Consider the following 1000460-nt stretch of genomic DNA (forward strand, 5'->3'; position numbering starts at 1 on the left):
TAACGCTTGTGTTTTCGGAGAAGACAAGCGATAGGGCGGTGACCTAACCGGAACCGAGTCCGTGACCTCGATCTTGTACTCCAAAAGATTCATCATTCCCAGTTTCTCAGTAAAAACCTCCGGGAAGGCATTGCACATTACCGTAATGCATTCAGCCTGTTCCTCAGGCAAATGGCTAAGGTCAGGTACCATTTGATCCTGAGGAGGCGACACTACAGATGAAGAAACCGAATCAGACATAAGTAAAGGTATCCTAGTAGTGTTACAAAATTTAAACCCGCAGGAGCCCTCCTGCATATCCAAAAGCAACCCTGTATACGCAAAAAATAGAGCCAAGAATTATAGGATACGGCAAATTTTTAGCCACATAAAGGGGAAATTTCCAGGAAAAATTAGACAGACGAATTTTGCACTTTACTATGCCGGAGACCTCAACTCTCGAAGAATACGCAGCAACAAACGACAGAGAAACCGGCAGGACATCGGAAAATTTATACGGAACTATAGAGAGCAAATCACTTCTCGCTAATAAACGAGACTACGCTTCCCGAATCCAAAAGAGCCGACACTAGCTCATTATTTATCTCTACCTTGACAAAGGGGGCTAAACCATTGACCTCAGTAGATATGCCTAAACACTGAACGGGGCAACCAGAAGAATGTTCCCCGGAAGTTATGCTAGAATAACGTTGATCAATAGGCGATAAATCAGGGAGGCAAGCACTTCCTGCTTCCCTGTCTAGTCAGCTAACATTTGGCTTACGTGAACACTGCCTCGCCACATGACCGGGAACCCCACACCTGAAGCATACGACATTAGAAGCCCTAGACTGAACCCTGGTGCCAGAACTGGCACCCGACACCTGTGCGCTAGGAGAACGAGTAGGGCACTTATTTCGAAGATGATCAGGAGCCCCTCAACAAAAACATCTTTTTAATGGGGCAGGTTTACTAACAACCGGAGAGCCAGAAATATCACAGGCCAAGGAAGAAGTACTTTCAACTCGAAAAGAATCAGCATGGCGAAAACCCTCCGCGGACACAACCATCGCTTCCAACTCGTCAAATTTGCGAGGCTGGGACGCGAAGCATAAACTAGAACGGTATGCTGGAGAAATACCCTCCACAATCGTAGCCACAATCTGCTCTTCGTAAAAATTGAGCGCAAAAACTCTGGCATAAAACTTAATATCTGAAATAAACCCCGATAAAATCTCGTCCAGGCGCTGCACTCTAAAGTGAAATTTCTGGACTAGCGAATTAAGAGCCCTAGGAGGAATGAACTGAGCAAGTAAATGAGCATGGAACTGATGTAATGATGATAGGCTCGAAATAGCATTAACGATTTTGTTTGACAAAACCCCAAACGTATATGGATAAATAATCTGTAGAATTTGAACATGCGTTAACCCAAAGACTAAGGCGTGATCCAAAAATTCAACCAGAAACCGAAGAAAGGAAACCAAATCGCTTGCCGAATTTACGGAGTAACGAGGGGCACCTTTCAACATCATATTCAAAGGCTGAGGCATATTCGAAAAGGGTGAGCTCAGAGATGGCAAAGTTGACTGTTGGTTCAACGGGCGACAATCAGAAGGAGCATTTAAATGAAATGACTGCTGCGGTGGAAGCGAAGCTCTCTCCTCGTTAGGCTCACAACTACGAGTCTGTTGGTTCAACTCGCCTTCCACCTGGGCAGGTGGGGGAGGAACGGGCTTTGTTTTAATGGAAAGCCCAGCTAACCAAGCCTCCACTTTCTCTAAAAGGTCAGATGATGTGTCCTTTAATTCCACAACCTGACTCGATATCTCTTCCTTCAATTCCAGTGAAAGGAGATCTTCCGCTCGTTGAAAATAATGATTTAATCTACCCTGCAGTCACTTAAGTTGATGAGGAGAAGCCACGTCATTCTCCAGAAAATCCATCACAGATGCAACATTAGAAAGGTTAGCCTGGATAAGGGACAGCGCACTAGCGACCTCACCTTCGGTAAAATGAGGCACTGTAATCGGTCTATTTAAGTTATTCCGTAACAGAATTTCATCGGCCTTGACGTTGCCTTTAGACTCCAAGTTACATATTCCAAGTTCATATAAAAGCTCCTCCTTCCGCAGGGATTCCGGATAAGGTATGTCTCGAATGGGCAACGTGCAACTAATATAAGCCACACGACAAACTAAAGAAATCCTGGAAACGAAAAGAATGGTACGGGCTCAAATTCCTTGGCTAATCGGAAACAAGTCTAGATCCAACGAACGCTCTGCTACCAGTTTTGGTACCGTAAATTATCACTGGCGAAACCATAAGAAGATGCAGCCCCCATAGGGTCTGGATTATACGAGGATAGGAAACCACCCAGAGGGCGAAAACACTGATACTCGTAGGAAATCAGCTTAACAAAGTTTATTGAATAAGATAGATGAACACCGGACGGAGTAAAGAAGATTTAAATATCAACATCACTAAGGTTACGTTGACACGTGCCCTATACTAATTCACGGGGGACCAGCCCTGTTCACAATTTAACACCAGAGAACTAAAATGCAATAGGTATTTGTAGATACAGCTTAGCGATAATACGTCACTTCAAATTACTCAAGGGGGAGCGCAAAATACCTCTAACATAACATACAGTGGTTTTAAGTACCGTATAACTTTCATTAGAAAACGCCTCTAGGCGCCTAAGACTTCTAGGGAAGTTGAATACATTGCTCAACATCTATATTTACATCTACCAAAGGCACAAACACCCAATAACTTCCTTTAAGCTGCAGTAAACAGACCCAATGGTTCACTCATAACCTTACAAATTCATATTTAAACATGTTAGGTTTCAAGCAGCTTGACATTTATGATGCCTTAAAACAACATTTAGCGCCCATCCAGTGGCTTACAAGCGAAGGAAAGTCCTCCCATCATCCGTGAGTTTAATCAAGTCTTAGATGCTTACCTCCCATACCCCTAGCGGTCCTAGGTTCGAAGACAGGTCCGTGAAGTGCTCAATTGACAGATCAAGGAAAGAATGCCTACTCCCAGCGAGCCCGCACGGCCTCGTCAAGAGTAGCGATGATGCAAGGTCACGAGACGGAACCGCAGGGGCATTCGAGGGGAAAGCAAAGGGAGACAAGTACAGGTCAGGCCGCTCCCCGGGCGGAAAAACTCCTTTACCCTGGGGCCATAATTTGGGAATACTTTATTACAATTTGCCCGAGGGCATAACTCAAAGGGGCGAAATAACACAGTAGTGCATAAAATGAGTTGTAAACCATTAAAATACCCATAGCAATTTGTATAAGTGGGAGGGCAAATACATGGCTCTATAATAATAATAATAATAATAATAATAATAATAATAATAATAATAATAATAATAATAATAATAATAATAATAATAATAACCTAAATTCAACTAATATACCCACCCTGATACTACTACTACTACTACTACTACTACTACTACTACTACTAATAATAATAATAATAATAATAATAAAAACTAATTATAATGTACTTGACCGTCGTCAAAATGTGCGGAAACGGGTAATGACTACGATTGCAGTCCGGCCGCGGATTCAGTACCGCCAAGGCACCCAAGACGACACCACGCCGGATCTCCTCAAGGATTTGATCCATATTAAAAATGCTTATAGGGAAATATGGCGAAGATTTAGGGACCCAACTGACCGGGTGGAATACCTGGATGTTGCCCGGGAAGTACGAAAGCGATTGTTGGAAAGAAAGATTGGAATGTGGGAGGAACTTTGCCGTGATCTCTCAGAAAACGAGTCAGATTACGAATTTTGGCGGATTCTCTCAGAAAACGATTTAGATCGGGAATTTCGGCGCATCATATAAAACGTTAAGAATTCAATTATAAATGTCATTATAATACCGTAGCAAAGCACGGGTATCTTGCTAGTCTATGTATATAAAAGAACATGTCATGACTGACTGACTGACTGACTGACTGACTGACTGACTGACTGACTGATTCATCATCGCCGAGTCAAAACTACAAGACATTAAGAAATGAAATTTGAAGATACATTTATATTACATTTTTGTTTGCTATAGGCTTTACGTCGCACTGACACAGATAGGTCTTATGGCGACGATGGGACAGGAATGGGCTAGGACTGGGAAGGAAGCGGCCGTGGCCTTGATTAAGGTATAGCCCAAGCATTTGCCTGGTATGAAAATGGGAAACAACGGAAAACCATCTTTAGAGCTGCCGACAGTGGGGTTCGAACCCACTATCTCCCGAATACTGGATACTGGCCGCACTTAAGCGACTGCAGCTTGGTCGTTTATATTACAATGTAGGTGCTCGTTAAGTTAGGATTTTTGGATATTCCGTCACTAATTGGGTGAAAAGGGGGGGGGTGAACGTTTAAAATGAGTGTATGTATATCTCAAAACTTTAAAAGTTTACAGATGTAAAAATTGGTACTTTGAATCTCCTTTAAAAATAAAGAAATAGGTATTTTTGTTTTCGGAAAATCCCAATAGGAGGGGTGAAAAAGGGATTGAATGCCTTTAATGAGGATACTTATACCTGAGTAACTGAAGATATTACAAACCTTAAAAATTGGTATTTGGGATCTTCTTTTAAAGAAATGAAACACGTTGTTTTTGTTTTTGGAAAATCCAATTAATGGGGAGTGAAAAGTGGAGATAAATATTTAAAATGAATGTATCTATATCTCAAGACTTTAAAAGTTTACAGATCTAAAAATTGGTATTTAGAATCTCCTTTGAAAATAAAGAAACACGTATTGTCCTTTGTTTTCGGAAAATCCCAATAGAAGGGGTGAATAAGTGGTTGAATGCTTTTAATGAGGATACCTATATCTCAGAAAATGAAGATATTACAGACCTGAAAAATTGGCATTTTTGAGCCCATTTAAAAATTAAGAAACGCGTATTTTTTGTTTTTGGAAAATCCAATTAATGGGGGTTAAACAGGTGTGACAAATTGGGTTGAATTTTTAAAAAGATTATATCTACAGTATATCTCAGAAACTTAAAATGTTACAGACGTAAAAATTGGTATTTGGAATCTCCTGTAAAAGTAAAGAAACATAGGTGATTTGTTTTTGGCAACTCTATTTAAGGGGAACTAAACAGGGGGTGAAATTTTAAAATGAGCATTTCTACAGTATATCTCAAAAACTTAACATGTTACAGGAGTGAAAAATGGTATTTTTATCTCTATTAAAAATAAAGAAACATGTACTTTGTTTAAAAAAACACTTTGGGGGGGATAAAAGTGACTGAATGGGGTTGAATTCTTTTACTTTGAATACTGATATCTCAAAAACTGAAGATGTTACAGGCGTGAAATTTGGTGTTTGGAATCTCCTTTAAAAATAAAGAAATACGTATTTTTTGTTTTAGGAAATCCACTTAAAGGTGGGGGTGGGGGGAATTGAAAAATGGGTTGAAGTATTTGTATGAAGATAATATTATCTCAAGAACGAAATATTTTGCAGTCGTGAAAATTGGTATTTGGAATCTGCTTTAAAAGTAAAGAAACACGTACTCTCGGAAAATCTAATGAAGGGGAGGGCGAGGTAAATGAATTGAAAAATTATTTGAATTAATTGTATGAGGGTACCTACATCCAATAAAAACTAAAGTTGTTACAGACGTGAACATTGATATTTGGATCACCTTTAAAAACAAGGAAACACGCGTTTTGGGGGGCAAAATCATCTTGCGGCGGGGGTTTAAAAGAGTTGAATTCCTTTTATGAGGACACATCTCAAAAGCTGAAGATTTTGGAGTCGTGATAATTGGTATTTAGAAGATCCTTCACTATTAAAAAAGGGGCTGCCTGGCCTAGGCGGAAAAGGCGTACGCGGTTCGCCTGGAAGGACGTGGGTTCGAATCCCCTTCAGGAAGTCTTAAAATGTTAGAAATGAGATTGCCACTTCCGGAGGTGCATATGGCCCTGAGATTCACTCAGCCTACACCAAAAATGAGTACCAGGTTAATTCCTGGGGGCAAAGCCTGCCGGACGTATAGCTAACCACTCTACCCCACGAAGTGCCGAGGTTACGAATAGTGGAAGCCTTTACCTTCCACCACTCCCAGGGCCTTCATGGCCTGTACGGAGATGACTTTGCTTTTGTTTGTTTTTAGTATTAATGAAACACGTATTTTTTGCCCGAAAATTCACTTGGGCGGCGGGGGGGGGGGGATTGTGAAAAGGAGTGAAAAATTTTTTCTTATGGGGATACTTATATCTCAAAACTGAGGTTAACAGACGTGAACATTGGTATTTGGAATCTCCTTTAAACATAAAGAAACACGCCTTCTTTATTTGGGGCGGGGGGTAAATCAGCTTAATGGCGGTGGAGTGAAAATTGCGTTGAGACCAATTGATTTTACTGTTCATAATGTACTTATGCTGATCAGAAACCGATCATTTTTAATTTTTCCTGGGTTCATTTTCAAGACTCATCTTTTCCTTTGGAGAACGTAAGGTTAGATTGCAGTAGATTCTCCTGGCAGGTAAATAAAAATTTAAACATATTTGAAATAAACGATAGGAATGACAGTTACCTTGCAATTGTTCACCTCTATAATAAGGTCAATAATGCACGGAAGAATATCATTCGTATCGCCAGAAATCCCGCGTACTTGCCTACGTGCGACAATGGTGCTGGTCACATTGTCAGCAATGACAATGGCAGGAGATGTAATTTACCGCCAAGTAGCGGTCTTGCATCTTTCTCTGGGGTCCAGAACATCAATAATAATAATTTAAAAATTAATAATATGTCCTAAATTCAACTAATTTTACCCACCCTAATAATAATAATAATAATAATAATAATAATAATAATAATAATAATAATAATAATAATAATAATAATAATAATAATAATAATAATAATGTTCTGGGCCGTCGTCAAAACGTGCGGACCGCGCTGGAAACGGGTTCTGGCCGCCTAATGACTACGAATGCAGTCCGGCCGAGGGTACAGTACCGCCGAGACACCCAAGACGACACTAAACCGGACCTCATCAAGGATTTGATCCATATTAAACATGCTTATAGGGAAATATGCCAAAGATTTTGGGACCCAACTGACTGGGTGTAATACCTAAACCTAGCCCTGGAAGTACGAAATCGATTGCTGGAAAGAAAGATTGAAAAATGGGAGGAACTTTGCCGCAATCTCTCAGAAAACGAGGCAGATAGCGAATTTTGGCGGATTCTCTCAGAAAACGAATCAGATCGCGAATTTCGGCGGATTATATACACTGACTGACAGAGCAAATGCAACACCAAGAAGGAGTGGTTCGAAAGGGATGAAAGTTGGGGAAAAACAGAGACGGCACGGACGAATAATTGATGTTTATTTCAAACCGATATGCAGGTTACACAATGCGCACGGCATCGACTCAGTAGGATGTAGGACCACCGCGAGCGGCGATGCACGCAGAAACACGTCGAGGTACAGAGTCAATAAGAGTGCGGATGGTGTCCTGAGGGATGGTTCTCCATTCTCTGTCAACCATTTGCCACAGTTGGTCGTCCGTACGAGGCTGGGGCAGAGTTTGCAAACGGCGTCCAATGAGATCCCACACGTGTTCGATTGGTGAGAGATCCGGAGAGTACGCTGGCCACGGAAGCATCTGTACACCTCGTAGAGTCTGTTGGGAGATGCGAGCAGTGTGTGGGCGGGCATTATCCTGCTGAAACAGAGCATTGGGCAGCCCCTGAAGGTACGGGAGTGCCACCGGCCGCAGCACATGCTGCACGTAGCGGTGGGCATTTAATGTGCCTTGAATACGCACTAGAGGTGACGTGAAATCATACGCAATAGCGCCCCAAACCATGATGCCGCGTTGTCTAGCGGTAGGGCGCTCCACAGTTATTGCCGGATTTGACCTTTCTCCACGCCGACGCCACATTCGTCTGCGGTGACTATCACTGACAGAACAGAAGCGTGACTCATCGGAGAACACGACGTTCCGCCATTCCCTCATCCAAGTCGCTGTAGCCCGGCACCATGCCAGGCGTGCACGTCTATGCTGTGGAGTCAATGGTAGTCTTCTGAGCGGACGCCGGGAGTGCAGGCCTCCTTCAACCAATCGACGGGAAATTGTTCTGGTCGATATTGGAACAGCCAGGGTGTCTTGCACATGCTGAAGAATGGCGGTTGACGTGGCGTGCGGGGCTGCCACCGCTTGGCGGCGGATGCGCCGATCCTCGCGTGCTGACGTCACTCGGGCTGCGCCTGGACCCCTCGCACGTGCCACATGTCCCTGCGCCAACCATCTTCGCCACAGGCGCTGCACCGTGGACACATCCCTCTGGGTATCGGCTGCGATTTGACGAAGCGACCAACCTGCCCTTCTCAGCCCGATCACCATACCCCTCGTAAAGTCGTATGTCTGCTGGAAATGCCTCCGTTGACGGCGGCCTGGCATTCTTAGCTATACACGTGTCCTGTGGCACACGACAACACGTTCTACAATGACTGTCGGCTGAGAAATCACGGTACGAATTGGGCCATTCGCCAACGCCGTGTCCCATTTATCGTTCGCTACGTGCGCAGCACAGCGGCGCATTTCACATCATGAGCATACCTCAGTGACGTCAGTCTACCCTGCAATTGGCATAAAGTTCTGACCACTCCTTCTTGGTGTTGCATTTGCTCTGTCAGTCAGTGTATCAAACGGTAAGCATCCAATTATAAATGTCAGTATAATACCGTAGCGAAGCACGGGTATCTTGCTAGTAATGCATGTATGGCTTCTAGATGAAATAGAAGAAGATCCACATAGTGAGATGTTAAGTAAAATATTTGTCTTAGTCGCAGCTTAAGGAAGAAGTGAATTTATCATTGGTTTGGAAACAGCTGCATTGTCGTACATTCACACCATAATTAGAATGTTGAATATAATTAAAAAATACCGAAGAAACGTGAAGGGCATTTATATTGCATCAAGTGTCATAACTCCTTCAATGGGTGAAGGAATTCATCTCCCACGTACTTGTGGCAGGCAAACAAATATATCAACTAAGGATCCTGAGGAATACACCAGGTAGGTAGTAGGCCATTTTGACCCCTTTATAAGACTTTGTGATAATGTTAACAAAGTGGCACCTGTAGAAGGGGTTATTCCCAGTCATTTTTTAAAGTTTTCAGTAGAGAACATTATTAAAGCAGCAGAAATTTATGAAGCAGACTGCACATCAACAAGTTTTGAATTAAGAGCAGAAATATCACTATGGGGAGAACTGAACGTCTCCTCCATAAGGAAATAGAAGCCCAAAAATACTCATTATTAGTTTTATGTAATGAAATGAAATGTCGTATGGCTTTTAGTGCCGGGATATCCCAGGACGGTTTCGGCTCGCCAGGTGCAGGTCATTCTATTTGACTCCCGTAGGCGACCTGCTTGTCGTGATGAGGATGAAATGATGATGAAGACAACACATACACCCAGCCCCCGTGCGATTGGAATTAACCAATTTAGGTTAAAATCCCCGACCCTGCCGGGAATCGAATCCAGGAGCCTCTGAACCGAAGGCCAATACGTTGACCGTTCAGCCAACGAGTCGGACAGTTCTATGTAATGAAGACTTCTTTCCCATTATTAAACTATTGATACAATATTTACCACCCAGCCAGTCATGACAGCCTCTACAGAGAGAAATTTCTCGGCCCTACGTTAGGTAAAAACCTACATGTACAATGGGAAAGAACCGGCTTGATGCCAAACGTATTGATCAAGCTAGCTACACTTCTCAAACTTCGCAGATATTTGTTTTATGACTTAACGATTCCAAATAACCGTTCCTTTTCCCTGCATGTTTGCATATTTTAGCGTTTTCATGAGAAAATGCATGCATAATGCATATTTGGAAGATTTTGTATTTAATAGCGAATATTTGGACGTTTATATTGCATAACATGACGTTTCTTCTGACTTTGGCGCATATATAGTGTTAACTTGAATGATATTGCCTTTTGTGATTGTTGGTTTGCAGAGTTTGGGGCCATTTTTATACATTATACAGTATGTCTGTTATTGAGAGACGGAGATAATGTATTCCTGGCATCCTACCTGACAACCGAAGTTAGTAACCTACGTAAGGTAGAGATCCTATAAACCAATTAACCAAGCACTTTCTTATCTCTTGCTTGAGTAAACATTGACGTCTGACGGAAGGCCCCCCGTCGATCTCTGTAATTTATAGGAATAAGGTGTCCCAGTTATAAAATGCTATAAACTGAACCCTAAATCGTGCAGTATTAAATGTCGGCTTATTGATTCTTCTATGTTAGACGAAATAAACTTTTATCACACTTCTATGACACCGCGTTACTGAGATAGCAGTTTACAATCTTGGTTTTGCAGCGAACCTTCCGTTGTTATTCTGGAATTTCCTACCCGGAACTCTCACTCGTCAAACGTCTTTGTTATCGCAGCTTCAATCTTTCGAAGTTATTGAAGACATCATCATCTGCAATCATCGCACGGAGAAGTAGCTGCGGCAGCTAGAGATAAGCTAAACAAAATGATCCGTTCAAATCCTGATTTTGAATTCGTCAAGCTTATAAAAGGCGTATTGTGTTGAAAAATGCAAAGACGTACAATTTTACCTCATTTTGTCCCAAATGTCTTCATTTAAGTATGCACCTGTCACCTATTGTGACGTAGAAAGTTCATTTTCTGTACTGACAGATACACGGATGAGGTTAAATCAAGACAATTTAGAGTAGTTTTTGTACAATGTTTGAAAAGAAACTGAATTATGATGGTACATATTTACAGTTTATTGTGCATGTTTTGCCATATGATAGTGCATGAATGCGTGCACATTTTGAGATTTGATAGTACATGGAAATCCGGGCTCTACTTATAAACTTTGTAGGTCAGTGTTGACAGTTTCGGTTGTGTGATGTAAGATTTAGAGACCCAAATTCACAACCAGTTCATTGTCATGGATCCAACGTCAATTATGTTGAGTGACGATGTTATGCAACTTGTTTTTACAATTTGTTCTTACGTCGCACCGACACAGGTCATATGGCGACGATGGGGTAGGAAAGGTCTAGGAGTGTAAAGGAAGTGGCCGTGGCCTTAATTTAGATACAAAATCAGCATTTGCCTGGTGTGAAAATGGAAAATCACGGGAAACCATCTCTGGCAACGGGTGTTAATGTTAGTGCCTGCCCTCCTGATGAACCCACTATCTCCCGTATTGCGTGTTTCTGTGGTGGTTGGTAGTGTAGTATGTTGTCTGAATATTGAACCCATGACCTTTGTGCCCTAAGAATTTTAAGTATGAAAAATTTCTACATTTCTGAACATTTCTTGATATCACGGGAGTGACACGTGGCAAGGAGGTAGCTACTTTCCGTCACACGCTCTGAGATGTGACGTCATCCGCACGTGTCGGCAGTGGAAGGATACAGAAGAAAGTTTATGTTGAATAAATATAATTAAATGAAAGAATTAGTGGTGAATGCAATATAATGAGGGTCCTGTATTTATCTTTAAGATAATTGGTCTTTAGTAAGACGGATTTGAGACTGCTAAGCCATTTCTGTGGATTATTTCAGATGGACGCGCGTGTCTAGCTTGTCCGCGCTAAGTCGACAAAAAGTAGTGCCTATCAAATGAGGTCATTTAACCCGTTAATTTAATAGGAATACATTTTAAATGTCCCGGAACACTACCGACAGCAATGTAGCAAGTATGTGATTACATCCAAAACTCTTTTAAATACAGTTCATCCCAGTCGAAAAAGTTACGCAAATTTTCTTGGCGGCAAAGGGAAAATGCCTGGAGAGAGGGGGTACTGTCTATAAATATAGAAGTAATTGTATAAAAAGGACGGTCAAGATACCGAAGAAGATTTTATAAAATATTGTTGTGTGGTAAAGAAAGTAATTCGTGTGCGGGAAATAAATACTATCATTCGAGTGCGATCAACAAAATCAACAAGTGAAGGCCATTTTTTATTTATGCTTTACTTCCTGGAAACAGGAAGAAAAATGCTATATAAAGCCAAAATGTAAAAATGGCTAATGAAAGGAAAAGGGGTCACCGGTGAGCCCAAAGATGAACGCTGGCGTGACTTAAGGTAGGTGACATGCCATCTTAACGCCTACTATATCTTGTTTCATGATGTCAAACTTATAGGTATTTGAAGTGGGTATTTATGACGCAGTTGGTCACCCGTATGTTTTTGTGAATGTTAGAATATGACGAAAAAGGGTCATCTGTTTTATTTTCTGCCTAGATAAAATGTTAAAGTATTGCGAGTGCCGTGTAATGTTGTAAAAGTTATTAATGAGGGTTTCGAAGAGATATCACGTCCAAAGTAGATCGTCATTTTCTGTGTATTTATTGCTTATATTTTGTGATGTCGAATTAAGATGTTTATTCGACGTAATATTTTCAGTTGGAATTTTGATGGAATTGGTGCAAAGGGCATCCGTGGTTACCCATTTTCAATCGGATGGAAGCGCTGTACTAATGTTGTGTAATGCAGATCGGTGAAATTTGTCACGAAGTGTAACGTATTCTATGTCCGTTTAAACCGCGTCTGAGTGAAATAATAACAGTAAACTTGTCAGTCACTTTCGTGGAAATCCATTTTAAAATACGAGATCATTTTATGCGAAGTTGTTCATTATTAAAGAACTAGCAAGATACCCGTGCTTCGCTACGGTATTATACTGAAATTTATAATTGAATGCTTATTGTTTTAGATATATAATCCGCCGAAATTTGTGATCTGACTCGTTTTCGGCGAGAATCCACCAAAATTCCCGATCTGACTCGTTTTCTATTAGATTACGGCGTGTCTCATCCCATTTTTCAATCTTCCTTTCCAGCAATCGATTTTGTACTTCCCGGGCTAGGCTCAGGTATTCCTCCCGGTCAGTTGGGTCCGTAAATCTTTGCCATCTTTTCCTATAATCATTTTTAATATGGATAAAATCCTTCAGAAGATACGGCGTGGTGTCATATTGGGTGCCTTGGCGGCACTGAACACGCGGCCGGACTGCATTCTTAGTCATTAGCTGTCCAGGAGCCGTTTCCAGCGCGTCAGCACATTTGACGACGGTCCGGAACATTATTATTATTATTATTATTATTATTATTATTACTATTATTATTATTATTATTATTATTATTATTATTACTATTATGTGTAGCTGGAATGGTTGATGACAGGGAAAACCGGAGTATCCGGAGAAAAACCTGTCCCGCCTCCGTTTTGTCCAGCACGAATGTCACATGGAGTGACCGGGATTTGAACCACGGAACCCAGCTGTGAGAGGCCGGCGCGCTGCCGCCTGAGCCACGGAGGATCCTTATAAGTACATTAATAACAGTAAAATCAATTGGTCTCACCTCCTTCTACACCCCACCGCCGTTAAGTTTATTTACCGCACCCCCCCAAAAAAAATTAAAAGAAGGCTTGTTTCTTTATGTTTAAGTAATATTCCAAACACCAATGTTCACGTCTATTACCTTTAGTTTTGAGGTATAAGTATCCCCATAAAAGTAATTTACTTTTTTCATTTCATTTCACACTACTCCCCCCCCCCACCTAAGTGAACTTTCCCGCAAAAATACTTGTTTCTTTAATAGTAAAGGATCTTCTAAATACCAATTATCACGACTCTAAATTCCTCAGTTTTTTATTTATGTGTCCTCATGAAAGGAAATCGACTCCTTTACACTCCCGCCCTCCAAGATGGTTTCCCGCCCAAAACGCGTTTTTCTTTGTTTTTAAAGGAGATCCAAATACGAATTTTCACGTCTGTAACAACTTTAGTTTTTATTAGATGTATGTATTCTCATACAATTAAGCCAATTAATTTTTCAATTCTTTCATTCCCCCCCCCCCTTCTTCATTGGATTTTAAGAGAATACGTGTTTCATTACCTTTAAAGCAGATTGAAAATATCAAATTTCACGTCTGTAACATCTTCATTTTTGATATATCAGTAGCCTAAATAAAAGAATTCAACACCATTTTCAGTCACTTTTACCGCCCCCCCCTCCGCAAAGTGATATTTCCGAAAACTAAAAATACACGTTTCTTTATGTTTAATAGAGATAAAAAATACCATTTTTCACTTCTGTAACATGTTAAGTTTTTTTAGATATACTGTAAAAATTCTCATTTTAAAATTTCACCCCTTTTGAGTTCCCCTTAAGTGGAGTTTCCAAAAACAAATCACCTATGTTTCTTTACATTTACAGGAGATTCCAAACACCCACTTTTTACGTCTGTAACATTTTACGTTTCCAAGATATTCTGTAGATATAGTCTTTAAAAAAATTCACCCCAATTTGTCACTCCTGTTTAACCGCCATTAATTGGATTTTCCAAAAACTAAAAAATACGTTTTTCTTTATTTTTAAAGGAGATCCCATATACAAATTTTCAGTTCTGTAATATCTTTCGTTTCTGACATATATGTATCCTCATTAAAGGCATTCAACCCATTTTTCACCCTTTTACACCCCTCCTATTGGGATTTACAGGAAACAAAAAAAATACGTGTTCCTTTATTTTTAGAGGAGATTCCAACTGCCAATTTTTACATCTGTAAATTTTAAAGTTTTAAGATGTAGACACACTCATTTTAAAAAATTCACCCCCCCTTTTCACCCCCCAATACTTGGATTTTCCAAAAACGAAAAAATACGTGTTTCTTTACTTTTAAAGTAGATTACAAATACCAATTTCAAGGTCTGTAATATCTTCAGGTTCTGAAATATAAGTAGCCTCGTTAAAGGCATTCAACCCATTATTCACCCTTTTACACCCTTCTTATTGGGATTTTCCGAAAACAAAAGAATACGTGTTTCTTTATTTTTAAAGGAGATTCTAAATACCAATTTTTACATCTATAAACTTTAAATGTTTTGAGATATAGATACACAAATTTTTAAAAATCACCCCCTTTTCACCCCCCCCAATTAATTGGATTTTCCAAAAACAAAAAATACGTGTTTCTTTTTAAAGGAGATCCCAAACACCAATTTTCATGTCTGTAATATCTTCAGGTTCTGAAATATAAGTAGACTCATGAAAGGCATTCGACCCCTTCTTCAACCTTTTCCACCCTTCCTATTAGGATTTTCCGAAAACAAAATATACGTGTTTCTTTATTTTTAAAGGAGATTCTAAATACCAATTTTCACATCTATAACGTTTAAAAGTTTTGAGATATAGATACACTCATTTTAAAATATTACCCCCTTTTCCCCCCTCCCTTAATTGGATTTTCCAGAAACAAAAAAATACGTGTTTCTTTATTTTTAAAGGAAATCCCAAACACCGATTTTCAGGTCTGTAATATCTTCAGTTTCTGAGATATAAGTAGCCTCATTAAAGGCATTCAACCCTTTTTCCACCCCTTTTCACTCCTCCTATTGCGATTTTCCGAAAACAAAAAAATACGTGTTTCTTTATTTTTAATGAAGATTCTAAATACCAGTTTTTACATCTGCAAACTTTAAAAGTTTGGAGATATAGATTCACTCATTTTAAAAATTCACCTCCTTTTCACCCTCCCATTAATTGGCTTTTGCAAAAACAAAAAAATACGTGTTCCTTTATTTTTAAAAGAGATCAAAAGTACCAATTTTCAGGTCTGTAATTTCTTCAGTTTCTGAGATATAAGTACCGGTATCCTGATTAAAGGCATTCAACCCCTTTTTCACCCCTTTTCACCGCTCCTATTGGGATTTTCTGAAATCTAAAAAATACGTGTTTCCTTATTTTCAAAGAAGATTCTAAATACCAATTTTTACATTTGTAAACTTTTAAAGTTTTGAGATATAGGTGCACTCATTTTAAAACTTCACCCCCCCCTTTTCACCCCCTTGGCAACGGAATATCCAAAAATCCTCTCTTAGCGAGCACCTACATCTTAATATGAATGTATCCCCAAAATTTCATTTCATTATGTCCAGTAGTTTTGGCTCGGCGATGATGAATCAGTCAGTCAGTCAGGACAAGCTATTTTATATATATATAGACTAGCAAGATACCCGTGCTTCGCTACGGTATTATACTGAAATTTATAATTGAATGCTTATTGTTTTAGATATATAATCCGCCGAAATTCGCGGTCTGACTCGTTTTCTGCGAGAACCCACCAAAATTCCCGATCTGACTCGTTTTCTATTAGATTACGGCATGTTTCCTCTCATTTTTCAATCTTCTTTTCCAGCAATCGATTTCGTACTTCCCGGGCTAGGCTCAGGTATTCCTCCCGGTTAGTTGGGTCCGTAAATCTTTGCCATCTTTTCCTATAATCATTTTTGATATGGATAAAATCCTTCAGGAGATCAGGCGTGGTGTCATATTGGGTGCCTAGAAGGCACTGAACTCGCGGCCGGACTGCATTCTTAGTCATTACCCGTCCAGGAGCCGTTTCCAGCGCGGTCCGCATATTTGACGACGGTCCGGAACATTATTATTATTATTATTATTATTATTATTATTATTATTATTATTATTATTATTATTATTATTATTATTATTATTATTATGTGTTGCTGGAATGGATGATGACAGGAAAACCGGAGTATCCGGAGAAAAACCTGTCCCGCCTCCGTTTTGTCCAGCACGAATGTCACATGTAGTGAACGGGATTTGAACCACGGAACCCAGCTGTGAGAGGCCGGCGCGCTGCCGAGGATCCTTATAAGTACATTAAGAACAGTAAAATCAATTGGTCTCACCTCCTTCTACACCCCACCGCCGCTAAGTTTATTCACCGGCACCCCCCCCCCAAAAAAAAATTAAAATAAGGCTTGTTTCTTATGTTTAAAGAAGATTTCAAACACCAATGTTCACGTCTATTACCTTCAGTTTTGAGATATAAGTATCCCCATAAAAATAATTTACTTTTTTCACTTCATTTCACACTACTCCCCCCCCCCAAGTGAATTTTCCCGCAAAAAATACTTGTTTCTTTAATAGTAAAGGATCTTCTAAATACCAATTATCACGACTCTAACTTCTTCAGTTTTTGATTTATGTGTCCTCATGAAAGGAATTCAACTCCTTTACACTCCCGCCCTCCAAGATGGTTTCCCCCCAAAACGCGCTTTTCTTTGTTTTTAAAGGAGATCCAAATACGAATTTTCACGTCTGTAACAACTTTAGTTTTTATTAGATGTATGTATTCTCATTCAATTAATTCAATTAATTTTTCAATTCTTTCACCCCGCCCCCCCTTCATTGGATTTTCCGAGAATACGTGTTTCTTTATTTTTAAAGCAGATTGCAAATATCAAATTTCACGTCTGTAACATCTTCATTTTTGAGATATCAGTAGCCTAATTAAAAGAATTCAACACCATTTTCAGTTACTTTTACCCCCCCCTCCACCCAAGTTGTATTTCCGAAAGCTAAAAATACACGTTCCTTTATGTTTAATAGAGATAAAAAATACCATTTGTCACTTCTGTAACATGTTAAGTTTTTTGAGATAAACTGTAAAAATTCTCATTTTAAAATTTCACCCCTTTTGAGTTCCCCTTAAGTGGAGTTTCCAAACACAAATCACCTATGTTTCTTTCGATTTACAGGAGATTACAAACACCCACTTTTTACGTCTGTAACATTTTACGTTTCCAAGATATTCTGTAGATATAGTCTTTCAAAAATTCACCCAATTTGTCACTCCTGTTTAACCGCCATTAATTGGATTTTCCAAAACTAAAAAAATACGTGTTTCTTTATTTTTAAAGGAGATCCCATATACAAATTATCAGTTCTGTAATATCTTTCGTTTCTGAGATATATGTATCCTCATTAAAGGCATTCAACCCATTTTTCACCCTCTTACACCCCTCCTATTGGGATTTTCAGGAAACAAAAAATACGTTTTCCTTTATTTTTAGAGGAGATTCTAACTACCAATTTTTACATCTGTAAATTTTAAAGTTTAGGATGTATACACACTCATTTTAAAAAATTTACCTTCCCCCCTTTTACCCCCCAATATTTGGATTTTCCAAAAACGAAAAAATACGTGTGTTTATTTATTTTTAAAGGAGATTCTAAATACCAATTTTCACATATATAACCTTTAAAAATTTTGAGATAGATACACTCATTTTAAAATATTACTCCCTTTTCACCCCCCCCCTAAATTGGATATTCCAGAAACAAAAAAATACGTGTTTCTTTATTTTTAACGGAGATCCCAAACACCAATTTTCAGGTCTGTAATATCTTCAGTTTCTGATATATAAGTAGCCTCATTAAAGGCATTCACCACTTTTAGCCCCTTTTCACTCCTCCTATTGCGATTTTCCGAAAACAAAAAAATACGTGTTCCTTTATTTTTAATGAAGGTTCTAAATACCAATTTTTACATCTGCAAACTTTAAAAGTTTGGAGATATAGATTCGCTCATTTTAAAAATTCACCCCCTTTTCACCCTCCCATTAATTGGATTTTCCAAAAACAAAAAATTACGTGTTTCTTTATTTTTAAAAGAGATCAAAAGTACCAATTTTCAGGTCTGTAATATCTTCAGTTTCTGAGATATGGGTACCGGTATTCTGATTAAAGGCATTCAACCCCTTTTTCACCGTTTTTCACCCCTCCTATTGGGATTTTCTGAAAACAAAAAAATACGTGTTTCCTTATTTTTAAAGAAGATTCTAAATACCAATTTTTACATCTGTAAACTTTTAAAGTTTTGAGATATAGAGCAACTCATTTTAAAATTTCACCCCCGTTTTCACCCCCTTAGCGAAGGAATATCCAAAAATCCTCTCTTAGCGAGCACCTACGTCTTAATATGAACATATCCCCAAAATGTCATCTCTTTATGTCCAGTAGTTTTGGCTCGGCGATGATGAATCAGTCAGTCAGTCAGTCAGTCAGTCAGTCAGGACAAGTTATTTTATATATATAGATTGTGCGTTATTAGGCGTCAGGGATTCTAGTAAGGATTTTTATTCCAGTTCTTTTGTTAGTGAGGGTCATCGAGTTTGAGAAACAGAGATTAGATTTTTTTCGTATGAGTTGAGATAGGACTTGTGAATCAGGTGATTGGAAGCCTGTAGATGATGCCGGGACTTTGTGGGAGCCTGAGGAAGATTTTGTAATGTTTGGGATGGACGGTAGAGTGCGAGAATCCGCGCCGGTATTAATTTGCGACGTGTACAATTGTTGTGGGACATTTAAAAGTAAATCTATGTGCATATTTGTTTGGTCAGAATATCGTATTTTGTTCTATTTTGCGAAGTCAAAGGGATTCATTCTTTGAAGCCAGTCATGTATGACCGCAGACATATGTTTCATGTCGAAACTGACAGACAGAAAAGGGTGGTTTGTGTCCAGTACCGCCCGCTGATCGGAGTTCACCGTTCGAAGGTAACGGGGATGGGCGCGTGCTACGTGGTAAAACGAGATTGCATTTCTTGGCATGGATATCATTGACTGTTGGATCTAGTTGAAATTTTCATCCGGGAATAACGTGTAGGTTATTAGGTACTGTGAATTTGTTTAATGGAGATTGTAATGTATATCTGAAACCCTAATGTTAGAGTATAATGAGCGAGATTAGCCAATTTCAGGGTTGTCCGAAATATAGAGTGTTTGTAGTGATGATTGTTTTGTTTATGAGGGTGCACAAAATTTATGATATGTTATGACAAGATATGACATCGTAATTGGCTTACATTATACGGCGAGTTACTTTTGGTTTGTACTAGATTATTAGTGTTATGCAAGTATTAATAATGCCTAGGGTTAGGTTAGATTTAAGGTGTGATGTCATGAAAGAAGATAAATACTGGAAATGAATGATGTAAATTTTTCCAGCTACATAATGCCAGATAATAAACATTAAACATGAATTGAATAACTGCGTCAAACGTCGAGTAGGGACTTGTGAAGGAAACCATTCGTCCGTGGAGATAGAATTTGTTGTTCATTAAGATTTCATTAAATCATTTTTTATTTATTTAATTATTAAATTCAGTGGAACCGTATTTGTGAAATAACTTTAAAGCAAGCGAATAACTTGGAGATGCATTCTGGAAATCTTAGTTGATTTTTCTGGGAATATTTAAATGTTAACGTAGCGATTAAGGGGACATATCCGAAGGAAATGGATTTTACTGCCACAAAGTATTGTGAGCGTTGTTGTTGTTCCATTATTTGACTTTGATCGATTGAGCAGTAAATGTGCTGGGGTTAGTAAAGTGGAAACTTTGGTCATCAACCGATGTAACTTAATTGTGTTTAGCCTTCAGCTTAGAAACCTGGATGGTCCTTTGGTCATCAACCTCAGGGACTTAGATTAGGGCCATATGCCACTGTAGTATCATTTTCCTTGCGGTCATCATCCACAATGACTTTAAAGTAACTTAGAAGTTTAGAGGTCGGTCCATGAAATAGTCGCAGGTCACATCGATTCAATTAAGGGTCCATGGCGTCTAACTACTGTGTGGCACACACCGATTGGACTGCCTTAATTAAACCCACAGTCCAGAGTTCATCTTACGAGGGCTGGACCATCAAGAATCATTATGATGGTAGATGTAGTCTCACATGGAAGCCGAATTTAAGGATTTCCAGACTTTCCTTTCTTTATTTAATAATTGAGACAATGGTTTCTAGTCAGGATACCCATCAGGCAGTTAAGTCAAAGGCTCAAACCAGCGTTCGGCACCTAAGTGTAAAAATGATTGTGGTGGAGTGGACAAGATAGAGTCCGAATTATACATGGATTTCAAATTATTAGTTTCTTCAGTAAATTTTTCCTAAATAAATATACAGACATTTTTTCAATAAGACCTTTCATTTGAGTAGATAAATTAGGATTACTGAACCCTACCTTTACCTCAGCAAGTGATGAAGAACCTGATACGACCCAAGAGACAGATCTTATGACATTTTGCTGATAGGTAAGGAAGGTAGGTATCCTTCAGAGTGGACCAAAGGGTTCAGTAAGAAGAGAAAAGTGTTGCAACAAACAAAAACACCCAGTCTCCGAGCCAGAAGAAGTAATCAAACAATTAAAATCCCTGACCCGGCCGGGATTCGAACCCGGGACCCTGTGAACCGAATGACTCAACGCTGACCATTCAGCCAATGAGTCGGACAGGTAATACATTTCTCATTAATCCGTATTGAAGAGCAATATAGTGTTAAAGGCTTACACCCATTCACTACTGTTTGTTGCAACCCCAAAAAGTTACATATATTTGTTGAAACTAGTTTCGGTCTTAAGACATTTCCTATATCAAGACAAAAGATCTGCCAAGATGGCCTCTCACTGAGTGTTAGTGCCTGCCCTCCTGATGAGTCTGAGTCTCAAGACCAAAACCAGTTTCAACAAATATTGCAACCCACCTTAGGGCACAACAAACAGTATTGAATAGGTGGAAAGCCCTAGCTTTTGTTTTATACTATAACTGTACACATAGCTAAACTCTAATACAGTATAATGAATTTATTAAATAACTGTAAAAGAAAATCGCACCGCACTGATGCAAATGTAAGTTCTGTAATTGTAGGTCTACTTGAACTAAGAATAATAGTGATACCGTCATGAAGCCAAGATGGCGACTGGCTGATGCTGCTAATACAAGACCACCTACAATATGTCAGACCTTAATGCACCTATCGATATTAGCTAAAATGGCGCCCCGATCGGTTTGTTCAAACGTAAACATGAGCTTGTGCGAAGCATCTGTTTGGTTTGATTAGGAAACGTTAGTGTAGTGATGTTTTTTATTGAAATTTGGTTTTCAAACTATTTTGATATATTAGGACGTGTCGATCGTATTGCATACCTGGATGTAATTCATATTACAGCAGATCAGCAGATGCACTTACATTCAGATCAAGTGTACTTAATGCATCGTGACTATTTCGTAGTTACAAGTAATATATTAGGGTGCACATAAAAACATTCGAGGGTAAATTTGTCAATAGAGAGGACGTGTTCCGTGTACTTGATGAGCTGCTTTTTTTTTCGGATAAGGCCAAAACTGTGTGTTGTTGCCAATCCTAGTACATTTATCAATTACTATACCTTTTGAGGATTTTAAAAGTGTGGTTATACAAAGTGATAAAGCTACTTATTTTTTCTGTGAATGAAGATTATAATCTCTTTGTTAAAATTAGAGAACAAGGTATCAACTAATATAGTGTCACAGTACGTATTTACGTTGCCAACGATTTGGGTGTTAAAGTGCTTCATACGAAAATGCGTATGCTACCAGAGAACTTCAAATTGATTCTCCTATTGATTATCTGAAGTGAAACAGATCTAGCAGTTTGGTGGATCATTATCAGAATCATTGTTATGAGAGAATTGAAATTCGCGACAAGGTTACGTTTCTAACAAATTTCTTGAACGAGGTAGGCTAGTATATTTATATTTAAAAACGTATGACAATATAAAGGCCATTCAAATAAATGTATTTCTAAAACAAGTACTGATGTATAGGAAGAAGAATTAAGATCTGGATTAATTTACCAACGGTGTCCCCTACTATATTTACACCAATTAGATACACTTCCAACTTCTTTGAAATCACTTAAGAAACGACTAGGTAGACAATTGATACGTAATCTGCCACTTGGACGACAGCCCTAAATTCGGATCATTGGTGACTGATTAATTAATTGACTGAATTGAAACGCATCAAATATTCCCTCAGGACTGTTATTTTAGAATGCAATCCTATATTACCTATTTCCTTTACCATACTAGTCATAGAAAATATTTTTATTCTGAATTATCCACATATTGCTTATCTAAATATAGGATATTTCTAGATAATATTGGTCTATTACCCAGAGTAAAGTATTCTGTTCGTTATTATTGACAGCTTAGCAATTCAGTACGATAATCAAAGGGTTATGTTTATGTATCACAGGCGTGTTTATATTGAACCGATGCGTCGGCCATTTTGTTTTTGTATTGAGGTCTGATATTATTGTAGGTGGTTTCGGCTGGTAGCATACTCGCACAGTGAGGCACACAATAATGACTGACGAAATGCCAAACGTTTTCGATATCTCCCGAACTGTACTACCCACCGTGCCAAGCACTAAATTCCTCAAAATATGGGAAAACATTGTTTCTGATGCGTGCCGGATTATCGCAGTCCTACTGTACATCTTCATTACACACTGTTATGCCTTTCAGTGTTCAGTCTGCAAGCCTCTATGAATTTACTAAACTCCACAATTCTTTACTTGCAACTAGCTCTGTGGCCTCGTTTATTTACACGTCTTATTTTTATAACCCACCTGCCATTGTTCCCACCTCTTTGTACCAGTGTGCGGCCAGTTGATCTGAAAATAACTTATAGAACTCAAAACAAATTTTCACGAAAAATCTACAACTCTAACATTGTTAATAAAAATGATCCCTACAACAATTCGGGAGTAGGCCTATAGAGATTAGCTTGTAAAGATTGTAAGATGTTTTACATAGGACGGACTGGCCGTACATTCACTCAGCGTTACCAAGAACTCTTTAAAGCCGTGCAATATAACACATATTCTGCTTTCACAGAGCATATTCACAATAATAATCACAATTTTCTTGGCATGGACAAAGATTTGGAATTAATTTGCAAATACAAATCAAATTTTAGAATTAAACATTCATGAGAATATCGACATATACTTAGCGCAGGAAAAGGACCAGGATACTATTTAAATTAAACCACTGCAACAATGTTATGTTTACAATCTTCAGGTGATGCAACATCACATGCCACTCACTCGCTAGAGCTATGACGTTTGTTCAATTGTTGTATAACAGCTGAGTCTACATGTTCAGTCATTCCTGTCATTACATACAGTAACCAGACGTCCCGTTTTGAACAGGACAGTACAGTTTATTAACCTGTTGTTCCGGTGTGCTGATAGATTTTGTTGAGACGCCTCTTTGTCCCATTTCGTTAGAAAATGAAATTTAATTCTAGTCTCTATTTTCATCAACGTAATATCTTAAATTACTGTAGATACTGAAATCCGTTTATGGCAAGGTAACTATTTTTATGTCCATAACAACTAAGCTAGCTAAGAGTTTTTTTTGCTACTTGCTTTGCGTCGCACCGACACAGATAGGTTTTATGGCGACGATGGGACAGGAAAGGGCTAGGAGTGGGAAGGAAGTGGCCGTGGCCTTAATTAAGGTACAGCCCCAGCATTTGCCAGGTGTGAAAATGGGAAACCACGGAAAACCATTTTCAGGGCTGCCGACAGTGAGGTTCGAACCTACTATCTCCCGAATACTGGACACTGGCCGCACTTAAGCGACTGCAGCTATCGAGCTCGGTCTAGCTAAGCGTAAAGAGATAATAACAGTAGGCTGTGACAATATTCGTTACGAGCAATAAAATATATCGCAATGCCTCTACCCTGCCAGCATTTGTTTTCCTCGCTTGAAGCAAGTCGCTGGTTTAATTCTCACAACAGTAGCAGTTGGAGTGTAGTATGATGCAAGATTAAAGATGCCGAAACGAAAATGTTCACTACTGCATAACGAATTTTATCAATTCAACTCCCAGTAATTATGTATAGATCAACAAATACATATTTCCTATCGTAGGTACGTGTCCATAAAGAAAACGCTGACCAATTGTGATGTTCGTTGCACCATTTGTACCAAGCTCGATAGCTGCAGTCGCTGAAGTGCAGCCAGTATCCAGTAATCGGGATATAGTGGGTTCGAGCCCCACTGTCGGCAGCCCTGAAGGTGGTTTTCCGTGGTTTCCCATTTTCACACCAGGCAAATGCCGGGGTTGTATCTTAATTAAGGCCACGGCCGTTTCCTTCCCATTCCTAGGCATTTCCTATCCCATCGTCGCCATAAGACCTATCTGTGTCGGTGCGACGTAAAGCAAATAGCACTATTTGTAATACAGAATTTTCTGTGTCCCGTCCGGCTCCATGGCTAAATGGTTAGCGCGCTGGCCTTTGGTCACAGGGGTCCCGGGTTCGATTCCCGGCAGGATCGGGAATTTTAACCTTAATTGGTTAATTTCACTGGCACGGGGGCTGGGTGTATGTGTCGTCTTCATCATCATTTCATCCTCATCACGACGCGCAGGTCGCCTACGGGAGTCAAATCAAAAGACCTGCATCTGGCGAGCCGAACTTGTCCTCGGACACTCCCGGCACTAAAAGCCATACGCCATTTCATTTTTTTTTGTGTCCCGTGGAGGGAGGAGTGGCAATGAACAATATCCAAAATCAACCAATCATAAAAACGCAGAAATTGCAGTCCCGTAATATCTCAAATTATTATAGATAACGAAATCCGTCTATGGCAGGGTAACTATTTTTATGTCCATAACAAGTAAGCTAACTGAGAGTAAAGAGAGAATAGATAAGGCTGCATAAAACAATTTTTCCGGCTAACTTCAGGAACAGACCGTGTACAGCACTGGTCTGCAATTGCTTGACGAAAATCATAGCTTTCGCTCAAATGGCTGTATCATTTCCGTATAATAAACTACTTAATTCAGTGTTAGGTTAATTTAATTAAAATTAATCCAGTTAATGTTATATTTTGTATCACTTTACAATGCATACAAAATCTGAGAATAATAAAGCTTGCACTTTCTATCAAAATTCTTCAAATAAATAAGTGCAAATTATTAGAGTAGGGTAGTATAAAAGTTATAAATATGGTGCTCAGAAAAATGCTTTGACGGCTATGCGAACATATGAACGACGAAGTTAATTGTTTGAACAGCTTCATAACATCATCAAACAATGCTGCAATAGCGGAATGATTACTTCCTCCAGAATTTCACATGTTAACAGAAACACTTCACCAGGGCGGTCTTCTTTCGTTGCACGTATCACCCAATTACGTCGATTGTTTCGGCCACCAAAACCCATATCTTATCGCCGAGAACTGCAGATCTTATCTTCTTTAACACATCTTCAGACCAAATACTAAATGTTCATTTATTGCGAATTTGCTGACAAATGTACTTCTCTAAAGCATCTGAAGCTGGTACTATTCATATTTTAATAGGGGCATTGGAAGTAACCATCATTCAGAGTTCTTTACAAAATTCCGAAGTGTTATATAACGAAACCGTATTTGAAGAAGCTCCCTCAAAAAGTAGATGCTGCCTGTTCCCTGCAGCGGAAAATCTTGTTAAACACTTTCGATGCTTACCGGTAACACAGTGTTGTTTCACATTAAAATGCTTTTGAGCCATTATCTTAACTTCACAATATTTTTCATGAAGTAACGATCTTCTTGGAACATTATCCCCGCATTGTTTAGTATTGATATATAATTTGATGTATGGAAGAAAAAGGAAACCAGTTGATTTACGTCGCACCGACACAGATAGGTCTTGTGGCGACGATGGGGCGGGATAGTGTTAGGAGTAGGAAGGAAGCGGCCGTGGCCTTAATTAAGGTACAGTCCCAGCATTTAGCCTGGTGTGAAAATGGAAAACCACGGAAAGCCCTCTTCAGAGCTGCTGACAGTGGGGTTCGAACCCACTATCTCCCGAATACTGGATACTGGCCACACTTGAGCGACTGCAGCTCGGTGGAAGTAACAACATATGGATTATATCCAAATTCACGAACTGGAGGTAACTGAGTTGAAGATTGAAGGAAAAATTACTTATTTTCTTTGTGAGCGGATGGGGATTACTGGAAGGAAGTTTTCGTAATGAAAAGATAATGGCCAAGTTAGCAATGGATCCGGTGAATAAATTTTTGAGAATGATTTTACTGGCAAGACAAGGTAATAGGATTGGAAGTGTTTGCTGTAGGGATCGTGGAATTGCTTCTGAAGAATTGAAGAACCAAAGTGAAACTTAGCGAACATTTCTTAGTCTCTGTACTGAAATTTGACTTCTTACCAATACGTAATATAGAACAGAAAATGCCACAATATTCACTGTAACCAAAGATTCGTTGGGATATATTACTAATAAAGTTTTGAAGATTTATCTCTAAAAGACATAACAATCTGTACTGAAAATATATGAATATACTACCTTTACATAGTTATAGACTGTGAGAAACGTACTGAATTTAAAAATTTATGTTAGGTTCGTGTCCGCCTCTGTGGTGTAGTGGTTAGCGTGATTAGCTGCCACCCCCGGAGGTCCGGGTTCGATTCCCGGCTCTGCCACGAAATTTGAAAAGTGGTACGAGGGCTGGAACGGGGTCCACTCAGCCTCGGGAGGTCAACTGAGTAGAGGTGGGTTCGATTCCCACCTCAGCCATCCTGGAAGTGGTTTTCCGTGGTTTCCCACTTCTCCTCCAGGCGAATGCCGGGATGGTACCTAACTTAAGGCCACGGCCGCTTCCTTCCCTCCTCCTTGCCTATCCCTTCCAATCTTCCCATCCCTCCACAAGGCCCCTGTTCAGCATAGCAGGTGAGGCCGCCTGGGCGAGGTACTGGTCATTCTCCCCAGTTGTATCCCCGACCAAGAGTCTGAAGCTCCAGGACACTGCCCTTGAGGCGGTAGAGGTGGGATCCCTCGCTGTGTCCGAGGGGAAAAGCCGACCCTGGAGGGTAAACAGATGATGATGATGATGTTAGGTTCGTTTTGGATGGCAATATGGGAATTACAATGTCGACAACTACTCCATATTTCCATAACATCTGACTTCGTGTTGATGATAATTGAAGTCGACTTGTATCATGCGAGGTAGATAGTGTAGCACGCGACGCTGAGGATCACTGAAACCAAGAGTTCGAGGAATAAGCGTGCATAGAACGATGAGAAGGAGCCTCCGTGGCTCAGACGGCAGCGCGTCGGCCTCTCACCGCTGGATACCGTGGTTCAAATCCGGTCACTCCATGTGAGATTTGTGCTGGACAAAGCGGGGGCGGGACAGGATTTTCTCCGGGCACTCCGGTTTTCCCTGTCATCTTTCATTCCAGCAACACTCTCCATTATCATTTCATAGCATTTATCACTCATTAATAAATCACCTTGGGAGTGGCGACCCCATTGTACTAACACCCTATATATGTTTCATTCATTACATCCCTGACCCGGTCAAAGACTGGAAAACAGGTTGTAGGTTTTCATTTTCAGAACGATGAGAAATACAGAATGCCGTTTTAACTACGAAGTGAGACTGCCATTAGAATTTAATCCTCGTGCTTGGCCTGGTAAATTAAGCTCTTCTTTCCGTTCTTTTTTCCTTTGTATTTTAAAAGAGTAGTTTGTTCTTCCTCTTCATTGTGCAAACAAGAGCGAAGACCATCCATTATCAATTCCTTAATCTAGGAGATTGAAAGTAATGGATTTTAAATGACCTATTGCATTAATTTATTTACAAACTAGATGTTGTTCTATGAACTGCCTCGGCAGTTTGAATCAGATATAGAATACTTTATTAGACATATAGTATGCATTATTTAAACCAGTCTTGCACAATAATATCGCTTTGTCGTATGCAAATTTAAAAATCTTTTCCTCACATCTGATTGAAATTGTTACACTAATGGATTTTTCTCGAAGGGAGTGAAACTTCAGAAATAGTCCATAGCGTGTTATTGTTTATTTTGATGTATTATTATTATTATTATTATTATTATTATTATTATTATTATTATTATTATTATTATTATTATTATTATTATTATTATTACTCGTTTTGCCCATTCAAAGAGCATCTTAGAACTTGGTGTTCGTTGGCTTTCGCCCTCTCATACTCCAAAATTTCTTCATGAATTCGCTATGTTGTTTCTTGTGTTCTCGCCATTTCTTACTACCTTCTGTAGATGTTACTCCGTAAATTTGTGCTTAATTTCTAATGTTCCAAAGGCTCCGCTATGTCTTGTAATGTTTCCTGTAGTGTTCATTTCTTATAGTTCATCCTTGGCTTCTTCTGACGCGTTTAACTTGGCATTCTGTGAATTTATTATATTTATTAATCTTTTGTTGAGCCTGTTGTTGTCCATTCTGCGTCCGACTCGTTGGCTGAATGGTCAGCGTACTGGCCTTCGGTTCAGAGGGTCCCAAGTTCGATTCCCGGTCAGGTCGGGGATTTTAATTGATTCTGATTAATTCTTCTGGCGCGTGGACTGGGTATTTGTGTCCGTCTCAAGACGCTCCTCTTCATATTCGCACAACACACTACACTACCAACTATAATAGTGATTACATCCTTCCATATAGGGTTGGCGACAGGAAGGACATCCGACCGTAAAACAGGGCCAAATCCACAGGTGCCACCCAGTTTGCACCCGCGACCCCACACGTATGGGAAAAGCGGTAGGAAAAGAAGAAAGAAGAAGTTGTCCATTCTGTAGGTATGTCCATTGTACTTCAAGCTTCTCTTGCGTATGATATCATTCAATCAGTCCGTTAGACTGTTAAGGTCTGCAGTTTTCCACTTGATATAAATTCCATTTTCTCGTGCTTAGCCCTACATTTTCCCGAAAGTTCTCTGTGCTTACTTTTCATTTTTTGCGATGTCCGACTTGTTGGCTGAATGGTCAGCGTACTGGCCTTCGGTTCAGAGGGTCCCGGGTTCGATTCCAGGTCGGGTCGGGGATTTTAACATTCATTGGTTAATTCCAATGGCCCGGGGTCTGGGTGTTTGTGCTGTTCCTAACATCCCTGCAACTCGCACACCACACATAGCACTATCGTTCACCACAATAACACGCAGTTAAATACACACGGCAGATGCCGCCCACCCTCAACGGAGGGTCTGCCTTACAAGGGCTGCACTCGGCTAGAAATACCCACACGAAATTACTATGATTATTTTTTACGATTGTAGAAAGGTTAAGTTTTATTGTCAATCTGAATTTAATTGTACTAGTTTTCCATTCCCACAACATGAATCAGAAGATACAGTCAAGATCAGACAGGATTTAAAGAAAGGCTATCAATGATTCAATCGGAGAACTCTGTCGGGCACCAAGCGAATTTACTGCGCTGTACGGGTCACGTATTGTCCGCCAAACTTATTGTGATACTTCGGCTCCCTAGTGATGAATCAGTAGACCTCGGTTACCTTCGAGATTCGTATTGGCAACCTCTGACACAAAAAGTATGAATCAATTATGCAACGCCTTGAGACATCTGGCGGTATAATTGCAACACTTTAAGTACTGTTATTTACTTAACAAAGTCGAAATATAGGTTAAGCTTGAAAATGAGTAGTGTAGCAAGGGGGATTCAGAAACAATGGGTGCTGAATAAGGGCTGAGTCAGCATTTTTCCACGATGTCATTCAACCCTGGCAAGGTCATTGACCCCTAACATACATACATACTGTACCCACCGGATTTTGCATGAGAGAGAAAGCCTAACCTTACTAAACTCACTTCTACGGCCAGATGCCCTTCCCGACGCGAATTTGCATTAGTGAGGAAGCCTAACATCACAGTCGCAATCTTGGAGGGGCCTAACATCACTTTTACGGCTAGATGCCTTTCCCGATGCCATCTTGAGTAGTAGGGCAATGGGGATTTTAGCAACGCCATCTTGAGGAGTAGAGCAAAGTGGATTCACGTAAGAGAGCAAGCCTGACCTCGTGGAGGGGCATAACCTCACTTTTACGGTCAGATGCCCTTTCCGAAACCATCTTGTGTAGTAGGGAAATAGACATTCGCGGATTTTGCCGACGCCATCTAGAGTAGTAGGGCAATGGGGATTCGCGGATTTTGCTGACGCCATCTTGAGTAGTAGGGCAATGGGGATTCGCATAAGTGAGCGTGCTTAACTTCATGGGGGCCTAACTACACAGGACCTAGTTTTACGGTCAGATGACCACCCCGTCGCTATTTCGATTCTCCCACCAGATACCCTTCCCGGAGCCATTTTGGAGGGGCCTAACTACACAGGGCACAGTTTTACGATCAGACGACTTTCCGTCGCCATTTTGATTCTCCCACCACAGGGGCACATATGGCCTAGCCTAGTTTTACGGCCCGATGCCCTTACCGACGACATCTTGGAAGGGCCTAACTACACAGGGACAAGTTTTACGGTTAGATGCCCTTCCCGTCACCATCTTTGGAGGGGCCTAGCTACACCGCCGTCATTTTGGCTCAGTTTGACGGTCAGAGACTATTCTCGTCGCCAATTTGGATGGGTCTAACTACACAGGGCCCAGTTTTGCGGACAGATGCCCTTACCGACGCCATTTTGGAGAGGCATAACTACACGGTAGCCATCTTCGGCTCAGTTTTACGGTCAGATGCCCTTCTTTCCTCACAGACGACATTTTGGAGGGGCCTAACTTCACTGTAGCCATCTTGGATCCAGTTTTACGGAAGGATGCCCTTCCCGTCGCCTTTTTGCAGGGGCCTAACAGCACAGTCGCATTTTTTGGCCCAATTTTACGGACAGATGCCCTTCCCTCCTTACAGATGTTATTTTGGATTGCCTAACTACACAGGCGCCGTCTTGCGCCTCTTTTACGGTCAGATGTCCTTCCCTCCTCCTCCTCATCTGGCCTAGCCCCACGTGGAGTAGTGACTGAGCTGTGACGTAATAAGCGCGGGCGATTTGAAAAGTCCGTTTTAAAATGCAGCCTTTACGTCGACATTGTTATGCAAGTTTAGAATTGTTCGTTATCAAGGTTACTCGCTAGTAGACTCAAGCCTTTATAGATGGTAAAGTGTGAGTCTTTCTTTAGTCTCTGACGTACAGTGACAGTGAGTAGAGTGCTTTATTCCATCATGACAAGAACATTAATAGTTGATGTACAAGGCTTTAAAGGGAACGGCAACAAATTTGTGTTGAAGGACTTGGCTGTGTTGTATTGCACTGTGTTGTGTGCGCAAAAACTCGTCAGTTTAGTATTTAGCCCACCTTCCCCTTATTGTTTGCAAACAGATGAAGACAAAAAGCAGACACAATGTATAGAAACATTTAGGTCTGCAGTGGGAAGAAAAAGGAATACCTTATCGCTTTCTATGATCATGAACGCTCAATTGTCAAGAGCAGATCTTGTTTTTTAAAGGGTTGTGAGAAGAAGGAATGGTGGTATGAGTACCTACCAACAACGCGTGAAATTATCGACATGCATGAATTAGGATGTCCATCCTTTAAAATTCTTCAAAAGGAGCACAGTGGAGAAACAAATAAAGAGTCTGTACGCCATGTGTGCATGCTCATTGATTGGTTGTATTGCAGTGCATGCCGGGAGGTGAACAACATATGTAAATTGCAGTGTCGAAATGACGCCAGTGTGAAAGAAACATTTGTAGAGTAAAGAAATCATGTCATTTCTATCTGATACAAAGTGTAAGGCAGTTGACAATCCAATCGTAAAGCTTTATGCTTGCAAAAAGAAATTAACACATTTACTGAAGAAGAGTTGAATGCATTACCAAAGGCATTTTTTGTCAATGTAGCTGCGAATACTGTAAAAAAGATCTGGTATAAGGTGCCTCGTGAGTGGAAACAAGATACTGTTTTGTCAGAGCTTCTAACGTGTAGTTTACATCATGAACATGTGAGTTTAGCTAGGAAACCTTCAGTGAAATAGTGTCGTACATGTCATGGGGGATTCCATCGTTAGATATGTTAGGAAATTTGTTTAGAATGGTTATAGGAAGATACATTCAGGGGAACGGGGTGGTCTAGGGAGCAGTGTTAAGGGAACAGGGAACTGGAAATCAAGTAGAGATGACATAAAAATGTTAGTGCTCAACTGTAGACGTATTGTGAAGAAAGGAATAGAATTAAGTAATTTAATAGATATATATACTTACCAGATATTGTAATGGGAGTTGAATCATGGCTGAGAAATGATATAATGGATGCAGAAATTTTCTCAGGGAATTGGAGGGTGTATAGTAGAGATAGGATAGGAATGGTAGGAGGGGGAGTATGCATTCTCGTGAAAGAATAATTTGTAAGCTACGAAGAAGTTAAAGATGACAAGCACGAAATTCTAGGGGCAAGGCTCATTTCTAAAGATAATAGGCAACTTGATGTCTTTGGAGTGTACAGACTAGGAAAGGGTAGCGCAGATGGTGATTCAGGATTATTTGATAAGATAATCAGCTATGTGGGAAACGATAAGGAAAGGAGCGTGATCGTAGCGGGTGATCTCAATTTACCAAATGTCAATTGGGAAGGTAATGCGAACGACGAGAAACACTACCAACAAATGAAAAATAAGTTAATATGGGAAGGGCATCTGGTTCAGAAAGTGATGGAACCAACTAGAAGGGGGAATATACTGGATGTGGTGCTGGTAAAACAAGATGAGCTCTGTAGAGAAACCGAAGTAATAGATGTTATTAATGATCACGAAGCTGTTTCTGTGGTAGTTAAATATAAATGTGAAAGAAAGGAAGATATTAAAATTAGGACTATTAGGCAGTACCATATGGGTCATAAAACACGCATGAGGGAGTTTTTAATCAGTGACTATGATCGGTGGAAAACGGTAAATAAAAATATAAACAGACTCTGGGATGGGTTTAAAGCAATTGTTGAGGAATGTGAAAATAGGTTTGTACCTTTAAAGGTGGTAAGGAATGGTAAAGATCCACTATATTATTACAGAGAAGTAAAGCGACTAAGAAGTAGGTGCAGGCTGGCAAGAAATAGAGTTAGAAATGGCTGTGGAAGTAAGGAGAAATTGAAGGAACTTACTAGGAAATTGAATCTAGCAAGGAAGTCAGCTAAGGATAACATGATGGCAAGCATAATTGGCGGCCATACAAATTTTAGTGAAAATGGGAAATTATGTATAGGTACTTCAAGGCAGAAACAGGTTCCAAGAAGGATATTTCTGGAATCATTAATGAAAAAGGGGAGTGTGTATGCGAGGATCTTCAAAAAGCAGAAGTATTCAGTCAGCAGTATGTAAAGATTCTTGGTTACAAGGATAATGTCCAGATAGAGGAGGTGACTAATACTAAGGAAGTATTAACTTTTACTATGACAACAATGACATTTACAGTAAGATACAAAATGTGAAAACTAGGAAATGCAGCCGGAATTGATAAGGTTTCTGGGGATATACTATAGACAATGTGTTGGGATATAGTACAATATCTTAAGTATTTATTCGATTATTGTTTGCATGAAGGAACTATACCAAATGAATGGAGAGTTGCTATAGTAGCCTCTGTGTATAAAGGAAAAGGTGATGGACATCAAGCTGAAAATTACGAGCCAGTTAGTTTGACATGCATTGCATGTTAGCTTTGGGAAAGCATTCTTTCTGATTATATAAGACGTGTTTGCTAAATTAATAACTGGTTTGATAGAAGGCGGTTTGGGTTTAGGAAAGTTTATTCCACTGAAGCTCAATTGGAAGGATTCGAGGAAGATAGAGCAGATATCCTGTATTCAGGAGGTCAGTTGGACGGTATCGCGTTTGACCTATCTAAGGCATTTGATAGGGTAGATCATAGGAGACTACTGGCGAAAATGAGTGCAATTGGACTTGACAAAAGAATGACTGAATGGGTGGCTCTGTTTCTAGAAAATAGAACTCAGAGTATTAGTGTAGGCGGGGCTTTATCTGTCCCTGCAATAATTAAAAGGGGAATTCCTCAAGGCAGTATTATTGGACGTTTATGTTTTCTAATACAGCATATGTCTGAAATGTTCGATGATTAGTCACCTAGTTTGTTCACCGTGCTAGTTCGGACGATGCGCTCGCGCATACGCATTGCGAGACATGACACCAAGTGCCCCCTATTGGTCAACTCAACACTTTTAAACGGAGTTAAACGCTGCAACACATCGCACGGAGTCAGTGTGAGGACTCGTGTTATTGCACAATGGAGTGCAAAACGGAGCAACGCGTTAACATGAAGTTTTGCTTCCACCGATGCAAAACGTCAACGGAAACACACGCAGTGTTAGTGCAAGTTTACCACGCTCATGCAGTGAGTAAAATGTGCGTTTTTGACTGGTTTAAACGCTTTCGAGATGGAAAGGAAAGTGTTGTGGACGAGGCGCGTTCGGGTCGACCAACCACAAGCACACCTCCAGACAACATCGAACGATTTCGACAGATGCTTGCGAATGATCGGCGAGTGTCCTTAGGAATGATAGCAGATGAAGTGGGTGTAGGCAAGAACAATGTAAGGACCATTGTTCACGAACATTTGAAAAAGCGGAAGATTTTTGCCCTGTTTGTACCGCACAAGCTGACAGACGAGGAGAAGCAAACTCAGATGGAAACGTTGACGTTTGTGACCAAAATTCGGATGTGTTGAAAACCATCATTACAGGAGACGGGTCGTGGTACTACTAGTATGATCCGGAGACCAGGTGGTTTTCATCGTCTTCTCTGCCTCCCAAGAAAAGTCGGGTGCACAAAGTCCAAGATTAAGACACTGCTGATAGCCTTTTTCGACAGCAATCGCGTCATTCATCATGAATTTGTACCCCAGGGTACAACTGTCAACACAGAATTCTACGAGGGAGTTTTGAAACGGCTACTGCAACGCATTCCACGGGTTCGGCCTGAACTGTACCGAAGTGGACAGTGGACGCCCCTTTACGACAATCCCCGTCCGCACACCGCCATCCGCGTGACCTAGTTTCTCGCTGAACGCCAGGTGACTGTTCTTCCACACCCTTCGTATTCTGTGGATTTAGCGCCTGCAGGTTTTTTGTTCCTCCATCTTAAATTAGGCCTGAAACGCCACCGGTTCGACAGTGTAGCAGGTATCCAACAACGCGTGACAATGGTTCTCCGGGAGATTCCAGAAAAAGCGCTTGCTGCCAGTTTCCAGCAGCTCTACAGTCGCTGTCAAAAGTGCGTCGTAGCTAACGGAGATTACTTTGAAGGCCAGTAAAGGAGTTTAGTGTGCAACTTACGTTGTTTTTATTTTATGAGAACTTTTTAGACACAGGTTGTATATATCAATGATATGTGTAAAGAAGTGTAATCAGAGATAAGGCTTTTTGCAGATGATGTTATTCTGTACAGAGTAATAAATACGTTACAAGTTTGTGAGCAACTGCAAAAAGACCTCGATAATGACGTGAGAGGGACAGTAGGCAATTTTATGATGATAAATGGGGTTAAAAGTCAGGTTGTGAGTTTCACAAATAAGAAAAGTCCTATCACTTTTAAGTACTGCGTTGATGGGGTGAAAGTTTCCTTTGGGGATCATTGTAAATACCTAGGTACCGAGCTCGATAGCTACAGTCGCTTAAGTGCGGACAGTGTCCAGTATTCGGGAGATAGTGAGTTCGAACCCCACTGTCGGCAGCCCTGAAAATGGTTTTCCGCGGTTTCCCATTTTCACACCAGGCAAATGCTGGGGATGTACATTAATTAAGGCCACGGTCCCTTCCTTCCCACTCCTAGCCCTTTCCTATCCCATCGTCGCCAAAAGACCTATGTGTGTCGGTGCGACGTAGAACAACTAGCAAAAAATACCTAGGTTTTAATATCAGGAAAGCTGTTAATTGTGGTCATCACTTAAACATGATTGTAAATAAAGGGTACAGATCTCTGCACATGGTTAAGATGGTATTTTGGAGTTGTAGTAAGGATGTAAAGGAAAGGGCATATAAGCCTCTGCTAAGACCCCAACTAGAGTATGGTTCCAGTGTATGGGAACCTTACCAGGATTACTTGATTCAAGAACTGGAAAAAGTCCAAAGAAAAGCAGCTCCATTTGTTCTGGGCGGTTTCCGACAAAAGAGTAGCGTTACTAAAATGTTGCAAAGTTTGGGCTGGGACGACTTGGGAGAAAGGAGACGAGCTGCTCGACTAAGTCGTATGTTCCAAGTTGTCCGTTGAGGGGTGGCGTGGGATAACATCAGTAGACGAATAAATTTGAGTGGTGTCTTTAAAAGTAGGGAAGATCACAATATGAATATAAAGTTAGATTCAAGAGGACAGAGTGGGGCGAATATTCGTTTATATTAACGGGAGTTAGGGATTGGAATTAGTTACCAAGGGATATGTTCAAAAATTTGCTATTATTTTGCAGTTATTCAAGAAAAGGCTAGGAAAACAACAGATAGGGATTTTGCCACCTGGTCGACTGCCCTAAATGCAGATCAGTAGTGATTGAAGCATAGTCAACTTATTAAACTGTATTAGGGACCTAAACCTAACTAGTTGTCTTCGCTTATAAACAATTATCATGGCTGCGAAAATAGTAAGCAAGTTGTCGCAGAAAAAGGTGAAGAAACGTGCTGGGAGGAAGGTGAGGAACCAATAAGGTGGTTGATCTTCTTCCTTTTGAGTTTCATCTACCTAGTTACCAGTGCTGTGGCCTTATGACTCGACTTGACGTCCGCTTGGCACGTGATGATCCCGGTATTAATATGTTAGATGCTGCCTGCAAAGAGCATGACATTGTTTATCGTCAAAACAATCCTGAACTAAGACGTGTAGCTAATGAAAATCTGTATCGTAAAGCTATGCAGCGTGTGTCGTCACCGAATGCTACAGTTGCTGAGAAGATAGCAGCACTTGTCCTTGCCGGTGCAATAAAAGGAAAACTGTTACTGGTTGGTGGCATTAAACAGCGAAGACAGTAGAAATAATCTATGTAAGTAAGGACAGAACAGATTTACTCGAAGAAAGAAAAATGTATATATTGTACCAGGAAAAGTTGATTTCAAGAGCATGAGGTCTTTCTGAGGGGTGCCTAATCCGTAGGAGATGGTACAGAGGGGGAGGATCACAAGGCGAAATAATTAATATCATTTCTTTCCTTCCTTTATTCAATATCTGGAAGGTCACCCTATTATATCGCCGAATCATAGACATTTACTAGAAAATACATCCCAATTTCAACAACAGAACATCGAAAAATCAAGTTGATCAAGTAAAATTCAACTGAATAATGTCTTTCTCAATCAGTTGTGTCCATCATAACTTTCATGGCATAAATTAATAATAAAGCATGTTGTAAGTAAATAAGAAATCCTAAAGTCTTTTCTATTAGCACTTGCGATTTCAGATTACGCTTTCTACATAAATTAAATAGAGTAAATTTGGTAATTCCTTCTTGTAAACACATTAACGCAAATATGAAACACTTGAAATTAAATCTGATCTTCTACTATAAAGTCCTGAGTATTGTCCCATTTGTTTTGTAACTTATCGTACACGTTACGTAAATATTGTAAACTGAGAGTGTATGATACACTTCCACTATGAATGAAACACTCAATCGATATTTTAATGTTCTAATAAATGAAAATATACGACATTACGAGAACTCACAATTATTTGAAGGTCTGTCTTTACTTTAAGTGTTGTAAAGCGTTAATTTTCCAAGCTTATGAAATATTAAATAAGTGAGCTTTTAATGTTCTTTGTCAGTAATTACACTGTTTATAAAAGTTCTGTTCAAAGTCAGAATTATATTTTTAAATGGAAAAAAGCACTGATATCACCTGACATGCGCCTTCTTGTTGAACTCGAACAGTTGAATACTGCTCTGCAAGCAGCAATCTGGAACTCGGCTATCAGCAAACACCACGATGTTCCATAGTAACCACGTCCCTGGAACTGTCGCTCGTAGTACCAAGTCCATGTTGATCTGCATCAAATCTCCGTCGATCTACGTCGATCTCCGTCGATCTCCGTCGTTCTCCGTCGATATCCGTCGTCTAGAGTCAGGATTTCTCTTACTAAAAGAGTGGCTTTTACACGAGAAAGTACAACTGACTAGGTTGAAATGTGCACCATATGATTTTGCACTGTTAGAACTGATTATCACTATCTCATAAATAATCACCATTCACTGGAGGAGAAATACGTCGAAGCACTGTCTATTATCGTAAATTACGACAGTTAAAAAAAGAGAAAAAACACTTCCATGCATAGTTCATCTTGACCCTTACTGCACACTGTTCGTATTGTCAAAAATAACTATCACTCGAAGCACAGTTTGTGATGGCTCACTTTCACAGCAAAGAAATAAATAAATGGCTCTCTCTCGTAATACCTCGTAATTTTCCTTCCCACTATCACAGTTCTACAAGTATTCATGTATGAGTCCTATACTTCACAATATCACTGAATTACGAAGTTCATTATACAGCCTGTCCACACGGGTTGTTTCAAATGGTACATTCTGTTATGACGATACGCGAACAGTCTTTCGGCACAAATTAAAGTGTTCTAGGCTCTGATAATACTCAAAATAGTCAATGTGTTGCAACCTACACTCACGATATTCGGAGTTGAAACAGTCCAAGATCATTAAAATTTAAACTAGTAGTGCCAACTTCTAGTTTGTTATAGTTATCCACACGAAAATTGAGATATTTATCAAGTTCAAATATTGGTGAAATATTATAATTCTTATGACTTTGATGTTATACACACGTTAATTTCCTAAGTTTGAATGTCTGACAAATTGCAAGTCCAACATTAAATTTATAAGTTACTTACTGGTATTCACAGAAATTATGTGTCAACTTGCGGTCGAAGTTATATAAGTATTGCGATGTACCGGCGGAACGAACACTGAGTTCGACTCGTCGCGTGCAGCATGACATGCGAGCCAGCTGTGAAGAATGCGAACTGAATTGCTGCGGTCTGGTCCGCTGTTTATATTCCTTACGACCAAAGGTTGCTTGCCACGTCACTGGGGGAAGTGTGATTCCTTTATGGCTTATATCTCTTGAATGCCGTGAAGGATTTTATTGAAATTGACATATGTTTACGTGCAGAACATGAGCTACACGATGATGTATGTTTCATTTCTGTATCTTTATCAGCTAAAAGGTGTCCGACTCGTTGGGTGAATGGTCAGCGTACTGGCCTTCGGTTCAGAGGGTCCCGGGTTCGATTCCCGGCCGGGTCGGAGATTTTAACCTACATTGGTTGATTTCAACGGCCCGGGGGCTGGGTGTTTGTGCCGTCCCCAACATCCCTGCAACTCACACACCACACATAACACTATCCTCCACCACAATAACACGCAGTTACCTAGACATGGCAGATGCCGCCCACCCTCATCGGAGGGTCTGCCTGACGAGGGCTGCACTCGGCTAGAAATAGCCACACGAAATTTAAAAAAGCTAAAAAGTTAGAAATTTTCCTTCCAGTACATTCGAAAGAGAGGTGTACAACATGTGGCAGTGACGTCCCCCGCAGGTTCATTGCTCGTGACGTGTCCAGCTCGCCACGAGGAGCTTCGTACCGCGCTCGCACAAGATGTCGGGCATACGAATACATATTATCGCCGTCCCTTTTTCATATATTCCGGAAATTACAAAACAATAAACAGGACTGGAACAGTTCCTGGTACAATTTACTAAAATAAATATGATTTTTAAAACGTAAGGCTGATGTTGTTTGATTTTTAAAATATTAATCCTACCCCTACAGAATGTCCAAAATTAACTAGTAGTAATAATGTTGACTTGCAAGTTTAATCTTTTCTTATGCCGTAGAAGAAAGAGAGGTAGACGTTCGAGAGTAAAAACCTCAAGATTTAAAGTACATCCTCTTTATCAATCCATGAATTTAAGTTGTTATTAAAACCAAGCTATTTGACATACAGCTTATTTCCACAACGACGAATAACATGTTCGATTAAGTAGTGATCAGGATTTTTTTTTCTGCAGTTCTTCCATGTAGAATCCTCCTTCAATAGGCTGTCCTGTGAGATAGCGAATTAAAGACGTAACTGGATTAGTAAGTTTAACACTCCTGATTTGAAACATTTCTGTGCTCCAGTTAGGGGTGTATCTTTTTTGTAAAGATAGACTTGTGTTTGCTAATGCGAACGATATAACCTTTTTTAAAGCGATGGCGGCTTGGATCAGCCGTTTTTATTACAAGATGAATAGCATCTAAGCATAATGTATTCTTTGTAATAAGACGTGGATTTGTGCCGATAGTGCGATGAGGTGTATCGTTGTAGGTAGACACAAGCCTTGGTAGCCGTTCAATCTATTGATAAGATCCTTGATCTGTAAATTCTTGCCACTTCATTGTTTTGAATGTACGATTAAAGCGTTCTACAACACTTGCCTTGAGATTGCTATATGTAGAGTAGTGATGAATGCCAAGTAACTTGAGGTAAGAAGAAAAATCCTTGTTTTAAAACTGTTTACTTCGATCGGTTTGAAGAAGCCTTGGGCAGCGTTTCGATTGTTCAACAATATGTTTAAATGGGTCTTTGACTTGAGCTGCTGTCTTAGAACGCATAGGTTGTGCAAAAGCAAACTTAGAGTACACATCGATGACAGTAAGTGGATGCTTATTCCCCTTATTTCTAGAGGCATATGGAATCATTTCTACTAAGTCTGCTTGCCAGAGGTCGTCTTTTCAGCGAGTGATAAAGCGTCTGCGACAGTATGTTTGACGTGCTGGTTTATGTAACTTGTGTGCGATGCTTATCTTTACAGTTGAGGTCTTATCTTGACGAACCATTACTGAATGATACCCGCATGCCGTAATTCTCTCTCTATTTCTAGAATTTCTAATTTGCCACCTGTGTGACCAGCATCTTGCGAAGTTCTTAGAAGTTGTAATCGTTCAACGAGTAAGTTAGGGTCATTCCAGTATATTATGTCTACAAACGGCAACAAAGGCTTGTCGATATCGTTAAGACCACGTGCAGTTGGTTGATGTGAAGGAAACAGCTTGGAAATAAACTCTCGACGCTTGTAACTCTTATTTGAATTTACAGCTTCTGTCCTCTTGTAATTACGTCGTGTTGCGTCAGTTGCAAGATATATTGCTGTATATTTTTTAAGATCATCTTGTAAAATTATATCCTTGTCACGTATTCGTGAGAAAAGAAGTTCTAAGAGACCTTTAGTAGGTTTACGATGAGTCTGTTGCTATTAATATTAACATTTGCATAACCTATCCAGAAACTGTCGTCTTCATAGCGAATACCTTAGTTTGTGTCAGTTTTTCCTGTAAAGAGTTTTATATAAGAAGTAAAGAGAGATCCATAGGTATTTCGAATAAATGTTTTAAACTGATTATGACACTCTGGCATGATCATAACCTCAGACAAAGAAGGAGGTGTTTCAGCAACAACACGGTAGTTAAAACTTAACACGCTTAGATGGTGAAGTATCGTTAAGTTCTTCCTCCTCACCCTCTTCTTCCTCATTCTTTTCTTCTTCCCTATCCTGCTTCTCCTCTCCCTCATCCCGCTTCTCTTCTTCTTTATGCTCTTGTTCGTGGTTCTCTTCTTCTTTATGCTTTTCTTCTTCATGCTTCTATTTATCACATCATGTTGACATAAGAAAAATCTTGTAGTAGACTGGGGCAATGAAGTAGAATTAAACATTTCTTTCAGTGGTGTGCCTAGTTGCGTTTTCAAAAATAACTCAGTGTCTGCTTGAATATGTTTAAGCTCTTTAAACCTCCGTAGAATATTGTTTCGAGCACGGATTATATGTTTTGTAATCTCTTTGTTGACATGATGGTGGTTTTTGATAAAGTAGTGACTGTTACTCTGTGTTGATGCATATATAAAGATCAAAACCCTTGCAATATCGTCCATACTGAATATCACTTTCTTTAACTATAACTAAAAAGCTGTGACGGTGTGATAACCAACATGTAGCACACATACGTTTAAAGTCATTGAATGTCAGTGTTAACATGATCATCATACATATGTCACATGCTGCGCTCATCTTGTGGAAAGAGCACAGTGAATGTGAGGAGAGAAGGGCATCTGACCGTAAAACTGAGTTGAAGTTGGCGACTGTGTAGTTATGACCCTCCAAAATGGCAACGGGAAGATCATCTGTCCGTAAAACTGGGCCCGGTGTAGTTTGGCCCCTCCAAAGTGGCGACGAGTACGGGATCTGACCGTAAAACCCGGCCAGGATGGCGGCGGTGTAGTTAGGCCTCTCTAAAATGGTGACGGGAAGGGCATCTGACCATAAACTGGGCCCAAGATAGCGACTGTGTAGTTAGGCACCTCCAAGATGACGTCGGGAAGGGCATCTGACCGTAAAACTGGGCGCTGTGTATATAGGCCCCTCCAAGCTGACGTCGGAAGGGAATCTGGTCGTAGAAATTAGGTTAGGCGAAGTGTGCCCCCTCTAGTGGGAGAATCAAAGTAGCGACGGGGTAGTCATCTGACCGTAAAAGTGTGCCCTGTGTAGTTAGGGCCCTCCAAATGGCGTCGGGAAGGGCATCTGACCGTAAAACGAAGTCTTGTGTAGTTTAGCCCCTCTATGAGGTTAGACACGCTCTCTTATGCGTATCCCCATTGCACTACTACTCACGATGGTGTCGGCAAAATCCGCGAATCCCCATTGCCCCACTTCACAAGATGGCGTCGGGAAGGGCATCTAACCGTAAAAGTGAGGTTAGGCACCTCCAAGATGGCGAATGTTGCCATCGGGAAGGGTTATCTGGCCGTAAATGTGAGGTTAGGCCACTTCAAGATGGCGACTGTGAGGTTAGGCTTGCTCTGTTACCAAAATCCGCTTCGGGAAGGGCATCTGGCCGTAAAAGTGAGGTTAGGCCCCTCCAAGATGGCGACTGTGAGGTTAGGCTTGCTCTTTTATGCAAAACTCGGCGGGGACAGTATATATATGTATGCTAGGTGTCATTGACCTTGCCAGGGGGTCAATGTCCTCGTGGGAAATTGCTGACTCAGTGCTGATTCGGCACGGATTGTTTCTGAATGCCTCGTGCTACACTACTAACATGAGCGAGGAAAATCAAAGTACATCACAGGAACAACCTAGAACTCTTACGCGTTAACGACGGTTTAGAAAATTCATATCGATCGATCATACTATCGATTCAATTCAGATTTCATTTCCATTCAGTTGACAGTATTACCGGAACCGTTGTAGCTCCCTCCTTACTCCTCACCCCCGTAAAACGAAGTGTCACCGAAAGTTTCGCGGATAGTAGATGTAGGCTCGCGGAGTGGAACCTCACATCGGCTGCCGTGAAGGTAGTGCTCCGTACTTTCCCATTTTCTTACCAAGCTATATCTTAATTAATGCAATGTCCCCTTCCTTCCCTTTCCTGGCCCATTTTCGTCCTATCGTAGCTGAAAACTTCAGCATCTTTATCCAGTGCTGAGGAGCCCGTAATAAAGGAAAACTGCTAAGCAAAGTCATTTCCGTACAGGCCATGAATGCCCTTCGAAGATGTGTACTATTCTTCTTCTCACTCAGAAGGATAAGGTAGCTAGCTCGGTTTTCGGTCGCCTTTGCCCATAGGAATTACCTGGGCACTCATTTTTGGTGCCAGCTGAGCGTTCCTTAGGGCCATGTGCCTTTCTGGAACTACTACTACTACTGCTACTACTTCTATTACTGCTACTACTTTTTTGCTATTGGCTTTACGTCGCACCGACACAGATAGGTCTTATGGCGACGATTTGACAGGAATGGGAAGGAATCGGCCCTGGCCTTAATAAGGTACAGCCCCAGCATTCGCCTCATGTGAAAATGGGAGACCACGACCATCTTCAGGGCTGCCGACAGTGGGGTTCGAACCCACTATCTCCCGGATGCGAGCTCACAGCTGCGCTCCCCTCACCGCACGGCCAACTCACCCGGTACTGCTGCTGCTACTACTAATACTACTACTACTACCACCACCACCAAAACGCATCCTTGACGCCCTCTATCAGGCCAGGGGATATTGCGGTGATTCGAGGTGCGGAGAAGGTGAGAGATCTAGAAGTAAGAATATAGTAAGAGTATAGTTTCTAAATGTTTAGACTTCTTGACAGGGAATCGAACCCACGTCCGCTCGGGTGAAGCGAGAACTCCTTTACAGTCCTGACCAGGCAGCCCCTTACACTTTAGACCTGTTGTGGTTCTCTACGGGATGGCTCATAGGGGTGCCGGATGCACTAATCCAGTTGGCTCTTGAAGAGAAGTACAAGACAGAGAGGTGTTGTACTAACAGCAAAACAAACAATGCACTGCCTCCTCCCTACAGGCCGTGAAAGCTCTTGGAAGACTGGAGGGCAAAGGCTGCACTAAGTGGGAATTTTGTGGTTAGTTCTACGCCCGGCTTTCTTTACCCTCAAGAATTCACTTGATACTCATTTTTGGTGTAGGTTCAGTGAACCTCAGGAACATATGCATCTACAGAAATGGAAATTCATTTCTAAATTTTCAACTTCGTGGCCGGGAGTCAAACCCTCTCGTCTGACTGAGTGAACCGAGCGCACCTTTACCACCTCGGCTAGGCAACCCCTGTTATACTACTAAATATTACAAATCGTTAGATTTGTACTGTATATTTTGCCTTCATTTCTAGGAGAGGGATATCTTGGATTAATCTTTTTATTCATTCACTCATTATGTTGTTTACATATTTACAGGACTCTGTTTCTTATGTACATAACTCTTCTAATAACATTATTACTTGAGAAAAATTAATATTGTAACTAATCCACATATATTACAGAAGTAGTATTATTATTAACATATTAATACTTAAAATAAATTGAACTTGTAACTATCTCTTGCACACATTAAACAAATTATTATACACTGACTGACAGAGCAAATGCAACACCAAGGAGGAGTCGTTCGAAAGGGATGAAAGTTGGGGAAAAAACAGAGTCGGCACGGAAGAATAATTGATGTTTATTTCAAACCGATATGCAGGTTACACAATGCGCACGGCATCGACTCAGTAGGATGTAGGACCACCGCGAGCGGCGATGCACGCAGAAACACGTCGAGGTACAGAGTCAATAAGAGTGCGGACGGTGTCCTGAGGGATGGTTCTCCATTCTCTGTCAACCATTTGCCACAGTTGGTCGTCCGTACGAGGCTGGGGCAGAGTTTGCAAACGGCGTCCAATGAGATCCCACACGTGTTCGATTGGTGAGAGATCCGGAGAGTACGCTGGCCACGGAAGCATCTGTACACCTCGTAGAGTCTGTTGGGAGATGCGAGCAGTGTGTGGGCGGGCATTATCCTGCTGAAACAGAGCATTGGGCAGCCCCTGAAGGTACGGGAGTGCCACCGGCCGCAGCAGATGCTGCACGTAGCGGTGGGCATTTAACGTGCCTTGAATACGCACTAGAGGTGACGTGGAATCATACGCAATAGCGCCCCAAACCATGATGCCGCGTTGTCTAGCGGTAGGGCGCTCCACAGTTACTGCCGGATTTGACCTTTCTCCACGCCGACGCCACACTCGTCTGCGGTGACCATCACTGACAGAACAGAAGCGTGACTCATCGGAGAACACGACGTTCCGCCATTCCCTCATCCAAGTCGCTGTAGCCCGGCACCATGCCAGGCGTGCACGTCTATGCTGTGGAGTCAATGGTAGTCTTCTGAGCGGACGCCGGGAGTGCAGGCCTCCTTCAACCAATCGACGGGAAATTGTTCTGGTCGATATTGGAACAGCCAGGGTGTCTTGCACATGCTGAAGAATGGCGGTTGACGTGGCGTGCGGGGCTGCCACCGCTTGGCGGCGGATGCGCCGATCCTCGCGTGCTGACGTCACTCGGGCTGCGCCTGGACCCCTCGCACGTGCCACATGTCCCTGCGCCAACCATCTTCGCCACAGGCGCTGCACCGTGGACACATCCCTATGGGTATCGGCTGCGATTTGACGAAGCGACCAACCTGCCCTTCTCAGCCCGATCACCATACCCCTCGTAAAGTCGTCTGTCTGCTGGAAATGCCTCCGTTGACGGCGGCCTGGCATTCTTAGCTATACACGTGTCCTGTGGCACACGACAACACGTTCTACAATGACTGTCGGCTGAGAAATCACGGTACGAAGTGGGCCATTCACCAACGCCGTGTCCCATTTATCGTTCGCTACGTGCGCAGCACAGCGGCGCATTTCACATCATGAGCATACCTCAGTGACGTCAGTCTACCCTGCAATTGGCATAAAGTTCTGACCACTCCTTCTTGGTGTTGCATTTGATCTGTCAGTCAGTGTATATATATAATTCGCTGGGGCCATCAAGGACGGCTCTGGTTTGATCTTACCTCTGCATTCTCGAGGAGCTCTTGTTTCAAAAACCTCTGAAGACTCTCCTCATCATTTTTTGTTGCCGGCCGGGTGGCTCTACATCTTTAACTCGGCTCCCCGCTGGACTCTAAAGCATATAGGCCTGACAACGAGTTGGAAGTCGGCCGTCCCAACACCATGCGCACCTGTGTCATCCCCGATGTTCATCCTGCCATATCCGAAGAAGAGATTTGCTACGCCCTCCGCACCGCTGGCTACCCAGTCCACGGTGCCCACAGGATGTTGGATGGCTCAACTTCATCACCATCATCGCAGGTTCTTCTTTATCTACCTACGTTGGACGACTGGAAGCGCCTCCTTGACACGGGAGTGTCTATTCACGATGGATACTACCTAGTGGAGCCTACCAGCCAGCCCATATTAGCCCAGCTTACAGCAGATCCCACCACATTGCCTGTCGTCAACGCGCCTCACCACAAGCCTCTGCTACAACAAACATCGCCCTCCTTTCCCCCTCATCACACACCACCCACTATTACCACCGCGACCACTACGACGTCAGCCACTACTCGCCACCATATTCCTGTTACTACCGTTACGTCATGCCATCCTTCCCCTGTAATGATATCCTCCCTCTCTTCTACCCTGACTTCTGCACAACCTCGTCCCCAGAAAATTACCGACAACATCCTAGACTCCCCCGCCGTGTCACCACCAGACGACACCGCAACAGCCGCCGCAACATCATCGCAACGGTCGCAACCACCACCTCTGGGCACTATGTCAAGCTGTGTCATCCGCGGCGTAGAACCTACCATCTCAGAACGGGAAATTCTCCAAGAACTCCAGGAAGCAGGCATCCCCGCTCGTCGTGCGATCAGGATTTACAACGCCTCCGGCCCTACTTTTATGGTCCGAATTCACCTTCCCACTGCCAATGATGTGGAACAACTTATCAACACTGGTGCCTACATCTTACAACATCGCTTCAAAGTGGAGCCCTCACGTTCCCCACCCCAACCTTTTCGCCATACTTCCAACACTCCCTTTCGTCGCCCCCGGCCTGCCAGCCCTTCATTTCAACCTTGTCAACCCGTCCGTCCACCCCTACCTCCACCTAACTTCTTCTATCAACCTCCTCTGCAACTTGAACTCCTCAGACTCCTCACCACCTTATTATGCAATATAACCGCAACATTACACCTTCTAACTCTTCAATTCCATCCTAGCCCTCTCATCTAAAACTTGTCAATCATTGCACTCTCCTCTGAATATTTAATCCTTACACACATCTCCGATCATTAAATACTATCCGCACACACCTCCTAATTCCATACATCAAATTACCCACCGCCCTCTTTTCTCACATCTTCTCAAACCCGTAATCTCTCCTGGCCAGAGAGAGGGCGACACGCTCTAGGTGGCCCGCCCCACCCCTTCAGGGTGGGGAATGAAAACTTGGAAACAACAACGTCAAGGACCACGTTAAGTCTTGTTGCATTTGACACTGAACTTGGCCTTCTTTAGAGCCCAAATTTCCCTCATTCTTTGTGAGTGGGCCTGCTTACGCTCCTCTGTCCAAGGGGCACCGTGTCTTCTCTTCGGTTGCTCGTCTCGGTTTAGCCCGTTCGTCAATATTTTCTTGCGGAAGAGATCTCTGTTAAGGGCGTCTTCAGCTGAGATATGTAGCATTTGCAGGTCTTCTTTGGTATTTCTAAACCAGGGAATTGTGGTTTTGGGGTTTGAATAAAAAAAGTGAAAGATTTCTTTAGTTAACTTTCTTCCGTCCATTCTTTTCAGATGACCGTAAAATCGTGCCCGTCTTTTTCTGATTGTGTCGGTAATGTTCTCTATTTTACTGTAGACTTCCTTGTTGGATCTCTTTTGATGGATTCCATTTCTGTACTTTGATCCCAAGAGTCCACTCACAATTTTGCGTTCTCTTTTCTCAAGTTCTTCAAGGAGTCCTTTGTTGGCATTTAGAGACAGGGTTTCGGCTGCATATAGAACTACTGGCTTCAGAACTGTTTCATAGTGACGTATCTTGGTGTTTTGGGAAAGGCATTTTTGTTGTAGATTGTGCGGGATGTTTGGTAGGCTATTTCCAGTTTGCGTACTCGCTCCTGAAGTGCTTCTTTGTCCAGTCCATTTTTCATGATGATCTCACCCAGGTATTTGAATTTGTCTACTCGGGTGATGTCCCCATATTTTGTATGGAGTTTTGGTGGAGCCTCTTTGATGTTAGTCATTACTTCTGTTTTCTCAAACGATATCTGCAAACCAGTTTGTTCGGAAATTTCCTTTAAAATTTCAACTTGAGCTCTAGCGGTTTCTATGTCGTTTGAGAGAACAGCAATATCATCGGCAAATGCTAAGCAGTCTGTTACGATCCCCTTGGATTTGGTTTCTATTCTCAATGGACTGTAGTTGGTTTCCTGTAATCTCACCAGCCAGGTTCTGATGATCTTTTCAAGAACACAGTTGAAGAGTATCGGGGATAGCCCATCACCTTGTCGGACACCTGTTTTGATGTCAAAGGAATGCGAGAGACATCCGTGGAACTTCACCTTGGATTTTGTATCGGTCAGGGTGGCTCTAATTAATGCCAGCAGTTTCAAATCAACTCCAAATTCATTTAAGATGTTTAGCAAGACTTCCCGTTCAATAGAGTCGTACGCTTTCTTAAAGTACACAAAGACAGACACATACTGCTTGGACCTTAGCGTACAATATCTGATGATCGTTTTGAGATTTTGGATCTGTTCAGTTGTTGAGCGACCTTTTTTGAACCCTCCTCGGCATTCACCTATTTGATGTTCGACTTGTGCTTCCAAACGCTCCAGGATGGCAAGTGATAGAATTTTGTAAGTCACGGGTAAAAAAGATATTCCTCTGTAGTTGTTGATGTTCTTCATGCTGCCTTTCTTGTGTAATGGATGGATCAAAGCTATTTTCCAATCTTCGGGTAGGGTCACCTTGTTCCAAATTTCTTCTATTTGCTTTTGCAAGATATCAAGTGATTCCTCTGGGGCATATTTCCATAGTTATGCTACTACTGAGTCTTCCCCAGGCGCTTTGTTATTTTTGAGACGGGCAATGTGGCGCTTGATTTCATCTCTGTCGGGTGGTCTGGAATCTGGGTACCTGAGTAAGTGTTCCTTGGTCTCAATAGCGCTTTGCGGTTTAGAGCAATTAAGTAAATTCTTGAAGTAATCTGCCAGAATGCTGCAATTTTCTTCATTTGACGTCGCCAGTGTGCCGTCCTTTCGCTCAAAGCATAGAGATCGTGGTTTATAGCCAGTGAGTTTGCGTTTGAAGGCTCTGTAGTACTCTCTGCTTTCATTCTTCCTAAAGTTTTGTTCTATGTTTTCAATGAGAGATTTTTCGTATTTACGTTTCTCAGTTCTGAACAGCCTAGCTGCTTGGGCACGTTGGGTTTTGTAGGTTTCCCAATCATTTTCTGATTTCGTAGAGTAGTACTGTTTCCACGCATTGAGTCTTTCTTGGAGGACTGATTCGCCGGTACTATTCCACTAGGCATGCTTTTTGCTTCTCTTGATTTCTGCAACGTCTTTGGCGGCCTCAACAAGGAGACTTTTGGCTTTGTTAAAGTCACAGTCATTTGGTCTAGCCTTCTCCTGGAACTCCTCGACCCTTTGCCGAAGTTTATCATTGTCGAAGCGTGTGATCTGTTTGGTTGTCTTCCTTGTGTTTGCGGGAATTGGTTTGAATTTGATAAGAGACATATAATGATCTGAGGCCACATTGATGCCTTTCTTTACCTTGACATTCATAATCTCAGGGTTGTTTCTCCTGGAGATTGCAACATGATCTATTTGGAACTCTCCGAGAGCTTGGACGGGAGAACGCCAAGTCATTTGCTTTCTGGGTAGATGGCGAAAGTGGGTCGACATGACCTGCAGGTTGTGATTTTCGCAAATGGACACCAGTCTTTTGCCGTTGGGATTGGTTCTTTTGTGAGCAGGGTAATTTCCTATAACTTTCTTGTACTTCTGTTCACGACCTAGTTGGGCATTGAAGTCACCCAAAAGAAGCTTGACATGGTGTTTGGGGATTTTTTAAAATTTTTCATCCAGTGGATCCCAGAAATTATCAACTTCGTCTGGATCAGACTTGTTCTTATCGTTTGAAGGAGCATGTGCGTTAACTAGGGCGTAGGTTTTGTTCGCGCATTTAATTGTGAGTATAGACAATCTGTCATTCACAGGTTCGAAATTTGCAACCGATTTAAGGATCTTGATTCTAACAGCAAACGCGGTTCCAAGCATCACAGCTCCATTGAGGATTCCTCTTTGCGCTTTGCTCTTGAAAAATTATTATGATATTATTATTATTATTATTATTATTATTATTATTATTATTATTATTATTATTATTATTATTATTATTATTATTATCATTATTATTATTATTATTATACATGACATATCAGTAAAATTCCACGTAAGGCGAAACCTTGTGTGTGGTAATTTAGAATATTAATTACATAGAGAGAAATATATTTAAAAATGATGCCTGAAGTACGAGTATGGGTATGCGTGAAAAATAGGTATGATCAACAGCACATGGTGGAGCATTGAGTAGAAATTGAATGACGTGATATTATCATTTAGTTATTTCTTCAATAACTGTTTTATTATCCATGACAAAGGATTTAAGACACTTCAGACTCATTTTCTGACTTAATGAAGTAGTTTGTAAGGAACCGGGAAGGACATTAAATAATTTTGGAATGAAGTACAAGAAAGTGCACTTTGTTGTTCTATATTTGGGTTTGTATAACATACAACGGTGGTACGTCTTACTGCGTGTTGAATATTCATGTTTAATGTTCTGAATTATATTTTTGTTTTTGTTAATATATTTGTATATTTCAAGGGCATAGGGCTGTTTTACATTAAATATATTTGCTTCAGCATATAATTGGCTACTTGGGTGTACTCTTCCTTTCTGGTACATTATTCGTAATATAAGGTTTTGAACAACCTGTATTTTATTGATTACATATTTGTAGGCGCCTCCCCATGGCAATATTCCGTAGCTAAGAATAGACTGCATTAAAGCGTAATAAACCTCTCTTAACAATTTCATACTGGATGTGTATTTTAAATTGTGAAATATATAAACAGCTCTTCTAATTTTCTTTCTTAAATCGGTAATGTGACTTTTACATTTCATATTTTAAGCAATAATCCCAAATACTTAACATTACTTAACTTATAAATTTTGTAGCAGTTACAATTAAATTTACAGTTGATGTTGTGTACAGTTAATTCATTAAAATCGTTCCGCGTATTGTTACTGAGAAATTCATAAACTTTGTCTTTTTAATGTTTAAAAATAATTCGTTATTACCTAAGTACCAATACCTACTTGTATCCACTGAATTACATTTTATATTTCGTGTAGTTTTAATTGTTTAGGGCAATTTTGGGATAGATACACAGGATATCTTGAAGTCTGATGAAACTCTTTGCTTCATGAAAATATCATAAAGATAGTACCTCTTGTTAAATTATACGCTGATATTCCATTAAAATAATTACCTGTGTCAAAATTTATTTGGGGGGGGGGGGGAGTTGAACACTGGAATGACCGCCAGAATTCGCGTGGTTCAGGATCAAACTATTCAATTTTAGATTCTAAGAGTTGCCCGCAGCAAGTGTGCTGTGTATGTCATAGGCCTTCCACAATCTAGGCCGGAAGAAATTCTGATTCAATCTGAACTAAATGTCTTTTCCCTCTTTACGACTCTCTTTAAAATTTCAACATCGTAACTGTAATTTTTATCCCCTTTTACAGCTACGTTTCCCAGGTACATTTTTAATAGCACTTTGGCCAGAGACTACTTGAAATGCTACTAATACAGACTACCTTCCACTGCTTTAGTCTAGTCAACATTTACAAAATACTTTCTCAACTCTTTAAGCAATTATACCTGCGTGTTCTCTTGGTTAACAATGGTATTTTCCTTTCAAAGAAGCATTTTTCCAAATATACGTATATTCCGATGTTAAGAAGGAAAGGGCAACTAGAGGGAAATATTGGGAAAAATAAATTAGAAATAAAATACACTGCATAGCGAGAGATGTCCACAAAGATCATACCCAACGATACCAGCAGGTATATAATTAAAGAAATAATAATTGTCAGTAAATTCAGTAATCACTTCCAATAATGCACAAGCATCCAGAACATTTTCTTAATACTCGGTCCGTTACATTGTTTGTTAGGAAGTGACAATGGGTAACGTAATAATATAATATTAACTAATAATAATAATAATAATAATGCTATTTCCTTTACGTCCCACTAACTAATTTTTAAGGTCTTCGGAGACGCCGAGGTGCCGGAATTTAGTCCCGCAGGAGTTCTTTAACGTGCCAGTAAATCTACCGACACGGGGCTGTCGTATTTGAGCACCTTCAAAAACCACCGAACTGAGCCAGGATCGAACCTGCCAAGTTGGGGTTAGAAGGCCAGCGCCTTAACCGTCTGAGCCACTCAGCCCGGCATATAATATTAACTAAGTTGTGTTGAAACTTACCTGGAAAATCCGTTCACTGCATAGTCGATTGAGATCTGGAATTGCACTTCCATCTTGGTGCTACAGGGCTGCTCACATGGTACACATTGCACATGTGGCGGTTGCTGTGCCGGAGGATTCGCGGCCACTACATCGAAGCCCGGAGCGAAGAAGGGGAAGACTTGTGGTCGAGGCTGCGGCAGGGAGAGAGATAGCGTGCGTAGTTTCTCACATTTGTGGGTACTATAACTGTTCTCTTCTTCCGAGTGATCATATCTCGGTACATAACTTGCAAGAATAGCGGTGTCTACTCCTAAAAAGGGTCTAAAATAGCTGAAGTAGCTTTCACAAAGGAATGGAGCTGTAGTTTTTTTGTTTTCGCCTATTGTAAGAACACAAAAAGTTTACCGTGTAACTGTGTTCTATCCTGTAAGAAAAATCTCGATCGAAACACACTATAATGCGTTTCATAGAGGTGAATATGTAACGCTAACTGGCGACGAACGACAAGCAACATTACACGCATTGAAACCGCCACCTCTTCTATTAGTAATGACTAATGAGGTATGTGTGTTTTACTTAATATTTACCTACTTACCTACATACATACATACATACATACATACATACATACATACATACATACATACATACATACATACATACATACATACATACATACACTGACTGACAGAGCAAATGCAACACCAAGGAGGAGTGGTTCGAAAGGGATGAAAGTTGGGGAAAAAACAGAGTCGACACGGAAGAATAATTGATGTTTATTTCAAACCGATATGCAGGTTACACAATGCGCACGGCATCGACTCAGTAGGATGTAGGACCACCGCGGGCGGCGATGCACGCAGAAACACGTCGAGGTACAGGGTCAATAAGAGTGCGGATGGTGTCCTGAGGGATGGTTCTCCATTCTCTGTCAACCATTTGCCACAGTTGGTCGTCCGTACGAGGCTGGGGCAGAGTTTGCAAACGGCGTCCAATGAGATCCCACACGTGTTCGATTGGTGAGAGATCCGGAGAGTATGCTGGCCACGGAAGCATCTGTACACCTCGTAGAGCCTGTTGGGAGATGCGAGCAGTGTGTGGGCGGGCATTATCCTGCTGAAACAGAGCATTGGGCAGCCCCTGAAGGTACGGGACTGCCACCGGCCGCAGCACATGCTGCATGTAGCGGTGGGCATTTAACGTGCCTTGAATACGCACTAGAGGTGACGTGGAATCATACGCAATAGCGCCCCAAACCATGATGCCGCGTTGTCTAGCGGTAGGGCGCTCCACAGTTACTGCCGGATTTGACCTTTCTCCACGCCGACGCCACACTCGTCTGCGGTGACTATCACTGACAGAACAGAAGCGTGACTCATCGGAGAACACGACGTTCCGCCATTCCCTCATCCAAGTCGCTGTAGCCCGGCACCATGCCAGGCGTGCACGTCTATGCTGTGGAGTCAATGGTAGTCTTCTGAGCGGACGCCGGGAGTGCAGGCCTCCTTCAACCAATCGACGGGAAATTGTTCTGGTCGATATTGGAACAGCCAGGGTGTCTTGCACATGCTGAAGAATGGCGGTTGACGTGGCGTGCGGGGCTGCCACCGCTTGGCGGCGGATGCGCCGATCCTCGCGTGCTGACGTCACTCGGGCTGCGCCTGGACCCCTCGCACGTGCCACATGTCCCTGCGCCAACCATCTTCGCCACAGGCGCTGCACCGTGGACACATCCCTATGGGTATCGGCTGCGATTTGACGAAGCGACCAACCTGCCCTTCTCAGCCCGATCACCATACCCCTCGTAAAGTCGTCTGTCTGCTGGAAATGCCTCCGTTGACGGCGGCCTGGCATTCTTAGCTATACACGTGTCCTGTGGCACACGACAACACGTTCTACAATGACTGTCGGCTGAGAAATCACGGTACGAAGTGGGCCATTCACCAACGCCGTGTCCCATTTATCGTTCGCTACGTGCGCAGCACAGCGGCGCATTTCACATCATGAGCATACCTCAGTGACGTCAGTCTACCCTGCAATTGGCATAAAGTTCTGACCACTCCTTCTTGGTGTTGCATTTGCTCTGTCAGTCAGTGTACATACATACATACATACATACATACATACATACATACATACATACATACATACATACATACATACATACATACATACATACATACATACTGTTCCAGGAAAAGTTCTTGGGTAAGGGGCATGAGTAGGACCTCAGGGAGTGGAACTTGCTTTTTGGAGCCGATACAGAGTAGGATAGACTCGCAGAGCGAATAATAGATGGTTATAAAATTTTTAAAACAATTTATTGATTCTTCACCCTGCAATATGATTATTGGACTCAAATCTGGCATTGAAATTAAAAGTTTAAACGTAATCTTTTTTATTTCTGTTCATGAAAATTAAATGAATATAACTGATTCCAAAGTCTTTCATATGTGAGAATACGAGGTATTAGATTTCCACCTAAAGTCTTTCTAAATATGAGCACACACTTGTAATTGCAAATTGACATAGGAATTTAAATTTTTGTTTAAAGTTTTTCAGTTTGTAAACCTTGATGTATAGCACACTTGAAAAGCCTAAAGTTCTTCTATAAGATATGAAAATTAAATTTGAAAATTAAATTAATCACAAAAGATGAACTTCTGAGGAATTACGAGAACTCTGAAATATTTGTTCACACGCGGCACTGAAGTTTCCACTGTTCAAAATTAATGAAAAATTTTTAGTCAGTTTGTTACTACTCACTTAATGAAAGAAATGTTGCTACCAATGTTGAAGGACGGACGTTTGAAATGTTCCGTGGAGAATCAGGATCGGCGATGTTCCATTAACACACCATGTTGACGTCCCTCGACGAGGTGATGATTGCTGGAACTGGATCGTGTAGAATTGCAGCTCGTTAAGGTGATTTTTCGCACACGGAAAATTCACTTAGTGCGAGTAGTTATCACTGACACTATCATTTACTGTCGAACACAGTTTATGGCGTAATTGAACTTTAAGACGTTAAATGAATAATCACAGTCCTTTCTGTATGAAATACTATTTAAAGTCGTTACTGAGAATATCCATAATTACACAGTTCACACTTGAAAAAGGCGAATCACAGTCTATAATCACAGTCTTTGAACACGGTCATTAAGTCACTAAGGATTATTTTCTGATTATCTGGTTATTATAACGTCATATTACCTCAGAAAAAGTTCTTAGTATTCACCCAGTTTACTACTGTAAGTCGTACACTAATATGGCATGAACACTACCTAAATAAAGAAACACAGTTCAATGCTCGAAAAGAAATGAGTCCTGGTAATTCTACACATTAATTTCTGTTCATTGTAGAAGTTCAATATTATGTGAGGTAAACTAAGTCCACACGTAATGATATACTCTGTGAACGTTAAATATTTGGTTTTTGCACTTCACTAAGTTCACTCGTATTATATTCTCAAATGTTTTTAGAATTAGACCGCAGTCGCGACGCGATGTACTAAATACAGTGCGACGTCTTTTATAATTTTGTCGGCGATATAACTTCGTATTCCGGAAACGCGACGGCAAGTACTTTCACCGTGACTGCGTGGACATACTGTACGAGGGTCGGTCTCCCCTCTGTCTCACTCACGCACACATCTGTGTACTCGTCCTTGTACTGCTCTGCTCTGCTCTGCTTGTTAGCGTTGACATATATACCGGCGCTGGGAGGGGTGGTTCTCTTGGTCATGTGACCGTGAGTGCATAATCTTCTTAGACTTTAAATTATTATAACTCAACAACCATGGGATGGATTAATTCGAAATTCACACGGATTAACTGTTATGACGTCCGCTACAATTCAGCGCTTGTCCCGTTGAAATTGGTTAAGGCGTTGAAAAGCTTGCGAAAAGAAAATTCTTTTCGAGAAATATCTCTAGGGGAGGTGAGCTTCGAGCGACAGGTGACGTCACTCGACTTCGCCTAGTGCACTCGTGGAGTCTGGCACATGCTGGAACATTCCTTTGCTCAGTTGTTCGTACGTCGGACGGATATTTTATGCTAGAATAACGTTTCTTTCGATTGATATGGGCCAGGGCCTGGGCTTTCCTGGTACAATACATACATACATGCATATATACCAGGCGTATGCATACGTTTTTGCCGGTTTTTGTGGTAAATAAAACACGTAATATTCAAGAGAAATTAATTTTTCGTTAATGCAAAATATCACCCATCGGTTTCGACACACTTCGCCCATCTTTTAGGTAAGTTATGAATATCGTGCCAGGAAAACTGCTTGCCTTTTGCGGAAAACCATTCGTCGAGCTTTTTTCCAACTTCCTCAAAATTGCTGATGTGCTGCTCTGCGAGTGCGTACCCCATTGATGAGAAGAGGTGATAGTCAGATGGTGCTAGGTCGGGGGAGTACGGCGGGTGCGGAAAGATGTCCCGTCCAAGCGATTTCAAAGTGTCTTTTACTGGTTTTTCTGTGTGAGACAGCACATTGTCGTGTAACAAAATCACTTTGCCATGTCTTCTGGCCCATTCCGGTCGTCTTTCGATCAATGCGTGATATAAATTAATCATTTCTTGGCGATGGCGTTGTGCACTAACGGTTTCGCCGGGATTCGCCTGCAATTGCTCGTCTTCGCACTTTTGTGGTCTACCAGAGCGCCCTCTGTCTTTCACATTGAAATCACCACGTTTAAATTGTCGAAACCATGTCTCACATGTTCCAATCCATGGAGCGTGTTCACCATATGTTTCTACCACCAAACGATGACTTTTCACAGCCTTTTCCTTTCGATTAAATAAGAAAATCAATAGGTGCCATAAATGTTTTTGTTCAGGCACAAACGTCGACATTATCACTGAAAGATACAACACAGACGCTGGTGTTTGGCGGACTCAACATGTGTGTGTTGGTAGGTTAATGTCAGACGAACAAACTGAAGAGTGTGTCAATTTCATACGCTGGGTAATTGTTCGCTGGCGCCATCTCTTAGTGAAACCGGAAAAGACTTTTGCATACACCTGATACATACATACATACATACATACATACATACATACATACATACATACATACATACATACATACATACATACATACATACATACATACATACATACATACATACATACATACCTACCACTGATCTCTATACATGGATCGCTGATGGCAGGTCTCCGCTGCAGGAGAAAGTACGCCAAGTTGAGCGCGCGGTTCGCCATGTTGGCATACCCAACCTAGAGCTCTCCTTATGGGGAAGCAATGATAATATAGTCAATTTTAAGTCGCAATTAATGGCGCATTGGAATAATTAAAAATATAGAGACATGTTTACTCAAAGCATGAGGGCATTGGGATCACTGACACGTCATTCCGAGGTCAGTAAATCTCTGGGATAGCAATAAACATGAGTGTATAATAACGGCCGACAAATATTAACTTAGTTGCTGAATACATGCCATTAGCGATCGGTAACAAAATACGAGTGACAACCAGTTTCTGGAAACATTGCTGTAAATTGTATACATGTATGCCACGAAATTATGCATTCTTAAAATGATGTACCTATAAACGTAGCTCACTATACAGGCCTAGATTCGACATATCGTAATCGGTGCTTGATACTGAATTTCTGTTTCCTCTTTCCATGAAATAACGCGCATATTATCAAATTAAAATATAATTGAAGCAAATGTACACATTTATAAAACCAGCAAATATTCAAAACTTGTCAATATATCACATTACCTGCAGCTTAATTTACTATTACAGATCTCTTTAATTAAATTCAGGTAGCAAAGCGATATTGATAGTCATCATCAGAAATATGTAACACCAGTTAAAAGAGTCCCAAATACCACGAATGGTATAATGGGATAGCCCCAAACAACCACCTCACTTTCCCTTCTCCTACCACTCCAGTGTCTGAAACCCATAATTATTACTGATGTAAATAAGGGTCCGCCTCTGTGGTGTAGTGGTTAGCGTGATTAGCTGCCACCCCCGGAGGCCCGGGTTCGATTTCCGGCTCTGCCACGAAATTTGAAAAGTGGTACGAGGGCTGGAACGGGGTCCACTCAGCCTCGGGAGGTCAACTGAGTAGAGGTGGGTTCGATTCCCACCTCAGCCATCCTGGAAGTGGTTTTCCGTGGTTTCCCACTTCTCCTCCAGGCGAATGCCGGGATGGTACCTAACTTAAGGCCACGGCCGCTTCCTTCCCTCTTCCTTGCCTATCCCTTCCAATCTTCCCATCCCTCCACAAGGCCCCTGTTCGGCATAGCAGGTGAGGCCGCCTGGGCGAGGTACTGGTCATACTCCCCAGTTGTATCCCCCAACCAAGAGTCTGAAGCTCCAGGACACTGCCCTTAAGGCGGTAGAGGTGGGATCCCTCGCTCAGTCCGAGGGAAAAACCGAACCTGGAGGGTAAACAGATGATGATGATGATGATGATGATGATGTAAATAAGGTCTAGAATTCCTCCAGACTTCATTTTCTAAGATTGTTATAAGGTCACGTCAATTATTTCATCGAAACCGTCAGTTTAATTATGAGAAAAAAATATAAGTAAATCTTTACTTGCAGTTAATGTTCAGTAAAATTGAAAACAGTTGGCTGTACATCACTTCTAAGGTGTACGGTTTGTCCATTTCTATCAAAACAGTCTTCCTCTAAGTGATCCGAGCAGGTAAGGTAAGGGTTATTCTGCCCGAAGGCAGGTCCGAACCTCCGCAGAGGTGTTCCTGAGCCGGAGTTTACGTGCGGTAGGGTGGCCAGTTCCTTTCCGCTCCTCCATTCCCTTAATCCCCACCAACAGCGCGTGGAAACCCATCCAACTCCTGACCACGCCCAATGTTGCTTAACTTCGGAGATCTCACGAGATCCATCCGAGCAGAGAACAGCTGTTTTAGAAGGCTCCCAATTCTCCCGCCTGATAATCCATGATCTTAGAAGTTCGGGTCTCGAGAAAGGAAACCTACAAAAATTAATTGCCATTTTGCTCCCGGCATATGCGAAAAAAGATACAATAAACCTAAAACTCAAAACACTACGCTAGGAAGATTCTTATGTACAGTATAAAACTCCCCGATGAAATGATTGCTCCTTCTGCTGATCGGTTCTGTTTGTACATCCATAAGCTGAACACTGCGGTATGTTAATACCCCGTAGAATGTTTCTTCATTCATATTTCAGATAAACACATACATATTTAAATTGAATATTGTAATCCACAAGTATACTACAAGGCAACGAACCTATATTCGTAAAATACACTACTATTTACTTTGCAGTAACACAGCACAGAACACTCGTGGAACTACAATCAAGAGGCCTGGCGTCACTGAACTAAGCATAAACAAAGCAAGCGCGCTCCTCGTGGTCTATTGCACCATGCGCGCGCTGCCATCTTACTACGCCAGTCATCTTCTATTCGGCAAACTGCTACCCAAGCTACCAGCCATCCAGGTATAGAGATCAGTGATACATACATACATACATACATACATACATACATACATACATACATACATACATACATACATACATACATACATACATACATACATACATACATACATACATACATACATACATACATATGCAAAGATGATAAGACGTCTTGTGTCTTATTTTTCGCTTTTGTTGAGGTATTAACAAAACGTATTTACTTGCTCGAGTTGAGGTACAGGAAGAATACAATGAAGTGGCATTTTACGTAGCAAAATGTGGCAAATCTCTCCATGATGGAAAAGTCTAGGCTACTACAAATTTCCTTTATCATGCCTTTCAATAACCAGACGCATATCTCAAATGGCTGGTGATGTGTACATTCAGTTGACTGCTACAACTTAGAATCGCCCACGACGAGTCTAACGATATCTCATATGCTGCCCAATTGGTTGTTTATGTGCGTGGCGTGGATGAGGTCCGCCGTGTCACCAAAGCGTTTATGGTATGTATGATACATTTGAAGGACATCGCTGCAGGGGTATATATTTGCAGGCAGTTGAAGGGGCTATCGAGGGTATAGGATGAACTTGGGCGCGACTTACGTCAATCAAAACAGACGGGGCGATTGCAATGCGTGGAAGTCGCAAGGGACTTGCCGATTTGTATGGACAAATGCTTGGTCAGCCCAGATTACTGGGATTCATTGCATGATGCACCAGGACACTCTTTGTGCGAAAGTAATGAAGTTTGCTGATGTTATCGATATCGTAATGTGTTCGATCAATTATGCATTCCCACTCCCTTGAACATTGTCAGTTTAAATAGTCTCTTTCCTTGTTGGAAGAACACTATGTCGATATTCCTTGCCATTGTTAATTGCGATGGTTTAGCCCAAAATTTTAGGAACTATTTCTTGAACTTAGAGAGCCTATTTCAGAATTCGTACAAATTAAAGGATGTTCACAATCACATTTACAGGACCGTAATTGCGTTGCAAATCTTGATTTTTGGGTCGGCATAACCGGTCATCACAATGCTCCAAATTTGAGCAAGCAGGCTGAAAACCATCAGGTAACTTTCATGACAAAGAGAATCAAAGCATCCGAAAGGAAACTATTGCTCTTGCAAAAGCATGCTGTCGCAAGAAAATGTTACAAACTTCCCGCATTTAGGTAAATAAAGTTAATGTATTCATAATCGAATCCCAATGAAGAAATAGTTTCTTCACTTACTGTAGATGATATTTCTTATCAGTCTTATCGATTCCATCCCACATTGTTTCCTAACTATGAATGTTAATACTGACGGCCAGGATAAGAGCCTCCGTGGCTCAGACGGCAGGGTGCCAGAATCTCACTGCTGCGTTCCGTGGCTCAAATCCCAGACACTACATATGGGATTTGTGCTGGAAAAAAGCGGAGATGGGACAGTTCTTTTTTACGATTACTTCGAGTTTTCCTGTCATCTATCATTCCAGCAACACTCTTCGATATCATTTCATCTGTCAGTTATTAATCATTGCCCCAGAGGAGGGTGGCAGGTTTGAGCAGCCGGAACAATTCTTATCCTCACCGCTAGATGGGGGCGTCATTCATTCCATTCCTGGCCCGGTCGAATGACTCGGAACACGCTGTAGCTTTTCATTTTCATTGCTGTTGGCCATAATCTATCCTAAGTGGTGAGCGTTCTACTAAGGTTTTACGGGAAAACGTCTTTTCTTCCAAATACAGTATCCAATGTACAGAATTATGAGAATAATAAATGTGAAAAATTACCTGAAAATACTGTATTGAGGATCTGCCAGAAGTCGTGTTGCGCCTACTTGTATTTCAATTCAGTTCATCGATCCTTTTCAAAGAACACCAGTAGTTTCAAGAAAATGTGAGAGCAATACAAGGTATTCGAGAAGTGTTCAGCAAACGTTTTCAGGTGTCGTAAGTTTTGACAGCAATATTATTTACAAAAAAGCATGATTTATTTGTACTTCTGAACCGAGAACTCTTCTTTCAGGACACCATAGAACTGCAACCAGTATTTTATATATTTGTGAGGCCATTTTCTCTAAACACTCGAAATAATTTTATCCTCTCCTCGACTGCAGCAGTTTAGAACCGGCACACCCAGGTATTTCCCACTCCACGCTCTCTCCCAATTATGACTGTCCACCATGGAGAGACTGTAGTCTTGATTTCTTATTTTTGAGGGTGCAGAAAACCTGTTCACATACATAAGTGAAACCAAACGTGGACAACACTTTGGCTGCTTCTCGACGAAGTCGAGGAGCTTCTAGCCTGGGGAAACTACGATACAACGCAGGCAACGTCCTTTTGCGTAAAATACGTCCTGTTACCGAGTATTACACTGAAAATCAAGGAGCAAGCTGACTGTGATAGCGGAAGGACGTACATTACGCTTAGTCTCTCTCATCACCAGGAAATTGTACTTAAGGGTACAACAGGAGTAAGTGTCTGGCTATGTTTATCAGTAGGAACTATGCCGACTGTGGAACAGAATGACGACCGCTAATACTTCAGGGAAGGATGTGAGCTCCCGGAAGCGTTCAAGTACTAGCGGTGCCACGCTGACCCAGGGCATCCCGCTTGTCTACTATAGGCCAGGTTTCAGCAAGAAGTCAGGGAGGGACGTCGTCATCCACATGCTACGCCATCCAATTTATGATGTCATGAAAAGGATGTCCCTATCTGTAAAGATGAAGTGCTTCCTACCAGGAACTCTTATCGTTAGATCCGCGATAGGACGCATTGACGACCACCAAAAATATCCCTCCAGAATGTTTCAGGTGATGCAAATACCAGGAGCCGCCGACAAGGACAGCCCGCTGCCAGGAATGGCAACTATTGGCACGCAGACAACCAGAAAAGACATGAGGCTAACAAACAAGTTGGTTGGTAACAAGCTTACAGGCCACGGGCGCGAGCACGGAGGTGGACGGAGATGTACCCTGGTGTCGCGACGGTGTGACACTGGTTCTAAGGCCCAGTGCTACAAAGTGGAAGAAGACCAAGACAGCCGGACAGGAACGCCCAGCACCTGCATGGCCGCCCCAGGAAGGGCCTACCAAATGAGCGCAATGCAGGTTATTTCTTTGGACCAACGATGACATAACGATGGTTGAGACGGACGCCCCTGCCTTTCTGAGGCTACTACTCAGGCCCCTCGGCCTGCCAGCGTCTCCTTCATAAAGCAGGCGCCTAAATGTGCCCCACAGGACAGGGACCACGCCAGGGTTCCAGCGTCCACTGCCGGAGCACTACCAGGACGAGGCTTTCTCCCGCACTGCGAAGAGACCGTTGCCGAGAAGAAAACACCGCCCCGTACCAGGAAGAATAAGATGCTGGCCCACCAGGAGAGGGCCACCCAGCTGCAACCCAAGACTGTACTCAGGAATGTAGTCGAACGAGGGACCACCAAGGAGAGGACCTCAGCGGGAAGCGGCAATCAGGTGAGATCCAAATGTCCTCCTCAACAGCTCTTGCAGTGTTTCCACTGTATGAGGTGTAGCCACCGTCAAGTTAGCTGTGGGCTTCCGGTACGCTGCAGTCTCTATTCTGATGACCACCATCACACAGCTTGCACGGCACCTAGGGAGATGCTGGCGTGCGCCCACTGCACAGGGGCCACCCGGCCTCTCATCGCCTAGGCGGGTGCGGCCAAATTCTCCGGGATCGGAGACCATGTACCAAGTAACCCATAAAGACCAGGTTGCGTCGCAGGTCTTAGAAATTCTCGCGACATGACTTGTTAGCCGGCAAGGCCTGCGCTAGCCACAGTAGTACCTGGAAGGACTCAGAGCGGGTTATTGGCTTGTGCATGATGCTTGTTCCTAACTAACATTACCTGGACTCATACAGCGCATATCCTTGGATGTACTATCTACAAAATTCCTTGTTTTACATGTAGGCAAATTTCCTTTCCATCTATGTGGTTTTTCCGCGGCCGTTCCTCCCTGATTCCACCGTAATTTAATCTCATCCCCTTAACTGCGTGGTAGCATACTCCTTGAGTATCACTTCTTTTCTACGGAGCGAGTTGGCCATTTGGTTAGCGTCGCGCACCTGTTAGCTTGCATTCGAGAGATAATGGGCGCGAACCGCACTATCGGCAGCCCTGAAGATGGTTTTCCGTTGTTTCCCATTTTCACACCAGGAACATGCTGGGGGCTGTACCTTAATTAAGGCCATGACCTCTTCCTTCCCACTCCAAGCCCTTTCCCTTCCCATCGTCGCCATAAGACCTACCTGTGTCGGTGCGACGTAAAGAAAATTGTGATCAGTTCTTTCCAATCCTCCCTGCTGTTTCTTTATCTTCTTAGAATTAACAGTATATCGGAGGCGATGTAGCTTATGTTGATAACCACGTGGGGGGCTCGGACTCGGGGTTACCCCTAAAAAATACTGCATGATGGTAAACACATTGAGCGACCCTGTCCTAGGTGTTAGTGTAACCTTTAGCTGTCAGCCACGTGTACTTGAGTGTGTTGAACCATTCTGTATTACTGTGGTGTCTTCAGTAACAAGCAAAACTGTAAAAATTAGCAAGCTTGTAGTTTTACGCTGCTATTGATATTGTGATCATAGTCAGAGACCCTCCAGTTATGTGTGGATTCCAAACCACAGGGATGTAACTTTTCGTTTCAAAAATACCACATTCCTCGGCCGGTTTCGGACTACTGTCGCCTTGGTGGAAATCCAGTAACGATGTAATAATAATAATAATAATAATAATAATAATAATAATAATAATAATAATAATAATAATAATAATAATAATAATAATAATAATAACAACATTGACCAACTGCATGTAACTTATGATTACGACAAACGGATACTCTGTGCCCAGTTGGTGGTTATCCGTGATTGGTAGAGAAGAGCTGTGTCGTGCCGTGGGAATTTTCTGGGTGTTGCCAGTTTGAAAATGATATTGTCGAGGAGAGGACGAAGTTCTTTCGAGCGTTCAAATAACGCTTTACGGGAAACATTTTTCCATATAAAATATACAAGGTATAGAATTATACGAAGAATAATAGAATTATAAATTAATTAATAATACACGTGAGAAAATTATTTGAAAATACTATATTTGAACATCTGCCAGAAGTTACGTTGAGCCTACTTGTACTTCATTTCAATTCACCGATCCTTTTCCAACAACACGTCAATAACACAGCTTTCAAGTGATTGATGTTTCTGAGTTTCTAGAAGGAATTACTTTTTCATTGATAATTTGGAGAGAGCAGTTAGCGTATTCTGAGCTCATGTATTGCGTAGATGGGTAAGAATTCTCCGGAGAACTGAAAACGAGCGTTCTTCTGAAGCACTACTCGCAGGAATTGTCAACATCAGTTCACTGAGCGTTTTCACTTGTGGCAAAGCATCTGCAAGCCACATCTTATACAATGGCTTAGCAGAGGTTCAAATCCCGATCTATTCTGAGTTGAGATTTTCATTCATATAGCTTCAAAATTCACCCGATCAAAACCATATTTTATGTAGCGTGAAAAGTTTATTTCGTTTCCTAAAATGCTTTCACAGTAGAGAAATATGTTGTTAATATTTACAAACACAGTCATTTTTAGTAAAGTCTTTTTTCTTCAGCCTGGCTCAGTTATTTCTGGGGTTGCTTTAGCTATGTAGGCTGGTGCAGGTCTTTTGACTCAACGTCCATGGGCGAAATGGGTGTCTATGTTGATGGGGCCCATGCTGAAGACGGCTCAAAAACCCAGAACCTGAGCCAGATGAATTAACCAGTGAAGGTTAAAATCCCCAATACAATCGGAAATTGAACCCAGGATCACTTGCACCAAAAGGCCAATACGCTTAATAGTCACGGAGCCGGACAACCTGGAAATGAACTTGGTGGCTTGAGGTGTGCGTATGAACTGCTTTCGACGGGAGGATGATTATATTTTGGTATTCTGGTATGTATGTATGTATGTACGTACGTACTGAAGTCCTAAATGGTCAGAGACAACGTATCGGGAGTCAGTGTTTGTACGAGCTGGAGAGCGAGACTCAATTCTTATTTTAAAGCGAGCAAGGAAATCAATATTTTAGATAATTTTGTGTTGAAATTCTTGGCTTGTCAGTCACGTATCCCGAACCATCGATGAAGGTGGGAAAACTTCGAAACGCTTCGGGTGTCAAACAATATTAAATCATTGGTAACTGATAAAACTGAGACTTTTGGCCTGCATAAAAAATGAAATTACCTGAGGAAATTTTCTGAGACGCTACTATAAACTTTCAGCCCAAAGGGAAATATATATGCTAATATGCCAGAGCGATTTAGCGGGAGAATACCACTGGAATATATGAAAAATTCTGAGACTGTCACCGTTGTAAAGGTTATAATTGAAGGCACCAACAAACTAAAAATCTTCGTGAAAATTTCAAAGGTATGGAAAGTGATGATATATGGCGCAACATTTTGGCATTGAGAATGAAGCTATAAATACTCCCGTTCACAGTGGCTACTTCATTCTTCCTTGGTCGGCCAACGAGGCCATATCTGTGTTTGATACCGTAAGAATCAATTGAACTTGTATTATTTCTCAGCCTAAGTAAGGTGATAGGACTTTTCATATTGAGAGTCTGAACTCGGAGGACTTCTATAAATTTAACAACTATCGGGTTTTCCAAGTGACACGATAGTACGAATACCAATTTCTGGACAGATTAGTATTGTAATATTAACATTGTATGAGCATGCGCTATGAACTTCTACAAGAAGCGGTAAGTGTTAGGGTTGCTCAGGCTACAATTAAAACAATCTGGTTTGCTACCTGGGACCTCAATATATCTGTCTCGCCAGTCGGAGAGGCCGAAGAAGAGGCGATATTTTCCCATAGCCGCGAATAAGAAACATTTTGTACTAGTACATCGCACGAACTAGCTTAAAGTTTGTTTGAGAGCATGGAAGTTAACACTGAGCGTTGCCGGGTTGTTTTACTGGAGCAATAGTACAGAGGAAGAGATCCTAACTACAAAAAGGTAGAGTTTATTGTGAACTGAATTTATTGCAATTCTGGCAAAAGAAATTGTTCATGGCAAAAGTATTCATATAACCTTGTCTACAGTTTGTATGATGTCTTCAAGGCTGGGTAGATGGGTTTTCAGGCGCCGTCGTCTACCACAGAACCATAATCCATTGTAGGCTGCGTTCCGGATAGAACCACTATCCAAAGTAGGTGCCACGATCTCTCGTCGGTCGGATGTTCTGGACGTTCTAGCAGCAGGGTCACTTCACTCGTGATTTGATTTGTACGAGTTTTCACATTATAGAGTCCCCTGAATCGATATTAACACGTACACTTGATATTTGTAAGCCCTATCAGCACTGGTTAACACTGTATTATAGTTCAGTCTAATGGTTGAACTAGATGCACACTTGGTTGAAGTAGAGATGCTAATTTAAATGAAATAAATAGCTGGTGTTCGCTTATCACCTTTAAGTAAAGAATAAAGTTCTGAAAGTTCTGGAAACGTATAATGTTTGCCATAGAAAATTACTATAGGATATAAGTGTTTATCTTCCCACACAAATACTGCTTATTTGATTTATATGAGTTTGTTTATGTCATTGGACACTGCTCAATCACTGTCCTATTTGATTGTATTACTACACAGTTTTAATGTAAATGAACAGTTCGTAGAATTGTTTGATCACAGTTCTAACTCTACAGACACTGTTTAAATCATTCAAAAGTATTAGCCACTCGAGTAATATGTACCAGTTAAGCATGGCTGTTGTACTTTCAAAGTTCGTGAACACATAATGAATGCTCCTAAGACATATGCCTACTCTGTCACTGTTTTTTAACAATATTTTCAAAGTTATGTGGTCACTTAATCATGTGAGAAATTCTGAAGTTTCATTTGAGAATTGTATATTACATTTAAGACACTCGAAATGAAAATTCACGAAGTTAATTATTCACTAAGGCACATGAAATGTTGAAAGTTCGTTTCGAAGAATTTCCTATTACATTTGAAACACTCCATGGTTTATACCATAAGTCCTGCTATCGACCATAATAATATGGTACCTGTCCAAGCCACACGTCAGCCTCACGACCCGATTCCTTTAAAGCTGAATAACTTTTGATTCCTTGGAGGGATTTTCTTAAATTTCACGTCAGGAGACATTTGAGACGTAGCGATCACAGCGATGAAGTGTTTATTTCGCTACGATGATTATTACAGAAGTTTTCAATTTTTCTGCTATGGACGGTCCTAGAGAGTATGACGAAATTTAGCCTTGGCCGCGATCCAGCTTTTAGCGGCTGTTACTCTGACGGTTAGACTAACCAACCCCTGTCAGACTTAAAAACAGGCGCTGAGGCGAGCCGAAGTGAGTTGTTCATTTCTATCGCGCCTAACTTATAATTACCGGGAGAAATACTTGATGTACGCGTGTTCCCGGGACAATATGTTCGAACGAGTGTACATTCCGTTGTGTTCTTTCCGTGTGCCGTGCGCCAGCAGTTGTCGGTCGCGAAGTGCGCGTATGTGTAGTATCTGTGGTAAATTGAGGCTCTCAACAAAATAATTTGTATTAAGCATATACTAGTTCATAAGTGTAATTTTAGAAGATTTAGGCCAACCATGACCGGAGTCCAGGTTAATGAAAACACGGTCATGAGCACTATGGCTTAAGCCATAAACGAGGTCGCTGGCTTGAAGATGTAGCCGGTAAAACCCCAGTCATCTGCAGCTAAATGTCTGTGTATTTTAATTTGTATAATGTACTTTGAGTGTGATAAGTGATAACTGGTATCGTTAGTGTTCGAATGACCGGTGTCACCACAATTTGCGTGTATTAGTTTATAAGGGAATGTTATAGTCAATTTTAATCCGGATGTGGAAATTTTATAGGTATTTTCATGCGTAAAAGTTGATTATTAATTTCATTCATTGTTTATTTCTTGAAGTTTGCTGTAATGGTAAATTTCCGCTAGCTAAATTAATAATAATAATCATAATAATAGTAATAATAATAATAATAATAATAATAATAATAATAATAATAATAATAATAATAATAATAATAACAGATAGCAGGTAGGGACCCTCTTCGGAGGCAGCCCTGCCCAGGGAGTGGCGCCCCTGCCTATGCGAGACCCAGAGCACACTGACCCGGTGTGTATCATCTGGTAAGGGTTCCAGCTCAGGGTTACGAGTGAAGACCTCAACGGCAGTGAAGGCGGAGATGAAGATCGTTGGTATGGCGTAACTGGCGGAAGAGGCATCCTTGCTTTTCGGGATAGTAATAGAAAGCCTGTTTAAAATCCAGGTACGTCTGAGTGGTATCCATCGGCTTCCTGGTCCGCGTCTGACACCTTGGGGGTGGGGCGGCAATGCCAAGCTCGAGGAACTAACAATCCCTAGTTCTAAGCACCCAGCACTGCTGGATCTCTGGATCTCCTATTACAAGCCAAACATGATTCGTGACCGTAGTAACAGCATTACCCCAGGTGGTACCCAATCCACCCGTCACACTGAGAGTGCAACCAGACTTTCGGATTCTGGGGAGCCTGGACGACCAAAAAAACATGGGAGAGTGTCGGTGCTATCTGGTATACTATCCCACAAAACCCCCACATACATTGGTACATTCAATATCAACACCTTAATTCAACCAGGAAAATTACTAAATTTAGTCGCAGAACTTGATCGCCAAAAAATTGTTATCCTTGCCCTGCAGTAAACTCGATTTACTGATGATGCCACCTTGAAGTATGGAAATTACCGTATATTCAAAAGTAAAACAGATCAAAAGATTCTAAATAGGACCCCTTTATTTGGTATGAGCTTCGTAGTACATAAAAGTATACTGAACTAGATCCAAGAAGTTAATTCCATCAACAATCGCCTAATGACAATGAGGATTCAGTGTGTCAGTAAAAATATACATTAATAAATGCACACGCCCCTACAAATATCGACAACGAGAAGAACCCCAAAACGTGGACACATTTTGGAATAAACTGGAAAAGGTAATGTAAAAAAATTTCAAAGGATGAGATCAAAATCCTCTTGGGCGATTTCACTGCAGAAATCGGCCGAGAAAAGGAACACAGGGAAACCGTCGGACTCTACTCGGCACACAAATTTACCAACAAAAACGGTTCAAGACTCATTGAACTATGTCAACAGTGCAACCTTAAAATCATGCCCACATCCCTCAGGAAGCATCCCAGGAAACAAAAAACCTGGAGGTCCTCCATTGAATCCATTGGCGAATTTCAGATTGATCATGTAGCTATCTCATATCCGTTACAGAAAGAGGTATACGATGTACAAGTGAGAAGAGGAGCAAACATCGACTCTGATCACTATCTGACAAGAGTTAGAGAAAAATTTACTCCAAGAAAATACCACCCAAAGAATATCCAACAACAGAAATTTGACATAAAAAGGATTCCTGTTACGGACCTTAAAGAAGCATGGGAAAATCAACCAGCGAAAATATGGGGAGAATTTCACACCAAAATCATACCGAAGGCATGAGAAATGGTACCTTTAAAAAGGAATACAAAACACCCCTGGTGGAACTCAACATGTTACCAAGCCCTAGAGATAAGAAAATCTGCATTTCAGGAATACAACAGTAGGAAATCCCAGAAAACTCAACAATAATTTTATGAGACCAGTAAACACTTATGCAACACCATCAGGCAAGAAGAAAGAAAGCACCTGAAAGAACAACTGGACTCAATTGAAGAAAACGTTAAAAACCACATCACAAGGGATTTCTACAGAACGTTCACAGAAAAAATCCGAGGATACATTCCACAGAACTTATGTTTCAGGAAACAAGACGGAAAATTGGCGCTTACTAATAAAGAAAACTGCCAAGAACTTGCACGGTACTTCTCAGAACTTCTTAACTGCCCCGAACCCACTGAAAGATTTCTTGAAGAAGCATCCAGTTTCACTCAGCCAGAATCACCTCCACCAAACCAGGAAGAAATTCGGAGCCATAGTAAACGACTAAAGAACAACAGAACCTCAGGAAGGGACGGGATTGTTGCAGAATTCCTTAAGAATCTTGGTCAAAATTCACTCAAGGAACTTACAGAAATCATACAGAAAATCTTGAAAAACGAAAAACTCCCAGAAGACTGGAAATGTGTCTTCAAAATTAAGAACTTTGCGGTTTACCGCAAATATAGAACTGACAGAGAGGGCGGGGGAGTGGCTGTGCTGATTAAGTCCAAGCTTACTCACCACGTCATAGACTCCCCCTCTCTCGGAGTTATTGAGTCCCTCGGTACTGAGGTTAGACATGATAACTATCATTATCGGATTATTGCGGCCTATCTACCCCTCAAGGCTACGATACACACCGCGGAGTTAGATATTTTACTAAATAATCCTAGCCATACGCCCTCTATCATTGAAGGCGACTTAAATTCCAAGCACACCGACTGGAATTCCTGGACTATAAATCCTAAGGGGAGAATACTACAGCAACATATGATAGATACTGACATCAGCGTATACGCCCCCACGGAACCTACTTTTTATCCGGATTGGGGTGGCTTACCTGATGTCCCAGATGTCGCAGTTACTAAATACTACAGCAGGGCTATTGATTTCCTAGTCCCTGATGAGTTAAATTCAGATCACAAGCCTATCATCTTCAATCTTACCTGGGTTAGGCTTGATGAGCCATCTCTTCCTACTTTTAAATTAAATCTTGTCTACCACAAATTCACGTGGAATGTCAATAAAAATCTCGAAACTTGTCTGGTCACCAGTGAGAATGATGTTGACCGAGCTATTGCTTACCTTAATAACAAGGTCAGCAATGCGCGGAAATACATTATTCGAACTGCCAAAATTAATAATAATAATAATAATAATAATAATAATAATAATAATAATAATAATAATAATAATAATAATAATAATAACAATAATAATAATAATAATAATAATAATATTTGCCCTGGTCGCCCTCTGTACGGCCCTGGTACTGAGGACGATACAACGCCGGATCTCCTCAAGGATTTGTTCCAAATTAAAAATAGATACAGGAGGAGATGGCAAAGGTTACGGGACCCAGCTGATCGGGCGGAATACCAGGAGCTAGCCCGAGAACTGGAACTATATAAAGTTCCTAAATATTTAGTCAAAATTATTCAGTCATATTTGACAAACAAATTTTACGTTTCCTGTGAAGGGGAGCAATCTACACCACGGGTACTTAGAGCTGGAGTCCCACAGGGCGGAGTGCTGAACCCCACCCTCTACGGCCTATATGTGAATGATCTTCCAACACGGGATGGTGTAGACATCCAGCAATACGCGCATGACATAATCATTTGCATTGGCATGGAGCGAAATGACTATGCCGTCCGGCGGTTGCAGCAATGGATCGATTCCTTCAGGGAGTAGTGTCTCCGAAACAAGGTGAAGATAAATGCAGACAAAACGCAGGCAATTATTTTCACCAGGCGTCGGCCTAGCCTTGGTCACCTTACTATTAATGATGTCCCCGTGTCTTGGACAAACCAAATTAAATATCTTGGCCTAATATTGGACAGAACTATCCTGGAGATACAATATTGAACAGGCCCATCAGCGTGCCACAGCGCGAATGAAAGCTTTGAGACCTCTGCTAGGCAATAAATAAATCTCTACCACCATTAAGAGAAATATTTACCTAGCATGTATCAGGCCCATCGTGCTGTATGGCTGTAAGGCCTGGGGCAATATTGCAAAGACTATACTTTCTAAATTACAGGCTATCCAGAATAAGACACTCAGAATGATGACAAGAGCACCTTATCTGAAATCTAACAGGAGGATACGAGCTGAACTTCGTTACCCCACCCTTAGATCTCAGATAAATAAAGTAGTAAGGATGACCAGGGCTAGGATCCTCTCGAACCACTCAGAGGACCCTGGTATTCTACTGCTAAAACGGATCAGGAGGAGCAAGAAGCGGACTCGTCTGAAGTACCGTGGCCCTTGGATCACTTATGATCTGTTTTAAATAAAAACATTACACTTTTCGGCCTTTTCCAAATTAGGTATCACCTTCGAGGTTCCCATTAAATGCCTCCAAATTTTCTCCTCAAAAGGGGCCGTTTGTTAAGAAGGGCATTACTTAAAAGAATACCGCTCCGACTTTTCATTCGATCTTTTTACCCGGCGCGAAGAGGGGGTTTCTCTTCTGACGGTAGGCAATATTGCCTCCCAGACAGATTGCTTCTCTCCCGCCAGTGCAGCGAAAACAGTGAATTTCTGCCTCATCGGCACCCCTCGGAAACAGATGAGTAGAGGGGCATTATTTTCGCCTTGCTGAGCTTCAGCCCTTCCTCCTTTCTATTAACGTTATCCGGATGTTTGTGTATTTCAATTGCTTTCCTGTAGAGACGGGCGTGGAAGTGGGATGTTGTGGTCAGTATGTCAGTATCCTCGTAACGGATCTCATGCCTTCCGTCAAGTAGTGCATGCTCCGCTACTGCTGACTTGTCGTATTGCCCCAAGCGACAGTTCCTTTTGTGCTCTGTCAGGCGAGTATTGACACTTCTGCCAGTCGTGCCAATATAAACGGCTCTACGGCTGCATCTGGCGCCCTGATGACAGACTGCACGGCGCGAACCAATCAGAGGTCATGTGCTCAGAGACCCAATCAAACGTCAGACTACTCGGCGCGACCCAATCGGAGGTCGTGCTTTCAGATATTCAATGAGGCGTCAGATTGCACGGCGTGAACCAATTGGAGGCCACACACTCGCATATAAATACAGCTGCTTCCCAAGCAACCAACGCAGTCACCAGCGGGATACAGGAGAGAGTATCTACACGACGCCACAGAAGATGACTACCGCAGCAGTAGTCGAAATGTCTGGACGAAATGAGAGGAGTGGACGACGGCAAAATAGCCCGGAAGATTTTTATTATATTGACACCGGCGGTGAAAGCCTTCATACTTTAATTCAATATTATCGTCAGTAATCATTACCAGAATATTAATTCATGATGTCAAGAAATATACATTTTGAGGAACTACCGATTGGATTTCATAGTCAGCTTTGTTATGGAACAGCCTGTGTTGTGGAGAATGACTTAGGTCATTTTGTTGAGGTCCAGAATTATATTTGTCACTGTAAAATCTGTGTTGGACAAATTTGGGTATTATGGGACCACTTGCTGGATGAATTGAACGTGCTCTGCTAGTGAGGAAATTAGAATACTCTTTAGACGATGATGATGATGATGACGAAGAAGTTGTAAGACAGTTTGTCCTAAGAAATGCCCCTGTCGTTATGATGACCAAGTTTTGGGACAGGTTGTGTTGGAAATGCTCCTGTACTAATTATTTATGATGCGTGAAATATTGGGACAGGCTGTGCGAACAATGCTCCAATAACGTGAAATATTTATGTAATACGGAGCCAATTTACGAACGAAATGACACCCTATAATTAAAATATAGGATGTGATATTTTAGCTGCACGTGATGTCATTGACTAAATACTGGTTCATAGTGAGACCGTTGGTCTATGCAATGTTACGTCCATCCAACACTTTTAGTAAAGTGGAGTTGTGTTGGTTGCAATTAGCAGGATTTAGTTTCGTTTCGACTTCACGTTGGTGTTAACATTTTACTGTAGGGAACATCACATACCATTGCATAGGCTCGTGAGTGGAGTGAACCACTGGACAAGATGTTGATAGGTTTTGGGAATCAATATCATTAAATTTAATGACTAGTTGAGTTATCACTAAGTGGTTTTGACATGGGAGGTACTTAATCCTTAATTATTTTTGTTTTTTAAAATCGAACTTCAAGTCTGTGATGATAACATTTTTCGTTTATTGTTTTGAGTTCACAAATTAACTTGGTAATAATATTTCATTGTGTGGACATGGAATCATAGTAAGACTGAACAGTCAGTTGGTGTACTTTTTGTGTTTAATTGTTCAGTACTGAGTTACGGCACGCCTCACGCTAGGATTTGGCCGGTATTATGTTTAAATAATTGGAATTTATGTTTTGATTTTTGACTTTTGCTGATAGTGTTAGTATCTTGAGTGATGGACTAGTTCAAGTAAAGTGAGTTAGCAGGACTCAGAATTGGTTATGTTCGGCTCGACTTACCTTACTAGCTGTGAAGTGTCTTCCATAGTAGCGTTGAACTAGCAGACGTAATGTATGTGTCATCAGGGTCATCACATATGAAAGCCCAGCTATCGGAGTCTAGTCCCGACCACTAAGCTAGGGGTAGTCGGAGTATCTGTTTTTCCACACTTTTATATTTTTGGGAGGATTTAAGATAGGTTGTGTACTGCTATTGGCACCTATTTGATTGCTTAGGTATTGCGAATGTGGGTTCGATTCGTCAGCTGTTGCTGATTATTTTATTTTCTCCGCCCACATGAATTTATTCTTTTTTGGTTTGGATTTAGCTTGTTGAGTATATTAAGGAGACAAACATAGTTACTCAGACCTGTAGTTGTAGAGAAGAAAGAAAGAGGTTCACATAGTTTATTTGTTCTTCGATGAATCGTGCGCTTTTAATTATATTTCATGGATATTAAGTCCACATAATCTGAAAGTTGGGTGATTAATTTTCTCAAGTGAGTTACACTTTTCCTTAAGAACGTGTTGCCAATTAAATCATTTCTCAAGATTCTATTGGTTTCTTTTGAACGAGAGTTAAATATTTCTTTAGCTTCATTTTTGTTCCTTCCGAACGTGTTATTTGAAGTGACTTCTTGATAATTTTTTGGTTCCTTCCGAACATATTAATGATAATGCGTATTTGAGCACTGTTTTGACAATAGCTTAAGGGTGTCCTGTGGTGGCATTAAATGGTGTGGTTTTCTTTTATTTAATTAGTTGTTGCAACTTAACTTTAAAAGCACGATGCTTCGTATAAAAACATCATAATCGGTCCAAAATAATTGAAGGTTAGTTTGGTTCGATTAAGGGTCGATTGGATGGCTGTATGATACCTTGCCTTGGTATTTATAATTTATAATGTGAATTTGGAGTTCATCTGTGAAAGTCAAATTATCCATGGATCGAGCAGATTAATCCACAGTCTTCATTTGGAATCCAGTTTCCCAACTTTCAGTTTTTGGCGCTTCATTGGTGGCTTTACTATTTCCATATTTATATCAAATTTAAGAAAGTTTGTAACGATTTAATGTATTTGTTTTTCAGCTATTTTAACCAAAATTTTATCAAATGTGACGGTTATGTATCCTTTTCAATGTCATATTTTATACAGCAAATTAATTTAATGTAAAGTCTTTTCAATTTCAATAATTTTCAGTTATGGGACCTTTTGTCACCAATAAATAAATAAATGTTTGCCTTTTATTTTATGTAGGTATGCCTTCCTCGGAACCCTGACGATCGGTTAGCGAAGTGACTTCAAGAGTTGAATGTTACTACCGGAGCAGCTGTGTCAGATGACGGACGATCGACGAGGTGACCAAAGGGCAAGAAAAGGCAGAACATTAGAGTTTTAACAGAAATGGTGAACAATCATCTGATTTCTCAGGTAGTATGAGATTACCTGTTACATAACATTAATTTTGTTTGGTATCCTTGGTGATAGTTGAAGAATTTGAGTGACTCTGTCTGTAGTAGATATTGACGAATTTCAGTCTGGAAAAAGTTAAACTAATTTATTTTTCTAAATTGTGCGATTTCTATCCAACGTTTTTTGCAACCTTGTAACTCTAGAGAGGCACACGGCCCTATGGTTCACAAGCCTACACTGAAACGTGACCATATTCATTTCTGAGGGCAAATACCAGCGGGCATTTAGCTAACCACTTTATCCCACGAGCCGAGGTTACTCTTCTAAGAGCCTACATGGCCTGTATGGACAAAAAGTTGCTTTACTTTGTTCCACTGAAAAGTGTGTAACGTGTTTGAAATGTACGTATGTTTGTATACTGTATGTAGGAGTTTACATTCTGATATTCGTTACGTTACTCATGTCTTCCGAGATTTACTCACTGTCATTAATTTATTGCATCGGTATGTACGGACACGCTCTTCCAAAAATAGTAATTATGGGAAGTAATTTAAAGTTGAAGATCAGTTCGTTAGAGTCTGTTGACAAGTTCTAGGATTCAACATGAAATGCACTTTTTTGTTTTCGAGGTAATGGAGAATATTTCACATGATTTTTAAGTGCATTTTCGACTGACACTAGTAGCAAGGACGGAATAATGACAGGGTAAAAAGTGTTTCATGAAATATCAGATACACTCTCTTTACCTGTCAGTAGATACATTTTGTGCGGGAAAACTTAATTTATGGGCTAAAACTTAATGTAGTATAGGTAAAAATAGGTCGAAAAAATGAAAATTATGTATAGTTTACTTGAAGTCGTCGTATACTGGCTGGAAATTACTTCATATTACAAACTTCTGGGGCCTAAAGTGTAAGGTTACAAATTATCGATCACTTCTCCACATCAATGCCCAGAAAATCATGATTGTCCTGTCAGAGTCGTGGAATACTGTAGTCCGGGATCATCGGTAGAGCAAGCCACAACTGCACCATACGCAGTGGAATGTTGTCGGTGGGAATCACATGACCTCCGAACGTAATATATCTGGTGAACTAGGAACATGGGGAGTTCGTGAGAGCGGTTTGATGGCGACGGCAGAAAACAGTCTCAGTCAATATATCATTACGTAACAATGTGGTGAGGTTCACTGTTATGAGAAGGCCACTCGTCGGCTTTACATAGGAGGATATCCAACGCCGCCTGCACCATCACTGTGACCATCTTCGTTTGAAAGCGACAGCGCCTAATGTAAAGAAACTCTTCCATTATCAAGATACCAGGTTGTGTTGTACCGCAGAGTCATCGAATCTTCCAAGTGGAAATGTTGCATAAAACTTGGCAAATTTCAGTGAATAATAGCGGGATAACACCTGAAACATAGCCCCAAAAGTGTATCTGTTTTGAACATTCTCCATAAACAGCAACTCTACCAGTATCTTTCACAATGAGTACATACCGATAGTTATGAACGATGGAGAGAACTGCCAGTAGATTGTCCAAGTTTTCATTCCTGATTTAGAGTTCCCACACTGCATTTCTTTCCCGATGAATCTACATTCACAATGCAGCGACAACTTTCCCGCACTGAGGAAAACTCCCTCCATATATTCTTCCTCACAAAAAAGATTTAGTGTAAATATTTAAGCAGGTGTTATTCTCAGACCTTTAATTGGGCCGTTACTTTTTCCGACACGGCTGACTAACGCCAAGCGCATGACTTATTCTGGGAAAACGGAGAGCCGGATTTGCCGCAAAATGTAGCTTTCATCAAATGTTCGCCAACACATATCGGATACAGTCGTATTTTAGGTGAGCAGTAGAGAATCGTCTCAATAACGAATATCGGAAATAATTACTATGTCGTGGTGGTCCAATTCCATTACCCCCATCCGATAGGCTTTCTATTCTTGGGTTTTATTCTAAAAGTGTTGGCCAAGTGTGGACCATGACAATGGTTGCTCAGATTCTGGTTATAGCTCAAAAAATCCCATTCACTTTCCGCATAGGATTGATAGGATGTTCCAAGGTATGATTTATGTGCAAAATATCCACAACGATGTGCACGGAAAACACACCGAACAGCATTTCTGAGTGAAGCACCTCGACGTCCAATGTGGTTACCGGTAGTAGAACAACCGTGTTTGTACGGACTCAATCTCCTCCAGAAGTTTGTAATAGGAATTAGTTTCCCTCCTGTAGTTCACATGTCCCATCTACATTTTATGTGTTTAGTACAGTTTTTGTGATATTATCACCTGAGTATACTGTAAATAAATTCTAAAACATTTCAGAGAACATTTATTCTGTCAGCAATGTTATTATTATTACTATTATTGCAGAGATGTGTGCGGAGCAAAGAAGGAAAGAAGAAAGGGGGGTGACTGGCTGGACAAAGCATAAGCCAAAGTTTAATATTGCTAAAAAATGAAAATATGTATTTTTTTCTCTTTTCTTACGGCTTGAGTTTTCCAACAACAACAACAACAACAACAACAACAACAACAACAACAACAACAACAACAAACAACAACAACCTTTAACAAGAGGAACGTTTTACCAAAAGAGATTACAATCTCGAAAATTTACAACAGGGGAGCTTGTAAGCTCAGAAAATTTACAAAATGTGAGCTTATAAGCTTAGAAAATTTACAAAATGGGAGCTAGTAAGCTAAGAAAATGTACAATACTGGGGAAGAGAACTCACATCTCGAAATAGTTAGTCAGAGATTTTCGACGTGTAGGTCTCCAAAGCTTATACATAGCGAAAATAGGCTAGCCTGTACATAACTGGGGAAGGTAGCGTCAATAATGATCTGAGAAAGCAGCTGTAGTTTCTATTACAAATATACATTGGACGTGTCACGAACGCAAGAGTTCAGTTTACAATTGGGCCAGGAGAATACAATCATGTCGAATGCCACTGATACTCGTCAGCAAAAACATACTGCTTTAAAATTAATAAGGTAATACCTCCGCTACCCTTACCTTATGAAGAAGCCACACTCAATAAAGGATCGAAAAAAACTGAAGTAAAGAGAGGCTGAATCCCACACTACACGGCCATAAAAATTGGCGCATGGCTTTTAGTGCCGGGAGTGTCCGGAGACAAGTTCGGCTCGCCAGATGCAGGTATTGTGATTTGACGCCTATAGGTGACCTGCGCGTCGTGATGAGGATGAAATGATCATGAAGACGACACATACACCCAGCCCCCGTGCCAGCGATATTAACCAAGTAAGGTTAAAATTCCCGACCCTGCCGGGAATGGAATCCGGGACCACTGTGACCAATGGACAGCGCGATAACCATTTATCCATGGAGGCGGACAACACGGCCATGAAAGGAGAGAAAGGAATGACAATAAAGGTATACTAGAAAGTCCTATAGTCAAAAGTGAATATTGGAGGCTGAAAATCTAAAGCACTCAAACTTAAAGTTCAAAGAATTCCTAACAGGTCATATGGTCCCGTGATACAGCGGCTAAACCATACTACTGAGTGACTAAGGGAAATCAATTTAAATGACCAAAATATGTAGATGAATTTAGAATAAATGGGAACACTTAATCACTACAAAATGAAAATTGAAGAAGGGTAACGAGGGTATACACTCGTGCGATCTTACATTTGAACCAAATCACCATTAGGGGAGATATTTTAAATTCCGGTGAGTTCATATAGAAACCTATATTAAATTACAGTCACGAGCGAGACAGCGGGAAGTGCGGACGTGTGAGTGAGCTGAGGTTGCAAGATGGGAGTAACGTTACAGCAATACAGGCTAAGAATTGGAAGATGGCATGGTGCAAGGTGGTGTTGCAAGAAAGGTGGAGCAGAGAGAGGGAGAAAAATAGTGGTTCTAAAGGATTGGAAATTATGCTGTGTGTGGCGGTTATTGTGACGTTGCTGGTGGTAGGAGGTATAGAAAAGAACCCGGGTTCAAATCAGGGACCATTCGGTCGGGAGGAACTTGAAGAGATAAAGAGAGTGGTGAAGGAAGCGAACAAAGGAGAAGAAATAAAGGAAATGATGCAGGAACACCAGGCAACCCAAATGAAGGAGATGAAGACTTAAATATTTTTATAAAAGAAGAAATTGGAGGGGTAAATGACAAGTTAGTGGAGATAGAAGATGAGGTAGGGAGTTTTAAAAAGAAGGTGTCGGTACTGGAAGAGGAATTGACAGCAATGAAGAGAGAAGTGAAACTAGCGAGGAGCGAATCAGCAAGAAAAAATGTGTTTGTGTATGGTGTACCAGAGGAAGGATCAGAATCAAAAGTGAAGTTAGTATTGAAAGTGGTGGACATAGTTTCGAATAAAATGAAGATGAACTTCTCTGAAGTGGATATAGATAATATATATAGAGTAGGAACAAGGGTCATAGTCCGCTGAAGATAAGATTAATTTCAACCCTGATGGCCGATATAATTCTGAGGAATGCCGGAAATTTGAAAGGGTCTAACATTTATTTGAAGGCTGAGAGTGAGAAAGAAGACAGGATGCGGCTGGAGATCTTAAAGGGGCATATGTGGCGGGCTAGAGCGAAGGGATTGCGAGCTAAGGTATTGGGGAGGTGTTTGGTGACTTCAGGCAGAAATTGGACCCGATCGTGGACACAGGAGGAACTGCTGAGGATGGAAATATGTGAGGAGGAAATTATTTGCACAAATCGAGAGCAGGGGGAGAAGGAAGCGAGAAGACAGGACTGTGGTGTCATGGGTCAGGTGGCGGGGATTGCAGAGACCTTGGTGAGGCAAAACAACGCAGGAATGAGTGAATCAACAAATATGACACTAGATCGAAGTGAAGTGAGATGATGGGAGGAAAGATGAGTCAGGGTAGTGACTCAACCTCCCCGAATAAGAGAAATGTAGAAAGAAACTGAAGCTGAATGGGTGGAGATGTTACAGAGTAGGGTAGAGGGGGTAGTGTGGCTGGGAGTAAGAATAGGGAAGGGGGCATCGGAAGCAATTTGTCTGGCCTTGCTTTATAACAATCCGAGCGATTCAGTTTATGCAAATAAACATTTCTTTGACGAACTGATTGAAGAAATAAACACAGTTAAAGGGCTGCATGTAGAAGATGGGATGATTTTATTGGGGGATTGGAATGAGAGAGTGAGCAATAGAGTACCGGTGTACGGGAAAGAAGTAAAAGCAGGCGGGGGCTGCAAAGAAAGAGTAAGGATAATGGTGTAAATAGTTATGGAGAAAGGTTGTTAGAGTTATGTGCTATAGAACATTTATTTATTTTAAATGGGTGGATGACGGGGGATAGTGTGGGAGATTTTACGTATATTACGACAAATGGGGGGAGTGTAGTGGATATAGGAATAAGCTCAGAGATAGCGTTAAGGAGAATTTTAGTTTTGAGGTGTTAGAATGTGGGTTAACTGAACACATGCCTATCAAAATAAAATTGAACTTTGGTTGCTGATGAGAAGGGCAAGCTGGAGGTAAGTAGGGAGAGATATAGGAATGGAGAATGGACGTATGTCTGGGATGATAATGCGAAAGAGAAATTGAGACGGGATTTGAAAGAGGAGGAAGAAATATTAAGGGTAGGAATTGAAAGGGCGGTAGAAGGGAATGCCACGAATAGGGTGCTAGAATTAATAGAACTCCCTGTATGGAGGGTGGGGAAGAAAATGAGGAAAAGGGTAGAGGAAAAAAAAGAACAAAATGAATGGATGGTTTGATGAAGACTGCAGAAGAAAAGGTGAGGTTGTAATGAGAGCCCTAGCGGAGTTTAGGAAGTTGGGGAAGCAAGAAAAAAAGGAAGGAATATTGTAAATTGAGAAGGGAATACAAGGAGGTATTGAATGAGAAGAAAAGAGGATGGAAGGAGGCGGTAGCTGAAAACATAAATAGATATTATAGAGAGAAGAAATTTGAGAGGATATGGGAGTCTATAAGCAAGATTATAAGAACGGAACCGGCGGGGAAGGGGGATAAAATAAGAGAAAACGAGTGGGTTAGGCATTTTAAAAGCCTTTTGGAAGGAGAGGGGAATTTGGGTATAGAAGTAGACAAGTCATATGTAGGAAGGGAATTGGAAGTAGAAATTCAAATATTGGACGAGGAGATAACAGGACAGGAGGTAATGAGAGTATTAAAAAATGCTAGACCCAAGGCAGCAGTAGGTGTGAACGATGTTTCCAATAGTGTGTGGAAGGAGGTTTGGGCAAAGGAACCAATGTTTGGGGGGATTGTAACATTTTTAATAGGTCCTGGAAACGGGGAAATTTCCGAGGGAATGGAGGAAGGGGATATTATGCCCAATTTATAAAAATAAAGGGGCTAGTAGCAATCCTAACAACTATAGAGGAATTGCACTTCTAGACGCGTTGTCGAAGGCGCACACAGGGGTTTTGGCGAATAGGATAACAAATTGGGCGGAACAGTATGGGAGGATATCTGAGTTTCAAAATGGATTTAGGAAGGGAAGGAACACAGTCGATAATGTTTGGATTCTGGACACCTTGATGACAAAGTATGTGAGGATAGCAGGGCGTAAATTATATGTAGCAGCGATTGACATAGAAAAAGCCTTCGATATGGTCAGTAGGGAGGCGCTATTTATGTGATTATGGGAGGTTGGGATGTCGAAGAAAATGAGGGGGGCAATAGAAACAATTTATGAGGAAGTGTTTGTGATGATTAAATTGCAGGGTGGAAGGATGAGTAAGTGTTTTGAATCGAAGAGCGGGGTGAGACAAGGGTGTAAGCCATCTCCGATATTATTTATATTATTTATAAATAATATTTTAGAAGGCCATGGAAGAGAGAGATGGCAATCTCCTTGGATAAGGAAAAATGGGGGTTCCGGGGTTGGTATTCGCGGTTGACTATTGATTTTGACTTTGACGGCATGTGGGTTGCAAAAAGGGTTGGACAGGGTAGTTGAGTATACTAGGAAGTGGTCTCTCAGAAAAAATGTAAGAAAGACGCAGATAATGATTTGTAGGAAAAGGGGTGGAAGAAAGAATAAGAAAATCTGGTGGCTAGATCAGGAAGAAATTAGACCAAGGAGAAACATTGAGTATCTAGGTGTAATAATTAGTAAGAATGGTTTTTGGGAAGAACAGTGTAGGAGGGCTAAATTGAAGAGAAGAGGAGCGTTTGCGGCAGTAGGGGTATTAGAAAATAAATTTTCAGATGTTATCTACAAAAATCAGAAAACGGTGTTTAAATCACTGGTAATGGGCAAAATGCTATTTTGGGGGAAGTATGGGGAATGGAGGAGGGCACGGGTGAACTAAACCAGGTAGTGGCGAAATTTAGAAAGATCATGATAGACCTCCCGACCTGTACATCCAAATGCTGGTGTCAGATTAGTCTGTAAAGAATCGATGGAGGTTGAAATAGCTAAGAGGGTGTTCAAGTATTGGATTAGATTGGAGGAAGGGAAGGATGGGTTATTCGTACAAGAAACGTTCAGTTTTCAGAAAGGTATGACGATTGAAGGTTACTGGGTGAATAAGTGCAAAAAAAGTTACAACAGATTGGATTGGGGTATATGGAGATGTTTGGAGGGATGGTAGGAATAAATGGGTATGGAAAACGATAAAGGGAAGACTACCAGATATAGAAAGACAGAGTTTAATAAGGGAATGTAGAGAGAGATTCTCTTTATCAGTATTAAATAAACTGGTGGAAGTAATAAACCCGAAAACTGAGGGGAGTAGTGGGAGTTCCGAGAAACAGGGCATGGGTAGGTAGTGAGAATAAGTATAGATGTGTGTTATGTGGAGAGAGGTGGGTGGACCTGAATATTTTCAATCAAGGTCGAGGTTTGGAGGAGGTAAATTTTAAACTACTAAGGAGGTGGATAAGGCAGGGAAAAGCTATAAGATGAGATCTTGGTTATGTAGAGAGTGGGAGAAAGGAACGAAAATAGCGAAATTCTTAAATGTGGCTAGAGCTAGATTTCTAAAGAAACTGAGGGAATAACAGGGGTTGTTCAGATAAAGTGGTTCATGCTGAGGGGGGAAGAGGGAAGGCACTCTGCTCAGAGGAATGGGCATCCGCCCTGAGCAGATACGGGAAGTGTCATGGTGGCCATGATATCAGAAGAGGGGGCTGTAGTGTTAGGGGAAGGGGGAAGAGCACCTTGCCCTGTGGAATGGGGATCCGCCCGGGGCAAGTTGTTGGGAAGTAGATTGAGAAGTAGTAGTATGGGAGGGTGTAGTATATTTAAGACACGAGGAATACGAGTGTAGATGTGTTTATGAAAATAGCTTGTTACAAGGGAAATCCTGAGAAGTTTAGGTAGGAGTTGAGAAAATGGGAGGTTGAGTAGGCTCTGAGGGTAGTGTAAATTTAAGAAGTTGGTACAGAGTTTAAGTTTATCGTTGATGGCTGAAATGACGCTTAGTTAGAAGCTAGTAAAAATGTTGTGAGAATACTGAGTGAACTAATGGACTTGGAATGGAAACTTTGTTTGTGTGTAATTGAGGTGTGGGAAAAAATTGGTTTGTTCAGGTGTATATGTGTGAGGAGAGAGGATAAAGAAGGTGTATGGAATAGTAATTAAGGTAGATTAAGTGGGACTGTAGTTAAGGAGAAATTGTTGTCAGTATTGAAATTGTGAAAGTAAGTAATAGTGTCTTAAAATGGAAAGAGTTAAATTGCTTTAGGTGCGTTGATGATGAGTGTAAACGGATTGATAGTTGATGTTTAAGTCTTATGTTTAATAAGATGGAAAGAACTGGGGAAAAACCTGAGTGAACAAACTGTTTGGGTAAGAAAACGGTTTGATGTGTGTACATATGGTGCAATAGATTGAGAAGACTGAACGTACTGACTTGGAATGGTAAACTGTTTGTATGTGTGTAAGTGCGGCGTGGTGGAATACGGTTTTTAGGAGTATGTGTGTTGAGAAGGTGATGTACGTGAATTTGTATGAAATTGAAAATTATGAGTGTTGAAGTGGGTAGTGTGGTACAGTAGTAAGGGTTGGTATAATGAAAATTGTGAAAGTACGTGATGGAGAGTTAAAAAATAAACTGTTATATTAATATGATGTGTAGCTCGCGGGAAGAGCGCGAGAGAGGAGAGTGTGACGTACCAAGGGAAGAGGGAGGGTTGGGGACCTGACCCATGCCAAGGAAGTTAGGCTTAAGCATGTCTGCACATGAAAAAAAGGAGAGGGAAGGAAGCGCTCTGACAATGGATCAGAGTGGGAGTGACGTACACATCGGAAGAATATGGCAGGCCGCGTCATGGGTCGGGTTCTGACACAGGTGGCCTGCCATGCAAGATAGGGAAGGAACACAGTGTCAGCAAGTGTCGGTGAGATAAGGTATCCGTTCTCACGTGGCGAGGCTGGTGGCTGGGCCAATCGGGTTGGTGGGCGCGTGTTTCATACCGGGGCTAGCGCAGCGACCTCTCTCCTTATTTTTTTGGGTGGTGGGTAGGAGTAGGTGATTAGGGTAGTTTGTAGTGCGGTGGCATACTGCATGTGTGCTGGCGATCCGCGCACTTGTGGGATGATACTGGGTATATGTAGACAAAGACTTTAATATTACTTATCTAGACTCACAGAGCGCGCTGATGCTAAGCGGAATATTGAACACTTTCGCGCATCGCCATGTTGCGGGCGCTTCAGCTTCGAATGCATGAATAGCACTTGGTAATGTTTACAGACCCTTGCATGTTTTCGATTTGAATCATGCCTGTTAGTGGATCTGGTTTGGTATTATATGTGACGGAGTGATAATATATTGTTAAGTATTTTCAAGGAATGTGGGAGCTGATATATTACGTTAGTTAAATTGATCGGCAATATAAGGCCTAAAGTTAGGCCTTACCTGTGGAATGAAAAGATATTCACGAGGGTGAATTCGTGTGCAGCCTTCATTTGTACAGACTACTTTCAGAAGGGATCTGGTATTTCTTTTCACATGTGAGTAGAAATTGAACTGTTAAAAATAACTTTCATTTACCATAATCGAGAACTAAAGAGGTTGTAGAGCTGTTGATTCAGAGAACGCATGGACATGAAATTTAGAATATTTAGGCTTCTTTTTCTTGTTTGCCTTTTTCCATTTCATAGGGGATAATTGTTTAGAACTGGAAAGCTGTTCTGAAAAAGACTACATATTTCTCATACAAACTGTGTCACGGTATTACAAATTTGATAAACCTGGGCATAGAATCCGTAAGATATGATTGATACAACCTGATAAAACCTTCTAATATTAGGGTAAGGCATTGCTTCAAATTATCAATTATCTGAAAAATGATTTATTCGTATCGTATTCTTCCCACTTGCTTTATAATAAAAGAATACAATTGTTAATACGCTATTCCAGAAAAATCTCACAATATAAAGTCTAAACAAAGCTCATTACAATATTGTCAATCCTAGTATGAATTAGAAAACGCTAATCAAATTAACTTTTCACTATGATATTAATCTTTACTTAATATTAATCCTTGCTTTACTTTCAATTTCATTTTATTTTCTTTCTGGTGTAAATCATGGTGCTCATATTAGAGATAAATTAGAATGCACTTACAATTTTTATGTGCTCAGATAATGTTAATTCAGAATGAGTTTGTAAAAGCAGTAATATTTAAGAAGATAATATTATGAGGAGGGTTTTACATCTTAAATAATAACATTCTTACTTAAGCCTAATCGGGTAAGTTGTCCGTGCGGTTAGGACCACGCAGCTGTGAGCTTGCATCCGGGATATAGTGGGTTCGAACCACACTGTCGGCAGCCCTGGTGGTTTTCCCTTTTTCACACCAGGCTGTGCTTTTAATTAAGGTCACGGGCTCATCCCTCCCATTCCTTGGCCTTTCCTATCCCATCGTCGCTATAAGACATATCTGTGCCGGTGCGACATAAAGCAAATTGTAAAAAATAAAACTTAAGCCTAAACCACGCAGAGAAGCTCAAACTAACCCTAGACATTAATTTCATTTTAAGAAATACACGATAGAAGACTAGCACCACTGTAACGAATCCAAATAACACAAACATGATAATTTAATGTCTACTCATCCAATTACGTTATTTCATATCCAAATCAAACCAAACCCCATGGCACAACATGCCTGAAAGGCCATAGACTACCAAGCGACCGCTGCTCAGCTTGAAGGCCTGCAGATTACGAGGGGTCATGTCGTCAGCACGGTGAATCCTCTCGGCCGTTATGCTCCGCAATTGTAATCATGTATGCTGAATGGACCTTGAACCAGCACTCAGATCATGATACAAATCTCTGACCTGGCCGGGGACTGAACCCGGAGTCTCCGGGTAAGAAGTAGACACGCTACCCCTACACCGCAGAGCCGGAATTTCATATTCAGAAAATTATAAAACATGTATCTGATTGTTTTAGAACGATTTCTGCAGTCATGTACTATTTAAACAATCTGTTCAGATAATTGAGTAAAATTTACTGTAATGACTTATCTGAGAGGAATCATAAGCTGTGTACCTTTCATAGAAATATTTATTTTCACAGGTTGCCTTTTTTGTTGATATTGAAGATTATTGTTATCGGTACAGGAGTTTGTAAATATTTAATTTGTGTGTTCTCCAGTCAGCTGAGACACAAGTAATTTTTATCTCACGATATGTACTCATACTTAAGTTGTAGACCGCTTTTTGAATATGTCTTCATATTTTCAATAAAGCTAAACAGTTGTTGATCCTAGGTTTCTCAAGAGACAGATTGCCACATTATTCTCGTCCTTTGAGTCTGGTCTTCTTGCCATACGTACAATGTTCAAACACATCCGTTACAAACATGACCCTTATATTAAAGTGAGCGACATGATCATTTCCGAGGTACCGCTAGTGTATTTTTCAGTCTTCTTATTCAGTCTGCTAAAGGTTTCTATTTTTAGGTGCGCCACCTATAAGCTGTCCAAAGAATTTGTGTAGATTGTTCAGTTGTATACAGAAGTATATTTTAATATTACCTAAGTCTTGATATTATGTATATTTATTACGTGTGTACACGGTAGTCGGTGTAGGCTGTCATTAATTTTATAAGGCGAATGTTTTCATGTGTGCGAAATGTAAGTTAAAGCACGAATTCCATACGATCTCCGCGTCAAGCTGAGGAGCGCCCGCAACATGGCGCTACGCGCATGGACATGTCTTCCCCAGTCACACGCTTCTGCGCAGCCAACGGTGTGGGGCCTTGGATGTAGAGGTAGTTAATTTAGTTAAGTAGTTTTAAGATAGATGTAGTGGCTGTTTTTTGTTTCGTTCTGTCTTTATTACCTGTAAGCCGATGGTGTATACTAGGGTGGGCAATAAATATATGTATCTGTCTATCTATCTATATTAAATTAAAGTCAGAAGTGTAAGCCCTACACTAACATGAAAGAAAACGCCGGACCACCTATCCGTTACATGCTAAGGGGGAAAGCTGAAATCCTCCCTTTCTTTGCACGCGGTATGTTCACATAGTTACAATTCTGCCATTAACCTTGCTATGCCGCATTCTCACGCCAGTGCCAGCCCCAGCATCTCCCGAGGGAGATCTCCTTAATCACGTAGAACACTCATAGAAATACTGCGGCAAGGCAACTTGAATAAAAAAAATGCAGCTTTTATAGGGGACTGGCGAATAGTTCCGGACCAATCATGTGATCAATAATTTGACTGGATGGAATTATTACCTTATTAAAGCATTTTGATAGGTGGATAACTCAAAAAATAATAATAAACAATTGAATGATGATGAGTTAGTTATTGCTACTAAACACAAGGTAACACTAGAAAAGTGCTGCTAGCGACATCTGTTCCCAAAAGGTAAACTTCTATGATATACAATAATTCAGTCAGTTCAGAATAGATAACACCACTGTCGGAGAAACCGTGACGGTACAGACCTCGCACTCCTAACGTTTATAATTCTGGAATAAGCAGTAAACAATTTATGAGTATTCTTGCAATCTTGAGAAAATAAAAAAGTAGTAATCTTGAAGAAATAAGGAAATCTTGTATAAATATCACATATTCAGAGTAGTAAATTCAATTAGATCTCAAATCGATGAGTAGGTGTCCGGGCAGCCGGCAGCCGTAGCAGCCGTGGCCCAAGTTGACGGCAAGCATGGCCGTCGTGGTCGAGGTCTGGATTCGAAGGTTTGGACCCCCAAGTATCCTCAGATACCGGCTGCCCGGTATAGTGAGAGCTGAAGTACGTATGAAAGTAGACCACAACCAAGTTCCCCAAGCGAAGAACTGGGTGAGCAACATGTTGGGGTAGATGTTGGATCTGGGTGGGCCTGTATGCAAAATATCGCTAATAGACAAGTTAGACAAAGGTGAGTTCGGGACAAAATAAAACATCAAAGGCATAGGTGTGAACTTGTGAGACTTGTGGATAGTAGAATTAAAGGCAAAAGACAGCCAGTGTAAGGATGTATCCCAGCGTGTAGGGTCTTCACCGTGGAAGTCAAAAGGTGCCGATCGAAGATTGCGATTGACGCGTTCCGCGTAGGAGGGCGGGGGGTAATAGGCCGACGTTGATACATAGGAAATAGAAAGATCAAAACAGAATTTAAGAAAAAGTTTGGAAGTAAAAGTTTTGCATTATTAGAGACAAGATACTGGCTAGGTACAAATGAAGCGAAGATAGAGTTAGGACAAGAAATAGGAGACTGAGCAGTGGCAAGCCTACTCGTAAATAACCATGGAAAACGGATGAACCCGTCCAACTACACAAGTACAAGTGCATTCCCATCTCCTTTGTATTTCGGAAAATGCTCTACGTTCTCGATATACATTCGCTCCGTATGGCGAGAGGCTTGACGTGAAAATAACAGGCCAACCTTAGAGTTCAACGGAAGATCGCTTACCAAGCAAGTTTCACGTGCCTTAACGAGTTCCTTAATCTCGCAATCCATTGATTCCAGATGAAAAATTCCTCATTTTTCTCCGGTCTTGAAGATATCGAGATGCCCGCCGAGAGGGGTTTCATTATAGTACTTACTTATTATTGGCACTAAAGCAGAGGTGATGACGATTTTCATTTCATGACGAGAGGGGCAACACAAAACACCGTTCCTCAGAACATAAGGGACAATATCTTCCCCAGAAGAAAGAGTTCCGAAAATAGGCCCGAGCATAGGATCCTCACGATGATACTTAGCAACATCATAATATAATAGGTTAGCATCCGAATGAACGGCATTAATTGCAGACTATAATGTAAAGGAACGTTGAGAAATCTCCACAGGACCTGAACTACTAGTAGAATCATCAGAAAATATACTACTCGAGCTGTCAGCGACAAAATTATCCTAACCACGAGTATGCAATACATCAAACTGAAAGGCCGAACTGCGAATAGTTCAACGAACTAGTCGCCCAGTACGGTGAGGCTTATCAAGAACTCAACTCAAAGCCTGATAGTCAGTTTCAAATTCAAATTTGGCATGCTTCAAATACATGCGGAATTTCTAGGGCAAAAAGGGCTGTAAGACCCTTTAAATCATGCACAGGCGACAACGTTCGAGACGCATAGGCGATGGGGCGCCTACCAAGTTTAGAGTCTTGTAAAAGTACAGCAACAACGGCAATGAAGAGGCGTCGAGCTGAACAATAAATTTCGTAGAAGAATCCGGCATTGCCAAGACTGGTGCATTACACAAGGGCAAAATAATGTATTCAGATGTAGACCGTTGGGAATTACGCCACTCAAAATTGATACTTTCCCTACGGAGTAAATTCAATTGGGCAGCCCTACCGGCAAAATTAAGAATACATTTCCTGAAAAAGTTAATCATACCGATCAACCTAGCTACATCTTTGACATCCTTACGGGGCTTAAAGACACGAATAGGCGTAGTCCTAGAGAAGTTGACAGAAATTCCGTTGGGAGAAACAATATACCCTAAGAATGACAAGAGGGCTTAGCAAAAGTACTGAGCCAGTTGGCTGTGTGGTTAGGAGCGCGCAGTTGTTAGCTTGTATTTGGGAGATAGTGGGTTAGAACCCTACTGTCGGCAGGCCTGAAGATGGTTTTCCATGGCTTCCCATTTTCACACCAGGAAAATGCGTAAGGACTTCCTCCAGATGAACGAGGTTTCCTTCAGAAGTTCCGGAGTATACAACGGCGTCGTCTAAATAATGATAGACGTAGTTAAATTTGATGTCTGAGAAGACTATCTTGGAGTCTAGTGAGGGCAGCCGCTCCAGATGAGAGAACGAAAGGCACGCGATTGAATTCGTTACGATTCCAATCCGTAGCGAAAGCTGTTAGGTGCTTAGACTCTCCAGCAAGAGGAATCTGATTATATGCTTGGCTGAGATCCAGTATGGTGAAGATTTTAGTCTTACAGAACCAAGAAAATCAAGAATGTAAGTCAGGGAGGGGAACTGACTGTAAAACGGCCTTCTAATTCAGGACCATGTAATCCACAACCGGACGAAAACCACATTGCGGTTTTGGCGCTAAAAATTGGGGAAGAACAGACAGATGTAGACGGGTGGATGATGCCATCACTCAGCATTTTATTAATGATCTCCCTGAGCACCTTCATTTTTGGAGGCGACAACCGATAAGGAGGAAACCTTACAGGTACGGAATCAGTAACATCAATCTTATATTCAGTTCCGTCAGTAAACCCTAGCTTTTCTTAGAAAACATCAGAAAAAAGACTGACATGATTCCTGAATACTTTTAACCTAGTCCTCAGGTAAAGGACTAAGATCTAACATCGTATCACACCTAGGGGGAGGAACGACAGGAAATAAAGCAGCATTCCAAGGCAAAGGTTAAAGCGACACATTACTGGCAAATTAAAATGAGCAGGATCGTTTTCGAAGATCCAGCACAAGGCCTGATTGGGACATGAAATCTGCACACGGAATAATGGGGCATGACAGGTCTTCAGCTACAAATAATTTGAATTTCCAAGTGAATTAAGCAATTCGAATCTTTTCAAAAATGAAACCAAAAATTTCCAAAGAAGGCGGTTATCCCAAACACATTTTAAGTGAAAGGGGCATAAGTATAAAATTTACAAGCAGATATTAACTTAGAATACCAGTCCTCACAAATAAGAGATACTACACTTCCTGAATCTAATAAGGCAGTTATAGGTTCATTATTTATTTCTATCTTAAGAAATGACACAAATTCGGAAATATTGGAAGTAATTTTGAAACACTCCTCAGGACCAAAAAATTCACTGGTGCACTTACAGGTAGCTTAAATATCAGGAAACACACTATCATTAATACCTGAAACAAGTTCATTTGATTTATACTTGGCTGAACCGGAAGAAAAAGAAAAGTAAGAAGAAGGGGGCTCAGCCAAGTCATATGTTACCTCTGTTAGAATTAGGACCTGAATTATATATAAAGAAGCAGATTTAGAAAGATACAATTCGTAGACAAATGTTGGAATGAAGCACACTTAAAACAGACTGGAGAGGAACGTATCGGCGTATTTTACTCCCTCTTCAGAAACAGACTTCGCGTCAAGTTCAATAAAGGTTTGCGGTCGGGAAGCAAAGCAAAGATACGAACGGTAGGGAGGTGCATATCCTTCTATAGTGGTTTGAACCGCCTGTCCTTCAGAGAAGTGAAGTGCAGAGAAACGAGTACAAAATTTTATATCTTTCATTGTCCCCGTCATATGAATTGACATGTTTTAATTGTGGGGATAATGCGTTGCAGGAACGCTGGTTTTAGGCTTTTGTCGTCTGTATAAATTTATTTATTTTCTACTGCGGGTAAGGGAATGGATACCCACTGTGCATAGCGATTGGAAATAAGTTTTTCAGTACAGTGTTTGAATGCTCCCGGGGGGAGTTGACATTTGCTGCGGCTAGTTGGAAAGTTTCAAGGTTACGATTGTCTGCGCAGGTCAACGATAGAACATTATGGACGAACAGGTACGAACCAATGACTAATCACTAGTATTTCTGAGTGACTAATGGTGAAAGTGATATACCACCTTCGTCATGTACTCCTCACTCTCTCTTTGATCTCTCATTGATCTTTTGCTGTGGCTTTCGGAAATTTGCCTTTCTCTGCTGGCTACGCCACGAGAGTCGACTACGTAAAATTTTAACCGAGCTTGACTATAAAATCTCAACAAGAACTTCGCACTGTGACGACGGACATATTATTGTCTACGAGCTGTATGGCTTATTCAACATTATACTGAAAGTTATGTGTCAAACCTACTTTCGCCATGAATATACGACTGGTTGTGTGCCGATTGTAATTGGTTTTGTTAGATTCCATTGCACGAAGGGTTCAAACACGATAAGATTTGAAATGCGAAGTGTGCTCTGCTATTTGATAAATATGCCGGTGGAATATACGGTAGGAGCTGATGTCTCTTAAGGTGCACACATACAACGCGACGGTGTTGATTATCACCACGTCGCGAATTTTAAAATAAAATTAACTCAAACGGTTAGGTGATTTATCACTACGTTACCCTCGTGGATGTTAAGATGTTAATACATAATCGATGGAAGTTTAGCCTATTTTTCTCCAAACTGTATCTCAAGGGACATCGTTGTAATTTTATGGGAGTTGATATGTTTAGTGACTTAGTTCAATTCTGTCGCTACTCCACATTGATTTATTGCTTGTAGGGGCGTACAGATGATCTCCGACGATACTATGCGGTGTGTTTAAATAAAAATCAGTGCTTAAATTTAGAGAAACTCATGACCGCGTAAATAATAGGGTAAAAGCGTGTGACTCATTTTTGTGTGTTTTATGATGTTGCTGATTGTACATTTTGTACTGTATTTATTTTTTGTGATGACTTGGGAGTTGATTTTCTCTGTGTTCTGCCACAGTGGTGATCATTTCAGCGTTGATTGGCTATTTTTCGGAAAGGAAAGTGTTTTACTGCGATGTTTAATTTTGAATATTGTGCCAATTTAAGGAAGCTTTCTTTTCGAATTGAATCTTATACAGTTAGGGAATTACTTAAGAGATATTAGGATCGTAGCACAATCTTAAAGCAAGGCAACTCAAAAGATTATCGTCAAGTTAATACGAAATTGTAACTCGGAGAGGAATATCTCAGTGATAAAACTATACTCTAAGGGATCGTTTGTTTTCAGACCTAAATTACTTTGTAATTTATGATGATGATGCTTATTATTATTATTATTATTATTATTATTATTATTATTATTATTATTATTTATTTGTAACATATTAGACTGAGAGATATCATTCTGAGGATTCATTACTATTGCGACTTAAGAAGGATATAATATTATTTTCGTTCAGAATTATTCATTGAAATCATATTGAAATGTAACTGCACGATTAATAGAATTAATTACTTAAATGCCAGAGTACAATAAGTAGAGTAGTCATAGTAAAGCTGATAAAATTCATTGTCAAGATAGTGATGTTTCTCGGACTTGTATACATTTTTAAATAAATTAGGTTGTTAAAACAGTTGAAATTAACGATTTAACGCAAGATAAATGAGTTCAGTTATCAATCATTTTCTATAAATATTTTTGAATTGAGCAGCGAAATCCTAGGTAATTTAAGTGTATGCCGGATTAAGTTACTAATTGTAGATTAATTGCAAGCAATGACCAACATTTATTTGAATGATATAGGAGAAATTAGGCTTACATCGTTGGACTGATTGTTTATCAGAATATAATATCCAGCAGATGTGGATAATATTTTATTTAATTAGCACTTTGATTCTTCTACTTCACGCATTAATAAAATATTATTCTGTTTTTAGATTGTCATGGAGAATGAGAGTAAGGTCATTGGAAGAAGTCAAAATAATTTAATTAATCAAGAATTACTAATGCTGAAAGAATTACTTCTTGTAAAATTCATTACCCTCCCACTTGATGTCTTTGTAATAAATTGTCAGTTCATTTTGATGGCGAGGGTTATTTAAGTCCTGTTCATCCTATCACTTCCTTATGTCCTTAGATATTGGTCGGCCACACGAACGGTCCACTCCTTGGAATACTCATGTTAGCCGGCTGAGTTTAACCGGGTCGGGGACGGTGGGAACTCAGCCAAATTCTCATCCATTTCTTGGACCCTAAAATTGTATTTCTGACAGAGCTTTCGAAGGAATAAAGTGCGCCAGAAGGTGGGCGTGAAAATTTTCTGTAGAGCTCCTTTCAGAGATGGCCTTTACAGGTTTTTTCGGACAAAACACCAAGTACATACGGATATATTATTTGCAATATATGTGAATGAGATAGGGAAAAAACAAAGGAATTATCCTAAAACTCTACTAGAAATCGTGAAAAGGAAATGACAACTTTGGTTGAATTAACATGGAACCTAGAAATATCTTTTAAGGGAATAGCAAGTGGATGTGTAGATTACTGAAACATGGAGAAAATACCGGCCCTGCAGGTGGAGGTTTGGAAGTTTCAGATGACACATAGTTGTTGAAAAATGGGAGTAGATTTTGTTATCCGGCGGAGGTACCAACTTGCTGTTCAGATGGGGCAGTAGAGTGTTGCTGATCAGTTGACAGAACACTACAGGAGGACTTGTCATGATCTTCTTCCACACTAGGCATACGTGGTCGCACATTATCACTCCTCGCACTGACAGACCCAGTTAACCACTGATTTACCTTACTAGACAACATGGACGTGTTTTGACACAAATAATCTGCCGCTTTACAGTGATCGTAGCTATGTTTTAGAGGCAATAGTTTACCAGCTCTATTTTAGAAGTGAAATAGTGTAGCTTAATTTGGTTAGCTGACGACTCACCACCTTCAAAGAAACTAATTACTGAAGTAAGTTCAGTTACATCAGTAGGGATAGTGGACAATCTCACTCCAACTTCCTTCTCCCCATAAACAGGGAACGACATTGGTAAATGAAAAGGCCCCTTAAATCGTGACACATCTGTAGAAACCGTGCCACCAGATTGCACTTTCCTAATTAATAACTCTTAAAATGAGCACCTCTTTTACGCATATACCAAGGAGCTATAACGTCCCGAGGGTTAGACATGATGAAATAAAGAGCAAGTACGAAAACTTAGAAAATTATAAAATGAAATTTTTAGAGCTTGGATCGAAAATTTAGCCAAAAATAGTAAAGAGGAGCTTTGTCCAGGTATTTAACCATGCCCTGCTACCACTTGTTACGGAGATTTTCGCGGAGCGGAAAGGGAAATAAGCGTGAAGGTTTAATGGCTGGGCAAAGCATAAACTAAAGTTGAAATATTGCTAACAAGGTCAATGAAAAGTCTTATTTTATTTATTTTATTATGACTTGAGTTTTTCAACAACAACAACAACAACAACAGCAACAACAAACTTTAACAAGAGGAACGTTTTACCAAGTGAAGTTTAAAGCTCGGAAATTTTTACAGGGGAGCTCATAAGGTCATAAAATTGAAAAAAAAGGGCGCTTATAAGCCCAGAAATGTACAAAAGGGGAGCAGGTAAGCTAAGGAAATTTACTATATTGGGGAGGAAAACTCCCATCTCGAAATAGGTAGAGATTTCTGACCCGTAGCTCTCATCAGCAAATATGTTACGAAAATAGGCTAGCCTAACCATAACTGGTAAAGTAGAATCAATACAGATTTGAGAAAGAAGCCGCAGCTTCTATAACAAGTCTACATCGGATGGGTCACGAACCCAGGAGTTCAGTTTACAATTAAATTTACACACGCCCCTTATTGGGCCAGGAGATTAAATTCATGTCTGATACCACTGACACTTGAAGCAGCAAGAACGTACTGCTTTAAAATTAATAAGGTAATACTTTCGCTACCCTTCTCTTATGGGGGAGCCGCACTCAATAGAATCGAAAGAAGTAGAAGTAAAGAGAGCCTGAAACTGACACTACAGGGCTATGAAAAGAGGGGGATACATAATAAAGAAAAAGAATAATAAAGGTATAATATAACGGCCGATAACCAGAAGTGAATATTGGAGGCTGGAACATTAAAGCACTCCAAAGTTCAAGTACAAGAGAGCATAACAGGGCATAAGGCTCGCTGATGCAGAGGCTAAGCCATACTACTAAGTGACTAAAGGAAATCAATTTAAAAGACCGAAAAGAGGTATATGAATTTAGAAAAAAACAGGGCCATCTTAATCACTCAAAAATAATGAAAATTGAAGAAGGGAAATGAGGGTATACCCTCGTGCGTCATTACATTTAAAAATGTCCCTATTAAGGCAGATATTGTAAATTCCGAAGAGAGCCTAGAGCTACATGAAATTAAAGTCAAATGAGAAAGCCCTACATTAAAATTAAAGAAAACACCGGACGAGTGGGAAAGGTGGGATTTTCCCTTTCAACACACGCAAGTTCACTTAGTTAAAATTCTGCCAATACCTTTGTGATGCCGCATTCTCACGCTAGTCCTCGCCACAGCATTTCCCGAGGAGATTTTCTCAGTTACGTAGAACACTCAAAGATATACTGCAGCAAGACAACTTTGATCAAGAAATTCGCAGCTTTTATAGGGCTGGCGGGTAGTTCTGGATCCATAAGGTCATCAATAATATGATTGGAGGAAATTATTGTGTTATTAAAGCATTTTTAGGCGAATAAATTTAATAACAGTGATGATAACACCAAAAATTAAATAAACAATTGACTGATGATTAGTTTACCAAACCTCCAAACACAAACATTCACAATAATAAGTTATTGTTTCTAAACACAAGGTAGAACTAGAAAATTACTGCTAGGGACATCTGTTCCAAAAAGGTTAACTTCTAGGATATACAATATTTCAGTCAGTTCAGAATAGATAACGCCACAAGTCAGAGATACGGCGGCAGTTTAAACTTATGGAGAGGCCTAACTCATGGTATTATTATTATTATTATTATTATTATTATTATTATTATTATTATTATTATTATTATTATTATTATTATTATTATTATTATTATTATTGGCAAAGGGAAGAAGTTTGAAGATATCTTTCAAGAACTGAACTGTTTGTCAAACCGTTAATTTTATACAAAAAGTACATCGATGAATATATAACATTATTTTTACTTCTGTCGAATTTATATGGTCTAGCAAAGCTGACTCTTCAAACAATTCATGAACAACTATTTGAGAAAAATGCATCCTTTTCCTTTGTTACGTTCTTCTCTAGTTTGTTTCAGTTCTGAAATAAAATGGACTAACTTATACGGTGAAATTGGATATCTGAGAGCAGAGGTCGTTCTGTAAATGAATTTAGTGCTAAATGTTAGCATGACCAGGGGTGCCAAAAAATTATTAATCTCCGCAGAAATAGGGGGTTCGTTTTCTTTTACTCTCAGTTCAACAAAGAAGCATTTAGATGAACGGATGCACTTGTTATTAGGGAAAGTAAGTAATAATCCGGAAAAAGGCACCAAACAGTTTTTTAAATAACTGTACTTTTCAGATGTTCAATCATGTCATTCCATTTGAATTTATTTTGTGATAGATAGTTTCAAAATTTACAATTATTTACGGAGAATACATATAAGTGACATTTATTTTCAACTTCTCCGTGTGAAGAAATGATCTGACATACAATATAGAGGCCATAACTGGTTACCATGTGATAGTATTAAGTCCTATAAGAGTTATTGCAGTCTTTCTAATGGTCCGAATTTAGGTTCTGTGAGAGATTCATTTAGCTTCCACAAGTTACAACAGAATATATCACCATTTTTATGAATTCTACAAAAAAGCTGGTAGTGCTTATGTACATATCAGCACCATTTTTGCCATTAATTAGTAAAAATTGATTACTTCATTAAAATAGATTTCTGAGGAAAGGAATATTTAAATTTCATACTTGTTTGCTATTTGGACAGTTTTAGGGAAGTAATATTTATATTCGTATTACACAAATAAGGAATTAGTTTGTAGTAAAAATCTAACTATAGTTTGAAATTTACCAACTGCTGTATGTACAAGTGACACAGTTTCAAACAAAAAAGTTAATTCTTCACCTGTATACAGCTCTTCTTTTGCAGTAAGGTATATCGGTTTTAACTTTAAAATTCTCTTTCACTTCATGTACATACATTTTATATTCATAACTCCTTTTTTTGCATAGAAGTGTATTATTTAATATGATTAAACTCTATGAATTTAGAAGGCTTTTTCACTCCGAATTGGTTCCATTATGCATTAAATTTCAGCACATAATACCACGTTAAGGCGAAGAGCAGATTTACCGACGAATTTTCCAGTAGAATATTGATGAAATCACATAGATTTGGGGATATTAGGGACGATATATTCTCCTCTCACAAGTTTTACGATATACTTACCGATTAAAATATGCGAATAAAAAATAGCCACTCATGACATTATTGTGTGTTTTAAAAGTTTATAAAATATTTGTTGAAGGGGAGAGAAGTTGTCAATATGCGTACAGTACATGTAATGTTGGTCAGTCACTTGACATGCTATTCACCTGCACCTTGAACATGAAACAGAAAGTTCATTAAGCTCTCATATGAGAATTCCTGTGGTTCATACACTCTTATTACTAAAGCGTTATCATAATTAAAAACACATAATATTAGAATTTGATTGATCGTAGCTAGAGATGAGTCAGATGAAGAAACACATAAATAAATTCACCGGTGGTCACATTTGTTATAAATGTTGCTCCACTAGATTTTCAGGTGGCGTAGGTACTGAGATGGAGAGGATGGGCACATCATTGTCTTCCCCATTACAGAAGCCACTCAAAGGAATATTTTCTGCACTGCGTGTCCTTCGACATAGGTCAGAGCGAAATGGTTGATGCTGCACAAATTCTGCTTCGCGTGGAGCAGAACTGATGAAAATAGCTGAGTTGACACGAGGCCGTGAACGGCCTGACCAAGATTCCAGATCAAACCGCTGATGAGTAGACCAATGGAGATGCTGTTTAAAAAAATTAAAATAACATATATTAGTATATGTTTCAATAGTCAAACAAGTTCCAAAAATATAATAGTACTGCTAATAATTTAATAATGAGATATATTTACAGATTTGAGTATCTTATATTATTATAAAAATATTATTATATTAAGACAAAACCTCATTGGTGACTGCGTATTGAAATATGGACTACTTAGATTACATGAGAAAAGTACAGAAGGAATGAATTCTCGTAATGCTCCACTAATTACTATACAGTAAAATTTCACTATTTTAGGGTGAAGGTGAATATCGTTCTTTGCATTAACGTTTCTTGTTTCAGTATTTCTCCAGGATTTAGTATTTATATAGTCTGTAGTAATTAAAAATAACAGTTAAAGTTTAAAATATTAAAGCTAATGTAGGCGTGTACAGAGATAATTTTTATTAATATAAAATTTTTATTTATGGCACAGTGTTTGTCTTCGGAACTGAAGTATCTGGGACTGTTTTCAACAACCGGTATCGTATTCTTGGAAAATTAGTCCCAAGCTACGTATACCTTTGAAACACTAACCGCAAGATATGAGCTCTCCCATTATACGGGGCCAACATGCATACTTTAATGTGGATTAAATTACACCACTGAACAATTTTTAACTGAATACAGAGTTATTAAAATTATTCTTACGTATTTTAAATTGGTTTCATATTCAATTAAAACAACAAATTTAGGTGTTAATGAAACGAAGTTATAGGTAAAATATTATCTCTTGACTCATGCTATACATGTGGACAATCATTGGATTACATTAATTAAAATTATAAGACTCAAGACCTGTAAACATATTTAGAAATGTAGTTCCTGTAAGATAATAATTTTTATAAAATTACAATGGGATTCTTTTATATTAATTACAAATTTATGTATTTGTTTTATATAAATCAACATAATAATGAAAACGTGTTACATGAATATTGTACCAAGTGCAATGCAACTATTACGTGGGTGGTAGAGAAGCATTACATCCTGTGAACCAGTGCCTCCAATGTTCAATTAATCTATTAATCTATTATTTCAGTTTTACGAAACTTGATTTAAAGTTTGTTTTATTTGGAAGCACCAACGACGTTGGTCATTCACTTTTCCTCAAGATTTCTCTCATGATTTACAGTCATTATATCTCCATGTATATTATGGCATTCTTCCTCTGTTGGTCTCCGTTCACAGAATGTCTTACTTTAAGTCCACACATAGAATTACAGAACGAATTCAACAATGTGCCCAAAGTGCAGTTCTTGGCCAAAATCTGTTACATTTTTGTATTGATTTCTTCAGATGAGTAAAAGCATAGTGAGAAGCAAAGCAGGACCTGCCTCCATCTTGTCCATTGTGAGAAGAGAAGTACCTGCTGTGGCCATGCTGTGGGAGTGGTCTCAGTAGAACAACTCAGATACTACATTTGTGGAAAATGTATAATTATATTCCTGTAGAGAGTGTGGTTTCCTAATGTACTACAATGTCACACACTTATAATCAGAAAAAGTATTCTATTGTTGAAATAATTAAGGTACCGGTTAACAATGTCTGATATTTTTATAATGATATCAGATTGATTCCTTCCTCTCTTACCTTGATAGAGAAGAGTTTGCTAATTTCAAATCGCATAGGAGCTCGCCTACATACTTCAAACATATTTTGCTATTATGATCTCACTCAGTCTTTATAGTTCACCCTTTCTTGTCTACAGTGCGATCTGTAGACCTGTAGGCATTTAACGTCACTATGAAATTTGTTATAAATCTTGCTTTATTAATTTAATTTCGTGTAGCTATTATAGCCGAATGCAGCCCTTGTAATACAGACCCACCGATGAGGGTGGATAGGTCTGCCTTTTATGAGTAACTGCATGTTCGTGTGGTGTAAGATAGTGTTGTGCGAATTGCAGAAATGTTGGAGACAGCATAAACAGCCAGTCTCCGCGCCAAGGGAATTAACATCTTACGATTATACAAAGATCCCACGACCCAATTGGGAATCGAACCCAGGGCTCCGAAGCCCCTGGGCCCAACGGCCAAGATACTGACCACTCAGGCATGGAGCTGGACTACTGAAGGCAAAAACACAGTGAGAAGGAACTGTAACTATGAAGGAATTAACCGCTGTGTCTCAGACGGTTAGAAGTCCACCTCTAATTGCAATATTGCGAGAAGTTAAATCATGGATGAGAAATGATATAATGGATGCGAAAATTTTCCCACAGAACTGAAGTGTTTACCGTAGAGACAAGCTAGAAATGGCAGGATGGGGAGTATTCATTCTGGCGAAGGAAGGCTTTGTAACCTACGAAAAAGTTACAGATGACAAACATCCCTAAGGATAATAAGCAGTTTGATGTGTTTGGAGTGTACAGACTTGGAAAGGGTCGGGCAGACGCTGATTCGGACTTATTTAATAAGATATATGGGATTTGATAAGCAATGTGGGAAACGACATGGATAAAGAATGTGATTGTAGCGGGTGATCTTAATTTGCCGAATGTCAATTGAGAAGGTATGCGAACGACAGGAAGCATGGCTAACAACAGGCAAGTAAGTTAATCTGGAAAGAACAGCTGAATCAGAAAGTGATGGAACCAACTACTGGGAAGAATATTCTGGACGTAGTGCTGGTAAAACCAGATGAGCTCTACAAAGAAACTGAAGTAATAGATGGTATAAGTGACCATGCAGCTGTTTTCGTCGAGTTAAAATAAATATGATAATAAGGTTATGAAAGTACGACTATTAGGCAGTACCATATGGTGGATAAGATAGGCTTGAGGGAGTTTAAAAGAGTAATTACGACCGGAGGAAAACGGTAAGTAAACATGTAAACAGACAGTGGAATGGATTTAAAGCAACTGTTGAGCAATTTGAACACAGGTATGTACCTTTAAAGGTGGAAAGGAATGGCAAATGAGATACTTTATTATAACAGAGAAGTAAAGAGGCGAAGAAGATTGGGAAAGGAATAGAGTTAGACATAGTTGTGAAAGTAAGGAGATACTTAAGGAACTTACTAGGGAATTGAATCTAACGAAGAAGTCAGCTAAGGATAACATGATGGCAAGCATAATTGGCAGTAATACAAATTTTATTGAAAAATAGAAAGGTGTATGTATAGGATCTTCAAGGCAGAAACATGTTCCAAATAGGACGTTTCAGGAATCATTAATGAAAAGGGGAGTATGTATGTGAGGATCTACAGAAGGCAGATGTATTCAGTCAGCAGAATGTAAAGATTGTTGGTCACAAGGATAATGTCCAGATAGAGGAGGTAACTAATACTAACGAAATATACGATAACAAGTACATTCACAATAAGTTACAAAAATCGAACACTACAAAAGCAGCTGGAATTGATAAGATTTCTGTGGATATAATAAAGACAGTGGGTTAGGATAAAATACCTTATCAGAAGTATTTGTTTGAATATTGTTTGCATGAAGGAGCTGTACTAAATGAATCGAGAGTTGCTAGCCCCTGTTTATAAAGGAAAAGGTGGTAAACATAAAGCCGAAAGTTACAGGCCAGTCAGTTTGACATGAGTAGACGAATAAGTTTGTGTGGTCCTTTAAAAGAAGAGAATTCACAATATAAAGAGTTGCATGTATGGTTTGGAAAAGCATTCTTTCTGATTAACGGCATGTTGAATAACTGGTTCGATAGAAGGCAGTTCGTGTTTAAGAAAGGTTATTCCATTGTAGCTCAACATGTAGGTTTCCAGCAAGATATCCTAGATTCAGGAGGTCGAAAGGACTGAATCGCGATTGATCTGTCTAAGGCATTTATAATGTAGATCATGGGACACTACTGGAAAAAATGAGTGCAAATGGCCTAGACAAAAGTGTGACTGAATGGGTGACAAAATTTCTAGAAAACAGAAACCAGAGAATTAGAGTAGGTGAAGCATTATCTGATGCTGTAATCAATAAGATGGGAAATCCTGAAGGCAGTATTATTGGTCCTTTATGTTTTCTTATGTATATCAATGATATGAGTGAAGAAATGGAATCAGAGATAAGGAATTTTGAGGATGATGTTATACCGTATAGAGTTAGAAGATTGTGAGTGACTACAAAACTACATTGCCAGCGTTATGAGATGGACAGCAGACAATGGTATGATAAACGGGGTTAAATGTCAGTTTGTGAATGTCACTAATTGGAAAAGTCCTCTCTGTTTTAATTACTGCATTGATAAGGTGAAAGTTCCTTATGGGGATCACTGTACGTATCTAGTTGTTAATATAAGGGAAGAACTTCATTGGAGTAATCATATAAATTTGATTGAAAATAAAGGGTTCAGATCTCTGCACATGATTATGAAGGTGTTTAGAGATTGTAAATGACAATGTAGTTGAAAATGTTACTTTTTATGCCCGTAGGCTGAATAAAATATGTTTGGTTTAAAACGATTAAATATTTTAAAATCAGATTAAGAAATAGAATGTATAAACCAGTGCTTACCGAAAGCACTGGATGTTTGCTTGTTGGAACGACGATTATGAACACATATAATGAACGTATATAATGTTACAATAACGTGACAAGGAAACTACACTCCCATAAATAGTATATCGGTACAAATATATATACAGCAACGTATTTATTTAGAAACGTTAAAACGTAGAAATGCAAGGAAATGACAGCTCCAATTAACTTTACATCTAATAAGCGATGTTATTCTTCACTTCCGTACAGTTTCCATGCTGTTTTATTCTTCGATATACGTATATATATCGTAATTCCCGATTCAGAGACTTGTCGCAGCTACACCAATGTGGCCATGGTGCCTTTCAACTACTGACCTGTATAATAACCTGTCAACATATTATGTTTAGCGCAAGAAAAATCTCGCGCTAATCTTAGCATGCTACAATTCTAACTTCCTGCAATTGCTTGTAGAAAAACTTACACTAACATAATAACGCAGTATTTTTATCGCTTTCATGCCTCGAAAAGTTTATTGTATTCTATACGTATACTGATGGAAATAAATTAACAGCATTAATTTGCAGAGGAATTTTACAATCCTAATCCATAAAGAGAAACTGGACAAGGCTTCAGAAAGATGAAAGTTAAGAGAGTGTTTGCAGTGATAATGTAGAAGTTGTGTATTCTGTAAAAACGCACTCCATTCATGTTGAATAAGAGTGAAAGGTTGTCAAAGAACATGAGTGTCGTCATAAATTTTCCGTGACACAAGAAAATTGATTTTCAAATGAGGCTCAACTAAAAGTACTTGACACTCCTCTGGTAAAATTTGTAAATATTTTTGATAAATGCAGGGTGAAAACGAGTACTCCTAGTAATTTGTTACAAATTTTTAATGATTTACCCTCGCTAGATAAAACTTAATTTCTAAGACAGTAAATTTAGTCTGTTTAGGTATTTTGTGTTCCTAGGAAAATTTCCCGAATAACATGAAATAATATTTATTGTATAACAGTTGCAAAGCATGGTTGTCCGTCTCCTTGGCTGAATAGTCAACATACTGGCCTTCGGTCCATAGGGTCCTGCATTGGATTCGCGGCTGCGTTGATGATTTTAACTGCGTTTGGTTAATTCCTTCTCCTCGGAGATTGGATGTTTTCGTTCATCTTAATACAATATTCCTCACCTGCATACAACACATCATACTTTGAACCACCCACAGAAACACGCGATAGAGAATAAGTCCCTCCACATAGGGTTGCGTCAAGAAGGGCATCTGGCTGCAAGACTGGCCCAAAGCCGCATCAAGGGCCGACCCATTTCTTTGAAAAACCGAGAAGGAGAAGGTTAAGCGTGTAGCCTTTGTTATTTACTCGACGCACCGTACATTTATACTTCTCGGATAAGGTATGACGTATGATGATTTAGCTTATATATAAAATATAAAATTTGTTTTATTTTAACATTTTTCGGTAAGTGACACGTCAAGCCAGTTCTTAATATTTTTACATATTCATACTGATACACATATATCTGCCGATGTACAACAATGTGCTATAACGTCTGAATTTTTCTTTAGGCCTACATATTTGACGCGAGAGTAAAATGTGCTTACACTGTTTATCACAATTAGTCCGGCTGTTACAAGATATTAGTTTCATTCCGGATTGTAGGTTTACACTTTACAATAGTAAAGCTTTTATTACTTCCTCCTATTCAAAACATATACCCATCTTTGGATGGAATAATATTTAGCCAAATCTGTTTCAGCTCATCTTTGAGCCATCTTCAGTAAAAATACATTAAAAATTGCATGAATTAATGTTGAATAAGTAACTCCAAAAACAATGTCGGGCATGTAAAATCCGAGTAAGACATGACGATATACCTAAAACAAGCAGGATTATAGTTAGGTTCAAAAACCCCTATGTGTAAAAGTTTTTAATATCACTCTAACACGAGGATAAAATCTCCAGTTATAAAGTTGGAACAGTCCATCTTCAATTTGTCACGTATGCATATGATCTGGAGGGCAACCTAAGACAGTAAATGTAGGATATGTGGGAAACAAAGGCCTGCTACAGGGTTGTATAACTCAATTAGCGGAAACTGTCAATGTGTAGATCTTATAAAGTCCAGATGTGTTCTATAATGGAAAGAAGGTGAATGTGTGTACAAATCTGAAGCTAGGAGACATAAAACAATAGTGAAATAAAACGTGAAACTTATGTCACAGGCGAGAGAAGAGAAGAACGAATAAAATTAGTTGTAGGTATTTATTACTATATTCTCCAGATTTCACTTAAAGAACAAATTATACTTTGGCTCCTTGACCAGACCTATCATTCATGCTTCTTTAAATATTCTTTCATTACATATTAGCAACAGAATTGAAGACCTGCAATACAGTAGAGGTATGAATACCTAATATTTGTCTAAATCTTATTCATTAAGTTCGTCAATGAATTCATCTCCAAGTATTATAAATATACCAGAGCCTACCTTATCACCTCCCTTGTACAATATTGCAACAGATTTAATTCAATTTCATTTCTTTGAAGACAAGGTAGCTGCCAGTTTTACCTATACGCTGGTAAGACTTCTAAAGTTTCTAGGTTTCACCCATGACACTGTTGTAATTAGAAAGGACAAAGCACTTGCCGAAGAACTCATCCGGTAGCTGAAAACTTTGAGGAAACTGACCTCATCCTCCAGTCCATGAAATGTATATTAATTCATATAGGATAATGCTGAAGGTGAGATGGATAGATCAAATCGTGAATAAAGAGATACAGAATCGAATTGGTGAGAGGAGATCGTTGTGGCTAAATTTGACGAGAAGACGAGAGAGAATGATAGGACACATCTTAAGACACCCAGGACTTGTGCAGTTGGTTTTTGAGGGAAGTGTAGGGGGTAAAAATAGTAGGGGTAGATGTAGGATGCTGCAGTTAAATAGAAATGAAAAGTTTAGCACAGGATATGGTGGCATGGAGGGCTGCATCAAACCAGTCTATGGACTTATGACTCAAACAACAACATAGGAAAACTTACCGGTAGTGACTTGGTAGTGTGCCATGTCCTTAATATCAGATGCATTTTTCATCCATAAGACGAATGGCCCGATGTATGCATTGATTAAAACATTAATTTCTACATGTGAACACTGCAAATGGCAAGTCAGTGCAGATATTTCACGAGACCACACAGAGAGAAGATACACCCCTTCGACTTGCTTGAAAGGACATCCTAAGAAGGGCCTCGCTAATAGCTCTCACCAATAAAGTTAATGGTCCCGACATGTGAAAATCTCAGCCGAGCTTTTCCCAGGAGAAAGAGGACATTGGAATTTGCCACACCTTAATGAGGGACGGAGACAGTCCATGAGACAGAATTATACGAGCCTGATACCCCTCTGTGAAAATGGTTTAGTCCGTGTTTAAGTACGTCAGGACAGCTGTAGGCAGTTTTCGGCTAATCAGAAAATTACAAAATTAAACCGCCCTGCCTTAGCGGGTTTATTATTTAGTCTTTTGTGATTTGGAGAAGAGAGTTAATGGAAATATACTGTGCTCCAGTCTTGGACTAAATTTTAAGGAATTGTTCGTGTGGTTATGTGATAAATCTCTCTATATAAAAGAACATGTCCTGACTGACTGACTGATTCATCACCGCAGAGCCAAAACTACTGGACATAAAGAAATGAAATTTTGAGGATACGTTTATATTATAATGTAGCTGGTCGCTAAGAGAAGGATTTTTTAATATTCCGTTGCTAAGGGGGTGAAAATGGGGTGTTTTTTGAAATGAGTGTATCTGTATCTCAAAACTTTAAACGTTTAAAGATGTAAAAATTGGTATTTACAATCTCCTCTAAAAATAAAGAAACAGTATTTTTTTGTTTTCGGTAAATCTCAATAGGAGGGGCGAAAAAGGGTGAATAAGCGTTGAATGCCTTTAATGAGGATACTTATATCTCAGAAACTGAAGATATTACAGACTTGAAAATTTGTATTTGGGATCTCTTTTAAAAATGAACAAACACATATTTTTGAGTTTTTGAAAAATCCAATTTATTCAGGGGTGAAAAGGGGGTGAATTTTGAAAATGAGAGTATCTATATCTCAAAACATTGAATGTTTTCAGATGTAAAATTGGTATTTACAATCTCCTCTAAAAATAAAGCTACACGTATTTTTTGTTTCCGGAAAATTCCAATAGGAGGGGCGAAAAAGGGTGAAAAAAGGGTTGAGCACCTTTAATGAGGATAAATATATCTAAGAAACTGAAGATATTACAGACCTGAACATTTGTATTTGGGATTACCTTTAAAAATAAAGAAACACGTATTTTCTTTGTTTTTGGAAAATCCGATTAATGGGGGTGAAAAGGGGGGTGAAATTTAAAAAACGTGTATTTATATTTCGAAACTTTTTTTTACACATGTAAAAATTGGTATTTACAATCTCCTTTAAAAATAAAGAAACACATTTTTTGTTTTCGGAAAATCCCAATAGCAGGGGTGAAAAAGGGAGAAAAAGGGGTTGAATGCCTTTAATGAGGATACTTAGATCTCAGAAACTGAAGATATTACAGACCTGAAAATTTGTATTTGGGATCTTCTTTTAAAAAAGAAACACGTATGTTTTGTTTTTGGAAAATCCAATTAAAGGGGGGTGAATTTTTGAAATGAGTGTATCTGTATCTCAAAACTTTAAACGTTTAAAGATGTAAAAATTGGTATTTAGAATCTCCTTTAAAATAAAGAAACGCGTATATTTTTGTTTTCGGAAAATTCCAATAGGAGGGGTGAAAAGGGGGTGAAAAACGGGTTGAATGCCTTTAATGAGGATACTTATATCTCAGAAACTGAAGATATTACAGACGTGAAAAATGGTATTTAGGATCTCCTTTAAAAAAGAAGCACGTAATTTTTATTTTTGGAAAATCCAAATAATGAGGGGGTGAAAGGGGGGTGAATTTTCAAGATGAGTGTATCTATATCTCAAAACATTAAAAGTTTACAGATGTAAAAATTGATATTTAGAATCTCCTTTAAAAATAAAGAAACACGTATTTTTCGTTCTCCGAAAATCCCAATAGGAGGGGTGAAAAGGGGTGTAAGAAGGGTTGAATGCCTTTAATGAGGATACTTATATCTCAGAAATTGAAGTTGTTACAGACCTGAAAATTGGTATCTGGTATCTCCTTTGAAAATAAAGAAAAATGTATTTTTTGGAAAATCCAATGAATGGGGTTAAACAGGAGTGACAAATTTCGGGGAATTTTTAGAAAGACCTTCTCTACAGTATATCTCAGAAACGTAAAATATTACAGACGTAAAATTGGTATTTGGAATCTTCTGTAAAGGTAAAGAAACACAGGTGATTAGTTTTAGGAAAATCCACTTAAGGGGAACTAAAAAGGGAGTGAACTTTTAAAATGAGAATTTCTAAAGTATATCTAAAAAAATTAACATCTTACAGAAGTGAAAAATGGTATTTTTATCTCTAATAAAATAAAAAACGTGTACTTTTTGTTTTCGCTAAAAGCACTTTGTCAGCGGGGGCCGGGGGGGGGGGTAGAAGTGACTGAAATTGGGGTTGAATTCTTTTAATTAGGATACTGATATCTCAAAAACTGAAGATGTTACAGACGTGAAATTTGGTATTTGGAATCTGCTTTCAAAGTAACGAAGCACGTATTCCCGGAAAATCCAACGAAGGGGCGGGGGTGGTGAAAGAATTGAAAAATATATTGAATTTTATGCGGGTACTTATATCTAATAAAAACTAAGATTGTTACAGACGTGAACATTTTTATGCGGATCTCCACTAAAAATAAGGAAAAACGCGTTGGGGAGGGGGAATCATCTTGGGGGGTGGGAGTGAAAAGGAGTTTAATTCCTTTATGAGGACACATATCTAAAAAACTGAGGATGCTAGAGTCGTGATAATTGGTATGTAGAAGATCCTTTACTATTAAAGAAACAAGTATTTTTGCCGGAAAGTTCACTTGGGGGGGGGGATGGTGAAAAAAGTGCAAAAAGTGAATTATTTTTATAAGGATACTTACATCTCAAAACTGAAGGTAACAGACGTTAATATTGGTATTTAGAATCTCCTTTAAACATAAAGAAACACCCCTTCTTTTTTGGGGGGGGGGAGGGGTAAATCAAATTAACGACGGCAGGGTGAAAAAGGAGTTGAGATCAATTGATTTTACTGTTCATAATGCACTTATTAGAAGCCTCCGTGGTTCAGGCGGCAGCGCGCCGGCCTCTAACCGCTGGGTTCCGTGGTTCAAATCCCGCTCTCTCCATGTGATATTTGTGCTGGACAATGCGGAGGCGGGACAGGTTTTTTCTCCGGGTACTCCGGTTTTCCCTGTCATCATTCATTCCAGCATCACTCTCCAATATCATTTCATTTGTCATTCATAAATCATTGCCCCAGAGGAGTTCAACAGGCTTCGGCAGCCGGCTGAATTTCTATCCTCGCCGCTAGACCGCTGACCCGGTCGAATGACTGGAAACAGGCTGTGGATTTTCAATGTACTTATTCTGATCATAAACCGATCATTTTTAATCTTTCCTGGGTTCGTTTTCAAGAGCCATCTTTTCCTTTGGAGGACGTTCTTAGATTACAGTAGATTCTCCTGGCATAGGCCTATAAACAAACATTTAAACACATTTGAAATAAACGATAGGAATGCTATTGACGGTGCAATTGTTCACCTTTATAATAATGTCAATAATGCACGGAAGTATATCATTCATATCGCCAGAAATCCCGCGCACTTGCCTACGCGCGACAATGGTGCTAGTCACATAGTCAGCAATTACAATGGCAGCAGATGTAATTTAACGCCAAGTAGCGGTCTTGCATCTTGCTGTGGGGTCCTGAACGTCAGTCATAATAATAATAATAATAATAATAATAATAATAATAATAATAATAATAATAATAATAATAATAATAATAATAATAATAATAATAATAATAATAATAATAATAATAATAATAATAATAATAATAATAATGTTCGGGACCGTTCTCAAAATGTGCGGACCGCACTGGAAACGGGTCTTGGCCGGGCAATGACTACGAATACAGTCCGGCCGTGGGTTCAGTACCGGCAAGGCACCCAAGACGACACCACGCCGGATCTCCTTAAGGATTTGATCCATATTAAAATGCTTATAGGGAAAGATGGCAAAGATTTAGGGACCCAGCTGACCGGTTTGAATACCTGGACCTAGCCCGGGAAGTACGAAATCGATTGCAGGAAAGATAGATTGAAACATGAGGAACTTTGCCGTAATCTCTCAGAAAACGGGTCAGATCGCGAATTTCGGAGGATTATATATAAAACGTTAAGCATTCAATTATACATTTCAGTATAATACCGTAGCGAAGCACGGGTATCTTGCTAGTTATTTCATAAGGAAGAAATTATCCGCATTTACGTCGAAAGTTTCTGAAGAATGGTTTCACCCACGAGACTGAGTCTCACAGCGGGAAAAAACCATTGTTCATCAGTAAAGTAATCCCAGTGGGGCTTAGCAGTCTGTGGAAAAATGAACGATCATTTCTTATATTTTAGTGCAACGTTAAAACCACATCGATTTTAGAAGTCATCAGAGTTTATTCAGTGAATAATTAACCTACGGACACTTGGAAAATTGACGTCAGGGTGTGAAATCACTGCGCCATACCCCTCCTCAAGGGCCACTCTGGAGGCGTGGTTTCCAAAATTTACAAAACCAAAGGTGGAATCCCACCGAACATCCAGTCTTAGTTTCAATTTCAGAGTCTCCTGTCAAGCTTCAGACGAGATCGTGACGAGCCGCGGAAAGTGAATTATCTAAACCCGCCGTTGTATCTGCAGCCACGGCGAGTATTTCGGTGAATTAAATTATGAGGTTGATATTGGAAAACTATTAAGATATTACAAGCTAGTGTAGAATAAGAACTGTTGGGACACTTAGAATGGTCGCAATATCGCAGAATTTCCAGTATTATTTCTCACCAATAGACATTAAAGTGTTAATTTCACGGCGTACCCAGATGAACTTTCCTATTTTCCATGGTGATAGCGGCCAGAACATTTTTATTTGCATCAAATTACAAGCTCACATGTAGATTTCGTAGTAGGAGTTGCTCAGGAAATTCACAAAACTCAGAAGGACAAATTATGTACCGGTATGGGTTTTTTTTGTGATCAGTAATGTACCCGATATGATCGACGTTACATTAAAGACAATGTTAGCTGGGACAATGGAGTCGGTTGACTAGTGGTACAAATTCAAGGGCCACGGGAGAGAGGCAGGCCTGGACGTATCCTTTCTGTTCGGTAGCAGGTGAATGCCATTTTAATCCGCTATACAAACAAGGAAGGAAAGTGCTAGTAGCAGACAATATGGAAGGTAAACATCAAGTAGAACATTTCTGTTTCTGAAGTCCAAACGGAAGCCAAACTTTTTGTGTGTCAGTTCTGTTATATTATATAAATTGTGTCTTAATTTAAGCTCGAAGAATGCGTGTGATTTAACCTACCTGCGAGTGCTATATAATTAAAAATGGATCCAATCAGCATGTGCGAAGGCTTGTGTAATATTATCACCATGTACAAGATGGATTAATTCAAATCCAAAGCGGGGACTGAGAGGATGCAGCCCACATTCAACACAAGGTAAAGAGTATGTTGTATTTATACCTAATGTAATTAAAATGACGTGAATAACGCGTGGTCCGGTTAGGTTATGATTCCATAGTATTTTTAATGTAAATTCGTGTACCTGATATGGAGAAGAGTCGTGTTTAAATTAGTTTTGTAGCGTAATCCGTGATCGAGGCCAAAGCAATCAGATTCAACGATCGGGATGTGAATGTCCCGGGCTCAGCAATACGACCATAATAATAATTGTGAAGTAACAAATAAAATCAAGTTTGAGTCGTTGAATAGGGTAAGTCTTCTTGTTTGTGATTAATGAGATATTTACTTGACTTTAGGATTAATTTAAAGTGTAGGTTTATTGCAGGCACACTGGAGGCAATAATAATAATAATAATAATAATAATAATAATAATAATAATAATAATAATAATAATAATAATAATATATAGTAATGTTGAGATGTTGTCAAGTCATTTAAATTCAGCTGAGGTTGTATAATTCAGCAAGCTATAATGTATCGTTGATATTGCAATGAATTATATGAATATTTAGGTATAACTGTAATAACAGTCACACGATGAGTCTATGGATTTTCTTGTTGTGCTGATGGATGTTTGGAATGAGCGATTTTTTTGTGCATAGTTGAAACTGGATGATTCTAAGTTCAGGTTTAAGTGAGGAATCGTTGCTGAGTGGCTCAGGTTCGACATGTTGAAATGTACAGCGATTTAGCGATTTATGGAATATGAATGAAATATGGAAATATGAAAACAAGTACGAAATAACATCCCTGATAGTAACAATTATGAGGTGAAAGAATTGAGTCTTGAGGACCATGTCGTGCATATCAAGTGAATGTCGTATTGTGCTTATGAGAACGACAGAAGGAATTTGGGAGTTTACCGTGCTCATGTGTAATAGCGCGATGCTGCGTTGATAAAATGAGGTAACAATGGGAAATCATAAAAATCAGCTCAAGAGATGTGAGTTTAAGTCTACGATAAAGTAGGTATGATAATCATGGACGGAAAATGTTAATTACGCAAATATTAGCAGGGATGATGAGATACTCGTAGATATTCCAAATAGGGGACCGAGTTTGAAGCATGAAACCCGAGCGGGGAGAGCAATGAATTTTGGGACTTATGTTGTGATTTTTGTGGAAGTGTTTTATTTCTAGTTTAACGTTTTAGAGTATCAGCCATAGGCAAATATATTATGTAATGTGATTGCCACCGATAGCACCTCAGCCTCTCTAAAGCTGGTAATAAATATACATCGGAATGGATTTGATTAATCGTGTACTTAATTTTTGATGTAGGCGAGGATTATGTTCATTATGATAATTACGGATTTTCCTTTTATTTTTTTAATGTTTGATTAACCGTGATTTAAGCCTAGGTACATTGAAGGTACGCGGATGTCTGATTATTTAAGTAAGATTCTTTGTAGGTGTAGCTTAGATTTATTAGTGTTTCGACTTTTTCTTTTGTTTGGGCACTATGTTGACAGTGCTGCGTATATCTTGCAAATATAAATTTCAAGTGTTAGGTTAGTAAGACCACCTGGTATTCACAGTCAATAAATTACAGCAAGTTCTTTACGCTTACATGAAGGCACCGCAAATAAATAAAGTAATCACTACTACAAAGTTAGGTAAATCAACGTTAAATTCTGCAAATGAACCAACGTTTGGTTGAGTGGTATGAAATTAATGTCGCATGTTGATCTAACAAGGTGGAATCTGCTGCCATCAACCATGAAATGTATCACAATTGGTTTGTTTAGGTTAATAGTAACAAGCGGCAAATGGAACTATGTTAAAAAGGCGAGTTCATTTGGCTCATGTAAATACTGAGGCATTTAGCGTATTATTTTTGTAATGTTTTGTCCAGAGCCATCACCGTAATTTAAGTTTTATTATGGCCGAATAAGAAATTTCTAACATTTAATTTTATTTCAATGTAAACACGGCATTTTAGATTTTCTTTCAGCCACTGGAAGTAATTATGTGGCAAAGTTATATAATTATAAGTGAAATAATATCCAACTGGATGAGTGTTCATGGGTACGTTTTTTAAGGCTTATATTTAACAGTTTTGGTAACATTTACGGTTAGTAATTCAAGAGTAGATAGATAAGCAAACAGGTGTGTCGTCTCAGACTATTCTAATTAGTTTAATTAATTAATTATTTAATTTCATTTGAGTTACAATCTTCAATTTTTAAAATCTGAGACGTTAGTTTACGAGTGTTGAGTCTAGTTTGGAAGGCCACAGCTTTTTGCATAAGCGTCTGTCGACGTGTATTTTGTTTATTCATAGTGTTTATTATTTAATTTTTTGCCTAATTAATCTAATTTGCGGCATATTGTTGCAAAACGTTTGACTTTTTATTTTATTTTAACTATTTACTTTTTTAATCCAGTTTGTTTTACTTCATTTTCATTTAATCCTGCTATTTGCTCTTTTTGTTATTAAATTACATTCATTTAAATTCGATTCAGTCTTGGGTAACTTTATTTGTAGATAGCTAGACCCATTATTATTTCATTTCCTCACCCGTACGACCACGAGGAAAACCAGTGGACGTTCCACACCCGAGGAAAGAGTCTACGTGAGCGGTGAGTATTTTTATTTTTCAGTAGCAGCCGGAGCAACAGTCTATCAAGAGGAGCACCGCCACACATGCCTTGAAAAGGGCACAATTTATGCAAGAAGAACTGAGAGACAGCTCGGTGACAATTTTTCCGATTCAATTGTTTTCATTTCTTAGATCCTCACCACCTCAGGAACTAGTTAGAATCACTCGTACCTTTTCTACTCCTTAAACCTGGTCAGAAGCTTTGTACCATGAATGTCTAAATTTGTCCAACTTTTATATATATATCTTCAAAACAACACCAAAGAAAACATTAATCCGAATTTTTTTTTGAGGATGCAGACAAAATGACTAAATATTCCGGTAGACTGAAATAAATCCTTTGCTTACCATTCGCTACACCCAACGCAAGATTTTAGAATTTTCAGAACTACTTGGGAAGCCAGTGCACCATCTGTAACGCCCTGTGTTATTGTGTATTAACGGAGTGTGTAGGTTGTACCGGTATGTCTGCTTCCTTGAAATCACGGAATTGAGACATTTACCATTATTTTCTAGTTTGTTGTCTGCTTTCTTTTTCACACTCTACGGCACCTCTTGTGTAACTTACACTCCTCCATATAGGGCCCGTTTGCTACGGTGATCCAAACTCAAAAATGCAGCCAAAATTTAAAATTTAACTAAACCTTTATTTATTTGTAACGCATATCCTCCTACATATGTTTGTACACTTCTTATCAACAAATATTTCGTTGGTATGAGAACTACCGTGTGTACTTACGTCCGACCTAAATAATATGATAGATCACAACTTTGACTTCTGTGGGTTAGTTCCTATTCACTGGCCACAGCCGATACCTTCAAACTATTTACCCAGTTTCATTCACCATTATTCATTTCATCTTCATTGGCTCCTCAACTGAGGTTCGCGTCAAGAAGGACAACCGGCCGTAAAAATATGCCATGAAAGTATCATCTCACCTCATCCTCGACCCCGCATCAGGAAACAGGATCAAGGGACAGACGTAGTCACAGGGAATAATTATTGATTATTACAAAATACTCGTAAAAATCGCCAATATTAACTTCGATTGCATAAAAACAAAACAGTGAGTGCACACAGTATAACATGGCAACACATATTTTTACCAATTATTGTTATTAATAATAATCACTGTACCTGAAGGTACATCCGCCCCGTTTATTCAAATGAAGCGCCTTGAAGAATGCCATCTTAAATCTAAAACATGCAACAACTAATACAAGAAGTTTGCACATTTCCCTACAGATGTCTCTACTAAAAACTTATGTTATGCCCTCTGGTATGAAGATTGACTATTAAAATGGTAAAATAATCTAATATTTTAAGGTTTACTAAACTGAATTGATTATTCTTTGTTTTTGGCATGTTAAAGTTTGCAACATTTCTATCTCTTCCCGCCAAATTTAGATGTTGGCCAATAGAAAATGTATATACATTTTTCAGCTAATCAAACTGTATCTAGTATTTATTTAATTACCCAATCAAAATTGTGGGTGTGTCGGTCCTTAGCCCGGAGTTTTCTGGAACTTTACTCTCGGGTACAAAAGCTGGCACATTTTCAACCAGGTGGTCTTATTCATCGCTCCAGTCTAGTGTGTGTGCTTGAGAAGGGAGTTGAGTGTGCCTCGTCCATCGTCGAGAAGTCCATCAGCTCAAGGTAATGGCAGTACTGGTTTAACTAAGTGATAGTCATTTAAAGCTAGCTAGAGGGTAAGGTTTCCAATCTTTAATAATGTAACTTAAATTTTCTAAAATGTGAATTTCAAACTTCTAATGTAAATTTCAAACTTCTAATGTAAATCGCAAACAAGCCAAAGGAACTTAACCGTAATCATGGAATAGAGAGTGAGCGACCCTCTCGTGTTCCCTGTCAACTTAATTTCGAGGTGACTATGATTTTGTAAACTTTTTCAGTTTGTAGTCTTTGTCACTTAAATATTTTCTCCATCTAGGCACCTCAGTAGTATCGGCTTAGCCTCTGTAATTTTGGGCTATGAGCCAAAATAGGTTTTATACTTTTCATTTCAATTTTCAAGGAGAGCAAGTGTTCGACTCCTCACCATTTTGATTTTTGGGCCAGTAACTTTAACCTGTTGTTTTTCACGAAGGACCGGTAGAATGGGTATTCGATACCCTTTGAAATTATGTTTCATTCCTTTTATGTAAAGATGTTAGACTGTTGAGCATATTGCTTGAATTTGTAAACTGTAGGTTGTGCATTTGGTAGGCCTGGAAATTTCTGGAAAAAGATTCCTAATTGAAAACTGATAGAGCAAAGACGCTCCTCCAATTAATGTAAATGTTGAACAGTCCCTTTGGAAGGCTGGTATGGTAAAATGTTTGGAGAGTAGTCTCCTAGATAATTATGTGGATCAGAAAGTGCTCTTGGAAGATTGTATATTTTGAATACTCTGTCTCCTTGTGGTGTAAAGGAAATTCGGAGGTTCGTCTCCTTGACTAACGTTTTAAAGGAGCAGCAATGCTCACGTGTAAATTATAATTGTGAGCTTCAAGCTCAACCTGTACATTTGTTATCTGATTGTTCCTGAGTTCTCTAAAAAATGTTTTTCAAGCTTATGATCTATGGTTCTGTAATTCATTGTTTATTACTTAACACGTTGAGATTTTGAAAAGAAACCAAAAGATAGCAGAGAAGGAAATTTAGTTCTAATTTTGAAGTTCTAAATTAATCTTTTGACTATCTTATATCGAGCCATTCATCACCTCTGGGATCCATAAAAACACGGTAACAATCATCAATCATCGTCTGCCAGAATACTCTTAAATAATTACCAACATTCCTTTCGATTACATAAAACGAAAAAACCGGCTAGTGCATAAAGTATTGTATTACAACAACCTTTATCAGGTTATTGTTCATATTAATAATAATAATAGTAATAATAATAATAATAATAATCGTACTATATGCTGCATTACGAAAAACAATTGTTATTAATAATATATTCTGACAGAATACTCTTAAATAGTCGCCAATTTGGACTTAAACGACATATTTGTTACAAACATAAAGCCAGTTCAGTGGAAAAATCTCTCACGGCGATTTTTGAAAAAGAATTATTATTACGCTACAAATAATACACAGTTTACACCGGCTCCACCAGAATGTGTAATAATAATAATAATAATAATAATAATAATAATAATAATAATAATAATAATAATAATAATAATAATAATAATAATAATAATAATAATTGTACCGGGCGGTACACCTTTACGCCGCAAATTTAAATCTTCCGCCAATAAATTCTCCTCTACTGGAGAAACTGTGAACTTTTAGAACTGTATTAATTCATGAGTTTTCTCAGAAGAGGTCTCTACTATAAATTTTGGGATTACAAAGTTGTCTCTACTGTGTGGATTTCAACGTGTTTTGTTTTCTATGGATCAAGAAGTGTGGACATTCGCTAACAGATGTCTCTACCCAAAAAACTATGATCATGCACCCTGATGCTAAGTGAAGGAACTTTGGTTGAAGAAATTTTGTATTTATAAGTTTTGGTCTTTACTAAATTTTGTTCTTTCATTTGTGGGTTGGCAATATTAAGCTTTCTTTCCGCCTGTTTTTAACTTAGCCAATCAGTAATTTGTGTAATTAATTTTCCACCTATCAGAGGTTTCTTCTTCGAATTTCCATGTGTAACTCTTAGCTACCCAATAAAGTTGAGTGTGTGTGTCTTTATTATTCATGAAAGATCTCGAAGGGTTTAAAAACTGCTGATTTTCCGGGCTCTCGGCCACTTCAACAACATCTAGCTTAGTGTACGGAAATATAGCAGGGGGCGGGTGGCGCCTCTTTCTTCGAGCAGCAGCTCTTCAGCAAAGGTAATGGCCTTTTAACATCTTTATTTCTTTCTTGCTCAGCAGTTAACCCCCGGGGAAGGTTCGAAACTTTTTCAAAGTATCCTACCTGTTCAAAAATGTAACTTAGTGCCGGCTTATGCAAACATTTTCTTATTACTTTAAATGTAAATCGGGGATAGAGAGTGCTTTACCCTCTCGAGCTCCCCTTCATTTTGACTTGAGGTGACTATGTTTTCGTAACTGATTTTCTAATCTTTCCTAATGTGTTAAAATTTTCTTATACACGTCACTTATATAGTGTGGGAATAGCCCATGTGTATCGGCTTAGCGCCACTTAGGTTTTAACAAGCTTTCATGTAGGAGTGCAAGTACTCGCCTCCATTCAATCTTGTATTTTGGGCCATTAATTTAACCCGTTTTGCTTTCCTTCCTGAGAAGGCCCAGTAGATTGGGTACGAGATACCCCTGTTTAATTCTTGTAAGTTGTGGCAAGCGATCGCAATGTATGGTATGGCCTTGAATAGGCTTGAAAGAATGAGAGCGGAACAGCTCTTCCTGGTATTTTGAAAAGTGCCTCGGGGAGGCGTGACATTTTGATTACTGGGAGCAAGTGCTCCATTGTATTGAGGGAATTTCTGCCCTTTTCTAAAATATGTGGTTGTGAGCTGAGAGCTCAGATTGTTAAACTTTGGGGCTCGTAGCCCAGGATTTGTAAAGATCCCGTAACTTGTTTGTAAAATTACATTGTACCTGATTTTTTTTGTTATTTCACCTAGTGAAAATTGTTAAACCTTGTTGTCTATTGAAAATATAACCATTATTTAAATTTTAAATTCATCTTCCAGCCCGCACCTTCTTTCACCTCTGCTGATCCACCAAAACATGGTAATAATAATAATAATAATAATAATAATAATAATAATAATAATAATAATAATAATCTAGTACCATTCATAGCTTAAAGTGCCTTAATACCCCATGTGAAACATGCGCGAATGATAATTTGGATATCATTCGCATGACTCATTTACGTAACTCCATTTCTGGGACGAAATTCATGGTGTTCATTGTCTCAGTTTAATTTATTAGACACAGTATAGTCATCAACATGTATAGGAATCAACATTGGTGTGTTTGGTTAAGGCTTAATTCGTTGTGTTTATTTGAATGGTTTTAACTACAAACATTTTGTTTATTTTTCAAGGCTTTACCCATGTTAGATTCGTTTTCGTCTTTCAAATAAAGACATGAAATTAAATGGCCATGTACTATTATGCCAAGACTTTCTAACTTCACTTGTTATATTTAAACTATACCATTACGCTCGTCGTTTTCGTTGACGATACTTCATTCTGTAATACTCTTAAAATCCCACAGGGAATATGAGCATAAACATACATCTTATTATTGATGTTATCTTTCCGCGCTTCGCCATGCGCGGCCCCGCAGTGAGCGTCAGGTTCGATTTTTTTTCAAGCTGCTTTACGTCGCACCGACACAGATAGGCCTTATGGCGTCGCTGGGATAGGAAAGGGTTAGTTGTGGGAAGGAAGTGGCCGTGGCTTTGATTAAGGTGCAGCTCCAGCATTTGAATGGTGTGAAATCTATCTTCAGCGCTGCCGACAGTGGGGTTCGAACCCACTATCTCCCGGATGCAAGCTCACAGCTGCGCGCTCCTAACCGCACGGCCAACTCGCCCCGTCAGGGTTAGCTTGAAGTCGCGAGGCTGTTTGCGAACCGACCCCGATTTTTTTTTACATTTTTTATACATAGTACCCAATAATTAGAAAATAATAAGAAATATTAACAAATCCAAACTATAAAGGAAAACAAAACAAAAACAAAAGGCATCTTCTGTATTTTCACATTAAGTGAACGAAATAGTTTTTCTCTGCATATTGCACTGATGTCCAACTTGAGGTTATCAGCAATAATGGGAAAAAATCACACAAAGATGTATTTTACATGTATGGAATCTTTCTTGATGATAGAAATTTAACATTCTAAACATAAACAAGTATTTACTAAACACTGCTTTTAGAGATATTTCCTTCACTGTCTTCCATTTTTCTTTCCGAAGATGATCCAGAAACCTGTGAGAGTAGTGTCCGCAAATTTCTTCCATCAAAGATTAAAATGTATCGCTCCAGCAGTGAGCCACAACATAGAGTTTAACTGTTGAACTGGGTCTCCTTTTAACTCAAAGAGCTGCAATATTCTGTTATAATCATTATCCGACCTACTTAAACTTATGATGCTGCATTTATTCTGGACTCACCTGGACTCTGCACTTCCACATTGCACTAAGAGATGTTTTAGTGAGTCAAGCTGTTCACATTCCGGATACCTGTCCTGGGAATAAGTGCATGTCCCTTCAAGCTATCGGCCGCGGGAATGACCTTACTGATGTGCTCATACTCGTAGACTGGTGAGCGCCGCTCAGTGGGAAGTCACTAAACATTGAAGGTTTTCAATATTGTTCACCAGTTCCACGTAGGATATTTCTGTTGTATGTAAGGGATGAACTTGCGTTCTTGAAGAAGAAATCTGTAAATCTTCTGAGTGGTGTTCGAAGCAGGGAGTGTTACACTGTTTTCTGCCATGCGAGTTATTTTTGCCATCCCCTTCCTGAAAAACACTTTAATTGCCTGACTTGTCGTGTAGAATTAAGAGTAGGGTCTGCATATACACATTATTAAAGGGGTCACCAGAATCCAGTTTATCAATCATACGTTTAACCAACAAAGCTGCTCATTTTCATTTCACAGAGACTACATTTAAACCACTTAGACATTCTGGAAGATTTAATTGGGTACGTGGAAATTTGTTACGGTAGCCTGACCACATAAAGAAACATACTAACTTTTCCATTTGTTGACATATCGTATTTGGTGTGGGAAGGACTTGAGCGACATAGGTCTAACTTAGCCTAGGTAGAGCAAATTTATTTATATACCAGACTTTTTGCGTTAGGTTAAGTTTTAACGTTAAAGATTCCAGAAGATGAAATATAACATTTTTCAAAAGTAACGACCAGTTGTAATGTATAGTTTCTTTTATGTCTAGAAAAGAATATTATTCCCAACATTTTACACTTTACATTTTATAACTACTACTACTACTACTACTACTAAAATGTTTTCATTCCTCCCGTGAAGGGGGAGGCGGGCCTCTTAGACGGTGACGCCGTCTCTCAGGCCGGGAGATTTGTTACGGTGATTGAGATGCACGGAGAAGGTGAGGGGGTTGGTGGCCGTGGCCTTTACTAGGAACTGTCCCGGCATTCGCCTTAGTGCAGGAGAATCTAAAACCACGGAAAACCATTCTCAGGACAGCCGACGGCTGGGGCGAGCCGTGAGGTCCAGCCTCGTCCCGTCCCCCGAATGCAGAGGTGTAGAGCCACGGTAGAGTCGTGGCCAACCCTCCTCTGCTCGGTTGGCCGGTCAGAGTGCAGAGCTGTTGGCCACGGACCAGCCGTGGCCACTTATGTACCGAGACCCACTCTGCATCTACCGACGCGTTTTACAACGACGACGACGACGACGACGAAGATGTGTTTCATTCCCCGCCCGAAGGGCGGGGCGGGCCCCTAAACAGTAACGCTGCCTCTTGGGCCGGAGTTGTGGTGAGAACTGTGCGATGCGTGAAGATGAGGAAGATGGGTGATACGATGTGAAGAATTGAGGGAGGAGGAGTGATGGGGACTCTTTCCTAGGGAGATGTGAGTGAGGGATGATGTGCAGAAGAAGTGTAGGGTTATACGAGTGTTCCAGGGTTGAGGTGGTTGGGGAGGAGTGTGGCGGCGATCCGGCATAGGAAGTAGTGAAGAGTCTGAAGAGGTCAAATTGCAGAGGTGGTGGGAAGAAGGAACGAGGTGAGGGAGGAGGTGGACGGGCTGAATAACTAGGTTGATAGGGAGAAGGGGCTGGCCAGGTGCGACGTTGTGTATGGGTGGGAGGATGTCTGGGTGTTGGTCGAGAAGGGAAGCGAGAGGGTTCACTTTATGTCGAGGCCTGAAGATGTACACGCCGTTGGTAAGGAGATGGCGGACGTCTGCTTCCGTGGGTAGATGGAGTCGTACCGAGAATGTTGATCCAGAGTGGTTCTTGATACGAAAAGCTCTGCGTGCCGGTACGTTTGCTGCGTGGAGTTCTCTGAGTATAGCTGAGACAGAAATGGTAGGGTCAACACCTCGGATAACACAGCTACCCATATACATTCCTTGGTGAGACGGACCTGGCGTTGGTGATGGTGGTAGAGGTGCGTCGGCGGTCGTAGCTTGTGGTGTGGCAGGCGGGACTTGAAGTGGCTGACGTTGAAGGGGACTGGAGCTGTCAGGTGGTGTAAGTAGGAGTGAGGACATGACCGGAGAAGTATGGGAATACGTAAGCGTGGTGAGGGAAACAAAACGAGAGCTGCGGGCGGAGGGCGTGGCCGTAGTGGGGGTGGTGGTGGTGATCATTGTGGTAGGGAAAGGATTGTAGTAGGGGAGGTCAACTGACAGTGCGGAGTCCGCCGCTTGCTATCTTCAGGTCGGGATGGGCGCGACTGAAGCCTGGATTCGAGAGCGTCGACTCCATCGACGCCGAACACCGGACTCGGTTCGCATAAAGCCTCGCGACTCCAAATTAACCTGGTGCGCATTGCGGGGCCGCACGGTCGCTTCACATGAAGCCCGCTCGCAACCCCAAGCTAACTTGACTCTCATTGCGGGGCCGCTAGCACGTCGGGGCACGGAAAATAACATGAAATATCATACATGTTGCTGCTCATTTACCCATTGGGATTTTTAAGGGTATTTTAGAAGGAAGTACTGTAACAGTAAATGTGGTACTTCGGTAGACATGAGACGCAGGGCGTGTACCATTCGTTGAAGTGCGTACAGAGGGAGAGGGTTTGTTTAGAAATAAATCTTAAAATTTTTCCTGTGAGTTTATTAATAAATTCAAAGTCATGTCACTTCTGTACAGCAGATACAGTAGAAAATGTTCCTCGTCCTAGGGCTGGCGATGTCCTTGGATTCCGGCAGCTCCTTTTCCCATACCAGTGAACCACCATTCCTCCCCCGATGGAAGTTCTAGAAGATCCATTCGACGTCTTGAAGATCCATACGGTGCTAATGAAGGGCGTTGAGGTAGTCCTCGTGAACGGTGAACGTGAATGAACATCGTTAAGCCTTGGGGCGAGTTAATGCAAAGACTGCTTCTGCACAGATGAGAGGAAAGATTATCAATGGTTTTAACAAGGTGCAAACACCAAAAAAAATGTATCTTGAGAGTTTATCACACGGTGAAATGTCACTAAATTTTTCCCATGTTAAATGAAAAGAAGGCCACTAGACTCGAATGAGCATGTAAGTTTAATACTCATAAAAATAAAAGTCCACTCGAAACTTATCGTCGAATTTTAACAGAGTCACTTGAAGTTTGTGGCACTTGGCATAATGTAAAGTAATGCCGCACGACTTAGTTCTTAGTTTGAAACACTGTTCAACGTAATTTAATTGGATTAGAAAATAAAGATGTTTCACTCGTGAATTCGAACTCATTCACGTATTGATAATAACATGAAATTAAAAGGCGAAATTAATCATGTATTGACAGTCCTCGGTTCGACTGTTCGTAACATCGAAACGCACAACTGCATGTTCGTAGAATTGAAACGTGCTGTTTAGTATAATTGAAATGCACAGTTCACACATGCACAGTTCACAGTTCATGACCTACAAATATTTACACAGTCCATGAAATGGCAAATTAGTGACGTAGTCATGCTTGCAACCGAGTAAATCTGGATTAAAACACAGTCTCATAAACTTGGAGTATTTAGTACTCTGTAAGGAGCAGACTGTTCTAAGTCCTGTCCAGAACATTAAACTTCAAATTACGAGCACTCGAAAACATTCGCAAGTCTTAGACACTCGTGTAGAATAAACAGTTACTTGATAATGTTCAGACGAAGCACAATTTATATCACGTCCCGTCGGAGTAAAAGTTTATCACTCACAGTATAAAGAAATCCGTACAAGTCCATATTCGACGCGATTGGGTTAAAGTCCACGGACTCGAAGATTGATAGCCGCTTCACGCTAGATCACGGTCCTCGCGAACCGACTGTATGAACTTCACTGCCTAGCGTGCACATACACACTCTGGCCACACACTCAGGCCACACACTGCTCTGCTGAGCGAAGCAGTACTGTATTTATATGTGATCCGGGCCTTCACATCTCGTTCCATAACTTCATCGCCTCATGTCAGATTTACGTGAAACTCTGCAGGAACGTAGATAAGGGCTCGGGTTACACGATGATGATGTTAAATTTGTTTAATTATTATTGTGGGGAAAGTTATTACCCATAGAAACTCGAAGAACATTCCATATCAGTCTAGGCTCTGTAGTGGTGAGGCATGCTGTGACGTCACCCGCTCTCTACGTCACACGCACACAGCTGTTGCTCGCCGTCCAGTAAGTCTTCCGTAGCGGGCCCGGAGCGTAACGCGTAAGTTTTTTGAGATTTCTATTACGGGGACTTAGTTTTGTACCGCCGTTACCGGTACATCTCCCCCTCCTCCTGGGGAAAAGAAAATTCGATAGGATTTTCTTTTAATGATGTCTCCTGAAATATTTCTTTAGGTTGGCTGCATTGTAAATGCCCTCGATACTTCCATCCATTTTATTAATTTTGTATGCCCCGTTTTCGAGAACCTCTGCAATTCTATATGGTCCTACATAAAGTGGGCAAAGTGGGTGCGAAACAGCTGGTTTTCTTACCAAAACATAATCACTGACCTTAAGTGGCTGTCGAAAGACGCGGTTTCGGTGTCGGTTCTCCCTAATCCTAGCAGCGTGTCTGAGTTTCTCCCTTGTTGCGTCCACGCGAGTCTGATGAGTGATTGCTGGATCTTGAGCTGATGGTAGTACTTGGTCCCATGGCCTGTCAGGCATGGCATCCCTATGTACTGTCATGGGAATGTCCTGAGTAGACTCATGAATGGTTGAATTAACACATTGCTGCATAACGGGTAAGACTTCAATCCATTTCCAGTGTTGAGTTCTGCAATACAAACGGCAAAACCTTGCAATCTCGCGCATGATTCTCTCAGGGGGATTAGCGTCTGGGTGTCGAATAGAATTCATAATGTGTCTTATACCGAGTTCTTCAAGTACTGTTTGGAACTCCATAGATGTAAATTGGGGTCCATGATCGGTGAGTAGGAACTCCGGTTTTCCCATTTCAGGAATAATGCTTTCCTTGATCCTTCAGAGGATGTTTCCGGCATTAGCCTTCTGTATGGGCAGTAGCATCGTATACTTAGAGAAGACATCTACTGCCACCACAATGTGTCTGTTGCCGCGGTTCGCCTTAGGGAGTGGCCCATATAGGTCTAAAGCCAATATTTCACCAGGTCTTTCGGGAAGAAGTGGCTTTGGAAACTCCCTCAGTAATCTATTATTAGGCTTAGTCCGTTGGCAGACATCACAAGTTCGGAGAATATTTCTAATATCCCGTCTCATGTACTCCCATGTGAACTTTTCCTTTATGATCATCATTACTTTATCCGTGCCGGCATGTCCGGATATTGAATGACAGTGCCAGATAATGTTGGACCTTAAGCGCGGAGGAGCATAAATTCGGCGTTTGGTTTTTGCATGATCAAGATACTTATATAGCAATCCATCATGAAAGCAAAAAGATTCAGCCAACTGTGAGATGCGAAAATAGTCATCGTTATTTGCAGGAATCAAACCCTTAAAAAATCTAATCAATTCTCGAGACTTCCTATCTCTCCCCTGTGCTTGAGGTAAGTACTGTAATTTCCTAAGAAATTCCTCATCTTCGTTGCTCATGACTTCTATGTGATGACTGGGTGACGACATCGACTGGATTGCGGCTTAAAGCGTCAGCTAGGACGTTCTTCTTTCCTTGTCTGTGGATGACAGTTATGTTGAACTGCTGAATAAAGAGTGCCCACCGGGTTACTCTCTCACTAGTTAGATCAGAAGACATGATAAATGTGAGGGCTTTGTGATCCGTGTAGATGGTCACGGGATACCCATATATAATCTTCCTCCAATACAACAAGGAATACACAATAGCAAGAGCCTCAAGTTCCGTGATAGCATAAGATCTCTCATGTGGTCTCAACTTCCTGCTCATGAATGAAATGAAGATGCGGACATCAGGCTTCACAGGATCGATATGGTGCAGCGCTGCGTCGATGCCCACGGAGCTGGCGTCGCACTCAAGGCAAAAGGGCCATTCAAAGTTAGGATATGCTAACTGTACACTTCCCTGGAGCATTTTCTTTGTTTCGGAAAAAGCCTCCTCGCATTCCTTTGACCATTTCCACCTGTTATTTTTCTTGAGCAGCAGCTGCAAGGGTGCCACTGTCTTGGTGTAATCTGAGCAATGCTGTGCAAAGAACTGACACAGTCCCAGGAATTGTCTCACATGTTTAATTTTTGTGGGTTTCGGGAAATCCAAAATGCTCTGAATCTTGGCCGGATTAGGCCTGATCCCGTCTCCACTAATGAGGTGACCCAAAAACAGTACCTCTGTCTTAAAAAACTGGCTTTTACAGACATTCATCTTAAAATTTTTGGTTTTGAGTTCGTTGAGTACCTTATTGATGTCTTCAATGTGTTGCTCTAAGGATTCCGAAGCTATCAGGATATCATCAACATAAATCGTTGCGATTTTTTAAATCTCATCGGATAGTTGATTCTCAAGAGCCCTGATGAGAACTGCCCCCGAATTCTTGATCCCGAAAGGGAGTCGTTTTAATGCATATGTAATGTTCTCAAAAGTAAAGCCTGTAAATTTCCTGCTATCCTCTGCCAATAAGATGTGAAAATTAGATGACGTCATGTCCATAGTAGAGAAGAGCTTCATGCCCCTAAATTTCCGGATGACATCCCTGAGTGAAGGTGGGTGATCGTGTTCCAATACAAGTCTATCATTGAGCATGCGCGCGTCTAGACACAAACGCAGACTGCCGTTCGGTTTTCTAACAATGGCCAGGGGGTTTAGATACGGAGTGACACATTTAGAAATGATACCGTTGTTTTCCATCTCCTTTATCACATTTCTGGCTTCCTCTCGGTACTTCTCAGGAACTGGATACGGCCGTTTTTTATAAGGAGAGGTGTCCTTAACATTCAATTGGTATTCAAAATCTCTAATAACGCCAGGTTTGTCATCAAAAACCTCAGGAAACTTCTCAAATATTTGTCGAGTTGCCTCTGCCACGCGGGAATCGAACTCTGGGCTTTCAGCCGCACTGGTGAGAAATATGAAGTGATCACGACCTTCGTCGAACACATCCTCAATAATGGGCACTTCCTGGCCCTCGCGGGGCCCTCTTGACCGGGCCTACCCTCTTCGCAATCTATTTCATCGGCAGGCAGAGCATCGCTCATCTTGCCTCCGGTTTCTATGAATGGGGTACCCAGACCTTAGCACTTCAAATTATTACAGTCTACCAGCAGCAACTCTACAGAGTCGATGTTAAAAAATCGTATGACGTTGGCAGGATAATCAATGATTCCCCCATACTTGGCTAGGAAATCTGACCCTAGGATGACGTTGAATTTTATCGGCGAAATGACTAGGAATATATGCTCGAACTAGACACCTTCAATGTCAAATGTAACGAAAGCTTGAAATTTACATTTGATATGCCTGTCCGGTACTATCCCTTTCATTTTGATCTGTGCGACTGGTATCAATAACATGTCTCCTCCCCCTTCAACACTTCAATTAACCTCTCAGAAATTAATGAGGCCTGAGCTCCAGAATCGATTAAGGCAGCTACGTAAAGGGTATCCAAAGTAATATTAATAACTGGAAGACTTCGTTGGACCTTTGGTGTTGTAGGAATGGGATCTTCATAAAAGAGATCTGAGTCACCCAAGTACCAGTAATTAATATTAGTGACACAAATTATTTCTCTACTCCGGTTTTCAGGCAATCTTATGGTTGTGTTGTCGAAATATTTTTTAATTGCGCCTGTCGATTCGGGGTTTGTCGCAGGCGTCGTGTTCTGTCTTCTGGCGTGCTCTTGGTATTCTAAAGAGGTAGCGCCAGGTAATCCTTCATCCCGGTTTCGATTCTGGATATATTCGCGAGTTTCTCTCCATCTTCTTTCGATCTCGGCTCTCGGCGAATCTCCATCTCGAGTAAGCAACTCAATAGGTTTCTGCCACGTTTGATTACGTCTGTAAGGCGTACTTTGCCCGTATGGACGTCTCCTAAATCGCCGGAAATGAGATAACGAATCTCTCCGCGGTTCCACTTCCTCACGGGGTTCGGGATTCGATCTCGGCGGGTTGTTAACTTCGACATGGTTGGTTGCAACCTCTTTCGTCTTAGGAACCCTGGGCGGATTTTGTGTATGGGCAGTGTCAAGTTTCCTTAATAAAACATCAAGTTGTTCTAGGTCTTGAACATTGGCTGCCACAAGAATTTCTTGTACATGCGCCGGAAATTGTAAAGTTACTACCTGTATTAACTCCTGTTCTGGCAAAGGAGGATCAAAGAATTGCATCTTCTTTAATTGAGAAATGAGAGAGTCAGAATATCGTGAAGAATTAATCGCTGTGTTGTATCTCCTAGAATACAACTGTAGCTTAATCAAATGTTGAATTTCTGAATTCCAAAACCTCTTCAACAAGGCCTCCTTGAACTCATCATAGGTTTTAATGTTAAATTTAAATGCTGTGTACCAATTTAATGCTTTCCCTTCCAATAATCTAGAAGCTATCCTTAATTGATGATCGGATCGTACTATATTCTCTTGAAAGTACTCTTCAATGTTGAGAAGGAATTCTTTCGCTGTGTACTCTTCATTTCCGGAAAATTTTGCAGGTTTATCGTCTGATAATTTTAAAACTGTGGAAATGCTAGAAGTATCTCCGCTAGACCCTTGACATTGGTGTGTAGACACCTCCTTCTCCACCTGAGATATCCTATTATCAATGGTCTCTATTTTTCCTTGGAATTCGACCTTGATAGTCTTAACTTGTCCACGGATGGAGTTTTCCACGCTCTGGGCTTCCTTTTCGAGTTCCTGCTTCACTTCACTTACGTCGCGGCCTATGCGAATGATTTGAGTATGTGCGCTATGTAATTGGGTTTTACATGCTTATCTGTTTCCTCTTGTTTTGTTTTAAGTAAATTAACCTCATTAATTATTTCTGGAAGTTAGTCTTAAAGGATTCATGGATGTTATCCTGAATAGAGGCTATTTTTGCTTGTGCCTGTGATAACTGACCGTGAGATTATTTAAATTCTGCCTTTAAGCTTTCAACTTCCTTAAACAATTGATGTGAGGTGGGAAACGAAGCTTTTAAGTCTTCAACTATTTGTAGTTTAAGGTCTTGTTTTACTGTTTCTAAGTCACGGGTGAGGCGTTCGTTTATTTCCGTAAACTTAGAATTAATCTTCGCATTAGTTCCTGAGAATCGTTTTTCAATCTCTGAACCAGCTTTAGTAAGCCTATTTTCCAAATTAGCATTAACTTCGGTAAACTTGGTATTAATTATTTTAGTTACTTGTGTGATACGACTTTCTAAGTTGGCTGTAGTTGCAACCTTAGATTCGTTAATGCGAGCTTCTAAAGTAGTACCTAATTGAGCAGTTACGGCATTGGCCTCATCAATACGAGTGTTAATCTCAGTAATACGAGATTCTAAAGTAGTACCTAATTGAGCAGTTACGGCATTGGCCTCGTTAATACGAGCTTGTAAATCAGCACATACTTGAGCATGCGATTCGGCGATACGTTCATTTAAGCTAATCTTAAGAGCTTCAATAGCAACTAAAATATTTTCCATTTTGATGGTAATGTATTTAAACCAAGCCACAAGAAAATCATAAATCACTTGAAAAGAATTCAGATATCACCATTATTGTCCAATGGTTAAAAGTTCATGTTCAAAGTCATTCAAATATTCTCAAAAAGAAAAATCTCCAAGACATTTAACACACAAAAAATTATCCCATATCATTGATAACACTTCTTATAGAAGAAAAGTTAAATCTTGTTAGAAAGTTCTCTGGAATGTTAATGGCTATTCCACACAAAGCACTGGAAATGTATCTCGATTAAGTTGCTAAGTCACACGATTTTAGTGCGATTTTGTCTATCACTGCACTTCTTAATTTATTACTAGTACTTCAAAATTGAGCCTAGAATGGTTAAGTGTCAATTTCATTCCTACTGCACTCATAATTAAGTTCTGATATTGCTGAAGCGCTAATTTCTAGTTCTACTGCACTCCAAATCGGCCCCAACACGACTGGGGCGCCAATTTCTCCCCCTCTCCTCTGTAACAGTAAATGTGGTACTTCGGTAGACATGAGACGCAGGGCGTGTACCATTCGTTGAAGTGTGTACAGAGGGAGAGGGTTTGTTTAGAAATAAATCTTAAAATTTTTCCTCTGAGTTTATTAATAAATTCAAAGTCATGTCACCTCTGTACAACAGATACAGTAGAAAATGTTCCTCGTCCTAGGGCTGGCGATGTCCTTGGATTCCGGCAGCTCCTTTTCCCATACCAGTGAACCACCATTCCTCCCCCGATGGAAGTTCTAGAAGATCCATTCGACGTCTTGAAGATCCATACGGTGCTAATGAGGGGCGTTGAGGTAGTCCTCGTGAACGATGAATGTGAATGAACATCGTTAAGCCTTGGGGCGAGTTAATGCAAAGACTGCTTCTGCACAGATGAGAGGAAAGTTTATCAATGGTTTTAACAAGGTTCAAACACCAAAAAAATATATCTTGAGAGTTTATCACACGGTGAAATGTCACTAAATTTTTCCCATGTTAAATGAAAAGAAGGCCACTAGACTCGAATGAGCATGTAAGTTTAATACTCATAAAAATAAAAGTCCACTCGAAACTTATCGTCGAATTTTAACAGTCACTTGAAGTTTGTGGCACTTGGCATAATGTAAAGTAATGCCACACAACTTAGTTCTTAGTTTGAAACACTGTTCAACGTAATTAAATTGGATAAGAAAATAAAGATGTTTCACTCGTGAATTCGAACTCATTCACGTAATAATAACATGAAATTACAAGACGAAATTAATCATGTATTGACAGTCCTCGGTTCGACTGTTCGTAAAATCGAAACGCACAACTGAATGTTCGTAGAATTGAAACGTGCTGTTTAGTATAATTGAAATGGACAGTTCACACATGCACAGTTCACAGTTCATGACCTACAAATATTTACACAGTCCATGAAATGGCAAATTAGTGACGTAGTCATGCTTGCAACCGAGTAAATCTGGATTAAAACACAGTCTCATAAACTTGGCGTATTTAGTACTCTGTAGGGAGCAAACTGTTCTAAGCCCTGTCCAGAACATTAAACTTCAAATTACGAGCACTCGAAAACATTCGCAAGTCTTAGACACTCGTGTAGAATAAACAGTCACTTGATAATGTTCAGACGAAGCACAATTTATATCACGTCCCGCCGGAGTAAACGTTTGTCACTCACAGTATAAAGAAATCCGTACAAGTCCATATTCGACGCGATTGGGTTAAAGTCCACGGACTCGAAGATTGATAGCCGCTTCACGCTAGATCACGGTCCTCGCGAACCGACTGTATGAACTTCACTGCCTAGCGTGCACATACACACTCTGGCCACACACTCAGGCCACACACTGCTCTGCTGAGCTGCTGCTGCTGCTGGAGAGTTTTCATTCCCCGCCCGAAGGCGGGGCGGGCCCCCTAGATCGTGTCGCGATCTCTCGGGCCGGGTCTGCTGAGCGAAGCAGTACTGTATTTATATGTGATCCGCGCCTTCACATCTCGTTCCATAACTTCATCGCCTCATGGCAGATTTATGTGAAACTCTGCAGGAACGTAGATAAGGGATCGGGTTACACGTTGATGTTGTTAAATTTGTTTAATTATTATTGTGGGGAAAGTTATTACCCATAGAAACTCGAAGAACATTCCACATCAGTCTAGGCTCTGTTGTGGTGAGGCATGCTGTGACGTCACCCGCTCTCTACGTCACTCGCACACAGCTGTTGCTCGCCGTCCAGTCAGTCTTTCGTAGCGGTCCCGGAGCGTAACGCGTAAGTTTTTTTAAGATTTCTATTACGGGGACTTAGTTTGTACCGCCGTTACCGGTACAGTTCGGTATCGTTAACGAAGACGACGAGCGTAATGGTGTAGTTGAAATAAAATTAAACGTGTCAAGTCAGAATGTATCGGCATAGCAGGCCACGGGAATTTCATTTCACGTCTTTATTTGTCGTGATCAGGAAGCTGATAAACAGATATCAATGGCAAATCATTATGAATTGCACATGGACGATTGAAACAAATCTAATATGGGTAAATCCATTAACATAATTCGAACATAGATTAAACCATTAAAAGCCTCCGTTTCTCAGGCGGCTGCGCTTCGGCTTCTCACCGCTGGAGCCCGTGGTTCGAATCACGGTCACTCCATGTGAGATTTATGCTGGACAAAGCTGAGGCGGGACTGGTTTTTCTCCGAGTACTCCGGTTTTCCCTGTCATCTTTTATTCCAGCAACACTCTCCAATTTAATTTCATTTCATCGGTCAGTGTCTGACTCGTTGGCTGAATGGTCAGAGTACTGGCCTTCGGTTCAGAGGATCCCGGGTTCGATTCCCGGCCGGGTAGGGGATTTTAACCTTCGTTGGTTAATACCAGTGGCTCGGGGGCTGGGTGTTTGTTCTGTCCCCAACATCCCTGCAACTCACATACCACACACAACACTATCCTCCACCACAATAACACGCAGTTACCTACACATGGCAGATGCTGCCCACCCTCGTCGGAGGGTCTGCCTTACAAGGGCTGCACTCGGCTGGAAATAGCCACACGAAATTTATTTATTATCTGTCAGTCATTCATCATTGCCCCAGAGGAGTGCGACAGGCCTCGGCAGCCGGTACAATTCCTATCCTCGCCGCAAGGTGGGGGCTTCATTCAATCCATTCCTGATCCGGTCACTGACTGGAAAATAGGTTGTAGTTTTTCATTATAATTCGCTGGGGCCATCAAGGACCACGTGAAATCTTATTTCATTATTATTATTATTATTATTATTATTATTATTATTATTATTATTATTATACACAAAAGTCCCTTTTCGCGACAGTCCTGGTAGGCCTGGGCCTACCAAGTGACCTCTGCCAGCTCGAAGGTCAGTAGATTACAAGGTGACGTGTGTTCAGCTCGACGAATCCTCTCGACCGTTATTCTTGGCTTTCTACCTCACCGTCATCACTAAACTTGAGATACAGGCCGGCATCGATTCCGGGGCATCCCTAGACTGCGGAGGTGGCTATTACGACGCACAATGATTGGTAAAATATTTGTTGTAAAATCATACTCTAAGCACTCGCCTTTTTTTTCCTTTTTTAAGTGACTTAATTTTAAAAAACAAATTATATGATACTTGTTCGTGGCGTCGACCTCTGTAGATCTTTTGCGGAAGTGTAGAGTGTTGAATGTGAGGACGACGTTAAGGACGACACAAACGTCCAGTCCCCAGGCCAGGGGTATTAATCATTTACAATTAAACACACCTGACGCGGCCGGGAATCGAACCCTGGACCGCCGCGTGACAGGCGGACCTATGAGAGTTATATTTCACTATTTATTCATTCCTCACCTTGTCTATCATTTTAATATTTAATGTACATCGCATTTACCATATTAATCAAAACTTCCTAACAATAACTAATAATCAAGTTACAAAATCTTGCCTATTCCTCCTCCTACTTTCTCTCGGTGGGTTACCACCCATTCTAGGGTTCTTACCTAAATGATTGATTATTCAAACCTTAGCTGACTTAAATTATCAATTTATCGTAATCATTATAGTGATCATAACCCTCGTGACACTATTTTATTATCTTCGATTAACATTCCTTGCATTCCTATTCTCCTACACTGAATTACAACCAACCTTAGTTGGTTCTTTTAATCGCACTTTTTCTCCTCTTGTATTAACCCTTACCGGAATTTCAACATTAGGATGACCCATTAGCTCCGTCATCTATTTTATGCTTCAAGGCTTTAAGTTAACGAAACTAATAGCCTTCAAAGGTATAAATAAAGACAAAAATCTTTAAGCCATAATAGTTTACCTACTCCTTTAGAATTGCAGTCTAATGTCATTATTGACTATAAAGCCTGGTAGGGGGAGAAAATTCTCCTAAATCAATTTACAGTTTACCGCCTATAATCTCAGCCACCCTACCGCAACAATGATTTTTTTCAACTAATCGTAAGGACATTGGAACATTATACTTCATTTTTGGTGTTTGAGCAGGAATGGTAGGTACATCTCTCAGCTTATTCATTCGAGCAGAATTAGGACAGCCAGGTTATTTGATTGGTGATGACCAAATTTATAATGTAGTTGTGCGCGGGGTTGGACTCATTGAAGTTAATGTTGCCGATTATGTAAAAGTATGTCCGCCTCTGTGGTGTAGTGGTTAGCGTGATTAGCTGCAACCCCCGGAGGCCCGGGTTCGATTCCCGGCTCTGCCACGAAATTTAAAAAGTGGTCTGAGGGCTGGAACGGGGTCCACTCAGCCTCGGGAGGTCAACTGAGTAGAGGTGGGTTCGATTCCCACCTCAGCCCTCCTGGAAGTGGTTTTCCGTGGTTTCCCACTTCTCCTCCAGGCGAATGCCGGGATGGTACCTAACTTAAGGCCACGGCCGCTTCCTTCCCTCTTCCTTGTCTATCCCTTCCAATCTTCTCCATCCCTCCACAAGGCCCCTGTTCAGCATAGCAGGTGAGGCCGCCTGGGCGAGGTACTGGTCATTCTCCCCAGTTGTATCCCCCAACCAAGAGTCCGAAGCTCCAGGTCACTGCCCTTGAGGCGGTAGAGGTGGGATCCCTCGCTGAGTCCGAGGGAAAAACCGAACCTGGAGGGTAAACAGATGATGATGATGATGATGTAAAAGTATACTGTCAGATTATTATTACCACTACTATTATCGTCATCAACATCATCGTCGCCAAAATAGACCTACCACATTAACACTAGCGATGATAATATCCCGAAACAGTACAGTACCGGTATTTAATGTTTGCTGGCTAATAATCATCTTGTATTCATCGTATCACAAGTTACCAAGGGAGGAACGTGGAACTATAATTCCAAGAAGTTCCGACAATAGTTGTTAGATGGCGTTAGTACATCAGTGGAGTCAACACTGGAGTCGAGAGTGCCGGTTCCAGAGGTAGCTGTCTCGACTCTTCGCGACTCCGTTCGCAGTCCATCCCTAATAACTAGAGATGAAGAGCCACCCGGCCGAGCAAAAATGTGTGGAGAGTCTTCGGCGAAGATCAGAGATTTCCGCTGTCAGAGAGGTCGATGAGACCGCATTTTACAACCCAATTGAGAGTTTTTCATTCTCCTCCTCGATAGGGGCGAGAGGGGGGGGGGCAGGGCAGGCTACTAGGAAGGCGACGCCTTCTCTCTGGCCACGCCTAAACAAAATCATATAAATCCCATTATGGCAAACCACATCACAAGCGAGTGTTGAGATATTAGCCCCTGTTAAGAATTATTTGTATATCTAAAACACTGAACGTAAGTTGAACTTTGAAGCTTGAAATTTCCTTCAGCAAACGGAAACGAAAAATAATTCATGCAGTACCTATAGTTTACTTCCTCTTTCGTTATAGGAATTGTTAAGTGACGTGCAGTGTCTTCATCTCGGTGTCGCTCGACGTAGCCTGACATCTCATCCGCCGGTAAGGTCGATATTTCTTCCTCGTTGAAGAGTTCTTGAACGTAGTTTTGTCTTTCTGCAGAGCTGTGAACACTAGCAGGGAGGGTATGGGAGCTGCAGGCACGATCAATTCTTGATCTGGGTGGGTCTCTGCAGAAGGTACCGTACATTGGACTTTATTTTCCTCAAGGATATTCCATATACCCAGTAAATGCGTTTTATTGGCCAGTTCTCGTAACCCAGGACAGAAATTAAACACTTCTAAATTATATCATGTGTGTAAAGAACAGTTTAAGTCCCTGGCTAATAGTATGGGAAGTGTCGTTCCGAGGTGAGAGAGGATAGCATTTCTGAAGAAAATGTTTCGTTCTTTTCTGTACCTGGAGCCAGAAAGCCCGCATACATTCATAATTCCAATACCATTAACAGTAGCCGATAATAAATACTCTTCCCGAAGGATCCATTACGATACGGTCTAGAGATAATTTTTTCCTATAAATAATAGCCGTAGGCTACCTCTTGAGTCTGGGACTAAATGCATGAGGTAGTCATGATGAAAAAGAAAGTTTATTTTAATCTCATTTACTTCTTGAAGGGCAAATCTATTCGTATTCACATAAAAATCGTGCTATTAGGGATTGTGTGTTTGGGTTTCTCAGTCTGACGACGTTTAATGTTGCAACTGTTAACATATTTACGGCTATAAGTAACATCAATCGATCGATCAATCAATCAATCAATCAATCAATCAATCAATCAATCAATCAATCAATCAATCAATCAATCAATCAATCAATCAACCAATCAATCAATCAATCAATCAATCAATCAATCAATCAATCAATCAATCAATCAATCAATCTTGATCTGCATTTAGGGCAGTCGCCCAGGTGGCAGATTCCCTATCTGTTGTTTTCCTAGCCTTTTCTTAAATGATTGCAAAGAAATTGGAAACTTATTGAACATCTCCCTTGGTAAGTTATTCCAATCCCTAACTCCCCTTCCTATAAACGAATATTTGCCCCAATTTGTCCTCTTGAATTCCAACTTTATCTTCATATTGTGATCCTTCCTACTTTTAAAGACACCATCCAAACTTATTCATGTACTGATGTCCTCCCACGCCATCTCTCCACTGACAGCTCGGAACATACCACTTAGTCGAGCAGCTCGTCTCCTTTCTACCAAGTCTTCCCAGCCCAAACTTTGCAACATTTTTGTAACGCTACTCTTTTGTCGGAAATCGCCCAGAACAAATCGAGCTGCTTTTCTTTGTATTTTTTCCAGTTCCTGAATCAAGTAATCCTGGTAAGGGTCCCATACACTGGAACCATACTCAAGTTGGGGTCTCACCAGAGACAAATATGCTCTCTCCTTTACATCCTTACTACAACCCCTAAATACTCTCATAACCATGTGCATAACCATACAATCATATTTATGTGATTACCCCAATGAAGATCTTTCCTTATATTTATACCTAGGTATTTACAATGATCCCAAAAGGGAACTTTCACCCCATCAACGCAGTAATTAAAACTGAGAGGACTTTTCCTATTTGTGAAACTCACAACCTGACTTTTATCCCCATTTATCATCATACCATTGCCTACTGTCCATCTCACATCATTATCGAGGTCATTTTGCAGTTGCTCACAATCTTGTAACTTATTTATTACTCTGTACAGAATAACATCATCTGCGAAAAGCCTTATCTCTGATTCCACTTCTTTACACATATCATTGATATATATAAGAAAACATAAAGGTCCAATAATACTACCTTGAGGAATTCCCCTTTTAATTTTTACAGGGACAGATAAAGCTTCACCTATTCTAATTCTCTGAGTTCTATTTTCGAGAAACAGAGCCACCCATTCAGTCACATTTTTGTCAAGTCCAATTGCACTCATTTTGGCCAGGAGTTTCCCATGATCTACCCTATCAAATGTCTTAGATAAGTCAATCGCAATACGGTCCAACTGACCTCATGAATCCAGGATATCTGCTATATCTTGCTGGAATCCTACAAGTTGGGCTTCAGTGGAATAACCTTTCCTAAACACAAACTGCCTTCTATCAAACCAATTATTAATTTTGCAAACATGTCTTATATAATCAGAAAGAAAGTAACATAAGCCAACAGTAAAATCCACAGGTCTTACGAGATATTCTACAAATGTTAGAATCAAAGGGAGTCTTTAGAATTGCTGATAATTTTTGTTGTGCTTCTCCGACGAGCATTTAGGCGTGGATCTCTACAAGTATAGGATCTAGGTTTCGGTTGACTGACATCCTTGTTCATAGTGGTAGCGAAGATCGAGTACCTACTCGACCAAAGTTCTCCGAAATAGTATCCCTGTCACCGGTTTCGGGTCAATATCACAGGCACGATTTCTTGTCTCAATTCCTTCACTACGTGTCTCTATTTAATATGTTTCTCTCGTGATGGCATCCTTAATGCATATTTTCGGCTCCGGTATGGCATTTGGGGTGTCCGTGGAAGGTTGTTCTTTTTTTCTATTTGTTTAACGTCGCACTAACACATCGAAGGCTTTCGGCGACGGAAGAGTGGGAGATTGGGAAGGTAGCTGCCGTAGCCTTCATTAAGGTACAGCCCCAGCATTTGCCTGGTGTGAAAATGGGAAACCACGGAAAACCATCTTCAGGGCTGCTGACAGTGGGGTTCGAACCCATTATCCCCCGAATGAAAACTCACAGCTGCGCCATCCTAACCGCACGTCCAATTGCTCGGTGGGTTGTTCTTCGTGGTGTTGTGATAGTGCATCACAGGAATTAGTATCGTAAGTATCAGGTATTATCTGCATGAGAGAAAACTAAGTATTTATCTCTGATTTTGATGTATCCATAGCCACAGGACCTGGTTTCCGCAGTTTAATTATTATTTCCTCCATTGTGGGAAACTCTAAATTATCAGCCCCATGTTTCGCAAAACTTCGTGTCAGCTTAGTGTCGTCATCAACTTGTTCTGTTGACCAAGCCTGTGTTTGTGTTCGGTGCAGCACTTTTACGCAAAAGTACGTTGCATGCACGCAAATGGGCATGGTTAGAGTACCGCAGAAGTTGACATATCATTAGCGCAAATGAGCATTAAGGCTTACCTTACATTAGAAGTGTGGCGTCCAGTACATTTTCCAAAGGATTCGTCATAGCGCTCATTTTCTTCAGAGCTGTTGTGGCTGGTAACGGTGTCGCACGGTTTTGGTGTACTGTAGTAAAGATAGCCAGCCCCGTGGTGTAGGGGTAGCGTACCTGCCTCTTACCCGGAGGCCCAGGGCTCGATTCCCGGCCAGATCAGGAATATTTACTTGGACCTGAGGGCTGGTTCGAGGTCCACTCAGCCTACGTGATTAGAATTGAGGAGCTATCTGACGGTGAGGTAGCGGCCCCGGTCTAGAAAGCCAAGAATAACGGCCGAGAGGCCTTCGGGCTGAGCAGCGGTCACTTGGTAGGCCACGGCCCTTCAAGGGCTGTAGTGCCATGGGGTTTGGTTTGGTAGTAACGATATTGTACGAGCTGAATAACTTTTCCAGAGATCCATGTTGTATGTGTGTTTGTGTATGATATGTTTCCTAATTTTTCTCTTCTGCAAAGGAGGGATAGAAGTGTATATTTCGCTCTGGAATTCCTTAAGCATTGCAGTCAGCAGATGAAGAGATGGATGTGATTCATGAAATTGATTTTTTAAACGTCTACGGAAAGACTCAGTCCCATTTGTCGTTCGGGGATCGCTTGAAGGACGAAAGTATTTATTTGGGGATTATCAGTAATAATGCTGTGGAGTTCAACAAACCCATCACCTACAGTATCTGGAGGTAAATACTGCAAACCAAAGACATATTTTAGATGTCCTAATTTTGACCTTTTATTCATGCATTCGCGTTTCAGCCCGATGTTTACTATTTCCCGGAGCCAGCCAGGTGTGTCCCAAATGAAAGATCCAACATTTAAGACGCGCGTTCGGAAACACAATTCTTACAGCAGTTAGAGCTGCTAATTCAAAGTCTGAAATTATACATTCACGGTTAAAATTGTTTTTACATAACTTGCGAATACCGTTCCACACGTTTTTATACGTTTCAACAGTTTTGGATAAAAGTAAACAAAGTATAAGTTGAATATATCCGGCATTTATATGTGAGAGAATGCATACATATGATAAAAATGCTTTGATTCACATAAAATGTGCCATCTGCTAATTAATGCATAAAATATTTAAATTTGTTCCACACGTAAAGAACACAATTTTGTTGTTAAGACCTACGTAACCAAATTTTTCCATGTATGACACTAAAAGTATTTAACTCGTGTAATTGTACTAGTGCCTCGTCAGCAGAACGAGGTAAAAGTGGTAGTCATTTCCTTCGTTCTCTGCACATTGATATACGAATACTGTTAATGTTTCCTTTGAGAGTATGATTTGCATTTGACTTACAGAGTTCCTTACGAATAATTTTACATGGTTGTGTAGTCAGGTCCTCCGAAGCTATGCGTTTACAACTGTTCCGAATTATATGATCTACGATACACTGTTCGCTTTCACTTCCATGCGTATGTTTACCTATTGTAAGCACAACTTCATTAACATCTGAGTTAGTCTGGAATGGAGCTACTCAGTTTTTAACACAGTGCACTGCCACGATATATTTCCAGTACTCATTACACGTTGTCTACGGTATTTAAAATAATCTCAGACTACGCTTTACACTCCACGGTTGGTCACTGTTTTCACAAGCTCCATGCCTGCACTAGTACTGGCACACCGGCACCATATGAGCTGTGTTCGTAATACTGTTCATCAGTGCTGCCACACCAATACCATATGTGCATGTTCTAAATTCAGAAATTTAAAGACGACTTGATAAATTTATGATAAACTCAATCTTACATTTTACGAACGATTTATATGCCATAGTTAGAGCCATGTAGTAACTTTCACTGTGTGATTAATTTGTCACATTCATTTGCGGTACTGTAACGTGCATTTTAGCGGTTATGTCACGGTATCCCACGGTTAGTTTTTTGCAAATGGCACGCATCCTTTGTGTTGTAAGAACTAAGGCGGTTGACTGACCAGCTGGTTGATGTTTACTTCGGGGCTGCTACTCATGCGTGCCGGAGGATACTTCTGCATTACACGCATTCGACGGAGGGGACATTCGGACCTAAGATGACTGGATGAGTTACACGACACGCAGGTTCTAATTTGTAGTTCACAGACAACTTGCACTCGATATTCCTCAATATAAATGACGGACGAAATGACATATTTAAGTTCCATACGCACTGCTCTTATTCCGTTCCGAACACGGAATGAGTACTGTTCAAACCACTCTTCGTTTCTGTGATCCAGTTTTTTTCCATATGTAGTTAATACAGATATGATGGTGTCAAAAGGTACTCCCAGAGAAACTTTTAAAATCCAAACAGTTTAAGACGGTAATCACTTTAGCTGTGGCTATTCTACCATCACTAAGGGGAATTATATGTTGTCCTGCATGTTAGTCTCTCAAACAAGATGTTGCAAATTACCTTAATAATTGCTGCGTTTTCCGGGTTGTCAAGTCTGATCATGTCAATTTGGTCAGCAATCAGCTTTAAGCATTCCATTATCCAGATATGCACTTTCCAAGCGTTGGGTCGATTATCCTATCCGAACCCACATATTACTGTATTTCTCATCACAAATTCCGATGGCATGCTTATTTATCTTCGGGTAGTACACGAACACTCTAACTTGAACCAGAAAATAATTCACAGTAATATTCAACGGTGAGATTAAGTGTTTACTATTCACCCTGGTATTGCACGGTTGGTGTCTTCGTGTCACACAACTTCACATGACCAAGCCAGTAGAACAACTGGTGTTCGGAGACGGTGGAGTAAAGATTTTAAATTCCAGGCTTCCCTCCAGGAAAGTGTATGTAGCCACACTCAATCTGGTGTCATCACTCTGACTGGTTTAAACAGTGCACCTATTCCGCACTCTACGGAAAACTCAAATCTAGAAAAAAATGAAATGTCGTATGGCTTTTAGTGCCGATATATCCCAGGACGGGTTCGGCTCGCCAGGTGCAGGTCTTTCTATTTGACACCCGTAGGTGACCTGCGCGTCGTGATGAGGATGAAATGATGATGAAGACAACACATACACCCATCCCCCGTGCCATTGGAATTAACCAATTACGGTTAAAATCCCCGACCCGGCCGGGAATCGAACCCGGGACCCTCTGAACCGAAGGCCAGTACGCTGACCGTTCAGTCAACGAGTCGGACACTCAAATCTAGGAGAAACTGAAACGCCTTGCCCGGAGTTACCTTGTTATCTTGAGCTTCGGGTAACGTACCACCAGTTATGCTATTTTGCAGAAACGTTACAATGACCGCTATTACCACCCAGAAAAACTTGCTAGCATCTTCAAAGGCCCACTAATATGATCTAGCCTCCATTCATGCCTGCGAAGCAAACCGTCGCTGAACTGCCTTTGAGGTATGAATTGTGCGTTAATCCTGCCGGAAGCCACTAGCAGCGACGGGTGAAAGCCATTTTGTGGAGAAAACTTTTCTTTTTCCATTTCAGCCAGCTGAAACTACGAATTATTAAAAAAAGAAATTTGTACAAGACCTGTTGTCTTAACAGCTAATTCTTTCCTTTATTTTATTTAATTGTTAACAAAAAAATTGGTGGAAATACGCACAAAATATCGTTTGCACTGCAAACCGATTTGTATAGCGCCACAGTAAGTAATTTCCGTTACCTATGCGGGATGATCAATTATTTGGTTCTAGGTCAAATGTACTGTACCAGTAAAATATAGCCCGACTCTACTGTTGATTTTAAAAGCTCACAAGACATTTCTCAGGACAAGCCTAGTTGAAAGTTAGCTAGGGCTTGGTAGAGGAGGAGAGGTCCTATCTACAAGAAAATTGAGATTTCTTTAAAGAAATTAGTTTATTCAAATTAAATGCAGGTCGAATTGCATATCACTTTGGTGCAGATATTCTTCGTCTTCAGACTCACCCACCAGGTACCCTCGTACTCCCAGGTTTCCTTGTCACCATGGAATCGAATCCGTTCTGCAGGGTCCTTTCGTCACCATGGAATGGAGCTGGAACACCCAGGCCCGTCCGACATGGGGGTCGAACTCGTATCTCGTAGCTGAAGCTCGAGACGATATCAAAGCCCTCCGGCGATCTTGCCACGGGGTAATCACTCGTGATTTACTCATACGAGCGTCCAAATTTGTACAGCCCCCGACACATTTATTAGGCACCAACGATTGACTTTAATATTGATAAAACACGAAGTTGGAAGTAGTCATAACTGTACTTGTCACTTGTAGATAGCAGAATTTAAATGTCACTTAAGAAGCTGAAGATGCGAGTAGCATCGAATTTAGAGAGAAAAAATAAATCACAGTTCATGGGTATTGGCTTCTGGAAATAATGAAAATAAAGCTTGTTCACGTATTGTGTAATGTTCGTGGTTTCTTTTCACAATAAATAATGTTGCACTTGACACAAAAAAATAGCTGCTCAAGAGTTTATCCATTGAGCACTGCTATTGGTGACGAACTGATAAATTGTTAATCACTCTTATGAAATAATAAAGTTTGGAAATTATTATGTACAGTTATAAATTCAATCCAGTTTGGATTGATTACCGTTCACTACAACACAGAATGAATCACCTGTATGGGAGCACTCGAGTAGTGTATTGCGCAATAGGCAAACACTTGTATTATTACAGCGAAGTGGTTTAAGCACTTTCAAGATCACCTTTGCGTAGCAAATGAAATAAATTGAACCGAGTTTCAAACCAGAGACATTCTAAAAAAACCACCACAGTTATTGACATAATGTTGCAGTGTGCCACTTTGAAATAATGAGCACATTTATAACACTTGATGGTGGGAAATCTAAGTTCCATAATCCGTTAAACAATTTTAAAGACTTGACAAATATCAAAGTCCCTACTTGCACACAAATTCTAAGTCCGATTTACTTGTAGAACCTAAGTTCATTTCACTCGCAGAATTTGAGAGAGATTTTGAACAATACTATGTTCCGACGAACAGAATTACGATGTAGCGTGGTGAGTCTGACACATCAGAACTCCCAGCAGTGACTGGTATCTTCGGCTTAGCTGGCTCGTCTTATATACGATTGGAGCTCATACGTCATCTGATGTGATTCTTAAGAAGTGGAATCACACGAAAATCCCTCAGTAGAATTGCTCGAAACTTGCTATTGTAGACGTTCACATATTTCCCTACAAAATGACGGATCTCTCGAGCTGATACAACCATTATCACAAAAGTTTTATAAATATTTCTGAACCGATGTTTCTGGAAGTTGTGACGTTTATTCTGGAACGCTAGTCCATGTTGTGTGGCAAGTGGAGGAGCAGGCGGGTAGCCTATCTCGCTCCTGCACCTTGGACACTCGCAGCTGTTTGCGCTTCATGCTGGCTCGCTCTGCTAAACGTAGACCCACCTAGCTTGCAGTAAATGGCGCGCGTGACAATTAAATACCATTCATCTTAAAAAAATACAGCATGTACCGCGCGTTAGTGGTACATATCCCTCCCCCTCAGGGAAAAAGAAAATACTTATGAAGATTTTCTTTTTTCAAATTATGTTTCTCGAAGTATTTTTTAAAATTAGAGGCATTATAAATGCCTTCAGAGGTGTCATCTAACTTGTTAACTTTATATGTGCCGTTATCTAATGATTCAGCAATCCTGTAAGGGCCAAAATACAGAGGAAAGAATTTAGCGTAGATGCGTAACTCCGGACGGGACATCGCAGGCTTACGTATCAACAAATTATCTCCCACTTGCAAGGGTTGTCTGAAGTTGCGGTTTCGGCTCCTTCTTCCTCTGAGGTCGGCAGCATGTCCATACCTGTAAAACTTTCTTGCCGTAGAATCGCTTAATGACCTCTTTAATCGAAGGAGGGTGTTCATAATCTAATAGCAGACGGTCATTCAAGACACGAACATCAAGGCACAATCGTAGGCTACCATTGGGCTTCCTTACTATAGTGAGTGGATCTCGAAACTCTCCGACGATCTTGCCACGGGGTAATCACTCGTGATTTACTCATACGAGCGTCCAAATTTGTACAGTCCCCCGAAACATTTATTCGGCACCAACGATTGACTTTAATATTGATAAAACACGAAGATTGTAGTAGTCAGAACGTTACTTGTCACTTGTAGATAACATAGTTTAAATGCCATTTAAGAAGTTGAAGATGCGAGTAGCATCGAATTTAGAGAGAAAAAATAAATCACAGTTCATGGGTACTGGCTTCTGGAAATAATGAAAATAAAGCTTGTTCAAGTATTGTGCAATGTTCGTGGTTGCATTCTACAATAAATAATGTTGCACTTGACACAACAATATAGCTACTCAAGAGTTTATCCATTGAGTACTGCTATTAGCGACGAACTGTTAATTGTTAATCACTCTTATGAAATAATGAAGTTTGGAAATTATTATGTACAGTTATAAATTCAATCCAGTTTGGATTGATTACCGTTGACTTCAACACAGAATCAATCACCTGTATCGGAGCACTCGAGTATTGAATTGCGCAATAGGCAAACACTTGTATTATTATAGCGAAGCGGTTTAAGCACTTTCAAGATCAGCTTTGCGAAGCAAATTAAATAAATTGAACTGAGTTTCAAACCAGAGACATTCTAAAAAAACACCACAGTTATTGACATAATGTTTCAGTGTGTCACTTTGAAATAATGAGCACATTTACAACACTGGATGGTGGGAAATCTAAGTTCCACAATCCGTTGAAAAATTTTAAATCCTAAACAAATATCAAAGTCCCTACTTGCACACAAATTCTTAAGTCCGATTTACTTGTAGAACCTAAGTTCATTTCACTCGCAGAATTTGAAAGAGATTTTGAACAATACTATGTTCCGACGAACAGAATTACGACGTAGCGTGGTGAGTCTGACACATCAGAACTCCTAGCAGTGACTGGTATCTACGGCTTAGCTGGCTCGTCTATATATACGATTGGAGCTCATACGTCATCAGATGTGATACTTAGGAAGTGGAATCACGTGAAAATCCCTCAGTGGATTTGCTTGAAGCTTGCTATTGTAGACGTTCACATAATTACCTACAAAATGACGTCTCTCGAGCTGATAAAGCCATTATCACAGAAGGTTTTTGAAAATTTCTGAACCGATGTTTCTGGAAGTTGTGACGTTTATTCTGGAACGCTAGTCCATGTTGTGTGGCAAGTGGAGGAGCAGGCGGGTAGCCCATCTCGCTCCTGCACCTTGGACACTCGCAGCTGTTTGCGCTTCATGCTGGCTCGCTCTGCTAAACGTAGACCCACCAAGTTTGCAGTAAATGGCGCGCGTGACAATTAAATACCATTCATCTTAAAAAATACAGCATGTACCGCGCGTTCCTGGTACAGTACCTTCATAGCGACGAAGTAATTTCGGAGTCCCGCACCCTTAATTCGGTTACGTGGAGTCTGAATCGCATGTTTCCGATATAGCTTGGCCCACCACTTGCAGTAGAACCGGGAAATCCTCCCCAGCCTGTATCAGCGACAACACACGGCTGACCTACGATCCATTAGCTTCATCTTCATAGGAATGAAGGTTGTAAACACAGTACACGGGGGAGGACATGTACCGACATGTACTATGGTAGTAAACTGTATCACGATATTCCCTTGGACATCGCAAGAATGGACAATAAATCTGTTCGTGTTTCATTACAAACACGATAAAATTGTTCAAGTAAGGAAAATTAACTATAAGCAATTTAACTAGCTAGATATATCTAGACTGCAAGATATAAATGGCGACCACGTATCCTTAAAATGCACAACTAAAGTAACGTGCGCTGGATGAAAATAGAACTTACGATATTTGGATATGCCTATGTCTAACGTCTGCCTTAGCTATGTACGATACCTGCCACAAGTGCGAATCAGCATCCTTTAAATCATATTGCTGAGTTTGGATGGATAACTCAAATTACAGTGGACCTGTGTATTTCGTAATTTGCCGCATCAGTAAGATCTAATGTGAACTTGAATTCCTTAAATTCCGCCATTCCATTGCAAAGAATAATCGAATAATGTTAGCATACAGACAAACTGTTTACTAGAGCGTGTGAAGTGTACTCGCATCCGTAGATGTGCCTGCGAGGAACTTAAACTATACCATGCACCTATTCTTTTTTGAGCGACTGCATTCACGATTCAACCTAAAAGTAATATAGCTTGATGACGTTGCGTGATCAACAATAGAGACCAAACCAAGCAATAGACGTCAAACAATGAAGAAATTAAGAGCCACATCAATATACAGTGCACACCACCTCGTGAACCCACACAGACTTGCATTCTCGCACGTGGTCGATCGTACAGGTGACGAATATCATTCACCAGTACCAAGGCTCGTGCACTTGTCACAAATGAGAAAAGTTTAGCTGGTCATAGGAACTGGGTCAGACGTCATCCTATCATGTTCCAAACAAGTTCAATGGAAGACAGTTCTGGGGATCGTGCTGGTCAGAGTAGTCTTCGAACACCACGAAGAGCACGTCGCGCAGTAGCAGTAGTGTGCGGACGAGTATTATCCTGTGGAAAGAGTAGATCACCTTTGTGTTGCAGGAATAGCAGCAGGGCGGGTGAAATATCATCCTGGATGTAGCGGGCACTGTTTAACGAATCCCCCACAAACGCCAAAGATGAACGGGAGTTGGGCACGCTTGTCAGGGCGAATACATTCTGGAAGACGACGCTCACTGGGCCCACGTCCCACATGTAAACAGCCATCGCTTGCATGAAGACAGAACCTGCTCTCGTCGCTTAACACTACGGAGCACCATTCAGTTCACCAGGCGATGTTTTGTCCGATATCACAGGAGGCGTGCTCGACAGTATTGTGGCAGAAGAGAAAGCCGAGCCAAAGTCACAGCTGTTCGTAGTCCTGCTGTGCGTAGACAGTTCTTAATGGTACGAGTGCACACCCGTCGGGTGACATTCACTAGGATCTCTGCTGTAAGTTTATTACGATCTGTCAGTGATGGCCTACATGAGTGGGTCTATTCAACTGAACACCGTTGATAATATCGCCATACTACAGATGAATTATGATCAATGTGTGCGGCAGTTCATCGATTAGTCCATCCGGTTTCGCGAAGTCCGGCGATGCGATCACTCTCAAGCGTTTGCACTACTTTGAGACTTTGTTATATCTTGACTGCTAGAGAAGCAAATAAATTTCAGCTTTCCAGGCGCACACGATACTGTGTGCTGCGAAGCTGTACATGGCACAACGAAGTACCACATCATCTGTTGGCCGATGTCCTTTACACTCTTATCAGCTTGACTACAATCGTGCATCATGCAACTATTGCACCCTGGTTCAATTGGATATCTTCCTTTAGGATGCTGCAATTTTCTCCCGACGGTGTTTGCAGTGTTGCCAACACCAATGTGAATAAAGCCACTAAACACACACAAGAAACCACCGAATTTAAGATAAAACCCACTGATGTTTCCTCAATCGCTATATATATCCCTCAATATCATAAATATTAGTACACTTGAATTCTGATAGCATAAGGTCCCACAGAGCTGTTACAACAAAGAAAAGTCATCATTGAACACTTGCCAAAACTAGAAAATTAATACTTCTGCACCTCCATCTTCGTTTTCTTAAGTGGCTGTAGATGTTGAAGCTCCTGAAGATGTTGGTTTTTAGGCCTGTACTGTTCCAATTTGTTTTAACACTTCTTTGGGGGGCAGTTCAAAAGCACTGCAACATTCTGCCATTCTGCCATTCTGCCATTCTGCCATTCTGCCATTCTGCCATTTAATTAAGTTTACTTCACCCCTCTAAGCCTTTATCTTTCCCTTTACTTCTGGTGGGATGGTATACATCTCCATTAATGGAATCAAAGTTTCCTTAATTTGTTTTTAATATATCCACATTTTTCGGAAGTCTTCTCTGCCGTTCCTTGATCAAGGAAATGACGGAAATGCACAGTATCCTCGAATTAACTGTTCATTACTGCGGTGAGACTTTGTTCCGTCTTCATCTTCCCAATTTTACTTTCACATAAGTAGCCCATGTATGGTTTAGGGTTAAGATGGCTTTTTATGCTAGTGGCTTTACGTCGCACCGACACAGATAGGTCTTCTGGCGCTGATGGGATAGGAAAGGCCTAGGAGTTGGAAGGAAGCGGTCGTGGCCTTAATTAAGGTACAGCATGCCTAAAAACGTTGTAATTATGTCATTTTAGTGGTACTGTAATAAATATTTACTATGTCCAGATACTTAGTGACACTGATGTCCGTAGATACATTTACCAAAATGCTGTAAGGACTATCACCAATGTCTTTTCGAAGATTATTTGCAAAATATGGTCTGAAAACGTTCTTGATAATACTGGTACACTTAGTTCTGTGTAACTGTAAATTGTCAGCAACCCTGATTCCCTTAAATTTAGTTTTACATAGAGTTCCTAAGTTATCACAAGATAAGATAAACGTATGACAACACGCAAGTAATGCTAATGACCCTTTCGCAGAGGTGGTTTCACTACATTTTCTAACGTTAAAAAACTCATTCATGTAATTTTGGCTGGATTACAACTGCATTGGCAGTCTATCTATGTTTCTTTGTCTCTCTGTGACATGCATGCCGAGCTACATCTGTTCAACGATAATACTTACAGAACTCTTCGTAGGGTCCCCTGGGATTCCATTAATCCATTCACGAAAAATCTTCACTTTCAACCACTGAGATCCAAACTTCTGTACATATTTTGGTTTAACTTTCCCCCATTTCACACGCTAATATTATAGCGTGATCACCACATATATGTACTTTCAACCACTCTCAAGCTGAAACCGCTTAACTACTATTACTATGAAGCATTGAAATGATCCTTCTTCCTTATCTACAAGGAAATCCCCTACATAATTATCAGCACCACCAACAGTTCAGGTCTTTATCGGGTCGCTGGTATCACGGCTGTCAACGTCAAGAACTTGAATCTGAACGATTAGATTATTACACACTGTATCATAATGTATAAAACTTTAATTGGACAAAACACCAGCACAAAAAAGACTTAAGTTCCCATTGCCCACCGCGTGTTAAAATTAACCCACTGACAAAGAGTAAAGGAAGGACTAGATTTAGTGGAAGGAACACCGTGTTGGCAACACTAGGTGGCTGTATGCCTTCTATGGGACTTCTTGACACAAATTGTACATTTCTATACGTGAAACAAAATAAAATTACCCCCACCGGCGCTCATCGTGCAGATCAGAGCCGGATGATCACTAAATGACCGCTAATTCTAATGTAATGTAGAGTCTTACGGGCAACACAGGACATTTTTACTGTAAGTTCTTTATCTGCATACAGTTAATTGTTGATAATTAACTAGTTTCTGTTTAGGAAAATTAATATTTCGTCAACTTCACCAACAATCTGATTATAGCTCTCATGTAGTAGGCGTATACACATTATGATAGGAATCTAAATAACCAATTAGAAATTTATGTTTATCTGTGCACTTGGCACGGTGTGCAGATACTCTACTCTAGTCTGAGGGTTTTACCTATACAGTATTTCATCAGCCATATAAATTCAAGATGGATGCATATTTGGACGTCTACATTTAAAGCAATGACGTAAACTGGACACGTGAGGTTCATATTTGCTCCACAATGACATGATTGGTTGGAAAGTAAATTATTGTAGTGGCGTTATAATGCATTGAGTTCTAGAACGTATCAAGTACCGGGCAGTCCTAATCGGGTACGGTAATTCAAAACTAGAAATTGGTAGAAAGTTGATTGGCATTTCAAAGGCTGAAGGGGATTCGTGTGTCTATCAATAAAGACGTATAGATTGCGATGGTTGTGTGGTGTGTATATAAACAGAAGACTTGAAATTGGATACTTGAAACTGGATGTTCATGAAAACATACTTTGTCTAAAACAGTGTTGACAGCGCTGAAACAAAACCTCATGGCACTGTAGCCTTGATGGGCCTTGGCCTCAACATGGCAGCTGCTTAGGCCGAATGGCTACAGATTAAAGTGTTGAATGTGGTCAGCTCAATGAAACCTTCGGACCGTTGTTCTTGGCTTTCTAGACCAGGGCCGCTATCTCACCATCAGATAGTGCCTCAATTGTTCTCACGTAGACTGAGTGGACCTCGAACCAGCCTCAAATCCATTTAAAATCCTGACTTGGAGAGGAATTGGCAAGCAAACTCGCTGCTAGGGAGGGGATCAAATGAGGTGGGTAGGGTTGAGGCTCTGGTCATGCGGGATTTTATCGTTAGACATGTTGGGAAAAAGTGTGGAGGGAAGGGTACCAGAGTAGCGTGTTATCCAGGAATTAGGTTAAGGTAGATGTTGGGGAAAGTAGAGGAGAAGGAGGAGGGAAAGGAGAAGGTGGTAGTGTTTCACGTTGGTACTAACAACGTACGACAAGCAGGTATAAGTACCAACATAGTTGGGGATGTGTGTGATCTGGTAAATGCAGCACGGAGCAGTTTAAGGAAGCGGAGATTGTTACCAGTGGAATACTGTGTAGGAGGGATACTGACTGGAAGGTGATTGGGGATTTAAATGAGACTATGGAGTGGGTATGTGGAAAACTTGGAGTGAAATTTCTAGATCCTAATGGGTTGGTAGGTGATAGGGATCTGCGCTCAGATGGTCTTCACCTAAACCGCAGTGGTACATATAAGTTAGGAAATTTGTTTAGAAGGGTTATAGGAGGTACATTCAGGGAAACAGGGTGGCGTAGAGAGCGTGTTAAGGTAACAGGGAACTGGAAATCAAGTAGGGATGACATAAAACTGTTAGTGCTCAACTGTAGAAGTATTGTAAAGAAAGGAATAGAATTAAGTAATTTAACAGATACTGTATATACTTACCAGATATTGTAATATGAGTTGAATCATGGCTGAAAAATGATATAATGGATGCAGAAATTTTCTCACGGAACTGGAGGGTGTATCGTAGAGATAGGATAGGAATGGTAGAGGGGGGGGGGGAGTATTCATTCTCGTGAAAGAAGAATTTGTAAGCTACGAAAAAGTTAAAGATGACAAGCACGAAATTCTAGGGGTAAGGCTCATTTTCTAAAGATAATAGGCAACTTGAAGTCTTTGGAGTGTACAGACCAGGAAAGGGTAGCGCAGATGCTGATTCAGAATTTACCGAGCTAGATAGCTGCAGTCGCTTAAGTGAGGCCAGTATCCAGTATTCGGGAGATAGTAGGTTCGAGCCGCACTGTCGGCAGCCCTGAAAATGGTTTTCCGTGGTTTCCCATTTTCACACCAGGCAAATGCTGGGGCTGTACCTTAATTAAGGCCACGGAAGCTTCCTTCCTACTACCAGCCCTTCCCTGTCCCATCGTCGCCATAAGACCGATCTGTGTCGGTGCGGCGGAAAGCAACTAGCGATTCAGAATTATTTGATAAGATAATCAGCTATGCGGGAAACGATAAAGGAAAGGAACGTGTTCGTAGCGGGTGATCTCAATTTACCAAATGTCAATTGGGAAGGTAATGCGAATGACAGGAAGCATGACCAACAAATGGCAAATAAGTTAATATGGGAAGGGCACCTGATTCAGAAAGTGATGGAACCAACTAGAGGGAAGAATATTCTGGATGTGGTGCTGGTAAAACCAGATGAGCTCTATAGAGAAACCAAAGTAATAGATAGTATTAGTGAGCACGAAGCTGTTTTTGTGGTAATTAAAAATACAGTGGAACCTCGGATTGCGAGTAACTTGGTCTACGAGTGTTTTACAAGAGGAGCAAATATTTTAAATAAATTGTGACTTGATAAGCGAGTGAGGTTTCGCAATACGAGCGTCACGATTACGTACGCGTTTACCTCCCCTATGCCTTTGTTTTCGCCTCCCCCTGCCACTCTCTTTCGTGGGAAAGTGTGTGTAATGATTTCCCGCGCTGGACTTCAGTTGGCGTGCCTCGCTTGCATAGTCAACACCGTACGAGAGTACGTGTTTTGTTTCTGTCATCTGTGATATAACTGTTCTGCAACGATGGGCCCTGTGAACGAAAAGAAGGCTAAAAAGGAATTCGGTCGGAAAAAGGAGATGATTACAGTGGATGAATCTGTCAATGACAATGCAATGTCACATTTTCGTGAAATCCTCAGAAAGAGGCAAAAGCAACAGTCATTGGACAGGTTCCTCGTTAAAGTTGCACGAAAAGAAAACACTTCCAATGAGCCAACCGATAGCAGTGATTCCGTTAGCGAAATTCGTGCTACACAGTAACTCTTCTCATGTCATCTCTCGTCTCCCTCACACCAACAATGATTCTATTGTAAGGTAAAGTGCAGTTTTATTGTTTTACGTTATATTTTGTTTTAGAAATGTTATGCGAATAAATGTTTTTGTGTTGTGGACGAATCATCCGAGTTTCAGTAGTTTCTTATGGGAAAATTTGCTTTGATATACGAGCGATTTGGATTACGAGCATGTTGCCGGAACGAATTATGCTCGCAATCCAAGGTTCCACCGTAAATGTGAAAGAAAGGAAGAGATTAAAATTAGGACTGTTAGGCAGTACCATATGGCTGATAAAACAGGCATGAGGGAGTTTTTAATAAGTAACTATGATCGGTGAAAAACGGTAAATAAAAATGTAAACAGACTCTGGGATGGGTTTAAAGCAATTGTTGAGGAATGTGACAATAGGTTTGTACCTTTAAAGGTGGCAAGGAATGGTAAAGATCCACTATATTATAACAGAGAAGTAAAGAGACTAAGAAGGAGGTGCAGGTTGGAAAGAAATAGAGTTAGAAATGGCTCTGGAAGTAAGGAGAAATTGAAGGAACTTACTGGGAAATTGAATCTAGCAAAGAAGTTAGCTAAGGATAACATGATGGCAAGTATAATTGGTGGCCACACTAATTTTAGTGAAAAATGGAAGGGTATGTATAGGTACTTTGAGGCAGAAACAGGTTCCAAGAAGGACATTCCAGGAATCATTAATGAACAGTGGGCATTGGTATGATGATAAACGGGGATAAAAGTGTATGTAAGGATCTTCAAAAGGCAGAAGTATTCAGTCAGCAGTATGTAAAGATTGTTGGTTACAAGGATAATGTCCAGATAGAGGAGGTGACTAATACTAAAGAAGTATTAAACTTTACCTATGACAGCAATGACATTGACAGTAAGATACAAAAGTTGAAAAATAGAAAAGCAGCTGGAATTGATAAGGTTTCGGGGAATATACTAAAGACAATGGGTTGGGATATAGTACCATATCTGAAGTACTTGTTTGATTATTGTTTGCATGGAGAGTTGCTATAGTAGCCCCTGTATATACAATAAAGTGTGATAGACATAAAGCTGAAAATTACAGGCCAGTCAGTTTGATATGCATTGTATGTAAGCTTTGGGAAAGCATTCTTTCTGATTATATAAGACATGTTTGCAAAATTAATAACTGGTTTGATAGAAGGCAGTTTGGGTTTAGTAAAGGTTATACCACTGAAGCCCAACTTGTAGGATTCCAGCAAGGTATAGCAGATATCCTGGATTCAGGAGGTCAATTTGACTGTATCGCGATTGACCTGTCTAAGGCATTTGATAGGGTAGATCATGGGAGACTACTGGCAAAAATGAGTGCAATTGGACTTAAGAAAAGAGTGACTGAATGGGTGGCTCTCTTTCTAGAAAATAGAACTCAGAGAATTAGAGTAGGTGAAGCTTTATCTGTCCCTGTAAAAATTAAGAGGGGAATTCCTCAAGGCAGTATTATTGGACCTTTATGTTTTCTTATATATATCAATGATATGTGTAAAGAAGTGGAATCAGAGATAAGGCTTTTCGCAGATGATGTTATTCTTTGCAGAGTAATAAGTAAGTTACAAGATTGTGAGCAACTGGAAAATGACCTAGATAATGTTGTGAGATGGACATTATTCAATGGTATGATGATAAACGTGGATAAAAGTCAGGTTGTGAGTTTCACAAATAGGAAAAGTCCTCTCAGTTTTAATTACTGCGTTGATGGGGTGAAAGTTCCCTTTGGGGATCATTGTAAATACCTAGGTATTAATATAAGGAAAGATCTTCATTGGGGTAATCACATAAATATGATTGTAAATAAAGGGTACATATCTCTGCACATGGTTATGAGAGTATTTAGGGGTTGTAGTAAGGATGCAAAGGGCGAGAGTATATTTGTCTCTGGTGAGACCCCAACTAGAGTATGGTTCCAGTGTATGGGACCCTTACCAGCATTACTTGATTCAGGAACTGGAAAAAATACAATGAAAAGCAGCTCGATTTGTTCTGGGCGATTTCCGACAAAAGAGTAGCGTTACAAAAATGTTGCAAAGTTTGGGCTGGGAAGACTTGGGAGAAAGGAGACGAGCTGCTCGACTAAGTGGTATGTTCCGAACTGTCAGTGGAGAGATGGCGTGGGAGGACATCAGTAGATGAATAAGTTCGCATGGTGTCTTTAATAGGAAAGATCACAATATGAAGATAAAGTTGGAATTCAAGAGGACAAATAGGGGCAAATATTCGTGTATAGGTAGGGGAGTTAGGGATTGGAATAACTTACCAAGGGATATGTTCAATAAATTTCCAATTTATTTGCAATCATTTAAGAAAAGGCTAGGAAAACAACAGATAGGGAATCTGCCATGTGGGCGACTGCCCTAAATGCAGATCAGTAGTGATTGATTGATTGATTGATTGATTGATTGATTGATTGATTGATTGATTGATTGATTGATTGATTGGGATGACAAGCATCAATTGGGAAGCGGAAACATCGGATTTCTATAATTTTTCCATTGCACGAACTTCGTTCGAGGATAGAAGTGTAAAAGTTCCGGTGGTGACATAGGCTAATACGAATATCGAATAGCCGGATGATCAGAAACAGTCCTTACAATTTTCATCTTCATGAAACTAGTCTAGTTGTTTGAAACTTATTAAGGAAGGTATTCGTGATTTTATTCTTGCAACAAATTTTACTGTTGACCTTCCATCATAAAGAGATTTACCTCATTGGATCAGAAAGTCAGGAGTTACTTAAAATCATCGAACTTCGTGGCATCACAGGAGTTTGACTTCTTTGGGTATGAGGCGGTTGCATTGTAACCAGCGCGATCGATCCTATCACAATTAACGTCAACATGTAATATCTATGCTAATACCTTTGGGATCTGTCGGTCCGCATTTGTCTTGTGAATGTAGTCAGTTCGGCTTCATATCCAATAAGAAGGAAAAATACGAGATAGAACCAGAATTAGAGCCCATGTTTAAGCGAACAATAATCACACATAACAAAACTTTTACCAGGATGGCGCTCATAGGTTCCATATGGACTGAGTGAAACTTATTTAGTAATATGTGATTTGCAGTTGGAGGCAATAAGTGACCAGAACATTATTGTCACGTATTTGCGTGAATTTCTTCCAGCTTTTCAAATGAAACGGATGTTCTTAAGTTATGTTAAAAGAATCTACGATTGGTGCCACACCATTTCTACGTCACACATCTTCATTTGTGACATGGTCCAAGAGAGCCAGTCCCAGACACAATAGCAACATCCTCATCTCTATATCATGGAGGATCTGTCCATGTGTCCTTGTCAAAGTGTGGCATTCAGGTGTCTGGACATCTTTTTGGCGTAGAGGACACTAGTTACCTGTCTTCACTTGGTCCATGCTGCGTTCTGTCTCATCCGTGTGTCAGAGGTAGCGTCATTAACTGATGTGACAAAAGATCCAAGATATTAAAAATGCTTGATATTCGTAACGTCTAGCCGTTGATGGTAATGGTGCCATTGGTTTTGGGGTCACATTCTGGATATTCTGACGATTGGATGTTGAGTCGAGGTGCATTCTCATCAAACATCTTTTTCCAGTTTTCCACCTGGTGAAATTTCCTCTTGTGAAATTACCACATAATCCGCATATAGGATTGTCCAGAGATCGGGACACTGAATATCAGCAGTTGCCCTATCCATACAAAGGTTGAAGTGTAGGGGTGGGAGGGTTGAACCTTAATGAACACCGGCAATTCAACAATTAAAACGGCCGACCAGTTTGATCCAGGTGGACGCCGACCACGAGAGGGATCGCCGAAGCGGTGGATTTTCAACATTGTGGAAGATATGCGTGCTGTGGACCTCAACCCTCGAGACGTATTAGACAGGGCCAAATGGCGAAAATGTAGCCGAATAACGGGCCCAATTTGGTGAGAAAAACGCTAGAGGAGGGAGAGTAATTTAATTTCTCTTATTACCTTCCTTCCTTTCGACTCCACAAATTGGCACAGTTGGTTAGTCACTATCTCACTTCTCTAAGGATATGGATTCGATCCCGCCTGAGGATGGTAGAATTTGAAGACTCAGCTCAATTATTCTCGAACTATACACTGGAAAAACAATTACAGCACAGTGGCGTCCAATTAGGCGTGAGTACAGGATTTTTATTCTAGAGGATTGCAGTTAAACTGACGAAAGTTTCGAAGACATCGGTCAACAGATGGTGTGGTACACTCATGACCAGAAGAATTATGGGTGAAAAAGGAAACAGGTAACGGTTGGGCGTAGATATAGGCCAAGTCTAAGGAGAGAGAAGAGACAAGCGGGATAAGGTCACATGTTTTCGTCTTCCGGGATGTGCGGCTTGTACGCGACGCACACACTGGTCACTCCTGCGCGGTTGGTGTTTTCTCGGGAACTGAGTAAGATGTTTCTATGATTAAATATTCTAGCTATACATGCTTTTAATAATCAAGAAAAACAATTAATTAACTGTAATTTCATTGTGAAGAAATGTGTACGATGTAGTTTGTTATTTACAATCGCATTGTTCCCATAGTTAGTCAAAGAATAATCCTAGAAAAAATATGAGCGGCCATTTCGAAGAACACAGCATGCAAAACAGATATACACAGTAGGCATATCTTTCATTTCTATGTTTACATCGAAGAAGCCATTTCCTTTTTTCGTTCGTAGAAAACGTTTATTCTATTTATTTACTTTTTCTTAAAATGAATTACTTTATTTTTTCAAGACAGCTTTTTATGATAGTATGAGGATACCTTATTTTTATTTATTACAATTCAGCTATCACTATTCTTTATCATTTTGGATTTTGAAGAATATTCTTCACTTACATGTCTTCGTAAATGTAAGAAGTGTTTCTGACGTTTGTTTTTATACGTCATTTTATGACATTTAATGTCTGTCCCATTGTAGGGTTTAAAGATATATTCTTTCACTAAAATATTATACCATGTATTTCCTTGAATGAAGCAATCGCCTTACTGAGTTTTTATTGAGGGTTACCTTGTTTCACATTAATTTCTCGCGTTCAAATTTAATAGTACAAAATATATAAATTCTTCTTTTGACAGTGATCCCAAACGTATTTAAGTACTTTAATTTAATATGGTCTATATGGACGAAAATAAAGGTAATTTTTTCTTACAAGTCGTGGTCAAGACCGCTAACATAAGGTTTACAAAGAACTAGGGGGAAAATGGCGTATGGCTTTTAATACTATGAGTGTCCGAGGAAAAATTCGGCTTGCCAGGTGCAGTTCTTTCGAACTGACTCCTGTAGGCGACCTGCGCGACGTGATGAGGATGAAATGATGATGAAGACTTCACATACACTGATCAGTCATAACATTATGACCACCTACCTAATGTCAACCTTTGGCGTGGATAACAGCGGAGACGCGTCTTAGCATGGAAACAATGAGGCCGTGGTAGGTCGCTGGAGGGAGTTGGCTCCACATCTGCAAACACAAGTTACCTAATTCCTGTAAATTCTGGGGAGGGGGGCGATGAGCTCTGACGCCACGTTCAATCACATCCCAGATGTGTTCGAACGGGTTAACATCTGGGGAGCGAGCACATCAATTGCAACTCGCCACTGTGTTCCTCGAACCACTCCATCACACTCCTGGCCTTGTGACAGAGCGCATTATCTTGTTGAAAAATGTCACTGCCGTTGGGAAACATGTACGTCATGAAGGGGTGTACGTGGTCTGCAACCAGTGTACGATACATCTCGGCCATCATGGTGCCTTGCACAAACTCCACTGGATCCATGGATGCCCACGTGAATGTTCCTCAGAGCATAACTGAGCGGCCGCCAGCTTGTCTCCGTCCCGCAGTACGGGTGTCAAGGAGCTGCTCCCCTCGAAGACGACGGATTCGCAACCTCCCATCGGCATGATGAAGAATGTAATAATGGCGTACGGCCTCCGGAGAGGCCTGGTGCAGGTCGTTTTCTAGTAGACGGCCTATTAGGCGACCTGCATGTCTGTGAAGATGAGGGCCCTACCTAGGATGATTTCTAATGCTGAATACGCCACACACACCTAGCCCCCGAGCCATTGGAATTAACCAATTAAGGTAAAAATTCCCGACCCGGCCGGGAATCGAACCCGGGACTCTGAACCAAAGACCAGTACGCTGACCATTCAGTCAACGAGTCGGACATGAAGAAGGTATCGGGATTCACCAGACCATACAACGCTCTGCCACTGCGCCAACGTCCAGTGACGATGGTCACGTGCCCATTTTAGTCGTAGTTACCGATGTCGTGGTGTTAAAATCGGCACATGCATGCGTCGTCGGTGGCGGAGGTTCATCCTTGGGAGTGTTCGAAGTACTGTGTGTTCAGACACACTTGTATTAAGGTCTGATGTTAGTTCCACCACAGTTCGCTGCCTGTCCTGTTTTACCAGCCTGCCCAGCCTACGACGTCCGACATATGCAATGAGGGGTGGCCGCCCAACCCCTCGACGTTTGGACATGGTTTCACTTTGGTTCCACCACTTGTTGAAGACACTCACCACAGTACTCCTCGAACATCCGACAAGTCGTGCAGTTTCCGAAATGCTCACCCCGAGTCTCCGGGCCATCATAATCTGCCCGCAGTCAAACTCAGATAGGTCACGCGCCTTCCCCATTCTAAACACTGGCAGCACGCTCACTGATACTACGTGCATCGTGCGTGTGTCTGACTAGCAGTCATTCCTCGTCAGGTGAAGCTGCTATCGCCTGAACGGGTTTGTATCGATATTAGGTAGGTGGACATAATGTTCGGGCTGACCAGTGTGCACCCAGCCCCAGTGCCAGCAGAATTAACCAGTTATGGTTACAATTCCCGGCACTCCTATGACCAAAGGCCAGAACGCTAAACATTTACCCACGGAGCCGGACGTAATAGGAGAAATTGACACTCAGTGAGTTGACAAGTTCATCTTCGCTCTCTCTGCCTGTCTCCCCTCACTCTTCAGTTGTGTGCACGTTTGTTCCGACCACTTAGAGAGAGTGGGCGGTTCTGTGGGCTGTACAGGTTTCCTTGTCAGAAATGAACATTTCTGCTCACTAGTTATTAATGAATATCAGTATACCATTCGCTACGTTGCGCCGTGTACAACCACGCACGAGACAGTATCGTGTACGCCTCGAAGGCTGAATGATTTTTAAGCGTGTAACAATCAAACTATAGCCATGTCTTGAAGACGGTTACGTGCCCCTCTTGTACAATTACAGCCGTTTGAGAGGGGTCGCATCCAAGGTAGTTAGAGTAAGAGGTAGGGATCAAGCGCAGGTCACCCCACCACGCTAGGCCGTCGATGACGTCATCTTGAACCCTCAGCGCCTTGTCTTCTTATGAGGTAGGCAAATACACAGCTGTGAGCTATTCTATTTTAGCCACAAGTTAGAGATAAGAGAACTTCATTGATATTTTAACATCACCTCAGAAAAGGCATTCCACTTCACTATTACAGTAGAGTAATAATAAGAGGTCAATTACAGTGTGAATCAAGCAGCGTTTCTGAAGTTTTTGATTTGTATAAAAGGTTGCAACAATGCTAAGACTGTGATCGCAGTGGAATGGCCATTCCATATGTTCACGTTACCTATGATAACAATAACAAGGGGGCTCTAATTATTACAGACTCGAACATTAAAGCTTGATGACTGCAAGAAATATGTCCGTTGTTCCAAGCAATATTCGGAAACTATATACACTGTCAACACAAACAGCAAATGTTAGGAAACTGTCCACAACACAAACAGTACAGTAAAGTTTCTCCTCCAAGTGCCAGGAACTGAAAATTCCACGTTAACATTAGATAAGCTATATAAATTAATGAGCCTGTGTATTAACATTCTTAGCACTGGTTTCATATACAACATAATAAATTGCATTTCATAAAAAATAACAGGTATGTTATACACAAAGAATAATGAAGATATTTTTTAAAATAATATCAAACACACTTATCTATAGCATCAGTGGACTTTCTTTGCTTTTCTTCTTTTTTATCGGTATTGTATTAACTGAAACCCGGTCTCTTGAATGTCTTTCTTACTTTTGTTTAAAGCGTCCATTCGAATAAAAGAACGGCTTCTCACGAAGCAACTTGTAAGCTCATAAATTTTGGGGAATTTCTTCTTCAGGATATTCGTAAGGTTTGTGATGATGTTAAAACCCTCTTTCAGGTCTTTCCCGTGGTACAATTTGAACTCCCTTTCCATCTGCACTACTGTGGTGTACCATCTCTCTGTAGGCTGCATCAAACTGTCTCTAGACGTTTTTGAAATCTAATGTCCACTCCTTGTATGTTGACCTCTTTTCTATATCGAGGTTCTTCTTTACCCTAAAAGCTATATAATCAGTGAAGTCTTCAAGCAGCTCATCACGATCCTTGGTTTCGCGACTGTCTTCGAGCTGTTTTACTAGCTCTTCAAGGGCTTTAACGAACCCTTGCTCATCCTCCAGTAAAGAAAAGGATGTTGTGGGCTCAACGCTGGCCTGTTTTTAATGTTATTTGTTCATGGCGTCGACCTCTGTAGATCTTTGCCACTACTTTCACCATATGATAGGAACCTGCGGATAAGTGTAATTGCGGAGGTGTAGAGTGTTGAATGTGAGGAAAGGAAGGTTAAGGACGACACAAACCCCCAGTCCCCAGGCCAAGGATATTAATCATTTACAATTAAAAACCCCTGACCCGGCCGGGAATCGAACCCGGGGCCGCCGGGTGACAGGTGGACGCGTTCCTCCCGATATCCGAGTTTTGATCGAGTTCATCAGTAGCATGTAACATATTTGGACGTAATGTTTCATAATCTTCCGGAGAACAGTTGGAATTTCTTATCGCTTCGGAAGCATTGAGGCTAAGAAGCAATGATTTCACCTTTTCGTCACGCCTGGAGAAAGAGGATGGTCATAAAGTCTTCCGAACCCTCGAAAGATAGCTTTCGATAATGTCTTGATTACTTCTGTCACCATTTATTTAGGCCAGTGGCTTTAGGGAATACATGAAAGTGTATGTTTCATTCCTTCGCGTGCCTGCTATGTTTTGTGCAGCCTGCACTCGCATGACAAACCGTACTGAAAAGTGTACACTATTACTGATTTTTTACATTTTATCACACAACATAAACACACACGGTTTCTTATATACCACAGATATGTTACTATCGCGTATTATTAGCACGTAGCTTCTGCGTGCACAGCGATTCTTATTCGAACTACCTCTACCTCATTCAGGGCAGATTCAACGCGAGGGTCCTACGTGACGTCACAGCTGTGCTTTGCTACTGCGCATCTCCCTCTTGATTCCTACCTTGTATTCAACGTACCTTGGGTCGCATCGTGGAACTTCGTGAAGAGGGATGGACATATCGACAGACTACTGCACACGTTGATCGTAATTCATCCGTAGTATGTTCATGTTGTCGAGGTGGCCAGTTAAACAGTCCCACACCCGTTGATCGATGTATCCTTAGGGCAACAACGGCAGACTGTGAGACATCCTCAGCAGAGATCCGAGTGAATGTTGCACCATAGGTGTGCAGCCGTACCATTGAATGCCGTCTACTTGCAGCAGGACTATGAACATGCGTTCCTTTTAACTCGGCTTCCTCTTCTATCCAAATATCGTCGTGCTCGTTTTCCGTAGTGTCGGGCATGGAACGGCGTTCAGTGGTGTTTAGCGATGAGAGCAGATATGCATTCATGCAAGTGATTGCTTTTTACGCGTGGGACGTGGACCTGGTGAGCGTCCATCCTCAGAAATATATTATCCTCTGACATTGGGGTTCAACTCCTGGCATTATGGTGTGTGGAGCAATAAACTATAGTTCACGTTTACCATTGGTGCTCTTGAAGGGTCCGTTAAACTGTTAAACAGCTACATCCAGGGCATTGTTACACCCGTCCTGCTGCCATTCCTGCAACATGGAGGTGACGTTCTCTTTCAGCAGGATAATGCTCGTCCGCATACTGCTGCTACTAGGTACCGTGCTTTTTGTGATGTTCGACAACTTCCCTGGCCAGCATGAACCCCAGACCTCTCTCCAATGTAAGGTGTTCAGGACATGACAGGACGATATCTGACCCAGTCTTCAACTTTTCACAGTTGTGACTACAGGTGTAGGGACTTTGAGCACGATACCGCAAGTTGCTATTCGCCAGCTGTATGATCATGTGACTGTCCGAGGTGATACACTGAATATTGATGTTGGGCTAACCACATTCATTACTGGGCGTCCATTGCTTGTTTGGTCTGTATTGTTGATCGTGCAATGGCATCGTTCTAAACTAACTCTAGGTCGAATTGTCAATAAAATGACATACACAGGCACGGCGTTGCAATGCTTTTCCGTTAAACTTCAGAGAAGTCAATGTTGAGTGTAAATTTAAATATAATACTGTAATGTGTGCTATTTAATGTTGGCTGGGCTGAGTGGCTCAGACGGTTGAGGCACCGGCTTTCTGACCCCAACTTGTCAGGTTCGATCCTGGCTCAGTCCGGGGGTATTTGAAGGCGCTCAAATATGTTAGCCTCATGTCAGTAGATTTACTGGCACGTTAAAGAATTCCTGCGAGGGGAATTTCCGGCACCTCGGCATCTCCGACAATCCTAAAAGTAGTTAGTGGGACGGAAAATCAATAACTTTTATTAATATTATGCGAATATAGTTTTAGTGCTCAAAAGCTACAGAAATTTTAAAATGTTGATTGTTTTTATCGACAATTCTGATGCCGATTATAATAAGCTATACAGTAACTTGTTTGTTAAAGCCTAATTTTCATATTATTTTTGTGATCACTTATTACACTGTAACATCAGAACGAGTCCTTCGTGTAGTGTAGTTGGCTGTAAATCCTCTTATAATGTAATTTCACACACTTCCATAATTACTTCTATTTCATTGATAATGTATCTTTTAGAATTTATCACCATTCCATTGTACTAAAGACGTATCGTTACTAACACATCCCTACATTCAACAAAACCTCAACTTCGGAAAACATTGACAATTATTTATATCTGTATGTGCAATTCATTATTGAATGTTACCTACATTGTACCTGTTACCAAAGACAGTACCAATTCTGAATGTGGAACAAAATCATTCCAATTTTACCGTTAGAGCGCAGGATTTGACACGGAATGAGAATGCCGGAACATGATTAAACAATCGTCTACCAACAATGTTCTTTAAATTCGTATACGTGGATGATGCGTGGATGCGTTTTTCCAGGATATTATTAAAATATTATTTGATTCCATATTCAGATGTTGATAGGTTGAAAATGTCACGACCAATTATACTATTTATTGATTTTACAACCTGCACACATTAGGAATAATGTTATTGTTTTTACGACCCAGTAACTAGTTTTGACGGTTTTCGGAGGCACACAATAGTGATTTGTTAATTATGTCCAGCACATCCCGTGAAGATCAGTTGTGAATCAAAAATGACTCACGATGTTCGGATACAAGATTCTCTCCTCACATACTCTTCTGTAACAGATTATTTATTTACCAAATGTTGTCCAGGTTTGAGTTTCATTTGTCAAAACATGCCAACTGATGGTGGGATCCAGTCTATGCTGCTACGTTTGCACCTCATCGTCAGATGATACGCATCACTTGCTATAGAAACATATTTTTATGTTGGGAAAAATAGACTTTAAATATGCTATATGCCCATCTGCGGTGTGGGGGTACTTTGAATCAGCTTTCTACAAGAATGACCGTCGCATGAGTTGTATCATCAACAACAGCAACAACAACCCCTTTGCGATATTGTAGGGCTCTTAAGTTGAATACTTCTCTTCAACCTTTAGAACGAAACTTGATTGAACAACTTCTTTTGCTCACATAATGAGTACGCTAGCTGTTGTGACACTACCTTTTTAAATAAAGTTATGGAGTTCGGGCTAGGTTATTGCTTTCATGCAGTGACCAATGCTTTGTGTGTTGCTTAACAGAGAGCCACGTCACCATAAAATAATTAACTGTTGCGAAATAGGAACCCCATTTTTGGACTTCTCTAGCATAAAGATCCGTGCACTGAAGCGTTTCATTTCAGCGTGAACGTGTTTCTAAGACTCCTGATAAAACTATGTTATATTATTGTAAGATATTAGGTAGTGACAAGGAAGGTGGACTGAAGCTTCGTCGTGCAATACCTATTTATATTTACGTAATGAATAGACTGTATCAAAATATTCGTATCACACAATTTATAGCTGTTAAGGGCAACATCCGTACGAATTTTGGAGCTTTTAAGCATTACGCTGTGCCTAGTGACAAGGAAGAAACTTGCCTACGAACTGATCAGTATATTAAATTAATGTTCTTGTCGGACGCGAAAATGGTTTCGTTAATGTGTACAGAATGAAAAACTAAGCTATTACCCACCCAGCTGTAGTGCAATGCACAAAATGTTTCATCATCAGAGAGTTGTCGACTCACAAATGTATCTCACACAGCACGAATAGGTTGAAAGCAATGTGAATGTTCTTCTGTAAATCCACTTTCGAAGCAATATTCTGAGATTAAAGGCAGTAAAATATTACATCTATGGCACACTTGAGTGTGTTTATATGTCATTGTGTTTGTGATGAATCTTACCAAGCTTTTAACGAGCGAAACGGAACAGGTCATCTGGTGGTACGAATATATTTTACCGGTTCTTGTTTCTCATGAAAAGCAACGCTTTCAGGAAGTGTCTCGTAGCAAAAAGTATCATCTTAATTTATTGCACAAGATTCCACCGAAGAGAAATTCAATCTCTACCCACATAATCTGCCCACAATATTTGCTCCAAATATATTTTCGCCTAGATTTTTTGCATAGCCACTGACTTGCTTCCATTTGATTTCATACCGTGGAATTCATTGCTACGCTACCTGGAAACTCACCACTGGACTCCAAGACAAGGCCATACATGTGTGGAAACAGTACGCCAATAATTCCGATAACTGAGTGCTTGCTACAACTGATCTTAATCTACCGCAGGAGATCTTCCAGAAAGTAATTATTCATAGAATTTCGACTGAGCACATTAATTATCTACTCTGGAGGAATATACCATACTTCGTTAGCAAATACTTCGTCTTTTATCTGTACATCAGCTGCAACCGAAACGAAACTTCTGCTAAAGTAAGTGCAATCTTAGGAGGGACTATTTATTTCTTCTCCCGTATTAATTATTGAGAGAATTAACAAGAACAAGATGCAGAACAAGGCAAAAAGAGCAAGAGGGAAGAAGGCAACCATCAAGATAGATGAACGAGTACAAGCTTTCAAATAGCTAGGAAGTATAATAACAGATGTTGTGAGAAGCAGTAAGGAAACGGGAACTCTCATTGATGTTGTTAAGGAAGCCTTCAACAGAAAGAATAGACTCCCGTGTGAACAATTGAACTTGAGGTTAAAGAAGAGGTTGGCGAAATGCTATGTTTGGAGTATGACGCTGTATGGAGTCGACACCTGGACGCTAAGAAAGGAGAAGTTCGTAGCTTTCTACGTTAGTACCAATAACATAAAGCAAGTAGGAATAGGTACTAAAATAGTTGGGGATGTGTGGGATCTTGCTACAGCACCACGGAAGATGTTTAAGGAAGCAGAGATAGCTTTCACTGGGATATTGTGTAGGAAGGATACCGACTGGAGTGTAATTAGGGATTTAAATAAGACTATGGAATGGGGGTGTGGGAAACTGGGAGTTAGCTTTCAGATCCTAATGGGTGGGTAGGACGTAGGAATCTACGTTCAGATGGTCTTCACTTGACCCGCAATGTACGTACCAGTATAAGTAAGGGGGGTTGTTTAGAAGAGTTATAGGGAGGTGCACTCAGGGAAACAGGGCGGATCAGGGAGAGGTGATGACACTATAGGAAGTATGAAGTCAAGTAAGGATGGCATAATTGTTAGTATTAAACTGTAGAAGTATTGTAAAGAAAGCAAAAACGAAGTGATTTAATAGATATACGTATTTACCAGGTATTGTAATAGGAATTGAATCATAGCTGAGAAGTGATATTATGGATGTGGAAATTTTCTCACAAAAATTGAGTTTTTATCGTAGAGACAAGTTATGAACGACAGGAGGGGGAGTATTCATAATGGTGAAAGAAGAATTTGTAAGCTACGAAAAAATTTAAGGATTATCAACATGAAAGTATAGCTGTAAGACTTATCTGTAAAAATAATAGGCAACTTGATGCTTTTGGAGTGTACAGACCTGGGCAAGGTTGGCGCTGAAGCGGAATTGTTTGATAAGATAATCAGATATAAGGGAAGCGACACAGAATGGAACGTCATTGTAGCGGGTGATCTGAATTTACCAAATGTAGACTGGGAAGGGAATGCGACCGGCAAGAAATGGTGAATGAGTTTATCTGAGAAGGACAGCTGAATCAGAAAGTGATGGAACCAGCTAGAAGGAAAAATATTCTAGAGGTGGTGCTGATAAAACCAGATGAATTCTATAGAGAAATTGAAGTGATGGTATAAGTGATTATGAAGCTGCTTTTGTCGTAGTTAAAAATAAATGTGATAAAAATGAATGTCGTAAAAGTAGGACTATTATGCAATTCCATATGATTGATTAGAGAGGCATGGGAAAAGTTTTAAAAAGCAATTATGATAAATGGAAAATTGTACATTCAGATGTAAACGGCCTACGGGATGGGTTTAAAGCAATTGTTGAGGAGTGTGAAAACAGATATATACCTTTAAAAGTGGTAAGGAATACCATGGATCCATAATATTATAACCAGGAAATAAAGAGATTAAGAAGGAGGTGTAGAGTAGAAAGAGATATAGGACTGGTTGCGGAAGTAAGGAGAGATTGAAGGAAATTGAATTTAGCGAACCGAGCAAGTGGCCGCGCGGTTCGGGACACTTAGCTATCAGCTTGCATTCGGGAGATGGTGAGTTCGAATCCCACTGTCGGCAGCCCTGAAGATTGTTTTCCGCGGTTTCCCATTTTGACACCAGGCACATGCTGGGTCTGTACCTTAATTAAGGGCACGGCTGCTTCATTCACACTCCTGGCCCTTTCCTCTCCCATCGTCTCCATAACGCCTATCTGTGTCAGTGCAACGTAAAGCGAATTGAAAACAAAAAACCTAGTTCTGTCTTTAAATTTCTTCCTGCATCTGGAGTTTAGAACGTCTTCTCAGAATAATTGTCATCTTCCGTTCTTTTGTCATTACCGAAGAGAACTTTTCGTGTCAATGACCAGTCTAGGTGGAGAGAGGTAGAGAGGATCCTTTCTACACATATTTTTAAATATCGGCCAAATACTCTCCACATAATTTTGTTCTCTAGTGTATTGAGAGTGATATTGTACCTTCTTGGCTATCAACGAATGACGGAATTTATTCTGGACGTGACCTTGTTCCTACTTCGTCCATCACTAGTGAATCATTTTTTAACAACCACAACTACGACCACAACAACAAGAACAAGAACAACAACAACAACTTCGTCTTCAAACAGCTGCTTAATATATTAAAAAACTGCAAAATATTCCCTCCTTGACGTTTGCTCCGAAATAGATTCCGCTGACAAATTTGTGACTCTTATTTGTGTAACACACTCAAGAGGTCACACTTGTGTCTAATATTCTATTCGAATAACTAGCCTTGTATCTCGCATTTTGGTCTCCTTAATCTGTGCTCCTTCCTACGCGCACATCCATTCCCATACTTTCGCCATCTATAGTCGCATTTAGATTTGGCCCTCATATCGTTCCTCATATTCCATAACACAATCTGGTCTTGTTTAAATATCGGTGACAACCAACGGGACACTTTCTTGTGATACTACTAAAGAATCTGAAAGCAAGCGAATCAGTTCTTTTGGGCCTTCGACAGATCTACGTTTCATTAAAGTCTTAAGTCATCTCCGTACAGGCAATGAAGGCCCCTTGTAGGGATGGAAGGTAAAGGCTTCCACAATCCGAAACCTCGGCACTTGATGGGGTAGAGTGGTTAGCTCTACGCCCGGCCGCCTTTGTCCCTAGGATTATTTATTTTTTGCTAGGGGCTTTACGTCGCACCGACACAGATAGGTCTTATGGCGACGATGGGATAGGAAAGGCCTAGGAGTTGGAAGGAAGCGGCCGTGGCTTTAATTAAGGTACAGCCCCAGCATTTGCCTGGTGTGAAAATGGGAAGCCACCGAAAACCATTTTCAGGGCTGCCGATAGTGGGATTCGAACCTACTATCTCCCGGATGCAAGCTCACAGCCGCGCGCCTCTACGCGCACGGCCAACTCGCCCGGTCCCTAGGAATTAACCTGGCACTCATTTTTGGTGTAGGCTGAGTGAACCTCAGGGCCATGTGCACCTCCAGAAGTGGAAATCTAATTCCTTAAATTTTACGACTTCCTGGCGGGCATTCGAACCTACGTCCTTCCGGGCGAACCGAGCACGCCTTTACGACCTCGGCCAGCTACTTTTCATTACGGGAGAGATATATTCGTCCCTTCCTCACAGAGTAGTGGTGCTAAGCATAGAATCACACAGTTACAGGAAAAAGGAATCAATCGTAATATATGCTGTTCGAAGTTCTAAAGTTTTCGTATTTGAAGTTTTTTGAAGTACATTAGTCATGGATTTGATTAATTAGAGTTGAATATCCAGTCCTTAAGGTAAAGAGTGATTTCATTTTGATCGAAGACAAACATTTAATAATGTAATGTTCCTGGCACTTTATTGTACTTTCCTGAGTAATCCATTTCAACATTATAACTAGAATTTAAATCGACTATTTCATTACATATAAAAATGAATGAATTTTCTTCAATGCTCACTCGATTTTTAGTAGTTTAGTGTTAATATTCGTTGTTCCCTAGCCGAATCCTTACTTTAAATGCTGAAGATTGCCGATATGGTTTAAAAATTCTAGAACTGACTAAAATATTATTATATATTATATTATAACCATATTATAACCATAGTAGCTACTATGTAAGAAGAATATTTAGTGCGACTGAATGAAGCTTTTTCGCCGCCCGAGCATTAACAAAAGAGGATTTACGGAGAAATTCTGAAAGAGGGAATGGCAATTAAACAATCATCTTCTAGAGTATATTGAAAAATTTGGACAGATTTTGAAGTTAGAAGGAAACAAACAGTCGTGTAATTATGAACCGGAGTTTTATTATTGTGGTATGTCACTGGCTCTTTTAGAAATACCCAAAGCTATCCTTATAAGTTGTCTTCTTCTAGAAATAATGTCATTTTAGAAATTATTCTTTATTGCCTCTTCACGAAATTGGAGCGTACAAGAAGAGAGAGGAAGTTCAGGTCAATGTCAGTTCTTCTTTAATCCAAAACATTGAAATTGCCATGTATGACACTCGATGACTCGTAAAAGATGCACAGGTATAGTTTATGGTGCAAGGAAAAATATACATAATCTAATAAATCTACTCACTTATCATTTACGTAAGCGTTACGAGCTAATCACAGTGAATACTGGAGGAAATATTTCCTTCAAAAGAGGCAACAGGACTTTATGATAAAACAAATCCAAAAATTGCAGCAGCTTATTTCTCTGACAGACTGGAAAGTTTTTATGTTACATATTAACCGAAATCAATTAATTGAAGTGTATCATATGGTTGATCATATTTCATCATAATTCTGTTTGAACACTGATCACATCATTTAGAGAATAAATACGAAGGCACGTCAATTACTGGTGAACAAACACAAACTAAATGAAATAGGACACATGAAATATGTAATTTATGTTACTTACAGTAAGAAGTTCTGATTACTGCTCCACAGAGATGTATAGACACTCCATTATCTCCCTTACTGCGTACGCAGCATGCATTTCAACAAGATATTACCTACCCAAAAGTACTTTTATTATGTAAATCAACTGGACAGCATCAAGCTCAGTACATACAGCAATTCACAACACTCAAATAGCTACAGTGTTCAGTCTGATGAGGTGATAAGCAGCAATTTAAGTGCAAGCAGGTTGAGAGAGTCTAAGCAATTAATAACAAAAGTGAAGGCTACCTTTGCATTATTATGACGTAGCAACAGGGCTTTACCTGACCTCCATTTTAAATTTGTCAGAAGAAATATTTTATACTGTGAAGGCTATATATCTCTTTTATTCATTTGATATGTGAGAACAAAATTGTCTTCTGGTACAAATTAATAACTGTAAGACATAACAATGATGACACCTCTTTCACTCGAATGAGTATCGTTCGTAAATTTGTAGGTTAAGCCTTCAATAGTTTCAGTTGAAAGGAATATGGATTAACCATTCAGTCACTACAGTATTTCTTATATTTCGGTTGTTATAAGTTTTACAATGAAATATATTACGCATATTCAATTAATTATATCTGATATTTAGGCGCATGTGTAATATAATTTATTTTGAAGTATACAGGATTTTAACAATAAAAGTGATAATACCAGTATCACGTTTTTTTAAATTCTCAGAGGCCACTCTTGTCTATTTGCAAAAATAAATGGTCTATTTTCAGACTTTTGGACGTTATTTTCATATCAATTTTCCAATTTAATATATTTTAGTGCTAATAGATGTCTCTATGACATACAGTATGTTACAATGCAGATCTTTGAACTAAATTACGAATACTAGCCATTTACGTGCACATTATGCACGTTTTGGGCACGCTATAACACAATTTTCCTGCTAGAAATCAACCATTAATTATAAATTAGCACAATAATCTCCAGAAATGCACGATAGAGTGCTATAAAAACTGTTCTCATCTTAGAATTCTCTTGAAACGAGCACAAAGAACGGGAAAATCAATTTCTGTGAGGTCAAGCTGCCGCGGGTACTTTTGAATGGTAGCTTTCAGCTTCGCTCCATTAACTACTTGGGCACCTTCCATTATTACTAGTCAGCAAAATAATAAAAAGCAAAATACTTGTGTAGTGACAAGGTCCTTGGCTCGCAGGAAACTGGCAGGATGTTAAAACGTCAAGTACAGTTTTTGTTCCTCAGCAGGGATATATTTGACCATTGTAGAAATGTCTCATAATTTAGGAAATTTCCCACTCTCTTTTATGATATAAATCTATCAAGATTTTGGAAGAGGGAATACTTGAGTTTGTTTCATCACTTTAGTGAGTTAGAGCAGTAATATTGAATTGTTGTAAAGAATCTAATTGACAATATGAACAATAAACTTCTTCAAACTGGGAATTTACCGGTGATCGATGATGTATCTGAAAAGTTCATTCCTAAAACGTATGCTGATACGTATGGGATAATTTCTAAATGAAATTCGAGTTTAGTAATTACTTTGCGAATTAAATGTACGGATAAAATGTACCTCCCAAAATCCAACAATGTACAGTACTGAAAAAAGTTCACTTCTTAATGAATGCGAAGTATAAATGTCGCCGTACGTGTATTTATAAGTAAATATGTTTTATCCATGTATATGAATACACACAAATATATGTATAAACTAACGATGTATTAGAATACCACATTTATGGAAGGAATTTCGATTTTTCCATTGAGAGATTATCTTGTTTAATAACTGTCCCATATGTATGGCAATGTACTTGATTGATCAGCCAGTACCATCAGCCAAGAACCTCTGCATGCCAAGTAGTGTGATCCACACAAGAAAAGCAAGAGCCAGATTTGAGGACTGTCTTACGCTAAGGGTCGGCGCGGTGCAAGAGCGCGAAGCGACATCCGCAGTCTCGTGGTTGTTGTGGCCGGGGGTAGCTGAAGCAGTGCTCCAGCACGCAGCAGCCCTGGCGACACCAAACCGTCAGCCCTAGCACCTCAATGGGCTCTTAACTTTACAAGAAGCTTTCACATCTTAGCACCCCAGAAAATCCCTATCTATTGCTTAATCTAACCTTCTCCGGGGGCAACTAATCATAATTATAACACTTAAGATATAAAAATTGATATACAACGAACTCAATTATTGTTATAACAAGTCACTCTATTTTAAAATGTCAACTTACACTTTACAAAATATTGTTGGAGTTAGATAACTGGTATTTTTGGAATAAGTAGTCCAATGAGAAATGTCATTTTATAATTAATTGTTGACGACACGAATATTTCGAAGTACAGTTCGTATTTCAAATTAAGGCAAAGATAACACACTGCAAGAAAGGTCATAAATGGCCTTATGAGGATTCAAATGGAACAAATAATTTCACCCATAATACCTCCTCACTCTTTATACGGTATATGTATGGAATCACGCGGGGTGTGATTCGAATAATATTGAAAAAGTATATCTTTAGTATCATGGAGATATTTAGTGGTAGAATATGTTATATGAAAAATATAATAACGGCAATACCACTGAAAATGACGATCATGGGATCTTAGATTAGAAATTTACGTCTAAAATAAGTTATTTCGAATACAGTATGTAAAGTATAATGCCCCAAGATGCTTTTCTATCAATTGTAATTTAGCAATGGACAGAAATAGGAGCAGACTGATTATATTTCAGAGAATTCTACGCATCTATAATATGATATATAGCTGTACAGACTTCGCATTTGAGTTTTCATGTTCCTGTTTGCCGATCTGTTACGCTTCAGTTTTGTTTCAACCAAAATTCCTCACAAATAACTTGTATTGTGCTCATGATGGAGAATATGATCCGAGCTTTTTCTGGTAGTTGGATTTCATTGTCAATGAATACTGTGTTTTCGGGAGTTGACTTTATTTGTACAGGAGTTTTGTGGTGGTTGTAATTTTCTTTGTCTGGTGATGTCAGTTACTTTAGTTCTCCCTTGTATGTTTTGTTGATTTATGTTTATAACTACGTGTTCAAATACTTGTATATTTTTTGTAACAGGTGAACACATTCCTGGCTGTGAATTGTGATTTCAATGTGTGCATGTTACAATTTCATGCCTCCGTCTTGTATCTTGCAAAACTATTTTGGGATATAGAAGTTTGGCTGTCTTCAGTATTTTCTGTGTTGCATGGAGTTCTTGCGCAATTTGGGATATTTGTGTGTTTCATGTTCTCTTTTCCATTTCAAATTCATGTTAAAATTTTCTGTGAACTTCGTTCTGGACAAGGCAACACATAACTGTCCACGGGAACACCCCGCCGCTCTGTGAGGAAAAGAAACCCACGTTGCTGAAGGACTGGCCTTCTGCTTTATCGATGGTAATAGATTATCGAAGCTGGGATGATGGAGAACTAGGGAAAACAGGGGAATGTAAAGCAAATCGCTTCCTGTTGCTTTCCTCACGGAGCCAGAATTTGCTTCCACATAATAGTTTTCCAAGCCCCTGGTAAAGCATACATCAACCAACTCTACAAGTCGCTTCTATACAGAGTGCACTCGAATCATCGAACGTTTCGCGAAGTTGTACATGAACCGCCTATAATGCTATTTGCATGTTATAGGGGTGGTAAAAATTATATTGAGTTGCGATGTGTGGCTTTAAGTGTAGTGGTGTATATTCGTTAAAACAAGATGTGATGATCCTGAATACGACAAATGATAATAGGTTCAATTTCGTCCAATTCAGTGAATATGTGTTTAACACTGGTAGTACCGAGCTCGATAGCTGCAGTCGCTTACGTGCGGCCAGTATCCAGTATTCGGGAGATGGTGGGTTCAAACTCCACTCTTGGCAGCCCTGAAGATGGTTTTCCGTGGTTTCCCATTTCCACAGCAGGCAAATGCTGGGGCTGTACCTTATTAAGTCCACGGCCGTTTCCTTCCAATTCCTAGCCATTTCCTGTCCTATCGTCGCCATAAGACCTCTCTGTGTCGGTGCGACGTAAAAGGACTTGAGAACATACTGGTAGTGCAAACAGCCTAGTCTGGCAGTGTAGGGGTATTCCAATGAATTACTAATATCACATTTCAAACGTTTATTTCTTAGTTTAATTCTTAAAATCCAAACATGAAATCCAGGTACTAGAAGAGGCTTCCTCTTGCTCATGACATACCGATACTAGATTCTTGCATGTGGGTGTTGAAACACCTCTCCCTTGTGATCTATGTTTTCGCCTCCTCTGCCTGTCCCCTATAGGGTGGACGGGAGGAGGAGCTTGAGTTCCGGACCCGGTGCACTAGTATGCTCCTCTTGCGGTGTTATGAGGAAGAATTTGTTTTCCTATAGCCGACCATTTCAGAGTCTGCGCTGTATGATCTGAGTTGACGTAGCATTTTGGGTTTAGAAGGTCACTTCTACTCTCGACATTTCTCACACAGCGAGTATTTTAATTGCAGCTTTTTATCGTTAACCAGTTTTGAGCGGACGATCCCCATGGTGTAGGGGGTAGCGTGCCTGCCTCTTACCCGGAGGATCCGGGTTAGTTTCTCGGCCAGGTCAGGGATTTTTACCTCGAGCTGAGGGCTGGTTCGAGGTCCACTCAGCCTACGTGATTAGAATTGAGGAGCTAACTGACGGTGAGATAGCGGCCCCGGTCTAGAAAGCCAAGAATAACGGCCGAAAGGATTCGTCGTGCTGACCACACGACACCTCGTAATCTGCAGGTCTTCGGGCTGAGCAGCGGTCGCTTGGTAGGCCAAGGCCCTTCAAGGGCTGTAGTGCCATGGGGTTATTTTTCAGTATCCGGCTTACAGTCTAACTTTTATGTGTGTGTGTGTGTGTATTATTGATTGTAAGGGTGAGCCTATCACCGTGCTACCTTGTGTGTGTGTGAGAGGGAGTGTACGAATGAGTGAGTGAGTACCCATCCAATAAATGACCACGCCCAATGCTGCTTAACTGTGTTGTTATGATTTGGGGATGTTCTCATCGTCCCTTAATTTTGAGGTGGGTGGGAGTTCTTCCAAAACTTCCGTGTCCTTAACAATTAATAATATTGAAAAGTTGCATTCTCCTCGGTTTTCCGCTTATTTACAGTGCGTCGCGATATGACTGGTTACTAGTTGAAGGGCCAGTGTAATCGGGTCCGACTGTGGAGGTATCTGTGGGGGTGTAATTTACACTTCTTGTAAACAGGTATGTATCATGTGTGTTCTCTTTGTTTAGGTAGTTCAGTCTGATTTTTCCTGATTGCCCACTTAGTAAAATGTTACGAATGTGACAATACCCGACGTAACTATTCTCAAAAAATATTCTTTTAGATTAATCAGACAGTTCTTCTCGAATCGCCTAGAGACGAAATGACGTGGATTTACATTTGTATTACATGTTTAAAAGTCTTCAGTGAGATTCGAACCCAGGGTCTCTCCGTTAGAAACGAACCGTCTTAACCACTCGCAAACAAATCATAGCTTCCGATATGTAGGTCAGTGTCGCTAACTAACAGATAACCTTGAGATTTCTGATTCATCACGGATGAGACGTATTATTATTATGCCATATTTAATTAGTAATCATATTATTAACTTTTAAATCTTTCTTTCCTTCTTAATCTGTTTACCCTCAAGTAGGGATGGGCATGAGCGCAGCTCGAGCGGCTCGAGCTGATGACGTCACTGCTCGATCTAGGTCGAGCAGTACTCGAGCAGGAGTATGGCCTGCCATCTATGAGTGATTACCTTGTACTAAATCAGATGAGTGGCAATCTTCTTTGCTCTTTTAATGCTAATGAAATGAAACCAGTGTGTGTACAGGAACACAACTGAACAAACTATATCCTCACCCGGCAATTTCAGAAATAGCTTATTACATTTCGTACCATGAAAATAATATTTATAATGATAACGCCTTAACATTATTAAACCGGGCGAGTTGGCCGTGCGCGTAGAGGCGCGCGGCTGTGAGCTTGCATCCGGGAGATAGTAGGTTCGAATCCCACTATCGGCAGCCCTGAAGATGGTTTTCCGTGGTTTCCCATTTTCACACCAGGCAAATGCTGGGGCTGTACCTTAATTAAGGCCACGGCCGCTTCCTTCCAACTCCTAGGCCTTTCCTAGCCCATCGTCGCCATAAGACCTATCTGTGTCGGTGCGACGTAAAGCCCCTAGCAAAAAAAAAAAAAAACATTATTAACGGAATACATTGAATCCCTTACACAACATAGGAGTATATGGATTATATGGTTGTTATCCTAGAGTAATATTATCGCCTGAGAAATGATACGGCGTAATATGTAAGTAAGTCCGCCTCTGTGGTGTAGTGGTTAGCGTGATTAGCCGCCACCCCCGGAGGTCCGGGTTCGATTCCCGGCTCTGCCACGCAATTTGAAAAGTGGTACGAGGGCTGGAACGGGGTCCACTCAGCCTCTGGAGGTCAACTGAGTAGAGGTGGGTTCGATTCCCACCTCAGCCATCCTCGAAGTGGTTTTCCGTGGTTTCCCATTTTCACACCAGGCAAATGCTGGGGCTGTAGCTTAATTAAGGCTTCCTTCCCACTCCTAACACCTTTCCTATCCCATCGTCGCCATAACACCTATTTGTGTCGGTGCGACGTAAAACCAATAGCAAAAAACCCAGTTATATTATATCGGACGCAGGACTTCAGGTCTGTTCACATTTTTTTATTATGTAGGAGAAATAGTAAATATAGCATTATAATAAAACTGAACAGAATATATTATTAAAATGATACATACAATGTTCAGAAGAACCAAAAATGGAAGTAGCGACCAAGTAACGAAAGGAAAACCACACAAATACTATCACTACGCAGAGCTCATCGCCATGTCGAGCCGTCACTTCCATTTGCTAAAAAAAAAAGTAATTCTGGGCATATATGGATTTAATAAACTGATGCGCCCACTATGACTTACGGTACGTATGTATTTCTGTAGAATGGACGCTATCGCTAATGACTCTACTTCTACTCTACGCGTAGTGCCGGAAGGTGAATATCAACGAGAATGAGTGCAGACGGAATTGTGGCTCGAGCCCTAACACACACTCCTGCTTAGCGCACATGCAAACCTACGTCATGAGGGGATTCCGTGTTGCTCGATCTGGCTCGACCACGCTCGACACACCAGTTCGTGACGTCAGCACTCGAGCCTGCTCGAGCAGGCGATCGAGTGGCCCATCCCTACCCTCAAGGGTTGGTTTTCCCTCGGACTCAGCGAGGGATCCCACCTCTATCGCCTCAAGAGCAGTGTCCTGGAGCGTGAGACTTTGGGTCGGGGAATACAACAGGGGAGTGGGACCAGTACCTCTCCAGGGCGGCCGCACCTGCTATGCTGAACGGGGGCCTTGTAGGGGAAATGGGAAGATTGGAAGGGATAGACAAGGAAGAGGGAAGGAAGCGGCTGTGGCTTAAATTAGGTACCATTCTGGCATTTGCCTGGAGGAGAAGTGGTAAACCACGGAAAACCATTTCGAGAATGGCTGAGGTAGGAATCGAACCCACCTCAAATCAGTTGACCTCCCGAGGCTGAGTGGACCCCGTTCCAGCCCTCGTACCACTTTTCAAATTTCGTGGGAAAGCCAGGAATCAAACCCGGTCCTGCGGGGCTGGCAGCTAATCACACTAACCACTACACCACAGAGGCTGACAACATTGTAGTACTATATGTATTAACAGTAACACATACAGATTGTTCCCACACATGTGGGAAGTAATCGCCCCAACTAACGATCGGTCGTTTACGAGTCACACATTTTCCAACTTTGTACGGGAAGTATTGGTAATACCCACGTTGAGTAGCCACCGCCATGTTAGTGACCAGCAGGGATACTGCATTCTATTATAAGAAGTGCCCAGAATATCGACCTTGCGCCTGAACACGCCACCTCTTTGATTGTCGGACACGTTCGAACACTCCAAGCATCGATGACAACCTTGCTCCACACGCTGGTGAAGAACTGCAGTGTCCGCAACGGCATGACTGACGCCGAACGTAATCATACATACGAACTATCCCCCATTCTAGCTAACTGCTCGTAAATGATCCACCGTAGTACATATGTTGATACGGACTTTTTGTGTTTTTTTGAGGTGTACTATCTATCCCCTGTTTTTTTCAACATTTTTGGGAATAATTTGAATAATTCGGTTAGATCGATGTAACAATCAAAGCTAAAGGTTAGTGCTCTAAAATACACTTGCCTTGTACGCGGCGACAGTGTTAGCAATACCAGAAAGCCAGATTTTAAATCAAAGAAGTAAACGGGAGCAAATAATGTATTGTAATGATGAAACTGTGTCATTGGGTTTGCCTACTGGATTCGGCGATTCGAGAACATTCTGTGTAGTCGAACGGATGTTAGACATACCGATTTCAGCTGGTTTGGTGTCCTTCACAAGGGAGCGAATTGCGGAGGAAGAATATGCGACGAACGTTGACATTTTGACGGGCTTGTTGAGACACGCGGCAAACGGTGGAACCACAATAGTATGAGTATCTCGTACCATAGGTGACTCACTGGTATTCCTTATACATTAACTCAATGGGGTTCAGGTTCAGTCCTTGCTTCCCAGATGCGACGTACACTGAAAGGAGCTAAAAGCAGTTCTCTTAATGCGTGCCTTACAGTGAAATCCTTGCTTCTTCGAGTCACCATAAGGGTCGTTTGAATAACTGACATAATAGATTACAGTTTTCTTATCTAGGTAAGGACCAAGTGAATTGGCCGTGCTGTTAGGGGCGTGCAGCTGTGAGTTTGCATCCACGAGATAGTGGGTTCGAACCCCACTGTCGGCAGCCCCGAAGATGGTTTCCTGTGGTTTCCCATTTTCACTCAAAGGCTGTACCTTAATTAAGGCCACGACTACTTCCTTCCCACTCTTAGGCTTTTCCTATCCCATCGTCACCATAAGACATATCTGTGACGGTGCGACGTAAAGTAAATTGTAATACTAATACATACCACATGTAACTGATCATGGCTGGAAACGCACCGAAATAAGAAAATACCCTTGCTTTGTTAATGGTCAGTGCGAAAGTGAGACGCAACGGGAACTGCATCCCTTTGAATTTGAAAAGCAGGTTACTCTCAGTAGACACCAAACCAATCCTAGATGGATAAATTACCTGATTCTTCAAATCAAAAGTTTAGACAACCCTCAGCTTCCGATACATAATTACATGGAGGATTTACAAAGACACAGACTCGTATTTAGGCATCCACCAGTGATCATCGGTAGGGAATTAACTATGACAAACTTCAAACTTGTTAGTTCCTCGAAGCAAAGCTGGCAAGAGAACTGCCCTCCAAGCTGTCAAACTCTACCGTGCATCACGAGAAAACCTCCTGCTTTTGAACAGCCTCGAAGAATTTGGTCTGCCTTAAATAGAATACCGACCAACCATGGCAGAAGCTCAGATGCTCTCCATAAGTGACATACATTACAATCTCCAAAATGTGACTGTGGAGCTGTCACGTTATGCAGGACTGCAAGACCAGGTCCTATAATGAGAACTTCACCGACTTCTTGATGGCAACTGATGACGTCATAAAATACGTCACCAATTTAGATATCTCAGTGTAATATTTGTAATATAAAGAAAGTATTGTTAATTTTATACGCCTAATTGTAATGTGTAGCCATACGATAAATAAATAAATAAATAAATAAATAAATAAATAAATAAATAAATAAATAAATAAATAAATAAATAAATAAATAAATAAATAAATAAATAAATAAATAAATAAATAAATAAATAAATAACCCGGTGTTCTAAAAGCGTCTTGTTCGATACGTATGAGTATCATGACTGACAATATTCTCTCTTTGGACTTCGTTAATATTGATTAAATTTATTTGTATTATTAAGTGAACCAGTTTTAATATCCTACGTTCACTACACATTATCGGATCACATGTATCATGACATAGATCTGTACACGTAAACTAGAGGCTAGATTTCGCCACGACCTCCCCTGCTGCTATAAAATATGGTTTTAAGACTCGATGATGTTCAGTGCTACGTGATACTGGTACATGAAGAATGGAAGGAGTAAGAGAACTTAGTAACTTACAACGGGGAATGGTTATTGGTTGACTGTCGGGGAAGTGATTGTGAAGTGAAAAAGGGAATACAGAACCGTAAAAAAACCACGACGACCATATAATGTAGGCCGCGTGTGTTAACCGGTCCGAACCGTTGAGTTCTGAAGAAGATGATACAAGAAATTTGCATGGCATCGTGTGATACCATCGTTACGTCAGACTTTGATGTCGGCACTGTCAGCCATATGCCAGCAGTTCCATCTACTGGACACTTCAGAAAAACAAAAACAGTTGAATGTAGCAATGGACGCTATGTTTTTATAAAGTACCTCTGATGTGATGTAAGCTTTATGAAGGAGTGTTTAAACATTAAATTCAATGCAGACCAATTGTAAGACTTCCTTAAAATATGTTCCTGCTTGTAATGGTATTACACAACATTTAGTGGTGACCGCGACAGGACATTTACGACTTGAAGAAGGAAGAATCATCGAACCCACGTGGGATATCGAGCGCGAATACCTCGATAAATTACTGAAGCAAAGGAGAGAGAGATAAGGGCTTCGTTTACGAAAATTGCTAAACAGGTTAGTGATTTGACTGAAGAGGAAAATATTAATATTAGGGAACTTCAATCATTATCCATCTTGTTAGAATGTTAAGATAGCAATTTTGAACGAACTGGATTCGAAAGTGCTCGATTTGTTATTAGATGATGACGAGGCTGACATTGACAAGGAAATAGAAGGGGCTGATGAGTATCAGATAAAGTATCTGGACCTTAAATTGCGTATTTCGGGAATACATGTTCAACAAACCGAATATGAAGCGGGTAGTGTTGGTAGTAGGTCTAGCAACCAACAAACCAAGAAATTCAAGTTGCTGAAGTTAGAATTTCGCACTTTTGGAGGGGATTTAAAGGAGTGGTTACCATTCTGGAGTCAGTTCTCAAAAATAGATGAAGATCCCGAAATAGCTGTGGAGGATAAATTTCAATATTTAATACAGTCAACAGTAAGAGTATCACGTACTAGGCAGGTGGTTGAGAGTTTCCCCCAACACGAATAAATTACAGCAAAGCAATTCAAAGCCTAAAATCTCGTTTTGGCCAAGATGATCTTCTTGTGGAGGTTTATGTACGGGAGATGTTGAGGTTAGTTTTACACAAGGCGTCGCAATCCAAATCGACAATTGCATTTTCTCAACTTTATGATCAGTTGGAAACACAGTTGAGTTCACTAGAGTCACTTGGTGTCACAACGGACAAGTGTGCCTCTATGTTATTCTCCATTGTTGAATCGTGCCTCCCAGAAGATTTAATAAGAATTTGGCAACGCAGTATTCCATTCACCTCTGCTAAAAATGCGAAAGACCGTCTGGAGGGGTTAATGAAATTCCTGAAGTCGGAGATGGAGTGTGAACAGAGAATAAACCTTGCTACATCTGGGTTTGACTTAAAGTGTGAAGGGGCAAAAGAAAAACTGAAGCACAAGGGGAATGATTCAGATGACAACATTCCTACAGCTATGGGGCTATTAACATCACATCAACGTAAGGATGACAAATGTGTGTTTTGTGAGGGTCATCATACCAGTGCAGACTGCTTCTCCGCTAGAAAAATGTCAATTGAAAGTAAACAGAAACTGTTAAGGGAAAAGGGGTGTTGTTATATGTGTCTGATATCAGGGCACATGGTAAACAATTGTATGGCGAAAAACATAAAATGTATAATTTGTGGTGGGAAGCATGTTGTTTTAATGTGTAGACAGTTGTTAGAAAAACATGTTGTTCCCAAAGCAGTTAGCAACAGTGAAGAAAATGCAACTCAGGAAGTCACATTGGCAAATGTTTCCACTTCGCCTAAGATGTTGTTACAAACACTTCGTGTAAATGTAAGATCTGATAGACAGACTGAATGTGTTCGTGCTTCAGTGGATACGGGCCTCCAGAAGTCATACATTTTGCGAAAGACGGCTTTCAAGATAGGTTACACTGTACTGCTAAAGGAAATCATCTCACATTCTCCTTTTGGTGGTGTGACAATACAACGGAATGAACAGGAATTTTACAGGGTGCGTGTAGGGGACCTGAACGATGAATTTCGGTGTAATTTTGAGGCTTTAGACCAAGAAGTGATCTGTGGAGACATTTCACATGTTACGGAAGGGGAGTGGATGAACGAGCTGAAGAAACTGAAGATAGATATCACAGATAAGGAGAAAAGTTTGGGGCCTATAGAAATAATTATTGGGGCAGACGTGGCTGGCAAACTTCTGACAGGAATAAAAAAATGCTCTCGTGTGATTTAGTTGCAGTAGAGACATTGCTAGGCTGGGCTTTGATGGGAAAGATTCCTAATACCAAGAGAAGTGAAGAAAATGAAGGCTTGCTGGTAACTTCCATGTTTATTAAAAAGGCAAGTATTGTTGATTTGTGGAGGTTGGATGTAATAGGCATTTCGGATCCTGTAGAGAAAGTTACGAAGAGGGAACGAAAAATTGCAGCGAAAGATCATTTCCTCCAAAGTGTTCATCGCACTGGAAAAGGTCGATATCAAGTTCGGCTACCTTGGACTAAAGGGCATCCCGTCTTGCCATCAAACCTGAATCTTGCTGAAAGAAGACTGGGTTCGATGAGAAAGAAATTATCTGAAGACCTTTTCCTAGATTACAATGAAGTGTTTGAAGATTGGTTGGCTGAGGGAATTATAGAAGAATTGCCTGAATCTGAACGTGTTCATTGTTGTCACTACTTACCGCATAGACCAGTTGTAAAGGAAAACAGTGCAACTACAAGAATCAGACCTGTTTTGATGCTTCGGCAAAACTAGGCAGTTCTCCATCTTTAAATCAATGTCTTGAAACTGGTCCAAATCTGATTGAACTCATCCCAAATGTGCTGTAAAGATTTAGAGAAAAGAAGATAGGAGTGGCTGCTGATATTAAACGAACATTTTTACAGATTGGTATTCACCCTGAACCTGAAGGCAGGAACTTCCTCTGTTTTATGGTGGAACTGTTATGAAAAACTGGAGGTTAGGGTCTTCGGGCATGCAAGAGTGGTTTCTGGTGTAAAGTGTAGTCCTTTCCTCTTAGGATCTGTAATCATCACCACTTATTGAGAGAAGAGGATTCAAATCAATCTCTTAAAGAAAAGTTACTGCACAGTTTTTATGTTGATAATGTTGTTTCTAGTGTGGACACTGAAGCTGAACTCAATGCATTTATGTCAGAATCTGTCAAAGTCATGGCGAAGACCAAATTCGAGCTTAGGGGTTGGGAATGGAGAAGTGAAACGTGTCAGAGTGCTCATGATGACTCTTATTCTGCAGTACTGGGTTTGTTGTGGAATCGAGAAAGTGATGAACTCAAAGTTAACATGAGTTGGATTAGAGATTTCCATTTTGACGCCATTACCAAGAGAACAATCCTGTCGATCTCTTACAAAGTGTTTGACCCTATATGTTTTAGTTGCCCTGTTGTGTTGTGTCCTAAATTGCACCTGCAGAAAATGTGGAATATGGAATTTGACTGGGATACAGAAGTTGACGATACTATCAAGAAGGAATTTCTGCTGTGGTATGAAGAACTCCCTCAATTAGAAGAAACTGGCATCCCCGATGGGTACAGAAACCTGTGAATATAGAGGAATGCACTTTACACACCTTTTGTGATGCCAATGGAAAGGCATATGCAGCAGTAGTGTTCCTCAATGTAGAGACAAGCGAAAGTGTTCCACTTCATCTGTTGGCGGCCAAGACACGAGTCTCTCCTATAAAGAAGATTTCTATGTCTCGTTTGGAGCTTATAGCTGCAACTGTAGGAGCAAGGCTTGCGAAATCAGTTATGGACGGATTAGGATGGAATAATGTGAAGACTTTGTTCTGGAGCGATTCTACTACAGTAGATTACCAGGGGAGACAAATGGACAGTCTTTGTCAGAAATCGAGTTGATGAAATTAGGAGCATCACTTACTCTGAATCTTGGAAGTATGTTCAAGGGGAACTTAACCCTGCAGATTTACCTTCCATGGGCTGCAAAACTAAACAATTAGTTGCTTCTAGATGGTGGGAGGGACCTGCATGGTTGAGGGAATCACCAGGAAAGTGGTTTGCTCGCAATAATGATCCCGAAGAAGATGAGATCAATATGGAAAAGGTTAGATCCCCAGCTGTTGTGAATATTAACTGTTTGGTTTTGGAGAATCAAAAGGACTGGTATTTCAAACACTTCTCTAACTTTGTATGAATTGTCCGCATGTTGGGGTGGTTGCTAAGGTTTATACGTAATACCCGTTTACCTACACATCTGCGTCAGAGAAGTGACTTAACTGTGGAAGAGTATGCCACTGCAGAGAGAAGAGTTGTTCATTTTATTCAAGAGGACTCATTTTCTGGGTTAAGGGGTGACAGGCTGCAAACGCTCAGAGTGTTTCAAGACCATGAAGGAATAATTAGGCTGAAAACTAAGATCACCTATCGAGATGACTATGAATACTTTCGTCAGCCTGCAGTACTTCCATCACAACACGAGGTAGTGAAGAGGTTAATCATGACGGAACACAAGATAGAAGGACATGTAGGATTGCAAATCCTGCTAAATGACCTCAGGGAACGCTGTTGGATTTTAAACGGTCGGAAAGCTATCAGGTCAGTTCTGTCCAAGTGAGTCATGTGCAAGAGACATAGTGAAATATATCTTGAAGTTATTTCACCTCCACTTCCATCCAGTCGAGTACGGGATGCTGCCGTGTTCGAGATTGTTTGACTGGACTTAAGCGGGCCCTTATATCTACAAGGTGGAATTAAAATGTGGGCGTGCCTCTTTGCTTGCGCAGTGTTTAGAGCTGTCCATCTGGAATTAGTATCATCAGTCTCGACAGAAGCATTCTTGCAAGCACTCCGTCGATTTGTGGCTCGCAGAGGAAGATGTTCTGTTATCTACAGTGACAATGGGACGAACTTCTCCGGGGCTTCTAATTTGCATCGAACTCTGAACTGGGAGGATATAGCTAAGTACAGCACTGCTAGGCGCATTGAATGGCGTTTTAATCCCTCCCACTGCACCTTGGTGGGGTGGATGGTGGGAGCGCTTGATACGCCTTCTCAAAGATTTATTGAAGAGGATGTTGGGTAGGTCATGTCTTACGAGGAGATGGTGACTACATTATGTGACTGTGAGAGCTTGATGAATTCTCGACTTTTGACTTATATCATGGAAAAAGTTTCTGAACTAGTGCTTCTCTCCCCTTCTTTATTCATGCAAGATATAAGGGAGATTCGTGTTTCTGATCTCGATATAATAGACACACAGAGCCTCAAAAGGACGTATAGGTATCGACAAACTTTGAAAAGGGATTTGAGGAAAAGATTCAGAAGTGAATATTTGGGACAGCTGGTGTTACCTCGTGAAAAAGTGGGTACCCACACTGTAGCTGTGGGGGACGGTGTGTTCATTGGGTGTGACAATGTCAAGCGTATAGACTGGCCATTGGGATACATAGTTGAAGTTATACCAGGTAAGGATGGTGTCATCCGAACAGTGAAACTCAGAACTCAGTGCGAGTTATTGCGTCCAATACGAAGGATTTATCCCTTGGAAGTGTCCTCTGATGACCCTATTATGCTCTCTAGAGACTGTGAGTCTTCAGGTAAACCAAAGGATGACAACAGTGGTGATCCAGTTGTTACTCGAAGTGGTCGAGCGGTGAGAGTTCCTGACAGCTTGACTTGTAAGCAGTATGTTTGTATTTGTTGGTATTGTTGAGTAGCCTTCTGCTACAGAAACAAAAACAGTTGAATGTAGTAATGGCCGCTATGTTTTCGTAAAGTACCTATGATGTGATGTAAGCTGTATGAAGAAGTGTTTTAACATTAAATTCAGTCCAGACCAATTGTAAGACTTCCTTAAAATATGTTCCTGCGTGTAATGGTATTACACAACACCATCCACAGTGCCAGTAATTGTGCAGCTAGCATCACAACTGTGCGGTGGTAGATGGGAGAAGTGTGGATAAAGTTTCAAACCGTACATTTTGCAGGTGAACGCTAAGCATCGCGTTCGGTGTTGTAAACAGCGCCTCCGCTGCTCCGTGGACGACTAGGGACGCGCGATTTCGAGTGGGGAATCACGCTCCACCATTTCCCAGTCAGATGGAATGGTTTGGACGTGGTGAAAGACAGACGAATGATACATGCCTGCCTGTATAGTGCCCACAGACTCCCAGTGAAATTTGCTGGAAGTGGGGTGACAGTGTGGGAGTGTTTTCGGAAGGGACTCCACCTAATGCTACAATAAAGGCGGAAGGATATGAAGACAGCAATATCAGCTGGAAGGTTTGTGCAGTAGTAGACCAGTTTAGATTATCATTATGTGTTTCAATATGATAGTGAAGCTTGACTTGAAGCGGGCTCTGTTTGCAACTGGTCTGTGTGATAAAATGGTTCTAAAAAAAGACTGGCCAACCCAGAGCCTCGGCCTCAATCCCACAGATAATCTCAGGGATGAACCAGAACGGCTACATCACTCTAGACCTCAACGACCCACGTCACTAACTAGACATGCTCCGCTGAAGAGTTCACGCTGTAATGAAAAGCCAACGGTGAACTCATCCACTGGTGGACAGTTTGTCCGAGACACATTGAAAGGACAGTTTCAAATAGATGTCCGACACTTGCGATTAGATAATCTTCTTCAGATTGTGTCTCCCTACTATGTAGAAATCTCTTATATTAAGCACAAGTACGGCATTGAATTGTTCGTTCCGATGCGTACATTCCAGCTTTTGTCGGTATCCCATTCACGTGAAATAATTTCAATACTTTAAATTAAACTACACCATCATTATTCTGTTCCAATTTATACGAAAGGTGTGCTTCGCATTGTCTTCAAAATATTTTAAGAACATTTTTTATTACTTTTCATTTCTATTCCACTCTTTATTTCATATTTCCTAATATTCGAACATTCGTTGTTCCGAATATCTTGCTGCCGCTTGCGCAGGAATCATAACTTCACAACGATTTTATCTTCATCGAATATATCAGGCTATTAAGTCTCATACTGTTTTAATTGGATTCAGGCAATTAACTGTCACTCATTTTCCATAAATAGTACTAATGAATTCTGCAACGGTTGTACCCGAATACTGCCTACTATTGTCGTCGAAGAAGAATCTCTTATCGTTAAGGTACGTTTGTGAGCGACAGCGAAATCAGCTTTATTACGGAAGTAGATCCCATCCCAGACGATGGCGGAAAACCATCCAGGAGCTAGAAAAATCAAGCTTCGATATTACAACATAATTTCCTGTAGAAATGAAATGGCATATGGCGTTTAGTGCCGGGAGTGTCCGAGGACAAGTTCCGCTCGTCAGATGCAGTTCTTTTGGTATGAATTCCGTAGGTGACTTGCGCGTCATGATGGGGATAAAATGATGATGAGGACGCCACATAACGAACCCGAGACCCCTGTGACCGAAGGCCAGCACGCTAACCATTCAGCAATGGAGCCAGGCATTATTTCCTGTATAGTTACTGAACATACTACGGAAAATAAGTACCACAGGAGATTTTAACTTACTTCAGGGATCCTAGCATCTTAAATGGCAGTGATTACGATTTTGTACGTTGGTTACTTATTCCAATAGAATATTATATTCCTCTTTTCTTCAATCGCGGATGACTAGAAAAAGAGGCTTATTTACTTATAATTAAAAAGGGAAACGATAGTCTAAACAACGGAATGCTATCTAAATAAAGTATTTATATTCTGTATAGGGGCTGTCTGGACGAGGCGATAAAGGCGTACTTGGTTCACTCCGAAGGACGTGGGTTCAATTCCCCGTCAGGGTGTCGTACAATTTAAGAAACACAATTTCCACTTCCGGAGGTGAATATGGCACTGAGGTTCACACAGCCTACACCAAAAATGAGTACCAGGTTAATTCCTGTAGGCAAAGGTGGCCGGGCGTAGAGCTAACTACTCTAACCACAGAGTGCCGAGGTTACGACGAGTGGGAGCCTTTACCCTCCACCCTTTCATGGCCTGTACGGAGATGGCTTCGTTTTTTATATCCTGTATATCCTGCATACATCCCATGAATCTTTCCTGGAAATATCTTTGAATAATTAACCATAAAATTCTTTCTTTCTTTCTTTCTTTCTTTCTTAATCTGTTTACCCTCCAGGGTTGGTTTTTCCTTCGGACACGGCGAGGATCCCACCTCCACCGCCACAAGAGCAGTGTCCTGGAGCGTGAGACTTTGGGTCGGGGATACAACTGTGGAGGATGACCAGTACCTCGCCCAGGAGGTCTCATCTGCTATACTGAACAGGGACCTTGTGGGGAATGGGAAGATTGGAAGGGATAGCCAAGGAAGAGGGAAGGAAGCGGGCGTGGTCTTAAGTTGGGTGCCATCCCGGCATTTGCCTGGAGGAGAAGTGGGAAACCACGGAAAACTACTGCCAGAATCGAACCCACCTTTACTCATTTGACCTTCAGAGGCTGAGTGGACCCCGTTCCAGCCCTCGTACCAGTTTTCAAATTTCGTGGCAGAGCCGGGAATCGAACCCGAGCCTGGAGGGGGTATAGGGGTGGCAGCTAATCACGCTAACCACTACACCACAGATGCGGACAACCATAAAATTAATAAATTTTTTCCTAGATATTGACTACAAAGTAAGTCGCTGTGCCTCAGATAACTCATCATCCGTATATTCCTCTATTCCTCTCTACTTTCTAAGCCTACCGTCTCTCTCTTCATCCACCTTCGATTACTTTTCTCACATTCCTTTGATGATTTTGAACATATTTTCTGTTCTCCCTGGTTTGTTTAATTCTCTGTTCATTAATCTAATTCGAGTGTATCTTCGAGAACAATTTCAGATATATTTATATATTTCTCATCCAACACATCTTCCACCCGTTTTTTGTCTATACGTTTGTGTATAAGTTTGCAACTAGCCCTGTAAGTCTGTTTTAAATACACTACCGGAAATAATTACAGGACCCTAAAGAGTGATGTCCAATTGAACGTGGGTGCAATAATTGCATGATGCAAGATTGTAGTTGAACTGGTGAACATTTCAAGGACATCAGCCAGCAGACGGAGTGGTGCCATTCAGTTCATTGGGCCGTGTACAGCCACGCACTAGACAGTCTGGCATGTCTCTAGAAGGCTGGATGGTGTTTATGTACGGAGCAGTCAAGATGTAGCCATGCGTTAAAGACGATTACGTGCCCCTGTTGGGCAGTCACAGCCGTAATTAAAGAGGAGTCGCATCCTGGGCCTTCGCGAATGGGGAGAGGGTGCGCATGAACATATCGATGGAGTACTGCATACATTGGTCATGGTACAACCGTATTGTGGCCATGTTATCAACGGTGGTCAATTGAACAGACCCACACCAGTAGACCAGGTTCGGGACGGCCGCGTAGTACAGGCGCATGTCAAGATCGGCGTATTGTTAAGGCATCACTGGCAGACTGCTGTGATGCATCCGCAGTGGAGATCCGAGCGAATGTGGTACCACGGGTGTGCAAACGTACCATTGGGAACTATGTATCTTCTTGCAACAGAACTACAAACGCGTATACCGTTGGCCCGGCCATATCTTCTACCAGAACACCGTCGTACACGTCTCCTGTGGAGTCGGGCAAGGATCGCCTGCAGAATGGAATTACGCTCGGTTTTGTTTTACGACAAGAGCAGGGTTTGCCTTCATGCAGGTGATGGTCGTTTACGTGTGCTACACCGACCTAGTGAGCGTCACCTTCCAGAGTGTATTCGCCCCATAAATACGACCCCAACTCCTAGTATAATGGCGTGGAGTGCAATAAAGTACAATTCCCGTTAACCATAGGTGTTTGTGGGGGTCCGTCAAACAGTGCCTGCTACATTCAGGACATTGCTCGACCCGTCCTGCTGCCATTCCTCCAACAGTAATATGATCTACTGATTCCACATACTGCTGCTACTACACGACGTGTTCTTCGTGGTGTTCGACAACTGCACAGGCCTGCACGATCCCCACACCTCTTCCTATTGGAAATATTTAGGACATGATGGGACGACGTCTCTGACCCAGTCTGTACGGCCGGCTACGACAATTACAAGTGGCTTGGAATTCTGTACCCCAGAGTGATAATTGTCAACAGCACAATCGTTTCCACAACACACCGGAATCTTTGGGGAGACGTTGTGATCCATGATTACTGCACAGTCTTCCATAATGCACGGAGATCAGTCGGAAATATGCCCAGAGCGTGCACGTTTTTCTCGACAACATTTCGCCTTAATGAGATTGAGACCGGATGACCCTGGGAACTAGTCAACCGTTTTCCTGTCCGTGGAATGTTTATCGAACCAGCTGGACTGAAGACATCGTAGTCACGTTCCACGACTCCGCTAGAACGGTGGATATTTATTCCGCCAGTGTATTATCATCAACTTTCTATAAGGAAGACTTAAAAATAGTTAAATTTAGATTTGTACTGTTATAATTGAATATTTTCAGTTTGTTGCTATTTTTACTATCCTTGCTATTGCTTTTACGGGTCATTGACTCAGACCAGTCTTTATGTCTACGGTGGAATACGACGGGGCTAGGACCGGAAAGGAAGCGACCGTGCCTGTTGCGAAAACACGAAGTGACTGAAATCCATTTTCACGGCTACTGAGTTTGAACCCACCACCTCCTGGATGCAAGATAACCGCACAGCTTAATAGCTTAATTGGGTTTGTTTCATTTACTCAGCTATTAACATGTCCCAGTACCACCGTGTGGTTGTGTGCAACAACAGCACTTGCTGAGCGACTACTGGATCTAGAGCTGAAGTTGCTTTGAGCCGACTCTTGTGACAGTCACGGTCGACCGCCACATGGTGTATCCCGTTGTAAAAATTTGTGTGCGTACTTTCTTAGCGAGTGGAAACCTGCAACTTTTTTCTGATTTCGAGGGCAGTAATGTGTTTGCTTCAGTATTAAATTTGTGCTATTTTGGTGAATATAAATGGAAATATTGTGCGGTATTCTAGAAGGTTCGACGTGATGTCATTATCAAGAAATGATAGTTTAATTCCGCTGTACGTCATTATGTTATGAGTTATTGTAGGTACTCTTGGCTTATTTCTCACTCTCACAACCTTACTGTTATTCAGAGAGCCAAGTTAAGTGTTATTCACTGCATATTGGACTTCGTGTGAGCACACTTCTTAGACGTGTATTTTAGTTTCGGGTTGGAGCAAAGAAATATACTGCAACTGATCACCATTTCGTCAAGATGTACTTACAGCGTGAGACACTGGATTTTTACCTCATCTGGATAAACATCATGCAAGGCTAAATATGAGCGCGGAGCCCTAACCCCGCCAATGAAGCTCCTGGAACAGCAGTTATGCGACCATGAGGACTAAACGTGACGGCTAAAATTTAAGTACACAGAAAACTAGGTACTATCTCCCCTTTTTCTTAATATCTCTTCTAGAAGTAAATGTAATTAGCCTTATTTACTCCGTAGGATTCTCTCTATTTCAAATCTTTTCAGTAGTGTTTGGTCATGGAGCTGGAACTGTGTATGACGTGTAGTCACGTTTCATGAGTGAAGCTTTTCATCAGAATATTTCTTTTAACGCACCGTTGTGAAATCTAAAGATCATGAGGTAATAATCAAAAACCCCGACGATAAATCAATTCATTTAAGTCAACTGACGAACCATATTTTTACGCATTTAATTAATTGTAATTTCGAGTTAGGCCATCTAATGGGACATGCTGTTTTTATAAATCATCTCGACTTATTTCTTACGGATATTGACAAGACAGGAGATAGGAAAATAATAATAATAATAATAATAATAATAATAATAATAATAATAATAATAATAATAATAATAATAATAATAATCCTACATAAAGTGGAATCGAATATTCGTGTGTGCTCAAAATTTGTGAGATGTGCTCAAATTAATTTTGTTCCGCACTGGTAAAAAATACAGTTAGGCCGTCGAGCCTTGAATTTAATATGTAATGAATTTATGGAGCATTTTGGAGCAATATTGGTGTAATGAATTTGTGGAGCGCTAATGTAATTTTTGCGCACTCGACTGAATGGGATATTAGTAGGGCTACGCCTGTCAATGTCAGGGGAGTTGGGACTTGCCCATATTTAATGGTACACAACGTCCGGATTTGAGACATGCGTATTGGGGTAATTTTTATCTTCATCTGTTCTTGATATTTCAATTTTTTTAAATTCATGTGGATTCCCCCTCCCCCACAGATAAGATATTTTAAGGGACTCATTTAAATTCTCGATCATATTTTATTGAGCTCTGTTACGGTGACAGCGTGTGATTTAGGACGTTCTTCACATGAGGCTGGTGTAATCGGACTTATTCTCTCCAACTTAAAATAAAATAAATAATAATACGCTGGCGGAGAAAAATATCCAAACACCATGAAATAAGGATTGTAGAATACGGAAATTTTGGCAATATATTTGTCGAGGTAACATATTTAATTGATTAAAGGTACAAGACCGCAGGTTAACATCGGCGCGAGGAATGCCATCGCAAGTGTGCCATGCTGGTCCATTAATAACCGGTGTAATTGCCTGACTGTTGAATGCAGGCATGCAAACGTGCATGCGTTGTGCCGTACAGGTGCCGGATGTCAGCTTGTGGGATGGAGTTCCATGCCTGTTGCACTTGGTCGGTCAATACAGGGACTGTTAATGCCGGATGTGAATGACACTGGAGTTGTCGTCCAATGATGTCCCACACGTGCCCGATTGGGGTCAGATCGGGGAGATTGAGCAGGCCAGGGCAACATATTGACACTCTGTAGAGCACGTTGGGTTACAACAGCGGCATGGGGGCGTGCATTATCCTGTTGGAAAGAACCCCCTGACATGCTGTTCATGAATGGAAGCACAACAGGTCGAATCAGCAGATGGACGTACACATCAGCAGTCAGAGTGCGTGAGATAACGTGAGATAACCACGAGATTGTTCCTGCTGTCATAGGGAATTGCTCCCCAGACCAGAACTCCCGGTGTAGGTCCAGCGTGTCGACGCCGCAGGCGGGTGGAATGGAATGTAGGCGCTCACCTGCCCTACTTCTAACCAACACACGGTCATCACTGGCATCAAGGCAGAACCGGCTTTCATCGGAAATCACAGCGGACCTCCACTCCATCCTCCAATGAGCTCTGGTTTGACACCACTGAAGTCGCAGACGGTGGTGCTTTGGGGTGAGAGGAATGCACGCAGTGGGGAGTCTGTCTCAGAGCTGTCCTTCAGGTAACCGATTTCGAACAGTTCATTGCGTTACTGTGGTGCCAACTGCCGCTCGAATTGCTGCTGCAGACGCAGTCGTCTGCACCACAGCCATACCCTGAATACGGGGTCCTCCCTCTCGGTGGTGCCACGGGGACATCCGGAGCCTGGTCTTCTTGCGAGGGTACTTTCTCGTGATCACTGCTGCCAGCACACATGCACAGTGGAGACATTCTTGCCAAGTCGTTCTGCAATAGTGCGGAAGGAAAATCCATCTTCACGTAGCCCTATTATACGGCCTAGTTCAAACGCAATGAGGTGTTGATACTGGCCTCTTCGTCGTCGTAAAGGCATTCTTGAACCACTCACAGTCACGCCGTCCAATCTCACAGGTGACACACTCTCGTACAGTACAGCCCATATCTAAAGCAAACATGATGTGCAACGTCATGGGGCCGCTACTAGTGCCATGCTAATGCGATTTGCGGGAAATTTGAATCAACGTTATCTTTCATATGTATCAGCACGCCTACCAACGTTCGTTAATCTAGTACAACCAGTTCTTGGTGGTTGGATATTTTTTTCGCCAGTGGATTTGAATAGACTTGAGTCAAATGATCTTGTAAATAATGTGTATCATATTTTGCTATATATTGGATGCTTATGTAAGTTGTAGCTTATATTTCTTTTTCCTCACACCATTGATTGACTGTACGCGCATGCGTAGATATGATGGCCCGACATAAACAAAGCATGGAGACCCCCACTTCCACGGCTAACGCATTGCTACAGGTAGGCAGCCAACTAGAAGATTGTTTGACTGAAATGGTCACAGTGGTGGATGTATAGCACGGGTGTCAAACCCTGACCTTCGTAAGAAGAGTGCCTGTGCAAGAAATACCTGTGCAGGCGAGCATAAGTGTCTTCCCCACAGTCGACTTGTACTTACCCACGTTGTGACTCAGGGCTGTGCAGTGTGAACGTCTACCAACGAGAGGCTCCAGTTACTTGATCTTGTCTACATGTAAAGGTTAAAACATGTCGAGTGGAATCATAAATTGTTAACGGAAGACATCTTCCTAATACAACGAGGAATGGATATTCATTAAGTCAAGCCGTGATCATGACGGAGAAGCACAGTGCCTTGTGTATAAAAACATCGTATGTAAGAAGTTTGTCCCGAGGCACTATGAAGTGTATCGTTTTCGTGACTACCAGGGCATCACAGGAGGGAACAGGAAAGTCGTAATAGACGCATTATCAAATATTGTTCAATCATTAAGTATATTCATAGAAATAGCTTCCTTTTCCCTTTTTGGTGGAAAATTCAGTATTTGGAGTTATTAAAAGTTAAAATGTGCGGAATACTGCTAATAGGTTGAATATAGCTGATACCTGAATATATTATTTTATTAGGTGAGAATTCCGAGAATGCTAGGGACGACAAAATCCTGAAAGCTGGCCATGAACTTTCCCAGAGAACTGGACAGGGAAATCGCCCATTCACTGATGGTGAGTTCATTAAAGAATTTATAGTGACCGCAGTGGACTTTTTGTCTCCTATTGTAAGAAATAAGTACGAATCACTAAGCCTGTCAAAAACACAGTAGCTGCAAGAATCGATGAGTTTGCAGAAGACAACAGGCTACAGTTTGAGAATATCTGTAAGTATTTTACAGCTTTTCCAACTGCGATCGATGAAAGTACAGATATTGCACAGCTGGTTATTTTTGTTCATGGAGTAGACAGTTCACTGTAAATAACCGAAGAGTTCTTTGACTTTATTCCTCTGTAGACAACTACAACCGGGCTAGACATATTTAGTGCTATTTTTCAGTCTGCCGCAAGAACGGATTTGTGTTGGAGTGAACTCGTATCTGTGGCGAACGGACGGTTCCCCAGCGATGACGGGTACAAAATCAGGGTTCATTGGTTGAATAAAGTCAAAATTACAGTCTGACTACGTTCGTTCCTTTATGACCGTTCACTCTTTGATGCACCAGAAAACCCTTTGTGAAAAGTCGCTCAAATTGAAACATGATATGGACACTGTTTCGAAAACTGTGAATTATAATAGGCCTTACGGTTGAACCCATCGCCAATTTAAAGACTACACGTACTTCATCGACAGCCAGCACAGCGATGTACCATATTATTCCTAAGTACGGTGGTTAAGCAGGGGGAAACCGTACGAAGATTTTTTCTATAGGAGCAGCGTATCTCAGATTTATTGGTTATAAAGGGCAAGGATATTCTTCAGATTCGTGACCCAAAGTGGATTTCAGACTTGGCGTTCCTGTCAGTTATATTAACACACCTAAACGAATTAAATCTACGGTTGCAAGGGAATTAAAAGCTAATAACTGATCTGTATGCTGAAATATGGGAATTTAAATTGAAACTGGCCTTATGGAAGGACCAAATTAGAAAATATGATTTCTACCATTTTGAGTGCTTAGGATCTCTGAATTTTTATACTGAACCGGAGAAATATGTTCGTCTTGTAGATGAGCTTCAAGATGAGTTTCGTAATAGATTTAAAGACCTTGATGGTATTCGACAGAAGCTGCAACTGTTCACTGTAGCATTTCAGGTTCACCCAGAGGATGCATCACTCAGCTTACAGATAGAACATATAAATCTTCAGTCCAACGTAAGGCTCAAAGAACAGCACAAAGAACAGTTGCTTCTTGAGTCTTATCAACAATTGGATCCATCTCGTCCGAACGTTTGCGGGAGGAATGATAGCAATGTTCGGAAGCACTTGGTGAGCAGTAACAAATAAAGTAGTATCAAGTAATGTAAACCATTTCATGGAATAACTAGGTTTCGATCCCGGTTTTCAGACTCTCGCCTACAATCTGTTTTGAGACTTGCCTGCACTAAGAATGTCCAAACTAACAGTGCGCGAATAATTGCTAAAAATGTCCGACTCGTTGGCTGAATGGTCAGCGTACTGGCCTTCGGTACAGAGGGTCCCGGGTTCGATTCCCGGCCGGGTCGGGGATTTTAACCTTCATTGGTTAATTCCAATGGCCCGGGGGCTGGATGTTTGTGCTGTCCCCAACATCCCTGCAACTCACACACCACACATAACACTATCCTCCACTACAATAACATGCAGTTACCTACACATGGCAGATGCCGCCCACCCTCACCGGAGGGTCTGCCTTACAAGGGTAAGTTGTACCGATTGTGTGACATGTGAAATTACACAGCTACATTGGAAGTGGCATAAGGATTGACACAGTATTTGGTTAGTGTGATTTTGTACTTGTGTACTTTTGTGTCAGCACGGTTACTTGAAGAGGCGCTACTTTTTTACCCTATTTTCTTTTGTATATGTTTACTTAACACGTTATTTCGCTTCATAATTGTTCATAGGAGAGTTGAGCATGTTAAACTTTAAATAAATAAATGCCTTTTATTTTGTTCTTTATTGCCTATAACCTTTAACATAATTATTTATTTTCCTGCTAAACAGTGATTACAAAACGTAATGTTTCGCACAAGGTATGCAAACGCCTTGTTGAATCATTGAAATACGTGTGACCTTATATGAATAATATGTGCACGTATTGTACGGTGCAGTGTAATAGTGAAATAAATGAAATGTCGTATGGCTTTTAGTGCCGGGATATCCCAGGACGGGTTCGGCTCGCCAGGTGCAGGTCTTTCTATTTGACTCCCGTAGGCGACCTGCGCGTCATGATGGGGATGAAATGATGATGGAGAGAACATATACACCCAGCCCCCGAGCCGTAGGAATTAACCAATTAAGGTTAAAATCCCCGACCCGGCCGGGAATCGAACCCGGGACCCACTGAACCGAAGGCCAGTACGCTGACCGTTCAGCCAACGAGTCGGACAGTGTAATAATGAACGTGTAATATACACCCCTCGAGGCTTGCGCTATCTGATAAAGTCTTGGGCTAGCGCTTGCAAAAGCTGTTTCTCATGCACTCAAATTGTCAGTCGGCTCGTGACCATGACATACACACACTGTACCTTCAGCACTACCCGTTCACTCTCTTCCCCTCCTTTTTGGTACTGGAGTGCGGCGGTGTTGATTGTTTATTTCGGGTCACGATTTCTGTGCATGCATGTGCATTCTTCTGGTTGTATTTGCTCATTTTCTGCAATGACTACTGTATTGCGGAATTCCAGCGTTGAATTACTTTTTCTTCAGTAGTTTAGATGAATCATTTGTTCATTTTGAATCGTTGCATAGGCTAGTATTTTTTTTTTATTACGGGAAGAATCAATTCTGTTCAATTAGGATGATTCAGTCAGAAATATATAATTGTTTTCTTAGTCAAAAGGATTTAATTCCACTTAATCAAGTAACAAATAAAGTAGTATCAAGTAATGTAAACCATTTCATGGAATAACGTACTATAAGATTCAAATTTTCTGAGATACACTGACTGACAGAGCAAATGCAACACCAAGAAGGAGTGGTCAGAACTTTATGCCAATTGCAGGGTAGACTGACGTCACTGAGGTATGCTCATGATGTGAAATGCGCCGCTGTGCTGCGCACGTAGCGAACGATAAATGGGACACGGCGTTGGCGAATGGCCCACTTCGTACCGTGATTTCTCAGCCGACAGTCATTGTAGAACGTGTTGTCGTGTGCCACAGGACACGTGTATAGCTCAGAATGCCAGGCCGCCGTCAACGGAGGCATTTCCAGCAGACAGACGACTTTACGAGGGGTATGGTGATCGGGCTGAGAAGGGCAGGTTGGTCGCTTCGTCAAATCGCAGCCGATACCCATAGGGATGTGTCCACGGTGCAGCGCCTGTGGCGAAGATGGTTGGCGCAGGGACATGTGGCACGTGCGAGGGGTCCAGGCGCAGCCCGAGTGACGTCAGCACGCGAGGATCGGCGCATCCGCCGCCAAGCGGTGGCAGCCCCGCACGCCACGTCAACCGCCATTCTTCAGCATGTGCAAGACACCCTGGCTGTTCCAATATCGACCAGAACAATTTCCCGTCGATTGGTTGAAGGAGGCCTGCACTCCCGGCGTCCGCTCAGAAGACTACCATTGACTCCACAGCATAGACGTGCACGCCTGGCATGGTGCCGGGCTAGAGCGACTTGGATGAGGGAATGGCGGAACGTCGTGTTCTCCGATGAGTCACGCTTCTGTTCTGTCAGTGATAGTCACCGCAGACGAGTGTGGCGTCGGCGTGGAGAAAGGTCAAATCCGGCAGTAACTGTGGAGCGCCCTACCGCTAGACAACGCGGCATCATGGTTTGGGGCGCTATTGCGTATGATTCCACGTCACCTCTAGTGCGTATTCAAGGCACGTTAAATGCCCACCGCTACGTGCAGCATGTGCTGCATGTTCTGCGGCCGGTGGCACTCCCGTACCTTCAGGGGCTGCCCAATGCTCTGTTTCAGCAGGATAATGCCCGCCCACACACTGCTCGCATCTCCCAACAGGCTCTACGAGGTGTACAGATGCTTCCGTGGCCAGCGTACTCTCCGGATCTCTCACCAATCGAACACGTGTGGGATCTCATTGGACGCCGTTTGCAAACTCTGCCCCAGCCTCGTACGGACGACCAACTGTGGCAAATGGTTGACAGAGAATGGAGAACCATCCCTCAGGACACCATCCGCACTCTTATTGACTCTGTACCTCGACGTGTTTCTGCGTGCATCGCCGCTCGCGGTGGTCCTACATCCTACTGAGTCGATGCCGTGCGCATTGTGTAACCTGCATATCGGTTTGAAATAAACATCAATTATTCGTCCGTGCCGTCTCTGTTTTTTGCCCAACTTTCATCCCTTTCGAACCACTCCTTCTTGGTGTTGCATTTGCTCTGTCAGTCAGTGTATTTCAGTCCGCCTCTGTGGTGTAGTGGTTAGCGTGATTAGCTGCCACCCCCGGAGGTCCGGCTCTGCCACGAAATTTGAAAAGTGGTACGAGGGCTGGAACGGGGCCCACTCAGCCTCGGGAGGTCAACTGAGTAGAGGTGGGTTCGATTCCCAGCTCAGCCATCCTGGAAGTGGTTTTCCGTGGTTTCCCACTTCTCCTCCAGGAAAATGCCGGGATGGTACCTAACTTAAGGCCACGGCCGCTTCCTTCCCTCTTCCTTGCCTTTCCCATACCAATCTTCCCATCCCTCCACAATGCCCCTGTTCAGCATAGCAGGTGAGGCCGCCTGGGCGAGGTACTGGTCATACTCCCAAGTTGTATCCCCCGACCAAGAGTCTGAAGCTCCAGGACACTGCCCTTGAGGCGGTAGAGGTGGGATCCCTCGCTAAGTCCGAGGGAAAAACCGAACCTGGAGGGTAAACAGATGATGATGATGATGATGATGATGATGAGATATTTCAATATTATCTGAACCCAACTTTAATTTATCTAGGAAACACGTGTTTCTTTGCGACGTAAAAGTGGGAGTGGTCAAGACATATAAACTGCCTGACAAAAAAATTAAGCACCCAGAATGAGTTGTCCAATACTATCCCATTTCGGTATACATGCATACCATTGATGTGTGAGTAAATTATTAGATTTTTTTGCTAGTTGCTTTACGTCGCACCGACACCTCCGTAGCGTAACGGTTAGTGTTATTACCTGCCGTCCTCGGGGGCCTGGGTTCGATTCCCGGTACTGCCAGAAATTTAAGAATGGCAGAAGGGCTGGTATGTGGTTGAAATGGTACATGCAGCTCACCTCCAATGGGGGTGTGCCTGAAAAGAGCTGCGCCACCTCGGGATGAGGACACGAGTTTCTTCAGATAGGTCTTATGGCGACGATGGTACAGAAAAGGGATAGGAGTGGGAAGGAAGCGGCCGTGGCCTTAATTAAGGTACAGCCCCAGCATTTGCCTGGTGTGAAAATGGGAAACCACGGGAAACCATTTTCCGGGCTGCCGACAGTGGAGTTCGAACCTTACTATCTTCCGGATACTGGATACTGGCCGCACTTAAGCGACTGCAGCTATCGAGCTCGGTATTATTAGATTTACAAGGATCTCTAATGTGTAGAACGCCCACCAGAGTGCATTCTTGATGGCACAGTCCTGTTGTTGATTGCTCAACTGCTGTGAGTCGGACTGTTAATCAAGACGTGCAGAGAGGACTACATACAGTACGAAGAACCCGCGATGCTTCGCAGTCGCGTTAGACAGACTATCGACCAACTGACAGCATTTGACAAAGTCTGGTTGGTCTTATCGTGCAAATGCCAGGCATGTAGGCCATTCAGATGTCACAGTGGCCCAATGTTGGACTCAATGCGAACACGAGGGCACCCAATCACGCTGTGCAGGTTCGGGTCGAGGGAGGACCGTCGTAAGGTGCCCCAAGCATTGCGGGATCCCATAACTTCGGCACCCGCCATCCGCGAACATGTACTAGAGACTCGACAACATCCTGGCAGTTCCCGCACAGTGTCTCGACGACTCGCATCCGCCAGATTGGAGTCCTACCGCCCCATGCATCGGTTGCCACTGACACCAGAACACCAACGCCTGCGTTTGGAGTGGTGCGTTGCCCGCGAGGCATGGTCAGAGGACGACTGGCGTCGCATCATATTCAGTGATGATCCCCGCTTCTCCATAACCTCCGATGACAATCGTGTGCGGATTTGACGGCGTCGAGATCAGAGGGCTTATCCTGCCCATATTGTGGAAAGACACACAGGCGTAATCCCTCGCATCATGGTGTGGGGAGCCATAGGATATGCGTTCAGGTCACCTCTAATACCGCTTCGGCAGTCTTCGGCGGCACAGCGATACGTCACAGATATTATGCATCCCCACGTCCTACCCCTTATACCACAGGACCCTGGGACAGAGTTCCAACAAGATAATGCACGTCCACACACAACACGTATGTCTATGGACTGTCTAGAACATGTTGGGGTCCTCCCGTGGCCAGCAAGTTTCCCGGATCTCTCCATCATTGAACACGTATAGGATGACATTGGAAGGGGACTTCGTCCCAGTACCAATCAGCGGAATCTGGAGGGACAGCTGCAACAACTGTGGACGAACTTACCTCAGGAAAGGATCCAAAGGCTGCTTGACACCATTCCGAACCGCATAAGGGCATGCATTGCGGCCAGGGGGAGTGCGACACCCTACTGTCCTGGCGCCAACATTCCACCTGTAAGTGGTAACGGCCTTATCTTTGTCATCTCATATTTTAATCAGTTCAGTACAGGCACATGGTCTTTCAGCATATTATGTAGTTTTATTCACTTTCAACCACAACTTCAGGGTGTTTAACGTTTCTGCCAGGCAGTGTATTTGAAAAAAAAGGACTGTTTTTACTGAGATAAGAATCATTAACGGCAACATTATAAATGAGTGTAAATAAATTCATTGTTCATGAGAATTTAAAACCATTGTAAATAGCAACAACAAAAGGACTTATCAGAATTGATTTACATTAATTTTTTGATCATCAGGAGTCTGAGTCATGTTGTTTGCTAACGTTGATTTCTTTTTCCAACATAGATTTTCCTTTACGTTTCATAGTTGATACATTTGGTTTGTCAATCCACATTTTATTTTAGTTATTTGTGTTACTTTGGCAAATCCATGACATCTCCTATCCCTGTTTCAAGCATTGGACTCACGACCGGTCCACCGCTGTGGATCCTCATGCCTCGTGATTGCTAGACGGGATCAATACGTATAGTAACTAAGAAAGTTAATTGTTTAATTAATGCTGAAAACTATTAAATAAAGTTGAACATGCCGTTACAGTTAATTACATTGATAAGAACGTGCACATGTTAAGTAATATAGATTCAGTGTTTCAGACCTATCTTTGTAATCGGACCATATTTATTTTACGTTCTTTAAAAATGGATCCTAACCCACTGATTGTTCCATACATATTGTAACAATTTCAAGCAATATCAATAACACAAAACGCAAAGACAGCTTCGCTGGTTCCTTCCTTCTCGTGATCCTTCCCACTCCTAGCCCTTTCCTGTCCCATCGTCGCCGTAAGACCTATCTGTGTCGGTGCGACGTAAAACAACTAGCAAAAAAAAAAGAAGTATAACTGCACCTGTTCGGAATAGATTTCGCCTAAAATAATAATAAGCTTATTTGACATTAATGGCCGAACATCCTCTGATAGGAAAATGATCTGTCCCTTATGTCACTGAACCATCCCGTGAGCGCTCGGTAAGAATTTTTACAAGCGAAATGGACGTACGACGACAGCTTAGTGGGGCTGAAAGGGGCATGATTATCAGTACCCACCGGTTCGGTAATTCCATTAGTGCTATTTCTGGCAAGGTTGAGATACCATGTTCATCTATGAGTGATATAGTGATGAAATGGAAACGCCAGCGATTTACAAAATCCCCACTTCGACCAGGGATGCAAAGGAATTAACTTATACGGACAGTCGATTTCTTCGACGTGTGTTGAAATCATAAACAAAGGATCACTAAACTAAACGGTCACCGCTGATTGCCGTGGTCAAATGACGTCGCCTTTGGACTCTAGAACAATGGAAGAGCATTATGTGGAGTGACGAATCACGCTACACGTAGTGGTAATCCGATGCACGTTAGAGGACCGGAATGCCTGATGAGCGTCACTTACCGAAGTGCACTGTTCCCGTTGTGAAATTTGGTGGAGAATGCATTATGGCATGGGCCTGTTTTTCGTGGTTTGCTCTTAGTCCACTGGCTTTAATTCTTCGAAACGTGTATGCCGAAGCCCATTAGACAACACTGGACAATACTACGATACCCACACTCTGGCAACAATTTTCTTCTCAACATAATTCATCCGCTCATAAAGTGAAGGCCATAACCGAGTAGTTTCTCGGAATGGGAGTGAATGAAATCGAATTACTGGCGTGATCTAAACCCAATTGAATGTATCTGGGATGAGTTACAACGCACTTTGATAGCCAGACCAGTTCGTCCCAAAACTGCCAAAGAACTATTCGCCATGTTGCAGGAGGAATGTTTGAAATTACCTGAAGACATCTACCGAAACTTAGTGAGGTAGAGAGGTAGAGGCGCTGATACCGGCGAAGGACAGATCTACGTCACCACTGACACCATAGCAACTCCAGTTAATCCATTATCTACGGGTGTGGTGTAACTCAGGGGAACAAGAGTATTAAGACACACATGGAAATGTGCTTCATAATAATAGAAAGTTTCACAATGAATTCAAATATATATCTAGTTTATTCCATCAATCACATATTCGATGTGTGTTGAATGTAAATACGTGTGTATACCTAGATATGTTCTTGGCCCTAATCGTCATACTTTATTAAAATAGTTGCTAATTTCGTTCCGATTTTAGTATCTGGAACATCTTTCTTGAGTTAGAGATTAATAAGAAGCATGCAATCAAATGAGCAAGCTAAAATTTGTGCACTGCACCAGCCTTGGTAAATCCTTTCCATGCCAGAGCTTTAGTAGATACATTCCTCGTACCACTGACTGTATCAAGATTGTATGGAAAGAAATGTGGGTTAGATTTCATGAAATAGACTACATTTTTAAAGGGGGGTATGTACACCCTATATCTCTGAATGACTTCAAGAGTTCACAAAAAATTCCACGATAGGATGCATATTTATGGTTACATAGAAAATAGCTGTGAATGTCCGACTCGTTGGCTGAATGGTCAGCGTACTGGCCTTCGGTTTAGAGGGTCCCGGGTTCGATTCCCGGCTGGGTCGGGGATTTCAATCGCTTCTGATTAATTCTTCTGCCGTCCGACTCGTTGGCTGAACGGTCAGCCTACTGGCCTTCGGTTCAGAGGGTCCCGGGTTCGATTCCCGGCCGGGTCGGGGATTTTAACCTTTATTGGTTAATTCCAATGGCACGGGGGCTGGGTGTACGTGTTCTCGTCATCCTCATTTCATCCTCATCACGACACGTAGGTCGCCTACGGGCGTCAAATAGAAAGACCTGCACCTGGCGAGCCGAACCCGTCCTGGGATATCCCGGCACTAAAAGCCATACGACATTTCAATTCTTCTGCCTCGGAGACTGGGTGTATGTGTCCGTCCCAACACTTTCCTCATCATATTCAGACAACATACCACACTACCAAGTACCACAGAAACACGCAATGGTGCTTACATCCTTCCATATAGGGTTGGCGTCAGGAAGGGCATCCGACCATAAAACATAGCCAAATCCACATGTGCGACGCAGTTCGTACCCGCGACCCCACAGGTGTGGGGAAAGCGGTAGGAAAAGAAGAAGAAGATAAACTAGCTGTAAATAATTTTGAATGACCTCTGCACAGTTGTTGAATTTAGCTCACTAGATGTTAGAATTTTCCATTTCCAAGCAACATTCGTGATGGGGGCGTGACCAAATCTTTTATCCGTGATTTTATCACCAATTGCACATGTAAAAGTTCCCTCCACATAGACTAATGAAACCCACCTCAATTTTCCGTTCAATGTTTTGAAACTTTTGAAAACCCTATAACCACTAAGTGATGAGTTTACCGATAGCGAAATAACTTACATTACACTCCTCTAGGTCCGTCGTGGCTTGTTCAGAGATGATTTTGCTTTGCATGAGACCTAAATGTAAGAATTATGGTAAAGATGTTTCGTGAAGGTCCGCCTCTGTGGTGTAGTGGTTAGTGTGATTAGCTGCCACCCTCGGAGGCCCAGGTTCGATTCCCGACTCCGTCATGAAATTTGAAAAGTGGTACAAGGGCTGGAACGGGGTCCACTCAGCCTCGGGAGGTCAACTGAGTAGAGGTGTGTTCGATTCTCACCTCAGCTATGCTGGGAGTGGTTTTCCGAGGTTTTCCACTTCTCCTCCAGGCAAATGCCGGGATGGTACCTAACTTAAGGCCACGGCCGCTTCCTTCCCTCTTCCTGGTCTATCCCTTCCAATCCTCCCATTCCCCCGCAAGGCCCCTGTTTAGCATAGCTGGTGAGGCCACCTGGGCGAGTTACTGGTCATCCTCCCCAGTTGTATCCCCAACCCATAGTCTGAAGCTCCAGGATACTACCCTTGAGGCGGTAGAGGTGGGATCCCTCGCTGAGTCCGAGGGAAAACCGAACCTGGAGGGTAAACAGATGAAGAAGAAGGAGATGTTTAGTAAAACAAAGCAAAGCAAAGTCACCTCCGTACAGGCCATGAAGGCCCTTCTAGGAGTGGAAGGTAAAGCCTTCCACCATTGTTAACCTCGGCACGTGATGGGGTAGCGTGGTTAGCTCTACGGCCGGCCGCCTTTGCCCCCAGGAATTAACCTGGTACTCATTTTTGGTGTAGGATGAGTGATCCTCAGGGCCTCCGGAAGTGGAAATCTCGTTTCTTAAATTTTACGACTTCCTGACGGCGATTCGAACCCACGTCCTTCCGGGCGGACCGAGCACGCCTTTACCGCCTCGGCCAGGCAGTCCCTAGGAGATGTTTAGTGAAGAACGAAAAATATTTTTGTACTGTATTTTATATTTTTTGGAAATGATTCAAGATTTGGTCCTTTCTTATTTATATAATTATGTCTTTTCTCCTGGTTGTCCCATTTCAACAATAAACAAATTTGTCGTGGCCTAACTGCAGACCCATTAATTATGTAGTGATTTCTAATCGTCCGCCTCTGTGGTGTAGTGGTTAGCGTGATTAGCTGCCACCCCCGGAGGTCCGGGTTCGATTCCCGGCTCTGCCACGAAATTTGAAAAGTGGTACGAGGGCTGGAACGGGGTCCACTCAGCCTCGGGATGTCAACTGAGTAGAGGTGGGTTCGATTCCCTCCTCAGCCATCCTGGAAGTGGTTTTCCGTGGTTTCCCACTTCTCCTCCAGGCAAATGCCGGGATGGTACCTAACTTAAGGCCACGGCCGCTTCCTTCCCTCTTCCTTGCCTATCCCTTCCAATCTTCCCATCCCTCCACAAGGCCCCTGTTCAGCATAGCAGGTGAGGCCGCCTGGGCGAGGTACTGGTCATACTCCCCAGTTGTATCCCCCGACAGAGGCGGACGGTCTTCAAATTATTTTCTCAAATGTCAATGAGCAACCTTCACACTGTTTTACGTTCATGGTCGTGGGCACCCAAAACACATAATATAAAAATAAAAGCGTCCGCCTCTGTGGTGTAGTGGTTAGCGTGATTAGCTGCCACCCCCGGAGGTCCGGGTTCGATTCCCGGCTCTGCCACGAAATTTGACAAGTGGTACGAGGGCTGGAACGGGGTCCACTCAGCCTCGGGAGGTCAACTGAGTAGAGGTGGGTTCGATTCCCACCTCAGCCATCCTGGAAGTGGTTTTCCGTGGTTTCCCACTTCTCCTCCAGGCAAATGCCGGGATGGTACCTAACGTAAGGCTACGGCCGCTTCCTTCCCTCTTCCTTGCCTTTCCCATACCAATCTTCCCATCCCTCCACAAGGCCCCTGTTCAGCATAGCAGGTGAGGCCGCCTGGGCGAGGTACTGGTCATACTCCTCAGTTGTATCCCCCGACCAAGAGTCTGAAGCTCCAGGACACTGCCCTTGAGGCGGTAGAGGTGGGATCCCTCGCTGAGTTCGAGGGAAAAGCCGAACCTGGAGGGTAAACAGATGATGATGATGATAAAAATAAAAGCAATAATTTTCTTTAGAATCGAAATCTTAAAACTATCCATGGCTGCTCCGAAGGAAACAGTATTCATTATAATGCATAAATAGATTCCTGTTCCAGTTTCAAATCTCGTAGAAGGTCGTTTAATTTATTCTGAGCTAACAGATATGAGATTTACTGGACGGAGTACTTGCTTCAAATGTTACATTATTTTCGTCCCCTTTTCAACTTTAGTAGCGGTCTCATGTTTGAATCAACTTGGACGGCCAGATATGTTGGAGGAAATTGTACAGGTACATCCTCACTTTCTTTCTTTCTTAATCTGTTTATTGTCCAGGGTTGGCTTTTCCCTCGGACTTAGCGAGGGATCCCACCTCTACCGCCTCAAGGGCAGTGTCCTGGAGCTTCAGACATCGGATCGTGGGATACAACTGGGGAGAATGATCAGTACCTCGCCCAGGCGGCCTCACCTGCTATACTGAACAGGGGCCTTGGTGGGGGATGGGAAGATTGGGAGGGATAGACAAGGAAGAGGGAAGGAAGCGGCCGTGGCCTTAAGTTATGTACCATCCCGGCATTTGCCTGGAGGAGAAGTGGGAAACCACGGAAAACCACTTCCAGGATGGCTGAGGTGGGAATCGAACCCATCTCTACTCAGTTGACCTCCCGAGGCTGAGTGGATCCCGTTCCAGCCCTCAGACCACTTTTCAAATTTCGTGGCAGAGCCGGGAATCGAACCCGGGCCTCCGGGGGTGGCAGCTAATCACACTAACCACTACACCACAGAGGCGGCATCCTCACTTTAGGGAACCGAACTCACAGCAGATGTCAAGCTTCTGTACTTTACTGCGCAGTTCGTTTGGTGATAATGATGGTGATGACTGTTGGTTTAAAGGGTCAAGTATCGAGATCATCAGCCACGTGTGTTTGGATTGGGCCGATGACCTAGATGTTAGGCCCCTTTAGAAACACAACAACGTTTATTTGAATTTACTAATGTTTCTTTTCCTTCTTCTCAATCTGCTTACCCTCCAGGGTTAGCTTTTCCCTCGGTCTCAGCGAGGGATCCCACCTCTACCGCCTCAAGGTCAGTGTCCTGGAGCGTGAGACGTTGGGTCTGGGGATACATCTGTGGAGGATGACCAGTACCTCGCCCAGGTGGCCTCACCTGCTATGCTGAACAGGGACCTTGGCGGGGGATGGGATAATTGGAAGGGATAAACAAGGAAGAGGGAAGGAAGCGGCCGCGGCCTTAAGTTAGGTACTATACCGGCCTTTGCCTGGAGGAGAAGTGGGAAACCACGGAAAACCTATTCCAGGATGGCTGAGGTGGGAATCGAACCCACCCCTAATCAGTTGACCCGGACCTCCGGGTGGCAGGTAATCACACTAACCACGACACCACAGAGGCGCACAATGTTTCCTTTTAAGTATATAAAACAATCTATACTACATTCCGATTCACCTCTCATCATGGCTATGGCAAACTTCAGCAGCCGACAACATTCTAAGCACTGTCAAACGTTACCCACAGGTGAGCAGCAGAAATGAGAAGCCTATTATTCTCTATTAACTACCTCACTCGTTATTTTTCTAGTCTTTTTGGTGAGGCCTAGTGTATCTATGATAGGTGATGATGGATATTAGAGATACATCCATCCTTTTGGTTAACGACTCGAAATGCTCATATATGCACACTGTATGAAATGTACGTCACACTTTCAGGGTAAATCAAATTTCATCGTTGAAATTTAAATATCAATCTCTCATACATACAAGTTACCGGAATAGCCTACGTATAGCGAGCGATTTGGCCGTGTGCTTAGGGGCGCGAAGCTGTGAGCTTGCTGTCGGGAGATAGTGGGTTCGAGTCCCATTGTCGGCAGCTCTGAGAATTGTTTTTGCTTGGTCTCACATTTTCACACCAGGCCCATTTTATCGCCCCGTCCTATAAATCAAGATGCAATGTTTCGGGCGCCATTACGCATTTATGAATATGTCATCATCATCATCATCATCTGTTTACCCTCCAGGTTCGGTTTTTCCCTCGGACTCAGCGAGGGATCCCACCTCTACCGCCTCAAGGGCAGTGTCCTGGAGCTTCAGACTCTTGGTTGGAGGATACAACTGGGGAGTATGACCAGTACCTCGCCCAGGCGGCCTCACCTGCTATGGTGAACAGGGGCCTTGTAGGGGGATGGGAAGATTGTAAGGGATAGGCAAGGATGAGGGAAGGAAGCGGCCGTGGCCATAAGTTAGGTACCATCCCGGCATTCGCCTGGAGGTGAAGTGGTAAACCACGGAAAACCACTTCGAGGATGGCTGAGGTGGGAATCGAACCCACCTCTACTCAGTTGACCTCCCGAGGCTGAGTGGACCCCGTTCCAGCCCTCGTACCACTTTTCAAATTTCGTGGCAGAGCCGGGAATCGAACCCGGACCTCCGGGGGTGGCAGCTAATCACGCTAACCACTACACCACAGAGGCGGCCATTTATGAATATGTACCTATCAGTAATGTATTATGATGTTAAATTAATTCGTAGTGTTGTATATAAGTCCTATAACGGTGTTTATTAGAAACAATTGTGTGTAAGTTAAAGATCCTGTTTAAGGCACTTGCAAACGTGTAGGAAAGGGTACAAAATATAAAGAATACTGACTCTACTCTTTAGACGAGCCTCCGTGGCTCAGGCGGCAGCGCTGCGGTTTCTCAATGGTGGGTTCCGTGGTTCAAATCCCGGTCACTCCATGTGAGATTTTTACTGGACAAAACGGAGGTGGAGCAAGTTTTCCTCCGGTGCTCTGGTTTCCCGTATCATCTTTCATTCCAGCAACGCTCTCCAATATCATTTCATCTCTCAGCAATTAATCAATACCCCAGAGGAGTGCGACAGGCTTCGGCAGCCGGCACAATTCCTATCCTCGCCGCTAGAGGGGGCTTTATTCATTCTATTCCTGACCCAGTCAAATGACTAGAAACAGACTGTGAATTTTCATTTTCTTCATCTTAGAGTTATTGTATATATCTTCACTATTTCCACAGCCGATAGATCTCTAAATTGTATTGGTAAAGGTCAATGACCAGGTCAGGGATGGGATGAATGAAGCCCCCAACTTGCGGCGAGGAAATTTAATCTTAAAATATGGTTTCTAATTTTAAGGTTGATTTTTATTGCAAGCTGTAACATGAACACGCTTATTGAGAGCTACCTTTTACAGACGGGTCCTTACTGGCTCAAACTTTTATGTAGAGATTTTTACCCTCAGCAAATCATTCACACGTACTTGCGGTCTATCGTTGACAGTATAGGCAGCTTAAGCCAGGAAAGTGCTCAGATAGTAATTTCTTCTTTGATTTCTTTCACTAAAATTGCCACTGCACGTCTGCCTTTTGCCGTACAGTAGATGTATGTTTCATGCACCTAAAACTATCTCTATAAATACGACGGTAAAATCTCATCCGTTTGGTGGTTCTCGAGATAAATGCTCCATACCACGGTAAACTCTCATCCGTTTGGTGGTTCTCGAGATAAATGCTCCATACCACGGTAAATCTCATCCGTTTGGTGGTTCTCGAGATAAATGCTCCATACCACGGTAAATCTCATCCGTTTGGTGGTTCTCGAGATAAATGCTCCATACCACGGTAAATCTCATCCGTTTGGTGGTTCTCGAGATAAATGCTCCATACCACGGTAAATCTCATCCGTTTGGTGGTTCTCGAGATAAATGCTCCATACCACGGTAAATCTCATCCGTTTGGTGGTTCTCGAGATAAATGCTCCATACCACGGTAAATCTCATCCGTTTGGTGGTTCTCGAGATAAATGCTCCATACCACGGTAAATCTCATCCGTTTGGTGGTTCTCGAGATAAATGCTCCATACCACGGTAAATCTCATCCGTTTGGTGGTTCTCGAGATAAATGCTCCATACCACGGTAAATGTCATCCGTTTGGTGGTTCTCGAGATAAATGCTCCATACCACGGTAAATCTCATCCGTTTGGTGGTTCTCGAGATAAATGCTCCATACCACGGTAAATCTCATCCGTTTGGTGGTTCTCGAGATAAATGCTCCATACCACGGTAAACTCTCATCCGTTTGGTGGTTGTCGAGACAAATGCTCCATACCACGGTAAACTCTCTTCCGTTTGGTGGTTCTCGAGATAAATGCGCCATACTACGGTACAAACCTCATCCGTTTGGTGGTTCTTGAGATAAATGCTCCACACCACAGTAGAAACCTCATCCGTTTGGTGGTTCTCGAGACAAATGCGCCATACTACGGTACAAACCTCATCCGTTTGGTGGTTCTTGAGATAAATGCTCCACACCACAGTAGAAACCTCATCCGTTTGGTGGTTCTCGAGACAAATGCGCCATACTACGGTAGAAACCTCATTCGTTTGGTGGTTCTCGAGACAAATGCGCCATACTACGGTACAAACCTCATCCGTTTGGTGGTTCTTGAGATAAATGCTCCACACCACAGTAGAAACCTCATCCGTTTGGTGGTTCTCGAGACAAATGCGCCATACTACGGTAGAAACCTCATCCGTTTGATGGTTCTCGAGACAAATGCGCCATACTACGGTACAAACCTCATCCGTTTGGCGGTTCTCGAGATAAATGCTCCACACCACAGTAGAAATCTCATCCGTTTGGCGGTTCTCGAGATAAATGCTCCATACCACAGTAGAAACCTCATCCGTTTGGCGGTTCTCGAGATAAATGCTCCACACCACAGTAGAAACCTCATCCGTTTGGTGGTTCTCGAGATAAATGCTCCATACCACGGTGGAAACCGAATCCGTTCAGAGAATTTCGAGATTAGGTCATACATGAACCTGACGAGGACTCTAATTTATAAGTACAGATAATTTATAAATGGAACAGAGGTATCATTTTAAATGAAAATTCCGAGCGAGTCGGCCGCGCGGTTAGGGGCGCGTAGCTGTGAGCTTGCATCCGGGAGACAGTGGCTTAGAACCCCACTGTGGGCAGACCTGCAAATGGTTTGCCGTGGTTTCCCATTTTCACACCAGGCGAATGCTGCGGCTGTACCTTAATTAAGGCCACGGTCGCTTCCTTCCCATTCCTAGCCATTTCCTGTCCCATCGTCGCCATAAGACCTATCCGTGTCGGTTCAACTTAAAGCAACTTGCAAAAAGAATAAAGATTTTTTTATCATACTTGCAATTCTACTTTATTATTATTATTATTATTATTATTATTATTATTATTATTATTATTATTATTATTATTCCTCAACCGAAATAATTAGAGGTGTGATGACATTTGGACATTAACCAAGGTAATTTCATTATTTATTAAGTTCACTTCTAATTATGTAGTCATAATTTCTATACGCAACAACCATTTATCCACTGATGTGTTTAATTTTATATCCGGAAGACTCATTTTCGTGTTCTGTGAGCCACTGTACGGTACTTCATTTTTTGATTATTCCCGGGCGACACGCTTGGCTTAGAATTAATTTCATTGCTGCACTAGTCCTCCTCGTATCTAACGAAAAGATTCTTAGTTTGTGATGTACTTTACGTTAACAAACAAGAAGAGGTGGAGTATAGTTTGGTGTACTCAGTGCTGCAGTACTGCAGCTGGTATAACAGGTGGCCGCGAAGGCAATCTAAATACTTTGCTACAGAAGCAGTACAAACTAAGCGTCTCATAGGATTTATTTAGGATCATGTCTCACCAACAATTATCTCCGCCCCTGTCTGCCGCCTAGCGCTGCGGTACGATGTCTGTTTGATCACCCGGAATCCGTTCATATGTCTAGAACATGCAGCCAAATGTTACCAATTTCTTCATCTTTATGGTGCTGAACATATTAAAGCCGTGGGGTATGACTCTCAGGGTATAGAGATACAAGGTTTGTTAACCGATATTAAAAATATTGTGATTAATTTCATCATTCAGGAAATCAAAACCTAGCGAAAGTAACGTATGATCACGGTATAATTGACCGAAATTAGGATTCTCTCCTAATTATTTGTGCTGTAAAATTGATCAAGGCATAAATCATACTCAAGACTGAAATGAAACATCTACGTTACTCGACAATTCATACATATTCCACAGTAAATATGTTCTTATTTCATATACGTTGACTTATTTTCGTGAATAAGTAGACTTTATTTTATGTGAAACTCGTGAATTACATATCACTGTAATATAATACTTAACTTAAAAGTAATAAATAATATTTCTGTTGATATCCTAAGCATGTCATCACGATGTCTATGGTGATTTCCATTACATTTCGTGGTTATATATGAATTACCTAGCTATCTGGCTCCTCAGACGAACGGTCAGCATCAAAAACTTCGATTCAGAGTGTCCCGGGTTCGCTTTCCGGTCAGATGAGGGATTTTGACTGCACCTGGTTAATTTCTCTGTCTCAGGGAGGGGGTGTTTATCTAAGTACATTCCTCTTCATGTACGCATAACACATCACCCTACCAACCACATCAGAAATACGCAATAGCGAATAAACCCTTCCACTGGGGTTGGCCGCAAAACAGAACCAAATCCACAATATGCGACACAGTTCACATCCGCGATCCTACCATGGTGTTGGCAAAGTGCTCTCAGTGCATTCACACTTGTAGTATTAAAACTGGTAAGTTATATACTGTGAACAATTCATGACTTTCGCATGAATGGTGATCGCAGTAAGGCTGTCTTTGAATATAAGCTCCAAGTCAGTTTTACGATAACGAAGGGATATTATTTTAAACTGAAATCACCACTCCACTTCGAAAGTGTATTGTCGTATCAAGAAAGTTCTGGCTTGTTTTAGCACTGGATTGTTGAGTGAAAACAAGTTACTGTTTAATTGAACTGTTGTGATTTTCTTCCATTGATATTCTGTACTGCTGAGCAATCAGCGTCTCATTTTGAAAGCAGGTGGTATAGGCTATCACTATAACTTTGGAGCCCGAATACTCGTTTATCACTTTCTTTATGGTGTCAACATTTTTATCTCCTAGATATTAAAGTGCAATGAGCACATTTTAAATTTTCGACATTTCAACCGCTTTGAATAGAATTATATGAAACCCTACCTATAGTTATTATTGGACACTACAGATTACGCGTCTATTAACCTGACACCTTGCCTGGTTTCCATCAAGAATAGAGATTCGTTAAAAGAAATCCTACACTTGAACAGGAATTCTACTTCGCAGTCTGACTGATGAGTAGTACGTTTGACCTTACTGGGGTGTAATGCAGAGCCCTCAATTAGTCAAAAAGTAAATTTTCTCCTTGAAATTTGCGGCACTTGGCCAACAGGTCATCGCAGTTACATCTGATTCTATTCGTGGATTATTGTATTTAACCAAGTTTACCAAGTTCATTCTGAATCTCTTACCTCACTATCAGAATGAGATGATACGAGTTAATTGATAGATATTCAGCTGTCAAAATATAAAACTGAAGTGTGATAACTGATATTCTGATTACTGCAAGGATTCAGAGAGCACACCTATTAATAATTTCTTGGAACATAATTGCCACTAGGAATAAAAAGTAATTTATTTGGGCCATTAAAACTGAATAAAGAATGATTTCAGATTAGTGTCGAGGCTTTCTGCGAGGACAGCTCCTGAACCTCAAATTATCTTAAAACTGAAGGCGGAATTCAAAACGAACCGGAGGAAGATGGTAAAGCAGCCTTGAAGAATTTTTTGTAGTAAAGGTTGAATGTTATAAACAATGAAATTATTGATAATGTTAGAAAAACATTAATTGCTGCAAAAAAAAGATCGGAATTTTTCTGCAAATAAGGAATTAGTTATGTATATCATACTTTCAGTTAATATCGGTTAGCAACCTTGTTGATTTTTCTAGGCAATGATATCATTTAACTCTTGAACATTTCAATAGAAGGAAGCCAAGCTGGTTATGGGACTCATGGAAACATTATGCATTTCCTAATTTCATGCAAATATTTACACTATTAGTTTTAAATTTGAATGACCCACTTATTACGGAAGAGAGAAATAGTATCTTCTTAATTTATGCACGTGGTGTTTCCCTTAAATTATTGGCTTTTTTCTTATGTATTTGTATTTACTCTAATATTAATCCATATGTCCATTTTATCAGCATTCAGGGATCAGTTAATTAATGATGTTGATAAATATCTACAAATGCATATTCAAACATTACACTAAGATTTCACTGGTTTTTCTGTTTTAGCAAGTGAGTACGCTATATGTATTTGTAAATTATTCCACTTCTCGGCATATACTGAATGTTTCATATTATCTATTTTTAGAGTTACATACCACAGTTCATATAAAGAGTACACTGTGACTCAATGCTGTCGATTTGGCTATTTTTACTCAGAATTCTGTACTTACATATTTAATTGTAGATTGACTATATTTTTGTTAAATTAATATTAAATGTGGATCCCTGAAGGTTGAAGAAACAATTTTACAGTTATATAAGAAGGAAAATAAATTGTACTCCTCATTCTTGTGATGAAAATGGATTTTCCGTAACCTTGATACATAAAGATTACAGCAATTCTATAAACATACATATTCATGCATGGGAAATTATCTGAAAGAGTAAAAATAAATTTGTGCAAGCTTACGATACAACCTAAGAGTACTGTGTTTCTTACATTTAATTTCACTATGCAATATAGGCCTCACGTTCAAACGTATGTTTACCATACATCCGGTCATGCATGATTTTCCTCTAGAACTTACTGTGAAGATGTGTTGAATCTCTAGTTTGAAATCTATAGGGGTAGTAACATACAATAATATAATTATATTACATAAAGTTGATAACTTAGATCAAATTCCTTTCGGTTTTGTCCTTTCTGAAAAATATTTCTTTTAAAAGAAAATATTAACATAGCATGCAGTTCAAGCAGAGGTCACTCTTGTAGTCACTTATATACCTTTCAGAGATGCTACATTAAATAATGATATGCAGTGTGTCAGTTGAACTGAGGACGAATTATTAAAAAAATAGGTTAATGTATATTTGAAGGACAGATAAATAAAATCAGCAGGACAAATTTAAATAGGGGTGACTAACGCAGTCGATTGGCACTTAGAATAGCTTAAATGCAACATTCTCGTGTCAGTAGATTTACTGGTTTGTTAATGAATCCTCTTTGTGGCAAAATTTCGGGCACCCTAGTGTCATTCAAGACTGATAGACGTGGCAGGGATGTTAGAAACGCGTTTTCAATACGGAATATATTTCTTCACTTATATTACATTTTTCATCTCCATACAGGCCATGAAAGCCCTTGGAGGAATGGATAGTAAGGGCTTCCAGTATCCGTAACGTCGGGTACTAAGGGGGGCAGATTGTTCAGCTGTCTGCTCGGCCAACTTTGCGCCCCATAAATTAATCTGGAACTTATTTTTGGTGTAGACTGAGTGATCCACAAAGGCCATGCGCCTCTCCAGAACTGGAAATCTTGTTCCCAAATTTTTCTACTTCATAGCGGGGAATCAAACACACATCCTTTCACGAGAACCGAGCACTCCTTTATTGCTTCGGCTAAGCAGCACCTGATATTGAGTAATACTCTATATAACGTAACCTAAAATGAGTTATCTAGTAGGCCAACTTTCGACTATACCAAGTACAGTGATAGACTGCCGGCAAGGAGGCCTCTGGGTTTGACATACGCCTATGCCAAGAATGTCATTAGTCTTAATATAGTTTAGTGCTGAGATATCCAGCCTCTTAAGTAGACATGGAAACGTTACCTAATACCACGGAAGATGAAGTAGCGGATAGGAAAGAGTACACACCCTCCGTATCGTTGATATATCTTTCATTCAACGTACTGTAATTTAACCTGGTTCTTGATGTTTGACATTGTCACATACACATGTTATTGGTATTAATAGAGGTGTGGTCTGGAGTGTGGTTTCTTCGCAGAATTCTTTCTAAATATTATTTCTCCTGGAGATAGTGGGTTCGAATCCCACTGTCGGCAGCCCTGAAGATGGTTTTCCGTGGTTTCTCATTTTCACACCAGGCCACTACCGCTTCCTTCCAAGTCCTAGATCTTTCCTATCCCATCGTCGCGATAAGACCTGTCTGTGTCGGTGTGATGTAAATCCACCAGAAATAAAATATATTATTTCATTGCTCTTGATATTCTTGTCACATGTCAATCAAGTCAAGTTCATACCTAACGACTTTGGGAATAATTTAGTTTTACTAATGCTGACCAGTTCATGTTTTAAAGTATCTATAGCTTGTATTAGATGTACAAGTTTATTACGGTTTCCACTCTATGACCTAAAACCATTTAAATCTGAAGCTTTCCACTAGACCAGTTCACCGTTCACCCATAGCAACAAATCCGAGTTCTTAATTAATTCTAGGTGATGCTGGAGACGGACAGTTGAGCCTGTTAGAGCCTTGGAACACCAAGCCGACTGCTATCCAGCCACGTGGTTAACGTGACGCCATCCTAAGCCTACTGCTTGGCTTTATTAACCAAGTCCCCTGACTCTCTTATCAGGCAGCGCCTTAGATTATCTTACGAGGCTGAGTGAACTCCGTTCTAGCCCTCAGTCCAGAATTAAAATCCCTAGACTGACCGGGAATCGAAGCTGGGGCCTCGGGCTGGAAGGTGGGGCTGCCTTTATCTTCTGTGCATTTGTTGACTATACGGTTTAATCTCCCCAGGATAAATACAGTACACCTCAGTGAGAGGTGTAGGACTACTTCTCTCTCTTCTTATTTCAAGTGTAGAATTCGTTTAGTAGCCCTGTTAAGAACGGACGTGAATACGCTTAATGCCACTGTCTTAATAACGAAAGACAACGACTTCACTACAGTTCAAATAGTAAACAAGTTATTTCGTTGGATTACTTTCAACCGACTATATTCATCCATCATCGGCGACTGATTCTCAGGACAGGAACACTTGATGTCAAGTGCCCGTTACCAATATTTCGGTTCTAAAGGCAGTTTTGTAATATGTGGTCATACAATGCATGTGATATGGATTGTGTCTGTTCATTAAGAATGTTGGTACTTTGAGATACAGGAGGCGCGTTTTTTTTTAGTAAGTACCGACATTTCTCTTCACAACATTATTTTGAATACATTTTACTTTCTTAGTTTTTTTCACCTTAAACTACTTCACCACATAGTCACCACCATCATTAAGGCATTTGTCATAACGAGGCACCATTTATTGTATACCTTCGACATAGAATGACACCGCCTGTGATGAAAGCCACCCAAATCAGAGAAAGTGATGAAACTGTGTACCATCTGTCCTCACGATTTTTTTTTCCTTCAACTGTTCACACCAATCATCTGCGACGACGGACGATCGGTCACTCCGCGGGATTTCGTGCACCCTTTGACGACCTTCACTGAACATTCGAACCATTTCCTCACCCTTCCATCCGTCATTGTACTTTCGTCATACAGCTCACACACTTGGCGGTGCATGCCAGCTGGTTTAATGTTTTGAACATTCAAGAAACGGATCATGGACTGTATCACACAGTCGGCGGATTTGTCTATTGTCTTGAACCTTTGAACACTCCCTACACGATGGCCGCACTATGTATTGCATATAGCGTGTTCACGTATGAAGGAAGCCATTCTGCAGTGTTAACATCGCAACCGCAGCGCTGCACTGGAAATATACGGAAGCGGTAATCACTAACAAACCGCCCCTCCTAATGTGTGTGTGTATTTCATATTGTTCTGGAGTGTTAAGGCCGTGTCCCTTAGTGCGCATGCGGAGAATTTCCATGTCTGTGTTAATGTCTGCGTAAACATGTGCTTTGTCTAGCAAATGGTTTAGAAATGTAGATTTTGTTTTAATTTTGAGTGTTCTGTGTACCTTGTTTTTGAATTTGACTGAATTTGGGGCCTTCACTGCTTTTGAGTTTATAAATACCAGGTACATGGCAGGTGTCTATGTACTGGATGTTGTTTCTAGGTTGAAAGATGGTAAGTGATGGATCAACCACATGTGATTCAGGTGGACTGCCTGTCACTTGCCTGGCCTTTGACCAAGTGTCGCATGAACGAACTCTGTTAAAGCTACAGCATCTCGGTATATGAGGCAGATTATTGGTGTGGGTGAGGTCCTGCCTGGAGAGTCGAACTCAGTGTGTAGTATACCGAAATGCCCGGTTACATTCTATCAAGGTGACATCAAAAGTAGTTCAAGGTTCTGTTATCGGTCCCCTCCTGCACCTCGTATTTGTGCTTGATTCTGCCCGGTTGTGTAACCGCACACATGGCACAATATACAGATTATACTGTCATATATCTATATATATAAAATAACATGTCCTGACTGACTGACGGACTGACTGACAGATTCATCATCGCCGAGCCAAAACTACTGGACATAACGAAATTAAATTTTGAGGATACATTTATATTACAATGTAGGTGCTTATTAACGGATAAGTTTTGGATATTCTGTCGCTAAGGGGTTGAAAAGGGGGATGAATTTTTAAAATGAGTGTATCTATATCTCAAAAAATTAACAGTTTAAAGACGTGAAAATAGGTATTTGGAATCTCTTTTAAAAATAAGGAAACACGTATTCTTTGTTTTCGGAAAATCCTCTTAAGAGGGGTGAAAGAAGGTGAAAAAGGGTTGAATACCTTTTATGAGGATACTTCTATCTCAAAAATTACGTATTCTTTTCTTTTTGGAAAATCTATTTAATAGGGTTGAACAGGAGTTACAAAGGGAGTGAATTTTTAAAATGAATATATCTATAATATATCTCAAAAAACGTAACAAGTTACAGACGTGTAAACTGGTATTTGGAATCTCCTGTAAAAGTAAAGGAACACGCACAATTTTTTTCTAAAAATACACATGAAGGAAAGTGTTAAAGGGGGTGGATTTTTAAAATGAGAATATCTACAATATATCTCGAGAACTTACCATATTACAGACGTGAAAATTGGTATTTTTAATCTCTTTAAAAAATAAAGTAACACGTATCTTTTTGTTTTCGAAAGAAAACACTTAAGATGGCGGATAACTGAAAAATGGGATTGATTTTTTTAAATAGGATACTGGTATTTCCAAAACTGAAGACATTACAGGCGTGAAAACTGGTATTTGGAATCTCCTTTAAAAATAAAGGAACGCGTATTTTTTGTATTCGGAAAATTCACTTCAGGGGGGTTGTAAATAGGACCGAAAAAATGGATTGAACTCTTTTAATGAGGATACTTATATCTCAAAAACTGAAGATGTTACAGACAAGAATCTCCTTTAAAAATAAACACGTATTTCTTTGTTTTCAGAAAATCCAATTAAGAGGGTGGGGTGGGTGAAATGAAGTGAAGAAAGCGTTGAATTCTTTTTATGCGGATATTTATCTAACAAATACTGAAAATGTTACAGGCGTGAACATTGGTATTTTGAATCTCCTGTAAAATTAAGGAAAACCCAGAATTTGGTTTTTGAAAATCCACTCAAGCGAAGTGTTAAATGGGTGAATTTTTAAAATAAGCACATCTACAGTATATCCCAGAAACTTAACATATTACAGATGTGAAAACTGGTATTTTAGTCTCTTTTAAAATAAAGTAACACGTATTTTTTTGCTTCGGAAAAGACACCTAAGGGGTGGGGGTTGTAAAAAGGACTGATAAAGGGGTTGAATTCTTTTTATGATGATACTTATATCTCAAAACTGAAGATGTTACGGATATCAAAATTTGTTTTTGGAATCTCCTTTAAAAATAGAAAAACACTTATTTTGTTCTCAAAAAATCCAATTAAAAAATGAGTTGAATCTTTTGTTTGAGGATATCTTTACCTCGAAAACGGAGGATGTTACGGACGAGAAAATTGGTGTTTGGGACCTCCTTTTGAAATAAAGACAGACATATTTTGTGGAATCAACTTAAGGGTGGTGTAAGAGGAGTTGCATTATTTTTATGAGGATACAATTAAGGAGTGGACTTAAAACACCCCTAAGGGGGTTTTGGCTGGGGTTGAGGAATGGTGACAAAAATATGCATTTATATGAAACCGTTTGAATTATGAAGTTAAAATTTCAAATGATATCCTAGGTGTTAAATAACGGAAGGTTTGAAACAAATTTAACCGCTCAGAGAAATAAATTGGGGTTAAGATCCGGAAACAAATATATTCATTCCTTCCTCCGAAACGGTTTAACGTACGAAGACGAATTCCAAACAGCGACATATATTTTAAATCCTAGGTGTAAAATAGGAAGTCTTTTTGTATTCCGTCCCACTAATGCCCACCGTATGATATATCATACACAAAACATGCTTTCGAAATTACGTTATATCTCCGTCACCGGAAGTGTTTTGGAATTGTTACAGCCGTCATTTAGCGCGCCAGGAACGCCAATAATGTTTCCTACCTAATGGCATTATTATTTTCCTCCAGTTACGATTATAGTTGGCAAGAAAGTGTGGGTAGCGCAGCAGGCTGACAGGAATGACGCACCGGAGAGTTTTTATAATTATTGTGGAGTTGTGCTATGAAAAATGAATGATATTTCGGTATATTTGTTACGGGAATAGTGTGAGGATTTGAACTCGTATTTTAGTTACTATTTTCACTGATCGAGATGGCATTCAAACACAAATATCTTTTTACGTATGAAATATAGGCTGGGCATTCACAAGATGAACATTTGTCAATTTCAGATACAATACAATAAATGATGGGGACGCCATTCTGAACATTCTAGACACCTTATTAAATGATGATGGCGATTATGACCTCTTTTCAGAAGCAGATGAAATATAATTAGTGCTTACGGGAGCTGTTGATGGCAATGACAGTGATAAAGACTATGGGCCTAGTGATGATGATGAGTGTGCTACAGCTTGGGACTGAGGGAAGTGTATACTTAGACAGGAAATCGAGGTTAGAGATTTAAAGAAAACTCCGTGTGGCTTAGAAGAGAGATTCGATGTATGCATTTCTGAAAATTCACAGAGAGTATTTACTGCAGTTGATGAGAATCAAATACCACTACAAAAGCCTCCTACAACTACAGTATTCATCGATGTATCTTCTAAATGGAATAAATCCAGGAATCCACAGAAGAAAGCAAGAAAAATAAGAAATTGGGTAAACAAGGAGCTTAAAAAGTCAGTAAAGTTTACAAAGAGAGATGTGCCAGAACCATCAAGCGCTTAGGAGTGGCATGTCAGTAAGTACGCTACAGTTGATATATTCCGTCTGTTTTTCAGCCACGATTTCCTCAATAAAATTTGTAAGCGAACTGTTATTTATGCTATGCAAAAAGTTCATAGTATTGAGTGTTCCCCTGATGATATCCTCAGCTACTTTGGTATTCTGCTTTTATCTGGTTATGTTCTTGTTACGCGCAGACAAATGTTTTGGGAAACCCGTGCAGATTCTCACAATGCTCTCGTTTCTTCCTCAATGACAAGTAACAGATTTGAATTAATTCACATTTTGTTCATTTGAATGACAACTCAAATTGTGAAACCACAGATCGTATTTACCAGATAAGGCCACTCGTGGAAAATCTCAACGAGAATTTCAAGAATTTTCTGCTCCTCTAGGGGATAAGTTTTCACTAGACAAGGCCATGGAGCCTTATTACGGCCATCACTATGCCAAGCAATATATCCACTAGAGGGAAGCCGGTATGTTACGGATTCAAATTTCGGTGTCTTGCGACCTCAGAATGCTACCTGTTGAAATTTGAACCATATACGGGTGCGTTAGGGAATACAAATCGAGAAAAGACTCTTGGTTCGAGTGTTGCATATGAAGAAGTGATTACTAAATGGTGATCGAGAGAATCACGGAAACAAACAATGCAGTATTTTCTGTGCTTATTGTTACTAATAAGTTTTTGTTGTATTGCAAAACAACAGTAGACTTCAAAATTCGTTTCAGATCATGCTAACACATCATATGATACGGTAGGGAATTAGGAACTTTCCCCACGAGTATTTCTTGCCCCAGAGGGTTCTGAATCATTTAAATTCCATCTATAAGATTAGTATTCTGTTTTAGTGTTAATTTAAGTTGAAATAAAATATTTTTGTTCCTAGTAAATAATAAATATATTTGGTGTAATATGTTACCCCCTACTGCCTTGCCTCAAGGATTGGTTATGGATGTAATGTTGAAAAAAGTACAAGAAAACTTAAAAAAATATATTTTCTGGGCATTAATGGGTTAAGTGTTAAATGTGATTATAGCTCCGTAAACGAAATTATTAATCCTTCAAAAACTGTTTGACGTACAAAGTTGTAATTTTATGATAAGGTCTTCTTATATGTCCTAGGTGTAAAATAGTGTATACTTCAATATATTTCTCCCCTAAGAGGTTTAGATGGTGGTTGACTCTCAAAAACACAATGGCCATTCTTGCGAAACCGTTTCAGACACCAACTTATTTTTTTAATGAAGGTCTTTTTTATATCCTAGATGTTAATACATATTTAAAACATTCACCCCTTAAAAAGTATTCATTCCTCCATTACTGTTTGAAGTACAAAATCAAAATTTCACAGGTTGGTTGCTTTTACACCCTAGATGTTAAATAAGATAGGCTTTAAATAATTCCAATTCTTCCGTATAGGTTCCAAATGAGTGTTAGATCAGAAAATAAATATAGATATCCCCGAAACCGTTTGACGTACGAGCTGAGAGTGTGTTTTACAGACTCATCTGACAGTGGACTCTCTAAAATGTAAACCGTTGAACACTTTCAGTTTAAAACCGTAGCGAAGCACAGGTATCTTGCTAGTACACGTACACTGACTGACAGAGCAAATGCAACACCAAGAAGGAGTGGTTCGAAAGGGATGAAAGTTGGGGAAAAAACAGAGACGGCACGGACGAATAATTGATGTTTATTTCAAACCGATATGCAGGTTACACAATGCGCACGGCATCGACTCAGTAGGATGTAGGACCACCGCGAGCGGCGATGCACGCAGAAACACGTCGAGGTACAGAGTCAATAAGAGTGCGGATGGTGTCCTGAGGGATGGTTCTCCATTCTCTGTCAACCATTTGCCACAGTTGGTCGTCCGTACGAGGCTGGGGCAGAGTTTGCAAACGGCGTCCAATGAGATAACACACGTGTTCGATTAGTGAGAGATCCGGAGAGTACGCTGGCCACGGAAGCATCTGTACACCTCGTAGAGCCTGTTGGGAGATGCGAGCAGTGTGTGGGCGGGCATTATCCTGCTGAAACAGAGCATTGGGAAGCCCCTGAAGGTACGGGAGTGCCACCGGCCGCAGCACATGCTGCACGTAGCGGTGGGCATTTAACGTGCCTTGAATACGCACTAGAGGTGACGTGGAATCATACGCAATAGCGCCCCAAACCATGATGCCGCGTTGTCTAGCGGTAGGGCGCTCCACAGTTACTGCCGGATTTGACCTTTCTCCACGCCGACGCCACACTCGTCTGCGGTGACTATCACTGACAGAACAGAAGCGTGACTCATCGGAGAACACGACGTTCCGCCATTCCCTCATCCAAGTCGCTCTAGCCCGGCACCATGCCAGGCGTGCACGTCTATGCTGTGGAGTCAATGGTAGTCTTCTGAGCGGACGCCGGGAGTGCAGGCCTCCTTCAACCAATCGACGGGAAATTGTTCTGGTCGATATTGGAACAGCCAGGGTGTCTTGCACATGCTGAAGAATGGCGGTTGACGTGGCGTGCGGGGCTGCCACCGCTTGGCGGCGGATGCGCCGATCCTCGCGTGCTGACGTCACTCGGGCTGCGCCTGGACCCCTCGCACGTGCCACATGTCCCTTCGCCAACCATCTTCGCCACAGGCGCTGCACCGTGGACACATCCCTATGGGTATCTTCTGCGATTTGACGAAGCGACCAACCTGCCCTTCTCAGCCCGATCACCATACCTCTCGTAAAGTCGTCTGTCTGCTGGAAATGCCTCCGTTGACGGCGGCCTGGCATTCTTAGCTATACACGTGTCCTGTGGCACACGACAACACGTTCTACAATGACTGTCGGCTGAGAAATCACGGTACGAAGTGGGCCATTCGCCAATGCCGTGTCCCATTTATCGTTCGCTACGTGCGCAGCACAGCGGCGCATTTCACATCATGAGCATACCTCAGTGACGTCAGTCTACCCTGCAATTGGCATAAAGTTCTGACCACTCCTTCTTGGTGTTGCATTTGCTCTGTCAGTCAGTGTATAAAGAATGTGGAAGATTGTCGAAAACTGCACTCAGACTTACAAAATTTGTCTGTGTGGTGTTCCGTGAATGGGCTAAACATAAACGTAAATAAATGTAAATATATTAGAATAAGTAGATCACGAAACTGCCTTGAGAAAGGGGTATGAATTAAATAATACCGTAATAACCGCAGTGTGCAAAATTTAACTTTTGGGAATAATTGTTTCTAGGGATTTAGAATGGAATCTGCAGCCACTGGAGGCAAGGCGAAAAGCGTTAAAAATGATGGGATTTCTTAGCAGGAACCTAAAAGGCTTCCATTCAGGGGCCCTATGAACAGCCTGTCTCAGTATGGTAAGATACATATTAACTTATGGTTTTCCTGCCCGGAGTCCCACCACAGTCGCAAATCTAAATACATTTCAGAGAATACAACGTTGTGCGGAGAGGCTAATAACTTACCGCTCCCATCTTCATTCGGTTCACCTCTCCTCAATAAAAAAACATTGTCAAAAGAACCAACTTGATCTTCCTTCGAAAGTCCCTCGCATACTGCAATAACCTTGACCCATTCCGCCACCATTCCTTATCCTTTCGCACTGTCCGCAGAGGCGTTAATGGTATCCCTTCATTTGCGCATACCACCCCCTACCAGTCCGGTTACTACGGCCGCCCCTCACGACTCTGGAGTGAGTTGCCGCCAAAAATAGAAACCTTGCCTCTAACGCAGTTTACAGTACATGTAGAAACGATGTGGTAAATCTCTGTGTGTACATGAACGGGAGTGAAAGTGAGTGTAAATGTTGTCGAGTGAATGGATTACTGTACGTGTGTAACTATGTGAATAATGTAATTATTGTAAATATTACGTTAGTGGATCTGTAAAGCAGCTAATATACATGGGACTTGCCCTTTCTCACTAGACCACCCATAAAGTCTGCATGATTTGTGGTAAATAAATAAATAAATAAATAAATAAATAAATAAATAAATAAATAAATAAATAAATAAATAAATAAATAAATAAATAAATAAATAAATAAATAAATAAATAAATAAAAGTGTTTGTTCTTCGCTGTGCAAGCTGTCGTATACTGTAATTTTCTCAATTTTGGGACAAGCCTGTGTGTATATTAAAGTATGTTAGCGTGACATACGTCTCTTTGTTCTGATTGTCGGCTGTGTGGTGATTTTTGTTCTCTGCTTTTTGTTAAAGCTTGCAGGATAAACGCTGAAATGCATAACGGTCTTAAATTAAAATCTATTCATGTATAGGCCTACACATAATTCATTTTGTGTTGGAGGCTGTCACTGAATGTATGGTTGTAACTATTAGCAATTACCGGACTCCGTATTCAGTGTAGTTCTACATACCAATTTTCTGTGAAAGGTGGTGTGTTGTTGAGTCTGTGTAATACACAGGAAAGGGCTAGTGAGTCAGACGACCGGGGACCTCCCAGCCGGCCGTTGGGGTTGGGCCGGCCTTTCCGTGTTTTGTTCTCGTCGGCTGATTAACCTGTGAGTTTCTGGGAGATGCAACCAGAATATTCCGTCCCAAGCCACGTCGCGAATATTCTGGTACACACCACCCGAGCTATAAAAAGGGAGGCTAGCCGCGACAGTTAATCAGCGTTGGACTTCGAGGCGGAGTGAGTGTTGAACTCCGTGATGGAGTCAGTGTTAGTCACTGTGGGACTCAGTGTGTTGGGGTTCGGTGGCTGGACTGAGGGCGACAGAGGCGTTGGCTGTCGCTATTGTCCCACTGAAGTCTGAACGAGAAGTCGTGGTTGTTTTGTTGGAGTGTCAAGCGAGTAGCTGGACTGCAGACGTTGTACGGGACGGAAGGTTGTGTGTGTGCGTGCTATGTACTTCTGTTGATTCAGAACAACCATGAGTCAGCGGCTGAAACAGTTATTGTGAGTGTGAGGGTAATTTGACATTCGCTGTTGTGAGTATCGTCCTGCTGTTGAATACTCTTTTTTCCTAGTGGCTTTACGTCGCACCGACACAGATAGGTCTTATGGCGACGATGAGATAGGAAAGGCCTAGGAGTTGGAAGGAAGTGGCCGTGGCCCTAGTTAAGGTACAGGCCCAGCATTTGCCTGGCGTGAAAATGGGAAACCACGGAAAACCATCTTCACGGCTGCCGACAGTGGGATTCGAACCCACTATCTCCCGGGAGCAAGCTCACAGCCGCGCGCCCTTAAACGCACGGCTAACTCGCCCGGTGTTGAATACTCTTGAGCTGTTGCTGATTAGTTGTTCACTGCATGTGACTGTGTGAATTACAGGTCCGTCTCTGGATATCTGGAGTCGAACCAAGGAATAGTCATCGTGTGTCTGTAGCCAGTAGCACTGTGTTCAAATCCAGCGGTCTACATACAGCTGCTGTATGGGATGACTGGACTTTGAGAAGTGGAAGTGAATGATTATAACCGTCACCAATTAATACCAACAGCCCGGGCCACCTGCTTGGTAAAAAGAAGAGAGACTTGTAAATAAAGAGCAGTTAGTAAGTGTGGTCATTCATGGCTGTGTGTGTGTGTGGTTCATCCTGAAATAAATTAGAGTAATAAAACAGAGGCTCTTTTATTCGTAACAGAAATGATGTCAGAAGATGTGTGGTACATCATTGTAATCAGCGGGATTCAGCGGACCAGATATTACGGGCTTCGACCAACGTAGGGAGCATTCCAGAACAATGTTGTATAGTGAATACACACACATAAATCTTTACGTTTTCATCTTGTGTTAATTGGTGAGTCGGTAGATGCAGATTGGGTCTCGGCCAATAAGTGACCACGGCTGGTCCGTGGTCCAACAGCTCTGCACTCTGACCGGCCAAACGAGCAGAGGAGGGGTGGCCACGGCTCTACCGTGGCTCTACGCCTCTGCATTCGGGAGACGGGACAGGACTGGACCTCATGGCTCGCCTCAACCACCGGCTGCCTGAGAATGGTTTTCTGTGGTTGCGCATTCTCCTGCACTAAGGCGAATGTCGGGACAGTTCCTAGTACATGCCACGGCCAACCCCTCACCTTCTCCGGGCATCGGGTTCACCATAACAAATCTCCTGGCCTGAGAGACGGCGTCACCGTCTAAGAGGCCCAACTCCCCCTTCAGGGGAGGAATGAAATTTTTTTCTTACCTAGTAGTAGTAATTGTTCAATGCCAGTTGAGACCAAATACCACACGAAAATGGAGGATCAGTTAAGTGCGCTCTTGGATATGATAAAGGTGATGAACGAAAGCCAACCGGGAGAATTGGCCGTGCGGTTTGGGGCGCGCAGCTGTGAGCTTGCATCCGGCAGATAGTGGGTACGAACCCCACCGTCGACAGCCCTGGAGTTGGTTTTTCGTGGTTTCCCATTTTCACACCAAGCAAATATACCTTCATTAAGACCACGGCCGCTTTCTTTCCACTCCTAGCTTTTCTTTCCTATCCCATCGACGCTATAAGACCTCTCTGTATCGGTGCGACGTTTAGCAAACTGTAAAAAGAAGGAAAGAAAGAAAAACAGCAGAGGATGGAAAACAAGATGCAAGAAGGCTCTAAGAAATGGAAGAAACCCAGGAGAGGGTAGCAGAAAGCCACAAGAGAACGATAAATGACATAAAAGACAGCTAGGAGAAGACGGAGGATGACTAGAAGAAGACAAAAGACGACCAGAAGGAGATGGAGGACGACGAGAAGAAGACAGAAGATGACCAGGAAGAGAGGAGAGATGGCCATATGGTAACGGAAGACGGCCAAAAGATGACTGAAGACGACCAGAATAAGATGGAGAACGGCCAGATGAAGTCCAAGACCACCAGAAGAAGACAGAAGATGGTCAGAAGAAAATGGAAGAAGACCAGAAAAGGATGGAAGACGGCCAGAAGTAGGTGGAAGACGACAAGCAGATGCTGGAAGACAGCCGAAGGACGACTGAAGACGACCACAATAAAATTGAGGACGGCCAGAAGAAGTCGGAAGACCAGCAGGAGAAGACGGAAGACGGCCAGAGAAAGATGGAGGATGACCGGAAGGAGACAAAGGTCGGCTAAAAGAAGATGGGTGATGGACAGAAAAAAGGTCGACGAGGGTCTCCACAAAATACAGTATGTTCTGCAGGTCGACGATGTGTCCCGATGACCTCGTCCAGATGAGTGCAAGTTCTGTTCCCGGAGGGATACCGAGCACGAAGTTTCCTGCCGAGTGATCACTGAGGGGTTCGAAGGTAACGGGAGCCTTGATGCCTTGATGGTAACGCAAAAGGACGGGGTCTACCCTATCAAATGCCTTAGACAGGTCAATCGCGATACAATCCTTTTGACCTCCTGAAACCAAGATATCTGTTATATCTTGCTGGAATCCTACAAGTCGATCTTCAGTGGAATAACCTTTCCTAAACTCAAACTGCCTTCAATCGAACCAGTTATTAATTTCGCAAACATGTCTAATATAATCAGAAAGAATGCTTTCCCATGCAATGTGTGTCAAACCGAATGGCCTGTAATTTTCAGCTTTGTGTCTATCAAGCAAAGCAAAGCGAAGTCACCTCCGTACAGGCCATGAAGGCCCTTGGAGGAGTGGAAGGTAAAGGCTTCCACCATTGTTAACCGCGGCACGTGATGGGGTAGAGTGGTTAGCTGTACGCCCGGCCGCCTTTGCCCCCATTTTTGGTGTAGGCTGAGTGAAACTCAGGGCCATATGCACCTCCGGAAGTGGAAATCTTGTTTCTTAAATGTTACGACTTCCTGACGGGGATTCGAATCCACGTCCTTCCGGCCGAACCGAGCACGTCTTTACCGCCTCGGCAAGGAAGCCCCTTTTATGTCTGTCAGCCTTTCTTTTATACACAGCGGCTACTATAGCTACTCCATTCATTTGGTATAGCTCCTTCATGCAAACAATAAGCAAATACGTACTTCAGATGTAGTACTATATCCCAACCCATTGTCTTTAGTATATCCCCAGAAATCTTATCTATTCCAGCCACTTTTCTAGTTTTCAACTTTTGAATCTTATTGTAAATGTTGTTGTTATCATAGGTAAATTTGAATACTTCTTTACTATTAGTCGCCTCCTCTATCTGGATATTATCCTTGTAACCAGCAATCATTACATACTGCTGACTGAATACTTCTGCCTTTTGGAGATTCTCACATACACACTCCCCTTGTTCATTAATTATTCCTGGAATGTCCTTCTTGGAACCTGTTTTTGCCTTGAAGTACCTATACATACCCTTCGATATTTCATTAAAATTTGTATGACGGCCATTTATGTTTGCCATCATGTTATCCTTAACTTACTTCTTTGCTAAATTCAAATTCCTAGTAAGTTCCTTCAATTTCTCCTTACTTCCATAGCCATATCTAACTCTATTCTTTCCAATCTGCAACCCCTTTATTAGTCTCTTTAGTTCTCTGTTGTAATATAGTGGGTCTTTACCATCCCTTACCACCTTTAAAGGTGCAAACCTGTTTCCACATTCCTGAACAACTGCTTTAAACCCATCCAGACTCTGTTTACATTTTCTTTTACTGTTTTCCACCGATCATTGCTACTTTTTAAAAATTCTCTCATACCTCTTTTTTCAGCCATATGGAACTGCCTAATAGTTCTACTTTTAAGACCTTCCTTTCTATCACATTTATTTTTAACTATGACAAAAATAGCGTCGTGATCACTAATACCATCTATTACTTCGGTTTCTCTACGGAGTTCACTTGGTTTTATCAGCACGACGTCCAGAATATTCTTCCCACTCTAGTTGGTTCCATCACTTTCTGAATCAGCGTCAGTTCTACCCTTTCCCAGTCTGTACACTCCTTGCATGCCTAGCATACGAGATAGTATCAATTATTTGTTGAGAAAGTTAAAATCTACTACGTATTTCTACCCTCAAAGGTAAAACATACGAAAAACTAATGCCGAAAAAATGTTAAATAATTACTGATAATTACTGATAATTCGAAAGAAAATGGCGCTGAGAGCTAGACGCGTGTAAGTAAGCTCCGCAACTCACCTGCCTAAATCGCAAGACAGCTAGCAAGTCGTAATCGCGAGTGAGTGTAATTCGAAAGTTTAGGATACCATCTCATCGTGTGTGCAACTATGACCCTCAAAGAAGTGAAGGAAAGAATTACAGGCTTCGAAAAGCAAATGGCTCAATTCCAAGCCCGCCTGGAGGAAGCCATGTCTGCTCCCACTGGCAGTGCTACCAACCCCAGCGATGTTCTGACTGTGCTTCAAGCGGACTTCCGAACTTTTAGAAATTCCATCTGTGCTGAACTCTCTGTTCTGAAAGACAATGTCGAAGATATCGAGAAACGACTGGAAATTCAGGAGGCTCGGAGTGACGAAGCGGAACAGTACAGTAGGCGTAATTGTCTCCTTCTGCATGGAGTGAGTGAAACGCCTAATGAGGACATCTATGGAAAGGTCATTGAAACTCTCCGTGATAACCTGAAAATTGAACTGTCCATGGACTCCATCGATCGCTGTCATCGACTGGAACGCCAACGTAGATCGACTGCGGACGTAGTGACCGAGGGTAATCGACCTATCATAATAAAATTCCTCCGCTACCACCAGCGGGATCAAGTTTGGCGCGCTAAGCGACAGCTGAAAGGCTCCAAACTACTTATAACTGAATCCCTCACTAGGCTGAGAAAGGACATCTTGAATAAGGCACGAGACACTTTTGGACTGCGTAACACATACAGCCAAGACGGAAGGGTAATCATTCACGTATCCGGCAAGAAATTCCAAGTGAACTCACTCGCGGAATTACAATCACTAATCAGGCAATATGGTGAAAGCGACATATGAACAATGTGCATCCTGTGTAGTTTATTTATTTTTAATTTAGTGCATAATTGTGAATGTGTGTGTGTGTGTTTGTGTGAATCAGCTGGCCACTGTATGTACGAGGAAATTAAGGTAAGCCGCATGTTTCACATTCCGTTAGCATGCTTGAGTTGAGAAGGGCTATTAAAAGTCCCCCTCCTTGCTCCCTCCCTCACCCCCCAGCGTTCCTCTGTAGGACAGTCCCCCAACACTCTCCCTCCACAGCCCTTTCACCGGAACATACGTCTGGAAGGACACGACCTGCCACTGACCGTTCCTCAACACTTTCTACTTCCTATTCTACCCATACCATTTTAGAGAAGGAACTGATGTCATTTAATCGCGCCCTGTTGTGTGCGTATGTCAACAGCCAATCCATCGTTGCTCACCTCGACGAACTGAAGATGATATTTGAAGACAGTCCAATTCATATCGCTGCTATAAGCGAGAGTTGGCTCCGTAGTTCGATTCCCGCAAGCATGGTTGACATATCGGGCTATGATATTCACAGGCATGATCGGACGAACAGACGGGGTGGTGGGGTCGCCCTATATTGTAAATCAATGCTCAAGAGTAAAGTTGTTCACACGTCTACTCCTGCTGTAAAAACGGCTCCTGAATATATGTTCGTAGAGGTGCTTGTCAATTCTGTAAAAGTACTTGTAGGAGTAGTATATAGGCCTCCTGACGCAGTGCGAGACTTCCATGACTTAGAAGACAGCTTACTGAGACTGCTACCATCATACGATCACGTGATACTTTTTGGGGACTTTAACATCAATTTATTAACTCTGAACAACGACGCCTCACGACTACAAAATATTTTTAAATCGTGTGACATGACTATATTACCCCTTAAACCCACCCACCATGTCCATACTTCCACTATTTCCGCTGATACATTCATAGACCTAGTAATAACAAATAACCCTCAAAAAATCCTTCACCACGGTCAAGTATCTGTTCCTGACATATCTAAACATGACCTCATATACTTAGCATACTCTCTTCGCGTGCCGAAGTACCGAACGAAATATGTAACGTTTAGAGACTTTAAAAGGATGAATTTAATACAACTGAGACAAGATGCACAACTCTGCCCCTGGAATGACATAATGATGAAGAGTGACATTGACGAGAAAGTGGAAATATTTAATTCACATTTACATGAATTGTACAACAAACATGCACCAAAGCGTTCTGTGAGAGTAACACGTCCACCCTGCCCTTGGCTGACTGCTGATGTTAAGACTATGATGAAAGAACGAGACGCACTACACCGACGCTATAAGCAGACTCAACTAGCTGACGTACATGAGCAGTACCGTGTTCTTCGAAACCGAATTAAGCTTGTAATTCGTAACAAGAAATTTAATTATTTCCAGCATTTAAACAAAAGCATTAACACTGGTTCCACATGGCGACAACTTCGGTCACTGGGTATTGGCAAACCACTTGTGAAGCATACTGATCCCGAGGTGTCCCTTGATGAGCTAAATACATATTTCTCCACGGAACGTCTAACTCCTGACACAACGACAGTACAAAACACCATTGACAATATATTAAGGCAACAATCCCCAGTCCGTCCTGCATTCGAATTTGATATCGTTACAGAACATGAAGTAAGAAGGGAAGTTAATTCAATAAAATCTCACGCAACAGGAGCTGATGAAATTCCCATTTCATTTGTGACTTACATAATCGACATAATACTGCCCATTTTTACGCATTTACTTAATACCTGTCTTACTTCCGGCAAAATCCCAATTAAATGGAAAGATGCACTCATTGTGCCTGTCCCAAAAATCTCTCCTGCAAGCAATGCATCTGACTACCGACCTGTCTGCATCCTCACAGCACTTTCTAAGGTTCTGGAGAAGATAATGCATAAACAAATTGTTAAATACTTGGAAAAATATTCTGTACTTGATCCCTTACAGTCTGGTTTTAAGAAAGGACACAGTACTGCAACTACACTAATCAAAATCACGGATGACATTAGACGGGCTATGGACGAACGAAAACTGACTATACTTATCCTTCTAGACTTTAGCAGTGCGTTTGACACTGTAAATATAGACATACTGTTAGCTAAGTTACAAAAACTTCACTTGGCTCATTCTGCTATTCAGCTCTTGGGCTCATACCTCAAAAATAGACGACAGAAAGTTGTATCAAACATGAAGACTACAGAATGGAGGACTAAGCTATCTGGCGTTCCCCAAGGGTCTATTCTTGGACCTCTTTTATTCTTAATCTATATTAATGACATTTCTTCTCATCTGAACGACTGCAACTATCATCTTTATGCCGACGATCTTCAGATATACTCACACTTTAAGGTCCCTGACATTGACAAAGCAATCCACCATATGAACTCGACTTTAAATTCAATTAGCTCGTATGCTAAAGATAACTGCCTATTATTTAACCCGAAGAAAACCCAAGCAATCATAATAGGACAAACTAGACTTTTAAATACGCTAAACATCATACAGCAGCCTAACCTCATGCTTTGTGGTGAAGCTATACCTTTTCAAAAGTCTGTAAAAAACCTAGGCGTTGTCATGAATGACTCATTAAACTGGAATGACCATATAACAAGTGTCTGCAGAAAAGTATATGCATCTCTTCACCCCCTAAAAATGAAACAATCCATTCTTCCACACAGCATGAAAATAAAACTTATTCAAACCCTCATTTTTCCAATAATTTATTACTGTGATGTCGTATTAACTGATGCAACTGCAGAACAAACTATGAAACTTCAAAGGGCAATGAACTCTTGCATACGATTTATATTTTCTTTGAACTTTAGGACACATATTTCCCCTTATTATGAGAAGCTATCCTGGCTGAAAATTGATCAACTAAGGAATTTACATACTGCGACACTAATTTTCCGACTTCTGAACGAATCTACACCTGAATACCTATCCTCACATTTTAACTTCCTTTCATCTTTCCATGAACATAATACCAGATCGACTTCTACCCTTATGATACCTGTTAATCATTCATCTGTATACAGCCACTCTTTCCAAGTGTCTGGGGCAAGGCTATGGAACACACTCCCTGTCAGTATACGTAATAGCACTTCAACAGTCTCATTTAAACGGTCTTGTCGAGATTTCCTCTTAAATACGTGACCAGCTTGTATGAATGTTAGTGTGTATGAGTGCAATTATGACTTAGAACTATTGTTAGGTGATGTAGATGTAGATAGGCTAGATAATATTAATCATTAAAAATAACAATTATAATCTATTATAATATTACTCCATAAATTTAAGTAGCTCCTAGGTTCTGCTAATGTTATTTTCCTAAGTATGTGATTATGTACTGTACGTAGTGGTTAAGTGTAAGAGAGGGCCGTGAGCCCTAACTTCGCCACATACAAAGGCATAAAATAAATAAATAAATAAATAAATAAATAAATAAATAAATAAATAAATGATTTAGGCAGTGTCTCTGCTTGAATGCATGATAAATACTATTTTATTGAACAATATATTACATATTGCTAATTCCTAGAAAAATAGAGTAAAATGGGTGTCCCACTCTCGTAACATACCTGTGGACAAGACTGATTGCTGCTATGCGCCTGGCCTTGGCACACAGGACCCGCAGCAGATCCGGGAACCTTCAGTTGCTCTTTGTAATCAGGCTGATAGGGAAGTAGCATGCGGATCTTGCCCCAGCGGTTGAAGAAAAGAGCAATGGCTCCTATCCAGACCACCAGTACTAGGAGGACGATGCCCACCTCGACCCCTCGCACTTGGAGGTAAGGCTGACCAGAACCACTCACATCCGGCAACGAGTTCTCCCCGACTGCGTCCCCTCCTGCTGATGCTGACCCCAGAGAAACTGGGGTTGCCGCCCATGAACTGGGGGGTGGCATTACTGTAGGAAGCCCTGTAACACAATCATACCGAGGTGCTCAGTACACTAGGAAATGCAGATTGACTAGCTACGCAGGTCAGTTGGCTAGGCGTTTGCCTCTTGTGTGAAGAATGCGGGATAGAATCCAGGTGCAGTCGGTTTTGTATTTAACAGTCCATAATTGCGAGAAGCTCATTTCAAGAGAGTTTATTTTAACTTTGAAAACTCAATTTCTGAGCTATTGTGATGGCAGTCCGGTGTCTCTAAAACAATGATGACAGAAGGAGGGATGTTCAACCATTAGAATTATTGTTTCTTAAATCCTTTCTCTCTTACCCCCACAGTATTTTACTTTTCAATATGGAGATCAGATCTCTGATAATAATTTCGGGTGGCTATTACTAGCCTGGTGCAACCCTTGTCAGGCGGGGGTGTACGGTATGGGTGTGCATAAGAAGCTGCGTGCAACTGTGGTGAAGGGTAGTGTTGCGGTGGTAGTATCAGTTGCAGGGATGTTGGAAACAGTGCAGATGAGCATTCCCCGAGCCAAACAATTAACCATTTAAGATTAGAATCCCTGAGTCGGCCTGGAACCAAACCTGGGGCCTTCTGAAGCGAAGGACACTGCGTTGACCTTTCAGCCAAGGATCCTAAACATCAGATTTCTGCTTGTCAGTTGATGTGGATTCGACTGAACAATATTCAGTCTTACTATTCGGAAGATTCTTCCTGTGGCATGTTTGTTTGGAAATATTCATTTATCACGATTACTTGCTTGTACTGTATGCATCCCTTTGATCTGAAAGCTCTCTTTACTACTGTATGTTAGTAAAAGCATTTCCAGTTGATGTCCTTTGAATGATTCCGGTAAATTCTCCATATTCAAAAATGTTTCCGGGAGATAGTGGGTTCGAACCCCACTCTCGACAGTCCTGAAGATGGTTTTCTGTGGTTTCCCAGTTTCACATTAGGCAAATGCTGGGACTGTACCTTAATTAAGGCCACGGCCGCTTCTTTCCCACTTCTAGTCTTTTTCTATCCCATCGTCCCCATAAGACCACTCTGTGTCGGTGCGACATAAAGACAAAAAAAAAAAATGAAATCCCTTCAGGCAATCGAGTGACGCGTTAAATTCCTGTTTGCAAACTTATTTGATGGGAAGATATTTAAAGTGTAGTGATTGAAATATTTTCTCTCAGATTAAATGGAATATGACACGACATAAAGAAAAGCATATAGGCCTATGTTACAAAATCCACACGTGGAAAATACACTGACTTAACAAATGTCATGGGATAGTCACCTAAAAGCGTGTGGGGTCTCCTCCGGCCCTGCGAACTGCAGTGAGACGCCGTGGAAGTGAGTCGATAAGTCCCTAGTAGTCCTCTGGATGCAGCTGACACCAAATCGTTTGCAGAGCAGCCGCCAATGCTGGTCTGTTCGTGGGTGCAAGATCCATGGCACGGAGCCTGCGTTCCCGGACATCCCAGATATGCTCGATAGGGTTCATATCGGGGCTCCTAGGTGGCCATGGTAGTTGTTGGACCTCCGCTGCATGTTCCTGGAACCATTCCCGGGCGACATGGGCGACGCGTTATCATCTTGAAACACCGCAGAACCGTCTGGGAGCTGGAAGGCCAAAAATGGGTGGAGATGGTAACCGAGCAGCTCAACATACCGCGTACCATTCAAAGTCTCTTCCAACACAACTAGGGGGGCCATTCCATACCAGGAAAATGCACCCCAGACCATAAGAGAGACACCAGCGCCCTGGACCACACCTTCGAGGCAGGCGGGATCCATCGCTTCATGTGGTGTGCGCCATACACGGTGCCTCCCATCGGCACGGTGCAGTTGAAATCGTGACTCATCCGACCATATCACGCAATTCCATTCCTGGTGACTGGCGACAAATGCGCGTCGTTGTGCCCGATGACGTTGACGTTGGGTTAACAGTGGCACTCGTGTGCGGCGCCGGCTCCCATACCCCATAGAACCCATGTTCCTACGGATTGTCCACTGGGAGACGTGTCTAGCACGGCCTGTGTTGAATTGAGCCGTGATTTGTTACATGGTTGCCCGTCTGTCACTATTGACAATCCGTCTCAGATGTCGCCGGTCACGGTCATCGAGGGTGGCTGGACGGCCGGTCTTTCGTCTGTTGTGGACGGTGACACCCGCATTCAACCATTCACGATACACCCGGGACACGGTTGATCGTGTGAAGCCGAATTCCAGCACCACTTCCGAAACCGCACTTCCCATCCGTCGCGCACCGACCACCATACCCCGTTCGAACGTGCCAGCTCACGACGACGTTCCATGTTACATCTGTCACGTGCACAGCCACTGCTCACAAGGTCTCCTATACAACTGCCACTGGCACAGGGGGCGTGTGGAGGGCAGACAACACACCTGCGCATCAGTGCTCCGCTATCCCATGACATTTATTCAGTCAGTGTATATCAAAAAGAAAGCAAAGCTATCTTCGTACAGGGTGAAAGCTATTGGAGGAGTGGAAGGTAAAGACTTTCACTGTTCGTAACCTTGGCACTGAGTGGGACAGAGTGACTACAATATACCCAGCTACCTTTGGCTCCAGGAATTAACCTGGTATTCACTTTCAGTATACACTGAATGAACTTCAGGGCTATTTGCCTCCTCTAAATGATTGGACAACATGACTGCGAAATCTAGCCCACGTCCTTCTGAGCGAATCAAGCATACCTCTACCGCCTCGGCTGTGCACCCTTTAGAAATGTAAATACATTCCGTTTAATTTAATGTATTAGAGTTGGGGGCATTACTGTATGAATATCATTACTGGGTAATTACTGTATGCACGTAGCTATGTGTGAAACTGTAACTTTTAGGACTTGGGCTTGGGATAGATGTTTCTGAAATATCTTACACTTTCCCTAGAATGACTGTTGGAATCACAAAAACCAGAAATACTCAGAAAATTCACCTTGAACTGTCTTCCTTCCACAAGACTTCATGTGCATATTTCGAACATTTATATTGATTGTGAACAAGGTGAACTGCTCTCTCAGTATTCTTTTGCTTTATTGATTAATAAGTAGAGTTGAAAATATTCTCTTTTTTTCCTATTAATTGCAATATATCAAAATATAATCTACGGGTATTGCACCACCCTTCAGAAAAAAAGTCGTGTTTTAGGAGGGTTTGAACCTAATTACTATTGATAACTGAGAATGATCTTAAAGGTAAGGAATTTCAGCACCATGAACATTTCTGATCAATGTAATAAACGTTTTTCAAAGACAAAATAATAATAATAACAATAATAATAATAATAATAATAATAATAATAATAATAATAATAATAATAATGCCGGGCTGAGTGGCTCAGACGGTTAAGGCGCTAGCCTTCTAACCCCAACTTGGCAGGTTCGATCCTGGCTCAGTCCGGTGGTATTTGAAGGTGCTCAAATACAACAGCCCCGTGTCGGTAGATTTACTGGCACGTAAAGGAACTCCTGCGGGACTAAATTCCGGCACCTCGGCGACTCCGAATACTTTAAAAGTAGTTAGTGGGACGTAAAGCAAATAGCATAATAATAATAATAATAATAATAATAATAATAATAATAATAATAATAATAATAATAATAATAATAATAATAATAATAATTCACAGCCTGTTTCAAGTCATTCGACCGGGTCAGGAATGGGAATGAATGAAGCCCCCATCTAGCGGTGAGGATAGGAATTGTGTTGGCTGCCGAACCCTGTCGCTCTCCTCTTGGGCAATGATCAATGACTGACAGATGAAGTGAAATGACATTGCAGAGTGTTGCTAAAATGAAAGATGACAAGGAAAACCGGAGTACCCGGGGAAAAACCTGTCCCGCCTCGGCTTTGTCAAGCACAAATCTCACATGGAGTGACCAAGATTTGAACCCACCGGTGAGAGACCGGCACGCTGCCGCCTGAGCCACGGAGGCTTCAATAATAATAATAATAATAATAATAATAATAATAATAATAATAATAATAATAATAATATGTTACGTGTTTAACTTCCTTTGAACAGTAATTATCGGTGTTAAGAAACTCTGGAGTGCAGGAGTTTTGTCAAGGAAAGATGTTCGTTAACAGACCTTATATTCTGTTCCATTGCATTTACTCTCATTGTGCGGGAATGGTTCCTAAAACTCTGGGCTCAGGGAGCTGAGCGCCTAGCCAACTGCGTTACTCAGCCAGGTGTATAAAAGCACGCAGTGTTTCAAGAATCAAAATGAGAGTTAGATCCGCTGATAAAACAAATAGCGGATATATTAGTGGCTCCTTTATATGTTGTTATTAGTGCTAAAAATAATTATGAGCGTGCTTATGGTAAGGTGATAACCAGGGAACGGATTTATATGTACTAATAATTACTGAAATATGTACATATATATTTAGTTAATTTTATTGAAATATGGAATTATATATGGACTTAAAATTACACATATAACATTAATTTATATTTAATATCAAAGTTCAAAGAAGCTAAACAAAGCAGATCTACATGCAACATTATGTTGCACTTCTCATTTTAAAATATTTGAAGAACACGCAATCTTTTATTCTCTGTTACCAAAACAATGGATTACAAAATATTCTTTTAAGTGCTGGAACGTGAATCTTCTCCTATTTTCTCTAAGGACAGATTTATATTGACTGAAACTGAGTTCAACATCAGAAGAGGAAATGGGGGCATAATTCAACTTCACAATATCTGCTGGGGTTAAATCCAATGTTAATTTTACACTCAAATCTCCACACAGCATTGCAGCAACCTTTTGTCATTTCTTCATATCCAGGGTTCTTTGAAAGTACAGTGGCCATCTTCATGTTTGCTACATCTGCAGCTTTACCTGTACCACGATTTAGTTGTTCCACAGTTTTATTCACAATTTCACAACTTTCAGAAAGTGAGAGATGCAAGTTTTGGAGCCTTTTCAGTGTTTTTGTGATGCATGAAAAATTATGCTGAATGTAACATAAGTCATTTCTCACACTTGTATAGCAGACAACTGTTTTCGCGGCTTCAATTGAAGCTGCATCTTCAGAGTCCATGGCATGCAGAACGTTCTAAATACAGTCTATATATTCAACATAATATCCAACCGCTTGCAGCCACGTACCCCACCTAGTTAGAATCGGCTTAGGCGGCAATGGAATCTCTGGGTACATTTCTTTCAAAAGATGAACTCTTCTGTGGGCTTTGAAAAAAACTTTTTTCACTGAGGAAATCAATAAATCTACTTTGGGGTAACTGTCTCTTACCACTTCTGCCACACGATTAAAGGCATGTGCTACACATGTTAAATGCGTCATCTTAGGATAAACAACTCATAATGCTCCTCCGGCTTTTATCATATAAGGTGCGGCATTGCTAATAAAAAGTAACCCTTTATTATACTTAATGGCCTGTGGCCAGAGGGTACCCATAGCCTCATTGAACAATTTTGCTATAGTTTTGTTATCGCACTTTTCTAGAACATCACAGTGTAAGAGAATATGTTTACAATAATATTCGCTTAACAAACCAATGATTACGTTGCCAATTAGCCTGCCTTCTTTGTCTGTTGTCTCATCAGTGGAAACCCAAATTGGACCGTCTTTAATCTCTTGCCTTATCTTCCGAACAGTTTCATCGTATATGGCTGAACAGTGCGTTTATCTGAATGTTCACTCATCCGGGATGGATCGCTTAGTATATTTCTCGAGGAATTCCCTGAAGCACTGATTATTCATTTTGAAGAGAGGTGTGTCAGCAGAGATGAGAGCATGGCAGAGATCGGTGTTGAACTCGGACGTTATACTGGAAGTTGCTGGTTGTGTCAGAAACAACTGTCTCTGCTTGGAATCTCGTTGTTTGTTAGCCTGGTGTTTACTGGGTGAAACGTGCTGTTGCACAAGCAACCTTTGAGTAGATGTCACTGTACAATGACACAAATTACAAAATAATATCTTACTGTCAGTTAATAGTAAATTCTGATACGTAACTTTTCAATTTTAAACTGGTTGACTGAGCTACTTTAGGCATATTGTAACAACGTTAATGTCTTCAATGAATATCAATATACAACTGCACATACTGAACGTGCAAGATATGATCCGTCTCACTGCTAATTCAAACTGTGAAGGACTGGTAATGAACTAGATGGAGTTATGAAGCAATCAAAGGGAATGCCCGAATTACGAACTAATCCGGAAACCACTAGCACATCGTTGATGAATGAGATTTCCCTAGTTACGAAATTATGGCACAGACACAGTCGATGTTATGTAATGCAGCTTATCAGTGGTGTAAGTGTGATCAAATACAGTAGAGACAATACACGACACTTACGGATTTCGCCTTGCTAAAATGGGAGACAATTCGACGGTGGCGCTCCTAGTGACTTGACCTGAACAAATCGCGCTAAATTCAAATATCAATGGAAATGTATATACGGAAATGGATAAATAAATTACGTCTAGAAAGAAAGTGGTATTGAGATATTAACTTCGAAGTTGCTAAAGCAATTCTGGATAAATGAATGAAGAATTATTTAAAAGGTTATTATTCAAAGACTGAAATTAGACATATAAACAAGGTGTGAAATGGACTGCTGTGAAATGGCTTGATCTTTCATTTATGCATTACTTTTTTAGCTTTAGCATACCTGCCTGAAATCTTACGGTTGGATTTGTCTGTTTTCCTCATTTAAAAACAATGTATCATCATATTAAGACATTTGTCAATAAAAATATCGGCACATTCCTTACACATATGATGCAATGAATTAACATTTAATAGCTGGACAATTTTCCTCTTAACATGAAGCCTACTAACAGAAAGAAAATCTATAAAATCCCGGCTTTAATCTGAGAAGAGGGATAAAAGAAAGAAAAGTTTGAAAATGTTGTCGATAGTGATGCTTTGAGGAATATTTACGTACAATTAGAGTAAAAATGTAACATACCCTTGGCTGTACAGTCGAGGACTTTTAAAGTCGCTGGCCTGGAAATGATCTGAACAGATCTTATAATTCTTATACAAGCGTAACGTCCCTTCTTTCTTGTACACTTTATCCAAATCGCTTCTGTGACATTTCAAAACCCACAGATCACACCTACAACAACACATAGGTATTGAAGGTTAACTGCTGCACTATACAATAAAATATGCGTATTATATTTTAAGCCCGTTAAAACATGGGTCGAGCAGGTCAGAAGATTATGAAGTACTATAAAAATCTCTGTCACTGGAAGAATATATATGCAAACACAATATTACTTACATGTTCTTGTCACGAGGGAACCTGAAGAACGAGCGCGCATTTTTCTCTACTTCGTAATTACTGCAGCCAAACACAGCACATACCTTTCCCCTCATGTTGACAGGAGATATCAAGGAATGGCACACGCTACTATTTAATTATGTCAACTCACTGAAAACGTATAATTAACACCAAAAACTTCACACAAAAATGCACGTGCTCTTATGACAGAATCAGTACCGTTCAGGTCTATCCGCTAGAGTGTGCTCCAATAGCTGTCCCTCGATATCTCGCTCAGTGTCGTGTATTGTCTCTACTGTATTTGGTGTGATTCAGATAGTCACGGTACTGACCGGCTGATGTCCACCACTTCCGGGCTCAACCTCTCTCTTTCTTCGCACCACTTATCAGCTTATTTTATCAGCCCAGGCGTGAACAGGCGTGATAATGACCTGCACACCAGTTAAAATATTAATTTTTCGAATATAGATTTTTAATTTATTTCTCCCTTATTGAGAGGATTGCTAATTTAATATAATTTAATACTTTATAGCCGAAATATGGACTATATTGATTTTAATGACTAAGAATATGGAACATATGTGCTAAACTCCAAAATATGGAAAAATATGGAAAATGAATATTCCATTTTTCAACTCCACACGTCACGATTCATAAAGATAATGCAAAATATAATTAATTTTAGCTTCCTAAAGAGATATGTATTTACATATAAATCCGTTCCCTGGTGATAACATATGGAATTCGTCAATTTGCAAAAAAGAAGTAACATCTCAGGCATGCACATGCAAAGTAGGCACTTTCTCCCTAATTTGGTAATTTTAAACAGTATGACCTAATCCAGTCCGCCTCTGTGGTGTAGTGGTTAGTGTGATTAGCTGTCACCCCCGGAGGCCCGGGTTCGATTCCCGGCTCTGCCACGAAATTTGAAAAGTGGTACGAGGGCTGTAACGTGGTCCACTCAGCCTCGGGAGGTCAACTGAGTAGAGGTGGGTTCGATTCCCACCTCAGCCATCCTGGAAGTGGTTTTCCGTGGTTTCCCACTTCTCCTCCAGGCGAATGCCGGGATGGTACCTAACTTAAGGCCACGGCCGCTTCCTTCCCTCTTCCTTGCCTATCCCTTCCAATCTTCCCATCCCTCCACAAGGCCCCTGTTCAGCATAGCAGGTGAGGCCGCCTGGGCGAGGTACTGGTCATTCTCCCCAGTTTCATCCCGACCAAGAGTCTGAAGCTCCAGGACACTGCCCTTGTGGCAGTAGAGGTGGGATCCCTCGCTGTGTCCGAGGGAAAAGCCGACCCTGGAGGGTAAACAGATGATGATGATGATGATGATGATGATGACCTAATCCAAATTGTCTTAAAATAACAGTCCAGAATCTTGCGCTTTAGACTTTAAAGAAGGAGGAGAGAGAAATACCGTAGTCAAACTCCTCGATTTGATTAAAAGTAATTCGTTCCTAAACGTGACGCAAGTACTGAAAGTGATTTGATTCCCTGAAAAGTATCACCATAAGATGAAGGTAAATAAGCAACTTGTAAATTCAGACGGTTTCTACTTCCTTGAACTTAACTCAGTGCAATATTAAAAGGGAATCCCCAAGAAGTTTGAACAGTATGAATGGGACTGTCACCTCAGCACACTGAAGGAGGTGTAGTTCAACGTTTAGGCGAGAGAGTGTGTTGCGCTCACGGGTTTACAGAGTAGTGTGAGCATCCACCGACAGGTGGCGCGGGCAGATTCGCACGCTGTAGCTTCACTTGCGCGGCTAGGGGCGTGGCCAGTGCATTCAATCGAATGCTATGCGCACTGAGGTACGGAAGCAAGATGTACTTTAAAATACTTTTTAATATAATGGCGATAGCCACCGATCCACAAGTTTTATGTGGAATCCAAACAGGGACATGGCTATTCAGCTCAAAAATTCCACATGCATGGTCCGAAAACCGAACCACGGCCGCATTGGTCTCGGCTAATAAGCACCATTCTAATATTTATTCCGATTAATGTTGATACACGTGGGAAAAAATATAGTCTAGTCGTTTCCGCCCAGATTTCAGCCGCTCAGTGCTATGGAGGAAGGACTTAGAGAATTTAACTCTGTCCTTGCGCCTTTTTTTAAATGCACACTGTAGTTAAAAATTATTATCGTTGAAAACGTCGACTTACCAGGACCCGAATATATATCATCCTAGGACCCTAGCTAGGTGCGACTCAGCCGAAATATCTACCAATGAGAAGTTTCATCAATAACTCATCGCAAAAACGGCTATATTTCTGATCTGAATATATATACACGCCGAACTAGAAGCATAGACGGTTAGTTGCCTTTCTAATTGGTGGCTTTTAATGACGTTTAGATGGGACAACTTAGGACCATTGGGTTTCAGAACTTCTGCGGGACAAAAATCTGACTCCCTGATGCCTCTAAAATTCGGTGGGAATTAAAGGGACTTTAAACAAATAACGCTATTATTTATAATTCACTGAACTCAATATTGATTCTGAATGTTGCTTGTATTAGTACGTCTAGCAAAATACTTCGGCGGTTTAGGGCCTACTGTTCCTCAACCTACTGACATTATTTTGACCATAACTTGGTGACCTTTTTCTGTTTGATAGGCCAGGGACTCACGATGAAAGACTGGCATACGACGGGGTTCAAACAAAATAATGCAATAAACATCATATTATTATTATTATTATTATTATTATTATTATTATTATTATTATTATTATTATTATTATTATTATTATTATTATTATTATTATTATTATTATTATTATTATTATTTGCTTCTTTGCTATTTGTTTTACGTCACAGCGACAGAGACAGGTCTTACGGCGACGATGAGATAGAAAAGGGCGAGTATTGGGGAGGAAGCGACCGTAGCCTTAATTAAGGTAATGCCTGGTGTGAAAACAGGAAACCACGGAACCCCATCTTCAGGGCTGGAGGTAGAGTGAATCCTGTTTCAGAACCAGTGTCAATGAGATACGTCAGACAAGCTTCGGAATGGAATGAGGTGCTATCTTCATAACAGTAATCTGTCGATCAAGTCCATGATAATATACTATCATATAATATAATATAATATAATATAATATAATATAATATAATATAATATAATATAATATAATATAATATAATATAATATAATATAATATAATATAATATAATATATGGTTCATGTTTGTGGGTTACTGTTGTCACGTCCTAGTTCGTGAACTATGGGCAACGGCTGAGTGGCCTAGTAAGTGATTCTGAGAGTCGGGATACCAGTTGCTATGGAATGGGAGTGGGCATCTCGGTCATATTCTGAATCATGGCCCTCCTTGTGCTCAGGCGGCTAGGACTATACAATTCACCGGTGGTCCATAACCCGTCAGAGGAGAGATCCTCACTTGGACTATGTGCAAGTAGGGTAGCATCCTGCTTCATGAATTTACCGAGCTCAGAACATTTTAAGCAAGCCTCGGACCTATGGGAGTAATGGAGTCCCACTCCCATTTGACAGGCGAGGGACTCCTTGCAAACAACTTGGCGAGCGAAATGGAATTCGATGGGGAGCTATCAATATTAATGGGGCTTATGGAAGAAAGAAGGTAGAACTGGCTGAGTCAGCAAAGAGGATGCATCTGGATGTGCTAGGAGTAAGTGATATTCGGGTAAGGGGAGATAACGAGGAAGAGATAAGAGATTATAAAGTGTACTTGACGGGCGTTAGAAAGGGAAGGACAGAGTCTGGGGTAGGGCTCTTTATCAGGAATACCATTGCACGCAACATAGTTTCTGTTGGGCACGTAAATGAGCGAATGATGTGGGTAGATTTGTCAGTTGGAGGAATTAGACAAGAATTGTGTCCGTGTATTCACCATGTGAGGGTGCACACGAGGATGAAGTTGACAAGTTTTATGAAGCATTGAGTAACATCGTGGTCAGGGTCAACAGCAAGGATAGAATAGTGCTCATGAGTGATTTTAATGCTAGATTTGGGAATAGAACTGAAGGATGCGAAAGGGTGATCGGTAAATGTGGGGAAGATATGGAAGGTAATGGGAATGGGAAGCGTTTGCTGGACTTCTGTGCTAGTATGGGTTTAGCTCTTACGAATACATTCTTCAAGCATTAGGCTATTCACCGCTACACATGGGAGGCTAGCGGTACCAGATCCATAATAGACTATATCTTAGCAGACTTCGAATTAAGGAAATCTGTTAGGAATGTACGAGTTTTTCGCGGATTTTTCGATGATACAGACCACTATCTGATCTGTAGTGTCTAGGCATAGGGTAGAGAAAGCGAAATCTGTCTGCAAACGAATAAGGGTAGAAAATCTCCAGGACGAGGAAATTAGACAGAAGTACATGGATATGATTAGTGAGAAGTTTCGAACAGTAGACAGTAAGCAGGTTCAGGATATAGAAAGTGAATGGGTGGCATACAGGGATGCTGTAGTAGAAACAGCAAGGGAATGCCTAGGAATGACTGTGTGTAAGGATGGGAAAAGGCGAACATCTTGGTGGAATGATAGAGTGAGAGCAGCCTGCAAACGTATAAAGAAGGCTTATCAGAAATGGCTTCAAACAAGGGCCGAGGCAGACAGGGATTTGTACGTAGATGAAAGAAACAGAGCGAAACAAATAGTTGTTGAATCAAAAAAGAAGTCATGGGAAGATTTTGGTAATAACCTGGAAAGGCTAGGTCAGGCAGCAGGGAAACCTTTCTGGACAGTAATAAAGAATCTTAGGAAGGGAGGGAAAAAAGGAAATGAACAGTGTTTTTAGTAATTCACGTGAACTCATAATAGATCCCAGGGAATCACTGGAGAGGTAGAGGGAATATTTTGAACATCTTCTCAATGTAAAAGGAAATCATCCTGGTGGTGTTTCAAACAGCCAAGCTCATGGGGAGGAGGAAAATGATATTGGTGAAATTATGCTTGAGGAAGTGGAGAGGATGGTAAATAAACTCCATAGTCATAAGGCACCAGGAATAGCTGAAATTAGACCAGAAATGGTGAAGTATAGTGGGAAGGCAGGGATGAAGTGGCTTCATAGAGTAGTAACATTAGCGTGGAATGTTGGTAAGGTACCTTCAGATTGGACAAAAGCAGTAATTGCACCTATCTATAAGCAAGGGAACAGGAAGGATTGCAACAACTATCGAGGTATCTCATTGATTAGTATACCAGGCAAAGTATTCACTGGCATCTTGGAAGGTAGGGTGCGATCAGTCGTTGAGAGGAAGTTGGATGAAAACCAGCATGGTTTCAGACCACAGAGAGGCTGTCAGGATCAGATTTTCAGTATGCGCCAGGTAATTGAAATATGCTACGAGAGGAATGCGCAGTTGTGTTTATGTTTCGTAGATCTAGAGAAACCATATGGCAGGGTACCGAGGGAAAAGATGTTCACTATACTGGGGGACTATGGAATTAAAGATAGATTATTAAAAGCAATCAAAGGCATTTATGTTGACAATTGGGCTTCAGTAACAATTCATGGTAGAATTAGTTCTTGGTTCAGGGTACTTACAGGGGTTAGATAAGGCTGTAATCTTTCACCTTTGCTGTTTGTAGTTTACATGGATCATCTGCTGAAAGGTATAACATGGCAGGGAGGGATTCAGTTAGGTGGAAATGTAGTAAGCAGTTTGGCCTATGCTGACGACTTGGTCTTAATGGCAGATTGTGCCGAAAGCCTACAGTCTAATATCTTGGAACTTGAAAATAGGTGCAATGAGTATGGTATGAAAATTAGCCTCTTGAAAACTAAACTGATGTCAGTAGGTAAGAAATTCAACAGAATTGAATGTCAGATTGGTGATACAAAGCTAGAACAGGTCGATAATTTGAAGTATTTAGGCTGTGTGTTCTCCCAGGATGGTAATATAATATGTGAGATTGAATCAAGGTGTAGTAAAGCTAATTCATTGAGCTCGCAGTTGCGATCAGCAGTATTCTGTAAGAAGGAAGTCAGCTCCCAGACGAAACTATCTTTACATCGGTCTGTTTTCAGACCAACTTTGCTTTACGGGAGCGAAAGCTGGGTGGACTCAGGATATCTTATTGATAAGTTAGAAGTAACGGACATGAAAGTAGCAAGAATGATTGCTGGTACACACAGGTGGGAACAATGGCAGGTGGGTACTCGGAATGAGGAGATAAAGGCTAATTTAGGAATGAACTCGATGGATGAAGCTGTAAGCATAAACCGGCATAGGTTACCTAGGAGAATAATGGACTCTGCTATGGAGGGTAAGACAAGTAGAGGGAGACCAAGACGACGATGGTTAGACTCGGTTTCTAACTATTTAAAGATAAGAGGTATAGAACTAAATGAGGCCACAACACTAGTTGCAAATCGAGGATTGTGGCGATGTTTAGTAAATTCACAGAGGCTTGCAGACTGAACGCTGCAAGGCATAACAGTCTATAATGATAATGTATGTATGTATGTATAATATAATATAATACGAGGGTTGATTCAGTAGTCATAGCAACGATTTTTTATTTCCCGAAAGTGATACAATGCCAAACACGTAATATATACATATGAAGGTACGTTACATGAACTTCGTAATGCTGACGGCAGATGGGGTATGAGTGCATCATTCTGGTCGTGATGACGCTTCCTGTCAGCGGTGCGTAATGGAAGTAACGAAAGTCGAGCTGCGCTCATACATCTTAGTCCGTGTGACTTCGATCCTACTCCCAAATTGAAGTAGCTACTGCGTCTTAAATTTTTGCCAACCAACAAGGCATCGTACGAGCATTTCGACGTGTGGTAGTGCACTTTGACGAATCCTGTGCAACATATAGTATTTTCCATCTTCCTCATCGGTGGCAACGAACCACATACAACATAGGAGACTACTTTGAAGAATGTTAAACAGTTTGCGCAATACGTACACAGGTTGTACAAAAATGAACAAATAAAACAATGATTTAAAAAGCCATGTTCATCCTTTTACCTAATCAGAGATTCCGGCATCCATACCTCATGTCGTCATCTTTATAATGTCCTTTTTGTACACAGTGTACTTAGTACATTTCCTCCGTTGGAGCTTTTTCGAGAGAAAAAACAATAGTCGCCATGGCTTGTGAATCAGCCCTCCTATATATGATGAGCGTTCGGAGTTAATTGTATTCACAGAAGGAGAGAACATTTTTCTAGCTGTTCAAGGTCGCACTAATTCGTAGGTTTTCATTGACCCTGAAACTGGAGAGTTTAAGACTATGGTGAAGTCTACTCAGGAAATGAGGAAAGCAACCTTCCGCGTGTGAGAACTTCTCCTCTTTCCCCTTCACCATCTCGGTTCTGCCTGCCACAACCAACTTATTGTTGACGCCGAGCAAAAATGCTTCGTTCATAAATAGTGCAGCATCAGAATAAATTATCCACATCGTTTTACTTTCATTACATACCTTATCCATTTATTCCTTTATTGTTTGTACCAGTTACATGTCAATATCACGTAACCTACAGGTTACTGACGAATACTGAGGTAGGGAGATTATGAAATTTAATTATTCTTCCGGCAAGATAAGATATAATATGTACTGAGAGCCGTTGCTAATATTCATACATTTATTCTGTACCACTGAAACTACTGCTCGACAATTCACTGTGACTTTCCTGACAGTTGGAAATTCGTTCGTAAGAATGAAACTATGGATTTTCCTACGAATAGGCCCTACCACTTAGAATAAAATCAGAGTATTGTGACACACGAACTCTCTTTCCTTTGTACGCCGGCCGACCTTTAACTGGAAACTTGATTTTTCCGTGCAGTTTAAATTCCTCCCGAACCGTGTAAACACTGTACGCAGACACGCCGGTCAGTTGCGCGGCCATTTACACCACTTCCTCCACCGTCCACTGCGGGTTCTCATCCCGCAAGCTACTGTGCACGTTCAAAACAATTTGCTTGGAATTCGTACCTAATTTCTCCCGAATTTTATTGGCTTTAAAAGCAGTTTGCAGGTGACTCAAGCTTTACAGCAGCAAAAACCACATGTTGCTCACAGCTGGCAGCCATTATGAACACTGATAAGTTACAGCCAATATTGCCAACAGTTCTCTTCGATCCATCATCAACGTCGTACAAATTGTGCGAAACAACCAGTCGCTTCTGACAATGGAATGAACTCGAACAAAGTTTACTGCAGACAGTCACTTTTATGAACGGTATGAAAGTTTCGGTCATAAGGGCTGTTGGTGCATACTGCATGCCTTTCAGTGGGCTTGGCAGACTGATATATTATAACGACATCTGGATCAGTGAGGCAAGCAACGGGGAAGTACCTCGCTTCTCATTTCCGTAGCATACCTCGTCAGTGATGCTTAGGCTCTCTATGGCAGCTGATGGTTGGGCCTTTGGAAATCCAACCAGCCATCGGGCCGAGGGCTGAACATACCTACGTACATACCGTAATCAAAGTACTGTCATAGCGAGTAGGTACTGTATGTCACAGTGAAAATTTGTGAATAACGACGAAGCACTGCAAACGCAGCAAGACGTGTTAATGCTTTATTTGGAAAGGTGAACTCTAGGTACGTTTATTTTATTTAGGTTTATAACATGTACATTATTCGTTTGAAACAAAACGTTCGATGTGCTTTGATACTTCACTTTATTCATTTTGATATCCTATCCCATGCATTCTTTCGTTGACGTAAAGAAGATTGTTTACGTACACGTCAACACATTTTGCATTGTTTCTTCTCCCTTTATGCAATGATGAAAATGGCAATAGTAGCATTTTTCACGTCCCGGTGCGCCTATCCCAACCCTACGCACTGAATGATTATAAGAGCACACACTTGTACAGATGTACATATCCCGTACCGACACAGATTGTCAGGCCATTCCTACACTAATTAGAGCATGGGGCTGATGACCACATATGTCTAAACTCCTAAGGAACGTAACAGCAACAAATCCCACATTAACACAGACTATTCGATACATCTTCAGTACCCGAGAACGATGACCAAGGGTGTCTAATGACCCTACAATGGAAACAAAATACTAACAATTGATCGTGGACAGGCTGCCCGTAAACGTAAACAAAACCAAAAAATGTTTTTAATATTTGCAATCGAGGAAATTAAGTTATGGTTTCCTTCATGGAACCTTATGTTTTTGATATGGGCCAAAGGCAGGAATTTATACAAATGGAGGCACATGCTTCCCCTAGTGCACCGTCACTGCATTGTCTTACATAGGAGGCTTGCTGTGGTATCTCAACGACGTACTAGCGCCAGCGTCCTGTAAAGGTGTAGCATTCCACTGATGAACCCACTGCTACACTGGTGGGGGGGGGGGCGCTAGTAATTTCACGATTCAGAAAGCCTAAAGACTTAAATAGCTTAAATAGAGAAAACCAGTTTGGGAAGAATGTTACATAACATGTCATAAGTCAGTAGCACCATCCTTCAGCTGTTATCATGGACAGGCTGCTCATACAAATAAACAAATCCAGTTTGGCAAGAATGGTGCGTAACATGGCTGTTATCAAAGCAAAGCTTTCCATTCAGAGGAAAGAGGCGTATTATCTACACCTAAAGCATCGTATACCTTTGCACACGAAATTAACTTCCGAGGATTACTAAAAAGTCGATATATATTCGTTCGACACATCATGCTCTATTACTACAAGATATATGTGCACTCGTACCTCTTACAACCTGGACTCATATACAATGCGAGTCTTCTGCCTCTTTGAATGTAGTTTTAGACCAAACTTGGCACACAAGCCTTTTATAGACAACCTACAAACATCGGGTCATACCCGTGTGCACATACTACGGATGTTTTTAGTACACTCCGTAGAGCTCTGACGGCCTTGTGGCATGGATTTGGGAGCAGTAGTGCTCCTGAATGAACTCATTGCGAATGAAACCTTTATACACGCAGAAGAATACATTAGATCTATGCAAAGATTACCGGATGAAGTGTAATCTTCTGGTGACCACCTAGATCTCTCGTTAGCTCAGTTGGAACCGGCAGTAAATTCACACTCGGTCGGATAAACCGCGATCTGGTTTGAATCCCCTGAGGTGTTGTTTTTCAATATTTTACTTGGCTGGCATGTTGTCTGATATAAATATTTTTAGCGACTGGATGTTTATGTGGCCCTGAAAAGGGCCGATGATAGTTAGATCTAAACGGGAACAGTATGGCCTGTAGAAGAGACGTGGAGTAAGCGAAAACAAATTCACTAACGCAAAAGATGCTCGTACGGTGACCTTCTTGATTACCGGTAATTCACATTTGGGCACACCGCATCGTTGAACTGAGACTCTGACTTGCTGGAGCATGTTAGGTGGCTCTCAAGATCTTCCGGCTATTGTGCTAATACTATTTGTTTTAAATGGGCGCACAGAAAGAAATCCAATTGTATTAAATCTGGTGATCTGACCGGTGAGGGGACAGGTCCACCTTTTCTTATACCTTGACCTGAGTGCAAAGCTCCATCATGCTGATACCACCTGGTAATCTGCTGTCCTAAGATGCACATCCTCCAACAACTGTGGTCATTTGTGACAACGAAAATGTAGGTAGTGGACTCCTTTCAATGGGCCCCAAAGAAATGTAGGCCAATTAGGTGGTTTCCCAATGTACCGCACCAAATATTTATTCCCCATCGTACCTCAAATGCTGCCTCTCTTATCCAGTGGGGAATGTCAAGGCTCCAACTATGCATGTTGTGGCGATTCACGGTACTGTTATTGTGAAACCGTAATTTGAAACGCTACTTGCTGTTTGCCTCAGTATCCATTCAAAATTTCATCCGAGGACAAAAATTGGTCCGTGGAGTCCTGATGTAGTTGCAGGTGATAAGGGTGACAGCGACTGTCATGCAAGATACGTAGTACAGACGACTAGCTGATATTGGCCTGTTGTGCCACTGCCCGTGTTCTCATGTGTGGGTTATCCGTGATAGTATTCAACACAACCTCTGCACTAGTTCCAGAAATTACAGGTGCCTCTGTTACTGTAGTGAGTTGGAAGAGTGACCCTGTTGTACGCAAACGGCGTTCCATATTACTAAAAGTAACTGCGGTCGGTTGTCGTCTGTGTGGAACTCTCTTTTGGTAAATGCACTGTGCTTGCAGTGCGTTCACTCTTGATTCACCGTAAATTAGGTGCATATCAACGTACTCATCCAGTGTGTACATAGCGAAGGAATGAACAGCACTACTGAGGCCGCACACTATGGTATTTTGAGTGGGGCAGTTAATATTCACATCCGAAAGACAGTGCTCTGTTGGTCGAAAGTGGCACGAACAGGCGTATATTTGATAGTCGAAGCTTCGATTGCAAAACAAGAACACTTTTGAGAGAAGATTGAAATCGAAACGAACGGCGCGAGGGTCAGTGCCGACGCTGTTCAGCCGACTGAGCCACGCCGACAACACATGTCCCAATTCTACAAATCTCACTTAATGTGAGTTCACTTCCGTTAATACCTCTGTACTCTTGTTTTCAGCATTCCCATCAAATGTTACATTGTCAGATCATTTGCATTTTGTAACCACCGGATATATATAGGTTTTTACAACGAACTTGATATGATGATGTCATCTCACGCCATCTAATCTGAGAGATTAGTTTTCTCTGCAAGCTCTACTCAGTGCCATGGTGCAATATCATAGATAGGCAAAGGAATTCAGATCTTCCGTGCTCTTGACGTTTGAAGGGTAGTCGATGATCTAAAATTCAAAGAGGAAGAAGACTCACACTTTATATACTTTTTGAATCAAATAATATATTGAAATTTTTAAGTTACCCTCAAATGACTCTGATAATCTTCATTCAGTAAAGTAAAGGTGAAATGTTCCTTTTGGACTGGTAGAGTATTGGCTTTTACGTCCCACTCTTTATGGTTTTCGGAGTGGACTGGTTGAGGGTAAGGGTCCACAATACTTGGACACCTTTTTGCAGGAGAGAGCACAGCGTGATCACCACTACGTATGATGAGGAGTTCGCTGATAGAGGAAATTTCTCCGTTATTCGTGTGGACAATTGACCGATCAGCAACCTCTTGGACGGCAGAGGACAGTTCTCAAACTATTCCCATTACAGGGGGCTGTACTCTGCTCTTGAAGTACGCACGAAGTAATTCATATTTGGATGAAATAAACTAGTGGTAGCCACTCCTGGCATATTCTTCATATCAGAATTAAATATGAACTCTTGTTTTAAACCATTTACGTTCACAGATTCAATATAGAACTGAGGATACACTTTTCAGGTGTGTCCTCCCGTTCAAGAGTAAGATACCTGGATAGTAAAACCTTGGAAGATGAGACAATCATGATATGGGTGAAGAGATCTATATTTCAATGTTAAAATGTACGGCAGAACATCTCACTATTTTAAAAATAGCACATTACATAAATTAAGCATAGACTAGATGATCCAATAAGATTGACAACATAATCTTATACTGTGTAATGGAGCAGGTGATTAAGCACTCAGTGCTACCATCCATCTTCTTCTTAATCCGTTCGAGGGATCCCACCTCTACCACATCGAGGGCAGTGTCCTGGAGTGTGAGACTTTGGGTTGGGGATACAACTGGGATGGATGACCAGTACCTCGACCAGACAGCCTCACCTGCTATGTTGAACAGGGGTTTTGGTGGGGGATGGAAAGATTGGAAGGGAGAGACAAGGAAGAGGGAAGGAAGTGGCCGTGGCTTTAAGTTAGGCACAACCCGGCATTTGCCTGGAAGAGAAATGGGAAACCACGGAAAACCACTTCCAGGATGGCTGAGGTGGGAATCGAACCGACCTCCACTTTGTTGACCTACCGAGGCTGAGTGGACCCCGTTCTAGACCTCGTACCACTTTCCAAATTGCGTAGCAGAGCCGGGAATCGAACCCGGGCCTCCGGGGGTGGCAGCTAATGACACTAACCACTACACTACAGAGGCGGACGCTACCATCCATACCAGCTAAAATATCTCATGAAAAAGAAAACAAAGATACTTTTGTGCATTTTTACATTTTTTCTACGGGCTTTACGCCGCACCGACACAGATAGGTCTTATGGCGACGATGGGATAGGAAAGGCCTAGGAGTTGGAAGGAAGCGGCCATGGCCTTAATTAAGGTACAGTCCCAGCATTTGCCTGGTGTGAAAATGGGAAACCACGTAAAACCATCTTCAGGGCTGCCGACAGTGGGATTCGAACCCACGATCTCCCGTATGCAAGCTCACAGCCGCGCGCCTCTACGGGCACGGCCAACTCGCCCGGTCGCATTTATACTGTCGGTAGACACCACTATATGAACCTTACAATGATACTACCTTTTATTTTGGCGCTAATGGGTTACATTTAATCTCGAAAAGCGGCTGTTGACATTTTTCTACCTACAAGGTAAATGCACAGGATACACAGATTAAAATAAGGTACGAACATAATTGATACATGGTGAGATATAATAGTGTAGTACTCACCCTGCGATTTGAAGACAATTGGACGACTGCGATATTTGCGGCCGTCCCGTGTAGCAGTCACCGTGACTTGGTACTGCGTATCAGCAGCTATGTTGTGCAGTGTGACGGACCTCAAGTTGCCAGCCACCAGCGTTACTACTCTGTAACTGAAATGCACAGTGCAGATGGCTAGTAAACACCTTTTTACCCAATGTCTTTTCCAGTACCAAAATATCTACAGCATGCTTTGTAGAGGCACTCTACCTGGCCTCTATTGGCTTGTAGATGACGTCATACTTCTCGGCAGTCTCTGTAGCGGACCACGAAATACACACAGACGTTGCGTTCTCGAAAGTAACGGTGATGTTCTCTGGAGCATTACCCTTTCCGTTTCCAGGTGAAGAACCTGAAATAAAGCAGTAAATGAATCAGTAATATAAATAAATAAGTAAATACATAAATAAATAAATAAATAAAATAAATAAATCTATATATATATAAAATAACTTGTCCTGACTGACTGACTGACTGATTCATCATCGCCGAGCCAAAACTACTGGACATAAAGAAATGAAATTTTGGGGATAGATTCATATTAAGATGTAGGTGCTCGCTAAGAGAGGATTTTTGGATATTCCGTCGCTAAGGGGTTGAAAAGGGGGGTGAAATTTTAAAATGAGTGTATCCATATCTCAAAACTTTAAACGTTTACAGATGTAAAAGTTGGTATTTAGAATCTTCTTTAAAAATAAAGATACACGTATTTTTTTGTTTTCAGAAAATCTCAATAGGAGGGGGCGAAAAAGGGTGAACATGGGGACAAATGGGTTGAATGCCTTTAATCGGGATACCGGTACTTATATCTCAGAAACTAAAGATATTACAGACCTGAAAATTGGTACTTTTGATCTCTTTTAAAAATAAAGAAACACGTATTTTTTTGTTTTTGGAAAAATAAATTAATGGGAGGGTGAAAAGAGGGTGAATTTTAAAAATGAGTGAATCTCTATCTCCAAACTTTTGAAGTTTGCAGATGTAAAAATTGGTATTTAGAATCTTCCTTAAAAATAAGGAAACACGTATTTTTTTCTTTTCGGAAAATCACAATAGAAGGAGTGAAAAGGGGTGAAAAAGGGGTTGAATGCCTTTAATGAGGCTACTTATATCTCAGAACCTGAAGATATTACAGACCTGAAAATTGTTATTTGGGATCTACTTTAAAAGTAAAGAAACACGTATTTTTTCGTTTTTGGAAAATCCAAATATTGGGGCGTGAAAAGGGGGGGTGAATATTTTAAAATGAGTGTGTCTACATATTAAAACTTTAAAGTTTACAGGTGTAAAAATTGATAGTTAGAATCTCCTCTAAAAATAAAGGAACACGTATTTTTTTTGTTTCCTGTAAATCCCAATAGGAGGGGTGTAAAAGGGTGAAAAATGGGTTGAATGCCTTTAATGAGGATACATATATCTCAAAAACGAAAGATGTTACAGACCTGAAAATTTGTATATGGGATCTCCTTTAAAAACAAAGAAACGCGTACGTTTTAGTTTTTGGAAAATCCCATTAATGGCGGTTAAACAGGAGTGAAAAATTGGGGTGAATTTTTTGAAAGACTATATCTACAGAATATCTTGGAAACGTAAAATGTTACAGACGTAAAAAGTGGGTGTTTGGAATCTCCTGTAAATGTAAAGAAACATAGGTTTTTTTTTCTTTTTGGAAACTCCACTTAAGGGGAACTCAAAAGGGGAGAAATTTTAAAATGAGAATTTTTACAGTACATCTAAAAAACTTAACATTTTACAGAAGTGAAAATGGTATTTTTATCTCTATTAAACATAAAGAAACGTGTATTTTTAGTTTCCGGAAATACCACTTGAGTGGGGGGGGGGGGGGTAAATGTGACTGAAAATGGTGTTGAATTCTTTTAATTAGGCTACTGATATCTCAAAAATGAAGATGTTACAGACGTGAAAATTGATATTTGCAATCTGCTTTAAAAGTAAAGAAACACGTATTCCCGGAAAATCCAATGAAGGGGGGGGGGTGAAATAATTGAAATATTAATTGACTTAATTGTATGAGGATACATACATCTAATAAAAACTAAAGTTGTTATAGACGTGAAAATTGGTATTTGGATCTCCTTTAAAAACAAAGAAAAACGCGTTTTGGGGGGGAAACCATCTTGGAGGGCGGGAGTGTAAAGGAGTTGAATTCCTTTCATGAGGACACATAAATCAAAAACTGAAGAAGTTAGAGTCGTGATAATTGGTATTTAGATGATCCTTTACTATTAAAGAAACAAGTATTTTTTGCGGGAAAATTCACTTAGGGGGGGGGGGGTGGATAGTGTGAACTGAAGTGAAAAAAGTAAATTATTTTTATGGGGATACTTATATCTCAAAACTGAAGGTAATAGACGTGAACACTGGTGTTTGGAATCTTCCTTAAACATAAAGAAACAAGCCTTCTTTTAATTTTTTTTTTGGGGGGGGGAGGGTGGCGGTAAATAAACTTAAGGGCGGTGCGGTGTAGAAGGAGGTGAGACCAATTGATATTACTGTTCTTAATGTACTTATAAGGATCCTCCGTTGCTCTGGCGGCAGAGCGCCGGCCTCTCACAGCTGGATTCCGTGGTTCAAATCCGGGTCACTCCATGTGATATTCGTGCTGGACAAAACGGAGGCGGGACAGGTTTTTCTCCGGATACTCCGGTTTCCCTGTCATCAGCCACTCCAGCAACACATAATAATAATAATAATAATAATAATAATAATAATAATAATAATAATACCGGGCGAGTTGGCCGTGCGCGTAGAGGCGCGCGGCTGTGAGCTTGCATCCGGGAGATAGTAGGTTCGAATCCCACTATCGGCAGCCCTGAAGATGGTTTTCCGTGGTTTCCCATTTTCACACCAGGCAAATGCTGGGGCTGTACCTTAATTAAGGCCACGGCCGCTTCCTTCCAACTCCTATCCTTTCCCATCCCATCGTCGCCATAAGACCTATCTGTGTCGGTGCGACGTAAAGCCCCTAGCAAAAATAATAATAATAATAATAATAATAATAATAATAATAATAATAATAATAATAATAATAATAATAATAATAATGTTCCGGACCGTCGTCAAATGTGCGGACCGCGCTGGAAACGGCTCCTGGACGGGTAATGACTAAGAATGCAGTCCGGCCGCGGGTTCAGTGCCGCCAAGGCGCCCAGTATGACACCACGCCGGATCTCCTGAAGGATTTTTTCCGTATTAAAATGATTATAGGAAAAGATGGCAAAGATTTACGGACCCAACTGACCGGGAGGAATACCTGAGCCTAGCCCGGGAAGTACGAAATCGATTGCTGGAAAGGAAGATTGATAAATGGGAGGAAACGTGCCGTAATCTAATAGAAAACGAGTCAGATCTGGAAGTTTGGTGGATTCTCGCAGAAAACGAATCAGATCGCGAATTTCGGCTGATTATATATCTAAAACAATAAGCATTCAATTATAAATGTCAGTATAATACCGTAGCGAAGCACGGGTATCTTGCTAGTAAATAAATAAATAAATATTTTTTGCTACTGGTCTAATCTCGCACCAACTCAAACATGTATTTTTGAGATGATAGGACAGGAAAGGGCTAGGACTCGGACGGAAGTTACCGTGGCTTGTCGGTGCGACGTAAAGCGATTTGAAAATTATGAAGAAACATTCCTTCGGGGTGAAATAAGGAGTCGTTCCAGCATTTATTGCTTCGTCCGAAATAGTTGCCGTACGACTCCTTCCTTGGCTGCATGGGGAATGTACTGACCTTAGGTTCATAGGGCAGCGTGCTGGATTCCAGGCAGTGTCAAGGATTTTAACTCTGTACGGTTAATTTCTCAGGCCCTGGGACTGGGTGTTTGTGTTCATCTCAATACACTTCTCTTAATCCATAGTTCATACAACACACCACACTACCAACCATCATAACGACAAGCTGTAGTGATTATATCCCTCTCATACTGAAGGGTTGGCGCCTGGAAGGACACTCGGCCCTAAAACTGGGACAAATCGACGTCAGCTTCAAATATCAATGAATGGAGGTGTGACCCGTGAAGGATAAATCCAAAATAGTTGGCGGTGACGGACAGGGAAGGTCATTTACGTAGAGAACAAATGGCTGCTCAAAACTTAGAAAATACCTTTGAACACAAGTGCTGTATTCATATGAGAAATACAATCTAGTGTGTTTAATTTTAGTGTTATGATCTTGAGGGATGGAAATAACTATAATAAAATTACACTTCTTCGCATGAACTATTAATGGGTACATCAACTACACTACTGTGCAAAACTTAACGAAGAAAGTAACTTTCGCATGTTGTGTCACTGCCAAGTAACATAGCTCGATTAAACTTGAACCATACATAGGAAGAACAGCTACAATATGGTGCGGTAGGCAACTGAAAGGAATATGAGATGATATGAACAGAAATGACACTTTTATACTGAGACATAAGTCACAGCGACTCATGATGGTCCCCTGGACATCATAAAAGAAAGGATATGGTTCTTGAAAGGGTGTGTGATCACCACGGACAGCGATGCATGCTCTGCAACGTGTTACCATTCTGGCCACAAGATTGGTAAGGAGTTCTTGTGGTAGGGCGTTCCATTCTTCCACCAGCACGGTTAAGACCTGTTGGATGGTCTTTGTTGCATGTGGATGTGCTGCAATACGTCTGCCCAACATGTCCCACACGTGCTCGATGGGATTTACGTCGGGAGAACGGGCAGGCCAGTCCATTCGCCGAGTATGCTCTCGTTCCAAGAGCTCCTCCACCTGCGCTATTCGATGCGGTCGTGCATTGTCATCCATAAAAATGAAGTTAGGGCCGAATGCACCCCTGAAAAGATTACATGGGGAAGGAGTACACTGTCACAATAACGTCGACCGGTGAGTGTACACAGTTCAAAGGTTTGGAGGTCTGTACGCTCATGAAACATTATGCTACCCCACACCATAACACTTGGACCACCAAAAGAATCATGTTCGACAATGTTCTTGGGTGCATTACGTGTTCCCACCTCTCGCGGATGAGGGTACGTCTAGAATCAGCTCTCATCTCCTCGTCGGGCCAATCCAGACCTGATGCTCTTGGCACCATCGCAAGCGGTGCCGCCGGTGTGCAGGTGTCAGCGAAACACAACGTAATGGTCGTCGGGCAAAGAGAAAACCCCCATGCAGTCGTCGTGCCACTGTGGAGCGTGATATTGGGTGACTTGCAGCCCGTGGTTGCAATTGCACCCGCTGTTTGACGAGAGAGTCTCTTCTTGCCTGTTGTACAATGTAGCGGTCATCTGCTGCTTTCTGTTTAGCTGCCCGGATAACGTTCACTTTCATTAAGAAACAAATAAATATATTCAGTACTGGAATTCGTTCTTTACTGCGTAGTTTGACAATATTACGCTTTTATAGTTTCTGTATTTATAATTAACATAATAAAATAATAATTATATATATATACATACAATTCAAAAAATTGACAAAGAACTCGAGAATCACTTTACTTCACAATTATGTATAAATGAAGAAAACTAATCAAGTATAATTTTTCATTCTTCAAAATGAATTTTGAAACTTGATACTGAGAAATGTTAAATATATACAGTAGTTGGTTCACTCTGTTATCCGACCTTCCAGTTGAATTTCACACCACAACCAGCATTGTAACTCTGAGCTCTTAGGAAGGAGGGAGTCTTTCTTTTCCCTCTATTAAACGCAGTCGGAGTACAAGATAAGGAACACCTAATCAAACAAAACTTTTCACTGAGTCCTGACTGCAACTTCAATGACTTACGAAGACTACCTGATACCGAATTCTGGTTTGTTTAAATTTTTTAATAAACTTTTCGTCTCGGTTAGACACCAACGTACAGTCGGTAATAAAATAGGTTCATCGCTACCTAACTTTTCTGTGTTACCATCCGAGATTTTTCAACTAGTATTTAATTAGAAACAACATTTTTCTTATGTAAAATTTATTCTTCAGGGAAACAGAGTATTTTATATCAACATTGGGCATTCGAAAACATCTTTATCTGTTTTGATCATTGGATTTTTATATATCGCGTGATATTTTGTTTATCTGGGAATATATACATTCGCGCCAAAATAAAGGAATTGTGAAAAATAGGGCCTATAATAATTTTACTTATTACTTTATATTTGATATCATCATAAAGAACGGACAGTTTTCTATGAGACTACGCAACTATTTCACTATTTTACTCTTACTTTGGATTATCTGGAAATATGCATCATCGCAGGGGTAGAAAAGGGCGATGCTAATTGCAGGACATACGAGTGCGAGTGAGAGGTAAATACTACATCTAACTCCATACTTCGTTCACTGTCGGGCCGATGACCTTCGATGTTAAGCCCCTTAAAATAACAAGCATCATCATAATCGCTCACTGAGAGGCGTGGTCATGTTCATATCGAGTGTTCCACTGTTGCTCCAGCGTACTAAGTACTGTGTTTACGTGTGTAATAGGTCTCTGGCCTATGAACTATGAGACTTTACCTATCTACCGCTAATAGTTGACTGTGTTTTCTTTCCCTTTGGTTTCAAATAAGAATAGCAGCAGTTCGAAAATTCCGTTTGTGTGTGTTTGTGTGAGTGCATCATGAACGATCCACCTGACACGGGTCAAGGTAATTAACGCTACCTTACAAGCATGCTACAGCAACTCTCCATCGATGATTCCAGACTTTACTTTAAGTGCTAAAAATCCTCCGAATCCAAATCAACTTCTGCCGACCTGTCAACACCTACTCAACAGAGACGCAAGGAGCATCTGCTGCATTACTTCAAAGAGGTCAGGTACCAGTACCCACTGTTTCAGCACAACCAGCCATCAAATCAGGTAATTCTGACTCTGAATGTTTAAGTGAATTCAATCCCCAGTGCAAAATATGCGCCCTAGTGGAAGAGAATCCCGTCCTACAGAGGCGTCTGACATGCTCCTTGATGTTATAAACAGTTCCGGTTCAACTGATACCACGAACAGTTCTAATGGTGCAGCTGTGGGAGAAATAAATACTTTATCCCCATCTGCACATCAGCCCAACACTAATCAAAGAGTTGTATATCGCAATAGCAGCGAAAATAGGTACAATCCCAATGATCATGGCCCTTTCGTTGTTATCGTCGAAAGTGTAAACAAAGACGTGGGTAGTCTCCATCCAATGGCGCTTGGTAGGCTGTTATTTAACGAGCAGATCGTGTGCCGTCAAAACATCCTGGACATGAAACCCATAGGGCGAAACAGACTTCGAGTTGAAGCCACTTCAGGAGTAGTGGCGAATCAACTAGTGGAAAAGTAATTTTTTCGAAAATAAAATCTAGAAATTTACATTCCGTACAGTGTTATTCAAAGACAAGGTTTAATAAAAAATGTCGACCCCTCACTTAGTGAAGCTGAAATATTACGGGAGATATAAACCCTGTCACCAGTTGTTGGTGTAAAGCGCTTCACTAAGATTAATCGCGGGGATTGTAAATAAAGGGTACAGATCTCTGCACATGGTTATGCGGGTGTTTAGGGTTTGTAGTAAGGATGTAAAGGAGAGGGCATATACGTCTCTGGTAAGACCCCAACTAGGGCATGGTTCCAGTGTATGGGACCCTCACAAGGATTACCTGATTCAAAAACTGGAAAAAATCCAAAGAAAAGCAGCCCGATTTATTCTGGGTGATTTCCGACAAAAGAGAAGCGTTACATAAATGTTGCAAAGTTTGGGCTGGGAAGAATTGGGAGAAAGAAGACGAGCTGCTCGACAAAGTGGTATGTTCCGAGCTGTCAGCGGAGAGGTGGCGTGGAATGACGTTAGTAGACGAATAAGTTTGAGTGGCGTTTATAAAAGTAGGAAAGATCACAATATGAAGATAAAGTTGGAATTCAAGAGGACAAACTGTGGCAAATATTCATTTATAGGAAGGGGAGTTAGGGACTGGAATAACTTACCAAGGCAGATTTTCAATAAATTTCCAATTTCTTTGAATTCATTTAGGAAAAGGCTAGGAAAACGAGAGATAGGGAATCTGCCACCTGGGCGACTGCCCTAAATGCAGATCAGTATTGATTGATTGATTGATTGATTGATTGATTGATTGATTGATTGATTCTCTCCTATCCCAGTTTGTCTGTTAACTTTTCGTGCACAACAACTGCCAGTATATATCCACTTACTCGGAACTAGATGCCCAGTGCGACCATTTGCGATGTCTCTGCGATTGTGTGGACGATGCTTGAGATTCAATCATTCTAGCCTGCAATGCCGAAATGCCCAACGCTGTAGCCGTTCCTCAGGGCCTCATGATATTAGTCAGTGCTCATATTTAATTACTCCCTGTTGTGTTCACTGCAAAGGAGCTCACGTCTCCACTGATAAAAGCTGCCCAGAATATAAAAAGTGGATTTCTGTTCGGGAGCTTATGGCATTTAACTACATCTCGCAAGTGGCTATGCTTGTTATTTATAACAACAGAGCGTACGCGGACTCAGCGTCACGACCACCAGTTAATTATCAAAGTCAGGTGGAATTTCCCCCGTTACCTAATATTTCTGTAACCTCTAACATGTCAACACTAAGAAACTTTCCAAGCCAACATGAGCCCTTGACACCACGGCAGAATCACCAATGAAGGAAGATGCACCAAGGAATATCACACAACAGAACTCTCCCCATTCAACATTTAACCAACAACTCAACCATCCACCCTCCTTTCAGCGTAAAATTTCAGTTCCTGTAAACTCGTCAAGACGTCCGTTACAACCTTTTAAACCCCATTTCCCCCAATTTCTCAACTGGCCTGTATTCCTCCACATTTACCTGTTACTCCGATTACTTACAATCCCTACCCTCCCCAACCCCATCGGGTAACATCAAATCCTGCTAAAACAACGATCAATTTATCGTGCATATATGCAATATATTATTCTCATCGTAGGTCAGCTTCAACCTTCAGCATCCAGCAACATTAATCCACCAGCAATCCGCGACATGATTACAAATATTTTCGCTAATGAAAATGGCCTTTGAAATTTTAGAGTGGAACGGCCGGTCGGTGTCCTCCAACAGAGGTGTTTTACAGCGGGAGATTCAAAGCCGAAATGCATCTATAATAGCACTGTCTGGGACATGGCTCCTTACTTTACTGATCCAACAATCTTCGTCTCAACCATCTGACTTTCTACAACCCAATGCGATCAAGAATATGCTGTGACATATTTTCCAGTCTCCATAATGGTATTTAAAATTCTTCAATGGAATGCACGATCGGGTATTTCAAACAAAGAGAGTCTAGATAATGCACTTCACAATATAAAGCCTCACGTTGTTGTCCTGTCAGAACATGGTTCAAACCTCAAAGATATATACATTTTCGCAATTACACCACTATAAGGGAAGACCGTGATGATGGATATGGTGGCGTAGCTATTCTGGTACACACGACATTATCTTACAGACAGCTAACTATCCAACGTAGTGTGCCATCGCCATTTCAATTGATTGCAGCTAGTATTCAACTACCCTCTAGAACTCTTACGATAGCACCTGGATATTGCCCACCGAGAACAGCAATCATCTTGGATATTTGGCAAGAAATCATGACGCAACTTCCTCCCCCACAGATCATCTGTGAGGACTTCAACGCTCACTCCACGGCGTGGGGTTGTCCAACCACCGATAGCTACTGCAATGATATAGTCAATATGGTCGAACAATATAATTTAGTCATCCTGAATGATCATTCCCCTACATTGGTTCCTTCACCGATTCGGTAGAAATCGGCAGTTGACCTCACCATTACCACCCCCTCTTTATCCTTGTCCACCAACTGGTCCGTCTTTACTGATTCTGGGGGTTCCAACCACTTTCCCACTTTGATCACAATAGAGACTTCTCCTCTTCCTCGGCACCAGAAAGTGTCAAAAGGAAAATGGAACTGCTCTAAAGCAAATTGGCCAATATTTACAGCCATTATGGCTGAAGAGATATTACGCCTTCCACTCGAAAATTCTAGTGGTGTCAGCTACAACCTCTATATCTCCGCTATGGACAAAGCTATATCCGATTCAATTCTCCTGAAGAAAGTTGGATCTACACACACGGGAATACCAGCTGTCTGGTGGACCCCAGATTGCTCTCGAGTTGTTCACGACGACGGACAGCGCTTCGGCAATATCGGAAACAACCCACTCATGAGAGGTACCAGCGATGCCTGCACACTACAGCTCAAGTAAGGAGATTTTTGAAAGAAAGGAAAAGACAAAGCTGGAAGGAATTTTGTGCATCATTAGACAGGAATGCCAATATCTCCGACGTCTGGAACAAAATCAAAGCCTTCCGCCGCAACGATCATAGTCCACGAGCACGTACGATCTCACCAGCCTGTATAGAAGGATTCTTTGACAAAATAGCTCCACCGTTCGTTGATTCTCAACCACTTCAGTTCAACACGAACCCGAGCACTCATTTCTTATGCTCTCCCTTCACACTGGCTCAGTTGCAAAATGCAATAAAACAGTCTTCAAGTACTGCACCAGGTTTTGATAATATCTGTTACCCTATGCTGGTCTATTTATCAATCCATACTCTACAGTGGCTGCTTCGGATCATTATCGAAATATGGCTTCAAGGAGAATTTCCAATAACCTGGCTAACGCAGATTGTGATACCCATCCGCAAATTCGGAAATGAACCAGAGGATCCGAACGCATACCGTCCTATCGCCTTGTCTTCATGTATACTGAAAACCCTCGAGCGAACAATTAAACTATGACTCGAATGGTGGTTAGAATTTCACAGTCTCCTACCACGAACTCAGAATGGTTTTCGAAAAGGAAGAAGTACCTATGATAGTCATGCACTGCTCACTAAGGACAAATATAAGACATTTGCTAAGAACAGTTACATGCTTGCCCTTTTTCTGGATATTTCTGCTGCATCCGACAATGTTGATATCTCAAGATTAGTGTATAAATTGATGGACCTCGGCCTTCCCTACCCGCTCATCAAGGGGATTTACAATCTTTTGCACACCAGATGGATATATATGCGTTATCATGACAAACTACTTGGCCCACGGAAAGTCTCACACGGACTGCCTCAAGGTGCTGTGGTTAGTCCCCTGCTCTACACCATTTACACCATTGATCTAGAGACCATATTTTCACCCAGGATTAAAATGTTACAATATGCTGACGATGTGTGTGTATATACTAGTGTAAGCTCTCTCCAAACTGTAGAAGCCCACATGGCTTCAGCTGTATATCAATTAGACCATTGGCTCCTTGAAAATAATTTATCCCTATCGCCTTCCAAGTCTCAAATAGTGATATTTACTGCCGTTAACCTTGAACTTGGGACCATGCAACTTCAGAGTCAAACCTCAGGCAAGGTTTTTAGGTCTCACATATGACACTCGACTGACATGGTCGCCACATATATCTGAGCTTACACCAAAACTGGAACGAACTCTGAATATTCTTCGTGCTCTCACACGAACATGGCGGGGCGCTGATTCCTGTGTTCTCCTCCTATATAGCAGTTTGATTCGATTCCTTTCGTCTATGCCTTTGCTGGCGAGATGTCTTCTGGTATGGGCTATAAGAAATTTGTTACTTTCATTGACCTATCTCAGTCTCATCCTTGGCTTTGACAATGTGAAAGTGACTCAGGTATGAACGACGCTAGTATTACCATTCCTTACGCAGCCAGTCCCTGTTATGAATGGTGTGAAAGTATCGCTCATAGGGTCGGTTGGTGCATTCATATCAGTGGGCTAGGCAGACTGATAGGTAATAGTAACTTCTGGCACGATGAGGAAAGCAACAGGAAACTACCTCACTCATTTTCTAGTTCGCCTCTTCAGTGACACCTACGCTATCTATGACAGATTTTGGTGGAGCTGTGGAGGATCAAACCAGCCTTCGGAGCGAATACACAACACATTCCTTTCGTCCTAGTCTGGACACGACGCAGGTAAAAAAGGTACTTTTTGAGGAAACATTTCTCATGAATCCTTGCTCTTTTACAGCTCGCTGGCTAAATGTTACAAGGTGTACGTAGCAATATGCTACTTCTGCTATACAAAAGTTTGAAATATTAGGCCATATTTGCCCTTCATTCTTGTTTTTTACTTTCAAAATCTAAACATTGAATTCTTGCAACACAAAACATGCATTTTGCTTAATAGTAAACGTTTTTTATAAGCCTTCTGCAATATTATATAATATTCAAGGACTATAGCAAAAAATGAGGCAGAACATATATGCTGGTTATTTTATTACGTTACTTGTGCATCAAATATAATAACAGCTTATTTTGACTGAATTTTTGTAAAATGAAAATAATGGAAAAACTAGATATATCAATACATTGATTTATACATACTATTTTGTGCTCTGAAGATCGGTTTAATTCAATCGTAATACTGAGATATATGGATAATATGGGAAAGTTTATAAGTAACAAAGATATCAGAATATATAATACTAGCAAGATACCCGTGCTTCGCTACGGTATTATACTGAAATTTATAATTGAATGCTTATTGTTTTAGATATATAATCCGCCGAAATTCGCGGTCTGACTCGTTTTCTGCGAGAACCCTCCAAAATTCCCGATCTGACTCGTTTTCTATTAGATTACGCCACGTTTCCTCCCATTCTTCAATCTTCCTTTCCAGCAATCGATTTCGTACTTCCCGGGCTAGGCTCAGGTATTCTTCCCGGCCAGTTGGGTCCGTAAATCTTTGCCATCTTTTCCTATAATAATTTTTAATATGGATAAAATCCTTCAGGAGATCCGGCGTGGTGTCATATTGGGTGCCTAGAAGGCACTGAACCCGCGGCCGGACTGCATTCTTAGTCATTACCCGTCCAGGAGCCGTTTCCAGCGCGGTCCGCACATTTGACGACGGTCCGGAACATTATTATTATTATTATTATTATTATTATTATTATTATTATTATTATTATTATTATTATTATTATTATTATTATTATTATGTGTTGCTGGAATGGATGATGACAGGAAAACCGGAGTATCCGGAGAAAAACCTGTCCCGCCTCCGTTTTGTCCAGCACGAATGTCACATGGAGTGAACGGGATTTGAACCACGGAACCCAGCTGTGAGAGGCCGGCGCGCTGCCGAGGATCCTTATAAGTACATTAAGAACAGTAAAATCAATTGGTCTCACCTCCTTCTACACCCCACCACCGTTACGTTTATTTACCGGCACCCCCCCCTCCCAAAAATTAAAAGAAGGCTTGTTTCTTATGTTTAAAGAAGATTTCAAACACCAATGTTCACGTCTATTACCTTCAGTTTTGAGATATAAGTATCCCCATAAAAATAATTTACTTTTTTCACTTCATTTCACACTACCCCCCCCCCCCCTAAGTGAATTTTCCCGCAAAAAATACTTGTTTCTTTAATAGTAAAGGATTTTCTAAATACCAATTATCACGACTCTAACTTCTTCAGTTTTTGATTTATGTGTCCTCATGAAAGGAATTCAACTCCTTTACACTCCCGCCCTCCAAGATGGTTTCCCCCCAAAACGCGTTTTTCTTTGTTTTTAAAGGAGATCCAAATACGAATTTTCACGTCTGTAACAACTTTAGTTTTTATTAGATGTATGTATTCTCATTCAATTAATTCAATTAATTTTTCAATTCTTTCACCCCACCCCCTTCATTGGATTTTCCGAGAATACGTGTTTCTTTATTTTTAAAGCAGATTGCAAATATCAAATTTCACGTCTGTAACATCTTCAACCATTTTCAGTCACATTTACCCCCCCCCCCCTCCACCCAAGTGGTATTTCCGAAAGCTAAAAATACACGTTTCTTTATGTTTAATAGAGATTAAAAAAAACATTTTTCACTTCTGTAACATGTTAAGTTTTTAGAGATAAACTGTAAAAATTCTCATTTTATAATTTCACCCCTTTTGAGTTCCCCTTAAGTGGAGTTTCCAAACACAAATCACCTATGTTTCTTTAGTTTTATAGGAGATTACAAACGCCCACTTTTTACGTCTGTAACATTTTACGTTTCCAAGATATTCTGTAGATATAGTCTTTCAAAAATTCACCCAATTTGTCACTCCTGTTTAACCGCCATTAATTGGATTTTCCAAAACTAAAAAATACGTGTTTCTTTATTTTTAAAGAAGATCCCATATACAAATTTTCAGTTCTGTAATATCTTTCGTTTCTGAGATATATGTATCCTCATTAAAGGCATTCAACCCATTTTTCACCCTTTTACACCCCTCCTATTGGGATTTACAGGAAACAAAAAATACGTGTTCCTTTATTTTTAGAGGAGATTCTAACTACCAATTTTTATTTATTTTTAAAGGAGATTCTAAATACCAATTTTCACATATATAACCTTTAAAAATTTTGAGATAGATACACTCATTTTAAAATAATACTCCCTTTTCACCCCCCCCCCTAAATTGGATTTTCCAGAAACAAAAAAATACGCGTTTCTTTATTTTTAACGGAGATCCCAAACACCAATTTTCTGGTCTGTAATATCTTCAGTTTCTGATATATAAGTAGCCTCATTAAAGGCATTCAACCACTTTTTAGCCCCTTTTCACTCCTCCTATTGCGATTTTCCGGAAACAAGAAAATACGTGTTCCTTTATTTTTAATGAAGGTTCTAAATACCAATTTTTACACCTGCAAACTTTAAAAGTTTGGAGATATAGATTCACTCATTTTAAAAATTCACCCCTTTTCACCCTCCCATTAATTGGATTTTCCAAAAACAAAAAATTACGTGTTTCTTTATTTTTAAAAGAGATCAAAAGTACCAATTTTCAGGTAATATCTTCAGTTTCTGAGATATAGGTACCGGTATCCTGATTAAAGGCATTCAACCCATTTTTCCCCATTTTCACCCTTTTTCACCCCTCCTATTGGGATTTTCTGAAAAAAAAATACGTGTTTCCTTATTTTTAAAGAAGATTCTAAATACCAATTTTTACATCTGTAAACTTTTAAAGTTTTGAGATATAGAGCAACTCATTTTAAAATTTCACCCCCGTTTTCACCCCCTTAGCGAAGGAATATCCAAAAATCCTCTCTTAGCGAGCATCTACGTCTTAATATGAATATATCCCCAAAATTTCATTTCGTTACGTCCAGTAGTTTTGGCTCTGCGATGATGAATCAGTCAGTCAGTCAGTCAGTCAGTCAGGACAAGTTACTTTATATATATAGACTAGCAAGGTACCCGTGCTTCGCTACGGTATTATACTGAAATTTATAATTGAATGCTTATCGTTTTATATATAACCCACCGATATTCGCGATCTGACTCGTTTTCTGAGAGATTCCGCCAAAATTTGCGATCTGACTCGTTTTCTGAGAGATTACGGCAACGTTCCTCCCATTTTTCAATCTTTTCTCCAGCAATCGATTTCGTGCTTCCCGGGATAGGTCCAGGTATTCCACCCGGTCAGTTGGGTTCCTAAATCTTTGCCATGCTTTCCTATAAGCATTTTTAATGTGGATCAAATCCTTGAGGAGATCCGGCGTGGTGTCCTCTTGGGTGCCTTGGCGGTACTGAACCGGCGGCCGGACTGCAATCGTAGTCATTACCCGTCCAGGACCCGTTTCCAGCACGGTCCGCACATGTTGACGACGGTCCAGGATATTATTATTATTATTATTATTATTAGGGTGGTTGAAATTAATTGAATTTAGGTATTATTATTATTATTATTATTATTATTATTATTATTATTATTATTATTATTATTATTATTATTATTATTATTGATGTTCTGGACCCCACAGCAATATGCAAGACCGCTACTTGGCGGTAAAATACATCTGCTGCCATTGTCATTGCTAACAATGTGACCAGCACCATTGTTGAGCGTAGGCAAGTGTGCGGAATTTCTGGCGATACGAATGACATACCTCCGTGTATTATTGACCTTATTATAGAGGTGAACAATTTGACGGCCAATCTCATTCCTATCGTTTATTTCAAATGTGTTTAAATTTTTATTTATATGCCAGGAGAATCTACTCTAATCTAAGAACGTTCTCCGAAGGAAAATATGGCTGTTGAAAAAGAACCCAGGAAAGATTAAAACTGATCGGTTTATGATCAGAATAAGTACATCGCAAGTCTACAGCCTGTTTCCTATCATTTGACAGGATCAGTGATGGAATGAATAAAGCCCCATCTAGCGGCGACAATAGGAATTGTGCCGGCTGCCGAAGCTCCCCTCTGGGGCAATGATCGGTGAGTGACAAATGAAATGAAATATTGGACAGTGTTGCTGGAATGAATGATGACAGGGAAAGCCGGAGTATCCGGAGAAAAACCTGTCCCGCCTCCATTTTGTCCAGCACGAATCTCACATGGAGTGACCGGGATTTGAAACACGGAACCCAGCTGTGAGAGGCCGGCGCGCTGCCGACTGAGCAACGGAGGCTCCTTATAAGTACATTACGAACAGTAAAATCAATTGGTCTCACCTCCTTTTACACCCCACCGCCGTTAAGTTTATTTACCCCCACCCTCCAAAAAAATAAAAGAAGGCGTGTTTCTTTATGTTTAAAGGAGATTCCAAATATCAATGTTCACGTTTATTACCTTCAGTTTTGAGATATAAGTATCCCCTTAAAAATAATTCACGTTTTTAACTTCCTTCCACACTCCCCCCCCCCCTCCCTCACAAAGTGATATTAAAGCAAAAAATACTTGTTCCTTTAATAGTAAAGGATCTTCTAAATACCAACTATCACCACTCTAACCTCTTCAGTTTTTGATTTATGTGTCCTCATGAAAGGAATTCAACTCCTTTTCACTCCCGCCCCCCCCCCAAGATTGTTTCCCCCCAAAACGCGCTTTTCTTTGTTTTTAAAGGAGATAAAAATACCAATTTTCACGTCTGTAACAACTTTATTTTTTATTAGATGTATGTATTCTCATACAATTTAGTCAATTAATTTTTTCTATCCTTTAACACTCCAAATCCCCTTCATTGGATTTTCCGAGAATATGTGTTTGTTTACTTTTAAAGCAGAGTCCAAAAATAAAATTTCACGTGTGTAACATCTTCATTTTTGAGATATCAGTAGCCTAATTAAAAGAATTCAACACCATTTTCAGTCACTTTTACCCCCCCACCCCCCACTACCCAAGTTGTATTTCCGAAAACTAAAAATACACTTTTCTTTATTTTTAATAGGATAAAAAAATGACCATTTTTCACTTCTGTACATGTTACGTTTTTTGAGATATACTGTAGAAATTCTCATTTTAAAATTTCACCCCATTTTAGTTCCCCTTAAGTGGAGTTCCCAAAGACAAATCACCTATGTTTCTTTACACTTGCAGGAGATTCCAAATACCCACTATTTACGTCTGTAACATTTTACGCTTCTCAGATATTCTGTAGATTTAGTCTTTCAAAAATTCACCCCAATTTGCCACTCCTGTTTAACCGCCATTAATTGAATTTCCCAAAAGCAAAAATATACGTGTTTCTATATTTTTAAAGGAGATCCCATTTACAAATTTTCAGTTCTGTAATATCTTCAGTTTCTGGGATATATGTATCCTCATTAAAGGCATTCAACCAATTATTCACCCTTTTACACCCCTCCTATTGGGATTTAGAGAAAACAAAGAAATACGTGTTCCTTTATTTTTAAGGGAGATTCTAAACACCAATTTTTACATCTGTAAACGTTTAAAGTTTTAAGATGTAGACACACTCATTTTAAAAATTCACCCCCCTTTTCACCCCCCATTATTTGGATTTTCCAAAAACGAAAAAATACCTGTTTCTTTATTTTTAAAGTAGATCCCAAATACCAATTTTCAGGTCTGTAATATCTTCAGGTTCTGAAATATAAGTAGCCTCATTAAAGGCATTTAACCTATTTTTCACCCTTTTTCACCCTTCCTATTAGGATTTTCCGAAAACAAAAAAGGACGTGTTTCTTTATTTTTAAAGGAGATTTCTAAATACCAAATTTTACATCTATAAACTTTAAAAGTTTTGAGATATAGATACACTCATTTTAAAAATTTCATCCCCCTTTTCACCCCCCATTATTTGGATTTTCCCAAAACGAAGAAATACCTGTTTCTTTATTTTTAAAGTAGATCCCAAATACCAATTTTCAGGTCTGTAATGTATTCAGTTTCTAAGATATAAGTATTCTCTTTAAAGGCATCCGAACCCGTTTTTCACCCCTTTTCACCCCTCCTATTGGGATTTTCCGAAAACAAAAAAATACGTGTTCCTTTATTTTTAATGAAGATTCTCAATACCAATTTTTTACATCTCTAAACTTTAAAACTTTTGAGATATAGATGCACTCATTTTAAAAATTCATCCCCCTTTTCACCCTCGCATTAGTTGGATTTCCCAAAAACAAAAAAAATTTTGTTTCTTTATTTTTGAAAGCGATCAAAAGTACCAATTTTGAGGTCTGTAATATCTTCAGTTTCTGAGATATATGTATTCTCTTTAAAGGCATTCAACACATTTTTCACCCCTTTTCACCCCTCCTATTGGGATTTTCCGAAAACAAAAAAATACGTGTTCCTTTATTTTTAATGAAGATTCTAAATACTAATTTTTACATCTCTAAACTTTAAATCTTTTGAGATATAGATGCACTCATTTTAAAAATTCACCCCCCCTTTCACCCTCGCATTAATTGGATTTTCCAAAAACAAACAAATTTGTGTTTCTTTATTTTTCACAGCGATCAAAAGTACCAATTTTGAGGTCTGTAATATCTTCAGTTTCTGAGATATAAGTAGCGTATCCGGATTAAAGGTATTCAACCCCTTTTTCACCCTTTTTCACCCCTCCTATTGGGATTGTCTGAAAACAAAAAAATACGTGTATCCTTATTTTTAAAGAAGATTCTAAATACCAATTTTCACATCTGTAAACGTTTAACGTTTTGAGATATAGACACACTCATTTTAAAATTTCACCCCCCTTTTCACCCCCTTAGCGACGGAATATCCAAAAATCCTCTCTTAGCGAGCACCTACATCTCAATATGAATCTATGCCCAAAATTTCATTTCTTTATGTCCAGTAGTTTTGGCTCGGCGATGATGAATCAGTCAGTCAGTCAGTCAGTCAGTCAGGACAAGCTACTTTATATATATAGACTAGCAAGATACCCGTGCTTCGCTACGGTATTATACTGAAATTTATAATTGAATGCTTATTGTTTTAGATATATAATCCGCCGAAATTCGCGGTCTGACTCGTTTTCTGCGAGAACCCACCAAAATTCCCGATCTGACTCGTTTTCTATTAGATTACGGCATGTTTCCTCCCATTTTTCAATCTTCTTTTCCAGCAATCGATTTCGTACTTCCCGGGCTAGGCTCCGGTATTCCTCCCGGTCAGTTGGGTCCGTAAATCTTTGCCATCTTTTCCTATAATCACTTTTAATATGGATAAAATCCTTCAGGAGATCCGGCGTGGTGTCATATTGGGTGCCTAGAAGGCACTGAACCCGCGGCCGGACTGCATTCTTAGTCATTACCCGTCCAGGAGCCGTTTCCAGCGCGGTCCGCACATTTGACGACGGTCCGGAACATTATTATTATTATTATTATTATTATTATTATTATTATTATTATTATTATTATTATTATGTGTTGCTGGAATGGATGATGACAGGAAAACCGGAGTATCCGGAGAAAAACCTGTCCCGCCTCCGTTTTGTCCAGCACGAATTTCACATGGAGTGAACGGGATTTGAACCACGGAACCCAGCTGTGAGAGGCCGGCGCGCTGCCGAGGATCCTTATAAGTACATTAAGAACAGTAAAATCAATTGGTCTCACCTCCTTCTACACCCCACCGCCGTTAAGTTTATTTACCGGCACCCCCCCCCCAAAAAAAATTTAAAGAAGGCTTGTTTCTTATGTTTAAAGAAGATTTCAAACACCAATGTTCACGTCTATTACCTTCAGTTTTGAGATATAAGTATCCCCATAAAAATAATTTACTTTTTTCACTTCATTTCACACTACTCCCCCCCCCCCTAAGTGAATTTTCCCGCAAAAAATGCTTGTTTCTTTAATAGTAAAGGATCTTCTAAATACCAATTTTCACGACTCTAACTTCTTCAGTTTTTGATTTATGTGTCCTCATGAAAGGAATTCAACTCCTTTACACTCCCGCCCTCCAAGATGGTTTCCCCCCAAAACGCGTTTTTCTTTGTTTTTAAAGGAGACCCAATTACGAATTTTCACGTCTGTAACAACTTTAGTTTTTATTAGATGTATGTATTCTCATTCAATTAATTCAATTAATTTTTTGAATTCTTTCACCCCCCCCCTTCATTGGATTTTCCGAGAATACGTGTTTCTTTATTTTTTAAGCAGATTGCAAATATCAAATTTCACGTCTGTAACATCTTCATTTTTGAGATATCAGTAGCCTAATTAAAAGAATTCAACACCGTTTTCAGTCATTTACCCCCCCCCCTACACCCAAGTGGTATTTCCGAAAGCTAAAAATACACGTTTCTTTATGTTTAATAGAGATAAAAAACCATTTTTCACTTCTGTAACATGTTAAGTTTTTTGAGATAAACTGTAAAAATTCTCATTTTAAAATTTGACCCCTTTTGAGATCCCCTTAAGTGGAGATTCCAAACAAAAATCACCTATGTTTCTTTAGATTTACAGGAGATTACAAACACCCACTTTTTACGTCTGTAACATTTAACGTTTCCAAGATATTCTGTAGATATAGTCTTTCAAAAATTCACCCAATTTGTCACTCCTGTTTAACCGCCATTAATTGGATTTTTCAAAACTAAAAAATACGTGTTTCTTTATTTTTAAAGGAGATCCCATATACAAATTTTCAGTTCTGTAATATCTTTCGTTTCTGAGATATATGTATCCTCATTAAAGGCATTCAACCCATTTTTCACCCTTTTACACCCCTCCTATTGGGATTTACAGGAAACAAAAAATACGTTTTCCTTTATTTTTGGAGGACATTCTAACTACCAATTTTTACATCTGAAAATTTTAAAGTTTTAAGATGTATACACACTCATTTTAAAAAAAATACCCTCCCCCTTTTTACCCCCCAATATTTGGATTTTCCAAAAACGAAAAAATACGTGTGTTTATTTATTTTTAAAGGAGATTCTAAATACCAATTTTCACATATATAACCTTTAAACATTTTGAGATAGATACACTCATTTTAAAATATTACTCCCTTTTCACCCCCCCCCTAAATTGGATTTTACAGAAACAAAAAAATACGTGTTTCTTTATTTTTAACGGAGATCCCAAACACCAATTTTCAGGTCTGTAATATCTTCAGTTTCTGATATATAAGTAGCCTCATTAAAGGCATTCAACCAATTTTTAGCCCCTTTTCACTCCTCCTATTGCGATTTTCCGAAAACAAAAAGATACGTGTTCCTTTATTTTTAATGAAGGTTCTAAATACCAATTTTTACATCTGCAAACTTTAAAGGTTTGGAGATATAGATTCACTCATTTTAAAAATTCACCCCCTTTTCACCCTCCCATTAATTGGATTTTCAAAAAACAAAAAAATACGTGTTTCTTTATTTTTAAAAGAGATCAAAAGTACCAATTTTCAGGTCTGTAATATCTTCAGTTTCTGAGATATAGGTACCGGTATCCTGATTAAAGGCATTCAACCCGTTTTTCCCCATTTTCACCCTTTTTCACCCCTCCTATTGGGATTTTCTGAAAACAAAAAAAATACGTGTTTCCTTATTTTTAAAGAAGATTCTAAATACCAATTTTTACATCTGTAAACTTTTAAAGTTTTGAGATATAGAGCAACTCATTTTAAAATTTCACCCCCGTTTTCACCCCCTTAGCGAAGGAATATCCAAAAATCCTCTCTTAGCGAGCACCTACGTCATAATATGAATATATCCCCAAAATTTCATCTCTTTATGTCCAGTAGTTTAAGCTCGGCGATGATGAATCAGTCAGTCAGTCAGTCAGGACAAGCTACTTTATATATATACTAGCAAGATACCCGTGCTTCGCTACGGTATTATACTGAAATTTATAATTGAATGCTTATTGTTTTAGATATATAATCCGCCAAAAATCGCGATCTGACTCGTTTTCTGCGAGAATCCACCAAAATTCCCGATCTGACTCGTTTTCTATTATTTTACAGCACGTTTCCTCCCATTTTTCAATCTTCCTTTCCAGCAATCGATTTCGTACTTCCCGGGCTAGGCTCAGGTATTCCTGCCGGTGAGTTGGGTCCGTAAATCTTTGCCATCTTTTCCTATAATATTTTTAATATGGATAAAATCCTTCAGGAGATCCGGCGTGGTGTCATATTGGGTGCCTCGGTGGCACTGAACCCGCGGCCGGACTGCATTCTTAGTCATTACCCGTCCAGGAGCCGTTACCAGCGTGGTCCGCACATTTGACGACGGTCCGGAACATTATTATTATTATTACTATTACTATTACTATTATGTGTTGCTGGAATGGCTGATGACAGGGAAAACCGGAGTATCCGGAGAAAAACCTGTCCCGCCTCCGTTTTGTCTAGCACGAATGTCACATGGAGTGACCGGGATTTGAACCACGGAACCCAGCTGTGAGAGGCCGGCGCGCTGCCGCCTGAGCAACGGAGGATCCGTATAAGTACATTAATAACAGTAAAATCAATTGGTCTCACCTCCATCTACACCCCACCGCCGTTAAGTTTATTTACCGCTACCCCCCCCCCCCCAAAAAAAGTTTAAGTAAGATTCCAAACACCAATGTTCACGTCTAATACCTTCAGTTTTGAGATATAAGTATCCCCATAAAAATAATTTCCTTTTTTCACTTCATTTCTCAATAATCCCGCCTCCCCTAAGTGAATTTTCCCGCAAAAGGTACTTGTTTCTTTAATAGTAAAGGATCTTCTAAATACCAATTATCACGACTCTAACTCCTTCAGTCTTTGATTTATGTGTCCTCATGAAAGGAATTCAACTCCTTTACACTCCCGCCCTCCAAGATGGTTTCCCCACCAAAACGCGTTTTTCTTTGTTTTTAAAGGAGATCCAAATACGAATTTTCACGTCTGTAACAACTTTAGTTTTTAATAGATGCATGTATTCTCATACAATTAATTTTTCAATTCTTTCACCCCCCCCTCCTTCAATGGATTTTCCGAGAATACGCGTTTCTTTACTTTTAAAACAGATTGCAAATATCAAATTTCACGTCTGTAACATCTTCCTTTTTGAGATATCAGTAGCCTAATTAAAAGAATTCATCACCATTTTCAGTCACTTTTACCACCCCCCTTCCACCCAAGTGGTATTGCCGAAAACTAAAAATACACTTTTCTTTATCTTTAATAGAGATAAAAAATACCATTTTTCACTTCTGTAACATGTTAAGTTTTTTAGATATACTGTAAAAATTCTCATTTTAAAATTTCACTCCTTTTGAGTTCCCCTTAAGTGGAGTTTCCAAAAACAAATCACCTATATTTCTTTACATTTACAGGAGATTTACACCCACTTTTTACGTCTGTAACATTTTACGTTTCCAAGATATTCTGTAGATATAGTCTTTCAAAAATTCACCCCAATTTGTCACTCCTGTTTAACCGCCATTAATTGGCTTTTCCAAAAACTAAAAAATACGTGTTTCTTTATTTGTAAAGGAGATCCCATATGCGAATTATCAGTTCTGTAATATCTTTCGTTTCTGAGATATGTGTATCCTCATTAAAGGCATTCAACCTATTTTTCACCCTTTTACACCCCTCCTATTGGGATTTTCCGAAAACAAAAGAATACATGTTTCTTCATTTTTAAAGGAGATTCTAAATACCAATTTTTACATCTGTAAATTTTAAAGTTTTAAGATGTAGACACATTCATTTTAAAAAATTCACCCCCCCCTGTTCACCCCCCAATATTTGGATTTTCCAAAAACGAAAAGTACGTGTTTCTTTACTTTTAAAGTAGATCCGAAATACCAATTTTCAGGTCTGTAATATCTTCAGGTTCTGAAATATAAGTAGCCCCATGAAAGGCATTCAACCCATTATTCACCCTTTTACACCCTTCCTATTGGGATTTTCCGAAAACAAAAGAATACATGTTTCTTTATTTTTAAAGGAGATTGTAAATACCAATTTTTACATCTATAAACTTAAAAAGTTTTGTGAAATAGATACACTCATTTTAAAATATTACCCCCTTTTCACCCCCGCTTAATTGGGTTTTCCAGAAACAAAAAACAACGTGTTTCTTTATTTTTAAAGGAGATCCCAAACACCGATTTTCAGGTCTATAGTATCATCAGTTTCTGAGAGATAAGTAGCCTCATTAAAGGCATTCAACCCCTTTCTCACCCCCTTTTCACTCCTCCTATTGCGATTTTCCGAAAACAAAAAAATACGTGTTTCTTTATTTTTAATGAAGATTCTAAATACCAATTTTTACATCTGTGAACTTTAAAAGTTTGGAGATATAGATTCACACATTTTAAAAATTCACCCCCTTTTCACCCTCCCATTAATTGGATTTTCGAAAAACAAAAAAATACGTGTTTCTTTATTTTTGACAGCGATCGAAAGTACCAATTTTGAGGTCTGTAATATCTTCAGTTTCTGAGATATAAGTAGCGGTATCCTGATTAAAGGCATTCAACCCCTTTTTCACCCTTTTTCACCCCTCCTATTGGGATTGTCTGAAAACAAAAAAATACGTGTTTCCTTATTTTTAAAGAAGATTCTAAATACCAATTTTCACATCTGTAAACTTTTAAAGTTTTGAGATATAGACACACTCATTTTAAAATGTCACCCCCCTTTTCACCCCCTTAGCGACGGAATATCCAAAAATCCTCTCTTAGCGAGCACCTACATTATAATATGAATATATCCCCAATATTTCACTTCTTTATGTCCAATAGTTTTGGCTCGGCGATGATGAATCAGTCAGTCAGTCAGTCAGTCAGTCAGGACAAGCTACTTTATATATATAGATAGATTACAAATTCATGAGCACACTTACAGTATACAGCATTAATAATATCAAAATGTAACATCCTCCTCTAGAAGCTGAGTGAAACTAAGAATTCTGCCTTCAGGATTGATTTTGCTAACATTTCAGAATTATTATGTTAAGAACAACATTTCGTTATTAAACAAGAAGTGAACATAACGACTTTATTTGCCAGTATTTGTACGTATACGAACTAAAGAGTAGCGATAACTATTCTTCAAGAAATGCTGAACAAAGAATAGTTTTGCTTTCAATTACTGTATGTTAATTTAAAGTAATACGATTATAGTTATAATATAACAAAGAAATGCGTCACTGTAATTAGATGACACTAAGAACAAAAAGTGCTTACACCATTTACGTTGGCCTTTTCTTCATTCTCTTTGGCCTCTCCTGAAGAGGATTTTAAAGAAAGATCTATCAGACTCAAGCATAAACTTGACCATTTCCTTGTAATATGTCGTTTTATTATCTGTCAGCTTTACTCATATTCTGGCCTGTTTCGGTGATGGAATTAGCCCAGACGCTCTGGATTTATCTTGAAACCTTTGTTAAATATTTTAAGTTAATGCTATTATATTCATTGTCACTCTATTTCCATTGCAAACATGTGAGCAGGTGAAGGAAATTAAAGTACGGCTATTTCCAGCAAGATGGTGAGATGGCCCATGGGGCGTGTAGCTCTATGCGACGTTTGCAGGAAGTGTTCGATGATCAGATCATCAGCAAAGACCTATGGCCCCTCGTTCGCCTGATTTAAGGACATACGGCTCTTATCTATGGAGAAATCTCAAAGGAAAAAATTAGGGGAATAATTCTCGAGCTGCACAAGAATTAGAAATCGAAATTAGGAACACTGCGCGTTCCATTACTGTCCATGAACTTCAAATAATGGTAAATAATGAGTTCATTCTTATTTAGTAATTTATTTATTTAATTAATTATTTATCCCGTATGTCCTGAGCCCGTATATAGCTGATAAGTTCAGTTTCTTTCGACGTAATCATGCCGCTTCTTTGAGACTACCATGTCCGCTCGCCATTGCGGACACTATGCTAGCTGTCACCTCTTCTGTGCGCTCCTATACCTAAGTACTCCGCTACGTAGTCTTAAATTATACTGCTTGCACTAAGGAAATATTATTTCCTAAAAATTCATTTAATTAATCGTTTCCAGAAGATAAATCATTCCTGACCATTTCATACGCCATAGTTTAATCTCCCATTTTTTAAAATCTCTGCGTTCCAACTATTTCACTGTAGATAATACACATTTACTGTCATAATATTGGCTGGAGTAATAAATCGGAAATAGGTCTTCCTCATTCTTATGGTGCAAACCTTCAGTGGCCCCTATTGTATTAAAGAGATCTCAAGAAATACTGTGGAATTTTACAGAATGAGTTTTGAAGAGTAGTTTTCCCCTCTCTAGAACATAACACTCCAAGGTTATATTGCGATTTGTTGGTGTATTGCTACCTCGAGCATAACACGGCATCCAATCTAAGTGGCTTCCTAATTCCTTGAGTGTATACCCCATAGCGTATCTGAGTCACGGTAAAATATATTATCCTTCACATTGCATTAATCACCTGAGTCTTCATAATATTATTCATGGCACCGTAGCACAGGACTAAAAATAGAATTTTGGCTTCTGAGACATTCTATAGTACGAATGGCTATGAAGGTCGGTCTATTTGATACTCCATTATAACTGTGTCAATTTTAAGCCAAGTAATATATCTATAAATGGTATAAAATAAAGTCCTCGATCCTGTCTGTTTGTGACGGCTAATTTCAAGAACCACTGGATAGATTTTAAAGCGGTTTCCACCGTTCTATTAAGAATTTCTCGAAAAAGGTTCTTGTGTAGAAAAATTGATCTATGATCACAGGAAGCGTAGCAATAAGGATTTCGGTGAAGCAAGTCGAAGAAAAATAAACGGCCACTCGTTCGCCTTTTTAGCTTAGGCTGGCGAAACTCTTAACTATACATCCATACTACAACGAATGTAAGAATTTTTCAGCATAAGGAGTTCTACAAAAATGTCCGCGACAACATATGTCTGACACATAGCCCACTATAGCTGTTACAGTTTGCGGAGAAAATCCCGTCAAAATTAAAACAAATTCTTAAATTAATTAGTTAATCCTTATCAAAATAAACTGTTTATTCACCTTTAGTAACTAATGTAAATTAAAATGTCAATTACAGAATGTAATGTTAATCTTTACTTTCGGAGGTATCATTGTTTTAATTTTTTCAAGCAATCTCTATTTTGAAATAAAGAAATATGAATGAATAGTTTCAACGCTAATGAATAGATTGCGAGCAAGCTGGAGAACCTCTCACCCAAGCCATCTACGGCTTTGGCCATCGGAAAACACAGTCGAGTCAAGACTTCAGAGAAACGTGTATGTGTTGGGAGTTCCACTATTAATTCGATTCAGACGGCTTTTCTTTATTCCGTCTGTGAACATTTCGTTCCACAGTCTGTTTCTGGTCTCCGCGGTAATTCGATGTACCTCGGATTTTCTTCATTGAATCTAAGAACATTTTGTTTTGCAGCTACACAGTTGAGTTGAGACTTGGGGGACGTGGTATGTGTTTAGAGTTTCACTGCTAATTTCATGCACTCTGAACATTTTGTTGCACATACTCCGAGCTCGACAGCTGTAGTCGCTTAAGTGCGGCCAGTATCCAGTATTAGGGAGATAGTAGGTTCGAACCCCACTGTCGGCAGCCCTGAAAATGGTTTTCCTTGGTTTCCCATTTTCACACCAGGCAAATGCTGGGGCTTCCTTGCCACTCCTAGCCATTTCCTATCCCATCGTCGCCATAAGACCTATCTGTGTCGGTGCGACGTAAAGCAACTAGCAAAAAAACAAAAAAGTTGCACATACTACGATAAAATATATAGTTTTCCAGTGATTCTCTGTTATCTACATGAAATCCTTGATAACTAATCATGCCGAAACGGAAAGCGAATATAGGTTGTAATACATTGCACTCGAAAATAGTGCATTTATCATGTAACAATGAAAATTATCAACAAAGAGGACCGAGAAAGAATGACTTCGCAAAGAGAAAGGGAACCATCTCTTAATCGTAATGATTGTCTGTCTTTAGATCGAGGTAAGCATAATTCAAAGAGAAATGCAGAATCATCTGCTCAGTTGATAGAAACTGGCACTATTCGCAGAGAGAAAGAGAGTCCTCCGTTGATCGGAATAATCACCAATATTCTGACAGAACCAGACAACTTCGTCGGAGAGAGGGAAGAAATGTTCTTGGTTTATGATCCGATAAAGAGTATTCCATAAGTGATGAAAATGGTGTTTCAGTTTCTTTAGGTACAACGTCTGTTGTCTGCCAATATTGTTACGCTCTAAAACGGAATGACGAATCAAAAGGTGTATGTTGTTTGCTGGGAAAAGTACAACTGGAAGAAATCCTTCCCCTTACCACACCTTTGCATTCGCTTCTTACAGGTGACCCCCCAAACTGTAAAGGATTTATGAAGTACGTACGTCATTATAATAATGCATTTCAAATTACCTCTTTTATGCGTCCACAATTAATCCAACGTGACCTCATGCCGACATTTAAGGTCCAAGGACAAGCGTCCCACTTGACCGGCAGTCTGTACTCTTCAGAAACTAATGATTACGAATTCTTACAGATTTATTTCATTGCGGATCCTGAAACACAAGCAACTACTCGAAATAGCATCACTAGACAACCTCTTAAAATGCATTAGTGAGGTTTTTGAAAGAAATATTTCACTGCCAAAATATGTACGTCCAATCCTTCAAGACGGCGATTGACAGTGTCCCATCAAACGTATTCCATTTCAATATTGCTATCCACGCCGATAAATTGCTTGTTTGTGAACGTCGTGGTCGGATTATTGCTTCCGCTACTAGGGAAGTAGCTGTTGTAATAGCTGGGCAACAGTTTAACAGAAGGGAGATACTATTACGTAGTCGAGATAAAAATCTGCAGAAAATTCCTGAAATTCACAGATTTTACGACAGCTTACAATATCACTTAATACTTTGTAGGGCCAAAAACGGTTATTCCATAAGTATTACTCAAAATGTTCCAATCACGAGGGAACCGCTACGTAAAACGATGTCATTCATGAATTATTACTGTGGCCGAATAATGAGGAGACTCAATGATTTCAAAACAATACTTAGACTTCGAATGCTACTAAACCACTATTTGGTGGCTCAGTACGCTAAAATTCAATACGAACGTTTATCCTACATACGAGAAAATCAGGCAAAACTACGAGCGAAAAATTGCACGAATTTGTAGAACGCTTTGCGGGAAAATGAACATATTGGAAATATCTGACAGGTGGCCATATTGCCATCATCATTTACAGAAGGTCCAAGATAGCTTCCTGAAAGATCACAAGATGCGATTACTTGTGTCAGGAAATACACTGACTGACAGAGCAAATGCAACACCAAGGAGGATTGGTTCGAAACGGATGAAAGTTGGGGAAAAAACAGAGACGGCACGGACGAATAATTTATGTTTATTTCAAACCGATATGCAGGTTACACAATGCGCACGGCATCGACTCAGTAGGATGTAGGACCACCGCGAGCGGCGATGCACGCAGAAACACGTCGAGGTACAGAGTCAATAAGAGTGCGGATGGTGTCCTGAGGGATGGTTCTCCATTCTCTGTCAACCATTTGCCACAGTTGGTCGTCCGTACGAGGCTGGGGCAGAGTTTGCAAACGGCGACCAATGAGATCCCACACGTGTTCGATTGGTGAGAGATCCGGAGAGTACGCTGGCCACTGAAGCATCTGTACACCTCGTAGAGCCTGTTGGGAGATGCGAGCAGTGTGTGGGCGGGCATTATCCTGCTGAAACAGAGCATTGGGCAGCCCCTGAAGGTACGGGAGTGCCACCGGCCGCAGCACATGCTGCACGTAGCGGTGGGCATTTAACGTGCCTTGAATACGCACTAGAGGTGACGTGGAATCATACGCAATAGCGCCCCAAACCATGATGCCGCGTTGTCTAACGGTAGGGCGCTCCACAGTTACTGCCGGATTTGACCTTTCTCCACGCCGACGCCACACTCGTCTGCGGTGACTATCACTGACAGAACAGAAGCGTGACTCATCGGAGAACACGACGTTCCGCCATTCCCTCATCCAAGTCGCTCTAGCCCGGCACCATGCCAGGCGTGCACGTCTATGCTGTGGAGTCAATGGTAGTCTTCTGAGCGGACGCCGGGCGTGCAGGCCTCCTTCAACCAATCGACGGGAAATTGTTCTGGTCGATATTGGAACAGCCAGGGTGTCTTGCACATGCTGAAGAATGGCGGTTGACGTGGCGTGCGGGGCTGCCACCGCTTGGCGGCGGATGCGCCGATCCTCGCGTGCTGACGTCACTCAGGCTGCGCCTGGACCCCTCGCACGTGCCACATGTCCCTGCGCCAACCATCTTCGCCATAGGCGCTGCACCGTGGACACATCCCTATGGGTATCGGCTGCGATTTGACGAAGCGACCAACCTGCCCTTCTCAGCCCGATCACCATACCCCTCGTAAAGTCGTCTGTCTGCTGGAAATGCCTCCGTTGACGGCGGCCTGGCATTCTTAGCTATACACTTGTCCTGTGGCACACGACAACACGTTCTACAATGACTGTCGGCTGAGAAATCACGGTACGAAGTGGGCCATTCGCCAACGCCGTGTCCCATTTATCGTTCGCTACGTGCGCAGCACAGCGGCGCATTTCACATCATGAGCATACCTCAGTGACGTCAGTCTACCCTGCAATTGGCATAAAGTTCTGACCACTCCTTCTTGGTGTTGCATTTGCTCTGTCAGTCAGTGTATGACAAACCTAATTTGTTCATTACGCTTACGTTCAATTCTAACTGGACTGAAATGAAAGAATATCTCCCCGAATATACGTTCTCACAAAGCAGATACGACGTGGTGAACAGAATATTTCATTTAAAAATTAAAGATTTAATGTTCTTGATAAATAAAGAGAAAATATTTGGCCACTTCTCTGCCACGTTTACACTGTCGAATTGCCGAAACGTGGATTGCCTGACACCCATTTTTTACTATGGCTGCATAATAAGATTAGACCAGAGCAGATACTTCAGTAAAAGTAGTGGGACAACAAGAATTCAGAGCCTAATTCAAGGACATCTGGTATCCCCAACCAATGAGAGAGCCTGCAGCTAGTGACGTGACCGGTTTTGGCCAATGGAAGGAATCGCGGGAAGATTTAGCAAGGAATGCTGAGGATGGAGGCGTGGTTTGGTGTTCCCGCTATGCTGGGGTTGTTGCTAGGGCGTTGGCTGTCGGTTCCCGCTTTGTTGGGCGTCGGTTGTCGATTCCCGCCAAATTACTGTTTCTTAAGCAGTTGAAAGTACGTCTTCTTTATTGATCCAGGATTTGAAGGTGTTATTGAAACCGAGCCATTCGATGTACAGTTTATTACCACGGCGACGAAGAACACATTCTACTAAATAATGATTAGGATACTTGGTTTTATGCAACTCTTCGGTATAGAATCCTCCCTCGATGGGCTGCCTTGTAAGATCATGCAGTAAGGAAGGTGTTAGGAAGGTTAACCTTGTTGATTTGGAAAGTTTCTGTACTCCAATTAGGTGTATACCCTTCGGTGAAGACGGACTTTTGCTTGCTGATGAGGACAATATCACCTTTGTGAAAATGATGACGTTGGGGACTGGCTGTTTTGATCACGTAGTGAATGGCATCTAAGCGGGGAATATTCTTGATGACAAGACGAGGCTTGGTGCCAATGGTGTGATGAGGTGTATCGTCGTAGCGGGATACAAGTTTAGGTAGACTTCAATCCAACGATATGAGCCTTTAGCGACAAATTCTCTCCACATGAGTGTTTGGGAGTGCAAAGAAAAATTTGGAGTACACATCGATGACAGTGAGCAGATACTTGTAGCCATTATTCCTGCGGGCGTATGGAATCATTTCAACGAGATCGGCTTGTCATATATAATCTTTTCCGCGCGTAATAACACGTCTGCGGCGGTAGATGCGACGAGCTGGTTTATGTAACTCATGTGCGATGCTAATCTTCACAGGTGTGGTCTTGCTTCGAGGAGCCATTACTCGATAATACAAGCTTGACGTAATTCCTCTTCTATTTCTAGAATCTCCGCGTCAATCCCTGTATGGCCAGCATGTTGAGAGGCTTTTAATAGCTACAGACGTTTCACAAGTCTGTTAGTATCGTTCCAATATGTCAGGTCCACGTGGGGTAACAGGGGTTTGTAGGTGAAACGGAGATCTCGTGCAGACTGGTGACGCTCTTATTAGCATTGACAGCTTCTGAACGCTCTTAATTACGCCGAAAGGCTTCTGTAACAAGAAGAATAGATTTATATTTCTGAAGATCGACGTCAGAAATATCTGTGTCGGGTATTAGTAAAAACAGGAGTTCTAGAAGACCCTGGGTAGGTTTGTAGGTCACATTATTTGCGACAATACCGTTGTCATCAATCTTGATATCAGCATTACCAATTCGGAAACGATCTTCCTCATAGCAAATGCCGTACCGTAGGTCGTATCGAATTTTCTTGTAAAGAGTTTTTCCAAGTATATAGCGGTGAGTGGACCGTAGGTGCTTTGAAGGAATTGCCTTAACTGAGCACGGTACTCGGGTCTAGATAAGACATCGGACAAGGTTAGCTGACGATGTTTTGTAAGTGTTTCAGCAATGCTGTCCGTGGACAATAACTTGCTTCATTGGTGGTGTAAAGACTTCATCCTCTTATTCCTCACCTTGCTTATCCTCGAGTTGAGATGTTTGTGTGGCGACGGAACTTTTAGTACACGAAGACGTAGATTTTAAAAGTTCTTGCAGTGGTGTACAGAGTTGTGTTTTGAAAAAGTAAACTGTGTCTGCTCGAACACGTTTAAGCTCCTTAAATTTACGTCGGATGACGTTTCGTGCACGGATGATACGTAGCGCAAACGCTTTGTTGAATGTTGACATGATGTTGGATGCAGATCAAGTGCGGCCTTTGAACCTGGATGCTTAAATACGTATGAAATGGTCAAGACCTATGCGATATCGACCGTGATGAACATCACTTTCCTTATCCACAACTAAAAAGCCGTGATGACCAACACGTGGCACACAGGTGTTCTAAAGCTTAACAAGTCTTATCTGTGTTGACATGATCGTTATTCACGTGACGTTCATCTTGGCGAAAAAGCACAATAATACTAGCGTTGTCACATATCAACTGCTTGGGTAAACGGGAATAGGTTTGCCATAAATAAGAAAGTCTAAAAATTCTTGCCGCCCCATACTAAAGTGGGCTCGAATGAGGTCTTGTTATTCAGTAGACATATCGTCAAAGATCATAAGAGAATCGAGAAGCACATCATCCGGGGACACAATTTGCTCACGTGTATGGAACGGAAAATAGCTCATACTGCTTTGGCAAGTTCTTGCATGACAAGATATAAAATATAAACAGTGGCTGATAGAGCGAATTTGAAATATGTAAATATTTTGAAACCGTACGCTTTTACGAGAGGTAATGCGTGTGAGTAGGAGATTAGTCTTGCCGCAGCCGTATGATCCAGCAATGATGCATCGAATAGTAGAGGGAAACAATGTTCCGTGACGACGTAGCGTGGTTGTAACGGAACTAGGCAGGAGATGAGGCACTACGTTTCTTACAGGTAATGTGTCGTACTCCTTAATGATCTTCATACTGACTGAGTGACTATGTGGATGAGGTGAAGAATATACAGCGTAACACAAGGGGTCAGTTCACTAGTAACACTATGGACGAGTTTAGAGGAACACAGCTAGCAAAAAGAAGACGTGTGTCACAGGTCGTTGATGATCCAAAGCAAGACACCGATCCAGTGAACAGACGCTACGTAGATGCAGTTGGATTACAGCGTACTGTGACACGTAAATGTGGTTAAAAGTAAGGAAGTGTTTAGTTATCGTAGACGAATAGAGTACTCAAAATAAGCGAAAATCGAAATAACGCATAGGATAGAAATATGCTTCAAAAATTAAGACACCAGTCTGACCAGTGTGGTTGACGCAAGCACACATAGGCGAAGTACAGAAGCTAGGTAATGTAAACAGTGAAACCGATGCACACCTTCAGATAATGCGTGCCCAGCATTTAACAAAATTTTTCATCAAATAGTATTTAGAATCCAATCGCAGCGAATGAGCAGAGTCTGGCCCGAAGCGTTATGCTGAGACTTTTCCAGAAGTCATACATGGTAGGTACAGGTTGACTAGAAATTAAGGATAGGTGACACAGCAATCAGGAAGGTACAACCTGTTAGATTTGCACAATATACACTGACTGACAGAGCAAATGCAACACCAAGGAGGAGTGGTTCGAAAGGGATGAAAGTTGGGGAAAAAACAGAGACGGCACGGACGAATAATTGATGTTTATTTCAAACCTATATGCACGTTACACAATGCGCACGGCATCGACTCAGTAGGATGTAGGACCACCACGAGCGGCGATGCACGCAGAAACACGTCGAGGTACAGAGTCAATAAGAGTGCAGATGGTGTCCTGAGGGATGGTTCTCCATTCTCTGTCAACCATTTGCCACAGTTGGTCGTCCGTACGAGGCTGGGGCAGAGTTTGCAAACGGCGTCCAATGAGATCCCACACGTGTTCGATTGGTGAGAGATCCGGAGAGTACGCTGGCCACGGAAGCATCTGTACACCTCGTAGAGCCTGTTGGGAGATGCGAGCAGTGTGTGGGCGGGCATTATCCTGCTGAAACAGAGCATTGGGCAGCCCCTGAAGGTACGGGAGTGCCACCGGCCGAAGCACATGCTGCACGTAGCGGTGGGCATTTAACGTGCCTTGAATACGCACTAGAGGTGACGTGGAATGATACGCAATAGCGCCCCAAACCATGATGCCGCGTTGTCTAGCGGTAGGGCGCTCCACAGTTACTGCCGGATTTGACCTTTCCCCACGCCGACGCCACACTCGTCTGCGGTGACGATCACTGACAGAACAGAAGCGTGACTCATCGGAGAACACGACGTTCCGCCATTCCCTCATCCAAGTCGCTCTAGCCCGGCACCATGCCAGGCGTGCACGTCTATGCTGTGGAGTCAATGGTAGTCTTCTGAGCGGACGCCGGGAGTGCAGGCCTCCTTCAACCAATCGACGGGAAATTGTTCTGGTCGATATTGGAACAGCCAGGGTGTCTTGCACATGCTGAAGAATGGCGGTTGACGTGGCGTGCGGGGCTGCCACCGCTTGGCGGCGGATGCGCCGATCCTCGCGTGCTGACGTCACTCGGGCTGCGCCTGGACCCCTCGCACGTGCCACATGTCCCTGCGCCAACCATCTTCGCCACAGGCGCTGCACCGTGGACACATCCCTATGGGTATCGGCTGCGATTTGACGAAGCGACCAACCTGCCCTTCTCAGCCCGATCACCGTACCCCTCGTAAAGTCGTCTGTCTGCTGGAAATGCCTCCGTTGACGGCGGCCTGGCATTCTTAGCTATACGCGTGTCCTGTGGCACACGACAACACGTTCTACAATGACTGTCGGCTGAGAAATCACGGTACGAAGTGGGCCATTCGCCAACGTCGTGTCCCATTTATCGTTCGCTACGTGCGCAGCACAGCGGCGCATTTCACATCATGAGCATACCTCAGTGACGTCAGTCTACCCTGCAATTGGCATAAAGTTCTGACCACTCCTTCTTGGTGTTGCATTTGCTCTGTCAGTCAGTGAATATGTATTATAAAACCAACAAAATGTGATTACATGGACAATGTTTTGATTATTACACGACAGAGGACGATATTCAATTGAAACCAAACGAAGTAGAATTTGTAACACCAAGGAAACGGGGAAATTTTGTAAATAATATAAATTCAAACAGGAAGGGAAGAAAAATATTAATTCTTGGTTTATACGCCAAAATAATGAACAAACGATTGACTGGATGCAGTTTGACTAGTACCCTATCAAAAATGTATTAACTATATCCAGACAGAATTCTAAAATCACGAAGGCCACTGTACAATGTGAAAACCACCAGGGTCAGCTAAAAGGGAGAATAAAGGAACAATAAGGGAGAAAATGAAATCCAAGGGCTAGCGAAGGGAAAGGGAAACTTTCAGCCTGCAAATAAGTTTTGAGAAAGTAGTAGTGTCACGCACACAACCAGGCGTAAACACAGTTGCAAAACACAGAAAATCACAGGTATGATTGTCACTTCAAGCGTCTGTTCACGAAGTTAGTCTCTCTTCTTCTTTTTTTGGGAAACAATATTTTGGAAATATTCGTGAGAAGTTCAAAATGAACATACTAGTTGATAATTTATTTTGTAGCCACACCAAATGAAACACTGCCTATTCACTCAGAAGGGCATATTAGAAGATAATAATAGTTTCCTGAATTAGAAATCGAAAACACAATAAGATTAATATTCGCTCACCCAGCCAGCCGTCGAATGTTCAGATGTTAAGTTACACATAAGATAAGATATCGCATACGGGCCAGCCGTAATGCGAGTATGAACGCCTCCCTCCACACAGTTCGTCACTGAATGTCCGACTGCCAGTTCGAGGCCAGGGCGAGCATTTATAGCGTAAGAGCAGAGTCCAGAAAGTACGAGAATCAGACGTGACGTACACAAGGAGCGGCAGAATGGAGGGGACGGAGGGCGAGCAGTAGTCGAGTACATAGCGGGCTGGGTAAGCTGTCGAAGCACACGCTGTAGCAGGCCGGAGAAGTTGAGCAGAAGGTAAAGTAGAAATCTTGACGTAGGGGAGCACGTTACAGTACCAAGGAATTAGATTACGATTTTAAAGGGAAACGCTTAACAAATATACAAGTTTCTACACAGCCTTCACATGCGTGTTCAAAGGAATATGTGGACTATTACCGTTTACGACGATACAAAGGACATTGTGATGCTCAAAAGAAAGGCATCATGAGCGTGGCCGATCTTGTAAATTCTCAGTACGCATGTACGAAAGCCTACCTGGAAGCACGTGCCGTAGTAGCAACGATAGACAATGTGTACGACATGAAAGAACGGCAAGCTAAACGATTGGTTCCTCCTACCGAGGATAATGGTGCATGCTCTAAGATGTATGTCAATAGGCGAGTAGTCTGACGAATATTTTACCTACTCTCTCTAAAAATGGGTATGATGCACTTAACCAACGGATAAAAAAACGTGCGGATCCAGTAAATGATGATGACGACGCATGTACAAAACGGTTCATGACAGCCGAAAGCGGGAAGATTTGGTCTATTGAGGACAATGTACTTGAAATTAAACAACGAAGGAGAGTAGTATATGTGGCTGATCCTGTAAACCCTCACGATGTGGCAACAGAACGATTCATAGATAACAGGATGTCTTTGGATATTATATCACTTCCTACGATTTTTAATTTTCAACGAACAACTCAGTCTCAGACCCGACAGCACAACTACACGTGTTACCATCTGATCATACTATATTTCGTTGTTGGTACGATGGTTCTATTCGCATACTTGAATACATACCAGACATTAAACATTTAGATATTCAACTGTATGGTAAACCTTTTTCAAGGATTGACGGTGCAGTAAAAATGATAAGTTCTCATTTCATCTCTTACTATCGGATGAGGAGAAAAGCAAGGGAAAAACAATGAATGATTTCCTCCTGTATATTGTGCTCGAGTACTCGGTGGTAATTCCATAGATAAACTAGTGAAATAAAGAGGTCACACTCAGTTGGTAAATTAGTGTTAACGAGAGCAGTTGTGTGTGCAGGATGGTGAAACATCGTTATCCTAATACCGCGAAGAGGAAAATGAAAGCAGTAGGATGGCAAGCAGCTGTAAAAGTAGCGCGACATGTATATCGAGGAGAAAGAAATCCACGGTTTGCCATTACTAAAGCTCTACGAGCAGCGAGAGCTAAAGTTAGCCCTAGGAGCAAAGTTGTGTTTCACGAGCGTGCACGAGTAATTCCTGTACCAAAACGTGGAGGATGTTTTACAGACACTGTTTGCTGCACTAGCTGCTTTAGGTTCTCTCCTTGGTGGAGCTAGTGCTGTATCAAGAACCGTCAAGGCCGTAGAAGAGGCAAAGCAGCAATTAAAGTAGAGTGAACGCCATAACAAAACCATGGAGGTGATTGTATTGCGTGGCAATGGTGTTCACATGAATCTGGCCCCATACAAAAAGGGGTTGGGCATATACATGACACAAAAACGCATACTGAATGCACTTCCACGTCGAGCCCTGTCTCCTGAGGAATTTGCTGTGTATGCCAAAAATACGATTTCCCTATTTCCGTGGTGTGTTTATGCGAGATCAGTTACCAGCACACCCACGTAACCACGAGAGCGCTGTGATCAATTTGGACAACGGTCGTGGCCCGGGGACAAATTACGTGGATTATGTCAAATGGGGACCTAAGGTGTGGTATTTTGACAGTTATGGAAACCTACCTCTTCCGACAGATCTCATGGATTACTTCGGAAGCAGTGCAGTCAATGTTTACAACAAAAAACGTGTACAAAAATTGAATACGCGCATGTGTGGTCGACTATGACTAATGTTCCTGTATGAAACGCAGACGGCATACAAGAATCATCAGTGCACTCATGATGTCCGGTGCTGCAAGGACGTTCACCGTACGTGGCGAAAGATCTGAAACTACCTTTTACTTTAACCCACCCATTCAACACGGACATCAGCCACACGGACTTGGACTAGTTTCATTTTAAGGTTATGATAAAATCTATAACGTACGGGAAGGATCAGACAGGTTATATTACGACGAGTACGTGCTAATCTTGCCTCCAGGTATTTACTCGGTTGACGATATAAATAAACATATTGCAAATTTCTTTATTCAGCAGTTTGGTCTTGAGAGCTTTATTACTAAGAAGGGCAAATTCTCTCTTATAGCAAGCAACATCACCCACAAGTGTGAGATCGAATCTTCTTTCATGAACGACTTTAAATCACAACACGACTTGATTGGACATTTGCTAGGATTTTCTCCATCCAACGTACGCTACGAGTCTGACCGACCTACAACACTCTTGGATAATCATCACGTGACTATCACCTGTATAATTTTCACCGATGTGTACAGCAATCAACGGCCTTCGCACGCTTTGTACGACTTTATTATCGGAGAAGAAGCTGGCTACAGCATACGTGAGAAGCCACCCGTGGTGCTATATCATCCTGTGACTGTGACACGCATCAGTGACATTAACCTTCGCCTTGTGAATAAACACAATCAGCTCATTCATTTAGATCCTCGCAAACACGTGGCTTACAAACTTCATCTCAAGCCAGTATGAAACAAATCTACAAAACACGGTCTGCACCCATAAAGCGCACCACTTGTTTGCCAGAAGCATCCAAGTTAAAACATGTACATAGACAAATTCTCCTAGACCGGGGCCATACTCTACAAAAACCATATGGAAGAGATGCTAGACATCATAAACTCAGCAGAAACACAGAAAGGCTTAGTACGAAGTGAGCTTCATTCTTATCAGCCCTTTACGGTTGGACTAAATAACAATGATGAATTTCGCATGGTTATCAACCAGCAAGATGTATACACTCTACCCCATGAAAGTTACCTCTACATCTAAGGTAGCATAGAGAAAGAGGATGGAAGCGGCGTAAGTACATAAAAACTGAATAATAATGCCCTTGCCTTTCTCTTTTCGGAGACACGCTACGATGTAAATGTGGTAGAGGTTGATAGTACAAAGGATGTAGGCATCACAATTGCAATGAAACTCTACCCCTCGTATGGCAGTGAAGAAAGTAAACCCTTGCGCGTGGCAGGATGGTGTCCCAATGCTTCCAACGACTGGATGATTAATGCGGATGGCACTTTCACAGGGATGTTACCATTAAAACATATTTTAGGTTTCGCTGAAGACTATAGACGCATCATCATCAATGCAAAACAAGAACTCATTATGATTCGTGATCGCAGTGATTACAATGCTCTTAAGACAGAGGCAGCGCCTGTAAATCCAAAAATCATGCTTCAACGTATCTTGTGGATGATTCCTCAAGTGACTTTTTCTGATCAAGAAAAACTTGGATTGCTCAAAATGGAAAAAATGATACGCCATTATCTATGCGCTTCCGAAGTTGGGATCTGCACAAGTATTCTGTGCTGCCGACAACAGACGAACACAGCTGGGCTGTAAAACATCACGCTTCACAGAAAAAGAACTCTATATTATATTTTGGATTTCAAATATATCGTAAGTCCAAACATGCAAAGGATTCCTCCCAGTTTGGTCACTGCAAACTAAAAACATTAGACTTTATCTCAATGGAATTACTTATCCATGCGAAAACATGACATTGATTTTGATAAAAATAAATTTGGCTTGTTGTACGACACGTTTTGTAAATTTCAGTCATCCTTTTACCAGAAAGAAGGTCGTCCTCTATTTTTACCTGAAGACTTCAAAAATCCAGCACCGATTGTAGTGATGGACTGTTCGTACAGGAGGAAGCCATAAATGAATCACCCACTGATATCCATTTAGAATTTGAAACGGTAGAAAATATTCCAGCCAACACAACAGTTATTCACTAGTCTGTTGTGACGTACCATCCTCTATCGAATATCGTTACAAGACTATAAATAAGAGTGTATCTACACGGTTGCTATCAGAAGATCATGGATCAACAGACGATGCCGATATAAGAAAGTGCTAACAAACATTAATGCAAGTGTGAAGCCTGCTCACCTAGCGCCGAGTCCGATACGGTACGTGTTATTTACCTCTCACTAGTGAGTGAAGCTATTACCGCTTGTATAAACATAGAAGGTCACTGCTTATGCCAAAGCATCTGATTATTTATTTACCGCCTAGACTTATATCAATGTACGCCGCTAAGGAAGACGATCTAGCATGGGATCCACTACCTACACACAACAAGATATCAGTAGATGTCGCTGCATGCAGACGCTGTAATCGACACAAAAAGCACCTAGGTGAAGGTGGACGTGTTTGTGGTGGACAAAATCCTATGATACAAGACTGTACAATGTGTAAGAATGAATTTATTGGTGAATTTGTAAATAAAGTCATGTAACTCATGAAAGTCTGTTTGATTGTTATGTCCTGAGCCTAATTCCTTTCCTTACTTAAAAGATTTGATTTAATTTTAGGTAAAGGAGTCTTGATTTTAGGATGAACGGTTTAGGAGCTATGAATTATTTTGTGTTAAGGGTTGAAAGATGGCTATAGCTTAAAAACTTTAAATTTAGCATCTAAACCTGATTCTAGAGTTAAAACATTATTTCTTACGTTTTGAGGTCAATTTTGGAAACAACTGTTTTCAACCCCCTTTCACCCTCTCTCACACACTCATCTGAAAATGGTATCTCAAGACTTAATTTTGGGTAATGCAATCATTATTTTAGGATGAATCATTCAAGAAATATAGCCATTTTTGTGTTAATGGTTGAAAAATAGCTTAGAATCTTTAAATTTGGCGTCTAAACATGACTCCTGAGTTAAGAAATAGCATTTCTTACGTTTTATCTGAAAGAGCATCTCAAGACTTAATTTTAGGCAAAACTATGACTGTAGGATGAACCATTTATGAGCTATGGCTATATATACGTTTGTGCTTGCGGTTGAAAATTGACTATCCACTCCAAACACCCATTTTTAAAGTCTAAATAAGGTTCTAGGTTTAAAATACAACATTTCTAACGTTTAAGGTGCATTTTTGATTAAACACAGTTTTCAACCCCGTTACACTAAATTTGCATTAACGCATTGAAATCCTCTCCCTCTTACAAATCGAATGAGCCCTCACTCGCACCGCTAGGACAAAACTGATCAAATGGCCTCGGTCGTCGTTAATGGAAGCAAACTTTACATTAGAGCACTGAAATCCTCCCCACTTACAAATAGAATGAGTCCTCGGTCGCACTGCTAGGACAAAACTGACCAAAGGGCCTAAATCCACTACAATGACCTAATTGTAGGGTGTAAGGCTATCAGATAGTAGTCAGTTGAATTCTACTTTCTTTTACCAGTCGAATGAACCGTTACTCGCTCACGTGCGTCAACTTTGACCAAAAGACCTAAATGCACATAGCAGCCATCTTGAAATTGCTACGGAAGCAAGGAGGAGGGCCCCCACCTCTAACCGTGAAGAGGGTCCAGAATTTTCACCTACCTTTAACCGGTAGGAGGGGAGTAGTGTCCAGATTTATCATTCTTTCGAGTACTGAGAAGAGAACCACTGCTGGTCAAGGAAGGTGAGGCAGGTCATCAGTCCGAAGATTGTTAGATCCTCAAATAGCATCACCAAAGGTTATGCGGTTGTAAGGAAACTGCAAAATCTAAAGGCAGTGCCAAAATGAGACACCACCCTTAGTAGGAAACAATAAGTAGTAATAATAACAGAAAACCTTGTCATGTTACATGTTTATTTGCATATTATTACATGTTTTATCTTGCAATATACAAAGATGTATACAAGTTTTACAATATTAAATAAGTAGTGCATTCCTGTAGTCTGTCTAGTGTAAGATAACAATTATAATTAGAAAGAGCAGTCGTACAAGGATTATGTCCAGTGAAGCATGTAGCAATTACCAGCAAGAATCATGTATAGTGAAGCATGTAGCAATAATTATAGACAATTTTTCTGCTAGTACTGCAGAACTTTTAATGTAGGTATTAAACTTTCCAGTAACATTACATCTGCTTCACTCTTAACATTAATGCAGAGTGCGGTTTTAGCACAGAAATCAGTAGTTTCGTACTGAAGACAGAGCAGAATAAAAGTGTGGTTCTTTCGCTGAATATTAAGCGGAGCAGCCTTCCGTTCACTAGATTCCGGATTCGAATACAAACGTTATGAGTGTTGCATTATAGCATCCAGCTCCTGCAGCCTTCCCTTCACCAGGTTCCGGGTTCCATTATAAACCTTCAACGTTTTGTATAATGGCAAGAATATTTTTCATTTTCAGTCGAAGTTGTTGCTTCAGTGTTGAATTCCGCCATCATATTTGAGAATTGAACAGACCGTAGTATGACCAATCACTGATACCTGTATAGGCGGTAAGGTCCTCTTTTATTCAGTTCGTTCAGAAAGTTGTCAAGGGAAAGTAAATTGTTAAAGGGGGTCACCCAATATGAAGTGAACAGTAAAATAGTTACACAAGGTGTCTTTGTGTAGGAAGTTGCCAAGGGAAAGTGAATAGTGAACAGAGGTCACTCAAGGTAAGGTAATAGTAAAATAGTTACACAAGGTTTCTAGCCTGTGCATAAGACCGGCCCATTGACTAGTTAACCATAGTTCTTCGACAGCAGTATTCAGCGGCGGAACTCTTCATTGCCTGTGTAAGTACCAGAGGGAACAACAACAATATCAATATTATTTACTGAAGAAAACATATTTAAAAGCATTTTACCATCATCGGAGTATAGATTTTCTATACCGCCTGTCTGGTTACAGGCATTACATGAAACCCAACTAATTTCCAAATATTATATTGCAAAAACAACGCGCGTACCAAACTATATTTGCAATGTATGCCATGCGTCACGTTTCGGTAGTGAACTATTACATAGCATTACCGAAATAGAAGTTGGGTTTGTAAGGGGGGGGGGATGTAATGAATTTTGTGTCAAAAAATCAATTTTTTGGAAACGTGTTATTTGTAATCTACATAGTGTAATTTTTCATTGTGTATATTTTTATAGTTGTCGGAAGCATGGAAGTTCATTGAAAACATATTTCATTATTGCATTTTTCATATTTGGGTATGGTAACCAAATGTTTAAATGCATTTTTTCTAATATACATTTTTGTAGAATCTGAAGCCTTTACTCAAAACTATAAGTCGCTGAGCTATGATTTTTTCAGGAGTTGTTCATTAGTCATTGTGGAATATATGGAACTTTAATTGTAATCATTACTAATTTGTTTTCTATTTATAGGGTTTCATGTGATGAAAAATTGTCTTATTTCTGCAACGATAAATTTTTAAGTAAAAAAACTAATGTGCATATGTAATTTATTTTACTTCAGTATTGATATTGTAGTGATAGCTTCATACAGTAAATATTTCAGAGTGATTGTATCATTAGAATTCCTGTTATGGCTTTCATGCAAAAAGGGCATAACTGTTAAATGTCTTATAATATATATGTATATGCCTTACATCTAGGTCTCTAATTATTTTTTCATTTATTACAGTTATTTATCTATCTACACACAAAGTTTCGTGGCTTTAACTAAAAAACTATGGTTATAATATGTTTTTTAAGGAAAGCTTGCATTTCTGCGTACTTCCCCCTTAACAACTTACTGCAACAATTATTAGATTTAAAATACTGGTACCGTTGTTGTCAGGAAGGCCTTTGGCAGTTTGGGTGGATGGCATGCCCGGGAGCATCTTACAGGTACCTCTACAAGATAGTACAGCTGACCGTAGCAGTACAGGAAATTCGCCAGCTATGTAGCAGATCCGCTTGTTGTCGAGCGGTATCTGAATGTAAAGAAAGCCATCGATAAAACTACTGAATAGCGTTCTCATTGCCTTTCAAATATGTTACCGGTTTAAATATTAGTGTGTATGATACTGAGTGTTGAGGATCTTCTAGCCTTAACTATCGGTTTCATTTTTTAATATGCATCATGGATCCTATCATAGATTGTAAGTTCAAACCCGGTAAAATTAGTTTGATTTTAAAAGGAACTATTCGACAATCTATGTCGTACGATGTCGGCATGTAAAATATCTCTCGGGATACATTTGGTGTATATCCGACGAAATTAAAACTCAGAAACACAGAACATTCAAATTACCTTGGAGGTAGCCTGCACATGGTAGCTGAGACCATAGGATGATGATTATTTGTTAATGTATTGTAAACACTCTTTAGTAACATGTTGTTCTATGTTCATATAAATATCACTCACTCACACACAAGACTATCAGTTTCCTCTCTGATCTCGTCTGGTTAACATGGACGCTCCTCGAATGTAGGCCAGCTGATTTATTGTGCATGCTTAACACAGTGATTGCTCACGATAGGATCTTCTAGCCTTAACTATCGGTTTCATTTTTTAATATGCATCATGGATCCTATCATAGAACTGAACAATCTTGGTCAATCTGCAGTGTTGGAAACCAAGCGGTTGAGGGACTGGCCAGTCAATTAACCTTTCCCAGTTACTTCACTGCAAAAACTCAACACACGGTACGGACCCAGCCTACTGTGTCCACTCGAAGAGTTCGTTGTCTTCCTCCCTGCCCGCTTTATTACCGTATCCGACAGCAACATTGCAGCCCTCAGCAGCTGGAATATTTAGCTAACCGTAGTTCTTCGACAGCAGTATTCAGCGGCGGATCTCTTAATTGCCTGTGTAAGTACAGTATGAACTAGAGGGAACACCAACACCACAGGCAGCCAATCATCGAACACACTGTATTTTGGTCATAGATTAATTCTTCTAATGCTTGCTCCCTCCGTTTCCGTTTCCGTTTCAATATGTCTTCTGACTGTACACGCAGATACTCCAGATAAATAGGCAATTGTAAAGTACTTTGTGTGTAAGAAGAAACTGGACACTTTTAGTGAGGTCGAGTTGAAAATGTTACCTAAAAGACCACACGAAGTTCGGTTCAGACGGAGATATAACATTCGAAAGGCTGACTGGAATAGGTTTTTCCAGTATGTTGGATGAGAGGATAAAAATTGTCTCTCCTATACTCGAAGAATATGACAAATTCATTGATATCGTGAAATTCTGTTCACGGGCATGAATTCCCAGAGAATGCAGGACACGCTAACTTCAAGGTATAACACGTGAAACAACTGCTCTGCTGCAAGATTACTACAGGCTTCACGGAGAAGACCCATTTAGTGAGTAAACTATTCTAGATGCACAAAGCGCTCTTTCCTCTATATCCCAAGCATAGAAGGAGTCGTGGATGAAGTTGATGTCTGAAGTTGATATGGGTAGGAGCAGTAAAGAAGCTTGGAGACTTTTAAGGGAACCGGGTAGTGTGGAATGACCAAAAGTATAATTTTTTGTTTTTACAGTAGGTTAAACATTTCTCCATTCTTTCCCGATTACATATTTGAGGTCATTATTGATATTTTAATGTAACCATGCATACGTCAATTACGTGTGATATTTCTTGTTCTACAACGTGTAACTGAAATCGGGAAAGTTTGTTATCTTGGGAGATTCTTCTGTTCATCACATTGGCCAGCCTGAGCACGCATTAATGATTGTCAGTCGTTTTACCGCCTTTCTAATGTTTATATTAACCTGATGTTTACATTGTGATTGCGCTCGTATTCAAACTTCAACCTCATTTTTCTCAAACCACAATTGTTGATCGGTTATGTACCTCTTTCTCGGGAACTAAAAACTGTACAATCCTGAAATTTCTACCACATACTGTGTAAGTACCAGTACATGGCCTGTAGCAAAATCGCTTTGAAACCATTAGTACTTATGGAGATAAGTTATGAAGTATAACCAAAAATTCCATTATAAAATGCTCAAAAAGCTTGCTCGATTTATCAAGACCAAAAATATAAATCTGCTACAGGCTATTAAACACACATTTTCAAGTACATACTCGAATACTCAAGGTTCTGAGTCTCCTAGATCACAAGAAAATGGCACAAGAAGTAAGCAGCCCCTTTTTAAAATTTAACCTTACGCCACTGCTCATCGTTTCTTCAATCATCACGAAATGCAACGGATGTATACCCTTAAGTTATTGTAACAATTATTCAAAATCTCATAAATATAGCACAGGTAGTTTCGGAGATATTCAAGATTCATTGGGAACTAACGTTTACACTGCCCGGTTTCCTTAAGACGCTTGAGCAATGATCCTACTCAAGTTAACACACATGCCAATGTAAGTGCAGATCAAATAGCACACCAAATTTTGCCTAATGGGAAATCAAAACTTTTCATGAAATTAGGAAAGATCCTATAGTCAGACAACCAGACGAAAACAATGAGTTATCTAAGCATTTCACACTAACTGAACTGGAATTAGCTGTCAGTAAGTGTAAGATTGGGAAGTCAGCAGGACCTGATGACCTTCGAATGGAACAAATTAAGAACTTTGGTCATAATGCAAAGTGCTGGTTGGTAGAACTCATGAACAACTGCGATCAGTCTTCCATGATACCTAAAATATTGAGGAAGGCTAGGGTCATAGCCATTCCAAAACCAGGCAAAGATAAAAATGGCCCTAGAAGCTACAGACCAATCTCCTTATTGTGTCATCCTTTTAAGATTCTGGAGAGACTTATCCTCAATAGGTCGACAGATAAAATCGACCCACTTCTGATTCCACAGCAAGCTGGTTTCAGGAGAGGGAAAAGCTGCACATCGCAGGTGTTAAAACTAAGTCAACACTTAGGAGATGGTTTTGAAATCCGGAAAATCACAGGAGCTTCATTTTTAGATCTTTCGGCAGCATATGGTACTGTTAGTCACCGAATTCTTCTAGAAAAGGTATATAGCGTGACAAAGGACTTTCATCTGACTTGTGCCATTAGACACCTACTTCAGAATCGAAGATTCTTCGTTGAGTTACAAGAAAAAGAAGCAGGAGGAGGATACAGAAGAACGGACTACCTCAGGGAAGCGTGTTGGCACCAATGCTTTTCAATATTTACACCAATGATCAGCCTCTCCACGCCGGGACGAATAGTTTCATCTATGCTTATGATTGTGTCATCACTTCTCAGGTGGATAACTTTGAGACGATTGAACAAACGTTATCCAAAGCTCTCGACAATCTTGCTGGCTATTAGAAGAAGAATCAACTAACATAAAACCCAACGAAGACGCAAACCGGTGTTTTCCATCTAAACAACAGAGAAGCTTCCCGAACTCTGAAGGTCACTTGGCAAGGCATAGCATTACAACACTGCCCTACCCCGAAGTACCTCGGAGTCACTCCAGATCGTGCCTTAACCTACAGAAAACATTGTTTGAACATCAAGCAGAAAGTGGCTGCTAGATACAGTACTGTGCCGAAGCTAACTGAAACATCTTGGGGAGCACAACCAGACACAGTGCGGACATCTGCTTTTTCAGTCTGCTATTCCGCAGCTGAATACGCATGCCCAGTGTGGTACAAATCTTGCCATGCCAAAGCAGTTGATGTAGCACTCAACGAGACCTGCCGCATTATTAATGGATGTTTGAGACCTACACCTTTGGAAAGAGTGTATTGCCTTGCATGAGATAGCACCTCCCGGTATCCGCCGTGAAGTGGCAGCCAAGAAAGAAAAGAGAAAGACGTTGACATCTGAAGCCCACCCTTTGTTTGGATATGAGCCACCACGCCAGCGCCTTAAGTTCAGGAAAAGCTTCTGAGAGTAATCGAAACACTTGCAGGAACAGCGCAGCAAGCAAGAATTCAAGAAGAGCGCCAGGAGTCAACATACGAGTATCAGTCGATGGATGACCCCAAGAGAGGAACTCCCTCCTGGTCATGTTACAGACGAATTGGAGGGCACTGAATAAACTGCGCTCTGGCGTTACGCGGTGCAGGGTCAACCAGAAGAAATGTGTTTCGACGTGGACAGTACCTTGTGCGTATGTGGAGAAGAGCAGAGCACAGCCCATTTGCTGCAATGTAGTTCATGCCCATTCAGATGCACAGCAGAAGACCTGGTTAAAGCAAAGCCAAATGCACTTGATGTCGCAAGGTTTTGGGCTCACATAGTTTAATGTGGCTCTTCGTCACTGAATAAGTTATATTATGTTTTATATTTTATGTTCATTCCTCATTTTTAATTTAAAACTTATGTATGCTTCTGAAACGATGTATATATAAATGTAAAATCTAATATAAATGTAATTTATACAAGTGTGTAAAGTAGCCGTGAAATTGAAGGTAAGGCATTTTATAAATTTTAGTTCGTGGCAATTGACATTGACATAACCAAGTGTTAGGCGGCACGCGTATGTTGGCGTTTATTCGTATGTGAGGCAAGCACCAGTTACATTCAGCACCGTTCTTGATATTATAGACGACCTTCTGACAGTTTAAACAACGGCTATTCAGTGGCTGCAAAAACTAGGTAGACATCCTGGACCAGTACACTTTTTAATTTCATAATTTATGTATTTACTTATATTTTGCATCATTTCTGTGCTTTTGTATTTTTGTATTTTTTCTTTCTGTTTTTCTGTATTACACGTATTTCTCTCGATTGCTACTTTGGATTTTTCAATTTATTCTGTTAAGTAAATTATTCATTATTTTTCATTGCGCTATTCTTACTCAATTTGTCCACGGGTTAACTTGTACCGTAAGCTAAATAATTAGTTCATTTGCAGAGATCGTCCGAGGTTTCGGACCAAATACTTTTCGTGAGTAGGTCCTACATATTATGTTTTATTCGTACTTACTTATTTCTGAGAGTTTTTAAATTTGTTCCACAATGTTCTTAAAACTAGAATTTTAAGAAAAATGCATGTGGATTAAATAAATATTTATAGAGAGAGAAAATTCACAAGGTATAACTGCCCTAGAACAAGGGGTACTGCACGGTAACAGAATCAAATAGATAGCAATTTTCGCACTATTTATCTTACGATAAAATGAACTTACTAATTTAAAAAAATTTAAATTTGTAATTTCCCAGATCAGGAAAACTTTTTCCTTTACATATACTGTATAAATGGTGATTTCCCATTTACAATGAATTATATAAAACATCTAAACAAATGTCTTTTATAAACGAAACTGGAATAGAAAAACGGAGGAAGAAATGAACAGAAAATTATGTGACAGATCCTAGCTCATCGAAGAGTAAACCAATCGCATTCCAGCAACTGGCAGGTATGTGATACTTTCCTTCAAAGTACTTAAAACAGAGTTCGTATTGTTTCTTCCTTTCTGAATCAACTTCTTTGTTACTCACAAACCTTATTGTTGGATCAATAAATCAATCGCGGCAATGTCTGCACGTTTACTGGATCCATCGCTAGAGACACAGTGCACGTCTTCAAGGACTTCTAATCACCCAGATTTTATGAAAAGTTCTTCAATACTGCTCCTGACCCTATGGTGCCTGTTATTTCTCAATAGTTCCCTTTTCGAACAGAAACCAAGAACATGAGGGAGGGTTTCTATATTGCTGGAGTCACGGCAACGGTTTTCATGGCTTCTACCGGGGACGCTTCGGACTGCTTTTACATTGCAGTTCATTTTAATTTTATACAGTCCTTTCAATTGGTACTCCATTAAAAGAACAGTCTTGTACGATAGTACAGTTCATTAATCTGATCACATGTAAATTATAGAATAGGTAAATATGCACTGCCTGTACTTGCAACTTTGAAAGATACGTCTACATATTTTGAATTTCCCGCACATCAATAGCATATTCACCAGCAGCCACTGATCTTGTGTAGCACATTTTGGAGTGGTCCTAGAAGTTTGTGGAACCATTCATGTTGTATTTAGAAACTGTTACGTAAGCAGAACACTGCAAGATGTTGTTATATCGTTTTAATTTAACGTAGTAGCTGTCCTCGAAGGCCACTTTCAGTCGTAAATTCCTTTACCTTTTATATGAAATTCCTAATTCTCTTCTCTATACTTTCAGTGAAACTCCTCAAATTGAACAAACACGCCGATCAATATAACCCCACTCAAGACGAAAGATTGAATGTGAAAAGAACTTCTAAACCGTGTTATTGATTGTCTACTTTGACTTAGAGAGGCTCGCCTTTTCGAGGTCACAGCTAATCGATTGTCTTTGATCATAGCTAATTAAGTAGAACTTCTTAACGGCACGCTGGTTTACTACCCGAAAACGATTTTCACATTTACAATGCACCCGAAACGGAATAATTCATTAAAACTGGTTTGGCTTAGAAAGAAAAAACATTTGTCTTTTACTTATTGTGTTTATGGTGATCATAAGGTCAGATGAACATCAAGAAGTATAAAATCCCTTCAATGATAGGCGAAGCGACACGTCGGTTGAAGTAATTTGTCGTCGTATCAATGGCTATGTCTTATCGGAATTATCTCTTGCTCTGTGAAGTTTAAGAAATTTCATGCCTATTTATAACGAGAAAAATTCTAGCAATATAAACATACTTCATTACTCTAAAAAACCGGGGTTACCTGCTACGGAATGGAGTGGATTGTACAGCCAGGGAATCAACGTCGACTGTTGGGCGGTGGTAAACAACCCGACTCCCTGAGGGGCCAACTGCTTTCGGTGGAGGAGACCCCTTCAAGTTGGTGCTGGCATTTCAATGAAGGAAATGACATTAAAATCCAGCACGTAGCTTCTGTACTCCGGGTTACTTTTTACAATTGGCTCTACGCCGCACCGACGCAGATATGACTTATGGCGATGATGGGATAGGGAAAGGGTTGGGAGTGGGAAGGAAACGGCCGTGGCCTTAGTTAAGGTACAGCTCCAGCATTTGCCTGGTGTGAACATGGAAAACCACGGAAAACCACGGAAAATCATCTTCAGGGCTGCCGATAGTGGGGTTCGAACTCACTATCTCCTGGATGCAAGCTCATACCTGTCCGACTCGTTGGCTGAACGGTCAGCGTACTGGCCTTCGGTTCAGAGGGTCCCGGGTTCGATTCCCGGCCGGGTCGGGGATTTTAACCCTCATTGGTTAATTCCAGTGGCTCGGGGGCTGGGTGTTTGTGCTGTCCCCAACATCCTTGCAACTCACACACCACACATAACACTATCCTCCACCACAACAACACGCAGTTATCTACACATGGCAGATGCCGCCCACCCTCATCGGAGGGTCTGCCTTACAAGGGCTGCACCCGGCTAGAAATAGCACACGAAATTATTATATTATAGCTCATACCTGCGTGCCCCTAACCGTACGATCAACTCGTTCATTACTCTGGGTTAGGGTCGGCTGCAAAAGACGTCTGTTCTCCAGGTTAGGGGCGGCGTCAGTGAAACCTGGGAAGACGTCTAAAATCCCCTCAATGATAGGCGAAGCGACACGTGGGTTGAGGTAATTTATCGTCGTATCAATGGCTATTTCTTATCGGAATTATCATGCTAGGGCGATCTCCCTAATCGACGTGCGCTGCTTTCGTCCGAGTGACATGAGATTTTTGCAATGTCTACGTGCTCAAGGACTGGGCTGGCCAAAGAAGCTAGTCCAACTGCGGTTTACTACAATTAACTTTGGAACGTTTACTCGTCGCCAGCGAGAGTTAGCCGAAACCTTAAAGAACACACGGATTGATATCGCGTGCTTGTAAGCCTTCAAAGGTAAGGAAATGGGGAATGGCTACAAGGTCATCTATCAGGTGACGGTTATAACGACAAATGGTGTGGCAGTTGATGTGCGTCACCGATTATCAAACAATATCACGAGTGTCACCAGGTTATCGGACCGGCTGATTTCCATCAAGATTGAAACAGAATCAATCAATGCCCGCATTTTCTCCTGTTATGCATTACAGGCCGGAGGAATTCTGGGGGAGTTCTTGATGCCCATTTGCCGCAGACGAGCCTATCTTCATTGGAGGTGATTTGAATGGCCACGTTGAGCCTCAGAGAGAGACGGATATGTACGATGTCACTGAGGTCATGGGCTTGGTGTGAGAGATGATGATGTCGCACACGAAACTGAGCAGAGTCCCATGAGCTGGCTGTGGCCAACACATTCTTAAAAATAGACCAAATCTATTTAAACACATAAAGAAGTTTGTTTTTACAAGTTGTTTTACGTCACACCGACACAGATAGGTCTTATGGCGACGATGAGGCTGGAAAGGGCTAGGAGTGGGAAGGAAGCGGCCATGGCCTTAATTAAGGTACAGCCACAGCATTTGCCTGGTGTGAAAATGGGAGAACACGGGAAACCTTATTCATTCGTCGATAACTGAAGATAGTAACTCATACCAAAGTGATCTAGTATGATATTGTCGCCCCAACTTCACTTGCTTGTATTAGACCTACAAGTGAGCCAGAAGAAACAGGCCATATCTTCCAGAACTGGACCCGAGCGAATCGAATGGTGGAAAATGAATGTGCACAAGAATGAACTGAAAGCTGCATGGACCAATTTCACAGTGAGGCCAAATTAAACTGTGGAAGATCGATGGAAAGATTCTCACAACTAGATACACCAGGCAGAATCCAAAATTTTCATCGATAAGCAAACATAGTGGTGGTATGAAGAAGTACAGCATGAAGTCAGTTAGGAAAAGCTAGCCTTCAAGACCTAGTGGAGCACACACATCTGAGCGGGCCTTCAGCGTTACCGCTCACTGAAACAGTCTGCTAAGAGAGCAGTAGTCGTTGCAAAAGATCGCCGCTGCCGAGACTCGTAGAGTCAGCTGGATGAGCTAGGGGAAGTAACCAATATCTACCGCGTCGCCCATTCCAGTAATCGTTCATCTCAGTACAAAGGCCATGCCAAGCATATCAAGGGACATGGCAAATCATTCTACGGAGGCCACTAGCCATCCTTGAACGATAGTCAAAATTACAATGCTGGCGCCTGCAACAAGGAATTTCCCAACCCCACAAATCTGAGTCCTGAGTCCATTCCTGAACCTGAGCCATTAATTACGCCAGATGAGGTGCCGAAAGCCATTAAGAAAATGAAGAATATGAAGGCCTCTGGCCCCGATGATATATCGGCTGAAATTTTTAAGATACTTGGTGAGGCTGGAGTGGAGTTCCTTGGCCTATTTTCAACCAGGTCATATATGAGAACAAGCTTCCCCATGTGTGGACAACCGGCATGACCATACCAATTAGGAAAGGCAAGGGAGATGTCTGCGACTATAACAAGTAACAGCCGATACGACTTTTATGCCATACTCTAAAGATATTCGATCTATTGTTGGACAGTAGTATTGTTACCATATCTTCAAACCAATGTCGTATTGTTAATGGATGTGGTACCACAGATGCAAGCAATGCCACGCGAGTGATGATGGAAAGCACAGAGAAGAATAGAAGAAGTTGCATTTGGCATTTTTGGATCTGGAAAAGGCTTTTAATAAGTTCCACATCAACTCATCTGACGTGCCCTCCGTTACCACGGAGTACGATAGTGTTTGTGAAATGGGTCCAATTACTCTACCAAGTCACCAGCGTGGTGCGATGTACAACCGGAATCTCACCACCTTTGAATAACACAGTCGGCATCCACCAAGTTTCAGCACTATTCATCCTCTGTATGGATACGTTGACTGCTGACGTACAGGTATAATCTTCCTGTTCTTTGATATGTGCGGATGATGTGATGCTCTTGTAGCAGACCCACTTCTCATTCGGTCACCAGACGCAGAATTGGAATGGAAGACTGGCTCAAAATGGACTAAGGCTCAACGTCCAAAAGCCGTGTATCTGGAACGTGGCCTCCAAACCGATGGCAGCATCAGCATTGACAACCACGACTTGAAGAATACCATGCAGTCAAAATACCTTGGGTCACTGGTAACACCTGACAGTGACGCCGCAAACGATGTCAAGTCAATGATAAATGGTTCAAATGGAGGCAAGTTACCGGCATTTTCCGTGACAAGCACATTCCCGAATATCTCAAGACGAAAGAACCGTATATAAGAGAGTAGTGCGACCTGAAGCTCTCTACTGAAGTTTTGAAAAATTCGTCAAAGGGCATTTTTTCATCTTTCCTGAGGTACTGTATAGCATGATAATGGTGTTTGATGGCAAGAAGGTCCCATGTACTTCAACGCTAGGTGGATTTGGCTTATCACAATAAGATACGCCTATTGTTTTGGTATTAATTTCCTAATTTTGAAGTAACATTCATAAATGTGTATGAATGTGAGGTTGCACTTTTAAATTAAACTTTCCCCTACACCTTTGATGCACCGATGTTGGCCATCTCTTTTTAAAATCATGTTTGATTTGCTCTGAATATAGCATAATCGAATAACTATTCATAACTGGCTTTGCTTGCTTACGTAATTCTTCAGTTATTCTTTGAAGGCCACATTTGCTGCAACCTCTGGATGTCCCACAAGGAGGACAATTTTTTGATCGTAGACTGCCTTTTTAAATTGCCTTAAACGTCTATTTAACCATATGTGCATCAAACTCTAGGGCAATGCATTGAATGTCACGATCTCTAAAACTAGATGCTTTGAAACCATTCCTATGTCGTCGTTTAATTTCCCTGATGTTTTCGAATAGCTTTTGAGTTTCTTCTAATTATGCTCTCCGTCCATATAGCTGTCGTTCGTCAGTCAATCAGGTGAAATTATGTTTAAAAGAAAATCATGATCTGTGATTGAATTTCATATTGTCATGTTATGGATACTCCCGGTAGAACCCAGTAGAGAATTCCTTATGCCCTTCCACCAGGTGATATCACTTTCTACTTCCGCTTTGTACTAGTATATGAACTTCATCAGGTTTCTTCTGATCTTTCTGTATCTGATTCAGTGCTGGTTTGAATAGCTGACTCGAAACCAAAGTTAATTTCTGCACCAATCCCGAAATGTTCGTCACTGCCTTCGATATATACATCAAAGTTTTTTCTATTTATTCCCGTTCTTTCGGTATGCTGCATGTTTCCTGACATGATTACGTCCTGTTCACATTCTTCTGTTTCTTTTTATATCCCGTGTCTTTAAATTATTACACTAGTAATACTGATGTGTTTAACAAATTCATCATCACAAACGAACTGTTGCAAATACACATAGCACGCGCCGCACAATACTGAATGAATGACGCTTACAGTACTAGAATGCCTTTGCTGGCAGGACCGAGTGTTTACAGTGCACTACGTCTTCTGGTATAGACTAGAGCAATTTTGTTACTTTCATAGATCTGTCTCTGTCTTATCCTTGGCTTTGACAATATGAAATTGACTGAGGTATGAGTGATGCTAGTAATGCGAAATCCTTATGCAGCCAGTCCCTGCTGTGAATGGTGGGAAAATGTTGCTCATAGGGTCGGATGATGCATTTCAGTGGGCTTGGCAGACTGGTATGTAATAGCAACTCTGGCTCTGCGAGGAAAGCAACGGGATACTACCTCACTCCTCATTTCCCTAGTACACCTCTTCAGTGATGCCTAGGCCATCTATGACAGCTGATGGCAGAGCTGTTGAGGATCCCACCAGCGGAAGCGCTGACGGACTGAACATACATACATACATACATATAGTACTAGACATCGGCTGCTCCAATGCACTCTGTTGTCAATCCCGTTACTTCTAAGGTGATACTGCAGTATTTCTTTTGTATTTTTACTGCTGAATATAAATATCCTGAAATCATATATATATATTGCACCCATAATGCGAATAGCCCAATGAATAAATTAATTAATTGATCAGTATTTAATATGTGAAACTGCACACAGATATTCAGTGGAGATATTTCCCAGATTTTGCAAGAAAGATACATTCTATAGACCGGGCATAGAACTTGCTTAAAATCACGTTCCGCTAAGAATCGAAAATCATAAAAGCCTGAAATAAAATCTAATGGGCCGCCGAGTAACATTCCTGTTGGAACTTTCTCACGAGAAAGCGGATGTTGGGAACAATAGCAACCGCACCCAGAAGAAGGACGGAGAAAGGAGATGACAGTAAGAGATAGAATGACACCTTACACCCCTTGAGAAAGTGGTTTAGCCCTTGTTGTATGACATCATGAGGGCCGTAGGCCAATCACAAAATTGGACATTTTAACCTACCCGCCGAAGTAAAAATATTAGTTCGTCGTTTTCGATACTGAGAAGTGAGTTAAAGAAGAAATACGGTGCTCTCGTCTTTATACAATTAAGAAGATATTTTTTGAGGATGTAAGTACTAAATTATACCATAATTAATTGGTTATCAGCGACTAAGTCATAGGAATGTGTAACATGGGTTCGTCGTCAGGAAGAAGCTGCATGGCGGTAAGCCGTCAAAACCCCACCAGGGTAAATAACGCCAGTGGGGCTTGTCAATTAATTTGAAAGTGAACGATCGATTTTTATAATTTTTTCAACAGTGAAACCGCACTAATTTTTGAATTCACAGGAAATAATTAAGTGATTAATTAAGCTATGGACGCTAATAGAATCAACGTGAGACAACAATATCATCTTCAAAATTTTGTGCGAGGGCGTGTTGTCTGAATCATACAAAATAAGCAGTGGATGCTGAGCAACCGTCTGTTGTTATTGAACTGTCAAGGAGAGTGTTTTGAATAGTCAGTGTGCTTGAATCGTCAATGTTGCTTGGTCACCATGTTACACTTAGTCTTTTGAATAGTCTACGGCACTTAGTTGAACTTTGCAATGTTGTGTTAGCAAACGGTGAAACATTGATATTTACATCTTACTGTACAAACTTGGACTCAGATATGATGTAGTTTTCAACGGGATTTGGCCGTCAAGTAATGTCAGTCGCTTCGCAGCAAGATTAAAATCTTAAGGGAAGTCAGGTGGAAATTAACGAACTGATAATGCTGAACTTAGCGGGGAGTGCATCGTAAGTAAAGCCGCCACAATAATTCAGCGATCGCTAATATCTCATAAAGACAGTAGCAGTTTGAAGAGAAAACGTATAAGGTGAGTTAACACCGATTTGTATGAGATAACAAGGTTAGTTGACCGTTAGCATCAGGTAACGGGAGGCCCATTGTCAAGGACACATTCATAGTTTCAACGGAGACAGGTAGTGACCAATCAGCTTTGTTTACAAACAATTTACGAGGGCGAGGAAGCTGAAACAGAAATCAGGTGTCTGACCAGCTGATAGAGAATACATGTCGAGTAACGTAATTATTTCATTCCGAATACTAACATGGATCATAATTTAAGCCTATTAAATTGTTTTATTTGTATAAGTTGTATCATAGTATAAGCCTGAATAACTGGTCTGGGAAGCTTTATGCGTGTGCTCCGTGAAATTAGAATGTATCCCAATCGCGTGTGATACGTATTTCATAACGTAATTATGAGATCCATCATGGAGTAAACCATCGTGAAGCGGGGACTGGCAGAATGCAGTTAATAGTCAACAAATAAAGTCAAGGAAACGTTGAATTTATCATCTTTGTAAATTAGTATGACGTTGAACAACGCGTTGTCCGTGCAGGTTATATGAAAATAGTTTAATTATAGTGTTGATTTCACGAACTTATTAATAATAATAATGATACAATTTTGTAATAATAATCATATTCCATGGGAGAGATTGGAGCACTCAGATTTTAATATTGGGATGACATTCCTGTCAGGCGGCATGGCCTGGTTTAGTGATTATGCTTAACTATTGGACACTAGTGTATATTTAGATCCAACATAAATGCCATTTCGATCGGAGGAGAGTTACCACATTAATAATAATAAATATAATAAGTATAATAATGATAATAATAATAATAATGAGAAGTAATAATCGTCAGTTTGAATTTGTTAAATCATACACGTCTTTATAATCAGCGTGTGCTTGATGAATAATTGGTCACAGTGATAATTTAAGTACAAAATAATCAACAATCGACTTAAGATAATAATAATACATTTATTTATTTGGAATGTATATGAATTCAGCTGAGGTAGCGTATAATCGTCAGATAATAATGCATATTACGGTATCGTTGAAAAATTATAGGAATAATAATAAAAAACCGATATTAGAAGTTAAATGATTAGATTCGTCATTGTTATGCAAATGAGAGTTGGAAAGCCAAAAATCAATCGTGTATGGAATAATGTTGAAAATTAAAGTAATAATTGATGTGAAAATGATCAAAAGGTCCAAATAAAGGACAAAAAAGATGATCACGAACATAAAAGGGTATCCCTAAATATAAATGAGAAGTGAAATAGAAGTATAGAGTCTAAAATGGCCATATCGCGACGTATAAATGAAATTAGTCTTTAAGGCAAAGAAGACGATATACGAATAATGATGTTTATAGCTCAATGAAGTGGAGCTCAAGTCTACGTTGATAAATATGAGAGAAAGGAGGTGTTGAATACGATAGAAATTAGCAGGGATGATAAGATAATAGATGCAAGAATGTGCTCATAGATATTATAGAGAAGAAAAATGGATCGATAAAGATACGAAGCCTCTGAGCAAGATAGCAATGAGATATGAGTTATTTGTTGTTATGAAACGGTTTCATTTCCGAGATTGAATTTTGTAATATGATAAGAGTGAAATAATAATGATTTATTGGAGTGATTACCGTTAATAGAACCTCAGCATCTGTATGAATATAACGATAAAATTATAACCGCGTGAGGCTACCTTATAACTGTGATCTAATCTGTGTTTGATTTATCGTAGTAACTTGGGTTTATTTAAAAGTAATAATTTAATTAATTGACCTTGATTAACTTAACGTCGTGTAGGAGGTACGTGAATATTAAATCATGTTATTGCAATTCAATGTAGGTGTAATTCCGGGTTATTGTGTTTTGTTATGTTTTGATGAACACTAAGTTGTCAGTGTTGTGTAGATTTTGTAAATATAATTTCAAGGTCATTTCGATAGCACATATGCTAATAATAATTAAGAAAGAAGAACCCAGTGGACACCGTCAATAAACTACAACATTTATCATTACAATAAGGAAAGGAACCGAAAATAAACAAATAGAGGTCACAGGAGAATATGGTAAGTTAAACTCAAGTCATGTCAGTGAACCGACCTTGATAAGTGAACCAGTGTAAAATAATGCCGAAAAATATAGTTAAAGAGTGCGTAACCTGCCACCAGTGTAATTAACGCAATGTGTTGCACATTAAATAGGGTTCTTGAAGGTAACAAGCGGTGATAACTTAATGTGTTTAGGAAGGCGAGTTCACTTGACCAATGGCAGAACAAATGTATTTTTGATAAGAAGAATTTGTCCAGTAACTATCACAGTGTATACGTTTATATTTTATTATGGCTGATAAATTAGTCTGTAACGGTTCATTGTATTAAGAGTAAAGACTGCCATGATAGGCAACTTTCAGTTACTTGAAAATATGGTGTGTTAATAATAATAAGAAGAACAACAGAAATAATGGTTCATTTGATAAGAGTGTGTGTGTTCAGGGCGAAAATTTGATTTAACATGTTTATCAGTATAAACATTTCATTCATTTGACCATGTTGGGGTCAGAATTTAAGGGTGTCAGGTACACTAACTGTTGAGTTATTTTATCAACATTTTCTCGTTTTACGTAAATTAATTCATTAAAATTTACTTGATGTTCAATCATTTATAAACGCAGTTTGATGGCTAGATCTTCTGGTATATAATTCTAGCCTAGTTTCGGTACATTGTTATTTTATTCTATTTACATTTGCCTCTTTTGAACGATAAGAAAGTTAGTCCATTTTTATTTTATTTCAGACAATTCTATAATTGTGCTTAATTTCATTTTTTGTTAATGAACTTTATTCATTTGATTTAAATCATTCTTGTGTAACGTTATTTGGTAGCTAGCTTGACCCGTAGTTATCTATTTCTATCCCTCATCAGCCCCCGTACGAGGAAACAACGGACGGTCCAACCTGAAGTAAGAATCTACGTGTGTGGTGAGTATTTTTCCTTTCAGCAGCCGAGGCAAGAGTCTACAAGAAGATCACCGCCACACATTCCTTTAAAAGGGCACAGTATACAGTATACAGTATACAGAGTGAAGCGAAATTCGCGCACACGGGTGTCACAGCGTGACTCCTCGCATGCCAGCAATAAAAAGATGTCTCTCACAAAGGTTCGTCCTGCGGGTATATCTGGGAGAAAAAAGATGTTGAAGAGAGGCAATCTAGCAACACTGTAACCACATGAAGGGTAACTACCTCTGTCAGCACATTTTTGTCGTGCTGTACATTTGGTGCAGTGGATAGAGTTTTGGGTTAGCATTCAGGAGGTCGAGGGGTCGATCCTGGGTTGAGGCGTATGTTTTTCATTTCGTAAATGTAGTCCAGTCCGCCTCTGTGGTGTAGTGGTTAGCGTGATTAGCTGCCACCCCCGGAGGTCCGGTTTCGATTCGCGGTTCTGCCACGAAATTTGAAAAGTGGTACGAGGGCTGGAACGGGGTCAACTCAGCCTCGGGAGGTTAACTGAGTAGAGGTGGGTTCGATTCCCACCTCAGCCATCCTACAAGTGGTTTTCGTGGTTTCCCGCTTCTCCTCCAGGCAAATGCCGGGATGGTACCTAACTTAAGGCCATTGTCGCTTCCTTCCCTCTTCCTTGCCTGTCCCATCCAATCTTCCCATCCCTCCACAAGGCCCCTGTTCAGCATAGCAGGTGAGGCCGCCTGGGCGAGGTACTGGTCATTCTCCCCAGTTGTATCCCCGACCCAAAGGCTGAATCTCCCGGACACTGCCCTTGAGGCGGTAGAGGTGGGATCCCTCGCTGAGTCAGAGGGAAAAACCGACCCTGGAGGGTAAACAGATTACGGACGAACGAAATGCAGTCCAGGTGGTATGGGATCTGGCATCTTAATCATCAACAGCGATTGCAGCCGGTCCTCTAGAAACCATTTGCACTTTACATACTACGATCCTAGAAATGCACGAACATTCGTTTTCATTGGTCACCTTTGAAAGACGCAATTTCCACCTCGTGGGCGTGAATTTATTCGAACCACTTCATCTACTAGACGCGTTACAACGTGTTCAGCGTTACTAAATGTTGTAAATGTAGGATACATGTGACCTAAGAAACGGTGTCTTACTGTATTGCAGTATTGGAAATTAGCAAACAAAATGCGCCTCAACACAGGATCGAACCTTCGCCCTCCTGCATGCTAACACAAAACTCTATCCACCGCTCCAACTGCACTGCACGACTAGTATGTGCTGACAGAGGTAGTTACCCTACATGTGGTTACAGTGTTGCCAGATTGCCACTCTTCAACGTTCTTTCTCTGCCGGATATATTCGCAGGACGAACTTTTGTGAGAGACATTTTTTTATTGCTGGCATGTGAGGAGTCGCGCTGCGACGCCCGAGTGCGCGAATTTTGCTTCACCCTGTATATATATTGGTTTACTTGTAAGTTTCATATTTCCTTACTCACGTGCTCCTGTAAAATAAGTACTTGCCATCACGTCCTAGAGGGAAATCTCGCATTTGAGTTCCAGTGAATTTCAAATGCAGGACATCACAGCAAGATGTTTTGTCAATCAGGACTCAAAATATCAGTCTATGTAAACGACGATCTTGTTTTCATTTCTTTCGGAATAGAGCAGCAAGAAGTATTGTTAAATTATATTTTTACAAACCTGAAATGAGAGATTGGATTCCAAAATTGTGAAAGATATTTGGTTTTTTATGAAGAATAAAACTGTGCATTGAATGCGCCACTGTACATGGATTGGAAGCCATTGACTAGTCGAACCTCAGCTCAAAAGTAACTTACTGAAAAGAAAGTCACGGTCTAAGTAAAGATTTGAACACCACCATTCCTTTTGTATGAACGCCTATATAACAATGGGCAATTTCAATTTTGTACTGTTCTCATAAAAACCGGGTGAGTTCGCCGTGAGTTTAGGAACGCGCAGCTGTGGGCTTGCATCTGGGAGACAGTGGGTTCGAACCCCTGAAGGTGGTATTCCGTGGTTTCCCATTTTCACACCAGGGAAGTACTGGGATGTACCTTAATTAAGGCCACGGCCACTTCCTTCCCACTCCTAACCCTTTCCTATCTCATCATCGTCATAAGACCTATCTGTGTCGGTGTGACGTATAGCAAATTTTAATATTCTGATGAAAGCGCTTTACAAGTTGCAATGACTCCGCTTATAAAAGCAACGTCAAATAGCTTATCAAGAATTATATCTTCTTCGCATTTCAGGAAGTGTAATTGTAGACATTCTAAATAGCGCTTTCACCACAAACATACAGCTATAATTTTAGCGTTATGGAACTGTGCTCTTACAACTGGTTACGCACACAGTACTTAAAACGAATCTACTTTATTGCACCTGTCCAGGGCTCCAGTGCATAATGAATTATACTAGTTCACAAACGCGTTGGCTGAATTGAATATCTTAGATCAGACCTTCGGAAAACAACCCGGCATCGAAGTCCCATTACCCCTACTTCGTAGTATCCACGACTAAACTCGAGAGCAAATAGGCATAAAAATGGGCATTATATGAAATGTCTATAATTAGGGGAATCTATATGCAAGAGGAATACGACTTCACTGGTAAGTGAGAAGAATGGTGTTCCATACTTTTAAATACGATCTTTAATGAACTGAGGCAACACATAATAAAATTTATACGAGAAGAAATAACATAAAATTGATATACAGAAAAATATATATTAGATTTAAGGTTGGTGATTAGAATATCCTTCAGTCTATGTCTGAGTTGCATTTTGCACTTAATAACCTTACGATATCGAAGAGGCGTCCCTGCTCTGATTAATTAACACTCGCTAACACTCATTATATAATTACACACTGATTAATGAACAAGTACACATAATAGAAAGGCACATCTTGTAAGTATTGATTATTCCTAAATCATGGTTTCATATTTCTCAAATTTATAGTTCATGATCTTATGATATCATTGTGATTGAAGCGTTAAATAAAGCAATAATAAGCACATTTCCGAGATGCGTGAAATTCATATCACAACATTAGCCTATCAAACCCTATCTGAATATATTAATAAATTATTAAACTGTCGCATAACGCTTGTTTCACCAGGATATTAACACATTGGAGACCGAGCCCGAGTGTGTGTCGGGGTGGGGTAACAGCGCAGACTGACCGCGCCGGAGGCTAACTCGGGCCCTCGCATTTGTTATATTGTCAACATAGCCACGACGAGAATCGGGCGGAAACTATACCTACCAATTAAAAAAAAAGAAAGATTTATAACAGCTATACGTGCGTTCGTGTCCTCTGTCATTGTTTTCTTGAACTTATAGCAGCTTATTTTTGATCGAGTTCGCTTCTACACTCCATGCTTCCAGCTGTTCAAAGCGCGCGCTTTCGGAGTTTTGATTACATTGTGCGAAGTGTTTAGACTGCGTTTTGTTTCTGCTATCATGATTGGATCACTGAATGAAAGTGGAATTATAGAGATTTTTGATGACAGTGGTTCAGAAGAAGAGGTAGATGATTCAGATCTAGACCCTGATTTCGAACCTCATGTTAGTGATGAAGGTATTCTATCATGTTCCACCCAGGTGTGATTTTGCACTTTGTAGTTTATTTAGCTAATGTTTCATGATCTTCATATGACTGGAGATTCATTTAGAACGAAGTGACGCAAGCGATGATAATTCAAAGGCAGGGACTGATTCACATTCGCCGAGTAAGTTTGGTGATTTGGATGCACTTGCAAAGCCTGTTCAGATAAAGGAAAAGCGGAAAATGGGAAAGTAACGAGAAAAGTGACATGCTGGTGGTATCCAATGTGTTATGTAGCACTTTGTATCCCTGAATGATTCAAAATATTCCACTCTCAAGATCATTACATGTAAGACTTTTTGTCAGACTTTTTTGTTGTTACAAAAGGCATACCGTTGGAAAATATGTAATGTGAAAAGTATTCAATAGATCTTAATGCAATCTTTTAATCTGTAGTATAGACACTTTTAATTTTTTGATAATATATACGTAATACAATTGCAACCTACATACTATTTTCTACAATTTTTAAAAACCTTCAGAATATGGCGGTCTGCCTGCCCATATGCCACCTTAAGACACGGTCTCCAATGTGTTAATAAAACTATTCGACAAGACAAATTCCAAACAACGTTGTTTCCTGCGGGACAACACATTCGTCAAACCAACAGAACACAATATACAACATGAATAAATGCAATCATTTGAAAATGAGACACTAGGAATACTACATTCTACACATATAAAAGCGTAGAGAAAGTAGAATCAATCCATGACCACTGACAGTGACCATAGTCATCACTCCCGCATGGTATCGAACCCACGCTCCTCAGAATCCGGGGTGCATTTCCTGAAATTCCCTATCTTGATTTAAATAAAAAAGTTGGGAGGAACTCTTTCATCTCGTGAAATGTTGATTCTACACGACGGTAGTAATATTTGATTTTGCATGTGAATTCTTCATCTTAGTGAGGCAGAAAGAACAGCCCGCCCAGTGTCCCAAGCAGGTAAGGCGAGACTTCCTCAGTCGTCTCTTCGTTCAGACAAGAGGCCATAAATCTCTCGTGGTGCTCCCAGCTGGTGGCCACATTCATTATCATCCCCCGAACTTAACGGCAGTCTCCATGATTGTAATAATAATAATAATAATAATAATAATAATAATAATAATAATAATAATAATAATAATAATAATTATTATTATTATTATTATTCTCACAGAAGAATATCTTCCTTTTTCAATCATCCGGCTCCTATCAGTTTGAATATCACAATCTGGCTTTATTCAGCCTCATTACTACTCTCCCTGATGCGGTATAATACTTCGCACTTAACATGTAATCATTTGGGAGACTCGCATCCTATTCACAATTTAGCCTTCCGGACAATGACCTGCGAGTTGGCTTCCGCTCTCATTCCGATATCTCAAACACATGCATATTTATATAGAAGACTATCCTTCGGGAATTTAAATGAACTCTAACATTCGCGTCCTAAATCATTCATGGTTCGCACCCCACTGTCGTGTCTCTGTCATCTTGATCAGCAGTCTTAAAACTATAGATTGGAGGAATTTTCTACATTACGTGTGAAGTATAAAATGAATAATTTATGAGTTTTCTGACGACTCATATTAACTTACAAATTGATGGTGGCTGGAAACAATCTAATGAACACTAACCCATTTTCATTACGATACTTCACACATACCAATTCTGGGATGTTATGACTATATCATGCATTAATTTTCCCGGGGTCAAATAAAATGACTGGTTCCCCAACCATAGAAGAAAAATTCCCTGTAAAATAATAAACTCTGACACTACAATCCCTTTGAAACAGCTTACTATAATTTATTTACATGCATACAATTATCTATTTACAGTTAAGGGGTGATATAACTCTCAGGTCAAAAATTGGAAATGTACTATTCGCTTCAGCATTGTGATCAGTCGTCATCAGGCGGGCACACCCATAGTAGCTTAAGCTGCCATCATGATATCTTCAGTAGAGTGGAATCCTGGATTCGACTTCTTCTGGGTCACGTTCATGCTGTCTGGATCTTCACCTGGCGTCGGATGGTCTAGAAGTTCTCGGACGCACTGGGATGGGACACAGGCAAACAGCTTGTAGATTTCTCTTGGATCTGACGATCTCGCTCGTTCATATATGCAAATGAGGAAATTATTCTGTTACAGCTATGCTAACTTTATGCCACACACTATAACTCGTTGTGACTAGAATCACTCACAGACTCGAGTGTACTAGCCCTGTAACGATATTGTCTTGTAGCTCGTTACCTACTTTCTTTCATTTGCATATCACAATTATCACAATCAGCTACGTACTGAAACATCGCACGTTCACCTGCACACACTTTCTGGCTACACAAAGTATCAATTTAATTTTAAGCTGTGCGTGTTAATGGAATTTTATTCGCCTAATTCACGGCACTTACTACACGTAGGACATGTTACTCACTGTGTTCTTATGGTAATCAGCAGACGCTGCCCCTTCTGTAATTTCGCACATAAGCCGCTATTCCTTCACATCAAGCTTACTTCCCAAATCGGCTATCGTGATGTTACAAGTTATCCTACGGCACTTAACTTTATTTGTCTAACCCAAGTACTGCGTTAAGTACGTAGCAATCCGTACTTAATAAAACCTCACCGACTGCCACACGGTTCAATATAGGCGAATATCACTCGTTTTACTGAGCCCATATGGTTTCACAGTGACATTAAAATCTCACAATGAGTGAATAATTCATAGCTTCGTAACACTTGAATACAGAGGTCAATAATTAACACCGTGCTTTACAGATCCTTGGGTACAAGGTATCTTCACACCGCACAATATAATGAATACACTGCACTAAGTCTGCACCGAATAAAGGCTGCGTATAAGACTGAATAAAACTGAGCAACAACTGCATAAAGACTGAGTAAAGACTGAAAAAATCTCCTAACTTTTATAAAAGATCTAGCTTGGCGCTGGTAGAAGGGGCAAGCCTCGCCTACTTCTCGAACATCGGTCCGCTAATACTTGCTTATCAACGTCGGTTGAGGTATCAAATGAAAGCTCAAATATTATTCGTTCCACTGATCAAATTTCATTCTGAACGCGTGCTAGGTTTAAACGCAATCTCTAAAGCATCATCAGGCAAGTTTCTGTTGGGGACGCCAAGCTGTGGTAAGTCCTGGATTTCTGTATTACTGTCAGACCCCAGACATCTGGTTGCAATTTGCTGTACCCTTATACAATGCGTACTTAGTGAACTATTAATTATGTAGGACACTTTTCTGTCATAAATCAGTATAAAATTCCCAGTTTCACATTAGTCCTTATTCATAAATATCCGTCTCGTATTTCAAATTTATTTTATTATTATTATTATTAATTACAACTGCACGCTGTAGGCTTGTATCAGTGGATTTGCTCGGAAACTCACAGAGAGTTATTCTTTCACGCGTTGACACGACGGGATAAGCACCTCCCTTTGAGCTAAATCTCCGATGACGAGCAGCGTGCCTCCTGCCTTCTCTCTCTCTCAGAAAGAGAGGGTTTTTCAAGTAGTCGCTGGCGCAAACCCTCGTTTCGCTAAGTGCTTGTAATGAGAACCTAGTCCTGCCAACCAGCAGAGAGCCACTCGTGCCCCGTATTGGGCAAAACATCCTGGTTGTGGCACTATTTATAATAGAACGGCGCGGAAAACGCCATATTTTATTCACAGGGTATTACGACATGCTCCTGACGGTGTCATGAACGGTTTCAGTATGTGCTGTGATTATTTCTCCATGGCTAAATGGTTAGAGTGCTGGCCTTTGGTCACAGGGGTCCCGAGTTAGATTCCCGGCAGGGTCGGAAATTTTAACCATAAATGGTTAATTTCGCTGGCACGGGGGCTGGGTGTATGGGTCGTCTTCATCATAATTTCATCCTCATCACGGCGGGCAGGTCCCCTACGGGTGTAAAATCAAAAGACCTGCATCTGGCAAGCGAACTTGTCCTCGGACACTCCCGGCACTAAAAGCCGTACGCCATTCCATTTTCCAACACGCAGCCTATACGGCCTTTGTAATGTACAAAACATTTCTTTAGAATTTTTCCTGGTTGCACAACATGAAACTAACTAGTTGCTTTAAGTCGCCCCGACAGAGAAAGGTCTTATGTTGACGATGGGAGATGAAAGCGATAGCAAATTTTGTTTACCTCCGCCTACAGGACTCATCCAGTCACTGAGTTGTCATTGAGCTCATCTGGTACAACAGGCGTTAGACTCAATCATCTCGAGTGTTTACGTATGTGAAATATATTTGATAACCAGTGTTGTTGTGTATATGTAATAATTCGTTCACAATTTTTATATATTCGTTCCACTGATCAAATTTCATTCTGAAAAATAACTCTCTGTGAGTTTCCTAGCAAATCCACTGATACAAGCCTACAGCGTGCAGTTGTAATTAATAATAATAATAAAAGAAATTTGAAATACGAGACGGATATTTATGAATAAGGACTAATTTGAAACTGGGAATTTTATACTGATTTATGACAGAAAAGTGTCCTACATAATTAATAGTTCACTAAGTACGCACTGTATAAGGGTGCAGCAAATTGCGACCAGATGTCTGGGATCTGACAGTAATACAGAAATCCAGGACTTACCACAGCTTGGCGTCCCCAACAGAAACTTGCCTGATGATGCTTTAGAGATTGCGATTAAACCTACCACTTGTTTGACAATGACAATATTTGACAATGGATGTCTATTTAGGTTATATCGTCACATCATTGTTAGCCCAACACAGTTCAACAAAACCTTCGTGTTTTGTATCTAAGTGTGAGGTAATCAACGATTTTCTTCGGATGGTCTTGTAACGAAACAGGGAAATCAAGAAACTGTGTGACAAATGTACTGGAGAATAACGATGGGAAAACAAATTCAGTCGAAGTTTAGAGGTAGAGGAGTCACAGAAACTTCAGCACGTGTGGTAACCGAACTACCAGCTTTTTTCTGAGGCATGTGAAGATCGATGTTGTAACACTGTAAAAAGTTTTTAAAAGAAATTGTGGGTCGTTGGTGCCGAAAACACTTTCGTCATTAGAGATGACTGAAGAGCAAAATATTTCATGAACGATAATGCATGCCAGGATCTTGGAATAGGTATCGAAGACATTACAGCTATCTCTCACATTTCCATCAGTTATGGCCATTACAGTAGGTAGTAAACAATGAACATTTCTTAAGCAGAGTTGGGCAAAGTATGACCAAACGAAAACATTTTCGAATAGTAAATAAACCTTAATCCTTAATAAAGAATATAAGTCCAATGAGAGGATTATGGAAGGTCGAAAATTTCAAGGCAATAATAATTTTGTGAAGGTTCAGTGATGTAGTTATAACTAATCATTTATTTATAAAAGACAATTTAGATATGTACCAGTTTTACCTAGTAGACGTGTTGAGATAGCGGTCATGAATTTAACCAAAGCTTTGTTTCATGATCTGCTACGAAGTTTCCAGAAATAATTTGAACCGATATAGGAGATTTAATTCGATGAAAAGTGCCTTAAATGAAATACGGTGTATCGAACTTCAGAATCTGGAGTATGAAAGTAAAGTTAACCACCCAAGACGTAGTGGAGAATATGTGAATGAATACTCGGATGTTCTATACTGTATAAAAATGTAAATTCTGCATATGTTTTCGAGAAGTTATAAAGCTGAATATCTATACAAGGCAAACCCGTAATTGGTTTCAAACTTATTTCGCTTAGACACTTAAGAGGTATACAGATGTGATGAGTGATGGACGTCACCGATCAAACTATTTCCCTACACACCCCAACTACCTAATATTGTGCGAAGTCATAAATTCACTGCAAGAACTGGTGTAGAGATCTGCCCAATATGTGAACGAGGCAAAATATTGTGACCAGCTCTATGTGAGATGAATGACGTATGGACAACGGAAGGGAACATTTAAAGGGTAAGCAGCTGTTTCTCCTGACTCAAGTTGAAGGTAGCAGCTATAATGACCTTTTTGAAGCTTGCATGGGCCATATATTTAAGAGATGATGAGGTCAGAGCATTTTGAAGCTGACATTCTTCGTAGATGCTGGTGGTCTGCTACGGTACCTAATGATGACCTTAAGGAAAACGATATACAAATCTCGATGTTGACGTGGCGTGAATGTACAACGTCCCTTGTGGAACGAAGGCTATTGTGGCATAAGCCACAAGTGGCTTACATAATTATATCAGGGTATTCGTCCGCAGTGTAGCCATAATATCAGCCTATTTCAGCACAATTCCATCGGGTTTGCCAATATCGTGACGATTCCCTGATTGAATATAATGAGCTCTCCTGATCGAATATATAAACAATTCTCTTCTGTTATGTTGACGATCTGTTATACATGGGTCACTCTCTTGTAGAAAAGTTGGGAACATGATCATTGCAGAAGAGAACAAGTTGTCGGAGGAAGTATGTTGTTCTGAACTGCATTAGGAAGGTGCATTAATGTGGAGAGCCATTTTGATATGTATCACAAATTCCATGGCTATTGAAGTATTTCCCCGGCATACGCAGCAGTGGTATTCCATGAACGGATGGTTCACTTTTAGAGGGATAATGCACCATGTTTTCTTCGGGGATATATCTAAGTTTTACAAATTAAAGCCAAATTTATTAGCGTCTGTGAAATGATTGAGAACAAGCTAGATCCATCTCTACACTTACAGAAGTTAAGGAATCTATTGATGATACCTTAGTAATATACAGCGTTGGGAAAATTCGTAGGTTCTAGTGGTGATTGAAGCGGTGCAGATTGTTGTTTTGATGGGAAGACAGGACGATTACAGCCACTCTTCGTATATTTCATGGGCTCGATGTCTACGATGATGGGAACAAAAATGTTTGTTATTTTAAGGTGAGAAATTTGGAGATAATCGGAACCCAATTTCTCCATCGCCAACATATGGAGGAGCAAACACATATAATGTTAGTAGCTATAAGATCTATAGTAGCTATAATAACTTGTCTCATCTGGGTATAATTGGAGATAAAAGGAGATTTTTCTCTAGGACTAACGAAGTACAGCAATATCACACGTTAAGGGCAGTTACTGCACAATATTAGATTGCTACATACCAGCCAGTCGGGCCCCCTGAAGCAATAGCAGGGCAGCCAGCAGCAACATACTAGTTCTCAGCCTGCCGCCAAAAACCTCGGCCTTCCTCGCTGCAGTCCATGGGATACACAACAGTTTGCACCTACGAAGACAAGTAAACCACATTTCAGTTTCGGATAGAGCGAGTAACAAACACATTTTACTTTTATTTCATTGTTAAGATACGATCAAAGGAATAATTTCTGGAAGAGGAATCTGAGTTACAAAAGGATGTGAAGAGTTTAGCGTTATTGTTTAATTTTAAGCATCAGTACATCCATTTAGGTGCTTTTAAGCTGCAGAGAACTTCGGAAAATTAGAAACGAATTGCTTTCACAACGATATATAAGAATAACTCTTGTCATACGCGACCAGCATTTAACAACATTGAGGGAAATATGTAAGAAGTTGAGTTACTCATACGCAATTTACGTCCTCCAACACTGAGAAACTACAACTAGACGAAATGATGTCCTTGAAATCATAATTGTGTGTGGGAGAATTTATAGAGGCAATGAAAGTATTCTGAGAGTCTATATTGTGAAATTCAAGCGGTGAGCGAAACTGACAACTCACTGAATTAGCTTAAATCCGTTTACTGTAGACCGGAGGTGCTCACGCTGGGCATTTCGTCCCACGGGCGCCCAGCACTGGAAGTGGGCGGGCGGACGATGAGAGTATGCTATTCAACCCCAGTGACGTTTTGGCTACGTCATAGGCCGTGAAGTTGGACGAAGTTCTCGCAGTCACTCTCGATCACTGCGGCGATACCCGTGTTTGGAATGGAAGCATTAAGTAATGAAAAAAAGAGGGCAGAAATCCACGCCATTTTCGGAATGCTTTGTACGAAATAAGTTATTCTTATTCATTGCAATTAATGTATTTTGGCCGGATACAATAAAGTGTTAGGCCTACTGTACAATCTCAAATATTTTTATAATGTACGTAATAAATTGCAATTCTCACTATTATATTTTAAGAGGTGCTTTAGAAATATTTCTACTGTAATACGGAGTTAAGGTAGATAAGCTGTGATGTGTGCTTACCGGAATAAAATCGATTAGGTTATTTATTTGAAGGCATACTATTCATCTATCTTGTTGATATATTTACATTGCTGTTGTACTTTAATCTGGGAAGTAAATATCTATGCCGTCACTCGTGACGAAACTCTCTCGCCATTTAGAGGCTAGCTATTATCATCGGACGCCTGATAGATAAGTTATCAATACTATTTTCAGAAATTCAGCGAACAAGCAAAGTCACATGACACCAGAACACTGTGCAAAATCAACCAGTAAACGTGTTGAATTAAATAAATATATTACTTTTTGCTGAATGAATAACAGGAATTTTAATTTTTTAATGGAAATACCGTCACAGTCATCCAAGGAATTATAAATCGCAGCTTGTGCGATTAAACTCCGTACCTTTGTCAATTGTAACACAAACATTATAACGTATCAGTTTTCTTTGAATGTATAAATATAAGAAAAAACTAAAAAAGTAACTGTTTAACGAGCGTAGTATAAATAAAACCGGAATATGTTGGAAATATCGGTTTTATTGCGATTACAGCGTTTTTATTTTTTATTTTTAACACTGAACCCGATTCAACATTTCGCTGAGTAGTGGAGGAGAGCTTCTTAGTTACAATCGAACGACACTTCTTAACTTCCCTGAAAAATGCGTTCGCTCTCTCGCTTCAATGTGACGTGTGCTTGCTAAGTAAGCTGCCCGCATTTACGTCAAACAAGCTCGGCCGCACTGGGCTAGCCTTAACTGGCGCCCAGCTGAGCACCTCTGCTGTAGACTCACCATAGGTTAGAAATGTAGGGGAAATTAATTAGGAGAGGAGAAATTTACATGCAGGCCACGTTGTAAAATTTAATTCACCGTTCCGTTAGATTGATAAGAAACGACTCATCGAATAAGAAAACTGAAAATGTTTAATCCCTTACTAAGTTAAAATGTTTTCCATACATGCAACAACATGCGCAACAAATTTGGTAATAATCTAAATAGACATCATACTATTTTGAAATTACATTCATCTAATTGATAATTATCAATAATGCAAAATAATAGTTGCCACAATGATTAGATGATGGAAATGAATGGCTCTCTCTCTCTCACACACATACACACACACACACAAGCGCACGCGCGCGCGCGCGAGAGAGAGAGAGAGAGAGAGAGAGAAAGACAGAGACAATACGACGGTAGTCTCGATTTCTCTAAATCAATATTTTGTGAGTGACAAATAATGGAATGTTAATCAGCATCACTTACTGGGCCACTCAGCCATTGCCCACTGTTCATGATCTAGGACGTGACTACACCAACCCACACCACGAACCAAAATTACGCGTTTCTGAAATATCTCTTCGGGAATGTGGATTGCTTTTGGACAGTTGATCGTAGCATACCAGGTCATTCCTTCAACTGGAGTGGACGAAGGTAGTGGAGTGATATATTGCAAAGACATTCTCTTGATTTCTGAGAAGTTTGTTAACAATGTAAAACCCTTGTTTCCTTCAGCTGCAGAGAACTTCAGGAAATTAGAAACGAATTGCTTTCACAACGATATGTAAGAAAAACTCATGACGTACGCAAACCAGCATTTAACTACATTGCAGGTAAATATGTAACAATTTGAGGTACTCTGGAAAGTGTGCAATTAGAAGTTTAGCTTTTGCTCCGGTTTGACTATATTGAAGTCAATACAGAACAAATCGTCTTCCTCCGGTTTATTTGAAAGCTCGAATTGAGGAATGATTTCTTTAGGTACCGGTACTGGAGTTACAAATAGCCTTACATATTATATTTTGTCAAAAGACGATATCAATTTGAACTTATGGTTCGAGGGTATGACGGAACTGCTATGGCAGCATCTTCTACTTGTGGGCTCGAAGGTGCGAAATAATCTTCAAATCGTCGTTTTGTGCTTTCGAAATACACTTCAGCTAAATGATAACAATGTTTCCAAGGCTCACTTACTAGTTTATGCAACTTCCATTTCAAGGACAAAAGATTTCGGTGTAGAATAGGTAAGTACGTTGTATTTCCTCTTGTAGGAGAACCTTCCGCAAGAGGTAGAGGGGAGTGTTCCATGGTATAGGACTGGGGTGCTGAGTGTTCTCCATCATATCACTGTTCTTACCGCACGTTCAGAGGATAAACCGACAAAAACCCAAACAACATGATCAGCTCGTTGAGACCGTGACTCTGGTATGAATTAAGATAGTGTACCTCGAAATATTAATGTTGTCCCCTTCCCGTAACCTTTCCAGTCATTAGACAATAGTACCCCAAGATCTGTTCCAAGGTTGGTACTATCTACATAGGAGATTGAGTAGCAATTTATCCAGCTATATTCCCGTTATGGTAAAATACACGAACGCCCCGACCACTGAACATCACTTGCATGGTCATGATTATACCTCCAATGGGCAACAATTACAGCAACCATATAACGGACAATGAACCCTTAAAAATGTATGTATACAAATAAATGCACGTGTGATTTTGACTACGTGCGCTGGGATTTCAGTTACTACTTTACAAATATATTAACAAATTAATAATTACAATGCAATCTAAAGTAACCTGTAATTGTAGTTATGTAACTACCATTTTAACTAAATTGTACTTGATTATTTTGGTAACGGGTTACTAATCAGTTACATAGTTGATTATTGTCCAACAGTGAAGATCAGTGACAAAAATCAGGAATGTATAATTAAGAGCATCTCGGTGACTCATGAGGTATGTTTAGAATGAGTCCAATTATTTTCGAACGCTAGGCACTTATTCCAATCCCCAATAATCTTACAATGGTTTACGCACACACTTGCATGAACCCCAAACCCTCAAGGCTAGCTTCGCTTGGGTGGAAAGGAGACTAATATAGTATAATTGTGTCAGGATGGCCAAGCATTACGGCGCTGCGCTCAGGTCTTCCCATTTCTAACAAGACAGTCGTCCCGGTCCCGCGTCTAGGGTAGCGAGACTGTGGAACATGAATACGATACCTGACCAGATCAGCTATTTTTATCTAGATCTCAAGCCTGGTTCGAGGTCCACTAAGCCCAAGTGAGGACAATTGAGAAGCTATCTGACGGTCGAGAAAGCCAAGAATAACGGCTGAGAGGCTTAGTCGCGTTTATCACTCGCCAATCTTTAATATATAGGTCTTCGCAGTGAACAGCGGTCGTTTGGTATGTCTAAGTCTATCAGGGCTGTAGCGCCATTCACCGATAATTAATTCTGACCCCTTAAGCCTTACACAAATTCATCATAATCCTGTACGACGGCATGGCTGAGTGGCCAGCGCCGTCGTTTTTGAGGGTCCCTCCCTCAATTCTCGACCTAATTCTCTTCGCTCGGGGACTAGGTGTTTGTGCTGTTACTTACATCCCTGCAACTCCGACACAACGTACAACACAATACTCTGCCAGAATAGCAAGCAGTTTCTCATGCATGGTGGACGCCACCTACCGTTATCGGCGGGTCTGCCTTACAAGGGCTGCGCCAGACTAACAATAGCCTCACGAAATTATTATTACTGTAATTCTTTGAAGAAAGATACAGATGCCATGCTTACGTTATGGCACACGGCAGTAATTCCAGTTTCTTAAAAAAGAGCTATGTCACGGGCGCTGTGAAAATAACCAATACAATGAAAACATGGAGAAAATATAACGTCCCGAAATCGTGGTACTTTTGCACGTGCTTCATTTCGGCCTATGGGATGAAGTCGTCCGTACCAGTCCCCCGAGGTGTGTGAGTTCAGTCCGTAACAAGCTGTCCAGTTCCAAACTTCATTGTAAAATGCCGAGTGTGTTGATTTAATCTCTCTGTCAACACTGGTTTATCCTCGTCTTCCCTGCTAGCATAGCTCACACCCCCGCATTTCGGTGCCGCGGTATTTCAGCCGAGTTTATCCTGCTCCGCATCAAGCATGCTGGCCGCACTAATGCTGATATCCGTATTTACGAAAGTGTGGTAAAAGTAGCGGGCGGGTTAGTTCTGAAAATTCAAACGAGGGAAATCTCATCTCCTGACTACTTTACGATTCTATTAAGAGAACATTTTGGAATATCTACAGCATTATTTATCCTAGAGATATTGGATATCGTGTACGAAAATGGTACCATTCGTTTTGTGAGTTAAGGTCAATGTGGAAGATATGGACGAGAATAAACCACATGAATTGTAGACTGTCCGTGAAATTTTATCGTCCCTCGGCTTAAAGACAAATTGGATAGTGCTTTAAAGGTACAATCAGGGAGCTATGCATCCAGAATTACTATAACAAAGTATTTTAATGGGAATTCTTAGCATGCAACATTCTACAGATATTAACATTCCTCATTTTCAACATTCTACATACATTATCGTTCTTAGTTTAGTCTGCAGTAATCTAGAAGCTGCGTGCTTAGATGTATGAGTAGTGAAACGTACACCTCTCATTTCATTGCCCAAATATCTTGTGGTTATTTTTATTTCTAAATGTTACTGAAGATTACGTTATTAAACAAAGTAAATATTTCTAGTGAAAGAGGAGCTTTGAGTTGTGATACGATAGTTTCTGCTAGAATATATCAAGTTTACTTCAGGTAGAGAAATGATGAATCGTTTTCATTTTCACACCAGGCAAATGCTGGAGCTGTACCTCAATTAAGGCCACGGCCGCTCCCTTCCCTTTCTTAGCAATTTCCTATCTCACCGTCGCCTATCTGTGTCGGTGCTACGTAAAGTAACTTATGAATAAGTATATGACGAATAATATATTCTTAATTTAATAATAATAATAATACATTCCAATTGTGATTTACGCTTAAACGCAACGAACCATCCTGTTAGATGCCCCGAGAAATACATAAATTTTAATTCTCGAACATTGCTTTAAAATGTGCATACTTTTGTTTACTGCCCTTCTTTTGTTATGTGTTATGTTTTGTGTTTTGTTATGTACATTCTACATTACGAAGGATACATACAAACGTAACAATAATGCAGGCTGTTGTGCAAAAACAACACGAAAGCAGCAAAAGCACGGAGTTGGCGATGTGGGATGTTGAACACAACATTATCTGTGATTGTACAGCAGATCACTAACATTCATTGGTATCTCTGGCAATGTGGAATGCTTGAACATGATAAGGCATACTCAGCACCAAAGAATGCAACTTATCTTGGGGAAGATTATCCTAGTCTTGTATAGCAGCTTCAGTCAGTTGCTGAATGTAAGCAGGATGATTAGGACGGCTCTCTTCAGTAAACTCCAAGCAAATTCAATACAGTACATCTCCTCAGATAATGCAATTCTGACCACACCATTCGCCGTATGCTACGTGCCTCAAGGTACTGGCTGATCACTCGGGCTCGAAGAGTAAGAAAATTTTCATCCACAGCGGGAGCAAATCCCATAACTAAAGATAAGTAACGTTACCCAGGGTAGAAATGAGAGACGTATCGGTACGTCAAACAAACATTACTCCAACTCGAAATATGACGCACCGTCCTTGCTGCTGATGGCGCTCTAGGATGTAAGACTCACTTCATATTTCAGCGGTTCGTCTTCAGATTCTGATTATCCTGTTGTATGGGTGCAAGATTATGGTGACTTGATCAGGAAAGAACATACGTTTGCACTGTTCAAGATGCCATGCGCTATGGTATGGTTTAAGAGGAGCTTTCGGCATATACCTCCTTGATATAATTTCTGCGTCGTGCAGCCGATTTCCTACTCTCTGATCTGAAATATGCACTCTGGTGCTCCTCCGAAGGTCCTGGCGGAACCACTGGGACTATGACGTACTGAAAGCAATAAATATTGTTCCTCCCTGCGAGTTGTTGTCTGTATACCAACGACCTTACAAGCGATGTTGTTGAACTGACCACCATGACAAATGTCTCCTTTCGGAAAAATACCGAATCTGATCTGGGTTTGGCGTCTCTATACACGGCCGGCCAAAAGATTCCGGATAAGCGTTGGACTGTTAACGAATGAACTGAGATTAAAAGAAAACAACATACTGTACCAGGAAAAGATTATAGGGCCAGAGCATGGGAAGGATCTCAGGTAGTGTGCGGTTACTTATTGGAGCAGGTACAGAGAAGGATAGTTTCGCAGGGCGAATAATAGATGATAACTAATTTTTTTGACAATATTTATTGATATTTTCACGAAAATCACCCTGCGGTTGATTAATCAAGATTCAATTTTCAATCAATCTCTCCAGAATGCAAAAATAAAATATATGCGCTGTTATATTCTGAGATATCCACTTGATGTTAAAATGTATACCAAAACGAATACCAATTTTTCGAGATCTTAAACACCCTACAGTTCATCTAGGATCTCTTATATAGATTTAAATTCCAAAATAACACTTTGTACATAGAACTTCATTTAACCAAAATTTCTAGATTGCGCAGAAATTAAGTCCATCACTTGTGATGCAAACCTACAGTTTTTCTAAGATTTTAAAACATAATATTAACACACACTTCCCTGCTTACTCGTAACATATGCTTTACTTTTGGACACTAGTGTAGTTTTAATATTTAGTGTGTTTACCAAGCTCGATAGCTGCAGTCGTTTAAGTGCGGCCAGTATCCAGTATTCGGGAGATAGTGGATTCGAACCCCACTGTCGGCAGCCCTGAAGATGGTTTTCCGTGGTTTCCCATTTTACACCAGGAAAATGCTGTACCTTAATTGAGACCACGACCGCTTCCTTCCCACTTCTAGCCCTTTCCTATCCCATCGTCACCACAAGACGTATCTGTGTCGGTGCGACGTAAAACAAATTGTAAAAAAATAGTGTTGTGTAAAACGTTAAAACTTCGACTCAGTGTTGACCTACTTGTTTTCTTCTTGTCCCTTTCTTTCCGATGTGCTACCTTATCTGTTGATGTCCCTCATTTCCATTTTTTTTCCTTTCCTGCTGCTGACCTAATTTCTTCTTGTAATATTTTTCCTCGGATCTGTTCTCCGTATGCCCTATTGCTCTGCATATTTTACTACCAAACTTGGAAATTTGTGCTTTTTATCAGTCCAAACTAATGAAGTTCAAGGTTTCTAATTTCGTATTCACGAAAAATTACCCTAATGCTGAATTTTTTGTGCTGAATTGCGTCTCCCTTGCTTGGAACCTTATCTTTTCTTTCTAACCACTCCACTATTGTCATATTCCACGGAATTAAGTATCCGTCCAATTACTCGCATATCACAGTTACCAAAAAATTCTGCTGGCCCTATATTTCCCCCCCCCCCTCTCTCTCCAGCAGTTGAAGGTGACCTCCCTCCCAAGCCTTCGGGCCTTACTGTAACGGGAGTAAATATTTCCCAACCATCTTTCTAAATATTACCATATGTTATTACCCTACCCACCCTGTTGCCATTTCGATGTCCGTCTTCCCCATTACCTTCGCGTCTTTGTATTATATATAGTCTTCATCTTCCCATTTTCTTCGATTTCTAAATCTAGATTTTGTACTATTCCCCATATTCTTTATGGAAACACTTCTCTGCACTTATGTTCTAGACGCATTCACCGCCAGTCTGCTCTGACGTCGTAGCATGGGACACCACTCTATCCAACATGTGTGAAGACTGATGCCTTCTTTCATCATCATTCATTTTCGTCTTCCTCTGTGGAATCTTCGACTGCACAAGAAGATACAAAAAAGAAAATCCTTTGGATTCTTCTGTGGACAGCTGGCGGGTAGCGGAACGAAGCCTGATCCGTGACATTCTGTTCACTTCTGCTCAACATTTTGCCTCCACTCTACACATACTGCACAGCGCCGGACGACATCATCACCATCTGACTTCATACTTTCAGCATGTTCTCGGCGTGTGAGAGTGCAAGTGTGCCCCTCCTCTCTCCAACTTTCTAATATAAATTGGCTCTGTAAGCCTTCTTTTTTGAAACGTACTTCGACTGATGAAGAGAGAGGGCCATCTTTATTTTACGCCAGTATAAATTTCTACTTACTGTATATCTTGGACCTTTCCACACCAGCATGGGACTTTTATGATTGCACTATGAGGTGTTGAAAACTTAATATTTGTACATTTCAAATTCATTGAGTTTCCTTCTTATCGAGTATTTGTACTCGACATATTATATTATATTATATTATATTATATTATATTATATTATATTATATTATATTATATTATATTATATTATATTATCGATATCAGAGCGAGCGGATCTCTAATTACTTTAGACTTATAATCCCCCTTGAATTAATGTAGAAATAAACATTCTTCCGTCAATACCTTCGAACCTTTGTTAGATCAACACTGTTTATATCTCATTGTTGTAAAATTGTCGTATTTTCAACTTGTGCACTGTTAAACTGTGATTTTATTGGGTAATATGTAACTGCGGAACTTCGATTTTTTCTAGAATTTAGTTTAAAAATTGTATAGAGCAGTGTGTTCAAGTCAGATTTATTCCTATGATATGGCTTCATTCTGTACGAACTTCGTTTTAACTTTGATACCTTTCCCTTTCACGAATGTTTTGGACTTTCTTCGTAAATTTTCACCTGGATCAGTCATTACCTTGTTCTCGACTTTTACCTGTATTCCTCTATTATTTTCCTACTATTGTATGTACGTTGGTTGGGAAAAATCTGTCTTCTTCCGTGTGTGTATTTCACAATAATGTTGGATGAAATCCCTGTTATGTAAAACTGGCACGCATTACCTGCAACGAATCTTTGTGGTAATTCTTCTGTTATTTGCCAAGATATGAGCTGTGATATTTTATTTATCTGGTCCTTGACTGTTGATAACTTGTCGTACTTTGTGTCTGAATACATCTGTTTGTTCATCCCATGTTGGCATTTTTGTTTGTCCTTTTGTGTCGTCTATCTTCTTCCCTATTCGTACTCATATATTATTATTATTATTATTATTATTATTATTATTATTATTATTATTATTATTATTATTAATGTTGTTATTGTTATAACTATTATTATCATCCGTGTATACGTGTATACGCCCTTTAAGTATGTATCGATTAGCTATTTCAACCCACCACAGGTTTGTAGTGTCTATCGCCCAGTGTTCATTTTCTAGTGTCTGTTGTGTAGTGCGAGTTAACGACAGTATCACTGCTTCACCCGCTCCCGATTATTTAATATTTTGATTGTGTTGCCAACGGTATACTTGTCAAAAATCCATGGTCTGTTCTCACGGTGTAGATGAGTTCTGAGGAGAACAAGCCATTCATTTTGCAAAGTGTACAATAACTTGTCTAAAACAGTGTTCAAACCAGTGTGTGACGGAAAGGTACAGTGTTGGAAATGGTATCCAGAGCCGTATACCGCGTGTTTATGGTGCATCGTTGAGACTTGTGCATGGTTACACAAATTCAGTGAAGTGTATTGCTTTTGAACTTCCTCGTCTCTGTCTCCCGATTACTAAAAATTGTTTTAACTCACCATCATCCCGAGTCGTCAAAGAAGAGGAGCCAAGCCTTTCTGTGCACTTTTGTTTCACATTTCGCTTTGGGATGTAGGTTCACCTGTTAAGGAGAAAACTTTCCAGCCATTCGTTTATTTAAAAACCAAACCAAACCAAACCCCATGGCACTACAGCCCTTGAAGGGCCTTGGCCTACCAAGCGACCGCTGCTCAGCCCGAAGGCCTGCAGATTACGAGGTGTCGTGTGGGCAGCACGACGAACCCTCTCGGCCGTTATTCTTGGCTTTCTAGACCGGGGCCGCCATCTCACCGTCAGATAGCTCCTCAATTCTAATCACGTAGGCTGAGTGGACCTCGAACCAGCCCTCAGGTCCAGGTAAAAATCCCTGACCTGACCGGGAATCGAACCCGGGGCCTCCGGGTAAGAGGATTCGTTTATTTATGTTGGGTTAATTAGTATGTTTATTTTATATATATATGTGTGTTGATGAAACACGTATGAATCGTGTTGTGATAGAATATAGATACTTAAGCTGATTTCGAGTCAGTGTGGAGCGGTTATTTGAGGTATACACCAAGGAGCAGTTCCTACCCTTTTAGTCGTTTTCAGAGCGTTGGGTAGGGTGTTAATAAATTGTTTCACAATATAGAATCAAGTGCAAGCTCTGGTAGAAGAGAGAATGGTTATGCTTTATTAAAATTAATTTCGGGTGATCCACATAGGTGAGCACTGGTCCCCAGATTGTTAGACATTTGTGATTATTATTAGTTTATTTATTCTCGTGTCAAGAAGAATTCAAAGGTAAGTAAGGTTACATGCAGTAGACACCTTCTGTACTGATTGAGTGATAAATAGGAATTAAGATCAAGCTGTGTTTTTCTTTGTAGTTTTTGTTTTATTTGTTTGTTTACTTTTGTAACCTGATATTTTGTTATCGTTTGTATGCTTTTATATTGTATTTTTAAGGATCGTTGTAGATTTTCTCACAAAGCAGGTTTTATTCTTTATTTCAAAGCTGTCATTGGGAGAATAATGATAAAATTTGCTCATGTGGTTTCTTAGACAAAGTTCTACATGAGAACCTTAACAGTTTGCTAGCTGGTTATGGATTTAATGAACTTCAGTACACTTAAAATTTTAAATAAACTATTATATATTTTTGATTCTCCAGATTCACTTGAAACTAAGAATCACTCATTAACTCTCCTTCCCTGGAAATACATTCAGATAAGCCAATTCACCTTTCTACACAGTTAATATATTCTCATCAAACCATCACTGCAGCACAGGATCTGGTTTCTCTCTCTTACAAAGTTCTGCTGACCATAAACATAATTACTTCGCAATCTCTGCTGCTACATCATGGGCCTCCCTTCCTGGTAACATTGCGAAAGTATCTTCATAAATACATTTAAGGTGGATTGCCGTATGTACTTGCTTAATTTGTCAAACTGACTTGTGAGATGTCTAAGGTATGAATGGGTGAGTTCATAGTAAAATATTGTTCTACTCTACCTAGATTATAGTTCAGAATTAATGTTTTCATAATAATAATAATAATAATAATAATAATAATAATAACAACTATCATATATAGTAGTTGTTAATTTGTGTAGTATTATAATCAAATAATTTAATAATGGTCTAGTGTAAGAAATATACTAGAGAAAAGACTTGTAATTTAATTCTCAAGGCAAACTAAAGCCGACTAGGAGAAAAAATATCGTTTAGAGACATTGGAAAAGGAATATGTTAAACTGTCTCTAAAACGTACACGTATGTTGAATACTCTGCCCGGAGGCTGGTTCGAACCTCAACCGCTCCGCCATCAGCCGTCATAGGTGGCCCAGGCGTCACTGAAGATGCCTAATTAGGAAATGAGGGAGGTTGTTTCCCGTTCCTTTCCTCACTGAGCCATAAGTTGCTATTACATATCAGTCTGCCAAGCCCACTTGAATGTCCGCACCAACGGACCCAATGAGTGCAGTGATATTTTCACACTATTCGTAACAGGGACGGGATGCATAAGGAATGGCATTACTAGCATCGCTCAAACCTCGGTCATTTTCACATTATCAAAGCCAAGGATGAGACTGAGACAGGTCAATGCAAGTAAAACATTTCTTCTAGCCACATCAGAAGACGCACTGCGCAATAATCAGTAGGTCTTGATAGGAAAGACCACTGTAAAACGTATGTGCCGAATAATATGATTTGCCTGGCTGAGTGGCTCAGACGGTTGAGGCGCTGGCTTTCTGACCCCAACTCGGCAGGTTCGATCCTGGCTCAGTCCGGTGGTATTTGAAGGTGATCAAATACGTCAGCCTCGTGGCGGTAGATTTATTGGCACATAAAAGAACTCCTGCGGGACTAAATTCCGGCACCTCTGCGTCTCCAAAAACCATAAAAGTAGTTAGTGGGATTTAAAAGAAAATACACATAGATCGTATGACGAAAATGGGATAGGAAAGGTCTAGGAGTGGGAAGGAAGCGGCCGTGGCCTTAATTAAGGTGCAGCCCCAGCATTTGCCTAGTCTGAAAATGGGTAACCACGGAAAACCATCTTCAGGGCTGCCGACAGTGGGCTTCGAAATCACTACCTCCCGGATGCAAGCTCACAGCTGCGCGCCCCTAACCGCAAGGCCAACTCACCCGGTGATTTACTGTATTTAAAATAATCAACTCAGGAAACTATCCGATAGTAGAGCTTTATAAAAATGTGAATAGAAATATAATCAAATAATTACGATTATAGTCGTCGTTGCCGAGCAAAACATGATATTAAATTTCTCACGTCAATAATATTTCCCGGAGAACTCATGGTAGTTATTTGAGATTTCTTCTTTATTCTCCATTCTTAACCCGTTCTCCCTCCAGGGTTCGTTTTTCCCTCGGACTCAGCGAGGGATCCCACCTCTACCGCCTCAAGGGCAGTGTCCTAGAACATGAGATATTGGGTTAGGGGATACAACTGGGAAGGAGGACCAGTAGCACGCCCTAGTGGCCTCACTTGCTATGCTGAACGGGGGCCTTGAGGTTAGGTACCATCACGGCATTTTCTTGGAGGAGAAGTGGGAAACCAAGGAAAACCACTTCGAGTATGGCTGAGGTGGGAATCGAACCCCCTCTACTCAGTTTACCTCCCGAGGCTGAGTACCACTTTTAAAATTTTGTGGCAGAGTCAGGAATCGAACCTGGACGTCCGTAGGGGGTAGGGGGGCGGGAGGCAGCTAATCACACTAAACACTGCACCATAGAGGCTGACTTAAGATTTTCAATAAACTGTCATTTGAAGAAAAATTGTCTCCTTTTCGGTAAATGTCTGAACGATATCTGAGCCTATTGATATAATGAATCACTTTTCGTATTCTATAATTTTGGAGAAACATCTGAACATGGATCAATTACTTTGACACCAGAAAAAGAGATGTCTCGCCAAGGCTTGTAGTTTTACGTGACTGTTGATACTGTGACCATAGCCAAGCTGAATGTGAAACACAAGGGCTTTTGTCTTTTCAATGATGCCAAATGAAGTACATTATATTTTACAAATATTTGCAGTCCTGTATAGAAAGATAACGTCAACGCCGTAGCCACGTTGAAACACCTGATTCCGTGAGATCTCCGAAATGAAACAACATCGGGAGTGGTCAACATTTGGATGGATTGCCACGTGCTGTTGGCTAAAGTGGGAGGGGAAAGGAGCTTACTACCCCACAGCAAGTAAACTCCAGCTCAGGATGTCTGATCACTTGCCTCTGGATCTAGCTGGGGGCAATGGCTAGGACGCCAAAGTCCAGGTTTGGATAAGGCACTTGGATTTTATAGAACGAAACCATAACAGCATAAACACAATTATGCTGTTGTATGCTCCTGTTCATATTTCCATCATCCTACGCATGACTTTATTTTGTCACTTCTTTGATACTTCCCGTTACTTATTTACATGTTTGTCTAGTTCAGGATGGAGTTTCCATAGCTGGGTAAATTCCATCCTGAGATAATCGAACTATCTTTTTTCCTTTCCAGTAACTTTTATTGTCTGTGGAGAATCAGCTTTACCTTTCTAACGTATTATTGTCATTAAATGGTAGTATATCGATTGTGAGTTAACATCAACGCTACTTTAAAAGGTGAGCTCATGAACTTCACTGAAAATATATTGTAATCCTTGCTCTAGTTATATGAGGATTTGCTTGGATAGTAGTTAAATGAAGAGAGCATAGGCTACAAATTATTCAGGAAGGCGTCCCACAATCGATCGCAGCAATGGCTCAGGTACAATGAAGCACATGTCAGTACGTAGAACAGACGCTGTGTTCGCTCTTGCGATACAACGAAAACAATCTCCCAACTATTTCTAGATTTTGACATTTAAAGCTCAGTTTGATAATAATAATAATAATAATAATAATAATAATAATAATAATAATAATAATAATAATAATAATAATAATAACAAATACGTTGTACTAACAACTTCTACGGTTTTCGTAGACGACGAAGTACCTGAATTCTGTCCCACAGAAATAAATTCTTTCACGTGCCGTTAAATTTACCGATACGAGGGTGGAGTATATGAGCACCTTCAAATTCCATCACACTGAGGCAGGATCGAATCCACCACCTTGGGGCTCAGAAACCCAGTGTTTAACCGTCTGAGCTACTCACCACGACAGTATGGCGTAAAAAGTGGTTTCATGGAAGTTACTCTTGTTTATGTTTGTTATTTAAGGCAAGACAAACATATTGCCCCACATTTTGAGGGGAAATACCTTCGCTCACCCTGGAGCAGAACATTTATCCAATCCAAGGCTCGTTTCAAGACAACATTTTCTACTCCTTCCTTGAAGAAATTCTAAAATATCTGTTCTTTTTCATTCGGCCAACACGTTAAATCTAAGTGTCATATGGCTTTGAATGATAATTTGAAGGGCAGAAATGAAATATAATAAAAAAGGGAACTCAGTTCATAACGACGTGTAAGGGAAAATCAAACGTACCGAATAGTACCTCAAAATGAATCCCAGTTTACACGCAGAGGAAATTTCCGCTACAGCTGTTAAAATAATGGATCGGCCACGTGGTGTAGGGGTAGCGTGCTTGCCTTTTACCAGGAGGTCCCGGGTTCGATTCCCGGCCAGGTCAGGGATCTTTACCTGGACCTGAGGGCTGGTTCAAGGTCCACTCAGCCTACGTGATTAGAATTGAGGAGCTATCTGACGGTGAGATAGCGGCCCCGGTCTAGAAAGCCAAGAATAACGGCCGAGAGGATTCGTCGTGCTGACCACACGACACCTCGTAATCTGCAGGCTTTCGGGCTGAGCAGCGGTCGCTTGGTAGGCCAATACCCTTCAAGGGTTGTAGTGCCATGGGTTTTTTTGTTAAAATAATGGAATAATGAAGTTCTACTCTCATTATATTGGTCCGTCTTTCTCATTCAGCCCTTCCTCCTTTCCTACTTCCAGGTCGACTTTATTCATACTTAGGGTCATTTACCAAACGTATCAAATCGATTATTTCCACACCCTCACTCCACGTTAGCGTCTTTTAATTAAGCTGTATATCACTTCAGAGCCGCCAGAAGACTGACATTTTGGAATGATATTATGTTAAGGACATTGTTACTTAATATCAACAACGCAAGAGAAGATTTGATGGTAGATGTTCCCAGCAACATTAATATATATTTTTATTTGATTCATTTTTATAATTGGTCCTATTCCCTTTGTGCTAGTCAGTCTGATATTTGAGCGTACGATCAGTAGCGGCGATTGGGAATTAAAAGTGCGAGGGCAAAAAAATAGAGGCAACAAACAGTACCTGGGTTTGTGGGATATATCGGGGGGGGGGGGGATATACATCAAAACTGAAAAAGAAAAGTTACAAAAGGGTAAGGTTTTTATGCTCTCTAAGCACATTTCGACAGAGAAGTGGAGGCCCACAGTTTACCAATGTAATTCCAATAATAATAGTTTTTGAGATTTTGATTCAATACTATACAATAGAAGGGGCTGCCTGGCCGAGGCAGTAAAGGTGTGCTCGGTTCGCCCGGAAGGAAGCGGGTTCGCAACCCCGTCAGGAAGTCGTAAAATTTAAGAAACGAGATTTCCACTTCCGGAGGTGCATATGGCCCTGAGGTTCAATCAGCCTACACCAAAAATGAGTACCAGGTTAATTCCGGGGGGCAAAGGCGGCCGGACGTAGAGCTAACCACTCTACCCCATCACGTGCCGAGGTTAACAATAGCGGAAGCCTTTTCCTTCCACTCCTCCAAGGGCCTTCATGGCTTTGCTTTATTCTACAATAGAACTTTCATTAAAGGAAAACATTACGCATTTATTACAATTAAAAAGAAGTACGAAGTGATTATAGAATTAAAATCATTTCGTATTTGACTGCACCCTAAAAAACTAACGGGCACTAAAGAGACTGCCAGACTGACGAATGCGCGCGGTAAGCGGGTGAATCATACCTCAGTGTCTATGACCTCGGCAAAAGAAATATACACCTGCTACTCTTCTTCACAGTACATGCAAAGTTTTCACTACTTGCTGTGGCGCTATACAAATCGGTTAGCTGGGACGAACGATGATTTTAAGCGTATTTCCGCTAATAATTGTGTTAATAATTAAAGAAAATAATTGAAAGAATTAGCTGTTATGTAATCAACACAATGGGTCTGTGTTACCTGTGGGTGGTACCACAATTTGCGCTATACCGTCGGTCTACGTTGCCAGTTATTAGTACCATCATGTGAGCAACACCATGAGTGTACGTGGCGTGTGATTAGTTCAACTATGTGAGAAACACCACGGGAATACCGGGTCCCATGATTAGTCCCGCTATGCGAGGAACACCATTAGTCTGCGTTGCTCGTGAGTGGTACCCTTATGCGAGGAACACCATGGGTCTGTGTTAACTGTGAGTGGAGCAATTGTGTGTGACGTACCATGGGTCTACATTACCTGTGATTTGTACCACCATACGAGGAACACCATGAGTCTACGTTACCTGTGATTAATACCACCATGCGAGGAATACCATGAGTCTACGTTACCTGTGATTAGTACTACAAAGCGAGGGAAACCATGGTTCTGCTTTACCAGTGATTAGTACAATTACGAGGATGACGGTGACCTAAATTTTGGACCCCTGTTGACAACAAGCATCATCTCAGAAAATAAGGCATTTTGAATAAGATCCTCTGATTGGTTTGGATTCATGGTCATTTTTTCATCATCATTCGTTTTATATTTTAGTCAGTGGATACATTTTGAAGTTTTACTTGTCGTTTCATTTCGTTGTACTTCGTACCATTAGGGGCCGATGATCTAGCTGTTAGACCCTTTTAAACTACAATCATCATCATCATCATCATCATCATCTTCCTCATCAAATCTAAAGACACGAGGCTGACGTATTTGAGCACCTTTGAGACAGGATCGAAACTGCCAAGTCGGGTTCAGAAGGCCAACGCCTCAACCATATGAGCCACACAGCCCGGCGCGGCACTTTACTATGAGCTCTTTATCCTTCTAGCAATTTTCAAAAGCATGGATGAAACTACGATCTTTGAAATATGTGGCATGAATAAAAATTTCATTGAACCTACGGATAGCGTTTTCTCAATGTCCACCGTTCCTTCGTTGACCTGAAAATATGATGAAAATAGTATAGATAACTCGCATTGCCTGTTATCAAAATTCAACATACTCTGACACAGTAACAGCACTGAAATCGTGCACCCACTGTTCATTAACTCAGTAACTATTTCTCTTCATTTTTGTCAGCTTGATCACTGAGTAATTTCACTGAAGACTTATCAATCACACACTACTGCACAACACTTTATTCGCATGTATGCTCTGGTACGGATGTTCCGCGTCATATACTGTTTTAATTGTCGTAGCCCGGAGTCAGGACTGAATTTCTTCCGAACATAGTCCTGAAGCTTGATCATTTTAAAACTAATTAACCTTAGGCATTGTTTATGAATGACCTTAAAAGCTCAGTTCTATTTCAACCAACAAATATGTCCATACAAATCCAATTGGCACAATAATTACATTTATAGAGAACGGTTTGTACGAGTACAAAATAGCACTCGGCGGCAACATGAGAAGGTACAAGAGTGGATACGTACGCAAGAATTACATGTACTTTTCACAGAGTACCCTAGACCGGTTTTCGAGTACACGAAGTGGTCTGGCATGTGCTTCTACCACCCCAACTAGCCCAGCGGCTACGGGAAGGCACAGCGACATGTGTTGGCCTTCGGAAACAAACAGGTTCAGCAACCCATATACTCTCCTACTGTACTTTACTACACGAGGTCAGTATGAAATAAGCGGCATTTCCTACCACGGCCGTTCAAAACACATTAGGTCCTGAAATATTTTACTCATTTATGGGGAAAATAACAGAAAAATTAGAAAGTGTACAGCATATGTTCGGAGAAGTACTTTTCTTGACCGACTAGCAAAATATCTGCACGTATACCCCTAACACCCTATATATGTTGAAATATTCATCACAGAAGGTAGTGAGTTGCTTCCCATTTGTTATTGAAATCACAAGAGGAAGAGATATTAATTATTTGGCCGCATTTCATATTTACTACAGCCTGCTAGCCATATGAAGAATGAGTAGGTTCACTATATTTTTGACTCTAATAGTTTTAATTAAGCCTCCGTGGCTCAGGCGGTAGCGCGCTGGCCTCTCACCGTTGGGTTCCGTGGTTCAAAACCCGACCACGCCATGTAAGATTTTCGCTAGGCAAAGCGGAGACGGGGCAGGTTTTTCTCCGGGCACTCCGGTTTTCCCTGTCATCTTTCATTCCAGCAACACTCTCCAATATAATTTCATTTCGTCTGTCAGTCATTAATCATTGTCCCAGAGGAGTGCGAGAGGGTTCGGCAGCTGGCACAAATCCTATCCTCGTCGCTAGATGGGGGCTTCAATCATTCCATTCCTTACTCGTTCGAATGACTGGAAACAGGCTGTGGATTTTTATTTGTCAATAGTGTTTTTTTTGCTAGTTGCTTTATGTCGCACCAACACGGATAGGTCTTATGGCGACGATGGGACAGGAAAGGGCTAGAAGTGGGAAGGAAGCGGCCGTGGCCTTAATTAAGGTACAGCCCCAGCATTTGCCTGGTGTGAAAATGGGAAACCACGGAAAACCATTTTCAGGGCTGCCGACAGTGGGGTTCGAACCTACTATCTTCCGAATACTGGATACTGGCCGCATTTAAGTGACTGCAGCTATCGAGCTCGGTGTCAATAGTTTTAATTGCAAACCTATCTGTATTTTTGTACCAGAAATTTCTCAGATTTGAAGGTTAAATGTTATCGGCACACTCCTGTTTATGAAAGATGTACTACAGGTTGTAAATGTTATGCCCATTTACATTTATTATCAACAAAAATACAGGGTAAACATGAACAGAGATAGCAATGCGAATTTTATTGTCTTTAAAGAGTGGGCATTTAACCATTTGCTTGATTGCGCTCTCAAAGGTAGATATACACGGACGGTGTCATTACATAATGAGTTCTATCATTGTTGTTGAAAATGGCATATCATGGCGTAGGTGAAATATCTGACGGTGTGAATAAATTGACACAATCTATGAAGGAAGAAGCATAAGATATTAAGGCAATTATAATATTCACGTAAGTGTACAAAACCAATTCCTGCTATTTATTAGTAAGAAAAATTTAGTTTGTAGTATAATTGGTTATCTCGTAGTTTATGATTTGTTTTCTAAAGCCAGCTGTTCATGTACAAGAAGGTGAGATCGACGCAAGAGATGATGCTGATTTGTAACCTCTGTTATTTCTCTTTGCTCCTTTGAGTTTACTCGTGTTTATCAGTTCCTAATACTTGTGGTGCTAAAATTTACCTCACGTTTCACATGGTATACGCATATCGCTCGTCTGAAACCTAATTACTACGCCTGCAAACTTGTGCACTCTACGGCATAATTAACTAAATAACTAGATTAACACGTGCACCGCTTTAATCAGGTGGAAAGCCCTGCTATAAAGGAGCTTCATGTAACCGTTAAATTACTAGATCAGTCAGTAAATAAAACGACATACATACAAATCTGTGGAGTTAGAACAAGGGGGCAGACTCACGTGGAAGTTTTAATGGAGTAAACCAATCCCAGTCGTGCTCGGTTATTAAACGTGAAATACTGTACCCGTTCATAGTCTGTTTAAGTGAGCTAGTGTAGAAGATAGAAGACTTAGACACGACCAGTATCACTATATATTCCGGGATATTCTGATATCATCATTTCCTCTTCGTGATCTTTAAACTTCATCAACAGTGTCTCAGCTTACTCATTACCTGAGGATGAGTGTGGTCTACGTTTACAAAGATCTTTGTCTAGAGCATTATTTCGATAGAAGAGGAGGAACATATCCAATTTGGTTAAATTTCCATACTACACCACTGTTTATTTTTTGCGAGGAGTTCCAAGGAATATTTTCTGGAATGTTGAGACGACCATTTCACACCAATTCTATCTTCCCGAGCGGGTACAGACAGCTAAGAAAGAAATCCTCCGAAAACGAGGTCATAGAGCCAATGAGTATAAAAGAGCAAAGCTATCCTCGAATTCCGTCACGAATATTTCACTACAACATTGTCAAGACCCATTCTCGTCGATAACTACGGTCCACAACATTTCGAAATATCGATATACTGATATAATGTATACTATATTTACGTCAGTCCCTTGGTCAATAATACTCTTGTTTTACGTCAGTTTCTGTGATTGTGAGGCATTGCGGGTGGGATTCACTGATTGTTTTAAATTCATTTCCATCCATTTATTCTTCGTCCTCACGTTTTGAATTCTGATCCGTGGAGGACTTTGGACTTTTAATTTTTAATTACATTTCGTCTCATGTCGTACCATTAGGGGGCGATGACCTAGAAGTTATGCCCCTGTAAACACCAAGCATCATCAGAAATACTATTGCAAGCCTCCGTGACTCAGGCGGCAGCGCGCCGGCCCTTCACCACTGGGTCCCGTGGTTCAAATCCCCGTCACTCCAAGTGAGATTTGTGCTGAAAAAAGCGGAGGCGCCACAGATTTTTCTCCGGGTATTCCGGTTTTCCCTATCACATTTCATTTCAGAAACATTCTCCAATATCATTTCATTTCATCTACGAGGAGTGGGACAGGCTTCGGCAGCCGGTACAATTCCTATCACCGCCGCTAGATGGGGACTTCACTCCATTCCTGACCCGGTCGAATGACTGGAAACACGCTGTGGATTTTCATTTTCTGAACTACTATTAGGCTACGACATACCCTCAAGATTACGTAATTATTGTCCTAAATTTTTCGCTCTGCTAAGGTAGGAGATTCTTAAAATATGACCAGGTTCTGCTTGCCGGAACTTATGTTAATTTCGCTTTTCTTATCGCCATGATATGAAGGGTTGGGGTGCTTAGTTTCGAGTGCCAAATGTCTAATTCATTTGAAACCTGTTCGAGAAACACTGAAACTATCTTCTTTCTTAAAATTCTGTTCATATGAAAATTCTCAGGACGTAGCAATTCCTGAAAACTAAGTAACAATACCTTGCTCTGAACTTTTGGAATCATGAACTGTCTGTTTAACAAAGCCAGTAAAAACTCGCGCCTTCCTAATTCAGGGCCATGAGTTTCGTTCTAGCTCAGGCCAATCAAGTGAACTGAAGGAGATTTGATATTGTAGTATAGTTTTATGCTGTGAACTAGATGTCATGTAAATGCAAATTAAGAGCATCATTATATCCTCTCCTCAGAACATGCAGGTCATACTGAAGGACATTACACACACACACACACACACACACACACACACACACACACATAGAGAGAGAGAGAGAGAGAGAGAGTTTTAGTAACTCACAGCACTGAACAAAGAGATTGAGATTGAATCAGTTCACTTAATACCTATATTGTGCTAAATAGTGAAGTTTAAGTCAGGCTCACCCTGGCTCGGAATACTGAATGTTAAGCATGATGAATCGACATAAAAGTGTTGTGATAATTCAACCCTGAATATGAAACGACGAGATGACCTTCGGTATCGTAATGCTACCGTGAATGCATGCATGGCCATTATTAGGCGAAACATGGCATTTTCAATGGCACTGAAATTATTGGGAACTATATTATAATGTAAATTTGTCGTGTCTTTTTTTCTTGCCCAAGAAGGGGTCATTCTGGCATGAAAGGGATTCACTGACCTTGACTTACGGTTAAAAAATCTGATGGACGCACACGTTGTTAATGATGATTCATTCTGGAAATACGATTTCACGAAGGATATTGTCCACATATGGAGAATCCTTAAGGTTGAACGGCGATATTAGTTGGGATTTTGTAAAATAAGGGAAAGGAGATCACGCTTCACTGTACCTCCATAGTTGTTGCGCAGTTATGTCAGTACTAAAGTGTGTGGTTGCAATCATTTAAGTTCATAACTGTGAACAATTCGTGAAAGTAAAAGTTATCTGTACTATTTCTAAATATTACTAAAGTGCAAGCTGAACATTCCGCATTAAATTTTACTCAAAGTGATCGTTACCACCACCACCACCATATTCCCATCACTGTGTCTCCAGAATATTTGCAATTCTCAAGAGTCAGGTTGGTTTTGGATGTCCTTGCGCACCCAAGTCTACATTGTCATGACTATTTTTAGGTCTGTTGAGCAAGAACATATCACTTCTTCATTGATCAACAAGCGAGTTTGCAGTCATTCCACAAATGTTCATCCACATTTTCCGTGTTTCGCTCCATCATGTGCCACATCCCAGCTATAGTTTAGCTTTATCTCAGGTAGTAATTTATAAAATAAATTGGACGCAAGTCGTACACGACCAGAACTAACATCCTCCAGTTTATTCGTTTGCATGACGCACATTTCACGTCGCAGGGTTGTAAACTGAAAGAAAAGGGGACATTACAGCTTCATGTCAGATATATCTTCCCGATGGCGTGTTCTGGAGTAACGGAGTAGCAACAGGGCTGTTACTTGCCTTCACGATGATAGTGTCACGCGACCGGAAGTTGCGTGCTGGAAACCTTTCTTCCTCTTGTACTTTAGACTCTGCGAAATTTCTTAGTTCTATAATGAGTAGAGGATTCATTCCAAGTACTCAAGAAAATAGCCCAAGTGCCTTGAGTCGGGGTGAAATACGTCAAATGCTCTTTTAGCCTGACGCAAAAGATAATGTATCAGTCTTTAACTCTTTGACTCTCGGTTGAGAATGATGTGCTCTAGTCAAGCCGTAACCTTCATGGGTGGCATGTCATTGTATGTAGTTTCTGTTATTGGCAGTAGGTCAATCAACCAGGAACTTCATGGAATGAGTGGTACATGTTAAAATGCTTCTCAATTATCAATATCACGTTTGTGATTCTCATAGTTAAAAGTCTGATGTATCAACCGTTAGATTGCTGTGTTCTCCAGCTACAAAACAAGCGTCGCTGTAACTTAATTTCAGGAATTTATGCTTCTTATAGGCAAATAAATTAATATTATTAGAACTTTAAGTTTATTCTACTTTTAATGGCACCATACCTATTCCTAGCTATTCCTCAATATCGTCACCATCGTCTCTATCTTCTTTACCAATTTTGAGTGGCGACCTTCCTGCGACATCATCATATGCATGCTGTACCAATACTGACAGTTTAATGTTGACCCAAGTGGTTGGTGGATATATTTTTTTTTGCTAATTGCTTTACGTCGTACCGACACAGATAGGTCTTATGGCGACGATGGGACAGGGAAAGGCTAGGAGTGGGAGGGAAGCGGCCGTGGCCTTAATTAAGGTACAGCCCCAGCATTTGCCTGGTGTGAAAATTGGAAACCACGGAAAACTATTTTCAGGGGGTGGATAAATTTTCTTGAGCGAAACATATTTGCATACGTAAAACAAATAACATTATTATTATTATTATTATTATTATTATTATTATTATTATTATTATTATTATTATTATTACTATTGCATTGCCTCAGTAAATATACTTAAGTTACCAGGCCTTAAGGATGTTACTTTCGTTCCATCGATATCGAAAGACCTTGTTGGTGCAGTCATAGACTGTTCATTCACGTACACTAAGGGATTGGGAGGCCAATAGGACTATGAAGTGAATATATATCAGATTATATTTTATTAGATGAGATTAGATTTACTGCGGTAACTTTCATTAGTTAATCTGAAAGTTCCTTATCCAAGAATTCCTCACGCTTTGTAGGAATGTGCTGTGGTTATTCATAATTTCAAGAGTACCTTTCACAATAACACAGATTTACACACAGGTTCAAATATGGGTAAATAATAGACTATAGCATTATAAACAATTATAAAACGTAGCTGAGGATCTTTTCCTCTGTTAGCCCTGAATGACATCAGTAATAATAAATTGAATTAGTGGAATGAGATAATAACATGACAGTTAACTTATCCCATTTAAATTGGTATGTGCATATATGAATTCTGTTATGGAACTCGATGACTATGAAGTGTAGTTCGTCAGTTAAATAACAAGTCAGGATGTCATGAACAGTGTAGTTCAAAGTTCAGAGCAATTTCTAGGAAATAAGGTGGTTACTGGTTTGATGCACGGTCGTACTGACCCATATTAGTCTTGTACTAAACATGTACTGTATGTCAAGTAATCAAAGTGCAGTGCATGACGTAATAACTGAAAATATAATTCAAGTAAGCATGTGAATCTGAAAAGTTAACACATTTAATTACAAACTTACCTCAAGTGAAAGAAAGTACTTCTTTTACTGTGTGGCTGAATTAATCCTGCTAACAGAATCATGTGTGTCATGGCTCATAAAGTGGTGCAGAATGAATGGAGTCGCTTCACTGTGGCTGGTGACTGCTGTAGGTTCCTAAAAGCCTCTGGATGTTGAATACCATTTCACATATTGCAGATGTTATTACTATTGGATTTATTCATAGAGTAAATTATTTACAGCTCTAGTAGCTTCTATTCTGGCGAGGACCTTGACGGAACACTGAATTATCTGCGGAGAGACGGAGGGGAAATGGTTTAAATATGATGGGCTCCGTGGCTCAGTGAGAGGAATGCAGGCTCCCTGAAACCTAGGGGGTCGGTTCGACTCGGGTCAGCGTTATTTGAACAACGACGTGACTCGAATCATGCAACCAATTCGCCCTGAATTAATACACTCATTTGCAAAAGAAACTGGGCACCGTGAAGGAATCGTATGGGTAAGGTGAAGGGTGCCCCACAGTGCCGTCATAGTCTGACATGTGTTCCATTTGCGGTTAATGCTGACTGTTTGCGCGGAAGCGCAACTGGGGAGCGTCACTCCATCATTCATAGATATAAGACACAGAATAAGCCCTTAGTAGCAGTGCGAGTAGCGTGAGCCACAGAGCTAATTTGAGCGAAGAGAGAGCACATTCGACACGCCTTTGATCAGCTAGATGTGTCCACCAGTACTATACCCAGGTGACTAATAGAGCACGATCTATCATCGTGGCGTCCTTTATGACGTTTACCAATACGACCTGAGAATCGCTGAGAATTCCGACTGGAATGCACAGCATGGCAACTTGCGGACTGGTGACGGATGGTGTTCAGCGGTGAATCACGGTTGTGTCTGGATATAGAGGACCACCGAATTCGAATCTGGAGACGTTCTGGCCAGCGCAGTGATTCACAGTTTAATGTAGAGCGCCACTCCGCCCTAACGAAGGTGTCATGTTGTGGGATACTATCTACGGTTCCAGCTCCCTTCTGGTGGTGGTTGAATGAATCCCGACGCCACTGCTGAGAGTCCAGGAAATTTTGGGACCGTGTGTGCTTCCCTTCCTGGTGCAACTCAACAACCCCTTTTCCCAGCCGGATAGTAACCGTCCTTATCCAGCACGGGTATCTCTGACCTGCCTTTGTAATGTCAACGTGCTTCCTTGGCCAACGAGGTCACCAGAGCTCTCGCCCATCGGAAAACGTTTGGGGCCTGATTGGACGGCAAATTCAACCTGCGGCAACTATGGCAAATTTGGAGCGTCATACGCACAAGCTGTGGCAGGATTTTACTCAGGAGAACGTCCAACGTCTGTATGACTCCAAGCCCGACTCTATCGCCATCTGTGTCCGTACTGCGGTTGGTCCAACACCGAACTAAGTACGTCCTGCAAGTGTTTGTTACCCTGTAATAAACGCTTGGTGAGGTACAATGTTGTGATGTTTTCTTTATACTACTCTGTCCTATGGCTGTACCCATTTACGTACCCCTCGGATGGTTCCTTCATACTGTTGATTTTATGCCTGGCCGACTTTCCTCCCAGGAATAAATTTGTTACTCACATCTGTTGTAGAATGTGTGATCTCCAGGTTCATGTGCCTTTGCAGAAGTGAAAATTGCATTTATATAATTCTCGACTTTTCAGTTGAATCAAGCATACTATTACTACTAAATAATAAGAGCAGGTCGCGAAAATTATATGCATACGCTTATTTCTATATCAGTTATTCGATATACATGCAACGGTTAACCAAATGTGCAACGCGGATGGCTAATGAGCACACAGAACTCTGAGAGCAAAAATCATACCCATCTCTGTCAGAAGCACATTTTACATTTTGTAGTTTTAAAATGGTCGTTAATGATGCTTCTGGTAATATTGAAAAGCGGACTGCTAATATTGAGCGTGATGAGTTGTAAATATTACTTAGTTGCGATGGTAACACCAATAACACAAGAGACATAAAGTAATCGATCGCTCTGTTAAAATAAGGAGTCTGGGTATTCCTGCGTACTGTCTCAGGTTATTAATTCACCGCCACAGGATTCATGATCGAAGGACAGGAATACAACGAAGGCCGTTACAGATCGCTGTGCCCACCACAAAGAATCACGTCATAACACTGTCTGCTAACGGGCACAGGAAGCATTCGTTATTTTAGTTTAGTGCGGAAAAATTCACGTAACAATAATTTATATACGAAGGTCACTCCAAAGACTAATGAAACACGTTGTTTTTACTTATCTTTTACTTTTGCAAGCTTCTACACTTGTCAGGAAGTGGACATTTTTAATCTACACATTTGTTGTGTTTACAGTATATTGCTGCGCCTTTTGGGCACATCACGTTAATTCTCTACATAATGTCCGTCCCATTAACTGCTTCAGGCCACCTTAGAACGAGCACTTGTATGCCTGCACAGTGAAAATCTGGCCTGGATGCTTTAAGCCACTGTGTAGGAGTGAGTCATTATCTTCAAACCTCGTTCCGTGAAGTAAGTCCTTTAGTACCGGTATACCAAAGAGTGGGTGCCAAATCAGCGCTGTAAGGTGCATATGACACTGCTGTTCATCCTAGGGTACTTGGTTTTATGACTGACATGTGGTTGAGCGTGGTCGTGCAACAGTGAAACTTCTTGGCGACGTCGATGTGGTTGAACCCAGTACAGTCGTTCGTGAAATTTCTTCAGACTATTTTGCTAATGGTTTGACGTCGCACTAACACATTGAAGGTTTTCGGCGACGGAAGGATAAGAAAGGGCTAGGATTGGGAAGATTGTGACCGTGGCCTTAATTAAGTATGAGAATGGGAAACCATGGAGAACCATCGTCAAGGCTGACGACACTTGGATTCGAACCCACCATCTCCCGAATGTAAGCTCACAGATACGCGATGCTGAGCGCACTGCCAACTCGCTCGGTATTTCGGAACCAACACTGGTTCATTGAGCCTAGATAGCTACAAGCAGGAGCCCCTCCACATCCTGGAACATGACAGCCACCACCTTTCTTGCTGAAGGTGCCAATTCGTAATTATTTTTCTTCTTCAATGCTTTTTTGGAAGTGGGGCATTTGCATGATGCTACTACATTGATTGGCTCTTCGTCTCATTGAAATGTTTCATCTCCTGTCACAGTTTTTGAACGGAAGTCATGTCCAGTCTTCTTTTTTCTTTGTGGGCAGCTGTCGACACACTCGGAACCCACTCGGAGGGAATCTTCAACCCCAGGTGTTTCAGTATTCTGCACACGCACACACACTTGCTTCTCCAAGACCCAGCTGATATGATATTTTGCTCACTGTTACACACTTCCTGTCCATAACCATGTTGTTTACGCGCTGCACACTGCGCTGTGTGGTGTCCACAGTGACAGGAACATTGAATTTTGACGTGCCTACTGTTGGTCGATGATCTCCATACCTAGTAACTTACTGTACTGTGGTCTAGTGCCTCCTCTCAATGCACTTGTTGCAATCTTTGTGAATGTTTCCAAAGTATCATTCTCACAATGTAGGAATTCTGCAACAGCATGTCGCTTTTGACGGTTATCAAGTAGAGCGATCACCTTATACGGTTGCTACGGCCACACCACGATTGAGAACTAGTAAAACTAAATTCGAGTACAAAGGTGAGTACTCCAAACATAGCACGGTTTTACAGCAGAATAAATTGCTTTGTAATAGAATATGGTGCATTAGATTTGGAGTGACCATTTTGTTTCTGTCACATTGTTCTATGTGCCTGAATGATAGATTCTTACCTGATTAGCCCGTGTTCCATTCTAGCCTCTGTCACGATTTAAAGACCGATTTAAGGGTACTGATTAGCATCCACTAATCTTTAAGAACTGTACTTACTGATAAGTGGGTTAAAATTCTACTGTTAATCCTAGATGTGTTTTTCCGTCGTTTCACACTTCGACTTAGGTGAACAGAACGTTGTAATGATATATGCTATAGTTGCTTCTACCATATGAAAGCATTCCCCTCACCCAACACACACCACCGAGCAAGTTGCTCGCACGGTTCAGGTCACGTAGCTGTGAGCTTGTATTCGGGAGAAGGGGGTTCGAGTTCCTCTTTCCGCAGCACTGAAGATGGTCTTCCGTGGTTTCCCATTTTCAAATACTGGGCTTGAGCCGTAATTAAGATCACAGCCGGTACTTTTCCAATCCCAGCTCTTCCCCACACTTTCGTCACCGAAATCCTTCGATGTGTCAGTGCAACCTTAAACCGCTAGGTAAAAGTGCGTCCACACGCACACAAACTTAATAAAGACTTCCTGTTTGGCACTCTATCTACGAATATAGCCAAATTCAGCTACTGATTCATACACGCAGTATTCAAATTTTATTCCGTAACTTTCCAAAAACTGTGCAGACCACACCACTTCATGAAGTTCTGGAGGTTTCTTTTAACCGGTCAAACCGTTGAAGTACCGATTTTCAATAAATCAGTCACACATACTTACTTCGGCAGTATATTATTCAACGTTTCATTTCAACTCTTTCCACACCGATGGGGAGGGGCCGATGACCTTAGATGTTATGCCCCTTTAAACAACAAATGTCATCATCATCATCATCATCAACCAAACCGATGGAATACGAGGGTAACCCCTTTTTAATAGATTGCTGTCCAAGACGAAGTAAATAAAGGTTTAAAACTTTCAGGAATCGATGTCATCTCCCCTGTCCTAGTTAATCTTCCTGGTGTTGATAAGCTACGTAGGTGTTAGTTTGCTAGGCAAGGACTGCTCTGAATCCACATCATAATGTATTTACACGAAAGCTGAATGTCTATGGTCAAGTTCTAATTACTACAAAGTATACATTTACCTTACAATGGAGCATTACATAGGATGAGATATATTAACTGTATTACTATATAGATCCGAAGTTAAGCAACACTGGGCGTGGTGAAGATTTGGATGGGTTGCCACGCGCTGTTGGTGGGGGTAAGGGAATGGAGGAGCGGAAAGGAACTGGCCACCCTACTGTAAGTAAACTCCGGCTCAGGCACACCTCTGCGGAGGTACGGACCTGCCTTCGGACAGAATATACCCCCTACTATACAGACCGTAAGAGAAATTCATTGACATTTACTTATTTATTGCATTAACACAATGACATAATAATCTTTATTCTAATACTAATACCATAATATACAGGGCGGAAGGTAACTGATGCACCAAACTGACACAAGTAATAGTAATGTCGCAAGTTTCAGGTCTGTAGCTTGCACCGTTCTCGAGGAAAGTCGTGTTTTGGGAATTGCAACGCAATGGATGGAGGTAGCTTCTGATGAGGCTGCGGAGGTACGTGAACAAGTGTTTAAACCGGTTGCTGTTTTATCTTCAAGTTCGAGCGTCCACTGTGAACAAAACTATTAACAACAACAAGAAACTCTTTCGAGAGGAACGACTGGCATTGGCCGAGTTTTGTGACAGTGCAGGGCATAACTTCATGCTTTAAATTTAACAAAGGTAATGAACTTAACGACCCCTGACCCCGCAGAGAAAACGGGAAAATGCAGTGATAGAAACAATCCCTGTGGCATTGCGCCTCGCTTTTCACCAAGGCAGTGCGGGTTTAATTCCCGGCCAATGAATGTGGTATTTACGAAACGAAGTACCGCATCCTATGGGCCGGATTACACATAAAAATCGAGGTCCCGTGGCTTATGATAGAAAGTAAAGGTCATATAGTTTGCCTTTTTAATAGAAAACATGAGAACACAAAGAAAAATCGTTTGTGTACATTACAGAGACCGGATTGGTCGTGGGAAGTGGTGCACATCGTTACAGCAGGTACTTGAAATGTCCACCCCTTGCAGTAATACATGCTCTTCACCTTCAGAGAAAATTCTCTTGAATCCGCTTTAGTACACCGTAGTTTTGCTGATGTCCTGAACAGCTTCCAAGACACGTTCCCGAAGCTCTAGCAGGGTTTTCACTTTTCTGCTATATTCCTTAGATATAATTTACCGTAAAAAGAATGAAATAAGCGTTTTAGATCGGGGCTTCTTGCCGGCCAGCCCAATCTATCGTTGCGGATAGGTGGCGTCCAGGTTGGATCGCACTGCGTTGGTAACGTGCGCGAGTGCTCCATCATGTTGGAACCACATGTACCGTCGGGTTTGGAGTGGAACATCTTCTAATAATAGAGGTAAAGTGTATTCGAGAAACAGTAGGTAAGATATGCCAGTCAGTCTATGCGATAATACCACAGCTCCTATGAAATTGACTCCAAACATCCCTGTCCAAACATTAATGGAAACCTGAATCTGGTGGTAGGAGAGTCTCATAGCATCTGGATTTTTCTCCGAGCAGACATGAGTGTTTTGTAAACGAAGACTTGTCTGTGAACAAAATATGATTCACGGTCTTCGAATTGACAAAGGACCCATTCACAGAAATCCATTTGTGGTCCACATAACAATTCCTTTCCGATAGGTGCTGAACACTCTGCAGATGGTGAGGATGTTGCCGGTCTTCCCGTAATGTTTTGTAGCACGGTCCAATGGGATACTACTACGACACGATTTGCACAGTACGCCTGTAGGGGTACTATACATTAAGTTATAATATGCGGTCCTCTGCACGAGGATCACGTCTATGACCGCCAGCTTCAAGCCTGGGCACGGCGTTTCCAGTGCGAGCTATTCTCTTTGGGCCGGCCCCGTGGTGTAGGGGTAGCGTGCGTGCCTCTTACTCGGAGGCCCCGGGTTCGATTCCCGGCCAGGTTAGGGATTTTTACCTGGACCTGAGGGCTGGTTCGAGGTCCAGTCAGCCTATGTGATTAGAATAGAGGAGCTATCTGATGGTGAGATGGCGGCCCCGGTCTAGAAAGCCAAGAATAACGGCCGAGAGGATTCGTCGTGCTGACCACACGACACCTCGTAATCTGCAGGCCTTCGGGCTGAGCAGCGGTCGCTTGGTGGGCCAAGGCCCTTCAAGAGCTGTAGTGCCATGTGGTTTGGTTTGGCTGTTCTCTTTGTATAGCTGCTACAGTACAACCTCTTACTAGAAGAGGCGAGAATGAAGTGTATTTGTTGGCCTAGAGAGATCAGATTGTGTACTAGGATAGACAACTTATCACAAGAAGAGACGAGATTGAAGTTAATCTATTGACGTAGAGAGGTCAGACGACCTCTCATAGGAAGAGACGAGAATGAAGCAACTGACCTAGAGAGGTCTAAGATCGACAACTTCCTATTGGAAGGGACGAAATGAAGTGCTGATAAAACGTAGGTAGGCGCGGTTCTCCACTATACCAGTTTATTTCATCTTTCTATATTCCTTAAAACTAAACTGGATGTGAGAGGCGAAAACATTCAGCCCGAGCGATCGTAGGTTGACGTGAACTAGTCGTCTGTCCTTTGTGTCCTACCTACACTTCCTTTACCGTTATGGATTGGCAGGAAGGCTGTTATCTATATGTAGCTCACTTCCAATGGGGGAGTGCCTGAAAAGGGCTGAGCCACATCGCGAAGAGAATACACATTTTTTACGAATATGTTACATACTTGGGCTTGGAAGACTTGGGAGTGAGGGGACAAGCTGCTCTACTAAGTGGTTTGTCCCGAGCTGTTAGTAGAGAGAGATTTGATGGAATGAGATTAATAAACAAAGAAGCTTGAATGGAGTTTCTTAATTAAGAAATATAGATCTGTGAAAATTGATTGAATGATTGATGTCAATCAATGTGATAATAAAATGAAGATAAAGTTGAAATTCAGAGGACAAATTGGGGAAAATACTCGTTTATAGGAAGAGGAATTAGGGACTGGAATAATTTATCAAGGGATATGTTTGATAAATTTAAAACTTTTGAAATCCTTTATGAAAAGACTAGGTAACAACTGGTAGGGAATCTGCCACCAGGGCGACGGCTCTAAATACAGGTCGATGGCGACTGATTGATCGTATTCCGATATGGATCCCTTCTTTGCGGAAATCATTCAGCGTACATTTCCGCAGCTGGACGAACGTTCTGTCCTACTTTGCCGTAAATTAAAATCCTGTTCATATATTACCTCGAGGTCAGTTGTGTCATGGCTAAGCGGTGTGTGTTCACCCGCTACACACCAGTCATGTCTGTGTTATAAACATTACGTCACATATTGCTCTTTCCCTCTCTACGAGGCTGCCGGCCTTGTGCACCGTTCGCTTATCGTAACTGTGATGCCACTTGCTCCTTGATATCATTCAAATCATGCACTTTATCTTTTTCTTACCGCTGAACGGATCAAGATATAGGATAAATAACTAATACGAATTTGTTCTGATATTTGTTCCCAGATGTTTGTACACTCCACCGTCTTGCGTTTCGAGCAATTAACCCTTTACATCACTGATTTAACTGTGATATTATAGTGTAACGGTACAAGCTACAGACCTGAAACTTGCACCATTGTGATTCTCATCCTAAGTCCTCTTGCTTGTGTTGATTTGGTGCATCAGTTACCATCCACCGTGCATATATACTTTTGTCGCAGCACGAAACCTTGGAACATGAAAAATATATTCTACCTGTAGGTTATCTACTAGTGTAAGTCCATGAACGCATGAGTAAAGCGTAAATATTTAACGTAGCCACGTATATCAAGACTTCTTGATTATCAAGGAATATCTCATATTTTTTGATAGAAAGTTCCCTGATTTTACCCTGATTCTCTACGTGATGAAATGGGCCTAGATACATGTGGAAAGGTCTTGAAAAACTGTTAATAGAAGTCTTGTTAAGATTTGAAGCAGGAATATTGCAGTATTCCTTCGTTAGAAATGTAATCTCGTAACTAAAATATATTATGATTGGTGCATATCTGCAGTATTATGGAATAGCATTTTGGTCACCTATGACAACGTTGCCACGTATAATGTAGGGGGGTGAGATAATGTTAAGTGGAGCTCGACTGATTGAAAATAATACTATGTATTTTTAGAATGATTGTCCTCGTAAGAAACTTTGTTGTCCGCACTTCACACCTAGAGTGCAAAGTAGTTTCAAAAAATAAGATAGCAAGAGCTGGCACGGAGAAACTTTATTTTACGGGCTGATATAAGGAAACACCGTAGTAGGGCATTGATGCACATTACTATTCAACGTAGTCACCAATCTTGTCCAAACACTAGTTTCAATGGTACACCAAGTCATCGATAACCGAACTGAAAAAGTATTGTGTCCAGTCCCTGAAGACACGTCATGATGGCATACTGAAGGGTCTTTTCGTCGCTAAATTGCTTACCACCCTAACGCAGCCACAGAAACGCACACGAGATGCTGTCAGTTGGTACAATGAATTCTATTCACATATATTCACAAATTAACACACACATAACCTTAATTACAGTATCACAACAAAACACTTCACTTCGAGAATATCAACAAAGGCGCCATTATTAAAAACAACTACCAATCGCTGCACATGGAGATTAGAACTTTGAAACACAGTTGAAAACAGATGACTACCGACTGCCTACTTCGGCATGTCAGCTAACACGTGGTCACAAGTATATTCTTGCTACACCACAACTCGTCAACCAACAACTCTCTTCCAACTCTCTGTCAATAACTCAGCAGTAACTAACTTCACCGTCAAGATCGTCTCTTTATATAGGTGCCTGGCCAGGCTTCTAGAAAGTTATATTACAAAAAATATCTTCATGAAAATTCTAGAGTGTCTAATACACACTGTACAAACTATTCTCAGTCGTTCTCGTGCCTATAACATTCTGGAAGTTACAGTGTGTTTTACAATAATGGATTACAAATTGTATACAGGTAAATATAAATTATAATTTTAATTTACAGGTATTTACATTAACTGAATTGATATGGATGTCTATATACAGTGCACGTTTCATGACATAACCTCACACACAATACAATCATTCAAGTACGTAAATAATAATAATAATAATACTAATACTAAATGGATGCACATCACTTCACAGCAACGCATACAAATAATAATAATAATAATAATAATAATAATAATAATAATAATAATAATAATAATAATAATAATAATAATAATAATAATAATAATAATTCGAGCTCAATATTTGCATTAGTTACCCATGAGTAAGAGAACATTGTTTTCAAGTTATACCTGTTATCACACTTGCGTCAACCCAAGTGCTTCTTGAACGGTCCGAGGAGATGGAGATTACTGGGTGCGACCTCTGGGCTAAAGGGATGATGGTCCAGTACCTACACCTACCACACGTGCTTTCGGCTTCGTGTGGATTGGCGTTATCATGTAGCAACACGACGTCCGTTGAGATAATTCCAGAACGCTGACGAGGTGCCCTTCACACGCAAAAAGTAAATAAAATAAAATAAAAATAATATATATTCTATCACGCTATGCACTTCTATGTTTGACCATGTTTCCCTGCACGCAGCGATCTTCCAACTGACATTGTGAGGGTCTGACACAACATGTGCCTCATCGCCATCTAACGGCTGCTTCGGCCCTGGCGGAAAATTCAAACACGAGGAGGAATATTTCATCCGTAACACTTCTTTTTTACCTTGCATTTTGAAGCGCCTTTCCCTTTCTTCCGACATAGACGTGCAGAAACTGTCTGTAATGTGTATTTTGGTTGAATAACTGGATTACATCTTACATATTTAGTAAAGCCCCTTCATGGTGACGTGTGTAAATGTGACCCGACCACGAATAAACAGGAAAAGTTATTTTCTTCTCTCGTTTAAGTTCACTTTACAGTAAGGCATTCTTAAGGTTAGTTATAGTTGATACACTAGCGGAAATGCTTTGAAGGACATCTAAGTAGTATAATTGGATGGTTCGGCGGCCTCCTCCTCCTCCGGCTCTCGGGAGAGGCCTCCTCCTCAGCCAGTGGCCTCCTCCTCCTCCTCAGCCAGTGGCCTCCCAGTGGCCACCTCCTCCTCCTCCTCAGCCAGTGGCCTCCCAGTGGCCTCCTCCACCTCAGCCAGAGGCCTCTTCCAGTGCTGCCAACTTAACCTAACTAGCGCGAGATAAACAAAGCCACGTGCTTTTTGACAGACAACAACGCACCGCTAACCTCAGTACTGCCATCTTGACGGGCCTAAACCTCAGTAGTGCCAACTTAACCTCACAAGCGCGAGGTAAACAAAGCCACGTGCTTTTTGACAGCCACGTGCTTTTTGACAGATTTGTAAACAAAGCCACGTGCTTTTTGACAGCTGTCATCGACAACAACGCATCGCAAACCTCAGTACTACCATCTTGACGGGCCTAAACCCCAGTAGTGCTAACTTAACCTAACTAGCATGAGGTAAACAAAGCCACGTGTTTTTTGACAGCCACGTGCTTTTTGACAGATTTGTAAACAAAGCCACGTGCTTTTTGACAGACAACAACGCATCGCTAACCTCAGTACTGCCATCTTGACGGGAATAAACCTCGGTGGTACCAACTTAACCTAACTAGCTCGAGATAAACAAAGCCACGTGCTTTTTGACAGCCACGTGCTTTTTGACAGCTGTCATCCGCCATCTTTAAACTACAGAGCGCTGTGCTGCCCTCCTTCGTCACCTGTCATCGGCAGTGCTGCCATCTTGGCGGGCCTAAACCTTAGTGCTACCAACTTAACCTCACTAGCTCGAGATAAACAAATCCACGTGCTTTTTGACAGCCACGTGCTTTTTTGACAGCTGTCATCCGCCATCTTTAATCCATAGAGCACAGTGCTGCCCTCTTTAGCTACTTACCTTTGAAATGTGGTGGCGGATAATTTGAAAAATGCTTTTTGACAGCAGCCATCTTGCATCGCAAACCTCAGTGCTGCCCTCTTTAGCTAGATACCTGTGGTAGCAGACAATTCCACGTGACAGCAGCCATCTTTAATCAAGAGAGCACCGTGCTGCCCTCTATGTGGTGGCGGCAAATTCCACGTGCTCTTGTTTGGAAACAAACTCACGTGCTTTTTTGACAGCTACCATCCACCATCTTTAATCAACAGAGCACAGTGCTGTACTCTTTAGCTAGATACCTTTGAAATGTGGTGGCGGCAATTTGAAAAATTCTATGTGCTCTTGTTGGGAAACAAAGCCACGTGCTTTTTTGACAGCTGTCATCCGCCATCTTTAATCAATAGAGCACCGTGCTGCTATCATGCGGGCAATTTCATAACCTATCACCCGCCATCTTTAATCTACAGAACACCGTGCTGCCCTCTTTATGGCTACTACCTTAAGCATGTAGTAGCGGGCAATTTGAAAAGTTCTGTTAGCTATCATCCGCCATCTTTAATCAAGAGAGCACCGTGCTGCCATCTTTAGCTAGATACCTTTGAAATGTGGTGGCGGCAAATTGAAAAATTCCACATGCTCTTGTTTGGAAACAAACTCACGTGCTTTTTGACAGCTACCATCCGCCATCTTTAATCAACAGAGCATAGTGCTGCCCTCTTTAGTTTGAAATGTGGTGGCGGCAAATTCTACATGCTCTTGTTTGGTAAACATAGCCACGTGCAGCTATCATCCGCCATCTTTGAGCACCGTGCTGCCCTCTTTATCGCAGTAGATGTAAATTCGTCACCTGTCATACGCAGTGCTGCTATCTTTAGCTAGATACCTTTGAAATGTGGTGGTGGATAATTTAAAAAGAAAAATTCTACAGCAGTCCTCTCTCGACGCTAATTGCATAAGATGGCGGCTATACATGACTCCTTAAGGGTGCTTACGCAAGACGGCTGCTATACAAAGGTTCTTATGAGACGCCCTTGGGATGCTTGCGCAAGATGGTGGTTATACAAGGCTCCTTATGAGACACCCTAGTGATGCTTGCGCAAGATGGCGGTTGCTCTTATGAGGCGGCTTAAGGGTCCTTGCACAAGATGGCTAGAGACTCCCTAAGGATGCTTGCGCAAGATGGCGGACACAAGATGGCGGCTATACACGTCTCCTTATGAGACGCCTTAAGGGCGTGGCGGTTGCTCTTATGAGGCGGCTTAAGGGTCCTTGCACAAGATGGCTAGAGACGCCCTAAGGATGCTTGCGCAAGATGGCGGACACAAGATGGCGGCTACACACATCTCCTTATGAGACGCCTTAAGGGTGCTTGCGCAAGATGGCTGCTGCTCTTAGCTTAGAGGCTAACGTGTCGTGCTAGTTCGATTCATTAAATTTAGGGCTTAAATGCAAAATGTTAAATATCTCGAAAGCAGTGCACCGTAGAGCAAAACGGACAAAATTTTTCTGCCTAATACCTAGGTTCGCAGTATGAGGAACAAGAAAATCATAGTCTAATGATGGGATCAACGGTTCGGTTCCTACTTAGGCCCTTTGGCATTTGCTCTGTTTTAGCTTGTATTGAAGCGAGTCTTCGTAACATGATCAGGTTTAGCTATGGTAGAGAGTATAACGTGCCGTGCAGGTTCGATTCATTAAATTTGGAGGCTTAAATGCAAAATGTTAAATATCTCGAAAACGGACAAAATTTTTCCGCCTAATACGTAGGTTCGTAGTATCAGGAACAAGAAAAAACATAGTCTATTGATGAGATCAACGGTTCGATTCCTACTTAAGCCCTTTGGCATTGGCAGCTATCTATTTCTACAAGATGGTGGCTGCTCTTATGAGACACAAGATGGCTTGAGACGTCCTAGGGATGCTTACGCAAGATGGCGGACACAAAATGGTGACTATACATAGCTCCTTATGAGACGGCCTAGGGGTGCTCGCACAAGATGGCGGCTACTCTGATGAAGAAAGCTAGCTTAGAGGCTACTGCGCAAGATAACAGCTGCTGTTATGCATGCGGTGGAGGGCAATTTGAAATTCTATGTGCTTAATCAACAGAGCACCCTGCTGCCCTCTTTAGCTGAAATGTGGTGGTGGATAATTTGAAAAATTCTTTTGACAGCTATCATCTTTAAAAACAACGGCGACTATACATAGGCTGTTAAGGCCTTATCATTCTCCTCCTCCTCCTCCTCCTCCTCCACCTCCTTCTCTACCTCCTCCTCCGCCTCTTATGTCAAGGCATAGCTTTATATCGAACAAGTTTAAACCTGCATCGCGAAGGCAAGCGTGTGCAGCGATAACATTATTGTGCATGTTTAGACTTTCGAAACATAAGAAGAGTAGAATCAAACGCTGTACTCGATACGACATGTGATCAGAACATTGATTGATGCGTTCAGAAAAACAAAATAAGTGATCAAGACTAGAATCGAACAATGTACTCAATACATCATGTGTTTAGAATATGTCAGGGGATACGCTTGTTCTAAGAAGATCAGATTGAAACATAACAAGACTAGAATAGAACACTGTAATCGATGTTGTTAACTTCAACATGTGATCAGAACATTGATTGATGTGTTCAGAACACAAAATAAGTGATCATGACTAGAATCGAACACTGTACTCCATACAACATGTGATCAGAACATTGATCGATGTGTTCAGAACACGAAATAAGTGATCAAGACTAGAATCGAACACTGTACTCAATACAACATGTGTTTAGAACATGTTAGGGGGTACCCTTGTTCTAAGAAGATCAGAATGAAACATAACAAGACTAGAATCGAACACTGTAATCGATGTTGTTAACCTCAACATATGATCAGAACATTGTTTGATGTGTTCAGAGCAAAAGTACAATTTTGATGATTTGCGCAGCTAACTCGCTCGGTAAACGATATAGCCAAAGTATAACTTCAAATTATTTACCTTCCATCATTCGTCTTGTGTGTAAAAATCAGTCGAACAAGTTATCGCATAAACATGGCTGAAAAAAAAATCGTGATAGGGTATGGAACCTAGGGGTTACATCTTGTCAGAAGAGCAAAAAGGATGAAAGGACTCTTCCTCCTCCTTACCGCACATTCCTTGGCTAAAGGGCTAATGGGCTAAAGGGCTAATGGGCTAAAGGGCTAAAGGTGCAACAACCTCATCGATCGCTATCAGCAAGAACGCTTGTACTTTGTAGAAAATTAATCTTTATTTGTAAATGGTTTCATGTTCAGAACAAGGAATGGAACCTAGGGGTTACGTCTTACGTAATAAAATCCCCGAGGTGCGATGAATTACGTTTTTCGAACTAGTGTTTGGAACACTGAACTTTTCAAGATGATAGCAGAGAGTTTAGCAATGTTCTGTTGTTGGATTTTAAATTCCGCGCTACAACATGCATAAGGTGGCAGCCTTGAGGTTTACTGTCGTAAAGATGGCAAGAGTGAGGTTAACAATGTTCTGTTGTTGGATTTTAAATTCCGCGCTATAACATGCATAAGGTGGCAGCCTTGAGGTTTACCGCCGTAAAGATGGCAGCAGTGAGGTTAGCGACGCTCTATTGTCCTTCAAAGTGAGGTTAGGGTTCGTCAAGAAGACAGCTGTCAAAAAAGCACGTGGCTATGTTTACCAAGCAAGAGCACGTGGTCGTGACGTCACGGTCACGGAATCAATCCTTAGCTCGACGTCGCTAAGAGCAGCATTAGGATTAGCTATTCTTAAAAGTCTTGGGAACAGAGCAGCAGTATGAATTGCTATGTTTCAAAGCGTGTGCACATCACCTATCGATTTTACATACATCGACCATCGAACTAAACTTCATCCGCTAGATCGTGCTGCTATCTTAGCATGACTTTAAAGTACAATGAATAGCCATGTTTCAAAGCGTGTACACATTACCTATCGATTTTGCATGCATCGACTCTCGTACTAAACTTCTCCCGCTAGATTGTGCTGCTATCTTAGCATGACTAAGATGCATGAACTGAAAGTACGAAGAATAACCATGTTTTAAAGCGTGTACACATTACCTATCGACTTTGCATGTATCGACTCTCGTACTAAACTTCTGCAGGTAGATTGTGCTGCTATCTTAGCATAACTTATACGCATGAACTTAAAAGTAGAAAGAATAGCCATGTTTCAAAGCGTGTACACAATACTTATTGATTTTGCATGCATCAAATCTCGTACTAAATTTATTCCGCTAGATTGTGCTGCTATCTTAGCATAACCTATACCAATGAACTTAAAGTACAATGATTAGTCATGTTTCAAAGCGTGTACACATCAACTATCGAATTTGCATGTATCGACTCTCGTACTAAACTTCTGCAGGTAGATTGTGCTGCTATCTCAGCATAAATAAGACGCATGAACTTAAAGAACAAAGAATAGCTATGTCTCAAAACGTGTACACATTACCTATCGATTTTGCAAGCATCGACTCTCGTACTAAACTTCTTCCGCTAGATTGTGCTGCTATCTTAGCGTAACCTATACGCATGACCTTAAGGTACAAAGAATAGCCATGTTTCAAAGCATGTACACATTACCTATCGACTTTGCATGCAACAAATATCGTACTAAACTCCTTCCGCTAGGTTGTGCTGCAATCTTAGCATAACTAAGACACATGAACTTAAAGTGAAAAGAATAGCCATGTTTCAAAGCGTGTACACATTACTTATTGATTTTGCATTCATCGAATCTTGTACTAAATTGCTTCTGCTAGATTGTGCTGCTATCTTAGCATGAACTTAAAGTACAATGAATAGTCATGTTTCAAAGCGTGTACGCATCAACTATCGATTTTGCATGTATCGACTCTCGTGCAAAACTTCTTCAGGTAGATTGTGCTGCTATCTTAGCATAACTAAGATGCATGAACTTAAAGTACAAAGAATAGCCTTGTTTCAAAGCGTGTACACATTACCTATCGATAATGTATGCAACAAATATCATACTAAACTTCTTCCGCTAGATTGTGCTGCTATCTTAGCATAACCTATACGCATGACTTTAAGGTACAAAGAATAGCCATGTTTCAAAGCGTGTACACATTACCTATCGACTTTACATGTATTGACTCTCGTACAAAACTTCTTCCGCTAGGTTGTGCTGCTATCTTAGCATAACTCATACACATGAACTTAAAGTACAAAGAATAGCTATGTTTCAAAGTGTGTACACATCACCTATCGATTTTGCATGCATCGAATCTCGTACTAAACTTCTTCCGCTAGATTGTGCTGGTATCTTAGCATAACTTATACCCATGAACTTAAAGTACGAAGAATAGCCATGCTTCAAAGCGTGTACACGTCACCTATCGATTTTTCATGTCTCATACTAAACTTCTTGCGCTAGATTGTGCTGCTATCTTAGCATAACCTGTACGCATGAACTTAAAGTACAAAGAATAGCCTTGTTTCAAAGCGTTTACACATTACCTAATGATTTTGCACGAAACGACTATCATACTAAACTTTTTCCACTAGATTGTGCTAAAATCATGTAAGTGTGCTGCTATCTTAGCATAACCTATCGATTTTACATGCATCGACTATCGTACTAGACTTCTTCCGCTAGAGCATGTAGCAATCGCTTTTGTGTATCCCAAACCCATGTGCACGAACTTAAAGCATAAAGATGAGCTATGTTCTAAAGCGTGTACACATCACCTATCGATAATGTATGCATCGACTGTCGTACTAAACTTCTCCTGCCAGAGCGTACGACTATCGCTTGTGTGTGCACGAAATTAAAGCATAAAGAATAGCAATGTATAAAAATCTTGTAAACAAAGCAGCAGCATTACGTATAGTCAAGTTTAAATGCGTGCACACATCATGTATCCATGATGCACATAGTACTAAACTTATTCCACTAGAATGTACAAAGTTCGCATGTGTTTGTGCTGCTATCTTAGCATAGCCTATGTGAATGAACTTAAAGCATAAAGAATAGTTATGTGTAAAAAATCTTGTGAACATAGCAGAATGTTTACTACGTAGTTGTAGACATTAAACTTTGCATGCTGAGGCGGCATACTACGTGACCGTGACGTCACGACCACGTGCTCTTGCTTGGTAAACATAGCCACGTGCTTTTTTGACAGCTGTCTTCTTGACGAACCCTAACCTCACTTTGAAGGACAATAGAGCGTCGCTAACCTCACTGCTGCCATCTTTACGGCGGTAAACCTCAAGGCTGCCACCTTATGCATGTTATAGCGCGGAATTTAAAATCCAACAACAGAACATTGTTAACCTCACTCTTGCCATCTTTACGACAGTAAACCTCAAGGCTGCCACCTTATGCATGTTGTAGCGCGGAATTTAAAATCCAACAACAGAACATTGCTAAACTCTCTGCTATCATCTTGAAAAGTTCAGTGTTCCAAACACTAGTTCGAAAAACGTAATTCATCGCACCTCGGGGATTTTATTACGTAAGACGTAACCCCTAGGTTCCATTCCTTGTTCTGAACATGAAACCATTTACAAATAAAGATTAATTTTCTACAAAGTACAAGCGTTCTTGCTGATAGCGATCGATGAGGTTGTTGCACCTTTAGCCCTTTAGCCCATTAGCCCTTTAGCCCATTAGCCCTTTAGCCCATTAGCCCTTTAGCCAAGGAATGTGCGGTAAGGAGGAGGAAGAGTCCTTTCATCCTTTTTGCTCTTCTGACAAGATGTAACCCCTAGGTTCCATACCCTATCACGATTTTTTTTTTCAGCCATGTTTATGCGATAACTTGTTCGACTGATTTTTACACACAAGACGAATGATGGAAGGTAAATAATTTGAAGTTATACTTTGGCTATATCGTTTACCGAGCGAGTTAGCTGCGCAAATCATCAAAATTGTACTTTTGCTCTGAACACATCAAACAATGTTCTGATCATATGTTGAGGTTAACAACATCGATTACAGTGTTCGATTCTAGTCTTGTTATGTTTCATTCTGATCTTCTTAGAACAAGGGTACCCCCTAACATGTTCTAAACACATGTTGTATTGAGTACAGTGTTCGATTCTAGTCTTGATCACTTATTTCGTGTTCTGAACACATCGATCAATGTTCTGATCACATGTTGTATGGAGTACAGTGTTCGATTCTAGTCATGATCACTTATTTTGTGTTCTGAACACATCAATCAATGTTCTGATCACATGTTGAAGTTAACAACATCGATTACAGTGTTCTATTCTAGTCTTGTTATGTTTCAATCTGATCTTCTTAGAACAAGCGTATCCCCTGACATATTCTAAACACATGATGTATTGAGTACATTGTTCGATTCTAGTCTTGATCACTTATTTTGTTTTTCTGAACGCATCAATCAATGTTCTGATCACATGTCGTATCGAGTACAGCGTTTGATTCTACTCTTCTTATGTTTCGAAAGTCTAAACATGCACAATAATGTTATCGCTGCACACGCTTGCCTTCGCGATGCAGGTTTAAACTTGTTCGATATAAAGCTATGCCTTGACATAAGAGGCGGAGGAGGAGGTAGAGAAGGAGGTGGAGGAGGAGGAGGAGGAGGAGGAGAATGATAAGGCCTTAACAGCCTATGTATAGTCGCCGTTGTTTTTAAAGATGATAGCTGTCAAAAGAATTTTTCAAATTATCCACCACCACATTTCAGCTAAAGAGGGCAGCAGGGTGCTCTGTTGATTAAGCACATAGAATTTCAAATTGCCCTCCACCGCATGCATAACAGCAGCTGTTATCTTGCGCAGTAGCCTCTAAGCTAGCTTTCTTCATCAGAGTAGCCGCCATCTTGTGCGAGCACCCCTAGGCCGTCTCATAAGGAGCTATGTATAGTCACCATTTTGTGTCCGCCATCTTGCGTAAGCATCCCTAGGACGTCTCAAGCCATCTTGTGTCTCATAAGAGCAGCCACCATCTTGTAGAAATAGATAGCTGCCAATGCCAAAGGGCTTAAGTAGGAATCGAACCGTTGATCTCATCAATAGACTATGTTTTTTCTTGTTCCTGATACTACGAACCTACGTATTAGGCGGAAAAATTTTGTCCGTTTTCGAGATATTTAACATTTTGCATTTAAGCCTCCAAATTTAATGAATCGAACCTGCACGGCACGTTATACTCTCTACCATAGCTAAACCTGATCATGTTACGAAGACTCGCTTCAATACAAGCTAAAACAGAGCAAATGCCAAAGGGCCTAAGTAGGAACCGAACCGTTGATCCCATCATTAGACTATGATTTTCTTGTTCCTCATACTGCGAACCTAGGTATTAGGCAGAAAAATTTTGTCCGTTTTGCTCTACGGTGCACTGCTTTCGAGATATTTAACATTTTGCATTTAAGCCCTAAATTTAATGAATCGAACTAGCACGACACGTTAGCCTCTAAGCTAAGAGCAGCAGCCATCTTGCGCAAGCACCCTTAAGGCGTCTCATAAGGAGATGTGTATAGCCGCCATCTTGTGTCCGCCATCTTGCGCAAGCATCCTTAGGGCGTCTCTAGTCATCTTGTGCAAGGACCCTTAAGCCGCCTCATAAGAGCAACCGCCACGCCCTTAAGGCGTCTCATAAGGAGACGTGTATAGCCGCCATCTTGTGTCCGCCATCTTGCGCAAGCATCCTTAGGGAGTCTCTAGCCATCTTGTGCAAGGACCCTTAAGCCGCCTCATAAGAGCAACCGCCATCTTGCGCAAGCATCACTAGGGTGTCTCATAAGGAGCCTTGTATAACCACCATCTTGCGCAAGCATCCCAAGGGCGTCTCATAAGAACCTTTGTATAGCAGCCGTCTTGCGTAAGCACCCTTAAGGAGTCATGTATAGCCGCCATCTTATGCAATTAGCGTCGAGAGAGGACTGCTGTAGAATTTTTCTTTTTAAATTATCCACCACCACATTTCAAAGGTATCTAGCTAAAGATAGCAGCACTGCGTATGACAGGTGACGAATTTACATCTACTGCGATAAAGAGGGCAGCACGGTGCTCAAAGATGGCGGATGATAGCTGCACGTGGCTATGTTTACCAAACAAGAGCATGTAGAATTCGCCGCCACCACATTTCAAACTAAAGAGGGCAGCACTATGCTCTGTTGATTAAAGATGGCGGATGGTAGCTGTCAAAAAGCACGTGAGTTTGTTTCCAAACAAGAGCATGTGGAATTTTTCAATTTGCCGCCACCACATTTCAAAGGTATCTAGCTAAAGATGGCAGCACGGTGCTCTCTTGATTAAAGATGGCGGATGATAGCTAACAGAACTTTTCAAATTGCCCGCTACTACATGCTTAAGGTAGTAGCCATAAAGAGGGCAGCACGGTGTTCTGTAGATTAAAGATGGCGGGTGATAGGTGATGAAATTGCCCGCATGATAGCAGCACGGTGCTCTATTGATTAAAGATGGCGGATGACAGCTGTCAAAAAAGCACGTGGCTTTGTTTCCCAACAAGAGCACATAGAATTTTTCAAATTGCCGCCACCACATTTCAAAGGTATCTAGCTAAAGAGTACAGCACTGTGCTCTGTTGATTAAAGATGGTGGATGGTAGCTGTCAAAAAAGCACGTGAGTTTGTTTCCAAACAAGAGCACGTGGAATTTGCCGCCACCACATAGAGGGCAGCACGGTGCTCTCTTGATTAAAGATGGCTGCTGTCACGTGGAATTGTCTGCTACCACAGGTATCTAGCTAAAGAGGGCAGCACTGAGGTTTGCGATGCAAGATGGCTGCTGTCAAAAAGCATTTTTCAAATTATCCGCCACCACATTTCAAAGGTAAGTAGCTAAAGAGGGCAGCACTGTGCTCTATGGATTAAAGATGGCGGATGACAGCTGTCAAAAAAGCACGTGGCTGTCAAAAAGCACGTGGATTTGTTTATCTCGAGCTAGTGAGGTTAAGTTGGTAGCACTAAGGTTTAGGCCCGCCAAGATGGCAGCACTGCCGATGACAGGTGACGAAGGAGGGCAGCACAGCGCTCTGTAGTTTAAAGATGGCGGATGACAGCTGTCAAAAAGCACGTGGCTGTCAAAAAGCACGTGGCTTTGTTTATCTCGAGCTAGTTAGGTTAAGTTGGTACCACCGAGGTTTATTCCCGTCAAGATGGCAGTACTGAGGTTAGCGATGCGTTGTTGTCTGTCAAAAAGCACGTGGCTTTGTTTACAAATCTGTCAAAAAGCACGTGGCTGTCAAAAAACACGTGGCTTTGTTTACCTCATGCTAGTTAGGTTAAGTTAGCACTACTGGGGTTTAGGCCCGTCAAGATGGTAGTACTGAGGTTTGCGATGCGTTGTTGTCGATGACAGCTGTCAAAAAGCACGTGGCTTTGTTTACAAATCTGTCAAAAAGCACGTGGCTGTCAAAAAGCACGTGGCTTTGTTTACCTCGCGCTTGTGAGGTTAAGTTGGCACTACTGAGGTTTAGGCCCGTCAAGATGGCAGTACTGAGGTTAGCGGTGCGTTGTTGTCTGTCAAAAAGCACGTGGCTTTGTTTATCTCGCGCTAGTTAGGTTAAGTTGGCAGCACTGGAAGAGGCCTCTGGCTGAGGTGGAGGAGGCCACTGGGAGGCCACTGGCTGAGGAGGAGGAGGAGGTGGCCACTGGGAGGCCACTGGCTGAGGAGGAGGAGGAGGCCACTGGCTGAGGAGGAGGCCTCTCCCGAGAGCCGGAGGAGGAGGAGGCCGCCGAACCATCCAATTATACTACTCATCTAGTAAACATCGTCCAATCCAAACGGGTTTCACGACACAATCTGTTCGTATGTTCGTGCGTGGAAGGACCACACTCGCCTGCACAGGTCTACAGCATTAGACCAAATGCATTTTCGCAGGCCATCTGAAAACACAAGTGGAATTGGCTGTGCGATTCCACTGCCTATGTATCACAAAGTGTGCTTGCAATGTTTGGAAGACGATGACAAGCACCAATTGAACGGTTAAGTGATTGTGAGCATGGCTGTGTGGTGGAACAAAGCATAATATTCACGGGTTACATACATGGCAGGCGCTACCAATGTTGTGCTATTCTGGACAAATAACAAGGTGTTTTAAGTACACTGACTGACAGAGCAAATGCAACACCAAGAAGGAGTGGTCAGAACTTTAAGCCAATTGCAGGGTAGACTGACGTCACTGAGGTATGCTCATGATGTGAAATGCGCCGCTGTGCTGCGCACGTAGCGAACGATAAATGGGACACGGCTTTGGCGAATGGCCCACTTCGTACCGTGATTTCTCAGCCGATAGTCATTGTAGAACGTGTTGTCGTGTGCCACAGGACACGTGTATAGCTAAGAATGCCAGGCCGCCGTCAACGGAGGCATTTCCAGCAGACAGATGACTTTACGAGGGGTATGGTGATCGGGCTGAGAAGGGCAGGTTGGTCGCTTTGTCAAATCGCAGCCGATACCCATAGAGATGTGTCCACGGTGCAGCGCCTGTGGCGAAGATGGTTGGCGCAGGGACATGTGGCACGTGCGAGGGGTCCAGGCGCAGCCCGAGTGACGTCAGCACGCGAGGATCGGCGCATCCGCCGCCAAGCGGTGGCAGCCCCGCACGCCACGTCAACCGCCATTCTTCAGCATGTGCAAGACACCCTGGCTGTTCCAATATCGACCAGAACAATTTCCCGTCGATTGGTTGAAGGAGTCCTGCACTCCCGGCGTCCGCTCAGAAGACTACCATTGACTCCACAGCATAGACGTGCACGCCTGGCATGGTGCCGGGCTAGAGCGACTTGGATGAGGGAATGGCGGAACGTCGTGTTCTCCGATGAGTCACGCTTCTGTTCAGTCAGTGATAGTCACCGCAGACGAGTGTGGCGTCGGCGTGGAGAAAGGTCAAATCCGGCAGTACCTGTGGAGCGCTCTACCGCTAGACAACGCGGCATCATGGTTTGGGGCGCTATTGCGTATGATTCCACGTCACCTCTAGTGCGTATTCAAGGCACGTTAAATGCCCACCGCTACGTGCAGCATGTGCTGCGGCCGGTGGCACTCCCGTACCTTCAGGGGCTGCCCAATGCTCTGTTTCAGCAGGATAATGCCCGCCCACACACTGCTCGCATCTCCCAACAGGTTCTACGAGGTGTACAGATGCTTCCGTGGCCAGCGTACTCTCCGGATCTCTCACCAATCGAACACGTGTGGGATCTCATTGGACGCCGTTTGCAAACTCTGCCCCAGCCTCGTACGGACGACCAGCTGTGGCAAATGGTTGACAGAGAATGGAGAACCATCCCTCAGGACACCATCCGCACTCTTATTGACTCTGTACCTCGACGTGTTTCTGCGTGCATCGCCGCTCGCGGTGGTCCTACATCCTACTGAGTCGATGACGTGCGCATTGTGTAACCTGCATATCGGTTTGAAATAAACATCAATTATTCGTCCGTGCCGTCTCTGTTTTTTCCCTAACTTTCATCCCTTTCGAACCACTCCTCCTTGGTGTTGCATTTGCTCTGTCAGTCAGTGTATTTGTGAAACGTTAAAAGCAGAATACGGGAGTTTTCTACCATTCAATTAGTTGTGTAAAAGTCTTGTTAAAATTTAAAGCAGGAATATCACAGAATTCCTTCATTGGGAAAGTTAACTCCTAACTTACTAAAATGTATATTAGGATGAGGCAATTTAATTTAATGATCGTCTCTCTACACAACACTCCTTTAAGGCTTTCGCCAGATGTATCTAGGTCTATTTCATCATGCTAAGCATCAGGAGTAAAATAGGATGAGTTATTCCTAGAAGATCATTCATATCACATGCGTTTTAAAAATTCGATTAAAATGTTTTAGGAATATAAATATATTCAATTAACTAACTCTCACAGTTTGTAAAATTATAATCCTCAGATGATCACATTATTAGAATACATGCTTTCGAATCTTACGATGTAGTACTAACCATATAACGAAAACGTCAGTAGTTGATTGTTGAAATGGAGCTTGCATTCAGAATATACAGTATAATACAGGTGGAGTTCTCAGTGTTATGTGTATTCATTTCTGGTTGAAATTGTCTTCCAACGAGTGTGTGAATAATGTACGAAACTCATGCGCCTACCCATATTCCCGTGAGAAGTAACGAGAACAATTAACAAGAAACAATTATGTGGGTGGAAACATAAGTCTATACTTCAGTTCTCCGAGGATAGTAGAAAGGTTGTATTTTCTCAGGTCTGAGAAACAAACAGTGAATACGAGTACTTCGAGCTCGTTACTATAGTATATACAGTGGCTAAAAACAGCATTAATCTGTCGAGATATGCTACATGTGAGGACGAGGAATCGAATGGAATGATGATAAAAATTGACATGCACCAGAATCCTTGATTATTTATCATCTTGTGAAACATGTGCATTGTAAAAAACATAATTTTTCCATGTCCATATAACTAAAAAACCATAACTTAAAAACTCATTTTCACTTGCCACCGAAATGGAATTGGTCTGAATTAACATAACGTAGCTTCTTGATCCTTCGTGAACGTTTCAGTACTTCGTAGGTCCTCCTTTCCTCTTTACAATATCATCTAGCCTATTTGGCATCAATCGTACCAAGGTCTCCGTAGTTTCCTTTGGTATGTTGTTCCATTCGGTGAGTAAGGCTTCTTTCAGGTCAGTTTTGTGTGATATTGCATGCTTTCTCACGTTTTGCTGCAAATAGTGCCACAAATTCTCGACGGGGTTGATGTTGGGAGATTGTGGTGGAGTTTCTATCCAACGCGGTGTATTATATAACAGCCATAGGTTCGTGTTTAGCGCTGTGTGTTTGGGGTCGTTATCTTGCGTAAACGTACACTTTGCTGAGAGTCTAATTTTTAGTACACTTGATGGAAGATGTGTCTTGAGGATTTTCGTGTACGCTTTGTGATCCATAGACCCTTCAATAAAAGCTAATTCACCTACACCATTCGCACTCATGCAACCCCACACCATCAAGGGAACCACCTCCATGTTTCACAGTAGCTGTCAGATTCTTCTCTTCAAGTTCAGAATTCGTTTCTTTCCTCACAGTCACTCGTCTGTCTGACCTGAAGAGGGTAAATTTACTCTCATCAGTAAAAACGGATGTCTTCCATTATATGTACCATTATTTGTACTATATTGTTCCGTTCATAACACGGCTATGGACAGACCAGTACTTTTTTTAGCCACTGTAATTTTTGTGCTCTTTAACGTATGCAAACCTCTTATTTCTGTTAGCCTTACTGCTGTACGGTTTTCTACGGGCTGTTCTGCCCACATATTCTCTTTCGCGTAGTACATTTCGGATGGTTGCGGATGACGATTGCACTTCCACATCTTGCTGTAACGCAGTTGCTATCTTCGGCGCACTTCGTAGAGGATTTTGGGCCACTTCACGCAAAATTTGCCGTTTGTCTTGTACTGATAACTGCGAGGAGCGGCCACTTCTTGGTCTATTTTCGATTGTCTTTGTTCTTTTGTACGTGTACACACTATTTTTAACAATTGTAACAGCTCTTCCATTAATTTAACTCTTGTCCTTGAAAGATTTACCTTTTTGAAATAGTCGCACTGTAATCCTCTTTTCTTCCCGGGCTGTTTCTTTAAATTTTCTTTCCATTGCTAGCAGGACGCGGAAACAATGCTGAATATGACCTTCCAACGTATCAGCACAAACACAATGCCCGAGCTCGATAGCTGCAGTCGCTTAAGTGCGGCCAGTATCCAGTATTCGGTAGATAGCAGGTTTGAACCCCACTGTCGGCAGCCCAGAAAATGGTTTTCCGTGGTTTCCCATTTTCACACCAGGCAAATGCTGGGGTTGTACCTTAATTAAGGCCACGGCCGCTTCCTCCCCACTCCTCGCCCTTTCCTGTCCAATCGTCGCCGTAAGACCTATCCGTGTCGGTGCGACGTAAAACAACTAGCAAACACAATGAGCTGGAGTTGCGGGAGACAGCACGATGTCACGGTGATATTGTTTACTAATTCCTTGGCAAGTAATTACGCAAGTTGTTGTATTACTGGTCTGTTTGCAAACAGCGTTAATCTACTTGGATCCAAACTCATCCTACTGATGTACATGACTGTACTACATATCTACATACTTGTAATTCCATTATATGTACCATTATTTGTTCTATACTGTTCCGTTCATACTACGACTATGGACAGACCAATATTTCTTGAGCCACTGTATAATACTTCACCGAGCAAGTGGCCGCTTGGATTGGGTCGCGTAGCTGTGAACTTGCATTCGGGAGGTAGTGGATTCGAATCTCACTGTCGGCAGCCCTGGATATGGTTTTCTGTGGTTTCCCATTTTCACACCGTAACCGTCCAGGCTTCTCCAGCCCTACTAATTTAATATAATATAATGTTACGCGATATCATTTGATATCAAGTTTATCCGCCATCGGCAATTATTTGTAATAACATATTTATTCAACGTCAATCATTTGTAATCAAGGCATTTTGGAATCATATTGTATATATGATAACATCGTTTTATTATTTAAATTATTATATTAAGTAGGATAGGAATTCATTATGTTGTAAATACGGTCAATATGTTGAGACATAGTTGTTTTCATTTCATCTCATGTTTGTGTATACGGAGGGTTATTCTTGAAGCTTGAGATTTTGCGTCAGTCATGGGTTTATTTTATGACCAAGGCTAGTAAACAGCGACCCGTGCGCGAGGCTTGCAAGCTGATCAGTTATATCATCGCCACGCCTTCTGGACTTGTCCAGGAAGAAGAGAAGGGGAGTTGATGCTTCGATCTATCGAATCAGATACTTCGTTGTATATGAGTTTTGAGATTGAACTGTTACCAAGAGTGGGGGTGAGCCCGGATATATACTGATTCTCAACACGAGAATGGGACCTTACAGCCGTACAGCCTTACGACCTTCCAACCTTACAACCTTACAACCTAACTACGGATACTCCATCACTAGTACTTCTACTGTGAACATCTACTTTGAACGACGTGATTTGATTTTTGAAACAGTGTGTGGTCGCTCCGCGACATAGTTACTTTTGTACAATGTGTTGTCGCTTCGGTAATGTTATCGAATCTGCGTGAGACGAAACAAGCTTACGGCTTGTGTGATATTCAGTAAATATTGTGGACGAAGAACTATGTTTAGTTCAAGTCTACGAAATTTTGGTACAAATCTGTACCGTATAAATAGTATAGCTCAGCTGGTTTGAGATTTCTACTAATATGGAAAAATTCATATCTCTGAATTTTCTCCTCATACGATCAACGCTGATCAGTTATTACAAGTATAGGGCCAATGTCTAATTTAAAGACTAGGCAAGTAGGGAGTGTTAGTCCAGATAGCCCGTACCATATCAGAGAAGGAAGGAAGGATGTCCATGGAGCAAATTCAACATCGAGAAGAAGAGAACGAGTAACCACGGAAACCAGATGACTTCAACGGAAGCTGCAATTTGGTGAGCTTCAATTAGATAAAGCAAGCAATTATTAAATTCAGTAAATTATAAATTCCTCCAAGCTTTAAGGAAACTTTTCCGATTCATCTCATTTTTTTGTATAATAAATTCATTTGTATTTTATATTGCGTTAATTTTCTTTCTTAAGCGATACTTAATGGTTAATTATTTAAAATCCTACCCCTGTGATCTAAATATAAGTCTCTATGCTAGTAAATATAAATTTTGGTTTACAGTTTTATTTAAAACTGTAACCATGGCGCCCAAACATAACATATAGAAATGGGGAACCATGGAATGTTTATTGTTTCTATTTGCGTGGCAATTTGCGGGCAAGCCACAAATAGTTTATTTAATATTCATGTGTCCCAAGATAATAACTTTCATCTCCCCATGTGTTTTGACGAGGTGGAACAGTTACATTTGTCGCACCAACGTGGAGCTCGAAAACCATTAAGTATTCGTGGAAGGAAAGCAGTAAAGTAGAGTCTGTGTTTGTGGGGGTTAAGTGAGTGTCCATATAATTTGTATGTGTGATTTTGGGGGAATCATGGCTGCACAAGGTGAAAAGGACATGAAATTACGTAGCGGAAACTTAGTAAAGGGAGGCGAGACGCTGAATTCTAGGAATGTTGTAGATGAAAGCATTGAAGTAGATAAATCGGTAGAGAGTGGTGGGAGCATGGAAAATAGCACAGAATCTGATGTAGCTAGGATGGAGGGCGAGAAAGAAAGTGGTACGAATAGTGATAAAAATATTCAACAACTGTTTGTGATGATGCAAGGGATATTAGAGCAAACGAAAGGGATAGATGAAATTAAGAAGGAAGTAGAGAGAACGAAAACCGAAATTAGCAGAGAAATAGAACAGACTAAAACCGAAATTAGCAAAGAAGTAGAGAAAACACAGACAGAGATTAAAGAAAATAGAAAGGAGATAGAACAAACGAAAACGGAAATTAGCAGGGAAGTGAATGCTAGGATGGATGCTTTAGATCATAGATTAGATGAAGCACTAGAGCAGCAGAAACTTTTTGAGAATCAGTTAGCGGAACAGGAGATGAGACGTAGCCAACATGAGAAAGAGGTAGAAAGAAAGTTAACTGAACATAGAAGCGAAGTCTTGGAACTGATAGAGAAAGAAAATTGTAAAGTTAGGAGCGAAGTAGACCAGCAGATCACAGGTATTAATTGTAAAATTCAGGAACAAGTAGGAGAAGTTAGTAAAGTTAGAGAACAAGTACAACAACAATACGATGACCTGTGTGGTAAGGTAGAGATTAATGCCAAAATATGTAATGAAAAGTTTGCGAGTGACGTAGAAACTAGAGAGAAATGAATTAATGAACGTATTGCTAGGTCGGAGGCACAAATACGTAAAAATATCAGAGAAAAGCAAGGTAATATAGGAAGTCAGTGCCATGGTACAAATTTCATATATGAAGCTGAACTACTTAAATTTAATGGGAGGCAGAAAAACCCTTTAGATTTTTTAAACACTGTTAAGAAACGGTTTGAAAAGCGAATCGAAGAAGGAATCATTGAATGGGAAGAAGCGTTAGAGATAATTGGTAAAGCTTTTATTGGGGAAACGAAATCATGGTTTGCGGTGTATAAGAAATATTTCACGGAAAATTTTTGGAGTGAAGCTATACAAAGCAGGGAAAGAGAACGCATTGTCTTTGGGAAATTTAGGCCACACGAGGGAGTTTCTATAACCGAATATTTTCTGGCCCACGTTATGATTTGTAAAAACGTAGATGGGATGTCAGCGGAGAGAGATATTGTGAAGTTATTACTCAGACATTTTCCCAACAAAATCCGCGAAGCTAGCTGTATGCAACAGATAGAGTCTATTCAGGGAATGGAAAGATTGCTAGCAAGTTTCGATGCGTTAGGAAATAGTAATAGTACACGAGAGCACACAAACTATCAGACACCACCCAGAAGACAAGAACACAATCACCGTGGTCAGTTTCAACCGAGACAACAACCTGTAGGTAATCAGTCACACCAGCAAAATAGGAATGTTCAGAGAGAACGCAATGCAGAGGAAGGTACAAGCCAAAATCAGGATACAAGGAGTCACAGTAATTTAAACTGATAGTAGACGGTAATGAGAGATCAGATTATCAGTCTTCAGTACATGTTGCGAGAAATTGTGTAATGGCGCACATGGATTATGATCTCGATGTTAGAGATGAGTTATTACGGGATGTGGAAGTGAATCAAGTCGATGTTGTTACGATCGTTGTATGGAGGGCGCAGTATCAGGCTTTATTGGATTCAGGCAGTCAAAGATCATGTGTAAGTTCGAAGTGGTATGAGGACAGAAAGAAGGAGAATATTGAGATTGAAGAAATGCCTGTGAAATCCACATATATCGTCACTGCTGTAGGTAAAAGATCCAAGCAAATATGTAAACAAGTTGCCATACCTATTTGTATTAACGGGAAGTCGAAAATTCAGATCTGTCTTGTTATTCCGAATCTTATATTTGATGTTATCTTGGGATCTGACTGGCTAAGTTTATACTCAGCTCGGGTAGATTACAATGATGCGATAGTATATTTAAGGTGGGATAATGAGGATGTTAAAGTCACGTGGGATGCCGAAGTTCAGACGAAAGTGGAGGTTTGTAACATGTGGTGTGTTAAAGAGGTTTCAAAAGATGAAGAAGAGAGAGCGGATTTTAAGTTGTGTGAAGTGTGGTTAGAGGAGAACCACGATGATGCTTTGAGAGAAGCGGTAGATAGCAGCAATTTGGAAGAAGGTCAGAGGGACCGATTGTTGTATGTGTTGAGAGAACACAAGGAAGTATTTTCATCGAAGCCCGGCAAAACACATGTGTATGAACACTCACTTTCAGTGCTGGATAAAAGTATATTCGCTGGACTGAGATATCCGATGCCACATAAATATGCTAAAGCGGTAGACAATCAAATTGAAGCTATGTTAGAGGATGGTATTATTGAAGTTTCGAGTAGTGAGTGTGTCAATCTTTTATTGAGAAAAGCGACAGGTCTTAGTTGCAGTAAGATTGTTAGTGACAAGTATGTTCAGGAATTAGGTACGCCTAGGAGGTTATTATCTGATAGCGGATCTCAATTTACATCGAAGAAGTGGAAGGCTGTGATGACAGAGTTAGGTATCACACATGTTTTTTCCTCAATTAGGAATCCGCAAGGGAATATGTGTGAACGCACGATGAAGGAATTAGGTAGGATGTTTCGATCTTTAGTTCATGACAAGCACACTGCGTGGGTTGGTTCTTTAGCGATGATTGAGAAATGGATTAACATGGTTCAGCATGATAGTACGAAATTCACCCCATTAGAGGTTCATTTTGGCAGCAATCCAAGGAATGAGCTGACAAAAGTACTAGGTATTACACAGGAACCCCAGCGGGACTCTCAGATATATGTCAGATTAGCGAGAGAGAATTTGATTAAAGCGGCTGAGAAGCGTAGCAGACAGCAGAAACGCCATGTGTTAGACGAATTTCAGGTAGGAGATTCTGTTCTATTACGTGTTGCCATGCTTTCGTCCAGTGAAGAGAAGGTGACGAAGAAATTCTTTTTGTTGTATCAGGGTCCATTCCAGATTCATTGTCGGGTTGGTCCTTGTGCATACAGATTGAAAGATGGTAATCGTGTCATGTTGGGCACTTGTAATATTCGCTCTCTGAGACGATATATTTCTGCGAATTAAGTGTAATGTCTCCCCGATGTTGTTTTGACAACATTAAATGTACTTGAGTTAGAAAACGTGAATTCATGTATAGGTTGTGAACCTAGAGCTGACACCATTGTAGAAGCCATGAGTAACTTGGGATTTTTTTGAAACTGCAGAAGGAAATTAATGCAATAATTTTCTAAGTAATATATATATTTTTTTGCAATGAAAACAAGAAATTGCTTGCGGCCATCTAAGAGAGGTAATCCACGTGTGATTACGTGTGTGTGTGGTGTATATATTATTATAACCTGGAACTGCCGAACACTTTGATGGTGAAGTGCAAAGATAGTGTTATTTACCTGTTGTAAATATTATGAGTGTCGCTGACAAACTTTCGCAAGAAAATTGGAAGGAATTATTACTAATGTTATCTGATATCGTTGAAACAGACACTCTACAGTGAGATACAAGATTTGATTATGTATGTTTTTTATTAAGTGTTTGTAAGATGTAATGAAGTATATATCAGCCATTTTGGTGTAGTGTGTTATTTTCATATATGTTATATCTGTAAATAACAGGAGGGCGTATGTAACCGTCCAGGCTTCTCCAGCCCTACTAATTTAATATAATATAATGTTACGCGATATCATTTGATATCAAGTTTATCCGCCATCGGCAATTATTTGTAATAACATATTTATTCAACGTCAATCATTTGTAATCAAGGCATTTTGGAATCATATTGTATATATGATAACATCGTTTTATTATTTAAATTATTATATTAAGTAGGATAGGAATTCATTATGTTGTAAATACGGTCAATATGTTGAGACATAGTTGTTTTCATTTCATCTCATGTTTGTGTATACGGAGGGTTATTCTTGAAGCTTGAGATTTTGCGTCAGTCATGGGTTTATTTTATGACCAAGGCTAGTAAACAGCGACCCGTGCGCGAGGCTTGCAAGCTGGTCAGTTATATCATCGCCACGCCTTCTGGACTTGTCCAGGAAGAAGAGAAGGGGAGTTGATGCTTCGATCTATCGAATCAGATACTTCGTTGTATATGAGTTTTGAGATTGAACTGTTACCAAGAGTGGGGGTGAGCCCGGATATATACTGATTCTCAACACGAGAATGGGACCTTACAGCCGTACAGCCTTACGACCTTCCAACCTTACAACCTTACAACCTAACTACGGATACTCCATCACTAGTACTTCTACTGTGAACATCTACTTTGAACGACGTGATTTGATTTTTGAAACAGTGTTTGGTCGCTCCGCGACATAGTTACTTTTGTACAATGTGTTGTCGCTTCGGTAATGTTATCGGATCTGCGTGAGACGAAACAAGCTTACGGCTTGTGTGATATTCAGTAAATATTGTGGACGAAGAACTATGTTTAGTTCAAGTCTACGGAATTTTGGTACAAATCTGTACCGTATAAATAGTATAGCTCAGTTGGTTTGAGATTTCTACTAATATGGAAAAATTCATATCTCTGAATTTTCTCCTCATACGATCAACGCTGATCAGTTATTACAAGTATAGGGCCAATGTCTAATTTAAAGACTAGGCAAGTAGGGAGTGTTAGTCCAGGTAGCCCGTACCATATCAGAGAAGGAAGGAAGGATGTCCATGGAGCAAATTCAACATCGAGAAGAAGAGAACGAGTAACCACGGAAACCAGATGACTTCAACGGAAGCTGCAATTGGTGAGCTTCAATTAGATAAAGCAAGCAATTATTAAATTCAGTAAATTATAAATTCCTCCAAGCTTTAAGGAAACTTTTCCGATTCATCTCATTTTTTTGTATAATAAATTCATTTGTATTTTATATTGCGTTAATTTTCTTTCTTAAGCGATACTTAATGGTTAATTATTTAAAATCCTACCCCTGTGATCTAAATATAAGTCTCTATGCTAGTAAATATAAATTTTGGTTTACAGTTTTATTTAAAACTGTAACCATGGCGCCCAAACATAACATATAGAAATGGGGAACCATGGAATGTTTATTGTTTCTATTTGCGTGGCAATTTGCGGGCAAGCCACAAATAGTTTATTTAATATTCATGTGTCCCAAGATAATAACTTTCATCTCCCCATGTGTTTTGACGAGGTGGAACAGTTACAACACCAAGCAAATTCTGGGGCTGTACCTTAATTAAGGCCACGACCGCTTCCTTCCCATTCCTAGGCCTTTCCTGTCCCATCGTCGCCATAAGACCTATCTGTGTCGGTGCGACGTGAAGCAAAATACAACATAAAAAACTTGAAATGAGATTAATAATTGCCGTCATGGTATTTTACGAGAGTGATTGCGAAAATGAAGCCGTTTTCAGGATAGGTACCTTTGAACATTCGAATTTCGAATAGTGCTGACTCCTACGTTTGACCACCCTGCCGTGTTGAGTTGCGATGGACGGTATTTGCCTCGTTACTGTCGAAATAGCGTGAGATTTTATCCTCAAGGGAACTCTTACGTAGACCAGGTCGGCTAATAAAACACGACCTCGCTGTTAGTTCCTTAAAGTGCCATCACCACCATCATTATTATAATCATAATCATCGTCATCACCATCATCAAGGCTACCTTCTTTACAGAAAAACGTTGAGCTCTGATGGTAAAAATTCGGAACAATTTACGCCAGTTGTATATATTCAGATGAAAACTAAAATCAAAAGTGAATATTGTAGGGAAATCTTCCCAGTCACCTAATGAATAGTCGATAACACTAGTTTTGAAATTTCTTTTGCATAATTTTTTTTTCCGGTGAACCGTGAACAGAATTTGAGAGAGATTATTCTGCGTGAAGTGTCGTTAGCAGAAAACTTCTTCTTTGGGTGCCGAAGTCCTTCGGACGTTGTTGTCAGGCAATGTGGCTGTTTGTGTGTGTGTTTGAATGTTTATGACTAACGTCGGAGAAACTGTAGAGTTAGGGAACACCATTCTAGGCTCGTGAAAGTCACTAGATCTCTTCATTGTCCTCTTTACTATGTCGCACTCTACCGCATTTGTTCAGGGGACGGAGGGCACCTAAGACTGGGGCTTCTGCCATCACATGCGTTCAATAGCAGTAGTCCTGGCTTCATGGATAGAGGTGGTCCCCATAAATGGTGTTTTCTGAAAGTGTTTTTAACTTACCATGCTACAATACAATTAAAGATATACCTTGCTTAATCCGATGACCCATTCCCCTGTACCGCCAAGTGTTTATATTCTTCTTCTTCTTCTTCTTCTTATTATTATTATTAACAAATACATCGCAAATGGGAAATATCCCGGTGGCAATGTTCACCTACAGTAATGTAATAATAAAGTAATGTTAACATAATTACCCAACAAACAAACAAACAAACAAACAAACAAACAAACAAACAAACAAACAAACAAACAAACAAACAAACAAACAAACAAACAAACAAACAAACAAACAAACAAACAAGAGTACAACAAGCAATTCCATGGAAAGGAAGTATTACAAAAACAGTACTAGTTTAACGTAATAATTTAACGTAATAGTTTAACATAATAGTTTAACACAATTTCACACACAACTCTAGTATTTCCAGTGCTTAACATAATAAGTGATAATAATGTGAACTTAAACCATAATTATCATACAACAACATCATCAACAACAACAACAACAACGAGAAGAGTACAAAAAGCAACTCCATGAAAATAAAATATTACAAGAAATACTCTTAGTTTAACTTTCTAAATCCAGCGTCATTATATACGAATTCACGCACAACTGAAGTATTTCCACTACGGCTTACAATACTATAGGTTGAATTTTCTACTAGCATTACGAGTGATAATAAGGTAAAGTTAAAGACATAACTACCCAACAACTAAACAACACGAGTACAAAAGGCAATTGCATGGAAAAAATATTACAAGAAATACTACTAGTTTAACATTCATTCTAAATCCAGCATCATCATATACAGTTTCATACACAACTTAATTATTTCCAGTACTTAACACTATGGCTTACAAAACTATAGGTTGAGCTTACTACCAGCTTAACATTACAAGTCATAATAATGTGAAGTTAAAATATAGGTAATTACTCAACAACAACAAGAACATGAGTAAAACAAGCAATTGCCTAGAAAGTGATTACCACAAGAAAAACTCCTAGTTTCACAATCTAAACCAAGCAGATAATCACAAATTCAGTGTCCGTAATTTACAACTTTTACTTTTCACTTTACACCAACACAAATGATCTTCTTAAATGACTTGATACCGGAAGGGAATATATCAAAGACTGCTGCAGGTAATTTATTCCAATCCCTGTTAACGAAGGAAAACTTTCCCACGTCCGTATGCTAGTTTCTGGCCCTAATTGTATGCTTATGATTATTTCTCGATAAGTACGAGCGAGGTTTCAACCTATTCCTAATATTACCCCCGGCAGCCCTTCCTGTAGAGATCTTATAAGAACCACACAGGCGAGCTCTCGTTCTTCTAGATTCAAGACTTTCCCAATTAATGTTCTATTCCCGGTTACGAAACGCATAGCTCTTCTTTGAAATTTTTCTAGGGAATTTATTAAACCCACCCTGTACGGATCCCAGCTCGCAGATCCATAATCGAGAATCGGTCTTACCAAGCAGTTATAAGCTTTACTTTTGGCACCAGAATTAGCTTTCTTGAGATTCCGCATAATACAATGTAACGATCTCCAGGATACCTTAACTACATTTTCCACTTGCTCTAACCAGTTTAAGTCTTTTCTAATAGTTGATATATGTTTGACATCCGGTCTGACTAGAAAAACATTCAAAAGTGCTCGTTTACGTCTGTTCTTTGTAACGACTTGGGAAAAGCCATTATTCCACACTAATAAGTTAACTGCTTCCTGCGATAGGCCCTTGTAGTTCACCCAGCCCAGTTTACTGTCTATAGGTTTAGATCTCCTGCAATTATAGTTCTTTTTCTGTAGCTTATAATTGCACATATAAATTCTGAACGACGAGTGATCGTGTTTAAACCTGATTTCGGCGGGCGATAATCTCCAATAATGACTATGTTTTGTTTATTGGGTGCATTATTTACCTCCATCCCAATTATTTCGCAGTCATCGAGAACACATTTTAACGCACTGCTTAGCTCTGACCTAACACAAATGAAAATTCCTCCTTTTTTCGACCCTCCATCCCGTCTAAACGTCAGAAATTTTGACCTGAATATATCTGAATTATATATATTGAACCCATGACTTTGGACCACCAAGGGTTCAATATATTATCCGATAACCAACTTTCCGTTCCCACAATTATATCACGGTCACTCGCATCAATTAAGTTTTCGAATTTTGCGATTTTATTACCAATACTTCCGCAGTTTACCTGCAACAACCGAAGAAACTTACCTGATCTGGTATCACTGCCTCTCACAATATCCTCGTTGTCATTGTAGCTGCATCGAATCTGCTCCCGTCGTGCATCGTCATTCGGCTGTCCGTTCTTCGCCGTCATCCGTTGGGTGGAAACGACTCGGTAACCCTCGAAAAGAGTTCACCTAGTCTCGCCACTCCTCTCTGGTTCAGATGAAGTCCATCCCTGCTGAAGACCCTGCCGTCGATCCAACTGTTGCCGTCTACAAAGAGTGATATGAAACTTTCAGTCACCCACTGAAGTTTTTCGTTCAGTCGGCCAATCTTCTTCCATGATACATCTGGTCTCCTTAGTATACCACTAATTACAACATTTGCCTTTGGAATATTTTCTTAGTCGAGTTCACTAGATCATAAATGTCACCCATTATATATTCAGTCCGTTGCCTTTTTGAACCATTAGTTCCTACGTGGAGAATTACTGCTTCCTCATTCCGTTCGCATTCGTCCTCTATTTTCCTGTTCAACTGTTCCGCTCGAATTCCCGGCATGCACATCACTTTCACTGGCCTATTTTCCTGTCCTATATGTCGCACGACAGAATCGCATATTACCACACAATTTACAGGTTTTATATTCTCCACAGGTGAATGAGTGCCTACATTTCTCATATACACTTACCGTAACTTCTTTTATATATCCGCATTCAAGAGATTTGCTTCATTTAATACCCGTAGTTCGTCAATGTTTACTTTGACGCTAGTCACATTCCCATTCATGAAACACTTGCTACATGCCATCCTTTCCTTATCACTGTCCAGGGCCTGTAGCTTACCACACTTGAAATGAAACCACATTCCACACGTATCACACTTAGCACCAGGTCTTAACTTCCCCTTTCACCCCATACACTTCACGTCCAGTACCTCTTCTGAAGCTGGTTGAACAGGGCCCGGGTTTAACTGCAAGCCTCCTATAACAAGTACTGTGGTAATGATTGTCAACACTTCCCGGGTAACTGCCTGCTGCAGGTCCGCATTCCAGCACGCACTCCGCAGCTCCTGCCTTCATGCCCATGTCCCGATTGCTGCTCACCAAGCTGATAAGGAAATACCCATCGCTGCACAAACACGTCTGCTCGCTTCAACAGTCAACTAGCGACTGTTTGGTCAAACGTACGCAGGAAGGGACATCACTTAAATAAACTGTATTTTCTACTTGACAGAAATATGTCACTGTGTCTACCTGAGACAGGAGCTATCGTACACGTTGCCTTCCGAGTTTCTCAGAAAACGCACATGATCATTTCCTTATTTGTACGATAAATAACACAAGTAATCTACATGTGTGACAGTGTTGATGATGTCCACAAATGAAACAATGGTAGAAATAACATATTATTCAATTGTGCACCTTATGTACCCGTTGAATTCTTTACAGCTTGACAAATACTGGATTATCGTGGGGATTTGCTAAAGAGGAGGCTGTGCTCGTTCTTCCTTACTATTGCGTATATGCATAGACCACTTGTTGGAATTTATACATCAGAAGAGATTTAGAGATTTCAAAGTTTTCATTGCCATTGAAGTTGCGAATATAGCATGTAAATAGATAGTTTGATTCACTATTTTTTTAAATGAATACTACCGTTGACAGAATTAAGTGGAAGTCCCTATGTAGGCTTATGGCGGACCCTGCATCTTGAAGGGGAAATGTCAAGGAAGAATAATAATACGAAATTTAACAATAAGAAAAGTACTGTAGAGTGATGGCATACGGTTTTGATTAAATTTTACCTGAATGTTATAAAGCGTTCTGGTTTTCTTTGGGTACACGGGATACACTTTCCTCCGCAACCTGAATAGTGAGCTTGATTACAAACAGTTTCAACATTACAATACATTTCATGGATATGCTATAATGACAAAATTCCTTCAGGACGTTCTTTCCTTCCTCCTATCGATTGTTATGAAATCGATATCCTCACGACACAATGACTAATGCGTTTCTTTTTCATAATCCCACGTTCACCGTACGTTCGTCTATCCTCGTCACTACAAAACGTTCGAGTGCATTCAAATATAACCATATTTTCTCCTTCAGTTTGAACCGAAACTTGTAATATTACTGAGTACACCTGCATTTGCATTAAGCTAGAAACAATGAAAGTTTAATTGAAGTTATTTTCCCAGGTATCCTGCGTGGAGGCCTCTAGCTAAAATTGGTGTGCGAAGGTAGTATTACTTTTCGATTCCATTGAACACTTCTGCACAAATTCACTGGGAATATAAATAATTTTACTCAGTTCGGGAGAGAAAAGTTTACTACTTTAATTTTACATTTTATTTTACCCCTTGCAAGGTAGTGCCTTCCATTATATATTCCTAGTAGATTGATAATATACATTATGAGTTCAAATATGAATACATTTCACACATTTTTCAAGTTGCACCGAGCTCGATAGCTGCAAGTGCGGCCAGTATCCAGTATTCGGGAGATAGTAGGTTAGAACCCCACTGTCGGCAGCCCTGAAAACGGTTTTCCGTGGTTTCCCATTTTCACACCAGGCAAATGCTGGGGCTGTACCTTAATTAAGGCCACGGCCGCTTCCTTCCCACTCCTAGCCCGTTCCTGTCCCATCGTCGCCATAAGACCTATCTGTGTCGGTGCGACGTAAAGCAACTAGCAAAAAAAAAAAAAAAAAAAAAAAAAATGTTCAAGAGTTGCGATTCTCATATTGCAACTGTCAATTCAGTAGCCGCTGTAAGACAAACATGTTAAAATTCAGAAATTTATCAGTGGAGTAACGATGAGATTGGAACACAACCATTCATTTTAATAAATAGTATATTAAATTCCTGAATTCATTTGTAATGTAACCTTTCTCAACAATCATACGTTGGGAAGATACACGACTTTATGGATGGTGGTTCGTACGGTGGCTAGAATAGTAATCTTTATTTCCTTACAGAATAAAATGGAGTAATTTGATTGCCGTTAAACTATGAATAGTTGGAACTGACAAAGAAGATCACGCACTAAAATAATTTCAGCCTTTAAGTACATATAAACAAATTAATTTGTTCCCCTTCATCAAAACTGGAAGATCTGCAAATTGATTGAATTATCATGAAGTTGTTATATCTACACTATCCTGTTTACCATATATAATTATTATGAATGATGTCATTTACTGTAGAGCAGTAATATGAACTCACGAATCTTCAAATATAAACACAATGCTATTTTCCGATGATAGGCTGGAACAACGTAAACTTTTTCCATACCGAGGTGTAATGTGCATTTGTACGGGAAATTCAAGTAAAAGTGACACACGTAATCTAGAGATGAGTGGATGAACACAGATATTACCCAGGTAATAACACTCTGGAGTAGACCACTGAGGCTTAGCAGCCTATTTTTGAAGCTCTCTTCAGTCAAATAATGATTACAGGTCTGCATTACGTTATTCGCTGAAAAATTACGAGTAATTATTTATGATAATGATGATACTGGTTGCTTAAAGGGGCCTAACATCTAGGTCATCGGCCACAGTAACAATTTATTACAGAACATACTTTATACACGGTGTTTGGGTGATAAGCACGAATAACCTTATGGAAGGTTCGTACTGGACGAGTTGGCTGCGCGGTTAGGGGCGCGCAGCTGTGTGCTCACATCCGGGAGATAGTGGGTTCGAACCCCACTGTCAGCAGCCCTGAAGATGGTTTTGCGTGTTTTCCCATTTTCACACCAGGCAACTGCTGGGGCTGTACCTTAATTAACGCCACGGCCGCTTCCTTCCTATTCCTAGGCCTTTCCTGTCCCATCGTCGCCATAAGACCTATCTGTGTCGGTGCGACGTAAAACAAATAGCAAAAAAATGAAAGGTTCGTAAAATATATTTCTTTTAAATTTAGCAAATTGTTTGTCTGAGGGAGGAGTTTGAAGCAGTGTTCGACCTTTGTGATGTAGGTAGTAGCGTCATTTGCCGCTCGGTTTATACCAACCGCCGTACCATGCTTCAGGCAGTATGCATGCGTAATTTGTAAGATGCAATTCTAAGTATATCACTGTACTGCAGCTGTACACCTCGATTTACTGCGGATTCAGGACGTATTCATTTGTCGAACGTTTCCAGACTGGAAAATATTGTAATGCATATCAGCTAAGTCCAAAGCCCGTTCATAATTAAATATTACTTGAGCTATAAACATCAAATTTCAACTTCATTTTTTAAATTTGCATTCAGCGCCCTATCAATAACCGGCAGAAAAGCTATTTGTACTTCTCTCTCAAACAATCTGTATACTAAAAGATGCCTTGTTAAGTATTCTTATGCTAGAGGTATAGGCTACGTTGTTTTATAACTGATATGTTTTGACAATTAAGGCTCACGTATGGAAACAAATCAGATGAGTTGATTTCCATGAATGGAGTATTAATACATAGCAGACAAATTAATTTGCAACTGTATTGTTGAAGCACATTTAAATAGAAAACCACCGTGATGGGTTTCAAGCCTCCTGATGGTTAGGGACCATCAATTTTACACAAGAGGGATGCTATTGTTAAAAAGATACATTTTTCCTACAATAAACTATATAAATGAATCCTGGCTTAAACACATTCTATTTCAATGAACTTAGATTAGATCTTAACGAAACTCTCACATTATACCGGCAAAATTACTAGAGAAATGAAAATCTCCAGCCTGTTTCCAGTCATTCGACTGGGTGAGGAATGGAATGAATGAAGCCCCATCTAGCGACGAGAATAGGAATTGTGTTAGCTGCCGAGGCCTGTCGCACTCCATGGGGCAATGATTAATGACTGACAGATGAAATGATATTGGAGAGTGCTACTTGAATGAAATATGACAAGGAAAAGTGGAGTACCCGGATAAAAGCCTGTCCCGCCTCCACTTTGTCCAGCATAAATCTCACATGGGGTGGCCAGGATTTGAATCACGGAGACCAGCGTTTAAGTGCCGACGGGCTGCCGCCTGAGCCACGGAAGCTGTCGATATCATCAGAAAGCCTCTAATGTCGGTATGCAAAGTATGCACTTTAAAAAATTAAATAAAATATAAGTAGGCCCATTTGCGACTGTACGCACGCTGATTGCCTATCAGATCCACAATGGAATTCCATAAAATGTCGCTGTGTTTCATTTAACTTAACAACTTCTTCGGTTGGAAAAAATGGTTTGTGTTTATAATCAGATAAAACACGTAATGCCTTGTGGGTACAAGCGAAGTATTTGACGAACATTCTTCTTTATTTTATGGCCGGTCTGATTCGGTCAGACGGTAGAAAAGCTGGCCTTCTGAGACCATGTTAACGGATTCGATTCCAACTCAGTCCGGTGGTATTTTAAGGTGTTCAGAAACGGCAGCCTCATGTCGGCACATTTACTGGCACGTAAAAGAACTTTCACGGAAACTAATTCCGGCACCTCGGTGTCTCCGAAAACCTGAAAGTAGTTAGTGAGTTGTAAAAGAAATAACACGATTGTAATTTTCTTTTGAGAGTGGTAATTCAAAATAGGAGAGTACTGCTGATCTTACTGCATGAGATAACACATGCACAGTAATTTTCGGCTAAATGAATACAAACGGGGACGTGTCGATATTAGAAGATTGAGGCGCTGGCCTTCAGACCCCAACTTGGCAGGTTCGATCCTGGCTCAGTCCGGTGATATCTGAAGGTGCTCAAATATGTCAGCCTCGTGTCCGTAGATTTATTGGCACGTAAAAGAACTCATGCGGGACAAAATTCCGGCACTTCGGCGTCTCCGGAAACCGTAAAAGTAGTTAGTGGGACGTAAAGCAAGTACCATTATTATTATTACATTAGAAAATTGAGATTTAACTGGGGTTCAAGGGAACAGGAAGGATTGCAACAACTATCGAGGTATCCCATTGATTAGTATACCAGACAAAGTATTCACTGGCATCTTGGAAGGGAGAGTGCGATCAGTCGTTGAGAGGAAGTTGGATGAAAACCAGTGTGGTTTGAGACCACAGAGAGGCTGTCAGGATCAGATTTTCAGTATGCGCCAGGTAATTGAAAAATGCTACGAGGGGAATAGGCAGTTGTGTTTATGTTTTGTAGATCTAGAGAAAGCATATGACAGGGTACCGAGGGAAAAGATGTTCACTATACTGGGGGACTATGGAATTAAAGGTAGATTATTAAAATCAATCAAAGGTATTTATGTTGACAATTGGGCTTTAGTGAGAATTGATGGTAGAATGAGTTCTTAGTTCAGGGTACTTATAGGGGTTAGACAAGGCTGTAATCTTTCAACTTTGCTGTTCGTAGTTTACATGGATCATCTGCTGAAAGGTATAAAATGGCAGGGAGGGATTCAGTTAGGTGGACATGTAGTAAGCAGTTTGGCCTATGCTGACGACTTGGTCTTAATGGCAGACTGTGCCGAAAGCCTGCAGTCTAATATCTTGGAACTTGAAAACAGGTGCAATGAGTATGGTATGAAAATTAGCCTCTCGAAGACTAAATTGATGTCAGTACGTAAGAAATTCAACAGAAATGAATGTCAGATTGGTGATATAAAGCTAGAACAGGTCGATAATTTCAAGTATTTAGGTTGTGTGTTCTCCCAGGATGGTAATATAGTGAGTGAGATTGAATCAAGATGTAGTGAAGCTAATGCAGTGAGCTCGCAGTTGCGATCAACAGTATTCTGTAAGAAGGAAGTCAGTTCCCAGACGAAACTATCTTTACATCGGTCTGTTTTCAGACTAACTTTGCCTTACGGGAGCGTGAGCTGGGTGGACTCAGGATATCTTATTCATAAGTTAGAAGTAACAGACATGAAAGTAGCAAGAATGATTGCTGGTACAAACAGGTGGGGACAGTGGCAGGAGGGTACTCGAAATGAGGAGATAAAGGCTAATTTAGGAATGAACTCGATGGATGAAGCTGTACGCATAAACCGGCTTCGGTGATGGGGTCATGTGAGGCGAATGGAGGAGGATAGGTTACCTAGGAGAATAATGGACTCTGATATGGAGGGTAAGAGAAGGAGAGAAAGACCAAGACGACGATGGTTAGACTCGGTTTCTAATGATTTAAAGATAAGAGGTACAGAACTAAATGAGGCCACAACACTAGTTACAAATCGAGGATTGTAGCGACGTTTAGTAAATTCACAGAGGCTTGCAGACTGAACGATGAAAGGCATAACAGTCTATAATAAATATATGTATGTATGTATGTATGTATGTATGTATGTATGTATGTATGTATGTAAGTTTTCCTTAGATACAGATAATATGTGCCATAACACTGCGAGATGTCGCCTACCTGTTTTTCTTAAATAATTTCAAAGATGTTGGAAATTCGGGGACTTCGACCACCACCATGGCTTGGTGGTTAGTGCTTCCTGTGCTCTCATATCCAGCTTTCGGAATCACGATTAAGAAAGAAGTTTGACTCATATTCGTCACAGCAGGATTTATACGTGATCAGAACTGTCATGAATGAAAGAAAGAATCTCCACGATGACCGTACGATGTAAAAAAGTATTCCAAGAGAAATGGTAGGCTATACTGTGGTATACAGTCAGAAAAAGAAAGCGTTCTGGGCCAAGTAGAAGAAGAGGGCCCTATTAAAGAGTGAAAACGAGCCCCGTGGTCCTCAGTAGGTTTAAATGACCATAAATATTTATTTCTACTTTTGATCCTACTTTTCTTCCTTCTACTGCAGCGAAACTTCTTCAAACTAGAATTTACAGCGATTATCAAGGAAAGTAGGGGTATATATCAGTCATAGTCAGGGATAGTTATATACGAACACGAAGGAATCAATCAATCCAACGGAGCATTTTTTGTGCGGTTTGGGTCACGTAGCTATCAGCTTGCATTCGGGAGATAGTGAGTTCGAACCCCACTGTCAGCAGCCCTGATGATGGCTTTCCGTGGTTTCTCATTTTCACACCAGGCAAATGCTGGGGTGTACCCTAATGAAGGCCACGGGAGCTTCCTTCCCACACCTAGCCCTCTCTTATTATGCATGCAGCAAACATAATACGATATTCTAGTGACACATTTACTATCTAATCCATATCTTTATAAATTTCCGCTGTGGATTTATAGCATATATCTCCAATGCTGTGCCATGCTGTATCGTTTACAGTGGTTGTATGCCCCTGTATTATTATTATTATTATTATTATTATTATTATTATTATTATTATTATTATTACCGGGAGGTACACCTCAGCCCCGCGCATTTAAAAGAAGCGCCTTAAAGAACTCTATCTCTCATACAAATCTTGAAACAGCTACGGCATGAAGTTGGGACATTGACCAGAAAAGTCACCATTGACTTATGGAGTAATTGTGTTATTGTGAAGTTGCCTAAACTGTCTGTATTTATTGGTTTTGTTGTGGTTTACGACAAGAAGTTAGCACTTTTTTCCATAGATGTCGTTACAAAAAATGAGGTAATGCACTCTGGTGCAAGGTAAAAGAATTAATGATTTAAGGAAGTTTTGTGCTATTATATTTTCTCAACTAAATTAACCTTCATTAATTTTGTTATTTCAAGGTTTGCAACATTTCTTTCTCATTCCGCCAGTTGTTGAATCTGGCCAGTCATGCATTTTCTATAATCATTTTTCAGCCAATAATAGGTTTCTTGTAACTTGTGAATTCGGCCAATAAAAATGAGAGTGTGTGTCCGGATTTAGCCCAGAACCCTCTCAAACCGTCCCCTCGGGTATATAAACTGCGGCTTTTTCAGGCTACTTTGTCTTTTGATCGCCGTATTTCTGAGAGTGTGTATGTTAAGACAGGAGGCGGGTGCCTCATTCTTCGCCAGGCAGTTCAACAGCCAAAGTAATGGCCACCAGTCATATCTCTCTGTAGATATCTCCGCAGACTTACACGAGGGGAAGGTTCTAATTTTTAACTGTGTAACCTCCTGTTTTCTAAAATGTAAACCTTATTTCGGCTGGTGTAAACATTTCATAAAGACCTTAATTGTAAATCGGGGATAGAGAGTGCTTTACCCTCTCGAGTTCCCCTTCAATTTATCTTGTGGTCACTACGATTTTGCAACCGTTTTTCTTCTGTAAATTTCCAAGTAACTTGTTCATTCTAGTCAGCTCAGTAGTTTGGGATTAGCCTCTGTATCATCGGGCCGTGAGCCCAATTAGGGTTTTACACTTAATTTTCTAGGAGCGCAAGTGTACGCCTCCAGTCATTTTGTGTTCGGGCCAGTAATTTAACCTGTTCTTCTTTACACGAAGGCCCAGTAGTTTGGGTAATAGATAGCCCTCTGTAACAATTGTAACTTGTAGGGTTGGGCCTAGAGAGGCCGGAAAGTATTAGATTTTGTGTAATGTTGCCTTGAGCAGGCTGTAAGAAATTGAGAGCGCAGTCTCCTCGGTTAAAGTTGGAGAGCTCTTTTCTGAAAGTGCTAAATTTTCTGTAACATTGATAGGTGCCTCTGGGAGGCTGTAAAATTTGTATCGGTTGGAGCAAGGTTCTCTGTTTTGGGAGATTTCTCTCCTTTTCCATGTAAATGCTAATTGGCGATATTGTAAAGTTGGAAATTTGGGGGCTTAAAGCCCGAAACTGTTAAATTCCCTATTCGTTGGGTTTTCCAATTCTTGTATCAAGATTGTTATTGTACCTGACCTTTCTTTTCTTCACCTAGTGAAGAAGCTTGTTGTTAAATTTGCGATTTGAAAATAAATATAACAATAATTTTTAAAGTTTTAAGTTAATCTTTGATATATATCCTTCAATTCCTCGTCACACTATTCCTTTCCAACCTGCACCTCTTCTTAATCTCTTTACTGATCTGTTATAATACTATGGGTCTTCAACATTCCTTACTACCTTTAAAGGTACAAACCTGCTTTCACATTCCTCAACAACTGCTTTGAACCAATCCCAGAGTAATATTAAATTTTTATTTACTATTTCCCACCGATCATATTTACATTTTAAAAACTCCCTCGTGCATGTTTTATCAGCCATATGGTACTGTCTAATAGTCCTACTTTTAAGACCTTCCTTTCTATCACATTTGTTTTTAACTCCGACAAACACGGCTTCGTGATTACTAATACCATCTATTGCTACGGCTTCTCTATAGAGCTCATATGGTTTTACCAGCACCACGTCCAGAATATTCTTTCCCCTAGTTTGTTACATCAATTTCGGAATCAGCTGTTCTTCCATTATTAACTTATTTGCCGTTTGTCGGTCATGCTTCCTGCCGTTCGCATTACCTTTCCAATTGACATTTTGTAAATTGAGATCACCCGTTACAATAACGTTCATTTCCATGTCATTTCCCACATAGCTGATTATCTTATAAAATAATTCCGAATCAGCGTCTGCGCTACCCTTTCTCGGTCTGTACACTCCAATGGCATCAAGTTTCCTAGAGATGAGACTTATACATAGAATTTCATTTTTGTCATCTTTAACATTTTCGTAGCTTAAAAGTTCTTCTTTCACCAGAATGAATACTCCCCCTCCTAACATTCCTATCCTATATCTACGATACATACTCCCGTTCCGTGAGAAAATTTCTGCATCCATTATATCATTTCTCAGCAATGATTCAACTCCTATTACAATATGTGGTAAGTTAAAATACTTAATTCTATTCCTATCTTTACAATACTTATACAGTTTCACACTAACATTTTTATGTCACCCCTACTTGACTTCCAGATCCCTGTGCCCTTATCATCGCTCCCTAGACCACCCCCATTTCCCTATAACCCTTCTAAACAAATTTCCTAACTTATACGTACCACTGCTGTTTAACTCCAGTTCATCTGAGCACAGAGCCCTACCACCTACCCTCTCATTAGGAACTAGAAATCTCACTCCCAGTTTACCAGACACCTACTCCATAGTCTAATTTAATTCCCCAATCACATTCCAGTCAGTATCCCTCCCACACGGTATTCCACTGATAACAATCTCCGCTTCCTTAAACTGTACCCGGGCTACATTAATCAGGTCCCGCACATCCCTAACTATGTTGGTACTTATACCTGTTTGCCTTACGTTGTTTGTACTAACCTGAAACACTACAACCTTCCCCTTTCCCTTCTCCTTTCCTCAACATCTGCCTTAATCTAATTCCTGGAGAACACTCTACCCTGGTTCCCTTTCCTCTACAGTTTCCACACATGTTTAACAATGGGATTCTCAATGACCAGAGCCTCAACCCTACCCACCTCTTTTGATCCCGCCCCCTCCTGGTCGGCCCTATTTTTTCTGACGGCTGCAGAAGCTACTTCCTCCTCCCCTTTCTCCGTCCCATGACCCTGTTCCATCTGTATTTTCCTATCCCTACTCTACATTTCCCTTTCATACCTTCTCCTTTCCTCCTACTTACACACTTCTCAGCAACAGTTCCCTGTTCCTCATCTTTCCTCTGTTGTACTATCTGCAGTGACTCGTACAGATTTCTCACACACGCCTGTCTTGAATTATGATCCTGAATAGAGCCCTTAGCCCGCAATGTCCTTCCACTTAAAACATTAGACCACCTGTTTTCTACAATCCCCCCCGCCCCTTCCTTCCTATCCCTCTTTTATAGTGATGTGCTCGAGTGACGCTTGGACTCGCGAGAATCGAGTCTGGCGAGTCCAAGCCTCGCCGAGTAACCCGTGCGAAGTACTCGAGTCTCCACTGTGACGTCACGACCCATAACTGCGACTTGCCGAGCAGTCGGAAGAAATGCCCCAATCATTAAGTACTATTACAACAGCTACGTAAATGATGACCATAACGTGAAACACGCGAGTGTATGACCGTAACTTATTTGTTTCGAAATGCCATTCGTTTCGTTTGTCACACAATGTTCTTCCTTTTCTCCTTCGTCTATATTTAGTTGGGCACGTTCATTACAGCACCTCTGTAGCGTAACGAATAGTGTTATTAACTCCCATCCTTGGAAGCCTGGGTTCGATTTCCGGTACCGCCAGAATCTTTAGAATGTCCGGAAGGCTGATATGTGATTGAAATGTTACATGCAGCTCACCTGCAATGAGGGTTTCACCGAAAGGAGCTGCACCACCTCGGGATGAGGATATAAGTTTGCATATTTGCATTATTTCGCCCAGTAGGTTAGCCTTTGGTAACTTGAGATACGGAGTAAAGATTAGGAACAAGATTTAACTATTCATTGTAGGCTTCCTTCCCTCTTCCTTGTCCATCTCTCCCAATCTTCCCATCCCCCACCAAGGCCCTTGTTCAGCATAGCAGGTGAGGCCGCCTGGGCAAGGTAATGGTCATTCTCCCCAGTTGTAATCCCCGACCAATTGTCTCACGCTCCAGGACACTGCCCTTGAGGCTGTAGAGGTGGGATCCCTGGCTGAATCCGAGGGGTAAAACCAACCCTGGAGGGTAAGCAGATTAAGAAAGAAAGATACCAATCTAGCTGTATCCCTATTTCTTCTTCTTTTTTCGTCTTCTTAATCTGCTTACCCTCCAGGTTCGGTTTTTCCCTCGGACTCAGCGAGGGATCCCACCTCTACCGCCTCAAGGGCAGTGTCCTGGAGCTTCAGACTCTGGGTCGGGGGATACAACTGGGGAGGATGACCAGTACCTCGGCCAGGCGGCCTCACCTGCTATGCTGAACAGGGGCCTTGGCGGGGAGATGGGAAGATTGAAAGGGATAGGCAAGGAAGAGGGAAGGAATCGGTCGTGACCTTAAGTTAGGTACCATCGAGGCATTTGACTGGAGGAGAAGTGGGGAAACCACGGAAAACCACTTCCAGGATGGCTGAGGTGGGAATCGAAACCACTTCTACTCAGTTGACCTCCCGAGGCTGAGTGGACCCCGTTCCAGCCCTCGTACCACTTTTCAAATTTCGTGGCAGAGCCGGGAATCGAACCCGGACCTCCGAGGGTGGCAGCTAATCATGCTAACAACTACACCACAGAGGCGGACCATCCCTATTTCACATTAAAAATATCTTAACACAGTCGCTAGTTACGTAGATTCATCTGAACACACTGCAGACAATTGACAGTGCGAGACGCAAGGTTCGGTAAGGGGCGCAATGTTCACACAATTGTAGAGATCAGATATACCACACACAGCTTTAAAAGTTTTGCGCTCAGGTAATCTTTGTATAGTCACGAGCGTACAATAATGCCCTTTATAATACAAATAGATTAGTCGAAAATGTACGTTTGTCCTGCCTGATCTCTACAATTTCACACTGTGCGCCGGTAAAATGAAATGGCGTATGGCTTTTAGTGCCGGGAGTGTCCGATGACATGTTCGGCTCCCCAGATTCAGGTCTTTCGATTTGACACCGGTAGGCGCCCTGCTCGTCATAATGAGGATGAAATGATGATGAAGACAACACGCACACCCACCCTCCGTGTCGGCAAAATTAACCAATGATGGTTAAAATCCGTGACCCTGCCGCGTATCGAACCCGCGACCGCTGTGACCAAAGTCCAGCACGCTAGTCATTTAGCCATAGAGCCGGACTGTAGCTTATAAGCACCTGTGTCCACACATTCCTTAGTTTACGTTACAATATGGTTTTGTTGTGTAGGCCTATACATTCATGTAAATACGGCATAATGTACATCAGGCCGCCTCTGTGGTGTAGTGGTTAGCGTGATTAGCTGCCACCCCCGGAGGTCCGGGTTCGATTCCCGGCTCTGCCGCGAAATTTGAAAAGTGGTACGAGGGCTGGAACGGGGTCCACTCAGCCTCGGGAGGTCAACTGAGTAGAGGCGGGTTCGATTCCCACCTCGGCCATCCTCGAAGTGGTTTTCCGTGGTTTCCCACTTCACCTCCAGGCAAATGCCGGGATGGTACCTAACTTCAAGGCCACGGCAGCTTCCTTCTCTCATCCTTGCCTATCCCTTCCAATCTTCCCATCCCCCTACTAGGCCCCTGTTCACTATAGCAGGTGAGGCCGCCTGGGCGAGGTACTGGGCATACTCCCCAGTTGTATCACCCGACCAAGAGTCTGAAGCTCCAGGACACTGCCCTTGAGGCGGTAGAGGTGGGATCCCTCGCTCAGTCCGAGGGAAAAACCGAACCTGGAGGGTAAACAGATGATGATGATGATGATGTACATCAGTTTGTACATTATATCACTGTGCACTATTTGGAAACGCACCCAATACTTGTCCTTGGCCTACCTAAAATATTAAGCATCGTGTTGTTTCCATACACGGCTCGCAGATAACGCTGCCAGCGTCCTCGGCCTCGAGTCCGTACTCGAGTACCTCGAGTTTTACGATCCCAGACTCGAGTCTTCGCGAGTCCATTCGCAGCCCATCACTACTCTTTTACACCTACTGTATACTGTATTCTATATCCTGTAAATTTTTCGGAACTAAGGATTGTGAGTGAGTGGCAAGTGATAACAAAACAGCGGTCATGGTCTCGTATAACGACCGGCTTTAAGAGGGCAAGTAACTGGAGCACTACTTTGCGAAACTAGTATACTTTATAGATGATTGGTCATAGCGAGAACAAGGAACGAAAATTTAACTTTTCTTCTGATTATTGCTGAAAATGAATTGAAACATATTCCACAAATAAGGTGTAGTAGGTGGGATTCGTGCGCAACATACTACACAGTTAGAGAAAATTAGGGTAACATGTTTTGAACGTATGCCATGCTCCACAAAACAATATCTCACACCCAGGTATATTACCAAATAAACCTTTATCCTCTGCCGTTGAAGTATAAAAACGGACATCGATGGATTCGCGTTCATTTTCAGAATACAAATGCAAATGTCCAAATAGGGGCGAAAACAAAGTGAGAACAGTCCTTCAGGGTAGATTTTTATCACAGTTGGAGAGCTTCAGTATGGTGTATGTCTTCCACAAGCATTTATCACAGCTTGGCACCTACGTGGCATGCTCCGTATAAGTAGACGGAGGTGACGTTGCGGTATCAGGTCCCAATCTTCATTGATAGCCTGTTCGAGGTCTTGGAGAGTCAGTGGTGGAACAGTAAGCCCACGAACACTTCTGTCAAGCCTATCCCACACATGCTCGATGGGATTAAGGTCGGGACTTGCTGCTGGCCATTCCATCGCTTGAATGTCCAGTTCTCGCAAGACAGTTCTGATGATGCGCGCTACATGAGCCCTGGCATTGTCGTGCATGGGTACGAATTCAGGCCCAACACCGTATGCAGCAACCAACACATACTGTAGCAGTATATGCTCGATGTAACCCGCAGCGGTAAGATTACCATGGACGACGATAAGATCCGTACGGCCAATAATACTGATGCCACCCCACAGCATCACTGCAAGTTGCTTTACGTCGCACCGACTCAGATAGGTCTTATGGCGACGATGGGACAGGAAAGGGCTAGGAGTGGGAAGGAAGCGGCCGTGGCCTTAATGAAGGTATAGCCCCAGCATTTGCCTGGTGTGAAAATGGGAAACTACGGAAAACCATTTTCAGGGCTGCCGACAGTGGGGTTCGAACCTACTATGTCCCGAATACTGGATACTGGCCGCACTTAAGCGACTGCAGCTATCGAGCTCGGTAAACCACAGCATCACAGAGCCTTGTCCGAATCGGTCATATCCCTGGACAACATTTGGCATGTACTGCTCACCACGGCGTCTCCATACCCGTTGACGTCCATCACGCTGTATTAGGGGAAATCTGGACTCGTCTGTGAAAAACACAGGTCTCCATTGGCGAAGTTGCCAGTTGACGTGGGTATGGGCAAACAGATGTTGCTGCGTTAAATGGGGCACTCGAGCAGGACGTCTGGGTCGTAAGGACTCTTCTCTTAACTTGTTCCTTAGTGTCTGGTCAGACACCGTGACTCCAGTGACCCTCCTGATGTCTTGTTGCAGTTCTCTGGCAGTTGCTGAACAACACCGCAACGCACAGATAGTCAAATATCAGTCATCCTGTGGGGTTGTCATGCGTCCACGACCTTGTCCAACCCTACTTGTGAACTGGGCTATCTCACTGCAGCGATTCTACAAGCGTTGAATTACTTACGGAGAGACATTGAGATCCACAGCAACACGACGAAAAGTCCATACTTCCTGGATCAAAGAGACGGCCCTTGTGACTTGAACCTCGTTAAGATGTCTCATGCGATGTGCTGATTTACGTACAACATGCTCAAATGACCGCGGTAGTCTGTGTACCTCACAACGACACACGGACGCACCGCTATTCACTTTGTTTGGGGGGTCACCTGACAGTTGGCTACGCCTACAGATGGAGTATAACTTCAATTTGACATACCCTGATTAGTTAAGGTCTTAAGGTATGCTGTACGACCATTAGAATCCCATCTACCAAATTATCGTTCACATACCAGACGTAACAAACCATGTTCCCCTAATTTGTTTGAACTGTATAGGTAATTTTTGAAGGCTTCATATAGTGAGGTCTGCAGGGAACTGAGAGAAACGTATGCTATGTGTGATAGCGTATTAAGTTGACGCGTATTATTGGTCTTTCACAGTATTACCAAAGTATATAGACGAACTTTGTCTGCCCGACTCATTGGCTGAATGGTCAGCGTTGAGGTTTTTGGTTCAGAGGTTCTTGGGTTCGATTCCCGGCCGGGACGGGGATTTTAATCGCGTCCGAAAAATTATTCTGGCCCGGGGACCGGGTGTTTGTGTTTGTCCCAACACTTTCCTCTTCATCTTACGACAACCCACTACACTACCAACCCCCGCAGAAGCACGCAATAGTGATTACATCCCTCCATATACTGTAGGGTTGGCGTCAGGAAGGGCATCCGGCCAAAAAACAGGGCCGAATCTATATGTGCGACACAGTTCGCACCCGCGACCCCACAGGTGTGGGAAAATCGGTAGGAAAAGAAGAAGATAGACGAACCTCGTCTCAGTACGGAAGAAACGGAATATACACTACTGTCGACTGTTATGGAGAATATAACTTGGTGCTGAGTGAAATGAGACCGCTGCTGTTCTGTTGACTTCTGCACATCCCCTCAGAGGGACTACGGTAGAAACATATTACGCGCTATGCTTAACACTCCTTTAAGATAACTGCAAACTAAATTAAAATTTTGCGGAACTAAGGAATGTGAGTTGAGTGAGAGTGAGTATTGTATGGTATAAAGAGCGCAGGTAACGGGTGCGTACATTGGTTTCAGTATGCGCTAATCTGTATAATCGCGCATGTTCTTCTATTTGAAGTTGATTGCTTTTATCTTGAGGCATATTCCATTTTAGAGACGTTCCACGCTCTTGATCATACCTTCTTGTTCTTCTTCATCTTCTGCTTCTTCTAGCATTTATCCCATTATACTGGGTCTACTTTTCTGCTACATCTCTTCCACAGGCCTCTGTTGAGGACATCTTCGGGTTTGTGATCCCCATCGCTTATGTCATCCTTGTTCTTACCCATCCCCGCCTTTGGCGGTCTTCGACTGGGTCAACATCCACCAGGATCGAGTTGGAATCCTGTTCTGGCCACATAATCCATGATATGACCGTACCACTGGAGTCGGGCCTCTCTTGCTTTCTCCACAATTGGGGTTACACCAAGCCTTTGACGCACTTTGTCATTTGTTGCATGTTCGTAGCGTGTCAAACCAAGAGATCATCGCAGCATTTTGGTCTGTTTCTCGTGGAGAGCCTGTTCCTGTTTCTTTTTAGTGAACATACCCGGAATAATTTAAAAACATTAACATGAAATTTTGTTTGGTCAATATGAGGTGAATTGAAAAATTATTTTGCTATCTACCTAACGTCGCAACCAACAAACACAGATCTTCAGCGACCCCTGGGGATGAAAAGTAACCGACGTGGTCCTCATCAACCTACAACCTTGTGTAGGAACAAGAAACAACGGAAAACCGTCTTCAAGGCTGCGAGCGGAGGGTTTTGTACCCACCACCATAAGAATGGAAGCTTATTGCAAAATGACTTGTATCGCGTCTGTGAATTCTTCGGTGGTTACGGGTTGATTTGGGTGGGTGATCAAATAAAAGAGTACGTAGTAAATAGACTCGTTCGCCGGCCCCACTGTCTAGCGATAGCGTGCTTCCCCTAGCCTACCCTTCACCGGAGACTCCGGGTTGTAATCCCGGCCAGGTCAAGGACTTCTTGCTTGGATCTGCGGGCTGGTTCGAGGTCGACTCAGCCTATGTTAGGAAAATTGAGGGGCTGTCTGAAGTGGGGATAGCGATCCCGGTACAGAAAGCCAGGTATAAAAGCCGTGATGATACATCGAGCTGAACACGCGTCATCCCGCAATCTGCAGGTCTTTGGGTTGAATAGAGGCCGCTTAGTAGGCTATTGTCCGTCAGGGCTGCACACCGTGGGTGGCGGTATGGAGAGTCTAATTAGAAAGAAATGAAAGAGAAAGAAAATTGATTATCCAAGTAAGTATTTATCAAGAGACTAGTTTCAAGTGAGAAATAGAATAAATCATACAAAAGTGACAAACACCTTGGACGATTATTATAATCTTACCGTAGCCTTAGTTTCTTGTTCAGTCGGTTTGGCCATCGTTTTTGTACTTTGCTTTTTATTTATATAGTAACGAATACTATTTAGTTTACCATCCATTGAAATTAGTTTAGAATTTCATCAAATGTGACCAACACGATATTATTTAGCTGTATCTATGGGACATTGAAAATGACGGCTTCAAAACAAACTCTCATTTGTTTAGACTGTAAAGCGCTGGCTCTCCGAGCCCAAGTTGGCGGTTCGATTTAGGCTCATTCCGGTGATATTTGAATATGTTCGGACACATCGGACTGATAAGAGACAAAATTCTGGCACACAAGTTCTACGAAAGCCGTAAAAGTAGTTAATAGAATGCAGAACCATAAAAAAAAGAATGTTTGGATTGTGCCAATTTTATTTCCAGAGTAACTCTCCACATACCATCAATTAGCTCACGGTCCACGTGAAAAAGGATCTTCCGCAGGAAGGCCGGGAGCACAATGAGAGGCAGTGGGCAGCAGAACAGGACAGAGCAGAGCAGGACAGCGTGGGGCTGACAAAACTGCGAAGTGCATGTAAGCGCGCATTGCTACGCAGTGTCGCGTCGGATTTAAAAGAACAATATTTTCTTCTGACTCTGTGATATTGGGGCATCCAGTGTAAAGGTAGTCCTTCTTCCTCCTATAATGACACCCTCTTGTTTTGTACTTCAAGTGTTCGTTATTTTTTCTCATTTAGATTATCATCTTAAACATCTTATGTAGATGAGCACGCGGTTTTTCGCCATGGGATAATCCTGACAAAAACCACCACATCGCCAGTAAACAAGATTGAATAGTATTTCCATGTTAGCGATGCTCGTCCTTCATGTGCACTAAGCAACAAAAGTCTAAATTCATGAATACCGATCTCTGATATCATACCCGGCACGGGGTAACTGTAGAACACATGTAGTTCGTATTAGGCCGTATTTATCAATAGGATCAGAGAGAGGACAGGGAGAAAATATTTATTTGCAAATGTACTGCTAGATATTCATCCAGTTGCCACAAGCACAGTACACGGACATCTGTTGTGAACACATTTTCGTTTACACTGTCTGACAGAAAAAGTTAACCACTCAGAAGGAGTGGTTGAAAGTGAATGAAACTAAATTTGCTGAAAGACCATATGCCTTTATTGAATTGATTACAATATGGAATGAAAGAGTTAAGGCCGTAGGCAGTTACAGGTGGAATTTTGGTGCCAGGTCAGTAGGGTGTCGTGTCGCACCCACCCCCCTTCGCCCCTGGCCTCTCTTATGCCGTTCGGAACGGTGTCAAACAGCCTTTGGATCCTTTCCTGAGGCAAGTTCTTCCACAGTTGTTGCAGCCGTCCCTCCAGATTCCGCATGTTGGTACTGGGACGGAGTCCCATTCCAATGTCATCCCACACGTGCTCAATGATGGAGAGGTCCGGGGATCTTGCTGGCCACGGGGGGACCCGAACATGCTCTAGCCAGTCCATAGACACATGTGCTGTGTGTGGACGTGAATTATCTTGTTAGAACACTGTCCCAGGGTGCTTTTCCATGAAGGGTAAGACGTGTGAATGCAGAATGTCTGTGACGTATCGTTGTGCCATTCAAGTCTGCGAAGCGGTATTAGAGATGACCTGAACTCATATCCTATGGCTTCCCACACCATGATGCCAGGGATTACGCCAGTGTGTCTTGCCTTCGACGCCGCCAAACCCGCACATGGTGGTCATCGGAGGTTATGAATACGCGGGACTCATCACTGAACATAATGCGACGCCAGTCGTCCTCTGTCCATGCCTTTCGAGCAAGGCACCACTCAAAACGTAGGTGTTGGTGTTCTGGTGTCGAAGGCAACCGACGCATGGGGTGGTAGGACTCCAATCCGGCGGATGCGAGTCGTCGAGACACTGTGCGGGATCTCACAGGATGTTGTACAGTCTCCAGTACATGTTCACGGATGGCGGGTCCTGAAGTTTTGGGATCCTGCAATGCTTGGCGCACCATACGACGGTCCCCCTCGGGGTGGTGTGTTGCCGAAACTGTACGACGTGATTGGGTGCCTTAGTGTACCCATTTAGTCCAACATCGGGCCACTGTGACATCTGAATGGCTCACGTGCCTGTCAGTTGCACGATAAGACCAACCAGCCTCTGTCAAATGCTGTCAATAGGTCGATAGGCTGTCTAACACGACTGCGAGGCATCGCGGGTGCTTCGTACTGTATGTAGTCCTCTCTGCACGTCTCGCTTGACTGTCTGACTCACAGCAGTTGAGCAATCAACAACAGGACTGTGCCATCACGAATGCACTCTGGTGGGCGTTCTATACATTAGAGATCCTTGTAAATCTAATTATTTACTCACACATCAATGGTATGAATGTATACCGAAGTGGGATATTATTGGACCAATCCTTCTGGGTGCTTAACTTTTTTGTCAGGCAGTGTATATTTCTAAATTATTTCTTCACGTAAATGTGATGTTGGATGATGGTCTCGGAGTCGGCGTTGATGCTCTCTATAATCAACTTGAGATCTTAACTTGAAATAATTGGTTAGGAGAACTTGGGCAACGGACTGATATATATCTCTTTGACAATTGCGTTTCAGGCTTTCCCCTAAACTACCATTTGGGCCGATGACCCGATGTTAGGCCCCTTTAAACAACAACAACAACAACAAACTACCATTTTACCCGGCGTGAATAAAATAATTTATAACGTGGAGTGTAGTGCCTTATTATCCGACTTTCCATACCGATTTTCATGAATTTCTAATCAACCATTTCTCTGCCACCTCTCCACGCCAAGCTTTGCGGCCGGATGCCCTTTCTGACACCAATCTAATGTGAAGGACAGTAACTTATTTTACTGTCACATGTTTCTGTGATAGTTTATAGTGTGGTTTAAATGAGTAAACATGCATGCATCTGGAGTCTCTGAGGTAGAGTAATTAACCAAACACGGCTTAAAGGATCCCCGACTTGGCCGTAAATCGAACTTAGGATCATCTGAACCGAGGGCCATTTCGCTTACCATTCGATCAAGGAGCCTGAACCTAAAGTGTCCTGCAGTTATTCTTATGAGGTGTTTGTAGAAACTCGTGAATGTTAGCAGCCAAATACTTTTCGAGTTTCTTCACGGTGTTAAGCCACATAGGTTTGACATTGACTTCGAACAACGTCAACGAACACAGTCATCTAGACGACCACTAATTTAAGTACTTATCCCACAAAAATGTAGATCACTTAGGCTCAGTAATTGAACACGGCTACTCCTTTGCCTTTGGTCTTTTCGACAAAATTATTCAGCACAAATGTCCTTAGACAGATGTACGTTTTCGGGTTAAAAATGAACCTTTCGCACACCAGCAATTATCACAGTCGAACGTTAAGATTCCCTACGACCTCCAGCAACTTCAACAGCTGTGTTGAGTGTGCGTTTCCCCTCAGGTCTATCACACTCACTCCACTGAAAAATTCCGACAAGAGAGTAGTGTTACGAAACTGTTGCAAATTTTGGGCTGGAAAGACTTGGGAATAAGGAGACGAGCTCTTCGACTAAGCGGTATGTTCCTAGCTTCATTGGAGAGATGGCGTGGAATGACATTAGTAGAAGAATAAGCTTGAATGGAGATTTTAAAAGTAGGAACTCGCGTAATACGTAGTTGAAATTCAATATGACAAATTATAGCAAACTCGTTCATAGTAAAATAAATTAGGGACTGGAATAATTTACCTTGGGAGATATTCGATACAGTTCCAACTTCTTTCAAATCATTTAAGAAAACAACTAAGTAGAAAGTGATAGAGAATCTGTCATCTGAGAGACAGCCATGGACGTAGAACAGTGGCGATTGATTAATTTAAATAGAAAATATTACTGTTTCATATTTCAAGGCACTCTCCACATGTCCCTTCATTTAAAATACCATACACTACTTCAAACCTGACACTGTATAGATTGTCATATAGGTTCTACGTGGAACTAGTGATCAAGAACGTCAGCGTACCATAAATCATAAACAAAAATAACCTCCGTGGAGCATTGCTCCTTAAAGTTTAAAAGGAGACGAGCGTGAACACAGTGAAACACAGAAGTTGTTACAAAACATATTGCTTTCCGATCCGGACTTCGACTTCGACCAATCTCGACTGCGCTGCTTCAGAAGCGATTGGGTGAAAGAACCTACTATAGCAGTGATTAGGGAGTAACCTACGTTTTTTGAAACAGAGGTCATCGTAATAAATGACTGAAAATCCAGCCTCCGTAGCGTAACGGTTAGTGCTATTAGCTGCCGTTCTTGGAGGCCCAGGTTCGATTCCCGGTACTGTCAGAAATTTAAGAATGGTAGGGGTGCTGGGATGTGGTTAAAATGGTACATGAAGCTCACCTCCATTGAGGTGTGCCTGAAAAGAATTGCACTACCTCAGTATGAGGATACGAGTTTACTGAAAATCCATAACCTGTTTCCAGTCATGGAATGGAATGAATCAAGCCCCCATCTAGCGGCGAGGATACGAATTGTGCCTGCAGCTGAAGTCTGTCGCACTCCTCTGGGGCAATGATTAGTGACTGACATATGAAATGAAATGATATTGGAGTGTGTTGCTGGAATGAAAGATGTCTGAGAAAACCGGAATACCCGGAGAAAAACATGTCCCGCCTCGGCTTTGTCCAGCACAAATCCGACATCGAGTGACCGGGATTTGAACCACGGAACCCAGCGGTGAGATGTAGGCATACTCCCGCCTGAGCCACTGAGGCTAGAATAAATTACTATAGTCGATAATTAAAAAATGGGACTTAGAAATGAGATCATAAAATTAAACTTTTAGGGATTGCCCGATACATTACTAATGCAATTCTCATGACAGAACTAACTTCATCCACTTGTGAGAAGTTGTTAATGTGGATAAACTTGCTATTTATAAGTGAACATTTATGGCACATTGAATACCACGCCTGACTTCATTATTGCACACTAATTAAGTATGGATATATTAAATCTACTTTAAGTCTAAAATGTTCCTGATTATGGCAGTTTTCGTACGGAATTCCTGTGTAGGAAGCTGTCACAGAATAATTTCGCCTTTGGTTGACTTCTGATTTTGAATTCTAAATGTGTACATCTCTCCCTCCCTCTCAGAAATATTGTGATATTGTATACATACCCTCAAGCATGCCTGTTACCGGGAGGGTCTGTATTTAGTTCTCGGCCATGTCAGGGAGTTTTTAACCTGGTTATGAGGGCTGGTTCACGATTCACTCACATCGCGAGAATAATTGAGAAGCTACCCGACGTCGAGATAGCAGCCTCGGTCTATAACGGCCAAGAAAATTCGTTCCGCTGACCATGCCTCACCTAGTAATCTTCAAACCTTCGGAGTGAGCAGTAGTCGCTTGGTAAGTTAAGGCCCATTGAGACTAAAACGCCATAGGATTGAGGCGGTGGGGGGGGGGATACACTTAAGAAAAGAGTTGTTTTACTTTTACTGTATGTGAAACGAATTTGAGCTCTCATAGAGCACAACAATCTATAAGCCATAACTTATGGCAAGTCAGTTATGCAATAGCTAATGTAAATGACACTCAAATATACATTAATGTTTCGTCTTCAACTCAGTGGTGAAGACTGGAGAATCGTGGAGTTGCTTATGCATAACTATGAATATTACGCATTTATAGCCTGTTTACTTTCTGTTCTGTCGTACACGCTATCGACTAAAAAAATTGATGTAAAGATGCTCATCAGTCGGATTCCGTGTGTCCAGTACTCTTGAAATATGCAAGTGGTGCGGTCATTCTATTGCTCGTTATTGCTCTGGTAGCGAAGCACGGCTACTTCAGTCTATGTTCACTCCGAATGTGTAGTTCGTGGGAAGCTTGGCGTAAGGTTTTAATACTCATAACAGAAACGCATCTTTCAGACGTACGGGCGATATCATTTATTTACTTGCTACGTAGTTTATGTTGCTCATATAAATTAGTGAGTGTCCTAAAAGACGCCAACAGCAATTTTAAAGATTGATAAAACAATGAAAACCATAACTATCGGAGAACCACTTTCATGTGGACAACCTAAGAAAATTATCGAATATATTTACCGATATAATACATTTTATGAATAAAAATACGACACTAATAGATATTTGCCATGGAACGACCGTAATTTCAACTACTGTTTATATTCACCCCTTGTAGCCATCTGTACGATCAGTTCGATTCTTTATTAAACAGAAGACCAGAAAAAACATCTCTTTTATCGTATAAATGGTGCATGGAAACTCCCTTGGACCAGGCTTTCAATTTTCTTATCTCACCTTCTGGGCCAACGTTTGTTCTCTTCCGAACCCCACTTTTGGAACCGTACATTCAGGATGCCATTGGAACTAACAGACCGGCATGTTCGGCTCGTTTTCAAGATATTATAAAAATCAGTAGGTTGGATGTAATTGTAAGACAATTACATTATTAAGCAACTTTATTATCTTACAGGAAAATGAAGAGTATGAAAAATGTACGATAGTCATTACAACAATTTTTTTCGTACGAATGCGAGATCCGCTAGAAAAATGGAAATATACAGATGGGAGAGGGGAGTGTAAGGCGCTTTGGAATGTAGGGATAAAGCCGAGTAGATTCACCAGGTGTAGGATATAGAGCGAGGAATCTGTCAGCCAGTAAGTTGTCAATTGTTCTCTGTACATAATGTTTATTATCTGTAAGTAGCAGTAAACTTTACGGTAAACTCTCAGAGTATTCCCCTAGATCATCAACAAGACGTTGCCAACGACGTGCGAGACGTCGAATACCAGTCGCCTCACCATGTGTGAATTTTGCAAGCTCATGTTTCAGAGCATGGTCAATGTCATCTCGTATCCCAAACAGACTCCCACTTTGGGGATGGGATCAAAATCGCACGGAGACAGGTGCAGTGAGTATGGCGAGTCTTTCATTACTTCTCATCCCAAGTGCTGAAGTTGCCTCCATGCAGCCCCTGCTTCATGTGATCTGGCGTTGCCATAGAGAAGGATTACATTACTGAGAAGATCTGGGCTTTTGTTCCTAATGACACGACATAACGGTCTCTGCAGAAAGGTTTTTTAGTATTTTTGTCACCGTTGTGCCATGTGGAATGAAGTGGCACTCAGTTACGCCCCTGACGTCGTAAGCCACAATCACCATCAGCTTCACGGGGGACTAATTTTACCGGAATTCCTGTCTTCGTGGTGATGTTGCATTTCGCTATTCTGCAGACTGGGTGTGAGGTATGGCCCAAAATTAATTTGTCACATCCATTTTGCACGGAGTGTGACTCACTTCACATTGTGCGTGGTACCTGTCTAACGCACCGCCATCTCGTGCTGTGTCCATCTACAGTACTATTGAGTGTCATGGTTTCCAGGACATATGACCATTGTATCGTAGCACCGAGCAAATGTGAGGGGCAAAAATAGTTTCTATGGAACCATCGTACGTTATAAGCATTTTCAAACAACAGTATATATTGTAAGCCGGCCCCCTGGCGTAGGGGTAACGTGCCTGCCTCTTACCCGGACGCCCCGGGTTCGATTACCGGCCAGGTCAAGGATTTTTACCTGGATCTGAAGGCTGGTTCGAGGTCCACTCAGCCTACGTGATTACAATTGAGGAGCTACCTGACGGTGAGATAGCGGCCCCGGTCTAGAAAGCCAAGAATAACGGCCGAGAGGATTCGTCGTGCTGACCACACGACACCTCGTAATCTGCAGGCCTTCGGGCTGAGCAGCTGTCTCTTGGTAGGCCAAGGCCCTTCAGGGCTGTAGTGCTGTGTGGTTATGGTTAGTGCATATTGCAAAATCATAAGAAAGGCAAACGACATAAATTCTTCTATATTATTAGCAGGAGTATGCGAAGTTCAGAAGTAATCACTGGTTCTGGAGAAAAATGAATTAATTTTTAATTTCGTGTGGCTATTTCTAGCCGGGTGCAGCCCTTGTAAGGCAGACCCTCCGATGAGGGTGGGCGGCATCTGCCATGTGTAGGTAACTGCGTGTTATTGTGGTGAAGGATAGTGTTAGGTGTGGTGTGTGAGTTGCAGGGAAGTTGGGGACAGCACACACACCCAGCCCCCGAGCCATTGGAATTAACCAATGAAGGTTAAAATTCCCGACCCGGCCGGGAGTCGAACCCGGGACCCTCTGAACCGAAGGCCAGTACGCTGACCATTCTGCCAACGAGTCGGACTGGAGAAAAATAAAAAAGACCAAAATGAGCAACTTCATCTTGCACGTGCTATTTTACGAATAATAAATAATGCTATTTGCTTTACGTCCCACTAACTACTTTTACGGTTTTCGGAGACGCCGAGGTGCCACAATTTACTCCCGCCGGAGTTCTTGCGTGCCAGTAAATCTACCCAAACGAGGCTGACGTATTTGAGCACCTTCAAATACCACCGGACTGAGCCTGGATCGAACCTGCCAAGTTGGAGTCAGAAGGCCAGCACCTCAACCGTCTGAGCCACTCAACCCGGCTTACGAATAATATAAAGGTAACGAAATATTACTTAAGGTGACCAAACTATGAAATGGAATGTCAAATCATGATAGTATAGTGATAGAACAGAAGTAACATACCTTCACTCGTTGGCTGAACGGTCAGCGTACTGGCCTTCGGTTCAGAGGGTCCCGGGTTCCGGGTTCGATTCCCGGCCGGGTCGGGGATTTTAACCTTAATTGGTTAATTCCAATGGCACGGGGGCTGGGTGTATGTGTTGTCTTCATCATCATTTCATCCTCATCACGACGCGCAGGTCGCCTACGGGAGTCAAATAGGAAGACCTGCACCTGGCGAGCCGAACCCGTCCTGGGATATCCCGGCACTAAAAGCCATACGACATTTCATTTTTTTCATCTCCACCCAGATAGCTGCTTGGGCTCGGTCTCCAGAATGTTAAGTCTACGAGGCCTAAGGAGTCATACATTTTGACATCTTGCTTGGCCCTTCCCTGTCCTAGCCGATACCTTCATTCTTTTAATTATGAAGCCTCTTCCTCTTAATCGTAGGATTAATATTAAGAACGACTGATAGACTTGTTATTTCTTCCCCTGAGGCCATCAATACCACCACAGCAACGCTCACATAGGGATACAAGCATCAGTTGCATAGTCTCCGAATTACGGCTAAGGCATGTGCGATTTTTGGAACCCTGTGGTTAGTATTCCATGTTTAACTGGAGATTCCTCGGCGGTGATCACGATATTAAGTCATGTAAATCTACAAGCTTGCTCTGCTCAAGTATCACTTAAATCGCTGAATAATTCTTTCACGATGTCGTGACCCTACTTCTGCTAATTCAGACGCATCAGGATGATATCAGCTGCATATGGTGATACCATGATTTCATAGCAATTTGCAGAGAAGTATGAAGTCAGCGAAGTTGTGACGGCTTCGGTTGAAAGCTGCCGCATTCAGATTTCTTTATATGATTGATTGATTGATTGATTGATTGATTGATTGATTGGTTGATTGATTTATTGATTGATTGATTAACTGCTTGATTGTATCAAGGAGATAGTGAGGGAGAAGCAGGTTCATCAGGGTTCTAGCATAGTTGTTGATCACTGGTATGTTTGTGGTACATATTTGAACAATACGATAGTTCTTCTGCCATTGCTCGATTTACTTTGGATCCCAATCAGTTCTGTTTCCTCATTTGCATTAGGTTAGGCGTTCTCTGGGCCTGCTTCCACTAGACATCATACGCTCAACTACAAAATGCTGAGCACGTACGGCTTCTTTAACTTGCTTTATGTAACTCGCTGTGTTACGTATTCCTTAATGTGTAAATCGTTGTCGTGTGCCATTAATAAACGCATGCGCCTATGCGGGTGGAATGCAGAGCAACATGCTTCTCATAATTAATTTACCTTCACATTGATTCACGGTACCACGATATTTACCATGATGTCAAGGTATACTTACCTATCCCAATCAGTTGTTCCAGCCACATAGAAGTTGTGTTTGAAGCGGAAGCAACTTGGATATCGTTGCAGGAGACACTTTATGATATTAATAAATCCAATTCTCTCTATGCTACTGAAAAAGTCACATCGTGTTCCGGAGAATTACAGGTTTGACCTTTCTCAAACAGACCCTGACTGCTATTGGATTTCCGGTCGATCGCGTCCCGCTCGCCTAAAAGCTGGCGGGACTTCGTCCAGACGACTAACGTAGGACCACGTCTTCAAGAGCACCGTCTTATTTCTTTCAACATGTCAGGTTAACATTCAATAGCTGACTGTTTTGGTTGAGTTTGTGACGAGGGATAATTTGTCGCAAGGTAAATTTGGAACGACACACTATAAAATACATTATTGTGTGGTGTTACTTAAACACACTTATTGTCGTTTATTTGTGTAAAACAGGCAAAATAAAAGAAAATATCAGTAGAGCTCCAGATGGATGAGTGTCATTGGAGATAACATGACGCCGTTAACTCTTACAAATATATAACAATTCCTGACACACCTCAGCGTAGTCTTACACTTTATGCCTTGCTCCGATCCGCATACACATCGAAATCAAGCCAATAATGTCAATCACCATAACTCTAACCATCCGATGAAAACCTATGGTGAAAATTGAATACACACACATATACACAAGGGAATGTTTTATCGAAAATATGAGAGTTGCATAGAAAGTGCATTTGCTACAATATGGTACAACTGTCAACGTCGTGTTATTGTCCAGAAGAACAAAAGTGAGTGGTTTCCGTTTCGCTTTACTTCACACGCATGGAAAGTGTTTGTAAACGCAGCTGTGAACTTGTATCTGGGAGGTAGCGGGCTCGAACCCCACTGTCGGCAGCCCTGAGGATGGTTTTCCGTAGATTCTCATTTTCATACCAGGCAAACGTTGGGGCTGCATCTTAATTAAGCCCACGGTAGATTCCTTCCCACCGAGCTCGATAGCTGCAGTCGCTTAAGTGCGGCCAGCATCCAGTATTCGGGAGATTGTGGGTTCGAACCCCCTGTCGGCAGACCTGAATATGGTTTTCCATGGTTTCCTAGATTCACACCAGGCAATTGCTGGGGCAGTACCTTAATTAAGGCCACGGCTGATTCCTTCACATTCCTAGCCCCTTCCTGTACCATCGTCGCCATAAGACCTATCTGTGTCGGTGCGATGTAAAGCAATTTGTAATAAAAAATATTCCTTCCTACTTCTAGGCCTTTTCTATCCCGTCGTCGCCATGAGACCTGTATGTGTCGGTGCGGCTTAAATCAAATTGATAAAAAGTTTGTAAACGCATACTTACGCATTGCACCCTCAGACAAACAACCATGGCGCTGGTGTCTGTATCTGTGACACATAGCGCGTGTTTGTAAACAAGTTACATAACCAGTTCGTGCGCTATGGGCTATGTGTTGCGTTTGCCACAACAGGTCGCTTGCCGTTGCGACTGGCGCGACTCATAGCATACAGAATGAAGCCACTGTACTGCGGCGCGTGCCTTTACCTATTATATTAATTTACATAAAAGTGTCGTGTTTTACAACGAACCTCCACAGTACCTTCAGTACGTTGGAAAATTAAAATAATGGTTTTGAATGTCTTGCAAATATCTGTCTCTGCTATGTCGTATATTTGCTGTACAGTATTCCGTTTCACACTGTAAATACACGCATACACCTAATTGAACGATGTTATGCATCATTTCGATCCATTCATATGTTACAATAATTTCGTGTGGCTATTTCTAGGCGAGCGCAGCCCTTGTAAGGCAGATCCTCCGATGAGGGTGGGCGGCATCTGCCATGTGTAGGTAACTACTTGTTATTGTGGTGGAGGATGGTGTTGTGTGTGGTGTGTGAGTTGCAGGGATGTTGGGAACAGCACAAATACCCAGGCCCCGAGCCATTGGAATTAACCAAGGAAGGTTAAAATCCCCGACCCGCACGGGAACCGAATCCGAAACCCTCTGAACCGAAGGCCAGCACGCTGACCACTCAGCCAACGAGTCGGACATTCATATGTCGTAATCAGATCAGCAATGCCATTCACAGACCCTGATCACCCTGACAACTGGTGAAAATGTAATAAACAAATTAACCTACACACCAGAATGAATTTCAACCCTTATACCTCACTTCGAGCCTCGTGTATATCGTGAAGAGGTAAAGAATGCCACTTTTCAGTAGGCTATAACCTAACCGTTGTTGAAAATTTAATTTGACTCTTTCAGACTAGATTTCTCCCCCACCCACCAATATTTAAAAGAATACAATTAGGTTGCAGTCTTCTGGTCTGACACAGAATTACAGAGAAATTTTGACTATCATTCTTATTGACATTTATGACATGCCCACGGAGCGCCAAGTGGTCAGCTGTACTGTATTGCTTGGCCTTCATGACCTGGACATTTTCTTCCGTTCACTACTATTCCCTGAATTCCACGTCATCAGAAGAAAATTGCAGTATTCTGTACACACTCTCTTTCCTGACTTGTAGGTATTCACAAGTTGAATGACCAGTAGTGGTCGTGGAAATCTTCATAGTAGAATTCAGAAGGCAATATTTGCTTCCTGGGGTAATGATATTCTTTCACTCACCCGCCTATATGGAAGAAGTCCTTGAATTGCTTGTGAAATACCTGTGTGTAACGTTGTCTAAGTTCGTCAGCAAAATAAAACCGTACGTGTAAGTACATTACCCACGTATTGTTTTCTAATATTTTGTCTTATCCGAATTTTGGCTACAAATACGAAGAAAGGTTGAATTTCTGAGAGAAACTACCTGCAATAGCCTCAAAATGACGTCAGCTTACCGAAAAATTGCGGGAATGGTATTAATAATTGTTAAGGTTTAACACATTCACTAAATATACTGTGCAACGTATTTTATAGAAGAAACAGCGGCAGATTAACATCCCCAGAAACGGTTCAGAAATCTTTGTTGTATATATAAAATATCCGGCTCCGTTCTTCAGTTTGGTTTGTCGAGGACTGGATGTTAAACAGAGGTGAATAATATAACATCCATGAGAACATCTTTGTTCTCGTATCCTATGTAACGGCTCTTGATTTAAAATTAGTTTTATCATCATACTGGAACAATGGTAAACGGATCGATATATTCACTTGAAACTGATAAATGAGGAAGAGGTTTGGTAACGTATGTGCCGTTTTCTCATGGCGCTAATTAAAAATATCAATTGAATCAGCGAGGATGCATGCGCGAGGAATCGAGCACAGCGAAATCCGTCAAACAAATCGCTTAGATTTAAGAAGCCCTGTGTCTGGTGCAGTTATACGCGATCATCGCCATAAGACCTATCTGTGTCGGTGCGACGTAAAGCAATTAGCAAAAAGAAAAAAGTTATACGCGATGCCAGCAATATAAATACTACGGAACTTGACAGAAACAACATCTACAGTGAGAATTCGACTCCAGAGTCGTTAGAGTGGTTTAATCATGTATATAGCAGTTATTTAGTGCTAATTTAAGTATTCAGGAAGTTATAATTAGGATATTACAATAAATGAAACCAACGAACGTAAATAATGAGGCCATGTAGGAGGAAAATATTTATGTCGCAACAGTCGAAATTATTAGAACTACACTCTGAAGATTTTACAGAAGGCGTATTTAGTAGAGATTCCTTTATTCCATTAACATGCTGTGTTGTAATAGTAGAAGAACAACCAGTTGTCGTTAAAAGTCCAAGTTTTCGGTACTGACAATCTAAGTTGGAATTGGTCAGAAGGATTGGTGATAACTAGTCGCAATAAAACGTAATTCTACGAGAAGTAAAACCTAGAGAAAGATGAGTTGGTTACACCAGTTTGTAATACAAATATGGGATACATTTTCAATTAAATATACTCTTGAATGTAAATTTATATATTATAAATGTTAACTGGATTGTGAAAAGTTTCAGGTTTGTCAAGGACGAAATTTAATGTATTGAGTCATAACTACGCCTAAATTCCGAAGAGATGCGTTCCTAACGAGACGGTGAACCCCAAGCGCCCTATATCCGGCAACCACAAAGAGGGAATGTAAACTATGCACAACCTAGACCCTGGTAACCAAGTCAGTGACTTAGATTATAATCATGCAGGAAAATAACGTTATTTTTGTTTTGTTTTCAGCTTTATTAAGTGCATGATGTAGGCTACAGTATATCATGTCTAGATTACCCTAAGGTTATCGAACGATGGAAAGAAAGAAACACGTAACGAATTATTGCAAGGCGTAATGGGCGTTGTTATGGTGTGTATTTCTCCGAGTTCGGTCTTCTAAATTTGTTACGTCAATCGGCGTGTGTGCGATTATGTTGTGGCGGAATTTAAATGGTAGTTTGAATAACAGGTAATGGCATGCATTTATGGTGTTGTGTAACTGAATTTCATGAGTTACTGGCGAGACGTGTGGTGATTTTCGTGTGCAGTGTGAATTATTTTACTTACTATTCACGTAGACATAATTTGCGACGGAATATTATATCGTTGTTGGGATGTAGTAGTAATATGGGAACAGCAGGTTGGCATATTAGATCCTTCGTGTTAGCTCAGGCTGATATTAGAGGAACGGAATCTGGAACATGTCATTTTAGTATAATTCAGGTTATGATCAGGTATGTTATAACTGCGTCGAATACTTCATGGGGAAATGTCTTCCAATAAGATTGGAACAATGAAAGCTGCGTTGAGAATATGCGGTCTGGAGAAGCTACCGTATATGCTAAATGTTAGATTTATATTTGGTGTAGGCAAATGCTGGGGCTGTACCTTAATTAAGGCCACGGCCGCTTCCTTCCAACTCCTAGGCCTTTCCTATCCCATCGTCGCCATAAGACCTATCTGTGTCGGCGCGACGTAAAGCCCTTAGCAAAAAAAAAAAATTTGGTGTGTACACGCATGCATATTTATTAGTCTTCGTTTGAATGATGTATTGGACGCCGTAATGTGCTAATGAGTATTGATGGAAACGACTGTTATTTTTATGTTGGTATCAGCGAATTATTAGAGACATACCAAAGGTGTAGATTATATTTGAACGCTAAGTAGGTTCATTTAATAAGTGAATTATAATGTTATATGCCCTAGAGTTTATGGAGTATCTTATTCTAAGCCTGAATGTCTGATGCTCCTCATTCGAGTCCGGTGTTACGCTATATGTATTATTTTTGTTAGTGGCTTTACGTCGCACCGACACAGATAGGTCTTATGGCGACGATATATGTATTTTTGACACGTAAATACGCACACAACGGGATAAGATACCGCATATGCCGCGTTCATGTCCAACATAATAGAGACTTTGTTTGAACACCAGTATGCCATAATTGTGGAAGAGTTAAATAGCATGTTGACAGAACCGGGGTTCTGAATAGTCATGTATAAGCCACCACCAGCCTAACTGTAGGATCATCTACCTGATAACACAATGCAACAGTGAAAAAATGTTTTTTGCAAATGTATGTATTCCGTATGTATTTCTGCCTCCTAATTCGAAAATGATACTCAAAACATCGTCTCACCCACAGTTTTGGCATCATTAGTATATATTGTGTTAAATATTTTGTTGTTATTCCCAGCATATATCTGTTGTTACGTAGTCCTTTTCAAAATTCGTAAGTTGTTCTAAATATAGCACATGGTTTTCCTCTCTTCCCTGTTTTCATTTTCCCTAATTCTTCCTCCGTGGTTATTGAACCATCTAATGAGGGCAGTGTGTTCTCTATATTTTTAAGTATGCCAATCTCATTTTCCTTAGATTTCCATTTATCCTGACCCCCTGATAATCCCTTGAAATACTCCATCCATTCATATTGCTTATACTTATTTGGTTTATCATTCTTACAATCTTTACAAATTTTCGTTAGTCTGTTCCATATTTTTGGTTTCATTTTGTTTACAATACCTATTCAATAACTGTACTTCTTTGGACTGCCAACTTCCTTCATTTTCACTTAGTATATCTTTGTACTACGTTCGTTACTTACAGAATTCTACCCTTATTCCCTGTGATCCCTCATTTCTGTACATTTTTAGGACCCTTATCATTTAAGATTTCTTTTTTCTACATTAATCGTTTTACCAAAAATGTGTGTTATTTACCCTTCTCTTTCTTACAACCATTCTGCTACCATCAATTACTATTGCTCTTTCCACCTTTTTTATTGCTTCATTAACGTTATTATGCTTTATCATATTTTAAATACTTGTCTTTAAGATTTCGAAGGCATTCCCTCTGAAATAATCCTTAAATTCGTCTCTATAATGATCTCTCCATCTACACCCTATCAACTCTTTCTGTACAATAGTACCCTCTCATTTGGATTTCATTCAATTCCCTGCAACTTAAAAAGAAATGGAAAATGATGAGATGCTTCCCAGTTCTTTACCTTAATGTCTTTTGTGTAATTAAGTGCCTTCCTAGAAGCTGTAGCTAAATCTATTGTGCTCCCTCCTGAGTCAATAATATAGGCTACATTTCCTGTTTCATCGCCCCGGCCACAAACCATTTAGTACGTATAGTTCATCTCGTGCACACACTTGTAGTAACTTTTCTCCATTCTTATTATATTCTTTTTCTTGACTTCTCCTTCCCCCTATTAGTATCTCATTTATTTCTCTATCGTGCACCGGACTTTTTCCACCAACACTTGCATTAAAATCTCCCATGATAATCAAAATCAAATCAAAATCTCTTTATTTGCAAATGAGGTGTCTACCTCGGTGGCAAATGGTACACTAAAATTCATTATTGTCAAGCACTAGATATTAAATTAACAAGAGAAGAATATTTTTCCAAAATACAATATTATACAATATTTATGCTAACAATTTTTTCTATTAAACACACAGCTCTTTCTTAATAAATTTATATTGTTTACAAAATTCTATTAATAATATCTCCTGTACTACTTACAAATATAGTCAACTGATTTACAGTATGTGGAATTACTTCAAATTATACTATACAACTGGTATAAGATTAAAATTTACATTGCATTTGTTTACTTATTTATTTTTTACCCATTCTGAAACCTAAGTAGCATAACGACCTGCTGCATCTTAACCAGAGCCCCTTTTGTCACCACTTTTCAGAGTTCCTGAAGGGCCTTCACAGCTACCGTAGCGGTCCCAGGGCCCTCAAAGTCCCCACTGTACTTCACCCCTACAGGCAGTCCCCTACTTTGGCTGTCCAAACTCCTTAGGCCAGGGGATGGAATTAATTTATTCACACACATTTTTTATTTACATTAACCTGCACTGGTCGAATGCCCTCTAACATTTCATTTATTTTCTCTGTTGCTGTTTATTCTCTTCTTGAATATCTGTGCAGATTTTGGAAAAGGATCAAACACTACCCCTGATAAACTGTTCCACTCCTTCACACCCTTCCCAATGAATGAAAATTTACCCCAATCGCTTCTGCAAAAATTCCTTCTAATTTTATATTTGTGGTCAGTCCTGCCAATATAATTATTTTCCAACTGAAGCCTCTCACGGATATCTCCCCATGCTTCTTTTCCTGTATAGGCTCTATATAATCCTATAAGTCTAGTTTTCTCCCTTCTCTTACTTAAAGTTTCCCACCCAAGTTCCTTTAACATTTCTGATACACTACTCTTTCTCCTGAAATCCCCTGTTACAAATCTTGATGCTTTCCTCTGCACACTATCTATTGCTTTTATTAGGTATTCTTGGTGAGGATCCCAAACACTGTTTGCATATTCCAATAATGGACGAATTATACTTAAGTAACTTTTCTCTTTTAATTCTTTGTTGCATCCTTCAAGTAGCCTCATTATGATATGTAACAATCTGTATGCTTTCCCAACAATGTCATCCACATGACCCTTGCAGTGCAAATTACTTTCAAATCTCACACCTAAGTATTTGCACTTGCCATCTTTTGGGATAACTACCTCATCCAAAGTATACTCAAATTCAGTTTTAAAACTCCTGTTTGTAAATGTTGTAACAGTTGATTTGCCTCCATTAACCTTCATATTATTCTCTTCAACCCATTGCTGGATACTCTCAAGGTCCCTTTGTAATTCTGAACAATCCTCAGTATTATTTATTGCCCTATAAACAATTATGTCATCTGCGTACAATCTTATTTTTGATGTTATATCGTTCCCTAAATTTTACGTATACTAAGAAAAGTAATGGACCGATTATACTACCCTGTGCAATTCCCTTCCAATCTTTCTCTTCCTGTGATACATTATTTCCTACTTTGACTTTCTTAACCCTTGAATTTAGAAATGTTTTTATCCAATGTGTAACCCTTACGTCCAATCCAATTCCCTCCAATTTTTTAATAATATTCCATGTTCCACTCTATCAAAGGCTTTGGAAAGATCTATGGCTATGCAATCTAACTGGCCTTCTGAATCCAATTGATCTGCTATGTCCTACTGAAATCCCACCAGTTGTGCCTCACAAGAAAATTTCTTTCTAAATCCATACTGGCTCCTCATGAACCAATTTTTATCATCACATATCCCTCTGATGTGCTTTGATATTAAACTCTCCAGTATTTTATAAACTATACTAGTCAGGCTGATTGGTCTCTGGTTTCCTTTTATCACCCTTTCCTTTATAATTTGGTATTATTATAGATTCCTTCCATTCCTTTGGTATTACACTATTATTTATGACATAGTCAAAGATAAATTTTAAATAAGGCACTATGTACCACCCCATTGTCTTTAACACCTCCCCAGTAATTTGATCACTTCCTGCTGCTTTTCCTTGCTGAATCAGTTGGATTTCTCTGAACATATCTTCATTTGTGAATGAGAAGCTTCTTGTTTCCCTCTGTATCTTCTGTTTCGGTTTCCAACTCCTGACAATCATCTACTGAATCTCTGAATTCCCTACTAAATAGGTTTGCTTTCTCAGTATCTGTTAAAAAGTGTTCACCCCCTTCTCCCACCATTGTAGGAATTTGTATTCCTTTTCCTTTTTGATTCCTGATATATGAATACAGTTTTTTTTCCATTTCCCTTTGTGGTTATTACCCTCTTGAAGTATGCCATTCATATAATTCTCTTTTGCTTCCTTTTTCATTCTATTCAGTTCCCTCATTAGCTGTTTTCTAGTTTCTCTACTCTCCCTACCCTCTTTGATTTTCCTGTTTACTATTCTACATTTTCTTTTTAATTTTCTTATTTCCCTCGTATAATAAACAGGGTCTGAGGTCATTTTACCCTTCTTAACAGGTACAAATCTCTTCTCTCCTTCCCAAGTGATTCCTTTAAATTTAGCCCAAAGTGTATCCACTTATCCTACAACTGAATTGTGATTTAAGGTAAGTCCCAAATTCATCAACTTTAGTTTTTCTGTACAATTTCTTGTCTTGTGTGACCCTCTTATTAAGCCTTTTTGGTACCAGTCTTACATCCATTATTACAGCCTTATGATCACCTATTCCTTCAATTACCTCACTTTTATCAACAATTTCCCATGGTTTAACCAAGAATACATCTAGTAAGTTATTGAGACGAGTCGGTTCTTGTACTACTTGTGTAAATCCTCCCTCCCAAATTAACTTATTTGCCAGTTTCTGTTCATGGGCTTCACTTGCAGCTCCATTCCATTCAATTTCAGGCAAGTTTAGATCTCCCCCAATTATTACCATATCATTATTATTGTTTTTATGAGTATAATCTATTATTTTCTCAAATATTTCCATGTCACTTTCCTCTCTTCCAGGCTTGTATGTTCCTGTAATTCCCACCTCCTTCATATTATCACAAACTAATTTTATCCCTAAAATTTCATCCCTTTCATCAGTAAACCATTCAAGTGAGAAATAAGTTTCCTTCACCAGAATAAACACCCCCTCCCCTTTTTATCTACTCGGTCTCTACGATAGACTGTGTACCCTTCTGGAAATACTTCTCTATTACCCACCCCTTCTCTCAACCACGATTCCTCTCCTATCACCACATCAGTCTCATAAGTTTCCATCAATGTACCGAATTTTAATTGTTTATTTACTACACTCTGACAGTTTAACGAGAGCAATCTCAGACCCCCTTCCTCCCTAAAACTTGACTGTTGCAATTGGGTAACTTGGAATTCCTTACTTTCCTGAGTTTCATTTTCTAGTTGACTGAGCCAGCTTGAGGTACAGCTGGCTCTTTTTACTAGTTTTCCTGGTCAGTATTATAATTCAAGGGAGTTGCCTTTTTTACAGTACATATCTTAAGATTACTAAAATCTAGAACAATATTTGCTATCTTTTGTTTACCTGTATTGTTTAGATGCTTTTTTTTTTTTTTGCTAGTTGCTTTACGTCGCACCGACACAGATAGGTTTTATGGCGACGATGGGATGGGAAAGGCCTAGGAATTGGAAGGAATCGGCCATGGCCTTAATTAAGGTACAGCCCCAGCATTTGCCTGGTGTGAAAATGGGAAACCAAGGAAAACCATCTTCAGGGCTGCCGACAGTGGGGCTCGGACCCACGATCTCCCGGATGCAAGCTCACAGCCGCCCGCCTCTACGCGCACGGCTAACTCGCCCGGTAAATTGTTTAGATGAAGGCCATGCTTTGTGTAACAGTGTCTCTCGAAACTGCTGCTATCAATTACCTGTGTATTACGAAAATGTTTACAAATTTTAACCATCTCTGTATTAACTTTGTTCACTTCAATGTTCACACACGAGTCTCTAATCAAATCGTGCCTGTGGGGCACGTTCACTACAAAGATATTAGTGTGAGTCAGCTTACATAGTGTACATTTAAGTTTAGAAATGACATTCTTAGCGTCGTTGTTGTGAGCTACGTCGTTCATCCCGCCGATGATCACTACTGCATCACGACTTCCGAGATTTCTTGCTGCCTGTTCCGTGTTTTCCAATACCTTCGTGATTGGGACCCCAGGATAGATGAAGGCCGATGCTGCAATATCTTCATTGTTCATTTTCTCAGCAATTCCCCTCGCCTGGCTATCACCAAATATAAGAATGTTCGACACTTCGCCGGTGCACTGTGTGCGATTTTAGGCCTAACTTTGCCGCTTCTCGTAACGGATTTTGCGCTATACGTTTGACTGCTTCCCATACGGATAAGTCCTTGCGTATCGCTTACTTCCCTCAGGGCTGAAAATCTATTTTTGGTGTCAATTACAAAGTTGTCCTTATTTAACTGTACACTTTTCCTCCTAGAATCTGAAGCAACTTGACACCACGCGCTAGAATTCACGGAGCCACCTGCGTTCTGAGTGATTACTGGTACCGGTACTTTCGATTCCAGTAAACGTACCTTCTCCTTTAAAATCTCATTCTCCGCTTTTAATGCTTGTAAATCCTGTTGCAATAAAGAGAGAATTATAAGTATATTATCATTACCTCCATCCTCCAGGGAATGAGACGCCAGCGATTCGTTGACCGTTGTAGGCTTAGGTTTATTACCGCTATTCAAATTGCTCTCGCCACAGCTCACACAGGTCCAAGTATCTTCATTTTTAGCAAAACCAGCACTACACATACACTCAAAATGGTACCAAATTAAACACATTTCACACTGGATACCATTCTTCACTCGCTTCTTGTTTACACCACACTTATTCCCGATTATTTCGCAAGAGAACCGGGAACTATCTTCACTTACATCCTTCGCTGACGCCGTATTTTCCCACGATCACGAACGTAAGACCCTGATTCGCACAGAGTGGTTCTTCATTGTCTCGATTTATCTGATTTATTTGCAAAGGGCGATCCCTCCGGATGGTTGTATTGGAATCCTATAATTAATTTCCTCTCTCTCTCTCTCTCTCTCTCTCTGTCTCTCTCTCTCTCCTTCTTCCCTCCTAATTATCCTAACCCACACTACTTCATCAAGGGCTGTACCCGTTTCAATAGCGCTTCCTTTACAAACATAGTTTACAACCTCCCCTCAGTTTTGTTTTACTCCAGATGTTACAACACGGTATTTGTAGTTTACATCCTGCTGGGAGCCACGTTTCTGTCATTCCCGTAATCTCATCTTCAGACATTAACTACCTCATCTTATCATTTCTTAGTTTATTCAATACAACCTTCTTTATTTACACAGCCTATGTTCCATACTAGTTATTTACTTGTCGGAATGTCCATAATACTGAAGGAACTGCTGCGAATGACTTGTGCTTTTTTGTTGTATAATACTTCCACTTGGGGAACTAATTACGTTGTCATCTGTATCCGTGCCTTTACTTTCACTCTCCATCCCCTTTCTAACCCACATGTCTAATGGTACCTTAAGTTTGCCTTCTTCCTTCCTTGCTTTGCTGTCATCCATTTGACACAATACTTCCTCTTTCGTTTCTACAGCTCTGCACTGCTGATGGACGAGGACGACTCTTCAGGGCTGTCAACGCTGCTACTTCCTGGTTGTTGAACTCTTTCTGCTAGGTCGTCACCCGATGGTTTCCTCGTACTGGAGTTGACCTCGTCACTCACTGCTGACACATCAGAACGCCCTTCTATATCCTTTAGCTGTCTGGCGGACCACGAATCTCCTCCCATTAGGCTATTACCACGAATAAAGGCGTTGAGACCTGAATTAGGTGCTTTGCCTAAGTGAAAACGTAGATTTCTTATGCCTTCCACTTCTCCCGAGTCCAGTTCTTTACTGATCCATATCTTGGTCCCTTTCCAATCCTTCACATTTTCCAAAAAATATGCGCGCCTTTAGAATCGATACCATACATTCATTTACAGGTATCCTTACCGTATTCTTTCCTATTCTAAAAACCATATCAACATCACTCTAACTACATATTTCTTTTATTTTTCCTTAATGAACGATATCATTTTGTTTATCATCTCATTAATATTCTCCTTGATGGAGTCTTCCAGCTGATATATATCTACTTTTAGATCCTTCTATTCAAGTCTCTTAACCTTTCTTTTAAGTCCTGTACTCACTTCTTAATTTCCTCTAGGTCGGACTTATTTTTAATCAAGCTCACCTGTATGTCGTTCAACTCCAGTTGTAGGTAGCTTTTCATATCCTTAACCTCATAGCACTGGTATAATATTATTTCCCTGGTCTTGTCTACTTCACACACATCCTTTATTACCTCCTTTACCTTTTCAATGCCCTGTGAAGATAGTCCAGGACTGGGGTTCATTTCAACGCCCCCAATCACTAAAAGAGTCATAACCACCAATCACGTTAACCCCACTTGCGCTATATAAAGCGGACTATAGACATCGTGGATTTTTTAATCCTGCATTGTCACGTCCCTATAGCGCACTGGTATTGCTCGATAGATACTCCCATTCTTAACTCACTATCAGCAGTTCACGTCCGTTCACCAAGACGGTTGGATTACAACTGTGACTAAGTGAGTTGCTGCGTGGTTTGGGTCACATAGCTGTCAGCTTATACTCTAGAGATGGTGGGATCGAACCTCACTGTTGGCAGCCCTGAAGATGTTATCACGTGATTTCCCATTTTTACACAAGGCTGAGGCTGTACCTTAATGAATTTACAGTAATTCCTGCTCCTAACCCTTTCCTCTCCCATCGTTTCCATGATACCTCTCTGTGTCGATGCGATATAAAGCAAATTGTAAAAAAAAAAAAAAAAAAAAAAATGAGAATTGAAAATGAGTCCAAAGTTCGAATTCCTCTCCGTACAGATATTTTTGAAGTTAGTAACAGCTTCATTTTGCCTATGAACAACATATTATCCCTTTGGAACGGCAAGACAATGTTTTTTAAACACGTATTCTGCCCGAACTCCGGATGTGTGTAAAGGAAGCTTGTTCATTCACTCGTCTGTTAATCTACATTCATGGTGTATTCAAGTTGTGAATACGCTGATATTTTATCAATCTATGGAGAAACTTGAAAGAGGCCATCACTGTCGTAATGCATGCATGATAAGCGATTTCTTGAGAGAAGAAAAGACACGCCAATGCGTTCTGGCGTCTTGAAAAATATTTGTACAACTGGGGCACTTCGATAAGAAATATTCCATTAGGGATGCTCCTATAATGTCTAATGAAAATGAAGAAGTTTTCTTAGACGCTGTCTGGACTGACCGTCATATTGGTACAGAAGCATTTGTCCAACCGACTAACATCAGTGGGTCATCATTTACTCAAGTAGGTCTATTATGAAACTTCATTTTATTCATGCTATCAGCAATTACTACAAGAGATCCACGATATGACTTCGTCGTTCCGAGATCATTCTTCTCATTATACATTATACAATGTGGCCAGAAATATAGCCTTTTTAATCGACAGTCCTTTTTCGGCTGAATCACAATTTCACAAAAACAGCGCTGAGTAAAGTCCGATACAAACGGACCTCCAAATGAAACTTCATTCTTTGGAAATGAGTAAGAATGTGCCTGTATAAGATCCGCAGTAATAGAAATTACAAGGAAGAAAAAATGAAAGCCTGGGATATCTGCACGGCCTGCGTGTGCAGTCCCAACGGTGTGCGCTTTAGCCGCCTTAGCTAGTGCGAAGCCTCTCGGGAATTAGTTCGGAATGTATAAGTGTATGGTGTCCGTCCATAGGCTTAATGTGCGATTCCTATCCCAATGTAAACTTGCTGTCCCAATTCACTGACACCAAAACAAAGATCCCACATCCCATGGCACTGCAGCCCTAACGAGCCTTGGCCTACCAAGCGACTGCTGCTCAGTCCTAAGGACTGCAGATTACGAGGTGACGCATGGTCAGTGTGACGAATCCTCTCGGCCGTTATTCTTGGTTTTCTAGACCGGAGTCGTCACTTTACCGCCAGACAGCTCATCAATTACAATCACGTACCGGTAGGTTGATTGGATCTCGAAACAGCTCTCAGTCCAAGTAAAAATCCCTGACCTCACCTGTAATCGAACCAGGGGCCTCCGAGTCAGAGGCGGGAATTCTACCCCTAGACCGCGGGACGGGAATTCACTAACACCAGTATTTCTAAAAGTAACTTTCGTAACATATTGACGAATATCTTGGAAACTGCTTCAGTCTAGTCATTACTTCTTGTACTTCCGAGTGTTATACACAGTTGTGATTATTTTATGAATTCATTAGTGTTTCATTCATTGAATTATCATTGCCACTAACGATTCCATCTGTATTGTTGTGCTTCAGCTCAAACATATTGTTTTACTAGTCCTGTATACGAACAGGATTCGACAATTTTAGGTTATCTATAAAGTACGGGTAACATAAATACATTTTAAGGGACGGTAGACTAATACTGAACAAAGCAATGAGTGGTTCGATATAACTGGTATTGAATATATTCAATGAATCAAACGAACCGAGCTCGATAGCTGCAGTCGCTTAAACGCAGACAGTATTCAGTATTAGGGAGATAGTGGGTTCGAACCCCCGTTGTCGGCAGCTCTGGAGATGGTTTTCCGTACTTTTCCATTTTCACACCAGGCAAATGCTGGGGCTGTATCTTAATTAAGGCCACTGTCGCTTCCTTTCCACTCCTATCCCTTTCCTGCCCCATCGTCACAAAAAAAAGCCTATCTGTGTCGGTGCGACGTAAAAAACTTTAAAAAAGTCAAATGGAATATTAAAATTAGTCATTTTGTATTGCTCTGTCATGATTAATTTAATATTTGTGTAACTGTGCGAATAGTGTTTGAATGAACTGGCTAAGTGTAGTCAGGCTTTACAGTCAAAAGAAACTAGCATATCAACTAGAAACCTCCTATGTGTAGACATTATTTTCTGTACTTCTGTTTTCAGACTGGTCGTTAACGAACTCAGTCCTCATATTTATCATTAATTTTCCCTAACTCAAGTTTATAATAGTCCGGCTCCATGGCTTTCTTTTGGCTAGTTGCTTTACGTCGCACCGACACAGATAGGTCTTATGGCGACGATGGGACAGGAAAGGGCTAGGGGTTGGAAAGAAGCGGCCTTGGCCTTAATTAAGGTACAGCCCCAGCATTTGCCTGGTGTGAAAATGGGAAACCACGGAAAACCATTTTCAGGGCTGCCGACAGTGGGGTTCGAACCTACTATCTCCCGAATACTGGATACTGGCCGCACTTAAGCGACTGCAGCTATCGAGCTCGGTGGCTCCATGGCTAAATGGTTAGCGTACTGGCCTTTGGTCCAGAGGGTGCCGGGTTCGATTCCCGGCCGGGTCAGAGACTTTAACCTTAAATGGTTAATTCCCCTGGCTCGGGGACTGGGTGTTTGTGCTGTCCCCAACATCGCTGCAATTCACACACCACACATAACACTATCCTCGACCACAATAACACGCAGTTACCTACACATGGCAGATCGGAGGGTCTGTCTTACAAGAGCTACACTCGGCTAGAAATAGTCACACGAAATTATTATACTTTATAATAAACGCTTGTATTGATTTCGATTGGAACACATTACAAAACATGAAACATTTTTGTGGTATGAACTAGCACATTTCTCCCCAGTGCATTAATTTGAGTAAACATTGTATTATTTCATTTTCATACCTAACCTATATTATGAACGGGAAAATCATAGTCGACCCCTTTGAAAACTAGTTGAAAACTAGTAACATAAGTGAATAATAGTTGAACCACTATTTGGTACGAAATATTTTCCATACGTAGGAGGAAAGGGAGGGCGTGATCCAGATAACGGCGTTCAACAGAGCTCTAGGTAGAAGAATTCAGAGGACATCAATTATGCGTTGCTTTCTTCCTGTTACCTAGTAGATCGGAAAGTTGAGCTCTACAAGTTTTCAGTCAAGTATGTCACTGTCCTTGGGGTCAAATATTTGGATATCATTGGGTAGAACTCGAACTTTTAACTTGAAAGGGTCGTTCACTTTCATTTGTACTTGCGAGGAGATGCTGAATAATGACTGAACTTTAACTTTCGAAGTCTCAGGTGCTTGATCTATCGTGTGATGGTTACCGTAGGTGTGCACTTGGCTGCTAGATGGTAATTTTAATGTTGGATTGCTAAGGTAGAAGAAGAGATAGGCGGAGGCCAGAGAGTGCTAGATATTCGTCACAGATCATCATCATCATCATCATCATCATCATCATCATCATCATCACCATCATCATCATCATCATCTGTTTACCCTCCAGGGTCGGCTTTTCCCTCGGACACAGCGAGGGATCCCACCTCTACCGCCTCAAGGGCAGTGTCCTGGAGCTTCAGACTCTTGGTCGGGGATACAACTGGGGAGAATGACCAGTACCTCGCCCAGGCGGCCTCACCTGCTATGCTGAACAGGGGCCTTGTGGAGGGATGGGAAGATTGGAAGGGATAGGCAAGGAAGAGGGAAGGAAGCGGCCGTGGCCTTATGGTAGGTACCATCCCGGCATTCGCCTGGAGGAGAAGTGGGAAACCACGGAAAACCACTTCCAGGATGGCTGAGGTGGGAATCGAACCCACCTCTACTCAGTTGACCTCCGGAGGCTGAGTGGACCCCGTTCCAGCCCTCATACCACTTTTCAAATTTCGTGGCAGAGCCGGGAATCGAACCCGGGCCTCCGGGGGTGGCAGCTAATCACGCTAACCACTACACCACAGAGGCGGACTTCGTCACAGATACGAATAATATTTGGTATAATTCATTTACTCTATTCGAAGTAAACTTGATATATATTTTTTCACACATATGGGAAATATACTAGTCCAGCAGTTCTTCTAGGAAAGATGAACAGCGTTGTCTAGGTTTCCCTTATAAGACTAGTTCCGTCATTGGTTAGATCCCTATTTACATGACCGCGTTTTGCCAGGGTTGTTCAAATAACTGCACTGTCAGATGGAAAGGACTGCTCTGTGCACGTAAACCAGAGCTTGGATATCACTACGACCGCCACTGCTGCGATAAAGTGCGGCTGAGTGTTCGGTGTTGTTCATTGCTACGAGATGCCTGCAGAATGGGTGGTGTAAGGGAGCTTAGTGACTTCGAAAGTGGGATGGTTATAGGCTGCTACGTTAGTAAACTCTTAATAAGGGTTATCTCCACCATTCTGAAGTTGCCCAAGTCGACTTTCGGGAACGTGATTTTGGAGTTGAAATAGGCAATACTTCTCGTAACAAAACCACAGCCGGGTGGGCTACGTATGTCGACCGATAGGATAATCGATCATTGAGGAAGGACACATGACATCATGAATCACAATTATCCGTGAATCTCGCAATGCACTAACTCCACAGGAGACATAAGGACTAGGGTTCAAAGTTTAGGCACCCGCTCATAAACCGCATATGTCGTTGCGTAAAAAGCGCAGCCACTGGTTTGTGCATGGCTGGAGTCCTTAATTTTGAGCGGTAAATCATGGAATATCACTTGGCAATCTGATGGAATTGTTTTAGTGCTGCGAATGCCAGGCATACGATACATTTCTGAGCAGTGCCTGCAGTGAAATTTAGTGGAGCTGGTTTGACAGTGTGGACAGGACTTGGTCACTTCGTTACACTAAACAACACTTTTAAGGCGGAAGGATATTGCACTCAATTTAAATTCGTATAATAACACTGTAACCACCTGCGTGTTTTTTTTTTTTTTTTTTTTTTTTTTTTTTTTTTTGTAGAAGACCAGTTCTGTGATGATCACTGCGTGTTCTAGGATGATCATTCTCTGCCATGAAGCGAGGTATTTTCACAAGTGGTTTGTGGACAATAAGCTTACGGAAATGGATTGGCCAGTCCAGGGTTCCAAATTGAACATATCGAAATACCTGTATGAAGATCTAGAACCAAGACCTCACTACAGGCTCCAACCACTCGCATTACTAACTGCACTTGCTCATGCGCTGCTGGAAGAATGGTACTTTATAACGGATATTTTTGTAGTTGAAGGTGCGAAGTGAGAAGCTGACGGTCAATTTTCTAGCGTTGAGAGAGACATTTGAACTTCCTAATAAGAATACACATTTTATAAAGCAATAAAGTCTATATTGCGTAAATAGAATGGTGGAATATCAGTGAAGATATATTCAATGCACCTTCTACTTGTGTTGAAAATGACTGGAAAACAACTTGTCATCTGATAAAGGTAGATTACTATTTGATGGCACAAAACCTTGGCTGCGCACAAAATGAGTTTCGTATGTGGGTGAGTGAGAGTGGAGGAACGTTCACTTCGCTAGTTCCTACGGAAGTGTCCACGTCGGCTTCTCGTAACTGCAACACAACGCTAGTTACCTCCCTTCTCCGCCTTCTTTACCTTCGTTTCCTCCCAAGCTCTTGGTTCCGTGCATGTTTTTATCATCAGTACCACTATCATTCTAGCGTTGAATGAAAGTACACCCTAAAACGAGACTAAATGTTATCCTTAACTATATTTTATAAGCTGTTTTAGGCAAGTCAAAAGTTGATTATAATCACAGTACGTAATGTAATGAGATTCAGTCGATGACTCACGTCTTAGAACGCTGTATCCACGAACATGCTACGCAGGCGTAGCAGGGGGAGAGGTGATACTCCCACGTGGCGCGTCCCAGGTGGCGGATAGGGGGGTCCTAACCGGCTTGCCGGCGGACTTGAGGGAAATAAAATACCTCTCGCGGACCAAACACACTACCCCCTGTGGGTGGGGGAGGCAGACGAATAATACACCGACGGTATCCCCTGCCTGTCGTGAGAGGCGACTAAAAGGGGTGACCAAGGGATGATAGTATTAGAACTAAGAAACTACTTGTGATCAGTACCACCACGCGGAGAACACCAAGAATCGCTTTTACTTGCGCGTAGTACCACTATATTAGGTACGAAATAGGTTTGTGATTAGTAGCACATAGGAGCACCGTGCGGTCGGCTTTTGCAGTACCTGTGACTAGTACCACCATATGAGCAGGACCATGGGATGATAGCTACCATGGTTCTGCCTTGCCTATGATTAGTACCCATTTTATGAGGAACACCACGGGATAGCGGAAGGTCCCTGTGATTAGTACTCTTATGTGATGAACACCATAGGGTTGCGTTGCCTGTAAATGGCGCCGCAATGTGAGAAGAACCATAGGTCTGTATTATATGTCGAATTTCATAACCTATGAGTAGTACCATAATGTGTGGAATACCGCGAGTCTCTGCTACGTTTGATTAGTACCGCAACATGACGAAATACCATGGTTCTACTTTCCTAGCGATAAGTACCGTTATGAGGGGCCGATAACTTGGATTTTGGACCCCCTTTAGACTGCAAGCATCCTCGATTCAGTATTATGCTCTAGCAGCAGTCCCTTGGTCAGTAATCCTATTGTTTTTTCCGTCAGTTTCTATGAATGTAAAGTATTGCGGGTGGCATCCACTGATTGTTTTAAATTCATATCTCTCCATTCATTCTTCGTCCTCATGCTTTGAATTCTGGTCAGTGGAGAATTTTGGGCTTTTAATTTCTCATTCCATTTCGTCTCATTTCGTACCATTAGGTGCCGATAACCTCGATGTTAGGCCCCTTTAAACAACAAGCATCATCATCATCAGAACGCTGTATATTTGGTATATATCTATGGAACACCAGGTATAAAACTGTCTAGTCAATCATAGCCACAGACGCTACGGAAGGAAATGTGCTGCATATAGTACTCTTCTATTTCTGTACAATTTAGTCATTACCTCCTGCGTCTTTCTTTGACTGTCTTACCTTCTGAAGGACAGACGATTTGTGTTCTGAGTATCAATTTCGTATTCCTCTTCCTCTTGTGGAAGACATATCATTCTCCACTCACGTGACATTATCTGACTGCAGGAACAGCTTCATTTGCCTAGCTTTAGCCTTTACCTCCTTATTATGCAGTGGCACGAAATCAAATATGACTTTAAGTAAGCCTATAATATTGTACGATATTATTTATCGGTCAGGCAATCTCTTAATGTGCAGTGGTTTCTCTTGAGCTTTAAGGAATAATAATAATAATAATAATAATAATAATAATAATAATAATAATAATAATAATAATAATAATAATAATAATAATAATAATAATAGTCTGTATACTTGTCTTCTTTAATTATTATTATTATTATTATTATTATTATTATTATTATTATTATTATTATTATTATTATTATTATTATTATTATTAGGCCAACGGCCGTAGCCGTGTTGACACACCGGATCCCGTGAGATCTCCGAAGTGAAGCATCATTGGGCATGGTCAAAACTTGGATGGTTGCCACGCGCTGTTGGTGGGGGTAAGGGAATGGAGGAGCGGAAAGGAACTGGTCACCCTACCGTACGTAAACTCCGGCTCAGGCACACCTCTGAGGAGGTTCGGACCTGCCTTCGGGCAGAATACACCCTTACCTTATCTATTATTATTAGAAAGCAATGCTCTTTGAACTCCTTACCACTGCCGACAGAAATTAACGTCTTTATAATAGCCTACTCTTGGAGTTGATATGTTTGTTACTTGGGTACACGTACAAGACCGAGACGCATATGATGTCCAGAATGACAACTCTTTTGTTGGAGGCATAAACTTATATTTACTGCAAAAATAAACTAAACCAGACTCTGCCGTCTACATCGTCAATAGAGATTAGGAGCCTGGAAACTCTTAAGTAGAACCAACGAAAGGTAAAATGGTGAATTTTCTGTCATAAATATATTCCAGGGCAACGGGAATGATAAAATCTCCTCTACTTAAAGATGACTGTGTAAAGAATGACGAGGAAGTTGTTTGCTCAAAATCGACTGAGAAATGCACGAGGATCTAGTTAAGGATACCACAGAATTATACAAATCCTTATGTTATTGCCTCAGAGTTCCTGAACTGTATAGAGCTGCATCACGCGGAGTCCGTAGCAGTACAAATGTTCGCCACAAGATGACAGAGTTAGTGTTGAGGCACATAAAATGTGAAGCATGGCCGCCTGCGGTCTGTACACTATCTGGTTAGACCCGATGTAATGAGTTTGTTCTGGTTGGCCGTGACCCAGCCAAAGTTACGCTTGTCAATATTGATTCTTGTGTTGTGATGGCCTCACTGTGTTTATACTGCAAGAACTGCAGCTGCTTCTTTTTCCCTTCACTGTGGTCTGCCAGCACGATCATTAAAATGCGGAATCTTTTATCTTGCATTGATCAGTGGAGGGAAGAGAAGCACGCAAGCCCTGTCCGTGGTACGCAAGGCAAAAACACGTAGTTAGATCTGGGTTAAACTGAAGTTGCAAAATCAGCCTTAAAAACGAAGCTGTCTGAGTTATCGCTAATAATTTACGAGTAAACATATTCTCTAGATTTCATTCCATTTCAACTTGTTTGGATCCTCAAATTTGTACATTTACACCAGAATTTCTTTATACCTTACATATTTCTATTATTAAATCAACAATCTTCTATTTAGGACGTCGAATTAGAATTCTCCATTAACATACTGGTAATTGGGAAGCTGAAAGTGAAAAGGGACCATTTGTTGGAAAACAAACTTGGTATCGAATTGTTAGGAATTTTGTGCTTTATAAGAATGTTACAAAACGTCAATTTAAATGGTCCCTTTTCATTTTCCGTATCACAATTATAAACTATCATTTTGATTTAAGAATTTATAGTAATATAAGCCTATGAAAGCTATATATGTAATGTAAAAATTAGGTGATAAGTCCTTTGCCAACCATAAATAAAATCTTAAGTTGTAAAGAAGGTGAAACCTTTACAAGATAAATCAAACATTCACTAGCTTATTAGACGACTACCTTGAAAACGCACTTATCGTGTTCCTAACATGCTCATATGGTCAATTTATGACAATAGGAAAAAGCTACTCAATTAATATTGCATATTATTTTGAAACATTTTTTCTTCTTTAAGTCCAAACAATATACAGCTCGTTCTTAATGGTAATTACTCACTGAAATTATAATATTTCTAAGGGATATAGGTATGGGTGTATTGAATAATCTCAGTGAGTTTCATCTTAAAATCACAATTAGGTCATGAGAAAAGTGTACCTAAATATCATATACTACATACAATTGTTTCGGAAGCCTATTGTGTAATACACCACAATCAACAGGTATAGGCATGAATTCTTCCACATTAGTGGACAATACAAGTTACAAGATCACTAGATGCTATAGAACCAAACTTACATGCTCAGGAATCACTATATACATTTCAGTACGTACACGACTAGGTCCCCTTCAGAGCAACAAAGGAGGACACTCCACTAAGAAAGTGTTCAGGCTGCTTACATGAAAACAGCATGTAACTGAAGCATTTTATGGAGGGTGTATATCTGCCCTTTCCGATGCAAAGAACATCGCATTTAGAGCATGTAAACAGCGTAGTTTAAGTGTATTTAATACGAGGATATGCTGCGTCGTTGTTAAATTACAGATAACATCGTTGTTACTGTTAAGTTATCAATTCAAATCTAGGTAGACAGGAATAGTAACACAGTGCCTTCCAATTCCGCTTCTAGACTCATTTATATCTTCATTTTACTTAAATGTGTAAAATTGGATAGCTCAACTATTCTACTTTCACTAGTACCCTTATTTCTTTTTACTAATTACACAAATGTCTGGTAATATTAAATAGAAGTAGTGTACAGGATAGCCTAAATTTCGTCAGTTCAAACACATTCGAAATGTAACATAATCCATGTATCGCAATACGTCGGACCCTGGTGAGTACGAGTGCAGGTGAACTAAATAAAAGGCTCATAGTTTGTTATGTGTCCCATTAAAATTACTTTACCCTTTTTGGGCCAGAATATTCAAACAGAAGACTAGACGAAGTGAATCAAATATTCATTTAGTTTCTTTCTTAACACATAACGGTCTTAATCAGTCTGATTTAGCAATAATGAACTGTTAGTTTCATTGGATCGTTGTGACTGATGTTGCACAATTCTGTACCCCAATTCTTACAATGAATTACAGTAGTAGATGTACTATTGGAACATCTCTGTAACGAGTGCATAAAGCAAGTAAAATTTATTTGAAGAACATTAAAAACAAACAGGACTAAAATACAACCTATCTGGAAAGCATCTGGTATCACTTCACCACTTGATATTATACATGTACTGAATATTTCTGTCCAGCTTGGTCTTTCTGTGGTGTAAATTACAACTGGTGCAGATTTCATGAACTCACAGATTCGCAGATACACACAATTTTCCAGACTCAGTCAGCCATCGACCAAATAATTAAGAAGTAGAGGTGCGCATTTGGGTACAGTACCTAGAGCCTGAAGTGGCTGAGTCAAGAATTTGCGTAACTGGAAGTACAGAAGTGAAAAACATTGGAAATAGTTACACGATCATTGATATCGATTAGAATCAAATTTAGTGTACAAATAACTACGTAGGATATTTTAAATGGGTTATATAATTTATTTTCTATTTATGGGTTGCAATTAAACTCTGAGATTAAGATTCAGAACAAGCCCTTTCGTCTTACAAGCACGATCGCCTTAAAATGAAATATTCTCTAAAGCTATTATCAAGTTAAAAAATATAGTCGGTTTTTAGCATCGGTTGACCGAGAACGCACTTGGTACTGTCAAATGCCGGGCTGAGTGGCTCAGACGGTTGAGGCGCTGGCCTTCTGGCCCCAACTTGGCAGGTTCTATCCTGGCTCAGTCCGGTGGTATTTGAAGGTGCTCAAATACATCAGCCTCGTGTCAGTAGATTTACTGGCACGTAAAAGAACTCCTGCGGGAAAAAAATTCCGGCACCTCGGTGTCTCAGAAAACCGTAAAAGTAGTTAGTGGGACGTAAAGCAAATAGCATTATTATTATTATTATTGGTACTGTCAAATGGTCTCATTACACTTCAGTCATTGTCTGGCAGATCTATACATTACCATCATTTCAGTATCATAAGAGCTGAGTGTTTCTCTCCTACGCAACCGATTAACGCATCCATCTGGAGATCGGAAGATTCGAAATCGGGTTCCGAGGGCAGTCACTGGCTCAGTTCTTTCCATTTAGAATCACAACCGCTCTAATAGAATTTATATGTTCTTATACTGTTTGGTAGTTTAATTACTTCAGTACAATATATTCTCAGTGGTGGACATAGGGTGTTCATGAATATCAGTATTTTTAACGAATTTCTCGGAATTCTTTGGCTATAAAAAGTGCGGGGTATTACCTGCTTTTCTCAGGCTGGAATGACTTGCAAGAGGAGTGGTGTAGAGAGGGAGAGGGAAACTGCTTACAAAATACCTCCTCTGTAGTAGCGAACCTTTGCTCAAATTGAAACTTGGAGAATATTTTTATTGTGAGGACGTTCCTATCTGTCAGATGCAAGCATCGGACCTTCAGGCAACTAAACTTCGTTGTGACTCACGAAACAAATTTGCTGAGTGAAGACGCCTGTAGCGTCTCACAGAGTCCTATTTAATTAGTTACAGGGAAGGAGTGTGAGCGAATGGGACTCAGAAGAATCAGATTAGCCATAAATACGTGGAACTACACGAATAATGTTTTAAAGAACACATAATCAGAAAGCCCGGTGTATAGAAAGGTAAGGTAAAGGTTATTCTGCCCGAAGGCAGGTCCGAACCTCCGCAGAGGTGCTCCTGAGCCGGAGTTTACGTGCGGTAGAGTGGCCAGTTCCTTTCCGCTCCTCCATTCCCTTACTCCCCACCAAGAGCGCGTGGCAACCCATCCAACTCCTGACCACGCCCAATGTTGCTTAACTTCGGAGATCTCACGGGATCCGGTGTTTCAACACGGCTACGGCCGTTGGCGGTGTATAGAAAGAGCAGTGTTTAAACCAACGTCGGGCACAATTCGTCTCGATGAGCAGCGCTCCATCTCAGGGAGGTAAAGGAGCAGAGTATGCGCTCCTAGCAGCTGCTTGCACGGCTCTCAGTTACTACTAGTGAATGGGCGCGAATCTAAACAGATTTAAACTTTTAACAGTTTTATCACCGGGCGAGTTGGCCGTGCGCGTAGAGGCGCGCGGCTGTGAGCTTGCATCCGGGAGATAGTAGGTTCGAATCCCACTATCGGCAGCCCTGAAAATGCTTTTCCGTGGTTTCCCATTTTCTTCTTCTTGCTAGTTGTTTTACGTCGCACCGACACAGATAGGTCTTACGGCGACGATGGGACGGGAAAGGGCTAGGAGTGGGAAGGAAGCGGCCGTGGCCTTAATTAAGGTACAGCCCCAGCATTTGCCTGGTGTGAAAATGGGAAACCACGGAAAACCATTTTCAGGGCTGCCGACAGTGGGGTTCGAACTCACTATCTCCCGAATACTGGATACTGACCGCACTTAAGCGACTGCAGCTATCGAGCTCGGTTTTCCCATTTTCACACCAGGCAAATGCTGGGGCTGTACCTTAATTAAGGCCACGGCCGCTTCCTTCCAACTCCTAGGCCTTTCCCATCCCATCGTCGCCATAAGACCTATCTGTGTCGGTGCGACGTAAAGCCCCTAGCAAAAAAAAAAAAAAAAAAAAAAAAAAACAGTTTTATCGTGCTTAAGGTGTCGTTGTATTCAGTGCATTAGAAACAAAATAAATTGTATACAAACGCCTTGTGCCAATAAATTCGTTTAATTACATTCACTTCCTTAGGTAATGCGTAGGAAAGAAAAATTATTTCTACATGTGATAACTAAATACTCCTTTGACTGCTACCTGTGCTCATAGAAATACTGTAAGCCAACATAAAAGCTTGTTTAGGAAAACATCATAAACAATGAACCATATTGCATAAACAGCCAGGTACATCGCTGTGTCTTTGCTTGCACCATCTAGTCTTTACAGCACAAACTATGTTCTCGGTTCTTCCTACTCTCATGCTGTTAGCTCAAGGAACGGGGCTCTCTCATTGCCCACCTATGGTTTAAACAAATGAAAGAGTGTGCGTTCTGTTTTTCAGTCTAATAAAATGATAAAAGGGGTAGGACTTTTCCCGTCAAGCCATTGTGGAGTATTTCATGTTCAATAACAAATCCCTGAAGTTAAAGTTAGAGGTTTCTGACTCGATTTGTGGTGACATTCAGGATTTCTTTGCCATTTTCTTTAATTAGTAAAGCAATGGGAAATTACCTCGGTCCTCACTTCTCTGGTACGCATCTTCAGTGACACCTAGGCCACCTATGGCAGTTGATTGTGGATCTGGTGAGGATCCAACCAGCCCTGTCCTCATCATCCACAGCCCGTAGATTTGGAATAACATGGGGTTTAAAATACAGCCTTGTCGGATCCCCTTTGCTTCTTTGAAGAACTCAGAGTACGCATTAGGTCAAGGAACATCGACCGGGCGAGTTGGCCGTGCGCGTAGAGGCGCACGGCTGTGAGCTTGCATCCGGGAGATAGTAGGTTCGAATCCCACTATCGGCAGCCCTGAAGATGGTTTTCCGTGGTTTCCCATTTTCACACCAGGCAAATGCTGGGGCTGTACCTTAATTAAGGCCACGGCCGATTCCTTCCAACTCCTAGGTCTTTCCTATCCCATCGTCGCCGTAAGACCTATCTGTGTCGGTACGACGTAAAGCCCCTAGCAAAAAAAAAAAAAGGAACATCGAAATTATGTCTCCCATACAGCGTCCTAGGTAATAGAAATGTTTATGTCAACTGGCGTCTTGGTGTCTGAACTGACAGCCTATCATTTTACGAACGACGTTTGAAGACATAGTGATTCCAGGGACAAAATAACAAGATTATCTCCGTCCTAGATTGAAACAAAAGGATACTTCTTCTTCTTCTTCTACTTCTTAATCTGTTTACCATCCAGGGTTGGTTTTTCCCCGGACTCGGCGAGGGATCCCACCTCTACCGCCTCAAGGGCAGTGTCCTGGAGGGTGAGACATTGGGTCGGAGGATACAACTGGGGATGATGACCAGTACCTCACCCAGGCGGCCTCACCTGCTATGCTGAACGGGGGCCTTGTTGGGGGATGGGAAGATTGGAAGGGATAGACAAGGAAGAGGGAAGGAAGCGGCCGTGGCCTTAAGTTAGGTACCATCCCGGCATTTGCCTGGAGGAGAAGTGAGAAACCACGGAAAACCACTTCCAGGATGGCTGAGGTGGGAATCAAACCCACCTCTACTCATTTGACCTCCCGAGGCTGAGTGGACACCGTTCCAGCCCTCGTACCACTTTTCAAATTTCGTGGCAGAGCCGGGAATCGAACCCGGGCCTCCGGGGTGGCAGCTAATAACACTAACCACTGCACCACAGATGCGAACTTAACAAAAGGATACTTTGAAATAAAATAATTATGTGCGATATTTTTTTTTTTTACAAGTTGCTTTACGTCGCACCGGTCTTACAGTGACTATAGGACAGGAAAGGGCTAGCTGTGGGAAGGAAGCAGCCGTGGCCTTAATTAAGGTACAGCCCCAGCATTTGCCTGGTGTGAAAATGGGAACAATTAAGGTACAGCCCCAGCATTTGCCTGGTGTGAAAATGGGAAACCCCAGTGGGGTTCGAACCAACTATCTCCCGAATACTGGATACTGACCGCACTTAAGCGACTGCAGTTATCTAGCTCGGGACCGCGGTGTTCTTTAGAATTATAACAAACTGGTATTGACGCTAGGACAGTCCCTTCTGTACATGCACTATTTTCCTTGCGTTAGTTTATTCGCATTTTATCCATGTGCCGAATTATAATTTAGATATTATTCATTGTCACATTTCTCCTAGTAATTTAAGTGGTAAAACAATGGGGGCAACAACGTAATGTTTGAAGCGAACTTCTGTGCAATTACACTAATACTTGGTAGTTTAATTGTTGTAAAACTTCACAAAACTTGGAGAGATTTGTGTACATGGGTAGATTTTAATATTTAGAAATTCCATCTTGCATAGATAGGATCAAGAGCTTTACATGGAGCATCCACTACGTTACTATAATCAATATTGGACTGAGGGGAGAACCAACAGGAAATATGTACATTTCCTAGTGGCATATTAGCGTGGAAGGGAGCTCTATCACCAGTTGTAATGTGTTACATCCTCCACACTCCAGAAGCAGATAGTGAAAGTTGATATAACCTGCAATGTTCTGGCGTGGAGCCACTCAAAGGATCGTCTCTAACGTGTTTTATTGCTGTTTCATGAAATAGCCTCACCTTTTATGAGAACACACATTGATAATGAATTTACTTGAATGTATTCTATAACTAGAGTATAAAATATATTACATTTCTGCCACTAACACAACACTAAATGCCATTTATATATACATCTCGCCTGAATTGACTATTCTAAACATGAAAGTATTTGCGTCTCTTCTATCATACTTCCGTATGTTAGAGCCTGTAATCCATGATTTAACTGTCAATAGGTGAATAAAATGTTATAGTAAGCAGATTCCGTTAGGCTGTTTCGAAAACACTACATTACTATTCTTTGTGTGTGGACAACACATTTTTTGAATGTTGGAGCTCGAATTTTGAGATCTGTGATAAAGAAGCAGAACCACGTAAATGATGATTTTATATTCCGAAGTCTATTTTATTGTATGATATTGGTTTAATATTGAATTTCCGTTCACTGCCAGTAGCCAGATGTAACAAGCAGAATGACGAGTGCATTCTCGTTTCGTCTCCACTCCGGGACCAGGTGAACAAAGCGCAGCAGCGCGTGACACCATCATTTTCGACACTCTGCGTATTTCAATTAATTTTTCATGCTGACGGGATTTCGTTCTCCATCAAATCTCGCATATGTACTGGTTTAGCTTTGAAATGATATTATTTTTAAAAGCCACAGAACGGCCACGGCTGTGTCGCCAGTTGCTAACACATTCACCCGGTTAAATCACCGAATTCTAATTATCAGATAATGGGAATGCGTCAAATTAGGATGAAATAATATGAAAAAGTGGAATTTATAATGTTCCTGGATATATGTTTTAATTAAGTCCTAGAGGTCTCATTCCTTTTATATTGATACCCAGTCCTTACCGGTATATACAGTATTCATATATGAAACTAACGTATAACTGGTATACATAACGATCAAGAATAGTGAGATGAGTTTAAGAGTATTTTACTCTCCGATTGTCATAAAGCAACACCAGATATTGACATTCATTTAGAGGTCAAAGCAAAGGGCGAGACAAAAACTATACAGGCTATTGAATAATGCAGGAGAAAATTGATACAGTTAATCCTACGCTTGGAGATTTTAAATCTTCACATAATTTCAGTATGGCTCGAATTATTAAATTATAGGAAGAACATTCTGATTTTGTTAAAGAAACATTATTTAGACATAGTTGACAATGTTGTGAACTTGAATGAGAATGACATGTCTAGGGCTTGCAGAAAGAGATGAATAATTAGAATCGAGTAATTCAGACGAGTCCTTATCTCCGCAGTACTCACATGGAATACTTATTTCCCTGGGAGGTAATAAGGTAATCTCATCAATAAGCAATAAGGGACAATTCTATTTTATTCGTATCACTGTAGTGAAGTGTGAGTACATGCTGAACTTTATATTTGAGTGTGGGCTATTGCGAGAATGCCGGACACTTATCATGCTGTTCGTGTCATCATGGAACAAAGTACACGGGAGCAGCCTCCTCTGTCCTTTCACGGCCCGTACTTGTAGACATGACATGGCCTGTAGAAGTCTTCCTCGTCAACAATCGAGATTTTCTTCTGATGACGCTGAGCAAAGTTCTCTGCGAAACGTAAAGAATTTCACCTTGTTTTCTGGACACGGCATAAGCCCAAAAGAAGCCCATATCATGTCTACAACATCCTCTGTTCTTGAGGAACAACCTTAATTGAATGATAATTCTCATGTCCGCTATGGACATTTCAATCCCGGGTTATGGAATGTTCCATCAACTGGGTATTTTGCTCTGAACTACATTGGAAATGAATTTTTTTTTTTGCTGAAAATTATTACTGTCTAGTGAGGAATACTCTAGACAGCTGTGTAATAGGCTATACATATCTATGCAGAATTGATGTTGACAACCTGACGGTTGTTTTACATGGGATGTATGGCATATACAACTCTATATCACTCAAGAGTGTACCAGTATTTTCGAATAGTTACGGGACAGAAAGTTACATATACCTAATCCATAGCCTTGCTTTTAATATTGTTTGGTAGAGGACACCTGGCACTTCCGCTGTAGTCTCCCGTCTGAAAGGGGATGATAATCACACTATTTTGTTCCTTAAAGCAACAATTATAATAATAATGTTATTTGCTTTACCTCCCACTAACTACTTTTTAAGGTCTTCGGAGACGCCGAGGTGCCGGAATTTGGTCCCGCAGGAGTTCTTTTACGTGCCAGTAAATCTACCGACACGGGGCTGTCGTATTTGAGCACCTTCAAATAACACCGGACTGAGCCAGGATCGAACCTGTCAAGTTGGGGTCAGAAGGCCAGCAAAGCAACAATTACCACCACCAGACAGACTAATATAAATTTTTCTTGTGAGCTTGAAGTACACGCACACACAAACACGGCAATTACACCGTGAGGAAGACCGCGATATTCCATGTTTCTGTCAGAAGATCCACTGAAGTCTGATTTTTGGAACAAGGATTAAAATGGCTGCTTACTTGTGTTTTACTGGCTGTTAGGTGACCCAGTTTTCAGTGCGTACTGCTAGAATCCTATGGCCATTTCATACTCACAGTATTATCATTCTTCAAGTACTAAATATCCAGAGTGTTCCGAAACATTTGAGAAGCGATCGGAGAATGGATAGTATTTCCGAAAACAACACGAAAAGCCTCCATGAACGTATGCCTCACTGTACATCGTTTACGAGCGAAGCATGATTTACCTGTTAGCTGGAATGGGGTGATAAATTTAGAGTCAGTCATGCCGTTACGAACATTGCAGTACTTCGCCAGCATGTGGAACAAGGTTGTTATCAAATACGTGCAAAGCCTGGAGTGTTTGAACGTATCCGACAATCAGTGACGTGGCGTGATCAGTCGTGCACACCGGCACATGGTCAACAACCAATACTCTCCGAACGAAGCTGAAAAGTCATAAACGATCGCACGTAGGACATAATCTGTTCATAGGGGATTTTTGTGTTGGTTTGGGGTGTACTATCCATCGCCAGCCACCCCCTTCCCCGAATACTTCCCACATATTTTGGAACACCCTGTGTACTTCTTGCCTATGTAGGAGGGAAATTCCGTCTGTTCTGTCGTGAACGTTTACTCATGTGCTAGCGTTCTTGTTTGAAATCCGTTGGTGGTAGCTGTTATTCTTTTCGTTGAGTAATAATTGTTGTAGTTCGTACTACTCGTTAACTTTTATTGTTGCTATAGTCGTGTAAGGATGACTGTTCATAAATGGAGATCTAGAATTCACCCTCTGTGTGAGACATCTTGTTCTGGTCGTTATATCCAGATAAAATATAAACTTTCTTTAGACTGAATGGGTCACATATACAGATCAGCCAGAACATTATGACCACCTACCTAATAGCCGGTATGTCCACCTTTGGCACGGATAAGAGCGGCGACGCGTCTTGGCATTAGAAGCAATGAGGCCTTGCTAGGTCACTGGAGGAAGTTGGCACCACATCTGCACACACAAGTCACCTAATTCCCGTAAATTCGGGTGAGGGGGGCGATGAGCTCTGACGCCACTTTCAATCACATCCAGATGTGTTCGACTGGGTTGAGATCTTGCAATTTGGGGCGCCAGCACATCGATTGCAACTCGCCACTGTGTTCCTCGAACCACTCAATCACACTCCTGATCTTGTAACATGGCGCATCATCTAGTTGAAAAGTGCAACTGCCGTTGGGAAATATGATCGTCATGAAGGGGTGTACGTGGTCTGCAACCAGTGTTCGATACTTCTCGGCCGTCATGGTGCCTTGCACGAACTCCACTGGACCCATGGATGCCCACGTGAATGTTCCCCAGAGCGTAACTGAGCCCCAGTACGGGTGTCAAGGAGCTGTTCCCCTCGATGACGACGGATTCGCACACTCCTATCGGCACGATGAAGAAGGTATCTGGATTCATCAGACCATACAACGCTCTGCCACTGCGCCAACGTCCAGTGACGATGGTCACGTGCCCATTTCACTCGTAGTTGCAGATGACGTGGTGTTAACATTAGTTCATGCATGAGTCGTCGGCTGCGGAGGTTCATTCTTAGGAGTGTTCGGTGCACTGTGTATTCAGACACACTTTTACTCTGCCCAACATTGAAGTCTGATGTTAGTTCCGCCACAGTTCGCCGCCTGTCCTGTTTTACCAGCCTGCCCAGCCTACAACATCCGACATATGTAATGAGGGGTGGCCGCCCAACCCCTCGACGTTTGGACATGGTTTCACCTTGGTTCCACCACTTGTTGAAGACACTCACCACAGCACTCCTCGAACACCCGACAAGTCTTGCAGTTTCTGAAATGCTCGTGCCGAACCTCCGGCCATCACAATCTGCTCTCGGTCAAACTAAGATAGATCGCACGCCTTACTCATTCTAGGTGTACACACGAACAGCACGCTCACTGATACTACACGCAACGTGCGTGTGTCTGACTAGCAGTCATTCCTCGTCAGGTGACGTTGCTATCGCCTGGACGGGTTTGTGTCGATAGTTAGGTAGGTGGTCATAATGTTCTGGCTGATATGTGTACATGCATGAAAAATTTGAAACGCTTGATGTTCCTTATGACAGTGTTCATCCTTTGCTCATTTCGGAGTGCAAAACTCGGCAATGATCCAACATTTACCTTTACAATGAGAAATATAACTTCTTTAGTAAAACGTTATAATTAAATTTGCACAGCGATTGTACCCAGTGATAACTTGTGTTTTTGTTTGAGAGCAAATATTTCGAGCTGCGTATGTTCTATAAACAGCGAGTGGTCGTCTTTCCATAAACGTGATCGATCGTTCAATTTGCCAGCCTGTCTGTCGAGATGTGGAGATCATTTCTTCTTATAGTTATTGTGTGCTTGTAGATTGTTGTGTATTGTGTATGTGTGTTTGTGTATTTACTGATCACGATTGTGAAATAAATTTAGGCTGCTAGTTTAGTTCTGCATTATTGTACGTTTTGTCGGCTTTGATTTATGATTCTTTGATACTTTAAACAATTCACATATTAAATTATATTAGTCTTGAGGACTAGCTGATCTGACTTGACGATGAAACTGAGCTTCTTTACTCTCGTGGCATTCGCATTACCATGTTCAAGTTTTTAAATTATAGCGTAATGACATACATCATATAATTTCATCTCACCTCACCCCGAAACCCAGTTTAAGAAATGGGACTAAGGGGGTAGACAGTCCGGCCCCACGGTGTAGGGGGCAACGCGTCCGCCTGTCGCCCGACGGCCCCGGGTTCGATTCCCGACTGGGTCATGTGTTTTTAATTGTAAATGATTGATATCCCCGGCCTGGGGACTGGGTGTTTGTGTCTTCCTTAACGTTCCTTTCCTAACATTCAAGACTATACACTTCCTTAATTCCAATTACACGCAGGTTCATATCACATGGTACAAGTAGGGGCAAAAGATCTCTATAGGTCGACGCCTCGAACAAATAGCATGTAAGAAAAGAGGGGGGTAGACATATGTACATAATGGTACAGCGTAATTCGAAGTGTTTACAAGTGCATACATATTTGGCAGATATAATTTGTACCTGTATATTTCTCGGTCAAGAGGTTGCAGGGATAGGCTTTTGATCAGGAGGTCTCGGTTAAATACCAAGCTCCATCATTGATTTAGTTCTCTTGATACTGAACCCTTACAATTCGTAACTCTGGCTCAGGTTAAGTTACCTGTCCAATGACCCTTCGTGGTACCAATCAGTTGGCCATCGTTCAATTATTGTGAGTAGTAAGACTCACAAGTGAAATAATAAAAAATATGTGGTGATAAACAGGAACAGACAGTTGCGATTTGTTTTACATCACACCAGCTAGGGAGGACTTATGGTGACGATGGGACTGGACAGACGTAGGATTGGGAAGGAAGCGACCGTGGTCTTAACTAAGGTACAGCCCAAGCATTTCAAGGGTATGAACTTGTGAAAGAGCGGAAAAACTTTCAGTGGTGCCTACAGTAGGGTTCGAATGCTAGCTAACAGCTACACGCCACAAGACGCGTAGCGAACTAACTCGGTAATCAACAATTGTTTCCCTACTTTTTCTTCAGGGTATTCGGAAATTAGTATCTTACGCCTTTCATTCATGGATGTTCAGCGTCAGAAACCTCAGAAACAGTGGCGTAACGTCGGGGCCAGCAAGGCCTGCAATGCAAGCAGGCCTAGGGCTTAACGGGGCCCACAGACTTTCCCCACATAAATAAATAAATAAATAAATAAATAAATAAATAAATAAATAAATAAATAAATAAATAAATAAATAAAATAAATAAATTCTGCGCGGGAGTGAGAATACATCAGGATGATTTTGTAGAATGGGTGTGTAAAAGAAACATTTTACAATTTGCAGGTAGTGAAATTCTTAGGAGGTTGCATCAGACTGCAATTCTTCTTCTTCTTTTTCTTATTTTACATCTAGCAAAGCGATCCCTCGTAACACGAACGGCACGCTCTCTCAAAGAACACTTTGAAAAATGAAATCACCTTGACGACCTTTGTAGCTGACTTAACAATGCTCATAGGCTGTTTTATTGCATATAACTCAATCATAGATGTAAGTATGTCGACTTATACAAAGGGTTTGCATGTTTCTAGCCCTTTGTGTTATTGTTTCTTCCACTGAACGATCGTTTTCGAAACTAGAACTTACAAAGCATTATCTACGAAATGGTTATGATTAAGACTGATGCCGTGAACTGAGCCTCTTTGGTATCAAATGTAAAAGACTAGATTAATTGAGTTGATGTGAGTGAATCACCAATACTATTGCATCCCAAAAAGCCGCCGCATGATCCAGTTTCAATTAGGTTATGATGCGGACACAGTATGGTTTAACACAATATAGAAGTACTTGGTGTACTTCAATCCATCCAAAATATTGATTTTTAAAATAAAATCTGTTAATTAGTTTTATGACCTTACAGTAAGTCTTTTATACATCATTAAAGAGATATACAGAAGAATGTATTAAATATCTCCTTGTATCTTCTTGCTGTATGTGTTATTCGGACATTGTTTCTGCAGACAGGCACGCAGCATATCCGTATTGCCTCTCCTCGGAAAAACTGTAAACATACTACCTGGAATATTTACAGTCTAATAGTAGTAAAAAGTAAGTAAAACAAAAATAAAATGCAATGAATAAAAGTCTTGCTAAGCATATTTTGTAGACTGTGGAAGAGATATTCGTTCATGAGAAATGTACATTTAAATTAATGCAGCGCTGCGATTTTGTCTGTTAAATTACAATGGTGGAGTGTGAGGGATGATAACAAATGAAACTTGACCTGAGAATTCGTGTCACCTCCAGTATTAGGTGGATAAAAGGAGCATCCTCGACCCCTAAAAGTGGTCATTCGCGACAGTTTTAGATACGAGCTTGAAGCAAGTTATTCTGTAATTCTCTTCAGCTGCTTTCTTTATTTCAGTATTTCATGGTGCTAAGCGAGCATGGAAAGTACGGGCAGTGTTTATTATTATTATTATTATTATTATTATTATTATTATTATTATTATTATTATTATTATTATTATTATTATTATTATTATTCTTTCTTAATCTGTTTACCCTCCAGGGTTGGTTTTTCCCTCGGACTGAGCGAGGGATCCCACCTCTACCACATCAAGGGCAGTGTCCTGGAGCATGAGACATTGGGTCGGGGGAAACAACTGGGGAGGATGACCTATACCTCGCCCAGGTGGCCTCACCTGCTATGCTGAACAGGGGCCTCGCGGGGGGATGGGAAGGTTGGAATGGATAGACAAGGAAGAGGGAAGGAAGCGGCGGTGGCCTTAAGTTAGGTACTATCCTGGCATTTGCCTGGAGGGGAAGTGGGAAACCACGGGAAACCACATCCAAGGTGGCTGAGGTGGGAAATGAACCCACCTCTCTTCAGTTGACCTCCCGAGGCTGAGTGGACCCCGTTCCAGCCCTCTTAGCACTTTTTCAAATTTCGTGGCAGAGCCGGGAATCGAACTCGGGCATCCGGGGGTGGCAGCTAATCACACTAACCACTACACCACGGAGGTGGACATTATTATTATTATTATTATTATTATTATTATTATTATTATTATTATTATTATTATTAAAGCGTCTTTAATGTGGCGAAACTAGGGTTCCTGGCCCTTCCTTACACCTAACCACTTCATGTATATAAATGAGTACTGATTTACAATATAATTTTTACAGCTTTTCAATGTGAGAATTTCTACAATTTTCAATTTAATACACTATTTGATGACAGTATAAAAGTTGAAATTATCTAATTTGAACATATTAAATTTTTACAACCTAAGGTATAAACTAAAGTAACTAAAGTATCACTAACTAAACTAACTTAAGTAAGTAAAATATAACTAAAGTATAAAGTATAAACTGGAACACGTTACAATAAAGTATTATGACGGCTGAATGTTCAGTGAATTAAGCGGTAGATATACCAGGCGGCCCGCCAACGCCGTACTTTCTGCTTATAAATGTCCCGCATGCAATAATAATGAATGGGATATCTACTAATTGATTTTCACAGGGGCGCTACTGCCAGCAGGCAGGTTACGTCAGAATATGAGGAGATAACAACCGGACGGTCGCTCGCAGCATGTTCCTCAGCGCTATCCATCTAATGCAACCTCTTGCACTAATAAGCGCTGGTATACGGTACAGCAACACTACATTTGCTGTCCGCATACTGGCATTGGCTAGTGTGTTTAGCAACGACTAATACACCGACATCATTTTAATCTATAGAGAATCTGGTCGGAATGCAGCCGAAGCTCGCAGACGGTATGCACAGGAGATTTGAAACAGATGTCTGTCTTCTATACATGTATTTCGCCGAACAGAGCTGCAATTGAGAGGTAATAAGTCGTGCAAGGGAGATATGAGCGGGGACAGATACGTCTGCGGCAATACTGACGTTGTGGAACGTAATGCAATACTTTGAACGGAATCCTCGCGGTAAGGATACTTCTTCTTCTTCTACTTATTAATCTGTTTACCCTCCAGGTTCGGTTTTTCCCTCGGACTTAGCGAGGGATCCCACCTCTACCGCCTCAAGGGGCTTCAGACTCTTGGTCGGGGGATACAACTGGGGAGTATGACCAGTACCTCGCCCAGGCGGCCTCACCTGCTATGCTGAACAGGGGCCTTGTGGAGGGATGGGAAGAGTGGAAGGGATAGGCAAGGAAGAGGGAAGGAAGCGGCCGTGGCCTTAAGTTAGGTACCATCCCGGGATTCGCCTGGAGGAGAAGTTGGAAACCACGGAAAACCACTTCCAGGATGGCTGAGGTGGGAATCGAACCCACCTCTACTCAGTTGACCTCTCGAGGTTGAGAGTGGACCCCGTTCCAGCCCTCGTACCACTTTTCAAATTTCGTGGCAGAGCCGGGAATCGAACCCGGGCCTCCGGGGTTGGCAGCTAATCACGCTAACCACTACACCACACAGGCGGACAAATAAATAAATAAATAAGTAAATAAATAAATAAATAAATAAATAAATAAATAAATAAATAAATAAATTCTTTCTTAATCTGTTTACATTCTGGGTTGGTTTTCCGGCGGACTCAACGTGGGATCCCACCTCTACCGCCTCAAGGACAGTGTCCTGGAGCGTGAGACATTGTGTCGGGGGATACAACTGTTGAGGAGGAATAGACAAGGAAGACGGAAGGAAGTGGCCGTTGCCTTAAGTTAGGAACCATCCCGGCACTTGCCTGGAGGAGATGTGGGAAACCACGGAGAACCACTTTGAGGATGGCTAATGTGGAAATCGAACCCCTGTATTCAGTTGACCTCACGAGGTTGAGAAGACCCCGTTCCAGCCGTCGTACCACTTTTCAAATTTCGTGGCAGAGCCGGGAAACGAACCCGGGCCTCTGAGGGTGGCAGCTAATCATGCTAACCACTACACCACAGAGGCGGACGTTATAATAAATAAATTAAATAACCCACGACGTGAGGGCGTTCCGATACATTGGTGCTGTGGATGATTCTCGAAGTACAAAATGCGAATATAATTTATAGGCTCGAGTGGGATTTGAACCCACCTACCACACGCAGCTGTATTGATAGAACCGCACTTAAGATATGACACCACGGCGATTCCAGCCTGTACGTTTCCAGAAAGCATGCTAGAGGGACTACTACTTCCGCTTCACGAATACACGCACGTTTTCTATCAGCATGCCATCGCTTTTAGCGTTCATTTCATACTCTACTGAAAGCTCATAATGGGCACGTACTTTTTACATAACCGTATGACTGTTTGATGCATTGTGTAAATGCCTGTCGCTTACGGTATATGTTATTGCAAAGGTAATGGTCCAGTGAGTAATTCGTTCGTTCGTTCGTAATCTGTTTACACTCCAGGGTCGGTTTTTCCATCAGACTCAGCGAGGGATCCCACCTCTACCGCCTCAAGGGCAGGAGATTCAGACTCTGGGTCGGGGGATACAACTGGGGAGGATGACCAGTACCTCGCCCAGGTGGCCTCACCTGCTATGCTGAACAGGGGCCTTGTGGGGGGATGGGAAGTTTGGAAGGGATAGACAAGGAAGAGGGAAGGAAGTGGCCGTGGCCTTAAGTTAGGTGCCATCCCGGCATTTGCCTGGAGGAGAAGTAGGAAACCACGGAAAACCACTTTCAGGATGGTTGAGGAGGGAATCGAACCCTCCTCTACTCAGTTGACCTCCCGAGGCTGAGTGGACCCCGTTCCATCCCTCATACCACTTTTCAAATTTCGTGACAGAGCCGGGAATCGAACCCGGACCTCTGGGGGTGGCAGCTAATCACACTAATAACTACAACACAGAGGTGGACTGCAGTGAGCAATTAAAGACGATTATTGCTTGGTAAATGGCAAAGGAGAATAGACCATATCGACGCCAGTGACGTTCGGTGGGATGCCTAACAGCATAAACCGTCAGGCGCGTCTGACTCACCCGGTATTGTGAATGACAGACAGAATGGGGATTTTATATATACACAATTCAAAAAATTAGGGGAACATGCTTTGTAACATCTGGTATGTGAACGATAATTTGGTAGGTGGGGTTCCAATGGTCGTACTGCATACCTTGAGACCTTAGCTACTCATGGTATGTCAAATCGAAATTATAGTCCACCTATAGGCGTAGCTATGCATTAAACTGTCCGGTGACCCCTGAAAACAAACTGAATAGCGGTACGTCCGTGTGTCGTTGTGAGGTGTACAGACTACTGCGGTCATTTGAGAATGTACGTAAACCAGAAAACCCATGAGGCATCTTAACGAGGTTCAAGTCGTAAGGGCCGTCACACTGATCCAGGAAGGATCGACTTTTCGTCGTGTTGCTGTGGATCTCAATGTCTCTCCATCAGTTATTCAACGCTTGTGGAATCGCTACAATGAGACAGGCCAGTTCACAAGGAGGGTTATACAAGATCGTGGAAGCTTGACAACCCCACAGGATGACCGATATCTGACTATCTGTGCGTTGCGGTGTCGTTCAGCAACTGCCAGAGAACTGCAACAAGACATCAGGAGGGTCACTGGAGTCACGGTGTCTGACCAGACAGTAAGGAACAGGTTAAGAGAAGTGTCCTTACGACCCAGACGTCCTGTTCGAGTACCCCGTTTAACGCAGCAACATCGCGCAGCTCGCCTTCTGTTTGCCCGTACCCACGTCAACTGGCAACTTCACCAATGGAGTCCTGTGTTGTTCACAGATGAGTACAGATTTCCCCTGACATAGCCTGATGGACATCAACGTGTATGGAGACGCCGTATTGAGCAGTACATGCCAATGTTGTCCAGGAAGGCAACCGATTCGGACAAGGTTCTGTGATGGTATGGGGTGGCATCAGTATTAGTTTCCATACTGATATTGCCGTCGTCCGTGGTAATCTTACCGCTGCGTTGTTCATCGAGCAGATATTGCTACAGCATGTGTTAGTTGCTGCATACGGCGTTGGCCCTGAATTCTTACTCATGCACGACAATGCCAGGGCTCATGTAGCGCGCATCACCAGAGCTGTCTTGCGAGAACTGGACATTTAAGAGATGGAATGGCCAGCAGTGGTTTTCGACCTAAATCCCATCGAGCATGTGTAGGATAGGCTTGAAGGAAGTGTTCGTGGGCGTCCTGTTCCTCCACGGACTCTCCAAGACCTCGAACAGGCTCTCATTGGAGAATGGGACCTGGTACCGCAACGTGACCTCCGTCGACTTATACGGAGCATGCTACGTAGGTGCCAAGCTGTGATAAATGCTCATGGAGGGCATACACCATACAGAAGCTCTCCAATTGTGATAAAAATTCTACCCTAGCGGACTGTTCTCACTTTGTTTTCGCCCCTATTTGGACATTTCCGTTTGCATTCTGAAAATGAACGCGAATCCATCGATGTTCTTTTGTATACTTCAACGGTAAAGAATAAATAATACCTCGCATTTACATCATATCATCTCATGGGGGAAGTCTGGGTCTTGCTTCGGGACGGACAGGTGAAATATATTACCTGGTTGCAGATTCACCAGGAATGTTGATGTAAATGCGAAGTATTTTGTACACAATTAGTGAGATACAAGTACATCTTGTGGAACATTGTAAAATTATCAATACATTCGTAGCTTTTAAAGTGCTCTCATATCAAGGTACACGCATCGAATCAACGGAATTCAAAACATGATCAATAACCAGGCAAGGTGCAATTTGTGTATGCGTGTAAGATTTATACATAATGTAAATCAGAGCATATTAATTGCTTACATTGTAGACAAACACTGACCAGTGACTTGGTTCTTTCAGGTTAAAACTATCGTTTTGTGTTCAGTAATTTTAACGAAAATACCTATATTGCTGGCCAGTATCTCTTGCATAGGGTGTTGGGTTCCTTCTTCTAGAGTAACTGCCACACTCCAACTCCGTAGGAGCTCGGTTTGCCTAATGACGCGGATGAGACCACTGCAACTTATTCATTAATTGACGATACAGTATTTCATATCATTTCTTTGTGATCGTCAGTTCGTCTGTTATAGGTAAGCACGTCGAAACCAGTTGTTATAGCTTGTGAATGTGTGTGTGTATGTAACCTGGCTGGAAACACGATTCGGTAGTATCGGAAACTTAGCTAAATATAGATATAACTAAAAAAATATCCCTCATGAATTCAGTCAGATATTATAGCTGAACTTTCCAGTTGTGAATATGGGAAGATCTGTGAAAGCAACTCACTGAAAATCATTATGTCCCTAAATGGAGCCAGTTAGGTATTGTCTCATATGATATACTGTATGTTTCCTAAACTAAGTTATAATGTCTGTATGTGAATGCTCAATGAGGACTCTCATTATGTCTTGGTGAATCGTTATTGGAAATGATGTGGAATTCAAACTAAAAAATAACTTCCTGCGCTACAGCAGTTGCATTCTCATCCTACATCTTTCATTAAAAATAACGAAAAAGAGAATAGTAACATCAGTGATTTCTACACATCTATTCTGTAAAGACTAGAGACTCTCTATGTCCTTTACTTATGGAAAATGTTAAACATCCACTTTACAGTATCAATATTCATGTATGTATGTATGTATGTTTAGTCCTCAGCCCGAAGGCTGGTTGGATCCTCAACAGTTCCGCCATCAGCTGTCATAGATGGCCTAGGCATCACTGAAGAGGCGTACTAGGGAAATGAGGAGTGAGGTAGTTTCCCGTTGCTTTCCTCACCGAGCCAGAAGTTGCTATTACACATCAGTCTGCCAAGCCCACTGAAATGCATGCACCAACTGACCCTATGAGCAATATTTTCACACCATTCATAGCAGGGACTGGCTGCAGAAGGAATGGCATTACTCGCATTACTCATACCTCAGTCACTTTCATTTTGTCAAAGCTAAGGATAAAGCTGAGACAGATCAATGAAAGTAACAAAATTGCTCTAGCCCATACCAGAAGACATAGTGCACTGTAAACACTAGGTCCTGCCAGCAAAGGCACATCAATATTCATATGAATATGGAATAAAGTTAATTAAATTACTGTAGTATTTTACGGTGATATCAGGCCAGAATAAAATGTAGCTTCCATTGAAGTCTCAGTCCCATTTATGGCTGTGATAATATGGAAGTTGTTGAGGTATCACTGATGCTGAGGTATTACATTCAAAGCACGTCTTGTGCTGTGAGTGTTATGAAAACTGTTACTCATAGAGTCAGTCATGTTACAATAGCACGTTCTGGTCTAGCGAGGAAAGCAATATCAAACTACCAAATTCTTCACCCTGCATAGCAAACATCATTTTGGCGCTGCCATAGGTTTGTCTGGTTCCTTAATAACAGCCTAGCCTTTGGTGGTACTATTTGTGGATCCAACCAGCTTTCGGGCTGATGACCTAACAAACAGATGAAGTCTGTAATAGTTGGGAAGTTAATATTTAATCCTTTATTGACTGAGTGACAAAGGATCTATAAACTAATTGTCATAATTAACTAAGTCAATTCTACTAATTGACAACTTCCATTGTTTTATCTTTTGTTTTTACAATTTGTTTTACGTCGCACCAACACGGATAGGTTTTACGGTGACGTTAGCATAGGAAAGAACTAGGAGTGGGAAGGAAGCGACCGTGGCCTTAATTACGGTACAGCCCTTGCATGGTGCGAAAATGGGAAGCCACGGAAAACCATCTTTAGGGCTGCCGATGTTTGGGTTCGAACGAACTATCTCCCGAATGCATGCCGATAGCTACGTGACCCAAACCGCGCAGCTACTTGATCGGTATTTTATCTTTAATCGCTTTTCATTTCATACTTGGCTTTCTTATATAATATTTCATCTTGTACAATTTCTATTTTAACCATGAGAGACAGAGACGATTTCTAATATTTCGAGATCTCTCAATCCAGAACATTTTACCCTCTCGATCTGATATGAAGAGGACATGTCGGATATAAAATAAGTATTGTTCCTTGCGCTAAAATTTTGTAGTTTTTGTTGTTCACTTGTTCCGGGCTAAGATTAAATATTGGTGTTTATATCCTATCTCACAAACGTCGAATAACGATTAATCAACATAAAGAAGGAGACAACGCTTGAGTTTGAAATGTCACAAGGCTCATAAAGCGCCGAGAGGCTTGATTCTGGGAACTTCATTTACTTGCAGAAAGGTTACCTTTCGGAACACCTAGGGGGCACCTGTAACATTTATAGCAGTCTTGGTTAACGATGTTGTTCGACAAAAAATTCGCAACTTCTGACATGAAGAGGTAAGCTACATCGAGCACCTAAATATATTCTGTTTTTTACCCTGGATATCTGTGACAAAATATTTTGACTCGATAGGCAACGTTAGCTACCTAGAAACGTTTACGTTTTGATTTAATGCTGTGGAGATTCATACGTGCCCAAGGAATATAAGTCAGAGGAGAGCGATCGATTAAGTGTTAACAAATATATTTATGAAGAAAGGAAGGAAGGAAGGCTACTATGGTCAAATACATTTCTTAAAAACGTGTAGAGAATGTATTAATTCTTTGAGACATATAAACTACGCTATATTATGAAGTCTGACGCAATGCTTTCAGTATACTTACGGTTTATTATTACGTTTTCCTAGTGAATTCTAATTGCAATGCCAGTTATCGGTTAATATAACAGTTCATAGCAGTGTTAATTGCTGTTCAGTCAACTGTATGCATGTATGTATGCATGCATGTATGCATTTTAAATACTCAACCCAACCACCTTGACGCAGGCAAAATATATTTTGCCGGGTGTTTGGAGGCTTGTATGTTCAAATTATCCTGAGAGATATGCCAGCGGGAGCACATGCTCCTGGTATATTCACCCAAGCCGGACAGGTCTAAGATGATGATCCAGACTAAGAGTGCTACCCTGGTCCTCCAGGTTGAGGGTTGGGAGTAGGGTTAACTACCCTACCCAGTAAAAAGGCAAATGTTACGGATACCTTAAGACATATTACAGGAAATTCGGATAACTTGGTGACGACCCGGCGAGAAAAACGGCTTAAGAGAAGGGAAAATGGTATCGTAGTGGTAACGTGGAATATAAGGACATTAAAGAGACCTGATAAATTGAAGGAATTAAGGAATTAACTGGGTAAGTATGGAGTGAAAATAGCAGCATTGGCGGAGCTAAGATGGAAGCGGCAAGGGATGATAATGTCTGGTCAACATATCCTGATGTACAGTGGAGGAGAAGAAGGCAGTAATGGGACAGGATTCTTCATACAAACGTCTGTAAAGTAAAGCGTGATCAGCTTTACTGCAATCAACGATAGGATGAGCTGTTTGAGACTTCGGGAAAAATTCTTCAATGTTACAATGTTTTGTGTGTATGCCGCTACAGAGGAGGCAGAAGTGGAGGAGAAAGATGCATCTTATACCAAATTGGAGGAAGAAATTGACAAAGTCAAAGACATGACGTGAAAATGAACCTTGGAGATTTAAATGTAAAGATTGGAGGAGAGGAGGTGTATAAACACATAGTAGGGAAAGAAACGTTGCACGAAGTCCGTACTGACAATGGTTTGAAACATTGACTTTGCGAGTGGGAAGGAGATGAAAATCAAAAGTACTTGGCGCCCACGGAAAAACATAAAGAGGGAGACATGGGTGTCACCAGATGGAGTAACAAGAAGTAAAATAGACCATGTCATCATAGGCAGGTGGCATCATGTACGTATGTTAGAAGTTGTAGTGGTGCTGATGCTGATTCAGACCATTATCTTGTAAGAATAAAATAAGAACAAAAATAGACTTGGCGAGGACGGAAAAAGAAAGATGAAAGACATAGCATAATTTAGAGAGCATTAAAAGTGAGGAATTGCAAGAGAAAAACAACAAGAAAATATCAGAATCTTTGGAAATAAGAAAGAATTTATGGGAGATAAGAGAAGTGAAAAGTAAGTGGGAGATACTGAGAACAACTATCAGTAAAGTTGCCGATGATACTTTGGGAAAGAAGGAACATGTAAAGAAAGCAGAATGGTTTGATGAAGAATGGTTAGCACTAATTCAAGAGAGAATTGAAGCTAGGAAAGGGATGCTTGAAACGAGGACAAGGCAAACAGTGGAAGAGTACAGAGAGAAGAGGAGAAGAGCCGATAAGATGTGTAGGTCCAATCCAAGAAAAGAGCTTTTGAGAGAAAGAGAATCAACGAACTGGATGAAATGGAGGATAGAAAACAGGTACGAAAGTTTTATGAGAGAACAAAAGATCTTAAGAGAGGATTTCAATCAAGAGCTGTTTTTTTTAAGGACGAGGATGGAAAACTCATCGGCGACAAAAGCAAAGTGCTCGAAAGATGGCAGGAGTATTTTTACAAGGTAATCAATGGGAATAATGAAGATGGCGTGGAAGAGGAAAACATCAGTGATGATGGGGAGGAAAGAGAATCGAATGAAGAGTTAATAGAGCAGCCAGATTTAGAAGAAGTCAGGGTAGCAATTAAAGCATTAAAGAATAATAAAGCCCAAGGTGAAGATTGGATGGAAACAGAACTGTTGAGATATGGGTGTGAAGGAGTAGAGAAGGATGTTGACGAGTTGATAAAGGAGGTTTGGATGAAGGAGGAAATGCCCAAGGATTGGACAGTGGGCATAATATGTCCAATACATAAGAAAGGAGATAAGGCAGTATGTGGAAATTACCGAAGAATTACTTTGCTGGATGGAACTTACAAGGTTTTCAGTAAGATATTAGCCTCAAGAATGGAACTATGGAAGGAAAGGATACTAGGGGATTGCCAAGCAGGTTTTAGGAAAAAAATCGCTCTGCACTGGATCAGATTTTTTTATTGCGACAATTACTGAAGAAGTTTTATGAGTATGACAAGCAGCTGCACCAACTGTGTGTTGATTTTAAACACGCATACGGCAGTCTAGATAGACGCAAAATTTATAAAATTATGAGAGAGTTCGGAATCCCGAGGAAATTGGGTAGGTTGACAGAAATTACCTTGAAAACAACAGTATGCAACGTGAGAGTGGAACAGGATCTGTCAGAGGCGTCTTTAGTTGAAAAGGGGCTGAGACAGGGAGACGTTCTCTCCACACTCCTATTCAATTCAGCACTTGAAAAAGTAATACGCCAACTACCCATCGACCCAGGGAGAACCATCCTGAACAGATTAGTACAAGTGATAGCATATGCTGATGATGTGGCAATTATTGCATGAAACGAAATACCTCTTGATGAGAAGTATGCTTTGCTAGAAGGGAAAGCACGGGACTTAGGGCTAGAAGTGAATATAAATAAAACAATGTATATGAAGATGGGAAATACAGAGGTAGCAAGAGGAAAAGCCACAGTGAGAATACATGGGAAGGAGTATCAAAGAGTTACAACTTTCAAATATCTAGGCTCAATAATAACTGTAGACAATAACACCTCTGTGGAAATACAGGAAAGGATAACAAGTGGGAGCCGATGCTTTTGCGCCATGCAAAATGTGTTTAAATCCACGAATGTCAGTAGCAATACGAAAATAAAAATATACACAACACTACTAAGACCTATAGTGATGTATGGCTAGGAATGCTGGGTGATGACTACTAGAAAAGCTGTGGGAAAGATATTTGGAGCAGTTAGAGATCAGGATGGGTGGAGAATGAGGACAAATGCAGAGGTGCAAGGATTGTTTGGCCAGCCAGGTATTGTTGTTACAAATAAGCAGGGAAAAATAAGGTGGGCTGGTCATGTTTAGGGTATGGCAGAAACCAGTACTGTCAAAAATGTATTTATAGGAAAACCAGAAGGAAGAAGGAGGAGAGGAAGGCCCAGGAAGAGATGGATTGATGATGTTGAGGACGACATTAGAAAGATGGGAGTTAAATGCTGGAGAAGGAAATGGAGGCAGCTGATTAAGGAGGCCAAGGACCTACATGGACTGTAGTGCAGATCAGTAAGTGAGTGAGTGAGTGAGTGAGTGAGTGAGTAAGTAAGTAAGTAAGTAAGTAAGTAAGTAAGTAAGTAAGTAAGTCTGGTTGGAAGCTCAACAGTTCCGCAGTCATCTGTCGTAAATTGCCCAGACATCACTGCAGAGTTCTACTAGGGAAATGAGGAGTGAATTGGTTTCCCGTAAGTTTCCTCACCGAGCCAGAAGTTGCTGTTATAAACCAGTCTCCCAAGCTCACTGAAATGTACACATCAACTGATCCTATGAGCAACATTTTTCAAATCATTCAAAACAGACATTGACTTAACAAGAAATGGAATTACTAGAATCGCTCATGCGTCGGTCACTTTCATATTGTTAAAGCCAAGGATAAGACTGGGACAGGTCAATGAAAGAAACAAATTTGTTCTAGTCCACACTAGAAGACATAGTGCACTGTGAGTACTACGTCTCGCCAGCAAAAACATGTCCAGTCAACTAACAATCGAATTACATTATTGCAATATTAAGAAGATACGGCTGAAAATATTTCACCGAGGGATTTTGAAGGCTGAATAACAAATTTTAGTACAGCAGTAGTAGAAATAATCTGCAATATACGTCATTAGCTAAGAAGCTAAGAAATATATTTGCAGAAGAATCTGTTGTGTGGTCCTCGGTCATTGATTGGAGCAGTGTGTTCCCTGAGGGAAGAGAAACGTTGTATGATGGGTCTAGTTCTTGGCATTTCTCGAATATCATAATTGGGATTGAACCTTGTAACTTGGAAGATCTCTATGGAAATATAGGCTATACGTAATTGAGAAGTGAACAGGACCCAGAGAGACAATATAAACCAAATGGAAGGACTATTATTTCCCTGAAGGTATACTTGAGGTGAACTCTCATCTCGTGTACCGGGTGCTTCAGCTACATACTCCGCAGTTGAATAGATGGTCTACGTGGTCCGCTAAAGGAGCTTTCATTGTCAGGCATGAAAAGGTTATACGCCACAACGTAAAGTTGGAGAAGCTGCCGTGGCAAGGGCTGCAGACTAACCAGAAAATCAATTTGCTGAAACACTGTGTGAGTGTTCTGAGCATTTAGTCTAGAGAAACGCATAGCAATGGAACGGCTACGTTATACCTATGACGGCCTTGCGGATATGGAGTTTATATGTGGAAAGTGCCATCACAATTAAGGACAAACAGCTGCGATTTATGCACAGCAATATCCGGACAGACGACGTCCAGATCGCAGTATGTTCTGGAGTGTAGAGTACAGACTACGCCAGCATGGTACACATGGCAACACGTTCACTGAGGACACGGCAGAGGGATCCAGACTAAGTCAATATACATAGGCTATATCTTCATATGGTTAGGAGGGTATTTAGGGGTTGTAGTAGGGATGTAAAGGAGGGGGGCATAAAGCTCTCTTGTAAGATCATAATTAGAATGTTTTTCCAGTGCACGGGAATCTCATCAGGATTACTTGATTTGAGAGCTGGAAAAAATCCAAAGAAAAGCAGCTTGATTTGTTCTGGGTGATTCCGACAAAAGAGTAGCCATACAAAAATGTTGCAAACTTTAGGCTGGGAAGACTTTGGAGAAAGGAGACGAGCTGCTGAACTAAGCGGGATGTTCCGAGCTGTCAGTTGAGAGTTGGCGTGGAATGACATGAATATACGAATAAATTTGAGTGATAGTTTTTTAATGTAGGAAAGATCACAATATGAAGACAAAGCAGGAGAAAAATATTCTTCTATAGGAAGAGGAGTTAAGGATTGGATTAATTTACAGAGGAAGAAGTTCGATAAATTACTAAATTCTTTGAATTGTTTAAGAAAATGCTAGGTAATCAACTGATAGAGAATCTGCCATCTGGACGACTGCCCTAAATGCAGATCAGTCGTGACTGAAATTAGTTGAAATATGATGTAAGAAGCCCATACAAGTACTAGAGCTGCGGCACTCACATTGGGAATATTTCACTTGAACTTTTATAGAATTATATAATATACACTGAAACCTTTAAACTGCACACGACTCATCATGCCCGCCACTAGTGGATCTCTGAACAAGTGAGTTCACACCATAGTGTAAAATAGATTATTACGGTAGTTAAATGGCCTAATTATCTACATGATGTCTTGATTTGTTTTAGTTTATAAAGTTACGCCTCCTATATCACCTAACTTAACATCCATTGAATTTTGGTGGAGCTATTTGAGCGACCATAAGTTTTTGCAGTCGGATGTGGCCTAGTGTGTAAACTTCGTGCAGAACAGAAACTACCACACCGGCAAGGATAACAAGAGTACGAAAGAGTATAATGGTAAGAGTAACTTTGTGTTTGTGGAATAGGGATGGGCTATTTCGAAAATTTGTTTTCATTAAACGTACAAATATATTCAAAACGATTGTAATTTTTCTTCCACATTCCTTTCCATAGAAATGCACCCACCTGTTGCGGCAACCCAACATACTACGGAGTATGCGTCTGCCAGGTGCTGCAACTCAAGGCACTGTGGAATATGTACCTGAAACACCCGGTACCTGCCAATAAGACAGATGTATCCGGATACTGCTAAAGAATTTAGGAAATGGAAGATAAGTTCATCAGGCTCTCCTAACTTTACACAAATGCAGAAGATTAAGAAAACGCTCCAGAGACGTCTTCAAGTCTGGTCGTGTGATTTTAGTCGTGAGTAGTTACATGTCTTAAATCGGGGACGGAGTGTTTGTGCTGTCCCTAACATTTCTGAAAATCATACACAACACACGACACTGCACTCCACCACACTAACATGCAGTTTATTATACGCGGCAGATGCCACACATCCTCATCGGAGGCCTTGTAATGCAAGAGTTTCGCCAGGCTAACAATACACACATCTTACCTATAAACTGTTATGGCTTTCAGCGTTCCGTCTCCCAGCCTCTGTGAATTATCCAAATACCTGCACAATCCTCAATTTGCAACTAGCTGTGTGGTGTCGTATATTTCCATAACTCTTGTCTTTAAATAGTTGCAAATTGACCCAGTGTGTTGGCCGCGTGTTTAGGGTCACGTAGCTGTGAGCTTGATTTCGGAAGATGGTGGGTTCGAATCCAACCATTAGGGGCGATGATGCTAGGCCCCTTTTAACAACAAGCATCATCATCATCATCATCATCATCATTATCATCATCATCATCGAATCCAACCTTCGGCAGCCCTAATGATGGATTTCCGCCGCTTCCTCATTTTGACACCAGGAAAATGATTGGGCTGTACTTTAATTAAAGCCACGGCCACTTCCTTGTGGATTCTAACATTTTCACATCCTTACGCCACCGAAAACCTTCGATGTGTTAGTGCGACGTCAAGTCACTATCAAAATGAAAAGATAAAAAAAGAAAGAAAAGAATGAAGAAAGAAAGAGAATTGTCTAGTCATCGTCACATTCTCCCTCTCTACTTTTCTTACCCTCTGTGACTGAGTTAATTATTCCTCTAGTTATTATTATTATTATTATTGTTATTATTAACGAAACATATTATAGTATAACATTTAACTTCCTCAATATGTCGAAGCACGAAATATAACACTTAGAACACCATAACATACCTCTAAACATGTACTAGTAACCGAGTGATATGTATCGCTCAACAAGAACATTCTTAGACTGTAAAATCACTTTTAACCATGCGTAAATATGTACAGTATTGTTTAAATTACGTACGCTCTTCGATGATTGTGAACTGATGATATGAGCAAGTGTGACAAATTATGATGGAAATAGAAGTCCGTTATTGACACTTTAATAAATTTGAAAAATTGTTTGTACTGATCTTAATACCAGCTCTGGTTCTGGCTTCACGTCCATTACCACCAGTGCACCAGCTAGAGTGTCTCCAATCATAGGTCTCGCCTGTGGCTTGCTGGCACAAACATGTCTGTAGGGGACGTAGAGGAAGGCAGAAAAGGGACAACTCTGTTCAGCGGAGATAACGAAGTGCTACGTTTCTATGGTCTATTAGTCTCTACGTATAAGAAAATGAATGCCTGATAATGAATTTTGGGAATAAATGAATGTGCAGGAATAAAATATTAGTCTACACACGGTCTTGAGTTGCAAGCCTCTCCCTAAATTCGTAGCGTTTAATACAGATAGGTACAATCTCACCAAGATTCCAGACTTAATTTACGTCAGAGTAAACTCCAGTGGGATTGATTATGAGCTAATGAAAAATCGTGTGAAGTGTTATTTAAACAAAATTTGAATTAATTTAGCATCACGAAAATGGGAGAATTTTTCAGATGTGTGTGATCGTTGAGGTTGGTTTGGTTAGGATTTTTGCGCTGAGTATTTCTACTGCTTCCTTCATGTTTAATTCATTTTTCTATTTTAGATGTGCAAAATGTTTAGATCTTTGTTGATATCTGTGAAATGGTGAGAGCTATCATAGACACGTTCTTCGAAGGCAGAATGGTGATTGTATGAACATATTTTTATCCTCTTTGTATCTGGTATATGGTGCGAAACTTGCGTTTTGTATGGCCTATAAATATGGCATTGCAGTTTGGTTTTTGACATTTGAATGCATAAACACCTGATTTGAAGAAGAGGTCTTTTTTCTTGAGGTTGCATTTGCTGATGCGTGTTTGCAGTGTGTTTCCTTTCTGAAGGCCCTTTTCTAAACCCTGACTTTTGAAATTTTTTTATGGTTTTCTGGTGTATGTTTTTATACTTAATAATCAATCTACTGTGTCAGCTGGGTGGTTGTTTTCTTTCACGATTTATTTTATTGTCTGTATTTCATTTTTGAAAACCTTTACGCTCATTAGTAAGGATAGTCAGTCCTGCTTTTTGTGGGTATGTTCGGGTGGCAGGATTCATTGCCTGTTCTGTGTGATGTCCGAGTGGGTTTCTCATATATTTTTTATGACAAGTTGTCATTTTTCTACTGATTGTGATGTCTAAAACATTGATCTTCATGTTCTTTTCTGGTTCAGTTGTGAATTTTATTGTCCTTTGTAAGGAATTTACTGTGATTAATAAGTGCCACGCGTATGTGACGTCATTGTGAGGTATTCATATTACGTCATCTACGTAACTTCTCCAGTGTAAGATCCTTTCAGGTAGGTGGTTGGTTAAGAAATTGTTTTCGATCCTATTCATGAAAATGTCCGCTATTATTCCTGACAATGGTGATCCTATGGTGATCCCATTGTTAACCCCTTTCTTTGACTAAATATTTTGTCATAAATTGCAAAACTAGTTTGGTTTAAATTTGTTCTTAGCAGGTCAATTATTTTATATGTTTCTTGAAGTGAATTTTTATCTTTCAGGCGATATTCTATATTTATTTCGTTCTTATATTGGTACGTTAGTGTACATATTGGTAAAGTTACCTTTTGTTATGTTGACCTTATTTAATGTACCTTCATTGTTTTTCAGTCTGTCGAGCCCTAATTAAAACACCTATAAGAAAATAACGTACATATAAACACCCTATTAAACTATTTACAGATATGTTACAGTATTGTTGGTGTTATAATTAGTGTTCGATAGACTTCATTTTTTAAAAATTCGCTTACTTCTTTACTTACATTTCTAGGGTGTTTTTAATCGACCTGTCTTCTTCGATAAAGATTTCTTTTAGGTTTCGATTCAGTAATTTGTTTACATTGTAACTTGGCGCCTTTAGAATTTACTATTTGTCTGATGGGACATGAGTCTTTGTGTATTTTGGGGCGAGCTCTTACCGTCGGGAGTTTTGATTTTTGATGATAAGCCTTTCTTTTTTCACGCTTTGTGAATGTATTTGATGGGTCGCGCGGATCTCTAGTATTTCGTTATTTTTAATTAATTATTTTGGTTTTCCTACGTACTTGTCTTCTTTATTTATGACTGTTGTGTTCCCTTTTGTGGTTTTGTGACGATTAGGACCTCGTGTTTTATTTTGCGCTTAACGGTTTTAATGCCGATTATTCTGTTTCGAAATTGGGCTGTTAACGGAATTTTCACATGTAATTAATTTTAGCGCTTCGTTGGTGACTAAATTTTATATTACATATTACATTTCTTTGTGGTTTGGTTATGTTTCCATCGGGCGAGTTGGCCATGCGGGTTGAGGCGCTCGGCTGTGAGCTTGTATCCAGGAGATAGTGGGTTCGAATCCCACTGTCGGCAGCCTTGAACTTGGTTTTCCGTAGTTTCCTATCCCATCGTCGACATAAGACCTATTTGTGTCGGTGCGACGTAAAGCTCCGAGCAAAAAAGAAAACAAGTTTCTGTTTCCGCATGGAATTTCTACGGCAGTGATCAACTGAGTCGATTAGCTCAGAAACTCAACATGTCCTCAAAAATTAAAAAGTGAGATATTTTAGATTTCATAAATTTTGGAGCTCCTATTTAATATGTGATAATGTTTTGTTCCATAACTCTTCTTATTCCTTATGTATTAAACCTTAAATTTTCAGTTCTATCCCAAACCTGAGTATGTCTACACTATGTTCTGTTCCATATCTTGACATGTCCAAAGTAACCTGGAAACAGAAGGAAGATTATTGTTGTAAGAAAGTTTTGCTGTTAATAATGCGCAGTTCAATGTGCCGGCGGTGACTTCTTTCATTGTAGGGAAGTCAGTGAAAGATAAGTTGCTACCCTAACTTGGTTATTAAAAACTACGTCCAATGGCATTTTACAAACACTTGCGAACACAGAATGATGCTGAAATTACTTACTCATTTGACTGTCAGAAAAACGCTGTGATGCAAAAGTTTTATGACCAAGTCGTCAGCTTTTCATGTATAATTTTACAATATGTGAAAGCACATGCACGACAGCACAGTCGAAAGAAAACACATTTTACTTTTTGCTGGACAGAAAGTGACGGTTTTAAAATCTCCAACCAAATACCTTTTTGTGTTCATAACAGATTAAATAACACGGTCTTCCCTGCGACTGTGCACACTACTCGCCTTTCCGTCGATGGTTGCGGGAGGCAAAACAAAAATCAAATGATGCTGGGTATCTTAAGTAAGTAGTTGAAAAGTGACGCTCCAAGTCATATAAAAACAGTACTTGCAGCTTTTCCAGTACCAAAACATCCTTTCATACCACGAGACAGACTATTTGGTCGCATTCAAAAAGAAATCCAAAATCTAAAGCCAGGGGATTATAGAAACATTTTTCAGAAATTTGGAACATTTAATCTAGGGTTTTACGTAATATTTTACCTAAAGTTACAAACTTCAATGACGTTATACGTCCACTCAAAAGGCATTATGGTATAATAATAATTTCGTGTGGCTATTTCCAGCCGAGTGCAGCCCTTGTAAGGCAGACCCTCCGATGAGGGTGGGCGGCATCTGCCATGTGTAGGTAACTGCGTGTTATTGTGGTGCAGGATAATGTTATGTGTGGTTTGTGAGTTGCAGGGATGTTGGGGCAGCACAAACACCCAGCCCACGGGCCATTGGAATTAACCGATGAAGATTAAAATCCCCGATCCGGCCGGGAATAGAACCCGGGACCCTCTGAACCAAAGGCCAGTACGCTGACCATTCAGCCAACGAGTCGGGCAGGCATTATGGTAGTGAATGGGAATCTAATACAGATCCTGGCTTCTGCAAGAACTGGCAAATTCGAGACAACTGTACTTCCAATAGCAGGAAGAACAATAGGAGGAGGAAGTTGACCCATTGATTGACAGTGATTCTATTTGAAAGTGTTCTCCAAGAAGTCAACATTAATTTACTCTCAATCTTGAAGTAATTATTGAAGGTGAAAATTTTATCATTTTTACCATTGTAAAATATAGCATTGTCATCAAATAAGAGTTATCTCGAACTTAAATAGGAATGCAGGATTGTATTAAGATTGTAACGTCCCTCAGAATCTGCTCCAAACCACATTGTGCTCATTGTTGTTTGTTCCATTACTGAACATGATCACTTGTACTTTCCAAAACTCCACATGTCGAACAAACATTCATAAATATTTAACTCTACTTTAATCCTACATTATTGTCATTGTTCTTATTTCAGTCATAACAATTGCGTTTATCATAATACACATTCTCATCGGTTTAATCCAGATATTAACACTGATAACAGTTTTCTTGCGTTTTTCTCGATTCATTTTAACATGGACATATTGAGTTCTGAACTAACCGACTCAATTGTTTTATGTTGTTTTCCATACGACGTTCATAGCTGTTGAGCTTGAATCCTTTGTCTAGCATACTTATGTCCTCATTTGAAAAGGCTGTGCTTGTTCTGTTGAGTGCTCTGGGGTGAGAAGCAATGAGTTTATCGTGGTTGTTGTTTCCTTGCTTAGTTTGCTTATTGCTTAGGTTACTGAATTTTTGTCAATGGTCGTTTGTTTTTGATTTCATCCATTTTACCGTAATTGCATAGAAAATCAGCTTAGGATACCCGTCGAATAAGGTGGCAAACGTTGCTAAGAATTATATGAATGTGTAAAAGTTGTTGGCTCATATCTTGCTCCTTTATAAATGTAAATTTTTTTTCCCTTTTTATCCGAAACAAATGTGATTGAGGTGTTGAGGTTTTATCTTATGTGGCTGGTTTTGTTTTTGTGGGAACGTATTTGGTAATGACCTTTAATTATAGCTACTTTTTATTAAATGCAATGGATTTGTCAATGTTCACGATTTGATTTTAAGTTATTTGAGCTTTTGGCTTCATAATTTGCCTGAATGGACGAACAATAGAACAGAGTATATACTATAGATGCCACTCATCCAGATATCATACATAAGATGGCAGCAAACGTTGTCTAACCGGATAATAACATGGGAACATTCATGTAGTGTACATTCCATATTGCGAGAGTATAACTTCACTTCTTGCTAGTTCAATCTAATGAGATATTTTTTTAAGAGAAGCGCAATCAGGAAACCATTCCCAACTGTCCAAAGTGTAAAATTGTACAAAATTAGAGGAATTGTGATGCATATGTCTAGAAAGTGAAAAACGTTTGGCCAAAAGGAAGATTCAGTTAGATCATTTTGCTGCATTTCATTTTAAACATGTCTATGCTTGAAAGAAAATCAGTTATGAATTTGATCTTTAACTCTTATAGTAACCTTTTCTTTTAAAAACCTGAACCGTGATATTGACAGAAATACACTGACTGACAGAGCAAATGCAACACCAAGAAGGAGTGGTCAGAACTTTATGCCAATTGCAGGGTAGACTGAAGTCACTGAGGTATGCTCATGATGTGAAATGCGCCGCTGTGCTGCGCACGTAGCCAACGATAAATGGGACACGGCGTTGGCGAATGACCCACTTCGTACAGTGATTTCTCAGCCGACAGTCATTGTAGAAGGTGTTGTCGTGTGCCACAGGACACGTGTATAGCTAAGAATGCCAGGCCGCTGTCAACGGAGGCATTTCCAGCAGACAGACGACTTTACGAGGGGTATGGTGATCGGGCTGAGAAGGGCAGGTTGGTCGCTTCGTCAAATCGCAGCCGATACCCATAGGGATGTGTCCACGGTGCAGCGCCTGTGGCGAAGATGGTTGGCGCAGGGACATGTGGCACGTGCGAGGGGTCCAGGCGCAGCCCGAGTGACGTCAGCACGCGAGGATCGGCGCATCCGCCGCCAAGCGGTGGCAGCCCCGCACGCCACGTCAACCGCCATTCTTCAGCATGTGCAAAACACCCTGGCTGTTCCAATATCGACCAGAACAATTTCCCGTCGATTGGTTGAAGGAGGCCTGTACTCCCGGCGTCCGCTCAGAAGACTACCATTGACTCCACAGCATAGACGTGCACGCCTGGCATGATGCCGGGCTAGAGCGACTTGGATGAGGGAATGGCGGAACGTCGTGTTCTCCGATGAGTCACGCTTCTGTTCTGTCAGTGATAGTCACCGCAGACGAGTGTGGCGTCGGCGTGGAGAAAGGTCAAATCCGGCAGTAACTGTGGAGCGCCCTACCGCTAGACAACGCGGCATCATGGTTTGGGGCGCTATTGCGTATGATTCCACGTCACCTCTAGTGCGTATTCAAGGCTCGTTAAATGCCCACCGCTACGTGCAGCATGTGCTGCGGCCGGTGGCACTCCCGTACCTTCAGGGGCTGCCCAATGCTCTGTTTCAGCAGGATAATGCCCGCCCACACACTGCTCGCATCTCCCAACAGGCTCTACGAGGTGTACAGATGATTCCGTGGCCAGCGTACTCTCCGGATCTCTCACCAATCGAACACGTGTGGGATCGCATTGGACGCCGTTTGCAAACTCTGCCCCAACCTCGTACGGACGACCAACTGTGGCAAATGGTTGACAGAGAATGGAGAACCATCCCTCAGGACACCATCCGCACTCTTATTGACTCTGTACCTCGACGTGTTTCTGCGTGCATCGCCGCTCGCGGTGGTCCTACATCCTACTGAGTCGATGCCGTGCGCATTGTGTAACCTGCATGTCGGTTTGAAATAAACATCAATTATTCGTCCGTGCCGTCTCTGTTTTTTCCCCAACTTTCATCCCTTTCGAACCACTCCTCCTTGGTGTTGCATTTGCTCTGTCAGTCAGTGTATTTAGAGTAACATACTTCGAAATTTGCAGTCTCAACGGCAACCTACTGAAGTTCTCAAACTTTGGATGTTATTCAGAAACGTGAGGTAATCCATTGCTTCTACTGAAGAAAAGCAAATCCTCACTGTATAGACCCGGAAAACCCCTCAAGGGGTGGAAGTTTGAGTATTCCACTATTCGTAAATTTTGAATAAAATCGAATATTGTGCTTAGCCTTGTATCTGGCCACCTGCAACTCATTCCAGGCACGGGATAAATTTCTCGACTACATGGCGACAAATCGAACCTTAAAGCTACCTTGTTAACCGATCACGCCTTTATTGCATTGGCCAGACAGCCCTTAACATATGTATTATATGGAGTGTTATATGAAATCGTATTATATCGATAAAATAGAATTTTCTTTAGAAGCAAAGACGTTAGTTTGCAAGAACTGTCCGCAGCGTTGATGATGTGGTTATTCTTTTAAGGGAAATACAAATGGACAACCATCCTCAACAGTAACAAACGTGAGATTTTTAAAAAGTAATCGAAATGTTACTGACATATCCAGAAACTGGAAAGAACCTTCTTAGAAAACATTTAGTCGAATGTTTCATTCGAACAAAGAAACTATTCTATACTTGTCTGAACAACTTTTCGAACACTGTTTTGTTTTGATCTCTTCAACAACGCAATAAACATCTTCCATTAAGTTGTATCATCGAGAAGGTTCCAAATTATCACACTGTGAAGGTTATGAAGTGTTAAAACACTCGGCATGTCCCACACTTGGATTCGTCGTAAGTTGAAATGTGTATGACCATTACTGAGTCTCATGTATTTCAATTTTCTGTGCTGTGTATTCTGTTTTGACCACATAGTATTACTGAAACTTGTTCTCCTCTGACATCTATGGTGTTGTCAGGCTCCGTAGATAAATGGTTAGCGTGCTGGCCTTTGGTCACAGGGGTTCCGTGTTCGATTCCCGGCAGAGTCGGGAATTTTAACCGTCATTGGTTAATTTCGCTGCCACGGGGGCTGGTTGTATGTGTCGTCTTCATCATCACTTTATTCTCATCACGACGTGCAGGTCGCCTATGGGAGTCTAATCCAAAGACCTGCATCTGGCGAGCCTAACTTGTCCTCGGACACTCCTGGCACTAAAAGCCACACGCCATTTCATTTCATCTATGGTATTAAACGTATGAGTTGTAGGGAATTCAATTCCTCGCTTGTTATTACCTTTACATAATTTTATCCTAATCTTCCCATTTGATCATTGTCATGAGTGTCTTTTGTGTGTTTTTCCTGATGTATTGCACTGGACGTTTACTCTTAAGTTGTACTATCACAGTACACTGCATAAGAAGATAAATAGCATTTTATTAAAGTCAAAATTGAAAATGAACTTTTTAAAATCATACAGATTGTAAAAGACACTTCAGAGAGGTCACAGTATATTCTAAACAGGAATATTTATCTATTTTTACAGTGAATGGATACCATTCGATTTGGCAGTATTAATCACCATATGACATCTGCTTATACAGAATAGATTGTCGATGGACCTAATACGATATTCGGTGATGCTCTTCTTATGTCTACAGACATTGTTTCAAAAGTTTTGTGTTTGAAATTATTCTTTCGTAAAAATTTAAATATGTAGGCTTGAAGATGTTTTTGTATATCAGAGTCTTTAAAATATGGAGAAGATGAACATTTTTAATGTAAACTAAGAGAAATTCCAGCTCGATTCTATGGCTGATATTGATCACTTGACCCGGGATATATTATTAGAACGTGGCTATGAGTAACAAATTCTGTTGCTATCTCTCAGGATCTATCAAATAGGCGTCTGCATTTGACATTACGTTGATTTATTAGTGTTTATTAATGTCGAATATGTCCGTATGGAGATTGATTGTGAGACATTAACGTAAATGTGCCCGAAAGCAATTAATCCACTTGCGTTATACGATTTATATTCGATTTTGTGCCACACATGCTCGAATGTCCAGTGCTGAAGAAAGTATCGAATTCGTTTAAACAATAACAATATTTTGGAAATACATGCAAGGTTGTCTCCACTAATTACGTATATTTCGTAGACCATATCGCAATATTAATCTTCCGTTCAGCGTGGAATCCTATGGGGGCAGCTGCTGTCAATTTCGGAATTTGAATCTTCGGTTCTTATTCCAGAGCACATACAACGTTTGAGTTATGGAAGAGAATATCAATTTAACTGAATTTAACTCTATAAAAATGACCTGTCAGCCGTTGTTATACAATGAACTCACTCAGAAAATATCTAATCGTATTATATCGATGAAATATAATTTTCTTTCGAGTGCAAAGAAGCATATTCGACGTTAGAAAATAATTTTGACAAAATTGAGAAGTACGATATATTATTTACAAGTTACTGAATCGTCTTAAATTCATTATTCATTCTCAAATATGTGAATTTCCCAGGTGTGAAAACTGCAGGACTAAATAATTTTAAAAACAGATCAAATGTAAGGCCCTTCAGGCGCTCGCTCCATCAACCAGCGCTTCGTCTTAGGTCTGACACCAGACTCATCAGAGTGGGATGTGTCAGACCCCACCCACTGACGCTGGGGTGTATGCAGGTGAACCTATCAGAAGCCCATTATAATAGGCACAGTCTGATAAATGCATACGGGAGATAAATCTCCACAATGGAATTATTGCCCGCCTATCAATTCCGAATGGATATTCTAAATTCCCATGGAGGGAATTAGATATTTTTCCACCAATAGAGCATATCAAAAACAGATGGTGTCCGACCTAAGACGAAGCGCTGGTTGATGGAGCAAGCGCCTGAAGGGCCTTACATTTGATCTGTTTCTGATATGCTCTATTCATGGAAAAATGTCTAATTCCCTCCATGGGAATTTAGAATTTCCATTCAAAATTATTTTGTCGTTAACTTGAGACTAAGAATCACATTAACTGCTTATGCAGCATGTGTGCCTTAACGGACAGTTTAAGGAAATCAACTAATTTTAAATTCCATATTGACGCCTGCGTTAGCCGACTATCTACATCTTATTCACGTAGGTACTACTGACGTTGAATCCACTACGTTAACATCATAACGAAAAATTCGTGGTCAGCGAAGTGACCCAAGCCACTTGCGTTGACGGTGCTTTCTTTTCCATCTTTTTACTGTTTGCTTTACGTCACGCGGACACAGATAGGTCTTACGGCGACGATGGATTAAGAAAGGGATATGAGTGGGAAGGAAGTGACCGTGGCCTTAAAGTTGCTTGGTGTGAAAATAGGAAACCATGTAAAATCATCTTCATCGCTGTCGACAGTGGGGTTCAAACCCACCATCTCCCGAATACAAGTTGATAGCTATGTGACCCAAGCCACACAGCCACTTGCTCGGTTGACAGTGTAAGTGAGTGCCTTAGCAATACAATTATTTACGGATGTGTAACACATTTAAAATATGTTGTGATGTGGGGAAGAAGAAAACTTTAAAGTGGATACTTCCATTCCTTGTTCCTTTTTCAAGAATCGAAGAAAATGCTCACGGAAAGAAGGAAGGAAGGAAGGAAGGAAGGAAGGAAGGAAGGAAGGAAAGAAGGAAGAGTGGAAGGAATGTAGGAAGGATGGAAATGTTTATTTCCAATAATGCTTTTAACTTCACGCTTTAAGAAATGTTCCCAGAGCACAATGTTCACAATTAATTTCAAGAAAATTACCTTAATTAATCTTTTCAATGGCTCTCGATGGTTTGTAGGAACTGTGGAATGTTTTGCCATGAGGGTTAGTTGAACCCTCTGATAAAAAATAACGTTTTTTTGGGCATTGAATAGTAAAAGTATGTAAGCATGCATGGTTGATGACTAAAGTGTAGACAAAATATATCCCTAGAGTATGGTCTTCAGGTTTATGTGATCACTTCATAAAGTGTCCACCAATTTTCTGAATTTGATTCCAGAAGATAAAATCGTTCATTGATATCACTCTTCATACCTAGAGATGATATATCCTCGTAATATTGAATGAATCTGTTAAATACTGCAGCATCCCTTCGATGGATCGTTCTAACATCTCTCTAGAATTTCATGGATAAAAGTTCGAAACAAGTATAACTGAAAGCACTTCGTTCACTAGAAAACTTTATTTGAGACTAAATTGGAATAAACATGATATGACGAATTCATAATTTCATATTATGTGATTACATATGGCATCGGTTCTTAGTGACATGATTCCTCGGAGAACGATTTTTAAATCTGAAGGCGGGATAAGCCGTCTGATGGGAAAACAAACAGTGCGCTTCAAGGTTCGTATTAAACATGAATGGTATCGGAGGTAGAGTTTATTTTGAGTACTTATTGCAAATCCTATTTCTATTTCCGGAAACAGATCTATTCTTACACCAATGAATATTGCATACATATCGATTCAATGAAGCCGTGCACGTTTCCTGAATTGTAGTCTACGGTAATCAGGGGGGTTAATGAAATAGTGTGTCGTGTTGTATTCTTAAGTGCATTTTAAAGCGTATTCAAACTTGGAGGTTTTGGGTGCGACGCTCGGACATAAACTTGCAGATTTCAATAATCAGTAATTGCCCATTCACGCGAGTTGTTACTTTTAGAAACTCTCTGTATTTTACATGATTGACTTTGACCTGTGTATTGTGAGTGTTAAGTCCATTTCTAGAAAGAAGTAGGAGTGTTTTCCTAAATCTGGTAAAAATTATTGTGACCATCTATTTTTGTTGTGATTATACAGTACTGCATTACTTCCTTTTGCAAAAGCGGCTATTCATTAAACATTTCTTCCGTTCAAAGATAATTGTTCATTCCCTTGGGAAGAAGTTTGCGCTTTCGTTTCGAACAATTTAAAAGGAAAAACAAAGTATCGGAACAGTTTTTCACTAGTATTATATTCAACCCATCATTCACAGTAATCAAAAGGGACACCTTAACTTGCTAGCTACCATAGCCGCGAGATACTTTGTTGGGAAAGGAGCATCCATTTTTGCAATATTACTTGAGGAGCACCCTGTGTCTTCTTCACTTTTCGTATACACGAGACAAGAGCTTTGAAGTTGGATTTTAATCACTTTGGGCAGTAAATGAATCCAGCTTTATAAAATCCTAGGGGAGAATTTCGGATGAATTCGAGTATACCAGTGGCTAATTTATAAAATTCAATGATTATCTAGATGTAAATTAAAACTTGGATTGGCACAGTGGAACGCCCAGTAAATTGGAAGGAATTATCATGTTATCAATTCTATTTAGGTCAAAGTTGGAAAGATTGCGTTAGGCGTGGGAAGATTCTGACACACCAAAAGCTACGCGTACGCCGTCATGGTGGGAGAAAATTATTAATCCGACCCACGCTACAGCATTTTATACCCTTTATAAGCAAATTAAAATTATGAAATAAGTAAATACGTAATTCTTGAATTTTTCTCATCATTATGGATACTTGTAACAGAGATGAGAGCCACAGGACGACAACGTTGGAAATGTTACGCAATACATTTCGCCACTCCTAGCGCCAAAAACTGGCTGTATATAAAGAACGGCAGATCAGCAGCCATTCTACTTCCAGTAGTTCACTAGTTACGATCTGCGTTCGCCTATGATCCATAATAATTGTGCGGAAGTGAGAAAATTCTTATCGAGTGCTGGTGAAAGTGGGTGAAGGCTAAGAGCCCAGTCTGCTTTCAAGTAACAGAGAAGAATATTAAAAGTGCTAACTTGTCTGGTTTTTATGATAATTCTAAGTCATCACGTGTCAACCATAAGAAGTGTAAAATTAATTATATATTGCGAAGTGCCAAGTAAAACAAGAACAGTTATAGACATATAAAATTGCGTCACAGAAGAAAATATTTTGTTTCAATTGCGATAAAACAATATATATATTTATTTTATTTTATGAAATACTTCCTCTCATGAAGAGGCTGCCTTGCAACAAAGTATACTTTTACATTTATATTTAGAAGAGAAATAGATATTATGTATTTGAGAAATGTTGAAGTTAACCTAATTGTAACAGTGATTCCTTAGAATTATCAGTGAGTCCCTTAAGGCTATGATGGCAATCTCCCGTAACGTTGTAACTGGCAGAGACATCTGTTTCCAGAAATTAGCGGCAAAAGCGGGAATCGTTCCCCTTGCTCCAATCATCAGACCTACAATGTCGATTGCCTCTAAATGGTATTTTTCCCTGTAGTAAGGAATTGTTGGAAAGTATATATTCCTCTTCTCTACGTTAACTTCTGAGGGCTGTGACTTACGGCTTTCAAAGCGAATTGTGGGGTCGATGATGTAACCTCTCTTCTTATTGAAAGCAATGATGTCAATCCTTCTGTGGCTTCCGTTGTTCGCTAAGCCATGAACCCTCTTCAAATACCTGGAAACCATGCTCTTTTAGCGTCGCCGCAATTAACGAGCGGATGTTATGATGACGCGTATTCCTTAAAAGTTCACCATGAGGACAAGATCCCAGAACATGCGCAAGAGTTTCAATCTCCTTGAGGCAGCGCCTACAAAGGGAATCGTTCTGAGATCTTCCTGGTACCGATCTAACTGCTGAAATGTTTGCTGCCATCTTAATTGCTTCACGCCATTCACTACATGATAAGCCTTGATGGTCTCGAATCCAGGAGTTGGCAGGAGTGTATTCATTGTACAAACATACACCTCTTCCTTTCTGCTGTAAGTTGCACCACTCACTGAATGCCCTTTCTCTCAGTACTCTTCTCACTTTCCTGGCATCCGTTATCTCTAGACGTGGATGTAGTAAATTGTCGGATGGAGGGACATTGAGGGATTGTAGTGAGAGAGTTATTTCTTCTTTCAGATTTCTTGTAGCACGTATGTATTCGTCACCTGAACTTAATAGTACCTTACAGATGTTAATGTGCTGAAGATGAGCTTCCCAAGTGGCTCAGAAGAGTCCCAACCCCTTATATTTTTTCTCAGTGTAGACCATTCCATTAGGAATGTCTGCAGGTATTTTAAGAATTTCCTTAAGAGCACTTCGAATTAGTATGTCTGTATCAGCAAGGAACTCTTTCGGTATCTTCTCTGGCTTGATAGTTTGGAATGGGTATATGAGAGATGGGCATATAACTGTGTTTATAACTTTAAATTTCTGGTCAGCCTGTAATAGTGGAAAAGAAACCAATTTATCCATTTTATTCTGTAATTTTTTAAGCTCCTGTGTAGGTTGAAAAATTATTTCATTTGAAAAGTTAACTCCCAGATAGCGGATTGTTTCCCCACGTTGCAAACTCGATATATTATAGCTCTTAAATTCAGCTGGGTCTTCGATTAACTTTCCGCGTTCGATACAGATTGCCGTAGATTTCACTGGGTTGATATAAAGCCCTATTTCATGAAATCTCCTTGTGACTATTTTCGAGAGCTCAAGTGCTGCTGTTCGACTATTTCCTATGACAACCAAGTCATCAGCGAAACCCATGATCGTTAAAGGTGGAAGATGTGGTACTAAAGATAATCCATAGTGGATTGTGAGAGAGCAGTTAGTTCGTTTAAAATATGATCTGTCGCTAAATTGTAGAGACAGGGAGAAAGAGGTGAGCCCTGCATAACACCCCTTTTTAGGCTTAAGGTGACTGTCTTTCCAGTTACAGTTTCTACTTTTGTAGTATTTCCTGTCTGGAGATTAACTATTAGTTCCTTTAATTTCTCAGGTATTCCTAATGTCCCCAAGGTCTCATGCAAATGAAGGTGCCCAATGTTGTCAAACGCCTTTCTGACGTCTAGAAAAATCACTGTTAGGTCAGTTTTGTTCAGTTTCGCGGAATTTAAAACCGAATCGAGTGTAGAAGTATTGATATGTGTACCGGCTGAAGATATAAATCCCCGTTGTTGTGGATTAAAAGCAACGTATTCTCTCAGGCGTTTATCAAGAGCTCGCTCAATTACTCTTCTAACAACAGAAAATATTGTGATTGGTCTCCAGTTTGCAATGTCATCAGGGGCACCTCCCTTGTGTATAAGAACGGTTCTTGCCTTTCTAAAACACGGTGGTACCTGTCCTGTTTGAAGCATACGAGTGGCTATTGTGGCAATTATCTCGGAAGCGATGTCACTTTTGATAGCTCTAACGATGACGTAATCAGGTCCAGGTGAAGTGTCCACTGCAGTTTTACTTGTTGCAAGCTGTATTTCATCTTTGGATATAACATCATTAAACGTGTCATTGTAAACAGTTTGTGTAGCTTCACTCACGTTTGGGGATAATATTCTCTCACTGAATTATTTTCATATCCTAATATTTCATGAAATATACAAGTGTGAATTATTTGTGTGATTTAAATTAAGAGGAAGAAATTTGTGATATGTTGTCCATGTGCAGTGATATAACAGGGTAACTGTCATAAGCACAGGCGAACTGCTTCGCCTGATGGTGTCCACCGTTCAACAAACAAGGTTAGTGATATGAAGTGTGTTATTTATGTGTATTCTACGTCGTTATATTTCATAAAAACAGGTCGAAAATTCAGGCCGATACCTTGATTTTTGTTTGTTTGCGTAAATAATTGAGCGCTTTGTGAGGCAAGATGTTGTTTGGTAGAAATATTGTGTTCGAGGTCCGATGTCCAATTCTCAGTTTTTCAGTTAAGGTTTGTAAATATTATTCGTGGAGGAATCGGGTAAAGGTCTACTACAGTCCGTGGATTTGGTTGTAAGAAAATTTGTGTTTTGAAACTTTTGTGGGTAAAATAAATAATATAAAGGTATTTCTAGACTTGGAAAATTTTTAATTTTTATTAATATCAGTTAAACTTTTCATCATGTCAAAATTTTAGTAGGGATTAGCGCCGTGCCGTATTTTCTATGGAGTAGTGAGACGTTCGAGGAAACTGAAATAAGCAATGATGTTAAATGTAATATGTGAAATTAACACAGGTCATGTAAGGTCTTTTGAGAAACTATCTGAGGTCGAGCAGTTATGTTTGAAGACAATGGAGTCGAAATTGAAGAATGCGAATCGCTGCTATATATACGAGAAAAAAGGCAGTGTGGAATTTATGTGTTAATTAAATAGGCAACGCGGATAAGAATGCCCCCTGGTGTGATTTTGAAGTCCGGGAAGTAATGCCCCGTGAAAATATATAGTGGGATGCCAGAGGCGTCATTTATGATACCTGTGGATCGGATTCCGAGTGAAAATGGTTTCTTTGCTCGTAAGAGAATTGAAACTAATAATGTGCAATCTCAGATATTTAGATGTCACGAAATTTATCGGGAGAATGATTCCATCATCAGGTGGACGAGAAGAATATAGCCTGTTGCAAGGGTATTTTTGTTGTTGTTAATGTCACCGCAGACAGGCAAGTATGAACAGGTGTTCAGGTCAGAGGTTCACTTAGCAAGGGGGATCGAGAAGACAACAGTCTGGGATTTTGAAATAAAATATTATTCCGTAAGCTTGTTGGAGATAGACACGATAGTTTATTATTACATTTTAGCATTCTGTGGATGTGGCGCTTTCATTTTGAGATTTAAATAAGATTACAGGATGTTCGAGCTGCGACATTTATTGAGGACAAGAGATGAAGATTTTTTTTTGATAATTGGAATAAATATTTGGACTTCGTTAGTTATCGAATAGGTCCGGTTCTCATTTGGTTTCGTGGATTCGTTATATTCGTTGTGAGATTTAATTTGGATAATTTTGCTGGTGTTCGTGTCATTACGTGTGACAGTGAGTGTGGCCTAGACTCACATGTGTTTATTGAAGATGGTTAGGTGATAGCCGACCACACGGGATAATTTGTTGTCAATAGTATTAGAATAATGTAGGGTTAAGGATCATAACGACGCAAGAATGATTTATCATGTCATTATTCTATGTATTGTGAATAGCAATGAATTAACATCTAGCATTGGAGAGGTCAGTAGTTTATAAAGATAGTTTATTTTTGATGATAGTTGTTACCAAAATTAGATATCCGGCTCAGACTGCAATGATCAGTGCTCAGTTTATTTTCAGTGTTAATCATTATCCAAGTCAGATAGTTAACTCAGTCCAGAATGATCAGTAGTTAGTTTGCTTTCAGGGATTTTGGTTAGTCAAATTAGACATCCGGTTCAGTCTGCAATGATCGGTGCCTAGTTGTTTTAGCTACATTCATGAGTTCAATTAAGTGGTTAGCACATTCTGCAAGGACCAGTGGTTAGTTTATCCCAGTGATAGTTAAGATTTTCTGGATGATCATTACACGATCAGTTTAGTCTACAATGATAGTGCGTTAGCTGATTTAATTTGTGTTGATCACTGAAGTTAATTGATCAAGATAAAATTTAATTTTTTATGATAGTACTGATCATAGTTTTTCCTTCTTTCTTTCTTTCTTTTTTAATCTGTTTACCCTCCAGGGTGGGAATCGAACCCACCACTACTCATTTGACCTCCGGAGGCTGAGTGGACCCTGTTCCAGCCCTCGTACCACTTTTCAAATTTCGCGACAGAGCAGGGAATCGAACCCGGGCCTCCGGGGGGTGGCAGCTAATCACACTAACCACTACACCACAGAGGCGGACATCATAGTTTTTGAGTACTACATTTGCCCAATGGTCATGATGATGATGATGATGGTGATTACTGAACCGAACAACAAATCTTCCTTTAATACGAGTGAGAGTGATTCCTACCATTGTAGTAGTAGTGAGTATTGTAAATATCTATGTTTTCCACATTTTGGTGAAGACCATTTGTTTAATATACCAGTAAGTTCGCATTAGTTGCTATTGTTAACCTGGTGATGTTTATTATGACACAGTCCATTTTCTATGTTGGTACCCTTCATAAACGATCGTATTTGGTAATTGAATTATTATCTATTGAAGTGATAAGGCTAATTTTCGGATATCCGTGCTTACTGATTTATTCATTTTGAATTATTCTATTATAATCCAACATAACCTGAAAGTCACTTGTGTGTTAACTTAAATGTAAACTCTAGTATATTTTATTTTATAAATATTGCAGTTCAGTGGAACGGTATTCTATATATATTTAAAATAATTAATTATTAAAGTCATTTATGCTTGTCTGGTCGTGACACAACATGGTGCGATCATGCATTTTTACAGAGAGATCAAGGATTCATAATACTGAATTTTGGAGCACCATGCCTTGCCAAGGAGCAAGTTAACCTGTGAAGTAAATTCCTTTTTTTGTATAGTTAATCGGTTCAAATATAACCGGAGGTTGTTTCGGTTCGATTAAAGGTCCATTCGATGGATGATTACATCCTACGTGGTATTTTTTAATCGGCGAATAACCTTAGTCAAAGAAAAATTCGTAGTCTGGTTACGGAAACTGAATCTTCGGGGACCAAGTGTATCGACCAATGGCATTACTTGTAATCCGATATTATTTCTCAGGTTTTTCTTTTCATTTCTTATGGAATTCTATTCTGGGAATTTACGCTAACTTCACTCAATAACAATGCAACCAATTTTTCATCGGTCTTCACTTCACCCACATTTAGGTGAAATTTCTGTCAGCTGTTTCATTAATGTAATTTTTTAATTTGCTTTGTCTCACATCTGTTGAACTTGGTATTAACTTTTCCTTATAAGAAATCTATTTTAGCCCACTTCTTGAATGTTATTTCAAGTAGATTTCCTTATGCCACCCACCGATTCATGTCAAAAAGTGACTGAAGAACCCGGAACCCCTGAGAATGGGAGAGGCAGAGTCTACATTTACAAGAGTCAGAGTTATATGTTGACAATCGGTGGGCAAGGGTGCAATATTGTATTTTCATCTATCAGTTATCACTGGGGGAGTGATTAGCGCAGTGGCATTTCACCTGGAGAGTTGAGGTTCGATCCCCGGTCGATCCTGGGTTGGAATTTTCTCCGAAATGTTCACGTTGTGTCAGAAAGTGCATCCGGCATTAAATCTCCGACCAAGATGAAAATGAACCAGGTGGTTTCAGTGACCTAGAAATAACTGAGATAAGCGAAAGGATGCTTTTACTTACGGAGTCTTTCATCGCAATGCGTGCAAATCCCTTCTATTTCAACAGGAGTTTTCCAGATTGAGATGTCATGCTGTTCTGTTACCAACATGATTTTTTAAAGAGGTTCTCTTTTGGCGCTGCGCGTAAGTCGAGGGGCTAAGATTTTCAGTTAGCATCCTTGTCTTATTATCTCGTGCATCTTTATTATCATACAGGAAAAGCACTTTCATGAGAAACATGAGGTATTCCTACATTAATCTCGAAGGGGTGTTCCACGTCCGATACTATTCATCACCTGTGGTTGCAAGTATGTTCCACCAAAAATGAAAGAGTTAAACTATTCAAAGTACATCAATTAATGTTATGAGAATAAACCGAGGTCACGGGAAATAATTAATTAAATAGAGCACGTTTTAAAACTGTATTTTCATTAGTATGGGTATCACAGTTTTAAAGTTGCTTGAGCGAAAATCGCTAATAGATCTGACGTGAAATCAACTGACAAACAGATTATTGTAAACAACTGAGATGAAGTAAGATGTCGAGATAGGAACATAAACATTACAATTCTCCTTGAGAATACTCTGACGCATGCTTCTCAATGGTTATTTCAGTACACCATTACTGAGATATAAATTCTACAGTATTGAATGAATAACATTGCGTCCGTCATAGCATTTCACTTCCAACAATACGAACTGCACCCACGAGATACATTAAGTTACTCATTCACAAAATATTTTGCATACAGAGGGTCCTTTTCATATTTGTAATGAGTTGATTGAACACAGCCGCCTCTGTGGTGTAGTGGTTAGCGTGATTAGCTGCCACCCCCGGAGGTCCGGGTTCGATTCCCGGCTCTGCCACGAAATTTGAAAAGTTGTACGAGGGCTGGAACGGGGTCCACTCAGCCTCGGGAGGTCAACTGAGTAGAGGCGGGTTCGATTCCCACCTCAGCCATCCTCGAAGTGGTTTTCCGTGGTTTCCCACTTCACCTCCAGGCAAATGCCGGGATGGTACCTAACTTAAGGCCACGGCCGCTTCCTTCCCTCATCCTTGCCTATCCCTTCCAATCTTCCCATCCCCCTACTAGGCCCCTGTTCACTATAGCAGGTGAGGCCGCCTGGGCGAGGTACTGGTCATACTCCCCAGTTGTATCCCCCGACCAAGAGTCTGAAGCTCCAGGACACTGCCCTTGAGGCGGTAGAGGTGGGATCTCTCGCTCAGTCCGAGAGAAAAGCCGAACCTGGAGGGTAAACAGATGATGATGATGATGATTGAACACATAAAAAGTGTGGGGATGGGCCCATATACCTATTGTCTGCTATAATAGCCAACGTTACTAATTCGATAGAGTTCGTGGAAGAGTTATACTTTGCGAGAAATGTTAACGTTATATCTAATGGTCCACCAGCCCCTTGCGATCCAGTTTTATGCATCAATTCACATTTACTACAATTCTGAAATACATCGGTCCCTCTCCCTAAACCGGGATAATATAACAAGATGTGTGTTTACGGGCTAGAAGACAGCAGGAATCGTGAGTGTGACTATTAATTCATCATGGGCACCTTGAATGAAACCGTAAAACGAGTACAGATACGCAGAACACGTACTTTAAAGGAGGAGGTGGAAGCACAGACCAGGAGCACGGTAGTGTATAGGCTGGGAAGTGGGCGCTGGACGTGCAGTGTCCCAGTGGCTCACACGGCAAGCGGGCGGTGACATATGTAACAGTGGACAGTGATCTAGGTAGGAGGTTCGAATGCCACATTAGAACTTTTTTTAACAGCCAGTTGCCTCGGATGTGGTAAGGTTGCATACTTGACAGCTTTCAAGGACTGATTTGTTTATTTGACCCTGTAAAAGACCGTATGTATCGTTGCATTGGGTATGGTGCTGGGTTGGACGCGCATGTGGAGATGATGGACTGTGACAAGTATAGGCTGGGAAGGGCGCGCCGTACGGCAAATGTCGCAGTAGCTCACATGGCTAGCGCGTGGTAGGGTGTGTGGTAGTTGACAGTGCTCACGTGTTAGAAGGTTCAAGTCCCGTGCAAGAAATTAGTTAAGCCACTTGCCTGGGACGTGGAAAGGTTGTATATTTATTACCGGCATTTTTTTACGGACTGATTTGTTTATTTGGCCCTGAAAAGGGCCGCTCTTATGGAGCTGGGTTGATGGAGGCTAGGGAACATGTGAGAGAATTTCAGTTATCCACGTCATTTAACGCATCACCTGCTCGAACTGATGACCTCCGTGGTCGATACCGAGCTGCGCGCGATGTTCTAAGGACCCTCTGGCCCGTTGCAACATCTCTGACGAAACGGATCGGCATGCCTCGGTGGTGAGCTGTCTAATGTGACAAGGACTGTCCGGCTACTGTGCATACGCCAATTGTTTTACATGGCCCCACAGAAAAAAACCTGGGGCTTAAGATCGACAGTGACAATGACAATTGCACCGCCACCGATAGGTCTTATGGTAACTATGGAATAGGAAAGGTCTAGGAGTGGGAAGGAAACAGCAGTGGCCTTAATTGAGTTATAGCCCCAGCATTTGCCTGGTGTGAAAATGGGAAACCACGAAAAACCATCTTCAGGGCTGCCGACAGTGGGGTTCGAACCCATTATCTCCCGGATGCAAGCTCACAGCTTCGCGGCCCTAGCTACATGGTCAACTCGCGCGGTAGGCTGATGATCGGGCGATCTGGTGGGCCAGGTGACAGGTCCTCCCCTTCCTATCCACTTATCAGGTACATCGCATAGAGATGGTTTCGGACGACCACCGCCACGTGCGATCTGTCGCACCCAGTGGGAATTATCCACACACCAGTAATGCACATTATGGCGGTTAACGGTTCCATTGTTGTTGAATCGTGCTTCGTCCGTAAGTAAAAGAGTCTCTAGAAAAGCAGGATCAGTGTCCACATACTGTAGGATCCATTGACAGAACGCCAACCGGGTATCGGAATCATGAACATGGAGCTCCTGGTGTAAGTGCAAATGGTACCGGTGAAACCGGTGGGTATGCAATATCCGCATAATAGACGCTCGGCTGATGTTCGTCTCCTGTGCAATGGCTCGTGTGCTAGTATGAGGGTTACGCCGGATAGCGTCAAACACGACCTTTTCATTGTCAGCAGACGTCATGGGATGATCTCGAACAGGCCGTGTCATCCCAGGGATGCCAGTATCCCGCAGGCGTCTCTCCACACTCCGAAATATCATGCCCGTCGGTTGTCGTCTATCCGGATAGCTTTCTTGGTAAAGCCGTTGTGCCTAGTATGCATTCTGTCTAACTTCTCCATAGATAAGTAACATATCCACATACTCGTCGCTAGAATACATCTCGAGACAGTGAATAAACTTTGTGTTGTGAATTGCTTCGAAGGAGGGGAGCTCGCGCTGCTACATACTTACCTGCTATCGCAGGTTGTTACTGTTCCAATGGGCATAATTTGCCCTACCGGTGGTCTATGAAGCTTGGAACATGTACGACGTAGCTAACTGGCAACAGACCATCATTTCTTTATCCTCGTCCAACCCAGCGACATACCCAATGCAGTGATACATACGGTCTTTTACAGGGTCAAATAAACCAATCAGTCCTTGAAAGCTATCAAGTATGCAACCTTACCATCCCAGGCAACTGGCTGTAAAAAAATCTTATCTGGAATTCGAACATCCTACCTTGAGCACTGTCCACGATCACAAATCTCCCCGCCCACTTGCCATGTGAGCTACTTCGACACTTGACCTAAGGCGCCTACTTCCCAGCGTATACAGTACCGTGCTCCCGGTCTGTGCGTCCACCTCTTGTTGTAAAGTTTGTGTTCTGCGTATCTGCACTCGTTTTACGGATTTATTCCAGGTAACCTTACTGAACTAATAGTGGCACTCACGATTCCTGCTGTTTTCTAGCCCGTAACACACACATCTCGTTATATTACCCAGGTTTAGGGAGAGGGACCTATGTCTATAAGAATGGTAGTAAATGTGAAGGGATGCATAAAACTGGATCGCAAGGGGCTAGTGGACCACCCGGTATAATGATACGTAACATTTCATAGATATATTGCGAAGCTCATGAAAGGGCCTCGTTTTTCTGTTTGTAAAGTAGTTTTCATGCGTTTTCCTATTTTATAAACGAAGTGAATTTACAAGTGAGTACTTCCCATTGAATTCGCCCCTGATAGGGAGATTAATGACACACTGCATATTTTTATTAAACATAAAGCGGTTTTGGCTATGTTAAAGTAGTATTTATTAAGAGCTATGTTGTGAATTGTTCACGAGCTGTAGCTGTTGAAGTCGGTTAGTCCGCTTTGCACCTCACTGCACGTGACAACTCGCATAAATTATATTTAAGGTTAAGTGTACATAGTTGGTTTAACCATTGGATTCTGAGGTTTGCGTTTTAAAAACGTTCTTGAATTCTGTATTTCTGTACTAAAAATGTATATTACTGCTTGAAAATACACGACTCTCATACACATTTTAACCCAATCGTACAATTACATACAATAAAATGCATGTAGTCCGCCTCTGTGGTGTTGTGGTTAGTGTGATTAGCTGCCACCCTCGGAGGCCCGGGTTCGATTCCCGGCTCTGCCACGAAATTTGAAAAGTGGTACGAGGGCTGGAACGGGTCCAGTCAGCCTCGGGAGGTCAACTTAGTAGAGGTGGGTTCGATTCCCACCTCAGCCATCCTGGAAGTGGTTTTCCGTGGTTTCCCAATTCTCCTCCAGGCAAATGCCGGGATGGTACCTAACTTAAGGCCACAACCGCTTCCTTCCCTCTTCCTTGTCTATCCCTTCCAATCTTCCCATCCCCCACCAAGGCCCCTGTTCAGTATAGCAGGTGAGGCCGCCTGGGCGAGGTACTGATCATTCTCCCCAGTTGTATCCCCCGATCCGATGTCTGAAGCTCCAGGACACTGCCCTTGAGGCGGTAGAGGTGGGATCCCTCGCTAAGTCCGAGGGAAAAACCGAACCTGGAGGGTAAACAGATGATGATGATGATGATCATTAAAATTTTTATTTCTCCCGTATTGAATGGAATCTTGGCATTGTGACACTTCGTAAATTTGAAATTATTAGTAAATTACTCAAAAATTATTTATTACATAAAGTACAAGTTTTATGGAATGTAAGCCTACACCTAACTAACATCAGTCTTTATTGTTCATAATAATTATCTGTGCAGTTATTTTTAGTTTTCCATGATACAATGTTGTTGTAAAATTCCTTGTGCTATTCAGGAATGTATTTTATTATTTCCTTGACATCATTAATCATTTTTACATTGATCCCCACAGAACCATCATATGCTTTGTTGGATGGAAAATGTAAGTCCATTGGTTTGACGTTCAAAAGTTTAAATACATCTTCTTGCCCCCCAGTAAACCCTGATGTACTTATGTATCCTTTTGACTCTGAGCTGTACATAAACTGCTTGTATCAGCTTATTGAAAATTGGGTTTTCTTGTCTTGTAGTGAGTTGCTTGATTTTTTGAAAGAAAATAGGCCACCAGTCTTTAAAGTTCAGTATTTCATCATTTGAAACCCCGTCCACAACAGAGGGAGAGTCTAGCTATCATATCACTATACTGAGAAGGAGAGTAAACTCGGTCATATTTCCTTATGACACGTTTTACACATGCAAAGTTCCGATCACATGCCAAAAAGCTATGACCACGTACTGGGAAGTACTGATAGATGTTGGTAAATTTATCTGTTACCGTTAATCTTGAAAGTAGTCTTATTAAGGTGTGGTTTTGATTCTGTCCGTCGGAAGCATCACTAAACAAATGAAGCTCACTAACGGACTTTGGCAGACAAGTGGTTATATAGTGACTTTAGAAACACCATACCTCATCAGGCCCAGTGTTTCCTACACCCTCGTGATAAGTATAGAAGACTGAAGTGTTGTCTGATACATTATGTATGCAGAATACATACATCCATAGCTTGCGGAGATAGAACATCTCTTGAACAGGGAGGAATGGAAGTGATAGATTCTGCGTGTAGTCAAACACCAATCCTGCGATTTTCTTTTCTTCTTTTTTTTGCTAGGGGCTTTACGTCGCACCGACACAGATAGGTCTTATGGCGACGATGGGAGAGGAATGGTCTAGGAGTTGGAAGGAAGCGGCCGTGGCCTTAATTAAGGTACAGCCCCAGCATTTGCCTGGTGTGAAAATGGGAAACCACGGAAAACCATCTTCAGGGCTGCCGATAGTGGGATTCGAACCTACTATCTCCCGGATGCAAGCTCCCAGCCGCACGCCTCTACGCGCACGGCCAACTCGCCCGGTACTTTTTTTTTTTTTCTTCTTTGCACAAATTTTTGACCTCTTGTAGCCTCTTGTAGAACTTTTTTTTTTTGCTCTTTTGTTATGCACTAATAGGTCAGCCACAGCTACCCTTTTGGCATTGTCATTAAGAAAAGGGACTTAATCTCAGCATTCAGCTCTTCACATGTACCAGAAACGTCAATTTGGGGCCGGCCAAACCTAAATACATAGTTTTGTCGAAAATGTTTTAAGTAGTATTCATAGTTGACGTCATCATATCAAATCGGGATGTTTCTCCAGAAAACGTTCGTGCATTTTCTTTACATTTAAATCACTTTCAAGGTAAGTAATGGGTACTGCCTTATAGTGAGAAACATTCACTGGGTATTCATTGATGTGAGAATCAATTTTGGCAACAATATGTTGATCTTTAACCCCGATTGTTATGTTTGCCCCTATTATCAACAGGAGATTTCCTTAGAGCAACTAATGTTGACAATCGAAAAACAGCCTTATTCGAAACACTGTGTAGGCTAAGAAATGCTTTGCGGCATATTTTTACCCTTTCTGTGTTCTTCATTGCAAAGTAAGCGGATGAAGAGGCTTTCTTTTTTACGCTATCATCTTTTGCACATTTATTTTTGATATCAAAGCGTTCTATTAAACCCATTAAAATGTATCTTGTTCATTTTTTGAACTTCGGGAATATAAACTAATTATATTATCATTCTTCTCTTCAGCATTAATTTAGATGTACATATATCTCGGCACTAACAGTTCAGTCCAGTAGCCTTGGCTGGGACTAAATTTCCCGTTCACATATTCCTTACCCTCTCTTCTGGCTATCTTCATTTTCCCTTTTATGCTCGGATGTATTTAAAACACGTTTCCTCGTCTTAGGCTGAGGTATTTCATCTTCTGCAGCGTTCATTGTAGGGGTTACAAGGTCTATACCTAACCTAAATCCCAAAGTTCAATATTCAGTTTCACTACCACCACAAATGAATATAGGTTAGTTTCTTGCTAAACTTCTCACAATGACTTCAGTTTTAATCACCAGTACCACTGTATTACTGCAAACCTTGATTTAAAACAACTACTCTGAAAAAAAGCGATCAAACTTATACATTAACGCTCACAAGCTGAAGAACACTGCACACTGTTATAAACAAAATTGGCTACAAACATGTGACTTTAACCGGTATGGAAGTACAGATATACTTCTTTTTTCCGCTCAGTAGATGCACTTACATTTAAGAAACAAAATGACTATTTCAGTTTATTTTACCGAAACAGTAGAGTTATTCCCTTCTTTCAATCAGTGGTTCAATTAATGTTGAGAAAATCTGAACGTGTCTGGTGATTCGGGAATCCATTTTCAGTGGTAGTCCTTTGCTCATCTACGCTGTCTATCCAAATATTGATATGAGTTAGAGGTAAATAAATAAATAAATAAATAAATAAATAAATAAATAAATAAATAAATGAATAAATTTGGTTCTTATTAATACAGTTATGGGCAAATAAAACATTTTATATAGTCCATTAATGCATGCCGTACTATCGCTTGGTCTCACATAATAAAAGTGTGTGTGTGTGTGTGTGTGTGTGTGAGAGAGAGAGAGAGAGACGGAAAGAGATAATTCTTAAATATATGGATATATTTCTCGTCCTTAAAGGTAACCACGACTGTTCTAAAATAGTTTATATACCTTCTAGTCATTATTATAATAATATTTTGTGTATTATTAGAGTATTTACGATTTCTTCTCCGGAAGCTCAGCTAACGTCTTTGCGAATGTCAAGATTTGCGAGCAGTTTATTTCGATTACAGGACACTCATATATAGTTTAAGATAATGCCTGGGAAAATTCAACGCAGGAATAATTTACTTAGTAATAGTTCGAAAATTGACACCTGTGCAGTATTTTTATCGGACAGTTTCCCCACTCAGAAAACATATAGCAGGGTAGCAGACTTGGGGGATCCTGTCAGTGTTGAGATAAGAATATTCGGAATTCAGTAGCAAATTTAACTTGACACGGCCGATCTCAATGGTGCATTAATTAGTAACTTTTCTTCTGTTTCCTAGTCTGCTGGTTCAAATCCGTCTGAAGGTGGTGGCATTTAAGAAAGTTTACTTGTAACTACTTAGTCCCAACGTCACATAAAATCTACAGCAATTAAAGCGGTGTTAAATAATATTAAAACCTGGTACCTCAACCATTTGAAGGCTTGATAACGAACAAAGGAAGTGAGAGAACATCCCAGTACCTGTAAACTTGTCTGTTGTACGCATTATTCCAATGGGATCTTACAGTCTGTTCAATGTACATATTTTATCTTTAGGTAGAATTCCTCGTAAAATCGAAAAAAGATCACTTTCTTTCAATTCATGTTCAGATCAACCTATCGCATTTCAACCAAACCACACAAATGCACTCTGCAGGTTTTGTAAGCACTTCCGTTGAAGTACTTCAGCATTAATTGACAATTGTTAAAAATGAGTGGAGATAGTGACCTAATTTACTAGCTGACACTTATGTACTAAGAAGTTGAGGAAAACATATCGGTCCCCAGCGGCAAGAAGTACGGCCTTCTCTCATACAGAAATCGGGAACTGGAAAATCCGCCATCGTGCCGTTGGACAGTTCATTGATTAATAGCCTGCGGACTAATTGCCGGGACATGACTATAATGACTGTTAATGGCCGTCTGCCTGGAGAAGTTCTACAACACGAAGTGTAATCAAGAGAAGATATAGGGAGCGGCACTGTGGACATAATTCACCACCCTATATTTTATAATTATACGTTTTTGTCCTTCTGACTTCACATGGAAGTTGAACAGCGTTTGTTTAATGACCTCTTCACTTCTTGTGGGCAGCTGTCCATAGGCTTGATCAATGAAAAGCAAGTGAGTGATTTATCACATTGAAGTTAAAAGGCTTGTCTGGATAGAGAACGACGAAGTGTTATTCTATTCTTTCACTTATTTTATACGTCAATATCAGTACCTGCATCTCTGATTTACAAATACTAACAGTTAAAACAAATATAAGAGAGACAATGCACGTGTAGCTGATTCTAGAAGGAATATTACATCGGTTTGTCGTCATCGCTTATATAAGTTACGACGACAATCAATACTAGCTACGAAATGGAGAGTTGTGGAACTATTATTTCTGAACAATATTTGCTTTGAAAAGGGTAGGTAGAAACGCGGGATTTTCCACGAGGATAAGTATTTTCAATAACTGAACTATGCAGACACTATTTCCAAGGAAGTGATGATATTTCCAGAAATCAATTGTTTATGTGACACTAGTTTCCTAAAACAAGGTCAGGTAGAAAGTCAACTTTTCTCTTTGGTCACACTATTGCAAACATACATTTCTGTGACTCGTGACGTTCGGTACAAACACGCTGAAATAAATCCTACTGTGACAAAATTCCGGGGCTACTATGTTTCTAAATATCCATAGCATTTGAAGGGAAATAACACATATACCGTGCTCAGAAAAGAAATTTGGTCACATTTCTAGATGTTCCAAGCTACTTTGTACGAATGCATAGTGGGATGGGGATTGGACTATTATAGCACTGTTTACATAATAGAGGGCTCCACTGTCATTCGGATGTCTGGAGGGTATCGTGATGATGATGCTTGTTGTTTTAATGGGCCTAACATCGAAGGTCATCGACCCCTCTGAGAGGTGTCAGTGCCAGTTGAAATTTATGAGCACCTCAAATCAAAGTGTGTAATAATGTTGGTATGTGTGGAGTGTAGTGTTTACAAGTCATGGTTGATTGTATAGAAAGAAGTAGGCAACGGGGCAAGAAGTTGTCGTCCTATGAAGTCACTCATCCATTTACACTCCTTCAAGAAGCCTACTCGTAGAGGTACGTCGCCAGAATACTAAGGGTTGCTCAGAATATGATTTGGTATCTGTAGATGTGTTTTCAGGAGAGTGGCACGGGCCACGAAAGGAAAACAATTCCAGGGCAGGATCGTTTTGTGCGTTTACAAGCTCTCCAAAACCGCATTTAATGTTGCAGCATAATCACTTACTGCAGTTTTGGAGCACGGGTTAGTGATCATACAGTCAGAAATAGGCTTTGAGAGGACGATTTATGATTCGAGTACCTGCACTGGAAAGACGACATCGTGGCAGGAGACTTCATTTTACTAGAGATCAACCGCACTGGCATCAGACACACTGTTCTTGGACGTATCCCGTTTCGCGTTGTATCATTTAGATGATCGTTTTCGAGTCCGGAGAAGAAGTGGGGAGGGATTTCATCCGATAGCTGTAGAATCTACCGATGTTTATGGAGGTGGATCTGTTATACGTAGTGTGGGTTGACAGAAAACCGATCTCCTTATCATTCGCAATGGATCCTTAACTGGTTGATGGTGCATTGATGAGATATTCGCAAGTGATTCCTCACGTGAGGCAGCTTGTAGAAAACTCAGTATTAGTGCATAATAATGCTATAGCACATGATGCCAAGATCGTCCGGAGATTCCTGCAAGAGCACCACGTTCAACGATCGATCTATCCAACCGAGCTCGATAGCTGCAGTCGCTTAAGTGCGGCCAGTATCCAGTATTCGGAAGATACTAGGTTCGAACCCCACTGTTGGCAGCCCTGAAGATGGATTTCCGTGGTTTCCCATTTTCACACCAGGCAAATGCTGGGGCTTTACCTTAATTAAGGCCACGGCCGCTTCCTTCCCACTCCTAGCCCTTTCCTGTCCCATCGTCGCCATAAGACCTATCTGTGTCTGTGCGACATAAAGCAACTAGCGAAAGAAAAAGCGATCTATCCATTTCCCCTTCAGCATTCTTCTGTAACACCACATTTCAGAAGCTTCTATTGTCTTTCTTTCTGAGCTAGTTTTCATGCATGTTTCACTTCCATACAGTGCCACGCTCCATAAGAAAATTTTCTAAAATATCTTTCTAATATCTTTCTAATTCCCATATCAATGTTCGAAGTGAGCAAATTTCTTTTCTTAGGAAAGGCCTTCCTTGTTAGTGCTAGACTGCATTTTATGTCTGCCCTACTTTTGCTATCGTTAATTATTTTACTACCCGATACGATCTGTAGAATCCGACAGGCCACAATAATGGGAGGCTTCTCGCAGTGTGATTGTGGTTTCGCTCTCAAACTCTGCCAGTTGTTCATACCGATATTTCGTACGTCTCGGTCATCTTCTAGGTGCTTTATGGATCAATTCAGGTAAGTACAGTGTATGTCACATCACATGCACTGTTCATGCAATCTCCATGAAGGGTGCTGATATACAGTATGTGCATGTGCCATCACACCAACTTTTAATCGATGACATAGCAATTTGCCAATATCATCTCGGTTACTGGATGGTGCTTACGGGACCGAGCGGAGTGACCAAGTGGAGTGACCGAGCGAAGTGACCAAGTGGAGTGACCAAGTGGAGTGACCGCGCGAAGTGACCGAGCGGAGTGACCGAGCGAAGTGACCGAGCGGAGTGACCAAGTGGAGTGACCGAGCGAAGTGACCAAGTGGAGTGACCGCGCGAAGTGACCGAGCGAAGTGACCAAGTGGAGTGACCGCGCGGAGTGACCTAGCGAAGTGACCAAGTGGAGTGACCGCGCGGAGTGACCGAGCGAAGTGACCGAGCGGAGTGACCAAGTGGAGTGACCGCGCGATGTGACCGAGCGAAGTGACCGAACGGAGTGACCGCGTTTCTTAAAGTGCTACGACTTTGGAGCCAAGCTCTGTATTGGGAAGACCAGTGGGTTCCAGCTCCACCGTCGGTTCCTGAGAATGGTTTTCTGTGGTTTCCCATTTTCACTTCCAGGGAAAATTGGGAGAGTTTCTATTCACAGACCACAGTTTCGTTTACCACGGTTCAATTCGTTTCATTAGCTTCTCAGCTAAGCTTGGGGTGAGAAAGGGCTTCAGGCTTAAGAATAAATTGAGTTAGAATGTGTCTCTGACCGTAGAAATTTTTGATGCAGTCCTGGATAATTCCATGATTGTGAATTATTAAAGCTTCAAAAAGTATAGAAAGTCGATACTAAACTTGTACTTGAGTAAAGGACGCTGCTGTATATTCTCAAGTTATTCGCAACAGGCCGATGCACTTTCTGGGTAAGATGATGCACTACTGAATATAAGTAGGCCTATGGGTGGTTATAACAACGTAAAAATTACGCCAAAACTCGCTAAATTGCACATGTTTGGGTGGCTATAGCAAATAAACACACGCCAAACCTCATTAGTTGGCACATCTTTGAAGTCATAGTATTCTTAGAGGGAAATGTTAAGAGGGGTCGCATAGGGATACTTTCGTAGTGTTAATTTTGGTCAAATTTAAGGAACGTTTTCTCTGAACCTGTTAAAGATAGACGATTGAAATGTTTGCGGATTATTTCTGTTACCTTTCCATGTACAAGGTAGCAAGTTGTTATTCGTTTTATTTTGTGCTTGAACTGTATCTTTTCAAATATATGCCATCCTTTTTGTGCATAACCTGCACATAACTTATCATACAGAACATAAAGGCGTGAAAATATTTAAAATATTCCATGTTAACTTTTGCACAGCAATTCATTATTACTTTCCTTTGAATAGCTTAGTAAGTTCTGAGGAAACATTACTTTTACACAGACATTTTAACTTGGAGAAAATGAGTTCTAAATTTAATCAAACCATTTCTGTACCATACGAAGGCTCATCAGTGTCAGATTCTTCATTTTCCTCCTCTTTACAGCTCTTTTCTGCACCAATTTTCCTTTCACATCTGATTGACCTAATTGCTTGCACAGTGTTCAGTTCTGGACAAAATCTCATGCCTTGGAGCACCAAAGTTACATAGAGCCACGCCCACGTCGACGTTTCAGATCATTTAAAAATTAATTCTACAGTCTTCGAATTGGACCTTATTAATGCAACGTGGCTTAAATTGAAACCGAAAGTCACATTATTTTTCATCTCAACATCAGTAAATGATCATTTTGGAATATGGTCCGTTCCGGCTGATCACAATAAAACTTATATAAAATGAACGTTTATGAGTAAAATTAAATAAAATATTTTAAAACAATCCTTTACCGCTGTTGAAAAGTTCATTAGCGTTTCACTGAATAATGCTTCACTTAGAAACTACCAGGATATGATGAAGTCGCTTTCGCACCCTCCCAGCTACTTGGTGTAGTGTTCACTTCGAAAAATTTATGATGAACGGAAGCAGGAACATAGAGGCTTGGTATGGAACGAGCTGTCGGATGTGGCGTAATAACTTATTCCTGATCAATACAAGACACAAAGGCCTATAAAATACACGTGTCTAGGGACTCAGGTTATATGAATATCCTGTTTATATAAATGGGTTTCGATTTGTCCGTTTTCATCATCTGCGCAACATATGCGAGGCAATGAATCTTTGTCTGGCATTCCATTGTTGATTCTGAGTTTACCGTCCGGTCACGTCTGACCTAGATGGCTGCAGAGTCTGAAGGGGGATCGTACGGAACGTTTAGGTATAAAAGGAATTAAAGGAACGAAGAAGACAGCATCACATACAACACTTGGTTAGAGACATTTCTTTAATGATCTTCAAGATGAAGCACTGATTAGCTTGAATATAACTGTGCTCGTTGAGTGTCACGCATTGTTCCCCAGGGAAATTTCTGTGCTGTAGAATCAGTTCCGTGACGTATGAGTAGGCTATATTGTAAACTTCCTAAAATCAAACAACCGAAAATAAATAAATAAATAAATAAATAAATAAATAAATAAATAAATAAATAAATAAATAAATAAATAAATAAATAAATAAATGTCAAAAACACGAGCCGTGAATGGCATAATAAATACAAGTGAATATATTTACATAATTTATACGGACAGACCAAGGCCCTAATGGGTCCGACTCCTTGGTCGAATGGCCAGCGTTGAGGTCTTCAGTTTAGAGGGTCCCGTGTTCGATTCCTGGCTGGGTCGGGGATTTTAATCGCGTGTGGTTAATACTTCGGCCTCGGGGACTCGTTGTTTGCGTTTGTCCCAACACCTTCCTCTTCATATTCACACAACACACTACACTACCAACCACCACAGAAACACGCAATAGTGATTACATCCCTCCACATAGGCTTTGCGTCAGGAAGGGCATACGGTCGTAAAAAGGGACAAATACATATGAGCGACACAGTTCGCACCCGCGACCGCACAAGGTGTGGGCAAAACGGTACGAGAAGAATAAGAATAAGAATAAGAATAAGAATAAGAATAAGAATAAGAATAAGAAATGCCAAGCCCCTAATGGGTTGTACGCCACGGGTTTGTTTTGTATTTAAACTTATATCTGAAAAAGATATTGTACACTGAGGCTCAAAACGCAACTCTTACAGATAAAGCTGTCTAGATCTTTCATTATTTACCCAATCAGTACAGCAAATTTGCAATGGGCTATTTGCTCATGCACGAATTGAATACTCACTTGTTCAAAGACATGACTTGATTATTAGCGCCAGTTTACTTTTTTTCAAGATTTCACTTAAGAGTAAGATGAGAAAAATGATTTGAAGTTAAAAATTATATTTAATGAAAAGTTGCTGAACACCCGTTAGAATACGAATATTGGATAGCATCAAGTTACCTAAAATTGACCTAATTCCTGAAAGTTCTGTTTGATATCATATATTTAAAGTGTTTGATCCCTGTAACTACGATATCATTCGATGCAGTTGGCCTAAGTGACAAGAAATAAAATTATAGCCAGGCTGAGCAGCTCAGGGGGTAGAGCGGTGACCTTCTGACTCCAAGTTGTCGGGTTCGATCCTGGCTCATTTCAGTGGTATTTGAATGTGCTCAGATGAACCAGTGTCATATCCATAGATTTACGGTCACGTACAAGATCTCCTGCGGGACTAAATCCCGGCACATCGGCGTCTCCGAAAACCATATGAAAAATTGTTAGTGGATAGTAAAAAACTATAACATTATCATTACTGTCAAGTTAAATAATAAGTCCACCTCTGTGGTGTAGTGGTTAGTGTAATTAGCTGCCAAACCCGAAGGCCCGCGTTTGATTCCCGGCTTTGCCAGGAAATTTGAAAACTGGTACGAGGGCTGGAATGGGGTCAACCCAGCCCCTGGAGGTCAATGAGTAGAGGGGGGTTTGATTCACACATCAGCTATCCACGAAGTGGTTTTCCTTGGTTTCCCACTTCTCCTCCAGGCAAATGTCAGGATGGTACCTGATTTCAGGCCGCGGCAGCTTCATTTCCTCTTTATGTGTATCCCCTCCGAACTTTCCATCCCCACACAAGGCCCCGGTTCAGCATAGCAGATAAGGTCGCCTGGGTAAGGTACTGGTCCTCCACCACAGTTGTATCCTTCCTACCCAATGCCTCACGCTCAAACACACTGCCCTTGAAGTGGTAGAGGTGGGATCTATCGCTGAGTCCGGGGGAAAACCTGCCCTGAATGGTAAAGTGATTGAGAAAGAAAGATTTCCAACACTAATACAGACACTTAGCCGTAAATTGGTAACATGTATGCCAACAACATTCTATATATATGGTTATAATTTGATTATGATACGATTTATGCCCCTGAAATCCTCTTTTATGCATACTTCCAGTGTATGTGTCCCTACAAAGGGCCGATACGTCGTCCTGGTCGGGCAAAAACGGGACAGCCGAAATATTGACCGGGCGAGTTGGCCGTGCGCGTAGAGGCGCGCGGCTGTGAGCTTGCATCCGGGAGATAGTAGGTTCGAATCCCACTATCGGCAGCCCTGAAAATGGTTTTCCGTGATTTCCCATTTTCACACCACGGCCGCTTCCTTCCAACTCCTAGGCCTTTCCTATCCCATCGTCACCATAAGACCTATCTGTGTCGGTGCGACGTAAAGCCCCTAGCAAAAAAAAGCAAGAAATATTGAATTTTACCTATGATAATAAAGACATTTATGAAAAGACACTAAAGTTGAAAACTGGAAAGGCAGTTGGGGTTGACAAGATTGGTAAGGGATATACGATTATTAAAGGGTATGGGTTGGGATATAGTGCCAAATCTGAAATACTTATATGATCTGATTACTGTTTGCATGAAGGATCGATTCCAAACTGAAGGATAGTTGCACGTGTTGTTTGTAAACTCTGGGAAGCATTCTTTCTGATTATATTAGACAATCTGCGAAATTACTCACTGGTTTTATACAAGTCAGTTCGGGTTTAGGAAAGGATTTTCTAGAGAAGCTCAACTTGTAGGATTTCAGCTAAATACAGAATATATTTTAGATTCAGGAGGTCAAATTTTCTGTATCGCTATTGACCTATCCAAGACTTCTGATAGGGTAGATCATGGGAGATTACTGACGATATTGAGGGCTATTGGGCCAGACAAAAGACTGGTTGAATGGGTGGCTACATTCCTAGAAAACAGACCTCAGATAATTAGAGTAGGCGAAGCGTTATCCGGTCCTGTAATGATTGAGAGGGGGACCTGTAGGGCGGTATTATTGAACCTTTATGTTTCGTTTATGCATAAATGGTATGCGTAAAGAACTAGAATGAGATGTTCGGCGTTTTGCGGATGATGTTATTCTGTATAGAGTAATAAATAAGTTACAAGATTGTGAGCAACTGCAAGACCTCGACAGTGTTGTGAGATGGACAGTAGGCAATGGTATGAATGTAAATGGGATGAAAAGTCAAGTTTTGCGGTTCACCAAGAGGAAAAGTCCCCTCAGTTTTAATTATAGTGTTGATGGGATGCTAGTACATCATGGAGAACACTGTAAGAACCAAGGCGATAATATATCGACAGCTTACTTCTAAAACCTCGTATCTCGCAATGCTATTTCTATCCATTATTTTCCTTAAGACTGGTCACCCATTCCAGCCTCATATTGATATGCAGAAATTCAGAACAATTTTCGTTGTGGTCATTTTCCTATGCTGAAGTGTAAAGGAAAATGAACCTTAAATACATTATACTGTAGGAGTGCGTAAATACGTCATGCAAACAACATCTACTGTATGGTGCAGTAAGGTCTATTTTCCGTTACACATTAGCATACGAAAAGGAACACAGTGAATACTGTTCTGATGGACTGCATATGCATATGTGGCTGGGGAGCGTGACTAACCTTAAGGAATATAATGAGTAAGAAGAGCATCGGAACATACGAGGTTTTAAAGTTAGCCAAGGATATGTAATGATCTTCATTATGGTAATCATATTAATGAGGTCGTTAAGAAAGGCTACAAATCTCTTCACATGGTTATGAGAGTATTTAGGGGTTGTAGTAAGGATGTAAAGGAGAGTATGGTCCAGTGTATGGGACCCTCAACAGGACCATCTGATACGAGAACTGGAAAACGTTCAAAGGAAAGCAGCACGATTTGTTCTGAGTGATTTCTGACAAAGGAGTAATGTTACGAAAATGTTACAAATTTTGGGCTGAGGGAATTGGGAATAAGAAGACCAGATGCTCGACTATGTTGTATGTGTCGAGCTGTGAGTGGAGAGTTGGCGTGGAATAACATAAGTAGACGAATAAGCTTGAGCAGAGCTTTGAAAAGTAGGAAATATCGTAATGTGAAGATAAAGTTGGAATTAAAGAGGACAAATTCAGTCAAATATTCGTGCGAGGAGTAAGGGATTGGAATAAATTATCAAGGGAAATGTTCGATAAATTTTCAAGTTCTTTTAACATGTTTAAGGAAAAGCTAGGTAAACAATTGATAGGGAATATGCCGGTCCTGGGCGGCGGAGAAGCAAAACTGCACTTGCAATGGCTAGTTACTTTTACAAGTGCTTGAAGTGATGACCTAGTTTGCTTATGCGCGTCTGGGCAAGCCACTAAATTTATATTGTATTACACCGTAGCATAGCCGGTGTTTTTGATATGCAAGTTTCGGCGATGAGTTGTCGAAGGTGCTGGGGATTTTCTGGCTTCTGGATGTAAATTGTTTGTTTCAAATGTCCCTACAGGAAGACGTGTAATGGCGATAAATTCAGTGATCTGGTGGGCCAATAGGCAGGTCCTCCACTTTCTACCAATTTTCCGGGATTTTTCTCATTCAGATGGTTACGGCTGCTAAAGTTTAATGTGATGGAGCTTCAAGGTGTTGAAAACACATGGTTACATCTACTCCAAGTGGCACATCCTCCAGCAGAAGTGGAAGTTCATGACGTAGATAATGCAAGTAGCGTGCGCCTGTTAAATAGCCCTCAAATAAATACGGTCCAATGAAGATTCCACACCATGCATTCACTCCCATTGCACTTGATAGTCAACCTGTTGAACCCAGTTGGGATTGTCAGCACCGCATAGTGCATATTGTGGCTGTTGACGATACCATTATTGTGAATTCGTGATTCGGCCGAGAACAGGATTTTAGACAGAAATGTTACGTCATTCTTCAGATTCCTTAACAGCCATTGACAGAAACTCATTCCAGCTTCGAAGTAACGTCCACGGAGGTTCTCGTTTAGCTGTAGATGGTAGGGGAGATATAGCAACATTCGTAGTACGGAAGCCTGACTGATGTTTACCTGTTGTGCAATTGCCCGTATACTCGTGTGTGGACTGTGTTCAGAACAGCCTCCTCGGTCTTACCGGTCTTCTCTCGGACAGAAGTACCCTTGTTCATAAACGTCTTTTAACTCCTCGGAAAGTCTTTGTAGTCGCATGCCGACTGTCCGGATACTTTTCTGATTCAGACATTTTGCCTGCAACGAATCCTCTCTTGTTTACTTGAAGATAAGGAGCACGTCAACCTATTCGCCCGTAGAATACATGGCAATGACTATTTTTATATCATTCCGAACGCATAGGAGTGCAGTGTGCCTAGCGCACAAAAAATAAATAGCGGCGTATTACTGCTTGCGTGTGGCACGCACTGGTTTGTGTTTATGCACTTAAGCTTCAAATCGAAATTTTATTCGGAATATCAATATTAAATTCCGTTATTTAGTAGATTAGCGTTTGGGAACATTTACTGCGCCACACCTATGGGTGAGACTTGTATTAAAAGTGCCAGAATATTATTCTCCAGTTCGCTGTTTTGCACGCACTCCATGTCGCTGCATAGTAGTTTTAATCGTTAATTTCGCTACAACCGGTCACAAGGCACGACATATTAAAATAGTTACAGGGTAGACTGACTTGCGATAAATGACTGACAGGATGTCTTAATTTTCGAACGGTCTATATTCATATGGCGGGAACGATATCAGTGTTCAGAAACATTTTCAGGATGTGCTTATAGTACTTTAGTATCATACGGGAAGCTACCAGAGAAATATCGACTTCATGACGATATCTCGCGTTTATTGGACTGCAGAACAATATATTGGAAGGGGCAGCTGATCCACCTGGTATATTTCATAATAGTTTTCTTCTGTGAATTGTGGTCAGGAAGTTGAATGTTAATGCTCACAATGGACATAGACACCTTCCTTCAGCACGAGATCAGTACGAGGAGTTATTTGCGATGGCCACCTTCATCCTACACTGTTTGAGGTGATGGACAAAGGAAGAAAAATATAGGAGACTCCGGAAACTTCAATATGATAATGCTATGTAAAAGATACGAAATGTAAAGCTGAGAAAACTATTTCATTAAACAGAATTAATAGCAATGAATAATGGGAAAATATTAGAACAATATATTACTTAAAACAACAGTACTGCTACAGCATTTCTTAGTCACATACGAGGGCTGTAAATAAAATAGGGTAATGCAATCTAGGAGATCGGGTAAGCGCAAATAGGATATGTGAGCGGTCAGGTGGTACTGTTGTCGATGTAGTGTGCATTTGACGGACATCCAGTTGGGAGTGTTGTTGCAGTGTGGCGTTGAAGTGAAGAGTGGCTAGTTCACTGCTCTAAAGCAGGATTCCAATAGGTGATCAGCATTCGTGGATTGAAATTGAGGTTCCCAGTGGCAAAAATTGCATCAGAACGTTATCAATGATTACGTGAAGCCTGCGACGAGAATGCATCACCGTATAGGACGTTTGCACGATGGGTAAGGCGTTTCGTGCGGTTCAGACTGAGACTGCGGATTTGCACCACACAGGTCGGCCATCTATTCTTCAAGATCAAATTGATATCTTCAGTGGTCTTCTTTCCGTAGGCTATCGATAGACTGTCCGGGAATTATTCGTAGATGTTGGTCTCGGTCATCAAACGCTGTGACACATACTGAAGAAATGAGGACAACTGGGTCCCGTTGGGTTCCACATAAACTAACCGACGTACAAAAATGGCACCGGTATGCACTGGCTGGCATCGACGTGGACAGTTAACGCAACGAAGGTGACGCATTTCTGCAGCGTAGTGTCGTCATTGATGAGACGTGCACACGAGCCTATGAGCTTCAACTAAAGCATCAATCGAATGAACGGCGATCGCCCTATCGTGTTGTCACGTCACAAACAATGTCAAGCTCTTATCCTTTTTACAATTTGCTTTACGTTGCAAAGACAAAGATAGGTCTTATGGCGACGATTGGATAGGAAAGTGCTAGGAGTAGGAAGGGGCGGCCGTGGCCTTAATGAAGGTACAGCCCCAGAATTTGACTGGTGTGAAAATGGGAAAACATGGAAAACCATATTTAGGGCTGCCGACAATGAGGTTCGAACCCACTGTCTCCCGGATGCCAGCTCACAGCTGCACGCACTTAACCGCACGGCCAACTTTCCCGGTAAGCTCTTATTGCAACTGGGGCATTGGGAGGTATTGGAACGCCCTCCGTACTCACCAGACATGAGAACGTCTGACTTCGACCTGTTTCCGATCAGGCGAGTTGGCCGCGCGGTTAAGTGCGAGCAGCTGTGAGCTTGTATCCGGGAGACAGTGGGTTCGAGCCCCACTGTCTGCTGCCCTTAAGGTAGTTTTCCGTGGTTACCCATTTTCACACTAGGAAAATGCTGGGACTGTACCTTAATTAAGGCCACGGTCACTTCCCATTCCTAGCCCTTTTCCATCCCCTCGTTGCCATAAGACCTATCTGTGTCGGAGCGACGTAAAGCAAACAATTACATGTTTCCGAAGTTGAAGGAAACCCTCCGAGGCCTCCGATTTCCTGACATGGCATCAGTACTCCACTCGGTAGGGCTCTGTGTCGCTGCACGGAGAACGTTTGCCAACGATCTCCAACGGCTTCCCGACACTCGGCAAATCCTATTATACTTTGCGGGTGACTAAATTGTAGGAATATAATGCAATTTTACATGTTAGTTCATTTAATATTGCGTTCACCGTGCTCGATAGCTGCAGTCGCTTAAGTGCGGCCAGTATCCAGTATTCGGGAGATAGTAGGTTCGAACCCCACTGTCGGCAGCGCTGAAGATGGTTTTCCGTGGTTTCTCTATTTTCACACCAGGCAAACTCTGGGGCTGTACCTTAATGAAGGCCACGGCCGCTTTCTTCCCGCTCCCAGCCCTTCCCTGTCCCATCGTCGCCATAAAACCTAACTTTGTCGGTGCGACGTAAAGCAACTAGCAAAATTTAAAAGTTAATATTGCAATCTATCAATATTCATACTAATTTATTTACAGCCCTCGTATTATACAGATGCCACATAGTTCTAACAAATCTCTCGTGGTAGATCAGAATGGCGTCGCCTCGCTTACTTACCTTCCCAACGAAACTAAGTATAATTATGTTTACTATTTCCGTTAGTTACGAACTTTGCCATCACTTGCCCAGAACTCCGAGCTTTGTGGCAACATATTTTGTATTGTTTAAGTAGACATTATTAATAGTTTATGTGGAGATATTACACTCATGTTCATAAAAAGAGAACGCATTGAAAGACTAGAGATAGGAAGTTCATATTCACAGGACATGTTCATTAGTATGTTCTGCAGACACGATTAGGATTTCAGTCACCTAGGTTTAGCATGTGTCCTGTTGCCTAATAGGCACTTGGTCCTCCGTGGGAACTGATAACATGTTCCATGAGCGATGGAATCGACGCGTATAAGGCGTGAATGGCGTCCTGGGTATAGTCATCCATACTGCACTCACCTGGCTCCACAGTTCATCTTTGGTGGTTGGCATTGGGTCACAGCACGGCACCCGTCATTTCACCATATTCCGCACATTTTAGATTAGCGACAAGTCCGGTGATCAGGCGGGCCAGGGCAAAATTCTGACATCCTGTGACAACAAGAAGGCACGTGTTCGTGCAGCAACACGTGTTCGTGCATTGTTCTGCTGTAATATGATGTCTAGGGTGTCGTGCAAAAATGGTATGGCTACAGATCACAGGATGGCATTGACGTAGGCCAAACTGGTCACAGTGCCCTGGACACGTACCGACTGTGATTTGTGGATGCACACAATAGCACCGCACACCATAAGGCATTCAGTTGGCGCTCTATGTCTTGTGCGATTGCAGTCAATCCGATGCCTCTTCTCCTGCCTGCGGCAAACCAAAATGCGGCCATCATTTTCAAACAAACAGATCCTGGATTCGTCCTAAAACACTATCTGCTGCCATTCCTGCCCCAATGACGTCGCTCCATTCACCATTGCAGTCTAGCACGATTATGCACATTAGTCAAATGTTGGCGGAGAAGTGGACGACGCGCCGGTAATCCAGACGATAATAATAATAAAGGCGACGGACTGTCACTCCTGATGGAGTACTATGTGTTACACTGTTCCACTGTTGCGCCAAAGCCGAGAGGGACGCAGATCTGTCCTGCGATTCCATTCGAATAAGGTGTCGATCTTCTCGGGGGCTGGTCTGCTGGTAACCTATCTCCTAGTGTTCCATGGCCTTCTGTGAACCATTCTGTGCACACCCTTTGCACTACCGACACACTTGGTCGCATACGAGCAGCAATTTCCCGGATGGATGCAACACGTTCTCTCATGCCAATAGTGCGCCCTCTTTCAAACACAGTCATTTGACGGTACGGCTCTTGCATACATCTGCGAGGCATCCTGCACGTCTGCTCAAGTCATTCTGATCCATTACCTTCGGTTTATAGCGACAGCGAGAGCCGCAGGCACATCTTACCAGTCGGTGGTGGTGCGCCGAGATATCAATGTGGGCCTTGAACCTAAGGGCCGACATGGTTCAAATGCTAATCGTTTCTTCACAACACACTGTCCTGTGAATATGAACTTCCTCTCTCCAGTCTTTCAAGGTGTTCTGTTTTTTTGTGAACATGAGTGTACATATCTGGTGCTGTAGGGTAATTTTACAGTGAGTAGCTAAGGAACCACTTAAGCCCGTACCAGAATCATGATCATCACCAATCATGTCACCGTAGTTAACACCACAGCTCTCAATTTTACTCTGTTCTCATAAATTATTTTCTTTCACAATCTACGGAAGTTAATTCGATACTGGCATGTCAGGTGCGTTGTGAACATGTGAAAACAAAATAAAAAACATTTCTCTATAGTCCCAGTCCCCATCTCCAGTAGCATTTTTTGAAATATTCGCATCTATTTCTCACGTCATTATTCACTTCACTTCTTAGAGTTTTTTACAGATTTTTCGAATCGATAAGTTGATGAAAGAAAGAACGAACATCTGTCACAGGAATAAAATTAGGTAACTTTGAATAACTTTGAACTTGGACAATTGCATGAAAAACTGTTTGTATCAAAGGCGGACATGCAAGCGAAATTACATGAAACACGATATCCGCTCCAAGTCATGACGCTTTGTAGTCATCTACTCTTGCCACGTTTTTCTTCTCGGAAGGGACATTCTGCAAGTAACGAGCGAAGAGCAAACTTGTTGTTATTTTTCAAGATCGGTCAGTAACGTTACTTGTTCTATCTAAGCGCTGGGAATTAAGATGTTAGCCATAGTCATGGAAAGTGCATTTCTAAACACATAGTGAACTTTCGCTTTATATTACCAGTCTCGAGCTAAAATTCAAGTATCACCGGGCGAGTTGGTCATGCGGTTAGGGGCATGCAGCTGTGAGCTTGCATCCGGGGGATAGTGGGTTCGAGCCCCACTGTCGGCAGCCTTGAAGATGGTTTTCCATCGTTTCCCACTTTCACACCAGGCAAATGCTGGATCTGTACCTTAATTAAGGCCACGGACGCTTTCTTCCACCTCCTAGCCCTTTCCTATCTCATCGTCGTCATAAGACCTATCTGTGTCGGTGCGACGTAAAACCAATAGCAAAAAAATTTCAAGTATCATCATTCTTCAACCATCCAAATATGGACATAGAGCGACTTTCAGTGTAATGCACATCTCCAGCCGTTTATCACTTTATTCTGAATGTTGATAATTTTACATACTCCCACTGTTAATAAAAGAACATCATGTTCACGTTTCTAAGTTAAAATGTGTATATCTTTAGACAAACGTGGCCAAGATAAATGTTGTTTTGAGATAGCAAAATGTCAAACTAAAATTCACGAGGTACGTAGAGGGCAAGGGCTGCCTGGCCGAGTCGGTAAAGGCGTGCTCGGTTCGCCCGGAAGGACGTGGGTTCGAATCCCCGCCAGGAAGTCGTAAAATTTAAGAAACGAGATTTCCACTTCCGGAGGTGCGTATGGCCCTGAGGTTCACTCAGCCTACACCAAAAATGAGTACTAGGTTAATTCCTGGGGGCAAATGCGGCCGGGCGTAGAGCTAACCACTCTACTCTATCACGTGCCGAGGTTAACAATGGTGGAAGCCTTTACCTTCCACTCCTCCAAGGGCCTTCATGGCCTGTACGGAGGTGACCTTGCTTTGTTTTGGTACCTGGAGGGCATTTACCTCAACTTTTGTAAATAGGCTTAAATGGTCCACTAGATGTCAGTAACACAAGTTTCATCTGCCCTTACTGATTTGTTGGCTACAGACAAGTAGTTATAGGTAATCCGTATAAGATATGTAATCCGTTTGTGAGTGAGTACCGTGATCTGTAATTGTTAATGATTTGAGATTGTGCATTTTGCGTGTGTACCTTGTACAATGAGAATTGACGCAAATAAAGTGTTAGAGGTTTTACACTAGACTGAATTACTATTTTCAGCACGCGAAGTACATGAACAATAAAGATAATTTGTAAGCACTATTTTCATATTGATCAAGGAACCTGAAGGCGCCGCTAATCACTGAAATACTGGAGGGTGAAAAACTCGTGCAAATAACTTCGGAGGAAACTACTGATATCGATCCTCTTTATGAACCTTTAGAAGATGATGTAGCTAAAGACTATGTTCCTTTCGATTATGTCAAGAAGATAATTGAAGCTAAAAACAAACAATGGTCATTGAAAATAACCATGATTCAGGAGCGTCAAGGACATCAGCCATATACATCGTTGTAAGGGATATTATCAACAAGAAAGAGGGGGACGCTCTAGGTCATATCGGAGTACGTGCGTTCTGATTTTCAAAAGGCAAGGGCTAATAAAACAACTGTGAATGAAGTTGACGTAAGGCAGTGGGCATGCAGGAAAGTTAAAGCGGTAGGGCTGACTGACTTAAAAGCTGGATCGATCTGGATCTGGAATTTCAAAGCAATTAACATGATTGCTAGTAGCGAAGTTACGCACTTTACAACTTACAAACATGCTCAATCGCAAGAAGGGATTGAGTATTCTGCGGTTGCATTTGGTTTGGAATTCACTGAGCAGATCTTTCCTAATAAATCATCAGCTGAAATTCTGAATACCGACCAACATGCATTTAATTATGAAATTCACAGAGAACGCCCAAAATCCAGCATCGGCGAAAGAGACACGATTACCGGAGTGAAAACATCATCTGGGATAACACATTCGTGTACACTTCAGCCCTTTGTATCTATGGCAGTTAAACTTTTCTCCACAATTCTTATTGTCTTACGTAATCCAAGTGGCACATTTGATCTCCTTATGCAACGCAACGTGATCCAGCCTCTTTACGTGTTCAAAATCGGGCAAAGTGGACAACAGTATTCTTGAACAACAGCGGTATTGGTACAAAATGTTGTCTGGTTCTAGATTCATTTTCACGCCATTAACAAAATCTGTTCGTAATTCCGGTTAAACGTATGCAAGTAAAAACGATTTTACCTGGTGCAACCTCCCTTGTTCAACCTTTGGATGCATACCTTTTTCGACAATGGAAGAAGTTCACCAATTTTTTTGCTTACGAGTTTTAGTCGACAACAGTGATATTGACCTCCGGAGCCGTAACACCGTCATCAACCTGCATGCGCTTATCCATAACCAGTTCAGTACCCCTATATTCAATAACATGATTAAGCATGCCTGGAAGAAAAATATGTTTGAAATTGACTGTGGTACATTTAATGCTCCTGAAAATGCTCTCTGGGGCGCTGAAGATCGAGTTGTTCAAGTCGCATCTGCAAAAATGCGCCTCATCCAATGTGCTTATTGTCGTTTACGTTTGTGCTCAACAGATTTGTACAAGAATACCCACATATATGTTTATGCATATGCACGGGGAGGTAAAAGTAGTAAAATAATAATTATGTATTATTATACCGATATCGTCCGATTCGTTGGCTGAATGGTCAGCGTACTGGCCTTCGGTTCAGAGGGTCCCGGGTTCGATTCCCGGCCGGGTCGGGGATTTTAACCTTAATTGGTTAATTTCAATGGCCCTGGGGCTGGGTGTTTGTGCTGTCCTCAACATCCCTGCAACTCACACACCACACATAACACTATCCTCCACCACAATAACACGCAGTTACCTACACATGGCAGGTGCCGCCCACCCTCATCGGAGGGTCTGCCTTACAAGGGCTGCACTCGGCTAGAAATATCCACACGAAATTATTATATACCGATATCTATCTAGGTTCACAAACATGTATACATTACCGCTATGGGCTGCTAAAACTGGTACAATAAGCATTTATTACAGCTGAACTTCCCATTGCACCGGATTTTATACCTTATCAGTCAGGCACTTCCCTAATGTTCCTTGCCAGTTATTGGGGATTCATTTATCAAGCACATCACAGATTTACGCAATTAAATTAAATAAGGAGGTTGGAATTTGGGCAGTGATTAAATAATTTAGAATGCGCCAGTACTTGAAACATATCGAAGTGCAGTAAATGAGCGAGAAAGATAACGTAATTTAATTTAATGTATTGCTTGCTATAGGTTTTTCATCCCAATTACAGCACCATTCGTTGTGATATACAGTGAAATTACAAATAATTATTACTTACAATTACCTAGCTTAATTTAATTAAATCTAATCTAAACTAATCTCAATCTAATCCTATATATTTTTGAAAAAACTGAACGTTTTTGAAGACATTCTGGATTGCCACAAGGACAAAGTTTACTATATAAAAAAGTTATCAAAATTAAGTCTGAACAATTAATAACACAGTGTATAGGCTACAGCATTAACATTCGGAAATACAAATAAATATTAAACAACAATACATTGATTATTAGGATATTATCGGAAATATGAAAGGAAATACTGTGAATATGGATGCGATTTTAAAAGTGATAATGATCCTAGTGCAGTGGCGATTATTAAAAGATTGATTCCGGACTTCTCTAAGATGTATCTGTTCCAGAAATTCGTAAAACCCTACTTATAGTGCCACTTGCCGCTACCATTAAATTCAATCATTCCAGCTCTTTCCCCTGTACAATTCGATGGTAGGTGAGTAGAAGTTCCTCTTTTCGACGTTAACCTCCTCAGGATGGCCAGTGTGATGCTCCATTCTGAAGGGGGGATCACGTATATACAATCTTTCTTGATGTGGTGAATTCTTTTAAAAGATAGATATTGCATAGTCTGTAAAGCGGTGAAAGTGACAATCATGATTCTGGTTATAACTATGCCCATTTTGTGGATTGAGATGCACAATTAAATGTCAAAATTTATACTGGGAATTTCGATGTTAGCCGAAGTTACGAGACATGCATTTATAAAGAGAGGACATAATTTAGATATTTAATATAATGTTTTTTATGAACTACGGAACGTATCACCTGATCGTAAAGTTCAGTTAACTTTTATCATTTGTGTGGTGTAGCTGTATCAGAAGACAATCAATTGCTTGTCTTCATGTAAAAGCCATTCAACATTGCTCAAGTGGACGAAATGCAAGCGAAACAGTTGTGACCATACTGAAGTCGAATCCAGAATCTAAGGGACATATGACATTACTAGGCATTCTCCACCACTTCCCAAAAGTTTCTGATCCCACTGCTCTTCGTCACTTCTTCCTCACGATAATTCAACCTCTTTTGAACTATTGCTCTTCAATTTGGACAACAGCCTCCCCCTCCAATATTAACCAGTTGGAAAGAGCAGTATCCTTCTTTGCTGCAATTGTTAGGAAAAGAAACTCTAAGCTCAGAAATCTGTCTACGCAGCAGGTATTATGTGCAATAAATGTGTCACCGCTGAACATCAGGCGACAGACAGGTGTCTTGAGTTTCCTCCATGGTATCATAAATGAGCATTACCTCTCGGAACATCCTGTCTCACTCTTCTCTCTCCGTGTTCCTTCCCGCTCCACCAGAACCAAAGACCTCCTTCACAGTCCTCACACTCAGCACTCAATACTTCAACGATCTTTCCTAATGTGCCTCCCAACTCTCTTTAACAATTTTAATAGGAGACAAGAGCTTGATACAGCATCACGTAAAAGTGTATTCGGGAGAAGTGTAAACAGTCTCCTAAGGATAAGTTGATTGTGAAGAGGTTATACCGCCATTTTGACCCACGACGACTTCGCTATGAACATGGATATTTTCATGGTTTTCGATTCGGATAGTTGTTATTAGTAGGCTGTATACCTGATGTTATTAGCTTTTGATATGTTTGTTATATTTTATTCCGAAAGTTTACATTCGTTAATTAGTCTGTTGACAGTTTAAGTGAAATTTGCTCAGTGTAGCTGTATCTTGTGCTTCGTGAATAAGTGAATAAATATATAAAGTTATTATAAATACAATGTGAATAATTTATATCATCATCATCATCTGTTTACCCTCCAGGTTCGGCTTTTCCCTCGGACTCAGCGAGGGATCCCACCTCTACCGCCTTCAGACTTTTGGTCGGGGGATACAACTGGGGAGAATGACCAGTACCTCGCCCAGGCGGCCTCACCTGCTATGCTGAACAGGGGCTTTGTGGAGGGATGGGAAGATTGGACGGGATAGACAAGGAAGGGGGAAGGAAGCGGCCGTGGCCTTAAGTTAGGTACCATCCCGGCATTCGCCTGGAGGAGAAGTGGGAAACCACGGAAAACCACTTCGAGGATGGCTGAGGTGGGAATCGAACCCACCGCTACTCAGTTGACCTCCCGAGGCTGAGGAAGTCGTAAAATTTAAGAAACGAGAATTCCACTTCCGGAGGTGCATATGGCCCTGAGGTTCACTCAGCCTACACCAAAAATGAGTACCAGGTTAATTCCTGGGGGCAAAGGCGGCCGGGCGTAGAGCCAACCACTCTACCCCATCACGTGCCGCGGTTAAGAATGGTGGAAGCCTTTACCTTCCACTCCTTCAAGGGCCTTCATGGACTCTACGGAGATGTCTTTGTCTTTGTTATGTGAGCATTTAAAGAACGTTGCCAGTAAATAACTTTAACTCCTTATTATGACCAATTAGAGCAGAGATAATTTTGTAAATTGAAACAAACCTCCATAGTGTGATACAAGCTTTTAGAGAAGTCAGTGTGCGCGTATGGTCGCGCGACTTTGTAAAAAGCCCGCGAAATTGTCAGGTAGGCGCGTAAGGGTACATGGCTTGGGTAAAACTCATTCTCATTCTCATTGCGATTTTCTCGTTACAATTGGTAAAGGTCATACGTGCCTCGTCAGTTGAACATGTAGTCACTTTTTTCTGTGATACTTGGATCATCCTGTGATTTAATACGACCTTCTCGATCATTTGTCTAAGATCATTCTTTCATTGTCTGAGATTCTCCCTGAGTTTATAATTCTCATACCAATATCTACGTGCAGCGCTAATTGAAAAGGTATTCGATTTCAGACTATTCTGAATATTATGTGCGATATTAGAAGCGTCTACTGACGTCAGTACGCGGGTAGTTACTACGTCATTTTACTAAAGTGCAGTGTTTGAGTTAAGTCTCAATGGTTATGCGTTATATATGGTCACAGTATAATATTATATGGTGTTGAAAATTAGTTGGCATTCTTCAGAGATCTAATAATTCAACATTATGATGTTAACGTGTGCAAATATTGTTACATAATTGCATTTATGGGTAAATTTCCTTGTAACCACTATGAACGGAAAGTGAACAGAGTATAGTCCAGTAGAGGTGCAAGCTTGTGTCAACAATTCATTAATAGTGGAAGAGTATGATTTTGCAGACTAAGAAAACAAACTAAGTAAATTGGTGTAGTTCATTCCAGAAGGCAGGACGTCGTTCCGGACCTCATGAAGTAGAGCATAATAATTTCTGTGAGTGCAATTCTGTGTTGCTGGATCCAGTTGGGATTACCAAGAGTACAACAGGTGTATATGTAATATTTCATTAATTGTGTTAAACATTTCAATGATTTCAACTCTTGGTAATTCGTAAGTAGAGTCAAAACTTGGCTTGACCTTTCCACATGATATAAGTTATTCCAGTGGGAAGTCTCAATGTAAACTTGAAAATCGCTCAGCAAATGATCAGCGACCTTAGAAAGGAGAGCTCTAGTGACAAAGTACAATATTCATTTGTGTAACATAGTTATATTGGTGCCCAATATATCATTCCTTTTTGACTTCAGATAAATATTCCTCAATGGAAGTTTGATAAAGAATTCTATCCAAATTAATGAACTACATTAGAAGTAATGGTGTATGCTAAATTAATTAACGGTATTCATCGTATATGATTTGGCACCCAACAGTGGAGGTAGTATTATTCATATCGCACAGTCACCTTAATAGTGAACTGTGAAGTTGCTTATTTTCCATCATTTCATCTAAATACTTTTGATTTCAGACGGAGTTTAGAAATACATAAGCGTAAGACATTGCTAGTTTCTTTGTGGATAAGTCAAAGGACATTCTAAATGAACTGGAAGAAGAATACTGTTATTTGAATTGTGGTATATAAAACGATTCTACTGGGTCGCATTCAAGAACATTAACTTGAGTAAACTTTGAGAGGCTTGATGTAGAGGATGGTAGAAAAGCCTGGTTGTGAATTGCAGCATATTGAGTTGTATAAGAAGCTATCTGTGCACTTTATGCTAACCGACAAGGACAGAGTATTCGAATGACGATGAATAAATGAGTTTCGGAAAAGTTCCATCACGAATCTAACATAATGGTACATGCCATTTTAAAATTCATAATTTGTGTCTACAAAAAGGAAATCTTTGCTGCTCTCTGTATATGAGTGCCGAACAGTATTAATTTTCATGTTTATTTTTTCTAGCTTATTAAGACAGGGTACACAACAGTTGAATGGTTCACCATTTCAACATAATCTCCCTTTAACTGTATAGACTTTTGTCATCGACTTGTCGGCCCCTCCAAACTTTCTGGAACGATTATTTCGGAGTGCCGCGTACTCATGCCTGGACAGCTGTTTCCATTTCTTCAAAATTCTGCAAAATGGCGACCAAGCAGAGGTTTATAAATGACCCCGAGCAAGTTATAGTCACTAGGTGCAAAATATGGAGAGTATAGTAGGTGCGGCAGCACCGTAAATCCCATCTGTTCAATGGCAGCTCTGGTGTAGGGATGTGCCTTGTCATGCTGCAGATGTACACCTTTCGACCATTTCCTGGCTGCTGGATACTGATCATGGCGTTACACACCATCTCGCTCCACACTCCACACGCCGTTGCTTTTGCTCTGCAGACAAGAGTTTTAGACCCCATCTGGCAGTAACTGATGGTAGTGGCGCACGATGCGCTGCAGGGTGTTTCTGGAAAGTCCTGTGGCTGCCTTCATTTCTGAGAATGTGACGCCTTAGTTCTCTTGCGTGGCCATTTCTCTCCGGGCGATACTGCATGCGTTGACAATGCCACTTTCCTTCTCGAAATGGCCCACTTTTCCGTCAATGTGCGCCCTGTTTTCTATCTTTTCACCCAGTTTTAGACTATTTTCCGTGACGGTGCACCTTCTCCACACATTGTCACCCATCACCTGGAGTAGTCACGCCCTCATTGTAGAGGAACCAGGTCGTCCAGCACTGTCCTTGATGGACGCTCTCCATGGTAACCGTTCGTACACTGATAGTGGTGGATGTAATGGACTGTATTGTGCGCAATTGTCGTTCTATTTGCCACTGATGCTACCAAGTGGTGGAACAATGTACTGGTTGCCCGTGACTGTTTTCACATGTCCAATGGTGAACCATGCATGGAGGATAAAGTGTAAATCATTATAGAACCTCGCTCGATATAAGTTTATCTGGCAATTTGAGCTACGTGTGAAAACATCCTGAACATTGCATTAAAACAATAATGTTCATTTTATATATTTTTACAACATTCGTTCTTGAATAACAGGATGACAATTTGTGTCTACCACTGGAGAATAGCACTGAGAGAAATTTTGCACTATTCTAGGAAGTCAGTCAGCGGTTAGCAATTAAAGGTTTCTGATTAATGTGTGCATGCACTTTGAATAGTATTTGCAGTTTCGAATTTCTTTAATAAGGGATTGAAATACACATGTAAAATAATTTAGTTCAATTATGAAATAATTTTCGTAATATTCAATATGTGTGGTACTGAACTAATATGCGCAGCTGCAGAGTTCTATAAATCTTTTATGCAATGAGTATTTGGAAGAAAAACCAGTAAATTTCTGTATTGATGATTAACGTTGCTTTCTAACGTTATTTCAGAGGGACTTCAAATAATAAAGACACGAGTAACAGTAATCATGGGATATTGTATAAAAGAGGTAAATGGCAAAATATACTTTCTTACTTCCTAAGCAAGAACGTAGTAAAGCAGAAAGTGAGGATGGCTGTACTTTGTTAATCAAATAGGAGATATTATCAGACATGAAAGAGACGTGACGAGACGAGTCACAAAGTGCGCAATCTTCTCATCTTTTGAAGTCTGCAAAATATATAATTGGACGACAACTCAACATGTTATGATTTGGATTTTGTGATTGTACGAGAATTATTGTATGGCACTTCCCTAGAATGACTACTTTGAATTCAGTTCCCATATGAACTTTTGAGAGGTTTGCTTCTTATTATATTTTCTCTGGAATGAGATCTGCGAACTCTTTACGATTTTTTACAGCACGTCAGAAGATAATAGGGTGATTTCAGCCAAACTTTACACAATGGAATATCATCATATTACGAAAGCCAGCTATTTTCCCTTGTTTCTTTGGTAAGAATCCAAAGCATATTATCCGTAATATTAATTTTACAGATCCGTTGTCATGAATTTCTAATTATTATTTTAATTATAAAATATTTTTATTATAATATATTCCAAAACTTTAGTTTTCGAGGAAGATAAATACTGTCAATTGTAAACGGTATGTCTTAATAATCCAATCATAATGTTTGAACTATAGTTATAAATTGCATAAAATATTATATGAGTGAAAATAACCTAATTTGCGAATTCCGCCGTTTCACCTTTCATCTTTTAGGTAAAGCCGTCAATACTAACACAAATACTAGACAACTTGTCTTAGGCGGTTCTGTTTTCGAAACATTTGAATAGTTACAAATATTTTACCTTAACTTCTGTAATGATTGAGCCGATCATGGAAATAAAGCGCTACCAGTCGAAGGTTACTCATTTACTCACTCTTCTCAATTCATTTTTATCGGAACTTATTTCTTTCTGAATCACGATCGCTCTTCTTTCGCAATATCCATATAAGCTCTTGAAGTAATATATTTGGCACTATTATCACATATAAACTAGTGCGCCATTAGCGTTATTAATACGACTTGTGTATTATACCAGGGGTTGCTAACTTGCAAAGGCTCGAGCGCCACATTGGGAAGGGAATCTTAAGTTTGATCCCGCGGTCGCACTTTTATAATAGACAAATTTTCGTAAAATTCTGCAAGTAGAACAGAGGTACCAGTATGAACTAGTATGCATAGTTCAATTGAACACCGAATGTTTAATTATTTAATTGCTTAAAATACTATTTTTTTCGCTAGTTGCTTTACGTCGCACCGACACAGATAGGTCTTATGGCGACGATGGGACAGGAAAGGGCTAGGAGTGGGAAGGAAGCGGCCGTGGCCTTAATTAAGGTACAGCCCCAGCATTTGCCTGGTGTGAAAATGGGAAACCACGGAAAACCATTTTCAGGGCTGCCGGCAGTAGGGTTCGAACCTACTATCTCCCGAATACTGGACACTGGCCGCACTTAAGCCACTGCAGCTATCGAGCTCGGTAAAATACTATTGACCTATTCCATAAAAGAGTGAAATTAAAAACAAACAACATGCCAAGCACAATTGAATTTTGAAGAAAATTACTCAACGATGTCAGTTTATTTGAATTAATATTTGGCGAATGGAAACAAGGAAAGAAAAGAGATAACCTAAAGCGAAGGAATTAATAATGTACTAAAATCAAAACTTTTTTTGCTAGTTGCTTTACGTCGCACCGACACAGATAAGAATTATGGCTACGATGAGACAGGAAAGGCCTAGGAATGGGAAAGAAGCGGCCGTGGCCTTAGTTAAGGTACAGCCCCAGTATTTGCCAATCAAAACTTTAAGAAGACAAATTAGTGAGAGTACTGTGATCGATCAGCTGCATCTAACACTTAATGCATGTCCAGTCCCAGCTCTGTTGTTGCTAATCTCATGAGATTCAGCACGGAAGAATCTGCAAGTCGACATTTGTACTGATTTTTAATGAATTTGATTGAATAAAGAACACTTTCACTTATATACGTGCTCAAAAATATTGAAGTTATTAGTCCAAATGGTCTTAAGTTTAGGTATTTTTCGCTGTATAGCATTTTTAAAATGTGTTCCCTATTCTTGCCTGGTGTGTAGGAACGTATCTGCTTATACTGTAGATCGCATAATTCAAGTTGCAGTTGTGGTTCTTGTTCCTCGATTATATCAACGCTGTACACTGCTTTCCAGAGTTTCTGCTTCCTTAAATCGTGTGTTAGCATTTTCACTGACCTCTTGAATGAACTGAAAATATATAGTTTCGTGGTCTTCCCTAGCTTCAAATTGTAGAGAGCAAGGGTAATGTGTCAATTCATGTTTTCCAAAGAATTTGAAAATTAAAATGTTTCGAAATCCATTTACAACTCCCTCCATATCTCATACAGCCTGGTTTCTTCCTTGGAGGCTCGGGTTGAAGCAGGGGATGATTCAGGGAGCAATTTTAGAGGGGGGAGGGTGAAGGGACTTAGGTCGTCAGCCCCGGTGGGTATGAACATTTGGCAGGAGGAGGGGTTCGGAGTGATCCAAAAATATAATTATCCTTACACTTTGAAAGCGTTTGAAAGCGCTTCTAGACACAAGGAATTAAATCAGCTACTGTGTCAGTCAATATGCTTCATTTTCGAATAGAGCCCTTAAACTTAGTGACAAAAATTTCACGTAAAATAATAATATGAAGGCCCGTGCTACCAGAGGACGACATATTGAGGTGACGCCATTTAGGCAACCAGAGTGTCAATTTCTACGTCCCGTTAACTCCGCCAGATAGCAAGCGTATGTTGTTGGGTAGACGCTAAATGTACAACCGGAGATCTTTAACATGCCGACATTGTACCACATGGAATCGCGAGGATTCTAATGACTTTTTTGTAGGCTTCAGCAATCTGATGCTACCCGATCGGTGTGAGGAATGTGAGAGGTCTACCTGCCCAAGGCCAGAGCAGGTTAAAGAAGCGAGGAAAATGTACCCAATTTGCTATAATCGACAATGGGACAATGACTGGTGGTGGCGGTGGTGATTATTGTTTTAATAGGAAGTACAATTAGTCAACCATACTATATTAACACTAATCAGGGGGAAAACGTGGAAGGGATCCGACATTTCAAAAAATGAAGGTATTGATAAAAAAATCAAGGGCACGGAGGGCGTGGAAATGTGAGGCCCCCTTGGCCTCGAGTGCTCCAATATCGTCGTAGACGATACCCAATTGTGATTAACGGGAAATTAATATGAAAATTAAAAATATAATTTTGGTACTATGTTGCTTGTTGTGAATCATGAGTGAGGTATTAAACTATCCCAGAAAGTTTGTTAATTAATCACTAACGAGATTAAATTTGCCAGTTGGATATTCGATTTGGAAAACCTTAATGAGTAATGTAGGGAGATTCTTGTCATGTTTGTCAGAGAATAACAGCAGATTTTGTTATTCCATGTGAGCTGACCATGATAATGATAGTGAGACATGGTCAATATCCGTCTCAGTGAGAATACCTTTCTGATAGTCACTGAGGCATATTGGTCGTCCTTTTCAGCCAGTAGAATTTCGTTTGCATGTTATCCCCGAGGGAGAGATAAGCTACAATAATAATCAGTGCAGTCATCTACTGAAATATAGTATACGGTAAACAAATACGTGAAATCTCATTTTTTGCAAATAGTATAGCAATGTATTTTTATATGGTATTCGTTAATGGTCGTTAGGCGTTTTGCATGCAGTTCTAAGGGTTGTATGAATGGCTTTTACAAATTGTTGACTATATCAGGTCGAGTGTGATTTATTCTTGTCCTTATAGGAATTCATCGTTGTAACTATTTTATATAACCACCCCGCGGTCATAAACTTGTACCATGTTAGGTTAGGGTAGGATGGAAACAGTAAAAACAACATCCCTAAAGTCTTAGTGTTAATACAACGTAAAAATTGCTGATCAGACGGATATTTAATTATAAATCTGATTGTAAAATTTGGATTGATATAATTGTTAACAGTTGAAATTCCAGATGTTTAAAAGTGGTGAATAATCGATTTGAATATTATGAAAATTAAATGTCGTATGGTTTTTAGTGCCGGGATATCCCAGGACGGGTTCGGCTCGCCAGGTGCAGGTCTTTCTATTTGACTCCCGTAGGTGGCCATGAATATTATATATATGGTAAACGTTCAATTCTGAGGTGTTTATCTTATAGTGTCTGTAGCGTCTGTTCCGTCGATAGCATTTTTGGTCAGATAATGAGAACGACCTTCACTCATGTATAATAATAATAATAATAATAATAATAATAATAATAATAATAATAATAATAATAATAATAATGATAATAATTTCGTGTGGCTATTTCCAGCCGAGTGCAGCCCTTGTAAGTCAGACCCGCCAATGAGGGTGGGCGGCGTCTGGCATGTGTAGGTAACTGCATGTTATTGTGGTGGAGAATAGTGTTATGTGTGGTGTGTGATTTGCAGGGATGTTTGGGACAGCACAAACACCCAGCCCCCGATCCATTGGAATTAGAAGATTAAAATCCCCGATCCGCCCTGGAATCTAACCCAGGACCCTCTGAACCGATGACCAGTACGCTGACCATTCAGCCAACGAGTTGGACCACACTCACGTATGAGGGTCCCGTAGTGTATGACTTATATTGTTCAGTTATTGCTAATTGAATGCAAATATCACAAGCATAAATAATGTCTCCGATGGAGTCCGGCTCCATGGCTAAATGGTTAGCGTACTGGCCTTTGCTCACAGGGGTCCCGGGTTAGATTACCGGCAGGGTCGGGAATTTTAACCATAATTGTTTAATTTTGCTGGCACGGGGGCTGGGTGTACGTTTCGTCTTCATCATCACTTCATCCTCATCACGACGCGCAGGTCGCCTACGGGAGTTAAATCAAAAGACCTGCATCTGGCGAGCTGAACTTGTCTTCGGACACTCCCGGCACTAAAAGCCATACGCCATTTCATTTCATTTCAACTCCGATGGAGCCATGAGGCGTCAAAGAGACCGATTTATGTTGAAGTTTGCCTTTAGATGTCCATAGAGACACCATAGAGTTTGAAATTTAATAACGAATGTATCTCTTAGCTATAGGTGCTTTCCGTCCCATTAATTTACACTGGATTTTTAAATCAGCGTGGTGACTACAATTTGTTTATCCTAAAGTAATCCAGTGATTTGTTCAAGAGCAATTGTGAATGAATTAAGAATTTTACAACGGACAATAGTGTAGGAAGACAGGCCAATAAAGAGACACAATGATATTTGTTATTGCAGTTTCATAATTTGTCCTTTATTACATTTACTTTAATTTGGTTTTTAAAGGTTTATTTTCGAGCCCAGATCATTTGTATTTTAATCCTTTTAATACTTTAATATATTTCATTTATCAGCTTTTGCTATTTCATTTTTATTCAGTTCAATTGATTTCGTTTTTATGTTAACAAATTAATTATTTAATTCAGTCTGGACTTATTTATTTGAATAGCTTAGCTTTAGAATATGATCTGTTATGTACCCTAAAGAAGACGAATCAACGGACGATCTGCGTCCTGAGGTAAGAGAAGGTAACGGTAGGTAATCGAGCAGTGCCGAGTCAGAACCAAGAACCCATGACACGCCCTCCCATGCCGAGCAAGGGGACTCGAACGGTTCAATATTAGATGTTGATCCCGTATGACCCAATGACTTACACATTAGCTGTATGGGAATACCAGACATTAGGTACAACTAAGCAGCAGATTTAAGTGTTAATATCCCTTAAATATTAAAGAAGGCAATGAGGAAAAAAGTAAAAGAGTACCCGCAGAGTGGCATACCACGTTAAATTTCAAGATTTCTTAGGGCAAATATTTCTTGGTTGAGCATCAGAAAGTGGGCACTTAATTGTGATGTGGGATGGTTTCGTAAATGTTCTGAACAGTGCTATTGTAACTGTTCTACCCCTCATCAAAACACTTGGGGAGATGAAAGTTATTATCTTGGGACACATGAATATCAAATAAACTATTTGTGGCTTGCCCGCAAATTGCCACGCAAATAGAAACAATTAACATTCCATGTTTTCCCATTTCTCTATGTAATGTTTGGGGGCCAGGGTTACAGTTTTAAACAAAACTGTAAACCAAAATTTATATTTACTAGCATAGAGACTTACACTTAAATCACAGGGGTAGGATTTTATATAATTAACCATTAAGTATCGCTTAAGAAAGAAAGTTAACGCAATATAAAATACAAATGAATTTATTATACAAACAAATGAGATGAATCGGAAAAGTTTCCTTAAAGCGTGGAGGAATTTAGAATTTACTTTACTGAATTTACTAATTGCTTGTTTTATCTAATTGAAGCTCACCAATTGCAGCTTCCGTTGAAGTCATCTGGTTTCCGTGGTTACTCGTTCTCTTCTTCTCGATGTTGAATTTGCTCCATGGACATCCTTCCTTCCTTCTCTGACATGGTACGGGCTATCTGGACTAACACTCCCTACTTGCCTAGTCTTTAAATTAGACATTGGCCCTATACTTGTAAAAACTGATCAGCGTAGATCGTATGAGGAGAAAATTCAGAGATATGAATTTTTCCATATTAGTAGAAATCTCAATCCAACTGAGCTATACTAATTTATACGGTACAGACTTGTACCACATTCCGTAGACTTGAACTAAACATAGATCTTCGTCCAGAATATATACTGAAAATAACACAAGCCGTAAGCTTATTTCGTCTCACGCAGATCCGATAACATTACCGCACCTAAGTACTGTATCGAAACGACAACACATTGTACAAAAATAACTATGTCGCGGAGCGACCACACACTGTTTCAAAAATCAAATAACGCCGTTCAAAGTAGATGTTCACAGTAGAAGTAGTGGTGATGGAGTATCCGTAAGTATCTCGCTCCGCACTTGATAATATCACCGGGCTCCCCCACTCTTGGTAACAGCTCAATCTCAGATCTCTATATAACGAAACATCTGATTCGTAGATCGCATTATCATCTAGCCTTCTCTTCTTCCTTGTCGAGTCCAGTAGGCGTGGCGATGATGTACTCTGCTGGTATGCAAGCCTCGCGCACGGGTCGCTGTTTACTGCCTTCGCCAAACCCATGAGTCACGCAAAATCCCAGCTTTAAGAATAACCCTCCGTATACACAAATATGAGATGAAATGAAAACAAGTATGTCTCAACATATTGACCGTATTTACAACATAATGAATTCCTATCCTACATAATATAATAATTTAAATAATAAAACGATGTTATCATATATACAATATGATTCCAAAAGGCCTTGATTACAAATGATTGACGTTGAATAAATATGTTATTACGAATAATTGTCGATGGCGGATAAACTTGTTATCAAATGATATCGCGTAAAATGATATTATATTAAATTAGTAGGGCTGGAGAAGTCTGGACGGTTACATACGCCCTCCTGTTATTTACAGATATAACATATATGAAAATAACACACTACACCAAAACGGCTGATATATACATCATTACATCTGACAAACACTTAATAAAAACATACATAATCAAATCTTGTATCTCACTATAGAGTGTCTGTTTCAACGATACCAGATAACATTAGTAATAAATCCTGCCAATTTTCTTGCGAAAGTTTGTCAGCAACACTCATAATATTTACAACATAACAACAGGTAAATAACTCTATCTTTGCACGTCACCACCAAAGTGTTCGGCAGTTCCAGGTTATCATAATATATACACCACACACACACGTAATCACACGTGGCTTACCTCCCTTAGATGGCCGCAAATAATTTCTTGTTTGCATTGCAAAAAATATTACTACTTAGAAAATTATTGCATTAATTTCCTTCTGCAGTTTCAAAAAAAATCCCAAGTTACTCATGGCTTCTACAATGGTGTCAGCTCTAGGTTCACAACCTATACATGAATTCACGTTTTCTAACTCAAGTACATTTAATGTTGTCAAAACAACATCGGGGAGACATTACACTTAATTTGCAGAAATATATCGTCTCAGAGAGCGAATATTATAAGTGCCCAACACGACACGATTACCATCTTTCAATCTGTATGCACAAGGACCAACCCGACAATGAATCTGGAATGGACCCTGATACAACAAAAAGAATTTCTTCGTCACCTTCTCTTCACTGGACGAGAGCATGGGAACACGTAACAGAACAGAATCTCCTACATGAAATTCGTCTAACACCTGACGTTTCTGCTGTCTGCTATGCTTCTCAGCCGCTTTAATCAAATTCTCTCTCGCTAATCTGACATATATCTGAGAGTTCCGCTGAGGTTCCTGTGTAATACCTAGTACTTTTGTCAGCTCATTCCTTGGATTGCTGCCAAAATGAACCTCTAATGGGGTGAATTTCGTACTATCATGCTGAACCATGTTAATCCATTTCTCAATCAACGCTAAAGAACCAAACCACGCAGTGTGCTTGTCATGAACTAAAGATCGAAACATCCTACCTAATTCCTTCATCGTGCGTTCACACATATTCCCTTGCGGATTCCTAATTGAGGAAAAAACATGTGTGATACCTAACTCTGTCATCACAGCCTTCCACTTCTTCGATGTAAATTGAGATCCGCTATCAGATAATAACCTACTAGGCGTACCTAATTCCTGAACATACTTGTCACTGATAATCTTACTATAACTAAGACCTGTCGCTTTACTCAATAAAAGATTGACACCTTCACTACTCGATGCTTCAATAATACCATCCTCTAACATAGCTTCAATTTGACTGTCTACTGCTTTAGCATACTTATGTGGTATCGGATATCTCGGTCCAACGAATATACTTTGATCCAGCACTGAAAATGAGTGTTTATACACATGTGTTTTGCCAGGTTTCGATGAAAATACTTCCTTGTGTTCTCTCAACACATGCAACAATCGGTCCCTCTGACCTTCTTCCAAATTGCTACTATCTACCGCTTCTCTCAAAGCATCATCGTGGTTCTCCTCTAACCACACTTCACACAACTTAAAATCCTCTCTCTCTTCTTCTTCATCTTTTGAAACCTCATTAACACACCACATGTTACAAACCTCCACTTTCGTCTGAACTTCGGCATCCCACGTGACTTTAACATCCTCATTATCCCACCTTAAATATACTATCGCCTCATTGTAATTTAACCGAGCTGAGTATAAACTTAGCCAGTCAGATCCCAAGATAACATCAAATATAAAATTCGGAATAACAAGACAGATCTGAATTTTCGACTTCCCGTTAATACAAATACGTATGGCAACTTGTTTACATATTTGCTTGGATCGTTTACCTACAGCAGTGATGATATATGTGGATTTCACAGGCGTTTCTTCAATCTCAATATTCTCCTTCTTTCTGTCCTCATACCACTTCAAACTTACACATGATCTTTGACTGCCTGAATCCAATAAAGCCTGATACTGCGCCCTCCATATAACGATCGTAACAACGGGGTTATCACTTTTACTACCATCTTCGACTTGATTCACTTCCACCTCTCTTAATAACTCATCTCTAACATCGAGATCATAATCCATGTGCGTCATTACACAATTTCTCGCAACATGTACTGAAGACTGATAATCTGATCTCTCATTACCGTCTACTATCAGTTTAAATTACTGTGTCTCCTTGTATCCTGATTTCGGCTTGTACCTTCCTCTACATTGCGTTCCCTCTGAACATTCCTATTTTGCTGGTGTGACTGATTACCTACAGGTTGTTGTCTCGGTTGAAACGGACCACGGTGATTGTGTTCTTGTCTTCAGGGTGGTGTCTGAGAGTTTGTGTGCTCTCGTGTACTATTACTATTTCCTAACGCATCGAAACTTGCTAGCAATCTTTCCATTCCCTGTATAGACTCTATCTGTTGCATACAGCTAGCTTCGCGGATTTTGTTGGGAAAATGTCTGAGTAATAACTTCACAATATCTCTCTCCACTGACATCCCATCTACGTTTTTACAAATCATAAAGTAGGCCAGAAAATACTCTGTCATAGAAACTCCCTCGTGTGGCCTAAATTTCCCAAAGACAATGCGTTCTCTTTCCCTGCTTTGTAAAGCTTCACTCCAAAATTTTTCCGTGAAATATTTCTGGAATTCCACCATACTGGTCATGCTGCTCTTATACACCGCAAACCATGATTTCGTTTCCCCAATAAAAGCTTTACCAATTATTTCTAACGCTTCTTCCCATTCAATGATTCCTTCTTCTATTCGCTTTTCGAACCGTTTCTTAACAGTGTTTAAAAAATCTAAAGGGTTTGTCTGACTCCCATTAAATTTAGGTAGTTCTGTTTCACATATGAAATTTGTACCATGGCACTGACTTCCTATATTACCTTGCTTTTCTCTAATTTCTTTACGTATTTGTGCCTCCGACCTATCAATACGTTCATTTACTCTTTTCACGTCATTCGCAATGTGTTCCTGTCTTTCCTTAGTGGCTTTAATTTCAACCGCATTTTCCTCTGCTTTCTTAAACTTTTCTTTACATATTTTGGCATTACTCTCTACCTTACCACACAGATCATCGTATTGTTGTTGTACTCGTTCTTTAACTTTACTATTTTCTTTCTCTACCAACTCTATGACTTCGGTTTTATGTTCAGTTAACTTTCTTTCTACCACTTTCTCATGTTGGCTGCGTCTCATCTCCTGTTCCGCTAACTGATTCTCAAAAAGTTTCTGCTGTTCTAGTGCTTCATCTAATCTATGGTTTAAAGCATCCATCTTAGCATTAACTTCTCTGCTAATTTCGGTTTTCGTCTGTTCTATTTCTCTGCTAATTTCGGTTTTCGTTCTCTCTACTTCCTTCTTAATTTCATTCGTTTCCTTCCTAATTTCATCTATCCCTTTCGTTTCCTTCCTAATTTCATCTATCACTTTCGTTTCCTTCCTAATTTCATCCGTTTGCTGTAATATCCCTTGCATCATCATAAACAATTGTTGAATATTCATTTCACTATTCGTATTACCTTTCTCGCCCTCCATCCTAGCTACATCAGATTCTGTGCTATTTTCCATGCTTCCAACACTCTCTACCGTTTTATCTATTTCAATGCTTTCATCTACAACATTCCTAGAATTCAGTGTCTCGCCTCCCTTTACGAAGTTTCCGCTTCGTAATTTCATGTCCTTTTCACCTTGTGCAGCCATGATTCCCCCAAAATCACACATACAAATTATATGGACACTCACTTAACCCCCACAAACACAGACTCTACTGCTTTCCTTCCACGAATATTTAATGGTTTTCGAGCTCCACGTTGGTGCGACAAATGTAACTGTTCAACCCCTCATCAAAACACTTGGGGAGATGAAAGTTATTGTCTTGGGACACATGACTATCAAATAAACTATTTGTGGTTTGCCCGCAAATTGCCACGCAAATAGAAACAATTAACATTCCATGGTTTCCCATTTCTCTATGTAATGTTTGGGCGCCAGGGTTACAGTTTTAAACAAAACTGTAAACCAAAATTTATATTTACTAGCATAGAGACTTACATTTAAATCATAGGGGTAAGATTTTAAATAATTAACCATTAAGTATCGCTTAAGAAAGAAAATAAATGCAAAATAATATACAAATGAATTTATTATACAAAAAATGAGATGAATCGGAAAGTTTCCTTAAAGCGTGGAGGAATTTAAAATTTATTTTACTGAATTTACTAATTGCTTGCTTTATCTAATTGAAGCTTCCGTTGAAGTCATCTGGTTTCCGTGGTTACTCGTTCTCTTCTTCTCGATGTTGAATTTGCTCCATGGACATCCTTCCTTCCTTCTCTGATATGGTACGGGCTATCTGGACTAACACTCCCTACTTGCCTAGTCTTTAAATTAGACATTGGCCCTATACTTGTAAAAACTGATCAGCGTTGATCGTATGAGGAGAAAATTCAGAGATATGAATTTTTCCATATTAGTAGAAATCTCAATCCAGCTGAGCTATACTAATTTATACGTACAGACTTGTACCACATTCCGTAGACTTGAACTAAACATAGATCTTCGTCCAGAATATATACTGAAAATAACACAAGCTGTAAGCTTGTTTCGTCTCACGCAGATCCGATAACATTAGCGCACCTAAGTACTGTATCGAAGCGACAACACATTGTACAAAAATAACTATGTCGCGGAGCGACCACACACTGTTTCAAAAACCAAATAACGTCGTTCAAAGTAGATGTTCACGGTAGAAGTAGTAGTGATGGAGTATCCGTAAGTATCTCGCACCGGGCGAGTTGGCCGTGCGCGTAGAGGCGCGCGGCAGTGAGCTTGCATCCGGGAGATAGTAGGTTCGAATCCCACTATCGGCAGCCCTGAAGATGGTTTTCCGTGGTTTCCCATTTTCACACCAGGCAAATGCTGGGGCTGTACCTTAATTAAGGCCACGGCCGCTTCCTTCCAACTCCTAGACCTTTCCTATTCCATCGTCGCCATAAGACCTATCTGTGTCGGTGCGACGTAAAGCCCCTAGCAAAAAAAAAAAAAGTATCTCGCTCCGCACTTGATAATATCACCGGGCTCCCTCGCTCTTGGTAACAGCTTAATCTCAGATCTCTATATAACGAAACATCTGATTCGTAGATCGCATTATCATCTCCCCGTCTCTTCTTCCTTGTCGAGTCCAGTAGGCGTGGCGATGATGTACTCTGCTGGTATGCAAGCCTCGCGCACGGGTCGCTGTTTACTGCCTTCGCCAAACCCATGAGTCACACAAAATCCCAGCTTTAAGAATAACCCTCCGTATACACAAATATGAGACGAAATGAAAACAAGTATGTCTCAACATATTGACCGTATTTACAACATAATGAATTCCTGTCCTACATAATATAATAATTTAAATAATAAAACGATGTTATCATATCTATATATATAAAATAACTTGTCCTGACTGACTGACTGACTGACTGACTGACTGACTGACTGACTGACTGACTGATTCATCATCGCAGAGCCAAAACTACTGGACGTAAAGAAATGAAATTTTGGGGATATATTCATATTAAGATGTAGGTGCTCGCTAAGAGAGGATTTTTGGATATTCCTTCGCTAAGGGGGTGAAAAGAGGGGTGAAATTTTAAAATGAGTGTGTCTATATCTCGAAATTTTAAAAGTTTACAGATGTAAAAATTGGTATTTAGAATCTTCTTTAAAAATAAGGAAATACGTATTTTTTTGTTTTCAGAAAATCCCAATAGGAGGGGTGAAAAGGGGTGAAAATGGGGAAAATGGGTTGAATGCCCTTAATCAGGATACCAGTACTTATATCTCAGAAACTGATGATATTACAGACCTGAAAATTGGTACCTTTGATCTCTTTCAAAAATAAAGAAACACGTATTTTTTTGTTTTTGGAAAATCCAATTAATGGGAGGGTGAAAAGGGGGTGAATTTTTAAAATGAGTGAATATATATCTCCAAACTTTTAAAGTTTGCAGATGTAAAAATAGGTATTTAGAATCGTCATTAAACATAAAGAAACACGTATTTTTTTGTTTACGGAAAGTCGCAATAGGAGGGGTGAAAAGGGGTGAAAAAGGGGTTGAATGCCTTTAATGAGGCTACTTATATTTCAGAACCTGAAGATATTACAGACCTGAAAATTGGTGTTTGGGATCTCCTTTAAAAATAAAGAAACACGTATTTTTTGTTTGTGGAAAATCCAATTAAGGGGGGGTGAAAAGGGGGTAATATTTTAAAATGAGTGTATCTATATCTCAAAACTTTTGAAGCCTATAGATGTGAAAATTGGTATTTACAATCTCCTTTAAAAATAAAGAAACACGTATATTTTGCTTTCAGAAAATCCCAATAGGAAGGGTGGAAAAGGTTGAAAAATTTGTCGAATGCCTTTAATGAGTCTACTTATATTTCAGAACCTGAAGATACTACAGACCTGAAAATTGGTGTTTGGGATCTCCTTTAAAAATAAAGAAACACGTATTTTTTGTTTTTGGAAAATCCAATTAATGGGGGGGGGGTTGAAAAAGGGGTGATTTTTTAAAATGAGTGTATCTATATCTCAAAACTGTTAAAGTTTATAGATGTAAAAATTGGTATTTAGAATCTCCTTTAAAAATAAAGAAACAAGTATTCTTTTTTTCCGGAAAATCCCAATAGGAAGGGTGTAAAAGGGTGAATAATGGGTTGAATGCCTTTAATGAGGCTACTTATATTTCAGAACCTGAAGATATTACAGACCTGAAAATTGGTATTTGGGATCTACTTTAAATGTAAGGAAACACGTATTTTTTCGTTTTTGGAAAATCCAAATATTGGGGGGTGAAAACGGGGGTGAATTTTTAAAAATGAATGTGTCTACATCTTAAAACTTTAAAATTTACAGATGTAAAAATTGGTAGTTAGAATCTTCTCTAAAAATAAAGGAACACGTATTTTTTGTTTCCTGTAAATCCCAATGGGAGGGATGTAAAAGGGTGCAAAATGGGTTGAATGCCTTTAGTGAGGATACATATATCTCAGAAACGGAAGATATTACAGAACTGAAAATTTGTATATGGGATCTCCTTTAAAAATAAAGAAACACGTATTTTTTAGTTTTTGGAAACTCCAATTAATAGCCGTTAAACAGAAGTGGCAAAAAGGGGTGAATTTTTTGAAAGAATATCTTGGAAACGTAAAATGTTACAGAAGTAAAAAGTGGGTGTTTGTAATCTCCTGTAAATGTAAAGAAACATAGGTGATTTGTTTTTGGAAACTTCACTTAAGGGGAACCCAAAAGGGGTGAAATTTTAAAATGAGAATTTTTACAGTATATCTAAAAAACTCAACACGTTACAGAAGTGAAAAATGGTATTTTTATCTCTATTAAACATAAAGAAACGTGTATTTTTAGTTTTTGGAAATACCACTTGGGCGGAGGGGGCGGGGGTGAAAGTGACTGAAAAAGGTGTTGAATTCTTTTAATTAGGCTACTGATATCTTAAAAATGAAGATGTTACAGACGTGAAATTTGATATTTGCAATCTGCTTTAAAAGTAAAGAAACACGTATTCTCGGAAAATCCAATGAAGGGGGGGGGGCGAGGCGGGTGAAAGAATTGAAAAATTAATTGACTTTAATTGTATGAGAATATATACATCTAACAAAAACTAAAGTTGTTACAGACGTGAAAATTCGTATTTGGATCTCCTTTAAAAACAAAGAAAAACGCGTTTTGGGAGGGAAACCAATTTGTGGGGCGGGAGTGTAAAGGAGTTGAATTCCTTTCATGAGGACACATAAATCAAAAAGTGAAGAGGTTAGAGTCGTGATAATTGGTATTTAGAAGATCCTTTACTATTAAAGAAACAAGTATATTTTGCTGGAAAATTCACTTGGGGGGGGGGGGGAGTAGTTTGAAATGAAGTGACAAAAGTAAATTATATTTATGGGGATACTTATATCTCGAAACTGAAGGTAATAGACGTGAACATTGGTGTTTGGAATCTCCCTTAAACATAAAGAAACACGCCTTCTTTTAATTTTTCGGAGGGGGGGGGGGGAGTTGGCAGTAAAAACGTAAATGCGGTGGGGTGTAAAAGGAGGTGAGACCAATTGATTTTACTGTTCTTAATGTAGTTATAAGGGTCCTCCGTTGCTCAGGCGGCAGCGCGCCAGCCTCTCACAGCTGGGTTCCGTGGTTCAAATCCCACTCACTCCATGTGACATTCGTGCTGGACAAAACGGAGGCGGGACAGGTTTTTCTCCGGATACTCCGGTTTTCCCTGTCATCATTCATCCCAGCAACACATAATAGTAATAATAAGAAGAAGGATATTAATAATAATAATAATAATAATAATAATAATAATAATAATAATAATAATAATAATAATAATAATAATAATGTTCCGCACCGTCGTCAAATGTGCGGACAGCGCTGGAAACGGCTCCTGGACGGTTAATGGCTAAGAATGCAGTCCGACCGCGGGTTCAGTGCCGCCAAGGCACCCAATATGACACCACGCCGGATCTCCCGAAGGATTTTATCCAGATTAAAAATGATTATAGGAAAATACGGTATGGCAAAGATTTACGGACCCAACTGACCGGGAAGAATACCTGAGCCTAGCCCGGGAAGTACGAAATCTATTGCTGGAAAGGAAGATTGAAAAATGGGAGGAAACGTGCCGTAATCTAATAGAAAACGAGTCAGATCGAGAATTTTGGTGGATTCTCGCTGAAAACGAGTCAGATCGTGAATTTCGGCGGATTATATATCTAAAAAAATAAGCATTCAATTATAAATTTCAGTATAATACCGTAGCGAAGCACGGGTACCTTGCTAGTATACAATATGATTCCAAAAGGCCTTGGTTACAAATGATTGACGTTGAATAAATATGTTGTTACGAATAATTGCCGATGGCGGATAAACTTGATATCAAATGATATCGCGTAAAATGATATTATATTAAATTAGTAGGGCTGGAGAAGCCTGGACGGTTACACTATTGAAGAGTGTGTGTCTTATAAATTACTAGAAGAGACACAGACGGGGAGCACTACATCACGATGATTGGGAACCTTAAAAGGAAAGTAAGGAATGCGTACAAGAAATGGCACTTTGTTTTAAAGCATATAAATAGATGTCACAAACTCTCTAGGAAGCTCGCTTCTGAATGAAAACTGCCCATTATACTAACTTTCTTGCAGGGGAAATGGAGGATTACCTGTAAGGTAGTTGTACAATAGTGTTTTCCAGTATCCATAGTAAGAAATTATATGCCGTTTCCCAAAGAGTTTGGATTGTACTTCTACATTTATTCTATGTGGAACAAAATAAGTTCCTCGCACCACTATCAACGGTACTACAGCATAATAAACAGTGGATACCGTAAAATATAATTCAAATAACAACAAACCTATACTTTAAATATATTTATGGTTTCATATTACATAGTTTGCTTATTCTATTATCTGCTGTTGCGCTCACACCTACCAGCTGAACATCCGTGCTGTCAGACTTCAATAAGACAGGACATAGTTATTTTAGTTAACCCACATAGCAAGTATCAGTTACCGATCTATTTTGTTGGCGTGAACGGTTATCATTTTGCGTGAAGCGCTCACTCTTCGAAGCGCTAATCTTGGATCAGTTATACAAAGCACTATCCTTGTCTAATGAAGCTGCTAGTGGTATAATTCAATGAATTTTACTCTATAAACTGTACTATATGGTTTCGTTAAACACAGGTGTTCACCGAACGATTCATTTTACACACAAATCAATAGTGTCATTAATAGAGACTTATTTTATCAGTGATCGCCTCACTGGTCTGGTGGAGATAGCACTGAGAAGCTATTGATTTACAGATCAAGAGGGCTGAGGTAGTTTTATGGACTTATTGGGGTTAATCTTCCTTGTGAGGAAATTTCGGGGCACCTTCCTGATGATATAAGGGATAAGGAAACAGGGATGGCCAGGCCATTGAACCGAAAATAAACCTCCACTTAGGATGACTGTCTAGTGACCATCTGTCCCCCTCCATCCCCCTCCCCCCTGTACACAGCCCTGAGTGCTGGAGTGAACCTTATGACTGTGACAGCCTGAGCTGGCGATATTAAATTAATGACTTAGTGTGAGAAGATATTACAGTTCGTCAGATCAGAATGGCTCAACCCATTAATGCACTGACCACTATCGTGAATACCCATGGGTTCAGGGCTTATATTTCACCGGGAGCGTTTCTTGAAACTTTCTCTCTCTATCCTAACTCAAGGAAATATCTGAGATTGTACTTTTCTCGAAGAAACGGCTACGTTATTCTCAGTAGTTGTAGTAGTAGTAGTAGTAGTAGTAGTAGTAGTAGTAGTAGTAGTAGAAGTATTAGTAGTAGTAGTATCAGTAGTAGTAGCAGCATTAGTAGTAGAAGTAGAAGTGATGGTATTCGTTGACTGTTGATGCAGAAGAACACAGCAGTAAGACGGATTATCAGACAGATTTTAACAGTCTATACGATATAGAAGTTATTGTAAACATCATTATTCCCAGGAACCAGGACAACGTTTTAGAACACCACGTAGCAGGGCGTGTCTACACAGACACCGACGACCTTTGTACTAGGCTATGCGTGCACGCCGCATATGAAATGGCCAGAGATGATAACATTATTTCATTAATTTTGCAGTGTTATTGTTCACTCTTATTAAGGACATACATTTGTGTACATGGCATTAAGATGGAGTAAAGCAATCTCATTTCTGTACTAAAATTCCCCAGAAGCCTCGGTGGGGTTGCTTTCAGATTCTAGTTTCACAAACACTACCGCACAATTTTGTAGCATTCATTTATATAGAAATGTTATACTTAAACTGAAATATCTCATGTACTTTTAATGATATATTAGCGAATGTGACTACATTTCATTTAACAGAAGAAAATAAATTATTCAATTATGTCGAAGTGTTCATAGAAAAAGTCGTAGTTGCAAAGCATGATGATGCAGATGATGTTAATGAATATGACGAGAGAACCAGTCGTTGTGGAGTATAATCACCAGATGCGGTTTGTCAAATAAGCTCACCCCAATTGCTGGGTATGTGCTAGCAGAAAATGTCATATATTTGTATTGTTTTTTTTTCTCTATTCCAAACGATAACCTGCAAGAGTTCACACTCCAAAAGTACACGGGCCAGCTAAGAAGATGAAATATCTTCAGCCCGTTTTTCGGCATCTAGTGATCGGTAATGATGAACAAAATGATGGAAACTGGTTTGAAAGAACACGAAATTCTGGCATTTCTTTCTGAAACGAGAGCACCATGACATCAAGTAAATTATAAGAATGTTTCACTAATGTGCGGGTAGACCAACCCCCTCGCAATTAAGACCTACCTCGTTAAAACCAGTCAGTTTCTAATTCCCATAGATAGCTTTTGTGTGAAGTAGTGTCAATGAGTCATCTGCATTCACACTTAGGCTAACCTATAGTCAATTATTCATAATATAAAAACGTTCGGAGGAAAATATAATCAACATAATGTGAAGTAACATACATTGACTTTGCAAATGACATGGGATAGACATCTAATAGCGTGTGGGGCCTCCTCTGGCCTTGCGAACTGCAGTGAGACGCCGTGGAAGTGAGTCGACAAGTCCCTGGTAGTCCTCTGGACGCAGCTAACACCAAATCGTTTGCAGAGTGGCCACCAATGCTGGTCTGTTCGAGGGTGCAGGATCCATGACACGGAGCCTGCGTTCCAGGACATCCTAGATATGCTCGATAGGGTTCATATTGGGGCTCCTGGGTGGCCATGGCAGTCGTTGAACCTCCGCTGCATGTTTCTGGAACCATTCCCGGGCAACGTGGGGGCGATGTGGCGGCGCAGAACCGTCTGGGCGCTGGAAGGCCAAAAATGGGTGGAGATGGTCTCCGAGCAGCTCAACATACCGCATACCATTCAAAGTCTCTTCCAGAACAACTAGGGGGCCCATTCCATACCAGGAAAATGCACCCCAGACCATAACACAGACACTAGCGCCCTGGACCACACCTTAGAGGCAGGCGGGATCCATTGCTTCATGTGGTCTGCGCCATACACGGTGCCTCCCATCGGCATGGTGCAATGGAAATCGTGACTCGTCCGACCATATCACGTTACGCCATTGTTCCAGAGTCCATCCCTGGTGACTGGCGACAAATGCCCGTCTTTGTGCCCGATGACGTTGACGTTGGGTTAACAGTGGCACCCGTGTGCGGCGCCGGTTCCCATACCCCATAGAACTCATGTTCCTACGGATTGTCCACTGGGAGACGTGTCTAGCACGGCCTGTGTTGAATTGAGCCGTGATTTGTTACACGGTTGTCCGTCTGTCACTATTGACAATTCGTCTCAGATGTCGCCGGTCACAGTCATCGAGGGTGGCTGGACGGCCGGTCGTTCGTCTGTTGTGGACGGTCACACCCACATTCACGATACACTCTGGACACGGTTGATCATGTGAAGCCGAATTCCCGCACCACTTCCGCTACCTCTCGTATCAGACAGCATCACAGTTAGTCTCACGAGGATGAATGAGCTCTCATTCCAGCCTTGTACAGAATTGGAATCCGTGGACGGACAAGTAATCGAACCCGTAATCTGTACCCTTATACCATGCGGCTGAATGCCAGGCACCATCACACATTCACCTGGAAATGAAGTTGTAAACAGAGAATAATGTTCTTGCATCAGTGGGTTCGAGCTCAACTGTCTGCAGCCCTGAAGATGGTTTTTCGTGGTTCCCCATTTTCACACCAGGCAAATGCTGGGGTTGTACCTTAATTAAGGCCACGGCCACTTCCTTCCCACTCCTAGGCCTTTCCTATCCCATCGTCGCGGTAAGACCTATCTGTGTCAGTGCGACGTAAAGTAACGCGTAAACGAATAATATTTCTAGGATGTCGTTATTTACCGGGAAGATCACAGGTTGTTACAGATACTCAACTAGCCCAAAATAACTCGTGGCAGAGATAAAAACTGAACTTGAGAAAAAGAAAATTGCTTTAAGTGGCAACGGCACAGATAGGTCTTATGGCGACGACGGGATAGGTAAGGGCTAGGAGGACGAAGAAAGTGACCGTGATGTTAATTAAGGTACAGCTCGGTAAAAAAATGAGAAACCACAGAAAACCATTTTCAAGTTCAAGTCCACTGTCTTCCGAATACAAGCTCACAGGTATGCGACCCTAACCGCATGTCCAACTCGCTCTCTATAAACTAAACCCAGCGGGTGTAGTGCTCCTGCTACGCTATATATTCTGTACCACAGCGGCGATCAGCATTAGACTTGAGTTAATTACAGTATGCACAGCAGGTTTTCACACTTTGGAATATTTGTGTTAAATACAGTACTTGGTCACATTGAGCTGGATCTGGCTCAGTTACCAAGGGCACTAAATTCTCAATTTATTGGGTGGTAACTTTCTGAATCCTGTCAAGTCTACACTCATATTTGTGAACAATTTGGTGTGTAATCATTTCTCTCAACTAGTAGGTCCATTGTTCGAAATACGACTCTCAGTACAGGCATACGTTCGATTAGTAATTTATAACAGCTTAACCTATTTACAGCAAAACGCAATGCAACATTTATATCTAGAATATAAACTGACATAATTCTCAAATACACTTAATGAGCAGAGAATTTTTATTACGTTCCTATACTTATGGACCAAAGGGTTCAATACAAATGAACAAACAAACAGCGACAATGGACGAGAAGTTCCTAGGAATGGACTTTACCTCAGCAGTTGCTAGCAGACTTATTACGCCCAAATTCTGTGAGAATAAGCATGCACAGCCAGACTGAGTGGCTCAGACGGTTGAGGCGCTGGCCTTTTAACCCCAGCTTGGCAGGTTCAATCCTGGCTCAGTCCGGTGGTATTTGAAGGTGCTCAAATATGACAGCCTTGTGTCGGTAGATTTACTGGCACCAAAAAGAACTCCTGCAGGACTAACTTGCGGCACCTCGGCGTCTTCGAAAACAGTAAAGTGGTACGTAAAACAAAAAATTATTATTATTTTATTATTATTTTATTATTATTATTATTATTATTATTATTATTATTATTATTATTATTATTATTATTATTATTATTACCTTTGCGCGCATTTCTTTGTCTTATTATAACACACGTTATATGAATACACTGAGGCTATGGACACTTCCACATTTACAGACTGAACAAACTCGTACACAAAAACCCGGGCCAAAGAATGTTGGAAAGAATGACGTTGCAACATTACAGACTCAGGTGCTATATGACAGGAGAACTCACTGTAGCCGAGATAGATAACATTCTGTTCCTTGCCTTGAGAACTTCTCTTTCGAAATACCTTACACCCATTACTTCTATTACTTCTACACCACTACACCTCTCAACCAATGTGCAGAAGACATTAACTAGAATTCAAGCAGAGAAAATGTTGATCTTGCTTACCATCTGAAGACCAATTAAATTTACTCTCTACAGACTCATATTCATGGATACACACGCGTTTGTACGAAAGTTATCCATTAATATATTTTGAAAAGAAATTATTTTACGTATTTCCACATACTGTATATGAGTTGATTATGTTTGTAAGTACAGAACATATGAGTAGAATTTCCTAACAATTTAAATTTATTAAAGATGAGCTATATGTTTAATAGGAAAATGGTTAATGTAAATTGTATAATAATTTATTTTAGGAATATTTCTTCTTTTGTTAATTTAAAATTTAATGCTTGAAAATAATGTATTTTTGTGTACCATTTACCACCAAGGTAGACACCTCATTTGCAGATAATGTGATATTAATTAATTTGTTCTACTGTATGCTGAATTATGTGTTATGCTGTTAGAAACTTCTAACGTTTCAACGCTAAACCTATGCATGAAATTTTGGTCAATGTCTTGGTCTTCAGTCCTCAGGGTCCTGAGTTTTAAACCCGGATGGGTTGAGTTATTTTAATTGTAAACAGTTAATTCCCTTGATTCGGGGACTGGGTATTCATGCTGTCCACAACATTCATACAACTCACACGCAACATATAACACTATCCATCACCACAATAACATACAGTTTCCAACATATGGCAGATGCCACCCACCCTCGTCAGAGTTTCTGCCTTACAAGGCTGCAAACAGGCCAAAAATTGACACATGAAAATTTAGAGTGATAGGGTAAAGGCCAATAAGTCAAGAAATTATGAAAATGAGTCAAGTATATCTCGGATTTGAAGGCCACAAAATCTTTCTTATGGCAAAAACAAATCAACCTTCATTTTAAAAGGCGACATGAGACTTGATTAAAGCCGGGTAAGTCAACAGCCGTCGTTTCGATAGGGGATAAGTAGACAAGTCAACTTATCTGCTTGAGACCATATCAAGAAATTTCCAAATTGATATTAAGGAGACAAGTCACAAAACCTGTCTCGGGGTAGTGATCAGACAACCGAGCTTCTCCTTCACAAAGAGCAAGTTAACTCCATGGAGTTCGATCGTCGTTGTACCTACCTGTGTTCTAAATCTCATCTTCTCAATGTTATTCAGTTGATGATATATTGAACCCTTTAAGTGAAATGATGGCCTCAACATCTATTATAATACACAACTGATAGACAGCTGTTACACATTATTCTAATCGCTTGTCTCATTGGGAAGAGAACGAAGTCTTACAATTAATTTTAATAGCGAGTCTGCGACGTGCTACATGTTTGACCTCCAAGAGTGTCTGCGAACTCCTTGTCTCTCTGAATCACCAAATGACTTGGCAGCACAGTACAGGATGCGTAGCAGTTAGCTTGCAATCGAAATATGTTTTCCCATTTCCACAGCAGGGAATTACTAAGGCTGCAATTTAATGCGATGTAAGGAAAATCAACATCTCGAGACTGTTGATCATAATTCAAAGACCAAGTTTTCTGGAATGCGATATAAACCATGACATACTGAGGAACAGATAAAGCGTTTAGAAATAAGCGGGCCATCATGACTTTCTGTATTTTGCATTCATCTCAAATAACCTTTAGTGATAAGGATTAAGGATAACTTCCACTGTCGGCAGCCCTAAATACGGTTTTCCAGAACTTCCCATTTACGCACCAGAAAAATGCAGAAGCTACACCTTTATTAAGTCGATGGCCACTACCTTCCGAATCCTAGCCCTTTCTCATGTTTGCGTCGTTAACATCTATCGTTCTGTTAGTGCGACGTTAAACCGCAAACAGAAAAATATAAGATAATGGAAAAGTTTTCAATTGGCATCAAGCCAAGTAGATTTACTGTGCAAAATGCTGTTCAAGAACGTAGATGAATGAAAAATTACGAGGGCGAATAAAAAAAATAAGTTACACTAGCTCACCGCGAGAGCACGCTGTGTATCGTGACCGTGCCCAATGCGGAGCAAGGTACAGTAACTGCTAACACGTCCGATAGGAAGGTTGGTGTGGTATCCCATCGTATTGTGTGTGCAGAGCAGGCTAGGCTCAATGGTACTTCAACTGGATGTTCACTCCAAATTGGAGGTGCGTGGAACGATCAGATTTCTATGAACTTAACGGCTTGATTGCACGGACATTCATAGTGAAATCTGCTGTATATGGTGAGCGTGCAATTCCTCGCCCACTTATTGTAAAGTGGTGTAAGCAATTTGACACCGGATGCACAGATTTCACGGATGATTGTCGCGAAAGCAGGTCCGCAACGTCCAGTACCGTTGCAAATGTTGACCGTGTGAATAGGATCATTAGAAAGAATTGGCGCATAACATTGCAGGAAATTGCAAGCATGCTGAAAATTTCGCATGACAGTGTCTTCTCCATTGTTCACCAGCACCTCGGCTTTCGTAAACTATGCCAAAAATGGGTCCCACGTCTGCTCACCGATGTTCACAAGGGATAATGTTTCCAATCGTCACTGGCTTTATTGCAAAGGTATTCTGTGGAGAGCAACGAGTTTCTGCGGCGAATCATCACAGGTGATGAAGCATGGGTCCATCACTTGACCCCCGAAACAAAGAGAACATCGATGGAATGGGTGCACACCACATCGCCACCAGGAGAGAAAGGCAAGATCCAACCTTCGGCAGGAAAGGTAATGGCGACAGTGTTCTTTGACATGGAAGGTGTGGTGCATGTGGAATGTATACCAAAAGGCACGACAGTCAACTCGGTTTCGTACTGTCAAACGTTGAAGCGATTGCATAAGGCAATTAAAGAAAGCGGCGGGGAAAATTGATCGCCGGTGTGATTTTGTTGTACGATAATGCAACACCTCACAAAGACCATCAAACGTCCGAACTGCTGCAGCGATTGAAGTGGGAGGTATGACAACTTCCTCCATACAGACAGACCTAGCACCATGCGTTTATCATGTGTTCGGTAAACTGTAAAAGGATCTCAGTGGACGATGATTCGGGAACGATGAGGAGGTGAAAGCAGCTCTCTTCAGTGGGTTACATAGCGCTGGAGGTGATTTCTACGCATCCGAAATCGGAAAGATGGTTGACCGTTTCGAGAAATGTTTACAGTCTCTTGGGTACTATGTGGAGAAGTAAACTTACATTATATGTTGCCATTGCCATGTTGAATATGTGTAGGTGGTTTAATAAAGGGCCATAACTTGTAAGTGTAACTTACTTTTTGATTCGCCCTCGTTTGTAAAATGTAGTAATGAACTCTAACACAACGCTCTCATTCTAAATAATATTTAATTTAAAGGAAAATCCTACTAATTCTGTGGCGTAATACCCTGAAAGGTATTCTATTCATAAGGTGCAACTATGTATTTTTCTTCACTTTGTATAGATTTGTACTGAATATCCACAAATAAATAAATCACGATACATCTATGGTCAAAACTGTATAATCCAGTTACACAGGTAGGAAACGAACAAGTCACTCTTGCATGATTTGTCGAAACAAGTTAAGTCATGTAATTATCTTTTACAAAATAAGTTTCGCTTTTATACATTCCTAATATGGGTACAGAAATTATATCAGAGAAACTGAGTGGCTTGAAGTTATTATTGTATCATATTTGTGGGAATAAACAGTTTTCCCCTCCCCTGAACATTTTTGTGTATGACTTATTTACTTTTTCTTACCACACTGGAATTATTCTATACAATACTTATTAATTCATTATTTCGTGTCAGGAGGTATTCTCTTAAATTACAGTACAGGTTTTGTTAGAATGAACTTCATTTGAGTTAACGAGATCAGGCGCTTTTCCCCAAGAGGTATTTGAACTCGAAGCTGCTGGTAATGTCAAAGATCTCTGGAATAACGAACACCAAGCACTGAATTAAACACGATGCGTGTGGCACACTCTGTCATTTCATGCTGCCTTCCGGTAACGCCCCGACTTTTAATTCATGTAACCACGTTTTGTGTACGGAGGCCGGCGTCCTCTTCTCCAGGGTTGAGTTTGGACGGAAAGTTACGAAGAGCTCTTTTAGCACGGCAGTAAATCATATTTTAATAATATCGCCTGCTCCAGCTGAGCATTTACTAATGACTAGTTCACTCCACACATTGAGCAGCTGAGAATGTGTGACATTTCCATTACACTTACACCATCTTTATTGCTCTCTGCCGAGCCTTAGCGTTGTAATAAAGACGAGGGCATCGCACTGGCGAGCAGACGAGAACTGCCGGTCTTATTGCGTCACTTCGCCTTCTAACACGAGGCTCCGACAAGGTCAACACTTCTCTCGTTTTCACACAGTTCAAATGTTCTCAATTAAGAAATAAATCGATGGATCAACCAAGCTCCGTTTATCGATATTTGACGCCTGTGTATTTCTCCGCGCAAGGTTGATAGTTTGGTAAGCGTACGGAGCCAAATTTTCTGTGAGACTGGGTGAATAGTTTGTAAAAAGAATGTGTGTAGATTTACGTGAAATAATTGCTTATCGTCTCCAGCTCGAAATGGGGAGTGTAAGTAATAACGGGCTTCAGTGGATAAGTACAGATCGTTCTGTAATACATGTAATGTATTTAAAATTGAAGACATACTCTGTCGTTAATGACCCTTGTACCCTGCAGCATTCATTCTTTTCTCCTCTTACCCCCCCCCCCCCCCCACCCCATGGTCGAGCTGTAAGTCCCTGAAACGTGGTTAATTAAGTACTGTTAAGAGAAATGTAATAATTCGAGATCTGAAACGCGTTTAAATAAGATTTAGACACAAGGCATATGGCCTAATATAAACTAGCAGTGTCGCGAGCAATTGTTATAACGTGAACTTAATACTGAGGATTCAACCGACATTAGGGATGAAATATTTAACATCAGATATCTTGTAAACACATGGCTATCTCAATAACTATTGAGGGGATTGTAGACATTTAAATCATGATTTGTGATAGATTCAGAGCCACGAGATAATGAAAAATGAAATAGTCGATAGTCCAAGGTTCATGTCAAAACATGTGACAAGTCTTATGCACTGGAAACATATTAAGTGATATCAAAATGACGATGAAGTAAATAGGCATCTCACATTTTATGAACTGGTATCAATTGTCAATTAATCAATTAAGTACGTTTATATTTTATTATGACAGTAATTTACTGTCATTTCCGAAATGTACTAATTGATTAATGAAGTTTCAGATAATAAATCTATTCCAGTTTCAGTCTAGTTTACTATTGATTAAGTAATTTATTTATTAACTAATTTTTATATTTATGTGTTAATTTACCATCAGTTGTACGATTTTATAACTAATTAAACAATGTTTCAAGTTAATTTAATGTAGATTTAGCCAATTATTTGTATCCAAGGTCATTTTTCAGTTCGAATGAATATTCAGTTAATTTCAATAAATTTTTCAATTAATTCAATTTAATGACAATCAAAGTAAATATAATTTCACTTATATGTTTATTTCCAACTGTTAGTATTGTTGTAAACTCTCGCAATTGCCGTTTCCATATCATTAATTTGTAACTGTCTTAAACTTTCGTCAATCCTGTTTCTGTTATTTTTTATTAATTTCATTGGTTTCCTTTAGTACATCTTTAAATCAGATCAGCTTGTTTCATTACGTGGTTTAGCGGTAGTTAGAGACTTCCATGTACCTATTCTGACGTGCGGACAGTCTGTGCCCTGGGAGAACACGACCTATGTAAATATTTGTACGAGGACCAAGGCAAGAACCAAGAACCAGCATTTCTCATGCGAAGGAAGTATTCAAAGGGTACAATAAATATTGTTAGAGATCTCTTGATTGAAAAGAATAGTGTGTTAATATATTGTTATTTGATGAAGAAAAGAATAAAATAACAATTCATAAAAGAAAAATCACAACTGAGTTCTACAAGACCTTCCCACCAGGTGCGCCACTATCAACTTGTCCCTCAGTTTAGTACAGGAATATATGGAAGTGTCAGTATTTTCTGTAGTGTATTTGGTGACTCAACGTACATGCCACTCATACTCTAGCGCCGTGAAAGTTGCTCAGTACTCATTTAACTGCTGAGACGGCATGTTCGGTCGTTCCTGTCATTATTACGTACATTTTAAATCACATTCATTAGATTTAAATTCTGTTATGTTAGGTTGTCTTATTCGTTTTTCTATCTTTATTGCAGCACAACTGTCCTCTATATTTTTAAATCAAGACGAAACAATTATGTGAATTTTAATATTTTAATGATCCACTGATGATGGAATGAGAATTCCGAAAACCAGTTCTACATTAAATTATTTTAATGTGTACTCATATGGACTGTTTTAATTTTAATAAGTACATTAAGCCATCAACACTGTTACAAAGATTTTAATTTTTGATGATTATGACTCAGTTGAAGGCTGCGTGACCCATACTACAGAGCCACTCGCTTGGTCAACGCAATGTTATTCAGCTTCCTAGTCGAAGGATGAAGTCCACTCCCCAACGGATTATAAAACTACACGAAGGACACTTTCACTTCTCTATGGGCGACAATCGTAAGTTTTTTCTTCCAGCATTCACACTAACCAATTACTTCAGTAATTCGTAAATCTGTCTTTACAGTATCACACGCTACGAGAATCTCACAATGAATCACAAATACACGCGGCTGAGGACGAGTCACTAATAAGAATTTATGACAACTTATTTCTTTATATAGGCCTAATGCCTACTTTACATCACTGTGACCAAGTTTTCCGATTGCGTCCCTATTAAATGGTGTTTGACCGAAATACTGTATACAGTTGTCACTGTAGATCACCCGACTTTTAGGTGCGTGTGCTATATAATTGGATTACTTTCAAATTCAAAAGAAGATACATCGAAGTTCATGTCATTCAATGATTGGAAGTTGCCGTCAACTCCATAACAAAATATTTTGATCTAATCTAGGTTTGTTAAGAACCGCATGTCTCTGGTTTTCTAGTTAATCTGCTAGAGAACATGGGTAACTGTTACATCACATTGTTTAGTTGGCATGTATGAAACGTTATTGAGAATGAAGACTAAATAATCTATAATGACCATCCATTTCGTCCTAAAATAGCATTTTACATACCGTACTGCAATATCCTTCAGCAACACAACACAGGAAAGTTATGTCTGACAATATTTGAACTGAAAAAACGAAATAATATTCATACAATCGGCACTGTATAGTATGACAATTAATAATTAACTCCTACATTTGGATGCATATTCTTCAATCAGTCACTACTGATCTGCATTTAGGGCAGTCGCCCAGGTGGCTGATTCCCTATCTGTTGTTTTTCTGACCTTTTCTTAAATGATCGCAAAGAAATTGGAAAATTATTGAACATCTCCCTTGGTAAGTTATACCAATCTCTAACTCCCCTTCCTATAAACGAATATTTGCCCCAATTTCTCCTCTTGAATTCCAACTTTTTTTATAGACGTACTGTTTAAGATTTGGTTTCCCGGGAGCTGCCCGCCGAGTCATCGGAGGAACTTCGGCGGATCGCTAGCTGGCATCGTTTATGGTTAGAACTAGGGCGGTATCTGATCGCCTTCGAACCTCTAAATTTCGTTCTTGATTAATGAAAACTTACTTGGCAAATGCTTTCGCTTCGGTCCGTCTTGCGACGATCCAAGAATTTCACCTCTAACGTCGCAATACGAATGCCCCCGCCTGTCCCTATTAATCATTACCTCGGGTTCCGAAAACCAACAAAATAGAACCAAGGTCCTATTCCATTATTCCATTCACACAGTATTCAGGCGCAGCCGGCCTGCTTTAAGCACTCTAATTTGTTCAAAGTTAACGTGCCGGCCCTCCTCGACACTCAATGAAGAGCACCGCGGTAAGATTTCATCGGGGTCCGCCTACGGCGCGCAGGAACCGCACGCGGATAACCACGGCGGCCGCGCGCTTTCGACCGGCAGGACGTCCCACGAACCATGCCAGTTAGACACCGATGAGCGATGAACCGACAGCGTGGGACACAAATCCAACTACGAGCTTTTTAACCGCAACAACTTTAACATACGCTATTGGAGCTGGAATTACCGCGGCTGCTGGCACCAGACTTGCCCTCCAATGGATACTCGTTAAAGGATTTAAAGTGTACTCATTCCGATTACGGGGCCTCGGATGAGTCCCGTATCGTTATTTTTCGTCACTACCTCCCCGTGCCGGGAGTGGGTAATTTGCGCGCCTGCTGCCTTCCTTGGATGTGGTAGCCGTTTCTCAGGCTCCCTCTCCGGAATCGAACCCTGATTCCCCGTTACCCGTTACAACCATGGTAGGCGCAGAACCTACCATCGACAGTTGATAAGGCAGACATTTGAAAGATGCGTCGCCGGTACGAGGACCGTGCGATCAGCCCAAAGTTATTCAGAGTCACCAAGGCAAACGGACCGGACGAGCCGACCGATTGATGTACTCGGTTGCTTTTGTTGTATGCTTGGTTTTGTAGCTATACTGTACTTACAGAGATGTAGGCTTAGTAACCTTAGTAAACTTAGTAACCTTACAATTTAGAATTATCATCCCAACATTCAAATCTCGCCTGGCGCCTCCGAAAACGGTAAAACTTTATTATTATTATTATTATTATTATTATTATTATTATTATTATTATTATTATTATTATTATTATTATATAATCTACGCTGTTGTATTGAAATACTGAGGAACTTTCATTGGAAGAACAGAGCGCACCTTAATTGTAGTCACCGTTAGCTGCAGCACCGCCCGTTTAACATGATGGAAAGTCTCGCTTGTTAAACCTCCCCTAAAAGTTACGGTTATAGAGGAGATGTCAGAGTGAAGGAATCATGAGGTATAGTTAATGACGAAACAAATTGCTGTCTTCTATGTTTTGGGCTGAATGCCAGATTCGCTGAGAAAGTAACATCTGACGTTAGATTATGAGGTGGTGAAAAATAAACCGATACATTTAGAGCAGAACCTCCTTTATTCTTCGTTTCCTGCTTGGACGATATCTACGTTAATAACTGTGGTCTTCCAGGACCCGGCATTCATCAAAGTGTCATCCAAACAAGAAATGATCACGGAAATCTTACGGGATACGGCTTTGTTCTTTTCCGAAAAGTCGAATATGAATGGTTCATACCTGTCAAATTACAGTCAAAATGACTAAGAGATAGGTAGAAACATTTAGGACCTAAGATCAATCACGGATTTGCAGATCACTGCAGACCTGTTTAACTAACCTTGTTGGATTATAATTCAAACCACAAATGGCTGTCTGAAGTGATTTGTTTCAAAATGGCTAGTTGGAAAAAATGGACAACTTTTGCCATTTCAATAAAGCTTGTTAGTCTATCAAAGAAATCTCGCTTTAAAGAATTGTTCTACATGGATTTCGTTTAATGCTATCCGTACTCACGAAGGAGCATTAACACTTGGAGTGTGTAGCACGACGGATTTACATAAGTTGAAAGTGATAGACGTTTGCCTGTTGTTTCTGTTAGATTGTAAAAGCATTAAATTGATAATTCATTGAAAAAAATCAGTCTATGAGTCTTAAAACTCGTTTTTGGTAAGTAATTTGTATACTCACTGAAGGAAATTATTTTCCTTGTAATTTCCCTGAAAAATATTATCAAGCTCACTCGCCTTAGTTGAGGAACAGTAACAGCATCTTCAGATGTGCATCATAATATGAATCAGTATTGCACGTACGTTGTCAGTCACTCAAGCCCTTACTTGTAGTTGAAATAATGCCATGTGTTAATGATTCTACACACCTAGACTCTAAAGTTACGTCGCAGACTGACGTTTTCCATTTGCTTCAGATTCTACCGTGCGATTTTGTGAAAATGAACGTCTAGTGAATACATATTCCATTCACAGAAGGTAGTTGTTAACCAGTGTTGATGTGTATATATATATATATATATATATATATATACACACACACATCATATACTACTACCCGTATGTACGACTCGTTGGCTGAATGGTCAGCGTACTGGCCTTCGGTTCAGAGGGTCCCGGGTTCGATTCCCGGCCGGGTCGAGGATTTTAACCTTAATAGGTTAATTCCAATGGCCCAGGGGCCACACATAACACATAACACTATCCTCCACCACAATAACACGCAGTTACCTACACATGGCAGATGCCGCCAACCCTCATCGGAGGGTCTGCCTTACAAGGGCTGCACTCGGCTAGAAATAGCCACACGAAATTAAAAACTACCCGTGTATGTACAGTAGTACCTTATCCGATCATGGTTACGCTACATATGCCTTTCATTATGCGTTTCCTTGCTGTTATCCACAACTTTCTTATGGTGAAATAGCGCTTTTTGAACAGACACTCCTCAAGTAACGACGTAATTTATCTTTCACACTTCCACCCGTAACCAATTTCACCAAAGAAGTGATTCTGAACATTCCAGATAACCTAATATGAGAGTAATGTTTTGTGAATTGAGGCCAGTTTTCTGTTTTGGTGGAAATACAATCTGGCAATACTATTTGAAATACATTCTGAATTTTATCGAATTAGTAAATTGCGTACAGTATATGTAACCCTACCTTCATCTAAGTTTGATAATCGCTGTTTCTGTCACTGGATACATGAAAATTAAAGAATATCGACTCGTAATGTAACGGTTATGGCCAATGTTTGGCTTTAGCAGGAGTAACTTAATATTGATTTAAGTGATAAAATCAGTGATGTGAAATTACGTGAAAAATCTAATTAAACTTGATTTTCCCATATCCTTAACAAATATTGAAATAACACAATAAATTGTGAAACATGAATGTAGACTGTGTCATTCGGAATGGCTGTGTAAACTAGGAGCGACTGGCTAGCCGAAGCCATAAGGTTGTACTCAATTCATCCGGATTCTTGAAGTCAAAAAGTGTAGAAAAGGGGTCATCGCGTTTGGAGAGGCACAAAACCTACACAGAAGATGAGGACCAGGTTATTAGCTGGGGCAAAGGTGGCCGCATATAGAGACAACCGTTGTGTACCAATTAGTGCCAAGGTTACGAATATTAGAAGACCTTACCAGATAAATTCGAAAGCTCCCTTGTAAGGGGGTGCGCAACGCCCTAGGCGTATAATATTAAATCATTAATGTATAATGTACTTTTTCTCAAGAACTCTCGACGACAGACCCATGTTGTTTTTATATACTGTAGATGCATACCTTGGCTATCAAATTAAGTTTGTTTAATTAAAATTGAGCTTCAGGTTTAATATCAATATTTTCTTTTGCTTTACTAAATTTTGATTGCATTTTACAACGTGAATATATCAAATAATTTGATGTTACAGGATATGTTCCCTCTTTAGAAAATAACTTAATTGCATCAGCAAAAGGCTGCGGCAATCCAATAAATCCTACTTTTTAACTAAGGTAACCAGAAAATGGTAACTTACCAACTTGTGTTCAACAGACTGAAAAGCTTTTAAGTTAGATTTAACCGAGTCAAAACTGGAACGTATGGCTCCCTTCTTAACATTGAGAGACATTGAGTACATGTGTAACATATCTATGAATAGAACATGAACATTTAAGGATCCTACACGAAATAGGAGTCGAGAATAGGTACATTATGTACCGGTAAATACATAAATAAATACGGAAAACTGCCTCCGAAGTTAGAATGCAAAAATTAGTTCATCATCCTCCTTTTTAGACTGGTTCAGAAATTATCTTCTGACATCCCATTTTTTTTGATCTAGCTTCCTAGCTAGCTAAAACATGAGGGCTAATTTAATTGAAAAGGCAAACTTGATACAAGGTCCAAAATCTCATTCCGTATCCCCTTAAATCATTAACGGATGCTGTAAGACTGTATATTAAGCCATCTCTCTGCTACCATAATCACGATGAGGCTTGAATCCTGATCGATCCTGGGTTGAGATTTTCATCTAAAGAATCACGTGCGTCAAGAAGGGCATCCGGCCTTAAATTGTGCGCGATGGGATAAGAGAGAACTTCTAGAAACCTGAAAACGAGGAAAGAAAACAAATAATATACATATAAATAAATACATTTCCGGACGTTCGTCCAGGAAATAAGGATAATATTGCAAATGGAACGATGCCCATGAGCAAAATGCAAATAAATGTTAACGATTAGGTGATTAAGTCTAGAAACACAATGGCTCATGTTGCAGGATCCTAGTGAAAACAGTTCGAAGAATATCATAATTTCCATCTGTGAGTGCTATATGCTCCAGTTGATTTTCTAGTACTAGGTTATGTATGCCTCTCTCGGCCCTACAGCTGTATATGTTAATGCTTACGTTTTGTGTCCTGTAAAACACGTTATAGTATATTGCGACTACCTAGTCAGTAATTTGTGGTATTGTACAGGAGAAAGTCATACGGGATGGGCTAGAGGTGATTGTAACTTCAAATATGGAAAACTCCAGCATGGTCCTAGTGTATGGTGACTGCCGTGCAATGTGTATCCTGATATACGTCACCCCAAACTCGACGCCTGTTTGCGAAGTTCTTTAATCAGTTACGTGGAACTGGAACTGCAACACCTCGAAAACCTTTCCGAAACGGACGAGTGGCAAGAGAAGATGGTGAAATTAATGTTCCAGCAACTTTTGCTGTAGATCCCGAAATTAGCTCCAGGACTATCGCGAGGGGAAGTGGAATTATTCAGGCAAATGTCTTACATATTCTGGAATATCAACATAAATTCCTCCTCATTATATTTCTCTCGTTACGGAGCAACGTGGGAGTTATATGTTCAGAATCGTGTCAATTTTTGTGAATAGGTATTAAGACCACCGAACTTGCTAAGTACCTTGCTTAGGAGTAAGCGAAGTTTTCAAATCATGGCCAAATCAACCTTAGAAACTTGCACTGCTGATCAGTAAACAATCTCCAATGGCTTCACCATGTAGAACGTCAACGTCCATCGAGTGTAAACATAACGCGTAGTTGAGGAATAATGGGCTATCATCTCATAGAACCAGTGTTGATGAACAGGTCATTGAATACCAACAGCACAGGATCTTCCACCGATGTTAGAGAACGTTCCGTTGCAGACGAAGAGGAGCATGTGTTATCAGCATGATGGGTGCCCAGCTCATAGTGCAAGATGTACAACAGTTGATCTTTAATAAATATTTGCTGATTGCACTTTTAGCCGAAGAGGACCTGTAACCTCGCCGGCCCGTTCCACCTATATGACACCTCTAGACATTTTATGAGGAAAAGTCTAATGGAGGTTGTCTCTAAAGGCATGCCGACTACCGGACGAGAGTAAACGTCGTATAGGAGTGACCTGTACTGACATTTCTCCTGAAATGCTACGTCTTGTGAGTGATGGTTGCGTGAAGGGCTGGAAGCATGTATTGTGGCTAATGGCCATCATTTTGAACATAACTGGTAAACGAACACATGCGGGATAGGTGGCATACGTACCTTACAATTGGCCGGCCAATTCTCTCAGCTCTCTGATGGAAATGACGATATTTAGTGAACTACTTGCATGAGGACCCTGCAGCAGAAGCCATTGTTATTACAATCGTCTGTATTTTCAGTTTCCCTTTGTATATAGGCATCGTTCCATTTTAAAAAGCATTAACTTAGTGCTCGAAAAGCACTTTTCGAGCCTCATTTGCACATCTCCTTTCGGTTATAGTTTTTGGTGATTTACGCTCTCTCTGTGTGTGTGTAAATAGTGATAAACAGTTTATGTTACCCCGATTGACAAAATTGAATTACGTTAGCATATGTGTGGTGGATCGGGTTGGGGTTGGGGGATAAACTTGGGATGAGCACTTCCCTCATTGAAATTCAAATGAAGACTTTGACACCCGTGATATTCCAACCTACCTTTAATATTCTGAAGCCCGTAAAATAATTACCTGTTTGATGACCATTAAGAATCATTATCTGATGTTTCCACTTTTAGAAACAACCAAAGGAAGGGATGAAAAGTAAATGTAAAATACTATGCAAAATGTTTGCTTACTACTTGAAGTTAGGTTCAGGGCACTTTATTAAGCCACCTGGTTTGATATCATAATTCGGTCCCGCTGAAATAGCGAGCTCTAACCATACTGTAGCGCTACAGCCGATGAGTGGTTTCAATAAAATTTCTTCCTCACCTACAGCCAAGCCGAACATCATATTGCCAATATTGTGAGGTCTGTGCACTCAACCGCACAACAATTGGCCTTCAAGAAGATGGCATTCTTTCCAAATCCTCCTGATTAATACAGGATGAATATATTCTGCAGGTGGTAGAATTCGAAGTATCATCTCTTCGGCCACCGATTACCCACAGTTTATGAATATCCTCGCGTTTCTATAACGTATAAAATTAAATATTTCTTTGCCGGCCAATTTCTGTGCTGTTGAGTGTACTCGAATCGTTGACATAACATGGACGTCTATAGTAGTCGTCTTAAGAATTATCAGTCAAGAAATCTCCAGTACAGTTCAGATGGTGTGAACACCCACGTCAGTCCTGAGCGGTCTTAGAGTTTCCTTCTATTTTTACTCGCGTACAGCGTGTTTCTCCTTGTCCACTAGAAATAACATCAATATTTCCCGTTGTTTCATTCTATAGTATAATACAAACAACTAAGCCATTGCTAGTCACATACACATGTCAGTGCTAGTGCTTATCACTTAGTTGACGGATTGTAATAAGAATTAGTACATATTTTAGTCTACTTCCATTTTATGAATTAACGAGTTAATTCTCTTGTGCTTGTAATTGAATTTGTGGGTATTTTGCTAATAATTTCTGAATGTCTGTAGATATTTAAACCGAATTACATGCAGCTTGCCCTTACACGAATTTCACTTGTCTTCATTACTTTCCGAATTCCAATAGTACCATGAATACAGTACTTCAAAATTATTCATTGGATAAACGCATAACTTAAGCCTATTGCCGAGCATTTAACTCGGAATGGTTTCCTCATACTTAGTAGTGATAAATGCAGTCATTCTGAACATTACTCCTTTACAATTTCATAAGTTCCTTTAAAATACATATTTCGCGAAGTACTAAGTTAATCATTAGTCCAGCCCCGCGGTGTAGGGGGCAACGCGTCCGCCTGTCACCCGGCGGCCCCAGATTCGATTACCGGCCGGGTCAGGGTTATTTGATTGCAATGATTAATATTCCTGGCCTGGGGACTGGGTGTTTGTGTCGCCCTTAATCTTCATTTCCTCACACACAACATTACACACTACCCCCATTCCAATTACAAGCAGGTTCATACAATATGGTGCCAATAGGAGCAAAAGATCCAGATAGGTCGACGCCCCGAACAAATAGCATTTTTTAAATAAAGGTTAATAATTATCGCAAGAACTATAATAAATATTGTAATGTGTTAGGATCCTGACATTAGTGGTACCAACTAAGGGAAATATGCCACAGAACACATTCTTAGGAAAAGTAATGCATCACCTATGCATGGCATTTAACACATGAGTAGGCGTTGCATACGTAGGTGTCATATTTCCGCTTGATCTATTGTTCACGAACAGCCAAATGAACGGATATTTGTTCAAGAAGACAGCATTGCGTTATATTAACACATTTAACATCTGGTTATTTGTAACCCAGCAGTAATTATGCTTGTATCCTTCCTAAAATACCATCCTCTTGTCCAGTACGTCCCACTTTTCAATGGTGAGATCATGGACATTTCATGGTAAGCGAGGACATCCAAAGTGATCTCGTTTCATTCGCTCGTAGACGTACTCTGCAGGTATTATGTCTTGAAAGGCACCTTAGGCGCTTGATATCGGCACTGCCTCTACCACGGACAAGAGAGTCTTCATTCACGAGGAGCGATTCTTTTCTGAAATAATGGTCAAACGGTTCTCCAACCAGTCTTAGGACTGAGGACTGAACATACATTTATATACGATTCCACAATACGTTGGACGATTTTCTCCGATACTAAAGAATCGTTAAGTTGCCCTGAGTGGCGAGAAGAGTTGCATGTTCACTCCCAGACTCCTTGCTGCACAGGAGGCACACAGTGACCTTCTCTACCACTTTTCGCACGTTCTTGTGGGGTCGCGGGTTTAAACGCTGTCACACATGTGGACAAGGCCCTGTTTTACGGCCGGATACCTTTCATGACACGAAGTTTTTATGGAGGGAGGTTTCACTTATTGCCTGTTTCTGTGGTGGTTGGCAGTGTGGTGTTTATATGAAGAGAAGTGTATTCAGCCCAACACAAACGCCTAGTCCCGCAGTCGGAAGAATAAACCAGACGCAGTTAAAATTGTCGACACGGCCGGTAATCGAGTCCGGGACCCTCAACGCTGACCATTCAGCGAAGACTGATAAGCAAAGCTTCGTACCAATGCTGAACAATATGATGTACTCACGTGTTACGTGTCCTACAACGTGTCTAGGTCTGACATGGGTCGATGATCTCGATATTTGGCTCCTTAAAAAATCATGGTCATAGTCCAGATGTAAGCGCTGGGATGTAACATCACCGCCGGAATCACATATCTTATTAACACAGTCTGTTTAGAAACACTATGCCCTATGGCCAACCAGGAGGATTCTTGAACATAGTAAAATTAACCTCGATGTTCATTGATTAATATTATATTTATTTAATCCGTCTAAACTCCAGGGTTGGTTTTTCCCTCGGACTCAGCGAGGGATCCAACCTCTACCGCCTCAAGGGCAGTGTCCTGGAGCGTGTGACATTTAGTTGGGTATACAACTGGGGAGAAGTACCAGTACCTTGCCGAAGAGGCCTCACCTGCTATGCTGAACAAGGTCCTGGATGTTGATGGGAAGAGATAGGCAAGGCAGAGGCCGTGGTCTTAAGTTAGCTACCATCCCGGCATTTGCCTGGGGAATGAGTGGGGAAACCACGGCAAACCACTTCGAGGATGGCTTAATTGGAATCGAACCCCACATCTACTCAGTTGACCTCCTGAGGCTGAGTGCACCACGTTCCAGTCCTCGTACCACTTTTCAAACTTCGTGGCAGAGCTGGGAATCGAAACCCGACATCGTGGAATGGCGACTAACCGCACTAACTCCTAAAACACAGAGGCGGACTTCGGTGTTCTTTCGAGCAGAAAATCGTACGTAGCCATCATTAATTGCTGCAAATATAGCCCGCGGACCATTAGTACGGACATGTCCTCAAAGCTATGCAGGCCTACCAGGTGTATCAACCGCCCGTACCAATATTGTGTTAGTCAAACTGCAGTTTTATATACGTCCTGAAAACATCTCCCCTTCCGGTACTCACAATAAACACAGAAGAACGGATGCCTTCGTATTTATGGCATACACACAATTAGGAGACTGTTATGCCATAATATTATTAGGCAATAGAAGCCACGAGTGCGCCCTCTGATACGTAAATGAAACGTCTGTGAAACACGGAGTGTACATTGCGATCGTGTTAAAACTACCACATGAGCTGTAATGTACGGGTATAGTGCCGCGGTGCAGTATATCGTAGCCGAACGCTGCAGCGCGCTGGTCTTACGTGTGGCAGGTCTGATTCCGGGGCAGAGATAGTTTCTTATTTTTGATTTATTCATTTATTTAGATTGATCCTTTATTAATGTGTGTGAAATATCCCCTGTTATGCACATTTACTGTGAATGTAAGTGCATGTTGCCCTAAGAAGGGTTAGGGTCGAAGGAATATGATGTAGGTAGTGGGGAGAAACCCAATTGCACTAGCGATGGTTAGTTATGTTAGCAAGTGCTCGAAGCAGTGGTTTAGTTGGACCGGAACGGACCGGAACACCGTTCCGGAAAATATTTACCCGTTTTAGAATGACGTAACATTTTAAAATTCAGTAAGAAAATCTGATAATCTATACATAGCGCTGAAACGTCATGGGTGCAGCAGAAAACAAAAAAGTTTAGAAACATAGGATTATATGATTCTAAAAAAGTTGTAAAAATTAACAGAAAGCAGTTTTTTAGAAGTCTTGTGGACAGTTTAAATAACAGGCTTATGGAAAAATGTGTCCACATCATCTCATCTTCGTTCCAGCTCTAGTCAGCAGAGACATGAGAGAATGACAAAAGTTATCAGTGATTCAAAGGTACTATACAAAAATAACTGGCCCTCTACTTCTGCTTTGGATATCTGCTATGGTGATGAGAGTGTTGGCAACCTTTGTGACTTTTTCCACATGTCATACAAGAGGAGGTACATTAATGCATTTAGAAAGGCAATTCCAGTGGTGCTGATGCCTTTAAGCAAGACTGTACAGTCTATTTCCATCTCTTCAGCAGAAGCTGAAATAGCTTTCAGTACCGTGAATGAGATCCACACCGAAAAGAGAAATAGGCTCCTGGTTGCAAGATCAAGCGGACTTATTTTCATAAAGAGCGTTGGACCTCCTGTGCATATATTTAACCCACAACCATATGTGGGGAGACGTTCGGCTGATGAAACAACTTGTCGGGAACATGAGGCCGCTGATGTTGACACCCAATACGAGTCCATTTGGAAATTGCTGAATTAATAAGGTGAGTTCCTGTAAATATTTTGTTCCAACTAAATCACTGGCTCGAAGTGATGACCTGCTTGGTTCATGCACATCTGGGCATGCCACTGAATGGGTATTCTAGTGCGGTGTTCCTTGTCGAAGGAGTTTGGTATTTTCTGGCTCCTGGGTGCAAACTGTTTGTTTCAAATGCCCCAACAGGAAGAAGTCTAATGGCGTTGAATGAGCTGACGTGGCGGACTGAATAGCGGTGTAGTGTGTGCAGCGGCTCGTGGCACACCCTGGCCTGTCTTTAAGCTCTGAAATTTCATATCGATGTAAACATTTTGTGCGTTGTAGGATTCGAATTATCAATGCCATGTTTTGTTAATTGACCACAGCTGTAAGTGAGAATGTCTTAGTGTATGCTGCTGCTCCAAGTTTCGTATGCTCTCCAAGTCACTGTAACATAGCATTAAATGTTAACTTCGCATGTTGCTATACCCAGCCACTTGTCGCGACGTCTTCACATAGCTGCGTGGAAGACTCACATACGTGTTCAGAAACGTTTGCAGGATGTGCTTACAGTTCATTAGTACCATACAGGATGTTAGCAGAGAAATATTGACCTCACGATGACCTCACATATTTGTCGGGCTGCAGAACAAAAATTGGTAGGGACAGCTGATTCCCCTGGTATATATTCATCTCCAAATCAAATACACTTTAATTTACATTAGCACAGTTTTCCTGATTGACAGTCCCCCGTGACGTGAAATCACTACGCGGACACAACCATAACACTGGCGTAGTCGGTATAGCCTAACTTCCAAATAGTATGGCAGGATGACAAAGCTTTCTGACTAACGCGTTCTTGGACCTTGTTTCGCTTCCAAGAAGTTTATTTACTATTTACAAATAGTTCAATTGATGTGTTCAAAATTGGAAGCCACTAACGAGATAAGAATACGTCATAAAATAGTTCTTTGATATCATCATCATCATCATCATCATCTGTTTACCATCCAGGTTCGGTTTTTCCCTCGGACTTAGCGAGGGATCCCACCTCTACCGCCTCAAGGGCAGTGTCCTGGAGCTTCAGACTCTTGGTCGGGGATACAACTGGGGAGTATGACCAGTACCTCGCCCAGGCGGCCTCACCTGCTATGCTGAACAGGGGCCTTGTGGAGGGATGGGAAGATTGGAAGGGATAGGCAAGGAAGAGGGAAGGAAGCGGCCGTGGCCTTAAGTTAGGTACCATCCCGGCATTCGCCTGGAGGAGAAGTGGGAAACCACGGAAAACCACTTCGAGGATGGCTGAGGTGGGAATCGAACCCACCTCTACTCAGTTGACCTCCCGAGGCTGAGTGGACCACGTTCCAGCCCTCATACCACTTTTCAAATTTCGTGGCAGAGCCGGGAATCGAATCCGGGCTTCCGGGGGTGGCAGCTAATCACGCTAACCACTAGTTCTTTGATATGCCAACTTCATTTTGATATATTTTAATTGAAGCCATAATGCATTTGTCTGTCCAAAACAATATTGGAGCCATGCTACGCGCGAAGTTTACTTAACGTGATTATGAAACCTGATTTAATGACACGTGGTAATGGTTTATGCAATATTTTACTCAGTTTAACGTGCGTTAAAAGATGACAGTATTTAACGAGAATGTTTGATGTTTTTATAATTGCACGAAGACATGCACTTCTTATGTCGACAGTGGGATAGGACAAGGCTAGTACTGTGATGATGATGATGATGCTTGTTGTTTTAAGGGACCTAACATCGAAGGTCATCGGCCCCTAGTACTGTGAAGGAAGCGATCGTGACCTTAAGTGAGGTACAGACTCGGTGTTTGTCTGGAGTGTAAATGGGATATCACGGAAAACCGTCTTAAATGTTGCCGATAATAGGGTACGAACCCACTATCTCCCGAATGCAAGCTCATAGATACGTGACCCAAATCGCATAGCCAATTCGCTGGGTGAACGAGGATTTATGTCCTGTAACATAAGCATAATAATCTTAACGATACCAAATTTGAAGAATGCTTCTTAGAATAACGTTATTCTTGAGTATAACATTCAAAGCATTTGGCAGACTAACACTGTATTCTAATTATGTTATAGGTCTTAATATACCCACGAGAAACATTATTATCACTGTTGAGTCAAACGTACACAGCTGGGGCCAGATGTTGTTTCATGCTGTGTTGTAAGACACTAGTCACGCTTTAAAGGCACAATAGCACTTACTGTGGTCGTTTCCCAACTTAACTATTTTCTTTATGTCGCAGGCTGTAACAGTGTGTCTACCAACTCCAATAGTTAAGTAATGCCATCGCATTTGATGACATAATTACTAAACTTGGTCCGAAAACCGTAAAAGTAGTTAGTGGAACGTAAAGCAAGTAACGAAACTTGGAGTCTTCTACTTGCTACTGTACACGGTGTTCAAGTTGGGAAACAGATAAGAATACTTTCATATGATTCTCTAGTGAGCGGAATATTATGAAATTACATATTTTTGCGTATATTTTAACACAATTTACAAAGTTTATTATTAATATTGTGTATCCCCTAATCCTATTTCACATAAAAAACATATTTTCACTATTGTTTAAATGTAAATGTAAAAAAATATATTAAGAAAATTAAGAAAATTCATAATAAGCGCACAAATCTGCAATATGTTTTACTCAACAATATTTAAAATGCTGTTTCCTTAATTTTATCATAATACGATTACGGTATTGCTTTTCACAGTTTATCAGATTTACTGCCTACTGATAATTGCCGAGCATTATATGGCCAGCTCTGTGCGATAGATTCAAGTCCTGACAACAGAATTCGTTGCGAAAATTCTATAAATTATAATGGTTGAAAAACTCCATATCGCTCATTAAATACAACGTCATAAATCACGAACAGCTTGTTTTGAGTTTTGCATACCGGTGTAAATGTTTTCGCATGCAATTTTATCGTCATAATCTAAAATTCAATGACGCGGCCAGAGAGAGCAAATGTGTCGTTCATTCCCATTCTTGCTTTGGTCTTTCAGCGCGCACAACACAGTGACATTTGACTTGCGACTTTGGCATATTTGGAGTTGCAACACCCTTGCTGTGGGGAAGGTTAGTATATTACGTTATATAATCTCCCATGCATAACGTATTATTTAGACTTAATGCAGTATGCACTGCAAATCAACCCAGGTTATGTGTGTATTATAAGGAAATATGACATTCTTGCTCCGAGAAATAGTTGTTTTATTTGTACTATTTCACATTCTGACATTATTGATACAAATCAAACACATTATTTCAGGTAGAAGTAAAGGTACTAAATGCTATTATGTCGTTCCTGCTACAAATGATGTTTCTTTTTTAAGAAACAACATCCGATTATTTTCAGTTATGCCGTTACTGTTAGAATAAGTTGTACCCAGTGCTGAGATGGGTCAAGGTTATTCATTATTTCCTCCACTGAAACACTTTTTTCCCCGTCTCTGTAGACCATCATTTCTCGCGGTAAAGTACTAGTTCAGCTAGCCCTCGCTGATATGCAAAAGATTGCAACAAAGGAGGGAATGGCGAAGGGACTGGATGGGACAAAGCAGTGTTTAATGGAAAATGAGCCTGACGTTTCGACGTCCTTAGAGGAACCGGATACGCATTGCTCTTAATAAGCATCATCCCTGTAGTTATAGCGCAGAGTTCACAATGTAGAGTTATTAATTAGTAAACTTTTAAAAGTAATTAGTAGTACAGATATTTCGTTCTCTGTTTTGATCCAGGAACTTCGAGTTGCCTGATTCTTGCATCTGAAGCTTCTACAAGGTATTCAAGTTCTCGTACCTCTAGTGTCTTTCCTACCAGATCTTCATCTTCCTGTACTTCGTCATCAAATACATACTCAAGTAGCACATCTTCTGAAGACTGCGATGACGTGTTTAATGACAAAACGTAATCTCCCTAGGATGATGGTGGACATGATTGTGAGGACAGTTATGATATGGACATTTCTGGTGTGAGTGAAACCCCTGGAAGAACCAGTATTCGAGCTAAAATATATCCGGTAACAGACACTACGTCCTCTTCCACTGACAATAACAATGGTTCAATAGACGGTATGCAGGACACATCGACCATCATATTAGTAAGTCTGTCAAGGAAAGATGTGAAGCGGCAGAGAAATGTTGCAAAGTGGAAGAGAAACCTTTTGAATAAAGCAAGAAATACTGGACAGGCGTATGGAACCCATACAAAGAGTAAAACGGTACGATCCCAGATGCAGATGAAGGCAGGAAGTAAGGAAAGTGATCATTAAAGTTCAGGAATGAGCGTCGACTCTAACTGTTTTCGTCTTACTGGTCATTAGGTGATATATATCTAAAATCAGCGATTCCTTGCCAGTTCAATGAAGCCTATTGTTCCTAAGCATCACTATACTCGTGCAATATAATATTGCATTTTATTTTTGCCTGAGCGGTGAAGAAGTTCGCGTTTGTAAAACAATTTTTAAGAACACCCTAGATACTGTATTAATGATCGGCCAGTCAGAACAGTTACGGCGAAAGGTTATAAAATCGCGGAGACTCTACTTGAGGCAGATAAAGGAGGAAAACATGGCAAACAGAAAACACTGGATCTATGTACTGTCTACGTGCAGGTATTCGGCAGCATTTTGAAGGTATACCTAAAATTGAAAACCATTACACCCGGGCTTACACTTCAAGGCAATTTATAGATGGAAGCAGGTCACTTGCTGATATTCACAGAGATTACGTTGCCGTCTGCGAAGCAAAAAAGGAACCTCATGTGAGTTATGCAGTGTTTCATCGTGTGTTCACGCAAGAGTACAATTTATCCTCTTTGTGCCTAAGAAGGATTTGTGTGCAACATACTTTGCCTACGAAGACTCTGATGATCAAGGAAAAGAACGTCTGAAGGCGAAGCATTATGAATATTTGCTTGAGAAAAAATTGTCCAGTGCGGAAAAGAATTATGGCAATAACTACGTCGACGGTGTAGTAGCAGTATATGACCTTCAGGCTGTTGTGCAGTTGCCAAATTGTGATGTTTCCGCATTTCGCTATAAATCAAAACTCAATGTCGTAAACTTTACTATTTCTGACCTCAAGAGGGATTCATGTGATTGCTATGTGTGGGATGAGTCAAATGGTAATAGGGGAGTGAATGAATTATGTTCATGCGTGTCAATCTGTTTAAAGCAGAAGAGTAACTCAACTGATGGTGAAGTTATCTTCTACTCTGATAACTGTGCCGGACAACCAAAAAAATAAGTTTATGTTGGGCGTATATTTTTATGCAGTTCGTTCTCTTGGAATAAAGTCCATAACCCACAAATACCTCATAAAAGGACACACTCAGACTGAAGAAGACCGGGCTCATTTCCTGACTGAGAAACAGATTAAACGCCAGTTGGAGGTGGATCTATCTATGCCACTGAAGGGTTTATAGCTGCTATTCTAGCTGCAAAGGAACATGGTGAACGATTTCATGTGCACGAATTATGCCATGGGGATTTTTCGAAACACATTGCTTGTACGGTCGATCTTCTTAATCTGACCGCAGTGAAACTGACAGATATGAAAGTTGTCAACGTTAAGAGTGATTCTCCATATTATATATTTGTGAAGAAGTCCTATTGTGAGGATTTTCAAGAAGTACGTATAATTAAGAAAAGGAAGATAATTGCAGACTTTCCCCTGAAACCAGCATTTCTTTGCAAGCCAGGCCTTAATCCTAAGATGAAAGAAGGCCTTCAAGATTTACTGGCAAAGAATTTCATCCCAAAGGCTTTCACACACTTGTATATGTTTTGTAATCTGAGTGATAATACAAAAGCACTGACATCATGTTTAGTTCACTTTTGATGACCCTCAGCAGATGCCTATGTTTTGTTGTACTGCATGTTACTGTTTCGCTATGTTGGGAGATATGGACACCGGTGACATAACTATCGCCAATACGATTCCAATTTCTGTCAAGAATGTCACATTTTAATTCACGTCGTACTTTAAGCTTAATGTTTGTAGCAACAATGACATAAGTGCGCATGGGGTCTAATGTGAGGCTCACATTGTCCTTGTGGTAACAACTAAGATATATTTGATACACTCATAATTACTGCAATCATTTATTTTGTCATATATTCAAACATGATGTTTGTAAATATATTTGTCTTGAAATGGCAGCCCTTTAAATCTTTCAAACCGGGTGAGTTGGCCGTGCGGTTAGGAGCGCTCGGCTGTGAGCTCGCATGCGGGAGATAGTGGGTTCGAACCCCACAGTCGGCAGCCCTGAAGATGATTTTCCGTGGTTTCTCATTTTCACACCAGGCAAATGCTGGGTCTGTACCTTAATTAAGGCCACGGCCTCTTCCTTCTCATTCCTAGGCCTTTCCTGTCCCAAAGTCGCCATAAGACCTATCTGTGTCAGTGCGACGTAAATCAGCTAGCAAAAAAAACAACCCTCATTGGTAGAGACTCTATACTGTCACAGATTAACACAGACCATTACAGGAAGGTGAAGACGATCTTATCCCAACCTCCAACATGAAACTGCCATACGATGTATCCCAACAGGATTCTTCCATCGGTGGAAAGAAGATCCTCACTGGGATGTTACTAGAAATAGGAGGAGCAGGGAATTCGAACAGGAAGAGAAACAAAAGTCTTGCAGAACATTTTACATTATTCGTGCGCTGTAAGTAATCATTTTACGACCTCCTCGTCTAAAACTTCTGCTAACTGTGTGAGAATGAACTTGGAACAGTACAGAATGAAATACAACCGCGTGAATCAAATCTGCACCATTAAATTCCTTATGGTGTTATTTCAATTGTAAGATTACAAATAGTATAATAATAATAATAATAATAATAATAATAATAATAATAATAATAATAATAATAATAATAATAATAATAATAATAATAATAATAAGTGAAAAACATTTAAATATTTCATTTGAAGTTAAGATAATGGAATGAATTGCGCTTTGGACGTAGACACTAGTTGGTGTGTTCCTGCGTGTTGGAGTCATGCGTGCTAGATTAGAATCAGTAATCACATTATAGCTGACTCGTGTGTGGCACTTACTAACTTCACGTGTTATACGAAACACCACTGCCCATGTTGCATACTGTTAGCTGTTTCTCACGTAACTAAATAACTGCAGTGTGAATCATAATGTAGTCTATTGTTCCTTCCCTCAGTATTCGCGTATCACTGCATTTCGAAGCAAACATTATTGTGACCTGTTGCGTGCAAAGGGACCCAAAGTCGGCGATGGAAATTTTACAGGAGAGATGAACTAAAGTGTCTGGGGGTGTGAATATTGCATTTTCACCTCATGTTTTATTGCACTACTTGTGGGTCTCTTAACAAGCTAAGTTGCACGCAGTTCGAGTCTTCGCCACTCGATGTCATGAAAACTTTGTACAATTGGTAAGAACATTATTTAAAGCTGTAATTGCGTACTTGAGCGGGCGAGTTGGGCGTGCGGTTCGGAGCGCGCAGGTGAGAGCTTGCATGCGGGAGATAGTGGGGATCGATCTCCACTGTCAGCAGCCCTGAATATAGTATTCTGTGGTTTCCCATTTTCACACCAGGCAATTGTTGGGGCTGTACGTATATAAGGCCTCGGCCGCTTCCTTCCCACTCCTAGCCCTTTCCTGTACCATCGTCGCCAAATAGACATACCTGTAACGGTGCGACGTAAAGCCAATTGTAAAAAAGAATGATGCGTTCTTCTCAACATACGGTTTTCTTAATAGCAATAGTAAATAATTAATATCTTCTACCGACCGAGTTGGCCGTGCGGTTACGGGCGCGCAGCTGTAAACTTCAATCCGGGCGGCAGCCCTGAAGATGGTTTTCCGTGGTTTTCCATTTTCACACGAGGCAATTGCTAGGGATGTAACGTAATTAAGGCCAAGGCCGATTCCTTCCCAGTCCTAGGCCTTTCCAATCACATCGTCGCCACGAAACCTATCTGTGTCGGTGCGACGTAGAGCAAACTGTAATATATATATATATATATATATATATATGTTCTGAAGTATTGCTCGTAGAATTATGAACTCTTATGTTCTAATGTATTGCTCGTAGAATTATGAACTCTTTTCTTAAATGCTCACTATCTTATGTCAATTTCAGAACCACAAATATCCCAAAAAATGAAAAATCCGACTTTAATTCCCTTGAGCGCAACGGGTCATATGTGTAATACGTTCATTGTTTGAAGGAAAACTTGGAGATTTCAAGCTACAGTACTCATGAAGTAACATTCCTATTTGTGTAACAAACTGCGTACCAGCCCTGACGTGCTGAAATTTATTCTAATCATGGATGAGATAACGTGAATAAATTAAATATCAAAGGCTAATGTTCGATGGAAAGGCCAAATGTTTGAGTCCAAGTGTAGCCAGAGACACTTATTCGGTCAAGCTGAATTTCCAGTGTATTTATTACTTTTCAGAACATCTAATATAACTAGTCCCGCGGTGAAGATATAGTGTGCCTGGACTGGGGGTTGGAAACTGGGCGTCACTGAGAAACTATCTGATACGAGAGACAGAGAGCCGATCGTTAAAGCGAAGCAACCATGAGGTACTCCAGTATCTGCAGGGCATCTCACTCTGTCTTGGAAAGTCACGACCTTCAATGAACTCAATCGTTTGCTTGTAAACACTTTAAAGATAAGAAAACATTTGTTTCCAACTAATGCAATAGTTCCATGAGTGCCCTGATATTCCTTGCTCGTGCTGTATTCTTGAGGCGTGTCCAGCAAGCAGCAGTGCGGCCGTGTTTCCAGTTATGATTATGACTGAGTGTGTATCACAGTGCCTTGTGTAATCTTAAAATGTAATAACATGGGAGACCATTAAGGTGAGAATAAAGCTGATACTGCGGATAGTTTGACGTGCATATTAAGCGATAATATAGGCTATGTTCAGTTTTAAATATGGGAAGCATATAAACTTTTCTAGATGTAAAAGAACACAGCTTTATGAGTTCGGAAATGATTAAAATGGTAGTGGACTTTTACCGTGAAATACCTCGATAATCCTAGATCGCATGATATTCAACATAGAAAACCATTTTATGAAACAATTGGCATTGTTATGTACCTACCTACATTCATCATCTTACGGCTCTATTTCTACATCTGAATATTCGTAATTAATATCTTATCTTATAAGATTCACCAGGATTTGAACCAAAACCTCCCTCAATGTAATCAAGTGTACTGACCACGGTAATACGAAAGCTTTCTTTGGTATATTAAACATTATTGTCGGAATTTGTAAAGTATAATAAGCTATAGAATACAACAGCACGTGTTTATACCAGCATTTTAGTTTATTTTCAACGCAGATTTTGGTAGCGAATCTTACTCAGTTATTTTAAACAATTTAAAACATATACAACACAATAGAAATTAAAGTAAAGAATATTATATATGTCAGAAATATTTACATATTCTTGTGTAACAAGATAAATAAAGAAAAAGAGTAAATGTAGAAAGTAATAATAGTCAAGGGCTAACTTATTGTATTTATTTCTAGATCTCAATGGCAAACGGAGATCGTCAGTTGGACCATGTTTACGTATTCATACAGTCTACGAGTACACTTGCTAACTCTTGTCCTCCTCCTTTTCACGTATGTAAGGGCGTGTTCAGCACACAAGTACCAGTCTACATCTGGCGTACAGGACGAGTTGAGTCTGTGCCAACTCTTGTCCTCCTCCTTTTCACGTATTTAAGGGCGTGTTCAGCACACCAGTGCCAGTCTACATCTGGCGTACAGGACGAGTTGAGTCTGTATCGGAATGTTTTGAGCAAGTTCGGAGTGACGAGTATCGCTCCGCCTGGCGAAATACAAGGAGTTCGTTCCTTATCTCTTCTGGATGCAAAGTTCTGCAGAGGCAGACACACACTGCTAAGCAGAAAGGTAACATAGTGGCACACCATGCGAACGAATCAGCAGCCAGGAATTCTTAGCAAAATGCGAAAACAAGACATGTGCTGCACGTATCACCTTTATCTGAATTATGAAAGATGTTGACTCCACAATTACCCTCACTAATCAAGATATATTTAGAACCATCATATACTTTTCCACTCTCCTTGGGCCTTCATATTTATTCTGCGATGGAGACTTTGGCCGAGTAATACGACTTGTTAGGTGTGCTGAACGTACATAGATGGTTGAAGAGTGTTTGTTTTCTTCTGCTTCTTCCTGGCGTTAACCAAATTATTTGGGGTTGCACTAATGTAGAATAAGTCCAGTTTTACGGGTGGATGCTGTTCACGACGCCAGCCATATGTGGAGGAATGTATTGTGTGTTGTTAGCGTGATGTGTTGCATGTGAATGAGTATTAAGACAAACAAACAAACGTCCAGTCCCCGAAGCAGAAGAATTAACCACGTTTGATTAAAATCCCCGGCCCGGCCAGAAAAATTGAACCTAAACCCATCTGAACTGAAGCCAGTACGCTGACCATCCAGCCAAGGAGTCGGGCACACGATTGACCAGTGTGGCGAACTATTGCTAAAGTCATCAATTTCTGACAGATTCACTGTATTATAACTGAACTATGAAGGTATCCTTAATGTTGAGCGTTTGCGGGGAGCACGCTACAGAAGAAACTGTCCTTCAGATGAGTCTTATGGAAGACATGTTTCAAAAAAACGAAAAATAGCTTTTCAAATTAGTGAACAAGTATACATTCACGCTTCCAAGTCCAGTGCTCAAGTCAACAGTCTTCCTCATGAATACGCATTCAGTAGGAACATTCCAATTGATGAGAACAAAATGTGTGATGTTAAGTAGGTGTTAAACAATGTTCCTGAGGGATATGACATTTCAGTGAACTTTTGCGGAGTCCTGTAACATCAAAAAGGGAGAGAGGGTGCAAGTTAGTGACAAACATACATAGTGATGAAGAATGCTCTAACACATGTAAATGAAAAGCATAACTGCACTATATTGTAACATACTACAATTCAGTTGAAAATTGTACTTATTTAATAATTCTGACTAGAAAAATGTCTAACCGATCCCCAAGAAGGTTATAATTTACAGAAAGGTTGTATGTGAATCATATTATTATAATAATACTTTTTATATTTCTTAATCCGAGAACACACTTATTTCAGATTTTGTAGATTATTGTAGGCCTACATAAACCAGAATTTGTATTTTAATTTGTATTTTCATGCAGAGGTCCGCCTCTGTGGCGTAGTGGTTAGCGTGATTAGCTGCCAACCACGGAGGCCCGGGTTTGATTCCCGGCTCTGCCACGAAAATTTGAAAAGTGGTATGAGGGCAGGAACGGGGTCCACTCAGCCTCGGGAGGTCAACTGAGTAGAGGTGGGTTCTATTCCCACCTCAGCCATCCTGGAAGTGGTTTTCCGTGGTTTCCCCACTTCTCCTCCAGGCGAATGCCGGGATGGTACCTAACATAAGGCCACGGCCGCTTCCTTCCCTCTTCCTTGCCTATCCCTTCCAATCTTCCCATCCCTCCACAAGGCCCCTGTTTAGCATAGCAGGTGAGGCCACCTGGGCGAGATACTGGTCATTCTCCCCAGTTGTATCCCCGACCAAGAGTCTGAAGCTCCAGGACACTGCCCTTGAGGCGGTAGAGGTGGGATCCCTCGCTGTGTCCGAGGGAAAAGCCGACCCTGGAGGGTAAACAGATGATAATGATGATGATTTTCATGCAGAACATAGTTTTACAGGAACGGGAAAGGTGTTAATACCTCCTAAAACTTGTTCTTTTGTGACCTTTTCGCATCTTTCGATTCAGTTCTAATTTAATTAAAATAAGTGACAAAAACTGTAAAATAATAAAATAAGAAATATTTACTAACGCTTGTACATCACTGAAGTGTTATTATATTCCCACAAACATCCTGACGTACTGTTTCCGATAGCAGCAAAGCAGATTACTATAATGGAAAGTAAACGTATGTCTCCTCAGGTACACTTGAATCTACATGTCGACAGTGGATTACATTTGTTGGTTGTGTCCACCATATTCTGTGAATCACTGCTCCAAGGCTATTGATCTGCAACTCGTTATCACTTATAAGCTTTCCTTATAGTCAAATTCGGTCTTTCACTATTACTGCACTCAGTAACGAACCAGATAATAGTGAGTCCCCTGTAGGGTTCACTGTATGTCCCTTTCCGAAGCACTATTAGCTGCCGTCCTCGGTGACCTTGGTTCGACTCCCGGTACTAACAGAGATTTGATAATGGCAGGAGAGCTGGTTTGTCGCTAAAATGTTACATGTAGCTTAACTCAAAAGAACTGCGCCACCTCGGGGCGAGGACACGAACTGACTTTCCGGAATCATGTCCTATTCTCACCACATGCTCTGACATGTTACTGATATTCATCGAAGCTGTAAGTGCGCTACTAACTAGAGATTATGCTGTAGAGAAGTTTAGCTGAAGTATGCACTTTTCTTGAATATCAGTAAGGAAAGTGAAGATGAAAGCATTCCACTCTGAGTGATGTCAATATTAGTAGTATTATTTTCAAAACGTATAATTGTAATTCGATTTCATAAGAAAAGATAACCTGGTCAAGAGGTATTTCCACAGACTGTAAAGATTTATGTTGACCTCACCTGTTCTTGTACAATGTTAAACAAACATGAAACCCGAAACGAAGTGAGAATGCATGAAATTCTGCAAGCTTTGAAAATCACTTTCCTATGTACTCAGATGGTCCCTTTTGCCGCTCTGTTCGGCTGAAATTCTAACCCCACATATATGCTTATCGATCAGCTTCTGTTTCTGACATGCTTTGTGTCGACGTTAAAGCCAATTTACTTAACCCCGATGCCTGTGTGCCCTTTTGAATTTTTAAAGTTCACGAACGAACAGGAGAGTTTGTACTCGCAATTAGTTTCAGATACTTCATAAACTAATAAATCTTGTTGTAGCTAATACCAAGTATTTCAAAAGTGATGGTTATAATCATTGAGGTGTTCACAGTGCTGACAGTGAAGAAATCCTCGGCCTGTTTCCAGTCATTTTGTCGGGTCAGGAATGGAATTAATTAAGTCCCCTCTAGTGGCGAGGGAGGGAATTCTGCCTGCTGTCGAAGCCTGTTGCACTCTTCTGGGGCAATGATTAACGACTGACAGGTGAAATGAAGGGATATTGGAGAGTGTTGCTGGAATGGAAGATGACAGGGAAAACCGGAGTACCCGGAGGAAAACTTGCCCCGCCTCCGCTTTTTTCAACACAAATCTCACATAAGGTGACCGATATTTGAACCACGTAACCCAGTGGTGGGACGCCGTCTGAGCCATGGAGGCTCCTGAACTGACAATAATGTGCGAAAATAAATTCATAGTAAAAAGGGTCCTTAACTGCCGTATTGCACAGTTCTTGTCTATTGGATGTATGTAGAAAATCCAATATAAACTCACTCTAAGCAACATTATTTTATTTAGACACTTCAACTGAAGACAGTTAAATAGCCACATGCTCATCAGGCTTTATGACCTAAGGTCCTGTGGATTCTTGAATCTGGATTTAACATACTTGTAGTATTTCAGCGTCGGATTGAAGTACATTTACCGCAAATTAGAAATGTTGAAGGGAATTTGGACCACTATTCTGAGGAGGTTAAAATTCTGACTACAAACAAGAAACAACACTTTCTTTGAACGGTATATTTATATATACAAGATTATTCAGCTCGCCTCAAATATCTTCTGATTAATTAAGGATAAAGACATCCTGTTTACAAATTCTTAAATCGTATTAAGGAGCTTATAAGACACCATCCAATTCCTTTCCATCACATATGGAACTATCGAGAAACCTATAGCAACTTAAAAAAAATGGGATTATACTCATTTCACCCTCCAGAACAACTAGGAATCAAGCGACAATTTTAGTGATGTTCCTCTTTTGTAAATTCGACGAGTACATTTGGAGATATTACAGGATTCCATATGTGTGGGCATTAGAAAGCGACGCGCCACTCACTGTGATGTCGGGTGGATGATTCCCCTACGTTATACACGCCTTGTTAACAAACACAAGTACCTCGCCCTTATCTTGAGCGAGCCCGCGGAAACAACGATATGATGTATGGCATTTCGGATTTACGAAGTCTAACACATGAAACCCTTTAATATCTCCAAACGTACTCGTCGGACTTACAAAATAAGCACACGACTGAATTTGTCGCTCGATTCTTAGTTATTGTGTTGAATGAAATTAGTTGAGTCCTATAAAAAAAAAAATAGTTGCTACGGTTTCTCGATAAGTACATATGTGACAGGGACGAATTTGACAGTGTTTTATAAACTTCTAAATACAATTTAAGGATTTGGAGTCAAAATGACTATATCTTAAAATGATCAGAAGATATTTGTGGTGGACAACTTAGCTGAATAACCAGGTATACGTCATACTAACACATCGAAGGTTTCAGACGATACAAGGACGGCAAAGGGCTAGGAATGGGAAAGTAGTGGCGTCAATGAGGTCCTGTGGAATTTAAACTGATATAAAAATATTTGGTCCACCTCTGTGGTGTAGTGGTTAGCGTGATTAGCTGCCACCCCCGGAGGCCCGGGTTTGATTCCCGACTCTGCCACGAAATTTGAAAAGTGGTATGAGGGCTGGAACGGGGTCCACTCAGCCTCGGGAGGTCAACTGAGTAGAGGTGGGTTCGATTCCCACCTCAGCCATCCTGGAAGTGGTTTTCCGTGGTTTTCCATTTCTCCTCCAGGCGAATGCCGGGATGGTACCTAACATAAGGCCACGGCCGCTTCCTTCCCTCTTCCTTGCCTATCCTTTCCAATCTTCCCATCCCTCCACAAGGCCCCTGTTCAGCATAGCAGGTGAGGCCACCTGGGCGAGATACTGGTCATTCTCCCCAGTTGTATCCCCGACCAAGAGTCTGAAGCTCCAGGACACTGCCCTTGATGCGGTAGAGGTGGGATCCCTCGCTAAGTCCGAGGGAAAAGCCGACCCTGGAGGGTAAACAGATGATGATGATAAAAATATTTGACTTTTGACTGTAGACAAGAAGCGCGATAACTGAGTGTCATCGTCACTGTTCTCTCAGCAAGGCGGCCATGGTGGTTCGAACCACGGTCAGTATATGTAGGAGTCTTGAAATGGAAAGTCACGTCCGATTTTAAGTAAGAATGGAGGTCCTGCGGCCATGATCACGATAAAAACACTCACGTGAAACTACAAACCACTTACTTTGTAGAAACCACTCTTAACGAAGAGGTGACTGTGGTCTCCTTATTGAGAATTCCTGAACTTCAGAGACAAGATAGTTTAGCTTGTACGTAATTAGTTCGTGGTCCAATGTGTACTGGAATAGTAGTTATTATTTTAATTTGCACTTATTACAGTTGAATTACTGACATCAATGGTTGAAATGATTTGTACTTGGGTGAACTTATGAAAGGTCATATTCCCATGAAGCTGCTGATCGGTGGCGAAGATCGTATATTTAGGATGTGAATCAGGTATACGGTAGTTGCCAACGAGTCATTATAGTGATAAAAGACACTTCCACAACCATTACTTGCTGATTTTGACGCTCAGACACCTGCAATTTACTGGGAAGATTTTGAGGTGGGATGGCACATTCATCACACGTGTACATGTCTCAAAATAAAACTGAAATTAACTTATCTCAGTTCCACGATGGTCATAAGATATTTGAAAATAATCCAATTATTAATTCTTCGTAGATGATATTCTGAATAAGAAAAGGAAGAAAGGAGGCATTCGTAAGAAGGAAATAACCTATGCATCAGTATTTTGTAGAAGTATCATATTGTGGCTTTGAATAAGGTGGGACTGATACAATTCCCTTATCCTGATCCAGGGTACAAATAATGAAAGGCAGAGACGTTGGATAGAACATTTTGCACACTTCAGACTGAACTTTGGTGACTTACCTGCACGTTTATTCTAAGATTTTTTTCTTCTCCTGATCATAATCAAGGAAGGTTGTAGTTTAACGTGACTGTTGATATCATAATCATAACAACGGGGCCTCCAAATCACGGGCAAGTGATTTTTAATTTAAGTAATTTCAGGAATCTTAAATAACTTGGAAGTTGATGACTATGTCGTGAACTCGTCGTTTCATATTTTACATCACTACAGTCCATTCAAGTGAATGACCTTGTAAGAGCACGTGGTAGTTCTGAGAAGAAATGTTTGTTCGAGATGACCTGAATGAGCTGACATTCGTAGTTCTCAGTCAATATTCACTACGCATTTTTGAAGCAACATCTCTTTAACATTTCAGCCTTGAATATTTTCAGTATAGAGAAGTGGAAGGAATAATCGCAAGAGAAGATCAGACGAACACAGTTTAATACATATCAGGCAGAGTGAGGTAACTCGTCTCTTTACTAGATGGATAATGAGCCAAATAAACTAATCCATGACATTTTAGTTTGAAGTAGCATGTGCTCTAAAAGCGATAGATTTCACATACTGTTCAACATCAGTCAGTTACATTTTATGACTTAGTGATAATATTGCCAAATTTGCAAGTGAATTACATATGAAAGGCAAATGTCATGAGGACAACATGAAAGTTTCTCTACAACTTTTTAGTGGGGTATATTACAAAAAACTAATTTATGAAAGCATCATTCAACTGTTGCAGATGTTTTATGTGTGTACAGTAATACAGGTTCGAATTTTGAAAACAGCCTGGAAATTACTGACTACCGGTATGCCATGAACTCGTCATATCTTGTTGTCTAAATTATCTGCCGCGTATAGAACGGGCGGGATCGAAAGTGAGTCTAAAATAGGCAACTGTAAAAAATAATTTAAAATTATCATTTTAATTCCTTGTAGAAAGGAAACTTTTACATAGCTAAACACTGATGTATAGTGTACATTGAAAGCTAGTTGCTGTACGTCGCACCGACACAGATAGGTCTTATAGCGACGATGGGACAGAAAAGGGCTAGGAGTGGGAAGGAAGCGGCCGTGGCCTTAGTTAAGGTAAAGCATTTGCCTGGTGTGAAAATGGGAAACCACGGAAAACCAGGGCTGCCGACTGTGGGGTTCGAACCTACTATCTCCCGAATACTGGATACTGGCCGCACTTAAGCGACTGCAGCTATCGAGCTCGGTATACATTGAATGGAGCTGAACAGTCTTTAAATAAGCATTTCATCATTGACAAAGCTACATGAATTGTTGACGAATACCCGTAATAATGAGAAAACGCTGATCGGTGCAATGCAAATCTAAATGTACGAATGCCATACATAGAATGTAGTTCTGGATGGAATATATTTTCTCCACAAGAAGTTTTTAACTAATGCCCTGTCATATCTCCTTGTATCAATTTTTAAATATGTAGCCGTTATTCTCTTTTGCGGGATCATGGACTTGAGATAATTAACGGTCAGACTGGCCATTACTAGCCGTAATTATATTGTATGCTAACGTGCATTCAATTGACCATTAAAATATGCAAATGATATATAAAATACATAAGTTGCAATCGTCTACACATCACTGGGTTCTGAAGTTTGTCGTCTTTTCGTTTAGCTTGACGTTACACTGCCCCCTCTCCCCCCGTCCCCACCCTCTCTTCGTTGCAATATCGCAGAAGTGAAGACCCTTTGGATAAACGAGAAGTGAACGTTCCTCTAGCCACTGACATCAGAGAACTCTGTGTTCCAGGCTAAAAAGAAAGTTATGAGGTAATCTGAGGCTCCACTGCGGTGAATAATTACTACCTTAGCCAACTTTTCAGTTTGGTGGTTGTTAATGAAGTTCGCCGTATTTTCTTACAGCAGAAGCTTGTTAGTAGACATGAGAGAAGAACGCACAATCATTTTAAGACCGTCGTTTGTGATTTAACTGAGACATGATGTAGGTAACTTTATACTGATCTCCACGGTATTATTATACCATGGAAGGTGTCCAAATGGTAATGCCAGATGAAATGTTACTTTGAATGATTTGATTTTTCTTCCTAAGGAACCTATAGTAACATCAAATACATTAGAATAAAGACATGAATAAATAATACGTAATCCATTATCAACAACTCGAAATGCCACAGTGTTCTATTGAGAAGGTTGCATTTGAAGGTGCTCAAATACGTCAGTCTCGTGTCGGTAGATTTACTAGCATGTAAAATAACACCTGTGTGACTAAATTCCGGCACCTCGGCGTCTCTGAAAACCACAGAAGTAGTTAGTGGGATGTAAAATCAATAACATTATCATTAACGAGGTATGTGTTCATTCAGCTATTTCATAAGCTAAGGAAACATGAACATCTGTAGGTCAAACATCTAGATATAATATGTTTAGTGTGTGTGTGAAGAAGTCTCCGTAGAGTTTACGTAGTCATAGTAGTTTTATATAGTTTCACTTCGCTGTGCAACAAGAAGAAGCGCTTGAGCAAGGAGCCACGAAACTGTCTTTTAACGGCCTGGTAGGGTCGTTGTGACATGCTACAGTACCCACAGTGACAGATTAACTATGATCAGCAGTCAAATAGGCCCCTTGATGTTTAAATGAGAAGTTTAAGAACTAGTGCTAACTAGGAGTGCTCAACGATAGGACGGAACCGAACAAAATTTCTGCCACTTTCTTGGAACATATACAGACATATATGTCAGGTAATGACTGAAGAGATTTTCTATTAAACAGACCAGATATCGTCTTACAATTATTTCACTGACTAAAATATTTAATGAATGAGAAACACAATACGATTCTTAACATTTTCCTTCCCAAGAAATACTCGTACTTCTACACTTCTGCAAGGACATTCACGCTACGGGGCCACAAGTTGTACTTTTGTAAAAATATTCAAACTCTTTAGGATTTTAAATCGTGAAATTATCCGCGTTTCGCCACATTGTGGCGCTGAGGGTGTTTGCAGTTATATCTCATGAGTGAAGTAGCCAACAGCGGCTTGGAGGGGTGTGGCAATCCAACTCACGAACCTGATGCCACACTGGGGCGAAACACCGGTAATTTCAAGAATTATAAAGCCGGGAGCGTGCGAATACATTGATAATGTTCGCAATAGGTGAAACTAAACCATGGCCACTTTCTGAGAGTTTAAATGTGTAATTGTTCCCTTTAAGAACTATTAGGAATAGGTTTCAGATGATATTTCAATTTTTAAAAATATGATAAATTATAATATTCTGCAGGAGGCGCACGGCTGTGAGCTTGCATCCGGGAGATAGTAGGTTCGAATCCCACTATCGGCAGCCCTGAAGATGGTTTTCCGTGGTTTCCCATTTTTCACACCAGGCAAATGCTGGGGCTGTACCTTAATTAAGGCCACGGCCGCTTCCTTCCGACTCCTAGGCCTTTCCTATCCCATCGTCGCCGTAAGACCTATCTGTGTCGGTGCGACGTAAAGCCCTAGAAAAAAAATATTCTGCAGCCATTGATTCATCCTTTATTTAGACATGGAGTTGTTCTTAATCAGAAGCGTACGTTGATGTGGAATATGATGAAATTTTAGAGTAACTATATATTCTCTGTTGGTCCCTAAAAGGCAATCATTAATATAATCGAATTAATACATCATCGCTGCCGGGAAAATCTATATGCAGCATTAGGTGAAAATGTGATTCTGGTACTACTGAAAAGCCCATACCGCGCTCTACAATTTGACCAAGAAATCCTACGTGACATTTCAAAGTTTTAGCTGCTACTCCAGAAGATATTCTACCTCCTACCTGACAGATTATTACATTAATTCATGCTAACACAAAAGAAGCGAAACATTGCATTGTACAAGTAACATGCTGAGTGAGTTTACATGCACAAATCTGCAAGTCGCTTGTGTGTGTGTGAGAGAGATCACGTATTTATATACTGTACTATTATTCCTCCTATTATTGCAACCTGAACTATTGATTTGGCAAATATTTTAAAATTATGTCCGTACAGGCCCTGAAGGCCCTTGGAGGGGTGGTAGGTAAAGGCCTTCATTATTAGTAACCTCGGCACTTGATGCGGTAGAGTGGTTAGCTCTACGCCCGGCCGCCTTTGGCCACAGGAGTTAACCTGGTACTCATTTTTGGTGTAGGCTGAGTGAACCACAGGGCCATATGCACCTCCAGAAGTGGAAATCTCGTTTCTTAAATTTTACGACTTCCTGACGGGGTTTCGAACCCACATCCTACCGGTCGAACCGAGCACGCCTTTACCGCCTCGGCCAGGCACCCTTGTTAAGATCATAAACTGTAATCTAATGAAGCAAATCCCTTACGTGTCATTTTGCTAAAGACGAAGTCTCCGCTGTGTAACATTTAACAAAATTATATTGATTTTGTAGTAAATATCAACATAGCCCGCCTCTGTGGTGTAGTGGTTAGGGTGATTAGCTGCCACTTCCAGAGGCCCGGGTTCGATTCCCGGCTCTCCCACGAAATTTGAAAAGTGATACGAGGGATGGAACGGGGTCCACTCAGCCTCGTGGGTTCAACTGAGTAGAGGAGGGTTCGATTCCCACCCCAGCCATCCTCGAAGTGGTTTTCCGTGGTTTTCCACTTCTCCTCTAGGCAGATGCCAGGATGGTACCTAACTTAAGGCCACGGGCGCTTAGGTACTGGTAATACTCCCCAGTTATATCCCCTGACCCAACGTCTCACGCTCCAGGACACTGCCCTTGAGGCGGTAGAGGTGGGATCCCTCGCTGAGTCCGAGGGAAGAACCAACCCTGGAGGGTAAACAGATTAAGGAAGAAGTAAATATCAACATTCTGCAGATATTTAAACATCAAATAGAAGCTAAGATGTAATGATAAGCAAGAATTTTTCATAACTTTGGTCTTTAACTACATCTATTAAAAGTGAAAGTGTTTTTGTCTCTCCAGTAAAATTTTATATTTTACACATAGGAGGTTTCTTCCCGGCAGTGACGTATACTATATTATGTGGGATAAGATGAGATTGTAGTGTAACAAGAGTATATATTTTTGTCGGCACTTTAAAATAATAATAAATAAGGTTATTGGCTTTACACCCCACTAACTACTATTTAATTGTTTTCAGATACTCCGAGGTGCCGCAATTTAGTCCCGCAGGAGTTCTTTTACGTGCCAGTAAATCTACCGACACGCGTCTGACGTATCTGACGTACCACCGGGCTGAGCCTGGATCAAACCTGCCAAGTTCGGGTCAGAAGGCCAGCGCCTTAACCGTTTGAGCCATTCTGCCCGGTGACTCCTTAAACGACAATAAAAACTGCAATTGACTACAATCTGATATTAAGGTGGAATTAGAAGGGATTATAGCGTATATATTTTAGTACATAATTATCTTTCCCTTCCAGATGCTTACAACTTTCCCGTCACATCCTATCCGATCATTCTTGTGTCTTTCATTTTAGTCTCTTCTCGGTTATTCAAACAATCACATAAATAATTTCTTTGTTTTATTTTTTAGCTATTGTTTGATTGATCGCCGACTGAAATCAGTTTAGAAATTTACGGCTTGTTGACTGACAGAAAAATAAATGTCCAACAACCTAGCTCTGAAAATTTTCCTCTATAAAAACTCTTCACTTAATTAAATGTATCTTGGTCGTCTTGGAGCATATAATCTAGACGTTTGGCCACAAAAACAATAATAATAATAATAATAATAATAATAATAATAATAATAATAATAATAATAATAACACATAATTTTTTGTTTTCTGCTATTTGTATAGGAAAGACCTAGGAGTGGGGAGGAAGCGGCCGTGGTGTGAAAATGGGAAACAACGGAAAACCATCTTCAGGGCTGCCGAGGGTTTGAACCCACTATCTCCCGGATGCAAGCTCGCGGCTGGGCGCCCCTGACCGCACGACCAACTCGCCCGGTAACACAGTATTAAGAAATGGTGAAGCAACAGACACATTATTGATCACGTGATTTCTGTAACCTCCTAATTATCAGTACGGTTATTGTATAGCTGAAGCACTTGACAACACCTTTCAGTATTTTCGAAAGCAGCCAAAATTTCGGAGTGGTTACCGACGTGATGAGTGATGGGAGAAATGTGATAGGAAGTTTCTGTAAAAAATTAAAATTAAAGATCTTATCTCAGAATGATGAAAGTAAAACTCAGATTGAAACAACACAAATATGGGAAATACAAGAGGTCTGAAAGTACATAGCATGCGTAAAACAGAATGTTCTGCAGAAGTGTGCACATTGCATGAATGTGATCTGTTCACATCTGATATATTCATCATTCGTGTTTACGTCGAAACAGAACTGAATGGGTGTTTTGAATGATCCCGGCTTCATGAAATGCATACAGAATTAATGGTTTGAATCTGGGTGCCAAGAATTGGACGTGCGCCAGTACTTAAAGTTTCAAGACAATTGTCCGTTTGCATATTTCATACAGTGGAGCAATAGCTAGTGCAGAGTCTGTGATATATTTTATGAAGGACGTAAGAAGTACATTGTGTCCAGGAGATAGTGGTTTCGAACTCCACTGACGGCAGCCATGAAGACGATTTTCCGTGGTTTCCTACCTTCACACCAGGCGAATACTGGGGCTGTACTTTAATTTTTTTTGCTGTTTGCTTTACGTCGCACCGACACAGATAAGTCTTAGACCGACGATGGGATAGGAAAGGCCTAGGAGTTGGAAGGAAGCGGCCGTGGCCTTAATTAAGGTACAACCCGGCATTTGCCTGGTGTGAAAATGGGAAACCATGGAAAACCATCATTAGGGCTGCAGACGGTGGGGCTCGAACCCACTATCTGCCGATTACTGTACTTTAATTACTTCCACGCTCGCTTCCTTTCCACTCCTGGGCCTTTCCTCTCCCATTTTCACCATAAGACCTATTTGTGTCAGTGCGACGTAAAGCAAAATTGTAAACAAAACCATAAAAAACTTATTGAAAGGAGTACAGATCCAATGGTTGTATGAGACTTTCGCACTTTTCAGCGATCTGTACTATTTTCAATCTTATATCGGCAGACGTGCGCAGCTGGATTAGCTTTTTGTATGCACTCCCTGAATCAAGTGGGAAATAATTCTTCCTTCAGAGAATCCTTCAGCCAGTCTTTGTTCATTTTAGCACTCATAGACGCAAAAGGTGTGCAATTGGAAATATCCTTACGTACAGTAAAGTACGGTAATTAAGAAATTTCGTACCTGCCTCTACAGCCAAGACATGCATTGTTGTGCGTAGAGTGTCATCCATGGAAATCACAGGCATGACAATGCGCGAGTGTGAATTACTAACGGCAAATACCAGTTTGCTACCAGCCAGTCTTAACGTCCTTCCACTATCATCCTCTTTACCGAAGCGACCTTGATCACAATTCAGTACCTGTTAAGGCAGAATGCTGTCGCAGAAGATCAGATCCCTGATTCTGTGAACAAAGCTACTTGATAATAGTTGCAAATAGATTGCATTCGCGCGAGACAGACTTCCGTTTCTTTGTATAAATAATTGCATATATCGGCAGGATACTGTAAAATTGATTTCAGGCATAACTTTAAAATTGTGTCGGACCGCTACCTGTCTATCATGGATTGTGTGGATTACTGTAACCATCCTGAAGAAGTCTTCGAATGTCTGTTTGTTGATATTTTCCATGTGCTCATGATAGGTGATGCCAGAGTGTTCTGCATGCTCTTGCATGTTTTCTCACATCGATATAGGATTTTGATGTGGGAAAGTTTCCTAAGTTAATTTTTCACGGTTTTCCACGACCATAGTTTCCGTTACCTTTTGAATACTCGTGCGCCCCCTGAAGATGATCCTCATTATACCTCTGCGTTGATCTTTTCGGTGCCGTATTCCGATTGAGAGCTTGTTCGTTAACCAGAAATGCCCTCTTCAACAGGCGAATCTCCAAACACATTGGATTTGCCCCTCTCTATGGATGTAAACAATCCTCGACGTCTAGTATCCTCTGTTCGTCCACTACGTGGTCTGGGATTAGCATATCTTGAACCGTCTGAACTATCTCACATTCCTCCCTATTCGTATCTCCATTGTTTTCAAAGGGAAAGTACTTTGCCATGATAAAGAGAACTGCTTTGGGGTCGATTTCCTGCATCGGTAAACAAGAAAGAATAAATGTACTTGTGCTCTCCTTCCAGCACGTGTATTCCCTAGTCCTCTTTGACTCTAGAAGAAAGACTGCACCAATGTCTCCTATATACTCTGCCTGTAATTTATCAACATCCTTTTCTGAGAAGATCATGTTCGTCCCTTGTAACGCTAGCTAGTTGTCGTCATCCTTTTTGGATCCGGTTACTCAAATGTGGTTTCCCAACGTTATCGGCAAGCGAGTTTTAGTACACTAGACGCGCAAGTTGAATGGGTGAAGGTTTCAGGAAAATATTGTCCACTTAAGATGTTGTTTAATATATCATCTTTTAAATTAAGTTAGTATATCTAACTCCCAATTTCCAGATTAGCCAGAGCAATCTATCTAAGGACTTGGAATCAGAGTGTGAATCATTTGATCCTGAGTCATCCACTTTTGAATTTTATCATAAGCATTGAGATTATTACTTGTTTTCTGAATCAGACGACCAACGAAAATGATGATATTGTGCATTGCCTATCACAGAGCAAGTCAGCTACGCAGTACAAGACATGTATTCATGAGACGGTGGTTTCGGTGCGCATCATCAACAGTTATGAAGATCGTTTTCCGTGGTTTAGTTATTTACACCAGACGAATGCTGGGCTCTTTTTTGTCAATTAGTTTTATGCCGCACCGACTCAGATAGGTCTTATGGTGACGATAGGATAGGGCAGGGATATGACCTGGAAGAAAGCGACCGTGGCCTTCTCTAAGATACAGGCCTAGCATTCAACTGGTGTGAAAATGGGAAACAACGGAAAATCATCTTCAGAGTTGGTGACAGTGAGGTTCGAACCCACCATATCGAGAATACATATTTATAGCTACACAACCAAACCGCTCACCCAACTCACTCGGCCAAATGGCGAGCTTTACCTTAGTAAAGTTTAAGAACCCTACCTACCGAGTCCAGGCCATTTACCAACTGTCCATCAGTGAAAAATTATATGCAATATTGTGTAAGGCAACCCTATCCGCAGTTATAAGAAGAAACTTCTACAAATATAGCAAGTATATGAAGAGTATCTCAAATACATTTATCTACACAGCAAATACGTGACTCCTTAGAACATAAATCAGTTATAAACAGTAGCTGTGCGATGTCGAAATCTTACTCTGTCTTCGGCACTACAGTAATGTGGCATGCGTCTTCTCACACAATGCTGACCGTGTGAGAGACTTGAGACGATGTCAAGAAGCCTGGGCTCCCTGACTTAATTAGTGCGGTCGATAGCAAGGAGACATCCCAGACATTCATGTCACCACAGGGTCAGTCATTCCCGTTACGAGAAGCTGCCATCCAGTTCCATGCATTACTGCCTCCACAAGCTGCCATATTCAGAATAAAAATAAAACTCAAATTTTAATTACCGCTCATACACGGTGGTACATAGCGAGAATTTTCAGATCTCAGATGGCATGAAAGCAAAGAAAATTTAAATGTAAAGACCTGAAGTTAGAGGAACTTATAATTGTAACAGTGTTATTGGTTTCCCGTACTTTCATTGACTTCGGAGACCCAGAGGCGTCGTAATTTTTCAGCGCAGGAGTTATTTTACGGGTCGGTAAATCGCTCGAAACGAGGCTGGCGTACTCTGACATAACGTCGGAGTGAGTTGATATCAAATCTCCCAACTTGGACACGGAACGTCAGTAGTCTAATATCTGAACCACTCAGCCGGATGATTCTATTCAACGTAATTTGAGCTGCTATCCCTACGGAATTGTGTTTCTAAAGACACGTGTTATCATGTGTAGTTTTTGAACCTAGAACTGGGGTTTCTGGCCTTGGGTTTGAAATTAAACACCATTCTGGCAATGGAAGAAAATAAATTCAGTAAAATCACAGAGTCATAGAAAACGAGTTCATTGCCGTACAGACGATGAAGGCCCCTGGAAAAGGGATTCCACCACTGTTAAAAAATTCCCAGGCATATTTCTCTCCGAGTATTAAGATTTTACTCATTTCTGTTGCAAGCTGAGTGAATGCCAGGACCATAATGGAAGTGTCATTTCGGAATGTCTCGATTCTCTCGCAAAGGACCAAGTCCATGACTTTCTGTTGGTTAGCATCTCCGCTAACCTGCACTTACAGAGAGTCATGTGTTATTGAAATCACGAATTTATTTTTGTTTTCGGAGTTCTCTAGTGAGCCATGCCTAATGGCATGTTCATAAATGTGAAGTTTTTTCAATATGTAAATGGCTTCCTATGGCCTCAATTCGAATAGCTTATGTGTTTCTGACAATGTACTGGAGAGGGAAGCACTGTGTGATATAAACACGGAAGATCGTTCCTTTTTGCGAGACGAGATGTATTATCTCCCTAAAGGGTATCTTTGCTTTGTTTATGGGAGATAAATTAACAATGGAGCCCACACAGAGCAGAGCTGCATTCCTATCTTATAAATGGGTGTTTAATATATTCAAACCTTGTTCATAGTAACATGCATCTTATTATTTTGCTTATTCATATCGCAGGTACGTTAATTCTTGTTTAAATTTGGTTCTGCAGTTCTTTAGTATTACTATTGGCCCTATTGATTATGGCTGATCGTTATGAGTCTTCCGCCCCAAACAGCATGAATGGGATGTGTATTTGTTAGTATGTTTGTGACTATGACATGACGATAACTGAGTCTCTAATTGATTCCATTTATGTGCACTGCATCGTATGGTATTTCGCCATCAAATATATCTGTGCTCCCCGTGTGACTGGAAGCTCCATTCTCGTCGTACGGGGCACGTGACATGGTGGCTTTGAGTACGGGATTCTTCCGATCTCGTTGTAATATTGTTTGAGTTATGCACACTGCTGTCTGGTGTACGAGAGACCTGCAGTTCGTGACCAGGTGAGTCACCCTATATGGATTGGTGTTGGACTTTATTAATTGGAGCAACCGCTCGTATTGCCTGCCGTGCTGGCAAATGTGTGTGAGTTCGGGAGTGTGTGCGTGAGTGAGGGGAGTGGAAAGATGATATACTGGTCAGTTCTTTTTGTCTTTTTTAACTTAGTTTCTGTACCTTATTTTTGTTCCCGGTACAGTATCACTTATTTTTGTCTTGGTCTCTGTCTCGGGCGCTTGCTAGCCCGTGAGGCAGCCATGTTTGTTTACTTTCATTCTTGTGGGCGATGCTCGTGCCTGTGTTTTCTCTTTTGATTTCAATACACTTCTTTGGTCCAGAGACATTCCTCTCTCTGGCGTGATATTGTCTTTCATATTTGTTTTCCCTGCCTTTTCTTCTCCATGATGCGGAGGAGTTTTTTCGTCAAGATATGGCTATTGTTGATGTGTGAATAATGAGCAAAAAGAATATATATATGCTTGAAAGAAGTCAATCTCGTTAAAAGAACGACCTAACTGGGCCGTGTGAGCTGTATTAATACTTGCACATGATGTAACGAGGTTATATTTGAGGCGGCGAGCTTGTGATAATAGTTATCTGTATCTTAGAGTGTAATAACGCCGCGCTCACGTTATAATGTTTTGACATCCATTAAACGAGGTATGCTTATGTTAAAATCCCTTTCCTTTTTTAAGTTATTGACATCACTATTTTGCTTATCTGTTTCAAATGTACTTTATCAATAAACCCCCATTTAAGTTTTATTCGGATTTTATTGCTGTAGAATTAGATTGATATCCTTATTCATCAATAATGAGGGACGTTTTCAGCTCAAGGCTGTGTTCTCCTGGCCTTTCCTAGTCGTGGTCCACGCCTCATTTTTCCCCTACGTGCGTATCATTTTACGTCTCACGTCATCGGTAGGGAAGGGGGTGTTGCACGAGTGAGGTGTATACTGTACTGTGGAAAGGTCCCATAATCTGAATAATTCAGCAGTACGTCGACCATATCTTGAAAGGAAGGTACAGAGAACGTTAATGTTACATTCAATTCAGTTTCAGAAACGGTGCAGAACCAAAGAACCATTATAAAAGCTCCACGACGTGACGTTAAATAGCAGAACATTTTAAGTACCGTATTATCCAATGGAGGCAGTTTGAAACTTCATACTGACTTCGGTTTGTTATTTTGCTATTTGCTTTACGTCGCACCGACACAGATAGGTTTTGTGGCGATAGTGGGATACGAAATGCCTAGGAATGGGAAGGAAGCGGTCGTGGCCTTAATTAAGGTACAGCCCCAGGATTTGCCTGGTGTGAACATGGGAAACCATCTTCAGGGCTGCCGACAGTGGGGTTCGAACCCACTATCTCCCGATTACTGGGTACTGGCCGCACTTAAGCGACTGCAGCTATCGAGCTCGGTCGGTTTGTTATTATTCTCCACTTAACTTATAAGCTCATAACTGGTGTCTCGATTGATACATATAGTGCCAGGCTGTAGGATCACTTACGGGTTAGAGGAGAATAAATATTAGTTGTATACAGATTATAGTCCTAGTGCGCTCATTCCCTGCTCAACCACTGCTGCATACAGCTGCAGCGAGAACGTAGTAGTAGGACTAACTCAATTTTCCCTTGTATATTTCGACTTTTAATAATTGATTTACCGGGCGAGTAGGCCGTGGCGTCAGGGACACGCGGCTGTGAGCTTGCATTCGGGAGATAGTGGGTTCTAATCCCACTGTCGGCAGCCCTGTAGATGGTTTTCCGTGGTTTCCCATTTTCACGCCAGGCAAATGTTGGGGCTGTATCTTAATTAAGGCCACGGCTGCTTCCTTCCAACTCCTAGGCCTTTCCTATGCCATCGTCGCCATAAGACCTATCTGTGTCGGTGTGACGTAAAGCAACTAGCAAAAAAATTGCTTGAAGTCTTTGGGCCATTCTCTAGCCATTTTCCTCTGGTGATAGATTTTTAGAGACACAATCTGCCTACAGGCACGTTATTTCTTTCCGAAATTATACCAACATTAGTAGGGAACCTTTCAATCGACAAGAATTATCATTTTATAAGCGAGTACCCGTATATGTTAATGAACTCGATAATGTCTGTGTGTCAACAGACGTTTAATTCAGAAATCCATGCATTCCATTAACATGAATCATTGAACATAGAAAACATATTGTGTGATAGTTTAATTCATTGAATGAGTACCGATTTTATAATTGATCGACCCAGTAATCCTCAATCATGTGTATCCTATTTGTTATGTCAGGAGCCTATTTGACACGTTCATTACAGCAAATCAGTGACGTCTACCATCAGTTTTTGATAGCGAAGCGATGACAGACCTAAATGCGTCAGTACCATGACATTCTTCAAAGGAGCTCACCATTTGGTTCAACTGTGTTCATAGCACTTTCATTTGTAATTCTACGCGACCGGTGTCAGCTATATCCAGACCGTGTGCATGTTATAAACATAGTTTAAAATGTCAGGAGTTTGAACCGTCCTTTAATGCGATATTATCAACAACGCCTAGACAGACCACGCCAGAAGAATTTATCCAAAATCAACAACGCCTAGACAGACCACGCCAGAAGAATTTATCCAAAATTATTACACACAGAGCAGATTTTAATTCTTTGCTATTATATTACAATGTTGGAACTTTATGAAGAAACATTTTTACAAGTTACTTTACGTCACACTGACACAGATACTGTAGGGCTTATGGCGACGATAGGACAGGAAAGGGCTAGGAGTGGGAAGGAAGCACCCGTGGCCTTAATTAAGGTTCAGCCCCAGCATTTGCCTGGTGTGAAAATAGGAAACCACAGAAAACCATTTTCAGGGCTGCTGACAGTGGGGTTTGAACCCGCTGTCTTCCAAATACTGGATACTGGCCACACTTAAGCGACTGCTGCTATCAAGCTCGGTTTATGAAGAAACAGAACACTCAGAAGTGGTATAAGAGCAGGAGATGATCTTGAGATCAGCTGAAGAGTGCAAGTTATTACCAGTTTTACCTGTTTGGTCGACGTGGTCTGGCACATACGAGACAATGAAAAGTACATCGCGTGCCGCAGAACTGCCAGAGGTCAGCTGGTCACTTCGAAACGTTATCAGCCACATTAGACCTCAAGAGACACATTCATTGCCATGGTAATGAAAAGTCTGGCGGAAAGGAAAAAATGAAGTCGTCTTGGACTTTTACAGCAATGAAGCACGAACGTACCGCCAGGCTGTTTGAATGACTATCGCCGCTCACACACTATCTGCCATTCTTGAGAACTATATTGCATTACGATTATCATTATTAACTATACATTACATAGTTTGACTACAGTCATGAGTGCTTTGCCTAATTTACGTCTTTAGCGTAGGCGAGTATCTCATGGTGCGTGGTTGAGTGGTTCACACTGTAGAAACACTGGCTTAGCCATTGGCTAAATCCAAAGGCATTTGAAAGTGTTCAAATACGTCCGCCTCATGTCAGTACATTTACTGACACGTTAAAGATCACCAGCGCGAAAAAAATTACTGCACCTAGGCATCTCCGAAAACCATATAGGACGTAAAACTAATAACATTGACTCAATGATTTGTGAATATTCAGATTTCGAAATGGAAAGGTTAGACACGTAATATCAATAATCCGCTCTTTAAGTTAGGACTCATTTGGAATACTTATTATATGGAATAATAAACATTGTTCCATCTTATTTAGCAACGCCAATAAAGCAAGTCTCGGAGTTAGGAATAGACGGTCACGTAGCTGTGAGCTAGAACTCGGGAGATAGTGGGTCGAACCCCACCGTCGGGAGCCCTGGTGATGGTTTTCCGTGATTTCTCATATTCACACGAGGCAAATGCTGGGCTGTACGGTATCTTAATTCAGACAAGGTCACTTCTTTCCCAGTCCTAGCGTGATCTATCCCATTGTCACCACAAGACCTCTCTGAGTTGTCCGACGACGTAAAATCAATAGCAATAGCAAAGGAGTAGATGTTTTGATGGTGAGTGTAATACTCCATCAAACGAAATGAAATGGCGTATGGCTTTTAGTGCCGGGAGTGTCCGAGGACAAGTTCGGCTCGCCAGTTGCAGATCTTTTGATTTGACACCCTTAGGCGACATGCGCGTCGTGATGAGGATGAAATGATGGTGAAGACGACACATACACCCAGCCCCCATTCCAGCGAAATTAACCAATTATGGTTAAAATTCCCAACCCTGCCGGGAATCGAACCCGGGACCCCTGTGACCAAAGGCCAGCACGCTAACTATTTATCCATGAATTCGAACGTATCGCATATTGGCCTGTTTGGTTTGCATACGATGCTCTGCTTCTGACTTTCCACTTGCCTTCGGAGACTTCTCAGAACAGTTGAGCTAGGCTGTATGGTATTTCTTCTCCTTTATCTGCATTTTTATATTATGGTAGAATAGTTCGTATAAAGAAGATGTGTATTGAGGTATTGTTTGGGACATCGCAATAAGAACAACAAATTACGGTTTCACGCAGCATATCAGTATCATAACCGCATAGGACATAATGTTTTGAACACCTTTAATCCAGTATTTAGAAACAGTTTTATTTTAAGCTTAAGTTTATTCGTACTGCGTACATTTCAGTGCGAAAAGAATGTATCTTAATCTATTTTATATTCAGTATTAGAATATAAATGAACCCACAGTTGCATGTACGTAGGTGGATCAAAACGTTAGTTGCACTAACGCGCCGCAGCAGCGCGCTGTGTGTCGCAAACGTGGGCACAGCGGAGAAAGGGACAGACACTGCCCACACGTCTGTTAGGCAGGTCGCTGTGGTGTCTCGTCTAGTATTGTGTGAATAGCGACCAAATGCAATGGCGCGTCGACTGGACGTTCACTCCAAATATGAGGTGCATGCGACAATCCGATTCCTATGGGCCAAAAGGAAGAATTGCACGAACATTCATCGTGAAATTAGTGCTGTGTATGGGGAGCGGGCCATTTCCCGGCAAGGTATCGTAAAGTGGTGTCAGCAAGTCGAAGCTAAACTCACGGATATCACGGACAACCATCGCGAAGCCAGGCCAACAACGTCCAGGACCCGTGCAAAGGTCAACAGTGTGAATGCGATCATTAGACAGAACAGGTGCATTAAACTGAGAGAAATCGCGACGCAGCTGAACATGTCGTATGGCAGTGTGTTCGCCATCGTTCACGAGGACCTTGGATATCGTAAGCTGTGTGAAAGATGGGTCCTACGTCTTCTCACCGATGAGCACAAGGGACGTTTCCAATCCTCCCTGGCATTTTTGCAACGCTATGCAGCAGACGGCAACGGGTTTCAGCGGCGAATCCTCACAGGCGACGAAATGTGGGTCCACACCTTCACCCCCGAAACGAAGCGAACATCAATGGAATGGGTGCACCCCTCATCACAACAACGAAAGAAGGCCAAGGTTCAACCTTCAGCCAGTAAGGTTATGGCGACAGTGTTTTTTGACATGGAGGGTTTGCTGCACGTGGAATTCATGCCGAAAGGAACGACGATCAACGCGGCGTCGTATTGTCAAACGTTGCACCAGTTGCGTAAAGCGATTAAAGAGAAGCGCCGGGGGAAATTGAGCGCCGGTGTGATTTTGTTGCACGATAACGCAACACCTCACAAGACCCGCCAAACGAGAGAACTGTTGCAGCGTTTCGAGTGAGAGGTCTGGCAACATCCACCCTACAGTCCCGACCTAGCGCCATGTGACTTTCATCTGTTCGGTAAGCTCAAAACGGAGCTCGGTGGTCGACGTTTCCAGACCGATGAGGAGGTGAAGGCCGCTGTCTCCGAGTGGTTGCAGAACGCTGGAGGAAATGTCTATGCATCCGGCATCGACAAGTTGGTTGTGCGTTCCCAGAAATGTTTGGAGTCTCTTGGAAACTATGTGGAAAAGTGACGTTACAGTGTATGTCGTTATAGTCGTGTTGCTGTTGTATACGTGGTGTAATAAATGGCCATAACTGGGAAGTGCAACTTATTTTCTGATCTGCCCTCGTAATTGGGGTACAGACTGCGCTCGCAAGTGAGGTGGACAGGTGATATTTGCTTGGTATTTGTGAAGCGGATGTCCGTATGTATCAACGATGACAGCATTATATCCCTAAAACTGAGGTAAAAGCGCGTGGCGTGTAATCTCCTGCATCACAAAGAAATTTGCGACAATTTACTTTTAAAATTTTTCCAAGTAAAACTAAAGGAACCGAATTTACAAGAATTCTATCCCACCGGTAAACACTGTAGGACAATCTTCGTCACAAAGTGTTATGGGATGAGGAGTCGAGATCACGGAATAGATGCAACGGTAATAGTTTTAAACAAATAATATAAACTAGTGACTGTTAAATAAGCAGTATTCACGCAGACTATCACAGCATATTATATATTTTACAAGCAAAAACAAATATAGTCTTCAGATAACGCATGCATAACATACAAAAAGTAAAAGGATCATTGAACTCGACATTTCCCGGCTCTGAGAAGAGAGAGCCCTCTAAAGCTGGTTTCTGATTGATGGTTAAGAATCCTCACACATGCTGTTCTTCACACAAACCTATTCTGTTCTCGTTCCCTCATTCCTCGACACTAAGTGCAGAAGCAGGTTCTGCAGTGAATACCGGAGGGCAACAACCCCCGTAATTTCGGTTACATTAGTCTTACTTGGATGGGAGTGGAAGATATTTACACACCTTCAGGCTACGTACTGCCATTCACACTTTGAAAGAATAGCTGGAGGGTTCATAGCGTTCTTTGGTATTTCGCGTTAATTACTTCACAAAAAGCGTTCAAAAATGCAGTTACAAAATTAATGTACACCAAAAAGTTGCAAATATTTTAGATGTTACGCAGTAAGGTAATGGATTTCGAAAAGTCAGCCGAGGAATTTTGGAAGTACTATTGATCACTTTAATATTATACCTCACTAGCCACAACTTTTATCTAATCGATACAATAGTTTTAGAATGTATGGCACTGGTCATACTTGCTCAGTATTGCCTACTGTCAAACACTTGGATGATACCAGTACGAATTATATTTTAAATGATTATGTGTATTTATCCACGAGAATGAAGCATCAGCCGAAATATCAATTTTTCACAGGATAAAATTGTTTCTTTAAAGGCCTCTCAATAAGAAGAGGACGTAAGCGATAAAGACTAAAGTGTAAATTATTGTTGAAAAATGTTTATTTTTTTTAAAGTGACCCTAATGTACTATTTGTCCAAACAGAGCTAAGTTGTAATTATTGTGAGCCGGACCGCAACGTAGTGGTAGCGTGCCTGCATTTTACCCAGAGGCCTCAGTTTCGATTCCCGGCCAGGGCTGAGATATTCATCTGTATATGAGGGCTGATTCGAGATCCACTCAGTCTTCGTTATTACAATTGACGGTGAGATAGCGGCCCCGCACACTGCGTAATTTCAGGAATCTAGCCGGCCAAAAATCGTATCTCGGAAACTAATGGACCGATATACATAAAACTTAGTATGTAACTGCTATTATTGGAGATAATTAAGTGTGTGGTCAATCAAGTACAAAGAACAAATTACTAAGCCAGGAATAGAATTAGTAATCTTTGAAATTTTAATAATTTTTCGTTATTAAAAAGATGTTGATAGTGGGACATGCGGTTTAGAATGTTTAAAAATAGATACAGGAATACATGTACTTGCCAAACAATTTATTCATTAGATGCAATTAAATCAGAATCGCTATCGTCACTGTCATTTTTATCTCCTTCGGCAGAACCAGATACAGGAGCCACAGGAAGTAAGTTGAGCACTTCTCGTGAAAGCGGAATCAACTTCCTCCTCCTTGATTTCCCTAAGCTGGTAATACAGGGGTATTGTATTTTTGAAAGTACAATTGTATAGTTTCCTTTGCGTACATGCCAAATGTCACTTTATCAATGGCACACCCACACGAAATAGTTTCTACGATGGCACGTAGATGGTTTATGAAATTTATATCTACTCCAGTAATATCCGCAGAAGTGGAAGCCTCTCTGAAGAATCTTCTAGCGGTTTCCATCATTGGTATTGCCAGCACTTTGCTTCGGATATCAACCAATAGACGCGTTTTCTCACTGAACTTCTGTAGTGAAGTCATCTACAGTATTTATTTATTGTGTGTGTATTTTAGACTTTAAATCAGTGCGTAAATGTATTGTGTTGAATGAGAGTTATGCGATTAGCCTACGTGTATGATTTATTTCTTTGACATTAATACTGTGATCTTTTGTAGTCATCTGCAGTATTTATTTATTGCGACTGTTTTCTAGCTTTTAATGTCTGGATAAATTTATTAAATGCAATTAAATACATCCCCTGTCCCTCAAGCCCACAATATTGTCTATTTTCTCCCGCAGTTTGCCTTATATTTCACTGCTGAGGTGGCCCGTGGCCCCTGTAAACCCCACGTCCCCTTCAGTTCATAAAAGTACTTTGCAGCTTAGTTTCTTCAACCTTTTGTCTTGAACTTACATACTGAATTTCACAAATTAATGTGCCGCCGTTTTCTCGTGATGGCGTTGAGCGGAGCCGTTCGATATGGCAACCCTGTTTTCATAAGAGCAATACCGTTTTCTTAAACATGGAATGAGCTATAGTACTGGCAGGCTCATCCTGACATTATTGTGATGCAAGTCCTTCAGCAAGGCTCATTCTCTGCTCGAACCAACTTTTATTGTAGGCCTACTTCAGCAATGTGTCCCTTTTCCTACTATATTTTGTCCAGCGTGATCGAATTTCAGCACACACAATACTGACAGATTTCTTTATTGACTTGGATATATCCTCCGAACAATCCTCAAAGCCTAAATGTTCAATTACAACATTCGCAATATCATCGTTCCGCTTATATTCCCTGCTGTTCCTCAACAGCTCGAAAACCGACCTCTGGGTTACAGAGTACATGGCTTCTGAAAAAAATTAATTGCTCTCATGGTCGCGCCTGGTCGCAGGAAAAAGTCACAGTTTTCTATTCATTAAAGTATACATAATCATCCAAAAGACTTTCATTGCGGAAATCAAAGGCAATCCATTTTGAAAGTCAGCTCAAATTTGTATAATTAGATAGCGCTTGGATGTCGTGCACCTGAATTTTAAGTGCATATTTCGTACAACATTATAGTTATTTTCAGAAAATGCTACATACTATATAAAAGTACATACCTTAATCTAATATAATCACATTGCAAACTAAAGAAATATTTAGTTCTGACATCTTTACTGAGTCCTCACATAATAATAACTGCGCGCTCGTCTCGCCAGAATATGATGCCCTAACAAAGGAGAGCCACTTTAGACCTTCGGTGAGATTAGGTAATCAGACACCGCGACTTTTCAATACTTAATTACTGTACCCAAGAGTCTTATAGACACGACTTACAGAAAATGCGCACCAAAGACAAGGGTTGAAAATATTATTTTTGGCTGGTTGGATGCTATAAATTACCCACTGTGCCCCGGTCTGAAAAGCCAATAATAACGGCTGGGAGGATACGTTGTGCTGACCACAAGACACCTCGTAATCTGCAGCACTTCGGACTAAGCAACGGTCGCTCGGTAATCCATGGCCGTTCGGGGCTGTTGCGCCATGAGTTGGGGGTGGGGTGATTACTGTGATTCGTAAATGTCTTAAAAGAGACAGCAGTAAATAGTCTATATAAATTCATTATAATTGATTCTGGCATAGTGCAGTTTCAGCTTGAGGGAGACCTTTGCATTGGGGAGGTGGTGGACTCGTCACACCGTCAACTCTCCTGAGAATAGTTTTCGATGGTTTCCCGTTTCCCTTATTAAGGAAAATGACGGAACAGTGTCTTTTATGTACCACGGCCGATCCCCTCTCACCTTCATCTCAGCTCACATCACCGCTACACAACTCCCAGGCTGAGAGAGAGCGTCATCCTCTAAGATGTCCCCCGTAACCTTCCAGGGTAAAAAATGATAGTTAAAACAAGATATAAAATATATGACTTTAGCGTCTCTCGCCCTGCAGTGCTTAAAATTAAGATATCTGACAATATATAATTTGTAGCGACCTTTTCCTTACCTTGTTATGCCCAAGGGGATCCTTACACCACAAACAGGCCACCGCAGTTATTTGACTTAATCTGCTGTCCTGCTAGGTAGACTGAGCGACCGGCAGGGAGTTTCACTCGAGGACTTCTCCTATTGTCCAGGGTTGACCTTCATCTCTTCCTAAGGCCTGGGTTTAATGGTTCCCTGTGGTGAGAGTTCCCCGAAAGATCTGTGGAGGCTGGGATCACGGGACCAGTATCTTCGCTGAACCCAACCCGCATCTTCTTCGAGGTATGGGAGAAGTGGTTGGGTGGGTGGATGGGTGGGTGGGATACAATAACAGGCGGTCTCTCCAAACAGGATCGATCTCCAAGTCACAGTTAGGGTAAGTCCCAGTGTTCGAAACCAGTTCTCTTAACATATCATACTAGCCTACCATTTTTAGGCTGCCACTGTCACCACCACCACCACCACCACCACCACCGCCACAACTATCACTACCACCAGCACCAATTCCGCACAGGTATCAGCTGAAGCCATCGTCCTGCCTTATCACTCGGCCATAATTTCTACTCAGACATCCCATTCTCCGTACACCCACCTTCTTCCAGTGGCTCCAGCTTCTCAATGAGAACCTTCCATGATCCAGTATAAACGGACAGCGCCTCTCTCACCACCGGAGACAGAACTTGCCCACGTAGCATTGGGATTGACAACAGGTCACCGGCACAAACCAGCCAGGTAACATGCATCTCTGACGACTCACAGTTCCCACCGCCTCCATCCGTTCATCGTCCCATCACATGTGTTTGGTCCTTCCAATCCCGCCCTCCAAGCCTCACCCTCTCTACTTCTTGTCAAACCCTCTTCTGAATTTCATTCTACACAGAAGTTCCTCGTGACCCTCATACGTTTCAATATAAAGTGTCATACATTTGTGTCAGACACCGATTCTGGCCGAACGTAACACACTGAAAATACATGACAGAATAGATATTCAGGAGAAGTATGACTGCCAGAGCGCAATTGGCTTATCAGACATAACTTGTTAAACGTACCAAAGAAACACAACCTGTGCGATTGTTTGCGGATACCTGGAGCATCATGCGCATCTGCGCAGTTCTACGAAAGCATGCGTAAAACGGAATCTTCTGCAGCAGTGTACACATTGAATTAAGGTACTCTTTTTAAATGTGATACATTCATCATTAGTGTTTGCGTCCATACACAACTAATGGGTGTTTTTAATGATCCCAGTGCCTGACCAAAATATTCAGCTTCATAAAATGCACACAAAATTAACGGCTTGAATCTGGATGGCGAAAACTGGAAGGGCACAAGCTCTTGATGTTTCAAGCAATCTGTTTGTTTCCATATCACATACTGTGTAGCAATAGCTAATGAACAGTCTATGATACATTTTATGAGATGTTTATAAGGGCGGAAGAAGTACACGTCCAATGGTTGTATGAGACCTGTGCACCTTCCACTGATATGTACATTTTCAAATATACATCGGCATGATTACACTGTTGGATTAGTTGCTAACCTTTGTATGCACTCCTTGAAAAAACGATCACCAGAATGTCTTTACCTGCGACATTGGAGAAGAATACTTCCTTCAGGAAGTCCTTCAACTCGTCTTTGCTCATATTTACACTCGCAGAAAAAGGTATGATGTTAGGAATATTTTCAGGTACAGTAAAGGAATTAAGAATTATCCCACCTGCCTTTTGAACAAAGGCATATAATGGTAGAATGGTAATCACAGGCGTGACCATAACGGAGTGTGTGGCTTTTGCATTCGAACCACTAGCGGCAAAGACCTTTTTCTACCAGCCGGTCTAAATATCCTTTCGCTATGGGTCTCTTTATCGAAGCGTCCTTGTTCACAGTTCAGCACCACTGAAGGCGGAATTTTGCCTTTGACGATCAGTTTCCTGATTCTGCGAGCAACGTCATCTGATAATTTTTATAAATCGATATTTTATGTCAGGTAATCTTGTCTCACACGATGCGAAATCGCACGAGACGCAATCCCGTTTCTCTGCTTAAAAAATTGCAACTGATGGCAGGTGCAACTTCACTCTTCAATCTGAGAGCTATCTATCATGAATGATCCTGTTTGCTGTAACCATCCCTCAGAAATTTTGAAGGTCCGTTTGTTGATGGTATTCGCAATAGGTGTTTCCCGAATATTCTGCATTTTCCTGTAGTTTTCCTCATATACATGGGATTCTGACGTCGAAAAATTTCCTAAATCGGTTTTTCATGGTTTTCCACAACGGTAGTTTCCCTAATATTTTACCTTTTCAATACTCGTGTGCCCTTTGAGGATAATCCTCATCATACCTCTGCTTTGATTTCTTCGGTGGCGACGACGCATATTTTGACTCAGAGCTTCTTGCTTCACCCAGACTGTCCTCTTCAACAGGCGTATCTTCAAACGTATTGGGCTCGTCCTCGGCGTCCAGTGTCCTCCCTACATCCACTTGGTTGTCTGAAATTAGAATACTTCGATCCCTATGAGCAACCTCACATTCCCTGGGAAAGTCCTTTGCTAGGATAAAGGGAGCTGCTTTTTGTTCGATTTTGGGCATCCTTAAGCAAGAAAGAAGAAAGTAATAGTGCGCTGGTTCCCTTGAGTCCATTTCCTAGACCTCTTTGACTCTGCCGAAAAGACTGCACCAATGTCTTCTCTACAACCCCCCCCCCTGGTTCTTCCTGTAAAAATTCATCACGATCTGTTTCTGACACCACAAAACCACAAAGACACCTCATATTCTAAGCGTTTAATCCATGGTGTTGACCTCGACGTTACAGAGGAAACTATCATCGCTGAGCTCAACGCAGATGGCATTCCAGTACGGAAATCTTTCGCATTAAAAAATCAGTCAGGACCGAGTTTCATGTTCAGGCTCCTTTCACCAACTACGGAAGATGTGAACCATCTGCTATCGTAGGGTGCATAACTTCAGACAGCGTTGCAGGATAACCCTTTAAAGCACCCCCACCACAAGCCATTCAGTGCGAGCGTTCTTTGCAGTATAACAGTCCCAGAATCGCCGAGCGACCGCCCAAACTGTTGTCACCGTAATCAGTCAGATCACACACAACGCTCTCCTAACACAAGGCCCCACCTCTATACCAAACAACTTGCGCCACTTACTCCTGCCCTGCCCCTCTGGAAAACAAACCGGACCTCATCACTCAAGTTCGTAACATAGACACCTTCAGATGGCTCTACCCACCTACCCCACCCTGGAGAATATCATCACTATCACCACTTTCCCTACCATCGTGCCTTGTAATAATTCATCCCGGAGCAGCAGCCAATGAGGCATTAGACCTACATTTTCAGACCATTGATGCAGGGCTTTTTACACATTTCTCATTCCACCATCTTGAAATCTTAGTCTAAATCACAGATATTCATCCTTCCTATTTCTAGATTCCTCCGTCCATTATAAATATTGTCACAGGATATTCCTACAGAAGACAGGCGAAGATATACAGTATACAACAAACCCTCATAATCCGTTAACCCTCCGTACAATCACTCATCATTTACCCATCTCATTATCGATGCAGCTGCTGCTGCAAGTGTTAAATATGTGATTAACGACTAACGTCTTTAAGGATTCTACATCAGCAAACCATGCGGGTAAGATATTTCATTGGTTACTTATGGCAGAAGTAATGTTAATGCTACTCAGTCCTGTGATATTTAAAGGTGCTCAAATACGTCAGCCTTGTGTCGGCAGATTTATCAGCACGTAAAAGCATTCCTGCGGGACAAATTTCCTGCGCCGCGGCGTCTCCCAAAAACGTCCAAATCAGTTAGAGGAATGTAAAAACACTATCATTATTATTACAGTAATCTTAATAAATGTAACGCATGCCATAGAAGTCCAGCTATTTATGTTTCGTTGTTGCGCTGCGGTATTATTCATGATCTGAGTTGGGAAGTATTGGAGTAAAAAGTAATTGAACACTTCTTTAGTAATTTTTACTCGTAATCGTCATTTTTATAAAATGCATTATTTACTGCTAATTTACTTTTTGAAATAAAATAGTAATCGTTAGATTCTGGTAATTCCAGCAATGGAATCAGAAATGAAAAAAGGAGACAAATGGTGATGAAGATAACTCTTTCTGTTCTACTACAGCAGCTTCACCAGGCTACTTTCTTATCTCTCCAGTACTTCCCAAGACATCAAACGTATGCTACAATATCCATCACTGTTGGGGATGTTTTCAAATTAAACAGGGTTATTCCTTCAAGTGCCCCTATAGAACGTCTTTTCAGCAGAAGCAAAGATGCAATTTCCCCAGTATATCGAGGCTTAGCGATGATAATATTAAGAACCAATTATTTTGTTAAGTGGGGCTAAAAGGAAAATTATTTAAAATTCTGAAAGTCACTACCAGAAAAAAGAAAAAAATATGGGAACAATCGTTTTCAAATTTCCTAAATATTGTGTTTGGTCTCACTTAGTGATGATGGCCACTTAATATCTCTATGATAAACACGTGCAAACTTGCATGGAAACTTAAATGAAAATATTTTTGATTTCATTAAGGCTATCGTTCTACGATGTAGTTTTAACTGTAATTGTAATTTTACTGATTGTTGAAAAAGTCGTTTCTAATTGTAATAGAATAAAATATTTCCAGGTAAGTGCAATTCAGTCCTATTACTTTCTCTTGTACATTTGCCCATCATTGTTCATGATGGCTTACTTTCATTTGTTAGGGGCTGCCTGGCCGAGGCGGTATAGGCGTGCCCGGTTCGCCCGGAAGGACGTGGGTTCGTATCCCCCGTCAGGAAGTTGTAAAATTTAAGAAACGAGATTTCCACTTCCGGAGGTGCATATGGCCCTGAGGTTCACTCAGCCTACACCAAAAATGAGTAACAGGTTAATTGCTGGGGGCAAATGCGGCCGGGCGTAGAGCTAACCACTCTATCCCATCACGTGCCGAGTTAACAATGGTGGAAGCCTTTACCTTCCACTCCTCCAGGGGCCTTCATGGCCTGTACGGAGGCGACTTTGCTTTACTTTCATTTGTTACCGATGTTACTCAACCAATTATTGTAAAAAGAACCACATCAAAACAATTTCCATTGCTTAATTTAAGTAATCTTGCTCCTGAGATTTACAGGAAAACTTAAGTTACTTGAGGTTCACTACTTAATTAAGAGAAATCATATTTTTCAAAAGCCGATTTAGTTGTTCTGACTTCTACGTGAGTTGAGACTTAAGTATTAAGAGAATAACGCATTCGGTTGGCAATTTTGACCCATCTAATGTAAGATCGATTCGGTTTTTAAAGCAGTATCCTGAATACTGTCAAATTTAGTTCTACAATACTAAAATAATCTAAGTCATGTGTCATCAAAAGCACAAGTATGAATAGAGAATGAACTAACATAATTAAGTAAGCTAATTTTGGACCAACTTTTGAAAGGGAGGATCTGAGCCTCCTTCGTGATCTGTCTGGCTAGGAAAGTGCATGACTTCCTTGCTCAAGGTTGTGGGATCGAATTCTGGATCTATCAGTTGGCATTTGAGATTTACATTAAACCCCGAGATGCAATTATTGTCCCCGTGTTACACTTAAGATACATGGCAGTGGGAGGGGCGTATCAGTGTATCAATTATCTCATAGTGTTTAAAAAACACAGTCGTAATTTTTACGACGCTTGGCGTACGAAATTGGTTAATGGATGAATAACAAGCATTAGACACAGACCAGCCATCTAATCCATTAATATGTGATTTAGAAATGACTTCTTTCCAAGACAGAGGCTGAATAATAATTTCTGAATGTTTATATTCGAAAGCGAACAGATGATCAATAAAGAATTGTTGCATGCCTGGAAAGGTGAAATATAGGAAGGTCCACTTAAGCTACGTCCGGCTTTGTACAGGCAGGTAGATGCGTTTTGAAACACGCCCCGTAGTCCTCACTCACTGTGTCAGTTGCGCTCACTCAATTCTCTCCCTCGTGACATGCACTTGCATACCGCACTATGAAACTATAAGCATATTGGGTCAGCTGTGGGCTACAAAATTCGTGCCTACCATAACAGTTAAAGTTCGAATCCCGGTGTGAACGATTTGTTTTGTTCCAGAGTGGATAAATTGTGATAATAAAATGAAAGGCGTATGGCTTTTAATGCAGGGAGTGTCCGAGGACATGTTCGGCTTGCCAGGTGCAGGTCTTTTGATGAGGATGAAATGATAATGAAGACGACACGTACATTCAGTCTCTGTGCCAGCGAAATTAACCAATGATGGTTAAAATTCCCGACTCGTGATCTCTGTGACCAAAGGCCAGCACGCCAACCATTTAGCCATGGAGCTGGACACTTCGTGATGAATTCAGGCAAGGGACATGCCGAGTTTTGCATACTTAACTTCGATGCTGAATTCTTCACTCCATTCTCACACGCAACTACTGGCTTTCGTCCAATACGTTAACTTATGCGTTCGTGAGGTAGCGATCTGGTGCAGCGTTTCACCTAGAGTTCCTCAGAGGTGGATACAGCAGTGGCGGCTGTCAGGGGACATTGAAGGTCTACCGGGCACTGGTTTAAGGCGGGTTTCTACTAGGGAAGAAGGAAAGAGCGTAATTGAAACTTTAGAGGAGAACACGTTCTTAAAATAGGTGGAGCTCATGCAGACGATCATTTTTTTCTGGATATCCATACACGGTCCGTAAACGATTACGTGATGCCGGACTCCACTGTAGAAAAGCTGTCGCCAAGGATTCTCATTTCGATGAACAGATGGTCCATCGGTGAGCGTTTGCCGAGATGGAGTTAAATAGTAATTGGGATCATGTGAACTTATCTGACGAGACAACTTTCAGTTCGCCGGAGATCAGACCGGTTCATATTTACAGGCTACGGCGAGCTCGATACGACGAAAGATATGCGTAGTGATCACGCAGTGGCCGCATATCTGTGTCGTGTTGGGGGTGGATGTCATCTGATGGGGTTGGAGTGATTAAGGAATATTTTTTTTTGCTAGGGGCCTTACGTCGCACCGACACAGATAGGTCTTATGGCGACGATTTAAGGAATAAATGACCGTCTCCCGTGGGACCAGTATTTGGACCCTCTGCAGATTATTATAGTTCCAAGTGTGAGAGGGCGCTATCCAGACAAGGTAATACACTTCGTGCATTCCACAGAAGCGCTGTGTTCTATCAGAGCAGGACTCCAATGAGCTGCTCAATTGGGCCTTTCGAGCTCCAGATTTGAACCCACGTTGTTTCAGCCTGGTTAAGCTTGAAACGTCGTATAAAGAGTAAGCTGGCCTCATCCTTTGTGCGGAATTAAGTTGGACGCATAGGAGAAGATCGCCCTCGAAGAGGAGTACTTTAGAAGGCTCTTCGAGTCAATTCCACTTCGGCTCCGGGAAGTTGTTGAAGCCGATGGATACTGGACGAGGTATTAAGACATGTCTAAAATAGTCCTTTTCAAGACTAACATAATTAAAATCACAATTTCACATTTCGTAATAAAGAAAAATACACACGCAATTAGTTAACGCAACACTCTAAATGTAAGACAAATATAATACGTACAGTAGGATTTAAATCCTAGCTTTTCACCTTCCTCGAAACTAACTGGCACTCGCCTGAGCATGCTTAATACTGTAAAGTTACCTCCCGCTGTGCGTGGCATGCAGTATACTTTCACCTCCTTAAGGGTCCGTTGAGGGGCACTCATTGCAAACATTCGAACTGGAAATGCAAAGGCTGTTAGTATGGTGCAGTTACACAAGAGAGTAAGGGGGTTCAATAAAAATAAGAAAATAAGAATACCGATACCAATTTTCGAAACCGGATCTCCTCTTTGATAACCAACGCCTTTCTTCTACACTGGCACTTACACGAAGCGAAGTCTTTCACATCGAGGTTCACTTGCCAGGCGTGTACCTCATTCTTATATTTATTTATTTAATAGTTATGACAGTTTCTTGTCCATTTCATTTTATTTTTTATGGCATTCCGATATGTGGACAATTGCATTGTGTACAGACAGTCGCATTTCGTCAGAAACGTGTCGTTTAACAATACGCGATTTTCATCACATTTTGTTGTAGCTGTACCGCCTCACCATAGGACGATGTTACCCAGTACGGAACTTTAAAATTTGTCATACATCAGATTTTGATCGTTTAAAAGTATGTATTCCCCCCACCTTCCACTACGGAAGCTAGGATGATGAATGAATCACGATTTAGTAACTATGTACAATATTGCACGGGCATAGTAAATGCGGGAACATAAAGAGTTTCAATCTTTTGCTAGAATACAACACCCTATCTACTCTTTAGTTTTTTACTAATATACTGAATATTTTGCAGTGATGTCTTGAACTGATTACACTAAGCATCCGAAATGATCGCCTGATTGGCTTGAAATTCCAAACTGAGCACAACATAGAATTAAATTTCCACAAACCTCCTTTTACCATTTATTCGCCAATGGTAATTCTCATTATGTGCAGTACTTTACAAATCCCTTAAAACAACTCTAACACAAACTTCAACATCAAAACCTCCGCCATCAGAATGGTTAGCACACGCGTACAAGATGTACCTTTGTCCCAAAATATAATCAAAATTGTTAACGGAAATTACCTACAATAGTTGTACCAGTGTAATATTCGAAGTTCACATCTTAGTTTTGCTTCCATTGCAGAGTATTGTGAATTATCTTAATCATTGTAGCTAGTATTCACGTATTATCATTCATAATATTCATAGATACAAGATTTTCGAGGCTCCTATACGAACATTTGAATGGTTGTTTTTTGAGCAATGTTAGTGATCCGCGGTTAGTTAATCAACAAGAGGTTCCCTACGGAGTAAATTTCTAGAGAAGTATTGTTTACTATTTACAAAGAGTGTACAAAATTTGAAACGTTGTATAACGAAAAATTAATACTCTAAATATGAACTATTGGGAATACACTTCGTGCTCTATGTAGGAAATATCAAGGAATTTACTGAGCACTTCGTGAGAATATTCAATATTGTGTGTGCGCAGTTTCTATGCTTGAAATATCATTAGTAGTGTTCGTCAACACTTGGCCCTGGGGTATAAATCTCGTGTACCACCGAAAAGTAGCCCCAAGGTTGGTCGCAATGAAACATATTGCATTCACTATACATTACAAATAAGTAAGTGTTATCTCTCCCAGCAGCATAATTATCGGGCAAATAACGTTTGTTATCAATACAGTCTAACGCAAATCTGTTTATGATCACATCAACACTTGTGAAAATATTGTCTCAATTTCGCCGTATTGCAGACAGCTATCAGAATTCCAGACTAAAAATGTCAACAGACACACACAATATGCATTATGATATTGGCCTTGTAATATTTATTGTAGTTTGCTAGTGTCGACTATTCACAGTATGATGTGTAGGTTTTACTCATCTGCATGATAAAGAGAAACGGCAACTGACAAAACAGGTCATTTAAAAACTATATAAATAGATCATTCCAGTTAACACCAAACTTGAAAAAAAAAAAAAAAAAAAACAGTGGTAAACTCTGCAATACAAGAGGATTTAATGTTTGGAATGATTTCCAATTCTACGTTCCTTATTCAGACGTATAAATAACATAATAACGTACTTATTTCCAGTAAATTACTCCTTCATTATTGGCTAGAATTGAAAAATTAATTTCCTCCAAAAATACATGCCGTATTTGTTCAGTTTGTGACGGCAATTCGCTACTGTTCACGTCAGCGCCCTTAACAGTGTGCGTGCGTGCGTGCGTGGGAGCATGTTTTCATTCTATACGCTTAAGGAGTGGGACGGGCCACTTACAAGATTATGCCTTCTCTCTGGCCAGGAGATTAGGCGGGATGGAGGAGATGTGTGGGATGAAGGGAGGTGGTTAGGTGGAAGTTTCAGGGATTGGAGAGGGGAGGGAATAGGGCCTTTAGCTAAGTGTGATTTATTTTATTTTAACAGAAATGTGTAAGAACCTCAGTTTAGTATTTTACAGGACGGACGCAGACAGACACACTGCTATTCTCTAGATAGTTCTACATTAGGACCTAGATATACAGGGCTATTCACCTAAAGTGTTATATGGAAATAACGTCTAAACCATTAAAGATATCGGTATTTTGTTGCCATATTCGTAAATGATAACCAGCGACTTGTAAAATAATGTGCTACGTATTCTCATAGGGTGATTAATAATCGAGATATTATTACTAACTCCATATTTTAAAATGGAACAGCACAAATTCCTGCAGCTGGTCTAAAAGCTCAACTGCGTACAAGTTCAAATATATTAGTATTTTAAAAATAGGACAGTTACTTTCTGAGATATCAATAAGAACAGCATACGCGGTTTTGCATGCCACATTAGACGACGTGCAGTCGAGCAAGGACATATTGACACGCAAGTAGTTTCCTGGATGTGATTGCAGCCACAGAATGGATACCAGGCATGTAAGAATATCGTACACATGTGATGGGTTACAAAGTGTGTATGACAGGCGAACTCATGGCAAGACAAGGAGGGTTAATGTTTCTAAAAGGAAGAAAATAATTACATTGACTTAGTACCTATGAGATAGGCCACGGCCGACGTCCTTTCCAAATCCTTCCCATTCTCATCCGTGGGGAAAGACGCCAAAATGAGCGCAACCTGTTACACATGGATTTCAAAACAAAACAAAACAAAACAAACAACAACAACAACCTTATTCTTCCTTCCCCGTTGTGTGTTCGCTAGTCATACAATAACGTTGCACACCCAGGGTAGGTTAAGGTACATCACATAGGGTGTACGATGGTTTACAGTACATGACTGGTATCCGTTCTGTGGCTGGAATCAATGCCAGAAAACAGCTTGCGTGCCAATACGTCCTTGGCCGAACGTACTCTGTGTGATGCGGCACTCAAAAGCCCAAGTGCGGTTTTTATTGATATCTCAAAAGGTAACTCTCCGATTTTGAAAGTACTTACGTATATGTGCTTGTATGCAGTTGAACTTTTAGGCCAGCTGTATGTATTCGTGCGTTCCATTTAAAAATGTGGAGTTATTATTGATATCTCGGCTATTAATCACCCCATGAGAATAAGTAGCACGTTATTTTACAAGCCCCTGGGTACCATTTACGAATATGAACACGGAATGCCGACATCTTTAATGGTTTAGACGTTATATCCGAGTAACATCTTAGACAAATAACCCTGTATATGAACAACTAATTGATTCTATACATAAGTCTGCAAATATATGTACTTTCCGTTTTACAAAGAACTTTGCATCTATATTAACATTAGGAGTTTCTATAAGGTTGATTGATTGATAAAGTTGCAGTTATGTCTAACAACGCCTCTGCTCTGCAAACAGTTATATACCCAAGAATAGCTATATTGGGAATATGCTAGCGGACAAGGCTTTTCCAAATTTATATATTTTTAATTTTTTTTTTTGCCAGCTCTGCGGTGTAGGGTTAGCGTGCCTGCCTCTTACTTGGAGGCCCCGGGTTCAGTTCCCGGCCTGATCAGGGATTTTTACCTGCATCTCAGGGCTGGTTCGAGGTCCACTCAGCCTACGTGATTACAATTGAAGAGATATTTGACGATGAGATGGCGGCCCCGATCTTGAAAGTCAAGAATAACGGCCGAGAGGATCCGCCGTGCTGACCACACGACACGTCGTAATCTGCAGGCCTTCGGGCTGAGCAGCGGTCTCTTGGTAGGCCATGGCCCTTCGGGGCTGTTGAGCCATAGGGTTTTTTATTTTTTATTACTTGATCGCTTTCCTCTTCATTTTTAAATCCACAACTCATTGCACCAATGTTTACATTACGAGTGTTTATACAGATTTGCTACTTTACAGAGTGAGTGTATTACATTAGTCGTTTCCTACTTCATATCACTCATTAAATACAACAACGTCATAACTCAAAACAAGCTGTTCTTAGGTGTAGGTATTATCGCATGCACTTTCAACGTCATAATCTGAAATTCAATGACGCGGCCAGAGAGAGCAAATGCGTCGTTCTTTCCCCTTCTTGCTTTGGTCATTGAGCGCTCATCAACACCGTACCATTTGAGTTGCGACCTTGGCACTATGTGGAAGGCATGCGTTTGTTGTTGTGCAAGAGTGACATATCTGGAGTTGCGATACCCTTGCTGTGGGGAAGGTTAGTATATTGCGTTATATAATCTCCCATGCATAATGTATTATTTAGACTTAATGCAGTATGCACTGCAAATCAACCCAGGTTATGTGTGTATTATAAGGAAATATGACATTCTTGTTCCGAGAAATAGTTATTTTATTTGTACTATTTCACATTCGGACATTATTGCTGCAAATCAAACACATCTTTTCAGGTAGAAATAAAAGTACTAAATGCTATTATGTTGTTCTTGCTACAAAGAATGTATCATTTTTAAGAAACGAAATCCGATTATGCCGTTATGATGTTATCGTTAGAATAAGTTGTACCCAGTGCTGCGATAGGTAAAGGTTATTTTTTATTTTTTCCACTGAAACACTTCATTTCTCCGTCTCTGTAGACCATGATTTCTCGCGGTAAAGTGCTCGTTCAGCTAGTCCTCACCGATATGGAAAATATTGAAACAAAGGAGGGAATTGCGAAGGGACGGAATGGGACAAAGCAGTGATTTATGAAAAATGAGCCTGACGTTTCGACGTCCTTAGAGTAACCGGGTACACATTGCTCTTAATAATCATCATCTTTGTAGTTATAGTGCAGCGTTCACAATGTAGAGTTATTAATTAGTAAACTTTTAAAAGTAATTGTTAGTACAGTTATTCCTTTCTCTGTTTTGATCCAGGACTTCGAATTGCCCGATTCCGCCATGTGAATCTTCGACAAGGTATCCAAATTCTCGTATCTCTAGTATCTCTCCTACCAGAACTTCATCTTCCTGTACTTCGTCATCAAATACATACTCAAGTATCACATATTCTGAAGATTGCGATGACGTGTTTAATGACAAAACATAATCTCCCTAGGATGATGGTGGACATGCTTGTGAGGACAGTTAGGATATTGACATTTCTGGTGTGAGTGAAACCCCTGGAAGAACCAGTATTCCAGCTAAAATATCTCCAGTAACAAACACTACGTCATCTTTCACTGACAATAACAATGGTTCAATAGCCGGCATGCAGGACACATCGACCACCATATTAGTGAGTCTTTCAAAGGAAGGTGTGAAACGGCAGAGAAATGTTGCAAAGTGGAACCTTTTGAAAAGAGCAATAAATACTGGACAGGCATATGAAACCCATACAAAAGGTAAAAATGTAATATCCCAGAGGCAGATGAAAGCAGCGAAAGCAAAGCAAAGTCATCTCCGTACAGGCCATGAAGGCCCTTGGAGAGGTGGAAGGAAAAGCTTCCACTATCCGTAACCTCGACACTTGATGGGTTAAAGTAGTTAGCTCTACGCCCGGCCGCCTTTGCTAATAGGAATTAACCTGATACTGTTTTTTGGTGTAGGGTGAGTGAACCTCAGGACCATATGCACCTCCAGAAGTGGAAATTTCGTTTCTTAAATTTTTCGACTTCCTGACGGGGAATCGAACCCACGTCCTTCCGGGTGAACCGAGCACGCCTTTACCGCCTCGGCCAGGCAGTCCGTAGATGAATGCACGAAGTAAAGAAAACTGCAAGCTGCAATGCTCATTAAAGTTCAGTAATGAGCGTCGACTGCAACTGTTTTCGTCTTACTCGTCATTAGGTGATATAGATCTGCAGCAGCAATCCCTTCCCAGTTCAGTGAACCCTATTGTTCCTATGTATCGCTATACTCGTGCTGGAGGAAGTAGACCTCCACAGCAACATAGTAATAATGCATTTATTTTTGCATGAATGGTGAAGAAATTCGCGTTTGTAATACATTTTTAATAATACCGTAGATATTGATGATCGACCAATCAGAACAGTTCTGGAGAGAGGTCATAAATTTGCGGAGACTATACTTGAGGCACATAAAAGAGGTAAACATGGCAAACAGAAAACACTGCATCAATGTATACGTGCCGGTATTCGGCAGCATATTGAAGGTAGTCGCCTCTGTGGTGTAGTGGTTAGCGTGATTAGCTGCCACCCCCGGAGGTCCGGGTTCGATTCCCGGCTCTGCCACGAAATTTGAAAAGTGGTACGAGGGCTGGAACGGGGTCCACTCAGCCTCGGGAGGTCAACTGAGTAGAGGTGGGTTCGATTCCCACCTCAGCCATCCTGGAAGTGGTTTTCCGTGGTTTCCCACTTCTCCTCCAGGCAAATGCCGGGATGGTACCTCACTTAAGGCCACGGCCGCTTCCTTCCCTCTTCCTTGCCTGTCCCATCCAATCTCCCCATCCCTCTACAAGCCCCTGTTCAGCATAGCAGGTGAGGCCGCCTGGGCGAGGTACTGGTCATTCTCCCCAGTTGTATCCCCCGACCAAGAGTCTGAAACTCCAGGACACTGCCCTTGAGGCGGTAGAGGTGACATCCCTCGCTGAGTCCGAGGGAAAAGCCAACCCTGGAGGTAAACAGATTAAGATAAGGAGATAAGATATTGAAGGTATACCTAAAATTGAAAGCCATCACACCCGGGCTTACACTTCAAAGCAATTTATAGATGGAAGCAGGTCACTTCCTGATATTCACAGAGATTACGTTGCCGTCTGCGAAGCAAACAAAGAACCTCATGTGAGCTATGCAGTGTTTCATCGTGTGTTCACGCAAGAGTACAATTTATCTTCTTTGTGCCTAACAGGAATTTATGTACAACATACGTTGCCTACGAAAACTTTGATGATCAAGAAAAGGAACATGGGGAAGCTAAATATGACGAACATTTGGTTGAGAAAAATTTGTCCAGTCCAGAAAAGAAATATGAGAAAGACTTTGTCGACGGTGTAGTAGCAGTAACTTATATGACCGACAATGTGATGTGCAGTTGCCGAGGGGTGATGTTTCAGCATTTTATTATAAATCAAAACTGAATGTCTTAAACTTTACTATTTATGACCTCAAGAAAAAATCATGTGATTGCTATGTATGGGATAAGTCAAACGGTAATCGGGGGAGTGAATGAATTAGGTTCATGCGTGTTAATGTATTTCAAGCACAAAGCTAACATAACTGATGGTGAAGTTATCTTCTACTCTGATAACTGTGCCGGCCAACAAAAAAATAAATTTATGTTGGGACTGTATTCTTATGCTGTTTGTTCTCTTGGAATAAAGTCCATAACCCACAAATACCTCATAAAATTATACAGTGGGAATGAGGGGGACTCGGCACATTCTCTGATTGAGAGACAGGTCAAACGCCAATTGAGAGGTGGATCTATCTATACCACTGAAGTGTTTATTCTATTCTGTTCTATGCTATTCTGGCTGCAAGGAAACTTGGTGAACCTTTTCATATGCACGAATTATGCCATGAGGAATTTTCTGATGTTAAAACATTGCTTCTATGGTCGGTCTTCTTAATCTGACCGCAGTGAAACTGACAAATGTGAAAGCTCTGGACTTTAAGAGTGATTCTCCATATTATATATTTGTGAAGAAGTCCTACAGTGAGGATTTTCAAGAAGTACGTATAATTAAGAAAAAGAAGATAAACCAGCATTTCTTTGCAAGACAGGCCTAGCTCCTAACAAGAAAGTAGACCTTCAATATTTACTGGCAAAGAATTTCATCCCAAAGGCTTACGCATTCTTTTATATGTCTTTGTAATCTGAGTGATAACACAAAAGCACTGACATCATCTTTAGTTCACTTCTGATCACCCTCAGCAGATGACTATATTTTGTTGTATTGCATGATACCATTTCAGTATGTTAGGAGATATGGACACCGGTGATATAACTATCGTCAGTATGATTCCAATTTATGTCAAGGAAGTCACATTTTGGTTTATGTCTTACTTTAAGCTTAATATTTGTAGCAACAATGAGGTAAGTGCATATGGTGTCTACTATGAGTCTCATATTGTCTTCGTGGGAACAGCTAAAATAAATTAGATACACTCAAAATTACTGCAATAATTTATTTTGTCATATAATCAAACATGATGTTTGTAAATACACTCTATAACAAAAAAACGACGGACCAGGAAGGAATTGTCCGATGGCGATAAAAATCTGTGCATGTGAAGAACAGACATAGAAAAGCCAACAATAAAAGGTGCAGAACAATCGAATGATTTATTGCAGAGTTAGAGCGTTACAAATTGAGGACGTCGATAAGGTGTTGGTACACCCCTAGCCTGGATGCAAGCTGTCACTCGACGTGGCATAGATTGATAAAGTTCCCGTATGGTGTCCTGTGGAATTTCATGCCAAATGGTCTCCGACTGTTGGACTAACTCGGCGACATTCCGGGATGTTCGCAATCATCTTCCCATGACGTCCCAAATGTGCTCTATGGGAGAGAGATCCGGCGACCGAGCTGGCCAAGGAAGGATAGGGCAAGCTTGAAGACAGTTCATAGCAACACGGGCCGTGTGCGGCCGGGTGTTATCCTGTTGGAAAGTGAGGCCTGGATGTCGCTGAAAGAACGGTAACACCGAGCTGGATAGCTGCAGTCGCTTAAGTGCGGCTAGTATCCAGTAATCGGGAGATAGTGGGTTCGATCCCCACTGTCAGCAGCCCTGAAGATGGTTTTCCGTGGTTTCCGATTTTCACACCAGGCAAATGCCGGTGCTGTACCTTAATTAAGGCCACGGCCGCTTCCTTCCATTTCCCAGGCCTTTCCTAACCCATCGTCGCCATAAGACCTATCTGTGTCGTTGCGAAGTAAAGCAACTAAAAAAAAAGAACGGTAACACAACCGGCCGCAGAATGTCATCAACATACCGCTGGTGCTGTCAGTGTACCAGGAATGACTACCAGAGGGGCCCGGCTATCAAAGGAGATGGCACCCCAGACCATCACCCTCTGTTGTGGGGCTGTGTGGTGTGTGATAGTCAAGGGAGGATCCCCGCGCTGGCCTGGACGTCTCCAAACACGTCTGCTGTTGTCGTCAGTGCACCGTTGGAAACGGGACTCGCCGCTAAAGACTATACGTCCCCAGTCAGCGCAGTTCCACGTTGCTCGAGCCTGGCACCACTGTAATCTGGCTTGACGGTGAACAGGCGTGAGTGGTAAGCGGCGTAACGGGCGGCGCGAGCGCAAATTCCGCTCTCTCAGGCGTCTGTTGATGGTTATGGTGGGCACATGTGTGCGGGTCACATGCTGGGTCGTTGATTACGACGACTCCGGTGCTGCGCCAGCTGTTCTGACAATCGCTCTGTCTGCCCGCGCTGTTGTGGCCCTCGGTCGACCACTGCCGTCCTGACGCTGATGCCTGCCATTGCTGATCCACGCTTGCAAGCATCGTCTGGTCGCCGCATGACTTCGACCCAAATGTCCAGCGACAGCTCGATTCGACCAACCAGCTTCTTTCAATCCGATCGCACGACCTCTTTCAAACTCTGACATCTGCTCATAATGAGCACGAATCCTTCGGCGTGACATTCTTACAGCCGACGTTAAGATAGCGCAGTCGAATGCAACAGCTACTTTGAGCAATCGCGTCATAATCGCACCTTATATACACCTGATGCATGCCCAGTTCGGATGCGGAACTTTAATCATTTGCATGTTCGGTCCGAATGTCTTTGCATACGTAATTTCCTTACAATCGGATAACCCCTTCCCGATGCGTCGTTTTTGTTGTTGTAGAGTGTATAATTATTTGTCTTGAAGTGGCAGCCCTTTAATATTTCAAATGTTTGTCCTGAAAACGAACGGTTTTTGAGTTATGACGTTATTGTACTTAATGAGCGATATGAACTTACCTCTACTTTACACACAATTACGTAAACTTGAAAAGGAGAAACGGGACTGACGGGTGGACACCAGGTGGCCCGCCAGTGCCGTACTTGCTACCTAGAAGTGTCCCGCATGCACTAATGATGAATGGGGTGTGTAATAACTGATTTTCATGTGGTTATTACTGCCTGCAGGCAGGTTACGTCAGCATATGAAGAGATAACCAAACATGCGTGCGCCTCGGCGCTGTCCCTCAAATGCGCTTCCTATCGTTAGTACGCCTCGTTTACGAATGCTCGGCATTAGTCTGGTATTTGGTACAGTAGCATACAGTTGTTGTCAACATACAGTAACGGCAATGGCTGGTGTGTTCAGGAACGAGAAATGCACAAGCATAATTTTAATCTACGGAGAATCTGGTCGGAATTTAGCCGAAGCTTGCAGACGATTTGCGCAGGAATTTCCAAACAGTCGCCTGCCTTCTATGTATAATAGTGTTTTCCCACAAAGGGCCGGTGTTAATATGGTTGTTCAAATGCACGACACAAATAATAATAATAATAATAGTAATAATAATAATAATAATAATAATAATAATAATAATAATAATAATAATAATAATAATAATAATAATAATAATAATAATAATAATTTTTATTTTTATTAATTATAATCATTTTTATAATAATTTTTTACGGCCCTGGCAAATGGGAGTGAAATGCATCGTTGCGACCATCTGCAACAATAAACTATTGGATACGGCAAGAGGATCTAACTTGCCTCCAACTCCAGCACGTAACCCGCAAGAGGTACCCCTCTTAAGCCGAGCAACGCAATGGAAGGTTGGGTAACCAATCCCAGTGGGAAACTGGGCCGGTGAACCGATCAGTGCTGGGGGCTCCATGGCTCACAACGTTGGTAGTACCTTTGTCGGTGCGAAATATCACCGACTCCAGTCTACAGTTTTGCAACTGTGAAAAGCATAGAGGAAATTTCAGCTAAATCCACTACCCCAGACGGTAACCAATCCACCGTCGTTTTGTACGACACTAGTAGCCCTTCGGATTCTGAGGAGCCTTCACCGACATGCTCGGAGGTATCGGACACTCCACGAAAGGTCAAACATACAGTAGAGCCAAGAATTTCTTTGCGACCTCCAACTCCAAATCTCTCCAGAAGTTTGGAAAACTGAAACAGCTGACAGATATCCTACCTGAACAGCAAATTTTGATTGCAGCAATTCAGGAAACGAGATTTACAGATGAGCAGGGCTTTGAATCTGAAAGTTACATGATCTTCAAGGGTAAACCTGACAAACGTGTCATACAAACTGTGCCCCACCTCGGCACAGGATTTTTAGTCAACAAAACGTTTCTGGACTCAATCACAAATTTCACCTCTGTGAATAACAGAGTCTCGACTCTGTCCTTTCGAACCACAAACAAAATGTATACTATTGTGAACGTTCATGCGCCGACCAAGGAAGCGAACAAGAGAGACCCGGAGGGAACTGATAGATTCTGGGGAGAACTTGAGGATATTTTATCCAAGATTACAGACAAACATACCATCATCTTGCTTGGTGATTTCAATGCCCAGGTAGGCAAAAAGAGAAAGTTCCTAAACATCGATGGAAACTATCCTGCTCACCAGAGAACAAATCGTAATGGACAAAGGCTAATAAAGCTGTGTAAGGCATTTAACCTCGTAAGGAAGTCTACTGCTTTCAAACACGTGACCAAGAAACAGAAGACCTGGAAATCCGCATATCCCCACTTTGGTGAATTCCAGATTGATCGTGTAGCGATCGCACGGAAAGCTCAGAGAGAAATTCAGAATGTGAAATTTCTAAGAAATGCAAAACTCGACTAAGATCACTATCTATCCAAGATAAAAATCAAGCTGCTCCCGAGAAGCACAAGAAGAGTTCGAGCCAAAAGATTGCAAGATTTGATAGAGAAAATGTAGGATCTAACCATGAGTTCACGCAGAAACTACAATCCGAGGATGCAGAGAACATGGAACAGCCGCGTGAGGATCTGGTCGAAACAGCTAAAGAGACAGTTCAGCTTACAAAGTCCACGAAGCATGCTTGGTGGAACAGTGAATGCGATGCACAGTTGGCCTGGCAGAAATGGAACTCGCTAAAGAACCAAGTCAGCTGGACAAACTTCTTGAATGAGAGAAAGTGTGCAGCAAAAACCATCCGCAGCCTTAAACGCGCTTTGGATAAACACCAGCTGGCACAAATTGAGCAGGATTTCAAGAAAAATACACGCGAATTTTTATAAAACTTTCAAAAGCATCTTGAGGTAATATGACCCACCGAGCCTAAAGTTCAGAGATTCCAATGGAAAACTCGCCCATAACGACAAGGAAAACTGCCGGGTCCTTGCAACACAAGTTGAATCCCTTCTTAACTGCGAGACCCCAATATCCAGATTTACATTTGAATATAAAATACAATTCCACCCAGATTCAGTTCCACCCTCGAAAGAGGAAATCAGACAGATTATCCAATTATTGAAGAACAATAAAGCTCCGGGTGAAGGTTCGATAATAGATGAATTGTGGAAGTTTGCTAGCGAGATTGCAGTGGAGAAATTAACGGACGTCATACTTGAAATCTGGAATACCGAAATACTTCCAAGAGACTGGACATCTGCCCTAATCTACCCACTTCAAAAGGAAGGCGACAAGTCGGATGTTAATAACAATTGCGGCAACTCCCTCCTACTCATAACCTAGAAAATGCCCTCGAAATCTCTTCAAATCAGGCCAGAAGAACAACTAGATCCAGAGCTAGGTGATTACCTGGGAGGTTTCTGGAAAGGACGGTCGTGTGTGGAGCAGATTATGAATCTGAAATCTGTCCTTTCATATCTTAAACTAAGGAGCAAGCCTTTCGTAGTAACGTTCGTCGACTTTAAGAAGGCCTATGATTAAATTGACAGAACTACCTTAATTCAGATCTTAAAGGAATTTGTATTGGATGGTAAAACATGAGCGATCGTCCAACAGACTCTCACTAACAGCATCTCAAAAGTGAAGTTCAGAGAGGAGACTTCAGATGCCTTTGAAATACGGACGGGGGTTACGCAGGGAGGTGGTCTCTCACTTCTCACCTCTGTTGTTCAACTGCGTTCTTAAGAAAGTGATCCGTAAGTGGCGCAGATAAATGAGTTATGAAGGAGTCGAAAGCGGAGCCAGACTAGGTCACAAGAACAAGAATCTTTCAATTAACTGTCTAGCACTTGCAGACGATCTTGCGGTTTTCACTGATTCCTTGGATGTGGCCACGAAGCAGATCAACCAGCTACAAACAAAATCTGCAAAGTGGGTCTCCAGATCTCCTTTGAGAAAACGAAATTCATTACAAACATCAAACTGGCGCCAAATGAGCTAGAAGGGACTCAAGGAAAAGTCAAGCGGGTTGAAAATTAAAAGTATCCTGGTGAATGGGTACAACCTAACATGGCTGAATTGAAGCCTTTTCATCATGCATGAATAAAATTGAAATGGCTTACCATCTGACTGAAAATGTCTATAATAAAAGACCTATATCTCTGAATGCAAAACTCAAACACTATTGCTCTGTTATCCGGCCAGAAGCTCTATATGCAGCGGAATGTCTCGCCATGAACAAAAATGGCATGATGGAGAAATTTGAGGCTAAGGAAAGGAAGTTTTGAGGTAAATCTTAGGTCCAGTCAAAGAAAATAGGAGACGGCAAACCAGGATTTGTACTTGCGTGTGAAGAAAATAACAGACGTGATGCGGAAAAAGATTACTTTTTATGGACACATGGCCCGAATGAAGTCAACACGGTTAACCAACCGCATTTTCTCTTTCCTCCAAGAGAAAAAGGCACAGGGGGCATGGTTCAGTGAGGTACAGAAAGATCTGCAGGAGATTGGGATCTCATTTGGAGATATCCAGGAGCGTAAACCACTCGAGAAAAAACTCAAAGAACATCAGAGTTTCCAACCAAAGCCGAAGCTGAAAACTGAAAAGGCATGCACGAAAAGAGCGAAAGGAGCAACATCCTCTACGAATGAAGGAATACTGGACCAACATTTAAGCTCAAAGAAAACAGTTGAAATGACATGGTCCTTCGTTGACCGAAACGAAATAATAATAATAATAATAATAATAATAATAATAATAATAATAATAATAATAATAATAATAATAATAATAATAATAATAATTGCATGTTCCATAATGGTACTTATTGGTTACTTGGATTTAGGTACTTAACCATTCTATAGGTCAAACGTTATTTCAACCTTTTTCTGAAAGCTGTAGTGGCGTTATAAGCAATCACATAACTCATATCAGCTTTATGCAGTGGGTATAGCATATTATACAAGTAGAGTATGCTTAACTGACGATGGATTTGATGGAATGAATGCATACTTCGATTACATTATTTTATCATTATAACACAAACAATAGGATACAATAGTTACTAACTTCGAGTAATTAAAGAAAATGAAATGGCGTCTGCCTTTTTGAGCCGAGAGTGTCCGAGGACATGTTCGGCTTGCCAGGTGCTCGTCTTTTGATTTGACGGCCGTAGACGACCTACGCGTCGTGATGATGATGATGAAGAAGACGATGTATACACCCAGCCCCCGTGCCAGTGAAATTAACTAATGGTGGTTAAAATTTCTGACCCTGCCGGGAATTGAACCCGGGACCCTTGTGACCAAATGCCAGCACGCTATTTAGCCATGGACCCGGAAACTTAGAGTACTAGCCATTTAGAAGTTGCAAGTCATGAAATGTTCAACAGTTCAGTATCACACGGTTGTCATATACTGTATATCTTACACATAAGTAGCACTGACATTCAACTGTGATTCTCAGTAGTTCACCAAGTTTAATTTACTGTCACTTGAATTTTTATATGACTCAAAAACCTGCTAAATACTCGAAAGAGATAACTATAAGGATATGAGCGAAACTATAAGTATCTTGGGAAAATTCTAAGGAGAAAATACTAATTAAGTAAGGAAGAACATAAAATGTGAACAAGGTAAAGGACATGGTATAACATGTGTGGTGTAAGCAAATTGTATGTACACTAGATTTGGCATGGTATATGATTGTTTGAATGTTTTAACGTGTTGTGAATAAAGCCTATTTTTTTGCTAGTTGCTTTACGTCGCACCGACACAGATAGCTCTTATGGCGACGAGGGGACAGGGAAGGGCTGGGAATGGGAAGGAAGCGGCCGTGGCCTTAATTGAGGTACAGCCCCAGCATTTGCCTGGTGTGAAAATGGGAAACCATGGAAAACCATTTTCAGGGCTGCCGACAGTGGGGTTCGAACCTACTATCTCCCGAATACTGAATAAAGCTTTGGGAATCGAAGTGTTCGTATACGAATTCGCATAATGAGAAATAAAAAAAAAAACGATTCGAACACTTACTGAGCATACTCTGGAGTAATGAATAAAATAACGCTTGATGTGTACCCAATATCTGTTAAACCATGCAACTTTCTTTGTTCTTCTTTCTTTCTTTCTTTCTTAATCTGATTACCCTTCAGGTTTGGTTTTTCCCTCGGACTCAGCGAGGGATCCCACCTCTACTGCCTTAAGGGCAGTGTCCTGCAGCGTGAGACTTTGGGTCTGGGGATACAAGTGAAAGGTAGGACCAGTACCTCGCCCAGGCGGCCTCACCTGCTATGCTGAACAGGGGCTTGCAGAGGGCTGGGAAGATTGGAAGGGACAGACAAGGAAGGAAGCGGCCGTGGGCTTAAGCTAGGTACCTGGAGGAGAAGTGGGAAGCCACGGAAAACCACTTCGAGTATGGATGAGGTGAGAATAGAACCGCCCCTCTACTTAGTTGACCTCCCGAGGCTGAGTGGACCCCGTTCCAGCACTCGCACCACTTTTCAAATTTCGTTGAAGAACCGGGAATCGAACCCAGGCCTACGGGGGTGGCAGCTAATCACGGTAACCACTGCACCACAGAGGCGGACTATACCATGCAACAAGCAGGAAAAGTGCTCTGAGTGCTCGTGATATTTAGCGAGTACTGGTATTTTTACGAATTTATACGACAGGATTTCAGTTCTGATTACTTGAGGATGTTTCTTTAGAATGCACGAACCGCGTACTATATTGTTTTACACTTTATTCTTTTCTACCCAAATGAAGTACATTACACATCAGTTGTTACATCCACCTTCTCAACATAATGTCCTTGTGACTGTTTGCACTTTTGCCATCGATGTCTCAGTCTCTCCAGACCTTCTTGAAACCATTCTTTCGGAGTGTTGCGTACCCATACTTTGACAACTATGTCAAGTTCTGAAAAATACGCAAAACGGCCACCACGGAGAGGTTTCTTCATGATCCCGAGCAGGTCATAATCACTTGGTGCCAAGTCGGGAGAGTATGGTGCGTGAGGCAGCACCGTGAATCCCATTCGATCAATGGCTGCGGTGGACTCTCGGCTAGTGTTGGGCTGGACATTGTCATGTTACAGAAGCAAACTTTTAGCCCATTTTTCTGGCCGCTTAGTTTGAATGGCACGACGTAAGCGCTTAAGGGTTGCCACATATGCTGCACTGTTAATCGTGGCCCCAAATTCCAGTCAATCAATGAGGATGATGCCCTTTGCGTCCCAGAACACTGTCGCCATTCGCTTGCCAACTGATGGCACTGTTCGACATTCCTTTGGCGGTGGACTGCCCCTATGTTTCTATTGCATCGATTGCTGTTTCGTTTGTGAATCATGGTCATGGTGCCATATCTCATGACCTATCAAACGCCTAGCCATGAAGTCGGCTAGATCTTGATCATGGCGTTGCAAAAGTTCTCTGCACACGTCCACACGCCTCTGCTTTTCGTCTGCAGACAAGAGTCTAGGCACGCACGTGGATGACACCTTCCTCAACTGTAAGTGGCCGTGCGCGATCCGCTGCAGTGTGTTTCGACTAATTCCCGTGACTGCCTCCATTTCCGTAAATGAGGTGCATGTGTTTCCTTTAATGGCCTGTTCGACCCGGGCAATGTTGGCTGGTGTTGACACTGTCACATTCCTTCCAGAACTGGTTCCTTTGTCCATCGATATGCGCCCTGTTTTCCAACCTTTCACCCAGTTGTAGACTGTTTTCCGTGACGGCGCATGTTCTCCACACACTGCCACCAAGCGTCGGTGAATTTCTGCAGTGGCCACGCATTCTTTCCATAGGAACCAAGTCGTATAGCGCTGTCCCTGACGGTTGCTTTCCACGTTGTCTGCTCCTACGCTGACACTGTTATTATGAAATGGCCATGATGAGTGCATTCGTTGACCCTGTGTGTGTGTTGCTACCAAACGGTGGAACAAAACACTAGTTACATATCACCACGTTCATGTGAACCATACCTGGACGTACAAAAAAATAAAGCGTAAAGCAATATAGTACGCCTCTCGTACAGTAGAAAGTATATCGCATGCACGAAATTTCTATGTAGGATTTATGTGCACTAGATTTCTTCATTACTGAAGAGTCAATATAAAAGTAAACTTGGGAACAAGATTAAAATTCTCCTCAGCGGTATATTCGAAATGTTGACAGTATATTTCGAATACTTTAAAGAGCATGATATAAGAAAATGTTATTGAATCCTTTTGTACTTACTGCACATCACATACATGCCTAAAGGTATCGAAATTAGTTTCTTTGGGAACTACTTCCCTTATACATATATGTGAATAAAATTTTAATGAAGAGATGTTCATGTTATTTATACTAAATAACAAGAATATTTATAATTTAAAAAACCTTGAATCTTGAGGCTACATCTTCCATGATCGCACTAGACACCGGTAACTGAAAGTTATCCTCCGTAATTTAATTTATCTCTTCCAATTTGATTTAATTTTTAACAATTACAGCATACCACGGTTGTTGCATAACTTACGGCAAGCTTTTCCCCTGAAATTTGCACGGTGCTGCCATACAATGGCCATATGTCCTGGAAAGCTTGACACTCGCAGCACGAAATGGCGGTGCGTTGGACAGGTACCGCGGACAGGGTGAAGTGAGCCAGGCTCCGTTCAGAATGGATGTGACGAGGCAAGAACAGCATGACTACATCAAGATGGCTGTTAACCGGGATCTCAGTGCCAAAGAGCTTGTGGGAGCTCTTCCGTACCGAACCGTTGCGAGATGGGCAGCAACATTTCAAGACTGACATGAAACAAGCAGCGACGTGCAACGGTTCAGAGGACTTGCTAGTGTCCAGACTGATGTATCATGTGCAATAATTACCCAGTGAAAGGACATGGGTAGAACATGGTCACTATATGAGTAACAATCTGAAACAATGTAATCCTTCCCCATAACAACGCTAGACTGCATGGAGCAGAGGCTGTACGGAGGCAACTTTAGTGCTGGGAGTAGGAAGTACTAGAGCACCCGTCATGCTTATCGGATCTGTCTCCGTGCGATTTTGATCTCAATCACAGTGTGAAAGAACCTTTGCATGGGAGACGGTTTGCAATACGAGAGAACATTGCGAACTCTGTGAGACATGGGATTTCAGAATTCACGCTTGGTAAGGTGACTGTTATCCGACGTCTCCTGCATCGTTGGCAACGTGTTGCGAACTTACCGCAACGGATACTGCACTCGCTGAGAATAAACATCATGTAGCACAATGCTGACAGTTTCTTCGCTCTATATCCTACAACTGGCAAATCTACTCGGTATTACTCATTCATTCCACAAAACGTTATACTCCCCACTCCGACCTGGATATTTTCATTTGTCTGGTATATCCCGCATTCGTGCGAGAAACGTTTTTCCTTTTGCTAGTTGCTTTACGTCGCACCGACACAGATAGGTCTTATGGCGACGATGAGAGAAACGTTGATGCCATGAATTTTGCACCATATCTCGTAAATTGGCATTATCTTTACAAGTTTTCTAATTTTAGAACATGTTCAACTTCAGTGTGCATCCTAGTGATGTGCATTATTGAAGAAAACTAGAATAACAAATGTATTATTCTTAATTGTACTGAAGATATCAAGTCCTACGTCGACATAATTTTTCATCTTAGGGAACATGGCTTCGAAATAAATAAATAAATAAATAAATAAATAAATAAATAAATAAATAAATAAATAAATAAATAAATAAATAAATAAATACACTTATCGAGACCTTCGTTTATAATTATTCAGAGAATGAATATCTCACAAAATGAATTGATGTGAATTGATGAGGCCCAACACGACCAGATGTGTAATCTCGATGTCACGCTTTATTCTCTTGTTTGAAAACTAATTTTAGTAAATCCGGGGTTAGCAATGAAGGCAGTGTTGTGAAGATCAGCACTGATGGCGAGTTGCGCTCTCACAACTGATATGATTTCTAGTAAGTTCATATCTTATTATCCTGAATGATGGAAAACCAACTTGAGCCATTATTATAGATTTGAACTTAATGCTGAGTGGTTCGATTATGGTGCGCAACAACTTCCGGTGACTAAGGATTTTCTCTCGAACAGTAGGATGGTACGTACCACAGGCTAACATTGATTCAAACCACCCTTGAAGAGCGAATATAAAATATACCAACTCGTGAAATTAATATTTAATTTTATACATTCCCGAAAGGCAAAAAAAAGGTGTTTGAAAGTAAGTTATCTTCCGTGATGGCCAATTTTTGTGCGGTTGAATGCACATACGTGACTGCGCACGGATATGTTTGAAATGCAACATTCTAAATTAAAATCGCCTAGAAGTTCGAAAAGAAAATGAAAAAATAAAACAGTTGTTGATCCAGATTCTTCACCTCTCTGAGTTAGTTACTTCATTGGTAGATGTTATCAGTGACGTTTCCTATCTTTCTGTTCCGATTATTTCTCTTCTTCCTAACAGGAATCATCTTAAATTTCGCTATAGGAGCCTTCAAAACATACCATCTGTCTTCTTTAGAAACTGTAGGGCGAAAGTCTGTAAGAATTCTCATGCGTTGCTGTATAATTGGATGGATTGAGAAGCCCAGTGGGTCCGGGTCCCTACCTGCGGAAGCCGCCCAAGGAAAGCCAATTAAAGGTGTAACGAGTTGGTTCTCAGTTATGTTCTTCAGCTTATACCTGTGACACGCTGATAGCCATCAACACTAATACTCCCTTTTATTAGTAGCAGTCCTTAAACACGATCAAGTTACAACTGTTAGAACTTACTGCCCCCGTTTATTTACGCAATTGATAACGCGGCATTCTTTTACTTCGTGTAGTGCATTCTGTATACTATACAAACCGGGGGAATTGGCTGTGCTGTTAGGGGCAAGCAGGTACGAGCTTGCATCCGGGATACAGTGGGGTCGAGCCCCACTGTTGGCAGCCATTAATACGGTTTGCTGTTGTTTTCCATTTTCACACCAGGCAAATGCTGGGGCTGCATCTTAATTAAGACTCCTAGGCCTTTCCTATCATATCGCCGCCATACGACCTATCTGTGTCGGTGCCAAGTAAAGTGTATACTTGACAAGAAACTACACTGACAGCACACGAAACTGAGAATGAACCTGGTGAGCGAATCGCCTCTCCTTCATTATGTCACTGAGGGAGCAAAGGGCATTGTCTCAATTACCTCTTGTAATATTCAAGGCACGTTATGTAGTGAAGCTGCAGTGAGAAGGAATTCTCATTTGAATGAGACTTGGATCTGAAGTGAAGATTCAGTCCTCCGCTATCCCTTGCCTTCTCGTGTGAGTAGTGTGTTTAACGAGATACAACACGTATTTTTAAACGAACTCCGTTTACGTAGAATTTACTTACTCTAAACCGTCTGAGTTCGTTTCATTTCCTTTCACGGACACACATGACGTAAGTCCTATCTTTTCTCTTGCATATAATCCAAATTCAACATATCCCCACATAGTATTACCAGCTTTTAAAGTGTTATAAATCAAGGATAGAAAAAAACTTTTTTAGAAAGTGAACAAAAATGAACACTAGCGGAATATAGGTGAAAACCTTGAAGCAATGACAGTCTTCCTACCCATGAGATCAACTAGGTGTTACAGTATGCCAAAATCATCTACGTCACTAGCGTTCTGCAGTTACCCAAAATTATTGATAAGAGGTGACACAAGTGAGGTACACTAGGTGATCAATAGTAACCGAACATCTTCTCGAGGATCGGTGACCTCGATTTTAGACCAATTTAAGCAGCAATCATCACAATGACTATCCAAAACTACTATCAGACTGATCCATTGACACACTTACCTCCAATGGTCATAGATATGTGGCGGACCTACTCTCTGCCCTTTTGAGAGCTCTAATCCTGCCAGTGAGGCATTGCACCATGGAATAATTTTACTCGAGGAGCTTTGACAGTGTAGTTTGGGAAGTTCATCACTTGTGTCTAGGATGAAGTCACTTCACTAAAGTGTTATTATGGGAATCAGGTTAGGGTTTTGCTCGACCAATCCTTTTAGGAACCATCTTGTCCATAGAACATTCCCACACAGGCTTTTCATGCTGATGAAGACAATGGCATTAACGCCAGGTTTTCTGCCTTAAATAAAAATGTACTCATAGTTTCCACATTCAGATTTCAGTTCAGGGAGAGCTATATCCACTCCATGAAAAACCGACAACGCCGTGACTCCATCTCCTCCATATTTCAGAGTTGGTACTGTACGTACTGACAGACACACATCGATCTGCCACATCACGTCCTGTGTGATCATTGGCATTTTATCTTACTATTGATTTTACGTCCCTTCAACTACTTTTACGGTGTTTAGACACATCGAGGTTCCAGAATTTTATCCCACATGAGTTCGTTTACATGGTTTTAGATCCGCCGACACGAGGCCGGTGTATTTGAGCACTTTCAAATATCATCAGACTGAGACGAGTTCGAACTTGAGTTCAGAAGTCCAGAATTTTTACCACCTGGGGTGAGTTCAGGTGGGTTCAATGGTAGAAGGGTACTAATAATAATGGTGTTTGGCCTCCGAAAAGGTCTGGTGCAGGTCTTTCGAGTTGACGACATACGGGCGACCTGCGCATCTATGAGAATGAGGCCCTAGCTATGATGAATTCTAATGCTCAAGACGGCACACACACACCCAGCCCTCGAGCCAGTGGAATTAACCAATGAAGGTTAAAATCCCCGACGCGGCCAGGAATCGAACCCGAGACCCTCTGGACCAAAGGCCAGCACGCTAACCATTTAGCCATGGAGCAGGATGGAGGGTACTGAGTGAGGAGGTAAACGCTAAGTTAGGGATGAACTCGATTTGTGAAGCTGTACGCACAAACCGGTTTCGGTGGTGAGGTCATGTGAGGTGAGTGGAGGAGGATAGGTTACCTAGGAGAATAATGGATTCAGTCATGGAGGGTAAGAGAAGTAGAGGAGAGACCAAAACGACGATGGTTAGACTCAGTTTCTATAGGTATAGAACTTAGCGAGGCTACAGTGTTAGTTAGAAACATAGGATTGTGGAGGAGTTTTTTAAATCCACAGGGGTTTGCAGACTGAACGCTGAAAGGCATACCATGCTATAATGAATATGTATGTAGGTATGTATGTATGTATTTATTTCTTTACAAGTGCGGAAATTTGCGGTCTTGGCCCTCCCTTGTACTTACAACTACCGGGCGAGTTGGCCGTGCGCGTAGAGGCGCGCGGCTGTGAGCTTGCATCCGGGAGATAGTAGGTTCGAATCCCACTATCGGCAGCCCTAAAGATGGTTTTCCGTGGTTTCCCATTTTCACACCAGGCAAATGCTGGGACTGTATCTTAATTAAGGCCACGGCCGCTTCCTTCCAACTCCTAGGCCTTTCCCATCCCATCGTCGCCATAAGACCTATCTGTGTCGGTGCGACGTAAAGCACCTAGCAAAAAAATGTACTTACAACTGGTAGGATTGCCTTTCTTTTACACATGAATGAGTTTATGATAATGGTGATGATAAAGGAGTAGACGTTTTAATATTCTTCTTGTACTGACAAATAGGGATTATAGAAAGCTACTCCACCTTTTACTCCTTCTTGACGTATGCAATATATTTGTTTGCTGTCTCTGGGCCCAGGCCACATCAAAGTGTATCTTCCATTGAAGTTCCAGTCCGACTCGTTGGCTGAATGGTCAGCGTACTGGCCTTCGGTTCAGAGGGTCCCGGGTTCGATTCCCGGCCGAGTCGGGGCTTTTAACATTCATTGGTTAATTCCAGTCGCCCGGGTGCTGGGTGTTTGTGCTGTCCCCAACATCCCTGCAACTCACACACCACACATAACACTATCCTCCACCACAATAACACGCAGTTACCTGGCCATGGAAGATGATGCCCAACCTCACCGGAGGGTCTGTCTTACAAGGGCTGCACTCGGCTAGAAATAGCCACACGAAATTAATTGAAGTCCCAGTCTTATTCATGGCTATGACAATATGGATGGTGCTGAGTTATGACATTCGGAGCACGACTAGTGCATCTGGATGTTATGAAAATAGTTACTCACAGGCCCGGTAGCCCACTGAGGAAAGGAACGGCAAATTACCACACAGCTCATTATGCCCTGTAAGCCTGAATATGGCGGCACCATACACTTCTGAGGTTTACCTTTCAAAGTAACGATCTATCGGTACCCACGGTTCCTGTGAAAGCTGATATGGTAACGATCCATCGTTACCGGTCATTGTTGTAATTACTTCGTTATTTACTGTACATGCTAGATAGCAGCATTTTGCAAGGAAAAAGCAGAGCACAGTTTTAACTCACGTTATACTACGCGGGAACTGCCGACTATCCGTATTTATCGATACTCTCAGAGTTTAAAACCTGTGCTCACAGGAGTTGGGTGTCTTGTTTACGTTGTGCTTGGCGGCAAACATGCGAGCATTTCTCTCTGTTTTTCTTGATGATACTGATTATATAGTGAAATTAAGCAGTATCATATGCATTATCTTAAGTTTACTTGCTAGTTCATTATTCAATAATTTTCTTAGGTAATTAGGTGCATATTGCATGCGAAGTAGTAGATATAGCCTAGGTTAGGCCTAGTTATTTATCGCGTGCGACATGGCAAAGAGAGTTTATTTAGCTGAAGATGTCACTGAATATCTTGATAATTATCAAAGTGAAGATATTTCTTTGTCCGAATCAGAAAGTGTAGATTACAATGATAATAATCCAGGATCACCAGTAAGAAATGTGTATTTTATATAAAATGGGTGACTTACACAATTTTATCTATCCTCGGATCTAATGCATATAGAATCTTGATATTTATCACGCTAGTAGACAATAATATTACCTTTCTACTAACATCATTCATAAATTTGTGCATTGAACACCATTTCTCAGAATTACTTCAAAACTTTGAAAATCTGAAACTTTTTACTTTGATTCCTGGTTGAGGGTCGTGACATCTGCAGTGAAATGAAATGTCGTATGGCTTTTACTGCCGGGATATCCCAGGACGGGTTCGGCTCGCCAGATGCAGGTCTTTCTATTTGACTCCCGTAGGCGACCTGCGCGTCGTGATGAGGATGAAATGATAATGAAGACAACACATACACCCAGCCCCCGTGCCATTGGAATTAACCAATTAATGTGAAATACCCCGGGACCCTCTGAACCGAAGGCCAGTACGCCGACCGTTCAGCCAACTGGTCGGACACTTATATGCAGTGATAATATGTGATAGATACTCTATAAGTTTACACACTTCTATGTTGATATCTTTATTGGTGTGCCTTCCATGTAATTTTAAAAGAAATGTGTGCTTACTGATGTAAATATGGCTGACAGTTTTAACACATCCATTAGCTGAGAACTTGAAAGCGAAAGGGTTAAGGATCCAATTACCTTCCGGACTCAATAGACAGGTAAGTAATTGTCTAACATAATTTTGTTTGTAGTTAGACGACTGTGGGTAATGATGTTGATCCTGGTGATAATAAAAATCAGTGACTTATTGTATAACATGCCCTATTGGTTCTATAATTACGTTGGCGACTGATGAATTTCGTGTCTGAATGTATTGTAATACAAGGATGAATCAATGGAAGTACTGATGTAGTTCGTCACTCATACTGACATTATTCCATGCATTCATACAATCTGAGTGTGAAATTAAGTGGAAATCCAGGTAAGCTCTTTTAAAAGAAGTTAATGGAGTGCAGTTTCTAACTCACAGTGGGAGAGAATCCCTATCCTAGTACCGTATGCAAGGAATGAACGATTGTATACTGATGTCAAATTTACATGCATAGTGTGTAATCCTAGCGAGTATAAGATCAGAGAAAAAATACTGCACTGCTGCTTTATTCAAAATTTGGAAAGGGAGTGTTGCAATGTGTAAATGTTTCATGTATTCAATCTTCAACCAGCTGAGTGTACTCTTAACAGCAGTATAATAGATGACAATACAGCGAAGATAACATAGAACCCTAATAGCATTGAATGAGAGAAGACGCTTTGTTTCTAGTCATTATTTTACGAAATATATTATTCTCCTCCTGCAGATTATCGTTATACGCTCGTCAATAACACTTCTGATTGTCTCTTTTGTCAGTTTACCATTACAAAATCGTCAGTAAGAACTTCTAATTGTCAAGCCCGCAGAATAAGAGACGTGATGAAACCCATTTCCTTTTCTGCTAGCGGCAGAGGAGAAACACGCAAACTCGTGATTTACGTGAAAGGAATAACTTAACGACATGCTAAGAGTAGATCTGTCTCTCCGGTCACTTTCACGTATTGTTTGCATGAAGCCTGTTGCCTCAGTGAGGAAAATTAATGTCTATGAGTTGAATTTCCTATTACACACTGATCCAACCCACGTAAATATATTTGGGTCGGCTAAAATTTTCCATTTCTGAAAATAGATTTGGCCAAATGTTGAAAATTGGAGGCAACGTAGGAGATCACGTGCGTACAAGGACTGCCTAGTAATTTGTAGCCTCCTAATGACGTACTTTGTTCGTTCGCCTGGAAGGATGTACGTTTGATTCCAAGTCAGGAAGTCGAGTAATTTAGAAACGATACTTCCATTTCTCGGGCAATGGTTCACTCAGCGAGTACCCTCAGGATAGAGATGGCTGCAGTGCGAGTATCACGGACAGGTGAGATTTTCATCAGCTTTCCCCGTAGTGTCTACCTCTTACCGCAGGTCCCGGATTCCATTCCCGGCCAGTGCAAGAATTGTAACTTTGAACTTACGGCTGGGACACGGTTCTCTCAGCCTTTTGAGGTCGTACTGTCCAGTATCTGCAGATCATATGGCTCGGTAGGCCAACGGCCTTAATGCCTCCTTGCACAACGTGTTTTTCTTTTTTGTGTTCATGGCCTGTAATGATTTTCCATTGAACTTGATTTGCGATAGAATTATGTGAAAAGACCTATCTGTGTCGGAGCGACGTAAAGCAAATAGTAAAAAAAAAAAAGTATGTGAGGCTTCAATTAATTGCCTTGACAGAGTTATCACGTATCTTCAGGACAGACATGTAATGCATGGCACATGAAGAACTGAGGTGCAGTGGAATTAAAGCAATGCTCATTGTGAAGGTTTGATTTCACAGTCTCCAGGAACTGTTTAATCTACAGTATCTTGGGTTATTTATAGCAGTTTGCTACATAAAAGGTATGCTGAAGACAGTGATGTCTGAGTTTCGTTGACCCTCACATAGAACAATTTCTGACATTAATTTCTTAGTTTTTTAGTAGTTTTTGACGTCAGTAATAACCATTTGACTTTATTTATTTATTTATTTATTTATTTATTTATTTATTTATTTATTTATTTATTTATTTATTTATTTATTTATTTATTTATTTATTTATATGCCTCGTTTTGCCAGGCGAAGTTGAGGCTATAAGGCCTTCTCTTACTCCAAATCAAGATTAGAAAGTACATCCAACTTATACAAATTAACTAGCAAATAATTTTAAGAATTGACACATTACTTAAAGTTAACTGTAGTACGAATGTGATGAAGTTATTAATAATAATAATAATAATAATAATAATAATAATAATAAATATTGCGCATGAATAAAATGGAAATGGCTTATCAAGTGACCAAAGACGTTTACAACAGTTAGTCCGTATCCTTGAACGCAAAACACATACATTATTACACCGTCATAAGACCAGCGGCTTTCTATGCAGCGGAATGAGTTACTATGAACAAGAAAAGCCTAATAGAAAAATTGGAAATTAAAGAAAGATATATCTGAAGGAAAATTCTTGGCCTAATTAAAGACAAGGATGAATATAGTCGTCGGTATAACCATGAGCTGTATACTCATGCCCAGAAAATCTCTGATGTCATGCGGAGAAAGAGAATTGCATTTTATGGCCACTTGCTAAGATTGAAACCCACACGATTATCGAACCAGGTCTTTGGCTATTTAAAATATGAGAAGACCGAGCCAACTTCGTTCAAGGAGGTGGGGACCACTAATGAAGGTATGAAAGAACGCAACCCACTCAGGAGGAAAGTAAAAGACCATCAAGGTTTTCAAGAAAGGCCAAAGTTGAAGACGCTAAGTAGAGCAACACCGCACCGCCAACGAATGAAGAACACATGGCAAAGAGAAGACAGCAGAAATAGTAGGTCGATATGAGCAAATAATAATAATAATAATAATAATAATAATAATAATAATAATAATAATAATAATAATAATAATAATAATAATAATAATAATAATAATCGTCATCATCATCATCATCATCATCACAATTTAACGGTAAAAACAGTCACAGTTTAAATGGAAAATAAATATTTATTATACTGGTTTGTGAATGACCAGTCCGACTTCAGACTCTGTAACTCACAGAATCTTGATAAATAGATTGTCGTTGAGGCAAAAACATAAATGTGTTATAAGTGAAAATAACCTGTGGGACAATTTAAACTTTCTGATGAGAGAAAACTCATTGCATACATTTTGATTTTATTCTGAACGGCATGAGGGTTATCTGAGACTATTAGATCTGGAATTAAGTTGACCTTACCATATTGTTTGACCTACATCAGAGTGAAGAGAATGAAGCCGATTTTAATTACATGTCAATCTAATTCATTGTCTTTTCGTGAAGTCAATGTATTTCTGTAAACAAAATTGGCGAACTACTTTTCATTTTCAATACATATTCACTCAAGACAATGTGATTACTTTTAAGCTTAAGTTCTGACGTTTCCAGACTGGTACCAAGGCAAGGTCGTTGAAAATCTAAAGTAACACTTTCTTGCTTCATATGCGAGGCTGTGACAAATTGTTCTAGAAATCCTTTATCTTCCTGTCTGCCTATCTGTCTGTTAACCTTTACCGATGTTTTTGTGCAAGTACTGGCGTGTGTATTTGTAGGTAATTGGGACAAGGATTGGGGAGTGAATTGGTATGGCATATGCATTAAGGCACAGGTATAATTAACATGTGAATCCCGAGAAATTCTCTTCTAGATACTCAAAGAGTGGATTCCAACCCATTTCTTTCCGTTATTTCACACTGTGAGATTGAACGTAGGCCGTTCCAGTTACTTAAGTCAGTCGTAAATTGGTGGGACAGCTGGGGATCGATGAGTATGTATAGCTAATATGGTTAACAAGAAAGTAAGAGGAAGCAAGATGAAACTTCCGAATGCTTCCTAAGACCGGACACGACCTTCATTTCCCAAGATTCTAATCTACAATAAGACTGAGACCAATGTATCAGTTTTCGATACATATTGTGACTTCTACCTGGGGAAATCTGTGTATTCCTCTGCCAACACTGACTCAGTAGATAAGGTAAAATGCATCCCACGTTCCTCTGAAGAGCCCATTAGTCAGACAGCACTTGTGTTTACACTCTTGTCTCTTCATTGATTGATTTGTTGCTGCGAAGCCTTTGCTTTGGCTAACTAAAGAGCCACAATCTCATCTCTTGCCGACTCTGCCACCACATCATCAATTAAATTGGATTTGTCTTCGAAGAATTAACGACGAAGAATTAACGACGAAGAAATTAGGTGAATCACTGAAACTGGCAAACGGATGGAAATATTTCCTTTCTTTTTATGGACACAGAGGGACAGGAATAATGATACCTCCCGGCTAGGAAATTTCAGATTTAAAGAAAATTCAGCACGCCTTAGTGTGTTTTAGATGTTTGATTTTTACTGTCCTGTCGCACACCTCCATGGCTGAGTGATCAGCATCTTGGCCTTTGGACCTCAGGGCTCCGCTTCATTCCCGACCGAGCGAAAATATCTTCATCTTAATTCACTTGGCTCAGGGACTGGATATGTTTGCTGTCACTAATATCGCTGCAACTTATACACCACACACACAAAAAACTGTTTTCTATCAAAACACAACATAGTTGGAAATGCACACCAGACTTCGGCCATCCACGCTGGGGGTCTGGCTCACAAGGCTGCATGAGACCAGCAACAGCCACACCGCATTATTATTATTATTATTATTATTATTATTATTATTATTATTATTATTAGTGAGATTTCCACGTAGCAGAAAGGGAATGAAGCGTGAGGGGGCTGGACAAAGCACGAACCAAAGTTTAAGTTTTGATATAAATATCAACTGAAAATGTATTTTCTTCCTTTTCTCATGAGCTGATCTCTTCAAAATTGCAATAAGGAAGATTTAACCAGAGATAAATTTTTTTGCTAGTGGCTTTACGTCGCACCGACACAGGTTGGTTTTATGTCGACGATGGGATAGGAAAGGCCTAGGAGTGGGAAGGAAGCGGCCGTGGCCTTATGTAAGGTACAGCCTGGTGTGAAAATAGGAAACAAAGAAAAAACAGCTTCAGGGCTATCGACAGTGGGGCTCGAACCCACTATCTCCCGGGTGCAAGCTCACAGCTGCGCGCCCCTAACTCGCCTGGTAAGAGAAACTTTGACAATAAATGCAGGGAAGCTTAGGTAATTTACAATCAGGGGAGATGGACTCTCACTTTCAAACAACAAGTCTTTCAGTGAAAATCCAGATTAATAGGTCTTGTAATTTTACAAAGTCTTGATGATAGGCTAGCCTTTACAAGGGGTCACATAACAGAGGGAAAATAATTTACTTCAAAGAAGAAGCCGTATGTTCTAGATTAAAGTTACCTTGTAAAGGTCTCGAAACCTGAACTACAATATGTAATTTGCAGTTCACAATGGCCTCAAGGTCTTCTAATTTATATCACATTATCAGAAATTTCTTTATATTAAACATCTCAAGTTACTATCAGAGTACACCTTCTGCTGATGTAAAAGCTTAAACTGCTTTCACACTTGCTACCCTGGTATAACAGGAGAGCCTCGCCGAAAAATGGATCGAAAGAGCCAGAAAATACTAACAGAAGCCAAAGCCTGAGGACAGAAAAGAAACAACATAGGTTAACTACAAAGGCTGAGAATAAAATGAAAATGGAGGCTGAATATGCTCAAGCGCCCCTAGTACAAGACTAAAGATAACTCCTAAGGGGGCATGGGGCCCGATGACTCAAATGACTCACGCAGATTAATTTCGCATGATTAGATTACGTTTCTGTCTTTACCTTATGCTGCTACCTCTCTACGCTCTCCCCAGCCTCTGCATCTCGCGAGGAAGATGTCCTCAATTACTTAGCAATCTTTTAAAGTTTCGATGAAGGTTGGCAATATTAGATCCAAAATTCACAGTATTTATAGTGAGCCTGGCTGGTAGTTCTAGAACAATGAAGTAATGAGTTTTCCATTTAGTGGAATCTAATGTCATTAGGCAGTAAACTGACTGGTAAATAAATTTTAAGATAGAGTTGACAACTCCAATATAACAAAAAGAACAACTCAAGGCGATCAGACTACCAAACATTAAAACATAAACCTTCTCCATGAACTGAATTACAGTACATAACACAAAGTAGCACTAGAAAATCAACACTAGAGACCTCTAGTCAACATACATAGAACGAATTCGATTTCGTATAGTTACGAGAGATTTTTGTAGGTAGCACAACAGTCGGAAGATGCGGCAGCAATACCCAAACATAGGGAGAGGCTTAACTAATGTCACAGTTATTATTAATAAACTGTTCAACCATTGCCGGGCAATGAAAAGAACGGTTTAAGGTATTTTGTGATGTTTCAGTGCTGTTTTTTTTATCTATGTTTTGGTGAATATAACAGCAAATAACTTGGAATATGATAGTGAAAGTAGTCCAGAGGACGTGCGGAAAAGTACGAGGAAATATACTTTCAGGATAAAACCAGAAGTATGCCGAAATGCTTTCATAGGCTAGATCATGGGAAGCTGCTCACGAAAACGAGTTCAACAGGACTAGATAAAGCAGTGGTTGAATGGGTGGTTAAATTACTAGAAATTAGAACTCAGAAAATTAGAGTAGGTGAAGCATTATCTGATCCTGGAATGATTAATAACGGACTTTCGAAAGGCAGTATTATTGGACCTCTATGTTTTCTCAGGTATATAAATTGTATGAGGAAAAAACTGGAAGCATAGGTAAGGATTTTTGCGGATGATGTTATACTCTATACAGTAATCAATTACACGATTGTGAACGAATGCAAACAGTCGTCGACGAAATTGTGAGATGGCAACAGACATTGGTACAATGGCAAACTGGATGAAAAGTCAGGCTGTAAGTTTCACCACGAAGAAACGTCTTCACAGTCTTAGTTATTGTGTTGATGGGGTGGTAGTGCCTCACGGGGATCACTGTAAGTACCTAGGTGTTAATATATAAGGAAATATCTTCAATGGGGTAATCACATTAGTGAATCTGTAAATAATGGTTACAGATAATTTTATATGATTATGAGGGTAGGGGTTTCAGAAAGGGTTATAGGAGAGGCCGCCGTGGCTCAGGCGGCAGAGCGTCGTTTTCTCACCGCTGGGTTCCGTGGTTAATATCCCGGTCACTCCATGTGAGATTTGTGCCGGACAAAGCGGAGGCGGGACGGGTTTTTCTCCGGGCACTCCGGTTTTCGCTGTCATCTTTCATTCTAGCAACACTCTCCATTACAATTTCATTTTATCTGTCAGTCACTAATCCTTGCCCCAGAGGAGTGCGACAGGCCCTGGAAGCCGGCACAATTCCTATCCTCGCCGCAAGATGGGGGGCTTCATTCATTCCATCCCTGACCCGGTCAATGACTGGAAAACAGATTGTAGGTTTTCATTTTCAGAAAGGATTATAGGACGTACGAGTCTCCAGTAAGATCTCAATTAGTGTATGGTTCCTTTATATGGGCTCTACATGAGGATTACTTGATTCAAGAACGGGAAAATATCCTAAGGAAAACAGAATTATAGATTCTGGTTGATCTCCGATGAAAGAGTAGTGTTAGGAAAATGTTGCAAATTTTGGGCTGGGATGACTAGGGAGTAAGGAGACGAGCTGCTCGACTAAGCGGTATGTTCCAAGCTGTCAGTGGAGAGATGGACTGGAATGAAATTCGTAGACGAATAGGCTTGAGTGGGGCTTAGAAACGTAAAAGAGGTAACAATACGAAGATTAAGTTGGAATTCAAGAGAACAAATTTGGGCAAATATTCATTTATAGGAAGATGAATTACGGATTGGTGTAATTTATCAAAGGAAATGTTCGATACAGTACATTTCCGAGTTCTTTGAAATCGCCTTAAGAGAAAAACCAAACCCCAAAGCACTTAACGCCCTTGAAAGGGCCTTGGGCTGCCCAGCGACCGCTGCTCAGTCCGGAGGCTTGCAGATTACAAGGGGTCGTGTGGTCAGCACAATGCATCCTCTCGGCCGTTATTCTGGGCTTTCTAGACCGGGGCCGCCTTCTCACCGACCGATAGCTCCTCAATTCTAATTCCGTAGGCTGAGTGGACCTCATACCAGCCCTCAGGTCGAGAGTCAAATCCCTGACCTGGCCGGGAATCGAACCCGGGGCCTCCGGGCGAGAGGCAGGCACGCTACCCCTGCACCAAGGGGCCGGCAAAAATCTTTTAAGAAAGGACTGCGTAAATACTGTAATTGAGAGGGAATCTGAAACCTGGGCGACAACCCTAGCTGCAGATCAATGATGCATGGTAGATTGATTGATTGATTGATAATCCGGTTTATACAATGTATTTTTGGCCTTAGGATCGCATAACGTTAATTCTCATGGCTACGAAAATTGTGCTCTTTCTATATTAATTGAGTATTCCTAAGTGGTTTTCTTCCCAACTGAGATTTGTATTTCTGTATTACACAGGTCCCTGAACATCTCTCCAATGTATAGTTCTGGAATTACACAATCATTTACAAATATCATTTTACAGACGCTACTCACGGCGGATGAAATTCGTTATATTTTGCAAAATGTTGTAGTTGAATCCACCTTCAGTTGTAAACAATGAGCAGGAATGAATTTATTTAATGATAATAATGTTCATAACCAAACTAACGTGAGCAACGCATCAAGAAATGGACAAGGTTTTTGAAGCAGGGAATACACCAATAGTGATTTTGGGCCACTTTGAATAATGTGGTTCTCCAATTTATTCTTCTTTTCAGCAGAAAAACTGCTCGGAAGAAAATTTATTCTGTCCTAGAATTTGCGGAAGTTTTTCACATGATGAATTTGAATGTTAGATTATTCAGTTTTGGAAACCAAAGCTATCTGTTTCTTGCTCTTTGGAGTCAATTAACACTTTTAAAGTCCCATGACAACAATCATCTGAGTTAAAACCGAAGATCGTAATATCATATTTTGATGTCACAATTATTGTATAATACCATCTCACACAGGGTCAAAATATTGAATTTGAAGAAATTTCATAAAGGAAGGAATGCAAGGAGATGGGATCTAGATAAATTTGAAATAAAATAGTGTGGGGGATTATTTCAAGGAACATGTTGCACTAGTTCTAAATTAAAAGGCTGTGGAAGAAAGAGGAAGAATGGACAGTCGTGAAGAACGAGGACAGTAGGGCTGCTGAAGAAAAGTTAGGAAGAAAGGAATGATCAAATAAGAATCAAGTGATAACTTAGGAGATATTAAACCTGATTGACGAATAACGAAAGCACAACATAACAAAAAATAAGGAGGGCAGAAAAGAATATAGTCGATTAAAGAATGAAGTGGATAGAAAGTGCAGGACAGCAAAGGAATAATGGCTGAAAGAGAAGTGCAAGGATGTTGAAGGTTGTATGGTCCTAGGAAATATAGACGCTGCATACAGGAAAATCAAGGAGACCCTTGGAGAAAGGCAAACTACGTTTATGAATATTAATAACTCAGATGGAAAACCACCGATAGATAAAAAAGACAAGGCAAAAAGAAGGCAGGAACATATCCGATAACTGTATCAAGGTAAAGACGTAGATCATAAGGTTATGTATCAAGAAGAAACTGTTGATGCTGATGAAGCGCGAGACCAAATTTTAAGGTCAGAATTCGACAGAGCTTTGAGAGACCTAAATAGGAACAAGTCACCTGAAATTGATGGTATGCCCTCACAATTACTGACTGTCTTAAGAGAAATCAGCATGCTGAGGTTATTACATTTGAGTAATGTTTGTTCAAACGTTGTTATTTCCACTTCGAAAAAATAAAGCATTAACTATGTATTTCGTCCACGTGCGTCATAGTAGTTGAATGTTATCGATTGCCTTGAGTAATCCAGAGCAGTAAGACGTAATTCCTTAAAATTTGAGACAAACCCGATCATAGGTAAGATCCATATGCCTTTTATTTTACGTTTCTTGCGATTTACCCACAAATTTCTTAAGGTGGAAGTAGCACCTTGTGAACAGACACTCCTCACTTATTGTGCAAGATGTACGATACAGGAGAGGTGCCCTCCGATATTAAGCAGAATGTTGTTATACCTATCCCCAAGAAAGCAGGCTCTGGCAACTGCGCAACTCCCGCACCATTAGTTTAGTATCTCACGCCTGCAAAATTCTAACACATGTTATTTATAGAAGAATGGAAAGACAAGTTGAAACTGAGTTGTTAGAAGAACTGTTCAATTTCAGAAGAAATATAGAAAAACGTGAAACAATCCTGAATTTACGTCTGATCTTAGAGTGCCTAATTAAGAACGACAAGCCAAAATACACGGCATTTGTAGATCTAGAAAAGGCATTTGATAACGTTGATTGGACCAAGCTATTTGAGATTATGAAAGTGAACGGGATCGGATGTCTAGAAAATGTATCTACTTTTTTTGCTATTGGCTTTACGTCGCACCGACACAGATATGTCTTATGGCGACGATGGGACAGGAAAGGGCTAGGACTGGGAAGGAAGCGTCCGTGACCTTAATTAAGGTACAGCCCCAGCATTTGCCTCGTGTGAAAATGGGAAACCACGGAAAACCATCTTCAGGGCTGCCGACAGTGGGGCTCGAACCTACTATCTCCCGAATACTGGATATTGGCCGCACTTAAGCGACTGCAGCTATCGAGCTCGGTAAATTTATCTACAATCTGTACAAACATTAGTCTGCAATGTTAAGAATCGAGGGTTTAGAAAAAGAGGCAGTAATCCAGAAAGGAGTGTCCTTTAAATAAACCGAATGGAACACTTGCTTCCATTAATAGATTTACACACTCGTTGCAAAGAGTAATTGATTACAGGACAATTTTTTTGTCCAGCTGTGTGGGGATGAAGAAAACAACTCTCATGAAGAGCCGCAACGACCTCAGTACGTCCTAGGACACAACCACAGGTGTATAATGTGGTGCCAAAGGTGGACGTTTCACCAATAAAGCCTCACGACGGCTGTTCACATATTTTCAAGAGGAATTCTCTATCTTGCCCATGATTATCACTGTGCTTTGAGGGTGCAGTGATTAAGAAGATTTCAAAATAACACGGAATATATCTAGCTAACATGTAATATGGAGATAAAATGCCTAAATAATCTAGTTGTCGGTAACACAGAAAAAAACGTTAGGGTGTAATGAACAAAAATTCCCATTGTTGTTGCTCAGACAGACGAATGTCAGATTGTGTAGCTGATTTTTTTAAAGTCCGAAGGTGTCATCCTCAATATTTCTATACTGTTTTCACAGTGTAATTTTTCCAGTATTGCTCGGTTCCGCACACTCTAATGTTTTACTGTATTGCTGCGATGATATCTTATTTCCATGATATATCCCACTACAAACAGCACAATAGCGCTTACTGTGTTTGATGGTCAAAGCCCTGAAAATGAAGAACTATAACATTTTATAGAAATATATTTTCAATAGAAAAATTTCACCCTTAACAATTAACTCAAGCGACGTTTCACGCGAGCTCTTATCGCTGTATTAAGTTGAATTTTACTGAAAGTTCTGGGCGTTGTATGACTTAACACGTGGTTCAGGGATATATCGATATATCCACAAAATTATTAGTTTTCAAGCGCACATGTGAATTAATTTTACCATTCTGATGGCATCTTCCATTATGTATCTAGTTTAAGAGAGGGCATAAGAATCATTCGCTAATGTTGAATATTTGATGGTGAGCGATAAATCCGTAGGTTGTGTTTACAGCTTAAGATGCGAAACGAAGATCCGTTCTTACGTCTACAATTTCAGCATTCTAATATTTTACGCGGTACTCAACACAAAACTTATTACATCTTGGAAAAAAAATGCTGTAGAATTTTGATCTTGTTAATAGGCTAAAAACATAACCCACCGGGAATTGTGAAAGTCGCAGCTAGTAGAAAATGAAATAGCGAATGGCTTTTAGTGCTGGGATGTGTCCTAGGACTTCGGCTAGCCAGGTGCAGGTCTCTTGATTTGACTCCCGTAAGGGACCTGCGCGTCGTGATGAGGGTGAAATGATGATGAAGACGACTCATACACTCAGTCCCCGTGCCAGTGGAATTAACTAATTATGGTTAAAGTTCCCGACCCTACCGGGAATCGAACTCGGGACCCCTGTGGCCAAAGGCCAGCATGCTAACCATATAGCCATGGAGCCGGACGTCGCAGCTAGTGATAGAATAATACTATGAAGCTCTCAGATAAATTTTGACGGAGGTGTTTATTCCTTGAAATTTGATGAAGCAGCGATTATTTAGAAACAGGCCTATGTTAATTGATTCAGGTACAGGCTGATGTTCTCAAAGTTTACATCACATCTGAGAATCGACATGCCAGTAGTTACAAATAATCAGGGCCCTTTTTTATATATAACATCAACGTGCGACATATGTAAATGAAAATGTAGTAAATATCAGTGAAATATGTTATATTCATAAAATATATAGTAGTATTAATGCGCTAAGTTTGCAAAACTATTCGTATATTCCAATCATTTTGATTTACAGTTAAGCTATCAGACGAAATTGTTTTACATACCTGCATATCTTACGACACGTTTATCGTTGCTGCTTTAGATCATTTGCATAGTGTACTCTTCACTAATTTTGATATTAAGTGTTCTTATTAAATAATAGAATTAAATAATCAAATGAAAATAGTTCGACAATTTTATACAGAATTTTATGCACTGTAAGTCGCAGAATGTATATCCAACACTTGTCCTCTTTCTCTACGGGGTCGGTTATGAATTGAGATGAATCTTTGTAGTGAGTTTTTACGGCTAGATGACCTTCCTGACGTCAACCTCATCAGAGGACTTAATGAGACGAAATGAATGACGTGATATATGACAGTAGGAAGGAAGAGTGTGGAATTCGGTGCGGGGACATAGCCTAATAGCACCAAGGGGCCTGCTCAAGGCTTGATGTCTGCGTCCGACGAACGAATCACCATCAACAACGCCAAATGCCCTCACACCATATGAATACTAGCAATCTAGTGATTGAGAATTGCATACCATCACCTCTCGTGCCCTATTGGCCGACATTCTGATGGTGAAACGTTTTTCGACCAACGCTTGAACCGGCTAACCACGATGTCGGACCATATAGACTTGACGCCTTAGCACTCATGGCCACTAGGTGGGATGTACTGTAAATCGCGGAGTATTTCACACATTTTATTGTTGTAGCTAATTTTCTGTTGCTCTTCTGCTATGGAAATGATATAAATAAGTGATACTGAATAAAGTTAATATTGTTTATCATCATCATCATCATCATCTGTTTACCCTCCGGGTTCGGCTTTTCCCTCGGACTCAGCGAGGGATCCCACCTCTACCGCCTCAAGGGCAGTGTCCTGGAGCTTCAGACTCTTGGTCGGGGATACAACTGGGGAGAATGACCAGTACCTCGCCCAGGCGGCCTCACCTGCTATGCTGAACAGGGGCCTTGTGGAGGAATGGGAAGATTGGAAGGGATAGACAAAGAAGAGGGAAGGAAGCGGCCGTGGCCTTAAGTTAGGTACCATCCCGGCATTTGCCTGGAGGAGAAGTGGAAAACCACGGGAAACCACTTCCAGGATGGCTGAGGTGGGAATCGAACCCACCTCTACTCAGTTGACCTCCCGAGGCTGAGTGGACCCCGTTCCAGCCCTCGTACCACTTTTCAAATTTTCGTGGCAGAGCCGGGAATCGAACCCGGACCTCAGGGGGTGGCAGCTAATCACGCTAACCACTACACCACAGAAGCGGACTAATATTGTTTATATGTACCATTATGTTACTTTCTTCAAATATCATGTAAACTATGGAATGTTACTATAAGTATATAAAATGAAACCACCGAGCTCGATAGCTTCAGTCGCTTAAGTGCTGCCAGTATCCAGTATTCGAGAGATAGTAGGTTCGAACCCCACTGTCGGCTAATTTTAATTAGCCTATCATTCTCAAGCCTCTCAACAAACAATTCCCTATCTATATCAAAGCCTTCTTCACTTAGTTGAATGTGCTGGATAACTCTTCTAGCATCTCCCTTGATAGCGCCTTGCAAATAATGGAGTTTCTGAATATTAGGAATATTCGTATTGTTACCAACGGGAGATATAAAGGTTTCTTTAAACGTAACCCATTCTTGATACTGGCCAGTAAAATTAGGAACAGAAAGCTGTGGTAGTTTCACCTTTATTGATAGATCCGAACTACTGTGGTGGTTAGATTCGGCTTTCTGCATTGAAGAGTGTAAGAAGCTAACAGCATTGAAATACTAATCATCCATTCGACCCCGTTCAGTTTCATCAGTAACACCTTGAACTGCTTCCAGCTCATCTTGAATGTCATTATATTTCACCCAATGCGCTTCTAGCAAGTTTAATCTAACTTCATATTGAGCATGTACGGGGTTATTATCGTAACTAGCAATGAACCTTTCTACTCTCGTAAATACAGATTTTGTAGTTGCCCGAAGTCGAACAAGTTTCTTAAACTTATCTTCAGCCATGGTAACTTTCAATTCAATGGTTTGACTTGGGGATTGGTCATTTTAGGACACATTTTAGGTGGGAAACCGCCGGTCTCATCTTGCCTGAAGTCTGTTGTGCACTGGAGTTGTTGTATCTCACGCCTTCTCATTCGATATTACGACACAGAGTTTAGTCACAAGAGTATAACTTCCTGCGTCCTTGTTCATACATCACAGTCACTTTCAGAATGTATAGCTACTTAACACTTCCTTATTCACTGTTCAAACTTGGGAGTACCGTGGAATACTCGCACTTCATAAAGATTTATTTCCGGCCACATTACATTGAACGGAGGGACAATGGAGCTTCATTGAATGATTTGCTAATGGTCGGTGCAACTGTACGTGATGATCTGTACTCAATAATACAAAAGTTGCGACTGCATAGAATTACACTTAAGGTTAACATTGAGAAAATATGTAGGCAAATTATGCTTTGTGCAACATTTTTACACTCAAATCATACTACAAAGCTCATTGTTGAGTTCACTCAAAAGAAAGATCAGCATGCAAGGGGACAATTGTTACTTTCTATTCTCAGACAGATGTATTGGATTCCCAACGCCAGGAACATACTAAGGAAAATAATTGTACATCACTGCGCAATGGGCTTCAGGCAGGAGGTTACAACAGTCGAGCAGCTCACGGTTTGGGTATCTGAGGCAAGAGTCAAATCTTCATGGCCATTTACTAATACGGGTGTTGATTATTGTGGTCCGTTTTATACTAAACAAGAAGGAAGACGAAGTAAATTGAAGACCAAGTGTTACGTAGCTCTATTCGTGTGCTTGACTGTGAAGGCCTTACACCTTGAGTTAGTAACCGATCTGTCAACTGAAACATTTATCGGAGCCAGGAGACGCTTTGTTGCAAGAAGAAGACCATGTTCTAACATTTATAGCGATAATGGGACCAACTTTGTTTGAGCACTACCGCAGTTATTAGGATCATTGGGCATCAAAACTGAAATCACCAGTTGTGCTGCGGAGCAACATATACATTTTCACTTTATTCCTCCGAATTCCCCTCTCATGTGAGGCATTTGGGAGGCAGGTGTTAAGTCGGTCAAGTTTCACTTGAAACGCACGATTAGGAATGCCACATTGACCTTTGAAGAATTCTACCCTGTACTGTATCAAACCGAAGCTATTCTGAATTCCAGACCACTTGTTCCCTTGTCCACCGAACCTGATGTTATAGACATCCTGACACCGGATCATTTTTTCAATGGATCATCCATGCTGTCTGTCCCAGCCCACAACTTAATTGATTCTAAACCTAATCGCCTGTCTCGCTGGCAGTATTTTCAACAGATGGTACAACACTTCTGGAAGACATGGTCATCAGACTATCTCTATCAACTGCAGCAGAGATATTAATGGTCACAAATGCAACCAAATCTCATGGTGGAATCTGTAGTCATCATCAAGGAAGATAATGCTCCGCCACTTGTGTGGAAGAAGGGCTTGATCACCGAGGTTCACCCAGGACGAGATGGGCCTGTTCGAGTAGTTTCTGTGAAGACTGCTAAGGGCTGCTTCAAGCGTCCTGCCAATAAACTATGCTTATTACCAATGAGTGATGACATTTGATTCAATTTGTGTTTCCCTTCATTTATCTCTTTTTCTTAAGTGTTTCAGTTCAGGTGTACTGAGGTGATATCCAATACAGAACTTTTTGGTGCATTAACATGCCTCAGTGATGGCGTTTAAACGTTGAGTGAAAATTACTGTAATTAATTATATAAATTAGGTGGGCGGCATGTTCTAGAAGGACATTTATACTGTTGAGTTGGTACTGTTATTTTAGTGTATATAAGTTGGTACTTGTCTGTTATTTTTGTGTACATAGGTTGGGCCCTGTATGTTATATTGTGATTCATTAAATTCATTATGTCACCTACATATGAATGGATGAAAACCCTAACGATATAAGTGACATTTTAAAAAATGAGTTAAGTGCAGGATGTAACTCCGGGAGGATGTAACTTTTCACCAGCAAAGAAATACAAATGATAGCGGTAATATTCTGCGCTCTAGTGATGTGTGGTATAACTACAAATACCATGCTTTATATGAGTGTTAAGATGTTAAATGCCTTTTTCTCTGAATGACCCAAATGCTACTTATACCGTTATGGTTTTCATCCATTCATATGCATTTCCGAACCCATGTTGTCTTCTTGTTATGTGAGGAATCCATTCCTGAAGTTTATCCGCCGAATTTTGAGACAGCCTGTAGATAAGGGAACATAAACCAAACCAAACCAAACCCCATGGCACTACAGCCCTTGAAGGGCCTTGGCCTACCAAGCGACCGCTGCTCAGTCCGAAGGCCTGCAGATTGCGAGGTGTCGTGTGGTCAGCACGACGATTCCTCTTGGCCGTTATTCTTGGCTTTCGAGACAAGGAAACATAAAAGTCCAATATTACTGCAGCTATGGTCATACTCAAAATTATTCTAAACCGAGTTTCATTAAAATTCACACGTCCGGTTCTCCCGTGATGCTGTAACAGACAGACAAATGTTGATCTGAATTCGACATAGGTCATTGCAGTCACGTCAGTATTCTAGTCAGAGTACAACATTAACCGACCGGAACGTCGCGTTTAAAAGCAATGTCATCATACGAAATGCTCGATCAAATGAAAACAGCACAGTGTCTCCCTTTTCACGAACAGTACTACTCTGTCGTTGTAACAGTTCCAGACCTGGAATTACCCCGCCACAGAAAGCGGTGAGCACTGCTCCGACGTTTTCCGTTACGTAACGCCTTGCCCATTCCTCATAGCAGGAACTGAGTAGCTGGAAAACTGTGACGAACCAGTGTTTCAAGTATCAGAAGTTATCAGAACATGCCTGAACCAGAGGGATGGTACGCTAGAAAAATAAAGTTATCTAACTCCGCAGCTACTTCCCGCCAATATTAAAATAGACTGTTCTACTGAGCACACAGCAGTAGTGCCATCTATGGGCGCGCAGCTGTGAGCTTGCATCCGGGAGATAGATAGTTTGAATCCCACTGTCGGTAGCCTTGAAGGTGGTTTCCCGTGGTTTCCTATTTTCACACCAGTCAAATGTTTGGGCTGTACCTTAATTAAGGCCACGCCCGGTTCCTTCCCATTCCCAATCCTTTCCTATCCCATTGTCGCCAAATGACCCATCTGTGTCGGTGTGACGTAAAACAAATTGTAAAAGAAAGTAATGCCATTTATCGGAGTTGAATGGGAGCAGAAGAGACAAAGCACATCACAACAAACAGTAGTTAGTTTAATATAACTGTCCATAAATTTTATGGACTTGCGATATTGTAGGCTTTCATATTTAGGCCTAGTTTTCTTCCGACTCTGTGATATTAGGATATCCAATTCAAAGCGAGTCCTTCTTCCTCCTTTCATAATGTTCCTCCATGACTTTCTTCTTGATTTGATAGTCGTCTTTACAATTTTCCTTGCCGATATGAGCTGATGACCATGTGGTTTTTATCTTAAGACAGTCACTACAAAAACCACTACCAAGACTAGTTGGCACGATCGAACATTATTTTCGTGTTAGCGTTGGTCAGCCTTGGCATGCATTACGCAACAAAAAGGATAAATTGTGAATATCTCTGTTATCATAGGTGGTGCGGTGAAATCGCATTAGTCATAAATAGGCCTAATCAGAATTTTATTATCTGTAACATTTTATGTAGTATTTACCGATATTACCACTAATAAATTTTTATATAGCTTATGTTGTAGTGCGCTATTCTACGACTTTCTATACCGGTATCAATTTTCATTACATTTTAATTGGCCATTTTCTCGCGATGCGTGTGCATACCTAGCCTACATACAGACAGAGATACAGATAGTGATGGTGGAAAATTAAAAATGGCATTTTCTTCTAACTGTGGATATGCCCGATGTAGAAATGCCATTCTTTTCTAATTTTGACCAATGTAAAGACAAAAAACTCTATTTTGTTCCTGAATCAGTCCTGGGTTAATTATATATGAATCATTAGAAAACTCGTAACTTCGTTACTGTGAATTTCGAAACTAATGCTGTTAATACGACAGGCCCAACCCGAAGATGTGGAAAGATTAACAGACGTTGGTGTAGTTGTATGTGTAATTATACCCCGGCTCTCCTCGCCGATCTAGATAGCTATTTCCTTCATTGCATGGGCGCTTGGTCATGGACGTGAGGAAGCAAGTCAGATTGGTTAAGGAGGAGCATCACACCTTGGCTGCGGAGTACCGCAATGCAGTGCCGAAGTGATCGCTATCACAACCGAGTTATGTACAGCTAGACCGACACGCCAACCACCTTATGCAGATCACTTGTGAACCAAATCATCTCATTCATTTCATCTGATAGAGCTTTCACAAAACTGACCAAAACTTAATTCATCAGTGTGAGAAATACGTAAGTTGAAACATTCTCCAAATTTATCAGACACTAGTCGAAGTCGGTTTCAGTAATAAAACGGGAAACAGTACAAATTGTCAATTAATTTTATTTCACATTGAAGATATTTCCTTCTTATCTGCTTTGGTAAGAGATACCATTAATAGTGTTACGCTGTCTTAGCACGCCACGTTGCATGTTTAAACAGCAAAACATCCTCTCCATAATTCTACAAGCATAACAGCCTATAGTTAGTTTCTCATTTAGTACAAGATTTCTTTTCCAATGAAATATATATATGTTAGAGATGGGTCGATACCAGCTTTTGTCGATTTTGTAAACAGATATTATTTTTGTCCCGATATTCCAATATTTTCATTCTTGAAATAAAACAGTAAAGTAAAAATTTGTAAATGAAATATTATTAAATTATCTTTTTTAAGTTTTCAGTATCTGTATAGTTATACATTTAATCGTATGTAGTTCTACTGTAGTTAGTTACGCATCTTTACAAAGACCAAATCTTAAAAATGTATTCTAAATTAATTTAAAAAATCAAATGGAAGATAAAACAGTAACTTTATACAGTTATAAGATTTGTCCAAAAATACAAGCATTCTGACTGATGGGGTCGAGTCTACTTCTTTTCCCGTCACATGTTAGTATGATGTGCTAAACAGTCTGTCATAAAATACTGTTGCTGGTGGTGAAAAGATATTGGCCATGCGGTTAGGGGCGCACAGACGTTAGCTTGCGTCCGGGAGATATTGGGTTCGAACCCTACTGTCGGCAACCCTGAAGGTGGTCTTCCGTGGTTTCCCATTTTCACACCAGGCAAATGCTGGGGCTGTACCTTAATTAAGGCCACGGCCGATTCCTTCAAACTCCTACCCTTTTCCTATCCCATCGTCGCCATAATACCTATCTGTGTCGATGCGATGTAAAGCAAATTGAGCAAAAACGAAACAAATAATACACAGCTAGTTTCCGCAGCTTTGGAAACTTCGTATTTTTTTCCAGTAAACGTAAATCCTTGAAGGAGGCATAATCAGATGTTCTTTCAGGTATGTGATGATTTCGTCTTCAGAAGCTTTAATTGAAAATGAATTTTTTGTCCCATTTTGTTGCATAATACTGCCGTACAAGCATCATATAGCATCATTTATTTGGCTCCGAAGACTGGATCGTCTGAAATGATTTTAAAAATATATTTACTATATTTAGCGAGTATTTAAGTGCAACCTATAATTTCACCAAAGTATATTAAATTGGAGTTGTAGATTCGCGTCCCTTCTGTTGATTATAAAGTTGCAGAAGTTTGGAGCAGCAGTGAGAGCACTCGAACTGAGAAAAACTCTTCCTTTTAAGTGGTGGTCCAACAGCGTTGCGATGGAACATGATATTTCGCTTTCTTCAATGTCCTTGTGCCGCATATTAATAAATTGCATCCAGCAATGACTGTGTTACTGTCACAATTCCCGATCCTTCGTGTAATGGCTTCTGAAGATTAGATATGCCACTGTTCACAATGGGAACTGTTACGGACACTGTCACTATGGCAGAACTTAGGTCGAATACCGCTTGATCAAAAATATTTAATACACTGACTGACAGAGCAAATGCAACACCAAGAAGGAGTGGTCAGAACTTTATGCCAATTGCAGGGTAGACTGACGTCACTGAGGTATGCTCATGATGTGAAATGCGCCGCTGTGCTGCGCACGTAGCGAACGATAAATGGGACACGAATGGCGTTGGCGAATGGCCCACTTCGTACCGTGATTTCTCAGCCGACAGTCATTGTAGAACGTGTTGTCGTGTGCCACAGGACACGTGTATAGCTAAGAATGCCAGGCCGCCGTCAACGGAGGCATTTCCAGCAGACAGACGACTTTACGAGGGGTATGGTGATCGGGCTGAGAAGGGCAGGTTGGTCGCTTCGTCAAATCGCAGCCGATACCCATAGGGATGTGTCCACGGTGCAGCGCCTGTGGCTAAGATGGTTGGCGCAGGGACATGTGGCACGTGCGAGGGGTCCAGGCGCAGCCCGAGTGAGGTCAGCATGCGAGAATCGGCGCATCCGCCGCCAAGCGGTGGCAGCCCCGCACGCCACGTCAACCGCCATTCTTCAGCATGTGCAAGACACCCTGGCTGTTCCAATATCGACCAGAACAATTTCCCTTCGATTGGTTGAAGGAGGCCTGCACTCCCGACGTCCGCTCAGAAGACTACCATTGACTCCACAGCATAGACGTGCACGCCTGGCATGGTGCCGGGCTAGAGCGACTTGGATGAGGGAATGGCGGAACGTCGTGTTCTCCGATGAGTCACGCTTCTGTTCTGTCAGTGATAGTCACCGCAGACGAGTGTGGCGTCGGCGTGGAGAAAGGTCAAATCCGGCAGTAACTGTGGAGCGCCCTACCGCTAGACAACGCGGCATCATGGTTTGGGGCGCTATTGCGTATGATTCCACGTCACCTCTAGTGCGTATTCAAGGCACGTTAAATGCCCACCGCTACGTGCAGCATGTGCTGCGGCCGGTGGCACTCCCGTACCTTCAGGGGCTGCCCAATGCTCTGTTTCAGCAGGATAATGCCCGCCCACACACTGCTCGCATCTCCCAACAGGCTCTACGAGGTGTACAGATGCTTCCGTGGCCAGCGTACTCTCCGGATCTCTCACCAATCAAACACGTGTGGGATCTCATTGGACGCCGTTTGCAAACTCTGCCCCAGCCTCGTACGGACGACCAACTGTGGCAAATGGTTGACAGAGAATGGAAAACCATCCCTCAGGACACCATCCGCACTCTTATTGACTCTGTACCTCGACGTGTTTCTGCGTGCATTACCGCTCGCGGTGGTCCTACATCCTACTGAGTCGATGCCGTGCGCATTGTGTAACCTGCATATCGGTTGAAATAAACATCAATTATTCGTCCGTGCCGTCTCTGTTTTTTCCCCAACTTTCATCCCTTTCGAACCACTCCTCCTTGGTGTTGCATTGTCACTGTCAGTCAGTGTATCTTGATCGATAAATCAATAAATATGTTCCCGTTGCAATGCTGTAATATTTACTGGGGGGATGAGATCGGCAGACGTGAAATCAATGACCCTCTTCTGTTCTTGAAGCCATTTTAGCGTATGAAGTGTTGTATTCCGTCATTTAGGTTAATCTTGAATCAGTTGGTGTTGTGGTAGAGTAAGATTATTCTGAGCAGCTTTGAGGATCTTTATGGATTTTAAGGAATTTTTGGAACTTGCTAGTAATTTTCTACATAACGCAATATGCTTGATCGCCAGGTATATGTTTGCCTCCGAGAGCGCGGAGCTGATCAAGGGCAGTGATTATGCTGCTCCTCCGTGGAGGGGGTTCTAATGCTACCCACCGGCGTGGCGTCAGTTACTAGACAGTACTAGCGTGGGCAAGCATGGTTTGAGGTTGGACGTGGCAGTGTATTACAACATGGACGTTCCGAAGCAACTATCCCAACCCTACCCTCGAATAATTATAATACAACACAATCTTACAGACCCCGCACCGAACGAACAGACTGTCAGGCCATTTCCACGCTCACTAGGGCATGGGGCTGATGACCACAAAAGTCCCAATCCCCTAAAGGACCTAACAGCAACAGAACCCACACTGACACCGGCTATTCGATACATCGCCCATTACCCGACACCGATGACCAAAGGTGTCTGAAGACCCTAAAACGGAAACAAAATATAACAATTTATCCTGGACAGGATGCCCGTAAACATGAACGAAAACAGTTCGGGAAGAATATTACGTCATATGTCATGACCCAGTAGCACCAGATTTCAGCTGTTTTCTTGGAGAGGTTATCCATACACATAAATAAAACTACTTTGGGAAGATTGGTATGTAACTTGTCATGACCCTGCAGCACCAGCCTTCAGCTGTTATCTTGGGCAGGTTGCCCACACTCATAAACAAAACCACGTTGGCAAGAATGGTGCGTAACTTGTCATGACTCAGTAGCACCAGCCTTCAGCTGTCTCGTCGTCGGGTTGTCCATATACATAATCAAAACCATTTTTGCAAGAGTGGTGCGTAGGATGACTGTTATCAAAGTAAAGCTATCCATTCTCAACAAGAAGGCGCACTAACTACTTCAATAACTTCGCATCCCTTTGTTAACGAAACTAACTTTCAAGGATTATTAAAAGGTTGATATATTGGTTTGACACAAAATTCTCGATTGCTACAAGATATATCTGCACTCATACCCCTGACATCTGTATATATGTATGCATTAGTTAAACATAATTCCTCGCGACATTTATTAGAAACGTTTAGCAACGTAAACTGTAATAACGTGGAACCAGGAATTCAATGCGGTAAACAGTTGTCTGTTTTTATGGTACGGTCTACTGTAGAAAATAGCATTGTCGTTAGTGATTAATATTGGAAGTTTAGGACAATAGAGGCCTCTGATACACGTACATACTGTAAATACATAATATACCTGATAGTCTTTGATTAAAATAAATTTTACTCTAGGTAGGAATACGTGCGCTATGACTTAAAAATCAGACACTAGGTCAGAATTTAAGTGGAAACGTTTTAGGCTAAAGTGACATCCCATGCTGCTAATACTCCATTAGCTCCTTGGAACTAACTTACCTTGTACATTTCTTCTCAGGCACATATAATATGGAACGTACTGCAAAAATCTTAAGTGTTGAGAGATACCGCATCCATTATAGCCAACCTCCGGGCACTGAACTGTTCAGGTTTTCAGGCTCATTACAGGACATTGTTTACCATACTCACGTTTTAAGGCTGTTCTTAAAACGAATGATGTTTTAATAATGTAGGCCTATAATGGGACTATTGCCTTTTCTTTAATGTATCATTGTGAGAAACGTCGTTCGACACAGCAGTCAATTCCAGTTGCATTTTTGAACAGAGAATGACATTTGTGCTCAAACATAACTTTTCCTCGTGAATTGGGTAGAACCTTCACTCCTTTACCACAGCCTGCATAAACAAGAGCTTATCTGGTGACCAGCGCGTTAAATAAGGAAGCTTCCCTTGATGTGGGGGGATACCTGAACTACATTGTGAAGTACGGCTTCAAGACAAAACATGCTTCTGAAACTTCTCTCATCTCCGTGAGCACCAACATACGTTAACAGAAAGCAGTAATGCGGAAGTCTTAAAAAAATAGTGGGTTGCGAACAATAATATCTGCAGAATATAGACTCCTTAAAAAGAAACACTTGATGCAACAGTCCTTTGAGGACGTTTATCTGTTAAGACGACTGCTACCTACCCAGACAAATGGCCTGCACATTCTGAAGTGTCATGTGCCCGGCGTGTCGATTACTTCAGTAGTATTCGTGGTTTACGTGACCAGGTTCGATATATTCATATCATACAGGTCCTCAACTAACCTCGTGTGAGTGAGTGGAACACATTCCAGCTCTCAGTCCAGAATTTATATCCTTGGGCTGGCTATTAATTGAGCCCCGCGCCTTTGGGTAAGTGACAGGCACTCTATACCTACACCAAGAGGGCTCCTTAAGATCTCTTTTTAATGTCGTTCACTATACATGATGAGGAGAACTGCAGTGTTGTTGTTGTTGTATTTATGTTAACAAATTTAGTGACCGAAAGTCGAATACTGAGAAGAGCAATTCGAATTATTTTGACGGTCAGTGGCAAATTTTAAGTGATTCTTACGACCTAGTGGCCATCACGATCGTTTCCGTAGCTGCCCATTTTCCACCAGGGATATGCTGGTCTACTACCTTAACTACTGCCATGGCCGCTACCTTCCGAATCCTAGCCCTTTCCCGTCTTTTCGTCGCCGAAAACCATCTATGTATTACTCCAACGTCAAACAAGTGGATAATAATAATAATAATAATGATAATAATAATAATATTAATAATAATAATACGTCTAAGTCATTTCTTTTTATCGTGTAATCCTTGTGTAGTAGCCTAGACAGTATCCCTTTCCTTTGTTTTGTTATTCACAGAATACTTTATACTTTAGTGGATTTTTCAATATATTTCCGTAAAGAAATGTAAATAAAGGCTAAGAAATGCAGGTGCAGGAACTGTGTCTGTGCGAGCATTAAGTAGTATGAGGGAGGAGTTGGAGAGTTTGAAAAGGATAATTAGGATTCTAGCGGAGGACAGGGGTGAAGACAGGTACCCCTCAAACAATGCACAGTATGCGGTAGGTATGCAAGAGTGATGGGAAAGAAAAGGAGAAGCTGTGTAAGATAGGCGGACTAAAGATTTAAGAGGAAGGAAATTGAGGGCCATGTTGTTTATTCACTTAGGCTAATGGGGAAATTGCGTGGAGGAAAAGGAACTGGGATAGTGTGTTATCCAGAATTATTTTAAGGCACATGTTGAGAGAAGTAAAAGGGAATGAGGAGATTAGGGAGAAACAGGTCATTTTCACGTTGGTGACAAAAATGTAAGGCTAGCTGATACCGATGACTTCAATGAGACCATCGGGTGAGTATATCGGAGACGGGGAGTAAGATTTGTAGATCCTAATGGATGGATAGCAGATAGGGACCTGTACACACAACCTTCACTTGAATCTCAGTGGTACGTATAAGTTAAGAGGTTTGTTTAGAAGGGTTATGGGGAGAACCGTGTAGGCAAAGGGGGTTGGCAAGAGAGCGGTACCAGGAACTGAAAGTCAAGGAAGGATTATGTAACTTCTTCAGTATAGCAGTGTAGAAGTATTGTAAGAAAAATATAATTACGTAATTTAATAGGTGTATATTTACTAGATATTTTAAGAGAAGTGGAATCATAGCTGAGGAGTGAAATATTTGTGTGCAGAAATTATTTTCGGGAACTGAAGTGATTATCATAGAGGCAGGATAGATTCAATACGAGGGGGCGTATTCATACTAGTAAAATAAGAATTGTTAAGCTATGAATTTAAGGATGTTGTTGTTGTTGAGTCAACATTCTATAGAGTGATTAGATCCAGTTCTCCACGCCACCCTATCCTGTGTTATCCTTTTCATTTCTACGTCACTGTCCTATACCTAATCTAATCTGCTTGTCATATTCATATCTTGGTCTACCTCTACCGTTCCACCTACACTTCCTTCAAAACCAACTGAACAAGTCCTGGGTGTCGTAAGATGTGTCCTATCATTCTATCTCTCCAACTCGTCAAATTTAGCCAAATCGATCTCCTATCAACAATTCTATTCAGTATCTCTTCATTCGCGATTTGATCTATCGATCTCACCTTCAGCATTCTTCTGTAACACCACATTTCAAAAACTTCTATTCTCTTTCTTTCTGAGCTACTGTAGTTATCGTCCACTTTTCACTTCCATTCATTGCCACGCTCCAGATGAAAGTCTTCAGAAACATCTTCCTTATTCCTATATCAATGTTTGGAGTGAGCACATTTCTTTTCTTAAGAAAGCTCTTCCTTGCTTGTGCTAGTCCCCATTTTATGTCCTCATTACTCCTGCCATTGTTAGTTATTTTACTACCCAAGTAGCAATATTCATCTACTTCCTTTAAGACTTCATTTCCTAATCTAATATTACCTGCATCACCTGCCTTCCTTCGACTGCATTCCATTACATTTGTTTTGGACTTATTTATTCTCATCTTGTACTCCTTACCCAAGACTTCGTCCATACCATTCGGAAACTTCCCGAGATCTTTTGCAGCCTCAGATAAAATAACAATATCATCGGCAAAACTCAAGGTTTTGATTTGCTCTCCTTGGACTGTGATTCCCTGCCCAAATTCCTCTTTGATTTCCATTACTGCCTGTTCTATCTAAACATTAAAAAGGAGGGGGTACAAACTTCAGCCTTGCCCCACTACTTTCTGGATTGCTGCTTCCTTTTAAAAGCCCTCGATTTTTATCGCTGCAGACTGAGTTTAATACAGACTGCAGGTAATTCTTCGTTTTCGTTATCTGATCCCAATCATCTTCAGAATCTCAAATAAGTTGGTCCAATCAACATTATCGAATGCCTTTTCTAGATCTACGAGCGCCATGTACGTGGGCATGTCCTTCGTAATTCGATCCTGTAAGATCAGACGTAAAGTCAGGATTGCTTCACGTGTTCCTACATTTCTTCTGAAGCCAATTTGATCTTCTTCCAACTCAGCTTCAAATTGTCTTTCCATTCTTCTGTAAATAATACGTGTTAAAATTTTGCAGGCATGAGATACTAAACTAATGGTGCGGTAGTTTTCACACTTGTCAGCACCGGCTTTCTTGGGAATGGATATAACAACATTCAACCGAAAATCGGATGGCACTTCTCCTGTCTCATACATCTCACACACTAGATGGAATAACCTTGCCACGCTGGTTTCTTTCAAGTTTAAAAACTTCATGTTTATTCCCTATTGAACCGAGAATCTAATGGAAACAAGAGAGGCCCACCTATGCAATGCCATATAATGTTATAAGAAAAATTAAAACATTTTATTATACTCGGTACCGGTTTCGATGCTGGTGTGCATCATCATCAGCCAAAAATAAGAAAAATATACATAGACAAAGTTACAATAAACAATGCATAAAGTACATACAAATTTTACAAAACTGGCAAGACCTAATTAAAAACGGGATCCATAAACATTAACCTATGACCTAAACTTAAAAATAGCACCAACTGTCTTAAAACTATGAATATACGTCCTCTTGATAAAAGTCCTCTGAATCTAAAAACATTAAACCATGTGCGGACAAAAACCAATGTTTCACTATCATATCATTCACTATCATTCACTCAGTGAATGTTTAGCAAGTAAACCTTTTACACATATGTTCTTACAAAATTAAAATTATGCTCTTGGACTTTTATGTTAGTGAAACATTGGTTTTTGTCCGCACATGCTTTAATGTTTTTAGATTCAGAGGACTTTTATCAAGAGGACGTATATTCATAGTTTTTAGACAGTTGGTGCTATTTTTTTAGTTTAGGTCATAGGTTAATGTTTATGGATCCCGTTTTTAATTAGGTCTTGCCAGTTTTGTAAAATTTGTATGTACACTGACTGACAGACAGAGCAAATGCAACACCAAGGAGGAGTGGTTCGAAAGGGATGAAAGTTGGGGAAAAAACAGAGTCGGCACGGAAGAATAATTGATGTTTATTTCAAACTGATATGCAGGTTACACAATGCGCACGGCATCGACTCAGCAGGATGTAGGACCACCGCGAGCGGCGATGCACGCAGAAACACGTCGAGGTACAGAGTCAATAAGAGTGCGGATGGTGTCTTGAGGGATGGTTCTCCATTCTCTGTCAACCATTTGCCACAGTTGGTCGTCCGTACGAGGCTGGGGCAGAGTTTGCAAACGGCGTCCAATGAGATCCCACACGTGTTCGATTGGTGAGAGATCCGGAGAGTACGCTGGCCACGGAAGCATCTGTACACCTCGTAGAGCCTGTTGGGAGATGCGAGCAGTGTGTGGGCGGGCATTATCCTGCTGAAACAGAGCATTGGGCAGCCTCTGAAGGTACGGGAGTGCCACCGGCCGCAGCACATGCTGCACGTAGCGGTGGGCATTTAACGTGCCTTGAATACGCACTAGAGGTGACGTGGAATCATACGCAATAGCGCCCCAAACCATGATGCCGCGTTGTCTAGCGGTAGGGCGCTCCACAGTTACTGCCGGATTTGACCTTTCTCCACGCCGACGCCACACTCGTCTGCGATGACTATCACTGACAGAACAGAAGCGTGACTCATCGGAGAACACGACGTTCCGCCATTCCCTCATCCAAGTCGCTCTAGCCCGGCACCATGCCAGGCGTGCACGTCTATGCTGTGGAGTCAATGGTAGTCTTCTGAGCGGAAGCCGGGAGTGCAGGCCTCCTTCAACCAATCGACGGGAAATTGTTCTGGTCGATATTGGAACAGCCAGGGTGTCTTGCACATGCTGAAGAATGGCGGTTGACGTGGCATGCGGGGCTGCCACCGCTTGGCGGCGGATGCGCCGATCCTCGCGTGCTGACGTCACTCGGGTTGCGCCTGGACCCCTCGCACGTGCCACATGTCCCTGCGCCAACCATCTTCGCCACAGGCGCTGCACCGTGGACACATCCCTATGGGTATCGGCTGCGATTTGACGAAGCGACCAACCTGCCCTTCTCAGCCCGATCACCATACCCCTCGTAAAGTCGTCTGTCTGCTGGAAATGTTTCCGTTGACGGCGGCCTGGCATTCTTAGCTATACACGTGTCCTGTGGCACACGACAACACGTTCTACAATGACTGTCGGCTGAGAAATCACGGTACGAAGTGGGCCATTCGCCAACGCCATTCGTGTCCCATTTATCGTTCGCTACGTGCGCAGCACAGCGGCGCATTTCACATCATGAGCATACCTCAGTGACGTCAGTCTACCCTGCAATTGGCATAAAGTTCTGACCACTCCTTCTTGGTGTTGCATTTGCTCTGTCAGTCTGTGTATTTTATGCATTGTTTATTGTAACTTTGTCTATGTATTATTTCTTATTTTTGGCTGATGATGATGCACACCAGCATTGAAACCGGTACCGAGTATAATAAAATGTTATAATTTTTCTTATAACATTATATGGTATTGAATAGGTGGACCTCTCTTGTTTCCATTAGATGCTGGTTTATCCTAAGCCAGTCAGTAATTCAGAGGGTATTTAATCAATTTCTGGTGCTTTGTACCTGTTTAGGTCTCTCACAGCTCTGTCAAACTCTGACATCAAAATTGTGTCTCCTATTTCATGAGCATCAATAGCCTCTTCTTGATCCAGAACCAAATCACATACGTCTTTACCTTGGTACAACAGTTGGATATGTTCCTGCCGTCTTTCTGCTTTGTCTTCTTTCCCTAGAAGTGGCTTTCTATCTGAGCTCTTAAAATTCATTCACGTAGATTTACTTTCTCCAAAGGTTTCCTTCATTTTCCTTTATGCAGCATCTACCTTTCCTAGGATCATATAACCTTCAACATAATTGCACTTCTCCTTCAGCCATTCTTCTTTAGCTATCTCGCACCTTCTATCCACTTCATTCTTTAATCGCCTGTACTCTTTTCTTCTCTCTTCGTGTTTTGTATTCTTGTAATTTCGTCGTTCATCAATCAGGTTTAGTATCTCCTGAGTTATCCACTGATTCTTAGTTGATCATTTCCTTCTTCCTAACATTTCTTCATCAGCCCCACTGACCACAATTTTATGACTATTCACTCTTCCTCTATTGTGTTTCCTTCAGCCTTTTCATTTAGTCCTTGTACAAAATGTTCCTTGAAACAATCCTTCAACTCTTTTCTTTCAACTTGTCTAGATCCCATCTCCTTGCATTCCTTCCTTCCTTCCTTCCTTCCTTCCTTCCTTCCTTCCTTCCTTCCTTCAATTTCTTCATCTTCAGATGGCATTTCATGACCAACAAGTTGTGGTCCGAGTTCATGTCTGCTCCTGGGAAAGTTTTGCAATCCAACACCTGGTTTCTGAATCTCTGCCTAATCATAATGAAGTCTATTTAATACCTTCCAGTGTCTCCAGGTCTCATCCATGTATACAGCTATCGTTTGTGGTGTTTAAACCAAGTATTAGCAGGGACTAAATTATGATCCATGTAGAATTCAACCAGCCGACTTCCCCTTTCATTCCTTTGTCCCAATCCGAATTCTCCTACTGTATTACCTCCTCTTCCTTGGCCTACCACTGCATTCCAGTCTCCCATCACAATTCGATTCTCGTCACCTTTTACGTATTGTGTTAAATTTTCTTCGTATATTCTTTCGATTTCCACATCATCCGCTGAACTAGTAGGCATATATACCTGCACTATTATGGTGGGAGTTGGTTTGGTGTTTATCATAGCAACAATAATTCTTTCACAATGCTGGTCGTAGTAGCTTATCCGCTACACTATTTTCTTATTCGTTATTAAACCACCTCCTGCATTTCCCCTGTTTGATTTTGTGTTGATAATTCTGTAGTCGCCTGTTCAAGAATCCTGCTCTTCCTGCCAACGTACTTCACTTAGACCAACTACAATTAACTGTAGCCTATCCATCTCCCTTTTCATATTCTATAGCCTACCACAACGGTTCAATCTTCTAGCATTCCAGGCTCCGACTTGCAGAATGTCAGTATCCATATTTTTGATGATCGCCCCCTCTCGTGTAGTCCCCACCCGGAGATACAAATGGGGGACTATTCTACCTCCGGAATATTTTATCCGGAAGAAGCCATCATCAGTACATCACTCATACAGAGAGAGCTGCATGTCTTCGGGAGTTAGTTACGGCTGTAATTTCCCGTTCCTTTCGGCCGTGTAGCAGTATCAACACAGCTAAGCCATGTTGAGTATTATTGCAAGGCCATATCAGTCAATCATCTAGACTGCCGCCCTTCCAACTTCCGGAAGGCTGCTACTCCCCCTTCGATGAACCATTCGTTAGTCTGGTCTCTCGACAGATACCCAGCCGATATGGTTGCACCTGCGGCTCGGCCATCTGCTTCATTGGGACTCGTATGCCTCCCCACCCCGGCAAGGTCACATGGATCCTAGGAGAGGATGAAGAACATGGAATTCTAGGTATATTGCTCAATTATATATATATATATATATATATATATATATATATATATATAATAGACAACTTGATGTTTTTGGTGTGTACAGACATGGGAGGTGTGAAGATGATGCGGAATTATTTGATAAATTATTTAGCTATGTGAGAAATAAGACAGAAAGGAACGTGAATGTAACAGTTGATCTCAATTTGCCAGATGTTAACTGGAAGGGTAATGCGAATGACAGAAACATGGCCAACAAATGTGAAACAATTTAATCCGGGAAGGACAACTGAATCAGAAAGTGATGGAACCAACCAGAGGGAAGAGTATTCTCTATATGGTGCTGATAAAACCAGAGGAGCTCTATAGAGAAACGGGAGTTATAGGTGATATAAGCGATCGTGAAACTGTTTTGTCGTAGTTAAAAATAAGTGAGATAGAACATAAGGTAGTAAAAGTAGGAATACTAGACAGTACCATATGCCCACAAGACAAATATGAGAACATTAAAAATATAATTATGATCGGTGGAAAATTATAAATAAAAATGTAAATAGCCTATGGGATGGGTTTAAACATTTCTTAGAAAATTTTGAAAATAGATATGTACCTTTAAATGTGGTAGGGAATGGTAAAGACAAATAATATAATAACAGACAAATAAGGAAATGAAGAAGTAGGTTCAGTTTTGAAAAAAAAAACATTTAAGAATGGTAGTGGAAGTACGACGGAATTGAAGGAACTTACTAGGAAGTTCAACTTTGAAAAAAAAACAGGTAAGAAAAATAAGATGGCAGGTCATACGAAAAGAACAGGGAAATAAGGAAATGAAAAAGTAGGTTCAGTTTTGAAAGAAATAGATTTAAGAATGGTAGTAGAATTATGACGGAATTGAAGGAACTTACTAGGAATTTCAATTTTGAAAAATAATCAGCTAAGGATAACGTGATGGCAGGTCATATGACCATAAGACAGAAAATGAGAACATTTTAAAAATATGAATTTTTAGTGAAAAATTGAAAGGTATGCGTGATTTAAGGGAGAAATAGGTTACAAGGAAATTCCGCGAATCATTAATGAACGATGGAAATTCTATAGGTGACGATTTACAGGAGGCAGAAGTATTTAGTCAGCAGTATGTAAAAGTTGTTGGCTGTAAGGATAATGTCCGTGCAGAGGAGGTGACTAATACTACCAAAGTACTGACATTTTTCTACGATAATAAAAGGAAAAGCACATGTGGAATAATATTCCTGGGAATATATCAAAGGCAAAGAGTTCGGTCACATGTTTACTATTTGCATGAATGAGCCATACCAAATGAATGGAGAGTTGCTGTAGTAGCTCCAGTGTACAAAGGAAACGGCGATAAACGTAGAACCGGTAATTACAGACCAGTCAGCATGTGTTGCATGTAAGCTCGGGAAAGGCATTCTTTCTGATTATATTACACATGTTTGTGTTATTACTAACTGGTTTGACAGAAGGCAATTCGTGTTTAGGAAAAGTTATTCTACTGACACTCAAATTGTAGTGTTCCTGAAAAATAGTGCAGATATTTTAGATTCAGGACTTCAAATGGACTGTTTCTCTATTGACCTATCCAACGCTTTTATAGTGTAGATCATGCGAGGCTACGGACGAAAATGAGGACTATTGGGCTAGACAAAAGAGTGGCTGAATTGGTGGCTATATTTCTATAAAATAGAGAATTAGAGTAGGCGAAGCATGATCAGATTTTGTAATGATTAAAGAGGAAGTTCCACAAGTTCGTTTTATTGGACCCGTATGTGAGTAAAGAAGTGGAGTCACAGTTGAGACTATTGCGGATGTTGTTATCATTTATAGAGTAATAAATTACTTATGGAATTGTGAGTGACTGCGAAAAGACTTTGAAAATGTTGTGAGATGAAAACAGAAAATGGTATTATGATGAACGGGGTGAAAAGTCAAGTTGTGAGTTTTACAGCTTTAATATCTGTGTCGATGAGGTTGAAGTAACTCATGGGTATGCTTGTAGGTAATTAGGTGTTAATAAAAGGAAAGATCTTCACTGAAGTAATCAAATAAACGGGATTGTAAATAAAGGTTGCAGATCTCTTCTTATGGTTATGGGGGCATTTAGGAGTTGTAATAAGGGCGTTAATGTTAGGGCGTACAAATCATTGTTAATACTACAAATAGAGTATGGTTCCAGACTGTGGGATCCACATTAGGATTACTTGATTCGAGAACAGGAAAACATCCAAAAGAAAGAAGCACGATTTGTTCAGGGTGATTTCTGACAAGAGTAATTTTACAAAAATACTGCGAACACTGGACAGGGAAGATTCGAGAGTAAGGAGACGAACAGCTCGACTAAGTGGTATATTCCGAGCTGTCAGTAGAGGGATAGGGTCGAATGACATTAGTAGATGAATGGAGTTTTAAAATGAAGGAAAGTTCATAACATAAAGATAAAGCTGGAATTCAAGATTAGAAATTGTACCAATATTCGTTTATAGGTAGAGGAGTTAGGGAATGGAATAATCCACCTAGGGAAATCTGTGATATTTCTTACCACTTAGAGAATATTTCAGAAAGTGGTAGGTAGACGACTGATAGGGAATCTGCCATCTGGGTGACAGTCTTAATTGTAAATCAATGGTGATATATTTATTTATTTATTTATTCTTTCTTTCTCTCTTCATTTATTTATTTATTTATTTATTTATTTATTTATTGAGAGGGATGGAGTATAAGGTTACTCACTTCCTTGACCACTGTTGGACGATGTGAAAGCTGCGGTGATAGTAGAGCACCTGGACCCTTTCTTAACGAACGACGAAATACTTTATGTCGATGGAGGTCTTCAGTACAACTGTCAACGAAGGGATAAGTGAAGGTGGTGAGTGATCTTAAACACCTTAGCATAACTGGGCACCAAACCTCGCTCCTTCTCGTTTGTAAAGTAATGGCTCATCCTTGGCCAAATTATATTTGACGACAGGGCTATGAATTGAGCGAAGGGACGCCACAGCATACAATATTTTAAAGTTAATTCACTTAATATTCACGTCTGAAGTTTATGGATATGGTAGTAAGGGGAGAATAGCATGTTTTGGAACATACAGGCTCTATTATAAATTGAGAGTCAAGATCAGTATCTTATACCACAAGGCCAGGAAGCCGTTTGGTTTCAGCACAATACAGTATAACCATACACATTTATATATTGGGAATGGTTTTAGGATATAGATATAGGGGTTGATTTGGATATGAGGTATCTAAGTTTTCTTTGTCTTATAACTTATTATCATTAAAGACATTTATGATATTATTAAAATTAATGTTATAAATAATAAAGTAATGACAAAGGTTTTTATAGAAGAGCTGAAAGTGTGCCCATATCAGAACTCGAACCACAATCCACTGCTCTGCAGAGGGGTACGTCAACCATTACACATCAATGTACGACAGTCACACTCAGTTCTTTGATGTGGAACTGACTGCCTTTATATCTGTTTCGAGTGAAATAAATTAATTTTGAATATGTGGTCTTCCTTTCTTTGAACTAAAGACCATCGAGGGCGAAGATTATGATATCGGTACTTGTTTATAATGGCATGTCGTTAGAATAGCTTTACAGACTGTACATTCGAATTCTCTTCTTAATCAAGATTCCAATAAATATGATTAAATAAGATAGCTTGTGACATTATGTAAAATGTTTATGGTTATGTACGTCGCTGAAAACCTTCGATGGGTTAATACGATGCTAAAATACTATCAAAATAAGAGATCAAGTAGCTGAGCGCTAGAAAAATGATGAAGGAACTAAGAAAGTAAGATAAAACATTCCTCTTTGTCGAGTGGTTATCGCGAGATAGTAATACCTAGGCTTCGCTCTTGCTTTAATTATGAAACCTGAGGTCAGAACAATGCGTTTTGCCCTTTTTAGATACATAATATATATTTTCATCGAATACATTCTTTTTTACTCATTTTTACAGCTGCCTGAGTCGACCAAAAACAGCTTAAAGTGTGGACAGCAGATTTCCTATCAGTCGTCGATCCTCTGTTCCGACTGTGACGAAGATGACGTCTATATCGTTATACGTTGCAGCTTACAAACGAACAATTCAATTTGTGATTGAAAAACTGGTTAACTCTAATCACTTCAGTGGGTGAATTTGATGATCCTTTTTATCCTTCAATTATATACTTGCCCTTTTAGTTTTAGTCCTTAAATGACTGTGTGTGCCCTCGGACATATTCAGTAGAAAATTACGCGAAGACCCCTCAAAGGATGCAAAAGACATCTAAAGGGTGTTCACATATGCCTGTAGAAAAGGGGGCAGTGATACTTATATTTTGAAAACAAATCACAACAAATTGCTTTCATATTTGAAATCCGCCACTTGTTTGCGTCTCGTGCTCTTCTCAATGTCCTCGCTATAAGATTTCAGTCGTATTTTTCAGTCTGTTTTCTCTCTTTTGTACCTGTCTTTTGCCATTATAACACTTCCAAAATGTAACCTTATAGGAATTCAGTCATCACTGTCCAGAGACAACATACTACTTCTCATGTGTACTAAATATGATTCAAATGTTGACACGCAATCAATGAATATTTAATTTAACTGCAAATCGTATATAGCAATCAGGGGATTTATACACTGGAATGACAGACAGTATAATTGTCAAAGGTAGTCGCCAATCTTCAATCTTACTTGAAGGTTATTATTAAAATAGATCCTTCAAAATATCGCTCTGTACTAAAGCCCAAGTCGTCCTAGAATTTAATGAACCAACCTTCATTGGTAGTTTTATAGAACGAATGAGTATTATACCCAATAATAATCCAGGGAGTTTTGGGTCGTAAAATCAAGCAAGGATCATCTGAAATATCAGTACTCTGTAGCTAATGATGCTACTCGCGTCATATGGACCATGAATTCTTGCGCTATTTCTTATTTTTATCAGACACAGTCCAAGGGGATACAGAGTCAACACCGATGAACTGTTATTGCAGTCTTCGTGCAGAAGACTCAGGTTGTCATTATGATGACACATTATAATTTCGAATATATTGGCTTGGGATCTTCTTTCACACTGCAAAGCGGCAATGCTATTCTCTAATTAAACATCCGTTCGGTTTTTATTCGTCTTAAATTTTCCACACCAGGAAATGTTTTAATATCTAAAGAGGTATTTAACTCATATAATTCAGTAAGAAGAAGAATGCGATGACGTTTCATTTTACTAACGGTGGTTAGAACATAGCAAGAAAGTGAAGGATTAGTTGTAGACAAAGCATATCAATGATTCGAAAGTTTAGCATTAGCTTCAGTGCAACACACAAGACAATCCAGCATTGAAACGACTATGAACCGCATTCACGAAGAAAACATTCTGGTATTATAGCCTGATATTCGAAACGATCTCATCAATGAGTATCTCTTGCATTATTTTATTAAGCATCACAAGATGAAATATATGTCATCTTACTCATGGAACGTTCATACACAAAATATATATCACATTTACATACCGATTGGATTGCATGAAGTAAACAATATGGAATCGGAAATTCTTTCGACGAAACTAGTATCTGAAGAATACGACAAATTATGATGCACTTTAGCATAGTTATATAATTTAAGAATGAGGGAAAACATATTGTTCACTGGTATATGATACTTTCATGTATGCAAGAAGATAGTGAACGGTAGTTAGCAATTTTCCATATATCCTCCGACTTCCATTAATATCAAAAGTGATATAATAATGCTGCAGATGATTCTTGAACATAGTTGGTCATTGAATCTTACAGACTGTATTACTTACTGTATGTATTATGAGAATTTCTGTTCCACTATGATAGATTCCTGGTCATCAGTACCGAGAACTAAAGGTGTGTGAATATAACTTGATAATCTCGTTTAATGTGGTGTTTGTAAAAAAAAACGCAAGCAATTACCATTAATCAGAACTCGGACGAAGATGGCTGTCTCGAGACTTCAGATTATCACGGTAGTTTTTGTAGTAACTGTGAAAGATTATGGAAAATCCATACACAAAGCAACCATAGACTAACCATAGATTAACTCACAGGTCAACATACGTTGCATAGCTATGACGATATATTCTCTTGAACACGAATCTCACATCAGTTTTATTTTGATATAATGAGTGTAAACACTTCATCAAAAGAAGTATAGAGAACTTCCCTGTGGAGCAATGACGATGTAGAATCTGGAGCAGAAACTTACAACATTAGCTTATACACCCTCATACCACTGTAACTGTGAGTTATATAAGTAGCTTGGAAGATGAGGAGAAAATATTTCTCTCATTTTTTATGAGTTATGGGTTAAAAAATTGACTGAAATACATCTTGTATTTAAGGTTTATAATTATGTAGAAATCATATATTGTCAACTGTCCAGGGATTATTTAGAAACTCGCGAGTAAACATACTAACTCAAACCAGCAAAAGACGCATTTAGTGATCGTCATTGGAGTGTAATACATGCCATGTGGGTAGCGTGCTTGCGTGATCACCGAACTGTCGATGTATATACGTCTCCTGTACACTATTATGTTACATAATATTCCCACAAAAAGCTCTTTACCCTTCTCTCAGTGTGGGAGGGAACTCTCCCGTGGGATTAGTTTTCCTCCCTTTGATCAATTATTCGTCTTAGAACAAGATACAAGGTTTATACTTCTGAACGGCTCATTATAGTGTATTCACCTGATATCTCTCACGGCCTGATATACTGAATTATCGAAATATTCTTCCTGGAAATTAAATGGTAAGAACTTATTGTGTCAAATGTTAAAGTTCACCGGAATCTAGTAATAGTACATGAGTTACTTCACACGTAATCCACTGTTTCCCATCATTTTATCAGAGAATCCCTCAGAAGGCTTAATGACCAACCGGATAAACTGTTAATAAGAAGATGATGGCATGCTCGAGTAACATCGTAGGTTCTGCTCTTGTAGATTAAAATGTTCAAGGAATTATAATGGATGGCTAAGTAGTGATACTTGTTGATTTTCTAACCATATTACAAGTTCTCTTTCAGTTTGTTTACTTCCACTGTCGTAGCTTCTGTGTATCGCTTTATTCAATCCATTAGCTAATTTATGTGCCTATTTGTTAATTAATAGTATATCCCTGTACCAAAAGTTTCACGTTAGAGCCACATGAAGCCACCACAACAAACACGCGATAAAACGTTTAACTTCAAGTATAATTACTCTTCTTGCACCTGGTACAGTATAATTCTAATTCGTGGGACTCGTGGGAATTACAAGGATTTGATCATCACTTCTGTGGCCTTTAAGTCAACGTCATTCCTTACTAAGTAACTAATAGTGCTGCCCTCTCATAAAACAATGGCCACATTTTACCAAAAAATTATATTAGAGCGATACAGTAAGGTATTGTGAAATTTAGTGACGGAGGAAGGAATGTTGACCATACATAGAGAAGCGACGGTAATGTCACCATTACTGCGGAAATTTCGTTGAGATGTAAATAAATACTCGCAAGGATGGGAATGTCAACAAACCAGGTAGCGCCACCTGGAAATTCGTTACGTTGAAGAACGGTTATCCAGTCTCTAGCTTCCTCTTTGAATACGGTTACATCGACGATGTATTTATTTATTTATTTATTTATTTATTTATTTATGCACGTATATGTCTATATGTCTATATGTCTACCCGTTTTCCCCTTTCTTAATCCGGAGTTGGAGATAAGGTTAGATGAATTTATATGGGATGTTTTACGGCTGAGTGCCATTCATGACGCAAACTCAGCTCGGGAGTTAATGAACATGATGGCGAATTAAACTGAGTAAGGAGGTGGAAGGTACTGTCTGTGACCTGTGGATAGGACCTAACCTGGCATTTGCCTGGAATTGAAAATAGGAAAACATGGAAAACCACTCTCAGGACAGCCGAAGATTGGATTCGAACCCACGCGTCTCCCGAATACAGAGTCGTAGCACGTTAACACGCGCGGCCACTCCTCTTGGTCCGGTTATATCAACCACATGCTGATATATTTCGTCATTCATTACTGAGTCATGAGAACTGCACAAAGAGAGACTCATCAGCATTTCTTGAACTTGCACCATTGATTCAGGCCATGCTTTACTAGATTCGGAAAGGAAGTATTTGACTTTCATTACCGTACTTGACTGGAAAGATTTACCTTAGTTTCATAAGAACCAAATCAGGGATGAACACGTCATGGCAAACTGTTTCATGGAGACAGTTATGTGGCACTAGATTACCTTTGTGATCTATGTGTAACAGTAGTTGATTTCTCTCCGGAAAGTCTCTGGTTCAGGATACAGCTAAAAATTAAGAAAACTTGAAGTAGAGTGATCCTATATTTATTAACCTCACCAGGTCAATTGAAAACCTTTGCGATGCATACGCCACTCTTAATGAACTGGCCACTTCTCGCCTGTCAACTCTTGTTATGGATAACAATCTAGTGGTCCTCCGGTTAACAAACTTCAGTCATGAGTAAGCGGGAGATTTTTTTCTGTTAAGCACTCCCTGGATGGAATATAACATGTAATGAGTAAGTTGATATAACAGTGAAATATATTCTTTCACTTACTACTTTCCAGTACACCGATGGCAAGAATATGGCCTATTTGTTCAATAATGTCAAAGCCTACGCAATATGCCACACAAAAAAACGCTGATAAGTGCTATGGTCGTCGTCTACTCCACCAAATTAGACCTAGTGCATCGAAGAAGATGGCGTGAAACTCTACATCGATCGTTTCCATCTTGAGCAGGTAGCCGCCGCAGGTAAGATCGACTTGGCAGTTCGCTTGAAGGGCTAACATTCTTATACCACAAAAGTGCTAAAAAATGAATTCATTTGGACTCCACTTTTTTAGTACCATAGTGTCCTTCAATAATCGAGAAGCGCTATTCACTGAAGATTAAACATAGCCGTTGGAAAATTCATTGATGACCAGCTTGGTAATTTGAAATAAAAGAATCTTACTAGATTTTCGGTATCTCAGTGCTAAATTAACGAAACTCGATGGGAGTTTTAACTACATACTGCTTTACATGAGCAAAATAAACTTCTACGAGAGGGTATTTTGTCCGTAATTCCACGTGAGGGTAAACATTATTTTCCATTCCAACACTGCATGCAGTAAGCTGAAACAAACTCAAAAGATAACTGCAAACAATGTTTGTTAATTGCCTCTGATCAGTATTTAAAAATATCTGATATGTCAACTAATTTCTAGCTGAAAAACGGTGATTATTTTGAACCAATGGAGGTAATATTAAAGTGCTAACGGAAGAAAACAAAGAATTACGGAAATTAGCAACCTTTCTGTCCAAAATATATGATGACCTTAAGAATGAATTAGACACTTTGAAAAAGATAAGGAAAGTGCGGAATTCGCAGCCGAACGAGCTGGGAGACTTGAACCAGTATCAACGCAAAAGCAACTTACTAGTGTATGGAGTTCTTGCTGAAAGGAATGAGAAAGTGTTCCAGAAAGCAACTGAAGTTGGCAAGGCGGTCGGAGTCGATACAAAGCCCGAAGATATTGACGCTGCACATAGACTTCCACAAAACCTGGACCACAACCGATCATCGTAAAGCTTATTAATCGATGGAAGAATGAAGAAATCCTCACTAGCACACGACAAAAATAGACACAAGAAACGAACGAAATCGGATATAGTCCGATAAATAACATCTATCTCAACGATCCCTTTACGCCTAGGAATGAGTCCCTCGCAAAAAAAGCCGCGAGCTACGGCAACAGGAGGAAGTATTTGGCACATGCGTCAGGCAGGGACTGCAAAGTCTATATTCGTAAGTTCCAGGACGGTCCTTGTAGGTTAGTGGCAAACCCAGAAGTGCTGCATGAACATGCTCACTTCGGCAGATATGAAAACAACGAGGTAACCTTTTCTTGTGTTGCACCGCATTAAATTCCAAGCTTTCTTCTCTTAATTTCGAATTTTGTCCCTAAATAACCAAACATTGATCCTGAAAATACATTTCTTACACGTGAAAAACCTAAATAATTATCGCTCATTAAATACAACAACGTCATAACTCAAGAACAACTTGTTTTGAGTTATGCATACCAGTGTAGGCGTTATCGCATGCACTTTTAACGTCATAACCTGAAATTCAATGACGCGGAGAGCGAGAGTAGATGTATCGTTCTTTCCTCTTCTTGCGTTGGTCCTTGAGCGCGCAGCAACACCGAACCATTTGAGTTGCGACAATGGCACTGGGTGGAAGGCGTGCGCTTGTGGTTGTGCAGGAGTGACATACTGTATTTGGAGTTGCAACATCCTTGCTGTGAGGAAGATTAGTATATTACGTCATATAATCTCTCACGCATAATGCATTACTTAGACTTAATGCAGTATGCACTGCAAATCAACCCATGTTATGTGTGCATTATAAGGAAATATGACATTCTTGCTCCGAGAAATAGTTATTTTACTTGTACTATTACACATTCTGACATTATTGATACAAATCAAACACATCATTTCAGGTATAAATAAAGGTACTAAATGCTATTATGCCATTCATGCTACAAAGAATATCTCTTTTTTACGAAACGACATCCGATTATTTTTTAGTTATGCCGTTATTGTTAGAATAAGTTGTACCCAGTGCTGAGATAGGTCAAGGTTATTCTTTATTTTCTCCACAGAAACACTTCTTTTTTTCGTCTCCGTAGACCATGATTTCTCGTGGTGAAGTGTTCGTTCAGCTAGCCTCGCTGATATGGAAAAGATTGAAGCAAAGGAGGGAACTGCAAAGGGACCGGATGGGACAACAGTGTTTAATGGAAAATGAGCCTGTCGTTTCGACGTCCTTAGAGGAACCAGGTATACTTTGCTCTTAATAAGCATCATATTTGTAGGTGTATTGCAGATTTCAGAATGTAGAGTTATTAATTAGTAAACTTTTAAAAGTAATTGGTAGTACAGTCATTCCTTTCTCTGTTTTGGCCCAGGAACTTCGAGTTGCCTCATTCCTGCATCTGAAGCTTCGACAAGGTATTCAAGTTCTCGAACCTCTAGTGTCTTTGCTATCAGATCTTAATCTTTCCGTACTTCGTCATCAAATACATCATCTAGTAGCACATCTTCTGGAGACTGCGATGACGTGTTGAATGACAAAACGTATTCTCCCAAGGATGATGGTGGACATGATAGTGAGGACAGTTCTGATACTGCTGTTTCTAGTGTGCGTGAAACCGCTGGAAGAACCAGTACTACAGCTGAAATATCTCCAGTAACGAACACTACGTCCTTTTCCACTGACAATAACAATGGTTCAATAGCTGGCATGCAGGACACATCGACCACCATATTAGTGAGTCCTTCAAAGAAAGGTGTGAAATGGGAGAGAAATGTTGCAAATCGGAAGAGGAACCTTTTGAAGAAAGCAAGAAATACTGGAGAGGCATTTGAAACCCATACAAAATGTTAAAAGGTACGATCCCAGAGGCAGATTAAGGCAGGAAGTAAGGAAAACTGCAAGCTTCAAAGCTCATTAAAGTTCAGTAATGAGCGTCAACTGTAACTGTTTTCGTCTTACTGGTTATGAGGAGATATAGATCTCCAGCAGCAATTCCTTGCCAGTTCAATGAAGCTTATTGTTCCTAAGTATCGCTATACTCATGTTGAAGGCAGCAGACCTCCACAGCAACATAATAATGCATTTTAATTTTTGCCTGAACGGTGAAGAAGTTCGCGTTTGAAAAACATTTTTAAGTACATCCTAGTTATTCATGATCGGCCAATCAGAACAGTTCTGGAGAAAGGTAATAAAGTCGCGGAGAGCCTACTTGAGACAGGTAAAAGGAAAATATGGCAAACAGAAGATACTGGATCCATGTATACGTGCAGGTATTCGGCAGCATATTGAAGGTATACGTAAAATTGAAAGCCATTACACCCGGGCTTACACTTCAAGGCAATTTATAGATGGAAGCAGATTACTTGCTGATATTCACAGAGATTATGTTGCCGTCTGCGAAGCAAAAACGGAACCTCATGTGAGCTATGCAGTGTTTCATCGTGTGTTCACGCAAGAGTACAATTTATTTAGGATATGTGCAATATACGTTGCTTACGAAAACTCTGATGATCAAGAAAAGGAACATCTGAAAGCGAAATATGATGAATATTTGGTTGAGAAAAATTTATCCAGAGCAGAAAAGAAATATGAGAAAGACTACGTCGATGGTGTAGTAGCGGTATATGTTTTTCAAGCTGTTGTGCAATTGCCAAAGGGGATGTTTCCGCATTTTATTATAAATCAAAACTGAATGTCTTAAACTTTATTATTTTTTATTTTACTATGTGTGGGATGAGTCAAATGGTAATCGGGGAGTGAATGAATTAAGTTAATGCGTGTTAATATATTTAAAGGAGAAAGCTACCTCAACTGTTTTTAAGCTATATTCTACTCTGATAACTGTGCCGGCCATCGAAAAATAAATTTATGTTGGGCCTGTATTTTTATGCTGTTCGTTCCCTTGGAATAAAGTCCATAACCCGCAAATACCTCATGAAAGTTCACACTCAGAATGAAGGAGACTCGGCACATTGCCTGATGGAGAGAGAGATCAGACACCAATTGAGAGATTTATCTATCTATACCACTGAAGGGTGTATAGCTGCTATTCTAGCTGAAAAGGAACATGGTGAACATATTAATGTGCACGAATTATGCCATGAGGATTTTTCTGATGTGAAACACATTGTTTCTATGGTCGGTCTTCTTAATCTGACCGTAGTGAAACTGACAGATGTGAATGTTGACAACGTTAAGAGTGATTCTCCATATTCTATATTTGTTAAGAAGTCCTACAGTGAGGTTTTTAAAAAAATACGTGTAATTAAGAAAAGGAAGATACTTTCAGACTGTCCCCTAAAACCAGGTTTTCTTTGCAAGCCAGGCCTAGCTCCTAAGAAGAAGAAGACATTCAAGATTTTGCTGGCAAAGAATTTCATCCCAAAGGCCTACACACACTTTTATATGTCTTTGTAATCTGAGTGATAATACAAAAGCACTGGCATCATCTTTAGTTCACATCTCATGACTCTCAGCAGATGCCTATGTTTTGTTGTACTGCATGGTACTATTTCAGTATGTTAGGAGACATGAACACTGGTGATACAACTATCGCAAATATGATTCCAATTTCTGTCAAGAATGTCACATTGTGATTTGTGTCGTACGTTAAGCGTAATGTTTGTAGCAAGAATGACAAAAGTGCGCATGGGGTCTCCTATGAGTCTCTTACTGTATTCGTGGTAACAGCTAAAATCAATTTGATACACTCATAATTAATGCAATCATTTATTTTGTCACATATTCAAACATGATGTTTGCAAATATATTTGTCTTGAAATGGCAGCCCTTTAAATCTTTCATGTGCTCCTCTTGAAAACGAACGGTTTTTGAGTTATGACGTTGTTGTATTTATGAGCGTTATATAAAGAAAAAAATTAGAACGTAAATCATGTGAATTGAAAGGGTCACAAATAAATGCACAAAACATGAAAAATACATTTGATAATAACCAAATTATCTTAGATCACATTAAGGAAGTAGATATTCTTGCAACCTCCGAAAATTGGTTAACAAACCTACTAAGCCAGGTTTTTGAAATAAGAACTACAGTACATTTCTCATTATGTGGTAAGAGAGCAGTTAAGTGGGGGTATTTCACTTTATGTTTCAACAAATGGAAAAGCCATTTCATAAAGGAATTAAATACATCTCATAGCATGCTGCAAGCCACAATTACAAAAGGTAATTTAAGTTATGAAATTATTATCACCTATAGCCCAAAGGAAAGTAACTCGCCAAGTTTTATGCTCGATCTGGAAAATATCCTAAATAGTAGTTCAGGGCATACCTAAATAATACTTGGAGGTACAAATATAGACTTGCATCCAACCTCCAGAAACAGAACTTTGTATGACAATTTAATAACAAATTGTGGCTATATTACATGTAATAACAAATACTCAACTAGAGTATTGAAGAAAAATGATCACATACTGGTCACACACAGTAGAAAAACTGTAATGTATTGAATATAACAAATAACTTATGTAATCAGTACCTACTGGTATGTGAAATTTCTAGTGAAAAACCAGTTCCAGAAGTACCAATAATCAAAGGCAGTGGTAGGCAATTTGTAAATGACAACAAAATGAAATCAGCATATCCTACAAAATAAATCCCAAGTCCTTCCAGATCCATTAAATTCTAGGCCAATTAGTATGTTACCTGCGATTGGAAAACTCATAGAATGGCAGTAAAAATTAGATTGGTAAATTTTCTATGTAAAACTAATTACTTTTCCGATAATCAATATGGTTGTTTCCCAAGTAGGGGAACTGATAATGGTATATTTGATATAGTAATAGATGTACAAAAAACCTTAGATGAAAATAAATTAGCAGTAGGGCTACTCATAGAGCTTAAAAAAGCATTTGTCCTGGTTGGCCACAAAATACTACTGAACTTATAAAAAATAGCATGAATTAGGGGTTTAGCACACAAATAGTTCCAAAATTATTTATCAAACCGAACACAATACAATGCGATGATTAATGATACGAAAAGTTATAGGCAACAAACAAAATGGGTGTACCGCAGGGCTCGGTAATGGGTCCTATTATATGTTTGATGTATATTAATGATATAAAGAGCCTCCGTGGCTCAGGCGGTAGCGCGTCGGCCCTTCACAGATGGGTTCCGTGGTTCAAATCCCGGTCACTCCATGTGAGATTTGTGCCGGACAAAGCGGAGGCGGGACAGGTTCTTCTCCGGGTACTCAGGTTTTCCCTGTCACCTTTCATTACAAGAAAACTCTCCATTATCATTTCATTTCATCTGTCAGTCATTGATCATTACCCCAGAGGAGTGCGATAGACCTCGGCAGCCGGTACGATTCCTATCCTCTCCGCTAGATGGGGGCTCCATTCATTCCATTCCTGACCCGGTCGAATGACTGGAAACAGGCTGCCAATGACATACAATCTTTAACACTATAGGGAAAATGTAAATTATTTGCCGATGATATCTTAGTAACATATAATGGACTAAGCGAAATACAAATTATGGAAGATATAAATTGTTACTTGAACAAGTTATTGGACTGGGCTTTATGCTAAAAATGATCATAAATGTTACTAAAACAAAATACTTAATCTTTCATAAAATAGCCCCTTTTATCACAGCGGTTAATACTATGACTCTAAAAAATCAAGTAATGGAGAGAGTCAACTCAGCTATGTATATTGGTATAGTATTCGACTCAACACTTTCCTGGAAAAACCATATTGATTTTGTAATCAGCAAAATTACACCCTTGATAGGAATAATGCACAGATTAAGGTACAGTAATTTCTCTTACCAACAACTGAAGTGCATATATATTATGGAATGATCCACCCACAACTGACATACATAAGCTTCATTTGGGCAAGATGTAGGAATGATTATGTTAATAATTTGGAAATCCTACAAAAGCGAGCCATTAAATTCATGTATGGATCACCCTTCCTCATAACATCACAAGAAGTTTTTTCACAGTCAAATAATCTGCCATTCCATAAGCAAATTGCATTTTCATCATCAGTTCTTATGTTAAGCTAGAGAGGAAATTAACCGACTCTGCTATTAACTTCTCCTATTTTAGTGAAATGCATACATATGAAACTAGAGGATCATTAAAGGTATATCCCTCTCACTCCAATTCAGTAAAGTATGGAGAGAAAGGCATAGAATCATTAATGTCTAGGGAATATGATGTATTTCCCCCTGTTATAAAGAACGCTAAATTGGTTAAATGTTTTAAGAAAAAACTGAAGGAATATTACTATTATACAGATACCTTATTATAAGCTCTATATAACTTACTTTAATTATTACATTAATACGTAGGTCGAGTCATAAGTCATGGCAACTATTTTATTTGTCGTGAACAGGAGACAACACGGAAAATCTAAGATATGTATTTGGAAACGTACGGTATGTACTTGCGTATGATGCCACTAGATGGTGTACGTAAACACCAGTGTGGGTCTAAACATACTCCCAAGTTCAGTGTGTGGGTGAGAGCGTCACAAAATGGAAGTCAACAAGCAGGACCAACGATCGTATATTAAAATAACAATTCTCCGCTGAAGATATGCACACCAATGGCCTGTGTTCTGTCACTTTCGTGCGAGAATCTCCTGAAGTCAGAATTTGTCTTCAGGCACTATGCATAATTACATGCCCTATATCTCCAAATGCGTATCTTAGATTTTCCGTGTTGTCTCCTTTTCGCGAGATAAAAATAGTTGCCATGAGTTATGACTCGATCCTTGTAAAACAATGTTTACCAATGGCCTGTGTTCTGTCACTTTCCTACGAGAATCTCCTGAAGCCAGAATTTGTCTTCAGGCACTATGCATAAGTACATGCCCTATATTTCCAAATGCATATCTTAGATTTTCCGTGTTGTCTCCTGTTCGCGAAAAAAAAAGTAGTTGCCATGACTTATGACTGAACCCTCGTTTATTGTCCATATTTAGTATCTTACAGCCATGCAATATCTGAATATAATTCTGAAAAGCTATGATGCTAACATGTTAAAACAACAACGCCTTAGCTATCCAAAAATGTACTTGTTACTTTACTGAAAAAGCTGTAGCATATGGAATGTAATTATTGTGCTGCCCTGAAAAAAGTATGTATTGCACTCTCCCTATCAGGAGCCCGAGGCTCACGGGACCTTTTTTCACCAATAATAAATAAATAAATAAATAAATAAATAAATAAATAAATAAATAAATAAATAAATAAATAAATAAATAAATAAATAAATAAATAAATAAATAAATAAATAAATAAATAAATAAATAAATAAATAAATAAATAAAATAGAGAGTTTTAAATTTATTTCAGCACTAGCAAGATACCCGTGCTTCTACGGTATTATTCTGAAATTTATAATTGAATACTTAATGTTTTGTATGTAATCCGCCGAAATTCGCGATCTGACTCATTTTCTGAGAGAATCCGCTAAAGACTACAGCAAAGTTCCCCTCATTTTTCAATCTTTCTTTCCAGCAATCGATTTTGTACTTCACGCGCTAGGTCCAGGTATTCCACCCGGGCAGTTGAGTCCCTAAATCTTTGCCATCTGTTCCCTTAAGCATTTTTAATATGGATCAAATCCTTGAGGAGCTGCGACGTGGTGTTGTCTTGGGTGCCTTGGAGGTACTGAACCCGCGGCCGGACTGCATTCGTAGTCATTACCCGTCCAGGAGCCGTTTCCAGCGCGGTCCGCACATTTTGACGACAGTCCAGAACATTATTATTATTATTATTATTTATTATTATTATTATTATTATTATTATTATTATTATTATTATTATTATTATTATTATTATTATTATTATTATTATTATTATTATTATTATTATTATTGGACATGAAAGGATGCGTGAACCTCGTAGCTACAAGATAGCTCATGGAAGCGGGTTTATATTGTGAAGGTACTTACCGAAACAAGCTTGTATGGCTATTTTAAGCCCCATTGCATGGTAGATGTGTTTGTTTACAACTGGAACGATAGAATATTGAGTGAAATATTGAAACGTTTGCGGTGAAATAATCCTGTTGTGAGCAGCCGTCTTGCCAAAGATCAAAATCATGTAGAAGGAACACTGCGGTGGATAGACGATAGTTTTCTAGTGAAGCGCTCCCAGCGCCCACTCACAACACCATCCCCTTGACTCAAGACACGGCCACCTAGACTTCCCCATTGGCATGATGGCAGAAGCAGACATTCCGTGTGATACAGTGGAGCTCCCTGGAGTATCAAGGGAAAGCATCCACAATGGCCGAAACGGTAGGAGTATTGACCTAAATCTGATTGATGATATTAGTCGGCAGATAATGGAGAATCAATATAAGGAAGAGGTGCATCTTTAGACTGCAAGATCACTGTTGAAGAACATAATGGCTATTCCTCTCAAGAACCTAAATACGGAAATGAAGAATTGTCTCATGAAGCTGGAAGAAGCTTTAGAGTCTGGAGCAACATGCAGGGTGTCGTGGAAGAAATCTCCAGAAGAACTAAAGCAGAGATCAACTACCACGGAGAATAAGGAATTGTCCAACACATCACCAGTGACAAATGACGCGAAGGAAGATCAAGGAAAATGGGAAACGTTTCTGTACAAGAAGAAGAGTGATGATAGGAATCATGACGATATTCCAACGAAACAGGCCAGTAATGATCCTGAAAGTACAGCGTTTAGCGAAAGTGGGAAACGACCTCATTCTAAATCTAGGAGTCGTTCAGAAGCCGTAATCATCAAACCCATGAACGGTAAGACTTTCGCTGATGTTTTGAAGGATATCAGGAACAGGGTGAAGCCGGAAGACAGTGGAGCAGGCATTCGATCTATTCGTAAAACAAGAGCTGGAGCTGTTCTTCTTGAATTCAATAAAACAACAAAGATTGAAAACAAGGAGATATTCAGTAATTCTCTGAGAGACGCCCTCGGACGAGATGGCGATATAAAGGCTTTAATCCCCCGAACTACACTGGAGATTCGAGACATGGATGGCGTCACTGCCGCTGCAGACATGGAGGAAGTTGTAGGACGAGATTCCGACAATCCCCATGGAGAGCTGAAAATATCGGTCTCGAAACCAAACAGCTGGGGACAGAAAGTTGTCATCTTCGAAACCAAAGACGGGGATGCTCAGAAACTACTGGAAGCAGGAAGAATTAAGATAGGATGGCTATACTGCAGAGTACGAGCTAGAACCATGTTACCTCGCTGCTTTCGATGTCTATCATATGGACATTTGGCAAGAAACTGCACAGGCCCCGACAGAAGTAAGCCCTGTTTTAAGTGTGGAGAATCTGGTCACAAGGCAGTAGACTGTAAAAGGAATAATCCATGATGCATCCTTTGTACAGACAAGGGTGTCAACGAAGCTAAGCGAAATCATATTCCTGGATCGGGAGCATGTGCAATATTTCGTGAAGCTCTGGAAAAGGCCAAAAATCACAGTAAATGATGCGAATACTTCAAGCAAACATGCACAGGCGTCAAACAGCTAACGATCTTATGACACAGCTGATTTATGAGATGGAAGTAGACATCGTTATTATTAGCGAACCATATCAAGAGAGGGACCATGCAGGGTGGTTTATGGATAACCTCGAACTGCTGCAATTCGGAGACCAGATCTAGGAAAAGTTTCAGTAACACAGCATGGATGCGATGACGGTTTTGTTTGGGTACAGACTGGGGGAATCACTATTGTAAGTTGTTATTTTACACCAAATGAATCTGTTTCCAACTTTCAGATGAAACTTGATGGCTTTGAGGATGTAATACGCAGAATGGAAAAAAAACTAGTGATCGCCGGTGACGTAAATGCTCAAGCGTCGGAATGGGGCATGCCACAAACAGACTCCAGAGGACGGCGTATAATGGAGATGGCAGCCAGAACGGGTTTGGTGGTCAACAACATTGGAAATGTTCCAATATTTCGACGGCCAGGATGCCAGGGAACAATACCGGATGTAACCTTCTCATCAGAGGATATCGCGCCTAAGATTACTGAATGGCAAGTGATCGAGAACTACACGGGGAGTGATCATCAATATATCATCTTTCGACTGCTCCAAGAACCTCCTCAAGAAAGAAACATCTTGCTCAGGCCAGCACGATGGAACGTAGCCGGTATCGACAAGGAAAAGTTAATTGATGTAATAAGGAATGGAATGTAGAACATAACTGAAAAATTTTTTGCTCGTAGAGGGAAAGAAGCAGCTGGTGTATGTGTTGAACTCACTATGCAGCTAATCCATAAAGCATGCAACGCCTCAATGTCCCGAAAGAGACCGCGAAATAGCAAGCGCCCAGCGTACTGGTGGACCGAAGAGATTGCTGAACTGAGAAGGAATTGTCTGCGACTTCGACGCAGGGGTAAGAGGATGAGGAGCAGTCCAGAGAATACCTCAGTCACAGCGGAGTACAAGTCAGCGAAGAAGGAACTCCGTAATGCAAATTAGAAAAGTAAAGCCGATAAATGGTGGGCACTGGCTAAAGACGTAGAGGATGATCCATGGGGACTAGGATATAAGATTGTAATGAGGAAACTCGGGACATTTTAAACCCCGAGTGCGGATCCGCAAACTATTAAACAAATTGTGTATACACTATTCCCAGACCATCCAGAGAGGATTGACTGGGACGATGAAAAAGAACTGGATGATATACCTTTCTTCACAGTAGAAGAGCTGAATAGTGCTATTAGCTCTCTTAGAAACAAGAAAACTCCAGGACCATATGGTATACCTACAGAAGTGCTAAAGATAATATCAGAACTATGCCAGGAACTGTTGCTGAATATGTACAAGCATTGCCCGCAAGCGGGTGTTTTTATTCCCCGATGGAAAATGGCTCGTTTGGTTTTGATCAGCAGAGGAAAACTTGGTGGTTGTAGACCTTTATGTATGCTGGACACAGCTGGAAAAGGCCTGGAGAAACTTCTGCAGCCCAGAATCCTCTCAGCAGTTCAACTAGCAGGGGATCTATCTGTTCGCCAACATGGATTTCGGAGAGTACACTCGACGCTAGATGCAGTGTGGGAGGTGGTGAATACAGCAGAAAGAGCACAAACGGGCAACCCTTATTCCCGTAAATTGACACTTCTTGTGACCCTGGATGTGAGAATGCCTTCAATTCGACAAGGTGGAGCGACATGTTAGTAGCTCTTGAAGAAACTTTCAAGCTACCACAATATCTTATGCGCATAATGAGAGATTACTTCAAAGATCGCACTCTGCTATATGATACGGAAGATGGACAAAAGACAAAACGTCTGACGGCTGGTGCAGCGCGGGGATCGATCCTTGGTCCAGATCTTTGGGACATAATATATTGATGGCTTGTTACGTTTGGAGATGCCAGAAGACACGAATCTTGTGGGCTACGCTGATGATGTGGCCGCCATGATAGCAGCTCGTCATGTTGAAATGGGTCAAATCAAACTTAACCAGGTGATGCGGCGCATAAAAGAATGGATGATGAGCCACAGTCTACCATTAGCCGAACACAAAACGGAGATAGTTCTTCTGACGAGGAAAAGGATCGAAACTCTTGTACCAATGGCTGTTGGAGAGATAGTGATTGAAACATCTGCGAGCACAAAATATCTAGGAGTAACAGTTGACTCCAAGCTCACATTCTGGAATCATATTCAGCGAGCGACAGAAAAGGCAGTAAAATACATGACTGCATTTAGCAGACTGATGGGATATATTAAAGATCCGAAATCCAGTAAACGACGTCTTCTCAAGTCGACGGTTCAGTCAGTGCTCCTATATGGCTCTGAAATCTGGGCTGAATCTTTGAGATTTGCTTGGTATCGGAGGAGGATAGCTGCCTTACAACGGAGAGCGGCTTTACGTATTGCATGTGCACACCGCACGGTTTCCGAACCTGCAATCCTCACGGTGGCAGAAATAGCCCCAATAGACCTACTTGCATTGGAGCGACATGAAATCTGGCGTACCGAGCTCGATAGCTGCAGTCGCTTAAGTGCTGCCAGTATCCAGTAATCGGGAGATAGTGGGTTCGAGCCCCACGGTCGGCAGCCTTGAAGATGGTTTTCCGTGGTTTCCCATTTTCACACCAGGCAAATGCCTGGACACGGCCGCTTCCTTCCACTTCCTAGGCTTTTTCTATCCCATCGTCGCCATAAGAACTATCCGTGTCTGTGCGACGTAAAGCAAATAGAAAAAAATCTGGCGTACCCAAGGAGAGCTGGGAAAGAAATGTGCAAAGAAGCGTGCCGCCTTCAGTCAACGGATGAGGCGATGGCAACTCAGATGAGGAAGTGACTCTCGAGGCAAATGGACCAAGCGACTGATACCACGCTTGGATATCTGGGTTGAAAGGGCCCATGGTGATGTAAATTACTACCTCACGCAGCTTCTAACACGACATAACATGACATGGATATTTCCGGAAATTCCTACATAAAGTGGGTAGAGCGAGTGACGCAGCATGCATATACTGTGATGACGTCGATGACATATTTCACACCTTTGTGTGCGGCCATTGGATGACACAGATAAGATGTGTGGAAACTGAACTAGGAGAACTGACACCAGATAATATTATTTCAGCGATGCTGCGAAACCAGGAATCCTGGGATAGCGTGGCAGTGTATGTGAAGGATGTCCTTCGTCAGAAGAAGAAGGATTTGGAAGCATACGAACGTTCGTAAAGGAGAAATGAAGAAAAACGAAGTCTGAAAGACAAAGCTTGATATCACCCTGAAGTAATGAGAGAGCGGTTCCGGGGTGATGATACACATTGTGGGAAAAGGGTGTGTGGTTTTTAGTGGGTAAGAATCCCACACACTTGTGGAGTGCGGACCCTTCACAAGTGTCTTTTGAAGATTTTCCACAATCCCTCGTAAAAATATTCTTCTTCTTCTTATTATTATTGTTATTATTGATGTTCTGGACCCCACAGCAAGATGCAAGACCGCTACTTGGCTGTAAATTACATCTGCTGCCATTGTCATTGCTAAAAATGTGACCAGCACCATTGTCGCGCGTAGGCACGTGCGTGAGATTTCTGGCGATACGAATGACATACTTCCGTGCATTATTGATCTTGCACAATTGCACTGTAAATCTCATTCCTATCTTTTATTTCAAATGTGTTTAAATTTGTATTTATATGCCAGGAGAATCTACGGTAATCTAAGAACTTTCTCCAAAGGAAAAGATAGCTCTTGAAAACGAACCCAGGAAAGATTAAAAATGATCGGTTTATCATCAGAATAAGTACACTGAAAATCCACAGCCTGTTTCCAGTCATTCGACGGGGGCAGGAATGGAATGAATAAAGCCCCCATCTAGCGGCGATGATAGGATTTGTGCCGGCTGCCGAAGAATGTCGCACTCCTCTGAGGAAATGATTAATGAATGACAAATAAAATGAAATGAGAGTGTTGCTGGAATGAATGATGACCGGGAGAGTACCCGGAGGAAAACCTGTCCCGCTTCCGCTTTGTCCAGCACAAATCTCACATGGAGTGACCGGGATTTGAACCACGGAACCCAGCGGTGAGAGGCAGGCGCACTGCCACCTGAGCCACTGAGGCTACTTATAAGTACATTATGAACAGTAAAATCAATTGGTCTCACCTCTTTTTTCACCCCACCGCCGTTAAGTTGATTTCCCCCCCCACTCCCAAAAAAGAAGGCGTGTTTCTTTATGTTTAAAGGAGATTCCAAATGCCAATGTTCACATCTGTTTACCTTCAGTGTTCCACAAAAAAAAAAAAAAAATACTTTTTTCAATTCCTTTCACACTCCGCCCCCTAAGTAAATTTTCCGGCAAAAAAAATACTTCTTTCTTTAATAGTAAAGGATCTTCTAAATAACAATTATTACAACTCTAACATCTTCAGCCTTTGAGATATGTGTCCTCACGAAAGGAATTCAACTCCTTTTCACTCCCGCCCCCCAAGATGATCCCCCCAAACGCGTTTTTCTTTATTTTTAACGGAGATTTAAATACCAATTTTCACATTTGTAACAACTTTAATTTTTATTAGATGTAAGTATCCTCATACAATTAATTCAATTTATTTTTCAATTCTTTCGCCTCCTCCCCTTCATTGGATTTTCCGAGAATACGTGTCTCTTTCCTATTAAAGCAGATTCCAAATACCAAATTTCAAGTCCGTAACATCTTCAGTTTTTGAGATATTAGTATCCTAATGAAAATAATTCAACCCCATTTTAAGCCACTTTTAACCCCTCACCCAAGTGGTTTTTCGGAAAACTAAAAGTACAAGTTTCTTTTTCTAAATAGAGATAAAAAATTCCATTTTCACTTCTGTAACATGTAAAGTTTTTTGAGATACATTATAGAAATTCTCATTTTAAAATTTCACCTACTTTTTAGTTCCCCTTAATTGCAGATTCCGAAAACAAATCACTTATATTTCTTTACTTTAACAGGAGATTCCAAATACCACTTTTTACGCCTGTAACATTTTACGTTTCTGAGATATATTGTAGATATAGTCTTTCTAAAAATTCACCCCATGTTTCACTCCTGTTTAACCCCCATAATTGGATTTTCCAAAAAAATAAAAACGTGTTTCTTTATTTTTAAAGGAGATCCCATACACCAATTTTCAGGTCTGAAATATCTTCAGTTTCTGAGATATAAGTATCCTCATTGAAGGCATTCAACCCCTTATTCACACCTTTTCAACCCTCCAATTGGGATTTACTGAAAACAAAAAATACGTGTTCCTTTATTTGAAAATGAGATTCTAAATATCAATTTTTCATCTGCAAACTTTTAAAGTTTTGAGATATAGATACACTCATTTTAAAAATCCCCCCCACTATTCTGATTTTCCAAAAACAAAAAATACATGTTTCTTTATTTTTAAAGGAAATCCCAAATACCGATTTTCAAGTCTGTAATATATTCAGTTTCTGAGATATATGTATCCTCATTAAAGGCATTCAACCCCTTTTTCACTCTTTTCACCCCTCCTATTGGGATTTTCCGAAAACAAAAAATACGTGTTCCTTTATTTTTGAAGGATATTCTAAATATCAATTTTTACATCTGCAAAATTTTAATGTTTTGAGATATAGATACACTCATTTTAAAAATTCCCCCACCTTTTCAGCCCCCATTATTCAGATTTTCCAGAAACAAAAAAAAAAAAATACGCGTTTCTTTATTTTTAAAGGAGATCCTAAAAACCAATTTTCAGGTCTGGAGTATCTTCAGTTTTTAAAATATAAGCAGCCTCCTTAAAGGCTTTTCAACCCATTTTTCACCCTTTTTCACCCCTCCTATTTGGATTAATTTTTAAAGGAGATTCTAAATGAGAATTTTTACATCTGTAAACTTTTAAAGTTTTGAGATATAGATATACTCATTTTAAAATTCACCCCTCTTTAACCCCCTTAGCGACGAAATATCTAAAAATCCTCCCATAGCGAGCACCTACAATGTAATATAAATGTATTCTCAAAATTTCATTTTATTATGTCCAGTAGTTTTGGTTCGACGATGATGAGTCAGTCAGTCAGTCAGTCAGTCAGTCAGTCAGTCAGGGCATGTTCTTTTATATACATATAGATTTTTGATATTTTGACCAGTGATGTTAATTGCGTGTAAGGAACTTGTGATGGTCTGGATAAATATGCTCATATTTTCCATCTTAATTAAGAATTCACTGTAAATATGTATATATGAATTTCCATTTTATAAGGTATCCTTATGATCTCAATATCGTCATTCGCTTTTATATCTTTAGACTTACAGGATTGAAATTTCAAGTTATATCGATATTTTCCCTCTACATCGAATATATGCAACAGAAGTCCATTATTTCAAATTTTGCATCTCGATTTATTTTTAATCTTTACGTTGTTTAGTATAACAATGTATTCCGTCTTGAACTACGGACTGAGATATCGTGTAGAATTTCCAAATAATTTAGTATAACCTGTTCCAACTCAGAATTTCCATGGTGTTCATAGTGTAACGTACAGACACGACGCAGGTGTATTTCTCTACAGATAGAACATCAATAAGCTGATCCCTGTAATTAGCAGACAACTGTTCACCACTGAATATTGGGCTCAAATCTCGGCAATTGAATATGAAATTAGTGGTGTAGAAAGCTGATCGGGAGAAGTCTCTCGAGAATTTCTGGTATCTCTCTCACCTTCATATCAGATTTGTTCCATATCCATTTGCTTTCTCCCAGCGAAGTAGTATCTTTCTATACCGGGTGGTACAGCTGCCCCGATCTTTTCTCGAACACATGCAACCAGGTAGGAATTAAATATATTTTATTTCTATCTTACGCAATATCTTACAGCAAATTTATGTGGATTTAGCCCGGTATAGACTTCCCCGTAAGTTCCCAGTAAGTGAGGACCATCTCAGAAACACAGTACCATTTTATGTACAACGGAGTAACAACACTCATGTGATTTTTACGAAATGTTACTGTACTGTACCAACCATAGCCGCTCCTATAGATGACGGTAGAGAATTGATTGATGATTGATCCAAGAGGCCATTTCATTTCATACAAAATGGTCTTTGCTGTATCATAGAAAACGTGATAGGATAGGACCAAGTACGGACATGTCAGTTCACCGCCATTTTGTATGGTCTCACCACATCGAAATTGATAGCAACTTGTTTTTCACTATATTTTATATTCTAAGACATGTAAATGCTGCACAGAAGATGTGATGGCTTGTGCCATGAAATTAGCACCGTTAGAGCGTTCATTAAGTATATAAAACCGGACCATAATGTTATAACACATAAGTAACTTTTCGAAGCGAGAAATTTCGCTCTCTTTGTGAAAGAGTGTTATAAGGGGCTAGCTAACCCACAGGAAGTAGCTGCGTGGAATTATGCTTGGTACATGAGCCTGGGTAGGCTAGTTGGAGCAGAGAGGGTTCGAACCCTTCTTGAGTATTTCCTTCCTTAATTTTCATTTCGTTCTTGCCTAGGTATTTTCTACGAAGAATTCACTTGTCCATACTCTCAGATATCCTAAGAATGTTGTATTAACAGACGTAATAAATGCATTGTGAATATCACCTGAAACATTATGCAGGACTAATTCAACCAAGTAATAGGCACATCTCTCCGTGTAGGAAATGGTTGCAACTATCTGCTCTTAGAAAAGGCATTATTCTTTAGCACATTGTGGTGTTTGCAGCAAGGTAAACCTGTCTGCACATTCGAGTTCAGAACTAGTAAAATACAACAGTTTTGAAGCGTTAGCCTAGATTATTCCATTAGTACCGAGTTACAAGTCCTGCTGTTTGTCGCCTGGTGTGGCTACTTGGTACCAATCCCAGCCAGCATAGTGTCGTTTGCAGAGATTCGGAGAAGGAATGTAGCTACGAGCTTTTCCATTTTATTTTTATATTATACTCGTAAAGGCATTCGTAATTAAGTCTCAAAAGCCTCAAAAGACATTTTTCACCTTTACAAAGAAAGCATGTCCTCCTCTGTGGTGTAGTGGTTAATGTGATTAGCTGCCACCTCCGGAGACCCGGATTCGATTCCCGCCTCTGCCACGACATTTGAAAAGTTGTACGTGGGCTGGAACGGGGTTCAATCAGCCTCGGGATGTCAACTGAGTAGAGAGGGTTTTGATTCCCTCCTCTTTCATTTTCGAAGTAGTTTTCCTGGCTTCCCACTTCTCCTCCAGGCAAATGCCGGAATGGTACCTAACTTACGGCCACGGCCGCTTCCTTCCCTCTTCCTTGGCTACCCCTTCCAATATTCCCATCCCCCACAAGGCCCCTGTTCAGCATAGCAGGTGAGGTCATCTGGGCGAGGCACTGGCCCTCCTCCCCAGTTGTACCACCGACCCAAAGTCCCGCGCTCCACGACACTGCCCTTGAGGAGGTGGGGGTGGGATCCCTCGCTCAGTCCGAGGGACAAACCAAGGCCGGAGAGTAAACGGATTAAGAAAGAAAGAAAGAAAGAAAGAAAGAAAGAAAGAAAGAAAGAAAGAAAGAAAGAAAGACAGACAAATAAAACGTACATAATAAAACAATAATAACTTGCGACCTTCATATGGCAAACGGCTACGACGAACTCCCGGTCTAGAAAGCCAAGAATAATGGCCGAGAGGATTCGTCATGCTGACCGCATGACAACTCATAATCTGCAGGTCATCGAGCTGAGCATCTTCCGTTTGGTAGACCAAGGCCCTTCGGTGCTGCTCCATGTATTTTTTCTACAACGGATGAAGCGCACTGCACTGCACATTATGATATACTGTTTCAACAAAGCAACTGCACACGTTCGACTCGTAGGGCACATAACAGAGCACGCAGTAATCTTTGCAGCAAGTTGCGAACACCTACTGTACGGTCAGCGCAAAAGCAAATATTATGTATTCACGGGATAATTTTGTGAATATTGTACTACTTTATGGGGAAGCAATGCAGAATTCACGGGAAGCAACCCGCTTGTATCAAGAAAGATTTCCTGAACGAAGGCTACCAGCCGCAGATACATTTCGAAGTGTTGAAAGACGGTTGCGTTCAACGTGGTCATTTCATACATTACCCCCCGTTCAGGATGCTCCAGTGACATCTGAAAATAACGAAGAAGCTGTTCGAAATGCATTTGCGTACAACCGGCATACAAGCTCATGGGCCACTGGAAATGAACTGTGGTTTCCCATTTTCACACCAGGCAAAGGCTGGGGCTGTACCTTAATTAAGGCCACGGCCGCTTCCTTCCAACTCCTAGGCCTTTCCTATCCCATCGTCGCCATAAGACCTATCTATGTCGGTGCGACGTAAAGCCCCTAGCAAAAAAAGTGAACTGAACATCAGTCATGTATCAGTACTGTGCATATTGCACCGCCATAAATTCCACCCTCTACATCAACAACTACACCAGGAACTTCCCGGAGATGACTTTCAAAAACGGATAGAACTTTCGCAATGAATATTGCAGAGAGATGAAGCTGACACCGATTCCTTAACGGACATTCTCTTTAGTGACGAATCAAGATTTCACGACAACGGAACTGTTAATCGCACAACATTCATTACTGGAGCGTAGAAAATCTTCACTGGATAAGGGGATCTCGATTTCAGGTAGAATGAGGAGTCAGCGTGTAGTGCGGGCGGGATACTAGGTGACAAGATAATTGGACCATATTTCATTGAAGGAAACCTCACGGGACGACGCAATCCAGAGTTTCTTCGCGAATACATCCCGCTGTTATTGGAGAATGTGCCCCTTATGACACGGTTAAGGATGTGGTTCCAGCAGGCTGGAGTTCCCCCACAATGGTCGTTGGCAGTATGGAACCACTTGCATAAGACATATCCTGGACGATGGATTGGACGAGGTGGTCCTGTAACATGGCCGGGTAGATCACCTGACCTTACTCCACTAGATTTTCTCCTCTGGGGTTATTTAAAAGAGAGGCCAGGGGCCAGAGAGCCCTAATCTTTTACGGAGGCTCATCACTGAAGTCTGCAGATAGGTTTCAACACGTATGTTGCAGCAAGCAAGAATGATTCTTCTGAACCGTGCTCAGATTTGCATTAGCGAATGAGGTGATCATTTTGAACATTTGTTTCGTAAATTAAATGGCCATAAACAACCCCATTGCATCTCTGTCGGTAATTAATTACTTTACTGCAAATAGCTATTTAAAGAGAGACTTGGAAATAAACAAAGCACTATACTCTAAGATCCTTCCTCGGATGGACCTTTCGAAAAATTAAAAACATTTTTTTTACGAACTGCGGACATTCATCCCCACCTTCTATAAGGTGCGACGTAAAGCAGATTGTAAAAAACCCATATATATACATACACAATACCTAAGTATTTGGTCGTTAACATCATATATTAAATGATAATTGTAGTGGTATATCTAATGCCCCCTTTGTCCCGGACGCTCAGCCGGCAAACACGAGAGATCCCAAGGTGGACCGTTCGTATTGTAGGCAGTACCAGTTATAAGAGGCATTCAAAGGATGGGTTGACGACAACAACAAAAATGAACACAAAGTAAAAACAAGGCTGACATTTATTGAAATGTGGCAACAAGAATAATTTTGTGATACAATAAAAACAATTTCTTGCCGGTGGATTCCTCTCACAATTTCTTCACATATTAAGTAAAATTAACTCGCGGTTAGAGTTTTCGTCAGACAGACGCTCACGAATACCACTCTGAAACTGAACCAGAAATCAAACAATTAGACCTCAAATAAATCTTGAGCGAATATGACACTGAAATATGGCACAAGTAGATTCGTTCACTATTTAACTTAATTAGACACGAAAATAATTAATTGAGTAAACTTGCTCAAATAAATATTTTCAACTCAAAATATATCACTGCACGTGTGTCTGAATATTTAAGATAACTCTACTGAGTTTTATTTTATGATTTAACAAATTGTTTACATTATGAACACGTAGTTTCCTGCTATCTCTCCAAAACATTACATTTAAATGTGATTATGTGTATCTAATGGAATTTTATCCTCGCAAAATCCTACACGATGCCGTATAAGATTAATCATATCTATTTTATACGACGTGGCTTTGAATATCTTCTTTAAAGGTATTTTAACAATAATTATCTATTCAATCTAGTTTTAAATTGACACTGTTTCAAAATTTAGTTTACAGTCTTATGATGTTGTTGGTTTGCCTTACTTTCGAGAATATACCACGATCATTAGAAAAATAATGAATCACTAAATTATCAAGACAATTTGATTTGTATATCACCACAAAACAAATTTCCATCAGAAATAAATCAACTTACAACGCCGAAATGATTCTCACCCGTGACAGAACACGAGGATAAGTCACAACTCACAAAGACATAATTTCGCTTGGAACATGATCTCATCAAACCACACACACACACACACACACACACACACACACACACACACACACACACACACACACACAAGGTACACGGTATTTGTAACCTTATGTACATGTTCCTCTGCTTTATTTTTACCAGTGATTATTAAGGCATAACAACAGTAATCCACCGTCTTTATGACCTTTTCGTCGTTAATGCCTTAAAACATAATCTGCCTGTAAATTCGTGATTGGATCATTGAAAAATAAATTATATGGTAATATAGTTTAAACAATGTTGCCTTCGTCAACTGAAGAATTATCGTGAATAACACCAAGCAATTTTAACTCATTTTAATCACTGTGCTGATGGTATGGGCGTCTGCACAGCTAACATCTAAGTTGAAGAATTGTTGAGTGCATCTCAATTTATATGATTATTATCTCCAAACCATCGTTGCTTTCAATAATGCAATATGCTCTTTATAATCCCTAACACATTGCATACAATCGCAGCAACAATTATGCCCCCTGAACCAAAGGCTAGTACGCTAACCAATTAACTTATTGAGCTGGACAATGTTCTTGTAATAGCCATGTGTGTATGGAGGTCAGAGGTTAATAATGTGTGATGTAATAACAGCACGTACATCTGTTCTAAAGTTAGTGGTAGTAGTTTGATTCCTTTTATAAATAATTGCGTGTGGCTTCCGATGAGGCCTGGTGCAAGTCTTTCGAAGTAACTGAAAACTGGAAAATAATATCCTGACGTGGGAATGAGATATGATGAGAAATATTATAACATAGTAATTCAATGAAGTATCAAATTCACCCAAAAATCTTTTAAATTCACACGTCATCGCGTGGATAACAGATTTTTAGTAGTTTGATGATTAAATCTTGATGCTGTACTGATGTGGGAAATATCATTGTAAAGAGGACAATACTACTCTTAGAAAACATTGAACCTACACCTCATTCATGCACAAGACTACCATCATATATGTGAAAATTGTAGACGGAAAATAAGTACAAAATACTGCAAACTAACAGACAATATTACTACTGAGAGAAAGATCGTACTGAATTCTACGAAAGATTGATAAGTTATACTGTAAAATTGTACTGAAATTTGTCTATGGATGTCATCGATCCCTGAAAGATGTTCACGTTCCCGAATGTTCCACTCTTAGAACCATGGCTTACGCTCCCATTTAGCCGGTAATGGTGATTGATAGGTCCGTCGTCGATTTATTCCGATGTGAAGCGGTTACTCTTCTTAGCACACGCATAATTAATTTCCTCACGCACTGAATATACTTGTATAACTCCGTTTCCGCAAGCGAGGTGCTTGGTGAGCTGAAAATAACAATATGATTTAGGACGTACACCAACTAGTCCGCAGATAATTTGCCGAGCTATTGATAAAGTACTTATCCTGGCTCGTCTCAGTTACCAAATGGAGGAGAATGAGGTTTATTCCAGATCGCGTATGTATAATTATCTGAGGAAGTGTGATGGACGATAAGTATCTGATTGGACGTCTTGAATTCCTGTCTGCCGGTTCATTGGTTCGTATCCCCGCGCGGTCAGATGTTCAAGAATGGCACACGCTCTTAGTTCGTTTAGATTTGAGCTGTTCACTGCATGTCACATGATCTGCTCGGCTTTCCTAGCAAAGACTTGCCAAAGGAGAAAAACAGCCTCGCCTCGGGTGAGCGGGTACTATAGTTGGCTGTCTTTCACGGTCTAAGCCGTTCCAAATAAAAATATCAACTAACTATCAGACATGAATAAGTGTACCTATGCCGGGAGAATTCTGGTAATCACAATTGCGTCGTTACTTGGACCGGACAATATACAGGGTGGCCCACTTAAACGTTACACCGCAGATATATCTGGAACAACAAGATATATTGAAAAACGACTTTCACAGGCATGAAGGCAGGGAAGGGGCTAATTAAAGTAAATACTATGAGCCAGTCTAAAACGTAGGAAAATAGTATTTTCAACATCAACTTATTTTTTTAAATAGACACCCGTTTATTATATCGTAAGCAATCGTTAACATGAAAAATCGCATAAGTAATGGCGTTTGTTTCATCGCAATACGTCAATTACATCCCGAAATATTGCAACGTGAAGTTGACGCTTGAGATAAACGAAACACGCAGCAGTTGCACATCCCGAGAGTCCAGCACGAATCTCACGGTCCTCTTACTCACAATATGATTGCCGTACTACGATGCGACAGGCGCTATACTTAATGCTATTTGCACTGCTACCAAGAGGGATGAAAATAAGAGAATTTCGTTACAGTAACTTTGCTGTACGAATTATGTACATTTTGAAGTAGTACAGTAGAGAGTACTGCAATGTACTGTGTAGGTAAATAAAACACGCAAGAGAGAAACTGTTATTTACATGTCCTTTTGCTGTGGCAGGAAACCCTTCTTTTATTTTCATCCCTCTTGATAACAGTGCAAATAGCATTAAGTACAGTGCCTGTCCCATCGTAGTATGGCAATCATATCGTAAGAGGACCGTGAGGTTCGCGCTTGACTCTCGGAATATGCAACTGCTGCGCGTTTGTTTATCTCAAGCGTCAACTTCATACTACAATATCTCGGGATGTAATTTACTTATTGCGGTGAAATAAACGCCATTACTTATGTGATTTTTCATGTTAACGATTGCGCACGAAATAATACAGGGTGTCCATTTAAATACCGTAAGTTGAAGTTGAAAATACTATTTTCCTACGTTTTTGACTGGCTCATAGTATTTACTTTAATTAGCCCCTTCCCTGCATTCATGCCTGTGAAAGTCATTTTTCAATATATCATGTTGTTCCAGATATATCTGCGGTGAAATGTTTAAGTGGGCTACCCTGTATACACCGGGTGATTTTCTTGCCCTTAATCATTTTGTTTAATGCAGCCCAATTAACCGGCGGTTTTATATGTTTCTGGTTTGCACAGGTAAAACAAACAGGTATCTTCTTATTTATTGCCTAATCATAATAGGAAGACGTTATGCTGTAACATTATTAAGCAATGGCTATCACTAGCGCGCTCTCTAAATTATATGAAACTCAAACGTCTATAATGTTATTGGTTTTGCGTCTCACTAACTACATTTTTACGGTTTTCGGAGACGCCGAGGTGCTGGAATTTAGACCGCAGGAGTTCTTTTATGTGCCAGTAAATCTACAGACATGAGGCTGGCGTATTTGAGCACCTTCAAATACCACCGGAATGAGCCAGGATCGAACCTGCCAATTTGAGGTCAGAAGGCCAGCGCCTCAACTGTCTGAGCTACTCAGCCTGGCTACTGAAATGTCTGAGAAACACAAAGTGGGCATTGCGACCGCGTTAAGACTATTTCATGAGCTGTGTCGCAATGTATTATAGCATAATTGTTAAGGGCGAGAAAAGCGGGCAGGTCTTGCTTGTGACGTGGGAGGTTCGAATCCGGGCCGAACATAGTTGCTCAAGTTTTCCGCTTTTTGTAATTTTTACCTAAATGTACGTTAAATATTTTTCTTATGGATATTTTCAATGAATGGCAGTGCATGTAGCCATACGAAGGACCTATTTGACATCTAAGCCTTATAAATACGGAATAGGAAGTAGAGGGAACCAAAATCCGCCGGCCCCGTGGTGCAGGGGGTAGCTTACCTGCCTCTTACCCGGAGGCCCCGGTTTCATTTCCCGTCCTGGCCGAGAAGATTCGTCGTGTTGACCACACGACACCTCGTAATCTGCAGGCCTTCAGAATGAGCAGCGGTCGCTTGGTGGGCCAAGGGCCTTCAAGAGCTGTCGTGCCATAGGGTTTGGGTTTTTTTGGGAACCAAAATCTATCCTGTTGAAACCACACCGTTAAGCGATCTCCAAGTGGCACATTTTCCAGCAGAAGTGGGAGTTCTTGGTACAGAGAGTGCAGGTAGCCTGTGCCTGTTAAATGACCCTCAAAGAAATACGGTCCGATAAGGCGATCACCCAATATTCCATACCATACATTCACTCCCCACTGTGTCCGACTCCATGGCTAAATGGTTAGCGTGCTGGCATTTGGTCACAGGGGTCCCGGGTTCGTTTCCCGGCAGGGTCGGGAATTTTAACCATCATTGGTTAATTTCTTTGGCACGGGGGCTGGGTGTATGTGTCGTCTTCAACATTATTTCATCCTCATCATAACGCGCAGGTCGCCTAAGGGAGTCAAATCAAAAAACCTGCACCTGGCGAGCCGAACATGTCCTCGGACACTCCCTGCACTAAAAGCCATACGCCATTTCATTACTCCCCACTGTACTTGATAGGCTGCCTGTCGCACCCAGTGAGGTTTGTCAGCACTTCAATCAAGCATGTTGTTGCTGTTGACTGTTCCATTATTCAGGAATCATGTACATGCAGTATTCGCCATACGGATGGCTGGCTGATAATCAACTGTTGTGCAATTGGTCCTGTACTCGTGAGTGGATAATTGTGAGCTGTGTCAAAGACTGCTTCCTCTTTCTCACCAGATGTTACAGTTTCGTCTCGGACAGGTAGTACTCCTTGAATCACACCTATCGTCCGTACACGCCTTTGAACACTGCTGAAAGTCTTTGCAGTCGGATATAACCTGTCTGGACACCTTTCCTGGTGCAGACGTAATGCCTAGCACGCATTTTTCCATGCTTACCCATAGGTGTCCACCTCTGTGGTGTAGTTGTTGGGGTGATTAGCTGCCACCCACGGAGGTCAGGATTTGATTCCCGGCTCTGCCACGAAATTTGAGAAGTAATACGAGGGCTGAAACAGGGTGCACTCAGCGCGGGGTTGTCATCAGATTAAAGAGGGTTCAATTCCCTCCTCAGCCATCTTTGACGTGGTTTTCCGTAGTTTCCCACTTCCTCTCCAGGCAAATGCCGGGATGGTACATAAGGTAACGACCGCATCCTTCCCCGTTCCTTGCCATCGGGATGAAACAGGGGGGAGGACCGGTATCTCTCCCAGGTGGCCTCACCTGCTATGCTGAACAGGGGCCTTGTGGGGATGGGAAGATTGAAAGTGAAAGGCAAGTGGCCGTGGCCATAAATTAGGTACCATCCCAGCATGTGCCTGGATGAGAAGTGGAATACCACGGAAAACCACTTCGAGGATGGCTGAAGTTGGAATCGGAACCCCTTCCACTCAGTTGACCTCCCGAGGCTGAGTGGACCCCGTTTCAGTCATCGTAACCCTTTACGAACTTCGTGGTAGTGGGGTGAATCGAACCTGGGCCTCCGGGGTGGCAGCTAATCATACTAACCACTATACCACAGAGGTGGACACAGCGGCGTTCTATAGTTTACATGTGGAATACACTGGCCTGTGCCCAGGTATTAACACATCATATCGATCCAAAAAGTATTGAAAGATGTAGGACTCGAACCATTAATAATACGTTCCACAAATCGCTAGGCCAGCATAAAACCTCATGCACTACAGTAGACCAGTGCTTGTATTAAGAATAGATTAGAGTACATTACCCCGGCAGATTTCCGCTTTGTTACACCCGATAACTAGGCACGACATATTAACATAGTAACATGGTAGACTGACGTAGAGAAATCTATTAAGTGATGTAATATTTTCGAACTGACTGTCCGGTGAGGTCATAATCGCTTGCATACTGATCTTAGTACTGATATTATTTATTTACCACAATTTCCGTACAGAAATATAGAAGGTCTAGAGCAAAAAGTGTGATAAGCCATGTAGATATTAATATCACTAAATATGGCAGTATAGTAACATCGATCTTACGACGTTTCCACGCGTTTGTAGGGATGCATAAAACACAATTAGTAGGCGCAAGAGAATCACCCGGTATGTATATATATAAATATAATATGCCAGTATGGAATCTATCGTTCCATCGTCAGTCGTCTGCCGCAGCTGCTTCGGTAGAAGAATATTGATTGTCAGGTCTTGGGGTGTGTATGATTCTTCCTTGTCACTTCATAGATCGATCGACAGGGTTCAGAGGAGAGTATAACTCCTTCAAATGAGGAGCAAATTGTGCTTACTAAAAATGTATTAAAGGAAATGACGAGAATCTCGGTTACTGAATAACCATAAAAATAAAAATCAATTTATCACAAAATTTTGTTATAAATCAGTCTCATTCCATAACTTGAACGGCGAAAGTATCCTGAAATTATTTAAATTATGGTCTTCCAAGGTTTGAAAGTTATAGATAAATCCCGATGTCAAAATATGCATCACCCCAAACATATGTTCAGAATGAACCAACAACACTTGATCCGAGAGGATCTTACGTTACATCGTTCTGAAGGAACAAAACTACGAAATGCAAAGAACCACCAAATAACTATGCGTTTAGAAGAAACGCCAAACACCGAAGTTAAATGAAAGTGGTAAAAAGACTCGAAAAGTCTTCTTACTAAACCAATTTTCAGGTTATGAGACAGTTACAGAGTTAAATTAGTAAATTACAAGTCCACAACATAAAAAATAACATGAAATATTTCCAGTTCTTCATAACTACATCTACAGTTACAAATATGTCTACCTACAGTCGTCCCCTTAAACAAAGCTACAAGTGATCGGTAGACCAACGCCTTACCTAAATAATGTAAATAACGTAAAATAAAAAAAAATATGTTTAACAGCTGACAAAACGGAACAGAATTCGTAGTGTAAATCTCTGAATACAAAACAAGGTACCAACACACTGCATTATCGTAACATACCGTACATCCGAACAATAAATCTCGATGTAAAAGAAAAGCAATATAAAATAGAAAGTAAAAGGACATAGAGCTTGTAAGCACGCGGCTAAGTAGTAGGGACCAGTTTCCATTAGCGAGGTTCCACGTGGGACAACCCTTACATTTAAGTCAATACTGATGCTAAGATAACATGGAAGCACTTTCCAGCTAGTAAAGAGTATGCCGAAACGTGGCCTGTATAATGCCTGCTAATATCTTCCATACCTGAATCCACTACTGCAGACAATATCATCATTCATGTCGGTTCATGAAAATGTCTAACCTATGACTTGGCTATGTACAAACGGCATCTTAACCCTATCGTTTAGCCAATGCTACAGTGTCTACACATCTACACACCTAATAATAATAATAATAATAATAATAATAATAATAATAATAATAATAATAATAATAATGTCATTTGCTTTACGTACCACTAACTACTTTTACCGTTTTCGGAGACGCTGATGTGCCGGAATTTAGTACCGCAGATCTTTTGCGTGCCAGTAAATTTACCGACACGAGGATGACGTATTTGAGCACCTTCAAATACAACCGCACTGAGTCAGGATCGAACCTGCCCAGGTGGAGTCAGAAGGCCAGCACCTCAACCGTCTGAGCCACTCAACCCGGCTGTTTACACACCTCTAACAGTAATTATGCACACGCGGAATCCCAAACCTATCGTTCAGCCAATAATAAAGTGACCGTGTGTGTTGGTCGTCGGTTAGGGTCGCGCAGCTGTTAGCTTGCATCCGGGAGATAGTGGGTTCGAACCCACTGTCGGCAGCCCTGAAAATGGTTTTCCGTGGTTTCCCATTTTCGCACTAGGCAAATGCTGGAGCTGTATCTTAATTAAGGCCACGGCCGTTTCCTTCCCACTCCTAGCCCTTTCCTATTCCACCATCGCCATTAGACCTGTTTGTGTCGGTGCGACGTAAAGCCAATTGGAAACAAAAAGTAAATAAAAATGTCTACATACATCTAACACTATGTACACGCAGCTCGGCCCTATCGCTGAGCCAACACTGAAGCGTCTACATATATCTGATAGTAACTGTGTACACGTGGCATCCCTAACCTATCGTTGAGCCAACACTGAAGTGTCTACATACCTCTGATACTGTCGGGCGAAATCGAAAACTTAAAACAGTGTCCGGTTATTTAAATCAATTTCTCACCGAAATTCAAATACATGAAATAAAATCCGCTACAGAAATGAAGTCGAATCTGAAATTATTAACTCTGTCCATTTCCTACGATATAGCGTGAAATCGAAATTAAATAACGGGTTTAAATAGTTCAATCTATCACTCATTGAGATTCAGACACATACATTGAAGTTCGCTAAATGAAAGTAAACTCAAATCTCGTCTGATATTACGTGTTATTAATGTAAGCAATAATCACAACCACCAGGATATTAGCGACATAACCAATACTGTGAGGCTCCATATAATCTGCAATGTTAACACACGAATCATGTGTCATAATAAACTCTCCAGATAAGTAAAGCTTCGTCAAACATATGCAGGATAAACTCTCAGTCTGGTAAACTCACTTTCCTCACCTGCAATGTTTCCAGTTGGCGATGTTTTTCGCCTCGTAAAGATACAGAGTAAAATTCAATTTCCAATAAGCAAATACTGCCTCAACTGTGTGTAAGAATGTGTTTTGTTCGTGAGGTCGGTTATAACAAAATGCACTTGACAGACATCAAATGGAATCGTCAACTTGACTTAACTGACTTTAGTTTCCGTACTACGGAAAATAGGATTCATGGGAAAATATCGCTTGTAGTTAAAATATGGAGGAGCCACAAACCGTTTGGGTGACCTGCAGATGAGGTTAAGACGTCGTTATGATGTGTTAACCTAACCTTACGCACGAACAATAAACTAACTCCCCTTGGAGGCGTCCAATCGGTTATGACGTGATAACCTAACCTCGCTACAAGGGACGTTAACCTAACCTCACAAGGGTACTGTTGGCGGAGCCGAACTAGTGAGGTAACTAGTAGGTGTGTTTAACACATGTGTTAAACTAAACTTTGCCACGAACGGTAACCTAACCTCACACACAGGTTATTTGCCGTCTCCCCCTAGGAGTAGTGACGGTGCTGTGACGTAATAAGCGTGGGCGGGGTATAAAGAACATGCTTATCATTGCATAACCGAATGTGCATGCCTTCTCCTGACAGAGCTGTGACGTCACAGTGTGGGCGATTTGAAATTCGGACTGCTGGCTAAGGGTGCATGAAGTTATAACCTAACGCGTGTCCATTCCTTGTCCCGTTTCTATACAGTGTTCATTTTGTGGTGAGATGAATTTGTCAAGATGGACTTTTTATAACCGGATGCCCTTCCTGACGTCAACCTCATCAGGGAAGGTAATAAGGTAAAATGAATGACATGACATATGATAGTAGGAAGGGACAGAGTAAAACTCGGTAGTGGCGCGTACCCTTATCCTGACGAATAACATCGAGAATTCTGCTGAAGGCTTTACGTCTCCATTCGACGGACAAATAACCATCAACAGCGTTATATGCCCTAGCTCCATATGAGCACTGCGAGAGGATTGGAATTTAATGAAGGCTTGTTTTGCACACACAATCTAGTAATTAGAAATTGTATACCAACACCCACTTTGCCCTGCTAGGTTGGGACGGTTGAGAGGCTCGCCTTCCGTCGCAAACTTTGCAGGTTGGATCCTGGCTCAGCTGTGTGGGAGGGGGAGGGGAGGGGACCCCGGAAGAGGAGGTCTTCCTCTCCCCTTATAGAACTAAAGCTATGAGAGGAAAGAGGAGGAAGACTATGAGAAGGAGGAAAAGGTTATCGTACGCTACTAGGTTTATTAGGAGGCAGATGAGAGAATAAAATACTATTGTTTGAATTATGTTACATGTACCTTTTGTTCATTTCTGGCTTGTAAAGTATATCAGGAACATAATCTTTGGAAACATCTTTGTATGGTATAAAAATCACTTTCTTTTTGCCTTATTTTGTCTTCAAATTTGAATGTGTTAAACAGATACATTCCCTGATGTTATGTTTTCATAGGAGAAAAGTGGTGTTTAAGGTAGGGGAAGTGCATTGTGCGTGCAGGGAAGTGGGCAGCATGCATCCTGTACCAAGTAGCGGAATTGCGCAAATGGCGGCACTCCTGACAATTTTTAAAGCATACAACCTATATTTGTGTTTAGAACATACATTTTCTGTTGTTATCTTACCTTGTTCATAAATTTCAAGTGTACATGTATTTTGGAATTAACCAATTGAGTTTAAATCCCCGACCCGGCAGGGAGTCGAACGCGGGACCCTCTCTACCAAACGCCAGCACGCTAAACATTTAGCCATGGGGCCGGACTAAACAACAATAATGCTTTACGACTACTCTGTGAGACAAATTGAAATAATTAAATAATGCGAAACCATCCACGATGCAGCCAGTGATGAGATTTGAACCTACTATCTTCCAAATACGAACTTACAGCAGTATGTCTCACTCGGTATATTATTATTATTATTATTATTATTATTATTATTATTATTATTATTATTATTATTATTATTATATTATTATTATTATTATTATTATTAAGGTTAAGTCTGTGGATCAGTAGTAAAGTGTCCGCATCCAGGTACCGTACTAAGTTCGTAGGTTCATATCCGGCAGTCGTAATCGGATCTTGAAGGGTGGGAGAAAGTCCATTCGACAATCCATGTCGTACGATATCATCAGGCGAAAAAACTCTGTTGATACATTTGGTGCTCATTAAAAAAATTAGTTCAAATAACTCGACTACGAATCACCCACCAAATATTCGTTTCTCTATCATTTGGGAGAATAAAACAAAATGTCGAAATTGACACGCATGCAACCTAGATTGTATCAAATCCAAATAACTGCACATGGTAGCTGAGACTATATTATTATTATTATTATTATTATTATTATTATTATTATTATTATTATTATTATTATTATTATTATTCCGCCTCTGTGGTGTAGTGGTTAATGCGATTAGCTGCCATGCCCGGAGGATCGGGTTCAATCCCGGCACTGTCACGAAATTTGAAAACTGGTACGAGGTCTGGAACGGGGTTTACTCAAACTCGGGAGGTCAACTGAGTAGATGGGGTTCGATTCCCACCTCAACTATCGTCGAAGTTGTTTTCTGTCGTTGGGTCGGAAAAGAACAAGAGTTGACCGAGGGAGATCGGATAGGATAGATGAAAGTATTTAGTCTTGCACAAGTAAGTAGAAGCACTGCAAGGATTCAGCTAAGTGCTCCGTGGCCTCCAACCCGCGCTCCCAAGTTGATAGCCCCTGAGGTCCCTTTTAGTCACATCTTACGTCAGGCAGGATATATCTTGTGTGTGATTGTACCGCTACCCATGGTGCAACAGACCCGATGGGCCATGGCCTAACAAGCGACCGCTGCTCAGCCCGAAGGGCTGCAGATTACGAGGTGGCGTGTGGTCAGCACTACGGATGCTCTGGGCCGTTATTCTTGGCTTTCTAAATTGGGGCCGCCTCTCATCGTCAAGACGCCAACCCGCGCTTTCAATTTGAAAGTCCCTGGGGCTCCTTTTAGTCACCTCTTACGACCGGCAGGGGTATCGTGAATGTTATTCTTCCGCTCCCATGGTGAAAGAGCCTCGAAAGGCCTTGGACTACCAAGCAACCGCTGCTCAGTCCGAAGGTCTGCAGATTACGAGATGTGTGGTAAGCACGATGGGTCCCCCGCCCGTTATTCTTGGCTTTCTTGATCGGGGCCGACATCTCACCATCAGACAGCTCATCAATTGTAAGCACGTAGGCTGAGTGGACATCGAACCAGCCCTCAGATGTGGGTCAAATCCCTGACCTGGCCGGGAATCGAACCTGGGGCCTCCGGGTAGGATGCAGGAAGGCTACCCCTACAAGCGGGGCTGACTCATCATTTAAAATAGTATCGGTTAATTATTTTACTATTTCATTATATTTCTGTTCTACCAGTACTGTATGCTAGATTGTGTCAGGGAACAGCAGAGTTACTGTAGGACATTGTGTTCAAGAACGCAACCTCATTGAAATTTGAAACATCCGTTTCCGCTAGTCCCGGCAAACAGTATATTGAGATGAAGAGATATTCATTTCTTATGACAACCGACAGTAGTCCACATACAACATTTTAAACATGTTTAATCCCCTTATTTTTCACTTGTGAGTATATATATTATGCTAATCTGAGGTAAGCAGTTAAGTAAAAAAAAGTGATTGAAGTGTGTGCAGAATTAAACACGTTAATATAAGCTGTGTAGAGTTATGCTTCTGTAAATACGCCGTTTTCCGTTCCTTACTTCACTAGGCTAGAAGTTGCTGTTACATAGTCCAATGTGTGTACTATGCCTATATGAATACTAGAAAAAAGGTGTAAGGTAGTTTTCCGTTGCGAATTTTTTACTCTGCGCAGAGTTGATATTAAATATGTGCGTGTGTGCTATAACTCTTAAAATCATCACAGAAAAGACGTACTAAACGATTCATTTACTTCTAAGTTAACCGAGGAAAGTGTGGTGTGTATAATTACTTCAATATGATATACGTATTTACACCATTAAACGTGTTCAAGTATATTTAAGCAGTGTTATGTGTTACACATCAGTAAATGGGGCGTTTAATATCTATATGATGTCTATAGCCACAGTTACCGTTGCTTTCTTCACTCAGCAAGAAGTTGCTATTACATATGTGCGTGTAAGTTATACTTCTCAAACTGATCACAGGAAGAGCGTAATAAACACTTCTTTTTATTCATAAGGGTATGTTACGTTAACTGAGGTGATTATACTGTGTATAACGCTATGGTCGATGAATATATTCATCCTTAACTGTGTTCGTAGTAAATTTAAGCAGAGTTATGCCGAGAAGAATATCTATATATAATGCCTATATCGAGCGCTATCGTACCTTCCTTCACTGAGCCAGAATATGCTAATACATATCAGTGTTTCTAATGTTGTGTGGTAACTTAGCAAAATCTAGCTGATTCAGGCATACTGCAATGCGTGTGTAGCTACAGCTACTGTTGCTTCCCTCACTAAGCTCAGCTCTACAGACAGCTGTCTCTCCTAACGATACCTTATTGGTGGTACCGGTAGAAAAACACTCACGCATGTTTACTTAACCTAAGACAGTTTCTTTACCGTTTTCGCATAGAGAAAGCGTAATAAGTTTAATGACATGTAGTTGAGATTAGAATGTTATTATGAGAATATAACCTAACTTTGTTGTTAGAAACGCTAACCTCACATACGATCTTTATTGACTCCCCTTGAAGGAGTTGAACCCGTAAAATTTCTTGTAGGTGAGGTTAACTCTCCCTTTCAAAGTGCCTCAATTACCGACTCTTCTTAGAAGTATTAAAATGGTGGGGTTCATTCACTAAATAAATATGTAGATTTTCTTTTTCTGTTCAGAACACAAGAGATTGTATCTGCACTGTTCAGTTTTTCTGTTCATTATGAAATACGTGTATATTTGAAATTTATGAACGAGGTAAGACAACAACAGAAAATGTATATTCTAAACACAAACATAGGATGCATGTAATAAAAATTGTCAGGCGTGCCGCCATCGTGCTCACTTCCGCTACTTGGTAGAGGGTGCATGCTGTCCGTTCCCCACAACGAACAATGCATTCCCCATACTTTAAACACCACTTTTTCCTATGAAAACATAACATCAGGGAACCTGTCTATTTAAACACATTCAAATTAGAAAAAATGTTTCTAATTAACAAGCCAAAAGGAAGTGAATTTTTATATCATACAAATACACTGAAGAAAATGGAAATTGGAACACCCAGAAGGAGTGGTGCTACATTGCTGCAGTTGAACATGCACGACGAGTATTCGGTTGTGCTTGATGATTACACTTTCAAATCCCTCCGCCCGGAAGTTTTGACTACAATCAATACAGGATGTGCCCACCACGAGCTGCAATACATTGATGAATTCGTCGAGACATGGAGTCAATAAGGCCCTGGATCGCTTCCTGAGGAATTGTGGCCCATGCTTGCTGCACTGCACGGGTCAGTTGTTCCAGAGCTTTGGGTGGCTGAGGACGGTTGGCCAGTTGTCGACCTATCATGTACCACACATGCTCAATAGGACTGAGGTCCGGGGATCTGGCGGGCCATTCTAAGGTTGTGACGTCGTGGAGAGCTTCTCTGGAGATGCGTGCAGTGTGAACCCGGGCATTGACCTGCAGAAACATCCCATTAGCAATGTTCGCCATCATAGGGACAACCACTGGATTGAGTACCCTATCAACGTACTGTCGAGCAGTCATAGTGCCATCAACAATCACTAATTGTTATTTCACATTCAAGCCAATAGCTCCCCAGACCATAATGCTTGGTGTTGGCCCTGCGTGCCTCTCGACAATAAGATCTGGGCGGGCCCTCTCCCCAGTACGTCGGCGCACACGATTCCGGCGATCACTGCGGGCAAGACAGAAGCGCGATTCATCACTAAAGACGACCCTATGCCATTCGTCAACCCACATCGATCTTTATCGACACCAGGCTTGCCTTACACGTCGCTGTTGTGGGGTGAATGGAACACCTTCTGCAGTTACACGGGCTCGTAAGCCAGCTGCACGCAGGCGATTACCAACTCTTCGTTGTGTGACATGGGGTGCCACAGCTGTACGAATTTGCGCTGCTGTTGCATGGGGTTCCATCCGGGCCATCTGAATGATGCGGCGATCCTCTCTCACAGTTGTCTGTCGCGCTAGGCCTGTACTAGGTCTACGAGTGTGAGTACCTTCATTTGACCACTGCTGCCATACACGCTGTACAGTAGATGCCTGTCGGCCAACACGTGCAGCGACAGTTCTTACCGATCATCCAGCCTCACACAGCCCAATTACCCGAGCCCTCTCAAACGGCGACAGTTATTGGTAGCGTGCTCTTCTCTGTCGTCGAAGCATGTTTGACGGGGAACACTTCACTGCACAGACTGCAAGTCAACTACGCTACACCAGAGTCCGTATACTGGAGTTGATTCCTCCTCGGCCAATCACGTGGGGATACCTGTAGCAACAATCCAATGGGTTTGAAACTTTGATCGTTTACAGAACTACATGGCATCGTTCCATATGTTGAAAAATCAACACAAACGACCAATGCCTTCATGGTGTTGCAGTTTCCAATTTCTTAAGTGTATCTTTCGAAATATTATATTCCTGATGTACTGTATAAGACAGAAATGAATAAGAGGTTTAACGTAAATGTAACATAATTTAAACAATACTATTTTAAAAACCTCAAAGGTCTTTAGGATTTTTTTTCAATCGTGAAAAATCCAGCGTTTCGTTCCAGTGTAGCAGTGTCCTCATCAGTTGGATTGCTAGCCTAAAGAGCTTAAATGTTTTTAAAATTTGCAATCGATGAAATTAAATTAAGGTTTCCATCTGGGAATCTTACTTTTAAACCCTATTTTATTCGCCTCATCCTCCTCCTAATAAACGAAGTAGGGTATGGCAACCTTTCCCTCCTCCTCATAGTCTTCCTTCTCATTCACCGTACATACTTAGTTCTATAAGGAGAGAGGAAGACCTCCTCCTCCTCCGGGGTCCTCTCCCCTCTCTCCTCCCACACAGCTGAACCAGGATTGAACCTGCAGGTTTTGCGACGGAAGGCGAGTGTCTCATCCGTCTGAGCCATTGAGCCTGGCAGAGTAAGGCAGCTGGTGGTATATATTTTCTAATTACTAGATTGAGTGTGTCAAGAAAACCTTGATTAAGTTCCAATCCTCTCCGCAGTGCCCATATGGATTGAGGGCATATAACGCCGTTGACGGTTACTTGTCCGTCGGATGGAGACGTATAACCTCGAACAGACCTCTCGATGCTATTCGACAGGAGAAGGGTATGTGCCACTACCCGGTTTTACCCTCTCCCTTCCTACTATCATATATCATGTCATTCATTTCATCTTATTACCTTCCCTGATGAGGTTGACGTAAGGAATGGTATCCGGTTATAAGGAGTCCATCTTAACAGATTAATGCCACCACAAACCGAACACTGTAGAGAAACGGGACAAGGAATGGACACACGTTAGGTCTTAACTTCGTGCACAATTAGCCATCAGTCCGCATTTCAAATTAACCACGCTGTGACGTCACAGCTCTGTCAGAAGAGAAGGCGTGCCTGTTCGCTTATGTAAAGATAAGCATGCAATTTTAAATCGCCCGCACTTATTACGTCACAGCACCGTCACTACTCCTAGGGGGAGACGACAAAGATCCTGTCTGTGAGGTTAGGTTACCGTTCGTGGCCAAGGTTAAGTTAATACACATGTTAACCACACCTACAAGTTACCTCACTAGTTCGGCTCCTCCATGGGCAGCCCGTCTGAGATTAGGTTAGCGTTCCTTGTAGCGAGGTTAGGTTAACACGTCATAACCGATTGGTCTCAAGGGGGATTTAGGTTATCGTTCGTGCGCAAGTTTAGGTTAACAAATCATACTGACGCCTTATCATTATCTGCAGGTCATCTAACCGATCTGTGGCTCCTCCATGGGCCCCGATCGATTGGGTTCTTCCAAAGCGGTCCTTAACCTTTCCAACTCGGCTCCTCCGAGGGGGGGCCCATCCGATTCGGCTCCTCGAAATTGGCCCGTAACTTTAGAATTGCCCTCGCACGTAAGGATATGACGTCATGACCTCACCTAGCGGTCAAAAACACTCCTGGTTGGCCAGTGAGGCTTTTCCTACTCGGCTCCTCCAGGGAAGCCCTTCCAGTTCGGCTCCTCCAAAATGGTCCGTGAGGTTAGTATTGGCCTCGTACGTAGGTGAATGACGTCATTACCTCACCTAGCTGCTAAATTGACTCCAGGTTTCTCAGTGAGTTTAGCATTGCCCTCTTAAAAGTATCCGTATGGCGTCATAAACTCACCTAGGGGGTCATAGGAAACCCAGATCATTCCCTGATCAATTAGGCCCCTCTAATGAAGTCTGAGAGTTTAGGATTGCTCTCGCACGTATGCTTATGACGTTATTCTGCGTTCAATGGTCTAGAACCTACATAGCTGTATACTTGCAGCTGGCCCTACATAGCCGTCCGGTGGTTCTTCAGTAATGTAGAATTATGTGCTCAGTGAGACTCAGAGGAGAGGAAGCTCTTTGAAATGTTGAAGTATAGTATCAGTAACTTTCATCTTATTTGCTCACGAACAACTTGTGTGTTGACCTCATAACAAGATTTTTATGGTATTTTCCTTGGCACGAATTTGACATACTAACCTATTGAGAGTTGTCGCCGGATATGACATTTAGATAGATGCATACATGCTTTGTTACGTGTGTACCGGGAGGTACAGCCCAACGCGGCGCATTGAAAATTCAGCGCCTAAATGAAATCCTCTATTGGTAAAACAGTGAAACTGAAACTACACCAACTTAGAACTTTACTCAGAAGATGTCACCACTGAAATATGATGTAATTTTGTTATTGTGCAGATTCCTAACCTGAGTGAATTTCTATTTGTTTTGTTTGACATTCATCAAGACGTTTGGACACTCTTCCACAGATGACACCACTAAAACTATGATCATGCACCCTGGTGCGAAGTGAAAGAACTTATGATTTAAATAAATTTGTATTTCTAGGTTTTTGTAACTGTATGGTGTTTATTTATTTTTGGGTTGGCAACTCTTCCTTTTATTTCCGCCAGTTTTGAATCTAGCCAATCCCTAATTTTTGTAATTAATTTCCAACCAATCCCGTATTTCCTCTTAACCTTGTGTTTCACCAATAAAATCAAGAGGGCGTGTCCTGGTTCATCTTGAATGATCTCGAACATTCCCTGAGGGTTTGTAAACTGCGGCTTTTCTCGCCTCTTGGCCAATTGATCGTCATCTTACTAAGTGTGTGTGTCAAAGCAGGAGGCGGGCGGCCTCTTTCATCGGTCAGCAGTACATCTACAAGGTAATGGCCACATAACATCTTTCTTTCTTTCTTTCTTTCTTTCTTTCTTTCTTTCTTTCTTTCTTTCTTTCTTTCTTTCTTGCTAACTCCGCAGTTTAACCCGAGGGAGAGGTCCGAATCGTTAACTATGTAACCTACTTATCTAGAAATTAACTTTCTGCCGGCTAATGTAAAAACTTAATAAAATCTTTAACTGTAAATCGGGGATAGAGAGTGAATTACCCTCTCGAGCTCCCCTTCATCTTGGTTTGAGGTGACTACGTTTTTCCCTTACCGTTTTTCCTACTGTAATATGTTAATGTAATTTGTATACGAGTCACCTCAGCAGTTTGGGAATAGCCCCTGTTTCGTCGGCCTAGAGTCCGTTAGTTTTTTGTGTTCAGATCTAGGAGAGAAAGTATACGCCTCAATTCATTTTGTGTTCGGGCCATTAATTTAACCTCTTATTCTTATTCCACGAAGGCCCAGTAAGTTGGGTATTTAATACCCCTGTAAAACTAAGTTCCTCTCTAATTAACAAGAGAAACAAGGAAATGCCATTTGGTCCTTGTTTCAATGACGGTAGAGAGGGGGAAACGACTGCAGATAAAAATGATATTTTTTATGCAGGCGGCTAACGAATAAAGGGTCCGATTATCTCCCGGTATAAGAAGATCCCCTACACCAAGTGCCAACAGTCCCTTTGAGAGTGGATGAGTAGGTATGGGCAAGGGCACTGGACTGTCCTGGGGACAAGAAATTGTTCCCAAAGGCGGAGGAAACCGTTTGTTCAACGGCATTAGGATGCAGAAGGCAAAGGGAAATCACTGCATTAAAAATCCTGAGAGATATTCAATAAATCCACATGGCATGGCTGCAACGTCAAGATCGGTGCTGGCCGTGTGGATCGTCTACCTCCGTTTGGAGACGACGGCTTAAGAAGAAGAAAAATAAGTTCAATTTTGTAAATGGTGGTTTGAGACACCAGAGAATGGTGTAATGTTGCCTTGAGTAGGCAGTAAGGAACTGAGAGCCTGTTAGCTCTTTTTCAAATTTTGTGATTGTAACGAGTGTCTCTGGAAAGCTAGATATTGTATTTTAGGAGCAAGTGCTCCATGAATTAGGGGATTTCTGTCCTTGAATAAATGTGTGCTCTTTGTATAATTTGAGCTTGTAGTTCAGGAAATGTAAAGCTAGGGGCTTAAAGCCCAAAGTGTTAAGGTTCTGAATCTAGGATTTTTCCCAATCTGGTTTAATGATTGCTAATTGTACCTGTAATATTGGCATGAAAACATTTTTAAAGTTTAAATTTCTGAACATACAACCTTCAGTTTAAGTTTTAAATTCTATTCTTGACATTGTAGTTAAACCCATTCACCCCTGCACCTTCTTTCACCTCTGCGTTCCACGGGAAACCCCGTAACAAGTGGTAGCAGAGCGTGGTTGAATGGGTCTCAATTAAGCCCTTTTGACGGCTAAAACATAATATCCGGATCGAACTCTAGGAATTTTTTCAGTCGCAGGAAATTTTTTCTCCACTCTCTCTTCTAAATTTGAACATTTTCTTTCACCTTGTCTGGCCCTCGCGAAGTCCTCCATCGCGGCTACTTGCGCCAGGAGGAATTAATTTATGAAATTCTAATTAGAAATGTTCAATCTGGAGGCACGGTTGCAGCAGATACCACCAAGCTTAAAGAGTCATTAGCATTACCTATTAGTATCCCAACTTTGGGAGAGAAGGAAATTGATGAGGCTCTCTCCACTATCACCAACAATACCACTGAACTAGCATCATTAATTAGTTTTTTGAAGTGAGTGATCCATCTGCCAATCAACTTAAGAGAGTACAGGCAAGATTGTTTCACTTTTACAATAGAGTTAGGGACCTATTGTCTCTCAAGTTAAAAGAAGACCATGCTAAGGAGGCTAGTAACCTTGTTGAAAACCTTTCTGAAATGTCAAATAGTGTTCTTCAATTGTTGACTGGGGTAGCTACTCCCAAAACCGACCAATCACCTGCGATAAACATGGTGAGTGAGGAAGATTCTTCCAAGAATTTAGAAAGCAGAAAATCTGTAACTACTCAACAAATATCTGCCCCATTTGAAACCGAGTCTGATCGTCGCCCTTCAATTCCGCCCTTCTTTCTAAATAATACTGTGTCTGAGACTTCTCAACCTTCTAGGCCGTTACCTACTATGTCACCTGGGTTCAGTAGTTTGCCTCATCCTTTGGCTATGTTGCTTAGGGGAATTTCTAAGTTTTCTATTAATTCCACTAACGATGTCATTTCCTTTCTAAGGTTTTTAGTTAAATTTCAAGATCACGCACAAGTGTTTTCCCTGTCTCATTCCCAAATTCTTCAAATTATTTACCCTTACTCCATAAGTGTCCTCGTGGACAAATCGTTAAAGCAATAGCTGAGCAATCTGCCATAGAAGACTTCCAGGCCCACCTGCTGGCTAACTTCATTCCGGCTCGAGCCATGTCTTCCTTAATTAAAATGTACTATTACAGAGTACAGCGACTGGATGAAAACCTGGCAGACTTCATCCAGGACATTATGTTCTACACCGGGGTATTCGCTCTTCATTTCCCTGAAGATCAAATCATGGGGACCATTGCTGAAGGCATTTCCTTGCCCTATAGGTCATATCTGTGTTTCGCGTCGCGTCCTCAAACTTCTGCAGATTTAGAGGCTATGGTGGTCTCAGCCGAAGGAGTTAGGTATGCCGACACCTTACGAGTCGCTAAGGAGCCCCTCCGTCTTCTAATAGTTTTCGGCCTTCATCTCGCCTAACTTTCACCACCCGCAAATGCTACGCTTGTGGGTCTACGGAACATCTCCGTAACAAGTGCCGTATGATAAAATCGAGTGGGATAAAGAATGGAGCAGGGTCATCACAAGGATGTTTGAAATGGGGTTCTTTTACTCATATCGCCAAAAATTGCCCTGACGCCAATAGCACCCTCTCCTGTTCAACTTCTGGTGCAACCTCCGTGAACTCTAAAAATCGAAAGTGACTAGTGCCATCGGCTGAGACGACGTGTTCACCTTTTCGAGGCTTAGCCCCTGTTAAACCCAGCGGAAGCTCGGGGAAGGATAAGGGTTATTCTAACCCATCATTTGAATGCCCTAAAGAATGAATTAGGGTTGCGGCGGAACCCCCCGCACTTGTACCTTTTCTCAAAATTTATTGAACAATGAACCGGTCACGGCTCTATTAGACTCTGGGAGTGTTTGTTCTATAATTTCGGCTGAGTGGTATTCCAAATTGAGTCTGTCTGTAAGTTTCCTGAATATTGTTCGTCTTCAGTCCAATGCGTTTCGGCTAATTCTTCTCCATTAGAAATTTTAGGTTTCGTCCTTGCAAAAATTCGTATTTCTAAATTCACCTGGAAAGTTAAATTGTTTGTGGCTAAGCACTTGTCTTGCCTCATAATATTGGGAATTGATTTCATGTCTTCTACTGGTCTAGTCCTCGACATTCATACCAAGTCATGCACTTTCAAATTTGCTAAAAAACTGTAAAATTCCTTTGCTTAAGTGTAATTTTGTATCATGTTCATCTGTGTCGCCTACCCAGGATGAGATGTTGTTAGACCTTAGACATCTACCTGAGGAGCAGGCTGAGAGTATTAGTAAGTTGTGTCAGTCGTTTCCGGACGTACTTTTCGATACTGTTGGGGTTATTGACCTCATTGAATACAAGATTGAGGTTATGGACTCGATCCCAGTGAGGTTTCGTCCTTATAGGCTATCTCCACCTAAAATGAAGGCTCTAAAAGAGATCATCGACCAAATGTTAAAGGATGGTATTATTTGACTGTCTAAGTCGGCATTTCATCGCCCATTTTTCTGGCACCGAAACCCCAAGGTGGCTTCAGGCCTGTGATTGACTATAGGGCGTTAAATCGGAGGGTGGTGTTACAATCTGTGCCTCTTCCCGACCTTCACTCTTGTTTTTCAAGGTTTCGGAAAGCTAGGTTCTTCATCATCTTAGACCTTAACCAGGCGTACAACCAGATTCCTCTAGCTGAAAAATCGAAACATCTAACAACTTTTGCCACGGATTGCAACTTGTATGAGTACAACCGCGTGCCTTTTGGGCTCCCCACGGGGACAGCTATGCTCACGAGACTGCTAGATAGGGTCTTCTCCGACATCAAGTTTAAATACTTGTACCATTATCTTGATGATGTAGTGGTATTTTCTGAGACCCATGAAGAACACCTAGATCATGTGAAGGAAGTACTCAATCGCCTTCGGAAGGCCGGGTTGACTGTGGAGTTATCTAAGGTAGCTTTTGCTAAACCATCCATGTCATTCCTAGGGCATATTGTGTCACCCGATGGTGTTTCTCGATCATTCCAGAACACAGGCCATCCGTGATTTCAAACCTCCTAAGGATATCAAAGGTATTGCCAGGTTCATCGGCATGGTGAATTTCTTCAGGAATTTATTCCCAACTTCGCTAAGAGAGCGGCGCCCTTGAACTTACTTCGTAGGAAAGGCGTCAAATTTGAGTGAGGACCGTCTCAACAAGCCGCTTTTGAAGATCTGAAAATAGTCCTTTGTAATGCCGTGGTCCTTGCTATGCCTGATTTATCCAAGAAATTCATTGTCCTTCTTCAGGAAACTGAACTCGAAGGACGCCCCACTGCTTATGCGTCTAGTACATTATCAGCCCAAGACGCCAAATATTCCATCTATGAACTTGAATGTTTGGCAGTCTTATTTGCATTAGAGAAGTTGCGCCTCTGTCTGGAGCACGTCAAGTTCGACCTGGAAACAGATAATCAAGCCTTAAGTTGGGTCATAGCTAGGCCGAGTCGTACTGGTCGTATAGCCCGATGGGCAATCAGGATTTCTGCCTTCCAGTTTGATGTTAGGCATATCAGAGGATCCGAAAATGTGGTTGCGGATTGACTAAGCCGCATGTTTCCTCATGATGTGGAGACCGCCGAACAGGATGATAGTTCTTATCTTCCCACGCCCATACATTCGGGCATTAATGCTATTCTAACTGATGCCCCCATTGTTCAGGGATATTAAAAATATCAACGTGAAGATCCTGTGCTGGCCCCTATTTTTTAAACCCTTTCTTCTGGGGAACATGTCGTCCCTTGTGTGTTGAGGAATGGGGTTTTATGTTGCCCATCGAGGCATGGTCACAAGATGAAAGTCGTGGTTCCAGCTGTTTTGTGCCTATGATCTTCAAATATTATCATGAGACCCCATTAGGGGGGCATTTAGGCATCTTCAAAACTCGAGAAAAGATCCGAGAGGTGTTTATTTGGAAAGGTATGGACGGTGAAATTCGTGAATTGGTAAAAGCTTGTAAATCTTGCTTGCTTAGTAAGCCCACCTCGTCCACTAAGCTAGGTCTATTATCTTCTCACCAAGCGTCACGCCCCATGGAGCGCCTCTATATAGACTACGTCGGACCCTTCCCCCAATCAAAGGGGAACGCCAACAAATTCATTCTAGTGTGCGTAGATGGTTTCACTAGGTTTTCCTGGTTATTTCCGACTAAGCTGGCTACCGCTCAGTCCATCATTTCTTGTTTAAATGCCATATTTGCTTGTTTTCGCCCTTATCAATATATAGTTTCTGATAATTGTAAAGCCTTTACATCCAACCTGTTGTAACCAAGGTTGAAGTTTACAGAACACAACTTTATTTGCTTCACTTTATAATATTTACACAAATAACTGAAATTTATTTTGAAGCAAAAAGGAATATTGAATCTTGAGAAAAGTCTGTCTTTATACAATATGTACAGGTTTGCAGTCTTTATATACACTTCTATCTTGAAAAGATAGTCTTCGTGAATTGACACGTTGATAGTCGAGAACTATCTGGCACACTAATATAAATGTTCATGAGAGTCCTTGTTTGTTGAAGTGCCTGAATTCCTAAAAAGCAAGTTCAATTGATTGAAGAAATTCCACCTAGCGAAACTAAGGGAGCTTGCATATATTAGGGAATGAAAATGGCTTGTAAAAGAATTACGGAACATAGGCAGCGGAAACAGGTAAGGGAGCGGTGACCAGAGGTGAAACCTCGTACTGCCAGAAATTCAGTCCACCTGGTCGAAGCACATTTTCAAGAGGAGTAGCCTCCGTGCTCGACGTAGGGTGTATTCTGGAGCTGGACACCGGGGCAAGTGGGCGAGTGAGCAGACAGGGAGCTCCGATTTATAGTACACTCGATGATCAGGCACGCGCACTGAGGGCTGCGCGTCGAAGCTAGCAGAATGATACACAGGCGCGCGTGCAGCTGGCAGGCGGAGCGAGACGGGAGCGCCGGACATACAACACCCTCCCCTCCTAAATACGCCGGTACGGCGTGAAACGGCGGCGGCGCTGGCGGCGACTGCGATGCTGGGGCGGAGCTGCTGAAGGTTCTGTTGTATTGTCCGGGGCTGGAACTGGGCGGAGTGGCGCTGTCTCATCCTGAAAGGAACCCATTGTTATTAAATGATCTAAAGCTCTTTCAGCAATAGATTTATCAGGTTTAGCAATAGCATCAATAGCTGGACAGGGGCGGTAGCGCAGACGTATCTGATCTTGATGGCGGCAGATACGTTTCTCCGTAGTCTGTATCTCGTATAGACGATGACCCAAAGATCTGCAGATGACTCCAGGTATCCAGAGTGGGTTGGCTTTGAATGTCCTTGAATGTCGTTGAGGGAGAACTTCGTTGGTGAGGTCTTATGCTGGGCCGGAAGAGGCTGTAACAGAGAAAGTAAAGTTCTGTGAGGTCGTCCATGGAGCTTCTGTGCAGGAGTGATATTATCAGCGCCGGGTAGAGTTCTGTAGTTGTTTAAGAGTTGGAGCAAGGCTTGGTCTTTAGTTAAGCCTGAAGAGACAGCTTTCTTCATACTTCTTTTAAATGTTTGTACGAAGCGTTCAGCTTCACCATTAGATTGAGGGTGAAAAGGTGGTGCTAGGATATGACGAAGGCCATTATGTGTACAAAAGTTCTGAAAAGCAGTAGCTGTAAATTGAGGTCCGTTGTCTGAAATGAGTACTTGCGGTAAACCTTCAGTAGTAAAGATTTTCTGGAGAGCACGAATGGTAGCTTCGGTTGTAGTAGTCGAATGCATATCCACGACATATGGAAAGTTTGACAGGGAATCGATGACTATTAACCACATGGAATTGAGGAAAGGACCTGCGAAATCGATGTGAACTCGTTCCCATGGAGTAGTAGCAGGAGGCCATGAAGCAAGATCAGAAGACGGGGCGTTCTGATTCGTTTGACATTGCTCACAATGACGTATTAGCTTTTCGATGGCGGCATCAATACCGGGCCAGTAGCAGTGTTGACGGGCGAGTTGCTTTGTTCTGGAGATACCCCAATGGCTTCGGTGTAATAATTCGAGAACTTGTTTCTGTAGGCTAAGTGGGATAACCACTCGGAAGATGGTGCCTGCTTCTAGTAATACAACTCCGGCACGAGTCGTGAGACGATGCTGCATACGATGATAAGGTGCCAGGTGGGCAGGAAGTGTGCTCTGAAGAGGCCAACCGGTGCGGATGTAAGTACGTACAGTAGCAAGTGTACTGTCCTTATCCGTAGCTTTAGCTATGCAGGTAGCATCAATAGGAAAACTGGATACAGTATCTTCAAGTTCTATGACCAACTGAAGACATTCAGATTCTTGAGAATCGAAGGCAGTATCAGGACCAACGGGTAAGCGGGAGAGGGCATCAGCATTACAATGCTGGGATGTGGCTCTATATACAATCTGATAGGAATAATCAGAAAGGAACATGGACCATCTTTGAAGCTTTCTGAGGGAATTCTCTGGGATCTTATTACCAGGATGGAATAAGTGTACGAGAGGCTGATGATCGGTAATGATCAGGAAATGGTTGCCATAGAGATATTCATTGAAACGGCGAATACCAAAGATGATGGCTAAAGCTTCTTTCTCTATCTGTGAGTATCGACGTTGATGGTCATTAAGTGTTTTCGAAGCGAAGGCGATGGGGCGTTCTTGTCCATGACGATCCTTCTGGGAGAGAACGGCACCGACACCGTAGTCTGAAGCGTCAGTAGCTAGCGTGATGATCTTGTCGGGCTGAAAATGAGTGAGTTGTATAGCTTGAATTAAGGCGTTGTTGATTGTTTTCCAGGCCTGTTGGCATTGCGGAGTCCACTGAAACTTAACACCTTTTTTACGTAGAGCGTTTAAGGGAGCTGCCACTGTAGCGAAGCGTGGAATGAACTTATTATAATAGTTCGCTTTGCCTATGAAGGACTGAAGCTGCTTGAGGTTCTGAGGTGCTGGCATGTTTACTATCGCTGAGACATTCTGTGTACTAGGACGAATTCCATTCTTATCAAGTATATGTCCTAGGTAGTGAACTTGAGGCTGAAAGAAGGTACATTTAGCGAGATTCGCTCGTAAGCCATTGTCTTTCAATTTCTGGAGAAGGAGGCGTAGATTGGTTAGATGTTCCTGATGATCTTTTCCAGTAACAATAATATCATCCAGGTAGTTAGCACAACCGGGAATTGAGGCGGTGAGTTGAGCCAAATAGCGCTGAAAGATAGCCGCTGAGGATGAAATACCGAATGGGAGCCGCTGGAGCTGGAGCAGTCCTAGAGGAGTGTTGAGTGTGAGAAATTTCTTAGATTCTTCGTCTAAAAGTAGCTGGAGATATGCTTCTTTAAGATCAACTCGAGAGAAGAATTGCCCACCAGAGAGACGACGGAATAAGTCTTCTGGACGTGGAATAGGAAAGATATCGGTTTCGAGTTGTGCGTTGACTGTAGATCGAAAATCGCCACAAAGTCGAACATTACCATCAGGTTTCTTGATTACCACGAGTGGAGTAGCCCATTGACTAGAAGTAACTGGTACTACAATTCCAGTTTGTATCCATCTTTCTAATTCTTTCGTGACCTGGTCTTGAAGTGCTAGGGGTACTGGACGGGCTTTGAGGAAGCGAGGCTTAGCTCCGGATTTCAGCTGTATGTGAGCTGTATAGTCTTTTGCTGTTCCGAGCTGAGAGTCGAAGACTTCAGGAAACTGCGCTAGGAGAGCGGTAACGTCAGAAGTAGGATGCAATGTAGATACGACGTTAATGTTGTCATGTATCTGGAAACCAAATAAGTTAAATAGATCCATGCCCATAATGTTTGATGCAGTGTAGTTGTTAACTACGAGAAGAGGAACGGCCTTCTGAATTCCTTTATAACTAGCCTGAAGCTTAATTTGACCTTTGATGTCAATTTTCTTCTTGTTAAATGTCACGAGCTGGATGTCAGCTGGAGAGCATGAAGGTGAACCTAAGTTGTGGTAGGTAGTCAGGTTAATAATAGAGACAGGTGATCCAGTGTCTAATTGAAAATCGACAGATCGATCAGAGAATGAGAGAGGAATGATGATTTTGTGAGAATCCTTTGTGGGAAGAATAAGATTGATCTGATCAACTTCCATGTCTTGCTTCCGGCGTGCTGCAGTAGTCTTAGCAGGGCGGAGCGAACTTTGACAGACAGTCTTAATGTGTCCAAGTTTATTACATCGTTCACAAGTAGCTTTGAAAAAACGACAGTCACGACGTTCATGATGCTTGAAACAGCCTCGGCAGGAAGGCAGGGGTTTCGAGGTGCTTTTAGAATTGGGCTTCCGTGTAGCATTACGAGAGGGAACCTGGCGAGAATGCTTGATGGAGAGCGCCTTATCCGTACGGTTCACTGTAGCAGAGGACTTGCGGGCCTGAGGCGAGACTTGTGCAACTTCGTGTGGAGAAGCTATGGCTGCGGCAGTCTTGGTAGTAAGCTCATAAACCGTAGCAATACGCTGGACGTCTTCTAAAGAAGGGTTACTCTGCTTGACAGCGTCAAAACGTATTTTGTCTTCAGGAGTATGTAAAATTATCATGTCCCGAATGAGAGAATCAGTGTAGGATGAACCACAACCGTCCTTGGAGCAGATGAACTGGCAGGGTTTAGCTAGACCACGCAATTCAGTTATCCATTCAGTATGTGTCTGATGGGGTTGCTTTCTGCTCTGAAAAAATTTATAGCGAGCAGCCACTATGTGAGGAGCTTTGGCATAGTGTTCCGTGAGACGGGCTAAGAGCTGCGTGAAGGGTACCTCAGATAAGTGTTCTTCTGGACTTAATTTACGTAGTAATTCACACGTAGCATTGCCAACCGAACTAAGAAATAGTGCGCGGCGGCGTTGATCATCTGTGACAGAATGGCAGATGAAATGCTGTTGCAAGCGGGCTAAATAAACTGACCATTCTTCCTTAGCTGGATCAAAAGCAGAGAACGGAGGAATAGCTGATGGCTGTGTAGAGACAGAAATAGCTTGAATAGCCTGGATTAATGCTGCCTGTTGTTGTTGCATAAACTGTTGTTGTTGCTGCTGTAAGGCTTGGAAGACCGTAGCGAGTTGTTCCGCAGTAGCCATTGCGAGATGCGTGCAAGAAAGAGTAAGGTAAGCTGTGTGTCAGAACGGGTTGGAGTGTCGTTGTTGTTTAGCACGTCGCCGTAGAGTTGACAACTGGGCCCGTTGAATTGTAGTGTTGGTTTCGTGTGTACCTCGTCGCCATAGAGTTGTGTTGTAACCAAGGTTGAAGTTTACAGAACACAACTTTATTTGCTTCACTTTATAATATTTACACAAATAACTGAAATTTATTTTGAAGCAAAAAGGAATATTGAATCTTGAGAAAAGTCTGTCTTTATACAATATGTACAGGTTTGCAGTCTTTATATACACTTCTATCTTGAAAAGATAGTCTTCGTGAATTGACACGTTGATAGTCGAGAACTATCTGGCACACTAATATAAATGTTCATGAGAGTCCTTGTTTGTTGAAGTGCCTGAATTCCTAAAAAGCAAGTTCAATTGATTGAAGAAATTCCACCTAGCGAAACTAAGGGAGCTTGCATATATTAGGGAATGAAAATGGCTTGTAAAAGAATTACGGAACATAGGCAGCGGAAACAGGTAAGGGAGCGGTGACCAGAGGTGAAACCTCGTACTGCCAGAAATTCAGTCCACCTGGTCGAAGCACATTTTCAAGAGGAGTAGCCTCCGTGCTCGACGTAGGGTGTATTCTGGAGCTGGACACCGGGGCAAGTGGGCGAGTGAGCAGACAGGGAGCTCCGATTTATAGTACACTCGATGATCAGGCACGCGCACTGAGGGCTGCGCGTCGAAGCTAGCAGAATGATACACAGGCGCGCGTGCAGCTGGCAGGCGGAGCGAGACGGGAGCGCCGGACATACAACACAACCTCTTCCGTAAATTCTGATGTGATCTGTCTATGTCACATGTAACTACATAAGCGTATTATTCTCAACCGTCTCTGGCAGAGCGGGTCAATCCTAATCTTGATCAGCTCTCATTGCATTTCATCATGATGATCATTCCAGGTAGGATACGTCCCTGCATTGGTTGGCCTTCGCTTTGAATTCGGCGGTTCATGAATCTCACAAGTTCACCCCAACTTCTCTGATGTTTAAATTCGTGCCTAACACGCCGCTCTCTAAACTTTGGTCACTCAATGATACTTTACCCGAGACAATAGATCCCGATAATATTAGAGATCTATGGAAGAAGGTTAAGTCCAATCTTAAAGTGTCCCATGAAAAAGTTAGGAAACGATATGATCGTGGACGGAGGCCCCACATTGAAAAGTCGGAGATCAAGTCATGGTTAGAAATTTTGTTCCCGCGGGCAAGCTTGCCCCCAGATTTCATGGGCCGAGCATTATATTGGATTTCCTGACTCCCGTTACATTATTAGTGAGCAATTCAACCACGGAGAGGATCTTTATAGTTCACCTCTCTCAGGTAAAACTTGTGTAATATCATTGTTAACTTAGCCATCAATGTTTAGCAGCAGTTTGATGGTTATACTTTTTGATATTTTGAGGACTTCTGCACTATTATTTTATGTAATTATGTATATGATATGTATGCACGATCTTCCCCGCTGGTTTTCCTGCTGTCAATTCCTTAGTGGTCATTACCAAGCCCCCGTCTCCTGCATCTCCGCACTATTGGCACTAAAACACTTACCACGCCGCCCCCCCTCTGTATCACCAATAAAGATCGTACTCTCAGATCTGCAACAACACCCTTCTGTCGCCGAGATCTTACTGTTTCAGCGCCCCCTCACCTGGCAGCCGCCGTACTGTAACATTTTGTGAGGGACACAAGAGAGAAGAAAAGGCCCTCTTCGCTGTAGTAAGGCCTCCTTCTGAACGGCGCGCCGAAGTGCATCTTTCCGGCAAGGGATGAAGAGCGGTGACCCTACCGCCAACTCATCTGGGGACTGCACATATACTTCTAATCTGCGGCGAACATCACCACGACTACCCCTCTCATAGTACCGGGAGAGGTGTATCTGAGGGTATTTGAGGGGTTCGGGCGACCTCAACTGGGTATCGGCAGCGGCGGTTGGTCTTACCGTCAAAACTATCAAAATGTAGTTAATACTCTACAACAACAAGGACACTTTAAAGCTGGAGTTAAAATGTTTCTACCTATCAACCTCAAAAACTTTTTTTTTCAACTGAAAATGTTTTCTCAAAATTCTTCTGTGTCACCTCAAGGAAGGACATTTGGGGGCGGGGGGGCGAGGTCTGTACCGGGAGGTACACCCCAAAGCCGCGCATTCAAATTCAGCTCCTAAGTGAAATCCTCTATTGGTAAAACAGTGAAACTGAAACTACACCAACTTAGAACTATACTCAGAAGATGTCACCACAGAAATATGATGTAATTTTGTTATTGTGCAGTTTCCCAACCTGAGTGAATTTCTATTTGTTTTGTATGACATTCATCAAGAAATTTGGACATTCCTCCACAGATGACACCACTAAAAACTATGGTGCGAAGTGAAAGAACTTATGATTTAAAGAAGTTTGTATTTCTAGGTTTTTGTAACTGAATGATGTTCATTTATTTTTGGGTTTGCAATTTTTCCTTTTATTTCCGCCAGTTTTGAATCTAGCCAATCCCTAACTTTTGTAATTAATTTCCAACCAATCCGTATTTCTTCTTCACCTTGTGTTTCACCAATAAAATCAAGAGGGCGTGTCCTGGTTCATCTTGAATGATCTCGAACCTTTCCTAAGGGTTTATAAACTGCGGCTTTTCTCGCCTCTTGGCCAATTGATCGTCAACATATTAAGTGTGTGTGTCAAAGCAGGAGACGGGCGGCCTCTTTCATCGGTCAGCAGTACATCTATAAGGTAATGGCCACATAACATCTTTTTTCTTGCTAACTCCGCAGTTTAACCCGAGGGAGACGTCTGAATCGTTAACTATAGAACCTACTTATCTAGAAATTAACTTTCTGCCGGCTAATGTAAAAACTTAATAAAATCTCTAACTGTAAATCGGGGACAGAGATTGAATTACCCTCTCGAATTCCCCTTCATCTTGGTTTGAGGTGACTACGTTTTTCCCTTACCGTTATTCCTACTGCAATGTATTAATGTAATTTCTATACGAGTCACCTCAGTAGTTTGGGAATAGCCCTTGTTTCATCGGTCTAGATTCTCTTAGTTTTCTGTGTTCAGATCTGGGAGAGCAAGTATACGCCTCCATTCATTTTGTGTTCGGGCCATTAATTTAACCTGTTATTCTTATTCCACGAAGGTCCAGTAGGTTCGGTATTAAATACCCCTGTAAAAGTAAGTTCAATTTTGTAAATGGTGGTTTGAGAAACCAAAGAATGATGTAATGTTGCCTTGAGTGGGCAGTAAGAAACTGAGAGCCTGTTAGCTCTTTTTCAAATTTTTTGATTGTAACGAGTGCCTCTGGAAGGCTAGATATTGTATTTTGGGGGCCAGTGCTCCATGAATGAGGGGATTTCTGCCCTTGAATAAATTTGCCCTATTTGTAAATTTGAGCTTGTAGCTCAGGAAATGTAAAGCTAGGGGCTTAAAACCCTAAGGTTCTGAATCTTGGAATTTTCCCAATCTGGTTTAATGATTGCTACTTGTACTTGTAATAATGGCATGATAAAATTGTTAAGTTTAAAGTTCTGAAAATATAACCTTCAGTTTAAGGTTTTAATTCTATTCTTGACATTGTAGTTAGACCCATTCACCCCAGCCCCATCTTTCACCTCTGCGTTCCACGAGAAACCCCGTAACAACGTACAAAACAGGGTCTTCGCTTGGTTGTAATAACGAAGTACTTATCCCCTGAGAAAAATGACAGTTGTGTTTGTTTGGTGGCCTCAATGCGCTTGTATTTGTTGGACACATTTATTTGTTGTGTGCTATTGAGATATGTTCCTCTTACAGCAATATATTCTGTTATATTGTTTCGTTATTATCCATGTTAGTGATAACTGTTGTTTGTGTTTTCGTTGCCAACGTTGTTGAGCTTTCGGTCAAGAATTGCTATCTTTGGCTGAGAGATAGAGAGTTGCTATTTTATTTTGAATCAGTTAATTCAGACTGATATATTTTGTTGCGAACAGACGTCAAATCGTATTTGATTGGTTGAATTAAAGTGCCAAATGTATAATTAAAGATTGCATTTACTACGTATTTAAATTTCTAAATCATAATTAACTTCAAAATTTTCCTAATTTCTTTGGAAATATGTTTCAGTGTTACTAAACTTTCTTCTTGATTTCTCAGAATTGCTTCTTACACATTACCCATGCATACTTTTTGAAGCAAGGTACGGCGGGTGGTATAAGCCGAGGGACAAACAAAGCTAGTAATAATTCACAAAAATTGCACTCGTTACTTAAACTCCTCCTTCGATAAAAAAGTTAAATTTCAACGAAGTCATATTTTAAGAATTACGGACATTCATCTCTACCTTCCGTGAAGTTGGTTGTTCGTATCTTTCAATGGCCCTGTATATAATGTAACTTAACCATATCACGGTATATAAACGATATATGAATGCAGTGTTGTAGCTACTAAACATATTGAAAACATCATGTGCATTGTAAAATAATATTTAATAAGCAAATGTAATAAGTTATTAACTAAGTGATTATTAAGAACTAAATTATTTATAACTAAACTAAAATTGTAACTAAAGTAAACAAATATGTTTGAATCATGATTAGATATTAATTTATACAAATCAACGCATTACATAGGTAGTTTTATAATGGAAGTTAGGCTAACTAGTGCCATTAGTAAATAGTAACTTTGTTACGCTAGAAATCCCAAACAGCTTCTTTGAAAGTGTTTCCACTTTTGTAGCACTAATATACTCAGGAATTTCATTCGGAGCCAATGACCTTCGAAGTTAGGCTCCTTTAAACAAAAAGCATCATCATCATCATCAGGAATTTCATTCCGTTCACGAGATGCGAAAGTATGTACGTCATGGATTAAAGGCGTCATGCAGTCGTATATAAATGTAAGAAACAGTTGATAAATCATTAGCATTACTTTCATGACCGTAATACGTATTGTCACTACGTACGTAACGGATTTCTGCTGCATTTCGTGGACGGAAAGGACATACGTAGCATTACGATTTATTTAAAAACCAGAATCTTTGTATGCGTTCACATCATCCACCTGATTATAACAATGGGGAATAGACAAAGAATAAATACTTTATATCTTAAATAACTGCTTCCATGCACATTTAAAAAAGTGTATAAACCCAGTTGCAGAGACTGGTATAGGTTTCATAAAAGCAAATGTTACCTCTCCGGTACGAGTGCAACACTGGTCAGGGAATAAAAATGTCATAATACCCAGCATAGTTTGGAAATCATATCTTAACAGTAATATGAATTGCGTTAAGTCCCCTTTGTAATGCATCTAGAGCTCAGGTGATAAGAACGGAAGTCTGGGGATATGAGATGTTCTACAGCCTTCATACGAGTTATATTTCACCGAGATCTCATACCCACTCCACTCAACTGATGTGATGGTACTTATTTTCAGTTTCAAACCTGTCTCAATACACAGCCGAAAGAATTTTCAATTACATCCCAATGCTGACATTACAATAACACAGACCTTGCCGACATAATAATAATAATAATATTAATAATAATAATAATAATAATAATAATAATAATAATAATAATAATAATAATAATAATAATAATAATAATAATAATAATAATAATAATAATAATAATACCTTTGGGACAAAAAGGCAACAAATAGCTGGATTCAAGATGTAAAGAAAGATTTAGTAAGAAATAATATGAGAGAAGAATAAACTATGGACAGAGAAATTTTTAGAAAGAGGGTAGTAAGTATGGAAGGATTCCAAGGAAGACTGAACCAGGAGCCTGGTGCGAAGTGGTCCGAGAGCTGAAGGAAACAGCATAGTGAAAGGATGAAAGAATATTGGTATAAGAGTAAGAGAAAACAACAAATTATGAAGAACTGAATTGAAATTGGCACGTGGTCCTTAGCAGGCCTCATCGGAAAGAATAATAATAATAGTAATAATAATAGTAATAATAATAATAATCATAATAATGCATGTCCTCTTATAGAAAACTCTTCAACTGCTTCTCATTGGCCTTTCAACTGAAATGACATTGATTGTCATTGAGTTTACGGGAAAGATGATTTCGTAGACACTATTCCCTGGAGCGTCATAAAAATTGTCGTTAAATCCTGGATAACTCTAAATACGCACGAAGTGAATTTTAAGAATAACGATTCTGAAGTTTCTAGGGAATGTCATTCGTTTCTTGCTCACAGAGTGATTACTCAAGAACTCGCCTTCTGCCTATTAGGATCTACGACCTTCTGACAGGAGCTGGAATGTATAGTAATGTTTTAATTTGCTAAAAATAGAATTTCTAGAATAGATGCTTTGGTGTAATTACCTAGGCGTTTAGGTGTTATCTCCGCAAATCGTGTGAACACGTCATATGTTTGTTTATCGGCGGAAGACAGTGTATATATAACACGTGTGTGGAATCAAAGAGGCCTTCTTCTTACGTTTAGTGGTGACCTTGAGGAGAAATGGGCAGTCCTTAAAATAACTAACGCGTTAGTGTTGGTGAGTTATGTGTTCTGCTTTATGAGCTTCCTAGCGATACTTCACCACTGCTCATTCATCTCAATTTTACTCACTCTGAATATCGGTTCTTCCCTATATTTCGAGCTGATGTTTGAATAAACATTCACCCATAAGCATTCAAGGTCAGTTGATAGCAGGTGGTGAGAAATAAAGTACATCTCTAACACTACAGGATAAACATCCACGAGATTTCATTGATTTGGTGGATATTCTGTAAATTAGGTGCAATTTGCTTATGACAACACTGGACAGACTGAGCTCAGTTGCAGCAAGAACTCGCTGTAGGGCAGCTCTTAATATGAATAACTGTCTTTTAGCACACGTTCTTAACCTATAGTTCAATTACAAGGTAGTGGCACCATTAAACATTCATATTAAACAATATATTAAACAGAAAAACATTGATGAGGGTATGCAAGAGCCGTCTAGAATCTTCAATGGAGACGAAACAGTTTTCCAAACATGTCCATCAACAGGTCGAGTGCTAGTGAAGAAGGGAGGTAAGAACGTCTATTTGGTACAGGAGGGACCCCCTGAGGAGAACGTCACTGTTATGTTCACCTTTTCATGAGATAGTTGAGTCTGCCACCAAACCTAAAACACTGAGAAAATTTTTGAAGTATGTGGTATTTGTCCTTTAAATTCTGATGCAGTGGATTGCTCAAATTGTCTTGTGAAATCGACTGTGACAGCGGTCCCGAAGGAGCATGGGCAGATGTCCTGCAATGACGACAATATCTCAAATGTGGTAACGAATTATGACATACTTTTCAGCATTGTAGGAGGTGACGGAATTAAAACGTTTAAGAATAGCGACGGCACGGTTCGACAAGAAAGTAGTGTAGATTTCGTCTCTTTGTTGCAAATATGGAAATATTTCAAGAAACAGAACTTCAGGCCAATGTCAGGTGGTGAATCAAGCAATGCAGCAAGTGGAATGATTCAGTGTAACAGCCGTGAAACTAATCTGAAGGATATTGTTTGTCAATCCACTAGCGGAACTTTTGAGAGAAATGGTACAGGAAATAACGGTAGCAAAGGGAGTGAGGGCAAATAATGCATCACAGCACAACCAAGTAATAGCATAACCAGTAATGTCTCAAGAAATAGAATGTACACAGGGGAGAGTAATCTAAACAGCCATTAGAATTTCGTGTTTGGCCTGAAAATTCTAAGCGAAAAGGAAATAAGATCATAGACAGACAACCATTTGCTGTGACAAGAAAAATATATCAGGACATATTTGAGAAGAGGCGCCTTGCTAAATTTGCAGCAGAGGAAGAGAAGGAACGAAGGAAAATAACAGTGTGAAAATGAAAGTGTAAAAGGAATGCAAGGCAAGCGACAGATGCGCAATTAAAAGTAAATTATTTGGGAAGGATGGAAATGAAATATGGTGTTGCATCTGCCAATGCAGGATCAAGGATTGGGGGGAAATACGTTTTGACGATTGCTGCAGTTCGTTTCATGAAATATATATAAGAAGGACATTCCCCTGGCTGAGAATGAGGATGGGTTCCCTTGCCATTTCTGTAACACTTGTGAAATTAGCCAGTGAAGTTGAAGATCTCAGTGACAATAGTATGCATGATGATAATAAAAATGATGATGATAAGTTAGGTGAACTTTATAACCAAATAATAATAGAATTTAACAGTATGTTCATAGAAAAGTATGTTACACTGTAATATACGAGTATATAGGCTGTTCAGTAAACCAAAAATACAACGCTACTAGCAGGAATGCTGTGTGTCTAATTAGTGTACCAGCTATGGTCTGTTATTAGCAGAAGTGACCTATAGCTATACATTATTACAAACTTAAAATCATTTAATGTGTACATTTGTAATACTATTTAATCACAAGGACCTGTATTAGAAATAAATAACAAGGCCAAGAAGCTGTTTGAAAAGTTATTTAATGCCATGTATGAATTTTATAGAATAACGAAATTAAAATTATCCTTAAGAGGCCAGTAACTGTAAGGTTTACCGAATATTTCTAGCAAAACCATTAGTTACTTTCATCCGCTATATAGTTCCACCATTCTAACTCAATACAACTGCTGTTTTGAAGTGTGGCCTCCGGAGAGACTTGGTACAGGTCTTTCGAATTGACGCCTGTAAGCGACCCTACCTATGATGAATTCTAATGAAGAAGGTGGCACACATACCCACCCTCGAGTCAGAGGAATTAACAAATTGTGATTAAAATTCCCGACCCGCTCACGAATCGAATCCGGGACCCCTTGGTACAAAGGCCAGCAAGCTAACCACTTAACTATGGAGCCATGAGCCGGTACTGTAACCGTAAAAGAATACTATTACCATAGTGTGCTGATCAGAATATATTATATCCGAAGTGGACTCTTCGATTTTCGTCCGTTATTTAATTTTGTGGGGTTTGTGGGTGTATGCGCAACGTAGGACAACGACTCTTTAACTGCTCCGTGATTACTCGCTTGTTTTGCTATAATCAGTTTTTTGGTTCTCGTGTATAGACTAGTTTTGTTCGGACGACATAATACGCTTTGCGACAATACTTCTAGGTTCAGTTCACATTGTAACGTGACGGGGTGGTAGATGAATAAACACACACAACTCGTAGCGTTTACTCTTGGATGTATTAAATGGCTACTAATTAACTACACAGGCACACCAGAACCACAACCTAGGTTGACTGACTTGATTGCCGGCCTCGTCGAGACTTTTAACCTTCATTGGTGGATTCCAATGGTTAAGGGGCTGGATGTGTTCGGTGTTCAGCATTAGAATTCATCATAAGCAGGGCCCCATTCTCACAGAAGCGCAGACCACCTCGAAAGACCTCTCCAGAGGGATGGAGGCTACTCTATGCTGATTCATACAAGATGTCGTACAGTCTTAAATAAATACTTAATGCCCTTCCGCTAAAGCTAATCTAGATAAGTGCTACCGATACCCTGGCACTGTAGGTATAATCAAGTCAGTTTTGACCCAGTATCACCACATCCGTAATGTTCGTGTTGGAATTTCTCCTCCTGTACTCAGAAGGCAGTAGGTTTAATGTGAGAGTGATGTAGACTGTTTGTACGCGCGCCTTGTATGAAATACATCTATCTGTTCACTTAGTCAAGTTGAATGCATATGGAGCGCAGTGTTGACCTCACCAGCCTCAAGCAAGTTCTCTCATTCTCTGCTTACTCTAATATCACGGCCGCGGAGGTCATGCAGCTTTGTGATTGCTCCCATCATTCCGAATGGCTTACTTAGCAGTAATTTGAAATTTCTACTCTTCTGGCTTCTGAGCGCAACTTATCTGTTTATTGGTATATATATTATAAGTTGCTTTACGTCGCTATTGGTATATACAACAGGACGTGATTTATGCTGTATTTCGATAAAACTATTAGATCCATTTCTGCCGGTCTGAGTAGCTTAGACGTTAGAGCGCAGACCTTCTCACCCCAACTTGGCAGGATCGATCCTGGGTCAGTCCGGTGGTATTTGAAGGTGCTCAAATACACCATTCTCATGCCGGTAGATTTACTGGCATGTCAAAGGACTCCTGCGGGACAAAATTCTGCAAACGCGGCGTCCCTGAATACCGTAAAGTAGTTAATGAGACGTAATGATAACATAATTATTAGATCCATTTCTATTTACATTGACCACGCAGTCTAGGGATAGCAAGCCTGTCCCTGACCTGTTAGACTCGGGTTCGATTCGCGGTCAGCACAGCAATTGGATGTGATGGCTCGTTCGAGGTCCGCTCAGCCTGGGTGAGAACAATATTGAGCAGGTGTCTGATGATATAAAAACGCTCCCGGTCTAGAAAGCCAAGAAGAGGCGGCCAGAAGGATTCGTCGCGCTGGCCACGCATAAACTCTTAACCTGTGGGCATTGGGAATGAGCAGCGGTCACTTGGTAAGACAAGTACCCCCAGGGGCATTCTTGTTGGTTGTTAAGCTTACGATATCACTGGAGGGATTGAACTCGCCATGCTGTGTGACAACGGAGAAACATCTCGGTATCCAAAGAAGCCGAAGGGAACTGAGGCAAGGTACGTGAAAAATATAATTTCAATCGTAAGACTTCAGCAACCGTGTTCAGACATTTTAATGTGAAGCCATTGAGGCTGTCTGCGTCCCAATTTGGACGTTTCGTTACCCTGCTGATGGCACAGTAAACCAGATCTAAGTTTTAGTTAAATTTGTCGGGTAAACACCAAATATGTCATCAGGGATCTTTTACATACCGACAAAAGAAACAATTGCAGTGAGCGTTCGTAATCGAAAGCAAACTACCCTTACTAGGGGTGGACACGAAACATTGTCATGTAGCACACGTTTTTATCTATAATCCAGCAAACCCAAGAGTTTCATTCAGTGACAGTGAGGTTCCATAATTTGAGTGCGGTACTTAATTCCACTGAATTGTATAAAATCCTATTAGGCCTATTAGGGCTAGGGATTATATGTAAAAGAATGGCTGAATGTGTACATATATAGCGGCCAAAATTGCTCAAAATATGGAGTAAAATATGGGCTACATAAGTTACTTGCCACACACCAATTTAAAGGAAAGTCACAAAACAGAATTTTACCCTTCTAGCTGACCCGTTACTTAGATCCTACATCCGTAGTGTGTCGTCATGTGGAGTGCTGTTAATAGCATAACACTTCCTCCACGAACATTATGTTTACTGTTTGGAAAAATGAGAGAACCCAAGTCTCAAACCTCACAGGTCGCAAAATCTGCTCCAAGATAGGTATTTTCAAGCAGGGGATATACCAGGTCCATGCTTTTGACGTCAGTCATTGAACTATTTACGGTTAATTAATGGACAATTAGAACGGCGTGACCGTGGAATTAAATGCGATTTTCCTGGGTTATAAAATCCAGTAAAACTGAGACCTCTTCTATATTAATATCCGCTCGTGATGAGCCAGGTGGACTGAAGCTGCCGACACCACCTGTGTCATACCTATGAGTTTTCAGGGTAAAATATAGTCTACCCAAGCACATGGAATTTCATCAAAACCTTTTATATAAGGGGCGATGAAAAGGTTTCTACTCGACGGCCGTAGTGTCCTGATTCGGGATGCCAATCAGACAAAATAGCCATGGGCATTGAGTCACTCATCCCACTGACGCACCAGGTTGAAGATTCCCGTGTGGTAAAATACCGTGTACTGCTGCGTGAAGAAGTCCGTAAACGCCAGCTGCAAATCCTCGTCCGGCAGGAAGCGTCGACCCTTCAGGGCTTCTTTGGAGGGACCGAAGGCGTGGTACTCGCGTGGAGAGAGATCAGGACTTTAGAGCGAATGCTCGAGTGTGACCCACTTGAGTTGGCTTATTGTTGTCCGCAATAGATGAGGCTGGCCTACCAGATGGACCGGTGTCTTGTGTCGAAACGCGACCCACACGGAACTTGCTGCATCATTCCACAACGGTGCTTTTTGACAGACATGCTGCCCCATACACAGTCTTCATTATCCGATGGATGTCAATTGTTATTTGTCTTTCGACAGCCAAGGACAGAATAACAGCGCGTTGGTCCTGTTTGGACGCATTTGGTAATAACTTTGCCCTAGTTAACGTGGCGGCATTTAACGCATGCACCTCAGCACGACACGACTGCCACTATAATCCCCTTGCTACATGTCCGTGCTTATATACCAGCATCAGAGTCGCGCTACGTTGCATGTCCGCTGCAGCAACGCCATCAGACGGAAACTTTTTAATCATGCCTTGTATCATACACCTGGCGTGTAGACATTATCCAAAATCTCGGGCGTGATGGTCAGATACAGCGCAGTACGATCGCGCGGGTGAAACTGCATTGAAGTACGTGTACGCATATAGGGAATTCGTAAGTCCGGAAGAAGTGATTCTGGCCTTTTTGGAAAATTGTAAAATAGTATGTAAAGAAGTGAATAGTTTTAATGTAAGAAAATAGCCGATATGCAGCCAACAATACATGTGTCAAGAGCACCCATTTTTGTAACATGAAGAAATAAAATCCCATGGGAGAGCCAGTGGAATGGAGACCAGAGGAGGGAATACATCGAGAGGTTAGTGATATGTAATAGAAATGTATATATTGTAAGTTATGATGTTCCAGTTATGTTTGTATTATTTGCGGCTAGGTGTGGTCATTTCAAATTTTGTGTTAAAGTAGATATCGTTTTCTGAGGACACAGAGAACATGTGGGCATGTAAGTAATGTATTGGCGAAGTGGGGCATCGCAGTAGTGTCCGATAGCATCCACCTGCCTGTTAATGTATGTTTCCAAGATCGTGACCAGAGAAATATAAAGTGGAGATTTTCCCAGAGATAATAGTGTCGTCAATTTCAGAGATATCATTTTTGTGCGAGGTTTGTTTGTTTATATTTTGTCTACATTTTTCCGGAGGTAAAGTGCCTTGTTCATAATTTATTTTCAGAATCTCATAATGTTTTGAAGTGATTAAGACTAAGGTTTTGAGCATAACGTTCATTTTTGTTAGAACTATGATGGAGATTGTCTACGTGGTGGGAAGCAGTTTGCTTCAGACTCGATAGTGTATTCTGTTGTTCCAGTGGGTGGAACGTATCCAGGTAGTGGTTTAGCACCCTGTAGATTTATGATTTTTATAGGACAGGATGTAGCTAGGTAGCCCCTTTTGTCAGTGTTTGGGATTATGTGTACACAAGGTTTCGGTCAGTGTATGAGCCTGAGGGGGCATGTCATTACTATGAGAATCTGAATTGATTTTGTGAATTTTGTCGTAGGTCCGCATTCCACTAAAACTGTATATCTGCGAAACTTGCTAATTTGATGTCGAAGTGACAGGTTGTTGAAGTAGATCGTTCTGTGGCCTTAATAATTTCAATTTACGGAAGAGGGAGTTATACTTCTCATGCCCCACCTGTTGATGATTTTTATTAACTTAATGTGTAGTTCACTATTTTATGTCTGGGAAGATGTAGGTTAACCATTAATTTGGGAGTAAAGTATTGTAGTAGTTTCAGAAAGGTTTTGAACACGTTTTGGTGCTTGGAGAACATTGAAGTCATTATAGTATTGAAATTTTTCCTTAATGGCAGTGGTTTTCTTCATGATTAACTATCAGCATTGAAGGTGTGTCTGATCCTCATTAATAACCACCAACTTGACAGGTCGAATTATCTCGAAAGTATGACCTATCGTAGCGAAGTTGGCGTTGGATATTTGAGAGGGGATGGGCAATGATAGTGTGACGTCATTTAAGACGGAGTTTCGGCCATAGCTAGTTGAATGCTATACCCAATAAGACTGGGACTATGATATGACATGGTGGTGATTACTTTATTGGCTTGTTTGGGTATATATTTTATTGCCGTTCTTAATGGTTTCCTTAATTTAATTTACGTTGTTGCTAGAGGCAAGAATTCAATCTAGGACAACGGTTCCATGGGGCAGATAGGCCAATGGTTCTGCTGTAACATAGTCAGCTGGATTTGTTTCACAGTTAGCATCGTATGACAAGGTTCGACATATCTGGTTATCAAACCATGGAATCCAATGGATGGTGATTGACTCTGACCACTGTTATACGGGTCCCAGATTTTATTTTATTTGAGCGTTTTCTTTCCGCGTTCAGTGTCAAATGATAGCGATGGTATTGAATTCATTGCTCGTATTATGTTAAGGATGTAGTTTATCACAGATGTTTTCATGTATTTAAGAAATTGTACAACGAGATACTTGTAATTGCGCTCTCAGACTGAAAAGACTCTTACAGACACTTGAAGTGCGCCTGCGCTATGAGTTGAGTGTATTTTCTGTTGTTCCCCCTTCCTGTTCCTTCCCGTTCCCTTCTCAATCGTAGCCTTGGTGGCTGATTGTATCCAGCGTTTGATCCTCATTATTTATTTGTCCCTCTCTAGAGCATCTACTTGGAAGTTCCTTTCGAACCCAAGGCTTCTGGGCTGCGAACATCGGGGCGTAAGTCGTGAGTGAATGTTGCATGTGTATATTAAGTGAGAGGTTAATGCTTGTGGCCGCGAATGGGTGTGTAATTGGATTAGAGTTGTGCTTCTGTGTGTGCTGTGCTGTGTGGATGTGCCGGGTTCGTAGTCCAGGGGCCTATGGCCAGTTGAAGGCCGTTTCTTTTTGTAGTATGTATTTTTCGAATGCTATATTCTACTACTACTTGTGTTCCTGTTATATTACCTGTGGGTAAAAGATATTATGTTCTCGGTTGTATATACTAGGCCAATAGGAGTTTATTGGATTACTTTGAATAGGTTCTTCAGTTATGGTACTGTAAATATGTTGTTACCATTGAATAAAAGACGCATGAATTTACAGATGGAATGCTCCCTAACCTCGGTCCATCTAGCTTCCTCTCTGGGCATGTTTCTGTTACCTTAGGCCCTAATGCTGGCACCTTCTCAAGTCACTGTACATTTATTGGGTCATCATATGCGTGTTGCTATTTGTTGTTTTTTGAGTGCGGTTGGACTCAGATTTATCAAATAATTTATGCGTTAGTTGTCCTCATGTGGTACTTGATTTGTTTTCATGGTGTGTAATTTATTTTATTCACGTTAAAGGAACATTATGAATTACAAATTTATGAAAATAAGCATTTTTAGATCATCAGCAAATCACGAACATCCGTGATTACAAAATTGAGTATTTACTCGCACCGAAAGTGACTTCTCAGATTTAAATTAAATCAAACGCTTGGATTGAACATACTTGCTATTCTCAATTTTCATTTAATCGTTACGGACCTGAAGATTCATTTCATGTTTTATTAATTGATTAATATAATATTTTGGAAATGTCCGGCTCCATGGCTAAATGGTTAGCGTGCTGGTCTTTGGTTACAGGGGTCCCGGGTTCGATACCCGGCAAGGTCGGGAATTTTAACGAACATTGGTTAATTTCGTTGGCACGGGAATGGGTGTATGTGTCGTCTTCATCATCATTTCACCCTCATCACGACGCACAGGTCTCCTAAGGGCGTCAAATCAAAAGACTTGAACTAGGTGAGCCGAACTTGTCCTCGGACACTCCGCACTAAAAGCCTTACGCCATTTCATTTCATTTTTGGAAATAAATTTAGGTTTCTCCAGTCATGCTATATGTTCAGTTGAGACATAGATTCTCTGTAGTGGTGATTTGCAAGGGTCGTTCTACATTCTTTACTAACTTGGGTCACAAGTGTTAGCTTTGGTTGCGGGTGACGCAATTTTATTTTACCATGACGCAATCTTGGCCGTCATTTATTAATGAATGCACTTAAGAGCATGGAGGTTCAGATTGGGAGCACAGTCAGGAGTTCATTCAATGATTATCTGGTACTTCATTGACTACTTTAGTCATTGGAAATCCTTACTAGAGATGAAATTTGGCAATGGGTGTTCGAGAAACTGAAACTTCGCAAGCTTAACTTAGCTTTCAGGTTAGTGTTTTCTTGCTTTTTAACAGTTTATTATCAAACAAACTTCATTATTACAAAGCCATTAACCAAGCCATTCAGTGTTCTGGTAACATGTACTTCAACGGAAGAGTCTATGATATCGTCATTTTGGCTGTCGACATGACGTAACATCTTTCAATTTGTGTTTAATCTTTCAAATTTTAACATTGTTTTTGGGAAATAAATGTCCGGTTAGGAAACTCTTTCATTTTAAGTACTAAATATATGAGGGGTGTAGAAGCAAAACTCACATTCTCCATTTCTTCAATATTGAGTTCTGTGTGAAGGCATGTTCTCTACCTTAATGGGCATCATTTCCAATGAAACATCTGTAGCGAAACTAATATTTCACTTGTATAAAATCATTCTGAAATTAAGGGTTAGTTGCAAAACTCACATTATCCACTTCCCAGCACGAAGCAAAAGTCACACTCTCCGGTTACACAATCATGTTGCTACACTTGTTTCCGAGTGCATTGTGGGTATCGCATGTTTACACTGGATTACAGGTTATGTCATATTGTTAGGTGAAGGCTTCAGCAGTACATCAGTTGTTAATTTAAGGTAAATAGTTCCCAAAAAATAAGGGTTATAAATGGAAGAAAGTGTGAAAGCATGTTTTCCGGAGGAAAGTGGTCGGAAGAGGAGCAGAGATCAATCTAACTGGAAAAGAAACAAGGCTAAACAAATGAGGTGAGTTGGATGTAAACTTTCTTGCTCTGGAGATGGAGTATTAAGAGAAGGTTTCACTATTCCAAGTTTTTGTATTTACATGTTTTGAATTTGTTTTCTTCCAGATATTCTTCAAAGAGGTTACCAAAGTTTCCGGAATGAAATCACAGTCGGGGAGCCTTCTTATGTCGTATAGTTGGAGCTCAAGACCTTTGCAGGGTTTCATGAGAGATTCTATTTCCATAAGGACTGTTTAATAAACTGTATTTTTATCATTATTCTCCTCCAAGTGTCCGTTTTTCTTTTATTTATTTGCTTCTGTTCACTGTTTGAATCCTATTTCTTAGCTTCATATAGCCTACTAAACATATGAATATTTGTACCAAAACTTTCATTATCCACAGCCTTGTGATGCATGACTCTCATTATCCAAAAACGTGGAGCAAAACTCACATTCTCCAAACTTAAAATGTAATTTGTCGTCTTCTCGTTTACTTTCCACAAGAAAAGATGTTCTCCGGCATTTATTATCACATTCAAGATGTAAATAAAAACGTATATAGTAAGATTCGTCCAGGTGTGCACATTTAGGAGTTTTTTCAGCTTGACCGTAAATCATGAAAAGTGAACAATGTGAGATTTGCTTCTACACCTCTCATATTCCTCTATACCTTGGCAATCAGAATAGGATGTGACTACAGCCGACAGTAAGTGCTGAGACAAGAAGACTTCATGATTGTAGGCCCACAACCCTGGAGTCCTTGTCAAGGGTACGTTACGTATATCATTCGGAATGTAATTTCAGCTGTTGCTAAAACATTTTCGTGTATCGGCGGGTGTGGCGCACATCTTAATATTTTAATGACAACTGCCTATTTGCGAGACAGTGGGTTTTAAATTTCAAACGTGAAGCTGCATCTATTGTCTACTGAAATTGATTTGTACTACCTGAAACTCCCATCAACGTCACAAGAAGTTATAGGGACCATTCCATACCTTACAACAACTTTAGCAGATAAATTAAGATCTAGTTCCAAACTCAATCACTTAAAATTATACCAATTTTGCACGTAGGCTTCACTATATACAGGATTCTTTGCTAGCTCTGTATTTAACTTCACTTTTGCGACTTCTCCAACCTTTCAACTGAAGCAGTTCAGATATTCAATCACTTCCCTCCCAGTGTTATTAGCTGTCTCCTCGGAGACCCGGGTTCGATTCCAGGTACTGCCAGAAATTTGAAAATACCAGGAGGGCTGGCATGTGGTTGAAATGGTACATGCAGCTCACCTCCATCAGGGGTGTGCCTGAAAAGGACTGGACCACCTCGGGATGAGGACACGAGTTTGCATAACTTCCCTTCAAATGAAAATATTTTTCTGCAAAATGGTTTCTTGCTTTGTAAAGTATTAGGTGCTGTTGTGATGCATAGGAAGGTCGTTTAGATGGAAGTTGGAGTATGTCACTTTTCACCAACAACTAACTTTGCGGATTCAATTGAAGCAGCGCTTTCAGAGTCTAAAACGCTTAATACATTCTCGATGGCTTCAACGTTAACTGTATTGCCTGTAAGCATGTTCTGCATCGAGTTATGTTTGGTTTGGGTAGCAGTGGCATATCATTGTACATAACTCTCAGAATCTGAATCCTTCCAGGAGCCTTTGAAAACAATTTCTTCATTGATGTTATTAAGACGTCCACTTTAGGGCAAATAGTTAGAATAAGAGCTGAACACCGATAAATGACATGAACTGAGCAAGTGAAGAGAATCAATTTGGAGTATGTAAGTTTCCCCGCTTCACCAGTTTTGACGATATGTTGTTGACCATATGAGCAGCATCACTCAGAAACATTACAGCATTTTCATATTCAATACCATTTGGCCATGTAATACCCATATTAGGTCGTTTTGAAGAAAATATAACGATATTTTAACTTTAACTAACGTAAAAACAAACATTTATTTACACGGAAGTCCTTGCCATGTCTATTACCATACTGTGCGGGTTAAATCACATTATGTTAGGAATGGTTCTGGTAAAATCCAATACTGAAATGATTTCATTTTTCGTGGTTCCTGGGCGCATGCATGACGTAGAACCACCACTCTTTTACTGAATCCTGATTACCCCCCGGTATAGAAAGCCAAGTATAACGGTCGAGAGGATTCGTTATTCCGACCACACGACACCTCGTAATCTGCAGGCCTTTAGGCTGAGCAGCGGTCGCTTGGGAGTTATGGCTCTCCGGGGCTCTTGCGCCATGGGGTCTGGTATGGTTTGGCTATAATCCATTTCATTTTTCTCATTAAAAATGTCGTTTAATGAACATACCCAGGTACTAGCAACAGTCTGGACAGGAAACCACTCTTGGATTTAGTTATCCCCTCAGTGTTGACTTGGAGGATGCTCAGAATTAACCCCAATGGCTTTATCAATTGGCTATGAAATGAGCTGTTACCTTTGTCATCATCTGTTTGTATATTGTATTTTCCAGCAGATCTCGAGAGATAGTCTGGCAGTCAAGTGCTTACGTGGAGTTCAGTACTGGTAATCGAATCCAAGTACCTATGCAAGGACACTACGAGCAGGAATCAGCTTCAGTGTAGGCCATACAGAGACTGGACAATCAGGATATTATTTTGTGAAATCCTCTTTTGAATTGTTGATTTTCTCACTGTTTCATCATTGTATTTGCATCTGTCTATGTATCATGATTATGTTTAATGTACTTATGTAATATGTGTGAAGTGCCATAAGCTAATAATAATAATAACCACGATATTATTCAATTATAATCTTCTAGATATCTTTCTTACTCTCTTGCTTTGTCCCGCTGAGTCAGCTAGAAAATCCATCCTTCTCCTCATGGGCCGTATAGTACTTTACATATCATCGGACATGTTCGTTCTTTATTTCCTCAATGCAAATACTTTCTCACCATTGTCCCCAGCTCTTTGTACTAATAATGTTGTCGTTATCGGAAGGCCTGTTGCTTGAAATCAAGGGTTTACTCCTTTTTTCATAATAAGTTATTCGAAGTTTTTATTTATTTTTAGCCATAGAAGTGTATACTAATCAAAACAAATTGCTCACATTCAGGTCTTAGTTATTCCGTTTAACGATAAAGAATTGATTTGGTCAATATATCTTGGAATCATTTTTGGAATCAATAATTCATCGAAGGAAATTAACCATACTTAATGACTCCCTTGAAACAGCGCACATTTCACGTTAATGACTGACATTATTGTTCACTGTCTTTACTTGATTTTTCAGTCTACTATGGGGATGATTTTACTGTCATGTCTCGAGGCTTATTCTATGAAACATAAAATTAGGCAAATGAACCAGTTCTAGAACATAGAAACGTGACCCAGGTATTTCGAATCATTATTCACTTGAAGCCTATGAGCTTTTGAACGTCGACTTGCTTTGCTGGCCTATAATTACGATAGTAGTGACAGAGTAGATCGAAATGAACGACCGCACTTGTTTTGCAATATTATTTTATTGATGAGTGGTATAAGGAATAGGTTTTCATACACAGGATAGACCTATTGATGCATTTACAGGTTTCACGTATTCAAAGCTAATTTCTCAATTAATAATTATTCACAATAAGAACCGATGTGAAAGTTAACTGTTCTCCTCAGTGCGTGTCTAGACAAAAAATGCAATGGAGTTTCTATGAAGCATAACCTGATATTGAAGTAAATAATTTTGACAACACGTAGTAAGACAAGTATGTTGACTATAGACGTTCAATGTTCCCTGAGCAGGTACCAATGATAAACTACGTTCTAATGTGCAGCTTTTCTCACCGAGATATTAGGCATTGGTTCTTTGTACCACTGCCACCATCGCGTTGCGCAATTGCCCGTTAAGATCAACCGGATTCACGGAGACACATTGTGTAACGTTCCAGACGTTACAGTGTAATTATGTTAATTTTATTATGTGTAATTAATTCAGGAATTTAACGTCATGATATTTATTTTGGTATGTAATTGTATTATAATTCATGTTTAATCATTTGCTCACTATCATTTCATTACTTTGTAACTACGACTTATAAACGAGGGCTGAATATCCTAATATTCACTTAGATTCTTGCGACAGTTGGTTAAAATTAACTTGCAGTAGATTTCAGTTATCTTGCCACATCACCGAGGAGGAAGGGAGGACAAATTTAGACATCAAGTTCTGAGAAAAGCGAGCACGTGTTCACGCGTCCTAACGTAAGCTACCGTATTTCGACCAGAATTATTCGAACTGATCAACGCCTATATTTTCAAAGGAGCGTCATGTTGCCATGGATACTGATTGAAAGGACGAATAGAAGAACAGTTGATATCTTGTGTGGGACCCATCTACTCTAAAATCTAGAGTGGGGAGAGAAGTGTCATCTGATTGGACCACGTGTAGCGGCCTGTAATTAGCGCGAGAGAAAGTTATAAAAGGGCGTGTTGGAGCTCCTGGAGGGTCTCTCTACAACGTCTTATTCGCTTCTGCGAATCTCTTTACATTATTCTACGATCTTCTACGAGACTTCTACATTATGTTCTACTTGATTCTGCGTCTCGATACTTAGAAATTCTGAATGAGGTGTGTATAGCCACTCTCATGAGGAAGTACGTACAGCACGGCTACAAGACCGGTTTGAACCAGTCTAAGTCAATAGATAGTTTTAATCTAGATAGAAATGAAACTTCAGAGAACGTTATCAGTAAAGTTGGAAGGATTCTTAATTGAGTATCCTCTCCATATAACCCAAGGTGGTTCTTCTAACTGTGACATAGGGCTTATCTCCAATCTATGGGATAAAGCATAATAGGGAGTGTTAGTTTTGAAGTCATCTTCCAATTAGTGGTGGGTGCAATTGGCAAGGCAGGAATGGTACTGAGCTGCAGATGAAGAGATATCAAAGACGACCGGTGATGTTCCAGCTGCAAGGATGGAAGCTTTCCAAGGACCAGCAGAACAAGACGACATGGTGAGCAAGCGAGTTAAAGATATTGCAAGTTTTCGTGAAGTAGAGTCATTCAATTTTTTGTTAAATTCATTTTCGATGTTAAATTCAGTTCTCGTTAAACCGTCGTCATTTATATTAAATATAATAAATAGTATTTTTCTAGTTTACTTTAATCAATTTGCCTTAATTAGCCTTTTGATTTCTAATTCTCCTGCTTAATGATTAGTGTACTATCACCTCACCCCTGTGATAAGAGTCTGTCCAAGCTTGATTATAAATTTTTATCTTTAAGTCCTCAACTTAAAGATTGGCGCCCTTTGCTTGCTTGGTTGCATTTCTCATTTGATGATGGTTCTCCGAGCGGGGAAGTCACATAAATGCCGCTCCAACGTGTGGCGAGAAAATCATTAAGTACGGAGCAGTTAATAACAGTAACAATATCAGAATTCGTATTGTGGGCAAAATTTGGATATCCACGTTTCATTAAGAGTGTTTGATTGTGGGAAGGGTCATGGCTGATCAGACGAAAGAAGAGAGGATGTTGCGCAGTGGACGGGCGATAAAAGGCAATAATGTATTGAGTTCAGAGGAAGAGTTGTGTAGTCTTGTAGAGGAAATTGAAGATAGAAGTGTAAGTAGTATGGAGAGTGAAGGCAAACAGAAAGAAGTCAGTATGGAGTCAGATGATAGTAGGATGGGGGGCGAAGCGGAAGTCAACACTAACAATGAAAGTAATAATAATGATCAGTTAATGGGAATGATGCAGTTAATGCTAAGTAAGATAGAGGACAGTAAAACTGAAATAAAAAGTGAATTAGAACAAACTAAATCTGAGCTTAAAGGTGAATTGGAACAAATTAAAACAGATGTAGAAAAAACTAACACTAAAATTGAGAATATTAAATATGAACTTAAAGAACAGTTAGAGCAAACTAAAGCTGAATTAAGTAGGGAGATGAGGGAAAATAAGGAGGAAGCGAATCGGAGAATGGACGAACACAGTAGGCAGTTACGCGATCTGGTGGTAAAAAATGAACATTTTAATAAGCGATTAGAGGACCAGGAAAGTGAATATGTACGGCAAGGGAAAAAGGTAGAAGAAAAGTTTGCGGAACAGAGAAGTGAATTCCTGGAATTAATGGGGAAGGAAAACAACTCTACTAGGGAGGAAGTAATGAGGCAGGTCACTAGTATTGATAAGAGAGTTGAGACTCAAAGAGGGGAAATACGGGTATTTAAAGACCACGTCCAACAAGAGATTGACACGGTAAAGCTTAGAATAGAAGATGAGACCCGGGCAAGTGAAGAAAGGTTTGCGATAGCTGAAGAGAATAAGATTGAAATTAGGACATTAAAAGAGAAGCAGGTTCATTTGGAGAGCGAAATTGATAGGAGAGACAAAGAGGTAGAATGCCGGATGGAGAGAGCAGAAAATCAGTTAAAACAGGTGGCAAAGGATAAACAGGTTTTCACGGGAAGGCAATGTCTAGGAAATAGCTACATTAGGGAAATTGAACTACCTAAATTTAATGGGAAACAAACGAACCCGCAAGATTTCCTTAAGATGATAGAGAAACGGTTTGAAAAGCGTCTAGAGGAAGGGTCTATGGACTGGGAAGACGTTATGGAAAATATTGACCATGCTTTTGTAGGAGAAACTCGATCTTGGTTCATGGTATATAGGCAGACGATGACGAACCTGAAAGAATTCAGAAATAAATTTAGAGAGAAATTCTGGAATGAAGCGATACAAGCTAGGGAGAGAGAAAGGGTGGTATTTGGGAGGTACAAACAGCATGAAGGAGTTACTATGACCGAGTACTTCCTGGCACATGTCATGATTTGTCAGAACTTAGATGGTATAACCGAAGGGTCTGATGTAGTAAGACTACTTTTGAGACATTTTCCGGACAGGGTGAGAGAAGCGGCCTGTATGCAAAAAGTTGGAACTATTCAGGAGATGGAGAACCTACTAGGCAGTTTTGATGCTTTAGGTAACCTTAGGAGTAGAACGGAGAATATTCAGAACTTTAGTCATCACAACGGAATGAGACATAACGGTAGTACACAGAATCACGAAGCTCGCAATCAGTTCAGACCTCAGCAGAACAGCAGGAGAGGAGCAGCTGAATATAGGACAGGAAATTCCCAACGGAGGCCAGAGCAATGTACTAATGAGTCCAACGTCAATACACAAAGGGAACCTTTAAACTAACGAGAGGCTGTAATGTTAGGTCAGAATTCCAGCCTAGTAAGAAGGTAGCGAAGTGTCTTGCCATGAAAGTGTTACCATATGACCTCGATGTTAGAAACGATTTGTTGTATGAACCCGAGCAGAATAATGGAGATTCAAGTAATAAAGTAGTCAATCCCGTGGTTAAATTGAAAGTTTGGGGGGCGTGGGTTAAAGTTTTGATTGATTCTGGCAGCCAAATATCATGTATTAGTTCTCAGTGGTATGAGTCATTAGTGAAACAGGGTATTCAGTTGGAGGAAATGCCTGTTAAGTCTACTTTCATCATTACGGCTGTTGGAAAGAGGTCTAAGCAAATTTGTAAACAAGTAGCTGTCCCGATCTGTATTAATAATTTTATTAGCGTTCAGATATGTTTGGTAATTCCGCATTTGATATTTGATCTTATCTTGGGATCTGACTGGTTAACGTTAAAATTGGCTCAGTTAAATTACAATGATCTAGTGCTAAATTTGAGGTGGAATAATGAGGATATTAAGGTCAAGTTTGAGGAGGAAATTCAGAGGAAAACGGAAGTTAGTACAGTGTGGAGAATGAAAGAGGTTTCTAAAGTAAATGAAGAGGCTAGTGAGGGCCTGAAGTTGTGTCAGTTGTGGATTCATGAGGATAAAATATGTGGCTTGAAAGAAGCCGTAAGTAGAAATGAGTTAAATGAAGTCCAGAAGGACAAGTTATTTGAAGTGTGATGTGAACACGTGGAGATTTTCTCCGAGAAACCTGGTGTTACCCATCTGTATGAACATTCTTTTTCTGTGCTGGATAAGACTCCATTCAGCGGACCGCGATATCCGATACCACACAAATATGCAAAAGCCGTAGAGGATCAAATTCAAGCTATGTTAGCAGACGATGTGATTGAATTATCAAACAGTCAATATGTTAATCCCTTAATTGTCGTGCCTAAGTCTGATGGATCAATACGTTTATGTATTGATGGCAGGGAGATGAACCGACGTATTGGTGCTGATCAGTTGAGATCACAAACCATTGAAGAGTTGATACAGAATTTTCAGGGTAAGAGTTGGTTTTCTACGTTAGATCTCAGGAGTAGTTTTTGGCAGATACCTTTAAGATCAGAAGACAGGCCTCTTACTGCTTTCAGCTATAAGCATAGTTTGTACCAATTTAGGCGTGTTCCTTTTGGGACCCGTACGAGTTCGGCAGCTCTTATTCGCGCACTTAGTATTGCCTTGGGAGATGATACTGGAGATTATACTACTATTTATATCGATGATTTGGTTATAGGATCTAGTACCTTTGAAGAGCACTTGGACCACTTGGAGAGGGTTTTTTCTAAATTAGAGTATGCTGGTTTTACTCTGAAACTTGACAAATGTGTTTTCAGTAGACGAGAGGTGACTTTTTTGGGGCACCGTGTATCGGCAATGGGAGTGACGCCTGAGAGCACAAGAATTGAAAAGATATTGAATACTACGACACCTAGAAATATTAAGGAGCTCAGATCGTATATTGGTGTATGTAATTTTTTCAGACGATTTGTAATGAGATTTGGTAACTTACTAGAGCCATTTAGAGAACTATTGAAAGCTGGCAGTAAGTGGGAATGGACACAAGATCATGATATAGCTTTCCTAAAATTAAAAGAAGGATTCAGGCAGGCGGTTGTTTTGAGATACCCCATGCCCGATAGGAAGTATGTGTTGCTGACGGACGCATCTCACTGTGGTATCGCTGGTGCATTATGTCAAGTAGATGATGATGGTAATTTAGGGATTGTGTCTTTAGCTTCCAGAGGTTTAAGTGCTGCTGAAAAGCGTTATACTATCACGGAACTAGAATTCCTAGCTATCGTATACTCCCTGAGTAAATTTAGGATGTATGTTTTAGGTACCGAATTTGAAATTAGAACGGATCATCATGCTCTTTCTTTTGTATCCATGTGTAAATTATTATCTAACAGAGTTAGTAGATGGATACTCGCCCTACAAGAGTATGATTTTAAGGTAACTTACATTAAGGGAAAGAATAATGTCCTTGCTGATTTATTGTCACGTGATCCGAAGTTGTGCGAAGAAGGTAGCCTTCTTGAGCCACGTGAGGGCATTATTATATGTACATGTCTGTCTAAGGAAAATGAAACTGCTCTAAATAGACTACGTAACCTATTGGTTGAACAGTCGGTAGACGAAGAATGTCGGGAACCTTTGTCTGTACTTCAGGGAGGAGAGCAGCTCACTGTGTCGCATGGTAGGCACATGTACAAACTGGTTAACGGGTTTCTAGCCAGGAAATGTGGCGAGGATCTCTGGGGGATTTGTGTACCCAAAGCGCTACGTGTGGAATTGATTTGGTTTATCCACAAGGAATTAGGACATTTTGGAGCTAATAAAGTTCTGTATGAGATCCGACAGAATTTTATATGGGACAAGATGGGAAGAGATATAAGAAAAATTCTTTCCACTTGCGATCTGTGTCAGCGTAGCAAAGTTCCTAACCGCTATTTAGAAGGACCTCGTCAGGCAGTAATCTCAGAAAGACCTGGTGACTTGGTGTGTACTGATTTATTTGGACCTGTGGTAAAGGGACAGTTCGGCTTCCAATATATTTTAGTCATTATTGATGCCTTCTCGAAATTGGTCAGATTATACGGTATGAGAAAAGCCACTGGAAAATCTTGTAGTCGTATAATCAAAGAGAAGTATATACCTGAATTAGGTACTCCTCTTAGAATATTATCAGACAGTGGACCGCAATTTATTTCGAGAAAATGGAAGTCCATAATTAGAGAGCTAGGTATTACACAGGTTCATTCATCTATTAGATACCCTCAGGGTAATATGTGTGAGCGCGTTATGAAAGAGTTATCTCGCATGTTTAGATGCTTAGTGTTCGATAAGCATACAGCCTGGGTGGCTCATTTATCCCGCATAGAGACATGGATCAATGCAGTTCAACATGAAAGCACGAGATTGACGCCGTCACAAGTTCATTTTGGTTGTAAGCCTCAGAATGAACTAGTGAGAGTGTTAGGTTTGCCTAAGGAACCACCTCGTAATGCTGAATTTTACGTCCGACTGGCACGGGAGAACCTGATTAAATCTGGAGATAAACGTAAAAGGCAACAAAAACGTAAGGTACTGGATAACTTTGAGGTAGGTGATATGGTTTTGGTGAGAGTTCCCATGTTGTCAAACAGTGAGGATAAGGTAACGAAGAAATTTTTTCTTTTATATCAAGGCCCGTATAAAGTACATAGAAAACTAGGACCCTGTGCTTACAAGTTAGCGGATGGCGAGAGCGTAATGAATGGTTCGTACAACATTAGTAGTTTAAGGAGATACCTGTCGTGTGAGGTGGCTGAACCGGATTGTGAGATATAGGTCAGTAACTCGGGGAAGTTGCTACTTGTTATGTCAGACTACGAGCAGTATGTGTTTACGTCTCAATTGTGGTGGTATTTCCTAGTTGTGTTTGTAAACAAGGGAGATGTTTGTGTGACGGTAGATTTACGCTCGTTCATTAGCGATAGATCATTTGTTTTACGTATGTGAGGCCATGAAATTTTATATATATTTGTTTTCTGAGATGTTACATAAGGCTAATTAAAGCTGACGACGGCAAATAATTAATTTTCCCGTATGTGCATTTCTAACTTGCAATAGTTTTACCGTGAGCTTAAATCACGTGTGTATTTGTGTGAAGTGTATTGCATCCTGCTTCAAGATAAGGTTGAAACATTCGAAAGAGTGATAAAAGTGTAAATTGTTTGTATCATATGTTTTCAATTTTTTAATGTAAAAGATTGGAAGAGAACGTGTTACTGCTATCTAGCAAAGAATGTCGGAAAGATGGGGAAAAAGGACAAAAAGACACTCGGCAGAGTTCGTAATCTGAATTGTATATATTATGTTATATTCTCTAGAATAATCTTGTTTTTTCTTACAAAAGTGAAAAGTTGCTCATGATGGGCATAATTTAGCATCTAAACCTCAAGATGAACTGAAATAACAGACAGTCGCAATGGGAAGCAGTCTAAGAGAGATATGGAAAGAGTGAGATATAATTAAGTGTATGAAAATAATGTCGCTCGTTATGGGCAGGTAATAGAGGTATTTCAAGTCAATGTGGGAATAAGTGTGTGAGTTCTCAACGCATGTAATATTTGTTAAGAACTCATGGGGGCGTATGTAACGTTCCAGACGTTACAGTGTAATTATGTTAATTTTATTATGTGTAATTAATTCAGGAATTTAACGTCATGATATTTATTTTGGTATGTAATTGTATTATAATTCATGTTTAATCATTTGCTCACTATCATTTCATTACTTTGTAACTACGACTTATAAACGAGGGCTGAATATCCTAATATTCACTTAGATTCTTGCGACAGTTGGTTAAAATTAACTTGCAGTAGATTTCAGTTATCTTGCCACATCACCGAGGAGGAAGGGAGGACAAATTTAGACATCAAGTTCTGAGAAAAGCGAGCACGTGTTCACGCGTCCTAACGTAAGCTACCGTATTTCGACCAGAATTATTCGAACTGATCAACGCCTACATTTTCAAAGGAGCGTCATGTTGCCATGGATACTGATTGAAAGGACGAATAGAAGAACAGTTGATATCTTGTGTGGGACCCATCTACTCTAAAATCTAGAGTGGGGAGAGAAGTGTCATCTGATTGGACCACGTGTAGCGGCCTGTAATTAGCGCGAGAGAAAGTTATAAAAGGGCGTGTTGGAGCTCCTGGAGGGTCTCTCTACAACGTCTTATTCGCTTCTGCGAATCTCTTTACATTATTCTACGATCTTCTACGAGACTTCTACATTATGTTCTACTTGATTCTGCGTCTCGATACTTAGAAATTCTGAATGAGGTGTGTATAGCCACTCTCATGAGGAAGTACGTACAGCACGGCTACAAGACCGGTTTGAACCAGTCTAAGTCAATAGATAGTTTTAATCTAGATAGAAATGAAACTTCAGAGAACGTTATCAGTAAAGTTGGAAGGATTCTTAATTGAGTATCCTCTCCATATAACCCAAGGTGGTTCTTCTAACTGTGACATAGGGCTTATCTCCAATCTATGGGATAAAGCATAATAGGGAGTGTTAGTTTTGAAGTCATCTTCCAATTAGTGGTGGGTGCAATTGGCAAGGCAGGAATGGTACTGAGCTGCAGATGAAGAGATATCAAAGACGACCGGTGATGTTCCAGCTGCAAGGATGGAAGCTTTCCAAGGACCAGCAGAACAAGACGACATGGTGAGCAAGCGAGTTAAAGATATTGCAAGTTTTCGTGAAGTAGAGTCATTCAATTTTTTGTTAAATTCATTTTCGATGTTAAATTCAGTTCTCGTTAAACCGTCGTCATTTATATTAAATATAATAAATAGTATTTTTCTAGTTTACTTTAATCAATTTGCCTTAATTAGCCTTTTGATTTCTAATTCTCCTGCTTAATGATTAGTGTACTATCACCTCACCCCTGTGATAAGAGTCTGTCCAAGCTTGATTATAAATTTTTATCTTTAAGTCCTCAACTTAAAGATTGGCGCCCTTTGCTTGCTTGGTTGCATTTCTCATTTGATGATGGTTCTCCGAGCGGGGAAGTCACAATTGTTTAGTGGTCGTCGTCATTACCTTTATCACTCATACGTTCTTCTGTCATGTCAACGTCCTTCCTTACTTCGAAGTACAATGTGATGTCGAAAAATTGTATAATTATTTGATGATAGTAATACATCTTTAATATTATCTTGTCACAATTACAAGAGTGTAAGTTATTCTCTAAAGTTCAGAAACAGATGACAGTCATGCCCAAAATCTACGTCGGTAACGTTCCTCATTACTTTTCACCGTGTTCTGCCTTCAATCAAAATAGGGGACGTGTTAAAGCCTTTGCAAACACGAGCAGCAATAGTGACGCATAATAAGAGCAGTCAGCTTACGAGGTATATATTACATAAACTTGCCTTATTACAGTAGCAATGTCTCCTTCGCCAACAGATGTTTGCTCATATACAGAGCTAACTGAGGCATATGAAGCTTATAGCACTTATACACTCTCTCACTGGAAATATAAGTCGTATACACATTATGCACTTGAAGCCTATGAACTTTTGAACTTCCATCTGCTTTGCTGGCCCATAATTACGATCTTAAGCCGTAGTGTTCAGCACTGGAAATAATTAAGTTGTGTGTGAATTTGTATACAATGATGCTGGATTTAGAATGTTAAACTAGTAGTATTTCGCATTTTCTTTCCGCGGAATTGCTTGTTGTACTGTTGTTGCTGTTGTTGGGTAATTATGTTTTTAATTTTTAATCACACTACTGTAAGTGACCGTTGCCCCCGGAATATTTCCCAATCGTGATTCATTTGTTAATAATAATAATAATAATAATAATAATAATAATAATAATAATAATAATTAGAACTGAAGTCTTTGCCTGATACTTACCCCGTTTATGTAAGTTTGAGACGGCTAGGAAAGTAAAGTTAGAAAACCAGTGATGCTGTACAACCTCGTTTAAACTAGTTCCAACACAGGCGTTGCATTTATTACGTGTGTAGCAACACAGATTTCGTTGGTTCAACTATGGAGTTAGAATACAGTATGGAAGTGATGGAGTTTTGTTTATGACGTCAAGATACTAACGGATCTCACTTGTTAAACAAGTAGAGAATTTAGTGTTGAATTCCTCTATATTAGGACTGACATTAACGCCGAGGATGAATGTAGAATGCCAAAAACATAAGAAATGTAACAAATCCACATAACACTTGGTAATATACTGTATTTCTTAAATGGAAATATTTATGTTTCATTTTTAGTAATTTGAATATTCACTCACTTATTTAGTCTGCTGGGTTGGATTGGACTCGACTGTCATTCGATCGGTACCGAGACTTGAATAATAATAACGTGGATAATAATAATAATAATAATAATAATAATAATAATAATAATAATAATAATAATAAGGTGGAAGAAGGGCTGAGATGCCGATGAGAATTTGTTTATTTCAGACAAAATATCCCTCCTACAGGCATTTCTAATCCATCACACGCCAAATCACTGGCACATTCTAACTTACTTAGTCAAACTGATATCAATTTAGTATTTATTTCACTATTCACTCAACAAAAATAATACCTCCCAACATTATTTTGCTTGAAGCCATCGAATCCATGACTAAGGAATAACTATAGTGCTATGCGCAACTGATTTTTGAGTTTTATATTTGATCGTCTCTGTCTAAATGATTATAAACACATGGCCTAAATATACGCCAGATAAAAAGAAAATGAGCTAGATGTGGTGGCGTACCATCTCATGAGTCCCAAAACTAACATTACACTAGTTCTGGTGTGCTCCATCTCTTCTGCTGCCATATGGCACTACCACTGCTATTTACCAAAACTAACCCACCAACGACGAATACAAAACAGCTCGTATTGCTATTCTCTGGTTAATAACTTAACAGCAGCAGAAAGATCAAGTTCACTTTCATTTCTAGATCCACCTATCTTATCTTATTCCTCTTGATTTTTCTTCTTTCTTCACAATCCTTTAGAAGACGTGATACATATAGCTCTAAATAGCATAAATTGCATTCATTTACCTTTTTTCATTTTGTTATAATCTTATTCTTGTATACGTTAGTTAGCCACCAAATCACCTCTTTAGTTAACATTTAGATTCTTATTATCATTTATTAATTAATTAACTTTAACAGGATTCTGCTAGTGTGCTGTCTGTTACATTCTGGCAAAGCGTGTTGACTGTGCGGTTAGGGCGCGCAGTTGTGAGCTTCCATCCGGGAGATAGTGGGTTCGATCCCAACTGTCGGTAGCCCTGAAGGTGGTTTTCAGTGTTTTCCCATTTTCACACCAGGCAAAGGCTGTGCGTTAATTAAGGCCTCGGCTGCTTCCTTCCCATTCCTGACCTTTTAGTATCCCATCGTCGCCATAAGACCTATCTGTGTCGGTGCGACGTAAAGTAACTTGTAAAATGTTAAATTATGGCCCTATTGTTTGTTCCTGTAATAATAAAAATTAAAAAAAATAATCATAAAAATAAATAATAATAATAATAATAATAATAATAATAATAATAATAATAATAATAATAATGGTTTTACGTTCCATTAAATACTTTTATGGTTTTCGGAAACGCAGCGATACTAGAATTATATTCCTCAGGAGTTCATATTTCCATGCCTGTAAATCTACCGACACGAAACTGGCGTATTTGATCACATTGAATTACCACTGTGATATGATAAAATCCGACAGCTTGGGCTCGGAAGGCCAGTGCTCTACTGAGCTACTCAGCCTGGCGTAATATTGGTAATTTTTCCTCCTGAAAAGTATCTCTGCTATTCTAAAGACGGATTTCTGTGTTTTTCTACTTCAAATCCAGGTGATTATCGATGGTATCTAAATATTTGCCACAAACGTTTCCTTCCCGATCATAGCCACGTAATGTACACATCAGAACTACAGATACTAAAACGGGCGCCAGATATAAGTGTTCACCATTGTGTCATATGCAAGCTGACAGGCCTCCAGAACTGCACTTTAAATTAGGCAGTGGCTGCACACTTGGAGCACTGAATGACCTCTCACTGATCTCAACCCAGGACGTGAACCATACACCAGAGCTGTTTGTATCCAAGTAGAATATCGCTGTGCTCTTTTCCCACTTGAAACTAAATGGGAGGCTAGTAGAATGTACTAATTAGGAGCTGCTCAATAGCCACACAAACAACGCAATTAGTATGTACGGCGGGTAGCAGCAAAGTGCTTTGCGTGAAATGGTCAGGACTGAAAGAAATGCTAGCGGGGAGGACTGATTACATTCCGTAAGACTGTATGAGGCGTGTTTCTATTATCTTAAGACGACAGAAAATCAGATTTTGATAGAAGGGAATTTGTCCTTTTCAGCACGACTTCGGAGTTTTAAAATTTCAGGGTCTTCCCATAATTAGAGACAAATTTGACTGAATCCGTGCTTTGATTAATGGTTAATAACAATGCGTGTGTTTTTATGTAATTTGGCTAGGCGTCCGTAGAACTAAAAACTGTGTTAGTTTGGGAATTTGAAAAATGTGTATGAAATATGTGACGTCTATAACATTTGTGAACTCAAAGGGACGTGGAAAGAAATAAAAACGACATACGGAAGGGTGGACTCGAGAACATAGAGGAACATGAATTGTGTTACAAAAACAGCCCATTAACCGAAATGGAGGTAGGTATTTCAAAGGGAAATGGTTGTGAGTTTCTTTCATTCACGATGACCTGATCTACCCATCGTGTTTGAAATGTTAGTGTTATAGACCGAGCTCGTTGTCAGAGGTAAGAGTTCGAGAGACTTTTATCCCAAGAGAGAATATAGTGCTGGAGGAATTCTCATGGGTTACTCATATAGTCAGCTGGCTAACTCGAGATAACTATAATTGTTTATGCAGTCGTCATAGTACAGGTAGGACGCAAATTCTTCCCACTCGGTCTGCCCAGGTTCGATGCCAAGTTCCCTCACGAATATAAGGCTGCCTTGAGAGGATGTAACGGAGTTCATTAGACTGAGGAACACAGGCGAAGAAAACAGTGCCGTCGAATCAAAGAATTCCGTATCAGTTCAAGTCGATGTACCTGGCAAACTGCCTATGGCCGCTTCCATTCTGATCCTAGATCAATCATATAAACATAGACACAGAGGTACAGACATCACAGCCAGTTAGATTATTAACAAAATATGTCTAAACAACTACGTTTGAATCCCCGGGTATGAAGCATCAACAACGACGAACCATCTCCCCTTGTGAGGATCGTGACTTACCCACCCCCCGCGCGCTCGAATTCTGGAGGTAATACTGTGGCCATTAAGCAACACAGGGGCAGGCAAGTGCCGGACGCTTTATTTAGATTTTTTAATACTATGTTCTAAACTTTTATTCTGCAAACTCCTGATGATGATGATGATGATGACGGTGATTATTATTATTATTATTATTATTATTATTATTATTATTATTATTATTATTATTATTATTATTATTATTATTATTATTATTATAACTGGGCAGGAAATGAAAATTGCACCCTGTCCTGGACATAGTGCGTTAATATTTTGCGATGGAGTTGAGTTGCTAAAAATAATGTTGACCGGGTTGTCACTCATCAGTTATTGAGCACAGTTCGATAGTAAGTAGTGTGCCAGTAATCAAAGCTGACAAATCGAATGAAGCCTTGACAAGAGATAATGACGTTCGGAGAAAGCGCGATTTTCCGACAGTAAACTAGGTCAGGAAGTAGGTCGTAGATAATTAAATAGTACAGTTTGTTCCATGTGGGAAGCAGCCCTGTTGTTCCCAGTGTCAGTCACCCTTTTAGTGCAGGAAACGTAAACGCTCACAAATATTTATATTTTACCCGGATATGTAATATATGCATAGAATTATGAACGAGTTGAAAATATAATTACAACTTGAGAGACGAGATAGAGTCTAATGCCTGGAACAGATATCCAGTCAACTGAAAGGGACTTCCTCCATAGAGAGAAATGTCTCCGGTATTATCTTTCTTTTACAATGAAAAAAGTAAATAACCGATTCTTTGTGACGTGTATAGAGATTTTAAGAAAACTTGATTATCGGTAGGGTATAATGTGCTTTTGAGTGAGGAAAATAATAACCTGTATCATTGTGGGGTATTTAGTAGTGTACCCTACAAAACATATATAGGAGTGTAGAAGTACAAGCGACGTAGTGCAGAGTAACATTCCTGGCTTTCACTTAGAGCATTCCTTTTTAATTACGAGAGGTTTACAACTCACGCTTACGGCAATGGTGCGATAGAAAAGGGCTGGGACTGGAAAGAAAATGGCCATTGCCTTAATTAAGGTACAATTCCAGCATTCTTCTAGTGTGAAAAAGGGAAAACTATTTTCAGGGCGTCCAATGATGAGGCTCGAATTCACCCTCTACTGAATGCAAGCTTACAAGTATGTGGCTCGTATAACGCAGCCAACTCGCCAGGCGTTTTAGATTCCTGGCTCATTAAAATGTTTCCTTCCTGGTCTAGGTCTGAACTGAGAAGTAGATATAATGGGAGAAAACAGGCCCGAAAGCCAAGCAATATGACTGAGACGTGGACACAATGGCCACTCACAGACCATGTAGTAGGGCGACAGTCATCTAAGTAAGCCCAAGGTACTTAATGAACTTTGTGGGCAACGGGTTTTTTGCTATTGTAACAGGTACTACCCTAGGACATCCCGCAGTAAGCAGAGGTGACTTGACAGTGTTGTAAATCGAATATTGGCTTGCCATGTGAGCTACTTCGACACTTAACTTACGTCGCCCACTTCCCGTGCTCCCGGTCTGTGCGTCTACCTCCTGTTTTAAAGTACGTGTTCTGCGTATCTGTACTCGGTTTACGGGTTCATTCGAGGTACCCATAATGAATTAATTGTAGCGATCACTATTTCTGCTGTCTTCTAGCGCGTGAACACACATCTCGTTTTATTACCCCGGTTTAGGGAGAGGGACCGATGTATTTCAGAATTGTAGAAAATGTGAAGGGATGCATAAAACTGGATCGCAAGGGGCTGCTGGACGACCCGGTATATATGAAAGCTTTTAAAAGGGGACTGGTCCCATCATAGGCGAGATAAATGACAAGAAGGTGTGGAACCTGGTATTAAAAAATTCAATTTCAATTAAAATTCAATTAAATTTCAATTAAAATAACTAACTCAATCACATTGGAACACGTTAAGTGAATGAGATGATGCAGAGCAGTAGACTAATTTTACACGAGTCTGTAACTATTAGCAAATGAGTAGGATTTTGAATAAAGTCTACGAATAATGAAGGATGTATGTAATTTTGTTCAAATACACAATAATTTCAAATGTAAAAGAAGAAAAGAGTCAAAGAGAAACTGAAAACATTTTGCAGAACTTTATAATTGTAAGTTTAAAATTATTTGAGTTTTACTTCTGTATTAGCATATAGAGAGTACGGTTGGTGAGTAACTACAGCACGGTACGAATTCTAGCCCATTTATGTGAAATTTCTGAAGTGAAACATCAATTTTCATACAAGCAAAGTCAGATAATTCTTGCCTCCACTCATCAGACATTGCACTGTCTATAAAAGAGCACATCAAGTAAATAACGCACTAGACGTCAGTGCTTGTCTGAAGATATTTCTGTTGGAGTTCACTCTTATAAGCAATGATCATGGAAAATTACATAATGCTTCAAACAGTAAGTAAACTGAGTAATTCTACATGTGAATATTATTATCCTTCTGACAAGCGAGTCGGCTATGTGGTTTGGATTACTTAGCTGTGAGATTGGATTCGGGATATAGTGAGTTCGAATCCCAAAGTCGACAACACTAAAAACGGTTATCAATTTGCACATCAGTCAAGTACTGGGTCGCCTCTTTCCCAGTCCTAGCCCTAGCAAACAAATTGTCCTAGCTCATAAATACTTTTATTCGTTTGAACTTCAGTATTAGATGGATTTGATTAGATTCAGTTCCTTGATAGATTAGTATCATTTTCGAATATGTACAGAAACCATACCACGGTAATTCGAATAAGACATCGCGCAGCGTGCAATAAACTATTCAGAAATAAATTAGTTTTCTTAGGGCCAGTGTTCATAAATCGGATTTATACAACATGATCTTTCCCATTGAGACGCTCCTATCGTCTGAAATTGTCATTGGGTAAAACGAATATTAGGGAAGGAGAATTCATTTACTTCCGTGGTAAATTTCTACTGACATAGCCTTCTCGCGAGAGTTAGTTTCTGTGTGAACACTGATGCTTCATGAGCCAGCACGTCAACGGTAAATTACCAGAGCTTCCTTTGCTTCTTGTGTTCCCATATTATTACACAAAGATATTACGAAATTGGTCTTGATCTACAAAGTCAGCTAGGCAACAGCTTTAAGTGAAATTTATTCTTGTTCAAATTTGGAAACAAAGCTATTGACGAAACATTTCACTCATAACTGAATACACGTCGTGATGTTACTTGCAATGTCACCTCACCCAGCTGAGTATTTCGTTTTCAGACGTTTCACTGTGTGAAGGCAGCGACCAGCGCCTTACCTTCTTTTCCTATATTGGCCCAAATAACAGCATAACGCTTCGTTAAACTCCTTTCTGGATTCGAAGTTGTGATTTCTATCAAGGAAGGACCTAACTTATTTTCTCATTCATTATTTATGTCGACGAGTTCTGGACTAACATTGTTGAACACTGTACTGAATGAACACGAAACAAATATAGTGTAAGGAAGGTGTCATATGGTTCAGAGCTGAAGATCGCTGAACATTACTTGGACTCTAGTAACAGTAAATGGCTTGTTGTTCAAAAATGTTTAGGGAAGTAAAGTGAATCTACTATAGAAAAGTTAATAGAACATCGAAGTGTTACTTTCACGTGTCCACTTCCTTCACGTGGTGGGGAAATAGCAGGAAGTTAGAAGTTAGTCTGTATATCCTGCTAACGGAGACAGCGGCTAGCATTCATGGTTCCACTCCGCGTGAAGAGCAACAGTTTGGATTCATGAATTGATAATACTACAGCTCGTGAGGTTTCAGATGGGCTATGGTATGCGTGGAGGGGAATGGTGATGAGGCTAGTATGAGAGCTCGCAGGTGTAGAGGAAGAAGAGAATTAAGTACCTCTCAACCAAACATACCTCGCTTTATTTACCTGTACATAATGACCTGTTCTGTTTTTGGTTCCATCTATTTTTAGCACATTTACATATACAATGTTCTGCTTTGACTTGAATTCCACTTCTTTACCAGTATACTTGCAAACTAACAATCTACATTTAGAACCACCGGTATATTTCAAAATGCCCTTATCGTTTGGTATTACATTGGGTGAGTATATTTACTCTACCACTGACTTGCTTCAGATCTTTGCAGATCGCATCCTGGCTACACATCGCTCCTGTACAAAGTGTGGTGGGATTAGACCTTCGTAGTAAACATTAAATAGGAGTTGGAAGCTACATTCACTGCTCTTCTTAGTATAGATTGCTTTGCGTTCTTCTTCACTTGCTACAATATAAATCCTAAGGTAGTATTTTATTTCATATTCCGATAAATCATCAAAAATACATTTCAGTACACAGCCATAAAATTGTACACGTGTCGATCACCTATTTAACATTTCATTGAATAGTAGTGGGTCATATTTTGGGGGGGGGGGTGAAGGAAGCCAGGAATACTGATCAACTAACCAGTGTCCAGGACTTGGTAATATTCAGTGTTTTATTACTTACATGCCATAATGAACATGAAAAGGCTATATTGATTCATATAGTATGAATCCTTAAGTCTTGAATACCCTAATGACCGTTTAGATCATCATACAGAGGTGTTCTGACAGAAATTTTCTTTCTACAAGCAGGCTCTCCAGTTCACCCACTAACTCTTTCAGGGTGGAATTGGAAATTTCCACAGACTACACTGTTTCTTGCCCAATATATTACTGGTGTAGTATAAATTAGTAATAGAACGTTTAAAAGCTCAAAATGAGAAACGTAACATACTAATACCTCTTGAAGAAGAATTCGTAGTTGTTAACCAACGGACATCCGAGTGGGAAAGTTATGGATAATGGCATGCAAATGAAATGTAAATACATTCTTGTACGGAAAAACAGGAAACAACTTTGATGGAGGCAGTCTGCTTTACATTCGCTCTTGTATATACAACATGCACTGCAGTCCACATATCTCTTCCACCACGTACAGGGGTGTTTAGTTATCCTTATCTTCACCCGAGAAGAATTAATGGACACGTTTATTTTGAGAGTTATAATCATAATTTGTACTCGTATATAGGGCTGTAAGTTGACCATGTGAGGTTTGTCATTCTGCAGTAGAAGGAGACAGCTATAATAATTTTAATTCAATACTAAATAACACAGTTTATATTTAAAAATGCTGCTACTCATAAAATACAATATTTTTGGAAGAACTTTGAAAGGAGTAATTACAGTAAACTTTGAAATACATTCATCATAAAAAGTTAAACATATACCAGATTTTTTTGTGTTGAGGTAGAATCAATAACATATGATTTAATGTGAAACTCAGAGTAGTAAATACAACGAAAAGGTACACTTCTTGGTAACTTTGGACCCGGTGTGAAAAATGAAAGTCCCATTCAGGATGTGACCAGATAAAAGAAATTAACGAACATCCTCAGTTAGAACATAAAAAATTAAAGAGAATTTTAAATGTAGTCACGTTTGGGGCCGGTGACCTAGATGTTAGGCCCCTTTAAACAACGAGCATCAGCATCAAAAGTAGTCGCATTATTAATTACCGTGTTGGTCTTCCACGAGCCCTGAGATACTCCCAATCCACGATGGCAGCGTCTTTTAGGGCCTGGATCATTAGCGGTGGATGTTAACGGTTGTAAATTTCTCTTTTAAGAAAGATCTATACACACTCCATGCAGTTGAGGTCAGGGAGAAAAGACTCATCCAATCTGCGGTCTCCACAATGGTACAGACGATCGCATTGCTTTTACATGGTTTAACGCTAGGTATTAAATACTGAAGCGGTTTCAAACTCTAATATAAAAAAATATCACCCCCTCTGTCATCATCATCGTCATCATTATCTCTGGCTTCGCGACTGAGTGATCAGCGTCCTGGCCTTCAGGCTTCGGGCCTCGGGGTCCCAGGTATATCTCGTGGGTGGATCGAGGGATTTAACTGTAAACGCTTAATTTACTTGGTTCAAGGACTTGCACTTCTCCTGTCCCCAACATTCTTGGAACTCACACACCATGCGCAGCACTATCCTCCACTACAATAACACGCAGTTTCCTATACAGGGCTGGCACCGTCCATCTTCATTTGAGGTGCTACTTTACAGAGACTGCAGGAGGCGTGCAACAGCCATACGAAATTACTACCCGATTATTGTTATTATTATTATTATTATTATTATTATTATTATTATTATTATTATTATTATTATTATTATTATTATTATTATTATTATTATTATTATTATTATTATTGTAACTCCTTTTCGTAGTGTGATAGTGTGTTTTTGCCCTCCGAATCTCAAGATAATGAGTTCAAACACGGCTTAGGTAATGAGACTTTGTTACGGTGAAAGGAAATCCATTGAGCACTCGATGTCGAACGATGTTGGCATGTGAAAGAACTCTGGTGACACATTTGGAGTTAATCGGACAAAATTAATTAAGGTTCATCTATATGTCATCCAACGCAGTTCCATTTTCTCTGACGTCTGATAGAATAAAACAGAACTTGGAAATAAATATGCAGCCAGCCTGATTGGATGGCATTAAATCGAAATCCCTGCCCACGGTAAGTGAGGCCTGTTACTATTATTATAATTGTTTTGTTTTTTATTATTACAAGTCAACACATTAATTCTTTTTCTTACTGTAGAGCACACAATGTGTGCAAAATATAAGGCTGGTTTTATTGAAAGAGGAGTTGGAAACGTTCGGAAAGTCTCACGTTTCACGTATTCACGCATGTAATTCTCTTATTTCGGTTGCATAAAAATATAGTTTTATTTATTTTTCTAACACAGTGTGATTGCAATAATCTCTACACGTTAGTACGTAGGTCGGGAAAATCTAATTGTACCACTACTACTACAACTACTGCTACTACTACTACTACTACTACTACTACACAGTTAAAAAGACAAGGGGACATATTTTTGAACGTATGCCATGCTCCACAATGCAATACCTCACACCCAGGTATATTACCAACTAAACCTTTGTTCTTTACCGTTGAAGTATACAAAAGAACATCGATGTATTCGCGTTCATTTTCAGAACACAAACGGAAATGTCCAAATAGTGGCGAAAACAAAGTGATAACAGTCCTCCAGGGTGGATTTTTAACACGTTTGGAGAGATTCAGTATGGTGTATGTCCTACACGAGCATAAGTCCGTTTAAGTCGACGGTGGTCACGTTGCGGTATCAGGTCTCATTCTTCAATGAGAGCCTGTTCGAGGTCTTGGAGGGTCTGTGGTGTAACAGGACGCCCACGAACATTTTTGTCAAGTCTATCCCACACCTGCTCGATGGGATTAAGGTCGGGACTCACTGCTGGCCATTCCATCTCTTGAATGTCCTGTTTTCGTAAAACAGCTCTGGTAATGCACGCTACATGAGCCCTGGCACTGTCATGCATGAGTACGAATTCAGGGCCAGCACGGTATGCAGCAACCAAAACATACTGTAGCGGTATCTGCTCGATGTACCCCGCAGCTGTAAGATTACCACGGATGACGACAGGATCCGTACGGACATCAATACTGATGCCACCCCATACCATCACAGAACCTTGTCTGAATCGGTCACCTTCCTGGACAACATTTGGCATTTACTGCCCACCACCGGTGTCTCCATATACGTTGACGTCCATCACGCTGTGTCAGGGGAAATCTGGACTCGTCTCTGAACAACACAGGTCTACATTGGCGAAGTTGCAAGTTGACGTGGTTACGGGCAAACAGAAGGACAACTGCCCGATGTTGCTGCGTTAAACGGGGCACTCGAACGGGACGTTTGGGTCATAAGGACACTTCTAACCTGTTCCTTACTGTCTGGTCAGACACCGTGAATCTAGTGACCCACCTGAGGCCTTGTTACAGTTCGAAGTCTTAAAGGAAGTAGACGAATATTATTACTTGTGTAGTTAAATAAGTAACTTTAGCAGAAGTAACGAGGACATAAAATGCAGACCAGCACAAGCAAGAAACGGCTCTCTTAAGGAAATAAAAATGCTTAGTCCCTACATGCTACCCTTCTTCCCGCGCAGCTGCCTGCTTAGTCACCCCCAGCCACCGCTCCGGTTCTAAGATAATTGGATGACGCAGCGCTACTACTACTAATCCACGTTTCTTGTTTGAAGCTCATTATAGACACCATATGCAACATGTAGGGACGACAGTTAGCAAACACGTGTGTCATTGCACGGGGCACTGTCTTTTGCAGGGTAGATGAGTATGATAAGTGCATGGACTTGATCAATACAAGTTAGCTGAGAATGTATTATGGAAGCTGGCAATGCACCACACATATCAGAGGATGAAATACTCGTACTTGTAAATTTGTCTTCCATGATTAGTTTTTGATACTCTCTCCATCAAATACAATGTACTGCACAAAGACACGTTTCCTTGCCTCTAGCGTTTCAAAGCAGACCTAATCCATGACCTAACCTGTGCACATGAAACACCTTCAACTTAGTACTTCTCTTCCTTCGTTCATTAATTATTCTTTCTTTATTCTAAACTATAACAATTCTGATATTCTTGACACCTTAAAATAAGTTCGCAGACCCTAGTGTCAGGGACAATTATCGAGATAGTGGATTCGATTCTGGCTACAGTCGGTAGCATTTGAAGATGTTTTTGGCTTCCAACATACTACAGGATGTCTTTAGGACAATATTCCGATTCTCATATTATACATATTCACTGAAGGGACGTTTGGCAAATAATTACATTTATTAATTTAAGTTCACAGGTTTGCATTGAAATTTAATGTATTATTTATAATCCTTACGTCACGTAAGCGAAAATAACTTAAGTGAGTTCCGACTTTTAACGCAAGTGAAGGGTCTGCCTGGACGATGCGGTAAAGGCGTGCTCGGTTCACCCGGAAGGACGTGGGTTCGAATCCCCGTCAGGAAGTAGTAAAATTTAAGAAACGAGATTTCCACCTCCGGAGGTGCCATGGGCCTGAGATTCACTCAGCTTACACCCAAAATTAGTACCAGGTTAATTCCTGGGGGCAAAGGCGGCCCGGCCTAGAGGCAACCACTCTACCCCATCAAGTGCCGAGGTTACGGATAGTGGAAACCTTTACGTTCAACCCCTCCAAGGGCCTTCATAGCCTGTACGGAGATGACTTTGCTTTGATTTTATGATTTTTTAAATCCAAGTGAACAAAGAGGGTTGCCAGTGGCTTTATGTCACACCGACACAGAGAAGTCTTATGGCGACGATGGGATAGGAAAGAGCAAGGAGTGGGAAGGAAGCGGCCGTGGCCTTAATTAAGTTACAGCCCCAGCATTTGCCTGGTGTGAAAATGGGAAACCACGGAAAACCATCCTCAGGGCTGCCGACAGTGGGATACGAACCCACTATCTCCCGGACGGATGCAAGCTCACAGCTGCGTGCCCCTAACCGGCAAGGCCAACACGCCTGGGCCATTTCTTTGAAAAGAAGCCTAGGTCTTATATATTGTTAATGAGATATATATCTGCTGTCAGTTTACGGTGTAGGCCGATGACCTAGATGTTAGGCCCCTTTAAACGGCAAGCGACAAATTTACGGTGTTTTATTCTCTACGATGGCTCACAGCTGATGCTTTCCAGTCAACAGTTTGTGACCCTAAGGTCTACACCAGAGTGGTGTATCAATTATGAACGTTATTCGTGACGTGCTCTTCATGCTAAAAGACTTTTCGTTCCGTATTTTTTGTCCTTTCAGAAAAAGTCAAGAATCACCGTGCACAATGTAAATGGACTCTAGCCAATTGCAAATTTTGTAGGTGTTGTCAAACTTTGTATATAATTCTTATTGGTTATATTGTAAAATTTCTTGCAAACCAGGTGACCGTTACATAACTAGGTGTAACGGCCTGGTGAAGGTCTTTCGCTTTGACGCCATATGGGCGACCTGCACGTTTGTGAGGATGAATTATAATGATGAAGACGACAACCACGCACACCCAGCACCGAGATATCGGAATTAACCAACAAAGGTTATAATCCTTGACCCGACCGGGAATTGAACTCTGGACCTCTTGGACCAATGGCCAACACTCTAATCATTTAGTCATTGAGCAGGGGGATGTAAAACTGAATGGTGACTACAGGACCCCATTCAACAAATGTAAGAAACCACGAACTCGCAGTAATGACTAGATCACGACCGAGCTCTATATCTGCATTCGCTTAAGTGTGTCCAGTATGCAGTATTCGGGATAAAGTGGGTTCGAACTCCACTGTCAGCAGTCCTAAAAGTGGTTTTCAGTAGTTTGCCATCTTTTCACCTTAATTAAGGCCACGGCCACTTCCTTCCCACTCCTAGTCCTTTCCTGACCCATCGTCGTCATAAGACCTCTCTGCGTCGGTGCGATGTAAAACAACTTGTAGAAAAATCACAAGACTGAAGTGACTGAGGAAATTCTACAAATCAGTTTGATATCACAAAAATCCCAGTGATACATAGCATAGGCCACTACGAACCTGCCAGACATCAATGATTGAAACACAAGGTGGGTGAATACAAATTATGAAAGTGTGGCCAGGATGCAGTATTCGGGGAGAAGTGGGTTCGAACCCCACTGTCAGCAGTCCTAAAGATGGTTTTCAGTAGTTTTCCATTATCACACCAGCAAATGCTGCTCACCAAACAAACCGAAAATTCAATACCAACCATCCCATAAACACTCCTCTTTCATCTCCCAACACCAATGAAAGGCCAAATTTACAAAACAGAACCTAAAATTCCTCCCATTGAAATAGTTCCATTACGTCACCATTCAAACGAAACTAATCGAGGCATGACAAATAGTCGCAGTAATTGACTTCACCCTTGTCATTGATAAGAATTGGATCAAAACCATGAGACCAAACTGTCGTTTTCACATCCCCCGTCAATATTCTACCACACAACACAGCATGTCACATGTCACCCTTCCCATCACTAATCTCTCTGCACATACTCATTACTACAGCCTGCTACCAAATAGAATGCAATAATGAAACTCGCCAACACATGAAAACCGCAGAACGGGCAGAAAAACTATATTCACCCCTCACACCACGTCATCCCTGGTGCAGCATACGCATTTGTCATAATAATGATATTAGATTCACATCTCAGGAACTGCTTTTACAATTTTTGGAGAAATTTTATTCCACAGGCGTACATCTACCGGCACGAGACAGGCGTATTTGAAGGTGTTCTTGATTCTGTCAACTGAGCTCATCCATATAGCAACTTGTTGGAAATATTTCATCGATCTAAAACGGGCGCAAAATTTCAATACTGAGCTTCTTATCTTGTAGAAATGCATTAAATATACAAAAGTCGCAAAACATAATTCTTCTGGTGAAGGCATGAACCGTCCAAATACTTTGAATGAGGAATTTGTCATGTGAACATACATGGTTAATATATGAGAATATAAATTCATACATGAAGGTCTATTAAATTTTAATTATAATTTGCGAGTTACAAAAGATTGATGGTCAATAACTATGTTGTTCTAAGTCCTATTTGTCCCAAATTTCAATATGATTTATTTCATTTTAGAGCAGTCAATTCACACCCTATTTATTATTTTAGGCTGTCCTTGTAACTTTATTCATTCCTTTGTAATTGTTACTGAAATATCGTGGAACAGAGGGGTGTAAGAAGGTGCCAAGGAGGGGGGGGGGGGGAATGGGCGGACAAGTAAATGACCAGAGCATAAGTTAAAACACTAAATTTTTAAATTCTATTTCTTTCCCTCTTCTTAATTTTAAAATTTGATTGATAGAATATCTGGAGCATACAGCAACAAATTAGCTCGTCAGCTCTGATAACAACAGCGGACTATAAGTAAAAAATTCAGGTAAAAGAACTAGAGAAAATTATCGACACGATAATCTACAAGGGATGAGCAATATAGCTCTAAACGGGTACACTTTTACAAGAGCATGTTCGCCCCACTCTCTTACATCGTCTAGGAGTTTGAGCTCCAAACGTTAATATAATGAAGCCCCTCAGAGGCACAAGTTTCTGACAAAATTATGCTTGACATACTTCAAATAAAGTGTTTACGTCATTTCTGCTCAACAGTCTTTTACACACTCGTCTGTAAGCGATTATCAAATAAATAGGCACAATGAGCGCCCATTCTAAATGGTTCTGACATAAAAATAAGTGGTTTAACACGATCGGCCACGAACAAAAGCCTAGTAGACGAAACACTTGCACTATTTTTTAGGAAAATTAAAACCCTAAATGGGCTTATGGCCCGAAGTTTTAGAGGCTAGGCCTATGCTACAGAGGAGTGACTAAATGATAAATATTAAATGCCTAAAATTTGTTAATAACTTAGAGGTTTAGATAAATTTAGTCATCCCATACCAAGTTGAATGGGAATCATTAGAGTGTAATCACACTTTGTTCCTTTAGTTCACATGTTTGCCAGCGGAGATTTGAATAGAGCCCACAGACTTGCCGAAAATAAACTTTTAAACAATGAATTTGGAAATTTACATTAAGAAAAAAAACTTTGAAAACCTTCCTCTCAAGTTATCTGCCTGGAGCTATCACATATTAAGAAATTTCTGCCATTACCTTGAGTTGTTGGGCCTTCCGAACGCCGACCTGCAGCACCTGATTCCTAATAACTCGCCGCACTCACTAGACCGGAGCGATGGGGACGACAATACGGCCCTAAAGGGCCCAGCTTTTATGACATCTCCGAGTGGAAGTTTCCAGAACTCTTAACATACAGGCTGGATGCCTGTACACACCCCCAATTTTAATTGGCTAGAGAAAATATACACAAAGTTCCTGACTGATTAATAACTGAGGAAGAAGGAAGTCGTAGGAGTGCGGACAACTTTGACACATGAAGGAAACAATCTTCACAAACTAAAAGTTTGCAACCTTCAAAAAATTGAAATTCCCTTAAGAATTAATTGTCCTTAATCCCACCAGATTAGGTCGATGGTAGAGACCTCTAACAGTTGAAAATCGAAGTATCTTGAATAACACCAATCTCAGTTCGAAAACATGGATGGATTTATGGAAGGCGCGCAGTTTAACTGGACTGAGAAGGTGGACCCCCGGTTATAAAAGATACTTGATGTAGTACTCGTTGACGGGACAATCGCTTAACGTGTGCATATGGCATTTTCGTCCACCCTTCACGTTCTTCCCCAGAGTACGAGACACATAAGTGGGCATGCCTCTAATAGTCAGCGATTTGTCTTGAAGTACTCTCTTCTTTGATGTCAGTTTCAGCTTTATTTTGTTCTATGTCTCGTCTTGATCTGGTCTCTTCTTTCCGGTATAAAAAGCACCCAGTGTCAGTTTAATATTGAGCAGTACTGACAAGTGTGCAAAGCCTTTCAATCAGTCGCCACTGATCTACGTTTGGAACAGTCGCCCAGGTGACAGAGACCCAATCTGTTGCTTACCCAGTTTTTTCTTAAATAATTGCAAAGGATTTGGAAATTTATTGAACATCTTCATTGGTAAATTACTCCAATTTCCAACTCCTCTTCCTATAAACGAACATTTTCCCCTCTTTTTGCTGTTGAATTGCAATTTTATCTTCATATGTGATCTCTCCTACTTTAAAAAACACCAAAAAAGCTTATTCGCCTACTAATGTCACTTCACGCTATCTCTCAAATAACAGGTCGGAACATACCAATTAATCAAGCAGCTCGTCTCCCTTCTTCCAAGTATTCCTAGTCCCAACTTTGCAACATTTTTGTAACTCTTTTGTCGACAATCACCCGGAACGTATCCAGCTGCTTTTCTTTGGATTTTTTCCAGTTATCGATACAAGTAATCCTAGTGAGAGTCCCATACACCGGAACCATATTCGAATTGGGATCTTACCAGAGACGTATATAGGACTACGTTTCTCCTTTACATCCTTACCATAACAACTAAAGACGCTCATAACCATGTGCAGAGACCTCTACCCTTTATTTACAATAACATTTATGTGATTACCCCAATGAAGATCGTCCCTTATATTAACACCTAGGTACTTACAGTGATCTCCATAAGGAACTTTCACCCCATCAGCGTAGGCATTAAGACTGAGAGGACTTTTCGTATAAGTAAAACTCACAACCTCACTTTTAACTCCGTTTATCATCATACCATATTGCATACGCTTACATTTTGAGTATTGCACTTCTCTAGGTTCAACTTATGAGCAACTGATTTGAAATCATTAAATACTTGGGCACCATTTGGCTAATTTTGAATTTCCTATTTGATCTGCAGTTCATAACAGCCCTAGTGAGTAAACTCGTGTCCTCATCCCGAGGTGGTGCAGCTCTTTTCAGGCACACCCCCATTGGAGGTGAGCTGCGTGTACCATTTCAACCACATACCAGCCCTCCTGCCATTCTTAAATTTCTGGCAGTACCGGGAATCGAACCCGGGCCTCCGAGGACGGCAGCTAACAACACTAACCGTTACGGTACGGAGGCGGACAGCCCTGAACGCAGATGATGGAGTATGGAGTTCCACATTTTTAATGAGTCTTTCTATAACTACATGTACTGAATAGACCTCTTGAACAGAATATGATCAGTTTCTTGGTATTTTTCCACAATTTTTATGTCATGGTTTTTCCTTTCCAAAAATTGATTGCAGCAGTGGACATATGGACATTTCGGTTCTGTGTAATACATGCACATGACCATAAAATTATTATCATCATCATCATCATCATCATCATCTGTTTACCCTCCAGGTTCGGTTTTTCCCTCGGACTTAGCGAGGGATCCCACCTCTACCGCCTCAAGGGCAGTGTCCTGGAGCTTCAGACTCTTGGTCGGGGGATACAACTGGGGAGTATGACCAGTACCTCGCCCAGGCGGCCTCACCTGCTATGCTGAACAGGGGCCTTGTGGAGGGATGGGAAGATTGGAAGGGATAGGCAAGGAAGAGGGGAGGAGGCGGCCGTGGCCTTAAGTTAGGTACCATCCCGGCATTCGCCTGGAGGAGAAGTGGGAAACCACGGAAAACCACTTCGAGGATGGCTGAGGTGGGAATCGAACCCACCTCTACTCAGTTGACCTCCCGAGGCTGAGTGGACCCCGTTCCAGCCCTCGTACCACTTTTCAAATTTCGTGGCAGAGCCGGGAATCGAACCCGGGCCTCCGGGGGTGGCAGCTAATCACGCTAACCACTACACCACAGAGGCGGACATAAAATTATTATACTTGTATTTATATTTGGTTTGTTTTCCAAAAGTAAATCGGAGGTTTTTATTACTGTACTTGCGATATCTTTTCCTGATGAACCTGAAACATCCTCATGGCACGATAAACAATGACCTTGATTATTATTCATGTCATACTTTGTTAGATTGTATAAGCCTACTGAAAACTTTGATTTATAGAAGACCGGCCACGTTGGCCATGCGGTTAGGGGCGCGCAGCTGTGGGTTCGAACCCCACTATCGGCAGCCCTGAATATGATTTTCCGTGGTTTCCCATTTTCACACCAGGCAAATGCTGGGGCTGTACCTTAATTAAGGCCACGGTCGCTTTCTTCCTATTCCTAGGCCTTACCTGTCCCATCGTCGCCATAAGACCTATCTGTGTCGGTGCGACGTAAAGCAAATAGCAAGAAAATAAAAATAAAAAAAATAGAAGAACAGAGAAGAATTTTGTTCGTGGGTTGCTAAGTTGTTGAAGATCAAACCACAAGAATGGTATAGATTTATCCTCATTACTCTTGTCTTCGCCGGGCTGAGTGGCTCATATGCTTGAAGTGCTGGCCTTCTGACCACAACTTGGCAGGTTTGATTCTGCTTCAGTCCGGTGGTATTTGGAGGTGCTCAAATACGTCAGTCTCGTGTCGGTAGATTTACTGGCACGTAAAAGAACTCCTGTGGGACAGAATTCCGGCACCTCGGCGTAAAAGTAGTTAGTAGGACATAAAGCCACTAACATTATTATTACTCTTGTCTTTACTTCTTTTGTCGAAGCTAAGTTTTTTCAGGCAAATCTTAAGCTCTCATCGCGACGTGGTGAAGTCCAGTGTCACTGATGCTTGCTTGTTTTGCTATGAATATGTAGCACACATTTCGCACTGATCTTTCTTGGATTTGAAAAATCCTATGTTGAAATCACGCGTAAAAATGTCAAATGTAATTGGCTCAGCAATTATTTTTAAGACACACACTAGACTATTCGGGACTTCGCGCAGATTTTCCAATCACTTTCTTAGGTGATGTCTGTGGAGTTGGTGGGATGAACCAATCAGACTAACTATCTGAACTATTAGTAACACATTGTAATTCTTTACCACTATATTCCCAATCAAAATCCATCGAAAGATCTTCAGAAAGCAGAATACGCCATGATGTAAACACTGGCATAATAATGTGCTCATCACCATTATGAATCCAGATGAGCCACGTTCACAGAAAGAAGGTGGATTAGTATCACTATCGTAAATAGGACAAAAATAGGGCTCTTAATTTTCCACTAACGTTCGTTTTGTAATATTGAGCTCAAGTTACAGTATAATATGAAAAGCAACCACAACGCGACGTATACCGCAATAGAGTATACGTACTGCTAAGCGATGCTATGTTTGACATTACGTTGCTAGGCCTAGTTTCATATTTGGACATGGAACAATATGGTCCAGAAATTAGTCGGGTAGCTTAGAACATGCATAAAACATTTTACATCACCAATAAATTAGCTGCTGTAACTCCTTTAGTCTCAATTTTTATTCTTATGTGGCCCATCGATGTAATATGTTTTGTTGCGTTACTGTAGTACATGAGACAGAGAGAAGCGTGCTAATTGTTGCCCTGCTGCTGTTATTAACCAAATAAAAAGTATATAATAAAACGGAAATGAAGCCAAGCGGTTGAAGTGCTTGTTGTCATATTGCTGTAATAATCCATGTACCCACAGAGTAGCTTCTTGGAACAAAAATAAGACACTAACTTGTGAATGTTAGCATGAATATTATTCCAGGTTCTATAATAATTTCGTTCATGAGGTTTAGAATGTTCGTTGTCAACAAAGGAAATGATCTGAAGGATTAATTATGGAGCATTCTTACCTGTTACCTAGTACATTAAACTTTGTTATTCTCACTGAGCATCAAAAGTTGAATGCAGTAACTTCTGAAGTACAGGAGGACGAGTGAACTAACTTGTAGTAAATCTCAGGTCCATTAAAGACTTAGACTGCACGGAAACTTTGACTTCAGCTAACATTAATCCTGGTGTTCTTAGAAAAGAGTCATGTTTTACCAATAAGTGTCTCTTTTTTTCATACGAAATTAGCTATAGTATTCAGATCGAAAATGATGTTTCTCAACATAAAGTTCAAAGTTCAAGCTGTCTTGGAATGGTCTTCCCGGTTCATATGAAATTTCTTGCCATTTTTTGCGCACTTTTCATGTATTTCATGTATTTTGAGGCATTATGTTTTTAAAAAGTAATTCATCACAGAGGGTTCTGATAGATGCTCAAAATATTAGCAGTGAAAATCTTAAGACGTGGTTCCGTAAAGCAGTGTTATTGGACTTTACGTTTTCTTATACATTGTAAATGTTACAGATTTCTTCACATATGTGAGGCTACTTAGGGGTTTTAGTAAGGATTTGACGGAGGGGACATATAAGTGATAAGAGTAAAGAACTGGAAACACAGGTAAGCCTTTTCTACTGTAGAGAGTAATAAATATGTTAGAGAATTGTGAACTACTGCAAAAAGGCCTCGACAATGGTGTGAGATGTAAAAATGTCGAACATAACCCTAGGGAAATTATTACAGTTCCTAATTCTCCTTCCTATAAACGAATATTTTTCATCAATGTGTCCTCTTGAATTCCAAATTTATTTTCGTATTATGATCCTTCCTACTAGTGTAATCAGATGGTAAATGGGGTGAAATTTCACGATGTAAGTTTTACGAACAGGAAAAGTATTTTGAGTTTTTATTACAGTGTTGACGACGTAGAATTACCTTTTGGGGTTCATTGTTAAGTATCTAGATGTTAATATAAGAACGTATCTTCCTTGAGGTAATTACATTAACGGGATTGTAAATAAATGTTACAGATCTCTTCATATGGCTGTGAGTGTGTTGAAGGGTTGTAGTAAGAATGTGAAAGAAAGGACGTATTCGTCACTCGTAAGACCCCAGTCAAAGTAAGGTTCCAGTGTATGAGACCCTTCCCAGGATTACTTGCTTCGAGAACGGGAAATGATCCGGAGGAAAGAAGCTTGATTTTTTTCAGGGGTATTTCCGACATGAGAGTAGTGTTACGAAATTGTTACAAACGTTGGGCTGCGAATAATTGGGAACATGCAGACGAGCTGCTCGACTATGTGGTATGTTCCGGCCTGTCAGCGGGGAGAGGCATGGAATGAAAGTAGTAGACGAATAAGCTTGAATGAAGTTTATAAAAGTAGGAAGGATCATACCATGGAAATAAATTTGGAATTCAAGCGGATTCATTGGTAAAAAATATTTGTTTATAAGAAGAGGAATTAAGGACTGGAATAATTTACCAAGGGAAATGTTCGACAAACTTCCAACTTCTTTGAAATCATTTGTAGAAAGACTAGGTAAACAACTGATATGGAATCTGCCACCTGGACGGCAGCCCTAAATAAATCAGGGTTGTCCGTAGGGGCCAGAAAATACTCTTTCCTCTAAAAAGTACGATATTCCTCTTTCACAAGTGCCAAATTCTCACCAAGTTTCACAACGCACTTTCAAAAATCACAAATGTCAGATATTTCAACTATTTTACAAATCAATAATAATAATGATAATAATGTTATTTGCTTTACGTCCCAGTAACTACTTTCACGGTTTTCGGAGACGCCGAGGTGCCGGAATTTAGTCCCGCAAGAGTTCTTTTACGTGCCAGTAAATCTACCGACACGAGGCTGACGTATTTGAGCACCTTCAAATACCACCGGACTGAGCCAGAATCAAACCTGCCAAGTCGGGGTCGGAAGGCCAGCGCCTCAACCGTCTGAGCCACTCAGCCCGGCATTTTACAAATCAGGGTTGACCATAATGGCCAAAGTACTCACTGATCATCGCCTTGAATAGATCGGGTATGTTTAATTATTTCTTTTGCTAGTGACTTTACGTCGTACCGACGCAGATAGGTCCTATGGCGACGATGGGATAGGAAAGGGCTGGGAGTTGGAAGGAAGTGGCTGTGGCCTTAATTAAGGTACAGCCTGGTGTGAAAATGGGAAACAACGGGAAACCATCTTCAGGGCTGCTGACAGTGGGATTTGAACCCAATATCTCCCGGATGCAAGTTCACAGCCGTGCGCCCCTAACCGCACGGTCAACTCATCCGGTATAATTATTTCCTAATATAAAGTAATCAAAGAGCATTTCATTATTTAATAATGTAATTAAATTAAATTTAAGTCAGGGTTGCCCAAAATAAGAAAGAGAAAGCACTAAGTACTTAAATATCGACTCACATAATTTACACCATTATTTACAGTAGACACTCCAATGTGTCCGTTTTCAAAACTTCACTATTGTGTGGTATACTTCAAAGTAGGGGAGAACACAGAGCTACGTCGCATTTGACGCAGACGTACAGGTTTTCTCGCTTCTTCTTTTCACCAGTTGTTGTGCTGAAGTGTGTTGGAGCAGACATGGTAGCATCTTGTAAGAAATTTCTTCTTTGGAATAGGTAATACAGGGGATGGGAAATGTCTCTCCGTCAGTGTTTGATCAATAGATGTAGGACATTGTCTTTTACTAGTTAGTCTAGAAACGTGGTACTTCTGGATGAGTTCCCTTGAAAGCTGTAGCTGGAAATCTGCTAGAGATATGTTCTGTGCAGTTGTGACATTGAAGAGGGCATGATAATTTAGATATCCAGCTGGTTGAACAAAAGAACTTTCGGTACCATTTCATTGATTTCCGCACACACTCGATAGAACTGATCATCATGTCTGACCGGTCAACAGGACCCATATATTTTTTATAGTCAATAACGCAATGGGGTTCCTCTACTCTCTTGTCTGTCTGTCCGTCTTCCCTGTGGGTCTCATGTTGTCGGTATGTCATGTGGTTTGCATACAAACTTCCCTACGATCGAACTACCTCATATCAATCATGTTATCTGTCGCTTTTGATTCAGTTTGCCTTTTCTCCAATTTTTTAGTAAATTTTGGCATACCCCTCCTGTTTATCCCGACGGTACCACATGTGTTGGTTTTGTTCTTGTGTAGGTGATCGTACAGTTGTGGTCTTGAATACCAGTTATCTATGAGCAATGTGTGCCATTTCTGCAAGTACCCTTCAATTAGCGTCAAGACCACTGCACCTGATTCCCCAAATTCACATTCAGGAATTATTTTTTGTAGTTGACCCTCTGTAAGCAATAAAATCCAGCACATACCCGGTATCACAATCGCAGACAACAAATGTCTTTATTCCAAATCTGTGACTCTTTGATGGGTTGAACTGAATGAATGAAAGCCTAACTTTGAAAAGCGTCAAACTTTCATCAATGCAAATGTTTTCGAACGGGGTGAATGTTCCTCTGAACTTGTTTCTGAGATGGTCAATTACAGGCTTTATTTTATACAGCCGGTCACCTTCAGACTGACTGTTGCTGTCATCGAAATGTAACAACCGCAATAATAAGAGACATGTAATCCAAGAACCATCATTATAAGAGGATCAATTGACCAATATTCCAAAATTGTTTCTTATTCCTTGCCATAGGCATGGTCACGGAAAGAAGGACGTACAGTTCTTCAGGTGTAATTTCTGTCCATTTCTGTAGCCTTGAACTAGGAGATGGTAGCATTGTTTGCGTAACAAATAAAAAATACGTATTTGTTTCAGCTGTTATATGCTCCATAATTTCTCGTGAACAGAAGCACGGAAATACTTCTTAAGCCGCTCGTTCATCATGAATCACACCGAGTGATATACCCAATGAACTGTCATCAAAACCGTTTATCACAGGACTAAACATATTACCCGTGCGCCATTGAAATAAGTCAGGTTCGGAACGAATTCTTTTCCTGGTTTGTGGAGCTGGTACTTGAGGCTCAGCACTATCACTGTAATCACTGCCACGAGGACTATAATCACTACCCAAATCACTGATACCTGAGTACTCATATTTCTATTCAATAGTATATATGTTCGAAATCGGAAAGAACGCGCCGTCCGCTACTTGAAGCGATTTTTACAAACCCTGGGCACAGGTGCTTTGCGGGGTTGCCAACCTAGGTTGCGCACTGAGCTGAGCGCATATTTCAGATATTTGACCGCAGATAGCGTTAAAATGCAGTCTCCATTTTAACTAATGGTCCGGTATGCTGTTAAAATATGTAGCTTGTTGCCACTCAAGTTTAAAAATCAAACGGAACACCAAAGGTATCTATTTCCTTTTAAGAAATTTAGCTAAAGTTACTGACGAGATATCTCGGGAGCAGCAAGGACGTGAGGTATTACCGCGCCAGAGATATCTCGGGTGTAGCAGTGTAAGGATTAATCATTACATGATCATATAATGCGTCACCTACTCCAATTCTACGAATTCTATCTTCTAGAAATATAGCCACTCATTCAACCACTCCAATAGCCCTCATGTCCGTCAGTGTTCTCCCATGGTCTACCCTATCAAAAGCTTTGGTTAGGTCAATAGCGATGCAGTCCATTTGACCTAGTGATTCTACAATATCTACTATATCCTGTTAGAATAATACAAGATGACCCTCACTGGAATAACCTTTCTTAAACCCGAACGGTCTTCTATCAAACCAGTTTGTATTTTCGCAAACGTATATAATGTAATCAGCAAGAATGCTTTCGTGGAGCTTACATGAAACACATATCGAGTTAACTGGCCTGTAAATATCCACTTTATGTTTGACACACTTTCCTCTGTCCACCGGTCTACTATAGCAATTCTCCATTGTCATTTGGTATGGCTCCTGCATGCGAACCGTAATCAAATAAATACTTCAGATATTGTATTATCTTTAGCATACTCCCAGCAATTATATCAAATCCAGCTGCTTTGATAGTTTTCAAATTTTACATTTTTTCGTAAATATCTTTATAATCATAGGTACATTTCATTGCTTCGCTAGTATTAGTCACTTCCTATACTTGGAAATTATCCTTATATCTGACTATTTTTCGATACTTCTGACTAAATACTTCTGCCTGTGTATATTCTCATATACACACTCCTCTTGTTCGATAATTATTCCTGGAATCCCTTCTTGGAACTTCTTTCTGCCTGAAATTACCTATAAATACACCCCCATATTCCCCAAAATTCATATGACTGCCAATTAGGATTGCCATCATGTTATCCTTAGCTGACTTCTTCTCTAAATTCAATATCCTGGTAAGTTAATTCAGTCTCTCGTTACTTCAACAACCATATTTGTTTCCAACCCTCAACTCTTCTTAACCTTGTTATTTCTCTGTTGTTATACAGAGTTAATCGATTAAAACTTGCACCGCAAATATTTCTTAATGAAAGGTGCTATTCACGTGCAGTTTTCACAGAAATGAAGTGCAACCAAAGGATCATAATTGCAGTTCGTACATATATTTTAGTAATTATTAATTACCTTGTATTATTAAGAATGTGTATTTATTTTAGAAACTTGCATTTTTCAAATGTAACAATGCCTATTAAGAAAATAAATAAATCTAGATAAATTAGAATGTAAAACTTGCTTTTTAAGGTTTCTAGTACAAGTAGTTTAGAAGCTATTGTAGTTTTAAAATTGTAAATAGTGGCATTTGTCTGTTAAACTTAAGAAAAACTGAAGAGAAAGAAAATGAACGAAAATAAAAGTGAATAAAATTGCCTTGAAGTTTAAAGAAGTGTCCTTCATAGGTTGTGTTCAAAATGACGACCACCAACTTCAGTACAAGCTTCCAGTCTCCCAGGTAAAGACTGATTCACACGTTCTAACATTTCATCAGAAATTTCAGCACAGCAGTAAACTGTTGTTTCATATTGTCTTGTTAGTCGGTATTTCCTTGTAGATATTGTATTTTAGTTATCTCCAGGGAAAAAGTATAAAGGGGTCAAACCTTGTGAACGGGCCGACCAAAGTATAGGTCACCTTCGTCCAATACAACGAATTGGAAACGATAGGTGAAGGCAAGTTGTAGTGCACAGTGCGCTGGACAGCTATCATGCTAATACCACATGTTCCTCCTAGTATACAGCATCTACAACATCCGTAGAGGTTGGTCAGTTAGGAGGTTGAGATACTTTCAAGAATCTAGTGTTAATTCCATGAAAAAGTGTCTGTAAGCTCACTATTCCACACCTCACATATAAACTCCATGGACGCTTGACGTTTCACCTGACGAAGCCAAGGGGGGTTATTTATGGACCATTTGTACATGTTTCGGAGACCTACTTGCCCAGGATTTGTAAATGTTGCTTCGTCACTAAACAAGATACATGGTACATTTGGTGTATCTTGTCTTAATACCCATGCACAAAAATTAACATAATTTTCAAAAACGTTTCCCTGCATCCCTTGTTAGAGAGAGACATGACACGTTTGGAACTTATGACGACTGCACGGGAACTAACTCGTAGATCTACAGAAACAGAGGTGGAACATTAATTTTAACCTCTTCTCCAGTCACTCGGTGTTTCTGTTACGGTTCCTAGGCGTTACACTTCCATTTTCACGTAACTGGTTCAAGTTGTTCGCAAATAATTTTCGAGATAGGTGACGTCCATTGGGATATCGATCCGCGTACGGAAAACATGAACGAACAGCATTCTTCTTGCATTCTCAATACACCATCAATATGTCGGCTTTTTTCTGAATTGGTAAATATCATCTTCCATCACGTCCTACTTCTTGAAGTTTCACCAAGTAAATGATAAGGAAGTCAGTGCACTGCAAAGGAAGTCCGGCTCGTTGGCTGAATGGTCAGCGTACTGGCCTTCGCTTCAGAGGGTCCCGGGTTCAATTCGCGGCCGGGTCTGGGATTTTAAACTTAATTGGTTAATTCCAATGGCTGGGTGTTTGTGCTGTCCCCAACATTCCTGCAACTCACACACCGCACATAACACTATCCTCCACCACAATAACACGCAATTACCTACACATGGCAGATGCCGCCCACCCTCATCGGAGGGTCTGCCTTACAAGGGCTGCACCCGGCTAGAAATAGCCACACGAACTTATTATTATTATTACTGCAAAGGAAGCAAACATAAGAACATCGTAACTTCGTAACTACTCAGCTGAATGGAGTAGGCAACTGTCGGAATTTCCATACTACGATATATCGTAAACTACTTATACTAGAATCCTGAAAAAATCCCAAACACCATTCATGTTCAAATTTACTCTAGTTTTATTTTGTTAATTTCAATAGATATTGCTCCATTTGAAAAATGAAACTTTCTAAAATAAAGCACAAGAAAATAAAACAGCACATCTATAGCACATTCCATTTCAGAAATATTTGGGGTGCTAGCTTAAGGTGATTCAACCTGCATACTGGATATTTCCCATTACTTACCAATTTTAAGGGTACATGCCTGTTTTCATACACTTCGACAATTGTATTGCTTTGAACTGCTGTTATAATTTTTATTTACCATTTTCCACCGATCATAATTATTTTACAAAAATTCTCACATCTCTTGCTTATCAACCACATGGTACTGCTAAGCAGTCGTGCATTTACAACCTTACTTTCTATTACAATTCATTTTAATACGACAAAAATAGCTTCGTAATGACTTTTACAACATATTGCTTCAGTTTCTCTACAGATACCCTGTGAAAGGGTTTGCTTACTAGGATGTTCCTCTCCGTTAACATATTTTATTATTATTATTATTATTATTATTATTATTATTATTATTATTATTATTATTATTATTATTATTATTATTATTATTACAGACCGAGTTGGCCGCGTGGTTAGGGGCACGCAGCTGTGGGCTTGCATCCGGATGATTGTGGGTTCGAGCCTGACTTCAGCAGCCCTGTAGATTTTTTCTCGTGGTTTTCCATTTTCACACCAGGCAAATGCTGGGGTTGTACCTTAAATAACGCCATGGCCGCTTCTTTATCATTCCTAGGCCTTTATTTTCCCATCCTCGCTGTAAGACCTATGTGTGTCGGTGCGATGTAAAGCCATTTCTAAAAAATATTATTATCTTAATGCTACTACTACCCAAAATAATAATAGTGATAAGTTCGCCGGGCTGAGTGGTTCAGATGGTTGAGGCGCTGGCCTTCTGACCCCAACTTGGCAGGTTTGATCCTGCAGCCGAAGATGCTCATATACCACAGCAATGTGTCTACAGACTTACTGGCACGTAATAGAATTCCTGCGGTGGAAATGTCGTCACTTTCGCATCTCCAAGAGTTCTCAAAAACTAGTTAGTGAGGCGTAAAACCAATAAAGTTATTATCATTATTGAATAATAATAAGTTTGTAGTTTGCATGCATCCTTTGCCGAAAGATATAGACTGGCTGGAATTTATTCAGTTGGGTGGAAATGTAGTAAGCAGCTGGGCCTATGCCGACGACTTTGTACTGATGGCAGACTGTGGTTAAAGCCTGCAATCTCTATTATCTTAGAGTTTGAAAAGAGATGTAATGTGTGATATGAAAATAAGCATTTCCGAGACTAAATTGATCAGTGAGGAAGAAACCTGGGAGGACTGAATCTTAGGTAGAAAATACGAAACTGAAACACTGAAACACTTAGAATGAGTATTTTTCGAGGATGGTAGTATGGTAAGTGAAATTAAATCGACGTGTAGCGGGGCTAATGCAGTGAGCTCGCAGTTGTGATCACCATCCCGTAGATATTGCAGGTAACGAGCATTATACCACTGAACAGAATGGTGAAAATTTTTTGTTTACCCGTGTAACCTCCACACCACCGCTACTACAATAATGATTGCAAGTGCATTCCCTATCATGCTCACGTGTCAGTCTCCCATTTTAGTGACATTACTGCTACGCCAATTACCTTACCATTATCTACACTTGTAGCTGTGACAACACTAGATGTGTGTCTTCTTTTCTGTTACGTGCCAACAAGGGATATTGTTAGGCCACGGTTGCCACTGTTTTTCTCCACAGCTTCTTCTACGGCTTCCTCCATTGATTTCTCAGCTGCATTCTAAACTGCAGACTCCAGTGCATAGTTACGGTATAATGCTCAAATCTTCATGGGGAATGGGATGATTGATAACATCACATAAAATAACACTGCTGCTTTGCCCTTGTCTATGGCTCATCACCCATACACTAACCTAGTATTTAAAATACAAAGATCAATATCCTTGTCCCCAGCATTCACATTTACAGAGAGAGAGCTAGGAAATATACAGCTATATTGACAGTCCTTGCAAATCAAACTGAACTGAACAGCCTATTCAACATGTGTTTCAATTCTCAGAGAAACTTTTCTCTTGGAATATTCCTTGCTGCACACACTGTTTTCAAGTACACTGACTGACAGAGCAAATGCAACACCAAGAAGGAGTGGTCAGAACTTTATGCCAATTGCAGGGTAGACTGACGTCACTGAGGCATGCTCATGATGTGAAATGCGCCGCTGTGCTGCGCACGTAGCGAACGATAAATGGGACACGGCGTTGGCGAATGGCCCACTTCGTACCGTGATTTCTCAGCCGACAGTCATTGTAGAACGTGTTGTCGTGTGCCACAGGACACGTGTACAGCTAAGAATGCCAGGCCGCCGTCAACGGAGGCATTTCCAGCAGACAGACGACTTTACGAGGGGTATGGTGATCGGGCTGAGAAGGGCAGGTTGGTCGCCTCGTCAAATCGCAGCCGATACCCATAGGGATGTGTCCACGGTGCAGCGCCTGTGGCGAAGATGGTTGGCGCAGGGACATGTGGCACGTGCGAGGGGTCCAGGCGCAGCCCGAGTGACGTCAGCACGCGAGGATCGACGCATCCGCCGCCAAGCAGTGGCAGCCCCGCACGCCACGTCAACCGCCATTCTTCAGCATGTGCAAGACACCCTGGCTGTTCCAATATCGCCCAGAACAATTTCCCGTCAATTGGTTGAAGGAGGCCTGCACTCCCGGTGTCCGCTCAGAAGACTACCATTGACTCCACAGCATAGACGTGCACGCCTGGCATGGTGGCGGGCTAGAGCGACTTGGATGAGGGAATGGCGGAACGTCGTGTTCTCCGATGAGTCACGCTTCTGTTCTGTCAGTGATAGTCACCGCAGACGAGTGTGGCGTCGGCGTGGAGAAAGGTCAAATCCGGCAGTAACTGTGGAGCGCCCTACCCCTAGACAACGCGGCATCATGGTTTGGGGCGCTATTGCGTATGATTCCACGTCACCTCTAGTGCGTATTCAAGGCACGTTAAATGCCCACCGCTACGTGCAGCATGTGCTGCGGCCGGTGGCACTCCCGTACCTTCAGGGGCTGCCCAATGCTCTGTTTCAGCAGGATAATGCCCGCCCACACACTGCTCGCATCTCCCAACAGGCTCTACGAGGTGTACAGATGCTTCCGTGGCCAGCGTACTCTCCGGATCTCTCACCAATCGAACACGTGTGGGATCTCATTGGACGCCGTTTGCAAACTCTGCCTCAGCCTCGTACGGACGACCAACTGTGGCAAATGGTTGACAGAGAATGGAGAACCATCCCTCAGGACACCATCCGCACTCTTATTGACTCTGTACCTCGACGTGTTTCTGCGTGCATCGCCGCTCGCGGTGGTCCTACATCCTACTGAGTCTATGCCGTGCGCATTGTGTAACCTGCATATCGGTTTGAAAAAAACATCAATTATTCATCCGTGCCGTCTCTGTTTTTTCCCCAACTTTCATCCCTTTCGAACCACTCCTTCTTGGTGTTGCATTTGCTCTGTCAGTCAGTGTATTTCAATCAAAATATATTCATCAACAATTTCAAAGTGCTTCTATCCTTTACCTAGTGAATTATATTTATGCTCAATACCTTTAATCGTTCTACGGAAGTTCTACCACATATCCCAGGAAGACAGAGTTTTTCACTAGGAGAAAGCTTACCATGGAGGTTAGACATAGCTGGACCCACGTGGACTGAACCAAATGGTGAAGTACTAGTACTTGTACCTTGAAAATGGGCTTTAGTTTTACTGATTCCTTAGCTTCTTAAACACTAATTCTAGACATTTTCATAGAGAGAAAAAGCACACAACACAAATTCGAAATTATTACAATGTTTACAAACACACAAAGGAGAACAAAAATCAAGGAATATACATTGAAAACAGAAGAACATCGTATGCAGGTTGCTGAGGAGTGAAATCCACTTTTCCTTTCAAAATAATACTAGTTTCATCATCCCACTGAAATATAGGAGCTTTGAAATCACAAATGAATTTTGACAGTTTTGGAGTCAGCCATGACAGATAAACGGAAGAAGAATGAATGAATGAATGCTCTTCTCTCCCAGGCTGTGATGACCACCATTTGTGGGAGAGAGCACCTGCTCATTTGCAATCATCTCAATCACATCCAACTAGTACTGTTCTAGAAATTAGCAAACATCTAACTACATATGAATGAACGAAGACAATGAACAGACCTCTCCACCTACCAACCAGGGAAGAGAACATCTGCCCATCGTAAGCTTTGCAATCACATGTCTCTGGTATTGTTATTTTTACAATACCAAACATATTCCTACTACATATAATCGAACGAAGACAACTAACTGACACCCCTTCCCCCAGTTATCAACGACCACCAACCGTGGGAGAGACCATCCGCCCATCGCAGTCGTCGCAATCACATGCCACTGGTTTTGTTAGTATTAAACAATACCAAACATCTCCTACTAACAAACTGCCACAACCCATGATTAAAACTGCGTATAATTTACTGCTACAATACATATTCTGTGGACGTTATTTAGACATATCTTTGGAAGTTAGACAACTTTAGCCTTCCGAGGAATTTCCTGGATTTTAACTAAGTTATCTAGTCCAGGATACCTCTTCCTCTACTACATGTAATTTTCTCTGTTTCCACTTTCTTTTTCAATATTCCCCTGATAATATTACATAATTATGCTGTTCTTCTATGTTCCCCATTCTCTGTTTAATAGCTTAGCAAGTGTGTAATGTTCAGGTTCAACTTTTCCTATCTCTTTACCACCTACGCACTTCTCTCTGACAGTTGTCGTTTCTTTACTGTCCTTGAGCAGATGTGCCACTTCCATAAGTGTATTCTCTTCTCTTCTCTTCTCTTCTCTTCTCTTCTCTTCTCTTCTCTTCTCTTCTCTTCTCTTCTCTTTTTTCAAACTCCCGTCAACCACCAAATTATTCCTCTTAATTCCCTTTTTGTTAACATTTGCGTCCTTATTGTCATATTTTCACTTACTTTGCTAAATATTAATAGTTACATTGTTACTGTTACATTCAGTCCAAAAGGAAAAAGAAAATAGTTGCAATTATGCTAGAGTCGTGTTCATTAGGGTCATTTCAAAGAGGAATTTTGAGAGAACAAATGAAGGCCTGAGAACCATAGTGGGCCAAGTGGCATTTTTTAAAAACGGAGAGAATTAAGGTTAAAGTTTAGTCACTGATATAATTCACAGACAAAGATTACAGAGACTACAACATTTGCATATTATAGTCAATAGGTCCATCAATTACTACAAAACAAAATACAAAAATTATCTGTCATTTCAGTGCAAATAAAAAGTAAATGAATACCATCATTTTTCACTGGAGTGGATTTGGCCCACCTTGTGTCTAAACAGGAAATATGAAATTTAACAGTACACCAGCGGACCAACTCCACATGGCACTGTAAATTACTTCATTTTGTCTTAGCTACGTAACAATATTGTAAATACTCAAAACAATTATGATTAAATTGTGGAATAATTGGAAACATGACAATTAAATCATCATATTTAGCTTTTGCCTGCTTAATGGGCGCTCTTTAACCAGGACTCAGTTCCCATGGTGAAAGTACTAAAGTTGTTACATTTACTGATGGCCAGCACTTACGAGAAGGTGAAATATCAAGGATTTTCCATTCTTCCATTTTGCCGACGGTGTACCTGAACTTAAACTTAAGAGGTTCTTTCGACAGGAAACGAGACCACCTAATTATGAGCCACTGAACCTTCTCCCCATCTATTGTGTCCTTACGAATCACAAACTCTTTTGAGAGCTCCTTAATATTAAAAAATATTTCTATTTCATTTTCTTCACACTAAAGGGCTTATTTTGCCTATATTCCTTAACTAAGGTCAGATAATATTCTATCGCGAACAGCGATTTTGCCTTAAGTTTTGAAGTTTCGATGTTGCTAAAATCTCCGTCACAATGAATTGCCAGATTCTGCGAACTTAGGATCAATCGTTTTAAATTGGGATCAATGAACTAATGTGCCCCACAAAGATGCGATATATTGATTCCTATTCTGACCACCAAAAGTGTCTGAACAGGCTATTAAATGATTTTCTGTTGTGCTGACGTTCCTTCTTCTGTTGGAACCTTTTGGGCTGTATCTTCACATGTACCCTTTATCATTCTCACAGTTATGTATTCCAACACTGCACACCCAAACCCTCCTCTTGTAAAAATAAATGCTCTTTCTTTTGTTAGAATTTATATCACTGTTTATATTCTCGTCATGGCCGATGTCCGTCATGATACTACGCTTATCATGTGACTCAGAGAAAGCGAGGGATTGATCATCAGGATTTGGCCCACTATGGCACTACCTCCAGTGGCTAGTTCAATTTTGTTGATATTTTGTTACCCTGTAGCACATAAATGGGAAGACGTGCAGATAGCTTAGTTGAAGAGATAATACGTGACTCAGAAATGAACCGCTAGATAGCATTAGCTTAATTTCGACGGTTAATGTATTTGGCCTACTATGGTTCTCAGCCCTTCAAATTAAGACAAAAATTGTCTTTATCATCATACGATTCAATTTTCTCTTGTATGCCTGCTTTGTATATTCATCAGTTCGTATTCTATGGTGCCGTGGTTCATATCGACGATTCCAAATTTCAATTAAACATTTGTTCTTTCGGCACACTCTCGGCTAAACTCATTTTGTATTGGTTTCCGTCGCACCGATGCAGACAGGTTCAATGGCGACCATGGGATAGGACAGAACAAAAACTGGGAAAGGAGCAACTGTGTCCTTCATTCTGGTAGGCCCCTACAGCTTCAGTATTTACCTGCTACGAGAAAGGAAAACCACGCAAAACCATCTTCACGGATGGTGAGAGTGGGGTTCGAACCCACCATTTCCCGAATCCAAGATCAGAGATACATGACCTGAAGCGCGCAGCCAACTCGCTCTGTAAGCTAAACTGAATTGCTGCGGCAAAACAAAGGGAGAATTATTATTGGGAAATCATTTGTTCTGGTGAGGATTGCTTGAAATGTAAGTGAGGTAAGACAAGATGAAGAAACAACAGTGCAATAATAGTTTTGATGACAAAGTCTAATCTTATAAATAAAATTGTAGGGGATCCGATGTCTGTAATGCTATTTATTTCACAATATTTTGATATATTTTAGGTCAACTCAATGTCGTATCAGTAGTTTTTAGCTTTCGCGTCTGTTCGTTTTTCTGTCTGTTTGCTTGTTTGTTTGTTTGTTCGTTTGTTTGCTTGTCCCACAGTCAAGGGTAAACGGCTGAATATATCTAGACCTTAGAATCTACTCATCCAGATGCAGGTTTCGATATGCATATCATTTAAAACCACTCAATTAACTGCGGTTTTAAAGGAATATCAGAAAAGTTTTTTTCAATTTTCTCTTACGCTATGAACTATATGTAAAATCTGTAGACTATAGGTGAAACGCCCCTTCACTTTAAATAATTTTTGGTATGTACATAATTTAATTTACTCTTCAAATGATGGAGCAAATTACTACTTCCTACGGGCTTTATGCTCTGCAGCTAGTGACGAACACGCTCGCAGACCTAAAGTTATTTCAAGTAGCCATAACAGGAGAAAAACAGAGGCTGCGCAAAATTTGGCTTGGCTTAAAAATGAACACTGCCTAATGCAAATGAGAACCGGGGAAAAATTAGGTAGAACTTTTCCCTTTGGGACCAGTCTGTCTCTCTATTTGACTGGTTATCTGTCTGTTTGTGTATTCTTAAAAGTGGAAAACTTCTCGACTTATTTAAACCGAACAACGTATTTGGAATCTACTCACTCAGGATTGTGTTATCAGGTGCATATGATGTCATGGTAATCACATGGACCTGGTATTTATAGCAAGATTATTCTCAAATAATTTCGGTAGCATTAGGTCTATCAAAAAACTGTAATAACAAACGTTAAGAATATGTTATTTCCGCTCCTTTATGCCATGAACGTACTTATCGTACGACGGATAATAACGCAGATGATTACGAACAATTGGATGTTTAGTCCAAGTCCATTGGGACATGTCGTGCATGTCACTTCAAGGTGGATAACGGGAAAAGATAAAGACCTATTTTACTCTTTTCGATAGGACAGATGTTAAGGGAGGCATTATCAACGTCAGAACGCCATGCTCGTGGTCAGAGAAATAATATGTAACCTCAGAGCTACGGAGAATTTCGCACAACTTCGGACCAAGAACTGTACCGTATGATAAATTCGGAAATCATACTTATTCTCTCTCGACTTTGTTCTGCTTCATCACATTCCACGTTACGGCCACGCGCTTTTGTAGCAAAATATTATTATAACATGTCGCATTAAACGTGTGAATAGAGCCGTGTTACTTTCCATAAATTCCTGAAGGAAACCTGTAATCCATTGAAAATTATGGTGGGATAAAAGGGTATAAATTCTAGTAACAAGATACAGCCTTGTTAATTTAGGCAGTGAAATGTAAAATATTGTTATAATAAATAATAGTAATAATTGTACCGAGAGGTACACCTGAACGCCGCGCATTCAAAATAGGCGCCTTAATGAACTCCTCTATCGGTCTAAAGGTGAAACTGGAACTACATGAACTTGGAAGTTTAATCAGAAGTTGTCACCACTGAAATATTAAGTAATTGTTTTGTTGTGAGTTTCCTAAACTGACTGAATTTCTCCTTGTTTTGTTTGCTCTGCATCAAGAAGTTTTAACATTTTTCCATAAATGACACTACCAAAAAACTATGATCATGCACCCTGGTGCAAGGTGAAAGAACTTATAACATAAAGAAGTCTCATATATTCAGGTTTTCCATAACTGATCTATGTTCATTTATTTTTGGGTTGGCAATACTTCCTTTTCTTTCCGCCAGTTTTGAATCTAGCCAATAACTCATTTTTGTAATTAATTTTTAACCAATATCGCATTTCTTGTTCACTTTGTTTTAACCAATAAAAATTAAGAGGGTGTGTCCTGATTAGTCTTGAATGGTCTCGAACCTTCCCTGAGGGTTTATGAACTGCGGCTTTTCACGTTTCCTTGCCAATTGATCGTCGCCTTTCTCGTGCTAATTTCGCTGTTTCATTTTTTTCCCTCATGCACTAATTTCATTTTTTTTCTCCCACAAGCTTTTTATAATTGTGAATAGTTTTGATAGTTTCCCTGGCCTTCTCCATTCCCTGTTTATTAATTTGACAAGAGTATAGTACTCAGATTCTGTTTCCATTTTATTTATCTCTTCCGCTTCCAAGTATTTAACCCGTAATGCTCTTGTACTTTCACACTGTCTCAAGAAATGTGCATTTCCTAACTCCTTTTCACACAATAAACATATATTTGCAACTTCTGTAAATGCCTTTTTTTTTAAACTCCCATCAACCACCATATCATTCCCCTGTATTCTCTTTTGGTTAATTTATCATGTATTATTTTCATACCTGGGTATATATTCATGAATTCCTCCAGAGTTCTCCTGTTGTTACCCTCAGCTCTTAGCCTTTGTATTTCTATATCTGCTACCCTCTGTGCTACTCTCCCACAGACTTTTCTTTCTTCTAAATCGTTGTCCCAATAGTTCCCCATCCCAATTCCTTCTAGTATTTTCTTTAAGTTGCCCGCCCAGTACCCATCCTGATACCTCATTTGGTGTCGGTAAGCTATGTCTAGAATTTCTCCCCCTCCTCCCCTTTTTAACGTAAACCAATATTTTATTAATCTCTTAATTATATCCACTTTTATATTATTAATGTCAGTACACATTAATCTTGCTCCACTATTCGCTGTACATATTGGTAAGCCTGTAATTATTTTAATAAATCTACTAGTGACTGAATCGAGCATTACTATTTCCTTTTCTGTGCCCCATACTTCTGAACCGTATATCATTTTAGATTTAATCACAGCGTTGTATACATTTCTTTGTACCATAAAATCAATATTAGGCATCTTGTTATCTAATATTCTTATACTAGCTAGGGCTGCTGTACCAATCATTTTTGCTCTCTTGACGTGTTCCGACCAATTTCCATTTCCTGATATGATAATTCCTAAATATTCTAACTTATTAACTACTTCCAGATTTACTCCTTCAAGATACCATTTTTCCTTTTTTGCTAATTTGTTCCCGTTTTTGCACACCATTACTCTAGTTTTCTGTGCGTTAATTTTCATATTCCACTCTTTACAGTACTTCTCGATACCATCAATATTTTTTGCATTGCAACTGGCGTTAGTGTGAACAGGAGTATGTCGTCAGCAAAGACAAGACCAGGAATATCCTGATTTTCTAAACACGGCAGTGCTAATCTTTCCTCAACTTCAAATTCTAGTATATCGTTAATGAACAATAAAAATAAAATCGGTGGCAATTTACATCCCTGTTTCAAACCCATTTTAGAAATAATATCTCCTACTACTACTCCTTCTTTGACTCTCACAGTACACTTTACTTCAGCATATATCTTTTCTATGGCCCTTATCATTTTACATGACACTCCTACTTGTCTCAATCTAGTAACGACTGCCCCCCTGTTCACAGTATCGAATGCTTTTTCTAAATCTATTGATGTAATATAGAGCTTTCCACGTTTTTTCTTTACATATTTGTCAATAAGAGTTCTCACAATAAAAACATTATCTGGTGTTGTTCTCCCTCTTCTGAAGCCACTTTGAAATTTCGAGAGGATTGAATGTCTCTCTGCCCAGTTCCTTAGTCTATTTGCTAGTATACCCGTATATACTTTCCCCAATGTATCTAATAAGGTTGGTTTTTTGTCTGCCCGTTTTATTTTATTTTATTTTGGTTTTATTTTAGTTTGGTTTTGTTAGTTTGTTTGTTTTTGGCTGCTGACGTACAGTACAGTTGGAAGAGGCGGGGATAAGCCTGACCTATCTCAAGCTAAACGCCGCGCATTCAAAATATGCGCCTTAATGAACTCCTCTATCGGCCTAAAGGTGAAACTGAAACTATACGAACTTGGAAGTTTAATCAGAAGATGTCAGCACTGAAATATTAAGTAACTGTTTTGTTATGAAATTTCCTAAACTGACTGAATTCTCCTTGTTTTGTTTGCTCTACATCAAGAAGTTTGAACATCTACAGATGACACTACCAAAAAACTATGATCATGCACCCTGGTACAAGGTGAAAGAACTTAAAACTTAAAGAAGCTTCATATCCCTAGGTTTTCCTTAACTGATCTATGTTCATTTATTTTTGGGTTGGCAATACTTCCTTTTCTTTCCACCAGTTTTGAATCTAGCCAATCAATAATTTCTGTAATTAATGTTCAACCAATCTCGCATTTCCTGTTCACTTTGTTTTAACCAATAAGAATTAAGAGGGCGTGTCGTGAGTAGTCTTAAATGGTCTCGAACCTTCCCTGAGGGTTTATAAACTGCGGCTTTTCACGTTTCCTTGCTAATTGATCGTCGTCCTTCTGAGTGTGTGTGTTTAAACAGGAGGCGGGCGGCCCCTTTCGTCGACAGCTAGAACATCTACAAGGTAATGGGCACATAATTCCATCTTTCCCGCTGTATCGGCAAATTATTCCGAGGGGAATGTCCGAATCTTTAACTATGTAACCTAATTCTCTAAAATGTATTTTTTCTTTCGGCTAATGTAAAAATTTCATAAAATCTTTAATTGTAAATTGGGGATAGAGAGTGAGTTACCCTCTCGAGCTCCCCTGCATCTTGGTTTGAGGTGTCTGCGATTTTGCAACCTTTTGGTTATGGATAACAGTAATTTCTATGCGAGCCACCTCAGTAGTTTGGGAATAGCCCCTGTTTCATCGGCCTAGAGCCCGGTAGGTTTGTAAGTTTTCATTATCTTGGTGCGCAGTGTACGCCTCCATTCATCTTGTGTTCGGGCCAGTTATCTAACCTGTTCTTTTTCGTAAAGGACCTGTAGGTTGGGTACTAGATACTCCTGTATTAAACTTTGCTATTTCTAATTCTGAGAGTGTAACCTTTTGAAGTAATATTCCCTTGAGCGGGCTGTAAGAAACGGAGAGCCTGTGTGCTCTTTTCAAAGTTTGTAATTGTGAAGGGTGCCTCTGGAAGGCGTGACATTTGTAATTGAGGGAGCAAGTGCTCTTGATTTAGGGGATTTCTGCCCTTGACTTAATGGTTCCAAATTTTTAACTTAAATTGTGTAAACTGGATCCGGTATCTTTGGAATTGTAAAACTACGGGCTTGAAGCCCATAATCTGTAAAGTTCACTAATCTTGAATTTTCCTAGTCTTGTTTCAAGATTGCTTTTGTACCTGATGCGTCATGGTTGTGTTCACTCAGTGAAAAATTGTTAAGTTTGAAGTTCTAAAGGAAATATAACCTTTTACAAATTTAATTCAATTCTTGATGTTGTAGTTAGACCAATTCAAGCCCGCACCTTCTTTCACCATTTCTGCGTTCCACACAAACCCCGCGGAACTGTAATAATAATAATAATAATAATAATAATAATAATAATAATAATAATAATAATAATAATAATAATAATAATAATAATAATAATAATAATAATAATAATAATACCAAGTGAATTGGCTGCGCATTTCATGTCACGTAGCTGTAAGTTCGAATTCGGGAGCGCCAGCGTTGGTAGCTTTGAATGTGGTTTACTTGCATATCCTATTTTGATACCAGGCAAATGCTGCGGCTGTACCTTCATTAAGGTCACGGCCGTTTACTTCCTGATCTTAGTCCTTTCCCATCCTTACGTCACGTCGCGTTACTGCGACTTCATTTATTTATTTATTTATTTATTTATTTATTTATTTATTTATTTATTTATTTATTTATTTATTTATTTATTTATTCTTTTACAGGTGGCGTATTTTGAGCTCTTTTCCCTCCCCTTCTTTTAACGCATTCTGGATTAATGAAGGGTTTTAACATTCAAACTGTAGTTTTGGGAAAACAGGAAATGTGGTAATCTATAGGTTAAAACATAGTTATGCACGCAACTAGATTATTGAGTGTGATAATGGTGATACTAAATATAATAAAAACATTTAACTTATCATATGACCTGAACCTTTCGTAGCAGACTGATGGTGTATGTGACTTAGTGCTGTGACTTGGTGCGTTGTCTTACAATTGTAACATTAACGGGAACACTCAAGTAAGACATCATTCGTTCTCACCTTGATCCATGCATTCATACAATATGGCTAAGCACTTGGAGGAAAACCCGACAAAATCGTTTAAAAGTGTCTAATGCAGTTCACTTCCTAATTCTCAGTGTAAGAGGACTTCATAGCCTAGCACCGGACACGAGAAACGAACGATTGTTTACTGATGTACGATGAGCGAATTTTCGTTCTGAATGTCACTACTCAGCACCACCCAATCCTCAGCAGCTTCCATACCGTCATAGCCATAAATGAAACTGGTATTTCAGTCGAAGCTAGGTTTTGTTCTGGTCTGTTCCAAGAGACAGATGAAAAGATACTGTATCCATCAATAAATAAATAAATAAATAAATAAATAAATAAATAAATAAATAAATAAATAAAGAAATAAAGTCGCACTAAGGCATGGAAGGTCTTTGGTGACATATGGCTGGGAAGGGAGTAGGATCGGGAAGGAAGCGGCCGTGGCCTTAATTAAGGTTTAGCCGCAGCATTTGCCTGGTGTCAAAATAGGAAGTGCCACTAAACCACATCCAAAGCTGCCAACGTTGCGCTCCCGAATTCAAACTTACAGCTGCGTTACGCGAACTGCGCAGCCAATTCACTCGGTATTATTATTATTATTATTATTATTATTATTATTATTATTATTATTATTATTATTATTATTATGACATATGTTAACAATATCTTATATTTCACTGCCTAAATTAAGAAGGCTGTATCTTTTTACTAGAATTTATACGGATACGTTGAAGCTCCTAAGAGCGTTGTGGGCCTTTAGTCCAAGGATAAATGGGATTATAAAATATCTAGAGAGAATGAACAGCTACTATAAATAAATAAATAAATAAATAAATAAATAAATAAATAAATAAATAAATAAATAAATAAATAAATAAATAAATAAATAATATTTTAACATTTATTAACTAATTCTAGGTTTTAAGAAATATCGAAACTTCATACCCTAGACCAGGGATGGCGAACCTTTTCCCACTAGTGTGCCATTTTAAGTCTGGTTTATTATTCTCAACTGTTGACTGTGCCACTTGTTTTCCATTAAGGAATGTCTACAGGTTACAAGCCCCCACCCCGCGACTTTCTTTCTAAATTCCCCATTATGTTTCATAATATGTTATTTATTTATTTATTCATTTATTAAGTGATTCATTTATTTATTACACATATATCTTGTAAATACATTTGACTGCATGTTCCGTGGGGCTGTACCCCAATTAAGGCCATGGAGATTTCCTTCTCACTCGTATGCCTCTCCCATCCCATCGCCGCCGTAAGACCTATCTGTGTCGGCGCTACGTAAAGCTAATTGTAAAAAAAAGAAAATTAGACATAAAAATCAAAAGTAGTAATATTGCGAATGGACTTCACTTCCCCCATTAGCTTCATTATCTTTCCATGTTGTAGTTTGTATGCTCACCAATTAAACTAATTTCTTCTTCATCACAGCTATCCTTGCTTGTAAGGTCACATTCATGCTTTCATCAAAACACACATGCGGGAGTTATCGAAATTAGCCTTCAATTGCTCGGAAACTTCTTCACACAGTTTTTATTATTCTACCCTCGATAGCAGTTCAGCTGGCTGACATTCCTTTAATTCTGTTAAATATTAGTTGTTTGTTAGGTAAGTTTTCAAATAATGTGTCAGACGTCAATAAGAAAGTTTCTTTCAAGAACTCACCGTTAGAAATCCGTTTCCCATGCATGTTGTACTATGCCCTGAGATAGATGGAAATAGCCGCACTGATATTATTCCTGGGCCGGAAAGATGATACAAAAGAACTCGTTTGTTTTGTGTAATGTTCGATATTTTGTTAAACGAACTCTCTTCTTACTTCATTTGAAATGGAACAAACATTTGAATGATTAGTCTCGAAATTGAGCTTTACATTAAATGTGGGGGATACAACTGTTTTCGACGAATTCCCTTGTCCAGAGGTCTTGAAAAGTATGGTCACCACCTTTGTTAAGTTCCTGTTCTTTTCGCCACCGAAAACATATTTGCGATGTCCATATACAAAACTACCAGAAAACGACACTACCTCACTTGACTTTCGGACTTATCAGTGTAGCAGTATTGCCATATTGCACGTCCGAATGGAACTAGTATTTAGATTTTCGATATTTATTTCTTACACGTGAAACACTACAAGATATGTATTGTCTGCAGTACAAGATGTATATAAAAATATTATTATGTTCATGTGATGTGCCACCGAAATCGTGTTCGCGTGTCACCTAGTGACACGCGTGGCATAGGTTCGCCATCCCTGCCCTAGACGTTGTCTATCGGCCCAAAAGCTAACGACGATAACATGCTAAAGTGCCACTGACATTTACCTCGTTGTCAATTCATGGTGTTGTGTTTATGATTTCTATTATAGTACTAGAAATAAGTGAATCCACCTTACCAGGATTTGTTCTGTTAGTGACTAGTGTTTTTCTTTACATTAAGTTAATTTGATTAAGAAAGCTTCGAATGAGCTGTCAAAATGGACAAATACGGCTTTAATTCCCATTTTGGTGAGTGGCCGAGACGGTTAAGGCGCAGGCTTTTCGAACCCAATTTGGCAGCAGCGATCCTATCTCAGTCCGGTGGTATTTGAAGGTGCTCAAATACGTCAGCCTCGTGTTAGTAGGTTTACCGGCACGTATGAGAACTTCCACGGGACAAACATTTCGGCACTACCGTATCTCCGAAAATCGTAAAAGTATTTGGTGGAACGTAAAACTGATAAAAATATTTCCACCTTCATGTTACGTTGAAACTCCTAAGAAGGTTCTGGGTTTTTAGTTCAAGGACAACTGGTCTTATAAAATATCTAAATAGAATGAACACCTACAGTAATTACGAAACAAATTCGAATAGAAAGGCCATCTACACAATATCTAAAGTGAAATAAGGCCAGCTTAGCCATACATCCAACACAAACTGTCCAATAACAACATGACTACAGTTAGTTTTTTAATATTTCGGTGTTATGCACAACAGCTATTGTCGAAGTAGACCAACGTATACTTAATAATACGTCCTTCAGAATAAAAAACTCATGGTACAGCTATATACACACTTCCTTCAAATGGAGGTGCATGTATTTTAATACATGTTAATAATGTGTACTTGGAAACCAACTTCAACCTCAAATGGTACTCACAGACCTTGAAGTAGCCATGATGAATGCAATCCCAGCTGCATATCCGAAAACTATTGTAAAATATTTGTACATTTTGCTATACACAATCAGTCCGGAAAAGAGTAGTTAATAGAGGTCTGAAAGTGGCATCAGTGATAAAGAACGTCTAACTGAAGGAACTTATGTACCTCAGCTAATTGTCCCACGCTTCGTACACCCTGATGGTGCAACATAATGTTTTGATGGTTTGTATGAAAGTATCAGTGATGCTGTGGAACCCATCGCTAGCTTCATTTAGATACGACATTTTAGACGATGTTGGAAATTAGACATATTTTCTGAGACCTTTTGGTATTAGTCACGGGGCAATACATGAATCATACATTATATTCTTAAACATTTCGGCCCGGGACAAATGGCAATAGATTCTATATTACACATGCATTTCAAATTATATTTTTTCCTCTGGTTATAATCATTGTGGACACCTAGAAGTACACATCACTCGATGGAGAGGTGTATTTGAAGTGTGTTATCTACAGGAAATCATAGCCAATATCTGAATTCCACGGCACACAATAAACCGATACCATCATCTTTTCAATAGCCAGTGTAATTGAGTTCAGTCCAGTTTTATAAGGGCTTACATTAATCGCAAAATAAAAATTTAAAATGCCCAGAGGCACGGAATTTTAATATAGTATTTGTCACTTTTTTATTTCTCGTTTCCCCTACAGTTGCTATAATTGACAAACTTTGTGAACGTTTCAAGGTAAAACAAGTTTCTGAAATTTTTCCGTTAACCTTTATGTGCTTTAGCGTTTTGAGCGTTCACCTCGTTATCCTTGAATTGAATCGGAATCAATAATACACGCACTACATAATACAGTATATGTAGGCCTATACGTACATACATACTTACATACAAAAAGTGCATTATAAGCTTTATGTTTTATAGCATTCAGTGTGCAGGTCTCCGTGAATGGACTTAGCGTCACTGCAGTCCCCTTTTGGCAACTAGCAACATATGAACGGGCATAGAGTCACCATAATGTTCTGTTGGCAACTAGCAACCACCACGTCAGCGAGCTTAGAGCCTACTCTATTGGCAATTAGCACCCTTTGAATGGGCTTATTGCCTCCATAATCCTCTAGTGACAACTGGCACCCCGTCGATGGGCTTAGAGCCTCCATAATCCTCTACTAGCAACTAGCACACTGTGGACGGGCTTGAGGCCTCCGTAATCCTCTAGTGCAGGGCCTCTCAGGGTGCATGCGCGTGGTGCATGCACTGTGCACGGTGCAAAAGACGACTTGGCTTGGTTGACCAGAGTGCAGACCCCCCACTCCTCGATTTGGAGCAATAGCTCTTACTCTCTCTTTCCTCACGCCTGTCTCGCTCGCTCCGCCTGTTTCCCTCTGCCCCACTTGCGCCGTAGCGCTCCAAATCCGAGCTGACTTGAGCCGAGTATAGGCGAGTTGAGCCGAGCTTAGCCGAGTAGCCGAGAGACGAAGCGTTGATCCGAGCCATGCCGAGCGGCAGCGATGCACAGTGCACAGAACTCTTGCGCCTCTATCTGCACGCGTGAGATTTTGGGCGTTTGAGAGGCCCTGCTCTAGTGACCACTAGGACACTGTGGACGGGCTTAGAGCCTCCATAATCCTCTGGTGACAACTAGCAACCTGTGGATGGGCTTAGAGTCTCCATTATACTCTAGTGACAAATAGCACCCCGTGAATGGACCTAGAGCCTCCATAATTCTCTACTAACAACTAGCACACTGTGGACGGGCCTGAGGCCTCCGTAATCTTCTAGTGACCACTAGAACACTGTGGACGGGCATAGAGCCTCCATAATCCTCTACTAGCAACTAGCACACTGTGGCCGGGCCTGAGGCCTCCGTAATCCTCTAGTGACCACTAGGACACTGTGGACGGGCTTAGAGCCTCCATAATCCTCTGGTGACAACTAGCACCCTGTGGATGGGCTTAGAGTCTCCATTATACTCTAGTGACAAATAGCACCCCGTGGATGGGCCTAGAGCCTCCATAATCCTCTACTAACAACTAGCACACTGTGGCCGGGCCTGAGGCCTCCGTAATCTTCTAGTGACCACTAGGACACTGTGGACGGGCTTAGAGCTTCCATAATCCTCTAGTGACAACTAGCACCCCGTTAATGGGCTTAGAGCCTCCATAATCCTCTACTAGCAACCAGCACACTGCGGACGGGCTTAGAGCTTCCATAATCCTCTAGTGACAACTAGCACCCTGTGAACAGGCTTACATACATACTGTAATACTGTACATACATACATACATACATACATACATACATACATACATACATACATACATACATACATACATACATACATACATACATACATACATACATAATATACCGGGAATATTGTTCTAAGTTAGAGTCCCCGATGTGTGAAGTTATGTTGCCCGCCGAGGGAGCTTTGGGCAGCCTACAAGCATGCTAGCTGAGACAACACCGCCTAGATGACAAAGCCTTCCAGCTCAACCATGACGTCACTGCTTGTAGGCGAACGCTGCCTATCTGACATCCGAGAGGGCCAGTAACCAAATCCAGTTTCGTTTCGAAAAAAGCCGCCACCACCTGTATTGTTGTTCATAATAAATAAAATGCAATAATAATATATGGAAATAATTCCAAGTTAGCATTTGTTGGTTAGCATTTCAAAGTCAAGAATTCAATTTTAATTATGGCGATTTATCACGTCGTAAGTTTCTCACTAAAATATCATTTTAAATTTATTTTATTACCATAGCATAGTAGCACTGCTCGTGTTAGATATAGCCTACATTAATTTTTTTACCACATGTTGATGTTAAAAATAACTGAAAATATACAAACCATATTGAGTCATTACCTTTGAGAGGCTCACAATCTGACCCTCTACGATTTGAAAACTACTTTAAATACTTGTTACAAACAGCAAGAAATGGCATTTTACAAAATTATGTATCTTCCAGATAATTATCTTAAGAGTCATTGATAAATGAATTACTGAAATATTGCTAAAACTCAACTGAGTTTCAGCTTATATTCAAAGAAAAATATCGGTCTTTCATTTTAAGCACCTTTCAAGTCCCATCTTTTTTTTTTTTTTTACGTTTTCAAGCACAAAATGACAAGAGCTGTAATTTTAATTTCTCAGAATCCTACACCTTACATTTAAAATAAATATATTAATTAAAGTCTAAAGTTGAACACAAAAATGTGCCTACCACACTGTATTCTGAAAATCTGAAACAAGAACTCAAAAAATCTTGTTTTTATTTATTTTGTTAAGTGGTGTGTTCATTCTGGGTCTAATTACTCTCACGATGTTTTTGTAACATACCTACAATTAAAAGTTTGATAGGCCACCACTACTGAAATTTTGAACTTTGCTCTTTCTGAGGAAAAAAAAAGAAGGTAAAATTGAAACATACGTACCATTTCTTCTGATGGATCAGCTGCACAGTGTAGGAATACAAATTCTAGCTGCTTTACGTCGCACCGACACAGATAGGTCTTATGGCGACGATGGGACAGGAAAGGCCTACGGATGGGAAGGAAGCGGCTGTGGCCTTAATTAAGGAACAGCCCCGGCATTTGCCTGGTGTGAAAATGGAAAACCACGGAAAACCATTTTCAGGGTTGCCGACAGTGGTGTTCGAACCCACTATCTCCCGGATGCGAGCTCACAGCTGCACGCTCCTAACCGCATCACCAACTCGCCCCCGGTGGAATAAAAGTGATTTGATTAACCTTTGTAACAATGAGGCTGATTTTAATGTGTATGGTTAATGGCATTTCTACGCAACATCCAATGGGAAGAGCGCATATGATGGTGTGGCAGGAACTGTTATGCGACTAGCTACACATGTCAGACCACAGCAATCAAATTTTGGCAACTCTTCAGCTTTATGATTGGTGCATAGAAAATATCATAACAAGCTGTAATTTTGCATACCTTACAACTTAAAAGTATCGCCAAGAAGAGCTTATTTGTTTATAAACTCAAGAATACCGGCAGAAACTTTGAGATTATATGCCTTCATTCCGATCAGTTTACACAAATTACCAACAAAATGTTACTCAAATGCTAATAAATACTGGAAGAAAACATAACACTACAACAGGAAGAGTTAAAGTTTGAGGATATTTCAGCATTTGTTGCTTGTTTTTGTTTTTCTATATGTTTTAAATCATACCGACACAGACAGGGTTCATGGCAACAAGTATGCAACTGTGTTCTTAATTAAAGGACAGCCACAGCATATGCCTCATGTGAGAATGAATATTCATGCCTGCGAACAGTGGGGTTTGAACCCCTACCTTCTGAATGAAAGGTGACAACTAAGTGACCCGCGTAGCCATCTCACTCAGTTCATTTGTTATGATAATAAATGACTGACTGTATGTGTTCTGAGCATCCTAATGGGGTAGTTTCATTTTATTTGTGTCCCCCAAATCCAGGCATTCATAATAATTTTCAGAAATCAATTATAAAAGTTGATGTGAAAACTACTACTGGAAGTACCTACTGTATTACAGCTGCAGAGACTTCCACATTATTTACAAATATGATTATAATGTGCTGAAACATAATACCTACTATATATAGCACAGTCAAATTGAATTACCAAGTAAGAGCTAAGTTATTATATAAATAACTTGGTGCATGTGGAATTACAGCTCACTATCTTAGTATATGTCAAGATGTATATTTTTTAAAATTAAAAATTGCCTACACCTGATATTCTAGCAGTTTAGCTGATTTTATGCAATTTTATTTTCATGAAAATATTACCATTGGAATTATCCTTCACAATAATTAGACTACAACAGACAATTTTGATAATTAAAACAGACTTAAAATGTAAGCAAATCAAGTTTTTTCATACAAAAATACTGTATAATGAAGTATCTACAACCTAATAGCTCTATACTTATAAAATATAGGCCTACCATAAAATAATACTTTATCACTAAACAAATTATAATAAGCCCACATAACTAAAATTATTTTCCACAATCTAATAACATGAACATTTTATTTACAATGATTATGTGCAGGAGCTTTTAAGTAACAGTGTGGAAATTAAATTAGTTTCATTCTAATACATGGGCTTGTTTTGCTGGTAAGAGTACTCAACTTTCTTTTACCAATATGTTTTTTTTGGACAGATTTGTCATTGTTCACCATTTTGCAATAATTGTTCATCAGAATATTAATACAAATCCATGTAATCTTTCCCCAAACCTCCTTACATTCATGCTGTGTACAAAACTTGTACATAACGAATTCATCAATCGACCAGATTAATTCAGATATCAGTTTCAAAGCTGTTGGCCTTTGATTTTTTAATTTAAAAAATGTTTCAATGTTCTCCTCACCTAACAGCTTCTGCATGAACACATATGTATACATAACAATCATTACTGGCAATTCCTGAGGATATTTTAATCCTCCCCTATCTAACTCTGTGATTAACTCATGCTCTTTGCCACATGCCAATTTCTTATCCAGTACTAAAAATTCAGAACAGTTTTGACACTTGAGCTTCCTTAAAATAGAATAACAGCAATAGCCAGCAACATACGTCAGCACTGCCAAGTCTGAATCAGATATTTTCAAATCAGTTTCAGATACATTTATGTGCTTGAAATGTTCAGTTTCTAAACAATCATTATGGAGTGGATAATCTTCTTCATCTACATTTAGTTTGCTTATGGTTAGCTTACTGGAGGTGCCATGCTTTAAAGATAGTTGCAATGAACTTGAAAGTCTTAATTTTTTTTCAGCTTCAAATATCTGTCTAACAGAAACATGATACTGAGAACCAGACAACCGCCTATATAAGCCAAACCTGGCTTCTAACGCATCAGTTTGAAACTTACCAGGTAGAAGATATGACATTTTGAGCTCAGACAGACAATATTCAGCCAATTCAATTAAACCATAAGTGGTTAATTTAAGAGCAGAGTGAGTCTCTTTTGTTAGTGTTCCACCTGGTAAATTCATATTTTCCCAATCATCAAGCCAAAGCAGAAACTGTTTCAAGAAATTTCTTCATTCATCTGATGGATCGTTAGTTAAAGGTTTCTGCATCTCCTCCCTTGATCGTAATCCTTTGAGTGGTGTCTTTACATTTACAATACTCCACCATTTGTTTATTATTTCTATAAACTTGGCAGTGCCTTCGTAGTTCTGGAGATTGTTCGTAGGACCTAGCTTTAAGAGACTGTTCGCAATATGACCACTAAACACTTGCGTTACAAGCTTGACATTTTGCCTCTCTAAATTTGATGGCCATACAGCCTTAATACTCAAACCATACCCAAATTTTAACAATTTATGACTTTCTGAGTCAAACAGATCTCGAAGAGCAGAAAATGAAGCATAATTAGTATTGTCCCTTTCAATGAAATCAGGATAGACAAATGTACAGCCATCATTCTTCAAATTTATCCAATTATTTCTTATGCACTTAAATATATGGACAGCATCAATTAAAAAGAATAATGGCCTTGTAGGTTCAGCTGGGTGGGGGTACACAATACTCATTTGAGGTGGGTTTGCAAAATTAGAAATAGCTCGCCTATTTATAGAGTTATTATCAGTAATTATACAAATTACCTTAAAACCTAATTTTTCCAAGCCAACCACAACATTTTTTGTTACATCAAACAATTTGTCTGCAGTCATTTTGTTGACAGGCAAAATATTAACCACATCCTTGAGAGAGGAAACAACACCCTGAACCATAAACACATGTGCTGTTGTAGCAAGCATGGCTGTATCATATGCCATACCAACAACATTACCACCTTTATAATCTAAGTATGGTTTTAGGTGTATTTCATCTAACATGAGTGTTACTACACGCTCATAGTCCTCTAGTTGTGGTACCTTATCTTTCATGTATGACAAAAAGTTTTCATTACTAGGATCAACATTCACATATCCACATAACTTTCTTATGGTGTTTGGATGAGGTAGAATAATACATCCATAACTTCTTAAGAATTTATATGCATGGGCTGATATGAAAAACAGTAAAGATGCAAATATCAATACATTTGAGTCAAACCTATGTCTTTCAGGTTGTGTAACACATAACTGAAGTTGGGATTTTAAGAATTCAACAGTTTTTTGCTTTTTTTCTCCACAATTTAAGTTGTCCATGAGTTGCACAATGAGATCACTACACTGGTGATCATTAGTTCTTTCTAATATGAAACTCTGGCAGGTTTTCATGATATTTTCTATTTCTGGAATAGAAGACACTACTTTAGGAATATCTTTACAGTTAATTTCATAACCACCTAAAAATACACTAACACTGAGGTTTCCATCAATAATTATATATACAATATCATGTGGCACTTTGTCAGAATCTATGTACAGAAAAAAAACACTCTGGTTCTTATTTACAACTGCCCATTTATCACCAACACTTACATAACTTAATCTCTCAGTTAAGTCATCAAATGTTTGAAAGGAATATTTTTCTCTGAATTCACTTAATGTGTTTAAACTGTTGGCAATAGCTGTCTGTAATGCTCTTGCTTCTTGCATTTCTTTCTTTTCTGATGGTGCATCTCGATGGAATGTGGATGTCTTGTTTAAATATGATGGACAGTTTGGAAGTTTACATGGTATAGCTGTTTTAGTTAACTGTGGTTTACTTAATGGCACAGTTAAGGTCTTCCCAGTCTTTGAATCTACAGCTTTCGATTCCCACAATATGTCATTTTCCATGAAATGTAAGTGACACACCTGTTGAAAATTAAAAACATGGCATTAGGTAGGTAGATTACCATAACCAAATAAATTATCCTGATAGGCCTAAATGTACCTACTCCTGTTTTAAGAACCTTCTATAATAACCCAGGGAATGACAGAATGTCACTTTTTATCTGTATGAGTCGGTTTAACTACACGGTGGGGTAAGTAATATAGACACCTGACCTATATCATCTAGACATAACCTCATTGCTGAATCTCTTATTCTTATAATTAAAAGCTATAAACCTGCTCATATCTGAGGTGGAGGGAAACTGGTTGTCTCGAACAGTATAAAATATGCCACGATAAATAAAGTCAATAACTGTACTCACCACTGAATTCTTTGTAGGTTCAAAATCTTTCCTCTTAATGCCTCTTAACCATTTGTTCCTCAAATCTTCATTTTGGGGAAATTTAAAAACATGAACTTTGTTTGCACTATCGTAATTCCCTCTGCAATTAGGGACACAGCACTTAAAAACCATTATTATATCAACAGCAATAACCTGTTTAAAATATTTGCATTGATAAATCAAACACCACGTGCACACCACTCTCGACAATACGACCACGGAACACACGTTCGCCTGTTGATAGTGACGTCACCAGCTTCAGAGCAGAGAGCTGGAAGGCTTTGTAATCTAGGTGGCGTTGGCTGAGAGCGACGAGGAGTTGTGACGTCACGAACTGTGGAACACGATCAAGGCCACGTTGCGTCAGCCGATAGAATGTTCGATTCTTTCCATCGTTCATATCATTTGAGTGGATTAAGATACGAAGAGATGAAGTACGTCGTCGTGTAGCCCAATTGTTTATGATTATGGCTCCCAAGTTTGAAAGAAATATCTTAAGAATTAAAGGAGATATTGGAAGAAATAAAACAGTCACAATTTCTTGGGGATCCCGCATAAAATGGCAGGCATTTCGCCTGTCAAGCCAGTCTACTTTGTACCACTGTCCAGGCCGGATGGTCGGCTGTTGGTCATTCTGCTGCCGTGATGTAAGTCGCCAGTTCGACTTTCCGATGAAAGTTTAAGTCCGCGTACTATTGAACTGTGATTCTACAACACACCTACAAGACTTAGAAGAATTAAAGTATCATTAGCGTGTGGTAATAGAAGTTGCGTATGAGTTGAGACGTGAACAGTTAAGGTGTTTATCTATTTACAGGAACAGTGTGATCCGTGCTTATATTTCCTCTCTAGTGCGATATTACGCTACCAAGTACATAAACGTAAATTGATGTTTGAATTAAAAGAGGTGATAGGATTTGAATGACAGTGTTTAAACTTTACAAAGTGATTTAACATCGAATGATAAAACTTTGTCGTTAGTGAAACGTCAAAACTGTACATAATTTTGTATTTAACCCTAACAAGTGATAAAACTGTGCTAATAGCGAAACGTAATTCAGTATTTCAAACTGTACAGGTGATTGAATTTTGTGATAGTAAAACATCAAAACGCACGATTACTCTATCAAAGTGTTAGAGCATTACCTCAAACTATACGTTTATGTTGCAGGCTACTGACATAAGTAGTTGAATTCAACAGTGCTATCGAACTTAGGATTTATTTTCCAAGTGACCAGATTCTTAGAACTGTGGTTAAATAAACTAGTGCAGTTAACATTTCTTAATTATCCAGATAGGACTTGTGTTGAACCCAGGACGGTTCTAGAAAGGTTCCTTTTTCGCCATTATTCAATCGTGAACGGGACTAAACTCACAGAACAAATTTTTTAGTTTCATATTTATTTCAAGACTTAATTCGAACACGAACTGTGTAAATTTGGAAGTGGAATATCTTACTTTCTACGTCATTATTCAGCCGAAGTTCTCATATTTAACTTCGATAAAGTGACTTATTTATTTTCCGTGGCTGATACATCACAGTTTTAATTATGAGTTCAATTTAATTTATTACTTAACTCAGTCCAGTAGTAATGACTGTGTACGTCAAGTTCAGTGATATTACATCGCAATTATCCAGTGCAATTAAACTGTGAGGACAGTTATCGCCACCTGTGATTTGTTTAAAATCGCCATTAACAATAACTTTGTTTGTGCAGATCAATCACTTTACGAGTCCATTTCGAATCCTAGTGAAGTATTACACCCAATACTATGAGTGCTCCTGGATCATCTAGATCTTCTAGATATTGTAGACCTTCTAGAAAGTCGAGATATTCGAGACCTTCTCGGAAGATGGTGCCACTATGAACGAACATTGCTATCCCGCAGTGTACCAGGACCAGCTCAATCCCAGGAGAAATACTCATTGTAACAGCTGTGCTGAGGTGATGTTGAACTCTGATTTAATTTTATGAATAAATTTTGAGCAAAATTAAAAACATTCCATTTTACTTATTTCACTTCCATCTCTTCTGTAATAAATCATATAGAGACCGAACACCCCTGTGCAGAGTCTCGTGTTCAGTTAGCCGATATAATCAACTTTTACTGTTACAATACATACGTACATACATACATACATACATATATATTATCATTATATACCGTTATGTCTTTCAGCGTTCAGTCTCAAAGCCTCTGTGAATTTAGTAAATGTCGCCACCATCCTCTACTTGCAACTAGAGCTTTGGCCTCATTTGGGTCTATAACTCTTATCTTTAAATCGTTAGAAGCTGAGTCTAACCATCGTCGTCTTGGCCTCACTTTATTTTTCTTACCTCCATAACAGAGACCATTATTCCCCTTGGTAACCTATCCTCTTCTATTCGCCTCACATGACCCTACCACCGAAGCTGGATTATGCGTACAAATTCGTCAGTAAAGTTCATTCCTAACTTAGCCTGTATCGCCTCTTTCCGAGTACCATCCTGCCATTGTTCCCACCTGTTTTTACCAGCAATCATCCTCGTTACTTTCATATCTGTTACCTCTAAGATATGAATAAGATATCCTGAGTCAACCCAAATTTCAGTTCTCGCAAAGCAAAGTTCGTCCGAAAACAGACTGATGTGAAGATAGATTTTTCCGGGAACTGACTTCCTTCTTGCAGAATCCTGTTGATCGCACACTATGAACATCTAGAGCCTCTATAATATTCTAGGGACAACTAGCACACTGTGGACGCGGTTAGTGCCTCCATTATACTCTAGTGACAACTACCACCCTGTGAACGGTCTTATAGCCTCCATGATCATACACTGGCAACTAGCACCCTGTGGACGGGCCTAGAGCCTCCATAATCCTCTAGTCACAACCTAACATCCTGTGGACGGTGTTATATCCTCCATTATACTCTACTTGCAACTAGCATACTGTTAACGGTCTTAGAGCCTCTATAATCCTCTACTGGCAACTAGCACACTGTTAACGGGCTTAAAACCTCCATAATCCTACACTGGAAACTAGAACACTGTGGAAGGGGTTAGAGCCTCCCTACTTCTCTACTGGCAGTAGCACACTGTGGCCGGGCTTAGAGCCTCAAAAATCCTGTAGTGTCAACTAGCACCCTGTAGATAGGGTTATAGCCTCCATAATCCTCTAGTGACAACTAGCGCCCGGTGTACTGGCTTGGAGCTTCCATAATCCTCTAGTGACAAATAGCACGCTGTGGACGGCCTTAGAGCCTCCATTATATTCTAGTGACAACTAGAACACTCGTAACGGGCTTAGGGCCTCCATAATCCTCTAGTGACAACTAGCACCCTGTGAACGGGCTTAGAGCCTCCATTATACTCTAGTGACAACTAGCACCCTGTGAACGGGCTTAGAGCCTCCATTATACTCTAGTGACAACTAGAACACTCGTAACGGGCTTAGAGCCTCCATTATACTCTAGTGACAACCAGCACACTGTGATTGTGCTTAGAGCTTCCACAATCCTCTATTAGCAAATAGTATCCCGGCCTAATCTACTTTCAAAATATATACCTGAAAATCATAAAAAAGAAGTATGTGTGGGGTCTTCCGCTGCTTCCCGTACCCTGCATGGCCGAGTCAGTTGTTGTCAGGACGGATACGAGTTCTGAAATTCAGGAAAGGGCCAATAAGAGTCCACTAATCCCCCTACCCGAATTCAGCAACTTCCCTCTTGAAGTAGAAAAGCAGGTGCGTCCGGCTACCTCATAGCTGGTAGCAGAGAAGGGCATAGTAGAGATAAATCTAGTGCCGAGAAAGTGAGGCACTGAAAAAAAAATTGCGAGTAAAGGCTGCACACCGTTTTCATTTTCAATGTGGGATACAAGGGTATTAAGTAGTGGTAGTAGTAGTAGTAATATCTCGAGGCAAATGAAGAGGGATAGTGTACCTAATACAATACGGCTTACAAGAACTGCTCAACGTTTACATGCTCAATACCAGAAATCCGCAACATGCCCAAAATTGTCCTTACGGCCAGTACACGGACTTCGCAACTAGAAGCAGCCCTGCGATTTTCTGTTGCCATCCCCTAAGTTAAGCAGCTATCATAACTTTGTTACGACTCCAATGTACTCTAAATATTTATGGATAATTATTTCAAATTTTTGGAATGTGACTGTTGTTGTGTAATATTATTTTATACGAAATATAAACAAGCTGAATGCGGAAATATATTTTGCAGACAATGGGGATTAACCTGTTGCATTCGTAAGGCTTTATGGAATGAATCCTGTTTAACTAAATTCGTATTAAGTTGGTAATCCACTAAAATCCATTGATACTATTTTCAAAAACCGTAGTGAAAATGTGTCAAGTTATGTTGTTAAATTATAAACTCTTCCTGAATTCTACTATTAGACAGACTCAAAGAACTCAGTTATTATATACGTAAATTTCTTAGCAGTTTTACATGAGTGAACATCTTAAGGAAATTTACCGTGTCCTCTGCCAGGGATTGGACAGAACAACTTTTCTGTTTTCCAGGTGAACATCATGTTTATAGCGAAATAAAAGAATGGTTGTATTTATAACTGAAGTAACCCTTGCAGATATCATTTTTACCCGGAAATAGTGCAATTGAATTGCCCACCTCTAGAAGCGTAAGCCATAATCTCATGAATACATATAACATTGAAAAGTAATCTTCAGGCCTGCTTTGTAGTGTCTAGTTTCAGCTAAAACGTGTATATATTCTTATTAAGTCTGCATTATCCCTATGAGATATGATGATTAAGGTGACATTATCTGTAGAAGAAATTCCCTACGCATTTTACTTAGAAAAGTAAGGATGTTACTTTGAAGGCCTTCGCAGCCGGAACTTGTACTTCCGTCCGTGGTGATTCGGGTTGTTGCACCACGTCCTACTGTAGGTTCGTGACCGACTTTGTCCTTTTTAGTCACTCCCAACAATGCCCGTGAAAGGATGGCGAAATGCCGGCCACTCATAAACATAAGCTGAGACACAATAGCTCGAAACACGCGGACAACAGCAACTAAATATATGTTCGTCCCAAGAACACGAGCGTTATTTCATTCTCAATCACTTTGTATTGAAAAAGGAAAATGAAAAATATGTTGGTCAAATGGATTGTTTGGTTATATTTATGTAAAGTAGGCAGGACAATATTCATATGGCATACTACTGAAAATGAAAATTGCAAAGCCCTTGAAGTATCTCTTGGTTTTACTCTACTGCTGAAGTATTTAAAGTACTGCCTTATGAAAGTAACGGTACAACCATATGCAATATCAATAAGGAAATATTATAAGACAATAATTACATGTGTACAGTCAGATAGTATGTGGCTCGACTCACCTCAGGGTCACTTCTGATGATTTCGGCCGAAGTGGCTGTGGAATATATAGTGTGAGGTAGGTGACTCATCTAGCACTAGGTAACATTGTATTAGATAGTACTGACATAATGTAAAGTCCCAGTTTGAGGATGCTGAGGTCACCATTAATATTACCGTACTTAGGTACGGTAATACACCCAGTAGTTTTCTTCTCATGTTCAAGCTTTCACTGCAATAAGACATTGCGCGCTGCATGATTCACCAGGGAAGGCACTGCAACCCTGCAATAGCCGCCCGAATTTGATATACAGTGAGCATTTATGGGCCATTGAGGGGGGACGACATGAATTAAGTTCGATGTTAAAAAAATAACACACCAGGCAAATGCTGGGGCTGTACCTTAATTAAGGCCACGGCCGCTTCCTTCCAACTCCTAGGCCTTTCCTGTCCCATCGTCGCCATAAGACCTATCTGTGTCGGTGCGACGTAAAACCCCTAGCAAAAAAATTACAATCACAATTCACATTTCACAGGGTGCAATATACTTATCTTGAAATTCATAGTAATCATACTCGGTTTCTAATTACAGTTTATTTCATCTTGGCTCCATTTTTTCTTGACGATATATCCGTGTGGATTATCAAGTTTAAAACATATTTTTAGTCACTGATGACGGAAATTAGTGTCCCAAAATTAGTTAAAAACACTTGTATGCGAACACGACTGTTTCATTTTAATAATAATATTAATAATATTAAAATAGCCATCAGCACTGTTTTACAATAATGGCCTTTATATTTTAAGTTGCTTATAGCTCAACTGAAATGGGCCGAGTAACATCAAAGGCTTCGAATTTAGGAATGTAAATCTGAATATACTAACTATTGCTGAGGACATCAAATTCAATCACGAATGTTTAAAGTATAACTTATCTCCCAATTTAAATAATTTGAAATTTTCAACGTGTTGTAAAATTACCTCGAACAACTTGTTTGAAGGGCAAAATCAAGAGCCTACACGCCAGAAAAGGACCTGTTAAATGCGGAAGCTTTTCACCCTCAACCTCACCTTATGGATACATGCAACAATTTGGAATGGACTTGTTCATGAATACACATTCAAGACTAGTGAAAAAAACGGACAATATCCAAAATATATTAAGTAAACATAAGAACGAACACAATTGTAATTATTTTGAAAATTCAGGAGAACACACATTATGTGAACTAGTCGTCAAAGTTTTTGACATACCAGTAATGCAAGGTAAAACCAACCTACCAAAACTAGGCTAAAACACTATTTCAAAAAAAGATTAATAATTCTACAGCAAAACAGTAAGTAATGGAAACTGAAAGAGCGATTTTAAAAATACCAATAAATAAAGAAAGAAACCGTAAGGCACTTAGGAGCAAGTGAAACTGAGAAAACTAAAAATAAATCAACCAAAGAAAACGAAGAAAACAGTACAAAGCAATAATATATGAAGAATGTTAAATTTAAGATTAATAAAACAATAATCTATTAGTAACAAAACAGACCAGGGCAACGCTACTGTCATCCTTATAAACGATGATTACGTGCAAAGAAACAATTGAATTTACGGAAACAAATAAATAAATAAATAAATATCCAACTAAGGATCTAAACACAAAAATAGAAGACAATTTGAAGGAAACAGTTTATAATAAATGAAAAATTTATAAACTAGTGCCGATGAATCCAAGATGACCTACGTTAAAGGCCCTCCCAAGAATTCACACAGATAACCACCCTGTTATACCTGTTGTAAGCTGTAGGAACCACCCCGCATTTCAATTGTCAAAATGTTTACTTGATCAACTACCAGAACATTTAAAGTATAAAACAATAAATCACTATCAAATTCCCTTAAAGTGATTTTTAAATTATAGTCAGCGGAAATAAACCAGAAAACCATTCTAGTGTCATGTGACGTGACAAACATGTACTGTAATATTTCTATTAAAGAGGCTGTATACTTAATAGAAGAAACTATAAAGCACAAAGACAAATTATGTGAAACAGAAATTAATGAAATGATAAACTCATTAGATCTAATAATAGATAACAAATATTTCACATTTAATGGGAAATACTGACAAAAAACAAAACAACAAGTTTACCTATGTGAGGACATCTAGCAGGCATTTCAGCAGATATTCATTTAAATATCCTTAAAAAATTTATTTGAAACACATATCGCAAGGAAATAAGACTTCGGGTCCGTTATGTTGATGACACAGTGGTATATTTAAACGGAGACCTCATTACTCGAGAATCATGGAGAAAGATCCAAAGTCTTCCAATTTAGAAATGAAAACTTTAAATACTAACTAATAATGTGGGCATTTTATCTAGATGACACACCCATGTGGATTACCATGTTTTAAATATTCTTTAGTCCCTGATGATGCACATTGGTGTCCAAAAGCCGGTTATAAGCTAACACTTTGTGGGTTGTTACGACTGTTTAACTTTAATAATAGCGATAAGTCGTAAAACTGGGCCAAAATTTCATTAAGTGTCACCCGAATAAATTCTTTTTTACTTGTCATACCACTGGAAATATTTTTGTCAAAAACCCGGCACGATGTCAATTAGAAAATTCGTGTACGTGGTTTATGACATCAGAACTTTCATTAGATGCAAAGGTTCCCTTACTCCACAAAGCTATGCCTGGACGCCAACAAATGGCCACTGCCCTCTACTACACGCATCGAGGCACGCGAATCGAATACGTAAGCATTAAAGCCATCTTGAATAGCTACATGCAAGGTCGTCCGCCAGAATTCTTCTTTTTTTTTTTGCTAGGGGCTTTACGTCGCACCGACACAGATAGGTCTTATGGCGACGATGGGAGAGGAAAGGCCTAGGAGTTGGAAGGAAGCGGCCGTGGCCTTAATTAAGGTACAGCCCCAGCATTTGCCTGGTGTGAAAATGGGAAACCACGGAAAACCATCTTCAGGGCTGCCGATAGTGGGATTCGAACCTACTATCTCCCGGATGCAAGCTCACAGCCGCGCGCCTCTACGAGCACGGCCAACTCGCCCGGTCAGAATTCTTCTGAATACGCGACATAGGAAATAACATTACGTATAATTTGTCAACGTATTCTGTCATCATGCCTCCGTGGCTCAGGTGGAAGCGCACCGGCCGCATACCACTGGGCTCCGTGGTTCATATCCCGGTCACTCCATGTGAGATTTCTGCCGGACAAAGCGGAGGCGGGACATGGTTTTCTCCGGAACTCAAGTTTTCCCTGTCATCTTTCATTCCAGCAACACTCTGCAATATCATTTCATTTCACCTGTCAGTCATTAATCATTGCCCCGGAGTAATGCGACAGGCTTCGGCAGCCAACACAATTCCTATCGTTGCCGCTAGATGGGGGCTTCATTCATTCCATTCTCGACCCGGTCGAATGACTGAAAACAGGCTATGGATTTCATTTCATTCTAACATCATCTCTTAATGCACGTTTCTCAGAACAGAGCAGAGATTTTCTTCTGTATTTGCTCTTCATGTTCTTCAACTTTATATCATTAATACTTCAATCCAGTTGAGAATTTCTCTTCTATTCAAAATGAAGTACCCTACTGGAAAGGATACACGGTGATTTACTGGTTTTAAAACTTGTGGGCTGACTTTCTTCGGAAAATGTTTGATGTGACAGTTATGATTATACTGAGCAAGTTGGTTATGCTGTTTGAATCACGCAGTTATGTGGTTGCGTTCGGGAGATAGCGGGTTTGAATCTCACCGCTGGAAACTGTAGGGATGTTTCGCCGTGATTTCCTCTTTTCATACAAGGCGAATTCTGGGGAGGTATATTAACTAAGACCATCTTTCCCATTCCTCGCTCTGTTCTATCCCATCGTCACTTTAAGACCTGTCCTTGTCATAAAACAAATAGCAAAAGGAAGTTAAAAACAGAATGGCAATGGGAATTTGTCACAATTTCAACTCCTTCGTTCTATCCAAACGGGATCGAGAAGCTCCGAGGACGTAACAAATTCTGTACTTCAATTATTATGCATTCTAACCGCCTGGGCTGAGCAGCAGAAGTTAACAAACAAACTTCTAGGTTCGTGCCAGATAATTTGGGGCTCGCATGTTTGCTGCAGAGATTGCATATATATCCATGCATTAGTGTACGTAACCCCGGCCTCCCGGCCTCTCATGGGTCAACGGAATCAATTATTTAACATAACCTTGAGTGATTAAAATAAAAGGTATTTTCAAGGTGGAATGCACTCGTCATCACGATGCAGCCTAAGTTAATATTTATAGTTAATCTAACTCCTCAGTACTATCATCACTATAATCATCATTTCCCATTATAAACATATTTGATGATTCGGGAAAATCTGTCTCCTCTCCACTTTACTCTATCTTTCCACCACCTATCACTGATCACTATGTTTCAGAATTTCGTTAATTCTTTCATGACTGTATACTTTTTTATACAGTACGTTGTACAAATTAGAATTCAAAAATTTGAAATACAGATGGCTGTATATAAAATCAGCAGGGGTATACGAAATTCGTGTATGTACACGAGTTGACGAAATATGTGAGAAGTGAAGAGCCCAGGAGGAAAACGAAATGAGAGACGGTGTCTGAGGGAAGTGAGCATATGTGTGACCAGGGACCGTAGTAACGTGAGATGTAACTGAAGAAGTAATAGAGTAAGAGAGTAACAGACGTTAAGCAAATTACTCTCCAGGCTGAGTAATTCGTCCAAGTCGTTTTTATCAATAAGTTTGTTCATAAAAATTGGTTCATGTAAAACGTTGAACTCATAATGTGTTGCTATAAATTGTGTTTTTCATTCAAATTTATATGGAGATTAATGCATATACAGGTATAATTGTTGTCCCTGCTTTATTACAGTTGTCTTCCTAACAACATAAATTTGGGAGATAGTGGGTTCGAACCCTACTGTCGGCAGCTCTGAAGATGTTTTTCCGTGGTTTCCCATTTTCACACCAAGCAAATACTGGGGATGTACCATAATTAAGGCCACGGACGCTTCCTTCCCACTCCTAGCCCTTTCCTGTCCCATCGTCGCCATAAAACCTATCTGTGTCGGTGCGACGTAAAGCAACTTGCAAAAAAAAAAAAAAAAAAAGAAAAGAAAAAAAACCAACATAAATTTATTCAATAAGGTTCAAATAAAAGAAGCTACTTCCCGCAGTCTTATCTATATAGCTCCCTAAGTTTGAGTATCAAGCTGAATTATGATTACTAATAAAATTTTTCGATATCTAGAAAATAATAGATTTTTTCGTAAGTACGGTATCTTACCTTTAACTTTTAAAGTTTACTATAGTTCATGAATACTGCGCTCTGTAAATAAAGGAACCACCTATGAGCTCTATTAAAACAGTAAATGGGCCGATGACCCTGTAAACTGTAATTATGGCTTATGCGACCACCTTAAAGTAAAGAACTTGACGACTAAATACATTATTTTCAGAAAGTAATATTTGTCGAACCATCGATGTGTGAGTATCGAATGGCTACTTTTAAAGACAATGAACGTGGAGTTCCGTTCAGTGAATATCCACAACCCTGTTAAAGTAAATAACAATATAATAATTACAAATGCAAACTATAAAACAACTGTAAAAAGATATATGAAATAAGAAATTATCACGCTTCTCTTGATTAATAATAACTTCTAATTTTATTGTATACAGTAAATAATGCTTTTCAGAAAGAATAACATAATCATCAGTGGTGGATGTAAAGAATTCGGGTATTCCATGCAGTTGTAATGCTCTAGAATTATGGGTCGATTTAGACAGAATTCTGTCTGTCTGTTTGTTAGGTCATCAGCCCAGAGGCTGGTTGGATCCTCAAATAGCACCACCAAAGGCTATGCAGTTATAGGGAAACCGCAAAAACCAATGGCAGAGCCCAAATTAGGCGTACTAGGCAAGATGAGGAGTGAGGTAGTTTGCCATTGCTTTCCTCACTGGACCAGAAGGTTCCACTGCGGCACGACTGATCCTATGAACAACACCTTTCATAACACTCAGACACTAGTTGTGCTCCGAATGTCATTACTCAGCACCACCCATACCCCAGCAGCTTCCATATTGGTACAGCGATGGATGAGACTGGGACTTCAGTGGAAGCTACACTTTGCTCTGGCCTGTGCCAAGACACGGATACAAAAATATAGCATCCATCAAGAAATGGCAACAGGCGGAGGCAGAATTATAAAATAATAAAATCACTGTATTCTAAAGTATTTTCAACTTCTCCAAGTCATAATAACCGTCTGAATTACGGAGCTGAAAAGGTTTCTTTAACTTTTCTGCGAACCTATTCATGCATACTTCTCGCTAATCGATTGCACCGTGATCCAGTGTCATTATCTTCAGCATAGAAGGCAGACACCAAACCAACCAGGTATAACATAGACTTTAATAAGACTATAATGACATCCGGCAGATAGTGGGTTCGAATCCCACTGTCGGCAGCCCTGAAGATGGTTTCCCGTGGTTTCCCGTTTTCACACTAGGCAAATTCTGGGGCCGAACTTTAATTAAGGCCACGACTGCTTCCTTCGAAATCCTAGGCCTCTCCTGTCCCATCGTCGCCATAAGACCTACCTGTGTCGGTGCGACGTAAAACCACTAGCACAAAATGACTATAATGAAACAAGAATTGAAGTCCTACGTAAAACAAAAATACTACAAAAATGCTCACGCTCCTTGTTTATCAAATAGAACATTTATGAAATGATTTGCAAAGAAATTATGATGTGTACAGGAAATATGATGAGTCACATCCACTGACTTCGATTTTAAAAAAAGGCCTTTAAATTTGCATGACAATGAAATTCAACGAACAGACTTCTGAGAGGAAGAATATTTTTTTGGTCAGGTTGAATAATAATATGCATCTGTTATTATGATAATGAGTAGTCACTTTCAACTGAATACATATGTTTGTTTTCAGCAGCTTGGTGAATTTCTTATCCCGCTAATGGTAGACGTAAACATGAGGGTAATATATTAAGTATAGCGCTTCCAGAGCAAATGATGTGGATAAGGCATTGTTACAGGGCGGTAATTACAGTTAACTTGGTGAGAAGTGCCACTACTGTAGAACGTTGGTGACGGTAGAACGATCAATGCAGGTATTAGTCAGTGTTACTGTTTCAGTTAGCTTCTAGTGTGCCACGAAGGTGCGTTTGATGCAGCCTGGAATAATTCAAGTACATAACAATAGTTTGACATTTTAGCATGTTGGCCAACATCCTCATCCTTCTGAAAATTGTGAGACCACTTCGGAAGCATTAGAAACTTGGGGAGACTCATACAGACTTTCTATAAGACACCAAGATCGATAGATCCAGTAGAGTCGTCCAGAGTCATGTAGTGACAAAACTGCTAGCTCTAAGAATTAAAAAGTGTCTGAAAAATCAAGGACGTAATTCTCGGCACGCATTGCGTAACCGATCATAGACTCGTAGTATCGATACCTTCGTTTACACTGAATTGGTGAGGGGTGGAAATGAACGACTCTGAATTGACTACGTGTCATCGGGGACGAATTCAGATCCTTCTAGACACACATGACGACAGTAACTGAACTTGGACCATTGTTGGGAAGCTCACAAGTCTAGACTACATTACGGAGTGACTCGCCGTCACGGCAGATAGCGTCATGATGAGGAACGTTGTGTTAAATGATCCTTCTTCCCCATTGGTAGTTATCTGGGGAATATTAAAAGCGGAAAGATAACTTCAAAACATTCTGTGAAATCCTGGGATTCCGTTGAAGGAGTGACTACAGTGACGTATTTCCAAACGAAATAATTTTCACTCCAATAAGACATGAGTTTTCCCCATCTTGTCGTCTACACTCCAGTGTATCAAGATGGTTTGTTCACATAGAGCGCGAAGCTTCTGCTATCGGTAATGTAACGCATCTGTAAGCGTAATGTAGCATCTTCATCACATATGGCAGTATCAAGTACTCCCTTTCTGAAGTTGGGTGAATAGCCTTCCAAGTATGTTTCATCGCATGAACATTAATGATACATTCTCTTTGGCATTCTGATTTCTCCACTCTGTATGGAAAGTTACGGTCTACTACTTCTGTGTTTCATTTATAACATTGTTATTATGAGCCCCGCTGTGCATCTTTATGTTTCACATGCGGGACAGTTTATTCGAACCTTCAAACTTTTGATTTATTAGGAACTTACCGATCTGTGTTATCTCTTGCAATCCAAATTTAGTGTAATAATTCTTCCGCATTGTAATCGGGAGATAGTGGGTTCGAACCCACTGTCGGCAGCCCTGAAGATGGTTTTCCATGATTTCCCATTTTCACACCAGGCAAATGCTGGGGCTGTACCTTAATTATGGCCACGCCCGCTTCCTTCACATTCCTAGGCCTTTCCTATCCCATCGTCGCCATAAGACATATCTAAGTCGGTGCGACGTAAAACAAATTGCAAAAAAAAAAAAAATTCTTCCTCATTACTGTTTCAGACTACGCAAAATTGGCACTGTAAAGATAATATTCAGTGTATACTTATGACGATGACACCAACTGTACATTGCTTTTCTTTTCACGTCTTTTCTTTTCATTTCTTTTCTTTTCTTTTCTTTCTCTTTTAATTCTGTTCTGTTTGGCACCGAGAAGCAAAGAGGAGGAACAACAGCTATCTACCAAAGGCTGGCATAACTGGATATCTCGAAATAAAAATTTTGAGTCTCGCCTTCACTAAAAGTATTGTTTATCGGTACCAAAGTAGTCATTTATGGTACAAACAGTTATTAGATTCTCCTCATGATACTAAATCAGTCACACACCAGAACTCCTTCTGAACTATTGTAAGTTACGAACGTTTTACGTGGCTTTCCATTTTGTTGTAATGAACCACGAGACCAATAGTTTTACGTAGAATCCTTGTTGTAGGCACGTGACTTTCTATTACAAAAATCGTAAATGCATGAACAGGAATTCGAGCAGCTGGTGACTATGATAATGAATTGCCTCGCCCCCTTAGAAAAAATCGTACAATCGTACTCAACTATAATTATGGCATGTCACTCGTGAATGTGATTACTGGTATCCTATATATAAGTAAAATGGATCCTACACTCTTGTTATGCATTATTATTACTGTAAGGAATTTAATGTATGACGTTCCAGATATATATCAGCTTTTATGCGATTTCAGTTAGTGTAAAACTTACCAGAGGGTTGCATTACGAAAGTAATTACTGATATTTATGGTCTTGTTTAATTTCGGACGACAAAGTTTTCTTTTAGCTGGTAGATTAACGTCTCACTAATTCTTATACAATCTCGGAGACGATGGGTCGGGAAAGGGCTGGACTGGCAAGGGAACCGTGGCCTTCAAAGGTACAGTCCCAGCGTTTGCCTGGAGTGAAAGTGGGAAGCCATCGAAAATAATCTTCTGGTCCACCGTAGTTGGGATTCCAACCCAACATCTCCCGAATGCAAGCTTACTTCAGTATGGGTCGTACGGCGCAGCCTACTCAATGAGTTGACAACGACTTGTTCCTTAATACTTTTATGTACTAACGAGTCTCTTGAATAATTATTGTTCTCCTTGTTCTTATTACTGTTATTAGTGTGGACATCTTACAACGAATGTAACTTTTGCAGTATCTTGAGGTTTACATGGGCTATGCCGTTTAGGTTTTCAGTTGCGAAAGAAATTAAAACCATCACATTTCCTTCATTGGTAAAAGTCATTCTTTGAACACATCAGCGGTTGCTAGTTGAACACCTCGCTTCACGACGCCATGTTACGGTACAGAATGTTTGAATATTCCATTACGATTCACCCATCTGTTTTGTGTGGTACATAAATGCTGGTTTATACGACCCACAGCGAGGCGATATGTCCCTCCATGAAATACAGACATAAAGACATTGGTTATTTGACGATCTATTAAAGTGTTTTAATGGCCATAACTGTTGGATGCATATAATCATAAATACTGTGTCTCCTACAATCTTCATAGTTTAACAAGAACTTGTTGTAAGTGATGGAATGGGTCGTTAACGGTTTATTGCTCCCCCCCATTGTTATTTGTAAGCCCCATGATGTGCTATTGAATAAGGGATATTGTAGCCTTCAGCTCTGATTAATTACCTCACGCAATTAACTTACTGGCTTTCATTTCATGACTGCACGGTTCACTGCAATTATAAACCACAACAATTCTGTGGCCCTTCGAGGCCTTTTCAGATGTCGCACCTCGTTATTAGCAATGAAACTGGTAATTACCGTATCACAGATTTGGATAAGATCTAACCGATTTACACTTAATCTCTTTCCGTTATCTCCGTGGACAGATGATAGGGGTGTCTCTTGAATGACCGAGTGTTAAGATGTCACTGAGCTCACGAATAACAGAACACAAGAATGGTCAATGAATATAATTTGGAAGGAGACTGTACGAACGTTCGAGGATTGTGGCACTGTAATGTTACCAAAAGTGGTGGAACATTTTTCAAACCACAGTAGACAATACCATGCTTCTCAGAGTTGACTTGTTAATAGTAATATCATGAAAAGTTGGCAGAACATAATATTATGGTGTAACTGAAAAACAGTTAAGACGTATGAGTTGAAAACTAAGTACTCCAACATCTTACTACCCGCATTAGAACATGTATATCTAATTTTGACTTCTGGATCAACTTTTATCTCGTAACCATTAACCTCATTTCTTCTTGGATATAGGAACACGTTTAAATTTCGTAAACAGATCTGTATATCGTTACTGAAGGAACAATACCGCCTATCTGAGAATGCCCTTCATATCCATTATTTTCTCTAAGACTGGACACGCCTCCCAGCCACATATGGATATGCAGTCCATCAGAACAACTTTCATTGTGTTCAATTTCCTATATTATACTCTGGTTGTGTGTGTCACGCCTACACACATTTCTACAGTACGGTACCGTAAGGTTCATTTTCCTGTACACGTTGTGATGAGCTGAATATCCATATGTCTCTTGGAGGCGTGGCCAGTTTTAAAGAAAATAATGGATAGCAAAAGCAATATCAGGTTGACGGTATTGTTTCTTACGCGATGATGTAATGCTTGTAAGCATTGCAATTGTGATATATACTGTTGATGTAACTTGAGGAATGCGAAGAATGTCAATTTTATTTGAGGAAACATACCTGTTTTATAATGTTCCTGATTACACTGTATAACAATGCTGTATTCTATTGACTGTAATCTCTTCATACTATCATCTACATTATTGATAATAATTATCGCCAGGATAGAATTAACTTCTCAATAAGCTTGAAATCGAAAGAAGGATACCAGCGGTTATCTAATTCGAATTCTGAATGTACTCGTAGCTTCACTACAAGACTACAAGTGTCATAGTTCAGGAGCCACACCATTCTGTCTCGTTTTAAAGTGTTTTTGTATTGAACGCTGTGCTTGACATGCAGACCGTTTTGAGCGCAACCATTGCTGTCTTCGAGTGTAGAAACTGTCCGATAATTTGATTTGTGCGCTCCGTAATAGTGAATGTACAGACGTGCACATTAATGGTGTCCCGACATAAACAATCAATACTGCCCCACTCCAGTACTGAAAAGAAGGGGTGAGAGTGAAGGGGTAGTGTTGAAGGCCAATCAAGTACAAACATGGGGAAAGGGAGCGAAGGGGTAGTGTCGAAGACAAAATGACTCACCTTCTCGCTTAACGCATTGCTGCATGGACTGCATGCAGACAGCCCGCTACAAGACTTCGTTGTGATCGAAATGGGCACAGTGGCGGATGTATTGAAGTACAGCATTAGGTTACCTACTCGTCCAGCCCCGCGGTGTACGGGGCAACGCGTCCGGCCGCCCCGGGTTCGATTCCCGGCCGGGTCAGGGTGTTTTAATTCTAAATGATTAATATCTCTGGCCTGGGGACTGGGTATTTGTGTCATCCTTAACGTTCCTCACATTCAACACTCAACACTTCCGCAATTCCAATTACGTGCAGGTTCCATATTGTGCAAGTGGGGGCAAAATAACTCTATAGGTCGATGCCCCGAACAGATAGCATTTTAACATATAAAATTAAAAAAGTAACCTACTCTGATAATTACAGTATTAAGAGGAAAAGGAGGTTTTTAACCGAAAAGTATTTTATACTAGTTAGGAATATATTGTAACTGCGTTATATCGGGTATACCAATCTTTCTTCACCTCGTTCTTGCCATATTTCTATCCATCTCCAAACTGTCTTAAGACTGCATGGTATTGCTTGTGCTATTGCTTGGGGGAGCATGTGAGCCTCCCACATGCCAATAATACGTCCTCGATTCACCTGTGATAGGATAGGAGCCATCGTATTACAATGTTACAGTATAACGCCGGAATACACACACTGTGTATTCAGGACTACCTGTTCACTCCCTTCCCCTCATTTTCAATAGTGGAGTGGCCTTCAACACTATCCCTTTACTCTCTCCCCTCCTTTTCAGTACTGGAGTGGGGCAGTGTTGATTGTTTATGTCGGGACACCATTAATGTTCGTGCGTGTACCTGTTATTATATCAGTTTAGGAATGTGACTGTTGTCCATAATAAGAATGTCCATAATACAGATCACTATGGTATCTAGTGGAATAAACAGATATGAAGCTTCTACTAGGAGTGACACTTAAGTCTTCAGCTTACAGTGATACAATAATTCAACTGAGATTCACGAAGCACAGTTTATATAATAATGTTCAGTATTTACATAGCTTATAGCATGTTAAATTCTTCCATTTTCAAGACAATTTCGGTTGGTCTACTAGATGACCCAATTCCAACCTGGAAACACTTACCACCGTCCATATTTATTTACAAGACATGACCTACGTATGAGTATACAGTTCGTAAGGTACAAATCAAGATCCCTTATGAAGAATTATAAACAGCTGTGAAAGGTAACATCAAAACAACCAGAACAAAGGGTTCTAATATATAATAACTCTTTAACCTCCCGCATTCTTCTTCTTCTTCATCTTCTTCTTCTTCTTCTTCAGTTTCTTGGGGTCGGCACATTGATTTCGATCAATTTTACGACCGCATGCCTCACCAAAAGCCAACGCAATATATAGTGATGTATTTGTGGTGTAGCTGGTAGTGTGGTGTGCTGCATGTAAATCATAAATAATGCGTGCCCTATAATCTCCATAGTTCCACACAAGAACTTCATTTTCCGCTTACCGAGCTCGATAGCTGCAGTCGCCTAAGTGCGTCTAATATCCAGTACTCGGGAGATAGTGGGTTCGAACCCCAATGTCGGTAGCCCTGAAGATGGTTTTCCGTGGTTTCCCATTTTCACACCAGGCAAATGCTGGGGCTGTACATTAATTAAGGCCACGGCCGCTTCCTTCCCACTGCTAGCCCATTCCCATCCCATAGTCGCCATAAGACCTATCTGTGTCGGCCCGACGTAAAGCAATTTGTAAATTAAAAAAAATCGCAGAAACTGGACAAGACTCCACCACATGTTAGGATCTGGGCTGGAATCCTACGAACCGCATTTTGCACCATATTTTTAATGCCCCGGGTAACGGGCAGTCATAAGACGAAAAGCTCCTACAATGGCTCTATCCGCAGCTCACGGACTCTGGAATAGCAGATACCATAATCCTGCAACAAGACGGAGCTCGTGCACATTTTTCTGTCAGTGTTACAGAATGTCTTAATGAATTGTTTCCAGACAGATGTACTGGACGCGGATCGGAGGCAGCTAGAAACACACACTTCACCGCTCAATGAGCCCTAAATTGTCCACTTCAGACGTGCTTTGTGGGGTTTCATTAAATAAAATTCAGGAAACAGCGCTACCGAGCATCGAATGGACTAGGGCTGCAATTAGAGAAGCGTTTGGATCTAACAGGAATGGTTTTTACTACAAAATCTCTCATCGAGCATGGCATCGTATTCAGTTGTGTTAAGAAGTTGCTGGTACTCACGCTGATGTTTTGGACGCATGATGTTAAATACACCTTATGTCATAAATCAAATGTTAATTTTTGTCGTAAAATATGATGTTGGCTGGGATTTAATGTGACTTATAGCAGCACACATTTTAGATGAAGAGAAGAGTATTAACATGAGAAATACTAATTGCTTTAGGAAAATACAATTATGTTTCTGATACAATCTATGGTACATGAAATAAAAAGAAGTCATTTTAAAACTGGCTCTAATATAGTTCCTTCGAGATGTAGTAAGCTGGTCATTTCCATCATTTTATAAAGGTTCAGAAGTGAACTGTGTGCACATTTTTCCTTCAAACAAATTCTTATGTTTTATACGCACTGTGTGAATTGGATGATCCTGTAACACTAAATTATAAATAGTTATAGAAGATGACTTCACTTAGAAGCTGAATGTCTAACCCCTCCACAGTATTCAAGCTCGAATACTCAGATATATCAATCTTATTTACAAGAACAATTGATAGAAACATTTTCTGAGCTCTACAACGGGAAAAACTGTCTGTGTAGCAATCTGACAATTGTAGAATTCAACAGAAGTAGTCCAACCTTAACAAGGCTCTATTCAAGTGTATTTTGTCCAATAACATAGAAAATTCTAGTTTTTGTAGGCTTTGAGCGCTACACCTTATCTTCCTTTCTCAGTTTACACTAATCCAGAAAAATTCTTCATGAAGGTGTAAGATCCTAAAATTATATTGAAAATGAGGAAGGACTCACACAGCTGACCTATGGTAATACACTTGTAGGTACGTGCGCACATGAACAATGCTATTACATATTTGCTCCTATTTACGTCGTTGATCTTGAACATGTTGTATTAAAGCTGCTAAGTATGAACAACATTATGAGCAAGTATTTGTGATGCTGGTATGGTGTGTAACGTATTAAACTTGTTTTATTCTAGTGCTTTATCAATGCGCCTTTTATTGCATTATGTAACGAAATTGTACTCTTATACTGTATTTTGTATAGCGCATATAATAAAGAAGTTGTCGGTAATGTGGTGGGGAACATCTAAGTTTAATTTAATATTTCTATTATTTTATAACAAGCAATGATCACTGGAACAAAACTCTGTTTTATCTATCATGAATTACGTTCCCAGTTTGGAACAAAAATTTAATTTGATAATACCATATAAAAATATAAAAGTGTAAGCATCCTGTAATTTTTCAGTAATGAGCTATCCATCGTTTCGCCTCAATGTGGTTGCGTGCTCATAAGTTAAATATCACACTGGAGCGAAACGCCGGACCACTGAAAGAGCCTAGAAAGCTTTAATATTGATCTGATTGATACGTTTAGTTAAACTCTCCATCAACTGTTATATTTAAATGCTATTTAGGGAATTATAATACAGATAAACTATTTATTATTTGCTGCTCAGTTGGATAGAATTGTTGGTATGCCCACTATTATAACCAAGCATAATGGTTTCTAACGTATGACAGTATCTTTAGGCCTATTAATGAATTTGTTTCCTCCGTTGTATAAAATTTAATGGTATATAGGTATTTAGTTAATTACCTTGCCAGGCACAATACAACATTTGTTCCATAAATCCGCATTCAGTAATAATTAGGAATGAGAAATATATTTTACATAATACCAAATTATGATCGCATCTATAGAATATTCCGTACTTACGGGAAAAAATGAAATGGCGTATGGCTTTTAGTGCCGGGAGTGTCCGAGGACATGTTCGGCTCGCAGGTGCAGGTCTTTTGATTTGACGTCCCTAGGCGACCTGCGCGTCGTGATGATGATGATGATGATGAAATGATGATGAAGACGATACATACACCCAGCCCCATGCCAGCGAATTTAACCAATTTTGGTTAAAATTTCCGAACCTGCCAGGAATCGAACACGGGACCCCTGTGCCCAAAGGCCAGAACGCTAACCATTTAGCCATGGAGCCGAACACTTCTGGGAAAAATTCATTTTAACTCTATGTACTTGCAGCATAATGCTGCATAAGCCTGAAGAAAAGTGTTTTTTAACAAGAGAACGTGATAGTGACTTCTCGAAAAGAACATATTCGTCATTCACCTTGTATTGCTATATAAAGGAAAATTTTGACAAATTAAAATGTTGTACATTTGTAGAGAAAGTCAAGTTTGGCATTCCAAAGTTGTTAACATTCATCACTGCCTTATATTTTAATAATGTTGAAACTGGACGCTGATTATTTCAGGATATCGGACGCTGTCGAGAAGAATGTGCAATACAAGGTACAGAATATTTTAGTCCTTCTAACTACGATTTATGTGACCTTTTTGTGATGAGGCAGAACATGGCAGGAGGGGGATACGCCACAACTTGACAGCGAGATTGCTCCAGTAAATCAAAGATGAGACTAGGAGCACGAAACCTATAAACTGAGTTACTGGGAGAGGTTGCGAGGTACCGTAAGTCAATTTCACTATTGCTATGGGCGATATGCTACTAATACAACTACTAAAAGTAATTTAGTTGTTATTCTGCACCGCTTCTAGTACCTTCAGACGAGGTAGACAGTTGATTATCACAATAAAATGTAACTTGTTACTTAATGTTATAGCTTATAAGCTTCAGTACAGAGTTTAATGTAGAATCTGGATTTGAAGGACTCTAGGTTAAGTTAGGAAAATATCTTAGGAAAATATCACGTATACCGCTGCGTACTCCAATTGTGACTGCCTTGACTAGGGGCTAGTGACAGCGTTGTTGAATAATCACAACTATCATAGATCAGACGTGGTTATTTGAATCTATTGTTTTTACTCAAGTACTGGTGCGTAAAGCTGATATCAGTAAGAGCACTAATCAATTCAGTTAAAACACTGGAATCTGCAAGTGTAAATGACTGGGGATATCCTTAGAAAAGCTTCAATATCTTCCACTTTCCATATGATCCTACATCTATATTACATGATTTTAGTTGTCCCTATCCGGTAGTGTTGATCTTCCTACATATCCGAGTTACGCTTAGAATTCCACGGAACATTTGTTTTCAAGGATGCAACTTAATTTTGTCGTGTAACAGCCACATATAGGCCCAACTACAGGTACTACCCCGGAAATCCGAACGTATTACCATTATCATTATGGTAGTCTCTCTCTCTCACTCTCTTAATCTGGTTATCCTCCTGGGTCGGCTTTTTCCTCGGACTCGGTTAGGGATCCCACCTCTACCGCCTCAAGGTCAGTGTACTGGAGCTTCAGACTCTGGGTCGGGGGATACAACTGGGGAACATGACCAACATCTCGGCCTGGCGGCCTCACCTGCTATGCTGAACAGGGGCCTTGCGGGGGGATGGGAAGATTGGAAGGGATAGACAAGGAAGACGGAAGGAAGCGGCCGTGGCCTTCAATTAGGTACCATCCCGGCATTTGCCTGGAGGAGAAGTGGTAAACCACGGAAAACCACTTCCAGGATGGCTGAGGTGGGAATCGAACCCGACTCTACTCAGTTGACTCCCGAGGCTGAGTGGATCCCGTTCCAGCCCTCGTACCACTTTTCAAATTTCGTAGCAGAGCCGGGAATCTAACCCGGGCTTCCGGGAGTGGCAGCTAATCACACTAACCACTACACCGCAGAGGTGGACATCAGTATGGTAGTACGATGTTTAATATATATATGTAGGGTCTGAGGTGTGCGGTCTACCACGCACAGTTGTCTGAGTTTTATTTATTCTGAAAGCCAGAACTAGTGCATTTATATAGGAATTGTATCCTTAATTTTATTTTTGACATCACATTCTGTTTTCATGGTCAGAAACTTTATTTAGTGCCTTGAAGAAATATAAATAGGATTTATTTAACATGTATTGGAATCTGAGTGGAACGTATTAAACACGACGTGTATAAATCACTAGATATCTATCTGTGATAGTACAGTGTAAACTGTAGAAATATTGTCATCACAATTTTCACGCTAATCTGAAGATTATTTAAGCAGTATAAGGCACAATTAGAAACGAGATTTCTTCTGCATAATTTGACGAGGATAAACATTATAAGAGGTCTCCCTCCATTACAAGAACACATCTTGGTTACAGACGCACGATTCAAAACGAATACGAACTGCATTAACTAGTCCGAAGACTTGACATGACGCACATGTGAATTCGTAATGAAAAGCGGTTACTTTACTGAGATAGAATTGTGGTAGTTATGGTAGAAAATTATTTGCCACGTCATGATTTCTGTTGCAACATGCAATATATGCAGTGGGTTGTGAAGGTTTACAAGGCGTACACATACACAGTTGAATGGAGTCGGTGATCAAACGTAGAAAATGTGATATTAACAGTGTCGACTTAATAACCTAGGTAGTCAGAAAATTCTACTCACAAACATTCGTAAGTTTACTTAGCATGATAATGTCTCTCACTGAAATGTAATACTAGTAATATTATTTTATACGTCCCACTAACTACTTTGGACGGTTTTTCGGGGACGCTGAAGTGCGGGAATTTTGTCCTACAGGAGTTCTTTTACGTAGTAATAAATCTACCGACACGAGGCTGACGTATTTGAGCACCTTCAAATACCACCGGACTGAGCCAGGATCGAAAATGCCAAGTTCGGGTCAGAAGGCCAGCGAATCAACCGGCTGAGCCACTCAGCCCGGCCACTTCAATGTAACGAGATTTAATTGAACAATTCACTTTACTTTTCTCCTTTAACAGGCTGTTCATACATGTACAGCATAGACCTGTAAATATATCAAATGTTATCGCTTAACTGGCATATCTTGATTGAGATGAAGACTTGCACGCTAGGTATCCGACAGACCGCAGTTAGAGGGCGGATATCCTGCGGCCGGTGATCCCGCCACTCAACGGTGCACGAAGGGATGCCTGAGCAGTGTGGAACAGGCGCGGCAGGACAAATAATACTCGAGAAGGCACAACAGCTCCAGCCTGTAACAGGTAGGAGCTGGGCTAAGTCTGGCTCTATGCTTGTTTACCAGGAAGTTGTAAACATGCCAGCACACGCGACTTCCAAAATTCCCTCCAAGCTATTTACTAGTTCAAAGGAGACTGCACAGTGATACCACTGTTACTGCATTTCTCTCATCGGACGTCATAGGGATTTTGTTTCACATCAGTGTGACAGCATTGCGAAGTATAAACGTTGTATTAGTGGAATACAGATCTATTCCCGAGAAATTTGGCAAAGGAATACTTCATGTTTATGTCCGGTTTTATATTTCGAATTGGCCAAGATAAGGCGGCCATTATTAATTCTGAAGAAGGTCATGAAGTACGAGTAAATAATCAGCATTAAATTTCCCTGATTCTCAATTCTAGTTTATCCCGTTGTCTCATTCTAACGATCACCGCGATCATATATATAGCAACGTTAGACTTAGATTAAATGTAGGATATTTAAAGACCAACAAAATGCGAATTACAAAATTTTCTTTCTGAGTGTGCAGTGTAGAATATGACCGGGTGTAATTCAAGCTACTTCGAAATATGAACGAAATTCAGTGAATATTGAAGTACATTTATTATGTTCAAGGATCAGCAGTCACATCAATACAGTTAAATGCTTGCATATTGAAATGCAGAATGCAGAATGTATCATTAATCGAAATCAGTTCACAATGAGAAAGTTGGACTGTCATAAGGTACAGAATAGATAAGATGACTCTTTATTGTTTTCGTGCAATAGTGTTGTGCTGCAGGGAAAGTGAATTTTTGCATGGAACGTAATTTCAGAGGTGTAAATAATAAACCCCTAAAAGTATAATTTCACGGAGGTTGGTTTAGTCAATCGCATAGGACAAAAGTGCAGATCTCCACCAACTAAACAATTCTGCTGGCGTTAATTAGTATTTAATCGCAGGCGAAAGCGGCGTGGATAATTGAAGTGATATATTCAGATGCTTTTCCATTAATCCAACAATGCTGCAACGAGATGGTTAAAAAGTGTGATTACTGATCACAACTGATCCACCTGTTCAGAAAGTGAGGCTTAATTTGGTATTTAATTGCCTTGCCAGATTAAACGTTGGTAGTAAATACTTCCTATATTGCCGGACGGCATAATTATTTTTCTGAGTACGTATGTGTGTGCTGTAAAAAGAATTTATATACTTTGCCATGTCTCGTGAACCGTATTTCACTTATCCAGATAATGCAGCAAAGCAATCCTCACTAATGTATAAGTGCATTAATCGATCACCGACAGATGCAGGTCCCTTTATTCTTCGTATTCACACTGGAGTTATTGCATAGTTTCTGATGAAATAGCTGCTGTACATTATCACGTAAGACTTGACTTACTGTTCTCGGTGATATACCAATACTGCTGCGACAAAGGGACGTCTAATTAACGGCATGGTATGTAATACTGTACATTTGGAATGACTTCATCGATTTCAGAACCAATTTACCTTGCTTTTACCGCCCTCGTTTCCTGTGTATTACCAAACACGCTGCGTCACTTTCATCACAAACGTAATGAACATATGCATATTCCATATTCCTGCATCTGACTACTGTCCTCCCTCTGTGCTCTACAGTACAGTAGTTCGAGAGACATGCGACGGCTGGAGCTGAAGGGAGGGTGATGCCAAATTTTCAATGTTGTAGTTGTGATAATATGTTACACGTTATGACTTTTTTAGTTTTACGTTGAAAAGGAAGTCTGTGAATCAAATGGTTGTCGGTTAATTTCTGTTTCTGTTTCCAGATTATAATTTTATTTCCGAGGAGATATGTAGCAATGTGTGATAAATGTGTTCAGTACATGTATTGCTGGGTTATATATTTTCCAGTCTAATGAGAGGCATCTCGTGTGAGTAGACTCGAAATCGTTGTGAATGATTCGGGGTATTTAGTTCTTAATCAAATTTCTTCACAATAAAAATGAACCCATATTATAACAGTGTACCCTAGTTTTGGGAACTGGTAAGATCCAAAATATCTGTTTATTATGAGATGATCTATCTCTTATGTGGTAATGACTTTTTCTTGATATCAAGTTGGAATTATATACCGACTATAGAAAACTCTAATTTTAATTCGACTTACGTTTGACCAACTTCAACACAGCAAACAGTTTTTAGTTTATATAATGATGCCACAACATTTTGAATATCAATGTTTACTGCTAATACGTAGGCTTTATTTTGTATTTATATATACATCTACTGCACTTACTCAACGTAACCACATTCAATTTTCATGGATAAAATTACCAAACCAACCCCCACTTTTAGCTTCAGCATATTATTTTTTTAAGTTGCTTTACGCCGTACGGACAAAGGTAAGTCTTAGGGCGACGTGGCGTTAATTAAGATACAGCCCCAGAATTTGCCACGTGTGAAAATGGGAAACCACTGAAAATCATCTTCATTGTTGCGGTGAGAGGAACTCGAACCCACTACCTCCCGGATGCAAGTTCACAGCTGTGCGCCCCTAACCTCACGGCCAACTCGCTCGATTACCAGCATTTTCACTCGTAGTTCTTCTTTATAGTTGATAACGTACAACCAGGCCAAGTATTACATCTCACCCTAATATAGTCTGCAACAGTATATTGTTACTGAATTTCTGCAGTTCCAGTTATCGATAGTCACTAACTTCGCCATTGTATACATGTTTAAAGATGCAAATATGTGCCATGATTCATTCTAGTTCAGAGAGTACATTCATATTTCAAGAGATTTCTTACACTGAAAATATAAGTTGTAAGCTGCTATTACAAACGATGCAATGCATAATATCGTGAAAATTCATAGCTGTGTTAAATTAAACCTGAGTTCAGAGCAAGACGTCTCATTTATCACAGGAAATATATGGTATATGTTGTACTTGAGATATTGCACGCGAATGTAATGGATATGCAATTGCTTATAACAGGTAATCATTTCAAAACAATTCGGTAGCACACAATACTGAGAAATGTTTCTAAAAAACTACAGTTCGTACAAGCCTCTCAACCCTAACCGCTTTGTGGTATACTTTTAGATACTAGTGAATCGCTATACGTCTAACTCCTCCTCTATTTTTAATCCATTTTTGGCCATTCTCTGTACATTTAGGTTAGTTCGAATTCAACACATATCGTCGACACCATGTTAAACTAACAGATGTAAAAGAAATTAATTTTTGTTCACGGCAGATTCTAATGCTGTTGTGGGTCACGGCAAATTGACGAATTTGTGGCTGTTCATGAAGTGCTACAATGAACTCTTGCACTTTGACGAATATTAGTTTTTTTCTTAAACTGGCCATGTTAAAGTAGCGAATATGTCATTTTTGTAACTTTTCATGGCTATTCTAATTCTTCCGTTCAGTTTTGACGTGTGACAAAGTAAAAAATACGCCATATTCTCGTATTTGCCATATGTTCCTCTGGTTACGCAGGTCTTGTGGAAGATTAACCAGCATAGCACATTCGATAGTTTGAGATAATTAGGGTAGTTAAGAAGCTGGTGATTATCAATGAAACTAGCTCATATCTTATTTAATATCTGGGAAATTATACATGCCGATGAATCTTGTCTTCGAAACCTCTAACTTGAATTTTCAGTGGATTGTTTGTTGAAAATATTCTAGAAATGTTGATAAAAAATTCGTACCGAAGAAATCAAACTCTCAAATTTTTGTTAAAATGGGATATCCATTGAGGAGGGAGACGTTTAACTATATTCCGAATAAGTCTAGAAATATCCAATCACCGGGCGAGTTGGGCGTGCGATCAATGGTGCCCAACTGTGAGCTTGCATCGGGGAGATAGTAGGTTCGAACCCCACTGTCGTCAGCCCTGAAGATTTCCCATTTTCGCACATGGCAAATGAAGGGGCTGTACCATAATTAAGGCGGCGGCCGTTATCTTCAAACTCCTAGGCCTTACCTATCCCATTGTTGTTATAAAATATATCTGTGTCTGTGCGACGTAATGAACCCTTGGACTTACCGTTCCATCGTTGGTCGTCTGCCTCGGCTACTTCGGTAGAGCAATGTCGATTCTGATCTTGTGGTCGTAACGAGTTTTTTCTGTCACTTCATTGACCAATCGATAGCGTTCAGAGGAGAGCATAACTACTTCAATGAGGAGCAAATATGTGCTTACTAAAATTTTATTCAATGTAATCACGATAATTTGTTTTACTAAATAGGGAAGAAAAATCAGTTAAATTTGTCACAACATGTTGTAACGCAGTCACCATGCATAACGTGAGTGGTTAAAATATATTGAAGTTGTTTGTTGTTCTTCCAAAGAGTGAAAACACAATGTAAGATTCGTGGATAGCAAAAGCCAGAAAAAGAATAGACAACCTGAAAATCAGGCAGCATTGACCCAAACGATAACTGAGAGTTAACCCACACGATCCGTGGAAAATCAGACCTTCAACATGTAAAATTCCACATTTACATTTAATTACGTTTATCTACCAGCCTACTGCCAACGGCCGTAGCCGTGTTGAAACACCGGATCCCGTGAGATCTCCGAAGTTAAGCAACATTGGGCGTGGTCAAGAGTTGGATGGGTTGCCCCGCGCTGTTGGTGGGGGGTAAGGGAATGGAGGAGCGGAAAGGAACTGGCCACCCTACCGCACGTAAACTCCAGCTCAGGAACACCTCTGCGGAGGTTCGGACCTGCCTTCGGGCAGAATAACCCTTACCTTACCCTTACCTACCAGTCTACTATCACATCGAATATCGGAACATCCCACTAATGGATCCTTAATCGAATCAAATCGACTATCAGCAGTTTTGGATAGTTTGCCAAATATTCCTTGAAAGCACAGTGTCCATTACAAGTTAATAGCAATTGTCACAATCTAAATTAATCTTCCACCACGTATTGTCATCTCGTGGCACCCTTATGTTAAAGATGAATCCCTTTGCAGAAACATGCATCCCCCAATCAGAAGTTCAGAAGGAACCAACAACACTTGATTCGATGGGATCTTAGGTTGCATCATTCTAAAGGAACAAAGCTGCGAAATGCAGGAAAACATTAATTCATTATGCGCTTATAAGAAACGCCAAACAATGAGGTTAAAGTAAAGTGATAAATCACTTGAAAATGTTGTTACTAAACCAACTTTCAGCTTATGAGACCGTTGCGTCGTTAAATTTGTTAAAATAAGAGTCCACAATATACAACAAACAACCGAAAATCTTTCCAGTTTTCTATAACTACGAATACAATTACAAATCTGTCCACTTACACTTGTCCCCTTAAACTAAGGTACAAGCGATCGCTAGATCAAGGTCTCACATAAATAATGTGAATAACGAAAAATGAAAATAAAATATAATATCAGCTGACGAATCGAAACCGCATTCGTAGTGTAAATCCTACAAAATTTAACTAAGTATCAATGCACTGCATTAGCGTAATATACCGTACACCCGAACAATAAATCTTAAAGTAAAGAAAAAGAAACAAATAGAATGAAAGTTCATCGAACTTGAACGCACGCGGCTAAGTAGTAGGGATCAGTCTCCATTAGCCAGGATTCCACGTGGGACAACGCTTACGTTCATGCTGCTACTGATTCAACGGTATTACGGGAGCACCTTCTGGCTAGTAAGGATTATGCCGAAACATGGCTTGGCTATGTACAGACGGCGTCCTAATCCTGTCGTTGAGTTAACGTTACAGTGCCTACTCATCCTTAACGATAATTATAATACACGCGGCATCCTAAATCTATGGTCGAACCAACGTTATGATATCTACACATCACTCATACTGCCAGACGAAATCGAAATTATAACACAATGTCCGGATATTTAAATCCGATCCTCGTTGAAACTCTAACACGTGACGGAAAATTCGCTACAGAAATGAACTTGAATCTGGAAATATTACTGTGTCTATTTCCTACGATAAAGCGTGAAATAGAAATTAAACAACAGGTTCGAATAATTTAATCTATTCTTCTTAACAATATAAACATATGCGGTGAAGTTCGCTAAATAAAAATAAACTCAAATATAATTTGATATTACATAATATCACTGAAAACAATAATCACAACCATCACGATATTCTCGGCGTAACTCGAGTGTGAAGCTTCAACTGATCTGCAATGTCATCACTCCAAACATGTGTCATCGTGAACTGTTCAGTGAAGTAACTTCTCATAAACCTACGCAGGTTAAACTCTCATGCTAATAAAATTCATTCTCTCATCCGCAATGTTTCCAGTCCGCGAGGTTTTCGTCCAGCAAAGATAGAGACTAAAATTCAATTTACAATAATTCATTTTTACCTTGACTGTGTGTCAGAATGTACTTTTTGTTCGGGAGATCGGCTATCATAAAATGTACTTTGCTGGTATCAAATGGAATCGTCATAACTGGGGTTACCTACGGTCTTACATTACATAATAATCATTGGATAACATCAACTTATACTTAAAATAGGCTTTAAAACGCGTTCACTTGGATTTGACAACCCTTACATTCTTAATCGTTCTGGATCGCTACAGGATATTGCTCCTCTGATAGTGCCTGTCTCAGAAATATTGCACATCAACTTATACACCATGTCACAAAAATTCCCCTCCATCGAACTACAAGGCCTCTTATCCACACGTCCTGCTTATTGTACATTACTCATAAAATACAGGTCACTCTGCCTTTAACTTCTTCCTAATTATTCTCATAATATTTCATTTCCATTGCAATCCATTCTCTTCTTGCTTGAAACTTTTAAATACAAGCGATCCTATAACCAAGCGGGTTTGTAGTAATCTCAAAATTAACTTCTCGGAGTTCTTCAGGAACTCAGGAGCAAAACAGCATGCAGTAATTTTCTATATCTCAAATACACGGTATCACAAAATTTAAATTTCCCAAAATGCCAAACTTTATCATACTTCACTGGATTTCGATACAAACTGCAAATCTCGCTTACATAACTGCTGAACGCATTATTATCATCCCAATTTAACCCTGATGTGATTATTATTATTATTATTATTATTATTATTGGATACGTTGTTATTTGACTTTATTACACTTATAATAATTATATTTATCGTTATCATTAGTATAAATTTTACCGGCCCGAACGTTAATTCATTTATTTTCATTGTAATATTTAACTTCATTTTGTAAACAGACATTTAAACACAGTTTAACGTCTCCCGCACTGACATAAATAACAGACAATCGCCTCTACAATGGAATAACAAGACACATTATCGTCATCGCAACATACTTAATTCTACACACGCCACATATACAACGCGATGTTATGATTTATTAATTAATTTAAAGGGGAACGAATTTACATCTATAACTGCAAAAACATAATATTTGAATTGACAGACCTGTAATTGTGCCGCTTGATGAGGCGTGATCTTGGCTTCATCTTGCAAGCCAGCCGTCTCTGAGCATAGCCCCTCATAATGTCAGGAGGCATTCTGCGCTTAAATACTACCTTATCAATACACTGAATCTGCACACGTCTTGAAGCAACCCAAATTAATTTTCTTGAAATAATTAACTTAACGATAAATTTTATTTGATATACATACACAAAAATTATACCTCACAGCCTTGTGTCGAGTATTCAACTGATGCAGTTTGTGGACAGTTTCCACCTCCTCTTCACCGGGTGTTCCACATATGTGAATGACCGTGAGACAAAGGAGGTTCTGCCGTTTGAATTTTAGATCTTCGACCCCCTTTCAAATGTCAAAAGCACGGAACGTCTAAATTCCTTTGCCTACTTGTATTATTCTACCATGGAACTAGGTAGAATTGGCAAAGGAAACTAGTCTCTAAGATCAGATAACGACAGATGATCATCATCATCATCATTTTAAAGTTCCAATTTCCCGGGTACTGTTTATGAGCCTCCTTCACTTCTTCCTGTCTATATACAACTTGTCATGGAGAACATCATCCACTGTCCATTCCCTGGTAACTAGATCAACCTTGATCATGTCCATCCATCGAGTTTTAGGTCTTCCTGTATGTCTTTTCCCCTCGACCTGTCTTTCCAAACTTATTCTGGCTCTTCTTGTGGGCTCCATCCTCATCACATGCCCGTACCACCGTAGTCTGGATGAGCCGATTCGGTCTAATACGGATGTCTTTATTCCGGCTTCTTTCCTCACCTCCTCATTTCTTAACTTGTCCACCTTGGTCTTCTGGATGGTGGATCTAAGAAATTTCATCTCTGATGCTTGCAGTCTTGATGAATCTCTCTTCGTGAGGGTTCGCGCTTCAATACCATAGGTCAGTATTGGTATGAAATAGCTGTTAAACATCATCAGTTTAGCCGGTTTTGGAATTATGTCATCCCATAACAGTGTTCTTACTTTTTGGTAGAATTCTGATCGCTTTTGCACAATTTTTGTGATTTCCTGTCTGACCAGATTATCACGGGAGATTACACTTCCAAGGTAAGGAAAACCATCCACACACTCCAGCTGTTGGTCTTCTAGTTTTACACTTCCTTGACGCCCTTCTCTGTTGACTGCCATCACCACTGTCTTGGTCTCGCTGATGTCGAGGTTATATTCCTGTAACTGGGATTTCCATACGTTGAGTCTGGTCTGTACTTTTCCTTCGGTTTCACCCCAAATCACGATATCATCAGCAAAGGCCACTGCATTCATTTCACCTAAATTTTCCGTGATGTTCTTCATTTTATTGTCCATAACAGTGATGAACACTAGTTGGGATAGTGCACTTCCTTGTTGAACTCCACTCTTGGTCAACCATGATGATCGACCTTCTTCAATTTGTACACAGCTAGTACAGTCTTTGTACAACATCTGAATTTTCCTTACGAGTCCTTCAGGCACATTTCTTTTCCTCAGGCACTCCCAGATCTGATCTCTTATAAGACTATCGTAAGGCTTTTTCTATATTCAGGAATACAATTACCAGGTTCTTGCCTTTCTCCCGATACTTTTTCATCAGCATGCGGGTGCTCAAAATGAGATCTATTGTTGATCAGTTACTTCTGAATCCATTTTGCTCCTTCTCTAACTGTGGTTCAATGATGGTTCTCAATCTCCTTTCTATGATCTTATATAGAATTTTAGCCCATAAAACATCAGTGTTATTCCTAAATAGGTGGCGGGTTTCCGTCTGCTGCCTTTCTTAAATAGGGGAATTACAGCGCCCTTGCTCCAAACTTCAGGTATTTTGTTGTCTGTCCATAAGGCATTTAGTACTCTGTGCAGCCATTGTATACCCTGGATGCCTGCTGCCTTTATCATGTCCGCATTCACTTCATCTGCACCTGAAGATTTTCCTTTAGGCATGGATTTGAATGCTGCCTAAGTTTCTGTTTAGGTGATGGGAAGTTCCTCATTGTAGGCTTGGATTTCCGGTCCTGTATTTTGTTCTTGAACTGGTCTATTCCGTAGGTGGTCGAAATAGTTCCTCATGACTTCCCTCATGTCACTTTCTGTCCTAAACAGATTTCCATTTTCATCTTCAAGTGCCTTAATGGTATTAATTGGTTTTCTTTTACCTCTGATAACACTATACAGTAGTTTCTTATTGCCTCTGCTGTCTTCCTCCAGTTTCTGAGTGAATATATTCAATGCCTTGGTCTTTTCTTCTGTAACTGCTCTTTAAACATCCAGTTTCCTGTTTCAGTATAATTGTTCAACGTTTCTGCTCTTTGCCTCATCTCTAGTGAGATCCGGTTTATTTTTATCCCGATCCCTTTCTTTCCGTAAGAGATTTGTTTCCCTGATTGCTGATCTCATTCTTTCATTCCACCACGGTGTTTCATTCTCCCTTCTTTTGATACATGACTTTCCACAAACTTCAGTTGCTTCCTTAAGCAACGTGTCCCTTAGTTTGGTTCATTATGCCTCTCAATTTTCCCTTCATCTCTTGGTAACAGTGTTTTTATTCGGTTCTTCGGATATTCAGTTCTCTTATCTGTTTACTGGAGTTCGCATACTTTGGTTTTAGACATTTTCCTGTTCTTTACTTTTGGCACATAGAATTTTCTCAGGTCCGCAACTAATAGACGGTGGTCACGGTCAAAGCTCTCGCTGGATGTTGCTCTGACATCTGTTACCATTCTTCTCCTTTCTACATCTGAGATGACATAATCAATTACAGTCTTTTGTAGCCCATCCCGACTTTATGGCTCTGTCTCTTCTTGAACCAACTATTTTTCACCACCAACCCATTCCTCATATAGAAGTCAAGGAGATGTTCAGCTTGTATATTTCTTCCACAATATCCATGCGGTCCCATTGCATTCTCTATCCTGTTCTATCTGTCCCAATCTGTGCATTCAGATCTCCTATAATGATAAAATAATACTGATAAACAACGGTACAGAGTTTTAAAGTGTTCGACTTGGTGAAATGGAAATAAACGCACATTAGGTACGATTTCAAGACTATTGGCTTACGTTGTCGGAGTCGGCGTGGCTCACTTTGCTAGACATCAGTGTTACAGTCCTGCGCGTCGTTTGCCGATGGTTCGAATTTCTTCTCAAAATGTTTTTGTTTGTTTTTATTTGAAATCGGAACTTTGCCTATCAAACACGCACCTGTAAGTGCCACATTCGACTAATAGGGCACTGTTCTGTTGGGATATGTATGTTAACTGTTTCCCACCTCAAACACAGTAGTGTGCGGTATGAGTATTGCTGTTCATACCTTCGCTATTTATTCAACGGATGAGTACGTTGATATGCACTTAATTTACCGCGGATCAAGCACAACGCATTTACCAAGAGATATTTCCGCATAGACGTCAACCAGATGTAGTTACTCTTCGTAATGTGGGACGCCATTTGCGTACAGCAGGGTCATTCTCATGACTGCCTCCAGTTAGAGATGCACCTATCACTTCTTGAGCTAGTACAGAGATTGTGTTGAACTCTATTATGGATAACCCGCATTCTAGCACACGGGTAGTGGCACGTAGGCTAACATAAGCCAGTCGTCTGTAGTACGTATATGGCATGACAATCGATTTCATCCCTATCAACAGCGTCCGACTCGTTGGCTGAACGGTCAGCGTACTGGCCTTCGGTTCAGAGGGTCCCGGGTTCGATTCCGGGCCGGGTCGGGGATTTTAACCTTAATTGGTTAATTCCAGTGGCACGGGGGCTGGGTGTATGTGTTGTCTTCATCATCATTTCATTCTCATCACGACGCGCAGGTCACCTACGGGCCGTCAAATAGAAAGACCTGCACCTGGCGAGCCGAACCCGTCCTGGGATATCCCGGCACTAAAAGCCGTACGACATTTCATTTCATTTCCTATCAACAGCAAGTACATGAGGAGCTGTACGGAGAAGATTTCGATGCTCAGGTCAACTTGTGTGAATGTGTGCTGAGGCAAGTGGCAAATGATGGGGTGTTTTCGGATGGATTATGGTTTCACAATAATGGTATCGTGAATCGCCACAACGTGCGTTACTGGAGCGTTGATCATCCCAACTGGGTAGGAAAGGCAACATTTCGTGTACGATGGTGAGTAAATGTTTGGTGTGGTATTTTGGGTAATGACTTAATTGCCCCACATTTACTTGAGGACCATTCGACAGGAGCCCGCTGCCTACATTTCCTCTGCCATCAATTACCACTGTTGTTAGCGGTTGCGCCTCTAGGAAAAATTTTTACCATGTGGTTTCAGCATGTCGGAGCTCCACTGCACAATTCAGCAGTCGTCCGCAACCACCTAAATGCTGCACACCCCTGTTAATTATTAGAAAGTGGAGGACCAGTCCCCTGGCCCACTAGATCATCACATTTAACACCATTAGCCTTCTTTCCGTGTGGCCATTTAGAAGAAATTTTCTGAGCGCAACCGCCGGAAGATCCTGAGAGCCTTTGAAATGCAATTACGAAAGCCTGCAGATCCGGTACATGATGATGATGCTTGTTTATAGGGTCCTAATATGTAGGTCACCGTGCGAGATTCGTTACACCTAACATACTCCAGCAAGTCAGAGTCTCAGTTCAATGCCGCTCCCAGATGTACATTAAACAAGGTCACCATTTCGAGCACATACTGCACTACCGAAACTGAGATAACTTCCCTCAAGTACGTTCCACCGTCAATACTGTTCACGTCCAGAACTGAACATCAAGCGGCCCTTTTGACGGCCACATAAACTTCCAGTCGCTGAAAACATAAGGTGATACAAAAACCCACCATATCCGGGGATTCGAACTTTATTCGGCCACTCAAGTCTTTACTACGGGTTCCAACTGAACTAGCGAACTGAACGACCTAGGTTGTCGTGGGAGTTTGTCGTAGACCTAATGGACTCTTTCACATATCTAAAGGTGTCATTCGCTGTTGCGAATGGCTGATGAGTACATTCAGGAGCGCTACTACTCTGAAATCCATGGCATAATATCGTCAGAGCTCTACGAAGTGTACTCCATGATATCCGTATTAGGTGCACACCGGCATTGTCTGATGTTTGTAGGTTGTCTATAAAATGCATGTGTGTGAAGCGTGGCTTAAAACTATATTGAGAGGGGCAGAAGACTTGCGCTGTGTAGCTATATCTGCAATTGACTCGCACAACCCAAAGGAAACATCCTTGATTGAATAAAAGTTGGACGAGAATATATTAGGATTAATTTTCATGGTTTTCGCGATGATGATTGCCATTTCAAGGGAACAAACCTACAGGATTATCAGAGATTGTAAAGAAACTGAACAAACTTATACAATCCCTACTAAGAAATTCATTCTTCCATGCTACCTGTTTCTCAACACATCAACACAAAATGACTGTTAACAATGCTGAGAGAGAGAAAATAAATAAATAAATAAATAAATAAATAAATAAATAAATAAATAAATAAATAAATAAATAAATAAATAAATAAATAAATAAATAAATAAATAATATCCATGGGACAGTGTTCTCATTGTTTCTGTTGTCTTACACTCCTCTTTAGGAAAGGCAGTAACTACGATGAGTGATGGATAATGTCTGTTTTGAACATCTTTGACTATAATAATAATTTACCACTACTTAACTTTATATTTAAAAGGAGTTTAACATGGTAAACGGGACATAATTTTGAAATTTAGGATGCGAAACTGGCATATTTAGGATTTTGCCACGTAATTTTTGATAGCTAATTGAAATAGACAAGCAGTGTAAAATAAAGGATAGTTTACAATTAAATAAAGTGAAGCCAAACCTACTATGGCAATTCTAAGGTCATACACTTAACAAATATGCCAAGTGGAGACGCTGTAAACTTAACGGAAGGCAGAACTGAGCATGGGAGATTTATTATATCACATTTAAAGTGTTTTTGCTCTCTTGAATGTCGGTAATTTCACATTGTGGAGTAGTCTGTTTTTTATGTGGATAGCTGCAAATTTCAGGTGGTATCTTTAGTCATCCTACAATACCGTAAGTTGGTATGAATATTGGACATTTGATAAATCCGTCTTTATGATATTCAAATTCAAAATATTATATGTTTCTGAATTCACGCGCCTGTAGCATTGTCACTAAATTTTTGTTTAGATTGTAAATAATTTCAGTACATTTTTGTGCAGAGATGTTTTAAATTATCATAGTGATTTTTTCGTACTTTTGTTCTCTTATTGTATTGCCTTATGTTGAACAAATATTAAGATTAGAAAATAGATGACAACAATTTGTGATGAAAAGTATTTTTCACGGAAAACATTTACGACCCCAGAAACAATACTTATGATACAAGAAAATAACAATACACTTTGAAGGTTAATTGGAAAGGATTCTGTTGTAATATACTGTATATGGGCGAAGACGATATAGGATGCCATGAGGAATAAAAGTGAAATGAAAGATATAATGTTTTAAAAAGTACTTCTAAACAACAAGTATATCTGAAACGGCTCCAGTTGGCCTTTTGACCCCAGCTTGGCAGGTTCGATCCTGGCTCAGTCCGGTGGCATTTGAAGGTGCTCAAATATGTCAGCCTCGTGTTAGCAGATGTACTGCCTCGTAGAAGAACGCCTGCGTGACTATATTCCGGCACCTCGGTGTCTCCAAAACCGTAAAAGTAGTTAGTGGGACGTAAAGCAACTAACATTATTATTTATTGGAAACGCCTCCAGTTTCATTAAGGAGTGAACATCGGCGTTTCGGAAAATTTCTTACATTTTCAAAGACGCGTGGTTTTATGTGAATTATTTTAGTCACGGTTCGAATTCGAACTCCCTTAATAGTATGAGTGTTTGATTTTCTGCACCTATAACAATGAATACAGTAAACTGCGCTAAAGATAAAGCAATAAATCAATTTATTTCTTGTGCTGTTTCCAACTAACGTAATGAGCAATACAAGTCATTATCTTATCCGAGGCGTTGTGATGCTTTAAAGACACAAAGCGACAACCCACGCGTACTCAGGCAGGGTTCCCGTTAGTAGAGTGCTCAATTCGTTAACCTGTACCAATCTCTGCGCGTTGTCGTTATTGTTTAGAAACGCCCTGCATATCGTATAATCACTTACAAAATAAACTAGAAGATATGATACCAAGATATTGTGGTATAGATATGTTAAATTTCACATTGTTTGTAAGGTTTGATGAATACCCTTTTCGGTTCTAATTATTTCAATACTTTCATTGACATTTCTGTTCATGATTTCTAGGCATTCATACTGAGAATCAACACATTTTATACAACTCAGGCATGCATGAATGGATTCAAGGTGGTATCACATTCTTTACGTAGAGTAGTTTCGTAATGGAAAGTTGCTTGTCCTTGATATGTCTGTAGAGTTCTACCCGAACAAGAGCTCGTCTCGTTTTGCAAAATTTAGCCTTCGTGTTGCCGTAGTCAATATAAGAAGGAAAGTATGCGCTACACGTGGATGGTTATTTCAATCGAATCAACTACAGAAACAACATTGATACCACAAAGAGTCGCCGATGACAAGACAGTGACAAAGACATGTAAAGTATAACCGAGCAAAGGTCGAGTGAATGAAAACAGCAGGAAGAAAGCACTCCAGGCTATCCATTTCTTACAGTAAGTGTAAGAAGTATTCGAACATTAACGATTTGTAGTAAAAGGGAATATATCTCCCGTAACATACCCGTCACTTCAACCACTATAAAATATAAATATTCCTTCAAGTGTGCAGATGAATGTTTACAGATAAATAAGCAGGAATATAAACATAGCTGCGCAACAAGACATGGAAATTTACATGTGCACCATTGTGCAGGCGAAATTAATAGGAACTCGAATAGTAGAATTGTATGCACGCTTCTCGGGCTTATACTGCCGGGCTGAGTGGCTCAGACGGTTGAGGCGCTGGCCTTCTGACCCCAACTTGGCAGGTTCGATCCTGGCTCAGTCCAGTGGTATTTAAGGTACTCAAATACGTCAGCCTTGTGTCGGTAGATTTATTGGTACGTAAAAGAACTCCTGCGGGACTAAATTCCAGCACCTCGGCGTCTCCGAAAACCGTAAAAGAGTAGTTAGTGGGATGTAAAGCAAGTAATGTTGTTATTATTATCGGGCTTATACTCTCTTCAATACAGGTTTTGTCAATGCGGCAGAGTTACATACTTGTCCTTGTACCTGCCTGATGTTTCAGCTGCTGCGCAGTTGGCGTGTTTTAGAGGACATCCCTCGGAAATGGGTCGAAAGGCGACAGGAGCGACTTTGGTAATTGTCAGATTTCACAACCGGTGCAGATCATTGCGAGCCATATCTAGGGTAGTACATAAAGCTGTAACAGCAATCCAACAGGTTCGGCAAACGAAAATCCTTACAAAATTTGCCCCGAACTGGTGGGCTAAGAAAATACGTGACGCTGATGGTCGAGCCATTCTAAGGAAAATCAAACTATATCCGAAGATCAGTGTGCTCTCTCTCGCAGAGGAGCTGTAACCAGATTTCAATATGTCATAGCACGGTTCGCAATTTCCTTAGAAAGAGCGACTACAATGGAATAGTTGCTCGTAGAAAGTATTATGTCATTGATATCAACAGGAAGAAGAGGTTGCAGTTTGCAAAATTATACGTAAACTCCTCCATGGACCTTGAGAAAATAATCAGTACTGGACACATTTCTTCCAAAGCAGATATTAAGTGAGCACTCGCAGAGGAATAGAAGAACATTCCAGCTGCTTCCATGTCTAATTCGGTAAATTCAATGCCAAGACGAATCCAGGTTATTACCATATCCAAGGGCTGTCACACAAAGTACTGGACGTGTGACATTATCGTTCCCGTGTAGATTTAAGGGGCTGAAGTGAGACTGTTCGATTACTTACTGTGCCAATGTTCTGAATGCATATTCAAAGTTTTCTTTAAACTTTTGTCATCATTGAAATATTTAGTTTAATATTCCTAATTATATAAAGTTTGCATATGAAGAAACATTTGTGTTATGTATTTGCTGCAAATATATACATAACCAAGCAAATATAGGGCCTTTTTCTTTAAAAATGACTAGTGTTTGAATCCTTTTTACACGACGTGTAGCTGTACACTAGTTCGTCCAAGGCTGTGTGCGTCGTGAGATGGTGGGGGGAGGGGGTGTACGAAAGAGCCTCTGATATCTACACTGTCCGTAAGAAGCTTATTTTGTAGTTCGTGTACTAACCTGCTGGTACAGCATACATACACTTTTAACATCTTCCACATTACAGTCTACTAGAATTTGGCTTAACATGTACAACTGGTTTCGCCTATTGAATAGCGTAAGACTGACTAATGTGACTTTGGATAACAAACTCCAAGTGCCCAGTGGAGATAAAATGCGTTAATGAATAACATTATATTATGTACTTCGTTATTATAATTCTGTGCATGCATAACTGTATGCTGTTGAAATAAATGTTTTATAAACAACTGTGCGGATTTACAGCATCCGAACTTACAGGACGTTAATTGTTACTGATATAGTCTTTAAAATACGTAAATATATTGAAAATTGTTATATTTGCAGCTAATAACTGTTATCAAAACCATCCTCCTTCCATTATACTGAAACTGAACTATATCACCACCATCTGCTCATTTCAAATAAATTGTGAGGTCTCCTGAATACTCGTTTCTGTATTAATTATTCGAATGCTTTTATCGAAAATTGTTTTCATTATTTCTAGGAATATACATTGATAGCCAACATATTTAATGTCACTTCGGCATGCATGAATGGATTCAATGTGTTATCACGTATTTCTACATCGATAAGTTTCGAAATGAAAGTTGATTTTCCTTCGTATATTTGTAGAGTGCTACCGGGCTTGCAACATTGATCTTACGTGCTGGCGTAGTCAATACGTAATGCCCTGTGGAGTTACTGCTAGTAAAAATGCCACTCACGTTAAATCGATTGTCGACTCACATGCCTTAAAGTATTTTTAGGAAGTAAATATCTTAATACGTACGTCCAAACATGATATATTTTGCCGGGCTGAGTGGCACAGATGGTTTAGGCACTAGCCTTCTCGCCGGAACTTGGCAGGATCAATCATGGCTCAGTCCGGTGGTATTTGAAGGTATTCAAATATGTCAGCCTCGTGTCGGTAGATTTACTGGCATGTAAAAGAACTCCTGCGGGACTAACTTCGGGCAGCTCGGCGTCTCCGAGAACAGTAAAAGTAGCTTCTTCTGCTATTTGTTTTACGTCGCACCGACACAGATCGGTCATATGGCGACGATGGGACAGGAAAGGCTTAAGAATGTGAAAGAAGCGGCCGTGGCCTTAATTAAGGAACAGGCCCAGCATTTGCCTGGTGTGAAAATGGGAAACCACGGGAGACCATATTCAGGACTGCTAACAGTGGGGTTCGAACCCACTATCTCCCGGATGCGAGCTCACAGCTGCGGGACTCTAACCGCACGGCCAGTAAAAGCAGTTTTTGGGGCATAAAAATAAATAACTTTATTGTTATTGTTATGTTTTAGTCCGAATTAGTTTAATGCATGTGAGCATTACTGTTATAGTAATCATGATTACGTTACCGGAGAGAAATCTCTGGCAATTCCATTGGAGTAGAACACGTGGCACCATAAAATATTGGCGTTGTTTTCATATATTATTGTAAGCGTAACACGGTGACAATATTTACAAAATGTATTATTGTTATTGTTCGTTTAACAACACTCCATTTGCTTGTTCGAAGCTCAATGAGTAACTGTGAGAACAAGCCAACAGCCTCGGTCTGCTATTCGTATGTGACTGAATCACTTCGAAATTCTTGTAGTGGGCCTACTTGCTGTGGCTTTGAGTATAGTCAACTTATTATGTACGTTACATTAAGTAAATCGTCCGCTTATCTTCACCGTACCCATGAAGGAACAAATATTGCAGTTGGTCAGAATAGCTCACATGATTCCCCCACGTAACATTTAAAATTATTATCACACGTCTACTAAAAAAAGCTTCTTCTAAGTCAAAATTTTAATGGTAGTAAACCTGCGAAACAGACTGTTGGGTGACATAAGTTGTTAACTCGAAGCACTTCACTAATCAGAAGCTGCTCATCTTCATTTAATTTTGGTGCGTACTCCAATCCACTTAATAGCTCTACCCATGTTTGCAGTTGTAATCCTTATCATATTTACGACACCATTAATGGAGACCTGTAGCTCGTAGATGTGTGGATGAATTCTCAGGCTATTTAACTATTGTTGTCGACGCATTTTTGACATAGATGATTTGCTAGTCCAAGTGGCAAGTACAGTCACACTGTGACATTTACTACGAAACCTTGCCTGCAGAACCTGATTAAATGAATTACCTATGTAGTAGTGTCCACCTTTCTCTTATTATGTAAATAAATATTCTAGAAACGCATCCAATCAGCACTTCAGCCACACTGTACAGTATGTACCTTCACCTTGCGCGGAATTTAAGTGTCGAGATGAGTTACATGCCAAATTAAACAGTTCTATCCAGAAATGTTACAACAGACCAAATCTACAACCTAATGTTATCGCGACAGTATTTATCATGAAAAATAATGAAATCCACATTAATGGTCGACTGGAAGCGAGTATGGAGGAATGCTTGCCATCTTTTTCTGAAAGCGCTCACAAGAGAAAGTTGATTCAAGATAATCCACGAAATTATGCCAACAAACAGGCATGAGGGAGACGGACATCTACGGTTCGTGTGGAAATTGTATTGACACTCTGGCGAAATGTGACACCATTTCACTGTTAATGAGCAAATTAAAACTACTGCTACTAACATCACCAGACATTCAAACACACACATCGCATCCGAATGCTTGTTCCGCCCTATATTCAGCCCATTAGCCATTTCAGTTGAGCAATATGGTGATGATACTTTTAGGTTGTTACGTGCATTGCGTGATAAAATTTACCAACCCCCGTACTGAGATCGAACTCCGGTCTGATGTCTGTGATTTTGTTTCGAAGTCCTTTACATCTCTAAAGCGGAAGAAGTACTTAGCAGATTAGTTCATGAACTAGTCCGTGTTCTTTGATACAAGGTGTATTACACAGCTCGAAAGACTGAAACAGAAGAGAACGTTGATAAGATACATATCAAATACTTTTTTCCATATTAAAATATTGTATACCATTATACTGTGTACACATCGTCTGTTAAGTCTTCATCCCGAAGGCTGGTTTGATCCGCACTTAGAACTACCAAACGTTATGTAGTCATAGAGAAACCACAGAAACCAATGTCGGCACCATGATGAGACGAACACGACATAATGTGGGGTGAGACGGGTTCAGACTGGGCCAGAGAGCACTACTGCAGCACGACCGGCCCTATGAGTAGCAGTCTTCATTACATTCAGACCACTGGTTGTAAACCTCAACAGCTTCCGTACTATCACAACCATAAATGAAACAGGGACTTATTGGAAGCTGCAACTTGCTCTATACTGTGCCAAGTGACGTATAAAAATCAAGGCTGATATAAAGATTATTAGTTTAGAAGAAATCTCATCTGGAATTACTTGTACACATCTGGCAGTAGGATTTTTGTTTTGAGAAAAAACGATGACTCTCCATTTTCTCGTTTCTCCTGTAAGAAGGGCAGTGTTGAAGTGCAATTTGAATGACCCTCATCATCATCATCATCATCATCATCATCATGATCATCATCATCATCATCATCATCTTCTTCTTCATCATCAAGTGATAGGAGAAATACTGCATGTGTGAAGAATAGAAGTATTCCAGACCAAGGGATTTAACTTTTGCGTGATGACTTTATATAGCCATTGCTTTGGTTTTCGAACATACCTATACACAGCCGTAATCGTCTCGTCATAGTTGTTTTTCCTCACACGAATTTCGTATTTGAAGGAAAAGGTTTAAATGCAATTAGCGAAAATATTTCAAAAACATACGTTCTTATTTTGGATGTAGTGAAAGTGTATTTGTCGATGAAATTGTTTTGATAGTCATCTATGTATAGATCTTTCACATTTATAAACAGGTACTTTGGACTGAAACGATAAAACTTCTGGAGTGTTGAACATTCCATCTGTATTTGTTGTTGTTTTAGTTTCGTATTTTGGTTGGTTGAAGCGTGATCATACTTACCGTGAAGATACAGTGAAAGTGACGTTTGATAATGCGTTGCCTTGGTTCATGTATTGATGAATCTTTTCGAATATATTTGAGACTAAGGCGGGAAAGACAAAACGGCATTAACTTCCAAAATTTAAAATTAAAGGGGTATGCATGGCGGCGAGCTTCTAACAAAAATACCTTCTGAATTCATAATAGTCACCATCATGGTCAGGGATATAACGTGATAAAGAAACCTGGTTATAGCTAATATTCAAATAGCAGGGAGCTTTATCGATGAATGATCGTTAAGTTCCTCTAGTGCTGCATAGGGGTGCAGTGCGTGAGAAGTGACACACAAGTTTTCTATAATATTTCAGAAATCAAAGACAATTTTCACAATAATTTCTGATATTTAACTTTAATTCGTGAAGACGGAAGCCATACTTGTCAGTGTCAGCTTTGTTGCTGTGAATTTAAAGTTTTCCAGCCTATAGAAAACACTAATTATAACACATATATCATAACAGTAAACAAAATACACATTAATAAACAAGGAATGAGATGATTCGTTTTACGAGAACATCCCCAGAATCTGTCAAATCACTTTAAATCATGCGCATAAACGTAAAATATTGTTTAAGTTGAGTAAACTTGTCAGTGATTTAGAGGTGATTATGTTATGAACAAAGAATAATTGTAGTCGGCCCTCCGTGTTCGAGGTGGCAGCGCGCTGACCTCTCACCGCTGGGATCCGTGGTACAAATTTCGGTCAATCGATTTGAGATTTGTGCTGGACAAAGCGGAAGCGGGAAAAAAATTTCGCGGGTACTTCGGTTTTTCCTGTTATCATTCATTCCAGAAACACTATCCGTAACCATTTCATGTGCCAGTCATTAATCATTGCTCCAGAGGTGTGTGACAGGCTTCGGCAGCCGGCACAGTTCCTATCCTCGCCGCTAGATGGGGGCTTCATTCATTCCATTCCTGACCTGGCCAAATGACTGGAAACAGGCTGTGGATTTTCCATAATTGTAGTCGTCCTCAACAGGCATGTGATTAACTTATAAAAATATTTTGGTACTTATCTAAGCTGCTAATTAATCGTCCGTTGCCTTCATAAACTGCATTATAACTGCGGCAATTGTTCTTCCCCAGTCCTGGCAGCTAAGCAGGAGGGTGAGGGGAAAATTCTATAGGTAATATGTTTATGAGCTCAAGTGTCAAAACCTAACTACAGTGTCATATGTATATATATATATCTATATATACAGTATACCAAAGTATACACACAAGATACATAAAACACAGAAATGCGACCACATACAATGGGCATTCAGCCTTTGGAGATCACATATATCACGCTTAATACCATATCATAGATATCAACATAGATGTAAAGAATTTTACACATAGAAAAGCAAATCTTTGAATATTAAAGAAGGTATAGCAATTTACATAGCAAAATAGCTACCCAAACCACCTCAGTGAACACACACATTTAAAACACCCCCGCACCACTTCGCCTAATTAATTAAGTTCCGAACAACATTTCACACTTTCTATATTAGCGATTAATGAATCCTACAGGAGGCTACTCTCACTTAAGTGTCTAGATTGTGGGTTAGGATATCCTAATCTGAAGTTAATTCCCTGAATTTATGCAGCGTTTTCGGCCAGTCGAGGCTGTTTTAGGTATTTATTTATTTATCACTAAAAGTAATGTCTTACAAGATAATATTTAATTAAATTCCATACTTTTACAACATTAACATCATTAACTTGCTATAACTTCCTAACACACACAAATAGACTATAACATGAAGAAGTACCGTTCCCTTCCCCTCTTGAATGAACGGATGATTGATTAGCAGCTTACGTAAGAGCAGAAAAGTTTGTATATATTAATAACGTGACTCTTGAGGACGAGTACAGTCGTTGTTTGTTCATAATATCCACCAACTTTCAATCATGACAAGTTTACGCAACGTAAACAATGTGGAACATATATGCGCATGATTCAAAGTGGTTTGACAGAGTCTGAGGATGTTTTAGCAGTACTTTGTTAAAATTGATGCCTTCACGGCCCGTACTTGTAGAAATGATGAAGGGCTCATGCCATGTCAAGAAAACAATGTGAAACACTCTACTTCTCGCAGAGAATATCGCTCTGCGACTTCAGAAGAAAATGTCGAAATGCGAAACCTAAAGAGTGGTTTTCTTGACACAGCATCAGCCCAGAAGCCTGTATGTTGTCTATATATTATCGCTTGTTTACTCATGTGTACTTTTTACAGGTGTGTTATAATTAGAAATGGGAGTTATAGACACGAATAGGTTAGGATGCAAACGTATTTGAACACGGCGCAAGTGTCATCTAGCCACTCTAAAGTTAGAGCTGGTAGTTTAGATCGCTAATATTTTTGCAAATCTTACCGCAGAACTGTTGTGCGGGCTAAGAGACACTTGCGCCCTGTTCAAATACGTTTGAATTCTAACCTATCCGTGCCTATAATTCCCATCTCTAGTTATAATGTTATATCAGTCTAACCTAGTCAGCGATCGGGGACGGACGTTTTGAGTCGAGATGCCTGTAGAGCCGGTGTGGAGTGTGACCGGTGTGTGGAAACGTAAGACGGGAGTGAAGAAGAAGACGATTAGCGTGGATCAATATCGGGTGGTTATCGGGAGATGGCAGGGGAGATGGAAGAAGGAAACAGCCAGGAATGAAGGAGGTAAAGTGGAAACAAGAATGATGGGCGAGATGATACTGGTTACAGCAGTGATCATGGTACTGCTAGCTACAGAGGGTATGGAGGTTAACCCCGGCCCGACTTCCAGTGGCAACATGAACTGGGAAGACGTGGAGGTCATAAGAAGTGTGGTTAAAGAAGTTGTGGAAGAGGTTTGAGCAGATTAAGAATATGATGAAGGAACAAGTGAAATAATTTGAACATATGAGGCGTTGGATAGAGGGAAAAACAGACGAAACAATGAACAAAGTGGAAATGAGCGATAGAGAAATTATATCACTCAAGGTAAAAATAAGGGAGATGGAGGAGGAGGTGGTGAAGCTGAAAGCAGAAATAGAAGACAGTAGCCAAGAACGCAGGCGGAAATGCTTATTTATATATGGAGTGCCGGAGGAGAAAAGGGAGGACAAAGTGCTGACAACCTACAAAGTTGTGGAAGTCATCCAGAAAATGATGAAAATTAACTTCAGTGAAGTAGATATTGATGATGTGGAAAGGATAGGTAGAAAACGGGGTAATAGGCCGATAAAAGTGAAGCTTTTTTCCACCCTGATGGCGGAAGTACTGATGAGAGGCGCAGACAATATACGGAACACAAAAAATTGGATTAAAAGAGATATGGGAAGAGAAGGGGTAAAGAACATGAACACTCTGAAGAAACATTGGGTCAGGGCTAAAATGCAAGGGTTAAGAGCCTACATTAATGGTCAACAATTAGTGTTAACCAATGGACAATGGACTAGATTTTGGACAGTGATGAAATTACGAGAAATGGAAGAGAATATGAAAAACGAAGTGGTTATGGGGAAGAGAGTGGAAGAAAGGCAAGTCAGAGACAGCAAAGTTAGTGAAGACAGGCATGGGGACAAAGAAAAAACCAAAGTAAATAGGGCATTGGAACAGAGCTTGCAGCAAGAAGAAATTAGCCGGACAGAGGAAGGAGTGAATGCTATCTTCAAATCCATCGTAGATGGAGCCAGCGAAGCAGTAACTGAGATGAGGAGGGAGTTAAGGAAGGAGACCAGGGAGACCAGTTTGGAGCTGATGACGGAGGCCAGTGTGAGAGAAGAAAGGAAGATTCAGGGACTGATTGTGGGGGCGGAAACACAAGACGTGACAAGTGCTCATAAACGAAGTGAAAATACGGCTGGGAGGCAGGAAGAAGAAGCAAGAGGTGCCTTGGCGAAAGGGAGAAGCTTGAGCCTATGAGAGATATGGGGTAAGAAGAACAAATTGGACGGAGGCATAGTGACAACAAGCAAAAAAATCAATCAGCAGTAGGAAGTAAATTGTGTATCACATGATTATAGTGGAGTGTGTGTGTTATTCGAAACTGTGACAAGAGTGATTAAGTAGTTAAATTAGTAGGCGGTAAAGTGTGTATATTAAGTTCTGGCACTAGATGGTAATGGAAGGCTGTAATCAAGATGAGGCGGGTATTTGACTAGTGAATACAGAAGAGATTGATTGTAAATTGAATAGGTGATAAAAGTAAAGCTAATGGTAAAAATACAAGTGGTTGCAGGATGATTGTGATTCAACGTTGCGAGGGCATGTGTGGTAACTTTGTAAATAATCGTGAGGTTGCGTGATAAAGTTAATATGTGGAGATGGGTTGTATATGAGCTGATGGTCTAAGTTAACTGTGTGTGAATATGGTTTCATTTAATGTGGAGAGTCGTCTGGAATTATAAAAGATAATAAGTGTAGCGAGACAATAGAGTTGAACAGTGGTCAATAGCAATGAAACGTAAGAAGAAAAATTGCACACCGGCACTATAGTGGATGTAACACGAAGCCAGATTTGCAACTCAAATAGAGAAACAGAGAGGTCAGTGTGCAGGAAAGATTGCGCTGAATTGCAAACCCGGCCGGAAGTGATATACACTTTTTTTAAAGTGCAGATGCCGTCTGCCAACACCATTGTACTCTACACAGTAATATTGTAAATATTTTAGTTTCTTATTGTCATACCGCCATAATGCCTTATGTCATGGCCAACAGACCACCAATAAGGGTTGATCTTGTGCCAAGCGACAGTGTTTATCCTGCCACATTACCATTTTATTATTATTTATATTATTATTGCCTTTTCCCCTTGTTTTCATTTATTGCTGTAGTATCATGGCTATCGGCCCTCCGTGAGGGAGATGTCCGTGCGCCAATTGGCAGCAGATACCGATTATGTTAGCTCTATTTATTTTACGAGAATGATTATATGTGTATGTCAGCTTAAGCCGCCTGGGTTGGACATTATTATTTTTCTCCTTTAATAGATCAATAAGGTATCAATATTGTAGATCTGGAGGAAAATAAAGATTATATATAATATATTATATATATTATATATTACAAAGTTACCACACATGCCCTCGCAACGTTGAATCACAATCATCCTGCAACCACTTGTGTGTATATTAAGTTCTGGCACTAGATGGTTTTGGAAGGCTGTAATCAAGATGAGGCGGGTATTTGACTAGTGAATATATATTATACATATAATATTATATGTGTTGTAATTAGTGTTTCCGATAGACGGAAAATCATTAAATTTTATTATTTTAAATTTTTGTTTTGTCCTCAGGGATTATTCAGCGACACTCTGTAACCTGAACTTAGGGAATTTGGCTAGTAGAATGTCCGTGAGGCGAGGGACAGTTTTACTATATCTTTATAATTCCCACACTTGTAAAGAAGGTAATTTGACGCTTTACTCTTCATACTCATAATAAGTGAATTTAGAAACAAACAATTAATTTTTGAATACTGGGAATATACTCCCTTTCAGGGCATGTAATATTTAATTCCCCAATTTAACTGAAGGTCGATGTTTCTTCAGTTGAATATGACCATCTATACAAAGGCTATATTTTCTTCTTCAGCTACAGAGATTAAGTCGTTTTATTATGTAAACGTTAATTAGATGTGATGTAACACATTACCATTGAGGAGCCGTTTGGAGTACCTTGAAGGCTTATGAGCCCTCAGGTTAGGGTTAGATTGAATTTCTTGTAAAATGTTGGTAGCTTCATTAGTTCATTCTCAATCCGTGAACGTTAGAATTCTGCATTTTTAATATAGTATTCTCGCAAAAATGTACTCAGACATTGATACAATCAGGCCTGATGCTATTGTGTTATATTGAATTTCCACACAGCTGGTAGACGCAACCAGATTTTCCTTCCTAAATGATGTAGATCACTGAAAGCAAGGTGTATGAATTGTTATCAAATAGGCGATTGTCCTCGCTTGATCTTAACACCGTAGTCAATATATAGGTCAGCACTGCAAGCAACGAAATTAATAAATATATTTAGGAAATTTTTGAAGCAGGAGACATGATTTTTTCCAGTAAACAGTATGTGCACCAAAGATATTTCAGATGCCAACATAAATGACAAGTCATATTGTGGAAATTGTTCTCAAAAACCTACCGCTTTTGCGAGACACCGAATCCCCGACTCCCGACACAAGAATATTATTTCAACCACTTAAGTCACTGGTGTACATATAACAGAAATTCCTAATATTATACCTTCTTTATTCTTGGTGAATAAGGTAACAGACCACGTGATACATATTTAGTTCTTAATGGTGGATAATATAGATTTCTATATGTCAGCCTCCGTCGCATAAGAGAAGCAAACATTTCACAGGCATACAGTCTATATACCATTACCTTCCACTGTGGATCAATATCAAAAGTGTTACGGCTTGCCATTTATTCACCATTATCTTCCAATGTGCATCAGTGTCGAATGTATTACGGCCCTTCAGTATATATAACATAATTTCTTGCTGAGTGTCAGTGCAAAGCAAGTTACGGTTATGCAATGTACATAAAAATGACCTCCTGTCGTCGGCAGTATCAATACTATAATGATATTTTTAAATGAGTACAAATGAGCTTAATTGTATTCTACTTCAGAGTTTGTAGGCACATACATCATACGATATCTTATAAATTAGAATTGAGTCTATAAACGAGAAAACATCAATGCATAAAAGAAAAATCAACACTTCTTCTGTCGTAATTCCTCTATGGGTAGGATCTTGATAAAACGATCATTATATAAATGAAACTAGGAATAATATATGATGTACGTGTAGTTGTGTGTACACTTCACTCTCAGCCCAGTGCTCAGACATGTATTACTGTACAGAGAGTTAGAAGTCAGTGTCCCTTCAGTACATCATCCAGTATTCTTAATTTAACTTGGTGTTTTAAGTAGGACCTAATTAATTTAGCTAGTATCAACTACGAACGTCAAAATAAGGGTGCTTCTCTATTACACCCTATAATCCATGTTACTGTAACGCCTATAACAATAATAAGAAAATAATAACAAAAACAACAGTATCAGTAATTATGCCACGCGTTTGCGTTCCATTTCATTGGTAACAGGAAGGAGTTAGTGCTGATATGAGGCTCTTGAATAAACTTGGCAGTGATTGAGAGGTGGTTATGTTAACAGTGAAGTTTACCAAGATTAGGTTTCAAAACCATAACCGTAAACAAAAGGAGATAATACAACCCACAGCTTTTGTAGTGTCTATGTCAAGGTGTGTGTGTGTGTGTACGAAGTTTTGTGGCACTAGGAGAAAAATCGGAGAACTTGCAATAAATTACCAAACCAATTTCCGAACTGACGAAGAGTGGAAAACCCGTCAAAAATATGCCATAGGATACTATTAGATACCTCGACTAGAATCAAAGTAGCTTCAGCTCATGATAATATAATTATAGTGTTATACTCAACTTACGGCTTATTATTATCATACTTCTATAATAATAATAAATATATTTTAGATAGAGTTGGTGGGCGTGATATGCTAGATGAATTGTTATCAGCTGGTAACTCAGAAGTTAACTAGAAATTATATGGTGACCTTTCGCTAATTGCATTATGTCACACGAGAGACCTTAATCATGTAAACTGTAACAATTTACTTAACTTGAAGGCGTTTCGATGTATTGTAAAAGGTGTCACTGATAGAGGTTGATTCTCACAATGATGTCTATTTCATTTTCATTGCGCAATTGAACTGAGTGAAACATCCCTAACATTGATATAGCAATTGATTATATAATAATTAACTAATTTGAGCAATTATATACTTTTAATGATTTATTTGCACATATTCTACCAACATGGGGAAAAAATGTTCGTTTTTTATTGTTGCCGGTACTTTGAGTTGCATACAAATGTCACGTTTAGTTTTTTACATGCAATCAATGCCATGTAATAGTATTCATCAAAACGGCTCATATTTCAGAGATCATAGTACACTCGTATTGATAAAAGCAAAACACATTGAAAGACTAGAGATAGGAAGTTCATGTTTACAGGACTGTGAAGTAGTATGTTCTGCAGAAACGATTAGCATTTCAGTCACCTAGGTTCAGCATGTGTCCTGTTGCATAATAGGCACTAGGTCCTCCACGGGCACTGAGAACTAGTTGCATGCGTGATGGCATCGACGCGTATAAGGCGCGAATTGCGTAATGGTATATAGCCATCCATGCTACATTCACCTAGTTCTACTGTTCATCTTTGGTGGTTGGCATTGGGTCACAGCGCCGCAACCGTCGTTTCATCATATCCTACATGTTTTAGCTTGGCGACAAGTCCGGTGATCGGGCGGGCCAGGGAAACAGTCTGACATCCTGTGACAACAAGAAGGCACGTGTTTGTGCAGCTAAAATTGGTCGCGTATTGTCCTACTGAAATATGGCGTCTGGGGTGTCGTGCAGGAAGGGTATGGCTGCGGGTCCCAGGATATCATTCACATAGGTCAAGCTGGTCACAGTGCCCTGGACATGCACCAACTGTGTTTTGTGGTTGTACCCAATAGCACCCCATACCATAAGGCCTTCAGTTGGCGATTTATGTCTTATGCGAATGCAATCAATGTGAAGCCTCTTCTCCCGTCTTTGGCGAACCAAAATGCGGCCATCGTTTTCAAACAAACAGAACCTGGATTCGTCTGAAAACACAATCCGCTGCCATTCCTGTCCCCAGTGACGTCCTTCCATACACCATTGCAGTCTAGCATATTTATTGACATTAGTCAAATGTAGGCGGAGAAGTGGACGACGCGCCGTTAACCCAGACCATAATAAACGGCGACTGACTGTCACTCCTGATAGCGTACGATGTGTTTCACTGTTCCACTGTTGCATCAGAGCCGAGTAGGATGCAGATATGTCCTGCAATGCCATTCGGATGAGGTGTCTATCTTTTCGGGGGGTGGTCTGTGTGGTGCGCCAAGACCTATCTCGTCGTATTCTACGTCCCTGCAAAATGACCTCGATAATGTTGCGAGATGGACAATATGCAATGGTATGATGATAAACGGGGTTAAAAGTCAGGTTGTGAGTTTCACAAATAGGAAAAGTCCTCTCAGTTTTAATTACTGCGTTGATGGGGGTGATTGTTCCTTTTGGGGGTCATTGTAAGTACCTAGGTGTTAATCTAAGGAAAGGTCTTCATTTAGGTGATCACATAAGTATGATTGTTAATCATCTCTGCACATGGTTATGGGGGTATTTAGGGATTGCAGTAAGGATATAAAGGAGAGGGCATATACGTCTCTGGTAAGACCCCAACTAGAGTATGGTTTCAGTGTATGGAACCCTCAACAGGATTACTTGATTCAAGAACTGGAAAAAATCCGAGGAAAAGCAGCCCGATTTGTTCCGGGTGATGTCCGACAAAAGAGTAGCGTTACAAAAATGTTGCAAAGTTTGGGCTGGGAAGACTTGGGAGAAAGGAGACGAACTGCTCGGCCAAGTGGTATGTTCCAAGCTGTTAGTGGATAGATGACGTAGAATGACATCAGTAGACGAATATGTTTGAGTGATATCTTTAAAAGTAGGAAAGATCACAATATGAAGATAAAGCTGGAATTCAAGGGGACAAATTGGAACAAATATTAGTTCATAGGAAGGGGAGTTAGGAATTGGAATAACTTACCAAGGGAGATGTTCAATAAATTTCCAACTTCTTTGCTATCATTTAAGAAAAGGCTACTAAAACAACAGATAGGGAATATGCCACCTGGGCGAGACTGCCCTAAATGCAGAAGAGTAGTGATTGATTTCATGTGCCAATATTGAGAGTATGCAAGTTGTGTTGATACACAGAGACAGTGAAGGATATTTATCTATATACATATGTTTTGTAATTAGTCTTCATCAGGCTAACTACAAATTGTAGCTTGGTTGTCGCTTTTGATTCCCACTCTTTTTGTTGTTGTTGTTGTTGTTTTGATAATTGCGTAAATATGGAGTCTTCCAGCAGTATTTTGTGAGTTTATCTATGTATATTTTGGTGTGTTGATGAGGTGTTCATGCACGGATATTATTCAACATATAGTTACTTATTTTAGAACCAGTGGAGTTATTGATGAACCTAGGTGCAGTTCCTACCTATTTAGTCGTTTTCAGAAGGTTAGGTGAGGCTTGAAGCAGATGTACCAGTACGTAGCTTTATGTACACGCCCTGGAAGAGAGAATTATCATGGTGTAACCAAATTCAAGGGATCCATTACGGTGAACTCTGGCGCCCATACTACTGACATCCCAATTAATTATTTTTATTAATTTATTTTATTCCAATTATTTTATTTATTTCAGTTATTTATTCATAAATAATAATTAATATTTCAGCAATGCCATATGGTTGATAAGACAGATATAAGATAGTTTATAGAAAGTAATTATGAACGGCGGAAAACGCTAAATAGGAATGTAAACGGACTGTTGGGAGGGTTTAAATCAATTGTTGAGGAATATGACGAGAGGTATGTACCTTTAACTGTGGTAGGGAATGGTGAAAACTCGCTTTATTATAACAAAGAAAGGACAGTGTCTAAGAAGGAGGTCCAGGTTGAAAAGAAGAGTTAGAAACGGTTTGGGAAGTAGGGAAAAATGATGGACCATGCAATGAATTTGCATCTAACCAAGAAGTCATCTAAGGATAACGTGATGCAAGCGTAATTTGCAGCATACACGTTTTAGTGAAAAAATTGAAGGAAATGCAAGGGAACTATAAGGCAGAAATCATCTCCGAAAGGGACATTCCAGGAATCATTAATGAAGGCGGGGAGTGTATGGGTGAGGATTTACAGAAGGCAGGTTAGAATCTAGGTAGAGGGAGTGACTAATAGTAACGAAGTATTGAAATTTACCTACGATAAGAAATATATTTACAATAAGATACAGGAGTTAAAATCTAGAAAAGAAGGTGAAATCGGTAAGATTTTTGGGGATATGTAAAGGCAGTGGGTTGGGACATAGTACCATATCTGAAGTACTTAATATATTACTACTCGCATAAAGGAGCTATACTGAATGAATGAAAATTTGCTATTGTAGCCCCTTTGTATAAAGGAAATGTTGATAAACCTAAAGCCAATAATTACAGGCCAGTCAGCTTGACCTGTGTTGCATGTACACTTTTGAAAAGCATTTTTGTGATTATATTTGATATATTTGTTAAAATACTAGACGGTTTTATAGAAGGTAATAATCGGGGTTTAGGAGACGTTAATCCACTGGAGGTTAACTTGTAGGATTCTAACAAGTTAGAGTAGATACTTTAGCTTCAGGCAGTTACACTACTAGACTGAGATTAACTTATCTAAGGCGGTTGATAGGGTAGTTCAAGGTAGAACACTGACAAGAATGAGAGCACTTGGACCAGGTAGAAGAGCAGCTGAATGGGCGGCTATATTTCTAGACAACAATACTAAGAGAATTAGGGTTAGTGAAACATTATCTGATCCTGTAATAATTGAGGGTGGAATTCCTCATGTCAGTATTGTTGGAACTTTACATTTTTATATATAATTGATATGAGTAAAGAACTGGAAGCGGACATATGGCTTTTTGGGGATGATGATTACTATACAGCGTGATTCAGCCGTCCCTTCCAATGTAGTCTTATGCAATGCACAATATTCATTTCGTCCTGAAAACATCTGCCCAGCCGGTATGCTCAGACAACACAACCGGATATCTTGGTATTTACAGCCTAGCCATGGTAGGACGCCGTAATGTTATACTCGTATTAAACACTGGAAGACATGCGTGTGCCTTTCTAGATCGTATGAATCAGACACGCCGGCGAAACACTAAAACTGATATTGTGATTGCAGTAAAGGTAATACTTTCTATAAGCTACCCAGCGTGACGTACTGAACGGTAGTGTAGTTGGTAAAGGCGTGGCGGAGCGGTCTTGCATGTCAGGTGGGAGGTTGGAGTCCGGGGCGAAGATTACAAATTTTTGATACATTTGTTTAATACGTACCGTACGCAATGTAAGTTCAATACCCTCTTTCATGCAAATTGTGCGTGAATGAATGTGTTTGTGGCCCTAAGACGGGCCGACTAGTTAGCAGGCCGGACACATACAGACCGGAAATAATAGGAACCCAACTGCCCTGACAATGTTTTATCCCGGAAAATGCTCGATGTGGTGACCGTTGGGGTTTATGCACATTCGGGCCTGGTGTCTAATAGATCGTCTTGCGCGCTGAAGCATTCCAGGTGTAATTGCTCGGCAGGCGTCCATGATGGGTTGCCTAAGCTGCTCGGGGTTTTCCGGCGCTTGAGTGTAAACGACGTTCTTCAAATGTCCCAACAGGAAGAAGTCTAACGGCGTTAAATCCGGTGATCTGGCGGGCCAAGGAACAGGGACTCCTCATCCTATCCATATCCCTGGCAGTTCTTCGTTTAGATGTTTACGAACGGGCAAAACCGAATGTGGTTGAGCTCCATCCTGTTGCAACCACATCGTCAAACGATAGTGCCAGAGCACATCATCCAGCAACAGTGGGAGTTCCTGACGTAGGAAGTGCAGGTAGCGTGGGCCCGTCCAATGGCCCTCAAAGAAATAAGGTCCAATCAGGCGATCTCCCAAGTTTCCACTCCAAACATTCTCTCCCCATCACACTTGATGGGCCGCCTGTCGCACCCAGTCAGGATTTTGGGGACTCCAATAGTGAATGTTGTGGCGATTGACGTTCCCATTATTATGGAAGCGTTATTCGTCCGAGAACAAGATATGCGACATGAATGCTGCATCATTGACCAGCCTGTGTATTAGCCACCGACAGAACTCAATTCGAGCTTCGAAATCCCGCACATGGAGCTCTTGGTGAAGCTCAAGATGGTATGAGTGAAATTTATGTTCATACAGTATTCGCCGGACGGATGGCTGACTGGTGTTCACTTGTCGTGCAATCGCCCTTACACTGATGTATGTATTATTAGGAGCTGCCTCCAGAACGGCCTCTTCTGCTTCACCCGATGTAACGGGCTATCGCGGACTCGTGGCTGGTTGGAAATTATCCCTGTTGTCCTCAGGCGTATTTCAAAACGGCGGAATGTCGTTGCAGCCGGGTGTCGCCTGTCGGGATGCCGTTCCTGGTGCATACGCAGTGCCTCGCACGCGTTTCGTCTTGCTTTCCCATAAATGAAGAGCATGTCAACACATTCCTCTGTGAAAAACATACCGAATGACAGAAGAGATAGCAGTACATTCATGCCCTAACCAGCGAAGTATGCGCAGGGCCCATGATGAATAACCGCGCCATTCTACTCTTTGAATGTGGCAAACGTGGGCCTGTGTTTACGTATTCAAACAGCATACCTATGCACAAATATTTGAACGATGCAGGATTCGAACCGGCGCGCCTCTGGCACGTTTCGTCGATTGTTAGGAAAACGCCCAACAACATCAACTACGCTACACTTCTGACAACATGCTGGTAGTGCGACGAGAGCAGAGTGCATAGGCCATCCGGTTCGGTGTTTAAGACATTAATTACTGCACTGTTTTATGCATTGATTCCCGTCTTCGTTACACCCGGTCACGAGACACGACACATTAAGTTAGTTACATTGTAAATGTACGTTGCTATATGATTTCAAGGAGTCATGTTTTGTATATGGATGATATAACATTTCGCTAGTGTTCAGAATCGTGTGCAAAATGTGATCACTGAAGATTAGTACAATACAGTTCGCCTGCAAGGGAATAGCACCCTTATAAAAATGTGGACGTTATTTGGGCTGCAGTAAACGTTATTGGAAGGGGCTGCTGAATCACACTGTATAGGTAGTGAATAAGATACAAGATCGTGAGTGACTGCAAAATAGATTACGACAGTCCTGTAAGGTGGACAGCAGGCAATGGTATGAATGCGTACGGGATACAATGTCAGGTTGTAAATTTCAGTATTAATTACTGCGTTGATAGAGTGAATATTCATCATGTGGATGACTTGAAATTTCTATGTGTTAATACAAGGGCAGATATTAATTGGGGTAATCACATAAATGGTACTGTAAATAAATACAGATCGCATCATGTGATTATGATGGTAGTTAGGGTTTGTAGTAAGGGTGTGAAGCAGAGGGGATATAAGTATCAGGTAACACCGGAATTCGAGTGTGGTTACAGAGTATAGGACTCCCATCAATGTTACTTCTGTTCTTCCCTTATGTTCTAAAGATACCGGGTTCGATCGTCGCTGAAGTGGTGATATTTGAGGTTTCTACTGCGACAACTCGATGTCGTTGACTCCTGCGGCACAAAACTCTGCAACCCTGACATCTCATTAATTACCATACGAATTGCAGGGGCGTAAGAATTCATTATTTCCATTACTCCTGTGCTTGACTAACAATCTTGGAATTATGCCCTAAAAATAAGAAATGTCGTTTCCTTTGTTTAATGCTAATTAGCCATTTTAAGTTTTATTTTATCTCCAACATCCTGTTGTTTCTTCTTCTTCTTCCCCTTGCCCGTGCGTACGTTCATTGAAAACTTTGCCATGTATCCTAAATAGTGATGCTTATGAACTTTTCTATACTGATATCGTTCATGTATAACTTTCTGTTCAGAAAAAGTCTTGTATTTATATGTAGTCATAAAGTTGCGAAGGAGAAATTATTTCCGCAAAGATTTCCGTGTCCATCAAGACAAGTATTGGATTATCACACCTTCAAGAATTACATTAAGAAACAAATCATATATCGCTGGAACTGACGAAAGCAACAGAGCGGGCCCGCTTACTACCAGAGACAATGAGACCAAAATAGATTATCGATCTGCCATAAATTATTAAGCAAATGTCAAAGTTCCCTTTAAGGAAGCCTTCGGTATCGATTCTAAGTATAAACTAATGTTGGCGATATACTTTACGTACATCACATTCTTCTACAGGTATTCAAGGCCTATTAAAGCCTACGAAAGTATCCCTGACAATTATGTGTATAAATCATTCGAGAAACTTGAAAACAATGTAATATCTATGATAGAAATAGAAGAAATGGAAGATTCTCAAGAACATCCCTCACATTTAGGATGCAAGCTCACAGCCGCGCGCCCCTGACCGCACGGCCAACTCGCCCGGTTCATGAGATCTCAAAGGATCCAACATTCAACATGACTATTCCATTAAATGAGCCGATGAGACATCTTTCCTGTATAATGAGCCGATTAATATTATAGTCGCCATTAAAAATCCAGTCCAACGCATCTTCGATAATTCAAGCATGGCGTCTGCGTCTACTGTAACATACTGTACATTACCTTCTGTGTTTCGAATGATAAGAAGGAATTCAGTATTCGGGAAATAGTGGGTTCGAACCCCACTGTCGGGAGCCCTGAAGATGGTTTTCCGTGGTTTCCCATTTTCACACCAAGCAAATGCTGGGCCTGTACTTTAACTAAAGCCACGACCGCTTCCTTCCCACTCCTTGCCCCTTCCTGTCCCATCGTCTCCATAAGACCTATCTGTGTCACTGCGACGTGAAGCAACTCGTAAACAAAATGAACGAGTTTCATTTCAAATTGTCATCTTCACTACCTACAGATGTTCGATACATGAACGTACAAGGAAAGGGAAATAGAGATGGACACTTGCCTCAGATCTAGAACAAGGGCATTTTCAGCTGCTACTGTAATGCTTATCGTATCACTGTAATTTAATTGTACGTCACCAGCTTACCTTCATCTTACAAAATAAAGCACTAAAAATCAGATACGATCATTACCTCTATTAAGAGTGCGATGACCGGGCGAGTTGGCCGTGCGTGTAGAGGCGCGCGGCTGTGAGCTTGCATCCGGGAGATAGTAGGTTCGAATCCCACTATCGGCAGCCCTGAAGATGGTTTTCCGTGGTTTCCCATTTTCATACCAGGCAAATGCTGGGGCTGTACCTTAATTAAGGCCACGGCCGCTCCCTTCCAACTCCTAGGCCTTTCCTATCCCATCGTCGCCATAAGACCTATCTGTGTCGGTGCGACGTAAAGTCCCTAGCAAAAAAAAGTGCGATGTACTTTACATTATTTTGTCGCCTCTCAGGAAATTGATAGGGAGCGTATTCCCACCAAGACCCCTTAACTCAGTAATCTATTGGTCACAGACAGGGAAACGCCTTCCTTGTGAATTAATTTTAATCTTCTCAAAAGTGACTTATTGCAAAATAACGTGGGAAAGCCATCAGGTTTGAGACTCTGCGATAACCTTCACCAAGAAGCTTCTTGAAAACTTTGACAAGATACACAAATTTCTGTGAAATGCTACTTAATTTTTGTACACAATCAACTTGATATCTTCCTCAACACAGAAAAGAATCTCACAGTCACTCACATGAGTGGAATTCTTCTTCCGTATCTTTGGAATGAATTGACACCTTCTGAAGGGTTGCAGTGGAATCAACAACTGAAAAGTGGCGAAGGTCGGAATCATTAGAGTAATCAAGGTGCCTTTATCACATGCATTGTCCATAGTAAAACAAACCGACTTCACTCTATTAGAAAGTATTTCTATTTTTAGAATCTTTACTGTACTCATTATGAAATAAGTTATTTGGCGACTATGGAATAAAAGAAACAACACTTCAGTGTTCAAACAAATACTTATTGGTTATGAAGGGAGTACTTGGAATTTTGTGAAATCAATACACTGTTTATGAGGAACAATCCACTTTGTGACATCGCACAAACTGTAGGTTAGATAACCATGACGCTTTTATAACCAATCTAAAGAATTACCGGTGGAAATCATGCAGATGGAAATTTAAATTATTTCTGTCATATCTATATTAGCCGTAATTCTAACTCGCTATCTTTTTATGTCGTTGAATTACCGGTGAATAAGCTGGCATTAGATCAGTTTAGAGAGTCAGGAAACATAACAATAGATGGTGCAGTTAAATGAACTGTGGGGCCGATGACCTTCCATGTTAAGCCCCTTAAAACAACAAGAAGCATGAACTGTGGGAATGTACTCACGTACGACGGCGCCGTCTATGCAGCTCCCTGGCCCCTTGGCTGCCGAGATCCTGCAGTCCCGCACTATGCTCAATCGTGGGATTCGTGAAGAGCTTCTCAGCGGCAATGTGTTCATTCCATTTTCTGTGGTTTTCGTCTGTCTCCTTCGATCCTCAACTAGCAATTACCTAGCAAGTAAAAGAAATAAAGTACAATAAGTTTTGCGCAATTAGTGTTCGTTTTTCTTATATACCATTTTAAAAAACACTAAACCAAACAATATAAGCAAGTAGTAGGTATACAGTTAGTGAATGAAAATGAATCTTCGATAACTCCTCACCTTTTGACATAAGAACATAGCAAGCAAACGTTGGAAATACGTTAATAATATTGTTATTTAATTTAAGGTCACTTAAGATACGTCACCGTGTTGAAAAATTGTCCTACAGGAGTTCATTAAAGAACTGAAATCTAAAGACACGGAGTTATTGCATTTAAGAACTATTGAATGGTACTGTCGCCAGCTACCTCAGTCGGAATCCTTGAATCTAGGGGCCAGCGGCAAACCAACTGTGCTGATGAGGACGGCTCAAGAAATATTCCTCCTCTTTACTATAAAAAAGAACTCTATTGGCTATTCACCATTATTTCTTAGCACTCAGAAATACTGAAAAGTAAACTGTTGAAGGAGAATCCTACAAATGAAAATAAAGTATAAAGATTGGTTAAAGAAAAGTCATAGAAACATAATTCAAATGTCTCAAACGGCTGAGGCTCTGGCCTTTTGAACCCAAGTCGACAGGTTAGAACTTGGCTCTATCTGGTGGTATTTGAAGGTGCTCAAATACGTCAAACTCATGTCGATAGATTTACTGGCATGTAGAAGTGTTTCCGCGGGACTATACTCTGGCACCGCGGCGTCTTCGAAAACCGCAAAAGTAGTTTGTGGGACGTAAAGCCAATAACAATATTATTGTTGTTATTGTTATCATTATTAATTTAATACAGCGATGCTAAGTAGTAATATTATAGGTTAACGACATTTTGAGATTTCGATTCTAATGGTTTCATAATATGATAATATAACAGCAGTTCATTCAAGACCCATACATTTTTCAAATCAGTTATGAAGCAGCCGATGGAAAGAAATGATAGTTGTAGTTAGTTCTTACAGTCTACAGTGTGTATTTATAGGTCCAATTACTCAATTTGTAGCCATGTCCGTCGTGAGAGAACAAATTGTTGCGATGTCGCAAATGAGTTTAGAGAGGAAGTTATTGCAGCAACAGGTCAGAATACAAACGAGTATCAACTCTCCACCTGCCCACATGATCATTTTGCAATGATATTTATGTATATATTTGGGACACAACCTGTTACAGCCCATACTGTTTATATGACTCTTTAAGAAGCAGATAAGAGCGTACTTGATACTCCTTTGGATTCTAACCTATTGGTGAATACGTTTTTTTGCTCGTTGCTTTACGTCGCACCGACACAGATAGGTCTTATGGTGATGATGGGACAGGAAAGTGCTAGGAGTGGGAAGGAAGCGGCCGTGGCCTTAATTGAGGTACAGCCCCAGCCTGGTGTGAAAATGGGAAACCACAGAAAACCATTTTCAGGGCTGCCGACAGTGGGGTTCGAACCTACTATCTTCCGAATACTGGATACTGGCCACACTTAAGCGACTGCAGCTATCGAGCTCGATATTGGTGAATACTATATGGGCCTACTGATGAGTATGAACTTAAGCTGCTATTAAGCGGCAGGTATGTAATTGGCGTATTTTATAAACACAAGTTCTAGTTCCTGTGATTTGTGTTCGAAATACTTAAAATACTTTCATTAGAAACTGCTATACCATGTCAATAAGCAGTAATAGATAATCGAGAATTTCAAGTAAATAGCAATCACACCGTTACTACCAGTTACTTGGTGACAGGATCGTATATAAAAAATTTTCAAAATCCTCTACTTTTTTACAGGTAGAACATGTTCAATCCTGTAAGATATGATTTTCTTAATGCTGTCCGGCTCCACGGCTAAATGATCAGCGTGCTTGCCTTTGGTCACAGGGGTCCTGGGTTCGATTCGCGGCAGGGTCGAGAATTTTAACCATAATTGGTTATTTCTGCTGGCACGGGGGCTGTGTGTATGTGTCGTCTTCATCATCGTTTTATCCCCATCACTACGCACAGGTCGCCTGCGGGAGTCAAATCAGAAGACCTGCATCTGGCGAGCAGAACTTGTCCTCGGACACCCCTGGCCCCTAAAGCCATACGCCATTTCATTTCGTTTCTTGTTGCTATGATGGGAGTCATTTTACGGTGTAAAATATTTCGAAACCGTAACAGAATTTTATTACAAAAATAGTAGTGAATTCCAAATAAATTTGCTAAAAGTCTGTAAGCCACAATATTAGCTTTCTGTTTGTGTTATGATACACTAAGGACATGTGATACAAATATACGAGGGACGTACTGTATTGTTTTACACTTTACTTTTTGTACGTCCGTGTATGGTTCACATTTAACTTTCGAAGGTGGTGACGTGTAACTAGTGTCTTGTTCCACCGTTTGGCAGCAGCACATGCACAAAAACTAACGAATGCACTTGTCATAGCCATTTCATAACAACACTGTCAGCGCAGGAGTAGGCAACATGGAAAGCAACCTTCAGGGACAGCGCTATACGACTTGGTTCCTATGGAAAGAAGGCGTGACCACTGGAGAAATTCATCGGCGTTTGGTGGCAGTCTGTGGAGAACATACGTCGTCACGGAAAACAGTTTACAACTGGGGGAAGGTTGGAAAACAGGGCGCACATCGGTGGACAAGGGAACCAGTTCTGGAAGGAATGTGACAGTGTCAACACCAGCAACATTGCCCGGGTCGAACAGGTCATCAAATGAAACAAATGTATCACATTTACGGAAATGGAGGCAGCCACGGGAATTGACCGAAACACACTGCAGCGGATCCTGCAAGGCCACTTACAGTTGAGGAAAGTGTCATCCACGTGCGTGCCTAGACTCTTGTCTGCAGACGAAAAGCAGAGGCGTGTGAACGTGTGCAGAGAACTTTTCCAACGCCATGATCAAGATCCAGCCAACTTCATGGCTAGGCTTTTGACTGATGATGAGACTTACCATGAGCCATAAACGAAAAACAAGTGATCAAATGGGATTCACGGTGCTGCCGCACCCACCATACTCTCCCGACATGGCACCAAGTGATTGTCACCTGTTCGGGAACAAGAAGAAACTTCTGCGTGGTCGCCATTTTGCGGATTTTGCAGAACTGGACACAGCTGTCATGGCATGGGTACGCAGCACTCCGAAAGAATGGTTTCAGGAAGGTCTGGAGAGACTGCCACGTCGATGGCAAAAATGCATGCATTTTCAAGAAGATTATGTTGAGAAGGTGGACGTAACACTTGATGTATAATGTACTTCATTTGGGTAGAAAAAATAAGGTGTAAAACAGTATAGTACGCCCGTCGTACATTGTTCTGTACTAAATATCTTTTCAACATGCACTACAGTATATTGTACTCAAGCTGGAAGTTAATTTTAAGTACTTATGAGAATCACTTGAGGACTTACCGAAATGCAAGCGAACTGAAGACAGAGTTATTCTGAAACAGAATTAGAAATTTTTCACTGCTCCTTGTAGGTACGATTTTCACTTTATCTTAAAACATTGCCGTCAGGGGATCCCTACACGCGTTCTTTAACACAGTGCGTTTCACCTATTCAAGCCAATTTTCACAAGTACAATGTTCACGACGTTCAATTAATATAGGGTCAAGGAGACTTGTAGCTTACTAGCTTGATGCTTTTATGTTATCTGTACGAAGTACCACTGCTCTCTTTAATTACACAGACAGGATCAATAGAGTCGTGTATGTCTCGCAGCCTTGACCACAGTGACAGTCAGTGTAAGGGAGTTTCACTGTCGTACATGAAAACTTACGGTGGTGGTTGCTGTGGCAGTTCTCATGATGACTACATATTCCACACATTGTAGTAGGATTTGTGATTATTTACCATACGAACAAATACATGCTACTGAATTTGTTCAAAACGAAACATTGTAACCTTTTGATTCAGTAACTCTGTATTTTATAAGTAATTTTTACCTCAAATATCTACGTAACAGAAGAAGTATGATTTCGTTAAAAAGGTTAAAGGTTAAACGAACGTTAAATTTAATTCTGTTAGATTACTAAATTTTACCTCCTTTCCTATTCCACGAGTTAGAGCTCGCAAAAACATAGTATTTCACTCCATATATCTAGAATATCTCATCAATTGAATTCACCATTTATAAAAGTGTATTGTTGTTAACACACATTCACTGGAAGAGTCAAACACTGTTATTATAAATAGTTAAGGGCCTATGTTTCCAATTTATGAATTAAGAAGTTACTCTCTTGTATTTTAATAATCGGTGCGCCGTAATTTATTTATTAGGGTCGTATTTAATATCTTATGGTTTCAATTCTGTCCTGGTTTTCATTCTTGTATATTCGCAGAATGAAAAACTCCTGGATGCACCTTAGATCGTTATTTTCTTTGTATGTCTATTGTCTTCTTCTTCGTGGTCTTTATTTTCCTTGCTGATATTTATATTTACTTACAGTACAGGCACGCTTCCGCACACTATGGTCGGCACAAACTTCGCAGCTTAGCACACGAATTCCGAAAGTTGTGGTCACTATCCGCACCAATTCTTGAGTTGGTTAATGCAACTAATCCGAAGCGCCTCTGATAAACTAAATCAGCCAACAGCACAATAACACTAAGTTTCGTTTTGCACTTGAATACAACCTCCAATGTACGTCATAGTTGCTTGTTCCATAGTAACGAAATCGTGACCTGAAATTTAAGTAAACGGTGATTGCGTGCAAGTTGTTAAAAACATAATAGAATATGAATAAGTACTGTGGTAAAATTCAACTTTCGTGGACGTTCATCAATGGTGTTCAAGTTATTCGTCCCTGAGTTTAGAATTGCCTGATGTGATCTTTATTTCAATTTGTCGTTTGTTTATGTTTGTATGGGGTTGGAGTAGTGTGCCTGCCTTTTAACCGGCGGCCCCGGCTTCGATTTCCAGCCAGGTTAGTGATTTTTACCTGGATCTAAGGGCTGGTTCGAGGTAAACTCAGCCTACGTAATTACAATTCACGAGCCATTTGACGGTGAGATGGTGGCCCTGGTCTAGGAGGCCACGAATAACTGCCTAGATGATTCGTCGTGCTAACCACACGACACCTCATAATCTTCAGGCCTTCGGGCAGATGCAGCGGTCGCTTGTTAGGCCATGACCCATCGGGGCTGTTGCGACATGGGGTTTGGTTATGGATGATAAAGAAATTTAGCCTATTTTCAACATCCTGTTCATGCAGAATATTACCGCCCCATAATCCAGCATAAGACTTCTTCCTAAAATATATCGTTTTACTGAAAAATTTCTCTATTAAATCGCTGTGAAATATTTTAATTAGTATAAAATGGGATCCAGAAGAAAAAGCTACTTTATGCGCTAAAAGATAGAAGAAGTAGTAGCTTCGTACGTTTCTTTAATTAGAAACCCAGGAAAATTTTCCCCATTGCACTTTTTTAATTTCCGCCAGTTGAGCTGGAAATTCGTTTTCCAACCTTTATAGTCTCTCGTCTCTTACGTCAAAAAGTGCATTTCCTCTTTATGTTGATGTGCATTAATGCCCTTTACATCATGAACATCGAACCATTTCTTTGTGAATTTCCATGAAGTAATGTTTGCACCGCAGTTCTGGAAAATATTTACTTGAAATGGGAAGAATTTTCTCTAAAATATTCTACAGTAGTTGTAATCTCCATAGATAATACTTATAATCTTCGAGAATTTCAGCTTTTCAACCACATATTTTTCATTTATTATATCAATTGAATCAGTCGCCTTACATTCACCTTCTCCAACTTCTTATGTGCAACGTGCTTACTCATCAGGAAAGAAAAAAGCTTAATTATTTCCTTTAACTGTATTTCATACAGGGTGTTACAAAATTCCCATTACAGACTCTGAGGGCTTGCAGTGGAGACCATGATGGTTAACTTTAACATAGGAACTTGTGTCCGTAAACGTACCGTCTTGCCGCTACCCGCAATAAACCACCACAGCACACTTTCACAATTCCCTCATTTTCTGCGCTCTGTCCGACTTCTTATGCTTGTCGTCTGGGTCCAATTACAGGTGGGGCTCGATGTGACGACCACCGATGTCAACACAGACACGCTACCTACGAATCATGTTCTCGTACACACGGCCACCAATCCCTGGTCCTCCAATATCCACCACAGCCATAACCCGCGCCAGTAGGTCTTCCTCGGATTCCACAGAGGTGTTGTAAATCAAGTTTTCATGTGACCTCACAGGTAGTAGTCTAGCGGTGTCAAGTCGGGTGAACGTGCAGGCCAAGCAATCGGGCCACCACGACCTCTCCGCTGTTGCCCAAATCTTTGGTGCAAATGAACTACTGTAAGTACAGCTTACTGCTGTGTACGTAGTGAAGAATTACTGCTGTACTGTAGTATGAACAAAGATCACAAACACAACAGCTGGTACTACACGTCTCCGTGCGGATCACACACTCAACTGAATGGCATGGAATGTCAACAAACCTGTAGGGGTATGAGACATCACGTGATCGTTCACTGACGTACGCACTCTAGTCACTAGCGGCAAAAATGCGGGAGATTTGAACTTGTGCTGTGGTGGTTTTTACGGGTAGTGGAAAGACGGTAAGTTTCCGGATAAAAGTTCCTACACTAAACTTGAAGTCTGTAATGGGAATTTAGAAACATTCTGTATACGTTTTCTAGATGCCTTCTTGATATTTATGTATGTTTCTATGTTATTGTGCTTTTAGTAAACTCTTCTGACATTTGTAATATGTGGCACTGGTCTAAAGCTGGAAATAATGGTCTCCTTTGATCCTGTTTACCTTCTCATACTTCAAACTTAATTCTTTCCTTTGAGTGCTGTTTATACAAGTTTTCTGAATGCCATCTTAATATCTTTTCATGCCCGTACGTCAACGTATTTTCCATTAAATATTTCTAACACTCCTTAATATGTCGCACTTGCCTAAAGTCTGCTTTGGTCTTCTGGATGACAGATTTGTGACTTTATTGCCTTCATTCCGACAATTGTCTCATCATGCTTGAATTTGTTTTATCATTGTCTGTAACGTATCTCTGTATAAAAAAACCACAACCCTTCTTTAATTAGGGACAAGGTTATGGTGGAAATTTAGGCAAGAAAAGTATATAAGAATAAATATGTCACAGATATTCGGTAGTTGCTTGATGAGCCATTTACTAGGAAGCACAATTAAATTAATGACTCAACATTTCTGTCCTATTTTCTCTTGCATCTTTAAATATACACTAGGTAGGTCATGGAACTTTTTTCACATTTTATTCACTTTAAGGACGTTAAGATAACAAGTTAATGATTGTACAACCTCTCTTTCTTGGACCTGATATGTTAAAAATACAACAGAATGCACTAGTAACTTGTCATCATAATATAAAACATTTGTTCAATAAATATGCGCTTAATGAAGCAGCTTTCATGTAATAGTTTTCTTTTGTTGGTGTCAACCTGAAAATTAACTAATTGTAATTATTTAATTAAACAGTGCGGTACTAATGTAAAATATGTTAGGATTACTTTGTCAATTTTGAACATAGATTGATTCATGAGCTTATTAAAGAATTTTTATTTATTTATTTATTTATTTATTTCATGAAAATACTTTTTATTTACGTGATCAAATAACAGTTTCCATATCTCAGTTACTCATACTGAATTTAGAGCGTATGCTCGGCTGAGGAGCACATTTCTTCATCAAATTACAGCTCATGGTATCGTGTGAGATATATGTTCGATGGAGGAAAGTTTGGAGATCTTGAAGACGAGTTTGTCTAAGAAAAAGCCTCAAAAGCTTTCATTTAACGTAACATACATAATGTACCGCTAAAAGAGCCCGACTCTCAGATTATTTTATAAAGTAAGCAAGAATATAGTTCTCAGGGCTAAAACTGGGTGACTAGTAGCTAGGGCTCGGTACAGGAGGTAGGGTCCTATCTACAAGAAAACTTTGACTCTGACTGAACATGAGTTTATTCATATAAGACATGAAATTGCACATCACCTCCAGGTAGATATAAGTTGTCTTCCACATAGTCCTATAATATGGCTCGGATTCTCCAGTTCACCAAGTCGAGCAGTTTGGAACACGTTCCAGAAGATTCCAGGGACTCCGTACAGAAACGGCTGGACTGTCTGGGTTGGTAGAAGGTAGAGATGCCTCGAACTTTCGAGGCCCAGGTTGAACCCCGATGATCCTGGTGATGTTGCAGATAATCATTTGCTACCTCAGTCCAATGTGACTGAGAGGGTTGATGTCTCCAAGGTCACTCGCAGTACTGATAAATCTGAGTTCATAAAAACCTTGGGTGATTAACCTATTAGCGAAGTCACTGGTTATTATTTGTCAAGACTTTCAAAATTTAACACTCGTAAAATGATATGTCTCTGTATACGAGGATTATGAATACTTTCAAAGTTCACCACTAGCAAAGTCCTCATCTCTGAATAAATACTGACAAAAAAAACACAAGTCCCTTCTCATGAAACTATGACCAAATTTAAAGTTCATCACTGGCGAAGGTACAAGTCTTTGAGTGAACATGTACGAAAAACACAAGTCCATCCACATGAATAAATTTACAGTTTATCACTGGCAAAATTTATAACTTTGAATCAACACTGGCGAATGTACAAGTCTTTGAGTAAACACAGGTGAGATCCTAAATTTATGTTTTAAAGACGTTGAATGAAGTTAGAGTTCATCACCGGAAAAATTTGTCTTTGAACCAGTACCGGCAAAATCACAAATTTATGCTTACGGGAACTTTGAGCACATTCAGAGATCATCACTAGCAAAGTTTATAAATCACTGTTTATTAGAGGAATGAGTCTCTTAACACTCGCAAATATTGCAGGTTCAATTTATGAAGAATTCGTGCTTTAACACACGTAAATAATACACGTCCAATTATGAATTTAACACACGGAAATAATACAAGTCCATTTCATGAATAATTGGAAAAATTCCAATCTCGAACACCCGTAAATATTGTAAGTTCAATTATGAAGACTTAGAAAATGTTCTTTAACACTCGAAATATTGCAAGTCCACTTGAGAATACTTGGAAGAATTCATTCTCCCACACTCGAAGAAAATACAAGTTCACTTTATGAATACTTAGAAAATTACAGAGTTCCTCGTCGGGACTGTCACTACACGACAATAGTAGCAGCGAGAGTGTTCACGCTGACTACTCAGCTGTAACTGAGTGAACAGGCTACAGTGGGCCCTCCTTTTATTTGATCCGGGGCGTCTACGTCACAATACGGCTTGACTGAATATCTCCTGAATCCCTCGATGGATTTACTTTAAACTCGAGCATTGCGACGTTCAGGTGATCCCAAACAAGATGACATATCGCTCAGGCCGCTAGCATAATTATTACGGGAGTTACAAAATTTTCCCCGTCGAACATTCTAGAAAATGTGACGTGGAATCTAGAATATACGAGTCCAGGCTGGGAACACGTGGTGTGACGGGCGGGCGGTCTAGCTAGCCCCTGTGGCTACGTCACAGCTCACAGCTGTCCTTCGCTTGCTTGCTTGCCCCGCTGACGGTAAACAAACCAGGCGTGCTCAGAATATTACGCGTGATAATTAAATGTTATTTATACTCAAAAAATACTCATGTGCAGGTCGTAACCGGTACAATACATGCATACATTATCATTATAGACCGTTATGCCTTTCAGCGTTCAGTCTGAAAGTCTCTGTGAATTTACTATACGTCGCCACAATCCTCTATTTGCAACTAATGCTGTGGTCTCATTTAGTTCTATACCTCCTATCTTTAAATCGTTAGAAACTGAGCTTAACCATCGTCGCCTTGGTCTCCCTCTACTTCTCTTACCCTCCTTAACAGACTCCATTATTCTCCTAAGTAATCTATCCACCTCCATTCGCCTCACATGACCCCACCACCGCAGTCGGTGCGTGCGTACAGCTTCATCCATCGAGTTCATTCCTAAATTAGTCTTTATCTCCCCCATTCCTAGTATCCCCCTGCCATTGTTCCCACCTGTTTGTACCAGCAATCATTCTCGCTACATTCATGTCTGTTACTTCTAACTTATGAATAAGATATTCTGAGTCCATCCAGCTTTCGCTCCCGTAGAGCAAAGTTGGTCTGAAAACAGACCGATGTAAAGATAGTTCCGTCTCGAAGCTGACTTCCTTCTTACGGAATACTGTTCATAGCAACTGCGGGCTCACTGCATTAACTTTACTACACCTTGATTCGATCTCACTTACTATATTACCATTCTGAGAGAACACATAACCTAATACTTGAAATTATCGACCTGTTCTAGCTTTGTATCACCAATCTGACATTCACTTCTATTGAATTTCTTACCTACTGACATCAATTTAGTCTTCGAAAGGTTAATTTTTATACCATATTCATTGCACCAATTTTCAAGTTCCAAGATATTAGACTGCAGTCTTTCGGCACAATCTGCCATTAACACAAGTCATCAGCATAGGTCAGACTGCTTTCTACATTCTCACCTAACTGAATCTCTCCCTACCATTTTATACCTTTCAGCGGATCATCCATGTAAACTACGAAGAGCAATGGTGAATGATTACAGCCTTGTCTAACCTCTGTAAGTACCTTGAACCAAGAACTCAATCTACCATCGATTACCACTGAAGCACAACTGTCAACATAAGTGCCTTTGATTGATTTTTAATAATCTACCTTTAATTCCATAGTCCCCCAGTATGGCGAACATCTCTTCCCTCGGTACCCTGTCATATGCATTCTCTAGATCTGCGAAACATAAACACAACTGCCTATTCCTCTCGTAGCATTTTTCATTTACCTGGCGCATACTGAAAATCTGATCCTGACAGCCCCTCTGTGGTCTGAAACCACACTGGTTTTCATCCAACTTCCTCTCAAATACTAATCGCACACTTCCTTCCAAGATGCCAGTGAATTCTTTGCCTGGTATACTAATCTATGAGATACCTCGATAGCTGTTGCTATCCTTCCCGTACCCTTGCTTATAGATAGGTGAAATTACTGCTTGTGTCCAATCCAAAGGAACCTTACCAACACTCCATGATAATCTTGCTACTCTATGAAGCCATTTCGTCCCTGCCTTCCCACTCTGCTTCACCATTTCAGGTCTAGTTTCATCTATTCCTTCTGATTTATTACAATGGAGTTTATTCACCACCATTTCCACTTCCTCAAGCGTAATTTCACCAACATAATTTTCCTCCTCCCCATGAGCTTGGCTGTTCGCTACACCACCAGGAAGATTTCCTTTAACGTTGAGGAGATGTTAAAAATATTCCCTCCACCTCTCCAGTGATACCCTGGGAAATGTTATGAGTTCGCCTGAATTTCTCAAAACACTGTTCATTTCCTTTTCCCCTCCCTTCCTTGATTCTTTATTACTGTCCAGAAAGGTTTCTCTGCTGCCTGACCTAGCCTTTCCAGGTTATTACCAAAATTTTCAAACGACTTCCTTTGGATTCAACAACTATTTGTTTCGATCTTTCTCTCATATACATACAAATCCCTGTCTACCTCGCCCTATGTTTGGAGCCATTTCTGATTAGCCTCCTTTTTACGTTTACAAGCTGCTCTCACTTCATCATTCCACCAAGATGTTCGCTCTTTCCCATATTTACACACAGGTGTTCCTAGGTATTCCTTTGCTGTTTCTACTGAAGCATCCCTGTATGCCAGCCATTCTATTTCTATAGCCTGACCCTGCTTGCTGTCTACTGTTCGAAACTTCTCACTAATCATATCCATGTACTTCTGTATAATTTCCCCGACCTGGAGATTTTCTACCCTTATTCGTTTGAAGACAGATTTCATTTTCTCTACTCTAGGCCTACAGATACTTAGTTCACTACAGATCAGATAGTTGTCGGTATCATCGAAAAATCTCCGGAAAACTCGTACATTCCTAACAGATTTCCTGAATTCGAAGTCGATTAAGATGTAGTCTATAACGGAGCTGGTACCCCTAGCCTCCCATGTGTAGCGGTGAATAGCCTTATGCTTGAAGAATGTATTCGTAACTGCTAAACCCATACTAGCATAGAAATATAGCAAAAGCTTCCCATTCGCATTAGCTTCCATATCTTCCCCACATTTACCAATCACCCTTTTGTATTCTTCAATTGTATTTCCAAATCTCGCATTGAAATCGCCCACTTCATAGGTACACTTTATAATCTGCTACCTCTTCCTCGTTATATCCCCTTACCCGAATATTACTTACTCCTAGCACATCCAGATGCATCATCTTTGCTGACTGAGCCAGTTATACTTTCTTTCTTCCATAAGCCCCATTAATATTGTTAGCTGCCCATCGAATTCCGTTTCGTTCACCAAGTTGTTTCCGAGAAATCCCTCGCCTGTCAAATGGGAGTGGGACTCCGTTACTCCCATAGGTCCGAGGCTTGCTTGAAATGACCTGAGCTCGGTAAATTCATGAAGCAGGATGCTACCCTACTTACACATAATCCAAGTGAGTATCTCTCCTCTATCGGGTTATGGACCACGGGTGGATTGTATAGTCCTAGCCGCCTGTGTACAAGGAGGGTCCTGACTTAGAATATGTCCGAGATGCCCACTCCCATTCCATAGCAACTGGTATCCCGACTCTCAGAACCACTTACTAGGCCACTCAACCGTTGCCCATGTTTCACCAACTAGGACATGATTATAGTAACACACACCATGAACCATCATTTCATTAATTTCTCTGTAATGTTCTTTTCGTTTCGATGAAATCTTTCAAATTTTGGATAAATTTTTCAATAATTACGGGTTAGTAAAGCCCTATTCTTTTATTTAAGTAGTTATGATCTCCTTCGTAACCGGTCGATCATTCAATGAAGATTAAAAATAACCTGTGAGTACTTACTCATGATGTTGAGGTCTTCAAAGAAAATATACGAATTAAGGATGCGTGCAGAATAATCAAAATAATGTGTCTTATGAAATCCGACAAATGGACAGAAATAATTTGTAGATTCCTAAGCTTATTCACAATCACAGAAAATTCATTATTCCCAAAAACAAGTGTAATAGCAAGGGAAATGCTCGCCTAGCGTAACTAATAAGACTGTCAAGAGAGATATCCTACTAGCGCTCCTATGAGAAAAACTTCAGCTACGATCTGTTCACTCTTAAGAATGCAAATGGAGGAAAATTGCAAGGTGTTATAAGCAGAGGAGACGACGATGCCTGGATGTACCTGCCGCTGTTCATTATTTACTATACAGACAAATACCGCTTCCAAAGGGAGGGTTTATGTTATGGCACTCGGGATATGAATCCAAGGGCTTTGACATTACTGTATATCTTAAGCGTCTATTGCATTCATAGTGGCAGCTATTTAATTACAACTGATAGAAAAGAGATACATGTTTCTAAGTCTTACTGTCCTTCAAGGTAGTCAACAGCATTGTGTACAACCCGTTGCCAGCGATGTGGAATAGTAGGATAACTTTAGCAGCACCTCTTGTGTCGATAGTTCGAATGGAACGGTCTACTGCCTGACAAATCTCTGGAACAGTTCTGAAGTGAATGTCACGAAGTGGTTCCTTCGTCTTAGGAATCAAGTCAAAGTCACAAGGGTTCAAGTCCGGGACGTATGGTGGATGGTACAGCAATTCTCAGCCCCATCGACTGAACAAATCTGCCACTGCTTACGCTCGTATGCGTCCGAGCGTTGCCGTGCAAAATGATGGGTGGGTTCTGCAAAAAATATCGCCGCTTCTTTCTCAAAGCAGGTCGCAGGTTGTGTTCTAAAAATGGACAGTAATACTGCACAGTGAATGTCTGCTGTGGAGGAATGTAGGAGAACCCCATAATAGTCGTACAAGAGAATAACCATAACTTTCACATTGCTGATGTTCTGGCGCGTGGCCCGTATTGACGCCATTCTTTCGAGTGGCGTTTCAGTTTCGGCTCATGTCTCATACAGCTTATGATACGGCGTAAGAAAGCCTCTCTGTCGCACTCATAGCGCTCCAAGTGGTTGCGAGCAGCGTCGTATCGTAACCATTTCCGCATTTTCGTCAAATCACGCGGAACTCATCTTGATGCATTTTTTTCATGCCTAGACACTCCTTTAGAATGTGAGGCGTGGTCGCATGTGCTAATCCTATGTCTCGAGCCAGCTCATGAATCGTATGGCGTCGATTAGTGTCCAGTAAGCCGGCAAGAGTTTGCACTTCTTCTTCACTGACACTAGAACGACCTGGCCGACGCATGTCCACCACATTTTTGCGTCCCTTGTTGACGCCACTGTTCTGTAAGGCAATGCAGATTCCCCACAAGCCTCTTGAAGACCTTGGTGACACTGTCCTGCTGTAAGACCTTCGGCACATTCAATCTTTATCCAACTGCGTTGTTCCTGTTTCGAAAACATCGCGACAACACTACCTTAGACCAACAGTTAACACGAGACTCTGTTCCCCTCGGCAGTTGGAAGGGAGAGTCCATGTGCTCTGAGGTAAGGTAAGTATGTTACTAACTTGTGCTATCAGCGACGTTATTAGGTTCAGTTGCATGGCGTCTCTACACTAGTTCTGCCACTATTATAATTCCAAACCTCGTATATTCGTTGATATTTAAATAGATTTCACATAACGATATTAAGGACAAACTGACAAACTGTCATAATAAACATCCCTATTGCATAAATGATTTCATATTGAAATTATTAAAAATGTATGCACATAAATGATAATCTTCATATTTCAGTTGAAAAGAAGGTCGCGTGTAGAGAACTTGTTTATAGAGGTATAATAATTGAAATTATATTGATCATACATAAAGAATTTAGTTTAATGTATCCCCGTCAGGAAGTCGTAAAATTTAAGAAGTGAGATTTCCACTTCTGGAGGTGCACATGCCCCTGAGGTTCACTCAGCATACATTAAAAATGAGTACCAGGTTAATTCCTGGGGGCAAAGGCGGCCGGGCGTAGAGCTAACCACTCTACACCATCAAGTGCCGAGGTTACGGATAGTGGAAGCCTTTACCTTCCACCCCTCCAAGGGCCTTCATGGCCTGTAGGGAGATTGCTTTGCTTTTTAAGCTTTTTTTACCTTCAGAGGAAAGTAGTTGATTTTTGTAATGTTGCACACAAAAGAATTTAATAATAAATAAATGGTCTTCGGTTTTCACAAAGATTTTTTTTTACAATTTATTTAATGTCGCACCGACACAGATAGTCCTTACGGCGACGAGGGGATAGGGGAGGGATAGAACTGGGAAGGAAGCGACCGTGGCCTTAAATAAGGTACAGCGCCAACGTCTGCCTGGTGTGAAAATGGGAAACCACGGAAAACCATCTTCAGGGCTGTTGACAATGGGGTTCGAACCCACCATCTCCTCAATGCAAGCTGACAGCTACGTGACCCAAAATATGCAAACACATGCTCGGTACAAAGAAACAACATTTTACTTTAATATAGGGCCCGGTTACAGAAAACGTGGGTAAATGTGGAATAACATTCTCTTGTCAAGGGAGAAGGTAGTCCGTGTAGCAAGGCGTGATAATAATAATAATAAAAATAATAATAATAATAATAATAATAATAATAATAATAATAATTCGGGGCCGTTGACTTAGATGTTAGGCCCCTTTAAACAACAAGCAGCAAGGAATAATAATTCGTTTGACAATTAGGGAACTGTGAACGACGCACATTGACACTGACCAGGTGGTAAACCGGTACCTATGACGGAAACATCTGCACCGAAGAAAACAATCGAGTTATAGCTAATCAAGGTTGTAGACGCAAAAATCCAGCTGTCTAAGGAGGCCAGGATATTTACTGTAACTGCATATTACTACAGGGCAGATGAGTGAAAAGAGTACAAGAAAAATTCAGTGCCGATTTCAATGGAAATCCCCTCCACAAGTCATTGATACACGAAATCGTAAGAAAGAAAATTGAGGTTTCAGGATCCGTCGTTGATAAAACCCATGAATATCCGCGTTTTAAAAGGAGAGAGGCGCAGAAAAGGAGATACTTGCTAACGGATTTTGAAGAGCCTCACTAAGTCGTGAAAAGCATGCCGGCATATCCTGAAGGACCTTCACCTGAAGGCATACAATGTCATGGTCCCCTGATCTCCAGTTGCGATTTTCGTTTGTGCGCTAACATGAACAACAATCTAGAAACTATTGACGCAATAAACGACAACAAACCAAAACAATGGCCGACATCCAACGGAATGAGCTACTGCTAGTCGCAGGGAACGTGAAATTTAAAGTAAAATAACCTTGCAGGTCATATATTTGTTGCTTGGTTTGGGTTTGGTTTATATTGGTCCATCATGTAAATCAAATACGAAAACTTCCCCATTGCATTCATTTTGATTTTACTCATTTTTACTTCCATTGTTTTGACACCTCCAAATTCTCTGAATATGCTGCTTTTATATTCACGTAAACGTAGCAGTCATAACATAAGATATTCTTTTCTCGCATTTCACTACATTGTGTGGGTGTCGAGAGAACTGCCTATGATAGCAGCCACCGTAGAACAGTCTGGTCACAACTTTGGCCAATGCTACTTATTGATCAGTTTACCTTGCGTGTGGACAATGATTTCCAATGTCAGGTGTTGGTACGCCTACACTGCCGGATCAAAAGTATCCGGACATCTCTATGTAATGCTGAATTGAACCCTACATATCACGAGAGGCGGACCAGCAAGTATAAAGAGAAGGCGGAGAGTATTGCGTTGTCAGTAGAGAAGCAGTAACACCAGAAATGGTCGATCAGGAGAGCTCACTTACTTCGAACGTGGACTAGTCAATGGATATCACCTGCGTAATAAATGCATCAGGGTTTTTCAACCCTTCTAAACCTGCTCAGGTCGACTCTTGGTGATGTGATTGTGAAGTGGGAACGCGAAGGAACAACTGCAGCTATACCAAGACTAGACCGACCTCATTTAATGACGGACAGTGATCGTCGAGCATTGTGGTGGATGGTTGTAAAAAATCGCAAGAAGTCAGCTGAAGGAATCACTCGTGAGTCACAAAGTGCTACCAGCAGTCCAGTCAGCACAATGACTGTGCATCGGGAGTTAAAAATAATGGGGTACAATTTTCAAGCTGCTGGTTATAAGGCAAACATTTCTGTAGTCAATGCTAAGTGACGCGTTAAGTGGTGTTAAGTGCGATGCCACTGGAAAGGGGATGACTGGAAACGAGTGATTTGGAGTGATGAATCGCGCTATACTCTGAACAATCCGATGGAAGGGTTTGGTTTTGGCCAATGCCTGGAGAACGTTACCTTCATTCATATGTAGTGCCAACAGTGAAGTACGGAGGAGGTTATCTTATGGTATAGGGGTGATTTTCGTTGTTAGTATGTGGCCTGCAAACTCTAAATGCGGCAGGATATTAACACATTTTAAACCATTGTGTACTGCGTACAGTAGAATAACATTTCGCAGACGATGATTAATTGTATCAGCTTGACAATGCTCACGAATCTGCATCTATGAGGCACTTGTTTGCGGACAGTAACATGCCTGAAAGGATGTAGCTTGCCTAGAGTCCCGACCTGAACCCAATGGACTACCATTGGGATGAGTAAGAACGTCGACTTAGCTCCAGATCCCTGCGTCCACATCTCTACTTCTCTGGTTTCGCTTCCTGAGAAGGAATTGGCTGCCACAGCTCCATAGACATTCAGACAACTCATTGAAATGGTTCCCAGCAGAGCCAAAGCCGTCTTAAATGCGAAGGATGGGCCCACCCAATATTGACACGGGTAAAATCTAAGTGCAATTTCAGATGGGTTTCTTGTACTTTCCATCGAGGTAGTGTATTCTTATATTGTCCATATTCTGCGTAGTGGAATATGTTGATCTGGTACTGTTGAATTTGCAATACGTTGATCTTGACGGATATCAGTATTACTTGAAGAATTTAGAACCTAGTACATGGAAATATTCACTTGACAACAATTGCAAACATCGAAGGAATATCAACATATGCAGCAATTGCTCTTCAGGAATACCGAAATTCTCAACGACCAATATAATTACCCCTGTAAGATAAATCTCCCTTCACAAAAGTAGCCCTTTTTGTCGTCATGACATGTCTGAATTTAGTGGTAGATTGTATAGCACACTGAACCTTGTTTGAAAACTCGTGTCTCTGTCCGCAGGTCAGGTCATAAGAATGGTACTATATTACGATCAATAGCCTTGAAATTTAAATCAGAATATCAATCACCATTGCCAAGCATATACGATGAACATCAGAAAGTGCTTCATGACGATCGATTTGTTCTCAACAGTGTATTATAAAATGCAAGTCTTGTGTTGTTACTGAAGAAAATAACACAAGGGATTTTCTGTTATTCATATCACATATCCTAATACTCTTATAAACTATTATCCACCGAGCTCGATAGCTGCAGTCGCTTAAGTGCGCCCAGTATCCAGTAATCGGGAGATAGTAGGTTCGAACCCCACTGTCGGCAGCCCTGAAGATGGTTTTCCGTGGTTTCCCATTTTCACACCAGGAAAATACTGGGGATGTACCTTAATTAAGACCACGGCCGCTTCCTTCCCATTCCTAGGCCTTTCCTCTCCCATCGTCGCCATAAGACCTATCTGTGTCGGTGCGACGTAAAGCACATAGCAACAAAAACTATTATCTAAAAAAATAAAACATCTGATGGGGAAAAATTCATAAATTTCTCACACATAATCTTGATGAAATTCGGACACATGACAGAAATAGTGAACATGATCTTTTTTGAGAAATGCTAGATTTACCATCCCCGACAAACGTCTACATAGTTGTACGAAATTGCTCATCCTAAGATCTGGATGATAGAGAGGAAGTCATGTTTCAGAATAACTAACTAGGAAAATTTTGTTTCGAAAGACAATTTTAAGTTATTTTGTATCATATCGTACAGTTACTTATGCTATTCCTCTATTGGCTGACACAAAAATAAATCTACAAAGCTGACAAAATTGTTTGGAAATGACACAGGCTACAGATAAAACTTAAAATGGACCTACCGGTATATTTACTGAACTGGTAGCTCTACAGTATCTTTGATGTATGAAATACTGAAATACTGTAGTGCACTGTACTCTATGTTTATTGCAGATCATGCCAACGGACTGTCACAACACAGCTATTTTTCGCACCAAGATCATGTAATAAATGTTTCATAATATAGAAATAAATAGTCTCTATTCGTTTGGAAGTTTATTTCCAGTATATTTTGAAACACGTCCTGATGTGTGCGTGATAAAACGTCAGATGCTGCCTGAGCATACTTTAACATAAGGATATATTAGGGAGGTATTAAGTGGTCATATATCAAACTGTGTCTCTTCATAACGATAATTCTGCCGTGAAGATTAGAAAGTTCTCCTTGCACTTTGTATGGTACTCCAACCTTCCAGAAAAGTGTTTATACTGACGAAAATAACGTACGCCAAATGACTGACAATATTTCACCGTTTACTACTTACCCTTAGATACAATGTGGACTGTCCATTCAATTTTTTGCTATTTTGCTTTACATCACACCGACAAAGATAGGTCTTATGGCGACGATGGGACAGGAAAGGCGTAGGAATGGGAAGAAAATGGCCGTGGCCTTAATTAAGGTACAGCCCCAGCATTTGCCTGGTGTGAAAATGGGAACCACGGAAAATCATCTTCAGGGCTGCCGACAGTGGGATTCGAACCCACTATCTCCCGGATGCGAGATCACATCTGCGCGCTCCTAACCGCACGGCCAACTCGCCCGGTGACTGTCCATTCAAAAGGCGCTACTTACACCCTAAGGAAGTTCTGGAAGAACGGAAGAAACATATAATAAAAGGCACAAGGCACTTACCCGTGATCGGATATGGCACTACTTTTAAGGAATTACATGTTTCTGGTCTTGATTCCTCATGGCATTCGACAGTATTCAACTACTGCAATTCATGTGGAAGGAATACTGAAAAAGATTGAAGTTGAAATAGCATCGTGTGAACGGACACTCCTCAGTTGCGTAGGACTTCATTATATATTCTAATACATGTATGTCTTTCAACTGTGAGAGCTTCATTAAAATGACTAGAGGGAATTTCATGCATTTTTCTTGTGAGTCAAATGTTCCGGGATTTATTCTAATGCAGAGGGTAACAAAAACACAGGCAAGACTTCAGGAAACGATTTCTTAGATGCGGAGTAGAAAAGCAGGTTATATCAGCATTAGTACAAATATTCTTAGTTTGTAATTTATCACGCTGTAAAGGAAGATCTTATTGTATACCAATACGTTTATTTGCTAGAAATTTTTAAAAAGTATATTGGTACTAAAACCTATGATTTGCAGAAAATATTGGTGGTTGAAATGTGGAGTCTGTCAGACAATTTGCACCTGGTCAGATGTGATGGAATATACTCAAAGTTCTATGCGACCACAATTTAATATTCGTATCCAGACGAGAACAGGCCACTTTCGCCTGAAGTTGACTGTATGCATCATAATCCCATCAAATGGCCATATTGGAATATATTAAGATCATACTTGAAAGCCAGAGAACTCAGAAATGAGGCATTTTCGGACCTATGTTCATACAAATCGACTTGCGAGGAAAGATCATGGTATACGTCGAAAAGGGAGGTGTTCACATCGTAGGGCAAACTGGGTAAAGTCATTCAATGGTCGCAGAATACATGAAACCGTCCACATAGTACAAGATCAACAAGATCAAGTTCACTTCATCGAAAAATTATGTCACCTTGCTCTTGTTAGATTGATAAAATTGAAATGCATTCATAAAGTTTTGCTTCGTCAATTTTATTCCACTCGTATACCGTGTACTACACAAGAAAATTATCGTTCGCTGTTAATCTGGTTGTACAATTGTATAGAAGATTAGTAGTTAGATATGTAGAAATGTGGGTTATGCAAATCATATTAGAATAAAACATGTTTCGAATAAGGAGCCGATAGTAATATGAACGAGTCTTAACGAAGCTGAATTTCAGGAAGTAGGCCTCAATATATATTTGGCATAGATACATCACTCCGTGTATTTACTCAGAAGCATAGTGAAGCAGGTTAAGTAAAGTGTAATAAGGGAATATAGTAAGTCACCTGTACACTGTACATTTCTCTGTACGATCTCTTTACACGAAATAACTCATTTTCTGTAAAAAAATTAGAAGAACCTATTGTGTTCCACAGCAATTAACTTCACTCATTATGTATTAAGCTCTGGTAGAAATGAACGAAACCACGAGGAGGGGAGGATTGTAGGTAAAGTCGAAAGAGTTCATGGAGGAAGCAGCTACGAGTATATAGTGTGTATTCTACATATATGTGATCTCGGCGATGAATGTTAACGTACTGCAGATATGTAGAACTGAAGGGAAAACATATGTGTATAATTTATTCTGTGTATGTTCCATTCATCCCATTCAGTTCATTTTTGTAAATGTGAATGAATCATTATAGGTAATTGCCAAGCAGTTCATAATTATAACATTTCTTAAGTTCATAGGTAAGAGGACAGCACTATATGGTCTTCTTAAGACATGACTAGCAGCTATTTCCCTCTCAGTCTTTTAAAGATGCCTTTGTAGCAATTTCTCGAACAGGGCTATGTATTTCAGTTACAGAGTATGCTACAGACAGTGCAGTGTTCGCATCTACTGTTAAATTAATAAGAAACTTATTTTTAATTTTCATAGTGCTTCTTTACTTCGCCCGTTTTAATTACATTTTTGCATGCATTTCACCGGGTAAAAGAATTCATATTCTCCAGGCCTGTAGTCTTCACTTACTGCAGAGCCCTTTAATCGCATATCTAGCTGATGTTAATGTTAATTTCATGCGCTTCGGCGATCAACATTATTCTAAATATATCACGTCAAGGCCAAGAGCTCGAGTCACGCCATGTAATTCAAGTCATTCTCCCTTCGCTAGGATAATGGAAGTAAAGTTCATATTCGTTCTCATAATCAGAAAAAGAAAATATTCCCAGCTCACTATCCTTAGTTGCTAGTTTGCTCACTGAACACCTCCCTGGGTATAGTGACCGGCCTCGGATTTGACCCTGGTCTCTGTAAAGGATTTCAAAGTCATCTATCTTCCATGGTTTTTCAAGTCAACTGGGAATATTTCTGCTGTGACAGATGGAGGAGTTGGACAAAATTTGCTTCCTTACCGTGAGTGATATCCTGCGCAAGACTCCTCCTGGTGATCCACAGTGAAGTTTGTCTGGTCCCGAACAGTCAGTCATTGGTATGGTAGTGTGTTTGAACATTTTAACTTTTGATCAACCTGACTGGTCAATTCTTTTTTCCACTCCGGCCATCGTAACCAATCAGACGCATTATGGTAAAACATTAATTTTAGATCACTGAACATTCAGATGTGAACAATTGCAATTTGTGCTTGGTTTCAATATAAACCGATTTCAATTTTACTTCTTATTTGCGTATTAACAGTAGCAAATATTTAATTTTGCGCCGATTTTGCAATTCGGGCGTTATTACAAACATTGCTTGAAGAGTTGATAGATCTCTAGGAAGATTTCATCGTGAATAATAATAATAATACAAAGTTTCCTGACTTCTGATATTGTAGGTTGAAGTGACTGCTGATTTCGTGTACAGAATGCATTCTGTTTTACCTGGAATCGAATAACTGAGACGTGAAAGCGATATTTCGTTTAAAACATCGCCCAGATAATAATTTAATCCATTATCTGGATACGTCGTTCAAATAATTAGGCCTAATTGTTTTTCATGTATTTGTATTTCATACCTGGTATTTGTTTTGAATATCGTGCATTGCACGTGTATTGCAGCATATGGTTAGTCTGAGCTCGATATTTTTAAATTTTGTTTTTGATTTAGGTGCTGTACTCGATATCGTATTTAGATATAATTTAAATAGATTCCACCAGTGATGGAACTTTCTTACGCATGCGGAATGCATTTAATTTAAGGACGTTAAGGTAGCAAGTTAAATGATTGCACAACTTTTGTTTCAGATCTGGAAATATTAACAACGGCAGAATTGTCTTAACAAAATATTTTTTCAATGATTATGCGCTTATTGAAGAAGCTTTCATGTAATTATCTTCTTTTAACGGAGTTAACTTGAAATGTTTCAACTATAATTATTTAACTAAACCCCTTCATATTAATGTAAATATTTTTGTACTTGTTTACTAGCTCAGTTTGAAGACATTTCGTTCATGAGCTTATTGATGCCTTCTTCATTAATTTATTTCATTAAGTTAATTTTCATCTAAGTGACTAAATCACAGTTTCTACACCTCTGTTATTCAGACTGAAGGTGGAGTGTTACTCTTCATAGAGGGGCACATTTTACTTCATCAAATGATAGATTGTTAAATATATGACTTGCTCAAGTAGATTGGAGGTCATTTTGTCTCAGATTAATGGTCCATTCGACGTGTGTGGTATCGTGTGAGAACTTTGCTCGGTGGACAACTGTACATAGGGGAAACTCTGGAGATCGCTCGCTAGAGACTAAGCTTTCACGAATAAACGATTAGACCTACGGTTTCGCTTGAAATACGTCTTTCGGCGTTTTCAGGTTATACTTCATTTACCGAGTGAGTTGGCCATGTGGATAGGCGCGCGCAGCTGTGAGCTTGCACTCGGGAGATAGTGGGTTCGAACTCCAATGTCGGCAGCCCTGAAGATGGTTTCCCATGGTTTCCCATTTTCACACTAGGAAATGCTGAAGCTGTACCTTAATTAAGGCCACGGACGCTTTGTTGCCACTCCTAGCCCTTTTCTATGCCATCGTCACCATAAAATTTAACTGTGCGACGTAAAGCAACTTGTAAAAACACTTCTGGTTACGTTATTTCGTAGTTTGGTTGCCTAAGACCTATTGTTCAAATGTTATGTTACACGTAAATGTCAGCACATTTCCGGTATGTTACTTTGTATTATGATAGTTGTATTCATGATCTGGTTATTGCCGCACCTTACCACTAAGAAATCTACTTCCTGGAGAGTGAATCCCTCTTCTATTATTTGAAGACATGTTGTTTTACGATAATCTACGGACTTTTTGAGTATTCGACGGCTATGCCATGAATATTTTAGGAAGAATATTCAGAGAGAGGTGCAGTTCACCATGAGAGCATTGTTCCGATCAGTGAAGCAGGAGGGGTTGTAGTCTGTGCTATAGCTTATTAGGCATTAGCTTTTGTTTTGAAAACAATTTCATACAATTTGAACGTAGTTTCTTCCTCGGTTAATTCGTGTGAATACGTGTTAAATAAACAGTGCATAAATATAACTGTGTACATTGGTTTTCCGTAGCTGAAGTTATCGAGATCTTTTTGCATCAAGTGACTAAATCGTTGATGGGATAATTAATTATAAACGAATATAAATTGTAATATTAATTAATTATAATATGTTCTGGAACATAAGTGATGATACACGAACAATAAAATACCATTTTCGGAAAGAGCATCTATTGAGACCCTTTTTGCATCAAACGATTCATTTCCTTGATGGGAGAATTATTAATGAGTGAATATCAATCGTAATGAATTATGTTCTGTTCTGCAACATAAGTGATGGTATCTTGCATAAGGTATTGGAAATGAAGTTTCTTAAATAAATAAGATAAAGTAATACTAGCTCCCGTAGAACGCTAGTTGTTTTACGTCGCACCGACACAGATAGGTCTTGCGGCGACGATGGGAGAGGAAAGGGCTAGGGGTGAGAAGGAAGCGGCCGTGGCCTTAATTAAGGTACAGCCCCAGCATTTGCCTGGTGTGAAAATGGGAAAGCATGGAAACCCATTTTCAGGGCTGCCAACAGTGGGGTTCGAACGTACCATCTCCCGAATACTGGATACTGGCCGTACTTAAGCGACTGCAGCTATCGAGCTCGGTCCCGTAGAACGTGCTGGTGATGTATTTAAGAAGGAGAATCAATCGAGCTTGAGAGAACTTCGACTTTCGTAAATTGCATTTCTTACGCAGATTGTTATCTTGAAAACTAGAAGAGCAGCTGGAATTGATAAGACTTCTAGGGACATACTAAAGACAGTGGGTTGGGATAAGTACCATATTTCAAGAGCATATTTGATTACTGTTTGTAGGAAGGCGCTGTACCAAATGAATGGAGAGTTGCTATAGTAGCCCCTGTGAATAACGGAAAGTGTGATAAACATAAAGCCGAAAATTACAGGCAAGTCAGTTTGACATGTGTTGCATTTTGAGCTTTGGGAAAGCATTCTTTCCGATTATATTGGACTTGTTTGCGAAATTAATTACCGGTTCGATAGAAGGTATTTCGGGTTTAGGAAAGGCTATTAAATTGAAGCTCAACTTATAGGATTCCAGAAAGTTATAGCAGATATCCTGGATTCGGGAGGTCAAATGGACTGTATCGCCATTGACCTCTCTAAGACATTTGATAGGGTAGGTCATGGGAGTCTGCTGGAAAAAAATGAGTGCAACTGGACTAGACAAAAGAGTGACTGAATGGGAGGCTATATTTCCAGGAAATATAACTCGGAGAATTAGAGTAGGTGAAGCATTACCTGATCCCTTAATCTTTAAGTGGGGAATTCTTCGAAGCAGTATTATTCGACCTTTATATTTTCTTATGTATATAAACAATATGATTTATAACTGTAAGGCTCCTGTGTCTTCCGAAACTAAATTTAAGTAAATAAATTAATGAACTACCAGAAAGAGATGCTTTTGCTGGCGAGATGGAGTGTTTATAGTGCACTATATGGCTATATCAAATTTGTTACTTTCATTGACCTGTCTCAGTCTCATCGTTGGCTTTGACAATATGAAAGTGACTGAGGTACGAGTGATGTTAGTAATACCATTGCTTATGCAGCTAATCTCTGTTATGAATGGTGTGAATATATCGCACATAGTGTCGGTTGGTGCATGCATTTCAGTGGGCTTGGCAGACTGATATGTAATAGCAATGGCTGGCTCGGTGAGGAATTCAACGGGAAACTACCTCACTCATCGTTTCCCCACTACGCCTCTTCAGCGACGCCTAGGCTATTTATGACAGCTGTTGGCGGAGCTGCAGAGGATCAACGCAGCCTTCGGGCTGAATAACCAACAAAAAGAGAAAACAAATGGTAACAGTATTACACCTGAAAATGAAACAACTTGATTAAAATAGAATGACATGCTTCGTTCTTGGAAGAACATCATCAGAATGAAATGTTCAGAAGTACATATTTGTGTTATTTCTGTTCACATACTGTACTTAGGAACTTGAAACCTGGAACGTAAGTTAATAATGTCCTCCACTGTCTCTACTCCAGCATAGAGAGTAGAGCTGCCATTTTCTAATATTTTAAATGTACGATAGGCGCAAAAAGTACTAAAATAAGTGATAAGTATCTGAAAGAACATGTGCCTTTCTCGGCCATCCAAGAAATCTGTAGATTTTATCCCGTGACAGAACGGTAATATCTACTGACGTGTTTTGATAAGTGTTCTGGCATCTTCGGAGTATGAGATTCAGTCTTTCGAAATGAACTGGGGGTGGCCGTAGTACTAAGATTATATACTACGGTAGAAAATTCTATGTGAATTGTTACTTTGTCCGTAATTTTCTAGTTACATTGTCACCACAGTTGTTTGCAGTCTGTTCTATCACTTGTACTACCACTAAATAATAATATTACAATTCACTTGCTAATAGAAATAGTGAGTTTGTGATCTACTAGTCTGTAAAATACTAGGAATTTCTCTCTTATTATTAGGACAACCAAACACTCACTGTAGATAGCTAACGACAGGTTCTTGGCATCTTTAGTTTGCTACAATGAGAATATCTGCTAAGAATTACTTGAGTTCCCTATGTGAATGAAGCCGAGTATCTAGCGCCATTCTCCAATTTAGAGATATAGGGGCTTTTCAGTGGACCCTTTAAGCTCCTACTCATCCAACATGTTCCTGGTAAATAGCTTTCATGATTACCTTTCATGTAAATAATTATGGAATTCAGATGATGACAATGGAATTTTATCATTTTACTGTGCTCTTCACAAGACGGTCAGAAACATGGGCTGCTGCTGGGTGCAGTGTGAGCGAATCACAGTGTTTTGACGAAGAACTGGAAATTTTATTCGTTGCAGTATTACATGTGTGTTTCCTTTCGCCGTTGGATACTAACTAAAAATGGGAATGGTTTTTCGTCTCTGAAAAGAGGAGTGAGGGATTGTACGTGTTGTAGGACCTTTAAATTATGGTCTTCTGTGGCACTATGCTATGTATTTTCATACAGTATGGTTCCCATGTATGCGTCAAGCATTACTTGAAAATCTCCCATGAAAAGAGGACTTGGGACTAAGAACGAGGATTTGCTCATATTGGGAGGAAATTGACCTTGTTGAGTTTTCTTTCTCACCTTGTGTAGTGAAATAATGCTACATTATATTATTTTAAACTGATGCCTGCAGATAGTGCCAGAATATATTGAACAAATATAACTTCGTTAAATTAATAAAACTGAACTGGACACAATTTCGTGAACCTACTCTACTTCCCATGGGTTAGGTAAAACATTCACTCACAGTATTTCCTTCGTGCAGTCCTATTCTTCAGATTAGAACAATTTATCCTCATAGCAGAGCTCATTTTCAATTGGAATAGTCTGAATTGTGGAGTAACAGCCATAAGTGATCACGCTGGAGAGCATGTCGAGACTACTTAGTCCATAGAGGTAGCTTAATGTTCAGTGAAGGTATTACTCATGCTATCAAGCGGCACTGTCTTTTATAAGACATTAACGGTGCTGAGATTTCATGTTTACAATATTTCACTTCCTCACGTGCTGACACGCCATGTTCGGTAGGTATGTGTGATTGAAACTGCATTTATTCAAGAAATCTTTATGTTCCTTTGTTAGACCATTAAAACCCGAGTTATTTTCACTATGTAGTGAAAATAAATCACTGTAAAGAATGTTTCCGAAAATTATACGGAATTGTAGTTAGCCTGTTTAGCTTATTACTAATAAACGAATCCCTTTCGTGTGCAGTTGAGTAATACGTTTACTACTTAAACCTTCATCTTACTCTCTTCAAAGTAGGACACTGGAATACAATAGATTAATCACCACAGAGTTGAACAATGTCACCCTACAAAGCGACATGTGACACTGAACGCAAAATTGAACCAAAGATCGTATTGCAAATTCATTTTAAATAACACTGGTCAACAATGATTTTGTTAAATGTATTATTTATGGTGATTCTTATGTACTTTTGTGTGTTGATTACGAATATGAAACCATAAACTTCCCATCACCCACAGTTTTTTTGTAATTTCAAATCTTTGTTTTCATATTTACGGGTTAGCATGCTACCATTAACAAAGATTAATAAACTATTATAATTGTTGGTTTATCATACTCTTACTATATTTTTTACTTTGTATTCTCTTAAGAATGTACAGAATTCCATATTATTCATTGTTGCCAAAACAATTAGAAACTTTAAAACATTGCAGTTTTCAGTTGAATTAGAGATTTCTTTCATGCGACTGTCTGCATAGAGTTGTGCTTCCAAAGTCTATTGAAAGGAGATAGTTTGTGTTCAATATACAGTAGTGTTTTCTTTTATTGTGTGAAAAATGCCTCGCAACTGTTAAAATTAACCAGATAGTTTCTGTAATATATGTGGCGAGTTAACCCTTAAAGCGCAGAGGCGAAGTGTTACTACTTTAATTAAGGAAGCTTATGAGTTTTATTTTGATTGCAAGATGGATCTGAATCAGCATTGGGCCCCTAACATATGTTGTGCTTCATGTGTAACTCTACTGATAGGGTGGATGAAGGGGACTCGCCATATGCCTTTTGGAATTCCGATGAAGTGAAGGGAACCTAAGGATCATTTGACCGATTGCTATTTTTGTGTGACTAATATCTCTGGTATATCTTCAAAGTCAAAACATACAGTTGTATATCCGTCTCTGAAATCAGCAACCAGACCGGTTCTACATGGTCCAGGACTTCCTATACCTTCTCTACCAGATATATCTTTGATGCATGGAGATGAAGAAATTGATGTTGATGAAGAGTTATGTGATGATAAAATGGATGATGACCAACACTTTGTAGAAAGTTCTGCTACTTCTTCTGAGCCTCATTTACTTACACAATCAGATCTAAATGATTTGGTTCGTGATCTTAATCTGTCTAAAGCCAAATCAGAATTACTCGCTTCAAGACTAAAAGGCTGGAACCTTATAGAGGAAGATACCAAAGTCTGCTTCTTCCGCCAACGTCAAAAGGAATTCGAGCACCTATTTTCTAAAAAGGAAGAACTAGTTTTCTGCAATGATGTTACAGGTCTCTTCGAGTTACTAGGGCAGCAGCATAATCCAGAAGACTGGCATTTATTCATTGATTCTTCGAAAAGAAGTTCGAAAGCGGTACTGCTTAACATTGGAAATACATTTCCAACAGTTCCTGTAGCCCATGCAGCTAACTTACAGGAACCATATGAAAACATGAAAATGGTACTATCCGCTATCCAGTATGAAAAGTATTCCTGGCAGATATGTTCAGATTTGAAAGTTGTAGCTCTCTTACTTGGTTTGCAGTTAGGATATACGAAATTTTGCTGCTTTTTATGCCAGTGGGATAGTCGAGATAGAAATAATCACTATATAAAAAAGAACTGGCCAAAAACACAGTCATTTACTCCAGGACAGGAAAATGTCGTTCATCAGCCTCTTGTTGCATCTGACAAAATCATACTGCCCCAATTACACATAAAACTAGGTTTGATTAAGAATTTTGTAAAAGCACTTGATCATAGTACGGATGCATTTCAATTTCTCCAAACCAAATTTCCAAAAATATCTGTAGCTAAACTAAAGGAAGGCATATTTGTTGGTCCTCAGATCAAAGAACTGATGAAAGATAGTTAAGAAAGTTAAAAATATACGAACTAGCTGCATGGTGATCATTTAAGAAGGTGGTCACAAGCTTTCTAGGAAACTACAGGTCAGAGAATTACAGGGAACATATTAGTGAACTCCTACAAAACTATGAACACATGGAATGTAATATGTCTCTTAAAATACACTTCTTGGACTCGCATCTTGACTTTTTCCCTGAAAATCTCGGCGCTGTCTCAGACGAACACGGGGAACGTTTCCATCAAGACATCGTCGAATTTGAAAGCCGTTACCAGGGAAAATGGGGTCCAAATATGCTGGCTGACTACTGCTGGTCACTCAAAAGGGATGTTCCTCAAGCTAAGTTCAGCCGAAAATCTACCTCTCATACTTTTTAGGTATGTAAATGAAATTTAAGTTTAGATAATAAATTTTAGTACGAACAACAACATTTTTTAAATTTTTTGAAAATTACTCAAAACAGTGAGTGATGGAAAAATTCTAAAAACGGACTTCAAATGAGCAGAAAAAAGTGTATGTAAAATAAAATGGATGTAAATTCAATTTACGTTCAGATAATAAATTTTAGTAGGAATAACAATTTTTAACATTTTCTTAATTTTTTGAAAATTACTCAAAAACTGTGCGTGATAGAAAAATTCTAAAAACAGATTTGAAATCAGCAGAAAAAAGTGTACAAGAAACACCCTTTCACTTCCATTTAACAAACAAAAATTTAAATTTTGTTGCCCTGTGTAATCCGAAGGAAATACCAGGCGAATCTTGAAATACAGTTAAACATAAAGTAGCAAAATGTACTCTGTTATTTTTCACGAATAAATTCGGCAGTCAAATTCATATATTTTCGTGTTCTATCCCTGTGGAATTCTCATTAGTAAAGAACAGCGTTTTAAATAGTATTGCTTTGAGGTAACAACCTGCATATTCTGTGGAGGAAGTGATATTCCCTTTTCAATTCACCTACTTTAAAAAAATATGATATCAAGTATTATACAAATTAAAAGGGTCATATAATTCGAGAAAGTTCTAGAGTATTTTGTCGTCGACCTTAGCTATTAAAATTGTTGATATCGTCCCGGTTCTGGATTTGGTTTTGATTGAAGCCACTCTTGTTGTACATTACGGTTAATGTTTTCTGAACTGAGTGCCCTACACAATTATTAAATCGATTTCTATGATGATTGTTCTGTCAATAACGTATTCTAGCACAAATATCATATAATTTTTCAAGTGTAGTATAGTATTTACGAACTATATCGAGCACAAGTAAGGAGTTTAGTGAGTTACTGAAGTGCAAAAACGCTGCTACATATAGGAGTTTTACTGTCTGCATTTGTCCGCTATAGGTTTCACTGTAGTTGGTCGGTAGATAATCAAATATTTGCAATGATTCCCATGAATTACTGACTAAAGGTTGTTACTTAGAGATATTGGCTCATATTTTATCATCCCAATCGAATATGTTGCACCACACACGCTGACCGTGGTGGAGATTTAGTCCCAGCAAAACGTAGTGTTGGTAATACTGGTATTTGAAGTCCTTAAATTTTGGACGTAAGTTCACCACGGAAAATGAAATCCCAACACCGATATGGACTTGTGCAAAATAAACGAAATTCGGGAGGCGTGTTTGCACATCTGAAAGATGACGCCTATTCAGATTTACGCGCTAGTTAACGAAAAGTGGTACAATGGTCTGGGGAACGACTTTCATTGACAGAAGGAACATTCTCGTCGTTATCCCAAGTAACTTGACAGATGATTTGTTCGTCAGATTGGTATTTGAAACGGTTGTGCTGCCATTCGTTCACAGTATTCAAGGGGCTGTTTTCCAATACGTTAACTCTCGTTCTCGTACTGCTGCTGTCACCCAACGTGCTCTGCAGAGTGTCCACCACTTGCCTTGACCTCCGACATCACCAGACCTTTGGCCCATCGAGTACGTATAGGATAATATGGGACGACAAAAATCCAGCGTCACCCAAAACAGCATTAACCGCTGTTAATTTGACCGACCAAGCACAACAGGCCTGAAAATCCAACCCACAAAATGACATACGGCACCTGTACAACACAGTGCATGTTTGAATTCTTGCATTGAAAATCGCTGTGACTTGTCAGTTAGTAAATGACTATTCCATCTAGTACTGCTAGGTGTTTACCCTTTTGAAGTTTTCTTGGCGGGAATAATCCATCGCACCGCATTCCTTCCTAGAGTCCCCTTTCCTTTTATCACATAGGGTTCTATTCCTTGTCAGGTGTAATTTAGTTGTTCAAATTTGTAAACTGTGTGTTTAATTCTCTGCTGTGCCGAGAAAATTTACCGTAATTCATTTAATAGCTCGAATCACTGTTGTCTCATTTCGAATGTGTTTTTCTCATTAGTTCTTGTTGTTATTTTAAATTTCGGTCTTCCTCTTATTGGCGTTGTATTTCGGTGATTATAAATACATGTTGTTAACTGTATTTTTAATGATCGTGGTTTCCACTTATTTTTATGCCATTTATGTACCTACCACGGAACTTATAACTTTCCAGTCGCTTCCCTTGCGTATTATTATTATTGCCATTCGTTTTCAAACTTTAAGAAGGCTACTGTTTGAATAACAAAACTATTCATTCACCAGAGTGTTACTGTTCGGTAGCAAATTTCTATCAGTTACTACGATTATTTGATTATCTTATACTACCTTCTTATTATCTATCAACGTCAAATAAACGAACAGTTACATTGCCTAGACAATTGCTTAGCCTAAATTGCATTCTCTAAAAATATCTTCTTGGTGTTGGGATTTCATTTTTCACCAGTGTATGTAATTTTCACCATAGTAATAATTGTTATTTGGGCCTTCCGTTCATCGACACTGTGATGCAGAACTTTCACAATTCTTTAGAGTAAGGAACCATTTACTTAAAGTCCGTATTGAACCCTTATTGGAGTGCTCATTTAATTAATCAGTCATTTATTTTAATGTACAGAGAATATTTAGTTTTATTAAGTCTTGGTAACTTGCAGGGACCATCTACATTCACAGTACATTTCGCAATTTCTTCAGGAAGCTTGGAGCCGAGGTCTATTTGTTCGCCAGCTATGTTTAGAAGGAAGAATTTCAAAATGATGAACCCTACTTAAAACAAGGAAATAATATTACTCCAACGGCCAGGACCAACAGAAAACATTTCGGAAGCCCGGCGGGAGGCTAGGAAATCTTACGAGACATGTTTGAAGTAAGTGTCGGGTACGCGATGTGTTGAACCAATGATATGGTAGCGTCACATTGGTTAAAATGAGTGATGGCCCCAAACGAGCATACAATGGCGTCTGTGAGGACGACTTAATAAAAGCGATTAGCGCGTGGGTTAGCTACCCTTATTTCGGCAGGAGTCTGCGCGGGTAACATCGTAATGAGAAGTATATTTACTTGCAGATGGTAACGCTGTGACATAATAGGGACGAAGTAATGAGCGAGTGGGGAATATCTGACCTAGTTACGGGGTTAGATAAGCAGAGTTGTCCCGCGGCTGAATGGGAACTGGTTTTTCACGGTCAGTGAAAATTATCCCGACAGGTGTATTATAGTAACTGGCCGGTTGTCTTGATCCAGTTTTATACACCGTGAATAAGGGGATGTTTTGAAGAACCTCCAGAAGCAGATGCAGCAGCGAAGACGAAGAGACCGTATTTCTACGCCAGGATGGAGACCCACAGACTGACCCAGTTCAATTCTGAAGGCATCTCATTAAATATGGCTGGTTAATACGATGGGGAGCCGGCTGTCCCAAAGCAGGCGGGAAAAGTCAACAAATAGATGAGTAGTCTACTAGATTTGCAATGTAAATTATGTATGTGGTATGTACGTGTTTCATTGTAACAAAAGGGGATAGGTTAGTTTAGATATTTGATTTCAGTAGGTTTAGCTGTTGTTTGGAAAGTCTACGTCCTGTTACAGTAAATGTACTTAGAAGTGGACCGGCTGCATTAGGTCACAGTTTCCCTTTTCATTTTATTCAGATTTTATGGCCGAGTGGTTAGCGTCATTCTTTTTACGAATCAGTTTCTTGTTTTAACCTCATATATTTTTGATTTGTCTTTCATTGATGTTTGAGATGCAGTGTACGTTTCGGGACTAAAATTCAAATGTAAATAAGGATTTAAATTAAAGTCAGGAAGGACTAGATTAAATTATTAATTGGAGTTCAAAGTGTACGTAAATATGCCATCGCGTTTTCTGGAATTTATTGCATGATGTGTGAATGAGAATGTGTGAGATGGTGAGTTTGGATCCACAAATTTGGGTAGTGTCACCTTCATGATTATTAGTATATAAAGATGAGTGTAAATTAGTGATTGATTCTCGAGTTCCACGAACACAGTTTCGTATTCCTAGTTCCGAATATTAGAATCAGTTTCCTTTAAATATTTATATTATTTTTAATGCGTTTTTCTGGTGTTGTAAAGATGAGATATTTCAGTAACTATCAGGTTTTCAGACTTGATCGATTGTCTACGTGGTAATTTCTTAGTTTCAAGTTATTGTGTTATTACGGAGTTGGCCACGTCATTATTCAAGTTAACTTTTCGAGCGTGAGTACATTGATTTGTGACCAGTGCGGTGGTGTTTCTTTTCATGCGAGCGAACGTTAGACGGCGTCATATATATTTTGTATCAGTTTTGGAAAATTTAGGACAAGTGATATTTTGTGTGATTATGAATAAGAGGACGCGTTCCTCATTTGGAAGCCCTGAATTTTCACGTTTGTGTAACTTGCCTTGGGTAGACTTGTTAGCAGCGTGTGCTAAGGGTTGGACCCTGTATGTTTTTGATATTGGCTGCATTATTTTGGGAGACTGAATTTCTGCTTTTGAGTCATTCCACCGTACTGTTGACGAGGGTGATGTGTGCGTCTACTGAGGAGAGATTTATTTTAGCAGCCTATACTTCGTGATGATTGTATTGGTTTTCGTCCATGTCACTATGGTTGTTGCAGTAGACGAGAATTTTATATCGCGACGTTTAGTTTTCATTTTCTTTTATGATATAACAGCGCTGATCTCTTCATGGGTGGAGTTGTGAACTCAGCTTAGTTGTTTTAAATGGATTAAGATATTTTCTTATTTACCTTTTAAGCATATTTCGAATGTAGTACTCGCTGGAAATTTCGTTTGCTGATCCCATTCTCGCAATCAATCTCTCCCGTGCCAACATAGGAAGTGTGTGCCACAGCTGCTAAAATATTAATTGCATTTCCCTCTTCGGTTACTATCATGTGGCATTGGCGTCATTTTTATCCACATTTAGTGTCTTGAAATTTTTCTATTATGATTGTAAAGACAGATCTCGAGTATGTGACACAATTAGAGTATTATTCTACATTTGACTTCACCAGGAGTTTCATTAAGATAATTTCGGAAATCGGTTACAATTATCAGAAAGTTATCTACGACAAGTACAAATCGATGACATTTTTCTGACTAAGGTTTCTTTTACGTTGTTGTTGTTTGAGTCATCAGTCCATAGACTGGTTTGATGCAGCTCTCCATGCCACCCTATCCTGTGCTAACCTTTTCATTTCTACGTAACTATTGCATCCTACATCTGCTCTAATCTGCTTGTCATATTCATACCTTGGTCTACCCCTACCGTTCTTACCCCCTACACTTCCTTCAAAAACCAACTGAACAAGCCCTGGGTGTCTTAAGATGTGTCCTATCATTCTATCTCTTCTTCTCGTCAAATTTAGCCAAATTGATCTCCTCTCACCAATTCGATTCAGTATCTCTTCATTCGTGATTCGATCTATCCATCTCACCTTCAGCATTCTTCTGTAACACCACATTTCAAAAGCTTCTATTCTCTTTCTTTCTGAGCCAGTTATCGTCCATGTTTCACTTCCATACAATGCCACGCTCCACACGAAAGTCTTCAAAAACATCTTTCTAATTCCGATATCAATGTTTGAAGTGAGCAAATTTCTTTTCTTAAGAAAGCTCTTCCTTGCTTGTGCTAGTCTGCATTTTATGTCCTCCTTACTTCTGCCATCGTTAGTTATTTTACTACCCAAGTAACAATATTCATCTACTTCCTTTAAGACTTCATTTCCTAATCTAATATTTCCTGCATCACCTGCCTTCGTTCGACTGCAATCCATTACTTTTGTTTTGGACTTATTTATTTTCATCTTGTACTCCTTACCCAAGACTTCATCCATACCATTCAGCAACTTCTCGAGATCTTCTGCCGTCTCAGATAAAATAACAATATCATCGGCAAATCTCAAGGTTTTGATTTCTTCTCCTTGGACTGCGATTCCCTTTCCAAATTTCTCTTTGATTTCCTTTACTGCCTGTTCTATGTAAACATTGAAAAGGAGAGGGGACAAACTGCAGCCTTGCCTCACTCCTTTCTGGATTGCTGCTTCTTTTTCAAAGCCCTCGATTCTTATCAGTGCAGACTGATTTTTATACAGATTGTAGATAATTCTTCGTTCTCGGTATCTGATCCCTATCATCTTCAGAATCATACATAGCTTGGTCCAATCAACATTATCGAATGCCTTTTCTAGATCTACGAATGCCATGTACGTGGGTTTGTCCTTCTTGATTCGATCCTCTAAGATCAGACGTAAAGTCAGGATTGCTTCACGTGTTCCTACATTTCTTCTGAAGCCAAATTGATCTTCTCCCAACTCAGCTTCAGCTTGTTTTTCCATTCTTCTGTAAATAATACGTGTTAAAATTTTGCAAGCATGAGACACTAAACTAATGGTGCGGTAGTTTTCACACCTGTCAGCACCGGCTTTCTTGGGAATAGGTATAACAACATTCTTCCGAAAATCGGATGGGACTTCTCCTGTCTCATACATCTTGCACACTAAATGAAATAACCTTGCCATGCTGGTTTCGCCTAAGGCAGTCAGTAATTCAGAGGGAATGTCATCAATTCCAGGTGCCTTGTTCCTATTGAGGTCTCTCACAGCTCTGTCAAACTCTGACCTCAAAATTGGGTCTCCCATTTCATCAGCATCAACAGCCTCTTCATGTTCCAGAACCAAATTATCTACATCTTTACCTTGATACAACTGTTGGATATGCTCCTGCCATCTTTCTGCTTTGTCTTCTTTCCCTAGAAGTGGTTTTCCATCTGAGCTCTTAATATTCATACACCTAGATTTCCTTTCTCCAAAGGTTTCCTTGATTCTCCTGTATGCAGCATCTACCTTTCCCAGGACCATATAGCCTTCGACATCCTTGCATTTCTCCTTCAGCCATTCTTCCTTAGCTACCTTGCACTTTCTATCCACTTCATTCTTTAATCGCCTGTATTCTTTTCTGCCCTCTTCATTTCTAGCATTCTTGTATTTTCGTCGTTCATCAATCAGGTCTAGTATCTCCTGAGTTATCCACTGATTCTTAGTTGATCTTTTCTTCCTTCCTAACATTTCTTCAGCAGCCCTACTGACCTCATTTTTCATGACTCTCCACTCTTCCTCTATAGTGTTTCCTTTAGCCTTTTCATTTAGTCGTTGTGCAACATGTTCCTTAAAACAATCCCTCACACTCTTTTCTTTCAACTTGTCCAGATCCCATCTTTTTGCATTCTTTCCTTTCTTCAATTTCTTCAACTTCAGATGGCATTTCATGACCAACAAGTTGTGGTCAGAGTCCACGTCTGCTCCTGGGAAAGTTTTGCAATCCAACACCTGGTTTCTGAATCTCTGCCTAATCATAATGAAGTCTATTTGATACCTTCCAGTGTCTCCAGGTCTCGTCCACGTATACAGCCGTCGTTTTTGGTGTTTAAACCAAGTATTGGTAAGGACTAAATTATGATCAGTGCAGAATTCAACCAGCCGACTTCCTCTTTCGTTCCTTTGTCCCAATCCAAATTCTCCTACTGTACTACCTTCTCTTCCTTGGCCTACCACTGCATTCCAGTCTCCCATCACAATTAGATTCTCGTCACCTTTTACATATTGTATTAAATCTTCTATCTCCTTATATATTCTTTCGATTTCTTCATCATCCGCTGAACTAGTAGGCATATAGACCTGCACTATTGTGGTGGGCATTGGTCTGGTGTCTATCTTGACGACAATAATTCTTTCACTATGCTGGTCGTAGTAGCTTACCCGCTGCCCTATTTTCTTACTCATTATTAAACCAACTCCTGCATTTCCTCTGTTTGGTTTTGTGTTGATAATTCGGTAGTCGCCTGACCAAAAATCTTGTTCTTCCTGCCAACGTACTTCACTTAGGCCAACTACATCTAACTTTAGCCTATCCATCTCCCTTTTCAGATTCTCTAACCTACCACAACGATTCAAACTTCTAACATTCCACGCTCCGACTCGCAGAATGTCAGTATCCATCTTCCTGATGATCGCCCCCTCTCGTGTAGTCCCCACCCGGAGATCCGAATGGGGGACTAGTTTACCTCCGGAATATTTTACCCGGGAGGAAGCCATCATCAGTACATCATTCATACAGAGAGAGCTGCATGTCCTCGGGAGTTAGTTACGGCTGTAGTTTCCCGTTGCTTTCAGCCGTGTAGCAGTATCAACACAGCTAAGCCATGTTGAGAATTATTACAAGGCCGTATCAGTCAATCATCCAGACTGCCGCCCTTGCAACTACCGAAAGGCTGCTATGAAACTTCAATTGCAAAGCATGTTCGCAGCATGTAATGCTGGTCAATTAAAACTCCACTACGAGAGAATTGGATAAACAAACGTAGAAGCATTGTAGGGGCTTGTAAATAAACGTTCAAATGATCCCATTGTTATTGATAGGATATTAAATCAAGAAATATTTCCAGTTCCTAACAGAAATGCCGCAAATTTTAGAGGACAATCCATTGAACATATGCCACTCATTGTTGTACGAAAAAGGTGGATGTACTGCGCATCTGCAAAAGTATACGGGTAAAGTATGTTCTAAAACAATGGGTGCTGCATCAGCATTTCCCTACGCTATTTTGAGTAGTAAAGCTATATAGGTTCTGGTTCGCTGACCTAGTATTAAAGAAATTTAGGTTCTTACCCGGCTTCAATGACCTCTCGGTGAGTTTAAGACGCAGTATAACGCCATAACCTTGCGTACGAGAGCAAGCCTAACCTCACAGACTCCATTGGAGGGGCTAATTGGTCAAGGAATGATCTGGGGTGCTTTTGACACCTAGGTGAGGTTATGACGTCATACTCATACGTGCGATGGCAATCCTAACCTCACTGGCCAATCTGGAGTCTTTTTGACCAGTACGTGAGGTTATGAAGTCATACCCTTAAGTACGAGGACAATACTAACCTTCCGGGCCACTTTGAAGGAGTCTAATCGGACGACCCCTTGTTGGAAAGGTCACGGACACCTTTGGAGGAGCCGAATCGATCGGGCAACCTTGAAGGAGCCAAGTCGGTTAGGTGATCTGCAGATGAGGTTAAGACGTCATTATAACGTGTTAACATAACCTTGCGCATGAACGCTAACCTAACGTCACACAGGCTCTTTATCGGAACCTCTTGGAGGAGTCCAATCGGTTAGGTGACTGGTAGTTGAGGTTATGACGCCATGATGACGTGTTAACCTAACCTCGTTACGAGGAATGCTAACCTTACCTCAGATAGGCTATTTACGGGTTATCCTTGGAGAAGCCGAACTATTGAGGGACCTGTAGGTGTGATTAACACGTGTGTTAACCTATCCTTGGCCACGAACGGTAACGTAACCTCACACAGGCTACTTGGCGCCTTCCCTTGGAGGAGTGACGAAACTGTGACGTAATAAGCGCGGGCGATTTAAAATGCACGCTTATCTTTATATAACCGAACGAGCAGGCCTTCTCCTGACAGGGCTGCGACGTCACAGCGTTGGTGATTTGAAATGCGGCCTGCCGGCTAAGCGTGCATTGCATTATAACCTAAAGTGTGTCCATTCCTTGTCCCGTTTCTCTACGGTGTCGGGTGTATGGTGAAACTGTCGTGATGGATTTTTATAACCGGGTGCCCTTTCTGACGTCAACCTCATCGGGGTAGGTAATAAGATGAAATTAATTACATGATAAATGATAGTAGGAAGGGAGAGGGTAAAACCCGGTAGTGGCACATAGCCTCCTCCTGTCGAATAGCATCGAGAGGTCTGCTCGAGGCTTTACGTCACCATCCGACGGACAAATCACCATCAACAGCGTTATATGCCCTCAGTCCATCTGAGCACTGCGGGAAGGATTGGAATTTAATCGAGGCTTTTTGGCACACCATCTAGTAATTTGTATACCACCACCTCTCTTACGCTGCCAGGCTGCTTCCTTCCCTCCTAGACGTTTCCTATCCCATCATCGCCATAAGACCTATCTCTGTCGGTGCGACGTAAAGCCAATAGCTGTCAGTCACCGGATAGCAAGATCGCAGGTTCGAACCCGCCAGGGTTAGTCTATATAGTACGGTTTTGGCAAGTAAAAGAGGCGTCTGGGCGATGTACTGCTCCTCCTCCCCTGTTGTATTCCCCCACCCAAAGTCTCGCGCTCCAGGACACTGACCTTGAGGCAGTAGAGGTTGGATCCCTCGCTGAGTTCGAGGGAAAAACCGACCCTGGAGGGTAAACAGATTAAGAAGTAGTAGAAGAAGATATTGACGGTTTAAATTGCTGCTTAGATATATTAAACCTTTTTTACATGATATTAGTGTACAAGTGATATTCTTAGCAAAAGTGTTACTTTTGACTACCAGTACTTCTCTCTTTACTCAAGGGGGACCCTACTGAGTTTTTAAGCCAAGATTGTCAGAAAATAGAAATTCAGGTTTTTACCCTAGAAGTTAAACCATTCCTTGGGGCACATGGCGATACATATTTTTTCGTGTACGGCCATTTTTAAATGTCCTGTGGAGGCATTTAAATGATTCAAGCAGATCCCTTCGAAAGGACATGCCCACTACCGTGATGAAGATCTTCGGAATTTCAATGTGTTTCAAATTTCCGTTGTTGCATTCCGGCCTATTCCTGGAGTTCTGGTCTGTGCTGCCATCTGTAGACAATTTCCATAGTTATATGGGGAGAGAAACATTAGAAATAGAAAAAAAAAAATTTTCACGTGACAATTTTGTGCATAAATGTTGTGCTTACTTTCATGTTTGTTACAAACTGAAGACTAATTACTGTTAATATGTCGGGTATCATTTGTTAAAAAATATTGTTTATTTATCAATGAGCATTGGTTGTCTTGGAAATATAAGAGAAAGCATGTGACGATGTTAATATTCAGCCGTGTGCGATGATGATGCTTGTTGTTTAAAGGGGCCTAACATCGAGGTCATCGGCCCTCAGCCGTGTGTTGATGTGTTTGTTCAACTCGTGGTGCTTCTATAAGAAAGCGAAAGCGAAGGGGGAAACACCACAGAGTCATGATAAAATGCATGTTCAGTTAACCCCAAGTTGGTGGAAAAACTAATGACCTTGTATTTGAGACTGGCAAATGATGAACCCTTAAAAAGTGCGCAAGGGGCAAGACTCAGAACCTAAATGAGAGTTTACACTCTATAATTTGGCAAAAGTGTCCTAAGAAAAGCTTTGTTTCGAAATTCAGGGTTGATATGGCAGTTGTGAATGCTGTACGGGAATTCAATACAGGTGTACTTGCCTGCAATAAACTCAAGATGGAAAATGTAGGCAGAGAGCTGTGTGACATTTCGTACAGGGTATGTGACAGAACAAGGAAGAGGAAAAGTGCCACCAAGTATAATGTGGAGAGAAAACTTCAAGAAAGAAGAGTAGAATGCTGAAAATTATTCCTGAGAATAGGAAAAAGCCCAAGGAAAGAGAAATATATGGTCGAAGGAAGTTTTGATGCAGCTACTATAAGTTAAATTAATTTTTCACAAAATTAGCTTTCTCAAAATTTAATTTTTCAGTATTCAAAATGGTCCAAGTGCAACAGTTTTTACCTGGTTGTATTTAAACTTGACATGCCTATATTACCATGTGAGATGCATACAAATTGGTATACATTTAAAAATAATGATTTTTCACAGAGATATCTTTCAGTCAAATATGAAAATTTGAGGATTTCTAATAAGATGCAAACAGGTGCGAGAAAAAGTACTTTATTAACATTACTAGTGTGATTTTTCAAATAATAATACCAATAATTAGTCAGATACCCCTAAGAACTATCACAAAAACGTTTCAAATGACAAACTCAAAAATGGCATGCAAGGGATGTTTTAAAATTAAGCAAACTATTTCTCTAAAATGTGCTATAAATCAGAAACTATTGTAGCAGATTGTTCCAGATTTTAGAAAAAACTTAATTTCGCGTCATAAATCTTTCTTTCTTAATCTGCTTACCCTCCAGGGTTGGTTTTTCCCTCGGACTCAGCCAGGGATCCCACCTCTACCGCCTCAAGGGCAGTGTCCTGGAGCGTGAGACATTGGGTCGGGGGATACAACTGGGGAGAATGACCAATACCTCGCCCAGGCGGCCTCACCTGCTCTGATGAACAGGGGCCTTGCGGGGCGATGGGAAGATTGAAAGGGATAGACAAGGAAGAGGGAAGGAAGCGGCAGTGGCCTTGAAGTTAGGTACCATCCCGGCATTTGCCTTCAGGAGAAGTGGGAAACCACAGAAAACCATTACCAGGATGGCTGAGGTGGGAATCGAACCCACCTCTACTCAATTGACCTCCCGAGGCTGAGTGGACTCCTTTCCATCCCTCGTACCACTTTCCAAATTCCGTGGCAGTGGCGGGAATCGAACCCGGGTCTCCGCGGTTGGCAGATAATCACACTAACCACTACATCACAGAGGCGGACGCGTCATAAATCAACTCACAAAATTTTGTGAATATCGGATGAAAATTGCAAGATTTAGAAAACTCAGTATGGTCCCTCCTTAAATACTACGCAAACGTACTAAAATTAGAATATAGTATTTGCATTACAAAATTCAAGTTATTGAAGTTTGCGGTTAGATAGAAAATGATTATGATTTGCAAGTGACGTTAAGAAGACCCATTCCAACAACAGTTTATCATTTTCGAAAATGTGATGAAACAGAGTTTTTTATAGATTTAGAATTCATTAGCGGACGGCAAGCGTCGCCTTGTATCAAATAAAGGATGCAATTAAAACGCCTACTGCACGAAATAACGCTATTATAGATATTATTCCTCAGGCGGTTTTCTCATTAACATCGGTGGCGATCCCAGTGGTATTCATGTGTCAACAACGAGCTAAATATTTAGCATGGTTTCTGAATCCTTATGACATACATCACAGCAGTATATCAACATGCCAGCTGCACATGAAGAAAACGCTAGGGTTTCGCTTGTGTTTTATGTGATTGCTCATTTCTCTAACCGTATTAGTGCAATCATACTAAAATACAATCCTGGTATAGTTCCTTTATTTAGAATAAATTGCATTACAGGTAAATTTCTCCCATGAGACCAAGAAGATTACACGTCATTTTAGGCCTTAAATTGCTTTCTCGAACTAGACTGACCGTATCTGATTGTAGAGTTTAATATACATAAATAGTCTCCTTATAGGATTACATAAAATGCTGTCGGTGGCATGAGTTCTGTAATTGAAAGCCTACAACCTGTTTTTCAGTCATTGACTGGGTCAGGGATGGAATGAGGACGGGAATTGTGCCGACTGCCGAGGCCTGACGCACTTCTCGGGGGCAATGATTAATGGCTGACAGATGACATGAAATGCTAATGGAGAGTGGTGCTGAAATGAAAGATACCAGGGAAAACCGGAGTATCCGGAGAAAAACCTGTCCCGCCTCCGCTTTGTCCAGCACAAACCTCAGATGTAGTGACCGTGATTTGAACTACGGAACCCAGTGGTGAGAGGCCGACGCGCTTACGCCTGAGCCACGGAGGCTCTCCATGAGAACTCTAATTGTGGTGCATAAAAATCTATTCCTACATCAATTGTGCAACACGACAGAAATTACTGCACTGTCTGTTGGGTGTGATCGTGAAAACGCCTGGTCTTTATTGTGGTAGGACACCAGGATTAATCTGTTCGAGTGCCGTTGGTCGAAAATATTTTTCCCATCAGAATGTTGGCCAGCAGGGCAGGAGAAGTGGTGATAAACAAATATCTAATTTCTAATCACTAGACTGCGTGCCAGTTTAGAACCTCTCTGCTGTGTTTACATGGAATGAGGGCATATGACGCTGTTGATGGTCATTCGTCAGTCTGATGTTGACGTAAAGTCGTGACCAGACACCGTGGTGCTATTGGTCACCGTCTTCACCCTTCCCCTGCCTACTATCACATAATACGCCATTCGTCATGTCCGACTCGTTGGCTGAATGGTCAGCGTACTGGCCTTCGGTTCAGAGGGTCCCGGGTTCGATTCCCGGCCGGGTCGGGGATTTTAACCTTCATTGGTTAATTCCAGTGGCCCTGGGGATGGGTGTTTGTGCTGTCCCCAACATCCCTGCAACTCACACACCACACATAACACTATCCTCCACCACAATAACACTCAGTTACCTACACATGGCAGATGCCGCCCACCCTCATCGGAGGGTCTGCCTTACAAGGGCTGCACTTGGCTAGAAATAGCCACACGAAATTAAATTATATATCATTTCATCTCATAAATATGTCTGATGTGGTTGACATCAGAAAGGGCATCCGGTCGTAAAGAGTCCAACTGAAAGAAAAAGTCCACCAGCAAAACTATTGAAATTCAGATCACATGTAGAGTACATCCCGCTTGGAACAGGTATCTTCTTACGCTAGCGACAGTCCTTTATTGCTTTTAATTAAGCATCAAGATCGCGGAGCGTTACGGTATCTCTCAAGAACATTTTTCTTTCCCTCAAGAAAGTCCTTACATTTGCTAAGCACGCAGGGAGGTGTATAACACCGAAGATAGACGAAGCCATGATAGGCTGTTACCGGTAACATAAATGTGACGTCAGACCGCGGGCGAATTGAAAAGTCGACGCGCGGATTGAGTGTGGTACAACCAAATACTTTAATACACCAGTACCGGACAGCTCTATCTCAACAGCATTGAGTCGAGTGTGAACAGCGATTGTGGTGACATCTAGCGTGTTGGTGTGAACTGCATACTCGTCTATGCTACAGTTGAGAGGAATGCACTACACTCATTGGAAATATTTTTGTTAAAATAATAAATTGAATAATCATAATAATTAAGAATGACATTTTAAAATATGAAATGCCTCTTTCATAAACCTCCAAACGAGCATTATGTTAGCCATGCCTGTCGCTATGTCTTGAAAATTAAAAGCAGCATTTGTTTGAGGATCCAACCATCCTCTGGGGGAAATATTTAACAACTACCTACTCTCTCCACGTTTTCCTAGCCTGGCGAAGGACGTTGTATGGACTTAGCCTAGTTTTGCGGCCGGATGCCTTTCCTACCACCAATCGTATGTGGAGGGATATATATTCACTACCTCGTGTTTCTGTGGTTGTTTCTCGTGTGATGTGTTGTATATATTTGAAGATGCGTATGAATACGAACACAAACCCGTAGCCCCCGATCTACAGGAATTAACAGACGCGAATAAAATCTCCGACTCAGTCGGGAATCGTACCAGGGTCCTCTGAACCGAAGACCAGTACGCTGACCTTTCCGTGGTGGTGATTACTTTTTAAGAGGAAGTACAACTGGCCAACCATCCTCTATTAACACTAATCAGAAGGGAAGAGGAAGAGATCCAACACTCCGAAGAATGAAGGTATCATAAAAACGGGGGGCATGAAGCGCTAACCATTCAGCCAAAGCGCCAGAGCGGGCAAATAACTTAACAACATCCATGATTTATTACAATTTTGGGAAAGAGAAGCTGTAATTAAGGAACAGGAGTTCTGATCCATTATTTTGACTTCTTCTTCTTCTTCCTCCTCTTCTTCTTCGATACGGCCGATGTTCCCTAATGCTACAGGAGAACTCAGCTCACGCTGCTCTCTCGTTTTTGCTGTACTTTGAATTTTCTGTTTTACCTCTGAAGACAGAAATACATAATATGTATAATACATTGGGGTTACGGTGAGTGAACTAGGATGTTCTTGACAAGGAAGAAGTGTTCAGAATTTCCTAAAGTCTCTTTCACCATACACAGGTATTAAATTAGTTGGGCTGGTGCTCAAGCCTATGCCTGTAATACACTGAAATAATTGTCTTGCCCGCTTCTGTTGTGTAGTGGTTCATGTCATTAGCTAATACCCCCGGAGGCGCGGGTTCGATTCCAGGCTCTGCCACGAAAATGAAAAGTGGTACGAGGGCTGGAACGGGGTCCTCTCAGCCTCGGGAGGTCAACTGAATAGAGGTGGGTTCGATTCCCACCTCAGCCATCCTGGAAGTGGCCATCCTTATCCAGGAAAATGCCGGGATGGTACCTAACTTAAGGCCACGGCCGCTTCCTTCCCTCTTCCTTGTCTATCCCTTCCAATCTCCCTATGCCCACGCAAGGCCCCTGTTCAGCATAGCAGGTGAAGCCGCCTGGGCGAGGTACTGGTCATCCTCCCCAGTTATATCCCCCGACCCAGATTCTGAAGCTCCAGGACACTGCCCTTGAGGCGGTAGAGGTGGGATCCATGGCTGAGTCCGAGGGAAAAACCGACCCTCGAGGGTAAACAGATAAAGAAGAAGAAGAATTTTCTTACGCCGGGCTGAGTGGCTCAGACGGTTGATGCGATGGCCTTCTGATCCAAATTTGGCAGGTTCGATCCTGGCTCAGTCCGGTGGTATTCCTGGGGACTATATTCCGGCACCTCGCCGTCTCCGAAAACCGTAAAAGTACTTAGTGGGACGTAAAGAAAATTAATATCATTATTATTTTCTTACAGTAAAAAAATGACTGGATTCGAAACTCATTGCCTTCAATTTTCAGTTTCAAGACTACCGCGATAACCATTACGCTACAGGCCCACAAGTTTTCGTTTGTGAAATTTATGGTACTGTTTAACAATGTGGACCCTCAAGTTTGAGTATACTAGAGTTCCATATATGTTAATATTATTGTTTTTACGTCCCACTAACATTTCAGTAGAGTATTTGATTGATTTTCTTAATATAAGGGTCATAGAATGTAACCTCAACACAGATGCGAGGTCATAACTTTTTTAATACTTGCTGTCCTTATCGGTTCCCATGCCCATTAGCTTGTGGGTAATTTGTTCAGCGCATAACACTTTTCTTGGAATATAACTGCAATGTAAGATTATTTAGTGACAAACACTGATACATTATAAACAACACGGCAGTGCGCCAAGAATCATACAGATGACAATATGTTATTGAAGAGTTGGTCACGCCAAGCCATGTAGGTTGCAGCACTATCGACTTTCTCACTGATTTTCGATTATACTCTTAATTACGTTCTTACTTTCTTTCTTAATCTGTTTACCCTCTAGGGCTGGATTTTCCCTCGGACTCAGCGAGGGATCCCAGCTCTACCGCCTCAAGGGCAGTGTCCTGGAGCGCGAGACTTTGGGTCGGCGATACAACTGGGGAAGAGGACTAGTAAATCGCCCAGGCGACCTCACCTGCAATGCTGGACAGTGGCCTTAGCGGGGGATGAGAGGATTGGAAGGGATAGACAAGGAAGAGGGAAGGAAGCGGCCGTGGCCTTAAGTTAGGTACCATCTCGGCATTTGCCTGGAGGAGAAGTAGGAAACAACGGAAAACCACTTCGAGGATGCCTGAGCTGGGAATCGAACCCACCTCTACTCTGTTGACCTCCCGAAGCTGAGTGGACCCCGTTCCAGCCCTCGTATCACTTCTGAAATTTCGTGGCAGAGCCGGGAATCGAACCCGGGCTTCCGGGGTTGGCAGCTAATCACGCTAACCACTACACCACAGAGGTGGCTTGTAATTACTTAAAAATAAAATATAGGTTTGGGTGAAAACATTAATTAAATAAAAATTTCATTTTCTCCTGAACTGGCAGTTGTAGAAAATTGTTCTTCAATTTAAAATTCATCAAAAATTATCCTTTAACAGTTTATATATATTAATAAGCCCCCGACTGTTTCTTTTAAAAATTGCAGGGTAAAAGTAACCTCTAACGTTAGAAAGTCTCGAATTATGCTTTTAATTACTTTTAGAGTAAAAGATACGTCGGAGGTGAAAACATGCCTTAACATAAGAAAAGGTTTATCTCCTTAACCCGTAGTTGTAGAAAACCGATCTTTATCTTACAATGTTTCCTTTTAGCTGCTCTAAATCTTCACGAAACGTTTCTACCTTTCATCCGCATATTTTCAAATATATATAGTAGGATTACCTAAAAAATAACTAACAGGATATCTACTATTGGTTGATGTCATTTGATGCGTGCTCTTGTATTTATTTTATCTTAACATGTTTTTCTGTACAGGCTATAATAACAGACATGATCGTGAATGTACACTTTTGCTGAGTCGTAAGAAAATGTTTATACAGTGTATCTAATAAAACATGCAATGTAAAGTTAGGAATAAAGTGCTATGGCAGGAGATATACGTCATTTTATTCGTGCTTTTTGAAATGGTAGTTTAGGGGAAAGTCTAAAATTTTCCTCTTGCATAATCGTGTTAGTAGCTGTTCTATCGAAAAATACCACATAGCATGAATTGTAGAAAATAAAATTGCTAATCATTTTTTTGTTAACATGTTTTTCCATACAGGCTATAATAACAGACATAATTGTGAATTTAGACTTTCGCTGAGTTGAATGAAAAAGATTTTACAAACGTAACAAAGACTTGGAATGTAAAGGTTAATACCAATATAAATGGTCCGTTATTGGACATTATAAATTTTCCAGCTAACTCATTCCTGGTTGCAAGCGTTTCGCCCCAGTGTGCTAAGTCGGGCTCATCAGTTGGTAAATAGCACACCCACTAAGACTCATGGCTAGTGCATACCGTGGAGGCCACTGCGTAGGCTATTTGAAGCCACCGGCAGTGCCAATGCACTATGAGAGACTTTGTCTCATTACCAAAAATTGATGCCTGCCTGGCCATCAGATGATATAAATGTTGATTACCATAGGGAACCTGAAATATTTACTCATTCGGGACAAATATTTCAGGTTCCCTATGGGAATCAACATCTATATCATGTAAAGGTTAGGAACAAAAAGCTGTCTTATAGGCTATACATAATTTTATTCATGCTAGCTGGAATGGTACTTGAGGAGAAATCTAAAAAAGAAAAATCTCTTATCATTTGGTTATCTGCGATCCTTTCGAAAAATACTGCATAACCAAAGTTGTAAAAATAAGTTTCTAATCATTTTTGTCTTAACTTGCATTGCTGTGCAGGGTAAAAAGCAGAGATAATAAAAATTTCCGTTAATACACGTTGATTTCCGTCAATATCTGTTGAGGTCAGTTAATTTCTGTTAATGTCCCTTAATATCCTTATTGCATGTGTTAAATATAGAGGTTTTTTAAAATTTAATTTCGTGTGGCTATTACTAGCCGAGTGCAGCCCTTGTAAGGCAGACCCTCCAATGAGGGTGGGCGGCATCTGCCATATGTAGGTAACTGCGTGTTATTGTGGTGGAGGATAGTGTTTTGAGTGGTGTATGAATTCCAGGGATGTTGGGGACAGCACAAACACCCAGCCCCCGGGCCATTGGAATTAACCAATGAAGGTTAAAATCCCCGACCCGGCCGGGAATCGAACCCGGGACCCTCTGAACCGAAGGCCAGTACGCTGACCATTCAGCCAACGAGTCGGACAATATAGAGGTAAACTGACCGCATGCAAAAGTTCTAAAATTATGCCTGACGGCCTGATGTCACTGAAGACGGTCTCACTTTGAAAAATCATTTGCACACAGATCACACTTACCCATAATGTATGTATTGCATATTAAAGCGTTAACTTTAGGTAGTTAACTGCTAATTGATGTGTGGCTGTCAGACTGCAACCAATAATGACAAAATTTTAGTTCTTGTTATAAGAGGACCTGATTGTCAAGTGAATACGAGTGTTTTGAAAGTGACCTTGAAATCTCTCTCTCTCTCTCTCTCTCTCTCGATTCTCTCTCTCCCTCTCTCTTATGTAACATATTGCACATAACAAGAGTTTTGTACTGAGAACACTTTATGATACCCTAATAAACTACAATCCTCTTATTGATACCTTACTCAGCCTCTACATCCACATCTACCTTCAAATCCTCCCCTAACGGGTAAGCGCACTTCTATCTCAGCCTCCACCTCTACTCCCACCTCCACCTCTACCTCAAATTCTGCCTTCGCCATCACATCCGCCTCATCGACTACCTGCACTGTTACCTCAGCCCCAACTTCCACCTTCGCCTCCATCTCCAGATTAAGGTCTCTTTACCAAAAGAGCAGGGTGAGATATTAGCTACAAACGATATTGCAGAAACACCCACTATTTCTAAACAAGTTATATTGTTTCCTGCACATCCGAAAACTAGAGAGTACGTTAGGCAGCACAGAAAGGGAATTAGAGACAATCAAATCAATTTTAAATGCAAACCATGAGAAAATCTATGTCGGCATAATTATGTCGAAGAGTATCTCCCAAACAAGGGGAGTCTTGCAAGGAGATCCGATGAGTCCAGTTCTCTTCAATGTAATGGCATCAGACATTGACCATACTATAAACCCAAGAAATATTAAACTGTTTATGTATGTAGACGACATGGTGATTCTCTCCAAGAACCAAGATGATCTACAGACAGCCATGAAGAACATCAGACTATGGGCACTAGAAAACTCTATGGAAATAAAAAAATGCCAAAAACAAAGGCAACTTACTATGGGTACAAGAAAGCTCTATGGAAGTAAACAGTGTCAAAACAAAGGCGAACTTTAGAAGGGGAGGAAGAATACTCATGTGCAGTGAACAAACCCTAGAATTCGTACCCATCTTCAAGTACCTGGGGGTCACGACGCAAGCAACCGGAATCGCCTTCTCCTTGCATATACAAGAGAAAGCAACGGCTGCAACGAAAGCAACACATGACATCCCTAAACTCCAAAAAATTTCCCTGCCAACCACTGTAGCGCTTTTCAAGCTAAAAGTTATGCGGACTGCCACTTAAACGAACAAATATGGCCCTACCTGTCGGTGAACAACCTTAGAAAACTAGAGAAAGTTAAAGCAAGATTCCTAAAAATAGCTCTCTCAATATCTAAGTTCACAAGGAACAGTTATGCGTACATAATAGCGCAGGAATCCTACTTTATCGAAGACATAAGAAATTGATTCAGGCTACCAAAATCGCAAGCATACAAAACCCTAACCGAGGAGAGTCATAACAAATCGTGCAAGATACCGAGAGAAATAATGGGCACAGAAGCGATGGAAACATAAACCTTAAAGGGGCCGAATTTCGAGCTCCACCATCTCTACACAAGATTCGCCGCCCATGGTTTCCACGGGAAAATATGCCAGAATGAAGTATACCACGAATCCAAGGAGGACTGCGTCTGCAAACTATGCAGCCGACCATGCCCCAAGTACCATTTGGCGAAATGTGGAAACAGAACTCAATCTTTAAATACACTGACAAAATATTGGTGAAAATCAAACCCAATCTAATATATACATTTGGTTTAATAAAATTATTATTATTATTATTATTATTATTATTATTATTATTATTATTATTATTATTATTATTATTATTATTAACCTCTTCAACAGACCTCTATTACCCTATGTATACCTACGATACTTGAATGGCCCCATTATACTCGTAGATTGCCTGCAACGTCGTAGAGCCTCCCAAAATGCCGGCCACACAGGTTATGAATGCTACAAAGGTTATGAATTAGAGATGTTAGACATAGGGAAATAATTACGTTATGTAATTACGTTATGTTGGTATTATTGAGAAAGGTTGACGAAGGAAAGGAACTTGTTCTAGTCCACACAAGAATAAATAGTGTACTATACATAACTTAAAGGGATATTCGCTGGATATCAGCAATTTGATTGAACTATTTCCACTAATATGCATTAATAAAAAGTAAGTAGAATGAAAAGTGGCACACAAATCATATAGATTCCCTTCAATCCTAAATTCTGAATAATCCATTTATCAAATGAGAAGTAAAGTAAAATGTCTAGGGCACGAATTAAATTTGGTATATACCAAGCAAGTGGCTGTGCGGTTGCGTCACGTAGCTATCCACTTTCATTTGGGAGATAGTGGGTTCGAATGCCAATGTCGGCAGGCCTGAAGGAGTTTTCCGTGTTTTCCAATTTTCACACCAAGAAATTGCTGAGGCTGTACCTTAATTAAGACCACGATCACTTCCCACTCTTAGTTCTTTCCTATCCCATCGTCGCCATAAGAACTATCTGTGTCTGTGAGACGTAAACCAGGTCTGTTCGTGGGTGCAGGATTCATGGCACGGAGCCTGCGTTCCAGGACATCCCAGATATGCTCGATAGGGTTCATATCGGGGCTCCTGGGTGGCCATGGCAGTCTTGGACCTCCGCTGCATGTTCCTGGAACCATTCCCGGGCGACGTAGGAGCGGTGTGGCGGCGTGTTATCATCTTGAAACACCGCAGAACCACCTGGGCGCTCGAAGGCCAAAAATGGGTGGAGATGGTCTCCGAGCAGCTCAACATACCGCGTACCATTCAAAGTCTCTTCCAGAACAACTAGGGGGCCCATTCCATACCAGGAAAATGCACCCCAGACCATAACAGAGACACCAGCGCCTTGGACCACACCTTCGAGGTAGGCGGGATCCATAGCTTCATGTGGTCTGCGCCATACACGGTGCCTCCCATCGGCATGATGCAGTTGAAATCGTGACTCGTCCGACCATATCACGCAATTCCATCCCTGGTGACTGGCGACAAATGCGCGTGGTTGTGCCCGATGACGCTGACGTTGGGTTAACAGTGGCACTCATGTGCGGTGCCGGCTCCCATACCCCATAGAACCCATGTTCCTACGGATTGTCGACTGGGAGACGTGTCTAGCACGGCCTGTGTTGAATCGAGCCGTGATTTGTTGCACGGTTTCCCGTCTGTCACTATTGACAATCCGTCTCAGATGTCGCCGCTCACGGTCATCGAGGGTGGCTGGACGGCCGGTCGTTCGTCTGTTGTGGACGGTGACACCCACATTCAACCATTCACGATACACCCTGGACACTGTTGATCGTGTGAAGCCGAATTCCCGTAGCACTTCCGAAATCGCACTTCCCATCCGACCGGCACAGACCACTATACCCCGTTCGAACGGGGCCAGCTCACGACGACTTTCAATGTTACACCTGTCACATGCACAGCCACTGCTCACAAGGTCTCCTATACAACTGCCGCTGGCACAGGGGGCGTGTGGTGTGCAGACAACACACCTGCGCATCCGTGCTCCGCTATCCCATGACATTTGCTCAGTCAGTGTAAAACGAGGCTTTATGGACACTATCCAGTGTTTTCAACATTGAATTAGAAGTGGGATTGTTATTGAAAGGAATTCACATTTCTTTCGTGTTTCTGTTTTTCAGCAGTCACCAATAAAAGTTGAACTATGACCCACCACACGTATACTACGCATACAAACAATGCTCATATGGAAATAAAACCTACTTAAACTCATTTAGTAATGTTTAGAAGAAGGTAATCTTGAGATATTTATGTTTATTTCCATCTCCTTACATTAGTCTTTCCACACCCTCAATCTGGAGTAATGAACGGAGTGTACAAGTATTGTATTCTGACTTGTTCTAGGGTCAATTCTTGGCGAAGGTGATGATCCTGTCCCGAGGAATGGAAATTACAGCTAAGTATTTCATCACACTGATCACATGATAACAAGTACTGCCCATATGAAGTCAGCCGTCTCTCAGTATGTATTTTTAATAAGAAATGATTTCTTTCTATCTGTTACCAGGAGTTTTCTCTTTTTTTAAATGTTTACACTGAAGAAATGTATAATATTTTAAAAAATAACGGCTTAGCTTTAAGGCAAGACTGTATACATATGTATTAAATAATTTAATATTGTTGACGCTACTTGAGACTCGATAATTCAACTCAGGACACCAACCTTGCCGGTTCAGAGCACAAATATGATACGTGAAATTATACATTCGGTATGGGATACCATTAACCTCTTCGACGAGTGACAGGGCCATGATTGAAAACATGGCGATAATCGGAAATGTGGGGCATCTGTTAATATAATATAAATTAGGACTGGTATTTAAATTATCCTTTGCGCTGTGTTGGACTACATAGGATCGTTCCCTGTGTTTTATAGTTTGCAGTATAAAGGTCACTACAGCTACGTTAGTAGGCAGAAAGGACCATCTCACTGTCGGGTGTATTTACTTATGGATCATTCCTGAATCCTAGACACCACATGCTCGATAGCTGCAGTCGCTTAAGTGCGGCCAGTATCCAGTATTCGGGAGATAGTAGGTTCGAACCCCACTATCGGCAGCCCTGAAGGTGGTTTTCCGTGGTTTCCCATTTTCACACCAGGGAAATGCTGGGGCTGTACCTTAATTAAGGCCACGGCCGCTTCCTTTCCACTCCTAGCCCTTCCCTGTCCCATCGTCGCCATAAGACCTATCTGTGTCGGTGCGACGAAAAGCAACTAGCAAAAAAAAAAAAAAAAAAAAAAGAAAAAAGACACCACATTGGGTTTGAGTAGTGTTATGGGCAGTCACATACAGCCCTAATGAAGTTTCCGTGATTTTTTCAATAATGACGGATTCATAGAAAAAGGATCAAGCCACGGAATTTATTCAACTTCAGTCTAAGTAGACGAATAACTCGAACTGAGTTATCGGTTGGTTGATTTATTGAACTGCAGTTAAACAAAATGAGAATTTGTACACATTTCTCTTTCTATGGTACTCATCTTCCTTCCAGCTCGAATTTCATCCTTGGTTCCATCCAATACGAAGCTGTGATAATTGATGCATTCTGTTGAACTCTGGTATCCTTCACAAAGTGGCGCTGGAAATTTAAGATCTTTTATAACGCTATTAAAATGTATTTGGAACGTTTCCACGATTACATACAGTACGTATTCCCAAATATTTATGAAAATTCGTGACCACATAAGAAGTGACCACTAGAGCAAAATATCTCCTTGCTAGACAACACATGTTTACGGTCACGGTGTTGACTTGTAGCCTAGAACAGAACTGCTAAAATCCTTTCCTTTCTCAAGTTATCAGATTCATTACTTCGTGGTTAATTTCTGTACGTTAAACAACAATCTGCATCACTCAAATTACATATTCGAAGTTATAGGACAAAAAGATACAGTAAATACTAACGAAAATATATGAATTTATTTTAAAAGCTAAATTAATTTCAAAATATACACTATTTGTTTGAGTTAATTGGCATACACTGACTGACAGTGACAATGCAACACCAAGGAGGAGCGGTTCGAAAGGGATGAAAGTTGGGGAAAAAACGGAGACGGCACGGATGAATAATTGATGTTTATTTCAAACCGATATGCAGGTTACACAATGCGCACGGCATCGACTCAGTGGGATGTAGGACCACCGCGAGCGGCGATGCACGCAGAAACACGTCGAGGTACAGAGTCAATAAGAGTGCGGATGGTGTCCTGAGGGATGGTTCTCCATTCTCTGTCAACCATTTGCCACAGTTGGTCGTCCGTACGAGGCTGGGGCAGAGTTTGCAAACGGCGTCCAATGAGATCCCACACGTGTTCGATTGGTGAGAGATCCGGAGAGTACGCTGGCCACGGAAGCATCTGTACACCTCGTAGAGCCTGTTGGGAGATGCGAGCAGTGTGTGGGCGGGCATTATCCTGCTGAAACAGAGCATTGGTCAGCCCCTGAAGGTACGGGAGTGCCACCGGCCGCAGCACATGCTGCACGTAGCGGTGGGCATTTAACGTGCCTTGAATACGCACTAGAGGTGACGTGGAATCATACGCAATAGCGCCCCAAACCATGATACCGCGTTGTCTAGCGGTAGGGCGTTCCACAGTTACTGCCGGATTTGACCTTTCTCCACGCCGACGCCACACTCGTCTGCGGTGACTATCACTGACAGAACAGAAGCGTGACTCATCGGAGAACACGACGTTCCGCCATTCCCTCATCCAAGTCGCTCTAGCCCGGCACCATGCCAGGCGTGCACGTCTATGCTGTGGAGTCAATGGTAGTCTTCTGAGCGGACGCCGGGAGTGCAGGCCTCCTTCAACCAATCGACGGGAAATTGTTCTCATCGATATTGGAACAGCCAGGGTGTCTTGCACATGCTGAAGAATGGCGGTTGACGTGGCGTGCGGGGCTGCCACCGCTTGGCGGCGGATGCGCCGATCCTCGCGTGCTGACGTCACTCGGGCTGCGCCTGGACCCCTCGCACGTGCCACATGTCCCTGCGCCAACCATCTTCGCCACAGGCGCTGCACCGTGGACACATCCCTATGGTATCGGCTGCGATTTGACGAAGCGACCAACCTGCCCTTCTCAGCCCGATCACCATACCCCTCGTAAAGTCGTCTGTCTGCTGGAAATGCCTCCGTTGACGGCGGCCTGGCATTCTTAGCTATACACGTGTCCTGTGGCACACGACAACACGTTCTACAATGACTGTCGGCTGAGAAATCACGGTACGAAGTGGGCCATTCGCCAACGCCGTGTCCCATTTATCGTTCGCTACGTGCGCAGCACAGCGGCGCATTTCACATCATGAGCATACCTCAGTGACGTCAGTCTACCCTGCAATTGGCATAAAGTTCTGACCACTCCTTCTTGGTGTTGCATTTGCTCTGTCAGTCAGTGTATTACTGAATTGATATTTAGTGCGTCATTCCGTTTGAAGGAATGCAAGGACTGTAATGGTAAATATTTCTTAATAATAAATGTTATTTTGCTTTACGTTTCACTAACCACTTTTATGGTTTTCGGAGACGCCAAGTACCGGAATTTAGTTCCACAGGAGTTCGTTTACGTGCCAGTAAATCTACCGACACGAGGCTGACCTATTTGAGCACCTTCAAATACCACCGGACTGAGCCAGATTCGAACCTGCCAATTTGGGTTCAGAAGGCCAGTGCCTAAACCGTCTGAGCCACTCAGTCCGGAAAAAACAACATGACTTGACGTACGCACGAGTGTATTGCATTAAGTAAGAACATCGAGCAAGAAAAGTGATTTATATGACAGTGATTTCTTACATACCAAATTATACCCATGGACTCTAGATAATTTTCACACTTTTTATTTCGTATCATCACCTCAAATCTTTAATTTGTGTGTTTTGTTGTGTCTATGTCCTTTCCTCTTCATCCTGCTGGTTGTAAACTTTGTAGTCCATATTCTTAGGTGCTAACATGAATCACGTCGTGGCGGAAGCGAGGCGTGAGACAATTTGAGACAGAGATTTATAGCGTTGATATTAAATATTTCTAATGAGAAATGACTGCTAGAGACAAAAGATCACCTTGCTGTCGACCGCCCACAACGCACGTCTACGGTCGATGTCACGGTAAAAGTCACCGTGTTGACCTGAAGCCTAGAATAGAACTCAGTGGCAAAGGATTCTCCAGAGATCAATATCATGTTGAATATTACTGTTCAACATTCACCGACCAAACGTGTTCTCAAGCTTAAATGAAAATATAATTTTGTGAGTCATTTTAATTACACAATAATCGCTCCTTCCTTTGAAATCAGTTGCCGTTATTGATTGAAGGAGCTCTGAGAGTTCGGAGAATTCTCAAGAAAATATTCTTCTCATACCAAGTATATTAAAAAAGACATGTTTCGAAAGGAATAGAGTGGGTTGCTGATAAACTGCAAATAATTATTTATAATAGCACGTATTCACATCCTAACGATGGACTGATTTACTTTTGTTTAGATGATCATCAACTCAGAGGATGCAAAATGTCATTGTAGAACTAACTTCCACGAGAGGAGCCGATACTTGTGTTCTGAATTATAAACTCAAGTTTCTCTCAATGCCTGAAATATACAATTAACAGCAAGAATGGTAATTATGTTACATATTATTTAATATCTAAATACCACAGACTGATATTTATATGTAGACTAAATCATAAATGAGCCTGTATCGTTATTACCGGGATCTTGTAAGTACAAATGGAAGAAATAAATTTAATTGCTTCATATAATGTAAAAACACCACATTTTAATTCAAAATTTTCACCAATGGTAGGCGTTGATGAGAGCAACCTGGAAAAGTGATAAGAAATAGGCCTTGCAATGTATAATTTGTTGAAAACTTACAGTACAGTATTTAAGAAATTCAGCAGAAAAGAATGAAATGTGTCATGGGAATAGGACTTTAAAACAAACAAAATTAGCGTAAGGAGGGTGGAGAACACCTTGCTCAAAAAAGTAGAGAGCCGAATAATTGTATCAAGATGGCTGAATAGTGAGAGAAATGGAATGAAGTGGCAGCAAAGACAAACCATTGGTTTCTCTGTTTCATTCCATTGTACTCGGATAAACAATGTCGATTCTTGAATACTGGATGAATATGCGATACCGTACTTTCATGGCGAGAAAGAGGGTTATTTATTATAAACATGATTCTGATACCGACGGTTTACTGGTGGCGTCGAAGTCTGGGAATGGTAGATTACTGAAGTACAAGCTGTTAGGTTGTATGATACGGCCATCAGTTAGTTACCTAATGTTTACATTAGAAAAGCCTTTAAAGGACACCACTTGATGTAGCATATGCCATGAACTCAAAAAGAAAAAAAAAGTTTTTTAAAATGGAAACTATTCAATAAACTGAGCACTGTTGTAATATATTTATAATTTCATGTGCAGATTATTTCAGTGATTTCAGAATATTATTCAGAACTTTTCCAACTCCGCTTCAACCCATCAGACAGGAAATACATTATTTAATTAAGTAACCCACACAATACCCTTGTATATTGTGTTTAAAGACATTAAATTTTTTTTTTTGCTTGGGGCTTTACGTCGCACCGACACAGATAGGTGTTATGGCGACGATGGGATCGGAAAGGCTTGGGAGTTGGAAGGAAGCGGCCGTGGCCTTAATTAAGGTACAGCCCCAGCATTTGCCTGGTGTGAAAATGGGAAACCACGGAAAACCATTTTCAGGGCTGCCGATAGTGGGATTCGAACCTACTATCTCCCGGATGCAAGCTCACAGCCGAGCGCCTCTACGCGCACGGCCAATTCGCCCGGTAAAGACATTAATTCAAGAGAAAATGCGGTATTTCACTGGTGAAATAGTTAACAGTCGTTATATTGTCCATTCTAATGTTTATGCTTTTCTATTATATTATCGAGAAGACGAAAATAATAATCAGCTGATTACTGTATTCCGATAACTTTTTTGTAGTTCTGAGCAGTTCAAGTCTAATGCGTACTTGATACCTTACATCCTCAATCTTTTAGCCTTTAAGGGCAGTTTTAATTTCTGTTAGCTTGTAGTAATAACAAACCTTTCTAATAAGTATTTAGTTTGAACAACATTTCTATTGTTTCAGTTAACTTATTATAATTAGGATTCGCTTAAACGCAGTTTAGAATTATTGTCGTGTTGTTTTTTTATTAGGAATTATCGTGCTTGCTTTATTACTGCACTAGCTGTTGTACCCGTGCTTCGCTAGGGAATTCTACACTGTATAAGGAATTCTAGGTTCCGTAGTATACACGTTGTGAGTATGACTGTATTTAATTGCACAGCTCTATACATTACCCTAGAAACGCGATGGGGAAGTCACCAAATGTCTTTTCTTATGTGAACACTGGTTTAGGGAAACTTTATTGTAACCGTAGGCCCTCTTACCTACCATCAGTCACAATCAAGTTGAGGAGTTTTCATTATAATGGTAGACACTCATTCTCCACCTGCTTGTTTACATCCTCAGAAAGGCTGCATTAGCGGTTTTCCCAACTGAAATCAACATAGGTCATTACAATGACGCCAGTAGGAATGCCGCGATTAAATGCAATGCTATTACGAGTATATGAACTACTCGATCAAATGAAAAACCACACTTTTTCTCACTTTTAACGAAGAGCACCACGCTCCCAATCTAACAGTCCAAAGTTCTAGAGCTGGAATGGGCGAGGGGGCAGTGTAGATTCCCAAGGCTATACCTAGGCCCTTTTACACATCTGTTTAATAGGAGTACCTGATGAGTCGTAAAATCTCAATTCACTACACTGGCGGGGGTAAAATTACCTGACTTGGAGGTTAATTTTTCCTCCAAGTAAGAGGAGAAACCTTTTCGCTGCTAATTTATAATAAAATGAATGTATAACTGAATAAAAGTGAAGAGGAAGAAGCTTTTCTTGAGAAAAAACTATTTTCAGGATAGAATTTTACGTTATTTAGTAAAATGTGGTGCTATAATTTGGAATAGGCCTAAATTGTAATTGTAGATCAGTTCATAAGCGAGCCTTTGCCATTATTCCGTTAAATGTGCACACTGATCATTCTAATCAGCGCGTCAGACTAGGGAGCGAATAGCTGGAATACTGTGATGAACCAGTGTGTTACATACCAGCAGTATCAGAAAATGTATGGACCTGAGGAATGGCATGCTAAAGAAGGAAGTTATCTAATTCCCGAGCTATTTCCCGCCAATATTCTGGCAGGCTGTTATACTCGGTTCGCAGCAATAATCCCATCTTTCGAAGATGAGTGGCAGCTTAAAAGAGAAAGAATATCACTACAAACAAAGGTCAATGAAATGTTATTTTTGGTCTATTTTATGAGCTTTCGATATTGTAGGCCTTCATATTTAGTTTACTCCCGACTCTGAAATACAACTCTTATCATAGTCAATACGCTAAAACTGAATAAAACATAAATGATCTGAAATGGTATTCCGTATACCTTTTGTTATGTAGTATTTTTCGATTGGACCAATAACATAGGCTTTTAAACATTAAATTGTAGGCGCCTTCCTCTGAACTACCATTTCGTCTAAGGTGAATAAAATTATTTATAGCTTAGACTGTAGTGTCTTATTCCCCGACTACATATGCCGATTCTGTGTACTCGTTTTCTCGTGGCTCGGCGTTGATATGGACTTAGCAATAAAAATAAAAATTCATATCTCTGTTATCATAGCCGGTACGGTAAAAATGTGTAGGAAATACATTATTGGAAAATTCATCCTATATAACTTTACTATGTAGTATTTATCGATATTACCAATAATAACATAAATATTTGAGGATGAAAATTTAGGCCTTCCCTTAAACTACCATTTCACTCAGCGTGAATAAGATTATTTATAGCGTAGATTGTAGTGACCCATGCCCCGACTTTACATACAGGCTTATATTAAATTCTCTTCAGCCGTTTTGTCGTGATGCGTGTACAGACAGACAGACAGACAGACAGACAGACAGACAGACAGACAGACAGACAGACAGACAGACAGACAGACAGACAGACAGACAGACAGACAGACATTACGGAAAAGTAAGAAGTGCATTTCTTTGTTACTGTGGACACGACCAATACATAAATGCCATTCTTTTAAAATTCTGAGCAATTTACAGACAAAACTCTAATTTTATATATAGACGATAATATTTGTGCCGTAGGGAAAATCTCTCCAGGAATTTAGCTCTAACATGATTTCTATTGTTTCAGTTAACCTGTTGTAATTAGGATAGGCTTAAATGGAGTTTAGAATTGTAGTGTAGCTATTTTTATTAGAGAGCATACTGCTAGCTATTTTGTCTTGTTTGCTCATAGTAGTAATAAAATATAAATAATGAAACATCTGTCTGTATACACGTATTTAGTGTAAATACACATTTCTACAGTTAGCCTCTTATTCCTAGAATTATAATTAAGATACGTCTAGCAGAAATATTGTAGTGTTGTTATTTTATCAGTCAGTATCTTGCTTGCATCATTATCGTGAATGTTTTGTGTAGTATAATATATCTCCTTCCTCTGACATATTTACTTCTGTTCGTAGAAAACGCTATTTTATTTATGCGACAACGTATTTCCATTTTGCTTCACATTTCTTTGAAGAGATAAAATAATGGCCGATGAATGCAGGTATAAGGACTGACGGTGTGAGTAGGAATTACGGAAGATGACGGCAGAAACAGCGAGTGTCAGGGAGATAATTAGGCTTGTAACGGAAGACAGGAATGAAGGTAGCTCTCCCTCAATCAATGTACAGAATACGGTAGTTAGAAACGGGGGAGGGAACGAAGGGGAGAAGTTGTTTAAGACAGGTGGGCTAATGTTTTACGGGGAAGAAAAATGAGGAATAAGGTTGTTTCTCAGAGGGTGAGCCTAGGAGATGTGTGGGTGAATAATCGGTATGAGTCACTACAGGTAGAACAGCAGAGGGAAGATGGATATCAGCGAAGCGTTACAGAGGAGGATCGGGACAAGAGGACAGGGAACTGTGGAAACGGCAAACGTAGAATAGAAGATAGGAAGCGGGTGATGGACCCGGGTAGTGAGAAGGAGAGAAGGGAGGAGGAAGTAGGTTCAGCAGGCGTCAGGGTAGTTAAGGGAAACGAGAAAAGGAGGAGATCTAATTAGGTGGGTGAGGTTGACATTCTGGTCATGGATGGCTCAATTGTTAGGCATGTGGGGATAGTGTGTGAAGAAAAGGGAACCAGGATAGAGTGTTATCCAAGGAATTAGTCTAAGGTAGATATTGAGGAAAGCAGAAGGCAAGGAAGTGGGTAAGGAGAAGGTGGTAATTCTCCACGTTGGTACCAACAACGTAAAGTAAGCAGGAATTGGTACCAACAAACTGCAGTTTGGCATGGGTGGGATCTGCTTACGGAAGCAAGGGAGAAGTTTAAGGAAGCAGAGATTGACAGTGGGATACTGTGTAAGAGGGATACTGCCTGCAGGGTGATTGGGGATTTAAATGAGACCATGGAGTCGGTATGTAGGAAATGGGGAGTGAGATTTGTAGGTCCCAATGGGTCAGTATGTGATAGGAATTTAAGTTCAGATGGCCTTCATTTGAACAGCAATGGTACATATAAGTTAGGGGGTTGTATATAAGAGTTAGAGGGAGGCACATTCAGGGAAACGGGATGGACTGCGGAGCGGTGTTGACAGTATAGGAAGCGAGAAATCACATAAGGGTGGCGAAAAATTGTTAGTGTCGAGCTGTAGAAGTATTGTAAAGAAAGGAATCTAATTAGGTAATGTAATAGACACGCAGTACATTTACCAGATATTGTAATAGGAATTGAATAATAGCTGACATAATTTTGATATTACGAATGCGGAAATTTTCTCACGAAACTGGCGTGTTTATCGTAGATACAGGTTAAGAATGATAGATGGGGAGTATTCATAATGGAGAAAGAAGCTTTTTCTTGTTTACGATTTGCTTTACGTCTCTCCGACAGAGATTATTCCTGTGGTGACGATGGCATAAGAAAGACCTGGGAGTGGAAGAAAGTGGCCGTGTCCTTAATTAAGGGTTGCCTGGCGTGAACATGGAAAAGCACGGAAAACATTCTTCAGGACACTGACAGAGTTTTTCGAACCCACTATGTCCCGAATGCAAACTCACAGCTGCGCGACCCTAATATCACGGCCACCCGCTTGTTGGTAAAGAATTCGTAAGGTATGAAAGGTTTTAAGATGAAAAATATGGCATTCTAAGTGTAAGATTTATCTCCAAATGTAATAGGGGTGTACAGACCTGGCAAGGCTGGCGCTGATGCTGGTGCGGAATTATTTGTTAAGGACTTACAAAACTTATTGAACGTACAGAAATATAGAGCAGCTATGTGGGGAACGACACAAAAATTATCATTATTGTAGCAGATTGTCTGAACTTACGAAATGTTCATTGGAAGGGAATGCGAATGACAGAATCATGACCAATAAATGGTTAAGAAGTTCAGCTGTAAAGGACAGCTCAATCAAAAAGTGATGAAACCAACTAGAGCGAAGAAAATTCTAGACGTGGTGCTGATAAAACCAGATGAGCTCTACAGAAAAACTAAAGTGCTAGATGGTATATGTGATCATGAAGCTGTATTTGTCGCAGTTAAAGTAAATGTGATGTAGTGGAAGGATGCAAAAGCAGGACAACTAGGCAATGCCATATGATTGATAAGAGGGGCATGTATGTATGTATGTATGTATGTATGTATGTATGTATGTATGTATGTATGTATGTATGTATGTATGTATGTATGTATGTATGTATGTATGTATGTATGTATGTATGTATGTTGGGTATTCAGCCCGAAGGCTGGTTTGATCCTCTACAGCTCCACCAACAGTTGTCACAGATAACCTAGGTGTCACTGAAGAGGCATACTAGGGAAGTGAGGAGTGAGGTAGTTTCCCGTTGCTTTCCTCACCGAGCCAGAAGTTGCTATTGCATATCATTCTGCCAAGCCCACTGAAATGCATGCACCAACCGACCCTATGAGCGATAGATTCACACCATTCATAACAGGGACTGGCTCCATAAGCAATGGTAGTTCCTATTACTAGCATCACTCATACCTCAATCACTTTCATATTGTCAAAGACAAGGATGAGACTGAGACAGGCCAATGAAAGTAACAAATTTTTCTAGCCCATACCAGGAGACATAGTGCACTATAAACACTACATCCTGCCAGCAAAGGCATAAGAGGGGCATGGGGGAGTTAAAAAAACTGGTATGACCAGTTGAATGTGATAAATAAAAAATATGAACAGCCTATGGGGTGTTTTAAGCAGTTGTTGAAGAGAGTGAAAACAGGTATGTACCTTTAAAGTTGGAAAGGAAAGATAAGCACTCATTATCTCAAAACAGAGAAATAAAGAGCCTAAGAAGGAGGTTCAGGTTAGAATTATATAGAGTTAGGAATGGCTGCGGGTGTAAGTGAGAGATTTAAGGAACTTACTGGAACATTGAATTAAGCAAAAGCGTCACCTAAAGTATAACATGTTGCGAAATATAATTGGCAGCCACTCGCATTTTAGGGAACAATAGAAGCATACGTATAGGTACTTTATGACAGAAGCAGGTTCTAGGAAGGGCATTTCAGGGATTATTAAAGAACAACGCGAGTGTATATGTGAGGACTTGCAGAAGACAGAAATATTCAGTTAGCATTATGTAAGGGTAGTTTGGTATAAGAATAATCTTCAGATAAAGGAGGCAACTAATGTTGGAGAATTACTGAAATTTGCCAATTATAATTAAAACATTTACAAGCAGATGCAATTTTGTTTCTAGTTGCTTTACGTCGCACCGACACAGATAGGTTTTATGGCGACGATGGGTCAAGGAAGGGCTAGGACTGGGAAGGAAGCGGCCGTGGCCTTAATTAAGGTACAGCCCCAGCATTTGCCTGGTGTGAAAATGGGAGAACCATTTTCAGGGCTGCCGATAGTGGGGTTCGAACCTACTATCTCCCGAATACTGGATACTGGCCACACTTAAGCGACTGCAGATATCGAGCTCGGTAATGCAAAATTTGAAAGTTAGAAAAGCAGCTGGGATTGATAAGACTTCTGCGGATATGCTAATGGCAAATGGTTCTGATATAGTTCCATATCGGAAATACTTATCTGATTACTGTTTATGTGAAGAAGTGATACCAAATGAATGGAGAGTTGCGATAATAGCCCAAGTCTACAAGTGAAAGAATGATAAACATAAAACGGATAATTACAGGCCCGTCAACGTAAACTCTGTAAACTCTGTGAAAGGATTATTTCTGGTTGCATTAGACGTGCTGAAAAATTACTGGTTTGATAGAATGCAGTTCTGGTTTAGGAAAAGTTATTCCAGTGAAGCTCAACTTGAAGGATTCCAGCGAGATTCAGATTCTGGAGGTCAAATGGACTGTTTCGCTATCGATTTATCCAAGGCTTTTTATAGGTTAGGGATATTTGACGAGACAAAACAGCGGGTGAATGAGCACATAAATTCCTAGAAAATGGAATTCATATAATTTTAGAGTAGGTGAAGCGTTACCTGATCCTGTGATGATTAATAGAGCGGTCCCACAGGGCAGTTTTTTTGGCCTTTCATTTTTTGTTATATATAAATGATACGAGTGAAGAACTGGAATCACACCTAAGTATATTTGCCGACGTTGTTACACTGCATAGGGTAGTAAATAATGTATATGTGAACACTAATGGATCTTCCCCATTGATCTAATCTGAAAGGATATATTATGAAATTGGGTACTTCATTTTGTTTGACTTGCATGGTGTAATAAAAACAGGCATTCTCGTTTCAGTGCCATGTAGTGGATGTGATTGTAACGCTGAGAGCACTTCCATTTGGAAGACTGAGAAGCATGAGAGCGGTCACGGAGAGATATATTTGATGTTCAGTCTGGTATTGGAGCGAATATGTCAGTCAGCGGCAAGAAGTCAGTCGCACCACCGAGATTCTCGTATAAGGAAAATGGAATTAGCTTTGAAAAGGAGGTTTTGTTAGAGAAGGTGGAAGAAAATGAATGTGTTAACAATTCAATGGAAGGATATTGTATAGGTGGTGAAATTAATTATATGTTACTTTGCTCAGTGCGAAAATTTATGATGAACTGCCACAGGGGAAGGTGGGGGGGGGGGGGATTCCTAGGTTATGCTGTTGAGTAGAAGCCAGCCAGCGCCAAGATACTCTTACGGTTAAGCATGAATGGTGGGGACGTGTTTTAAATTTACTCCTGGGAAGACGTGTATTTTCATGCTTATTAAGGTATTTGAGCATTTCTGTGATATGCTATGAGAACTATAATGTACATTGGAAAGAACTTAAAATGCGCTAGGATTGCATTAAAGCATAAAATAGGAGAGTTATTCGTAATTTTTAGAATGGTATTGTGATGATGAGCTTATGTATCCGTTTGAGGGCGTAACATTTGTCGTTGGGACTATTGCACCACTGACAAATCGTATCCATGAACTGGAAAAACGTTGTGAGATTATAACGGGTTTGTCGGAGCTAGAACAATAGCTGAACTCGAAAAACGAATGCTAAGGTATGATCTTTAGTATGAATGGGACAGTATAGTAGGTGTAAATGCACTGTGTATAACAACTGTGTTTTATTACAATGTAAGTAATACCTGTCTCGTACGCTCAGCGGAAGACGAACATCGTTGTCCACGACGCGACAGACTTTGGAAATGTACCGTATGGTATATCGTATATTTTGGTAGCTACATTTGGAGATGTACATGGTGTACTTCCAGGATGGAGACAACCATGTGTGCGACGGTGTGAACGTGAAATGGAGAATGGAAGTCCGAACAGGAAAAAGGTAAGTACTCCATGATTTATAATCAGTAAACAGGATGTGGTAGCTAGTTTCTCTTGAATATTGTGAATATTAATTACAGTCATGAGATATTAAACTTGTTGTGAGCAGTTAGGTTTAGCAAAGACCAGTTAAGAATAAACTAATTTGTTTATTTTTGCCGTACTAATGCCAAGAGGGAATGAACCTTGTAAATAATGTTGATTACGTGTGTTCAGTGCCTGATTTTGTAAGTTTTGTGTAGTCGTTGATAGTCAGTTCTTTGGTACCATTCGAGAACGTGTGCTTTCTTTTGGATCGGGAATGAATTAAGATATAGGGAATTATGTATGATAAAATAACTTTGCATGGACATGTGGTTTGTAGAGGCATAGTTTGTCTTGCTATTTTATATTTTTCCTGAAAACCCGACAGTGTAAATTTCATGAATTCCTCATTTGAGTAATTAGGAACACAGTAGGAATGTTTTCACAAGTTAACGTCAATTGAGTATCCCTTTAGTTAGAAAACAGAGCAGTTCAGGTTTGCCTTAACATGACACCCAAGGAGGGTTGCGTCGATTATGGACCTGGTCACAGTCCTGAGTTTTGCAGTGATGAGAATCACCATGGATATTTATGTATTTACATGTGTGTATTTTATTTCTTGTTGTATATTTTTTCAACATAAGCTCCTTTATTGTGGTTCTTGTATTTGGTGCAAAGTCGGCTCAGTTCCAAATGTTTGAAATATCTTTTGGAGCAAGGGGTCGTCTTCCTGTTGATGTCAGGTCAGTTCAAATTTAGTATTTTCGGGGTTTTTATGTTTAGGTTTGTAGGGCCCTTTCTAGAGAGTTAATTAGATATCACCTGTTTAAATGATTATTCTTAATCCGATTTTTAACTCTTGGTAGTAAATTATAAAATCTGACAATCGTTTGGATCCTTTTCGCATTTAACGGAAATTATGGTTAAATTTGGTTATAGAAATTAAATACTTGGAAAATTTTCAAGCCATGGAGCTTATTTAGTAATCAGTGTACATTTCATGAATTTCTCATTGGAATAATATGAAACACAGCAGGACAATTGATTTAATTTATGCCAAAATTATTGGCGTTGGCTATTTTATCTTCCTTTGATGTTGCATTATACATTTAGATGTCAAAAAATCTCAGTAGTACCTTATGGGGATTAATATAAACCTAGGTTTTAGTATAAGGGGTAATAACATTAACGAGTTTGTAAAGAAAGGATATATGGTTATGAGGGTATCTAAGGGTTGTAGTAATGATGTAAGGGAGATGACGTATAAATCTCTGGTAAAACCACAATTAGAGTATGGTTCCAGTGTACACAATCCACACCAGGATTAATTGATACGAGAACTAGATTGATCCAGAGGAAAGCTGTACGATTTGCTCTGGGTAATTTCCTAACGAAAGAGTAATGTTAAGAATATTTTGTAAACTTCGGGCTGGGAAGGCTTGGGAGTAAGGAGACGAGATGCAAGACTCAGAGGTGTGTTCCGAACTGTGAGTGGAATAACATTAGTGGACGAATAAGCTTGAGTGGAGCTTATAAAAGTAAGAAAGATCACAGTGTGAAGATAAAGTTAGAATTCAAGAGGTCAAATAAAGGGGAATGTTCTTTGAACAAAAAATTCTTGGTAAACAATTGACAAGGAATATACCACCTGTACAACAGCAGTAAATGAAGAGCATTGAAGATTAATTGAACGTAAAATGCTTATGCGAATAGATGTAGAAACGTTTCTCGTTAAGGAGATGATTAATGTAACGACCAGAGGTAGATATCGTCGTTGCCGGGACAAAACCTCCTATGTGGTGATATTTTTGGAGATATACTGACCCGCAGCACATACGTTATGAAGAGCGAGAATGCGTTGACCTTATGCACACAATATTGCACCTTCGATGACAGAACCTTACCGGCCAAAGTTCTATGCTATAATATTTCACATAGGAGGTTTTGTCCCGGCAGGCGACGATATGCAACTCACTTTTGTACAGATGTTGACTCTTCTAGCAGGTAAATAAGAGGTCACATGTTTTTAAGTCGGAGAGAAGTTCTTTAATGAACTCCCCAAAATGTTGCAAATAACTTTATTCCTTAACTTTAAATAACGTTTGATTCAAAACACTTTCCTTGCATAATAGATTTGACATAAAGCTATTTGGCATTTTATTTGTATACTATACCCCTTTGGGCCGATTGTCTCAATGTGTCACTTTTAGTAACAGCAGTCATCAGCACAATATGACTCTGTAAATAGATAATCCCCTAACTTCAATTTTGGAAAATGCCAGAGTAACTCAAAACTGATCAAATAATTGCACGTATTGCACACTGAAATGTAAATAAATAGGGAAATTCTCTTTCAAATTATCAATATTACTACTGCTACTGCAGCTACTACAACTAGTAATAATAATGATATTAGTGATAATAATTGACCATTCATAATAATAAGATGTTGAGTTTCGAAGCCAAATAAGACATTGTTAGGCCAGAAAGCTTATATGTTTTGGAGACCATGTGCATGAAACGAAAAGGTCAAAAAAGGAATCCTAAATTTCTTCCCGCGAGACTATATGTCCGACTATAATGTGGTGCTAATACTGACGTGGTATTTTTACTGTGATATCATTCATGGAGAATAATAATGTATTTCAGGAACAAAAGGAATGTAGTCAACGATGGAACGTAAATTATTGAATACCATGCACAATGAATCACAAGAGTATATAATGTGGTTGTGAGTTCGTGGATTATTTATTTAATCTTGTTATTTGTATAGTCACTTATGCTACTAGATGAAATGAGTTACTCCAATGAACATTTATTATGAAATGGGTGCCAAATCGGGAATCATTACAAATTGGATAAAGTAACATGATGGTGGATTCGAATCCCACCGCCCGCAGTCCTGAAGATGGTTTTTCTTGGTTTCTTATTTCCACACCAGGAAATGGCCACGACTGCTACCTTCCCAGTCCTAGCTCTTTTCCATCATTATGTCGCCAAAAACCTTCGGTGAGTTAGTGCGACGCTAAACCTCTAGGAAGAAGAAAAAGAAAGTAATATGAAATAATCAACTAAATGATAATATACTAAAAGAGAAATCCAGGTTATCTGTGACAGAATAGACAAAGTTAATAAACAGAGCATAGTGGTTGCTTGGTTAGTTGCAAAGTTTGATTATTACATGGTTTGATGGTGCAAAAGATGTCATTTTCATCTACAAACAAAAAGTCTTGCAGGTACAATTACTGATTTACAATTATTTAAGAAAAGACTAGGTAAACAAGAGATAGGGAATCTGCCACCTGGGCGACTGCCGTAAATGCAGATAAGTGGTGATTTGTCTATTTATTTATTTATCTATCAATATGATGGAACTTTATTCATTCTTGTTTGATATTTGCATTGTCCAGTTTTGACTTTCCATTCGATAAAGATAAGGTACTTTTTTGCTCAATATTATTTTATTAGCATTATTTACAAAAACTTTAATACAGTTTTCACGAATGTAAACACATATTTGAAACCAGTCATGCAGTCAATTTGTGAAACTAGGAACATCTGATTGCTCTTATCGGCTTTTAAAGCAGCCAGTTATATCTAAATAAACTTTTAGTGACAATTTGTACATAACTTTGGATTGTCCGTACAATAAAAACATAACATTGTCCCAGAGTGCACAAAAGAAAAGTATGTTGATATCGACTTCCAGTACATTTAGTACGCGTTGAAGAGATGTTAAGTACAGAACAAAAATGGCCAACTGGACACCAGTGGGATCCGAAACCACAACCTCCGGACTTCGCGTCGGCTGCTCTACCACTTGAGCTATGGTGGCATAGCGAACGTTTTCTCCGTTGTAAAGGATCTGCACTACTGCCATCACACTGTAGAGTGCGTGCAAGTCTCCCGTTGTGGGCCAAGTCAATGAATATTACATTTTCACGACCGCATTGTAATCCAAATCGACTTTCAACCTATTAGGTCGTTTTATGTACATTTAGTACGTGTTGAAGAGATGTTAAGTTCGTTCGTTCGTAATCTGTTTACCCTCCAGGGTCGGTTTTTCCCTCGGACTCAGCGAGGGATCCCACATCTACTGCCTCAAGGGCAGTGTCCTGGAGATTCAGACTTTGGGTCGGGGATACAATTGGGGAGAATGACCAGTACCTCGCCCAGGCGACCTCACCTGCTATGATGAACAGGGGCCTTGTGGAGGGATGGGAAGATTGGATGGGGCAGGCAAGGAAGAGGGAAGGAAGCGGCCGTGGCCTTAAGTTAGGTACCATCCCGGCATTTGCCTGGAGGAGAAGTGGGAAACCACGGAAAACCACTTCCAGGATGGCTGATGGGGGGAATAGAACCCACCTCTACTCAGTTGACCTCCCGAGACTGAGTGGATCCCGTTCCAGCCCTCGTACCACGCTAAGTAAATGTTCTGACTTTATTGATGAGCTGCGTCCTATAAGAAGCAAGGCAGAGACGAGGATTAACACAAGGGTATAGTGAAGAGTTACTTTTTATAAAATCCAAGAAGGACCGAGGAGATAGCAGTGCGGATATGATCACGCAGCTGTGAGGTTGCATTCGGAAGATAGTGGATTTGAACCCCACTGTCGGCAGCCCTGAATATGGTTTTCCTTGGTTTCCCATTTTCATACCAGTAAAATACTGGGGATGTACTTTAATGAAGGCCACGGCCGCTCTCTTCCCACTCCTAGCCCTTTCCTAACCCATCGTCGCCATAAGACATAAAGCAACTTGTTAAAAGTTCCAAGTGGTATAAGAATAAGAAGAGAAACAGTATAAACTGAACAGATGGGAAAAGCCTTTGGAAGGTAGAAAGGAATTCGTACGGAGAAATTGATAAACTGATAAAGGAATGTTATATAAATATTTCAGATCCCTTTTAAGAATATCTGGAATGACCTCCGTTTTGCGATATGAACAGTGCGTTTTTCATGATTTCCACCTAACTTTACATATGCTAAATCACATCGAGGTGATCTATCGTACAGTCTTCAACTTTAATAACCATTTAAATGCTGTCTTAGGTGAGCAGTGACGTTTAATTTAAAGGACCTTCCGTCCATCTTATATCAGCACATTGTACAAATAAACGAGACACGTATAGTATACCTATCTGGTGCGCTTGTGCTACAACAATTACTACTACTAAAAAGTTTCCATTCTTGCAGAGTGCCTCCTAGATGCTAATGCCGTTTCTCAGACCAGGGAGATTTGTAACGGTGATGTAATTTCCTGAGAAGATGGGAAGGGTGCAGCCGTGGCCTATAATAGGTACAGTACCGGCATTTGCCTTAGTGCACAAGAACGGACATCGCGACTGGGTAAAGAGTTATAATTGATGGATCTGGGTGGTGATAGGCAAGCTCCTGTGCTCTGATTGGCCACTCGGTAATCGCACTAAGGCCAGACTACACTTTTTAAGTGAGAGAGGCAGGATTTCGTGGTCTCGTTCTCTCGTCAGTCCTGCCATTTTGACGCACGTCGGCGTATTCTCGCTCCCTGGATGGGCTACCTTGGGGTAAGCACGGTTGATCTCAGTCCCGTTTTAATTTACATTTAATGTTCGTTGGTGTTATCACATAGGAGTTTGCCCTACTCGCCACTCTATTCCGCAGATGCTTTAGAAAGTACGTTTGTTTTCATTTAAGATAGTATTTGGATCTTGTGTGCTTTTTACCCTCAAAAAGCATATTGTAGAACTTTATTTACGCTAAGATATATTTGGTTAACTTCTTTGTCTAATAGCAAGGCTCTTGTCAAACTACATCTAATTTTGTATTCGTAAATTATGTATCTGGATTTTGTGAATAGATGAATATGTTCGAAAGTCACCTTGTAATGTTGATTTCGGAAAATAATATTTTGAAAACAAGGGATCACCGTTAATTTTTCTGGAAACCCGCAACATTCGCATCTCTATGGTCTTCGGTAGGTTTCCCAGCCGCCGTTCCACGTTCCTTGTTTATACTCGTCAAGTTGTCCAACCTGATATTTTTGTGTGTATCCGGCGCAGTTCACCTGATGTTTATTGCGTGTCTAGGGTTTAAAGTACCGTGTAATTTGATTTATTTTCCTCCCTTTTAACTGTGTATCGTGTAACCGCTGAAGTACGGGTTACAATATTGGTCGGAAACTTAATGATGCAAAGCGGATTTCCGTTTTTTTGGTATTCAATGTCAACTGGCATTTCATAAATTTAGAGACGTGCCATTCCGCTTATTTATTACGTGAAATACCTTTGAGAGAAGTTTAATTTTATTTGTAGCTCCAGGGAAAAAGCATCACTATATGCTCCACCTCACGAATATAAATTAGTTGTTGAAGTTGTTAAGAAGAAGCAAAAAGAAAGAAAAAGTGCAAATCAAAAAATAAGCCAAACGAACCAAACTCAACGAACACACACATCTGAAATATTCCTCCCCTGCTGTTTTCGAACTAATACATTTATTCAAAATTTGATAATTAAACAACATTTCACACTCTTTTTCATTAGCCTTTAATTAATCCCACTGGAGTTTACTCTGACCCTAAGTACGTATGGAATATGGGTTCACTTGTACCTATCTGTACTAATTCCGTGACTTTAGGCAAGGGCTTGTCGCACGAGACCGTTCTGTGAACTATTAGATTACATTTTCACTAAAATAAAATTATCCGGGAGATAGTAGGTTCGAATCCCACTATCGGCAGCCCTGAAAATGGTTTTCCGTGGTTTCCCATTTTCACACCAGGCAAATGCTGGGCCTGTACCTTAATTAAGGCCACGGCCGCTTCCTTCCAATTCCTAGGCCTTTTCTATCCCATCGTCGCCATAAGACCTATCTGTGTCGGTGCGACGTAAAGCCCCTAGCAAAAAAAAAATTATACAAATGATACAAGTTATACGTTACCCCACAATCACATCTTCCAGAAATCATTATCAAGCATTCATTTTCTAATATACTTAAAGACAAATTGACTATAGCCACGTAGCACATCTCTCTTTCCGCTAAACAGAGTTGCCATCTCCGCCTTTCCTTACCTTCCCTGCAGGAATTAGTCCGGCTGGTGAGCTGGATGTAACGGACGTGAAGCTAGAGCCAGAGCTGGTTTTAAGATAAGTACAGAAGCCTTTCTTAAAATTACTAGGTCAATAACGGACTTCTACATACGTACTGTATAATAAGGCATACTTGTTCATAATATCACCAGTTTCTTTTGCTAGTGGCTTTACGTCGCACGGACAAAAGATAGGTCTTCTGGCGACGATGGGATAGGAAAGGCCTAGAAGTTGGAAGGAAGCGGCCGTGGCCTTAATTAAGGTACAGCCTGGTGTAAAAAATGAAAATCTCGTAAAAACATCTTCAGGACTGCCGACAGTGGGATTCCAACCCACTATCTCCCGGATGCAAGCTCACAGCCGCACGCCCATAACCGCACGGCCAACTCGCCCGGTAATCAACAATTTACAATCATTTACAAGTATACGGAACGTACAAAATATCCATGTATATAAAATAAGAGTTTTGTCTGTACATTGCTCAGAATTTAAAAAGAATTGTATTTTTGTATCGGCCGTGCCCACAGTAACAAGGAAATGCACGTTATAAATTTCCGTCATGTCTGTCTGTGTGTGTGTGTGTGTGTGTGTGTGTGTGTGTGTGTGTGTGTGTGTGTGTGTGTGTGTGTACGCTCATCACAAGAAACTGGATGAAGAGAATTTAGTGAAAATCGGAAAATAAAGTCGGAGAACGAGGCACTACTATTTAGGCTATTCAGAATTTTATTCACGCTGAGTGAAATGGTAGTTTAGGGGAAGGCCTAAAATTGATTCTCAAATATATATGTTATTAGCGATCCTATCGAAAAATACTACATAACTAAAGTTGTGTGGAATTAAATTTTCGATCATGTGTGTCTTATACATTTTTACCGTACCGGCTATGATAACAGAGATCCGATTATTGTTGCTTAAGTCCGCCGAACTACGAGAAACAGCATACCTAAATATTTGAGGAAAGTAGCTGGGGAGTTAGATAACTTTCACATGCTATATGATTGTTCCGTCATCGACGGGTACTACAGCTAGGTTAAAAGTGATTTGACAGAATCTGAGGATGGTCTTATAGAACGATACATGCCATTCTGTTACTAATAGGTTTATTACAGGTACTTTATAGTGTTCTAAGCGTTATATTTCTTGTTCCAAACGACTCGAAAACACTTTAAAGTTTTGTGTTTAAGTTGAAATAAAAGGCACCACTATATCAACGGAGACGCATATTTACCCTGCTTATTCTAGCTCAGGGATTTACCGTGGTTTGTAAAACAAACGTTATGGAACAGAAATCTTGTGTAAACTTCTGGACCAATCCATTTCAAGTTTCCATGATTTTGAATGAATTGCTTGACACGGTTTCCGGCATGATTTTTCAATCAAACTACCGGTACTGGGATTATCAAAATACCAATATTACATTACGCAATGTTAGGTTTGAGATTCAATTTAAGCTGGAAATTTCAGTCGAAGCTCCATACTTCTCAAAAATCTAGAATTCCTCTTTCAGCGTGCCTCTGCACTCATACGTATATGGAATTCCGTGACAAGCCTCACCTGCAGGAACGAACCTGTTCCCTTAGCTCTAATTAGGTCTTTGTTTCCTATCCTTGTAACTCATTAACTGTATATTCATATTTTAAGACCCATTATTTTTCTCTATGCGATGACATAGAGTACCAAACAATGTTATGACGATGTCAGTGTTGAAAATAAATTTCCTTGTGCAATCTTGACTTTATGAAGTTTCTATGGTCACAACGATAAAAGGACAGTTTGAAGAGATTAACTAGGAAGGTTAATATATCATTATTTTAAATTCATACAATTAATCGACCTCATTTAGTCTTTGGCCTTCTTTTCCCAAGGTACTGGGTTTGAATGCAGCTGAGGTGAATGGCATTTTAGAGAGTTTAAATGCGACAATTCGCCGAATAATGATACATCAAAGAACTCCTGTGGAACCAAATTTGACACCCTGTAAACCGTTACGACCAGCAGTTAAGAAGGGTGTTAAATAAATTATTATTATTATTATTATTATTATTATTATTATTATTATTATACGATAATTAGAAGTGATGATTGTGGAATGTGTTTATATTCAGAACAGTAAGACAACCGGAAAATGTCAGACTTATTTACTGTATATCATGATGCTACGTTCAACGAGTAGGAACACCATGTTCACCATCCACGTGTCACTGTGTGTGTTAGTGACTGTGTATGTTGATTCCGTATCTCCTTATCTCTTTGAAAATCGACATTAGAATACTAGTCGCTGTTTATTCCTGTTAGTCTCAGCGCGGTCATCTTATTAACCTTATGTGGGAAACTCTACGAACTTGTACACGATTCTGTGCTGGATTCATCACAAGTGTATCGTAAGCACTCCTTAATACCGGTCAACTGTGTCCGTATACGACCTTGCAAACTTTAGCCGAGATATGGTCTATGAGCACCCTACTTATGAATGAGTGGAAAGAAAGAGAGCACTTATCGACAGTAATTAATGTACTTTACATAATTACAGAGACATGTTATTCTGTCAAAATTTCACCACTTTTTTCTTTGCTTTCTCACTAAAGTAGCCGAGTGAACAAATGTTCAGGTTAAGCTTGCCCTCTTTCTCACAGCTGTTACTAATACTAAACACTACAATCTAGCCTATACATAATTTTATACACACTGGGTGAAATGGTAGTTTAGGGGACGGCATAAAATTGAATTCTCAAATGTCTATGTTATTAGATTGCTTCCCGTTGCCTTCCCCATCCAGGAGCATGTGCTGTCGTACAATATACTCGTCTGCAAATCCTACAGAATAGTACACATTAGTTGACCCAGTAAGCCATATTTTCGCACCATTCATCAAAGGGACTGGCCTGTACACTGCATAGTGTTGTTGGTGTATAGCTTATACGTCAGTTACTTCCACATTCCCGAAGACAAATGTCAGATTGAGACAGATCGATGAATGCGCGAAAATGTTCTAGCCTACAGTGTACCTAAAGACAAAGTGCACTCTGAACATTATATTTCACTCGAGACATACCTGCGCATTGTTTAAAATTGTGGACATTTTAATTTTTGCACTATTGTTTGTACTCGTGTTCATATAAATATATAATTTGTTTTGTGATCACCGAAGACTTCAAGAAATTTTAGTAATATCTGGGAATTTTTCTGGTGACTCCGCACTGATGGAAGTTGACAAAAGTTATTAAAATCATGAATCTATGTAACTATTCCAATATAATATTAATAATAATAATAATAATAATAATAATAATAATATACAATATACATACATAGATACATACATACATACATACATACATTATCATTAAAGACTAGTATGCCTTTCAGCGTTCAGTCTGCAAGCCTCTGTGAATTTACTAAACGTCGCCACAATCGTCCATTTGCAACTAGTGCTGTGGCCTCATTTAGTTCTATACCTCTTATCTTTAAATCGTTATAAACTGAGTCTAACCATCGTCGTATTGGTCTCCCTCTACTTCTCTTACCCTCCATAACATAGTCCATTATACTGCTAGGCAAGCTATCCTCATCCATTCGCCTCACATGACCCCAACAACGAAGCCGGTTTATGCGTAAAGCTTCATCCATCGAGTTCATTCCTAAATTAGCCTTTATATCCTCATTCCGAGTACCTTCCTGCCATTGTTCCCACCTGTTTATACCAGCAATCATTCTCGTTACTTTCATGTCTGTTACTTCTACCTTATGAATAAGATATCCTGAGACCACCCAGCTTTCGCTCCCGTAAAGCAAAGTTGGTCAGAAAAAAGACCGTTGTAAAGATAGTTTCGTCTGGGAGCAGACTTCCTTCTTACAGAATACAGTTGATCGCATCTGCGAGCTCACTGCATTAGCTTCACTACACCTTGATTCAATCTCACTTAATATATTGCCATCCTGGGAGAACACACAACCTAAATACTTGAAATTATTGCCCTGTTCTAGCTTTGTATCACCCATCTGACATTCAATTCTGTTGAATTTCCTACCTACTGACATAAATTTAGCCTTCGAAAGGCTTATTTTCATACCATACTCATTGCACTTGTTTTCAAGTTCCAAGATATTAGACTGCAGGCTTTCGGCACAATCTGCCATGAAGACCAAGTCGCCAGCATAGGCTAGACTGCTTACTACATTTCCACCTAACTGAATCCCTCCTTGCCGTTTTATACCTTTCAGCAGATGATCCATGTAAACTACGAACAGCAAAGGTGAAAGATTACAGCCCTGTCTAACCACTGTAAGTACCCTGAACCAAGAACTCATTCTACCATCAATTCTCACTGAAGCACAATTGTCAACATAAATGCCTTTGACTGATTTAAATAATCTACCGTTAATGCCATAGTCCCCCAGTATGTCGAACATCTATTCCCTCGGTACCCTGTCATATGCTTTCTCTAGATCTACGGAACATAAACACAACTGCCTATTCCTCTCGTAGCATTTCTCAGTTACCTGCCACATCCTGAAAATCTGATCCTGACAGCCCCTCTGTGGTCTGAAACCACACGGGTTTTCATCCAACTTCCTCTCAACGACTGATCGCACCCTCCCTTTCAAGATGCCAGTGAATACTTTGCCTGGTATACTAATCAATGAGATACCTTGATAGTTGTTGCAATCCTTCCTGTTCTCTTGCTTATAGATAGGAGCAATTACTGCTTTTGTCCAATCTGAAGGTACCGCACCAACACTCCATGCTAATCATACTAATCTACTAAGCCATTCCATCCCTGCCTTCCCACTATACTTCCAAATGTCATGTCTAATTTCATCTATTCCTGCTGCTTTATGGCAATGGAGTTTATTTATCATCCTTTCCACTTCCTCAAGCGTAATTTCACCAACATAATTTTCCTCCCCATGAGCTTGGCTGTTCGCAACACCACCAGGAAGGTTTCCTTTAACGTTGATAATATGTTCAAAATATTCCTTCCACCTCTCCAGTGATTCCCTGGGATCTATTGTGAGTTTACCTGAATTACTCAAAACAATGTTCATTTCCTTTTTCCCTCCCTTGCTAAGATTCTTTATTACTGTCCTGAAAGGTTTCTCCGCTGCTTGACCTAGCCTTTCCAAGTTATTGCCAAAATCTTCGCACGACTTCTTTTTTGATTCAACATCTACTTGTTTCGCTCTGTTTCTTTCATCTGCGTACAAACCCCTGTCTGCCTCGGCCCTTGTTTGGAGCCATTTCTGATAAGCCTTCTTTTTAAGTTTGCAGGCTGCTCTCACTTCATCATTGCACCAAGATGTTCGCCTTTTCCCATCTTTACACACAGTTGTTCCTAGGCATTCCCTAGCTGTTTCTACTACAGCATCCCTGTATGCCACCCATTCAGTTTCTATATCCTGAACTTGCCTACTATCTACTGTTCGAAACTTCTCACTAATCATATCCATGTACTTCTGTCTAATTTTCTCGTCCTGGAGATTTTCTACCCTTATTCGTCTGCAGACAGATTTCACTTTCTCTACCCTAGGCCTATGATACTTAGTTCACTACAGATCAGATAGTGGTCTGTATCATCGAAAAAAAACCTGAAAATTCGTACATTCCTAACAGATTTTCTGAATTCGAGGTCGGTTAAGATATAGTCTATTATGGATCTGGTACCCCTAGCCTGCCATGTGTAGCGGTGAATAGCCTTATGCTTGAAGAATATATTTGTAATTGCTAAACCCATACTAGCACAGAAGTCCAGTAAACGCTTCGCATTCCTGTAAGCTTCCATATCTTCCCCACATTTATCAATCACCCTTTCGTATCCTGCAGTTCTATTCCCAGCTCTCGCATTGAAATCGCCCATTAGCACTATTCTATCCTTGCTGTTGACCCTGACCGCGATGTCACTAAATGCTTCATAAAACTTGTCAACTTCATCCTCATCTGCACACTCACATGGCGAATACACTGGAGACAATTCTCGTCCTAATTCCTCCAACTGTAAATCTACTCACATCATTCGCTCATTTAGGTGCCTAACAGAAACTATGTTGAGTGCAGTGGTATTCCTGATAAAGAGCCCTACCCCAGACTCTGCCCTTCCCTTTCTAACACCCGTCAAGTACACTTTACAATCTCCTATCTCTTCCTCGTTATCTCCCCTTACCCGAATATCACTTACTCCTAGCACATCCAGGTGCATCCTCTTTGCTGACTCAGCCAGTTCTACTTTCTTTCTTCCATAGGCCCCATTAATATTGATAGCTCCCCATCGAATTCCATTTCGTTCGCCAAGTTGTTTCCAAGGAGTCCCTGTCTGTAAAATGGGAGTGGGACTCGGTTACTCTCATAGGTCCGAGGCTTGCTTAAAATGGTCTGAGCTCGGTAAATTCATGAAGCAGGATGCTACCCTACTTACACATAGTCCAAGTGAGGATCTCTCCTCTAACGGGTTAGGTCCACCGGTGAATTGTATAGTCCTAGCCGCCTGAGCACAAGGAGGGCCATGCCACAGAGTATGTCCGAGATGCCCACTCCCATTCCATAGCAACTGGTATCCCGACTCTCAGGACCACTTACTAGGCCACTCAGCCGTTGGCCATGGTTCACGAACTAGGACATGACTACAGTAACCCACACCATGAACCACAAAATTAATAATAATAATAATAATAATAATAATAATAATAATAATAATAATAATCTATTTTATATATGATCGCTTAAGAATGGAGACCTCCAACGTAACATAAAAACAGATTTTATATGAGAGCCAAATCTGTTCCTATGGTTGAAAATGGAAAACAGATTTGTTACTTCCGGGCTGAGTGGTCCAAACGGTTGAGGTGCTGGCCTTCTGACCCTAAATTGGCAGGATCGATCCTGGCTCAGTCCGGTGGTATTTGAAGGTGCTCAGATACGTTAGCCTCGTGTCGGTAGATTTACTGGCAAATAAAAGGACTCCTGCGAGAATAAATTCCGGCATCTCGGCGTCTCCGAAAACCGTGAAAGTAGTTAGTGAGACGTAAACCAAATAACATTGTTATTAAAATTGTGCCTAATACATAATTGTGTAACACATTTGATAACAATCATACTGATTAATAGAAGAACAAATTGTTATTTTAAGATTTTAAAAATGCCTATCGACAATATTCATAATATGCGAGGTAAGAGATGACGGTGTTGGTTCATTTTGAGCCATTCTTTCGTTTTAATTACATCGTCTCCACCGGCTTTGTATAGCCATAATTAAACAATAAGGTAATATTTCGAAAATTTGCAGATATGAGGTCTCCATGCTTGAACGACGATATTATTATTATTATTATTATTATTATTATTATTATTATTTATGTATATTTGTTTCAGTAATGTTAATACGAGGCCGTGAATACTTCTTTAATACGCTAGTAGACAACTCACACATGTATTTCTCACGTAAGCACTGCTTTATACCGGTCAATTGTTTCTGTATACGACCTTGCAAAGTTTAGCCGAGATATGGTCTATGAGCACACTACTTATAAATGAGTGGAAAGAAAGAGATCACTTATCGACAGTAATTAATGTACTTTACATAATTAAAGTGAAATTTTATTTCTGTCGAAATTTCTCCACTTTTTTTCTTGCTTTCTCACTAAAGTAGCCGAGCGAACAAATGTTAAGGTTAAGCTTGCCCTAATGAACACAAACATTTGTGGATTATATTGCATTTTTAGTGAAAATAGGTACTGCTTTTTAGGTGCCACGTGCCATCTGTCATACAATAAGTATTGTTATATTTATGAGCTAGGCGTGTACTTTCTCTCCAGTTTTAATTTGCTATACAATTTTGGAAAGTTCAGGTTGATATATCCTCTCCTTTTAACATTTTTTTGTTCGGAAACACTTCCCTTACTTTTGAAAGCCTCTAAATCCACTTTACAGTTTCAAAAAGAGCCAAGTCGAAAGAAAATCTAAAAACAATAGTTTCCATGAAGAGGCAAGACTTAAATTAATATGATTACTTGGAATGATAGTAAACTGTTTTACAAACGCTTTACTTATATTTCAAGAACATTTTGTCCAAGTATAGTGAAATATCTTTATAATGTTTACCAATGGACGATGTGCTTTACAAAAAATTACCGGCAGTTTTAAAATTAAAACGAATGTAATTTTTAGACCTGTCTGTATCTGTTGAGTCATTCTCGACATAGATATGGAAACATGGGACAGGGTATGTATGTTAACTTCCAAAACAATAACAATAACAAGGACATCACAATGGTCAGCAAGTAGTAATGAAAACAGAAGTGAACACATTTAGAAAAAAGGACAATAAATAATCCATTTTGGAACTGTATATCTTTCAGGATTCATATTTGGCTTAATAGTATGGAGGTAATTACTCCTAATATCCTTCCATCGGAACATAAATCTAAAGGAAAATCTCATAGTTTTTCAACAAATAGTACAATTCCTTGATATACTGGTACACGAGTATTTGCAACGCCATACATATGAACTATGCATAAATCATGAAATATCAGAACCCTTAATTATAGCAGTGAGTATCAAAGGCGTAAGTCCATAAAATGTTATTTTGGTGAATTATGCCCTTCATAAATAACTATACCTGGAACAGTATTCCAATTAAATAATGTAAGCGAATCAAAAATAAACAAGCTTGTGGTAGAAGTTCTTTTTCTTCTGGTAGTTTGGCTGAGAACGTACGTATCATGAACACATCACTCGTAACTGTGAAAGAGTATACGACTCGCTTTATCCTCGGAAATACCACCTAAACCTATTACTAATAGATGTAAAAATCTGGCATACAGAAAAATTAGTCCCTCCCACATTCTGTCACCGTGATGCTATAATCATGAGGAAACTAATGAACAAATTAGGAAGATGGAACCGACTGTCAACCTTTGTATCGAATTCATGTTTTCGTTACGCTGTGTCACATACAGGCAATGCTCCCACTGTAATTTGAAAACCTAAGAAATCTTCATGCAGTTATCTTAATATTTAGCTACCTGCCTGAGAGTTCTCCGAATTCCCAGCGAGATGGCTGCATGGTTTGCACCAAATAGTTGAGAAATTGTATTCGGGAGATAGCGGGTTAGAACCCCACTCTCGGCAACCCTGAAGATGACTTTCCGCGGTTTCCCATTTCACATCAGGAAAATTCTGAAGCCACGGTCGCTTCCTTGCCAGCCCTAGTCCTCTCCTATCCCACCGTCACCATAAGTCTTCTCTGAGTCGATGCGACGTAGCGAGCAGCATTTCTCCACATCACCCGTCCTCCAAATGTAATTACTACACTTCTTCACTTGACCAGTAAAATATACGCTCTGCTTCCATCCCTGCCATTCCCTTCAGCAGGTCTGCTGCCTTTAATCGTTCCTTTATTGCGACGGGTACCAAATGGAGTAACTCAATTCTGAATAACAATCATAATATTAATTTGTTAGAGTCATTTATGTCTTCATAAAGAAAATGCCTCTTAGATGTATACACTATATGAATCTTGAAGGGTGTGCAACTGTGTGTGTAAATTAGACATTTAATTTCCATAAATATCAGTATATTCGTAGTTTAAGTAATGCTGTATTAATTAAAAATATTTCTTTTTTTTTGCTAGGGGCTTTACGTCGCACCGACACAGATAGGTCTTATGGCGACGATGGGATGGGAAAGGCCTAGGAGTTGGAAGGAAGCGGCCGTGGCCTTAATTAAGGTACAGCCCCAGCATTTGCCTGGTGTGAAAATGGGAAACCACGGAAAACCATTTTCAGGGCTGCCGATAGTGGGATTCGAACCTACTATCTCCCGGATGCAAGCTCACAGCCGCGCGCCTCTACGCGCACGGCCAACTCGCCCGGTAAAATATTTCTTATGGTGTGTATATTATTCAAATTATTTCTTTATGTGCGCGGCTGTGAGCTTGCATCCGGGAGATAGTAGGTTCGAATCCCACTATCGGCAGCCCTGAAAATGGTTTTCAGTGGTTTCCAATTTTCACACCAGGCAAATGCTGGGGCTGTACCTTAATTAAAGCCACGGCCGCTTCCTTCCAACTCCTAAGCTTTTCCTATCCCATCGTCGCCATAAGACCTATCTGTGTCGGTGCGACGTAAAGCGCTTAGCAAAAAAAAAAATTCTTTATGTTCTAAGTTTTCGTTATTTTTACCGTGATTTGGCTCGGTAATAAAATACAACCATGAATACTATTTCCAAAACCACTAAATAAATAAATAAATAAATAAATAAATAAATAAATAAATAAATAAATAAATAAATAAATAAATAAATAAATACTTTAATTTTATTTGTCACATTACTACCCAGCATGAAATATCGTATACCTAAATTAGGCTGCCCTGAATACACACTTATTACTCAGAAATGTCTGATGACCTTGAGCTGCAGATGAACATAAAGCATGGCTTTTGCATTCTGCTGCCTAGTTCCTCATTTGTAAGTAAAAGTAGACCCCTCTACTTTTTGGAACCGCAGCAGATAATATCATAGCCCTGTATTCCGTAATAAATAAAATTATATCATTTATTTCCTAGCTCGAGGCTGCTCTCAGGCCAACATCACTCCCACACTAACGAAAGTTCTATTATTACTGAAACAATGATTCCAATTTCATTATGAAAAAAATTCTTACACTTTTGCAGGCACCAGTGAAGCATTCATACTTAACAAGATGCTTTAATGTGACGTCCATAGTATCTAGAAGGAGATAATATCAACGTCTATTAATCGATACGGTCATTTTTACAATGTGCTTTACGTCGTACTGACACAAATAGGTCGTATGGCGACGATGGGATAGGAAAGGGCTAGGAGTAGTAAGGAAGCGACCGTGGCCTTATTTAATGCACAGCCCCAGCATTTGTCTGGTGTGAAAGTGGGGAAATCACTGAAAACCATCTTCAGGGCGGCCGGCAGTGGGGTTCAAACCAACTATCTCCCGAATGGAAGCTGACAATTACGTGACTCAACCGCGCAGCCAATCGCTAGGTCCCATAGGTCATAAACGGAACTCAGATATTCGAATAGGTAGGAACCTCGGAAGGTATGAACACTTCCAGCTGATTGACTTGTAGATAATCTGAAGAGAAAGAGATTCATGTGCTTGTGTTTCAGTACCAGTGCTCATGTTACCTTCGTGATGGCCCCTGTCGTTTTCGTTGTTGAAGATTCAATGGACAATTGAACAGAACAATATGTTCTTCTAAACCCATTGAATGTTATTATTATACTGCAATACTTAGTCAAATTTAATTTCATGTGGTTCAGTCCTAATATGTTCAGTTGTTTCTGTTAATATAAAACACACACGCAGACACACTTATGATTGGTTTATTGACTTACAGCGTTAATTTGAAGTTAATATTGATGACCAATTATGGTACGGAGTAACATTGTGTCCTTAATTTGACTTACCTTCACATCGATAGTGACACTAATATTTTGTTGGCGTCTCCGAAAACCGCAAAAGAGTAGTTAGTGGGACGTAAAACAAATAACATTATTATTATTAATATTTTGTTGGTTCTGTGGGTTGAAGTAAAGAAAGGCGTATGTGTGGGTACCGCAATGCAATGTCCCTGATGGTTAACGCAAGTTAACTGCGTCCTATAAGAAGCAAGGTAGAGACGAGGATTAACACAAGGGTATAGTGAAGAGTTACTTTTTATAAAATCCAAGAAGGACCGAGGAGTTAGCAGTGCGGATATGATCACGCAGCTGTGAGGTTGCATTCGGAAGATAGTGGATTTGAACCCCACTGTCGGCAGCCCTGAATATGGTTTTCCTTGGTTTCCCATTTTCGTACCAGTAAAATACTGGGGATGTACTTTAATGAAGGCCACGGCCGCTCTCTTCCCACTCCTAGCCCTTTCCTAACCCATCGTCGCCATAAGACATAAAGCATCTTGTTAAAAATTCTAAGTGGTATAAGAATAAGAAGAGAAACAGTATAAACTGAACAGATGGGAAAAGCCTTTGGAAGGTAGAAAGGAATTCGTGCGGAGAAATTGATACAACCGATGAAAGAGTGTTATATAAATATTTCAGATCCCTTTTAAGAATATCTGGAATGACCTCCGTTTTGCGATATGAACAGTGCGTTTTTCATGATTTCCACCTAACTTTACATATGCTAAATCACATCGAGGTGATCTATGGTAAAGTCTTCAACTTTAATAACCATTTAAATGCTGTCTTAGGTGAGCAGTGACGTTTAATTTAAAGGACCTTCCGTCCATCTTATATTAACACATTGTACAAATAAACGAGACACGTATAGTGTGCTTGTGCTACAACAAGTACTACTACTAAACAGTTTCCATTCTTGCAGAGTGCCTCCTAGATGCTAATGCCATTTCTCAGACCAGGGAGATTTGTAACGGTGATGTAATTTCCTGAGAAGATGGGAAGGGTGCAGCCGTGGCCTATAATAGGTACAGTACCGGCATTTGCCTTAGTGCACAAGAACGGAATACCACGGAAAACCATTCTCAGGACGGTCGACGATGGGGACTACTTCCTCCGCTCTCGGAATATAGAGCTCCAATGCTATTAAAAGTAGACGCCATTAAGCAGAAGTCTACCTTACTCTACTGTATTATGCCTTTGCTGTTTGTATTCAATGACTGGTATGTATAATAGCTGGTCTCTTGGGAGAGCAAAGTCAAAAATACACATAAGTGAGCAACGAACGTTATACTGAATAATTTGAAATGTGCTGTATTGAAACACTAATTACTTGTGTATTCGGAATCCAATGACTTTGGAATGTGATTGTTTGGGAAGTGTGACACCTTATATATGAAATATGATATGAACATAATTATATGTAATAATATTAATATGAAATAATGCATGGACCTAAGTTAATGGTGTAATGTACAGTAATAGATCTGTTATCCTCGCCTGTCACATGGGGTAGACTCTGTCATATTTATAAGCAGAAGCAACTAGTGAGGAGTTCCATGGTATAAGACAATACATAGAATGTGACACATGACATGTGCTACATGTAGACAAGCATGTAACCATTAAAAATCCCGTTGTATGGATGTAAGAATAGCTGTCAAAATCTATGGAACTTTTCTACGTTTTCTTTACGAAAATAGACAGTGCATTGTAATATGGTTTAATAATGAAGACGAATGTGGCGACTAGCATAAGGTATTGCGTGAAATGGGACGTGAGTTATGACATACATTAGTTATAAATCAAATAATGCTTATCGTTTTGCACTCTGCACGCAGCACCTTTAAAACCACACTAATGCCGAGTACAACACATCACTTTTACTTTGAATATTTGAACATGTTGAATTTCCAGTGGCAAAAGTTTTACAATACTTTTTCGAACTGGCAATCTCAGAAATCTAGCACGCGTCAAATAACTCACTAACACTCTCGCAATTCATATAGATGAACCTATACGACTATGATTCAAAGTGATATCAGACCACAGATTTGTACTTCCAGTGATTCATGCAGCCAACAAAATTAACAATTGCTTCATTGCCCGATCAACCTTCATAATTACATAAGATAAGCAATGAAAGTGGACAAAGTTCTGTGGGGGAAGAGACGTGGCTTGCTGTAGACTCATCAACATTAATTTAGGGTAACTAATAGAGAGGAAGACGTCAGATTTTGAAATACTTTTGAAAGTGCCAGTACACTTAAATTTTTACATGGCACGCATATATACGAAATCACCTACATTTTTCTGCGGACTATTCTGACTGGCCCATGAAGCCAAACTGTCTGCCAGAAATATGATTTTAGCTATAATGTCAATGAAATCGTTTTTCCTAGGAGAGAGCCATTCTACTCCCAACATTTCATTACAACTGAGAGTGAAGTTTGAGATTTTTCTCATCGCCCTTGACGTTAAGGGCTCATATTTGAAGATGATGTTTTCCCAATGATTTATTGATGAGGTTGCAGGCATTTATTAATGTATATTAAATAGATTGAGTTTTGAAGCAACCTCCTGGGATTATGTATCTTATGCTCTCTTATTGTGAGTTGGCGTGATTTCATAAACATGTAAATAATAACGACTCAGTGCAATGTAATCACATTTCAATTTAATTGGCAGTTATGACGTTTGAATCTACGATGTTTATTTTTTCGCGAAGAAGAGCACTAACTTTCTTCGACTACACAAGCTACTGCATTCGTGACACGAGTATCGGCAAGGAATATTCAGATACGGTCGCCAAAAGTTTTTGATGAATTTCTCCAAAGAATTATCTGCAATTGTTTATTTATACGGATATTTTGATCTGCAAGGGGAATGATCTCTCTGTCTGTAAATATTCATATCCCCTCCAGATATGTGCTACACATGGTAGAAACATTTGAGGAAATCCGCACGTTGGTACGATGTTATGGACGCAATATGCTCAACTGATTTAAATTTAAAATTTACAAATATATGACAATGGTAGATAATTCGAAGTACCAATCTAAATCCCACATTCAATGAAACTTTGCAGTTATTGTTAATATTCAAGTCATGTTCACCCCGAAGATTTCTGGTAAATGATCAGCCTGTGTAGTGACTTGAAATTCAGTCTGGTGTTGTTTATCTCTCATCTGTTATGACAAATTTAATAGACTTGCTTATGTAGAGGTCCAAATATTTGAGAAAAGCAAAAACAATGTTCCTGTGTTTAGCTGCGAGGCAGTAGATGTTAACAATTAGGCTATACATTTTAAACATTGTATATCAATTTCGCTGATTTATGGTTTACTAGCGAGAATATTATATATATTCATTTTCTATGAACATTCCCCATATTTTAACATTCGCAGATGAACTACTGCATATGTTTAATTTCATATTCAACATGTAATTGATACAAATATAGGGAAAATAATGTATGCAACGTAGCTGTCATTGCCACTGTCACAGAAATAAATATAAGTGATTTAGGTCTTACATAAGAATGGTATTTACCTGCTCTTTGTTTTCTGCTTGCAATGTTTTTTCTTCCAGCTCTCCGAGACTTCATCTGCTTCCAAAAGGTATTGGAAACATCACCGTAATTTTAATTATTTTATATTTATACTAAAAATCAGTTTTAAATTTCACTCAGATTAGATTACATATGAGTCCAGACATATGTGTTGGAGATATGTTTTCTCACGAAGCAGTGTTAAAACCACACTTACAGTCAAAACTACGTTTCGTCTTTGAGTTGTTATAGATATCTGTGACCAACTTTTTGACCAACTAGTTACTTCCCCTCACACGTAAAACATAGATGGAATTATAAATGATATAGAAGTGTACAGCTTCAATTTAGATTTTTATCACACTTTAGATATTTCTAGACGGTGTAGCATGTCCATAATAAGTGTGGTATTATTAATAATTGACGGAGTCTGTCCCACTCGGGGTAAGAGTTAAAGTGCTGTGACTATTTGTCGATGCACATGACAGTCACTCGGAGAACTTGCTAACAGCGACCTTGCTTCTACTTGTTAATTTGTTTATCCAAAGGAGTACGACAACACTGGCTTTCGAATGAGACCGGGTGCGCGGAACGAGGTTGGCGCATGTAGCCGTCGCGATGCCAACTGAGCACGGGTCCCGACCCGTCCCATCTCCTGCCCCCGCCAGCAACAGCGCAGTGGTCTGACGTCACAGCATCGTCACACTAGAGAGAGACCGAGAACACACTCCAACTACAAAGCAGGTCGGGGCTCGGTGACAATTACAAGAATGAGATACAATTCCTGTCTATTGTCTGGTACGGAAATAGTCGTGACGGGAACTTTGAAGAAACTCAAAAAGTGTGGTCACGCAACTACCTAGATACACTTCACCACGAAATCAGAGCTGTCAGTATGTGTATTTTGCTATTTTCAAAAAGGACTTTAATGAATAATTCCATAAAGAAATGAAACAGAGGATAAACAAATGGATTCATTATTAACACTGGAACACGCTGTGGCTATGGAAGCGACGCTAAAATAAATTTCTAAATTCAGTTACTTCCAACTTTCGTTATGTTTATAATCAATACGGATTAGTATTCCAAATAATAAAAATTATAAAATAATAATAATAATAATAATAATAATAATAATAATAATAATAATAATAATAATAATAATAATTTCCTTGTAATTTAACATCCAGTAACACATAGAAGGTTTTCATCTGCAAAATGATGGGAAAGGGTTGGGATTTAGAATGTAGCAAACGTATAATTAATTAACGTACAGCCCCAGTATTCGCCAATGTGAAAATGGGAAACCGCGGTAAATATCTTTAGGACTGCCGACGGTGAGATTCAAACCCAACGGTTCCGAATTCTAGCTCACAGTTACGCGTCCCGAGCCATCCGGTGATGGCAGTATTGACGTATCTGTAAATGGTGGCATGCACGCGGATCCCGAATCAAGCTTACCTGTTGGATCAGTGGTATTTCGCTAGTTTATATTTTATACCCTGTTTTCCTTTGTACACCATCAACACCACTACCAATAAAATCATAACCAAACCATCGTCATCATCATAACTGTTATGAACTTCCCATTTTCAGCCGATTTCAATGGTGCAGGATGATACTCACCTTTCTGTTTCCAGGAAAGTGATTTACGTCTTGAATGAGGTCGATAACGTTTGAGGTTGCTTAAATGCTACAAATCCGTGTCGTCGGCATTTTGTACATTAAAGAACTCCTATGGGATAAAATTCCGTCAACCTGGTGCCTCTTAAGGTTGACAGCTATTGAATCGACGCCAAGCATTATTAATAAATATTAATAAATCGATAATTAGTGAAATTTATAAATATTAGTAATAAAAGCAACGCATAATATATATGCAAGTTATATTATTATGATCTTTACCCTCTCCCTCTCTCTCCTTCACACATACGGAGATGCCGACCATTTCTTCTCTCCGAAAATGAATGTAGTGTAATAAATTATAGGCAGCGTAGGATTACCTTTATTACCCCTTGCAATCGTGAACATCAATTGTTTCTGGCCAGCAACTGGAAATCTTAATCCCACTACTCCTATGACATTCTTCCCAGTAATGGCCATTATTGCCTTTTGTCCTTAAAGGTCATTATTCCTGGAGTGTTGTTCCTTGAGCAGTTAGTGATGCATATTGTTTCGCTGGTTTAACAAACACAAACATATTCTTTAGGAGTCATGTCACGATTCTGGATTGGCCAGTGTAAGTTGGGAAATCCATCTGTCCACAAACCAGTACGACAGTACGCAACTAGTCAAATACTGTATGCATATTGTTCCCATATATTTCCCGGTGATGATGGTGATAGTATCGACGTATCTATGAATGGTAGTATGAGCATGGATTCAGAATCAACATTTTTCCCCAAGTACTAATCGTTTGGGGGCCGATGACCTTCGATGTTAGGCCCCTTAAAACAACAAGCATCATCATCATCACTAATCGTTTGGCCAAGTGAATCCTTACGCTGTAATTACACTTCCTTCAAGTTTCACTCTCAAATATTTCACTGCACTCGAACCGTACAACGGGATTGCTACATTGTATATAGTGATTGAAATCACACAATTCTTGGTCCACTTTCCACAACGTTCATTGAAAAGTATTCACTTTGTAATCAGCTGCTCGACCATGAAACACCAATCTGTTTAATACTTGGTCCACAGTTAGGAAGTAGGGTCCCGAATTTCACCGGTCGGTCCAGAATCGTTACATGAATCTTATGGAATGTATTTTTATTTTTTGAACGCAGAATTTTCCTGGGAACCACGGGTGAATTTTTCACTACATATTTGCTGATTTCCATGAGCCACTTTCTTTATAGCCAGACCGTTAATGTCTGCCTTTCAATGCGGCCTAGATTTCACGGTTTACTTATGGTTGTCATTTCACATTTCCTCTTCACATTCATATCGATAGTGCTGATCAAGCGAGTGGTGGCGCGGTTTGGGTCATGTAGCTGTTGGCTTGTATTCGGGAGATAGTGGATCCGAACCCCACTGTAGGCAGCCCAGAAGATGCCTTTCCGTGGTTTCCCATTTTCACACCAGGCAAATGCTGGGGCTGTACCTTAATTAAGTCCACGGCCGCTTCTTTCCAACTCCTAGCCCTTTCCTATTGCAACGTCGCCATAACACTCGTCTGTGTCGGTGCGATGTAAAAGCAATTTTTAATTCGTTTAAACTGTACTTTACTCGAGAAACATGTGAATGCTCAAAGTCTCCAGGACACATTTGTTACTGACTTAGCTGCGATTACCCTCACGTTTTTAAATTTTTAATACATGTTGCTTTCCGTCACACCGACACAGATATGTTCAGTGGATTACTTGCTGGCCTTCTACCTGGAAGCCTGAGGTTTGAATCGCGGTCGATTCTGGGTTGAGATTTTCGTCTGTGAAATCACGTGGCGTCAGGAAGTGCATCCGGCCTTAAACCCCCACCAAAAACTGAAATGACCCTGCGTGGCTCCAGCGACCCTAGAACAAACTTGGATGAGCTGAGGACTATTACCTTTTGTAATTCGATGCTGACTCAGTGTAGTGTGTTATTCGTTTAAATGGCTCAGGAGTACTAAGTTGATTTATTAGGCGCATATACGAGGCTATAAATAAATCACCAGTAATATTGATAGAAAGCAATATTTAATGAACTAACAAATACAATTTCATTACAGCCCTTCAATGCAGTCACCCGCTAAGTCTATTAGCACCGGGCGAGTTGGCCGTGCGGTCAGGGGCGCGCGGCTGTGAGCTTCCACCCGGGAGATAGTGGGTTTGAATCCCACTGTAGGCAGCCCAGAAGATGCTTTTCCAAGGTTTTCCTTTTTCCCAACAGGCAAATGCTGGAGCTGTACCTTAATTAAGTCCACGGTCGCTTTTATCCAACTCCTAGACCTTTCCTATCCCATTGTCGTCATCAGGCCTATCTGTGTCGGTGTGACGTAAAGCCACTAGCAAGAAACAATGTCTACTACCTTTTTCCAAATGTCGGAAAGCCGTTGGAGGCCGTTGGTAAGGCGTTCTCTGTTGATGAGAGCGACCGAGCGCCCTACTGCGTTGAGTTCAGATGCCACGTCAGGACATTGGTGGTCTCGGAGGGGTTCCTTCAACTTGGGAAACAGGTCGAAGTCACAAGGACTCATGTCTGGTGAGTACGGAGGGTGTTTCAAGACCTCCCAATGCTACCGTTGCAATAATAGCTTGACATCGTCTGCTACATGACAACGTGCGTTGTCGTGCAACACGATAGGGTAAATGAAATGGCGTATGGCTTTTAGTGCCGGGAGTGTCCGAGGACAAGTTCGGCACGCAAGATGCAGGTCTTTTGATTTGACACCCGTAGGCAACCTGCGCGTCGTGATGAGGATGAAATGATGATGAAGACGACACATACGCCCAGCCCCCGTGCCAGCGAAATGAACCAATTAAGGTTAAAAATCCCGACCCTGCCGGGAATCGAATCCGGGAGCCCTGTGACCAAAGGCTAGCACGCTAACCATTTAGCCATGGAGCCGGACACGATTGAGTGATCGTCTCGCAATAAATGTGGACGTTTGCACCGCATAGCCGGGCGCAGTTTTCACTCCAGAAATCGGCAAGAGTAGTGACGGGTGACGGTTTGTCCCTCAGGCACAGCAGACGGAGGAATAACATCCTGGTAGCCGTATGCCACAATCAGCATAAGCTTCACCTGACTCGATTCTGTCGAAATTTCTGTGGACGTGGCGAACCTGGGTGTTGCCATTCATTCGATTGACGGTTTAATTCAGGCTCGTAGGCTCGTGCCCACGCTCTCATCGCAGCGAAATTGTGCCCAGCCTGTCTTTCTTAAATTGTATTGCGTGACAGTGGGTGATCCACAATTAATCGACGAATGTCTGATTGAAGAGCATGACAGTTATTAGAGACAAATTTCCTGTTTATAGAAACAGATTTCTGGTAAGGAATTAGAAGTCCGTGACACTGTGACAGTGAAACTAATGACGAAGGCAGTGATTTCGATGCCACTGGGAGTATTACATTTCGAAACGATTATACAGTTGGTTGTATAACATCAAGTGAAAGCTCTGTCACCATCGACCACCAATCATGTAGTCACGTGAAAATGGAAATTGTGATACTTCGATCCCTTGCACCTCAAGGAAAATCAGTTGACAATCAGCGAAAGCGCCTCAATATTAAATTGGTTGTGAAGAATTATCGCATAACTAACAGTCGACACGTCTTATGCAAATGTGAAATAACACTTCGAGTTTTTGTAGGATGATGAGTGAAGGAACTGAAACAACAGCTATTGTAAATTATGGTGTCTTTTATGCAATTTCGAGGCACCTGAAAGCAGCTTGGATAATTCATGACCGTGCCCATAGAATTTTGGCAAGCATTCCCAGGATGAATTTCGATCCTTGGACAGCAAAATATTCCAGGTTACAATATCATGGGCTAAGAAGAAATTCAAAACTCAGCACTAAGTATCGACGAAAACTACCAAAGAAGAAGATGTTTTTATACAACAAGCAAAGACAATAGTTCAGAATATACGACAGTTTACTGAAGAATAACGCCAAAGCCCTTCGGAAATAATATATGCGGATTAATCACGATTCGATAAAGAAATACGATCTGGTAGGAGTTAGGAAGTTGCATATTTTTCCATAGTATATCATTAAAAAATATCGTAAATATACTTTTAGCATATTTCCTGGCTTACTGAAAAATATTTCTAAGTTACGGAAGTCATTTGCCATCTACTTAGGAAACTGGATTGCGTTCGAGAGATAGTGAGTTTGAATCCCACTGTCGACAGCCCTAATCATGGTTTTTCGAGGTTTCCCATTTTCACACCAGGTAAATACTGGGGCTGTACCTTAATTAAGGCTAGGGCTGCTTCCTTCTCACTCCTAGCCCTTCACTTTCCCATCATCGCCATAAGCCCTATCGGTGTCGGTGAGACGTAAAGCCAATTGTAAAAAAGGAGACTGGACTGTGAGTTCTCCTACAGGACCTACATCGAACGTGACACATTTCCGTCCATCTTAATGAGTGGCATAATCTCGTAAGAATATGTTCTTCATGAAATAGAACCCCTCACAGCACTTACCTCGAATGTATGGAGGTGAATTCAAAGATGGTGGGTGCTCGGGGAACGATGCCAAGCCTTATTGCAAAGACCTGCAAAATGCTAGGCATCTCTAACAATACCATAAAAGATATTGCAATCTCGGCATTTAAGATATTTGTCGCGATTTTACCAAATCACTTATATGCTACATAGCAATGTGTTATTGTCCTTAATCTCTTCAACTATTTTCCTATATTTTATCAGCAATAAACCATATTTTGTGTCTTTGTTATGCTTTGTCCCTGCGAATGCCTTGATCATTTGCAGGAAGCTAATAAAAATACCTGAAAATCATATCCCATGTATTTGTCGTTTGATGACTGTAAATTTTTAACAAACTGTATAATTATTATTGCGGGACGTATGTAATATGATCATTGACTGTAATTACTAATAAAAATAATTTATATATTTGAGATAATTTGGGTTTTAGATAACGTGTTTTCCGATTGGAGTGCTGTGTTTATAAATTGATCTTGCGAAACATTAAAAAATTCCATACAATTACAGTTGTATACTTCATAACCAATAATCTTAACTAAGGGTACTCTACTTACCTATGTAAATGTATTTGGCTATGTAGATCACATTTACCAGTTAGAAACACACGCACTATGTATTTATTTTCTGTCCGTATGCTACGCTAACATCTGCTAAGACAAGTTGTTTACCCTATAACCCAGTTCCTATACAAAGGATGCGTTATATGACTTGTCTATTTCAGGGTTCACTGCAGAGTTTTCGTGTTGGCAGTGTTTTCATCAACGAAGAGAGCTAGATGATAAAGCGTCAAGAAAAACCTCAGTTACCTAGAGCGTCTTGAATCATGTCAAGTGCACTTGAGGTACAGATCGTGGTTGTACGATACGCACGGCTGGCATTTAGTAATGATAGTTTTATTCAACTCTACATATTTTGCAAATAACTCACAGAACCATAAAAAGTAGTCGAAGCTGATAAATGCACGGTTCAATGTTCATGACAAAATCCGAAGATATCTCAAAGCAACATATAGGCCTAACGATTTTTTAGTCCCTCAGTGAAAAAATAGTTTTATCTAATATAATGACCACTAATGAGTGAAATCACTTAATGTTAGACACATTAATGTACAGTTAATCTAGTTGTTGTACACCCATCACTCACGGGTTGGATTTTGTACTTGAAGGTATGCCTGGAAAAACGGGTTAACCCACACTTTTTTAAAATCGAGGGAAAATGCTCCACTTTGTAGGTCTGCTTTATTGTATACATTGCAACATACAGTTAGAAACTGATATACCGAGAATGAAACAAATTTGAAGTGCAAATAATCTTTCGCCCCAGTGCGGCATGGGCTCTTCAGTTGGATAACGCACCTATCCATGAATTTTCTGGGGTAAATATAGTTAGGAAATGCAATAGACTTAGTATAATATGTTCAAAAGAGGTTAAGTAAAAGATTAAAATGAATACTCTTAAGAGAGTAGTAAATATAAATATTATTTTAAAATTGGAGATAGCTTTGTGGAGGTCGAAGAAGTTCAAACCGAGTGGATATGGGATCCTTAAAAACAGACCTAGCATGGAGCTATAGGATATCACGTATTCAATACGAAAACTAAATAAAACAGTGACATCAGTGGCGATGAGTTGAATCTGCAGAGTTTTAGTAATACTAATACAACACGATTTGAAATAATAAATTAATTACATTGTGCAATGTGCACTTAGTTTTGAAAGAAATGAAATGTCCAGAAAGCTTCCCATTTTCCCAGTTTAGCACCATTTCAAAGTTTCCAGGAAGAAGAAAAAATGGTTCTCTTGGAATATAACTCCCTATAGTCATTGAGGCTTATAATATATGTTGATAACATTTTGAGGTTGCCTGCTGTCATTTCTTGATGGATGCAGTACTTTTGCATAATCACTTGGCACAGGCCAGAGTAAAGTGTAGCTTCCACTGAAGACCCGGTCTCACCCATGGCTGTGACTATATGAAAGCTAGTGGGGTATGGATGGTGCTAAGTAATGACATTCAGAGCACGACTAGTGCGTGTGGGTGTTATGAAAGGTGTTGCCCATAGGGTTAGTCGTGCTGCCGTAGCACATTCTGGCCCAGTGGGGAAAGCAATGGCAAATTACCTCACTCCTCATCTTGCCTAGTACGCCTCATTTTGGTGCTCCCATTGGTTTTTGCGTTTTCCTTATAAATGCATAACCATTGATGGTGCTATTTGAGGATCCAACCAGCCTCTATGCTGATAACCAGACAGACAGACAACATTTTGAGGAACATTTCCACAATCATCTGTATTACTTCCGCTCAGAATTAAAAGACAAAACACTCATCAAAATATAAAAAGTAAGTAGTATTTTGAATACTGTAGTTAGTGATTTCCCAATATATTATTACAATGTGCACAAATCCCTTCGAAGGTCGCTTGAAATAACCCCATTTTATTACACATTACGTGCATACGTATACTAATTTGTAAAGTTTACATTTCATTCCGTGGCACTTCAATTAACATTTTTATGAAGCGACTGAGGACCAATGACCTACATGTTAGGCCCATTTTAACAACAAACGTACGTATTCTTATACATTTCAGTTGAGTTTCTGGAATTTATTACGGTGAAAATGTATTTCATATCAGATGATAAAATATATCTCGGCGGGGTCTTTCATCCTCAGATGTGTTATTCAAAATTCCACCATTCATTTCAGGAGTGAGTTCTCGGGAAATCGTATTCCTTACCATTTTATAATAGCGAGTTGACGATTCCATATGCCTATATCCTTCCTAGGCATAGCATTGTGTTGAATTCAAAACAACGAGTTTTTGCCGTATATTGATCCTTTCACCCGAGGAATCTTCCTAATTATTTTATATCTGATTGAATTATATATGTCAAGGAATATACCTGATGATAGAAAACATGGATAAAGCATGAGTAGTTCGCCATCATGTAAAACTGATTCAAGAAATGTCGCTTGAGGGACCTCGGAAGCGAGCAGCGCTATTAAATGTATATGTTTGTATAACATTATATTTCTCTTTAACCATTGCATATATTATTGCATTTAATCTTCACATAGTTAAGCATTCGTGTGTACGTATACATATTATATTTTACCTTTATGTCAATATGAACATTTCACAAAAAACATTACAACATCTTTGGTCTTTTCCTTAGAAAATGTACATCGTCCTTGGTTCAAACGATACCCTCTGTTGGCAAGGATGTACTGAGGTGTGAATATTATTAGACTCAACTCTATTTTTTATTATTTCCATTGTCGCATTACTTATTACGTACGGGAGTCTCACTGTAGCACAAAGTGATTTACGTTCATTTTTATGGGCAGGTAAAAAGGAAGCATATAAAACGGTTGTGTGATATTTTGCATTATTTGAGCGCTGATATGATTCGCTGTGTGTTGTACAATTTACTAAGAAAACGCTCGGAAACTGATGATGTACATTTGTCAACAGACCAAATAGAAAGATACACTTTATTTTTGTCTACCCAAACGAGGTACATTACGCACAAGTTGTTACATCCACCTTCTCAACACAATCTCCTTGTAACTGTATGCACTTTTGCCATCGATGTGTCAGTCTCTCCAGACCTTCCTGAAACCATTCTTTCGGAGTGCTGCATACCCATGCCGTGACACCTGTGTCCATTTCTACAAAATCCGCAAAACGGCGACCACGCAGAGGTTTCTTCATGTTCCCGAACAGGTGATAAACACTTGGTGCCAAGTCGGGAGAGTATGGTGGGTCTGGTAGCACTGTGAATCCCATTTGATCAATTGTTGTTCCGTTTGTGGCTCATAGTAATGGAGACATGTCTCATCACCAGTCACAAGCCTAGCCATGAAGTCGGCTGGATCTTGATCATGGCGTTGCAAAAGTTCTCTGCATACGTCCACACGCCTCTGCTTTTCGTCTGCAGACAAGAGTCTAGGCACCCAGGTGGATGACACCTTCCCCAGATGTAAATGGCCGTGCACGATCCTCTGCAGGGTGTTTCGGCTAATTTTCGTGGCTGCCTCCATTTGCGTAAATGTGCTGCATTTGTTTCCTTGGATGGCCTGTTCGACCCGGGCAATGTTGGCTGGTGTTGACACTGTCACATTCCTTCCAGAACTGGTTCCCTTGTCCACCGATGTGCGCCCTGTTTTCCAACCTTCCACCCAGTTTTAAACTGTTTTCCGTGACGGTGCATGTTCTCCACAGACTGTCACCAACCGCCGATGAATTTCTCCAGTGGTGACGCCTTCTTTCCATAGGAACCAAGTCGTATAGCGCTGTCCCTGAAGGTTGCTTTCCTTGTTGTCTGCTCCTACGCTGACAGTCTTGTTATGAAATGGTTATGGCGAGTGCATTCGTTTGCCCCTGTGCATGTGCTGCTACCAAACGGTGGAACAAGACACTAGTTACACGTCACCACCTTCAAAGCGAAATGTGAACCGTACCCGTACATAAAAAATAAAGCGTAAAACAATATAGTACGCCCCTCGTGTAATCTCAAAGTGATATTTTAAAAATTATGAATAATGCAGGTCCGACTGTGTGGTGTATTGGTTAGCGTGGTTAGCTGCCACCCCCAGAGGCCCGGGTTTTATTCGCGGCTCTCCCACGAAGTTTGAAAAAGTGGTACGAGGGCTGGAACGGGGTCCACTCAGCCTCGGGAGGTCAGCTAAGTAGAGAAAGTTTCGATTCCAACATCAGCCATCCTCCAAGTGGTTTTCCGTGGTTTCCCACTTCTATACCTGGCAAATGCTGGGATGGTACCTAACTTAAGGCCACGGCCGCTTCTTTCCTCTTCCTTGTCTATCCCATCCAATCTTCCCATCCCCCCATAAGGCCCCTGTTCATCATAGCAGATGAGGCTGCCTGGCCGATGTACTGAACCTCCTTCCGAGTTGTATCACCTGACCGAAATTCTCACGCTCCCAGACACTGCCCTTGAGGCGGTAGAGGTGGGATACCTCGCTGAGTCCGAGGAAAAATCAACCCTGGAAAGTAAACAGATTAAGAAAGAAAGAAAGATGAATCATGCAGCATTTCACAAATTTTGTAAGTCGGATTAGTATTTGACTGAAAGACAGGGAGTTCCATGGTACATGTTAGAAGGACAAGTGAAAACAAAATTTAAAAATAAGGCAGTTTTAATTTTTATCTTCTCCTTTGAATCAAATGTTCTAAATTTTCATACCTGTGTATTTATCTCCTGAAATAAAATAATTGTTCTATTTTGCTGCACGAGCAACAAAAATCTGCCTTACCCATGAAAGAAAACATCACTATCTTTCAAAGCACTTAACTCAAAAGCATAAATCAGTCGATAGGAAGGCATGTTTTTCTGTAATATTGGCTGAGAAAAAGGGACGTTTCCTTATTAAAGTGTACTTTTGAAAAAAATGAATTTGGAGATAACATTTTTGCTTTGACAATTTACCTCTGTACATTCCTGGTGAATAATCATAATAGTTCGCTTCCACTGACGCATTCTACTTGCAACTTTCCCTTTTTCTACACTAGTTTCCTCTAATGGTACCTGGTCAGCATTCTCTACGTGAGATGCACACTCCTAGTTAGTACTTTTTTGCAGTGCAGTTGTGTTAAAATATGATTTTAGGGCCCAATCCTTCAGGAACTTTAAGCATGACAAATGGATTCTCATTAAAAGTTACTACAGTAGCACGCTCGCTAATCAGCTGATGTTATACTCTACAAAGGTAATGTAAACTCGTCTCCTCGTCCCGATGTAGCGCAGCTCTTTTCAGGCACACCCCCAATCGAGGTGAGCTGCATGTATCATTCCAAACATATACCAGCCCCCCTGCCATTCTTAAATTTCTGGCAGCACCGGGAACCGAATCCGGGCCTCAGAGGACGGGACGTAATATTGCTAAGCGTTACGCTTCGGAGATGGACAATACAAAAGCGGGATTTTGTAACCCTTTCCAAATGCAGTTACTAAACTTCCATGTAGATGCGTAGGTCGAGTCAAAATTCACGGCAACTTTTTTTCTCGCGAACAGGAGACAACATGGATAATCTAAGATATGCATTTGGAAACGTACGGTATGTACTTGCGTATGATGCCACTAGATGGTGTATGTAAACAACAGTGTGGGCCTAAGCATGTCCCCAAGTTCAGTGTGTGTGTGAGAGCGTCACAAAATGGAAGTCATCAAGCAGGAGCAACGATCGTATATTAAAATAGCAGTTCTCCGCGGCAGAAATGCACGCCCAAGTCCCCAAAGTCAAGAAGCCATTACGTGCTAACAAAGAGGACATCGTATCAGTATTTGGGAGAGAGGTATCACACGGTAGCGATACACATTCAGCGAATGGTATCTGGCGCCTGCGCCAGCACTGGCAACGCACAGTGGAAACCTCGGGTGATTATTTTGAAGGTCTGTAACGAGTAGAGACCTGTCCTTTGTACGTAGTCTTGTGTATTTGCTGTGTATCCCATAATAAAACAATGTTTACGAATGGCCAGTGTTCTGTCACTTTCCCACGAGAATCTCCTGAAATCAGAATTTGTGTTCAGGCATTATGCATAAGTACATGCCCTATATTTCCAAATTCATATCTTAGATTTTCTGTGCCCTCTCCTGTTCGCGAGTAAAAAGAACTTGCCATGACTTATGACTCGACCCTCCTATCTTTGCAGTAGCCTATTTTCTTATCTGTCAAATCTCTATATTCAGTTTATTTTAAAACGAATGTTGTATTTCAAATAGAAAAAGAGTTTCATTTGATGTAAAAATATCTAGTTTTTACTTGGAGCTTTCACGTTTTTGCCAGGAGGGCTGAACGAAGTAAGTACAACAAATGTTAACAATGCCATTCCATTTGACCTTTCCCCTCGTCTTCATCATGTTAAATAACTCGAAGGTACGGTAATGAAATAAATGATAAAGCATGAAAAAAGTGAAGGAAGAGAGAACCACCTTGTAACGACCAGCATCGCAGCTGAATTCCAATGTTGTTAGAGACGCTAGTATTCTTTCACACTTCGAAAATATTACCCTAAAATGCCGATATTTGGTAGATATAGTTGACTTACACACTACTGAAGGAAACTCCCTATTCTGATGACCCCGATGGTCATTATCTCTTTTCTTGAAGGGGATCCTTTTCACATGTAGATTATTATGAGTTGCAGTATGCCTACCCAACATGCTCATGTCATCCAATACAGACATTTGCTTTACGTTCCACTAACTACTTTTGCGGTTTTCAGGGACACAGAGGTGACGGAATTTAGTCCCGCAGGAGTTCTTTTACGTGCCAGTAAATCTACCGACACTAGGCTGACGTATTGGAGCACCTTTATATACCATCGGACTGAGCCAGGATAGATCCTGCCAAGTTGGGATCAGAAGGCCAGCCCCTCAACCGTCCGAACCACTCAGCCCGGCTCGACATTTGCAAAAGGAATGACACACTATGAAGGAGCCATCGCATGTGTACGTAAGTGTATACATGCACACATGACATGGTAGTATAAAGCAAACTTCAGAATGTTATATCCCACCAAACATTTATTGCAGGATGGCTAACACTTGCAGGATGAATTTCGTACGGTGTTAGACCACTCAATGCAAGGAGACAGACGACGATGCGCTTGACATGGAAGCTTACAGGCGTTGGATTTTCTCCTGAGGAAGATCCTGCCACAGCTGGTTCAACTGAACATCAAATCTGCCGTAGTTGTTTCAGACCGAAGTTGCCGTCTAAACGGATCCCAAACGTTCTCAACTGTCGAGGGATCTGGAGACCCCACTGGCTAAGAAAGCATGTTCACATTACTAAAGGAAGCCGGAGATGCCTGTGCTGTGTGAAGCAGGGCATATTCCTGCTGGAAAATAGAATTGTCGAGATACATCATGAATAGATACACACACCGTCGCACATTTTTCCAGGATGCAACACCACGCCATCAGGGTTCCTTCAGTCACCACGTGAGACATTGTCCCTATGGAATTCATGTAGCATGAGGTTTGGGCTCTTTCAGGTCTTGGACATCCTAGAGAGGTGTTTGAAGGTAGTTGACTTTAGGACCAGGATATATTTGTCGCATAGTTCAATGAGGCATTTTCCGTTCTCTTATGGGTTGATTAATGGCCCACTATCGTGCGATATTTTTTTCCTTGTCGAATTACGTTCAGTGTTGCCAACTTAGCGGATTTTCCGCAAAATTTGGCGGAATTAGAAGCCTGTCGGCGGACAAATATATCATTTCGCGGACAGCGGATTTTTTGACGGAATTCTAGATTTATTATAGCAGAATTCAGTGTTTTATCCATTTTACGTTTTTAAAAAGTCTGTACTCCAGTCTGTCTCCAGGCTATTCCGTATTTCTTATCAGGAGCTAGCAGTCACATGAGGAAAACATGTTATTTGTATTTGATGTTATGAGATCAAGGTATCATAAATTTGTAGTGTGTGGGAAACGGTACTTTTCTCTTAGTTGACGAATGACGACAGATAATGAAACTGTGAGAGAGTAGCATTTATATTTATGTAATGAAGGAAGACCGTTTAATGAACTGGTCAGTTTTGTGTGTGGCCCTTGAGGTAGGGGATTCACCTAGTTTGCACCCGGCACCAAAACGCCTACAAGTTTTAGCTCGCCGGCTCGCAGGCAGGGGGTTAATCCCCTTGAAACTCGCATGTCAGGTGAGTGCAGATATTTATTATTATTATTATTATTATTATTATTATTATTATTATTATTATTATTATTATTATTATTATGCTATTTGATTTACGTCGCACCGACACAGATATGTCTTATGGCGACGATGGGATAGGAAAGGCCCAAGAATTGGAATGAAGTGGCCGAGGCCTTAATTAAGGTACAGCCGCGGCATTTGCCTGGTGTGAAAATGGGAAGCCAAGGAAAACCATCTTTAGGGCTGCCGACAGTGAGGCTCGAACACACTATCTCCCGGTTACTGGATACTGGCCGCACTTAAGCGACTGCAGCTATCGAGCTCGGTATTATTATTATTATTATTATTATTATTATTATTATTATTATTATTATTATTATTAGCCTATTATTCTGTTGTTATTATCATCCTTATTGCTCATCATTTAGATCGGATTTCTTGGCGGAATTTTGGGGATTTTTCGTAGTATTTAGCGGATCTTGAAAATATAAGTTGGCAACACTGGACCCCGATAGTGTTGTGAGATGGATGGTGGGCAATGGTATGATGAAAAAGGGGTTAAAAGTCAGGTTGTGAGTTTCACAAATAGAAAAAGTCCTCTCAGTTTTAATTACTGCAGTGATGGGGTGGAAGTTCCTTACGGGGATCACTGTAAATACCTAGGTGTTAATATAAGAAAAGACCTTCATTGGGGTAATCACATAAATATGATTGTTAATAAAGGGTACAGATCTCTGCACATGGTTATATGGGTATTTAGGGGTTGTAGTAACAATGTAAAGGAGAGGGCGTATAAGTCTCTGGTAAGACCCCAGTGTTATGGGACCCTCACCAGGATTACTTGATTCAAGAACCGGAAAAAAACCAAAGAAAAGCAGCTCGATTTATTCTGGGTGATTTCCGACAAAACAGTAGCGTTACAAGAATGTTGCAATGTTTGCGTTTGAAGACTTGGGAGAAAGGAGACGAGCTGCTCGATTAAGTAGTATGTTCCGAGCTGTCAGTGGAGAGATGGCGTGGGAGGACATCAGTAGACGAATAAGTTTGAGTGGTGTCTTTAACAGTAGGAAAGATCACAATATGAAGGTAAACTTGGAATTCAAGAGGACAAATTGGGGCAAATATTCGTTTGTAGGAAGGGGAGTTAGGGATTGGAATAACTTACCAAGGGAAATGTTCAATAATTTGCGATCACTTAAGAAATGGCTAGGAAAACAACAGACCTGGGCGACTGCCCTAAATGCAGATCAGTAGTGACTCATTGATTGATTAATTGATTGATTGATTGATTGATTGATTGATTGATTGATTGATTGATTGATTGATTGACTTAAAATAAATGAACACTGTTCAAAAGCATTAGTGTACGAAAAATAAATATACAACCGAGTTCGTCTCCTAAGAAAATAAAATGGAATAACAGCACTTTAAACTTGTGACATATCAGGTTTTCCCAAATTGAAGACTACTTTCTCCAGTCCGTCTACCAACATAGTAACGAAGATTTTGCTCCTTCTCAGCAGATGTCCGATTCATTGGCTGGATGACGAGCGTAGTGACCATAAATTCAGAGGCCCCTGCGGTTCTATTTCCGGTCGGAACGGGAATGTTCAATGTTTAATTCCATTGGCTCGGGGACTGGGTAAGCTATTTGTACTGACCTCAACATTCACGCAATTCACACATAACACATAACACTATCACCCCCATAATAACACACAGTTTCCTACCCACTATTGGAGGCAACCACCCTGGTCGGAGGGTCTGCCTTAAAAACGGCTGCACAAGGCACAAGAATTTATTTTTAAAGATGCTTCATCTTTCACCTTCGTTTGTTTTAAGATGGTGATAGGACGTTTATTTTGTGATTTTTGAGGTCAAGAAGTTTACTTTTGTATGGTCCGCTGCCTTGAAATCAATTCCGTATTTTTATAAAGTTAGTTTCTCTGGAATTCGGGCGAGCCTCTTTCATCGCAACGTCGCTTGTCATTGGGTGAATGGCGGGCTGAGTGGCTCAGATGGTTGAGGCCCTGGCCTTCTGATCCCAGTTTGGAATGTTCCTGGCTCAGTTCGGTGGTATTTGAAGGTGCTCAAATACGTCAGCCTCGTGTCGGTAGATTTACCGGCAAATGAGAGAACTCTTGCGAGACTGAATTCCGACACCTCGGCGTCTCCGAAAACTTTAAGTGTAGTGGTAGTTGTTGTTGATGTTGTTGTTGTTTGAGTCATCAGTCCATAGACTGGTTTGATAAAATTCTCCATGCCGCCCTATTCTGTTCTAAATTTTACATGTCTACATAACTACTACACCCTCTATCTGCTCTATTCTGTTTGTTATATTCGTACCTTGATCTACCCCTTACTGTTTTCACCACCTACACTTCCCTCAAAAACCAATTGTACAAGACGTAGTTGTCTTGAAATGTGTCCTTTCATTCTATCTCTCCTCGTCAAATTTAGCCAAATCGATCTCCTCTCACCAATTCGATTCGATTCATCAATTCGTGATTATATCTACTCATCTCACCTTCAGCATTCTTCCCTAAAAACACGTTTCAAAAGCTTCTATTCTCTTTCTTTCTGAGCTAGTTATCGTCCATTGTTCACTTCCATAAATAGCCACGCTCCAGAGTAAAGTCTTCAAAAATATCATTCTAATTCCTATGTCAATTTTCGATGTGAACAAATTTCCTGTCTTAAGAAAGGCTTTCCTTGTCTGTGACAGTCTGCATTTTATGTCCTCCTTACATCTGCCATAATTAGTTATTTTGCTGTCCAAGTGACAATAGTCATCTATTTCCTTTACGACTTCAATTCTCAATCTTATATGTCCTGCATCACCTGACCTTGTTCGACCACACTTCATTATATTTGTTTTGGACTTACATATTTTCATCTTGCATTCCTTCCCCAGATCTTTTGCCGAGTCATGTAAAATAACAATATCATCAACAAATCTCAGGGTTTTGATTTTCTCTCCTTGAACGTTGATACCATTTCCAAATTCCTCTTTGATTTCCTTTATTGCCTGTTCTGTGTAAACATTGAAAAAGAGAGGGGACAAACTGCAGCCTTACCTCACTCTTTTCGGGATTACTGCTTTTCTTCAAGTCTCTCGATTCTTATCACTGCAGACTGATTTTTTTATAGATTGTAGATACTTCTCCTTTCTCTGTATCTGATCCCGATCACCTTAGGATTCTCAAAGAGCTTGGTCCAATCAACATTATCGAATGCCTTTTATAGATCTACGAACGCCATGGACTGGGATTGTCCTTCTTTATTCGGTCCTCTAAGATCAGACATAAAATTAGGCTTGCTTCACGTGTTCCCACATTTCATATGAAGCCAAACTGATCTTCTCCCAACTCAGTTTCAACTTTTCATTCCATTCTTCTGTAAATAATACGTGTTAAAATTTTGCAGGCATGAGATACTAAGCTAATGGTGCGGTAGTTTTCACACTTGTCAGCACTGGCTTTCTTGTGAATAGGTATAACAACATTCTGCCGAACATTAGATGGCACTTCTCCCGTATCATACATATTACACATAATACGGAACAACCTCTTCATGCTGGTTTCTCCTAAGGCAGTCAGTAATTCTGAAGGTATGTCATCAATTCCCGGTGTCTTGTTCCTACTTAGGTCTCTCAAAGCTCTGTCGAATTCTGACCTCAGAATTGGGTCTCCATTGTCACCCGCATCAACAGCCTCTTCTTGTTCCAGAACATTATCGTCTACATTTTTTACCTTTGTACAACTGTTGGATACGTTCCTGCCATATTTCTGACTTGTATTCTTTCCCTATAAGCGGTTTTTCATCTGAGATTTTAATATTCATGCACCTAATTTTCCTTTCTCCAAAGGTTTTCTTGATTGTCCTGTATGCAGCATCTAACTTTCCTATGGCCATACAACCTTCAGCATCCTTGCACTTCTCTTTCAGCCATTCTTCCTTAGCTGTTTTGCACTTTCTATCTACTTCATTCCTTATTCGCCTGTATTCTACACTGCCCTCCTAATTTTTTGCATTCTTGTACATTCGTCGTTCGTCTATCAGGTCTAGTATCTCTTTAGTTATCCATTGTTTCTTAGGTGATCTTTCCTTTCTTCCTAACTTTTCTTCAGCAGCCTTACTGATCTCATTCTTCATTACTGTCCATTCTTCCTGTACTGTTTTCCTTCAGCCTTTTCATTTAGGCCCTGTGTTACATGTTCCTTGAAACAATCCCCCAGACTACTTTCTTTCAACTTGTCTAGATCTCATCTCCTTGCATCCCTACCTTTATTCAATTTCTTCAACTTCAGATGGCATTTCATGACCAACAGGTTGTGGTCAGAGTCAACGCCTGCTCCTGGGAAAGTCTTGCAATCGAACACCTGGTTTCTAAATCTCTTCCTGATCATAATGAAGTATATTTGTTACCTTCCAGTGTCTTAAGGTCTCGTCCAAGTATACAGCCGTCGTTTGTGGGGTTTGAACCTACTGTTATCCAGGAATAAATTGTGATCGGTGCAGAATTCAACCAGCCGGCTTCCTCTTTCATTCCTGTGTCCCAATACGAATTCTCTTACTGTATTACCTTCTCTTCCTTGGCCTACCACTGCATTCCAGTTTCCGATCAAAATTAGATTCCTATCACCTTTTATATACTGTATTACATCTTCTATCTCTTTACATATTGTTTCTATTTCATAATTATCCGCTGAACTAGTGGGTATATAGACCTGCACTATTGTTATGGGCATTGGCTTGTTGTCTGTCTTGAACACAATAATCCTTTCACTATGTTGGTCATAGTAGCTTACCTGCTGTCCTATTTTGTTATTCATTGTTAAACCTACTCCTGCATTTACCCTGTTTGATTTTTGTGTTGTCGCCTGACCAGAAAATCTGCTCTTCCTGCCAACGTACTTCACGTATACCAACTACATCTAACTTTAGTCTATCAATCTCCCTATTCAGATTCTCTAACCTACCACAGATCCGGAGATCCGAATGGGCGACTATTTTATCCCCGGAATATTTTACCCAGGAGGAAGCCATCATCAGTACATCATTCATACAGAGAGAGCTGCATGTCCTCGGGAGTTAGTTACGGTTGTAGTTTCCCGTTGCTTTCATCCGTGTAGCAGTATCAACACAGCTAAGCCATCTTATGTATTATGACAAGACCATAGCAGTCAATCATCTAGACTGCCGCCCTTGCAGCTTTGGAAATGCTGCTATCCACATTTCGATGAACCATTCGTCAGTCTGGTCTCTCGACAGATACCCATCCGATATGGTTGCACCTACGGCTCGGCTACCTGCTTCATTGGGGCAAGCAAGCCTCCCCACCGCGGCAAGGTCTCATGGTTCACAGGACAGTAGTTAGTGGGACGTAAAGCCACGATCATCATCATCATAATTAGCTGAAATGACGCTACAGAAACGCAAACAAGAGCGCATTGTACTAATGGAAAAGCTTAAATACTTTATGCTAAAAGGCGAGAAGAACGAAAGATATGAAAGCCTTTTTGGACAAGATTTGATTACCAATGCTAAGTTGAGTGCGCAAGAAATTATGCAGTTTCAAGGGTTCTGTGTTTGAAAGGTGAAGGAACATCAAGTGTTTCCAGAAGAAAAAATAGACATGAAGAGAAACTTTGCGGTGGGAAGAAGCTGTTAAGTCAAAGCTGAAGAAGAAGAAACTGGAATTCAAGACCGGGTAGAGAACTCAAATATTCCGGATGGGGTAAAATTCAGTGCGCAATACTCCAGTGTGTGAAAATAAGTAGAGGTGGCCGTACTGAAATACAAGGCGCAAGGTAGAGTATAAAAAGAGTTGAAACAGCTGGATGAAACAAGCAAAGTGTACAACGTAGAGTCCCAGCGGTGTGATGTGAAGTAATGACATACGAAATGCCAATCAGCAATGTCATGAACGGGTCTGGGGATCTAGCAGTTTCCCCGTGAAAGTTGCCGTCCACCAGGGTTCTTTGCATAACCCATTCCTGTTTAATTTGGTCATAAAATATCTGATCAAACATCTCATGAATAACCTGCCACGGAGCACTTTGTTGTAGACGACCTAGACTTGATTGATGGAACAAGGGTGTGGGTTGAAGAGGTTCTTGAGAGATGTAGGCAAGCACTTAAAATCCAGTATTGAGAGTTAACAGTGCGATGACAGAATATGTGTACATCAATTTTTCCAATCCAAAACACATTGGCCCATGGCCTGGTCATGTAAGTAAAATTAATTTCTTTAATATTTCCTTTCCTCTATTCTTGTCGGGGAATTAGGAAAAGTCAGGCATAATTACATGTAGTATATTTTTATTTTAGGTCTCGTTTTTTTGGATGATGATTCCTTAAAGTTGGGAGATGAATTCAGGTACTTTTGATCCATCATCAGAAGGCAGCAGGGTAATGCCGGATGCTGATGTTATGCACCAAACCAATGTCGTTTGGCTAAAGTGGTGATCAGTGACTGGCGTCATAAGTGATAAAAGAATGCCTGCGGCAATCAAAGGCAAGGTTTGTAGCACTTTAATCCTAGACCGGGTGCACTGGATGTTTTTGCCATCCAGCGCGCTATTTTACGCCGTAATTCCCAGAGCTGTCAGTCTTCTACCACCTCGCAACCAATACCTTTGCTCTCACTCTTGACCTTCAGTTCAGTCGAGTTTCGAAACCAGTGGAAGCGATATGTGTGTAATTATTTCGAGCGAACTCTTGGAATCCGAAGCTGTTTGGCAAAGTCAACCGCGGGCCTGGTCATGTAAGTAAAATTAATTTCTTTAATATTTCCTTTCCTCTATTCTTGTCGGGGAATTAGGAAAAGTCAGGCATAATTACATGTAGTATATTTTTATTTTAGGTCTCGTTTTGTCAATGATGAAGACATACCCGACATTTTGAGTCAGTTGTCCGATGAAATAGAGGACTCTGCCTCAGATTTTCCGAATGGAGAAGAGGAAATTATAAACGTATCGGGTCAGAATCATAACAGTGATACGGAACAGGAGGCCGATTCGGACAGTGAGTTCTATGAATACGATAACGAAAGGGAATTTTTCTTTGGGAGAGATGGAGGAACAATGTGTTCCACGACGGACTTTTCAAAACTTACTTCGAGGGTGAAAGTAAGGAATATTGTAAAACTACTGCCAGGACCGTAAGGGGAAGTGAGGAAGGTATCAACAGAAATAGACTTCGATGAACTATCATACTTAACTAATTTGTACATTTCCATGAAGCGGGAAGAAGTGAATTACAACCGTGAATGCGATACTAAATTTGCGAACCGCAGTGAAATTTTGGCATTGCTCGGGGTATAAGATGTGAAAGATTCCTTGGACAAAGTTTATTTTTCATCCAGACATTTTTTTGCACAATTGTGCTAATATTCATATATGACCATAATTTTAAATTAATTATGTATCTACTGCTTAACTCATTTTAAATAGGTTCATGTCCCTATCAGAAGTAGTTCACGTGTTCATGATTATCCATTTTATGTACATTCATATTAATCACTAATGCAAGTTTTTAATTTAGTCTGGAGAATAACATTGAAACAAAAGATAAAACACCGTTAAATGAAATATTTATGCTATTGGAAGCCTGTAAACGACTGGAAACGTAACTGGTTGACAAAGTGAACCACGCGCCCGGTAGTGTGACAGAAATTCGCGCGCGCGGCCTAGGGATAATCGGATCAGCAATGACGTACAGTGAAAAGGCGTGCACCAGGCAGACCAAGCATAATCAGAAACTGCACAACCTTAAATGATAATACTACGGTGATCAGTGGGTGTGACACGAGAAAATCGGATTCATGCCTCGAGGGATATCTGTGTGATAACTGATAAAACTGACGAAGAACAGTTGAAATAGTTTGGACACTTTCAACGCTGAAGCCAGGAAGAAAACTGGAATAATATTAATAAGAAGAAGACCTAAAGACAGTCGACTCCCACCATAATAGCTTATGACATAGGGAAGAATATGAATAAGAAGACGAAGAAGAGATCTGAGTTACTCTGTTGAACTCCAGCTCAACCATGTGGTGACGCAGGAGTGACGCGACTTTGTTTATATGACGCTGAATATTCTACGCATGCGAACGTGATTTAGGTCCATTGCAAGTACCCCAGCGTGAGGTGATGCATGTTTCACAACTTCAACAAAATAAGAAACATCATACAGTTTGGGCACAGTCAATCAGCTGGATCTCACAGTTTCGGCTACGTTGTTTAGAAAAACATTTTACTTTACCGCTAATTTGCTTGGGATTCGATAACCTTTTCAGATACGCTGTCATTCATTAGCGTTTTTCCATAACTTTCCAAATCGGATACTTTTCTGAGGAATTAGGTAGAGAGTGACCCCTAAAAATCACTATGGTAAAAAAACGGAAAATGAAACACAGTGGAAAACATCCATTAGGACTATGACGGCTGTACGTTCGCGAAAAGAAATATTGTAATACATTTGAGCTGAATAATTACGTACCAGCCTTGTGGTTGCCCATTTTGGTACTTTTTGGAAGGGACTACTGAGTCAGCCGACCGGGGAGCTTCCAGCCGGTCCGGAGGGGTTGGCGGGAACTTCCATCTATTGTTCTCGTCGGCTGGCTTACCTGTGATATTCTTCGAAATTCAACGGGAATGTTCCGCAGGCCACCACCTCGAGAATATTCTGGTTCATATCACCCGAGCTATAAAAATGGAGGCTAGCCGCGGATAATCAGTCAGTGTTGGGCTCTGTGGTGGTATCAGTGTTGGTGCTGGACTCAGTGTCAATACTGGACTCCATGGTGGAATCAGTGTTGGACTCAGTGTGTTGGGGTTAGGTGGCTGCGCTGAGGTCGGCAGAGGTGTTGGCTGTCAGTATTAAAGTCAAGAAAGGTTACAAAATAATGGGTGTTGAGTCAGCATTTTCCCACGAGGTCATTGATCCCCAGTAATGTACCTAGGGGGAATTCTGACCCGAGATCATTGACTCCTAGTTGAGTAGTAGGGCAATGGGGATTCGCGGATTTTGCGTACGAGAGCAAGCCTCACCTCACAATCGCAATCTTAGAGGGGCCTAACCTCACAGGGCGTAGTTTCACGGACAGATGCCCTTTCCGACGCCATCTTGGAGGGGCCAAACCTCACAGGGCGTAGATTTACGGCCAGGTGCCCTTTTCGACAACATCTTGGAGAGGCCTAACCTCACATGGTGTAGTTTTACGGCCAGATGCTCTACCCTACACAAGGGCATACTTTAACGGACAGGTGGCCTTCCCAACTTCATCTTGGAGGGCCTAACTTCACAGGGCCTTGTTTTACGTCCAGATGCCCCTCCTGACGCCATCTTGGAGAAGCCTGATCTCACAGGGCCTAGTTTTACTGCCAAATACCCTTCCATCTTCACAGTCACCGTCTTGGAGGGGTCTCATCTTACAGAGCACAGTTTTACAGTCAGATGCCTCTCCCTCTTCACAGACGCCATTTTGGAGAGGCCTAACAATACAGTCGCCATCTTAGGCCCAGTTTTACTCTCAGATACACTTCCCTCCTCCTTGTCGCCATATTGGAGGGGCCTAACCTCAGAGGAACGACTTTTAGAGGTAGATGTCCTTCCCTCCTCAATGTCGCCTTCCTGGAGGGACTAACCACACAGTAGCCACCTTGCAGTCCAGTTTTACGGTCATATGCCTTTCTCTCCACACAGCCGCCATTTGGAGTGGGCTATCCTCACAGTAGCCATCATGGTCCCAGGTTTATGGGCAGATGAGCTTACCTCTTCACAGGCGTCATTTTGGTGGGGCCTATCCACACAGTCGCCATATTGGGCCCAGTTCTATGGACAGTTGCCTTTCCCTTCTCCTCATCTGACCTAGTTTTTATGCCTAGATGCACTTCCCTCCTTATTATGATGGAGGGACCTAACCTCACTACTCCTCCTAATCAGGCCTACTTTTAAGGTTAGATGTCCTTCGTTCCTTCTCATCTGGTGTAGTTTTACGGCTAGATACTCTCCCCCTCACAGAAGCCATTTTGGAGGGGCAAATCACATAGGCTCTTTGTCGTCTCCCCGCTTCGAGTAGTGACAGAGCTGTGACGTAATAAGCGCCGGCGATTTGAAAATGCACACAACCGAACGCACAAACTGACACGCACAGACTAAGCACGTGCGATACTAAGGTCATTCCGTTTCAACATGCAGCGATTAAGTCGACATTGCCATGTATGTTTAGACTTGTTCGTTATCAAGGTTACTCACTAGTAAACTTAAGCCTTTATAGATGGTATGCTTGTGAAGGTTTTCGATAGGTGTTAGGAGGCAAAGGGAGCGTAATAAGTAGGACAGTTTGAATTTAATGAAATATTTATTGTGTAATTAATTTAAAGTAATCAATATATTACCGGTTACACAACAATACCAAATCGCGATAAGTTTGCTGTAATCGTTAAGAGCTTAAGAGCTAAGAGCTCCTCCAAAATCATAATCCTGCAACATTCAAATTACACAAAATATTTATTGTTTATGGAATTAAGATTTAAGATATATTATACTACTTATCTTAAGCTTTACAAAGAAGTTAATGTTGTTATTTATGTGTTTTGTTCCTTTCTGAATTATTATCAGGTATTGTAAAGAAGGGAAAATGTTCATCCATACACTGTGTACAGTTTAGAATTTTTGGATTAGGTCCATCCCAATCATCCGAACCATTTTTACCTCGATGCTTGTAATCACGCCGACAGGGTCTGCATAAAGCTACGTAGGTGGATCAAAAGTTTAGTTGCACTAACACGTCGCATCAGCGCGCTGTTTGTTGCAAACGTGGGCACAGCGGAGAAAGGGGCAGACACTGCCCACACGTCTGTTAGGCAGGTCGCTGGGGTGTCTCGTCTAGTATTGTGTGAATAGCGACCAAATGTAATAGGCGTCAACTGGACGTTCACTCCAAATATGAGGTGCGTGCGACAATCCGATTCCTATGGGCCAAAAGGAAGAATTGCACGGACATTCATCGTGAAGTTAGTACTGTGTATTGGGAGCGGGCCATTTCCCGGCAAGGTATCGTAAAGTGGTGTCAGCAATTCGAAGCCGGGCCCACGGATATCACGGACAACCATCGCGAAGGCAGGCCCGCAACGTCCAGGACCCGTGCAATGGTCGACAGTGTGAATGCGATCATTAGACAGAACCGGCGCATTAAAATGAGAGAAATCGCGACGTAGCTGAACATGTCGTACGGCAGTGTGTTCGCCATTGCTCACGAGGACCTTGGATATCATAAGCTGTGTCAAAGATGGGTCCCACATCTTCTCACCTATGAGCACAAGGGACAACGTTTCGAATCCTCCCTGGCATTTTTGCAATGCTATGCCGCAGACGGCAACGGGTTTCGGCGGCGAATCGACACAGGCGACGAAACGTGGGTCCACCACTTCACCCCCGAAACGAAGCGAACATCAATGGAATGGGTGCACCCCTCATCACCACAACGAAAGAAGGCCAAGGTTCAACCTTCAGCCGGTAAGGTTATGGCGACAGTGTTCTTTGACATGGAGGGTTTGCTGCACATGGAATTCATGCCGAATTGAACGACGATGAACGCGGCGTCGTATTGACAAACGTTTCACCGGTTGCGTAAAGCGATTAAAGAGAAGCGATGGGGGAAATTGAGCGTCGGTGTGATTTTTTTGCACGATAACGCAACACCTCACAAGGCCCGCAAGCGAGAGAACTGTTTCAGCGTTTCAAGTGGAAGGTCGGGCAACATTCACCCTACAGACCTGACCTAGCGCCATGTAACTTTCATCTGTTCGGTAAGCTCAAAACCGAGCTCGGTGGTCGACGTTTCCATACCGATGAGGAGGTGAAGGCCGCTGTCTCCGAGTGGTTGCAGAACGCTGGAGGAAATTTCTGTGCATCCGGTATCGACAAGTTGGTTGTGCGTTCGCAGAAATGTTTGCATTCTCTTGGAAATTATGTGGAAAAGTGACGTTACAGTGTATGTCGTTATGGTCATGTTGCTGTTGTATAGGTGATGTAATAAATGGCCATAACTGGGAAGTGCAACCTATTTTCTGATCTGCCCTTGTACATCGACTGACATCTTACTGTGGAGAGGAAGGATGTCCCACCCCAAAAGGTGCAGCGTACATAGATAAATATAGATAAATATCCTGGTGGTAAACATTGAATCAGATGTTTTGGTCACTTACTTGTGTGAGATAAAGAAAACGTTGCTTACTAGTTACACCAGTAGGCGAACAGCTCGTACATTCACAGTTTTGTTTGTTATAAAGACGATTGTCTGTAACCGTGAAGTCTTTTTCTTGTTTCTGTTCCATAGTGTACGGTGAAGAAGCACACACTATTGATCACGATAAAGGGCTGTCACTCGTATGAAAAATAAGACAATAGGCTGTTGTGTTAGAAGGAATGTTTTCAGATGTTTCAAATTATAAACGATTATCGACAGGAGATTCATGGTTGAATTTATGATGGGTTTGAAAACCACAAACAATATAAAATAGCTTTTCAGTAAAACAAAACGTTTTAACAGCCCAGCTATGCTCGTTTGTAGGTGGTAATACAGGATATTCATGCAGCCCCCAACTCCGAAAACATATAGGTGATGGTGTATCATGTTCTACAGTCTTGAGAAATCGAAGTTTTTCGCTATCAGATAATCTTACATGTGAAATCCTCCACAATACACGATGAAGTGGAATTTTCGAGTCTACTGGTGTTTCTACCGCTTTAAGAGAATTGTAATCACTTCGGTCACGAATCAGATTTAGCTCTTGTGTTTCGTTGTTTATAATACGTCAAAATCATCTTAAAAGTCGAGAATATGAACGGTAACATACCAGATAAAGTACCGTCCTCATTAATCATCCACTTGTTATTAGCTTTCAGTCACCATCCTGCCATCCGTAAAAGATTACTTTCTTCATCACTATAAGATGGGTAGAGATTCATTGCACTTGTAATACCAACATTCTTTGATCTATTTATTTCCAAATTATTTACTTCAAAACGCGCTTCAGAAAATAGAAAAGCTAGACCATGGTTGTTTATTTGAGATGCACTAGGTCCACTTCCATCTGCCTTATCTACGCGTCCTTCATATAGAGGTAGCTTTCGTGTGGTAGGGTGTATACATCTTGTTGATTAATGACAAAGTGAATTGCATAATTGTTATTGAGTCCAAACCTAAAAGGTTGATAAGAATTTAGCTGACTTCGTACTACACATTCATGAGTTTATACTGTGTTCATAATGTCTAGCATTTCTTCCATTTTGTTGTAGTAGCGTAAAAGCTAAATCTTGGAAAATCTGCTTATGGACATCTGTAAAATTCGTTGAGTCTTCGCAAGCATGTAGTATGTCTCCGGAACGTACACTGTGTTTTATAGATTTTTTCATACTGGTTTATGATAAAGTTTGTAAGCTGCGTACGTGTGTCAATCTAAATTAATAATCTGATCATGTTTATTCACAAGCCTAAGAGTGATGTTACTAATGTGTTTTACAGACGCAGGATGATAAAGAACTACTGACAGTTTCTCATGAATAGTATAACCACTTTACTCTGTAATAATAAAGTCGTGCAGGACGTGTGAAGATTGTTGATTACTATACATGTCGGTAATAATATTACAAGTAATGTTTACATGATGATTGTCGAAGAGTATCATAGGTTGATCAGACTCGTAACGTACGTTCGGAATGAGCTCTCTTGGTGAAAATTCAAGTAATGCTCCAATCGAATCAGGTTGTGATTTGAAGTCAATCTTGAATGATGACTCAGTAACACATTTATGTGTGATATTGCTCACTGTAATTGAGAACTTATAATTATGATTACTAAAACTATCTTCTCTAAACTGTTCAATTAACGAACATTCAATGTAGTCATGAATATCATCTACTGAATAACTGCGTGATGGTAGCGTTGGCACGTGCTCATTGTAATAGAACTTGTTTGAGCCATCACGCACTATATAGATTCGATCGGTGGATTAAAGTAGACGAATGTTTTAGGTCCGTCACAGCGTACAGCGAACGTTCTTTCACCGTTGGTCATCACGTGTAAACTGTTGCTCTTTGTCGCTGTCTGGGTTTGATATAAGAACATAAGACACAATCGCCGTACTGCGTGTATTACATTTTTCTCACGGTTTTTATTGTAAACAATGTCTGCACTGATTCTGAAGAACCTTATGAACTCAAATGGAGGTGGTAAATCTCCATAGCTATCGAAACACCGTTCTTTAGTTTTACGTTTTACGTAGGCAACGTTATGAGATCCAGGTCCGCGACACTTGTCTAAGTTAATTAGAGCACTCTCACGTTCACGAGGGCGTGCTGGTAGTTGATCGCGCATATACACACCACGAAAATAATGAACTCCTAGTTGATTAGCAAACATAAAAATTTCTTCGTGGGTTACAGCTCGATGTGGCAATGTATTTAGTAATGTATTTAGTAAATGTTTTTTCGAGATATGTAGATGCTAAGTGCTTTTTGTACGGCGCAAGCTTCATGTGTACGCCTTTGCCACGTAATTCAATTGCCTCCATTGTCTTGGTATGACGTACACTTTCTTTCAACTGTTGATTAGTTTCTTCTACAACCTTAATAGTCCTTGCTACAGCACTAGCACCACCCAGCAAAGACCCTAAAGCTGCTAGTCCAGCAAACAGCGCAGGAACAAATCCTCCTCATTTTGGTACAGGAATAATTCGTGCACGTTTACAAAACATAGCTCTGCACTTTGGAGAAATTCTCGCTCTTACTGCCCGTAGTGCCTTAGTATGAGCTACACGCGGATTGTATTCCCCTCGAGTAGCTTTCCGTGCAGACTTTACCACTTCTTTCCGTCTAACTGTTTTAGTTTTCTTGTTCATAACGGTTGGATATCGTTGTTTCACCATTCTGTACACGACTTCACCCGTCAAGAGCGAATTATGAACTGACAGTTACTTGTTGTGTCGTTTGATATATATATTACTATTGCCTATTTTATTATTCAGTTACCATGAAGACTATAAAGCAAGAAGAAACATTACCTGTTAGTGTTATTGTCCCTCATTTCTTACCGACAGTACTTTTGGTGCAACTACAAAAACGATGTGGAACGTTGTTTCCTTTTAGTATTCGATTTATTATATCTGGCCCTTCGGGATGTGGGAATACAAATGTTTTACTCACACTCATTACCTCTATAAATGACATACGCTTAGAGAATATTTACGTTCTCGCTCAGTCACTCTATCAACAGCTATACACTATTCTACAAAGTGTAAGGCACGATCTGGTTAAAGACGAAATGAAATACTTTCAATTTAATGCACTTGAGCAAGTACCATTACCGGATGATATGTTTCCCATTCATCTTATGATCTTTGACGATGTCGCAACAGAAGAGCAAAACGCTGTTCGTACATGCCTTATTATGGGACGACATAAATACGTAGATTGCTTCTATTTACATCAAACCTATTCTCGTGTGTCTAAGCAGTTGATACGCGACAACGCAAATCTTATTGGGCTTTTTCGGCAAGATGAGCGCAACATGCGACGTGTGTATGATGATCATGTTAACACTGACATGACATTCAATGACTTTAAACGTATGTGTGCTACATGCTTTTCATCGCATCGTTATGGCCTTTTAGTTATTGATAAAGAAAGTGATGTTCATTTTGGACAATATCGCATGGGTTTTGATCATTTTATGTGCATCAACACTTGACAGAAATCACCATCATGTCAACATCCAGCAAAGGGATTAGAAAATATTTAATCCGTGCTCGAGACAATATTCGACGAGAATTTAAAGAGCATAAACCTATTGAGACAGACACTGATTTATCTTTGAAAACGCAACTAGGTACACCTCTGAGAGAAATTTTTAATTTTACTTCATTGCCCCAGTCTACTACAAATTTTATCTCTATGCAAATATCACATGATAAAAGAAGCATGAACAAAATAGCATGAAGAAGAAGATAAGCATGAACGAGAAAAGCACGAAGAAGAAGAGAAGCGGGATGAGGAAAGGGAGAATCGGGGTAGTAATGAAGAACTGGATGAGGAAGAAGAATATAAAGACATTTCACCGTCTAAGGGTATTAAGTTTTTAACTACAGGTGTTATTGCTGAAACGCCTACTACATCAACACAAGATCAACCTTCTTTGTCTGAGGTTATAATCACGTCAGAGTACCGTATTCATTTTAAGACCTTTATCCGAAATACCTATGGACCTCTCTTTGCTCCTTATATAGAAAAACTCTTTACAGGACAAACTGACACATCCTACGGTATTCGCTATGAATAAGTAATGCAAATGTTAAGATTAATGGTAACAGTATCATCGTGAAAGGTGTAACATATAAACCTACTAAATGTCTCTCAGAAGTTCTTTTCTGACAAGTACATAATTTCACAAGATGATCTTAAAAAATATAAAGCAATAATTTTTGCTACTGAGGTAACACGACGTAATTACAAGAGGACTGAAGCTGTAAATGCAAATAAGTGTCGAAAGTATCGAGAGTTTTTCCTAAGCTTTTTCCTTCACATCAACTGACTGCACATGGTCTTAATACTGTCTACAAGCCTTTGTTGCTGCATGTAGACATAAGATACTGGAATGACCGTAACTTACTCGTAGAACGAATACAACTTCTAAGAGCTGCGCAAGATGCTGGTCACACAGGTCACGAATCAGAAATTCTTGAAGTAGAGAGAGAATTACGACGTATGGGTATTATCTAGTAATGGCTCGTCAAGATAAGACCTCGCCTGTAAAGATACGTATCGTACACGAGTTATATTAATCAGCACGTCGCACCTACTGTCACAGACGCCTTATTAAACACGGAAGAAATGATCTCTGGCAAGCAGACTTATATAGTAGAAATGATTCCATATGCCTTTTGCAATTAGGGGTATAAGTATCTACTTACTGTCATCGATGTTTACTCTAAGTTCGCTTTTGCACGACTTGTGCTTTCTAAGACAGCAGCTCACATTTAGACACATTTAGGCATACTGTTGAACAATCAAAACGCTGCCAAAGCCTTCTTCAATCCGATCAAGGTAAAGAGTTTTCCAACAAGGATTTTTCTTTATACCTCATGTTACTTGGCATCCATCACTACTCTACGAACAGCAATCTCAAGTCGGGTGTTATAGAATGCTTTAATCGTACACTCAATACAATGATGTGGAGAGAATTTACAGCTCAAGGTTCATATCGTTGGATTAAACTTTTACCTAGACTCGTGTCTACCTACAACGATACACCTCATAGCACTTTTGGCACAAAGCCACATCTTCTTACTAAGAATATACCACGCTTTGATTATATTGATATTGTAATCAAAACGGTCGATCCGCTCCGCCATCGCTTTGAAAAGGTGATTTTGTTCTCATTAAAAAACACAAGTCTATCTTTGCAAAAGTATGCACCCCTAACTGGACTACAGAAATTTTTCATATCTTGAGTGTTAAGCTTACTAACCCAGTTACGCATTTACTTCGCGATCTCACAGGCCAGCCTATTGAAGGAGCGTTCTACATCAAAGAACTGCATAAAGCAAAATATCCTGATCATTATTTAATCGACCGTGTTATTCGTCTTTGTGGAAATAAACTGGATGTCAAATGGCTTAGTTTTAATAACAACTTCATTTCATGGATTAATAGAGAGGATGTACTTTAATACTTGAGTCTTTTATTCTCGAACCTCTACCTCTCCTTTCTTCTACGGTATAAGACAAGATTAAACTTGCAAGTCAGCATTATTACTACTAGTTAACGTAGGACATGCTGTAGGGTAGGATTTATATTTAAAAATAAACAACACCTGCAATATATTTCACAATTCGTATTTATTTTGAAATATATGCATTTTCCTTTCTTCAGGTAAATCTGTTCTGTCCTTTCTTACACAGATCATTTCTACTGTCTTCGCTGTTTAATGCCACCACCCAGTAACAATTGTCCTTTCATTGCACCGGCAACGACAATTGCTGCTATCTTTTCAGCAACTGTAGCATTTGGTGACGACACACGCTGCATAGCTTTACGATACAGATTTTTATCAGCTACCCGTATTAGTTCAGGGTTGTTTTGATGATAAGCATTGTCATGCTCTTTGCAGGCAGCATCTAACATATTAATACCAGGATCACCACGTGCCAAGCGGACTTAAAGTCGAGTTCCAGCACAACAGCACCGGTAACTAGGAAGATGAATCTCAAAAGGAAGAAGACCAATCACCTTATTGATAAGTCCATGTACAGTATGCTTCCTCACCTTTCACCCGGCACGTTACTTCACCGTTTACTGCGACAGCTTGCTTACTCATTTCGAAACCATTATAAGTGTTCATAAGCGAGGATAACTCGTTGGTTTTAGGTCTATGATACAGTTTAATGAGTTGACATATACGGCACTGTCTCACTGAAGGTCTCCTAGCTGAACTTACTCGTTCATGATGTAAACTGCACGTTTGAAATTGTGACAAAGCATGATTTTGTGTCCACTCGGAGGCACCTTATTCTACACCTTTTTTACATCATTCGCTGCTACATTGACCAAGAATGCCTGTGGTAAACATTCAACACTTCGTCAGTAAATGTGTTAAGTTCCTTTTTGCAAGCATAACACTTTAGAATTGCCTTTTCAACTGCGTTACACTTAGTATCAGATAGAAATGACATGATGTCTTTACTCTCCTAACATTTCTTTCACACTGACGTAATTCCGGCACTCCAATTTATTTATGTTTTCACCTCCCGGCATGCACTGTAACACAACCAATCAAAGAGCATTTACACATCCGTGAAGACTTTTTAATTGTTTCCCCACTATGGTCCTTGTGAAGAGATTTAAATAATGGGCATCCTAATTCATGCATGTCGATAATTGCACATGTTGAAGGTAGATTCTTACGCAACCATTCTATCTTTTCGCATCCTTTTGAAGAAAAGTTCAAACCAAAGCACATAGCAGTACAGCCCATGAAGTGCCTTGCCCTACCAGGCGACCGCTGCTCAGCCCGAAGGCCTGCAGATTATGAGGTGTCGTGTGGTCAGCACGACGAATCCTCTCGGCCGTTATTCTTGGCTTTCTAGACCGGGATCGCTATCTCACCGTCTTATAGCTCCTCAATTCTAATCACGTAGGCTGAGTGGACCTCGAATCAGCTCTCAGGTCCAGGTGAAAATCCATGACCTAGCCGGGAATCGAATACGGGGCCTCCGGGTAAGAGGCAGTCACGCTACCCCTACACCACGAGGCCGGCTTCAAGAAAAGATCAGCTCTTGACAAATGGACGTACATGATCATAGTTGGAAAGCGATAAGGCATTCCTTTTTCTTGCCACTACAGACCTAAATTTTTTCTATCCATTGTGTCTGCATTTTGTCTTCATCTGTTTGCAAACAGTAAGGGAAAGGCGGGCTAAATACTAAACTGACGAGTTTTGGCGCCCACAACACAAAGCAATCCAACAGAGCCACCTCTTTGAAAACAAAATTGTTGCCGTTCACTTTAACGCCTTTTACATCAACTATTAATGTTCTTGTCTTGATGGAATAAAGCGCTGTACTCTCTATCACAGTATCTCAGAGACTAAGGACGATATTCACACTTGTACCGTCTTTTTTTGCTAGTTGCTTTACGTCGCACCGACACAGATAGGTCTTATGGCGACGATGGGACAGGAAAGGCCTAGGAGTGGGAAGGAAGCGGCCGTGGCCTTAATTAAGGTACAGCCCCAGCATTCGCCTGGCGTGAAAATGGGAAACCACGGAAAACCATCTTCAGGACTGCCGATAGTGGGGTTCGAACCTACTATCTCCCGAATACTGGATACTGGCCGCACTTAAGCGACTGCAGCTATCGAGCTCGGTGCTTGTACCGTCTATAAAGGCTTCAGTTTACTAGAGAATGACCTTGATAACGAACAAGTCTAAACACGCATAACCATGTTGACTTGCACGCTGCATGTTAGAAAGGAATTTTTAAATCGCCCGCGCTTATTACGTCACAGCTCTGTCAGTACTCCAAGGGGGGACTAGGCCAGATACGGAAGAGGAAGAAGAAATATAAGAAGAAGAAGAAGAAGAAGAGGAGGAGGAGGAAGATGATGAGGGAAGGGCATCTGTCCGTAAAACTGGGCCAGATAAGGAGGAGGGATGGGCATCTGCCGTACAACTTGGCCAGATGAGGAGGAGTAGGAGGAGGAGGACGACGAGGGAAGGCCATATGAACGTCAAACTGCGTCAGATGTGGAGGAGGGAAGGGTATCTGACTGCAGAACTGGGCCAGACGAGGAGGAGGAGGGGGGAAGGGCATCTGACCTTAAAACTGGTCTCCGAGATAGCGACTGTGTGGTTAAGCCACTCCAAAATGGTGTCTGTGGGGAGGGAACGGCATCTAACCGTAAAACTGGGCCGTAAGATGGCGACTGTGTGGTTAGGTCCCTCCAAAATGGCGTCTGTGGGGAGGGAAGGGCATCTAACCATAAAACTTGGTCCAAGATGGCGACTGTGTAGTTAGGCCCCTCCAAAATGGAGTCTGTGCGGAGGGAAGGGCATCTGACCATAAAACTGGGCTCAAGATGGCGACTGTATAGTTAGACCCCTCCAAAATTGCGTCTGTGAGAAGGGAAGGGCATTTGACCGTAAAACTGGGCCCGAGATTGCGACTATGTGGTTAGGCCCATCCAGAATGGCGAAGGGAAGGGCATATGAGCCTAAAACTATGCCCTGGCCGTAAACTATGCCCTATGAATTTAGGGCCCCTCGAAGATGACGTCAGGAAGGGTACGTGGCCGTAAAACTAGACCCTGTGAAGTTAGGCCCCTCCAGGATGGCTTCGGCAAGGGCATCTAGCCGTAAAACTATGCACTGTGTGGTTAGGAAAGGCATCTGGCCATAAAACTACGCCCCGTGATATTAGGGCTCTCAAAGATGGCGACTGTAAGGTTCGGCTTGCTCTTGTACGTAAAACAACGCACTGCCCTACAACTCAACAAGGAGTGAATGACCTCGGCTCAAGCGTACTTTGCCCTGGAATCCCAGACGCACGACAACGACACGACGGTTCAATGACCTCGTATGAAAATGCTGACACAACACCCATTGTTTAAGAATCGTTGTTGACCTTACTACTGCTGTCGCTTGTGCCCCCCCCCCCCTCCGGGGTGTGAACGAGGAGCTGTTGTTGTGGTGTCGGAGAGTCCAGTGAGTAGTTATGCCTGAGACGAGGTACGGAACGGAAGACTGTGTACTACCTGAGAGGAGTGTGCGTTCGCGTATATTTGTGGACTGAGGACCGCTGTGAGTAAGGAGGGAAGCCGCTATCGTTCGTGTGAGGGCAAATGAACCTGCGTTAATACACTCTGTTGTGAGTATCGTCCTGCTGTTGCATACTGATGAGCTGGTGCTGTTTAGTTGTTCACTGCATGTGACTGTGTGAATTAGTTGACTGTCTCTGGAGTCGAACCAAAGAATAATAATCGAATTTGGTGTAGCCTGTAGCCGTGTGGTCTACACACAACTGCTCTATGAGGAGACTGGACTTGAGGAAGTGAAAGTAAGGGTTAGCTGTCGCCAGGTAAACAACGGGCCGGGCCGCCTTCTGTACCGTAAAGAAGAGAGATTCTTAAATAGACAACGATTAGTAAGTGTGGCCATTCATGGTTCGTTAGAATTGTGTGTGTATAGAGGGTGTATCCGTGATGATGTTACACCATTTCCGGGATGATGGAGGACCGCAAACGGATCAATTTGAGATAACGAACCGTAGTCCGGAAACGTTTCAGTCAAAAGTTATTAATAATCCAAGTTGTTTACTGTCCGTCCATTATTAACAGACGTCGGGGTGTCGGAATTTCATCCCGCAGTACTTCCTTAACGTGCCAAAAGCCATCAACATGTGGTTGTCACCTTTAAACCCCCTTAAAAGCCACCGACCTCAGTCGGGTTTCAACCTGTTAACTTGGGATTAGTAGACGAACGCCGTATCCACTACACCACTGCGGCTGGCAGTCAAACGTTAAAGCTAAAACAGATCTGATACCTTTGACTGTACTGTACACTACATGTGCTCAGAGTAATATAGGGGTGACAATCCCGGCGAGCAGAAGAGGCTAGGATAATAACTCAACGGCTCCAATGCGGGTGTGATCGGTGTGCTATGTCTGTACTGTAAGCTTCAGTCTGTGTTTACTGGTTGAAGTGGTACATTGATGAGCCGTATGCAAATGGAGTTGTACCCGGTTACGGAACTTGCAGATATGGTGGTCGCCTATGGACAATCAAATGGAAGCAGCAGAGAAGACGAAAGGTTGTACAGGACCAAATATCCCAGTACGAGACATCCGGCTCGCACCGCGTTTCCACGACTGTTCCAACGATTAAGTGAAACAGGGCAATTGGTAACACAGTACAATGACCGACGAGGACGACGGATTACATGGCCTCCCGACTTAGAAGATGCAGCGCTTGCTCGCGTGAATGAGGCGCATGCAATCAGCACTGGCGCACTTGCAGGTGAAATGAATGTTTCGCATATGGCTGTGTGGCTAGTATTAAGCGAAATGTATCTACACCCCTGCCATCCACATAAAGTGCAGGCTTTGAGTCCTGCTGACTTCGCACCTCGAGTCGTGTTTAGCCAATGGGTCTTGCAGCGCCTAACAGTCGATCTTCACTTCCCTGCATATGTGCTTTTCACAGATGAAGCCTGTTTCACCAGAGGCGGAATGCTAAACACTCACAATAGTCATGTGTTGGCCGAAGAGAATCCCAACGCTACAATTGTGAAGAGCCATCAGCACAAACTTTCAGTTAACGTGTGGGCAGGTATAGTCAATGATTAGGCCCGTTTCTTTCGAGCCTAAGTGTAGTAATGTACACAGTCGTGCTCAGATATGTACTACCCACGTTACTGCAACACATCCCTCTTTCCCTTCGTCAATGGATGTGGTTCCAACATAATGGAGCCCCACCTCACTTTGGACTGAGGGTTCGTGAACACAAAGATCAGCCATTGCCTGCAAAGTGGATAGGAAGAGGTGGCCCTGTTTCTTGCACCGCTCGTTCAGCTAATCTCACCGAAATTGATTTCTTTTTATGGGGGCATGTAAAAAGCCTTGTGTATGAAACAACTGTCGAGAATGAAGAGGATCTCTTGGCAAGACATCTCGCTGCCTGCGACGCCATTCAAACGGCACCGGGGATATTCGAACGGGTACGACAGAACTCGTGCGGTGATGCCATTCCTGCATTGACGCAAGGGGACGCCATTTCGAACAATTGTTGTAAATGTTGCAGCTTCTGAAACTTGTGCAGGTAATTGGACTTAAGTGAGCAGAATTTTGCTTAACTTTTGACTCGATTGTTTCCAGTATATGGTTCCTTATCTCAAATTGATCCATGTTCCGTCCTCCATCATCCCTGAAAGTTTGTAACATCATCACGGATACACCCTATATATATGTGTATGTGTGTGCGCGCGCATTTATTGGGTTATCGTGAATTAAATTAGATTGATAAAACAGACGGAGTTTTATTTGTAACAATAGATTCTACATAGCAGAAAATCTCAGTTATATGTTTTTGATACATGAATCTGGCAGAGTGCAGGATTTACAAAACATTTCCCAACTCAGATATTGAGAGTGAACTCAATTTCAAGTTCTCAGTTTCATATACCCATCCTCCGTATGAATTTTCAGAGTTAGTCACACAAAATAATGTGTGTATTATGAAGGTGACACACATATACATGTTAGCTGACAGGAAATGGGCTTCATTCTAATTCTGCACAACTCCTAAATTGCGTTTTTTGGGAATATATAGTGAAAAAACGTATGACAAACGAGCGAGAAGATAAGTATAAGACACTTCCAAAATCGTTGATTAAAGGTTAGGTAATAGCATCTTGTTACACAAGGAGAGACTTCGGTACGGTGGGTTTTGCTACTCGATGGACGATTTCTAAAATGTAAGAGAACTCGTGTATTGAAGAAACGCAAGCTGTAGTGAAGTATATCGCGTGTTTGAACCTCATTTTATCCTGTGCTTATATCAGCACGAGATCCGCTAGCAAGTCAGAAGATTGCTTTCACAGAAGTTATTTTTAAAAATATACACTGCACGTTGCTCACTGTAATACCGTGGTTTCCTGCGTCCAGACAAACGTAACCTGCGTCCTCATATTGACAGAAATACAGTGACCCTGACCCAGCAAATACACAATGTTTACTTCTATTGAAAGTAATATTACTCGACATGGCCTGATGTTTCCAATATGTAATGTGTCACAAGCAAATGTTAGGTTTCATTTATGTTTATCCCTCATCCACACATGAATATCAATTGCTCCTACTGCAATAACGTGCTGTGTTAATGGGAAGTATTTCCCAAGAATCATGAATATCATGACAAGTAACATTAAGAAGCTTAGAAATGATTTTTTAAAATTTTGGAATACAGAATATTTTGAAGGTTACTACCGTGTTTGTTCCAGGGTACCCTGAGTAAAACGTTAAAGGTACTATTTGGTTTAGTCCCACTGGCAGACCCTCTGTCCCATCTCCACCTCAGCTGAAAAGAGCACCGTGATAACATAGGTTATTTTGCACATGTTTGTTGTGTTGTTCTTCTGTTACCTCAACATCGAGTGCTAATTCAAAACAAACCAGCAAACTAATGTGCAGTATCACAAGATGTCAGGTGGGGGTTTCAACCGGGCAAGAGCCCATTTAAAAATGAAGGTTAGATTACATAATTCCCTAATGCACTGTCTCTGCATTGCATTACATAGGAGGCTTGTACTGTTGTTTTAACGGCGCACTAACACCAGCCTCTTCGAAAAGAGTAGCAATCAAACAGATGAGCCACCTGGTACACTGGGACGAGTCGCTGGTAATTTCACGATTGATAAGGTCTAAACACCTTGAATTTA

The 1000460-nt window shown here is 40.6% G+C and overlaps 1 protein-coding gene across 2 annotated transcripts; it reads right to left on the minus strand.

Annotated features, from left to right (window-relative positions):
• Positions 1–98991: 98991 nt before the first annotated feature.
• On the minus strand, positions 98992–961222 carry LOC136863237 (fibronectin type III domain-containing protein 5). Of its 2 annotated transcripts, XM_067139621.2 has the most exons (8): positions 960616–961222; positions 871178–871344; positions 331900–332021; positions 260700–260841; positions 260457–260602; positions 239377–239717; positions 205243–205350; positions 98992–101308 (listed from the first exon to the last, which is right to left on the minus strand). In XM_067139621.2, exons 3-8 carry the CDS (start codon positions 331946–331948, stop codon positions 101036–101038), a joined length of 1059 nt encoding a protein of 352 aa, XP_066995722.2. In that variant the 5' UTR covers positions 331949–332021; positions 871178–871344; positions 960616–961222; the 3' UTR covers positions 98992–101035. The 2 variants fall into 2 exon arrangements, with proteins under 2 accessions (XP_066995722.2, XP_066995723.1); XM_067139622.2 differs by lacking the exon at positions 205243–205350.
• Positions 961223–1000460: the final 39238 nt, after the last annotated feature.

This window comes from Anabrus simplex, chromosome 2 (assembly GCF_040414725.1).
Source record: "Anabrus simplex isolate iqAnaSimp1 chromosome 2, ASM4041472v1, whole genome shotgun sequence".
NCBI lineage: Eukaryota > Metazoa > Arthropoda > Insecta > Orthoptera > Tettigoniidae > Anabrus > Anabrus simplex.

Bases quoted from the DNA above. Each gene is read 5' to 3' on its own strand.
- LOC136863237 (XM_067139621.2), bottom strand. From the start codon at position 331,948: ATGTTGCTGCTGGCTGCCCTGCTATTGCTTCAGGGGGCCCGACTGGCT. The intron at 260,842-331,899 runs GTATGTAGCAAT...GCTTTATTTCAG, and splicing joins TCAGGGGGCCCGACTGGCTG to GTTCTTCACCTGGAAACGGA. The intron at 101,309-205,242 runs GTAAGTTCGTCC...TTTTTTAAACAG, and splicing joins CCTTTGGATCCTTTCCTGAG to CATCTCCATTGGTCTACTCA.